Source organism: Rhinatrema bivittatum, chromosome 7, assembly GCF_901001135.1.
Source record: "Rhinatrema bivittatum chromosome 7, aRhiBiv1.1, whole genome shotgun sequence".
In the NCBI taxonomy this organism is placed as follows: Eukaryota; Metazoa; Chordata; class Amphibia; order Gymnophiona; family Rhinatrematidae; genus Rhinatrema; species Rhinatrema bivittatum.
Window position 1 is genome coordinate 254,382,024 of NC_042621.1, and position 919,494 is coordinate 255,301,517.

Consider the following 919,494-nt stretch of genomic DNA (forward strand, 5'->3'; position numbering starts at 1 on the left):
TATGACTTCCTTACCAAACTGATGTTCTGAACTTCTTTGGTAAACAGACAATAGGTATGCCTTTCACTTTGACCAAGAAGTATGTGCTACATGGGATGGAACCAACTATTGAACTCTTGTTGCAAATGTAAATATAGATATCAATAAGGTTGAGCAAGCAGATTGGATTTTCAGAAGGTATTTTGACAAACGCACAAGACTCCTCAGGAAGTTAAAGTCCTTGTATAGGAGGAATGACCTATTGTGGATTAGTAAATGGTTAAAAGCTAGGAAACAAGGAAGACTATCTGGTCAGTTTTCTCAGTGGAGAGGCAAATAATGGAGTGCCCCAGGAAGCTGTAATAAGACCAGTGCTGTTTAACATCCATAAATAAAATAGAAAAAGGAGCAATGTGTGAAGTGATTGAAATTCGCAGATGACAAAAAAGTAAGCAGAGTTCTTAAACCATGAGAAGATTGTGAAGAATTGCAGGAGGACTTTGCAAGACTAGAGGACTGATCATCTAAATAGCAAATGAAATTTAATGTGGACAAATTAAAAATGAAGCACAGGGAAAACAATTCTACGGTAAGATACACAATGCTGAATTTCTACAGTACCTGAATGTAACATGCTTTGGAATATAACAAATTCCATATTTGGAGATAGCAAAATACCAGAGTCTTTCTGGCACTCACTGGAATCAGATCAATGTGGCAGGAAAAAAAAAAGTAGATAGTTACAAATCATTGGAAAGAAATAGAAAATGAAACTGGGAATAGAATAAGTCTATTGATGTGTGACTCGACTGCATCCTGAATATTGTATGCAGTTCTGGTCACCACATCTAAAAAAAGTATTAGAAAGTGCAAAGAGAAACAAAAGTGATCCAAGAGAATTGAATAGACTTGGCTCATAAAAGAACCAAACAGGTTAAGTATTTTCAGCTTGGAAAAGACAAATAGAGAAGAACTACAAAAGAGGTTTATAAAACAATTAATGTAGAACAAGTCAGTAGGTAACAGTTATTTACTCAAATACTAAGACTAGAGGACAAGTCATGAAAATAACTAGCTGGAGATTTAAACAAACATTTAGAAAAATATTTTTTTTCAGTCAAAGATTAAGATGTGGAATTTGTCAGAGAATGTTGTCAAGGCTGGTAATATAGCAGAGTTTAAAAAAAATTAAGATCAATAAAAAAAAAGTTGATACATTTCTGGACGACAGGTCCATAAACAATTAGCTAGACTGAAGAGGAGTCAAGTCTTATTGCTGGGAGTGAGACTGGAAAGACTGTTAGGATCTGCAGGGTTCTTCCAAGTAACAAACTGGTGTTGAAGCACCTGTTAGGTTCTTAAAAGCAGAGCTTTGGAGTCCTTTACTGTATTCTACGAAGGCGGCCAACAGCAGGACTGGTAGGTCTGAGAGCCCAGAGCACACTTCTGCCGAGCAGTGTAATAGAAACTGACACAAAAATGTTCATATGGCTGATCCTCCTCAAGAGGCCTAGCCTGGACATTACACATACCCCACTCAATCAGCAGAATTATCCCCCAAACCCACTGCTAGTGGTGCAAGGGCGCATACATAGAGGTACAACAGAACCTCTCCAGACAAGCCTTCAAGAAATTCACTTTCCAAAGAAGAAAGGCCAACTTCCATAGTACACACATTATCAGACTAAAAAATATTTCACAAGGAGTTTATTTTGAAAAAAACAGTTAAGTAAAATATTGTATTTCTTCTCAAATTCAGGAAAAAAGTATCACATGAATAATTAGAAGCATGGCCTATGAAATCCAGATCATAGACACCATGGTGAAGGCATAATTTATCTACAGCAATCATACTTTAACACAGGAATTTCTCACTTGATCAATATTAAAGTAGGTCAGCTAGGCCAAAATGCTCTGTAGATGCAAAAAACACTAAAATAGAGCATTATAAATCTGGTGAAGGAGAAAAATTGCTTACTCTAACATTCTCTTTCCAGATTTGGGAAGTCCCATGTGGCCAGGATTCTAACCCCATGCTAGCTTAGGGCACAGGATACACAACCCTTGGCACACATTAACCTCAAGCATTTGTTTGGGGGGGGGGAAGAGAAAACAGTACTTAAAGTATTGCTTTCCGTAGGTGGTATGTTACAGCAATTTTTGGTACTGAATACGTGAATGGGTTTTCCTCAGCAGAAGTGCCATTTTTGTGTTTATTTATAATACACATGTTTATTAATCATAGAAGTGCCATTTTAACCTTGTTGGAATCTTGTTACAAGAATTATTGTACACCTAAAATACAAAATAGTATTACAATATTTTACAGCAGTCCTTTTCATGGGCTTAACAGTCCAGTCAAGAGTATTCATCTACACAAGGGATGCCATTGTTCTAGAGTTTTTCTGAATTGAAAAATTAAAAGGGAGCAATGGCTGCATTGATGTTAATGACCAAGAAAACAGAACTTCATGTGAAGCATGGAATTAGTCATTGAAGATAATGGCTAAATGCAAATTTCAAGGTGTCCGAAGAACTTAAATACAGCACTTGTTAGACATCACTCGATGTAGAGCTCCCATTACCTTGCTTCAGAGATTGATTACATTCTGCAAAATCACATGAAAGTGAAATGGCAGAAGAGAAAGCGTTCAGTTTAATCACACACACTGCTTGGCCTGCTTAAGCTGTTCATTGTATAGTTATACCTGCAGGAGGAATTATTCTTACGAAGAACACCATTCTTGCAGGCAAATTGTAAAAAAAAAAACCCCAAAAAAAAACAGAAACAAAAACCAATTGTGTTTATAATACCTTCTCCACATTGAAGAAAGGGCCAGTCTTTTGCATTTAAGTGGCCAATCAAGTCTCTGGGGGCCAGATGTGGATCTAGGTTCTGTCAAATGTTTGATTTGATTTTACGGTAAAACCAAGGAAAAAAATATCAAAAACAGCAGCAGCTCATTTAACTGTGGCAAGAAGGAAGTGCGAGACACGTTCAGTTTTAAGAGAGGGGTCCCTGTCCATTAGTGAAGTGTGTACTGAACCGCATATTCTAAAGCAAGGGGAAAAAACCCAAATCACAAAACAGTAAACATGTAATGCTGCTTGGTGCTCCCAGGTTTCTTTAGCTGACGTTTCTCTGGGGGATAGGCAGGCTCTCATGAAGGTACTTCATGGTCCCTTGCTCTGAGAAGTCAGCAACCACATGATCCTTGCCTCGCAATAACCACTTTGTAGTTAAGAGCCCCTGTATTCCCACTGGTCCCCGGGCATGGATGCGAGCAGTACTTATTCCAACCTCCGCACCTATGAACAAAATAGAGGCAATACGATTAGCACATCCTTTCATACTTTTATAGAGTCTAACCTTATAGGTCCCATCTCATACAGTTTGCCCAGTTTTACACCCATGACTGAAATCCTTCCAAAAAACCACAACTTCAGAAAATAGTTACTCTGCAATTTTTAGGTTCTCTACTAAATGCCAGACACCCTCACCCCAACTTAACAGGGAGCTCAGCCAGCAATTGGTACAAGTGGTTTTTGCCATCAGCAGGAAGAAACAATCTTCCAGGCACATGCCAAGAACTAAGTTTTCCTCTTCCCCACATAGTGAAGGGTGAGCAGAGAGTTGCTTATTTATTTTTATTTAACATTTTTCTATACCAACCTTCATGGTTAAAAGACCATATCAGATCGGTTTACATCAAATTGGGGAACTGTCTCACAATCCATACTTTGAAGAAGGAAGAACAAAGTTACATTTAGCAAGGAAAGCAAACTTGGAAGCAAGGACTGCTGGAAAGACAGAAAGGCCTAAGAACACAGTAAACAAAGAGTAGAAAACAATTGAAGAGTCAGGAGAGGCTCTTATCAAGAACTTGAATGTAGTATGGGGATCCATAGTTCATGAAGGGAATTTCGGTCATCTAGTGGGTATTGGGTGGATCTGAGAAGGCTTGGCGGAAAAGCCAGGTCTTCAGTTTTTTCCTGAATGTTAAGAGGCAGGGTTCCAGTCTAAGGTTGTAGGGGATGTTGTTCCAGATAGCTGGGCCTGCTGTCAAGAAGGATCGAACTTTGGTCGAGATGAGGCGAGTGGCTTTTGTAGGTGGGGGCCTGTAGGGTTCCTTTATATACTTCTCTGGTTGGTCTGTTGGATATGTGGAGTTTGAGGGGGAATTCAAGGTCCAAATGCAGGTGATTGTAGATGGATTTGTGAATTAAGGTGAGTGATTTGTGAAGGATTCTATAGTTCACTGGGAGCCAGTGTAGGTTTCGGAGGATGGGTGATGTGTTCTCCGCGGTTGCTGTTGGTCAGGATTCTTGCCGCGGCGATCTGTATTAACTGTAGAGGCTTGGTGGTAGAGCTGGGGAGACCCAAGAGGAGAGCGCTGCAGTAGTCTATTTTAGCAAATAGCAAGGCTTGCAAAACTGTCCTGAAGTCGTGGAAGAATAGAAGCGGTTTGAGTTTTAGGACCTGAAGTCTATAGAAAATCTTTGGTAGTGGTGTTGATCATTTTCTTTAGGTTTAGGCGATTGTCAAGTAGTACCCCGAGATCTCTTACATGTGTGTGCGTGAGCTGTGTATGAGGGATGGTCTGTGAGATTGGGTTGTCTTGGTGGGGGGAGATGAGGAGTTCGGTCTTAGATGCATTAAGGACCAAAATTAAGACTGTTGAGGCTGGTGATCGATTTAAGGCAGTTGTTCCAGTGCGTGAGTGATTTTGTGATGGATTCTGTTATCGGAATCAGAATCTGCACATCATCTGCATATAGGTAGTGTGTTAGGTTAAGGTTTGTTAGAAGCTGGCAGAGGGGGAGGAGGTAGATGTTAAAGAGAGTGGGTGATAAGGAGGATCCTTGAGGTACCCCAAGTGAAGACCTTGTTGAGGGAGATTCTTTATTATTAATTTTAACTCTGAAGGTTCTTTTACTGAGGAAAGACGTGAACCAACTGAGGGCTGATCCGGATATACCTATGTCCGCTAGGCGATTCAGGAGGATGGAGTGGTTGATGGTGTCAAATGCCGCCGAGATGTCTAGGAGTACTAGAAGAAAGGAGTAACCCTTGTCTAATCCCATAATGATATGGTCTGTTAATGATATGAGAAGTGTTTCGGTGCTGCGAGATTTGCGAAATCCGTATTGGGAAGGGTATAGGATATTGTGTTTTTCTAGGTATTCTGAAAGCTGGGTATTAACCAATTTCTCTGTTAATTTGGCTAAGAAAGGGAGATGCGAGATGAGGCGGAAGTTAGCTGGTTCTTTAGGGTTTAAGTTGTGCTTCTTGAGGAGGGGTTTAAGAGAAGCGGTTTTTAAGCTGTCTGGGTACCTCCCTTGGGTTAACGAGCAGTTTATAATGTTAGCTAGAGGTTCAGAAATCCTGTTTGGAATCAGTAGCAGTAGTTTAGATGGGATGTTGTCCGCTGGGTGGCTAGATGGTTTCTGTCTCTTGAGGAGGGATTCGATCTCACCGGGGGATGTTAATTCGAAGTTGAGCTTGACTCCCGTGTGGATATGAGAGTTGGTGAGTGTAGAGCAGGGGGTGGAGTTGGCTTGTAGGAGTGCCAGAGTGTTCTTGATCTTCTGCTGAAAGAATGATGCAAGTTCATTGGCTTTGGATTGAGCCTGTTCATCAGGAATTGTCGGTGGGGAGGACTTTGTGATTAGTGACACATACGAGAAAAGCGCTTTAGCATCATATTGGAGATCGTGGATTTTGTTTGCATAGTATTCTTTTTTAGACTTTAGAATTGAGGTCCTGTAATGATGTAGGGTTCCTTTGTATGACGATAGCGTGGAAGGGTTGGGCGCTTTGCGCCATCTGTTTTCTTTGTGACGTAGGATTGGTTTCATCCGTTTGAGCTCAGTAGAGAACCAGGGTTGATTTCCTTTTTTTTCTGGGTTTATTCTTTTGGAGACTGCAGGGCATAAGTTGTTTGCAACTGTTTCTGTAATGTTGTGCCATGAGAGAACGGCAGAATCTGGATTGGATAGATCTAGATTTGAGAGTTCTTTTGCAAGATGGTTGTTGAGTCTCGGATGCACATGATTTCCTGTAGTGAATGGTAGAAGGGTATTGTGGGTCTGTTTTGCAGAGACCTTGGTAGTTATCAGAAAGTGATCTGACCCTGGGACTGGAGTACAAGAGGGTGTCTCAGAGCAGGAGAACTTCGAATTAATAAAGATAAGGTCCAGTGTGCGTCCTGCTTTATGTGTCGGGTTGTTGACGATTTGCATGAAGCCCATTGCACTGAGGGAGTTGAGGAAAGTTTCACAATTGGAGGAGCGGGGTGAGGCGTCTGTGTGTAAGTTAAAATCTCCCATGATCATGGTAGGGAGGTCAGAATCGATGTGCTTCACTATGGTTTCAATGAGGGGCGAGGTGTCAGCTTCAAGTATACCTGGAGGGGCATAGACTAGTAGTAATTGAAGTTGTTGCGATTTGACTAAGCCCAGTTCGGACTCTGACCTGATTGTATGCGGTGTAAGTCTAAGGTCTTTCTTGGTCGCAAGTGGTAAACCGCCCCCTCGTTTTTTGTGTCTGTGAATTGATAATATGCCATACTTGTGTATAGGTAATTGGTTAATTAGTGCAATGTCAGAGTTTTTTAACCAGGTTTCTGTGATGGCACAGATGTCAGGATCGGAGTCCTGTAGGTAGTCATTGAGTATGTGCGTCTTACCAGTAACAGGTGTTCTCCTAGGACAGCAGGATGTAGTCCTCACATGTGGGTGATGTCACTGGACAGAGCCCTATCATGGAAAACTTGTGTCAAAGTTTCTAGAACTTTTGACTGGCACACTGAGCATGCCATAATCCCTGTAGCCACAGGGGTCTCCCTTCAGTCTCATTTGTAGCAAAAGGTGCAAGCGAAAAAATAAAATGTTTTGGACCCAACTCTGCGGGGTGACGGGTGGGTTTTGTGAGAACTACATCCTGCTGTCCTGGGAGAACACCTGTTACAGGTAAGCAACTCTGCTTTCTCCCAGGACAAGCAGGATGGTAGTCCTCACATGAGTCAGCCTGTAGCTTGCTAATCACCCACATATTTGGGCCAACAGCTTACAACTTGTGCAACAGGCACAACTGGTGTACTGTTGGGAAAATGAGGCAGCCTGAATATCACAGCAGATTGGATGTGGAAGGAGTTGGGATTATACTGGAAATAAGTTCTTCAAACAGATTGGCCAAAGGCTGAATCTTGTCATCCTTCCTTGTCCAGGCAGTAATGTGCTGCAAATGTGTGAAGAGAGCTCCATGTTGCAGCTTTACAGATCTCAGCAATCTGTACTGAACAATAGTGTGCTATTAAGGTTGCCATGGCTCTGAGTGTGCCTTCACTCGTCCTGGGAGAGGAAGGCCTGCTTTTTCATAGAATTCGATACAGTCTGCTAGCCAGTTGGAGAGAGTTTGTTTGCCCACTGCAGATCCTAGTCTGTTTTTGTCAAAAGAAACAGAGTTGGGTGGATTTTCTATGGACTGCAGTGCTGTCTAGGTAAAATGCAAGTGCACGTTTACAATCCAAAGTGTGTAAATCTCTCTCCCCCTGGTGAGAGAGGCCTTGGAAAAAAGGTGGGCAAGACTATAGACTGATTCAAGTGGAAGTCAGTAACCACCTTGGGAAGGAATTTAGGGTGAGTACGTAGGACCACTCTGTCATGTAAGAACCTGGTATAGGGTGAGTATGTTATGAATTCTTGTAACTCACTAACCCTTCGAGCAGATGTAATGGCTACTAGGAAGAGAACTTTCCATGTAAGAAGTTTAACATCACAGGAGTACAAAGGCTCAAACGGGGAGTGCATGAGTCTTGTAAGTACTATGTTTAGGTCCCATTCAGTGACTGGTGGCTGTAGAGGGGGCTTAAGTTGTGAGTAGGTTATAAGGGGCCTACTACAAGGGGTTGCGCTGTTACTGGGGCATCCAACTCTTTTGTGGTACGCTGAGATGGCACTCAGGTGTACCCTCACCAAAGAAGTCTGGAGACCAGAGTCTGAAAGGTGCCAGAGATAATCTAAGAGATGGCATGGGGCAGGAAAAGGGATCGATACCTTTTTGCATGCACCATATGGTAAATCTATTCCACTTAAAAATGATAGGATTTTCATGTGGAAGGCTTTTGTGAGGCTACAAGCACTTGAGAGACATCAGTTGAAAGGTTGAGCAGTTGGAGGATCAAGCTTTCAACATCCAGGCTGTGAGGGATAGGGTCTGAAGGTTTGGATGGCGTAACATGCCTTGGATCTGAGTTATGAGAGTGGGTGCTGTGCCCAGGTGAATAGGTTCTCTGATCGAGAGGTTGAGAAGCATGGGAAAATCACACTTGAGGCCAGTATGGGGCTATGAGAATCATTGACCCTTTGTCCTGTTGTAGCTTCATGAGAGTTTTGGCTATCAGCGGTATCGGGGGATACGCATATAGGAGGCCTGTGCTCCAAGGGCGAGCAAAGGCATCCATGGCTAACTTGTTTTGTTGCTTATGCAGGAAGCAGAATCTGTCCACTTTGTGATTCAGTTTGGATGCAAAGAGGTCTAGGGTTGGTTGACACCAGCGTTTGAAGATTCTGGTCATTACCACAGGATCAAGAGACCACTCATGGGGATGGAACTCTCTGCTGAGGCGATCTACTACTACGTTCTGTATGCCTGCCAGATAAGGGCCTAGAGATACATGGCATGTGCAAGGGCCCAGGCCCAGATCTGCACGGCTTCTTGGCAGAGGAGATAAGAGCCTGTGCTGCCCTGCTTGTTCAAGTACCACATTTCAACTGTGTTGTCTGTTTGTATGAGAACAGTCTTGTGTGAAAGGCAGTCCTTGAATTCATATAGAACATAACGTATAGCTTGAAGCTCTAGGAAGTTGATCTGAAACGTTGCTTCGAGCTATGTCCAAGTACCTCGGGTTTGGAGGTTATTCACATGAGCTCCCCAACCCAAGTTGGATGCATCTGTGGTTAATGTCACTTGCGGAATTGGTTGCTGGAAGGGTAGACCTGTCAGCAAGTTGGCTTTGTTTGTCCACCAGAGGAGCGATAAACGTAGTTGGTGGGTTACTTGAATCTGGGATGAAAGAGGATGAGTGGCTTGGAGCCACAGATTTCAAAGTCCATTGAGTGATTCTCATGGCCAGCCTAGCCATAGGAGCGATGTGGACAGTGGAAGCCATGTGGCCCAGCAACGTTAAGAATTGATGGGCTGAGGCTGTTTTCTTTGTGCGCAGAGATGTAACTAGTCTGAAGAGTGTCTGCGCAGTTGATGGGCAGGAATGCCTTTGCGACTTTGGTGTCCAAATCTGCTCAGATGAAAGTAAGGAGGTGAGATGTGTTCAGGTGGGATTTTTGGTAATTGATGAGAAATCACAAGTGTAGCAGATTGATAGTGAGCTTAAGAGCGTCAAGAGCTTCTTGTTTGGAATGGCTTTTGACCAGCTAGTCGTCCAGGTAAGGAAAGATGTGTATGCTTTTCTTGTGAAGATGGATCGCAGCCACTGCTAGGCACTTTGTAAATACATGGGGTGCCAAGGCAAGTTCGAAAGGCACAACCCAGTACTGATAATGTTGATGTCCCACTAGGAAACAGGTATTTGCGGTGATGTTGGAATACTGGAATGTGAGTGTAAGCGTCCTGAAGATCCAGAGAACAGAGCCAAATCTCCTTTTTGCATGGTGCAGAGAGACACAATCTTGAATTTTTTTTTTCATAGAAATTTGTTGAGATTGCGGAGGTCTAGAATGGGACTGAGGTCACCCGATTTCTTTGGCATGAGAAAGCAGCGGGAGTAGAATCCTCTGCCCTGTGCTCGGGGAATGGGTTCTACAGCCCTGGCACCCAGAAGGGTGGAGAGTTCTGACTCTAGAAGGATTGTGTGATCTTTCTGCATCCAAAGTGGATTGGATGGTGAATCCAGGGGTACCATGAGGAAGTTTAGATGGTATCCCTGGGTTATGATGAATATAACCCATTGGTCTGTAGTAATGCTGAGCCAGTTGGTTATGAAATGGTAAATTCAGCCTCCTACTGGCAAATCTGGTTTTGGATTTGTGGAGTGGCTGCTGTTCTCTAGATAGATTTCAAAATCCAGAGGCTTGGCCTGTTTGCGGTGGTGGCTTATGCCTGGCTGGCTTAGGCTGTTGAGGATGTCCTCAGACTGCTTGGTTGGCCTCACGCGAGATGTAGGTGGGTAATATCTGCGTGGGCGATAAAATGGCTTTCTAGGGTCCCCTTTCGTGGGTCTTCTTGCAGAGGAAGGGCCCTTGGTAGTAATTGTGGACAATTGATGCAGGGTCTTATGGTCTTTTAGTTGAGCCACTGCATTCTGTATCTTGTCGCCGAATAGGCTGTCACCAGTACATGGCAAATCAGCAAGTTTGTCTTGGACCTCAGGTCTCAAATCAGATGCTTTCAGCCAAGCCCATCTCCTGGCACTGATTCCCATTGCAGACAAGCGAGAAGCAGTCCAAACCTCATGTTTCTCAGCCTCAAAGCCTTTCTGTAGTACGGCGTTGAGACTATCTTGTTGTTGGGGGAAGAGAGTCAGCTATTCCCTGAACCTACTTCCAGAGATTCCTTTGACATTGTGTCATGTAAAGTTGGTATGCAGCTATGCGTGACACTAAGAGCCCTGAAACATCTTGCAACCCAAAATATCCAAGACTTTTTGGTCTTTGCCAGGAGGTGTTGAAGAGTGAGGGCGCAGACGCCTGGCCATTTTCTGTGCGGATTCAACTACCACTGACTGATGGGGTAGTTGTGGCTTTTGGAATTCAGGGATGTTGGATCAGATAAGTTGAATCTGTCCTCCTATTCACTGGTTGGACAGTACAAGGATGCTCCCAGAGACAATGTTTGAGATCCATGAGCACCTCGTGGATAAGGATAGCCATAACTTCCTTTGGAGCATCAAATTGGAAGACTTCCAATGTTTTATGGCATGTGTCCTCCTCTGTAATCAGGTCAAAGGGTATTGTCTGACATTTCCTTTACAAAATTTGCAAAGGAGAGGACTTCTAGAGGAGATGGTTCTGATAAGATGTCCTCTGTGGATGTGTCTGTGTTAACATCTTCCCATGTGTCAGAAAAGGTCTCTAGCCGAGATCCTGGAGGGACGAAGGTTGGTACTGTAGGACGTGTTGGCACCGATGGATCCTTCAATGGTCTGGATGGAAGATGCGGTGGCACCAATGGGAAATGTGGGCATCTTGGTCCCGAGAGCCCTGATGGACCAGGCATCTGTGGAATCTGTGTTGAGAGGACTGGAGTCTGTGCCTTCGTCTGAGGACCCCAGAATGGGTATTGGGGCTTTCAGAAACTTTGCGGGTTGCTTTGGCATTGGTGGCCTAGGTTGTGTTGGAAGGGCACTGATGAGTGTATAGAGTCAGTTTAGCAGCAGTATAAACAGATTGCTCAGATGTCTGTCAGTATGGGGGCCGGCATAGATGGCTATAAGTGAGAGCATCAAGAACTGCCTGGCGGATGAGACTGTACAGTTCCTCCCTGAAAGCTGGTATAGATATCACAGCTACAGGGGGAGGCAGACTAGGCGCTACTGGCACCTCCACAGGAATTTGTGGGGGCTCAGTACCCAAAGATATCTGTGGGGATTGCCTTGATTTCTCAGGTGGAGAGGGGGTTGAAGGCTCCTCTACCAGTGTCCTCTTCACAATCTGCTTGACAGCCATCGAGGCTGATGCGGTGTCAGCACCGAGAGTAGACTCGCATCTGTGCCAGTAACGGTGCTTCCCTCGGTACTGAGGAAGATGATGCGGATGCCTTTGATGGAGTCTGTGACGGATGGTGTCAGAGCAGCTTGCTGGGTAGAACCCTGATCAACCAGTCGTTGAGGTAGGGGTAGACCTGGACACCTTGAGTCCTGAGGAATGCTGCTACGAGGCACTTGAAGACTTGTGGTGCAGATGCCAGGCCGAATGGTAGCACTCTGTATTGATAGTGCTTTGGGCCTACACCAGGAATCGCAGAAATTTGCGATGAGATGGAGTTATTGCGGTGTGGGTGAGCGTCCTGGAGGTCTAGAGAGCAGAGCCAGTCTTCCCTTTGCAGAAGGGGAAGGAGGGAACCCAAGGTTAGCATCTTGAACTTCTTTGTAGGTACTTGTTTAAGGTACGAAGGTCTAGTATTGGGCAAACACCACCTAACCTTTTTGGAATTAGAAAGTACCGGGAATAGAAGCAGAGGCCCTGTTGAGAGTAGGGCGACTTCCTGATCCAGGAGAGGCTGAGTGATCGGATATTCCCCATGTCAGCTGAGGTGGGGAGTCCGGCGGAATGGCAAGAAAGTTGAGTTGATAACCTTGAGTGATTATGGCAAGAACCCACTGGTCCGAGGTGATTGTGTGCCAGATGTTGCTGAAGTGGCACAATCGACCTTCCACTGGTATATGCAGTAGTGGAGGCTGAATGCTGCTCTCTAGGAAAGTCAAAAACCAGATGCTGGGCCTGGCTGAGGAGTTGTCTGTGTTTTTTGCCTGCGAGGTTGTATGGACTGGCCTTTCTGGTAAGGCTTAGTAGAGCAACCTTTGGACGGTGGAAGATAAGATGTCCTTTGGCGGTAGAAAGACCTTTTGGGATCCTTTCTGAATGTTTGCTTAGTAGGATATTCAGAAGGCAACAAGGAGAGTTGGCGAAGAGTCTCATGGTGATCTTTGAGCTATGACACTGCTTGTTGTAGCTGTTCACCAAAAAGATTGTCACCAGTGCAAGGCAAGTCAGTCTGTCCTGGACCTCAGGTTGTAGGTCTGAAGACTTTAGCCAGGCCCACCTCCTCGCAGAAATAGCTGTTGCTGATATCCTGAAAGCAGTGTCAAAAATATCATGTGCTGATCTTATTTCATGTTTGCCAGCTTCTAATCCTTTTTGAGCCAGGGCATGTAATTGCTCTTGAGACTGCTGAGGCAGGGACTCAAAGTCCTGTATTTGTTTAAAGAGGATACTGTTGTACTGGGTCTTATAGAGTTGGTAAGAGGCAATGCGGGATATAAGCATTGACCCCTGAAAGACACGCTGACCCATGGCATCCAGGAACCTTTGCTCCTTCCCTGGAGGGAAAGAGTGAGGCTTGGAGCGTCTGGCTTTCTTTTGGGCTGACTCAACCACTAAATGGTGATCCAATTGGGTTTTTTGGAAACCTGGAGTTGACTGGACTAGGTATGTGGTGTCTGTTTTTCGGTTAACTGGTGCCACCGAACCAGGATGCTCCCAATTCCTCTTCAGAAGATCCAAGAGGACATCATGGATAGGGATAGAGGTGATTTCTTTAGGAGCATCCAGAAATTGCAGAAGTTCCATCATCTGGTGTCTATCATCCTGTTCTGTCTGAAGTTGGAATGGAACCAATTCAGACATTTCCTTCACAAAATTAAAGGACAAGTCTCCTGGAGGAGAACGTTTCCTGCTTTCAGTAGGAGAGGGTGGTGATGGTTAAGTCATCGGTATCCTGGGACGCATCATCGGTCCATGTATCATAGGGTTCATCACCAGCACCCCTAGGATCCTTAGAGGGACGGAATGTTGGTAATTCCTGAAGGTCCTGGTTGAGGCACTGAAGGCATTGAGGGAGGCACTGATGGACAAATCGGCAGCACCGATGGTAGCAAAGACACTATTGGTGACATCGATGGTTGAGGCATTGGTAGGACTCCGGATGGAGGAAGTAACTGTTTCTCCTTCTGTTGATGAAAGAGGAATTGGGGAGGAGGGCACCGGGCCCATCGGTGCCCCCTGATCCATTGGAGGAAAAGTGGCGAACAGCGCTTCCGTCCTAGTTAGTAGTGATGCCAGCGCTACAGGAATGGGATCGGTAGCTGGTTCAGGAATCGGCACCTGAGGAATCTTGAAGCCTTGCATCACTCTGTCAATGACCTCTTGAATCATCTGATACAATTCCTCTCGGAAACCTGGAGCATGGAGCCCCGATGCAGGAGAAGGAGGCGTAGCTGGAGGAACCACCGTTGGAGGTGGAATTGTGGCTCCTATCACCGGTCCCGGTGAAGGTTCCCCCAGTGACCCGGAGCCAGATAGGAACAGTGCCTTTTCTGGATGGGCTTTCTTTGGCGGCGGCTCAGACTGTGGTGACGTGGAGGGTTTGCCTGCGTCGATGGTCTGAGACCTACGGTGTCTATGTCTATGCTTTTCTTGAAGATCTCCTCTGTCCTTATGCTGAGGAGGAACAGAGGGCATTGATGGACTTAGCGTTGATGCCGGTCAGACACCGGTCGGTGCACGATACTGGTGTGACGTAAACTGGCACTCCGACATTGAGGCTATGGACGGCGTCTGAGTTTGTGACTGAAAAGAAGTTCCATTTTCTCCATTCTAGCCTTGCGACCTTTTGGTGTCATAAGGGCACATTTGGTGCAAGTAAGGACATCATGCTCACTCCCCTAAACACATTACATAGACCTTGTGAGGGTCAGTAATGGACATTGCCCCGACTGCACTCGCACATCGACGGAACCCCAGTGCCATGATCTCTCAAAACATTTAGCCACAGTGCGGGCGACGGCCAGTAGGCTGAACGCAACGGGAATATTTTATTTATTTATTTATTTTTTAGTTTTTATATACCGACATTCTTACATTAAATGTAAATCATACCGGTTTACATACAACAGATAAAGCAGGAAATAATTCCATAGTCTAATACAATGAACATTTATAACTGCAATTGTTAACAAGCCAAAAGGGAAAAAACTTGGAAGAAAGGGTTAGTTACCAGAAAAATAAAATCAAAGAATTTTAAAAGAGGCACCAAGGATTGCACGAAGGGGTGCACAAAGGGGAGAACCCCTTTGTCGTACGTCGTGCGGCACCTGGTGGCGATGCGCTTTTCAACCGCCGAAGATCTCCGTGACGTCGTGGGAGGGGGCGTGGAATCGGGTAAAAACTTACCAGACCACCTCGGAAGCAAAAATTGAATAGGGGGACCCCTGTGGGGTATTAAATTATGAAGTAATTCCGTGAGGAAAATTCTTGTCAGGAATCTCTGTAGAGCTCCTTAACCCGCATGGCTACTGCTGGGTGGAAAAAAAAGACGACTGAAGGGGGACCCCTACTGGTTGCAGGGTTAGTGCCATCCTGGGCATGCCCAGTAGGTGCCAGTCAAAGTTCTAGAAATGGACAAAAGTGTTCCGTGATTGGGCTCCATCCTGTGATGTCACCCATATGTGAGGACTACCATCCTCCTTGTCCTGTGAGAATCACACTTAACCTTTTATTCCTCTCCTCATGAGACTTACTCCCATATAGATTATTTTTTGGTTGACAAAATGATGCAGAATCTGATCATGGCAATATAACCTGGCCTGATCATGCACCTGTTTGGCCGGATTTTCTTTCAGGATTCAGATGGTGGTCAACATTTTTGGCGACTAAATGAAATCCTTTTAAAGCATGAGCAATTTGCTAAAACAATTGAAGAAAAGCTGAAAGTGTACTTCTTACAGCATGACTCGTCCTCTATTCCCTGGGCGGTGATTTGGGACGGCTCAAAGGCAGTTACACAAGGCATTTTGATATCATATGCCTCATAAGAGGGAAAGGGAGCTCAAGAGGTCCCAATTGATGACCATAATCAATCAATTGTCCTAATCCCACATGCACACGCAGTCCAAGTCCATCTTTCGACAACTTTCTATAGCTAGATTGGAATTGCTATTGTTGGATGAGGAACATCTGATACATCAACTTGAGATTACTAAACAAGTATTTGGAGGGAGGGAATAAAGCTGGTCATTATCTGGCTAGAAGTCTGAAGGCATTCCAAGCTCAGAGTGAGGACATGGTGATAGACTGCAGAGGTTAGGAATTGCTTTCCCAAATGTTATCACTATCCACAATATTGTTCACAGAACCATAAAAAAAATGAATATATCTCACTCAATATCTTAACTATTTCCTTGCCCTCCCCTTTCTCTTGAACAGCCACAGAATTTGGATAGGCTGATAACTTGTAAAACCTCAAGTACTAAACACATTAAAGATGGGCAAGGCACCAGGTTTGGATGGATTTTCTAGAGTCTTGGCTGTGCACTTAGCTACTTTTCTGCCTAACTTGGTGCATAATGACCAAGTAGGCTTTATTCCGCAGCGATTAGCAGCGGACAATGTGCGCAAGATCGTAAACATTCTCTGGTGGGTGTGAAAGGAGAGTATTCCTACTGTGTTGCTTTCTGTCGATGCTGAGAAAGCATTTGACATGGTGCACTGGCCGTTTTTATTTCATGGGCTTTGGTTCTTTTCTCCAATGATCTGGAAATTATATGGATTCCCCTAAGGCTAGAGTTAAAGTTAATGGAGGATATGGTGATTGTTTTGAAATTGGCTGGGGTACGAGACAAGGATGCCCTTTGTCACCTTTATTTGCTTTGTTTTTGGAACTCTTCACTTCCAGGATGTGCTTATTGGCACAGGATTACAGGGGTTAGTTTAGGAAAGCTACACTCAAAACTTTTGCTTTTCACGGATGATATTCTATTTACTCTGTCTGACCCCTATCATTAACAGGTGTTAAGGCTGAATTGGGGCAATGTAGTGCTGTCTCCGGATGTAAGGTTAATTTAGATAGATCTGAAATTTTAAAGTAACTGAGCTATCCATGTATCCATGCTTTTTAGATGGGCAAAGCGATCTCTTAAATATCTGGGGGCTCATTTGGGTTCTGATAATTTAAATGGAATAAACCTGAACTATGTCACACTGGTGCAAGCTATTGAAAAAGATAAGTGGAGTACAGAAAGTTTATCTTGGATGGTGTGTATAGTGGTTAAAATAAATATTTTACCTCATTTCCTCTATTTATTCTTAACCCTTCTGTTTTATATATCTGCGGCTAATCTGCGATTTTGGCAGAAGAAAATTGTCTGTTTGGAGGAAACAACCATCCTAGCAACCAAACGTGAGAGGTGGTTTGGGGGTACTTAATTATGATATTATGTATCCTCCCAACTGTGAGCTTTGCTGGATCTTCATAGTACAGATTCTTTAAAACAATGGGTGTCACTGGAACAAGCTATGATTGGTGTGATGCTGTTATACCCTTGCCAATGCAAGTCTGATAATACATGGTGGTTGTTAAACTGTTTTCTCCATGCCTTGCAAACTTCTCTACAGGTGTGGTTTCACTGGAAATCCAAATTGGTTGGCAATTATTCCTATTTTTCCTCATACATATGTTTCATAACTTTTCCAGCCTATTTAGCTGCTTCAGCATTCGAGACTTGGAAGGATCATGGTATTCATAGATCAGGGCATTTATTAATAATAATCTAATGCTCCCAGAAGTTATCTCCCAAACTTGTAAAATGGAGAAGGTGAATTTCTTGGAATATGCCCAGTTTAAACATTTTATAGGAATGCAGCAGGGAAAGGTTCATACAACTGGGTAAATCTATGTTTAAAGTTAATGTGACCAAGTTGACAAACTGAAAGGTTTAATGCCTTCTCAATGGGCATTTAACAGATACATTTTAACATGTCAGAAATTGGGAAAGGAATTTAGGCGGTAGCTTGAGCCTGGAGGACGGACTCTGGGTTCTAGCAAGTGTTCCATATCTATAAGTTTGCAAGAGAACTGTTATAAAATGTTTTCACTAGTATTTGATCCCTAGTTGATGTCACCATATGTTTTCTAATATTAGTCCTAATTTTTGGAGAAATTGTGGGAATGTAGGCACTTTTATGCACATTTGGTGGGATTGTGAGACAGTAGGGATTTATTGTGTCAGATTACTGACTAGCTATCCTCCCTGATAGGAACAATGGACATCCGACGCCATCTTAAAAAAATGGCGTGGACCATCCATTGCTCCTACCATGTGACAGGGGCCAACCAATGGCATTGGTAGCCCCTGTCACATAGTAAGGGCAAAGGGCCACCGGCACCATTTTGATTACTGGCAGCCAAATGCCTGAGAGGGGGAGATTGCTCCCAGGACCACCAGGGATTTTTGGCACATCTTTGGGTGGGGGGGGTTGTAGTTAAAATGTTTTTTTTAATATTTGCTCCATAAGACGCACAAACATTTGCCCCCCACTTTTGGGGGGAAAAAGTGAGTCTTATGGAGCGAAAAATATGGTAATTGCTTGGCCTCTTGAGAAGACATGGGGTCCTTTTATTTATTTATTTATATGTACAGACATCTGATTCAAATATCACATCGGTTTACACTGAACTGTTAGGTTAAATAAGATGGGATTCTTATTTTTACAGAATAACACAAGAGCTTTCATATAAAGTGAATTAAGAATAGTGATTATGTGATGGTTTATACGATAGTGAGATTCCCAGGGCTTGGAGGTTTAACTTTTATTGTTACCTTTCCTTAGTGCTTATTTTACCGTCTTTTGGTCTTATAAAGTCCTACAGTGGGGAAAAAAGTACTTTATTACAGTAATTCATGGTGGTTATGATCTGCTTTATCCGACCTTTGTTTATATAGTCTTGCATTTTGGGCTGCAAGCACTAACAATTATGCAAGAATTGATGTACTCAATATTAATATGTTTCCTACCTCCTAGATCATATTGTGTTATCATAGAACATAGAAACATAGAAATGACGGCAGAAGAAGACCAAACGGCCCATCCAGTCTGCCCAGCAAGCTTCACACTTCTTTTTTCTCATACTTATCTGTTTCTCTTGGCTCTTAGTAACCTTTGGTTCTATTTCCCTTCCACCCCCCACAATTAATGTAGAGAGCAGTGATGGAGCTGCATCCAAGTGAAATATCAAGCTTGATTAGTTAGGGGTAGTAACCACCGCAATAAGCAAGCTACACCCATACTTATTTGTTTACCCAGACTATGTTATTCAGCCCTTATTGGTTGTTTTTCTTCTCCCCTGCCGTTGAAGCAGAGAGCCATGCTGGATATGCGTGAAGTATCAGTTTTTCTTCTCCTCTGCCGTTGAAGCAGAGAGCTATGCTGGATATGCGTGAAGTATCAGTGGATATGCGTGAAGTTATCAATGAACTTAAGATTAGAGGGGTGGGTGGGTTGGTGATTTCATATTTAAAAGTAGCATGGATGTATGTTGATTTAGAATGACTTTGTATAGGTTTTTATGCATCCAATAAAACTTTAAAATTTCAAAATAAATGAGAGGATTGCCTAGATAAGTTGGGAGGTGTTCTGGGATAATTCCTGGGTGGAGTTTGGTTAGCCAAATAACTTATCCATGCAAAGCTGGCCATGCCAGAGAACAGTCCTAAAGTTAGCCGGATATGTTTATCTGGCTAACTAGGACTTTACCTGACTATATTCAGTGGAGCACCTAACTGGCAATGCTCTGCTGAATATCTATGATCATTTTATCTGGCTTTACTTTAGCTTGATAAATTGTCTGTTTACCGAGCTGCTGATTGACCTCAGTTGATTGCTTTTAGTTACTTACCAAGTCCAAATCTGTACCCATCTGAGAATCTGGTGCTGGCATTCCAGAACACACAGGCACTGTCAATGTGCTGTAGGAAATATTCTGCTGTTTTCTCTGAAGGACAAAAAATCCATAACACTAATGAGTACACAAAACCCAAATCATTCAAGCTACTCAGGGATTTTTTTTTTTAACTCAATTTTAGATGAAACAAGTCCTTATTACAAATTCATAGTTTTGTTCTTTATTTTAAAAAGGGGCAAACTACTGTTCATTTGTATCATTCCAGACCTCTAACAGATACATCTTTACAAGAACCAACTGATTGCTTAATTCAATTGCAGAGGAACCTCTGTAGTCTACAGAGTCAAAGCCAAGTAATTCTGCCCTAGGTAGAAAGAAGCCCTTATAACAGGGAGGTGACAAAAACCTGGCTATTGTAGTCTTACTGCACTAAGGGCACATCTTATATTGCTTCTGGATTTGATTATGGTCTACTTCACGAGTGGATGCTTAGACAAATAAGTTTATCTACAAGGAGCTACAGGCCACACCACCCCAGTGACCTCTCAAAATTTGGAGAAAAACAGTAGTGTTATAGCACTACAATTCAAGCAGTACAAGAGCATACTAAAAGTCATACAGCTTAACACCAACCTGCTACATCTAATCACTGGGCTTCAAGGACAAACTGAAAACTCTGCCTCTAGCATTAGATATACAGCACACAGGCTTGAAGACCACTATTTTGTATAAAATAATCCCGATTCGAGCCTTAAAGGAAATGCTCAAACCATTACTCCAACCATCACGGCAATCATAAATAAATCTCTAGAAGAAGGTGAACTTCCAGACAAATTAAAAGTTGCCACAATTAAACTCATAATAAAAAAAAAAAAAAAAACGAACCTCAATCCAGATGAACTGAACAACTACCGCCCAATCTCAAACCTACCTCTCCTTGCCAAACTGACGGAAAAAGCAGCACTTAAAACAACTCAATGTTCACCTCGAAGCAAACATCTTGCACCCCACCCAACACGGAGTCAGAAAAAAATCATAGCACAGAAACCTTACTCCTCAACTATCAAACACAATAAGAGGTTTTGACAATGGACAAAGATACATCCTCATCCTACTTGACCTCTCTGCTGCCTTTGACACGGTCGAACATCAAAGCCTAATATCCAGGCTAACTGAAATTGGTCTGGTAAAACTCTTGACTGATTTACCTCTTTCCTTAAAAACAGATATTTCAAGGTAAACAACCACTCCTCAGATGCCATACCTCTAGAAACCGGAGTACCCCAAGGATCTGCACTTTCAGCCACTCTGTTTAATATATACCTCCTGCCTCTATGCCAGCTACTCACGAGTCTCGGCGTCACATTTTACATGTATGCCGAAGATATCCAGCTAATCATACCTGTAACAGACACCTTCGAAAGCACTATGAAACTCTCAGCCACTTACCTCAATACTATAAAAAACATGCTAAACTGCATGAAACTATGCCTTAACATGGACAAAACTGAATGTATAATCCTCGAAAGAAAAAGCTCCGGAGTCCACCAGAACCATGATATATAAATTGACAACACAATTATCAAATTAAAAGAAAATGTAAAAGATCTAGGAATATGGTCAGACCCAGAGCTCAACTACAAAAAAAAAAAACACATTGTGGAAGCCTTCTTTGATTTTCATTGCAAACTACTAATCCTCAAACACCTAAAACCACTACTGAATCACCCTGAATTCAGAACCGTTCTCCAATCACTAATCTTCACCAGCTTTGATTATTGCAACTCACTCCTGATAGGCCTATCCAAATCTACCATATGACCACTCCAAATACTACAGAACGCCACAGCCAGAATCCTCACCGGTTGCAAACGAACTGATCACATCACCCCGGTGCTAGAAAGTTTACACTGGCTACCTGTAGAAAAAAAAGAATCGAATACAAAACTCTAACCATTATCCACAATGCAATACACAACCGTGAAAGCACATGCCTCCATTATTCAATGACACCCCCCCAACGCAATACAAGGTCGACAAACAAATTACAGCTAGACATACCGTCACAACCGCCAAACTCACTACTGTAAGAAACAGAGCCATATCTATAGCAGGAACTCATCCCTGGAACTCCCTACCGGAACACCTAAGATTACAGAACACAAATATTTAAAGAATTGCTCAAAACCTGGTTCTTCAAACAAGCCTACAAAGATGGGATTGGCTAATCATCCACATGACCTCTGACACCATGAATTCAACCCCTTCAATGAACTTTAATAACCACAACCACCTCAATCACCACCCAGCAACCTACTCAGTTGAACCTTTTAAACCCAAATCGATTTCACAGTATTATATTCTATAAAATCATGAGAAATTACCCAGAGAATCCTCTAGCAATGGATGACAAATACCATGACAAACCTGACTGCATTAACATATACAACTAGTCATTCATCCCGTCTCTAGCTTTAGCACACACCACAATCTCCTACCTTTCCTTATTTCTACCCCTATAAACATATGTTCTCAATAATGTTTCTCCGGAAGGAAAACCCACATCACCTCCCACAGTTATGTTTGCGGTAGTTAATCTTTTTGTAACTGATGCTATACCTAATCTGTTACTATAAGCGGTTATATATAACCTAATCGTATCTGATGTTATACCAATTGTGTTATGCCTGCAATATGTTATACCTGTAGACCGGAGTGAGGGCCTTTCGCTAAACTTCAGTATATAAAAGCTTACAAATAAATAAAATGTAGTGTTTTAACCCTCTGTTGCAGACTAGTTGCAGAGACTAACCCTTTTCAGTTACTGTCAGATTCCTGCACATAAGAATTGCCATACTGAGTCAGACCAAGATCCATCAAGCTCAGTATCCTATTTCCAACAGTGGCTAATCCAGGTTACAAGTACCTGCCAAGATGCCAAACAGTAAATAGATCCCATGCTGCCAATACCCAGGGATAAGTAATGGCTTTCTCCCAAGTCTATCTGGTTAATACTCTGTTAAACATAGCAATATGAACTGCTTTTATCACACCCTCTGGAAATGTATTTCACTTTTATATACCGGTATTCAAGAAAATCATCATATCTGTGTACATTAAAAAAAAAATTACTACAAACATTAATAAATTAATTTTAGATCTTAATTGTGCATAGTGTATAAAAATTCTGGTTTTAAATGTGCTACTTACTAACTTCATGGTGTCCCCTAATCTTTGTATTTTTTGAAAGAGCAAATAACTGATTCACATTTACCTGTTCTATTCCACTCATGATTTTATAGATCTATCCTATCCCCTCAACCATCTCTTCTCCAAGATGAACAGCCCTAACCTCAGTCTTTCCTCACAGCATTCCATTCCCTTTATTGTTTTGGTCACCATTCTCTATATTTTTACAGTTGAACTATATCTTTTTTGAGATGCGGCAACCAGAATTGCACATAGTACTCCAAGTGTGGCCTCAGCAATGAGGGATTCAGAGGCATTATGTTATTCTCAGTTTTATTCTCCATTCCTTTCCTAATATTCCCGTTTGCTTTTTTAACTGCCACCTCACACTGAGTTTATTTCAAGATGTCCAGATCTTTTTCTGGTGATAACTACTAATATAGAACATAACATGTAAATACAGTGTGGGTTATTTTTCCCTATGTGCACCACTTTGCACTTGTCCATATTAAATTTCATCTGCCATTTGGATGCCAAGTCTCCCAGGCCCTCCGGCAATTTCTCACAACCTGCTTGTGATTTAGAGTAATTTTGTTGTCTGCAAATTTGATCACCCTCAATTCCTTAACCAGCTGCTCCATTAAGCAGTCATTTATTTCATCTAGAAACTACCTTCCTAACATGCCCTGATGTTAGGGGTAATTGAAGTCTGCCATATTTGTTATCTTCCCATCATCCAACTGTTTATGTTGGCCAAATGGACAGAAAGTATACCCCACTGCTATACTCTTCCCCATCATGTATGCAATTTCCACCCCCTAAGGAGTCTACTGCAGGATCTTTATCCTATTGGATTGTAGGCCATCCTTAAAGAACCAACCCCTTACCAAGTTGATCCACCTTTACTCCATAAATTTCTATCCTGATATAGCACAATCTCATTGGTTATCCTCCTTCCACCAGGACTCAGATGCCATTTATGTCTACCCCTTCATTCAGTGCTAAACATTCTAGGCATACAAGCTAGCTAACCACATGAAAGGCAGAAGGAAGTTGAAATGAACCGTACCATTCTCTGTGATGACGACATCTGTGTGCGAGCTGCCATACTTGTGAATGTGCTCAATGGCTTCCTGTACACTGTCCACCACTTCAATGCAGCACTCCAAGTCTCCATACTCCACGCGAAGAGACTTCACTTCTGAGGGGCTGAATGTGAGATATGAAGCAAACTTGGGTCCAGCATGAATCTTTACCTGGAGGGAAAAATGCCAATTTAGAAGTCAGCTTCCACTCAACACCTCAATGTTCTTCTGACATGCAGAACATACTATAGAAAGCTCTAATTCAGTCAGACAGGTCACCAGATAAATGTCAAGAATGGACAGAGGAGGAAGTGATATAATGCTGCCAAATGGCTGTGCTCCCAGCCCCAATTCTCTAAATCCCTCTCAGCGCTGGCATCAGGCTGTGCTTTTGGTCACAAGAACATAAAATGCCATGCTGGGTCAGACCAAGGGTCCATCAAGCCCAGCATCCTGTTTCCAACAGAGGCCAATCCAGGCCACAAGAACCTGGCAAGTACCCAAACACTGCCTCCTGCAGCTGCAAGGATGGCAGCCCAAAAGAGGATGGTCGACTTAAAGCAGTTCTTATAACACGTCGGCAGCAAAATAAATTGGAGGGCCCGGTGGAGGAGGAGTCTGAGGAAAATAGAGACAGTGACTGAGCCTGACACTGTTGTGCTGACTCCTGATACCCCCTGTTCAGGTCTGATTTTCAGGCTTGGTTTGGTGAGTTATGGGCAGATATGGGCTCCCTTAAGCAGGAACTGAAATCTATTTTAGGGGAGCTAAAGCGGGAATGTGCTGAGCTGGGGGGGGGGGGGGGGGGGGGGGGAGGATTAGGTGGACTGTGGAAACCAAGATTGAGGAGCAGAAAAGAGCCAGTGAGCATGCAGCAGGGTATAAAACAGCTGTAAAAAGAAAAATGCCTTAAAGACTGGATGGAAGACAGATTCGAGCCACCCCTGAACCACAGGTTCCCTCTCTGAAGAGCCTGCCTATAACTATACTCATGTGGTCTCTGATATCTGTGCCTTGATTTTGAATTCTGTCATGCCTATGGAAGAACTGGCTAAAATGACGCTGGATAGATCACATAGATCTTTGGCTTATTCTAGGGAACATGCCTAGGGATATTGTTGGTTGCTTTCATGACTATCTGGTAAAAGAAAAAGTGATGGTACAGGTGAGGAAGCTGAAAACAGTCAAGTGGCATGGTCTTGAGGTGGAGATTTTTCAGGATCTACCTCTGATCACGAATAAGAAGCGGCATGATATTAGAGAAGTGCTACAGGAGGGTAATTGTTACAAATGGCTGTTCCCATTTGTGCTACAATTTTATATCAATGGAGCAACATCCAGGGTTTAAAGCAGGGGAGAAGTCATTTAGGATATTCCAGGCAGCTGGTTTGGTGAAAAACATGGATCACCTTGCATGCCCAGTTCCTGACATGTCTAGCAGAGTACAATCTGGGGGGAAATGCCTGTGGAGATTCTCCAGGGGCTCCTTGTTCTCCAGGGCCACAGATACCCGAGAGATGAGAAACTGCTGCAGATTCTGCATGTCATGTTTGTTACTGTGGTGGTTCCGGGCAATGTACGTTTAGTAAGAACATAAGAAAATGCCATACTGGGTCAGACCAAGCCCAGCACCCTGTTTCCAACAGTGGCCAATCCAGGCCATAAGAACCTGGCAAGTACCCAAAAACTAAGTCTATTCTATGTTACCGTTCCTAATGGCAGTGGCTATTCTCTAAGTGAACTTAATAGCAGGTAATGGACTTCTCCTCCAAGAACTTATCCAATCCTTTTTTAAGCACAGTTATACTAACTGCACTAACCACATCCTCTGGCAACAAATTCCAGAGTTTAATTGTGCTTTGAGTGAAAAAACTTTCTCCGATTAGTTTTAAATGTGCCCCATGCTATCTTCATGGAGTGCCCCCTAGTCTTTCTACTATCCGAAAGAGTAAATAACTGATTCACATCTACCCATTCTAGACCTCTCATAATTTTAAACACCTCTATCATATCCCCCCTCAGTCTTCTCCAAGCTGAAAAGTCCTAACCTCTTTAGTCTTTCTTCATAGGGGAGCTGTTCCATTCCCCTTAGTAGGATAGTGATTTCAAAGTTCTTTATGAAGGTTTTTCTTAAGGAGAGGGACATTATGGTTATCTTTAGCAGAGGACCAATGGTAGGCTTGTGAGCAGTCAGGGTGTGTTAAGTGTGGTTATTCTTCATGCAGGAGGTGGGAAAGAAGGGACAGTGGGGGATTGGGAGAGGAGAGTGGGATATTTCTGTGTGATAATGTGGGTTATGAGAATTTTGTGGGCATTGTATTCCTGGGCGAATTGCTCGGAAAAAAAAAATTAAATTCTGCACACAAAAAAAACCCTTCAAATTCAGCAAAATTCTGCAAACTTTATATTGATCAAAATAAGTTATGACAATCTTTAAGTAATTACATTTTACATTAATACAGAAAAAGTTTTTACTTAAAGATTCAGAATTTTAAATATTTTGAGCAGAATTTCCCTAGAAATTCACTGTAAGTGTCCCTTCCATTCTCGCCCTACTCCCCTGGCCACTTTGTCCTCTCAGTTCCCAACTCCTCCAGCTGCCAGTATCTCTCCCCTCCACCTCTAGGCTCAATCCCTTCCACTCTATTGCCAGTCCCAGAGTTTGACCCTGTTCTCAGTACTCCCCCTCCCTAATACACACACACACACCCTCATACAGGGCCCTCTCTTGCCTACACACCCACACAAGCTCCCTCTTTCACACATACATCCTCACAGGCTACCTATATGTCTCTCTCGCACCCCTTCACACAGGCTCTGTCTCACACATACATAATCCATTCAGACTAGCACCCTCACATACACACTCCTTCACAATCGCCTCATAGGCTCCCTCTCTGAAACCCACACTCAAGCAACCCCCCCACCCCCGCTCTTACCTCCCATGCTCACACCCTCTTGCTCTCCCACCAGGGCCTTCCATCTTTGCTGCTAGCGGAGCACACTCCGTTCGCAGCCCACAGGGGCCTTCATCTTCGCCGCGAACGGCAGAGAAGTTGGAGTATCAAGTCCAGCTGGTGGTGGAATGGGCACTGCAGGACCATGGTCCAGTGGCACAGACTGAGCTGGTATTGCCCATTCTTGTACCACTTCTGGAGAAGCTCAATGTGCTCATCAGTGCCTTACCGACCCAGCTGGCATGGTGCCTAGTAGGGCATCAGAGCCTCCACCAACTGATACCTTAGTTGTCACCAGTTCCTCCAAGGAGGAAGCTACACCAAGGCCGGCAGAATTGCAGAGGCCTGTAGCCCCCTCTGTTCAGTTCCATCAGTGCCTTCACCTCTGGACATTGGCCAAGCACCTCGGACCCCATCCCCTGTGACATACAGTGAGGATGAGTGTCCCTATGATCCCCTGGGGGACGACCAGATGGAGTTTTCTTACAAGGACTCAGATGGTTTCCATTTCCACTTTCCCTGTTATAATGTAACTTTTTGCTTTCATTGTTTAACTGGTTCCCCCTAGTTTATTGTAAACCGGTACGATAAGACCTGGTTCTTGAGCATCGGTATATTAAAAGAATTTAAATAAATAAATTAGACCCTTTTCCTCCAGAGAAGCAAAAGGTAGTCCCCACCTGAGAACTTAACCTTTGCAGGTTTTGAGAGGTTGATGGCAGAAGCCATCCCATTTCAGCTGTTGACAAATGACGATGCCAGGCATAAGATGCTTCAGATCCTTCAATTTGTGGAGGCTCTTAAGGAGGTCCTGGTTTATGAGATCCTTTTGGATTTTCTTTGGAGGATTTGGGAACACCCCCTCAATGTCTTTTAAGGCAGACCGGGTTTACCTCATCTAGAAGGCTGTTGGATTTGATAAGTGTCAGCTGCCCCACCAGACAAGTGATGGCCCTCTTGAGGGCCAAATCGACCAAGTGCTTTTGGACCCACTCATCTGTTTCCCTTCCCCCCCCCCCCCCCACGCCACCCCAGGAAGGACCACAGTGATAAACACTCTTGGGAAGAAGGTGTACCAATGTGCCATGCTTACTGCCCAATCACTGCCTATCAGCTCTACATGAGCCAAACTTCATGGGCATCCGACAGGTGCAGGTGGCTGAGCAGCTGCCTCAACAACAGCAACACACATGTCACTGGTGCGCAAGGATTTGGAGTGCAGAAAACACAAGACCTGTGTGGCCTGTGATGTTTTCAATATGGCTTCAACAGTCTCTGCATTGGAAATTGGTGCCCACAGAATGCTATGGCTGCAGACCTCAGATCTCCAACCAGAGCTACAGGAATCACTGATGTGCTGTGTACAGGAGAAAGTCTTTGGAGATAAAAGTTGAGGGATGCTGTGGCCCAAATTTGGGACATTCATGAGACCTTCCAACAACTCTCTGCCAGTGCTCTGGACCCGTCCTCTTCCAGGAGGCAGGGGCCAAGGAGGTCCTTTTGCCAAAGAAAATACTAGTCTCCACCTCAAGCCCATCCTCAGGAGCTCTGTGCTGCTTGGGACAGTCACGAGAGCTCTAAGCCCCAGCCGGCTCCTTAATCAAACCCTGGAACAGGGTTTTGACTGGGCTGAAGGGAGTAACAGCCAGTTGCCTGTACCCAGGGTGATGGAGCCTCCAGTTGGGGGCATGCTGCAGTTCGTAAACAAGTGGCCCAGTGTAACCTCAGACCAGTGGGTTCTGGCCATTGTTTAATTGGGGGTACCAATTGCTGTCCGTGCCCAATTTGGGAGCTGGTAGTGCATTAGGAGGTACTGCTAGCAGTGTACTCCTCCCTCTTAACGGCCAGAGTGGTTGAGCCCATTCCACCATGGCAGAGAGAATGAGGATTTTACTCTAGGTACTTCTTGATTCCAAAAAAACAGGATGACTTAGTCCTATCCTAGACTTGAGGGCCTTGCATGGGTTTCTTTAAAAAAAAAAAAAAAAAAAAAAAAAAAAAGACACCTTGATCCCCCTTTTGCAAAAAGGTCTCCTCAACCTAAAGGACGTATACACTCATATCTATCTTCCCAGAACACAGGAAGTATCTCAGATTCATGGTGAGAAAATAGCATTTCCAGTATCTGGTGTTGCCATGTGGACTTGTCTGCCCCATGGGTCTTCACAAAATGACTGGCCATGATGGTGGTGCACCTCTGCTGACAGAGTACATGTTTTTCCCTATCTGGATGATTGGCTAGTTAAGAACATGTCTCTGGTAGGGGCAGCCAGGTCCATGTGCTTGACCATTCGGGTGTTGAAATCACTAGGGTTCGTTCTCAGCTATCTGAAGTCCCATCTCAGTCTATCAGCTCAGTTGGACTTCATCGGGGCCCTGCTAGGCAGAGCTCATGCCAAGGCCTTTCTGCTACACCAGAAGGCTGTCTTTGTAGCGGCCATGGTGGCAGAAATTCAACAGAGCATGCAGGCATCGGCTTGACACATGTTGGGCCACACTGCCGTAACAGACTGTTACTCCCTTGGCAGGATTACCCATGCGCAGACCCTGAAGTCTCACTGGTGGCAATCACACAGAGCCTCTAAGATTGCATCCTAGTCACCCTGTCCTGCCTTGTCCTGGTGATGGGTACTTTCCAATCTGGAACAGGGAATCTCCTCCTTTTGTAGTCTTTCCACTCAAATTGTGTTAACCAAGGATGCATCCAACCTGAGGTGGGGAGTTCATTTGGATGGGCTCAGCACCCAGGGCTTATGGTCCACTCAGGAATATTCATATCAAACTTCCTGGAGCTCTGGGTGATCAGGTACACACTATGGACTTTCAGAGATTGGCTGTCCAAGTTGTCCTGATCCAGACTGACAGAGGAGTAATGTGATAGGTCAATAAGCAGGGGAGGCACAGGATCATACCTCCTGTTTCAGGAAGCAGTCCAGATCTAGTCATGGGCCCTGTCCCATGGGATGGTGCTCAGAGCCATGTACCTGGCTAGGACAGAGAATGTGGTAGCAGACAGGCTGAGTCAAGCCTTCAGGCCCCACGAGAAGTCCCTGGACTAGGAGGTAGTGAATAAGATATTCCACCTCTGACATCTGTTCATGACCCCCTGCAACAAGGCCACCTCAGTTCCGCTCCTTGTACAGAACAGATTGCAAACCAGCCTCAGATGTCCTCACCTGTCATTGGGACACAGTTCTTCTATATGCATATCTTCTAATTCCCTTTGTGGCGATACTGACTGGGAGGAAGGAGGGGTGGCCAGATCTTCTTTGGACCCTCGAGGGGATCAGCAACTGGCACCAGGACCAGTGGAGACTGTAGTTTCCCCTGGGCATCAATAGGAGGACTGGCACTCCTTGCCATGGGGTCGCTTTGGGGGTATTGGGGCAAAGGCTGGTGCATCCCCATGCATAGACAGACCAATGCCATTGCTTCTTGGTCTTCCCTTGATGCAGAGGTCGAAGACTATGAACCTGGCGTCTGACAGAGGAGAAATTGACAGTGGTCTGTCAACAGCACTCCTATCCACCAGTGGCTTCAATGGAACCAACGGTCCCACCGATGTTGATGGCGAGTTGTCCGTTGCTGTGGCTCAGAGGTCCATAGAGGCAGATGCCACCATCAATGATTTGGACTTTGACCCAAAGAGGTGCTCCATCTTATCAAGCCGAAGGAGATGTCCCTTTAGGGTCATCTGGACGCACAAGTGGCAACCCTAGATGTCATGTGATGCCTCCAGGCAGAGGATGCGGATCGGTGATAGACATGGTCCATGGGCATGGGGGGCATCGGCAAAAACCAGATGTGACCATGACTAAGTGAGACAAAAAGAGGGCTGAAGGGCAGAAAGCTGGTGGCGGATGTAGACAACGAGCAGGCACAGAGTCACCGCCACCATGGGGGAATCAATCACGAAAGTAAACTTACCCGAAGACATAGAAAACCCTGACTGGGGACACTATGGGAAGGCATCAAGGGACCTGGTGACAAAACAGAAAATAAAATTCGCAAAAAATGCGAAAAAAAAAAAAAAAGTTTTACACTAGTCCAAAAGGCCAAAGTTTTGAAGAGCTCAATCAACTGCAAGGCTCACAACTCTGCGGAAGAGAGATTAAAGAGGGACCCTGTGTGGACATGTGGTATAGGGCATGCTGAGTATGCCAAGTTCTCTGCATCAGGCTCCATCTGATGATGTCGCCCATGTGTAAGGACTACAATCCTGCTTGGCGAATTGTACTATTTCAGTTTTTCTGTTTTCCCAGTGCTGGTTTTCAAGAGTCAAGTGATTTTGCAACACTCATTTCATGGGCTCTGCAGCCAGTTCCAGGGGGCAAGACCCTGAGTGGCTGCCCCTTACCATCCCACCCCAAGAAGGGCTCTACATGTGGAGTACCAGCACTTTGACTCCAGCTCAAGTCTTCCCAGTGCTTTTTTTTTTCTGGGAAACAAACTCAGAACCCTTTGAGAGGCAGTGCACAGTACTGCCACTGAGCTACCCCAGTTTGCAGCTTTGCATGGTTAACCTGTCCCAAGAGCAGAAATCAATAGCAATAAAACATGGTACAAAGTCTGTCTCCAAGAAATTAAGTCAATTCTGTAGATCAAGTAAATTGTTTTATTCCCCTATAGTCCAATTAATATGGGAACACTTCATGAAGGTTAAGTAAACACATTTATCCACCCAAGTAGCAATCTGTGGATAGATAAGCAGTGACTCATGCATCCCTTTGACAGCAGTCACATTATAGTCACACTGCAATAGCTCCTGAATGTGAAAATCCACAAAACTAAAATGAGATCCAGAGGGTGGCTACTAAAATGGTCAGGGGTCCTCAGTCTAAGGCATATGGGAGAGACTCAAAGATCTAAACATGATACTGTAGAGAAATCAAGGGAGATATGACAGACATTTAAATACCTCCAAGGTTTCCATGCACAGGAGGCAAGCCTCTAAGAAGGGAGGCTCTAGAATGAGGGTGAAAGGGGGTAGCCTCAGGAGTAATCTAAAGGAAATATTTCTTTACAGAGAGGGTAGCAGAAGCATGGAACAGCCTCCCTGTAGAGGTTGTGAAGAAAGACAGTATGTGAATTCAAGGCGGCATGGGATAAACAGGATCTCTGAAGGCATGGTCGGTGGTATAAAGCTGAATAGTTTGTGTGGATGGGTAGACTGATAGGCTGTAATGGTCTCTCTGCTTTCATGTTTCTAAGAGGATTAGTAATGGCTCCCGACTCACCTGTTCCACTCTCAGCATGTCTATGATTTGATCGAATAGAGCAGTCCTCAGCAAGTCCCGATGGATTAATAACGTTTCCAAAGCATTACAGGCAGCAGGATAGTCACACTTGGAATCTCTTACTGTCAGATTTAAGAAAAACATAACATGCATCCCATAATAGAAAAGCACACAACTAAGGCACATTTCCCCTACAGATTTGATAAGTGACTTTTGGCTATATTTTTTTAAAGTATGGCAAGGAGGAAAAAAACCCAAATCACATTCCATGTAAAACCAAAAAAAAGTGTCAAGAAAAAAAGGTAGCCAAAAAAAGCTATAAAGAATTCGGGCTGGCATAGGAAAATTAGTTTCTTACCTGATAATTTTTGTTCCTGTAGTAGCACGGATCAGTCCAGACTGCTGGGTTTTGCCCCCCCCCCCCAGCAGATAGAGACAGATGTTTTAAAAACAAAGCTCCGCCTATATAGGAGAGTGCTACCTACAGTCCGCCAGTATTTCGTAATGACAAAGCAAGATGGCTCCCATAAGACACCATAACTATATACACTAACACCTGAACAAGAAAAGGAAAAAACATGACCACAGAGTCACTTAACCCCAATATGATCAGAAAACCTATAGAACCACGAAGGTCAAAAAAGAAAATTAAAAAATCTGCAGAAAAAGAATGGGAAAGCGAGTGGACTCTCCCCCCCATTTGAACCACTCTGACAGGGTGGGTCTCTGGACTGATCCGTGGTACTACAGGAACGAAAATTATCAGGTAAGAAACTGATTTTCCTTTCCCTGTATGTACCCGGATCAGTCCAGACTGCTGGGATGTACCAGAACTATACCTATCCGGGGTGGGATCTGGAGAGACCTGCTCGAAGCACACCTTCTTCAAATCCATCCAAATTAGTAGCCTGCACATCCAACCGGTAATGTTGCATGAAAGTATGCAGTGATTTCCACGTCACCGCCCTACAGATCTCCTGTGGAGACACGAAGTGAGACTCCGCCCAAGATGCTGCTTGCGACTGAGTAGAATGAGCCTGGAGGCCTACTGGAAGAACTCGGCCCTTTAGCAAGTAAGCGGAGATGATAGCTTCTTTCATCCACTGAGCAACAGTAGTTTTTGAAGCCATATGACCCCGCTGGGGACCATTCCAGAGGACAGAGATGGTCCGACATGCGAAAATCATTGGTGACTTCCAAGTAGCGTAGAAGAGCTCTCCGAACATCCAGCTTCCTCAACTCACGGGACAGAGGGTCCGAACGGTCCAGATCCCCAAAGGCTGGAAGCTCCACTGACTGACATGAAAGGAAGGAACCGTGCGGATGGAAACACCAGAGTCTGAGAACCGCAAGAAAGGTTCCCCCTGCAAGAAAGAGCTTGAAGCTCTGACACCTGACGAGCTGAAGTGATAGCAACTAGAAAAATCACCTTCAATGTAAGATCCTTCAGAGTTGCCCTTCTTAGAGGCTCAAAAGGCACCTCACACAGAGCCATAAGTACCAAATTCAGACTCCAAGATGGACAAGGCTGTCAAAGTGGCGGACGTAAATGCTTAGCTGCTTGAAGAAACCGCGCCACGTGAGGATGGGCCGCCAAGGTCCCACCCTGCACCTTGCTGCGCAAACAACCAAGGGCTGCTACCTGAACCCTTAAGGAGCTACACGATAACCCCATGGACAGCCCTTTTTGCAGGAAAGGCAAAATATCGGAAACAGAAGCCCGGACTGGTGAAACGTCATGATCGAGACACCATGCCTCAAAAACCTTCCAAGCCCGAACATAAGCTAGATTAGTAGAAGTTTTGCGTGAAAGGAGAAGAGTAGCCACTACAGCAGGAGTATAACCCTTGTCACTTGAGCGGCGCTGCTCAAAAGCCATGCCGCGAGACAGAAGTGATCGGCTTCTTCCAAACAGACTGGTCCTTGGTGAAGCAAATCCGGAATTCCTGGGAACCGAATGGGACCCGCCGAGGGGAAGTTGAGGAGGTCTGGAAACCAAGGATGTCTCTGCCATTCCGGTGCCACCAAAATCACCGGCGCTGGGTGCCACTCTATCCGACTGAGCACACTGCCGATTAATGGCCAGGGTGGAAACATGTACAGAAGAACGTCTATGGGCCAGGGTAGAGCCAGAGCATCTACCCCTTCCACTCCCGGCTCTAGATGGCGTGAGAAGAACCGTGGAGCTTTGGCATTCCGAAACGTCACCATGAGATCCATGCTGGGCGTTCCCCACATGAGGCATATGCAGTGAAACGTGTCCTCTTGACAATTCCCATTTGCCGGGATCGAGGTAGTGTCGACTGAGGAAATCTGCTTGTATGTTGTCCACTCCGGCAATATGAGAGGCCGCGATGCAGAGCAGATGATGTTCTGCCCAGTTGAACAACTGAGCCGCTTCCTCTGCCACAGGATGACTCCGAGTTCCCCCTTGCCGGTTGATGTACGCCACCGTGGTCGCATTGTCCGATAACACCCGCACTGCTCTCCCCTGAAGGAGAGGGGCAAAGGCTTGTAACGCTAACCGTACAGCCTGGGTCTCCAACCGATTGATCTCCAACCCTAGTGACTCCTTGGGGGACCAGAGGCCCTGTACAGACTTCCATTGGCACACTGCTCCCCAGCCAGAGAGACTGGCATCCGTGGTGACCACTGTCCATTCGGGAATCTCCAGGGGAACTTCCCTGGAAAGATTGTCCGTCTCTAGCCACCACGATAGGCTGTGTCTTGCCACAGGTGTAAGTGGCAATGGAAGAAAAAACTGTTCGGATACTGGGTTCCAACGGGGCAGTAACGCATACTGCAAGGGCTGCATATGAGCAAAAGCCCATGGCACCAGCTCTAAGGTCGATGCCATGGACCCAAGAACCTGCAGATATTATCGAACCCTGGGAGAAGGCTGGAGTAGCAGACTCTGCACTTGTGCTTGTAATTTGAGGATGCGATCCATGGTGAGAAACACCCAACCCCTCTGGGTATCGAAGAGAGCTCCCAAATACTCCAAGGACTGAGATGGGATGAGTTTGCTCTTGGATAGATTGACCACCCAGCCCAGTGATTGAAGAAACTGCAGAACTCTGAACGGCATCCGTGGCTAAAGCTTCTGACTTTGCGCGAATCAGCAGTCGTCCAAGTAGGGATGCACTAGAGGACCTTTCCTCCGGAGGTGAGATGCTACCACCACCAATACTTTGGTGAAAGTCCGTGGAGCAGTCGCCAGGCCGAAGGGGAAGAGCTCGAAACTGAAAATGCTGTCCCAGGATGCAGAACCTCTGGTGATCTTGACGAATCCCTATGTGGAAGTAAGCCTCCGTGAGATCTAGTGAAGCTAGGAACTCTCCCTGCCTTACCGAGGTAATGACTGACCTGAGAGTTTCCATGTGGAAGTGAGGAATCCTTAAGACACTTGTTGACCTCCTTGAGGTCTAGGATGGGATGGAAAGAACCTTCCTTCTTCAGTTCTACGAAGTATATTGAGTACCAACCTGTTCCTTGCTCTTCTGGGGGAACGGGAACTATGGCCCTTAACTGCAGTAGCTGCTGCAATGTGTCCCGAACTGCCGCTCTTTTGGCGGCATACCCGCAGGGAGAGATGAGAAATTGATCTCGGGGCCGTTGTGCAAAATCTAAAGCGTAGCCTTGTTTCATCATGGACAGGACCCACTAAACCGTGGTTATCCTGGTCCACTCCTTGAAGAATAGGGTCAGTCTGCCCCCTACTACTGGAGTTGAGGAGTGGACCAGCAGACTCATTGGGAGGATTTTGCTCCTGAGGAAGGGAAAGCCGCCCCAGGACTGCCAAATCTTTGGCCCCAAAAGAACTGGATATAGGATTGTTGCTTCGCCGGAGCCGAACGAAAAGACGAAGCGGGCGGTTTAGGAGGGCAATACCTCCGATTACCTCTAAATCTAATACGAGAAGAGAAAGAACCGCGTGAGCGAGGTCTGTCTTCTGGCAGGCGATGCATCTCATTCTCTCCCAGTGACTGAATCAAGTCATCCAAGATTTTACCAAAAAAGTAACTTGTTTATTTTTAACTTTTATATACCGACATTCTTGATTCAAATGCAAATCATACTGGTTTACAATGGAACAGAATAAGCAGGAAATATGATTCCTTAGTCTAATACAATGAACATCTATAACGAAACAATTGTTAACAAGGCAAAAAGCTAAACAACTTTAATAAAGGTTAATTAACAAAGGAAACAAATTTTTTAAAAGAAACACAAAGGTTTGCACGAAGAGGTGCACAAAGGGGAGAGCCCCTTTGTCGCGCCCCTTCGGCGCGAGACGCCTGGTGGACCGGTGTCGTTTACCGGCTTGAACGCTGAGCGTGGTGACGTCGGGGGGGGGGGGGGATCTCATTCTCACTGGGCTCTCTCAAATCTTGTTTCCTGGCGATTTTTCAATTTTTTTGGATTTTTTCTCTCAGGGATTGTCCCTCAAGGTACCCTTAAAAGGCAAGGACCCCAGCTGGGCCTTAGAAGACACATCCGCCGACCAGTTGTGCAACCACAAAAGCTGACAAGCCGCAACCACCGACACCATGGACCTGGCGGACGCCCTGAGGAGATCATGAAAGGCATCGGCACAATAAGCCACCAAGGATTCCAAACGGTTCGCCTGAGCCGCTTCCTCGGCCGAGAAATCTACATTGGCTTGTAACTGCTGCACCCAGCGAAGCCTGGCTTGCATAGCAAAATTACTACAAATAGCCGCACGGACTCCCATGGCTGAGATCTCGAAAATCTGTTTGAGCTGCACCTCTAACTTCCTATCCTGCAGATCCTTGAGCACTGTTGTTCCTGTGACAGGAATCGTGGTTTTCTTAGTGACAGCTGACACTGCAGAGTCCACTTTTGGCACTCGCAGTAACTCCAAGGCATCCTCTGGCAGAGGATAGAGCTTATCCATGGGTTTACTAACCTTTAAACAGAGCTCTGGGGTATCCCATTCCCTAAACAAGTCCGTCGCTGAAAAATGAAAGGGAAAGGCAGTAGCAGGACCTCTCAGGCCCAACAAGACAGGGTCCATCTTCCCAAGCTTGGATTCCTCGGGAGGGCTGTCAATGCCTAGCTCAGAGAGGATAGCAGGAATAAGAGGTGCCAACTTGTCTCTACGAAAAAGGCGAACTACCTTAGGATCATCGCCCTCAGCTGCCTGAGAGCCCCTGTCCGCCAGTGGAGGATCCGGTTCTGGGTCATCTGCACCCTGCGGGATCTGGGGTTGACAATTCGGATCCTCAGGATCTGAATCCAGATCCGAGGAGTCTGTATTACCCTGCGGAGCCCCAGTGTGGCGAGAACGCTTAGGCTGAGTAGGCTCCGTCCCCTTATTTACTGTGGTGCATTTTGCCGCCCGGGGGTTATGGGAATCTGATTTTCCCCCTGCCATAAGCTTGCCTGCCTTCCTAGCCTTGAAGGCTTTACGTAAAAACACAATAAAAGAAGACTGAGGTGTCAAGTCCCCTCAGGACTGTCCTCCGGAGCTGGAGAAGCAGGCTGCTGCAAATTCCTATTTTCTGGGGGCTGCGGCTGAGGAGACAACTGAGGAGGAAGAGACCCCTCCCCCATAGCAGACAGAAGCAGCAGCACGGAACGAGTGTAAAATGGCTTCTGTGCCAGCACTCAAAGGGAAGGGATCCTGAGGTAACAGACTCCCCTACTGCAGGTGAAGGAACCCGCAGGGGTCTGCTTCTGGCAGTATTTTTAGTTGTTCCCGCACCTGAGGAACCCTCTCCCCCCGGTAAACACTGAGAACAAATTCTGGTGGGAGAGCCGCGCCGCAAGCGTGACATGCGGCTGACCGCGGCATCGGGGAAAAAAAGCTGAAAACGAGCCCCCCCCCCCACAACACAAAAAACACGGCGAAAATTCCCCCCGCGATAAGAGGAAGGAAGGGAGAGCCCGCTCGAGGAAAATGAAAGCAAGGAAAAAAAAAAATTACCTCAACTTTTTTTTTTTTTTTAAATAAATAAAGACAGCCTACCATGGTCCAGGGTGCTGATCCTTGGGGTGGAGTGAGCCGGGCTCCCCAGTATGGCACCCCTGCTGCCTGAATTTAAAGTTAGGGTCCTCAACCCCCATCGGCAGCTGCCTCAGACCAGCAGGGGACGGCCCTCTCAGAGCCTAACAACCCTCTGGGAGGTGGACCAAGAAACAATTTTGTGTTTTTTTTTTAAAGAAATTTAAAGCAACAGGCACTAAATCAAAAAGTACATAGAAAACTCTTAACTAAAGTTAAGCAAACCAAAATAAAGACTCTGACCAGACTGTAGGTTTTGCACCTCCATCATCTGCTAGAGACAGAGAAATACTGGCGGACTGTAGGTGGCACTCTCCTATATAGGCGGAGCTTCGTTTTTAAAACATCTGTCTATCTGCTAGAGGGGGGGGGGGGGGGCAAAACCCAGCAGTCTGGGAACATACAGGGAATTAAGTTTTCTGGGGGTCAAAGCCCAACCCAGTACAGGAGATGTTTCTATGTATGAACAGTTCAACGATGAGACAAGGAAAAGGAAAAAGGTACATTAGATTAAGAAAGAGCATGCAAGTTAGTGAGATGCTAGCAGTTAAGGTATGCCAAAGTAACTTTTCAAAATGGCAAGTGCTAGCAACCCCTATGGAAAAAGGGCACAGGCTCTTTTTAAAGGGCTTTTTTTTTTTTTTTTTTTTTTTTACATGTGATCTTGGAAATAGGGTGAAGGTTGCTAAAACAGAGGAATGACAATAGTTTGTTGCAGATCATTGTTTTCTCCCAAAAGGATAACGTTTAGTGTCAAGATTACCCCCATAGAATGTGACGGAAGTGGAGTGACTTCAGTAGCACTTCTGCTTGGACTTATACCAGCCACCTGGAGGAGGAATAAGTATATTTGGCCATTGGTGGCTCAGCATTTGAGGGCATAGTGGAGAGGGCTAATGAAACAGATTAAGGCTCTGCCTCCTGAATGCTCCACATTATTTTTCAAGCCATAGGAAAAACAAATAGGGTGTGCTAACTATCATGAATGACTTCAATTCTGCACTCTGAATGCTAAATAGGGAGTGAATCGAGCCTGTAGAATTGTATTACTCCAGTTCTGTAACATGTGCGTTACAAAGGAACCTTCATGGCCTCATTTAGTTATTACATTTTATTTTTTGCCTAGCAATTTCCACCTGCTCATTTAGACTGCCAGCTCAAAATCTATTGATTTACAGTTTGCCAGGAGCTTCCACTTGCAGCACTGGTTTTTCCTCCCTATAAGACCCCCCCCCCCACCTAGCTCTGCCGCTGCAGTAATAGTCCTTGGCCAAGAATCACAGATCATAACACCCTCCAGAATGTACTACTCCCCCTCCCACAGTCTGGCCAGGAGATGGCACTTATTGAATGGCTGGGAAGAACTCTGCAGGACCCCTACCTCCTCACCTCATGAGCCAAAGCTAGGCCCAGGAATTGTACCCCCTTGGGTGGCCCCAGCCCCAATGACATCTTATTTCTACATTTAGGCATCCATCCTAAACTCAAGTGTCAGAAGTGCTGCTGCAAAATGTAATGCGAGTGTACATTACAATGACCAACACTTTGATATGGCAGCCCCTTCTAGTAATTATTTTTGACCTTACCAATCCTTGTGACCTTTTCAACTGTAGCTTCTGAATCCACATAAACATGACAGACCCCCTCACTGTGACCCATCACAGGAATTCCCTTAGCAGCTTTTTGGATATCCCTGACAAGTTGTGAGGAGCCACGGGGAATGATCAAATCTATCAGTTTATCCAAGCGGCAAAGGTCCTCCACTTCTTCTCGTGTGCTCACCTGCAAGAGTCAGACCAAGAGCATCTCAGCTTGAATGGCTGACAAAGCATTGAGAATCTAAGAGGATGAAGCCAAGCATGGAAGTTGCACAGAGAACAGAGTAGTCATTAGGAAAAGACGACCTAATAAATCAAGCTCTCACCAGCTGCACAGCATCCCTGACACCATGCAGAGAGAGTGCCTCTTGAGTCAGGCGGTGAAGGATTTGATTGCTGTATGTTGCCTCTCTCCCTCCTTTCAGCAACAGGCCATTTCCGCTAGCAATTGCCAAGGCCGCCACCTGTTAACAAGACCAGATGTCAGGAGAATACAAGGACGCCCAAAAGAGAGTTAGGAAAGGATGGGACTGAAAGATCCAAGTAATTCAAAATGTTTATAGGATCAAACATTTAAGACACCACTGAAAAGCATTTGAAAAAAAACTTGAATTAGGTCAGAGTTTGCAAAATACATCCAATAGTAAACCCTCTCTGAAACCTTCCCTCACACATGTTTTAGGAGTTTACCTGGGGCAGGCAATCTGGTCGGGACTCAAAGATCACCAGCAGGACTCCAATTGGAACAGTCACTTGCTCAAGCTCCAAGTCTTTAGCGATGCGTGTTCTACGAATAACGCGCCCTACGCTGTCCTGAGAGGAGCCTGCTATTTGTCGAAGACCGATGGACAGACTGTTCAGCTTTGCTGCTGACAGACTCAGCCGTTTTAACAAAGGAGGAGGCAATCTTCCTGGGAGGGGGGGAAAAAAAAGAAAAAAAAAGTGTTCAGTAAGCTATAAGAAAAGGAAAAAGCTAGGCCTCTTGGTTAGATCCAGCATTTAATCAGTTGACTGGGGATTTGAAGCTTCTTATGCTTATCTTCTTTGTAATCCCATTTACCTCTGTATTAAAGGAGCATGCTTTAATTATGACTCAGATCACCCCATGGAAAGGGATGGTGGATTCTGTTAAGCAGTGTTCCCATTACCTTTATTCTCTGCCTCTTCCATGTCTTTTCTGTTGGCAGAGAGAATCTCCTCTCTGTTATCAGTCAGCAGGTCAGCCAGATAGAAGATGATCTCTGCTCGCTGAAGGGAGACAGACAATCCGTCAGAGGAAGGCAGGCTGGTACCTCAGTGCACAAGCAGCACCCCTCTCATTCCTGGCCCTCCACCAAGTCTAGTTCTATCTGCTAAGTCAGTTTTTAAAACCAGTCCTCAGGGCCCACCTACCCCATCTGGTTTTCAGGATGTTCCTAATGAAAATGACCACCACTTGCACAGTATGGATCTGGGAAGCACAGTATGCAAATATACCTCATGCATATTTGTTACGGGTGTCCTGAGAACTGGTCTGAAAACCACTGCACTAGGAAGCTAAGATATACATCTGGATTCCAACTGTGGCAGAACAGGTCCTCAGGAATAGGAATGGTCCAAGCAGCTGCAGCACTCCAGTCTCTCCCCCCCCCCCCCCACTCTTCTCCCCAGCACTGAGTAACACAGCAGGTTCTGCAGCTGAAACACTGCTTCTAATCACAAACTGGCAGAGCCCCAAATCCCCTTTTCCAGCAAGGTCATTTAGGAAAGTGCTGTGCCTCAGACAGATTATAGTCTTAAGAGGAAAAGGCCACTGTATTGAAAAATAGCATGGGCCTTCTATGTCCCAAGTACTCTTCCCCATAGACACAAGAAAAAGCCCTTCACTACATCAGGCCCATGCCATGGACTGCATGGAAGATTTTATCAGACGCTCTTGCATCCTTGTAACAGACCTGTTTACTTCTGAAAACAAGTACACATGCTTAGAAAAGAGCTGCACGTTTAAGTTTTCTTGCATGAGCAGTTACAATAGAATTTGGCATTAAAAAAAAATAAAGTAGAGGATCTGCTGTACAGCTTACCAATTGAAAGGATACTATGGGCACACTCTTAGAAATGAGAAGTTCAAACTTTACATGCAAATAAGTTGCTTTCAATATTAAAATTATAAAAATTTAACAAAGTTAGTCAGATTAGAGATTTTTTTTAAAATTCAGTTTGGTAGAATTAAACAAAAAAAAAAAAAAAAAAAAAAAAAAAAGAAGAGCAAAGCCTTGTTGGCATTTCATTTCTGAAACATGGGAGCAGCTAAAGTTTCTCCTCTGGGGACCACTTGCCGCATGTGAAAAAAAAAACAAAAAAAAAAAAACTGTGCCAAAAGGTTCAGGCACGTAAAATCTTAGATAAGCAGCCAAAAAGTGTAAAATAACCTCCTTTACCCTTGGCCAGGTAAGGCAGTGGTGACTTAAGCCACAAAAACTAATCATTCAAAACTTCCATCTCAATGATCTGTCCTGGGGTGATTGTGCTAGCACAACACACTACTCCCTGCCCAGTTACCTGCTCCGGCTGCAGAGCTGCTAAGGTCCTGCCTCCAGTTCGAGCCATTTCAGCCTGCTGTTCCACCGTGGGACCTGTGAACAATTCCAATGAGCAGACAACTTTGAGCTAAACAAAAAGGCACTTCAGAGAATGGAGCGGCTATTTTGCTTTCCTGCATTAGGGATAATTGCATTCTCTGAAAATAAGTAGCTCACTATAGTCAAACATATGGGTGAGGTTGTTAGACGGAAAGCCAGCAGCTTCAGAATTTGCCCAGATTTTAAGTAGATATAGAAACGCATCTCAAGACCTACAAAATGTCATCTGAGTGAGGATTAAGTGTCACCAGAACATCTGCTGAAGTATATCACCAAGGTCTATTAAGACCTATAAAATAAACTTGCTCATCTTGGACTTGGACCACCAAACCAGTTGTCCAAGTCCAAACTAGTGCCAGAGGCAGTTCCAAAACACAGGGACTGTGAAGCTGCAGGAGAACAAGGACAGGCTCAAAGACAGACCTTCATCTCCCAGCTTGCACTGTGTCTAAGAACTGGAGAAAGTACTAGAGACTCAACACCAGGCTCCTTTGGTAAATGGCTCAGGGGGGCAATGGGATAATGACATGTGTTCTCCAACCCCCTAAAAAGGCTGTGTCTGGAGGAAATTTGTTTCTTGATGCTTCAAGCCCTCTTCACTAATTTTCATCCAGCCTGCTCTCTTTCAAGTTACATGGTCTGGCACCCAGGAAATAATTTTGCCAATGAAGCATTTTTGGTGTCCAGCTTGCCCACACAAACAGGGTTTCAGACCTTGCTACAGTGAAGGCAGAAGCTGTTAGTCAAAAATCAGGGACAGGTTCTTGACTAATCGAGATTGTAGCCAATACTCCAAGTTCATTATGGAAAAACATCCTGCAGTCAGGTGGTTGAGGTTTTAGGAAAACCATGAATGCAAGCTTCCAACAGCTGGGACCTCTTGGATAAGATCAGAGGGCTACATATACCTATTGGAAATACCTCTGAATCATCAACCCATAAGAGCACTGTTAACCTGAGTATGTCCTTTGAGAATAAGTTGCTCCCTCATGAAAGCCAAAGTGGTCAAATTTATCCACTGCAGAAAGGGGGATTGGAGTTTACTTTAGGTATGTGTCCTCGGTCCTAAGAAAACTTAAGGAAACTATCCTATCCTAGATTTTATGACAATAGTTCAAGATATTTATTGTAGGTACCTTAATTCCCTTTCTAAACTAAGACTGGCGAGGTTTTCTGGATTTAAAGGAAGCCCAATTCAGATACATCCATGTCACAGGCAATTTTAGATTAGTTGTAGGGACACACCACCAGTACCTATCAGCTCCATGGATTTTTACAAATTCTCATACTCATTGTAGAATCTCTATACAAAACCAAGGGTTCAAGTATTTCCCCAACTTGAATAACTGGCTGGTCATCAACACTATTCTGACAGAGGTGGCCAAATCCATGCACACCACCATCCAGGTGCCAACTTACTAGTATTAGTCATCAATTCTCAAATCCGGTCTGAGTTTAGCCCCACAATTAAAGTTTCATAGGAATTCCCCTATACACAATGAGCCATGGATGCTCCTTGTTAACTCTGACTTAGTGTCTGCAGTGGAAAATAGTGTTACATCAGCATAGACCATGTTGAGAATAGTGGGCCTTATGCTATATGAATATGGACTGAGGCCATATCTCCATGAGACAGAACCAGTGTACATGAAAATACCAGTGAAAATCAAATCAGGATTGCAGAACACTGTAGTATACCAGAGAAGCTCAGACTCCATCCTTTGTAGCTCTCATTCCAATCTGACCAAAGGGCCCTTCTATATTTATCAACATGAAATTATTCTTTTTTTCTCCCCATTTAAGTTTATTGCATAGGAATAAAAAAAAGCCAGACATCAAGATCACAACAAATGCTCACAACTATCTTTCCATTCTGATATAATGAAATATAACCCCCCCCCCCCCTCTTACTTCCCACCCCCAATCACAAACTAACATGATAGAATAATTGAATGTTTGCCTCAGCCTGATTTGTCCAAATAGGGCTGGGGAATTCACCTAAATGGGCTCCATATCCAGGAACCCAAGATTCTGCTGTTAAAAAAAAAAAAAAAAAAAAGTACATATCTTACTGGAACTAAGGGCAATTTGCTATGCTCTAAAAGTTTTGTACAAATAGGTGGCCAAATTGTTTTCATGGATCAGAACAATCTGCTAGATATCTTCTACCTGAATATGCATATTTATCAATACTTCAAGGGGAAAACCTTGAACAAAAAACAAACCAACAAATGTGAGAAGGGACATAGGAACTACAGTTCCCATGGCTCCTTCCTGGCAGAAACTAAACTTTGTTTCCAATTTCTACATCAAGAAGCCAATCAAATTGGATATTCTTCCAATAAATATCCCACAACCAAGGATCACCACTTCACCCCCGTCTCCAATCCCTTACAGCTTGGATGTTCCTATGGTCTCAGGACTGTGGCTTCCAGAAGAAATCCACTAGAAAGGCAAAGAATTACAAATGGAGACTTTCTGGTGTGAGAGCAAGGCCCACAATCCTCTTCTCACATTAAAAAAAAAAAAATGCCTGAATATCTATTTCTTTCAAAAGAGGCTAAGACTGTTAGGTCTCAAGTGGAATTGTGAACCACCATTATGCATAAGGAAGACTCTTTACAACCTTTTGTTGTAATATTCATGCAGGGCTTGCTTCACTTATTGTTTCCTGCCAAGCCTCCTGCTGTGATACGAGATCTCAATGTGATTTTACACAGCTGATGAAAGCCCCTTTAGCCCACAAGAGTTCAGCAGTGCTAGAGTACCTAATCTGGAAGGTGGCTTTTTTGGTTGCGTGCTCTTAATTTTTTTTTTTATTTTTTTTTAAATACACCACGCATCCCAGATTCCTGCATAAGTTGGTATAGGATTTTTTCCAACATTTTTCCCCCCATGGCTACGGTGCCAACAAGGATGAACATGCCCTCCACACTTTGTATTTCAGGAGAGCCATAGCCTCTATCCAGAGTGGACTAAAGATCTTAGAAAGTCCAAACATTGTTTTTGCCCTAAACAGTATGGGGTTGCTGTATATATCAAAAAGCTTTAATATATACTATTGGACAGCAGATCGCATATCCTTTACTTAATCACAAGCAGGATTGACCTTAGAAGGGCATAGAAAGGCCATGGCTACATCGCTTCCCCATCTAAGGCCAACCTCTATAGAAGAGATATCCATCTCTCTTCTGTATATATCTCTTCTGTGATATGTGAACTCCATATCTCATTACTATCCGGATACGGACATGATATGGTAACAGGTTTTGAAAATCCATTCCTCAGGGTCTATTGGAGGATTAGAAGTCTAACTGTAGCCCCCCTCCACCACAGGGCCCATTTTATAGTTTTGTCTCATCTACCTTAAAAAAAAAAAAAAAAAAGTCAAACCTGCTAGGTTTGTATTATCTTGTTGGTGGGATTGTTTTTCCTCCTTAAAACAAAAAGCGCCCTCGTCCTAGTTGCCCTCAGATGGCAGTTCTACTTGCCCCACCAAGCACGGGCATTACTTCATCAGGCTGCAATATAGAATCTCCACCAGCACGTCCAACTCACCTGCAGGCTTTACTTCAGAAAAGAAAGTGCCCACTTTTTTCCCCTCCACAATGTCCGTGATGACATGACCAGAGATCTTGGGGTGGGTTCCATTTGCAATTACCACAGACGTACCACCCTGAAGGGCCCAAAGAGCAGCCTTCACCTATGAAAAAAGATATGTCAGTCAGAGAGCGCCAGGCCTTCCCTCTCCCAGTTTTGGGTATATTTCTGACCTCTCACTTTTCTAGCTCTCCTCCAGTTTTCTGCATTTCCTATGCTCTCATGCAGCTCTTTATGCATAGCACAATTTTCATATTCTGAGTCCAGCCTTCACTTCAATTTATTAGAAAACCGAACCCCCCCCCCCCCCAAAAAAAAACAAAAACTCAACCCTTTTCTTTCCCAGCAGGACTATTCTGATGTGCTTATTCCATTATTTTGTGTAACAAGGATATGGCAGAAGAGAGTCTAAAGATTTAAAGTTAACATATTCTTTATTATGAAGCTTTAATAAAGAGCGCAATGACCTATAATCAAACAATCGCTAACAACCATCCTCCACCCCCAATTTAAAAAAAATCCCGGGCCCCTAAACAAATTCTCTTATAATCACATAAAAGGCAAAAAACATGAGTCAGCAATTTCATATACGGAAGAAAAAAAAAAAGTCAAGAAATGACAGCAAATCAGGTCTGGCACTCCAAACATCAAAACAAATCAAAACAGCTGCCCAAGGATAAACCCCCAATAAAACTGAATCTTTGTTGATCTACCAAGGGTAGCTTTTTAAGAAAAGGATCCCAGATGCCAAGGAAAGACTGGTTTCTGTTTAAGGGCATTAATGACAGCTGTACAAAATGCCATACATAAGATCTTGTATAATTTAGTCCTTCACAAGGATACATCATTTAGCAATAAGGATTGCTTATCAGAAAGTTTGTGAAATTTACTCAAAGTATTAACTGGCAAATGATCCAATATAAAAGGAAAAAAAAAAAAAAAAAAAAAAGCAGTCATGGGCACTTCCTTTCAAGTTACAGTTATTAATTCCACTAAAACCGAACGCTAGAATTATGCAATGTCTGGATAATCCCACAAACGTATCAGGGTGGCACCGGCTTGAAGACGTTTCAAACAAGCATACGAGTTAAGACTCACCTGCATAAGATCTTAGGGGAGATATAACAGTTCTATGAATTACACAAAGCTCCTTGAATAGCACATTTTCAGTACTATGATGGATGAAATCAATACAAAAGCAAAGATCTTCATCATTCAATGAGACTCACAGATCTGCATGCAAGGCCAGTTCTAGCTGTTTTGTTGTCCGAACAATTGTGCTGCCCTCCCCCCTTCAGTGACCTAAAAAAAAAACAAACAAAAAAAAACAAAAAACTGTCCCCCCTCAACCCTCCAGGTCTTCATCCCCACTAGGCAAATTTTATACCCTTGCACCCCCGCCTCCTGCTCTCTCCATGTACACAGTTAAAAATTATGCATTCATTATTCAGGTTTTACATGAAAAATATTCAAAAGTAGTCTTCTGAAAAAAAAATCACAAGAAGGTACATGCATTTTTTTGGTGCCAACCAGAACCCCTCCTGGGGGGGGGGGGGGGGGGGGGGGAAGACACTTGGAACCCATATGGCATTAGGGCTACTCTAATACATGTTAGGTGTGGGCTTTACCCTCAAAAAGCCATGAGTAAATTACAATTAAAATATAATAAACCTCCCACACCAAAATGGCACTAACTGCCAGCACTTAAAAAAACAAAACCCTATCTATGAAAAGTCAACACTGCAAACATTACACAAGGCCCTAACACACCAATACACTTATTAGGAAAACAGACGCCAAGCTGTTATAGATTCCTACACACTAGCAGAATACCTCTCCTCGGTCACACAGGCAGACCCTCAAATACAGGAAAGATCATAAAATATAAACAGAAACATGCAGGCAAAAACTGAACAGGAAAAAAAAATCACAACAAGTCACTATACAGTCAACAATGGAAAACCAGAAACCACCAATCCTCAGACATTAAACAAAAATCAAGAAATATAACATAACATAATAAAGAATATTTCAAAATAGTTTTGGCATCAGAACCATATTTATCAGTGCCACACTCCTCTGTAATGATGTGGGGAAAGGCAGACAAACCAACTAACTTGGTTTGAAAGTCTAACAGGAGGGATTATTTGAAGCCTACCCCATTGTTGGATCTCTGAATAAATGGGCCCAAATATTTAATAGTATCATCCTTCCAATGCAAGGGAAGGTTAGGCCAAACCTGCTGCAGTATACCCAGAATGTCCATTTCTTCTAAGTTTTTATCTTCAAATAAGAAAAGGTGCATTAATCCCTAATATTCCACGTACTGCTGGTAATAAAACAGAACTTTAGCCAAGAGCATTAGGATGTCATCAACAGAAAACAAAGCCATCTGACTTCTATTTCCCAAATTCAAGTCCATAACATTCACATCCCCTTCCAACATTAAAGGTAAGCGTAAATAAAGAGTGCTGAAGAGTGGGCATCCTTGCCAGATGCCAAGCTGCAGTGCAAAGATTTGAGCCTTAGGGTTAGAATATAATGTGCAATACCAGGAATGAAGGTTCATGGTGCCATAGCCCAATGGAGGAAGCCCAAAGAAGCAGGAGGAAACTGTTAGACCAAATACAAGGATTTGCACAATTTTTAAAATCACAATGAATATTTTCTAGTGAGAAAAAGGAATCACTATCTGGTAAGTAAAAAAAAAAAAAGTAAAGTTCTCAAAAATAAAATCCATGGGAATCAGAACAAGAGGGCTTCCAACACCAATAACACTAGTCTTCAAATGTTTTACTAGTAAATCTTGTCGTCAAGAGATGTCAACCTTATCTTTCCTTAAAATTAAGATGCATTGGCTAAGGATTCCCTAGAATCCTTCTTGAATTTGCATGTGCTGGAGTGCAATCCTCCTGTTTGCTGGAACTTGACTTTACCCACTGACCTCACTTTTAGTGTCCTCCTCACAGAAAGGAGGTTTCCTTCCTAACTACTACGTATAACTTGGATGCTCTTACCTTCGCCTCCATGCCTCCCATTCCAACCCTTGACTTGGTTCCAAATGTCACAGATTGCTGATCTCCAGGGTAAAACGTGTCTATGAGCTTGGCATCATCTGACCCTGGTGGGCTATCAAAAAGTCCTGAAACGGGACCAATAAGTCAGTTCCTAGTCCCTTCTCATACAGCAAGAGCCAAGCACTGGATTAGACACAAAGGTTTTACATTATCAAACTATTACTGTTTTTCCAAAATGTGCAATGAAACTTCAAGCCTTGTAGGATGACTTATGGAAACTGTTTAAATCGAAGCACATACAACTTATCAAATTTATTCTTCTACAAAAATATAAGATTGTGAACACAAACCAAGCGGATCATCAAATCCAATGATCTTATCTGCTGCGTCTGCTTCAGTGGTTCCCATTCCAATCTGAATTATGACCAGTGGTCATAATTCTCAGGTGGGAACACAATTAATGGACAGGCCATTTCACCTCACAGGCATTTGCTATGACCTATGAATGGCAGTATCAGTCTGTGCAGGGCCTGCGACCCAGTACACTTTCACAGGCCATAGCCTTCTCTTCCAGCATGGGCTTCCCATTAGACCAAACGTCTGCATGCAGGGCTGCCACTGTCACCATTTCAGGTGAATAAGGAGTTAGTCTGTGGCGAGGGAGGGAGGAGAGTGGGAATGGGGTGGGGTGGATTTAGCTACTACTCAATGTACACAGTGCTGTAACAAACCTTACTGGATAAAAACTTGGGAAGTGCTGGGTCTAACTGTTTTGGCAGAGAAACTGAAACCAATACCACCACTAGAAGGGTCACTGAGGGAGAAGGCAGAGAGGCAAAAGAAAGCAGGAGGAAGGCAAAGTTCTCCCATCTGCTTGGTCCTTAAACTTGCCAGTCTGACCTGCACTGTACCAGAATGCCAAGGCTCGATGGGTAACACCACCATTGAAAAGCTGTCTAGACATGTTCCAAAAGGAGCTTGATCAAGGAGGTGGACACCTTGAAAGCCCCTTCAGAAGCAACAAGGAACAGAAGCCTATCAGACCTGCACTCGGCCCATTTAAGATTACCATCAGGTACCTTTAGAACATTTGCAAACAGGTTATAGTTCTTTACAAATTCTGACGTCCTGTAAAGTCGTTACGTAAAGCACAAGCCCACCACCCTTAGTCCCAGGTCTATCCCATTAATTACAGTCATGGGAAACAACTCCCAACTCCCTTACCCAACAATGCAGGCTCTCAACTGAACTGCCTAGTATTCTCTTCAGTAGACACTTTCTCTTCAGTTATCACAGTTTTTTTTTTTGGAGAGCTGGTATAAGAATGCTTCTTTGCCATTAGAAAGGCATGATAGCCATAATATCTAGCAGCCCAACCACTAACATCCAAAAAACAAGGTACTGAATTGATTGTGTGCAAATAAAATCAATTCAGAAGCAATTAATGTGTGAAAACATGTAGATTAATAGGGATCTATAGCAGCCTAATTTGTTCTGTTTTCCTAATAGGTGTATTGGTATAATATTCACAGTGTTGCCTTTCCATAGATAGAAATCTTACTGTTTGAGGCTGGCAGTTAGTGTGTTATGGTATGGCAGGTTTTCTATTGGCTCTAAGTACATTTTTTTTGCAGGATTTTGTATTATACAAAGTTCCTGGTAATGGAGGGCATGTGTTGCTGTTACTGAGATATCAGAATTTGAATATTATGTTTTTATGGTGAGTGGTAAGGGGAACGTCCTTGTTTTGCTCTGCATTCTTTGTTGGGGGAATTTCTGTGAATGCAGGATATTGTAGAATGCAAAGTGTAGGTTTTATATTTGGATGTGTCCCACTCCCATCTAGAAGAACTTTTGATTTATGCTCTTGAATTTTAGTGGTAGTTTTACTAGATTGCTGAAACGAGCCAGGATTTTTTTTTCCTGTTGCTTAGGTTCATCTGTCTAGAGAAGCCACTGACCTGCTTGCTCAGCACTTTGCTATAATGCTGCAAAGTATTCATAGCAGTGGTGTCTTGTCTCTGCATATGTGGAATTTGGGAACAGGCCGCTGTGGAGAGAGCTTTTGGACCCCCACCAAGCTCAAACAGGCTGGTTGGGAGGGAAATATATGCACCAGACCTCTCTCCACATCTCCCTGTGGACTGGTCTCAAACATCCTTCCTTGCCCCACCAGTCTCACTGTCTTTACTCCAGTCCATCCCAACCAGTCCCCCTCTCCCTCCACAAGTTTGCTGCCTGTCTCTCCTTCCACCAGTGCATCTTCACCAGTTGCTATCTCTCTAACTAGTCCATCTCCACCAATTTGTCTCTCTCCCTCCAGTCCATCCCATCCATGCTCCTGAGTTGATCTCCTGACAGATCCTCCCATGTGGCTGCCTGTAGTTACACCACACGTTATTGAACATGAGTAAGTTCTTGCACATATATGTATTCCATTTCTATCAGTAAATATTTAATAAGTTTTATATATTGTGAATGAGTCTAGAATGCATATAAATTTAGTACATTAACTTTTCAATAGACAGCATATTACTGCAGGTAAAGATGTAAGCAGCATGTGGGGTTTGCAAAAATTATGGAGGTTGAAAAAGGGATCCATGCTCCCAAAAAGGTTGGGAACCCCTGATCAAGAACACTTCACATAGTAACCAAGCATGGGCATAGAGCATACACCTTCAGCATAACAATGCCTCTGGATCTCACATACAAACTATAGCTCTAAATCTACTGTTAGAGATGCTTTATCTGGGGTTAAAAAGAAAAAAAAAAACTAAACAGTGCTGTACCAACACCACCACCTTTCCTCTTCTCCATTAGAGCATAAGGAAAAAATAGACACTAGATATGACCAACTCAACCTCAGCAAGTTCATAAACAATACTACTAAAGAATGCTTCTTTAAATTGCAAGTATTAAAAAAATTAAAACCACTTCTGCACTTCAGAGACTTCCGCCTGGTACTAGAATCTATCATCCTCCCGAAACTGGATTACTGCAACTCACTCCTGCTGGGCCTTCCAGCTAGCACCAAACCACTTCAGATGGTCCAGAATGCGATGGCCAGAATCCTTACAAACACCAACAAAAGGGAACACATCACCCCCATCCTCCAGAACCTTCACTGGCTGCCTATCAAATTCAGGATTCACTTTAAAGCCCTCATGATGATACACAAGGCCCTACACAACATCTCCCCCCCTTAACCTAACCTTTCAACTGCAGCAGCACATCACTAAGAGACCGATCAGAAGTGCATACAAGAACATGCAACACACCCAGCCGGCAAAAACCTCACCGAGGAAACGCGCCCTTTCCACTGCGGGTCCCCCACTTTGGAATTCGCTCCCTCCAGACCTCCGCCAAGAACCTTGCCTTATGACATTCAAAAAGAAGCTAAAGACTTGGTTATTCGCCCAAGCGTTCCTGGAGAGCCAAGACCCGATGAATTCGATGACCTTATAGGCCCCGATCCATCTATCCCACTGTACATATGTTTTTGAGTTGTACTTTACTTCAGCTAATCGTCTATTTGAAGGTAGTCCATTTATTTCCCTTTAAGTTCTTTATTCAACTTGTTCCAATGTATTCCGCCCCAAAGGCGACAGTTATAGTTCCTTGTAAACCAGTGCGATATGTATATTTTACAGGAACATCGGTATATAAAAATTAAAAATAAAGCGTTGGGTACACATTTACAATTCACTGTGGGTTTATGTTTAGTAACAGCAGGAAGTAGTCATCTTTGCTATTTTTGAAGCAGGGGCCAATTTGGATGTGCATGAGCCGGAGCGTCCCCCTCCAGCGCTGTGGCAGAGGAGGGCCATTTCAAAGTTCTGGCTGACCTCATCGGCAGCTGTGACAGGAACTCTTTATGCTCTTATTGCCTTCTCTATTCTCCCACTGTGCCAACCAGAAGCAGATTTCCTCAGTGGGAGGCAATACAAAGACCTCCTGCTGCGACCTGTGGTCTCAGTCCTGGTTACTGATGCTGAATGTTCCTAACCTCGGCCACGTCAGCAGGGAAAAAACAAAACAAAACAAAACAAAAAAAACCAAAACGACAAACACCACACGTCAGTTCTAACAGTCAAGGCAGCTTTCAGCTGTAGCCCTGATCCTCTCAGGCTCCTCACCCCACTTGAGCTCTCAACCTTATCACGCCAGCCTCCAGTATGGGCATCACTGCAGAAGCAAGTGAAGCAGAGGTACTTTTCTAACAACTCGAAAGGATGATCAGAGGCTTCTGACTGGAGTATACCTGCACTCTTAACAGCTCCTCCCTCACAACATGAACCTTCCCCTAAGGTGTTCCCCACTTACCCTGGTTCCTCAAAATCTAGCAGTAGTCGTGGCTCTGTGGAACTGTGGCCCAGTCAAGACTTCCAGGTTTGCACCACCCTGAGTGATATCACCATCCCAGACTGGTCCATACTTGCAGTAGCAGCAGGAGCACTATCAGCTGGCTTCTGCTGCTCTTCTCAGGCCCCACTGACAACTGCAGAAGCATTCTCACTGCTGTACTGATTCTGTCTCTTTGTGGAAGAAGACAAACACACCAGATCTCCTACTGCTGCCTCTGACATTTCACTCACCTTTTGCTGCTACCTCCAGCCTCCCCACTCTCTCAAGGCTCTGGATTTAGCTCATGATTTTTCCTCCCTCTATGAGGCTGTGAACCAATCAGGGGGCTGTGCCAGAGCTCTGCTGAGTTGTCAGTGGCCCCTGGCCATTGCCTTAAACACTGGCATAAGGAAACCACAGGCTTTAAGAATGTTTGGGGGAATGAAGAATGACTTTCACTGTATCCCATGTTTGTAAAGGAAAAAAAAAAAGTGATTTTACAAACCTTCTACATCCGATAAGACAATAATTAGATCTGCTTTCATTTCAACAGCTAAGCGAGCTGCCAGACTGTCATTATCTTTAACACTGATCACCTGTAAGATAAAATGCACTGTATTAGCAATACACAAGTATTATAGTAATAGTAAGATGAAAAGTCCAAATTACCCCTCCCTAACTGTGCTAGACTGCAGTGTTGTAGTGGTTACCCATTTATTGGTGAGTACAATGAAGACTGCATAAAATGGGGGTACACAAGTACATAAGATTTGCCATACTGGGTCAGACCAAAAAGTCCATCAAGCCCAGTATTTCCAACAGTGGTCATTCCAGGTCACAAATACCTGGCAGGATCCCAAGGGGTAGAGAGATTCCAAGCTGCTTATCCCAGGGATAAGTCCACCTTAATAACTGTTTATGGATTTTTCCTCCAAGAACTCGTCCAAACCCAATAACTTTCACCACATTCTCTGGCAATGAATTCCAGAGCTTAATTATGAGTGGAGTGAAAAAATAAACAAAAAAAGATTGATATTAGTTTTAATAATGTATCACCTAGTAACTTCATTGTGTATCCCAAGTCTTTGTACTCTTTGAAAGAAAACTAAATTAACTGTTACTTGTTCTACTCCACTTAATTTTATAGACTATCATATCTTCTCCAGGGTGAAGAATCCTAACCTCTTTAGTCTCTTTACCTTGGAGATATGGTAGCCAGAGCTGCACACAATACTCAAGATGAGATCACACCATGGAGCGATACAGATGCATGACTGTTTTATTCGTCATTCCTTTTCTAATAATTCCTAGCATTCTATTTGCTTTCTTGGCTGCTACTGCACACTGAGCAGAAGATTTCAAACGTATCAATGGTGACACCTAGACCCTTTTCCTGAATATGGACCCTTGCATTGTGTAGCTGTAATTTGGATTACTCTTCAAGTGCATCACACTGCACTTCTCCACATTACATTTCATTTGCCATTTGTTTGCCCAGTCTTGCAAGGTTCTCTTGCAATTTCATAATTCTCTTTTGACTTAACTTTGAATGGTTTTGTGTCATTGGTAAATATGATCACCTCACTCACTCATTTTCAAGTTGTTTATAACTACATTAAAAAGTGTTCCCAGAATGGATCCCTGGGGCACTCCACTATTCACCTGTCTCAATTAGGAAAGTTTACCATTTAGCCCTACCCTGTTTTCTATCTTTTAACCAGTTGAAAATCCAATAGGACATTGCCCTCTATTCCATGACTTTTTAATTTCCTAAGAATTCATTCATGAGAGACTGTCAAATGCTTTCTGGAAATCCAGATAACACTATACAACTGGCTCACTTTTATTCACAGCAAAAACAAAGTGTACTTGCATGGGCCAAGGGTGCCTTCTGGTACCCTGCTCCAGGTGGTAATCACCTCGATTTCTAAAAAAAAATGACAGACCCTACTGACCTATATCGCTAATACAGATATTTTTGTGCATTAGAAATAATGATTTAAATTTATTACACTCTAACAACTATCTGGAAGCAGAGCAAGAATAAGTTGTGACTCTTAAGGCAAAATGTCAGGTAGGGCTGCTCTTCTCAATTTAAGAACATAATCTAGCATCCATGTGTTACATACAGAACTGGATAAGTTCGATCCAAACAACTGGAAGAGCTAGCAAAACCATTTCACCTAGTGAACATTTTACTAGAGCTACACTATCAAAGGAGGCATGGGGATTTTGATTCCCAGTGCTGAGGAAGGCCTGGAGATGGTGGTGAGGCTGTCAGCTTGATAGTACTCTCTCCATTTATATTTTTGGTGGGCCATCCTGCTTTCTCTGGAGGCATGGATTATGTCACCTTTTGGATCCAGAAAACAAATTGGAAGCCGATCCAGTTGGCTGTATAGCAGAGAAGAAATGGAGATCCGTGTATGTAAAATACCCTTTATTTGAAATTTGCCCGACTCTGGCCAAGTTTTGTTCTATGGGCTAGAGCTGCCTCAGGGGCAACTAGAAACAAATATATTACAATTAAAAACACATACAAGGATTCATAAAAATGATATAAATCAACAAAAAACAAACATGTACAATCATAAAAATGTGGGCCCTATCATGTGTGACAAAAAATGGTGTACAAAAAACAGAATGGTATATAGGAAGACAGAAGAGGACCGAACATAGGGTGTAACATATGATTAAAAATGTTTAGGGGAGATTGGAAGTGTGATCCAACAAATTAAAAAAGCAAATTTTAAGTAACAGGTTCAAAAAGAAAACAAGAGAAAATAAGTTAAAGTTTACTGCACATTAGCAGGGCTTATCACATGCCCACAGGTAGATGTATTCTATCCTATATGATGAGGAGTAATATATAATATTTTTTTTTTTTGACTCATTCAGAATAAGACTTTAATTGTAATATTTGTTTTTATTTCACCTTTTAACACTTGGAAAAATCAGGGAGTATTGTTTAGGGCAGTTTATAGATTCTGATCTCAAACAAGTCTATACCTTTCAGTAGGAGAATTGGTCTATCCCCAGACATTTTTGCCTATTTTCAAGCTAGGCACTACTAAGCTGTGGTACTGATCTTAGAGTTCCAGCATTTACTAATAAAACATTTATGGAACCTACACCTAAATTCAATAAAATCAGGATATGGATAGGGCATATTCGATAACACCAAACAAGCAGTTGCTTAAGTTGGCTAAACAGTGGGGAGAGGATCTTAGCTTCTTGTTAGATGTTTATGTTATTCAGGCAGCTTTTACTGCAGTTCATAGATAACTCCAATTTGCTAACCTGCAGAAGATGCAAATTAAGTTGTTGCATACCAGAGAAAAGGGAGCCAAGTTGAAGTTGTGGGAATCGAGTAATTGTTTAAAATGTAATTCCCAGTGTGTAATGTTATATGATTACTGATTGCCCAAGATTGGAGTGCTACTGGGGTGCTCTGATGTTTTATTGGAAAGAAAGATTCCTTAAAGATACATCTGCATTGGTTCGAGAAGTCCTTGAGACTTCCAGCAGGGAGGTCGAAATTGCTAAGCATCTCGTTTACTATTGCCATAAAAGTCATTTTATTCTGCTGGAATGTCGATACTTTGCCTGCATGCCTTGACTGGAAAACAAATGCAGGCTTATGCTATAAATGGAGAAATTTAAATTTAGAGATCTGCAGGGGCATTAAGTGTTATATCAGTAGAAATATTAGTCACTATGGGAAAATAGAGAAACTAGGAAAAGTTTGAGACTTAGTTTGTTCTAAGGTGATTGTACATTTGAGTGGATGTTGTGTGAGCAGAGTCCAGATACAGCTCTCAGATGAAATTTCTCCTTAAGAGGTGAGAAAGTGAAATTCCCATCAAATCTGATGTCTCATGATCCACATCTCCTTGATTTCTAGGGACAGCTTCCCTGCAGCATTTGCCCACCATGACTGACAAGTGAGAGGCCTGAGCACATGGTCCCTACATAGGTTTCGGTGCCTTTGCTGGGCACCCCTGCAGAAAGGTCTGCAGACCCTGGAAATATTCCACCTAGGATGGATCTATACTGGAGCCCACAGGCCCAAGCTTGCTCTCTCCAACCTCTCTCAGGGAAGCTTTGCCAGCAGGAACAAGAACGAACTGATGGTTGCCTTGCCTCCACTCCCCTCCAGAGATACGATAGGCCGAGGAGATGTCCCAACATGGGACAAAGCTGTGGTAGTCAAATCACTTTTAGCATCTAAACACAGACGCAAATGGAGAGAGTGAGGACTTAATTGCTCTCAGATAGCAAGATGCTTGGACCTGTTTGTCCCTAGCACCTAGCTCTCCTGAACTTTGGCTCTAGGCAGCCTCCTGCATGCACACCAATGAGCGCTCAAGTCTAGGTTGCAGACATGTGCGCTCAAATCTACACTACAGCCTTTCATGCACAGGTCCCTGTGCATGCAACTGCCTATGTGCATGGGAAAAGAACCACTGCTGCCTCCTACCACACAGCTAAGCAAAGCCTGCTTGTACCTTCAGCACGTTTAGGCTGGATATGTTCTGCATCTGGCACCGAAAATCGATGAAAAGCAAGAATCGCTGGAGACTGGGGCCAAAAGCCAGTATCCCCCACTGCCTTTTTGGCTAAACAAGCTTTGCGCATAAGTTAAAACCGGCAGAAGACCTCTACCAGAACCAAAAGACTCCTCCTTGGTGCAAGTGCCTCTCTGAACTGCCAGCAATAGTTGTGGGGACTCCCCTGCTTCTCCCACTGATAATGCAGACACTGCAAGGGAATTGAAAATGGCCACCATTCCCGTGCTGACTAGGAAAGCCTCCACACTAGACTCAGTCATCTGCAAGGCTTGTTTAGCTGTTGGGCTAGTACTAGGCTCCCCCAAGGTGCCTTCCCCAGCAGGGATGCACACCGAATAGCACTCTGAATTTAGGTGTGACCATGAGCCTGCACACAAACTGCACTGTTTGCCTCGTACTATTGCCATACAACCCAAGCAATGTGCCACAACAACAGATAAGAAGTTGCCACGCTGGGTCAGACCAAGGGTCCATCAAGCCCAAGAGGCCAAACCAGGCCACAAGAACCTGGCAATTATCCAAACACCAAGAAGATCCCATGCTACTGATGCAACTAATAGCAGTGGCTATTCCCCAAGCAAATCCGAACAGCCGTCAATGGACCTCCCCAAGAACCCATCCAAACCCCTCCCCGAACCCAGCTACACCAACCGCTCCAACCACATCCTCTGGCAATAAACTCCAGAGCCCCATTGTGCTTAGAGTGAAAAAGAACCCTCCCCGACCAGTCTCAAACGCGCCACCCGCATGGAATGCCCCCCATTCCCTCCACCATTCGAAAGTGCAAACAACCGATTCACATCTACTCGCTCAAGACCTCTATCATATCTCCCCTCAACCGTCTCCCCTCCAAGCCGAACAGCCCCAACCTCCTCAGCCCCTCACCACAGGGGATCTGCTCCATCCCCTCCACCATCCCGGCCGCTCCTCCCTGCACCCCCTCCACCACAACCACATCCCCCTGAGGTACTCCTGGGGAATTCCTCCTTCCCGCAGACTTCCTCCCTCGCCGAAGACTATTCAAAACCGGAAGGACAGCTGCCATCGCAGGACAGGCAGAAAATAGCATAGGAGACCCCGGCATGCCACGACCGGAGCGTGTCCCGCGGCACACGTTTCCTAAACTTCAGGAAACCCCTAATGACCAGCTCTACAGCAGCAATCAAGGCCCTGAGTGACCAGCACAACAATTCCATTGTCTCCCAGTCACTTTTTTTTTTTTTTTTTAATTAAACAGCATCCTCTGCTGTAACTAGCCCTGGAACAGAAATTCAATACTTCTCTGCTCAGACAGGACTCCAAATTCAGGGCAGCCAGCAGAACCAATCCTGCCTTGTGGGGAATGAGGGATTTGGACCACCAGATATACAATCTCAAGGAATCTCAGAGAAAGCTAACATCAAGGGTCACCAACGCACTGCTTGCCCACCTCAAACCAAGGGGAATGGCCCAACCAGGACCTAACAACCCCCTGGGAAGATCTGGAGATCTTTATTGATAAAACCTGCAGTCTGGAGTAACACCATATACCATTTGCTGGAGAAAAATACTGGAGGGGCTGCAGGTAGCACATTGAGTTATGTACAATGTCAGTGAAGCTGTCTCCATCTGCTGGCAGGATGGCAAAACCCAGGAGTTAACTAATATGAGCATGTACAGGGAATAAGGGATTGCTACTTCTCCTAATTTTTTGGATCTTTACCGAGCTAACTACCCTTGAGTGCTGGCTGGTATTAAAGCAGACCTAGCTAAATGGACCTTTCTGCCAATCTCCCTACTGGGAAGGGTTAATCTGATTAAAAATGTGAACTTTTTGCCTTTTGCAGCAGCTTCCCTGTACCATCCCAAGACAGGTGTTTGCCCGTCTTAGGGGCCTGATCTCATTTTGAAATGACAGCATGCCACACATTAAATCTACCACTTTACTGCTCCACCAAGGACAGCAGTGGGCTTGAATTGCTGAACCTCTATTATATTGCATCCCATCTTGTGTCCGAGGGGCTGGATACAGTGGCAGGATGGTATGACCTAGAATCCATGTAAGCTGGAGGATCTGGTTTGCATGCCTTGCTGCAATACCCTTCCAGCAGTCCCACATTGGCAAAGTTGGATAGAACAGCTCCCATTCTAGCACATACTCTAAAGATGTGGCATTACTGCGAGATATTTGGGGTTTTTCAGGATATCGCTATTCCCCTATTCTGTTCCCTTTCAGGTCTCATATTTGATCACCATGACAGTGGCATAAGGCAAGTTTGATTTCTGGGACAGATCCGGGAGGGTGAAACTCAAAAAAAAACTTTTCAGTCCTTGCAAGATGAATTTGGTGTTCCTAGTCACAAGATACATGCACTTTCAGCTGAGGAAAAAGTGGTTAGAGACCCCATGGGGCAAATTTGAGACAAGATTGGGGGGGGGGGGGGGGGGGGGTGTGCAAGGGGAGAATCTGATCACAGTCTGTGACAATTCCTAAGCTAATTACAAGATATGATTCACTTAGCTTCGGCAATGGCATTATACTAGTACCTCTGATTTGATTAACAAATGGAATAAGGATCTCCGTATTAATTTTGATACTGTCTAGCAATTGGTTTGGAGCCTATGTACAGGCTTTTGCACCATGCATACAGATGTCACCTTTTTCAGATTTAGTGACTCGAGTCCCCTATGATGGCAGCACTGTATATTTTATATATTTAGTGGGGTTGTGAGAAGTGGAGAAATTTGGGGTTGAACCTCCAGAGATTATGGTGGTTGTTTTGTATCCAGCGTCATTCTTTCCTCAGCTATGTTTGAGGAGCAGCTGGGATGAGCAGGATCTGGCCATCAAGGATTGATTTCACATCTATAGCAAGGTGGGTGATCTGACAAGACCTCATCACAAGTTTCTTTCTGATGAACAAAGTTGATATAGCAACATTAGAACACACCACATTTGCTCTGAAAAGCAAAGGTGAAAGATACAATTGTATATGGGAAAACTGAAGTTGGCATACTCGATCTGTAGAGTTTTTGCTATGGGCATCCACTGGGTTGCCAACTCTGGAGGTCTACCCTCGCTGGACAGATTACTTGCTGTAATATACTAACTGTTAATTGCATGTTTGTACCTCTTTTCTGGTATTGAAAGCCTGTGTGTCCTGAATTGAAAAATAAAAAAAAAGTTATAATAGATGCTCCTATTTACTTATTCTACCCCAGTCATAATTTTATAACATTTCTAGTATTTAGATTTATATTCCACTTTTTTCAATGCTTCAAATTGGATTACATTCAGGGACTGTAGGTATTTCCCTATCCCCAGAGTGTTTACAATTTAAGTTTGTACCTTCCAGTATACTTCCATTATGTTCAGTTTTATTCTCCACTTTTCCAATTAATTCTTCACATTCTGTTTTTGATGGCTGGCATACACTGAACTAAGGATTTCAACATTGCCCAGAAGGACTCTGAGGTCCTTTTCCTGGCTGGTGATTTCTGACATGGAATCCAGTATTGCTGTTTGCACGAGACTGGGATTATTTTTCCCTATGTGCATTACTTGGAACTTGTCCACATTAAATTTCTTCTTCTAGTCTTGCATGGTCTTTCTGAAATTCTTCAGAATGCACTGTGGTTTTAACTTTGAATAATTGTTACCTGCAAATTTAATATCACTTGTTTCTCAATTTTCCAGATTTATGAAAGTGTTAAACAGCACAGGTCCCAGTACAGACCCCCGAGGTAAGCCACTAGTGACCTTTCTCCATTGAGAAAGTTAACCATTTAGGCTTCCTAGATAAGACTATATGAAGAAATATTGGTGTCTTATCAGCAACGTCACAATTATTTAACTATTGGGCTCATGGCTACTAACTACTCCCGGGCCAGATATTGAAAGCATGTTTAGAAGAAAATTATTCCTTACCTGCTAATTTTTGTTCCTGTAGTACCACGGATCAGTCCAGACGGTGGGTTATGTGCCCCGTCCAGCAGATGGAGTCAGACAAGAAACTTCTGAGGGTGCTACCATATAAGCCAGCAATAGTTTGTTTACTATCAAAGCCATAAAGAGAAAGAATGAGGGATCAAGAAAAACACGTGCATAACACCTTAAACTGTAACCTGAACCAATTGCAAACTTGCAAAAAGAAATGTAAAAACAGCACCAGAGGCAAAAAAAAGAGCTACATATACACAGAGGCAAAAACAAGGAAATAGAGCAGTAAATCCCCAAGTGTCAGAGTCTGGACTGATCTGTGGTACTACAGGAATGAAAGTTAGCAGGCAAGGAATAATTTTCTTTTCCCTGTATGTACCCGGATCAGTCCAGACAGTGGGATGTACCAAAGCTTCCCTGAGGGTGGGCCCTAGATAGCCCTGCTCGAATGACCCTGTTGCAAAAGAACCAAAAAAGTCGGCGACTGAACATCCAGGCGATAGCGCCGAGCAAAAGTATGCAAGGACTTCCAGGTGGCCGCTCTACATATCTCCTGAGAGGCGACTGAATGACTCTCCGCCCAGGATGTTGCTTGGAAGCGAAGAGTGGGCTCTGACGCCCATCGGGGGTTGCTGCCCTGCGCCCATATATGCAGCCGCAATAGCCGCCTTCAGCCAGCAAGCAATCTTCGTCTTAGAAGCCTTGGACCCCTTCTTGGGGCATGACCAAAGGACAAACAGGCGGTCTGAGAATCTGAACTCATTGGTGACCTCCAGGTAACGTATCAGGCAGCGCTTGGCATCGAGCTTGCAGAGATAGAGAGTCAGATGAAAAGGAAGGAAGCTCCACCGTCTGATTCAGGTGAAAAGGTAGAGACCACCTTGGGCAGAAACGAGGGCACCGTGCGCAAGGTAACCCCCTAGTCTGTGAGTCGTAGATACGGGTCCCTGCAGGACAACGCCTGCAGCTTGGAGACACGGCGGGCCGAACAAATGGCCACAAGGAAAATAGTCTTAAGAGTGAGGTCCTTGAGAGTAGTGGCACGTAGAGGCTCGGGGGGGGGGGGGGGGTCCGCCCAGAATCTGGAGTACCAAGTGAGGCTCCAAGGGGGACAAGGAGCTTGGATTGGTGGCTTCAAATGCTTTATCCCCCTTGAGGAACTGGACGACGACATCTGGGTGAGACGAAAGTGGAATTTCCTCCCCTCGGCGTAGCAAGGCCCCTAGGGCAACCCATCTGTACCCTCAGAGAATTGTAGGCTAGACCCTTCTCCAACCCCGCTTGCAGGAACAAGAGAATCAGACACGGAGGTGTGCCTCAGCTGTGCTGAGTGGGCCATGTACCATGACTTGAAAACCTTCCACACCCGGACATAGGCGACGGAGGTGGACGTCTTCTGTGCTTTGAGGAGTGTTGAGATCACGGCCTCCGGATAACCAGGGCGTCTCAGCCTGCGCCTCTCAAAAGCCAAGCCGCAAGACAGAAGTGATCTGCCCTGTCGAAAAATATTGGTCCTTGGCGTAGGAGGTGCGGTAGATGACAGAGGCTTAGGGGTCCGTCCACTGCCAGGTTGAGTAGGTCCGCGAACCATGGCCGGCAAGGCCACTCTGGAGCCACCAGAATTACGGTGCCCTGGTGGCCCTCGATCCTTCTTAGGACCTTGCCCCCGAGGGGCCACGGTGGAAACACGTAGAGAAGATGACGGGGCCTCGGCAGTACTAGCGCATCGATGCCCTCCGCGCAGTGTTCTCTTCTGTGGCTGAAGAAGCGAGGAACCTTCATGTTGTGGGCTGTCGCCATGAGATCCAAGTGGGGAAACCCCCAACGTACTAGTAGGTGCATCGCCTTCTCGGAGAGCTCCCACTCTCCAGGATCAAGATGTTGTCAGCTTAAGAAGTCCGCCTGAATGTTGTCCACTCCCACGATGTGTGAGGCTGCCAACCGAGCCAAGTGGAGTTCCGCCCATTTCATGAGCTTGTCCGTTTCCAGCAAGACGTGACAACTTCTCGTGCCTCCCTGGCGATTTATGTACGCTGTGGTCGCGTTATCTGAGAGTAAACTGACTGCCCGATGGCGAAAGAGGGGAAGACAATTCTTCAGTGCTAGTCGGACTGCTCTGGTCTCCAAGTGGTAGATCGGCCACCATGCTTGAGATTTTGTCCACTGTCCCTGCAGGGACCTCGTCTGGCAGACCGCTCCCCAACCAGAGAGGCTGGCATCTGTGGTGACTATTATCCATTCTGGAATGTCCAAGGGCATTCCTTGAGCCAAGTGGAGAGGGTCCAGCCACCAGAGAAAGCTGTCCCCAATGGCCCGTGGGAGCGGGAGGATGGCCTGGAAGCCTTGCGACACTGGCTTCCAGCGGGAGAGCAACGCCCTCTGCAGCGGATGCATATGCGCGAAGGCCCAGGGCACCAGATCGATAGTGGATGCCATGGATCCCAGAACCTGCAGATAATCCCAAGCTGTGGGCAAAGAGACCACAGAAACGTTGGATCTGGGCCCGATCCGGCCATAGAAAAACCTTGCCTCCGCCGTGTCAAATCGCACACCCAGGAAGTCCAACGACTGGGACAGAGTAAGACTGCTCTTGGCATAGTTGATGATCCACCCGAGGGATTGGAGGAGTTGTACCACTGAGTGCCCGATGACCCTGGCTCAAGGTTTTCGCTCGAATGAGCCAGTTGTCCAGGTAGGGGTGAACAAAAGATTCCCTCACGAAGGGCGGCCGCCACCACCACCTGACCTTCGTAAAGATTTGTGGGGCCATCAGACCAAAAGGGAGGACCTGGAATTGAAAATGTCCTAAGATCATGATCGGAGGAATCGTTGATGTGCCTTGAGAATTGGGATGTGCAGGTACGCCTCCGTAAGGTCCAGAGAGGCCAGGAACTCCATCCTGAAGTGAGGGACCTTGAGGGACTTGATTACAGATTTGAGATCCAGTATTGGGTGGAAAGTGCCCTTCTTGGGGACCACGAAGTAGATGGAATAGTGGCCCTGGCCCACTTCTGAGGGGGACACTGGGGCAATTGCCCCCAGTGCGAGGAGTCTGTCTAGTGTACTATGATCTGTTTTTGGAGTGACCCACAGGGAGAGAAGAGGAACCGGTCTCTTGGGGGCCGAGAAAAATCCAATGCCTAGCCTTGTTTTAGATATCTAGGACCCACTGATCAGATGTGATCCGGACCCACTCCTCAGAAGAGAGAAATCCGGCCCCCTATCCTGGGGATCTCTGAGTGGGTCGGCCTGGCATCATTGAGGAGGTTTGGAGGACGTCCCGTGGGCCAACCCGTCCTTGGCAGGCCTGCACCCTTGAAAGGGACAGAACCAGGAATGCGAGCGGGAAGAGAGCGTCCGGGGAGTCTATTGTCTCGGGGTGCGGAAACGACGTTTATTGTGAAATAGACTTCTGGAGGAACTGAAAGATCTCAGATTGCGGCCGATCCTCTGGAAGCCTATGCACCGCATTTTCTCCAAGAGACTTAATGATCTGATCCAGATCTTCTCCAGAGGAACTTGCCCTTAAAGGGGAGAGATCCCAGGTGAGTCTTGGAGGAGTCTGCCGACCAGTTCCGGAGCCAAAGCAGGTGTTGGGCCGAAACTGCCGCAACCATCGACCTGGCCAGGACTCGCAGAAGATCATACAAGGCATCCGCCCCGTAGGCAATCACTGTCTCCAACCTGTCTCCACTGGTGGCAGATCCTGAGAAGCTGTTGCACCCAGCGGAGACCCGCTCTTTGTGCAAGCAAGCTGCAGATGGCCGCCCGAACACCCAGCGCAGAGACCTCAAACACTCTTGAGGTACACCTCTAGCTTCCTGTCCTGAAGGTCCCTCAGCGCTGTGCCCCTTGTGACTGGGATGGTAGTGCGTTTGGTGACCACCGAGACTGTGGAATCAACCGTCGGGACCTTGAGTAGTTCAAGAAAATCCTCAGGCAGAGGGTATAGCTTCTCCATGGCTCTACTAACCTTGAGGGTGGCTTTGGGCGAATCCCATTCCCTAGACAACTGGAGGAACGTGGGATGGGTAGGAAAGGCCCTCGCTGGCGGACAGAACCCAGCCAGCACAGGATCCCCTTCTTCACCAGGGGTTTGGGACCTGGTGGGTCCAGAGTAGAGATGTGAATCTGAACCGGTTTGGATTCCGGTTCAGATTCATATTGTGGTTTTTTTTTTCGTCCGGCCCGATCGTGGTTTTGTTTAAATCGGCTGCGCCCGAGCCGATAAACAAAAAACCCACCCCTTTAAAACTAACCTCTTAGCTTCCCCCACCCTCCCGACCCCCCCCCCCCAAAAAACATTTTACAGGTATCCGTGCCATGGCACGGATACCCTGTCACATGGTAAGGGCAAAGGGCAAAGGGCCATCGGCGCCATCTTGATTAGTGGCAGCCGACAGCGGGAGATCGCTCCCGGGACCCCCACTGGACCACCAGGTACCTGTAAAATGTTTTTTGGGGGGGGTTTTAGGGGTTATTTTTGTGTGCCGTTTTTCCCACCCTCCCCCAAAACGATAAGAGAACCCCCACGAATATCGTGGGGGTTTTCCTATCGTTTTGGTGGAGCCCCCAATTTGACGATATTTTCAGTCTGAAGCCCGATTCACATCCCTAGTCCAGAGGGGCATCAATGTCCAGCTCCTGCAGGATATGTGGAATCAGGGTTTCCAGCTTGTCCCTTTGGAAAATGTGTAGGACCCGAGGGTCATCTCCTTCCATCTGAGCCACAAGGAGAGGATTTATCCATGGCCGGGTCTGGGACCGGGTCCCCCTCTTCCACAGGGGGGGGGGGGTACCCCCTCGGCAGCCCAGGTGGATCCTGGGATGCGCCTGCAGCTCCCCCCTCCCTGCTGGTTTGCTCCCTGAGGTGCTCCCCTAGGGAGAGGATCCGCTCGTGCCAGCTTGGGGGGGGGGGGGGGGTGGTCCAGGGTGAGATCCAGTGGCTGGGACATCCTGGCTAAATATGCATCAATAGCACAAAATACGGTGGGCCCGGTGGAGTTCTGGTTGAGGAATCCCGACTGAAGAGACTGATCCAGAGGTGGTACTGGTGCCAGAGCAGAAATGGGGCCTCCGCTTCTTCCTCTGAGGAGCCGGAGTCCATCGGGTCCTGATTCAAAATGGCCACCGTTCCTGTGCTCAGCGGGATCGGGGCCTGCCGCTGTCCGCCGCGGCGGTCCTGAGACGTCCGGTGGCTGCGAGCTGCCCTCCCCGCTGGGGAGGCAGCTCGTGCAAACTCCCTCCTGGGAGAACCAGGACCTGGGCCTGCCACATGAGGTGCATGCAGACGCTCTCGGCATGTCGCGGGAGGAGGAGGAGGAAAGTGCAGGAAAATCAAACACTGGCAGTTCGGCAAATTTCTGCTCCGGACCCAGAAAGCTGCTCCAAGCACCCCACCGACCCAATTCCTCACAATACCCGCTGAGGAATGTGACCTCACGGCAGGCGGCGGCAGAGGGAGGAGGGGGAGAGGTTGAAACCTCCAACTTACACCCCAGTGGCTCGGCGCAATGGATAAATAAGTCTGAAAATAAGAAATTATAAGCATTTACCCTGGCTAACTACCCGATAGAGGTAGAAAAGCAGAAACATAACCGGAGTGAAAGAAAGGAAAAACGTCTGTCAGCAAGTGCTCAGTGGAGAGCCAGGATTCTTTGGCTCTTTTTTTTTTTTTGTATTAGGAAACTTGATCCCTCTGAAAACTCAAAGATTAAAGTAAAAGATGAGAAAAGATACACTAAGACAGTGTACTGGGGAACAGATGTTCCCCTGCTCCTATCTGCTGGAGTCAGAAAGATACTAAGAGGGATAGTGGGTATGCTGGTTTATATGGTAGCACCCTCAGAAGTTTGTCTGACTCCATCTGCTGGACGGGGGACATAACCCACCGTCTGGGCTGATCCGGGTACATACAGAGAACACTGGATAGCCAGATAAGTAGGACTTATCCAGCTATCTAGTCTGCTGAAAATCAGTAGCCGCCAGCTATCTGGGTAAGTCACTTATCTTGCCATGTTTTAGCCAACCAGTTTGTGGGCAGAAATGGCCCACAAACGGTTGGCTAAAACGGTGGCCACAAACGGTGGCCAGCTAAGTTAGATCAGCCATAGAGCTGATCTAACTTAGCTGGCCAAGTAGCCTCTTGATTGCATATATTCAGTGACAGTCATGCTGCTGAATTCCCTTGTAACTTAGCTGGATATATACCATCAGGCTAATTTACTTACCTGGCCAATGCTGAATATCAGGCTCTCTAAATTTAGAGGGTGAGTTAAAAAAAATAAATACATTTTAGGTCTTTAAAATGTTACAGTGGGACCTGTGTTTCCAATGCTATGGAACAGAGATCTCAGCCACTGTATGACATTCTAATGCTCTTCATCCACTTGCTTATCTCTTTCAAGTGTTTTGTACAGGCAGACTGACAGAGGAAGGACCACTGAAATAAGAGGCTATTTAAGGTAGCATTCATTGGCTGCAACAGCGTTCAGAGCCGAAGACCTGCAAACTATTGATACCACTGCAGAAGGGTGATTTCTGGTGGGGTCCAGTGCCACTCAGAGCAGAGCTATACTGATTTATGATGGATTCCACCCCACACACTTTCAAATACATTTTGCCAAAAAAAAAAATTAAATCTGTCATGGTCAATAAAAATCCTCAGTTTAGCAACCATTACTTAGCTGCACACACAGTAAATTCCAACTGTGTCAAAGTTCTCTCTTTTCCCCCAGTCCCCTCTTTATTCAACTATTCTGTCTAGCTAGTCAGAGAACCATCACCATTTACCTCAAGGCTCTCTCAGAAGAGACTTCGACTTCCACACAACTTGCTTCATTAGCTCACAAGCACTCCCTACTCTTGCCATCACCCTTACATTACCTACTGTTAATTATGCATTAGCCATGGTTTTCTCAAACAGGTCTCTTCAGGGATTGCAGCCAGGTTACTCACAGCAATAGCCATGCATTACTGCCAAGCAGCTCTAGAACAGCCTCCACCCACTGGAATACTATACCCACATTTACCCCCTGCAGATCACTATTGGGCTCAGGAGGTGGAACCACGGCATCGTTTGTGTTGATAATTGGCACAATGTTCATCCGCAGCAGCTCATGCAGTGTGCCATTCAAATTCCGCCTCTTCTGCTCATCATGAAAATCCAAGTTCGTAACTAAAATCTGGAAAAGAAGTTTGAGAAGGAGGCATTTTGGTTACTTGTGGCCTCATCTTTTGCATTCTACAATTCATTCTGAATGCATGTTTAGATTATGCTGGTGTCACTGCCAGGCACAAGAGCCAGTGCAGATGTTACAACCAGAAGAAAAGGTAAGAAGGGGAACCGCAGGTTCGTCTGCCTGCATCTGCTGGAGACATCCGAATACTGAAGGGATGCAGGGTAGGCTCTGTCCTGATACAGGATACCCTTTCAGTTTTGGTCTGGCTCCATCTGCTGGACAGGAGGCTCAACCCACAGTCTGGACTGATCCGGGTACGTACAGGGAATCTAGAATTGCTGTTACTTGTATAGTTCTCCCAAGGGGAGAGGGCTCCAAATGTGACGTCTGATATACAGGATTGGTAAAAGAACCAAGCAGGAAGTCAGCTAACTTGCAAGCCCTGTATCATAGCCAGAATGTTAGTGCACACAAGTTTATGCAGACAAAGCAGTGCTTCCAATTATTTTGCATAGCATCCAATTCTTCATTGGGTGAATGCATTAGTATGGCAGCTGCAATTCCCCCAGCAAACATGCAGAATGAGCAATTAATAAGATTGCTAACCACAGATGTCATGCTTTGTAACATTAAAAAGTGACAACTAGGCTAGGCACGAAGGGGAAAATTGAGGAGCAGCATCCTAAAAATAGATGTGAAGGACTGAAGGCAGGAGCAGACTGAAGACAAATGTCCATGGAATTGTGGGTAGGATGGGGAAAGAAGCAGAGGAACAATTTGTGCAAGCTGCGGATGTGACATACCAGAGGTATATGGGTTGATGGTAGAAGCATGGGGGTTAGAACAGCAATGCCTTACAGGCAGCTGGGGGGGGGGGGGGGGGGGGGGAAATGAAGGAGCATCAGAACGTTTGCAGGAGGAAATATATGTAACATAGTAACAGTAGACGGCAGAAAGATCAAAATGGGCTACCCAGTGAGTTTCTTATGGAAGTAACTTCCCCTTTTGTGCAGGTTACCTCCAAGCCCATTTGTATCATATTTACACATGGCAGATCATGCACATTAAAAAAGGCTCAAAGCTTTGCCTTTGAAACACTGAAAAGTCAAATAATTTGTACACCTTAGAACCATGTATCTCTCACACACACACTCATATATACACTATACACTCATATACATACACTGACTCCAGAGGCCATCAGGACCATCCTATCTGAATCCAATATTGAATTGTAAGCTATCCTGTTATGATCAGACTTAATTATTCCATGTATGGTTAAGATTGTGGGATCCCCAGGACAGGTTTGGGAAACAGTCAGTCACATTTTCAAGATATGCAAATTTATCTCATGCATGTTCACTGAATATCATGGAGATTCAGTATCTCATGTATATTCATTGTGGATATCCTGAAAAAAAATTTACTGTCTGTGGTATCTCCAGGACAAGTTTGGGAAACCCTGAATTTCAGTCAACTCAAAGCATTCTTAGAATTATAAGAATAGAGAAGAAGGACTTAGTTTTCAGTTTTGCCTGGAATTTCAATGAGATGACAAAAAAAACAAAAAACAACTTATAAGGGGGGGGGGGGGGGGGGAGGGAAAAAAAGACTGCAAGTGTCATTTTTCCACTAATTTTTCTCTCACACTGAAATCACATTGAAAACAGATTTAATCCAATAGAAACCAGAGGTGCACAGTGCCAGCCAAATACTATACAAACTGGCACAGTCTGGTCTAATGAAGACAAAGGGGTAGATTTTCAAAGGGATACGCGTGTACCCCCCGAAAACCTACCCCAAACCCCCCCTGCACGCGCTGAGCCTATTTTGCATAGGCTCGGCGGCGCGCTCAAGCCCCAGGACGCGCGCAAGTCCTGGGGCTTGCATGGAGGGGCGTGCCGGGGGCGGCGCCACGGGCATTGCCGCACCCTCCGGAACAGCCCCCAGGTCGGGTGATGGCGCGCCAGCAGCCCGCTGGCACGCGCAGATTTACATCTGCCTCCGGCAGGTGTAAATCCGGCGATAAAGGTAGGGGAAGGGAGGGGGAAGGCGAAAAAGTTCCCTCCGAGGCCGCTCCGATTTCAGAGCGGCCTCGGAGGGAACGGAGGCAGGCTGCGCGGCTCTGCACGCACAGGCTGCCCAAAAATAGGCAGCCTTGCGCGCGCCGATCCCGGATTTTAATGGATACGCGCGTATCTATTGAAATCCTGCGTACTCTTGTTCGCGCCTGGTGAGCGAACAAAAGTACGCGCTCGCACAAAATTATAAAATCTACCCCAGCATGAAAAGCAGGAAGATGGGCAAAAGTGTGAAGAACCTGAATATTTATTTTTTTTTTACCTGGGCTGCACAAATACTGTACTGGGTAAACATGGCCTCATAGAGAGCCATTAGTCCGCTCTGCCCAGCCGCTGCACAGGCCCGTGCTTCTAGGACTGGAATAGCCTAAAAAAAATAAGATAAGGGGTGGGGAAGAAAGGAATGAGACCAGAGTACATCTTTCATCAAGCCTTCAATAGCAACCAAAACCTATATTCTACCCAATCATCCAAACGCTAAAAGACAAGTAAACACAGACCGATGTGACTTGAAAGATACTCACCATGTCCTTCAGCTGGTTTTGGCCTGAATGCAGAGCTTGCCTCACACTTTGGGAAAGCAGAATCTCATGACGCAGTCGCTGTTTACCAAAAGCCACAGCACCGCTAGTGACTATCATCATCTCCCTTCCCTGATTCTGCAGCATGGAAACCTGAGGGAGGAGGCATAACGAGCAATAAATGCCCACCATCCTGAATTTTCAGACACTGTGCCGAACCAAAATAAAAGTTTGGGTTTTTTGTTAAAACAAGCTTAAGACTTCATTTCTAAAATGGATATGAATAATGCACACAGCCTTTCAAACGTCCTTAAGTACTTGATGCAGCAAAACTATTGCCCCCAATATGGGTAGATCTCTTCCCCCCCCTTCACACTGTTCTGACTTAGGGTCAGAGTCAAAGTGTTTGCTACCAATTTCTATGGAAAGACTCTTGGCACCCAAATTCCATAAAATATTTAATCAAGAGTGCTGTCGGGAGCCTTAAGTTTCAGCACCTTTTAATTAGTAAAAGGTCAAAGAGGTCATATGCTTGTAACTGGGCTTTAAAAAAAACCACAAACAAAAAAACAGACAGGGAGGAATGCTGACTGCAGAACCTTCATCTGCTAGTTGTAAGCTGGACTTGCTGGGGAAAAAATTCTTAAAACCTTTTTAAAAAATTCTTAAAAGGGTTAAACTATTAGTGGCTGTTTGTCTAGTATTTTTTTTTTTAAGAGTTAAGAACTGCGTGTGCTTAGAAATAGGACTTTGGGTTAATTTCATGAGCTATTATAAGTTGCTATTTGTTTGCCAGTATTAAGGATTAGGCACGTTTAGAGACAATAGTCTGAGCTAAATTGTGAGCTTGCATAAATTAGCATTTATTAGCAGGCATTAGAATTGCTAAGGTGACTTACTTACTCTGAAAAGGCGAGAGTGCAGGTTCCTGGGCAACTAGTCACTAGTTTGATGCCTTATGCTCTCATGCAGAGCCATGTGTCTCCAGGACTGTGTGCCCAGGAGGGAAGAGTTAAGACTGCTTTATAGTGGGAGATTCGACCATTAGAAATATAGCTGCTTGCCTGGTGGATGCGAGGATCGCTTGGTAACTTGCCTCCCTGGTTTGAAGGTAGCAGACCTCAAAGCACCACTTAGATAAGATTTTAGAGTGCTGTGGTACATGTGGGTACCAATGACCTAGGATGGTGCAGGAGAGATTTTGGAGGCTAAAAACTTAGGCAGGAAACAAATTCACAATCTTAGGGTTGCTTTCTCAGAAATGAAACCCGTACCACACACGCAGGATCCCAAAGCCAGGCTGTGCTCCAGAGTCTCAATACGTAGAAAAGGCAATGGTGCAGGGAAGGAGGTTTTAGATTAGGAACCATTCTGGGGAAGAGGGAGCCTATGACATCAAGATGGGCTCCACCTTAACCAGGGTGGAAGCAAGCTGCTGGGGCTAACCTTTAAAAGAGCAAAGAGAACAGCTTTTAAACTAGATGGGGGAGCACGAGAGCAAAGTTATGCATCCTGAGATTTCAATAAATACTAAGGTAGCGCAGGTGCCATTAAGGCAAGAGCAGACATTCCAAATTAGCCATCAACTGATAAGCAGATAGGGTATAAGGTGCAATAGACAACAGGATCAACTCTTTCCAAGTGTGATCAATATATTCTTATCCAGACAAAATGTTTCAGGCCAGTAAGAGTGACCAATCAGTTGAAATTATGTTAGATTGAGTCCACAAAAAAAAAAAAATAAAAAAATAAGTGCACAAGATAAGCAGTGTTTCTCTCAAAAAAAACACAAAACATGGCCACCAAGAATTGAAGTATGGCAAGACCAAGTACCATGGCTGAATGAATGGCTCACTTTACATACTCTCTCAGGATATGAAATACTACATGTATATGCAAGATAGTGATTCTTTAAGTATGCTGCATGGCTTAGATTTAATGAAACTTAAGAGCTAGATGAACAATGTTATAGAATCATGGTCAGTGATTTAAAAAAATAAAAAAAAAAACACCTCAAGTTCAAAGAATGTTTTTGAAATTAAATGAATGCTGAAATGAAATGAGCTTCTGTTTTGTTTTTTTTACTTAAAGCATAAATGGACTCTGGAATTCATTGTCAGAGGATATGCTAAATGTTACTGCAGCTGGGTTTAAAAAAAATTTTTTTTAACAAGTTCCTGGAAGAAAAAAAACACAAAAAAAAAGTCTAGAAGCCATTAAGAGGTATACTTTATTGGGGAAATCCACTTATCTGAGGGATAAGCAGGGCATAATCTATCCATCTTTTAGGATCCTGCCAGGTACTTGTGACCTAAATTGGCCACTGTTGGAAACAGGATACTGGGTTGAATGACCTTTGGTCTGACCCAGTATACCAAGTCTTGCATTCTTATGATCATTCATATCTTTTCACTCTCTCAAATGTTATCCTAAGTAGTTTAGATTCCCTGGAAGCACAGCAACTGAAAAAGACTATTGCTGCAAAAAATCATGCTCCCATTCATCCAGTCATGACTGGGCACACTACATCTCCAAATCCCACCAGCCATCAATAGGGGCCTCATACTTCAGAGTTAGGGGAAGAAAAAAAAAAAAAAAAAGAAGAGGCGAGACTTTAGGTTTTACAGACCAGCTTAAACCTATATATAAAAAAAACATGGAAGGAGCTGAAGGACACTAATGTGATTTAATCTACAAGACCAACCCATGAGCAATAAAAAAAAAAACCAAACAAACTTTATATCAACCTGGTATTGCTGCAATAATCTTACTTCTATATTTTATTGGTTTAAAATCTCTAGCCTGCCACACCTGTCGATTGCTGTGAACTCTTAGGAAAAGTCAAGCACTAAGCATATATCATGGAGCCTTCCATTTCCATAATCAGTCTATAGGAAGAAAGATAAGTTGTGCTCTAACATTAAAATATTCCCAATAAGTTTCCTGTAATAGTAAGGTTCCAAAGTTGATGTTTTCCCCCCGTTTGCTATCAGCCTGCAAGCTCAAGAAAAAACTAACACTATTTTTACTCAAGCCCTTACTTGCAAAAAGCCATTAGTTTCCTTATACTAAATATTTTAGTTACAGATTGTTAGATTTTTTTTTGTTGCAGGGCAATGGTGCCTCTTCCAGAGTCAAAACCTCATTCTGTATAGGGGTACCAACTGACTCTAGATTTTCAGGCTGATCCAGTCCTGGATTTACCTCATTGCATGCAGGGAATTGTAGTTCTGATTTCCCTATTGCAGTTATTAGAAAAGTTATTAGAAAAGGCTATCAATCCCTACATGCAGTGAGGTATAGCCAGGATTTGATCAACCTGTCCTGAAGGTCTGGAGCCAGTTGGCAACCCTATTCTGTATCACCTGATCTAATTCTACACAACTAGCTCCATAGCAGCACTACAATGCCAAAGATCTGCTTTTAGTGCTTCTGGACACTAGGGTCTGGCTGCCTAACAGAGGAGATCCATTTAGCTCTTAAAGAAAGCATGGTGACACACAAAGCTTGGGTGAGCACACAGGGCTCCCAATACAGTATTTCATGTTAGTCTGGCCAAAAGAGGTAGGAAGCTTTTTCTCAATATGGGTTTGGTATGGGCTGGTGGAAACAATATAAACAAAAAATAAATAAATAAATAAAAAGTTACCTGCTCCACAATAGATGCCAGGCGTCCAAGGGCCAGGCCACATTCATCCCCTCGAGTTACAACAGCACTACCCAGTTTAACCACAATTCGCTTGGCATGCTTCAGCTCACTGCGGAGGGCAAAGGACTTGCCATGAGAACGAATGAGGGGCATTGTGATAAATGGAATGTTGCTCCAGTGCCGGACTGATGCACGCGTGTACGCTGGACTTTCAACAGGAACATCTAGGGTGAAAAAGAGCAATGTAGAAGCTGAAAGTTACATGGAAGACAAGGAAAAGCATCAGAAAGACTGATAAGAGGTAAGGAAGTGAGACAAAAGGACTGACTGACAAAAGAAACACCTGGGGTGCACGCATGGTCTTAAAGCAGCATCCAAGGTGCTGCTTTGTATTAGGTTGAGGCATAGTGCTGCAACAGTGTTATGGAACGTGCAGATCCAGTTTTGATTCCTGTTTCTACTACTCACTGACCCTGAGCAGCTCGCTTAACCACCATGATCTTGTTACTAAAATTTCAAGTCCTGTGTACTAGCCAAATTAAATGACAACTTAGAATTTGTAACTGTTTCATCTTACATAAAAGGAGTTTATTATATTCTAGTATTTCCAAATCAAAAAAAGTTTTCAAACTTTTAAAAAATATATACATGACAAACTAAACTACTACTAGTTAGGAGCTCAGCTTTGACCATACCTCCAGTTCTAGCAAGAACAGCAAGCTACTTTAATGCACCTGAACAGGTAAAGAAGCATTAGAGCCACAAAGAGCCAAAAATCACAAATACCTACACTGTACAAAGGCAGTGGATCGCACCCGTGAGAGGAGGCACCGACCAGGAAAAAGGAAGCAGGATCTCCAGGCCACTTTATGTAACATGTTGAGGTATTAGAGGATCAAGGATAGCTGCAATATAAAACACAAAAAGCTATCATTACCATCATTTTCCAGCAGCAGTTGTCGAGATGTTATGACATCTTTACATCAGCCATTAGGTCCATGAAATGAGAGATTACTACTTACCTGAATTTTATATAGACAAATGGATTATGCACCTCTACCAGCAAATGGAGATGAAGCAAAGCTGCCATCACAGTATATATACCCCTGCAGTGACATTAGCCCACCAGCATTCTCTGCAAAAGCCAACTGTGGACAGACTAACAAAACTTGATAACAGATAACCATGCCAGCACCCAGTCAACAGGAAACACTGAGCTCAGACAAAGACTATATTAACACTAGGCTAGGGACTATCACTTATCAGAAACCCCTGGAAACACACAGCCAAGCATGACAAAGTGCAACCCGCTGGCAGTCAATGGTGGGAAGGTGGATCCAGAACAAGTGGGATGTACCAAAGCTACTCCTGAACAGGGCAGGAGGTTGCCTCTGGTCCAGTCAAAACCACATGTGCAAAGGCTGCAACCTCCAAGTAATACCTGAAAAAGGAGGGAGGACCACGTCACAGCTTGGCAAATGTCAACGGGAGACAGAACATTGTGCCAATTATCAACACAAACGATGCCGTGGTTCCACCTCCTAAGCCCAATAGTGATCTGCAGGGGGTAAATGTGGGGATAAATCGCAGCCTGCATCTGTCAAAGGTGGCTGCTGGCTCCATCACTGCCCTGGAATTCACACCAGATTCATAGACCTCCTGAGAGAGAAGTAAACAGGAGCAAGTCACCAGGGAACAAGAAGCTAGCTGCAAAGTTATTGCTATTGCTTCAAATACTTGCTTAAAGATGACCTCAATCCTCCTATTGTGTGCATCCTTCAAGGCCCCTGCTCCCTCTAAGGGAATAGTTGTCTGCTTGGTGGTGGCAGACAAGCACATCCACTTTCAGAATGGAGAAATTACTTACCTGATAATTTCGTTTTCCTTAGTGTAGACAGATGGACTCAGGACCAACGGTTTATGTGTTCCCCTGCTAGCAGATGGGGACAGAGTCAGGTTTCAAAGCAGACATCACCCTAGATAAACCCCTGCAGTGACCTCACCATTCAATATTCTCTTCAAAAGATTGTGGACATAAAATTGAAAAAGTTGAATACAATGTAATAACTTGATTAAAACTGGTGACTAACTGTACTCAACCAAACAAGTGCTGAATCCCAACAATACCAGAGATGCCCAGATCTAGGGATAGGGTGATGGCTTGCCCGTAACCTCTTTCAGATCGAGATTCATGTGTGATTTCTTGGCACTGTTCATGAGTAGCCGTGGGCGGGATGCTGAGTCCATCTGTCTACACTAAGGAAAATGAAATTATCAGGTAAGTAATTTCTCCATTTCTTAGCGTGTAGCTAGAGGGACTCAGGACCAATGGGATATACAAAAGCTACTCCCAAATGCGGTGGGAGGCTGAACATGGTCCAGTTAGTACCACCCTATCAAAGGCTATGTCTTCTCGGGCTTGGACATCCAGGCAATAGAACCTGGAGAAGGTGAGCACAGACGACCAGGTCACTGCTCAGCAGATGTCCATGGAAGACAGTAGCTTAGCTTCCGCCCAAGATATTGCCTGGGCCCTAGTGGAATGAGCTTTAACCTGAAGGGGTAAAGGCTTCCCTGCCTCTACATACACTCCAATGATTACTTTCTTGATCCAGCAAGCTATGGTAGCTCGAAGCTGCTTCACCTAGTTTCCTTCCACTGTGAAGGAGTAATCCATCCTGCGCACCGGTTCTGTACATTCTAGATACCGTACTAACAGCCTACTGACATTTAAGTGGCACAGGAGGTGGTAGTCTTCAGAGTCCTTGCATCTATCTATGGACGGTAATGACATGGACTGGTTCAGGAGAAACTCCTTCTTGCCAAAGGTAGTCTGGGAAGGGATGGTGTGAAGCTATAAAACATTCTTGGAGTCAGAGGAACAGCTCCTGACACAACAGTGCCTGTAGTTCAGAGATGCAATGAGCCAAGTATAGCACCACCAAGAATACAGTCTTCAGTGTCAACAGGTGTAGAGAGAGTGCGCAGCAGCCGAAAGAAAGGCCCTAAGAAGTCAATACTAGACCACCCATAGTTAGCCCCATAGGGGGCAGGCCACTTTAAGGGTGGTCAGAGGTGTTTAACTCCTTTTAGGAAATAGGCCAAGTCTAGATGTGTTGACAAGCGGGCTCCATTCACCTCTCCGCTGAAACAGGAGAGAGCCACCACCTGTCCAAACCAGTTCCTCTTTCTGGTTGTCTGCTCTGAAAGGACTGAGACCATCCCGAGGGCAGAGATATGTCTGAAATGACAAGTTTCTGTAAGGCCGGAAGTGTTGGGAGCCCCTAGCCCAACCTGTCATGGGCAAGGGGTACCGTGATTTCTTTCTTATCTTCTGGTAGCAGAGGCACTGGAGCTTCACCCCACTTACTGGCTAGCTTTTCCAATTCACTTCCAAATAGAAGGGATCTCTTAAAGGGCATCTTTGTGAGGTTTGCCTTAGAAGTCGCATCTGCTGACCAATTTCACAGCCATAGCTGTCTTCTGGCCACCACAGAGGCTACTCCTCTGGCCGAGGTATGCACTAGGTCAGAGATTGCATCCGCTAGAAGGCCAGCAAGGGCTCCATCGCCTCTCTGAGATGCACCCCTGAGCTATCTGGCTCTCTCAAGAGAAGCAGACACAAATGAGCCACCAGGGCACAACAGAAAGTGATCTGCAGTGTCATTGCTGTTGTGTCAAAGGCTTAAGGATGGACTCCAACCACCTATCGTATGCATCCTTCAAGGTTGCTCCTCCCTCTACTGGGATAGTTTGCTTCGAGACAGTGCAGACCAGGGCATCCACTTTGGGGAAACTTGGGCACTCTTTGGCCACCGGGTTCAGAGGGTACAAGGCCTCCAAGGCCAAACCTCCTTTAAAACTGGCTTCTGGGGCACCCCACTCCAGGGTCAATCAACTCCTGGATGGCTTCCAGCATCAAGAAATAGCAAGAGGTTTTCCATAGAGACACCAGAATGGGATTCCTCTTTGGTTCTGACATTGGGAGTTCCCAGTACAGATCCTGAGTCTTCAGGGTATGGGAGACCAGGGTCAGCAATTCATCTGTGGAAAAACCATAGCATGGTCCGGTATGGCTCCAGGCCGGGGGGGGGGGGGGGGGGGACGGACGGACGGACAGGATTTCCCCATCCTCTAATGAGTCTGCATCCCGATCATCGTCTGTGGTGTCTGGGTCCCTGTCAGGGATACCCTTGAGGTGAGGCTTGTCCTGAGGCATGCTGATAGGGCTGGGAGGACGAGGCCTTCCCAGCCAGGGCTCAGACCAGTCAGGGGCAGCAGCTGACTACACCTGAACACAGACTTGAAGGCCCTGAAAGAATTCCTCCCAAGAAAAAGGTCACCAAGTCCATACCTAGCCCAGAAGGAACTGGGGTAGGGGCTGCTAACTGCCCTCTCCCGGGGAGGACGCAGCCCCAGGAATGTACAGATCTGCAATGCTACCAGATAAGGTTGTGGCCAGCTCTGGCCTTCTTCATAGTGCTGACACAGGAAGGATTCTAGGTCAGACTGTGCAGCCCTAATATGGCAAGCAGCACAAAGGGAGTGTCGCTTGTGCTTCTTTGTTGTCAGAGCCATAGTTAACTAGCTTGGGTGTTCAGCCACTTAGCACCTGAGCTGAAGCGTGCACAAAGCCACCCTGATGTGCTTAAGTGTAAGCATCCAGTTGTGCGCAAATGTATGCACGCAGTAATGTGCACAACAGGGCTGGCCCGCACTGTGTGTACCAAACGGTCAATGGAGAAAATGGTGCTGCACCAAAGCGCATGCAAGATGGTGCTGCCACGGCCTGCCTTGTGGAGTGGCCACAGAGTCTGAAGCAGGGTCATCTCATCAAGGGGTTGCTCAACCCGCTCGTAAAGCCCCCTTCCCTTGTCCTAATGGGATCGGGAATGTTGCCTGTACAGCACACTGAGCAAGGAGACCAGAGGAAAGACTTGCAGAAGCCCTTTCACATCTCTGAATTGGAGGAGTTCTTTACTTATGTGGGCTCAATGCTTACCGGCTGAGTACAGAGACTGTCTCTGGCTGCAGGGGGGGGGGGGGGGGGGGGGGGGGGGGGAGGGGAGGGCTTAAGCAGTCACCACCACACAGCTTCCTGAACACAGTTGATTGACCAGGTAATCCTGAAAAGGACAGTCTAACGTGCAAACACACCACCACAGTCTACCACTTGGCACACAGTGATAAGCCTAAGAGCAGGGCCTAGCCCAAAAAGGCTGCTCAACCAGACTGCCCACATCCCCTAAACTCCCTCAGAGGCAGGAACGAACGTCAGATCAGTGCACCAAGCAAGGGTACCAGAGGAAAGAAGAATCCCTACAAAAAGCCTTCCTTTTTGTTTTATCTGATCGCAGCCCATCCTAGCAGAGTACAGAATGACTTTGGTTGCAGGTGAAAAGGCATATACCATCACTGCTGGGCTCGCAGCTGCTTGCTTTTCAGCTGTCTTTTACAGTTAAGTTCATCATGGCTGAAAACCAGCTACTGGACCAAGGCACTCACCTGAGGGAAAAATCCAATATACATCACCTCAGGAATTCTCAGCTGAGGGAGGTACTATATGGTATCACCACAGAAGAGTGGGGCAAGTTCTCTTTTCTCCTTCTGAAAGCTTTAAGCCATCTCCAGTAGGGAGATGCACGTCTACAATCTGCTGGAGACAGAATACTGGGGAGCTGATGTCACTGCAGGGGTATATAAACTGTGATGTCAGCTTTGCTCTGTCTCCATTTGCTGGTAGAGGTGCATAACCCATTTGTTCTGGATCCACCTGTCTAAACCCTATGAAATGGCTCATTTACTTTTGTCAATTTGTTAGATATGATTTTAATTGTGTGTGTTTATGTACTTCATAGCGATCTTTTTGGCTATGAGCATGGAAAACAAATCAAAAAAATGTAAGAATTATAGCATCCACACCACTAAAGTAATCTTAAAGTATACTTTGTGACAACACTTTATACTCTTGCAGCTGCTAAAATACATTCATGATATTGATCAAGATAATAGTGCCACAGGTTGCAAGCACATGCTCAGTCATTTTCATGACACCCAGAGAAACACTGGAAGCTAATGAACATGCTTGTACCCTTAGACTACTGCTTGTGAGTATCAGCCTGGTTACACAGACAGCACACAGGAGCATCTGTACAGAATATAAGCAGTCAACATGAGAGTACAAGGATCATGATCGCTTGCAGGTAACCAGACTGTACACATGAAGTGCCATTACCTCACCAGCACTAACCACCAAGCACACAAAAATCTATATATCTTCTCAAGAATCATCTCACCCTTATTTAAAATTCAGTACACTGCTTTATCATTTTACAACAGGAGCTGATAAACACATGTAACTGGTGAATTACACCACATTCTGTCCACACTACAGCTGAACTACAGAACAAATGGCCTCAAGACGCAAGAAAAGTAGTGATGTCATTACTATGCAACAGTGGGTTCTAAACTGCAGGACTATTAGTGGTGACCTTTCACTAGCTTTGCACATTTTAAAACTCAATATGATGTTAACACAAAGGGTTGAGCATGGGCCATTTCAGCCCTTTTGTGTGTCATTTACTATGTTATTATGACAAGTCCTCTAATCTTCCTACTGAAGTTCTGCACCCAGTCATTTGCTTATGGTTTTGGAGGTGGGCAGCGAAATGCTTTGCTTCAAACTCAATTACAGCAACTCCTGAAAGCTCCCAGACAGTTCATTTGCAACAGCCAGCCAAACAGTAGAGACTAAATGGCAAAGATTGCCCCCTGTCAAAGCACCAATCACAGTCTGCCTTAGTAGCTGATGAAACTTTCACCCAAACTTACAGCACAAGCTCCAGATGACAAAAAGGCAACAAACACCAAAAGCGTAAATACTAACGCTGCCCACCACAGGTGTTGTGAAGATTTTCCTAGCTACCAACCTCTGTGTGGAAGACTTTACATAATGATGATCAGTCACCTAAGCAAAGGTACTGGCATACTCCAAATATACAAGAGCAGCACTGCTAGTCACAGGCTCCAAAGCACAGAATTGTTTAGTCATACCCTAAAATAGATAAAGTTTTTAAACAAATGAAACATTTAACACTGGCAGACATCCAGAAACAAGGGACCCAAGCACTCAAGTGAACAGTGAGAATCAGGCTCCACTCTTAAACTGCCCAAGCATTCCAACAGACAGAAACTATGAGTGAGAATCTACCAGCACCAAGAGGAAAGAAGCAACAGAACATACAAAAAAAAAAAAAAAAGAGAAAAAACAGGAGACCTAGAAAACAAGAAAAAATTGGGATAAGAACAAATACAGTACAGTTACTCCAGCATCTTCAGGTAGATCAAACTTGATACAGGAATAGTTAAGGAGACGTGAACTTAAACCTAAAGGAGACACTGATAATTGCAGCAGTGGAGTATGGACAAGAAGGTTCACATCCGGCACATATTGGTAAAATAGATAAATGCAGCTTCTGTAAAAACTGGAAACAGTTACACATCTCACTGCTGGGTATGATGTGCTGTCAAACGCTTTGTATACAGAAAGGCATAACTTATTGGAAACTAAATACTGTAACACCACTGTACCAGGAAAACCCAGGTATCACAATCTTAACAGAACTGTAGAGCAAGACGTTGGGATCACCTGACATACTCCTATGTCAACCAATAAAACATTTGAAGATGGAGAAACAAGAACTATTATTAACAGAAGTGCCAGAACTAGATGACTATTCTGTGGACTATAAGGAGAGAGAGATCCTCAAATACTCAGGGATGCAATCAGAGACCAAGAAAAAGTGTCAGAAAGATACTGAAAGCATCCCAACCGGATTAGGCACCAATCTGAGTAAAAAGCTTCCACTTGTACCTCGATGTGTTGTACACACACATTACATCTTATGATTTCCTAAAGGAGGCTCTTAGGCAAAATGCAAGTCTTAAGTTTTCCTAGTGTTCACTACAGATAAGTCTGTGAAAAAAAATGAGATTGTATAGTTCTCCACAGCGTTTGAATAAACTGCCTCCTCACATCAGATTAGAGCTCAATTAAACACCATGGCTGCTTCTCTCAGACAACTAATAGGTCAGGGAAAGAAGTGAACAAAGCTCAAGGTGCCACTGGCAGGTCAGGGAAAGAAGTGAACAAAGCTCAAGGTCCACTGGCAAAGTATTTGTTAGTCATCTGTTTAGGATATTTGTATTCGTGGACTTGAGTGGAGGTATTGCCTAGTGGTTACAGTAGCAGACAGAGCTGGGGAAGCCAGGGATTAAAATCCCAAGGATGCTCCTTGTGAGTCACTTCAACCGCCATCTGCTTCACCTACCAAAAATAGATAAATTGGCTCATTGTCCTGTTCACAATTCTAAACTCTCTAGGGACAGGCAAATATGTATTATACCTAAAGGAGCAACCAATAAAGAGGCATTACCTAAACACAAAATCAATAACATTGTTATTGTTCACTGCTTTAGGAAACCTATGCTTGCTTGTAAAGACAAATAAGCTGTTTTAAATAAATATTAACAGCATAAACAATAAATCAGAGAAACTGAGATCATTCCCAACATACCTTGGTTTGGAAATTAACTCATTCCCACCAAGGTATGCACAAAGCAAATCACCTTTGGAGACACTGCCCTGAAGAAAAAGATGTAGAGACAGATCACATTTATTTCAATATACAGGGCCTTATATGATTTTAGTGCTTTTTTATACCAACATTCATGATACAAATCATATCTCAGTTTACAAGCAACAAAGGGTAATAACATTAACCAAAACATAGAAGGCAAAAGTTACAATAAAACAGGGGTACTGGAACTGGGGGGCGGGGGGGGGGGAAGAGGAGCCAATAGCAGAAGATAACTTGATAATTATAGCAAAAACAAATCTTTTACAAAATCTGTAAATGTTACAGCCATACTCTGATCCTTCACAATGCATTTGTGTTTTATTGTAATTTTTGTTCCTTGAATTAGGGATTTTTTTTAATGTCACATTGGTATGTTAGGGGGCTGGAGGGTTGGTTTTTTTTGTTTGCTTTTTTTTTTTTTTTTTTAAGACCTATGATTGTAACAGCCTCACATACACCATTGGCTTCTGGTTAAGAAACTGGTCCTGAGGTTTTTATTACTTGAAATTTCTACAATTGTGAAGGTTCTTTATTTTTGGAATTTGACATTGGTATGTTAACCATGTTGTGTCTATATTTATTCTTTGGGGTTTATTTATGGATGTTTCATTGCTCGCTACCCTGAACACTTGATTTCATACAAAATATAGATTCTTTCAAATACGCATGAAAACACAACACATCCCCAAACCCTTCAAGATACCTACTGGGATAGCCAGATTAGTTGGCACCTTTCGTTATACTCATGTCAAGTCAAATGTGGGCATTTTTGTTCCATATCATCTCACTAGAGACAGGATTAAGAGATACATTACCTCAGGCTTCACATTTAGCAGAGAATTTTAAAGCTTTTACAGCAGTTTTAGAGACATTTTAACAGAACTATTTTTAATCTGGGCAAGTCATTTTAAATTGTTTTGATGCTTATATTTTAGTTGTGTATTTTTTCATCTTTACTGAATTTGTGTGTATTTTTATCTTTAATAGTCATGATTTTGATAAGATTAATGTCTTAATTTTAAAATGTTATTTTGCTGATGTGTTATATTGTAAGTCACTTAGTACATTATGGTGTAAATGATTAATAAATACTAATAAGATAAAGTTATAGGGCAGTGCACATAAATTTCACAAAAGACAGACAAGAAGCTACCTCATTTTTCCCCCAATCACAGATACTATGAATCAAGTTTCTTTCACTATTGTCATCCATTACCCCTTTCACCCAGTCACTCTTCGGCATTCTATCACCACTACCCCCACCCTTGAATTTACTCCAAATCTGATTTATTCTCATTCATCCACCTAGACTACCAACAGATTGTAAATACGTCTTGAAATAAAACCCATCCCAGGCAACTATTCTTTGAAAAGCTCTCCTCCATTAAGCCAACATACACTGCCCTGCCAACTCTACCTTTCACGGAGATGTGCATAGTTGTCATTTATATCCCAGCATAACCCTCAAAATTAATCTCCGTACAAGAATAAGCAAGGTAAACAGCAGTGGAAAGTCACATTTATAATTGTCTGGCCAGCATAGGCAGCAGCAAGACCCCCTCAGCCCAGTATTCACACTATTCCCCAGCGACACTGCAGCCACTAGCCCAGCCGCTGACTCAGGCAAAATGTAACCAGCAATCCCACAGTGGCATGCACTAGCAACTATTTCCCAGCTTCAAGAACAAATCACACCCATCATTTCACCTGCTTTCTCTCCCACGGGTGCCACGCTCCAAATCCTCCCGGCTTCGGCGGCCCTTACGTGGCGCCGCTTCCTGGCCTTTTAATAGGCGTTCTCTCTCACGTCACCGGTCAGTTACAGACGCGTATTCCAGGCCGGCACTGCGCGCCTTGCGTTGCGGAGTTCACCTTCCTAGCCTAGCTGTTAAGTGAATAGAGGCTAGTGTCCCTAAGCACGCCGGGAGAGAACCCAAGAGCTACGCTTCTTACGCACTCGCCGGGTAAACCTCACCTCCTTGAGGCTTTGAGTTTGCGCAGATGTTCCTAGAATTCTCTTTGGTCTCCACGTGGCGAAATTCCGCTTTCAAGTACAGCTGGAGGCAGTGTTGACGGTTTAGCGACTTTCTGAACTCGATGGAGATTTTAGAAGTGTGAACGCGACAGAGACAGTTTAGCTGCAAATTTAGTGACTTTTTCACAGCTTGGGTTCCTTACTTATGGAGCATGTGTGGAAGCAGGAAAATGCAAGACGTGAGATCTCTTCTCGTTAGCGTGAGGTGCTCGCTAGTTCACCCGCCACAGCTCGTGACTCCTCAAACTAGGCTTCTTCAGTCTGTCTCTCTCTCAGTCGCCTGTGGAATCTGATGACATCAGGATCGAGCTTCCTTTGATGAAAGGAGAAAAAACAATCACAGCAAGGGAAAGCAAAAAAAAAAGTGAAACTGCAACTTTATTATCACTCTATCGGGCGGATACAGTAAAAACGTGTGGCCTGTGCGCACGCTCTCCCAGCGGGCGCACAGGCCACTCTCCTGTGCGTGCGATACAGTATCTTAATTTATTTAAATTAGGCCCGGTGGTAAAAAGAGGCGCTAGGGACACAGCACGTCCCTAGCGCCTCTTTTTTTGACGGAAGCGGCGGCTGTCAGCGAGTTTGATAGCCGACGCTCAATTTTGCCGGCGTCGGTTCTCGAGCCCGTTGACAGCCACGGGCTCGGAAACCGGACGCTGGCAAAATTGAGTGTCCGGTTTTCGACCCGACAGCCGCGGGCCCATTTAAAAAATTTTTTAAAATGTTTTACTTTTTTAAACTTTCGGAACCTCCAACTTAACATCGCCATGATATCAAGTCGGAGGGTGCACAGAAAAGCAGTTTTTACTGCTTTTCTGTGCACTTTCCCGGTGCCCGGAGAAATTAGCACCTACCTTTGGGTAGGCGCTAATTTCTGAAAGCAAAATGTGTGGCTTGGCTGCACATTTTGCTTTCTGAATCGCATGGGAATACCTAATAGGGCCATCAACATGCATTTGCATGTTGATGGCCCTATTAGGTTCGGGGGGGGATGCGTGTTTTGGACGCGCTATTACCCCTTACTGACAGGTCGATACTGTAACGTGCGGTTGAAGATTTCCCGTCTGTAACGTGCTGGGAGCGCACAATTCGGACGCGTAAGGCGATCCAGCGATACAGTCTCCAGTTTCTTAGTGCTTCTTAAAACAGACGCATAACCCTTTCCACACGCAGCATGTATATGATATGTAAATGAACGAATTAGCTGTATAATGAAGGAATTAGCTATTCCCCCTACGATACTGTGACGCGCGCTCAGATTATCTCGTTTGTAACCCGCTATTTTGCCACGGCCTTAACGTGTTAGTTTACCGCTACCCTCTACTTGGTGTTAGTGTGGTGTTCAAAAATTAAAACGGGAATAAAGTGTAAAAAATGGTGTAAAAAAAGTGTAAAAACATTGCTTACCTGCCCTGGCCCCGTCCGGTCTCCGGTGCAGCCCCAGTCCTGTCCCCTCCTCCCGAAGCAAAAAAACTCCCCAAAAACCGAAAAAGTAGCAAGGCTCGGGCCTGCTACGGTAGTCCCTTCTCCCTTCTCCTCTCCTCCCGATTTCGGCGCTCAAGGCCCCGTCCGGTCTCCGGTGCAGCCCCAGTCCTGTCCCCTCCTCCCGAAGCAAAAAAAAAAAAAAACCCGAAAAAGTAGCAAGGCTCGGGCCTGCTACTGTAGTCCCTTCTCCCTTCCTCCCGATTTCGGCGCTCAAGGCGGCCGGGTGGGCGTGCATTCATCCAGGCAGAGGGAGCCGGCGGCGAAAACGGCCTCCGGCTCCCTCTGCCTGGATGAATGCACGGCCCCCGCCGGCAGTGAATGAATGCCCTTGCGATTTCGGCGTGCGATTTCGGCGCTCAAGGCAGTCACATGCCGTGACGTCATGACGTCACGGCATGTGACTGCCTTGAGCGCCGAAATCGCACGGGCATTCATTCACTGCCGGTGGGGGCCGTGCATTCATCCAGGCCCCCGCCGGCAGGAAATGAATGCCCGTGAATGAATGCCTGGTGCTCAAGGCAGTCACATGTGACTGCCTTGAGCGCCGAAATCGCATGGGCATTCATTCACTGCCGGCGCGGGCCGTGCATTCATCCAGGCAGAGGGAGCTCCCTCTGCCTGGATGAATGCACGCCCACCCGGCCGCCTTGAGTGCCGAAATCGGGAGGAGAGGAGAAGGGACTACCGTAGCAGGCCCGAGCCTTGCTACTTTTTCGTTTTTTTTTGCTTCGGGGGGAGGGGACAGGACTGGGGCTGCACCGGAGACCGGACGGGGCCAGGGCAGGTAAGCGGGGGCTGGGGGAAAGTTTGCTGAGCATCGGGGGGAACATCTGGTACCTGTCATTTCAAATGTCATTTGAAATGACATTTGAAATAACAGATACCAGCGCGACCGTGAAGCGTTAGGCCTGCGAACCCAGGATACTGTATAGGCGCTCTATACAGTAAAATGGGTTGCGCGGGCCTAACGCTTGCCTAAGGCTTCGCAGCCGCGGCATGCATTTGCATGCAATTAGAAGAGAGTATCAAGCGCTAAGTGAAGAGAACTGTGCGTGCGGGGAGGAAGGGTGCGCCTGACACTGCCGCACTCTTTCTACCGCGGTCTTAGAGTATCGATCTGTGAATAAGGGGTAAAGCTAGCGCGTCCAAAATGCGTGTCCAAATGCTGTCGCACACTGTACTGTATCGGCCCATATGACAGACTGACAGCAACAGAAGAAAGCACACAAGATAAGGAGAAAGCAAAGTTGCTTATCTGTAACTGATGCTCTCCATGGACACCAGGAGAGCATCAGTTACAGGTAAGCAACTTTGCTTTCTCCATGGACAAGTTGGACAATACAGCCATACAAATGAGACTGTATATATAATGATATATAATTTTTTTTTAATATATATATAATTTTTTGACAGAATTAAAAAAAAAATGGGATTGTTTGATTAAAGGTATTATCTGTTCTTGATTGTGTATAAAAACAGTAACACCTGGTAGATGTGTAAAAAGCACTATTGTCATTTTACACATATTTTGTTGTTAGGATTAGTTATTAAATCCTGTGAAGCAGTCGTTTTCCTGACTTGGTTGAGCATTTTAGCTTGTGGTTGAGTCTGATTTACATGAATATGACAATAAGCTGTACACTGAGTGATTTACTGGATTATTCATCAAATCACGATAATTTCTGCATCGCAAATTGAATATTTCAATTTAAAATTTAAATTAAAAAAGGAGGATTTTGGGCAGGGTTTAGAATAATAAGGTGCCAGTATGTTGTGCGCCCGACCTGCGGAGGTCTACGGGCCAGTCCCCCACCTACCCCGGGACGTCTCATGGCAGCTGCGGCGTTTCTGAGGCCTAGTCAGGCCGGCAAACATCTTTGCGGCGTTCCCTCGGAGAGGGAGATGCCGCCGACGTCTGGGCTGGCCCCGCCCCTAAGCGCGTGCGCGCAGGGGCTCTGCTATTTGAAGGGACCAGCATGGGAAATCCCTGCTCTGCCTCGGGATGTGACGTCAGACGCTGCCAGTACTTAAACTGGCTTGACAAGCCTATCCTTGCCTTGCAACGAGGTTCACTCTTCTTAAGAGTTGCTAGTTGCTGTTCCTGACTCCAGCTTTCGTCCACTGGCTTCTGACTCCGGCTTTCGTCCACTGGTTCCTGACTCCGGATTTCGTCCAGGAGGTCTCGCCTAAGTCCAAGTGGCTCGGGTCCTCATGAGCTCCTCTCGGGGGGACCACGGGCTTCAGTGGTGAAATTCCAATTGGCCTCCTGGCGCCAGCTCTACTTTGCTCTATCCTCTGGTACCTGACCCACAGGAGACCGCTCGTAAGTCCAAGCAGCCCGGGTCCTCACGGGCTCCTCCTGGGGGGACCTCGGGTCTCCAGTGGTGAAGATCCTCCTGGTCTCCTGCCTGTGCTGCCTCCCGGCTTCGACACCCACTGTGTACCTTCCACAGTGCGTCATCATCTGTCCTAGTTGGCTCAAGGGTCCACGAATCCAACAGTTTGCAAGGCCATGGACCCGGTGGACATTGTGGGCTTAAAGGCCATCCCCGGAATTGCCCAGCGTCTGCAGCAATAGCAAGTCTGCCTTGATGCCCTGATGGTAACTGTAGAGAGACTGGCTAATCGTATGGATGGAGCGCCGGCACTCGTACCTCCTGCGCTAGTTGCTGCGGCTGATCCCAGACCGGCAACGCCCACACAACTGCCGGCACCTTCACAATACTCGGGAAGCAAAGAAGTGCCACGGATTCCTCAATCAGTGCTACATCCAATTCAACCTGCTGCCTTCCCAGTTTTCTACGGATCTGATAAAGACCAGTTATATTATCTCTTTGCTAGACGGGAAGCTCCTGGCCTGGGCCTCCGCTATGGGAGCGTAAAGACCCCATTCTTGGGAAACTGGAACAGTTTGTCTCAGCCTTTCGACATATCTTTGACGAGCCTTCTCGTAGACCCACTGCCACCACTGAGTTACTCCAACTATGCCAAGGCACTCGGTCTCTTGCCGAGTATGCGGTGGAATTCCGTACCTTGGCAGCCGAGCTAGACTGGAGGGACGACAGCCTCCATGGCATATTCTTGGAAGGTATCTCTTCACGACTCCAAGATGAGCTAGCTGCGAGGGACCTTCCAGATGACCTGAATAGCCTGATTGATCTGGCTGGGCGGGTTGACCGCCGAATCCAACGCCGCTTTCGTGAAGGGAAGTCCAGTTGTAAACCCAGTAACTCGGAGTCCACATTTCCCTGACCGGTACCCTCCTCCTCTACCTCTCCCGGAGACCAAGGCTTTGAGCCTATGCAATTGGGTCGAGGTCCGATCTCGCAGGAAGAGAGAAGACAGAGCTGCACTCAAGGCCTGTGCCTATATTGCGGCAGCAAGGGGCACGTCCTAGCTCAATGTTGTGAGCGGCCGGGAAACGCCAGAACCTAGGGATCATTGAGGAGCTGACCCTAGGTAATACAAGTTCCGCCTCCTCATGCACTGTACCTGTTACCCTCGTCTATCCCGGGGGTACTTTTGATATGCTGGCTTTGGTTGACTCTGGAGCGGGAGGGAATTTCATCCTCGCAGACCTCGTCCGGCAGTTGCAGATTGGGGTCCAACCCCGAATTCCTCCTATCCGAGTATCTTCTATTCACGGTATTCTCCTCTTGGGGAGTATTTCTACCTGCACCAAGCCCTTGATTCTTCGCACTGGTCTCCTACACGTGGAAGAAATCTCTTTCCTTATACTGGAGAGGTCAGTTCACCCTATCATCTTGTGTTATGAACCAGAGAGTGGACCCTTGTTCTGAGGTAGAGCTGCGCTGCCGAGAAGGAAGTAAACCCTCGTCGGTCTCTACCGTCAGATGGCGAGGCCTGTTGAAGATGTTGAGAGGACGACTTCATCCTGGAAGCTCGTGATCCCCCCAGGAGGAGCCCGTAGGGACACGGCCGCTGGGACTTAGGCGACTCCCTGAAGAATGAAGATGGTCTGGATGCAGGCGCCTCCTGCAGGTCATTGGTTCCAGACGGCTGGCGCCTCCTGCAGGTCTTGAGAAGTCCAGGAGTATAGCAGAAGAATAGTCCCAATCCAGTCCAAGGGTCGAAGTCCAGAGGAGGGTCGAAAGCCGGTCCAGGAGCAGACAGGAGAATGGTCCAAAGCCAATCCAGGAGCAGAGAAGGAGAAGGGTCCAGAGCCAGTCCAAGTCGATACCAGAATACACCACCACCAGTCCGAGGGTCAGGAGCCACAGAATCAGTCCAGTGAGGAGAAGAGCAGAAGCGGGGCAAGAAGCAGATCTGGAACACTAAACAGGAAACCAAGTACTGAGCCTCAATACCAAAGCAAGGTTTGGGAGTCAGACCTTGCCTTAAATACAGGAGCCAGGAGGCGGAGTCTCAGGAGGAGCCATGACAATATCCGGTCATGGCTCCTTTAAATCTTAACTGCAGCCGTGCGCGCGTCCCCTAGGAGCTGAGGGGGAGGAGCCGGACCGCCGAGAACCAAGCAGCCGGGCGAGACAGCAGCAGCCGCCGCGAAGAAACTAAAGTAGTTCCGCCTTCCACCGCGGGAGCCTCCAGTGCTCCCGGTGAATAGACTACTTTTGAGAACGCCGACCTGATTCTGGCCGTGGCCCGCCACGACTGGCGGCCATGACACCCGGTTGCGGGGCGCCACGGCCAGCATTCCTAACAGTACCCCCTCCTTTAGGCCTCCCCCGAGAAGGCTTGGGTTTACCAGGGTGGTCAACATGAAAGTTCATGAGAAGAGACTTATCCAACATATTCTTTGCAGGTTCCCAGAAATTCTCCTCAGGTCCGAATCCCTCCCATGAGAGAAGATACTCCCATGTCTTGCCCCTTTTCCGGACGTCCAGAACCTCATGTACCTGGTAAATGGTCTCATCCTCAGCCCTATGCTGTGATACTTCAGGAGGTTTCCGAGAAGGCCAAGTGAGGACCAAAGGTTTCAGAAGGGACACATGGAAGGAGTTATGAATCTTCAAGGTGGTCGGTAAACAAAGTTGGTACGTTACAGGATCAAGCTGACGTATTACAGGAAAAGGTCCAATATAACGTGGGGCCAACCGCATGGAAGGAACTCGTAATTGAATATGGCGTGTGCTAAGCCATACTTTCTCTCCTGGACGGAACTGTGGAGCTGCTCGTCGATGCTTGTCCGCGAATGTCTTGGCAGAATGAGCAGCTTTTCGTAGCATGCGCTGGGTGTGAATCCAGAGCCGCCGTAACTGTACTGCGGTAAGTTGAGCTGCTGGTGACGGTACTGGTAAGGGCAATGGTAGAGGCGGCCTTGGGTGTCGTCCAAATATAATCTGGAACGGAGACATCCCTGTTGCAGCGCAAACATGCGAGTTATGAGAAAACTCAGTCCAAGAGAGAAGTGTCGCCCAATCATCCTGGCAGGCGTTGACGTACATCCGTAGAAATTGCTTTAGCGCACGATTAGTGCGTTCCGCCTGTCCATTAGCCTGCGGATGGAATGCAGTAGTGTAATCCAGGGTAATGTTAAAATTTTTGCAAAGATAGAGCCAGTAACGGGCCGTGAATTGAGGGCCACGATCAGGTTCGATATGCTGTGATAGGCCATGGAGACGAAAAATATGAAGCATAAACAGTTGAGCCAGGCGAGGAGCTGATGAGAGGGAGGGAAGTGGGACAAAGTGGGCCATTTTAGAGAATCGATCCACAACCACCCAGATTACTGTATTGCCTTCAGATGGCGGAAGTTCCACAATAAAATCTGTGGAAATATGCATCCAGGGTTTCTGGGGAATAGGCAGTGGCTGTAAAAGTCCCCAAGTCTTTCCAGTAGGACACTTGTGTTGTACACAAGTTGGGCAAGAATCCACATAGGCACGAATATCCTTGTGCATGTTGGGCCACCAGTATTGTTGCAGAAGCGTTTGAGTTCTAGCTCTGCCTGGATGTCCGGCGAACTGAGAATCGTGTCCCCATTGTAATACTTTAGTACGAAGTCTTTTAGGTACCACAGTCTTGCCCGGTGGGACTGTGAACATAGTGGAGAGGATAATGCGAGCAGGATCAATAATATTTTGGATTGGCTCCTCGATGTCCACATCGGAGAAAGATCGAGACAGAGCATCAGCCTTGATGTTTTTTGTAGCTGGTCGATCTCGAAGTCGAAGCGTGAGAAGAAAAGCGCCCAGTGAGCTTGATGAGGATTCAGGCGTTGAGCTTGTTGTAGATACACCAAGTTTTTGTGGTCGGTGAAGACGGTGAAACGGTGCTGTGCCCCCTCCAACCACTGTCACCATTCTTCAAGCGCGAGCTTGATAGCAAGGAGTTCTTTGTCGCCAATAGAATAATTGCGCTCAGCTGGGGAAAGTTTTCTAGAGAAATAGGAGCACGGATGAAATTTTCCCGAGGCGTTGCTTTGGCTCAGGACAGCTCCTACTCCTTCAGCAGAGGCATCGACTTCCACTGTAAATGGACGTCTGGGATCCGGGTGTCGAAGGCAGGGTTGTTGAAGGAAGGATTCCTTGAGAGCCTGAAAGGCTTCTACAGCCTCAATGGGCCAGACCTTGATGTTTGCCCCCTTACGAGTGAGTGCCGTAAGAGGTGCAGCCAGCTTGGAAAAGTTCTGTATAAAACTACGGTAGTAGTTTGCAAATCCGAGGAATCGCTGGAGGGCCCGTAGACCATTAGGCTGAGGCCATTCTTGGATGCATTTTAATTTAGCGGGGTCCATTTGAAATCCTTGTTTAGAAATGATATACCCCAAAAAAGGTAAAGCTTCTTTTTCAAAAATACATTTTTCCAATTTAGCATAGAGTCGATTTTCTCTCAAACGTTGTAGCACTTGAACATGTTGACGATGCGTCTGTAAATCGCAGGAAAAAATCAAAATATCGTCTAGGTAGACTACCACGCAGACATAGAGCAGGTCTCTGAATATTTCATTAACAAAGTGCTGGAAGATGGCAGGAGCATTGGTCAATCCAAAAGGCATAGCAAGATACTCGTAATGTCCATCTCTGGTGTTAAAAGCCGTCTTCCACTCATCCCCTTCACGAATCCTAACTAGATTATATGCTCCTCGAAGGTCCAACTTTGAAAACACCTTGGCCCCCTGAAGACGGTCGAAGAGTTCCGCTATAAGCGGCAATGGGTATCGGTCCTTGATGGTAATTGCATTTAGCCCACGATAATCTATACATGGTTGCAAAGTCCCATCCTTTTTTCCAACAAAGAAAAAACCGGCCCCAGCTGGGGATTTTGAGCGTCTGATGGATCCTTTCTGTAAGTTGTCTTGAATATATTCTGACATAGCACTGGTCTCTGCGGCAGACAACGGATAGACCCTACCCCGTGGTGGGTTGGCGCCAGGAATCAAATTGATGCTACAATCTAATTCTCGATGTGGAGGCAAAATGTCCGCAGCTTTTTTGGAAAAAATGTCCGAGAACTGCTTGTACTGTGACGGCAGACCCTCCAGCCGAGAGGCACAGATGAAGCTGCATGAGGGACTTGACCCGTGAATTCAGGTCTCTTGGCATTTAGATCCCCAATGGATTAGTTTTAAAGAGGTCCAGTCGAATTGTGGGTTGTATTGCTGTAACCATGGGATGCCGAGAACTATAGGATGAATTGCTCTTTGGATGATATAGAAGGAGATGCTTTTGGTGTGGTTTGGCGGAATGTGACATTCCATTGGTACAGTATGATGAGTTATCCTCCCCAGCAGGGGATCTCCATGAATGGAGGATATAATTAGCGGTTTTGAACACAAGCAAGCGGGAATGCGTAGCTGCTCTACCACATCTTGTAGAATAAAATTCCCCCCAGCTCCAGAATCTACTAAAGCCAGAGTGGAGAACCGATGGTCTTCGAAATCCAAGGTAACCTGCAGGGTTAGTGGGGGAGCTGGAGAGGTGATGCCTAGGGTTACTCCCCCAATGGAGCCTAGGCATTGGAGTTTCCCAGACGGGTAGGACAACGGGCAATGAGATGACCCGCTCCTCCGCAATAGAGACAGAGGCCTGCCTTGCGGCGTCTTTGACGTTCTACTGGAGAGAGGGGGCCTCGTCCCAATTGCATAGGTTCCTCAAAAGTTCCTTCGGGTTTAGGTGTCGTTTGGGAGGCGGGAACCGAACGGGAAGAAGTGGTACCCGCTATGTGCTTCTTCGTGCTTGATCCCTCTCGCGCTCTTTCCTGTAGTCGCCAATCAATTTGAGTTACCAAGTCCACAATGGAATCCAGAGATTGCGGTAACTCACTGGCTGCCATTTCATCTTTTATTCTAGGTGACAGACCCTCTAAGAAAATGGACCGGAGACAGTTCTCCTCCCAATGGAGTTCAGAGGCCAAAGTTCTGAATTCGATGGTATAATCTGCCAGTGGTTGCCCTCCTTGCTGAAGTTGTAAAATCTTTGAACCCGCAACCACTTGTTTCCCGGGATCGTTGAACACCGCTTGAAATAGCTCCAAGAATTTAGGCAGATTTTGTAGGACCGGGTCTGACCTTCGCCAGAAAGGGGAAGCCCAGGCCAGGGCCTTACCCTCCAACAACAATAGGATATATGTAGTTTTAGTAAGATCATCTGGAAAGAGGGAGGCTTGAAGATGAAAGTGCATGCTGCACTGGTCGAGAAAACCCTTTACACAGGCGAGGGTCTATGGCGTATTGTGGAGGAGTCGGTAATGGAATCATGGACCGGTTATTATTCTGCATCACTGAAGACAGTGGTGGCAAGACGGCTTAAGCTGCAGCCATAGAATCCAGACGAGTGTTAAGTTGTTCCAAGGAAGCCCCCATGGATTCTAGTATACGTTGCTGCTCCATGACCTTCTGGGCTAATCCAGGAATGGCCAGGCGAGCTGAGGCCTCTGCCGGGTCCATGGCCTTGGTATTCTGTTATGAACCGGAGAGTGGACCCTTGTTCTGAGGTAAGAGTCTGCGCTGCCGAGAAGGAAGTAAACCCTCGTCGGTCTCTACTGTCAGATGGCGAGGCCTGTTGAAGATGTTGAGAGGGCAACTTCACCCTGGAAACTCGTGATCCCCCAGGAGGAGCCCGTAGGGACACGGCCGGTGGGACTTAGGTGACTCCCTGAAGAATGAAGATGGTCTGGATGCAGGCACCTCCTGCAGGTCGTGGGTTTCAGACGGCTGGCGCCTCCAGCAGGTCATGAGAAGTCCGGGAGTATAGCAGAAGAATAGTCCCAGTCCAGCCCAGGAGCAGATGGGAGAATGGTCCGAAGCCGATCCAGGAGCAGAGAAGGAGAAGGCTCCAGAGCCACTCCAAGTCAATACCATAATGCACCACCACCAGTCCGAGGGTCAGGAGCCACAGAATCAGTCCAGCGAGGAGAAGAGCAGAAGCGGGGCAAGAAGCGGATCCGGAACACCAAACAGGAAACCAAGTACTGAGCCTCAATACCAAGGAAAGGTCTGGGTGTCAGACCTTGCCTTAAATACAGGAGTCAGGAGGTGGAGTCTCAGGAGGAGCCATGACAATATCCGGTCATGGCTCCTTTAAATCAACTGCAGCCACGCACGCAGCCCCTAGGGGCTGAGGGGGAGGAGCCGGACCGCTGAGAACCAAGCAGCCGGGTGAGACAGCGGCAGCCGCCGCGAAGAAACTAAAGTAGGTCCGCCTTCCACCGCGGGAGCCTCCAGTGCTCCCAGTGAGTAGACTACTTTTGAGAACGTCGACCCGATTTTGGCCGCGGCCCGCCACGACCGGCGGCCATGACAACCAGTCGCAGGGCGCCGTGGCCGGCTTTCCTAACATCTTGGGCTTGCCCTGGCTGCAGAAACATTCCCCAGTTATACACTCGGATACTCTTCAGATCGTATCCTGGGGTCCGTCTTGTTTTGACTCCTGCCTGACAGGTATTCCTCGTCCTAGTGTGCCTCTCCTGACCACACCCATGGCACTCTCGCCACATTATCAAGATTATGAAGATGTCTTCTCTAAGGAGAAAGCTGAACTCCTCCCGGAGCACCGGCCCTTTAACTGTGCAATAAACCTGATCCCTGGCACTACGCCTCCCAGGGGACAGTTGTACTCCTTGTCGCTCCCGGAAACTCGAGCCATGTCATCATACATTCAAGAGAATTTGGAGAGAGGCTTCATTTGGCCCTCTAATTCCCCCACCGGGGCCGGGTTCTTCTTTGTGGCCAAGAAGGATGGGTCACTCCGACCCTGCATTGACTACCGCGGTCTCAGCGCCATCACACGGTGGGACAGGTACCCTTTGCCTCTGATTCCTGAGTTACTAGACCGGCTTCAAGGAGCTAAGGTCTTTACCAAGCTGGACCTCCGGGGTGCGTATAATTTGGTACAGATACGACCCGGCGACAAATGGAAGACCGCATTCAATACTAGAGATGGGCACTACGAACATTTGGTCATTCCCTTTGGCTTATGCAACGCCCCTGCTGTCTTTCAAAACCTTATGAATGAGGTCTTGAGGGATATGTTACATACCTCTGTCATAATGTACCTCGATGATGTATTGGTGTATTTGAAAGACTTGTTCACGCACCGCGTACAAGTACGGCAAGTGCTACAGAAACTTTGGGACAATCATCTCTTTGCCAAGTTAGAGAAGTGCCAGTTCGAGCAGGAATCCTTGCCTTTCCTTGGATACATAGTTTCGTCCATGGGCTTTCGCATGGACCTTGATAAAGTGGTGGCCATTCGGGATTGGCCACAGCCGGTAGGGGTCAAGGCCCTACAACGCTTCCTGGGCTTCACTAATTTCTATCGCCAGTTTATACCCCATTACTCCCGGATGGTGGCACCGCTAACGGCCCTTACTAGGAAGGGTGCCAATGCTAAGAACTGGTCCCCGAAGGCAATAAGTGCCTTCCAGAGGCTGAAGGAAGCCTTTCTTCTTGATGTCTGTCTCCAACATCCAGATCTGCAGGCACATCTGATCTTGCGGTAGGTGATGTCCTGAGCCAGTTATCCACTAAGGGCAAACCCCTACCATGTTCCTATTTTTCTCGAAAATTCTCTCCGGCTGAGAGAAATTACAGTATCAGTGATAAGGAGCTCATGGCCATCAAGCTCGTGCTGGAGGAGTGGCGTCAGTGGCTGGAGGGGCCCCAATACCCCGTGATCGTCTATACGGACCACAAGAACCTGGAATCCTTGTGCCGAGCCCAATGCCTCAATTCTCGACAAGCCCGATGGTCGCTTTTCTTTAGCTGGTTCAATTTCCTCCTCCGGTAAAGGCCAGCCTCCAAAAATATTAGAGCTGACGCCCTCTTTCGCATGACAGAAACAGAGGATAACCCTAATCCGCCTGGGTATATCCTCGATCCAGCCAAGGTCCTTCTTGCAGCTTCAGAGGTGGTCCCTATGGGTAAGATGGTCGTACCGGCTTGCCTGCGCAAGAAGGTGTTTCATGGGCTCATGACTCATTGACCGCAAGGCATTCGGGGGTGGCTCGGACCTTGGATCTGCTGACCGAATATTACTGGTTGCCTCAGGTCAGGAGAGATGTTCGTCTCTATGTCAGCTCCTGCCCGACCTGCGCTCGACAAAAGACGCTGACTGGTCGCCCGTGGGGGGCTCCTTCAACCATTACCTATCCCCACTGAACCCATTTGTCGACTGACTTCATCGTGGACTTACCACCTTTGGAAGAGAAACAGTGATATGGGTCACGATCGATAGGTTTTCGAAGATGGCCCACTTCGTCCCCCTCACTAAATTACCAACAGCACCCAAGCTCGCTAGTCTTTTCACCCAGCACATCTTTCGCCTACACGGACTTCCTCTCCATATTGCCTCTGACCAGGGCTCACAGTTCACGGCTAAATATTGGAGAGCACTCTGCAAGAAATTTGGGGTCCAATTGGACTTCACGACCGCCTTTCACCCCCAAGGCAATGGTCAAGCGGAGCGCACAAACCGGACCTTGAAAACCTTCCTCCGAGCTTTCATGGGAGACCTACAGGATGATTGGGTAGCTTTACTCCCATGGGCAGAATTCTCCTACAACCACCATAGGCATTCGGCCACCGGTAGGCCTCCCTTCCAGGTAGTCTATGGGAGACGTCTCTGACCTCCTTTGCCTTTGCCATTGGCAGTTCCATCACCAGCTGTGCAATTCACAGCCCAACAGTTACACAATCTCTGGGGCTCTACTCGGGAGAAACTTCAACGCATGGCAGTCACGGCGAAGAGGTACGCGGATCGTCTGCGACGTCCAGTTCCAGCATTCCTTCTCAGGGACAAGGTATGGTTAAGTACCAAACACCTTTGCCTGCAGGTTCCTTCTATATGCCTGGCTCCGAGGTACATTGGGCCGTTCCTAGTCATGGAATGAGTGGGTGCTGCCTCCTACCGGCTCCGCCTTCCCCCTATGCTCAGGGTTCATAATGTTTTTCATGTCTCGTTGCTCAAGCCGTTGGTCTTGTCCTTCTTCCACAACAAGATCCCTGAACCTGCCGCTCCCGCGGCCCAGGAGGATACTGTCTACTAAGTAAAAAAGGTATTAGATGTACGATTCCACTTCAGATGATGGGAATATCTCCTCTCCTGGGAGGGCTATGCCCCTCCAGGAAGGGGCATAGAAGGGGGGGGGGTACTGTTGTGCGCCCGACCCGCAGAGGTCTGCGGGTCGGTCCCCCACCTATCCCGGGGCGTCTCGTGGCAGCTGCGGCGTTTCTGAGGCCTAGTCAGGCTGGCAAACTTCTTCGCAGCGTTCCCTCGGAGAGGGAGACACCGCCGACGTCTGGCCTGGCCCCGCCCCTAGGTGCGCGCGCATGCACAGGGGCTCTGCTATTTAAAGGGACCAGCGTGGGAAAACCCTGCTCTGCCTAGGGATGTGAGGTCAGACACTGCCAGTACTTAAACTGGCTTGACAAACCTATCCTTGCCTTGCAACGAGGTTCACTCTTCCTAAGAGTTGCTAGTTGCTGTTCCTGATTCCGGCTTTCGTCCACTGGCTTCCGACTTCAGCTCTCCACTGCTTCCTGACTCCAGCTTTCGTCCAGGAGGTCTCGCCTAAGTCCAAGCGGCTCGGGTCCTCACGAGCTCCTCTTGGGGGGGAATGCAGGTTTCCAGTGGTGAAGTTCCAATTGGCCTCCTGGCTCCAGCTCTACTCTTCTCTATCCTCTGGTACCCGACCCACAGGAGACCGCTCGTAAGTCCAAGCGGCCCGGATCCTCACGGGCTCCTCCTGGGGGGACCTCGGGTCTCCAGTGGTGAAGATCCTCCTGGTCTCCTGCCTGTGCCACCTCCCGGCTTTGACACCCACTGTATACCTTCCACAGTGCGTCATCATATGTCCTAGTCGGTCAAGGGTCCACAAATCCAACACAGTAGTGCTGCGGACGATAATGTTTTGCACATATGAAACATTTGGGTTTCATACTTGGCAATATAGCAAACTGTAAGCCAAAAGTTGGCGTTAAAAATCTGGTCCAAAGTTGGTGTTAAAAATCTGGTCCTTTAGCAGCACGTTGTGGAAAAAGGTTTTTAAAAAATGGACAAAAAATTAAAAAGATTCAGAAGAAAGTTGTTGTACTAAAAAGTAAGGTGACCCTATACCAAATTAGAGTCTGTAGTTAATCACAGACCCTTAGAGTAAGGGGCCTACATATGAAACTTTGAGTTGGCTAGGGTATTGTAAGAAATTGATATTAACCAGTTGAACCACTGTTTTTGAGTTACAGAGCCATGGACCATCAGCTCTCCTCACTCATGGCTTGTTTTTCAGATTTAATTGTGGACATTTTTCCCCTCCCCATTCTGGGGGGAGGGGCAGAATAGTAATCGTTTGCACAAGGCAGCAAAAAAAGGGTGCACCAATCTTGCTCAAGCTGAGTGGTGCTTGAAAGGGTGGATGCCCCATGGTGGGGGAGGTGCTCCTTTCCCTGTAGCCCTTCCCCTTGGTGGTAGGGAAAGCCCTGTGCCTAGGGAGTGCCAAAGAGGTAAACTTGGCCCTGGTAAGGGCAAGTTGGCCTCCTGACAGAGAAAAGAAATTTCAGTGATTAATTACCAGTTAATGAATAAGATTAGATTATGTGGCGTCATGTGAGGTTTTTCAACTGGAAAACTGAGTTTTGCTCCATTTGGAGGCACCATAAGGAGTATTTAATATCTGTAATTGACGTAGATTAACATAGATATATGAAAGGGTATTTACAAATATTTACCATTAGTTGCCTTAGTGCTAGATATCAGTAATGTCTGCATTCAGATTACCTTTGGCATGCACATACATGGAAGTCATGTTCTGAACAACTCAGCAAATTACTGTTCAAATAGAAAAGAATGGTATTAGTTAGAGATTAAGTAAGAATTAGGTCCTCCTGTGCCAATTATTATTTCAGGGCAGATCATTTAATTTGGCCAAGGTTTAATTTATGAAGGAAGTGCCCTGACTGCAGTTCTGGAACTTCTTTTCAGGCTCAAGAGGCAGAACAGAAGGGGTGTTCTTCTCTAGCTCCTCACTTCCAGGCAGCCTTCAGGGAAGAGTAGAGGAGAGGGTGAGCCTCAAGCACACAGCGAAGACAACAGCCACTCTGCTCCCTAATCCAGTCCCTCCCCAAACCCGCACACCTCTCCTCCTGTATTGCAGGCAGCAGAAGGGGGAAGGGTGATACTGAAGCAGACAATTGCAGAGCAAAGTTCAGCTATAAAAAGGGGTCGGATTAGTGCAAGCTTGAAACCTGGGAGCAGTAGTGCCAATTGTCATAGCTTCAAACTTGGCCTTGATGAATGGCGTTATGGGTCACAAGTTTCAAACTTATGCTTAATTCAACCTCTCTTTGTGTCCATTACCAAGGGCTTAATTTCTGGCAGAACAACCCAGAATGGCATTCCACCACCTTTTTCTGGGACCCAAAAAAGTGGAGCAGAACAGTAGTGTAAATCAATTCTGGCTCTCCTGAGAAAACAGAACAGAACCATAGTTGCATGGATCATTTATGTGTCCCCCCCAGTCATTAGAGGAAACAGAGCAGAACAGAGAGGTTTAGAGCTGCTTACCTTGAGATGAGGGCAACCACATGGCTTTGATTTTTGTGCAATTGCCCAGCACAATTGAGGAGGCTGGGAGGGAGAACAGGGAAGGTCAAAGAAACATGGGATGAATGACTGTCAGGTGCACTGCTTCTGCCACTCCTGGGTGTGTTGGCTTCCTGCTTATCACACTGTCATCCCATGCCCTGCAGCCTCTGCTGCTGGTGACTACCCTGGTGAGGGTGAAAGGGCTAAGAGAGTGAATGAAAGGATGTGGGGGTTAGGGGGAATGAGCTGAAGGGAATGGAGAGAGGAAAAGGAGAGCGAGTGAGGAGATAGAGGGAGAGGAGGGCAAGTGAGAGAGTAAAATAGTGAGTGAAGGGATCGGAAGGATTGTGGGAGGAAAGTGTGAATCAGGAGATCAGAGGTGCTTCAAGTGTGAATGAGGAGATCGGAGGGACTTTGTGATGTGAGTGAGGTGATGAGAGTGGGGGGTAGTCAGTGAGTGAAGTGATCAGAAGGGCTGGAGAGCGTGAAGGAAGAGAAGGGATAGGATTGGATGTGGAGGGAGGGAGAGAGAAGAGAGCACGTCAGGAGAGCATTAGGCATCTCTCCCTTTCATGCACCCCGATGAAGGCAAATTAAAAATCCTGGGCCCCACGCCCCTATCCAAGGAAACTGAGGACAATGATCAGTGCACAGTTGCACACCGGTCTGTTTCCACCCCGAAGGCAGAGGTGAGCCAGCTGATTCTGGCTTGAAGAGGCAGCCTGTACCTTACTGGCTGAGGAGGGAAAGGAGGAGAGTTTCTAGAAAGGGTAATTTTCCGGGTAGAGGAGGGATTCGAAGACCACCAGGGATGAGTGTTAGCCTTATGGGCTTTAGGACCACTTGGTGGGGGACAAGGATTACTAGGGAATTCATGGGGGGGGGGGGGGGTGCTGGGGATGGAAGATCAGGATCACCAGGGCAGAGAAGGGGAGGGGGTTAGAGAGAAAAAGAGTTCTATTTGCTCTACCCGCCTTCTTCTTACCCCAGTAATCCTGCATATCCAACCTCCAGTTGTCACTTCCCAGCTGTGCTCATTGATTTTGTGAAAAGTGTGTGTGTGTGTGTGTGTGTGTAAAACCCTGGACCCACCCCTTTGCACAGGCCACACCTGGCCCTGGCTCTGCCCACCTCGCCCCCCCTCCACAGTTCCACTTCTTTTTGTCTACAAATTTAAGCTCTACCAGGGGCTGAAGACCAAGCAAGGAAGTTTTAGTGGGGGGGCACATCTCATTAATTATGTACTTTATAGAGGAAACAGCATAGCATAAACGCATAGCAAGTGCTATCCTCCTTCCATATGGATTTAGATGGTTTCGGAAGTGCAAATAGGATTTAGAAGTACATTTCAAATTTTGGTTTCACAAACTGACAGTCCACATCTTCAGCTAGTGCCGAGAGCACTCCAAACATGTCATCAAGGGCCTCTTTCAGTCCAGGAGCCCAGCAACAGGAAGCTTAATGCAGAAATGTAATTCATTATCCGCATCTCTCAGTGTACAATACAACTCTGTCTTCTATTTGTATATCTACACGATGGAAGAAATGATAGCAGGCTCGCCTGACACATCAATAGGGACTTTCATTTTAATTTTAATTGGGGTTTTTGTTTTTTTTTACCAGGAATTTATCCGTGTTTATTACAAAATCAATAGAAAACCTGGCATCATTTTCTGGGTAAATATTAGAGTTTATTTCGGCAGACAGAAGCCAGGACAGTAAAATAAAAAAATAAAACCAAACTATATTAAGCAGATTAAGATCCTAGAGCAAGGATTCCCAAACCTTTTTAATGAAGAGGATCTCATAACTTTCAAAATCATTGACAGGGCTCAGTCTTCTCCCAGTATCATCTTTTTCTCTCCACATTTCTCCCAGCATCTCCTCTCTCCCAAGCATGTCACCTCTCCCTTCTCCATTCCCCCTCACACAGTGTCTTACCTGTCCTTCCTCTCCCTTCCAGCCTCTCCCTCTTTTCATCATGCCTTCCAATGTCCCCTTCTGTCTTCTCCCTTCCTGCCAGATGGACACAGTTTTCTGCGTTTCCCCTTTCAGCAGTGACTTCAGTGGCAGCTGCGGCCTTTCTTCCCAACAGCAACTGTGGGACTCCCTCTAATGCCGCTCCAGAAATCCAGTTTCCCTCAGCAGAAGCTGCAACAGCAGCAGCTCTGGCTTTTCTCCGCTGATGCATTTCCAGACTGTGGTGACTCTGAATTTGACGGTGGATCCAATCTCCTTTCTCCACCAGCAATTTCCTTCTCCCTGAGGTATGGACATGTGGTCATGGCTGCAGCATGCGTGTGCAAGCTGCTCTTGCATTTTATGCTGCATGTATGGTTTGGGCCCAGTTCCTGCTGGTCTTCTAAGGGAGGAGATGCTGAAAAGCCCTGCAGGCCTACGGCTAGGTTTTTGAAATTAGAGGGAAAAATCAGTTTAAACCAATTTTCACTTTTGCAAAACCCCCAAAATTTATTGGTGAAAATTGGTTTAAATTGAAAATAAAGGGCCCAACACATCAACTATATACAAATTAGAAAGTTTAAGCGACATAAAAACTTGCTATACTGGTTCAGATTGAGGCTCCAAGGCCAGTATCTTGTTTCCAACAGTGGCCAGTCCAGGACACAAGTACCTAGCAAGATCCTAAGCAGTAAACAGATCCCAAGCTGCTATCGTGCAGTGATAAGTAGTGGCTATTTTTTTAAGTCTACTTGGTTAATAACAGTTTACCTCCTCCAGGAATTTGTCCACACCTTTTTTTAAACCCAGCTATGCTAACTGCCTTAACCACATCTTCTGGTAATGAATTCCAGAGTTTAATTATACATTGAATGAAAAATAATTTTCTTTGATTTGTTTTGAATGTGCTACATATACATGTGCCTTTATATTTTAGCTTTTGTACAAATTATATCCAAAAACACTTTAATAACAGAAATACAGAAAGTGCAGTAGCCACTTGGATGGAAATAAAATAGCAATTCTTTGATAAAACATTACCTGCTCCATGTCCAGAACCCTCTATTTAACTCCACTTAGCCCATGCTTCAGTGCTTCGGCATTGAGTTCCTTTGGGCTCCCTGCTTTAGCCTTCTGTTCCTTGCCTTGCCTGCCTTCTCGTCCCGGCATCCCTTTCTGTAGCTGCCCTATTACTCTTCTGCTTCCCCTTGCTTCCTTGGACTTCCTTGCTTTGCTGCCTTCAGGCATTTTGTGTTTTCATGTTCAGTGTAGTCCTTATCCTGGTTTGTCTAGTCCTGTCATTGTCTGTCTTCCTTGCCCTGGTTCCCCTCCTCCAGCTCACACTTACCTGCATGCTATTCTGATTTCACCCATACCTGCACTCAGTTCCAGTATAAAAGAATGCTTACCTGCATTCACATCCATGTGTACCCACATGCTGTTCCAGTGTTTCCTGAAGTTCACCCTGTTGATTATACCACCTGGGTTCAATCCCCGGCCCTTTCCACCATTGCCGAACATACTGCTGGTATGGAAAAATACCAGCAGGCCCCAGAACACAAACCTGGGACCTTGAAGGCCAGATGCCAAAGAAGAAAGCTATAAAACTGTTTTTGCAGGAATTCACAGACACCAGAGACTCAACAGGATGGGGCAGGAGATATCGCAGAGGGTACGCAAATAGTCTGTGGGAAAGAATGCAGGGGGGAGAAAGATAAGGGGAGACAAATAACAGCTGCCTGTAGGCAGACAGCGTAACAATTTAGTGGTGTGAAGCATGCAAGCAGAAATCAGATAATTAGCTGACTTTGTATTTTTAACCTATATAAGCAAAGCTGGTATGTAGTAGGGCTGGCGAGGATTTTGTATCTGTTGCAGAGCCCAGCGCTGAGCTCTTTATTATGTAAGTATATATTTGCTATATTTGCTTCCTGTGTACTTTTTGCTTCCTGAGTATTGATCTGTTTTGTGTATGAATAGCATATGATTTCCAATAAAGAATATTAATTAAAAGTAGAATCAGAGTTGTTCTTATAAACTATTTTACCTCTGAGCTGGACTTTTAAACAACCCTTACCACCACGTTCTCAGCCCCAGAAACCCTTCTCAGCCAGCACCCAGCTTCAGGAATTCTCACCATCCTGCACTCGGCTCCACAGACTCTAGCCAGTCTCACCAGATCATCTGCCATTGCTCCCATCCTCCTGTCCTGTGTCACTCCTGCAGGTGGTGTTCACCACACCAGGCTACAGCCCAAAACTGTAACGGGGACTGTGATCAATGGTGCTGACCCGTCACCTCCCCCCCCCGGCCTGCCTCTTCGAAGAGGCCCGGCACTTATGCATGTGCCGAGCTTTACGTGCGTGGCCGGGCCCCTTTGAAAAGTCACCGGGCGCCCACAAGGCCAGGCCAAGCGTGTAAAGCCCAGGATTTACATGCGCAAGTCTTTTAAAATCTACTCTTCAGAGCTTAGATATTCATTAATATTCTCTGTCCCTTTATGTGTACCCTTGTAAAGTTGCTGATAGTATTGCTGAAATATCTTTTATTTTACCCCAAATTAACCACTGTATTTGAACTACATTTCATGGTTGGGATATATTTAGGCCTTGCCCAAGTTTTTGCTACATTTGCCAATGTTTTGCCCATTTTATTGCCATGTTGAAAGAATTTACATTTGTAATATAATTGGCCTTTCTGGGCCCTCTGATGAAGTAGTGTGTTAAGCGCATTTTGTGTGGCCAGAAAGCTTGTTTTATTGGCACCTGTGGGAGACTTTTCATACTGCTGCTTATCTTGATGTAACTGTCTCTCTAAAGCCAACACTGTCGCATTCATTTTTTTCCTATTTGCAGCCACATAAGAGATAATATCTCCCTGGAGAACAGTTTTAGCCATCTCCCAAAATAAAATTGAGGCGTCTAGATGCACCTCATTATGCAGCATTTTAAGAGGTATTCTCTAGAAGTCAAATCTGTGTATAAGTACTTAGGGAATTTCCAAACTCTTGTCAAATCCAGAGGTTGAAACCCTCCTAGGTCAAGCCAGACTGGTGCATGGTCAGAAACTGCTAATGGGCCAATCTGAGTATCAATAATCCTAGAAAAGTCCTCATGTCTAGTAAGTAATCAAGACAGGACTGGGTATTGTGAGCTCCTGATATATGAGTAAATTCCTTCTCGCAAGGATGAAGGGTCCTCCATATATCAATCACATCTAGACACTGACATAAATAAGCGATTCCTTTGCACTTTGTCACCCGACACTTAGTGGACGGTGGTAACTTGTCCAACTGGTCAACATGAGGGAGGTTAAAGTTGCTTCCAACAATTAACGTCTGAGTATATAGTAGTAGCAAGCAAGCTAATTTCATAAAAAACGCATGATTATAAATGTTGGGGCCATAAACCATGCAGAACACTATAGGTTTCCCATATAGCGTGCCTTCTGATATTAAATATCGTCCTATCCGCAATCTGATTAGTTATTTGTAAGGGTGTCCCTTTTCCAACCAATATTGCCACCCCCAACTTTCTGTGCGCCAGACTGAGCTCAGAAAACCTGCCCCACCCATTGTCTATACAGTTTCATATGCTCTGCCACAGTGAGATGTGCCTCCTATAACATAGCAATCTGAGCTTTTTGCTTATGCACTGCATGCAGCACCTTGCAATGCTTGGTGACAGACCAAATGCTCCCCACATTCCATGTGAAGCATCGCATTGAAGCAGCTGTCATTTCCACTTCATATAGCTGGTATGCAGTGCTTTAGTCTGCAATGCCCACCAGCCTAAGCCCCGGCTGAACTAAACTTCCAAATTGTTTGTTTGTGTTTCTGTCAGTCTATAGTGATCTCTAACTGCCATCTCTATGCGTTTTTCTAAAACTGAATTTCCCCTTCCTCTCTTCCTCCCCCCCCCCCCAAAAAAAAAAACTGAAATTCTTCCAAATTTCTTTGCCCCACCATGTAACAAGGGTAGGGCTCCACTCCCACACTCCGCATACATCACTCATAACAAGTTATTAAAGCAGATTATAACTATAAACACTAAAACAACTCCAGGTACATTTTAAGACAAACTCTGTTCAATTTATAAATGTTTCCATCGATCTTCGCTCTACTGAGAGATCAGAGAATCATTTACTAAAAGTGATGGAACATTCATTGCTAGCAACAGCAGCTCTCCTGAGAACGATCAGCCGATTTCAATTCTCATCCAGAAAGTTTTGGACAAACTCCTTTGCTGTTTCATATACATATGTTTTGTTCTGATGCATTATTTTTAATTTTGCAGGGAACTGCAACACAAATCAGACTTGCCACTTCACTAACTTAGCACAGACAGAGGAGAACACTTTCTGTTTAGCTGAAACAATTGCCAAGTAATCCGGGAACAAAAATACTGGGCCCCATTCATATTCCAGTTTCCTTGACTCTCTGAACCATCGCATCACCTCTTCCTTATGTCGGTAGTTGAGAAACTTGGTGATTACCAGTCAAGGCTTTGATTGAGTTGCTATTTTTACACCCAAGAGGTAGGCCTGTTTGATATGCAATGTGCCATAGTGTTCAGTCACGTAAAGAGCCGAGCCATGACTCTAAGAAATCCAGTAGCGTCTTGCCCTTGATCGTTTCTGGTAGGCCAATTATTCTTATATTACCCGACGGGATCTATTTTCAAGATCGTCAATTTTAATTTTGGCCTTCAGTATTGCAGCTTTGGCTTCTGCTAATTCTGTTTCCAGGGCCTTCACTGTCATCTATGCTCATGAGGTGATCTTCAACCTCCTGGAATCACTTAGATTTCAGCAAATTTCTCATAGATTTTTTCAAATCTGCCGCCCAGAGCTGCAACGACGTGTCCCACGATTTCACTTACCCCCTCAGTCTGGGTGCTGGGAGAGGAAGGATTACTGGCGGTGTCCGCCATCATGCCCACCACTGGCCTCCCTTTATCTCACCAATTCATATCAGCAGTGGCGAGAAATTCGTGGCTATGATGCGATAATACCCCCAAAAATGGAGTCCTTGTCACTTAAAAGTCTCCAACAATGTCTATGGCTGTATTTTCTGTGAGATTTAGAAGTCAGATGTGCATGGAATGGGGAGTGGTGTCTGAGAGCTGTGAAGAATCGCGTCTTCACTCCCGTATCACATCACATAATCTTTTCACTAAGCATCTTTATTACAGGTAACACTTTAATTTTACTTTAGCTCAAGCCTTTTCATTGGTAGCTCAAGTAGAGTTACATTCAGGTACAGTAGGTATTCCCAGTCCACAGAGGACTTACAGTCAAAGGGGTATATCTTCTAAGCGGAGTTAAGACATCTACCATGCAGTAAATGCCTCAACGCAGCAATAACGCATTGGTGTTTAAAAATACCGTGTATTATTTTACCCCCAACTAACTTCAAAATGAGAATGAGCTGCTTTGCATAAAAATGCTTTGCAAATGCATGCAAAGCAATCCATTACAAGGCAATTTTATGGTAATCAAATAACACGGGTTGCCAGGAAAATTGCAAGCCGCTTTGTTTTCCTGAAAGTTGGCTACAACACTGGATTTGTAGTTAGCGTTCCCTGTGAGCATTGGGATGCTAAGGTGGGTCCCTATGCTCTCAGGCTGCTAGTTAAAGGGACCAAGCACCCCTCCCCCTACAGAAGTGGCTGTAAGTGTTAGGATCGAGGACCCTTGGGCCGGCTGAGACTGCAGGTGTTGCATTGTGGGGACTCACAATGAGCGTCGCAGCCAGGAGGCAGCACTGAGGAGAGACTCTGAAGAAGGCTTCACCACTGGAAGTCCGAGGTCCCCCCAGGAGGAGCCCGTAGGGACCCGGACCTCTTGGACTTAGGTGGGACCCTATGCGACCAAGGGTCCAGGAAGCGGCCGAAGAGATGTTGGATGAGGACGGCAGTGCCCAGGAGGCTAGAAGAGTCTTCACCCTCGGAAGCCCGTGGCTCCCCCGGGAGGAGCCCATGAGAGCCCGAGCCACTGGGACTTAGGAGAATCCTCTGGGCCAGCAAGAACCAGATACCTGTGGAGGCGGAGGAAGCTGGAATCAGAGTCGATGGATGAAGCCGGGTCAGAAGCCAGAAGTCCGAAGTCAGGAACCAGAAGACGGGAACAGCAACTGGATGCTCTCAGCAGAGAGGGAACCTCATTGCAAGGCGAGGCATAGCTATGACTGCCGGGTTTAAATAACCCGGCAGCATCTGACGTCACCAGGAAGGCTGTCTCTTGTTTCCCGCGCTGGCCCCTTTAAATCTGAAGCCCCGGTGCCCGCACGCGCCTAGGGGCGGGGTCAGCCGAGGATCGGCGGCGGCGTCTCCCTCCCAGGGAGAAGGCCACGGTAGGCCGCGTTTCGGGCCTGGGTGGCCGAAGAGGAGTTCTCGCGGCTGGACTGGGCCGCGTGGTGAGTGGAGGTCCTGGGACACGGCCTGGGACCGTAACAGTGAGGAGGAATATAAAGCAAATAAACATTTGCAAACCTCTCTGGGGGGGGGGGGGGGAGGGGGGCAGAAGGTGAAGCTTAGGACCCGAGTTCAGGTAAAAATGATCTTAATTTTAAGATGCCTAAGTCAGGTTCTCAGCTTTCTTTGAAAACTGACCTAATTACTTGCGAATATGCAAATTCAGTAACACAAGGTCTAGTACAAAAGCTAGGGATAGATTATTACTTTATTGCACACCTAAAATAAATTGCACACCTAAAATAAATGTTTGCTGTCCTCAAACGTGTAAAAACCATTTATAAAATAGAACGTGGCAAAATCAATAATAAAAAAGCAATGAACTGCAATTCCAATTACCTATAATTCCAGGAGAAGCAAATATAAGGGCATTTCCTTTCAATCATACTTAGCGTAAATTGAAGAGGCTGCTCCCTGCACTTACCTATTGAGTGAAAAAGCAAAAAGATTCAAGTGCTTTGGCTACAGAATTCTAGCGGCTGTATTGCACATGCTAAAAAATGGATTCTTTGTAGGCCAAGATATCTTACAATGGACCAAGGTAAAAATAAACCAGATGTTGTAGTACATATGCTTTTGAGACCACATCTCTTCTTGTCAGATCTGAAGAAGGGTCTAATGGTCTAATCTTTAAAGTTCCCGTGCTACATTTTGAACTTTTGTTATGTTGCTCCAATAGAAGGTATCACAGCCTAGAAAACAAAATTGGGTGGCGCGGTAAAAAGGAGGTGCTAGGGGAAATGGTGTGTCCCTAGCGCCGCCTCGGCAGCGGGCGCCCAGGAGAGGTCGGCTGTCAGCCAGTTAGGAAAAGGGACGCTTGTTAACTGAGCGTCCCTTTTCCTAACCTGACCGCCGGCTTACTTTTTTTTTTTTAAATTCTATTTCGGTTCCGCTGTATTTTCTGCTTTTCTGTTATTTATTTGGGCTTCTCAAGAATTAACGCCTGCTCCAGGCAGGCGTTAATTTTTGCAGTTTAAAATGTGCACATTGGGCCACTTTTTTTTTTTTTTTAAATCGGGGAGAATAGCTAAAAGCCTTATCAACATATATTTGCATGTGATGAGCGCTATTAGCTTCACAAGGGGCGGGGGGTGGGTTGGACGCGCATTTTGGATGTGCTAATCCCCTTATGCATCCAACCACGGGTTAAACAGTGAGCTCGGCCTTCTCCTTATTTGTTTGCAGCCTCTTCCATAGGCTACGAGGGCAGAGATCTCAGATTTATCCCATAAGGAATCTGCACAGTTATGCCATGCAAGTCTAAACAGAAAGAGATCCTACAGCTCCTGGCATGAAAAATTATGTTCTTTTATTCCAGAATGTTCTAAATAAACTGAAATAGAAAAGTACATCCGCCTACAAACTGGATGCAATCCAAATAAAATTCAGACATGCGACTATGGTCATCACGCCCATAAGACAACAAAACACAACCCATTCACAAAAATATTCAGGCATCAAATGCACAATATAGATGCAAGAATAAATCCAAATGGTAAAATATGTGCCTTATAAATGATCATTTATAAATTATGCACTCAAAGCTCGCACTCCCACTGTGATGTAGTAGCAGTGTTTCAACCCTATTTGGGATCCTGTATCAAGAGGTACAAATATCAAATCTGTGATTGTGACAATATTAGAAATGAAAAACAAATGACTCATGTTTGATACTGAATAATTTGGGATTCGGTTTTCAGTATGGCGTCTAACTGCAAAAGGCATGTGGGTATTTGAAAGCCTGCCCAGATCAAAGCAGTTTTCAACCACAAGCTACTTGTGCCCATGAAGTCTGAAAATAGGATCACGTGGATAACTGTATGCATATACATTTGGGCAAAGTAAAACAAGGGTGTGAAGTTGTATGAAGGCACGTTGTCTGAGCGTGCACCTTTAAAAAAATATATATATAAGGTATGGGTATACATTGAATCTGTGCACCTAGAATGCCTAGTTGTGCACCTAGAATGCCTAGTTGTCTATGCTGACAATTTTATACATGTTGCGAAAATATGGGGTCAATATTCAAAATTGGCCAGTTAAGTAACTTAGCTGGTTAGAACCTATCCAACTAAGTTACAATGTATATTCAGCGGCACGGCTATGCCACTGAATATACGTGTATAACTGAGCACTTAGCCATAGAAGTCTAATGGCTAAGTTTAGATCTGCTCTATGGCATGTCTAGCTTAGCTGTATAACTCATGCGGCTGAGTCCAAATATTGGCAGTTAGCCGCTTAAGTTGTACAGCTAACTTGCTCCACCCGATCCACCCACTACATGCCTACTTTTTATGCGGCTAACTTTTTAGCCGTGTAAGGGATTTATATGGCTAAGCGGCAGCCGCTGGAACATGCATGCATATTCAGTGACCGGCTGCTATTTCCCCGCATAAGTCCCGCTTATTTGGCTAAATAGCGCTGAATGTGCTTTGAATATTGACTTCATAGTCGTATAGTTTTAGGCTGCTGAAAATCCACTTGCCTGCAAACAGCTGACTTATAGGGGTTAACTCTATTTGTCCTCGCCTAACAAGGAACAGTCTTTGATCTCAGGAATTAATTATCTGCATGCATTGTGGACATAAAACATCCCATTACTTTAGGATTTAAGAGCTTTTGATACTGTGTACTTTGGAGCAGCTGTACAAATAAAGCTCATAAACACAAACAGTTTGAGTCACCTCTAATATGCCCAGTTTCTTTTGTCTTGCAATACCGTTGACCTCATTTGACCTCTTGCTTTCCCTTCTCTTCTTCACGGCTGCTAAGGATCCTCTGTACTAATCCCATGTTTTCCTTAATTCTCTTAGTGTTGTCACCTTCAGGCTGTTCCATGCATCCACTACTCCTTCCATGAAGAAATATTTTCTTCTGTTATTCCTGAGTTCAGAGCCAGTTTTTGGGGTGTGTGACTGCATAGGGAAGTCGTGCAAAAGGAGTGCCCTTCCTTATTCTGCTGGTGGGCCCATGGTAGACCTGCCAGCAGTCTCTTCCGTCTTGTTCCTTCCTCTAACTTTGCCACAGCAATGCTCACTGCAGCACTTTTTCCTCCATCTCAGCAGTAGGAGCCCTGGCCCTTTTGCGTTTCCGGCCACTGCGCGACCTCTCCTCCACCAGAGGACTCGGGTGAGCCCGGCTGCTAGCTGTACTCTTCTACATGTCCCTGGTTTCTTGCCTCAGCCAGTCCTATGGCCTCCACACCACCGGGGACTTCCATGAGCTCACTCTCTTGGCTGGCCAAGCCCCCATGCCTGCCTGCACCTCATCCAGATCCAAGTCCTATTTAATCCTGCTTAGCCTCTGCCTCAGTGCTTTGGTATCAAGTGCTATTCCATTCCTTACTCTAGCTTCTAGTGCCTTGCAGCCTTTCTTTGTTCTGTCTTGTGGCCCCTGAGCCTTCAGATTTCTAGTTTGCCTTGTTTTGTCTTGAAGCCTCTGGCCCTCTGTTTTTGGTCTGCTTTGTGGCCATCCAGCCTTCTAATCTTTTATCTTTTATTCTTGTCTTGTGGCCTCCTGGCCTTCTGCTCTGTCTGGCCTAGCCCTGTGGCCTCCCTAAGTCTCTGTCTGCCTTGCTCCTTGGGGCCCTCTTGCCCACGTGGCCTTCGGACTTTATATTTCTTGGTCTGTGTTGTCCTGTGTTCCAGTCTGTCCCTGAGTTCACCCTTACTCCCACACCCCTCCAGTCTGTTCCAGTTCACTCTTACGTCCACGCAGCTCCGTTTCTGAGCTTTACTCCTTCACGCAGCTCCGTTTCTGAGCTTCACTCCAGCCTGCACTCCGTTTCTGTACTTCTGTTCAGTTTGCATTCTGTTCCTGTGCTCCAGCCTCGCTGGACTGCTCAGCCTAACTCTAGTCCATCCTGGGCCACCCTGGAGGTGGTGTCCACCACCCTTCCCCAGCTCCAAACTGGCAACAGCCTCATCTCACAGCCCCATGCAGGGAGACTCTCAGAAATTGCTTCCAACTTCAGACTGTCCAAGTCAAACAGGGCTCTTTATTTTTTCCCCACTGCTGATACGCACAACTTTTCCCCCTCAGCACAGGAGGGCCGGTGGGGCTGTTATATTTATTCATATTCTGCTGTTCAACACTTCAAAGCAGATTACATTCAGGTGCTGAAGGTATTTCCCTGACCCCAAAGGTAGGCGCTAGTTTCTGCCGGCACCGGGAAAGTGCACAGAAAAACAGTAAAAACTGCTTTTCTGTGCACCCTCTGGAGGTCCCGAAGGGTAAAAAAAAGTAAAAAAAAAAAAAATTTTAAATGGGCCTGTGGCTGTTGGGCCGAAAACCGGATGCTCAATTTTGCCGGCATCCGGTTTCCGAGCCCGTGGCTGTCAGTGGGCTCGAGAACTGACGCCGGTAAAATTGAGCGTCGGCTGTCAAACCTGCTGACAGCCGCCACTCCGGGTTTACCTCACCACCTAATTTAAATACAGAATCCCGCACACAGGCGAGTGGCCTGTGCGTGCGCCGGGAGAGTGGGTGTTCGTCCGCTCTCCCGCGGACTTTACTGGATCGGCCCGTTTGGTAGGTACTGTGACACTCGATCATGGTTTGGCTTTTTCTCCAGCTCCCTGCAACTCCCCTAATCAGAGATCAGGACTCTCCGGCAGGTTTTGGCTCTCTTCGGGTCCCTGAAGTTTCATTTGGCAGGATTGGCTGGCTGTATGGCTCTCTGCAGTTCCCCTCATCAGGATCCGGGATTTGCTGGCAGGATTTGGCTCTTGCTAGATTATTTTCCACTTCTTGCACTTTCCCTTACCCCCACTCCATTCCCCAGGTGCGACCCTCTCCTGTTAGCAGGCAGAGAGCAATGCTTCTTACCTGTGACTGCCTCCGCTTTTGGCTTCACTATGAAATCTGAACCACTCAGGGCCTTTGTTGTTTCTCAGGACCCATTGGCTATATATGGTTCAAACTTCATAGTGAAGCCAGCAGAGGAAGAGGCAGATGCAGGCTGGGAAGAAAGGAGAAGGGAAGACAGGAGACACATGTTTGAATCCACGAGGCATGGTTGGGGGATTTAGGAGGGTTCCATCCTACATTAATCTCAGAACCGAAGGAGGAAGGGAGAACTATTTTTTATGCTCGCAGTTTACTCACCTATGTTCTAGGGTACATATACTTAAGTCTAATTTCATAAGGGTCTTTGGTGCAGATTTTGCCCCAGGTCTATAGCCCTTCTCTGGACTGCCTCAGTTCTTTCTGTATCATTTCTGAAATAATGTGTCTCTTACTGCATGCGGCATGAACTGAAGGGTGTGTATTGTCTCACTCTGGAAATGCTATGATTTAAGATGTGAAGTAGGTACTTTTCTTGCCTTAAAACAGATACAGCTGCAGTACTTCAGAATAGTAGTTTTCAACTCAGACCTTGGGATCCTCCTAGTTTGGTGTTCAGGATATTCATAATGAATATGCATGAGAGAGATTTTCATACAGTGGAGGCAATGCATGCAAATTATGGGTGCCTGGAGGGGGAGGGGAGACACACAAAGTAATTTGTCTCCTCTGGATTTTAATGGCTAATTGTTTTTTGTAACTATTTTTGGTTTTGGACATCCTTAATTTTTTGAACGTCCTCCTTTAATGAAAAACCCAGTGCCTTTATATCTGATCTTTTTATTTATCCAGAAAATAAACGTTTTTATCAGCACCACCAGAGGGCACTAGAAGCTACCAGAATGAGCTGCGGAATTAGAACGTTTAGGTACAGACAATCTAAGATGTATTTCTCAAATAGAATTGTGAATTTGTTCATGCTAGTCCTTAGGTGACTAGAAAATATGAACCAAATAATGTAACTCAATAGATGCTAAATCTTCTTTTGGTTGGGGTTCCATATTTATCAGTAGCTAAACATGTTACGTTATAAACAAGCGCTTCTCAAAGCAGTCCTGGTGACTTCACAGCCTGTCAGGGTTTCAGGATTGCTACAATTAACATATATGAGAGAAAGTTTACACATACTGAATGCCTAATGTGATGTCTGAATTTCTCTCATGTATTTTATTGTGGATCTCCTGAAAACATGGCTGCCTGTGGAGTCACCAAGGAGATGTTTGAGAAGCCCTGGGTTATAAAATGCATTATATCTCTTGCAGTAATTCACCCCACTGCTTCAGGTAATACTCCTTGAAGAAAGATGTTAAAAGATGGCCTTCTTTCCTATGCTTATTGTTCACTGATGTTAGTAGTGCTGCATAAATCAGGGAGAACTCCCAGTTTCTGCAAACTACAGAAACACTGAACTTCTACAGAATATATTATCACTGTTGATGGTGGGAGGGATCCAAGATGGCATCTCAATGAGTCTGGTGGAAGTGATACTCTAGCATTGGTAGCTTACTTAGGGTGATTAATTATTTTTCCTAGTTTCTTATGATTAAAAAGCATAAAGGACAGGTTTGGGGAATCCCCCCTGTGGCCCCGAGCCTACCTTCTATGCGCTAGAGTGCGATTACTGCTTTCATGCAGCTGACTTCAACTGTGAGAACTGAAGGAAGAGTTGGAGACAGAGGGTTTGCCCTCCAGCTCAAGCTTTGATATCTCGCTTAGCCTGGATTCTCGAGCATCAACTCGTCAGCCAGTTCTCATTGGAGGAGAAGGATTCCTGTTACCGCTGTTGGAAGCCTTGGTTCCTGGAAGTACCATGATGGATGGGGGATGTTATGCTCAGGCTTGTGAACCCTTGGGCCGACGGGAGGAGGGTATACCTTGGAGGAAGATCCATAGGTTCTCCCGTCGGGTGGCGAGGCAGGAACTGAAGATGTGACCAGTGGACCCTCGGTACTGTAGACAGGCACGACTATGGAAGCGGACGAAGAGTCGTGACGTCGAGGAGCAGGGGTGGTCTTCGCCATTGGAGGTCCACGGTCCCCCCAGGAGGAGCCCTTAGGGACCCGGACCGCTGGGACTTAGGTGGACCTTTGAGAGGTCAAGGAGCAACCGTACGGTGCAAGGGCTGACTGGAGCTTCACCCCTGGAAGTCCGTGGTGCCCCTGGGAGGAGCCCGTAGGGACCAGGGCTGCTGAGACTTAGGTGGACCCTTGGAGATGATGGTCAGGAGGAAGTCCAAGGTTGAGTGCCAGAGGGTCGCCGCTTACCAGTCCGAGGTCACACACCGAGGAATCACCACTTGCCAGTCCGAAGTCAATACCAGGAATCACCGCTAGCCGATCCGAAGTCAATACCAGGGAAACCAAGACAAACTGGAACAAGGAATCAAGGCGCTGGAACTCACTGAAGCAAGCAGACTCAAACAACTCTCACAGGAGACGTTGCCAAGTCAAGGAATGGTCAGAGGAAGTCTCCTTTTATACTTCCTCTGGCCTTGTGGATAGGAATCAGCTGAAGGCAATTAAAGGGACGAGGTCCCTTTAAATCTAGTGAAGAGGCGCGGCCTCGTGCCTAAGGATGGCGGTGGCCATCTTAGATCCAGGCCGCGGAGGAGAGCAGCAGCGGCTGTGAGGGAGGAGCAGGGACGGCTCAGATCCCGGCGGCCAGCCCGAAGGCCTGTGCCACCGTGCTGAGCTCGGCACAGGGCAGTCGGCCCCAACGCTGCCGCTGGCTTGGTCAGAAGAAGAGGTAGGGGGCGCGCCCGCGGACAGCCGCGGGCGCGGAACATAACAGGGGAACTGGAATCCTGGCTCGTGCGAGAGCTGAATAGCATGGTGTCTCGGAGAAAGATACTCCGCAGGGAGAGGAATATCCATCTTCACAAAGCCAGAGGGCATGACTGAGAGGAACAAGGACCTGTTACTTGAGGGCAAGTGAATGTTTGCCTTCTTTTTTTTTTATTCTTCTCTTTCTCCTTTTGTGGTTCCTCCTTTGGAAAAGCCTGACACCATAACATTGGAGTCTATCTGCACAACTATTGCTTCTCTGATTATTATTTTGGTTTCTTTCACTGTAAATTCTGATTCATGAGTGAAATTACTGGAGTCAAGTACTGATAAATGTATTAACGAAGTTGAATGAGTATCTGAGAAAGTGGACAGATCTCTGCTGCACAGATGACCTTTGTCCAAGATAAGTTGGTTGAGTCCTGGAAAATTCGGAAAACTTTACCAGACATTTAAGATTAATTAATTTTCCTAAGATATTCACTGCTTTTCTGTTGGAATTATTTAAGAGGTATCTGCTAAAAATACTGAAGGTATTAGAAAATGTTATTCTACCTCTTAATAAGATATTTTTTTGGAGGAAGAAAGAAGGAAGGAGAGGAAAAGGTGTGAGCACCTTGGAGAGAATCTGTCTGGGGACAGTTTGGATCTGATAGCTGCGCTATAGAAATCTGTGGATGTAGAAGTTAACAGAGCAACCCTGTAGGTGTCTTTTGATTCTGTACAGGAAAAGGACTCCATAATGCTTCTTTTTCTTTGTAACTGTAACATGTTTTTAGGTGCTAGATTTTCCAGATGTAGCTAAGAAGACTCAGGATTGTAGGAAAATGTTTCTTGAAATGCACCAGGAGGTTTGTATCTCTTGGCGCTTTCTTTGCTATACATTATCCTTGTAAATGTTTAGTTGATTGCGAGAGACAAGGAACAAGAAGGTGCTCTGACCACACTAAACACAAACAGAATGTGCACCGACAAGACAGGGATGGACACCTAAGCGCAGGGCAACATAGGACAGAGAAACCAAGACTAGATAATGCTGGAACAACAACCAATAGCAAAAGGGAAACACATGAACAAAGGGGCCACTGGCAGGCCAAGACAGGAGTACAGCTAGGAAAACGCTGGCAAGAAAGGCCACTGGGAGGCCTAACACAGGTCAAGATCAAGGCTGGTTACACACAGATAAGAAAAGCAACTGGGAGGCCTAACACAGGACAAGAACACCACAAGAAACACACAGGAAAGGAAGGCTACCGGGAAGCGTAGATAGAGCAAGGCAAGGAAGGACACTGGGAGGCCTAAACAAAGCAAGAGCAAGGCAAGGAATACATGGACAAGGGGCCAAAGGCAGAGAAGAGACTCCATGTTGAGGTGGAGAGTAACCAGTGAGGGAGGGTTTTATAAAGCGGGCTGTGCTGCGTCATGCAGCCTTCAAGGTAGAGGCTAAAGCTGGTCAGAGCGGCCCATTGAGGCCCCTTGCTGGCAGGGACAGCCTAGCAGTCATCTTCATTAAATATTGGTTGGGGTTGGATTCCCTTCTCTTTGTGGGCTAATATTGAAGATACTGTTTTGTTTCTTATGATGGAATCAACTTTTTATTACTGGATGTTAGTGGCTTATCTTATTTTCAAGTTATTTTGATATAATCATTGAAAATGTAAAAAAAAAAAAAAAAAAAGAACATATCTGTCATCTGGAACAGACTTCAGATCCAAACTAGAGACGGAGATGTGACTTTTTCTGCTTCTTCTCCTCCTCTCCCTTCAATAGGTGCTCCTCTGACTCGATGAGGCGAGGTCTTCTGCTGGGTGATGCTTCTTTCACTGAGTGGCGCTGCTGCAGAACACAGGGCTGATATCCTCCTCCTAGGCTCAGTTCTGTGCCTGCTGCTGCTGAGTCACCTGTGGTTCTCCTGCTGTCTGAGCAATAAATGCAGCAAGACAATTGCTAGACATCTAGAGCTCGATATTCAGCGCTACTTAGCCGGAGAAGTGGTGACCACTTAATATCTGCTACGTTCAGCAATCAGCACTTAGCCAGATAAGCCACTAACCGAATATCTAGTGGGTGGATCAGGGCAGCGTTACTTATCGAGTTTAATTAGGGCCTAATTCACTAAGGCATTTCTCCCATTCTGTGTCTATGGGAAAATGCCTTGCTGAACCAGGTTCTTAGCCAGATAAGTGCCATTATTTGGACTTATCTGGTTAAGTTAATTGGATAAGTTAGACTTGCCATAGTGCAGGTATAACTTAGCTGGATATAATGTATCCAGTTAAGTAGTGTCAAATATCGGGATATTCAGCAGTATAACCTTGCTGATAAATATCCCATGTAAGTTAGCCGGATAAGTCTTATCTGGCTAATTTACATAGACATTCTATTTTTAATATCTACCTCTTAGCATTGAATCAACGAACCTCCAAACTCAGGGTCAAAGCCACCAAGACCTCAGCTCTGCTGTGCAATGTTTATGACTGATCTAATTAAAAAATGCTGCATTTCCAAACCTGGAAGGGGCAATGCCTGTGTGACCACTTTAATGGAAGTGCTGCTGCAGCCACCGTCTGCCTGCCTCTGCTGCAGTGAAAACTGAGGCAGAAACAGCTTTCTACACTGGAATGGTGCACTCTAACTTCATGAATGATGATAAATATTCTCTTCCAAGGAAGGAGATGTGAATGGGAAAACAGAGAGCCTTTTCACTGAAACTATTGAAACTGTCCTGACATGCCTGCTACATACTCATCCAGGAAAGTTTCCCCTGACCTTTTTTTTTTTGTCTAGAGAATAACAAAGGGACGTCTGATTCAACAGAAAATAGAGACAGCTTCTTCAGTTCTTGCATTCCATGGCTTAGATCTCAGACTATGTCAAAAGGTTTTAAGAAATCTGAAAGCTTGGAACTATTAAGAGTTACATTACTGAGTGCATGGCTTGCTTATAACTGGGTCATTAAGGCATACAAGGCATGGTTGTGCAGTTAGGAATATTAATAGCCGCATCTGGACAGACCTTTCTGCCAATGTTAATGAATCTTCAGAAGAACGCACTAAGCAATCTGTGATCACACAGCACTGGTAGGAGACATGAAAAATTACCCACACTTATGTGCAATGTCTGGCATTCCAAGAGACATGTTCACATAAAACAGATCTATTTGACTATGGTATTTAAAATTCATCTCACTATTGTTCTTAAGAACCCAGCCAGTTTCAGGAGAATGTATTTGAATGTTTTCTGGTTTAGTTAAATTTTATGGAATGTGGCAGAGATGTGAGTGTGGGCAGGTACGTGTGACTGTATGTTAAACTCTGAATATTGATGAATGCATGCAGTACAGTGGGGTGCACCTGTAAATGAAGAAGCGTGAATGCAATTGGGAATAATAACTCCACCAATATACATCCTGGTGTTTGTTAGCCCACTGTGCACAGTGCAATGGGTGAAAGTACAATATAAAAAGTAGCAGGAAGGCGCCACCAAACTGCTGAGCAGTTTAGTTCCATGTTCTCTATTAATAGCCACAGGCAGCTGATGTAATAGGAAATACCCAAATGTACAGAAGCTGATATATATGGTTGAGGACTTAAGAAGTGCCAAGCAGGAGCAAATCAATGGTCCAAGCCCAGCATCCTGTTTCTGACAGTGGCCAGTCCGGATCACTTGGAAGTGCCCATCAGTTCCCAACTAGGAAAGCCCATTTCATGCTGCTCCCTTCCAGAAGTGGGGGTGGAGACTCCTAAGGCTGTCGGGCTAAATTATGGTTAATGGACCTGTTTAGAAACGTATCCAAACCTTTTTGAAACTCAGCTAAACTAGCCTTGACCACATTCTCTGGCAGAAAATTCCAGAATTTAATGTATATGATGAGTGGAAAAAATACATTCTAGAATTTGTTTTAAACTGCTACCAGTTATTGTCATGGAATATTCCTGGTATTACTGGAACTTTTAAGGTCCTTTCATCCTATTTTATCACCTTAGATGTTCTTTCCTCTGCCATTCTCACTACCAACCTTTCCCTGTCATCCCCTTTCTTAGAGCCTTTACCTGTTGAATGCTAATATTTTTGCCTTTACCTTTTGAAAACCATACTGTTCTGTTTTTCCTCCCACTTTTATTTACTTTCCTAACAAACTGCCTCATTCACTAAGGCTTTTCATCCATTCTGTCTATGGGAAAATACCTTGATGAATCAGGCCCAAAGATTTATTTTCCTTACCATAGCTTTTTTTTTAGTTTAGCCCACTATTCTATGTCACAAAGATCTTCACTCATTGACAGTGCCTCCTTAAGGTATTTCCCCTTCTTTATGAAGTTGGTAGTCTTGAAGTCCAACTCTGAGGTTTGGTTGACCCCGTTTTGCCTTTGCTTTTATATTGAATCCCTGGGGTTCAGATGACCATCTATCCAGGCAATAGAAACACTATCCCTATTTGTAAGTATCATCCCCTCCCTACCATTTGCCTGAGGAGAAACCCTTGAAGGGCGTGCAAGATCTTTCTGTTTCAGATAGTACAGATAGGATAGCAAAGTTGATACGTGATATCCTTATTAGGACTAGCAGAATTCCTTCCTCAGGAATTAAAATGAAATGGCAGTTCATAGCAGAAAGGAGTGCAGTCTGTGAATACAGGGTGTAGGGAGGTAACATGGAGATGTTAAATTGCCAAATTGTAAAGGAGTCAAATCCCTATATAACTCGGAGTTGTAAGTAAGAGGCGTGAAAGAAGCTGTAAAAGTGTTTGCTGAAAAAAACAAAACACTCAAGCTCTGTTTTGAATAGATGACAGCAGGAAGATATTGTCATGTTGCATAATGGCAAACAAACCACAGCACAAGCCCATCCACTGTTCACAGTATAAATAATAAGAAACAACAAAAAAAAAGAAAAGCGAATAAAGTTTTACAAATCTATCCCTCATCCACTAGAAAAGTCAATAAGCCCTGGTATCATAATAGTGAGTAAACGAGATAAGAATTTGCAAAAATCTTCCAAAGGGTTATTGCTTAGCTCAAAATACACAATCAGATTACTTAGGCTGCGTCTCACCCTGGTTTTAATCACATCTCAGATAATATAATTTTAGAAGAGTTGTTTTTTTTTTGCAGTTAAAATCGCATTCCAAAATCACTAAAGATGTCTTTACTTATTTATTTATAGAGTTTTATATACCGTCATTCGGTATTGGCATCACAACGGTTTACAAAGGTTTTAACATTGGGTTAACATGATTAAAGATTTTACGTAGGTGAGTTGTGGAGGTCGGAAAGGTTATATGATACAAGAGGTTATATGATACAAGATTATATGATGCCCAATTTGCGCCATTTTGCACCGTGAAGGGTTCGGTGAAGTCCGAGCTTATCAGGACCGGTTCAGATCATATCTCCTTCATCAGGGCTTTGAAAGCCTTCTCTGCTTCCTCCGATTACTGGACCTTATCTGGTGCTTTCTCTACCAGTATCCTTATGAGAGGCTCCACCTTCTCTAAATAGTTAGGGATAAACCTCCTATAATATCCTGTAAGGCCTAAAAATTATCTCATTTCACCTTCATTTGCAGGACTGGCACACGGGTAATCACCTCAATTTTTCTGGTCTGTAGATGGACCTTGCTCTTCCCCAGGGTATAGCCAAGATACCGGACCTCTTGCCCACCTAGCAAGCACTTCTTAGGCTTAACCGTCAGCCCTGCTTTCTTCAGATTGGGTAATACGGCCTGGAATTGGCTAAGATGGGTTTCCCAGTCGTAGCTGTAGATGACGATGTCATCTAAGTGTAGGGCGGCTGCATACCCTTGATGTGGGTAGAGCAGGCAGTCGACCAATCATTTGAAATGTAGTGGGGGCATCATGAAAGCCAAACGGGAGTACTGTGAAATGGAATAGCCCAGCAGGCTTTCAGAACGCTGTCTTCTCTTTCACCGAAGATGTAAGAAGCACCTGCCAGTACCACTTGGTAAGATCGAGGGTAGAAAGGAACTGGGACAACCTCAGATGCTCAATAAGGTCATCCATTTGTGGAATTGGATAGGCGTCTAGTTTCAAGACCTCATTGACCTTTCTCAAGTCGATACAGAATCTGATGCTGCCATCAGGCTTTGGCACCAATATGAAGGGTGAGGACCAGGCCCGTATTTTTCCAAGCCCTGAAGAGTAGGAATTCCCCTAGCTGGCATTTGACGTTCCTGCACAGATTGAGGAGGAAATTATGACAAGAAAACATCCTTGTTCTGCTGTGGATTGAGATTTGTGCCATTTGCCTCGTTTTCATCGGTAAAGATTTATTTGGACCTTAACACAGTGACTCCAGTTGTTTCTTTGGCACACCCAGCATACATTGGGACAGAAATACCTGGGTGCCCCCAGGTACAGCAGAACAGACACAAGGAGCCACCTTAGGACTTGGGGCCTTGGGAATCACCTCCCCCCCCCCCAACTTGACCAAGGAGCCAGACTCTGGAAGGAAGAGTCAGTGTTCTGGATAGCTTGAGAAGGTTCCTATCCCCCTCAATATAACAAATACTTTTATGGCCTCATCGGATAGCAACCCACACCCGGGGATGGGGTTATATAAAATGGTGCCTGAGAACGTGGGGCTCGAATGAGTGCGGGGTGTGCATCGTGTCAAAGTGGACTTACTAATTGCCACATTGCAACTACTAATTGTAGTCGAGTGTTTGAAGGAAAAATAGCCGCCTTCACCAAGATAGCCACCATTTGCACTAAAACCACTCTGCTGAAATTTCCCGCGCTGACAGAAAGTGCTCCAAAAGCTTTGGGGAAGAAGTGTGCCAGCATTAGTCTATCATCGCTCATGTCGGCGCTGAAACGCACAACCCACGTCATTCCATCAATCACAAAGCATGAGGCACAGTCTGGCCCAAGCTAAGTTGCGATGTCATTGCAAGAGAAATTGCTGCACCTATAAAATCTAGTGACGCACTTCTTGGAACTTGAACGCTGATGGAGAGCTCGTCCGAAGTCTGGAACTGAACGAAGTTGCCTGTCTGCTCTAAGCTCAGAAGAGGGTTCTAGTGATCATCATGGAATGGGGAGTGTTACTAGATCGCCAGACAGAAATACTGCTTCTGTAGCAACAACCTCAGTAGAGGGTTCCATGCTGGGAAGTGAGTCTCCCATCTTCTTTATCCCTTGCAGGAGGGTGAAAATTACCATGAAAGGCAACAGATCTATGGGCATAGTGGAGTGCACTGATTGCTGTACCCTTCTGCCAGCACAGCCATTACAGCTCCAATGCCGGTAGGATCTAGTCCTCTTGTACACAAAGGCCCAGTTTTCCAGTTCATGCTCAGTGATGATCATCCCCGGACTGCCCTTGTGTTGCGCACCCCAGCCATGCTAGGGTTCCGACCGGCCCTGCTCACCTTCCAGACCCAGCCTCCACTGCTCCCCTAGTCTCTCCCACGGTCGTAGTTAGCCATCTGTACCCTTGGGCTCCTAGCGCCTCGGCCTCCTCATCTCCGGACCCGGTTCCCTCCTGCTCCGGTGCTCCATGTCCCTTGCGGTGTGGAAAGGCCCGCACCATGCCTTCCTGCAGTCGGCCCCTAGGCACGCACAGGGCCGACCTTTAAAGGTGCCGTAGTGGGAAACAGCTCTGTGGCACCCAGCGATGATGTTCATAAAAGGCAGGGCTCAACCCTCCATTCCTTGCCTTGGGAAACGGGTCGTCACATTGTGTGAGCTAGTTGCCATCCTTGTTCCTGCGTTCCTGTGCTTGTTCCAGTGTTCCTGTGTTGTGGTGTTCCTGTGTTCCCATGGTCCTTCCTGTGTTTCAGTGCCTGTTCCTGTGTTCCTTCGTACCTGAGTTTGTTCCACGTTCTGCAACTCAGGTTGTACCTCTCGGACTGATACTTGGTACTGACCTAGGCTTGCCTCTGACCACTGATGAGTGTGCCTGAACGGAAAACAAACATGGAGAACAGTAACCAACCCAGCATCCTCTGCTCTCTTAGCCGATGTGACCTCAAAGTGACTTATTGAGCATGACTTTCAGAATTCCCAGGATATCTGCACAGGCAGTCAAGCTGGCTCCACCAGGTAACGCCTACTCATAGGGTCAAACAAAGCAGAAACAAACAGCGGGAACTTCAGGCTATCCTTCACAATAAGAGGCACTCTTTCTCAGGGGTTTCTATAAACACAACCTCATATGTGTTAATTACCTTGACCAGCAAGATTTTAACAGAACAAAAGACTATCCAAAGAGTGATGGTAAATGAGCCCCACCTTGGAGAAATACTCAGGGGAAGCTAGGGATGATCTTATCATACTGTTGACATGACAACCAATGTAAATTATTCTCTAAGACAGTCACGCACATTAGAATCTTCAACAATATTGTATGTTATCTATAAAAGAAGGATCACTTCTGTTACGCTGCAGATGGGAGAGAGCACCAGGGGGCGCTCTCCAGAGTGGAATGAGATGTGTGCCCTTGCAGTGAAATGCCCTTACCCTGAGCCTCGACCGGACTTGCATGCTTCCTTGAGACCACCAATGCAATGGTGGTCTCTGAATGGTCCTCCGACCGTTCCAAGCCCTTTCGGACTGCCGCTAGGGAACGGCGGGAAGCAGCAGGCCAGACAGAGGACAAGGCCGGACAGAAACATGGAACAAGACGTGATAAGGCAGACGAAGACATAGGGCATGGTAAGGCAGATGAAGACATCGGACGTTGCAGGGCAGACGAAGACTCAAGACGTTGCAGGGCAGACGAAGACTCAAGGCATGGCAAAGTACAGACAGGCAAGGCAAGGCAGGACAGGGCAAGTTATGGCAAGACAGGCATGGCAAAACAAGGTATGACAAGGCAAGACTAAAACCAATGGTTAAAAGTCCGGAACCTCCAGGCAGACAATGACCATTCTGGCGCCCTACTGTTGCGACCGTCGCTGCTCGATGTCCTCACTCTGCCCTCTTTACCTCTGTGGCGACTCCCTCCGGGTCTGATAGATGGCTGGCTGCCACGGCGTCTCCATGCTGTCTCCCTCCGACGTCCCCGGACCGGCTCGACGTTGCAGATCCGCCATGTTGCCTGAAGACCTAGGGCGCGCGCGCGCGCTCTGATTGAAGTACCAGCAAGAGCTCGAACCTCAGGGGCGTCCCCCTGAGATGATGTCATCCACTTCCAATATTTAAAGGTCTCTTTTTCGCTAACAAACTGAGTTAGCAAGGACTCGCTTCGGCTATCCAAGCTACTCTGCCTCATCGGACTTACCAGAGGTACCCGCTCCTCGGGGCCCTCGCTCTTTTTCTTTACTTTCAGATTACAGATAGGAACCGGTACTCGCTCCTCAAGGGCCCATGTTCCTGGACCGCCTGAAGATTCTCTACTGCCTGGAAGCTATCGCTGCTACAAACATTTGTGAGTTACCATCGCTCTCTCAGAGCTTTCCCTGGAACCAGGTACTCGCTCCTCAAGGGCCTAAACCTTTCCAGCTCCTGAGCTTCCTTGAGACCTTATGTGAGTTTTGTCATCTAGTTCTGTTCATGAACTCTGCCTACTCTGCTTACTTACTTTCTACAGTTTCTCAACAGCTCAGACATCCTGGGATCGCTGTTCCAGTACCTGAGGTACTACAGCCCTGCCGGGCATATCAGCTCACTACTGCCACCTCTGGTGGTTTCAAAAACCTGTTTAATAAAAGAACTAATGTGTGTCTGTCTCCATACTCAAGCCTAGCCGGTGGTCCCTCTCGGGATATCCTCCCGGGGGCAAGGTCATCTGCCACCAGCCCAGGGATCCACCCACAACTATATAGGATTCATTACAGATTGCTACTCCATAGCAAGATGATATCTGAGACACTACAAGATTGCTGACTCCTCCTTCTTTAGGAGCCAATAATATCAGATTGCTACTCCGCAGTCTAACTAACAGCAGACTTATTACAGATTGCTAACTCCCAGCTCTAACACAGAGCTTTCCTAACAGATTGCTAGCTCCTCCCTCCTTCAGGAGCCTGCAACACAGATTCTAACACCTACTCAGCCCAGCCAGGCAGAGTTGCAGACAACAAGAGAAGGCATCAGAGCCACGGAAATCCAAGGACAGAAACGGGCAGGCAACCCGGTCCCTCAGGCACCCTACACAGTCCAGCCGGACTGTCGCGGACCACACTGCAGGACAGGACCTGTCCAGGAAGGACACATCAGGCGAGTACATCAAGGCAAGGCAGACATCAAGGTTACGGACATCAAGGCAGACTGACGAGGGAAGAGATGACTCCTCAGCACCATCAGATGGAAGGGCCCACTAGCACCCTACACACCCCAGCCGGGGTGGTCGTGGACCACTGGGCCACTACACGCCCTACCAGCCCAGCCAGGCTGGGCACAGATTACGAGGGACGGGTCAGGCGGAGCTGAAGACATCTGGAACAAGCGGACATCTGGACATCATGGAACAGGGAGACAACTGGACATCATGGAACATCAAGGAACATTGAAGACATTAAGGCAGAGACCAGAACAAGGAACGACGATGAAGACACAGGATCCCACACAAAACAGAATGCCTAGGAGGAGAAGCAGACATGGAGTCCTAAGGAGGACTTACTCCTTGCGAAGGTGAGGAAGGAATGACGGTGGAAGCCTTTTGTAGGCTGAAGCAGGAAACACCCAGGGAGGAACTTGCAGGTGGGACCAGAGAGGGATCACTCCCTCCTGGCCCTTTAACTCCGGAGGAGAGATGCAGGCCCGCCCCCTAGGAAGAAGCAAGAAGCAGTACAGGACCCGGCTGCAGTACAGCGGCCCTGCTACAGAGGAAGACGCCGAGCTGAAGCAGGTGGCATCCTGCCACTGAAGAAGGACCAGAGGCAGCTCCAGGATGCAGGCAAGACCGGGGATGCAGGCCCTCTCCGCAGAGAGACCGCAGGTAAGGTTGGCAACCTCCAGGTTACATGAGAGTGCTGTCGGCGGCCTCCTGGCCGCAGGGGAAATGGAAACACAGCCTCCTGGCCACATAGCCACGCTCAAGCGGCTCCTGCTGTGAAAGGAAGGTGTCGGCGGCCTCCGGCTGCTTGGGAAGTGGAAGTGCAGCTCTGGACGCGCAGGTGAGCTGACGGCGGCCTCTGGACCATGCCAGGAGTTATAGCGCAGCTCCTGCCGCGAGGGAAACATGTTGGCGGCCTCCAGCCGCTTGGAGAGCACAGTGCGGCTCAGCCGCCGAGGAGAGAACCAGGAGAGAGGTGAAGAGGCGGTTTGTGGCTCCTGCCACAGGCCAAATTGTAACAACTTCCTGTATATGATGAGATGCAGGTGGTCTGTTTGTCAGAGACATAGCATCAGCATCTCCCAAGAATACTTATATTGTTCAATAAAAAACTATGCTTTCAATAAAAATCCAAGTGTTCTTGTATCCCTGGACATAAGCGTCAATAAAAAATGAAATGGCACTTAACCCCACGCTTGGACTGATACCTGGAACTGACCTCTGCTTGCCTCTGACCACACTTGGACCGATACTTGGAACTGACCTCTGCTTGCCTTTGACCATGCTTGGACCGATACCTGGAACTGACCTCTGCTTGCCTCTGACCACGCTTGGACTGATATTTGGAACTGACCTCTGCTTCCCCCTGACCATGCTCAGACTGATACCTGGAACTGACCCTTGCTTTGGCTTACCTTCCTCGGATGGATACCCTGGCTTTGACCCTTGCGCTCCATTTGGACACTCTCTTTGCTTCTCCTGAGACCACCTGCCTTGACGCTGTATGCAGCCTTCCTCGAGCTAGATCACTAGGTGCTGCCAACCCTGCCTGGAGGACCTTCAGTTCCTGCCTTGTACCCGTGGTCTCTGGTACTCTCTGTTCCAGTCTAGCTCGTCTGTTCACCGTCAGCCGTGCACCTCTATTCCTTGTGGGCACACCTTTCCACCATCTCTCCGGGAGACCCCCAGAAGCCCACCTAAGCCCAGACAGCCCGGGAATCCAAGGGCTCAACCTGCGGAGCCCCCGGGCCATTATTGGTGAAGCTCCAGCTTCCTCTGTCTCCTTGTGTGCTCTGCCTCCTGGTGGCAGGTGCTCTCTGGGATCCCTCAGAGGGTCGTACCAATCCTGCGCCAGGCCAAGGGTCCACCTCCAGCGCAACACCTTGGCCTCTGAATTTGACCAAGATGCTCTCTAGGGATGCTGCACCTCCCCTTCTGTGACATCTGAGGGAAGCAGTGACACCACCATCTGCCAGAGAACTCTGCCCGAAGGACAACGGGGATCCCTCATTCCAACAGAGAGAGGCGACGCCAAGACCCCGGGAGAGGTCAGGGTTGCTGAGGAGATGGCTGCCCTTTCCATCTCATCTGAGACAGCGGCAGAAATTTCAGTTCCACCAGAGAAGGATTGACCCAGTTTGTGGGGACATCATAGAGGAGGCCTTCTGTGCCCATCAGCAGGAGGCAGAGGAAGGGGAAGAGATACAAGAGAGACAAATAGAATGAGATAGGCCAGCCTTCAGGAGGACCTTAACTGAAGTACGATAGCATGAGGCTGGCCAGAGCCTTCTGATGCTGCGACCCTCAGATTCAGGTTGTGGCAGAGGCTGGTCCTCAGACACCTGGTCCTCCAGCTCCAGGTCTTCAGGAGGAATCCAACATCAATCCAGGGCGAAAGGCAAAGGATCAATGGAGTGGAATATAGCTATTAGTACCTAGATGGCATGAAAGAGATTTGTGATCGCCACCCTGGAAGTCAACGTATTCACCAAAGAACCGCAAAGTTACCGAGAGTACTGTACCACTGCCATGAAGGAGTGTGTGGTGTCTACCAGTTCTGACATCTCATCTAGGATCATCTCCCAAATAGGCAGCAGCTCCCTGGGGTTGGGCTGCAAGATTAGTCTTTGTCCGAGTCTCCAGTTCCCAGTGAGGCCTACTACCCAGCGGCTGCTACTAGAGTCATCATGCCCAGCAAATTGTTTGATCAAGCAATGCACCCTGATGTATGCAATCAAACATGGTGTGTACACAGCACCTGCATTAATCAGAGGGATTTATTGAGAGATTCCCAGGTGGAGAGGCTTGTATGCAGACGAGTGCTTGCTGAATTTGGACTCCACTATCCCTATGTGCCCATGCACATAATGAAATTTGTGGAGAACAGCTGTGAGGAGTGGCTGAGGGAGGAGACTGATCACAGACTCATGAGGAACTCTTCTGATCCTGGGTTCAGGAGAACCCATGCAGATTACCCCTGAGAGTTAGCCAGGTGGATGCATGAGATGTACTTGGGCCACAATGTATGCAAACATGCAGTGATTTTCAGCATGTTGTTGGCCCCCCTACAGAGTATTCAATTGAGTGCTACCTGCCCTGTGGGGTGGTTATTAATAAGCCTCATCTGGCTTATTATGAGCCTTACAGTGAGCAACCTCCCAATTCTAATTAATGTCATTCTGAATAATAATGAAACTGTTCACTATGTGATGTTTGGAAGAGAAGGTTTTCTTACCCCCCCCCCTCCCCCCCAGGCCTTGGTGCATATTAATGAAATATATGTTTGAATTTGTTTGGAGGTTGTGAGAAGAATGGTGGTTGTTCAGAAGGACTAAAGGTTTTCCTCTAAGGAGGGAAACAATTTTCATTTGGACTTTTCCATTTGATTTGCACTCTTCAGTCAACCAGATGACCTGGCCGGTCAAGAGGCCTAGAAGATAAGACCTGCCTTTGCTGGTTGTGAATTGGCTTTTAGTTAAGCAGTATCATTTGCTATTCCTTACCCCTCATGGGAAGGATTTTCAATTGATTTCTCAGTTGATATTTTGAGTGCCTTATTGTACTTCTGTTAGAAGTGTTCCTTATTTGCGTTAAATGTCAATTATGTAGTGGTTTTGCACAAAGAAAAATTGAAAAAATTCTTACTATAAAAATGGAAAAATCCATTTGAACTCGGTGTCCCTGGATTTATTTCAGTATAGCTATTAAAGCAATCATTTCCTTTGTATATTGGGTGCCAACTGCCCTTCCGGTATGTTACCTTATTGGTTCTAGCAAGAAGACCCAAAGCAGTTACCATTCAGCAGCACCTACAGCAATTTAATCTTCTTTTCTCTCCTCAGGATTCCGAGAAAACTCATCTGGGTTTCTCCCATGGAGTTGAGTCTTATGGAGTGAGCCATCTGTTCTCCAACCAGGAGGACCCAGAGTGTCACCTTCTCCCACGAAAATGGGGATATCAGCACTGTATGCACAGTGCTATGGGGTTTCCATGGGGATGGTGAGAGAGCATCCATCAGCATGTGCATGGTGGTGGCAGCACCTACAGTAGCCAGCAGTGGCAGGACTGGCATGTTTCATTATTTCATAATTATTCACTCTAATGTGGTGAATATAATGCATCTGTCTAACTTTTCAAATTACAGGATAGAGTCTGCAGGCCTTGTATATTAGTGCCTATACCAGGTATAGAGCCTGCCTGGGTTTGGGCCTAGTGTAAAGGGGGTACCCTTTACATAAATGTTAAAATAAAGTCTTGCCTGATTCTGAAAGTCAGTATAAAGTGATTACAACTGTTATGAGAGAGCCAGGGGCAGTGACAGCAACAGGACAGGGGCTGTCACTGCCACTGTTATACATGAATGATATCACTATTGTAATAGTAATGTTTTTATTTCTACAGAAATTATTTCTATATGATTCAGGTTATATAGAATTTCATTTATAACATCTGATTTGCTATAGAAATAATTTCTGTAGAAATAAAAATATTACTATTACAATAGTGATATTATTCATTTATAATGTAATGGTAAACTACATTCCTGTGTATTAAACACCAAACTTGTTGCCACGGCTTTATTGCACCACTCGGCCGCTAGAAGTCTTCCCACAGGGATTGGTTTGCCAAGGGGGCTACGTTCTTTGGTGTAGAAGCCGAGGGTGTAGAAGTGAGTTTTTTTTAAAACCCCCTCACGTTACACTAGCCCAGGTAGATTGGCTGCTTTGCTCTCCTGAACAGTTTTATATGTCGAACGATGGTGATTGTACTAAAGTGATTGCAATGCAATATTTATTTATTTATTTAAAATCTTTTCTATACCATCGTTAAGTTAATTCACCATCACAATGGTTTACAAAAAGGCACAAATAAGTTTAAAAGTTGGTTGGTATAGATAACATATTATAGGTGTGCCATTAGGGAACGGTAACATGTTTTAAATATAAAAGCTATGTGTTGAGTTTATTTATATTGTGGTTGAAAAAAAATCTTCTTTACGGTATCTAAATAATTTAATATTCTAATATGTAATAGGAGAAAGGAGAGAGAAAATTTTCATAAACAATAATATGAGAAGTTTGGTTATATAAGCACACTTGTGAAATCTGTGCAAGAGTCTCCACTCTTGTCCAGATTTGAATAAGTGTGTCTGTGTGTTGGGTGGGTAACTCGGACACTTCTCGGGTTACCAGAAAGCCCTGGGCATTGTCGGCTAGTCAGAGTAGGATGAATTTTGGGAGGTCCATGCAGATGCAGTCCCTCCTTCTGCGGGGTAGGCCATGGCCTGCCCACTGGGAATACTATATAATAACTCCCCATCTACAGCGGAGGAGGCAGTCCTATGAGCTAGTACTAAGTACGGGAAGCAGAGAAGAGTTAGATTTTACAGGCCCAGCCAGTTTTAGCCAAGCAAGACCTGCTTGGTGGTCCTGGCCAGACTCAGGAGGGGTTTCCCTAATCAGTACACAACCTGTCTGGTTGGGATTATCCCTCTGGGTACATGTTTTTGGACTTTTACCTTTTAAGGATAGGGGCCTTGCTGAAGCCTGTTCAGCTCCTGGGCTCAGGGCATGGGGAAACCCTGGGTCTGGGCCTGGGAAGGTTAGGGAAGACCTGCCCTCTGTTAGCCTCAGTGAGGAAGGGGGTGTCGGTGACCTGCTGTGAGCCACCCCAGTGTTATTCAGAGTTTTTGTAAGCCTAATTTCAAGATCCAGGAGGAAGATCTGACCGCCCTTCTTTCCTGTCAGAGCATCTAGAATCCTGCTCCATAGGATCCCTCCCATCAGTGATCGGAAGGAAATAAAAAAGGCTGAATCAACAAACTGTGAGTAAAGGCAAAGCCTAATATCCATGAAGTTACCCACCCGGTGCTTCCAAATCCCTGGGAGAGAGAGAGAGAGTTTTTAAATCTCTGTGCAGAGACTGCAAGAGTGAGGCCTTGCCAGTTGGAAGGGGTGGTTCTGCCCAGCTAAAGGACACCCTGCCCACTTGGGGCCCCTATTTTTCCAAGCCCTGGAGAGTAGGAATTCCCTTGGCTGGCATTTGACCTTCCTGCACAGACTGAGGAGGAAATTGTGACAAGCAAACATCCTTGTGCTGCTGTAGATTGAGATTTGTGCCATTTGCCTTATTTTCATCAGTAAAGGTTTGTTTGAACACTAACACAGTGGCTCCATTAGTTTCTTTGGCACACCCAGCACACATTGTGACAGAAATACCCTGGGTGTCCCCAGGGAGAGCAGCACAAATAAGGGTGGAGAAGCGATGTGGTACACACAATGGGCAAACTAGAATATATTGAAGTGCAGTGCCAAGATGCATGCAGATCCTTAAACTTCAAAAGATGAACCAATCAATATAACAGGTGCCAAGTGACATCAATCTTTAATAAGCAGAGGTATATAGATGAAATACAAGTAGGTTCCCCAACACAATATGACATTGTACCCAAACATACTTATCACACCATCATAAAAAGACTTTTGTTTAGGAGGAATAAACTTCAGAGGCTAAGCCCGTGAGCATTCACAGACTTGGTGACTGGACAAAATCACGAGTCAGCAAATCCTTTTTAAAATTTGTATGAGATGAAAACCCACTAAAATGTGACTCTTAAAAGTAATTTTATCAAAATTTTATCAAAATTATCTCTATATAAAGCATTTTTTAGATCCAGAAGCATATATATATATATATCAGTCTGGAGCTTGCATCATACATTGGTTTTAAAAATACTTAGCTTATGTTTGATGAAACGACTTGAAAATGGTTGATACGATGTCCTTCTCAAGCTCTAAACCGCTTTTAAGAACTCCAAACATTCTGACCTGGCCAGTGTTTCACCTGAAATGGTTGCATCAGGGAGTTAACTTTCAAACGTTTTAATGTGAATTCACCGATATAAAATCACCATAATGCTTCCTTGATTTCCTAGTGTTTATATAAAAAGAATTTGCAAAAAATTCAAAACATTTAAACTTAATCTCTTGAATAAATATAAACTCACCAATCTTGATGATGTGTTGCTAATACAACAAACAATCGGCCGAATTTTAAATGCCTGGCGCATAAAAATCGGTACTTACGCGTGTGGCCGGGCCCTGCGCGTGCTGCACGAATTTTCAAAAGGGCCCGGTCACGCGCATAAGTACTGATACGTGCACAAGTGCTGGGCCCTGAAAAAGGGGAGGGCCGGAGACTGGCTGGGACAGGGAAGTACTTGCTGGCAGCCGGCCGATGCACGTAAATTACTTCTGCTGCCGAGGAGCAGTAAGTAATAAAATTAAAAAAAAATATAGGTACGGTAGGTTAGGTTTAGGGGGTGGGGTGGGGAGGAGAGGGGAAAGGGAAGGAAGGTTAGGCAGGGGGTTAGGGAACTGGGGAAGGCCCGATTGCGTCACCGTGTAGACTTTGCAAAAGTACACCCCCCCTTGTGTGCGCCACATGCGCATGCGGATTATAAAATCCAGCATACGTGTGCGCGCCTGTTATATAATCTACCCCAATACTTTTCCGTGGCAAATGCCTACCGTAGACAAACATAGGCTAGCAGCATAGATTTTAAAACACCAAGATCCTATCACTTTCTTCCTTGAAATCATTTCTTACTGGTCACTTGTTATATCCCTCAGAAATGCCAACCAAATTATTTATTTGTAATCCCATGCATATACTCAATAAATATGAATTCTCACATGCATTACTGCTTGCTTTTGATACCCAGCGATATTCTCTAATATGTCTTCAAAAGTGTTAATTGTTAATATATCAATGAAAACCCCCCTTTCCTTTTTATCACATGGTACACTCAAGCGTTTTAAATCTTAATAATGAATTCACAAAAAATGTCCCCATTCTATATTGATACTCTTTCCAGATGGTTTCACACAGTCAATTTAAAAAATCCATCTTTGTTCTTGCTGTATCAAAATTTTGCCTCCACGTGGATGAATCAGGATTTGATCGATGACAAAAAAAACTGTAGTTTCTCAAAGCTATGAGCCTCACTTAAACAGAGCGCCATAAGCAGACCCTCTAGTCTTTTAAGACAGCTACGATGTTCAGATATCTTGGTTCTGAAATTGTTTAGTTTTACCCATGTAGATCTTCAGGCACAGACAAAGTACCACATACACCACATATTCTAATGCATATGTGGTAACATTTTTTAACATATAGCCCTTTTGTGTAACAGGACGTGTAAAGTGAGACACAGATAGAGTAACAGCACACTCATGACAATGTCCACATTTGCAATGACCTCTTAGAATGTTAAACATTTCCCTTACACAAGATTTATAAAATGCTGGACAAAGTAATTCCTTCAAATTCTTCCCCCCTAGTATAGGCAAATTGAATACCTTTTTGATCAAATTGTTAATGCAAATATAAAAATACTAAGATGTTTCTTAAATATGTTTCTGATTTCTCCTGATCCTCTTGCAATGCAACATGCAACTTAACTTATTTATCATTATTACTTCTTGATATACCTGACAGAAGACATTCCCTTGGATAATAAAAGGCACATTAAAGGCCCTTCGGACATCTTTTGCTGGATATCCACGTTGTAGAAAATCTTTAGTCATTTTTTCAGAATGTTCTTTAAATCCTCAAAAACTGTGAGAAAAGTGCATTGTCCCTCAATGGCTATGGATGAAAACTGTCATAATGTAAATATGTGTTTCGATCAGTGGATTTTCTGTACAAAGATCTTACAAATTCCCCATTGTTTTCTATGTGTTTCTTAATGTCCAAAAATGTTATTTCTGAATAGCTGTGCTCCATGGTGAACAAGATGTTATCATTACAAGAATTTAACCATCTGTGAAAATAATTGAATTCTTCTGTAGTCACCATCCATAACACGAACACAGCATCTAAATATCTGACCCAGAGCCCTGTCTTGTCCAGACCTTCTGGTGCCCTATCTAGCCTTGTCTGTACCCTGGCTTGTAGCCCCGTCTCTGTTTCACCCTTGTCTTATCTTGTTGCTTGTTTTACCCTGTTCCTGCCTGTGTGTCTTACCTTGTTTTCCCTTGTTCCTGCCTGTGTCTTCCCAGCCTTGCCCATACCGATACTGTCTGCCCTGCTTTGTCTAACCTTCAGTTAGCCTTTCCTCAGACTGATCCGTTGCTGACCCGGAGTGACGTCTGCCCTTCTTGCAGTGTTTCTCCTACTGCTTGATCTCTTCCTGGACTCTGATTCTGCTTGTATGCTGCCTGCTCTGGCCATGGAGAAGTCCTGCCGGCCACCAGAACCTGCCGGCCTCCATCCAAGAGAGAGATGGCCGATCAGGGAGAACACTCTGCCCTGCTCTGCTGTATTGCTCCTGCTACCTAACCATGGCATTCTCCCTGCAGAAAAAGCCTCGCTTTATTATGTGGAAGCCAAAGGAGAAAAGATAACCCAAGAAATCAACTTTATATGAACCGTCTTCCATATCTGAAATGTTCATCACATATAGGGGTTCTCAAATGTGCAAAAACATCCAACCCAAATAGGATCCCAAGGTAGGTGACTAAGAGGAATTTGTTCCAAATAGTGGTGCTCAATACATACCCAATGCTTGACCTGATCAGTTTTCCCCCAGTCCCATAATGTTCTCAGTTGGGCAGCTATGATAGTAATTATCTGTCTTAAGAACTTCTAGTCCCCCCTCCCTTTACTGCAACATAAGACTTTCTTTGCAACTCTGAGTCTCTTCATCCATATAAAATTCAGTATTTCCTCTAAATACCATTTAGCATTTTTTTCAGAACCCCAACCTATATGCATTTTAAATTTTACTTTCTGTTCCAAAAATATTAGTGTACTATATTCTGTCTGACAAAGGTAGAAACTGTTTGTACTGTTATGTTGTAAGCATCTATAGCCCATGTCCCGGTCAGCTCTTGGGTACAGGGGCACACAAAGATCAAGGACACATGCAAGGCACCATGACCTCCTGGGGTTCCCATACAGGGGAGAAAAGTCTTGCTTTTGCTTTTCAAGGCCCTTAGGTTTTTACCTCTCTGGAGCCCTTCTGCACACCACAGACTACATTTCACTCCAGTTGGTGGTGGTCAAAACTAAAGTCTAAAGAAACTAGTGTCAGGAAAATTAAAATCCAAAACTCTGGCACACAAGTCAATGCACCAGTCCTGTAACACAAATCCACAATACAAAAATAAATCTCAGTCTTTTCTCACATTCCCTCCCAAACAGGTAGGCTCTTAGGGGAAGGCACCCTTCCATCCTGGGCCCTCCCAGTACCTGACAGGTATTGCAGATCTTTTCTCTTCTCTGTTCCTCTTTCTCTCTCTAGAGAGAAAGAGGAACAGAGAATTAAACAGAGATTAACAGAGATAACAGAGATTAAACAGAGATTAACAGAGATTGGGTTTAATCAGCCTTTGATTCTGTGGTCTTTCTGAGGTAGGATAGCTCTTCTCAGGCACCTCCCAATACATTTGTCCCTCAGCTCCCAAAGGGTTTGATTTCTCCTGTGGACTACTCATCTGATGCTCTTCAGGAAAACTTAATCTTTCCACATTCTAGACTCCCAGGAATTCCCTCTTTCTGTAGTCCATCCTCTTAGATGAGGCCTGACCAACTTCTCCCTAGGATGGTTTCCCAAACAGTGTGTCATAGCACACTGGCATGCCCGAAGGAAAAGTCACCACTGCCTGATGCTCAGATCCAAGCCAGCACCTGGGCTCTGCTCTTAGCATTTCACATCAATGAGAGACACATCAATGAGAGACACCAGTCGTGGTTTGTAAACCTGTAGGAGCTACTTTCTGAGAGCATATGTAATTACGCATGTCTTTTCCTAGCTATAGCATGAGTCCCAGAGTGTGATAATTAATGGGCAGCATGGAGGACACAAATAGCTGGGCTCCGCTTTGTGCTGCATGCACATTGCACACAACACCTCTTCCTCTTACCTCTCTTGAGCATCCTCCTTTGAAGAAAGGAAACTCTTTCCTTTCTTCAGGCTTAATGAGATCGAGAGAGTATGCACTGAGCACTGCATATGACTTCCTCTGAGTGTTGGGAACAGCAGTAATGAGACATCTAGCAGCCACATGTAGCAGCCGAGGACGGTAAATAACTAAACCAGCTGCACGACCAATACTGACTTCTCCCTTATTCTACACTTGTACATAGAGAAAGTTTGTTAATTCTAATGGGTTCATATGTGTCTCTGTCCTCTCGTTTCCTTTGTTTTAAACTTTGGAAGAGAGGCTGGTAGAGCATTCAGCTTTTCCCTAGCAGTTCTCTTGGCCATATAAGCCCTTTCTATGTCCTCACTGCCTGCTCCATGGAGGTTAGTCTGCCATACAACACTTTTGTTAAAGCAGGTGTGTCTTGAGTGTCAAGGTTGGGAAACACTGCACTTGGTCCCAGCAACCTCCTTTGAGCAGGATCACTTCTCCCCTTTTGAACCTTCTCTGTGAAGAGATAGGCTCACCCATCAGTGGTGCTAAAGTCTCTTGAGGAGATAATACGGCTCCTTCAGTCCCTGGGTTTCATGGTTAATTTTGCCAAGTTAAACCTGTTTCCAGTTCAACAAGTTCAGTTTATAGGGGCCTAGATAAACTATTCAGGAGAAGATGTTTCTGCTGGCTGAAAGGGCTGCATTTCTGAATGAGCTCATAAGGTCTCTTCTTCAGCAGGACTGTCTGAAAGGTCGGTCTTGGTCCTCTTTGGACACATGGGCCATGTGAAGTATGCTATTCCTTTGACTTATTTGTACATGCAAAGCCTTCAGAGGAACCTTCAAAGCCAATGGGATCAACTCTATCAGCGTTTATCCCACTAAATCTTGGTAATCTCCATAATAAGAACATTCTTCCACTAGTTGATGAATCTGGAAGTTTTAAAGATGGGTCTCTCACTACAAGTCTCACCATATCAAGTAACTCTGTCTACCTTACCTCCACCAAAAGATGGGGCATGCATGCAAAGATTGTGGTCCTCAGTGGCGAGTCATCTATAGATCAACCACCTGAATTGAGAGCCATTCATTATGCTCTGAAAGCTTTCTCTCACCTTCTCTTGACAAAGAGAATCTTTATCCAGATGGACAACCAGGTGGCCATGTTCTGCATAAACAAACAGAGGTGCGGACTCTTACATTCTTTGTAGGAGTGTAAGTTTAGGGGTGCAGGGACCTGTCTGCTACAGGACGCTTTCAGTTACCCTCCCACTTTACTTCATGATCCTAAGTTCAGGAAAAAGACAACGTGTTCTCCTCAGAAATAGACTTTTATTTATCAGATATGGCAGGATTTAGCATTTAGAAGATAACAATTTCTGTCTCTAACATCCTGGCCACTAAGCACCAGTTTACCCTAAAGAAAGTTCTGTACCATGGGTGGTTTCAAACATGCCATAAACCTTAGCCTGCTTTATATATTAATACTTATGGCTAACTTACTTACCCCTGGTCCAAACTTCAGGCGATATCCCTCTGTTCACCTCTGAAGCAGCTCTGGTTGGAGGTCTTTAGAAGATGGGCAGGGGAGAAGGCTGGCTTCTAGGTCTGGTACTGGCAGAGCGGGCAGGTGGTCTGGGAAGGAGGCTTGCATCTGGTGCTGGCAGAGCTACCGGGCTGCTCTCAGCTTGCTTCTGGTTCTAGTACTAACAGAGCTGCTGGACTGCTCTCCGCTCCTTACCGCTTCAGACTCTGTGTCACTCTCCAACCCTAAGCAAGGAATCTCCTCTCTCCGGTCTCCTGGCCACACCTAGTCTTCTCCCTCCTCAATAGCAGGGAGTGCTGGGCTGCTTTGGGTTTGCTCCCTTCCTTTTGGATCACTCCCTTCTCTTTATTTTCTCCCCATCTTATACTTTTCAGCTGATAAATATGTATAAACCCATGCATAATCATATGGTGGGTGGAGGGTCTTTGCCGCATTGCAGGTTTTCTCCCCTCCCTATTTCTTCTGGGGGGGTCCTGCCACGTATACCAAGCTGTATGCCAGAGTCAGCGTTGTCTCCTTTTCGGAGTGCCCCCCCACTTCATCCAAAGGTGGGGTCCTTCTGACCTTTGGAGTTCTCTTGGCCGGTCCATGACCCCTGCTTATGAGTTTAAGTGACTGCATTGCCCCTCTGCCTTGATTTTATTTACACAGGCCCTTACAAACAGGCAGATCTTGATAAACATCTCAGTGCTGGTTTACAGTTCTCATCTGGCCAAAGTTCTTTTCTTAGCTGTGACAGTGTTTTCCCTGTCAGCACACTGGTTTGCATATTTCTTGGCTATTATGATTCATATTTGGTACTTTTAATGGTAAAACATGGGATATCTCCATCTGAATCTGGTCACGAGCAGGTCATCAGAGTAGCCATCATCAGGCAATTACTTTCTGGTCTACTGTATGCATACCTACCAATTCCTCTAATTGCCAGGACTGTCTAGTATGTCCTTTGGGACAAGGCAAGGATGTTCCTCATTGTACCAGCCTAGCCATGGCAAGTGTGTTCTCCGTTCAGCTATCAGTGCATTTCTGATACTGATGAGGATATCTCCAATCCTCACTCAGGAGGAAGGCAGGCTCAGCCATCCGAAACTGGCATCCCTGGTCCTCACAGCAATACTCTTATTTTTTATCCTTTTGAAGGAAATGGAGGATATGCTGATTTTGGCTAGAAAGCCTTCAGTAAGGAAGTCCTACTGTTTCAAATAAAAGAGGCTCACGAGCAGTCATCTGGATCCCTTCTCCTGTAGCCCAAGGAATCTTTTTCAGTCTCTGTTCTTCCTCTCATCCTCAGGCCTTAGCACCTCTTCAGTAAAAGTGCAGCTTGTCAGCAAGTGGAAGAAGCTCTGATCTGTCTCCATCCTTTGGTATCTAAATGTATTAAAGGATTGTGGCACTCCAGGCCTCCAATCAGTAAACTTCTCATGCTTTAGGAACTCAATGTAGAACTACATAAGAACATAATTACCATACTGGGTCAGACCAAGGGTCCATAAAGCCCAGATCCTGTTTCTAACAGTGGCCAATCCAAGTCACAAGTACCTGGCAAGTGCCCAAACATTAAATAGATCTCAAGCTACTATTGCTTATTCATTATTAGCAATTTATGGATTTTTTCCTCTAGGAACTTATCCAAACCTTTTTTAAAGCCAGTTACACTAACTGCCATAACCACATCCTCTGGCAGTGAATTCCAGAGCTTAAGCATGCGCTGAGTGAAAAAGAATTTTCTTTGATTTGTTTTAATTCATGAAGCCACCTTTCAGATCTCTCAAGTCAGTGGACTTGAAGTTTCTCATTTGTGTAAAGACCCCTAAGTCTTCACTATCCAGCTGGTCCCTAGCTTAAGCTCTAGGTTAGGATATTAGAAAGGGAGAATAGTTTGCATACCATTCTGCAGGCACCTCCGCATAGGTTTATCTGGATTGGTCAGCAATTTTCCATAAAAGCAGGCAGTGCATGTGGAGACGTGTGGTATTATTTTAAACTCTTTATTTAATGACAGATGTGGATAAACTGACATCTCAAAATAGCACATAAATAGCACATAAACATAAAGAGGCCAATATTATTTATTTATTTATTTAAGATTTTTATATACCGACATTAGTGGGGAACATCATGCCGGTTTACATAATAACTGAGAGCAGGAAGAAGTTACAAAGAACCAGAAGGGGGTAGGGGAGAGAATAGACAAAGCGAAATGTGCAAACAATGCATATAGAATATATAATACTTAAATAAATTAAGTAACAAATGGGAAAAGGTAAACAAGATAGAAAAGATAAAAAACAGTAAACTTTTTTATACAGTAAATAGTGCAAATTTATACAGATATACAAATTTATATATTAAATTTATACAGATATACAAATTTATATATTAAAATGCTACTTTCTGATTAAGTAGGACTTATTGTTGCAATTCCTCCCATGGCCGGAGCCACAGGAGGCCTCTTATCTGCCAGCTTGCTTCCCGACTCCGGCCGCCAACTTGCCTGTGCGGCAGGAGCCATGCCGGGACTCCCCAATGCAGCAGGAGGCCGCCGACATTCCCTGCTCCCTCCGGGGGGAGAGGCCCTCATCCCCGTTCTCTTCCGCGGCAGGAGCCACCCTGGACCTCCTCCCTCGCAGTTCAGACGCCGCCACTCCCTCATTGGGCCTAGTTGAGGCCTGCTTCGGCTCCTCCTCACACTGCTTTTGCAGGGCTACTGCCCAGGGTCCTGCAGACTTCCTCTTCCTGCTCCTCTTAGGTGCGGGCCCGCGTCTTCCTTCTGAACTTAAAGGGACAGCGCAGGTGTGGCCCTCTTTGGACTCCTCCCTGGGCGTTCCTGGTTCTGCCCTACAAAAGCCAAACCCAGTCCATCTTCGCTTTCGCAAGGAGCTAGTCCTCCTGGGAGCTTCTCCTCCCTTGGACTTCGCTGCGTCCTGTTCCTGCCTGGCTTCCACTGTTCCAGTCTTGACATCTCCGCTGTTCCGAGTCCTGATGTCTTCGTCTTGTCCCAGGTCCTGAGTATATAGGGTTGCATATAGGGAAAAATAACCCTTGCTGTAGTTACACGCTGTTAGGTTCCATATTAGGAGCTACCACCCAGGAAAAAGATCTAGGCATCATAGTGGATAATACTTTAAAATCGTCGGCTCAGTGTGCTGCAGCAGTCAAAAAAGCAAACAGAATGTTAGGAATTATTAGGTAGGGAATGGTTAATAAAACGGAAAATGTCAAAATGCCTCTATATCGCTACATGGTGAGACCGCACCTGGAATACTGTGTACAATTGTGGTCGCTGCATCTCAAAAAAGATATAGTTGCAATGGAGAAAGTACAGAGAAGGGCAACCAAAATGATAAAGGGGTGGAACAGCTCCCCTATGAGGAAAGGCTGAAGAGGTTAGGGCTGTTCAGCTTGGAGAAGAGACGGCTGAGGGGGGATATGATAGAGGTCTTTAAGATCATGTGAGGTCTTGAACGGGTAGATGTGAATCGGTTATTTACACTTTCGAATAATAGAATGACTAGGGGGCATTCCATGAAGTTAGCAAGTAGCCCATTTAAGACTAATCAGAGAAAATTCTTTTTCACTCAATGCACAATAAAGCTCTGGAATTTGTTGCCAGAGGATGTGGTTAGTGCAGTTAGTGTAGCTGGGTTCAAAAAAGGTTTGGATAAGTTCTTGGAGGAGAAGATAATTAACTGCTATTAATCAAGTTTACTTAGGGAATAGTCACTGCTATTAATTGCATCAGTAGCATGGGTAATTGCCAGGTTCTTGTGGCCTGGTTTGGCCTCTGTTGGAAACAGGATGCTGGGCTTGATGAACCCTTGGTCTGACCCAGCATGGCAATTTCTTATGTTCTTATGTTCTTACCCATGCCTCCGGAGGTTCCTTGCTTTTACCTGATCCGAAATTCCAGTTCCAAGTTCCGTGGTTTTAAAGACTGTTCCTGTTCTGACCCCGGAGGATCCAAGGGGTAACTTGTCCTGACCTGTGTCCACGTCCAGAGCTTGCCCGTTCCTCTCGTGGCCCATGACCAGCCATCCGGCTGAGTAGGGCGCGCAGAGGACAGAGTGGTCCGTGACCAGCCTACAGGCTGTGTAGGGCGCCTGAGGGACATTGCTCGCCATGTCTCATTCCCAGAGTTCCAAGCTCCATGTCTTGTCTTCGGACTTCCAAGCTCCATATCTTGTCTCTGGACTTCCAAGCTCTAGTTCCAGACTAGGCTTAGTCTTGCCGCAAGGGCACACATTCCTCATCCCGCTCTGAGGAGCGCCTCCTAGCGCTCCCTTCCACTGCAGTGCAACACTTATCTGGCTAAGTGGTGGCTGCTGAATATCCGGCTATGTTCCATGGCTGCCACTTATCCGGATAAGTCACTTAATACAGCTAAGTAGATAGCCAGATAGTCAATGAGCAGGGAATGGGCCGATCGCAGTGGTGCTACTTATCTGGTTAACTTTATTGGATAAGTGCCAATATTCAGACTTCTCCAGTTAAGTTAATTAGATAAGTTAGACCTGCTATAGATCAGGTCTAACTGAGCTGGATATAACTTACTGGCTAAGTCGAGACTTATACACAAATATCCAGCAGCATAGCCGTGCTGCTGAATATCCCATTTAAGTTAACCTGATAAGTCTTAAATAAACATTTACTTTTGAATAGTGGGCCCAAAAACTTTAGGTTGATCATAACACTTCACCATACAGAAAAAAGAACAAATTACTTCAGCAGGGCAAAAAATACAAAAAAATGTTTCCAAATTCACTCATACTTAAGTTTCTCTCCCTTGACCAAATAGAATAGCTTTCCCACTGTAGTGCAATAGTGAAGTGCACAGCTAGCAAAAGCTATGCTACAAGAGATCTGTACTTAGAAATCCAAGCAAACCCAGAGTGGATGAAATGTCTATAGGAAAATTAATGGTTCTGGAGATTTCCCCCTCTACTATTATTGTTATTGTTGTCTATTTAATATTTAATATTTATGTTCTCATGTTCAGAAACTCTGTTTAATGTAACGCCTTAACCGCGACAGTTTTGTTCTATGGAAACCGACCTGATTTGATATTTGTATTGAGAATGTCGGTATATAAAAATCCTAAATAAATAAATACCTTATTTAAGAAAGTTGAAATTGCTCTCCAAAACAACCACATATACAAATAAGATCCAGTCTTGCCACATCCTTTCCAATATAGATTAGATCCCCCCAAATTCAGAGAGAGCCTGCAGTATCTTACTAGTTCTGATAAAAGCCTAACCATTAATTCTACTCTACAAATAGATGCTCTGGGGTAGATTTTACAAAATTACGCACACGCGTACTTTTGTTCGCGCACCAGGCGCAAACAAGAGTACACAGTATTTTAATAGATACGCGCGTAGCCGCACGTATCTGTTAAAATCCGGGATTGGCGCACGCAAGGCTGAGCAAAATTGGCAGCCTGCGCGCGCCGAGCTGCGCAGCCGGCCTCCGTTCCCTCTGAGGTTGCTCCGAAATCGGAGTGGCCTCGGAGGGAACTTTCCTTCCGTCTCCCCCCACCTTCCCCTCCCTTCCCCTCCCTAACCCACGCCCCCAGCCCTATCTAAACCCCCCCTACCTTTATTCCAGAAGTTACGCCTGCTCGAGGCAGACATAACTCGTACACACGGGCCGGCTGCCGGCGCGCCATGTTCTGGTCCGAGGGCTGGTCCAGAGGCCGCGGCCATGGCCCCCGGAACGCCCCCGGATGACGCGCCGCCGTGACACGCCCCCCCGACTCGCCCCCAACACGCCCCCCCCCCCCCAGGAAAGCCCCGGGACTTACGCACGTCCCGGGGCTTGCGCATGCCGCTGAGCCGATGCCAGATAGGCTCGGTGCGTGCAGGGGGGTTTTGGGGTAGGTTTTCGGGGGTTACTCTCGTAACCCTTTGAAAATCTACCCCTCTATGCACTGAAATCCACAACTTCTTTCAATCTCTAGTATCTAAATCTAAACCAATATCCGCATTCCATTTTACACATACGGGCCGATGCAATACAGACGAGCTAAAACTGTGCATCCAAACTGCATTTCCTACCGTGCGCCCATCCACCTCTCCCGGGCGTGCAATGCAGTAGGCAAATGAGCTGCTGCGTTAAAATGGAGGCGCTGGGGAAATTGTGCATCCCTAGCGCCTCCCTGGCATCGGGAGCCCAGAAGTGATGTGCGTGGGTTAGGAAAACGGACGCTTAATTTTACAAGTGACAATTTTCCTAGCCTGTGCACAGCCATGGGTTAGGAAAATAGATGCTCATAAATTGAGCATCCATTTTTCTAACCTGACTGCTGGCAAGACTTTTTTTTTTAATTTTTTTTTTCCTTTCTGCTTTTTTCGGTTCCTCCAACTTAATATCGCCACCATATTAAGTTGGAGGAACTACAGAAAAGCAGTATTTTCTGCTTTTCTGTTAATTTTAGGGGCTCCTCAAGACTTATCACCTGCTCCAGGGCAGGTGTTAATTTCTGAGAGCAAAAAAGTGCGCGTTGGGCGCACATTTACTTTTTACATAAGTGGGTAATTGCTCAGTCTCATCAACATGAATTTACATGTGATGAGCGCTATTAGCTATGCGCTGGTTTGGACGTGTGTTTTGGACGCGCTAATCCTTTTATTGCATAAGGGGATATGGATGCGCATCCAAAACGCGCATCCAAGCGTTCATTAACCTGTGCTCTAGGCTCAGCGCATGATATTGCATTGGCCTGATAGAGAGTGTGTGGCAATAGAGTCAAATCTGATGCTAAGAATGCCCTTGTAAAGTAATGAATCATTTTTTCTGTGGTTGTTACAAACACACCTGTGCCTCTACCCAACTAAACACCCAGAAATTACACCCAGGGGCAGAGCAGCCCTCCAGCGCTTGCTGCAACTGAAGAAAATTAAAAATACCAAAGTCCTTAACCAGCTCCATAAAAGGTTTCAGAGAAGCATACTATCTTTGCCAAAGAAATCTAAGCTCTTTAGCATGCCAATCTCTTAGAGCAGGGAGCCAAACTGGGATTATTTCTAAGAAGAGACAGAAGAGAGAATTTCTCAGATGCTAAACCAACATATTAAAAAAAGCCCTTGATACTTTCAGTGTACATATGTCCTAAAATTGGGTTAGCCCTACAAATATGTCTAACCAAATGAAACAAAGAATAAGCAAATAATAAAGAATGTAAAGTATCCCATTTATAGCACTTCCAGCGACATCCAGGAGGTTGGGTCATCTGTGCCAAGCCACTCCATAATGCCTGCCAATAATAAACCTGTAGTTTCGGAAGTGCCACTCTGCCCTGTCGCTTCTCCAACCTCAAAGTACTATGCTTAATCGTAGAAGGCTTATTCTGCCAGATAAAACTTGAAATTGCACTACTAAGAGAAGAGAAAACTGGTGCAGGTATTTCAAATAGCACTTGCTGAAATAAACAGAGTAACTTGGGAAGAACATGAATTTTTAGAATACTTATTATACCAGCATATCTAACCAGTCCTTTAAATCTCTTTTAATTTTTTGAACAACTAACATAGGCCTGGATTCACCACTCTATCGCAGAATGGTGAATCCAGCGAAAACGGGGGCAGGGGGCGAGGGGTGGGGGGGGGGCAGGCCTGCAAAAGCCAGCAGCCTTCGCACCACCGCAGTGTTTTTGCTGCTGGCTTTCATACCCAATAGCGCCACTGTGAAAGGTGGTGCTATTGGGCGCGCTACTGGCGACGATAGTGTTACTTACCTTATCGCTGCCAGCGAAGACACCTCCAAGTCCACCTCCTTGCCGCCCCTACTCCTCCTCTCGCCACCCCGACTCCACCCCCAGCATGCTATCTCACACGATAAGCATTTGAAAATGACCTCTATAGTTTGCCGTGTACAAGGCCCTGAGATTCCTAGCCACCTTTACTCTTACGTATATAAAGCCATTATGAGCAAGCCTAAAACGTCTCAATAGGGATGTGTATTCATTTCAAATGAATTAAAAAAATGCAACAAATAAGGGCAATTTGTTTAATGCGGGGGGCCCACCAAATGAAACAAACCTTATTCATTGCATTCATTTGAAAAGAATGCATCAGGCCTAAGCCCAAACCCAGGGCCTTGCCTAAAGCATAGGCTGAGGCCCAAATCAGGAGCCACAGCCTACAACCTAGCGTGACACTGGGACTTCGGCCTAAACCAAGGCCTGAAGCCAGGGCCTTGCCTAGGGCATAGGACCAAGGCCCAAACTGGGGGGCCGCGGTGTAGGCCTGATCACAATGCCGTGGTCTTGGCCTAGGCTCAGCCTGATGCCTGAACCTTGGCCAAGACACAAAAAAGGTCTTACCTCTGGGCCAGGTCACGGCAGCAAGCCCAGGCCTTGGGACCCAGGCTCCAGGTCTGATCGCGGTATATAGACCCGGCTTCCAGACCAGGTCACAGCGACGGGCCTGGGTATGTTCTCCGTTCTAGGCCAAGGCCCAGGCATCGGCATTGAGTAGACCGAGGTCGTGGTGACATATAGCTCCCTCAGCCTATGCAAAACCAAGGCTTCGGCCTGGGCCTAGACCTCGCCAGCAAATCCACACTGGACCAGGTAAGTGGGGCCTGGAGGGATCCTGGCCCTAGCATTTTCCAGGGAGATGGGCGGGAGGCCCCAGGAGGCTTCATTTTCATTTTTGGCCGTTTTAGGGCTTTGTTTTTTTTAATTGTTTGATACATTTTTTTCTCAAAAATGAAACCAATCAAACAATCCATGAACCAAAATTCTTTTGGAAAAAAACCTCCCAAAAATAAACCAAAAACAAAAATGAATCTTTTTCTCCTGCACATTCCTACCTCTCAACTCCATGGGGATTGACCTAACAGGATCAACAGAAAAAAATCACAGACAAACTGATCTTATAACCAGAGACTTTACCATAGGTATCTAAAATACTCAGCAAATGCCCAACTGAATGCTCAGAATTAGACAATAAGGAGGTAATTTTAAAAGGAGTTACATGTGTAAATGTAACTACTATAGTAGCAATTTTCAAAAACCATTTACCTGCGTAAAATGCACTTATGCGGATAAATCCTATGGACAATTAAATGGCATATATTGCAGCAATTTTCAAAAGCTCACTTACTCAGATAAAGTACATTTACAAGTGTAAACCCCATGTAAATGCTTTTGAAAATTACTCCTAAGACTAGAATGTCATCAGCAAACAGTGAGTATTGTGTTTTACTCCCGAGAAATTAAACCCTAAAATCACAGCTGATCTGTGTCTCATTTCTGCTAAGGGCTCAAGAATCAAATCGAACAAAAGTGGAGATAAGGGGCAGCCTTGCCTAATCCAGCAGTCAATATTAAAGAAAGAAGAGACAAAGTTATTTGTTACAACTTGTGCTCTGGGAGAAGCATATACAGAATGCATCCACTGCAGAAAAATATCCAGGAAACCAAACTTACACTGCACCGCCAAGAGAAAAGGCCATCTGACCCTGTCAAAGGCCTTTTCTGCATCCAGGAATAAGACCAGATCCTAAACAGAACTGCTATTCATTAGATGAATAAGATTAAGTAACCTCCTAGTGTTCTGGGTAGAACTGCGGTCTTTGATGAAGCCAGCCTGATCCCAGTGAAGCAACATAGGCAAAAATGCCTCCAATCTAAATCTAAATCACTCCAACTCTGTCTCATTTATACCCCCCCAGGGCTGCTAGAGAAAGATTCATCCCCACTTATTGAATTCTTCGCAAACTCTTTATCCCATGACATACCCACGATTCTGTTAGGAGATTTTAATTTACACATTGACTCCTCCCCACAATCCCCCGCCTGTGAAGCTTTCCTCTCATCCCTCGAAGCTATGGGTTTTCAACAAATTGTCAACTCTCCCACACACAGAGCCGGACACACGCTTGATCTGATTTTTATTAATTCCTCTATCACCATTAGCAATCCCCCCGCTTGCTGTGCTGTACCTTGGTCAGATCACGCTATGATTCAGACTAAACTCATTCTGCCTCAAAGTGCTCCCTCCTTGCAGCAACAGCCCATATCCTTTAAATTTCGCAAATCCTGCTCTATTGATACCATCACACAAGCATGCGCTGACATAGAAAATCATATTGACCTCTCCTCACCAGATAGCGCCTTCTCCACCTGGGTCAACTTCACTCTTAGCATTGCAAACAAATATTGCCCACAAATAAAGAAAACTATCAACCCGAACCACAGAAATAGAAAACCTTGGTACACTCGTTTCCTCAGAAATCTTAAAACTCAACTCAGGGCAGCGGAAAGGTCCTGGCGCAAACAACAATCTGCATCTAATAAAACAATATACTACCAACGCATGCATGAATATAGAACGTCCATACTTCACACCAAACGTGAATACTACTCCAAAAAAATACATGGTTTGCAATACAACCCCAAGGCCCTATTCTCTATGGTAGCTGACCTAACTTCGCCCTCCCACATGCAGCAACCCGCAAATGCATCAAAAAATCGATGCAATGAATTAGCACAATTCTTTAAAAATAAGGTCGCTGCCATCACAACACAATTCTCCCACAACAACCTTGATATTAGCCTCCCTAATCTCAGTTCCACAGTTCCCCTCTCCTCGTTTGACTCTTCCTCCTCCCTAGAAGTAGAGAACATCCTAAAAAAAAAATGAAACCCTCCTCTCATCCCTCTGAAACCATTCCTTCCAAACTCCTGCTTTCTATACCCAAGGTGATTGCAAAACCTCTATCGAATATTCTCAACTGCTCTCTAGAACATGGCACAGTCCCAAATTTCCTAAAACAAGCAGTAGTAAAACCACTACTCAAAAAACCCAATCTTGACCCCTCCACCTTGTCCAATTACAGACCTGTATCCAACCTCCCCTTCCTAGCTAAAATCCTTGAAAAACTAGTCAACTCTCGCCTCTCTGAACACCTGGAACAAAACAACATCCTCCCATCCACTCAACATGGTTTCAGGAAGCACCTTAGTACTGAAACCTTACTGCTCTCCCTTCACGATACACTCATAAGAGGTACTGACTCAGGTTCCTCTTACTTGATTGCCATGCTTGACATATCTGCTGCGTTCGACACAGTCAATCACGGTGTCCTCCTCAACATCCTCATGAGCATTGGGATCTCTGGCAACGCCCTCGCCTGGATACAATCATACCTCCAAAACCGCTTTTTTACTGTCCGAGTTGATAATAATGAATCTGACCCTATCAGTCTGCCCCAGGGTGTACCCCAAGGTTCCTCCCTCTCCTCTACCCTTTTCAATATATACATGCTTCCTCTTACCACCTTGCTTTCGAACCTGCACATCAAGCATTTCATTTATGCTGACGATGTGCAACTCATTTTCCCCTTCTCTGACTCCCTCCAAACTGCTCTAGGAAACTGGGAATCCTGCCTTGCCTCCATCAACCAACTCCTTAATGACATGCACCTAGCTGTAAATCCAAACAAAACTGAACTGTTAATAATCTCCAACAAACAATCCCTTCCAGACATACCACTCACACATGCTTCCTCCATTTTCCCCGCCCACGTTCGCAATTTAGGTGTGCTTATTGATAACCATCTTACTTTTAAATCGTATATTAACTCCATCATAAAGGAATGTTATTTTAAGCTGCAAACAATAAAAAAACTTAAACCTCTGCTGCATTTCTCGGATTTCCGCACAGTACTCCAGGCTATTATTCTATCCAAAATAGACTACTGCAATGCACTCCTCCTTGGCATCCCCGCTTCTCAAACCAAGCCGTTACAGTTATTACAAAATGCCGCCGCTCATATACTGTCAAACTCCAAAAAAAGGGACCATATCACTCCCATACTGATCGAATTACACTGGCTCCCAATACAATCACGAATTCTCTATAAAGCACTTTCCATCATCCACAAAAGTTTGCTAAACTCCAACCTCAATTGGATCAACCCTCCACTCCTTCCTCGCACATCCAACCGACCTACACGCCCAGCTCTGCAAGGAACACTAAGTGCCCAATCCATCAAATCATTCAAACTTTCCTCCACCATAAGCAGAGCCTTCTCTCTAGCAGGCCCCACCATTTGGAACTCCTTACCTCATGATATTCGCCTGGAGACACACACACCCATATTCAAGAAAAAACTGAAAACCTGGCTCTTTCAGCAGGCCTACACCATGACACCCCCCATTACATAAATACCCTTTTATTGTTATTTTGGTGATGTACGTCTATGAAAGCGGTCTGAATACGGAATACGGAAAACGCTGTATCCCCATTTTGTACATTGTACTTTATTGAAAATATTTATTGTTAGTTTTTGTATATAATTTATAGTTTCTCCAGTTCACTGTTTATGCATTATACCCAAGACCCCCTAACCCCTTACCCTTCCCCCCACCTCCCCCACCCATTACCCTTCCCATGGTTCTTGTTCTTCGCTGGTTATATGTAAGGGCTCCTCCCTATAGTTACCTGTATATTTTTCAGTTTTATGTAAGGGCTCTGCCCAAAAGTTTTTGTTTAATGTGAACCGATGCGATGTGCGAACGGACATCGGTATATAAGAGACTTTAAATAATAATAATAATAATAATAATATAATACTTTGGCAAGGGCCTTGATGTCAGCATTAATTAAAGAGATGGGTCTGTATGACCCGAGGTCTTAAGCATCTTTGCCCTTCTTGTGGATAAGTGATATAATCACAACAGAAAAGTTTCCACTAGAGGCCATCAGACCTTACATAGCACACAGAAAGGGCCCAAAATGTTTCAACTACTTCTAATTCAAGTCCACTGGAACATCCATCGGGCCCTGGACTTTTATCAATGGGCAGTTTATATTTCCATCAGAGACAGGAGCCGAGAGCCTTGTTGCCTGATCTCTGTAATTTGGAGTAAAACTGCCTCACGTAAAAAATCCTCAGGCAACTCAGCAGAGTGCTCTTGGGCATCTGAATATAAAGATGCATAATAGCCACTAAAGACCCGATTGATCTTGTCAAATTCAGAAACCACAGATCCAGAAGAATCGCTTAAGGTCGTGATAGCCGTGCCTTGTCAACAAAGACCTGGCTTTATTACCTTGCTCATAAAATCACAATTTAGAGAATCGAAAAGCTTGCTCAACTTTTGCAACCTGCAGACTGTTAAGCTGTTCCCTAGCTAGCAGTAAAACTCTATAAAAGTGATGAATAGCATCGAAGTGAGCCCTTTGTACTAAGGCATAATTGACGCTGACTCATAGGAGAACCTACAAGGCCTATGCCAACAGCTGGCAAAAGCGCCCTAAGATGGAACAGGCTGGAGCTTCACCTATACCAGCCAATTCCCCCGCTTATTGAGCCCTTGGGTTCTGGTGGCCGGCAGGGCTGAGGTGGGTCCCTAGGGCGGTAGAGGCAGCAAGAGTTTGAGGCACACAGGCATCTGGACAGGCAGCAGGCTGGAAAAGCCTAAGTCAGGAAAAGGTTGGGACAGGCAGCAGGCAAGCATGGTCAGGTCCAATGCAAGAGATCAGGTCCAGGCTGCAGGAAAGCATCGTCAGGTCCCATGCCAGAAGTCAGGTACAGGCGGCAAGTAAGTATGGTCAGATCCAATGCATGAACTCTATACAAGGAGGTCAGGCCAAGGCTGTACAAAGACACATGAGAGACAATGGAAGAGACTGGGACAAGGGGACAACACTGGGCAAGGCAAGGCTGGACGAGGCAGGCTGGGCAAGGCAAGGCTGGACAAGGAAAACCGGCATACTGAGCGCAGGAGCAACATGCACTGCAGTAGGGATGTGAATCGTTTTTCAACGATTAAAATTATCGTCCGATAATGTTTATATCGTCTTAAATCGTTATAGAACACGATACAATAGAAATTCTAACGATTTATCGTTAAAAATCGTTAAATCGTGTTAGTGCGCACTAACTCGAGTTAGTGCGCACTAACTCCCCGTTAGTGCGCACTAACTCGATTTAGTGCGCACTAACTGAAAATGATACAAATAAACACTTTCCAGGTCACTGAAGGTCAGTTAGGAATGAATATGAGTTCCTATTGGCTGGCTGCCCTCTTATCTATTGATATTACCAAGGTTACCACTGAGGTGATGGTTGGGGGGATGGGAAATGGAACTGGAAACTAACGAACACCAACAGAAAATGAAACAAAGTGTTCACACTTCCCAGGTCAGTAAAGGTCACTTAGGAATGAATATGTATGTATGTATTCCTATTGGCTGGCTGTGCTCTTATCTATTGATGTTACCAATATGGTTGGGGGGATGTGAAATGGAAACAGTTGGAAGCTTGACAAAAAAAGTAATGTAATGATCAGCACTCACGTGACTAGAACTTGTTTGTTTATTATTTTTGTTAGCAGGCACCTGAAATGCTAGTGCATGTTGAATTTGCCAATCACTGTGCATTTTAGAAAGGTGGTCCTGGCTGGAACTGTACACAGTTCAAATATATGTAATTGATTGTTGGTAAGTGTATTTTTTAAGTAGCCACACTGGCACCAGTATGTTTACTTTTCCTCCTACTTAACTCACTAGCTCAGCTTTGTAAGAAGGGCTTCTCTGCTTGTGTGTTGTTTTTGTTTGGTGTGAGGAGAGCAGAAACATCAGATCTTTATTCAATCTACTACAGTCATCTCTTACAGTGCCCTATCCCTATTAATACCAGGAGTGTTGTGATCTTCCTGCACACAGTGCCCTAACCCTGATACCAGTCTGAGACAGCTCCCTCCCTGCATTACTAGTGAGAGGCTGGCTTCACAGACAGGGGGGAGCTGCCTGACCCTCACTCCTGACTTCCCCCATGTCCCAGCTAGTGAATGGTGTGTGGGTGAGGGGGGGGGGGGGAGGATGGTGAAGTCTGAGACAGCTCCCTCCCTGCATTACTAGTGAGAGGCTGGCTTCACAGACAGGGGGGAGCTGCCTGACCCTCACTCCTGACTTCCCCCATGTCCCAGCTAGTGAATGGTGTGTGGGTGAGGGGGGGGGGGGGGGGGATGGTGAAGTCTGGGACAGCCCCCTCCCTGCATTACTAGTGAGAGGCTGGCTTCACAGACAGGGGGGAGCTGCCTGACCCTCACTCCTGACTTCCCCCATGTCCCAGCTAGTGAATGGTGTGTGGGTGAGGGGGGGGGAGGATGGTGAAGTCTGAGACAGCTCCCTCCCTGCATTACTAGTGAGAGGCTGGCTTCGCAGACAGGGGGGAGCTGCCTGACCCTCACCCCTGACTTCCCCCATGTCCCAGCTAGTGAATGGTGTGTGGGTGAGGGGGGGGGGGGAGGATGGTGAAGTCTGAGACAGCTCCCTCCCTGCATTACTAGTGAGAGGCTGGCTTCACAGACAGGGGGGAGCTGCCTGACCCTCACTCCTGACTTCCCCCATGTCCCAGCTAGTGAATGGTGTGTGGGGGAGGGGGGGGGGGAGGATGGTGAAGTCTGAGACAGCTCCCTCCCTGCATTACTAGTGAGAGGCTGGCTTCACAGACAGGGGGGAGCTGCCTGTCCCTCACTCCTGACTTCCCCCATGTCCCAGCTAGTGAATAGTGTGTGGGTGAGGGGGGGGGGGGGTGGGTGGTGAAGTCTGAGACAGCTCCCTCCCTGCATTACTAGTGAGAGGCTGGCTTCACAGACAGGGGGGAGCTGCCTGACCCTCACTCCTGACTTCCCCCATGTCCCAGCTAGTGAATGGTGTGTGGGGTGAGGGGGGGGGGGAGGATGGTGAAGTCTGAGACAGCTCCCTCCCTGCATTACTAGTGAGAGGCTGGCTTCGCAGACAGGGGGGAGCTGCCTGACCCTCACTCCTGACTTCCCCCATGTCCCAGCTAGTGAATGGTGTGTGGGTGAGGGGGGGGGGGAGGATGGTGAAGTCTGAGACAGCTCCCTCCCTGCATTACTAGTGAGAGGCTGGCTTCACAGACAGGGGGGAGCTGCCTGACCCTCACTCCTGACTTCCCCCATGTCCCAGCTAGTGAATGGTGTGTGGGTGAGGGGGGGGGGGAGGATGGTGAAGTCTGAGACAGCTCCCTCCCTGCATTACTAGTGAGAGGCTGGCTTCACAGACAGGGGGGAGCTGCCTGTCCCTCACTCCTGACTTCCCCCATGTCCCAGCTAGTGAATGGTGTGTGGGTGAGGGGGGGGGGGTGGATGGTGAAGTCTGAGACAGCTCCCTCCCTGCATTACTAGTGAGAGGCTGGCTTCACAGACAGGGGGGAGCTGCCTGACCCTCACTCCTGACTTCCCCCATGTCCCAGCTAGTGAATGGTGTGTGGGTAAGGGGGGGGGGAGGATGGTGAAGTCTGAGACAGCTCCCTCCCTGCATTACTAGTGAGAGGCTGGCTTCACAGACAGGGGGGAGCTGCCTGACCCTCACTCCTCCGGGGTATTGTGATCTTCCTGCACACAGTGCCCTATCCCTGATACCAGGGGTGTTGTGATCTTCCTGCATGCAGTGCCCTATCCCTATTAATACCAGGAGTGTTGTGATCTTCCTGCATGCAGTGCCCTATCCCTATTAATACCAGGAGTGTTGTGATCTTCCTGCATGCAGTGCCCTATCCCTGATATCGGGATGTGTGCAAGAAGATCACAACACCACCGGTATCAGGAATAGGGCACTGTGTGCAGGAAGATCACAACACCCCCAGTATCAGGAATAGGGCACTGTGTGCAGGAAGATCACAACACCCCTGGTATTAGGGATAGGGCACTGTGTGCAGGAAGATCACAACACTCCTGGTATTAATAGGGATAGGTCACTGTGTGCAGGAAGATCACAATACCCCTGGTATCAGGGTTAGGGCACAAGTTCTAGTCACATTGACTGATCACATTACTTGTTTTGTCAAGCTACCAACTGTTTCCATTTCCCATCCCCCATATACTGTCAGTAGGAAACTTGGTAACATGAATAAATAAGAGGGCAGCCAATAGGAATACATATTCATTCCTAAACTGACCTTAACTGACCTGAAAAGTGTCAAATTGTATCATTTTCAGTTAGTGCGCACTAACTCCCAGTTAGTGCGCACTAACTCGAGTTAGTGCGCACTAATCGGAAAAAACGATTTTTAACGATTTTTTAACTAAAAAATCGTGCCTAAGACGATTTTCTTGCCCTGCCACACGATTTCTATCGTTAAGACGATATGGAAAACGATTCACATCCCTACACTGCAGAATGCAGGAGACCTGTTACTGAAGTGCCGATGCAAGGTCCTGGGTCTCCTGAAATAGTGTAAGCTGCTAACCTCATCAAAGGGCACTGTGGGGTCTTTTTTCCTGCTGTGATTCATTTAAGTCTTGGAGCGCGCCGTGCGCTCCTCCTCCCAGGGAGGAGCAGGAAGAGGTTGGCGTCAAAGCAGTATGCGATACTCCCAACCGCGCACATTTACTGGCGATGTCTCTACCACGGAAGGAAGTCCTGCACTGCTAAGGATGAGTACAGGGGCTCATCATAACAATACCCCTCTCCAAAGCCCACTACCCCCTTTTTTGGGCTTGGGTTTATGGGGAATTTCTTGTGAAAGTCTCTTAATAGTTGTGGGGCTTGGAGATTAGCAGCCGGCTCCTAAGAATTCTCCTCAAGCCTGAAGTTTATCCAGGTGATTAAATACTGAATTTGATTCCTAACCTTCCAGGAATTCAAGATCTCCTGGACTTCATACTGGGTATCTGTAATAAATCTGCTGATAGTTAGACTGCGGAGTTAGCAGTCTGTTATTATTGGCTCCTAAAGAAGGAGGAGTCAGCATCTTGTAGTGTCTCAGATATCGTCTTGCTAAGGAGTAGCAATCTGTAATGAATCTGATATAGTTGTGGGTGGATCCCTGGGCCGGTGGCAGATGACCACGCCCCCGGGAGGATATTCCAAGAGGGACCACCGGCTAGTCTTGAGTATGGAGACAGACACACATTAGTTCTTTTATTAAACAGGTTTTTGAAACCACCAGAGGTGGCAGTAGTGAGCTGATATGCCCGGCAGGGCTGTAGTCCCTCAGGTACTGGAACAGTGATCCAGGATGGCTGAGCTGTTGAGAAACTGTAGAAAGTGAGTAGGCAGAGTAGGCAGAGTTCAGGAACAGAACTAGATGACAAAACTCACGTAAGGTCTCAAGGAAGCTCAGGAGCTGGAAAGGTTTAGGCCCTTGAGGAGCGAGTACCTGGTTCCAGGGAAAGCTCTGAGAGAGCGATGGTAACTCACAAATGTTTGTAGCAGCGATAGCTTCCAGGCAGTAGAGAATCTTCAGAGTGTCCAGGAACATGGGCCCTTGAGGAGCGAGTATAGGTTCCTATCTGTAATCTGAAAGAAAAGAAAAAGAGCGAGGCCCCCAAGGAGCAGGTACCTCTGGTAAGTCCAAGGAGGCAGAATAGCTTGGCTAGCCAAAGCGAGTTCTTGCTAACTCAGTTTGTTAGCGAAATAGAGACCTTTAAATATTGGAAGCGGATGACGTCATCTCAGGGGGATGCCCCTGAGATTTGCGCTCTTACATAGAAACATAGAAAAATAGAAATGACGGCAGAAGAAGACCAAATGGCCCATCCAGTCTGCCCAGCAAGTTTCGCACTTTTTTTTTTTTCTCATACTTATCTGTTACTCTTGGCTCTTAGTAACCTTTTGGATCTATTTCCCTTCCACCCCAACCATTAATGTAGAGAGCAGTGTTGGAACTGCATCTAAGTGAGATATCTAATTAGTTAGGGGTAGTAACCGTTGCAATAAACAAGCTACACCCATGCTTATTTGTTTACCAAGACTATGTAATTCAGTCCTTGTTGGTTGTTGTCTGTATATAGATCCACTTTTCTTCATTTCCCCTGCCGTTGAAGCAGAGTTATGCTGGATATGCATTGAAAGTGAAGTATCAGACTTTCTCCCCTGCCGTTGAAGTTGAGAGCTATGCTGGAAATGCGTGAAGTATCAGAATTTCTCCCCTGCCGTTGAAGCAGAGAGCTATGCTAGATATGCATTGAAAGTGAAGTATCAGGCTTATTTGGTTTGGGGTAGTAACTGCCGTAACAAGCAAGCTACTCCACGCTTTTTTGTGAATTCAAATCCTTTTTTCCACATTTCCTCTTGCCGTTGAAGCTTAGAGCAATGTTGGAGTCGCATTAACCGTGAGTATGTTTATTGAATAAGGGAATTATCTCCAGGCAGTAGCCATCATTCCCGCGAGCCACCCACTCTTCATTCACGACCTCTAGACTTTATGGATCCACAGTGTTTATCCCACGCCCCTTTGAAGTCCTTCACAGTTCTGGTCTTCACCACTTCCTCCGGAAGGGCATTCCAGGTATCCACCACCCTCTCCATAAAGAAATACTTCCTGACATTGGTTCTGAGACTTCCTCCCTGGAGCTTCAACATGGTGCTTCAACTCTTGCTGGTACTTCAATCAGAGTGCGCGCGCATACGCCTTAGGTCTTCAGGCAACTTGGCGGATCTGCAACGTCGAGCCAGTCCAGGGACGCCGGAGCAAGATGGCATGGAGACGCCGCGGCAGCCAGCCATCCATCAGACCTGGAGGGAATCTCCACAGAGGTAAAGAGGGCGGAGTGAGGACGTTGAGCAGCGACGATCGCAACAGTATCTTCTTCAGCTGAGACTTCTGTGGGCTGGAGGGGCAATCTGGACAGCCACAAGAGGATTGCTTGTTTCAGTAAGGATACATGGAAGACATCATGGATCCATAGAGATGGGGTAGCTTTAGTTTGTAAGCTATTGGCCCTAGCTGTTGCATGACAGGGAAAGGGCTCACGAATCTTGGTGAAAATTTCAGTGAAGGCATTTTTAAGTGTAAATTCTTCATACTGAGCCATACCAAGTCCCTGGCAATGTTTCTTGTCTCCCTGCTTCTTGAAATGCTCCACTGCTTGTTCCAGGAGGTGGTGCGTGTTTTACCAGAGATCCTGGAGTTCATGTCCCATTAAGCTGGCTATGGGGCAGATGACGGAAAGTGGAACAGTCCTAGATGTACAAGGATAATGGCTGAACACTACATAGAAGGGCAATGACCCCGTGAAGCTGCTCACATGATTATTGGGCATTCTCCACAGCTGGCCCCATCATCTGGAACAACCTGCCGACTGATCTAAGACTGGAACCCTGCCTGATTACCTTCCGAAAAAAACTCAAGACTTGGCTTTTCATCCAAGCCTTCCCATAAGCCAAACACTACAACAGTTCGTTCATTTTGCCCAATAGACTAAATGACCGACCCAGCCACTATATATTCATAAGTTCTCATGCTCCAGTTTTTCGGTCCTTTATTTCCTGGCTACTCTAGCCCTCAAGTTCTTGCTCCCTGTTATTTGTATCTGCGCCTCGGCCTTCCTGTTATATGGTTTTGTTCAGTTAACCCCTAAGTTCTATGTAAACCGGCCTGATATGAAGCTTGTCATGAAGTTCGGTATAGAAAAAAAAATGTTAAATAAATAAATAAATAAATAAATTATTGTGAAAGAACTCAGCCCAGGGGAATAGGGATGCCCAGTTGTCGTGATGCTGGTTCATATAGGCTTGTAGGAAGAAACCAGGTGAGATTCTAATTTATCGCTCTGATTGTCCAATGCTTCTGGGATGGTAAGCCGAAGTGAAATCTAAGGTAATTCCAAACTTCTTGCACAAGCTTTTCCAGATGTGGGTCGTAAACTGTACTCCCTGGTCTGAGAGGATGTGAGGACAGAAAATGCTGAACAAAGAGTTTAACCAGTTTGGGAGGAAAAGGGAGGCCCGGGAGAGGCATGAAATGAGCCATCTTCGAAAATTGATCCACCACCACCCATATGGCGTTGTTGCCACTTGAGAGGTGAAGGTCAGTGACAAAGTCAGTAGCCAAATGTGTCCAGGGTTTCTTGGGGCTGGCAGGATCTGTAACATCCCCGAAAATCTAGCTCGAGAACTCTTATTCATGGCACATGTGGGACAAGACTCTACATATTGCCTCATGGTGGTCTTCATCTGAGACCACCAATAGTGCTGGAAGATTAACTCCAGGGTTTGGTGATGCCCGGGTGGAGCGATACAGAAGCATTATGTCATTTTCCATTTTATTCACTATTCCCTTTCTAATAATTCCCAACATTCTGTTTGCTTTTTTGACTGCCACAGCACACTGAACTGACGTTTTCAATGTATTATTCACTATGACGCTTAGATCTCTTTCTTGGGTTGTAGCACCTAATATGGAACCTAACATTGTGTAACTATAGCATGGGTTATTTTTCCCTATATGCATCACCTTGCACTTATCCACATTAAATTTCATCTGAAATTTCGGTGTACTCTGAACAATTTTGTGTCATCTGCAAATTTGATTACCTCACTCATTGTATTTCTTTCCAGATCATTTATAAATATATTGAAAAGTAAGGGTCCCAATACAGATCCCTGAGGCACTCCACTGCCCACTCCCTTCCACTGAGAAAATTGTCCATTTAATCCTACTATCTGTTTCCTGTCTTTTAGTCAGTTTGTAATCCACGAAAGGACATTGCCACTTATCCCATGACTTTTTACTTTTCCTAGAAACCTCTCATGAGGAACTTTGTCAAATGCCTTCTGAAAATCCAAGTACACTACATCTACCGGTTCACCTTTATCCACATGTTTATTAACTCCTTCAAAAAAGTGAAGCAGATTTGTGAGGCAAGATTTGCCTTGGGTAAAACCATGCTGACTTTGTTCCATTAAACCATGTGTTTCTATATGTTCTGTGATTTTGATATTTAGAACACTTTCCACTATTTTTCCTGGCACTGAAGTCAGGCTAACCAGTCTGTAGTTTCCCAGATTGCCCCTGGAGCCTTTTTTAAATATTGGGGTTACATTAGCCACCCTCCAGTCTTCAGGTACAATGGATGATTTTAATGATAGGTTACAAATTTTTACTAATAGGTCTGAAATTTCATTTTTTTAGTTCCTTCAGAACTCTGGGGTGTATACCATTCGGTCCAGGTGATTCACTACTCTTCAATTTGTCAATCAGGCCTACCACATCTTCTAGGTTCACCGTGATTTGGTTCAGTCCATCTGGATCATTACCCATGAAAATCTTCTCCGGTATGGGTACCTCCCCAACATCCTCTTCAGTAAACACCAAAGCAAAGAAATCATTTAATCTTTCCACGATGGCCTTATCTTCTCTTAGTGCTCCTTTAACCACTTGATCATCTAACAGTCCAACTGACTCCCACACATGCTTTCTGCTTCGGATATATTTAAAAAGGTTTTTACTGTGAGCTTTTGCCTCTATGGCCAACTTCTTTTCAAATTCTCTCTTCGCCTGTCTTATCAATGTCTTACATTTAACTTGCCAATGCTTATGCATTATCCTATTTTCTTCTGTTGTATCCTTCTTCCAATTTTTGATTGAAGATCTTTTGGCTAAAATAGCTTCTTTCACCTCCCCTTTTAACCATGCCGGTAATTGTTTTGCCTTCTTTCCATCTTTCTTAATGTGTGGAATATTGTTATTATTCGTGATGGTTGTGGGTGGATCCTAGGGCTGGTGGCAGATGACCATGCCCACGGGGGAAGATCCCGAGAGGGACCACCGGTCAGGCTCAGAGTTGGGAGACAAACACACACAAGTTCTTTTATTAAACAGTTCTTGAGAACCACCAGAGGTGGCAGTAGTGAGCTGGAAGAGCCCGGCTGGGCTGTAGTCCCTCAGGCACTGGAACAGCGATCCCAGGAAGGCTGAGCTGTAGAGAAACTGAGATAGTGAGTAGGCAGAGTATGCAGAGTTCAGGAACAGAACCTTGATGGTAACACTCACACTGTAGGCTCTTAGAACAGCCCAGGAGCTGGAATGAAGTAGGCCCTCGAGGAGCAAGTACCTGGTTCCAGGGAAAGCTCTGAGAGAGAGAGAGATGGTAACTCACTGGTGTTGTAGGCAGTGGTGACTTCCTGGCAGAAGTTATATTCAATAGCAGGTTCGGGAACGTGGGCCCTTGAGGAGCGAGTACCAGTTCCAGACTGCGACCTGAAAAGTAAAAGAGAAAGCAAGGCCCCCGAGGAGCGGGTACCCCTGGTAAAGTCCGAGGAGGCAAAGTAGCAAGGTATGCGGAGAGCGAATCCCATCCGCAGCGATACCTGGAGGCAGCTAGGTATGAATCCCTTTGCTAACTCGATTAGTTAGCGAAATGAAAGACCTTTAAATATCCGAAGATGATGGCGTCATCTCAGGGGGACGCCCCTGAGGTTCGCGCCACTGCTGGTACTTGAGTCGGAGCCGCGCTGCACACGCACCCTTAGGCCTCAGGAGAACATGGCAGAAGGCAGCATCTAGCCGGTCTGGGAACGCCGGAGGAGGTCGGCAACATGACGTCGCAGCCGACAAATGTCCATCAACCCAGGAGGGAGTCTCCAAAGAGGTAAGGAAGGTGGAGTGGAGACATCGGGCAGCAACGGTCGCAACAAATACATTTGGACTGTGCTTCTAGGATAGTATTTTTTAACAATGACCACACTTCTTGCACACTTTTTACCTTTGTAGCTGCTCCTTTCAGTTTTTTCTAACTATTTTTCTCATTTTATCAGATACTCTTTTGAAAGTTTAGCACGAGGGCCGTGGATTTGCTTATTTCCCCCTTCCAGTCATTAATTCAAATTTGATCATATTATGATCACTATTGCCAAGCGGCCCCACCACCGTTACCTCTCTCACCAAATCTTGTGCTCCACTGAGAATTAGATCTAAAATTGCTCCCTCTCTTGTCGGTTCCTGAACCAATTGCTCCATAAAACTGTCATTTATTCCATCCAGGAACTTTATCTCTCTAGCATGTACCAATGATACATTTACCCAGTCAATATTGGAGTAATTGGAATCTCCCATTATTACCGCACTACCAATTTGATTAGCTTCCCTAATTTCTCTTAGCATTTCACTGTCCGACTCACCATCTTGACCAGGTGGACAGTAGTATACTGCTATCACTATAGTCTTCCCCAACACACAAGGGATTTCTACCCATAAAGATTCAATTGTGCATTTAGTCTCATGCAGGTTGTTTATACTGTTGATCTCTATGCCATCCCGGACATAAAGTGCCACACCGCCTCCCGGGTGCTCCTCTCTGTCATTGCGATATAATTTGTACCCCGGTATAGCACTGTCCCATTGGTTATCCTCCTTCCACCATGTCTCTGAGATGCCAATTAAGTCTATGTCATCATTCACTGCTATACATTCTAATTCTCCCATCTTACTTCTTAGACTTCTGGCATTAGCATACAAACATTGCAAAGTTTGGTTTTTGTTTGTATTTTCATTCTGCTTTTTAATTGATATTGATAAGTTAGAATTTTTTAGCTCAGGTGAGATTTTAGTTACAGGCACTTGGACTACTTTTCTTATTATTGGAACCTCACTGTTGGGATGCCCTAATTCTAATGCATCATTAGTATCCTTTGAAGATACCTCTCTCCGAACCATGCGCTGCTGAGCGACTGTCAGCTTTCCCCTTTGTTCTAGTTTGAAAGCTGCTCTATCTCCTTTTTAAAGGTTTGCGCCAGCAGTTTGGTTCCACCCTGGTTAAGGTGGAGCTCATCCCTTCGGAAGAGACTCCCCCTTCCCCAAAAGGTTCCCCAGTTCCTTACAAAATTGAATCCCTCTTCCTTGCACCATCGTCTCATCCACGCATTAAGACTCCGGAGCTCTGCCTGTCTCTGGGGACCTGCGCGTGGAACAGGGAGAATGCTAACTTGGAGGTTCTGGATTTAAGCTTTCTACCTAAGCGCTTAAATTTGGCTTCCAGAACCTCCCTCCCACATTTTCCTCTGTCGTTGGTGCCCACATGTACCATGACAGCCGGCTCCTCCTCAGCACTGTCTAAAATCCTATCTAGGTGATGTGTGAAATCCGCCACCTTAGCACCAGGTAGGCATGATACCAGGCGATCCTCATGCCTACCAGCCACCCAGCTGTCTACATTCCTGATAATCGAATCACCAACTATGACAGCCGACCTAACCCTTCCCTCTTGGGCAGTAGGCCTTGGGGAGATATCCTCGGTGCGAAAGGACAATGCAGCATCTGAAGAGCAGGTCCTTGCTACAGGATCCTTTCCTGCTGCACCCGGTTGATGCTTTCCCATCATGAGACCTTCTTCCTCCAAGGTAGCACCAGGGCTGCCAGTCTGAAGTTGGGACTTGGCTACTATGTCCCTGAAGGTCTCATCTATATACCTCTCTGTCTGCCTCAGCTCCTCCAGGTCTGCCACTCTAGCCTCCAGAGATCGGACTCGTTCTCTGAGAGCCAGGAGCTCTTTGCATCGCATGCACATGTACAACTTCTCACCGGTAGGTAAAAAATCATACATGTGACACTCGATGCACTTCTATTGAAGACATTTGCAAAGGTGTACTTTGATGACTGTGCACACCTTCATGTCCCACCACAGTCTGAATGGCACGTCCTGAGGAGACAGTAAATTTGGACAAGCAATTCTATGCAGTCTGTTTACCCTGTAGTCCTGTCTCCACCTGGGTGGATCAGGTTGAGTTAAGTAAATGTTTCTGCAGTACAACCCTCAGCTTGGGACCCCAGATGCATAATGCCTGCTTGTAAACAGGGTTTCCGTAGACAGCAGGATGAATTAACCATTCTTAATACCTGCCTGCCGCTCTGAAGAGTCGACTACCTTGCTTAAGCTTAAGGATGAATTAGCCATTCTTAATACCTGCCTGCCTCCCTGAAGAGTCGACTACCTTGCTTAAGCTTAAGCTCTGGAAGAGACTGAGGTGCTCATGAAGCAACGTGTGCATGTGGTAATTCACACATGCTCAGTAAAGGGAATAGAACAATTTCCCTATGAAGAAAGGCTAAAGAGGTTAGGGCTCTTCAGCTTGAAGAAGAGAAGGCTGAGGGGAGATGTAATAGAGGTCTATAAAATAATGACTGGGATGGAAAAGGTAAATGTGAATCAGTTGTCTAGTCTTTTAAAAAGTACAAAAACTAGGGGAAATGCAATGAAGTAACTAGGCAATACATTTAAGACAAACAGGAGAAAACACATTTTTACTCAATGCATAATTAAACTCTGGAATTCATTTCTGGAGGACGTAATAAAAGCTATTAGTGTAGCTGGGTTTAAAAAAGGTTTGGGCAAGTTCCTTGAAGAAAACTCCATAAACCGTTATTAAGGTGGACTTGGGAAAATCCACAGCATATTCCTGGTATAAGCAGCATGGAATCTATCAAGCTTTTGGGATCCTGCCAGGTACTTGTTACCTGCATTGGCCACTGTTGAAACAGGATACTGGACTTGATGGACCTTTGGTTTGACCCAGTATGGCAAATCTTATGTTCTTAAGTGCTGAGCTTTGAGAGATGGGTCCATGTTGGTGCCATCAGTGACATCACCCACACAGAGGGGCGGATTTTAAAAGCCCTGCTCGCGTAAATCCGCCTGGATTTATGAGAGCAGGGCCTTGCGCACTGGCAGGCCTATTTTCCATAGGCCTGCCGGTGCGCGCAGAGCCCCGGGACTCACGTAAGTCCCGGGGTTTTTTGTGGGGGCGTGTCGGGGGGCGGGGCCGATCGACGCGGCGTTTCGGGGGCGGGCCCGGGGGCATGGCCGTGCCCTCCGGAACCGCCCCTGGGTCGCGTCTCGGTGCGCTAGCAGCCCGCTGGCTCGCGTAAATCCCCGGACAAAGGTAGGGGGGGGTTTTAGATAGGGCCGGAGGGGTGGGTTAGATAGAGGAAGGGAGGGGGAGGTGAGGGGAGGGCGAAAGCGAGTTCCCTCCGAGGCCGCTTCGATTTCGGAGCGGCCTTGGAGGGAACGGAGGCAGGCTGCGTGGCTCGGCACGCGCCTTGCACGCGCCGATCCTGGATTTTAGCAGATACGCGTGGCTACGCGCGTATCTGCTAAAATCCAGCGTACTTTTGTTTGCAACTGGTGCGCCAACAAAAGTACGCGAACGCGCATTTTTTGAAAATCTACCCCAGAATGTTTAATTCATCCTTCTGTCTATGGAGAGCCCTATTTACAGGTAAGCACGTTTTCTTTCTTCACTAACCACTAACTGAATGGTTAAAAGTTAAAATGAATACATTTGTTTAAGACCATTTTAGTGGTACTTCTGCCTTTATTTCCTGGAAAAGAGCAGCCTTTGACTGCTTCCCTCCTGTGCATACCCTTTGGGACTGAGTTCTTAAAAACAGATTTGCTGCTAAATTAAGCCATGCTCGCTGTGGAGAGCAAAACGGATGTAGCAAGGCCAGATGACTAGATTTTTATATGGTGCTATTTATATACAATCCAACTAATATGGATAAAAGTTTGGCTCATCAATGTCACTTGCAGCATTTGTTCTAGCTTTATTTGGTATAATCCTATTACAGTGGTAGTATTGTACTTTTTACACTTCTGTGAGGGTCTGCTGCATATTTATGGTTTAAAGGAAGTGGCCAGAGCAAGAATTATAAGTTAAAACATTACTATAGCAAGGACTTTTACTGAAGTGCAACAATGTATATTGTCACTGGCAAGAAAAGAAGCTTTTTCCACACAAACAATTAGATATAAAAATCAGCTATATAAAATATAAATAGATATATATATTTTTAGTTCAATGGATGCTAAAGACGTAGCTTTGGCACGTCTGAAAACAGGCAAAGCCAAGTATAATCTTGTGATCTCTAGTGGAAGCTGTTTGATCGCTAATGGAGGTCATTGCCCCTTATTTCCTGCAGAAGATTTTCAAGATTCTGTAACAAGAGTTAGCAAATTCTGTGGCAGATTTTTCAAAATTCAGTGGCAAATTTACATATTAAATGTAATTTTTTTAAACTTTATAAAAATAAATGGGGGAGGAAAGAGAGGATTGGGTAGGTAGAAGGGGTACACAGCTTGGATATAAGGAGTCAGTAGTTCACCGCAGACATTCAGTGTAAATGTACATCTTTTTTGGACTTGAAAATTACAGTGACTGATGGCAAATTTGTTGCTTCCCTATTCCAGAAGGCAGTAAGTTCCAACACTTATCTGCTTTTTTCTAGTGCACACCCCAGGAATTTTAAGCTCAATTTACCTGTGAGTCAGTTCATAAGACTAAGACGTCTGTGCACTATGACTGCCGACTTTGAGATTCAGTCTAAATCTCTATGTGATCGTTTTTTGGCCCGTGGATATCCACGTTCCTGTATTCGAAAAGCCTACCTGCAGGCTAAATTCTCTCAATGAGAGTGGCTTTTTCTTCCCCGTTCTATTGATGATTCTTCTCGGCATACCTGTGTTTTACCTTATTCTGCTGTTGCTCAGTTGATTTGTCGTTCCATTTTGAAATATTGGCACGTTTTGCAGACACGTGATATTTTCAAGACTTTGCCACGGATTACTTTTTCACGCGCTAATAATCTATGGAATATGTTAGTGAGATCCGATATTGCTGTCGATTCTGGTTTGGGTGATACTATGATTGGATCACATTATCCATGTAACAACTGTTCAGTGTGCATCTCTTCAATGTCCATTCAAGATTTCCTAGTTGTGCAATCTGGTTGCAAAATCTTTTTGAAGTATCAAATGTCTTGCATTTTTACTATGGTTGTCTATTTGATCCAATGCCCCTGCAAACTTCTATATATTGGCAAAACAAAACAGACTTTAAAAACACGAATGATAGAACATCGATCCAACATCAAACACACTAGGATTGATGAACCTCTGGTCACTCATTGTGTTGAACAGGGACATTCTTTCAATAAACTGCTTTTTTGTGCCATTGATCATATTCCACCTCATTGGCACGGTGGAGATCATGAACGGCTATTGCTGCAATCAGAACAGCGCTGGATCTACAGAGTAAATACTAACATACCAGCTAGTTTAAACACAGAACTTGATTTACATGTTTTTCTGGGATAACTAATCACTTCCTGCCGGTGGACGGTTGTCCTGTGCTCCTGAGCCGTCATGCCCCGGATGTGTATTCCTGTGCTGATCCGCTCCCGTCGTGGTCCGTGACTAGTCTTCAAGGGCTGTGTAGGGCACGTACTGGGACAGGGTGGTCTGCGACTCAGTCCTGCGGGTGGCCTGAGTAGGGTGCCCTGAGAGACAGTGCCAATGTCCATGCCTTGTGTTGCCTTTGTGAATGTCAAGAGTCTCGTCTTGGATGCCTCGATCCCATGTGTCTTCGTCCCTGGATGCCGTTGCATCAGCCATGTGTCCTCGTCCCTGGATGCCGTTGCATCAGCCATGTGTCTTCGTCTAGATGCCGTCGCATCACTCCATAGTAGGGATGTGAATCGTTTTTCAACGATTAAAATTATCGTCCGATAATGTTTATATCGTCTTAAATCGTTATAGAACACGATACAATAGAAATTCTAACGATTTATCGTTAAAAATCGTTAAATCGTGTTAGTGCGCACTAACTCGTGTTAGTGCGCACTAACTCCCCGTTAGTGCGCACTAACTCGATTTAGTGCGCACTAACTGAAAATGATACAAATAAACACTTTCCAGGTCACTGAAGGTCAGTTAGGAATGAATATGAGTTCCTATTGGCTGGCTGCCCTCTTATCTATTGATATTACCAAGGTTACCACTGAGGTGATGGTTGGGGGAATGGGAAATGGAACTGGAAACTAACGAACACCAACAGAAAATGAAACAAAGTGTTCACACTTCCCAGGTCAGTAAAGGTCACTTAGGAATGAATATGTATGTATGTATTCCTATTGGCTGGCTGTGCTCTTATCTATTGATGTTACCAATATGGTTGGGGGGATGTGAAATGGAAACAGTTGGAAGCTTGACAAAAAAAGTAATGTAATGATCAGCACTCACGTGACTAGAACTTGTTTGTTTATTATTTTTGTTAGCAGGCACCTGAAATGCTAGTGCATGTTGAATTTGCCAATCACTGTGCATTTTAGAAAGGTGGTCCTGGCTGGAACTGTACACAGTTCAAATATATGTAATTGATTGTTGGTAAGTGTATTTTTTAAGTAGCCACACTGGCACCAGTATGTTTACTTTTCCTCCTACTTAACTCACTAGCTCAGCTTTGTAAGAAGGGCTTCTCTGCTTGTGTGTTGTTTTTGTTTGGTGTGAGGAGAGCAGAAACATCAGATCTTTATTCAATCTACTACAGTCATCTCTTACAGTGCCCTATCCCTATTAATACCAGGAGTGTTGTGATCTTCCTGCACACAGTGCCCTAACCCTGATACCAGTCTGAGACAGCTCCCTCCCTGCATTACTAGTGAGAGGCTGGCTTCACAGACAGGGGGGAGCTGCCTGACCCTCACTCCTGACTTCCCCCATGTCCCAGCTAGTGAATGGTGTGTGGGTGAGGGGGGGGGGGGGGGAGGATGGTGAAGTCTGAGACAGCTCCCTCCCTGCATTACTAGTGAGAGGCTGGCTTCACAGACAGGGGGGAGCTGCCTGACCCTCACTCCTGACTTCCCCCATGTCCCAGCTAGTGAATGGTGTGTGGGTGAGGGGGGGGGGGGGGAGGATGGTGAAGTCTGAGACAGCTCCCTCCCTGCATTACTAGTGAGAGGCTGGCTTCACAGACAGGGGGGAGCTGCCTGACCCTCACTCCTGACTTCCCCCATGTCCCAGCTAGTGAATGGTGTGTGGGTGAGGGGGGGGGAGGATGGTGAAGTCTGAGACAGCTCCCTCCCTGCATTACTAGTGAGAGGCTGGCTTCGCAGACAGGGGGGAGCTGCCTGACCCTCACTCCTGACTTCCCCCATGTCCCAGCTAGTGAATGGTGTGTGGGTGAGGGGGGGGGGGGAGGATGGTGAAGTCTGAGACAGCTCCCTCCCTGCATTACTAGTGAGAGGCTGGCTTCACAGACAGGGGGGAGCTGCCTGACCCTCACTCCTGACTTCCCCCATGTCCCAGCTAGTGAATGGTGTGTGGGTGAGGGGGGGGGGGGAGGATGGTGAAGTCTGAGACAGCTCCCTCCCTGCATTACTAGTGAGAGGCTGGCTTCACAGACAGGGGGGAGCTGCCTGTCCCTCACTCCTGACTTCCCCCATGTCCCAGCTAGTGAATGGTGTGTGGGTGAGGGGGGGGGGGTGGATGGTGAAGTCTGAGACAGCTCCCTCCCTGCATTACTAGTGAGAGGCTGGCTTCACAGACAGGGGGGAGCTGCCTGACCCTCACTCCTGACTTCCCCCATGTCCCAGCTAGTGAATGGTGTGTGGGTGAGGGGGGGGGGGGGAGGATGGTGAAGTCTGAGACAGCTCCCTCCCTGCATTACTAGTGAGAGGCTGGCTTCGCAGACAGGGGGGAGCTGCCTGACCCTCACTCCTGACTTCCCCCATGTCCCAGCTAGTGAATGGTGTGTGGGTGAGGGGGGGGGGGGGAGGATGGTGAAGTCTGAGACAGCTCCCTCCCTGCATTACTAGTGAGAGGCTGGCTTCACAGACAGGGGGGAGCTGCCTGTCCCTCACTCCTGACTTCCCCCATGTCCCAGCTAGTGAATGGTGTGTGGGTGAGGGGGGGGGGGGTGGATGGTGAAGTCTGAGACAGCTCCCTCCCTGCATTACTAGTGAGAGGCTGGCTTCACAGACAGGGGGGAGCTGCCTGACCCTCACTCCTGACTTCCCCCATGTCCCAGCTAGTGAATGGTGTGTGGGTAAGGGGGGGGGGGGGGAGGATGGTGAAGTCTGAGACAGCTCCCTCCCTGCATTACTAGTGAGAGGCTGGCTTCACAGACAGGGGGGAGCTGCCTGACCCTCACTCCTCCGGGGTATTGTGATCTTCCTGCACACAGTGCCCTATCCCTGATACCAGGGGTGTTGTGATCTTCCTGCATGCAGTGCCCTATCCCTATTAATACCAGGAGTGTTGTGATCTTCCTGCATGCAGTGCCCTATCCCTATTAATACCAGGAGTGTTGTGATCTTCCTGCATGCAGTGCCCTATCCCTGATATCGGGATGTGTGCAAGAAGATCACAACACCCCCGGTATCAGGAATAGGGCACTGTGTGCAGGAAGATCACAACACCCCCAGTATCAGGAATAGGGCACTGTGTGCAGGAAGATCACAACACCCCTGGTATTAGGGATAGGGCACTGTGTGCAGGAAGATCACAACACTCCTGGTATTAATAGGGATAGGTCACTGTGTGCAGGAAGATCACAATACCCCTGGTATCAGGGTTAGGGCACAAGTTCTAGTCACATTGACTGATCACATTACTTGTTTTGTCAAGCTACCAACTGTTTCCATTTCCCATCCCCCATATACTGTCAGTAGGAAACTTGGTAACATGAATAAATAAGAGGGCAGCCAATAGGAATACATATTCATTCCTAAACTGACCTTAACTGACCTGAAAAGTGTCAAATTGTATCATTTTCAGTTAGTGCGCACTAACTCCCAGTTAGTGCGCACTAACTCCCGTTAGTGCGCACTAACTCGAGTTAGTGCGCACTAATCGGAAAAAAACGATTTTTTAACGATTTTTTAACTAAAAAATCGTGCCTAAGACGATTTTCTTGCCCTGCCACACGATTTCTATCGTTAAGACGATATGGAAAACGATTCACATCCCTACTCCATAGTCATGTCTTCATGTCAAGGCCCGTCCGCCCTCAACCTCAGGCCAGGCCTGCTGCTCCATGCTGCTTGCAGCAGGTCCGAAAGGGCCCGGAATGGTCGGAGGACCATTCACCTTCCATCATCCTCAGATGTTGGCCATGGGAGCTTGCCGGCCTGGCCGAGGGCGCTATTGTTCAGCCATGCGGAGCCACTGTCAACCCTTGGCTCTGCCCTGGATGGCCTGGTCGGGCTGAGGCCCATGGGCACACTAAAACACCGTTCTCAACAGAATGCAAGGCCTTTCAAGGCCCGTACACAACAGAATGCAAGGCCTTTCGAGGCCCGTACACAACACTAGCCTCGGCTTCAGTTCCTCCTCCATTTTTCGTGATGAGATGATCGAGACTCAGTGTCCATTTTTCAAAGGGTAGCCACTACAACTTTAAGATAAGTATTGCTTCATCTTCTTTCTGAGCAAATTGATTTTAATACCTATATTGCCATTTTTAGGTTAAAGGACTCTATTTGTGACTAATTTTCATATGCCCCTGAGGAAGCTGCAATAGTGAAACACTAGCTGTGTTGGGTTATATTTTGTTTTGCATTTAAGAGTCTGCCTTTTTGGATACTCCTCGTGGTTGGAGGACATAAATTTTACATAAAAATTGAAAAAATGAAAAAATATTTTTGGAAATTATTAATAAAATAATGAAGGTGAATGATTAGAAGATCGGTTAGTGTCATTTTTAAAGTCACACAACGTCAGGCTTGCTGACACCTTCATAGGCTAAATCTATAAGTGACATTTGTGTTCCATATTTTGTAGGTAGAAGGGGGAAATGTCTGTTTTCTGTGTGTGGATTGGTATGCATAACGAAAAATGTATGCCATCTGATTTTTTTGTAATATATTAATTTGTGGTGAGTTTCAGTAAAAATGTTTAAGCATGAACTTTATGAATATAAATTCATTTTTTTACATTTCTATGACAAGTTAATTTATATAGTTCTTTTTGGGGGAAAGGTATCTTAGTGATGGTACTCGGAAGGGAGGAGGGTAATAGAGAAAAGGGGAGGGAATCTAGTGGAAGGGGATAGAGAGGGGACCTCAGGAGAAAGAAGGAAACTCAGGAAGGAGGAGTAGAAGATTAGAGGATGGAGGGGGATAGAGGCACAGAGGAGAGAATAGGGGAATCAGGGAGTACAAGGATAGGGAATGAGTGGGGAGGAGGTAAGAGAGATCCAGACTCAAGAGATGGAGGGATGATCACTTACATGCCTTCTCTCATCACCAACACCTTATTTTACACTCCCCTGTTACCATCATTCACAGCCCCTACAGTCCCTTCACTCATACCCCAAAGCCCCTCCAATCTCATTCAATCTCCCCACATACAACCCTCTTAATCACCTGTCTCTCCTATCCCCTCTGATCCTCTCATTCACTCTCTTGATCCTCTCATTCACTCTCTTGCCTCATCTCCTCATTCATTCTCCCTCCCCCTACTCTCCCTCTGATCCCCTCATTCACTTTTGCCCCATCACACATCCCATCAATCTCTTGTGCTCCTCTATCCCTTCACTTGTTCTCCCTTCCTTTTTGCAGCACAGTGGCAGTGCATTGCTTCAAGCTGCATTCTCCTTCTCTTCATCCCAGGGCAGCTGTCATGTTTCAAACAATATAAGTGTAGAGATCCTACAGATCTGTACCAGAAACATGAAGAAATATTCCATTTTTATGGGGAGAGAATAAAGATGTAGTTGGTGTGGGTTAGCAGATCCCCCATGTGGAGTCTAGAATGGTGTGCTGTTAGAATATATAAACCCTTACTACCATCTTAGGGTGTGGAATTTTCAGCTTACCCTTCTATGGCCAGCATGCTCATGGCTGTTCCTTGGTTTTGCTTATTTTTAAGGAGGAAATTCTCTAGGGTCTCTAGGAGTGAGAGTTGGGGACAGAGAGGAGTCAGGGAGCCTATGCTCAATTAGAACCCCTTTTGTTCCTTGAGATGCAAATTTTTTCTACCCTCCTCATCTCATATTTTGATTTCTCTTTTTTGAATCTTTTGCTTTTAACATTGATGAGTACTCAATGGAGGCTCAGTGAGATCCATATTCAAAACTTATTTAGACAGATATCTCAAAGTTTATCCATCTAATTAGCAAATGTAGCATATTCAGACTTTAACCAGCTGAATTACAGCTAAATTATAAGTAGTTATCAGGATATAATTTAGCCAGATAAAAAAAAGAGGCATTTCAGGGACATTCCGGGGAGGGGCTGAGATATTTGGCTAACCTAGTTAAACTTTAGAGCAGGTCTAACCGGTTAAACTTTAGAGCAGGTCTAAAGTTATCAGACTGAGGAGACGGGGTTCCAAAGAAAGGGGAGGGGAAGGTCGTGATATACATTTTTACAGTGGAAAACAGGTAGGGGTGTGCATTCGTTTTGAACTTAAATGTAAAACGCTACTTTTTTTTTTTTTTAACTTAAAAAAGTGATGAGGCGAAAACGATCGGATTTCCAACTTATTCAACATAGCTATGTTGAATACGTTGGAAATCGCGATTGTTGATCCAAAATAAAAATTTAAACCCCTCACCTTCCTTAATCCCCCCCCAAAGACTTACCACAACTCCCTGGTGGTCCAGCGAGGAGTCAGGACGCCATTTCTGCCATTTCTGAACTCCTTTGCGAGGAGCACGTGACGTCGGCGCCACGTCGGAGTGACGCGGCGTCACGTGATTCCCCGCGGGTTCGCTCCGGGACCCTCGTTCGACCCAAAAGGAACTTTTGGCCAGCTTGGGGGGGCCCCCCAAGCTGGCCAAAGCTCAGGAGGCCCCCCCAAGCTGGCCAAAAGTTCCTTTTGGGTCGAACGAGGGTCCCGGAGCAAACCCGCGGGGAATCACGTGACGCCGCGTCACTCGGACGTGACGCCGACGTCACGTGCTCCTTGCAAAGGAGGTCAGAAATGGCGTCCTGACCCCGCTGGACCACCAGGGAGTTTTGGTAAGTCGGGGGGGGGGGGGGGATTAAGGAGGGTGAGGGGTTTAAATTTTTATTTGCGCATATGGACATAGACTCAACTTATGGAATTCTCCATGTGTCCATATTGACCGCAAATGGGACCCCCTTTCGACTTATGGACTTATGAACATAAACTTTTGCTCTGCACATCCCTAAAAACAGGGAAAGGGTGTGTGTGGGGCGGGGAAGAAATGGCCCAGTAATGTATTTGAAGAGCGTTGGGCGAGACAGGGCAATTTACAATAAGGTTGGGAGCTGTGGGCCCTTTGATTTCTTTCTTCTAGTGGAGGGGGTGAAGACAAAAATGGTGTAAGATTTCAAAGGGGCATGGTGTTGGGGACTGGACAGTGGACCCTTGGGCCGACCTAGCGGAACAGAGGCTCCTCTGGAGAAGGATAGGCCGGGAGGTGGAACTATGGCTGGAGGCCAAGTGAAGTCTTCGCCCTGGAGATCCGAGATCCCCCCAGGAGGAGCCCATGAGGATCGGACCACTGGGACTTAAGTGGCGGCAGCGAAGTAGTGGAGAGAAGGAAACTTCACCCTGGAAGTCCAAGATCCCCCCAGGAGGAGCCTGTGAGGACCAGGACCACTGGGACTTAGGCGACAGCAGCGAAGAAGTGGAGAGATGATAAGATGATCCAGAAGTCGAGGCGGGTGGCAGACACGGGAAGTCAGGAGCAGGCCGGAGTCAGGAACCAGAGAATCAAACCTAGGACTGGAGCAGAAACAGCAGGAGCAGATCCAGGAACAGCAGGAGCGGATTCAGGAACAGCAGGACGCAACTAGACACTCACATGGAGAGACCTCGTTGCAAGGTAGTTCTGTGGAGGCAGACGCCGGCTTAAATACTCTGCCAGCGTCTGACGTCATTCTGGGGGCTGTCCAGAACTTCCGGGTGCTGGACCTTTAAAGGGTTCCCCTTCACGCGCGCGTGCATTCTGTGGTGGGGGCGGAGTCACAATCGGGCCTCGGCGGTGTCTCCCTCATGGAGACACCGCCAAGCCCGGACCACGGAGGTTCCCGACGTGGCTCAGAGCAGGGAAGGCGAGGTAAGGACCTGGTCACTAGCCTAGTGACCAGGACCGCATAAGTACCCCCTCCCTTACGCTCCCTCTTCAAAGGACTTGGTTTATCGGGGTGATCCAAGTGGAACTGCTGTAGGAGATACTTGTCTAGGATGTTGTGAGCAGGCTCCCAGGTGTTGTCCTCAGCACCATATCCCTCCCAAGCCAGCAAGTATTCCCAGCGTCGGTTGAAGAAACGAATGTCCAGAACCTCTCGAACTTGGTATGTGGGATCAATGGCTGTAGGGGTTGCTACCGCATCTGGCGGTCTTCGATGAAACCGGGAGAGAAGTACTGGTTTCAGAAGGTATACATGAAATACATTGTGGATGCATAGCGTGGTAGGCAAGCGTAGGCGATAGGATACCATCCCAACTCGTTCAGCTACTCGGAAGGTTCCACAATACTTGGGTGCTAGTTTCCTAGAAGGCAGCCTCAAGTGGATATTTTTCGTGCTGCGCCAGACACGGTCTCCTGGAAGGAACGTGGGTGCTGGTTGACGATGACGGTCAACATGTTTCTTAGCAGTTAGGGCCGCAGAAGCGAGTTTATGTTGAATGGAATTCTAGAGTCCATGCAACTGCTGAGCTGATAGCTGGGCTGCGGGGTGATGATACTGACACTGGCACAGGTAGTGGCGGTTTAAGCTGTTTTCCGTAAACTGTTTGAAAAGGAGATTTCCCAGTAGCAGAATGGATCTGGTTGTTATAGGAAAACTCGGCCCAAGGCAACAACTCCACCCAGTTGTCTTGTTTGTCATTGGTAAAAGTTCAAAGGAATGTCTTCAGGGAGTGAGTCATACGCTCTGTTTGCCCGTTGCTTTGGGGGTGAAATGCCGTGGAAAAGCTGAGTTGTACTTCGAACTTTTTACATAGAGCCCTCCAGTACCGGGCCGTAAACTGTGGACCTCGGTCCGAGACAATGTCTTGCGGAAGTCCATGGATGCGGAAGATATGTTGCGCAAACAGTAGTGCTAGTTCTGGTGCTGACGGTAATTTGGCTAAGGGCACAAAATGAGCCATTTTAGAAAAGCGGTCTACAGTGACCCAGATGACCGTCTTCCCCTTGGAAGGCAGCAAATCAACCACAAAGTCTGTGGCTATATGAGTCTATGGTTCAGTAGGAACCGGCAGCGGTTGCAATAAACCCCAAGGGGGGCCAATCCGTGGTTTCTGTCTGGCACACGTGGGACAGGAACTTACACAAGTGAGAACATCTCATCGTATGTTTGGCCACCAGTAAAAGTGGGTTATCAAGTCTAGCGTTCTGTCCTGACCGGCGTGTCCGCCGGACAAAGAATTGTGAGCCCAGCTCAGAACTCTCCTCCGGAGTCGCTTAAGAACTATAGTCTTCCCTGGTGAGCCTACCGTCACCGCTGCCAAGCTGATCCTTGCGGGGTCTAGTATGTATTGAGGACCCTCTTCTTCCTCCTCTCCCTGAAAGGTGCGTGACAGAGCGTCTGCCCGGACATTCTTTGCTGCTGGACGATAGCGAAGAGTGAAGTCAAATCGATTAAAGAAGAGGGACCATCTGGCTTGTCTGGGGTTCAACCGCTGTGCGTGACATAGAAATTCTAGGTTCTTATGGTCGGTGTAGACAGTGACTGAGTGAATCGTGCCCTCAAGCCATTGCCTCCACTCCTCAAAGGCTAACTTGTTTGCCAAGAGTTCCTTGTCCCCAATGCTGTAATTGCACTCGGCTGGAGAGAACTTCTTAGAGAAATAAGAACATGGAAGCAACTTGCCCGAATCCGAGTGCTGGCTGAGTATTGCTCCTACTGCGATGCTGGACGCATCTACCTCTACTATAAAGGGGCGTTGTGGATCCGGGTGGTACAAGCAAGTGTCCATCAAAAAGGCCTGTTTTAACTCCTCAAAGGCCCGGCAGGCTGCTTCAGGCCAATCCTTAGCATCCACCCCTTTACGTGTCAAAGTGGTAAGAGGAGCTACCTTCTGTGAATAGTGTAGAATGAAATGTCTATAGAAGTTTGTGAATCCGAGAAATCACTGCAGAGCTTTCACCCCTGTGGGACGAGGTCAGTTGGTGATCGCGGATACCTTCTCAGGGTCCATTTGAAATCCAGTCGATGATTCGATGTACCCCAGGAAGGGGAGCGACTCGCACTGAAACATGCACTTCTCGAGTTTAGCGTACAGATGATTGTCCTTCAAAACTTGCAATACCTGTTTGACATGCCACCGATGGGACTGCAGATCCCGGGAGTAGATCAGGACATCATCTATATACACTATGACATATGAGTGCAACATCTCTCTTAATACCTCATTCATGAGGTTTTGGAAGACTGCTGGAGCATTACACAACCCAAATGGCATTACCAGGTATTCGTAATGCCCATCTCTTATGTTAAAGGCAGTCTTCCATTCGTCTTCAGGACGGATACGAACTAAATTGTAAGCCCCTCGCATATCGAGTTTAGTAAAGACTTTAGCTCCCTGTAATCTGTCCAAAAGCTCCTGAATCAACGGAAGCGGGAAGCGGTCTCGTTTTATAATGGCATTCAAGCCTCTGTAGTCGATGCATGGTCTGAGGGTACCATCCTTCTTCCCCACAAAGAAAAATCCCTCTCTGGCTGGGGATCAAGAAGGTCGGATAAATCCTTTAGTGAGGTTTTCAGAAATGTATTCAGACATTGCGCGTGTCTCTGGTAGGGATAGCGTATATATCCTGCCATGCGGCGGCGAGGTGCCAGGCAGTAAGTCTATAGCGCAATCGAAGGGTCGGTGATGTGGCAGAATCTCCACTTTCCTTTTTGAAAAGACCTCTGCGAACTCCTGGTAAGGTGTGGGAGGTAATACAGCAGTGTTTAGCAGCGGCACCATGGGTGATCTTGGTACCTTGAGGCGGTTGGCGAAGCAAAAGGGACTCCACTGGGTGATTTGAAGAGAGTCCCAATGAATTATGGGGGAGTGTTGCTGTAACCACGGCAACCCCAATACTACAGGATGCACTGCTTTTTTCAGGATTAAGAAGGATATCTCTTCTGAGTGCAGTGTTCCTGTCTGGAGAGTCAAGGGCACCGTGACGTCGGAGATACTCCCGGGAAGGATAGTCCCACGGATAGACGTAATGCATAGTGGAGGGCTTCGTGGGACTGTAGGAAGCTGTAGTTGTTGCACCAGATCGGATAAAATGAAATTTCCGCCCACTCCAGAGTCAATAAAGGCCAAAGTGTGGAAAGACCCTCCTGGGTACTCCAACGTCACCGGGACAGCACATTGAGGAGCAGAATTAACACAGCCTAGGAGTAGCTCCTCCGTACCGCCTAGGCTTTGGTGTTTTCCGGCCGCTCCTTGCATTGGGCTAAGAAGTGGCCTTTGCTGCCACAGTACAAGCATAGCCCTAAGGTGCGCCGCCTGTGCCTTTCCTCATCTGTCAGCGGCGTGCGGCCAATCTGCATCGGTTCTTCAGCTGATGGTTCTGCATGTGCCGCCCCCTGACTTGCAGGTGTCATAGGTCTGGAAAAGGCTGGAGCTAACGATATGGGACGACGTAGTGAACGTCCCTCCTTAGCTCTTTGTTGAAGACGTCGGTCTATCTGACTGGCCAGGTCAATCACATCGTTGAGGTTATCTGGGATATCATGGGCGGCCAACTCGTCCTTGATGCGCCCCGACAGACCTTCCAAGAAAACTCCACGCAAGCTGTCATCGCGCCAGCCCACTTCCATGGCGAGAGCGCGGAATTCAATAGCATAGTCTGCCAGGGACCGAGATCCCTGTCTTAGCTGTAACAGCTCTGAAGTTGCTGTGGGCAGACATGTGGGCTCATCGAAGGCCTGTTTGAAATGAAGAACAAACTGCTGTAAGTCGTGCAACAATGGGTCCTGTCGCTCCCACATTGGTGAGGCCCAATTCAACGCCTTCCCCTCGAGCAGGGACAAGATGTAGGCCACTTTCACGGAATCGGACGAGAATTGGCCTGGGAGTAGTGAAAACCTGATGTAGCATTGGTTCAGGAATCCTCTGCAACCCTTGGCATCCCCCGCATAACGGGGTGGAGCAGGAAGCTGAGTGGGTGTAGTTATGTTTACAGCAGGAACTTGAGGTGGCGCCTGCGGAACCTCAGGCGGGGCGGCATCCAGCCAATTCGCCAATCGCTCAACGGTGGCGGCAAGGACATCGAGGCAATGTTGCTGTTGCTGCAGTCGCTGGGCCATTCCGGGAATGGCTTGCAATCTGGGCATGTCCGCTGGGTCCATGGCCTTGCAAACTGTTGGGGACTGGATGGTGGACCCTTGGGCCGGCCTGGCAGAACAGAGGCTCCGCTGGAGAAGGATAGGCCGGGAGGCGGAACTATGGCTGGAGGCCAAGTGAAGTCTTTGCCCTGGAGATCCGAGATCCCCCCAGGAGGAGCCCATGAGGATCCGGACCATTGGGACTTAAGTGGCAGCAGCGAAGTAGTGGAGAGAAGGAAACTTCACCCTGGAAGTCCAAGATCCCCCCAGGAGGAGCCCGTGAGGACCAGGACCGCTGGGACTTAGGCGACGGCAGTGAAGAAGTGGAGAGATGATAAGACTATCCAGAAGTCGAGGTGGGTGGCAGACACGGGAAGTCAGGAGCAGGCCGGAGTCAGGAACCAGAGAATCAAACCTAGGACTGGAGCAGGAACAGCAGGAGCAGATCCAGGAACAGCAGGAGCGGATTCAGGAACAACAGGACACAACTAGACACTCACATGGAGAGACCTTGTTGCAAGGCAGTTCTGTGGAGGCAGACGCTGGCTTAAATACTCTGCCGGCGTCTGACGTCATTCTGGGGGCTGTCCAGCACTTCCGGGTGCTGGACCTTTAAAGGGTTCCCCTTCGAGTCGCACTTTCTGTGGTGGGGGTGGAGTCACGATTGGGCCTCGGCGGCGTCTCCCTCATGGAGATGCCACTACAACGCGGCCTAGCAGGCCCGGACCACGGCGGTTCCCGACGCGGCTCAGAGCGGGGGAGGCAAGGTAAGGACCCGGTTGCTAGCCTAGCGACCAGGACCGCAACACATGGGATAAACACTGTGGATCCCTAAAGGCTAGAGGATGGAAATGAGGAAGAGAGTGCATGGGGGTAACTTGCTGGTTCTGGACTTAACCAAAAAGCCTTCATACTATTGATGCAACTCCATTATTGCTTTCTGCTTAATCAGCAGGGGGAAAAGAGGAAAAGGGGAATTAGTTTCAGACAGCATCCAACAAGAACATTGAATTTTACAGTCTGGGCAAATAAATAAGAGCGGGTGTATCTTGCTGATGCAGTTGTTACTAACCTTAAACAATAAGCCTGATATTTTGGATGCAATGCTAATATTGCTCTCTGCTTCAACTTTGGGAAATATAAGCTTTGCCAGCAAGCCATTTCATCAGGGTTTAAACATTAACTTCCCTTCTCCCTGAACTTTGCCTGAATAAAAGCATCACTTGTGCTTAAGTCTCTGCCTGGGAAAGGATACCTGACTATCATGTATTTCTCTGGCTTGTGCTTGGCCCTGAATTCCTGGGGGAGGGGCTGGGTGTTCCCTAGTCAGAGGCAGGACAAAGTCAGGAGGTATAGAATTCAGCAGCCAATGAAATGATCCATGCACACCCCCTGAGCCAAGCCAATAGTGTAGAGACTCGTCTGTTGCTATGGGGAAAGTAGCCAATCATGTAATGACACATCATCTGCCTTTGTATGAATGTACAATAAAAAGAAGAGCCTCGTGAGGGCTCAGCCCTTCTCTTCCTGCCTGCCATGAAAGCTGCCTGAAGTGTGTTCTATGCCTCCATATTCAACATCTGGTGACCCCGCCTGTGATACTCTCTGCTCATTCGGCTGGACATAGCCTAAGTGCGCACTGTTCAACAGATTTGCAAATCATAAGTATATTTAAAGTACTTTTTAGTATATTTAAGTATTTTTTAGCAAGTTTGTTCCCCACATTCGTGAGCATGGGAAGTGATTTGACTGTACAGCAAAGGCTACATGCTAGAGAGCTGCAGCAAATCATCAAGAATTATTATTTCATCACCAGAAGAAAAGAAATAGCGCAAGTCAGCCTGGGGGACTTAGAAAAATTAATAAGTGAAATAGCTTGCCGTTGCCCTTGGTATTCACAGGCTGGAACTCTGAATATTCAGGACTGGATTTTAATAGGTAATAATCTTCATATGGCTCCCAGAGCTCCCATAAAGCAGTTATTAATCTGGCAAAAATGTACAGAGGCCATAGAACACATAGGAAAAAAAGGTTTCAAGGCAGCAGTTTCAAACCATGTGCTTTTAGAAGCAGGCAAACTCAATCAGAATACCCTTCCCCCATCTTGTGCTCAGTCTTCCTCAGAGACAGCAAATTCTTTGTATCAGCTCTCCATACCCACACCCAAGCCCATTCACACCTTCCCCACTTCTTTAGAAAAGCAGTCCTTGAGCACAATTGAACCACAACCTGGCCTGGGTGGGGCGATTAGCATTGAATTTCAGCAGAAACAGCAAAAAGAAAGCCTTACAGAAAAAGAATTGTTGGAAGGACTTCAAGCCTTCCCCATCACAGAAAAGAACCATGAACAAAGGGGGACAGAAAATGAAATAGAACATCTGGGGACACACACTCACATGGCTCCTGTGGCTTCCTCTGCGTCCATCTCAGAGAAAAGGCCCCAGGAAACTGAAAACACTGAGGTCAGAAAAACTAGCCTTCCTCCATCTTGCCTGCAACCCCCTTCCCCCACCAACCACTCCCTGTACCCCCATTTGCCATTGCCTGAGACAGTCATTGATTCTGCATCATCAATTTGTCCAGGTAAATTACCATCTCAAACCACTGCTCCCGGTAACAATTTATGTGCCGCGGTCAGCATGGGATTTCACCTAGAACATGGAAATCTCACAAGGGAGGAATTATTGAAAGGGATTCAAGCCTTTCCCATTACAGAAAGAAACAAAGAACTAGGTGTGGCAGCAATAGAGTTGAGTGCCATGAGCAGTGGCTATGCCCCCAGGTCTTCAAAGAAATCAGCGTGTAAGACCTTGGGCCAAGCAGCTGCACTCCTGCGTTACAAGCAAAAAAATATCAATATGAAAAAAAGGATTTAATTAGACTCCTGCATTACAAGCAAAGAAAATATCACTATGAAAAAATTGATTTAATTATACACTTCAATGACCTATTGCAGACCAGATTAAACAAAGGAATTGAACAAACAGTACAGATTTGGAAAAAATGGTTTCTCTTAACAAACAGTACAGATTTGGAAAAAAATGGTTTCTCTTAGTCTTTGAAAGGAGTAGTTTCTCTTTGAATTCAGTTACAAAAAATCTGCATACTTTGAGAGTATTTTCCCCCACAAAGTGAATGCAGAACCTTATGTTAAAACTGTACTGAAATTTGAACAATTGCTGTGTGAATTTCCTGTGAAATGTTCACTTTTTGCAAAATTAATTTGGCTCACATTTAAAATGACTCCATTTCTCTGAGATTTAAGTTTATAGCTTGTATTGCTAGCACACAGAACCTGTAATTCTCCCTTTCAGGACAAAAGTAAATTAAAATAGTATCTGTCTGCAAGGAATCAGCAAGTCCACAAGAAATTAGCAAGTCCACGCCAGCCATTGTGTCTGGTTGATGTTATCTAAATTGTTAAACAATGCTATCTTTAAGTTCCTATTGACTGAAGGATTAATTCCTTGGGTGCAGTTCTTTTCTTTTGAGAAACACTGCTCCTCCCCCCCCTTTACTGTCTTTTGTTAACTCTTGCTTGCCACTCATGGGGGAGGGAGGGAGAACTTTTGAAAAGAAAAAAAAAAAACTGGACTTAGTACTGCAGTTTCTCTCTCTAGTTTCTATATGCTATAACTCAGTACTGCAGTTTCTCTAGTTTCTATATGTTATTTAATCTTTTAATACTTTCAAACTTCCTTAATACTGAACTGAGATTACTGTACAGCGTGTTTAATTTCCTATTCTAATAATTATATGAAGAAATTCTATTCTGATATTCCACATTGAAAGTAAGCTCAGAGTATTATTGATTGCAACCTGGAACAATAGTTGCATTCTATAAAGTAATTATGGTGTCTCCACTAGGAGGCACTATGTTATTCTACAAGTTATATTATGTTATTGTTTTAATAATTCTGTTGTATAATAGTTTTTATTTTTCAGATCTGCGGTCCTCATGTCTTAAGGACACTTCAGTTTTATTTTCTTTTTCACAAAATTTATACAGAATTCTGAACCTTAAAATTTTTACTGATAGAGGTTGCTACATATAAAGCAATCCCTCCCAAGCCTTTTCTTGCAAATCCAAATTGATTTTATTAAATTGAATGATAGAATTGATTCTCCAAGGTTAAGAAAGTAAGAATTTCACTTTAATCCTTACCTTAATAAATTTTTGCTGTATACCAGTTTTTAATATTTTCCAGATTTACAGCCTTCCTGCCATGAGGAGATGTGAAGGTGAACACTTTGCAGTTTATTTTAACATTTTTCTAACGCCTTTTGACTTTTGATCCTTGATCTAATTTTGTTTTTGATAACTTTTTGATAAGATTTTTAGCTTAAATTATGTGTTATCTGTTGCCTGTCTTGATGTCAAGAAGACTATGAATGAATATTTGCAGGATGGATGAATATGTGTCAGTTTTGTGTAAATGAATATTTGCAGGATGAATGAATATGAATATATGTCAGTCTTGTGTAACATATGTTTAATGTAATGTCTAATATACTTGTCATTTGATTCTGCTTACTGCAAATGACTTTTCCTTTAAATGATTAATTTACATTTATTGCTATTTTACTGAATGAAAATTGATCACTGCATAAAAACTTTCTTGATAATGGGGTTACCCTCTGTTCTGAAAACTAATAATGGCTCTGCTTATTGCAGCCATTCCTTTGCATGAATTTTGTCAATAATTGAATATTAAATACTTATTTGGCATCCCCTACAACAGCACAGGGCAAGCCATTGTGGAGAGAGCCAATCATACCCTTAAGAGGTCTGGACCAAACAAAAAGAAAAAGGAGGGATTGCCCCTGGATTTTCCCCCTGAACAAAGTATTGTTTACTTTAAATCATCTAAACATATCAGGTTCACATAAGAACACAGCCATGAGTAATCATTATGGGACTAGGGTTAGTCACCCACAGCCATCAGTTTTGTATAGAATATTTAATGTCTGGTACGGTCCCGTTCCCTTAAAATGGGGAACGAGGATATGTTTCTCTGCTTGCTTCCACAGTTATATCAAGCCGTGGAAAGATGGAAAGGTGTCCAGGTCTACAGGACCCGATCCCCAACTTCTCCATGAGCCTCCACAGCCCTCAGAAGGACAGAGACCGGACTCCTCGCAAAAAAGCAGCACCACATGACCTGGAGACAGATCAAGGCCCTATCCAACCAATCTTCACAACTCTTAGAACAGCAAGGCCTTGAGAAAACTCCAGAGAACTTATTAGCCGCCTTTTCTTGCCTGAATGCCAACTCATTAACAATTGTGTTCTGCACCCTCCTCCTTTGCCTTATTTCTCCAGCTATGGCGATTTCAGAACAAGGACTCTGACAGAACAACATGTACATCCTCGATGCACAGAACTTTTCACACCTGTTGAATCGAACAGACTGTTGGATCTGCACACACATGCCAACCCAAGCCTGCGGAGAACGACTGATGCATGCTGTACCATTTAACCTTACAGTATGGACTAATTATCCTTTACAGAGAGGTGTTTTCATTAACTCTCCAGTTAATAATACCATACTACACATTGGTAGCCGTATTCAAGAGACTGCCGCTCTTTGTTGGGACTATGATACAGGGGATGGGAAAGGGAATTCAGGTGGGAAATATCCATATTGTAACTGAACCTTTGTATTAATCACTGAACACTTACATAATTATACCACATAGGTATGCAATTGGCAGATTTCAGGATGTGCAGTGGGAGACCCAAGCAAGTACAGAAAGTATAGAGGGGATGAAGGATTTACCCTTTGTAGTTATATAACCCAAATGATAACCAATGACATGTCCACTAATCTGTTAGGAAACATATGGATGTTATGTGGGCGTAGAGCATATATGCACATTCCCCCCAGATGGAGAGGCAGATGCACTCTAGGCTACATCCTCCCCTCTTACTATGCAGTCAAAAATTTACCCAAAGCAAGGCTCCGTAACAAAAGGGAGGCGATAAATAATCCCATAGAAAAGTATACAGAAACTCAGATAGCTAGAAGCCTGTTTCCCCCAATGGGGACAGATATGAATTACAGAGACTTACACATCCTAGCTAACTGGACGACTGCCCTATTTAATCAGACAGTCCATGCATTAAAACTACTTACAACAAAAGTCTCTCAGATTAGAGAAGTAGCATTACAGAACCGCTATGCCTTAGAAACCATTTTAGCTTTAAAGGGTGGTGTTTGTGCATTAATTGGATCTCATTGCTGTGTATACATATCAGACTATAAAGCAAACCTCACACATACCATAGAGCAGATAGAAACCATGGTTGCTGATGCACCATTTTCAGGCAGAATACCTACTTCTCCATGGGACTGGCTATGGTCCTGGCTCCCTGATATTTCTGGTCTCAAAAGGGTGATTTCTATTATAATTACTGTAATTATCTTAATTATTTGCCTGTGCTGCTGTATTCAGTGCATACCCAACCTCATATCCATACTGAAACCTTGCTCTCAGCCCAGATATAAAGATGTCTTGTATGCTGCTTAATAGGGAATCTTGAGCCCTGCAGCGTTGGCACACCACCTGCACCAGCTCTGGGTGATATGGAGATTCAGGAGCTCATCGGCAGCTGGCACACCACGCCGAATCAGCTTTCTTCTAATCCCCCTTCCCCTATTTCCAGCCCATACCAAGACATAACAGATTTCAGTAAGGGTCTAAAGCTTTATTGAGCTGCCTAAACAGAAAGGGTGAGATGTGGGAAATATAAGTTTTGCCAGCAAGCCATTTCATCAGGGTTTAAACATTAACTTCCCTTCTCCCTGAACTTTGCCTGAATAAAAGCATCACTTGTGCTTAAGTCTCTGCCTGGGAAAGAATACCTGACTATCATGTATTTCTCTGGCTTGTGCTTGGCCCTGAATTCCTGGGGGAGGGGCTGGGTGTTCCCTAGTCAGAGGCAGGACAAAGTCAGGAGGTATAGAATTCAGCAGCCAATGAAATGATCCATGCACACCCCCTGAGCCAAGCCAATAGTGTAGAGACTCGTCTGTTGCTATGGGGAAAGTAGCCAATCATGTAATGACACATCATCTGCCTTTGTATGAATGTACAATAAAAAGAAGAGCCTCGTGAGGGCTCAGCCCTTCTCTTCCTGCCTGCCATGAAAGCTGCCTGAAGTGTGTTCTATGCCTCCATATTCAACATCAACGGCAAGAGGTAATGGGGAATTGGACTCAGCAACCAACAAGGGCCCTGACTTTGATGGTTTGGGAAACTAAGTATGGGAGTGACCTGTATGGCATGGCAATGCTACCATAAGCTTGCTGGGCAGACTGGATGGACTGTTTGGTCCTTTTCTGCCATCGTTTCTATGTTTTTTTCTTTTCTTTTTTTTTAATACTGATACAGCTTTTAAAGATATCCTGATTAGTAGCAAGGCCGGATAACTTTAAAACCTAACCGGCTATTCAAACATAGCCGTTTATGTTTTTAAGTTATCCGACACTCCATCCTCATTTTCCCGCACAGATGGGTGAATTTTGCAGAAAGGGACAGATTTTGCATCCCTTCCCACAGCCATAGAATTGCGGGAGCGCAGGGGGCTCTGCTTATGGCTATCTCATTTGTTAAATGGATAAATCTCTTTGCTAGCTGTGTGGGAATCTTTTTTTTAGATAGCATTTTTCTTGTAGTCATGCAGACAAAATTACCAAGAACCCTGAACTCCTTTTCTTGTAAAGTGGTAGAAATGTTGTTAAAATGAAAACAATCTTGAATATATTGGCAATGTCCCCCCAAATCTCTCAGAATCCTGATAAAAAAATTATAAACCAGACCCATGCTAAAGGAAATAGAAATCAAGGGCAGGCTGTTTTATGTCATTTTTCACTCACTTTGATGTGATAAATTGTGAATTATGCTCTTTTTGCATTTAGAGTCTATAAACCAGAGAAAAAGCACTTAAATGTGCTTATTGTAATAATTTGCTCTGCTCAGCAATTTTTCCCCATAATAGGAGATCCATGCTAGGCAAACTGGTTCTCTGAGGTTTTCGTTTTTGTTTTTTGGTTTTTGTTTGTTTTTTTTAAAGATTTATGGGAATTCCAGGTCACTAGGAGGTTAAAATTATGTCTGCCAGTTCAGTTTCCCATGTTCTGTTTTCAAACCATTGTAGAGGATTTCTTTGACATTTAAATTTCCTAAAGGGAGCCTAGAACTAGTAAATCCGGCTCTTCTTGAATGGAGTGAATGAAAGATTTACTTTTGAGAGCTTATATTTATTTTTTGTATTTTTAAGATGTAAATATTTATGAGAGATAAGCAGATGTGTCAGCTGCAGCAGGGCCCTGTGCAAACAATAATAGTGCCACTCCCTTTGGCAGCAGTGATGGCCAGCAGTGGAAGTCATGGAGTGTGGGGGAGAAGGGGGGGTTTGTGAGCAAGTGCGCTCCCATAGGTTCTGCAGTGGTCCTGCCTCCCACCTGGGTTTCCTTACAGAACAGGAAGTCTGTGCATGAGGAGGGTAGGGTGGCTAACTGTCCAGATTTGGGGGGGGGGGGGCAGGCCTGTACTGATTTTTGGGGTACTGTTTGGAAAAAAAAAGGGAGGGTTAAAATATTGGGAAATGTCCTAATTTTATCTCTCTGCTACAACTTAGCATTCCAATCATTCACTGCGATTATGTGCTACAGTGTTCACGTCGGTAGCTATTTTATATTTGATACGTCAGATATATTTATTTTATGCCACTGACATAGACTTGGCTACAATTTAAAACTTTTACAAAACAGTAGTGTAATGGTAACTCCACCCTGGTATGCCTGTCTCTCACAGGTGGGGTCATAAAATAATGTATAAGTTCTTTGGAGCAAGGACCCTAGCTAGCTTTTCTGTGTGCCCCTTTCCCCAGAGTTTGGATTCTTTTTGATTGGGGGGAAAGATTTATTTTCAGGCACCAATGTGGGATGCCTAACTTCCTTCTAGTTGTCTCTGGGAGAGGGGCAATTTCTCTTCTGTGAGTGCTGTGTGCCCAACTAAATGCACTGGACTAGTGTCCAAAATTAAATTCTTTACTAACAAAATAGTTGCAGATGGCACAATAAATATGGTTTCCAGCACCACGGCCTTCGTCTCTTTGGTTACTCTGTTCACCTCTGTCTGTGCAAGAATCTTTCAAACAGGCAAGGGATCAGTCCACCCTCCTGGATTAAGTGAAACAGAGGTCCTGGTGGGCAGGATAACCCTTAAGCTGGTCAGGAAGACCCCTTCCAGGATGGCCAAGAATTCTATCCTTGCACAGAGAGTAAACTTCCTCTCTCCCCAGGGGCTGAAGACTCGGGATGATTGTCCTCTAGGATTTTTACAGTTCTTTTACTCATGGTTAGCGGTTTTTCCAATTCCTTAGGTTTATCACAGTCTCAGTCTCTTTTCTGGACCCCCTCAAGAAAGGAATCCCTGGATGCAGGTGTCTTAACTTGCTTCAAGGCAGAAAGGAAGGGGCAGCTAAAACAATCTTCCTCCTGTGTGTCTCAACTTAATGTCTTTTATCCTTAAGCAAAAATAAGATTGGATTTACCCCTTGCAGTGGGTCACCACCTCAGAGGGGCAGGTCTTCCCTATTCCTGGAAATGTCAAAACGTGAATAACCCCCTAAACATTTTTTTTCAATCTAAAAAGGATGTAATGTCTGTTCTATGTCCCTATTCCTGGGCATCCCAAATGCAGGGTTCCCCATTCCCTGAATTCAGGAAAGGCCCAATGTACAGCAAGACTCCTACCAAAAAAATCTCAAAAGTCCCCAAAACAACCAGACGAGTATCCAGACCAGCTAGTGAGTAGACTGGAAGGAAAACCCTCCCAACCCTGATCAGGATCCCTAGGCTAGGTTAGCCTGCTTCCTCTGACTGGGCCTGGAAAACAACAGAAAAGGTAACACTCCTCACTGCCTCTTAACTCTCTAAAAACCATAAAGAACTGCCCAGGGAGAGAGCTGTTATAAAGCCTCTCAGGGGGACGACCATTCCAGGCCCCACAAAGGAAGGGGCTGAATTTGAATTGATCCTCCCCCAATTCACTAACCTGTACTATATGGCATTTCCTAGGGCTTACTGGTAACAGACAGGGTGGTTGGGTTAAATAAGGAACCTTTGGTTTCCATACCAGAAGGATTGAACCACAGTTCAGAGGCAGTACAGAGATTTAGTGTAAGCATAGGTTTAGGTTTTACTTTCCCTGTCACCATCTTAGGGTGTGGATTCGTAGTTGAATTTTCAGTTTAAATCTTGAGTTAACCTTCTGCAGGATAGCATACCCTATGCCTTACCTATTTGGTTATTTTCTGGGACAGGCCACTGGGGTCTGTTTGCATAGAGATTGGGTAAAGAAAGGAGACAGAATGCCTCATTTATGTAGTGTTTTGCCATGTTTTGGTAATTATTTTAGTTGCCTGAGGAGGAGGTTTTTCCACCCTTACTGTCTTTGGATTTGGCTACCCTTTTCAAGAAGATTTTACCTTTTTGTATTAAAGAGCACCCAGGAGTTCAGTTGAAGTAGATTGGAGGAGAGGTGCTTTTTCTTCCAAAAGGGCAGAGGAAGAAGGAGTTATCAGGACAAATGGACTCACATCAATTTCCAGAGAGAAGTTGAGGTATAGATATTCTGTGTAAACTCGGGGAGAAGCAACAGGGAAGAGTTGTGTGTTAAAGGTGCCCATCAGGTGCTGCATGGTGGAGAGTTAAGATTAGTGAGGAAATATGGAACTGGGACTTTTGGTGTTGATATTGCCTTGGGATAAATTCCTTCATTCCCATGGGAAGATCTGGAGACTGAAGTACAGAGTATATGACAAAGTAAGAAGAGTCAAATCACTCAAGGAATTGGCTGAAATAATTGGAGTACTGGTTGTTGGACAAAATATGATCACAAACTTATTAAGGTTCAGTTTGTGATGATCAATTGGATTATATTTCAGTTTAAGTTGTAAAGAATCTTCAGTTCACTTTTACAAACTATTAGTAAAATTGAGTTGTAACCCATTGTTGCATTTCCGGCTGCTGTGCACTCACTCCTCCACCAGAGGACTGTGGTGAGCCCAGCTCCGAACTACCAGCACGTCTTTGGTCCTTGGCCTCTGCCTGTCCTACAGCTTCTGCGCCACCAGAGGACCTTCATGAGCTCTTGACCCAGACTTCTGCCCTACTTAACCTTGTCTGTCCTTCCCCTCAATGCTTTGGCATCAAGTCCTCCTTGGCTCCCTGCTTTAGCCACTCTTGGTTTGTGGCCTTCCAAGGCCTTTCCTTGTGTTCCTGTGTGGCCTCTCAGCCTTCTGATCTCTGTTCTGCCTTGCCTGCTCCTGTGGCCCTTGGGCCCTGTTTGCTCTGTGGCCTGCGGGCCTTCTAATCCTGTTCCTGTCCTGTGGCCTTCCAGCCTTCTGCCCTGTTTCCTAACTTCCTGCCTAGCCCTGAGACTTCTAGATCTCTCCCTGTTTCTAGGCCTCTCTTGGCTGTACCCCTCAGGGCCTTCCTTGCCTACTCTGCCTTTGGGCATTCTGTGTTCCATGTTCTGTATAGTCCTTGTGCTGTTTTGTCCTAGTTTGTCTTGCCCTAGTCTCTGTTCCAGTATTCCAGCTCCACACTTACCTGCACCCTGTTTCTGTGCTCCAGATCCACTCTTGCCTGCACCCAGCTCCAGTCTGTTCCAGTCTACTCCTACCTGCATTCAGTTCCACTCTTACCCACTTGCTGTTCTGTTGTTCCAATCCATTCCTACTTGCATCCAGTTCCACTCTTACCTGCTCACTGTTCCAGTGTTGCAGTCCACTCTTACCTGCACCCAGCTCCAGTCTGTTACAGTTGTTCCAGTTCCACGCCAACCTGCACTCAATTCCTGAGTTCTAGCCCAGCCTGCACCTTGTTCCTTGCTTCAGTCTCACTGGACTACCCACATTCTGTTCCAGTCCTGCGCCATTCCAGGAGATAGTGTCTACAACACTCCCCCCCCCCCCCCCCCAGCTGCCTTTCACAACACCCATATAGCCTCCAGGGAGATAATTGCTAATAACTATATGAGTGATAGTCAGTGCTGTGTATAAGGTGTGAATTAATGCACTTAACGTGAGGTGTGGGATTGAACAACGCAAAGGGCTCGAAGCTGCACTTCCCCACACAGAGCATCCTAGGCTCTCAGATTGGTGAAGTAGTGAGAACTGAGACATTAGGATCTAAATGTTAATTAAAAAATGTTAATATTGTAAAGCTTGTTGCTAAGTTATGTTACATTGTGAACCGAGGTGATGTTTTGCAAACGTGCCTCGGTATATAAAAACCCTTAAATAAATAAATAAATAAATAAATCTAAACTTGAGATGTGAGCCTTTTGGTGTGTTATTCAGAATTCTCTGTCTAGGGTTACAGCAGTTTCACCTCTAGGCTGCTACAAGCAAACCTGTTTTGAAGTAAAGAGATTCTAGAACAAGGGGTCATAATATGGGCAAACGACAAGGGTCCTTATCTGCTATTATATTCTTTGGTCCTCTAATGGTGAAGAATGGCAATAAGTCATATATGCGAGTAACCCCAGCAATGAAAATATTAAACAACTTCTCCAATTGTTCAGAAATGTGACAGGATTGGAGCCTATGTTGCCAGATTAATAATCAGTTTAACTGTATGATAATGTACCATCAATAACTGAAAACATAGGAACATGAATAAATTATAATTTTGGGGTTTTTTCCTGTTTTCCTTCTGTCACTTTTCCAATCTAGTCTGCATGAACTCTGTCCATGTGTTCACCCTGGCTATGCACACTATGGTGGAACTCAGGAGAATTTGTAAGTAAATAAATAAATAATGTGGAGACACCCTTTCCATGGTCTGCCTGGCAACAGCTGACCATGTCCTAAACAGTAAAGCAATTGGTAGAAGACTGGAACCCCAGCCAATCAGTGCCTGTGAACTTGTTGCCACCAGCAGCATGAGAGAAAGGCCTAAGGACATAAAGAAAGAAGCAGGAAATTCCATGCTGACGGAGGCCCACAGAGTCAGCAGTGAATGAGAGACATGAGAAGGTGAAGACACAAGTGGGTCATCTCCCAACAGCCTCAGAGGCTGTGAAGAACTGGAAAATACTCTCTCACGTAGTCTCCTGCTTCCTCAAATGGGTCTCTGGTGCAAAGAGCCCTGAGGAATGTGGCTCTAGAGCCAAACTTCATCCATACTACTGCAGAGTAGTTTAAGGCCACTTATTTATTATTTGAATTTATTACCCACCTTTTTGATTAAGAAATTCACTCAAGGCAGGGTATAACAGAATGGCAGCATACAATCAGAGATTAGAAGCAGTTTAACAATTCTAGTCTACACAGTAAGGATTAAACTTGTTAAAAATTTATAATAATGACTAAATTGAAAATAAAAAAACCATCTCAGCATGTTCAAGGCACTCAACATGGTGCCAGGCTATTTATTTCAGTAAATGTAATTCTAATACATATATAAGGACAAGTTTCAGCTGCTTTCTAGAGAGGAGACAGATACCCAGCCCCGGCTCTATTTAGCGTTGCCTTGCTAGAACCTCCTTGCTGATCATTGAGTCATTCTTGGCTCTCTGTCCTGGCCTCTGTTTCTTGTTCCTGCTTTGTGGCCTTTGGGCCCTCTCACTCCTTGCCTTGTGGCCTCTGGGCCTTCTCACTCCTTGCCCTGCCTTGTGGCCTCTAGGCCTTTTTGCTCCTTGCCTTGCTTTACCTTGTGGTCTAAGGGCCTTCTGGCCTCTTGCCTTGTCCTTCAGCCTAGCCAGGCCTACCTTTTCTCTGTGGCTTATCTAGGACTTGCCTTACCCTGTGGCCTATTTAGGCCTTTCCTGACCTTTCCCTCTAGGCCTCTTGCTTAGTGGCTTTCGGGTCTCCAAGCCTCGCTGTGTTCGGGCTTATGTGTTCTTTGTGATCCTTGTTGGTTCTTGCCTTGTCTACTTTGTCTAAGTCTGCCCTATTCTGCCTCATTTGCATCCTATCCTCATCTGCTCTTGTCGTGTCCTGCCCAGTCTAGTCCCTAGGATCCTTTCCATAGCCCCTGTTTGTTTTAGTACCTGGTCCACTGCTCCCTGCCTGTCCCATTACCCAGTCCACAACTCCTTGCCTGTTTCTATACTCAGTCATCAACTCCTTGCCTGTTCCAGTCTGTCTCTGCTCATTACCTCCAGCCTGTGTGTGCCCTGACCAGCTTATCCAGCTAAGTCCTACTGGCCCCCGGAATCCAAGGGCTCAACCTGTGAGGGAGGGGGCTGGGTAGGCAGAAGATCAGCTCAGCTTTAAAAATGTTGTTCAGCTGGCATACCCAAGTCCTATTGGCCCCCAGAACCCGATGACTCAACCTATGGGAGAGGGGGCTGGCTAGGCAGAAGACAGAACCAGCTCCTGCCTTGTGGTCCTGCCCTGCTCCTGTGAGGGTATTCCTAAACCCCAACAATGGTACACAAAATATAAATAGATAATAAAATAAATTTTTAAAAATGTGTGATAAAATATTACAAATTCAATATTAATAAAAGCAAATTTACAATAAAATCAAACATAAAATTAGCACAATGATGGATCCAATATACCAGACATGGCAATATTTCGACAAGATGTCTGCTTCAGGGGTGCTTATATATTTGATTGCCTTATTCCCTCCTAGCTAAGAGGAAAAGAGGCTGACCATTGGACCATAAACAAGGTTAAAAAATCACAAACTTAAAAACAGCTGTAAAAATTCCAAGGCACTCAAAGAGGCACCAGAAATGGTAAATCGAATATTCTCCCTTACTTATTTGCAAACAGAAATCACTGCTGAGAGTGGACAGTCTGCAGCACTGCACAATAGAATACTGCAGACTGTCCATTATGCTAATTTTATTGTAAATATACTTTAATGATATTAAATTTGTATTATTTTATCACACATTTTTGAATATTTACTATTTTATTATCTATTTATCTTTTTGTGTACCAATCTTATTGTTTTCATATTTATTTGTGTGGTTCATGTTATGAACGCTGCCTGCGGGTCTCCCCACGAGCAGGCTCCACTCACCTTTCCCCCAACGTTGCTGCTTGCTTCACCCGATGTGGCACGGATGCCGCCGTCGGGTCTTCCCATGAGGCCGGTGCCGCGGACTGAAGTCTCTCCCGCGGCCCGGAGGCCATCTCTGGTAGCAGTCTTCACCGTGGCCGGTGTTGCGGACTTTTCAGCGTCCCATGCCGCCACCGACGTCACCCCCTCTTCGTGGCGCGAAGGCCGCATCCCTGGGCTTGAGTGGCGGCTGGAGCCGCCCCCGGGGCTGCCTGCAGCAGCTGGAGCCACTGCTGTCATCGGGCCTGCTCCTCAGGCCCAGCCCTGCATCCCTGGCGTCTGACGTCAGTGCAGGCCGCTGTCCGCAGTCCTGCACAGCTCTTCCTGCTCCCTCTAGACGCACGGCTGCGCCTCTCTTCTGTATTTAAAGGGCCAGACACAGGAAGTGTGCTGGCCCCACCTCTGATTGGACTTCCTGTACCAGCCCTATAAAAGGGTTGCTCCGTCATTCAGTCTTCGCCTTGCATTGGAGTTACTTCCCTCTGGAGGTTCCTGCCTGCCAGAGCTTTGTTAGGTCTTCTGTCGTCTTGTGGAACTCCTCATCTCGTTTCGTCTTCTCTCATGCCATGTCTTCGTTGCCTGAGGTCCTCGTCCAGGTATCCTGATGTCGCGTCACAGATTTTCTGCTTCCTGATATTCCAGGTTCCTTGGTGTCGTGCTCCTGTGTTCCTGTGCTCTTGAGCCTTCCGTACTGCCGGTCATAGATCTCCAGGTGATGCTGCTTCATCTTTGGAGATGCCGGCAGTGGACTCCGGTCCCTGCGCTCCTGAGCTTCATGTCCTGCCAGCCGTTGGTGGAGCTTCGGATGACATCGGCTCCATCGTTGGAGTTCTGCTTCGACTGGATCCTTCCTGCACTTGTCCCGTTCTCAGCATGGTCCGTGACCAGCCTCCATAGGCTGTGTAGGGCGTGCAGTGGGACAGGGTGGTCCGCGACCAGCCCATTGGGTCCGCCTGTGAAGGTGGGCTGAGTAGGGCGCCCTGAGAGACAGTACCAAAGTCTATCCTCCCAGCTTTTGCCTAGTTCCTCGTCTAGTCTGTGATGCTGTTGCATCAACCCAAGTCTAAGTCTCGTCTGTGATGCCGTTGCATCCTCCCAAGTCTTCGTCTATGATGCCGTTGCATCAACCCAAGTCTAAGTCTCGTCTGTGTTGCCGTTGCATCAACCCAAGTCTAAGTCTCATCTGCGATGCTGTTGCATCAATTGTAGTCTGTCATGTCTTCGTGTCAAGGTCCATCTGCCCTCAACCTCAGGCCAGGCCTGCTGCTCCATGCCGATATAAGCGGCAGGTCCGAAAGGGCTCGGAATGGTCGGAGGACCATTCATATTCCAACATCATTCTGTTGTTGGCCTTGTGAGCTTGCTGGCCTGGCGGAGGGTAAGACCATTTGCCATAGCGGATCACGCCGTCAACCCTTGGTTCGGTCCTGGATCCATCTGGGGTCGGGCTGAGGCCCAAGGGCACACTTAAACACCCCTTCACGTAACAGTTCATCTACCTCTCTATTTGTTTTTCTTGATTTTTGTCCCTAAACCCTACCAGTTATGACAGTTGTTTTGTATGTTATTTCATTTATTTTTTATTATATATGTATGTATTCTGTAATCTGCTTTGAACATACCTTTGCATGAATGCGGAATATAAATCTTATTAAATAAACAAAAAGAACCTGTTTCCCTCAGCAGTGCTTACCAAACATACAGCAATAGTCAGTCATTTATAGAGGAGCTGTTTTCTCCTCATTCCCAGGACCTCCCTGTTCCTTGCTGAGCCTATGCTTTATTTCCCTGCTTAAGGAGGTGCCCCGTATCCAGGATTCCTTTCCTTAAAGTGGACTGGGGTAGGATACCTCCAGTCAGTACTTTAAAGTGTCACATGCCATGCCAAGAAAGACTGTGGGCAATGGAAACCTAGCTACTCATCAAAATTTACTATCCCAGGAAACTCCTGAATAAGTATTACAGTGCTTAAAAAAATGGCATCTCCTTGTAACAAATTAGAGAAAGAGATTAAAACATGAACGTCAAGAGATGGAAAACTCTGCAGCCCCTGCTTAAAAGTTTAAGAAGGAATCAGCCCTTGAAAGAAAACCTTTGTAAATGTCATGGAAACAATTTTATCAAAGATGTCTTTTCTGTAACTTCAAACACATTCATTCAAGATCCCAGCTAAACAGCATACAGCACAGTAAAATTCCCAGCTTTTTTCTGCAGCTGGAAGGTCAAGGGTAGGTTTTTTTGCCAAGCACTTTCCTCCTGCTCCTTTGGGTTCCTATCTCATCAGAACTGGCCTCTAAGTACCCTTTCCAATTCATCCCAGCAACTACAACAACAAGGGCCACAAACTGCAGTTAATGTCGACCCTAAGTCTGGTTATTAGGTGTCATCGTTGAGCAATAACTGAGACTCTCATCTCCCAGGAACTGCAAAGCTGCAAATGCAGTATCCCTGGCCAGATCTTCCACATTTATTTATACATATTCTGCCTTTCAGGCGCTTCAAAGCAGATTACATTTAGGTACAATACATGTCACTGTGCCAACAGGCCAGCACATGAAGGTCATTATTAAATTTTAACATAGTTTCCATGCAAGACATTTCAGAACAAAATTAGATGACAATGCCAGTCACGTATACTGTATGGCCTCTGGGCGTTTCAAATTCAAAGTGCCAGAGAAGTAGGAAATTAGTGAAATCTGTGTATCAGATTGTCTTCATATCTTTACGAAAATACTTTTTTTTTATATGCCATACTGGGTCAGAGCAAGGGTCCATCAAGCCCAGTATCCTGTTTCTAACAGTGGCCAATCCAAGTCACAAGTACCTAGCAAGTACCCAAACATAAGATAGATCACAAGCTACTATTGATTATTAAATACCATAATTGCAGTTTATGGATTTATCCTCTAGGAACTTATACAAACCTTTTTTGAACCCAATTACACTAACTGCTATAACCACATCCTCTGGCAATGAATTCCAGAGGTTAACTATGCGCTGAGTGAAAAAGAATTTTCTTTGATTTGTTTTAAATTAGCTACTTGCTAACTTCATGGCGTGCCCCCTGGTCCTTTTATTATCTGGCAATAGTGATCATAATATGATCAAATTTGAATTAATGACTGGAAGGGGGGCAGTATGTAAGTCCATAGCTCTAGCACTAAACTTTCAAAAGGGAAACTTTGATAAAATGAAAAAAATAGTTAAAAAAACCTGAAAGGTGCAGCTACAAAGATAAAAAGTGTGCAACAGGTGTGGACATTGTTAGAAAATACCATCCTAGTGTTGTGTTCTGCGCCCGTGGACGGCCATGGGTGCGGCCCCCTACCATGCCCGCGGCGGCGACCCGCTGCGGGAGTTCCAGGAGAAGCCCTGGATCCAACGTCCCTCGCTCCTACATGGACTCCGGTGCTGGTCACCAGGTGGGGAGCCGTCCCTGCTCCTCCCTCGCGGCGTCCAGCGGTGTTTCCTCGCGGAGGAAATCCAAGATGGCCACTGCCATCCTTAGGCACGAGGCTGCTCCCCTTCTCAGATTTAAAGGGACCTGATCCCTTTAACTAGACTCACCTGTTTCCTCTATGAGCCAGAACAGAGGAAGTATAAAAGGAGACTTCTTCTGCTCATTCCTTGACTTGGCAACTTCCGTGGTTAGTCAGGTCTGCTTGCTTCGGTGAGCTCTTGTGCTTTGGATCCTTGTTCCTGTTTTGTCTTGGTGTTCCTGGTTCCTGACTTTGGATCGGCTAGCGGTGATTCCTGGTGTGTGACTTCGGACTGGCAAGTGGTGATCCCTCGGTGTGTGACCTCGGACTGGTAAGCGACGACCCTCTGGCACTTGACCTCGGACGTCACCTTGACCGTTGTCTCCAAGGGCCCGCCTATGTCCCAGCACCATGGGTCCCTACGGGCTCCTCCCAGGGGGACTGCGGGCTTCCAGGGGTGAAGCTCCAGTCAGCCCTTGCACTGAACTTCTTGACCTCTCAAAGGTCCGCCTAAGTCCCAGCGGTCCGGGTCCCTACGGGCTCCTCCTGGGGGGACCGCGGACTTCCAGTGGTGAAGACACACCTCCTCCTTTGATGTCACGACTCTTCGTCTGCCTCCACAGTCGCCTCAGTCTCCAGTGCCGAGGGTCAGCTGATCATGTCTTCTGTTTCTGCCTCGCCACCCGATGGGAGAACCTACGGATCTTCCTCCTAAGGTATTCCATCCTCTCGTCGGCCCAAGGGTTCACAGCCTGAGCATAACACCTAGAAGCACAGACCAGATGTATTCCATGCATTAAGAAAGGTGGAAGGAAGGCAAAACAATTACTGGCATGGTTAAAAGGTGAGGTGAAAGAGGCTATTTTAGCCAAAAAATCTCCCTTCAAAAATTGGAAGAAGGATCCTTCGGAAGAAAATAGGATAAAGCATAAGCATTGGCAAGTTAAATGCAAGACATTGATAAGACAGGCTAAGAGAAAATTTGAAAAGAAATTGGATATAGAGGCAAAAACTTTAAAAAATACATCCGAAGCAGAAAGCCTGCAAGGGAGTCGGTTGGAGAGGAGGCAATATCCTTTTGTGGATTTCAAGTTTATTAAAAGACAGAAAATAGAGAGTAGGAATCACAGTGGAAAAAAGTAAACAGTAGAGTGCCTCAGGGATCTGTACTTGGACTGGTGGTTTTTAATATATAAATGATCTGGAAAGGGGTATGATGAGTGAGGTGATCAAATTTGCGATGACACAAAATTATGCAGAGTAGTTAAATCTCAAACAGATTGTGATGAATTGCAGGAGGACCTGTTAAGCACCATGCCATTATGCATGATGCTTATGGCCAGGGACACAAGAACACTTAGATTTTTATAGAAAGCACAAGTTTTTATAGAACAATATACAGTAAGTATTCTTGGGAGATGCTGATGCCATGTCTCTGACAAACAGACCACCAGCATCTCATCGTATATAGGAAGTGATCCTTCTTTTATAGATAACATACAATATTGTGGAAGATTCTAGTGTACTCATCAGACCTTGCGAGACAGGAAGATTTGGGCTTCCAAATGGCAGATAAAATTTAACGTGGACAAGTGCAAAGTGATGTGTACAGGGATAAATATTAAATAACCCTTGCTGTAGTTACACAATGTTAGGTTCTGTCTTAGAAGTTACCACCCAGGAAAGAGATCTAGGCATCATAGTGGATTAATACATTGAAATCGTCGACTCAGTGTGCTGTGGTGATCAAAAAAGCAAACAGAATATTAGGAATTATTAGGAAGGGAATGGAAAATAAAACTGAGGATGTCATAATGCCTCTGTATCGCTCCATGGTGAGACTGCATCTTGAATACTGTGCAATTCTGGTCACTGCAATTCAAAAAGGATATAGCTGCACTGGAGAAAGTTCAGAGAAGGGCAACCAAAATGATAAGGGACATGGAATGGCTGCCCTGTGAGGAAAGGCTAAAGAAGTTAGGGCTGTTCAGTTTGGAGAGGAGACACATGATGGGGGATATGGTAGAACTCAACAAAATCAAGAAAGGACTTGAACAAGTTAATGTAAATTGGTTATTTACTCTCTCAGATAATAGAAGGATCAAGGGGCACTCCATGAAGTTAGCAAGTAGCTCATTTAAAACAAATCAAAGAAAATGTTTTTTTTTCACTTAGCACATAGTTAAGCTCTGGAATTCATTGCCAGAGGATGTGGTTAAAGCAGTTAGTGTAAATGGGTTTAAAAAAGGTTTGGATAAGTTCCTCAAGGATATATCCAAAAACTGCTATTACTGTTGCGGTTCTGGCCGCGAGCACCGCAGCCAGGCCCTTACCTCCGGGTTCCCGGACCTGCTCCCGCTTCCAGAGGCCTGGTTTGCGGCCTGGTTGGCGGTGTCCCCGCTGGGGCTGTGCCGCTGCAAGCCCTCCCATGGATGCCTGGATCCTAGGCGCGCGTGCGCGCCACTTGGACACTTTTCTAGGCCGTTTCCCGCCAGTGGTGACTCTGCCCAACTTCTGATGTCAGACGCCGCGGCCTTGGTAAGCCGGCTGTGGCCATCCAGTCTTTGCCTTGCAACGGGTTAGCTTCCCGGTCTCCTGTTGCGCTGTGCCCCAGAGTGACTTGCTTCGCTTCATCGCTCCGTTCTTGCTATAGTTACTGCCTGGTTCCTGCCTGCTTGCTACAGTACCTGCCTGGTTCCTGCTTGCTTGCTACAGTCCCAGCCTGCCTGCTACAGTTCCTGCCTGGTTCCAGTACCCGAATCCTGCTACAGTTCCCACCTTCCCTGAGCAAACCACCTCCATTGTATGCTCAGGAATAACTAGCCACAAACTACACACAGCACCCGAGTCTGAGCCACAGGGCTGATCCAAGCTTAAATTTTTTTTGGTCTGGCAGTTCCATCGTGCACCTTGAGCTTTCAGCTCAATTGGATCCAGCCTCCATTGGACTATAAGAGCAAGTTTGCTTACCGTAAATGGTGTTTTCCGTAGATAGCAGATGAATTAGCCATGCTGTCTGGGTACGTCTTCTGTGCCACTAGGTGGCGGAGCTCTCTCTAAGTCTAGTAAAATCTTTCAGCTAGGAGCTCCCTCCTGCATGTTGCCAGTATTGCCTCAGGCTCCTCAGTCAGTGTCAAAGCAAATAAGTTAGGCTATAACTGTCTGGGGAGGCAGGCGGGCCAGCATGGCTAATTCATCTGCTATCTATGGAAAACACTGTTTACGGTAAGCAAACTTGCTCTTTTCAATGTAGATAAGCATCTGAATTAGCCATGCTGTCTGGGAGTCCCCAGCTGAAGTATTGAACATTTGTGTTATGTCCATAGTGCTTAATTTGCTCAATACGAGAGGTAATGGCGGACAGTTCCTATGAAGGCTTCGGTTTAGTGGAACTTGTGCTCTTCTGAAGGATAGTCCATCCCATTAATGCGTCATCCGCTGCTTGTTTATCCAAACAATAGTGGGATGTGAAAGTGTGTAACGAGGACCATGTTGCCGCTTTACAGATATCTACGATTGGTACTTCATGGAGGTTGGCTATTGAAGTTGCTATTGCTTGTGCCTTATATGCTTTAAGTGTTGCAGGTAAAGTCTGTGATAGTATAGCAAAACTGGATGCATTTGGATATCCATGTGGATAAAGTTCTCTTTGTTACTGGCCATCCTTGTGAATTTGGATTGAATGAAATGAATAGTTGGGATGGCCTAGTGGGAGAATCTGTGCACTGTTTGTAGTAAGCCAGTGCACGTTTACAGTCTAGAATATGTATTTTCGTATCATTGTCATTGTGATGAGGTTTTGGATTTTTTTTTATTTATTTAAAAACTTTTCTTTACCGTTGCTAAGTTAAATACCATCGCAACGGTTTACATGTAGGCACATATTTAATGTAGGTAAAAGTGTACAATAGTACATTCTAACAAGTGCCATCAAAGGTTCGGTTACAACATATCATTAGACATAGTCATTTAGCGAAGTAGTTCATGACCAATTGTACCAAGGTACTTACACCGGTAGTTTTATTACACATAGTATAGGATGAAACGTAGGTAAGGTGATAGTCTGGTTAAATTGGAAACTGGAGATCACCTTTGGAAGAAATTTCGGGTGTGTCCATAAGGTCACTTTGTCATGGTGAAATTGAAGATAAGGAGGGTAGTGAACCAGGGCTTGTAGTTCACTTATCCATCTTGCTGAAGTTAATGCCACCAAAAAGAGTACCTTCCACGAAAGTTAATGAAGGTGACAAGTTTCTAAAGGTTCGAATGGTGGAAGCATGAGCCGTTCGAGAACTGTGTTAATATCCCACGGCACCGGTGGTTTCTGTAAAGGTGGATGTAGGCGCAGTACTTTTTCATGAATCTCAAAACTAATGACATGAAATAGGTTCTCCATTAAGAGGAATGTGGTAAGCTGCGATAGCGCTTAAATGTATCCTCAAAGAGGAAGTGGCAAGTCCATCACTGTATAGCAGATGAAGGTATGAAAGAAGTTGTTCTGGTGAGCAAGTGAATGGGTCTGTTCCTGTGGATAAACACCCGGAGTTATAGCGAGTCCATTTTCTCTGGTAATTGAGCCTTGTGGAAAGTTTCCTTGAGGATAGTAATATGTCCTGGAGAGCAGGAGATATGTTCAAATGTTGGTATGTGAGCCTATCAATCTCCATGCCGTGAGGTGTAGGGAAGAGTGGAGGGGATGTAGCAGTGATCTGTTGTCCTGTGTAAGAAGGTGATCTCTGTCTCCCAGAGGCATTGGATTGCAAATTGATAGGCATAAGAGGTAGCTGTACCATGGCTGCCTTGGCCATGCCGGTGCTATGAGTATTAGATCTGCTTGGTCTTTGATACACCTCTGAATCGTTCGAGTGATGAGAAGTATCGGAGGAAATGCGTACAATAGATTGTGTCCCCAACTGATTAAAAAGGCATCCGGAGCGAGTCTGTGTGGGCTCAGGTAAACTGAGCAAAAGGTCTTTAGTTTTGTGTTGACTTCTGTTGCAAAGAGGTCTATGGATGGGAGACCCCAGATCGAGAATATGTGGCTGGTCACTTCTGGGTTTATTTCCCATTCGTGGGGGTGAAAAATCCTGCTGAGACTGTCTGCTCTTGAATTGTGAATGCCTGATAGATAAGTTGCCTGTAGGGAGATGAGCCTGCAATGGGCCCATTCCAGAATCTGAACCATTTACTTGCAAAGGTTCCATGAACCAGACCCTCCTTCTTTGTTGATGTAAACCATTGTAACTTGATTGTCCATGTGAATCATTACAATTCTTTCCTGAAGGAAGGTTTCGAAGGTTCGAAGGGCGTATCGTACCTCTCACAGTTCAAAAAGGTTTATGTGCAGTGTCCGTTCATATGAAGTCCACTGACCTTGTGTTTGTAAGTGGTTCAAGTGTGCTCCCTATCCTGAGGGGGATGCATCTGTGGTTAGTATGATCTGATGTCGTAATGGGCGTAAGGGGGAGCCCGCTTGCAGGGTTTCTGGAAGTATCCACCATTCCAGATCCTGTTTCATGCTGTTTGTTAATGAGATGGGGGTCGACAATGGTTGGAGAAATTGGTCCCATTGATGTTTCAATCCCCATTGGAGGCGGCGCATATGGAGGCATGTATTTGGAACTACATAAATGGATGCAGCCATATGTCCAAGAACAGTGAGGACCTGGCGCGCTGGTACAGTCGTAGTGCGAAGAAGAGTTGTAGCTAGGGTTGAGAGAGCTAACACTCTCGGATGCGGCAGGAATGCCCTGTCTTGGACTGTGTCTATGAGGGCTCCTATGAACTGCAAAGTCTGTGTGGGTTCCAGATTTGATTTTTTGTAGTTGATGAGAAGACCTAGATTGTCTAGGCACGAAATTGTTTGAAGAAGATTGTCTCATAATAGTGCTTGATTATCTGCTACTATCAGCCAATCATCTAGATAAGGGAATATCTGCACCCCCTGTGGTTGAAGGTGTGCCACCACCACTGCTAGGCATTTGGTAAATACTCTTGGGGCAGAGGAAAGGCCAAATGGAAGGACTTTGTATTGGAAGTGTTGATTTTCTATCTGGAAATATAGGTAACATCTGGAATTGGGATGCATTGGTGTGTGTGCATATGCATCCTTCAGGTCCAGTGAACACATCCAATCCCGGGGTTGAAGAAAGGGGAGAATGGATTTGAGAGAAGTCATCTTGAATTTCTCCATTTGAAGATATTTGTTGAGTGAACGGAGGTCTAAGATTGGGTGTAGTCCTCCTGATTTCTTGGGAATTAGGAAATATTGGGAGTAAAACCCTAGATGCTTCTCTGGGTAAGGTATATTCTGAATGCAATTGTTTTGCAAGAGAAGTTGTATTTCTTGCAGAAGATGAGATTTGTGAGTTGCGAAAGCTTTTTGATGGATTCGGTGTGGAAGGGTGGGAAGGGAGGAGAAATGGAGAGAATATCCGTGTTGTATTATGGATAGTACCCATTGATCCGATGTTATTTTGGTCCATGCTGGAAGAAAATTGGATAATCTCTCCCCCACTGGTGGTGGTGGTGGCAGAACAACCTTTAAAAACCTGATGTGGGTTTTGTTGGCTGACGATCAGGTTGTTGTCTAGGTTGACGGGGGTTTCTTGCACGCTGACGAGGTGCTGTTTGTTGATATGGTTGTTGCCTTGGTGGGTAATATATTTGAGGTTTATAATGGTTTATAAGATTTGAAAGATGGTTTCCTGTAAGGAGCAGGAACAGTGTATTGACGTTGAGTTGTGGTGGAATGCTGAGGTGCTGTTATAGCACCCTAGGGTGGTCGCACCCAGAAAGCAGGCAGCAGACAAGGGTAATCCAGAAGCCAGTCCAGGTAGTAGACAGGCAGCAAACAAGGGTAATCTAAAACACAATCCCAAACAGTGGCAAGACATGAACTCTGAAGACAGCACCAGCACAAGCGAGCCTGTAGCTAAGGCAAGGAGCCTGTGCTGGACTATAAGAACCTAAGATGCCATACTGGGTCAGACCAAGGGTCCATCATGCCCAGCATCCTGTTTCCAACAGTGGCCAATCCAGGTCATAAGAACCTGGCAAGTACCCAAACACTAAGTCTATTCCATGCTACTGTTGCTAGTAATAGCAGTGGCTATTTTCTAAGTCAACTTAATTAATAGCAGGTAATGGACTTCTCCTCCAAGAACTTACCCAATCCTTTTTTAAACACAGCTACACTAACTGCACTAACCACATCCTCTGGCAACTAATGCCAGAGTTTAATTGTGCGTTGAGTGAAAAATAACTTTCTCCGATTTGTTTTAAATGTGCCACATGCTAACTTCATGCAGTGCCCCCTAGTCTTTCTATTATCTGAAAGAGTAAATAACTGTTTCACATTAACCCGTTCTGGACCTCTCATGATTTTAAACACCTCTATCATATCCCCCCTCAGCCGTCTCTTCTCCAAGCTGAAAAGTCCTAACCCTTTTAGTCTTTCCTCATAGGGGAGCTGTTCCATTCCCTTTATCATTTTGGTTGCCCTTCTCTGTACTTTCTCCATCGCAACTATATCTTTTTTGAGAAGCAGCAACCAGAATTGTACACAGTATTCAAGTTGCGGTCTCACCATGGAGCGATACAGGGGCATTATGACATTTTCCGTTTTATTCACCGTTCCCTTTCTAATAATTCCCACCATTCTGTTTGCTTTCTTGACTGCCAAAGCACACTGAACCAATGATTTCAATGTGTTATCCACTATGACGCCCAGACCTTTTTCTTGGGTGGTAGCTCCTAATATGGAACCCAACATTGTGTAACTATAGCATGGATTATTTTTCCCTATATGCATCACCTTGCACTTATCCACATTAAATTTCATCTGCCATTTGGATGCCCAATTTTCCAGTCTCACAAGGTCTTCCTGCAATTTATCACAATCTGCTTGTGATTTAACTACTCTGAACAATTTTGTATCATCTGCAAATTTGATTACCTCACTCGTCGTATTCCTTTCCAGATCATTTATAAATATATTGAAAAGTAAGGGTCCCAATACAGACTCCTGAAGCACTCCACTGCCCACTCCCTTCCACTGAGAAAATTGTCCATTTAAACCTACTCTTTGTTTCCTGTCTTTTAGCCAGTTTGTAATCCATGAAAGGACATCACCACCTATCCCATGACTCTTTACTTTTCCTAGAAGCCTCTCATGAGGAACTTTGTCAAACGCCTTCTGAAAATCCAAGTACACTACATCTACCGGTTCACCTTTATTTGTTTATTTATTTATAAACTTTTCTTTTCCGACATTCGTACAACACATCATGCCGGTTTACAATGAACTGAAAGGAGGAAAAATACAATAAAACATGGCAGAAGGGTTGGCAGGCTGAAGGGGGAGAAAAACGGGATGGGGAGGGATAAGGAGGGAGCGAGAAAAGAGGAAGAAAATGATAGTGAACTGGGTACAAGGGGGCGTACCTGATGGTAGTGAAAGCCACATGTTTATTAACTCCTTCAAAAAAGTGAAGCAGATTTGTGAGACAAGATTTGCCTTGGGTAAAGCCATGCTGACTTTGTTCCATTAAACCATGTCTTTCTATATGTTCTGTGATTTTTTAAACCATGTCTTTCTATATGTTCTGTGATTTTGATATTTAGAACACTTTCCACTATATTTCCTGGCACTGAAGTCAGGCTAACTGGTCTGTAGTTTCCCAGATCGCCCCTGGAGCCCTTTTTAAATATTGGGGGTTACATTAGCCACCCTCCAGTCTTCAGGTACAATGGATGATTTTAATGATAGGTTACAAATTTTTACTAATAGGTCTGAAATTTCATTTTTTACTTCCTTCAGCAACCCTGGGGTGTATACCATCTGGTCCAGGTGATTTACTACTCTTCAGTTTGTCAATCAGGCCTACCACATCTTCTAGGTTCACCGTGATTTGGCTCAATCCATCTGAATCATTACCCATGAAAACCTTCTCCGATACGGGTATCTCCCCAACATCCTCTTCAGTAAACACCGAAGCAAAAAAATCATTTAATCTTTCCACGAAGGCCTTATCTTCTCTAATTGCCCCTTTAATCCCTCGATCATCTAACAGTCCATCTGATTCCCTCACAGGCTTTCTGCTTTGGATATATTTTAAAAAGTTTTTACTGTGAGTTTTTGCCTCTACGGCCAACTTCTTTTCAAATTCTCTCTTAGCCTGTCTTATCAATGTCTTACATTTAACTTGCCAACGCTTATGCATTATCCTATTTTCTTCTGTTGGATCCTTCTTCCAATTTTTGAATGAAGATCTTTTGGCTAAACTAACTTCTTTCACCACCCATTTTAACCATGCCAGTGATCGTTTTGCTTTCTTTCCACCTTTCTTAATGTGTGGAATACATCTGGATTGTGCTTCTAGGATTAAATACCGTAATTTTTCACACAAGGCACGGGGGCTTCCAGGAGGGACCCCAGTGAAAGGGGGAGGAGCAAGGCTGCATCGGCTTGAATGCTGCACCGTGGTGCAGAACCACGCCGGGGATGGCCCCGATCGCAGAGATTGGCCGGCATTAGCGCGGGAGTACAGGTTCATTTCCTAACAGGATACTGATACACAGACACTGATACTGTTTGTGTATCAGTACCCCAGACTATAAAAGTCAGGACCCAACACTGTCATCTGAATCCAATTCCCCTTCTCCCACCCCTGCCGAAGCAGAGAGTGATTTTACAGTTGCGTCAAAATCATGTAAGTAATTGATTAAGGGTAGTAATCCCCATGCCTTTTGTTAGGGGTGGTAGCTGCCACTCCTTGCAAGTTGTTATGCCCCTTGGTCACAGAAAGCTGCGACTGCACTTACTTACATCCTGCACCGTTCTCCAGCCCTCCCCAGGTTTGCTTGTGGCACAGGCCAATCTCTACCACCGCGTTACCCATGGCTCCTCATGGCGACCAAGATGCCGCCGCCATCTATGCCGTCTCCGGGTCTTCCTAGGCACATGCGCGCATGCGTGACTGGGCCCTCCTTTGAAGCCTCTTCGGCGAGAATCTCGGGGGCATCCCTGTTTGATGATGTCATCGGATCAAGATACTTAAGCTCCACCTTCGCCCTCAGCTAGACGACTTGGCAACAAGTTCCTTACGTCTCTACTAGCTCCTGCTCCGTGTTCCTGTGACTATGCTATTGGACTCCATTGGACTTTGGATTCTGTCTGGTACCCGCTCCTCGGGGGCCAGTGGACGCTCTCTACGGGGACCTTGTCTCCTGGCCTCCCCCACTCCTCTGGCTGGCCCTGCACTTCCTGAAGTCCTACTCTGTGTTGCGTCCGTCGGTCTCAGACGGCTTCGACCTCTGTGCCTCACCTTTCTTCCTTCTCTCCTCAAGCCTTGGGAAGATGGCTGCTGCCGCTTCTTCCTGCCGCTCTCTTCAGTGTCCCCGGATCAGCAATGGCGACGGTGTTCACCATGATTTTCCTGAGGGCCTCCTAGGGTGTGCGCGCTCGCATGCGAGCCACGTCTATATCCACGTCATGGCGGGAACCTCGGGGACGTCCCCTCCGAGTGATGTCATCACATCCTGGTATTTAGCCTGCCCTTTGTTTGCTAACAAACTAAATTAGCAAGGATTGGATTGCCTGCGGTCAAAGCTGCTCTGCCGCTTCCCAGCTGCCACAGGAAGCTCTCTCTACCCTTCGGGGTATTTCTTCACTAACCTGGGTACCCGCTCCTCGGGGGCCCTTTTGCGCTATTTCAGGTACCTATCTGGGATACCGGGTACTCGCTCCTCGGGGGCCTGCTCTCCCTAATCTGGTGCCTGCCACTGAACTACTTCTGCCTGCCAGGACCTTCAACTATACAGCTTCTGCTTCAGTGAGTACTAACCCTTTCAGTCTGTGTCACTTTCAGCTTCAGCGCTTTGTGACTACATCCAGGACCTGTCCCAACTACGCCGCACTGCCTATCACCTACTCGAGTGTGAGACTGGTCTCCTCTGCTGAGGACTCCTGGACTACTTCACTGGGATACCTCCACTGCTGCCCGCTCCCCGGGCAGTACCATCGAGCTGTACAATAAATACAACTTCTCTGTGTCTGCGTGCATAGAGTCTAGCCTAGTACTGCGGTTCCTCACGGGGCTCCTCTCTGTGGGCACGGCCATCTCCGCAGTACCCAAGAATCCACTCCAGCACCTCATAACCATAACACTCTGCAAGGTTTCCTGCTCCTTATGGCTGCCCCCTGGAACACCGTTACCACTCAGGAGTTTACTCTAGTGCTTCCCCGCTTCTTGGGGTTGTGCCTACGTGCTTCCCCATTCCTCAGGGCTGTGTCCTCATACTTTACAAGAGACTCTCAGCACCGTCCCGCTCCTTGGGGCAGTGTCCTTGTGCTTCACTGACTGTCCGCGCCTCCCCGCTCCTCAGGGTTGCGATTACGTGCTACTAGACTGCCAGCACTTCCCCGCTCCTCGGGGCTGTGGTTCTCTATCACACAGAGACTGTCTGTGCTCCCTGCTCCTCGAGTTTCTACTTAATTTATCATCGGAGACCGGACTCGGGCTTCCCTGCTCTGCGGGTTGGCCTACGTCACTACAGCTGCACCTCCCTCGCTCCGCCCCTCAGGGGTGTCTCTCCGTTGTACCTCCTGCATGCCAGTCTCAAGCTTTCCCACTCTATAGCCTGCCTGGCACCTTCCCCCTCGGGGGTCTCAGTCCAGGTATTATCTTTAGCCTGCTTGTCTACTGGGGAATTTCTCCTGACTCCTCGGGACCTCTCCACAGTCTCACCCAGAGCTCCCTGCCGTGCCTGACCTCGCCTCCCAATAGTGTGGGCCTGTGGGGCTCCTCCCCACAGGTGGTAACAACTCATACCTCGGGCCAAGGGTCCAGATACCCACAAACCATAACACAAGTTACCCAAATGCCCTCTTATCTTCATTACTTCTCCAGCCTTTAGGGATCCACAGTGTTTATTCCATGCCTTTTTTCATTCATTTGCTGTTTTCATCTTTACCACCTCTTCCAGCAGGGAATTCCAGGCATCCACAACCCTCTCCGTGAAGAAATATTTCCTGATGTTGGTTCTGATTTGTCCCCATTGCAATTTCATATTGTGACCTCTAGTTCTACTATTTGCTTTCCAATGGAAAAGGTTTGAGGATCATGCATCATTAAAATCTTTCAGGTATCTGAAGGTCTGTATCATGTCTCCCCTACTCCTCCTCTCTTCTAGGGTATACATATTCAGATCCTTCCATCTCTCCTCATAAATCTTCAGTTACAGATTCCACACCATTTTGGTCTCCCTTCTCTGGACCGCCTCGGTCCTGTCTCTATCCTTTTTGAGATATGGTCTCCAGAACTGAACACAGTACCCAAGATGAGGTTTCACCAAACACCTGGACAAGGACATTATCACCTCCCTTTTATTACTGGTTATTCCTCTGTCTATGCAGTCCTGCATTCTTCTGGCTTTAGCTATCGCCTTGTCACATTGCTTTGCCACCTTCAAATCACCAGACACTATCACCTTAAGGTCTGTCTCCCATTCCTTGTACATTAATCTTTCACCCCTCCATCACATACAGCTCTTTTGGATTACCACACCCCAGATGCTTGTTTGCACTTCTTGCTATTGAATCTCAACTGCTAAGTCTTCAACCACTCTTCAAGCTTTAAGTCACTTTCTATTCTCTCTTCTCCTTCAGGCGTGTCCACTCCATTGCAGATCTGCAAATAGACAAACTTTACCTTCTATCCCTTCTGCAGTGTCACTCAGAAATATATTGAACAGAACCAGTCCCAAAACTGATCCTTCCAGCACTCCACTTAGCACTGTTCTCTCTTCAGAGTAGGTTCCATTTAACATTACACACTGTCTCCTGCCAGTCAACCAGTTGTTTGTCCACTCCACCGCCTTTGGCACCAAATCCCAAGCTTCTCATTTTATTCACAAGCCTCCTGTGTAGGATCATATCAAAAGCTTTGCTGAAATCCAAGTAAATCACATTGAGTGCTCTTCCTTGATTCAAATCTCTAGTCATCCAATCAAAAAAGTCAATTACATTTTGTTGTAGTGATGGACGAGGATGTGGACCCTTTGCCCGAGGAGGAGTTGGCACTACCTGAGAGGGCGAACCCCTGCAGGTCCCTTCCATCAGTAGGCGACGCCGAGCTGACGCAGTGGCTGGCTGGAGCTTCACCAATACTAGCCCCGTTCCTTGCTGGTTGAGCTTTTGGGTGCGTAGGGCCAGCTAGTCTTAGGTGGGCCCCTGCGAAGACAGTGGATTCACAGCCGGAAGAGTCATCCGAAGTCAGTCCAGGATCAGAAGCCAGAGAGTCGCTGATAACCAGTTCGCGGTCAGAAGCCAGAGAGTCATTGATAGCCAGTCCGAGGTCGAAGCCAGAAGAATCACCGTAAGCCAGTCTGAGGTCAGAAGCCAGAGAGTCGCTGATAGCCAGTCCGAGGTCGAAGTCAGAAGATCCATCCATCAGGACCAAGGATGGGAACTGGAGTAGGAACAGGACTCGGAAGGCAGGAACAGGACTCAAGACACTTATGCAGCTCAAAAGACTCCACAAGTGAAGCAGACTTGTTGCCAAGTCGTCTGTCCTGGGTTGCTGCAGGGAATTTAAAGGAAGGAGGCCCAACGTGAACAGGAAGGGCTAGCAATGTCTCCCTGCCATGGGCCATTTAAATTTGCGTGTAGGGATGCGCATGCGCACCCAAGGGGCGGAGCCAAGATGGCCAACGTCTCGGCTCAGGAGGATGCTATGGCCCCGGCGGTGTGGGAGGAGCGCGGGCCCTGCTGAGGCTCAGGACCGGTGAGGGAGCAATGGATAGTGGAACCGGTAGGCATAACAGTTACCCCCTTCTAGGCCCCCTCCTAGGAGGTTTAGGCCTATTGGGATGGAAGGCATGGAATTCCTGCAGGAGGGTTCTGTCCAAGATGTTGGTGGCAGGTTCGCAGGAGTTTTCCTCTGGGCCAAACCCTTCCCAGGCGAGTAGATACTCCCACCTTCGGCCTCTCTTCCTAATATCCAAGACTTGGTAAATGGTATCATCTTCTGAGGCAAGTGGCTGAGGCTCTGGAGGTCTCCTGCTGGGCCAGGAGAGTACCACAGACTTTAAGAGGAAGACGTGGAAGGCGTTGTGAATTTTCAATGAAATGGGTAACCGTAGTTGATAGGTCACTGGCCCTATGCAACGGAGCACTGGGAAAGGCCCAATGTAACGAGGAGCCAGCCTCATGGATGGGAGTCTTAGTTGGATGAAGCGAGTGCCTAGCCACACTTTGTCCCCCAGCCGGAGTTGTGGTGCCGGCCTACGGTGTGTATCCGCACTTCGTTTGGCACGATCGCTGGCCTCTTTAAGTAGGCACTGGGTGTTCTTCCACAGTTTGAGTAGTTCCTGCCAGTGAGGGAATCATCAGAGGAATTGGCAGAGGAGGGAGTGGCTGCCTACCGAACACGATTTGGAAGGGCGATGATTTGGTGCTGGCAGAGATGTAGGAATTAACGGCAAATTCGGCCCAGGGCAAGAGAGTGGCCCAATTATTTTGCTGGGAGTTGACATAGGCTGAAGGGAGTCCTGGGAGTGCAGGCCCTGCCGAGGCTCGGGACTGGCGAGGGAGCGACTGAGAGTGACAGGATCTTCTCCTGGTGAATCCATGCTGCCTCAGATCCAGCAACCCATCAGTTTGTAGATTGTTCATTATCCTTTTCTGCAGCAGCAGCTCCATTAATTTTACCACCACCAAGGTGAAGCTAACTGGCCTGCAGTTTCCAGCCTCCTCTCTGCTACTGCTCTTGTGAAGCAGAATCACCACAATTCTTCAGTCACATGGCACCACTCCCATATTGAACAGGTCTTTAAGCTGACCCACCAGCACTTCTCTGAGCTCTCTCAGTAGCCTGGGATGTACCTCATCTAGCCCCATGGCCTTGTTCACTTTCAGTTTTCCTAGCTCTTCCCATACATTCTTTTCTGTAAATGGAGTTTCATCTAACCCACCTCTATCTACGGTCTTCTCAACCAACTGGTCCTTCTCCAGGGTCTTCTTTAGTGAATACCAAACACACCACAATTAGTTAGAGATACACACTCAGACAGATCACATTCAGACAAACAGAAGAGAGACACACAAGCAGACAGGCCCAAAGAGACAGAGGAATACATCACCTCTTTACACAGAGAAATATATGTCACAACAGACAGGAAAACCACAAGTCACACCACACATCACACCCAAAGAGACACAGACACCTCACATCCAGACAGAAAGAGACACACACCAAAAACAACCCTCACACACACACATACACTCAGAAAAGCCCTGCAAAAGTGCTAATTAGGGGAAGGGGAGGAGTGTGGGAGGGGTTTGTGCAGTGTTAAGACACGGTACCACTGCGGGCGATAATGTTTTACACATTATCGCCAGCAGCACCATGGGAAATAACACCACCTTTTCCTGTGGCACTATGGGGGCACTATGGCAGCCGAACTGCTGTGGGCGAAACTTCACTCTGAGATGCGGCCAGCTGCACACTATCGTCCCCCTGCCCCTTTTCTGGCTGCGGCTCATCATTCTGCTATATTTATAGCAGAATGATGAATTGAGGCCTGCGTTTGCACCTGAGGCAGCGGAGGGTAAAGTGACTTGCCCAACGTCACAAGGTGTGACAGTGGGACTTGAATCCTTGTCTCCTCAGATCATAGCCCGCTGTTCTAAGTGCTAGGCTGCTCTGCCACTCCTTGCTGAGAACCTGAATGAAACAGAGAGAGAACCAAAAAAATAATAATAAATTAAAGGATTTAGCAAGTCTGCAGGCATGTTGGTTTCCTCTTCTCCACCTCCTGCCTCTCTAAAGACAATCTAACCCCTTCCCCCACCGTCACACAGATCTCTCGGGCTTGCTTCTGTCAGTGTTCTCTCTCAGCTGAGTCTCTCAGGGCCCTCTGGGCTGGGGACTGATTCCTTCTTAAGCCTTCCACTGTGGGCTGAGGCTTAGAGGAGCCCTTCAGACACAGCCAGCTTCAATCCCCCCCCTCCCCCCCCCATCTGCACATCCCACTTGAGACACTCTGCACCCCACTTCCCCATTACAGTGGCGTGCTTCTCTCAGAAGGGAGTCTGGAATGAAACTCTCAGTCAGGGCATCTGAAGCCACCAGAGTTGCCTAACACAGTTTCACAGCCCCCAGGAATTTCTCCATAGTGTGCTAAAAAGCACTGACTAACATTTCTGGCTCCTTCCTCCCTCTTCCACTAAGAGGAAGCTGGAAGGGAAACTTTCATAGCCCTAGGTGTATTCACAATGATCTGACAGTCCTTCCTTTGAATGGGTATCAGCAGCTGATGCCTCCATGTAGGTTTATGCTTCCACCTGTTTGAGCACCCCTGACTTAACCCAATGATTATAATAACAATCCTTGGAACCCTGCAGTTTTGTTCCCTAAGTCTAGCCACTACGTGTCACCATTGCATGATGACTATGACTCCCTCCACCCCAAAGGCCGTGAATGCTGCCTACACAACAACTTCAGCCCCAGATGTACTAGGAAGAAGACTGGCCCAGAAATCAAATCCAGGTAAAATAGTAAATGATGGCAGAAATAGCCAAATTGACCCAGTTGAGATCCTTCCACTTTGGGTAGATGGGCATATAAGTTAACATTGATGTGAGGTTTCTCATAAAGAAACCTCACACTTATTTCATTTTAATGCCTAAAAATGTTTTTATGTACATGCAGAATGTATGTATGTGTTACTATATTATTTATAAAGCACTATCAATGTACAAGAAGCTATACATATTTGGCAACCTCCTAGGATTGACCCTTTTTTCTTTTGGGTTGAAATGTACAAAACCATCTGGGTGGGGGAGACTCTGCCCTCATGTTCTGACTTGTTAGAATATGGTTGGAGTATCAGGTGGCATTTTAAAGGAATGAGTCATGATGTAAATTTGTTTAATGTGATTTTGAGAAAAATGTATATATTCCCTTAAAGGGTTAGGGTTCTTTGATTGGTGGATTCTAGAGAGTGGGCACAATAAAGGGAACATTTTTGGTTGACTTTTGCCCTTTCCTCCCCTGACCTCTCCCATATAGGGTAGGAATTAGGGTCCTCCAGCTATGTAATCAATTGGAGTACCCAGCTCATGGGCTGGGAGACCTGGGGACCTGCTAAGGGGAGAAGGTCCCTGCAGGGGATCTTCCTCTCAAGAGGCCTAAGGCCGAGAAGAAGTAGAATTCATCCCCCTTCATGGTTGGACCAGAGCAGAGAAGTAGTTGGAGTGAGAAAAAATGTGTTCTTTTCCCCCAGGAAACTACCATACAGCCAAAAGGAAAAGTGCAGGAGTGGGGTGAGTTAAACAATTGCCAAATTGCCTTAGAGTGTTCTTGATGTGTGGGGTCTGGGGAACCTAGCTCAGATGGAAAGGAGGGATTTTCTCTTCTCTTAGTAGATCTTACTGTAGTGGTTAAGCGGAGAAGTCAGTAGCCAGAGTGTGGATTGGTATTCTCCTTTGTAGGACCTACCCAAAAGGGGCCCAGCAGGATGCTCAGAGAGCCAGTGACCATTAGGTGGGAGTAGGCAGTGGCAGTGGGCAGTCACAGAGCACTCGCTAGGTTTACACAACACATACAAAAGAGAGAACTATAAGAGGGTGACCATAACTCTATATATGTACCACTGTCCGAGGCCACATTCAACTCAGTGGGAGGAGGCAGTGTTACATTGATCTACCTAGGGCGCTACACACCCTTGCATCGGCCCTGCTCAAAGAGGGGAAGAAACTGTGTTCACAATCTGGGTGACTTGTACTGAGGTATTGACTAATTTATCTTTTCTAGTGCTATGTTTGGGGAAACCAGCACCGATGTTGCGCCCGTTGGTCGCAGATGGCTGCGACCTTTGCTGCTCACCTCTTTTCCCTGCTACAGCGATTTTCAAGGCCATGGCGGCCTCAGCATGCAAATGCCGCCTTCCTCAGCGTCCCCGGGATGGCGAGGGTGATCCCATCTGCCATTTTGAGTCGGGGTTTACTTAGGGCACGCACGCATGCGCCAGGCCCTTTTATCCATGTCATGGCAGGAACCTTGGGGACGCCCCCTCCGCATGACGTCACCCGCCAGAAGTATTTAACCCAGCCAGCCTATGCTTCCTACGAGTTAGCAAGGACTTCCTTCCTGCTTATTCCACTCCAATCGGAGACACTTTGCTTCACTACTTGAACTGATTCCTGAACTTAGAACGCCTTAGGTACCCGCTCCTCAGGGGCCTTGTTACGTTCTGGCTATCCGCTCTTCGGAGGGCCTTCCTGCTTGGAGATTCTCTCATCCTTATTCAGGACATCGCTAGTTCAGCCTTGTGAGTACTGTCTTCACTTCCACCATCATGCTGACGGAACCACTGGTGTACCCCTTGCCTCGGGCCACTACCGTGCTCATCCTATCTACCCTTCTACACTCTGGAGTAAGTACCATCATCTACTTCGCTCTGCTGACCCTCTGCACCTCTCTGAACTACTACTCGCTGATCCTTGGCATACCCCGCACTGCGGGCCACTACCAGATCCATCCTAAGGGATATCATCCTGAGAGGAGTTCCCTGGCGTATCCCGCTCTGCGGACCACCACCAGGGATATCAACATTGAGCAGTCTTACTACTTTGGACTGTGTCTTCCCTCCATGCTGTGGGTATCACCCATGATTCCAGTACAATAAAGTCTCTCAGCTTTGTGTCCGTCTCTGCTGAGGCAACGCCTATCATAGTGAGTCCCCACAGGGCTCCTCCCTGTGGGTGGTGTCAGCTCTCACTATGATCCAGGGTCCACAACCACACCAGATTATAACAACCGAAGGATGGTAATGTGGAGATTTGGTTAAAGAGAATCAAGACCCTTGAGAAGTGTGGTCAGTGTTCTGACAATGTGCTGAGAATGGTAGCTAAGTGGTTTACAATTGTTATAAATAAATAAAAGTGATGAAGTAGTTTACTATTGTGGGATTATGGGTTTGGTATCCATTGGCTAGGAGTGTTGATATGAGTATGTTTGAACTAACCCACCCTTGCTTAGGGCTGAAGTAAAGAAAACGCAGTGGATCGTCGATCTAGTCAATTCTTATAGTCAACTGCAATTTTGACCTGTGCTGTTATGGGAGCCCATGATTGTCTGTGTTCAGAAATGCAAACTGCTAAAATATCTCATCCATATAAATAGTTCCTGGCTGGCTAGAAGCTCTAGTCTAGAAAATAAAGTTGCCATTTGGTTTTTGGACTTGATACAATGTGTCAATATCTCTTATTCAACCAGCCTGATTAAATGGATGGAGTCAGAGATCATAGAGGGGAGTGAGGGAATGTCCTCCCTATCCATACAGTAAAAAACAAAAAACAAAGGAGAGTTGTGGTAAAGGCATGCTGACCCCATCAGGTCGACTTCACCATCTGGGTGACCAACTTTGCAGAATCCACACAAAAGATATAAGGGATGACTCTTAAACAATAGGGAATTTCCCCATCATTTTATATACTGTGTCACAAGGTTACACAATATGTAGATAACATAAAAAATAAACACAATTTACCCTTACTTTAGCATAGAAGTTTGTGGGACCCTATCCCAAAGGGCTTATAGTCTACGAAGACAAGATATAAGGGACAGTTACAAATCTCTATTAAAGATTTAATGAATTGTTTATGCAGAAGCTCAAAATGATGTACAGACATAATAAAACAGATTACAACTTTAAGACAGAAACATAGTAACATAAAATGTAGCAATGAGGAAGTAAACACAAGCATGGTTTGTGGTTAACAAAATGCTTTGTTAAGGAAGTAGATTTTGAAGCAGAAGTAAGTTCAGGAAGACTCAGCAAGAAAAAGGGAGCGAGAGAGCTGTGAATAAATCTTTTGCATAAACCATGAACTGTGCAGTAACTGGAAACAGCCTTATCCTGAAAATACAGCAATACATGTCTGCTGAAATGTAGTGGAAGATAGTTTATTTTGTTGCATTTAGTTTTGCTCTGTTTCTATATCTGATTGGATGAGTGATTTATTTTTTATCTGAAATATGCATGAGTGGCCTAGTGGATACAGTAATAGACTAAGAACCAGGGAAACCAGCGTTCAAATCCCACATCCCCCTCCATCTCTCTCCAAAGAAACCCTGGGTAACTCATTTTATTTCTCATTGCCTCAGGTACCTACTTAGATTATAAACTCTTTGGTGCAAGGACTTATTGTACCTGAAATATTAATAATGCTTTAAGCCACCTTGAGCATTATTTGGAAAGATGAGCGAAAAATCAAAATCTTCAAGAAATAAAGGCAACTGTTTCCTTCAGCTACTTGGTCCAGTCAAATCTTCAAGGAGAACACTGCTGCACCAGGAAACTCAGAAGGAGTAGAGAAATGAACTAGTGGTTAGACTAGCATGGTGAGAACCAGAGATGCCAGGGTTCAAATCCCACTTCTCCCATTACCACTTCTTGTGACTTTGGGAAAGTTATTTGCCCTCCATTACCCCAGGTACTAACTCAGACTGTAAACCCTCCAAGGGGCAAGAACATACCTCCTGTACATGAACTATAACTTGCTTTCAGCATGGCTATGGAAAGGAAAATAACTACATCCAAATGAGAAATCCACCACCAAGACCTGAAAGGCAAACTGGCATGATAAGAAAGGTATACATGCATAAGAGATATCTCAAAGTAGGCAGAAAGTATTCACACCATGCATCCAATCTGGTCATCTTCTTTTTTATCCCTCATGTGTAATTTTTTTCTATATGATATTTTAGCCTAATTATAGTATATACAGTCTTTTACTTTGCCTCCATGTCTTTTACTAAATCTTTTCTTATTAACTTATGGTAAATCAGATTCATTGAAGGAAATATTGAGGGTGAAATTTTATAATTGAATTAGTACAAAGTCTTAGGGTACTTTTTACCCACAGACTTTATGCTAAGTTTCAAAGAAAAAGAACTTGCATCCTTTCCCTTTGAAAATTATTCAAGAAAAAAATCTACCCACACACATTCACACTTGATTCAAATCCTCAGAGCAATAACCATATTAGTCTGGTGTGGCAAAAATGACAAGAGGTGGGTGGCATCTTATAGACTAACCAATTTATTGAGGAATGAGTTCTGAGGATAGAGTCCACTTCATCAGATGCAAGGAAGAATATATCTAGCTGTATCTGAGCAAGATTCTTAATAAGGTTGAGGGATTTCCACTTTATATGACTGAATCTGGTGCCTTCTATGTGGTTCAGCTCTTTAGAGGGATAGCCATGTTAGTCTGGTGTGGCAAAAATGACAAAAGGAAGGTGGTACCTTATAGACTAATCAATTTATTTATTTAATGAAATTTATAAACTGCTTTCCTTATTTAAAACAAATCACTCAAAGCAGTGTAAAATCATAAATACATTGATATACAACACTTTTATTGAGGCATGAGCTTTCGAGGATAGAGTCTACTTTGTCAGTTGCATCTGATGAAGTGGACTCTGTCCTTGAAAGCTCATGCCTCAATAAATTGGTTAGTTTATAAGGTGCCAAATCCCTCTTGTCACATTTACACCTGCTAATTCATGTGTTAGTTCTTTTTTTTTTTTTAAATATATTTATTAGAACAGTAAAGACAAGTCAGAAAGAACAATAATAGAAACTTCTCCCCTTTCCCCCAAGAACATTACCAGTCCGTTTCATACATGAAACATGAATGTAATGTTAGTGTTTGAGGTAGTTGTGGGTGGATCCTTGGGCTGGTAGCAGATGACCATGCCCCCGGGGGAGATCCCGAGAGGGACCACTGGTCAGGCTCAGAGTAAGGAGACAGACACAGTTCTTTTATTAAACAGTATATTGAACCATCAGAGGTGGCAGTAGTGAGCTGAATTGCCCGGCTGGATTGTAGTCCCTCAGATACTGGAACAGCGATCCTGGATAACTGAGCTGTAGAGAAACTGAATATAGTGAGTAGGCAGGGTATGCAGAGTTCAGGAACAGAACCTGGATGGTAACACTCACACAATAGTTCTTGGAAGCAGCCCAGGAGCTGGAATGATGTAGGCCCTCGAGGAGCGAGTACCTGGTTCCAGGGAACACTCTGAGAGAGAGAGAGAGTAACTCACTGATGTTGAAGGCAGTGACTTCCTGGCAGAAGTGGTATTCAGTAGCAAGTCCGGGAACGAGGGCCCTTGAGCAAGTACCAGTTCCAGACTGCGATCTGAAAAGCAAAGAGAAACGAGGCCCCCGAGGAGCGGGTACCACTGGTAAGTCCGAGGAGGCAGAGTAGCTTAGGTAGCGTAACCCTTGTCCGGTAAACCTATCCTTTGTTAACACGACTCATTAGCAATTTCAGAGACCTTAAATATCCAGTGCGGATGACGTCATCTCAGGGGGACGACCCTGAGGTTCACGCCACTGCTGGTACTTCAGTCGGGGCCGTGCCATGCGCGCGCCCTTAGGCTCCAGAGGAACGTGGCAGTGTGCAGCATCTAGCTGGTCTGGGGAAGCTGGAGGAGGATGGCATGAGGATGCCACAGCAGCCAAACTTCTCACAGGCAAAGAGGGAGTCGCCAAGTGGTAAGGTGGGCATAGTGGAGACGTCGGGCAGCGACGGTCGCAACAGTACCTCCCTTCAAAAGGCGATTTCCTCTGCGGGTACCAGGCTTGGGTCTTGAAGGATGCACGACGTGGAACTGACGAAGCATCTCTCTGTCCAGAATATTGGTCTACAGCTCCCAAGAGTTTTCTTCGGGTCCGAAACCTTTCCATTTCAGAAGGTATTCAAAAGTATTGCCTCTTTTATGAACATCCAGGACCTCTTCGACTTTGAATTCTAAGTCGTCTTCTGCATAGATGACAGGTGGATCTTGAGGTTTGGAAGAAAATTCGCTGAGTATGAGTGGTTTCAGAAGTGAAACGCGGAAAGCGTTATGAATATCAGCAGCAGTGGAATGAGCTGCTGGATGCCACTGATCTTTAGTGGAAGTGGCGGTGTTGAGGAACGTCCATAGCCCACTTCAAATGATGACACAATAGTGGATATTTCAGCTTGATGAGGGGACTCCTTAAGTCTTCCATTAGACTTCTGAGAATGAAGTTTCCTTCTGCCCCTGAGTCCACTGGGGCAGGAATCTGAACCGTGACTGGTCCATAAGTCAAAGAGACTGGAAGAGACAGTGGAGGAGAGGACGCGGTATGGCCTGCAAGGCATTGAGTTGTGCCGGTTCCATGGAGTTAGCAATCTGTTAGTGTTTGAGGTAGTTGTGGTGAATCCTTGGGCTGGTAGCAGATGACCACGTCCCCAGGGGAGATCCCGAGAGGGACCACCGGTCAGGCTCAGAGTATGGAGACAGCCATACACTAGTTCTTTTATTAAACAGTATATTGAACCACCAGAGGTGGCAGTAGTGAGCTGAATTGCCCGGCTGGGCTGTAGTCCCTCAGATACTGGAACAGTGATCCTGGATAACTGAGCTGTAGAGAAACTGAATATAGTGAGTAGGCAGGGTATGCAGAGTTCAGGAACAGAACCTGGATGGTAACACTCACACAATAGTTCTTGGAAGCAGCCCAGGAGCTGGAATGAAGTAGGCCCTCGAGGAGCACCCATAGGATCCCTCCTTCGGGTAGCGTCAATCCCACCTCGGCCCAAGGGTCCACCTCCGGCACAACAGATGAGAAATGCCTTGGGGAGGTTAAATGGAGCCTGGGAGGGAGAGGCAGCCTCCTGCTGCTGACAGTGCTGGCGCTGTGTCTGAAAATGTAAGTGGCAGTGAGCTGTGATGTGGGAGGGGCTGGCTACTCTGGGGATTCCCCCTCCAATGCGGCAGTTAGCCATGAAAGCAAGCAGAGTTGGGGCCACAGGAGACTGGGGTGCTCCTGGCAGCCTGAAGAGAGGCAGAGCAGGGGCTGTGGGAGTCTGGAGAGCCCCTGGTAGCCTGAAGATGTGGCGCAAGCATTTTTTTAAAATAAAATACTGCGGCAATGAGGTAGGTGCCAAAGTGCAGCGGCAGCGCTGGGAATGCTACCTGCGAAATAAAGGGGGAAGACAGCGTTGGGGCTATAATCAAAGCCCTGGTGCATTAAAGGTAAAGGCCCAGGGGTCCTTGCTGACGTCAGGGATGAAGTCAGTGAGAGGCTGCCCAAAGGAAGTGCCTGAGGCAAAATTCAAGTTTTAAAAGTAAAGAAAATGTAAACCAGCCAATTTAAAGTTTGAAATAGGTTTTGATTTTGGTGGGGAGCATTAAGAGAGACTCTCATCTTAAATACAGACCCTGGGAACACCCTGGTGGACCTGACACCACTAAATTTATTAAACTTCTCCAATTTAATAAAAATGAATATTTTGCAAGTGTTGGTTTGGTTTAGGGGTTACAGTGAACTCACCACATCCAGAGTTTGGGGGACAGAAGTGAATATTAATAAAGTTATCCCACCCATTTTCCCCAGGGAGTTCCTGTGATTAAAAATGTATTAATCACACAAAAATACCCACGCACACACAGTGTACTCCAATACACCACAAATGTGAACAAAAACAAAAGAATAAATGTACTGGTCGCTTTTTTACAGAAAGCACTCTTTCGCCAAATTACTAATGTAAGACCCTCTATTCACGAGTAAAGCATATTAAATATCTTCTCGTTTACCATAGGGGTCTAATTTACTTTTAATAAATCCTGCAAAATCTTTGCTTAATTTTTCTTGAATTTTCTTAAAAAGTCGATACGAAAATTATAGGGAAACTCCCCATTAATACTGCATGACTAATAAAGAAGGAATACTCATCCACAATAATGAAGTCCCACAAGTCTCCTCTTCGGTACCAGGCTTAGGTTTAGAAGGATGCACGAGGTGGAACTGATGAAGCATCTCTTTGTCCAAGATATTGGTCTGAGGCTCCCAAGTGATTAAATCGGGGCCGAAGCCTTCCCAAATCAGAAGGTATTCAAAAGTCTTGCCTCTATTACAAACATCCAGAATCTCTTTGATCTTGATTTCTAATTCATCTTCTGCAACGATGATAGATGGATCTTGAGATATGGAAGAATCTTGCAGAGTGTTATTGATGATATCAGCAGTAATGGATGGGGCTGCTGTGGACATCACTGAAGGTTTCAGCAGAAGTGGTGATGTTAGAGTACATTCAAAATCCACTTCTATAGATGGTGGCATTATCAGCGGAAACAGACTAGCTGGCTGCCAGAGATATCTTCTTCGGATCTATTATGTGCTGTGGCTCATCAGACACATCTTTCCACATTGCTTCCTCGGTGAGAACTGAGGAAGGATACGCTCGTCCTTCTGGTGGCACCGAATTGCTTCTCAGACCCAGGGCACCATACAAGCCCCATGTGGAAGAAGTACACTGACCACCTCTTTGGAGAAAACATCTCTGAAGGATGCATCTTTGGGCAGCAGTCCTGGCCTTGCTGGAGTTTTAGGCATACGTATGATTGACGAGATCTCCTTAAGGCACCTCCCCAAACACTCTGGGCCCCATCGTGAGAGATCCAGGGATGCCCAGTCAATTGGGGTTGGGGCATCAGCAGCCAGGGTAACCCCAAGACGATAGGGTGCATAGCCTTTTCCAGTACAAAGAAGGAGATTGTTTCCGTATGGAACATGACAGATATCTCTAGGTTTATAATCCGTGAACGCGGATAGATGTATCTTCTTCGGATCTATAATGTGCTGTGGTACATCAGGCACATCTGAGTGAACGAGCGTGACAGCGCATTTGCTCTGGTGTTTCGATCTCCAGATCGGTATGCGAGACGGAGATACAAAAAATTCTTGAGATCCGTGAAGACGGTTAATGTTGAACGCCTTTGAGCCAAGGTGAGCGTAGAAGGCGCTATGAATAACAGCAGCAATAAATTGAACTGCTGTGGACGTCACTAAGATCTTCAGGAGAAGTGGCAAAGTAAAGGAACGTCCAAAGCCCACTTCAAATTGTGATGCAATCACTGAGATCTTCAGGAGAAGTGGCGATGTAAAGGAACGTCCAAAGCCCACTTCAAATTGTGATGCAGTAAAGGATCTTCTTGTTTGATGAAGGGACTCCTCAGGTCTTCCACCAGATGTCTGAGAATAAGGTTGCCTCCTGCCCCTGAGTCCATCAGGGCAGGAGTCTGAACCATAGCTGGTTCGCAGATCAAAGGGACTGGGAGAGAGGGTGGAGGAGAAAACGTAGTATGGCCCAAGAACAGTCATCCTACAGGACTTAGGCCCGCCCATTTCCTGGACGAATAGGGCATTTATTTATTTATTTATTTATTTAGGGTTTTTATATACCGACATTCATCTGGGATATCATATCGGTTTACAGTAAACGTTTAAACTGCACATGATATGCGCTTGACAAATAACAAGAGAACAGGTACATATGAGACAATTAACAGGGTACATGCCAAAATGTCCAAGTGAAATAAATGGGAGACAGTGTAGTTGAATATAAATGTAACTTATGTACAGGGTAGAAGGGTTATTTACAATCAAATTACAAAGTGGGAGACAGTGTAGTTGAATATAAAGGTAACTTAGGTACAGGGTAGAGGCATGCAGAGACATCATGGATGGGCTGACCACAACTCGTCCTTTAAGCGGGTATCCAGGCCTCTGCAGAAGAGAGTCTTGAGACAATTGGGGTCCCAGTGTAGTTCCGCTACAAGAGTCTTGAATTCTATGGCGAATTCAGCCAGTGATCACAATACATGCACAGGTCGCGTTTCTTCCGAAATCTTCTCTCCTTGGAGGTCAAGTGCCCATGACCAAGTTGCATTGGTTCATCTTTATCGGCAGCAGCAGTTACTGGAACCATCCGAGGTGCAGTGGTAGTACTAGCCTGTTTCAACCCAGGTAACACCTTAGGCTGGAGTTCCTTCACCTTGTCTCGGAGCCGGTGATCAATCCGAGCAGCTAAGACTATTAATTCGTCCAGCGAGTCAGGTGTCTGGTGGGCAGCCAGCTTGTCCTTTAAGCGGGTATCCAGGCTTCTGCAGAAGAGAGTCTTGAGACAATTGGGGTCCCAGTGTAGTTCCGCTGCAAGAGTCTTGAATTCTATGGCGAATTCAGCCAGTGATCTGTTGCCTTGCTTCAAGTCCACTAAAGCAAAACCGGCAACAGAATTACGAGCAGGGTCATCAAAGACGGATTTAAACAAGTCCACAAATCCTTCTATGTCCTGCAAGATAGAGTCCTTGCATTCCCACAAGATTGATGCCCACTACAGGGCTCTTTCATCCAAGTATGACAGGATGTAGGTGGTCTTTGAAAGCCGTGGGAAATAAAGTTGGCTGTAAGGTGAAGTGCATGCAGCACTGGTGCAGAAAGCCCCGGGTCTTCTGGATTTCTCCGGAAAAGCAGATAGGAGCCGCCAGTGGTACAGCAGTCTTTAAAGTTATCTCCTGTAACTGACCTTCTTGAATAAAAGCTGTGCCTTGTATCTTCTGTGTGTGTAGCTGATGAAATGCTGCAGTAAGTTTCTCCAAAGTTTCTTGCTGCTCTGAGATGCATTGGGCCAGGCCCGGTATAGCCTGCAAAGCAGAGAGATGTGCCGGATCCATGAAGTTAATAACATCCCAAAGTTGAAGCCGAATCCACTGGAATTAACAACATCCCAATATTAGCCGGATCCACTGGAGTTAACAGCATTCCATTTTTTTAAGCCGGATCCACTGGAGTTAACAGCATTCCATTTTTAAGCCGGATTCACTGGAGTTAGCAATCTGTTATAAATCTGCTAGGGAGTTAGCAATCTGTTGTGGATCTGCTGCTCGGGTTAGCATCTGTTATATCTCTGATTTTAGTTAGACTGCGGAGTTAGCAATCTGATGCTTGATGGGAGGAGCAGTCAGATAGGAGGAGAAATCTGTAGAGAAGGCTCTGTGTAGCGGGTTCCTGGAAAGGGAGGAGTCAGCAATCTTGTAGTGTCTCAGATATCGTTTTGCTAAGGAGTAGCAATCTGTAATGAATCTGATATAGTAGTGGGTGGATCCCTGGGCCAATGGCAGATGACTACGCTCCCGGGAGGATACCCCGAGAGGGACCACCGGCTAGGCTTGAGTATGGAGACAGACACACATTAGTTCTTTTATTAAACAGGTTATTAGAAACCACCAGAGGTGGCAGTAGTGAGCTGATATGCCCAGCAGGGCTGTAGTCCCTCAGGTACTGGAACAATAATTCCAGGATGGCTGAGCTGTTGAGAAACTGTAGAAAGTGAGTAGGCAGAGTAGGTAGAGTTCGTGAACAGAACTAGATGACAAAACTCACATAAGGTCTCAAGTAAGCTCAGGAGCTGGAAAGGATTAAGCCTTCGAGGAGCGAGTATCTGGTTCCAGGGAAAGCTCTGAGAGAGCGATGGTAACTCACATTTGTTTGTAGCAGTGATAGCTTCCAGGCAGTAAAGAATCTTCAGAGTGTTCAGGAACATGGGCCCTCGAGGAGCGAGTACCGGTTCCTATCTGTAATCTGAAAATAAAGAAAAGAGCAAGACCCCCGAGGAGTAGGTACCTCTGGTAAGTCCGAGGAGGCAGAGTAGCTTGGATAGGGAAACCTTGTCCGTAACCTTATCCCTTCCTTGCTAACTCAGTTTCAGGTCGATACAGTTATGCCGCGTTAGAAAGAGTGCGGCAGTGCCAGGCGCACGCACAGTTCTCTTCACCTACCGCTCGATACTCTCTTCAAATTGCATGCAAATACATGCCGCGTCTGCGAAGCGTTAGGCGAAGGTTAGGCCCGCGCAACCCATTTTACTGTATAGAGCGCCTATACAGTATCCTGGGTGCGCGGGCCTAACGCTTCACGGCCACGCTGGTATCTGTCATTTCAAATGACATTTGAAATGACAGGTACCAGGAAGTGGACAGTTATGTTCTCCGATGCTCGGCAAACTTTCCCCCAGCCCCCGCTCACCTGCCCTGGCCGCGTCCGGTCTCCGGTGCAGCCCCAGTCTTGTCCCCTCCTCCCGAAGCAAAAAAAACAAAACCGAAAAAGTAGCAAGAGAGCGAGGGGAGAGACGGGCAATCCTAGGCTCGGGCCTGCTACGGTAGTCTCTTCTCCTCTCCTCCCGAAGCAGGGCGCGAAAAGCAGCCTTGCTCCGGGAGGAGGGGGGGGGGGGCAGTTTAAAGTGACGAAGCGACTTACTTTTGCAGCCCCCCCTCCGGACATCGGCGACGACCGCGGCTCCAGCCTCCAGCTGTCAGACAGACGCATCGCACGTGGGAAAGCGGCCCCTATGCGTGCAATTGGCTGCTCAAGACGTGACGTCACGAAGTTTGGCGTCACGGCATGTGACGTCACGTCTTGAGCAGCCAATTGCACACATAGGGGCCGCTTTCCCATGTGCGATGCGTCTGTCTGACAGCTGGAGGCTGAGGCAGGAGCCACGGTCGTCGCTGATGTCCGGAGGGGGGGGGGGGGGGGGGGGGGGCTGCGGCGCAAGGAGAGGAGGAGAGAAGACGCAACTTACTCCAGCCATTCCCCACTTCGGCAGCTCCCCTTCGGCAGCCCCCCTACGGCGGAGACGGCAGTGTAAAGCGAGACGGACCTTCGGCGGAGACGGCACTGTAAAGCGAGACAGACCGCGGCGCAAGGAGAGGAGGAGAGAGAAGACGCAACTTACTCCAGCCAGCCCTCCTCCGGACAGCGGCTCCTCTGCCTCCCCGAACAGGTAGGCCCCTCATGCAATTTGACCTCAAGGCGTGACGTCGCATGCCGTGACGCCAAACGTCGTGACGTCACGCCTTGAGGTCAAATTGCACGAGGGGCCTACCCATTCGGGTGTCTATCTTCGGCAGCAGAGGAGCCGCTGTCCGGAGGAGGGCTGGCTGGAGTAAGTTGCGTCTTCTCTCTCCTCCTCTCCTTGCGCCGTGGTCTGTTTCGCTTTATAGTGCCGTCTCCGCCGAAGGTCCGCCGTGGTCCGTCTCGCTTTACACTGCCGTCTCCGCTGAAGGGGGGCTGCCGAAGTGGGGCCGCATTGGATTTTTTTTTTTTTCGCTTTTTTTTTGCTTCGGGAGGAGGGAGAGGACTGGGGCTACCCCGGAGACCGGCACCCATGGACGCAGCCAGGGCAGGTGAGCGGGGGCTGGGGGAAAGTTTGCCGCTTACCCTTACTCCTGCCTCTATCGCAGGGGTAGGGGTAGGCGGTAAACTAACAGGTTAAACGTGCGGCAAATCGGCAGGGAAAAAAAGCGATAGTCGGAGCGTGCGTCACAGTATCGGAGGGAATAGCTAATTCGTTCATTAAATAGCTAATTCGTTCATTTACATATCATTTACATGCTGCATGTGGGAAAGGTTACGGGTCAGTTTCAAGAAGCGCTAAGGACGCGTGAAACTGGAGACTGTATCGCAGGATCGCCTTACGCGTCCCAATTGTGCGCCCACAGCGAGTTAATCTCCAACCGCACCTTACAGTATCGAGCTGCTTGTTAGCGTTTTCAAAGACCTTTAAATATTGGAAGCAGATGACGTCATCTCAGGGGGACGCCCCTGAGGTTCGTGCCCTTGCTGGTACAAGAGTCGGGATGTGCGCGCTCACCCTAGGCATCAGGACAAGATGGTGGAGTTGCAGCGTTGAACCGGTCCGGGGATACCGGAGGGAGACGGCTTGGATACGCCACAGCAGCCAGCCATCCATCAGACCCAGAGGGAGTCGCCACAGAGGTAAAGAGGGCGGAGTGAAGACATCGAGCAGTGATGGTCGCAACACTGGATTGGGACTTAAGGAGGACTGGGCCAGATAGCTGTGACTGGTCCCTTAAAGTGGTCTGAGGGAGTTTCCTATAGATTCTCTCACATATGGCTTTCTCATCCCTAAGGGCCTCTTTTACCCCTTGATCATCTAATGGACCAACTGACTCCGTCGCAAGCTTTTTACCTCAAATATACCTGAAAGATTTTTGATTATGAGTTTTTGCTTCCATGGCAAGCTTTTTTTCAAATTCTGTCTTTGCCTCAATGCTTTGCATCTAACTTGCCAGTGCTTATGCTGTTTCCTATTTTCTTCCTTTGGATCCCTTTTCCATTTCTTGAAAGATGTTCTTTTAGCAATTATAGCCTCTCTCACCTCATCTTTTAATCATGCCGGTAGTCGTTTAAACTTCCTTCCACCTTTTCTAATGCATGGAATACATCTGGTCTGTGCTTCCAAGATGATATTTTTAAACAATGTCTATACCTGATCTAAACTCTTAACCTTTGCAGTTGCTCTTTTTAGGTTTTTACTAACCATTTTCCTCATTTTAGCATAATCACCTTTTTTGAAAGTTAAATGCTGACATAGTAGATTTCTTTAATGCCCTCCCTCCAGTTATTAAGTCAAATTTGATCATATTCTGATCACTATTGCCAAGTGGCTCCAACACTGTTACCTCTCACACCAAATCCTGTGTTCCATTAAGGACTGGGTCTAAAATAGTTTCCCCTCTTGTTTTTGATTGTACCAGTTGCTCCATGAAGCAATCATTTATTTATCTAAGAACTTCACCTCTCTAGAATGCCCTGATGTGATATTCACCCAATTAATATTGGGGTAATTGAAATCACCCATTATTACTGTGCTCTGATTTTATTGGCTTCCCTAATTTCTTTTAGCATTTCATTGTCTGTGTGTTCATTCTGTCCAGGTGGATGGTAATACTGCTATTTATTCTCCTTTCACCTGGAATTTCAACACTGCATTTTGTTTTCTACAGAATTTTTATCCTGTTTGACTCAATGCCCTCTTTGACATATAGTGCCACCCCTCCATCAATGATCCTTTTGTGTTCCACGCCCGTGGCCATCCGCAGGCGCGGCTCCCTACCTTCTCCAACGACCAGGGCAGCGTCGGGGTCGACTGCCCTGCCCCGAGTTCCGCACCCCCGCGCGGCGGTGCGGTCCTTCGGGCCGGCCGCCGGGATCGGAGCCGTCCCTGCTCCTCCCGCACGGCCGCTGCTGCTCTACTCCGTGGCCCGGATCCAAGATGGCCGCCGCCATCCTTGGACGCGAGGCCACGCCCCTTCACCAGAGTTAAAGGGGCCTCGCCCCTTTAATTGCCTGCAGCCGATTCTTACCTCCAGGGCCAGAGGAAGTATATAAGGAGATTTCCTCTGACCATTCCTCAACTTGGCAACGTCCTCCAACGCTGTCTAGTCTGCTTGCTTTGGTGAGTTCCTTGTGCTCGGACTCTGGTTCCTCTTTTGTCCTGGTGTTCCTGGTTCTTGACTTCGGATTGGCTTATGGTGATTCTCTGGTTCCTGACCTGATTGGCAAGCGGTGATTCTCTGGTACACGACTTCGGACTGGTGATCGGCAACCCTCTGGCACTTGACCTAGGACTCCTTCAAGACCACCATCTCCACGGACCCACCTAAGTCCCAGCGGCCCGGATCCCTACGGGCTCCTCCTGGGGGGACCGCGGGCTTCCAGGGCGAAGCTCCAGTTGGCCTTTGCACCGATACCCTGACCTCTCTAGGTCCACCTAAGTCCCAGCGGTCGGGTCCCTACGGGCTCCTCCCGGGGGGACCGCAGACCACCAGTGGTGAAGACCGCTCATCTGCTCATCTCCTTGTCCGTCTCCACAGTAGCTTCTGTCTTCAGTGCCAAGGGTCAGCTGCTCTCCTCCTCTGTTCTGCCTCTCCACCCGACGAGAGAACCTACGGATCCTCCGCAAGGTGTACATCCCCTCGTCGGCCCAAGGGTCCACAAGCCTGAGCATAACAGATCCATCCTAGCATGTTGATATAATTTGTATCCTGGTATCACAGTGTCCCATTGGTTATCCTCCTTCCACAAGGTCTCTGAGATGCCAATTATATCTACCTCTTTATCCAGTGCTATACACTCTAACTCGCCCATCTTATTTTTTAGACTTCTAGCACTTGTATACAGACATTTCAAAGTGTGTTTTTTGTTTTTTATTTATTTATTTATTTATTTATTTAAGGTTTTTATATACCGGCAATCATGAAAACATATCTTGCTGGTTTACATAAAACGGGAGTGCAGTATATACATCAAACTAGAACTGTGGTGACCGAAGGTGCAGTTACATTTAACAAGGGTAGCAAAACTTGGAGAAAAGAGGAAGATAGAGGAAAGAATAGAAATGGTTAAACAATATACAAATTAAACGCTATATACAAAAGGCATGGTTAAGGGCTGAATGTTTTGAGGAGTCCATAGAATGTGTCATTAGATTGTGTCCGGGAAAGCTTGCTTGAATAACCAAGTCTTAAGTCTTTTCCTAAAAGTTAGGAGGCAGGGCTCCAGTCTGAGATCTGTAGGAATGGAGTTCCACAGGAGGGGGCCAGCTGTGGAGGTGGCACGATCTCTTAGGGTAATATGTCTGGTCGTTTTCGCGGGGGGTACTTGGAGGGAGCCTCTGTAAGCATCTCTGGTAGGTCTTGTCGAGTTGTATACTTGGAGAGGGATTTGTAGATCGAGGGTGGTGAGTTGATGTATAGTTTTGTAAATGACAGATATGGCTTTGTACATGATACGGAAGTGTACAGGTAACCAATGAAGCTCTTTCAGGATGGGAGATATGTGGACTCTTTTCCTTGCGCCTGTCAGTAGTCGGGCTGCTGAATTTTGAACCATCTGTAGTGGTTTGGAGTAGGATGAAGGCAGACCTAGCAATAGAGAATTGCAATAGTCTAATTTCGAAAAAATGACTGCTTGTATGATCGTTCTGAAGTCTTGAGCATGGAAAAGAGGTCTTATCCTTTTCAGGACCTGGAGTTTATAGAAGCAGTCTTTGGTTGTTTTGTTGATGTGTGCCTTGAAGTTTAGCCGGTTGTCTATTAACACTCCTAAGTCTCTAACTTGTGTAGTAGTCAAGAGTTTTAGAGTATGTGTCTTTGATGGGGATGATGATTTGAATATCATCTGCGTATAGGAAATACTTTAGATTGAGGTTGGTGAGAAGTTGGCAGAGAGGAAGAAGGTAAATATTGAATAGAGTCGGAGATAATGAAGAACCTTGTGGGACTCCTATGGCAGAGTCAAATCTTGAAGATTCCTTGTTTTGGAGTTTAACTTTGTAACCTCTGTTGTTGAGAAAGGTTTTGAACCAGGATAGGATGGTGCCGCTGATTCCTATGGACGACAGCTGGTTTAGGAGGATGGCGTGGTTGACCGAGTCGAACGCTGCGGATAGGTCTAACAAGATCAATAGGAATGAGTTTCCTTTGTCGAGGCCCAATAAGATATAGTCTGTCAAAGAGGTAAGGAGTGATTCTGTGCCTCGATTTTTTCGGAAGCTGTGTTGAGGGGCGAAGAGAAGATTGTTGTCTTCGATGAAGTCTGAAAGTTGAGAGTTCACTAGTTTTTCCATGATCTTGGCGATGAAAGGGAGGTTAGCTATGGGGCGGAAGTTGTTGGGGTCCTTCGGGTCAAGGTTAGGTTTCTTTAGGAGCGGTAAGATTGAGGCCATTTTGAGATCGTCTGGGAAGGTTCCTTGGGCTAGAGAGCAGTTGATGATGTTTGTCAATGATGTGGCTATTGTGTCTGGAATAGATAGAAGTAGTTTGGTGGGGATGTGGTCTGCCGGATGAGACGAAGGTTTCATTCTTCTCAGGATGGCTTGTATCTCAGTGGAAGAGACGGGATCAAAGGTGTTTAGGCTGAAGTTTTTGTAGGCAGGGTGTTGATATGTCGGGAGGGCGGCGGTATTGGAGGGTAGTTGGGTTAAAAGATTGGTGATTTTATTTTGGAAAAACTGAGCGAGTTCTTCAGCTTTGGATTGTGCCATGTTGCCGGGGATTTCTCGCGGTATGATTTGAGTGAGGCTGGAGACATAAGCGAAGAGGGCTTTGGCGTCAAAGACCAGGTTGTGAATCTTAGATGCATAATAATCTTTTTTTGATTTTGAGGTGAGGGATTTGTACTGGTATAGTGTGGCTTTGTATGAAGAGATGGTGATGTCACAAGGGGTTTTACGCCAAGTCGCTTCTTTCTTTCTTAGACTTTGTTTTAGTTTTCTGAGTTCGTTGGTGAACCAAGGTTGTCTGTTGGAGGCATTGGTGTGAGATTTTTTTATAGTTGAGGGGCAAAGCTTGTTAGCTATATTTTCTGTTATGTTGTTCCAGGAATGAATGGCAGTGTTCGGGTCGGTGAGGTCTAATAGAGGGAGCTGTGAAACTAACTGGTTGTTAAGGTCTTCCGGGGAGCATCGCCTCCTGTATTGGAATGAGGGTGAGGGGATGTTAGGAGTGTTGGATTCTTTCAATGCGAAAGAGGTAGAGATGAGGGTGTGGTCTGACCATGGAACCTTTTTGTTCTTCAAATTGGATGTAGTCGTAATGCCTTTATTGACGAAAATCAAGTCCAGAGTGTGACCCACTTTGTGTGTGGGTTCGTTGACTAGTTGTTGGAATCCCATTGCTGACAGGGCTGTAAGGAGGGTTTCGCAGCTGTTAAATGGTGAAGGATTGTCTATGTGCAAATTGAAATCTCCTAAGATGATTGCTGGAGAGTCCAGGTTGATGAGCATCGTGGTGGTTTCAAGGATGGGGGAGACGTCGGATTCTAGGAGCCCCGGGGGGGCGTAGACAAGAAGGTTTTGAAGATGTTGTGAAGTAAAGAAGCCGACTTCTAGTTTTGAGTTAGAGCTGAATGGGTGTTGGGTGAAGTTGAGGCTTTTTTTAGTAGCCAGGAGTATTCCACCTCCTCTTTTTTTCAGTCTCGGGAGTGAGAAGAAGTCATAGATCGGCGTAGGTAGTTGGTTTATTAAAGCTGTATCTGAGGGCTTAAGCCATGTTTCGGTTACTGCACAAATATCTGGCTTGGCGTCTGTGAGATAGCCATTAAAAATTAGGGTTTTTTTTGTTAGGGATTGTGCATTGAATAGTGAGAGTGAGAAGAGGGTGAGGCCTAAAAGCTGGGTGATTGGTGCAATCAAAATAGGGGTGAGGGTTTTTAAGTTGTTGTGAAGGGCTTGTCTGGAAGATGTTCTTTTAGGTAGGGGGCGGTGTTGCAAAGTTGGTATTGGAAGAGCTGGAGACATTGTGGATGGTTAACTGGCTGGCGCAGTGGAGTAGGCGGAGGGCAGATGGGAGGGTAGGCTGGGATTAGGAGATAATTAATTGGATGGTTAGGGTTGTTTGTATTAACAACCTGCTCATCAGTTGATAAAGGCAATTTGAAATCATTCTGCTTTTTATTAGTAATCTGGAACGCCATATTCAACAATTCCATCATTTGAGATTTCCACATATTTATAGTAGAAGTTCAGGTTGCAACCATTTAAGCATAATCAGGACTGGTGCTAGCACTGTCTGTCCTGGACTCGCCTAAAAAACACCCAACTCACTTCAGTGAAACTAACTTTAAAAGCTGACACCATTTCTCCCCCCCCCCCCCCCCCCCGAATATGGTATTAGGCTTATTGTGATGTAAGTTGGGTGTGGGCTTCATCCTCTGAAAGCCTGATTACACTAATACATTGCTATTAGGGAAATGCCTCACCTCAGTCACACATGCAGAACATAAACATTACATTGAAAACGATTAAAATGACTTAGCCTTTCTCATGCTTCACCAGTGTACCCAAGCCTAAGACATTCCATGCCACTATTTTAACTTTCATATAACAGAAGAGCAAACATAAAGAAATCTCGCAGAATTAACACCTTAACCTGAGAAAACTGCAGTCCTCTCCAATCTCCATTGAGATCTTTGCAACTGAGATAATAAAGCAGTAATACAAAGCCCATTCATGCTCATCTCCTCCCCCTTATTCTCCCATCCCCTACTTCCCAGCAAAGTGCCTACCCACTCGTTCCCCACCTCCCATACTGTAATCCTCTCCCTCGTCACTCAGCAACCCCAAAATAATTATCCATATAAGGAGTCATAAAATACTGTAGCATGCGTGCGGGTGCCTTCCCCCAGCAACCACCCACTGTCTCTCACTATTCAAGACAAATAACATGCAGAGAATTCACAGCCGTAACCAGGCATGTTAATAAAGCAAAATTATTATCCACAGAGTAGTAACGCATAATATCTCTAACTTAGCAACACTTCACAGTAAAAGTATGAATAGGCATTGCAGTTTCAAAAGATATATTTGTTCTTTAGAAAATAGCTGGGGGGAAAAAAAAAAAACTGGACACAGACACAGAATGCATCTCAGAGCAATTGCAGCCAGATTTATATCAGTTGCAAAACTCCAACCAAAGCCCTGAAGGCATAGGAAATGATAAAGAGAGCACATATTAGCACATCAAATTAAAAAAATAAAGAAAACACCCAAAGTTTCAAAGCAGCTGCAGCAACAAGTTTTACTTGAACCGATAATCCAGTCATAGCAGTCAGATTGTCGACCGCAGTGAAGTCAATTGCATCATGCAGACGCACGTCTAATTAACAAACTATCTGCAATGTAATTACCCAACAGGCTTTGCTGATACTGTATTTGCTACCACACAACAGAGTCACACTCTCTGAAGTTATAAAGCTTCTCATGAAAAAACAAAAATTGTTATCTCACTCTAGAGAAATATCCAAGACCTTCAAAAATGGCTGCTTTAACAAATGCCCTTCAAGCTTCAAAAAAAAGGAAATTGAAAAACTAAACCTGGTCACCAAAAAGAGCATATTTCAAAGTAAAGCAACCAGATTTTATACAAGTTGCAAAACTCCAGCTAAAGTCCTGAAGACTGAAAGATTTAAAAAGAATGTTGTTGTAGTTATGTGTGTTTTAGTAACTCCTTGGGTGCTGTGGAGATGACCACACCCACAGGGAGGAGCCCCGTGAGGAGCCACAGCACTGGGCTAGACTGTACTACACAAAACACAATTTAGTTCTTTATTAGTCAGCTTGAAGAGAGACACCAGGTGACAGTAGTGAGGCAGTGAGTAGTTGCAGTCTCAGGGACCTCGGCAGAGGGAGCCCTTCTCTCCTAGATGAATTCAGGAGGATCCGCAGCAGGTCTCCCAGCGAGGAGATACTGTGGATGAGATAGACTGAGAGTTAGAGTACTCACTAGGTGTTTGCTGTAGAAATGCGATTCCACCAGGTATGATGTAGAAGGTACAGGCACCGAGGCAGGGAGAGCAGGCCCTTGAGGAGCGAGTACCTGTTCCCTGTAAGGCACCTAAAACAAAGCAGAGGGTAGGGATGTGCACCAGGGACGGATTCGTCCCATTCGGTATTCGCATTCTTCAGGACCCAAATCCGTTGCATCCGTTCTCAGGGGACCCCGATCCGTTCATTAGTTACATATGTATTCGTTTTCCCCCCAAAAACCCATCCCAACCCTTTAAATTTCATTAACTACAACCCCCCCACCCTCCTGACCCCCCCAAGACTTGCCAAATGTCCATGGTGGTCCAGTGGGGGTCCTGGAGCGATCTCCTGCACTCGGGCTGTCGGCTGCCAGTATTCAAAATGGCGCCAATAGCCTTTGCCCTTACTATGTCACAGGGGCTACCGGTGCCATTGGTCGACCCGTGTCACATGGTAGGAGCAATGGATGACCGGCACCATCTTGTGCTCCTACCATGTGACAGGGGCCGACCAATGGCACCAGTAGCCCCTGTGACATGGTAAGGGCAAAGGCTATCAGCGCCATTTTGAATACTGGCAGCCAATGACCCCCCCCCCCCCCAAGACTTGCGAAAAGTCCCTGGTGGTCCAGCGGGGATCCTGGAGCGATCTCCTGCACACGGGCCGTCAGCTGCCAGTATTCAAAATGGCGCCGATAGCCTTTGCCCTTACTATGTCACAGGGGCCCGTGTGCAGGAGATCGCTCCAGGATCCCCGCTGGACCACCAGGGACTTTTGGCAAGTCTTGGGGGGGGATTCCCGAGTGCAGGATATGGCTTCAGGACCCCTGCTGGACCACCAGGGACTTTTGGCAAGGGACTTGGGGGGTCAGGAGTCCCCCCAAGACTTGCCTAAAGTCCCTGGCCCCTTACTATGTCACAGGGGCTACCAGTGCCATTGGTTGGCCCCTGTCACATGGTAGGAGCACAAGATGGCGCCGGCCGTCCATTGCTCCTACTTTGTGACAGGGGCCGACCAATGGCACCGGTAGCCCCTGTGACATAGTAAGGGCAAAGGCTATCGGTGTCATTTTGAATACCGGCAGCCGACAGCCCGAGTGCAGGAGTTCGCTCCAGGACCCCCGCTGGACCCTCAGGGACTTTTGGCAAGTCTTGGGGGGGTCAGGAGGATGGGGGGTTGTAGTTAATTAAATTGAAAGGGTTGGGATGGGGTTTTATTTGTGAAACGAATACATATGTAACTAATGAATGGATCAGGGTCCCCCGAGAACGGATGCAACAGATTTGGGTCCCAACGAATACGAATACCGAATGGAACGAATCCGTCCCTGCTGCACATCCCTACCCTCTGCTTTATTTCAGGGGTTATGTTGTGACGAGAGTTAATAGTGGACCCTTGGGCCGGCTGAGATGGACAGCGTCCACAGGTGTTAATAAGCCGGGAGGCGGAGCTCAGCTGGAGCAGACTGATGACGTCTTCACCCTGGAAACCCGAGACCCCCCCAGGAGGAGCCCGTAGGGGTCCGAGTCGCTGGGACTTAGGAGAATCGTGAAGAAGTCCGAGGTTCGTGGCTGGCTGAGGACAAGAAGAATCGTGAAGAAGACCAAGGTTCGTGGCTGGCTGAAGGCAAGGAGAATCGTGAAGAAGACCAAGGTTCGTGGCTGGCTGAAGGCAAGGAGAATCGTGAAGAAGACCAAGGTTCATGGCTGGCTGAAGGCAGGGAGAATCGGGAACCGGAGCCGGAGTCAGGATACGTATAAAGCAAGCAGGAACCAGAGCTGGAACCAAGGTACGGCAGGACCAAGCAGAACCTGAACTGGAAGCAAGGCACGGCTGGAACAAGCAGGAACCAGAGCTGGAAGCAAGGCACGGCTGGAACAAGCAGGAACCGGAGCTGGAAGCAAGGCACGGCTGGAACAAGCAGGAACCGGAGCGGAAAGCAAGGCACGGCTGAACCAAGCAGGAACCTGAACTGGAAGCAAGGCACGGCTGGAACAAGCAGGAACCGGAGCTGGAAGCAAGGCATGGCTGGAACAAGCAGGAACCAGAGCTGGAAGCAAGGCAACTAACCACTCAAAGGAGCGACCACGTTGCAAAGGCAAAGCAGGGAAGTCAGACGCTGATTTAAATAGCCTGCCGGCGACTGACGTCAGGAACGGGGCGGTTCAGCACTTCCGGGTGCTGGACCTTTAAGAGGCCCCCCCTCGCGCGCGCGCGTTGCCTGGCAGTGGGAGGAGTCAGAGTCGGCCTTCGGCAGCGTCTCCACGTGGAGAGAGACGCTGCCATGCGGTCCTACAGGCCCCAGGAACGGCGGATCGCGGCGAGCCCGGGGGAGGCGGCAGAAAGGTAAGGACCCGGTCGCTAGCCTAGCGACCGGGACCGCAACATCAGGTGCCTTACAAGGAACAGGTACTTGCTCCTCGAGGGCCTGCTCTCCCTGTCTCGGTGCCTGCACCTTCTACATCATACCTGGTGGAATTGCATTTCTATAGCAAACACCTAGTGAGTACTCTAACTCTCAGTCTATCTCATCCACAGTATCTCCTCGCTGGGAGACCTGCTGCGGATCCTCCTGAAGTCATCTAGGAGAGAAGGGCTCCCTCTGCCGAGGTCCCTGAGACTGCAATTACGGACTGCCTCACTACTGCCACCTGGTGTCTCTCTTCAAGCTGTCTAATAAAGAACTAAAATGTGTTTTGTGTAGTACGAGTCTAGCCCAGTGCTGTGGCTCCTCATGGGTCTCCTCACCATGGGCGTGGCCATCTCCACAGCACCCAAGGATCCACCAAGACTTGCCAAAAGACTTGCCAAAAGTCCCTGATGGTCCAGCAAGGTCCTGGAGCGATCTCCTGCACTCGGGCTGTCAGCTGCCAGTATTCAAAATGGCGCCGATAGCCTTTGCCCTTACTATGTCACAGGGGCTAGCGGTGCCATTGGTCGACCCCTGTCACTGGTAGGAGCAATGGATGACTGGCGCCATCTTGTGCTCCTACCATGTGACAGGGGCCGACCAATGGCACTGGTAGCCCCTGTGACATAGTAAGGGCAAAGTCTATCAGCGCCATTTTGAATACTGGTAGCCAATGACACCCCCCCCCTAAGACTTGCCAAATGTCCCTGGTGGTCCAGTGGGGGTCCTGGAGCGATCTCCTGCACTTGGACCGTCAGCTGCCAGTATTCAAAATGGCGCCGATAGCCTTTGTCCTTACTATGTCACAGGAGCCGACCAATGGCACCGGTAGCCCCTGTGACATAGTATGGGGCCAGGGACTTTTGGCAAGTCTTGGGGGGGGGGGACGACTCCTGACCCCCCCAAGACTTGCCAAAAGTCCCTGGTGGTCCAGCGGGGGTCCTGGAGCCATCTCCTGCACTCGGGCCATTGGCTGCCAGTATTCAAAATGGCACCGATAGCCTTTGCCCTTACTATGTCACAGGGGCCGACCAATGGCACAGTAGCCCCTGTGACATAGTAAGGGCAAAGGCTATCGGGCCATTTTGAATACTGGGAGCTAACGGCCCGAGTGCAGGAGATCGCTCCAGGATCCCCGCTGGACTACCAGGGACTTTTGGCAAGTCTTGGGGGGGATTCCCAAGTGCAGGATATGGCTTCAGGACCCCTGCTGGACCACCAGGGACTTTTGGCAAGGGACTTGGGGGGTCAGGAGTCCCCCCAAGACTTGCCAAAAGTCCCTGGCCCCTTACTATGTTACAGGGGCTACCGGTGTCATTGGTCACAGGGGCTACCAGTGCCATTGGTCGGCCCCTGTCACATGGTAGGAGCACAAGATGGCGCCGGCCGTCCATTGCTCCTACTATGTGACAGGGGCCGACCAATGGCACCGGTAGCCCCTGTGACATAGTAAGGGCAAAGGCTATCGGCGCCATTTTAATTTCCGGCAGCCGACAGCCCGAGTGCAGGAGATCGCTCCAGGACCCCCGCTGGACCATCAGGGACTTTTGGCAAGTCTTGGTGGGGTCAGGAGGGTCGGGGGTTGTAGTTAATTAAATTTAAAGGGTTGAGATGGGGTTTTATTTGGGAAACGAATACATATGTAACTAATGAATGGATCGGGGTCCCCTGAGAATGGATGCAATGGATTTGGGTCCCGACGAATATAAATACCGAATGGGACGAATCCGTCCCTGCTGCACATCCCTACACTCTGCTTTATTTCAGGTGCCTTACAGGAAACAGGTACTCGCTCCTCAAGGGCCTGCTCTCCCTGCCTCGGTGCCTGCACCTTCTACATCATACCTGGTGGAATTACAGATCTACAGCAAACACCTAGTGAGTACTCTAACTCTCAGTCTATCTCATCCACAGTATCTCCTCGCTAGGAGACCTGCTGCGGAACCTCCTGACGTCATCTAGGAGAGAAGGGCTCCCTCTGCCGAGGTCTCTGAGACTGCAACTATGGACTGCCTCACTACTGCCACCTGGTGTCTTTCTTCAAGCTAATAAAGAACTAAATTGTGTTTTGTGTAGTATGAGTCTAGCCCAGTGCTGTGGCTCCTCATGGGGCTCCTCACCATGGGCGTGGTCATCTCCACAGCACCAAAGGATCCACCAAGACTTGCCAAAAGTCCCTGGTGGTCCAGCGGGGGTCCTGGAGCGATCTCCTGCACTCGGTGCCATTGGTCGGCCCCTGTCACATGGTAGGAGCACAAGATGGCGCCGGCCATCCATTGCTCCTACCATGTGACAGGAGCCGACCAATGGCACCGGTAGCCCCTGTGATGTAGTAAGGGCAAAGGCTATCGGCGCCATTTTGAATACCGGCAGCTGACATTCCGAGTGCAGGAGATCCCTCCAGGACCCCCGCTGGACCACCAGGGACTTTTGGCAAGTCTTGGGGGGGTCAGGAGCGTGGGGGTTTATTCATTAGTGATACGTTGTATTCGTGGGGGTTCGCTATATGTTTTGTGACCCCCACGAATACAATGAATATGGCATATACGTTGCGGATTGCCAATACGTTGCAAACAAATGCACACCCCTAGCAGAAGGCCCCCGAGGAGCGGGTACCGAGGTTAGCAGTTACCCCGAAAGGCAGAGAGAGAGCTTCCTGCAGCAGCATGGAAGCGGCAGAGTAGCGTAGACAAGAACGGATTCGAGTCCTTGCTAACTCAAAGAGCTAGCAAATTAGTGAAGGTAATATACCCGGATGGCGTGACATCAGCATGAGGGAACACCTTTGAGGTTTGCAGAAAAGGTGGTACATAGATGTGGGTTGCGCGCGCTTGCACGCACACCCTAGTAGGTATCTGGGAGGAGCAATGGAGGGAGGCTGCACCATAGCCGTTCCGGGGACGCCAGAGAGGTCGGCTTGCAGACGCGGCAGTAGCCATCTTTCCCAGGTAAGCGGGAAGAGCCGTAAATAAGGTGAGGCAAACGGGGCAAAGCCATCTAGGACCGACGGACGCAACAAAGAAAACGCTCATTATCTCTCGCATCTGAGAACAGACCAGGTCTCCAAATTAACACGCCTTATTCAAACTCAATATACAATCAATCAGATAATATTCCACAGTAAGGCTAGTCTTGTCATATATATCTGAGTCCAGGTAACATGATTCACAGGTTAATGTTCAGTTATTTGTTGTATATATTCTTTCACCTCATTGACCAACTCAAAAAGGCTCATTTTCCCTCTGTGCCACATACGCTACTTAGTGGGGTATTGCAAAATAAATTGCAAGTTTCTGTTGACCATTTCTGTACATACTGTTGCGGTCCCAGTCACGACGGTCGCGACCCGGCCCTTACCTCCTTGGTCCCGTTCCGCCTCTGAGAGCTTGCGGCCTGTTTCGCGGCGTCCCCACGGGAGAGACGCCGCCGAGAAACCCTTCCTGGACGCCATTTCCTTAGGCGCGCATGCGCGCAGCAGCCACGCTTATGAAGGCCTTTTCCCGCCACTGAAGGTTCTGCCTTACCTCTGACGTCAGACGCTGCGGCCTATGTAAGGCCGCCGCGGAGCCCAGAACTTTGCCTTGCAACAGGGTTCCTTGCAGTTCCCAGTTGCTCCGAGCCCCGGAGAGTGCTATTGCGTTAGCAACTCTGTTCCTGCCTAAGACTTGCTACGCTTCTGTGTCCAAGTCCTGCCTTTCTTTCTGCTTGGTTCCAGTAACCTATCCTGCTTCAGTTCCAGTTTGGATCCTGTACCTGTCCTGTTTCAGTGCTTGCCTAGTTCCAGTAACCTGTCCTGCTTCAGTTCCAGCTTGGATCCAGTACCTGTCCTGCTTCAGTTCCTGCCTGATTCCGGACCCTTGCCTGCCTGCTTCAGTTCCAACTTCCAAGATCTCCTAAGTCCCAGCGGCCGGGCTCCTACGGGCTCCTCCTGGGGGAGCTTCGGCTTCCAGGGTGAATCCCCTAAGTCCCAAGTGGCTGGGCTCCTATGGGCTCCTCCCGGGAGAGTACCAGCTTCCTGGGTGAAGCTCACCGTCCATTGCCTGCCTGGTATCGGCCTCCCGGCCTGCCCTCAAACAGAGACTAGAATCCATCTCTCCCCAGTCTCCCGCAGGCCGACCCAAGGGTCCACTAAAACAGCTAATTCACAACACATACTGGTGCAAACTCATGGTGTTTTGATGAAATCTGTGCTGAAAAATCATGAAAGATCAAAACTCTGTTGCCTTTTAAAATCAGCTTCTTCTCTTTCTGATAGGCATGTAGAGTTTGAGTTTTATGAACATAATTCAAGAAGCGGGTCAAGATCACTCACAGCATTGTCTCTAGTCGAGAATTTTGGGCAGCCCCGATACTGTTTCTTCATTTGAATCAGCCAACTTAGGATCTGCTGCCTTAGCTCTTTCTTTGCCTTTTTTCAGCATTTTGGATGTAATATGAGAACAGATTTAATAATAAATTTGTCCATACACTGACAGACTCACTATCTTTTGTTTTGGCAGCGATAATTGTACAAATTTTGGGTTAAAACTTAACAATTGCAGGGGGTGGCACTTGAAGCTCTCAACAGCACTGCCTGCTGGCTCACCACATCACATGATCTCTGTGGTATTTTTTTTCAAGAAAAATTATGCACATACTTTTGAAAATTCAAAAGCATGCATATAAGTGCAAATCTTGTTACAAATCCACCCCTATGAATGCCTCCCCCTACTGTGGACAAAAGTATGTGCATAGATCTTTACAAGTGTACATTTATAGGGCAGGCATTTTTGTAAAGTCCATTTCCACAGGTAAAATATTGTTTTAGCCGAAGAATATGGCTTTGAAAATTATCTTCCCTATGTTCCATACAGTTAATAGTTGAAAAGAATCACTTTAAAGAGCTTCACTCATCCAGTAAAGCAGGGGTCGGGAACCCATGGCTCGCGAGCCAGATATGGCTCTTTTGATGGCTGCATCTGGCTCGCAGACAAATCTATATCAGTGTGTCGCCACACTTTCCAGTCCCCCGCTGACCCAGCTGCTCCCTGGTCCTCCTCCGCCCGGGCTTAAAATGCTGTCAGCCAGGGCGGAACGCAGCAGAATAGCTGGAGTCGGCGGCACCGGCATGCTCTCTTCTTCCCGCCCTCCCCCCCCCCCCCCCCGCGGCCCGGAAGAGGAAGCGGCAGAATAGCTGGAGTCAGCGGCACCGGCATGCTCTCTTCTTCCCGCCCCCCCCCCCCCCCCCCGCGGCCCAGAAGAGGAAGTGGTGAGCATCGGGTGCGTGCGCGGGAAGAAGAGACCACGCTAGTATGGTCAGCGTCAGTCCGACGAAAAGAAGACTGTGCAGCGTAAAATAAAATGGAGGAATATAAAATGGAGGAAAATAAAGAAGAGCTTCAACCGTGGCCGATGGGACTCCTCCTCAGCGAGGGCTGAAAATGAAGGAGGTTAGCGTTGGGAGGAGGCTGCTGCTGCCGCGAGTTCCCGGGGTGGGGGAGAAAGAGAGTGAATGAGCAAGCAAGCATGTGTGTTTGAGATCCTGTGTGTGTGAGTGAAAGACTGCATGTATGTGAATGATTGAGAGCCTGTATATGTGAAAGAGAGTATGTCTGTGATTGAGAACCTGCCTGAGAGAGAGAGAGCATGAATGTAAGTTTACGATTGGGAACCTGTATGTGTAAGTTTGTGATTGAAAACCTGTTTGTGTGAAAGAGTATGTGTGTATGATTGAGATCCTTTGTGTGTGAGAGAAATCATGTGTATGTATGATTAAGAGCCTGTGTGTATAAGTAAGAGAGAGCATGTGTGTCTGTGTGTGATTGAGAGCTGGTTTAGGTGAGGGAGCATGTGAGTATGTGATTGAGAGTCTGTGTGTAAATGAGAGAAAGAGAGGACATGTTTATAAGCATGTGAATGAGAGTCTGTGTGTGAGAGAAAAAGACAGCATGTATTTATGTGATTGAAAGCCTGTGTGTGTGTGTAAGCGTGAAAAGATAGACAGCATGTGTGTAAAAGTGTAATTAAGAACCTATATAAGTGAAAGAGAAAAAGCATGTGTATATGTGAGTGACTGAGAGCATGTGTGTATAGGTGTGTAATTGAGAGCCAGTGTGAGAGAGCGCGCTGGTATGTGACTGAGAGAGGAGAAAGTTCCAAGCAAACCACCCCTCCTCCTGCTAATTCAGAACAATCTCAGGGCACCTGGATATCAAATGTTCCCAGGTATGCAGAGCAAAAAATTTTTTGTATCCTTATTATTTTTCATTACTTGGTCTTTGTGTCTGCTATTTTGAAATATTTTGTTGGTATCTGGAAATTTTTTCTATGAGTTTTTAATTATTGGATATTCCACTCATCAGCTGTTTCGAAATATGTTCTTTTTGTTAGTACAGTTTTACTGCTGATGATTTTATATTTCTTGATTTGTTTTATAAGGATGGGTGATGTTTCTTTTTTCCTTTGTTACACTGCATACAGAGACTCTGGCTTGTTGCAGTTTCCAATTCAGTTTTTTCCTTTGTTGCACTGCATACAGAGACTCTGGCTTGTTGCAGTTTCCAATTCAGTTTTTTCTGCATGCTTCTAGTTATGCGTTTTGGTCTCTTTATTCTATGTTAGGTGAGGGTCAGCACGTGATTCAGGTGAGGTTTTCTGCTGGCGTGTAGTTTCTGTGTAGGACTCTATAGCAGCCTGACTTGGTCCATTTTCCTAATAGGAGATGTATTGGTGTCTTAAGGCCTGGTGTAATATTTTCAGAGACTTATTGTACTTTAAAAGTGTGATCTTACATAAAATGCACACATTTACTTGTATTTAGTTTTAAACATATTGTATGGCTCTCATGGAATTACATTTTAAAATATGTGGCGTTTATGGCTCTCTCAGCCAAAAAGGTTCCTGACCCCTGCAGTAAAGGAAACATATCTTATCAACACAAGCATTTCTATTCCAAAACTCCAATGATAATGTTAAAACTAAATCTATTTCAGCATAAACTAAAGTAGACTGAGAATGGCTCTTTATTCAACATCAAAAATAAGCTATGTGTTGGATACAAATTTACCTAAAACTTTCATTATCTTTGCTGTTTAATCTAAACCATTTAACATTCCAGATTACATATGAAATTATAAAAAAGAACATTAAACTAATTATTAGCAAAACAATCTCACAATGAACTGGAATTCTAATTGCCTATAATTCCTTTACATGCATATCCTGTCAGGGCCAGTGCTTCCATTAGGCAAAGTAGGCAGTCGCCTAGAGTGCCAAACCTTGAGGGGCATCAAAATCATGGGAAAAGGTCTGGGGCCACCAGTGGAGCCCATCCTGCTTGCAGTTGAAGAGCACAGGAGCTGTTGCCAATAGGTAAGTCTTGGGTGGGGAGAGTGGTGGCAATGCAAGGCTGATGGTTGCCTAGTGCGCCCAAAACCCTTGAACTGGCCCTGTGTCCTATACATGCATGTCTATTCTTGGCATCCTAACACAATAAAAAAAAAACATTTTTAGCAAAGAGATGTATTCTAGTTCAAATACTATAGTCTAACTGTATATTGTATGCAAATATTCTAATATCTTGCTAGTTTCCATAATACCTTATTTTTTCTATACAGCTCTGTTATTAGATATACTCTGTTTTGCTAACAGTAAGTGTACTTAATTGAATAACTTTGACAAATCTCTTGATTATTTTATAAAATAAACCGCTAAAAATCAATGTGCGAGTGGTGCTTGTAAAATCGGCATATATATGCGTGTTGCTCTGTATGTGGTAAGCAAATTTTCAGATGGACGAGAATACTGTAGATAATAAGCATGAGCTCCAGCCTGTGTGCTGGCATACTTCTTCCTCTACTCTGGACAGAGAATTCTATAGAAACTTATTACCTTATGCATGACCTGAGAGGTTCAAGGATTTTCAGCATACCATTTGTCTCAGATAAGAAATGTTATTTTAAGGAATATTAGATTTATCACCAGGAATAATCATAACAACTTAGCAATTGCAGACAAGGAACATCTACTAAAATCCTTACTTCAGAATATATGTTTGGTAATTAGAACTTAGCAGATATTAGAAAATTAGCATGACAATAACACATTATCCCTGCATCTGGCTGCTGTGAATAGGCCAAGTGTTCATTTGCTGATGTCAGAGAATCCATTTTGGCTGCATGTACAGTTGCAAAAATTCAGGGTTCACTCCTACAATACACGTGGAAAAATAAGCATGGAGAAAGAAGGTGTTTTGAAGGCATTTTGAGGTGTGGTCTGGAAGTATGCACACATTTATGCATTTTATAAATGGAATACATGCATATGTCAAACATGCACGCATGGTTTTTGCACCTGCTAGTCAAGTCATAGATGTTAATTCTGACTTCTCTTTTTGTCTGCACTTTTTGGGTGGGGGGTCTGGAGTAAATGATGGAAGGTGTGGGTGAAATGGTGAAGGTCTGGATCAATTCGAGGAGGTCTCAGTGAACTGGTGCTAGGGAAATATTATACAAGTATTTTCATAAGCAAGATGTGTGTGTACATCAACCAACTTTATAAAATACCTGCCTGTACACATCAACTGAGGGTTATAGTGTGCATGTTACAGTTCTTTAATGTATGAAATGTATGCGTATATTTTTGGGACAGTGATAAGCGTCATTTTATAAGCTGCACAGTTTATAAAATGCAGGTGTAACTTTAGGAACACCTACTTATGAGCGAGTGTATGTGCTGATCCTTGCACACTATTGAAAATTACCCTCCCTACAAGTAAAATAAGTCTTTGTACCTCTAGACATGATTCATACAACAGACTGCAAGGCACCAGCCTTAAAAGATCCTGTCATTGCTTTGCATAAACTTGTGCTGGCTAAGGTAGACTGTTTATTCAGCAGCAAATAGAATAATCTGAGGGTTTGCCTTTTCAAAATCCAAATCACAGAATTTCAGTTTGAAAATCCTTCGAAGTGCACAATTAGATATATCTATAATTACAAAATTGAACTGAATTAGCAGAGCAATAAATACTTTTATGCAAACAGAGGCAAATTTCCCTGACAGACCTGATCCCTGCATCTCCCTGGGTCAATGAATAAAAGAACTACAAGTGTTTTGACCAAGTGATTTCTTGTAGGATAATTACTTTCCTATTTAGTATTTTTTTTCTGTAGACTTTTATTATAAAGATCTCAGAATGATCACTGCAGCTATGGGATGCAAATCTTCAAAAGGGATTTAAAATGATCAGAGTTAATGTTCTAAGGGTAACCCCATCTCCAGAAGCTCGCCAGAATGACGGCTACTGCCTGGAGATAATACCCTTATTCAATAAACATACACATGGTTACTGTGACTCCAACATCACTCTAAGCTACAACAGCAAGAGGAAATGTGGAAAAAAGGATTCACACTCACAAAGTGGGGAGTAGCTGGCTTGTTACGGCGGTTACTACCCCAAACCAAATAAGCCTGATACTTCACTTTCAATGCATATCCAGCATAGCTCTCTGCTTCAACGGTAGGGGAGAAGAAAAACTGATACTTCACGCATAGCTCTCTGCTTCAACGGCAGGGGAGAAGAAAAACTGATACTTCACGCATATCCAGCATAGCTCTCTGCTTCAACGGCAGGGGAGAAGAAAAACTGATACTTCACGCATATCCAGCATAGCTCTCTGCTTCAACGGCAGGGGAGAAGAAAAAAGGATTCGCACTCACAAAGCGGGGAGTAGCTGGCTTGTTACGGCGGTTACTACCCCAAACCAAATAAGCCTGATACTTCACTTTCAATGCATATCCTGCTTCAACCGCAGGGGAGAAGAAAAACTGATACTTCACGCATATCCAGCATAGCTCTCTGCTTCAACGGCAGGGGAGAAGAAAAACTGATACTACACGCATATCCAGCATAGCTCCCTGCTTCAACGGCAGGGGAGAAGAAAAACAACCAATAAGGGCTGAATAACACAGTCTGGGTAAAACAAATAAACATGGGTGTAGCTTGCTTATTGCGGCGGTTACTACCCCTACTACCCCTAACTAATCAAGCTTGATATTTCACTTGGTTGCAGCTCCATCACTGCTCTCTACATTAATGGTGGGGGTGGAAGAGAAATAGAACCAAAGAGCTAAGAGAAACAGATAAGTATGAGAAAAAAATGTGAAGCTTGCTGGGCAGACTGGATGGGCCGTTTGGTCTTCTTCTGCCGTCATTTCTATGTTTCTATGTTTCTATGTTTGACTGCACTCTGCTGGGGTCATAAATGTTTTTACTGTCTCTTTGGGGCTGGAACCTCAGGCTAGCTTGAACACAGTCTATTAAACCCCAGGACCTGGATCCTTTGATGGTGGGGGGAAAGATTTATTCTTTCAAGTCCAGGAGTGCTAAAGGTGGCTTTAAATATCTTTTCCCTGGGAGAGGGGTACTTTGTCTTCAATGTGTGTGCCACGAGTGCCAGAAAAGCAAGTTTGCTTACCGTAAACGGTGTTTCTGTAGATAGCAAGATGAATTAGCCATGCTATCTGGGAAGTGTCGCGACCCGAAGTAGGCGGAGTTTCCTCAGTGAGTCACAGAGCTTTGACTTTGTGCGGCTGCGCGGTGATCTTCCCGTGCATTCCCCTCTTCTCCTCAGTTTCTTTGTAGCCAAGCGAGAGGTAATAAAAAAAATGTGTCCTTTGTGGGACTGTTTAGGGAGGAGGGAGGGATCGCAATGCTAAGTCATCCTGCTATCTACGGAAACACCGTTTATGGTAAGCACACTTGCTTTTTCCTGTCGAAAGCAGGGCTGAATTAGCCATGCTGTCTGGGAGTCCCAAGCTCCTGGGTTGTGTCCCTTTGATGTGTTTTTGGAAGGGCAGGACAACAACCCAAATGGTGGTAGACAGTCTCATCAGTTTTGAAGAGTCGACAAGACTGCTGTGCCTAGCACTGCATCTGAAGCCGCCTGCTGTTGTAGACAATAGTGTGACGTAAAGATATGGAGGGACGACCAAGTTGCCGCTTTGCAGATATCCAGTAATGGAACCTTGTTCAAGTGGGCAACTGATGCTGCAGTGGTGCGTATTTGATGTGCCTGAGGCTTCTTGTGAAGTTTGATTGATCGTTTGTTGTAACAAAATAGAATGCAATGAGACAACCAGCTGGCGATGGTCCTCTTAGAGACTGGTTGTCCAGGATCATTTGGATTAAAGGAAATGAAGAGCTGAGAAGGTCTCAGAGATGATTGAGTCCTTTGTTTATGGTAAGCCAGAACCCGTTTGCAGTCCAGTGAGTGTAGAAGTTTCTCAAAATCATTGGCATGAGGCTTTGGCTTGAAAATGGGTAGAGTGATGGTTTGATTGAGGTGGAAAGCGGAGATCACCTTAGGTAGGAAGGTGGGGTGAGAACGAAGGGTAACCTTGTCGTGGTAGAATTCCAAATAAGGAGAGTAGTCAACTAAGGCTTGTAATTCACTTACTCTTCTTGCTGATGTGATGGCTACCAGGAATACTGTTTTCATGTTAGGTATTTTATGTGGCTGGTGTCTAATGGTTCAAAGGAGGGTAGCATTAGCTGCTCCAAGACAATGTTCAGGTCCCATGGCACAGGTGGTTTTGTCACCAGTGGTCGGAGGTGGAGTATGCCCTTCATGAATCTGGAGATCAACGGATGGTTAGAGATTGGTAGGTCATTATGAGGGTGATGAAAAGCTGCAATAGCGCTGATATGCACTCGAACAAATGTGGTAGCCAAACCCACTATGTAAAGTGTATGAAGATACTCTAATAGCTGTGTGGCGGTGCATGAGAAGGGATCTAGGTTTCGTGGCTTACATCACATCTCATAGCGATGCCATTTGCTCGCATAGTTACGCCTGGTTGAAGGTTTCCTGGATGCGATGATGATATCCTCTACTTGCGAAGGTAGGCATAGGTGGTTTAATAATTGCCTTTTAATCTCCATGCCGTAAGATGGAGGGAGTGATTCATTGAATGGAGGAGGGAGCCTCCTTCCTGTGTTAAAAACTGCGGATGGTTCTCCAGCGGTATTGGGGGACATATGGAAAGTTGCATGAGATATACATACCATGGTTGTCTTGGCCATGCTAGAGCTATGAGGATCATGTCCGCTATGTCTTGAATACATTTCTGAATTGTCCTTGATATCAGTGGAATGGGACGGTAGGCATACAGTAAGCCCATCGTCCATGGGATGAGGAAGGCGTCCGGGGCGAGTCGAAGTTTCCTGGGGTAGATGGGGCAAAGACCTGCATCTGACGGTTGAGTTCCATGGCAAAGAGGTCAATTTTTGGGAAGCCCCACTGATGGAAAATGGTGAGGGCCACCTCTCAATTTAAAGTCCATTTGTGTGGGTGAAAAACCCTGCTTAGGCGATCTGCTGTTATGTTGTCCAGACCCGGAAGGTAAGTGGCCTGGAGGGATACCTAGGCTGTTTTCACCCATTGGAGTATTCGAATCACTTCTCGACACAGTGTCCATGAACTGGACCCTCCGTACTTGTTTATGTAAAACATGGCAACTTGGTTGTTGGGGTATACCATTAAACATTTTCCTTGGACTTGAGAAGAGAAGGTTTGAAATGCTCTCCAGATTGCCCTTAGCTCTAGGAGATTGATTTGGTAAGTGGATTCTTGAGGAGTCCAAAGTCCTTGAGTTTTTATGTCGTCGAGATGGGCACCCCAATCTTTCTTGGAGGCTTCCGTTGTGAGCGTTAGCTGATGAGGTGGCAACCTGAAGGGTGCTCCTGAGGATAGGTTGTTGGGAGAGAGCCACCACTGAATGTCTGCTTTCATTGGTTTGGTGAGCTGAACCCTGGAGTTTAGGGACTGCAGGAACTGCGACCATTGAGTTTTTAGGCCCCATTGTAAACGACGCATGTGGAGTCTCGTGTGGGGAACCACATGGATGGCAGCTGCCATATGGCCTAGAAGTTGAAGAATCTGACTTGCAGATGCTTGATTTTGGTTGAATAAGTTCTGCGCCAAGCCCGAAAGCATCTGCATTCTGTCTTGGGGGAGGTAGGCTCTCTCTTGTACAATGTTGATGAGAGCTCCTATGAATTGCAGAATTTGCGTAGGTTGTAGGTATGATTTCTTGTAGTTGACTAGAAACCCCAGTGTCTGGAGACAGTTGATCGTGCATAGCATGTGTACTTGTAGCGTATTTGGATCCGATGCTACTAGTAACCAATTGTCTAGATAAGGGAATATTTGGATCAATAATTGTCTGAGATGAGCCACCACCACTGCTAAGCATTTTGTGGATACTCTTGGGGCTGAGGACAGGCCAAATGGCAGAACTTTGTATTGGTAGTGCACATTCTGAACTTGAAAACAGAGGTAGCGCCACGAAGATGGGTACATGGGTATATGGGAGTACGCATTCTTCAGATCGATGGAACATAGCCAATTGTTGGGTTGTAACAGTAGTAAGATGTTCTTGAGCGAAGTCATCTTAAACTTCTCTTTCTGGATGTGTTTGTTGAGGTTTCACAAATCCAGAATGGGACGGAGACCCCCTGACTTCTTCGGGATGAGAAAGTATTGGGAATAGAATCCCTAATTTTGTTGCTGAAGAGGGATTGACTGAATATATTTCTGAATTTGCAGATTCGTAATCTCTGCGTTGAGGGATGAGAAGTGGGAAGATGTATTTTGAGGAGGGGGTATTTGGGGAAGAGATGGAAGAGTCAGGAAGTTCAGTCGATACCCTTCCTTGATTATATTGAGTACCCATTGATCTGTGGTGATGGACTCCCATCTGCTGAGAAAGAAGCGTAGAAGTCCTCCTAGAAATACTGGTGGTGGTGGTGGCTCTCTGGCTCTCAAAAAGCAGGTGGTTGCTTTTGTGGTGGTGCAGTGGATGGTTTGGATTGTCATTGTTGACGAGACCTGCCCCTTGATTGATTAGGCTGCGAGAAATGCCTTGGTGGACCATATTGCTGTGATCTGTAAGGGATAAATGGTCTGGAGGATGGTCGTTGGTAGGACCTCCTACAATAGGAAGGATAGAATTTTTGATGGGTTTTGTGCATGTCAGAGGGGGTGGTAAGAGAAAGTACCACCATGCTCTGTTCCTTTAGGTGGGACACTGTTTCCCCGAACTTTTCACCAAATAAGTTATCCCCCATGCATGGGATGTCTGCCAACTTGTCGTGAACATCGTCATGGATTGCACTTGCTTTTAGCCAAGCAAGTCGCCTGGCTGCTATGGCTGTTGCTGAAGCTCTTGCTGAAGATTCAAACCCTTCATAGATTGATCTAAATAAGTGCCGTAGACCTTCTTCAATGTCTAGGAAGGGCTGCGGGAGGGTATTATCCTCAGCTAGGCAGATGGGGCGAAGTTTCTGAAGACACTCATATAAGTATTGTGTCATATAGAATTGGTGATGTTGAATCTTTGTAGACAACATTGTGGAGTGGTAAACTCGTCGGCCAAAATCGTCTAAACATTTGTTGTCTCGGCCGGGGGGAGCATTTGCATGCAGCTTGGAATGCTTTGCTTTTGTTAACGCCGACTCAACTACTATGGAGTTATGGGGAAGTTGAGAGGATTCATAGATTGTAGAGTTCCGTATTCTGTACTTCAGATCAGTCTTTCTAGATGTGGTGGTTGTGGAAAAGGGGGTTTCCCCACATCTTATGAAGAATGCTATCCAGGACCGAATGAGGGGGTAAGGCTGTCGGTTCTGGAGGCATCTCGAAAATCTTAAGAATTCCCATCATCTCAGCTCTGGGATCCAGGATTTTCCCAGTCTCCACTTGGAGAATATTTCCTACTTTCTCTATGAATTTAGCATATGGTAGGTCTTCTGGGGGTGAATAAGGCTCTGGTAAACCTTCAGGTGGGTCAGAAGGCATTTCCGTGGAGGAATTTAGTGAGATGAAGATAATTGTGAGTCTGGACTGCGTGGGGGAGCATGTCAGTTGTCATCAGATGGTCCAGGTGCAGGCGATGAAGGTGGAGAATGATTAGGAGACTCTATCGGTGGAACAGTTTTCGCATGTTCAAGATCTTCGAAAAATGAAGTTAAAACCTGGGAAATTTTAATCATGGCTGTAGATGCCAAGGTTCCAGGTTGTGGTGGTTAGTGCACCGGCCTTGGAGATGGTCTTGTAGGTATTGCAGCTAATAATATGTCTTGATGAGTCGTTCCCTTGAGTTGAGGTGAAGGTGGAATGACTGGGGATGGTCTGTACCTCTTTGCGAGGGGTACCTGTAGTGGAGGAGATAGCCTTTTGGTGAGAGACACTGAAGACAGGTCTGAATAGGAATCTTCACTGATTGATATCTGCTTCAAAGATTGAGAATCTATAGAACATAGAAATGAAATATAGAAACATAGAAATGACAGCAGAAGAAGACAAAACAGCCCATCCAGTCTGACCAGCAAGCTTTCACAGTTGTTTTTTTTTCTCATACTTATCTGTTACTCTTGGCCCTTAGTAACCTTTTGGTTCCAATTCCCTTCCACCCCCGCTATTAATGTAGAGAGCAGTGCTGGAACTGCATCTAAGTGAAGTATCTAGCTTAATTGGTTAGGGGTAGTAACTGCCTCAATAAGCAAGCTACTCCCACGCTTATTTGTTTACCCAGCCTGTGCAATTCAGTCCTTGTTGGTTGTTGTCTGAATATAAATCCACTTTTCTTCATTCCCCCTGTCATTGAAGCAGAGAGCAATGCTGGATATGCATGGAAAGTAAAGTATCAGGCTTAATTGATTCGGGGTAGTAACCACCGTACAAACAAGCTACACCCATGCTTATTTGTTTACCCAGACTATGTAATTCAGTCCTTGTTGGCTGTTGTCTGAATATAAATCATCTTTTCTTCATTCCCCAGTGCCGTTGAAGCAGAGAGCTACGCTGGATATGCATTGAAAGTGAAGTATCAGGCTTATTTGGTTTGGGGTAGTAACTGCCGTAACAAGCAAGCTACTCCCCGCTTTTTTCTGAATGCAAATCCTTTTTTCCACATTTCCTCTTTCCATTGAAACATAGAGCAATGTTGGAGTTGCATTACCTTGTGTATGTTTATTGAATAAGGGTATTATCTCCAGGTAGTAGCTGTCATTCCCGCAAGCAACCCTCTCTTCATTCATATCCTCTAGACTTTATGGATCCACAGTATTTATCTGATGCCCCTTTTGGTCTTCACATTTTTGGTCTTCACCACTTCCTCCAGAAGGGCGTTCCAGGCATCCACCACCCTCTCCGTGAAGAAATACTTCCTGACATTGGTTCTGAGTCTTCCTCCCTCGAGCTTCAAATCGTAACCCCTGGTTCTGCTGATTTTTTTCCAACGGAAAAGGTTTGTTGTTGTCTTTGGATCAACAGAAGGATCTCAATATCAATATCCGGACTGTCACGTGGACGTTTTGGTGTTCCTTGGGTGTCTTTACTAATGAGGATGTTGGGGAGATACCAGTTCCGGAGATGGTTTTCAAGGGTGATGAGTCAGACGAACTGAACCAAATCACTGTGAACCTGGAAGATGTAGCAGGCCAGATTGACAAACTAAGGAGTAGCAAATCACCTGGACCAGATGGTATGCATCCTAGGGTACTAAAGGAACTAAAAAATGAAATTTCTGATCTATTAGTTAAAATTTGTAATGTATCATTAAAATCATCCATTGTACCTGAAGACTGGTGAGTTGCCAATGTAACCCCAATATTTAAAAGGGGCTCCAGGGACAATCCGGGAAACTATAGACCAGTGAGACTGAATTCAGTGCCAGGAAAAATAGTGGAAACTATTCTAAAGATCAAAATTGTAGAGCATATAGAAAGACATGATTTAATGGAACACAGTCAACATGGATTTACCCAAGGGAAGTCTTGCCTAACAATTCTGCTTCATTTTTTGAAGGAGTTAAACATGTGGATAAAGGTGAACCAGTAGATGTAGTGTATTTGGATTTTCAGAAGGCATTTGACAAATTCCCTCATGAGAGGCTTCTAAGAAAACTGAAAAGTCATGGGATAGGAGGCGATGTCTTTTTGTGGATTACAAACTGGTTAAAGGCAGGAAACAGAGAGTAGGATTTCTCAGTGGAAAAGTGTAAGCAGTGGAGTGCCTCAGGGATCTGTACTTTGACCGGTACTTTTCAATATATTTATAAATGATCTGGAAAGGATTATGATGAGTGAGGTTATCAAATTTGCGGATGATACAAAACTATTCAAAGTAGTTAAATCACAAGCGGATTGTGATACATTACAGGAGGACCTTACAAGACTGGAAAATTGGGCATCCAAATGGCAGATGAAATTTAATGTGGACAAGTGCAAGCTGTTACATATAGGGAAAAATAACCTTTGCTGTGGTTCTATATTAGGAGCTACCACCCAGGAAAAAGATCTAGGCATCATAGTGGATAATACTTTAAAATCGTCGGCCCAGTGTGCTGCAGCAGTCAAAAAAGCAAACAGAATGTTAGGAATTATTAGGAAGGGAATGGTTAATAAAACGGAAAATGTCATAATTCCTCCATATCGCTCCATGGTGAGGCCGCACCTTGAATTCTGTGTACAATTCTGGTCGCGCATCTCAAAAAAGATATAGTTGCGATGGAGAAGGTACAGAGAAGGGCGACCAAAATGATAAAGGGGATGGAACAGCTCCCCTATGAGGAAAGGCTGAAGATGTTAGGGCTGTTCAGCTTGGAGAAGAGATGGCTGAGGGGGGATATGATAGAGGTCTTTAAGAGCATGAGAGGTCTTGAACGAGTAGATGTGAATCGGTTATTTACACTTTCGGATAATAAAAAGACTACGGGGCATTCCATGAAGTTAGCAAATAGCACATTTAAGACTAATCGGAGAAAATTCTTTTTCATTCAGTGCACAATTAAGCTCTGGAATTTGTTGCCAGGGGATATGGTTAATGCAGTTAGTGTAGCTGGGTTCAAAAAAGGTTTGGATAAGTTCTTGGAGGAGAAGTCCATTAACTGCTATTAATCAAGTTTACTTAGGGAATAGCCACTGCTATTAATTGCATCAGTAGCATGGGATCTTCTTAGTGTTTGGGTAATTGCCAGGTTCTTGTGGCCTGGTTTCGCCTCTGTTGGAAACAGGATGCTGGGCTTGATGGACCCTTGGTCTGACCCAGCATGGCAATTTCTTATGTTCTTATAAAGACCCTGAGGAGAACAAGCAGAGCCCTTTTATAGGGCTGGTGGCAGAACTGGTTGATGACATCATCTGTTGGGGCTATGGGACATTTCCCGCCCTTTAAATGCTGAGAAGAGGCGAGCACACCTATGCAGGACCCAGGACAGACAGGAGAAGAACGGCACCGTTGGCAGTGTTCCTGCCGCGAAGAAGTGGAATCTGGGGCGGCCCTCCCCACCAGGGGAGGGCCGCCCCAGATTCCACTGGGGCCCAGATTCCACTGGGGCCCAGATTCCCAGATTCCGCGGCCCTCCCCACCAGGGAGAAGGATGTGTCAGATGCGGGAGAGTTCCCCTGCCGCACATGAAGTCGACGGCGGCCCTCCCCACCGAGGAGCATGGCGTCGGCTGCAGCCGGGCCACACAGGCACAGCCAAGAGCAGTGGCAGTAGTGGCGGCAATATCCAAGCCGTATTGGAAGCAGGAGACTGGCGGAGTCAGTGGTGGCTCCTCAGCCGTGGAGAAGCCTGTGTCGGCATCAGGCCAGGGTGAGTGAGGCTGCTCACGGTTGGGGCCCACGAGCAACAGAGCGCAACATATAGTCCACTGCTGGATTCCATAATCTCCAAACCTCTCTGTCCTGTCCTCCAGGATAAAAACTCCACGTGGAGCCGCAGGTCTCTCCTCCCTTCTCCAGATAATATCCTTTACTCTCCCCAGATGCTACTCAGATGTTAATGGGATCTTTCAAATTGAAAGAATCAAAATCACTGCATATGGGAAAAAATCTTTATTCTTTTCCCCACTCTTCTCTCAGGCAGGAAGCATGGAAAAAGAAAACTTCCTTCTAAACATAAAAATAGCAAACCACCAAAATACTCAAAAATCAATAAGAGCACAACCACCAACCACTGGATATGGGGCAACAAATTGATCCAATTGTTTCCTAAACTTCTCTGCAAAGATTTTAGCCAAAACTGAAAAGAATAGGGGAACTACAGAAATCAGATTCTTCTCCTCCAAAATCCAATACCCAACTCAGAAGTCTCCTGCTCTTGAACAGGCAGTAGCCGACCACTGCAGGAGCTTCTAGTGAGAATTCTGTGGCAAAATAAATGATATGCTTTTCTCATACCTACACTGATGTGTCCTAATACTAAACCACCAATTAGTGCAGATCCTGATGGAGCCTCCACCCTCCACAATAAGACATCATAAAACTAATATATAGCTAGAGATATCATAGTCTTGATTAAAAAGTAATTTTCAGTAAATTTGTAATTAGACCTTGCTTCTATTAGGTACAGCACTCATAGGCAAATGGGTGTTTACCTGTAGAGAAGATCCCTTTAAAAATTGCCTTTGGCCCTCTGTGGGGGGAAAAGAATGCAAGTGGGGCTGGGATGGGCCTGAAAAAGCAAGTTTGAAGAATGAATTTTACATCGCCTGCGGCAATGTTTTCACCATAACATTAGTGGAGAGGGAGAGGGAGAGAGAGAGAGAGAGAGAGAGAGAGAGAGAGAGAGAGAGAGAGAGAGAGAGAGAGAGAGAGAGAGAGAGAGAGACTTACTATAGTGCCTATGCCCTACATAGGTATTTGAATCCCTATGGGAGGGCTACCTACTAACTCGGGGTGGGGATTAGGTATGAGCGTCGGGGGTTGGGGGCCACTTTCGCATTCCACATGAGACCTACGGACAGAACAGTGGTCTCTAGTGCAGATTTGCTGGCCGTCGGAGTGAGGACGCTCACTCCAAGAAGAGATTTGGGCAACATTCTCTCCACCTAGCATGTTGTTGCCCAGGTAGAGTGACCATCAAGCTAGGTAGAGAGAACGTTGCCCAAACCACTTCTTGGAGTGAGCGTCCTCACTCCGACGGCCAGCAAATCTGCACTAGAGACCACTGTTCTGTCCGTAGGTCTCATGTGGAATGCGAAAGTGGCCCCCAACCCCCGACGCTCATACCTAATCCCCACCCCGAGTTAGTAGGTAGCCCTCCCATAGGGATTCAAATACCTATATCTCTCTCTCTCTCTCTCTCTCTCTCTCTCTCACACCACAGGGAGTTTTTCTCTTTGGGTACAAAGCATCTGTAGCACTGCAGGGAGGCTGAAAGTTAGCCTCCCCATCTGTAAATGGAATTACATATTCAAATGTATGCAGCAGTATGAACTATACTAACCTACTCTCTCTCGTGTCACCAGTCAGTGATAAGGTGTGCAGCACAATTTATAGATCTGAAGGTATCTGACAGGAACCACGATGTGAACACTTCTGCTACTGCCTATGGAACTGGAGTGAGACCACCAACTCATTTCAGATAAGCCTTCTTTTTAAGTTCCTTCTGACCTTACCTAGATTTGAACTGGTGACCTAGAAGCGAAAGGCTCTATGACAATGTGACAATTGTGATTATTTAAAAACTTGATCTAAAAATATTAGCAGCAGAGTTTTAATGTTTTTTTCATTAAACAAAAAATCTTAAAAGCACTTTCTAAAGCTGAACTAATTTTACTCAAATTCTGTGGAAGGCGTAGGCTTGAGACACACTGTCACTGGCATGGGCACACATGGCATCAGTTCTGAACTCTGCAGCAGGTTGTCTGACTCAGTCTGGGAGTGTTATGCATGTGTACCAGTTTAGAATGAGAAACGAGGCTGATGGCAGAATGACAGCGTTGTGGAACACTCATTCCAGATATAAGATTTATTTTTAATTATCTCCTTAACACGGAAAATGAGCTAGCCATTAATGCAGCACCCCCATCCCCCTCTATTACAGTAAGATGCAGCCAGATAAATCAGAGCAGCATCCTTATTATTATGCTAACAAAGACAGGTTTACTGAGTCATGCATTCTTACAGCAACACATAACCCAAAAAAGCTTTCCTTTGCAAACATTCATGCTGATTTACATACCTATGAATACTCCATCCAAAACTAAGTCGCTCATTATCCAAGCAAATACAGAGAGCAAAACTAAATACAACAACATAAACTAGTATCTTCTACTGCAATTGGGCAGACTTATGTTGCAATATTTTTATTATAATGCAAAGATCAGTAACTTCAGCTGTTTTCCATGTAAGTACAATAGGCCTATATTATTTGTCTGTTTCCAGAAAGCATGCTTCAGGCGAAATAATTCTTCTTCCAAGATCTGTTTTTAGTAAAGTATGTTGTAAGCAGGGAAAGGTTGACTTTCACTTCAGCTTGAAATCTTGGACACTTATTGGTGTAATGTAAACAGGGGGCTAGCAAATCCAAGATGTAAGGGGAAGGCTGAGCCAGTTCTGGTTCTGCCCCAAAGCATGAATGGGATTGTTCCCATTCTAAGGAAAGCAGCACTATAGGTTCATAGATGCAGCAGTGCAAAACCAGGACTGGTTCAGCCTATCTTACTCTGATTACCAGAAACTAATAACCATATGCAAGGAACATTTCTCTGCAAAGCCCTTTACATCATGTGCAATTTGCTTTTATTCAAGACAGGATGAGGATGCAAATCTTTACAGTAAGGGGAAGGATAATATCCGAAAAAAGGATTTAGGTGTTCTTAACGTCTCATGAACTACATTTTTTTTTCTGGTTCAATAAAAGGTATTACTCTCTACAAAAACTGGAGAGTAATCATACTAATAGGTTAAATTTATGTAGGGTCTTTCATTCAGACAAGATCCAGCCGCAAATTATATTCCAAACAGGAAGGAAACAGAAAACACCTGACTGAAGCGACCTGCTCCAGGTAACACTATCCTTGGTGAAGGGGATTTGACCTTAACTTGGAAGTTTTTATCATTCATAGTTTAAGTGCTAGTCCATGATCTTCTCCAGCATAAAGCACTGTTTTACAAGTGGAATGATTAGTATTTGCTTAATTGAGACAATTCCTCCTCCCCTTTCGTTCAACAGAAATAAATGAATGTAAATGATGAGAAGCAGACTGGTAAACAAGTACCAGCTACAGAGATTGCATAGGGTGAAACTTTTGGGAGACTGACAGGCTGACTTTTGGCTAAATGGTTCCTGATGCAGTGTAGGAAGAAATCCATACTTATTCCCCATTGGATTGCACATTGTGCTGGAGACATGAACAATGCTGATGTGCTATATTGGTTGTATCACTGTTATAGGTTGTTTGCAGAAAATTCCTTTCTGCTTCTGTGCTAATCATTCCACATATTTACTGAAATATACTAAGAAGGCAGATATTAATGTTGTATGTCAATGGCAGCTATGAGTCTAGCAAGCTGATATCCCCCCCCCCCCCAATCTATCCTGCCAATGACAACTAGCTGTGTAAAAAGAACTGTGAATAGCAGTGAAATATGCCTGATCAATGACATCAAAGTGTGCAAGGTCAATGTCAGATTTATAAGACACCAGTAGAATGAGATTTTTCCTAGCAATGCTCTTAAAGTGCTAGCTGTGATTTCCAGTATCAAATATCATTCTTCACTCCATGGGGAAAATAAAGGAACATCTTTAAATTGGCGAAGGATTAAAACATTTTCTATATCTTTTCATCACATTTCTCATCTGGTGTTGGGGCAGAAGCTGAGATCGTCTGACTCTCCATGTACACTATAATAGTAACCCTCTGCAATTAGCAAAAGGCGATATCAGCATTTTAGAAAATGGCATAGAAAAGACACAGATTCAGAAATGGTGTAATTTCCAATTTTCTAGTCAAGGCATCAGCTTGACATAATCTGCAAATGTATAAGCCTATAATACCAGTGTATGTATGTATTTATTTATTTATTTATTTAACATTTTTTATATACCGACGTTCTGGTAACAATGTTACCAATCACTTCGGTTTACATGGAACTTAGAAATGACTTAATACGAATGTCTTACAGAGAACAGGGAAACTATGGAACTTGGACAACATTGAATTGAATAAATAATAACTTATACAATATACAATATATACAATTTTAACTAGCAGAATTCCTATAAATTAGGTTAATCATGTAACAAGTGGTTGAAGATTGGCAGAAGGGAAATTCAGATTAATTCAAGGATTATTAAGCAATGTGGGATAAAGAGATCATTAACCAGGAGGGAAAAGTGATATAAAAGATCATTTCAGGTGTAGGCTTGTGTGAAAAGCCTAGTAGTTCAGCAGGTCAATATAGTTAATAAAAACATAAGAACTAGGGATGTGCATTATTTTTTTGATGAATTAAAATATCATATGATATTTCCTAATTCGTCATGTATCGGGGGTCCCCGAAAATGATAGGAAAACCCCACGAAATTTTGTGTGGTTTTCTTATTGTTTGGGGGGGGGGGGGGGGGGAGAAAGGGCACACAGAAAAATAAACCCCAAACCCACCCAACTCTTCAGATCTAATTATATACAATCCCCCACCCTCCTGACCCCTCCCAAATCTTGCCTAAAGTCCCTGGTGGTCCAGCAGGGGTCCCAGGAGCGATGTCCCCCTCTTGGGCCATTGGCTGCCATTAATCAAAATGGCGCCGATGGCCCTTTGCCTTTACCATGTGACAGGGGCTATTGGCGCCATTGGCTGGCCCCTGTCACATGGTAGGAGCAATAGATGGCCCGCGCCATTTTTTAAGATGACGCCGGCTGTCCATTGCTCTTACCATGTGACAGGGACCAGCCAATGGCGCCGATAGCCCCTGTCACATGGTAAGGGCAAAGAGCCACGGCACCATTTTGTTTACTGGCAACTGACGGCCCAAGAATGGGAGATCGCTCCTGGGACCCTGCTGGACCACCAGGGACTTTAGACAAGTTTGGGGGGGAGTCGGGAGGGTGGGGGATTGTAAATAATTAGATCTGAAGAGTTGGGTGGGTTTGGGGTTTATTTTTCTGTGTGCCCTTTCTCCCCCCCCCCCCCCCGCCCCCAAACGATAAGGACTAGACATGCAATAGTCTAGTAAACCAGAAAGCTCAACAGAGCACAAGACATGGCGAGGTTACCCTAATAAGCCTGAAAGCTGAAAGGCAGGACAGGTAGGGCCAGACGGCCACTGAGCAATGCAGGAGGCCAAAATAGCCACAGAAAAAGGCAGGAAGCCAAAGTAGACCACAGAGCAAAGCAGGAAGCCAAGGCAGGCCACACAGCAAAGCTGGAAGCCAAGGCAGGAAGCCAAGGCAGGAGGTCAAAATAGGTCACAAAGCAAGGTAGAAGGCCCAGGTAGGTCACAAGGCAAGACAGAAGGCCAGGGTAGGCCATAAGGCAAAGTAGAATAGCAAGTCAAGGCTAGCCAGGTCAATGAGCTGAAGTGACTCCATGAAGAGGCAAGGAGGGACTAGACAGGCTGGGTTAAGTAGGACTGGAACTGCTGCATCAGGTGATCAGTGAGGAAGTTGCTAGGGTAGCTGTGAGGCTTGATGAAGACCTCTGTTGGTGGAGAAGCTGCATAGCAGCCAAAGCAGTGGCACGAGGAGGCTGCCTAGCAGATGGAACCATGTGTTATAATTAGTGAGGTTTGGGTGGACCCTTGGATACTGGGTCAGCTGACCACGCCCATGGGGGGAAGTCCTGTGAGGGAAAACAAGTCAGGCTCAGCTCTGGACACACAAACATGGATATTTCTTTATTTAGACAGTTTGGGAAGCCACCAGAGGTGGCAGTAGTGAGTAGAAGATGTAGCCCGGCTGGGCTAGTATTCCCCAGGGCACTAGAATAGCGGTTCCTCTGGTAGCAGTGCTGTAGTGGAGAGAACTGAGAGAATGAGTACAATAGAACATTCACAGAGTCCCAAATATGGAGAAGCCCCGAGATAGGGAGAGCTGGCCCTCTAGGAGCGAGCACCAGATCCCTGGTAGCAGAGAGACTCGTTGGCAAAGTACTCACACAGCGGTTCTGTTTCCTATCTTTTAATCAGTTCACAATTCACAACAGGACATGGCTTCCTGTTCTTTGACTTTTTAATTTCCTAAGTAGTCTGTCATGAAGGACTTTATCAAATGCTTTCTGAAAATCCAAATACACTATGGGGCAGATTTTCAAAGGGTTACGAGCGTAACCCCCGAAAAGCTGCCCCTGCGTGCGCCGAGCCTATCTTGCATAGGCTTGGCGGCACGCGCAAGCCCCGGGACGCGCGTATGTCCTGGGGCTTCGAAAAAGGGGCGGGAAGGGGGTGGGTCCAGGGGCGTGGTGGCAGTCCGGGGGTGGGTCCCGGGGGCAGTACATGGGCGTGGCTGAGGTTCGGGGGCGGTCCCGGGGGGGGGGGGGGCGGTCCCAAGTCCTCTGGCACAGCGGCTTGTGCCAGGGGATGGCGAGCTGGCGTGTGCAAGTTAAGCCTGCCTTGGGCCGGCGTAACTTCGGAAATAAAAGGTAGGGGGGGATTTAGTTAGGGCTGGGGGGTGGGCTAGATAGGGGAAGGGAGGGGAAGGTGGGGGGGGATAGCAAAAAAAAGTTCTCTCCAAGGCCGCTCCGATTTCGGAGCGGCCTTGGAGGGAACGGGAAAAGCCATTGGGGCTCCCCTTGGGCTCGGCGCGTGCAAGGTGCACAAGTGTGCACCCCCTTGCGCGCGCCGACCCCGGATTTTATAACATGTGCACATGTTATACAATCGGGCGTAGATTTGTTCACGCCGGGTTGCACTAACAAATCTACGTCCACGCATAAGTTTAAAAATCTGGCCCTATATACACCAGCTCACCATTTTTTCTCGTGTTTATTAACCCCTTCAAAAAAAAATTTCCAGGTTCACCATGATTTATTTCAATTATTTCTTTCTTTCTTTCTTTCTTTCTTTATTTAGAATCATTTGTATTTTGCCTATTACTAGAACCTGTTCTAGGCAGATCACAAGAACATAAAACACAAATATCATAACACACCATACAAAACATAAAAAGTTAAAACAAATTAACATAAAAAAAACATAAAAAGTTAAAACAAATTAAAATAAGGACACCAGTACAACATCATTCAAACATAACTGGTATATAATGGGAAAACAATACAGGACTACACATCGTAAAATCATTCACAGTTAGCAAAAGCCTCCTGAAATAAATGAGTTTTTAAAAGCTTCCCGAAACTTTTATAATCATCTACCTTGCGGATAAACAGGGAAAGATTGTTCCATAGGCTAAGCATAGCGGGGAGAAAGAATAGCCTAGTGGTTAGAGCAGCAGACTATGAACCAGGAGACCAGGGTTCAAGTCCTGCTGTTGCTCCTTGTGACCTTGGGCAAGTCACTTTACCCCCCCATTGCCTCAGGTACAAAACTTAGATTGTAAGCCCTCTGGGGATAGAGAAATACCTCTAGTACCTGAATGTAAACCAGTGTGATATCTCAATTGAGATCAAATGTTGGTATATAAAAATAAATAAATCCTTTAATCAGACATTCCTTATAGTGGGCTCAGCAAGTAAAAATAATACCACTTTAACAACTACTTAAGATATACTGGGCAGCATTTGTGAAGAACTCTAAAGTTTAAAAAAAAGAGTCTTGAACTTTTGGCATAATATTATATCGCATATAGAGCAGCCAGAAAACAATTGTGTCATGGCATTCAGTAGTAATTATAGGGCAGTCAAATGACACTTAGGGAGGCACAAATTTATATATATTTCAGTTTCTCCAAATCATCACCATTAAATACAGTTTCTGGCACGTCCTCCTCAGTAAACAGTAAAGAAAATAATTAATTTAGTCATTCTGCTATGGCTCTGACTTACCTAAGTGCTCCTTTAATGCCTCGATCATCTAATAGTCCAACAAATTCCCTCATAGTCTTCCTGCTTCAGATGTATTTGAAAACATTTTTATTATGAGCTTTTGCCTCTACAGCACCTTCTTTTCAAATTCTTTTTGCCTGCCTTATCAATGTTTTGCATCTAACTTGGCAGTGCTCTTGCTTGTTCCTATTTTCTTCATTTGGATCTTCTTTCCAGTTTTTGATAAAAGTTCTTGTGGCTATAGTAGCCTCTTTCACCTCACCTTTTAACCATGCTTGCAGTCATTTGGACTTCTTTCTGTCTTTGTTAATGCATGAAATACATCTGGTTTGGGCTTCCAAGATGGCATTTTTAAACAATGTCCATGCCTGATGTAAACCCTTAAGCTTTGCAACTGTACTTTTTAGTTTTTTAATATTTTCCTCATTTTATCATAATCTCCCTTTTGAAAGTTAAATACTAGAGTAGTTTTCCATAATGTCTTCCCTTGAGTTAAGTTAAATTTGATTGTGTTATGATCACTGTTGCCAAGGGGCCCCACTACTGTAACCTCTCGTGCCAAATCCTGCATTCCATTATGAATTAGGTTTAAAATAGCTCTCCCTCTTGTCATTTTCTGGACCAGCTGCTCCATGAAACAGTTATTTATTTCATCATGCATTATTACTGTGTTGCTATTTTTGTTAGCTTCCCTAAATTCTGTTAGCATTTCATTGTCTGTCTGTTCATTCTGGCCAGGTGGATGATAGAATACTTCCACCACCATACTCTTCCAAATCACACATAGAATTAGTATCCATAAAGATTCCACAGTGCATTTAGTCTCCTGTTTAATTCTATGCCATCCCTAACATATAGCATCACCCTTCCACCAATTTGATCCACCCTATCATTGTAATATAATTTGTCAACTGATATTGCACTGTCCCATTAGTTATCCTCCTTCCATTAAGTCTCTGAGATGCCAAGTATGTGTACTTCTTCATTCAGTGTTATATATTTTAATTCTCCCATCTTATTTTTGACTTCTGGCATTTGCATATAGACATTTTAAGATATGTTTTTTTGTTTGTGTATACAGCCTTCCTAGCAGCTGACAGAGATAATCTGGATTCTTTTAACTCTGTCTAAAATTGACTTAAAGAACCTGGGCTACTTTTGCCTTTATTGGAATCTCTATATTGGGATGCTTTTAACTCTCCTGTTTTGTTAGTATTCTTTGAAGATATAGCCTTCTGAACTATGTGCTACTGGGCAACTGACTTCCTCCATGTTCTAATTTAGAAGCAGCCATGTCTCCTTTTTAAATGTCTGTGCCAGTAGTCTGGTTCCACCCTGGTTAAGGTAGAGCCCATCTTTTCAGAATAATGTCCCCCCTTCCCCAGAATGTTACCCAGCCTATTTAATTTATTGAGTTTTATATACCGTCGTTCGGTATTGCCATCACAACGGTTTACAATGTGTCATTTGGTTAACACAGCGGTTTACAATTTTGTCATTTGGTTAACATGGTTAGTGCTTTTTTATAGGCAGAGTGTTCAATTAGTGGGGTGGGTTAGCTCAAGTGATATATTTGGGGTGGTGTTAGATAGGGTGAAGGAGAAGATTAAATAACAAAATTAGTAGGAAAAAAGAAATATAACGTTAATATTTGATTTACATTCCACCTTTCAGCCACTTCAAAGTGGATTACATTCAGGTACTGTACAGTACCATTCTTCTCTGCACCATTTCATTTTCATTTAAAAAATTTATTAATCGCTTAACACAAAAGGCCTAAGCGATATACAAAATGAACATACATAATAAAACACAAAAATTTGACAAAAACCAAAACAAACAAACATTATAAATTATATAAAATAATAAAAATGCAATAGTATCACATCTACCTTATAAATGGCCTGTGACCGACGGCCCGCAAATGCGCAGTAGAGACCAGCTCTACCGCGCATGTGCGGGCGAGCACGTCGCTCTGAGGCAGCTTCAGAAAGAAAAAAAAATGGCGGCGTCGGCGGTACCGGCAGCGGGCGGCGACGGCGGTAGCGAGCGGCGGCGGTACCGGCAGTGGGCGGTGACGGCGGTAGCGACGGCGGTAGCGGCGACGGCGGTAGCGGGCGGTAGCGAGGGAGGGAGAAGAGAGAGAGAGGGAGGGATGGACTGAGTGGGAGGGAGGGACGGAGAGAGAGAGTGGGAGGGAGTGACTGAGTGAGAGGGAGGGACTGAGTGAGAGGGAGGGAGTGGGACTGAGTGAGAGGGAGAGGGGGGACTGAGGGAGGGAGTGGGACTGGGAGAGAGAGGGAGGGAGTGGGACTGAGGGAGAGTGAGTGGGACTGAGTGAGTGAGAGGGAGGGGGGAGGGAGTGACTGAGTGGGAGGGAGGGAGTGACTGAGTGGGAGGGAGGGAGTGACTGAGTGGGAAGGAGGGAGTGACTGAGGGGGAGGGAGGGAGGGCTTGAGTGAGGGGGAGGGACTGAGGGAGGGAGTGGGACTGAGGGAGAGAGAGGGAGGGAGGGAGTGGGACTGAGGGAGAGGACGGAGGGAGTGGGGACTGAGTGAGAGTGAGTGGGACTGAGTGAGTGAGAGGGAGGGAGAGAGGGGGGAGGGAGTGAGTGAGACTGAGTGGGAGGGAGGGACTGAGTGATAGGAGAGGGAGGGTGGGGAGGAGTGGGTGAGGGAGGGGGTGGTGAAGAGTGAGGGGAGAGAGAAAGAGGGGGAGGTGAGAGACAGAGGGATGTAGCCCGTTTTAACGGGCTTAACGGCTTGTCTAAATATAAAATAACATTTTCATTTCAAAAACAATAATCATGAATACAGAAACAAAATGAGAATCAATTCAATATATTACAACCTGAACGCACGGGCTAGGAGAAATTCTTTATAGGATGGTTTAAATTTCTTAACGTCCTCAATAGATCTCAATTCTGAAGGGATTGAATTCCATTGAGAGGGTGCCGCAATTGAAAAGGAGGTCTCACGAATACTAAACAGACGAGCTTGACGAATAGAAGGGACCTCTAAATTGTTTAATTGTGAAGATCTCAGGCATCTCGTTGGTTTATAGATTCTCAGTAAAGCGTTAAACCAATGTGACGAGTTGGAGTTACATAATTTAAAGACAATTAAACCGATTTTAAAGGAAATCCGGTCCGAAACAGGTAACCAATTAAGATGGCAGAGCACTGGCGAAATTCTCTCGAAACGTTTTAGATTGGATACCAACCGAGCAGCTGAATTTAATAACAACTGAATAGAGTGAATTTGACATTTTGGTAACCCAATGTACAGTCCATTACAGTAATCGATATGCGGAAATATGAGCGCACGACCATCATCTCACCACACATTGAGACTCCAGAGCTGTGCCTGCCTCTAGGTCCTACGTGTGGCATGGGGAGCATGTCTAAGAATGCAACCCTGGATGTTCTGGATTTCAGCTTTCTACTTAAAATTCTATGGGGCAGATTTTAAAAGGTATGCGCGCGGCCTACATTTGTGCGCGCTACCCGGCGCGCACAAATGTAGGCCCGATTTTATAACATGCGCGTGCATGTTATAAAATCAGGGGTCAGCGCGCGCAAGGGGCTGCACACTAGTGCACCTTGCGTGTGCCGAAACCTCGGGGAGACCAACTGGCTTTCCCCGTTCCCCCCCCTTCCTCTACCTGTCCCGCCCCCCAGCCCGAACCCCCCCCCCCCGTACCTTTATTTCACGTTACACCTGCCAGAGGCAGGCATAACTTGCACACAATCCCCAGCCCAGCAGCCGTGGAGAGGCCTCTGGCCACACCATGCCCCAGATCGTCCCGTCCCCGGCCTGCCCATTTTTTCAAGCCCAGGGACTTACACGCGTCCCGGGGCGTTATGCGCGTTGCCGGGCCTTTTGAAAATAGGCCTGGCGCGCATAGGGCTTTGAAAATCTGCCCCTATATGAGAAACTACTGCACTCTTTGCACCCACTGTTACTCATGACAAGCGAAGTTTTGCAAAACTGGTAATAGTAGTGAAGTTCTATTCAAATTTATATGATAATTACCTGGCTGCTGCATGAGCTATGTCCTTAACACTAACTTGAAAAAGCTTTGGATTCTTACAGTATGTTAATTCCAAGGCACTGGTACATATAAAATAATTGGATGTAGAGACTGGAATTGCTGTTGCGGTCTCCACCGCTTCCCCTTCTCTTACTCTGAACAGGGCTCACCTCCACTACTGGAAACGCCGCGTTCCGTACGCCCGGGACCCCTGCAGCTCTGCCGGTTCCTCATGGCGTCCGCCATTGCTTGCCCGTCTCCCCGCTGCCTCGCGCGCGCGTGAGGACGCACACTATGTGCGCACTGCCCCCGGAAGTCTGGCCCCGCCTGTGCTAATGACACCACGCCCTAAGTCTGATTTAACCGGCGTCCGGACGCCTTCTCCTTGCCTTGCAACGAGGTTCACTACTGCCTAGTAGTTCTGAGTTGCGCTTTCATCTGTTCCTCTCTCCTGACTTGACCTTTGGATTGCCTTGACTTCGCTTCAGCTTGCCACCTGCCTCGGACCTTGGTCCGTTCCTGACCTTGCTTCAGCTTGCCGCCTGCCTCCGACCTTGGTCCGTTCCTGACGTTGCTTCAGCTTGCCGCCTGCCTCAGACCCTGGTCCGTTCCTGGCTCCGCTTCAGCCTGCTCCGGTTCACAGCCAGCTGCAGGCCCCGTTCCAGCCTTCAGCCTGCTCCGGCTCACAGCCAGCTGCAGGCCCCGTTCCAGTCTTCAGCCTGCTCCGGTTCACAGCCAGCTGCAGGCCCCGTTCCAGTCTTCAGCCTGCTCCGGTTCACAGCCAGCTACAGACTCCGTTCCAGTTTACAGCCGCTCCGGTTCACAGCAGCTCCAGACTCCGTTCCAGTCTACAGCCTGCTCCAGTTCACAGCCTGTCTTCAACTCCTGCCTCCCGGTCCAGCTTGCCACAGGTGTTGTTGCTGCCCGCTGTCCTACCTTCAGCTGGTCCTCAACCTGCATTGCTGGACTACAGACTTTTGTGTTCTCTTGGACTTTCATTGCTACACCCTCTGCCCAGGCTTCCTCTGTTTATAGACTCTGAGCGTTCTCCTAAGTCCCAAGGTTCCAGGACCCTACGGGCTCCTCCTGGGGGGTTTCTGGTTCCCGGGTGAACACCGCTAGCCTGTGGCTCCGCCTCCCGGCCTACCCTGCCTCCCTGGGTAGACCGGCCCAAGGGTCTACTATCCTGACTGCAGCACCCAACTGCAACAATTGCCCCACTAGTCTCTCTTAGAGCTCCAGTTTGAGGTACACTGAAAGAACATCTGAAAGAATTGCTAGGACTAAGAGTCTAGGGTAAATGAAACAGCTTTTAAGAAGCTTCTGAGGGATCCTTCATGCTAATGAGCAGAATACTCAGAGGTAGGAGGGCCCAGGCCTGATAGATTGCGATGCATTTGACAGTACAACTGGAAGGGCCTCTAGAGAAGATAGTGATTTCAGAGAGTGATGGCCAGTTCTGACCCTTGCTGAAGTTGGCAGTTATGTAGATTTCCATTTTGAATTGTTACCAGACACTGGGCATTAATAATGTGACACCATACAGCCTAGTTTCCTTTTTTTAATTTGTATTCTCTCAAACATCTTCCTCTGACTGTCTAGAACTTTATCCAAGCAACAAAAACAAGAGTCTGCCTTCACTCCACTCCTGTGCCAAAGTGGCATGGCAAACACTGTCATGTGCTTCATGTAAGCTCATAAATTTAGGGTCTCTGCATCTTTGGGTATCATAAAAAGAAAACCTGCAGAGCAGATATCATTGAGCCTTCAAGACTATCTCATATATATTCAGTCTAACAGTTTGCATTTCATATGTAATCATGCACATTACTGTAGTGTACAATACTTTGAACTGTGGGCACATGAAAAGTGATGCACATATGGAAAAAGCAATATAAACAACTAGCTGTACCCGGCCACGCGTTGCAGTGGCAGAGCCAGGTTAAGTGGAAAAGAAAGAAAAGAGAATGGGAATAACCGTCCCCTGCCCCCCCCCCCCAAACATGGACGCAAGAACATCCCCATGCCCCCCCCCCCCCCGCAGGCCCGCCGATACCTGTCAAAAGTGGTAGTCGGTGGAGCGTGCGTTCATTCCGGCATGGAAGTATTAGTGCCGGGCCCTTGGCAGCCAGCACTGAAACTGTCTCCGACGGCTGTTAGAACTTACTCTGTCAGTGGGGTGGAGCAATGGGAGCGGTTGTCTTGCTCAGATAGTAAGGGCGAAGGTGCGCCGGTTGCCAGTCCAGAAAATGGCGTCGACGGGCCCTCGCCCTTACTATGTCACATGGGCTACTGCCGCCATTGGCGTTCCCGAGTGTCCTAGTAAGGGACAGAGCCGTCGGCGCCATTTTGATTGCTGGCAGCCAACGGCTGTAGTGTATGCGATGTGTCACGGAGTGTGTTGCCCCCCCCCCCCCCACCCCGCTGGAGCAGCCCGAACTATTCTGCCGTTCTGTGTGCGTTCTGAGGGTGTGGGCAGTAAGTAGAAAAGTCATGGGTGTGGGGGGTGTGAGGAGGGTGTTTTTGTGTGAGTTTGTAGGGTGTGGGAATAGCAAACATGTGGCATGTGAGTGGCCTCCTGGTGTAGCATGCTTGAACTTTATGGGTTTTTGTGTGTTTTGGGAGGGTGTGTGAAGTAAGTACAATTGGCATATGTGCGGGGTGTGTGTGTGGGTGTGTGTGTGTGTGTGAGGAGGGTGGATTTGTGTCTGCTCGGAGGGTGTGTGAATCCCAAACATTGGACACGTGTGTGCACCCCGCGTTTGTGCAAGGTGTAAGACCTTGTGCTTACGTCCAGCAGATGTCGCTGTTTTGTGGAACCAAATTTTAAAACTTTTTTACCAGCCCCCAGTGTGACATATATGTAACGTAAGTGTAGAAGAACCTTGCCGAATGTGAGGTGAAGCTTGTGTCCAAATTTGAAAGCAATCGGTTCTTCTGTGGCTGAGCCTGGTAAAGTTGAAAAACAGAACAGAGCAGTAAAGGTTACAGTTTGTGTGGGTTTTTTTGGTTTTTTTACCCCAAATGAACAGCACCAGCAAAGAATAGTTTAAATATGCAAGCACACCTTCCTGGCCCCCCCCCCCCAACCCGGCGAAATAGAGCAACCCATGCTACAGCCCCCCTCTCAGGAGATGTGGAGAATGAGTGCCCCCCCCCCTGTGAAAAACGTGTGGCGGAAAATAAGAACGGTCCCCCACCGTACTCCTCCCCGGCTACCTGTGTAAACTGCCAGCTGGTTGCGAGGGTGTGTGCTAGGGTTTGTTCCGCCGGCTGCCATGTCACAAAACTTCACCGGTGAAAGTGGTGCGTCAGGATTCCTGACCTAGTAAGGGCAAATGTCCGCTGAGGATATGGCGCCGACGGGCTCTTGCCCTTACTATGTCACATGGTGTACCGACGTCATTGTTGTCTCCGATTAGCATAGTAAGGGCAAGGTCCGCCGGCGCCATTTTTGTTGCTGGCATCCGACGGCCCTACTGAATGCGATGTGTCCCGGACCGTTCCTGTGGTGCCGGCGGAGAAGCACGGACTTGTTTCAGGTGTAGTGGGTGATCGGAGTGTAGTGAGTGGGTGGGTGGAAGAGGGTACTTTAATTTAAAATCGGAGGGTGTGTGAAATGCGTGGCTTCCCAATGTAGCAGCCAGGAATCCGTGTTTTGGTGTGTTTTGGGAGGGTGGGTGAAGTAAGTGACATTGGCAGGCGTGTGGGTGGGGGTGTGTGGTGTGATGAGGGTGGATTTCTGTGTGTTATGAGGGAGTGTGAATGAAAGACAATAGCCCTGTGTGGGGGTGTGGTGTGGTGTGTGAGTGTGTGTGTGTGAAAGGTGTAAGAGGTTGCGCTTGCGCTGACGGCCACCAGATGTCGCTGTTTTGTGTAAGCAATTTTTAAACTTGTATTACCTGTCACAGGTGTGACCTATATATAATGTAAGTGTATAAGATCCTTCCGGTATGGGAAGTGAATGTTGTGTGCAAATTTGACCGCATTCGGTTAAGCGGTTGGCAAGATTAGCGACGACATACAAACTATTTAACATTTTATTTATATAGATGTACACAATGCTGGCTTTCATATGAAGAGTTATTACCCAGACAAAGGACCTTGGAATTATTGTAAATGATACTGTACATTGAAATTATCAGTTCAGAATACAGCAGCAGCAGTCAGAAAAGCAAGTACTCAGAAAGGAATAGAGGATAAAACTGAAAATATTTTAATGCCTCTGTATAGATTTATGGTGTAAACTTTCCAGTTGAAACTCAATAGATCCACTTGATACAAAAATCTACCTTATAAATGGGCTCTGACCGACAGCCTGCAAATGTGCAGTAGAGAGCAACTCTACAGCGCATGCGCGGGCGAGAGAGCACGTCGGTCAGAGCGGAGAGGTGCCCGGAGGAAATGGAGCTGTGTGAGGGCTGTGAGCTCCTCGTCTCGTCCATTGTGCCATGTCAAGTCTCCGTGCCTGAGGTCCTTGTCCAGGTGTCTTCGTTATCTTCTATGTCCTGGTGTTCCTGCCTTCCTTGATGTTCCTTCCTACGCCATGCCTCGTCTCCGCTCTCGAGCCTTCTGGTCCGGTAGGCCGAGGGCAGATTGTTCAGCCACGCGGGGCCACCGTCAACCCTTGGCTCTGCTCAGAAGGTCTGGGTCAGGCTGAGGCCCATGGGCACACTAAACCACCGTTCTCAACAGAATGCAAGGCCATGTGCCCGACGGTGGTGCCCCGCTGATGGATTCGCCTTGTTCCTTGTCTTGTCTCCATGTCCTGGACTGTCATGGGACCAGAAAATTTTTTCAGGATTTTGTGTACGACCTACTGGAGGCGCCAGTTGCCATAGTTATGACCTGCTGGAGGCGCCAGCTGTCTGGATTTTGTTTTTTAATGACCTGCAGGAGGCGCCTGCTCCAGACTTTTTTTCATCTTGCTGCCAGGTTGGGGTTTTACGACCTGCAGGAGGCGCCTGCACCCCCACTGGTTTTGCTGGTTTTTCTTTTGCCCGCCCTGGGTTCCCTCCCCCAGGTCGTCTTGGTAATTCTGGGTGCTTCTTGTTGGTCCTTGCTTGTTGCTCGTTTGTCTGTTTTGTATTGTCTGTGCTGAGTGTTGCTTGTTTGTTTGTTTCCCCTTTGTTTCTTTCCTGCTTGTTGGGTTCCGTTTGTGTGTTCCCCGTCCTCGTTCTCACGTTCCCGTTCCCTCGGTTCCCTTCCTCGCTTTTCGCTCTTTCGCTTCTGCTCTCTCGCTCCTTCGCTCTCCGCTCCCTTGCTCTCTGCTCCTTCGCTCTCTGTTCCCTTGCTCCCTCACTCTCTGTTCCCTTGTTCTCCGCTCCCTCGCTCTCCGTTCCCTTGCTCCCTCTTTTGTGTTTTTGTGTTGTCGGTCACACGGTCACCGTTCGCTCAGTCACCGTTCGCGCAGTCGCCGCTCGCGCAGTCGATGCTCGCGCGGTCACCGCTTGCTCAGTCGCTGCTCCCTCGGTCTCGTGTTTGCTTGGTCCCGTGTTCCCTCGGTCTCGTGCTCTTGGTCTCTCGTTGTGTCTCTTGTGTTTGTGTGGTGGGTTCTGTTTTGTCTTATTCTTGTCTGGTTTTCTGTGGTTTGTTTTCTATGTTTCTGCTGCTTTGCCTTGTTTTGTTCATGCTGTCCCCGGAGTTACCAGCTTCCATTTTTTTTGGGACCCTCAAATTCCTCCATCCGGTATGGACTGATACCCTTATCCTTGAGCTGTTGACAGGAGGCTTGAGGAAGGGGGGCTTTGAGGAGGGGGTACTGTCATGATTCGCGCTGCCCACGGGTCCCCCTGCGAGCAGGCTCTGTTCACTCACCACGTTGTTGTCTTCACCGACGCGGCAGGACGCCGCCGTCGGCCTGCCCTCGTGGCCCAGAGGCCGCCCTGGATCCTCTTCTGCTCCGCGGTCGGAGCCGCGGCCTTCCGGTGCCTCCCACGGGGCTGGGACCGCCCCCGACGCCGATTCTATCTTCGCGGCTGGAGGCCGCAAAAACCCCAGGCTGGGGTAGCGGCAGGAGCTGCCCCCGGGGCCTCCGGGTGTTCCTTCCTATGCCATGCCTCGTCTCTGCTCTCGAGCCTTCTGGTCTGGTAGGCCGGGGGTCCCTCAGATGCAGTACTCCTGAGTGGACTAGCCTGCTGGTGGACGGTTGTCCTGTGCTCCTGAGCCGTCACGTCCCGGATGTGTGTTCCTGTGCTGTCCCGCTCCCGTCGTGGTCCGTGACCAGCCTTTGGGGCTGTGTAGAGCGCGTAACAGACAGGGTGGTGCGCGACTCAGTCCCGCGGGTGGCCTGAGTAGGGCGCCCTGAGAGACAGTGCCAATGTCCATGCCTCATGTTCCCTTTGTGGTTGTCAAGAGTCTCGTCCCTGGATGCCACTGCATCAGCCATGTGTCATCGTCCCTGGATGCCGTTGCATCAGCCATGTGTCTTCGTCCCTGGATGCCATTGCATCAGCCATGTGTCTTCGTCCTTGGATGCCGTTGCATCCGCCATGTGTCTTCGTTTAGATGCCGTCACATCACTCCATAGTCATGTCTTCATGTCAAGGCCCGTCTGCCCTCAACCTCAGGCCAGGCCTGCTGCTCCATGCTGCTCACAGCAGGTCCGAAAGGGCCCGGAATGGTCGGAGGACCATTCAACTTCCATCATCCTTGGATGTTGGCCATGGGAGCTTGCCGGCCTGGCGGAGGGTAGACCGTCAGCCATGCGGGGCCACCGTCAACCCTTGGCTCGGTCCGGAAGGTCTGGGTTGGGCTGAGGCCCATGGGCACACTAAAACACCGTTCTCAACACATTTATAAATATATTGAAAAGCACCGGTCCAAGTACAGATCCCTGAGGCACTCCACTGTTTACACTTTTCCATTGAGAAAATTGACCGCTTAGTCCTACTCTCTGTTTCCTGTCTTTTAACTAGTTTGTAATCCACGAAAGGACATCGCCTCCCATCCCATGATTTTTTAGTTTTCCTAGAAGCCTCTCATAAGGGACTTTGTCAAACGCCTTCTGAAAATCCAAATACACCTCTACCAGTTCACCTTTATCCACATGTTTATTAACCCTTCAAAAAAATGAAGCAGATTTGTTGTGGCAAAACTTCCCTTGGGTAAATCCATGTTGACTGTGTTCCATTAAACCATGTCTTTCTATCTGCTCTATGATTTTGAGATTTAGAAAAGTTTCCACTATTTTTACCAGCACTGAAGTCAGGCTCACTGGTCTATAGTTTCCCGGACTGCCCCTGGAGCCCTTTTAAATATTGGGGTTACAATGGCCACCCTCATGTCTTCAGGTACAATGAATGATTTTAATGATAGGTTACAAATTTTAACTAACAGATCTTAAATTTCATTTTTTAGGTCCTTCAGAACCCTGGGATGCATACCATCTGGTCCAGGTGATTTGCTACTCTTTAATTTGTCAATCTGGCCTACTACATCTTCCAGTTTCACAGTGATTTGATTCAGTTCATCTGACTCATCACGACTGAAAATCATCTCCGGAACTGGTATCTCCCCAACATCCTCATTAATAAACACAGAAGAAAAGAATTAATTTAGTCTTTCTGCAATGGCCTTATCTCCCTTTTAAGCCCTCGGTCATCTAACGGTCCAAATGACTCCCTCACAGATTTCTTGCTTCAGTCATATTTACAAAAGATTTTATTATGAGTTTTTGCCTCTATGGCCAACTTCTTTTCAAATTCTTTCTTAGCCTGTCTTATCAAATGTTTACCCTTAACCTGACATTGCTTATGCTTTTTCCTATTTTCTTCAGATGGATCCTGTTGCAGTTCTACCCATGGTGAGCCGCGGGCAGTCCCTCCACCTACTTGCTTTAGCTTCACGGCAGTCCGCCGCTGCCACCGTCCCCCGCGGCCCCGTGGCCATGGCAGTTTCCTGCCCTGCACGGCAGGGCAGAACTCTACCAGGACCCGATGCCAGGATCCCCTGCCTTGCGGCAGGGAGGCCGTGCACCTCACTCCCTCTTCACGGCCTAATGCCGCCGTTGGCTTGTCTCCGTGTCATGGAGCCGTGACGCCATTGTTGGTTCCTCACCGGATGGCAGGAAGCCATCCCAGCTGTTGCATGCTCCTTTCTCTGTCTCTGCACGGCAGGGTGCCGCTGTCCATGGTTCTGTCTTCCTCCAGGGCTCTTCTTGCTTCCTGCTCTAGGCACCGGCGAGCGCCTTTTCTCTACATTTAAAGGGCTCGCAACTGGATATGCCCCGGGCCCCAGACTCCATTTCTGCTCACAGCTTGCCTCAGTGCCCAGCTCACTAAAGACTCTGTATCTGCCCCTTCTGCTCCAGCACCTCTGGACTCCACTAGCCCCAGTCTACTGGACTACCGTACTTTACTCTCTGCCCAGGCCATCTGCTACTATAGAGACTTACACTGTGCTCCTAAGTCCCAAGGATCTAGGACCCTACGGGCTCCTCCTGGGGGGTTCCTGGTTCCCGGGTGAAGACCTCTGCCTGTAGCTCCACCTCCCGACCTGCCCTATCTTGGGGTAGTTCGGCCCAAGGGTTCACTCCCGGTCTGCAGCTTCCTGGACTGCAACAGATAGCCCGCGTAGTATATTCTTGGAGGGGCTCTCTTCATGGGTCAAGGATGAGGTGGACGCCTGCGAGCTCCCAGAATCCCTGGATGGTCTTATTGATTTAGCCAGGAGAATCGACTGTCTCCTCCAGCAATGGGCTTGGGAGCTCCACCTGCCACACAGACCTATCACGCTGGCTCCTCGATTTAAGCACCCCCTCTCTCCCATTCCTATGGCAGTCCCTGCCCAAGCATGCCTGGAGGAAACAATACAGCTTGGCCAGGGGCAAAGATCCCTAAGCTTTGCCAACTATTACCAGCATTTCATTCCTAACTACAATTGTGGCCCCACTCATAGTACTCACTTGGAAAGGAACCAAAGCCTGGTCTATGGAGGCGGCCACTGCCTACCAGGAATTGAAGAATGCATTCCTTCAAAAGCCATGCCTCCATCACCGTGACCCCATGCACCCCTTTATCCTCGAAGTCAATACTTCCTTGCTGGGGGTAGGCGTACTACTGAATCAGCACTCCAATACGGGAGTCCTTCGCCCCTGCTCCTTCTTCTCCCAAAAATTCTCTCCCGCAGAATGCAAGTATGTTGCAACCGTCGCTGCCCGACATCTCCACCCCGCCCACCTTACCTCGTTGGCGACTCCCTCTTTGCTTGTTGGATGTTTGGCTGCCATAGCGTCATCTTGCTGACCTCCTCCGGCGTCTCCGGACCGGCTTACAACCTCATTTGCATTCAAAGCGGCGATGAATGGAAAACAGCCTTCAATACGCGAGACAGCCACTTCGAGTATCTTGTAATGCCGTTCGGGTTGTGCAGTGCACCCGCCATTTTCGAAAATATGATGAACGACATCTTGCGGGATCTTCTGTACAAGAATGTTGTGGTCTTCCTGGACGATATACTCATCTTCTCCCAGGATTTGGACACCCACATTGCAGACATCAAGCAAGTACTTTACCGTCTCCGTGAACACCGGCTGTACGCCAAACTCTCTAATTGTGAATTTCACAAAGACTCTGTGCCTTTTCTAGGCTACATAGTGTCAAAGGAAGGCTTCCAAATGGACCCTCACAAACTTGAAAGTATCAAGAATTGGTCTCAACCTACCAGCCTGAAGGCTTTAAGGAGATTCCTGGGGTTCACCAATTACTATCGAAGCTTTATAAAGAATTATTCTTCTTTAACTGTACCCTTGACTGTGATGACTCGCAAGGGTGCCAACGCTTCAAAATGGTCAGCAGAGGCCATTTCCGCGTTCGAGAAACTGAAGACTGCCTTCTCCACAGAACCATGCTTGCGGCATCCAGACCCCCAGCAAGCCCTTCATAGTAGAAGTTGATGCGTCAGATGTGGGGGTAGGGGCTGTGTTTCAGGAAAAGACAGAAAGGCACCAACATACAGTCCTTAGGACTATACAGTAGATTAGTCTATGAACTCTACACCACAATAAAACATAACTATAATACTATGTGTAATAAAACTACCGGTGTAAGTACCTTGGTACAATTGGTCATGAACTACTTTGCTAAATGACTATGTCTAATGATATATTGTAAATGAACCTTTGACGGCACCTGTTAGAATGTACTATAGTACATTTTTACTTACATTAAATATGTGCCTACATGTAAACCGTTGCCTACATGTAAACCTTTGACACCATTGCAGGGTGTCACCAACACCTTGCCACTTAATTTTCATACCGTACTTGCTTATTCGCAATTCTAACAGTCATTATTCACCTTTATATAACCGTCTACTGCAGACCATATTCGCTACTAAAGTTCTTTGTAAAAAAGGTTAAATCTGTTAAATGCTATTGTTACATTCTATGTTACTTGTAATAATGTTCAATGGTTTATTGTTATTGTTCCATGTTCTATGTAAAAAAACCCAGGTCTAACTTCCCAGACCAGGGCAACCTCTTTCGTTACTTGTAAACCGGACTGATTTGTATTGCATACAGGAATTCCGGTATATAAAAATTTAAAATAAATAAATAAATAAATATTTAACTTAGCAACGGTATAGAAAAGTTTTAAAATAAAAATAAATAAATAAATAAATAAACCTGGAGACCTGAAAGCCTTACGTCCCTGTTCGTTCTTCTCACGAAGATTTTCTCCAGCCAAGAAAAACTATGGGATCGGCGATAAAGAGCTCTTGGCAATAAAGCTTGCATACGAGGAATGGCGGCCTTGGCTCGAAGGCGCTGAACATCAAATAACCATATTCACGGATCATAAAAACATAGAGTATCTCCGCCACACACAACGTCTGAATTACAAACAGGCCAGATGGTCATTATTCCTTAATCATTTCGACTTTGTGCTTAAGTTTCGCCCTGGAGATCGAAACACCAGAGCAGATGCTCTGTCACGCTCTTTCCATTCAGAGGATGTGCCTGATGAGCCACAGCACATAATTGACCCGAAGAAAATCCTCTTGGCATCCACACAGACTGTGCCTGCTGGAAAAACTATCGTTCCAAAGAAACTCAGGAAGAAAGTGCTCTTTTGGGCGCATGATTCCAAGCTGGCTGGCCATCCTGGTCAACGTCGTACCCTGCTCAAGATATAGGAGCTGTATTGGTGGCCTACTATCAAAAAGGATACCTATTCCTACGTGGCATCCTGCACCAATTGGGCTAAGAACAAACCTGCTTCTGGACAACTGTGGGGTCAGATGCAACCATTGCCAGTTCCGGATCGGCCCTGGTCGTACATCGCTACTGACTTTGTAGTCGATTTACCTACTTCCGGAGGAATGAACACATCTGGGTGACTGTGGATTGATTTAGCAAAATGGCACACTTCGTGGCACTCCTTGGCATACCTTCAGCCTTGGAGTTTGCAAAGATCTTCATAACGCACATATTCCGCCTCCACGGCCTACCTTCACACATCGTATCCGACCGTGGGTCCCAATTCACGGCACGATTTTGGAAGGCCTTGTGCAAGTTGTTCGACATCACTCTGGACTACACTTCAGCCTACCATCCGCAGTCGAATGGCCAGACGGAACGGATGAATCATACGATGAAGCAGTTTGTTCGAGCCTATGTCACGGCCGACAGAATAACTCGACCAAATTGCTCCCATGGGCTGAATTCGCCATCAACTCTCATCCAGCAACTTCTACTGGATTGTCAGCATTTGAAGTGGTTTATGGACCTTCTCCAACACCGCCACTTACACTGAAGCTCTCAGTGATGTCCCCAGCAGCTCAATCCACTGCTGATGATATCCATAAACTGTGGGTTCAGATAAAGAACATGCTAATTAAAGCGAGTGACTGTGCTAAGAAGTACTATGATGCGCACCATTCACAAGCTCCAGTCTTCAGGCCAGGAGACAAGGTCTGGTTGTCAACCAAGCACCTCAGACTTAATCTACCCTCCTCTCAGTTTGCTCCTCGCTACGTGGGACCATTCCCAGGACTTCAATGTATTAGCAAAGTCACCTACGGTCGATGGGACTCCTTGCTCCACGAGGGCGGAAAATTAAGTAGATTGCTGCTGCCTTTAGGGATAGAAGTGGAGGAGGCTACTGCTGCCACTAGTTTGGGGGTGGGGGGAGAGTGAGTGAATGAGCAAGCATGTGTGTTTGAGATCCTGTCTGTGTGTGTGAGTGAGATGGCATGTATGTGAATGATTGAGATCCTGTATATGTGAAAGAGAGTATGTGTGTGATTGAGAGCTGGTTTAGGTGAGGGAGTATGTAAGTATGTGATTGAGAGCATGTATGAAAGTGAGAGAAAGACAGCATGTGTGTCTGTGTGTGATTGAGAGTTGGTTTAGGTGAGAGAGCATGTGAGTATGTGATTGACAGCATGTGTGAAAGTGAGAGAAAGACAGCATGTGTGTCTCTGTGTGATTGAGAGCTGGTTTAGGTGAGGAAGCATGTATGTGATTGAGAGCCTGTGTGCAAATGAGAGAGAGAGCATGTTTGTAAGTATGTGAATGAGAGTCTGTGTGTGAGAGAAAAGGACACCATGTATGTGTGTGATTGAAAGCCTGTGTGTGTAAGCCTGAAAAGATAGACAGCATGTATGTAAATGTGTAATTAAGAGCCTATATAAGGGAGAGAGAAAAAGCATGTGTATATGTGAGCAATTGTGAGCCAGTGAGAGTGAGAGAGAGAGAGAGAGAGAGAGAGAGAGAGAGAGAGAGAGAGAGGAGAAAGTTGCAAGCAAACCACCCCTCCTCCTGCTAATTCAAAACAATCTCAGGGCACCTGGATATCAAATGTTCCCAGGTATGCAGAGCAAAACATTTTTTGTATCCTTATTATTTTTCATTACTGGGTCTTTGTGTCTGCTATTTTAAAATATTTTATTGGTATCTAGAAATTTTTGATATGAGTTTTCATTATTGGATATTCCATTCATCTGCTGTTTTGAAATAATCTGTTCTTTTTGTTAGTATGCTTTTACTGCTACTGATGTTATATTTCTTGATTTGTTTTATAAGGATGGGTGATGTTTCTTTTTTTCCTTTGTTGCACTGCATACAGAGACTCTGGCTTGTTGCGGTTTCCAATTCAGTTTTTGTCTGCATGCTTCTAGTTATGCATTTTGGTCTCTTTTTTCTTTGTTAGGTGAGGGTCAGCACATGTGATTCATGTGAAGTTTTCTGCTGGCGTGTAGTTTCTGTGTAGGGCTCTATAGCAGCCTTAGTCCGTTTTCCTAATAGAAGATGTATTGGTGTCTTAAGGCCTGGAATAATATTTTCAGTGTTGCCTTTTCTTAGGTAAGGTGGTTACTGTTATGTGCTGGAAATTGGTGCTGTTTTGGTGTGGGGTGTTTACCATTTATGCAATTTCTGTTCAGATACAATATGTATCTTTTCCTTGTGTCATTCTTAACAATAAAAATAATACTGGACCTTTATTTTTTATTTCCGCCATAAATTGTAATGAACAGTGTGTCACACATGTGAACGTGGTCTGTCAGGTAGGTCACGATGGGAAAAAGGTTGAGAACCACTGCTCTAGTAAAATACCTAACCTCAGTCACACATGTGAAATAGACAGATCTTCAAAAACAGACATGTGCAGGCAAAAATTGTATGGGAAAATGTAACAAGCCAAATTCTGTAAGCAATGCAATAATGGAAAAAAATATACATTTCCATTCCTCATAAAACAATAAAATTGGGAAATATAAATTTCATCAATAGTAGTAAAACCACACCAATAAAAAATATAATTCAAAACAGCTAACAATTTGAAAAAATGTTTGTGCGTTTTTAATTATTGGATGTTATTCTAACACCAATAAAATAATTCAAAATAGACATATCAAATAACACCCAATAGTTAAAACTAATAAGGATTTTTTAGACATCTGTTTTCCATATCTGAGAACTCTTGATTTTCAGAGGCCCTAAGATTGTCATGGATTAGTGGACAGACTGGAAAGAAGCTGTTGCATACAAACTTTCTTCACACAGATACACACTCTCGGGCTCTCTCAAACACACATGCACATGCTCTCTGTCACTCTCTTTGTCTCACACACACATATGCTCTCTTTTCCATACACGTATGCTTTCCATCACACGCACACACATGCTTTCTCTCAGTCTCTCACACACACATACTCTTTCATAGTTGTCAGAAGATCAGCTGTTTCAGAATGGGGTGGGAGCAAGATACTACTTAGCTTCTGTACCATGCTGCCGTCCAGAGGCAGCAGAGCATTCAAGGGAGACTGCCGAGTTACCACGTGGGGAATTACTACAACATAAAAATAGGGAACTGTGAGGCAAACAGCTCGTGTTGCGCCAAAATGGGGCCGGGGGGAACAAAAGAGGAGCTCGCGAGAAGGCATAGTAGACCGAAAGATGAGGCTGGAGGTAGTGAGCGCGAGACTGAAGCCCTAGTTAGAACGGTTGAACTGAGGAGAATAGCAACGGTCGAAGGTAGGAGGCTGCAGCTGTGAAGAGCCGACGTGTGACTCTGTGAGTGAACAGCTGTTTGGGGGGTTGCAGAGCCGGGAGGACGAGCAGTGCGAAAAAAAAAAAGAAAAAAAAGAGGCTTGTAATAGGTGTCAGGGCAATGCTGAACGTTGAGCTAGTAGGAGAAGGTAAGAGGGAGTTCTCTGAAGGGCTGGGCTGATGAATTCTTGGGGTAGAATAGAACTGGAGCGAGCAATATTTATTTATTTTTAGATAAGGAAGGGGATTTGTTCTTTCAGCGTTCTTTAAACTTCTGGCAGGAGGGGAGTTAAGGTACTAAGGGACACTGGTTGCTGAGGGAAAGGAGGGGGAGGATTAGGTTTAAGGGCATGTTTGAAAAAATGTATTTATTCAAATATAATTAAATTTGATTCCTTGCCCATTCCACTTAAACATAAACTGGGTAACAAAACAAAATACAATCAGCATACATATTTATAAACATTCAAAATAAAAATTATAGTATAAAGTAACCCAAGTATACATTCAAGGGTACTGTGTTAATAAATCTGGAGAGAAAGATAACTAGTTTGTGGGATTATACCTGGCTAGGACTGATTTTTAGCACTAACCAGCTGAGGATGCTACTTACTAATCATTTTTGTTATAGCTACAGAAAGCCTCAGAAAATCAGGCTCTGTAGTTTGGAGGGCAACCCAGCTGCATAAATAGGTGTGTTTTAAATCTAGCAAGTCAAATTTGACTTGCTAGATCTAGCTGAATTTTCTGCTGAAAACCTAGCTGATTAGGTTCAGCTGAAAATCTGGCTAAAAATATTAGCATATGTTTGACAATGTATTCCTACGTAAATACATATACATCATTTATGCATAGCCAGCAGACCTCAAGACCTTTGCTGTAGGATGAAGCTATTTTGACTAAAAATTTCTATTTTTATGATTGGGGGAAAACATATCTTCTAGAACTAGCAGGATGGCAGTCCTCACATATGGGTAACATCATCGGATGGAGCCAGGCACGCAACTTTGATCTCAAAGATTCTAGAGCTTTCAGCATGCTCTACTGAGCATGTGCAGCTGTAGTCCTCATCCTGCCCCCTAGTCAGAGTCCCTCCGTCTCTTTTTTTTCTGCTGAGCTCTTTTTTTTCTGCTGAGCTGTAGTGTCCTGGTTGTGGAGCTCCTGCTCTTTTTTTTTTTTTTTTTTTTTTTTTTTTTTTAAATCAGAAAATGTTGTTTTACACAATATTCAGTGTTGCTCTCACAATTTGTAAGTGAATTTTTTCTAGAGCTGCAGTTTTTCTTCCTGTTTTATTCTTTTTTTCCAACTGTCTGCCAGCCACATGATGGGTTCTCCCCTGTGCAGCCTGGCAAAGTCTGTTTAATAATAAAAAAAAAACAAAACCTGCTCCTACGGGTTTTATATTTGTGTCCTCTCTCTGCTCTGTCTGTCTTTTTTTCTACAGTGCTGACAGGTCTGAACTATGCAGTCTGTCGGTGATCCATGTAGGCTGCTGAGCCTGGGGACTCGTCTGAGTTCTACCTTTGCTGGAGTTCCATGGCAGTTCATCGATCGGTATGCATTGATAGATTCAGATGGTGGAAGGATCGAGAACCATGCTGTTCCTGTGGGAGGAGAGCTCATCCTCCCCACCTCTCAAGGAACTAGTATTCATGGGCGGGAGCCCTGGATGATGTTGCCTCCCCTTCTGCTTGCCAGCCTTGGCAATGCAATCTCCCTGGGAGAAAGGGTGAGTGGAGCGTTTGCTAGCAGCTTCCTGCTGCACCTCAGTGCCATGCACATGAAAGGTTGCCCATGCACAGCTGTGACCAGTGCACTGTTCGATGCATTGATGTCGGGAGCATGTCAGGGCTCGATGCATTGATGTCGGGAGCATGTCAGGGACAGGGCCCATCCTCTGTACCATGGTCCCCTTGATGCCATCAAGGTCCAGGGGCACCCTTGTTGCCATTGAGGCGCATGACCATCCACGATGCCTTGTTGGCCTTATGTGCTGTCGGCGTTGATGGAACTGGAGTCTCACACCAGTTTGGGAATTGAGGCCTCTGTGCCATGGTGGCCTCAGTGTCACGGTGCAGTGATGTGGCACTCTCGATGACATAGTGCCCTAGATGCACTCTGGCATGGTGCCCTTGGTGCACTTGTCTGAGCACTCTGCCACTGTGACCTAGATGCACTTGATGCCTCTGTGCCGTTACGGCTCTCGATGCCTCTGTGCTGTTACGGCTCTCGATGCCTCGTTACCTTCACTGCACTCAATGCTGTGGTGACCATGGTACCATTGATGCTGCTGTGCTCTTGATGCCATTGATCCATCAAGGTGCACGTATGGCCACACTCTGGGCTTTCGCGGGTGAAGCGGGGGCAGGCCCTCGATGCTGTCGATGTACATAGCATTGATGCTGCGGCAGCCCTCTATGCCATAGGTTGTTGAGGTGCGCGGCCTTGGTGCCAGCATGACCTCAATGCCATCGAGATGCGATGCTGCCCCAATACCATTGATGCTCTCTTGGCTAGGGGGGCTACCAGAGAGGCCTTCGGACCACCAATGCCTCTCATTACTGCTTTGACTATGTCGAGCCCCCACTGACCAGGCACCGGACTTGCCATTGAGCTCCCTTGTTGCCCCTGTGGCCCTCGCTGCTGGGTCTTTCTGAAGCCCCTGGGTGACCCTGCAGCCCTTGAAGAGCAAGGGTTCTTGGCCTCTTTTATGGATCAAGACCAGAGGTATCCATCACCTTGAGGCACCCTGGTGCATCTGTACACGGTGGTCCAGTGCCATCTTAGGTTGCCAACTGCCCGGTTTTGAACCGGACAGTCCAATTTTCTGTTGACCTATACAGTGTCCGCTCAGAAGTACTGACTGGCACTAAAAACCTGGCTCCTGCGGCAGGCAGCTCTTTTTCTCTATGGCCCTGTTTACAGACGGGGGAGGGAACTAAGGCAGAACGAGCAGCCCGAGAGAAGAGCTGCAGCCCTACCCTATCTCCTGTCCCATGCTGTGATTGGCAGCTGTGGGGAGGGGGGTGGGATCTCATCTGAGAGCACTCTCTTCAGCAGCTGCTCTGCAGCTCTTTCCCCAGCTACTCTCTGTACTGTCAGTAAGTTGTGGCAAGAGGAGATGGGGACCTAGCTCAGTCTTTTCCTCCTCCCGGCTGCTCTAGTAGTGCTTCCTGCATATCTCACCTATACCTCAGAGGAGAGAAGAAGCACAGAGGAGGCAGAAAGGAAGAGACAGGAGAGAAAAACAAGAGTTACACATAATGGAGAAAGGGGTGAAGCACAGGCTGGAGGGGGGGAGATAGGGAGGGAGGCACACAGGCTGGATGAGAGAGCCAGAGGGGAGACATGGAGGGGGAAAGAGGGGGCACAGGGAATGAAGGAGGGAAAGAGACAGAGGAGGGCATGGGGTGGAGGAGGAAGAGAGTCAATAGGGCACAGGTAATGTTGGAGGAAGAGAGAGAGTGGGGCACAGTGGCTAAGGATGGAAAGATACAGAAAGGCACTGAAGATGGGGGGGAGAGAGAGAGGGGCATAGGGCCAGGAGGAGGCAGGAAAGGAGACAGGAGGGGGAGAGATGAGGGGCAAAGGAAGTGAAAAGAGACAGTTGAGGCACAAGGAACAGAGGAAAAAGAGGCCACATGAGCAGGAGACAAATATATGCAAATTTATGCTAATGTCATAAAGGAATGGGGCACCCCCTCTGCCTAGTCCTCAAGAGTCCAGTCATGGTCTGTGGAAAAGTTGGTAACCCTATGCTCTCAGGGCTCCTAGGTGGTGTTCCCTAAAGAGCAGTGGGAAGCTCATGGCTGTCCCTTCAGCTGACAATCCCAGTGCTGGGATTCATGGGTACTAGCGAGGCTCTCGTCAGCTGTAATGCTTGCGAGGTCATCTAGCTTGCAGCATCAACGCCACCGGATAACTCGGGAAGCCGAGGGGAATTGCCATTGGCACTGGCGGTTGTTGGTGCCTTTTTGATATTGATGGCCTGTCGAAGGGCTGTGGGTTCCCTCCTTACAGACGCCCATGGCTCCTTTGGACCATACCTTTGGGTGTTGGGGTCCTCTGGCGGTCGATGGCTGGGCACCTGTGGTGCCAGGAATGGCGCTGCCGCTAATTACCGGCAAACTGCTTATCGATCATAGGACTTGTCCGCAGTCCTCCATAAGCACCCTCGCTCACCAGGGTCTTCACTGCAGTCGCTCCCTGTGAGACTTGCAGGTGAGCTGGTTCTGACGCAGTTTTGATGGCCCACTTCTTGGAGCATTCTTAGGTACTATGGAGGGTGACACCATAGACCACCACCCTCCATCATGCCTTACCCAGAGCACCTGTGATGCTGGGGACACCGTTGTTATGCTGTCCTCTCCACTCTCTGCTGCAGTTACTGTTGCATTGACCCACAGTTTGTGCGGTTGGGGCAGATAAGGCATCTGTAACAAGGACCTCGGATGCTGAGCAAGTGGCATTCTCACTGGCTGTGCAGTCCTCAGCCACTCTAGAGTTCTACCATCTTTTGGCATAGTCTCAGTCTCCATGTCAGTCCGCACCACACAGTGCTGAGGAGCATTGGCAGAGGAGCTGTCATTACACACTCTGTAATTGGTTGTAGGGTGGAGTATAGCCACCGACTCTAGCATGTGATTCTAAGTCTTTGCTGGGGTGTGGGATTTCTCCCAAAAACACGGTGCTCAGGATCAGGGGTGTGCCACCATACGTGGATGGATTACCACCGCATGAGACAACCCAGCATGCTCTTGCAGCGGAGGGCTTCCAGTTGCTATCTATCTTACACACCTAGTTTATTTTAAATTGTTACCGTACTATGATGGCACACGAGTAATTTGTAATCTATACCACCCATATTTCTCTTTATCGTGCCCTTCTGTAAAATGTTGTGATGGTATTTAACTTAACGACTGTATAGAAAAATGTTTAAATAAATGAATAAAATAAATATCGTGTATGTGTGTGTGTGTGCGCGCGCCCGCATTGTTCCCTCTGCATGGTCACAACAGGTTGTGTTCTGCAGCCACAGGACTGACCTAGGACAGCACTCCTGGTCAGATCCTGAAGTCAGTAGACATCACAAGAGTGGCTCGAGTGTCCTCTCTCAACAGAAGAATGTCTTTCGCCCTCTACCATGTTCTTGTGGAACAGTCCCTGGGGCTCTGTCCCTGAGCAATTGTTTTCTCTGATCCGTAGCCCCGAATCGGCGTGTCTCCATGGAGGCCAGGGCTAGGCAGCAGCAGCAGCAGCTGGGGCCCCTCTGGGGATTGCATGGCGACATCCCCTATCCGAGGCTGGCTGCCTGTGGTAAGTTGGTCGCGTTAGTGCCTCAGTGAGCGGTGATTGTGCCTCAACTCTCTTTCCGGGAGTTGCTAGGTCTTTCGAGATTGGGAGGCCCTGATCCTGCTGCTTCCCTCTCCCCTCTGGAGGGGAGATTCGACTTGGTTCCGGGGCAACCATTTCAGGTTCCCCTGTGGACGCCCTGCTATGCTACCCCTTCGAGGGGTGTCCCTTGTTTCCGTTCCCGGACAAGGGATGCCACTACTCTGATTGGCGCCAGTCCCAAGATTAGACGAGAGTAGCACTCTCCCTTGGATGCTTTGAGATGCGGCATGTCTAATCTCGAAGGAGCCTGTCCAGTGTTGCTTCCCGGTGGCTCTCCAGGTTTCTCCCAACTTCAGAAGTTACCTTGGTATCTGCTTTTGCTCTGTGGGTGTCTTAGCATCACTCTCATTAGTCATCCTTGCCGGCGGGACCCTCCTCTATGAGGAGTGTTTTGGTCCATCAGCTAGGCGATCGTGCCTTTCACCTTTTTGCCATATCTATGGCAAGGGAGTTGAGGGCCCAAGTACCCTGCATGAGGAGTACTACCCTCTCTTCGTGGTAGCGTGCAAGCTATTCTTCCTCCGTTTTCAGGATCACCCTGTCTATGGGCAGAGCAATCCTGGGTCATGCAGCATTGTCCATTGCTGGGCCACGTGCTCCCTTAGGAGGGGAAGTATATGCACTCATGGCTGGGGTAATACCACAGCCGGGTGGCTTGGTACTCTGACCTGAGATCACCCAGGGCCTGCCCTGATGCCCTTTGGGTTTCTGGGCTGGAAATTCAATCAGGTTCTACAGGGATTTTCACTTGCGACTCCCCGGGTTCCGTCTCCTGTTGCAGCCAGCGGAGCGCACTGTTAACCCGCGTTTGGACGCACGTTTTCGACGCGCTAGCTTTACCCCTTATTCAGTAAGGGGTAGTAGCGCGTCGCAAGCACATGGCCGTCCCCCCCCCCCGAAACTAATAGCGCCCGCAACATGCAAATGCATGTTGATGGCCCTATTAGTTATTCCTGCGCGATTCAGTAAGTAAAATGTGCAGCCAAGCTGCACATTTTACTTTCAGAAATTAGCGCCTACCCAAAAGTAGGCATTAATTTCTGCCGGCACCGGGAAAGTGTATAGAAAAGAAGTAAAACCTGCTTTTCTGTACACCCTCTGACTTAATATCATGGTGATATTAAGTCGGAGATCCCAAAAGTAAAAAAAAATTTAAAATAATAAAAAAAAAAAATTTAACATCAGCTCGCGGGTTGAAAACCGGACGCTCAATTTTGCCGGAGTCCGGTTTCCGAACCTGTGGCTGTCAGCGGGTTTGAGAACAGACACCGGCAAAATTGAGCGTCTGCTGTCAAACTCGCTGTCAGCCGCCGCTCCTGTCAAAAAAGAGGCACTAGGGACGTGCTAGTGTCCCTAGCGCCTCTTTTCACCGCGGGCCCTCATTTGAATACTAAATCGCGCACACAGGAGAGCGGGCACTCGCCTGCTCCCCCGCGACTTTTACTGTATTGGCTTGTATGTGATTTAGTGCTTTGTCTTTCTCGGATAGCCTGTAGCTTGGTATTCAACTACCATCCTGCTTGTTCTAGAAGAAAGCAAGTTGCTTACCTGTAACAGGTGTTCTCCTAGAACAGCAGGATGTTAGTCCCTCCGAAACCCTCCCGTCTCCCCTGGGAGGAGGGGAGGGGGCAGGGTGAGCTGCACATGTTCAGTGGGACATGCCGAAAGCTCTATAATTTTTGAGATCAAAGTTCTGTGCCGAGCCCCATCCGATGATGTCACCCATATGTGAGGACTAACATCTTGCTGTCCTAGGAGAACACCTCTTACAGGTAAGCAACTCTATCGGCCACAAACCTTCTTTTATGCTATAACATAATACCACAAGCAAAAATGTAATATCTCCCTTTTTAAAAAGCTGACTCAAATTTCCATGCAAAGCCTTCTTTTAAATGTCCAGTGCCATTGTTCCTGGCAGGGATTGTAGTACCCATCTTTTAAAAACATTTTTGTTTTTGGGTGCAGGAGTGTAAAATATTTTAGAAAATTTAGGTATCAGCCAACATTCTTGGATTCCAGGGAGACAAATTCTTTATAGCCTCTTTTCCTGTTATCTTATTTTATTTATTTAACGTTTTTTATATACCGATAACCGTTTGCACATCGTATCGGTGTACATTTAACTCAAAACATGGTAGGCAGAGCCTTTACGTAGAACAGTAACTATAACAATTGAAGTTGCGAGGCATTACAAGAGCTAAGGTATTGCGAAAGAGAAAGTAAAAAATGATTATAATAGTTGTGAACTAATATACAGTATATTTACAAGAAAGCATATTTACAAGAGAGTCAAACAGTCATCTGGAAAAATGGATTTCATACATTATATGGAGGGAGTAGAGGGAGGGTAGGCTTGTTGAAAGAGCAGAGTTTATAGTTTCTTTTTGAATTTTGGTGTGGATGTTTCTGTGCAGAGATCTGGCTTATTTTCATTTTGACATTATTTTGCTGTTCTCTTCTACTGCCAACTCTTTTTTTTTCCTTTCCCTCCAGCCTTTCTTCCTCATTTTCTCCTTTCTTTTTGTTGCGGACACGCCTTGTGGCTACATATTCTGTGGTGAATGCGTGCGGGAAAGCCCTGGGAAGGGGCATAGAGGCGTGATCGTTTGCACCTGTGTGAGTGTGAGCCCCTGGTCCACGAGATAACTCAGGGAGAAGCCCCGAGATACCCCGAGGATAGGAAAGCAAGTGTGAGCTTGGACACAGTTCGAACTCATGAAGAATGGAACCGGAACAGGGGACTCCTGGTCCGAAGAGTGAAGTCAGAGTTCATAGAAGGAGGAGGATTTCTGGAACTTGGACTAGATGAGGACTCCTGGACATGGATGAAGAAGAGGTGTACTCTTGAAGACGAGACTCTTGGAAAGGATAAAGAACACTCTTGGGTACGAAGAAGAGACGAGGCTCTTGGAGTAGAGAAGAGACGAGGCTCTTGAAGTTAGGGAGTGCTATCCCTCAAGGCGCCCTACACAGTCCAAGGACTGGTCACGGACCACCTTGTCCACTGCGTGCCCTACACAACCCGGAGGCTGGTCGCGGATTACGCTAGGAGCGGGAGGAGCACCAGACGGAGAGGAGTCGGGCAGCACTCGACGAAGTCCAGCAGAGGGATTCCAATCTATCAAGCGTAGACTGATTGGAGAGTCCGGGGAACACCAAGATCTGCTGACGTGTTCTCCAGGATAAAGAGGTGTAGTGAAGAGAGAGGTATGCAGAGGGCAATACCTCCGAGAAGCTATCTTGACATCAGAGAACCTAGACATCTGAAGAGATGGACGACAGCAGGAATGGGCCTCTGCTTAGGGTAGGATCTGGAAGTCTTTTTTATAGAAGAAGACTGACAAACATCTGGATGAAGGACGTCGGGACGCCAGGACATCTGGGATTCAGAACTGGCGGATTTCGGGACGTCAGGGCATCAAGACATCGGAGTGTCAGGGATTTCTAAGAAGAGACGAGGGATCCCAAGGCTTGTGGAAGGAAAGCCTGAGACTGGAACATACCACAAATAAGGTTGATGACAGGGAAGACCTGGATGTTGGACGAAGACATCACGAAGAGAGAAGACTTGGAGACAAAGTCTTCTGGACAGGAGCTTGAAGATAACCATGTTGGAACAGTGGAACTCTCTGGAGGATGTTGATCCTGGAGGGTGTTACTCCATCCGAAGGCACTGAAGGAATGAAACGGCACCTTTTTATATGGCAGGAGCAGGAAGAGCCCTGAAGACGTCATCTGGGAGGGCTGAAGATGAACTTCCTGCTTTGTCCCTTTAAATAGGAAGAAGAGCTGCGCGGCCAGCCCCTAGAGGGAGCCCTGGAGCACGGGGTGGAGCCAAGGCCTGCAGCGACGCTAGAACGAAAAGGAAGGCCGGAGGCAGCTCCTGCCGCTGAAGAGAAGAAGCGCTGGGGCTGGACCAGCCCCGAGGAAGAGGAGACGGTGTTGGCGGCTCTCTGTCATGAAGAGGAGTTGTTGGCAGCACTCGGGATGCGGTGAAGGGGAATCCCCTGAAGCGGAGGAACTCCGGTGGTGGCACAGGACGAGAAGAAAGGAGATTCTTGGCGGGGGGATTCCCCCCGAAGTCGGTCGGAGGCACGGCTCCAGCTGCACAGGAGGGCCTGCAGCACAGCAGCAGGCCGTGAAGTGAGGAGGCAGCGCGGCTCGGTGGCAAACCAGGCCGCAGAAGAAAAGGTAAGGCCCTGTCCGTAGAGCAGCTGCAGGCAGGGGCGCAACACTTTTGCAGGCTGGCTGCTACTTCTGTACATTCCCCAGCAGCTGCTGCTGTTCTTCCCAACACATGCCATAGGTGCTCTTTCCTGTCCCAAGTCTGGCCATTGCTACTTCTCACTGCCCTGGCACCTCTGCTGGGCAGCAGGCACTAGGAATCAAATTTTAGGCATCTGAATTTTTTCCAAACCTGTTTGAGGTTCTAGCTCCAATGGCAAACCTAACTATATGTGCACAGTCTTGGTGATCCTAATCTAAACTTGTTTTCCTTGCATTAGTATGCTTATTTCCTCTATCTTTCTCACATTGGCACATTACACCTTTTCTAAATGCATTCAGACTCTTAATATTACAGCAGTATTTCACATACTGATAAATACTGGGGAGTCTCGGCAACATATACTTCCTCAGTTTGTTAGATAATAGCAACATGATTAGGTGTTTGATCCAAGATGCTCCACCCTGCTCCTGGAGTGTGTCTTTTTTTTTTTCTATTTTATTCTTTTTAATACCTTGTAGTGGGGAAGAGAAAAAGCAAAGCTGCTGCGGTATTTCTCTTCCAATCTGCAGCAGAAGTGCCAGAATGCTTGAGAATACTGGCTCATCAGCCCAGATCTTGCCCAGTCTTCGAAGATTCTGAGATCATTGGTGGTCATGGATTCTTCCTCTGTTTCTGCCAGTTCATCAACAACTTTATACGGTTTGTCAGCAAATAAAGTGCTGCGGGAATCTGAGCAGCATGGGATCATCCCATAATATACAGCACTGGGCCTTGATCCCACTGTTGATATGGGATTTTCCCACAGATAAACAGACTGAATTAGCCATACTGTCTGGGACGTCACTCCGGAGTGGCTAGATGGAGCTTGTCAAAGATGACAGAGCCTTGCTCTGTATGTGGCTGCGTGTCCTTTCCCGTGCAGCTCAATTTTCTCCTCAGTCTGTGCTTTCCATGCTTCAGGCTGCATGCAGAGCGTCTCTCTCTCCTCAGAGAGCACCATTGGCTAGAGAAAACTAACGAAAAAGAACAAGCTCCACCTAGCCACCCCAGAGGGACGTCTCAGACAGCATGGCTAATTCATCCTGCTATCTTCCGAAAACACCATTTATGCTAAACAAACTTTTCTGGTTCATTGGAGACTTTTAGGTCTCGTTGTTACAAGGCAGATGACAGATATGGATAGAGTGGCAGCTGATATGGGAGTTCTGAAGATGAACTCCCCAGCCTGCTTCAACCTGAGGTTTAAATTAGGAGCAGCAACGATGGACTAAGATCTTTTGGCTCTAAATAAAATATAAAATAACTCAAGACTCCTGAGGCAGTTATAAATTTGAAGGAATTTAAACCACTGGCTGAAATCACATTGGAGACATTGTGGAGAATAATGGTTTGCAATAACAGTGAAACTCACTACTGTCTAATTGAATGTTTATGTAAAAAATTTTTTAACTCAGGAGGTGACCTTGCAGAAAGTAGAAACTAAAATGAAAGTAAAACCTGAGCATAATATTAATACACTTTTTAATTAAGGATAATATGTTTTGAAATGAAAAAAACAAATTAGAGAATCTTGTTAAGGTTAGCAATTTTAAGTTATTAATTTTTCCAAGATTGATTCTTTTTTTCTTCCTGGAGAATACATTATCTAAGAATATAAGAAATTGCCATACTGGGTCAGACCGAGGGTCCATCATGCCCAGCATCCTGTTTTCAGTAGTGGTCAATCCAGGTTACAAGTACCTGGCAAGTAACAAAACACTAAGTAGATCCTATGCTACTGATGCCAGTAATAGCAGTGGCTATACTGTAAGACAACTTGATTAATAGCAGTTAATGGACTTCTCCTCCAAGAACTTATCCAAACCTTTTTTAAAACCAGCTACACTAACTGCACTAACCACATCCTCTGGCAACAAATTCCAGAGTTTAAGGGTATCATTTAAACTTTTTGAGTGCACCTAGGGATGCTCCCCCGTACCCCTCTTGGGGTAAATCTCCTCATCAGGAAATACTGTTGTCCGAGCTCTCCACCCTCATTCAGGCCAGGGCGGTTGAGCCAGTTCCTCTGCGGCCACAGGGAATGGGGTTTTACTCCTGTTATTTCCTGATCCCCAAGAGGACCAGGGGACTTGTCCCATCCTAGACCTCCGAGCTCTGAATCATTTTCTCAAAACGGGAGACTTTCAAGTTGGTCTCCCTGGGCACTCTGATCCCTCTCTTGCAGAGGGGGGACTGGCTTTGCTCCCTCGATCTCAAGGACGCATATGTGCACATCGAGGTCTCCGCAGTCACCACAGATATCTCTGCTTCCTGGTGGCACCAGACATTTTCAGTACAGGGTGCTGCCGTTTGGCTTTGCCTCAGCACCTCGTGTCTTAACCGAATGCCTAACTCTGGTGGCAGCGCATTTGCGCTGTCTAGGGGTACAGGTGTTCCCCTACTTGGACGACTGGTTAATGAAGAGCAGTCCCCAAGAGGCGCTACGGTCCCGCCACTTAACCATTCAGGTGTTGGAGTCCCTTGGGTTTGTCATCAACTACCCAAAGTCCCACCTGACTCCATCACTGTGCCTGAGTTTTATATTGGCGCTCGCCTGGATGCGGCAGAGGGAAAGGCCTATCTTCCTCACGATTGAGCGCTCACCCTGGCAGGCTTGGTGCACTGGAGCTAGTGGGTCACTTCCTGTCTCATGCTCTGCCTTCTGGGTCATTTGGCCATGCTCTGTCACACTCTTTGCCCACCTGCATATGCACCGGGCGCAGTGGTCCCAGTGGTGGCAAGCCTCCCAGGACCTCAATGTACGGATATATGTCACTCTGCCACTCCAGATTTCCTTGTCCTCGTGGGGTGGACTTAGCCAATCTGGAACAAGGGGTTAGTTTTTCATTTCCCCTCCTTCCAGGTTGTCCTCACCAACGATGCATCCACACTGGGGTGGGGTGCCCATGTGGAAGGGCTCCACACCCAGGGCCTATGGTCGGCTCAGGAAGCTCAGTGCCAAATCAACTTCCTGGAGCTCCAAGTGATCTGGAGTGACCAACAATCAGGTAGCGATGTGGTACATCAACAAACAGGGAGGCACAGGATTGTTCTCCTGTGCCAGGAGGAGGTTCATATTTGGTCCTGGGCCCGCTTTCAGAATTTATTACTTCAAGCCATGTACTTGGGGATATAGAACGTGATGGCAGACCGCCTCAGTCGGGCTTTTCAACCCCCATGAGTAGTCCCTGGATCCAGTGGTAGCAAACATGATCTTCCATCTGAGGGGAATCCCAGACGTGGATCTCTTTGCCTCCTCTTGCAACAATGAGGTGACATCCTTTTTGCTCCCTCTAAGGGGAGGATGGCAAACCAGCCTCTTTGCCTGCCATTGGGGCAAGGGGCTTCTGTATGTGTATCCTCCACTTCCACTGCTGATGAGGACGCTCCTGAAGCTCCGGCAGGATGGGGGAACCATGATCCTCATAGCCCCCTGTTGACCGGGGCAGGCTTGGTTCCCACTCCTGCAGGACCTCTCAGTTCAGAACCTGATCAGTCTGGGGACCTCCCCAACCTTAGTTACACAGGATCAGGGCAGGCTGCACCATCCAAACCTCAGGACATCGTCTCTGATGGCCTGGATGTTGAAAGGTTAGTATTGCAGCCCCTGGCATTGTCTGACGATGTCTCTCAAGTTCTTGTTGCCTCCAAGTTCAGACTCTGGGCCGCTGGTCAAGCTGGGAAAGAGCTCAATAGATCAATCTTCTGGAGCTTCGGGTGATTGGAAATGCCCTTTGCATGTTCAAGGGCTTCCTCCGGGAAAAGACTGTCGTGGTCCATATGGACAACTAGGTAGCAATGTTCTATATAAACAAAGGAGGGTCCAGTTCCTGGAAGTTGTGCAGGGAAGTGGTACAGATCTTGGAATGGGCAGTATGCCAGTCCATCACGCTCCAGGTGACTTATCTACCAGGGGTAGAAATCTCCAAGGCAGACAGGCTCAGCAGGATCTTCCATCCCCATGAATGGGAATTCTGACAAGATGTGGTGGAAAGACTCTTTCAAACTTGGGGTCTTCCTTGCGTTAATCTCTTTGCTACCGAATACAACAGAAAGGTTCCAATTTTCTGCTCTGGCTACCCCAGCAGCAAGTACCTAGCCACTGCTTCCGTCAGAGTCCATGTGAGTGCTATTGCAGCATACCATCACCTCCACAATGGCTCCTCTGTGTCCTGTCACCCATTGATCTCCAGATTTATGAAGGGCTTTCTACATCTGCGTCTACCCATCCTGAAACCTCCAGTTTCATGGGACCTCAATGTAGTTCTGGAACAGCTTATGCTTCCCCACTTTGAATCTTTGACAGACAGTCACCTGTGGTATCTCTCTTGGAAGGTCCTCTTCCTTGTAGCTCTCACCTCTGCCAGATGGGTTAGTGAGTTGCAAGCCCTCATTCATTATTCACCATACCTAGAATTTTATCATGACAAAGTGACTTTGCATACACACCCCACGTTCCTACCCAAAGTTGTTGGCTTTCCACCTTAACCAGACTATCACCCTGCCGACTTTTTTCCCAAAGCCGCACAAGACAGACAGTGAGTGGCGGCTTCACATGTTGGAATGCAAGCGTGCCATTGCTTACTACAAGCGCAGAACGCACTTGGAGCACGGGGCTTCCCAGCTTTTAGTCTCCTTTAATCCCAATGCCCGGGACTTCCAGTATCCAAGAGAACTCTTTCGTTTTGGATTTCCCACTGCATTTAATTCTGTTACAATAAGAAATCTGAGACCCTGGCTGATTCCCCAAAGGCCCACCAAGTCTGGGCCATGGCGGCATCCATAGCTCACCTGCACGAGGTACCTATCCTGGATATTTGCAAAGCTGCAATGTGGTCCTCCTGCATACCTTCACTTCCTACTACTGCCTTGACCAACAAGCTGCTGCAGATGCGGCAATGGGTAGGTCTATTCTTCAATCAGAGATGACTTAAAGTGACTGTCTGCAACGATGGACTGGATTGAGCACGCTTCCTTTTCTCACCTGGGAAATGTACCCACTCCCCATGGATCTGCCACAGCGCTCAACCCTTTCAGATTCCCAGACACCAGGGCTAATTCATCCCTGCTTATCTACGGGAAAAGCGCACGTTTCCTTACTGTAAACTGTGTTTCCGTAGATAGGATAAATTAGCCATGCTGACCCTCCTGCCTCCCAGGACAGTTTTGACCTTTGGCTCCATGCAAGCTTTGAGACAGACCGAGGCAAGATGGGAGTCTTGTGGGAAACTACATGCAGGCGCACACAATCAAGAACTTTATTTGCTTAAGAAGCTCTGCCACCTGGCGACCGGAGATTGTCCCAGACAGCATGGCTAATTCATCCTGCTATCTACAGAAAACACCATTTACGGTAAGCAAATTTTGCTCTTTTCCGTCGATATGCAGGCTTATTTAGCCTTCCTGTCCTGGGTGGAGCTCTCTCTAAGCTTGCAGAGCTTTGGATAGTACACCTGTGCGACTTTTCCCATGCATTGCTCTGTGGTTTCTTCAGTTTCCTTTACTCTCTCCTCACAGCAGTGCGGTTTAATGTCTCTCTTTTTTCTTCAGAAACTTCTTTTTAAGAAATTCTTGAATCAAAAGCAATTTTAAGTGCTACAATCCCCTAAAGCACCCTGTTTCAAGATCTGTCAGCGCGATAAAAACATGTTGGTGACTGGGCACAATTATTATCTGTGCCTCTGTCCTGAACTTGATCCGTCGGCCTGCAGGGACTGCGGACGCATGTCCCCCCCCCCGTACTCAACAACAAAGGACTGCGAAAACTTTGAGGCTCCGGCAAGAATCTTCGAGCTCCATCTCCATCAGCTGAAGGTTGGTCTATCCACTTGTTCCCGGGGCTGAAGACCCAACAGAGACCAAGCCTGGTAAGATGGTCCATGGTATTGATGGAAGTCAAAAGTAGCCAGGTGGGGAAAGCTCCCAGTGTGCTATCACTGTCCAAAAAAATCAAAGAAGGCCCCGATACAAGTACCAGAGATGTCCAAGGAGCAAGCGATGCACGAGAAAGCATTGGAGCCCTTGAGGCAAGAGAAGATGACTGAGTGTTTGACGCAAGTTAAGGTGTCGAACCAATTGATGCAGGTGCAGACCAAGGCATCTGAGATAGCGACAAAAGGAAAAGCATCAGGCCACTAAATGCAAGTAAAAGCATCTGAGAGACTAAAGCATTGTAGAACGTCTGACTGGTCAACACAGACCAAAGCGAGGAAAAATCGTATCTAAAAGCATTTCATACCACTACGCAAGGCAAGACATCAAGGAAAACAATGCAGCATGATGCAGAGACTCACATGGACATCCTGGGCAATATCCACACGGTACGTTGATGCATCATTTGGCCACGAAACCCCTCGATGCTTCGAGGCATACCAAACAGCCATTCAGTACATCAGAAGAGTTCCTTACTCTTTTAGATCTGGAGGAAGGACAGGAGTCTCCAATTCTAGGATCCTCATCTGTCTCCCCTCTGTCATCCTACTGGGACAAAGAATCCATTTTGGCCTTAACTCCAGGGGCCTTAGATGCCACCATTCTCCTATTTCTTTAGGAACCTTTACTGAAGAGACCCAGACTTTCATTGAAAGGACCTCCGCTGCCCAGATCCAGGGTTCTGAATGCAGACATCTTAATGGTGGCAATACCCACACCAGAGGGCAGGGTTGCAAAATTGCTCATCTCATAGCCTATCTGGAGAGGAGGCATCATAGAATGGTAGAACATCTCCAAGGGCTTCAGCTTCATCAGCTTCCCAGGCAATGTCTCAGATCACATCCATTCTGAAATCCTTTTTCGTGAGCCTCCCTACAAATTATCATCCCCGACCGCTTCATTCTCCAATTCCATCTGAGGGGGAATCCTTCTCCACTATCGGAATATCCCCCATCCCCTATATAGAGGAAAAGATCAGTCTGGAGCCTCACATGAGCTCACATTTTTCTCCTCAGCCAGATGACCAGCCTCATGAGCCACCTCCAGACTTGCCAGGGAGCTCTATGGGCATCCCCTCAGACCCGCCGGAGGAGCTCCAGAATCTTCTTCACCACCTGAGGCCCTCACAAATTCCAAATTCGTGGAGAAAATTGGTACACTCCTAAATGTGGAGACCCGCAAGTTTCCTGATCCTAGCCGAGATGAGTATTCGAAAGATCTTTCGGGTACCATCACATAAGCTGTTGGATTCGGTTATGGATAGAGTGTGGGAATCCCATCATACCATGGTCATGGCATTAAAGAAATTGAATCTCAAATTCAGGATTCAGAAGTCATCTCATATGCCACCCCCCCCCCCGAGCAAAGATAACAAGGTGTTGGATGATCTTGGATGAAAAGCGTTTCAAGGATCCATGCTAAATGCGTGTATACAACACCAATTTTATATAACACAGTATCTTTATGAAAGTGTCCAAAATTTGAGACCTTTTGTCAGAGTGAGGGAGATCAAGGAACATTTCAGCCTTTAATAGACTTGGAAGAAGGTTTAAGACAGCTCCTCAGAACGGTTTGAGGTCTTTGACACTTCGGCTCAGACCTCGGCAGCTCCATCACTGTGAGACACATCGTTTGGTTGCGCTCCAGTGCAATTCACAAAGATATCCATGACATGATGGCAGACCGGCCTTGTAAGGGAGCCAACTCTTTTGGTGAGAAACTGAGGGAAACAATCTCTCAGATTAAAGAACAGAATGTGACAGTACAATTACTAATTTCACCTGGAAATCATCTTTCTATCACCAGAAAGTATTTTTAGCCATAGAAAAGATCCTAATAGCAATGAAAGCCCTACAGGCAGTACCAGCCTTACAGTGTACCATCAAGGCAAACAAGGCCTCAAAGCTGTAGCAAAGGGGCCAACAAAGAGGTCAAAGGCCCCCAGAAGCCGCAACAACCATAAAAAACTCATCAGGGTTTTTGAGACATGCTCACACACAACACCCATTGCATGTTGGGGGCAGAACAACTTTTTTTTTTCCCCTCATGCCTGGTCCACAGTCACCACAAATCACAACAGTTTCCACTGGAAAGGTGTAAAATATCAATATAAACTGTCATCTCCAACACCTTCCAAATCTGAATTACTATATATTTTATAACTTTTTTGAAAAAAAATTTAATTGCAAAAATATTGCCCAACCATTAGAAAAAATTCAAGAAAATTTCAAAACCAAAAAATGTATATGGACGAGGTGGCAGGTTTCATATCTTCAAACATCACCACCCGGTAATGATTTTACTTTTTTTTTTAAATCATCAGCTGCCCAGCTTCCATCCAAGAGCATTAGTGCGCTTAGCATGTATAACATCTATAGCTTTAAATATTTTTTCCGTTTTATTTTTTTTTTATAAGCACTTCACAAATTTTAAAACTATGTGCACATTTTTTAATTACATTTTTGCAAACAGTTTATCACGAGAGAGTTATAACTAATAACATTGTAAAAATTCAACAGTTCAGAGAGTGATGATAGACTCCAAAAAAAAAGCGCACTGCCCTCCCAATGAGGCCACGTTTCAGACGCACAAAATCTTTCCTCAGAGGATGTCAATCTTAATTTATTCGATATGCATGAACTCTCCCAAACTACACCATCGGCTTTCTTTTATTTTTCCTTGGATGCCATATTGCCTTCAAATGTCAGTTATATATGTACTATTCAGGTGACTACAACCCAACCAATCACAGACATGATAAACCAAACAAGCAATCACCAAGGAGGAAACCAAATTTCGATAGTTAAACACGTCCCATTCACAACAGCATTGTAAAATCAAGTTCTTCATTCATACCTCCTGGAGATTGTCTCTTTAAAGTAAAAATCCAAAATGCTTCCCGATAATTTAATTTTGCAAGCATATCACCACCTTGGATCGAGCACGATATGTGGTCAATAATTCTCCATTTCAATCGGAAAAACTATGGTCACAATCTAAGCAATGTTGCACAATCTGTGCTGATGTATTTTTTGACTTTATGGGCCTCATTTTCTAAGCGGCTCGCACGCAATAAGGGAAAGCCCCTTATCGCGTGCGATACCAGGATGGGGGAGGAGTCGGGGCGGAGTCGGCCCCGGAAGAGGAGGAGTCGGGGAGTCACCGGGGCCGACTCTGAGACGACAGCACGCACAGCGAAAAGGTAAGTGCCTTTTTGCTGCCTATTTAGCTCCCAATAGCTACACCTCCTATGGTGGCACTATTGGGTGCGAAACCAGCAGCGATCGCACAGCGACAGTGCGATCGCTGCCGGCTAGCGCAGGCCCGCCCCCCATTTCGGCCCCCCGCCCCTCATCTTCTAAAGCAGGGGTCAGGAACCTTTTTGGCTGAGAGAGCCATAAACGCCACATATTTTAAAATGTAATTCCATGAGAGCCATACAATATGTTTAAAACTAAATACAAGTAAATGTGTGCATTTTATGTAAGATCACACTTTTAAAGTACAATAAGTCTCTGAAAATATTACACCAGGCCTTAAGACACCAATACATCTCCTATTAGGAAAACGGACCAAGTCAGGCTGCTATAGAGTCCTACACAGAAACTACACGCCAGCAGAAAACCTCACCTGAATCACGTACTGTCCCTCACCTAACATAGAATAAAGAGACCAAAACGCATAACAAGAAGCATGCAGACAAAAACTGAATTGGAAACTGCAACAAGCCAGAGTCTCTGTATGCAGTGTAACAAAGGAAAAAAGAAACATCACACATCCTTATAAAACAAATCAAGAAATATAAAATCATCAGCAGTAAAACTGTACTAACAAAAAGAACATATTTCGAAACAGCTGATGAGTGGAATATCCAATAATTAAAAACTCATATAAAACATTTCCAGATACCAACAAAATATTTCAAAATAGCAGACACAAAGATCCAGTAATGAAAAATAATAAGGATACAAAAATTTTTTTGCTCTGCATACCTGGGAACGTTTGATATCCAGGTGTCCTGAGATTGTTCTGAATTAGCAGGAGGTGGGGTGGTTTGCTTGGAACTTTCTCCTCTCTGTCACATACCAGCGCTCTCTCTCACACTGGCTCTCAATGACACACCTATACACACATGCTCTCAGTCACTCACATATACAAATGTTTTTTCTCTCTCACTTATATAGGCTCTTAATTACACATTTACACACATGCTGTCTATCTTTTCACGCTTACACACACACAGGCTTTCAATCACATAAATACATGCTGTCTTTTTCTCTCACACACAGACTCTCATTCACATGCTTACAAACATGTCCTCTCTTTCTCTCATTTACACACAGGCTCTCAATCACATACTCACATGCTCCCTCACCTAAATCAGCTCTCAATCACACACAGACACACATGGTCTCTCTCTCTCATTTAAACACAGGCTCTCAATCACATACTCACATGCTCCATCACCTAAACCAGCTGTCAATCAGACACAGACACACATGATCTCTCTCTTACTTATACACACAGGCTCTTAATCATACATACACATGATCTCTCTCACACACAAAGGATCTCAATCATACACACATACTCTTTCAAACAAACAGGTTTTCAATTACAAACTTACACATACAGGTTCCCAATGGTAAACTTACATTCATGCTCTCTCTCTCACAGGCAGGATCTCAATCACAGACATACTCTCTTTCACATATACAGGCTCTCAATCATTCACATACATGCAATCTCTCACTCACACACACAGGATCTCAAACACACATGCTTGCTCGCTCATTCACTCTCTCTCTCCCCCCCCCCCGGGAACTCGCGGCAGCAGCAGCCACCTCCCAACGCTAACCTCCTTCATTTTCAGCCCTCGCGGAGGCGAAGGCGGAGTCCCATCGGCCGCGGTTGAAGATTTTCATTTTCCTCCGAGCCGCGCTGCAGTCTTCTTCCCGCGCAGGCACCCGATGACTCCAGCGCTGGCACCCGGCTGACACCCGATGACTCCCGCGCAGGCACCCGGATGACTCCAGTCGGCGTGCTCTCTTCTCCTCCCCCCCGCAGCCCGGAAGAGGAAGTGGTGAGCATCAGGTGCCTGCGCGGAAGAAGAGACCACGCTAGTGTGGTCTCTTCTTCCCGCGCAGGCACCCGATGCTCTCCACTTCCTCTTCCGGGCCGCGGGGGGGGGGGAGGAGAAGAGAGCACGCCGGTGCCGCTGACTCCAGCTGTCCTGCCGCGTTCCGCCCGGGCTGACAGCATTTTAAGCCCGGGCGGCGGAGGACCGGGGAGCAGCTGGGTCAGCGGGGAACCGCGAAGTATGGCGACACGTGTCTGCGAGCCAGATGCAGCCCTCAAAAGAGCCATATCTGGCTCGCGAGCCATGGGTTCCCGACCCCTGTTCTAAAGTATCGCAGGCCTGCGATACTTTAGAAAATGAGGCCCTAAATGAGACTTATGTTTGTTCAAATGTATTCGTATCGAATGGGTGGTTCGTCCTACATAATCTTTCAGACACGGACATAATAAAACATACACCATATATGTAGATGAGCAGTCAGTGTGGAATTTCCTTTTTACTCTGTATCTTGTAACGGGATCCACACAAAATGTGCCCTCAATTGTGCTTTCGCAATACTGACATTGTCCACATTTAAAGTGACCTAGCTCTGATGTGTCAATTGATCATTTCTGTAAATATGCACGTACAACTCGATCGCTGATATTACCACCGTGGGTAGGTGGTAATATCAGCGACCTCAAGGGAGGTTCACGAAATGCTTCATGCAAAGTTAATATATGCCAATGTCTTTTTATGGATGACGCTATTACTGATACTGCTGTCGTCTGTTTGAGGACACAAACCAAACGTGAATCCTCCTTTTTAGGTTTGTATTGTAATAGAGATTGTCTTTCAGAAAACTTAGCCTGTTTTATACGCTCTATTGATGGCCTTATTAGGATATCCTCTATATTTAAAATGGTAGTAGCTGCCGAAACAGTGCCGATGTCGGGAGGTACACAGCGTGTACAAAGTGGCAGGCAGCACTAAGAGAGAGAGAAGAAATCAATGGTCTCTTGGGCATTGAACAGCGAGTGAAGTGCAGCAGAAAGAAAATACACACTATAGAAAGAAACAGTGTGTGTAATGCGGCGGACAGCATTGACAAAAAGAAAAGATTGGAGCACTACGGTGTTGGGCAATAATTAAGATAAATGGTTATGATTGATTGAAAATAAGCACTATCGATAAGGGTTTTAATATTGGTGACACAATATGCATGATTGAAGTCTTTTAAAAAAACAAAAAATATTGGGAAAGAGTAAATGAGGTGATCGCGAGTGCCACATACACGATACTGGTTGCAGTCCTTTCTGGCCAAGAGCCAGATGACTATAAGAGCACATTATATTCTGATACGATTTCCCATAGACATTTAGATAATATTTAAATGAAGTTGAGTGTGAGAGATTGGTTCCTCGGAAGTTGTGGTTGATTTTGGTATATCTATATAGCGATATCATCCTGCTATATATTGCCACCAAACCGAGCTAACATGTGATGCTCCTCAAAAACAACATAAAAGTTAGCTACCACAGGTGCCAATGGAGAGCCCATTGGAATCCCATGGATCTGTTGATAGAAATGAATTCCAAATAAAAAATAATTATTAAATAGAACCATTTCTGTCAAATCCAGTAACAGTTGTGAGGATTTTGTGGGTCCTGCTCTAACCTGTAGCACTTTCTCCACCACCCACAGCACTTGTAATTGGGGTATATTAGTATATAGTGCATTTATGTCCATAGTTACTAACCAGCATTCACTGTTATAATTCAGTTGTAATGTCTGCAATATGTCTTAAAAAATGTGCAGTATCTTTCACATATGATTTTGCTCATTGACATATGATAGTAAATGATAATCTGCAAGGTGATGCATATAGGGAAAAATAACCCATGCTATAATTACACAATGTTGGGTTCCATATTAGGTGCTACAACCTAAGAAAGAGATCTAGGCATCATAGTGGATAACACATTGAAATCGTCAGTTCAGTGTGCTGCGGCAGTCAAAAAAGCAAACAGAATGTTGGGAATTATTAGAAAGGGAATGGTGAATAAAACAGAAAATGTCATAATGCCTCTGTATCTCTCCATGGTGAGACCGCACCTTGAATACTGTGTACAGTTCTGGTCGCCGCATCTCAAAAAAAATATAATTGCGATGGAGAAGGTACAGAGAAGAGCTACCAAAATAAGGGGAATGGAACAGCTCCCCTATGAGGAAAGATTAGAGGTTAGGACTTTTCAGCTTGGAGAAGAGACAGCTGAGGGGGGATATGATAGAGGTGTTTAAAATCATGAGAGGTCTAGAACGGGTAGATGTGAATCGGTTATTTACGCTTTCGGATAATAGAAAGACTAGGGGGCACTCCATGAAGTTAGCATGTGGCACATTTAAAACTAATCGGAGAAAGTTCTTTTTTACTCAACGCACAATTTGAAAGGCAGCTTAGTCAGATTGGACTTTGAAATAGTATCTGCAGACCAGTTGCGCAACCACAGCTGTCACCTGGCTGCATTAACTGAAGCAGCTCCTCTGGTGCCTGTGCGTACCAAGTCACAGCCCTCATCAGCCATGAATACGGCCCCCGGTTCTGCTATAGGCCCTAAATCGGACCCAACACCACCAGACTCTTGACAAAGCCGCAAGGTAGCCTGAGCTACCAAGGCGCAACAAGAAGCAATTTGCAAGTTGATTGCCACTGCCTCAAAGGCTTGCTTCTAGATAGCTTCAATCCTTCTATCCTGAACACCTCAGTCTACCAGGATGGTGGTACGTTTCATGACAAAGCACATCAAGGCATCCACCTTAGGGAAACAACTGCTCTCTGACCTGTGGATCCAAGGGGTATAAACCTGTTAAGATACATCCTTTAAAGGATGCTTCTGGCACATTCCATTCCAGATCAATCAACTCCTGGATCGTGTCCAGGAGGGGAAAGAAACCAGAAGCCTTGAACAGGGTGGCCAAAATAGGATCCTTCTTCTGCGGCCAAGGAAGCAGGCCCAGTCACTCAGAGGGTCTTCTGGGTCTGAGCTCATCTCTCTGAAAGAAACGTGGGAGAGTCTATATAACTCCAACCTTAGTGGGAACTGCAGCTTCAGCAGACTGGCTCTGTAAAAATATCTGTATTCCCTGGAAGAATTCCATCCAGAAAAAGGAGACCAGGTCCATTCCAGGCCCCATAGTACTTCCTGCAATCCAGTGTCTGCTGAATACTCGACCCACGAACGAATCAGAGAATGAGACACCCCTGCACTGTCTCCCTCGGTCCCACTCTCCTCAGACCGAGGAGATAGACCAACATCAGCAAAATCAGGAGGCAAATCTCCCCCAGCATCCTGGCGGCGCTGACACAGACTTAAAGAAAGCTCCGGCTGAATGGCTCTGATGTAGCAGGCAGCACAGATAGGTGCTTAGGTTTCTTCGCCGTGGGCACCATGCTATTATTACTTGTATTTTATAATCTTATTTCTATTTTACCAATTGTACACCGTTGTGATGGTTTTATTACTGATGTGACTGTTTATAAAAATCAAATAAACCATAAACCATGCTATAAGCGCACAGCCCAATGAAGGCTCGCGCTTAGCTTTTCCGGCATACAAGTGCACCTAAGATGGTTGTGCATCCAAGTCCTCACGCTTAGGCCGCTCATCCCACCGGACGCCCAAACAGGACACCCAGGACTGATGCCTAAACTGGGTGTACAAGGTGTGCATCCAGAAGGAAGAACACCCAAATGCGCACACAAACAAGAATGGGTGCACACCCAGGCACGCAAGTGTGCGCCAACGATCTGCAGCAAAACAGAGCGCAAAAGTACCCAGCAGCCTACCGCACGCCAAAATGGAATAAGCCTGGAATCAGGGCCTAGCCAAAAGGCTGCTCAACCCCCCATGCCTGCACTCTCTCCTCATTTCACAGAACTCCCCAGAGACGTGAGCGGGGCAGCTGAATGCCAAGAAAACAGACCCTTCACTTACTGTCTTCCTGTCGCTGAATCAACAAAAAAAAAAAAAAAAGGTTAAAAACTTTTACCTGAGCTCAGCCCTCTCTGCTGAGAACAGGAATGGGTCCCGGCTGTGGGGTGGGGGTGGGAAAAAACTAAAGCCTTCATCGCCAAGCCTCTCTGACTGAAACCGCTAATTGTAATTTAGGTCCACACCAGAAAAGGCTACTGGACTGAGGCACTCTTACTGAGACCGCACGGTATCACCTCAGGAGGCAAGCGGTGCTACATAGACATCTCCTTTCCATCTTCTCTCTTTTTTTTTTTTTTTTTACTTACAGCAATGCCCTGAAAGAAAATGCATGTGATGGCTCGTCAGGTCTCTGAGCAGCAGACTTTTCTGCCTTTTCTCCATGAGACTCTGGGTGTGATTTAGCTTTGGAATGTGCCTTCCTTTTTGTCCAAAGTGATTTCAGACTTTCATTTGAATCAATCCATTTCTCTGCCTGCCTTGGACAGGGAGAGAGATGAAGCAGAGTACCGCTTTTTGCATTCCTTGGATGTCAAGCATCATTTACTGTGCTATTTGGAGGTGAATAAGACTGTTTAGAAGTCTGATCACCTGTTTGTGCTCCATGTTGGAGGTAAGCAGGGAGCACTAGCAACGCGGTTATTGATTGCCTGCTGGGTTAAGGAGGTCATTACTGCAGCCTATGTGGCTGCTGAGGTTACCTTACTGAAGAAGATTAGATCGCATTCCACAAGAGCCCAAGTGGTATTGTGCACAGAGCATCATTTGTCACCTGCTGAAATTTGCTGAGCAGCGAAATGGTCATCTTCACATGCCTTCTCCAAGCATTACCGCTTGGATGTTAGGGCTAGGGAGGATGCCGCTTTTGCACAGATGGTTCTGACTGGGCCACTGGCAGCCTCCTGCCCTTTTCGGGATTAGCTTTTGTACATCCCACTCATTGGGATTAATCTACCCTTCCTTCTAAGGAAGGAGAAATTATTACTTACCTGATTTCCTTTCGTTTAGTGAGAGTAGGTCAATCCCAGACCCGCCCTCGGCTGCCGGTTTTTGGTTTTGTGGTTAGCCTTTTCTAGGGCGAGTGATGCAGAGTATGATTCCTGCTCTTTGTTTATAACTGTTAAGTGGCTTCTCTAGCCCTAAGTTTGCTAGATATATTTTCCTTCTTTTGGCTGAGCTCAGTGTTCCTGTGGTTGAAAAACATGAATGGTTGCCTGTTGTAATAATGTTCAAGTTTAATCAGGTTTGTCCACAGTTTGGCTTTTCCAGAGAATACTGGCTTGCTGATATCTGGGCAGGACTATATAGCTGTGCTGTCGGATTTTTGCTCCATCTTCATCTGCTGGCAGATGTGCATAACCCACTCATTGGGATTGCTCTACCCTCATTCAGGCCGATTTCAGTAAGAAGCTCGGGAGAATGGGCGCTTCGTGTCGAGTGCCTGCTCTCCTGTGTGCCCAGCCACCTCTCCTGGGCATGTGATCCTATATTTAAATGAGGTGTCGCACTAAAACAGAGGCGCTAGGGACAATAGTGTATCTCTAGTGTCTACTTATTAGCAGAAACCGAGGAGAGATGGCTGTCAGCGGGTTCAAGAAACTGACGTTCAATTTTACGAGCGTCAGTTTTCTGAACCCGCTGACAGCTATAGGTTAGGAAAACGGACACCAGTAAAATTGAGCATCTGTTCTCCTAATCTGACTGGCTGGCACATTTTTTAAATTATTTTTTTAAACATTTTTGGTTACATAAGAACATAACATACATAACATTGCTAGGATATTAAGTTGGAGGGTATACAGAAAAGCCGCACATTTTAATGTCAGTATCCCAGGTGAATAACTAATAGTCTCATCAACATGCATTTGTATGTGATGAGTGCTGTTAGTCTGGGGGGGGGGGGGGGGGGGGTGTTGACCGTGCGTTTGACGTGTGTAAAACAGTGCTCTTGGCCAAGCTCACCTTACAGTTTCGGCCTGATTAAAGGAAAGGAAATTATCAGGTAAGTAGTAATTTATCCATATCTAACATTTACTTACATCATGCTTGGATCTGAAATGGCTAAACAGTACCTAGACTGTAACTCTTTAGGAGATGCCTTGGGAAATTTAAATATCACTAGGTGGATGTGATTACTCAAGGGATAGAAGAAGGCAGGGGGAGAAGTGTATGTTGAATTTTTTTTTTTAAGTAGTTAAGGTGCAGCCTTAGAAAATAGAGCTAAAATCCCCAAAAAATATTGCCACTGATTCTGCCACACTCCTCATCCTCTTACTATATTAATTTCAAAACTTGTTTAATTCTTTTAAGGCTTTTAGACTGTCCAATTTAATTAAAAGTACTCTTGGTAAACTTGCAGCCAAGTGACATCTCAGCCACACAGATAATTAATGTCCTTGGATCTGTAAAGAGAGTATCCTTGGTACATATGCAAATTCTCCCTGCTTGTAACTACAGAAAAAAATGTGTACATATATTGGACATATGGTACAGCCACAAAAAGGGATTGAATTAGTACAAGTTTGAAATTCATGAACAGTAGCATTATTGTAAAGGCTTCAACCCTGGTTACTGGCCATTCATGCACCTTTGAATATGTGTATGCAATCAAAAATTTTGCATTATAAAGCTTTTAGAAAACCATGTACTAACTACAGTTAGCTTAGAAAGAGAGTCCCCAGTTCTCATCTTACACAGATGCTGCTCTCTTTCTGGAACAGAGGTATTCAGGAGAGCCTTTTTTAAAAAATCTTTGTGCCCATACGAATCAGCTGATTTGTTTGATTTTTGTGTGTTTTTTGTTGTTTACTAAATAACTTGTCTCTAACAAAATGGAGCAAACTGTCAGCAAATTGTGCCCTTGTCATCCTCGCCTCTGTCCTCCCCACCCATGAATAGCATACCGCCACAGGGAGCAGATAGATTAAGGTTATCTAGAGTACCAAGAGCACCGTTCCCCCAGTCCTCCCACATCCTGCTTGAATGTTGACCCCCTGGGCGCCAAATCCGCTCTCACAATCGCGCGAGCAGCTGAGAAATTAGAGTCTTCTGTCATTTTATCTGGCAAGTACTGGTTTTCCCTCAGGTGCCTATTTATCTCGTAGCAGCTCTACCGCGTGGTACTCGCTAGAGGTGAAAGATCTTAACCGTTTACAGTTTGTACATCAAGAATGAAGTGATGAAATTAATATCTCTTTGTCTGGGACTGCAGTAAAAAAAAAAAAAAGGGGGGGGGGGGAAGACAGTGTGTGAATAGGGGGCTGGTTCATTGTGATCGTTTTGTGCGGAGCCACTGATGGGGCGCTGTGGTGGAGGGAGGGGTTGGAGTGGCCACCTTCCCCCTAGCCTGGCTTGTTCTTTTGCTAGCCGCCTGCTTGTCAACCTCCTCAGGGACGAGCTTCACACGCTAACCGGGCAGATACTCTGACGGCATGCCGTGAAGCGAGCAGTGAATGGCAGTAGAGGATTGGCTCCTTTTATAAGAGGCAATCTCTCATATTTTTTATGTTTTGTACTCTTCTCATTAGCATTCTTGCTGTTAGAGCGGCCGTAGAGGCAGGTTGCTTTAAAGGATGAACAATGAGCGCCTCTCGCGGGTGCTGCCTGGAGATCTTTCTTTCTGCGGGAGCTACTAACAGACGCAGGGTGATCGAACGAGAGAGAGAACGCAGCCCGGGTACGGGGCTGCAACAGGCCCTGCTGCCGGGCCACCATATGAGCAAGCAAGAGCTAACCTCCAGTCTCTCCGGGTCTTAGGCAAGGAGGGAGCGAACCCCCAGCAACAACAGCTCTAGCTTAACCCCTCCCACAGACATGGACAGTTAAATAGCCAAGTTTCATTTGCATCTGTCAGTGAGATTGCAGCAGGCAAACAACTTGTGCCGGGACTAATGGAAGAAGCAAAGGGTAAGAATAAGTAAAAGGGGGATCAGCTACGAGTTAATAACGTTTTACCAGGGTTGACTAGAAGGAGACTTTATGGAAACTTTTGCGGGCAATATATAGACAGCTCTGACGTCTGCCTCGTTCTCAGAAGTAATTTGAAACTCATGCATATTCATTAATATCTGTATGCATTTAGATGTTCATTCAGTATTGAACGGTTGTGTTTAATAATTTATTAGGGTCAGAATAGATTGATTTGTGTAAAAGGCATGCTTGATCGTCTGCGATCTTATTTGAGATACTAATGTATAGGGAGAGGAGAGGTAGATAGACTGAACATTTTTTCCCAGGGGGTGGTAGTATAGTGAGGGTGGTTTTATTTGTGTTACAGGTGCTGTGTACATTAAAGCTAAGGATCCTTGACTGTTAAACCATGCTGCAACACACAAGGACTGTGGGTACCGTTTCCCATGAAAGTTTACCTGCGTCTTGCACTCTATAGAGTGTGCGATTCGGACTCTTCCACGTGGAACTTTTGGTTGTGTTACTTCAAGGAATAGATTCAGGGGTTTGCTGGTATTCAGAAATGTTTTTCATTGTGTTGCTGCAGTATATAGATATGTGTTCACAGCTGTAATGGTGAAGGAAAACGGATCTACTGACAGAGAAGAGGAAGTTACTTAGCGGACATTATTTCCTTTTTATTTTAAGGGATCCAGTAAGTGTATCTCTTCCTCTTATTATTATTTTTCATTAACTTCCGTGGTCTGTCTTTCCTACTACAGTGGGTCCATGAACAAGGTCACCATAGCTTATAGCTGTACCAGGAAAATTGCCTTTATATGAAGGGTCTGCACTATTACTATTAACATCATTAATGCTGAAGCTAAGGGTGGGCACCTTATTTTTATCCTGGGCGACATGTAGCCAGTATAAATTTTGTTTTTTCTTTTCTTTCATACTTCAGGAGTAGTGATTATCTTGCTGAGATTTGGTACAGATGTTATACAAGGCATGCAACTAGACTTGGCAAGAGAAATTTAATTTATTTTTCCCCCTCAAATGCACAACAATTGTTAATTAAAGACATCCCTTTAGACCCCATTACTACTTACAGTGTGAAGAGACTGCTGTAGCTGACTGTCTCTAACAGTCAACCCACAATTATGTGAAGAACTGTTAGCTTACTGCTGGTAATGAACTTAACTTGTAAGGTTCAACAGACTACAGTCTTGAACCTTCTTAGATAAAGCTGTATAAGATTATGTACCAGACGTGGCATAAACATGCAATTCTTTTTATGGAAATAAGAGCTGTATGTACTAGGCTCTAGTTTACTAGGTGCCATGACAGGGTATTTGGGATTTTACAGTCAAAACTTTAAAATTATCCAGTAGCAGGTTTACAGTATAAAATAAATCCATATGACTACATATGTTGAAACCCTTTGTTTATGAAAAGAAAAATTTTTATGAATTAAGTATTGAAAGCAATGTTACAGCTATTTAATTGTTTTTATATAACAATGTATTCTCATTGCTTTGTTAATCCACTTTAATGTGTAAAAAAAAAAGGGTCAACAAGTTATAGGTGAGACCTTTTTACTGGCTAATTTTAATACCTCTATACCTAGCCTTTGAGCAGAATTATTGTGGGATAACTCACTGATGCATTAGATAGGTCTAATTCAAAGGGCTCACCTACAACTGTTTTATATAGCAAAAGATAAAAAATAAAAGTTAAATGTCATTGATTTGCTTTATACAACATCTCTGATAATAGGGTGAGGTAGAATGTACTTTTTGTACAGTTCCCCAGTATGATTACATTATCTTATCCTGTACACATTTATTCACAGTTAACATGTACTTGACATAATATATTTAAATGCTTAATTTTAAATCTCATTTCTCTTCATATATTTCCATTTGGATACTTAAACTACATAAATGTTCCCAGATTCTATAATTCTTTCACAGAAGACAAAAAGATTTTGCATCTCATTAAGGTGTTTATTGTGTTTATATCAATGTTTAATCTGCCTGAGCCAGGTTTCCTTTAAACTGCACAGGTTACTCCATATGTGTTCTTAACTTCATGATACAGCTCCAGCATCTTGTGGTTTGAAACAAGTAGTCTTACAGCACCTGCCAACCATCTATGGCTCAAATAATGAGAGAGCTGGAGCAGGACCATGTAAAGGCCCCTTGCTGTTTAGAGGAACACTGTGCTTGAGAGAGTCTATAAAACTGTTTTTCTTTGATGCAAAAAAAGCTTAGATTTTTTTTCTTTCTTTTTGCTTAATTGTTGATAGGGAAATACCTACAGTACCTGAATGTAATCCACTTTGAAGTGCTGAAAAAAGTGGAATATAAAAATCTAAATAATAGGAAAAATAGCAGGGTAGAGGGTTAGGTTGTTTCTCTGAGGCCAAGAGAATTCACAGTCCTCACAGAGTAGCTGATACAATAAGATGCATGCTGAAAAACGGGTGCATGTATTGAGCGCCCGCATTTCTAATGCGCGCATTGCCACAATATTTAAATGAGGTAAGATGAGGCAGCTGCCTAAGCTGGCGCAACTTTGGGAGCATCGTCAATTGTCTCCTCTAAAACCCCCTGTAGTAGCCACCTCATTGTGCCTGTTAAATTTTTTTTTTTTATTTACACTTTATTATGTTTTATAGTATAGCTTAACATGAAATGATACAAAACAAGAAAAACATCTTCATCAGCATAACAACATTATAAGAAATATTGAAGCAATATTCATGTATAAATCTGCATTATCTAGGGAGACAAAAAAGAAATAAAGAAATACAAAAGGTAATTTATTCTGCTGGGATATCCCATACCCCTTCCTTCAACTAGAATTAGTCTTGTCAACTAAAACCTCTCAAGATCTATGAGATCCAAAAATATAAACTTATTACATTGAAGGCAAATGACACACAAGGAAATTTAAATAAAAGATGCTCCTAGGGCTAAAACCCGAGTTTTCAATTGCAACAATTGCTTCCTTCTTGACTGAGTTTCCCTAGAAACATCTGGGAAAAGCTGAATCTTTTGGCCACAAAAAGAACTCTCCTTAAACTTAAAATACTAACGGAAAAATATATCTTTATCTGAATCTAATTCAAAGGTAACTACAAAGGTAGCTCTTGTATTTATATCATCTGATTCAAGAAATGTTAGGGCTAACTGTTGATGTTAAAACATCAAAGGACCCTTCTACCATAATTGCCCCCCTCTTTTTAACAGGCAAATAACAGGAATTAGATTAAAAAAAAATCCTATCACTGGAAAATGAAGAACCTCATTTACATATTTCTTAAATAACTCTACCCCAGAAAGGAGACGAGTTATAGGAAAATTTTTTTTAACATAATCTGTTCTCCAAAATCACACACTTCTGATGAATAATTGTTGTCCTTAATGCCTGTAACTGAGGTTGATTGTAAATTAGATATAATTCCAGACTGTGATTTAACTTGCGATTCCAATTTAGAAGATCTCCTTTCCAAATCTGAAAACTTCAAAGATGCTTTTTCTCCCAGGACAAGCAGGATGGTAGTCCTCACATGTGGGTGATGTCAGCAGTCAGAGCCCTATCATGGAAAACTTTTATGTCAAAGTTTCTAGAAGTTTTGACTGGCACATTGAGCATGCCCAGCATGCCATAATCCCTGTAGCCACAGGGGTCTCCCTTCAGTCTCTTTTTTTTTTTTTTCTGCGCTGCAGTTTGCCTCGCGGTTAGGAGCTCTGTGAGAATTCTCTCGCTATATTTCCTCACAGAAAAACTTGAAGTTTATTTCACAAAAAAGTTCCCTCATTGGGGTCTCCCATCGTGACATCGTTTATCGTCGCTGGGTGAGTAAATTCCACCGTCTTCTGTTGGTGCCTGCTCCCCTTTCCTCGGTGTTCACAGGCCTTCGACCGTTTTTGCGGCCCCTTTTGTCCTTCATGGCAACGGGTTTTAGAAAATGCCCAGAGTGTCCCCGTACCATGTCGATTACCGACCCACATGATGACTGTGTGCTGTGCCTCGGCTCATCACATGACGTTCGTCGATGCCCAAGCTGTGCTCAAATGACCCCCTAAAGGGGGGTCATTTGAGGGGGGTCATTTGAGGCAGGCCCACCTAGACAAGATGGAGTCCCTTTTCAAAATGAAGATAACTCCATCGATGCCCACCCAGTTGTCACCGGCAGGAACATCGAAAAAATCCATTGACAAACCTCGCCGGGAACACCAAGTCAGTGGTGACCATCCATCACCGACAACATCTGAGGCATCGGCATAGACTTCCTCAGTGCCGGAGAAAGACTGGACCGAGCTCAGAGGGAAACATCGGCTCCGGCACCGCGATTCCACTCCCGCTGCTGGCACTGACACTGCATCGGCCTCGATGGCTATCGAGCCGACTGCGAAGAGGACACAGGTAGAGGAGCCTCCAACCTCCTCTTTACCCGAGATACCGAGGCGATCCCCCCGGTATCGGTGCTGGCTACTGAGACCCCCACAAACTCCTGTGGATGGTGCCAGTAGCGCCTAGCCTGCCTCCCCCTGTAGCTGTGTTACCGATACCAGCTTCCAGGGAGGAGCTGGACATACTTGTCAGACAGGTGGTCCTCCATGCCCTCCGGAACCTACAGCCGCCATCGATGCTGGCCCCCATACCGTCACTGACACCAGAGCCATCGATATTTACACCGCTGCTTGACCGCCTGGACACACTCATTGGTGCCCTTCCAACCTAGCCTGGGCTGCCGATGCCAAAACAACCTATTGAGTCTCTGATACCCATTCCGGGGTCCTCGGAAGACGAAGGCATGGACTCCAGTCCTCTTCCAGCACCGCTTCCACCGATGCCGAACCGGTTCCTGGTCCGTCGGTCCCCTCAATGCCATTGATGCCGCCGCATTCTCCATCGAGGCCATCGAGTGATCCATCGATGCCAACACGTCCTGCAGTACCAGCTTTTTTCCCTCTCTCGGGATCTCAGCCAGAGACCCTGTATTACTCATGGGAAGATGTTGACACAGACACTTCTACAGAAGACATACTATCAGAGCAATCTCCTCTGGAAGAAAGGAGACTGTCTTCCCCAGAAGTCCTCTCCTTTTGCTAATTTTGTAAAGGAAATGTCAGAGACAATCCCTTTTGACCTGGTCACAAAGGAAGACACACGTCATAAAACATTGGAAGTCCTCCAATTTGTTGATGCTCCCAAAGAAATTATGGCTATTCCTGTCCACGAGGTACTCTTGGATCTCCAACACCATCTATGGGAGCACCCTTGCACTGTCCCACCAGTAAATAGGAAGACAGATGCAACGTACCTGGTCCAGCATACTCCAGGATTCCAAAAGCCACAACTACCCCACCAATCAGTGGCAGTTGAATCCACACAGAAAAAGGCCAGGAGACTGTGACCTCACTCTTTATCTCCCCCTGGAAAAGACCAAAAATTCCTGGATATTTTGGGTCAAAAAATCTTTCAGGGCTCTATGCTAGTGTCACGCATAGCTGCATATCAACTATACGTGACACAATATCAGAGGAATCTCTGGAAGCAAGTTCAGGGAATAGCTGACTCTCTTCCCCAACAACAATAATAAGATAACCTCAACGCCATACTGCACAAAGGCCTTGAGACTGGAAAGCATGAAGTAAGGGCTGCTTACGATTTCTTTGAGACTGCTTCTCGCTTATCAGCGATGGGAATCAGCACCAGAAGGTGGGCCTGGCTTAATGCATCTGACTTGTGAACTGAAGTCCAAGACAAGCTTGCTGATCTGCCGTGTACTGGAGAAAATTTATTCGGCGACAAGATACAGGACTCAGTGGCTCAACTGAAAGACCATCACAAGACCCTGCGTCAACTGTCCATGGTTACTGTGGAGGCCCCCTCCTCTGCAAGAAGGACCACGAGAAGGGACCCCAGAAGACCGTTTTATCGCTCACGCAGGTACTACCCACCTACATCTCGCGTGAGACCAACCAAAGCACCTCAGAGAGGATATCCACAACAGCCCAAGCCATCCAGGCCTCAGCCAGCCCCGCAAACAGGCCAAGCCTCTGGATTTTGAAATCTATCCAGAGAACAGTAGCAACTCCACAAATCCAAAACCAGACTTGCCAGTAGGAGGTCGGATTCACCACTTCATAACCAAGTGGCTCAGCATTACCACAGACCAATGGGTTATATCCATCATAACCCAGGGATACCATCTAAACTTCCTCATGGTACCTCTGGATTCACCACCCAATTCACTGTGGATACAAAAAGATCACAAAACCCTTCTAGAGTCAGAACTGTCCACCCTTCTGAGCGCTAGGGCTGTGGAAGCCGTTCATCGGGCACAGCAGGGCAGAGGGTTCTACTCCTGCTATTTTCTCATTCCAAAGAAATCAGGCAGCTGTTGCCCTATCCTAGACCTCCGCAATCTCAACAAATTTCTACAGAAAGAAAAATTCAGGATGATGTCCCTGGGCACCATGCTTCCCCTTCTGCAAAAAGAAGATTGGCTCTGTTCTCTGGATCTTCAAGACGCCTTATGCTCACATTCCAATATCCCCACAGCACCGCAAATACCTGTGTTTTATAGTGGGGACATCAATATTTTCAGTTCTGGGTTCTGCCTTTCGGACTTGACTTGACACCCCGTGTATTTACAAAGTGCCTAGCAGTGGCTGCGGCTCATCTACGCAAGAACAGCATACATGTGTTTCCTTACCTGGATGACTGGCTAATCAAGAGCCAATCCAAGCAAGGAGCTCTCAAGCTCACTATCAATCTACTACATTAGTTGGGATTTCTCATCAACTACCAAAAATCCCACCTGACTCCATCTCACCTCCTTACTTTCATCGGAGCAAGTTTGGACACCACAGTTGCAAAGGCCTTCCTGCCCAACGACCGCGCAGACACACTCTCCAAGCTAGCTTCGTCTCTGTGCATGAAACAAACAGCCTCAGCCCATCAATTTCTAATGTTGCTAGGGCACATGGCTTCCATGGTCCACGTCACTCCTATGGCCAGACTGGCCATGAGAATAACTCAATGGACTGAAATCTCAATGGCTCCAAGCCACTCAACCTCTTTCATCCCAGATTCATGTAACCCACCAGCTACATCTATCGCTTCTCTGGTGGACAAACAAAGCCAACTTACTGACAGGTCTACCCTTCCAGCAACCAATTCCACAAATGACTGTTGTGTTCGTTTGTTTCAGACAGCTTCAACCTTTGTGCCTCACCTTTCTCTCTGCTCTCCCCGCTAGCCTTGGGAAGATGGCTACTGCCGCGTCTGCATGCTGCTCTCTCCGGCATCCCCGGAACAGCAATGGCAAAGCCTCACGCCATGTTTCTCCTAAGGGCCTCCTAGGGTGCGTGCACGCACGCCACCCATGTCTTTATCCATGTCATGGAGGGAACCTCGGGGGCGTCCCCCTCTAGTGACTTCACGCCATCGGGGTATTTAGCTTGCCCTTGTTTGCTAGCTAATCGAGTTAGCAAGGATCGTGAATGGATGGAAAGCCTCTGGTCTGAGCTACTCTGCCGCTTCCTTGCTGCCACTGGAAGCTATCTCTGCCCTTCAGGATATTTCTCTAACCTGGGTACCTGCTCCTCGGGGGCCCTTTGCTTTCTTTCAGGTGCCTATCTAGGATCAGGTACTCGCTCTTCGAGGGCCTGCTCTCCCTGGCTCGGTGCCTGTGTTCAACTACTTCTGCCTGCTGGGATCTCCACCTAAACAGCTACCAACTTAGTGAGTAATCTAACATTCTCAGTCTGTCTCATCTACAGCTTTGCTGCACTGGGAACCTGCATCTGGATCTCCCTATATTATCTCTGTGAGATGGGTCCCCTCTGCCGAGGGTCCCTGGACTGCTACCTCTGGATCACCTCATTACTGCCACCTCTGGTGGTATACCTCAGCTGTATAATAAAAGATGAATCTGTGTTTGAGCGTCTCAAGTCTAGCCTTGTACTGTGGTTCCTCACGGGGCTCCTCCCCATGGACGTGGTCATCTCCACAGTACCCAAGAATCCACTCAAACACCTCAAAACAATAACAGTGACCTTAACCACAGACACATCCAACTTGGGTTGGGGAGCTCATGTGAACAATCTTCAAACTCAAGGTACTTGGACACAGCTCGAAGCAACATTTCAGATCAACTTCCTAGATCTTCGAACTATACGTTATGCTCTATATGCATTCAAGGACTGCCTTTCACACAAGACTGCAACTGTGTTGTCTGTATGAGAACAATGTGGTACTTAAACAAGCAGGGCGGCACAGGCTCTTATCTTCTCTGCCAAGAAGCTGCGCACATCTGGGCCCGGGCCCTTGCACATTCCATGCATTTACGGGCCACTTAGCTAGCAGGCATACAGAATGTAGTAGCAGATCGCCTCAGTCGACAGTTCCATCGTCATGAGTGGTCTCTGGATCCTGTGGTAATGAGAATCTTCCAGCGTTGGGGTCAACCAATAATCGTCCTCTTTACATCTGAACTGAATCACAAAGTGGACAAATTCTGCTCCCTGCACAGGCAACAAAAAACGTTAGTCATGGACGCCTTCGCTCGCCCCTGGAACACGGGCCTCCTATACGCCTATCCCCTGATACCGCTGATAGCCAAAACTCTCGTGAAACTACAACAGGACAAAGGGTCAATGATACTCATAGCCCCGTATTGGCCTTGACAAGTATGGTTTCCCATGCTTCTCAACCTCTTGATCAGAGAACCCATTCGCCTGGCACAGTGCCCACTCTCATAACTCAGAACCAAGGCATGTTACGCCATCCGAACCTTTAGACCCTATCACTCACAGCCTGGATGTTGAAAGCTTGATTCTGCAACTGCTCAACCTTTCAATAGATGTCTCTCAAGTGCTTGTAGCTTCATGAAAGCCTTCCACATGAAAATCTTATTGTTCTAAGTGGAATAGATTTACCATATGGTGCACGCAAAAAGATATCTACCCTTTTCCCTGCCCCACTCCATCTCTTTTAGACTATCTCTGGCACCTTTCAGACTCTTATCTCCAGACTTCCTTGGTGAGGGTACACCTGAATGCCACCTCCCCATACCACACGTGAGTGGGGGATACCCCGGTAACAGCGCAACCCCTTGTGAGTCAGTTTATGAGGGGCCTAGTACAACTTAAGTCCCCTCTATGGCCACCAGTCACTGAATGGGACCTAAATGTAGTACTTACAAGGCTCATGCGCTCCCCGTTTGAGCCTTTGCACTCCTGCGATGTTAAATTTCTTACATGGAAAGTTCTCTTCCTAGTAGCCATTACATCTGCTCGAAGGGTTAGTGAGTTACAAGCACTTGTCACGTACTCACCCTATACAAGGTTCCTACATCACCAAGTTGTCCTCCATACTCACCCAAAATTCCTTCTGAAGGTGGTTACTGACTTTCACTTGAATCACTCTATAGTCTTGCCCACATTTTTCCCAAGGCCTCGCTCTCACCAGGGCAAGAGAGTTTTACACACCCAACACTTTGTTTCTTTCGATTAAAAACAAACCGGGAGTTGCAGTGGGCAAACAAATTCTCTCCAATTGGCTAGCAGACTATTGAATTCTGCTATGACAAAGCAGGCCTTCCTCTCCAGGGACGAGTGAAGGTGCACTCAGTGAGAGCCATGGCAACCTCAGTAGCACACTATCGTGCAGTACCGATTGCTGAGATCTGTAAAGCTGCAACATGGAGCTCTCTTCACACATTTGCAGCACATTACTGCCTGGACAAGGAAGGACATCAAGACTCTGCCTTTGGCCAATCTGTCTTGAACTTATTTCCAGTATAATCCCAACTCTTCCACATCCATCTGCTGTGATTTTCAGGCTGCCTCATTTTTCCCAACAGTAAACCAGTTGTTGTGCCTGTTGCACAAGTTGTACGCTGTTGGTCCAAACAAATATGAGTCAGCCTGTAGCGTGCTAATCACCCACATGTGAGGACTACCATCCTGCTTGTCCTGGGAGAAAACGGAGTTGCTTACCTGTAACAGGTGTTCTCCCAGGACAGAAGGATGTAGTCCGCACGAAACCCACCTGCCACCCTGTGGAGCTGGGTCCGAATTGTTTTGTTTTATTTTTTCGCTCGCACCTTTTTCTACAAATGAGACTGAAGGGAGACCCCTGTGGCTACAGGGATTATGGCATGCTGGGCATGCTCAGTGTGCCAGTCAAAAGTTCTAGAAACTTTGACAGAAAAGTTTTCCGTGATAGGGCTCCATCTGCTGACATCACTCACATGTGAGGACTACATCCTGCTATCCTGGGAGAACACCTGTTATAGGTAAGCAACTCCACTTTCCTTATAAAGACACAGTTGGTTTACAGAATTTGTTAAAGAATTATCAATCCTGGAAATCACTCACCATATATCTCTAAGAGATATTTCTTCTGGTTCCTAATGAGAACTTATAGCTAACCCATCCTTTAACAAATTTAATTGAACTGGCACAGGAATAGGCAAATTGACTGTAGACATTCAGTAGATGGATTGACCAAATTTTCAGCATTCTAAATCAATCACTTACTGGAATTAGCCCTGAACCCCAAGTCCCCTTGAGTCTCCAAAGTGGCCAAATCTTGAGAACCGTGAGAGAAATTCAAAGAAATATTGGAATCATCCAGCAACATACCTGATGAAGCTTGGGGTTTGGGAGGGGGTAAATGTGCTTCAGGGAATAAAGATATTCCTGCTAATTCCATACTTGAGTCTCACAGTGGTGAATTAGCCTTATATATATGTAAATTCATTGGCCTGTGGATTGAAGTAGGAGTAGATACTACAGTTGTCATTTTCCCTTTCATTTTTTTACCCATAATTTAAACCAGAAAAAAAAAATGGCATAAAAGGTACGCCCCTTTGGTGTGCGATTTAGGTGCGCTGGTGTCAGTGCGTGGCTGCACGCTACAATTTAAGGTCCTCAGGTCCTTCGAGTCGGGCAAAGGCGTCCAGCCAGGTGCTCGCAGCACAGATTTTTGGAAGCCTCCAGGTCCCGGTAGGGCAAAGAAGGAAATGTCCCCTGTGCCTATTAAATTCTAAGGCCAGTGGGGTTCTGATACCCCAATGGCAGGAAGATCTGTAGCAGCATGGAAGAATGATGCTGGTGGGGGTTCCCACTGTGTCAGCAAGAAGATTCCATGGTGGCAGTGCAAAAGAATGCTGCTGACGGGGTTCCTACTCCCTGCCAGAAAAAGATCCTGTGCCAGTGCCACTGAAGAATGATGGTGGTGGGGGTTCCCACTCCATACCAGCAAGAAGACCCTTGTAACTGCTCCTGCTGGTGACCTGCTGGTAGGAGGAAAAAAAGGTGGGAGATGAATTTAAAAAAAAAAAAAAAAAAAAGGGAAAGTTAGAGGGTGTGAATGAAAAGGGAAGGAGGAAGGAAAGGGGATGGGTGAGTCAAAAAAGAGGAAAAAGGAGAGTGCTTGTAAAATTTAAAGAGAGGTAGTAAGTGACTCAGTGGGTAACAGAAGGAAAGGGAACAAGTGAGTAAAAAATGAAGTAAGGGGGGAGGGAGAGAGCATGTGTGAGTGTGTGTGAGAGAAGAGAGATTATTTCCCCCTCCTTCCACTCACTAATCCACTACAAACGCAAGTGGTGAAAAAAATCTTCAGATGGACAGCAGTGTTAGTCAGATGTGCATCTGACGAAGTGGATTCTGTCCTGGATAGCTCATGCTTTAATACATTGGTTAGTCTATAAGGTGCCACTCGATTCCTGTCATTTTCCAATCTAAAGGTGACTGGAAATCAACAGTTCCCAGGTATGGAGCGTGGGAAATCTTTCTTGTGAGTTTAAATACTGGATAAGATTCTATTTGTCAGCTGTTTTGAAATACTACTTTTTTTTTTTTATTAGTTGGTTTACTGTTATTGATGTTTTGTATTTCTTGATTTTGTTTTGAGGAATGTTTTTTTTTTTTTCCCCTTATTCCATTGTTGCACTGCATATAGAGTCGGGTTTATGGTTTCCAGTTCAGTTTTTATCTGCCTGTTTCTATTTATACTTTACTATGACTTAACTGCCTTTTTGAAAGTAAATATATGGTTTCTTTATTCTGTATTTGTGCTCTGCATGTGTGACTTAGTTAAGGTATTTTGCTGTTATGTAGTTTGCGTAGGGATCTATAGCAGCCCAGCTTGTTCTGTTTTTCCTAATATGAGGTGTATCATTATTTTAGGTTCTGGTACAATATTTGCAGTGTTGCCTTTTCTTAGGTAGGGCTGTTACTATTTGAGTGCTGGCATTTAGTGCTGTTTTGGCTTGGGAGGTTTACTATATTATACTTCAGTTTACTCGGGGCTTTCTGAAGGCCAAGACCACACCCAGCATGCTTTACATTAGGCCTAATGTGTCTTTTTTTTTTTTTCTTCAGGGATTTCAGGTTGGCACCACATCAGTAAATATAAAAATAATATGCTTGTTGTAAGTGATGGGTTTTATCTCAGACTATATTTTGAATGCCCTTTTTCTTGTAAAATCTCCCTATCTGCATCAGGAAAGTGGTTTAATATGAAATTGTAAAATACATGCATCATTTTTTATTTTGTTTGGGGAGGGGGGAAGTTGGCTGTAAATTGTAAAGTTTGCCTTGGGCACCTAATACCCTTGCACTGGTCTGAGAATGTACACCACTCACAGCGCCGCCCCCCGCCCATCTCCCACATCCCCGAGGCATATGCTGGGGAAGGGTGGGAGGCAGAGTGGTCAGCTTCCTAGGAATTTTATCACTGATGTTTCCCAATGATAAACAGGCTGAATTAGCCATGCTTCATGGGGTGATGTCATCGAGCAGCACTAGGCGGAGCTGTGTCTCAATTTTAGAGCTTTTGCGCTACTGGGCATGTGCGGTAGTTCCCGTGTGAACAATTGTTCCAGAAGGCGCCTCAGTTCTCTTTCATCTGCGCAGAGCATGGACAGTGAAATCTGTCTTTCACGATTCCTCTCCTCAGGAAAAAAAACAAACAAAAAACCTTGCTTATACGAACCTCAAACAGCACTTTTCAGTGCTATTCATGGCTCAAAGAAAACCTTTCGTGTTCATGTATTGTAGTTGTGGCCATATCATTTCCATCACAGATGGCCACAACTGCTGTTACATCTTCCTGGGCCTGGACCATGATCAGGGTCACCAAGAGCTCAGCAGCAAAGAGCTGCAAAAATACCAAGGTTAAGATTAGATGATGCCTCAGCATCTGCACGTTTGTCAGCATCTACAACCTCTTAAGATGACTGGAAAGACCAAAGTAGATCAAATCTTCCCCAGGTCCGTTAAGGCACTTCTATTCTCAGGAGCACAGGCCAGCCTCTGCTGGCAAAGTCAGAACAAAGCCAGGGCAGTCAAAAAGGCCAAAGAAATCAGTGGCTCACATGGAGAAAACACTCACAGGACACTGGGCTACTGCTACAATGTATGTATCCCTAGCACGTCCTCCATCGGAAGCAACGCAGTACTCATCGAAAACTTGACATGAGCCTAAAGTGGCACACTTTGCGCATCATGGCACACTTTGCGCCATGATGCGCAAAGTGTGCCATGATGCGCAAAGTGATGCGCATCATGGCACACTGTGCCATGATGTGCAAAGTGTGTGACATGAGCCTAAAGTGGCACACTTTGCGCATCATGATGCTTTGCGCATCATCTTTGATGCTTTGCGCATCAAAGATGATGCGCAAAGCATCAGCAACAGTGCACAAGCGCCCAAAATGGCACACCAGCGGTCAAAGTTGGTGCAAGAGCTCCCCAAGACGGGGAGTTGATCATCAAAATTGAAACCAACATTTCAAATGTGATCAGTACTGGAAATAGCACTACCCAAATTGCAGACAACACAAATGCCAAAAAAAGAAAGCACGTAAGCTAGACGAACCACCTATTCCACCAAAAAGGAAGAAGCAACATCACAAGGAAGAGATATTATATACATCTTCCAAGTCCTTCATATCTACAAAACAGAATGATCAACTTCTACTATCTCTTGGAGAACCAACATTTTGAGGATTTTTCTCCACACACCTCTGGAGTCTTCAAATGAGGGAGGCCATCCAGAGTTCCTAGACCTTACATCCCCCTAGGAGCTATCTAGGACACCAAACGCCACGTGATACACTGACCGCCGCAATTCCTCTTTTCAAGACTGCCAAGGAATATCTATTTCTCATATGAGATGGCATTGCATTACCATCAGGCGGACCCACCTCTTTTCTATCATCTAGCCTATGGCCACAGGGTCTCCAGATGTCTCAACCAATATTCTCCATCTTGCCCATACCACCTATTGCGATGGTGCAGCAAGAAACTTATTACATTCAGTGGAGAATCCCCCTCATTCTCCCCTCCGAGGCTCCCAACAAGCGGTGGAACAAATCACTGATATTGTGCAGAATTTATTCTCATCACTATTCCCACAGGTTCAACCCCCAAAACTTCAACCAGTATATCCCATCTGACCAATAATTACAGAACCGGTTGTGCCAGGGACATCTTCACTAACTGCTTCAGAATTGTCAGAGAGCAATGAGGAAGAACCTCTCATTCCTTCAAGAAAACCTTCTCTAACACATTCTCCAAGGTCAGAAAGCCCAGTAGGTCCATCTCCAGGGGAGTCCCCAGGCAGCTCCATGGGCCTACCCTCAGACCCTCCAGGTGAGTCTGCAGAACACTTCTGTCCTCTGGAGCAGTGGTCCCCAACCGTGTCCTGGGGGCCCACCAGCCAGTCGGGTTTTCAAGATATCCACAATGAATATGCATGAGAGAAAATTTGCATGCACTGCCTCCATAATATGCAAGTTTTCTCTCATGCATATTCATTGTGGATATCTTGAAAACCCGACTGGCTGGTGGGCCCCCAGGACAGGGTTGGGGACCACTGCTCTAGAGGATCTAACCTACTCTGGTTATGTTCAAAAAGTAGGAACTACCTTTAAAGGTAGACATAAAAAGAACCTTATCCTCTATCAGAAGTAATGGGGATTCTAAAGATTCTGGAGCTCCCTTCAGACTCCACCGCTCTCCCATCCCACCCAGTACTTCAAAAAGCACTAATGAAAGCATGGGAATCTCCCTCTTTCAGCGTTAACGTTGCCCGTAAACTTTTAAATTCAGATTACAAAAACTGCCAGGCTACGGGATTATACAACTTCTCTATAATTTGGTAGTTGTAGAATCTGCCATGAAAAAGGCAAAGAAATCGTGTCTCCACTCAAACTCGCTCCTGGGAAAGACCACAAATTGTTGGATGACTTCAAAGTTTCATGCTTACCACGTGCATACATCAACATCAATTTTATATCATTCAATATTTGTACAAAACCTTGCAGAAGACAGCCAACTGACTTCACCACAATCTCGGCACAACATGGAGGAAGGTCTTCAACACCTTCTAAGAGCAGTGTATGAAGGTTTTGACTTGGCACCAAGAACCTCAGCATCCTCCATTGCTGCATGGCATATGATGTGCCTTCGAACTAGCAGCATCAGTGAAGATGTCTATGGCAAGTTATCAGATCTCCCCATCTAGGTGACAGTGTCTTTGGAGAAAAGCTGAAAGAATAAAAAATCATTGTGCAATTTCTCTCCTCAGCAGTGACTATTCAATCGGGACATGATGCTTTTACTCACAGTGCAAGAAATCCTTCTTCTCCAAAGGATCATACTGGCCATACCAGGGTTATTGACCAACCCCATACCAAACACCATGCTCTCAACAATCAAAAGTGCAATCCCATGGATGGTAAAGAGTTGCCAGCAAAAACAGTTGCTGCAACCAGGTTCAAAGTCGCAAAAGAGGTGTTAAAACAATCACTGTCACAGCAATGCACACCTGTCGGGGGAAGAATCCACCACTTCAAAAACCACTGGTCCGAAATAAGTCAAACTGGTTCTGTCCATATACAAAAAGGTTACCGCTTGAACTTCATCAGCCAGCGACAAATGCCTCATCTGGCATCACTTCCACCAGACTATTCTCAAATCCCCTTGTTACAGATGGAAGTGGAATCACTTCTATGACAGAACACCATCAGAAATTTAGCCCACTTGGAATAAGTCAGGGGTATTACACCAAGTACTTGAAAGCAGGGGGTCTACGTCCCATTCTGGATATCGGATATCTCAACAAATACCTACACAGAGAGAAATTCAGAATGATGTGTCTGGGGACCATCTTGCCATTCATCCAACTACAGGACTGGATGTGTTCTCTGGACCTCAAGGAAGCATACACACATCTCCCTATTCACCTGTCCTCTTGGCATTACCTCTACTTCACAATGGGAGATAAACACTACCAGTACAAGAAACTCCCTTTTGGCATGTCATCAGCCCCGAGAGTCTTCACAAAGTACCTAGCTGTGGTGGTAGCCCATTTACGCCATTCTGGGATATGAATCTTTCCTTACCTTAATGACTGGCTCATAACGGCCCCTTTGAAGGCAACTCTGCAGTCTCACATGGAATCCATCTTACTTTGCTTAGAAGCTCTAGGCTTTGTTATAAATTATGAAAAGTCAAACTTGCTTCCAACCCAATCAATCCAATTCATAAGGGACCAAATAGACTCCCTGCAGTCCAGAGCTTTCCTTCCAGAGCAATCAAGCTTCTAATTTTAGCAAACAGCATATCTGTTGGCACATCACATATTGATGCTGCTAGGACACATAGCAGTGGCTATACATGTGGTTCCTTTTAACCAGATTACACATGGGGCTTACGAACATTGTGTTCGTAAGCCCTATGTGTAATCTGGTTAAATCAATTACGGCAACTCTTATCATCCAAAGTAGTGATTACGAACTTCATGAAACTGGATATCAAGTGCTGGCTTGCTCAAGGGGTGCTCGAAGTGGGAGCTGCGCTCCAACCACAATCTCATCAGATCATACTCGCCACAGATGCCTCCACTCAAGGCTGGGGAATGCACCTTTTTCACTTAGACGCAAGTACTCTGTGGTCTCCCCAAGAATCATTATACTAAATAAATCTACTAGAGCTCAGAATAATTTGGCTTTCACTAGACGTCTTCCAGCACTGGCTCCAAAAGAAGATTATAATGATTCACACAGACAACCAAGTGGCAATGCTTTACATAAACAAGCAGGGAGGAACAAGTTACTGGTCCCTCCGCCATGAAAATCTAAAGGTCTGGGATTGGGCCTTGGCGGGTGGGGGTGAAGAATACACTCATTTCAGGCAGCAGATTGCATTGAGCCACCCTTGTCTGGGACTATGCTGGTACAGCACCATAGACTAACTCTCGTACTAGAAATATGAGATAATTTGACTCTACTCTGCCCCAGGAGTTAAATTTCCAACATTAAAAATATTGCATTAAGCCTTCTGAGCTTTCACACTTCCCTATATTGGGGAGTAATAGCTAATGCTTTCACTAACATTTTTTGCATGCAGATACTTTAATACAGTGGTTCTCAACCTTTATTTGGCCAGGACACACCTGACAGATGGTTCTCAGATGCGTGACACACTGAACATGTGACCGTCGTGGGGCTATATGTAAACATACACTCTGCATCCACAGGAACCCCCTTGACCTCCAACAATGGAGGCAGAGCAGAACTAGGACATTACCCATAGAACTCTCCATGCAAAAAAAAGATATTCTGGTTCTGATGACATCTCAGTAAAAGCAAAACAAACTCCCTTTATTACCAGGCACAATAGCCCTCCTTATGGAGGAGGAAGATAGAGGAGGAGATGAACAGTGCTGTAGCCATCGGGGGGTGAGGTGATTACCCGGCCCCGACAGGGCTACAGCTGATACGTTTTTGAAATCTCGACGTCATCTGGGTGCCATGCAAGAGGGCCATAAAATCGCCCCATCTGCGGTGTGCAGCTGGCGCGCACGGCTTTGGCACACGCCGGCGGCAAAGGGGCATGCAGCTTTGTTCCAATTGCTTTCATTTTTTCAACTCTTTAACTCCCCTTCAATTTCATAAAAAGAGGAACATTTTATTTGAATTTAGATTATGCAAAGTTATTTCTTATTATTTTGAAGATCTCTAACTCTCTCAACTGAGATCTCCTCAGGTTGGACCCTAGATGCAGTTTTTTTTTTATATAAGGGAGGTTGGGAAAAACCTTCTTTTTCTCTGAATTATACTTGTGGCAAAAATGCCTCATACAAAGAGGAAGGGGAAAATTTGAGTAGAAACCTCATCTACTCCTATAAGTACCCCCTCTCAAGCAACAATTGAAGGGTCTTTCTCCCCGATCAACATAAATACCCTGTAGAACAGTCTGCTACAGTTACTGGGGAGGAGCATACACCAGTGCTGTTGGACTTATTGACATTTTTAAGCCCTTGGGCACCTATGACTCCTTCTCCCCCATGCTATGAGCAACCCTTGGAATTGGATCAGAGCACACAACGTTAAGCGCCGGGAGTTTCTATATCCATTGAGGTGAAACCTGGGACTGTAGCTACAAGCGTACAGGATATCTGGGGAAATGGACTGTTACTACCAACTCTTCTACAATTAGGGGGAGTAATGGAAGGGGAAAATCTAAGCCCAACCCCGATTTTTCTTAACATCAGAAGGGCAAGGAGGCCTGACTACAGACCCAGAATTGGGAAGTGATCATAGTCAGGAGGGTGCGGTAAGCATTATTGTTCCTGTTATGATGATGGGAAAGCCGCAGATTATTACCTTAGAGACTGTTTGGAAAGCACTCATTTCTTTGGAGTCATCTTGTCTAATATTATGACAGAAACGCAACAATGTGTTAAGCAAATAGATCCTTTAATAACAACTCACACAGATAGAATAAATAATTTGGAAACTCAAGTAGCACAATTACAGAAAGTGCAATCTGGATTAGTTCAAGGAGAGTTAGCCAGTTCAAGAAAGATTGAGATTATAGAGAATGAGTTGAGATATAGAAATCTCCGAATATTGAACTTTCCATATATAAATTTAATATCACCATATGAACAATTTAAGAAATATATGTTGGACATTCGATCTATTCCACAAGAGGCAATACCACCTATTGCCAAAATATATATTTCTTGAATAAAAAAAAGGATAGGAGAAGAAAAAGAGCAATGGAAGACTGTAGAGATTGGGAATATAACAGATTTAATAGAACAATCTTCAGAAGAACAAGTAGAATCATGTGGAACTTTGCTGGTTACATTTGTGTTTCCCTCAGAGACACAGTATTAAGATTATTTCTTAGAAATAGAGAAAAGTTATATTTGACTCAAAAGATCTGGGTCTATCCGGACATAACTAGAATTACACAATAGCGCAGGAAGGAATTCCCTAGGAGGCTAGGGCTCTTGGAGCCACAATTATGATTAGATATCCTAGTAAATGTGTATTAACATTAAATAGTATAAGATGTGTTCTTTGAACCAATGCAATTGCGTTTCTTTTTAAACTCACATATACATTTGAATAATTAAGATGCTACTATACCCATCACCCACACAGCTACCACCATTCACTACAGGAAACCCTGCTCCATTGACAGTCTTAGTAAAATGCTCAACAAAGAACTCGACAGACTGGACCTCACAGACGCTTCAACAGCCATCAACTCCTGGATTATGATAACAAATGAGGTCGCAGATATATCCTGCCCCTCCATCACCAAATCTCTGAAACCACCACAAGCCAATAGACATCCGTGGTACACTCCAACATTAAAATCTCTTAAACAAGAACTTAGGAAAAAAGAAAACAACTGGCGCAAATCTCCATCCACCACCTCAACTCTAAACTACAAATCCCACCTTAACACTTACAGACTAGCCATCCTCAAAGCCAAAAAAGATTTTTTTGCAAAAAAAATCCACAACTTCGCTTTCGACTCCAAAGCCCTATTCTCATTTGTATCATCCCTAACTAAACCCTCTCCACCTATCATCCCAGAAGAACAAGCAGCAGACAAAGCATTGGAACTAGCGATCTTTTTCGATAACAAGATCACCAACCTCCTCAAGCCTATCTCCACCCAACATCTGACAGCAACACCCCCTAGCACCTCAATCACAATCCCCACCCAACATATGACTTCAACACCACCGAACACCTCAACTCACAACAAAAAATACAGCCTATCATCATTCGAGACCCCATCATCCTTGGAAATTGAAATCATCCTCAATAAACTTAAACCATCCTCTCACCCATTGGACTCCATTCCCTCCAATCTCTTATTATCTACTCCCAACACCATTTCCAAAGCATTAGCAAACATCATACACTGCTCCTTAACTCAAGGAAAGGTCCCAGAACAACTCAAAATAGCCATTCTGAAACCTTTACTAAAAAAACCTAATTTGTCAACAACAGACCCTGCGAATTTCCGCCCCATCGCTAACCTACCACTAATCTCAAGAGTGATGGAAAGATTCGTCAATAAGCAACTGTCAGATTACCTGGAGGAGAACAACATACTCTCCCCCTTTCAGTTCGGTTTCAGGAAATCACAAAACACAGAAGCCTTACTAACATCACTATCTGACACCATCCTCTACAACCTTGAAAGAAAACAATCATACCTCCTCGCTCTGCTCGACCTATCCGCCGCATTCGACACAGTTAACCATACCATCCTCCTCGAGCGGCTATCAGAGATAGGAATCCAAGGGGAAGCTCACAGTTGGTTTCAATCATTCCTGGAAAATAGATTCTACAAAGTCAAAATCAACAATGCAAAATCACCTCCTATCAAATCAACCAGAGGAGTACCTCAAGGTTCATCGCTCTCCCCTACCCTTTTTAACATTTACTTGCTTCCACTCTGCCACCTACTTTCCAGCCTCAAGCTAAAGCACTATATTTTCGCTGATGACATTCAGATACTTCTTCCCATTACAGAATCACTGCAAAAAACTTGGGCTCATTGGAACAACTGCTTACTATCCATCAATTCCCTGTTATCCAGCCTGAACCTTATACTCAACACAAATAAAACAGAAATCCTCATCATCTCGCCTGACGAAAACCACACTCTCTTCAAGGCCCAAAGCACAATACCACCCATCAACCACTCACCTTCCGTCAGGGACTTAGGGGTGCGCCTCGACAATCAATTCAACTTTAAATCTTTCATTCACAATACAACAAAAGAATGTTACTTCAAACTTCAAGTGCTCAAAAATCTGAAACCACTTCTCCACTTCAGCGACTTCCGTTTAGTAGTTCAGTCCATAATTCTGTCCAAGTTAGACTACTGTAATTCTCTTCTGCTAGGTCTGCCAATCTCATCCATAAAACCCTTACAGATGGTACAAAACACGGCGGCAAGGTTACTCACCAACACAAACAAAAGAGCACACATCACACCTATTCTGATCTACCTCCACTGGCTGCCTATAAAAGCTAGAATCACCTTCAAGACTTTATCAATGATCCACAAGGATATCATGGGCAACGCACACCTAAATCTTATCTCACAACTCCGCCTTCACACATCAAATAGACCAATTAGATATAATTACAAAGGTTCTTTACATGCTCCCCCGATTAAGACTTCACTAGCTAAACGAGCACTCTCCACAGCCGGGCCCACCCTTTGGAACTCTTTACCGCCTGATCTTCGACTAGAAACCTGCCATTTAACTTTCAAGAAAAACCTAAAAACGTGGCTCTTCCGGCAAGCCTTTCCGGAATCACAGGAACACTTTGACACCGGTCAAAGAACAAAATAGTTCAACATAAAGTCCATGACCATCCATACACCCTCAGGACCAAAACACGCACTACCTGGACAGTTCTCTTATTATGAAAGACCCTTTCTTGTTGCTTCAGCTTCAGCTCGTGCTCGTCTCATAGTTATGCCATTTTAAATGCCCACTGTCACCTGTTTACCTTTACCAGCTCATTTCATCCACCAATAATTTGCAGTTAATACCTCTTACTCATGATATTTGACAAATGTATAAGCATTTTTATTTTATATTTTATATATTTATTTATATATATATATTTATGTATATATATCTATATATAAGATTTATATTTATTGATTTACGTTTTATTGTTCTATTCGCAGTTTATTGTTTATGTTATGCTGTACGCCTTAGTTCAATACTCTGTTTTATTGTTTAATGTAACGCCTTACTTGCGAAAGTTTTGTTTTATGGAAACCGACCTGATTCGATTATGTATATCGAGAAGGTCGGTATATAAAAACTCTAAATAAATAAATAAATAAATAAATATTTTGTTGATACCCTTAAACCTATGTTAATATTGATTTCCTGGATTAAGGAGCTCCTGAATATAATCATGGGTCTTTCCTGATTTACTTTTAAAGGTCATATTTATATTACCAGAATAGTTTACTACTATTGTATATATATGATGTGAGTCATGATATTTCTTTGACCTTTCATTGATATGCTTTTTCTGCTGTCTAAAATTGTTAAAGTGCATAAATATAAAATAAAACAAAAAAACAATAGCCCTCCTTATGAAAAGGCAATAATTTACCACTAATACATATCCTATTGAGAAAACACAACAAATAAGATTGATACAATTGCCTACATGCTAGTAAAATACCTCACCTTGGTCACACACACAGAACCGACCTTCACCAAGTACAGAAAGACCACACATTATAAATATGAAGACAAACTGGAATGGAAAACCAAAAAAGCCACTCTGCATGCAGTGCAAACCTGGAGAAATGGAAAGAGAAATATAGCACCTAACACAGTCCCAGGATCTGCAAAAATGCACAGAAATTAATCTGCACAAAGTTACACCTGCATTATGGAACACATAACAGCCCTGTCTATGAAAAGGCAACACTACAAATATTAAATCAGGTCCTAAACACTAATACACCTCCTATTAGAAAAACAGAACAAGCCAAGCTATAGATTCCCACACAGAAATAATTGTAAAACTATATTAATAAATGTTTCAAAACAGCTGATGAACAGAATAAGGTCAAACAATTAAAACTCATAAAAATTATTAAAAATTGGCCAAATATCAATGAAATATTTCAAAACAGCAGACACATCACACAATACTCAATTAAAATGACAGTCAATCAAGAAAAATAAACTTAAAATGTTACCTTTACTTACTCTCTCCAGCAACTCTCTTACTCCTTTCCCTTGAAAGCACATACCAGGAGCAGCAGCGGCTGCTGAAGCTCTGTCCTTACGGTCCTCTTCTTTAGGGCCCACAAGTCACTCACACACCCCAATTAAACCCTACGACCAGTCTCTGTCTCACACACAGACACCAGTCACCTCCCTGCCCAGTCTCTCTGTCTCTCACACACAGACACCAGTCACCTCCCTGCCCAGTCTCTCTGTCTCTCACACACACCCCGCTTAGAGCCCCAATGCTGTGTTCCCCTTTAATTTCGCAGTGGCAGATTTCCCAGGGCTGCTGCTGCTTTCTCAGCCGCACTGAAGCAGCAAACATATTTTAGAAAAATATGCCACAGCCTCAATTCTTTCTTTTGGCTGTCGGGATATCCCTAGGCTCCCGTGCCCCCCCCCCCCCCCCCCCCCCCCATTTGCCTGCATTTACGGCTGCTGGGAAGACTCCAATTGCCCATCTGTAATCAGCATGGCTGGGTGCCACTTTTACTTTAATCGCAGCTTTGCCACGCTCACTGTTGCATCAGGGGGGGAATCCCCGGAGCAATTAACATAGAAGTGACGGCAGAAGAAGACCAACGGCCCATCCAGTCTGCCCAGCAAGCTACGCAGTTTATCCATTTTTTCCCCCCCCCCTTTTTTCTCCCTCCCACCCCCAATTGGCCTCTTCGTGCTTGCAACTCACTGCTGCTTTGGGGAATCCCTACTCTATCGTGGTTCCCTGCTGCTTTGGAAGTGGGAAATCCTGGCGCGGCTGGCCTCTTTTTTTCTTTGTGGTTTGCCTCTGTGTGTTTAATTTCAGCACTTCCATGGGGCAGTCACAGGGTCAGACTTCTTCGCTGCCACAGGCCTGGACACTGCCACTCCTCCCAGCCCCCATCAAACCACCCCACCCCCGGGCTGTGAGATGCCCTTCTTCCTGCCCCATCGGCCAATCAGCGGCTTCCTCCTCCCACTGGCAGGAAGAAGGGAGGAGGCTTCCGATTGGCCTGCGGGGGCAGGATGAAGGGAGGAGGTTTCCCATTGGCCAGCAGGAGCAGGAAAAAGGTAAAGGGAAGTATAACTGAGGCTTTAAGACACCGGGAGCCGCAACACACCAGCTGGTGCTAGGCGACACACCGGTTGAGAACTGCTGCTTTAGTATGTGTGCACATTTTTTATACATAAAACTCCTTGTTAAATTGGGAATTAAATATGCACACAAAAAAATGTTGACATAACCCCACGCTAACATGTTCGTAGAGTATAGCGCACCTTATTACATCGGCCTTTTTAATTCTCAGATTCATGTGGGTCTTGCTACAGAGACTGGATGGGAGGCATCAACTGATGAAAGCTCCTTTTGAGCCTCTGGACACCTGTGAGCTAAAGTACCTGACCTGTAGGCTCATATTTTTGTTTGCTGACGCTTTGAGCATGCAGAATCAGCATACCTGTGAACTCTCTGAATTTGGCCTGGAGATTCTGGAATTCTAAAGGACTTGCTGGATCTCTGTGCCAACAAAGGAAAATTCTGAGTGCTGAGGCAAAAGCATGCCTCCTGCACGGGCAGGAAGAAAGAGAAAGGCATCAGTCATGTTGGAAGAAGGAGCAGCATTGAGCCATGTGGGCTAGGAGGAAGAGGAGCAGCATCAGGTCCACATAGCTGTAGTAGAAGTATTGGCCCTCCAGAAAAAGAAATGGGCAGTGTCTGCTCTTGTAGCAAAGAAGGAGGAGAAAAACAGTCAGCTGCATTAGCCTGAAGGAAGAGGATGCTGCTGTTCTGGGGGCACAAGGAGGAGGATGCTGTGGGTTCCAGAGGAGGGGGAAGAGCAAGAGTGAGCATGTTTGTGATATGTAGGAGGAAGAGCAGTGAGTGTATGAGTGAGCATGGCTGTGAGAGTGTGTGTGTGTGTAGAAGAGAGAGAAGTGAGCATGTATTTGAGAGAGTGTGTATGTGGGAGAATGAGAGGAATAAAGGTGTAAATGAAAATGTGTGCAAGAATGAGCATGTATGTGTGTGAGAGTGTGCACATTTAATCCCTCCCAGCTCTTTCCATCCCTGATTAATCCATGGTAATCTCAGGGTGATTAGAAATTTAAAAGTTCTCAGGTATGAGGATCAGTGAGTTCCAGGCCTAGTGACTTATCTGCCTTATACAAACTTGTTATCCAATATTAGTGTTTCTACACACTTATTCCAAGTTTCTGTCTGTTAGTGTTGGACTTTCCATCTTAACTAGTCAATCGACCTCCAAATATTCTTCCCAGGCCATGTGGCCACAAAGTTAAACTATCCTTGCACAGTCTGGATTGCAAAAGAGCCTTAGCCTTCTATCTGGATTGGATTGAAACCATTAGAAAGTTCACAAGGCTTGTTGTTTCATTTGATCCCAACAGACCTTGATTGCTGTTGCTAAGTGCACACTGTCTAATTGGGTAGCAGATTGCATTTTTTTTTATGCTCAGGCAAGCTTAACTCTGGAAGGATGTGTTAAAACTCATGTCGTGGTAGTGTCAGTAGTCCATCTAAGGTCAGGCTCTATGAAACAAAATTTGCAAGGTTGCACATTTACTTCATAATATTGTTTGTATAGGGACTCATAATGCAACTGTAGGTTTGGTCAGTCTCTCTTGCAAGACCTTTTGAATTCTAAAGCTCAAACTCCATGTCCCCTTGGGCCAGTTTTTATTATTCATAGGTTGTTGTCTTAAAAAAAAATTACAAAATAGAATATGGCTTGTCAACAAGAACATGTTTGCCCAATATCAATAATTATTCTTGTTTATCCCATTTTTTTATAGGCAGCTTGTAGCTAGGCATTCCTATCTGTGAGGACTGCTTGCCCTCGGAGAAAACAAAGTTGTTTACCTGTAACAGGTATTCCCCAAGGACAACAGGATATCTGTCTTTACAAAACCCTTCCACTTCCCAAAGAGTGGTTTTTCTCCAGTTTATAACTATATACAGAACTGAGGGGAGCCCCATACAACCATGCTGGTGTAGAACATCCCACACATGCTCAACAGAGCAAGTCAGAAAGCTCTGGAAATGTTTATCCAAACCAAAAAAAGAAACAAAATGAAATCATTTTTGTATTGCACGTATCTCCAGACAACAAGTCAAATCTTCCACACTCCTCACTGTCTATAGTATGCTTAGCTGCTAGATGGAGTTGGTCTGTTGGGTCCTAGGGATGTGAATCATTTTTCTAATGAATTGAAATATCGTACGATATTTCTAAATTCGTTAATATATCTGGTAAAAAAAGAAACTATCACTTCCCCACCCCTCCCGAATTTTCATAAAAATCATTTTTCGGGTTAGTGCACGTTAACGCATGTTAGCGCTCACTAACAGAAAACCGTTTATTTTTGTTATTTTTTGTTACTTTTTGCTATTTTTGTTAGTGCGCACTAACCCGAAAAACAATTTTTCACTAAAAAAACAAAACAGGGATCCACGGGAAAACGAGATTTTCCCACGGCCAGACGAACCCGAAAGCGGAAATGATTGGGCACCCGATTCACATCCCTATTGGGTTCTGCACTGTGTTGCTGGCAGCCATGAGGGGGTGCTCCCTGCCTTCTAATGCATGCATTAGGCAAAGCCAGCTGGCTCCAGAACACACAGCTGCACACCAAGTGACACTTGGGCTATGAGTAAGCCCAGCAGCATTAAAAGACCATGAAGGGGGTGTAGGTCCATGTGGCTTGAAGGCTGTTGGTGTCCAGTTGTATGAAACATAGAAATGACGGCAGAAAAGGACCAAATGGTCCATCCAGTCTGCCCAGCAAGCTTATGGTAGTAACTACTGGCCATACAAGCCACCTTTATAAGAACATAAGAAATTGCCATGCTGGGTCAGACCAAGGGCCCAGCATCCTGTTTCCAACAGAGGCCAAAACCAGGCCACAAGAACCTGGCAATTACCCAAATGCTAAGAAGATCCCATGCTACTGATGCAATTAATAGCAGTGGCTATTCCCTAAGTATAATTGATTAATAGCCATTAATGGACTTCTCCTCCAAGAACTTATCCAAACCTTTTTTGAACCCAGCTACACTAACTGCACTAACCACATCCTCTGGCAACAAATTCCAGAGCTTTATTGTGCGTTGAGTGAAAAAGAATTTTCTCCGATTAGTCTTAAATGTGTTACTTGCTAACTTCATGGAATGCCCCTTGTCCTTCTATTATTCGAAAGTGTAAATAACAGATTCACATCTACTCGTTCAAGACCTCTCATGATCTTAAAGACCTCTATCATATCCCCCCTCAGCCGTCTCTTCTCCAAGCTGAACAGCCCTAACCTCTTTAGCCTTTCCTCATAGGGGAGCTGTTCCATTCCCTTTATCATTTTGGTTGCCCTTCTCTGTACCTTCTCCATCGCAACTATATCTTTTTTTGAAATGCGGCGACCAGAATTGTACACAGTATTCAAGGTGCGGTCTCACCATGGAATGATACCGAGGCATTATGACATTTTCCGTTCTATTAACCATTCTCTTCCTAATAATTCTTAACATTCTATTTGCTTTTTTGAATTTATAATTATCCAAAGTGGACATGGAAAAGGTACAGAGAAGGGTGACAAATTGATAATGGTTATGGAAAAGCTAAACAGATTAGGGCTCTTTAGCTTGGAAAAGGGATGACAGAGGGGCTATAACTGAAATTTATAAACTCATGAGTGGAGTGGAATGGGTAAATAGGGAACGGTTATTTATTCTTTCAAACAAGGGATAATCCATCAACCAAAACATTTACAACAAATCATAGGAAGTATATTTTCACTCAGAGCACAAACTAGGGAATCTGTTGCCAGAGAATGTGGTTAAGGCAGCTAACATACAGGCCGATTTCAGTAAAGTCCGTGGGAGAGCGGGCGAACGCCCAAGCCACTCTCCTGTGCATGCAATTCAGTATTTAAATGAGGCCCGGCGGTAGAAACGGGCAAAAGGAGGTGCTAGGGACACTAGCGCGTCTCTAGCACCTCCATTTGGCCCGGAGCGGCGGCTGTCAGCGGGTTTGACAGCCGACGCTCAATTTTGCCGGCGTCTGTTCTCGAGCCCGCTGACAGCCACGGACTCGGAAACTGGATGTCGGCAAAATTGAGCGTCTGGTTTTTGACCTGACAGCTGCGGGCCGACTTCAAATTTTTTTTTTTTTTTACCCTTCGGGACCTCCAACTTAATATCACCATGATATTAAGTCAGAGGGTGCACAGAAAAGCAGTTTTTACTGCTTTTCTGTGCACTTTCCCGGTGCCGGAAGAAATTAGCGCCTACCTTTGGGTAGGCGCTAATTTCTGAAAGCAAAATGTGTGGCTTGGCTGCACATTTTGTTTTCTGAATCGCGTGGGAATACCTAATAGGACCTTCAACATGCATTTGCATGTTGAGGGCGCTATTAGGTTCGGCGGGTTGGACGCGTGTTTTCGGCCCCTTACTGAATAAGGGGTAAGGGAAAACGCGCGTCCAATGGCGGGTCAACAGTGTTCTCCAACGGAGCGCACTGTACTGTATCGGCCCGATAGCGGGGTTCAAAAGAGGATTGGACAAGTTCCTGAAGGAAAAGTCCATAATCAGTGTGGGGGTTTAGCAGGGCTGACTGTCAGCTTGATTGGGCTTTTTCCAATACTCCTCTGACTGTGGTTAGAGCAGGGAGCTACAAACCAGGGAAACCAGAGTTCAAAGCCCACTGCCACTCCTTGTGACCTTAGGCAAGTCGCTTTACCTTCCCTTGTCTCAGGTACAAACATATATTTCCTAGCATGTAGCAGATGGACTCAGAACAAGTGGGTATTGTGTGCTCGTGCTAGCAGTTGGAGATGGATCTGATGTCAGCACGGGTACATATACCCCCACAGGAAGTGAAGCAACTCAGTAATTTCCGTCTCCAAAGCAGTTTGGAGCGCCTGCACGCTCGCTGAGCATGTTTTCCAATGCTACTTTCTAAAATTTCTCAGACTATACGAGCCCCGCACTCCTGCGGTGATACCCTCGGGTCCCTCCCCCAGTTGAGTTTCCCGAGGTGATTTCCGCGATCCCTCGGAGGCCTATGCCTCGGTCCGGTGGCCGAACTGCGGCAGGGATCTAGCCCCCGAGCGAGAAGGGCTCGGGTGTGGCTGAGAGGCGCCTCGGTCCCGGTGAGGACTTAGCCCCGAGTGAGATGAGTTCGGCGGCTTAGAGGCAGCGGGTGCACTTCCTCGAGCGCGGCGGTGAAGGTATTTCCCCTCTCCCCCCACAGCCGGAGACCGCCTGGGTTACAGCCGGGAAGCGCCAAAGATCAGGTAAGGCGTACATCTCTTACTTTTTGGTCTCCGAGGTACGAGGATTGGCGGCATTGCCTGCATGCGGCACGCCGTGGAGGTCGCCATTTTGTCTACCTTGTTCAGGTATTGAGCGCCCACGGATAGGCGCCTGTTGATAGGCGCACAACGCAGCATTTAGATTGCTAAGCGTATGTTATTGAGCGCATATTGCTGAACGCATATTATTGAGCGCATATTGTATATTATTGAGCGCATATTGCTGACGGCATATTATTGAGCGCATATTATTGGCAGCATATCGTATAAGCGCCGGCGCCCTGCATTCGCAAGACGCGATGGAACACTTGAACGCCCCAGCGTCTCCAGAGGCGGCACCTCCTGATTCCAGCGTGAAAGCTCTTGGCCTGTACTCAGCGTGCCAGCTTAGAGCCACGCAGAGCGAGGAGCCAGACTCCCTTTGTGCCCAATGTGAGGAGGCCGTGGGAGCCTTGGGCCAGGACCAGTCTCAACCGAGGTTTACCGACAGTTTCCCAGGGGCCACCCCGGATCTAGCGGGCCGTCGCGAACAGCCAGGAATCCCAGGGGACCTGGTACCCCGACGGCTAGAGACCGCTTCCATTTCCTGGGTGGACTTATTTAAGGGGATCCACGCCTTTGTACAGATGCAGTCTGCTTCCCGTCCAGGCCCTGCTGCCCCTGCCCCCGGACCATCTCGTCCTTACCGCGGGCACCCGCCTCCGGGCAGTCCGGCTCATGCGGATCCTGATGTCTTGGAGGACGAGTCCAGACTCCTCGAGGAAGGGGAACTCCCCTCTGGGATAGAGCCATATCGAACTATGAGGCGGTTCTTCCCCAAGGAAGATCTCTCTGACCTGGTTTCTCAGTGCCTGACTGAGTTGGCTATTCCAGGCCCCAGTACCATGGAGGCATCCAATCAGAACCCCCTGCTGGAGGGTCTTCGTCCGATGGCCCGCCATTTTCCCTTCTTGCAAGCGGCACAACAGTTGATCGATTTGGAGTGGAATGCGCCGGAGGCCTCATTCAAAGGGGGTCGGGCCCTGTCTGGCATGTACCCCCTGGACCCGGCAATCAAGGATATGCTGGCGTGTCCCAAGGTGGACGCCATGGTTAGCGCTGTGGTCAAGCGCACTACCATTCCAGTGGAGGGGGGGGGGCGGCCCTCAAGGAGGCTCATGACCGACGCCTGGACGCCATCCTGAAACAAACCTTTGAGGTGGCAGCTCTGTCTCTGCGGATCGCAACCTGCTGCACAGTGGTGACGCGTTCCTGTTTGTCACAGGTCAGGAACAATGCCCCGGCAGCGGACATGGAGTCAGCTCTCTCGTTCCTCACGGATGCTGCCTCCGACCTAGTCCGTACGACAGCCAAGGGGGTATCATCCTCAGTAGCAGCCAGGAGGCAGCTCTGGATACGGAACTAGTCAGCCGATGCTCCTTCTAAGACACGTCTCACTAGAATGCCGTTCAAGGGTTCTCTTCTGTTCAGCAGCGACCTAGATAAACTGGCCAGCACATGGGGTGCCTCTCCAGTACCTCAACTGCCGGAAGATAGGTCCAAGAGGAACCAGCGCACCTTTCCAAGGCCCTCCAGAGGTAGAAGCTCCCAACGCTTCACTCCCTATAGGAGTCGCTACCAGGCACCTCATCCTCAGGCCAGGAACCAGTCCTTTCGGACCAAGCAGCACAAGAGGGGAGCCGGCTCGGGTTCAGGTCCCGGCCGCACCTCACAATGAGAATCAGCCGATCCATCTGGGGTACGAAGCCATAGGGGGCAGGTTAACCCTCTTCTACCCCAGATGGGTCGAGATTACGTCGGACCAGTGGGTCCTCGCCATCATCTGAGAGGGGTATTATCTGGACCTCCATCACATCCCTCCGGACAGGTGTGTGGAATCCCCGTGTCCAATCCACAAGAAGGCGGCAGTGGAAGCTACCCTGGCGAGGCTCCTGTCCTTGAAAGCCATAATCCCAGTACCTGCCTGGGAAATGGATTCTGGGCACTATTCCATTTATTTCATGGTACCCAAGAAAGAGGGCACTTTCCGACCAGTCTTGGATCTCAAGTCAGTCAACCGATACTTAAAGGTCCAGAGGTTTCGCATGGAAACTCTGCGCTCAGTCAAGACCGCAGTACAGCCAAGGGAATTCCTCACGGCCTTAGACTTGTCAGAAGCCTACCTGCATATCCCGATCCATCAGGATCATCAGTGCTACCTACGCTTCAAGGTTCTGGGACGGCACTTCCAATTCCGGGCTTTGCCCTTCAGGTTAGCCACGGCGCCGCGGACCTTCACCAAGATGATCGTAGTGGGTAGCAGCGGCACTCAGACGGGAAGGAATCCTTGTCCATCCCTACCTAGACGATTGGCTGATCAGGGCGAAATCGCGAGAGGAGAGCCATCGGGCAACCAACAGAGTGATCTCCCTTCTGGAAAGCCTGAGATGGGTGGTCAACCTCAACAAGAGTTGGCTACAGCCTTCCCAATCACTGGAATACCTGGGAGTCCGGTTCGACACCCAGGCAGACAAAGTCAGCCTAACCACCTAGAGAAGGTTAAAGCTCCAGACTCGTCTACTGTCCTTGATGGGAGCCAGCCGTCCCATAGCTTGGGATTACCTGCAGGTTCTCGGTCTCATGGCATCCACCCTGGAAGTGGTACCATGGGCGCGGGCCCATATGAGACCACTGCAACGCTCCCTCCTCTCTCGATGGAGCCCAAGCTTCCGGAATTACTTCGTGCATCTACCTCTACCCGCCAGGGTGCGGACACAGCTACGGTGGTGGTTGCAGTCCGACCACATGAGCAGGGGGTCGAAGATGCCCTCCCCCACGTGGACCCTGCTCACCACAGATGCCAGCCTGAGCGGCTGGGGAGCACACTGCGAAGAGCTCACCGCACAAGGGCGGTGGAACACAGAAGAGTCAGGGTGGAACATCAACCGCCTAGAGGCACGGGCAGTCCGGTTAGCCTGCCTGCGATTTGCTCACAGACTGTGGAACAGAGCAGTCAGAGTGATGTCAGACAACGCCACCACGGTTGCCTACATCAACCGACAGGGCGGAACCAGAAGCCAACAGGTGTCCCTAGAGATAGCCCCACTGATGGCTTGGGCAGGGGCGAATCTCCAGGACATCTCCGCCGTCCACATTGCCGGAAGGGACAATACCGCGGCAGACTTCCTCAGCAGGGAAAGCCTAAATCTGGGAGAATGGCAGCTGTCCCCCACAGCCTTCCAGATGATTGTGGATCAGTGGGGGACTCCGGACATGGACCTATTAGCGGACAGGTCCAATGCTCAAGTACCCAGATACTTCAGCCGCAAGCGAGATCCGTTCTCTCACGGGATCGACGCCCTGGTTCAGCCATGGCCTCCAGGGACCCTGCTATACGTCTTTCCTCCGTGGCCCCTGCTGGGCGCCCTTATACACAAGATTCAGAGACACAGAGGCCTAGTTCTTCTAGTGGCACCAGACTGGCCAGGAAGACCCTGGTACGCGGACATGAGAAGACTACTGACAGGAGAGCCCCTTCCCCTGCCTCCTCTCAGGGACCTGCTACGTCAAGGTCCCATCCTCCACGAGGATCCGGCTCAATTCTCTCTTACGGTCTGGCCATTGAGAGGGCTAGACTGAAGAAAAGAGGTTACTCTGAGCCGGTGATAGATACACTCCTCCGAGCCCGCAAGTTTTCCACATCCCTCACCTACATAAGGATCTGGAGAGTATTTGAAGCCTGGTGCGACACTCATGGCACCAATCTACATGCGACCACAATCCCTATTGTTCTGGATTTCCTGCAGGATGGGCTTCAGAAGGGTCTCTCCCTAAGCTCCATCAAGGTTCAGGTGGCTGCGCTGTCTTGCTACGGTCCCAGGAGGGATGCAAAGACTATTGCCACGCACCCAGACGTTTCACGTTTCCTGAAAGGAGTCAAGCACATTTGTCTGCCACTGAAGTGGCCAGTGCCCCTGTGGAATCTCAGCATAGTTTTGGATTTCCTCGCGGGATCCATCTTCAGACCCCTCCGGGGCCTGTCTCTCCGTTCACTAACTTTGAAGATGGTGTTCTTGCTGGCAGTATGTTCAGCACGCCGCATCTCAGAGCTACAAGCGCTGTCCTGCCGTGATCCCTTTCTCAGGCTCACTCCAGAGGCTATCCATCTTTGCACGATTCCCTCCTTCTTACCTAAAGTAGTCTCACAATTTCACTTCAACCAAGCCATATCCTTGCCAACCACGGCGGGTTTGAAGAAGTCGGAAGAAGGGCGTTTGCTACGCCATCTCGACATCGGCAGATTGCTGCCCAGATACCTGGAAATGACAGAAACAATACGTAAGACGGACCATCTGTTCGTCCTTCACAGCGGGAAGAAACAAGGAGAAGCGGCCTCACGGCCCACAATCGCCCGCTGGATCAAAGAAGTTATTAGAGCGGCCTACGTAGAGTCCGGGAAGTCACCGCCTCTGCAGGTCAAGGCTCATTCCACCAGAGCGCAGGCGGCCTCTTGGGCAGAATCTAGGATGCTGTCGCCCGCGGAGATATGTAAGGCGGCGACGTGGTCCTCCCTCCATACCTTCTCCAAATTTTACCGTCTGGACGTCCAGGCCAGGGAGGACACAGCATTTGCGAGGGCAGTCCTACACGGTCCTCAGGCAGCCTCCAACCCAGTCTGGGAGTAGCTTTTGTACATCCCACTTGTTCTGAGCCCATCTGCTACACGCTAGGAAATGTAGAGATTACTTACCTGATAATCTCCTTTTCCTTAGTGTATGCAGATGGACTCACCATCCCGCCCGGCTGCCAGTATACACAGGCTTCACCAATTCAAGGTGAGGCATGTCATTTCTTACACGAGAGCGTCCCCTCTACCAGGTGTCGACGCCTTCCGGTTGGGAATGCTGGCGGTCTCCAGCTACTATCAATCGGTCAGGGGAATCCTATTTCATTAATTACTTGATCAGTCAGTACACATATATCCATAACAGCTTTTGCAAGGAAGATTACTGAGTTGCTTCACTTCCTGTGGGGGTATATGTACCCATGCTGACGTCAGATCCGTCTCCAACTGCTAGCACGAGCACACTATACCCACTTGTTCTGAGTCTATCTGCATACACTAAGGAAAAGGAGATTATCAGGTAAGTAATCTCTACATTGTAAGTCCTCTGGGGATATGAAATATCCATAGTACCTGAATGTAATCCACTTTGGAAGTTCCATAAAGCAGAATATAAATAATAAATTACACCCAGTTAAGATTTGTAGCAGAGTAAGAAGTCATAGTCATAGAGGTTTGCACAAAGGACAAGTCTCAGGTTTTTGTCTGTAAGTAAAATTGTGAGCTGGAAGGAAGCCAGTCCCTTGGCTTCCTGTCTGTGCAGCAGGACGTCATGGTGGTTAGACAGCAGCCCGTGGATGGAGCAAGGGTCTGCTAGAGCTCCAGCAGCCTGGGTGGATCAGAGGAGAGATGGGATACATGGGGACAATGGTGAGGGTGGTCTGGGAAAAGGGGAGGAAGAAGTGGTGGGGTCAGTCGGGGGGGGGGAGGAGAGGAGAGCTGTGGTCAGATTGAGTGAGGGGGACTAAGAGTGCTGGGGTCAGGCAGGGATTGGAAGCATTGGCATCATTGCTCTGAAAATGTTTTGTGAGTGTCAGCTAGTAGTTATATAAATGCATCTATAAACACTTTCCAAAGGTGTCAGCAAATTACCACAATGAAGAATGGAATAAGTTTCTTACAACAGATCCCTGGTAAATTTACACAGCCTCAGAATTGTCAAAGAAGGGTCTTGTAGAGCCACCTATTTCCTAGTTAGTATTAAACATGGTATATACCCTAAAGGAGAGATAGGGAATATGAGAAGGACCTTTAAATAAATACCTCAGTTGTATAAATAATGCACAAGAAGCAAATCTTTTTCAGCCATGTCTACAACTAGAGGTTGTGATTTGAGGCTTCAAGAAGGTAGACTACAAAATAACTTTAGAAAATGTATTCACAGATTGATGGAGGCATGAAACAGCCTTCCAGAAGGCAGTAATGGAATTCAATAAAGCCTAGGATTAGCACGGTTGTGAAGACCTGAGGGGAAAGCCAAATATATCTGGGTTCTATAACATATACCAGGGATAATGTTGCCTTATGGTTCTTACCTGCCATCATGTTCTGTGATCTTTGCGTTAGTGTTTGGGCATATTAAAAGCATTGTTTGCACTAATCTACCTTATAAATGGCCTGTGACCGACGGCCCGCAAATGCGCATGTGCGGGCAAGGATGTCGATCAGAAAAAAAAAATGGTGGTGGGGCCGCAGGAGCGGGAGGAGAAGCAGCGGCGCCGCGCGCGCGGTGCCGCTGCTTCTCCTCCCCAGATCTGCCGGCAGATCTCGGGGGGGGGGTGTCACTCCCGCGCCCCCCCCCCCACCGAGATCTGCCGGCAGATCTCGGGGGGGGGGGTGTCACTCCCGCGCCCCCCCCCACCGAGATCTGCCGGCAGATCTCGGGGGGGGGGGGTGTCACTCCCGCGCCCCCCCCCCCCACCGAGATCTGCCGGCAGATCTCGGGGGGGGGGTGTCACTCCCGCGCCCCCCCCCACCGAGATCTGCCGGCAGATCTCGGGGGGGGTGTCACTCCCGCGCCCCCCCCCCCACCGAGATCTGCCGGCAGATCTCGGGGGGGGGGGGTGTCACTCCCGCGCCCCCCCCACCGAGATCTGCCGGCAGGAGTGGGAGGAGTTAATGGAGCCGGGTGAGGGTTGCGGGAAGTCGCGCTTACGGCGCCGGGAGGAAATGGAGGTGGGTGAAGGGAGGGAGAGGGGGACTGAGTGAGTGGGAGGGAGGGAGGGAGAGGGGGACTGAGTGAGTGGGAGGGAGGGAGAGGGGGGACTGAGTGGGAGGGAGAGGGGGGGACTGAGTGAGAGGAGAGGGAGGGTGGAGAGGAGTGGGTGGGGGAGGGGGGTGGTGAAGAGTGAGGGGAGAGAGAATGAGGGGGAGGTGAGAGACAGAGGGATGTAGCCCGTTTTAACGGGCTTTACGGCTTGTATACTGATATTGAGAAAGTGGTTCTTGAACTATTACTGAGCCTATTAGATGAGCACTTTTAATTAGAGATGTGAATCGGTTCGGTTCCGATTCAAATCGTGCATTTTTTATCGGCTGCGCCCGATCCGATAAACAAAAAACCCACCCCGACCCTTTAAAACCACTCCCTTAGCCTCCACCACCCTCCCGACCCCCCCCCCCCCCAAAAAAATATTTTAAAATTACCTGGTGGTCCAGTGGGGGTCCTGGGAGCGTTCTCCCGCTCTCGGGCCGTCGGCTGCCACTAATAAAAATGGCGCCAATGGCCCTTTGCCCTTACCATGTGACAGGGTAACCGTGCCATTGGCCGGCCTCTGTCACATGGTAGGAGCACTGGACGGCCGGCGCCATTTTTAAAGATCGCTCCCGGGGCCCACTGGACCACCAGGTAATTTTAAAATTTTTTTTGGGGGGGGGGGGGGGTCGGGAGGGTGGTGGAGGCTAAGGGAGCAGTTTTAAAGGGTCGGGGTGGGTTTTTAGGTTGTGTCCTAACTCCCGTTAGTGTGCACTAACCCGATTAACGATTTTTTTCACGATAAATCGGTGGAATTTCTATTGTATCGCATTCTTTAACGATTAATGACAATTTAAAAAATATCGGATGATATTTTAAATCAAAAAATTATTCACATCCCTACTTTTAATAGTATGGCAGTGATCCTTCTGTTAATGCTGTGGATGGTATGATATTCTTGCAGTGGGGCTTGAGATAGTGTGATAATGAGCTACTGCTATTACTGGCAATAGTAACATGGGATCTATTAAATCTTTGGATACTTGCCAGGTACTTGTAACCTGGATTGGCCACTGTTTGGAAACAGGATGCTGGGTTTGATGGACCCTTGGTCTGATCTGGTATAGCAACTTTTTATGTTCTTATGATTTAGTGCACTAAGGGCAGTGTTGTAAATAATGTAGCCAGTGATCTTTGTGCTAGCATTGAGGAACAGACCAAAGTTTTCTCTACAGCATGGTTTCTCAAACCTGTCAGAGGGACCTCACAGCCAATTGTATTTTCAGGATATCCACAATGAATATGCATGAGATAGATTTGCATTTACTGAGTTCCCATGATGTCATATTTTTCTGATGTATATTCATTGTTAATATCCTGAAAACACAATTGGCTGTGAGGTCCCTTGCTCATCTTGTGCTCCTACCATGTGACAGGGGCTGACCAATGGCACCGATAGCCCCTGTGACATAGTAAGGGCAAAGGACTATCGGCGCCATTTTGAATACTGGCAGCCGACTGTCCGAGTGCAGGAGGTCACTCCCGGACCCCCGCTGGACGTTTGGCAAGTCTTGTGGGGGTCAGGAGGGTCCCCCAAGAGTTGCCAAAAGCCCTGGTGGTCCAGCGGGGGTCCAGGAGCGATCTCCTGCACTCGGGCCATCGGCTGCCAGTAATCAAAATGGCGCCGATAGCCTTTGCCCTTACTATGTCACAGGGGCTACTGGTGCCATTGGTCAGCCCCTGTCACATGGTAGGAGCACAAGATGGCGCCGGCCATCCAGTGCTCCTACCATGTGACAGGATCCGGCCAGTGGCACGGATACCCTGTCACATGGTAAGGGCAAAGGGCCATCGGCGCCATTTTGATTAGTGGCAGCCGATGGCCCGGGAGCGGGAGGACGGCCCGGAACGGAAGATCACTCCCGGGACCCCCACTGGACCACCAGGTACCTGTAAAAGGTTTTTGGGGGGGTCGGGAGGGTGGGGGAAGCTAAGGGGTTAGTTTTAAAGGGTCGGGTGGGTTTAGGGGTTAGTTTTGTGTGCCGTTTTTCCCGCCCTCCCCCAAAACGATAAGGGAACCCCCACGATCAATATCGTGGGGTTTTCCTATCGTTTTGGGGGAGCCCCTGATTTCTGACTATTTTGAAAATATCGATGATATTTTCAATCGTCCGAAGCCCGATTCACATCCCTACTAGGAAACCCCTTCCTTTTGCATTGCTAGACATTATAGTTCTAGACATGGTTCCTTGGGCTATGGGCTTGGCATGTGCCAGATTTTCATTGTGCAAGCTATTTAATAAATGTTTTATGATGGTCTGCCATGTATGCTTCTGTTTTTTTAACTTTTGAATTTGTTTAGAGAGCGCCACTGCTTGATTGCTTTGGCAGTTGATTAGTGTTTTTCTTGTACTAGTGAACCCTATTCTTATTATTTTTGATAGACATACTCAGATATGAAATCAATATTGTATTGGTGGCGTGTGAGGATTGGAACAGTTTGTGTTGTGGTTTGCTAGACACAATTGTGATTGCTAAAACAGACCACAGAGCTGAAATCTGCAGAGCTTCCTGAGATCTGATATATGCACTTCCTCCTTACCAACAGAAATCTTTAGATTTAGCATTACCATCAGGCAAGGAGGGTTGATATGGGTAGGGTTTTTTACTCTGAAGAATAGCTGTTCCTTTATATTGAGATCAGGAGGAAGGTTTTGTTTCAGCAATTTCCAACGATGACAACATACTCGAGGCTATTGAAGGCAGAAATCCAGCTTGTCAAACATCTTGGTGCTATTAGGAAAAATAACACAAACCCAAGACAGCCAGAATAGCAGGTATTAACCGTGGTAAGCTAAACTGATAAATATCAGATCAGGTGTCAGCAAGCTGGGAGTAGTGCTAGACCTCTTGCACAAATGCAGAGATAACCCAGACCTCTCAATCATCCACCCATAATGTTACATTTGCAAAGACAAGTTCTTTTTTTTTTTTTTTTTTTTAAGAAGAGTTTGATAATGCAAATTAAATTAGTCTTCAAGTAAATATAAAGAGTTCAGTGTGAATCAAAATATATGGCACAATAAAAAAAAAAAAAAATGTCATAACCAAAGAACCCCGACAACAGCTGCTGTTTCGGGAAGATCCCTGCCTCAAGGGTTACTTGTCTTAATAGAAAAACGCTGTACATCGGGTCGGCAAACTTCACCACCGTTCGCGCAAGAGATCTAGCACTACTTCTGGCTTGCTGACACCCAATCTAATATTTATTAATTTAGATTACCATAGTTAATACCTGCCATTCTGGCTGTCTTGTGTTTGTGATATTTTTGAGTGTGACTGCCATTGCAGGTTTTTTTGTTTTGTGGTGGTAGGAAGAAGACATCTGGCTTTTTGTGTGAGACTTTCTACACAAAGACATCCTTGTTGCAAAAATTGCCATGAATCTATAAATCGCGTTAACGAACATTAGTTTAGAAAAAATATATACATTTTCTTTTTCAGAAAAGTGAACATTAATTTTCCCATAGATAAGCAGCTGAATTAGCCATGCTGTCTGGGTACGTCCTCCGTGCCAATAGGTGGCGGAGCTCTCTAAGATCACCCAAAGTCTTTAGATGAGGTGTTCCCTCCTGCCTGTCCCTGCTCGAGGCTCCTCAGTCTGTTTTTTCCGCGCGACTAACCGCACGCGGAGTTCTACGGTTCTTGTGAGGAAAAGTTGCTCTGAAGAGAAAACCTTTGATTACCGTATTTTTCGCTCCATAAGATGCACTTTTTTCCCCCCAAAAGTGGGGGGGGAAAATGTATGTGCGTCTTATGGAGCGAATATAAAAAAAAAAACCTAAAAATCTAACACAACCCCCCCACCCTCCTGACTCCCCCAATACCTGCCAAAAGTCCCTGGTGGTCCAGCGGGGGTCCAGGAACAGTCCGGGAGCGATCTCCTGGGCTTGGGCCGTCTGCTGCCAGTAATCAAAATGGCGCCGACGGCCCTTTGCCCTTACTATGTCACTGGGGCCGACTGCTGCCATTGGCCGGTCTCAGTGACATAGTGAGGGCAAAGGGCCGTCGGTGCCATTTTGTTTACTGGCAGCCGACGGCCCAAGCCCAGGAGATCGTTCCCGGACCGTTCCTGGACCACCAGGGACTTTTGGCAGGTCTTGGGGGGGGGGTCAGGAGGGTGGGGGGGGGTGTTAATTAATTTAAAGGGTTGGGATGGGGGTTTTTTGGTGGGGGGGAGGGGTTCCCAGAGAAAGAAAAGTTTTCTGATCTGGGGAGTAGACCGAAATGGCCCTCCCCCAGACCCGAAAACAAAATGGGGGGGGGGGAAAGCTATGCACTCCCCTAATTTCCTCCATCAGACGCCCAGGAACAGAGCCGGTTTAGCACAAAATTTTTTTTTTTAATTTTCCCCCTCTGAATCCTAGGTGCGTCGTATGGAGCGAAAAATACGGTATTTCTTCAAAACTTAAAAATTTCACACAGAATACTTACATCATGCCTCGTCCAGGATTTAAATTCTGTGACTGTGGTAAAATAATGTCTGTAACAGACAGACATCAATATTTTTACATTTGCTTTGGTCCAAAACATGATCAGGCAAACTGTACGGATTGTGGACGGATGTCCCCAAAGGCATAGCGCCAGAGAGCAACGCTGATTGCCCAGCTCAGAGAGGACAAAATGGGCTCATATATCCCCTCTGATGTCTCAAAAAACAAAGCAGAAGCCGATCCAAGATAGCTATGCAGCGATTAAAAATGAAGAAGAGGATCGGTATAAAAAGGACTTTTATTAAATCTTGCCCGACTCTGGCCGAGTTTCGCTCTTCTAGGAGCTGCCTCAGGGACTACTGTGTGAAAGAACTTTAAGTAGAATGATTCCAGTCAATAAGAAAACAGGTAATGCATATGGTATATTCTTGTCAAGCACATCTGCTGACACCTCCACGAGCACTCTACTTTTGAAAATTATAAGGTATTGAATGTTTGGTGCTGAAGCATTCGCAATACTAGCGTGGCTCCAAGCAATAAGTACACGTCATACTAAGTTTACAATGTGTGAAAAGATCCAAATGTGTGATCTTTTCACACATTTACAAAGTGTGAAAAGATCATCTTAAAGTTCTTTCACACAGTAGTCCCTGAGGCAGCTCCTAGAAGAGCGAAACTCTGCCAGAGTCGGGCAAGATTTAATAAAAGTCCTTTTTATACTGACCCTCTTCCTCAGCCAGGTTGGCTCCGGGCCCGCAGTCGACCCCCAAAACCCATGGCCATCGAAGGTCCACCTCTGCTGACCCTCCAGGTCACAAACAGAAAAAGAAAATTAAAAATACTTCGATGCAAATGGCTGGGGATGCACAGTTGAGGCAGCCTGCATTGGATGCGTCGACACCGAAGGATAAGCCATCTCAGCGGCGCCCCGAGGCCTCGGGGAAAGATGAGCAACGTTGGCGCATCAATGCCACTGGAGCAGCGTCGACACCCAGGAACTGATGAAGATCGACGCAGCAGCGTATCTACACCTGTAAAACAATACAAGAAACACACATCAGGTCATAAAAGGCCTAGAAGTCCATCCCCACTTTTAGTGATGGACTCGGAAGATTCTTTATCTCCTCTACATTTATCGGCAGGTTCTTCCCATTCATCTGAGATTTTTTCAGGACTCTCTACTTCATCTCAGCATCGTAGGAGATCCGTCTATCAAGAACCTCTACATTCTAAACTCCCTTATCCACCTGAGGAAATTGGACGCCCTCAAGGACCGAGCCAGGATATCCTCAAGGCAGCCATCCTCTATCAGGTCAACAATCGAATATCGAGCCCCCTACATCACTATCTGTATCTGATATATTGACACAGATTACCTCTATTTTATCACAATTTCTAACATCGGTTCAACAACAAAATCTTACCAAACCCTGATCCACCAGTAGAAGTGCCTTCAGCACCTATACCAGAGCCAGCACCGAGGACGCTGCCTGCCAGACCATGTCCTCGACCAGTAGATCATCCTACTTCACCTTCATTGCCAGGGTCACTAACCGGCTACCCATCTGACCCACAGGACTTGCCTCCAGAATCGGTATCACCACCAGACGATCTCACATACTTCCAATTTTTGGAGAAAGTGGGTGTGTTAAAAATATTTGATACACTTGCTGAACCTACAGCACTTCCTTCTCATCCAGAGCTGGAATCTCTTTTGGAAAAGACTTGGGATTCCCCAAATTCAACGACTCCAACTTCAAGGAAAACAGGCTTCAAATATAGGATGCGAGATTCCCCTTTTTACGCCAACGTGCAGTTACCGCACGCATCTGTCGTGGTTGAATCAGCCATGCAAAAGGCACGCAAATCTCCCTTACATTCAAATAATCCCCCTGGCAAAGACAACAAAAATTTAGATGACTTGACTTGGAAAGCATATCAATCGGGAATCCTTAACGCTAAGATACAGAACCATCAATTCTATGTAGCTCAGTATCTTTTTGAATGCCTTCAATCCTGAAAACCTTTGCTACAACAAAATTTAGCAGATAATGCACTTCCATCTGAATTCCATGATATGGAAGAGTGTCTGCAGCATCTGATACGTTCAATTTACGAGGGATTTGAAACCTCTGCGAAAATAGCAGCCAGAAGACTGGCATGGTTACAGGCAAGTGCCATACATGAAGACATTCATGATAAGCTCACTAACCTGCCCTGCCGACCCAATAACTTGTTCGGAGACAAACTTACCGAAACTGTGGCAAAGTTAAAGGAGCAGAAAGTAGCTGTACTTTCTTTAACTCAACATGATTCTTCAACATCTAAAGTCAATTTGGTTCATACAAAAGACCTTTCCAGAGACGTCAGTATCGGCCTTATAGTACTTATAGGCTTCACCCATACCAACCAAACCGCCAACAGCCTTTCCAACAACCAGCTTCTTGTCAATGCCCACACGTACCTCGTCAACCACGCCAGACTACAGACCCTCAACCCCCTAAAATCAACAGAGTTTTTAGAAGTAATACCACCACCACTACACACCCAGACAGTAGGAGGTTGACTTTCCCACTTCTTCACTCGATGGAGCAATATCACAACGGATTCCTGGGTCCTGACCATAATAAAGGATGGATATTCCATCAATTTTACATCCCCGCATCCTCTTCCGCATTTGAGTACCAAAAGATTTCAGAGTATTCATCGGGAGACTCTCCTTCAAGAGGTCAGTCACTTACTTCAACAACACTGAATACAGGCAGTACACCCCTCCCAACATCTGAAGGGTTTTTATTCAAAATACTTCCTCATTCCCAAGAAATCAGGAGGTCTACGTCCAATTCTGGACCTGCGCTTCCTCAACAAATACATTCGGAAGGAAAAATTCAAAACGGCCACTCTCAAATCAATCCTTCCATTCTTGCAACCCATGGATTGGATGTGCTCCATAGATTTAAAGGATGCATATGCTCATATCCCAATGCATCCCAAATCCTGGAATTACCTTTGTTTTCAAGTGGGGAAAAAGACATTTTCAATACAAAGTCCTTCCCTTTGGCCTCTCATCTGCTCCCAGGGTATTTACCAAATGCCTAACGATAGTGGTTGCACACCTCCGTCGGGGGATTCAACTATTTCCTTATCTGGATGATTGGCTACTAGTAGCCCCAACTCTAGTCTTCTCCAAAACAATTTAATGCAAACAATCAATTGTCTAGACAATCTGGGTCTTCTCATAAATTACGAAAAATCTCATCTCCAACCTACCCAGACCTTGGTCTTTATCAGAGCATCCATAAACACCATTCGGGACAAAGCTTTCTTACCTCAACCCAGGTCAATAGCACTTACTTCTATAGCCTAACATCTACTAAACCTTACCACTGCCTCAGCCCGCCAAATCCTGACTGTGCTGAGTCATATGGCAGCATGTACATATGTGGTCCAGAACACAAGACTTCACATCTGTTGTCTTCAATGGGGATTAAAACACCAATGGTCCCAGTTTCAAAGTCCTTTGTCCACTCAAGTGAGACTCACCAATAGCATGAAGAGGGACCATCACTGGTGGATCATCCTGCCAACGCTGACAGAAGGCTCACCACTAAGGCCTCTTCGCCATCAATTGATTCTTCCACAGATGCCTCTCCCACAGGATGGGGAGCCCATCTTGCCAACCTACAAACTCAAGGGTTATGGTCGTTCCAGGAACGAACTTATCACATCAATCTCCTGGAGTTACGAGCCATCAAATACACGCTTCGAGCTTTTGAACACAAACTGCAGAATCATGTCATCATGATCCACACAGACAACCAAGTGGCGATGTTTTACATAAACAAACAAGGAGGGTCTGGTTCATGGAACCTCTGCAAGGAAACGGTAGAGATTCTGGACTGGTCTCACAACAGGGAAATCTCACTACAAGCCACACATATTCCAGGAATCAACAATACCAAAGCGGACAAGTTGAGCAGGATTTTTCACCCACACGAGTAGGAATTGGACCAGAGAGTGGCCGACAGAATATTTTCAATTTGAGATCTTCCTCAAATAGATCTCTTTGCAACAGAACACAACAGAAAGGTTCCCCTCTTTTGCTCAGTTTACCCCAGTGTTCACTGTCTGATACAAGACGCATTCCTACTGGATTGGTCTCCACATCTCCTGTACGCATTTTCACCGATTCCCTTGATCTCACGCACAATACAGAGATGCATAAAGGACAAAGCAAACCTAATTCTGATTGCACCAGCATGGCCGCGTCAGCCATGGCACTCTTACCTACTCCAACTATCAATCTGCAAACCAATTCCTCTGGGGAATGCTCCCACTCTTCTCACCCAACCAAAGGGTTCACGTCTCCATCCACTCCATGCATCCTTGAATCTCACTGCATGGAGATTGAATGGCTCACGTTCCAAAAACTAAACATATCTCTACAACTTCAAGATATTTTATGACATCAAGAAAACTATCCACCCGTCTCAATTATCAGCGTAAGTGGAAGCGTTATGCCACATGGTGTTCCTCTATGAACATTGATCCACTCACATGCCCTCCTGAATGGCTATTGTCTTATCTCCACATCCTTTATACCAAGGTTTGGCTACCGCTTCCTTACGCATTCACCTGAGCGCGATATCAGCATATCACACTCCTCTCAATGGAGAATCTATAGCTTGTCATGCTCTAGTTTCCAAATCTATGAAGGGAGTTTTGCATTTACGACCTCCAATCAAAAAACTCCCAGTGCCTTGAGATGTTAATCCAATTCTGGAACAACTTATGTTACCACCTTTTGAACACAGCTGTCATCCTGGATACCTTTCCTGGAAAGTACTGTTCTTAATCGCCCTAACTTCCGCACAAAGAATCAGCAAACTTCAAGCACTGGATCACTATTCTCCTTACTTGGAATTTTACCATGACAAAGTTACACTATGTACGCATCCTAACTTTCTACCTAAGGTAGTTTCTGCATTTCATTTAAATCAAACCATTACACTACCGATCTTTCATCCTAAACCACACACAAATGACAGCGAGCGGTGTCTTCATTCCGTAGACTGTAAATGTGCTCTTGCATATTATAAACAACGCACTCAATCTCAGACGAGACCTTCGCAATTCTTCCTCTCATTTAATCCGAACGCGCCAGGCCTTCCTGTATCAAAAAGAACATTATCTTCCTGGCTTACCAACTGCATACAATTTTGTTATTACAAATGTTCAGAATCATTGTCTACGACACCCAAAGCACACCAAATCAGTGCCATGGCTGCATCTGTTGCTCACTTTCATGATGTGTCTCTGTTAGATATCTGCAAGGCAGCCACTTGGTCTTCACTTCACACTTTTGCATCCCACTACTGTTTAGACAAACAGGCGGAGGATGATGCAAGGATGGGGCGGATAATTCTCCAAAAGAACACTAAATAGTGCAACAATTTCAGAACTGTCTGCCTCCTGTTATGTATTGAGCGCTCACTGACTGACATACAAATGACTACACGCTACTGTGTTCAATACTTCAGCTGGAGACTCCCAGACAGCATGGCTAATTCAGCTGCTTATCTATGGGAAAAAAGCAAGTTTGCTTACCGTAAATGGTGTTCTCCGTAGATAGCAGATGAATTAGCCATGCTGACCCTCTCGCCTCCCGGACAGTTCCAACATTGCATATCTTCTTGCTTTAACACAGACTGAGGAGCCTCGAGCAGGCACAGGGACAGGTAGGAGGGAACACCTCATCTAAAGACTTTGGGTAATCTTCGAGAGCTCTGCCACCTAGTGGCATGGAGGAGGAACCCTGACAGCATGGCTAATTCATCTGCTATCTACGGAAACACCATTTACGGTAAGCAAACTTGCTTATCCTTGGTGGTGCAACGTTCAATACTGCATTTGGGTCCAACAATGGGAAATGTAGCCAGGGAAGGAGAAATTTTCTTGTCCAACTGCTCAAGACATAGCAAGGGTCTCCAGCACCTAGGGACTTTTGCGATGGCTCCCCCCCCCCCCCCCCCCCAATCCTCCTTGTAGAAATACGTAAGGGTAAGAAAGTCACACTAATAGAAACTCCAGAAAACAAATGAACTAACAGACTGTTGTGAACAGCCTATGGGGCAAAAGCTTCTCTGCCTATAGACAGGCCGCCAACATTGCCCATTCCCTTCATAGTATTGTAAGTAAACAAAAACATTCTCTGATAAAGAATAAAAGAATCAAGGACAATGATGTAAAATCTATAAATTCTTCCAGAATTTCCCATTTTTTCACTTCTTTTTTTTTTTAAATTTTTTATTTATGCGTTTCAAATAATACATAGAAAATTTAAGTTAGATACAGTAATCACATTCATCTAACATAATAGAGAAAATTTCCTTTACAACGTTTACAAAATGTATCCACCATAAAGTAATATTAGTAATCCACTAGAAGTGATAAAATAACCGAGCGGTATTAGGAAATAAGAGTCAACTCATTATACAACTGAAAAAATAAGGTAGCGCTTTCTATCAATCATGTCTCCTAACCAAAACTAAGGCTTTTTTTATAGGTCAATGAATCCAAATAAACTTTGTTGTGAAATATCATAGAAGATATATTTTTGATTTAGACGCGTTATTTCACATTTACAGGGGAATCTTACTAACATTTTCCCTCCTTTAATTTCAACTGTATTTTTCATTGCAAGAAATTGCTTTCTCCTAACCTGTGTTTGACGAGACAGGTCAGGATAAATTCAAACAGGGGCACCATAAAACTTTTCTAACCTCTTCCTCATATAAATGTGAAACACTGCATCTCTATCTGCAGAAATAACGAAAGATACATGCAAAGTAGCTCTGGTTTCAATTTTAGTGTCTACTGTCGCTTCAAGAATTTCAGATATATTTAATTGTGGCTTCTCAGTTTTACTTTCTATCTCCTCTTCACTCCTCTTAATTCCCACATAATAGATTTTTGTGGCATTTGGAGTATATTAACAAGATATTCCTTAAACATCTCTAGTGGTACAATCAAGTCATGTTGGGGAAAATGTAATATCCTCAAATTCAAATACTTCAATGAATTTTCAATGGCTTCAAGCCTTTTATCATTTGACCCCTCCGTCAAATGTTTAAGAATGCTGTAAAAATCCTGTACATTGTAGTTAGGTTATTATAGTTGTTCTATTATATTTGTTCTATTTATTTATTTTTAAGTAGCTGTTTCTGCCAATCAGTTTTATCAATAGTTACTGTTACTGTAATTGCATATGATACTCCTTATTTATTTATATTGTAATTAGTTAATTTTCCTCGACTGTTACCTGTAAGGGCCCTGCCCAAAAGTTATTTGTTTTGATGTAAACCGATGCGATGTGTGAACGGCTATCGGTATAGAAGAGACTTTAAATAAATAAATAAAATAAATATCTCCATTTTAGTAATTTTTTGAGTACTACTTTGAATACCAATTATTCTCCTATCCAGTTCTTGTTGTTGTACTTCCAATTTTTGCACCTCAGTTTCTATTTTATTGAAGCGTTGATTTGAAGTTTCTGTAATCTTTGTTAAATTCACAATTGCAGCTTCTAAAGATTTAATTGCTGACCATATGGAGCTCATTGTTATATCTTCAGTTTTATTAGACTGTAGTTGTTCATTTGGTCCAACTTGACCTCCTTTAGCTTGGTCTCCATCTCTATCCAGTCCTATTGAAAGTTCATTTGTCGAATGATCAGAGGAAACTAATTGTGGTGGAGGAGGAGTAATAGGAGCTTCCGGTGATAAAGATGCCTCGGCCAGAGGATTTTGCACCCGCTCTATAGCTATTCCCTCAGCGGCCATATCTACCGATTTATTTAAAGCAGCTGGTGAGAAGAAGGCAGATATCTGTGACTGAACAGGCACAGGATTGGGAGATGAGGTTAGTACCTCCCTAATCCTTGCCTTTCTTTTAGTATGAGGCATTGATTAATATGAAAAATTTCACAGATTTGATCCCTCCAAATCCTCACTTCCTTATTTATATATAGAAATTCACCTCTAGTGGCTGAAGGAGGTTTATCGATGGAGGAAGAAATATTGTACTCAGTTGTTTCTTCTCGTTGCAAATATAACTTGAAAACTTTCCTGACTAAAATCTCCAACAAAGCCGCGTGCGGCTTCAGCGACGCGCCGGCGTTGTCGATGCGCTGCAGGGGGCTGGCCTTTATACTCAGCCAGTCACCCCTTGATGACTTCAGCGCACGACGGAGAAATTGCGGATAGTTAGGAGGGCCGGGAAGGCCAAGCAGTCCTCACCCTCCTCGTCTCTCAACGGAAAAAGAACAGCAAATGTTCCAAAAAGGGCCGGGTAATCCTCCTCACCCTTCTCCAGGTAATAATCTCCTTCGTTCCTCCTCCCCATTATTTCACTTCTGACTATTAGGAGAAGAAAAAGGAAAAACCATTCCAAATTTGTCCTTTTTTTCCCAGACCTGCACACATCACTGCACTCTCTTCCCATTGATAGCAGGGCTGAATTAGCCATGCTGTCATGGGATCTGTCAATCAGGTCCGGGAGGCGGAACTTTACCAAGCAGAGATTAGATTTTAGCTCTCTGCGGCTGTGTGAGTGTTACCGAGCAGGAAAGTAACAGATTCTCCTCAGTCTGTTCTTTCCGCGTGCGGATTTGCACGCGGAGCTGATTTTCTCCTCAGTGTTTTATTGTTTTTCTTAAAATGTCTAAAAAAATCGGGGTTTAAAGCCTGTACCTGTGGCAAGGTAATGTCAGTTACGGATGGCCATGACCGATGTTACCGATGCCTGGGGCCAGATCACAATCTACAAGACTGTGAATTTTGTGCCTGAGTGCCCCAAAACAGCGGGCTTATCAGATGCGGGAAATTTTCAGTCTATCGGAGCCATTGGAGGCTCATTCTTCGCCTGGCCCCTCGACAGCAATGGCTTCATCGAAAAAACGAGCGTCGTCATGGGATCCTCACCCCTCCAGTCTTGGAGGTAAGGACTTTCTGTGACGGCATAGGCCATCGGATCCGAGAGGATCGAGAGAGCTTAAACTATTGGCGCCGGAAATGGCGGCACCTAAAACTTCTGTGCCCAAGGTACCTTCTGCGCCCAAAACACCATCGGCGCACAAAACCTCTGCACACACGGCGCCGAGGACATCGGCGCACAGTGGACAACACCACCATAGAGCATCGAGGAGCCCAACGCCTAGACAACACATTGGACCCCTGATGGCGCACAAACATACAGCACCGCAAGATGTACCACAAAAAGCATTTCCTGGCGTGTAGCCAGATGGACTCAGAACGGATGGGTATAGTATGCTCATGCTAGCAGTTGGAGACTGATCTGACGTCAGCACGGGTGTATATATACCCCCACAGGAAGCGTAGCAACTAGGTAATTTCCGTCTCCAAAGCAGTTTGGAGAGCCTGCACGCTCGCTGAGCGTGTTTTCCAAATCTACTTTCTATCTTTCTACTAAAACTTCTACAGCATCGAGCCCCGCACTCCTGCGGTGATACCCTAAGGTCCCTCCCCCAGTAGAGTTTCCCGGGGTGATTTCCGTGATCCCCCGGAGGTTTAAGTCCTCGGTCCGGTGGCCGAATCGCGGCAGGGACACAGCCCCCGGGCGAGGTTCGGGTGAGGCTTACGAGGCGCCTCGGTCCCGGCGTGGATGAGGCAGTGGGTGCATATCCTCAAATGCGGCGGTGAAGGTATCTGCTCTCTTCCCCCGCAGCCGGAGACCGCCCGGGTTCCAGCCGGGAAGCGCCGAGGATCAGGTAAGGTGTACGGCTTTTCCTTCTGGTCTCCGAGGAACAGAGGATCGGCGGCGTGGCACGCCGTGGAGGGCGCCATTTTGTGGCCTTGTTCAGGTATTGAGCGCCCGTAATAGGCGCAGGTCTATGACTAAGCGCATATTCTATTGCATACAATTGAGCGTGTATTGCTAACCGCTTACTGCTGAGAGCATATTGAATACCATTGAGCGTGTATTGCTAACCGCTTATTGCTGAAAGCATATTGAATACCATTGAGCGTGTATTGCTAACAGCTTATTGCTGAGAGCATATTGAATACCATTGACCGTGTATTGCTAACTGCTTGTTGCTGAGAGCATCTTGCATACAATTGAGCGTGTATTCCTGACCGCATATTACTGAGAGCATATAGCATTGCATTGAGCATATATTGTTAGCTGCATACGGGCTGAGCGCCTGTTGTATTAAGCGTATATAGCTGCCGCTTATTGTTATTGAGCGCCTGTTGTATTAAGCGCATATTGCTGCCGCATATTATTATTGTGCGCCTGTTGTATTAAGCGCATATTGCTGCCGCATATTATTTGTGCGCCTGTTGTATTACGCGCATATTGCTGCCGCATATTATTATTGTGCGCCTGTTGTATTAAGCGCATATTGCTGCCGCATATTATTATTGTGCGCCTGTTCTATTAAGCGTATATTATTGCCACTTCTCATTCAGCGCATACTTGTCAATGGAACAGAACGCCTCAGCGTCTTCAGCAGGGGCGCCTCCTGCCTCCGGCATTAAAGCCCTCGGCCTCTGCTCTGCATGCCAGCTTCGAGCCACGCACAGTGAAGAGCCAGACTCCCTATGTGCCCAATGTGAGGAGGCCTTGGGACCCTCGGGCCAGGACCAGTCTCAGCCACGATTTGCTGACAGTTCCCCAGGGGCTACCCCGGATTTAGCGGTCAGTCTCGACCAATCAGGAATCCCGGGGGATCTTGTACCCCGGCGGTTGGAGGCTGCTTCAATTTCCTGGGTGGATCTCTTTAAGGGGATTCATGCCTTTGTACAGATGCAAACGGCTTCTCGTCCAGGCCCTGCGGTTCCAGTTGTTCCTGTTGTTCCTGCGGTGCCTGCGACTGCGGCGGCCGCTGCGGCTACCGCTGCGGTGGCGGCTCCAGTGGATCCTGTTCCTGGACCCTCATGCCCTTATCGTGAGCGGGACCTCCCGCCACTGGACAGTCCAGAATCAGTCAGACCAGGAGGTTTCACCGGATGAGTCTGAACTCCCGGACGAGGGGGACCTTCCCCCAGGGATTGAGCCATATAGAACCATGAGGCGGTTCTTCCCTAAGGAGGATCTCTCTGACCTGGTGTCTCAGTGTCTGGCGGAGTTGGATATTACAGGTCCCAGCGCTATGGTGCCCTCTGCGCATAACCCTCTGCTGGAAGGTCTTCGTCCTACAGCCTGCCATTTTCCATTCTTGCAAGCAGCACAACAACTGATAGATTTAGAATGGGCGGCACCAGCGGCCGCATTCAAAGGGGGTCGGGCCCTGACGGGCATGTACCCACTGGCGCCGGCTATCCAGGAGCTGCTGGCGTGCCCTCAGGTGGACGCCTTGATTAGCGCTGTGGTCAAGCGCACTACCATTCCAGTTGAAGGGGGGCGGCCCTCAAGGAGCCTCATGACCGGCGATTGGACACCATTCTGAAACAGACTTTTGAGGTGGCAGCTTTATCTTTGCGGATTGCAACCGGCTGCACAGTGGTGACGCGTGCCTGTTTGTCACAGGTCAGGAACAACACTCCAGCAGCAGACATGGAGTCCGCTCTCTCGTTCCTCACGGATGCTGCATCAGACCTAGTCCGAACTACAGCCAAGGGGATCTCATCCTCCGTAGCTGCCAGGAGGCAGCTCTGGATTCGGAAATGGTCAGCCGATGCGCCTTCCAAAACACGCCTCACCAGATTGCCCTTTAAGGGCTCTTTCCTGTTTGGCAGTGACCTTGATAAACTGGCCAGCACATGGGGCGCTTCTCCAGTACCTCGACTGCCGGAAGATCGGTTCAGGAGGACGCAGCGCGCCTTTCCAAGGCCCTCCAGGGGTAGAAGCTCCCAGCGCTTCATTCCCTACAGGAGTCGCTACCAGGCACCTCGTCCTCAGGCCAGGAACCAGTCCTTTCGGACCAAGCAGCGCAAGAGGGGAGCAGGCCCGGGCTCCGGTCCCGGCCGCGCCTCACAATGAGAATCCGCCGATCCATCTGGGGGACGGAGCCATAGGGGGCAGGTTAACCCTCTTCTACCCCAGATGGGTCGAGATTACGTCGGACCAGTGGGTCCTCGCCATCATCCGAGAGGGGTATTATCTGGACTTTCATCATCTCCCTCCGGACAAGTTTGTGGAATCTTCCTGTCCCACACACAAGAAGGCGGCATTGGAAGCTACCCTGGCGAGGCTCCTGTCCTTGAAAGCCATCATTCCAGTACCTGCCTGGGAAGTGAATTCTGGACACTATTCCATTTATTTCATGGTACCCAAGAAAGAGGGCACCTTTCGGCCCGTGCTGGACCTCACGTCGGTCAATCGATACTTAAGGGTCCTGAGGTTTCGCATGGAAACTCTGCGTTCCGTCAAGACCACAGTACAGCCGGGAGAATTCCTTACAGCATTGGACCTGTCAGAAGCCTACCTGCATATCCCGATCCATCCGGATCATCAGCGATACCTCCGCTTCAAGGTTCTAGGACGCCACTTCAAGTTCCGGGCTCTGCCCTTCGGGTTGGCCACGTCACCACGGACATTCACCAAGGTGGTCGTAGTGGTGGCAGCGGCACTCAGGCGGGAAGGAATTCTGGTCCATCCCTACCTAGACGACTGGCTGATCAGGGTGAAATCGCGAGAGGAGAGCCATCGGACAACCGACAGAGTGATCGCCCTTCTGGAAAGCTTGGGCTGGGTAATCAACCTCAGCAAGAGTTGCCTACAGCCTTCCCAGTCACTGGAAAACCTGGGAGTACAGTTCGACACCCAGGCAGACATAGTCAGTCTCACTGCCAAGAGAAAGTTGAAGCTTCAGCAGCGTGTCCAGTACTTGATGGGAGCCAGTCGGCCCATAGCTTGGGATTATCTGCAGGTTCTCGGTCTCATGGCATCCACCCTGGAAGTGGTACCTTGGGCAAGGGCCCATATGAGACTGCTACAACACTCCCTACTCTCTCGCTGGAGCCCCCGCTTGCGGAACTATTCCACGCACCTTCCTCTGCCAGCCAGAGTACGGACCCAGTTACGGTGGTGGTTGCAGTCCAACCACATGAGCAGGGGGTTGAAGATGTCCTCCCCCACGTGGACCCTGCTCACCACAGATGCCAGCCTGAGCGGCTGGGGAGCACATTGCGAAGAACTTGCTGCACAAGGGCGGTGGAACAGAGAAGAGTCAGCGTGGAACATCAACCGTCTAGAGGCTCGGGCAGTCTGATTGGCATGCCTTCGATTTACTCACAGACTGAAGAACAGAGCAGTCAGAGTGATGTCAGACAACGCCACCATGGTGGCATATATCAACCTTCAGGGCGGAACCAGAAGCCGACAAGTGTCTCTGGAGATCGCCCCACTGATGGCTTGGGCAGAGGCGAATCTGCAGGACATCTCCGCCATCCACATTGCCGGGAAGGACAACACCACGGCAGACTTCCTCAGCAGAGAAAGCCTAAATCCGGGAGAGTGGCAGCTGTCACCCACAGCCTTCCAGATGATTGTGGATCACTGGGGGATTCCGGACATGGATCTACTGGCGGACAAGTCCAACGCTCAAGTACCCAGATACTTCAGCCGCAAGCGCGACCCGTTTTCACATGGAATCGATGCCCTGGTTCAGCCATGGCCTCCAGGGACTCTGCTATACGCCTTTCCTCCGTGGCCTGTGCTAGGTGCCATCATCCACAAGATTCAGAAACACCGGGGCCTAGTTCTTCTAGTGGCACCAGATTGGCCAGGAAGACCCTGGTACGCGGACATGAGAAGACTACTGGCAGGGGAACCTCTGCCCCTGCCTCCCCTCCGGGACCTTCTACGTCAAGGTCCCATCCTTCACGAGGATCCAGCTCAGTTCTCTCTTACGGTCTGGCCATTGAGAGGGCTAGATTGAAGAAAAGAGGTTACTTGGAGTCCGTGATAGATACACTCCTCCGAGCTCGCAGGTTTTCCACATCCCTCACCTACGTAAGGATCTGGAGAGTATTTGAAGCATGGTGCGACACTCGTGGCACCAATCCACATGCGACCACAATCCCTATTGTGTTGGATTTCCTGCAAGATGGACTTCAGAAGGGTCTCTCCCTCAGCTCCATCAGGGTTCAGGTGGCTGCTCTGTCTTGCTACGGTCCCAGGAGGGATGGCAAGACCATTGCCAAGCACCCAGATGTTTCTCGCTTCCTAAAAGGAGTCAAGCATATTCGTCCGCCACTGAAGTGGCCTGTGCCATTATGGAACCTCAACCTTGTTTTGGATTTCCTCGCGGGATCCACCTACTGACCCCTTCGGGGTCTGTCTCTCCGTTCTCTAACCTTGAAGATGGTGTTCTTGCTGGCGGTGTTCTCCGCACGCCGCATCTCAGAGCTACAAGCACTGTCCTGCCGTGATCCCTTTCTCAGAATCACTCCTGAGGCTATCCATCTTCGGACGGTTCCCTCCTTTCTACCTAAAGTGGTTTCACAGTTTCATCTTAACCAAACCATATCCTTGTATACCACGGCGGGTTTGAAGAAATCCGAAGAAGGGCGTTTATTACGCCGTCTCGACATTGGCAGATTGCTGCCCAGATTTCTCACAGGACAAGCAGGATGGTTGTCCTCACAAATGGGTGACATCGAGGATGGAGCCCAACCACGGAAAACTTCTGTCAAAGTTTCAGGAACTTTGACTGGCCCCTACTGGGCATGCCCAGCACGGCACTAACCCTGCAGCCAGCAGGGGTCTCCCTTCAGTCTTCTTTTTTCCGCGATGCAGTTGCCACGCGGTTAAGGAGCTCTTACCACATTCCTGACAGGAATCTCTTCAACTTTGTTCTTGAAGAAAAAATTGCCCCTCAGGGGTCTCCCTTCTTCAATTTTTACTCCGCGGTACTTCGGTAAGTTTTTGCCATTGTTTTTGTCGACTACCGTCGAATTTGGCCCTCGAGGCCTGTTGGCAGTTGACCGTCCCGCGGCTAAATTTTTGGCCTATGGCCATGGAGTCGGGGTTCCGTCGGTGCTCGGACTGTACACGTACTATGTCCATCACAGACCCACATAGAGTCTGTGTTTTGTGTTTAGGGAGTGAGCATGATGTCCTGACTTGCACCAAATGTGCCTTAATGACACCCAAAGGTCGCAAAGCTAGAATGGAGAAGATGGGACTCCTTTTCCATGCTCACACTCAGACGCCATCGATTGCATCGACGTCATCGGAACCAGCACCGTCGAAGTCCCATCGTCATCGACAGCCTCCCGGTGACCGTCCACCATCGACGTCTTCACGGCCATCGACGCCTGTCCCTTCCCCCGAAGATCGAGGGGATCGGAAAGACAAACATCGCCATCGACGTCATAAGCCTAGCACAGGAATCGAAGTCATCGACCTCCGTGCTGTCCGAGCCTCCATCGAAGAAGTCTCGACCAGAAGTGGCACCGTCCACTCCTGTCTCGCAGACACCGAGGCAACCCTCACCCCTCCGGGGTTTGGGAGCCGCGATTCCACCGGTGACGGTGGTCCCTCCGGCTCAGCCTCAGCCTCCCTCTCCCGTAGAGCCGGGTCTTGTTACCCCAGGTCTCCGGGTAGAACTGGACCGGCTGGTCCAGGAGGCCATCAACAAGGCGATGCTACGGTTCCAGACTCCTTCGGCACCGACCCCGGCACCGAGAGTGGAACCGGTCACCGACCCGATTCCAGCAGCACTGGCACCGCTGCTTGCTCGGATGGAAGCGCTTATGAATGCCCTTCCGGCAATACCCGGGTCTCCGACAGCCTTCTCATCAGGTGGAGAAACACCGTACCGAATTCCCCCTTTGGGGGTAGTTCCATCTGTGCCTTGTCGTCCCTCGCCACCGGTACATTCCTCGGGGGCGATACGCACATCAGCTCCACCGAGATTTTCGATGACGGCACAGATTCCTTCGATGCCGGCACCGGCACCGATGCCGGCACCGATTCCATCGAGGACATTCTCGATGCCCCTGGTAATTCCTTCGAATCTCTCGGAGCCTCAACCGGGGCCTTCAGGTATACAGCCCCCTCTTGGTCCTACAGGTCAGCAGCCTGATCCTTATGACACCTGGGGTGATGATACCTCAACTGACACCGATGATTTGCCTTCACCACCCTCTCCTGCGGAGAGTAGAAAGCATTCTCCCCCTGAGGACCTCTCTTTCACAAATTTCGTGAAGGAAATGTCGGAGTTGGTCCCTTTTCAGCTTCAATCAGAACAAGATGACAGGCACCAGATGATGGAGTTGCTCCAATTCTTGGATGCCCCTAAAGTCATCACCTCTATTCCACTTCATCAGGTTTTTCTGGACCTTCTCAAAAAGAATTGGGAATCTCCTGGATCTGTTGCTCCAGTGAACAAAAAAGCTGACTCTACCTATCTTGTACAGTCAGCACCTGGCTTTCAGAAACCACAATTAGATCATCACTCTGTTGTGGTAGAATCAGCTCAAAAGAAAGCTAAAAAATTAAAGCCACATTCTGCCATACCTCCTACTAAGGAAAATAAATTCCTAGATAGTATAGGTAGGAAAGTATACCAAGGAGCTATGCTAATTTCCAGAATAGCTTCTTATCAATTGTATATGACCCAATACAATAGGGTCATCCTGAAACAGATACAAGAGTACTCAGATGCCTTACCAGAGCAGTTCCAGCCACAGCTTCAGTCCCTACTAAACAAAGGGTTTGAAGCTGGGAAGCATGAAATAAGAACAGCTTATGACATCTTTGATGCTTCCACTAGACTTTCTGCTACAGCCATCTCTGCCAGACGCTGGGCTTGGCTTAAGTCGTCTGATCTTCGCCCGGAAGTTCAGGACAGGCTCTCTGATTTGCCCTGTCTAGGGGATAATTTATTTGGTGAGCAAATTCAGCAAATTGTTGCTGAACTGAAGGATCATCATGAGACACTTAAACAGCTCTCATCTATTCCTTCTGACTTGCCTTCTAAACAACCATTTAAGAAGGACTCAAAAAAGTCATTCTTCCGTCCATGGAAGTATTATCCCCCACTAGCCAAGTCTAGGCCTGCGAGGCATTACCATAAAACTCAGCCTCGTCAATCTCGAAAACAAAAACCCGCAACAGCTCCACAACCTGGCCCTGCATCGGGTTTTTGACTTTCAATTAGAGAGCAGATGCCAAATCCCTCTTCCAACTCTACCAGTAGGAGGTCGGTTAAGCCACTTTCTAGAAAAATGGCAGCATATCACCACAGATCAATGGGTGATAGCAATAATTGCACAGGGTTACCACCTCAACTTCCTGACTCTCCCTTCGGACTCCCCACCCCTGCAGGCGTGGAGACTCACCGATCACTCTGTTATTCTAGAGCAGGAGGTTTCCCTTCTCCTCCAGTCAAACGCTATAGAACCCGTTCCTCCCTCACAACAAGGACTAGGGTTCTACTCCAGGTACTTTCTGATCCCAATAAAGTCAGGAGGACTTCGACCAATCCTGGACCTACGAGCCCTCAACAAGTACCTTCACAAAGAGAAGTTCAAGATGGTAACCCTGGGCTCGCTTCTCCCTCTGCTGCAAAGAGGGGACTGGCTATGCTCTCTAGACCTAAAAGATGCCTATACTCACGTTGCGATAACTCAGTCTCATCGCAAATTCCTCCGTTTTTTAGTAGGCCGAAATCACTACCAAAACAGAGTGCTACCTTTCGGCCTGGCATCCGCACCACGGGTCTTTACCAAATGCCTCGTGGTGGTTGCAGCGTTCCTCAGGAAGGAAGATATCCACGTCTACCCCTACTGGGACGATTGGTTAATCAGGACCCCAACCCAGCAAATCGCTCGGTCCTCCCTGACCTTGACAATTCAAACTCTACTTTCTCTAGGGTTTCTTGTCAATTACGAGAAATCCTTTTTAGTCCCATCTCAAACCTTATCCTTCATTGGGGCAGACTTGGACACCTTACAAGCCAAAGCCTGCCTTCCTCATCAACGGGTTCAAATCCTGGTGTCCCTAGCTTGCTAGTTGCAGTCTCAACGCACAGCAACAGCTCGCCAATTCCTCATTCTGCTGGGACACATGGCCTCCTCAGTTTATGTGACTCCCATGGCCCGTCTGGCCATGAGAGTCATGCAATGGACTCTGAGATTGCAATGGACCCAAGCTGTTCAGCCTCTGTCCTCCATTGTTCGCATCACCGATGCCCTCCGTCTGTCTCTTGCCTGGTGGACAAATCAATTCAACCTCCTACAGGGCTTGCCCTTTCTTCCACCAGACCCTCAAGTAATCCTCACCACCGACGCTTCCAACATCGGTTGGGGAGCCCATGTAAACAACTTACAAACTCAAGGGTTCTGGTCACCAGAGGAAGCCAAACACCAGATAAATTTCCTGGAACTGCGAGCAATCCGCTATGCTCTCAGGACTTTTCAAGATTGCCCATCGAAATGCACAATCTTAATTCAGACGGACAACCAGGTGGCCATGTGGTACATAAACAAGCAGGGAGGCACAGGCTCCTTCCTTCTGTGTCAGGAAGCTGTGCAGATTTGGGCAGAAGCCCTCTCCTGCTCCATGTACCTCAGGGCCACCTACATGCCGGGAGCAGACAGTGTATTGGCAGACCAGCTGAGCCGTGTCTTCCAACCACACGAGTGGTCGCTCGATCCCTTGGTAGCGACCTCTCTGTTTCACAAATGGGGTTATCCCCACATAGACCTATTTGCGTCCCCTCAGAACCACAAAGTAGACAATTACTGCTCTCTCATTCGGAGCCAGCACTCTCGGCCGAGGGATGCATTCTCCCTCCCGTGGACAACCGGTCTGCTCTATGCATTCCCTCCACTTCCTCTTCTGTCGAAGACTCTCGTGAAGCTGCATCAGGACAGGGGAACTATGATCCTGATAGTACCGCACTGGCCACGCCAAGTGTGGTTTCCCATACTTCAGGATCTCTCCATCCACAGGCACATTCCTCTGGGAAAGGACCCCCATCTGATCACTCAAAACGACGGATGCCTCCTCCATCCCAACCTCCAAGCCTTGTCCCTGACAGCATGGATGTTGAAAGGTTAGTCCTTCAGCCATTTAACCTTTCGGATTCAGTTTCTCGTGTCCTGATCACTTCACGAAAGCCTTCCACAAGAAAATATTATTCCTACAAATGGAAAAGGTATACATCATGGTGCACTTCTCAGTCCCTTGATCCCCTTTCCTGTCCAACCTCTAAATTCTTGGACTACCTCTGGCATCTATCAGAATCAGGTCTAAAGTCCTCTTCCATTAGCATGCATGTCAGTGCGATAGCCGCCTTCCATAAAGGTATCGGGGGTGTCCCTATTTCAGTACAACCCCTTGTAACACGCTTTCTTAAAGGATTGCTCCATTTGAAGCCACCTTTACGTCCTCCGGCCCCATCTTGGGACCTTAATCTGGTTCTTGGTCACCTTATGAAACCACCTTTCGAACCTCTTCACTCCTGTGACCTAAAATATCTCACATGGAAAGTGTTATTCCTTTTGGCTATCACTTCAGCTCGCAGGGTTAGTGAACTACAGGCCCTAGTTACATATCCGCCTTACACTAAACTCCTGCAGGACTGGGCGGTACTCCACACTCACCCTAAATTCTTACCTAAGGTAGTTTCGGAGTTTCATATTAATCAATCCATCATACTACCTATCTTCTTTCCCAGGCCCCACTCCAACTCCGGGGAACAGACTCTGCATACCCTAGACTGTAAACGGGCTCTAGCTTTTTATCTAGACCGTACAGTTGCCCACAGGAAGAGCACTCAATTATTCGTCTCTTTCCATCCTAACAAGTTAGGACAACCTGTGGGTAAGCAGGCTCTTTCCTCCTGGTTGGCGGACTGCATCTCCTTCTGCTATCAGCAAGCTGGCATTCCTTTTCAAGACCGTGTTAAAGCACACTCTGTGAGGGCCATGGCGACTTCAGTAGCACACCTTCGATCGGTGCCGCTTCCTGACATCTGCAAGGCTGCAACCTGGAGTTCCCTCCATACATTTGCAGCCCACTATTGTTTGGACAAAGCTGGAAGACAAGATTCCATCTTCGGCCAATCTGTCTTGCGTAACCTTTTTCCAACATGATGTACCAACACCCTTCCACCTTCCCGGTAGGGTGCGGATGCCCTCTCCCAAATTCCACCCCAGTTGTTGTGCCTGTTGCACGCCGTTGGGTACATTTGGTGCACGTTAGGACATCCTCAGCTCGGTACTCACCCATTTGTGAGGACAACCATCCTGCTTGTCCTGTGAGAAAGCAAATGTTGCTTACCTGATGAAACAGGTGTTCTCACAGGACAGCAGGATGTTAGTCCTCACGAAACCCGCCCGCCACCCCGCGGTGTTGGGTTCGTTTTTATTTTATTTTTCGGCACTGCCTGTAGCTTTGAAACAAGACTGAAGGGAGACCCCTGCTGGCTGCAGGGTTAGTGCCGTGCTGGGCATGCCCAGTAGGGGCCAGTCAAAGTTCCTGAAACTTTGACAGAAGTTTTCTGTGGTTGGGCTCCATCTTCGATGTCACCCATTTGTGAGAACATAAGAACATAAGAAAATGCCATTCTGGGTGAGACCAAGGGTCCATCAAGCCCAGCATCCTGTTTCCAACAGTGGCCAATCCAGGCCATAAGAACCTGGCAAGTACCCAAAAACTAAGTCTATTCCATGTAACCATTGCTAATGGCAGTGGCTATTCTCTAAGTGAACTTAATAGCAGGTAATGGACTTCTCCTCCAAGAACTTATCCAATCCTTTTTTAAACACAGCTATACTAACTGCACGAACCACATTCTCTGGCAACAAATTCCAGAGTTTAATTGTGCGTTGAGTAAAAAAGAACTTTCTCCGATTAGTTTTAAATGTGCCCCATGCTAACTTCATGGAGTGTCCCCTAGTCTTTCTACTGTCTGAAAGAGTAAATAACCGATTCACATCTACCCGTTCTAGACCTCTCATGTTTTTAAACACCTCTATCATATCCCCCCTCAGTCGTCTCTTCTCCAAGCTGAAAAGTCCTAACCTCTTTAGTCTTTCCTCATAGGGGAGTTGTTCCATTCCCCTTATCATTTTGGTAGCCCTTCTCTGTACCTTCTCCATCGCAATTATATCTTTTTTGAGATGCGGCGACCAGAATTGTACACAGTATTCAAGGTGCGGTCTCACCATGGAGCGATACAGAGGCATTATGACATTTTCCGTTTTATTCGTCATTCCTTTTCTAATAGTTCCCAACATTCTGTTTGCTTTTTTGACTGCCGCAGCACACTGAACCGACGATTTCAATGTGTTATCCACTATGACACCTAGATCTCTTTCTTGGGTTGTAGCACCTAATATGGAACCCAACATCGTGTAATTATAGCATGGGTTATTTTTCCCTATATGCATCACCTTGCACTTATCCACATTAAATTTCATCTGCCATTTGGATGCCCAATTTTCCAGTCTCACAAGGTCTTCCTGCAATTTATCACAATCTGCTTGTGATTTAACTACTCTGAACAATTTTGTGTCATCTGCAAATTTGATTATCTCACTCGTCGTATTTCTTTCCAGATCATTTATAAATATATTGAACAGTAAGGGTCCCAATACAGATCCCTGAGGCACTCCACTGTCCACTCCCTTCCACTGAGAAAATTGCCCATTTAATCCTACTCTCTGTTTCCTGTCTTTTAGCCAGTTTGCAATCCACGAAAGCACATCGCCACCTATCCCATGACTTTTTACTTTTCCTAGAAGCCTCTCATGAGGAACTTTGTCAAACGCCTTCTGAAAATCCAAGTATACTATATCTACCGGTTCACCTTTATCCACATGTTTATTAACTCCTTCAAAAAAGTGAAGCAGATTTGTGAGGCAAGACTTGCCCTGGGTAAAGCCATGCTGACTTTGTTCCATTAAACCATGTCTTTCTATATGTTCTGTGATTTTGATGTTTAGAACACTTTCCACTATTTTTCCTGGCACTGAAGTCAGGCTAACCGGTCTGTAGTTTCCCGGATCGCCCCTGGAGCCCTTTTTAAATATTGGGGTTACATTTGCTATCCTCCAGTCTTCAGGTACAATGGATGATTTTAATGATAAGTTACACATTTTTACTAATAGGTCTGAAATTTCATTTTTTAGTTCCTTCAGAACTCTGGGGTGTATACCATCCGGTCCAGGTGATTTACTACTCTTCAGTTTGTCAATCAGGCCTACCACATCTTCTAGGTTCACCGTGATTTGATTCAGTCCATCTGAATCATTACCTTGAAAACCTTCTCCATTACGGGTACCTCCCCAACATCCTCTTCAGTAAACACCGAGGCAAAGAAATCATTTAATCTTTCCGCGATGGCCTTATCTTCTCTAAGTGCCCCTTTAACCCCTCGATCATCTAACGGTCCAACTGACTCCCTCACAGGCTTTCTGCTTCGGATATATTTAAAAAAGTTTTTACTGTGAGTTTTTGCCTCTACAGCCAACTTCTTTTCAAATTCTCTCTTAGCCTGTCTTATCAATGTCTTACATTTAACTTGCCAATGTTTATGCTTTATCCTATTTTCTTCTGTTGGATCCTTCTTCCAATTTTTGAATGAAGATCTTTTGGCTAAATAGCTTCTTTCACCTCCCCTTTTAACCATGCCGATAATCGTTTTGCCTTCTTTCCACCTTTCTTAATGTGTGGAATACATCTGGACTGTGCTTCTAGAATGGTATTTTTTAACAATGACCACGCCTCTTGGACATTTTTTACTTTTGTAGCTGCTCCTTTCAGTTTTTTTCTAACAATTTTTCTCATTTTATCAAAGTTTCCCTTTTGAAAGTTTAGCACGAGAGCCTTGGATTTGCACACTGTTCCTTTTCCAGTCATTAAATCAAATTTGATCATATTATGATCACTATTGCCAAGCAGCCCCACCACCGTTACCTCTCTCACCAAGTCCTGTGCTCCACTGAGAATTAGATCTAAAATTGCTCCCTCTCTCGTCTGTTCCTGAACCAATTGCTCCATAAAGCTATCATTTATTCCATCCAGGAACGTTATCTCTCTAGCGTGACCCGATGATACATTTACCCAGTCTATATTGGGGTAATTGAAGTCTCCCATTATTACTGCACTACCAATTTGGTTAGCTTCCCTAATTTCTCTTAGCATTTCACTGTCCATCTCACCATCTTGACCAGGTGGACGGTAGTATACCCCTATCACTGTAGTCTTCCCTGATACACAAGGGATTTCTACCCATAAAGATTCAATTTTGTATTTAGTCTCATGCAGGATGTTTATCCTGTTGGACTCTATGCCATCCCGGACATAAAGCGCCACACCTCCTCCCGACTGCTCCTCTCTGTCATTGCGATATAATTTGTACCCCGGTATAGCACTGTCCCATTGGTTATCCTTTTTCCACCATGTCTCTGAGATGCCAATTAAGTCTATGTCATCATTTACTGCTATACATTCTAATTCTCCCATCTTACTTCTTAGACTTCTGGCATTAGCATACAAACATTTCAAAGTTTGTTTTTTGTTTGTATTTTTATTCTGCTTTTTAATTGATAGGGATAAGTTAGAATTTTTTAGCTCAGGTGAGTTTTTAGTTACAGGCACTTGGACTTCTTTTCTAATTATTGGAACCTCACTGTCGGGATGCCCTAATTCTAATGCATCTAATGCAACCTCACTGTCGGGATGCCCTAATTCTAATGCATCATTTGTATCCTTTAAAGATACATCTCTCCGAACCATGCGCTGCTGAGCGACTGTCACAGGACAGCGACTAACATCCTGCTGTCCTGTGAGAACACCTGTTACATCAGGTAAGCAACATTTGCTATCTGGAAGTGACACAAGAAATACGAAAGACGGACCATCTGTTCGTCCTGCACAGCGGGAAGAAGCAAGGTGAAGCGGCCTCACGGCCCACCATCGCCCGCTGGATTAAAGAAGTTATCAGAGCTGCTTACGTGGAGGCTGGGAATTCTCCGCCTCTACAAGTCAAGGCTCATTCTACCAGAGCACAAGCGGCATCCTGGGCAGAATCCAAGATGCTGTCGGCTGCAGAAATCTGTAAAGCGGCAACGTGGTCCTTCCTCCATACCTTTTCCAGGTTCTACCGTATGGATGTCCAGGCCAGGGAGGACTCAGCATTTGCGAGGGCGGTACTACATGGTCCTCAGGCAGCCTCCCGCCCAGGCTGGGAGTAAAGCTTTTGTACATCCCATTCGTTCTGAGTCCATCTGGCTACACGCCAGGAAATGTTGAGATTACTTACCTGATAATCTCCTTTTCCTTAGTGTAGACAGATGGACTCAGCATCCCGCCCAGCTGCCTGTGCACATGGGTTTCACCAATTTAAGGTAAGCCATGTCATCTGTTGCCATAAGAGCGTACACTCTACCAGGTGTTAACACCTTCCGGTTGGGAATGCTGGCGGTCTCCAGCTACTATCAATCGGTCAGGGGAATCCTGTTTCACTTTTCACTGAGCGTCAGTACACACATCCATAACAGCTTTTGCAAGGAAGATTACTAAGTTGCTACGCTTCCTGTGGTGGTATATATACACCCGTGCTGACATCAGATCCGTCTCCAACTGCTAGCACAAGCATACTATACCCATTCGTTCTGAGTCCATTTGTCTACACTAAGGAAAAGGAGATTATCAGGTAGTAATCTCAACATTTGTGCCAAACACATTTGCACTACACCCCCAAACACACACTTAAAATATATATATGTATATGTGACTCAATTACTGATGTGGTTTCTTGTTTTTTATTTTTAACAAGGGCACTGATATGTAAAAAAGAATTTAAACTGCCTTTGAATGGTTTTCCTTGACTCCCCAATGGCAGCGTTAGCAGAGTGTTATGTAAGGGGTGTTTAGTGTGCCCATGGACCTCAGCCCGACCCCAGATGGATCCAGGACCGAACCGAGGGTTGACGCATGTTCCAGCATGGCTGACTGTCTTACCCTCTGCCAGGCCCGCAAGCTCCCAAGGCCAATAACAGGATGATGTTGGAATGTGAATGGTCCTCTGACCATTCCGAGCCCTTTCGGACCTGCCACTTGAATCGGCATGGAGCAGCAGGCCTGGTCTGAGGTCGAGGGCAGATAGAGGCCTTGACACGAAGACATGACACCAGGGCTGATGCAACGGCATCAGAGACGAGGAACTTGACGAAGTCCAGACGAGACGAGAAGCTGGGAAGGAAGACATTGGCACAGTCTCTTAGGGCGCCCTACACAGCCCACCTTCACGGGCGGACCCAGTGGGCTGGTCACGGACCACCCTGTCCCACTGCGCACCCTACACAGTCCGAGGAGGCTGGTCACGGACCACGCTGAGAACGGGACGAGCGCAGGGAAGAATCAAGTCTAAGTGGGACTCCGAAGCCAGATGTCGCCTGAAGCACCACAAAGGCTGGCAGGACATGACGGCTCAGGAGCACAGGACACCAGTCCACTGCCGGCATTTCCCATGACGAAGCTGCGTCACCAGGAGATCCACAGCCTGCAGAACAGAAGGCTCAGGAGCGCTGACGACACAGGAGCAAGCCACCAAGGAAGCAGGTACATCAGGAAACAGAGGATCAAGACAAGACACCTGGACGAGGACCTCAGGCACGAAGACATGGCATGGCATGAAATGACCTGACGAGAAGACAAACGAAGAGGAGCTCCACGAAGAAGAAAAGGGCCTGTCTGAGCGCTGGACAGCAGGGGCTTCCAGAGACAAAGTAACTCCGATGCAAGGCTGACTGGAAGTTGAAGTCCTTTTATAGGGCTGCAGACCGGCGACTCCCTGGGAGGAGTTTGGGAGGCCCCACACCTAGCTGGCCCTATAACAACGGAGGAGTGCTGCGGGCCGGCCCCTAGGGAGAAGGGCGTGGCTCAAACCAGGAAGTCCATGCAAACACAAGCAGCCTCAGGCAGGCCCCAAGAATATTGAGGCCTCCCAGGCCCTGGAGCAAATCCTGGATAGTTCGTAGGTGAGACCACGGCTTTGGAGCAGCCTCCTTTTTTAATAGGTCTACACAGAGGTAGACCTATTAAAAAAGGAATTCTACCAACACATTTACACTTCACTTAGAAACACTAAATACTTTTAAATAAACAATGTATGTTTATTTTTTAAAAATAAACATACATTGTTTATTTTTCTGCAAAACCAGAAGTGTCCATTTAAATTAAGCACCAGTTTGAACTTGTCTCTTTTATACGTTTAAGAGTCTCAACTGATAAAATAGATTATACATGGAATATTTCAAGCTAAACATATTACTGCTGTTACGTAGCGGGTGTTTTCGTGTGCCCTTGGGCCTCAGCCCGACCCCAGACGGATCCAGGGCCGAACCGAGGGTTGATGGCATGTTCCAGCATGGCAGACGGTCTTGCCCTCTGCCAGGCCTGCAAGCTCCCAAGGCCAACAACATGATGTTGGAGGTTGAATGGTCCTCTGACCATTCCGAGCCCTTTCGGACCTGCCGCTTAGATCTGCATGGAGCAGCAGGCCTGGCCTGAGGATGAGGGCAGATAGGCCTTGACGTGAAGACACGGCACCAAGGTTGATGCAACGGCATCACAGACGAGGGTTGTTGAAGACATGACACCAGGGCTGATGCGGAGACATGACACCAGGGCTGATGCGAAGACATGACACCAGGGCTGATGCGAAGACATGACACCAGGGCTGATGAGAAGACATCATGGACCAGGGTGGATATGACGGTATCCCGGACCAGGGTCGATGCGACGACATGAGAGACATGACGAGGAACTTGACAAAGTCCAGACGAGACGAGAAGCTGGGCAGGAGGACATTAGCACTGTCTCTCAAGGCGCCTTACTCCGCCCACCTTCACAGGCGGACCCAATGGGCTGGTCGTGGACCACCATGTCCCACTGTGCGCCCTACACAGCCCGAGGAGGTGGTCATGGACCACGCGGAGAGTGGGACAAGTGCAGGGAAGAATCCAGTCGAGGTGGACTGGATTCTTCCAGTCTACCTCGACTGGATTCATCCAAAGCACCACAAAGGCTGGCAGGACATAACGGCTCAGGAGCACAGGAACGAATTCCACCTGTAGGCCACTCCACGCTCGGAAAAGTCATCGTCCGAGGGAGCAACGCCTGACAGGACCAGAAGGCTCAGGAGCGCTGAAGCAAACACCAAGAAGGGCAGGACACCAGGAGGCGAAACACCAGGAGATGAAACACCAGGACACCTGGACGAGGACCTCAGGCACGAAGACATGGCATGATGAGAAACAGATGAGACGAGGAACTTCATGGAGAAGATAGAAGACCTGACGGAGCTCTGGCAGGCAGGAGCCTCCAGAGTGAAGTAACTCCGATGCAAGGCCAAGATGTAATACAAAGACAGCCCTTTTATAGGGCTAGCACAGGAAATGAGTCCATAGGTGGGGCCAGCACACTTCCTGTGTCTGGCCCTTTAAATTCAGTAGAGAGGCATAGCCGCGCACCTAGAGACAGGAAGCAGGACTGTGCAGGACCGTGGACAGCAGTCCTGCACCGACGTCTGTAGCATAGCAGCAGGGCTGGGCCTGAACGCAGGCCCCGATGATGACAGCTGCAGGAGGCCCCGGGGGGCGGCTCCAGCTGCCAATCGAGCCTGGGGAAACGGCCTCCTGCCGCGAAGATGGAAACGGCATTGGCGGCGGCTCCTGCCGCGAAGAAGGGCAAAAGTCCGCGGCTCCACCGCGACAAGAGAGGAACACGATGGGCAGCCTCTGGGCCGTAGGGAGCAGGAAAGCCCCCGGCTCCGGCCGCATCGGAAGGCCCGACCTCGGCGCCGTCTGTGCCGCGTCTGGTGAAGAAGAAATGAGGTGAGCAGGGCCTGCTCGCGGGGAGACCCGTGGGCAGGGTCCATGACAACTGCCATAGATGCCAATTATAACAGGAGAAAAATTATTTTTAACAAAGGAATGAGAGGGATTTATATACCATATGCTAATCATAATAATATATATGATTACCCATACTAGCATGATAGAGATTAAAAAAATATTTTATGCTCATGAGGATTTAATAATATATATTAATAAAATATATATATATATATATAATATATAACATATTTTAAATAAAATTAATATAACACAAATATATTGAGCTTAAGACTTAATATTATTGGGGAACCCTATAAAAATGCTGAAAACTCTATTTCTTGATTAAGACCATGAGGTACCAGGGTGTTGAAATCACATTTATATTTGTTCCAATCTCAATAATATTTTATTTATGTCACCACCTCTCCAATTAATTAATGGTTTGTGCATAACACAAAATCTATATTCATCAAATTTGTGTTGATCTAAAATGGAATGTTCAATGAGTGGTTTATCCTTAATTTTCCTGTTCACAGCACTTCCTTGTTCAATGACTCTCTTATTAGGTGTTCTAATGGTTTTCACAATGTACATTTTGGGGAAGGGCAGATAGCAGCATAAACAACACCTTCAGTTTGACAATTGGTAAAACTTTTTTTTTTTTAAATAAATTCTTTGTTGAACTGATGGTTACACACTTGGACATTACATACACTGCTTTGTCCACATGGTCTGTGTCCCATCGGTCTAATATCCTTAACAAGAGTCACTGATAATGAGGAGGAGATATTAAATCTTTAAGATTTTTCTCTCACTTATTAGCGTTTATAATGTCCTTTTCTTTGAATGCTGGTAGAATTTATAAAATGTGCCAGTGTTTTCTCAGAATATTCCTTTTCAACTGTGCAAAGTTGTCTAAGCCTTAAGAATTGAGAATAAGGTAAATTGTTCATGAGAGATCTGCTGTGACAGCTCTCATATTTTAAAAATGTATTTATATCTGTCGGTTTCCTATATATATCTGTGCTAAATTTGCCATCTCTATGGGTTATCAAGTTATCCAAAAACGGAATTGTTGTTCTATTGAAAATCATATTAAATTTCAAATTTTGGTCTAAACTATTGAGCCATATATGAAAATCTGATAGGCTTTCTTCATTACCTTTCCATATAACAAAAATATCATCTATGTATCTCTTCTATATGATGTCAATATATGCATGGCTATTCAAATAGCATTTTTCAAACTTAGGGCTTCATTTTCTAAAGTATTGCAGGCCTGCGATACTTTAGAAGATGAGGGGCGGGGAGCCGAAACGGGGGCGGGCCTGCGCTAGCAGACTGTGATACATTGCAGGAGGACCTTGCAAGACTTGAAGATTGGGCATCCAAATGGCAGATGAAATTTAATGTGGACAAGTGCAAGGTGTTGCATATAGGGAAAAATAACCGTTGCTGTAGTTACATGATGTTAGGTTCCATATTAGGAGCTACCACCCAGGAAAAAGATCTAGGCATCATAGTGGATAATACTTTAAAATCGTCAGCTCAGTGTACTGCAGCAGTCAAAAAAGCAAATAGAATGTTAGGAATTAATAGGAAGGGAATGGTTAATAGAACGGAAAATGTCATAATGCCTCTATATCGCTCCATGGTGAGACCGCACCTTGAATACTGTGTACAATTCTGGTCGCCGCATCTCAAAAAAGATATAGTTGCGATGGAGAAGGTACAGAGAAGGGCAACCAAAATGATAAATGGGATGGAACAGCTTCCGTATGAGGAAAGGCTGAAGAGATTAGGGCTGTTCAGCTTGGAGAAGAGATGGCTGAGGGGGGCTATGATAGAGGTCTTTAAGATCATGAGAGGTCTTGAACGAGTAGATGTGACTTGGTTATTTTCACTTTCGAATAATAGAAGGACTAGGGGGCATTCCATGAAGTTAGCAAGTAGCACATTTAAGACTAATTGGAGAAAATTCTTTTTCACTCAGCACACAATAAAGCTCTGGAATTTGTTGCCAGAGGATGTGGTTAGTGCAGTTAGTGTAGCTGGGTTCAAAAAAGGTTTGGATAAGTTCTTGGAGGAGAAGTCCATAAATGGCTGTTAATCAATTTTACTTAGGGAATAGCCACTGCTATTAATTGCATCAGTAGCATGGGATCTTCTTAGTGTTTGGGTAATTGCCAGGTTTTTGTGGCCTGGTTTTGGCCTCTGTTGGAAACAGGATGCTGGGCTTGATGGACCCTTGGTCTGACCCAGCATGGCAATTTCTTATGTTCTTATGTTCTTAGCCAGTAGAGATCGCACTGTTGCGGTGCGATCGCTGCCGGTTTCGCATCCAATAGCGCCACCATAGGAGGTGTAGCTATTGGGAGCGAAATAGGCAGCGAAAAGGCACTTACCTTTTCGCTGTCCGCAGTGTCGGCGCAGAGTTGGCCCCGGTGATGCCCCGACGACTCCTCTTCCGGGGCCGACTCCGCCCCCATCCTGGTATCGCACACGATAAGGGACTTTTTGCGTGCGAGCGGCTTGGAAAATGAGGCCCTAAGCGACATATAAATTTGCAATTGAGGGGGCCATGGCGGACCCCACGCAACACCTTTTGATTTGAATAAATACTTGTTTATTGAATGTGAAAAAGTATTTATTTTTTTGTTAGGACGATTGTCACCAGATCCGCTTGTGTGTATTTCTATTACTGATATATTCCTCAATTATTTCCAGAGCTTCTTTCTGTGGAATATTTGGATATAAAGATTCAATATCAAATGTGGCCAATATAATATCATCATGGATTGGTGGAAGGTTTTCTAAAATCTTAATAATATGAGAAGAATCCCTTACATACGATGGGATCTTTGTAACACTGGGTTTTAAAAAAACATTATAAAAACAGACAGTGATTCTAAAAGAGATCATTTAGTTGATGATATTGGCCTCTTGGGGGGTTCTGTTAGGGATTTGTATACTTTTGGCAAAATATAGATTATGGGCATGGCAGGATGGTCTACTCTAAGAAATGCTATTTCTTTTTTAGTAAGAAAACCAGTGGAACTTGCCATTAATTGTTTAATTGTATTGGTAGGATTTTTATCAATTTTAGAATAAAATGTTATATCTGATAACTGCCTTTCAATTTCAGTCACATTTTTTCCAGTCCAAAATTACAATCTCCCCTCCTTTTTCTGCTGGTTTTATAACTATTTCATTGTCATTTTTTAATCTGGTAATAGCTAATTATTCAGACTTAGTTAAATTATTTATATAGTATGGTTTCTTTTTTTTTTTTTTTAGTCAAATGTTGTAGAACTAATGTTTCAAAAGTATGCATGATTGGATTAACTGGTCCTGTTGGATTCCATTTACTATTCGGTTTTACAATGGATAGATCTTGACTTGTATGCCCCACGTTTGAAAAAATATCCATGATTTTCAGTTTCCTAGTGAATTTGAATAATTCAACTCTAGTGCAGAAGGCATTGTAGGAGGGAGTAGGGACAAAGGATTATCCTTTATTGAGGACAGACTTTTCATCTCCATTAAGGTTCCATCCCCCCAAGTGGTACTGACCACTGATGCCTCCATTTTGGGCTGGGGGGCGGGCACAAGTCTAGAGCCTCTGCATGCAAGACATGTAGTCGAAACAAGTTGTCAAACTTCCTGGAACTGAGAACGATCTGGTTCGCCCTCTCGGCGTTTCAGGATCACCTGGCCCACAAAATGGTTTTGCTCCAGACCAACAACCAAGTCGTGATGTGGTGCATAAACAAGCAGGGAGGCACAGGCTCCTTCATGCTCTGCCAGGAAGCGATACAGATTAGGGTTTGGGCCCTATCCAGGGACATGCTTCTGAGAGCAGTTTACCTGGCAGGGACAGAGAATGTGGTGGTGGACCCGCTTGAGTCAGGCCACTTGAATGGCCGATCAACCTGACAGTTGCAGACAAACTGTTCCACCTGTGGGGTGTTCCGGATGTGGATCTCTTTGCCTCCCCGTGGAATTTCAAAGTGGTCCGTTTCTGCTCCCTATACAGGGAAGATGGGGAACCAGCCTCAGATGCCTTTATCCTGTTTTGGGGCAAGGGCCTTTTGTACACATATCCTCCACTCCCACTGGTGGGGAAGACTCTTGAGAAGCTCCAGCAGGACAGGGGCATCGTGATTCTGGTTGCCCCATATTGACCACAACAAGTCTGGTTCCTGATCCTTGCGACTTGTCAATACGTGAGTTCATACATCTGGGCACCTCCCCTGACCTGAATCCGCAGATTGCACCACCTGAACCTCCGGTCACTGGCCCTCACTGCCTGGATGTTGAAAGGGTAGCCTCCAGTCCCTCGATCTCTCTGATAATGTGTCACAGGTCCTGGTGGCTTCTCGAAAGCTTTCCACCAGGAAGTCTTACCAGTTAAAGTGGAGGAGGTTCTCCGTCTGGTGTGAGGCAAAAAGCTTAGACCCTTTCTCATGCCCCACTCTACGACTCTTGGACTATTTGTGGTCCCTCTCGGAGTCTGGCTTACAGACCTCCTTGATCCGAGTCCACCTGAGTATTGTCGGTGCCTATCACCAGGGTATAGGTGGTATACCTATTTCTCTGCAGCCCTTGGTAGGCTGCTTCATGGGGGGCCTATTGCATCTGAAGCCCTCTCTGTGTCCTGTTGTGTCCTGGGACCTCGATGTGGTACACACAGTCTCCTTTTGAGCGTATGCGCTCCTGCGAGCTTAAACATCTTACTTGGAAAGTCATTTTCCTGGTTGCGGTCACCTCCACTCGCAGGTTCAGTGAGCTTCAGGCGTTAGTGACATATTCGCCCTATACGAAATTCTTTCACAGCAGGGTAGTTTTACGCACTCTAAGTTCCTGCCTGATTTCCATCTCATTCAGTACATTGTTCTCCCACCTTCTTCCCGAGGCTCCATTTCCACCAGGGTGAACAGGCTCTGCACAGCCTGGACTGCAAGCGTGCTCTTGCCTTTATCTTGCGCGCCACACCGGCCCAAAAGCAGTCCCACACATCTGTCTCCTTCAATAAAAACAGTCTTGGCATTGCGGTGGGCAAGCAGACTCTGTCCAACTGGTTGGCGAACTGTATATCCTTCTGCTATGAGCAGGCAGGCCTTCAGCTTGGAGGCCTCATCAAGGTGCTCTCAGTTAGGACCATGGCAGTGTTGGTGGCATACTTTTGTATGGTCCCCGTCGCTGCAATCTGCAAGGTTGTGACGTTCGCTGCCCACTACTGTTTTGGACAAGGATGGTCGATATGACAGTACCTTTGGTCTGTCTGTTCTTCGTAATCTGTTCCAGGTGTAAGAACCCAACTCTCCCTACTTAGGGCCCAGTCTTTGGTTCATTCTGCCTCTTGTTTTCACCTTCAGCGCTTTTGTTGTTGTGCCTGTTGGCATGTGGTTAAGTGCTGTGGGTTCTGTTTTCATTGGGGGCTGCATGTAGCTTGGTATTCACCCATCTGTGAGGACTACCATTTTGCTTGTCCTAGGAGAAAGCAGAGTTGCTTACCTGTAACAGGTGTTCTCCTAGAACAGCAGGATGTTAGTCCTCAGGAAACCCGCCCGCCACCCATCTGTGAGGACTAACATCCTGCTGTCCTAGGAGAACACCTACAGGTAAGCAACTCTGCTTTATTCCATGAAGTTGCTCTCAGCTGTATACACATACCTATGACGTCTTCTCACTCCCGAGACTGAAAAAAAGAGGAGGTGGAATCCTTTTGGCTACCAAAAAAAGTCTGAACTTCTCCCAACATCCATTCAGCTCTAACTCAAAACTGGAAGTCGGCTTCTTCACCTCACAACATCTTCAAATCCTTCTTGTCTACGCCCCCCCAGGGTTCCTAGAATCCAATGTCTCCCCTATCCTTGAAATCTCCACCATGCTCATCAACCTGGATTCTCCAGCAATCATCTTAGGAGACTTCAATCTACATATTGACAACCCCTCACCATCCAACAGCTGTTTAACCCTCCTCACAGCCCTATCTGCCATGGGATTCCAACAAATAGTCAATGAACCCACACACAAAGCGGGTCACACCCTGGACTTGATTTTCTTCAACAAAGGGATTACGAACACGTACAACTTGAAGAACAAAAAGGTCCCTTGGTCAGACCACACTCTTATTTCCACCTCTTTTGCACTGGAAGAAACCAACACCCCTAACATCCCCTCACCTTCATTCCATTACAAAAAGCGATGTTCTCCAGAAGACCTCAACACCCAATTAGTCTCCCAGCTCCCCCTATTAGACTTATCCGACCCTAACGCTGCCATTCGTTCATGGAACAACATAACAGAAAACATAGCCAACAAGCTCTGTCCTTCAATTACAAAAAAATCTCACACCAATGCAGCCAACAGACAACCTTGGTTCACCAACGAACTCAGAAAACTTAAACAAACTTTAAGAAAAAAAGAAGCGACCTGGCGTAAAACCCCTTGCGACACCACCATCTCATCATACAAATCCACACTTTACCAGTACAAATCCCTCACCTCAAAATCAAAAAAAGATTTTTACGCATCCAAGATTCACAACCTGGTCTTTGACGCTAAAGCCCTCTTCACCTATGTCTCCAGCCTCACTCTAACCATACCGCGAGAAATCCCCGGCAATATGGCTCAGTCCAAAGCCGAAGAACTCGCTCAGTTTTTCCAAAATAAAATTTCCAATCTCCTAACACAACTGCCTCCCGACACAGCAGCCCTCCAGACATATCAACAACCTGCACACAAAAATGCCAGCTTAAACACCTTTGAACCTGTAGCCTCCACTGAGATACAAGCCATCCTGAGAAAAATGAAACCTTCATCTCATCCTGCAGACCACATCCCCTCCAAATTACTTCTATCTATTCCAGACACAATAGCCTCATCTTTGACAAATATCATCAACTGCTCTCTAGCCCAAGGAATCTGCCCTGATGACCTCAAAATGGCCTCAATCTCACCGCTCTTAAAGAAACCTAACCTTGACCCGAAGGAACCCAACAACTTCCGCCCCATAGCTAACCTCCCATTCATCGCCAAGATCATGGAAAAACTAGTGAACTCTCAACTCTCAGATTTCATCGAAGACAACAATCTTCTCTTCACCCCACAACACGGCTTCAGAAAAAATCGAGGCACAGAATCCCTCCTCTCCTCGTTGACAGATTATATCTTAATGGGCCTTGACAAAGGAAACTCATTCCTATTGATCCTGTTAGACCTCTCAGCAGCGTTCGACACGGTCAACCACGCCATCCTCCTAAACCAACTCTCGTCTATAGGAATCAGCGGCACCGTCCTATCCTGGTTCAAAACGTTTCTCAATAACAGAGGTTACAAAGTTAAAATCCAAAACAAGGAATCCTCTAGATTTGACTCTGTCATAGGAGTCCCTCAAGGTTCTTCATTATCTCCGACCCTATTTAATATCTATCTTCTTCCTCTCTGCCAACTCCTCACCAACCTCAATCTAAAGTACTTCCTTTATGCAGACGATATCCAAATCATCATCCCCATCAAAGATACATACTCTGAAACTCTTGACTACTGGGAATCATGCCACCTGAAAATCAAACAACTACTAAACAACCTACACCTCATCTTAAACTCTTCTAAGACAGAAATCCTTCTCATTTCTCCGGAAACCAACATCTCCAACACTACTCTTCCCACCAACCTACCTACCACACAAGTTCGAGACTTAGGAGTGATAATAGACAACCGGCTAAACTTCAAGGCCCATATCAACAAAACAACCAAAGACTGCTTCTATAAACTCCAGGTTCTGAAGAGGATAAGACCTCTTTTCCATGCCCAAGACTTCAGAACGATCATCCAAGCAGTCATTTTTGCAAAATTAGACTACTGCAATTCCCTATTGCTAGGTCTGCCCTCTTCCTACTCCAAACCACTACAGATGGTTCAAAATTCAGCAGCTCGATTACTAACAGGCGCAAGAAAGAGAGACCACATATCCCCCATTCTGAAAGAGTTACATTGGCTACCCGTACACTTCCGTATCATGTACAAAGCCATTTGTGTCATCTTCAAAACTATTCATCAACGCATCTCCCTCGATCTACAAATCCCCCTCCAAGCATACAACTCGACAAGACCTACCAGAAATGTCTACCGAGGCGCCCTCAAAGTTCCCCCTGCGAAAATGACCAAACACATCACTCTAAGAGATCGTGCCACCTCCACTGCTGGCCCTTCTCTGTGGAATTCCATTCCCACAGATCTCAGACTGGAACCCTGCCTCTTAACTTTTAGGAAAGGACTTAAGACTTGGTTATTCAAGCAAGCTTTCCCAGACACAATCTAATATCACGTTATAGATACAAACCAAGGACTTCAAATATTCAGCCATTAATCATGCCATTTTTACATAGCATTTAATTTATTTGTATACCGTTCAACCGTTTATTCTTTCCTATCTCTTCCTTCTTATCCAAGTTCTGCTACCCTTGTTATTTGTAACTGCTCCTTCGATCACCACAGTTCTAGTTGTTGTATTTAATGCACTCCCGTTCCATGTAAACCAGCAAGATATGTGCTCATGATTGCCGGTATATAAAAACCTTAAATAAATAAATAAATACAGTTTCCAGAGAGCTGTAGAATGAAAATGTCTTCCAAACAGACTGGTAAAGAACAGTGTTTAAGAACAGTCTTACCTGGAAGTCATGTCAGGGAGGAGGAATAGCCTAGTGGTTAGAGCAGTGGACTATGAACCAGGAGACCAAGATTCAAGTCCCGCTGTCACTCCTTGTGACCTTGGGCAAGTCACTTTACCCTACATTGCCTCAGGTACAAAAACTTAGATTGTAAGCCCTCTGGGGATAGAGAAATATCTACAGTACCTGAATGTAAACCGGTGTGATATCTCCAATAACAAGCTGTCAAGAAATAAAAACTTTAATTGAATGATACAAAGGAACCCAGACAGTGAAGATATATACATAATTATAAGTCAAAGAAAATCCGACAAATCAAATCAGTGTTTAGGCTGATGTCATTAAGTGATATATCCATTGTTCAATCTGAAGAAGCCAGCAGGAAAAATCATCACCCTAGTGATTCCTCTGGGTCACCTCTAATACACAGAATAATAGATCTTTGAACTTGTGTACCATTTCTTGACAATGGGACACCTATAGGAGCTGTTAGATGTCCTTTCTTCAAGCAGCTGTGATGTTCAGTCATCTGGGTGCACATGGACCAAGTAGTCTTACCAACATAGAACTTAGTGCATGGGTGTTGTATCAGATCGCCCCAATAGTTTGACAGGTGATGGAATGATAGAGGTAAACTCTATAGTCAGTTGAGACAATATAGACCATGTCAGTATGCACAGACAAAGAACAGATTGAACAGTGACCACAGGAGGCATGCCCAGAGATGTCAGATGTCAATATGGTCAAGCCATACGTGACGACAGAATGCACTAGTTTATCCTGCAGATTAGTGCTGTGTGTAAAAGCAAATCTTGGCAAAATACCAGATGCAGCTATAATAAATACCAATGAGTGCAGATGGATTTGGACGCAGCTTCAACTCCAGGGGAATATGGTAGAACACCGGTAAATTGTTCTGATACGGGCATATTTATGGGTGAAAGTAACCATTCCTATTGTAAAAACTAGCTGTTAAGTAAGCTTTACAGACCCAAGACAAAGGATATCCGCGTGCTAATTAGAAAGGGAAACATGGAGACAAAAGCTGAACTGCAAACCCCAAAAAATCACTCCTGCTTGCAGTATAACATCAGAGAAATTATATAGAAATATTCAAATGCACACTTCCAAAAATTACACAGAGAAAATCAAATTCTCCCAGTTCCTATCTCAGAGAAACAGAAGTAATAGCAATCTTGCTTCCCAGCCTCTCTCCCCTCCTAGACCTCTCAGCCAGACTCATTTGCAGTCAATAATGCAAAAAACAGAAAAATGACCATTGCTCATAAAACAAAATCAAGAAATAGAAATCTATCATAATAGTAAATCATATTAATAAAAAAACATTTCAAAACAGAAGATGAAAAAAAATCTAAAAATAAGGATAAAAAAACTTTAAGCATTTCCCAAAAATCAATGAAATATTTCAAACAGCAGACATATCAAATAACACTCAATAATTAAAACTAAAAAGGATGAAAAATGTTCCCCTCTCAATACCTGGGAACTTATGATTTCTAGTCATCCTGAGATTGTCGTGGATCATTTGGGGTTGGGGGGAAGGAACACACAAACTTTCTCATCTCTCACTCTCATATACCCACATTCATTCACACACATGCACCCTTCTACCCTCTCTCACTCCCACTTCTTTTTCACTCACCTCTGCCACTCACTTCTCTCCCTGTCATGCAAGCCTTTTTTCCTCTCACATCCCTTCCCTCTCAATCACTCACTCCTTCCCTCTGTCACTCAATACCCTCATACCCTTCCCTTTCTCATACACCTCCCTTCCTTCTGTCACAACCTGCCATATGAATCAGACCCCACCTCCCACCCGGTAGTCATCTTTTTGTTGGCCAGGTGCGGGAAGCCCACTGGCAGGTTGTCATTTGGCCCACCACTAGTCATCTAGTGCTTAGCTTCCTCTCTCTCATATGCACAGGCTTTCACACACATCCAGGCTCCCATTCTCTCATTTACATAGGCGGTCATGTGCCTTCCCTCCCTTTGTCTCATATGCACATGCTGTCATGCACATAAATGCAGGTTCCCTTTCTCTCAGGTATACGTTTACACAAATGCTCCTTCTCTCATGCACACAGGATCTCTCACAAATACTCATGCTGACACAAATCCTCCCTCTCAATCACACATGCTCTCATACACGTACACACAAGGTTCCTCTCTGTCATAAACACACACTCACATTCCCTCTCACCTGGGCCTCTTCATCACTTTTTCATGGAGTCTGAGGGGGAAGGGGCGATCCTGTGGCCTCCTCACGCAGGCTGCTTGCAGGTTAGGGTATGCCAGCGGCCCTGTGGATTTTTCTTACTTTTGGCAGCTGGTAGATTGAGGTGCGTGGCTACAGCCTCTTCTTTATTTTGGCCGCTGTCAGGTTGGGGTGTGCCAGTAGCCTAACGGACCACTTCTTCAGCCGCCTCTTCTTCTTTGCAGCAAAATAGCTACTGGAGGCTTTAAGTGGGCTAAAGATGCCCTTGTGTTACGGTTAAGTGCTGTTTGGGTGGATTCTTGGGTACGTTGGCAGATGACCACGCCCACGGGGAGGAGCCCGGTGAGGTGCCACAGTACTGGGCTTAAACACAGGACGTACAAACACAGTTAGTTCTTTATTTATTCAGCTTCAAGTATACCACTAGAGGTGGCAGTAGTGAGGTAGTTTGGATGTAGCAGTCTCAGGACCCTCGGCAGAGGGGACCCTTCTCACCCCGTTGGTATAGGGGGATTCCGGTGTAGGTTTCCCAGCAAGGCAGTACTGTGGATGAGAGAGACTGTGAGTTAGATTACTCACTAGATGGTTGCTGTAGGTATGCGATTCCACCAGGTTGAAGAAGATGGTACAGGCACCGAGGCAGGGAGAGCAGGCCCTCGAGGTGTGAGTACCCAGGTTAGCAATACCCCGAAGGGCAGAGAGATAGCTTCCAGTGGCAGAGTAGCTTAGACCGACCAAGACCAATCCTTTGCTAACTCAATGAGCTAGCAACTTAGTACAGGCTATATACCCGGATGGCGTGACGTCAGTAGAGGGGAACGCCCCCGATGTTCGCGCCAATGCTGGAATAAAGACGTGGGTGGCGTGCGCGCGCACACCCTAGTAGGCCCTTGGGAGGAGCATGGTGGGAGGCAGCACCATAGCCTTTCCAGGGACGCTGGAGAGGTCGGCTTATTTATTTATTTACTTTTATATACCGACATTCGATTGAGATATCACATCTGTTTACATAAAACTGAGTGAATAGGGCAAGGTCTGCCCTATTTTACATTGTAACGAGGTAACTTATCTATGATCTAAAGAACTGGGTGTAAATTGTAACAAATATGATATATTAAGGAGATAACATTTAAAATAACATTAAAGATATTAATATATATAAGATATTACTTTGTAATGAGGTAATTTGTATCTTATAACATTTTACATTGTAACGAGGTCACTTACCGTATTTTTCGCTCCATAAGACGCACCTGACCATAAGACGCACCTAGGATTCAGAGGGGGAAAATTAAAAAAAAAAAAAAAAATTGTGCTAAACCGGCTCTGCGTCTGGGCGTCTTATGGAGCAAATTAGGGGAGTGCATAGCTTTTTTTTTTTTCTCCCCATTTTGTTTACGGGTCTGGGGAGGGCCATTTCGGTCCACTCCCCAGATCAGAAAACGTTTCTTTCTCTGGGAACCCATCCCAACCCTTTTAAATTAACAACCCCCACCCTCCTGACCCCCCCAAGACCTGCTGACTTAATTTACTGCAACCCCCCACCCTCCTGACCCCCCCAAAGACCTGCCAAACGTCCCTGGTGGTCCAGCGGGGGTCCAGGAGCAGTCCGAGAACGATCTCCTGGGCGTGGGCCGTCGGCTGCCAGTAATCAAAATGGCGCCGACGGCCCTTTGCCCTCACTATGTCACTGGGACCGACCGCTGCTATTGGTCGGTCTCAGTGACATAGTGAGGGCAAAGGAGGGGGGGGGGTTGGTTTTTGTTTTTTTTTTTATATTCGCTCCATAAGACGCACATACATTTTCCCCCCACTTTTGGGGGAAAAAAAGTGCGTCTTATGGAGCGAAAAATACGGTAAATAACATATAACAGATATATACATTGTAACGGGGTCACTTATATAACATAACATTTTACATTGTAATGAGGTAACTTATATTAGGGCTGGAAAGAAACATTTCTAAATTGATATGATGACATTGCTTGGGAGGGTAGGATTGGCTGGGGGATGTGGAAGAGGCTTCGGGAGGTTAGCTGGGGAAGGCTTCTGAAGATTGAAAGCTTCTGAGGCAGTAGATGCAGTGGCAGCCATTTTCCCAAGGGAAGTGGGAGGAGCTGTGAAGAAGGTGAGGCAAACGGGGTGAAGCCGTCTAGCATCGACAGACGCAACACCTTGTCCTGCCTCCTTAGGTACATGGCTGAGGACACATGCTTCCCATCTTCCTTCTAGGGACCAGATGGCGTTTTTGATCTGGGTCTGCTTTTGCAGTAGGGCCAGGAGTTTTCAGGTATGCGGTTGATAAACAAAAATGCAAAAAATAAGAACATAAGTTGCTATACTGGGTCAGACCAGGGGTCCATCAAGCCCAGCATCCTGTTTCCAACAATGGCCAATCCAGGATAGAAGTACCTGGCAAGTACCCAAACATTAAATATATCGCATGCTACTAATGCTGGTAATAAGCAGCGGCTGTTTCCTAAATCAACTTGACTAATAGCAATTTATGGACTTCCCCTTCAGGAATTTGTCCAAATCTTTTTCAACCCTGATAAAGCTATCTGCCTTAACCATAAACTCTAGCAACAAATTCCAGAGTTTAATTGTACACTAAGTGAAAAAGGATTTTCTTGGATTTGTGTTAAATGTGCTACTTGCTAACTTCATGGTATGCCCCCTAGTTCTTGTGTTAACTGAAAAGAGTAAACAACCAATTTACATTAATCCATTCTATTCCTCTAATGATTTTATAGACCTCCTCATATCCCCCCCTAAGCCATCTCTTCTCCTAAACTCTTTAGCCTTTCCTTATTGAGGAGCTGTTCCATCCCCTTTATCATAAGAACATAAGAAATTGCCATACTGGGTCAGACAGAGGGTCCATCAAGCCCAGCATCCTGTTTCCAACAGTGGCCAATCCAGCCTATTAGGATTCATGGGTTTAGTGGACGCTTGGCCCGAGGTGATTGTTGTTACAGCCTGAGGGGATGAGCCCCACAGGTCCTCACTGTCGGGAGGCGTGGTCAGCAGTAGTGGGAGACACAACTGTAATGTAGCATAGTAACAGAGTCTCTGGTATGATGATGTAAGGGCTGCCCTGAGGAGCGGGGAAGTGCAGAGTCAGTCCTAGCAACAGTGACGTAGGCTGCCCCGAGGAGCGGGGAAGTGCAGAGTCAGATTAGCAGTAGTATTGGAGACTGCCCCGAGAAGCGGGGAAGCAGGAGCAAGGTCACTCAGGAGAGATGTAGATGCTGCCCCGAGGAGCGGAGAGGCATGAAGCAGGTTGCTGATGTAGCGACGTAGGCCCTACCTCGAGGAGCTGGGAAGAATGGAGAAAGTCGCTCACATGGAGACATAGGCACTGCCCCGAGGAGTGGGGAAGTGCGGAGTAAATAACTGGTGTAGAGACGTAGGCACAGGCATAGACACGACTCCGAGGAGCGGGGAAGTGTGGAGCAAGAGTCTCTGTAAGGTAATTCCAGGGTGACCCCGAGGAGCAGGGAGGCCAACCGGCAGGACCTCTGGAGGAGGCGCAGGGTCCAGCCCGAGGAGCGGGGATATCAGGAGACAAGTCTCCCATGATGTGCACACAGGCCCCCGAGGAGCAGGTACCCGAGCCAGAGTCCAGGAACCGAGGTAGAGATCCAAGCAGGAACAGACATCCGGGCAGACAGGCACAAGCACCAGCATCGAAGGAATTCGTTGCCAAGTCTATTAGTGTAGGCCCAGGGCGGTACTTATGAATCCCGGCTGGTGATGTCATCAATAGGAGATGCCCCTGAGGTTCCTTCCATAGCGTCCTTAAATGTAGACTCAGTGGCGCGCGCATGCACCTAGGAATGCCCAGAGGAGGCATGGAGGTTGGCGGCATCCCAGTCGCCATGAGAAGCCCTAGGAGATAGATGGCATGCATCGGGAGCGGCTAGCCACAGCCGCGAGTTCGCCTGGAGAGGAGAGCAGGGCAGCACATGATTTGAGTTGGGTTGACCGCGGGCAGCCATGGTTGATGGTCATAACACCTACAAGTACCTGGTAAGTACCCAAAAACTAAGTACATCCCACGCTACTGATGCTAGTAATAGCAGTAGCTATTATCTAAGTCAACTTGATTAATAGCAGGTAATGGACTTCTCCTCCAAGAACTTCTCCAAACCTTTTTTAAACCCAGCTACACTAATTGCACTAACAACATCACATGGCAACAAATTCCAGAGTTCAATTGTGCGCTGAGTGAAAAAGAATTTTCTCCGATTAGTTTTAAATGTGCCACATGCTAACTTCATGGAATGCCCCCAGTACTTCTATTATCCAAAAAAGTAAATAACTGATTCACATTTACCCGTTCTAGACCTCTCATGATTTTAAAGACCTCTATCATATCTCCCTCAGTTGTCTCTTCTCCAAGCTGAACAGCCCTAACCTCTTTAGTCTTTCCTCACAGAGGAGCAGTTCCAGCCCCTTTATCATTTTTGTCACCCTTCTCTGTACCTTCTCCATCGCAACTATATCTTTGAGATGCAGCGACCAGAATTGTACACTGTACTCAAAGTGTGGTGTCACCATGGAATGATACAGAGGCATTATGACATCCTTCGTTTTATTCACCATTCCCTTCCTATTAATTCCTAACATTCTGTTTGGTTTTTTGACTGCCATAGCACACTGGGCCGACCATTTCAAAGTATTATCCACTGACGCCTAGATCTCTTTCCTGGGCAGTAGCTCCTAATATGGAACCTAACATCATGTAACTACAGCATGGGTTATTTTTCCCTATATGCATCGTCTTTCTCTGTATCTTCTCCAGTGCATCAATATCTTTTTTAAGATGCAGCAACAAGAATTCAATGTGCGGTTTCATCCTGGAGCGATACAGAGGTATTATAACATTCTCAGTTTTATTCACCATTCCCTTCCTAATAATTCCCTAACATTCTGTTTGCTTTTTTAACCTCTGTGGCACACTGAGCTGATGGTTTTAATGTATTGTCTACTATGATGCCTAGATCTTTTTCCTGGGTGGTAATTCCCAACAAGAAACCTAACATTGTGTAACTACAACATGGGTTATTTTTCCCTATATACATCATTTTGCACTTATTCACATTAAATTTCATCTGCTACTTGGACACCCAATCTTCCAATTTCACAAGGTCCTCCTGCAGTTTATCACTATCTGCCTGTGATTTAACTACTCTGAATAATTTTGCATCATCTGCAAATTTGATCACCTCACTTGTTCCCTTTCCAGATCATTTATAAATATATTAAAGCACCGTTCCTAGTATAGATCCCTGAAGCACGCCATTGTTTACCTCTCTTCATGGAGAAAACTATTTAATCCTACTGTCTGATCCTGTCTTAATAGGAGGCAATATACTCTTGTGGATTGCAACTATCTCATGACTTTTTGGTTTTCTTAGAAGCCTCTCATGGGGGACTTTGTCAAATACCTTCTGAAAATCCAAATGCACCACATCTACCAGCTCAATTTTATCCACATGTTTATTCACCCTTTCAAAAAAAAAAAAAAAAAAGTAGCAGATTTGTGTGGCATGACTTCCCTTGGGTAAATCCAAGCTGGCTGTGTCCCATTAAACCATGTCTATCTGTGATTTTGTTTATTAGAATAGTTTCCATGAATTTTCCCAGCATTGAAGTCAGACTCACTGTTGTATAGTTTCCCAGATCTCCACTGGAACCTTTTTTTTAAATATCGGGGTTATATTGGCCACATTCCAGTCTTCAGGTACAATGGGCAATTGCAATGATAGGTTACAAATTCCTAGTAATAGATCAGAAATTTCATTTTTTTAGTTCTTTCAGAACCCTGGGGTGTATATCATCTGATCCAGGTGACTTTTCCCCTTAGAGCCCAGAGCCGTGTGTGTGTATGTGCGCGCACCTTGATTCCTTCTCAAGGATTCAGTTGGAAAATGCAATTTGTGAGAATGTTTTAGGGGACAGGAAGGAATGCCTTGGAGGCTGAACAAGGGTTTCAAGGGGAACAGTAGTGTCCCTCAGATTTGACTGGGAATGGTGACATGAATTTATTATTACAAATAGAGCCAAGAGATGACATAATAAAGAAAGGAGACTAGATGTAAGAGTTACAGTACAGTGTGACTGCTATACAAGCAAGTTTGCTTACCGTAAACGGTGTTTCCGTAGATAGCAGGCTGAATTAGCCATACTGTCATGGGAACTGTAATTCAGGGCCCGGGAGGCGGAGCTTTTCAAAGCAGAGGTTAGAGTTGTTGATCTCTGTGGCTGCGTGTATGTTCACACTCAGGAAAGTAACAGATTCTCCTAAGACTGTAAATAAGCTTAGGCATAGCAGAATAAATGGGTCTACTAACCAGGGAGGCGGGAGGGTCAGCATGGCTAATTCAGCCTGCTATCTACGGAAACACCGTTTATGATAAGCAAATTTGCTTTTTCCCATTGATAGCAGGGCTGAATTAGCCATGTTGTCATGGGAGTCCCAATGCACTGTGAGAAAGTTCAGTGGTCTTGCGTGATCTAGTCAAAGTGGTAGTCAACTTGATTATGTTTACAGAGATTGAAGGATTGCTTGTCCTGCATCATCAGCTGCCTATTGGTCTAGGCAGTAGGTTGATGTGAAGGTGTGAAGCGAGGACCATGTAGCTGCTTTGCAAATGTCCATGGGTTGTACATTTGCAAAGCAGCTACTGCCCTGACCTGGTGTGCATTTGGAACGGATGTCAGCGGCAATTTCTGTTTCTCATAGCAGAATTGTATACATTGCGCTATCCAGCTTGATATGGTTTGTTTAGCTACCAGCAGTCCTGGTGCATTTGGTTTGAATGAGACAAATAATTGAGAAGTATGGGAGTCAGAGTGAGTCCGCTCCATATAGTACGCTAATGCACGCTTACAGTCTAGCGTATGCAGCAAGCGCTGTCTTTCATTAGAGTGCGGCTTAGGAAAGAATGTTGGTAGTTCTATAGATTGGTTCAAATGCAACTGTGACACTACTTTTGGTAAAAAGGATTGATGAGTTCTGAGAATTGCCTTGTGGTGATGAAATTGCAGGTATGGAGTATAGTGAACCAAGGCCTATAATTCACTAACCCTTCCAGCGGATGTTACTGCCACAAGGAAGACAACTTTCCACGTGAGGTGTTTTATGTGGGCTGAGTCCATTGGTTCGAAAGGGGATAGCATAAGTTGCTCTAAAACAATGTTCAGATTCCATGGAACAGGAGGTTTCGAGGTTGGTGGCCGAAGGTGCGATAAACCTTTGAGAAAATGAGATAGCAAAGGGTGACTTGAAATCGAGTAACGCTTCCACCTGGTGGGCACTTAGAGAAGATAAGGCCATTGTGGAAAGATTAAATGATTTCCTTTCTTCGGTGTTTACTGAAGAGGATGTTGGGGAGGTACCCGTACTGGAGAAGGTTTTCATGGGTTTTGATTCAGATGGACTGAACCAAATCACGGTGAACCTAGAAGATGTGGTAGACCTGATTGACAAACTGAAGAATAGTAAATCACCTGGACCTGATGGTATACACCCCAGAGTTCTGAAGGAACTAAAAAATTAAATTTCAGACCTATTAGTAAAAATGTGTAACCTGTCATTAAAATCATCCATTGTACCTGAAGACTGGAGGATAGCTAATGTAACCCATATATTTAAAAAGGGCTCCAGGGGCGATCCAGGAAACTACAGACTGGTTAGCCTGACTTCAGTGCCAGGAAAAATAGTGGAAAGTATTCTAAACATCAAAATCACAGATCATATAGAAAGACATGGTTTAATGGAACAAAGTCAGCATGGCTTTACCGAAGGTAAGACTTGCCTCACAAATCTGCTTCACTTTTTTGAAGGAGTTAATAAACATGTGGATAAAGGTGTACCTGTAGATGTAGTGTACTTGGATTTTCAGAAGGCATTTGACAAAGTTCCTCATGAGAGGCTTCTAGGAAAAATAAAAAGTCATGGGATAGGTGGCGATGTCCTTTCGTGGATTACAAACTGGCTAAAAGACAGGAAACAGAGAGTAGAATTAAATGGACAATTTTCTCAGTGGAAGGGTGTGGGCAGTGGAGTGCCTCAGGGATCTGTATTGGGACCCTTATTTTTCAATATATTTATAAATGATCTGGAAAGAAATACGACAAGTGAGGTAATAAAATTTGCAGATGATACAAAATTGTTCAGAGTAGTTAAATAACAAGCAGATTATGATAAATTGCAGGAAGACCTTGTGAGGCTGGAAAATTGGGCATCAAAATGGCAGATGAAATTTAATGTGGACAAGTGCAAGGTGATGCATATAGGGAAAAATAACCCATGCTATAATTACACAATGTTAGGTTCCATATTAGGTTCTACTACCCAAGAAAGAGATCTAGGCGTCAAAAAAGCAAACAGAATGTTGGGAATTATTAGAAAGGGAATGGTGAATAAAACAGAAAATGTCATAATGCCTCTGCATCGCTCCATGGTGAGACCGCACCTTGAATACTGTGTACAATTCTGGTCGCCGCATCTCAAAAAAGATATAATTGCGATGGAGAAGGTACAGAGAAGGGCAACCAAAATGATAAAGGGAATGGAACAGCTCCCCTATGAGGAAAGACTAAAGAGGTTAGGACTTTTCAGCTTGGAGAAGAGACGGCTGAGGAGGGATATGATAGAGGTATTTAAAATCATGAGAAGTCTAGAACAGGTAGATGTGAATCGGTTTTTTACTCTTTTGGATAATAGAAAGACTAGGGGGCACTCCATGAAGTTAGCGTGTAGCACATTTAAAACTAATCTGAGAAAGTTCTTTTTCACTCAACGCACAATTAAACTCTGGAATTTGTTGCCAGAAGATGTGGTTAGTGCAGTTAGTATAGCTGTGTTTAAAAAAGGATTGGATAAGTTCTTGGAGGAGAAGTCCATTACCTGCTATTAATTAAGTTGACTTAGATAATAACCACCGCTATTACTAGCAACTGTAACATGGATTAGACTTAGTTTTTGGGTACTTGCCAGGTTCTTATGGCCTGGATTGGCCACTGTTGGAAACAGGATGCTGGGCTTGATGGACCCTTGGTCTGACCCAGTATGGCATGTTCTTATGTAATTTCGTCTAGTCGATTTGTTTTCTAGATTCCAAAAGGAGGAACCGCTCAATCTCCACGCCGTCAAATAAAGGGACGAGTGGAGTGAGTGGAGAAGGGTACCTTCGTCCAGTACTAGAAGATCCGGCTGATCTGGTAACCGAATTGGGTCCTCTATGGAGAGGTGTACGAGGTAGCTGTACCACGCTTGTCTGGGCCAAGCGGGGGCTATTAGTATTAGTTGAGCCACGTTTGTTATGCATTTCTATATTGTTCTGGTAATGAGAGGTATGGATGGAAAGGCGTACATCAGGCTTTCCGTCCAAGGAATGAGAGAGGCATCCTGCACAGTTCTCTTTTGACTGGGCCATACTGAGCAGAAACGAGGAACTTGTGCATTCATCTCTGCAGAGAAGGGGTCAATCATTGGAACTCCCCACTGAGTGAATAGGCTTTGAGCCACTTGATGGTTGAGTGACCACTCGTGAGGATGGAATACTCGGCTCAGTCTGTCCGCCCTGGTGTTGGCAACTCCCAGAATGTATGTTGCTTGCAAGTGGATGGAATGACTATGCGCTTGTTCGAAGATTAGAAGCGCTTCCTTGCATAGGGACTATGAACCGGACCCTCCTTGCTTGTTTATGTAAAACATTGCTACCTGATTGTCCATGTAGACCATGACTCTGCGGCCCTGCAGGTGACTTTGAAATGCTTGCAAGATGTTTTGAATCACTCTGAGTTCTAACAAGTTTATCTGTAGGTTTTGCTCCTGTGTCGACCAGAGGCCTTGTGTCTCCAAGAGATCCAGATGTGCTCCCTAACCCTTGTGAGAAGCATCGGTGGTAAGGACTGCATTGTGTGGGAGAATGCTGAACAACGCTCCTTTGTTGAGCCACCTTTGTTGAGCCTTTGTTGAGCCACCAGTTTATATCCTTCGTCATTTTTGCAGTGAGCACAAGATGTCTCGTCAACGGTTGCGAGTGTTGTTTCAACTGATGTTTCAGTCCCCATTGTAGACGATGCATATGTAGTCTGGTGTTGGGAACCGTGAAGATGGCTGCCGCCATGTGACCTAGTACTGTCAGGATTTGTCTTGCTGAAGGTTTGCGTGTTATTTTGAGAGAACGTAGAAGTCGTCGTATCTCCTGTTTCCTGTCCTCCAGCAGGAATGCTCTGCTGCGTGTGGTATCCAATCGAACTCCAATGAATTGTAGAATTTGAGTCGGGAACAAGGTTGATTTTTGATAATTGACTACAAGTCCCAACTCATCTAAGGAAGGGATCACTTGTTGAAGATGATCGATGAGTATATTCGGAATCGAGGCTACTAGAAGCCAGTCGTCCAGGTATGGGATGAGTCTCATACCCTGTTGTCAGAAGTGTGCCACTACCATCACCATACATTTTGTGAACACTCTGGGAGCTGCTGAGAGGCCAAAGGGAAGGACTCTGTATTGGTAGTGTTGGTCCTTGTATCGGAAGCACAGCTACGAGGAAGGATGGATAGGAATGTGGGTATAGGCATCCTTCATGTCTATTGAGCACATCCAGTCGTTGGGTTGGAGAAGTGGTAGAATTGATTTGAGGGATACCATTTTGAATTTCTCTTTGGTAAGAGATTTGTTCAAATCTCAGAGATCCAGAATTGGACGAAGGCCACTCGATTTCTTGGGAATGAGGAAATATGGTGAATAGAAGCCCGTGTCCCGGGCATTCGGTAAAACAGATCGTATTACCCGTTGTTGAAGGGATAATATTTCCTCTCCGAGTTGAGGATGTGAAATCCATGTTGATTGCACAGGGAGGTGAGGGAGGACGGGTTTGGTTGTGAATTGTAGCTGATAGCTGTGTTGTACGATGCTGAGAACCCAGCGATAGGATGTTATTTATTTATTTATTTATTTAACATTTTTATATACCGCAATTCATGTAGCAAAGTTACATATCATTTTGGTTTACATTAAAACAATAACAAGCATATAAGAATGCAATTACATTATAACTGGGGAATGAATTAGGATAAGAGGGGAAAAAAGTCTGATGGATGTTAAAAAAATGAGGAAGACGAGTAGTTGTTTGGCTTTAATCAAATGCTTGTTCAAATAGCCAGGTTTTTAGTCTCTTTTTGAAAGTGTTCAGGCATTGTTCTTGTCTTAGTTCTGGTGGTAAGGAGTTCCATTCTGCAGGGCCTGCTGTGGAAAAAGCTCTTTTGTTTAGAGAGGTTTTGATTGGAGGAGCGAAGAGAGAGTTTCTATATGCTGTTCTTACTGGTCTGGACGATATGTGCAATTGGAAAGGTATATTGAGGTCAAGAGGAATGAGGTTGTGTATGGATTTGTATATGATAGTTAATACTTTGTAGGTGATTCTATATTTAATTGGGAGCCAGTGTAGATTTTTTAATACAGGTGTAATATGTTCTCTTCTTTTGTTCTTGGATAGAATTCTTGCTGATGCGTTTTTAAGCATTTGTAAGGGTTTGATGGTATTAGTCGGGAGTCCGAGTAGAAGAGAATTACAGTAGTCAATTTTTGAGAAGATAATTGCTTGAAGAACTGTACGATAGTCTTGGAAACGGAGGAGCAGTCTAATCCGTTTTAGGATTTGTAGTTTAAAGAAGCCTTCTTTTGTGGTATTATTAATGAATTTTTTTAGATTTAATTGTTTGTCTAGGATGACTCCAAGGTTTCGGACTTGAGCTGAAAAGGATGGTTGATTGTTGTTATAGTTTGATGTAGATTTATCGTCTTGTGTTATCAAAAGTATTTCTGTCTTGTTGGTATTGAGAATTAGGTTAAGGCTCAATAGAAGGTTATTGATGGATTGGAGGCATTTGTTCCAGAATTCTAGGGTATTTTGTAGAGAAATTGTGATTGGAAGGAAAATTTGCACATCATCTGCATATATGTGGTGTGTTAGTTTTAGCTTAGAGAGGAGCTGGCAGAGTGGAAGAAGGTAAATGTTGAAAAGGGTGGGGGATAGGGAAGAGCCTTGGGGAACTCCTAGAGATGCACAGACTGGGTGTGATTCATAATTGTTGATTTTGACCTTGTAGAATCTGTTGTGCAAGAATGACTTGAACCAGTTAAGGACTGTGCCTTTAATTCCGATGTCGGTTAGTCTGTCCATGAGAATTGTGTGGTTTACCGTGTCGAACGCAGCTGATAGATCAAGGAGGATAAGTAAGCCTGGTTGGTTTTTATTAAAGTTCCAGAGGATGTTGTCTGATAAAGATATTAATAGTGCTTCGGTGTTTCGTGATTTTCGAAAGCCAAATTGTGAATGTGCTAGAATATTGTTGTCTTCAAAGTATTCTGAGAGTCGTTTATTAACTATTTTTTTTAGAATTTTAGAGATGAAGGGGAGTTTAGCAATTGGGCGATAGTTGGCTGGGTCGTCTGGGGACAAGTTTGGTTATTTCAGCAGTGGTTTTAGAATAGCAAGTTTTAGAGAGTCTGGAACTACTCCTTGTATTAGTGAGCAATTAATCAAATCAGAGATTGGTTTGGCGATGGTATCCGATATGGAGATGAGTAAGTTAGGGGGAATCGAATCTGAAGGATGGGAGGCAGGTTTTATTTTTTTTAGTATTGATTCAATCTCTAATGATGTCAAATCAAAGGATTCCAGGCTTGAGTTAAGTGGAGTATAAGAGGTAAGGTTTGGTGTAGGAATAGGAATATTCTTAGCTTTTAGAGGATTGATCAGATCGGATATTTTTTTCTTGAAGTAGTTTGCTAGTTCTGATGCTTTGGTAGCTGCTTGATCGTCTGAAATGGTAGAAGGGGGGGGGGGGGGTTTGGTGAGCGATGAGACAATGGTGAATAATGCTCTAGGGTCAAATATAAAATTGTGGATTTTCTGAGAGAAAAAATTTCTTTTTGTTTGTAGGATGGAAATCCGGTATCGGTGCATGAAAGCTTTGTGGGTTTCCAGGTTAGATGTAGATGGATTTTTATGCCATGCATGTTCTTTTTTCTAAGTTCTTGTTTTAGTGTTCTTAGCTGAGGGGTGTACCATGAAGATTTATGAGAGGTGTGACTTAGAGGAGGATGAGGACGAGGGTATATGTATGCATCCTGCGTCCGAGGAAGAGGTAGCTCTGGATGTTCGTTCATGGTGTGATGAAGTAGAATCTGAGAGCTGTGGTATGGTATCCTTCTTTGATTTGCTGACCTCTCCATGTCTATGCTTTTTATGATGGAGGTGTCTGTTTATGTCCACTAGAACTCTTAGTATGTTTTTTGGGGTGGCTGGTCCCAGCCCCTGGTGATATTCTCCAATGCTTATGTGACTCATCAGTGGTTCTTGATGCTAGAGATGGTGACCGGTGAGCATGTGCCGTGTGGAGTCGTCCAAAGTAGAGTGCATCGAGCGAAATGTATTGTGTGCAGAATGTTTCCTCTTCTGTGCCGGCTGTGCTTGCTTTGGCACCGGATACGTTGGCGCTGGATGCGCCGGTTTTGGCGCATGATGCTTCGGCGCACAATGCGTCAGTTTCGGTGTCAGATGCACCGGCTTTGATGGCCAGTGTGTTGTCTCCTGCGCCGGTTGTGCAGGTTTCGGCACTGGATGTGTCGACTTCGGCGGTCGGTGAGCCGTCTTTAGCACCGGTTGCACAGGTTTCGGCGCTGAGTGTGCTAGGTGTGCCAGTTTCGGTGCTAGATGCGTCGATTTCGGCGTCTGGTTCATTTCGGGCAATTTCCTACTTATCCCCAATCCTTTTTCATGGGTCTGTGGAGACCTCGAATGATTTTTGGACTTTGCTGTACCTTCTTCTCCTGTGGCTCCAGTCCTGGAGAATTTGGGATCCAGCAATTAGGCCTGCTTGACTGCTGGGGTCTTGTGCTTGGATGGCCCTGGAGAAGAGTGTGCTTCAGATGGGGGGGCATAGGATTCGCGGATGCCCATTTGTAAATCTTTAATTTTATGGGTGCGCTGCCTCTGGGCCCTCTGCGACATGCTCACATTCGCTCTGGTTGTGGTTGGGCCCAAGGCAGCGGTAGTAGCGATCATGTCCATTAGTGATGGACATGATCTTGCCACATGGACAGGGTTTAAACCCTGACTGCCTGCTCTGTTTTTTGGACATTTCTTCTCTTCTATGAAAAAAGTCACTGAGGAGAAAAAAGCTCCGCGTGCGATCCTGCGCGCGGAAAAAAACAGACTGAGGAAAATCTGTTACTTTCCTGCGAGGGAACACATGCGCAGCCGCAGAGATCTACAACTCTAACCTCTGCTTTGAAAAGCTCCGCCTCCTGGACCCTGAATGACAGTTCCCATGACAGCATGGCTAATTCAGCTCTGCTATCAACGGGAAACTTTCTTCAAGGTTTATCTTTTGACAGGAGAACATGACCTGTGTATTATAAAATGGGATCATTTTTCAAGTTTGGCAGTTTATCATAAATTATTTTGGGGAAGTTTGTCTTTTACTTAAAAGGGGAATATTTGACAATGTAAGAGAATCTGGTCTGCATGCTAGCTCCTGTAGATTAAGGACTTTTTTTTTTAGAAGGCATTCTTCATATTTAGCACTTTTTTATTCTGTTCTCGAAATAAATATGGTCTATTATGCTACTGGTTGCTCGCTCATTAGCTGCAAGGTTATCTCATGATTACTGTAATGTGTTGCTAAGGCATTGCTAGATAACCATTTGTATAGAGGTAAATAGCTGGATGGTGATGTGCTTGGTAAGTTGTGGATGGAGGCTTTTGGATGGAAGCAGGTGGTTTTGGAATATAGTTGGATGATTAGAGGTTTTTGGAAAGATGGCCAAAGGGTTTTTGGATTTTTAAATGAATGGAGTTTTTTGGACAGCAATGGATAAACTGAGATTCTTCTTAGAATTTTTGTTTTCGGAATTCATGAGTTCAGCTTTCCAAACTGTTTTTATATATTGGAAAACAGACCTTCCAAGCCAAATGAAAAAGAAAGTGTTTGATAATATTTGGCAATAGCAGTTGCTGAGTAACTATTTGACTCAAAATAGCTATATTCTTAGCAATAAAATGTGAGAAAAAGAACTGGATCATAGAACAGTTAATAAGACTATAGACCTGGGCAATGTTTACTATAATATTACAGGAAGTGGGTAAGTGACTACATATACATAACATTTCAAGAGTCAATTAGTGGGTAGGCTCCTCATGTCTGATGAAGGGCACATGTAGTCCATCTAATCATGTATCTTCCAATTAGATTAAGGTAATCATGATATATGCTTGGATGACTAATGATTTTGGGGGTTATACATTAAAGATTTTCTCCTAGGACAAGCAGGATGGTAGTCCTAACACATGGGTGACATCATCAGATGGAGCCCGGCATGGAAAACTTACGTCAAACTTTCTGGAACTTTGACTAGACAAACTGACCATGGCCAGCATACTTTGTACCAGGTGTTCACGCGGCATCCCTTTTCAGTCTTTTTTTCGAGACGTTTTCGCCTCGTGGTTAAGTGAGTTCTTGGCTTGGCTTAGAGGTCATGATTTGAAACTCCAGGGAGGAAGACTTAGAACCAATGTCAGGAAGTATTTCTTCACGGAGAGGGTGGTGGATACCTGGAATGCCCTTCCGGAGGAAGTGGTGAAGACAAACTGTGAAGGAATTCAAAGGGGCATGGGATATACACTGTGGATCCATAAAGACTAGAGGATGGGAATGAAGAAAAGAGCCAAGGGGGTGGTTTGCTGAAATGGTGATGGCTACTACCTGATGATTACTACCCTTACTCAATAAGCCTTCACACAGTTAATGCAACTCCAACATTGCTCTCTGCTTCAATGGCAAGGGGAAATGTGGAAAAGAGGATTTGCATTCAGACAACAACCAACAAGGACTGAACTACACAGTCTGGGTAAACAAATAAGTGTGGGGGTAGCTTGCTTATTGCGGCAGTTACTACCCTAAACCAGTTAAGCCTGATACTTCACTTTGAATGCATATACAGCGTTGCTGTCTGCTTCAACGGCAGGGGGAAATGTGGAAAAGAGGGTTTACATTCAGACAACATCCAACAAGGCATTGATCTGTACAGTCTGGCTAATCAAGCATCGGGGTAACTTGCTTGATGTTGTAGTTACTACCCTTAACCATTAAGCCTTATGATTTACCTTTGATGCAACTCCAACATTACTCTCTGCATCAACGGCAGGGGTTGGCAGGAAATTCAAATCAAACAGCTACCAACAAGGGCCCTGAACTTGGTGGTCGGTGAAACAGATAAGAATGGGAATATGTTTGGGAGCTTGCTGGGCAGACTGGATGGGCCATTTGGTATTTTTCTGCCATCATTTCTGTTTCTATGTTTCCTTAGAAAATTGCCTTGGAAAATTTTCACCAGTGTAATTTGGGTTTTTCCGCATTTCCACTGACACTGGGACCCTCTCTGTTCATTCCCATAGGCTCCTTAGTCAGGTTTTTCACCGTCTTCGGTAAGTTTATTTTCATTTCCGTTCCTCCCTGTGGTGGTGGTGCCTCGGTGCCCACCAGCTTCAACTGCCCACCATCATCACTCTTGTTTTATTCCCCTTCTTTTTGTTCGTTGTGGCCTCATTTGGTTTTCGTCGATGCCCCCAGTATTTGAGGGCCATGTCTATCACAGATCCTCACGAGCTACGTGTTCTCTGACTGGGGGCATCACATGTTGCATGTGCGTCCAGATGACCCCTAAGGGACATCGTGCTTGACTCAATAAGATGGAGAAACTCTTCAGGTAGAGAAAATCTGAGGCGTCGGTGGCATCTGCACCGATGGACCTTGGAACTGCACATATGGACACCACATCATCAATGTCGGCGGGGTCTTTGGTTCCATCGATGCCATTGGCGGATAGGGAGCACTGGAGATCGGCCTCTATCGGTTTCTTCGAGGTTGAGGACGTCTGGTTCGTAGTCATCGACCTAGGCACCAGGGAAAGTCCTGGCTGAGCACCGAGGAAAGAAGAGGAAGCATCAGCATCGGTCACCTTCGATACACAGTGCTGGGCTCAGGGAGGCACTGGCTCATGCCGTGATGCCCCCAAAGCGACCCTGTGACAAGGAGTGCCAATCCTCCATTGATGCTGGGGGTCCGTGATGGTCTCCTCTCGTCCTGGTGCCATGTGCCAATCCACCTCGGGGATCCAAGGATGATCTGGCCACCCGTCCTGCCTCCTAATTGGTGTTGGCATGGCAACTTTCGAGGAGGAGCTGGAGCGGAGAACGAGCATTGCATTACTCTGGAATCACTGATGGAATGGTTCAATGTGCTCAGCTGTGAATTACTGACCAGCTGGTGTCCGTTCCTGGGAGGTCATTGATGCTCAGCGGGGCATTGATGCTTTCCCCAACTGATATGGTGTTCATTGCTGGTTCCTCCTCTGAGGAAGCTCCAATGAGGCTGGCAGGGACGGCGAGGCCTGAAGTACCTGACCTGGAAGGTCATATTTTTGGTGGCTGTCACCTCAGTGTGCAGGGTCAACGAGCTCCAGGCCTTAGTGACTTATTCGCCTTACGCTAAGATTTTTTATGACAGGGTGGACTTGCATACACATCCTAAGTTCCTGCCTAAGGTGGTGACAGATTTCCATCTTAACCAGTCAATCATCCTGCCAACATTATTTCCCAGGCCCCATTCACACCAAGGTGTATGAGCATTGCACAGTTTGGACTGCAAAAGAGCCTTAGCCTTCTGTCTGGAATGGACAGAAGCCCATAGACAGTCCACCCAACTTTTTATTTCCTTTGATAGGAATAGGTTGGAGGTTGCCATTGCAAATCAAACACTATCCATTTGGCTAGCAGATTGCATCATCTTCTGTTATGCCCAGGTGAAACTGCATCTTGGGGGTCATGTCAAGGCTCATTCTATCAGAGCTATGGGAACATTGGTGGCCCACTTGCGAGCAGTTCCCGTGGAGATCTGCAAGGCTGCGACATGGAGTTCTCTCCACACACTCACATCCCATTACTGTCCGGATAAGGATGCCTGACGTGACAGTAGGTTCTGCCAGTCTGTCCTCAATAATCTCTTTGAGGTGTAGAACCCAATTCTTCCTGCCTAAGGCTCATTGTTTGGGTTCAGGCTGTCTCTCCCTCTGGCACCTGGTTGGTGTCTGTTGGTCCCCTTTTGTGTTGGGAAGCAGCCTGTAACTAGGGATTCAACCATGTGTGAGGACAACCATCCTGCTGTCCTAGGAGAAAGCAGAGTTGCTTACCTGTAACAGGTTTTCTCCTAGGACAGCAGGATGTTAGTCCTCATAAAACCCACCTGCCACCTCACGGAGTTGGGTTTCTCCTTATATTTTTTTCATATTATGTGGATGCATGGTACAGGGCATTCTGGGCATGCTCAGTATGCCTAGTCAAACTTCCAGAAACTTTGACATAAGTTTTCCATGCCGGGCTCCATCCAGTGTCACCCATGTGTGAGGACTAACATCCTGCTGTCTTAGAACACCTGTTGCAGTAAGCAACTCTGCTTTCTCCGATTTTATGTCTACTTGGTGCATGGGAGGGTCTTTTATCTACAATATGGAGAATCAAATATCGGTTGATATTTAGCAAGTGACACTTTTGTTACTTTTTAAATATACTTTTGGATTTAGTGGTTTTACGGAGGGACAGGATACCCTGTCCAGGCAAATGGGCAGAGAAATGGCAGATGAAGTTTAATGTGGACAAACGTAGGGTACAAAAAGGAGCATGCACACTGAATAGGATAGTACTTGTAGACACTAACAGGAAAGAAGAGCTGGTTTGGGTGGGAGGTGCCCCCTCTGCCCCCAGTATAAGGGGCTGTACTTCTGCTGGCCAGAAGGCAAAGAGATGATCACATGTTCATGGGCCCATATGGGCTAGGAGGAAGAAGCTGCATTTTGCCTTGTGTTGACCAGGTGGGGGAAGGTTAGAGGCTGGGGAGGGGGGTGGTGAAGGAGAGTACTAGGGTCAGGGAGGGGGGAAGGGAAGAGTTGGGAGTACTGGGGAGAAAAGGAGACCACTGGGTTTGGGATGAGAGAAGAGTACTAGAGTTAGGTCTGGGGGGGGGGGGGGAGAGAGTGTGTATGCATGTATGTGAGTGAGTGAGGTGGAAATAGAAAATGTACCTCTTTACCTCCACTAATCTTTACTAATCTAAGTGTGGGAAGGAAGGGGGAGAGAATGAACTCCACTATCTCTGACATTCAGACCTTCCTACCAGTTGTCCCTCCTAATTAAGCTAAAAAACTCTGCCAATGAAATCTGAAAATTAATGTGCAAAGAAAAATTGGAATTGCTGAATGATTCCAACTCTGCTTATTTGCTTATACCTAATAGATATTGTACTTTTGTTGAAGCAGCAGATGTTGTCCTGCACATGGACATTAAGTTGGTCTGTTTCTGTTCTAGTGATGTGTTAAGCAGCTGCTCCAGCAGACTCAGCTTGGCAATACCAGCGGGTACTCCTCTGTAGCAGCACTGCTAGGTATCATGTGAATTCCAGCATTAGGAACACTTGTTGTGTTTCTAATTTTAGGATAGAGAATATTTTGCAGCATCTTCTAGATTCTTAATGACGTGCTAACAAGTAGCAGCTGGTGAGAGATGCTTATTTCAACAGGAAATTGCTATTGTGTGTGAATCTCTCTATTCATTAATGAAAAAACAGCTTCTTTAGTTTTGTTCTGTGCATTATTTAGAGAACCACACAGACAGTGAAAAAAAATCAGTGAATCCCTGTAGACTCATCAAAAGAGAAAAAAACTGCTTTTCTTCCCACATGACTTCCTCCTGCTGCACTCTTCTGACCCTCCACTATTCTCATTTCATGCAGCATTTATACCCTGTCTGTCCTGCATGGTCATTTCACTTAGTTCTCTGTTCTTTCGGCCACTGTTACATTGCTTAGCGGTACTAATGACTCCCTCTAGCTTTGAGGGATGGGAACTGCAGCAGAACAAACATGTACTGCTTGGTTAGCAGATAAAATTCAATTGGGTTGATATGTAGATTATGGACTCTAGGATTGGTGGTTTTTCAAACTCCGGTTCACCTACACCGGTTTTGCTGATTTGGGAAGGGAGGAAGAAGAGCAGCATGTGGCATCTTTTAACTGCAGACTCTAGTTCTGTATGGCTTTCAAGAAGGTTGAGCTGTGTAATACCCATTGTAATAAAATATTTTTACCTTTTGGTGCTGCTGGTTGCTCAGTGGAAATAAGGCAGATATACACTAATATCTATATATAGATATCTATATACCGTATATCTATATATCTATAAATATATATCTATCTATTGTGGTAAGAGCAAATGGTTATAAAAAAAAAAGCACTGATTATAATAAATGCAATATAAGCAAAAGCAATATTCTGATAAACACATTGATTATTCAGGGCTGCTTATGAGAATGACCCATAAAGAGAGAATAAAAGGTATTTTTAAGGATATGTCTTTAGTCTGGGCCTGCATGTCCATTAGGGGAACTTAGACTGTCGCTTATGGCACTGACCAGTAGGGGGTGCCAAAGAGCAGCCATGTGGTGCTGTGAGCGGAGCCTATTCTGCTCACAGCAGAGAGCAATAGAGATTCGTCAGGCCGCGAGCAGCATCCAACCTGCTCGCGGACCTGAGAAGCACACTGTTGGCGGTGCAAATGAGGTAGGGGGCGGGGGCGGGGCTGGCACAAGGCAGAAGGATTAGGGTGCCTAATACCCTTGCACTGGCTTTGTCTTCAGTGGTTGCTTCCGCAAGCAATGACTTTAGATCCCTTACTTGACCCCCTTCAAACAAGTACGGTGTCTTTGGTCAGTTGTGTGGTCCCTCTGCGAGTCGGACATTGTCTCTCCCGGGAAGGTGAGGGCTTCAGCGCTCGGTTCAGATGTGTTTGTGGTCTCTTCCATCTGTACCATGGTGCATCTGGGCTGGCTGTCTTTTTATAAGGTGAAAGAGGGATCTTTAGTGACAATGAAGAACTGCCACAGTTCTTCATTGTCCTTTACAACTGAGCCAGCTCCAGAAGGAGAAAGGGCCTCAGGGGCTGAATGTCTTTACATTTTTCTAAAGTAAAATGTAGTTACTCAGTTTCTCTGGTAAAGACAGTCTTTCTGTTAGAAGCAGTTAAGGAAATGCTTTCAACTCTCATAGTTATCTCTGATCTGGAGGAAACTATGCAGAGGGTCCCAGTAAGAAAGCAAATACATCAGGTAAGTATTTCACCTTAATATGTTAAAAGCAGCTTTCTATCACATTCACATCTTTATTACTTGCTAGTGAGATTTCCCTTGTGAACAGACAACCTCATATAACTTCCTCTTTGAGCACAGCAACATTCAGCAAGCAAAACATCCTAAGATAACTTTTTCTCTGAATACAGTATTTGGCACTTAAGCACATTGTTTAAACGTAAATGACTAAACTGTTTGTAATGTATATCTGAGCAAAAGTGGTCTCTCTTTATATGCAACAATTATTTCTTTCCTATATATAAAGCTATGTTCTCATGTATGCAATTATACTGTTCTCTTTTAAGCAAAGCAGATTCATATATATCACTTGACAGCATCCATTTTATGTAGGGCGCTAGATCTTATCCCTGTGTGACACAACTAATGTCTTATGATCCACTGTCCCTCAGTTTTCTAATACACCATACTCCCACTTTTCTCACCAGTCATCGTGAGAACCACACAGAAGTAGAAGCACTGCACATTACAAACCTATCTGTGGAGAGAGTAGATTAAAATGCTCCTGTCCTTGGATCATTAGTTTGCTCAACCTGATAATTTTCTAGAGGTCAGAACAAAATGATTAGCTCCTGGTCATAAAGAACAGGTGAGTTGGTCCTAGATTGTTGTCTTTTGTTTCCAAATTTTTCATACAAGAATATTAAGTTTCAGAAGCATTTCTCTGGGCAAAACTATTTTACCCACAGAAATTGGCTTTTTTTAAAATTACCCACCCAATATATGACTAGTCTTATGTTTTTCCGTCGATAAGCAGAGCATTTAGCCATGCAGCGTGGGTGACATCATCCGTGATGTCACGAGGTGGAGCTTACTGTCTCTTAGCTCGAAGAACTTTGAAGTGCACATGCACCAGCGTTCCCGCACGCCTTGAGCCTTCTTCTCAGTTTTTAGTTTTCCACGGTACTTCACAAACAGGTTTTGTACTCTCTCCAACTCCTCAGAAAACTACAAAAAAAAAAAAAAGAAGACAAGAAAAAAAGAAGATCGACATGCCGAGGAGTCCATGATTCAAATATTGCTCCTGTGGAAAGATTGTCTGAGACCGATGGACATAATTACTGTTAGTTATGTCTCGGTCCTGACCACAACCAGGTCACGTGTAAGGATTGCAGCAGGATGTTCCTGTGGGTTCGACGTCAATGAGCGGAAACGATGGAGAGGCTGAGGCACTCCTCATCGTATGCCTCCTCTCCTGCTGACAAACAGTCAACTAAGTCCTCTCCGGGTAAGAAAAAACCCTGGTCCAAAGCTCCACGACGCGTGCATTTGGCTTCGGAAAATCGTGCGCCAAAGACTGTGTCGGCATCCACAACTCGTGCGTCAAGCGCCGTGCCGAGCATAATGCATATAACGCATGCGTCATCAGATCCTGCATCACTCCTTTCCATCTTGCCTCAGACGACGCAAACGATGCATGTGTCGGTACCTTTAAAAGCGTCAATCTCAATGACGCACTCCGACGCACCTAAGGACAAAACGATGCACCTGACATATAAAATTAAAAAATCTTCTCAACACTATCCAGAGAAGCAACTTTCAAATAAAAAACCGGACAATACACCATGTAAGTCTTCTTCGAAGACAAGACACACAGTACCACCATTGAGAGCACCCTTTTCTTCAAGATCCACCACTCAGCATCCCACATCTTTACAAGGGAGCCATCACTCTCCCTCTTCAGTGTTTTCCGATATAATCATAGATGAACCAGAGGGTAATTGGGACTCATCATCAGAAATTGAACCTCTTCCTCACCACTCTCGGAAGAGATCAAGATCTCCAGATTCTCTACTTCCCAAAACTCCCAGTCAAGCGGTCACACACAGCTGCCATGGGACCTACTCCACCTCCTTGGCCATTGGTCCAGGAAACGAAGTCTCAAATCTCTATTCTTTTACAGAATTTTTTCCAGGAATTACCATCAAATCCCACTCCACCACTTCCAGACCCACAAAAAGCTACATCACCACGTTTCTCCTCCTTCACTGCAAGGAATAACATCCCCATGGGATTCTAATTCTCCTCCATCTTCCACTCATGTTATTTCCCCAGATCTTTCCCCACTGTCATCTCCAGGCAGTTCTACGCGAATTCTGTCGGACCCTCCACAAGAACACCCCCAACCTTCTTCACCACCGGAAGATCTCATGTATGCTAAATTCCTTGAAAAATTGGGATTATTGATATAGAAACTCAGAAACTACCAGATCCCAGCTCTGAGGTAATAGGAATCCTTCAAATATTGGAAGTTCCAGCTAAGCCAACTGCTCTTCCTTTTCACCAAGTTTTGGAAGCCCTTATGGACAAAACTTGGGATACTCTGTATCTTGTTGCTCCTACATCTAGGAAACTAAACTTGAAGTATAGGATGCAGAAAACTTCTTACTATTCTAATGTCCAGATTCCCCACAATTCAGTGGTAGTAGAATCAGGAATGAGAAGAGCTAAAAAGAACAGGCTATATTCCAATACGCCACCGGGCAAAGACAACAAACTTCTGGATGACTTTGCTCGAAAGATTTACCAAAACTCAATGTTGGGTTCTCGTATACATCAACACCAGTTCTATATCATTTAGTACTTGTTCAACTGTACTCAACAGCTTCAACCTTTACTTGCCACTTTGCACGGGGATGACCCCTTTCCGCAACCTCTTCAGGACTTGCAAGAAAGCCTACGCCACTTATTAACAACAGCATACGAGGCATTCGACATCTGCGAGATCTTCCGCAACTTCAATATCAGCTAGACGTCTAGCATGGCTGAGTGAAAGTAGCATAAGGGAAGATGTTCATGGCAAGTTGGTGAATTTCCCATGTAGACCAGACAACCTTTTTGGTGAGAAACTCAGAGAAACCATTTCCCAAATAAAAGAGCAAAACATTACAGTACAGTCGTTAACATCACTCTCAGACACACCTTCCACATCCAGGCATTACTATGGCCAATACAAAAGGGGATATTACTATAGGAGACCATACCGGTATTACCAACCGTACCTCCCAAATTTCAGACAACTGTTCCAACAGCAAAGACCTCAATCTCAGGTACAAGGTCAAAGGCCCCGGCAAAGATCCCAGAGACAGCAAAAGCCTCAATCTTCTCAACCACCATCTAAACAATCTTTTTAGATGCACTCACCACAACAACAATAGAACAGGTAGGGGGGAGACTATCCCTATTTCATTCCCAATGGTCCGACATTACCACAGACCAGTGGGTGCTGAGTATAATCTCGCAAGGCTACAAGCTACACTTCCCCATCACATGCGACCCAGAGCACCACAGGTATAAATTCCCTCATGCATGAAGGAAGTTACACTGCTCCATCAACAAAAGGCAATCTGACCAATTCCTTTCTCACAGAGGAAGAAATGTTTCTTTTCCCAGTACTTCCTCATTCCCAAAATATCAGGAGGTCTTCATCCCATCCTGGACCTCCGAGCTCTCAACAAGCATCTAAAAAAAGAAAAGTTCAAGATGATCTCCCTCAAGACAGTCCTCCCTTTTCTACAAGCCAATGATTGGATGTGTTCACTAGATCTAAAGGATGCATACACTCACATTCCAATTCACAAAAAGTTCTGGCGTTACCTCTGTTTTCAAGTTGCAAGTCATCACTACCAATACAAGGTACTCCCTTTTGGTCTCTCCTCTGCCCCAAGAGTTTTCACAAAATGTTTTGCTGTTGTGGCACATTTACGCAAGCAGGGCATAAACATTTTTCCTTACTTGGACAATTGGTTAATCGTATTTTCCAACGCACAGCTCCTACAGAACCACATGGAACACACACTACTCCGTCTAGAGAGATTGTGTTGGTTCATAAACTATGAAAAATCCCAGCTCCATCCCTCCCAAGACATTCAGTTCATTGGAGCAATAATTCAAACCCCTATTTCCAGGGCCTTTCTACCTCTGGACAGAATTCAGACTCTGAAGGTCCTCTGTCAATCTCTCCTTCGTCAAAAAGTCGCTGCTGTTAGTCAGATACTAGTATTGTTGGGACACATGGCTGCAGCAGTTCATGTGGTTCAGAACACACGTCTACACATAAGGCGTCTCCAATGGGGTCTAAAATCTCAATGGAGCCAAGTTTCTCAGCAGATGACTCAAAAAAATAGAAATTTCAAAGTCCATGCACAGGGACATCCTTTGGTGGCTAAGTCCACCCATCTTAACTGAAGGGAGTCCACTGCGACAGCCTCCTCATCAACTCATCATTACAACAGATGCATCGATAAAAGGGTGGGGAGCCCATCTCCTACATCTAGAGACCCAAAGAAAATGGTCCAAAAGCGAACAAGGCCTTCAAATCAATTTGCAGGAACTCAGAGCTATAAAAAACTCTCTACTAGCATTCCAATTATGGATACAAGGGAAATCAGTAATGATTCACACAGACAACCAAGTAGCAATGTTCTACCTAAACAAACAAGGAGGATCTGGTTCCTTGATACTTTGCAAGGAAGCAATTCAGATATGGGAATGGGCAGAACACAACAGAGTTCTCCTTCAAGCGTCATACCTACCGGGTCTTGCAAATACAAAAGCGGACAAACTCAGCAGGGTTTTCCACCCACACGAATAGTCACTAAAACAAACAGAAGCGGACAGGATCTTCGCACACTGGGGTACTCCAGAGATGGACCAGTTCACGTCAGAAGACAACAGGAAAGTAAAGAAATTCTGTTCTCTTCTCCCCAGCATACACAGGACATCGCAGGACATCGCGCCTGCCTGGCTGAGACAACCATGGTATGCTTATCTTCTTCATCTTTTGATCATTCCACCGATGCCTCTAATCAATGACCCCTTTCTCAGAATAGAGGGAATCTGATTCACCCAATGCAGTCGTTTCTTCACTTGCCAGCATGGAGGCTGAACGGCAAGTATTGAACGCACTAGATCTCCCTCTTACTATCACCAATGTCCTGATTGCAGCCAGGAATCATTTCACCAGAAAGAATTACGCTTCCAAATAGAAAAGATATTCTAGTTGGTGCAACTAGTTGACCCCTTTTTTTTGTCCTCCAAAAGCACTACTATCCTATTTGCATGGCATATCCCTCTCAGGTCTAGCAGTAACATCCATCCGGGTTCATCTCAGTGCTATAGCAGCTTACCACTCCACAGATAATGGCTGCTCCATTTGTTCTCATCCTCTCATTTCAAAATTCATGAAAGGCTTACATCACTTGCACCCGCCTATTCAAAAACCTTTAATTCTATGGGATGTCAGTCTAGTCCTTGAAGCACTGATGAAACCTCCATTTGAGCCCATGTCCTCCTCATTGTTTAAGTACCTAACCTGGAAGGTTCTTTTCTTGGTAGCCATCACTTCAATGAGAAGAATCAGTAAACTACAAGCACTGGTAGTTGACTTCCCTTATCTACAATTTCACCACAATAAAGTCTTACTACGAACTCACCCTACCTTTTTACCAAAGGTGGTCTCAGCTTTTCACTTGAACAAAACAAACTCCTTACCAGTCTTTTACCCTAAACCACATTCTGATGACCATCAAAAAGCTCTTCATACACTGGACTGTAAGAGAGCTTTAGCCTGTTACAAAAACAGGTCTCAACCAATAAGGTGTTCCTCTCAATTATTTGTATCTTTTAACCCAAACAACCCAGGACAACCAGTCTCTAAAAAAACTTATTCTGAACTTTTGTGCCTATTTGTAAACCGTTGTGATGGTATAATCACTAAACGACGGTATATAAAAGTTTTTAAATAATTAAATAAATCAAACTGGCGCACTGCTTGCATCCAGTTCTGTTACTACAGAAGTTGGTACCCCTAACAACTCCGGTTAGGGCTCATCAAATCTGAGCCACTGCTGCTTCAAGAACACATATCCAGGGCATGCCTATCCAAGACATCTGCAAGGCAGCAACCTGGTCTTCCATTCACACTTTCACTTTTCACTATTGCCTTGATTAGCAATCCGCAGCAGATTCATCGTTAGGATCAGCAATTCTTCATACTGTTACAAATTTGTAATGGCTGTCCACTATCCTTAGGTTGTTTAAAAAAAAAATTTTTTTTTTTTTTTCAAGAACCTTCTTCTACAACCTATGAGCTTTGGACTCCCACGCTGCTAACTGCCCTGCTTATCGATGGAAAAAAACATAAGAACATATAAAATTGCTATGCTGGGTCAGACCAAGGGTCCATCAAGCCCAGCATCCTGTTTCCAACAGAGGCCAAACCAGGCCACAAGAACCTAGCAATTACCCAAACACTAAGAAGATCCCATGCTACTGATGCAATTAATAGCAGTGGCTATTCCCTAAGTAAACATGATTAAAAGCCGTTAATGGACTTCACCTTCAAGAACTTATCCAAACCTTTCTTGAACCCAGCTACACTAACTGCACTAACCACATTCTCTGGCAACACATTCCAGAGCTTTATTGTGCATTGAATGAAAAAGAATTTTCTCTAATTAGTCTTAAATGTGTTACTTGCTAACTTCATGGAATGCCCTCTAGTTCTTCTATTATTCGAAAGTGTAAATAACCAATTCACATCTACTCATTCAAGACCTCTCATGATCTTAAAGACCTCTATCTAGGATAAAGCATAAATGTTGGCAAGTTAAATGTAAGACATTGATAAGACAGGATAAGAGAGAATTTGAAAATAAGTTGGCTGTAGAGGCAAAAACTCATAGTAAAAACTTTTTAAAATATATCCGAAGCAGAAAGCCTGTGAGGGAGTCAGTTGGACCGTTAGATGATCGAGGGGTTAAAGGGGCACTTAGAGAAGATAAGGCCATCGCAGAAAGATTAAATGAATTCTTTGCTTCGGTGTTTACTGAAGAGGATGTTGGGGAGGTACCCGTAATGGAGAAGGTTTTCATGGGTAATGATTCAGATGGACTGAATCAAATCACGGTGAACCTAGAAGATGTGATAGGCCTGATTGACAAACTGAAGAGTAGTAAATCACCTGGACCGGATGGTATACACCCCAGAGTTCTGAAGGAACTAAAAAATGAAATTTCAGACCTATTAGTAAAAATTTGTAAACTATCATTAAAATCATCCATTGTACCTGAAGTCTGGAGGATAGCAAATGTAACCCCAATATTTAAAAAGGGCTCCAGGGGCGATCCGGGAAACTACAGACCGGTTAGCCTGACTTCAGTGCCAGGAAAAATAGTGGAAAGTGTTCTAAACATCAAAATCACAGAACATATAGAAAGACATGGTTTAATGGAACAAAGTCAGCATGGCTTTACCCAAGGTAAGACTTCCCTCACAAATCTGCTTCACTTTTTTGAAGGAGTTAATAAACTTGGATAAAGATGAACCGGTAGATGTAGTATACTTGGATTTTCAGAAGGCGTTTGACAAAGTTCCGCATGAGAGGCTTCTAGGAAAAGTAAAAAGTCATGGGATAGGTGGCGATGTCCTTTCGTGGATTGCAAACTGGCTAAAAGACAGGAAACAGAGAGTAGGATTAAATGGACAATTTTCTCAGTGGAAGGGAGTGGACAGTGGAATGCCTCAGGGATCTGTATTGGGACCCTTACTTTTCAATATATTTATAAATGATCTGGAAAGAAATACGACGAGTGAGATAATCAAATTTGCAGATGACACAAAATTGTTCAGAGTAGTTAAATCACAAGTAGATTGTGATAAATTGCAGGAAGACTTTGTGAGACTGGAAAATTGGGCATCCAAATGGCAGATGAAATTTAATGTGGATAAGTGCAAGGTGATGCATATAGGGAAAAATAACCCATGCTATAATTACACATTGTTGGGTTCCATATTAGGTGCTACAACCCAAGAAAGAGATCTAGGCGTCATAGTGGATAACTCATTGAAATCATCGGTTCAGTATGCTGTGGCAGTCAAAAAAGCAAACAGAATGTTGGGAATTATTAGAAAGGGAATGGTGAATAAAACGGAAAATGTCATAATGCCTCTGTATCGCTCCATAGTGACACTGCACCTTGAATACTGTGTACAATTCTGGTCGCCGCATCTCAAAAAAGATATAATTGCGATGGAGAAGGTACAGAGAAGGGCTTCCAAAATGATAAGGGGAATGGTACAGCTCCCCTATGAGGAAAGACTAAAGAGGTTAGGACTTTTCAGCTTGGAGAAGATATGGCTGAGGGGGGATATGATAGAGATGTTTAAAATTATGAGAGGTCTAGAATGGGTAGATGTGAATCAGTTATTTACTCTTTCGGATAGTAGAAAGACTAGGGGGCACTCCATGAAGTTAGCATGGGGCACATTTAAAACTAATCGGAGAAAGTTCTTTTTTACTCAATGCACAATTAAACTCTGGAATTTGTTGCCAGAGGATGTGGTTAGTGCAGTTAGTATAGCTGTGTTTAAAAAAGGATTGGATAAGTTCTTGGAGGAGAAGTACATTACCTGCTATTAAGTTCACTTAGAGAATAGCCATTGCCATTAAAAATGGTAACATGGAATAGACTTTAGTTTTTGGGTACTTGCCAGGTTCTTATGGCCTGGATTGGCCACTGTTGGAAACAGGATGCTGGGCTTGATGGACCCTTGGTCTGACCCAGTATGGCATTTTCTTATGTTCTTATGTTCTTATCATATCCCCCCTCAGCCGTCTCTTCTCCAAGCTGAACAGCCCTAACCTCTTCAGCCTTTCCTCATAGGGGAGCTGTTCCATCCCCTTTATCATTTTGGTTGCCCGTCTCTTTACCTTCTCCATCTCAACTATATCTTTTTTGAGATGCGGCGATCAGAATTGTGCACAGTATTCAAGGTGCGGTCTCACCATGGAGCGATATAGAGGCATTATGACATTTTCCGTTTTACTAACCATTCCCTTCCTAATAATTCCTAACATTCTGTTTGCTTTTTTGACTGCTGCAGCACACTGAGCCGACGATTTTAAAGTATTATCCACTATGATGCCTAGATCTTTTTCCTGGGTGGTAGTTCCTAATATGGAGCCTAACATTGTGTAACTACAGCAAGGGTTATTTTTCCCTATATGCAAAACCTTGCACTTGTCCACATTAAATTTCATCTGCCATTTGGATGCCCAATCTTGCAAGGTCCTCCTGTAATGTATCACAATCCGCTTGTGATTTAACTACTCTGAATAATTTTGTATCATCTGCAAATTTGATAACCTCACTTATTTTCCTTTCCAGATCATTTATATATATATATATATATATATATATATATATATATATTGAAAAGCACCATCCCTGAGGCACTCCACTGTTTACCCTTTTCCACTGAGAAAATTGACCATTTAATCCTACTCTCTGTTTCCTGTCTTTTAACCAGTTTGTAATCCACGAAAGGACATTGCCTCCTATCTCATGACTTTTTCGTTTTCTTAGAAGCCTCTCATGAGGGACTTTGTCAAATGCCTTCTGAAAATCCAAATACACTACAGCTACCGGTTCCCTTTATCCACATGTTTATTAACCCTTTCAAAAAAATGAAGCAGATTTGTTAGGCAAGACTTCCCTTGGGTAAATTCATGTTGACTGTGTTCCATTAAACCATGTCTTTCTATATGCTCTACGATTTTGATCTTGAGAATAGTTTCCACTATTTTTCCCAGCACTGAAGTCAGGCTCACTGGTCTATAGTTACCCGGATCGCCCCTGGAGCCTTTTTTAAATATTGGGGTTACATTGGCCACCTTCCAGTCTTCAGGTACAATGGATGATTTTAATAATAGGTTACAAATTTTAACTAATAGATCAGAAATTTCATTTTTGAGTTCCTTCAGTACCCTAGGATGCATATCATGTGGTCCAGGTGATTTGCCACTCTTTAGTTTGTCAATCTGGCCTATTACATCTTCTAGATTCACAGTGATTTCATTCAGTTCGTCTGACTCATCACCCCTGAAAACCATCTCAGGAACTGGTATCTCCCCAACATCCTCATTAGTAAACACGGAAGCAAAGAATTACTTTAGTCTTTCTGAAATGGCCTTATTTTCCCTAAGAGCCCCTTTAACCCCTCGGTCATCTAATGGTCCAACAGACTCCCTCACAGGTTTCTTGCTTCGGATATATTTAAAAAAGTTTTAGTTAAGAGTTTTTGCCTGTATGGCCAACTTCATTTCAAATTCTCTCTTCACCTGTCTTATCAATGTTTTACACTTAACTTGGCAATGCTTATGTTCTATCCTATTTTCTTCAGATGGATCTTTCTTCCAATTTTTGAAGGTTGTTTTTTGGCTAAAATAGCCTCTTTCACCTCACCTTTTAACCATGACAGTAATCTTTTTGCCTTCCTTCCACCTTTCTTAATGTGTGGAATACATATGGACTGTGCCTCTAGGATTGTATTTTTAAACAATGTCCATGCCTGTTGAACACTTTTAACCTTTGCAGCTGCACCTTTCAGTTTTTTTCTAATATTTTCCTCATTTTATCAAAGTTTCCCTTTTGAAAGTTTAGTGTTAGAGCTGCAGATTTACTTATTCTCCCCTTCCAGTTATTAGTTTAAATTTGATCATGTTATGATCACTGTTGCCAAGTGGCCCCACCACCGTTACCTCCCTCACCAAATCCTGCATTCCACTAAGAATTAAATCTAAAATAGCTCCCTCTCTTGTTGGTTCTTGAACCAATTGCTCCAAGAAGCAGTCATTTATTACATCCAGGAACTTTGTCTCTTTGCAGAATACAAATTAGGCAATTAAAATTTTCTTATCCTAGTTTATGCTGACATATCTGAAACGAGGAAAAGCATCCTTGGATTGGTAAACTAAAAAAACATAGCACCAAAGATAGAGTGAGAGCATATACCATTGAGAATGTTCATCAACTGAATGTAGATGTAGTGCAGAGAGCAAAATCCTTCTTTTAGTTTTAAAGGATATAGGGCAGGGATAACCCTTTCAGGTTAGGAAATCATTCCTAGTTAAAGATGTGAGAATGTGAAAGACCTTCAGTTTTGCCTTGAGAATTTCATTGTTCAGGGTGATCCTTTCCTGACTGCTAACATAACATATTCTAATGGTGATTTCTCCTTAAATGTGCAGTCTACGAAAATATTTTAGGATAAAAATAAAAACATTGTAGGGTACTGTTGCTATGTAACAAGATAACATGACCCAAAAGTAGATTTGTTTTCAACTCTCTTTCCAGCATAAAATATCCTGTCCACCTTATATGAAACAGCATAATCATCTGTTTCCTGCCTTTATATTCAAGATAAAAGGATTGTAGGAGCTTCTGTTACTCCACTAATAGTGTTATATAAGTTCCTACAGTCACTGAGAGGAGAGCATCATCTTGCTGGTGACTGAAGGGAATTGGTACATATTGCTTTGGGAAATTTTAGAACTTAAAGTTTTGGGGAGAGGTAATATATTGAGTATATTCTTTAGTGTGTGTGTGACTTTCCTTCCCTCCCACCCCTCATCCACCCACTACTAGCTCATCCTTTGATTTATAGATAGGAGATACTTTCACATTAAAAATGAATCAGCCTTTTATCTAAAACACAGGATTGTCCCAACCCTTATCAAGAGTTTAATTATCCCATTGCAGGTCACTATCTGATTAATAGTAAATATACCAATAAATTTAAAGGACTCTTATTTACACATTCCTATCCCTTAGCAACTTAAACTTAAGTAAGAACTTAACAAAATTAAGATGAAGGCAGCAATCACAGAAAGAGGGGGGGGGGGGGGGCCTTCCAGTCTTCTGCATCGAATGTCACATGTATGATTTTTTTCCTGCCGGTGGAGGTTGTATGTGTGTGCCCAGTGCAAAGAGCTCCTCCTGGCTCTCAGAGAACGAGTCTGATCTCTAGAGGCTAGAGTGGCAGACCTGGAGGACCTGAGGCAGACAGAGTTTTCTAAATGAGACCTTCAGAGACATAGTACCGAAGTCCCAACTCCAGTCTGGCAGCCCTGGTGCTGCCTTGGAGGAGGATGATCTCTTGTTTGGAGAGCATCAACCTGGTGCAGCAGGAAATGATCCTGTAGAAAGTGATGCATTGTCCTCTTGCACTGAGGATGTGTCTCCCAGGGTTACTGCCCAGGAGGGTAGGTTAGGTCAACCGTCATAGTGGGTGATTCATTTATTAGGAATATAGATAGCTGGGCGCTTGCTAACATGCCTGTCTGGTGCTAAGGTGGTGGACTTAATGCGTTAACTAGATTAAGATTTTAGATAATGCTGGGGAGAAGCCAGTTGTCCTGGTACATGTTGTCCCGCTACAGATGATACAAAACGCTGCGGCTAGAATTTTGACCAACACCAGCCGGGGAGAACACATCTCTCTATTTACAGAAACTTACACTGGTTACCAGTTAACTACAGAATTCTACACAAATCACTCTCCTTAATACACAAATCTATCTACAACCACCTTCAGCTCAACCTCGAAATCCCCTTCAAACTCCACACCTCCAACAGACCGATTAGAGAAGTCTACAAAGGAACTCTGCAAGCCCCTCCAACTAAAGCCACTCGCCTCACCTCGACCAAAGACCGAGCTTTCTCGACAGCAGGCCCAGCTATTTGGAACAACATCCTCACAGACCTCAGACTGGAATCCTGCCATCTAACATTCAGTAAAAAACTCAAGACTTGGCTCTTCTGCCAAGCCTTCTCACTTTCCCCCGATACATACTAACTGGTCTAACACTCTTCACGAACTATGGCACTTCGTACCTCCTCTGAGTTCCTATTAAGCACAAGCCCTTAATCCTCAATTGTATTATGTTCATAGTTAACTGCCCTCTTTGGCCTTATCCTTCCAGCTGCCTAAGCCTCTAAGTTTACCTTCCTTGTTGAATGTAACTTTTTCGCTTCTTCTGTTAAATGATTGTTCTTTGTTACAGTTTACCCAGTTCTGTGTAAACTGATCTGATATGGTTATTCACCATGAAGGTCGGTATAGAAAAAGAGTTAAATGTGGGCATTGATATAGGAAAATGTGGGAGGGAGTTCTGGAAGCCAAAGTTAGGATCTTAGGTAGAAAGCTGAAATCCAGAACCTCCAGGGTTGCATTCTCTGACATGCTCCCTGTTCTATGCTCAGGTACCCAGAGGCAGGCAGAGCTCCGTAGTCTCAATGCGTGGATGAGATAATGGTGCAAGGAAGAGGGATTCAGTTTTGTAAGAAACTGGGAACCTTTTGGGGAAGGGGGAGTCTTTTCCGAAGGGACAGGCTCCACCTTAACCAGAGTGGAAGCAGGCTGCTGGCGCTAACCCTTAAAAAGGAGATAAAGCAGTTTTTAAAGTAGAACAAAGGGGAAAGCTGACAATCGCTCAGCAGCACATAGTTCGGAGGAAGGTATCTTTGAAAGATACTAATGAAGCAGGAGAGTTAGGGCATCCAAACAGAGAGGTTCCAATAGAAGCAAAAGTAGTCCATGTGCCTATAATTAAAAACCTCACCTGAGCTAGAAGATTCCAAATTATCCCTGTCAGCTGAAAAGCTATCTGTTAGTACAAATAAAAAACACTTTGAAATGTCTGCCTGACAATACCAGAAATCTAAGTAAGATGAGAGAGTTAGTGTATAGCAGCGCTTGATGAGAGAGATTTAATTGACATCTCAGAGACATGGTGGAAGGAGGTTCATCAATGGGATAGTGCCAAACCAGGGTACAAACTACATCGCAAGGAAAGTGAGGATCAACTTTGTGGAGGGGGTGGCACTTTATGTCTGGGGTGACATAGAGTACAACAGGATAAGGATCCTGCAAGAGACTAAATGCACAATAGAATATGGGTAGAAATCACAGGTGTATCGGGGAAGAGTATAGCTATAGGAGTATACTACTGTCCACCTGACCAAAATGGTGAGACGGATGATGAAACGCTAAGAGAAATTAGGGAAGCTAACCAAACTGGTAGTACAGTAATAATGGGAGATTACAATTACCGTGAACACCACTACAGTATAAACAGTTAATTATCGAAGTGCAACGAACCACACTATCTCAAAACCAATACGTTGCAAATTACAATCTTTTTCTTTTCTTGTGCAATTATTTATTTATATCTGTGGGACCATCATAACACCCACGGTTTGTAGGCAGTAAGCCTGAATCTAAACCGCAACGGGTCACATTTAATCATCGGTCCATTCAAGTCCTATTTTTATTATTAACCAATGAGTTTTCCTTTGTATTTTTCTTATTTTTTTATATTATAAAATAGATGTGAGACGGTACTTCCCTTACTTGCCGGTAGCGCTGCCGCGCTTTAAAGATCAAGCTGTTCAGGAGGATGTTTTTATCCGTGATTCTTTAAAGCGCGGCAGCGCTACCGGCAAGTAAGGGAAGTACCGTCTCACATCTATTTTATAATATTAAAAATAAGAAAAATACAAAGGAAAACTCATTGGTTAATAATAAAAATAGGACTTGAATGGACCGATGATTAAATGTGACCCGTTGCGGTTTAGATTCAGGCTTACTGCCTACAAACCGTGGGTGTTATGATGGTCCCACAGATATAAATAAATAATTGCACAAGAAAAGAAAAAGATTGTAATTTGCAACGTATTGGTTTTGAGATTACAATTACCCCAATATTGACTGGGTAAATGTATCAGCAGGACATGCTAGAGAGAGCAATTTCCTAGATGGAATAAATATCTTTATGAAGAAATTGGTTCAGGAACTGTTGAGAGAGGGAGCTATTCTTAGTGGTGTGCAGGATTTGGTGAGAGGTAATGGTGGTGTATTGCTTGGCAATAGTGATCATAACATGATAAAATTTGAATTAATGACTGGAAGAGGGAGATTAAGTAAATCCACAGCTCTAGCACTAAACTTTCAAAAGGGAAACTTTGATAAAATGAGAAAAATTGTTAGAAAAAAACGGAAAGGTGCAGCTACAAAGGTTAAGAGTGTACAACAGGTGTGGACATTGTATTAAAAAAAAAAAAAAAAAAAAAAAATCTTAAGATGCGCATTCCAAACATATGGCACACATTAAGAAAGGTGGAAGGAAGGCCAAAAGATTTCCAATATGGTTAAAAGCTAAGGTGAAAGGGGCTATTTTAGCCAAAATATCTTCCTTCAAAAACTGGAAGAAGGATCCATCTGATGAAAATAGTAAAAAGCATAAGCATTGGCAAGTTAAATATAAAACATTGATAAGAAACGCTAAAAGAGTATTTAAAAAGAAGTTGGCCATAAAGGCGAAAACTCCATAATAAACTCTTCAAAATATTTCTGAAGCAGGAAGCCTGCAAGGGAATCAGTTGGACTGTTAGATGATCAAGGGATTAAAGGGGCACTTAGGGAAGATAAGGCCATAGCACGAAAGAGTAAACAAATGTTTTGCTTAGGTGTTTATTGAGGATGTTGAGGGAAATACCCATTCCGGAGACGGTTTTCAAGGGTGACTATTCAGAATAACTGACCCAAATCACAGTGAACCTGGAAGATGTAGTAGGCCAGACTGACAAACTGAAGAGTAGCAAATTAGTTGGACTGGATGGTATAAATCCCAGGGTTCTGAAAGAACTCAAAAAATAATTTTCAGATCTATTACAAGTGATTTGTAACCTATCATTAAAATCATCCATTGTACCTGGAGGTTGGAAGGTGGCCAATGTAACCCCAATATATAAAAAGGGCTCTAGAAGTGATCTGGGAAACTATAGACTGGTGAGCCCGACTTCAGTGTCAGGAAAAATGATGGAAACTGTTATAAAGAATAAAATTACAGAACATATAGATAGACATGATCTAATGGGACACAGCTAGCATAGATTTATCCAAGGGAAGTCTTGCCTCATCAATCTGCTACATTTTTTTTTTTGAAGGGATGAATAAACGTGGGTAAAGGTGAACCAGTAGATGTGTATTTGGATTTTCAGAAGGTATTTGATAAAGTTCCTCATGAGAGGTTTCTAAGAAAACTGAAACGTCATGGGATAGGAGATGTCCTTTTGTGGGTTGCAAACTGGTTAAACGACAAGAAATTAGAGTAGGAATAAATGGTCTGTTTTCACATTGTAAGAAGATAAACAGTGGATAGCCTCAGGGATCTATACTTGGACCGGTGCTTTTTAATATATTTATAAATGATCTGGAAAGGGGTACCATGAGTAAGGTGATCAAATTTGCAGATGACATAAAATTATTCAGAGTAGTTAAATCACAAGTGGATTGTGATAAATTGCAGGAGATTCTTCTGAGACTGGAAGATTTGGTTTCCAAATGGCAGGTGAAATCTAATGTGGTAAGTGCAAGGTGATGCATATAGGAAAAAATAACCCTCTCTGAAGTTACATATAGGCCAATTCAGTAAAGTCCGCGGGAGAGCCAGTGCTCCGAGGGGAGCACTTGCTCACCCGACGCGTGCCTGGGCACTTCTCTTGGGCGTTTGATTCTTTATTTAAATTAGGGCCCGCGCTGATAAGGAGGCAGTAGGTACACTAGCGCGTCCCTAGCGCCTCCTTATTGGCGGAAGCGATGGCTGTCAGCGGGTCTGACAGCTGATGCTTAATTTTACCAGCGTCTGTTGTCGAACCCGCAGACAGTCACGGGTTTGGAAAACGGATGCCGGCAAACTTGAGTGTCCGTTTTCCAACCCGAGGGCAGATTTATTTTTTTTTAATTTTTGGGGCCTCCGACGTAATATCGCTATAATATTAAGTTGGAAGGTGTACAGAAAAGCAGTTTTTTCTGCTTTTCTATAATCTTGCCTGGTGCCGTCTGAAATTAACGCCTGCCTTTGGCGGGCGTTAATTTCTGAGAGTAAAATGTGCAGATGCCTCAGCCATCGATGCTGATACATCCCTCGATGCCACCGATCCACCCATCTGTGCCGATACATCCATCGGCGCCACTGAGCCATCCATCAATGCCATCGATGCCTGCGCCGGTGCCTTCGATGCCTTCATCGGTGTCTCCACTCAATCCTTCAGAGCCTAGACCAGGACCTTCAGGGATCCCACAGCCCCATCCTCCTCTAGCTCCTAGAGGAACAGGTGCTGATCCCTACGATACCTGGACTGATGATTCTTCACCAGACACCGAGGATTTGCCTTCACCACCTTCACCTACTGAAAGCAGAAAGTGTTCTCCTCCAGAGGACTTTTCCTTTATACATTTTGTGAAGGAGATGTCTGAATTGGTTGCCTTCCAATTGCAGACTGAACAAAATGACAGGCATCAAATGATGGAGCTGTTACAATTCCTGGATGCTCCCAAGGAAATAACCTCCATCCCTATCCACCAAGTTCTTCTGGATCTCCTCAAAAAGAACTGGGAACATCCTGGCTCTGTGGCCCTAGTCCACAGAAAAGCTGACACCACCTATCTCATCCAGTCAGCTCCAGGTTTTCACAAACCTCAATTGGATCACCAATCTGTGGTTGTAGAATCTGCCCAGAAAAGAGCAAGGAGATCAAAACCTCACACTTCCTTTCCCCCAGGCAAGGAACAGAAATTTCTAGATGCCATTGGTCGCCGTGTCTTCCAGGGAGCAATGCTCATCTCTAGAATTGCCTCTTCTCAGCTCTATATGACCCAATATAATAGGGTCTTATTTAAGCAGATACAAGACTTAACAGACTCCTTGCCGCAGCAATTTCAAGATCAGCTCCAAACCCTAGTAAACAAGGTTTTTGAGGCAGGCAAGCATGAGATCAGATCACCTTACGACATCTTTGACACTGCTACCAGGGTATCTGCAGCTGCTATCTCGGCAAGATGATGGGCCTGGCTCAAGTCTTCCGACCTTCGCCCAGAAGTACAAGACAGGCTCTCCGACCTGCCTTGTATTGGTGACAATTTATTCGGTGAACAGATTCAGCAAATAGTGGCTGAGTTAAAGGATCATCATTATACCCTCAAACAGCTCTCATTGATACCTTCTGACTTCCCGTCTAGACAGCCCTCCAAGAAGGACCCTAAGAAGTCTTTCTTCCGGCCAAGGAAGTACTATCCTCCACCGACAAGGACCAGAGTGACAAGGACCTATCATAGGTCCCAGCCTCGCCAGCCTCGCAAACAAAAGTCTCAAGCAGCTCCCCAACTGGGGCCTGCTTCAGGCTTTTGACTTTCACTTCGAGAGCAGCAGCCTGATCCCTCTGCCAACCATACCAGTGGGAGGTCGACTATGCCACTTTCATGGAATGTGGCAAACCATCACAACCGACCAATGGGTGCTGGCAATCATTGCTCAGGGTTACCATCTGAATTTTCTTGCTGTCCCATCAGACTCCCCGTCTCTACAAGTGAGGGGCGTATCCGACCACTCTGTCCTTCTGGAGCAGGAGGTCTCCCTTCTCCAGTTAAGAGCAATAGAACCCGTTCCTCTTTCGCAGCAAGGCCTAGGGTTCTATTCCCGGTACTTTTTGATCCCCAAAAAATCCGGGGGCCTTTGTCCAATTCTGGACCTACGTGCCCTCAATAAGTACCTCCAGCGGGAAAAGTTCAAAATGGTAACCTTGGGCTCCCTTCTACCTTTTCTACAAAGAGGAGACTGGCTCTGCTCTCTAGACCTCCAGGAGGCATACACCCACATTGCGATAACTCCAGCTCATCGCAAGTACCTCTGGTTTTTAGTAGGCCCAAAGCACTACCAATACCGGGTACTTCATTCGGCCTAGCGTCAGCTCCACGAGTCTTTACCAAATGTCTCGTAGTTGTCGCAGCCTTCCTCCGGAAAGAAGGTGTTCATGTCTACCCCTATTTAGACGACTGGTTAATCAGGGCCCCAACCCAACAAGCAGCTCGATCGTCCCTGAATTTGACCCTACACACTCTAATTTCTCTAGGATTTCTCGTCAATTACGAGAAATCCTGTTTAGTCCCATCTCAAACCTTGTCTTTCATTGGGGCAGACTTGGACACTTTACAAGCAAAAGCCTTCCTACCTCAACAACGAGTTCAAACCCTCGTGTCTCTCGCTCACCAGTTGCAGTCTCAGTACACAGCGACTGCTCAGCAATTCCTTGTCCTTCTCGGACACATGGCGTCCTCAGTCCATCTCACTCTAATGGCCCGTCTGGCCATGAGAGTCATGCATTGGACGTTATGGTCACAATGGACTCAAGCGACTCAGTCTCTCTCAACCATTGTACTCAGTCTCTCTCAACCATCTCTCTCAACCATTGCCCTTTGTACATATGTATATAACCCTTTCCTTCCTTACCCTTTCTCTTCCCTTCCTGTTCCATTTTGCTCCCCTTTTTTGCTCCTGTTCCATTTTGCTCCCCACCCCTCCCATACCCCTAGTTTTTTAGCCTTAATACTAGATTCATTTATGCAATCACATTTATTTTACTCTATATTACTATCTAATATTCCGTTAAATAAGTTGTTCTTTCTTTATATTGTATTTTACTGTTTTAATTTATTGTTGAATTCAGCTATTATCATTCTGTTATATGTACACGCAACTGCATATTTTTGTTCTATGTACACCGACGTGATATCTCTGATGAGCGGCGGTATATAAAAACCAATAAATAAATAAATAAATAAATTGTCCACATCACCGACGCACTCCGTCTGTCTCTCGCCTGGTGGAAAGATCAGAACAGTCTCCTCCAGGGACTACCTTTTCATCTACCAGACCCTCAACTCATTCTCACCACCGACGCTTCCAACCTCAGCTGGGGAGCTCATGTAAACGATCTACAGACACAAGGATCTTGGTCTCAAGAGGAATCCAAACACCAGATAAATTTCCTGGAGCTTCGAGAAATGCGATATGCTCTCAGAGCTTTTCAGGATTACCTATCAAATTACGTCATCCTGATTCAGACGGACAACCAGGTGGCCATGTGGTACATCAACAAACAGGGAGGCACAGGCTCCTTCCTGCTGTGTCAGGAGGCCGCTCAGATTTGGGCGGAAGCGCTCTCCCACTCGATGTACCTCAGGGCAACCTACTTTCCGGGAGTGGACAATGTTTTGGCGGACAAACTGAGTCATGTCTTCCAACCGCACGAGTGGTCACTCAATGCCTCGGTAGCGACCTCTCTCTTCCAACACTGGGGTTATCCCCAAGTAGACCTCTTTGCGTCCCCTCAGAACCACAAAGTAGACAATTACTGCTCCCTCATTCGGAGCGAACGCTCGCAGCCCAGAGATGCATTCTCCCTCTCGTGGGCAGCCAGGCTGCTTTATGCATTCCCTCCGCTTCCTCTTCTCTCAAACTCTCGTGAAGCTCCGTCAGGACAAAGGAACCATGATCCTGAAAGCACCTCACTGGCCACACCAAGTGTGGTTTCCAATACTCCAGGATCTCTCCATCCGCTTCTGATCACTCAGAATGACTGATGTCTACGCCATCCCAATCTTCAGGCCTTGTCCCTGACGGCATGGATGTTGAAAGGTTGATCCTTCAACCACTTAACCTTTCAGATTCGGTTTCTCGTGTCCTCATTGCTTCACGGAAGCCTTCCACAAGAAAGTCTTATTCCTATAAATGGAAAAGGTACACATCATGGTGTTCTTCACAGTCCCTTGATCCCTTTTCCTGTCCAATCCCGAGATTTTTGGACTATCTCTGGCATTTATCGGAATCCGGTCTAAAGACTTCCTCAATCAAAATGCATGTCAGTGCGGTAGCCGCTTTCCATAAAGGTGTCAGGGATGCCCCTATATCTGTACAACCCCACGTAACACGTTTTCTTAAAGGCTTGCTCCATATCAAGCCACCCTTACGTCCTCCGGCCCCTTCTTGGGACCTTAATTTGGTTCTTGGTCGGCTCATGAAACCTCCATTTGAGCCTCTTCACTCCTGTGATCTAAAATATCTCACATGGAAGGTGATTTTCCTTTTGGCTATCACTTCAGCTCGCAGGGTTAGTGAGTTACAGGCCCTAGTTACCTATCCACCTTAACACTAAACTCCTGCAGGACCGGGCAGTACTCCGCACTCACCCTAAGTTCTTGCCTAAGGTAGTTTCGGAGTTTCACATTAATCAATCCATCATACTACCTATTTTCTTTCCCAGGCCCCACTCCAATCCAGGGGAACAGGCTCTGCATACCCTCGACTGTAAACGGGCTCTAGCGTTCTACCTAGACCGGACAGTTGCCCACAGGAAGAGCACTCAGTTATTCGTCTCTTTCCATTCCAACAAATTAGGGCAGCCTGTGGGTAAACAGACTCTTTCGTCCTGGTTGGCGGACTGCATATCCTTTTGCTATCAGCAAGCAGGCATTCCTTTCCAAGACCGTGTTAAAGCACACTCTGTGAGGGCCATGGCGACTTCAGTAGCACACCTACGATCGGTGCCACTTCCTGACATTTGCAGGGCTGACACCTGGAGCTCACTCCACACTTTCGCAGCCCACTATTGCTTGGACAAAGCCGGAAGACAAGATTCCATCTTCGGCCAATCTGTCCTGCGTAACCTGTTTCCAACGTGACGTACCAACACCCTTCCCCCTGCCCGGTGGGGTGTGGATGGCCTCTACCAAATTCCACCCCAGTTGTTGTGCCTGTTGCACGCCGTTGGGTACATTTGGTGCATGTTCGGACATCCTCAGCTCGGTACTCACCCATATGTGAGGACTACCATCCTGCGTGTCCTGTGAGAAAGCAAATGTTGCTTACCTGTAACAGGTGTTCTCACAGGACAGCAGGATGTTAGTCCTCACGAAACCCGCCCGCCACCCCGCGGTGTTGGGTTCGTAACGTTTTCTTGTTTTATTTTTTCGGCACTGCCCGTAGCTATAAAATAAGACTGAAGGGGGACCCCTGCTGGCTGCAGGGTTAGTGCCATGCTGGGCATGCCCAGTAGAGGCCAGTCAAAGTTCTGGAAACTTTGACAGAAGTTTTCCATGATTGGGCTCCATCCTGATGATGTCACCCATATGTGAGGACTAACATCCTGCTGTCCTGTGAGAACACCTGTTACAGGTAAGCAACATTTGCTTTCTGTCAGGGTATTTCAGGATCGCCTCTCCAATCAAGTCATCGTGATCCAGACGGACAGCCAGGTGGCCATGTGGTACATCAACAAACAGGGAGGCACAGGATCCTACTTTCCGCCCATATCTGTGCAGGAAGCTGCACAGATATGGGCGGAGGCCATCTCCCACTCAATGTACCTCAGGGCCACCTACTTGCCGGGAGTGGACAATGTGTTGGCAGACAAGCTGAGTTGCACCTTTCAACTGCATGAGTGGTCTCTCAATCCCTCAGTAATGAACTCCATCTTCCAACAATGGGGTTATCCTCAAATAGACCTCTTTGCGTCACCTCAAAATCGCAAAGTAGACAACTTCTGCTCTCTCACTCGCAGCCAACACTATCAGCCAAGAGACACGTTCTCCCTATCATGGGCAACCGGTCTCCTATATGCATTCCCTCCACTTCCACTTCTCTCGAAGACTCTCGTAAAGTTACGTCAGGACAAGGGAACCATGATCCTGATAGCACCTCACTTGCTGCGCCAAGTGTGGTTTCCAATACTTCAGGATCTCTCCATTCGCAGGCACATTCCCTTGAGAAAAGACCCGCTTCTAATTACTCAAAACGACGGGTGCCTACGCCACCCCAATTTTCAAGTCTTGTCCCTGACGGCATGGATGTTAAAGGTTAATCCTTCAGCTTCTTAACGTTTCTGAACCAGTTTCCCGTGTCCTGATTACTTCACGGAAGCTTTCCACGAGAAAATCTTATTCGTACAAATGGACCAGGTTTAAGTCATGGTGCTCTTCTCAATCCCTTGACCCCTTTACCTGTCCAATCACGAAGTTTCTGGACTTTCTCTGGCATTTGTCAGTCAGGTCTAAAAACTTCCTCCATCAGGATGCATGTCAGTGTGGTAGCCGCCTTCCGTAAAGGTATTGGGGATGTTCCTATATCAGTACAACCCCTTGTCACATGTTTTTTGAAGGGCTTGCTTCACCTCAAGCCTCCTATGCGTCCTCCGGCCCCTTCTTGGGACCTCAACCTAGTTTTGGGTTGGCTCATGAAACCACCATTCGAGTCTCTTCAATCCTGTGACCTTCAATATTTTACATGTAAAGTAATTTTCCTTTTGGCAATCACTTCCGCTCTCAGTGTTAGTGAATTACAGGCTCTAGTTACCTATCCGCCTTACACTAAACGTCTGCAGGCCCGGGCGGTACTCCGCACTCACCCTAAATTCTTGTCTAAGGTAGTTTCGGAGTTTCATCCCAATCAATCCATTAAACTACCTATCTTTTTTCCCAGGACCCATTCCAATCCAGGAGAGCAGGGTCTGCATACCCTTGACTGTAAACGGACTCTAGCGTTCTACCTAGACCGTACAGCTGCCCACAGGAAGAGCACTCAATTATTTGTCTCATTCCATCCTAACAAATTGGGGCAGCCTGTGGGTAAACAGACTCTCTCCTCCTGGTTGGCGGACTGCATATCCTTTTGCTATCAGCAAGCAGGCATTCCACTTCAAGACCGTGTTAAAGCACACTCTGTGAGGGCCATAGCGACTTCAGTAGCACACCTATGCTTGGTGCCGCTTCCTGATATTTGCAGGGATGCAACCTGGAGTTCTCTCCATACCTTTACAGCCCATTATTGCTTAGATAAAGCCGGAAGACAAGATTCTATCTTCGGCCAGTCTGTCCTTCGTAATCTATTTACAATGTGACGTACCAACACCCTTCCGCCTGCCCGGTGGGGTTCAGGATGCCCTCGGCCAAATTTCATCCCAGGCCTAGTGCTTTAAACGCCTGCGTACATTTGGTGCATACTCGGACATCCTCAGCTCGGTACTCACCCATATGTGAGGACTACCATCCTGCTTGTCCTGTGAGAAAGCAAATATTGCTTACCTGTAACAGGTGTTCTCACAGGATAGCAGGATGTTAGTCCTCATGAAACCCGCCCGCTGCCCCACGGTGTTGGGTTCATAACGTTTTCTTATTTTATTTTCGGCACTACCTGTAGCTTTTTAACAAGACTGAAGGGGGACCCCTGCTGGCTGCAGGGTTAGTGCCATGCTGGGCATTCCCAGTAGGGGCCAGTCAAAGTTCTAGAAACTTTGACAAAAGTGTTCCGTGATTGGGCTCCATCCTGTGATGTCACCCATATGTGAGGACTAACATCCTACTGTCCTGTGAGAATACCTGTTACAGGTAAGCAACATTTGCTTTCTTATGGGACGTTTCCCCATATTCTAATTTAAGATTAATTTTAGACTAATTTAAGACTATTTAAGAGTAATTCCCCATAAGGAATTAGTTTTAAATTCTTTAAAGGTAGAGGTATCAGCAATTTAATATTTTTCTGGGAAGATGAAGGGTAATCTTATAGCTTCTCATAGGGTTATTTCACGTCTTTTAAGTAGAGTGAAACCCATAAGGCCTCTTTTCCAAACTATAGTGCCTCAATGGAATTTGAGTGAGGTTTTGAGGTCTTTAACAAAGTTTCCTTTCAATCCTTTATTGACAGTGATATTACAACCATTGACAGTGTGTGTATATCATTTTTAGATTTTTTGTTAATCAATTTTGATGGATGTTATATGAACTGTTTAGATGGGATATAAGTCTAAACTATAAAATAACTTTTGACATTTTGTGAAAGAAATATTTATTATTGTTTTGGAGCCTCCATCAATATAATTATTAGTGAGTGGTGCCTTTTGCTGTTTTATTTAGTTTAAGGAAGAGCCATGTTTCAGCATAAGAGTTTTTCAAATTTTTCCTCAAGAGTGCATAGTTATAGTTTTTGTTTATTTTAACAAAGTTATATTTAAAATTGGTTTTTGGATTATATTGCTTATTAGCTTTGACAGTAGTATATTGGCTTTGGGTGTTCTAGATATGACATACATACTAGTGATGACATTAAAAATAAATTAGAACTCTGCCTCCACTGCTGGATGAATGGTTCTAGACTGGTGTATCAGAATGAAAGGAAATTAACTGGTAAGACAAATTTCCCGTCGATAGCAGGGCTGAATTAGCCATGCTGTCATGGAATCTGTCAATCAGGTCTAGGAGGCGGAGCTTGTCAAAGCAGAGATCAGAGCTTTGCTCTCTGCGGCTGCGCGTGTGCTCCCGCGCAGGGAAGTAACGGAATCTCCTCAGTCTGTTCTTTCCGCGCGCGGGATCGCTCGCGGAGCTGTTCTTCTCCTCAGTGTTAATATAATAAACATGTCAAAATCGGGGTTTAAACCCTGTAATTGCGGCAAGGTAATGTCGGTCACGGATGGCCATGACCAATGTTACCGATGCCTGGGACCAGATCACAATCGGGAAGATTGTGAATTTTGCTCAAGGATGTCACCCAGAGCACTGAAGCAAAGGGCCTACAGGCTTCAAGAACTTTTTGCCTCACCGGACCCATCGGAGGCTCATTTGTCTCCTGGCCCTGCGATTTTATCGGCTCCCTCAAAAAAGAGGGCATCATCGTGGGATCCTCAGTCCTCCAAATTTGGAGGTAAGGAGGTGGCAAGCCGACAAAGGCCATTGGATTTTCAAAAATCCAAAGAGCCAGAATCGCAGGCGCAGGACACAATGGCGCCAAAAATCTCGGCGCCTACAACTTCTGCGCCCAATCCGCCTTATGTGCATACAAAAGTGTCGGCGCATAACACTTCGGCTCCTGAAGAAGTATCGGCGCACAACATTTCTATGCTTTATTGACCACCACTGCATACTGAGCTGAGAATTTCAAAGTATTGACCACTATGACACCCATTGTGTAACTACAGTGTGGGTTACTTTTTCCTATGTGCATCAATTTGCACTTATCTACTTTAAATTACATCTGCCATTTGAATGCTCGGTCTTCCAGTCTCACAGGATCCTCCTGCAATGTTTCACAATTTGCTTCTGATTTAACTACTTGGAAAAATGTTGTCATCTGCAAATTTGATCACCTTACTTACTGTTCTGCTTTCCAGTTTGGTTAGAAATATGTTAAAAAGCACTGGGTACTAGTACAGATCCCTGAGGCTCTACACTGTTTACCCTTCTCCACTGAGAAAACTGACCATTTAGTTCTATTCTCTGTTTCCTATCTTTTAACCAATTTGCAGTCCACGGTAGGATATTGCCTCCTATTCTGTGACTTTTTAACTTTCTCAGAAGGGCCATAAGGTTCGATGGCGTCTCGGGGACGCATGGCACTCCGCCACCTCCCAACTCCCCCAGGGCCTCGGGATCGGTTCCATTGGTGCCTTCAGTGCCCCATATCCCCCGACACCATTGGACCTGTCGGTGCTGCTTTGGCCTTGAGGCCCGCCAATGCCTTCAGTTCCTTCTTCGGTGACTTTGAGGTCTGCACCTCGAACGCTGTTGGGTGTTCGCCACCCCCCTCCCTGCATCCCGGGAAGGATGCAGTGAATGGGAAGCCCCTTATGAACCCTGGGAAGGGGAGACATCCATGTCCTCCACTGAGGAATCAGAGGTTCTGTTCTCAGAACCCACTCCACCGGAGGAGCAGTGAAAATCTCCCCCTTAGGATTTCTCCTTCATGTTGTTTGTAAAATCCGTGACAGAATCATTGCCTTTCCAGTTTTTAACAGAGCAAGACACCAGACACAGGATGCTTGAAATTCTGCAATTTATGGATGCACCGAAAGAGGTAGTGGTGGTGCCAGTCCATGACATCTTCAAGGAACTGGTAGCCCACCTTTGAGAGCACCCCATCTCGGTACCACCATTGAACCGTAAGACGGATGCAGCTTATCTAGTCCAGCCTACCACTGGGTTTGAGCGCTGACAGCTTCCAGGGTGGTGGTAGAGTCAACCTTGAAGAAGGAAAAGAGGATACGCACCGATGCCTCAGCCTCCCCCAGGGTGGGAGCATAGGACACTCGATGCCCTTGGATGCCAGGTGTTTCAGGGTGCAGTGTTAACTGCAGGGATTGCTTGTTACCAATTATATATGGGTCAGTACTCCAGGAGCCTGTGGAAACAGGTCCTTGAATTTAGTGAACGCTTACCACAGCAATTCTAGGAGGATTTCCAAAAGACTGTGCAACAGGGCCTTGAGTGCGATAAGCCCGTAGCTTATGATGTCTTCGAGATGGCCATGAGAACTGCTGCGGCGGGCATCGGGGCTCAGCAGACGGCGTGGCTACGTGCCTCCAGGACAGTCTAGCTGACTTGCCATGTATGGGGGAAAATCTGTTTGGAGACAGAATCAAGGAGGCAATGGCCCAACTGAAGAACTGTCAGGAGACCCTTCAGCAATTGTTAGCTAGTAACTCTTGACACCCAGCCACTCAAGAAGCCTCCTTGGCAATACCCGAAAAAGCTCTTCTACTGGCCATGAAAATGCTACCTGCCAGCACCGAGGGCCAGACCTCAATGACCTCCTCCCAGAGTGAGGCCAAGGCAGCCTTGGCCACCTGGGCAGCCAGGAAGCATGAGCCAGTCCTCACCGCAGGGCACCGACCCTCCGGTCGGGGGTCAACTCCAACTGTTTGCAGATCGATGGACCTCGATTACATTGAGCTCTGGATTCTGTCCATCATGCATCAGGGCTACAGGTTGCATTTCCAGCTAGTTCCACCCCCGCTCACCTCCTTTGTACCCGGTGGAGAGCATCAGGGGATTTACAAATATTTCAGGTAGAGCTTTTCGCCCTCATACTGGCTTGAGCGATCGAACCCATTCCGTCCAGTCAGCAGGGGGCGTGGTCAACTGCCACCGGCCCAAGGATCCACTTACTACTATCTCCGGCAGTCTATAACAGATTGCTAAGTCCGCCTACGTAATACATCAGATTGACACCCCTATCTGATTGCTCCTCCAACCAGTATAGCGGATCATGACAGATTGCTAACTCCATGGATCCGGCATACTCCAGGACCCATCATACCTCCATGGATCTGGCACAACTCTCTGCCTTATAGGCCATACCGGGCCTGGTCTTGCGCAGCTCGGAGCAGCAAGATGCCTTGGAGAAACTTACTGCAGCATTTCATCAGCTACACACACAGGTTCAAGGCACAGCTTCCAACCATGAAAGTCAGTTACAGGAGGTAACTTTGAAGACTGCTGTACCACTGGCAGCTCCAATCCGTTTTTCCGGAGAAATCCAGAAGACCTGGGGCTTTTTGACCCAGTGCTGCATGCACTTTACTTTACAACCATCTTTATTTCCTACGGCACTCTCTAAGACCACCTACATCCTTTCGTACTTGGATGGTAGAGCACTGTCGTGGGCATCCACCTTGTGGGAATGCAAGGACCCCATTTTGCAGAACATAGAAGGATTTATGGACTTGTTTAAATCCGTTTTTGATGACCCTGCGCGAACTTCTGTTGCCAGTTCTGCTTTAGTGGACTTGAAGCAGGGCAGCAGATCATTGGCTGAATTCGCCATAGAATTCAAGACTCTTGTGGCAGAACTCCGCTGGGACCCCAAATGTCTCAAGACACTCTTCTGCAGAGGCCTGGATACCCGTTTGAAGGACGAGCTGGCCGCTCGCCAGACACCTAACTCGCTGGACGAATTAGTAGCCTTGGCTACTCGGATTGGTCATTGACTCCGGAACAAGGTGAAGAAACTCCGGCCTAAGGTGTTACCAGGGTTGAAACAGGCTAGTGCTACAAATGCACCTCGGATGGTTCCAGTAACTTCTGCTGCTGATACAGATGAACCGATGCAACTTGGTCATGGACACTTGACCTCCAAGGAGAGAAGATTTTGGAAGAAGCGCGGCCTATGCATGTACTGCGGTCAGCCCGACAATGATGTCTCTACATGCCCCATTCGTCCGAGAAACGGACGGGCCTAAGTCCTGTGGGAGGACTGTTCTTAGGCCATACCGCGTTCTCTCCTCCATCCTCTCTCCCAGTCTCCATGATCTATGAACCAGCTATGGTTCAGACTCCTGCCTTGGTGGACTCAAGGACAGGAGGCAACTTCATTCTCAGACGTCTAACGGAAGACCTGAGGAGTCCTTTTGTCAAATGTGAAGATCCATTATTGCATTTTAACTTGAAGTGGGTTTTGGCGTTTCTCAACATTGCCACTTCCACTGAAGATCTCTGTGACGTCTCCAGCAGCTTTATCCATTGCTGCTGATATTCATAACGCTTTCAACGTTCACCATTGGCTCGAAGGCATTCAACATCAAAATCCGTATTCACGGATCATAATTTAGAGTATCTCTGTCACGCTCTTTCCATTCGGAAGATGTGCCTGATGAGCCAGCCAGTCTGTATCCGCTAGCGTTGCCATCAACTCTCATCCAGCAACATCTACTGGAGAATCACCAATTGAAGTGGTTTCTGGACGTTCCTTATCAACGCCACTTCCACTGAATCCTTCAGTGATGTCCACAGCAGCTCATTCCATTGCTGCTGATATCTACAAACAAACTTCTTCCAGAACTCAAGATCCACCTGTCATCGATGCAGAAGTTGACTTAGAGATTAAGATCAAAGAGATTCTGGATGTTCGTAAAAGAGGCAAGACTTTTGAATACCTTCTGATATGGGAGGGTTTCGGCCCCGACTTAATCTCTTGGGAACCTCAGATCAATATCTTGGATAAAGAGATGCTTCGTCAGTTCTACCTCGCATCCTTCAAAACCTAAGCCTGGTACTGAAGAGGAGATCGCCCTTTGAAGGGGGTACTGTTGCGACCGTCGCTGCCTGACTTCTTCACTCCGCCCTCTTTACCTCTGTGGCGACTCCCTCTGGGTCTGAAGGACAACTGGCTGCCGCGGTGTCTCCCTGCCATCTCTTTCCAGCGTCCCCGGACCGGCTCGATGCTGCAGATCCGCCATGCTCCCTGAAACCTAGGGCACGCGCTCCGAGTGAAGTATCGCTACTAGTTTAGTTAGCAAGGACTAAGGTTCAGATTGGATTCCCTGCCTAAGCTACTCTGCCTCCTCGGACTTACCAGAGGTACCCGCTCCTCGGGGGCCTCTCTCTCTCTCTTTGCCTTTCAGGTTACAGACAGGAATCGGTACTCACTTCTCGAGGGCCCTCGTTCCTGAATATCTGTGGATTCTCTTCTGCCTGGAAGTCATCATTATCTACATCATTGGAGTTACCATCACTCTCTCAGAGCTTTCCCTGGAACCAGGTACTCGCTCCTAGAGGGCCTATCCTTTCCAGCTCCTGAGCTCCCTGAGACCAATTTGTGAGTGTTGTCATCTAGTTCTGTTCATGAACCCTGCCTACTCACTGTCTACAGTTTCTCAACAACTCAGCCATCCAGGGATCGCTGTTACAGTATCTGAGGGACTTCAGCCCTCCTGGGCACTTCATAAGAACATAAGAAATAGCCTTGCTGGGTCAGACCAAGGGTCCATCAAGCCCAGCATCCTGTTTCCAACAGAGGCCAAACCAGGCCACAAGAATCTGGCAATTATCCAAACACTAAGAAGATCCCATGCTACTGATGCAATTAATAGCAGTGGCTATTCCTTAAGTAAACTTGATTAATAGCCGTTAATGGACTTCTCCTCCAAGAACTTATCCAAACCTTTTTTGAACCCAGCTACACTAACTGCACTAACCACATCCTCTGGCAACAAATTCGGGAGCTCACTACTGCCACCTCTGGTGGTTTCAAGACCTGTTTAATAAAAGAACTAGTGTGCGTCTGTCTCCATACTCTAAGCCTAGCCGGTGGTCCCTCTTGGGATCTTCCCCCGGGGGCATGGTCATCTGCCACCGACCCAAGGATCCACTTACTCCTATCTTCAGCAGTCTATAACAGATTGCTAAATCCGCCTACGGAATACATCAGATTGACACCCCTATCTGATTGCTCCTTCCACCAGCATAGCGGATCATGACACCATCATGAGACCATAATTCAGCTCTCTCTGATGCCTTCTGACTATTTTTCTAAACAGCCCTTCAGAAAGGACTCTCAAAAGTCATTCTTCCGCCCGAAGAAGTCCTACCCGCCACCAACCAGATCCCGTGCCACGAGACCTTTTCAAAAAGCACAGTCTCGTCAAACACGTGAAAAAAACCCACAAGCAGCTCCTCAACCAGGGCCTGCTTCAGGTTTTTGACTTCCGTCTAGAGAGCAGCAGCCAGATTCCACTGCCTCACATATCAGTGAGAGGTCGATTGTGCCACTTGCACAACATATGGCACGCAATCACCTCAGACCAATTGGTACTGACGGTAATTGCTCAGGGTTACCATCTGAACTTCCTCTCCATTCCACTGGACTCCCCACCTCTACCGACGTGGAGAACATCCGATCACTCCATCCTTCTGGAACAGGGGGTCTCCCTCCTCTTCCAGTCCAAGGCAATAGAACCAGTACCCTACTCTCAGCATGACCTAGGGTTCTATTCCTGTTACTTTCTAATCCCCAAAAAATCGGGAGGCGTTCGTCCTATTCTGGAACTATGGGCCCTTAACAAGTACCTCCAGCGAGTGAAGTTCAAGATGGTAACCTTAGGCTTGCTTCTTCCTCTTCTACAAAGAGGAGACTGGCTCTGCTCTCTGGACCTCCAGGACGCATACACTCTTGTTGCGATAACTCCATCTCATCACAAATACCTGAGGTTTCTAGTAGGCCCCAAACACTATCAATACAGAGTGCTTCCATTCAGCCTAGCATCTGAGTCACAAGTCTTCACAAAATGCCTCGTAGTAGTTGCAGCCTTCCTCAGGATCCAAGGTGTTCACGTCTACCCCTATCTAGACGACTGTTTAATCAGTGCTCCCACTCAGCAACTGCTCTGTTGTCCCTACATCTTACCTTACACACTCTAATTCCGCTTGGACTTCTCATCAACTACGACAAATCCTACTTAGTCCCATCTCAAACCTTGTCATTCATTGGGGCAGACTTGGACACCTTGCAGGCAAAGGCTTTTCTACCTCGACAGCGAGCTCTCACTCTCGTGTCTCTTGCACCCCAGCTGCATTCTCGGCATTCCGCGACTGCACACCACTTTCTCATCCTCCTGGGACACATGGTATCCTCAGTTCAAGTCACACCAATGGCCCTTTTGGCCATGAGAGTCATGCAGTGGAATCTAAGGGCTCAATGGACTCAAAGCATTCAGCCCCTGTCGACCATTGTCCATGTAACTGACTCACTCCGTCAGTCTCTGGCCTGGTGGAAGAATCAGACCAATCTCCTCCACGGCTTGCCTTTTCAGGCTCCAAACCCTCAATTAATTCTCACCACCGATGCTTCCAACCTCGGATGGGGAGCCCATGTGGCCAATCTGCAAAAACAAGGCTCTTGGTCTCCAGAGGAAGCCAAACACCAAATCAATTTCCTTGAGCTTCGAACAATCAGATATGCTCTCAGGGCATTTCAGGATTGCCTCTCAAATCAAGTTATTCTGATCCAGACGTACAACCAGGTGGCCATGTGGTACATCAACAAACAGGGAGGCATGGGCTCCTTCCTTCTGTGTCAGGAAGCTGCACAGATTTGGGTGGAAGCTCTCTCCCATTTGATGTACCTCAGGGCCACCTATTTGCCGGGAGTGGACAATGTGTTGGCAGACAAGCTTTGTCGCATCTTTCAACCGCGCGAGTGGTCTCTCTACCCCTCGGTGGCAAACTCCATCTTCCAACAATGGGGATATCCTCAGATAGACCTCTTTGCGTCTCCTCAAAACCCAAAAGTAGAGAAATTCTGCTCTCTCATTCGCAGCAAACACTCTCAGCCCAGAGACGCATTCTCCCTCTCGTGGTCAACCGGTCTACTCTACACAATCCCTCCACTTCCTCTTCTCTCGAAGACTCTCGTGAAGTTACGTCAGGAGAAGGGAACCATGATCCTGATAGCACCTCACTGGCCACGCCAAGTGGGGTTTCCAATACTGCAGGATCTCTCCATTCGCAGGCACATTCCCTTGGGAAAGGACCCGCTTCTGATCACTCAAAACGATGGGTGCCTCCGCCATCCCAATCTTCACACCTTGTCCCTGACGGCATGGATGTTGAAAGGTTAATCTTTCAGCCACTTAAATTTTCTGAGCCAGTTTCCCGTGTCCTGATTGCTTCATGAAAGCCTTCCACGAGAAAAGCTTACTCTTACAAATGGAAAAGGTTCACGTCATGGTGCTCTTCTCAATCCCTTGACCACTTTTCCTGTCCAATCATGAAGTTGCTGGACTATCTCTGGCATTTTTCAGTCAGATCTAAAGGCTTCTTCCATCAGAATGCATGTCAGTGCGGTAGCCGCCTTCCATAAATGTATCGGGGATGTTCCTATATCAGTACAACCCCTTGTAACACATTTTCTGAAAGGCTTGCTTCATCTCAAGCCTCCACTGCATCCTCCAGCCCCTTCTTGGGACCTCAACCTGGTTTTGGGTCGGCTCATGAAATCACCATTCGAGCTTCTTCACTCCTGTGATCTTCGCTATCTCACACGGAAAGTGATTTTCCTTCTGGCAATCACTTCAGCTCGCAGAGTTAGTGAATTACAGGCCCTAGTTACCTATCCGCCTTACACTAAACTTCTGCAGGACCGGGCGGTACTCCGCACTCACCCTAAGTTCTTGCCTAAGGTAGTATCAGAGTTTCACATTAATCAATCCATTATATTACCTACCTTCTTTCCCAGGCCCTATTCCAATCCAGGAGAACAGGCTCTGCATACCCTTGACTGCAAACGGGCTCTAGCTTTCTACCTAGACCGTACAGCTGCCCACAGGGAAAGCACTCAATTGTTTGTCTCTTTCCACCCTAACATGTTAGGGAAGCCTGTGGGAAAGCAGACTCTCTCCTCATGGTTGGCGGACTGCATATCCTTTTGCTATCAGCAAGCGGGCATTCCATTTCAAGACTGTGTTAAAGCACACTCTGTGAGGGCCATGGCGACTTCAGTAGCACACCTACGATCAGTGCCACTTCCTGACATTTGCAGGGCTGCCACCTGGAGTTCTCTCCACACCTTTGCAGCCCACTATTGCTTGGACAAAGCTGGAAGACAAGATTCCATCTTCAGCCAGTCTGTCCTTCATAACCTATTTACAACGTGACGTACCAACACCCTTCCGCCTGCCCTTTAGGGTTCAGGATGCCCTCGGCCAAATTTCATCCCAGTCCTAGTGGCTTGCACGCCTGGGTACATTTGGTGCATTTCTCGGACATCCTCAGCTCGGTACTCACCTATACTTGAGGACTACCATCCTGCTTGTCCTGTGAGAAAGCAAATGTTGCTTACCTGTAACATGCGTTCTCACAGGACAGCAGGATGTTAGTCCTCATGAAACCCGCCCGCTGCCCTGCGGTGTTGGGTTTGTTCCATTTTCTTATTTTATTTTTCGGCACTGCCTGTAGCTTTTAAACAAGACTGAAGGGGGACCCCTGCTGGCTGCAGGGTTAGTGCCATGCTGGGCATGCCCAGTAGGGGCCAGTCAAAGTTCTGGAAACTTTGACAGACGTTTTCCGTGATTGGGCTCCATCCTACGATGTCACTCATATGTGAGGACTAACATCCTGCTGTCCTGAGAGAACACCTGTAACAGGTTAGCAACATTTGCTTTTTCCGTAGATAGTATGAATTAGCCATGCTGGCCCACCCACCTCACTGGACAGCCGAGAGAAAAAAAAAAAAAGACACAAACTTTTTTACCTATCTGCTTTGTTATGGACTGAGGGAAAATGGTGCTGCACAGGAAAGATAGTGCAGCCGCACAGAGCAAAACTCTGTGATTTTTAGGAAGCTCTGTTGAGGCAGAAACCTAGTGGACATCCCAGAAAGCATGGCTAATTTGTTCTACTATCTACGGAAAACACCATTTACAGTGAGCAAACTTGCTTTTTTCATTTTCTGCATGGTCTATCCAGTACACCTTGTGGTAATGACTGAATGCTAACTTGATTTTTAAAAACATTTTGCTAGTGCATATCTAAACCTGCAACCTTGATTAGCTGTTTTGCACTTTACAGCATTTTTATTGTTACAGTTTAGGGCAACTTTTAGCCCTCTGTTCTACAAAATTGCTGAGCTGTGTAACTATCCAACTGTCTAGAGAGATGTAACCAAACGCATTTTTAAAAAATCTTTTTATTTAAACCACTTTTACACACACCAAGAGTACTTCAAAAGCAAGAGAAACATACATTTTATGGGTAAGTATTTTTTGCACCCTTTACATAATTGACAACGTGGGATTAAGACTAGGCTGAAAACGGGTACAGTTTTTAAAATGTTTTCTCTCTAATTATGATTCCACAATGTTGATTCTATTCTTAATGGAAATTCTTTTATTAAATTATGAACACTGTCATAATTTCCTGTAAAAGTGCCTGTGAGGGGGCTAGTTCTTCAAATTCCTAGCTCTGATCTGTTTCATAGTAACATAGTAAATGATAGATCAAGGCCAAAATGGTCCTTCCCGTCTGCCCAGCAATGTGTTCAGTAACTGCTGTTCCATGCAGAAAAATTACTGCAGGTTACTCCAGCATGTCATTTCCATCCTCATGCTACTAGGATCATCTGTGTTTTATCCCACGTCTTTTTTTAATTCTGTCACTGTTTTTGTCTTCACTATCACTTCTAGGAGGGTATTCGAGGCATCCACCGTCTTTTCCATGAAAAACAATATTTCCTAATATTGCTAAGTCTAACCCCCTGGAATTTCATATGTGACCCCTGTTCTACAGTTTCCTTTTCATCAGAAAAGTTTTCTTTTGTGTATTTTTAATATCTTTCAGGTATTTAAATATCTGTGCCCCCTCCTGTTTTTCTCTTTCCTGGATATACATATTTTGGTCCTGAAGTCTCATATGTCTTTTATTGTAGACCTTGCACCATTTTGGTTGCCTTTCACTGGACTTCTTCTATCTTCTCCCTAATCAGGGTTGGATTTCCCATAAGGCCAACCTAGGCCATGGTCTAGGGCTCAGCAGTCAGGGGGGGCGTATATACAGCAGAAATAACAATCAAACATTTACACATTTTTAGTATTATTTGGAAAAAGCCATATAAAATGCTGTTTTTTAAATTTACATCCATATACTTTAAATAAATTGAGCGCTACATTTATGTTGCCCATCTCTACGGTTTGCGCTGTCTTGATCAGTCACAGGCAAAAAGCATTTGCTATTTCTCTCTCACACACTCAGGGGTAGATTTTCAGACGAGCGCGAACAGCCTACTTTTGTTTGCGCTCCAGGCGCAAACAAAGTACGCTGGATTTTAGTAGATACGCGCGTAGTCGCGCGTATCGGCTAAAATCCTGGATCGGCGCGCGCAAGGCTATCTATTTCGTATAGCCTGCGCGCGCCGAGCCGCGCAGCCTACCCCCGTTCCCTCCTAGGCCGCTCCGAAATCGGAGCGGCCTAGAAGGGAACTTTCCTTTGCCCTCCCCTCACCTTCCCCTCCCTTCCCCTACCTAACCCACCCGCCCGGCCCTGTCTAAACCCCCATCCTACCTTTGTCGGGGGATTTACGCCTCCCGGAGGGACCGCGACCTGGGGGCGGGTACGAAGGGCGCGGTCACGCCCCCGGGCCGTAGCCACGCCCCCGTACCCCGCCCCCAAAACGCTGCCGACACGCCCCCGCAACGCCGCGCGCTCCGGCCCCGCCCCCGACACGCCTCCCGACACGCCCACTCCGAAAACCCCGGGACTTACGCGAGTCCCGGGGTTCTGCGCGCGCCGGTGAGCCTATGTAAAATAGGCTCACCGGCGCGCAGGGCCCTGCTCGCGTAAATCCGCCCGGTTTTGGGCGGATTTAAGCGAGCAGGGCTCTGAAAATCCGCCCCTCAGCGTAAACCACGTGTTAAAGGAAAATTCCAGATTTGGCGTTAAAATAGTGATTCCATGTGATTCATTACGCTTATATCGCTTGTCTTCTACATATCTACTGTTAATAAGTATGTAAAATATATCATTTCCTAGCGTGTAGCAGATGGACTCAGAACAAGTGGGTATAGTGTGCTCGTGCTAGCAGTTGGAGACGGATCTGACGTCAGCACGGGTACATATACCCCCACAGGAAGTGAAGCAACTCAGTAATTTCCGTCTCCAAAGCAGTTTGGAGAGCCTGCACGCTCGCTGAGCGTGTTTTCCAATACTACTTTCTACTTTCTACATTCTAACTTACTAAATTTCTACAGACGACGAGCCCCGCCCTCCTGCGGTGATACCCTCCCCCAGTTGAGTTTCCCTCGGAGGTCTAGGCCTCGGTCCCGGCGTGGACTTAGCCCCGAGCGAGACAAGTTCGGCGGCTTAGAGGCAGCGGGTGCATTTCCTCAAGCGCGGCGGTGAAGGTATTTCCCCTCTCCCCCCCGCAGCCGGAGACCGCCCGGGTTCCAGCCAGGAAGCGCCGTGGATCAGGTAAGGCGTACATCTCTTACTTTTTGGTCTCCGAGGTACGAGGATCGGCGGCGTTGCCCGCATGCGGCATGCCGTGGAGGTCGCCATTTTGTCTGCCTTGTTCAGGTATTGAGCGCCCATGATAGGTGCCTGTTGATGAGCGTATATTGCTGACCGCATATTATTGAGCGCATATTGTATATTATTGAGCGTATATTGCTGACCGCATATTATTGAGCGCATATTGTATATTATTGAGTGTATATTGCTGACCGCATATTATTGAGCGCATATTGTATATTATTGAGCGTATATTGCTGACCGCATATTATTGAGCGCATATTGTATATTATTGAGCGTATATTATTGAGCGCATATTGTATATTATTGAGCGTATATTGCTGACCGCATATTATTGAGCGCATATTATTGAGCGCATATTGTTATTGAGCGAAATTCATGGCAGCATAAGCGCCGGCGCCCTGCATTCGCAAGACGCGATGGAACATTTAAATGCCCCGGCGTCTCCTGTGGCAGTGCCTCCTGATTCCGGCGTGAAAGCTCTCGGCCTCTGCTCAGCATGCCAGCTTAGAGCCACGCAGAGCGAGGAGCCAGACTCCCTTTGTGCCCAATGTGAGGAGGCCGTGGGAGCCTCGGACCAGGACCAGTTTCAACCGAGGTTTGTCTACAGTTCCCCAGGAGCCACCCCGGACTTAGCGGGCAGTCTCGAACAAACAGGAGTCCCGGGGGACCTGGTACCCAGACGGCTAGAGACCGCTTCCATTTCCTGGGTGGATTTATTTAAAGGGATCCATGCCTTTGTACAGATGTAGTCAGCTTCCCGGCCAGGCCCTGCTGCTGCTCCGGCTGACCCTGCCCCTGGGCCTTCTCACCTCCGGGCAGCCCGGCTCATGCAGACCCTGATGTTTCAGAGGACGAGTCCGAACCCCCCGAGGAGGGGGAACTTCCCTCGGGGATTGAGCCATATTGAACTATGCGGTGGTTCTTTCCCAAGGAAGATCTCTCCGACCTGGTTTCTCAGTGCCTGACGGAGTTGGCTATTCGTGGCCCCAGCACTATGGAGGCAGCTACGCAGAACCCCGTGCTGGAAGGTCTTCGTCCTACAGCCCGCCATTTTCCCTTCCTGCAAGCAGCACAACAACTGATAGATTTGGAGTGGACTGCGCCAGAGGCCTCATTCAAAGGGGGTCGGGCCCTGACAGGCATGTACCCCCTGGACCTGGCAATCAAGGAGATGCTGGCGTGCCCTCAGGTGGACGCCTTGGTTAGCGCTGTGGTCAAGCGCATTACCATTCCAGTTGAGGGGGGGCGGCCCTCAAGGAGCCTCATGACCGGCGACTGGACGCCATCCTGAAACAGACCTTTGAGGTGGCAGCTCTATCTTTGCGGATCGCAACCTGCTGCACAGTGGTGACGCGTTCCTGTTCCATGGAGTCAGCTCTCTCGTTCCTCACGGATGCCGCATCCGATCCAGTCCGTACAACAGCCAAGGGGGTCTCATCCTCAGTAGCAGCCAGGAGGCAGCTCTGGATACGGAACTGGTCAGCCGATGCTCCTTCTAAGACACGCCTCACCAGAATGCCCTTTAAGGGCTCTCTCTCCTGTTCGGCAGCGACCTTGATAAACTGGCCAGCACATGGGGTGCCTCTCCAGTACCGCGACTGGAGAGGCACCCCATGCCGGAAGACAGGTTCAAAAGGAACCAGCGTGCCTTTCCGAGGCCCTCCAGAGGGAGAAGCTCCCAATGCTTCACTCCCTATAGGAGTCGCTACCAGGCACCTCGTCCTCAGGCCAGGAACCAGTCCTTTCGGACCAAGCAGCATAAGAGGGGAGCCGGCTCGGGTTCAGGTCCCGGCCGCGCCTCCCAATGAGAATCAGCCGATCCATCCGGGGGACGGAGCCATAGGGGGTAGGTTAACCCTCTTCTACCCCAGATGGGTCGAGATTACGTCGGACCAGTGGGTCCTCGCCATCATCCGAGAGGGGTATTATCTGGACCTCCATCACATCCCTCCGGACAGGTTTGTGGAATCCCCGTGTCCAATCCATAAGAAGGCAGCATTGGAAGCTACCCTGGCGAGGCTCCTGTCCTTGAAAGCCATAATCCCAGTACCTGCATGGGAAGTGGATTCTGGGCACTATTCCATTTATTTCATGGTACCCAAGAAAGAGGGCACTTTCCGGCCCGTATTGGACCTCAAGTCAGTCAACCGATACTTAAGGGTCCCGAGGTTTCGCATGGAAACTCTGCGCTCAGTCAAGACCGCAGTACAGCCTGGGGAATTCCTCACGGCCTTAGACTTGTCAGAAGCCTACCTGCATATCCCGATCCATCGGGACCATCAGCGGTACCTACGCTTCAAGGTTCTGGGACAACACTTCCAATTCCGGGCTTTGCCCTTCGGGTTAGCCACGGCGCCGCGGACCTTCACCAAGGTGATAGTAGTGGTAGCAGCGGCGCTCAGACGGGAGGGAATCCTTGTCCATCCCTACCTAGACGATTGGCTGATCAGGGCGAAATCACGAGAGGAGAGCCATCGGGCAACCAACAGAGTGATCTCCCTCCTGCAAAGCCTGGGATGGGTAGTCAACCTAAACAAGAGTTGCCTACAGCCTACCCAATCCCTGGAATACCTGGGAGTCCAGTTCGACACCCAGGCAGACAAAGTCAGCCTCACCACCGAGAGAAGGTTAAAACTCCAGACGCGTCTACGGTCCTTGATGGGAGCCAGCCAGCCCATAGCTTGGGATTATCTGCAGGTTCTCTGTCTCATGGCATCCACCCTGGAAGTGGTACCCTGGGCAAGAGCCCATATGAGACCTCTACAACGCTCCCTCCTCTCTCGATGGAGCGCCCGCTTCCGGAATTACTCCGTGCATCTACCTCTACCAGCCAGAGTGCGGACCCAGCTACGGTGGTGGTTGCAGTCCAACCACACGAGCAGGGGGTCGAAGATGTCCTCCCCCACGTGGATTCTGCTCACCACAGATGCCAGCCTGAGCGGATGGGGAGCACACTGCGAAGAGCTCACCACCCAAGGGTGGTGGAACAGAGAAGAGTCTGGGGTGGAACATCAACCGTCTAGAAGCACGGGCAGTCCGGTTAGCCTGCCTGCGATTCGCTCCCAGACTGCGGAACAGAGCAGTCAGAGTGATGTCCGACAACGCCACCACGGTGGCATACATCAACCGACAGGGCGGAACCAGAAGCCAACAGGTGTCCCTGGAGATAGCCCCGCTGATGGCTTGGGCAGAGGCGAATCTCCAGGACATCTCCGCCGTCCACATTGCTGGAAGGGACAACACCGCGGCAGACTTCCTCAGTAGGGAAAGCCTAAATCCGGGAGAATGGCAGCTGTCCCCCACAGCCTTCCAGATGATTGTGGATCAGTGGGGGATTCCGGACATGGACCTACTAGCGGACAGGTCCAATGCTCAAGTACCCAGATACTTCAGCCGCAAGCGAGATTCGTTCTCTCACGGGATCGATGCCCTGGTTCAGCCATGGCCTCCAGGGACCCTGCTATACGCTTTTCCTCCGTGGCCCCTGCTGGGCACGCTTATACACAAGATTCAGAAGCACAAGGGCCTAGTTCTTCTAGTGGCACCAGACTGGCCAAGAAAGACCCTGGTACGCGGACATGAGAAGACTACTGGCAGGGGAGCCCGTTCCCCTGCCTCCTCTCAGGGACCTGCTATGACAGGGTCCCATCCTCCACGAGGATCCAGCTCAATTCTCTCTTTCCGTCTGGCCATTGAGAGGGCGAGACTGAAGAAAAGAGGTTACTTGGAGCCGGTGATAGATACACTCCTCCGAGCTCGCAAGTTTTCCACATCCCTCACCTACGTAAGGATCTGGAGAGTATTTGAAGCCTGGTGCGACACTCATGGCACCAATCCACATGCAACCACAATCCCTATTGTTTTGGATTTCCTGCAGGATGGGTTTCAGAAGGGTCTCTCCCTCAGCTCCATCAAGGTTCAGGTGGCTGCGCTGTCTTGCTACGGTCCCCGGAGGGATGGCAAGACTATTGCCACGCACCCAGATATTTCCCGCTTCCTGAAAGGAGTCAAGCACATTCGTCCGCCACTGAAGTGGCCAGTGCCCCTGTGGAACCTCAACATAGTTTTGGATTTCCTTGCGGGATCCACCTTCAGACCCCTTCGGGGCCTGTCTCTCCGTTCTCTAACTTTGAAGATGGTGTTCTTGCTGGCTGTGTGTTCAGCACGCCGCATTTCGGAACTAAAAGTGCTGTCCTGCCGTGATCCCTTTCTTATAATCACTCCAGAGGCTATCCATCTTCGCACGGTTCCATCCTTCTTGCCTAAAGTAGTCTCACAATTTCACCTCAACCAAACCATATCCTTGCCAACCACGGCGGGTTTGAAGAAATCAGAAGAAGGGCGTTTACTACGCCATCGGCAGATTGCTGCCCAGATATCTGGAAATGACAGAAGCAGTACGAAAGACGGACCATCTGTTCGTCCTTCACAGAGGGAAGAAACAAGGAGAAGCGGCCTCTCGGCTCACCATCGCCCGCTGGATCAAAGAAGTTATCAGAGCGGCCTACGTAGAGGCCGGGAAGTCACCACCTCTACAGGTCAATGCTCATTCTACCAGAGCGCAAGCAGCATCTTGGGCAGAATCTAGGATGCTGTCGCCCGCAGAAATATGTAAGGCGGCGACATGGTCCTCCCTCCATACCTTCTCCAGGTTTTATCGTCTGGATGTCCAGGCCAGGGAGGACACAGCATTTGCGAGGGCAGTCCTACGCGGTCCTCAGGCAGCCTCCTGCCCATTTCGGGAGTAGCTTTTGTACATCCCACTTGTTCTGAGTCCATCTGCTACACGCTAGGAAATGTTGAGATTACTTACCTGATAATCTCCTTTTCCTTAGTGTATGCAGATGGACTCACCATCCCGCCCGGCTGCCAGTATACATGGGTTACACCTATTCAAGGTAAGGCATGTCATTTCTTACACGAGAGCGTCCACTCTACCAGGTGTTGACGCCTTCCGGTTGGGAACGCTGGCGGTCTCCAGCTACTATCAATCAGTCAGGGGAATCCTGTTTCACTAATTCATTGATCGTCAGTACACATATATCCATAACAGCTTTTGCAAGGAAGATTACGGAGTTGCTTCACTTCCTGTGGGGGTATATGTACCCGTGCTGACGTCAGATCCGTCTCCAACTGCTAGCACGAGCACACTATACCCACTTGTTCTGAGTCCATCTGCATACACTAAGGAAAAGGAGATTATCAGGTAAGTAATCTCAACATTACTACTTTTATATACTATTTTGTTAACTCAGGGCAGAAAGCCGTAAGCAGAAAAAGTTGACGGGGGTGTTTGCCAAATTATAAGGGGGCTGCGATTTTTATTACAAAACATGAAACATACACAACTTATGGCTTGTTTATGCAGCATCATTTAATATGGTGTAATGTAAGTTTGACACAAAATGCAAAACATTTCAATAAAATTCTATAATGTCAGATGAGAATCAATGTAAATCTTCTGCATTTTATGTCCATTTTATTCGCTGTTTTTTGTATCAAATACGCCATCTAGGTGAATAATTTGAACTAACCAAAGAAATAATCTTCGTGCCTCATATGGGTTATATAGGCGGACGTTTGCATTTTGCGGGCTGGCCTGACCCGAACCTGCGAGCTGGGTCGGGTTAAAAATAGTTTAGCACGGGTCGGGTTGGACAGAAGAACTTCCACGGGGTGATGCGGGTCCCACGGGCTGAAAACATTTTTATTGGTTTTGGTCTGTTTTATTTTGCTTCTGGGTTCACTCATCGCAAGTTTAAATATGTTTCGAATAACTGGCAGGGAATAGTTGCAGGATATTTCATATTTACAGCCTGCATCATGTTCTGAATCTGAAGAAAAATTGCCTTCGTGATATACGAAAAGACGGTTTCTGTATGTAGACGGCGACTATTGATTGCTATTAATAACATCATGCTGACTATTCAATTTGAATAGTCGACTTCAGTGAAACAATTGAAGCCTTTTCATGGACAAAAGCGCCAAGGAAGAAATTCTAGTAGATATTTAAAACGACTTGAGGAAATTTGATGGAAAGTTTTTTTTTTTTTGTATGTGTTAATGTTATGCAATTTCATAAGTAGTGTACTTTTGAATTAAAAATATATGGTTCAAAGATTATAAAGATTGTATTAAGTGCTTACATGTTTCAAAAATAAACTATTAAATATTAAATAGAAAATTATAAATCAACTTTTGAGGGGGAGGGGGCGCAGAATTGTGCTTTGGCCTAGGGTATAGAAATGTGTAAATCCAGCCCTGTCCCTATCCTGTCCCTATTCTTTTTGCAATATGGCCTCCAGAACTGAACATTGTAGTCCAGGTGAGGCCTCACAAATGACCTGTATAGGGATAATATCTTCTCCTTTTTTTCTGCTAGTTATGCCACTCTCTGCTGCTTAACATCCCTCTTACCATAGTCACTGCCTTGTCAAATTGCTTTACTGTCTTCAGATCATCAGATACGGTCACCCTAGATCTATCTCTTGGTCAATGCACATCAATCTTTCTTAACCACTTCTCTTCTGCTAAATATGTTTGTTGCTGTGAGCAGAGAGAAGTTTAGCTAAATGTATCCTCTTTATCTATATCTATCTATCTATCTATCTATCTATATATATATATATATATATATAGAGAGAGAGAGAGAGAGAGAGAGAGATGCTTACAGCAGTAGCTAGATAACATCTTTCTGTCAGGTTCCTCATTGGTGCTGCTGTTGTGGCTACAGCCAAGAGGAATTATTGTATGCTGTCTAGTGTTGTACTTTGCAAAAAGAGTGTTCTCTTTGCAACCTGCTCAGCACTGAAACCCCAGACAGTGGGAACTAGTGGGACTAGCGGTCTGAAGCAAGCAAAGGCAGGGGGCCCCAAGTGGGTGGATCTGACATTCAGCGTTGCTTGGAGGTGTGACAGTAAGTGGTTGTAAGAATGGAATGGGCCTGTATAGGATGAAGGTGGTGATTAGCAGAGGCAAGGGGAAAAAAAACTTCCAGTGTGTCAGCTAGTTTTATTGGGGTTATGATTTGAGATATCATTAGTTTTTTAAATGCCTGAAATAAAGGCCAAGAATTTTACTGCACAGTAGATTTGGCCATAATTGACACTAAATTCAACACTGATTCACTCTGGGTAAATGCAAAAGGAAGTATACTGTTCCATTTCTTCTATAAAGTATAGCTGGGGGATGTAGGGAAACAGCAGAGTTGCATTTTTTTGCCATGTGAGGCACTCCGTTCTTATTCTGGTGTTTTAAAACTGAGCTTCATTTAGTGAATCAAGCCAGTATCCAGATGGAAAGAATGTGTTTTGTGCTGAGGCACTGAATGGTCTGGATTGTTAAACTATGCTTGGCTGGGTCACAGGGAATTCCTGTCTTTAATCTCCATATCATTCATTGAAGAGAAACATATCCGTTTACTGCCAACATAAACAGAAAACATGGGATTCCACTTTCAGCAGAGTGCCAGTTTGGCCACTTCAGGGTTCTGATTGAATATGTTAGCACAGGTAATAACAGAAAATAGGAAAAGGAACTCCTTGACTTTGACTTCAAGGATTGCCAGTGTCTGAGGTGTCACATTAAGAGGTCTATGCAATAAAACTTGAGCTAAAAATGTCTTGTATACGAGTCAGTAAACATTTAACATATATACAGCGAGAGAAATTTTCAAATATTCTAAGTACGAGACCTTAGCCTGACTTTTTAAAGCAGACTTATAGGCAGAAATCCATTTTGAAAATTCATGGGTTTAGCCGTTCCTCACAGACTTCCATGCAGTAAGTTACACCCTGATTTGAGCAGGTGTAACTTTCCGCATGAAGATTAAGGCACATACTTTCAAAAATCCTTCTGTGTTCTATGTTTCTATGTAAATTCTTTCCCCACCCCAACTTCACCCCCTGGGAACACCTACTTGTAGTGCTGGTAAAAGTATATGTGAAACTGGGTTTCACCCATACTTTTACATTTACAACCCTGAGTTGATTTTCTTATTGTGTATATTAACCCAAAATTGCAGTTGCTAAATAGTGTAAGAACTTTACATAGCATTGGGCGAGCTAAATATCATGTTCATGCTAAATTGAACATTCTTGGTTCTCTTTACGTTTACCTTCTCTTTACCTTCTGGCTATGGCTTCAGTTTTGAAGCCATAGCCAGAAGGTAGATTAAGATAGGATTGCTTATCAGTACAGAGAAAGACCTGAACCCCAGGAGAGAAGGTTAAAGGAGAAAAGATTTTCAGGAGAGGGAAAACCAGAAATGAGTGTGTTTTTTGCCCTTCTGTCTTAAGTATCAGTAAGGGGTCTTGAAAGAGCTACATGAGAGGATGTGATTGGTAAGAGAAGGGAACATAGAAGAGGGTGAGCAAGGATGGAGTCCTGCTGCCCTGAGTTAGGCCATCATTAATATTCTGACCATTCTCCTCTCTACAAGCTATACTACTCCTATACTCCTCTCTGTAGTAGAGGTCCCCGTAGTGGGTGAACGACTGTCTGCCAGGGCCTCAAAACTGAAAGAAAATAGCTCTGTGTGCAAAACAATTGAGCTCAAAGAAGCTTTTGAGGCCCAGGTCATTATTCAGCCTTAAGCATAGGAATGTCTATTGTGGTCTTTGTTTTCTTTTAACTTACTGCTCAAGCGAATGTTTGGGTGTCTCCTCTGTCATTTCCCCCTCTTCTGTTGCCTATCCTATAATCCACATCGCTCATAACCTCTCCTGTTGAAGTAGCCACATCTCCTTTGTCTTTCATCCCAAAAGCATTCCAACCCCACCACATCCATTCCTTTGTTGCCAGGGAGGGAAATCTGTCAACCTTGACTCCAGAGAGCACCCACATCTGGCCAGTCACTCTCTGCAAGCACCTTGTAGTAAGGGGACTGCAACTGACTTTGGCACTGGGGATGCTCTGTGAGGATGTCAGTGGCTGGCCAGAGAACAGGCTCAGGCTGTCTGTTTTCTCATTAGATCTTTATTAAATACAGAAAACATGAAACAAAAGCAGCTCTGCTTACCTTAGCAGTTCTCAAAATAGATAGCAGTATTGTTCACAGTTCAGAAATATTGGCCTTCCATCGGCTTCCCTCTCTTTCCTGGGGCCCCTGTGTTCTCCCTGGACCTAGTTTCTTATTCCCTTCTAAGGAGGATGTCCTCAGAGCATAACTCTTTCCTACCTGTGGCTTAAGGTGGACCAGGCTAATTGCTGGTCCCTGGCTTTCAAGGAAGGTCTAAAATACACTTCTTCATGGGGTGATATGAAGACATAAGGGACTCATGGGTGGGACCCCCATGAGAACAGAGAATCAGGTGGGAGATCCCCCTAAGTGGTACTAGCCCTGACTGTGGACAATACAGTAGGATAACCGTCTGGGAGAGCCTCAAAACTCTCCAAAATTAAATTAATTCTTAACCGTAAAGAAGCCCTCAACACTAAGACCACTGTTCTGGGTCAAGACTCATTATTTCTTTATTTAACTTTGTTTCTTGCCTAACAAAAAGCTCCAGACAGTATACAATCCATCATAATCACAAAATCCTAATATAATGATACTACAAAACAAACAATTTCAATATTGAGAACAAAATAAAAGCAAACCAATTACAATATACAGATAATATCAGTTCAGTTACAATAAAAATTATACCCCATAGACTAGGATTAAACCTGAATTCATCAAAGCCTAAAAAAACCCCCTATAAACCTAGTTTATAATGTAACTACTAAAGACTTGAATAAATAAGACTTACTGCCCCATCTAAATTTCAAATAGTTCCCCTGTATGCAGAGCTGTGTAGGATGAAAGTTGCAAAGGAGAGGTGCAGAACATGTGCCTAGTATGGGTCTGAGCTCTTGTATAGGTCAGACTGTAATCTTTGAGGGTCCGATGAAAGAAAACAGTGCAGTAAAATGGGCGCTCATACTGAGCAAAGCACATCTCCTGGGTGCCCATTGCAAATAAGCTGCTGCACTAAAAAATGACTTGCTGGGGAACTTGTGTCCCTAGTGGTCCAAAGCATCGGGCACCCAGGAGATGTGGCTATGCAAGTGTTAGGAATACGAGCGTCTGTTTTATTCCGCTGCTTCAGAACTTCATAAGCTGGCTGATCCAACATCACATCCAATGAGTAGATGTGAATCGGTTATTTACACTTTTGAATAATAAAAGGACTAGGGGGCATTCCATGAAGTTAGCAAGTAGCACATTTAAGACTAATCAGAGAAAATTATTTTTCACTCAACCCACAATAAAGCTCTGGAATTTGTTGCCAGAGGATGTGGTTAGTGCAGTTAGTGTAGCTGGGTTCAAAAAAGGTTTGGATAAGTTATTGGAGAAGAAGTCCATTAACGGCTATTAATCAAGTTGACTTAAGGAATAGCCACTGCTATTAATTGCATCAGTAGCATGGGATCTTCTTAGTGTTTGGGTAATTGCCAGGTTCTTGTGGCCTGGTTTGGCCTCTGTTGGAAACAGGATGCTGGGCTTGATGGACCCTTGGTCTGACTACGTTTTCTGGTAATTGAGCCAGGTGGATAGCCTTCCTGAGGAGAAGACATCTTGAAGGGAAAGAGGAATGTTAAAGTGGTAGCAAGCGAGCCTGTTTAATCTCTATGCTGTGAGGTGTAAGGAGGAGTGAAGAAGATGCAGCAGTGTATCCCTTGCCCTGGGTAAGATGCTGCAAGCTAGCGACCAGGGGAATTTGGTTGCGGATTGAAAAAACTAGTAGGGAACTGTAGTATGGTTGTTTTGGCCATGCTGGCGGGGTAAGGAACAGATCCGCTCGGTCCTCTATGAATCTCTGGATTGTGCGAGAGAGGAGTGGTATTGAAGGGAATGCAGAGAGTGAGCTTGTAAATAATTGATGAGACCAGCATCTGGAGTGAGTCGGAGTGACTCGGGTAAACCGAAGAAAATTCTGCAGTTTCCTGCTGCTCTCTGTCGGAAAGAGATCGACTGCAGGGAGACTCTGAACTGAGAATCCTTTATGGGCTACTTTTGGATTCAGTTCCCATTAGCGGGGCTGAAAATTCCACTGAGTTTGATGTCCTGGAATTGTAAATCTCGGGTAGATAAATTGTTTGCAGTGAGATGGATACCTGATGATCCCAGTTCAGTATTGGAACTGCTGGTTTGCAGAGGTTCCCTGAATTTGACGCCCCGTCTTTGTTTATATAGGACATTGTAACCTGTTTGTCCGTGTGAATAATTAATATCTTCCCTTGTAGGGAATCTTCGAAGTGTCGAAGGGCGTTGATTACCACTTTGGGTACCCGAAGGTGTATGTGCAGTGTACGTTCGTACGAAGTCCCTAGACCTTGTGTCTGCAATTCTTTCAGATGAATTTCCTTTGGGGGATGCATCCCCTGGTGAGTATTATTTGATGTCGAAGGGGGTGCAGGGGTGAGCCCGTCGATAGTGTCAACGGGAGTAGTCACCAATTGGAGGTGTCTCTCCCTGCTGATGGTATAGGAAATTTGAGTGGACAGCGAATGGAGAAAGGAGGCCATTGGTGCTTGAGACTCCATTGAAGGCGGCGTATGTATGGACACGTATGTAGATGGGCGGCACCATGTGTCCCTAAATAGATGCGCTGGCAGCCGTGCATTGATGTGCACGTGACCGTGCGTTGATGCGCCGGCGCGTCACAGTTTCTGCGTTGTCTAACGGTGCGCGGGAGCTGAACTCTGTGCTTGGCCAGCTGAACCTGGAGATTACCGAGGAGGTAAGCACTACAGCTTTTAAACTAGAACAGCTTTTAAACTAGAACAAAGGGGAAAGCCGACAGTCGCTCAGCAGCGCATGGTTCGGAGAGAGGTATCTTTAAAGGATACTAATGATGCATTAGAATTAGGGCATCCCGACAGTGAGGTTCCAATAATTAGAAAAGTAGTCCAAGTGCCTGTAACTAAAAACTCACCTGAGCTAAAAAATTCTAACTTATCCCTATCAATTAAAAAGCAGAATGAAAATACAAACAAAAAACAAACTTTGAAATGTTTGTATGCTAATGCCAGAAGTCTAAGAAGTAAGATGGGAGAATTAGAATGTATAGCAGTAAATGATGACATAGACTTAATTGGCATCTCAGAGACATGGTGGAAAGAGGATAACCAATGGGACAGTGCTATACCGGGGTACAAATTATATCGCAATGACAGAGAGGAGCACTCGGGAGGAGGTGAGGCGCTTTATGTCCGGGATGGCATAGAGTCCAAGAGGATAAACATCCTGCATGAGACTAAATACAAAATTGAATCTTTATGGGTAGAAATCCCTTGTGTGTCAGGGAAGACTACAGTGATAGGGGTATACTACCGTCCACCTGGTCAAGATGGTGAGATGGACAGTGAAATGCTAAGAGAAATTAGGGAAGCTAACCAAATTGGTAGTGCAGTAATAATGGGAGACTTCAATTACCACAAGGTCAATGGTGCAAGTAAAGAGATCAAAATCCCATTCACTGAGTATTGAAGAGTTTATTAAACATTAATCAAGTTCATCAATTATTTAGTATGGCAACTCCATATCGGTAACAGCAAACATCTATGTTATACGTCCCCCGACACGGTCCCGTGTTTCGCGGAGGCTGCATCGGGAGGGACCCAAAAGAGTTTATTCATATCTGAAATGTAACACAAAGTAAACTAGTGAACAGAAAAGGAAAAACTGCCCAAACTATAATACAATTACAAAAGACTACTAAAATTGCACATACCCATTCCAGTCTTCTCAGGAGCGCACTTACCCTCCGGTCAGAACAAACATTTAAAGAGACAGAAAAAGGCGCGAAAGGGAACCCTCGCGAGAAATGTTTACAATCAGCAGACATGCACCTGTTTGATGGGGTCATGTACCTGGGAACAACACAGTATGGTTAATAGAACAGATGCCATTCAATATCTTTATTAAGACCAAACGGAGACACTGTGTTTAAAGTGTAAATCCATCGCTGCTCCTTCCTACCGAGAATACCAGAGAAGTCACCTCCCCGCGCTGGGGGCGGGACAACCTCTAATACCGAGAAGGAGAGAGAGTCAATGGAGTGGTCAACCTGGAGCCAGTGGGACACTAGAGGTTCGTCAATTCTGGAGGATCTTATATTAGAGCAGTGTTCTATAATCCGTGTTTTTATCATTCGAGATGTTTTTCCCACATACAGCAGTGGACACGGACACCATATAGCATAAATAACACCTTTTGTACAACAATTGGATTGAGAATGGAGTTTGAACACACGTCCAGTCACAGGGTGTATGAATGTAGTGGCCGATTGTGTATGTTTGCACATAGTGCAGTGCCCACATGGTGTGTGCTGACCGCTTGATCTTATCACAAATTGTGCCACAGGAGCTGTGTGCTCCAGGCGATCTCTAAGATTGGTGGCTCGTTTAAAGGTAAATCGTGGGGGGCCGTGCATGAGATTATTCAGCGAAAGGGATGACCAATGTCTCTTCACCATCTTCGCCACGGCCCTCCCCACAATGGAGAAAGGAAGAATACAATTGTAAGTCACATCCTCAGATGATGTGGAGGGTGTAAACAGCCAATCCCGTTGTGTATATAGAGCCCGCTTAAAGGCTCTTTTAATGACTCGCACCGGGTAACCCCTTTCCATGAAGCGGTCAGTTAGCCTGTTGGATTGGACCAGGAATTCCTGTCGTGTGGAACATAGCCGACGGAGTCGCAAAAATTGACCCGTAGGGATATTGTCCCTCAATGCCCTCGGATGACAGCTCTTATAAGATAGCAAAGTATTGCGATCAGTGTGTTTACGAAAAAGGGATGTTTCAAAATGATCACCTACCCATAAGACATTGATGTCTAAAAAGGATATAGAGGACGGGTGAATGCAGTAATTGAATTGGATATGAGTGTTGATCATATTAATCCAATCCAGAAACATGAAGAATTGAATGTCCGTGCCTGTCCATATGACGAAAATGTCATCAATATAGCGTAGCCATACATGGATGAATTGATACCAGGTAGATGAATATATGTTTGTCATTTCATATTCAGCCATGTATAGGCACGCCAAACTTGGGGCCATTGTAGCCCCCATTGCGGTGCCCTTAACTTGCTGATAGAATACGTCCTGAAACTGAAAAATTTTTTTTGTTAATGCTAGTTCGGCAAGTTGCATTAGGAAAGAGGTGGTAATTCTCTGTGGTGGCGGACGTGTGTTCAAATATTTCTCAATCACTATCAGGGCCTCATTTTGGGGGATGTTTGAATATAGAGATACTACATCGAGTGTGATGAGGAAAACCATAGGTTGAGAAACCTGAAGAGCTGATAAAATGGTCAAAAAATGAGAGGAGTCTCTTACATAGGATTTTATCTGTGGAACCATGGGTTTCAAGAAGATGTCAACGAACTGTGATAAAGGTTCCAATACAGATCCAATCCCGGAAACAATCGGGCGTCCCGGTGGTTTATCAAGGGACTTATGGATTTTCGGGAGAATATAAAATAATGGCGTAACCGGGTGTGATGGGGTCAAGAATTTGGCCTCCTTCGGGGTAATAATGTGTGCCTCCAAAGCTGACTGAACAATTGCCTGAATGTGTTGGCATAGTATAGTAGTAGGGTCTGAAGATAGAGGAGTATAAAAAACCGTGTCCCGCAATTGTCTGAGAACTTCTACCACGTAATCTGTTTTATTAAGCACCACTATCCCTCCTCCCTTGTCTGCTGGTTTTATAACTATCAAGGGATCTCGAGCTAGGGACGTTAAGGCCGTAGCTTCCTCTTTCGTCAAATTGTGTCTAATGTATTGATGTTGTGAACATATCATTGATGCATCATGACATACAAGCCTTTCAAAAGCCCCTAGCAAAACATCCCCCACCCCCGGGGGAGTCCATTTCGATTTCACTTGCACCACAGAAGTATCAAGGGACGGAGGGGAGTTCTTGAAAAAGAGTTTCAATTTCAAAAATCGGAAAAACCGGTGTAGGTGAACCAGAATGTCAAAAGCATCCCCCTTCCGTGTGGGTACAAATGAAAGTCCATACTGTAATACAGTTAATTCAACTGCGGTTAAATGTCGCAATGAGAGATTAAAGACTGTATCCTTCATTGCCACAATTCGGCCTGGGTTCGAGGCAGGCGGGCCGGTCGTTGTTGTTGACCGGCCTGAGAACTCGGAGGTGCTCGCTGACGGAGCTGTCGAGAGTCCTGCTTCGGTCGCGGTTGACCCGAGTCTAAAAAAGAGGCCGCTATGGAGGAATACCTGGAGGAAGATGATGGTAATGTGGAAACATCCGATCCCATGGCGGCGGGTTGTACAGAATGTGAGGCTCGAACCAAGGCTGTTGCAGTCGTCGTCTCGCGAGCTCGGCGATTCTGTCCCCGGGTACGTGGACCTCTGCCTTCCTCTCCCGAGGAATCCCCCGATGAGGAACTGTCGGCAAAGGTGACTTTTTTGGACGGCTTCTGCGCCATCCATTTATAAACGTAGCCGGTCTGATAATCACCCGCGTCTCTCTGAAACTTGCTGTACTTGACAGCCTTCAAATCGGATCGGAATTTCTGTAAATTTTCCTGGAATTCCTCCAACTGTAAATCAAATTGTTCAGTAGAGCATGATTGTTTAATCAATTCCAACTTTTGTGTCACCTCGTCTTGGAGCAGATCATGAACTTCCCTATTGGTTTCAATGATCAGGACCATAAGGTCCAGGGAACATTTGTTGAGAATCTGATTCCAACGATTGATGAATGCTGAATTTTCAGTATGAAGTCTGGGCTCCTTCTGAACCCGAAGCCCTCTTGGGATCCGGCGAACCCGGCAATATTCTATTAATGTTGCTGAGTGCAGTTCTGCCCTCGTAAGACGTTTTTGAATGTTAATTAGTTCTGACCATGATACAGGGGGAACTGGATCCACAGAATCTTCTGAGAAGAACAGGGTATCAGTGAGTACTGCGTTTACAGCGTCCTCAGTGTAACTGAAAGTGTAGTCATCTGAGGCAGCCATTTAAAGCTTCAGTCGTACGGAGAAATCCAGAAATGTCACAGAAGCGCCTTGCACATAAGTAAGTCCACAAGGTCAATGGTGCAAGTAAAGAGATCAAAATCCCATTCACTGAGTATTGAAGAGTTTATTAAACATTAATCAAGTTCATCAATTATTTAGTATGGCAACTCCATATCGGTAATAGCAAACATCTATGTTTGCTATTACCGATATGGAGTTGCCATACTAAATAATTGATGAACTTGATTAATGTTTAATAAACTCTTCAATACTCAGTGAATGGGATTTTGATCTCTTTACTTGCACCATTGACCTTGTGGACTTACTTATGTGCAAGGCGCTTCTGTGACATTTCTAGACTTCAATTACCCCAATATAGACTGGGTAAATGTATCATCGGGTCACGCTAGAGAGATAACGTTCCTGGATGGAATAAATGATAGCTTTATGGAGCAATTGGTTCAGGAACCGACGAGAGAGGGAGCAATTTTAGATCTAATTCTCAGTGGAGCACAGGACTTGGTGAGAGAGGTAACGGTGGTGGGGCCGCTTGGCAATAGTGATCATAATATGATCAAATTTGATTTAATGACTGGAAAAGGAACAGTGTGCAAATCCAAGGCTCTCGTGCTAAACTTTCAAAAGGGAAACTTTGATAAAATGAGAAAAATTGTTAGAAAAAAACTGAAAGGAGCAGCTACAAAAGTAAAAAATGTCCAAGAGGCATGGTCATTGTTAAAAAAAAATACCATTCTAGAAGCACAGTCCAGATGTATCCCACATATTAAGAAAGGTGGAAAGAAGGCAAAACGATTATCGGCATGGTTAAAAGGGGAGGTGAAAGAAGCTATTTTAGCCAAAAGATCTTCATTCAAAAATTGGAAGAAGGATCCAACAGAAGAAAATAGGATAAAGCATAAACATTGGCAAGTTAAATGTAAGACATTGATAAGACAGGCTAAGAGAGAATTTGAAAAGAAGTTGGCTGTAGAGGCAAAAACTCACAGTAAAAACTTTTTTAAATATATCCGAAGCAGAAAGCCTGTGAGGGAGTCAGTTGGACCGTTAGATGATCGAGGGGTTAAATGGGCACTTAGAGAAGATAAGGCCATCGCGGAAAGATTAAATGATTTCTTTGCTTCGGTGTTTACTGAAGAGGATGTTGGGGAGGTACCAGTAATGGAGAAGGTTTTCATGGGTAATGATTCAGATGGACTGAATCAAATCACGGTGAACCTAGAAGATGTGGTAGGCCTGATTGACAAACTGAAGAGTAGTAAATCACCTGGACCGGATGGTTTACACCCCAGAGTTCTGAAGGAACTAAAACATGAAATTTCAGACCTATTAGTAAAAATTTGTAACTTATCATTAAAATCATCCATTGTACCTGAAGACTGGAGGATAGCAAATGTAACCCCAATATTTAAAAAGGGCTCCAGGGGCGATCCGGGAAACTACAGACCGGTTAGCCTGACTTCAGTGCCAGGAAAAATAGTGGAAAGTGTTCTAAACATCAAAATCACAGAACATATAGAAAGACATGGTTTAATGGAACAAAGTCAGCAGGGCTTTACCCAGGGCAAGTCTTGCCTCACAAATCTGCTTCACTTTTTTGAAGGAGTTAATAAACATGTGGATAAAGGTGAACCGGTAGATATAGTATACTTGGATTTTCAGAAGGCGTTTGACAAAGTTCCTCATGAGAGGCTTCTAGGAAAAGTAAAAAGTCATGGGATAGGTGGCGATGTCCTTTCGTGGATTGCAAACTGGCTAAAAGACAGAAAACGGAGAGTAGGATTAAATGGGCAATTTTCTCAGTGGAAGGGAGTGGACAGTGGAGTGCCTCAGGGATCTGTATTGGGACCCTTACTGTTCAATATATTTATAAATGATCTGGAAAGAAATACGACGAGTGAGATAATCAAATTTGCAGATGACACAAAATTGTTCAGAGTAGTTAAATCACAAGCAGATTGTGATAAATTGCAGGAAGACCTTGTGAGACTTGAAAATTGGGCATCCAAATGGCAGATGAAATTTAATGTGGATAAGTGCAAGGTGATGCATATAGGGAAAAATAACTCATGCTATAATTACACAATGTTGGGTTCCATATTAGGTGCTACAACCCAAGAAAGAGATCTAGGTGTCATAGTGGATAACACATTGAAATCGTCAGTGCAGTGTGCTGCGGCAGTCAAAAAAGCAAACAGAATGTTGGGAATTATTAGAAAAGGAATGGTGAATAAAACGGAAAATGTCATAATGCCTCTGTATCACTCCATGGTGAGACTGCACCTTGAATATTGTGTACAATTCTGGTCGCCGCATCTCAAAAAAGATATAATTGCGATGGAGAAGGCACAGAGAAGGGCAACCAAAATGATAAAGGGGATGGAACAGCTCCCCTATGAGGAAAGGCTGAAGAGGTTAGGGCTGTTCAGCTTGGAGAAGAGACGGTTAAGGGGGGATATGATAGAGATCTTTAAGATCATGAGAGGTCTTGAACGAGTAGATGTGAATCAGTTATTTACACTTTCGGATAATAGGACTAGGGGGCATTTCATGAAGTTAGCAAGTAGCACATTGAAGACTAATCGGAGAAAATTATTTTTCACTCAATGCACAATTAAGAATTTTTTGCCAGGGGATGTGGTTAGTCCAGTTAGTGTAGATGGGTTTAAAAAAGGTTTGGATAAGTTCTTGGAGGAGAAGTCTATTACCTGCTATTAATCAAGTGGACTTAGGGAACAGCCACTGCTATTACAGGCATCAGTAGCATGGGATATACTTAGCTTTTGGGTACATGCCAGGTAATTGTAAGCCTGGATTGGCCACTGTTGAAAACAGGATGCTTGGCTTCATGGACCCTTGGTCTGATCCAGTATGGCATGTTCTTATGCGGGCATTAAGTCAACCCATGAGTGCAGGGCTCAACTAAAAACCAAAACAATACTGCTTTCGGTGGTTCCCATTTTGTAACAAAGGAAGGATAATTGTTTTCTTTTCTGTTTGGTAAAGCTTTTTGAATGATTGGAGTATTAATGAATTTCCTTCCTTGATTTGTGCTTCAATGGAAATTGAAACATGTAATGATTGAAATTTGAAAAATAAAATGAAAGAGAAGGATTAAAAAAAAAGAAAAAGAACCTCGACCCCCTTAACCTTAGCAACTATAGACCAGTCTCCAACTTACTCCTAATAGCCAAGCTAATCGAAAAAATAGTACAAAAACTGTCTAACCATCTTGAAAGTAACAACATATTTTACCCAGCACAACATGGATTCCGCAAACACTACAGTACAGAAACTTTGCTATTAACTCTTTCAGATATCTTAAGAGGCTTCGATACAGGAACACACTACATCCTGGTGCTATTAGATCTCTCCGCAGCATTCGACACTGTAAATCACAGAACACTAATCAGCAGACTGAAAGAAATTGGTCTCACTAATAAAACAATAAAATGGTTTGAGTCATACCTAAACACTAGATGTTTCCAAGTACAAATCAAAAATACACTTTCAGATAAATTCACACTGCTAACCGGTGTCCCACAGGGATCAGCCCTGTCTGCAACACTCGTTAACATTTATCTGCTCCCAGTACTAGCAGGACTCAGAATCATACACCACTTATACGCAGATGATATACAACTACTGTTACCCATTGTAAACACCATTGAGGAAACAATGAAACTAGCTAATATGTATCTTGAAATAATTAAATAGCTCCTAAACCAGATGGAACTGGTAATAAACATAGACAAAACTGAATTCTTACACCTTGAACGTAAAAATGCACACCATATACAACCTACATTCACAATCAAAAATATTAAAGCCGTTGAGTTAGCATTAAAAGTACGAAATCTAGGAGTAATAATAGACCTTGAGCTAAACATGAAACACATCTCATAAAAAATAAAAGAAGGATACGCAAAACTAATGATCCTGAGAAGACTAAAACCTCTGCTAACACTAAGCAATTTTCGCACAGTCCTTCAGGCAATGATTTTCGCAAGCACAGATTACTGTAACTTCCTGCTTTTAGGGCTACCACAATCTACGATTCAGCCACTGCAAATACTACAGAATTCCGCCGCTAGAATCTTGACTGGAAAAAAAAGAGTGACCACATAACAGGAACACTTGCTGAGCTACACTGGCTTCCAATTGAACAAAGAATATAATATAAGGCTCTATGTATAATCCATAAACTTATCCACAATGAAAAAGCAGACTGACTTAACACTGCACTACACGTACATGTCCTACAAAGAAACCTGAGATCTGCTAATAAGGCTCTACTAACTGTCCCCTCTGTCAAATCAGCATGCCTCACGCAAGTGAGGGAAAGAGCACTGTCACTGGCGGGTCCCATACTATGGAGCACCATGCCACTAGAAATAAGGCTGCAGAGAAATTTGAAATATTCAAAACCAATCTGAAAACCTGGCTCTTTAAACAAGCTTTTTATAAAGAGAAGGAGAAAAACAGTTGATCTATAAGGACGCACCAAGCTAGAAGTTATCTTAACCTACAAACGCATACTAATATTAAATTCAAGCCGCCTAATATATTCCTGACAAACAGGCTTAACTTACTCACATAGTTTATTATATTATATTGTTACCGTACTATGATGGCACATGATTAATTTGTAAGCTATACATTCATATTTTATTATTGTGCCTTTCTGTAAAATGTTGTGATGGTTATCTAACTTAACGACGGTATAGAAGAGTTTTTAAATAAATAAATAATTCCTAACATTCTGTTTGCTTTTTTGACTGCTGCAGCACACTGAGCCGACAATTTCAAAGTATTATCCACTATGATGCCTAGATCTTTTTCCTGGGTGGTAGCTCCTAATATGGAACCTAACATCGTGTAACTTCAACAAGGGTTATTTTTCCCTATATTACTCCTGGTGGAATTCTGTGCAAAAAAAATTTTAAATTCTGCGCATAAAAACTGAAAATTCTGCAAACTTTATATTGGTCAAGATAACACAATTTACATGACAGTCTTTAAGTAATTACATTTTAAATTATTACACAAAAAGGTTGTTACTTAAAGTTGCAGAATTTCCCTAGAAATTCACTGTAAGAGTTTCCCTTTCACACGCTTTCCCTACTCCCCTGGCCACTTTGCCTTCTCAGGCCCCCAACTCCTCCACCTGCCAATATTTCTCCCCTTCACCTCTAGGCTTAGCCCCTTCCACTCTATTGCCAGTCCCAGACTTTGACCCTGATCTCAGTACTGCCCCTTACAAAGGCTCCCTCTGTCCCTCCCTCTCTCACACACATGCTCCCTCTCTCTAATACACATACACAATCTCTCACACACATACACGCTCCTTCACAATCTCCAGGTTCCCTCTCTCTGAAACCCACACTCAAGCATCCCCCCAGCCCCCCTCTCTTACCTGCCAGGCTTTCTCTCACCTTCCCCTCATATAGGCTCCCTCTCTGAAACCCACAAGCATCCCCCCCACTCCCCCTCTTACCAACCAAGCTGTTTCTCACCCTCCCCCACACCCCCTCTCCTCTCTCTCACACACACATTCTCTCTCACCGGCATCCCCTTCTCCTCATATAGGCTCCCTCTCTCTGAAACCCCCACCCCCCTGTTACCAACCATGCTCTCTGTCACCCTCCCTTCTCTCACACACACATTCTCACTGGCATACCGCGGGACACGCTCCGTTCGCGGCAAAGATGAAGGCCCGAGCGTGCCGTTCGTGGCACACGGGGGCCTTCCATTTTCGCTTTGAGAGAGTTACAATACGTTCACGGCACACGGGAGCCTTCCTGTTTCGCCTCGAACGGTGGACTGGGCCTTCATCTTCACCGCGAACGTTCGCAGCATGCCAGGGTCTCCTCTGTTATTTTCTGCCTGTCCCGTAATGGCCGCTGTCCTTCCGGTTTTGAATCCTCTTCCGGCGAGGGAGGAAATCTATGGGAAGGGTGACGAGGGAGGAAATCTGTGGGAAGGGGGAATTCTGCGCAAATTCTGCATTCCGCAGTAGCGCAGAATTCCCCCAGGAGTACTATATGCAACACCTTGCACTTGTCCACGTTAAATTTCATCTTCCATTTGGATGCCCAATCTTCCAGTCTTGCAAGGTCCTCCTGTAATGTATCACAATCCGTTTGTGATTTTCCTACTCTGAATAATTTTGTATCATCCTTTAATTTGATAACCTCACTCGTCATATTCCTTTCCAGATCATTTAAAGCACCGGTCCAAGTACAGATCCCTGAGACACTCCACTGTTTATCCTTATCCACTGAGAAAATTGACCATTTAATCCTACTGTGTGATGTGAATCGGATTTTTACTCTTTCGGATAATAGAAAGAGTAGGGGGCACTCCATGAAGTTAGCATGTGGCACATTGAAAAAGAACTTTCTCCGATTAGTTTTAACTCAACGCACAATTAAACTCTGGAATTTGTTACCAGAAGATGTGGTTTGTGCAGTTAGTATAGCTGTGTTTAAAAAGGATTGGATAAGTTCTTGGAGGAGAAGTCCATTACCTGCTATTAATTAAGTTCTCTTAGATAATAACCACTGCTATTACTAGCAATGGTAACATGGAATAGACTTAGTTTTTGGGTACTTGCCAGGTTCGTATGGCCTGGATTGGCCACTGTTGGAAACAGGATGCTGGGCTTGATGCTGGGCTTGATGGACCCTTGGTCTGACCCAGTATGGCATGTTCTTATGTTCTTACTCTCTATGGTTCCAGCTCCGAAGAGTGGTAAATACTTTTATGGCCCCATCAGAGTGCAGTTTGCCTCCCAGAATAGGGTTATACTCAATTTTACCTGGGACAGAATTCAGCAGCATTCCCAACAAATGGAGGAAACTTCCCCAATTCAGAAGCATTTTTTTTCTGTTGTTTGTGTGAAGAGTAGTGGAGGTGTGATCCCTTTGTGCTGCAGTGTAGTTGACCAGTCTCGTGGGCGAACCCATGAGGCCTACACCGGCAGCTGGTGAACGCGCCCTGTAGTGGGCCACTGAGATGGGCCTGGCTCAAGTCTTCTGACCTTTGCCCTGAGGTACAAGACAGGTTATCTGACCTACCCTGTGTGGGTGATAACCTATTTGGAGAGCAGATTCAACGGACAGTGGCGGAACTTAAGGACCATCATGAGACTCTCAGACAGCTCTCTTTGATTCCTCCTGACTACTCTTCAAAACAGCCCTTCCGAAAGGACTCTTAAGAAGTCCTTCTTCCGGCCAAAGAAGTCCTACCTACCACCAACCAGATCCCGTGCCACGAGACCTTTTCAAAAAGCCCAGTCTCGCCAGACATGGAAACAAAAGCCACAAGCAGCTCTTCAGCCAGACCCTCCTGCAGGTTTTTGACTTCCAACTAGAGAGCAGCAGCCAGATTCCACTGCCTCACATACCAGTAGGAGGTCGATTGTGCCACTTCCACAACATATGGCACTCAATCACCTCAGACCAATGGGTACTGGCGATAATTGTTCAGGGTTACCATCTAAACTTTCTCTCCCTGCCACTAGACTCCCCACCTCTACCGATGTGGAGAACAGCCGATCATTCCATCCTTCTGGATCAAGAGGTCTCCCTCCTTCTCCAGTCCAAGGCAATAGAACCTGTACCCTACTCTCAGCACGGCTGAGGGTTCTATTCCCGGTACTTTCTAATCCTCAAAAAATCGGGAGGCGTTCATCCTATCTTGGACCTACGGGCCCTGAACAAGTACCTCCAGCGAGAGAAGTTCAAGATGGTAACCTTAGGCTCGCTTCTTCCTCTTCTACAAAGAGGAGACTGGCTCTACTCTCTGGACCTCCAGGACACATACACTCATATTGCAATAACCCCATCTCATCGCAAATACCTGAGGTTTTTAGTAGGCCCCAAGCACTATCAATACCGAGTGCTTCCATTCGGCCTAGCATCTGTGCCACGAGTCTTCACAAAATGCCTCGTAGTAGTTGCAGCCTTCCTCAAGACCCAAGGTGTACACGTCTACCCCTATCTAGATGACTGGTTAATCAGGGCTCCCACTCAGCAAGCTGCTCTGTCATCCCTCAATCTAACCGTACACACTCTAATTTCATTAGGATTTCTTGTCAACTACGACAAATCCTACTTAGTCCCATCTCAAACCTTGTGGTTCATTGGGGCATACTTGGACACCTTGCAGGCAAAAGCTTTTCTGCCTCGACAGCGAGCTCTCACTCTCATGTCTCTTGCTCACCAGCTGCAGTCTCAGCACTCCGCAACTGCACGCCACTTTCTCATCCTCCTGGGACACATGGTGTCCTTAGTTCAGCTCACACCAATGGCCCGTTTGGCCATGAGAGTCATGCAGTGGACTCTAAGGTCTCAATGGACTCAAAGCATTCAGCCCCTGTCGACCATTGTCCACGTAACAGGCTCACTCCGTCAGTCTCTTGCCTGGTGGAAAAATCAGAACAATCTCCTCCAAGGCTTGTCCTTTCAGGCTCCAGACCCTCAAATAACTCTCACCACCGATGCTTCCAACCTTGGCTGGGGAGCCCATGTGGCCAATCTGCAGACACAAGGATCTTGGTCTCCAGAGGAAGCCAAACACCAAATTAATTTCCTGGAGCTTCGAGCAATAAGATACGCTCTCAGGGCATTTCAGGATCGCCTCTCAAATCAAGTTATCCTGATCCAGACGGACAACCAGGTGGCCATGTGGTACATCAACAAACAAGGGGGGAACGGGCTCCTTCCTTCCGTGTCAGGAAGCTGCGCAGATATGGGCGGAAGGTCTCTCCCATTCGATGTATCTCAGAGCCTCCTGGTTGCCGGGAGTGGACAATGTGTTGGCAGACAAGCTGAGTCGCATCTTTCAACCGCACGAGTGGTCTCTCAACCCCTCGGTGGTGAACTCCATCTTCCAACAATGGGGATATCCTCAGATAGACCTCTTTGCGTCCCTTCAAAACTGCAAAGTAGAGAACTTCTGCTCTCTCATTCGCAGCAAACACTCTCGGCCCAGAGACGCATTCTCCCTCTCGTGGTCAACCGGTCTGCTTTATGCATTCCCTCCACTTCCTCTTCTCTCGAAGACACTCGTGAAGTTACGTCAGGACAAGGGAACTATGATCCTGATAGCACCTCACTGGCGACGCCAAGTGTGGTTTCCAATACTACAGGATCTCTCCATTCGCAGGCGCATTACCTTAGGAACGGACCCGCTCCTGATCACTCAAAACAACGGGTGCCTCCGCCATCCCAATCTTCAAGCCTTGTCCCTGACGGCATGGATGTTGAAAGGTTAATTCTTCAGCCACTTAATCTTTCTGAACCAGTTTCCCGTGTCCTGATTGCTTCACGGAAGCCTTCCACGAGAAAAGCTTACTCTTATAAATGGAACAGGTTCACGTCATGGTGCTCTTCTCAGTCCCTTGACCCCTTTACCTGTCCAATCATGAACTTTTTGGACTATCTCTGGCATTTATCAGAGTCAGGTCTAAAAACGTCTTCCGTTAGGATGCATGTCAGTGCGGTAGCCGCCTTCTATAAAGGTATCGGGGATGTTCTTATCTCAGTACAACCCCTTGTAACATGTTTTCTAAAAGGCTTGCTTCACCTCAAGCCTCCACTGCATCCTCCAGCCCCTTCTTGGGACCTTAATCTGGTTTTAGGTCAGCTTATGAAACCACCATTCGAGCCTCTTCACTTCTGTAAACTTCGATATCTCACATGGAAAGTGATTTTCCTTTTGGCAATCACTTCAGCTCGCAGAGTTAATGAATTACAGGCCATAGTTACCTATCCGCCTTACACTAAACTTCTGCAGGACTGGGCAGTACTCCGCACTCACCCTAAATTCTTACCTAAGGTAATCTCGGATTTTCACCTCAATCAATTCATCATATTACTTACCTTCTTTCCCAGGCCCCATTCCAACTCAGGAGAGCAGGCTCTGCATACCCTAGACTGCAAACGGGCTCTAGCATTCTATCTAGACCATACAGCTGTCCACAGGGAGAGCACTCAATTGTTCATCTCTTTCCATCCTAACAAATTAGGACAGCCTGTGGGTAAGCAGACTCTTTCCTCCTGGTTGGCCGACTGCATATCCTTTTGCTATCAGCAAGCGGGCATTCCATTTCAAGACTTTGTTAAAGCACACTCTGTGAGGGCCATGGCGACTTCAGTAGCACACCTACGATCGGTGCCGCTTCCTGACATTTGCTGGGCTGCCACTTGGAGTTCTCTCCATACCTTTGTAGCCCACTATTGCTTAGACAAAGCCGGAAGACAAGACTCCATCTTCGGCCAGTCTGTCCTGCGTAACCTGTTTACAGCGTGACATACCAAAACCCTTCCGCCTGCCTGGTGGGGTTCAGGATGTCCTCTACCAAATTCCACCCCAATTGTTGTGCCTGTTGCATTGCTTTGGGTACATTTGGTGCATGTTCGGACATTCTCAGCTTAGTACTCACCCATATGTGAGGACTACTATCCTGCTTGTCCTGTGAGAAAGCAAATGTTGCTTACCTGTAACAGGTGTTCTCACAGGACAGCAGGATGTTAGTCCTCACGAAACCTGCCTGCCGCCCCACAGTGTTGGGTTCGTAATGTTTTATTATTTTATTTTTCGGCACTGCCTGTAGCTTTTTTTTTTTTTTTTGTTTATTTTATTCGGGTACTTGCCCGTACAAGTATACAGTAACAGCAGGTCATAGCAGTAACAGCAAAAACATTCAGATATCAAGACATACACACATATGCAAATACACATATGCAAGCCAAATCTCAAGAGTCAGGGTCTTGCCCGTGCTTGAACCCATACGCTTCTATGTCATCAGTGCAGGGAAAAACAAACATCTATCAGAAGTCCATACATCACAACCCCCCTGTCATCAAGGAGGAACACTCCAATAAACAGTAATATATGGAACGTAAAACCTTTGAAATCTTGGTAATCTTAGAAACGTAGAAGCTTAGAAGCCTGATGTACACACATACAATAAGAAAAATTTCTATAAGTTATACATCCTTCTATATGTGAACATTATGGTTCGTCAAATAGAAGAAACCAACATATACAACCTTCAAGCATATTGTGTAACTCAAAAAAATGTAATGTAGCCCTAGATTTATGGCCTGTACAGTGGGGTCAGATCTAACCGGGAAGCCCCATTTTCGCAGGTATGTGGTTAGACCTCATATAGTCTATGAGGCGTCTCTTCCCCCCCCCCCCCCACCCCCCACTCGGAACCAGTGTCATCACTAGGATTATAATTCTGAGTAATGCTATAGTTTCTTATTAAGCTATAGGAACGCATTATGGGGTCATGTACTGGTAGTAGCACCTGTGTATGAGCCTGCATAGGTAGTCCCAAGTCCCATAGTCTGGCCCAGGTGCGATGGAGTACCCTGTGTTTGACACCGCTAGACATTACGGGCTATTATTGGCCATAGTCATGCTAGGAGACTGTTGATTCCAGAAACCTAGCAAGAAAGGGTTCCCACATTTCCTTAATATGTTGTTGCGTACGTTCAGATTTTTGTTGTCCCGTGATTTTATCAAAACTAGCCAATTTGAGCATCTTATTTATCCAAACTCGTAGGATTGGGGGTTCTTTTTGGAGCCAGACTGACAAAATCACTTGCTTAGCTTGCACTGCCGCCAAAGAAATAAAACGCTGCCTGCTCTTTAGAATTTCCTTCATAACCTCTGTTGTCTTCCCAAACAACCAAAAACTGGGGTCTTCTGGTAAAGAGAGATCGTAACATCTTTGACATATGGTCTGCACCTGCTTCCAAAAACCCAATACCTTAGGATAAAACCAAAAACAATGAAAATAATCCCCTTCTGATAAGTCACACTTCAAACAAGTAGGAGAGGGAGTAATCTTCATTTGAAAGGCTTTCTGCTTAGAATAATAAAATTGCCATATAAATTTGAATTGAACTTCACGTAAACTGACATTTTCAGAAACTGTCGGGATAGCTTTCAGATAGTCCTGAACGTCAGTTATGGAAATGTCCAGTTCTGCTTGACTTGTCCACCTCTGCGCTATGACCTTAGGCAAAGAAGATGGTGTATGCTTTCTGAGAACCTGGTCAAAAAACGAACATTTGGGTTTCCCTATCATTGGACCGAAAAATAGAGATTCTAAGAAGGTATAACCCTGAGGAGAAAAGTTTTGTACTCCTAAGGAGGTTATGTAATGGCGGACTTGCATATATGCATATACGTCATTATCGCCTAAATCGTATCTTGCTTGCAAATCCGAAAATGTGTGGATTCTGTGTTGTGAGACATTCACAAATTGACTCAAAAATTTTAAACCCTTGGTACCCCATTGTCTGAATCCTGTGTCTCCAAGGCCCGGTGGAAATTGAGGGTTGCCACAAATTGGCATTAAAGGGGTCACCAGGCTTCGAATACTCTCCTGAGTACATAAACTCTCCCAAGCTTTCCGACCAGAGTCTAGTATAAGGAGCTGCATAGTATCGGTCGGGATTAGGTGTTTGGGCACCTGTAACAAAGCTGCCATGGACAGCCCATGTGACCAGGCCTGCAGATGTGGTTTAGAAGAGTGATAAGACGTGTCAGCAAACCAGTCTTTAATGTGGCGTAGCATACAGATTAGGTTATAGCGTTTAATAGCTGGACACGCAAGGCCCCCACTGCATTTAGGTTCACAGAGGTGTCTCCATGTTATTCTTGCCTTGCGGCCCTGCCATATAAAACTCCGGAGTGCCTTCTGAATCTCTTGGACATCTTGTTTCCGTAACCAAAGTGGTAACATTTGAAGAACATATAGCCACCTCGGCAGTTCGTTCATTTTAAATAATTGGATTCTACCGGAAAGGGACAGAGGTAAGTGAGACCAACGTTGTAACCTGTCCTTAAAATTCTTCAGCAAGGGTTGAATATTTGTTTGATAAATAACATTGATATTAGAGGGAATTAAAACCCCTAAATATTTAAGGTGTGGACCTGCCCACTTTAAAGGAAAACCCCCTCTCCAACCCTGGTGAAAATTTCCAAATACTGGTATAGCTTCGGACTTGTCGGCATTAATTTTTAGGCCTGAAAAGGATCCAAAATTTTTCTGGTGTTCTAGGACTGCTGGCAAAGAGCGGAAGGGGTTGGTGAGGAATATAAGCAAATCATCAGCAAATGCCGCAACCTTAAATGTGGTGTTGGCCACCTCCATCCCTGTGACCATATCATCCCCTGAAATCATGCGAAGCAGTGGGTCCAATGATAAAATATATAAAAGTGGCGATAAGGGGCAGCCTTGTCTAACTCCCCTTTGAGGAATGAAAGGCTTAGTAATAGAGCCATTAACTAATAGGTGAGAAGTGGGATGATGGTATAGTAATCTAATATATTGAATAATATTACCTGTGAAACCAAACCTGCCTAAGACTGAAAATAAATAAGGCCATGCCACCCTATCGAACGCCTTTTCCGAGTCAAAACTAATTGCCATAGAGTCTATATGATGTATGGAACTATAGGCCATAGCCGTAGTTAAATTAACGATATGGAAACTTGCCGAGCGCCCTTTAACAAAACCCACTTGATTGGGAGAAATAATATGAGGGAGCACACTACTCAACCGAGTGGCCAGTACATTTGCCAGCAATTTAAGATCACAATTCAGCAACGATATCGGCCGGTAGGAAGACGCCAAGGAAGGGTCTTTACCGGGCTTTGGCAACACCGTGATATAGGCCTTGTTAAAGGTCGGCGGAAAGGCATTGTGAACCAACCCGTCCTGAAAGAAAGAAGACAATGGGATAGAGATCTGGGAACTCAGAATTTTAAAATAATCGTACGAGAACCCGTCGGGTCCTGGTGCCTTACCCACCTTACTAGTTTTAATAACGTGGGTTATTTCCAAAGGAGAAATAGGTTTGTTAAGCATCTCTAACTGTAGAGGTGTCAACTGGGGTAGATTTAGATGTTGGAAAAACTGGTCCTCCTCTACCCGTCCTCCCATCCTGTCCTCTGCATAAAGGTGCTCATAGAAAGAACGCAGTGTTTCCCCTAATTCTGTCTCTGTAATGGCCCAGTGGCCCTGAGACGTTTTCAATTTGGCAATGTGAGTTCGACTACGTCTGGCACGTACTAGGTTCGCTAACAGTTTTCCAGTTTTATTTCCATATTTAAAAAAATTGTATTCTGCGAAAAGGCAACTTTTCTTAGCCCGTTGCTGTAAATACCCCTGCAATTCGCCGAGAGTGGAGTAATAATTGTTTCTGTGTGACGAGGACGGATTACTAATTAACTGCTTTTTAGCTTGTTGTAATGTAGTTTCCAATTGGGAGATTTTTAGATGTAGTCTCTTGTTTCTGGACCTTAAATAGGAAATTATCTCCCCCCTCATGACTGCTTTGCTCGCCTCCCAAAATAAACTTGAATCTGCATTATGTTGGGCATTTGTTTCACAATAACGCAACCACTTGTCGTGTAAAAATTTCTGAAAATCCTTGTCATCTTTCATATAGGTAGGGAAACGCCACCATTTGGATTGCGAGGAAGGTGCCCCTATCCTTATATCCAGCCATATCAAGGCATGGTCCGATACACTGGGATGTCCAATATATGTATCCGTGACCAAGGGAAACATGTTTGCTGAGCCAAAAATATAATCAATACGAGATAGCGTTTTATGCGCCTTAGATACATGTGTATAGTCTTTCTCCTCTGGATGTAACTTCCTGCAGTAGTCTAAAAGTTGGAGTTGCTGACAAAACTTAACCAAGCAATTGGAAGCTCTATCAGTCCTCTGTACTTTTGTGGGAGAGGATCTATCTAGTTGGGGATCTAGCACTAAATTAAAGTCACCGGCTACTAGCAGCCGTCCCTGCGAGTTGACTAGTAACTGGCCTGCTAGCTGATGATAGAAACTTGGAGAAATGGTATTGGGGCCATAAATTGTACAAAGGGTAATGGCCGTATTATTGAGAGTGCCAGTGATAATATGATACCTGCCATCAACATCAGCTACCTCCGAAGTCATTTGGAAATTTAAAGATTTATGAAAAAGAATAGCCACTCCCGCCTTCTTTCCTTTGGCAGGAGAAAAAAACACCTGACCCACCCAATCTCGGCGTAACTTAATACTTTCAGATGCTGATAGATGCGTCTCCTGAAGGCATGCTATTTCAATTTTGTGTCTGCGCAAGTGTTGGAGCACTTTCGTTCTTTTTACAGGGTTACCTAAACCATTGACGTTAAGACTAGCAAAACGAAGTGCTGAAAAGGACATTATTGAACACTAAGATAATTACCGTCTGTGGATAGAGTAGTCGTATAAGAAGCCAAAGAGCCCCCCAGCCTAGGCTCCCCAGCCACCTGTGGCGGCCCCCATTGTGCGCTACAAAACATAAGAGAGTAGACCTATTAGCATACAACAGAATGAGAACATACACTGTACAGTAGAATGACACTGGTATTCCCCTTTTTCCCCCGTCCACCCATTCCCTCCCCGTCCCCCGCCCCCTCCCTATTTCCCCAACAATCAAAACCATAGACCTTTCTTTGATCTCAAGAAAGGAATAAGGAGCACTGAGGATGTGTCGAGACACCCCCCCCCCCCCCCCCCCCCCCCCCCCCATATAGTGCTCAAGTTCAAACAGCAAACAGCAGATACCACTCCCATTAACTTCTGAGGGATACCTGTAAACCATAAGGGTTAATAAGAACAAAAAGCAAGAAGGGGAGAGAGAAAAACTACATTCTTCATCTCTAATGTAACCGTCCGTCTGAAGTCTCTGGCTGGTCTTCAACCATATAAAGAGACGAAGCGGGGCTGGTCAAACCCTGTTAGCTGCCAGGAAATTGTTCCATAAATGGGCATAAGCCAGTACGGTCTCATATAAAAAACACAGACCACTGCCCGCACGCTGGCCGTAACTGGCAATGTTTCCAGCAAAACTCAAACGCCAGAGTTTCAAAAGTAAGCTCATCCTTCCTGCATCGAATTTTCCACAGTGGAGGAAAAAGAACAAATAAAGGAATAAAAAGAATAATAGATAACCTGCCATTCAACCTCATGGCACGGGGATCTTGGCCATACACAGTCACCTTGAAGCACACGGTCCGTCCTCCAGTTGAAGGTCTCTCCTCCTGTGGATGTGAGCCCCAAAGCAGTTCCAAAAAATGAAAACAAGTCATGATGCCGGTCCGTAAGTCGGTCAAAAAGGTCCAAATGTCCAATGAAAATCCATATGATGGCTGTAACTAGCTTTTTCTGCAACTATACACGACCATCTGAGGTTCAGGAACCGTCCTCATTTGTCACTAAGCTGATGCTTCACATGAGAGGAATAAAGAAAAAAACCCCAAAAAAAAAAAATAACAGGCAAGAGGAACTCCAGCCCTGCAGTCGCACTGCACTTTGAATCATGCCACACACTGTCAGCCTGAGTCACGCGGTCCATCCTCCATTTTGAAGTCTTTCCGCGAGGAAACGTGCGCCCCCGGACAGATCCAATAAACAAGACATGTGTAACGCGAACAAAAATAAATAGGTGGAAAAACAAAAAATATATGTAGAAATGAAAGAGACTGTTAATCCCTCATAACGCTGTTAATGCGTCTCACATGCGGCAATACAAAGGCTTACTGCCCTGCAGTCACCAGTGAGTCCCTTCCCAAAAAGTTGCTGCTCTGTAGGTATATAAAGAACGAGTCTTAAATAAACATTGCAACACACGAGAGGAAAAGAAGAAAAAGACAGTTCCACCTGCTTATCGTCCCAAGGCTATTCCACACCCTGGACTCTGCGAACTAGTTTTGCTTCCGAAAGTGTTTTAAATAGGTGCGCTGTACCGGCGTGCCATACTTTCAGATTCGCTGGATATTGGAGCTGGAATTTAATATTTTGCCGAAATAGGTCAGAGCAGAGCGGGCTAAATAGCTTCCTCTTCTGCGACAGTTGGGCTGAAAAATCCTGGAAAATACGCACGGGGACACCTTGATAGGCCAGATCTTTTTTGGATCGCGACGCCTGTAAAATTTGTTGTTTGATAGACCAGTTTAGGATACAAGCAATCACAAGGCGAGGTCTCTTTTCTCCCTCCTGACGTCTGCCAAGCCTGTGTGCCCGTTCAATGCACAACTTCCCGGATAGATCTGGCAGAGATAGGGCCTCTGGCAGCCATTTTTCCAAAAACGGGCCCAGATTTTGATCCTCTATGGATTCTGGCAAAGCGGTAAGCCTAATGTTATTCCTCCGTGCCCTATTTTCGATGTCATCAATTTTATCGGTAGTCTCTCGCGCCACCCGCTCTAAGTCTTTGACCTTTTGCTGGAGTGTCGCATTCTCTTCCTCAAGCCCCGCTATTCGTGACTCGGCCTGCTCCAACCGCGGAGGGATGTCTTTGACCGCCCTTTGCAAATCTTGAAATTTGGTGGCTAGTTCCACGAATCGAGAATCAAGTGCACTCACCACCGCCGCGGTAACTTGTGCCGTAAAGTCACTCGCTGCTTCTGTTGCCTGTGAGCCCGGTGATGTGCTCGTGGCAGGGGACGGAGGGTCGCGGTGAAGCCCGGTCGCCATTTTGTCCGGCCTGTCTTTGCTTTTTTCTTTCTCCTTTCTTCCGCCCCTCAGGGACATCACTGGGTGAGATTTCAGGATGTAACGATCTATCGACATGTACCACTCCGAATCTGCAGGTAAAGTATTTCTTGCCTCAAAAAAAAAGCTGTTTTTGGTGATTGTGGGGGGAGGGTGCCCGGAGCTGAGCTGAACTACGTCTGTTCAACTGCACCACATCACGTGACCCCCATCGCCTGTAGCTTTTAAATAAGATTGAAGGGGGACACCTGCTGGCTGCAGGGTTAGTGCCATGCTGGGCATGCCCAGTAGGGGCCAGTCAAAGTTTTGGAAACTTTGACAAGTTTTCCATGATTGGGCTCCATCCTGTGATGTCACCCAAATGTGAGGACTAACATCCTGCTGTCCTGTGAGAACACCTGTTACAAGTAAGCAACATTTGCTTTCCACCAACCCTGAGTGTCTGGGTCTGTGAGACCTCCTCTCTGGTACCCCCCGCTCCATGGGTAGTGCCACTCCATCTCTTTAATAAAGACTCTAGACTGATACTGTGTCTGACATCAGCTGAGGCCTCACCCTCCTGACTGTGAGGCTCATGGGGCTCCTCCCCGTGGGCAGAACCATCTCTAACCTTGGCCCAGGGCCTAACTAACCCTAACATTGTTTTAACTGTCTGAGTGAAATTAACACTGCTGTACCTTAGAAGGACTGCAATTCACAGACTCCTTAAAGTCTCAAATGAGAGCTATGACTGCATTCATTGTCATCTTTGAGAAGAACCAATTGAAGATATCTACAAAGCTACAATTAGATTTCCAATTTGTACCTATACGACCTGCTACTGTCTTGATAACCTTTCAAAGACTGACAGTAGATTTGGATGAGCAGGTTTGCAAAATATGATCTCTCTGTAGTCTACTCTCCATGATGAGGGCTGAGTTGCTTATTAAACACTCCACTGCAACACTCATCTTGGGATTCCCCACATGTACTGGCTAATTCATCATGTGCGGTTTTTAATGTGTTTTTTGTAAGAAATAGTATTTTGTTCTAAGGTTATAAGAAATAGTAATTTGCTCTAAGGTTACATTGTAATGGTTTTCTACTTTTATTTTCTATGTACATTGTTTTTATTGTTTTATTGTATCACCCACCTGAGTTTTTTGTAAACCGGCATGATGTGCTGCACGAATGTCGGTAAATAAAAGTTAATAAATAAATAAATAAATAAATGTTTATCAATGGGAAAAGCAAGTTTGCTTACTGTAAACTGTGTTTTCCATTGATAGGATGAATTAGCCATGTAATGCTTGTCCACTTCCCTGGAGAGTTGACTACATAGCTAGATTAGCTCTCATATTGAGGAAACTCATGAGACAGCGCACACATGGGAACTCCCACACCTGCTTAGTAGAGTCAACGCTCTGCTCTGTTTAGTGCTGCTGAATGACATTGCCCACATGTAATGGATAATTCATCCTATCTATGGAAAATACCATTTTTGCTAAGCAAAATTGCTTTACACTCACCAAAAATATAAAAAAAAATCCTTCTCCATTCCATATAATTTAAATTTGATTATTCCCTGTAACTCAGTTGGCCTAATAATAAAAAAAAAGTTTGCAGCTATCCTAGTACTCTTCATCTAACTGAAAATAAAATAAAAAATTATCAAAAATTACTTTACTCAACTATTTCTATTCAAGATTAGCCAGTGCTTAGATTGTATTCAGGTTACCTGCACTTAGAAACTATTTTTCTTTTTCTAAGTGATAGCTTTCTAACTTAACCTCACTGGAAAAAAACATTTTCTTTGAGTTTACTTACCAGCCAAATTATAGGCTAGCATCTCTATTATCCCTGTTTATAGGCTTTATTTCTCCTTCTCTCTCTGCCTTTCTTTGAAACAATAAAAGCCTTTTTTTTTTTTTTTTTTTTTTTACTCTAGACTTCAAAGAATTAGCTATATTTGGTTAATAAAGTTCATTAGTACACAATCCCTTGCTCTTTACCAGAAACAGGGATGAACAGGTAATGTATTTGTTATTTGACTAAATGATGTAAGCCATACCTCACTAGTCCTTGGTTCTGAGGCAGAAAGTTTTCCATTTGTCTGTTTGAATTTCAGTATTATCCGATAGGCTACAAGTGATGAGTGGATAAAGGTGAACCGGTGATATAGTATACTTGGATTTTCAGAAGGCGTTTGACAAAGTTCCTCATGAGAGGCTTCTAGGAAAAGTAAAAAGTCATGGGATAGGTGGCGATGTCCTTTCGTGGATTGCAAACTGGCTAAAAGACAGGAAACAGAGAGTAGGATTAAATGGGCAATTTTCTCAGTGGAAGGGAGTAGACAGTGGAGTGCCTCAGGGATCTGTATTGGGACCCTTACTTTTCAATATATTTATAAACGATCTGGAAAGAAATACGGCGAGTGAGATAATCAAATTTGCAGATGACACAAAATTGTTCAGAGTAGTTAAATCACAAGCAGATTGTGATAAATTGCAGGAAGACCTTGTGAGACTGGAAAATTGGGCATCCAAATGGCAGATGAAATTTAATGTGGATAAGTGCAAGGTGATGCATATAGGGAAAAATAACCCATGCTATAATTGCACAATGTTGAGTTCCATATTAGGTGCTACTACCCAAGAAAGAGATCTAGGTGTCATAGTGGATAACACATTGAAATCGTCAGTACAGTGTGCTGCGGCAGTCAAAAAAGCAAACAGAATGTTGGGAATTATTAGAAAGGGAATGGTGAATAAAACGGAAAATGTCATAATGCCTCTGTATCGCTCCATGGTGAGACCGCACCTTGAATATTGTGTACAATTCTGGTCGCCGCATCTCAAAAAAGATATAATTGCGATGGAGAAGGTACAGAGAAGGGCTACCAAATTGATAAGGGGAATGGAATAACTTCCCTCTGAGGAAAGACTAAAGAGGTTAGGACTTTTCAGCTTGGAGAAGAGACGACTGAGGGGGGATATGATAGAGGTGTTTAAAATCATGAGAGGTCTAGAACGGGTAGATGTGAATCGGTTATTTACTCTTTTGGATAGTAGAAAGACTAGGGGGCACTCCATGAAGTTAGCATGGGGCACATTTAAAACTAATCGGAGAAAGTTCTTTTTTACTCCACGCACAATTAAACTCTGGAATTTGTTGCCAGAGGATGTGGTTAGTGCAGTTAGTATAGCTGTGTTTAAAAAAGGATTGGATAAGTTCTTGGAGGAGAAGTCCATTACCTGCTATTAAGTTCACTTAGAGAATAGCCACTGCCATTAGCAATGGTTACATGGAATAGGCTTAGTTTTTGGGTACTTGCCAGGTTCTTATGGCCTGGATTGGCCACTGTTGGAAACAGGATGCTGGGCTTGATGGACCCTTGGTCTGACCCAGTATGGCATTTTCTTATGTTCTTATGTTATAATATCCCATCTTCTGATCATGTAGTTTTATCAGAGTGGAACTGATTGCCAGACAATAGGTTCACTTAACTTCTCCACAAAGTAAATAAACTACAAAACACCAAGAATATCTCTTCCCTTTCATCTGGAATTTCACATTGTCAGATTAGGAGCCATGGCCACCCAGATGTAAACACAGGGTGGCTACCTCTCTTTTATGTCTTTCAAAAGGACATTTGGTGATTCCCTCCCTACTGTGATGCATTTCCTCTTTCAAACTTAAGAAAAAATGATGCAGGGACCCATTTCATGCTTCAACTATAACTAGAAATTAAACTTATAAGTATATATTCACCTTCACTGGCAGAGAGAGAACAATTAAATTAATAAATGCTTCTGTCACTGACTTACAATAAGGTTCCATAATATTGGGTCTAACATGCTGCTGTTTTTGCTAAGTTAGTTTCATGATGGATAACATGATGATGTTACTTTCTGCACCTCAAGTGGATGCTTGCAATGAGGCACAACTATGTAATTAGAGGAATCAAAATGTTACCAATGAAGTAAGCATTCAGTTTGCAACTATTAATATGCAACCACTATCCATAAATAAGAGCATCCATCAGCAGAATTAATACGTATTTCCCCTGGTATTCATAAACTACTCCAAGATACAAATAGCCACAGCCATGTTTGAAATTCCCACTTTGATTTTACATGCTATCACAAAGAATGACTAGATTTCCTAGAATAATTGAGGCTTTATATAAGAACAAAACAGGGGGAAGATGCTCAGGTAGAAACCCTGTTACTGTAAAGCAGCATGGCCTCCTGTTTCCTGCAAAATTTGAATTAAGTAGAATAGTAAATGAAGCATACACTATAAACCGTCTTGCTTGGCCCACTTTTATGAATTACATTGAGAAAGCTTTAAAAAAAAAAAAATTTACATTTGTAAAATTTAAAAAAAGCTATAAGATCAAAGCAAATAGCAAGAGGCTATAGCGTCTTGCACTTCCTTTTATTCTTCTATAATCTGTCAAGATTCCAGTTGGAGGCTTCTAAAACAACCCCCACTTTGGGGGCTGGAAGCAGAGTGATTCACACAGGAGTAATAAAAGAGAGTGGGAGATGCTACAGTTGGCACGCATTTTCTCAGATCCTATCAATACAGGGGGCTTTCAGCTTTCTCAATAGCATATACAGAAATGGTTCAGACTAAAACATGTTTTTGGTGTAATGCTTCACCACCTCTCAGTTTATTCCTAAAGCAGCAATGGTACTTAGCACAGCATAAGTCAGCAAGCTTCACTGACTGCAAGCAGTTTCTCAGTTCAGCATTACTCAAATGTCCTGGCTGCTCTATAGCTGCCAGTGTTGCTGTAAATAGTTATAGTAAGTGGCCACCTCGGAGAATTCCAAAAGGAGGACACACTCCTCCAAAAAGGACAAAATGCAGGACAAAAATTTGCATTGAATTTGTATATATAATTATCAGGAATTTTAATATGCAAATATATTTACACAGATATGGCATTACACATTATTGCTATAATCAGAGCCCTGATTTCCTGCAGCAGAGTTTTCAAGATTCTGTGGAATGAGTTAAATTCTATGGCATAAAGATTTTACATAAAGATTTACACTTCTGACTATGCAAAAAAAAATAATTTTAAATTGAAAACCATTTGCATTCAGGTGAATTTTCAAAAGTTACGCCTATGTTGCATAGGCCGCCGGCGCACGCAAGTCCCGGGGCTTTGCTTGGGGGCGTGTCAGGGGTGTGTCGGGGGCATTCGGGGGCGGCGCGGCATTCGGGGGCGGTGCAGTGGGTGTGGTGACAGCCCGGGGGCATTCCGGGGGTATGACCGAGGCCTCCGAACCAGCCCCCGGGCTGGGGAATGGTGCGCCGGCAGCCCGCTGGCATGCACAAGTTACACCTGCCTTGGGCAGGCGTAACTTTCTGCACAAAGGTAGAGGGGGATTTAGTTAGTGCTGGGGGGTGGGTTAGGTAGGGGAAGGGAGGGGAAGGTGGGGGGAGCTGGAAAAAAAGTTCCCTCCAAGGATGGAGGCAGGCTGCTTGGCTCGGCGCGCACAGGTTGCACAATTGTGCGCCTCCCCACGCGCGCCGACCCTGGATTTTATAACATGCGCGCGGCAGCGCGCACATGTTATAAAATCGGGCGTAGATTTGTTCGTGCCGGGTTGTGCGAACAAATCTACGCCTGCGCATAACTTTAAAAATCTATCCCAGAGTGCACTTACATGGGTAAATCCTATGGACAATTCAATGGCATATATTGTAGCAATTTTCAAAAGCCCACTTACTTGAGTAAAACCCAGTTTTACACATGTAAATGCTTTTTATGTTTGTTCATTTTTTGAAATGTTAATAAACAAACAGGGAATAACACGATACATGTTTTACCCTGATATATATCACATGTTATTGTAATTTGTAACATTATCGAGAACTTATCCACTCCTAATAAGCCCCCCAACCCCCCTCCCCCTGCTGAGAAGGCAAATAGCATGTAAGAGTAATAGGCATAATCTTAAAAGTCTAAGTTGTTCAATATTTGGCTGTGCGCTCTGTGCGGCAACAACATTATACATGGCATCCCAACAGTCAAAGTTCTTTTCTTGGACATGAGAGATGAATGCTGAAAAGAACTTCTGTGTTCAATAAGCTGTATATGCTGTTGTGCCACTGGGTAAAAGAAGGCTCATCTGGTTGTCTCCAAACATGCAGAATAGCTGTAGCTGCCAAAATAAAAACTTTATTGTTCCAAAGTTTTTATTTCAAAATGCCCGGAAAAGACATGGAAACTATACCAAACAATGCAATTTGCGATGAAAACAGAATTGGGAGGTCAGCACAGTATTAACATAATGAAAAGCCTTTTTCCAAAAAGACTGGACAAAGCTACAGTTCCAGAAAGAATGACCCAAGTAAGCGACCTCCTTATTGCATTTTAGACACACATCTGAGTCAATGAATTTAACTAAACATGCTTGATGTTGAGGTGTGTGGAGCCGATAGAATAATTTATAACTGGTTTCTCTCATTAGGACATTACATGTTTTGAATGTCTGAGAAGCTAGCGGTGAAAGTCGAGAGTAGAAATTGAACCTTCAGTTTGTGTTGCCGCTTAATCCAGGTAGCTTCCAAGGTCAGAGTCTTATATTTGGTTTCCAAAGCTTTATAGATAAAATATATGGAATGATGTTCAGGATGTTCCAAATCAAACCAATCCAAAATAAATTGCCAGTTCGGGTTCTGAAAATTAGCAACCATGAGAGCTTGGAGGTAATGTACTTGGAAATAAAAAAAAAAAATAGATCTTTCAAGGACAGGTTAAACTGCTTGCACACATCAGGAAAAGACATTATGGACCCATCAGCATTAAACAATTGAGAAATAAATGTCAACCCTCTCAGTTCCCACTCTGGAAAAGTGGGAACCTATTCCCCGAATAGGTAAAAAAGGGGACATCTGTGAGGACAAAAAAGATCTAGATATTAACCATTTCCAGGATTTATGAAGAAGGAACACAAATAATACAGACTGTACATATTGAGAAACAGAAAAATAATTAGCCTGAAGCATATACCTCAAAGATATTGGGGAGACCAGTTTTGCTTCCAAGTCTGTATCGGAGTAAAAATTAGTATTCATAAGCCAGTCCCCTATATGCCTGAGATTAATCGCATGATTGTATAACTGCAGGTTAGGCAACCCAAAGCCTCCTTTATGAAGCAGTTTCATCAGGACCTTCAGAGCCAATCTATGTTTCCTGCCCCTCCAGAGAAAATGACTAAGTGTCCCATGAAATCTCTAAGAGTGGAACCATGGAGAAATAAGGGAAGGACACCCATTTTCTAGAGCCATTGAGGAAGAATGGTCATGTTAATTAAATGAATGCTTCCTGTGATTGACAGAGATAAATGCATCCAAGAGATCAACAAATTTTCAGTCCTATCTTGTAGCTTCAAAATATTTATGGAATACAGGGCAGAGATATCTCTAGGGAGCCAAACCCCAAATATTTAATCTGGTTCCCAGCCCATTTAAGAGGGAAATCATAACTACGTATTCCAACATTCCAGTTTCCAATTGCCATGGCCTCCAACTTGTCCAAATTCAGTTTAAAGCCTGCCAGAGGACTATATTCTTCAAAGATCTAATTGGGTCAGTAATATGTATGAGTAGGTGGTCATCAGCAAATGCTACCAATTTAAAAATGGTGTTCCCAAAATTAATCCCACATATGTCTGCAGAAGAATTTAAAATCTATAAAAGAGGATCCAAGGAAAGTACAAAAAGTAAAGGAGAAAGGGGAAACCCCTGGCGAGTCCCTTTGGATAAAACAAAGTCCCTAGAGAATTCCCCATTAACCAGAATTGCAGCCTGCGGGTTAGTGTAAAGTGTGGTGAGGAAAGAAAGAAACTGTCCTTGGAATCCATACCCCTTGAAAGCCTCAAATAAGAATGAAAAATTTACCCTATCGAATGCTTTTTAGCATCGAAACTAATAATGAATCTAAATGGTTTTTGAGAGAGAAGTCCATAAAGGCCAAGCCCCTTCGCACATTCACTACATCTTGTCTATCCTTGACAAAAACCCACTTGCACAAGCGATATTAACTTAGGTAGGAAGGAGCACAAATGATTCGTCATGATCTTAGCCAGAAGTTTTATATCGCAGTTCAAAAGCGAAATTTGCTGATATGAACTAAGCAGAGCAGGATCTCATTCCAGTTTGGGAAGAACTACTATAGTAGCTTTATTGATGGCCCATTCTGTAAACTTAGGATTTCATAAAGTTTCAAAGAACTGAGCAAACAGACCTGTTCAGACAAAATCTTATAAAATTCATTGGGCAAGCCATCTGGTCCAGGAGACTTACATAGAGCAGAGGATTTAATTGCCATGACCAGTTCTTGAAGTGTAATTGGGGCATTTAAACATTGCAGATCGCCATCCATCACTTGAAGTAAAGCTGTTTTAGCTAAATAAGCTTGTATGGATGGAAGTTTGCAAGAGTCAGCTCTATATATGTCTTGATAATATTGTTAGAATATTTCCCCATGCTATCTTGTAAAGCTATGATATGCCTCTTGCCCTCCCAAGATTTTATAATGTTAGACAATTTCCCAGCCTCATTTCCGTATTGAAAGAGCTTGTATTTATAATAAAGTAAGCTCTTCTTAATTTTCTGGTGAATGAGCTTGTTAAGACCACTTTTAGCCACATGGATCATGGCTGAGGGATTCTGGCAATACCTTCATTTAGCTATTCCCAATTGTTTTTCTAAACGTAATATCCCAGTTGCAAGGTCTCTCTTCCATTTAGCAATATAAGTTATCACCTCCCCACATAACACAGCCTTAGCGGCCTCCCAATATAGAACAGGATCATTTTGATGATCTTGATTAAAATAAGAGTATTCCATCCATTTATCCCTTGTATAAACCTGGAAGTTAGTGTCAAAGTAAAGGTAGGTGGGAAATTTCCATCTCTGGTTAGTGGACAAGAGAGAGATCCCACTAAGGTCAAACCATACCAGAGCGTGCTCAGAAATTGTAAGAGGACCAATTTCGGATCCCATCAGCTTGGAGAAATAATCCCGGCTAATCAAAAAATAAGCCAGGCATGATTTGGACCCATGAGCACTCAAAACATGGGTAAAATCCTCCTCCAGAGGATGAAAGACTCTCTAAATGTCTATCAGGTCCAGATAATGGCACAGGTAGGGGAGACCTCGAGTGCAGTGCAATCTGCATGTGAGGCAGGTCTGGGTGGCTGCCTATCAATGGTTGTATCAAAAACATTAAAATCTCCACCAATAATAATCGATAGATGTGATGTGATAGAAGAATATTGAAGATCGTGCTAAAAAAGGACTCAGAATAGATGTTTGGAGCATAAATATTTCCTAAAAGAAGCCTTTTACCAAAAAGCTCAATCACCAAAAAGAGGTACCTTCCCTTTAGATCTACAAAGGATTGCTATACAATAAATGAAAAGGATTTATGGAACAGTATAGCCACTCCCACTTTCTGTGTATTAAGAGGAAGCAGAGAAAAACTTTACCCACCCACTGTTTCTGCAATTTGATGTTCTGCTTCTGAGAGTTTAATCTCTTGTAACATGGCTATAGCTACATTGAGTCTATGCATTGTCTGTAACACTTAGTGACCGAGCCAATCCCGCAAACATTCCAAGAGAAATATCGGAGGCCTGCCATGGAATTCTAGTAGAAATAGAGCAAAATTGTATGATATAACATGTTTTTCAGGTGGGCGAAAGATCCCGCAGCCTAGACCTACCACCCTTGGTGAGCCACAAATACACACATTACATCTGTGAGGGCCCTCCCCACCAGCTGCACAGTTAAGAAAATAAGCATTAAGATAATACAGTTATGTAATGATATCAGTGGAACAGATGGGAGAAGAAAATTTGAAAATGAGAACCAGAGAAATAACCTTTAATTAATATCAGCCAGAGTTTAGTCTTTGCAAAAAATTATTGGCTTCTTCAACTGAGGTAAAAAAAAATATTTTTCCCATTATGAAAGACTTTGTTTATCAGGAAGAGTAATGTCAATCGAATAAGTAGTTTTGCCAGTTGGGTACAAGTAGGAGCAAACATTTTCCTCTGTGATGCAGCCGAATATCTTGGAAAATAATCTTTTCTCCCTCAAATGGCAGTTCTCTTTGGCAGCGATATACTCTCAAAATTTAGACTTTATGTGCAAAATCGAGGACCCTAAAGATGACTGTTCAGGGCTTAGAGTGAGCACTAACCCCAGTAGGCAGAGGCCCCAAATGATGGGCCCTCTCGATCCGCAGGGTGCTATATTTGTCATCTTAAGTTCAGGGCTTGCGTAAGCCAGATTTCCAGACGTGTGCCCAAAGTTTGCTAGGAGACTGATGCTGGTACCCCTATGGCTCACAGGTTATTCCTCCTCTACCTATTTTCAAGTTCTTCAACTTTTTGCTAAAGCGTTTCAAGTGTAATTTTTTAACTGCATCATGTCAGTCAACATGGAGGCTGAAATATTCTCCATGATTTCAGTTGCTGCTGTAAAGCATTAAGCTGCGTGCTTACCCCGGTGAGTTGTGTAGAAAATTGAGTACATTTGCCTTCCAGAGCTGCAAACACAGCCACGGCAACGTCAGAGCTTATCAGGTCCAGGCCATCCAACGCATGTTGGCCATCTTAGGGTCAGCCCTCTTCACTTTCTCCTTCTCCTTTTTGGTCATTTTTGTTGCCATTGTGAGAGAAAAATCGCTCAAAGAAGAAATGAACTGCTCTGCTTGGCAAAGGGAAAGTGGCCACCTGAAAGGCGTTCAAATTGGGAGATTGCGATTGCTACAAATTTGAATAAAGGGGAGAGGGCCCTCGGAGAGATCAGGTAAAATGTCTGTTCTCTCTCACTGCATCACGTGATCTCCTACAGGCTCATTGTTTTTAAACAATATTTAAACTATATACAAATAAAAATGTACAAATTACAAAAAACAGTAATATAAGACATCAGTAATAAACTTTTAACTGTGAAATGTCACTTTTGTTTTGAATTGAAATAGTGCAACTATCCTTTTTATATTTTTGTGAGAAAGTCCTTGACTTTCCAAGCTAAAAATGCCTTCAACATCAGCAGTTTGTCATGCTGTTAATTACGAAGAAAGATGGTAGCCAACAGAAAAATGGGTTAAATTAACACAAGTTTGAACCTTGTAGTGTAGTGTCAATTATCAAGGTTTCTGTGAATTCAAATTAATGCCCTTTCTGCCAGCTGTGAGACACCAGCAGTTGCAAACTTCCAGAAATGCATCCCAAGTCTTTGTAAATGGTTCATGATTGACCACATATGTACATAAAAACATAACATAAGAATTGTCATTCCAGGTCAGGCTAAGCTCCATAAAGCCCAGCATTGTGTCACCTACAGTGACCAATCCAGGTCGCAAGTACCTGGCAGATCCCATAAAGTAGATCTAATTCCTCTTACTCATTCCCAGGGATAGCAATAGATATCTTTATTCTACTTGACTAATAATGTATTATGGACTTTTCATCCAGGAACTTGTCCAAATCTATTTTAACCTTGCTATGCCAGTTGCCTTGATCACATCCTTTGGCAACAGATTCTATAACTTAAGTGAAAAAGGGCTTTCTACAATCTGTTTTGAATCTGTTGGTTTTAGTTCCATGGCGTATCCCCTTGTTTTAGTATTATTTGAAAGGATAAATAACCATCCTTCATTTACGCATTCCACCCCACTCATGATTTTATAAACTTCTATAATTTCCCCCCTCACCCTTTTCCAAGCTGAAGAGGCCTAGCCTGCATAGACTCTCATTAAGCGAGAGATGTTCTATCTGTTGTGGGCCTGCCAGCGACAGCTGCGGGCAGCCCCCACCTACCTGCTGCTTTGAACACAGCAGAAAGCTGCCGATGCTGTCCTCCATGGCCCGGAGGCCGCAGCAGTCTCCTGCCCTGCGCCTCTCCCCGGTATTTAAAGGGCCAGTGGTGGGAAAAGCCCCGCGGCCCTTTGGAATGACATCAGCAGCGTGTTCCTGCTTCAGCCCTATAAAAGGGCCCTGCTTCAGTTCTTCAGGGCCTTCGGATCGGGTTTGCACAGTGTCTGTGATCTTCCTTCTGTTCCAGGTCTTCCATGGCCTCCTGTGCCTTGATGGATTTTCGTTCCATATTCTTCATGTTTCTGAACTTTGTCTCCTTGATGTCCCTGGTCTCGTCCCTCATCTGAGCTCCCTCGTCGCCTGTCTTCTGTTCCTGATGTTCCAGTTGTTCCATGCCCTGATGTCCCAAGTCCTGAGGTGCCATGTTCCTGATGTCCAATGTTCATGTCTTGACTTCATCTGTCTCATCTTCAGCTCTACGTCCAGTTCCCAGGTCCCTCATCTGTTCACCTCTCTTGGCGTGCCATGTCGAGGTCCGTGACCAGCCCACGGGATGGCTGTGTAGGGCACCTTGTGGTACAAGGCCGCCTTCTTGTCTGCAGCGCAAGCCTCCGGGAGACTTTTGTTTTTAAAGCCTTGTTCCTGAGTATCTTGTTCCCGGTCTACGGAGTTCCCTTGTGCCTGCATTTGTCCATGCCTAAGACCCTGCCAGAACCTGATCCGCTCCAGCGTGGCCCGCAACCAGCCACAGGCGGCTGTGTAGAGCACGCTGCGATGCAGTTCTCACCCAGTACTTTCGCCTGACTTGTGAATCCTTGCCTGAAACTTCCGAGCAACTTGAATCCTTGTCTGAGTCTCCTGGGTCTCCTGAGTATCCTGAATCCTTGTCTGAGTCCTCCAAGTCTTCTAAGTATCAGTATCCAGGTTTTCGTCTGAGTCTCTTGAGTATCCAAGTCTTCGTCTGAGTATCCAAGTCTTCGTCTGAGTCTCCCGAGTATCCTAGTCTGTCTGAATCCTCTGAGTATCCTGAGTTTTCATCCAAGTCTTCATGTTCCTGGCCTCAGCCTCCGTCTGGCTTCACGCACTCATCGTTCCCTAGCGACGGGTCCGGAAGGGCTATCAAGTGGCCAGAGGGCTACTCTCGAGATCAGCATTGTGTTGCTGGATCTCATTGGTGCGTGTAGGTCCAGTGGAGGGCTGAGCCTGCCTGGTTCCTGTTCCGGAATCCTCGCCTTGTCTTCACTCTAGCCTCGCTCCTGCTCCACAGTGCTCATATCAGCTCACCTCCCGCGGTGTGTCTCGGGGCTCATTCCTGAGCTGTGCCGCTGCCTCAAGGGCTCACATCTTCCTCCGAGCTTCTAACTGGGCCTGAGGGCATGCTCCGCAACACTTGCCCCTTTATCATATTTGTTGCTTTCCTCTGCACCTTTTCTAGTTCTGCAATCTGCACAGAATACTCGGGGTGTGATTGCATTATGGCTCGATACAGAGGCAATATATTTTCCATTTTGTACTTAATTCCTTTTCATATCATTCCTATCATTCTATTTGCTTTTTTGATGCTGCTACACATTGAGCCGAGGATTGTCCACAAGGACTCCAAGGTCTTTTTCCTGGGTAGTGACTCCCAATATAGAATCAGGATTGTATACCTGTAGTTGGGATTATTTTTCCCTATGTGCATCATTTTGCACTTTTACACATTAAATTTAATCTGCCATTCAGTTGTCCAGTCTCCTAGTCTCACAAGGTTCTTCTGCAGTTCCTCACAATCCGCAGCCATTTTAACAACTTTGAATAATTTTGTGTTATCTGCAAATCTGATCACCACACTTGTTCCATTTTCCAGATCATTTATGAAGATGTTAAATAGCACAGGTCCTAGTATAAATCTCTGTGATAACTCCACTAACAATTTTTCTTCATTTAGAAAATTGACCATTTAGTTTTACCCTCTGTTTCCAGCCTTTTCACCAGTTACCAATCCACAATAGAACACTGCTTTCAATCCCATGACTTCAATTTCCTGAGAAGCCTGCCATGGAAATCCTTCTGAAAACCCAAATACACTATATCAACCAGCTCACTTTCATTTACATGTTTATTTACACCTTAAAAAAATCTAAAACATTGGTAAGAGAAGACTTTCTCTTGCTAAAACCATATTGACTCTTTTTATTAAGCCATGTCTATCTATATGGGCAGTGATTTTGTTTTTCTCACAGGACAAGCAGGATGGTTGTCCTCACAAATGGGTGACATCGAGGATGGAGCCCACCACGGAAAACTTCTGTCAAAGTTTAACAGAACTTTGACTGGCCCCTACTGGGCATGCCCAGTAAGGCACTGACCCTGCAGCCAGCAGGGGTCTCCCTTCAGTCTTCTTTTTTCCGCGCAGCAGTTGCCACGCGGTGAAAGGAGCTCTCTAACCACGTTCCTGACAGGAATTTGGAAATTAATTTCCTAAGAAAATTTGCCCCTCAGGGGTCTCCCTTCGACAAATTTTTTAGTCATCTTTCGGAACCCGGTAAGTTTTTTGCCTTCTTCCATCGACTGCCGTCGATTTTGGCCCTTGAGGCCTGTTGGCACTTACCGATCCCCAGCCTAAATTTTGGCTTCCAGCCATGGCAACGGGGTTCCGCCGTTGTCCGGATTGTACCCGGACTATGTCCATCACAGACCCCCATAGGGTTTGTGTAATGTGTTTGGGTAGTGAGCATGATGTCCTGACTTGCACCAAATGTGCCTTAATGACACCCAAGGGTCGCAAAGCCAGGATGGAGAAGATGGGGCTCCTCTTCCATGCACCCACCCCAACGCCATCGATAGCATCGACGTCATCGGAACCGGCACCGTCGAAGTTGTACCATCATCGCCAACCCTCCGGTGACCGTCCGCCATCGATCGCTTCTCGGCCATCGACTCCCGTTCCTTCCCCGGATGGGCGAGGGGACCGGACAGAAAAGCATCGCCATCGACGGCACAAGTCTCGGCCTGTCGAGGATCCACAGCCATCGACCTCTGTTCAAGCCGAGCCACCGACAAAGAAGCCGCGAACAGACCGGACATCCTCCACGTCTTGTTCGTTGGCATCGAGGAAACCCTCACCCTCCCGGGGTGCGGGGGCCGTGATCCCACCGGTTACGGTGGTACTTCCGGCCCTGCCTCAGCCTCCCTCTCCCGTCGAGCCGGGTATGGTTACCCCTGGTCTCCGGGCAGAACTGGACCGGCTGGTCCAGGAGGCCATCCAGAAAGCAATGAAGAAATTACAACCTCCATCGGCACCGTCTCCGGCACCGGTTCCAGTGCCGCCCTCAGCACCGACACCGGCACCGGCTTCGCCACCGAGGAGGAAACCGACCACCGAGCCGTTGATACAAGCGTTAGCACCGCTACTCAGCCGTATGGAGGCGCTCATGATGGCCCTTCCATCGGTGATTCCAGTGCCATCGACAACACCACCGTCTCCGACTGGATTCTCATCGGCAGGAGAAACACCGTTTCGGATTCCCCCTTCCGGGGTGGTTCCATCGGTACCTCCTGGCATATCTCCACCGATATATCCTTCGGCTCCATCGATTCCGCGCCAGACACCGATTCCATCGGCAGCACCGAAGCCATCGATGCCATTTCTGATTCCACCTACGGCACCGATTCCACCTCGGTTTCCATCGATGCCCTCAGAACCTCAGCCAGGTCCATCAGGGCTACAAGCCCCACACGATCCCTACGATACCTGGGGTGATGATGATGATACATCTTCTGACACAGATTTGCCTTCGCCGCCATCTCCTACAGAGAGTAGAAAAAGATCTCCTCCTGAGGATCTCTCTTTTATTAATTTTGTAAAAGAGATGTCAGAAGTTGTACCTTTTCAGTTACAATCTGAAGCCGATGATAGACACCAAATGATGGAACTCCTTCAATTTCTGGATGCGCCAAAAATCATCGCTTCCATCCCTATACACCAGGTGTTTTTGGATCTGCTCAAGAAAAACTGGGAATCTCCTTCATCGGTGTCTCCAGTTAATAAGAAAGCTGACTCCACATACCTTGTCCAGTCAGCACCAGGTTTCCAAAAGCCTCAACTGGATCATCGCTCTGTTGTAGTTGAGTCTGCACAGAAGAAGGCCAAGCGTCTTAAGCCGCACTCTTCTACCCCACCTACCAGGGACAACAAATTCCTGGATAGTGTGGGACGAAAAGTGTACCATGGAGCTATGTTGATTTCACGCATAGCTTCATATCAACTCTATATGACTCAATACAACAGAGCTATCCTTAAGCAGATGCAAGACTACGCTGACACGTTGCCGGACCAGTACCAACCGCAACTTCAAGCCCTTCTTCACAAGGGATTTGAAGCAGGGAAGCACGAGATTAGGACTGCCTACGATATATTCGATGCTTCCACGAAGGTTTCAGCCACAGCCATCTCAGCTAGACGTTGGGCTTGGTTAAAGTCATCCAACCTTCGCCCAGAGGTCCAAGATCATCTTGCTGATTTACCCTGCTTAGGCGACAATTTGTTTGGAGAACAAATTCAACAGATTGTGGCAGAGTTAAAAGACCACCATGAGACGTTGAAACAACTCTCGTCTATCCCACCTGAGGTGATCTCCAAGCAACCGCAAAAGAAGGACTCTAAAAAGTCGTTCTTTCGACCACGCCGCTACTACCCTCCGTCAACTAGGGCTCGTCCTGCACGGTCCTCTAACAGGCCTCAGACTCGTCAGCCGAGAAAGCAAAGGCCTACTGTAGCCCCACCTCCTGGGCCTGCGGCGGGCCTTTGACTTCCCTGTATTGAGCACAAGCCAACTCCCTCTTCCACACATCCCTGTGGGAGGTCGTCTGTACCACTTCTTACACCGTTGGAAACAGATCACCTCAGATCAGTGGGTGCTAGCAATTATCGCACAGGGTTACCACCTCAACTTTATAACACTTCCGCCAGACTCCCCGCCCCTTCAGGCATGGAGTCTAACCAGCCATTTGACTCAATTACAACAAGAAGTATTCCTTCTTCTACAATCAAATGCTATAGAACCCGTCCCTCCTTGTCAACAAGGGAAAGGATTCTATTCCAGGTACTTCCTAATACCAAAGAAATCAGGGGGGCTTCGTCCAATTCTGGACCTTCGGGCCCTCAACAAGTATCTGCAAAAAGAAAAGTTCAAGATGGTAACCCTGGGCGCCTTGCTCCCTCTGTTGCAAAAGGGGGATTGGCTGTGCTCTCTCGACCTCAAGGACGCTTATACCCACATTGCGATAACACAATCTCATCGCAAGTATCTGCGTTTTCTGATAGGCCACGACCATTATCAATACCGGGTACTACCTTTCGGTCTGGCATCTGCTCCACGAGTCTTTACCAAGTGTCTCATAGTAGTAGCAGCATTTCTCAGGAAGGAAGGTGTCCACGTCTACCCCTATCTGGACGATTGGCTCATCAGGGCCTCTACCCCTCAGTTTGCTCAATCCTCCCTAAAATTAACAATTCACACACTCCTTTCCTTAGGGTTTCTTGTCAATTACGAGAAATCCTGCTTGGTCCCATCTCAGACCTTATCCTTCATTGGGGCAGACTTGGACACCTTACAGGCAAAAGCCTACCTTCCAATTCAACGAGTCCACACTCTCATGTCCTTAGCTCGCCAGCTCCAGTCGCAACACACTGCCACGGCTCGCCAGTTCCTCATTCTCCTAGGACACATGGCATCCTCGGTTCAAGTCACTCCCATGACCCGACTAGCCATGAGAGTAACACAATGGACTCTACGACACCAATGGATTCAAGCTTTTCAGCCTCTGTCCTCCATTATCACAGTCACACAGGCGCTACGCCTATCCTTAACCTGGTGGACGACTCAGGTCAACCTCCTTCAGGGCTTACCCTTTCTTCCACCGGATCCGCAAGTAATCCTAACCACCGACGCTTCTCACATCGGTTGGGGAGCCCATGTGGACGACTTCCAAACCCAAGGATTATGGTCCAAAGAGGAAGCCGAACACCAGATAAATTTCCTGGAACTTCGAGCAATCCGCTATGCGCTCCGAACTTTCAAAGATCATCTATTCCATCAGATAATCTTAATCCAGACGGACAACCAAGTGGCCATGTGGTACATAAACAAGCAGGGAGGCACAGGCTCCTTCCTTCTGTGTCAGGAAGCTGCGCAGATCTGGGCGGAAGCCCTCTCCCACTCCATGTACCTCAGGGCCACTTACCTGCCGGGAGTAGACAATGTATTGGCAGACCAGCTGAGCCGTGTCTTCCAACCACACGAGTGGTCACTCGATCCTCTTGTAGCGACCACTCTGTTTCACAAGTGGGGTTTTCCCCGCATAGACCTCTTTGCGTCCCCTCAGAACCACAAAGTGGACGATTACTGCTCTCTCATTCGGAGCCAGCACTCTCGGCCGAGGGATGCATTCTCCCTCAAGTGGACAACCGGTCTGCTCTATGCATTCCCTCCACTTCCTCTTGTGTCAAAGACTCTCGTGAAGCTACGCCAGGACGGAGGAACCATGATCCTGATAGCACCTTACTGGCCACGCCAAGTATGGTTTCCAATACTCCAGGATCTCTCCATCCGCAGGCACATTCCTCTGGGAATGGACCCGCATCTTCTCACTCAAAACGACGGATGCCTCCTCCATCCCAACCTCCAAGCCTTGTCCCTGACGGCATGGATGTTGAAAGGTTAGTCCTTCAACCATTTAACCTTTCAGATTCAGTTTCTCGGGTCCTGATAGCTTCACGAAAGCCTTCCACAAGAAAGTCTTACTCATACAAATGGAAAAGGTACACATCATGGTGCACTTCTCAGTGCCTTGATCCCCTTTCCTGTCCAATCTCTAAGTTCTTGGACTATTTATGGCACCTATCAGAATCCGGTCTAAAGACCTCTTCCATTAGGATGCATGTCAGTGCGGTAGCCGCCTTCCATAAAGGTATAGAGGGTGTCCCTATTTCAGTACAACCCCTGGTGACACGCTTTCTTAAAGGCTTGCTCCATCTGAAGCCACCCTTACGTCCTCCGGCCCCATCTTGGGACCTTAATCTGGTTCTTGGTCGTCTTATGAAACCTCCTTTCGAACCTCTGCACTCCTGTGAATTGAAGTATCTCACATGGAAAGTATTATTCCTGTTGGCTATTACTTCAGCTCGCAGGGTTAGTGAGTTACAGGCCTTAGTCACCTATCCGCCTTACACTAAACTCCTGCAGGACAGGGCGGTACTCCGCACTCACCCTAAATTTTTACCCAAGGTAGTTTCTGAATTTCATATCAATCAATCCATCATACTACCTATCTTTTTTCCCAGGCCCCATTCCAACTCTGGGGAACAGACTCTGCATACCCTAGACTGTAAACGAGCTCTAGCGTTTTATCTAGACCGTACAGTTGCTCACAGAAAGAGTACTCAATTGTTTGTCTCCTTCCATCCTAACAAGTTAGGACAACTTGTGGGTAAGCAGGCTCTTTCCTCCTGGTTGGCGGACTGCATTTCCTTCTGTTATCAGCAAGCTGGCATTCCTTTCCAAGACCGTGTCAAAGCACACTCTGTGAGGGCCATGGCGACTTCAGTGGCACACCTTCGATCGGTGCCGCTTCCTGACATCTGTAAGGCTGCAACCTGGAGTTCTCTCCATACCTTTGCAGCCCACTATTGTTTGGACAAAGCTGGAAGACAAGACTCCATCTTCGGCCAATCTGTCTTGCGTAACCTTTTTCCAACATGATGTACCAACACCCTTCCACCTTCCAAGTAGGGTGCGGATGCCCTTTCCCAAATTCCACCCCAGTTGTTGTGCCTGTTGCACATCGTTGGGTACAATTGGTGCAGGTCAGGACATCCTCAGCTCGGTACTCACCCATTTGTGAGGACAACCATCCTGCTTGTCCTGTGAGAAAGCAAATGTTGCTTACCTGATGTAACAGGTGTTCTCACAGGACAGCAGGATGTTAGTCCTCACGAAACCCGCCCGCCACCCCGCGGTGTTGGGTTCGTTTTATTTTTACTTTCTAGGCACTGCCTGTAGCTTTGAAAATCAGACTGAAGGGAGACCCCTGCTGGCTGCAGGGTCAGTGCCTTACTGGGCATGCCCAGTAGGGGCCAGTCAAAGTTCTGTTAAACTTTGACAGAAGTTTTCCGTGGTGGGCTCCATCCTCGATGTCACCCATTTGTGAGGACTAACATCCTGCTGTCCTGTGAGAACACCTGTTACATCAGGTAAGCAACATTTGCTTTCTCACAGGACAAGCAGGATGGTAGTCCTCACTTGGGGGTGACATCATCTGATGGAGCCAATCACGGAATACTTTTGTCAAACTTTCTAGAACTTTGACTGGCACCTACTGGGCATGCCCAGCATGGCAATAACCCTGCATCCAGCAGGGGTCTCCCTTCAGTCTCTTTTTTTCCGCTCAGCTAATAGCCACGCAGATTTTTGGAGCTCTTCACGGTTCCTGACTGGAAATTTTCCTCAGGAAATTATTTTCAAAACTTGCAAAAGTTTATACCCGCTAGGGGTCTCCCTTCTTCGCCGTCGAATACCGGGTCGTGCGGTAAGTTTACCACCGTTTTTCGGTCGGTTCCCGGCGGGGACCTCTGTAGGCCTTGTCGGCGCCGACTGTGGCGACATAAATTTTTCAACATCCACGATGGCGACAGGTTTTCGTCGGTGCCCTGACTGTCCGAGGACTATGTCAATCACGGACCCTCATTTAGTCTGTGTTTTATGCCTCTGACCATTGCACAACATGGAGAAGTGTACCGATTGTGCCCAAATGACCCCGAAGGGCCGTAAGGCACGGTTGGAAAAGATGGCACTTTTATTCCATCGCCAGTCTCCGCAGGTACCATCGACTCGATCCTCGCCAAAGCATCGACATCGCTCCGAGGCTGAAGACACCCGATCGTTGTCCCAGTCCTCGGTGTCTACATCATCGATGCCGGAATCGGGGAGAGTGGACCGTCGAGAGAAGCACCGACATAAACATCGGAGGCCGATGCCTTCTGCTTCCGCTACGTCGGTGGAGACATTGACGGAACCGCCGATGAAAAAGACCTGAGCCGAGGAGCGTCCAGTGCCCTCGAAGCCGGATGCACCGAGGTGTCCCTTGCCTTCGGTGGAAGGGGCTACCAAGACTCCACTGGGATCGGTGGACCCTCCGGTACTGCCCGTAGTGCCTCCCACTCTGGACCTGGGGCTCACCACCCCAGCTCTCCGAGAGGAATTGCACCGGATGGTGCAAGAGGCTGTGGTCCAGGCGATCCAAAGCCTTCCGTGACCACCGACGCTAGCACCGGTGCCTCTGCCGGAACCGACACCGATGCCTCCAGTGCTGCTGCCTCTCCTGGATAAGCTGGATCTGCTCATCGGTGCCCTACCAGGGGCACCGAGAAAATCAGCGATACCAATGATTCCATCGACGCCCATCCCGCTTTCTTCGGGGGAGGAGGATACCTCACTGGAGCCGGTTCCATCAGGAGTACCATCATCGAGGCCACTGATGAAATCCCTGGTGCCATCGATGCCCAGGCGGCCGGTGCTGATGCCAGATCTCAGGTTTCCAATGCCAACACCAGGTCCCTCTATGCCAGCACCGATACCTGTCCAACCTCTAACTCCGGCTGGAGAAGTTCCAGGTTTTCCACTTGGACCACCGAGGGATGCAGGCAATCAGCCTTATGATCCCTGGACAGATGATTCCACGGATACCCAGGACTCCACAGAAGTTCCTTCAGAGTCATCTCCTCCAGACGAAAGGTGTAAGTCTCCACCGGAGGACCTCTCCTTTATAAATTTTATAAAGGAGATGGCGGAGACCATCCCCTTCCAACTGCAGACGGAGGAAGATTCTAGGCACAAAATGCTAGAAGTCCTGCAATTCCTGGATCCCCCTAAAGAAATCATGTCCTTCCCAGTTCATGAAGTCCTGCAAGACCTGATGCAACGCAACTGGGAACATACTGGATCGATTCCTCCCGTAAACCGTAAAACAGACGCTATCTACCTGGTCCAGCCTTCCCCAGGATTTCAGAAGACGCAGCTGGCTCATCAGTCGGTGGTGGTGGAGTCTGCCCAAAAGAAGGCCAGGCGTCCAAAATCCCATTCTTCAGTGCCACCTGGAAAGGAGCAAAAATTCCTTGACGCTTTAGGATGCAAGAAACACACACAACCTAGACCCCAATGAACTTTCTAACTTCCGCCCCATCTCAAATCTCCCTTTCTTAGCCAAACTAACAGAGAAATTGGTTAATACTCAGCTTTCAGAATATCTAGAAGAACACAATATCCTATACCCATCCCAATACGGATTTCGAAAATCTCGCAGTACAGAAATGCTTCTCAGATCACTAACAAACCATATCATAATGGGATTAGACAAGGGCTACGCCTTTCTTCTAGTACTCCTAGACATCTCGGCGGCATTCGACACCATCAACCACTCCATCCTCCTGACTCGCCTAGCAGACATAGGTATATCCGGATCAGCCCTCAGTTGGTTCACATCTTTCCTTAGCAATAGAAGTTTCAAAGTTAAAATTAATAATAAAGAATCACCTTCGACAAGATCATCACTTGGCGTACCTCAAGGATCCTCTTTATCACCCACTCTCTTCAACGTTTACCTCCTCCCCCTCTGCCAGCTTCTAACAGACCTTAACCTAACACATCACCTATTTGCAGATGATGTGCAGATTCTGATTCCGATAACAGAATCCATCGCAAAATCACTCACGCATTGGAACAACTGCCTAAAATCGATCACCAGCCTTCTCAACAGTCTTAATCTGGTTCTTAATGCATCTAAGACCGAACTCCTCCTCATCTCCTCAAACCAAGATAACCCTCTTCCACAGACCATCCTCAACACCCAGCTCACGCATACCCATGTAAGAGATCTCGGGGTTCTACTTGACAACCGGCTAAACCTAAAGAAAATGATTAACACCACAACCAAAGATTGTTTTTATAGACTCCAGGTCCTAAAAAGACTCAAACCTCTACTATTCTTCCACGACTTCAGGACAGTTCTGCAAGCCTTGCTATTTGCTAAAATAGACTACTGCAGTGCTCTCTTCCTGGGTCTCCCCAGCTCAACCACCAAACCCCTACAATTGATACAGAACGCCGCGGCAAGAATTCTGACCAACACCAACCGTGCGGAACATATATCACCCATCCTCCATAACTTACACTGGCTCCCAGTGAAATACAGAATCCTCCACAAATCACTCACTTTAATTCACAAATCCATCTACAATCACCTGCATCTGGACCTCAAATTCCCTCACAATCTCCATATCACCAACAGACCGACTAGAGAAATATATAAAGGAACCCTACAGGCCCCACCTACAAAAGCCACACGCCTCACCTCGACCAAAGATCGATCCTTCTCAACAGCTGGCCCAGCTATCTGGAACAACATCCCATCAGAACTTAGACTAGAACCCTGCCTCTTAACATTTAGGAAAAAACTGAAGACCTGGCTTTTCCGCCAGGCCTTCTCAGATCCCCTTGATACACACTAAACGAGCGAATATCCTTCATGAACAATGGATCTCCATATTAGCTTCAAGTCTGAATAAGAGCCTCCCCTGATTCTCCAACTATTTATACTATTTAATCACTACGTTCCTTAAACCTTTCTTTTCTAGCAGTCTATGCTTCCAAGTTTACTATCCTTGTTAAATGTAACTTTGTTCTTCCGGTTATACCTATGGTTTTAGTTACAGTTCCCCTATTCGATGTGAACCGATCTGATATGGTCTTCAACCTTGAAGGTCGGTATAGAAAAGTGTTAAATAAATAAGATATTTCACGGGGCCATGCTTATCTCGCCCATTGCGTCATATCAATTATATATGACCCAGTACACTGTTTAAGCAGCTACAAGAATTTGGAGAATCCCTTCCTGACCAGCTTCAAGACCAGCTGAATACCATCATAAAGAAGGGGTTCGATGGGGGAAAGCATGAGGTCCGCTCGACATACGATGTCTTCGACACGGCCTCCCATCTTTCTGCGGCCGGTATCAGTGCCCGCCACTGGGCTTCGTTAAAATCTTCTGATTTCCGTCCTAAAGTGCAGGATCATTTGGCCGACCTCCCTTGCACAGGGGATAACCTGTTTGGCGATAAAATTCAGGAGATGGTGGCCCAGCTGAAGGACCATAGTGAAACGCTTTGTCAGCTCTTGGCAGCCCAGGCGGATCTTTCCACTCCATTCAAATGCTCCTTCAGTTGCAACGCTAAACGGATGTCTTACAAGCCCCGTAAACATTATCTACCAGCGTCTCGAGGTCGCCCATCACGGCCTTTCCAGAAGTCCACAGTGCATCAGCCTCGAGCTCAGAAACTTCAAACTCCTTCTCAACCCGCTCTTACAGCGGGATTTTCACTTCAGAGCAAAGACCATCCTCCATTGCCCAATCTACCTGTGGGCGGCCGCTTATGCCACTTCTCCACCAAGTGGCTACCCATCATCACTGACCATTGGGTGCAAGCTCACGGCTACCATCTAAATTTCCTTTCCATTCCATTGGATACTCCACCTCGGCCAGGGTGGCCCTCTTCCGACCACTGTCTTCAACTGCAGCAAGAGGTATCCTCCCTGCTGCAAGCAAATGCCATAGAATTGGTTCCTTTTGCCCAAAGAGGACAAGGATTCTACTCCCGATACTTTTTAATCCCAAAAAAGACGGGAGGGATTCGCCCGATATTAGACCTAAGGGCTTTAAACAAACATCTTCAGAAAGAGAAATTTCTGATGGTAACCCTGGGCTCTTTGCTTCCACTTCTTCAATGAGGGAATTGGCTTTGCTCTCTAGACCTAAAAGATGCATGCTTGCACATTGCAATTACCCCGTCTCACAGAAAATACCTCTGCTTCCTTGTTGGGAACCAACATTTCAATACAAGGTCCTCCCGTTCGGCCTAGCGTCAGCAGTAGTAGCTAGCTAGGGCCTAGTAGTAGTAGCTGCATACTTAAGACTGGGCATTCATGTCTATCCTTACCTGGACGACTGGCTACTGAAAGCTCAGTCATCTGAAGGGGTTCTCCACTCCCTCCAACTTACAATGCAGCTATCAATTATCAGAAATCTCACCTGACTCCATCTCAGTTCCTCTCCTTTATAGGAGTAGATCTTGACATGGTCCAAGCAAGAGCTTTTCTTCCCAGGGACTGAGCTCACACACTGGCGTCGTTGGCACAGAACATACGCTCTTGTCAAACCGCGACAGCTCGTCATCCTCTAGTCTTACTAGGGCATATGGCATCCTCGGTCCAAGTAACTCCAATGGCTCATCTAGCCATGTGAGTAACTCAATGGACATTAAAGTCCCAGTGGTCACAGGCACATCATCCAATGTCCAACATTGTCCACATCACCCGGCGACTTCGTCTCTCACTGGCATGGTGGACCCTGGAGTCCCATCTACTTCAAGGTCTGCCCTTTCAAACTCCAGAACCTCAAATAATTTTGACTGATGCTTCCAAACTAGGTTGGGAAGCACATGTCAACAACCTGCAAACTCAGGGAACCTGGTCAGCAGAAGAGTCACAACATCAAATAAATCTTCTGGAGCTCCAACCAATCCGATATGCTCTCTCTGCCTTTCGGGACTGTTTCTCCAGCAAAACAATCCTCATCCAGACGGACAACCAGGTAGCAATGTGGTACATCAACAAACAAGGAGGAACCGGATCCTACCTCCTTTGTCAGGAAGCAGCACAGATTTGGGCTTTTGCTTTATCCCAGGCTATGCTTCTCAGAGTGACCTACCTGGCGGGTGTGGACAATGTTTTAGCGGACAATCTCAGTCGGGAATTCCAGCCCCACGAGCGATCCCTCAACCCTATAGTTGCGGACAGTCTATTCCAGAAGTGGGGGCATCCAACCATCGACCTATTCGCGTCTCTGCAGAATCGCAAGGTGGACAACGTCTGCTCTCTCCATCGCAGTCACAACGTTCCACCTCAGGACGCATTCGCCCTCTCCTGGAGGGAAGGTCTCCTTTAAGCCTACCCACCACTTCCTTTAATCAGCAAGACTCTTGTGAAGCTACGCACGGACAAGGGTCTAATAAGTCTCATAGCCACTGGCCACTTCATAGCCACTTCATAGCCACTGGCCACTTCAGTCTTGGTTTCCCATCCTTCGGGATCTCTCCCTGTGTCCACAGATTCCTCTAGTCTCGGACCCATCCCTAATATCTCAGAGGAACGGCCAATTGTGCCACCCCAACCTTCAGGCCCTGTCTCTGACTGCTTGGATGTTGAAAGGTTGATCCTTCAGCCTCTAAATCTTTCGGAATCTGTATCTCAGGTCCTGGTAGCTTCACGAAAGCCTTCTACGAGAAAGTCTTATCATTCAAAATGGAAAAGGTTCTCATTGTGGTGCAATTCAAAGGGGTTAGATCCTTTTACCTGCCCCATGAACCTGCCCTCTGGCATCTCTCGGAGTCTGGTTTACAAACCTCCTCTATCAGAGTGCATGTCAGTGCGGTGGCCACCTTTCATAAGGGTACAGGGGATGTCTCTATCTCAATACAGCCCTGGTAGTGTGCTTTATGAAGGGGTTGCTTCACCTGAAGCCTCCTCTCCGTCCACCGACCCCGTCTTGGGACCTTAATGTGGTTTTAGCGCAGCTCATGAAACCTCCATTTGAACCTCTGTACTCCTGCAAACTGCGGCATATCACTTGGAAGGTCCTTTTCCTTCTGGCATTGACATCTGCTCGCAGGATCAGTGAGCTGCAAGTGCTAGTTACCTATCCTCCTTACATGAAATTTCTTCATGATCCGGGTGGTCCTTCGCACTCACCCTAAATTTCTACCAAAAGTAGTATCTGAGTTTCATTTAAATCAATCCATAGTCCTGCCTACTTTCTTTCCAAAGCCCCACTCACTTTCTGCTGAGCAGGCTCTGCATTCCTTTGACTGTAAACGTGCACTTGCCTTTTATTTGGAACGCACTGCAGGCCATAGGAAATCCACCCAGCTCTTTGTTTCCTTTGATAAACTTAAGCTGGGAACCCCAGTTGGAAAACAGACCCTGTCCTCCTGATTGGCGGACAGCATTATCAACAGGCAGGCCTTCCACTTCAGGAACTCCATTAGGGCTATGGCAACGTCGGTTGATACCTTCATTCTGTACCTCTAATTGATATCTGCAAAGCTGCAACCTGGAGTTCTCTTCATACCTTTGCAGCACACTATTGCATAGACAAGGCTGGTTCACAGTATTCTATCTTTGGCCAGTCTGTTCTACGCAATCTATTCTCAGCGTAATATCCAACTTCCTTCTACACCCGCTGGGATATTTAGGCTGCCCGTATACTGCACAATCACTCCTGTTGTTGTGCCTGTTGCACCTCTTTGGGTGTTTTCGGTACATGCGCGGGCATCCTCAGCTTGTTATTCACCCACATGTGAGGACTACCATCCTGCTTGTCCTGTGAGAAAGCAGAGTTGCTTACCTGTAACCGGTGTTCTCACAGGACAGTAGGATGTTAATCCTCATGAAACCCACCTGCCACCCCGCGGAGTTGGGTACGCTTGCGATTTATTATGTTATTTTTCGCACGCTTTTTTTTTTGCTATACATAAGACTGAAGGGAGGCCCCTGCTGGATGCAAGGTTATTGCCATGCTGGGCATGCCCAGTAGGTGCCAGTCAAAGTTCTAGAAACTTTGAAAAAAGTATTCCGTGATTGGCTCCATCAGATGATGTCACTCACATGTGAGGACTAACATCCTGCTGTCCTGTGAGAACACCTGTTACAGGTAAGCAACTCTGCTTTAAGAATGGCTTCTACCATTTTGCTGAACACCAGTGTCAGGTTCACCAGTCTGTAGTTTCCTGGATCACCCCTAGAGCCCATTTAATTATTCAGCGTCATAATGGCCACCTTCCAGTCATTAGGAATCGTGACTGCAAGAGCCTTTGTATAAAGATGAAGTTCTTCTAAAAGGTCATGACTCCATCCAGGAATTATATCAAAATCATTTTTGGTTTGATAAGGATTTAAGAGATCTTTGAGGGATTAAACATTCTTACCACTTTCTCTGTACACACCAACTTCACCTCCTACCCTCCTGTTCACTTCAGGACAGAAGGAAGGGGAATGAGGGAAACTGAAGAAGCGGGTTCCCTGCAGGCTATTTATGAGGGAAGAGGCTGGAACAGGACCAGAGAGAGAGAGTTGAGACTGAATTCAGGCAGGCAACCCTGAAGCTTTCGTCAAAAGATTAAGAGATGTGAATGCTTTCAGGAATGTTGATTCTGTAGCAGGTTTCAATTATGCAGCAGTAAGCTAATTATGCAGTTTCTCTCACTGCCATACAGTCCCAGGAGGCTAGAGGCACTGAGTATAATTTAAATAGAAGTACAACTCACTCTCTTTCGCTCCTCCTATCCCATTTCCCCTTCTTTTCTCCTTTTCCCCTGCCTAGCACCGGGTCGCTTTCCCTTTTCCTCTCCTTTAACTCCTCCACTCCTCTTTTGAGTTCTGATTGCCGTAACATTGATGTAGATTGGCAGGTGGTGTCTCAAACACATGCACACATATTCACTCACTCTCTCTAACACAGACTTTCACATGTATATACAGTCTCTGTGCACACATATACATAGTCTCTCACAAAAATATTCATATTCAAGAAACATTTACATAGATACACATGCTCCAACTCTGTTACATACACACATAAACATGCTCTGATTCAGAAAAACTCACGTACACGTGTGCTTTGACATAGAGACTCGCACACATGCTCTAATTCAATGCATTATACATGTATGTTCTAATTGAGTGACACATACACATATGCTCCGACTGAGTTATACACGTACATACACACACACACGCTCTGACTCAGTGACACACTCTCTAACACATACATACATACACTTGTGCTACTGCCCTTGTGCTCGCTTAGCAAGAAATCCTATCTTTTCTAATGGACTGGCTGATAATTTTGTGCATGCTGCCAAACTTCCCCAGCCTGCAGTAGCTGCATCCTCGCTCACTGGAAACCCTCACTGGCTAAGCTCAACTTCTTCTGTCCTTGCTCTGTCTACGGCTTCTTACTAGAAATATAACCAGGAACCATGCTATTCTCCTTGGGCAGCCCAAGTCATGAAAAAATCTCCATGAGGGTGGATGCCACCATTGGGGTCTTCATAATCTATAGCAGTACTGCCTCTGGATATCTTGTGGCCTAGTCCAGAATGATGAGGACATACTTATTTCCTCGAGTAGATCTCTCTAGTAGCCCCACAAGATCCATGCCCACCCTTTCAAAAGGGGTCTCAATTATGGACATTGGAATGATCTGCCATCCAAATGTCGGCAGGCTTTGTAAATTGGCAGGTAGGGCAGGACCAGCAATACAGCTAGACCTGTTTGTTTATTTATTTTAAAGCATTTATTACCTGCCATTCCTATGTTCAGGGTGGGGTACAATAAAACACACACAGTGAATGACAGTTAAGTGTTTTAAGTAGGCCTGGCCAATAGAACTGTGCCATTATTTTCTCCTGGATCTTTTCTTTCCCTAGGTGACCCTCTAGCAGGTGGCTATGGGCTAACTGCATGATCTTCTGATGATTATGATTTGGGAACTAGGAGTTTTTCTATCACTTCCCCCTGCACACTTCCTTTTGTGACTCTGTACTGTAGGTCCCTTTTCATCACAAAATAAGGAGGAATAGGGTCTGTAACCTGTGCTCCAGGGACTAACTTTCCATCCACCATCTGAATATGCTCCTGGACCCACTTAAAGGACACATCCTCCCTTTGAGTCCATCTGAAGCTCACCAAATCACTCCCTTTTCCCACTCAAAGAGGCCAGGTAAGACATTCTGGATGGGTTGCTGTTCTTCCCCTTCCTTTGACCTTGTCTCCTGGCTGCCTCTAAATTAGCAGAATAACTGCATTTGTCCTATCTGCGTTGCCTTCAAGTCTGGAAGATCCAGATCTGTTTCATAAAGACTCAAAGGAAAGAGCTCTGGAAACTCCAATTTTTCATTGTTGTGGTTGGACAAGCTCATTATGAGCTGGTTCCGTGCTTCTTCCAGCACCTTTTCAACCGTAAGATTTGGGTGTCAGCCAACTCACTACTGCATAGGCCATTCTAGGCTATCTAAGAATTGTTCCAGCAAAACCGCGTTGGCTATCTCCACCCCAGACTTCCCTTCTGGGTGCAGCCACTTCCAAGCAATGTCTTTAAGTTTGTGGAACAGGTTCCTTGGATTGTCGCCAGCCTGCAGCACTCTTCGGTCAGTGGACTTCTGGGGTGAGGCCCGCTCTCTCTAGAATGGCAGCTTTGACTTCCTGAATTGTGGCCTTCCCTTCCGGACTGGCATTTTAGAAGGCATCGCGACTAGTCCTAAATAGGTAGCCTGTCAGGCGAGCTGTGCATTCAAAGTTTTTCAGGACAGCATCGGAGTCTTCTCTTGGGGTATTCTTTTTTTTTTTTTATATTTAAATCTTTTATTAGCAATAACATGCATCCTAAACACAAACCGCTAGTATGAAGTAGTAAAAACCAGTACATAACTTGATAGTAGCCAGCTGAAAAATCAACACCAGTATATAAATGATGTCCCTAAGTCCCCCCCTCCCCCCATAGAGGTGTACAGCCAAATGCAGATAATAGAGGACCATGCACAGAAAGTCATAATAAAATATTATGCGGGTATGGTACAGGTGAGAAGTCGAGTTCAACACTGTCAGCCTGAAAAAGGCCTCCACCACATCCGAGATCCCACATGACGCTAAGGGCTGCGACTAGGATAGCAGGCATCGCTCTCCGGCAGGTACAAGAATCCAGCCCGAACCAGCAAATGTCAACCAGAAAAGACCTGTTGCCAGCGTTCATATAATCCCCAGGTCTTATGAAAGGAATGAAAGGATTTATTCTTGTAAGCTGTGATACGCCCCAGACCATGCATTTTTTGAACAGAGACTTGGATCATCTGTAACGTTGGGACTCTCGGATCTTTCCATAATTGGGCAATGGAACATCTCGCCGCTGTAACCACATATTTAATAAAGTAATCATGATATTTGTATCCATCTGTCCTGTCTTTATTTAGCAAGGCTTGCGATGGTGTCAACTGGAACTGAATTTTCAATATGGTAGAAATCCAGTCGGAAACCAAAGTCCACAGTTTCTGTATCTCTGGACATGTCCACCAAAGGTGAAAGAAAGTCCCCTTTTCACCACAACGTTTCCAACATAAACCGTCAGAGCCCGGAACAATGTGTTGTAGACGGGTGGGGGTGATATACCACCTAAAAAACAATTTGTAACCATTCTCAATATGCAAAGCTGATATTAAACCTTTCCGCAAACCCTGAAACACCCGCAGCCAATCCTCCGCCTCCCAATCACATGTTAAATCCGACTGCCAAGCTCGGATATGGGGTGCCAGTATATTAAATCTACCACTCAATAAACTATAAATGTTAGAAATATGTTTATCAACTCTATCCGCCTGGCGGCACATATTTTCAAAGGTAGGTATGCCCTGGGTCAGTACAGCGTCCACCTGGTGACTTTGAAAATAATGTCTAACTTGCAGGTATTTGAACTGATCCCCCATTGGCAATTGGAACCGCTCCCTAAGTAAAGTAAATGGGATCAGCCCCCCCGGCTCCCAGATTTGGGCAAATTGAATTATACCCTGCTGAATCCAATGGGAAAAGACCCGAGGGTGACCCGCCGGCCGAAAATCTTTATGGTGGAACAGATATGTACTATGAAAAACAGTTTGCATGCCCACCAAAGCTTTCCTCCACTGGTTCCAGATATGGAGGGTTGCCTCCACCGAACCTGGCAGCTGCACCACAGGGAGCCAAGAAGACCGTGGCTGCCACAACAGGGCCCCCAGAGGCAAAGACCCCAGTATCGCCTGTTCTAGTAGCGCCCATGGCTTACAACGCTTAACACAATGCCAATCCACCGCCGCCTTTAGCTGAGCAGCCCCTAGGTACTTGGCAAGGTTAGGCAACCCTATACCTCCCTGCCATCGCGGGAGATACAAAGTCTCCCTAGCTATCCTGGGCTTCTTACCCTTCCATAGATATTTATTCAACCGTTTTTGCCACTTAGCCAGAAGATTGGCAGGGATTACTAGTGGCAAAGTTTGAAATAAATACAAGAGACGTGGCAAAATATTCATTTTCAGGACCGCCAATCTCCCCAGCCAGGAGATATGGTAGCGGTCCCATTCCTCTAGATCCTTATATATTTTAGCCAGTAAAGGGGGGTAGTTTAATTGGAACAAGTCGGATCCCAGTCCCAGATTAACCCCCAAGTATTTTAACTGGCGCTTAGCCCATCGATAGGGAAAATGTTGTGTGATCTGCGTTACCATCTCTGGGGCTAAGGAGACATTGAAAAGTTCAGACTTTTCCCAATTGATAGTGAAGCCAGAAACCGCTCTAAAGGCCTGGAGTTCCCTTGTAAGCGTCTGTAAAGACAGCAAGGGGTCCGTAATGGTAAACAGTAAATCGTCTGCAAAAAGAGACAATTTTGAGGAGAACCCGCCAGCCTGTACCCCCGCCACACTATTGTTATGCTGTATGCAATATGCAAAAGGTTCCAAAAAAAGGGCGAAGAGTAGGGGGGATAAAGGACAGCCTTGCCGGGTTCCCCGTTGAACTGCAAATGAGGAGGAGTAAGCACCATTAATTTTTAAACAAGCGGTCGGCCCCTCATATAATTGACGAATCCACCGTAAAAATTTGTCCCCTAAATTATACTTTTGCAAAGTTTGGAATAAAAAGGGCCAGTGCACATAATCAAAGGCCTTTTCGGTGTCGATAGCCAACAAAGCCATGGGAATATGCTGAGTCCTAGCCCACCACATTGCATCAATAGCCTTCCGAACATTATCGGACGCCATCCGGCCCGGAATGAAACCAGCTTGTTCAAAATGAACCAACGCAGGCAAAAAGGTGTTAAGCCGTTGGGCGAGGATTTTCGCTAGCAATTTCAAGTCCAAATTGATTAAGGAGATGGGACGATAAGAACCACAGACCGTAGGGTCACGCCCAGGCTTACCAATTAGGGTCACCCCTGCCAAATTAGCCTCCCTGGACAGGGTACTTTGGTTTTGGAGCGAGTTAAATAATTTTACAAGAGGGGCTACCAATATATTAGCAAATTTTTTTATAAAAAACGGCCGTATACCCGTCCAAGCCCGGTGATTTTCCCACTTTCAGGGATCGTATGGCCCACAGTACCTCCGCTGCCGTAATATCACGGGTTAAGAACTTTTGGTCCTCCAGAGTTACCTGTGGTAACGGAATGGACTGTAAGTATTCCGCTATAGCGTCAGGGCTAATGCGAGAATTGGGAGCGTATAATTCAGAGTAGAACCGGGTAAAGCGCTGTCTAATATCCAGATTAGAGGTAAGCATATCCCCGCGTTCATCCTTTATCTTTACTATGTTGCACTGGACTTGCCTAGCCTTCAACTTACGGGCCAAATGTCTCCCTGCCTTATTTCCCCCTTCATAAAAGAGCTGTCTGACTCGCTCCATTTGATAAGCTATCTGCGCCGCTTCTATGGACACCAGATGCATACGCAATCGGTCCATTTGCAGCAAGAGGCGCGTTGCCCCAGTTTTGGCGTGCAGAAGCTCCAGCCTCTGCAGCTGCTGTATGGTCTCGAGCTTATCCTTCTGCTTTTGTTTCTTGACTGAGGCTCCTTTAGCTATAAGTTTACCCCTTATTACAGCCTTAAGGCAATCCCATAGCGTGGTCGGTGTGATTTCTGGGGTGTCATTAATTAACAAATATTTCTGTATGTCAGAATATAAAAGAGCGCGGAAGCCCTCATACTCCAATAAGCTGTCATTGAGCTTCCAGTAGCGTTGTCCGGAATCGGATGCCACAACAGCTAGTTGTAAAGACACCGGACCGTGATCGGACCAGGTGATAGCCCCAATGGCAGGTTGAGTAACCTGGTTGGAGCATCCCTTGTTGACTAAGAGGTAATCAATTCTAGAGTATGTTTTATGGGCCCTAGAATAAAAGGTATAATTTCTCTGCTGGGGGTGCCAAACCCGCCATGTGTCAATCAAACTATAACGCCGTAAAAAACTATGGAAGCCCTGGCGCTCCCTCCGTTTATTGGAGGTACAGCCATTGGAATTATCTAGCCTGGGGTTCGTGGTTAAATTGAAATCCCCTCCGATGAGGAGGTGGCCCTCTGCGCTCTGATCGAGAAACTGCGACAAACGAGCCAGGAAAACATCCTGAGCCACGTTAGGTGCATAAACACTGAGTAAAGAATATTTGACATTTGCAATGGCCACATTCACTAAAACATACCGCCCCTCCGGGTCTGGATAGCAGCCTAGAAGCTCATAGTGTAAGTTCTTGTGGATAAGGATGCCCACCCCCAAATATTTATGGGCTAGCGGCCGTGCCGCCCAGTATTGTCCCGGATAATCGCTATTACGGAGTAAGCGCTCATATCGCTTTTTCAAATGTGTTTCTTGTAGGAACGCTATCATAGTGCGATGCTGGGCCAAATCCGAAAAAAGGGACTGACGTTTTAAGGGGGTGTTGAGGCCCTTAACATTTAGGGTTTGGATATGTATAGACGTCATATCGAAAACATAATAGAAATCCTAGTTTTATCGGATGATGGCTATACCAGAGCGAGCTCCCCACCTGTCCCCACAACCAGCTTCTGTCAGTCCCCCTAATAAGAAAAGACCATAAGTCAGTCCCACCTCTATGCCCCTTCCCCGCGCCCCCACCCCCCGATCAGTATGGTCCGCCGTAGAGGCCCATACCCTGTAAATATGGGAGGACACAATCATTCCAGCAAGAGCCCTCCCCCTTCGACAACTAAAAACCTTATAAACTTTCAGAAGTAAACATACAAACACTCCTGGAAATAAGAGATCGGATCACCAACTGATAATGAACAACAATTCAAAGATAGAGAACATGGCAGCACAGAGTGTAACTAAGGATAAACAGCCACAGGACCTGCACCAAGCAGACCCAGTGTGTCCCAGCATACTCAACGCCTACCCAGCGCAGCGCTAGGCAATATGATCTGCACTGTCCAGGCTCCAAACCACAAGAAACCAGGGCCCAGGGAGAACTCATCCCTGCGGGTCTTTGTCCGGGTGCCTCCGCAGCCGCTTGTCACCGCGATTAACTCTTTGCCACCTGGGTGGGTCCTCCCTGCGCAAGGGTGGCTTAGGTGCTGCAGGCAGCTCCGCAATCTCGCCGTAACCAGCCATCTGTAATATTTGCGAAGCCTCCGCTGGGGTTTTTACCCGGTGCGCTTCTCCTTTCACAGAAAAGGACAACCCAAAGGGAAACAGCCATCTGTAACGGATTTCTTCCCGTCTCAAAAGCTCTGTGACTGGTTTGAAATCCCGCCTTTTCTTAATGGTCACTGGGGAGAGGTCTATAAATATCATAACCTCATGGCCTTGCCATTGCCACTTGTTTTGTCGCCGAGCTATGCCTGCCAGTTGGTCCTTTAAGACATAGTCCTGAAAGCAGGCAATAATGTCTTTGGGGAGATTGTTGACCCTGGGGCCAAGAACCCGGTGCACTCGGACTAGCTGGATCTCTGCATCGGCCGATATGGGCTGGGCCGTCTCCCCAGCCAGCAGCAGCATGCCACAGATTTGTTTCACCACAGCAGCACAATCTGCATATTCGGGGAGCTCAGGTATGCCACGAAAGCGGAGGTTATTCCGCCGAGACCGATTCTCTAGGTCCTCGACCTTACCTTGCAGGTGTTCTTCCTCAGATTGTATAAGGGAGATATTGGTACGGTTCACCTTCACCTCCTCACTGTTTGCCTCAGCTCGGGTCTCAACTTCAAAAAGTCGCCGCCCATTCTCGGCCAGGTCCCCTTTAATATCTTCAATCGAGGCACGGAGGTCGGCAGTATTGGCGGCCAATTCTTGTTTTAAATCCGCAAACCAACGTTTCATGTCCGCCTTGGTAGGCAAATCCGAAGTATCCATCTGTTCCTCCTCCATCTCCCCCGGCGATTCCGCCGCGTCCACGCTGCCGGCCGCCATGTTGCTTTCCAGCGAGTCCTCGGCTAATACCGATTTGTGGTAAGAATACTTCTTAAAATCGAGCGGTTTCTTCTGGCTCGACATGGGATGGGTGCTGAGGTGCCCCGGGAGCGGTTTTTCCCCCAAAGTAGTGCTGTTGGAGTGCTCGATGTAATGCGATGCTGTCGCTAAACGGAGGAGCCGCAGGTTCAGGCTGCCATCTGCATGGATGACGTCACTTCCTCCCTCTTGGGGTATTCTTATATAGTGTCAGTGAAACGGAAAGTAGACTGGTTATAGCGCTTTGCACCACTTATGCTGTCTGGGTTAGCACAGTATCCTGTTGCCTCACCTGCTCTCACAATGCCTGCTGCTGATCAGTTTGCATTTGCAGGGCATTCTGTAATTGTTGTTGCCCTGCAGCAAGGACTTGGATCACTTGCTCCATCTTCTTTGCTTAGCAAGCTCCCTCCAAACTATGTAGATCTCTGGGCAAAGGAGAGGGGGAAAAAGCCTGCTGGCCTGTCCGGCCCTTACTCACTGCTTGACCCCTGACTACTACATAAACAGGGTTAGCCCCTTTGGCCTGTTGTGAGAAGGCTGGCTGGGTGGAACTCAGAGACCCCAGGAAAAAGAAAAAAAAACAACCCTGTTTATTTTCTACTGCTGTGGCTGCGGGCTCTTTGTGTGCTTCCCACTTAGGCAAGAGACCCCACTACTAACACCATGTGTGGTAACTTGGGCGATAGCAACTCGGAAACAGCCAGAAAAATGAGGAGGCAGATTCTGGCTGTTCCTTAGGTACACTTTATTTACAGAGAAAGAGTAAACTTGAAAACAAATAATGCAGCTCCCCTTTTCCTTCAGGTAATAAATACACAGTCTTTAAACATAACAGGTCTTAGCATACCGTGGGTCTCTGCCTGCTCCCTGGGATATGTTTAACCCTTCTAGACCCTGAGTTCTTATGCTCTGGTGAAGGGCTCTTCCTTTCACCCAGGATTCCCAGTGGGTCTAGATCTTAAGGAGGACCGGGCGAGACAGCTGTGCCCGGTCCCTTAAGGTGTTCTGAGGGAGTTTCTTGTAGTCTCCTTCACAGCTATTTAATCAGATATATTCTTTTGAATGTTTTCAATCAAGTGTTAAGCTATCTGGCCACACAAAGCCGCATAACTTGAGACCTGCTTCCAAGCAGGTCTAAAGTTAACGGTTAACAAACAGGCCGATACATGCATGTTGATAGCCCTATTAGTCATTCCCGCGCGATACAGTAAGTAAAATGTGCAGCCAAGCTGCACATTTTACTTTAAGAAATTAGAGCCTACCCAAAGGTAGGCGTTAATTTCTGCCAGTGCCAGGGAAGTGCACAGAAAAGCAGTAAAAACTGCGATATTAAGTCGGAGGTCCCAAAAGTTAAAAAAATAAAAAAATTTAAAATCAGCCCACAGCTCGCGGGTTGAAAACGAGACACTCAATTTTGCCGGCGTCCGGTTTCCGAACCTTTGGCTGTCAGCGGGCTCAAGAACCGACACCGACACCGGCAAAATTGAGCGTCTGATGTCTAACCCGCTAACAGCCGCCGCTCCTGTCCAAAAAGAGGCGCTAGGGACGCGCTAGTGTCCCTAGCGCCTCTTTTTACTGCCAGCCCTAATTTAAATATTTTGGTTTACTGACTCACACGCACAGGACACTGGCCTGTGCGCGCACCGGGAGAGCAGGCACTCGCCCGCTCTCCCGCGAACTTTACTGTAGCGGCCTGTTAGCTGGTTTTAGTTGACAATCAGCTGAGTTAGCCAGATAACTGGCTACCTATCAACGCACGTATTGCCTACAAATCAATGACTATATTCCACAAAATCCTAAACAATGATAATCAAGGTCTTAACTCACTAAACATAATCCCTCAAAAGCCTTCAAGAAACCTACGCTCCAATAACTCTGGTTACCTAAACATTCCCCCTGTCAAAGATGCGCATCTGGCAACCACAAGGGAAAGAGCCTTCTCAATTGCCTCACCCAAAATGTGGAACACCCTACCTAAATTCATACGAATTCAACATGACCTAAAAACTTTAAAAAAGGACTTAAAAACACTAATGTTCCGCAAATTCCTCACTGACTTTAAAGCATCTTATCATCCCGACTCTCAACTGAACTCTCAATTATTTACTGCATAATTCTCCCCCATCTCCCTGTACCTCCATGCCCCCCCTTCTAACCTAATAATAGTTCACTCTGGACTTATTATCCATTTCTCTGATATTGTTTAAATGGTTTACATGGTTTTATACTGCTACCCAACTGTTAGAATCTGTTCTTATTACTGCTCAGTTACAAGATAAATGTATACTTTTGTAAACCGTTATGATGGCTCAACCGAATAACGGTATATAAAACTCATTAAATAAATAAATAAATAACTTTGTCATGCCCTGAAACGCCCCCACAATGCTCTTTTTTTATACGGCTAAATTATAGCTTGATAATGATTTATTCAGCTATATTTTAGCCGAATAGCAAGCTGACTATCCCACAACTTGCCATTTAGACAGATAATTTCAAGTTATTCGTCTAAAGGGCTTTTGAATATTGACAGTAAATTAACATGTCCAAAAGTGTGCAAAGGAAAAATGACAACCAATTCAACAGAAACCATAAGCATGTAACAATAAGTTATGCTGGAAAAGCTCTCATAATCGGTACTACAGCTTAGAGAAAACAGTCTTCAATTGAGTTATCTTAAATCATAGTCTCTAGGTGACGTTAAATCTGTTTTTTGAAAAATTATTTTTCTGATGCAAATAAGTCATTTATCTAACAACGTCTGTAAGCATTCATGGTATGCGTAAAGACATAATACAGTGTATTCTCAAAGGACAAGCAGGATGGTAGTCCTCACATATACGGGTGACATCACAGGATGGAGCCCAATCACGGAACACTTTTGTCAAAGTTTCTAGAACTTTGACTGGCACTTACTGGGCATGCCCAGCATGGCACTAACCCTGCAGCCAGCAGGGGTCCCCCTTCAGTCTTTTTTTTTCCGCACAGCAGTAACCACGTGGTTAAGGAGTTCCACAGAGATTCCTGACAGGAATTTTCCTCACAGAATTACTACAACTTTTCTTACCCCACAGGGGTCCCTCCTTCAATTTTTTCAAGTCGCGGTACTCCGGTAAGTTTTCTACCTATTTTCGGTCGACTCCCGTCGAGTTTGGCCCTCGCGGCCTACTGGCCGTCGACCGTACCACAGCTCAAATTTTTCATGGCCATGGCGTCAGGGTTCCATCGGTGCCCGGACCGCAATCGCACCATGTCCATAACACACCCTCATAAGGTCTGTGTAATGTGTCTTGGATGTGAGCACGATGTCCTGACCTGCACCAAATGTGCCTTAATGACACCAAAAGGTCTCAAGGCCAGAATGGAGAAGATGGAACTTTTCTTCCATGCTCAAACCCTGACGCTGTCGATTGCATCGACGTTGTCAGAACCAGCACCGTCAACTTCGCGCCAGTATCAACCACCGACTGGTGACCGTCTGGCATCGACGATTTCTCGGCCTTCCACCACCTCTACTCCCCCTCAGGACCGAGGGGATTGTAGAGAGAAACATCGCCACTGACATCTGAAGTCTCAGACCATCGAGAGAGCGAAATCATTGACCTCGCCATTGTCAAAGCCGCCTTCGAAGAAACCCAGTCCAGAAAAGGCACCGACCTTTTCGGCTACCAGGTCACCGATGCAACCCTCACCCGAAAGGAGATTGGGAGCCGCGACTCCGCCTTTAACGGTGGTCCCTCCGGCTATGCCTCTACCTCCTTCTTCTGTTCCAGAGCCAGGGCTGCTTGCTTCAGGACTCTGAGAAGAACTGGACCAGCTGGTTCAGGAGGCCATCGACAAGGCGATGCATTGACTCCAAGTTCCTCCGGCACCGACACCGGTACCGATCGTGGAACCAACCACTGACCAGATTCCGGCAGCGTTGGCACCACTGCTCTCGAGGATGGAAGCGCTCATTGCCACTTTTCCACCGATGGATCCCGGGTCACCGATGGCTCCGGTGCCCTCTCCACTTTCCTTGTCATTGGGAGGAGAAACGCCATTCCGCATCCCTCCATCGGGAGTCCTACCGATGCCTCAGCCATCGATGCCAATACGTCCATCAATGCTGATGCGTCCTTCGGCGCCACCGATCCATTCATCGATGCCCTCGATGCCTTCATCAGTGCCTCCAATTTTTCCATCGATTCCTTCGGAGCCTAGACCAGGACCTTCAGGGATTCCACCGTCCCGTCCCCCTTGGGCTCCTAGAAGGTCAGGTGCTGATCCCTACGATACCTGGACTGATGATTCTTCACCAGACACCGATGACCTGCCTTCACCACCTTCTCCTACTGAAAGCAGAAAGTGTTCTCCTCCAGAGGACCTTTCCTTCATAAATTTTGTGAAGGAGATGTCTGAATTGGTTCCCTTCCAATTACAGACTGAACAAGATGACAGGCATCAAATGATGGCGCTGTGGCAATTCCTGGATGCTCCCAAGGAAATAACCTCCATCCCTATTCACCAAGTTCTTCTAGATCTCCTCAGAAAGAACTGGGAACACCCTGGCTCTGTTGCTCCAGTCAACAGGAAGGCTGTCACCACTTATTTGGTACAGTCAGCCCCAGGTTTTCAAAAACCTCAAATGGATCACCAATCTGTGGTGGTAGAATCTGCCCAAAAGAGGGCAAAGAGATCAAAACCCCACACTTCTTTTCCCCCAGGCAAGGAGCAAATATTTCTAGATGCCATTGGTCGCCGGGTCTTCCAGGGCTCAATGCTCATCTCCCGAATCGCCTCTTATCAGCTCTATATGACCCAATACAACAGGGTCTTATTTAAGCAGATACAAGACTTGACAGACTCCCTGCCTCAGCAATTTCAAGATCAGCTCCAAACCCTGGTAAACAAGGGTTTTGAGGTGGGCAAGCATGAGAAGATCATTTTACGATATCATAGACACTGCTACCAAGGTATCTGCAGCTGCTATCTCTACAAGAAGATGGGCCTGGCTCAAGTCTTCGGACCTTCAACCTGAAGTGCAGGACAGATTATCCGACCTGCCCTGTGTAGGAGACAATCTGTTTGGCGAGTAGATTCAACGAACAGTGGCGGAACTCAAGGACCATCATGAGACCCTGAGACAGCTCTCTCTGATGCCTTCTGAGTACTCCTCAAAACAGCCTTTCCGAAAAGACACTAAGAAGTACTTCTTCCATCCAAAGAAGTCCTACCCACCACCGGCTAGAACTCACTCTACGAGACCATTTCAAAAACCTCAGTCTCGTCAGATACGAAAACAAAAGCCGCAAGCAGCTCCTCAGCCGGTCCCTGCTTCCGGTTTTTGACTCCTGCATAGAGAGGAGCAGCCAGCTTCCACTGCCTCACATACCAGTGGGAGGTCGATTGTGCCATTTCAACAACAGGAGGCACTCAATCACCTCAGACCAGTGGGTCCTAGCGATAATTGCTCAAGGTTATCATCTCAACTTTCTCTCCATCCCACCGGACTCCCCACTTTTACCGACATGGAGAACATACGATCACTCCACCCTTCTGGAACAGGAGGTCTCCCTCCTTCTCCTGTTCCAGGCAATAGAACCAGTACCCTACTCTCAGCACGGCCTAAGGTTCTATTCCCAGTACTTCCTAATCCCCAAAAAATCGGGAGGTGTTCATCCAATTCTGGATCTACATGCCCTCAACAAGTACCTTCATTGAGAAAAGTTCAAAATGGTAACCTTGGGTTCTCTTCTTCCTCTTCTACAAAGAGGAGACTGGTTCTGCTCTCTCGACCTCCTGGACGCATACACTCATATCGCGATAATTCCATCTCATCGCAAATACCTGAGATTTCTGGTAGGCCCCAAGCACTATCAGTACCAAGTGATTCCATTCGGCCTCGCGTCTGCACCACGAGTCTTCACAAAATGTCTCGTAGTAGTTGCAGCCTTCCTCAGGACTCAAGGTGTTCACGTCTACCCCTATCTAGACGATTGGTTGATCAGGGCTCCCACTCAGCAAACTGCTCTATTGTCCCTACATCTTACCTTACACACCCTGATTTCCCTAGATTTCTCGTCAACTACGACAAATCCTACTTAGTCCCATCTCAAACCTTATCATTCATAGGGGTAGACTTGGACACCTTGCAGGCAAAAGCTTTTCTACCTCAACAACGAGCTCTCACTCTCGTCTCTCTTGCACACCAGCTGCAGTCTCAGCACTACACGACTGCACGCTGCTTTCTCATCCTACTGGGACACATGGCGTCCTCAGTTCAGGTCACCCCAATGGCCCGCCTAGCCATAAGAGTCAAGCAGTGGACTCTTAGGTCACAATGGATTCAATGCATTCAGCCCCTGTCGACCATTGTCCACGTCACCGACTCACTCAGTCAGTCTCTCGCCTGGTGGAAAAATCAGAACAATCTCGTCCAAGGCTTGCCCTTCTAGGCTCCAGACCCTCAAATAACTCTCACCACCAATGCTTGCAACCTCGGCTGGGGAGCCCACGTGGCCAATCTGCAGACACAAGGAACTTGGTCTCCAGAGGAAGCCAAACACCAAATCAATTTCCTGGAGCTTCGAGCAATCAGATATGCTCTCAGAGTATTTCAGGATCGCCTCTCCAACCAGGTCATCCTGATTCAGACGGACAACCAGGTGGCCATGTGGTACATCAACAAACAGGGAGGCACGGGCTTCTACCTCCTGTGTCAGGAAGCAGAGCAGATATGGGAGGAGGCTCTCTCCCACTCGATGTACCTCAGGGCCACCTACTTGCTGGGAGTGGACAATGTGTTGGCAGACAAGCTGAATCGCAACTTTCAACTGCACGAGTCCTCAATAGCGGACTCGATCTTCCAACAATTGGGTTACCCTCAAATAGACCTCTTTGCGTCACCTCGAAACCGCAAAGTAGAGAAGTTCTGCTCTCTCACTCGCAGCCAACACTATCAGCCAAGAGATGCGTTCTCCCTCTCATGGGCAACCGGTCTCTTACATGCATTCCCTCCACTTCCACTTCTCTCAAAGACTCTCGTGAAGTTACGTCAGGACAAGGGAACTATGATCCTGATAGCACCTCACTGGCCACGCCAAGTGTGGTTTCCAATACTGCATGATCTCTCCATTCGCAGGCACATTCCCTTAGGAAAGGACCCGCTTCTGATCACTCAAAACGACGGGTGCCTACACCACTCCAATCTTTAAGCCGTGTCCCTGATGGCCTGGATGTTGAAAGGTTAATCCTTCAGCCACTTTACCTTTCTGAATCAGTATCCCGTGTCCTGATTGCTTCACGGAAGCCTTCCACGAGAAAATCCTACCTTTACAAATGGAACAGGTTTCAGTCATGGTGCTCTTCTCAATTCCTTGACCCCTTTACCTGTCCAATCACGAAGTTTCTGGACTATCTCTGGCACTTGTCGGAGTCAGGTCTAAAAACGTCCTCCATCAGAATGCATGTTAGTGCGGTGGCCGCCTTCCATAAAGGTGTCGGAGATGTTCCCATATCAGTACAACCCCTTGAAACACGTTTTCTGAAGGGTTTGCTTCACCTCAAGCCTCCACTGCGTCCTCTGGCCCCTTCTTGGGACCTCAACCTGGTTTTGGGTCGGCTCTTGAAACCACCATTTGAGCCTCTCCAATCCTGTGAACTTCGCTATCTCACATGGAAAGTGATCTTCCTTTTGGCAATCACTTCGGCTCGCAGAGTTAGTGAGTTACAGCCCTAGTTACCTATCCGCCTGACACTAAACCTCTACAGGACCGGGCAGTACTCCGCAGTCACCCTAAGTTTTTGCCTAAGGTAGTATCAGAGTTTCATCTCAATCAATCCATTTTTTCCCAGGCCCCCATTCCAATCCAGGAGAACAGGCTCTGCATACCCTTGACTGTAAACGGGCTCTAGCGTTCTACTTAGACCGTACGGCTGCCCACAGGAAAAGCACTCAATTGTTTGTCTCTTTCCATTCCATTAAATTGGGGCAGCCTGTGGGTAAGCAGACTTTCTCCTCCTAGTTAGTGGACTGCATATCCTTTTGCTATCAGCAAGCAGGCATTCCACTTCAAGACTGTGTTAAAGCATACTCTGTGAAGGCCATGGCGACTTCAGTAGCACACCTACGCTCGGTGCCACTTCCTGACATTTGCAGGGCTGCCACCTGGAGTTCTCTCCATACCTTTACAGCTCACTATTGCTTGGACAAAGCCGGAAGACAAGATTCCATCTTTCCCCAATCTGTCCTGCGTAACCTATTCACAACTTGACGTACCAACACCATTCCGCCTGCCCGGTAGGGTTCAGGATGCCCTCAGCCAAACATCCCCCCAAGTCCTAGTGCCTTGCACACCTGGGTACATTTGGTGCATACTCGGACATCCTCAGCTCAGTACTCACCCATATGTGAGGACTACCATCATAAGAACATAAGAAATTGCCATGTTGGGTCAGACCAAGGGTCCATCAAGCCCAGCATCCTGTTTCCAACAGAGGCCAAAACCAGGCCACCAAGAACCTGGCAATTACCCAAACACTAAGAAGATCCCATGCTACTGATGCAATTAATAGCAGTGGCTATTCCCTAAGTAAAATTGATTAATAGCAGTTAATGGACTTCTCCTCCAAAAACTTATCCAAACCTTTTTTGAACCCAGCTACACTTACTGCACTAACCACATCCTCTGGCAACAAATTCCAGAGCTTTATTGTGCGTTGAGTGAAAAAGAATTTTCTCCGATTAGTCTTAAATGTGCTACTTGCTAACTTCATGGAATGCCCCCTAGTCCTTTTATTATTCGAAAGTGAAAATAACCGAGTCACATCTACTCATTCAAGACCTCTCATGATCTTAAAGACCTCTATCATATCCCCCCTCAGCCGTCTCTTCTCCAAGCTGAACAGCCCTAACCTCTTCAGCCTTTCCTCATAGGGAAGCTGTTCCATCCCCTTTATCATTTTGGTTGCCCTTCTCTGTACCTTCTCTATCACAACTATATCTTTTTTGAGAAGCGGCGACCAGAATTGTACACAGTATTCAAGGTGTGGTCTCACCATGGAGCGATATAGAGGCATTATGACATTTTCCGTTCTATTAACCATTCCCTTCCTAATAATTCCTAACATTCTATTTGCTTTTTTGACTGCTGCAGCACACTGAGCTGACGATTTTAAAGTATTATCCACTATGATGCCTAGATCTTTTTCCTGGGAGGTAGCTCCTAATATGGAACCTAACATCGTGTAACTACAGCAACGGTTATTTTTCCCTATATGCAACACCTTGCACTTGTCCACATTAAATTTCATCTGCCATTTGGATGCCCAATCTTCAAGTCTTGCAAGGTCCTCCTGCAATGTATCACAGTCTGCTTGTTCTGTGAGAAAGCAAATGCTGCTTACCTGTAACAGGTGTTCTCATAGGACAGCAGAATATTAGTCCTCACGAAACCCGCCCGCCACCCCGCGGTTTTGGGTTCGTTACGTTTCTTATTTTATTTTTCGGCACTTCCTGTAGCTTTTAAACAAGACTGAAGGGGGACACCTTCTGGCTGCAGGGTTAGTGCCATGCTGGGCATGCCCAGTAGGTGCCAGTCAAAGTTCTAGAAACTTTGACAAAAGTGTTCCGTGATTGGGCTCCATCCTGTGATGTCACCCGTATATGTGAGGACTAACATCCTGCTGTCCTGTGAGAACACCTGTTACAGGTAAGCAACATTTGCTATACGTTGCCATCTCTATCCTGAATGCTTAAAGACATCGTTAGATAAGTGACTTTTATTTTCATCATAAAAATAATTTTTCAAAAACTAGAGAATTATCGTCACCTATAGACTGGCCCTGTGATTTAAGATAGGCAATTGAAGGCTGTTCTCACTAAGCTGGTAGTGCCTATTGTGAGGGCTTTTGCAGCGTAACTTAGGTGCATGTGGTTTTTGAATATTGACTCTATTAGTTACTTAGTATTGCCACTTCTATGTAATGCTGTTTTTGTTATTTCCTCCTTTACCACTCTATCTGTTTTGTTTTGTTTTGGGGTTTTTTTTACCAGCAAGCCTTTTATTGGTTGATCTGGGAATGAATAATTATACTCTCTGATTTATGCAAAGAATGTATGTAAGAATTTATTTTTTATCTGATTTTTATATTCCGCTTTTTGACACTTCAGAACCAATTACATTCACGTACTGTCGTTTTTCCCTACCCCTATGCATTAATTGTAAATGTAAACTAAGACATTAGTAGTGGGAGCTTGCCCCTCTTCCCCCAACCAAAAAAGTTCCACTGCCCCTGAAATACACATACATACTTCACTTCTTCCATTCCTTTTTCACCACTTACACCTTGACTGGTAGTCTCCCTGGCACATTCCTTTGAAAAGTGGCCTCCATGTCCTTTTGCTACAATGCTATACCACTGCTATCATGGTAATTTTGTTAAATTAGCTTTCAATCCAATGATACTGCCAAGTTTAGTAAAATCTTTTTCAGAGTTCATTGTTCCCTGTATGTTATATTGTTGGTGCATGAAATAAGTTACCTCGAAGAGGTGAGTGGGCGTTTCATTTTATAGCAGTTCATGGGTTTGGGGCACTAGTATCAGCAATCCTGTGCTATGAACTAGTTTTAGGGATCTTGAAAGAGAACAATATGGATCATTTTATTAGGATAAGTGTTCTATGTAGAGTAGGGATGAAGAGATTTTTTTGAAAAGCTAGCCAAAAGTTTTAGGAGCCCTTGAAAAAATGTTTCTTTTTGTCTGTTTTTGTTTCATTTGTTTTTATGCTTTGACATTCTTTGCTCCTTCCTCTTCCTTTTCTTGTCTATCCCAGTCTATTTTCTAATGTGATCCTGCAGTGGCAGCCCCATCAGTGGCTCTTGATTTGTAGTGGGGCTCCCTGGCTCTAGCTTCTGCTACAGCAGCAGCTCTTTAGAGTGACATCTCAGCCCCAGATCCTTCCACTGCAGAGGCTTCTCGACTCTGGTGTAGCTCTCCAACCCCACATAAAGCAACAGTTCCTCCGCCGCAGAAGTGGCTCCTCAGCTACAGCAGCTATTCCCTAACTCTAGGTGACAAATATTAGGTACCTGGGTGACCTGGAAACCTGTATTTTTCTAGCCATGATGTGGAACCTATCTGAAAGATGTACCTAATTTATGTCTTTAAAACTTTGTCCCTAGTGATGTAATCTGTTTTCTTTTTTATGATTATAGGTGCCAAACAGAAGAAAACATGGTCCAGAAAGGTTATGATCGTCCTGGGATTTCTATTCATCTTGGGAATAATTGCTTTAGTTACTGTGGCAGTAATTCAGAATAAGCCCCTTCCGAAGAATATGAAGGTAATTCAGAGCACATCAGTTGTGAATAGTTTCTTTCTTGTAGTTAAGATAAAAGACATTCTCGGAGTGTGGTTACTAATGAATGATCCTTCATGGGTAAGATGACGGGAGTTGTCTAGGGCAGTGGTTTTCAACCTGGAGCTCGAGGGCCACCTATTCAATCAGGTTTTAAGTATATCCACAATGAATATACATGAGAGATGTTTTCATATAATGCAGATATATCTCATGCATGTCCATTGTAAATATATTGAAACAAAATTGGCTAGGTAGTCTAGGGTATGCTCTTATCAATAAATAGGAATGGAATAGTGGGATCAGTTTAAGTATATGTTCAGCAATTACCTAGAGCCATAAAATAGGCAGTAATACAGTGCTTTTTCAGGAGTGAATGGATTTATCAAAATTGATAGGTTGTTAGAGCACATAGCAGTGAATGAGTATGAGTCAGCAGGGCCCAGCAAAAATGCATGATCAACAGTAAATGAATATGAGCAGTAACAGGCTGTATCCATGACCAGTCATGACTATGAGAATATCAAAATTGTCTGCTTATATGGTCAGTAGTAAAGGGGCATCTGATTAAAAGAACTGAAGTGAAGAGAGCTATTTGGTCTTGGTATATTTTTAGTAGCAGAGGTATTAGTGGATTAAGATGGTGAAGAAGACAGTTTTAGGATTCCAAACAATATCTTGGGAACCTGTAATAGGGTAGGATAGGGATACTTGCCAAGACAATCTGTCTGAATCTAGGCCAGGATTTCTACCTCTCCTGCTGTAGGCTAGCTGAGACCAGAGTAGGAGCAAGGCCAGCACTTTCCAGATGAAGACACTACCCTAAGAAGCCTGGCCTGTTGCATTGGAGTTAGGATGACTGTAGATATCCTGACCTGTGACAGATGCTCTGTGTTTAACACAAGAGACCTTCACTATGCTGCCATTTGGCCTTTTTTTATTACCGTATTTTCCAGAATATAGGTCACAGGTTTTTTTCAGCGATTTCAGTGGCTGCGACTTATGCACCGATGCGACTTATATACTGTCACAATCTCTCTCTCTCTTTCTCTGTCTCTCTCTCAGCCTGTGCTGTTAATCTCGCTGTACAAACAGGTGCAACTTATACAAAAGTGCGACATATCTACCAACTTTTTCATCAGAATGGCAATTTATAGGGGGTTGCAACTTATACACTGGTGTGACTTATATACTGGAAAATACGGTATTTACTTTGAAGAAACTTAAGGTATGATCTTGTGGTTTGTATTTTTGCTGCTTTGTCTTTTGAGGTCTATACTTGCCAAATAAACCCAATTTGGATTGTTGGCTGGTGTGGCTGATTTGTGCTGTTCTTGCCCATTCTCTCCTATACAGCCCACAGAAAAAGAAATTATACAAACTGATAGAAAAAAATGGTAATAAGCGAGTAATACAGAAAAATATCCACTGTAAATGGCAAACAAACTTTATTGCGATGGAGTAGATACAGAGAAGGGCGACCAAAATGGTAAAGGGAATGGAACAGCTCCCCTATGAGGAAAGACTAAAGATGTTAGGACTTTTCAGCTTGGAGAAGAGACAGCTGAGGGGGGATATGATAGAGGTGTTTAAAATCATGAGAGATCTAGAACGGGTTAATGTGAGTCAGTTATTTATTCTTTCGAATAATAGAAAGACTAGGGGGCACTCCATGAAGTTAGCATGTGGCACATTTAAAACTAATCGGAGAAAGTTCTTTTTCACTCAACGCACAATTAAACTCTGGAATTTGTTGCCAAAGGATGTGGTTAGTGCAGTTCTCACAGGACAAGCAGGATGGTAGTCCTCACATACGGGTGACGTCACAGGATGGAGCCCAATCATGGAACACTTTTGTCAAAGTTTCTAGAACTTTGACTGGCCCCTACTGGGCATGCCCATCATGGCACCAACCCTGCAGCCAGCAGGGGTTCCTCTTCAGTCTTCTTTTTTCCGCGAAGCAGTACCCACGCGGTTAAGGAGCTCTGCAAGGATTCCTGACAGGGATTTTCCTCACGGAATTATTTAAAGTTAAATTGCCCCACAGGGGTCCCTCCATTAACTTTTTTCAGTCCCCGGTATTCTGGTAAGTTTTTACCCGTTTTCCGTCAATTACCGTCGAGTTTGGCCCTCACGGCTTACTGGCCATTGACCGTACCGCAGCTCGATTTTTCTATGGCCATGGCATCGGGGTTCCATCGGTGTCTGGACTGAACTCATACCATGTCCATTACAGACCCGCATAAAGTCTGTGTAATGTGTCTTGGACGAGAGCACAATGTCTTGACCTGCACCAAATGTGCCCTAATGGCTCCAAAAGGTCGCAAGGCCAGAATGGAGAAGATGGGACTTCTCTTCCGTGCTCAAACCCCAACTCCGTCCATTGCATCGACATCATCTGAACCGGCACCATCAACGTCGCGTCAGCATCGTCCACCGACCAATGACCGCCCGGCGTCCATCACTTCCCGACCTTTGACACCCTCTTCACCCCCTCAGGACCAAGGGGATCAAAAGGAGAAACATCGCCATCGCACAGAAAGTCTCGGACCATCGAGGCATCGAAACCATCGACCTCGCCATCGTCCGAGCCACCGCTGAAGAAACCCCGTCCAGAAAAGGCACTGACCTTCACGGCGACCGGGTCACCGAGGCAATCCTCACCCGATAGGGCGTCAGGAGCCGCAACTCCGCCTTTAACGGTGGTCCCTCCGGCTATGCCTCTGCCTCCTTCTTCAGTTCCGGAGCCGGGGCTGCTTGCTCCAGGTCTCCGAGAAGAACTGGACTGGATGGTTCAGGAGGCCATCGACAAGGCAATGCATCAACCCCAGGTTCCCCCGGCACCGATATCTGTGCCGATAGTGGGACCAAGCACCGACCCGATTCCAGCAGCATTGGCACCGCTGCTATCGAGGATGGAAGCGCTTATTGCTGCTTTTCCACCGGTGGACCCTGAGTCACCGATCTGGTGCCCTCCCCGCTGACGTTATCATCAGGAGGAGAAACACTGTTCCGCATTCCTCCATCGGGAGTTCTGCCTCAGCCATTGAGATCAATACCGATACCTCCATCGGCGCCATCAAGCCATCCACAGATGCCATCGATGCCTGCGCCAGGGCCTTCATTGCTTTCATCGGTGCCTCCAGTTATTCCTCCGATGTCTTCGGAGCCTAAACCGGGACCTTCAGGTATCCAACTACCCCGTCCCTCTACAGTTCCTAGAGCGACAGGTGCTGATCCTTATGATACTTGGACTGATGATTCTTCACCAGACACCGATGACTTGCCTTCACCACCTTCACCCACTGAAAGTAGAAGGCATTCTCCTCCAGAGAACCTTTCTTTCATAAATTTTGTGAAGGACATGTCTGAATTGGTCCGCTTCCAGTTACTGATGGAACAGGACGACAGACATCAAATGATGGAGTAGCTTCAATTCCTGGACGCGCCCAAGGAAATCACCTCCATCCCCATACATCAAGTTCTTCTTGACCTTCTGAAAAAGAACTGGGAGCATCCTGGCTCCATTGCACCAATCCACAGGAAAACTGACTCTACCTACTTGGTGCAGTCAGCTCCAGGTTTTCAAAAGCCTCAGATGGATCAAAAGTCTGTGGTAGTTGAATCTGTGCAAAAGAAAGCAAAAAGGTCGAAAACTCATACTTCCACCCCCTGGCAAGGATCTTTCAAGGATCAATGCTGATCCTCCGAATTGCTGCTTACCAACTATATATGACCCAATATAATAGTCATTTTTAAGCAACTACAAGACTTGACAACCTCCATGCCTCAGTCACTTTCAGAAAAGTTCCACACCCTACTTAATAAGGGTTTGGAGGCAGGCAAACATGAGATTAGATCATGTTACGATATCTTTGACACTGCAACCAGAATATCTGCAGCCGCTATTTCAGCAAGACAAGAGCGGTTGTCCGACTTCCCCTGCATAGGAGACAATCTCTTTGGCGAGCAGATTCAAAAGACAGTGGCTGAACTAAAGGACCATCATGAGACTCTCAGACAGCTCTCTCTGATTCCTTCGGATTATCCTTCTAAACAGCCTTTCCAGAAGGACTCTAAAAAGTCTTTTTATAGACCAAAGAAGTCCTACCCACCAGCAGCCAGATGCCGTTCTGTGAGACTATTCCTCAAATCACAGTCTCGTCAAACCCGAAAGCAAAAGCCACAGACAGCCCCCCAACCGGGCCCTACTTCTAGTTTTTGACTCCCGCATAGAGAGCAGCAGCCAGATTCCATACCAAATGTCCCAGTGGGAGGCTGCTTGTGCCATTTCAACAACATATGGCAATCAATCACCTCTGACCACTGGGTCCTAGCAATAATTGCTTAAGGCTATCATCTCAACTTTCTCTCCATCCCGCCGGATTCCCCATCTCTAATGACGTGGAAAACATCTGACCATTCATTGCTCCTGGAGCAAGAGGCCTCCCTCCTACTCCAGTCAAGAGCAATAGAACCAGTACCATCGCCTCAGCAAGGCCTCGGGTTCTATTCCCGGTACTTTCTAATCCCCAAAAGATCGGGAGGCGTTCGTCCAATTTTGGATCTACGAGCCCTCCAGAGAGAAAAGTTCAAGATGGTAACCTTGGGCTCCCTGCTTCCTCTTCTTCAAAGAGGAGACTGGCTCTGCTCTCTCGACCTCCAGGACGCATACACCCATATTGTGATAACTCCATCTCATTGCAAATTCCTGAGGTTTCTCGTAGACCCCAAGCACTATCAATACTGAGTGCTTCCATTCGGCCTAGCATCTGCACCACGAGTCTTTACAAAATGCCTCGTCGTGGTTGCCGCCTTCCTCAGGACTCAAGGTGTTCACGTCTACCCCTATCTGGACGACTGGTTAATCAGGGGTCCGACTCTGCAATCTGCTTTGTCATCCCTACATCTCACCTTAAACACTCTACTTTCATTCGGATTTCTCGTCAGTTACTGTTATGGTGGTGAGACAGTGGACCCTTGGGCCGGCCTGGTGAAGGAGGATTCCTTAGGGCAGACCGGGAGGCGGAGTCTAGTGCGGCCTGGGGACGGCTTCACCCTGGAGATCCTGGATCCCCCCAGGAGGAGCCTGTAGGGATCCGGACCGCGGGGACTGAGAAGGGCCACGCGGCAGCGGGTCTAGGAAGGCTTCACCCGGGACCCGGGATCCCCCCAGGAGGAGCCCGTAGGGTTCCGGGCCCTTGGGACTTACGAGCTGGAGACAGCCAGTGGAAGAGGCAAGTCCGAGTATGAAGCAGGCAGCAGAAGGAAGCTTCAGTAGCAGGCCAAGGTCCGGAGCCGGGAAGTCCACAAGAGAAGGTACAATGGAACAGACGAAGAAGAGGCAGGTCTGGGGTTGAGGCTGGCAGCAAGCAGGAAACGTCAGAGGCAGGCCGAGATCAGGAACCAGGGAGACAACAGAAGAAGGTCAGCTGAAGCAGAAACTGCAACAGGCACAGGAGAACCAGGAACCAGCAGCAAGCAGGAACAGGATGGCAACTAGAACACAGGGAACCTCGTTGCAAGGCACTCTCCCCAGGTTTGGACGCCGGTTATATGCAGAGCTGGCGTCTGACGTCAGCCAGGGGGCTGTCCAGCACTTCCAGGTGCTGGATCTTCAAAAGGACTGCCCTCGCGCGCATGCGAGGCAGAGATGAGGGGCGGAGCTTCTGCTAGCCTGGACGGCGTTCTCCACGTGGAGACGCCGCGGCCATGCGGCCCACCGAGCTGGGACCTCAGCGCTTCTCTCCGCGGTCCGGAGCGGAGGTAAGTGGCCCCGACCCCGATCATGGGGGAGGCGGTCGGGGCTGCAACAATTACGACAAACCCTCCTTAGTCCCATCTCAAACCTTATCGTTCACTGGGGCAGACTTGGACACCTTACAGGCAAAGGCTTTCCTGCCTCGACAACGAGCCCTCAATCTCATGGCTCTGGCACAACAGCTGCAGTCTCAATGCTCAACAGCTCATCATTTTCTCATCCTTCTAGGACACATGTTGTCCTCAGTTCAGGTTACACCAATGGCCCGCCTGGCCATCAGAGTCATGCAGTGGACTCAAAGGTCGCAATGGACACAGTCCCTTCAGCCCCTGTCGACCATTGTCCACGTCACAGACTCACTCCGTCTGTCTCTCGCCTGGTGGATGAATCACATCAATCTTCTACAGAGTTTGCCCTTTCAGGCGCCAAGCCCTCAAATAACTCTAACCACCGATGCTTCCAACTTCAGAGCCTATGTGGCCAATCTCCAGACACAAGGTTCATGGTCTCCAGAGGAAGCCAAACACCAAATAAATTTCCTGGAGCTTCGAGCAATAAAATACGCTCTCAGAGTATTTCAGGATCGCCTGTCCAGTCAAGTCATCCTGATCCAGATGGACAACCAGGTGGCCATGTGGTACATCAGCAAGCAGGGAGGGACAGGATCCTACCTTCTGTGTCAGGAAGCTGCACAGATATGGGCGGAGGCCCTCTCCCACTCAATGTATCTCAGGGCCACCTACTTGCCAGGAGTGGACAACGTGTTGGCAGACAAGTTGAGTCGCACCTTCTAACCGCACGAGTGGTCTCTAAACCCCTCAGTAGCGAACTCCATCTTCCAAGAATGGGGTTATCCTCAAATAGACCTCTTTGCATCACCCCAGAATCGCAAAGTAGGCAATTTCTGCTCTCTCACTCGCAGCCAACATTATCCACCAAGAGACATGTTCTCCCTATCATGGTCAACCGCTCTCCTATACGCATTCCCTCCACTTCCACTTCTCTCGAAGACTTCCGTGAAGTTACGTCAGGACAAGGGAACCATAATCCTGATAGCACCCCACTGGCCCCGCCAAGTGTGGTTTCCAATCCTTCAGGATCTTTCCATTCGCAGGCACATTCCTCTGGGAACAGACCCGCTTCTAATCACTCAAAACGATGGGTGCCTTCGCCACCCCAATATTCAGGCCCTGTCCATGACAGCATGGATGTTGAAAGGTTAATCCTTCAGCCGCTTAACCTTTCTGATCCAGTCTTCCGTGTCTTGATTGCTTCACGGAAGCCTTCCACGAGAAAATCGTATTCCTACAAATGGAACAGGTTCACATCATGGTGCTCTTCTCAGGCCCTTGATGCTTTTACCTGTCCAATCCTGAAGTTTCTAGACTACCTCTGGCACGTGTCAGAGTCAGGTCTTAAAACTTCCTCCATTAGAATGCATGTCAGTGTGGTAACCGCCTTCCATAAAGTTATCGGGGATGTCCCTATCTCAGTACAACCCCTTGTCACATGATTTCTGAAAGGCTTGCTTCACCTCAAGCCTCCACTGCGTCCTCCGGCCCCTTCTTGGGACCTCAACCTGGTTTTGGGTCGGCTCCTGAAACCACCATTTGAGCCTCTCCAATCCTGTGAACTTCACTTTCTCACATGGAAAGTGATTTTCCTTTTGGCAATCACTTCGGCTCGCAGAGTTAGCGAGTTACAAGCCCTAGTTAACTATCGCCTTACACTAAACTTCTGCAGAACCGGGCGGTACTTCGCACTCACCCTAAATTCTTACCTAAGGAAGTATCAGAGTTTCATCTCAATCAATCCATTATACTACCTACCTTCTTTCCCAGGCCCCATTCCAATCCAGGAGAGCAGGCTCTGCATACCTTTGACTGCAAACGGGCTCTAGTGTTCTACCTAGACCGCACAGCTGCCCACAGGAAGAGCACTCAATTATTTGTGTCTTTCCATTCTAACAAATTGGGGCAGCCTGTGGGTAAGCAGACTCTCTCCTCCTGGCTAGCGGACTGCATATCCTTTTGCTATCAGCAAGCGGGCATTCCACTCCAAGACCGTGTGAGGGCCATGGCAACTTCAGTAGCACACCTACGATCGGTACGGCTTCCTGACATTTGCAGGGCTGCCACTTGGAGTTCTCTCCATACTTTTACAGCCCACTATTGCTTAGACAAAGCCGGAAGACAAGACTCCATCTTCGGCCAGTCTGTCTTGCGTAACCTATTTATGACGTGACGTACCAACACCCTTCTGCCTGCCCGGTGGGGTTCAGGATGCCCTCTACCAAATTCCGCCCCAGTTGTTGTGCCTGTTGCACGGCTTTGGCTACATTTGTTGCATGTTCGGACATCCTCAGCTCGGTACTCACCCATATGTGAGGACTACCATCCTGCTTGTCCTGTGAGAAAGCAAATGTTGCTTACCTGTAACAGGTGTTCTCACAGGACAGCAGGATATTAGTCCTCACGAAACCTGCCCGCCACCCTGCGGTGTTGGGTTTGTTTTATTATTTTATTTTTCGGCATTACCTGTAGCTTTTAAATAAGACTGAAAAGGGACTCCTGCTGGCTGCAGGGTTGGTGCTATGCTGGGCATGTCCAGTAGGGGCCGGTCAAAGTTCTAGAAACTTTGACAAAAGTGTTCTGTGATTAGGCTCCATCCTGTGATGTCACCCGTATGTAAGGACTAACATCATGCTGTCCTGTGAGAACACCTGTTACAGGTAAGCAACATTTGCTTTAGTGTAGCTGTGTTTAAAAAAGGATTGATAAATTCTTGGAGGAGAAGTCCATTACCTGCTAATTAATTATGTTGACTTAGAAAATAGCCACTGCTATTATTAGCAACAGTAGCATGGAATAGACTTAGTTTTTGGGTACTTGCCAGGTTCTTATGGCTTGGATTGGCCACTGTTGGAAAGAGGATGCTGGGCTTGATGGACCCTTGGTCTGACCCAGTATGGCATGTTCTTATGTTCTTATTGACCTTCAGTTGCTTCCTCAATCTTTAGAGTTTGCAGAACTTTATTTTATTCAAAATACACTCTCCCAGTTGTAATGAAAGCAAGACAGCACTATACCATACTTATATTTCATCACAAATTTCACTATGTTAGAACATACTGCAAATCAGTATACTACACCACAATATAGTGAACTACACTGCCTGCTCAGATTAGAACATCTTTGCTTGAGTCTTTCTGGCATGATTTTCTGCAACCTAAATTTCAATTATTTCACTAAAATAAAAGGGGGCCATTGATTATGGGGCTTAGACAATATTGCCAAGGTGCCTCACTCATATTCAAGAATGATATTTGTCAGGATTGGCAGAGGCTGTGGAACTATGAAGGCAAAGTGCTCTGGCCAAGGAGGGAGTGAAGATGATTGCCACTACTGCAATGATATGATAGAGGTTTATAAAATCACAAGGGGAATGGTTATTTACCCTTTTAGATAACATTAGGACTAGAGGATACTCATTGAAACTAATAGGTAGCAGATTTAAAACAAATTAGAGAAAGCATACGATCAAACTGTAGAATTTGTTGACAGAGGATGTGGTCACGGCATTTAGCAAAGCTGAGTTTAAAAAGTTTGGTCAAGTTCCTGAAAGAAAAGTCTATAAACAGTTATTAACCAGGTGACTCTGGGAAATCCAACACTTGTCACTGGGAATGGGCAACAAATTGGATCTACTTTTTGGGATTGGCCACTGTAGAAGATAGGATAGTGGGCTCACTGGACCTTTGGTCTGACCAAGTACGCATTTCTTTTGCTATTATGTTCTCTATTGGCCATCAAGCAGAACTGATGGATAAGCTCAAAGAAGACTTCCTTCCAGCCATCAGAGTTGATAAATGTTGTTCCTGAACATACCCAGATCAGTCCAGAAAAGTGGTTTGTGTATTGCTACCAGCAGGTGGAGTCAGAGAACAATTAGAACTTTGGGCACTGCTACATAACGAGAGTGCCACCTGCAGTCACTCAGTATTTCTCTGACTCCAGCGGGTGGTAGAGATGCACTCCTGCAGTCTGACTAGTTTTATTTGATTTTTAGTTACTTAGTATTTTTTTAAGGATTTCTTTTTCCTCTATCTCAGCTGTGCTTCCTGAGGTGTTAGGCACCTTCGTGGGCCATCCCTCACTGGAAGCCTGGTGTCTGAGGGGTTGGACACACCTTTCTGTGTTTTGCCCGCAAGTTCTTGGGAGTGGAAGGCCAGGGGCTCCTGGTTACTTCACACCAATGCTGCAATAGCTGCTCCTTTTCCTTCTGCCTTTGTTGCTGTTTCATAAAGTTAAAAGAAAAAAGGGAGCTGAGCTGGCGGACATCTTTTCTGAGGTAAGGTGTCAGTGCAGAGAGAGGCTGTAGATAGCAGCCGTTTCAAAAAAGGAGCAACGTGTTCCCTCTTAGCCCGGGGCTCCGGGTGATTTCTAGAGGAAGAGGGTGAGTTGGGCTTTCAGCCCGTGTATTATTCAGCGCATTTCGCCGTTTTTTTCACCGCGTTTCAGCACTACTGTGCTGGGGACTGTTTTGTTTTTCTTTTGGCCTCCCAGGCCGCCGACGGAGCGCCGTTTTTTGACGACAGCTGTTTTTTCTCCCCTTAGGCAGATCGCGTGGCTACGCGGCCGAATTAATGGGCCCTCGTACAAATCACTGGCCTGCCGTGCTTGTGGTGTGCGCAAACAGGCACTGGACTCGGCTGCCCTTTGTGTGGCTTGCCCTTCGGCATGGAGGGCTCATCGGGGCCAACCGAACCCCCCCGCGGGGGGGTGGGGGGTGGGCATTGCTCTGTGGCTCACTTGAGGAGGATTCCCCACCCGTTGTGGCCCCTGTGGGGGATGATATTGCGGACAGTGCCACCCCACGCGATTCTCCTGAGGAAACAGGAGACTTGGAGGAGTTTTCCTTGGAATTTATTTTACTTATGCACCATCTTTCCTGGCTAGGAGGCAGGTGGTGCCGAAGAGACTCTGACATATGGGAACCCTGTCAGTGCCTCTGGTGAAGAAGACTCGCTGCTCGGATCTGCAGCAGCGTCCTGGGGATCCCTCTCCTCAGACAGGGGATTCCTCCCGAATGCCACAGTACCCAGGAGCGGGTGCAGACGCTGCGGCAGATTCTGGGACCGGTCCGGGAGTAGTCCCAGATCCGACTCCGGATCCAGGGGACGAGGATCCTGATGATCTTGATGGTGATGACCTCCCTTCAGCGGAGGGTGATGTTCCCAGCATGGTCCGCCTTTTCAAGCGTGAAGAGCTCCGTCCTCTCATTCCACAGATCTTGGACGTCCTGGGGCTTAAAGTTTCTCAGGAGGAGTCCGACCATGAGGGAGTTAATCCTGTCCTCGATGGTATCCGAAGTTCGACAACTTCCTTTCCGCTACCTAAAAAGGTCCGCAAACTAGTTTCCCGGGAATGGGATACTCCTGATGCGGGACTGAAGGTGGGCAGGGCTATGGCAAAGCTTTAACCCATGTCCTCGGATGTTTTGGATCTTCTGAAGATTCCAAAGGTAGAAGCAGCAGTTTCGGTGGTCACTAAAAAGAAGACTATCCCAGTAGCTGGGGCCGCAGCACTGAAAGACATGCAAGACCGCAAGCGTGAGATCCAGCTAAAGCGAGTTTTTTAAGTAGCTGCCTTAAGTCTTCGGGTGGCAGTTTGTGCTAACCTTATGCAGAGGGCGTGTCTGTGTTGGTTTCAAAATTCCACCTCCTCCTCTGCTTCCGGCGGCAGTGGAGCGCTTCAGGCCGCTCGTTTAGAGGTGGGCATCGCTTATGTGGCGGATGCGCTGTATGACCTCGTGCGGATGTCAGCTGCAGAATTGGGCAGCGGATTTGTCCTCAAAGTCTCAGCTTTGTAACCTCCCCTTTAAAGGCAAGCTCCTGTTCTGGGATGACCTTGGTAAGCTGGTAAAGTTACTCGGAGAGTCCATGGGCAATACGTTGCCGGAAGATAGGTCTTCCAAGAAGGTTTTTCCGCCTCGGGCTCGTTTTCGGGACTCTCGCCGGTATCGAACTGCCAGGTATTCCGTGCCTTCTACTTCCAAACAGACTCCGGGACGCCAGCAGTCCTTTCGCGGTGGTTGCAGCTCTGGCAGAGACTCTGGAAACCTCAATGCCGGAAACAGTAAATTCTCCCAATAAAGCCACGGGCACCCATTCCGTCGTAGAAGCTGTTGGAGGCAGATTATCCAACTTTTACACGGAATGGGCAAGAATCACTTCGAATCACTGGGTCCTGGAAGTGATCAGAGACAACTATGCTCTAGAGTCTCGCGACCGGTTCGGGAGGTATTTGTGGAGTTTTGCGTGGCATCCCGCAGCAAGCGAGAGGCAGTGCGGGCCACTCTGCAGAGCCTTCTCGAGCTCAAGGCTATTGTCCTCATTCCAGAGGCTCATCAGGGCCGTGGCCGGTACTCAGTTTACTTTGTGGTTCCCAAAAAGGAGGGCACCTTTCGTCCCATTCTTGATCTGCAGAAGGTAAACTGTTGTCTTCGTATCCCTCGTTTTCAAATGGAGACCCTGAGGATGGTAATGGCTGCAGTCCTAAAAGGAGACTTTCTGGCATCCCTGGACCTCACGGAGGTGTATCCACACATTCCAATCCAGTTGAGCCATCAGAGGTTTCTATGCTTCAAGGTCTTGGGACAGCACTACCAGTTTTGGGCCCTTCCATTTGGCCTAGCCACTGCTCTTCGAACTTTCACCAAGGTGATGGTGGTGGTAGCTGACTTCCTTCGCAAGGAAGGGATTTTAGTCCATCCTTACCTGGACGATTGGTTGATTCGCGTGAAGTCTCGGGAGGACTGTTAAAGGTCTGTTCGTATTGTGATGTTCACCTTGCAGGCACTTGGGTGGGTCGTCAATGTTCAGAGGAGTCATTTGCAACCCACCCAAGATCTGGTTTACTTGGGAGCGCAGTTCAATACCTTGCGCGGCAAGGTGTTTCTGGCAGCGGACTGAGTAACAAAGTTGCAAAGCCAGGTCCAAGCCCTGCTTCGGAGGAAGAATCCCACCGTCTGGCAGCACCTACAAGTTCTGGGATCCATGGCTTCCACCTTGGACTTAGTGCCATGGGCGTTCGCTCACTTACAACTGTTACAGCGTGCACTTTTGTCATGATGAAGTCCGCTGTCGGAACAGTTCCACATGCCAATGCCTCTTCTGCCAGAATCCAGAGCCAGTCTGTTGTTGTGGCTATCGCGTGACAATCTGGAGCGGGGGATGGACTTGGACTCTCCGCATTGGCTAATAATATCCACAGATGCCAGTCTTTCCGGTTGGGGTGCGGTGTATGCAGACAGATCAGCCCAAGGGCTATGGTCGCCGACGGAGGGATCTTGGTCCATCAATCATCTCGAGACAAGAGCTGTTCAACTTGCCCTAAAAGCATTCCGACCCTGGATTCAGGGCAAAATGGTTCAAGTGTTCTCCAACAATGCGACGATGGTGGCTTACATCAGCCATCAAGGAGGGACAAGAAGTACTGCGGTGGCTCTCGAGGCTCGACTCCTGTTTGCCTGGGCAGAGCATCATCTCAAGGGAATTGTCGCTTCTCATGTCACAGGAGTGGAGAACGTGCAGGCGGACTTCCTCAGCAGACAGCAACTCGATCCAGGAGAGTGGGAACTGTCCTCCGAAGCGTGGAACCTAATTTGTGCTAGATGGGGCGTGCCACAACTAGATCTGATGGCAACTCAGGCGAATGCGAAGACAATCCGATTCTTCAGCCGCCGGCTGGAGCGGGGCTTGGTGGGTCTCAACGCTCTGGTGTGTCCATGGCCCACAGGGATTCTGCTTTATGCCTTCCCGCTGTGGCCCCTCATCGGGCGTCTTCTCCGTCTAGTAGAAATCCATCCAGGCAGGGTGGTACTGGTAGCACCGGAGTGGCCACGACGCCCATGGTTCGCTGATTTGGTTCGCATGGCTCCAGAAGGTCCATTGCAGCTCGCTCATCTGCTGCATTTTCTTTGGCAGGGACCCATATTTTCGGATCGGGAGGATCACTTCTCTCTCGTGGCTTGGCTTTTGAGAGGCGACATTTACGCTTGAAGTGTTATTCTGAGCAGGTCATTTCCACCCTTCTTCAGGCTTGACGCCCGGCCACTTCTATGGCTTATGTTAGATTCTGGAAGCTTTTTGAATCATGGTGTCATGAGCGGGCATGCTATCCCGTGTCTGTGGATGTCTCTTGGGTACTGGACTTTTTGCAACAGGGGCTCACTAAGGGATTAGCATTCAATTCCCTTGGGGTACAGCTAGCGGCTTTGGCTTCTTTACGGGGCAGAGTTAATGGCTGTTCACTTGCACTTCACCTAGATATCTCCCAATTTCTCAAAGGGGTTAAACATTTGCGTCCTCCCATCCGTTCTGTTTGTCCAGATTGGAGTTTGAACCTGGTACTTCGTGTGCTATGTGGACCCCCTTTTGAGCCTATCTGCAGAGCTTCTCTGAAGGATTTGACCCTAAAAACTGTGTGTTTGGTGGCCATTTGTTCGGCTCGTCGCATTTCAGACTTACAGGCGCTGTCGTGTCGGGATCCTTTTCTTTGAATTTTCGATGATAGGGTATCGTTTCGTATGGTCCTGTCCTTTGCCAAGAAGGTCGTTTCGATTTTTCACGTCAACTAGACGGTTGAACTTCCAGGTTTTCCGCAGTCGTCTCGGGAGTCTTCTCAGGGTAGAGACCTCCATCTTTTGGACGTGCGCCACGTTCTTTTACGTTACCTGGAGGTTACTAATGCCTTCTGACATTCCAATCATTTATTCATCCTCTTCGGGGGCCCTAAGCAGGGTGACAAAGCATCTAAGCCAACCATATCGCGTTGGATTAAGGAAGCCATTGCTTCGGCATACATTGCCTGAGGTTGTCAAGTTCCTTTGGGTCTCAGAGCTCCTTCCACCAGAGCCCAGGCTATGTCCTGGGCAGAGTGTCAATTACTGTCGCTTCAGGAGATCTGTAAGATGGCTGTGTGGTCCTCTTTACACACTTTCATTAAGCATTACCGACTGGACGTTAAGGCTTCTGATAAATCGTCCTTTGGCGAGAGTGTTCTGCATGTGGGTCTTTCGGGTTCCCGCCCAGTGTAGGGTGGCTTGGGTGCATCCCACTTTTCTGGACTGTTCTGGGTATATTCAGGAAATGAAAATTTGTTCTTTCCTGCTAATTTTCATTCCTGCAATACCACAGATCAGTCCAGAGGCCCACCCCTTTCTTCAGATACCGAAAGACTGTCTTGGTCAGAACCTGCTTAAGTTTTTTATTGTTGAAGCTACTTTTTTGCAGACATGATTCATGGAGAAGTTTTTAGCAGTTGTTCGGTCTGGTTTTTGCCAGTGGCGAAGCAGTAGTCCAAAAATTTGGTTGGGTGCTACCCTTCGTTATTTAGTTCTGTTAGCATGGGTTTGGGTACAGGTGACACTCTCGTTATGTAGCAGTGCCCAAAGTTCTAATTGTTCTCTGACTCCACCTGCTGGTAGGGATATACAACCCACTTTTCTGGACTGATCTGTGGTATTACAGGAACGAAAATTAGCCGGTAAGAACCAATTTTCATTTCAAATTCTCCCAGTGTACCATCTGATGTGAAAGGTATACAAAATAATGAAGAAAAACTCTCTCATTCAAAAATCAATAGGAAAATAAAAAAACTAACAGCCCCTTTGAAAATTTGCATTGGCTTAGTGACTAAATTTAGCCACCAAGTTTCTCTGAGTGGATACATTTAGCAGTTCAAAATATGGGTGACGCCAGGGGCAAACTTTGGTTGAGGAGGGATGTTAGGAACTAAAAGGCAATCCTAAATTTGGGCACCTTTTTCTGTGTCCTGGAACCCAGCAATCAGCTTCCCTCCTTCCCCAGATTAGCAATACAAGTCCTACCCCCAGTCTCCAAATAAAGAAGCTCTTTATCCTTCCTCTTTCCCATCCCAGTAGCCTAATTTGCTGATTCTAAAGCTCTGGATCCATCAACTGATTGGCAAACCTTCCCAAATCTCAAATTTTGAATCATACCTCTCCTCTGACCTCTCTTCCTACTACCCCACTGGAGTCTAGACTTATGATTATGGAGAATACCATTTTTCATCAGCAGGAGGAACATGAGACCCCTCCTGTTGGTACCACTGCCTAATGTTATCATCCATTGTCACTTCAGAACTATGTTGAAGCACTGGTAAGTGGTGCCATCCAGTAATGAACCATGGTGCTGGTTGGAAGGTTTTTGGGTCCCTCTTGCTGATTAAAATGGGACTCTTTGGAATTGTAAGTGCAGATTCTTTTTCAGAAGTACTCCCTGTTCATGGAAAGGGAAAGATAATTTCAATGTCTGGCTCAAAACCTGTTGTAAGGAAAATGATTTTGGATACATTGGAGACTGGAGCTGTATATGGAGCAATAAAAGATTATATGGTAAGGATAACCTATATCTGTCTGTGGCAGGAAAGATGATGCTAACTGAAAAATTCAGATCACACATTATTAGGCATTTAAACTAGGAAGAAGGGATGGCAGGAGGTGTCACTCCCAAGTAAAACAGAGGGAAAGTTTGAAAAAAAAAATCAGTTCGAAAAATCAGAAAAGTTGAATACAAAGAGCAGCTGGAAAGCTATGACTATAAATGCTTGTAGTCTAGGCAACAAAATTCCAGACCTGCAGGCCCTAATGGTGGAGGCGGACTTGGACATTGTTGCTGTTATGGAAACCTAGTTCACTGATTCCCATGATTGGGATACAGCCATCCCAGGCTATAACTTGCTAAGAAAGGACAAAAAAGGGGGAGGAGTAGCTCTTTATGTCAAAAACAATATCCAAATGTAACCGTCAGGAATGAGGCAGGAAAGAGGTCCAGACAACTGATCCGTAAAGATAGACTTTTATTGCCAGCAAGATGCAGCTAAGACAAAGGCTTAGAACAACTGCATGTTATTATCACAAGCAACTGAATTGCAAGGGACATGGGGTAGAAAAAGAAACATTGTGGACCATCCTAATAAAATGATGGTGCTTCCATTTTTACTGATGTGATCTACAGGCCACAAAATCAAATGGAAGAACTAGATAGGGAACTCATTGAAGACATCCAAAAGGTGGGAAAGAAGGGCGAAATGTTGCTTGTTGAATGCTTGTTGAAGATTTTAATCTGTGGATTGGAGTATTCCCTTATGTGGAATCTACAAGATGTAGAGAGATAGTGGATGCTCTTCAAGGGGCTTTGCTCAAACAAATGTTAATGAAACCCATGAGGGAGGGTGAGATACTCGATCTAGTGCCTCACTAATGGTGATAATGTCTCTAATTTTCGGGTAGGGGCTCATCTGAGCACCAGTGATTATCAGATGGTGTGGTTCGATTTTGCAAATAGAATACAGAGAAGTGACACTAAAACCCGAGTTATGAATTTCAAAAATACGGACGATATCAAAATGGGGATGTACCTGGAAAAAGAACTGGAAGACTGGGAGAAAATGGGTGAGGAGGAACAGTGGGTGAAGTAAAGGCTATTACAAAAGCAACAAATCTATATGTTAGAAAAGTAAACAGGTTTCTTTTTCCTCTTACTCTTATCTGGCTTTCTAAGGAGGTGGGTGAAAAAATAAAGCCAAAAAGAATAGCGTTCAGGAAGTATAAAGGATCCCAAAAAAAGGAACAATGAGAAGAATATCTGTTAAAACTGAGGGAGATGAAGAAAGAAATAAGGAAAGCAAAATGTCAGCCAGTTGAAAGAATGGCCAAAGAAGTAAAGTGAGGAGACAAAACATTTTTCAGATATATTGGTGAAAGAAGGAAGGTCAGAAGTGGTATAGTGAAACTGAAAGGTGAGAAGAAGCAATGTGTAGAGTGACAAAGTAATGGCGGAAATATGAAACAAATAGTTCAGTTCAGTATTAACTAAATAAGATCCTGGAGAAGGACATTTGCTGGTTAATAAGACCGTAGATGGGGATGGAGTAGATGAAACTCCGTTTATAGAAGGAATGTATGGAAGGAGCTAGGCAAACTGAAAGTGGACAAGGCAATGGGGCCGGATGAGATACACCCCAAGATACTGAGAGGGTTCAGAGATGTGCTGGCAGGTCTGCTAAAGGACATCTTCAATAGATCCATGGAAATGGAAGTGGTGCCGCAGGATTGGAGAAGAGCAGTGGTGGTTCCACTTTACAAGAGTGGTAGCAGAGAGGAGGCCGGAAACTACAAGCCAGTTAGCCTCACCTCTGCAGTTGGAAAATTAATGGAGACTTTGCTGAAGGAAAGGATAGTGAACTATCTACAATTCGGTGGGTTGCTGGACCTGAGGCAGCATGGATTCACCAGGGGAAGAGCCTGTCAGACAAATCTGATTGATTTTTTTTGATTGGGTGACTAAAGAATTGGATTGAGGAAGAGCGTTCAATGTGATCTACTTGGATTTCAGCAAAACTTCTGATACTGTCCCAGATAAGAGGGTTGTGAATAAAATGAGAAGCTTAGGAGTGAGTGCCAGGGTAGTGGCATGGATTACAAACTAGTTTACTGAAAGCAGACAGAGTAATGGTAAATGCAGCCTACTCCGAAGAGAAAACCGTGTTAACTATAGTGCCACAGGGTTCAGTATTGGGACTTGTTCTGTTCAATATCTTTGTGAGCGACATTGCGGAAGGGTTAGAAGGTAAAATTTGTCTATTTACTGATGATACTAAAATATGCAATAGAGTGGACACGCCTGAAAGAGTAAAGAGAATGAAAAGTGATTTAAGAAAGCTTGAAGAGTGGTCAAAGATTTGGCAGTTGGGATTCAATGCCAAGAAGTGCAGAGTCATGCATCTGGGGTGCATTAATCCAAAAGAGCAGTGATGGGGGATGAAAGACTGATGCGCACGGACCAAGAGGGATCTTGGGGTAATAGTGTCTGGAAATCTGAAGATGGCGAAGCAATGAGACAAGGTGATAGCTAAAGCCAGAAGAATGCTGGGCTGCATAGAGAGAAGAATAACAAATAAGAAAAAGGAGGTGATAATGCCCTTGTACAGGTCTTGGTGAGGCCTTATTTGGAGTACTGTGTTCAGTTCTGGAGTCCATATCTCAAAAGGAACAAAAATAATTGAATATTGAATAAACAGATTTTTTAAGGACTTTCGGCATTCCTTGTTTTAATTCCTCACGGCTTTTTTAGACCATCTTCCTCTTTGTTTTTTGGGTCCGTCAAAAGGAACAAAGACAGGATAGAGGCATACCAGAGAAGAGTGACCAAAATGGTGTGGGGTCTAGAAACTTTGACTGGCACACTGAGCATGCCACTATCCATGCATCCACGTGGGGTCTCTCTTCAGTCCTTTCTTTTCTGCGAAGCTGCCGTCTCACAGAGGTGGAGCTCATGCTCTGTTTTTTCTGGAAAAGTTTCAAAAGTGAGTGTGTTTGCTTTTTCTTCCTGTGCTGGGTCTCTCTTCGGTTCCCCTTCTCGGTCGGTGTGTATTTTTTTTGTCCTTCTCCCGTGTCACCAGTCATCATGCCTTATGCGGTCCCTGTAGAGCCTCATGGTGGCCTTGGGCTTCCATTGGTGCCCCTTGTGCCCTCGGCCTATATCCCTGATAGAACCACATGAGGTGTGCATTCTCCACCTGGGGGCATCACATGATGTTTGGGGCTGCGAATTGTGCGCTTAAATGACTCCAAGAGCCATCTGGCCAGGTTGAATAAGATGGAGAAAGTTTTTGGTTTGAGTAAATCCGAACCCTCCACTTTGGCATCATGGTCATCAACGCCTAAGGACCAAGGCGAAACGTTTGTCCTCAATCCCTCAGTGACCACTCCTTCCCCGAGGCTTGCGGGCGAAAAAGGCTCCAGGGATCACCCAGTCTCGGTCTCCTCCAAGTCATGGACTTCAGGATAGTCTTCCTCGGTGCTGGGGAAAGACCGGGCCGAGCACCATGGGAGCTCTCAGAAGCACAGTCGCCGGTCTCATCTGCATGCGTGACTGGGCTTGGGCTCGCTCTGGCACTTGTCACTTTGTCCCTGAAGCAGCCATGGCAAAAGGAGTCTCCTTCCCCCCTTGCTGCCGGTGCCGGAGGCCATCCACACTGGTTCCTGTGCCGGACATTGACCTTCCTCGGGGCTCCAAGGAGGAGTTAGCCTCTGCCCTCCCCTCTCAGCCTGCCCTTTCCTCTGAGGCTTTTGAGGCGGAGTTGGAATGTCGGGTGTGCCTGGCAGTAGAGTATGCTTTGCGCGATAGGGAGCCAGTGCTGCTGCCACCTGGGCCGGTGCCTTCCCTGATGTCAGTGCCAGCACCATTGACCTCGAGGCCAGTACTCGCTCCAATGCCTGTGCCAAGATTGGCTCCGGCACCGATGCCTCCCACTTTACCAGGACTGGAGCCGTTGTTGGACCGTCTGGATGTCCTCCTCTGTGTCCTCCGCATTCAGTTATTTCCAATGCCCCATGACTTTTCAGTGGGCCATCGGACACAAAAATGCAAGGTGTTTGAGCTTGTCCTCATGGGGGATTCATCCAGGGATGAGGGCCTTTTGAAGCTCCCCACTCCACAGGTCCTTCGTGCCCCTCGTCCAGCGTTGCCCACACCTGGACCCCGGCCTTCAGGTCCATCGATGCCCTTGGGTCCCTCGAGTCCCCCGCCTACTGATGTGCCCAGTGCTCCCCAGCCCCCATCTCCAGGTGGCCCAGATGAGCCTGAAGGACCGTACAACCCCTGGGTGGAGGATGCCCTCGATGCTTCATTGGTGACTCCCGATGATATTCTGTCAGATCTTTCCCCCTTGGAGGAGTGCTGCTGTTCTCCACCGGAAGACCTGATCTTCACGGCAATGGCTGAAACCATTCCCTTCTAACTTATGATGAAGGATACCCACCATAGGATGCTGGAGATCTTTCAGTTCATGGATGTTCTGAAGGAGGTCATTGTGTTGTCTGTTCACGAGATTTTCAGAGAGCTGCTTCTCTGACTCTGGGAGCACCCCCTCTCTGTGGTCCTGGTGAATCAGAAGGCTGATGGGGTGTACCTTGTACAATAGTCCATGGGGTTTGAGAAGGGCCAGCTCCCCCACCAATTAGTGGTGGTTGAATCAGTGCTGAAGAAAGCAAAATCCATGCCTTTTCCCTTCCTGGCAAGATGACAGGGCTTGGATGTTTTGTAGAGGAGAGTGTTTCAAGGCTCCATGTTGGTGGCCCACATCGCCTCCTATCTGTTGTACATGACTCAATATACCCGTTATCTCTGGAATCAAGTCCAGGAATTTGCAGATGGTCTAGTGCAGCAACCTCAGGAGGCCCTTATGGCACTGGTCCAGTAGGGCCTGGAGTATGGGAAGCAGCCAGTATTTCTGTGCAGCATCTCACCTGGCTTCATGCTTCAGACCTCCGTCCAGAGGTATAGGACTGGCTGGCTGATTTGCCTTGCACTGGGGATAACCTATTTTGTGACAAGTTCAAGGAGGCAGTCTCATAGCTGAAGGACCACCATGAGACCCTCCAGCAGATGTTGGCTGGTGCCTCAACTTCACCGGTGTCTTCTAAGAGGTCCTCCCGGCCAGGGCCGTGGAGACTGTTCTACAGGCCATGGAAGTACTACTCTCATGCCCCTCGTTCTCGGCCACAACAGGCCAGTGTCCGGGGCAGATCTCGGCAACAGCAGGGCCCTAGGCCTCAGCCAGCGCCCCAGGCTAGCCCCTCGATGGGGTTTTGACTGGAGGCAAGGGAGTATAAGCCAGTTGCCGCTTCAAGTGCCAGAGGACCCACCAGTCGGGGGCAGAGTCTGTTCCTTTCTGGACAGGTGGCCAGCCGTGGCTTTGGATCAGTGGGTCTTGTCCATCATCTGTCATGGCTACAGGTTGAATCTTGTGGCTGTTCCGCCGGATTCTCTTCCATGCCCACAATGGGGTCCCATCTTGCACCCAGAAGTGCTCCAAGGGGAGCTCTCAGCCTTTCTAACGGCCAGAGCTGTAAAACCTGTCCCTGGGGAGAAGTAGCAGGGATGGGGGTTTTACTCCTGTATTTTCTAATTCCAAAGAAAACAGGAGGCCTCCATCCCATTCTTGATTTGCGAGCCTTGAAAAGATTTCTCAAGAAGGAAAAGTTCAAGCTGGTATCCTTGGGCATCTTGATTCCCCTCTTACAGAGAGGAGACTGGCTTTGCTCTCTCTATCTCAGTCTTGGATACCCACATTGAGATCCTCCCCAGTATAGGAACTATCTTCGCTTTGTGGTAGGTCATCAGCATTTTCAGTACCGCGTGCTCCCATTCAGCCTGGCCTCCACACCCCAGGTCTTCACGTCGTGGGTGCCTACCTGTTTCAGTTGGAGTCCAGGTCTTTCCATACCTGGATGACTGGCTGATCAAAAGTGTCATGAAAACAGAGACAGTGTGGTCTCTGGGCTGCACCATTCAGCTGTTGGAATACCTGGGGTTTCTAATCAACTACCCAAAATCCAACCTCTTTCCATAGTCATGACTGGATTTCATAGGAGCCGTGCTAGACGCGGCACAGGCAAAAGCCTTTCTATCCTGTGTCCGGGTGCACGCACTGCTGACCCTGGTGGAGGAGATCCAGCATCGCTGACAGGTCTCTGCACAGTGTATGCTGCAGCTCCTGGGGCACATGGCCGCCACAGTCCATGTCACCCCATTTGCTTGCTTGCATATGCATCAAGCCCAGTGGACTCTATGCTCCCAATGGCAGAAAGCTACCCAAGGCCTTCAGGTCTGCATCCAGTTTTCCCCTCTCTCAGGGCCTCCCTGGCTTGGTGGAGGTCCCCATCCAATCTGGAGCAGGGAGTGCCTTTTCAGGCGCTCCCACACCAGATTGTGCTTTCCACGGTTACGTCCCATCTGGGCTGGGGTGCCCATATGGTTGGCCTCCACACCCAAAGCCTGTGGACCACTCAAGAAGCTCTCTGTCAGATAAACGTCTCGGAGCTGAGAGTGATCTGGTATGCCTAGTGGGCCTTCCGAGATTGGCTGTCCAGCAAAGTGATCCTGATTCAGACAGACAATCAGATGGCAATGTGGTACAAAAAACAAGCAGGGGGGCACCAGGTCCTTCTCCTTTGTCAGGAAGCAGTACAGATCTGGAGTTGGGCCCTGTCTTGGAGGATGTTAATCTGGGCAGTACTTGGCCGGTGCGAAGAACACCCTAGCAGACAGGCTATGTCACTCCTTCCAGCCTAATGAGTGGTCCCTGAAGCAGGAGGTGGTGGACCAGATCTTTCATCTCTGGGGCATCCCAGACATGGATCTATTTGCCTCCCCCCTGCAACAAGAAAGTTCCTCGCAACTGTTCCTTGTTCGTTTCAGATGGCCAGTCAGCGATGGACGCCTTTGCTCTCCATTGGAGAAAGGGCCTCCTGAATGCGTACCCTCCACTTCCGTTGGTGATGAAAACCCTCTTGAAGCTTCGCCAAGACTGGGGGACCATAATCCTCATAGCCCCCCATTGGCCAAGGCACGTCTGGTTCCCGCTTCTCTGAGCGCTCTCCTGGGGCAACCCATCCACCAGATGGTGGATGGGTTGCCCATCTTGGTGCAACCCCTTGTAGGGCAGTTCATGTGTGTTTTGCTACAGCTGAGGCCTCCCTTAAAGGATGCTTCAGTGTCCTGGGACCTACATGTGGTGTTGGCCCAGTTGATGAAGCCACCAATTGAGCCACTGCATTCCTCTGTTCTCAAGCATTTGACATGGAAGGTCTTATTCCTCATAGCGATCACGTTAGCAAGCAGAGTCTGTGAACTGCATGCCTTGGTGGCTTATCCGCACCACACAAGGTTCTTTCATGATCTGGTGGTCCTACGCACTCACCCTAAGTTCCTGCCAAAAGTAGTTACTGAATTCCACCTTAACCAGTCCATTGTCCTGCCCACTTTTTCCTTAGGCCTCATTCCAACCCAGGGGAAAGGGCGCTGCACACACTGGATTTCAAAAGAGCCTTGGCCTTCTACCTGTTCAGGACAGCAGGCCAAGGGCAATCCGCCCAGCTGTTTGTCTCCTATGACTCCAACAGGCTGGGTAGGGCTGTTGCTAAACAGACTGTTTCTACCTGGCTAGCTGAATGCATCGCCTTCTGCTATGACCAGGTGGGATTGCAACTCAGGGGCCATGTCACAGCTCGTTTTGATAGAACAATGGCCACTACTGTGGCCCACCTTCGTGCTTTCCCTATGGAGGATATATGCAAGGCCGCGACATGGAGTTCTCTCCACACCTTCATGGCTCATTATTGCTGGACAGGGACTGCCGTCATGGTAGCAGGTTCGGCCAGTCTGTCCTCAGAAATCTTTTTCAGCTATGAATCCAACTCTTCCTACCTCTGGCCCTATTTTGGGTTCAGGCTGTTCCTGATGTTACCAACAGCACCTGTGTTGTTGTGCCTGTTGGCACCTAGTTAGTCTGTTGGTTCCATTAGTCTCAGGTCCAGCCTCTAGCTTGGTATTCACCCACATGTGAGGACTACCATCCTGCTTGTCCTAGGAAAAAGCGCAGCTGCTTATCTAGAACAGGTGTTCTCCTAGGACAGCAGGATGTTAGTCCTCAGGAAACCTACCCGCTACCCTGCAGAGTTGGATTCTCCTGGTTTGTTGTTTTATTTTTCATAATCCACTTAAGAGACTGAATAGAGACCTCGTGTGGACGTGAGGATAGTGGCATGCTGGCATGCTCAGTGTGCCAGTCAAAGTTTCTAGAAACTTTGACATAAGTTATCTGTGCTGGGCTCCATCGGATGATGTCACCCACATGTGAGGACTAATATCCTGCTGTCCTAGGAGAACACCTGTTACAGGTAAGCAACTTCGTTATCAGCCTGGTATACCCTCTAACTTGTCCTAGCGCTGCTTAGAGGCTCAGGGAGAATTATCTTCCTCTGATTTTACTAAACCTGGTTCTTCCCAGCCTGATGATGGCCTGGTTAAGGACATGTCAGGAGGGACACCTGACCTTGGAACTCCCTTAACTGGTTCCTTAGCAGGGGATGGCAGCTCAGTGAGCACCACACAAGTGCCTTCTGGTTTTGGCATGGATCCTTCTGCCTTTTCTTGGGTAGAATTTTTTCAAGGATTGCAAACCTTTCTTCAAGCGGAGTCCGCAGCCCTATCCAATCCTGTCAGATCCTCAGGCAGTGGCCTCTCCCTCTTGTACTACGTTTAAGCGCCAAAGTACATCTCGATTAGCTGCAGGTATTCCTGACAGGAATCTGGATGGCACTGATGATGAGGCAGATCTTGACTCTTTAGAGGATGGGGAAATTCCTTCGGGACTGGAACCATATAGGACGATGTTGCGGTTCTTTCATAGAGAGTAACTGCCATCCCTGATTTCCCAGATGTTGAAGATGGTGAGAGTACCTGGGGCAGATTCCTTGTCTGAGCCAAAACAAAATCCCAATTTGGTTTCCTTGCATAAAGCCCCTTATTTTTTCCCTGTTAATGAGGTCATTCAAGAATTGATTGATCTTGAGTGGGATTCCCCAGAGGCAAATTTCAAAGGGGGTTGGACCTTGGTGAGAGAGCATCTGCATTTTCCGAAAGTGGATGCGCTTGTCTGTGCCATCTATAAACTGCCGACTATACCCTTGGAGGGAAGAGAGGCCTTGAAGGATGTGCATGATAGGAGGATTGAGGCCATCGTTAAGCAAGCATTTGATGCAGTGGCAATGACATTGCAGATAGTTTCCTGTTGCTCCTGGTGGCTCGCTCTTGTTTGCTTATTTTTCAGGAGATTGATGACTCTGGAGTGAATTCCAGGGCAGTTACAGAACCCGCTGCCGCCTTTTTAGCAAATGCAAGCAACAATTTGGTCCATACCTCAGCCAAAGGAATGGCTTCAGTAATAGTGCCAGGCTTCAGTTATGGCTGTGTAATTGGTCAGCCGACGCAACCTCCAAAGCTGATCTTACGAAATTGCCTTTTCAAGACTCGCTCTTGTTTGGGAGCGAGTTGGAGAAACTGGCCAGTAAGTGGGGCGAATCCCCAGTTCCTTGGTTGCTGGAGGATAAGAAGCAGTTGCCATAGCCCGGGGAGTCCAAGATGGCCGCTGCACAGGAAACACGCTAGCGACTCAGTCCTCGGATATTTTCTGATACTAGCCTGATTTTGGAGCTGTTTCCTAATTTCCTTGAATTAAACATGCCTCACACCAAAAGAAAGGTGAGAATCAGAGAAGCTGTTACCTCTACGCCTGTTTCTGGATCCCGACAACCAACGATTGAGTCTCTGCTAGCGGGACCCATGTTCTTACAGCCAGAGGGAGGAGCCACGAGAGAAGTCAGCGACGGGCAGACGCTGATGCCTCAGGCAGAGGAAACATCCCTCAGCCCTGGCACACCAATAGTTCCCAGACCCCCTTATGGATCCTCTGAGAAATCGGATGACCCGAAGAGCGAGCAGAAGGAAAGATCTTCCTCAGAGGAACTCGCAACCCCGAGAAGCTTAGATGGAGGGCCATCAGCTTCGGTGAGCTCTGTGCTTCAGAGCTCCAAGGGTGCGATGGCAGAGGAACAGCTCGGTACCAACGGAGGGAAGGGCCCTGCAGAGCCAGGAAAAAGAGAGCTGGATATCAAGGTAATTTGTGAACAACCTTTCATAAAATCTGCTAAAATCACTTTGGAGCAAATTTGGGGTGTATTGTTATCTATGGACAATTCGATAAAAGACTTAACTTTATTGGTTAAAGAAAATATGAATAAAATGCAGAACTTGGAGAACAAGGTGAATTTTCTTGAAACATCTGTGAAAGAAGTAGAAATTAAAGTTGAAAATATGCAACAGGTATAAGATAATCTGGTCAAATCTGAATGTATATACAACAGGAAATTGGAAAATCTAGAGAATGATCTCAGAAGATCTAATTTGAGAATATTCAGTTTCCTGAAATCAAAGACTGCATCAGCTAGGGATTTGTTTAAAAGCTACTTAATGAATGTCCTAAAATACCCAGAGCAAGCCATTCCTGCGATATCTAGGATATTTTATATTCCTATGAATAAAGAAGTGAGAAATGATATACAACAGGATGGAATATCAATGAACCTTTCTGCAATTCTTGAAATGTCCCAAGAAATAATAATAGTCTCTCGTGCTACATTACTTGTAACATTTACTTTTTCCTCAGAAAGAGACTCAGTACTAAGGATAGCATTTAGAAATCAAGCCCAAGAGTTTTATGGCCAACAAATACGGATATTTCCCGATATAACTAAAGTTACTCAATTAAGGAGGAAGAAATTCTTAACATTGAGGAATGAGGCTGTTTCAAGAGGGGCAAGGTTTCATTTGAGATTTCCAGCTAAATGTATAATTATATTTCAAAACTCAAGATATGTCTTCACAGAACCAGAACAATTACGTACATATCTGGACTCTCATTCCTGATGTGACTCTGTAAGGGATTGGTAATATATATATAATATGGGCTTAACTGTGCAGAAATTTTGAAGATTTCATTGGTGTCTGCTCTTGTTAAAATTTTTTGGACTCCCGATATTCTTTGTATTTAATCAGGTTATGTGCTAATGTAAGAATAATTACAATATATTTTTTTTACTTCAAGATACTGTAATAAGCCTGATATATTTCTGAACAATGTTCTTTGTTTGTTTAAAATTCAATAAAAAATAAATTAAAAAAAAAGAAGAAGAAGAAGCAGTTGCCACATCCTTTTAGAAAGAGGGGTTGTCTCGGGTTCCAAGTGGTTTCGTCCCTACAGAGGGACGACCTTTCAGAGTACTTGGCCTTTCAGCAGGTCTCAGTCATTTCATCCCAGACAGCCCAAGCAAAGCCCGGCCTCTAGTAGTGGAACTTCCCGAGCCTCCCAATGAAGGTTTGCCAACCCACCCCCAAGAACAGAAGAAAGGGGAGTGCCTCTCTGAGGTGGAACAAGATCACATCTCATCAGTGGGTCCTGGAGGTGATACGAGAAGGACATGCGCTGGAGTTTTGCAGTGTTCCTCTGGATGTGTTCATGGTGTCTCCCTGCTACTCCCTGCAGAAGAAGCAGGCAATGGAGTATACACTGTCAAGGCTCCTCAGTCTGAGGGCTGTGGTTCCATTACCCACATCTCAAGAAAATATGGGTCAACATTCCATTTATTTCATTGTGCTCCGTTCATCCAAACCTGGATCTCAAAGGGGTTAATCGTCATTTGCAAGTGACTCATTTTCACATGGAATCATTGCACTCCGTGATAATGGCCAGGCAGTCAGGGGAATTTCTGACTACCTTGGATCTGTCCGAGGCATACCGCCATATTCCCATCCAAGTGGAGCACCAATATTTTCTGCGTTTTGCGGTGTTGGGGGTGCCTTTATCAATTTCAGGCACTGCCTTTTGGTCTGGCCACCACTCCCAGAACTTTTTCCAAGGTTATGATGGTGGTGGCGGCAGAGTTGAGAGAGGATGGGATCCTAATACACACGTATTTGGATGACTGGCTGATTTTGGCCAAGTCTCTCTAGAAGAGAGCCACCTGGTGACCCGCAAGGGGATTTCCATGTTGCAGGAGCTTGGTTGGGTGATGAACCTAGCCAAGAGCAGTCTTCAGCCATCTCAGTCATTGGAGTACAGTTTGACACAAGGCAGGGCAAAGGTTTCCTGCCAGAAGCTCGTATTCAGAAATTGATGACACGGGTGCGTCTTTTGGTGAACACTATATGCTCGACAGTGTGGTACTATCTACAGGTACTTGGTTTGATGGCAGCAACCCTGGAAGTGTTGCTGTGGGCGAGGGCTCATATGCGTCCTCTTCAGCACTCCCTGCTATCTCGTTGGAACCCGTAGTCTCAGGACTATTCGATTTCGCTCCACCTGCCGATGGAAGTCTACTCACACCCTCCAATTGGTGATTGGCAGGAGGATTTCCTGAAAAAAGGAGTTTCCCTGACATCACCAAATTGGTTGGTACTCATGACAGATGCGAACCTCCAGAGTTAGGGAGCTCACTGGCTGGAACTAACGGCACAAGAGTGCTGGAATACCGAAGAGTTTCTCTGGAACATTAATCAGCCAGAAGCCTAGGTGGTCCAGTTGGCATGCTTGCAGTTCAGCAGCAGGCTGCAGAGTCGAGCAGTCTGAATAATGTTGGACAACGCAATAACTGTGGCTTATATGAATCAACAGAGAGGAATCAAGACCCAGCAAGTGTCACAGGAGGTAGATCAAATTATGGAATGGGCGGAAGTGCATCTTCAGGAGATCTCAGCCTCGCATATTGCAGAAAAAGACAGTGTAAGAGCAGATTTTCTCAGCAGGGAGAGTCTGAACTCAGGAGAGTGGGTATTGTCGGATGAGGCTTTTCAGTCGCAGGAGAGACCTGAAGTCCTTGGGTATCAATGCTCTCATGCAGATCTGGCCAAAGAAGAAGCTGCTGTATACCTTTTCCCCATGGCCCATGTTGGGCAGAATAGTTCAGAGGGTCGAAGGCCACAGGGGGATGGTGCTTTTGGTGGCACCGGATTGGCCCAGGAGACCATGGTATGCAAATCTACGAAGACTCCTGGTAGATTCCCCCCTCCATCTTCCAGATATAGAAATCTGTTGCAGCAGGGACCTGACCTTCACAAAAATCTGACTCTGTTTTGTCTTACAGTATGGCCTTTGAGAGGGTTTGCTTATAGAAGCGTGGATATTCTACTGTGGTGATTGCCAACTTACTACGAGCAAGAAAGTTCTTCACTTCCTTAGCCTATGTGCAGATCTAGCGAGTGTTTGAGACTTGGTATGAAGATTGAGGAGTGCTTCCTCGTTCAGTTAGGATCCTGCTCATTTTGGAATTTTTGTAGGATGGGTTGAGTAAAGGGTTGGCCCTTAATTCCTTGAAGATACAGGTAGCGGCTCTTGCCTGTTTCAGGGGCCAAGTGAATGGTGAATCCTTATTGTCTCATCCTGATATGGCCCGTTTCTTGAAGGGAGTGAAACATCCTCATTCTTCCTTGTGGTTACCAGAACCCTTGTGGAGTCTTAATCTGGTGTTGGATTTCTTGGCAGGCTCTACGTTTCAACCGTTGCATTTATTTATTTTATTTGAAGCTTTTTTTTATACCGGTATTAGTAGTTACATCATACCGGTTTACATCAGAACTGCAAGTAGAAAATACATCAAACAGGTACTGGGGATGGGACTACTGATTGACAAACTGAAGAGTAGTAAATCACCTGGACCGGATGGTATACACCCCAGAGTTCTGAAGGAACTAAAAAATGAAATTTCAGACCTATTAGTAAAAATTTGTAACTTATCATTTATTTATTTATTTATTTTTAATTTTTATAGACTGAAGTTCTTGTAGGAACTACAAATCACTCCGGTTTACATACAACTTTGAATGCCCAAAAAGAGTAGGGGCTTTACATAGAACAATAGAACAGAATAACCAATTAAACATAGTAATATTATAATATATTATATAAACAATAAAAAATATAAAGGAGACAGAATAAATATAGTGTAAATACAAGAAATGTATGAGCTCAAAATCATAATGCAGTTGGAAAAAAAAAATCATAATAGTAAAAAACAGTGAGGTATCCCATAAATTTGGGTTTATAATCTTGACTAGGTAGCATTAAATGTCTGGGAATGCTTGGCGGAAAAGCCAGGTTTTTAGTTTGTTTTTTTTTTGAACTCCTGATCATTAAAATCATCCATTGTACCTGAAGACTGGAGGATAGCAAATGTAACCCCAATATTTAAAAAGGGCTCCAGGGGCAATCCGGGAAACTACAGACCGGTTAGCCTGACTTCAGTGCCAGGAAAAATAGTGGAAAGTGTTCTAAACATCAAAATCACAGAACATATAGAAAGACATAGTTTAATGGAACAAAGTCAGCATGGCTTTACCCAGGGCAAGTCTTGCCTCACAAATCTGCTTCACTTTTTTGAAGGAGTTAATAAACATGTGGATAAAGGTGAACCGGTAGATATAGTATACTTGGATTTCAGAAGGCGTTTGACAAAGTTCCTCATGAGAGGCTTCTAGGAAAAGTAAAAAGTCATGGGATAGGTGGCGATGTCCTTTCGTGGATTGCAAACTGGCTAAAAGACAGGAAACAGAGAGTAGGATTAAATGGGCAATTTTCTCAGTGGAAGGGAGTGGACAGTGGAGTGCCTCAGGGATCTGTATTGGGACCCTTACTGTTCAATATATTTATAAATGATCTGGAAAGAAATACGACGCGTGAGATAATCAGATTTGCAGATGACACAAAATTGTTCAGAGTAGTTAAATCACAAGCAGATTGTGATAAATTGCAGGAAGACCTTGTGAGACTGGAAAATTGGGCATCCAAATGGCAGATTAAATTTAATGTGGATAAGTGCAAGGTGATGCATATAGGGAAAAATAACCCATGCTATAATTACACAATGTTGGGTTCCATATTAGGTGCTACAACCCAAGAAAGAGATCTAGGTGTCATAGTGGATAACACATTGAAATCGTTTGTGCAGTGTGCTGCAGCAGTCAAAAAAGCAAACAGAATGTTGGGAATTATTAGAAAAGGAATGATGAATAAAACAGAAAATGTCATAATGCCTCTGTATCGCTCCATGGTGAGACCGCACCTTGAATACTGTGTACAATTCTGGTCGCCGCATCTCAAAAAAGATATAATTGCGATGGAGAAGGTACAGAGAAGGGCTACCAAAATGATAAGGGGAATGGAACAACTCCCCTATGAGGAAAGACTAAAGAGGTTAGGACTTTTCAGCTTGGAGAAGAGACGACTGAGGGGGGATATGATAGAGGTGTTTAAAATCATGAGAGGTCTAGAACGGGTAGATGTGAATCGGTTATTTACTCTTTCGGATAGTAGAAAGACTAGGGGGCACTCCATGAAGTTAGCATGGGGCACATTTAAAACTAATCGGAGAAAGTTCTTTTTTACTCAACGTACAATTAAACTCTGGAATTTGTTCCCAGAGGATGTGGTTAGTGCAGTTAGTATAGCTGGGTTTAAAAAAGGATTGGATAAATTCTTGGAGGAGAAGTCCATTACCTGCTATTAAGTTCACTTAGAGAATAGCCACTGCCATTAGCAATGGTTACATGGAATAGACTTAGTTTTTGGGTACTTGCCAGGTTCTTATGGCCTGGATTGGCCACTGTTGGAAACAGGATGCTGGGCTTGATGGACCCTTGGTCTGACCCAGTATGGCATTTTCTTATGTTCTTATGTACAGAGAAAAAGGGAGAGAAGTGGCCGAAAACTGGCAACAAGAGCAGCAAACTGTAAAAGATAACAGGTGAACAGTGTAAAATAACTTTGTACATATTCTGGTCAGGTACTGTTGCAGCAAAGGGTCAAAGGTGCAGGGGGATCTAATCTGGGTAAGCCTGCTTGAAGAGCCAGGTATTTAATTTATTTTTGAATTTGATGGTGCAAGGCTCAAGTCGGAGGTATGTGGGAAGTGAGTTCCAGTGGGTAGGACCAGCAATGGAAAGGGCTCGATCCCTTGTGGAGGTGAGGTGTGCCTTCTTGAGGGATGGCACATGGATGGTTCCTTTATAGGTTGTTCTGGTGGGACGGTTAGAGAGTATGAGGCGGAATGGTTCATCAACCTGCACGATATTTAAGATCACTCACTCAAAACCTCCTAGATATTCCCTCACCCAAACAAGCTAGGCTAGATGTTACCAGAAAGAGAGCTTTCTCGGTAGCCGGTCCCATTCTTTGGAATTTACTCCCAAATCCACTCCGGTCAATTTCAAACTCTTCTCATTTCAAAAAATCACTCAAAACTCATTTGTTTCAACTCGCATTTAAAACACTTAACCAAGATCAAACATAACCTTCATCATACTCTATTAATTCATCTACAGCCCCTACTCATTCCATTCTCCTCATTTCACTCCCACCCTTCTTTCCTTCCCTCCCCTCCGTTAGTTATGTCATCAATTTTCATCCTATGTCCCCCCCTACCCCCCTCCTTTCCTTCCCACAGCAACAGTAAGTCCCATGGCAACAACTTTTTGTTTCATTTATTTTGAGTAAATATTTATTTATTTTAAGCCAGAACTTGTTCTAGCTATTAGTTAATTTTATGTATATTTTAAATTTATTTTGACCTTGATTGTTACTTTATAATTTTACTTTATCCAATGTAAACCGTTTTGACAATTTATTTTTATAAAGCGGTATATAAACATTTTTAAATAAATAAATCAAGCCAGTTGGAATTGTGTCTGTAGATGGATTTATGAATAGTAAGGGTTTTGTAGAGGATGCGTGAGGGGATCGGGAGCCAATGGAGGTCTTTAAGGATGGGGGGTGATATGGTCAGATTTATGGGCATTTGTGATGATCCTCGCTACCGCATTCTGGAGCATTTGAAGCGGTTTTATGGTGGAATAGGGGAGACCTAGAAGAAGGGAGTTGCAGTAGTCCATTTTAGAAGAGAGGGTGGCCTGAATGACGGTACGGAAATCATGGGCTTTCATTGCAATTACTGCATAGGCTTTCATTGCAATTACTGACCTTGAAAATGATGTTTCTGGTGGCGATATGTTCTGTGCGTTAAATTTCCAATCTGCAGGCCTTGTCTTGTCGGGAGCAGTTCCTTAGGGTGACTCCAGGAGTAGGTCTCAAATTTTCATTTGAGTCAGTCCATTTCCTTGCCTTCTCTGGATAAGGAAAGAGATGCAGAGGAATGTCGCCTTTTGCGTCCCTTGGATGTCAAGACATGTCAGGAGGTATCTGGAGGTTTTGAAACCTTTCCGAAAGATGGATCGCCTGTTTGTCCTTTATGGTGGAGGAAAACAGGGCAAGCCAGCTTCGCAGGCTACAATAGCTTGCTGGATTAAGGACATAGACACGGCTGCGTATGTGGCAGCTGAAAAGCTGTTGCCTACTTAGGTTAGGGCTCATTCCAATGGGGCTTAGGCAATGTCATGGGTGGAGGTTAGATTGTTGTCTCCTGTCAACATTTGACAAGCTGCAATTTGATTAGTTCTTACAAACCTTTCCAGGTATTATCATTTGCATGTGCAGGCTCATGAGGATGCAGCCTTTGCATGTGCAGTTTTGACTGGACCTCAGGCAGCCTCTCACCCTATTTGGGAGCCTCTCACCTTATTTGGGAGTAGCTTGCGTACATCCCACTAGTCCTGAATCCATGTGGCTAATTGCTAGGAAATGAGAAAAACCTACCTATCTGATCATTTCCTTTTCATTAATTTAGTCAGATGGATTCAGCTTAACTGCCAGATGATTGTGTTATGGTCCTCCTGTGTGGCTACATGTTTACTGGTAGCTGTTCATCCAGTCCCTAGATTGATGTTTATACTTTATTTCCCTGAGTTCAGTGTTTCCTGTTGGTTGAGTTTAGAAATGGTTATCTGTTATTAATCAAGTTTTTGCTAGTCTGTCCACAGTTGGCTTTTGAAGAGAATACTGGCAGGCTGATGTCACTGCAGGAATATATATACTTTGACGTCAGTTTGCTCCATCTCCATCTGCTGGTAGAGGTGCATAACCCACTGGTCCTGAATCCATTTGTCTAGATTAAGGAAAAGGAAATTATCAGGTAAGTAGTAATTACTCATTCTGCCACCCTTAAAAGAATTTAGTTCTACTCCCAAAATATCCATTGGGGTCTGGATAAGGTACATCTATATGGAAAAGCCTAGCTGGTCACAAGAAAGGCAAATGCTTTTCCATCAAAAACTCATGTTTAAGACTAAATAATTATGTACCAGCCACCATAGAGTAATCATAAAGTCCAATTTCTGTAGAAAGAAGATGAGGCCAATCCTAGGTTTTCCCCATTGCATGCATGGACTTACTGTTCTACTTTCTTCACTGCAAGTCCATGCATTTAGTGCAGTATTATGCCGAAAGGGGCCCTTGATGGCCTCTTATTAGATTATTTAGGGAAACAGAGTCTCCCCCGAGTGCAATAATTTACTCATCAGCCCCTTGAGAAAAAAAAATTAGCATCATTAATGCAGTAGGAGTAAAACTTGTACTAATTCAACTGTCTCTTCTGATCTGAAGTTATATGGTCACTAATCAGCTACTGGGTACTGATCTGCAGTGCATGTGGCATTCTCGTTGGTCTCAGATGGCTGCATTTGGTGCAGTCATTTCTGAGGGATTTCACAGGAGTGAATAGGGATCTCGGAGGAATGTACAGTGCATAAGTGCATCACTTATTTCTTCTGTCTTCTTCAGTACGGCATTGTGCTGGATGCTGGTTCCTCCCACACTAGCCTGTATATGTACAAGTGGCCAGCAGAGAAGGAGAATGACACAGGAATCGTACAGCAGATGGACATGTGTAAAGTTGATGGTAAGAAAAAGAGAACCTGTGATTATGATAATAGTGGGAACAAAAGAGGTTTTCTGTTTCCCTAACCTCCACTACTGTCCAAAAACATGTGTAACTTGTAAGGAATTGGTGGTGACCAGAAGAGGTTACATTCTGTGACCTGCAACTTTAAATGTCAGGGAGTTGACTCCCATCCATTAGCTCAAGCACAATGTTTTACTGTTTAATGATTTAGCAGTGCCTTGCTAATTTGACTTTAAATGGATTAAATCAAAACATGGAGGAAGAGGTGTCTGGAGAGAAGCTGTCTCTTCTCTGTGCATATTACTTTTTTAAGGGAGAATGCACAAGCCATGGGCCAGGCTCTGGATGTCTCATTTCAACAGGTAATTGTTGAGTGCTATAAACATAGAAGTCCATATTGAGCGGTATAGTGAGTGTATCTTTAGCTGGGATATTCATCCAGACTTACCTGGCTAAGTCTGCCACTGAATACACCTGCCTAAAGTTATCTGGGTAAATTTAAGAATGTGATTTACCTGGCCAGTCTTACCTGCCTACATTTATCCAGATAAGCCCCCATCCTTCCTCTTCTTATTCAGCTAAATTTTATACCCAGTTAAAAGTTACATGGGTAAACTTTCAGCAGCAGGAAAAAAAATCAAGTGATGCACTTATAAGATATCAGCAAGCCTGTCTGTGTGTCCCAACAATCCAGGCATGGCCCACCTGGTCAGTTTGTTCATTCACCTGAACTGTAGTTTTAAAGGGGTTTTTTTTAAACACATATAAAACATTCACAACAGTTTTAGTGCAAAATATCAAGTAAGCCCAACATTTCCAGTGTTTCGCAGTAAACACTTCTTCAGGGATCAAATCACAGGTTATTAAATCACCATCAGACTGCTTTCTATGTATTAATGCAAATACAGTGGGTCCTTGAGTTACGACTGGCTCAAGTTACAAACAAATCAGGTTACGACCAACTTTTCCGGTCTTGAGTTACGACCAAATTTCGAATTAGACCAAAATTTCCAGTTTTGAGTTACAAACAGATTTCAAGTTTCAACCAAAATATTTCCATGTTTTGAGAGAGACAGAGAGAGCGAGCCTAGCCATAATGCCCTCATACTAGGTAGGTATTTATACCCCTATATGAGGCCGACCTAGTTATTCGAGGTGAGGTGTAGCTATTAGTATAGGGGTTAGGGGCCATTTTGACATGCAGAGTGTGACGTACGAACAGAACAGTGCACTCTTGTGAAGATTTGATGACCTTTTGAGTGAGGAAAATCAACCAAAGTTGAGATTTGTGCAATGTTCTCTCAACCTAGCTTGATGTTACCCAGGTAGAGAGTCCATATGCAGATATCGTAAAGGAACTGGTGGAGGAGGTGAAATTGTTGTTTCTGGTAGGCTAGGCACATTTTATAACTTTTTGGTGAGTACACTAGGAAATTATTGGTGTTTCTGGTAATTACAGACATAATACAACCATTTTTTATTATAGAAATGGTTAGGTAAGGGTGCTTTTGGGAGGTTTGGAACACATTATGGGTATTTCCATTATTTCCTATGGAAAAAATAGTCTTGACTTACAACCAACTTGAGCTGCAACCAGCCCTCTGGAACCAACTGAGTTCGTAAGTCAAGGGACCACTGAAACTATTAATAATCCAATCCAACAAATGTGTAAAGAAGAACGTATCTGCGACCAAAATCTCCAGCGGGAAAAGTTCAAAATGGTAACCTTGGGCTCGCTTCTACCTCTTCTACAAAGAGCAGACTGGCTCTGCTCTCTAGACCTCCAGGACGCATACACCCAGATTGCGATAGCTCCTGCTCATCGCAAGTACCTCCGGTTTTTAGTAGGCCCAAAGCACTATCAATACCGGGTGCTTCCATTTGGCCTAGCATCAGCTCCACGAGTCTTTACCAAATGTCTCGTAGTTGTCGCAGACTTTCTCAGGAAAGAAGGTTCAAACCCTCGTGTCTCTCGCTCACCAGTTGCAGTCTCAGTACACAGCGACTGCTCGGCAATTCCTTGTCCTTCTCGGACACATGGCGTCCTCATTCCATCTCACTCCAATGGCCCGCCTGGCCATGAGAGTCATGCATTGGACTCTACGGTCACAATGGACTCAAGCGACTCAGCCTCTCTCAACCATTGTCCACATCACCGACGCACTCCGTCTGTCTCTCGCCTGGTGGAAAGATCAGAACAATCTCCTCCAGGGACTGCCTTTTCATCTACCAGATCCTCATCTCATTCTCACCACCGATGCTTCCAACCTTGGCTGGGGAGCTCATGTAAACGATCTACAGATACAAGGATCTTGGACTCAAGAGGAATCCAAACACCAGATAAATTTCCTGGAGCTTCGAGCAATGCGATATGCTCTCAGAGCTTTTCAGGATTACCTATCAAATCACGTCATCCTGATTCAGACGGACAACAGCGTGGCCATGTGGTACATAAACAAGCAGGGAGGCATAGGCTCCTTCCTTCTGTGCCAGGAGGCCGCTCAGATTTGGGCGGAAGCGCTCTCCCACTCGATGTACCTCAAGGCCACCTACTTGCCGGGAGTGGACAATGTCTTGGCGGACAAACTGAGTTGTGTCTTCCAACCGCACGAGTGGTTGCTCAATCCTTCGGTAGCGACCTCTCTCTTCCAGCAATGGGGATATCCCCAAATAGGCCTCTTTGCGTCCCCTGAGAACCACAAAGTAGACAATTACTGCTTCCTCATTTGGAGCGTGCGCTCTCAGCCCAGAGATGCATTTTCCCTCTTGTGGGCAGCCAGGCTGCTTTATGCATTCCCTCCACTTCCTCTTCTCTCGAAGACTCTCGTGAAGCTCCAACAGGACAAGGGAACCATGATCCCGATAGCACCCCACTGGCCACGCCAAGTGTGGTTTCCCATACTCTAGGATCTCTCCAGCCACAGACACATTCCCTTGGGAAAGGACCCGCTTCTGATCACTCAGAACGACGGATGACTACGCCATCCCAATCTTCAGGCCTTGTCCCTGACGGCATGGATGTTGACAGGTTACTCCTTCAGCCACTTAACCTTTCAGATTCGGTTTCTCGTGTCCTCATTGCTTCACGGAAGCCTTCCACAAGAAAGTCTTATTCCTATAAATGGAAAAGGTATACATCATGGTGTTCTTCACAGTCCCTTGATCCCTTTTCCTGTGCAATCCCGAGATTTTTAGACTATCTCTGGCATTTATTGGAATCCGGTCTAAAGACTTCCTCAATCAGAATGCATGTCAGTGTGGTAGCCGCCTTCCATAAAGATGTCGGGGATGTCCCTATATCGGTACAACCCCTCGTAACACGTTTTCTTAAAGGCTTGCTTCATATCAAGCCACCCTTACGGCCTCCAGCCCCTTTTTGGGACCTTAATCTGGTTCTTGGTCGGCTCATGAAACCTCCATTTGAGCCTCTTCAATCCTGTGACCTAAAATATCTCACATGGAAAGTGATTTTCCTTTTGGCTATCACTTCAGCTCGCAGGGTTAGTGAATTATAGGCCCTAGTTACCTATCCGCCTTACACTAAACTCCTGCAGGACCGGGCGGTACTCCGCACTCACCCTAAATTCTTACCTAAGGTAGTTTCAGAGTTTCACATTAATCAATCCATCATACTACCTACCTTGTTTCCCAGGCCCCATTCCAATCCAGGGGAACAGGCTCTGCATTCCCTCGACTGTAAACAGGCTCTAGCGTTCTACCTAGACCGTACAGTTGCCCACAGGAAGAGCACTCAGCTATTCGTCTCCTTCCATTCCAACAAATTAGGGAAACCTGTGGGTAAGCAGACTCTCTCCTCCTGGTTGGCGGACTGCATATCTTTTTGCTATGAGCAAACAAGCATTCCTTTTCACGACCGTGTTAAAGCACACTCTGTGAGGGCCATGGCGACTTCAGTAGCACACCTACGATCAGTGCTGCTTCCTGACATTTGCAGGGCTGCCACCTGGAGCTCACTCCACACTTTCGCAGCCCACTATTGCTTGGACAAAGCCGGAAGACATGATTCCATCTTCGGCCAATCTGTCCTGCGTAACCCGTTTCCAACGTGACGTACGAACACCCTTCCGCCTGCCCGGTGGGGTTCTGGATGCCCTCTACCAAATTCCACCCCAGTTGTTGTGCCTGTTGCACGCCGTTGGGTACATTTGGTGCATGTTCGGACATCCTCAGCTCGGTACTCACCCATATGTGAGGACTACCATCCTGCTTGTCCTGTGAGAAAGCAAATGTTGCTTACCTGTAACAGGTGTTCTCACAGGACAGCAGGATGTTAGTCCTCATGAAACCCGCCCACCACCCCGCGGTGTTGAGTTCGTACGCTTTGTTGTTTAATTTTTTCGGCACTGCCTGTAGCTATAAAATAAGACTGAAGGGGGACCCCTGCTGGCTGCAAGGTTAGTGCCATGCTGGGCATGCCCAGTAGGGGCCAGTCAAAGTTATGGAAACTTTGACAGAAGTTTTCCGTGATTGGGCTCCATCCTGATGATGTCACCCATATGTGAGGACTAACATCCTGCTGTCCTGTGAGAACACCTGTTACAGGTAAGCAACATTTGCTATCTCTCGCACAATGCCTCCAGAATCGACATTACTTGGCAGCTCATCATTTCCTCATTTTGCTGAGTCACATGGCATCCTTTGTACATGTCACTTCAATGACACGCCTCGCCATGAGAGTCATGCAGTGGACTCTGAAGTCACAGTGGACTCAGGCTTACCAGCCAAAGTCCAGCATTGTCCACGTTACCAAGCAGCTCCACCTGTCACTGGCCTGGTGGATGCAGCTATCCAACCTCCTTCAAGGGCTTCCCTTTCAGGTTCCAGAACCTCAAATTATCCTAACAGACACCTCCAATCTAGGTTAGGGTGCTCATGTCGACGACCCACAGACTCAGGGTCCCTGGTCTCCAGAGGAAGCCAAACATCAGATACATTTCCTGGAACTTCGAGCGATCAGATATGCCCTCAGAGTCTTTCAGGATTGCCTCTCAAACAAGACCATCCTGATTCAAACTAACAACCAGGTAGCAATGTGGTACATCAACAAGCAAGGGGGAACGGGCTCCTACCTTCTGTGTCAGGAAGCTGCACAGATATAAGCGTGGGCTCTTTCCCACTCCATGTACCTCAAAGCAATCTACTTGGCAGGCATGGACAATGTTCTGGCGGACAGGTTGAGCCGGACCTTTCATCCGCATGAATGGTCTCTCAACCCCACGGTAGCGGACACAATCTTCCAACGTTGGGGTTATCCACAAACAGATCTCTTTGCGTCCATTCACAACCGCAAAATAGAGAGCTCCTGCTCGCTCACTCACAGTCGCCACTCGAGGCCAAGGGACACCTTTGCCCTATCATGGTCCAGCGGTCTCCTCTACGCGTACCTCCACTTCGACTCATATCGAAGACTCTCGTGAAGTTACGAAGGGAGAAAGGTTTAATGATTCTGATAACCTCTCACTGGCCACGCCAAGTCTGGTTGCCAATCCTCTGGTTCGCCGGCGCATCCCTTTCGGGAAGGACCTGCTTCTGATAACTCAGAACAACGGGTGCCTACGCCACCCCAACCTCAAGGCCCTGTCTCTGACAGCCTGGATTTTGAAAGGTTAATACTTCAACCCCTTAATCTTTCAGAGTCTGTATCCCAAGTCCTGGTAGCTTCACGAAAGCCTTCCACGAGACGGTCTTATCGTTCTAAATGGAAAAGGTTTATGGACTGGTGCATGTCCATGTCCATAGACCCCTTCACTTGTTCCACCGTGAAGTTTCTGGACTATCTCTGGCACCTGTCCTAGTCAGGCCTGAAAACTTCCTCTAAAGCGGTAGCCGCTTTCCACAACGGCGAGGGAGATGTCTCTATTTCGACACAACCCTTAGTCACACGCTTCATGAGAGGTTTGCTCCACCTGTAACCTCCATTCTGCCCTCCAGCCCCTGCTTGGGGCCTTAACGTGGTCTTAGGACGGCTCATGAAACCTCCATTTGAGCCTCTCCACTCCTGTGATCTCAGTTATCTCACGTGGAAAGTAGTTTTCCTTCTCACTATCATGTCCGCTCGCACGTCCGTCTGAGCCGGTGCACCTCTATGTCCTTAGACCCCTTCACTTGTTCCACAGTGAAGTTTCTGGACTATCTCTGGCATCTGTCGGAAGCAGGCCTAAAAACGTCCTCCATCAGGGTGCATATCAGTGCGTAGCCGTGTTTCATAAAGGCGTAGGGGATGTTCCTATTTCCACATTACCTTTAGTAACGCGCTTTATGAGAGGCTTGCTCCACTTAAAACCTTCACTGCGCCCTCCGGCCCCTGCTTGAAACCTTAACATAATTTTAGGATGGCTCATGAAACCTCTGTTTGAGCCTCTCCACTCCTGTGATCTCTGTTATCTCACATGGAAAGTAGTTTTCCTTCTCACTATCATGTCCGCTCGCAGAGTTAGTGAATTGCAGGCATTAGTTCCCTACCCGCCTTACATTAAATTTCTGCATGACAGGGTAGTGCTCCGCACTCACCCTAAATTTTTACCGAAGGTAGTGTTGGAATTTCATTTTAACCAATCTATTGTTCTACCTACCTTTTTTCCCAGGCCCCATGCAAACCCAGGAGAACAGGCTCTGCATTCTTTGGACTGCAAACATGCTCTAGCCTTCTATCTAGACCGCACGTTGGCCCACAGGAAATCCACTCAATTGTTTGTCTTTCGATTCCATCAAATTAGGAAATCCTGTGGGAAAGCAGACCCTCTCCTCCTGGTTAGTGGACTGCATTTCTTTTTCACACCAGCAAGCAGGCATTCCGCTGCAAGACTGTGTAAAAGCACACTCTATCAGGACCATGTCAACATCAGTAGCGTACCTATGGTCGGTGCCACTTGCTGATATTTGTAAGGCTGCTACCTGGAGTTCTCTCCATACATTCGCAGCCCATTATTGCTTAGATGAGGCTGGCAGACAAGATTCCATCTTTGGCCAGTCTGTTCTACGCAACTTGTTTTCAGTTTAACTTCCCAACATCCTTCCACCGACCCATTCAGGGTTCAGGATGCCCTCCTAACCAAATTTCCACCCCTGTTGTTGTGCCTGTTGCACGCCTTTGGGTACATTTGGTGCTTTGCTCGGACATCCTCAGCTCAGTACTCACCCATATGTGAGGACTACCATCCTGCTTGTCCTGTGAGAAAGCAGAGTTGCTTACCTGTAACAGGTGTTCTCACAGGTCAGCAGGATGTTAGTCCTCACGAAACCCGCCCGCCACCCCACGGAGTTAGGTTCGTTTACGTTTTCTTATTTTATTTTTCGCATGTACTTTTACTACAAGATGAGACTGAAGGGGGAGCCCTGCTGGATGCAGGGTCAGTGCATTGCTGGGCATGCCCAGTAGGTGCCAGTCAAAGTTCTAGAAACTTTGACAAAAGTGTTCCCTGATTGGGCTCCATCCTGATGATGTCACCCATTGTTATGGTTTTGAGGTGTTTGAGTGGATTCTTGGGTACTGTGGAGATGACCACGCCCATGGGGAGGAGCCCCGAGAGGAACCACAGTACTAGGCTAGACTCAAGACGCACAAACACAGAGATTCGTCTTTTATTATACAGCTGAGGTATACCACCAGAGGTGGCAGTAGTGAGGTGATCCAGAGGTAGCAGTCCAGGGACCCTCGGAAGAGGGGACCCATTTCACAGAGATAGCATAGGGAGATCCGGATGCAGGTTCCCAGTGCAGCAGAGCTGTAGATGAGACAGACTGAGAATGTTAGATTACTCACTAAGTTGGTAGCTGTATTGATGGAGATCCCAGCAGTCAGAAGTAGTTGATTACAGGCACCGAGCCAGAAGGAGCAGGCCCTCGAGGAGCGAGTACCCAGGTTAGAGAAATACCCCGAAGGGCAGAGAGAGCTTCCAGCAGCAGCAAGGAAGTGGCAGAGTAGCTCAGACCGGAGGCTTTCCATCCATTCACGATCCTTGCTAACTCGATTAGCTAGCAAACAAGGGCAGGCTAAATACCCGGATGGCATGATGTCACTCAAGAGGGACGCCCCCGAGGTTCCTGCCATGACGTGGATAAAGATGTAGGTGGCGTGCGCAACCTAGGAGGCCCTTAGGAGAAACATGGCATGAGACTTTGCCATAGTCATTCCAGGGACACTGGAGTGTGCAGCATGCAGACGCGGCCATCTTGCAGAGAGAAAGGTGAGGCACAAAGGTCTAAGCCGTCTGAGACCTACAGACGCAACACCCATATGTGAGGACTAACATCCTGCTGTCCTGTGAGAACACCTGTTACAGGTAAGCAACTCCGCTTTATTTTTATTCCGCTTTTCGCACTTTTTTCAGCATATTCCCTGTCCCCAAATGGCTTACAATCTAAGTTTGTACCTGAGGCAATGGAGGGAAAAGTGATTTGCCCAAGGTCACAAGGAGTGACAGCAGGACTCGAACCCTGGCCTCCTGGTTCATAGCCTACTGCTCTAACCACTAGGCTACTCCTCCACATTCCAGAAGGAGCACGGTGGGAGGAAATGGAGTCTCTCAATGAAGGTTTGCCGACCCACCCCCAGGAACAGGAGATGGAGGGACGCCTCTCTCTTCTATCAGAGATGGGTCAAGATCACATCAGATCAATGGGTCCTGAGTTCTTAGTCCACCTGTAACTGGACGATTGGCTGATTCAAGCCAAGTCACTGGAAGAGAGCTGCCTGATGACCCGCAAGATGATCTCCCTGTTGCAGGAGCTCGGCTGGGTGGTCAACCTGGCCAAGAGCAGTCTTCAGCCTGCTCAGTCGTTGGAAAACCTTGGGGTTCAGTTCAATATGAAGCAGGGCAAGATTTTCCTCCCAGAAGCTTCCGGAAACTCGTATTCAGAAGTTGATGGCACAGCTACGTCTATTGTTGAACATGCTGCGCCTGACCGTTTGGTCCTATCTGCAGGTACATGGCTTAATGGCGGCAACCCTGGAAGTGGTACCATGGGTGAGAGTGCATATGCGTCCTCTTCAGCACTCCCTGTTTTCTTGGTGGAATCTGCAGTCTCTGGCTTATTTGGTTCGGCTCCACCTGCCAATGGAGGTCTTGTCCCAACTGCAGTGGTGGCTACAGCCGAATCATCTAAGGAAGGGAATTTCTCTAGCATCACCGTACTGGCTAGTACTGACGACAGATGTGAGCCTCCATGGTTGGGGAACTCACTGTCAGGAGCTGACAGCGCAAGGATGCTGGGATGCAAAAGAGTCTCTGGAACATCAGTTGTTTGGAAGCCAGGGCATTCTGGCTTGCATGTTTGCATTTTAGCGACAGGCTGCGGGTTCGAGCGGTCCATATAATGTTGGATAACACAATGACTGTGGCTTACATAAATAGGCAGGGTGGAACCAAGAACCAACAAGTGTCACAGGAGATAAATCAACTTATGGAATGTGCCGAACTACATCTCCAGATGATCTCATCCTCGCATTTAGCAGGAAAAGACAATGTAAGAGCATATTCTCTCAGCCGGGAAAGTCTGTACTCAGGAGAATGGTTGCTATCAAACAAGGTGTTTCAGTTGATTGTGGATTGCTGGGCTCTCCTGTTTCTAGACCTGCTGGCAACTTCTTGCAAATCTTCATTTCCATGATTCTTCAGTCACAGGAGAGATCTGAAGTCATTGGGGATCGATGTCTTGGTGCAGGAGTGGCTGGAAGACAAGTTGCTGTATGCCTTTCCTCCATGCCCATTTTGGGCAGATTAGTCCAAAGGATCGAGCGCCACAGAGGGATGGTGCTCTTGGTTGCTTCAGACTGGCCCAGGACACTGTGGTATGCAGATCTGTGGCAGCTCTTGGCAGAATCACCTCTTCAGCTTCTGGCGCACAGAGATCTGTTGCAGCAAGGTCCTATTTTTCATGAAGATCTGAATTTTGTTTTACAGTATGGCCCTTGAAAGAGCTCGCTTGCTGAAATGTGCATACTCTGCAGCAGTGATTGTCACCTTGCTAGGAGCTAGAAAGTTCTCCACCTTCTTGGCTTATGTGCGGGTTTGGTGAGTGTTTGAGGCCTGGTGTGTGAGGATGAAGATACTCTTCTTTGTTCAGTCAAGATCCTGCTCATTTTGGAATTTTTGCAAGGTGGCTTGAATAAAGGCTTGACACTTAATTCCTTAAAGATACAAGGAGCGGCTTTTGCTTGTTTCAGAAGTCAGGTGAATGGTGGATCCTTGTTGGCTCATCATGATATGGCTCGTTTCCTGAAAGGAGTGAAACATCTTCGTTGTCCTTTGCAGTTTTCAGTGCCCTTATGGAGTCTTAATTTGATTTTTGGATTTCTTAGTGGGTCCTAGGTTTAGACCAATGGTGTTTCTTATGACAATTTGTTTTGCATGTAGAGTTTCCGAGCTGCAGGCCTTGTCTTGCTGTGAGCCATTCCTCTGGGTGACTCCAGGGGCAGTACAGCTGCATTGTCACTTCCTTTCTATCGAAGGTGATTGCTGACTTCCACGTGAATCAGTCCATCTCTCTGCCATCTCTGGACAGAGAAAGAAATGTAGAGGAATATCGTCTGCTATGACTCTTGGATGTCAAGAGACATATTGTCCGGTATCCGGAGGTGACTAAGCCTTTTCGGAAGACAGATCACCTGTTTGTCCTTTATGGCGGTACTAGTCAGGGAGAGCCTGCCTCGGGCTACTATAGCTCACTAGATTAAGGAGGTAGTCACAGCTGCATACACTGATACTGGGAAGCCGTTACCTACTCAGGTCAGGGCTCATTCCACTAGGGCTCAGGCAGTGTCATGGGTAGAGGTTAGATTGTTGTCTCCCATTGACATTTTCCAACTGCGATGTGGTCCTTGTTACACACTTTTTCCAGGTATTATTGTCTGGATATGCATGCCAGGAAGGACATAGCCTTTGCACATGAAGTTTTGATTGGACCGTGAGCAGCCTCCCACGATATTCAGAAGTAGCTTGGGTACATTCCACTTGTTCTGAATTCATCTGACTGAATGCTAATAAATGAGAAATTACTTAACTGATAATTTCCTTTTCTTTAGGACAGTCAGATGAATCCAGCTTCCCTCCCTTGGCTGCCGAATGGTCCTCCTCCATGGCTACGTGTTACAGGGATTACTGGTAAGTGTTAATCCAGTCCCTAGACTAGTGTTATTACAGCTCCCCTATGAGGAAAGACTAAAGAGGTTAGGACTGTTCAGCTTGGAGAAGAGATGGCGGAGGGGGGATATGATAGAGGTGTTTAAAATCATGAGAGGTCTAGAATGGGTAAATGTGAATCGGTTATTTACTCTTTTGGATAATAGAAGGACTAGGGGGAACTCCTTGAAGTTAGCATGTGGCATATTTAAAACTAATCGGAGCCGCTGAAGCTTTTCTTCTTTGGAGGGTACAGCTGGAGGAGAGGCCCGTGATTTTCTTCTGCTTTCTCATTCCTTCGAGAGGCCCACGATAGTGTTCCTGCTTCCTGGTTACAGTAGCGGTGACGTCGGTGGGAGGAGCTGGGTAGGCAACAAAATCCAGCCAATGCCCGTGCGACGCCGCCGCTGAAGCTTTTCTTCTTTGGAGGGTCCAGCTGGAGGAGAGGCCCGTGATTTTCTTCTGCTTCCTCATTCCTTCGAGGGTCCTGCTGGCGGAGAGGCCCACGATAGTGTTCCTGGTTACAGGTTACAGCAGTGGTGACGTCGGTGGGAGGAGCTGGGTAGGCAACAAAATCCGGCCTACACCGGTGCGACGACAAAGCCAGGTGCGGCTATGGGGCGTGTGGTTTTGCCCGGCTTAGCCTGGATTGGAGCGGTTGGAACGGGAATTTCTGGTCTTGTGGCCTCAGATCATTGATAAGCTAAGTATTGGATTTTATTGTCTAATTTGATAGCAGTACAGCACAGTTTAACTTAGTTTGCAAGAAATCTTGGTTGTTATTTATACTACTATCTCTCAGTTGCTATGCCTCATACCAAAAGGAAAGCAAAACTGAGAGATTTTTTCCCGTCAATAGCAGGGCTGAATTAGCCATGCTGTAATAGGATCTGTCAATCAGGTCCGGGAGGCAGAGCTTGTCAAAGCAGAGATCAGAGCTTTGCTCTCTGCGGCTGCGCGTGTGTTCCCACGCAGGAAAGTAATGGAATCTCCTCAGTCTGTTCTTTCCATGTGCGGGATCGCACTTGGAGCTGTTCTTCTCCTCAGTGTTTAAAAAAATGTCAAAATCGGGGTTTAAACCCTGTAATTGCGGCAAGGTAATGTCGGTCACGGATGGCCTCGACCTATGTTACCGATGCCTAGGACCAGATCACAATCGGGAAGATTGTGAATTTTGTTCGAGGATGTCACCCAGAGCACTGAAGCAACGGGCCTACAGGCTTCAGGAACATTTTGCTTCACCGGAGCCATCGGAGGCTTTCGTCGCCTGGCCCTGCAATTTTACCGGCTCCCTCAAAAATGAGGGCATCATCGTGGGATCCACAATCCTCCAATTTTGAAGGTAAGGATATCGCAAGCCGGCAAAGGCTATCGGATTTTCAAAAATCCATAGAGCCAGAATCGCCGGCGCAGCACACATTGGCGCCAAAAATCTCAGCGCCCAAAACTTTTGCGCCTAACCCGCCTTCTGCGCATAAAACAGTGTCGGCGCATAACACTTCTGCGCCTGAGCAAGCATTGGCGCACAACACTTCTACGCGTATGGCGCCAAAGACACTTGTGCGCAAGGCGCTGAAGGACCTGCGCGCATGGCGCAGAAGATTTCTGCGCACAGGGCGCTGAAGATGTCTGTGCACCCGACCAAGGAAAACTCTGCGCGTGCGGCGCCGAAGTCACTTGCGCGCATGGCGCCATCCACATCTGCACACATGGCGCCAATACTACCTCTGTGTACGGAGCTGATCATATCTGCACGCACGGCGCCAGAGACATCACCGCCGATAACTCTTGCACGCATGGAAACAAAAAGATATGTGCGCAAGTCTAGATCCGCGCAGAAGTCTAAATCGGCGCACAAGACACATGAGCACCCATCTCATGTACTACATCATGAGTTGAAACGACGAAGTGAACCCTCACAAATGTCTTCTTCCTCCTCTCCATCAATGACTCCATCTCGTTCGGGTACTTAAAAATAAATAAATAAATAACTTCACCAAATTAAAAACAGGATACATCTTTTGATTCTTCTTCACCACCAACATCCCCATCATCATCTATGGGATTCCCATCGAATCCGCAGGAACAACCTCAGGAGCCGTATTCTCCTCCAGAAGACCTTACATACCCAAAATTTCTAGAAAAATTGGGTACAATACTGCATCTAGAGGTCCAAAAAGAAACAGACCCTAGGTCAGAAACACTTGGTCTCCTAAAGATTTTCGATACTCCAGGAGAACCAACATCTCTTCCACCACAAGAACTCCTCCATTCAGTCTTACAGAAATCTTGGGAAACACCTTACACAATCTCAGCGGTATCCAGGAAGATGGACATAAAATTCCATATGAGGAAGACATCACTGTACTCTATACCACAATTACCTCATGTTTCAATTGTAGTAGAGTCGGCGATGCAAAGATTTAAGAAAACGAAGTCGCATTCCTCATACCCACCAGGCAAAGACAACAAATATTTAGATGAGTTTGGCAGGAAAATATACCATAACTTAATGTTGAATGCCCGAATTATGCACCATCAATTCTGCATGGTACAATACCTATAGGAGTGCATACAAGCTATAAAAGGTATGCTTGCCTCGACTGCGGATCAAATGCCTCCACCTCTTCATGACATGGAGGAGTGCTCTTGACACCTTTTGAGTTCTATCTATGAAGCATATGAAACATCTTCCAGGGCATCTGCATCAACCATAGCAGCCCGCAGACTGGCATGGTTACGCTCAAGTTCGATACATGAAGATTTACATGAGAAACCTTCCATGTACAGTGGATAACCTGTTCGGAAAATGATTCCAGGACACAGTGGGCAAACTGAAGGAGGAGGTGCTAGCAGTACAATCATTAACATCACACCCTCACTATTCAACAACACGTCGTTATAGTGGCTCTACTTGCCAGCAATCATATGCCAGGAGACCCTACAGATCTTACCAATCCTTTCGTACACAGCCTTACTCGGCTTACCAACATTCTCCTCCACAACAGAATACCTCAAACCAACATAGAGGTAAACCATGTATTCAGAGACAGCAGGCACAGCAGCCGGCTACTGTAGTGAAATCGACTCCATCTTTTTAGTTACCCAGCCACCACCACAACATCAAGCACCACCCGGCAGGATTCATTCTTGTCTGGCAGCCTGGGAGAGAATAACATCCGATCAATGGGTTTTGGAGATAGTACGTCACGGTTACCAACTCCAATTTGTCACAAAACCCATATTACCTCATCTTTCCACTCTCAAGATTCAAAGCTGTCAACCACAATTGGGGGAGGAAATTGCTTTGCTTCGCAAACAACAAGCGATTCGACAAATATCCCCGGGGACCCAATCAGAAGGATTTTATTCCCCATACTTCCTCATACCCAAGAAATTGGGTGGACTTCATCCCATCCTAGACCTAAGGGAATTGAACAAATTTCTCACCAAAGAGAAATTCAAGATGGTATCGTAATCGATCCTACCTCTGATTCAACCCAACGACTGGATGTGTTCCATCGATCTGAAGGATGCTTACACACATATTTATTTATTTAATTTCTTTTCCTATACCGATGCTCAAGACTAGGTCTTATCGTACCGGTTTACAATGTAACTGAGGGGAAACCAATTAACATCAAGGTAGAAAGTAAAGTTACATTAAACAGGGAGCATAAAACCTGGGCAATGGAGGACAGTACAGAGTTTAAACTAAGAAACAATTAGAGAGAGATAAATATTCCAATCCATCCATCCTCGTGGCGTTACCTATGCTTTTGCTACAGACATCAACACTACCAGTACAAAGTTCTCCCCTTTGGACTATCGGCTGCACCCATGGTTTTCACCAAATGCATGGTAGTGGTGGTGTCTCATCTCAGACAACGGGGTATAACCATCTTTCCATATCTGGACGATTGGCTCATAATTGCCCCAACTCCAAATATCTTAACTAGATCACCTCCATCGGGTGATACAATGCTTACAGGGATTAGGATTAGTGATCAATTTTCAGAAATCACACCTACAACCAACACAACAGTTACAGTTCATAGGAGCATGCCTGGACACTACTTGCAACAGGGCATACCTACCAAACGACAGAATAGCACAATTCCGTCACCTTCTACATACCTTGAACCATACTCAGTGACCTTCAGCGAGACAGGTTTTAGTAGTCCTAGGCCACATGGTGGCGGCTGTTTTCATGGTTCCAAACACCAGGCTACACATGAGATGCCTGCAATGGGGACTAAAACCATTGACAGAAGTTATCATCGACCGCCGAAATGAAAAAAGATATAACATGGTGGCTCCTAAACTCCACCCTGTCCAAGGGAGCATTGTTCAGTTCCCCTCCTCACAACGCATTCTTAACCACAGATGCGTCTCACAGGGGATGGGGTACACACCTTGAGATTTATGAAACACAAGGGTTATGGACAATCTCGGAACAAAACCTACAAATAAATTTATTGGAACTCAGAGCAATTCGGAATGCATTACAAGTGTTCCAAGACCACCTGAAAGGACGCAGGGTCATGATCTACATGGACAATCAAGTGGCAATGTTTTACATCAACAAACAAGGAGGGTCCGGTTCATGGTCCCTCTGCACGAAGACCCTGATAATCTTCTAACACGCTCACAGGAATTGCATACATCTGCAAGCAACTTACCTACCAGGAGTGGCAAATACAAGAGCGGACAGGCTAAGCTGCATCTTTCATCCTCACGAATGGACACTCAATGCAGAAATAGCTCAAAACATATTCATGCAGTGGGGGACGCCTTCGATAGATTTCTTTGCAACAAAGATCAATGCTCAGGTTCCCAAATTCTGCTCGATAAGACCAAGTCAGTTCAGGATCGCTCAAGATGCCTTCCTCATCCCGTGGACAACAGGCCTCCTGTACGCTTTTTCTCCCACACCACTCATAACAAGGACAATTCAAAAGTGCATAGCAGACAAAGCTCAACTGATACTCATCGCCCTAGCCTGGCCGAGGCAACCATGGTACAGTTTCCTTCTCCGACTATCTATCATGGATCCAATTCGTTTACCGAATCGCCAAGATCTTCTCTTCCAAGATCAAGGAACGCTTCTACACCTGCTACACTCATCTCTCCACTTGACAGCGTGGAGATTTAAAGGCTCCTTTTAACAGAACAAGGAGTTTCCACTTCGGCACAATTCATTTTGTTAGAATCCAGGAAACTCTCAACGAGGAAAAATTATAGCTATAAATGGAAACGATACTTGACCTGGTGCACTTCCAAAGGTGTGCCACCACTGGACTGCTCACCTGAGTTGCTCATTGATTATCTAAACCGCTAAATGAAGCGATAGTTACGGCTCATTGATTATCTAAACCGCTAAATGAAGCGATAGTTATGGTTCCTTAGCGATAGTTTTGGTTCCTTGTAAACCGGGGTGATATGTATACTATACAGGAACCCCGGTATATAAATTCTTTAAATAAATAAATAAATCTTCATACACTATATGCAGCTGGTCTAGCAACATCATCCATCAGAGTTCATCTCAGTGCCATAGGGGCATATCATAGGCCAGTAAACAATATTCCTATATCCAATCACCCCTTACTCTCTTGTTTCATTAAGGGGTTAACTCACCTTTGGCCTCCCATCTCTAAGCCTCCAGTTCCATGGAACCTCAACATAGTTCTGGAACAGCTCATGCTTTTCCCGTTTGAACCCATGGACTCGGCACATATTAAATACCTCACATGGAAATTTGTATTCCTGGTTGCAGTAACATCGGCATGAAGAGTCAGTGAATTACAGGCCTTGGTCCATTATTCTCCATATTTGCAGTTTCATCACCAAAAGGTAGTTCTCCGAACTCACCCATCCTTCCTACCAAAAGTGGTTTCTCAATTCCATCTCATTCAGACAATGGAATTACCCACCTTTTCCCCTAAACCTCATACAAATGATAGGGAAAAAGTACTGCACACACTAGATTGTAAAAGAGCTTTAGCATACTACAAAGAAAGGACAAACTCGGACTCCCGTGTTTCTCAACTCTTTGTCTCCTTTGACCCAAAGGCACCTGGATTACCAGTGGCTAAACGCACAATCTCCAGCTGGATAGCGCAGTGCATCAAATACTGTTACGATAAACAGAAACTACAACTACATTCAGAGCTTAAAGCTCACCAAGTCAGAGCAGTGGCAGCCTCATTGGCACACCTAAAGAATGTGCAACCCATAGACATTTGCAAGGCAGCTTCATGGTCATCGCTTCATACCTTCACATCTCATTACTGCCTTGATCAACAAGCAGCCACTGATGCGAAGATAGGGCAAGCAATCCTGCAATCTCTATCCTCCTGTCCACAGTGACCGCCACACTGTCAAAGATCACGTACAAATATATGCATCATAAACAATGTGATTGGGAGCTTGGGACTCCCATGACAGCATGGCTAATTCAGCCCTGCTATCGACGGGGGAAAAAGCAAGTTTGCTTACCGTAAACGGTGTTTCCGTAGATAGCAGGATGAATTAGCCATGCTGACCCACCCTCCTCCCTGATAGTCACCAAGCCTTCGACTACACTACAGCTTAATCACAGACTGAGGAGATTCCGTTACTTTCCTGCGCGGGAACACACGCGCAGCCACAGAGAGCAAAGCTCTGATCTCTGCTTTGACAAGCTCCGCCTCCCGGACCTGATTGACAGATCCCATGACAGCATGGCTAATTCATCCTGCTATCTACGGAAAAACTGTTTACGGTAAGCAAACTTGCTTTTCCTCAACTTCCACACCAACTATAAAAAGTGTTCAACCACGTATAGCGGACTTCTTTCAATTTGTTTCTGCATCTGCACCGGAAGGGGCCAATTGTAGTATGACTCAGGAGCGGGAGCCTAACTACTTGGCAAGTGAAGCATCTCTCACCCCTGGTGCCCCAGAAAAGCCAGTCCCTCCATCTGCAAAATCGGATTTAGACTTCACTATTTCTTTAAAAGAATCATTTAGTTCCCAGAGAGAGGTTGAAAATTCGGCAAGAATCTCTGAGGACATGGAAGATCAAAGTCCCAGGGAACTCAATGTTATATCTTACTCTTGTGCAAATGGAGTTGGTGGGACATTAAAACAATTAAGAGTGGAAGAACAAGCCAGTTTAAATAATATAAAAGATGTCTCTGTCATTTTAACAAAAATTTTTCAATTGAGGATTTGGGTTCTATGATGGTTATAATGCAAAAGTCGATAAATAATCTTACTATAACTGTTCAGGAAGCCTTAAAGAAAAATACTTATGTAAAGGGGAAAATAGATAGTATGGAGAAGAATATTAATAAATTTGAATTGGAGATGGGGGAAATTAAAAAAAATACAGGCAAATTTAATAAAATCAGAGGAAGAACATGAAGAAAGATTCAAAATATTGGAAAATCAAATAAGGAAGTTTAACCTTATATTTTTTGAATTTCCCTAAAATACATCTTGCATCCCCAATAGATCTATTTAAGAGTTATTTGAAAAACATCTTAAAGTATTCAGATTCTACTATTCCCACTCTGTCAAAGATTTGTTATTTACAACAACAATCGGATAGAGAAGGTGATGTAAATCAGGAGAACCTGAATTTAACAGATTTTCTTGAAAAATCTTATGAATCAAAAATTGATACAAGGGCAACCTTATTAGTTCAGTTTTCCTCACTTTCAGAGAGAGATACTGTGTTAAAGTTACCGTACATTTTAAACATCAAAAACAGGAAATTTATGGTCATGCTATAAGAATCTTTCCTGATGTTGTACATGCAACCCAGCTGAGATGTAAGAAATTTATAGCAATGCGTAAAGAGGTTTTAGAAAGAGGGGCACAATTTTCTTTAAGATACCCTTGTAAGTGTCTAATAAAGCATTTAGATGTAAGATACATCTTTAGTCATCCTGATCAGCTTCGTCAATATCTTGATACACACTCTTAAAAATTGTTTTAATATGGGAACATAGGTTTAGCTGCAGATATAGACAATTATATAGTAATTGACTTTTCTTTTGTTCAGCCCCATTGATTACTTGACTATCAGTGTTCTCTGATTACTTCTGGTTTGTTTCTTATTGTTGGAAAATATGATAACGATGATCAGATACGTATGTATATTCTCATAGATATGCTTTGTTATTATATATTCAAAAATAAGTTGTTTTTGTAACAATTAAAATGCAATAAAGCTAATCGGAGAAAGTTCATTTTCACTCAACGCACAATTAAACTCTGGAATTTGTTGCCAGGGGATATGGTTAGTGCAGTTAGTGTAGCTGGGTTTAAAAAAGGATTGGACAAATTCTTGGAGGAGAAGTCTATTACCTGCTATTAATTAAGTTGACTTAGAAAATGTTGTCCAGCTCAGTGTTGCCTGTTGGCTGAGTATTGAAATGGTTGTCTGATTAATCAAGTTTTGTTAGTCTGTCCACAGTTACTTTTGAAGAGAATACTGGAAGGCTGATGACACTGCAGGGGTATATATACTGTGACGTCAGTTTGCTCCTTCTCCATCTGCTTTTAGAGGTGCATAACCCACTTGTTCTGAATTCATCTGACCTAAAGAAAAGGAAATTATCAGGTAAGTAGTAATTTCTCATTATCCTAATAATCAAGAGTTTAACATTCAGAAAAGTAGTAAATAGATAACCGGCTAACTTTAGCTAGATAAGTTATCCAGGATATTCAGCAAGAGAAACATCTTGCAGAATATACATGAATAGTGTTATCCAGATAATATTTCCTGGACAACTTTCAAACCTTTGGGGGTCATACCGCAGGAGTCAGAAGCCACGGTAAATGACTCTGCTGTTTTGTGACTTCCCTGGTACTTTTCTCCACAGGACTCCACTGTAACATACCATGGCTTGTGGTATTTTTCTGCGGGAAAAAATACAGTGGTAGCCTATGCACAATGGCATCCCCAGGATTGTGGGGCTGCCATTGCTTAAAGGGTCTGCTCAGCACCTGTCCTCCCGAGTAGTAAAATCTTAAAAAACAAACAAACAAAAAAAAAAACCCCCAGGGTATGCATAGACCCCCTGTTCCACCCATCCCCAGCCGCCCTTGTAGGTGGCCCATTGTAAAAATAAAATTAAAAAAGATCTTTTTAAGAATATAAGTCCCACCCCCAACCCTGCTCCTTCACTCAAACGTTCCAGAGGCTAGGACCCCCACCTTGCACCCCCTCATTTTGAAAAAACTTTTTCTGCAGGTCTAGTGGACTGCCCCACTCCCATCCCCCGGATCCCTCTTACACATAAAAAGATTCTTATTGGTCTAGTAGACCACGACTCCTAGCCCCAGTCCTTAAAAAAGTCACTCTGGTAGTTCAATGAGGGCCCAGTGCACCCCTAGGCTCCAGGCCCAGGTGCCAGTCATTTTCCAAAATGATACTGGCCAACCTTTGCCCCTGTAAAATGTCTGCCATTGGGCCCAGAGTCTAGAGAGCTCTCCATGCCCCCACTAGACAACCAGGGTGACTTCTCTAGATAAGAGGGAACCCAGGTGTGGGGGTCAGAGGTCCACTAGATCACTAGGAATCTTTTTATGTGTAAGAAGGGGGGTCCAAGGGGTGGGGATGCGCCTTCAGGCGCAGTCCCCGGTCCCGGTCAATCTTAACAATTTAGGATCACAAGCAGTGAAAATCCTGCACGCCAGGTGCTGCGGGTAAGCATTGGGGTACGCCTGAAGCTGGCTTCTCATTAGGGACTCAGATGGCACGGATGATGAGACTGATCCTTATTTCCTTGGATGGGGAGATTCCTCTGGGATTGGAACCGTATAGAACTATGAAGATTCTTTCATAGAGAAGAGTTACCGGCTCTGATTTCCTACACGTTGAAGATGCTGGGAGTATCTGGGGCTGAATCCATGTCTGAGACAAAGCCTCATGCTTCTTCCCTATTATGGAGGCCATTCAAGAATTAATTGATCTTGAATGGGGTGCCCTAGAAGCTAATTTTAAAGGGGGATGAGTCTTGGAAGGACTGTACCCCTTGGATCCAGCTGAGAGAGAGCTATTACGTTTTCTGAAGGTGAATGCTCTATAAAAAGACTGCCGTTACCAAGTGCACGACTATGCCCGTAGAAGGGTGAAGCATCCCAACCTTGATCTCAAAGGATTCAATAATCATTTGCATGTGACTCTTTTTCACATGGAAACCTTGCACTCAGTGATAATGGCAGTACAGTCAGGAGAGTTCCTGATGTCTCTAGATCTTTCCGAGGCATTCCTACATATTCCCATCTGACTAGAGCATCATCCTGATGTGGCCTTTTTCTTGAAAGGAGTGAAGTATCTTCGTCCGCTCTTGTGGTTAATCTAGTTTTGGATTTTTTAGTGGGCCCTACCTTTTGACCGATGCGTTACCTGTCCTTGAGGTTACTAACCTTAAAAACTGTATTTCTTGTGGCAATTTGTTCTGCGCATAGAGTATCTGAACTACAGGCCTTGTCTTGCCAAGAGCCATTTCTACGAGTGACTCCAGGGGCGATACAGCTATGGTACTGTTCCTTCCTTTTTGTCAAAAGTAGTCTCATATTTTCACTTGAATCAGTCTATTTTTCTTGAGTTCTGGCTAACGTCAGTTGAAATAACACGGCTTGTTAATTTTTCGGCAAGCCGCATTATTTGATGCATAGTTTAAGGTACTAATGAGCTAATTAGCATATTTTTGCTAATGAATTAATTTTAATACGTGTTGTGCCAGGGCTCATTTAACATGAGATATTGAAAATATCTTGTGTTGTCCACATCTTAGGACATTTACCATGTGAAAAACAGCGTTTTTCATGCGATAAATGGCCTAATGTGGCTTAAGGAATGAGCCCCTAAATTTAAATATAACCAGAAAAGGTTAAAGTTATCCAGGAATGTGTACCCAGATAACTTTACTTTAACCAACTATATTCAAATTTATATAGCCAGTTCAGTGCTGAAAAAAAATGTATTTAAAAATGTTTGTGAGCCAGCAGGCTCAATTTCCCCATCCCATTAAATGCGTTGACCTAATGTTAGGCATTTCGACCAATCCTCCCACCTCTCCTCCACGATTTCTTAAAATATATTGGCCTCTGGGCCACGTCCCTAATACCATTCACCCCCCTGCAAACCCCTACCCAAAACTTCCCCATGTGGCACCCTTGGAAACCTCCAGGGCCGCTGGGATCACAGTACAATGGTACCATTCATAGTGGCTTCTAGTGTTGCTTTGACAGAGTATGCTGACAACAACACTGGTAGCTTACGCTTACAGCATTGCTGTCCAAGTGCTGGAGGCTTCCAGTAATGGCATGATTTAGGGCTTTCAGCTCAGTTGGCATCAGGCTTTACTAGGGCAATGGCACCATAAGCCTTCATTTGTAGCTACAAGAGGAAGGGAAAGCTTTACCCATTGTAACCCCTTCTTATGTAATTATAGTAACATTCCCTCAGTCAGAGGCCACAAATCGCAGCTATCTCTGGAACAAAGTATGCATGTACTCTGAGTGTGGCTGTAATAGTCACTGTTGATTGGAACTCTGTGCCTTTGGAGGCTATGAAGGCTTCCTCTCCAGTAATCCCAATTCCAGCTGACCTCAAAACTATTTCTAGTAGGGATGTGAATCGTTTTTTGACGATTTAAAATATCGTCCGATATATTTTAAATCGTCAAAAATCGTTAGGGCCACGATACAATACCAATTCCCCCGATTTATCGTTAAAAAATCGTAAATCGGGGGAAGGGGAGGGCAGGAAAACCGGCACACTAAAACCCCCTAAAACCCACCCCCGACCCTTTAAATTAAATCCCCCACCCTCCCGAACCCCCCCCCCAAATGCTTTAAATTACCTGGGGATCCAGCGGTGGTCCAGAACGGCGGCGGTCCGGAACGGCCCCCTCAATTGAATCCTTTTGTCTTCAGCCGGCGCCATTTTGCAAAATGGCCGCCGCAAAATGGCGGCGGCCATAGACAAAAACGATTCGACGCAGGAGGTCGTTCCGGACCCCCGCTGGACTTTTGGCAAGTCTTGTGGGGGTCAGGAGGCCCCCCCAAGCTGGCCAAAAGTTTCTGGGAGTCCAGCGGGGTTCAGGAAGCGATTTCTTGCCGCGAATCGTTTTCCGTACGGAAAATGGCGCCGGCAGGAGATCGACTGCAGGAGGTCGTTCAGCGGGGGTTCCGGACCGCCGCTGAACGACCTCCTGCAGTCGATCTCCTGCCGGCGCCATTTTCCGTACGGAAAACGATTCGCGGCAAGAAATCGCTTCCTGAACCCCGCTGGACTCCCAGAAACTTTTGGCCAGCTTGGGGGGGGCCTCCTGACCCCCACAAGACTTGCCAAAAGTCCAGCGGGGATCCGGAACGACCTCCTGCGTCGAATCGTTTTTGTCTATGGCCGCCGCCATTTTGCGGCGGCCATTTTGCAAAATGGCGCCGGCTGAAGACAAAAGGATTCAATTGAGGGGGCCGTTCCGGACCGCCGCCGTTCTGGACCACCGCTGGATCCCCAGGTAATTTAAAGCATTGGGGGGGGGGTTCGGGAGGGTGGGGGATTTAATTTAAAGGGTCGGGGGTGGGTTTTAGGGGGTTGGCTCACGATTTTAACGATTTTTCACGATATTTTTAAAACCCGAACGGCAACAATACGATTCCCTCCCCCTCCCAGCCGAAATCGATAGTTAAGACGATCGAGGACACGATTCACATCTCTAATTTCTAGGAATATTGGAGTTTTGCTTGATTAGTGGATTAGCTTGGGGATGGGCGGAGGGATGCGATAAAGAAATTCACTTGGCATTTTCTGGTATATAAATTAGTGTCAGACATGGTAGTGATTACTTGGGCTCTGGTGCAAGTTTTCACTTTAGGCAGGGGCAGCTCAAGGCAATCTGCTGCCTGAGGCAAAGGATGAAATGGTACCCCCCCCCCCCCCCTTTCCATGGCCCAGTGCTGGTGAAATCATGGAGGGCCAGGGCAAGGGGAAGGCAATGGAGGGTGAAGTAACTTGCCCAAGGTCAAAAGGAATGGCAATAGGATTTGAACCCTGGCTTCCCTTGTTTACAGCCCACTGCTCTAACCACTCAGTTTTTGGGCCTGTTATTTTTTTGTTCTCAGTCTTCGGCATCCGAACTAGTGGGAGCTGGAGAAATGTTTAATGGGGTGGAGCAGCCTTTGGCCAACCCACCCTCTGGGTCTAGATAAAGGACTCCTTCATTCCCTATTACCTGCCTCCCACTCTTCTCCAGGATCTGCTCCCTGTGGGTGTGAGAGGTTGGTGAATGATGGGTCTGTGTGTGACACATTCTCTCTTATGGCTGATACAAGGGTATTAGAAGCCCTTGACAAACCTTACAGCCTTTCATTCCCCCTTACCTTCCCTCCCCACACAATTAAAACTTATGCATTCTTTTCCATTTTAAAATTTATTAACTTCCCCAACCTAAAAAGGCAGCTTGCATATGGAAAATAGATATTCAAAATATAATCTTCTGAAGCAAAAATATCACTTAAAACAACTGCACACTTTCAATAATAATAGTTTAATAGATTTAATAAACTACCTTTCTCATAGTAATCAAGGCAGTTTACTGGATCCCATATGGTATTAGGCCTATTGTAAAGTGCACTAGGTGTGAACTTGGCCCACAGAAAGCCAGGAATAAACTGAACCACAATTTCCAATAAGCCTTCCATATCATAATTGCCAGCACTCAACCTATGAAAAAGCTGTACTGCAAATATTACATCAGGCCCTAAATATCAATACACCTTTTGTTAGGAAAACAGATTAAAGCCAGGCTGTTGTAAATCCCTACACAGAAACTGCATGCTATCAGAATACCTAAAGCTTTAGTCACACAAGCAGAACACAGCTATACTCTCACCAAATACAGAATAAAGAGGTCATAAAATATAAATTGAAATGTACAGAAAAAAACTGAACTGGGAATCACAAGAAGCCAAACTCTGTAAGCAATGCAAACACAATCAAGAAATATAAAACATTAAACATACCAATAACAAGAATGTCAAATCTGCTGATAAATTCAGCCAATTAAAAACACATATAAAAATGTTTAAAATATTACCAAACACTAATAAAATATTTCAAAACAGCAGATACATCATATCCAATAATTAACTAGGATAAAAAAAAAAAATCTCCCAATCTCCATACCTGGGAACTTTAGATTTCCAGTCCTCTTGAGATTGTCGTAGATTGGAGGAGGGTGCACAAACCTTAACCTCTCTCGCACCCATATATACAGGTACTCTCACACATGCACAGGCACTCTTTCTCATAGACACATCCATACACACAAAAACCCTCTATAAAATACACATGCACACTGCGGCCAGGGGTTAGGGATGGTTGTTGCCACTGAACAGATTGGGCAGGGATAAACCAAACCCCTGCGCTATCTGATCAGTGTTAACACACGGCCTAGCCCTGGGCAGCAGGAGTCGCGTTTATCCTGACGTCATTTCCTACTGCCATGGGGCCAGTCTTGTACTTCATGTTCAAAGCAGCAATTGTCCCCAAAACATGCAGAAAAGGAGAATGTGGCCGGGCTTGTTCTCCTCCTCCTGCTGTCAATCGGTGTTGGGGGGAGGGAATCGATGAAAGAAGAGGAAGTGAATGCACTGCCTGATAGCCTCCGGCTTTCTTCTTCACACTGACCTGGCTTGGCTCCCTGTCTTCTGCACTGATACCATGGGAAGCAGCCAATTCCACAAGAAGAGTTGAATTTTGTGGCCCTATCTGTGGCTGTAGAATTATGGAAGACCAGAGCCTTGCTTAAGCCAAAACACTTGACAGTAGAGCCTGTAGATTAATGAAAGATTCAATTTTATATAAAGAAGATACAATTATCGATATGGGTTGCCTATTATATGGAAAATATGCCTTTTTTTGTCTTAGGGTTTGTTTGTTTTTACATAGTTTTTATTGAGTTTAATATATAACAAACAAAAAGTAACATAGCAAGCCTTTATAGAAAAACATCATCAGACAAGGCACTGTCAAATTAATCACCTTGTCCCCTGTTAATGTGCTCCCCTTAAATGTTCCCTCTTCCCATATCCTCCCACTATCCCCACAACCATCCGCAATAAGTTCCCATCTCCCCATCCCCAACTATTGGAGGTTTGTGTTTACATCAATATTTCCACAGAAGCAACAAAAATTTGGCTACTTGAAATGAATGTATCATTGTAGTGCACCACACCCATAAAATGCACTTAAAAAAAAAGTTATTAGCTCTCCACATTTTTGCTGTGATCAGTATGCTGAGTGCTGTTCTCTGGCCTCTAACCACAAGCTCTGGCCAATCAAGAAACCTGCTGAGGGAGTGTTGGGAAAAGGCTTGGTGCAAGGGGAAATCAGTGAGTGCCTGGCCCGCTTTCAGAAATACTCAAGTTAAAAAAAAAAAAAAAACCCAAACAAAAACATGAATCCCCAAAGGCGTACAGTTTTAGAGAATAGTACAACATGCCCACATCGGCACTCTTTGTTGAACTACATTGAAATGGTGCTATACATTTAGTGCTTCTGCAAGGTACCAGATTGAGAGCTTTCGAAACTGAATCCTTCTGCTTATTCACAAAGCAGGCGGACCATGGAATTGCTGCAGTGCAAGCTTCACTTTATTACCTTGCCAGATATGCCTCAATCCAATCCCAAGGGGGTAAGTGTATAGTTCATAATCCTTTAGAGATTTAGAAGCGTAGTTCTTGGCCACCGCTCTCATACTATGAGATTGGCCCCTGGCAGCAGGAGATGACATTGGGATAACTGTGACTCCTACTGCTCGGGGTTAGGGATGTGTGTTGCCATTGAGTGGCTCGGGCAGGGGTTTGGTTTATCCCTGCCCCATCTGATGTTTGACTCTGGAAGCAGGGTGAAGTGGCGACTGCGGTAGGGGTGTTTTGGAGGGGCACATTTTGCCACTTCAAAATTTTGCCGCTTGAGGTTGCCGCCTCACCCTGCCTCATGATAGAACTGCCCCTGACTTTAAGACCCCAACACAAACACACACACACATCCCTATCTGCCCTCCCCCCCCCCCCCCCCCCCCCAGTGCTCTCACCTGGTTTCCCCCCAAGCCATTATTCTATGCTTTCAATCCTCTTTCCTAAGAACATAAGAAATGCCATACTGGGTCAGACCAAGGGTCCATCAAGCCCAGTATCCTGTTTCCAACAGAGGCCAATCCAAGTCACATGTACCTGGCAAGTAACCAGACATAAGCAATAGTAGCTTGTGATCTATCTAATTAATTACCGTAATAGCAGTTTATGGATTTAACCTCTAAGAACTTATCAAACCTTTTTTAAACCCAGTAACACTAACTGCTGAAACCACATCCCCTGGCAGTGAATTCCAGAGCTTAACTATGCGCTGAGTGAAAAAGAATTTTCTTCGATTTGTTTTAAATGAGCTACTTGCTAACTTCATGGAGTGCCCCCTGGTCCTTCTATTGTCTGAGAGAGTAAATAACCAATTTACATTAACTTGTTCATGTCCTTTCATGATTTTGTAGAAGTCTATCATATCCCCCCTCAGTCGCCTCTTCTCCAAACTGAACTCCTTATAGGGCAGCCATTCCTCTCCCCCTTTGCTTTTACTTTCCTGCAGACCTGTGGGAAGAAATCCTGCTGAACATGCCAGGCTCCTTATCCTACCTTCCACAGCTGATTGTCTAATTCTGCTCACGAGAACCAAACAGCAATGGGAGGCAGAGCAACAGCAGTTCAAAAGGCCTTCCTCTTCACCTCCCATCACTGGCCTGAGCCAGAGAATACAAGTAAGGCAGGCATGGAAGGTGACCCAGTCATGCTGCTCTTCCTGCTTGCTGACCAGTGGTGTTTCTAGAAATAAATATTTGGGAGGGCAAGGAATGGGGCAACGAAGTGGAGAAGACAAGGTATATATGGAGGGCATAAGCCAAAGTTACATTTTCCACATATCATACCCATCCTCACAGTGTGGCCTCCTGAGTTTAAAATGGCTATAAAAGAAACTACAAGAAAAAGCCCCAAGGCTTTTCTGTGCAATAAAGAAACCTCTGGCCACTTTCAACCACCTAGTAAAACTACCATAAAATGTAATTGATAGCCTCATTAAACCATTTCTTATTTATAGGAGGGGGTCTGGATTCTAAGCAGAAAGGGACAGAATTTCAAAATAAATCCTGCACCTCCAGTTCTGCAACACAAGCTCCATTTCAATAGAATTTCCTCCAACAGGTGCAGAGCAGACTTAGGACATTCTCCTTATAATGTATCATACAAAAAAAAATAATTTGCATTCTCCCAGGTCAAGCAGGATGGTAGTCCTCACATACGGATGACGTCATCAGACTGAGCCCTGTCATGGAATACTTTTGTCAAAGTTTCTAGAACTTTGACTGGCACACTGAGCATGCCCAGCATGCCATAATCCCTGTGGCCACAGGGGTCTCCCTTCAGTCTCTTTTTTTCCGCACTGCAGTTTGCCTCGCAGGTTAGGAGCTCTGTGAGATTTCTCTCACCTTTTTTCCTCACGGAAAAACTCGAAGTTTACTTCTTTAAAAGTTCCCTTATAGGGGTCTCCCATCACGCTCCGTTCCTTCCAACACTCGGAGAGTACTTTTTCCTGTGTCTCTGGTCGGTTCATGCCGCCTTACCATTCGGTTCCCGCAGGTCACCGACCGTTTTGGCCCTTTTTTTCTGATTGGCGACCGGGTTCAGAAAGTGCCCAGAGTGTCCGCGAACAATGTCAATGACGGACCTTCACACTGTGTGTGTTCTGTGCCTGGGCCCATCACACTTTGTCCGCCGGTGTCCCAATTGCGCCCAAATGACTCCAAAAGGCAGATGTGCTCGTCTTGATAAGATGGAGACTCTCTTTAAATTAAAGTTAACTCCACTGACTTCTGCCCAGTCATCACCGGCGAGTAAGGGTCCTTCCTTCGACAAACCTCACCGGGAGCAGCAGGGAGGCGGTGACCGTCTATCACAGACGCCATCCAAGACATCGGTAGCGTCATCCTCAGTGCCAGGAAAAGGACCGGACCGAGCACCAAGGGAAGCATCGCCACCAGCAGAGACGCGAGTCCACGCCCGGTGCCAGCACCGACATCGCAGCGGCATTGATGGCCATTGAGCCGCCTGCGAAGAGGGCCCGGTGAGAGGAGCCCCCATCCTCCTCTGCATCCGAGACCCTGAGGCGTTCCCCACCGACATCGGTGCCGGGTACTGAGCCTCTACAAATTCCTGTGGAAGGGCCAGTAACACCTAGCCTGCCTCCCCCTGTAGCTGCGCTATCCACACCAGTTTTCAGGGAGGAACTGGACATCCTTGTCTGCCAGGCACTCCTCGATGCCTTCCAAAACCTGCAACCACCATCGATGCCGGCCCCCATACCGGCATCAACCCCGGAACCATCGATGTTTGCACCGTTGCTGGACCAACTCGATGTTGGTATTTAGGAGAGTTGTGGGTGAATCCTTGGACTGGTGGCAGATGACCATGCCCCTGGGGGAAGATCCCGAGAGGGACCACTGGTCAGGATCATAGTTAGGAGACAGACACATACTAGTTCTTTTATTAGACAGTATACTGAACCACCAGAGGTGGCAGTAGTGAGTTGGAATGGCCGGCTGGGCTGTAAGTCCCTCAGATACTGGAACAGCGATCCCTGGAGGCTGAGCTGTAGAGAAACTGAAATATAGTGAGTAGGCAGGGTATGCAGAGTTCATGGACAGAACCTGATGGTAACACTCACACAATGTCTCATAGAAGCGCAGGAGCTGGAAAGAAGTAGGCCCTCGAGGAGCGAGTACCTGGTTCCAGGGAAAGCTCTGAGAGAGCGATGGTAACTCACAGATGTAGTAGGCAGCGATGACTTCCAGGCAGAAGTGAATTCGAAGAAGTCCGGGAACAAGGGCCCTCGAGGAGCGAGTACCGGTTCCAGACTGCAATCTACAAAGTAAGAGAGAATGAGGCCCCCGAGGAGCGGGTACCCCTGGTTAGCCCAAGGAGGCAGAGTAGTGTAGATAGAACGATTCCTTATCCATATCCTTATCCTTGCTAACTCGCGTTGTTAGCAATTCAGAGACCTTTAAATATTGGAAGCAGATGACGTCATCTCAGGGGGACGCCCCTGAGGTTTGCGCCACTTCTGGTATTTGCGGTGGGGCCGCGCTGCGCGCCCACCTAGGCATCAGGTCAACATGGCAGATTGCAGTGTCGGGCCAGTCCGGGGACACCGGACGGGGTCGAGAGAGAGACACTGCGGCAGCCAGTCTTCCATCAACCCCGGAGGGAGTTGCCAATGCGGTAAGGTGGGTGGAGTGGAGACATCGGGCAGCGACGGTCGCAACAGTACCCCCCTTCAAAGGGCGATCTCCTCTTCGGGTACCAGGTTTAGGTTTTGAAGGATGCGCGAGATGGAACTGATGAAACATCTCTTTGTCCAGGATATTGGTCTGAAGCTCCCAAGAGATCACTTTGGGGCTGAAACCTTCCCACTTTAGAAGGTATTCAAAAGTCTTGCCTCTTTTACGAACATCCAGAATCTCTGAGACTTTGAGTTCTAATTCGTCTTCTGTATTGATGATAAGTGAGTCTTGAGATATAGAGGATAGTTCACTAAGAGTTGTATCATCTTCATCTTGAGATACTGAAGAACATTCACTGGTTAGTGTATTGTAGTGTATTAAACAGTTCAACCTAAAAAAATGTATCAATACAACCACAAAAGACTGTTTCTTCAAACTTCAAGTACTGAAAAAGTTGAAACCCCTCCTCCATTTCCATGACTACTGCACGGTGCTTCAATCCATCATCTTTTCAAAAATCGACTACTGTAATTCGCTCCTTTTAGGTCTTCCAGCAAATACTATCAGACCCCTGCAGATGGTACAGAAATCCGCCGCTAGGATCCTGTCCAATACCAACAGAAGAGAGCACATCACGCCCATACTTCGCAACCTACATTGGCTTCCCATCAAATTTAGAATTCTCTACAAAGTCCTTATGATAATCTACAAAGCCATGCACAATCTAACACCTCTTGATCTTAACTTATCTCTACGTCTCCATGAATTCTCCAGACTGATTAGATCTGCTTACAAAGGCACTCTCTATGCCCCCACAGTAAAGAAAGCCTTAAGGAAATGTGACCTATCCACCGCTGGGCCCTCTCAATGGGCCCAGCGGTGGATAGGTCACATTTCCACATTCTCTTCCACCAGATCTCCGGCAAGAACCATGCCCACTAACGTTCAAAAAAAACCCCTCAAAACCTGGCTATTCAAACAAGCTTATCCATGACCAGACGAACATAACCATTAACATACCACTACGAACATTTCCATGACCATCCTTCACAGGCTTATTATTGTACATATATTTATTTATATTTATTTTAAATTTCTTTGGTGTTGATTTACAGTTTTTTGCTTAATTGACTCTTCGTTCGCTAAGTGTCTCTCTTGTTAACAGCTGCTAACACTACCCCCAGTATTATCCACTGTTTTCCCAGTTCTGTGTAACCCTGGTTCTATGTAATGCTTGTTGCAATATTGTGTTCCACTGTAAACCGATATGATATGTATCTTGCCACATGAATGTCGGTATAGAAAAGATCAAAATAAAAATAAATATTGTCTTCGTCTTGAGATATTTAAGAACATTCACTGGTTAGTGTATTGTCTTCGTCTTGAGATATTGAAGAACATTCACTGGGTATCGTATCATCTACCTTTCCCCCAAAGCAAATGTCCACACCAGCTGGCGAATCTGATGATTAAGTAAAGCCCTTCTGGAGAATTTCTTCCATATTTTCCGACGTTTCTTTATTCTCAAAAGCTGAGAGAAAGTACTCCTGTCCTTTCGGAGGCTCAGCTTTAGACTTCGGTCATATGGCACAGTCATAGGGCTCCTGTAGAGGAAGAATATAAACTACTTCTTTGGAGAAGATATCCCCGAAGGGGGTGTACTGGAGCAGCAGTCCTGGTATTGCTGGAGTCGCAGGCATGCCAATAATAGGTGATATCTCCTTAAGGCATCTCCCATGACATTCTGGGCCCCAGTGGGAGAGATCCAGAGATGCCCAGTCAAATTTGGGTTGGTGTGCTTGCAACCAGGGTAACCCCAGGACGATAGGGTGCACAGCCTTTTCCAGTATGAAGAAGGAGAGCGATTCCATATGAAGAGCTCCGGTGCGGAGAGGAACTGATTCGGTTTGGCAAGTCATATCTCCCGTTAAGGGCTCTCCATGAATAGAGGATAATCGTACTGAATTTTTCAACTTGATGAGGGGGATCCTCAAATATTCCACTAGACGTCTGAGAATGAAGTTGTCTCCTGCCCCCGAGTCCACCAGGGCAGGAGTCTGAACCGTGACTGGACTGTAGGTCAAGGAGACTGGGAGAGAAAGCGTAAGAGAGGGTGCAGTAAGGCCTAAGAATAGTCCTCCTGTAGGACTTTGGCCCGTCCATGCTTTCAGACGAGAGGAGCATGTAGAGACATTGTGGCTGTGCATTGGGATAGGAGTCAATGTCCTTTCGTGGATTACAAACTGGTTAAAAGACAGGAAACAGAGAGTAGGATTAAATGGTCAATTTTCTCAGTGGAAAAGGGTAAACAGTGGAGTGCCTCAGGGATCTGTACTTGGACCGGTGCTTTTTAATATATAAATAAATGATCTGGAAAGGAATACGACGAGTGAGGTTATCAAATTTGCGGACGATACAAAATTATTCAGAGTAGTTAAATCACAAACGGATTGTGATACATTACAGGAGGACCTTGCAAGACTGGAAGATTGGGCATCCAAATGGCAGATTAAATTTAATGTGGACAAGTGCAAGGTGTTGCACATAGGGAAAAATAACCCTTGCTGTAGTTACACGATGTTAGGTTCCATATTAGGAACTACCACCCAGGAAAAATATCTAGGCATCACAGTGGATAATACTTTAAAATCATTGGCTCAGTGTGCTGCAGCAGTCAAAAAAGCAAACAGAATGTTAGGAATTATTAGGAAGGGAATGATTAATAAAACGGAAAATGTCATAATGCCTCTGTGTATCGCTCCATGGTGAGACCGCACCTTGAATACTGTGTTCAATTCTGGTCGCCGCATCTCAAAAAAGATATAGTTGCGATGGAGAAGGTATAGAGAAGGGCAACCAAAATGATAAAGAGGATGGAACAGCTCCCCTATGAGGAAAGGCTGAAGAGATTAGGGCTGTTCAGCTTGGAGACGAGATGGCTGAGGGGGGGATATGATAGAGGTCTTTAAGATCATGAGAGGTCTTGAACGAGTAGACGTGAATCGGTTATTTACACTTTCGGATAATAAAAGGACTAGGGGGCATTCCATGAAGTTAGCAAGTAGCACATTTAAGACTAATCGGAGAAAATTCTTTTTCACTCAATGTACAATTAAGCTCTGGTTAGTGCAGTTAGGACGTGGTTAGTGCAGTTAGTGTAGCTGGGTTCAAAAAAGGTTTGGATATGTTCTTGGAAGAGAAGTCCATTAACTGCTAATAATCAAGTTTACTTAGGGAATAGCCACTGCTATTAATTTCATCAGTAGCATGGGATCTTCTTGGTGTTTGGGCAATTGCCAGGTTCATGTGGCCTGGTTTGGCCTCTGTTGGAAACAGGATGCTGGGCTTGTTGGACCCTTGGTCTGACCCTGCATGGGAATTTCTTATGTTCTTAACCTAGTGACTGAAGAGGACACCCGTCACAAGACCTTGGAGGTTCTTCAGTTTGTTGATGCTCCCAAGGAAATTATGGCCATTCCAGTGCATGAAGTCCTGTTGGACCTCCTACACTTCCTATGGGAGCATCCTGGCACTGTTCCACCAGTCAACAGGAAAACAGATGCAACATACTAGTACAACATGCCCCAGGCTTTCAGAAACCACAACTGCCTCATCAATCTATTGTGGTGGAATCCGCACAGAAGAAAGCTAAAAGATTACGTCCGCATTCCTCAGCTCCCCCTGGTAAAGACCAGAAGTTCCTAATGGGACTGGGTTGGAAAATCTTCCAAGGCTCCATGTTGGTATCCCATATAGCCGCCTACCAACTGTATATGACCCAGTACCAAAGAAACCTTTGGAAGCAAGTCCAAGATTTCGCACACTCCTTGCCTCAACAGCAGCAAGAAAGCCTGACAGCCATCATCCAGAAGGGGTTCGAAGCAGGGAGGCATGAAGTAAGAGTGGGCTATGACTCCTTCGAGATTGCTTCCCAGTTGTCAGCTTCAGGAATCAGTGCTAGAAGATGGGCCTGGCTGAAAGCTTCTGATTTAAGACCTGAGGTCCAAGATAAGCTTGCTGGTCTCCCGTGCACTGGAGACAATCTCTTTGGAGATAAAATACAGGACACAGTGGCTCAGTTGAAGGACCACCACGAGACCCTACGTCAATTGTCTACAGTCACTACGGACGCTCCCTCCTCATCTCGCAAAAGCATGAGAAGGGACCCCAGAAGACCATTCTACCGCTCACACAAATACTCTCCTCCTGTATTTCGAGCGAGACCAGCCAGAATCCCTCAGAGGGGGGCATACATGCCAGCCCAGAGCACAACCAGCCCCACAAGCTGGTCCAGCCTCCGGATTTTGATGCGTTTCCAGAGAGCAGCAGCCACTTGTCAATGAACCCAAACCCAGAAATACCCATAGGAAGCTGATTGCACCACTTCAAACATAACTGGCATCTCATAACAACAGATCAATGGGTAATATCCATCATAGCCCAGGGATTCCATTTAAACTTCCTCACAGTACCCCTGGACTCTCCACCCAATCTACTGTGGTCCCAAAAAAGACCACTCATTGCTTCTAGAGTCAGAACTTTCCACCCTTCTTTGAACCAGGGCTGTAGAAGCCGTCCCCTGGACACAGAGGGGCAGAGGATTCTACTCACACTATTTTATGATTCCAAAACAATCGGGCGGTCTCTGCCCCATCCTAGACCTCTGCAATCCCAACAAATTTCTTCAAGAAGAAAAATTCAGGATGGTGTCTCTTGGCACCATGCTTTCCCTACTACAACAAGGAGATTGGCTCTGTTCTCTGGACCTTCAGGACGCCTATGCACATATCGCCATATTCCTATATCACTGCAAATACCTGCACTTCATAGTAGGTCACAAACATTTTCAATACCGAGTTCTGCCATTTGATCTGGCCTCAGCATCTCGAGTGTTTATAAAATGCCTAGCAGTGGCTGCTGCACATCTACGCAGAAGCACCATACACATGTTTCCTTACCTGGACTACTGGCTAATAAAGAGTCAATCCAAGCAAGAAGCTCTCAACTCTCTAAAGCTCACTACGAATCTTCTACATTCACTAGGATTTCTGATCAATTACCAGAAATCCCACTTGAATCCATCTCACCTCCTTACCTTCATTGCAGCAGATTTGGACACCACAGTTGCAAAGGCCTTCCTGCCCAACAACAGCGCAGACATACTCTCCAAACTGGCTACATCTCTGCGCACATACAAAACAGCCTCAGCCCATCAATTCTTCACGTTGCTGGGCCACATGGCTTCCATGGTCCACGTCACTCCTATGGCCAGGCTAACCATGAGAATAACTCAGTGGACTTTGAAATCTCAGTGGCTCCAAGCCACTTAACCTCTTTCATCCCTGATCCATGTAACCGACCAGCTGCGTCTGTCACTTCTCTGGTGGACTAACAGAGCCAACTTGCAGACAGGTCTACACTTCCAGCAACCAGTTCCTCAAGTGACCTTAACCACGGACGCATCCAACTTGGGTTGGGGAGCTCATGTGAACAACCTTCAAACTCAAGGTACTTGGACACAACTCGAAGCAAGGTCTCAAATCAACTTCCTAGAGCTTCGAGCCACACGTTATGCTCTATATGCGTTCAAGAACTGCCTTTCACACGACACTGTTCTCATACAGACAGACAACACAGTTGCAATGTGGTACTTGAATAAACAGGGAGGCACAGGCTCTTATCTGCTCTGCCAAGAAGCTGCGCAGATCTGGGCCTGGGCCCTTGCACACTCCATGCATCTCCAGGCCACTTCTCTGGCAGGCATACAGAACGTAGTAGCAGATCGCCTCAGTCAATGTTTCCATCCCCACGAGTGGTCTCTGGATCCCTGTGTAGCAAGCAAAATCTTCCAACACTGGGGTCAACCAACCATCGACCTCTTTGCATTCGAACTGAATCACAAAGTGGACAGATTCTGCTCCCTGCACAGGCAACAAAATATGTTAGCCATGGACGCCTTCGCTTGCCCCTGGAACACAGGCCTCTTGTACGCGTATCCTCCGAGACCACTAATAAACAAAACTCTCATGAAGCTACAACAGGACAGGGGATCAATGATACTCATAGCCCCATACTGGCCTCGACAAGTATGGTTTCCCATGCATCTCGACCTCTCTATCCGAGAACCCATTCGCCTGGGCACAGCAATCTCATAGCTCAAAACTATGGCATGTTGTACCACCCGAACCTTCAGATCCTATCCCTCACAGCCTGGATGTTGAAAGTCTGATCCTCATCAACCGCACAATCTGTCGACTAAGGTTTCTCAAGTGCTTGTAGCTTCAAGAAAGTCTTCCACACGGAATTGTATCTTTCTAAGTGGAATAGATTTACCATGTGGTGCACACAAAAATGTATCGACCCCTTTTCCTGCCCGACTCCATGTCTATTAGACTGTCTCTAGCACCTTTCAGACTCTGGTCTCCAGATTTCCTCGGTACTGGTACACCTCAGTGCCATCTCAGTTTACCATAAGAGAGTAGGGGATGCCCCAATAACAGCACAACCCCTTGTGAGTTGGTTTATGAGGGGCCTACTACAACTTAAGCCCCCTCTACGGCCACCAGATACCAAATGGGACCTAAACGTAGTACTTACAAGACTCATGCGTTCCCTGTTTGAGCCTTTGCACTCCTGTGATGATAAATTTCTTACATGGAAAGTTCTTTTCCTAGTAGCCATTACATCTGCTCGAAGGGTCAGTGAGTTACAAGCCTTTGTCAATATTCACCCTATACAAGGTTCTTCCATGACCGAGTGGTCCTCCGTACTCACCCTAAATTCCTTCCCAAGGTAGTAACCAACTTTCACCTGAATCAGTCTATAGTCTTGCCCACCTTTTTCCCAAGGCCTCACTCTCACCAGGGCGAGAGAGTTTTACACCTTGGACTGTAAACGTGCACTTGCATTTTACCTAGACCACACTGCAGTTCATAGGAAATCCACCCAACTCTTTGTTTCTTTCGATAAAAACAAACCATTACTGCCTGGATAAGGAAGGATGTCAAGACTCTATCTTTGGCACTTGGTCTTGAAAAACTTATTTCCAGTATAATCCCAACTCCTTCCATATCCATCTGCTGTGATTTTCAGGCTGCTTTATTTTACCAACAGTACACCAGATGTTGTGTGTTGTTGGTCCAAATAAATATGAGTCAGCCTGTAGCTTGCTATTGGGCAACAATGAAAGTGTTACTGACCTAAAAAGGTCCTACCTTGTAGTATCTTGATGTGCTGAACACGAATATGACCATGAAAAGTTTTTATTGGCTCTCGTTTTGAAGATATTTAATATAGTTCACTTTCTATGTTTAGTCATGTAAATGTATCCAGTAGGACTGTAAATAAGCCTAGAACGATGTAATATTGCATCATATTGCATAATACCATCATGCACACATCATCCAGAGTTTATTACATCATTTTCTGATGCAATGCAGTTCTACTGCCATGCTGCTGCCGAGTAAGCTGACGTCAGCAGTGTACTATATGAAGCCCAGTCAGAAAGGGTGACCATTTGAAATATTCATGCTGGCTGACTACTGCTGGACACTCCTCAGAGATGCTCTCGAACAGGTGTACAAGAGACAAGCAAAGAAATCTAAGATGTAGTCTATTACTTCATTTTTCAAACGGTATTAACCATAGGTCTCGTACTATTGGCATACAGTTCAAGATGTAATTATATTATTGCATATTACAAAAAAACTAGAACCAATTTTGCATTTTCACAGTCACATTCGTGTTTAGCACATGGAAATTTATAAGAATTGACTAATTTCATTTCCGTAACATGACTTTTGTGAAAATGTTGCCCAGTGAGGTCTACCATCCTGCTTGTTCTGGGAGAAAGCGGAGTTACTTACCTGTAACAGGTGTTCTCCCAGGACAGCAGGATTTAGTCCTCACGAAACCTACCCGCCACCCCGCGGAGTTGGGTCCAAAACCGTTTTATTATTTTACAAGCCATTAGGCCCTTCAAACGGGCGAGATTCTGTCGGTCAGACCAGCACGTCGGTCAGAGCCACTCTCTTCTCCACAGCTTCTTACCCTTTCCACTTACTCATATTTATTTATTTATTTATTTGTTTAACAGTTTTTATATACCAACGTTCATCAGTGATATCACGTCAGTGTACATTGAACAAGAAAATTACGCCAAAGTGGCATTTGACAAGGAATGTGTAGGAAAAATATGTGAACTTAAACTAAAATAATCAGCATTATATATGATATTTACAGGGTAATATCAGTGTTATATAAGATATTTACAGGATAACAGTGCAATATATAATATTTACAGGAAAAACAACGGTATACATTAAACAGAAAATAAATTGGGGTACCGAGCAGTTGGGACTAGGGGAGGATTATAGAGTAGGAGAAATATGTTCAAGGTATAAGATTGAAGGTTGCAAACAAAGAAGTTAGCTCGGAAAAGTTTATGAGGGAAAGTAAGCTATGGAGGGGTGGGACAATGTAAGCTAGGTGGCAGAGATGTAAGATTTAGGTATAAGCCTGTGTGAAAAGCCACGTTTTAAGTTTTTGCTTGAAGTTTTTTTGGCACAGTTCCTGGTGTAGATCTGCAGGCATTGAATTCCATAAGACGGGACCAGCTAAGGAGAGCGCTCGTGCTTTTGAAGTTGCGAGGTTGGTGAATTTGGGAGAGGGAGTACATATGGTGGCAAGGTATTGGTTTCTAGTCGTCTGGAGGAGGAGTGGAATTGCATTGAGTCCTTAAACCAGTTCATGTCGGGGTTGTGTAGTGCTTTATGTATGATAGAAAGTGTCTTGTATTGTATGCGGGAAGCAATCGGTAGCCAGTGTAACTTTTAAGACAGGTGTAATGTGTTCATTGCTGCGAGTATTGGTGAGGATTCGAGCGGCTGTGTTTTGCAGAATTTGAAGTGAGTGGATGGAGTTTTTGGGTAAACCTATGAGGAGAGAGTTACAGTAGTCTATTTTGGAAAAAAGCATAGTATGTAGGATTGTGCGAAAGTCAGAGAAATGTAGCAGGGGGTTTAAGTTTCTTTAGGGTATGTATCTTGAAGAAGCACTCTTTAAGTGTTGAGTTGATGAATTTCTTTAGGTTGATTTGATTGTCTAGAGTGACCCCTAAATCTCGTACCTGTTGGGAAAAAGAGATATGGGGCAGAAGCGAGTGATGTAGGGGGGAGGGCGTGGGTGTAGGTTGGTGGGGAAATAAGCATAAGCTCAGTTTTTGCGGTGTTAAGGGCAAGATGAATGCTATTTAAGAGCTTGTTGATTGACATTAGCGTGGATTCCCAGATGTTGAAGGCTTTAGGTAGAGAGTCAGTGATAGGGATGAGAATTTGCACATCGTCTGCATAGAGATAGTGAGGAAGATTGAGATTGGATAGGAGTTGACAGAGCGGTAGGAGGTATATATTAAAGAGGGTAGATGACAGGGAAGAGCCTTGAGGGACACCTTATTAAGGGGGATTTCTTTAGACTCATGGTTTCCAATTTTGACTTTGAAGTTTCTGTTGCTGAGGTAGGAGCTGAACCAACTGTGGGCAATTTCAGTTATTCCAATCTCATTAAGCCGCTGGAGGAGGATATTATGGCTGATGGTATCAAAGGCCGATGAGATGTCTAAGATGGCTAGGATATAAGAATGTCCTTTATCTAGACCTTTGATAAGGTGGTCAGTCAAGGATAAGAGGAGGGTTTCCGTACTATGGTATTTACGAAAACCGTATTGGGAAGGAGAGAGGATTTGATGGTCATCTAGGTAATCGGTGAGTTGCCGATTGATGGTTTTCTCGAGGATTTTTGAGATGAACGGTAGATTAGAAATGGGGCGGTAGTTGGACAGGTCGGTGGGGTCAAGCTTAGGTTTTTTTAGAATAGGCTTGATTATTGCTTGTTTGAGTGGGCTGGGTACCTCTCCTAATTTGATGGACGCATTTATTATGTTGGCAATGGGTTGGCAATCATATCCTCTTCCCTTTTCCTTCCATCCCCTCTCATCTTCCCTTTCCTTCCCCTCTCACCTCATTCACAACCCCTTCCCTCTCCCTCAGCCCTCCTCCGCTCCCTCTTTTTTCTCTTCTACAGGGCCGGCTGTTGTCCCTTTGAGTGACGGTTAAAATGGGCGAGATTTAGATCTGCTCCGGCCATCCCAACTCCCTCCCCCCTTCCCCGTTGGCGGACGGACGGGCTCAGCTACTCTTCTACCCTTTCCTCCTCCTGTCCCTGTGCGTGCCGGTCCAGTCGTCCCTACGGCTCCTCTGACATGTTAACAGCCTGAGCCCATCCCCGGTGGCGGAGGGACGGGTGCAGGCTGTTAACATGTCAGAGGAGCTGTTTCTTGGAGCGGAGGCTCGTCTGCCCTTTCCTCCTCCCTTCTGTGACACCCTGGTCCGATCTCTTCCTTGGGGCGGCATGTCAGCACGTCGCTCAGAGCAATCTGTTTCGTGCATGCGCAATAGAGCTGCTCTCTACTGCGCATTTGCGGCATGTCTGTCAAGCCTCATTTATCTAGCTCGCACCTTTTGCTACAAATGTGACTGAAGGGAGACCCCTGTAGCCACAGGGATTATGGCATGCTGGGCATGCCTAGTGTGCCAGTCAAAGTTCTAGAAACTTTGATAAAAGTATTCCGTGACAGGGCTCCATCTGATGACATCACCCATATGTGAGGACTACATCCTGCTGTCCTGGGAGAACACCTGTTACAGGTAAGCAACTCTGCTTTCTGGTGTCACCTCAGTAATAGCAACACAAACTCCCTACTCTACCGGAGACTTTGAGATCCATATTGAAAAGATCAATGTGAGTAAAATCGGCTTTTAATCCCATAAATTTGTTCCATTCAGAATATTCCTTTGTTTGGAGTGTGTATGTTAGCCCACCTTCATCACAAAAAAAGTGCATGGTGAAGGTGGGTTAACATTTAGCTGAATAGTGCTATATTGACTGCTATCCATTTTTGTCTGGACAAATCAGTCTGAACAAATAGCAGGTGCAAAGTTATCAAGGTAACTTTACTTGGATATTCATTGGAAAACTTATCTGGGTAAGTTATGCTGAATATCCAGATAAATTACTCACTGGCTTATTGAATGTGGACCTTATTGTGAAATAACAGAAAATCCTGAAAAATAGGTACTCAGAACATATGCCATACCAAAACAGCACTAATTCCCAGGATTTGAATACTGTGGTGGCACCCATGCCTATGAAAATGCAACATTGCAAATATTACACTAGGTCTTAGAATACCAATACACCTCCTATGGAGAAAATAGAACATGCCAGACTCCTATAGATCCCCACTTAGAAACTAAACAAAAGTCAAATACATCACCTCTGTCACACATGCAGAACAGAGACCGACCCTCATCTAAAAATTAGAAATAGAAACATGCAGACAAAAATTGAAATGGAGCCAGAGAAGCCAGAATACTTTCAGTGCAACACTGGAGAAAAAGAAAAAGTAATTCATCTCCGCTTATACTAGGCAAAATACAAAGATGTGAGAAATGCATGTTCCCAAAGCTGACATATTCTGGATATATAGATGTTGGAACTGGCTCTAAGCTCTGGAGTTGAAGTCCCAACCATTCCTATTGCTGATCTCATGTATTTATTGTGAGATCAGTAGCGAGGAAAGAAAGTGCCACCTACAAATTTCAAATGTCAATGTTAGAGCAGGCTGGCCACAGTGAAACACGCTCCTGCCTTAGTCTCTCCCAAGGCTGTTCCTGTCTTCTGCCAATTTGGGGGCCCTACCTGTGAACTGGCTTTAAGGGTGGGGCCCCCTTCACTTCAGGGCCTGAATGCAGCTGCCCTCTGTGCTCTCCCTATTACCTCTGCCCCTGCTACCAGTGCATCTCTTTTGCTGATAGATGCCCTCAGCAAGGTAAGTAGAGGGAAATAGGAAAAAACTTAATTTGTTGGCACTGTACTACAGAAAAGTTGCCTTGGAATATATTGGATGGTTTCTGGTGCTATTATGTACCAGAAAATGCTGACTAGTGTTCCAGTTGCTGTGTTTCCTAGATTTTTCTCCCTTCCTCCTATTGCCTTTTCTCTCTGAGCTCCCTTTTTCCTCCACAGTTTTGTTTTTACCTACATCAGATCTACTTGTGCTCCTTGGCTTTTCCTCATCAAGGCAATGTAGGTCATCAAGCTCCTTCTCCTTGCAATCTTTTGCCACTCCCCAGCTCTCTTCCTTTGTGTTCTCTCTCCCTTTTTCCTGTCTCCTTTCAAGACCCTTCCTCCTTTGCTCTCTTGCTTTAGTTCCTTCTCATTTTGCTTGGTCACCTCCTCCTTTCTTATTCTGTCACCTGATACCCCTTGTTTGCTCACTCTTTCTCCTTCCCACCCTGGACTGATTTAAAACCATGCAAACAGCTACAGAAGGCAGGGGTTGAGGGACTGGCAGGGAAGTATTTACTTCTTCTGCCTCCTTCCATTTCCTGACAGGCAGTAAGTGGGGCAGAGGAGGGGGTTGTGGGTGCAGCAGTGCATGGGAGAAAAGCACTTCCTGTTCTCTCCCATGGTCTTCCAGCATTGAGCTAGAACAAACCCAACAGGATTTTAACACCAGCAGTGGTAGCCGAAGAACCTGGGAACTCTTCTAGAGAACTTGAGTTGGGTCTCTAAACTTGGACACTCGGGGTGAAACCAGAAAATTCCTGGGTACACTGGGAATGGAATTCACACATGGCAACATGTAGGACTGCCAGTGAGCAAGCAAAAAATCAAATATGTTTGTTTTCCCATTTATAGGCCCTGGTATATCTAGTTACAGCATGGAAGTGGAAAAAGCTGGACTGTCTCTACACAAGTGCATGAACAGAGCCAAGGAAGTAATTCCGAAGAATCAGCACAAAGATACTCCTGTTTACCTAGGAGCCACGGCTGGCATGCGGTTGCTCAGGTACTGCACAAGAAGCAAGAACTCTTATTCCATTCAGGCTATATTGTTGCCGTATAATAAAATTAGAATGATTCAGCCTGTTGGAAAACGCACATGAAACTTTTCAGCTACCAGCTTGAACTTTTGGTCTTCCTGGTTATGAGCCTCAATTGTTATGGGTTTATTACAATAAATGGAGACTGGGTATTTATCTCACCTTCTATGTAGCTGTACCCTCTTTGAACCTCACCCCCACAAAACTAGGTCTTCTGTGTCTAGTTACTCCCAGTCACTTGCTAAAAGAATGAAAAGGAGCAGTGCTACAGATGGAGGTGCTTGGATATTAAGATGAGATGGTCTGTCATGGTTTGGAAAAATGAAAGCCAATTTCCAGGCTCTAAACACATAATAGCATCAGTAAGTAAAAATTCTGAATAACAAAATTAAAAGTGTAGATGCCATAGCTGTACTAGAGCCACCTTTTTTGTGCCTGGGGTAGATATTTAGAATTACGCTCTCCCCTCCCCCCCCCTGCCTTGACTTTCTAGTGGCAGCTCCAGCACAGTGCTGTGTCCTTTTGTTGGTGAAAGCACAGCTGTCCCTCTGGTGGCAATCGCTCCAGCAAACTCCTCCCACTTTCTCTCCTACCCAGCATCCAACTTGCCCGCTTCCCCACCCCTTGCCCAGCAGCCTCTTTTCTCTTCCTTTCTACTTCTTCCTCTGCATCTCTCTTTCTCCATGGACAAGCATCACATTACAGCCACACAAGATGTGATGTCATCCGATGGCACTGATTCAGTAGTTTTGCTCCTCTAGCCCAGAAACATTTGGATTCTGTTTTGGGCATTCATGAAGCTTCCCATACTAGTGTCACCACACTGCCTCCCTTAGGGGTAGATTTTCAAAGGGGTACGCGCGTAGGATACGCGCGTACCCCCCGAAAACCTACCCCAAACCCCCCTGCGCGCGCCGAGCACAAGCCCCGGGGCTTGCATGGAGAGGCGTGCCGGTCGTGATGCGGCGTTTCAGGGGCGTGGCGCGGGTGACGTGACGTTTCGGGGGCGGCGCCGTGGGCGTGGTTTCGGCCCGGGGGTATTCCGGGGGCGTGGCCGCGCCCTCCAGAATAGCCCCCGGGTTGGGTGATGGCGCGCCAGCAGCCTGCTGGCGCGCGCAGATTTACGCCTGCCTCTGGCAGGCGTAAATCCAGCAATTAAAGGTAGGGGGGGGGGGTTTTAGATAGGGCCGGGGGGGGGGTGGGTTAGGGAGGGGGAAGGTGAGGGGAGGGCGAAAGAAAGTTCCCTCCGAGGCTGCTTTGATTTCGGAGCGGCCTCGGAGGGAATGGAGGCAGGCTGCGCGGCTCAGCGCACAGGCTGCCCAAAATTGGCAGCCTTGCGCGTGCTGATCCCGGATTTTAATGGATACGCACGAACAAAAGTACGCGTTCGCGCTAAATTATAAAATCTACCCCTTAGTCTATTTCCGTCCACTTCTCAAACAGTCACAAATTTCCTTGTGTCAATGTGAACAAAACAGTTTAGCTTTATCAACCTTTTTTCTCTTTAGAAGAAACAACTATGGCAAAGCAAGCTGTAAATTAAAAAAAAAAAAAAAAAAAAAGGCAACAGCCCCTTCAAAGCTTGCAAAAGATGTTGTCATAAAATGGCAGCTATGGATCAGCATGCTTGCTGTATCTGCTGCCTTGAACTGGACCACAACAGCGCAAACTGCAGCCCCTATGGCAGAATGTCCAGAGGGTGCTCATTTATAGAGACCTCAAGCTCCAGTGTGAGCTTAAAAGTTCCTCAGAGTATAAGGAATCAAAATATAAGAAACGCCAAAGATCAACTTCTTTGAAAACTTCAAAGAAGTCAAGAGGTAGGTCTTTGTCACAAAAACACTGAGACTCTTAAGTCGGTGCTGCAACCAGATGGTGCAGAAGATTCAGTGCAAAAACTTTCAATAGAACCATCTTTTTTTTTTTTTTTTTAATCTTTATTCAGCAAAGAGCCATAAGACTAGTGAATGGTGCCAGAAATAGTGCCGAAAGTTCAAGGCACAGATGAATCAGTGCTGAGATGAAATAAGGTGCTGAAGCCTCTCTGCGCCAATTCATTGGGATGGGTATCATCTTTCTCTACACATACACTCCCTGGCACTGTATCATGTAGAATAGTGAATTGCATATATCCTGCACATGTATCTATAGCACTATGAAGCACTAAGATCACTGAGCTTACCAGAGAATCAGCCAGCACAGATGGCATCATTCCTGGGAGGACGGAACTAACTTGGTCTATTCTACTGATAACAAGAGGCCCCTGGCCTACAGTAAGAGCACGCAAACGTACACATGCTAAAATATATATCGATTGGCTATTAAAGGTAATGGGTGTGGATTATGCAGATGTCTGGTATCAGCAAACCCAGAACCCTTATAAGGCTAAGCACACACGTTAGAGCTCTGAGCAGATTCTGAATTGTACACCTTTGCTTTGTATCACCTTCTGCTCCATAGAGGAACATTCCGCCTTCCTCTATTATTAATAAACCTCTTTCTCTATAACTGTTTGAAGCTGGTATTCATTACGTTATCAGACTGAGGTGAGCCCCCTTTTAACATCTGGATCATCAGTGCAGAAGACATCTGGTGTAGAAGATCAACTGAGGAAAAGAATGCATAAAATAAATAACCTATAAACAGTAACTCTTTTTCTTCACTACCTATCTTGGACCCACATGCTTTGCCTTCCATCCATAAGAACATAAGAAATTTCCATGCTGGGTCAGACCAAGGGTCCATCAAGCCCAGCATCCTGTTTCCAACAGAGGCCAAAACCAGGCCACAAGAACCTGGCAATTACCCAAACACTAAGAAGACCCCATGCTACTGATGCAGTTTATAGCAGTGGCTATTTCCTAAGTAAACTTGATTAATAGCCATTAATGGACTTCTCCAAGAACTTATCCAAATCTTTTTTGAACCCAGCTACACTAACTGCACTAACCACATACTCTGGCAACAAATTCCAGAGCTTTATTGTGCGGTGAGTGAAAAAGAATTTTCTCCGATTAGTCTTAAATGTGCTACTTGCTAACTTCATGGAATGCCCCCTAGTCCTTCTATTATTCGAAAGTGTAAATAACCGATTCACATCTACTCGTTCAAGACCTCTCATGATCTTAAAGACCTCTATCATATCCCCCCTCAGCCGTCTCTTCTCCAGGCTGAACAGCCCTAACCTCTTCAGCCTTTCCTCATAGGGGAACTGTTCTATCCCCTTTATCATTTTGGTTGCTCTTCTCTGTACCTTCTCCATCGCAACTATATCTTTTTTGAGATGCGGTCGACCAGAACTGTACACAGTATTCAAGGTGCGGTCTCACCATGGAGCTACCGCACCTTGAATACTGTGTACAATTCCATGTGCAGGAATCAAACTACCACTTCCAGCCTTTCAGGACTGCCATGCATTCCTACAAAAATTGTAGATAGATTTTTTTCAAAACATATGCTAGTGAACTACCTACCCAGGAAAGAAATATAAAGCACTGATTTTGGAAACATTTTTAAAAAGAACTAGAATCCAAGTTTGCTCCAAAGCTGTTAGACTAAGACCAAACTTATACAGAACCTCAGCCAATATCAATATCTGACGAGGCTGCACCTTCTCCTGATCATTCTTACATTGATTCTCATTCAAATCAATCATATAGATCTGATGACTGATGAAGCCCTCCTTAGGGGCGGTTCACCTGACTTGCCTTCAGATCCCTCTCTAGAGCTTAATAGGGCAGCCACTCCACCTGAACATATCACATACAATTCATTTATACAAAAAATGGTGGACAGCTTACAAATAGCTTCCATGAAGAGGAAGAGCATACAGCAGAACTACACTACAGGGTATCTTACAATGCTTGCAAATACCTAAACAATACATAGCTATTCCCATGCATCAAGCATTGCTTCAGGTCCTAATAAAAATAGGAAAGATATCTTATTCCATAGCTCCAGTAGCAAAAATTATAGATATAAAATATCACATACAAAATTGTTCAGGATATGATCAGATACAATTCTCTCATGAATCACTTATCATGGAGTCAGCCATGAAAAAGGCCAAGAAAGCAAAGACCTTCTTGAACACTCTGCCTGGCTGTTGCGCCGACAGGCCGCCATGCTCCATGGCCAGCCCTACTCACCCCTGACAAGGCCGTGTACCTTGCCCCGTGGATGCGGCCCGAGGAGGCCGCCACCGCCGCCCCCCTCCGTGGCAATCCGAAGCGCCTTCCCCCACAGGATCCCTTAGGTGCGCGCAGCTCGCCCCAACCTTTAAAGGGGCCGTGGTGGGAAATTCACCCACGGCCCCATCTGATGACATCAGCAGAAGGCCCTATATAAGAGCAGCTCAGCCCTCCCAGCACCGGCTCAGCTCTGCGAGGGTAGTATGTTGCTCCTGCTTCGGTTTCTGTTCCAGCTCTCGCTTCAGTTCCTGATTCCTCTCCTGCTTCAGTTCTTGATTCAACTCCTGTTCCAGCTCCCCTTCTGCTCCTCGTACTGCTCCTCTGGATTGACTTCGGCTTGTCTCCTGGATTATCTTGTTTGCTACCTGACCCTACTTCGGCTTGTCTACTGGATTCTCCTGTTTGCTACCTGACCTGACTTTGGCTTGCCTCCTGGATTCTCCTGTCTGCTGCCTATCTGGCTTTGGCTTGTCTCCTGGATTCTCCTGATTGCTGCCTGACATGACTTTGGCTTGTCTCCTGGATTCCCCTGCTTGCTGCCAGTCCCGACCTTGGCTAGTCTCCTAGATTTCTCTGCTCGCTGCCTGCGCTGACTCTGGCCTGTCCGACTCTGCTTTCATCCAACGTTCGACTGAAACCTTTGCACGGAGACCCACGTCTAAGTCCAGCTGGCCCCAGCACCTAAAGTCTCAACCCAAGGGGAACAAGGGCTGGTAGTGATGAAGGTCCAATAAGGTCTCCGCACCTCCCCGGGCTGCTTGCCAACGGTGGGGACCTATAGTGGGCTCTGCCTCCTGTAGGTAGTGTCAACCCTGCCTTGGCCCAAGGGTCCACATCGCAACACTGGCAAGGACTCTCATATATTGGACACGATAGGATAAAGCTCATCAAGGAACCATTTTACAGTCCAGAAGAGGCCCACCAGTTCAAATCATACAATACCTGTACAAAAATCTACAATTGAAGGATATTGCACAGATTCTTCCAGAAAAAGTTAAAACAATTCACTGAGGTCATGAAGAATGTTGAGGATTTGGCATGCCACCTAACCCAATCTATCTATGACTCCTTTGACTTTTCCTCAAGGATTTGCAGCAGGTGGTGTTGTTGCCAGAAGACTAGCCTGGCTCAGAGCATCAGGTCTCAGATAAGAAATCCATGAAAAGTTGGCAGATAACCCCCTATGATGGGAACAATCTTTGGTACCAAGGTTAATGAAACAGTTGAGGCCATTAAGAATCTAAGCATGGTCTTACAATTTTTGTCAGCTTTGCAAATGAATACATCTTCTCAAAGAAGATATCATCAATAATCCTGTCATAAACCGTACTACTACTCCCAGCACAAATGCTACAACTTGTATGATTACAGCAGCCCCAACGGTAGACTTAACAACCACAAACACAACCAAGAATTCAAGCACAGCAACAACAAAGGCAAAATCAGCAGCCTTCCTAGCAGCTTGCCAACTGGCTTTGACACTTCACATCTTTGCCAACAGAACTTATGTCCACACCTTCAGTTGGGGGGAAGACTAAGGTTCTTCAGTCATCAATGGAACCACATAACTGCATACAAATAGGTTCTAAAAATAATTCATCAGGTAACTATTTGAATTTTCAAACATTACCACCTCAAAATTCCCCACTTTACCACCATCATTCAAACATTCAGTTACAGGTACTGAAATGGGAAGTAACTTCTCTCCTCTGCTCCAGAGGCATCCAGCTAGTGCCTATCAGTCAACAGGAGAGTTGATTCTACTCCATAACTTCCCGATTCCAATGAAAACAGGTGACCTCCACTCCATCTTAGATCTTAGAGAGCTCAACATATTTAAAAAGAGAAAAATTCAAGATGTCCACACTAGTTATTATCGTACTGCTACCTCAGCATAACGACTGGTTAATGTTGCTTAACCTGAAAGACGTGTATGCTCACATCCTTGTCAGCAAAAAGCATGGGAAATATCTTTGATTCACCTTATAAGAGAAGTGTTACCAGTACAGAGTCCTGCCCTTTCGACTAGTGGCAGCCCTGAGAGTATTCACAAAATGCCTAGCAGTAGTAGAGGCTCAATTAAAGAGAGACAATTTGCTAGTAAGCCCATTCCTTAACGATTGGCTAATATCGAGTACCTCCTATGAGACCTCAACAAATTGATTAGGAAGCCCCCTAAAAAAAAAAAAAAAAAATCCTCTTTACAGGCAAAGCAATGCATGGCGTTCATAGGTGCAGAGCTCAATATGATGTAAGGCAAGGCACACTTAACACAAAGAGGACAAAGCTCAAATTACTCATCAGTATCCTGAAAAGCCTTCCCTACATTACAACTTGAAGATACATGAAAATTCTGGGGCATATGGCCTTCATGTTGCAAATTACACCGTTAGCAAAACTCAAAATAAGTTATACCCAATGGCATCTCAAAGCACATTGGGATCAGCAAACCCAGATGCTACATCAAAAAGTACCAATAACACAAACACTCCTAACCACTTTCAGATGGTGGCAAAGCTCATAAAAAACCTGCAAAGTGAAACACCTATTCACCCACCCAAAATACAGTCATTTAGATATTTTATTTATTTAGATATTTTATATACCATTGTTCTATGTAAAGATCACAATGGTTTACAAAAGTAACATTCATAGCTATGTATCAGCATAAAGACAGGTTACAGAGGTAGTATTCATCAATAGGCATCAACTGAAATGTTCCATTACATATTAACTAAAGATCTAGGACATAAGGCAAGAAGTACAGAAATAATAATACAGCAGATTTCACATAATAGCCAGTGCGTTGCACTGGGGTTCTTACATTCACTCATTAAATTTATACTTTATGCTTCAATTGAATTCTTTTGTCTTTCTTATTGTTGTTCTCTGCAATCTAATTATTTTAAGTTATGGCTATTCAAAAATGCATATAACTTGTTTTTAGCTCACTTGTAAATCTCTATCTGTTATCAAACATAGCATTTCAGGTAGAGAATTCCAAAGTTTTGGGCCTGTGATGGAGAACTCATGATCTCTTACTTGTGACTGATGTGTGCTCCGTATTGTGGAAACAGTCAGAAGCCTTTATTTTGAGATCTTAGTGTTCGCTGAGGTGTGAGTGGTTGTAATATCACACCGATCATACTGGTGTCACTGGAGTGAATTATTTTGAATATTAACATTGATACTTTAAAATAGATTCGTGATTGTACTGTCAGTGTAGAGAAATCAGCGAGGCTATAATGTGAAAATATTTCTTGGATCCTAGAAGAAGTTTTGCAGCTGCATTTTGCGGGAAGACTGAGTAATAAAGAATTACAGTAGTCCAGGTTTGAGAAGATTAGAATTTGCAATACCGTGTGGAAGTCCCCAAAGTTTAACAGAGGTTTTTTTTTTTTACCAATATACGCAATTTGGCATAGCCTGTATTTATTAATTTATTGATGTGCTTTTTCATAGTAAGGTTCTCATCTAGCTGGATACCTAAATCATGTACTTGATTTGAGGGAATAATTTGGAAATTACCCAGGTCTAGGACCAGTCATGACAATAGATGCTTCCAACCATGGGTGGGCAGCACATATTGGTTCATAATGTATTCAGGATCTCTAGACAATGCAATAATCTTCCCTGCATATCAACATTTTGGAGTTGAGCCATTTACAATGGCCTTCAATTTTTCCAATAATATCTGGGAAACAGAAAAGTTCAAATCCACACAGACAACCAAGTTGTAATGTTCTACCTCAACAAACAAGGAGGCACAGCTTTGCGACAAAGTTATACAAATTTGGAATCTGGTCATAAAAAGAAGAAAGCAAATTTCAGCAATCTATCTTCTAGGTAAACCCAATCTTCTAGCAGATAAATTAAGCTGTCAACTCCAACCGCACTAACAGGTAATCAATGATCAGGTTCTACAACACTTTTTCTTCCCCAATCAACAAGTTGCAGATATTTTGCTCAAAGATACCAGAAAAAAATATTTTGCTCAAAGATAACAGAAAAAAAGTAATTGAAGATTCTGAGCGTCAACTCAGTGGAAGCAGATCTCTAAGATTAAAAAGCTGGAACTTTGATAGGATTTTAAAAATAAAAATAGAAGTGCTGCACTAGGGTTTAAGTAGCCCTGTGGTCCCAAGAAGATATTCTAATCTCAGGGCCTTAAAATATTCAGGAGTAAGCAGAGAAAATGCCCAAGATAAAATGCACAACATACTATAAATGCTGTAACTAAGTTAACTTATAACCTGTATTAACCACTGTAAATAAGTTATCTCTATAACCTGTATTAACTACTATAAATAAGTTATCTTATATGACCTTTCTTCATATGCTGCAAACTAGCAACTAGACCTAACCTACGTTAATTAAGTCACGTTATTTATCCCTCTGCATTTACGGTTACTCTACTTTACTTTCTCAGCTGCTACTCTTTCCTCCTGGGTCCCTCCTCCCTCTCTCCCTCTCCTGTTTCGCACCTGCTCCATTACCCGCTCCCTGTTTTATGTAATTTTCCTCCTTTCTCGAGTTGTATTGTAAACCGGCGTGATGTGCTTGCACGAACACCGGTATATTAAAAGCTGTTAAATAAATAAAATAAATAAATAAGTGATCAAGCACCAGCGACTGACGCATTCTCCACTCCATGGAGCAAAGGTCTTCTTTATGCATTTCCTCCAGTTCCATTAATAGCAAAATCTATCCTAAAATTAAGAAGATATAAAGCAAAAATAATCTTCATAACTCCATTTTGACCACATCTGGGTTGATTTTCTTGGTTGCACAGACTAGCAGTAGCACAATCAATCTAGTTACCATTAATTCCAAATCTCTTAACATAATACAGAGGTTTCCTTCTCCATTCCAACTTCCATACTTTAGCAGTGACTGCCTGGATGTTGAAAGTAATCTGATCAACAAACTTCAACTTTCGCAAGACATAGAGGACATCCTTCTGACTGCAAGACATGCTTCTACCCAGAGAGCCTGTAATAGCAAATGGACCAGATTTGCAATATGGAGTAAAAGCCATCATTCAGATCTATTTACAAGTATAATCTCATTCATATTAGAATACTTACTGTACTTTGTAAAATTGGGACTGAAATCTTACTGCGAGTGCATTTAAGTGCCTTTGCTACTTACTATCACCAACAGGACGCTCAGCCAGTGTCCCACAATCCAATCATTGCCAAATTCATGAAAGGTATCTCTAATTTTATAACCACCACTCAGACCACCTCCACCTCAGTGAGACCTCAGCATTGTTCTTCAACAACTGATGCCTCCTTATGAGCCTATGGCAACTACAGAACTAAAATAAATAACACAGGAGACTCTCTTCCTAATTGTCATCACATCGGCAAGAAGAGTTAACAAAACTAACCAAACTGAATGGCGAACCAACTGTATAGCTCATGCTTATACTACAAAGTTTAGGCAACAACACATAAAAGCACATCATTTGTGAGCAGTCACATCAACTTTAGGATACCTGAACTCATCATCCATTCAAGACGTGCAAAGCAGCCACATGGTCATCGATAAACACTTTTGTAAAACACTATTGTTTGGAACAGGAGTCAAATACAGACTGTAAATTTGAACAATCTGTCCTCAGCAACATTTTACATTGACTCTGCTACTTCCTGCATATGCTCAATGGGTTGTAAAAAAAAAATATATATATGATATACATATATATGTATACTGTATATATATTTTTGCAACCCTAGCAGGGGAGTCCCATCTTGTGTGGCTGTAATGTGAGGCTTGTCCATGAAGAAAGCAAAGTTGCATACCTGTTCTTCGTGGACAGCAGAACATACAGCAACACAAACCTTCACTCCTCCCCGGGAAGTTGTTCTATAACCTTGGACATAGGCTGAGGGAGGTCACACAGTGATGTTAACATGGGAAGCCCCGCACATACCCAAAAGAAAATCCAGAAGTTTCTGGGCCAAAGGAGAAAAATGATCAAATCAGCACAATTGGATGATGTTACTCATCTTGTGTGGCTATATGTTCTGCTGTCCCAGCAGCAGCCTCCTCTCCCCCCTCAATTGCTTGCCCAGCAGCAGCAGCCCTCTCTGTCTCTGCCTTCCAACATCCTCCCCAGTAGCAGTCCTTTCTCTGGCTTCCCCTTTGCACTCTGCCTAGCAGAAATCCCTCCCCTTGCCCGCATTCTCTCTCTTCTCCCTCCCACACTCCTCAGGCCACAATGCTGTAGATCTTTGTTCAGCAGCAATAGCTGCAGAAATTTGAAATAAAATCAGCATGGAGCTTGTGAGCCATCAGGCGACCATAGGCCCTTTGGCAGCTCCAATCCTTTTCCCACACAAGGATGGATATCCTGAAAACCTGTCCGGCTGGAGGAATCCCCAAGGACAGGTTTGGGAAACCACTACCTGAAGTGAATCTTCAGCCTTAATCACCCTGCCCCCCCCCCCTTATAATTCAGGTCTATAGCTTCCCTGTGAGATTTTGATAATTAAACTTCAACAAACATTATGTCGCAGAACATTTCTGTAAAATCACTTAATTGTACGTCATACTTTTAAATATTAAACATTGTTTTGTGTATGTATAGATAGATAGATAGATAGAAGAGAATATCCTGGGAAACTGTTATAAACTGCTGGTCAGGTGCCATCTCACTTCTCATAGATTGCAGTGCAGATATCCTTCCATTAATTTCTCTTGTTGGAGAGAGTGTGGTCAGACAGGCACCTTAATTTGTTTTTTTTTATTTGGTGAGACCGAGGAAGATCACCCTGTTCTGGAGAGCAGTAACAGCGTGGCTAGAGGGGATCTTAGGGCTTAGCAACCTAAGGGATGTGGGATTTATATTGCTTAATGTGCCTCCCCAATCATTGAAGAAATCTCAATTACAATTATGTCAGCAAGTGTTTATTGCAGTTCGAACTGAAGTGGCACTTCATTGGAAGTCGTGTGATTTTCCTTCTCTACTAAGAGTTCAGCAACGTGTACATACTTATTGCCGAATGGCATCTATTACAGCTGCTTTACTCAAACGTAAAGCAATGTTTCGAGAGGTGTGGGGGCCTTTCTTATTATAGGAGGAATCTAACCATAGTTAAAATTATGGTATTTCTGACTGAACATGTATGTATTTTATTTCATTCCTGTGTCACTTCTGTATTTGTTACTTCTTCCACTGTAAACACATCAAGCTCATGAGTTCTAGAGTTAATTTACTTTTGTAAAAATGAGTCAACAACTGATTATTCCCTGTACGTACCAGGATCAGTCCAGACTACTGGGTTATGCCTCCCTTCCAGCAGATGGAGTCAGAGAAAAGCTGAAAAGGCACATCCCATATAACCTGGTGTGCCACCTGCGATCCCTCAGTATTTCTCTGACTCCAGCAGATTGAGAGAGCATAACCTGCGGTCCTGATCATCTCTAAATTGGGAGGGTTCCTCTTCCAGGTTTGGTTTAAACTTAAGGGAGAATCCTCTGACTAGATCAATTCTTTAAAAAAAAAAAAGAGGACACAGACAGGCAAGGCAGGGCATTGCCCTACAGCCTTTTCCTGGAGAAACTTCTTGTCCCCTACCCAGTGAGCTATCAGGGGAAGGATTTACCAGTGGGCCGGTCACTCTCCCCCTCCTACGGAGAAGCAGCATACCTCTGTGGCACAGCTATTCCAGAGAAGTATCTAATTCCTCTGATGGTCCAGTGTCCTGGTGTTTCAGGGAGGTTGTTCCCCTGAGCTTAGAAGGCTTATTAAAGTTAATTAAAAAAAAAAAAAAAAAGAAAGACAATTTTTTTTGTTAGAGAGAGAGGGGTTTTTATTTCTATTATTTCAACAAACCTTTTGCGGCCCTGGCCTGTCTTGATCTCCCAGGCCTCCGGAAGGGTTGGCCTGTCACCTGACTGAGTTTGCACGCTTGTATCATGCCGCGGGGAGACGTTTGCACGGCATGTGGGGAGCCGGGGTACCGGCTCTCCTGCGAAGGCCTCTGCTCCTGGTGTATCCCCAGGGAGGGAAGGGGCATTCGCAGCGGCTGATTTCAGGCAGGGGAACAGCCCTGCTGCGTCAGAGGGGACACAGAAGCGAGCCACCTCCTTGGAGACAGAGGCCCGGCATGCTTCCGATTGGCACGGGGGCGGTGGCCATCTTACCCCATTCAGATCGCGATGCAGATTCAATAGGGGAGGGAGAGGAGCTTCCTCCTCTGTCCCTGCCGGCACTCAGCCCTCAAAGGCTGTGCGATTTTCAGCGGGACTTGGGTCCACCCCCGTTTCTATCGACGGGGGGCCCTTAAAGAGACCTCACCCATTTTCTTCCCAGTTTGTATTCCTTCTACATAAGGCTTATGTAGAAGCAGAAACTGACTGGGAAAATTGGTCTTCTGCCCAAGCTAAGTGTTTTAAGGTTACAGCAGACCAGGAGAGCCCTGGGTCGAGGGTACTTAGCATGGTCCAGGGTGATGGACCTTCCATCCCTGTCCCATCTGCGGATCCCATGACTCAGGACCTCTCCACTCATGATGTGGGCAGTACCGATCCAGTGGAGGGAGATGATCCGCAGATACTCTGCTTGTTCCGCAAGGAGGAGCTGGACCCGTTGATTTCACATGTGCTTCAGGAACTTGAGATCCCAGTTCCACTGGCGATTCCAGATGCTTTGCCGGGAGATTCGGTGTTATCGGGGCTTCGTGCTCTGCTGCAAACGTTTCCTTTCCATCCAAAACTTTTCCAGCTCGTGTCACAGGAATGGGATACCCCTGAAGCCACCCTGCATGTCAGCAGAGCCATGGAAAAGCTTTATTCACTCCCTAATGAGTCTTTGGATCTTCTTAAGGTAGATTCTTAAGGTAGATTCGGCAGTCACAGCCATTGCCAAGCATATTCCTGTGACAGGAGGCACAGCACTCAAGGACCTCCAGGATAGGAAGCTGGAAGTCTTGCTTAAGCGGATTTTTGAAGTTTCAGTGTTAGGAGTGAGGGCCGCGATTTGCAGTAGCATGATGCAGAGGGCCACCCTCCGCTGGGTCCAACATATGCTTACGGCACAGGACCTTCCTCCGGAGGAAGCTGAGCAGGCGAACCGCATGGAATGTGCGGTAGCATATACGGCGGATGCCTTGTATGACCTCCTCCGCACCTCGGCCCGCACTATGGCTTCAGCGGTTTCCGCAAGGCGACTACTATGGCTTCGTAACTGGTCGGCGGATGCCTCCTCTAAGTCACAGTTGGGTTCCTTTCCTTTTCAGGGCAAGCTTTTATTCGGAGACGAGCTAGAGCAGCTGGTTCGCTCCTTGGGGGAGAACAAAGTTTACAAGCTACCGGAGGACAAGCCCAGATCATTTCGTTCACCCGGCACATTTCGGGGCCGTTTTCGAGGACAACGCCATTTCCGCTCAGGTAGGGGCTCTTCTTCCTACGTCCCTCGGCAGCCGCCCACATGGTCTCAAGCATGGGCACATTCCTTTCGTGGCAGGCGGCCTCAGCGCACTGGAACCTCTCATGCCTTTGCCAACAACAGCAAAGCATCCCAATGAAGGGATGCTGGCCCATCCCTCAGTTCCAGAGATTGGGAGAGCGACTCTTCCACTTTCGAGAGGAATGGGCCAAGATAGCCTCAGACCAGTGGGTTCTCGACTTTATAAATCAAGGCTACGCTTTGGATTTTGCACGACCCCTTCATGATCTGTTTCTAGTATCGCCCAGCGGGTCTCAGACGAAGCAGCAAGTGGTTTGGCAAACACTGTCTCGATTGCAGGCTCTGGGAGCCATTGTTCCGGTTCCCACAGCCAAGCATTGGACTGATCGCTGCTCCATTTACTTCATCGTTCCCAAGAAGGAGGGCTCATTCCACCCGATATTGGATTTGAAGCAGGTCAACAGGGTGTTGCGAATCCCTCGATTTCGAATGGAGACATTGAGATCCGTCATTGCGACTGTCCACAAAGGCGAGTTTTTGGCTTCTTTGGCTCTAGCAGAGGCTTATCTCCACATAGGGATCCAGGAATATCATCAGAGATTTCTACGGTTCATGATCATGGAGCAGCATTTCCAGTTTTCTGCCCTACCCTTCGGGCTGGCGACTGCTCCGAGGGTCTTCACCAAGGTGATGGTGGTGGTAGCATGGAGCCTTTGGAGAGAGGGCATATTGGTACATCCCTACTTGGACGACTGGCTCCTCCGAGCAAAGTCGAAAGTGCTCTGTGAGAACGCGGTATAATCAGTTTTGAGTCGTCTGAGTTCCCTAGGCTGGGTTGTCAGGTATATCAAGAGCCAACTGGTTCCATCCCAGGTGTTGGAATTTCTGGGAGCACGGTTCGACACCGGTATGGGCAAGGTTTCCCTACCACTGGTGAGGATGGAGTGGCTAATGTCTCAGGTTCGGCGCCTGTTAGCTCTTCCCTTACCCGTGGTGTGGGACTATTTGCAGGTTCTTGGTTTTATGGAATCTACCCTGGAGTTGGTCCCTTGGGCCTTTGCTCATATGCTGCCTTTGCAGAGGGCACTATTTTCTCGTTGGGACCCCAAGTCGGCAGAGTTCCAGCTGCCGTTACCGCTCCTCGAACCAACCAGGTCCAGTCTGGATTGGTGGTTGATTCCAGATCACTTGTTTCGAGGTGTGGACCTGGAGCCCCCTCAATGGATAATAGTGATGACGGATGCTAGCCTGACAGGTTGAGGGGCAGTCTGTCAATCGTGGTCAGCGCAGGGTTTTTGCACGCTGCCACAGACCAAGTGTTCCATCAATTGCTTAGAAACCAGGGCGGTTCGCTTGGTGCTGCGCCAATTTCTTCCACTGATTCACCACCGGGCGGTACAGGTCCTATCCAACAATGCGACCACCGTGGCTTACATAAACCGACAGGGGGGCACAAAAAGTCAGCTAGTAGCCTCCGAAGCGGACATGTTGATGGACTGGGTGGAACGCCATCTGTCTCGCATAGTGGCATCCCACATAGCTGGGGTTGACAACGTACAGGCGGACTTTCTCAGCCGACAGAAGCTAGATCCCAGAGAATGGGAACTATCAAACGAGGCACTGTGGCTCATCACCAGCTGGTCGGGGACTCCCCGGTTAGACTTGATGGCAACTCGTTTGAACGCGAAAGCATCTCGTTTCTTCAGTCGCAGAAGGGAGCACAGCTCAGAAGGAGTGGATGCTCTGGTTCTTCCTTGGTCTCCACATATTCTCCTTTACGTGTTTCCTTCATGGCCGCTGGTGGGGAAGGTTTTGTGCCGGATCGAATCCCACTGGGGACAGGTTGTTCTGATGACTCCGGAGTGGCCAAGAAGGTCATGGTTCGCAGATCTGATCAACCTGGCAGTAGACGGCCCCCTACGCCTCGGCCATCTACCACACCTCCTCTGGCAGGGCCCAGTATTTTTCGATTAGGCCGATCGCTTTTGTCTAGTGGCTTGGCTTATGACAGGAGGCAATTGAGAAAGAAGGGTTACTCGGAGGTGGTTATTACTACCCATCTCCACGCTCGTAAAACCTCTACTGTTACCTATGTTCGGGTATGGAAGGTGTTGGATTCATGGGTTGAGTGTGTCCCTGCGGCAGGCCGCCATTAGTCATATTATTGCCTTCTTGCAGGACGGCCTAAAGAAAGGTTTGGCATACAGCTCGCTGCGAGTACAGGTAGCAGCCCTGGGCTGTTTTCAACGTAAGGTTGATGGTACTTCCATCGCTCTTCACCCAGACGTGGCCAGATTCTTGAAGGGTGTTAAACACCTAAAGCCACCGGTGCGCTCGATCTGTCCATCTTGGAGTTTAAATTTGGTTCTTCGTGGCCTGTGTCGTCCTCCTTTTGAACCTTTGAAGCAAGCTATGCTAAAGGATTTGACACTTGAGACTGTGTTTCTCATGGCTATCTGTTCAGCTAGAAGGATCTCAGAACTTCAAGCGTTGTCCTGTAGGGAGCCTTTCCTGTGCATCGCTGACTCGGGGATTTCCCTTCGGACCGTACTTCCTTCTTGCCTAAGGTGGTATCGGCCTTCCATGTCAACCAGTCGATTGAATTGCCGGCATTCTCAGATGAGGATAGGAATGCTCATCAGACACAGGATCTCAAGAGGTTGGATGTTCGCAGAGTCCTCTTGCGGTACTTGGAAGTAACTAATCCTTTCCGATTGTCCGACCATCTTTTTGTTTTCTGGAGTGGTCCTAAGAAAGGGACTAAGGCTACTATTGCCCGCTGGTTAAAAGACACTATTGCATCAACTTACATATGTCACGGGCATCCAGTACTGGATGGACTTACGTCCTGGGCGGAGAGCGAATGTGTCTCGCTCCAATAGATTTGCCGGGCTGCTACTTGGAAATCTTTGCACACGTTTGCCAGCATTACTGCTTGGACGTGCAGGATCCGAAGATGGATTTGTTTGGCAGCAGTGTGCTTCGAGCGGGGATCTCCAGGTCCCACCCCCTTTAGGGCAGCTCGGGTACATCCCAGCAGTCTGGACTGATCCTGGTATGTACAGGGAAAGGAAAATTAGTTCATACCTGTTAATTTTTGTTCCTGTAGTACCAAGGATCAGTCCAGACGCCCGCCCAGAGGAAGGAGAGTCCCGCTCGTCTACTTGTATTGTTTCTCTTTGCAGATTTTTTCAGAACATACCTTTCCCGTATCCCTGTTTTAGCCTCATTGCTCTCAGTTACATGTAAGGGCCCTGCCCAAAAGTTAACTTGTATTTCTATGTTATATGTAAGGGCTCTGCCCAACTGTTCCTGTTTAATTGTAAACCGATGCGATGTGTGAACGGACGTCGGTATAAAAGAGACTTTAAATAAATAAATAAATAAGACGTGACAGTTCTTTTTGTCAAATGTTTATAGTTATTTCAGAGGTTACTGTTTGACCTGATCTAGTCATTGGTTGTTTATCATATGTTACATTCATTCTGCTTTGATATTGATTATACTGAGGGATCACAGGTGGCACACCAGGTTATATGGGAGGTGCCTTTTCAGCTTTTCTCTGACTCCATCTGCTGGAAGGGAGGCATAACCCAGCAGTCTGGACTGATCCTTGGTACTACAGGAATGAAAATTAACAGGTAAGAACTAATTTTCCTTTATTGTAGAGTGAACTTTATTGTTTCTTGCCTGTTTGACACTCAATAAAAAATCTTTAATTAAAAAAAAGAAGAGAATATCCCAAAGGATGAGAAAAAGAACACTAATGTTCAATATGTAAAAAATAAAATCAAAACTTTAACACATTTTTCAAAAAATAAAATAAATGAAGCACATAAGAAACTAAATCTTTAAACACAAATTTTTTTCTCATATGAACATATATGAAATGTACAAAAAAATGTGATGCTTACACACATAAGACACAATAAATTGTGTTCAATTAACTGTGTAGAAAGATCATTTAATACCTATACATATAGCATGGCACATTAAACTGAATTCTATCAGCAATATAAGCTATGTAGCATCAATATTAGCCACTAAGCAAAATGTAAGGAGTGAATATCCACAAACATCCTATGCAACAATATCAATATATGACATATTCAATAAAAAGCTCATTAAATACACTTACAAACATGTTTATAATCATTTGTCTTAATGAGGTGGTGGCGTCCAATATTAGCTGTGGATGCCTCCTGAAACAGTATTAAATTGCAAAATTTGCAGGTCATAATATTCAACAGGAATCCTTAAGTGGAGATGTGGCACTCTCACCGCCTTACTTATACTCTCTCCTACTCGGTAATATAGTACATATTTTTGGTTATAGTGTAAATTCCTTTTCTCACAGGACAAGCAGGATGGTAGTCCTCACATATGGGTGACATCATCAGGATGGAGCCCAATCACGGAAAACTTCTGTCAATGTTTCCAGAACTTTGCTGGCCCCTATTGGGCATGCCCAGCATGGCACTAACCCTGCAGCCAGCAGGGGTCCCCCTTCAGTCTTCTTTTTTCCGCGCAGCAGTAGCCTCGCGGTTTAGCAGCTTTGAAGAGATTCCTGACAGGAATTTTCCTCACGGAGTTAATTAAAATTAGATTGCCCCACAGGGGTCCCTCCTCTAACCTTTCTCAGGCCGCGGTACTCTGGTACGTTTTTCACCATTTTTCGTTGATTGCCGTCGACTTTGGCCCTTGCGACCTACTGGCCGTCGACCGTACCGCGGCTCGATTTTTCTATGGCCATGGCTTCGGGGTTTCGTCGGTGCCCGGACTGCACTCGCACCATGTCTATCACAGACCCTCATGGAGTCCGTGTAATGTGTTTAGACCGTGAGCAAGATGTCCTGACTTGCACCAAATGTGCTTCATGACACCAAAAGGTCGCAAAGCCAGAATGGAGAAGATGGGACTCCTTTTCCGTGCTCACACCCCGACGCCATCCATCGCATCAACGTCATCTGAACCGGCACCGTCGAAGTCGCACCAGCATCGACAACCGTCCGGTGACCGCCCGCCATCGATGTCTTCACGGCCATCGACTCCCGTTTCTCCCCCTCAGGATCGAGGGGATCGTAGGGAGAAACATCACCATCGGCATCATAAGTCTCGGACTGTCGAGGGAGCGAAATCATCGACCTCGCCACCGTCCGAGCCACCATCAAAGAAGCCCCATCCAGGAACGGCACCGACCACTCCTGCGACCGGGACATCGAGGCCACCCTCACCCGATCGGGGTTTGGGAGTCACGATTCCGCCTGTAAAGGTGGTCCCTCTGACTGTGCCTCAGCCTCCCTCTTCCGTCTCGGAGCCGGGGCTGATTGCCCCAGGTCTCCGGGAAGAACTGGACCGGCTGGTCCAGGAGGCCATCGCCAAGGCGATGCAATGACTTCAGGTTCCTCTGGCACCGACACCAGCACCGAGAGTGGAACCGGTCACTGACCCGATTCCAGCAGCGCTGGCACCGCTGCTATCCCGGATGGATGCGCTCATGACTGCCCTTCCACCAGTGATTCCTGGGTCTCCGATGGCTCCGGTGCGCTCCCTGATGACAGCTTCATCGGGAGGAGAAACACCGTTCCGCATTCCACCTTTGGGGGTACTGCCTCAGCCATCGATGCCATGTCGTCCTTCGCTACCGATTCATTCATCGGGGGTGATACGCACATTGGCGCCATTGATGCCTTCGATGCCGGCACCGATGCCCCCCAAGGCGTCCATGGTGCCCCCGGTGATTCCTTCGATTTTCTCGGAGCCTCAGCTGGGCCCTTCAGGTATCCAACCCCCTTCTCCTCCTACAGGTCAGCCTACTGATCCTTATGACACCTGGGGCGATGATACTTCCACAGACACCGATGACTTACCTTCACCTCCCTCTCCTACTGAAAGTAGAAAGCGTTCTCCTCCAGAGGACCTTTCTTTCATTAATTTTGTGAAGGAAATGTTGGAATTGGTCCCTTTTCAGCTTCAGATGGAGCAAGATGATAGGCACCAGATGATGGAGCTTCTCCGGTTCCTGGATGCCCCTAAAGTGATCACTTCTATTCCCATTCATCAAGTTCTTCTTGACCTCTTCAAAAAGAACTGGGAAAATTCTGGCTCCATTGCTCCAGTACACAGAAAGGCTTACATTACCTATCTAGTACAGTCAGCCCCTGGCTTTCAAAAGTCTCAGCTTGACCACAACTCAGTTGTGGTAGAATCAGCTCAAAAGAAAGCAAAAAGGATGAAGCCTCACTCCTCTACCCCTCCTATCAAGGAACACAAGTTCCTAGACAATATTGGTTGACGAGTGTTCCAAGGGGCCATGTTCATCTCCAGGATTGCTTCTTACCAGCTGTACATGACCCAATACAACAGGGTCATTTTCAAGCAAATACAGGACTTCTCTGAAACCCTGCCTGACCAATTCCAAGGCCAGCTTCAAATCCTTGTCAACAAGGGGTTTGAGGCAGGAAAGCATGAGATAAGCACAGCTTACGATATCTTCGACACCTCCACTAGAGTGTCTGCAACTGCCATTTCGGCAAGACACTGGGCATGGCTCAAGTCTTCTGACCTTCGCCCAGAAGTACAAAACAGGCTCTCTGACCTGCCCTGTATAGGAGATAATCTGTTCAGTGAACAGATTCAGCAAATAGTGGCTGAATTAAAGGACCATCATGAGACCCTCAAACAGCTCTCATTGATACCTTCTGACTTCCCTTCTAGATAGCCCTTCAAGAAGGACTCTAAGAAGTCATTCTTCCGCCCAAGGAAGTACTATCCTCCACCAACAAGGTCCCGAGTTATGAGGCCTTATCAAAAGTCTCAGCCTCGCCAGCCCCGGAAGCAAAAGCCACAAGCATCTCCCCAGCCGGGGCCTGCTTCAGGTTTTTTACTTTCCTTTGGAGAGCAGCAGCCTGATTCCTCTGCCAGGCATACCAGTGGGAGGTCGATTGTGCCACTTTCATGGCATGTGGCAATCAATCACAACCAACCAATGGGTGCTAGCAATCATTGCTCAGGGTTACCACCTGAACTTTCTTGCTCTTCCACCGGAATCACCGCCTCTACAAGTGTGGAGAGTAACCGACCACTCTGTCCTTCTGGAGCAGGAGGTTTCCCTTCTTCTCCAGTTAAGGGCAATAGAACCCGTTCCTCTTTCGCAAAAAGGCCTAGGGTTCTATTCCCGGTACTTTTTGATCCCCCAAAAATCCGGGGGCCTTCGTCCAATTCTGGACCTACGTGCCCTCAAGAAGTACCTCCAGCAGGAAAAGTTCAAGATGATAACCTTGGGCTCGCTTCTACCTCTTCTACAAAGAGGAGACTGGCTCTGCTTTCTGGACTTCCAGGACGCGTACACCCACATTGTGATAGCTCCAGCTCATCGCAAGTACCTCAGGTTTTTAGTAGGCCCAAGGCACTATCAATACTGGGTGCTTCCATTCGGCCTAGCATCAGCACCACGAGTCTTTACCAAATGTCTCATGGTTGTCGCAGCCTTTCTCAGGAAAGAAGGTGTTCATGTCTACCCCTATCTAGATGACTGGTTAATCAGGGCCCCAACCCAGCAAGCTGCTCGATCATCCCTGGATTTGACCCTACACACTCTAATTTCTCTAGGATTTCTCGTCAATTACGAGAAATCCTATTTAGTCCATCTCAAACCTTGTCGTTCATTGGGGCAGACTTGGCCACCTTACAGGCAAAAGCCTTTCTGCCTCAACAACGAGTGCAAACCCTCATGTCCCTCGCTCATCAGTTGCAGTCTCAGTATACAGCAGCAGCTCGGCAATTCCTTGTCCTTCTCGGACACATGGCGTCCTCAGTCTATCTCACACCAATGGCCCGCCTGGCCATGAGAGTCATGCATTGGACTCTGAGGTCACAATGGATTCAAGCGACTCAGCCTCTGTCAACCATTGTCCACATCATCGACGCACTCTGTCTGTCTCTCGCCTGGTGGAAAGATCAGAACAATCTCCTCCAGGGACTGCCTTTTCACCTACCAGATCCTCAACTCATTCTCACCACCGATGCTTCCAACCTCGGGTGGGGAGCTTATGTGAACGATCTACAGTCACAAGGATTTTGGTCTCCAGAGGAAGCCAAACACCAGATAAATTTCCTGGAGCTTCGAGCAATGCGATATGCTCTCAGAGATTTTCAGGATTGCCTATCAAATCACATCATCCTGATTCAGACTGACAACCAGGTGGCCATGTGGTACATCAACAAGCAAGGAGGCAAAGGCACCTTCCTTCTGTGTCAGGAAGCTGCGCAGATTTGGGCGGAAGTGCTCTCCCACTCGATGTACCTCAGGGTCACCTATTTGCTGGGAGTGCACAATGTCTTGGCAGACAAACTGAGTCGTGTCTTCCAACCGCACGAGTGGTCTCTCAATCCCTCGGTAGCGACCTCTCTTCCAGCAATGGGGTCATCCCCAAATAGACCTCTTTGCGTCCCCTCAGAACCACAAAGTGGACAATTACTGCTCCCTCATTCGGAGCGAGCGCTCTCAGCCCAGAGATGCATTCTCCCTCTCGTGGGCAGCCGGTCTGCTTTATGCATTCCCTCCACTTCCTCTTCTCTCGAAGACTCTCGTGAAGCTCCATCAGGACAAGGGAACCATGATCCTGATAGCACCTCACTGGCCACGCCAAGTGTGGTTTCCCATACTCCAGGATCTCTCCATTCGCAGGCACATTCCCTTGGGAATGCACCCACGTCTGATCACTCAGAATGACGGATGTCTACGCCATCCCAATCTTCACGCCTTGTCCCTGACGGCATGGATGTTGAAAGGTTAATTCTTCAACCACTTAACCTTTCAGATTCGGTTTCTCGTGTCCTGATTGCTTCACAAAAGCCTTCCACAAGAAAGTCTTATTCCTATAAATGGAAAAGGTATACATCATGGTGCACCTCGCAGTCCCTTGATCCCTTTTCCTGTCCAATCCCAAGGTTTTTGGACTATCTCTGGCATTTATCGGAATCAGGTCTAAAGACCTCTTCCATCAGAATGCATCTCAGTTTGGTAGCCGCCTTCCATAAAGGTGTCGGGGATGTCCCTATATCGGTAGAATCCCTCGTAACACGTTTTCTTAAAGGCTTGCTCCATATCAAGCCACCTTTACGTCCTCCGGCCCCTTCTTGGGACCTTAATCTGGTTCTCGGGTGGCTCATGAAACCACCATTCGAACCTCTTCACTCCTGTGACCTAAAATATCTCACATGGAAAGTGATTTTCCTTTTGGCTATCACTTCAGCTCGCAGGGTTAGTGAGTTACAGGTCCTAGTTACCTATCCGCCTTAACTAAACTCCTGCAGGACCGGGCGATACTCCGCACTCACCCTAAGTTTTTGCCTAAGGTAGTTTCAGAGTTTCACATTAATCAATCCATCATACTACTTATGTTCTTTCCCAGGCCCCACTCCAACCCAGGGGAACAGGCTCTGCATACCCTCGACTGTAAACAGGCTCTAGCGTTCTACCTAGACCGTACAGTTGCCCACAGGAAGAACACTCAGTTATTCGACTCTTTCCATCCCAACAAATTAGGGCAACCTGTGGGTAAGCAGACTCTCTCCTCCTGGTTGGCGGACTGCATATCTCTTTGCTATCAGCAAGCAGGCATTCCTTTCCAAGACCGTGTTAAAGCACACTCTGTGAGGGCCATGGCGACTTCAGTAGCACACCTACGATCGGTGCCGCTTCCTGACATTTGCAGGGCTGCCACCTGGAGTTCTCTCCACACTTTCGCAGCCCACTATTGCTTGGACAAAGCCGGAAGACAAGATTCCATCTTTGGCCAATCTGTCCTGCGTAACCTATTTCCAACGTGACGTACCAACACCCTTTTGCCTACCTGGTGGGGTTCAGGGTCCCCTCTACCAAATTCCACCCCAGTTGTTGTGCCTGTTGCACGCCGTTGGGTACATTTGGTGCATGTTCGGACATCCTCAACTCGGTACTTACCCATATGTGAGGACTACCATCCTGCTTGTCCTGTGAGAAAGCAAATGTTGCTTACCTGTAACAGGTGTTCTCACAGGACAGCAGGATGTTAGTCCTCACGAAACCTGCCCGCCACCTCGCCCTGTTGGGTTCGTAAAGTTTTGTTGTTTTATTTTTTCGGCACTGCCTGTAACTATCAAATAAGACTGAAGGGGGACCCCTGCTGGCTGCAGTGTTAGTGCCACGCTGGGCATACCCAGAAGGGGCCAGTCAAAGTTCTGGAAACTGACAGAAGTTTTCCGTGATTTGGCTCCATCCTGATGATGTCACCCATATGTGAGGACTAACATTCTGCTGTCCTTTGAGAACACCTGTTACAGGTAAGCAACATTTGCTATATTTGATTATGAGCTGATGTATTGCATATCCTGGGTATGATGTCAAATCCCCAACAAGGCCCTTGTTTTGCAGCTACTGGCTTCCTCAGGGGGGAACCCCTGACACAAAAACACCGTGAAGTCTATAAACCAAAAGATCAAAGAATATATTTAAAAAATGAGATAATATGAAAATGTATATGGAGTAATAGTGCCTGAAATGATGTATCCTAAGAAACAAACTGAATCTTCCACTTTGGAGCATGTTTAGAAAAAAATTTACAAAGTACTTCTTATGGTCTCTTCGCAATGGACTAAAGGAGCCATCTCACCGATAAGTTCATGAGCATGTTAAAATACAATGAGTTAAGAACTAAAAAATAAACAGAATACTTAATGAAATGAAAATCCGTTAAAAATCTACTTACAAGTGTAATATCTAAAGAATGTCAAAACAGACAGCTGTCAAAGAACCGAGATTCATGTTGTTTCATGAGTAAATAGTATCGAGCCCTGCACCGGACTTGTTTCTCTCTGAATAATACTCCCAGGAAATGCTAAAACCACCCATGAGCCCAAGGGAAAACATATATACCGTGTGTGTCTATATATATATATATATAAAACCTAATACATGTTGTATCCAAAAACGAATAGTGAAACCACCCAGTGCGAGTGAAGTATGTTCACAATCTGGATATCACCTCTGTGATGTTGGACCGCCCAGGCTGCATAAATGAGGAAAAAATGGAAAAGATTAAAAAAAAAAAAAGGTAAAATACAACCCACACACCGTATTTGCTGCAGAAGGTTGAAAAAATGAAAAAAATAAAATGAAATGAGAAATTCCAGAAAGTAACTTAAACAATTATAATCAGCAGGTGAAAATACCTGATCCCCTGCTGTTTTGGTAACGAAATGACTTTCAATGAAACTCAAGATAGCTGTGCTGCATAAAGGATTATTAGCCAGCGCTAACATCAGCACGCATCTAGATGGGGAAAACGCTGCAGTTTGAAAAAGGTCTAGTTTCCCATTGGTCAATGTTAGAGCTAAATGACAAGAGACCAATGGAAAAATGGGTCCCAACCCAGTAAGAATCCTGAAAACAAAACTCCTTACCGAAATAGGAAGCCTTCCTCCTGCTCAAAATGCTTCTGCAGGAAATGAAAATGAGGCTTACCTTGTGCGTTCATTGTTAGGGTTTTATCAACACGAGGGAGGTGTGTACATAATTTAAAACCGTCAATCAGGGAGGGCAGGCTTGTGGAGTGTACAATGAAGTCACAGTGTGCTAGTGGGCTGCACTTACTGTATGTGAGAAACATCGGACAGCACTCAATTGACTGGGCAATGACTGTGTAAGAAAAGAAGTTTTTGAGCTAATGCAAATTGCCATGTGCCGTCAGGAAACCACACACACTACAGAAATGCCTCCCATTCAGACATTGAGTTCAGTCCTTGTGGAGCTAAAGTATCCCTTAAGTAAATGTATCTCTGCTCACAGTATTGGAGCTGAAGGGAGATGTTGCCCCCTCTAAGGCAACTAAGGCGCTGGATAACAAAGAATTTGTCCAGGGAATGATCCTGATCTGTCCAATGTTTGACCAAGGGAGCCTCTAATTTATGAGGATGAATACTGCTCTTATGTTGGATAATTCTGGTCTGTTTAGATAATTTGGTATGGTCAATATATAGCTTCATGCACAGACAAATAGCATAGACCACCTGAGATGGACTGCAATCAAAATGACCCCTAATTTCATGTATGATGGGCTGGGAAGAGTGATGACATGTTTAAATTGCATGTATATTGAATCAGACTGAGCAGTGATTACAAGAAAATTGTCTCAGGGATTCTTTAGTAGGACCAAAATGGGGAAAGGGGGAAACCAACATGTCACGTAGGTTGCGACCTCTGGTGCAGGCAAAGATGGGTTTCTTCTGAAAAAACTTTTTTTGAACTTTTTAGTTTAAACAGAGGAAGGACAGGAACATAAACAAATGAAGGTATAACTATAACCATCAGGCTTCAGCATGTGCATATGGACAACCCAAGCATCAATAAATACAGTACACCATAACCCCCAGCCTGCTTCTTACTCAGCCCAGTACCCCCAGACCCTATGAGCCTGAATTCCTGGCATTGATGTACTTCCAGTAAGGCGCCCAGATTCTGTCATACAAATAAGATTTGTTTTGAAGAGAAAAGGTCATTTTCTCCACCACTGCAATATCATAGATTTGCTTGTGCCATTGCGAAATAAGCGACTCCATTTTCCAGTGGGAAGAAATAGTGAACCTGGTAGTATGAATTAGGTGATCATACAGTTTGCGCTGCACACCTGCTAAGGACAAATTGGCCTAAAGCCCAAGAAGGGTAGGCGACTGGCTTAAGATCTACATGATGTACCAGAATGTCCACTTCCCTCTTCCCCACTTGCCTCCAGAAAGTTTGGGCAGGAGGTCATCCCCACCAGACATGCAAGTAGGAGCCCGCCTTCCCATAACCCCACCAGCACCACAGAGAAGTGGGAGAAAACCTAACAAAAAATAAGCTGTATCTATAAATTCTCCTAATCAATTATACATGAGTTCTGTTCTGCGACTGCAAATGGAGCTCTTGTGTACCTTTTTCCAGATTCTGTCCCAAACCCTCTCCCCCCAGACCCCCAGATCATTGTTCCAACTATCAGTCAGGCTATCCATTAAGTCCATCTCCTCCATCATCAGTCATGGCTCTGTAAAGTAACAAAATAGTCTTCCTCCTGGACCCCAGCAGCATAAGCACCTTTTCCATCTTAGAGGGCAATCTCCTTGTCCATGACACCTCTTCAATTCTATTGATGTGTGCTTTGATGCTTTTGTAAGTATCTCTTGACCCCTCCTGCAGATCATACTCCTCCTATAAATCCTCAAAGGAGACCCATCCCTCTTCATCCCATATCTGACCCAGGAAGCATAGGCAAGCCCTCCACCAGTCTGTTGTGGAATTATAGAAGGGTAGCAGCTGAAATATGTGGTTTATCTTTCAGCACCGCCAGCGGTGTCAGAACACCTCCTGAAATCTTCAAGCGTTTGCACATTCCTTTTCAGACCTAGATAGTGTGTGCTATAATTGAACAGAATCTGGTGACCAACCTAGCCTGTGGGGATGCAGGAAGTAAGAACAGCAATAATGCCAGATCCACTCCCTTCACAGCCCTAGCCTTCAGGGAGAGCCAGGGCTGCAAGCAGTCCCTGCTCAAGCAGAGTCTAATACCAGCCAGGTGAGCAGCCCTGTAATATCCCAGGTTAGGTAATGCCATTCCCCCTCCCCCATTTTTCATTCTCCAGAGAGTGCCCAGTTTTATTCGGGGGAGGGGGGCTTTCTCACTATATAAACCAAGAGAGATGGCCATTTAGAGTAGAGAAGAATTTAAGGGACAGGCCTCTTCTCTGGGTATACTCTGGAACAAATACATAAGCCTAGGCAAAATGTTCATTTTGAGAACCCCCAGTCCTACCTGCCCATGTTAAGAATCCCCAGTCCTGCTGCCCATGTTATCAACAGCCCAGACCAGTTTCATAAATCAAGATTCTTATTATATAGTGGTGTGTAATTCGTCCTGTAAATGTCAGATCAAGTGTGAGGCAAAAAGATGCCTAAATATTTAAAAACCTCTGCAGCCACCCTAAATCAATTCATGCATTGCAGCAAGGAGCACTCCATTGGCCCTCCCAAGGGAAAAAAAACTCCAATTTTTGATAGTTGACTATATAACCTGATATCCTGCCATATCCTTTCAGAACTGCCAGATCTCCGGGTGCCAATTTTTTAATCTCGGTAAGGTGCAACAACACGTCACCACAAAGAGATCTTATGATTCCTACCATTAACCCCGAACCCAACGATCTCAACATCCAACCTGATGACTTGTACCAGCTCTTTGATAGACAAATCAGACAACAAGAGAGAGAGGGGACACCCTGCCTTGTCTCCTGCTGGATAAGAAATGCATCCGACAAAAAAACGTTAGAACCCTGGCCATTGAGTGTGAATATAGTGCCCTAATTCAGCCTAACAATGAAGTATCTCCCCCATTTAGCCATTTTTGGATACAGACTAATCTAGATACCTAGTGGATCTTACATATTATAAACTACTGTCCTGATCTCTAATTATTTTGTATCTGATGTTATGTTGACCTAGAACATGTATTTGTTGCTGTAGAGACCTAGATTATGAATATTGACCTAGACTATGAATATTGTTTTTTGTAAACCATTATGATCTTCTTTTAGAACGATGGTATATAAAATGCCTAAATAAATAAATAATGCTTGGGTATGTTGGGGAGCCCATACTGCCCTGTATTTGGGGAGCTATAACTTACTTAATTTCAATCTTGCTCTCTATTGCTTACAAATAAACTTAGCCATAGATATATGCAAGACTACAAATACCTAGGCAGGCACATTACATGGAATGTGTTCAAACAGATATAGTAACTTAGGCAAAATAGACATTTTAAGTAAATTAATTCTACCTGCCATGAAACAGACAAATGTTCCTATGTGACCAGGTCTTGTTTCATGCAATTCAACGTAAGACCATAATTTTTGGAGTATAGGTTCTTAAAGTTTTTAATGATCTGGATTCCAAGATACGTAAACCCATAATCAGCCTTATGGAAGATGGCGAACATTCTGGTAAAGGTATTCTATTAGCAAAAGAGAACTCAGACTTATCAAAATTTGTCTTATATCCTGAAATACTCCCAAATTTCTGCAGAAGATCCAACAATGCAGGGTCAGACACCTGTGGTGCTGTTAAATATATTAACCCATCATCTGGGTAAAGAGATATTTTATGTGCCCAGCCCCCAAGGCAAACATTGTGAACTGCCCTAGCAAACACTGTTGAACTGCCCTATCCAGGTGTTCAATGGCCAAATTAAACAATTGTGGAGACAATAGGCACCCTTGCCTAGTTCCCTGCCCGATCTCAAAGAAAGGGGAGAGACACTCATTGATAGACAATCTTGCCCTGAGATTCTTGAATGGCCAATATCCATGCTATAACCCAGTCTGGCATGCACACACAAATCATTACCTCGAAGAGAAAAGGCCATGACAGTCTATTAAAGGCCTTTTCTGCATCCAGTGACATCTCTAGGCCGGAGATACCTTTTTGTTTGGCCAAATGAAGAATGTTAAATAATCTCTTCCCGTTTGAAGTAGACACCCTCCCTTTAACAAAACCAGTCTGATCGCTATGACTTAGATTAGGCAATATGTTTTCAAGCCTCATTTGCAGGACCTTAGTTAGTATTTTTATGTCGGAGTTTAGGGGAGAGAGAGGACGATAATATCCACATTCAGTGACATCATTCCCAGGCTTATGTATGAGAATAATGTTAGCATCAGCCATTTCTCTCAAAGATCCACCCACTCCAGCAAAACTGTAGGTAAAATGCAGAAACTGTGCAATATCAGGGAAGAATTAAAAAAAAAAATCTATTGGGTATCCATCTGGTTTTATCCATTTCTTGGTAGGCAATACAGCTATAGCTAATTGGATTTCCTGCAGAGTGATAGGAGCCAACAAACCCTCAGCTAGAGCTGAGTCAGTATATAATTCTACAAAAAATTAAACAAAGACATGCTCAGTTTCTTTGGGACACACGTAAGAAAGCCATCAGTTTTTGTTTTGTTTTTTTTTAACTTTGGAGGTAAAGGCCTTGCTAGCCGCCTTTACAGCTCTGGCCAGAAATGTCCCTGGCTTCTCTCCATGTTCATAAAATTTGAGCTGCGTATATTTCAGGGCCTGTTCTATTTTTCCCGTTTCGAAAGATTGAAGATCCCTCTGGGTCGTCTCTAGCTTTATCAATGTACTGGCACCAGCCGCATCCTTTTCTGTTGAGTGTGCTCACTTCCACGCATTCATGACAAAGTCCATGCCATGAAAAAAGAAGCTTATCCAGTGAGCACACGTGGTCCCGGCCTTCAGAGTCCAGCTTAACTTTATGAAACCATAAAAAGCAAACAAGTAAAAGGACAATGATTGTGCCAGGGCGCTTCCCCCCACCACCTCCCCACCCCCTTCTTAGCAATAAACCTTCCAATTACCCTGCAAGCCTACTACAGTAAAGTAAACAAATATGAAAACATGAAATAACCCCCCCCCAGAGGTCACCCCAGTAACAGTCAGTCATAACGTTTTCTTTAGTGCCTGCTTGGCGTTCCCTCCCTGGCAACTTCTGGTGATCAGATCTCATCAGCACTGCCACCATGGCCTTCCTTCTGTCCCAGTAGTGCCTCCCGACCTGCTCCAAGTGATGCTGAACCTCCACCGGCAACTCAAAGATCTTGGGCTTGTTGTTAAAGAAGACCTTTAAAAGTGCGGGGTAAAGTAGGGCATAAGTGAGTCCACGATGCTGCAGAGTTTTCTTTACAAAGGCAAAACCAGCCCTCTTTTTTTGTACCACCGGGGAAAAATCCTGAAAAAACTTCACTTTATTATTTTTGTAGAAAGTCTCGCCCTTTGATTATACAGCATTCATTATTCTGGTCTTGTCTGGGAAAGCATGCAGCCAAATAATGATAGTGTGGGACTGCCTGCCTGGGATCAAATTTGGTACCAAACCTCTATGAACACGTACTAAACAGATGTGGTTCTCACTCACCGGCAAGTCCAGTGCTTCTGGCAGCCATCACGCAAAGAATGTCAGCGGTGATGTGCCTCGTGCTCCCTCCGGAAGCCCTACCACTCTGTCGTTGCAATGGCGACCCTGGTTTTCTATGTCCTCAAATTTGTCTGTTGCCTTCGTGAGCCGCCACTCCAGAAAATCCACCTTGTGCCACGCTTCTGTTAGTGAGAGCTCAAGATCATCCACATGAGTCTCCACTGACTCCAGTCGTGATGAATTGTCTTGAACAAATGCCACTAGCTCCATGACCTTCTCCACAATACTGCTAACTTTATATTGATAGTTGAGGTTAATTCTGTGGAAAAAGATTCAAATAAATTCTGAAGCTGTTTCGGCATGTCTGTTAGTGTCATGATCCACTATGCTGGTGGGAGGAGCAATCAGATAGGGGTGTCAATCTGATGTATTCCGTAGGCAGACTTAGCAATCTGTTGTTATAGACGGCCGGAGATAGTAGTAAGTGGATCCTTGGGCCGGTGGCAGATGATCACACCCCCGGGGGAAGGTCCCGAGAGGGACCACTGGCTAGGCTTAGAGTATGGAGACAGACACACACTAGTTCTTTTATTAAACAGGTCTTGAAACCACCAGAGGTGGCAGTAGTGAGTTGAAGTGCTCGGTAGGGCTGAAGTCCCTCAGATACTGTAACAGCGATCCCTGGATGGCTGAGCTGTTGAAAAACTGTAGACAGTGAGTAGGCAGGATATGCAGAGTTAATGAACAGAACTAGATGACAACACTCACAAATTGGTCTCAGGGAGCTCAGGAGCTAGAAAGGATAGCCCTCGAGGAAACGAGTACCTGGTTCCAGGGAAAGCTCTGAGAGAGCGATGGTAATTCACAATGATGTAGATAATGATGACTTCCAGGCAGAAGAGAATCCGCAGATAGTCAGGAACGAGGGCCCTCGAGGAGCGAGAACCGATTCCTGTCTGTAACCTAAACATAGAAACATAGAAATGACGGCAGAAGAAGACCAAACGGCCCATCCAGTCTGCCCAGCAAGCTTCACACATTTTTTCTCTCATACTTATCTGTTTCTTTTAGCTCTTGGTTCTATTTCCCTTCCTCCCCCACCATTAATGTAGAGAGCAGTGATGGAGCTGCATCCAAGTGAAATATCTAGCTTGATTAGTTAGGGGGTAGTAGGGGTAGTAACCGCCGCAATAAGCAAGCTACACCCATGCTTATTTGTTTTAACCCAGACTATGTTATACAGCCCTTATTGGTTGTTTTTCTTCTCCCCTGCCGTTGAAGCAGAGAGCTATGCTGGATATGCGTGAAGTATCAGTTTTTTCTTCTCCCCTGCCGTTGAAGCAGAGAGCTATGCTGGATATGCATCGAAAGTGAAGTATCAGGCACATTTGGTTTGGGGTAGTAACCGCCGTAACAAGCCAGCTACTCCCCGCTTTGTGAGTGTGAATCCTTTTTTCTTCTCCCCTGCCGTTGAAGCTATGCTGGCTATGCGTGAAGTATCGGTTTTTCTTTTCCCCTGCCGTTGAAGCAGAGAGCTATGCTGGATATGCGTGAAGTATCAGTTTTTCTTCTCCCCTGCCGTTGAAGCAGAGAGCTATGCTGGATATGCATCGAAAGTGAAGTATCAGGCACATTTGGTTTGGGGTAGTAACCGCCGTAACAAGCCAGCTACTCCCGGCTTTGTGAGTGCAAATCCTTTTTTCCACATTTCCTCTTGCTGTTGAAGCTGAAAGGCAAAGAGAGAGAGCGAGGCCCCCGAGGAGCGGGTACCTCTGGTAAGTCCGAGGAGGCAAAGTAGCTTAGGCAGGGAACCCAATCTGAACCTTAGCTCTTGCTAAATAAACTAGTAGTGATATCAGAGAGCTTTAAATATCGGAAGCGGATGACGTCATCTCAGGGGGACGCCCCTGAGGTTTGCGCCCTTGCTGATACTTCACTCGGAGTGCGCGCCCTAGGCTTCAGGCAACATGGCGGATCTGCAGCGTTGAGCCGGCCCTGGGATGCTGGAGAGAGACGGCAGGGAGACGCCGCGGCAGCCAGCCGTCCTTCAGACCTGGAGGGAGTCGCCACAGAGGTAAAGAGGGCGGGGTGAAGACGTCTGGCAGCGACGGTCGCAACAGTTAGAGAAGCGAGCACAGGCCATTCATCATCAGAGGCCTGCTCCTCTGCCTGCACCCTGCCATGCTGTGAGCTTTTATGTCCAGATTTCTGATTCTTGCCCCCCTTGACCACCCACATAGCAGGCAGTGACTGGAAGACTCTTCTTTTCACATCTTGAGAGCTCCAAAAAGGTAGTGTGCTGAGGATGGTGACGGATTTTAGGTCTGGGGGTTGGGAGTGTAAGCCACAAGCATCCTCACCCTTCAGCACATCTTGTGATCTCCCTTCTGAAAAAATTTGTGTAATGTCAATTTCTCACAGGACAAGCAGGATGGTTGTCCTCACAAATGGGTGACATCGAGGATGGAGCCCAACCACGGAAAACTTCTGTCAAAGTTTCAGGAACTTTGACTGGCCCCTACTGGGCATGCCCAGCACGGCACTAACCCTGCAGCCAGCAGGGGTCTCCCTTCAGTCTTCTTTTTTCCGTGTAGCAGTTGCCACGCGGTTAAGGAGCTCTTACCACATTCCTGACAGGAATCTCTTCAACTTTATTCTTGAAGAAAAACTTTTCCCCTCAGGGGTCTCCCTTCTTCAATTTTTACTCCGCGGTACTTCGGTAAGTTTTTTGCAGTTGTTTTTGTCGACTACCATCGAATTTGGCCCTCGAGGCCTGTTGGCAGTCGACTGTCCCGCGGCTAAATTTTTGGCCTATGGCCATGGCATCGGGGATCCGTCGGTGCCCGGACTGTACACGTACTATGTCCATCACAGACCCACATAGAGTCTGTGTTTTGTGTTTAGGGAGAGTGAGCATGATGTCCTGACTTGCACCAAATGTGCCTTAATGACACCAAAAGGTCGCAAAGCTAGAATGGAGAAGATGGGACTCCTTTTCCATGCTCACACTCCGACGCCATCGATTGCATCAACATCATCGGAACCGGCACCGTCGAAGTCCCATCGTCATCGACAGCCTCCCGGTGACCGTCTGCCATCGACGTCTTCACGGCCATCGACGCCTGTCCCTTCCCCCGAAGATCGAGGGGATCGGAAAGACAAACATCGCCATCGACATCATAAGTCTCGGACCGTCGAGGAATCGAAGTCATCGACCTCCGTGCTGTCCGAGCCTCCGTCGAAGAAGTCTCGACCAGAAGTGGCACCATCCACTCCTGTCTCGCAGACACCGAGGCAACCCTCACCCCTCCGGGGTTTGTGAGCCGCGATTCCACCGGTGACGGTGGTCCCTCCGGCTCAGCCTCAGCCTCCCTCTCCCGTAGAGCCAGGTCTTGTTACCCCAGGTCTCCGGGTAGAACTGGACCGGCTGGTCCAGGAGGCCATCGACAAGGCGATGCTACGGTTCCAGACTCCGGCACCGACCCCGGCACCGAGAGTGGAACCGGTCACCGACCCAATTCCAGCAGCACTGGCACCGCTGCTTGCTCGGATTGAAGCGCTTATGAATGCCCTTCCACCGGCAATACCCGGGTCACCGACAGCCTTCTCATCAGGTGGAGAAACACCATACCGAATTCCCCCTTCGGGGGTAGTTCCATCGGTGCCTTGTCGTCCCTCGCCACCGGTACATTCCTCGGGGGCGATACGCACATCAGCTCCACCGAGATTTTCGATGACTGCACCGATTCCTTCGATGACGGCACCGATACCTTCGATGCAGACACCGGCACCGATGCCGACACCGATTCCATCGAGGACATTCTCGATGCCCCCGGTAATTCCTTCGAATCTCTCGGAGCCTCAACCGGGGCCTTCAGGTATACAGCCCCCTCATGGTCCTACAGGTCAGCAGCCTGATCGTTATGACACCTGAGGTGATGATACCTCAACTGACACCGATGATTTGCCTTCACCACCCTCTCCTGCGGAGAGTAGAAAGCGTTCTCCCCCTGAGGACCTCTCTTTCACAAATTTCGTGAAGGAAATGTCGGAGTTGGTCCCTTTTCAGCTTCAATCAGAACAAGATGACAGGCACCAGATGATGGAGTTGCTCCAATTCTTGGATGCCCCTAAAGTCATCACCTCTATTCCAATTCATCAGGTTTTTCTGGACCTTCTCAAAAAGAATTGGGAATCTCCTGGATCTGTTGCTCCAGTGAACAAAAAAGCTGACTCTACCTATCTTGTACAGTCAGCACCTGGCTTTCAGAAACCACAATTAGATCATCACTCTGTTGTGGTAGAATCAGCTCAAAAGAAAGCTAAAAGATTAAAGCCACATTCTGCCATACCTCCTACTAAGGAAAATAAATTCCTAGATAGTATAGGTAGGAAAGTATACCAAGGAGCTATGCTAATTTCCAGAATAGCTTCTTATCAATTGTATATGACCCAATACAATAGGGTCATCCTGAAACAGATACAGGAGTACTCAGATGCCTTACCAGAGCAGTTCCAGCCACAGCTTCAGTCCCTACTAAACAAAGGGTTTGAAGCTGGGAAGCATGAAATAAGAACAGCTTATGACATCTTTGATGCTTTCACTAGACTTTCTGCTACAGCCATCTCTGCCAGACGCTGGGCTTGGCTTAAGTCGTCTGACCTTCGCCCGGAAGTTCAGGACAGGCTCTCTGATTTGCCCTGTCTAGGGGATAATTTATTTGGTGAGCAAATTCAGCAAATTGTTGCTGAACTGAAGGATCATCATGAGACACTTAAACAGCTCTCATCTATTCCTTCTGACTTGCCTTCTAAACAACCATTTAAGAAGGACTCAAAAAAGTCATTCTTCCGTCCTCGGAAGTATTATCCCCCACTAGCCAAGTCTAGGCCTGCGAGGCCTTACCATAAAACTCAGCCTCGTCAATCTCGAAAACAAAAGCCCGCAGCAGCTCCACAACCTGGCCCTGCATCGGGTTTTTGACTTTCAATTAGAGAGCAGATGCCAAATCCCTCTTCCAACTCTACCAGTAGGAGGTCGGTTAAGCCACTTTCTAGAAAAATGGCAGCATATCACCACAGATCAGTGGGTGATAGCAATAATTGCACAGGGTTACCACCTCAACTTCCTGACTCTCCCTTCGGACTCCCCAACCCTGCAGGCGTGGAGACTCACCGATCACTCTGTTATTCTAGAGCAGGAGGTTTCCCTTCTCCTCCAGTCAAACGCTATAGAACCTGTTCCTCCCTCACAACAAGGACTAGGGTTCTACTCCAGGTACTTTCTGATCCCAAAAAAGTCAGGAGGACTTCGACCAATCCTGGACCTACGAGCCCTCAACAAGTACCTTCACAAAGAGAAGTTCAAGATGGTAACCCTGGGCTCGCTTCTCCCTCTGCTGCAAAGAGGGGACTGGCTATGCTCTCTAGACCTAAAAGATGCCTATACTCACATTGCGATAACTCAGTCTCATCGCAAATACCTCCGTTTTTTAGTAGGCCGAAATCACTACCAATACCGAGTGCTACCTTTCGGCCTGGCATCCGCACCACGGGTCTTTACCAAATGCCTCTTGGTGGTTGCAGCGTTCCTCAGGAAGGAAGATATCCACGTCTACCCCTACCTGGACGATTGGTTAATCAGGGCCCCAACCCAGCAAATCGCTCGGTCCTCCCTGACCCTGACAATTCAAACTCTACTTTCTCTAGGGTTTCTTGTCAATTACGAGAAATCCTTTTTAGTCCCATCTCAAACCTTATCCTTCATTGGGGCAGACTTGGACACCTTACAGGCCAAAGCCTTCCTTCCTCATCAACGGGTTCAAATCCTGGTGTCCCTAGCTTGCCAGTTGCAGTCTCAACGCACAGCAACAGCTCGCCAATTCCTCATTCTGCTGGGACACATGGCCTCCTCAATTTATGTGACTCCCATGGCCCGTCTGGCCATGAGAGTCATGCAATGAACTCTGAGATTGCAATGGACCCAAGCTGTTCAGCCTCTGTCCTCCATTGTTCGCATCACCGATGCACTCCGTCTGTCTTTTGCCTGGTGGACAAATCAATTCAACCTCCTACAGGGCTTGCCTTTTCTTCCACCAGACCCTCAAGTAATCCTCACCACCGACGCTTCTAACATCGGTTGAGGAGCCCATGTAAACAACTTACAAATTCAAGGGTTCTGGTCACCAGAGGAAGCCAAACACCAGATAAATTTCCTGGAACTGCGAGCAATCCGCTATGCTCTCAGGTCTTTTCAAGATTGCCTATCGAAACGCACAATCTTAATTCAGACGGACAACCAGATGGCCATGTGGTACATAAACAAGCAGGGAGGCACAGGCTCCTTCCTTCTGTGTCAGGAAGCTGCGCAGATTTGGGCAGAAGCCCTCTCCCGCTCCATGTACCTCAGGGCCACCTACTTGCCGGGAACAGACAATGTATTGGCAGACCAGCTGAGCAGTGTCTTCCAACCACACGAGTGGTCGCTCGATCCCTTGGTAGCGACCTCTCTTTCACAAATGGGGTTATCCCCACATAGACCTCTTTGCGTCCCCTCAGAACCAGAAAGTAGACAATTACTGCTCTCTCATTCGGAGCCAGCACTCTCGGCCGAGCGATGCATTCTCCCTCACGTGGACAACCGGTCTGCTCTATGCATTCCCTCCACTTCCTCTTCTGTCGAAGACTCTCGTGAAGCTGCGTCAGGACAGGGGAACTATGATCCTGATAGCACCGCACTGGCCACGCCAAGTGTGGTTTCCCATACTCCAGGATCTCTCCATCCGCAGGCACATTCCTCTGGGAAAGGACCCGCATCTGATCACTCAAAACGACTGATGCCTCCTCCATCCCAACCTCCAAGCCTTGTCCCTGACGGCATGGATGTTGAAAGGTTAGTCCTTCAGCCATTTAACCTTTCGGATTCAGTTTCACGTGTCCTGATCGCTTCACGAAAGCCTTCCACAAGAAAATCTTATTCCTACAAATGGAAAAGGTATACATCATGGTGCACTTCTCAGTCCCTTGATCCCCTTTCCTGTCCAATCTCTAAATTCTTGGACTACCTCTGGCATCTATCAGAATCAGGTCTAAAGACCTCTTCCATTAGAATGCATGTCAGTGCGGTAGCCGCCTTCCATAAAGGTATCGGGGGTGTCCCTATTTCAGTACAACCCCTTGTAACATGCTTTCTTAAAGGATTGCTCCATTTGAAGCCACCTTTACGTCCTCCGGCCCTATCTTGGGACCTTAATCTGGTTCTTGGTCACCTTATGAAACCACCTTTCGAACCTCTTCACTCCTGTGACCTAAAATATCTCACATGGAAAGTGTTATTCCTTTTGGCTATCACTTCAGCTCGCAGGGTTAGTGAACTACAGGCCCTAGTTACCTATCCGCCTTACACTAAACTCCTGCAGGACCGGGCGGTACTCCGCACTCACCCTAAATTCTTACCTAAGGTAGTTTCGGAGTTTCATATTAATCAATCCATCATACTACCTATCTTCTTTCCCAGGCCCCACTCCAACTCCGGGGAGCAGACTCTGCATACCCTAGACTGTAAACGGGCTCTAGCTTTTTATCTAGACCGTACAGTTGCCCACAGGAAGAGCACTCAATTATTCGTCTCTTTCCATCCTAACAAGTTAGGACAACCTGTGGGTAAGCAGGCTCTTTCCTCCTGGTTGGCGGACTGCATCTCCTTCTGCTATCAGCAAGCTGGCATTCCTTTTCAAGACCGTGTTAAAGCACACTCTGTGAGGGCCATGGCGACTTCAGTAGCACACCTTCGATCGGTGCTGCAACCTGGAGTTCCCTCCATACATTTGCAGCCCACTATTGTTTGGACAAAGCTGGAAGACAAGATTCCATCTTCGGCCAATCTGTCTTGCGTAACCTTTTTCCAACATGATGTACCAACACCCTTCCACCTTCCCGGTAGGGTGCGGATGCCCTCTCCCAAATTCCACCCCAGTTGTTGTGCCTGTTGCACGCCGTTGGGTACATTTGGTGCACGTTAGGACATCCTCAGCTCGGTACTCACCCATTTGTGAGGACAACCATCCTGCTTGTCCTGTGAGAAAGCAAATGTTGCTTACCTGATGTAACAGGTGTTCTCACAGGACAGCAGGATGTTAGTCCTCACGAAACTCGCCCGCCGCCCCGCGGTGTTGGGTTCGTTTTTATTTTATTTTTCGGCACTGCCTGTAGCTTTGAAACAAGACTGAAGGGAGACCCCTGCTGGCTGCAGGGTTAGTGCCGTGCTGGGCATGCCCAGTAGGGGCCAGTCAAAGTTCCTGAAACTTTGACAGAAGTTTTCCGTGGTTGGGCTCCATTCTCGATGTCACCCATTTGTGAGGACTAACATCCTGCTGTCCTGTGAGAACACCTGTTACATCAGGTAAGCAACATTTGCTATATGCCAATGTTTGAGGATAATGTTTGCACCATGTGCGAGCCAGAAAAGAAAGAGACCACACACATTAGCGGATCCACTTGTGGACGGTGATGGGTATGCAACAAGAGATCACAGTTTGCATTGTCAGGTTTGAATTGATCAGGATCATTCTCGGGACCAACTCAAATTCTTTGTTATCCACCTTAGTTGCCTTAGAGGGGGCAACATCTCCCTTCAGCTCCAATGCTGTGAGCAGAGATACATTTACTTATGGGAGACTTTGTCCCCACAAGGACTGAACTCAATGATTGAATGGGAGACATTTCTGTAGTGTATGGTTTGCTGACGGCATGTGACAATTTGCATTAGCTCAAAACTGTTTCTTCTTACACAGTCATTGCCCAGTCAATTGAGTGCCGTCCAATGTTTCTCACATGCAATTACTGCAGCCTGCTTGCAGGCTGTGACTTCACTGTACATGCCGCAAGCCTCCCTCCCTGATTGGCGGGTTTAAATTATGTACATGCCTCCCTCATGTAGATAAAATTCTATCAATGAACCCACAAGGCAAGCCTTATTTTCATTTCCTGCAGCTAAGCCTATCGAGCAGAAGGAAGGCTTCCTGTTTCGGTAAGTAGTTTTGTTTTTGGGATTCGAACCAGTTTGGGACCCATTTTTTGCAGAGATCTCTTGTCATTTAGCTTTAACTGACCCCCTTTTTTCCAGATCTATGTTTGGGAAACCAGACTTTTTTCAAACAGCAGTGTTTGTCCTATTTGGAGGCGTGCTGATGATAGCGCTGGCTAATAATTCTTTATGCAGCACCACTATCTCAAGTTTCATTGAAAGTCATTTTGTTACCAAAATGGCAGGGGATCAAGTATTTTCACTGCAAAGTTAATTTGTTTGTGATTTCCTAGCGTGTAGCAGATGGACTCAAAACAAGTGGGTATAGTGTGCTCGTGCTAGCAGTTGGAGACGGATCTGACGTCAGCACGGGTACATATACCCCCACAGGAAGTGCAGCAATGCAGTAATTTCTGTCTCCAAAGCAGTTTGGAGCTACCTTACGCTCGCTGAGCGTGTTTCCAAATTCTAACGACTAAATTCATAGAAGAAACCTACTTGAAGACGAGCCCCACACTCCTGCGGTGATACCATTCGGTCCCTCCCCCAGTTGAGTTTCCCGAGCTGACTTCCATGGTCCCTCGGAGGTAAGAGCCTCGGTTCGGTGGCCGATTCGCTGCAGGGACCTAGCCCCCGAGTGAGAAGGGCTTGGGCGCGGCACAGAGGCAGCCTCGGGCCTGGCGAGGACTTGGCCCCCGAGCGAGACGAGTTCGGGGCGCGGCCTAGAGGCAGTGGGTGCACTTCCTCGAGCGCGGCGGTGAAGGTACTCACCCTCTCCCCCCGCAGCCGGAGACCGCCCGGGTCGCAGCCGGGAAGTGCCGAAGACAAGGTAAGGCGTACATCTTTATTGTGGTCTCCGAGGAAGTGTGGATTAGCGGGGTCTGCCTACGTGGCAGCCCGCCAAGGAGGTCGCCATCTTGTCTGTCTACTCGCATTCGCCACCTGGGCGCACGTTGCTGACGATAGGCGCACGTTGCTGAGCGCACGCGGATAGGCGCACGTTGCTGAGCGCACGCGCATAAGCGCCCGTTACTAGCCGCCTGTGGGTAGGCGCACGTTCATAGGCGCCCATTACTAGCCGCCTGTGGGTAGGCTCACGTTCATAGGCGCCCGTTACTAGCCGCCTGTGGGTAGGCGCACGTTCATAGGCGCCCGTTTATTAGACGCCTGTTGATAGGCGCACGTTCATAGGCGCCCGTTCATAAGACATCCGTTCTTAGGCGCATGCTGCTAAGCGCAGGTCGATAAGCGCGCATTCATAGGCGCACGTTGATAAGCAACGCATATTACAAAGCGCATACTCCGGCTGGGAGGAAATAACAGGCGTCTTATGAACGGGCGCCTATGCGCCCGTTCATAAGATATATGATATGTTCCAATTACTTCTTATTGTCTGTAAAGCCTGTTGCTATTTACTGTTTATAATGATATATGATATGTGTCACTGTATTTCATTTTGTCTGTAAAGCCTGTTGCTAATTTTACTGTTTATTGTGAACCGAGGTGATGTTATTAACGTGCCGCGGTATATAAAAAACCACTAAATAAATAAATAAATAAACAGGCGAAATGGAGCATAAGAAAGCCCATGCGTCCGCAGAGCCGGCGCCTCCAGAATCAGGCATAAGAGCCCTAAGCCTCTGCTCAGCATGCAACCTCAGAGCCACACAGAGCGAGGAAGCAGACTCCCTATGTGCCCAATGTGAGGAGGCCATGGGACTTCCAGGCCAGGGCCGGTCCCAGCCTAGCGCACTTGACAGTTCCTCAGGGAACACTCCGGACTTAGTGGGCCGAGAAGAGCAGCCAGGGAACCCGAGAGACCTGGTGCCCTTAAGGCCAGACCTTGCTTCGCTTTCCTGGGTGGAATTATTCAAAGGGATTCATGCCTTTGTCCAGAAGCAGTCTGCTCCTCGAAGGGGCCTTTCCGTTTCGGATGAGCCGGCCCCTGGACCCTCGAGACCTAGGCACGGCCACTCGCCACCCGAAAGCCCCACTTATGGGGAGTCGGATTGCTCCGAGGAAGACGAGGAACCCCCCGAGGACGGAGAACTTCCCGCAGAGATAGAGCCATATCGGACCATGAGACGCTTCTTTCGGAAAGAGGATCTTCCAGGCCTGGTCTCACAATGCCTATCAGAACTGGCTATTCCGGGCCAGGACACCCCAGGGGAACCTAGAATGAACCCCCTGCTAGAGGGCCTGCACCAAACGGCTCACCATTTTCCCCTCCTACAAGCAGCACAGCAATTAATCGATCTGGAATGGAATGCGCCGGAGGCCTCATTCAAAGGGGGTCGGGCCTTGTCAGGCATGTTCCCTCTGGACCCGACATCCAAGGAGCTGCTGGCGTGCCCCAAGGTAGACGCCATAGTTAACACAATTGTGAAGCGCACCACCATTCCGGTGGAGGGGGGAGCGGCCCTCAAGGATACACATGACCGGCGCATGGACACCATTCTGAAACAAGCCTTCGAGGTGGCAGCCATGTCCCTACGATTCGCGACCTGCTGCACCGTGGTGACGCGTTCCTGTTTATCACAAGCGAGAAACAACACCCCGGGAGAAGACATGGAATCAGCTCTCGCGTTCCTCACTGACGCAGCCTCCGACCTCGTCCGTACAGCTGCCAAGGGAGTATCATCCTCAGTGGCAGCCAGGAGACAGCTCTGGCTACGTAGTTGGGCAGCCGATTCTTCCTCCAAGACACGCCTCACAAGAATGCCCTTTAAGGCATCCCTACTGTTCGGCAGCAATCTCGAGAAACTGGCTAATAAATGGGGTGCCTCTCCATTACCCCGTCTACCAGAAGACAGGTCGAGGAGGAGCCAGCGTTCTTTTTCTAGACCATCCAGAGGTAGTAACTCTCAGCGCTTCAACCCTTACAAGACTCGCTACCAAGCGCCTCGTTCTCAGGCCAGGAACCAGTCCTTTCGGACTAAGCACCACAAGAGGAGAACCGGCTCGGGTTCTGGCCCCGGCCATACACCACAATGACAATCAGCCGACCCATCCGGGAGTAGCAGCCATAGGGGGCAGGCTAACCCTCTTCTACCGCAGGTGGGTCGAGATCACCTCGGACCAGTGGGTCCTCGCCATCATCCGAGAAGGGTATTACCTGGATTTTCTTCGGCTCCCGCCGGCCAAGTTTGTGGAATCTCCTTGTTCACCTCGCAAGAAGGCGGCACTAGAAGTTACCTTACAGAGGCTCCTGGCCCGAAAAGCCATAATCCCAGTGCCTGCAAGGGAGATAAATTCTGGGCATTATTCCATTTATTTCATAGTAGCCAAGAAGGAGGGCACTTTCAGGCCCCTCCTGGACCTCAAGTCAGTCAACCGACACCTACGGGTCCCCAGCTTTCGCATGGAAACTCTGCAGTCTGTCAAGAATGCAGTACAGCCAGGGGAGTTTCTCACCTCCCTAGATCTGTCGGAAGCCTATTTGCATATCCCAATCCATCGGGATCACCAGCGCTATTTACGCTTCAAAGTCCTGAATCAGCACTTCCAGTTCCGAGCTTTACCCTTCGGGTTAGCCACCGCGCCGCGGATCTTTACCAAGGTCATAGTAGTAGTGGCGGCGGCACTCAGGAAGGAAGGAATTCTCGTCCATCCGTACCTGGACAATTGGCTGATCAGGGCAAAGTCACCGGAGGAGAGCCACCGGGCAACCAACAGAGTTATAGCTCTTCTGAAAAGCCTAGGATGGGTAGTCAACATAAACAAGAGTTCCCTACAGCCGTCCCAGTTGCTGGAATACCTAGGAGTCCAATTCGACACCCAGGAAGACAAGGTCAGCTTCACCTCCAAGAGGAAATCAAAACTCCGGAATCATCTGCAGGTCCCGATGAGCACCAGCTGGCCCACAGCTCGGGATTACCTACAGGTCCTCGGCCTCATGGCATCCACTCTGGAGGTGGTACCATGGGCGCGGGCTCATATGAGACCATTGCAACGCGCCCTCCTATCTCGGTGGAACCCACGATTACAGAACTACACCGTACACCTACCTCTACCAGCCAGAGTGTGGAATCAGCTACGGTGATGGTTGCAGCCCGGCCACATGAGCCGGGGGTCAAGAATGTCCTCCCCAACCTGGACCCTGCTCACTACAGATGCCAGCCTGAACGGATGGGGAGCAAACTGCGAAGAACTCACCGCCCAAGGGCGGTGGAACAGAGAAGAGTCGAGGTGGAACATCAACCGACTAGAAGCAAGGGCAGTCAGGCTCGCATGCCTGCGATTTACCCACAGACTTCGAAACAGAGCGGTCAGAGTGATGTCGGACAACACCACCACAGTGGCATACATCAACCGACAGGGCGGAACCAGAAGCCAACAGGTGTCCCTAGCAATAACTCCCCTGATGATTTGGGTGGAAGCAAATCTCCAGGATATCTCCGCCGTCCACATCGCCGGGAAGGACAACACCACGCAGACTTCCTCAGCAGAGAAAGCCTAAATCCAGGGGAGTGGCAGCTGTCGCCCACAGCTTTCCAGATAATTGTGGATCAGTGGGGGACGCCGGGCATGGACCTACTAGCGGACAGGTCCAACGCTCAAGTACCCAGATATTTCAGCTGCAGGCGGGATCCTCTATCCCAGGGGATCGATGCCCTGGTACAGCCATGGCCTCAGGGGATCCTGCTATATGCCTTTCCTCCGTGGCCCCTGCTGGGCGCCATTATACACAAGATTCAGTGACACAGAGGCCTAGTTCTTTTAGTGGCCCCGGACTGGCCAAGAAGACCCTGGTACGCAGACATGAGAAGACTACTGGCGGGAATCCTCTACCTCTGCCTCCATACAGGGACCTGCTGCGGCAAGGTCCCATCCTCCACGAGGATCCAGCTCAATTCTCTCTTACGGTCTGGCCATTGAGAGGGCTAGACTGAAGAAAAGAGGATACTCGGAGCCGGTAATAGATACACTCCTCCGAGCACGCAAGTTCTCCACATCTCTCACACCACATCTCTCACATATATAAGGATCTGGAGAGTTTTGAAGCCTGGTGCGATACTCACGGCACCAATCCACATGCCGCTAAGATCCCTATCATTTTGGATTTCCTACAAGATGGACTTCAGAAGGGTCTATCCCTCAAATCCATCAAGGTACAGGTGGCAGCGCTGTCTTGCTACGGTCCCAGGAGGGACGGCAACACCATTGCCACACACACAGACGTTTCACGTTTCCTGAAAGGAGTCAAACACATTCGCCTGCCACTGAAGTGGCCAGTGCCCCTGTGGAACCTCAACCTAGTGTTGGAATTTCTAGCGGGATCCACCTTCAGGCCCCTTCGAGGCCTGTCTCTCCGTTTGTTAACCTTGAAGATGGTGTTCTTGCTGGCTGTATGTTCAGCATGCCGCTTCTCAGAGCTAAAAGCACTGACCTGCCGTGATCCATTTCTCAGAATCACTCCAGAGGCTATCCTTCTTCGCACGGTTCCTTCCTTCTTACCCAAAGTAGTCTCACACTTTCACCTCAACCAAACCATATCCTTGCCAACCACGGACGGTTTGAAGAAGTCGGAAGAAGGTCGAATACTGCGCCATCTCGACATCGGCAGGCTGTTGTCCAGATACCTGGAAATGTCAGAAGCGATACGAAAGACGGACCATCTGTTCGTCCTTCACAGCGGGAAGAAGCAAGGGGAAGTGGCCTCACGGCCAACCATCGCCCGCTGGATCAAAGAAATTATCAAGGCAGCCTACGTAGAAGTGGGAAAACCACCACCTCTACAGGTCAAGGCTCACTCTACCAGAGCGCAAGCGGCCTCCAGGGCAGAAACTAGGATGCTGTCGCCTGCAGAGATATGTAAAGCGTCGACGTGGTCCTCCCTCCATACCTTCTCCAGATTCTACCGTCTGGACGTCCAGGCCAGGGAGGACACAGCATTTGCGAGGGCAATCCTACACGGCCCTCGGGCAGCCTCCCGCCCAGTCCGGGAGTAGCTTTTGTACATCCCACTTGTTTTGAGTCCATCTGCTACACCCTAGGAAATGTGGAGATTACTTACCTGATAATCTCCTTTTCCTTAGTGTATGCAGATGGACTCAGCATCCCTCCCGGCTGCCGGTATACATGGGGATTCGCCGACTCACAGTAAGCCATGTTTGCTTATATAGGGCATCCACCCTGCCGGGTGTCGACGCCTTCCGGTTGAGAACACTGGCGGTCTCCAGCTACCATCAATTGGTCAGGGTAATCCTGTTCATTTAATCAATCGGTCAGTCACACATATATATCCATAAAAGCTTTTGCAAGGAAGATTACTGAATTGCTGCACTTCCTGTGGGGGTATATGTACCCGTGCTGACGTCAGATCAGTCTCCAACTGCTAGCACGAGCAAACTAGACCCACTTGTTTTGAGTCCATCTGCATACACTAAGGAAAAGGAGATTATCAGGTAAGTAATCTCCACATTGTCCATCAAGCCCAGCATCCTGTTTCCAACAGAGCCAAACCAGACCACAAGAACCTGGCAATTACCCAAACACTAAGAAGATCCCATGCTACTGATGCAATTAATAGCAGTGGCTATTCCCTAGCTAAACTTGATTAACAGCCGTTAATGGACTTCTCCAAGAACTTATCCAAACCTTTTTTGCACCCAGCTACACTAACTGCACTAACTACATCCTCTGGCAACAAATTCCAGAGCTTTATTGTGCGTTGAGTGAAAAAGAATTTTCTCCGATTAGTCTTAAATGTGCCACTTGCTAACTTCTAGTCCTTCTATTATTCGAAAGTGTAAATAACCGATTCACATCTACACGTTCAAGACCTCTCATGATTTTAAAGACCTCTATCATATCCCCCCTCAGCCGTCTCGTCTTCAAGCTGAACAGCCCTAACCTCTTCAGCCTTTCCTCATAGCGGAGCTGTTCCAGCCCCTTTATCATTTTGATTGCCCTTCTCTGCACCTTCTCTATCGCAACTATATCTTTTTTTAGATGCGGCAACCAGAATTGTACACAATATTCAAGGCGTGGTCTCACCATGGAGCGATATAGAGGCATTATGACTTTTTCCATTTTATTAACCATTCCCTTCCTAATAGTTCCTAACATTCTGTTTGCTTTTTTGACTGCTGCACACAGTGAGCCGACGATTTTAAAGTATTATCCACTATGATGCCTAGATTTTTTTCCTAATATGGAACCTAACATCGTGTAACTACAGCAAGGTTTATTTTTCCCTATATGCAACACCTTGCACTTGTCCACATTAAATTTCATCTGCCATTTGGATGCCCAATCTTCCAGTCTGGCAAGGTGCTCCTGTAATGTATCTCAATCCGCTTGTGATGTAACTACTCTGAATAATTTTGTATCATCCGCAAATTTGATAACCTCACTCATCGTATTCCTTTCCAGATCATTTATATATATATTGAAAAGCACCGGTCCAAGTACAGATCCCTGAGGCACTCCACTGTTTACCCTTTTCCACTGAGAAAATTGACCATTTAATCCTACTCTCAGTTTCCTGCCTTTTAACCAGTTTGTAATCCACGAAAGGACATCGCCTCCTATTCCATGACTTTTTAGTTTTCTTAGAAGTCTCTCCTGAGGGACTTTGTCAAAAGACTTCTGAAAATCCAAATACACTACATCTACCGGTTCACCTTAATCCACATGTTTATTAACCCCTTCAAAAAAATGAAACAGTTTTGTTATGCAAGACTTCCCTTGGGTAAATCCATGTTGACTGTGTTCCATTAAACCATGTCTTTCTATATGCTCTACAATTTTGATCTTGAGAATAGTTTCCACTATTTTTCCCAGCACTGAAGTCAGGTTCACTGGTCTATAGTTACCCGGATCGCCCCTGGAGCCTTTTTTAAATATTGGGGTTACATTGGCCACCCTCCAGTCTTCAGGTACAATGAATGATTTTAATGATAGTTTACAAATTTTAACTAATAGATCAGAAATTTCATTTTTTAGTTCCTTCAGTACCCTGGGATGCATACCATCTGGTCCAGGTGATTTGCTACTCTTTAGTTTGTCACTCTGGCCTACTACATCTTCCAGGTTCACAGTGATTTCGTTCAGTGCGTCTGACTCATCACCCCTGAAAACCATCTCCAGAACTGGTATCTCCCCAACATCCTCATTAGTTAACATAGAAGCAAAGAATTCATTTAGTCTTTCTGCAATAGCCTTATCTTCCCTAAGAGCCCCTTTAACCCTTCGGTCATCTAATGGTCCAATCGACTGCCTCACAAGTTTCTTGCTTCATATATATTTTAAAAAGTTTTTATTATGAGTTTTTGCCTCTGTGGCCAACTTCATTTCAAATTCTCTCTTTGCCTGTCTTATTAATGTTTTACACTTAACTTGACAATGCTAGTGTTTTATCCTATTTTCTTCAGATGGATCCTTCCAATTTTTTAAGGATTTTTTTTGGCTAAAATAGCCTCTTTCAGCTTACCTTTCAACCATGATGGTAATCGTTTTGCCTTCCTTCCACCTTTCTTAATGTGTGAAATACATATGGACTGAGCCTCTTGGATTGTATTTTTAAACAATGTCCATGCCTGTTGAACACTTTTAACCTTTGCAGCTGCACCTTTCAGTTTTTTTCTATTTTCCTCATTTTATCAAAGTTTCCCTTTTGAAAGTTTAGTGTTAGAGCTGCACATTTACTTATTGTCCCCCTTCCAGTTATTAGTTTAAATTTGATCATGTTATGATCACTGTTGCCACGTGGCCCCACCACCGTTACTTCTCTCACCAAATCCTGCGTTCCACTAAGAATTAAATCTAAAATAGCTCCCTCTCTTGTTGGTTCCTGAACCAATTGCTCCATGAAACAGTCATTTATTACATCCATGAACTTTGTCTCTAGCAAGTCCTGATGTTACACTTACCCAATCATTATTGGGGTAATTGAAATCTACAAGAAAATTAGTGGAAACCAGAATAATGTTTTTACTATAGCTTAAAAGGTGTCAGCAAGCCTGTCGTTGTGACACTTAAAAAGTGACCAACCGGTCTACACATCACCCACCTTTCAAAAATCTTTTTAATGAATACAAAAAATATATTTTTTAAAGGATTTTCGATTTTTGTAAAATTTTCTTCTAATGCATTAGAAGAAAATTTTACAAAAAATCGAAAATGTTTTTACTATAGCCTAAAAGGTGTCAGCAAGCCTGTCGTTGTGACACTTAAAAAGTGACCAACCGGTCTACACATCACCCACCTTTCAAAAATCTTTTTAATGAATACAAAAAATATATTTTTTAAAGGATTTTCGATTTTTTGTAAAATTCTAATCGAAAATCCTTTAAAAAATATATTTTTTGTATTCATTAAAAAGATTTTTGAAAGGTGGGTGATGTGTAGACCGGTTGGTCACTTTTTAAGTGTCACAACGACAGGCTTGCTGACACCTTTTAGGCTATAGTAAAAACATTATTCTGGTTTCCACTAATTTTCTTGTTGGTTATATTTATGTGGTATACCATTGACTCTCCTATTGGATTTAGTAATTGAAATCTCCCATTATTATTGCACTGCCAAATTGGTTAGCTTCCCTGATTTCTCTTAGCATTTCGTAATCTTCCTGACCATTTTGTCCGGGTGGACGGTAGTATACTCCTATCACTATAGTCTTACCCAACATATATGGAATTTCTACCCATATAGATTCTACTGAGCATTTAGTCCCTTGTATGATCTTTATCCTGTTGGACTCTATACCCTCCCGGACATAAAGTGCCACACCCCTACCAAGTTGATCCTCCCTATCATTGCGATATAATTTGTACCCTGATATAGCACTGTCCCATTGGTTATCCTCCTTCCACCAAGTCTCTGTGATGCCAATTATGTCAATCTCATCATTTGCTGCTATACACTCTAACTCTCCCATCTTACTTCTTAGACTTCTGGCATTGGCATACAGATATTTCAAAGTGTGTTTTTGTTTGTATTAACAACCTGCTTTTCAGTTGTTAGGGATAATTCGGAAATCATTAGCTTCAGTGATTTTTTCCATATAGGCATGTGGACTATGTTTGCTTTTAATGGAATCTCTCTGTTGGGCTGCCCTAACTCTCCTGTTTCATTAGTATCCTTCAAGGATACATTTCTCCGAACCATGCACTGCTGAGTGACTGTCGGCTTTCCCCCTTGTTCTAGTTTAAAAGCTGCTCTATCTCCTTTTTGAAAGTTAGTGCCAGCAGCTTCGTTACACTCTGGTTAAGGTGGAGCCCATCCTTTCAGAAAAGTCTCCCCTTTTCCCAAAAGTTTCCCTAGTTCCTTTCAAAGCTGAATCCCTCTTCCCTGCACCATCGTCTCATCCACACATTGAAACTCTGGAGCTCTGCCTGCCTCTGGGGACCTGCATGTGGAACAGGAAGCATTTCAGAGAATGCCATCCTGGAGGTTCTGGATTTCAGCTTCCTACCTAAAATCCTAAATTTGGCTTCCAGAACTTCTCTCCCACATTTTCCTATGTCGTTGATGCCCACGTGTACCACGACAGTCAGCTGCTCCCCAGCACTGTCTATAATCCTATTTAGGTGATGCGTGAGGTTTGCCACCTTCGCACCAGGCAGACAAGTTGCCAGGTGGTCCTCACATCCATCAGCCACCCTGCTATTTACATTTCTAATAATTGAATCACCAACTATGATGGCCGGCCTAACCCTTCCCTCCTGGGCAGTAGCCCTGGGAGACTTGTCCTCGGTGCGAGAGGACAATACATCACCTGAAGAGCAGGTCCTTGCTACAGGATCACTTCCTGCTACACCAGGGTGATGTTCTCCAACTGGGAGACCTTTCCGATCCAAGGCAGCACTGGGGATGCCAGACTGGAATTGGGACTTGGCTACTATGTCCCTGAAGGTCTCATCAATGTACCTCTCTGTCTGCTTCAGTTCCTCCAAGTCTGCTACTCTAGCCTCCAGAGATTGGACTTGTTCCCTGAGAGCCAGGAGCTCTTTCCACTGAGTGCACACATACAATCTCTCACCAGTGGGTAAAAAATCATACATGTGACACTCAATGCAAAAGACTGGAAAGCCCCCCTCTTGCTGCTGGACTGCTGCCTTCATCTTAGTTTTATTGAGTTCCTAGTTAAGTTTAGGATACTAAGGGAGTTGGAATGAGAGTACTTTGAATTTACAGGTGAATTTACTAATTAATCAGCTACTGTCCTACAAGGGGATGATTAAACTTTCAATAAGGGATGGTACAATAGTATGATTTAGATAAGACCCTGATTGATTTTTAATGAGAAAGTGTCTCGTACCTAAAAATCAAGGGTTGAGTAAATGGGAAAGACAGACACTAGAATTAACTATCTCTGGCTTGCTTATTAGCTTAGACACACACAAACTCTAAAGAATAAATCCCTTAATTTCACCTTTCACCAATCTTTTATAAGGCCAAAAATTTTTGAAAGCTCTTCTTACCAATCCTCTGTAACCACCGTTAAATTAATCTTCACTCAGTTAATGGAAGGGTTTGAGATTCACGCGCCATTAGGCGCGCCCTTCTGGTCCTCCTCTACTGCAAAGGGTGCGGGGCCTCTGGAAGCTGGGGCTGTGGAAGTCAATCCCTGGATCGCTGGTGGTGACTTCTGGACTCCTCTCCTGGGGGATGCTGGGAGCATATGCTGATGAGCCTTCCGGCCTTCCTCTTTATTTTCTCATTTCATTTTATTCTTTTCATTTTTTAGTACTCTGCAGCAAATAGGGTATGTGGGTCATATTTTACCATTTTTTATCTTTTCTATTTTTTTCTCATTTATCCAGCCTTGGCAGTCCAACCTCACAAAGGTGATATCCAGATTGTGAACATACTTCGCTCGCACTGGATGGTTTCACTGGTCATTTCTGGATACAACTTGTAAGTAGGTTTTATATATATATATATATATATATATTTTTTTTTTTTTTGTTCCTATGGGCTCGAGGGTGGTTTAGCATTTCCCGGGAGGAGTATTCAGAGAGAAACAAGTCCAGTGCAGGGCTTGATAGTGTTCACTTGTGGCACAACATGAATCTTAGTTCTTTGACAGCTGTCTGTGTTTTGACATCCTTTGATATTACACTTGTAAGTAGGTTTTTAACAGCTTTTCATTTCATTAAGTATTCTGTTTTTCTTTTAGTTCTTAACTCTTGGTATTTTAACTTATGTTCATGAACTTATCAGTAAGATAGCTCCTTTATACCATCAAGAAGAGCCCATAAGAAGTACTTTGTAAGTTGTTTTTTTTCTAAACATGTTCCAAAGTGGAGAGTTCAGTTTGTTTCTTAGGTTCTCACAGGACCAGCAGGATGGTAGTCCTCACATATGGGTGACATCACAGGATGGAGCCCAATCATGGAACACTTTTGTCAAAGTTTCTAGAACTTTGACTTGCCCCTACTGGGCATGCCCAGCATGGCACTAACTCTGCAGCCAGCAGGGGTCCCTCTTCAGTCTTCTTTTTTCCACGCAGCAGTTGCCACGCGGTTGAGGAGCTCTGCAAGTATTCCTGACAGGAATTTCCTCACGGAATTATTTAAGGTTAAATTGCCCCACAGGGCTCCCTCCATTAACTTTTTTCAGGCCGCGGTACTCCGGTAAGTTTTTACCCGTTTTCCGTCTATTACCGTCGAGTTTGGCCCTCGTGGCCTACTGGCCATCGACCATACCGCAGCTCGATTTTTTTCAATGCCATGGCGTCGGGGTTCCGTCGGTGTCCGGACTGAACTCGTACCATGTCCATTACAGACCCACATAAAAAGTCTGTGACATGTCTTGGACGAGAGCACGATGTCTTGACCTGCACCAAATGTGCCCTAATGACACCAAAAGGTCGCAAGGCCAGAATGGAGAAGATGGGACTTCTCTTCCATGCTCAAACCCCGACTCCGTCCATTGCATCGACATCATTGGAATCGGCACCGTCAACGTCGTGCCAGCATCATCCACCGACCGGTGACCACCCGGCGTCTATCACTTTCCGGCCTTAGACACCCTCTTCTCCCCCTCAGGACCGAGGGGATCGTAAAGAGAAACATCGCCATCAGCACCGAAAGTCTCGCCATCGTCCAAGTTGCCGCTGAAGAAACCCCGTCCAGAAAAGGCACTGACCTTTTCGGCGACTGGATCACTGAGGCAATCTTCACCTGACAGGGTGTCGGGAGCCGTGACTCCGTCTTTAACGGTGGTCCCTCCGGCTATGCCTCTGCCTCCTTCTTCTGTTCCGGAGCCGGGGCTGCTTACTCCAGGTCTCCGAGAAGAACTGGACTGGATGGTTCAGGAGGCCATCGACAAGGCAATGCATCGACTCCAGGTTTCCTCGGCAACAATATCGGTACCGATAGTGGAACTGAGCACCGACCCGATTCCAGCAGCATTGGCACCGCTGCTATCGAGAATGGAAGCGCTTATTGCAGCTTTTCCAAAGGTAGATCCCAGGTCATTGATGGCTCCGGTACCCTCCCCGTTGACTTTATCATTGGGAGGAGAAACACCGTTCCGCATCCCTCCTTCGGGAGTACTGCCTCAGCCATCGAGATCAATATCGATGCCCCTGTGGGCGCCATCGAGCCATCCACCGATGCCTCAATGCCTGCGCCAGGACCTTCATTGCCTTCATCGGTGCCTCCGGTTATTCCTTCGATGCCTTTGGAGCCTAAACCGGGGCCTTCAGGTATCCAACTACCCCGTCCCTCTACAGTCCGTAGAGACACAGGTGCGGATCCTTATGATACCTGGACCGATGATTCTTCACCAGACAACGATGATTTACCCTCACCACCTTCACCTACTGAAAGTAGAAAGCGTTCTCCTCCAGAGGACCTTTCTTTCATAAACTTTGTGAAGGACATGTCTGAATTGGTCTCCTTTCAGTTTCTAACGGAACAGGACGACAATTCCTGGATGCGCCCAAGGAAATCACCTCCATCCACATCCATCAAGTTCTTCTTGACCTTCTCAAAAAGAACTGGGAACATCCTGACTCCGTTACACCAGTCCACAGAAAAACTGACTCTACCTACTTGGTACAGTTAGCTCCAGGTTTTCAAAAGCCTCAATTGGATCACCAATCTGTGGTGCTTGAATCTGCGCAAAAGAAAGCAAAAAGGTCCAAAATTCATACTCCTTTCCCCCTGGCAAGGAACAGAAGTTTTTGGATACCATAGGTTGCCGAGTCTTTCAAGGATCAATGCTGATCCTCCGAATTGCTGCTTACCAACTATATATGACCCAATATAATAGAGTCATTTTTAAGCAACTTCAAGAACTGACAACCTCCATGCCTCAATCACTTCCAGATAAGTTCCACACCCTACTTAATAAGGGTTTGGAGGCAGGCAGTCATGAGATTAGATCATGTTATGATATCTTTGACACTGCAACCAGAGTGTCTGCAGCAGCTATTTCAGCAAGACAATGGGCTTGGCTTAAGTCTTCCGACCTTCATCCAGAAGTGCAAGAGCGGTTGTCCGACCTCCCCTGCATTGGAGACAATCTTTTTGGCGAGCAGATTCAAAAGACAGGGGCTGAACTAAAGGACCATCATGAGACTCTCAGACAGCTCTCTCTGTTCCCTTCAGATTATCCTTCTAAACAGCCTTTCCGGAAGGACTCTAAAACGTATTTTTATAGACCAAAGAATTCCTACCCGCCAGCAGCTAGATGCCGCTCTGCAAGACCATTCCTCAAATCACAGACTTGTCAAACTTGAAAGCAAAAGCCACAAATAGCCCCCCAACCGGGCCCTGCTTCTGTTTTTTGACTTTCACATAGAGAGCAGCAGCCAGGTTCCATTACCAGATGTCCCAGTGGGAGGCTGCTTGTGCCATTTCAACAACATATGGCAATCAATCACCTCGGACCACTGGGTCCTAACAATCATTGTCCAAGCCTATCATCTCAACTTTGTCTCCATCCCGCCGGATTCCCCACCTCTAATAACGTGGAGAACATCTGACCATTCATTGCTCCTGGAACAGGAGGCGTTCCTCCTACTCCAGTCCAAAGCAACAGAACCAGTACCATCGCATCAGCAAGGCCTCTGATTCTATTCCCGGTACTTTCTAATCCCCAAAAGATCGGTAGGCGTCCATCCAATTCTGGATTTACGAGCCCTCAGCAAGTACCTCCAGAGAGAAAAGTTCAAGATGGTAACCTTGGGCTCCCTGCTTCCTATTCTTCAAAGAGAAGACTGGCTCTGCTCTCTCGACCTTCAGGACGCATACACGCATATTGCGATAACTCCATCTCATCGCAAATTCCTGAGATTCCTCGTAGGCCACAAGCACTATCGATACTGAGTGCTTCCATTCGGCCTAGCATCTGCATCGTGAATATTTACAAAATGCCTCGTCGTAGTTGCTGCCTTCCTCAGGACTCAAGGTGTCCACGTCTACCCCTATCTGGATGATTGGTTAATCAGGGCTCTGACTCAGCAAGCCGCTTTGTCCTCCCTACATCTCACCTTACACACTCTCACTTCACTCGGATTTCTCTTCAATTACCACAAATCCTCCTTAGTCCCATCTCAAACCTTATTGTTCATTGGGGCAGACTTGGACACCTTACAGGCAAAGGCTTTCCTGCCTCGACAACGAGCCCTCACTCTCGTGTCTCTGGCACAACAGCTGCAGTCTCAACACTTGACAACTGTGCATCAATTTTCTCATCCTTCTAGGACACATGGCGTCCTCAGTTCAGGTCACACCAATGGCCCGTCTGGCCATGAGAGTCATGCAGTGGACTCTAAGGTCACAATGGACACAGTCCCTTCAGCCCCTGTCGACCATAGTCCATGTCACCGACTCACTCCATCTGTCTCTTGCCTGGTGGATGAACCACATCAATCTTCTATAGGGCTTGCCTTTTCAGGCGCCAAACCCTCAAATAACTCTGACCACCAATGCTTCAAACTTCAGGTGGGGAGCCCATGTGGCCAATTCCCAGACACAAGGTTCCTGGTTTCCAGAGGAAGCCAAACACCAAATAAATTTCCTGGAGCTTCGAGGAATAAGATACGCTCTCAGAATATTTCAGGATCGCCTGTCCAATCAAGTCATCCTGATCCAGACGGACAACCAAGATGGCCATGTGGTACATCAACAGGATCCTACCTTCTGTGTCAGGAAGCTGCACAGATATGGGCGGAGGCCCTCTCCCACTCGATGTACCTTAGGGCCACCTACTTGCCGGGAGTGGACAACATGTTGGCGGACAAGTTGAGTTGCAACTTTCAACCGCATGAGTGGTCTCTAAACCCCTTAGTGGCGAACTCCATCTTCCTACAATGGGGTTATCCTCAAAGAGACCTCTTTGCGTCACCCCAGAATCTCCAAGTAGGCAATTTCTGCTCTCTCACTCGCAGCCAACATTATCCACCAAGAGACATGTTCTCCCTATCATGGTCAACCGCTCTCCTATACGCATTCCCTCCACTTCCATTTCTCTCGAAGACTTCCGTGAAGTTACGTCAGGACAAGGGAACCATGATCCTGATAGCACCCCACTGGCCCCGCCAAGTGTGGTTTCCAATTCTTCAGGATCTTTCCATTCGCAGGCATATTCCTCTGGGAACAGACCCGCTTCTAATAGCTCAAAACGACGGGTGCCTTCACCACCCCAATCTTCATGCCCTGTCCTTGACAGCATGGGTGTTGAAAGGTTAATTCTTCAGCCACTTAACCTTTCTGATCCAGTCTCCCGTGTCTTGATTGCTTCACGGAAGCCTTCCACAAGAAAATCGTATTCCTACAAATGGAACAGATACACATCATAGTGCTCTTCTCAGGCCCTTGATCCTTTTACCTGTCCCATCCCGAAGTTTCTAGACTATCTCTGGCACTTGTCAGAGTCAGGTCTCAAAACTTCCTCCATTAGAATGCATGTCAGTGTGGTAGCCACCTTCCATAAAGGTATCAGGGATGTCCCTATCTCAGTGCAACCCCTTGTAACATGCTTCTTGAAGGGCTTGCTTCACCTCAAGCCTCCCCTGCGTCCTTCGGCCCCTTCTTGGGACCTCAACCTGGTTTTGGGTCGGCTCATGAAACCACCGTTTGAGCCTCTCCAATCCTGTGAACTTCGCTGTCTCACATGGAAAGTGATTTTCCTTCTGGCAATCACTTCGGCTCGCAGAGTTAGTGAATTGCAGGCCCTAATTACCTATCCGCCTTACACTAAACTTCTGCAAGACCGGGCGGTACTTCGCACCTACTACCTTAGGTAAGAATTTAGGGTATCAGAGTTTCATCTCAATCAATCCATTATACTACCTACCTTCTTTCCCAAGCCCCATTCCAATCCAGGTGAGCAGGCTCTGCATACTCTTGACTTTAAACGGGCTCTAGTGTTCTACCTAGACCGTACAGCTGCCCACAGGAAGAGCACTCAATTATTTGTGTCTTTCCATTCTAACAAATTGGGGCAGCCTGTGGGTAAGCAGACTCTCTCCTCCTAGCTAGCAGACTGCATATCCTTTTGCTATCAGCAAGCAGGCATTCCACTCCAAGACCGTGTTAAAGCACACTCTGTGAGGGCCATGGCGACTTCAGTAGCACACCTACGATCGGTGCCGCTTCCTGATATTTGCAGGGCTGCCACTTGGAGTTCATCTTCGGCCAGTCTGTCTTGCGTAACCTATTTACGACGTGATGTACCAACACCCTTCCGCCTGCCCGGTGGGGTTCAGGATGCCCTCTACCAAATTCTGCCTCAGTTGTTGGGCCTGTTGCACGCCTTTGGCTACATTTGGTGCATGTTCGGACATATCCTCAGCTCGGTACTCACCCATATGTGAGGACTACCATCCTGCTTGTCCTGTGTGAAAGCAAATGTTGCTTACCTGTAACAGGTGTTCACAGGACAGCAGGATGGTAGTCCTCACGAAACCTGCCCGCCACCCCGCGGTCTTGGGTTTGTTTTATTATTTTCTTTTTCGGCACTGCCTGTAGCTTTTAAATAAGACTGAAGAGGGACCCCTGCTGGCTGCAGAATTAGTGCCATGCTGGGCATGCCCAGTAGGGGCCAGTCAAAGTTCTAGAAACTTCGACAAAAGTGTTTCATGATTGGGTTCCATCCTGTGATGTCACCCGTATGTGAGGACTAATATCCTGCTGTCCTGTGAGAACACCTGTTACAGGTAAGCAACATTTGCTATACATCATTTCAGGCATAATTTCTCCATATACTTATTCATATAATATCATTTTTTATATATTTTCTGATCTTTTGGTTTATAGATTTCAAGTATTTTTTGTGTTAGGGGTTCCCCCTGAAGAAGCCAGTAGTAGTGAAACAAGGGCCTTGTTGGGGATTTGACATCATACCTAGGATATGCAATACACCAGCACATAATCAAATATAAGGAATTTACACCAATACCAAAGATATGAACTATATTACCGAGTAGGAGAGAGTATAAGTAAGGCGGTGAGAGTTCCACATCTCCACTTAAGGATTCTTGTTGAATGTTATGACCTGCAAGTTTTGCAATTTAGTAGTGTTTTATGAGGCATCCACAGCTGATATTAGATGCAACCACCTCATAAAGACAAATGATTATGAACATGTTTCTAAGTATATTTAATTAGCTTTTTATTGAGTGTCATATAATGATACTGTTGCATAGGATATATGTGGATATTCACTGCTTACATTTTACTTAATTGCTAATATTGATGCTACATAGCTTATATTGCTGATAGAAGTGAATTTAATGTGACATGCTATATGTGTAGATATTAAATTATCTTTGTACACAGTTGATATAACACAATTTATTGTGCCTTGTTGTGTGTAAGTATCAAATGTTTTTTGCACATTTCATGTGTGAACACATGAGAAACATATTTGTGTTTAGTTAGATTTAATTTCCTAGGTGCTCATTTATTTTATTTTTGAAAAATTTGTTAAAGTTTTAATTTTATTTTTTACATATTGAACATTAGTGCTCTTTTTCTTATCCTTTGGGATATTCTCTTCTGTAATTAGTTGAGGATTTTATTCTATTTATTTATTTATTTAAAAGTTTTTATATACCGCATCATGGGGTAGTAGTCTATCCGTCTTGGCGGTTTATTATAAATATTGCCTGATTTCTTTAGTATCTATCTATCTATACACACAAACACGCACCAAAGAGTTCCATAATCAGCCACTGTGCGGCTCTGCTAGTTAGCTGGATAAACTTATCTGGCTAACTAATGCTGTATAATTCAGCAGCACAGCTGCTCCGCTGAACATACCCAGATATCCTAAAGTTAACCAGGTTAGTTTATCTGGCTAACTTTAGGATAAGTGGCCAAATTTTCATTTAGTTTGATAACTTCTTAGTTATCCGGCTAAATGCATTTTAATATGGACCTCATCAAGAACACCCAAATAATGTGAATACGTGAAAACCAATCTTTTTATATAGAAAAATTATTATTTTCTTGTAATAATAAATTATTTGACTAATCAAAAACTTTAAATCTTTATCTGGATGTAAAAAATAGTTCATACCACAACCTTTGCAGTTATCTTGCAGCCATCATTTTATATCGCTGCTATATATGCAGGCTGAAATGTAATCATTACTGGCAACAAAATATCCATGTAAAACTCTATAACATGAAGTCAAAAAACTAATCGACATGGCCTGTGACACCTTCCATATAAAGCGAGCTTGCTCAAAAAATGTTTTTTTAAACAGCTTCTGTTAACTATAGAAGCTTACCTTATCTACTAGCAAATGATTGCTAGTCAGTCTGAAATGAAATCAGAAATTCTGTTAAATAAAATCAATAAGTTGGAAAAATGAGGCATATGTTTAAATAAGGTGTACAACCCCAACAAAGGCCTGTGTTTCACCCCAGATAGGGCTTGTTCAGGGGGATGAAATAATAAAAACGCCAAAATGATTCTGCTGCTGTAAAAAGCTTTCAATTATATTATTTTAATCTTAAAACACCAACCATTTTTTGCTGCTGGTGCTATACAGGCATGTTACTATTTATATTACCATTAATAGAGCTAACACAAACCGCAAAATTTATCTGTTGGCTGTCAGTGCAAAGCTCAAAGAAGTTATAATGTCAAAAGAGTGATTAACTCATTAGATTAATAAAACAATGTTGTCAGTGTCCTGCTTATGATAGTGTAGACAAAGTTTCTGTAATATAGGAACAAAGAGCACTGTTAGCGTCTTGATGCTATGGAGCTATTAATGGCTTACTGCTGGCATTGTAGCCAACCTTTTTAGTAACTTCTTAACATCACAAAACTCCTCCTTCTAATCTTACTGCCAGCCACGGAGATTATGGGATGAACTTTCTTTTTTCATCCATATTCAGAGTTAAGATTTTGATTAGTTCAATAATTTATTGTTACAAGAAAAAAAGAAAAATTTCTCTATCTAAAAAGATTGATTTTCATCTTTGGGTGCTTGGGTGCTCTCTGTATTTTGGTATTTCTTCTTAATAAGGGAATACAATTTTTATTGACAATTTTTTATATATAATGAAACATGTTTCAGTTTATGATGAATGTGTCATCTGTGCAGTAAAAAAACCCCAAAACCCCAGAAATACCTAAATTTATCAGTTAAAAGAAATTTATAGTACATTACTTGAAGGTAATTTCTGAAATGGCTGGCTGGGCAAATAGAAAGTTAGGAATTATTTGGAAAGGAAAAAAAAACATAACTGAGAATATCATAATGCCTTTGAACAGATTTATTTATTTTATTTTATTTATTTATTTTAAGTTTTTCTATACCGGCATTCGCGATAAATATCGCATCATGTCGGTTTTACAATTAGCAAGTGGAGAGAGAACAAAAAAGGTAATAAATAACATTGATCCTAATAATAATAATAATAGTAATAATAGTAAACATTAAACAAGTGAAGGCTAAGGGTTGCAGTTACAATAAAACAAGGGAGTAATACAACTTGGAACAGAGAGAAGAAGCTGGGGTTTTAATAGAGAGAACATATATGCCAATCAATGCATTTGTAGCATTAATGAATTGCCCTGATGAGGTGGAGTTATTAATTACCATGTTAAGGCAAAGTCTAAGCGACTAGTTAATGACGGATTAGGGTTCAGTTTAGGTCTGGAAAGGCTTTCATGAATAGCCACGTTTTGAGTCTTTTCCTAAATGTGGGAAGGCAGGGTTCCTGTCGCAAATCTGGTGGGATGGAGTTCCACAGTGTTGGTCCTGCAGTGGAGAAAGCCCTGTCTCTGGCGGTTATGTGCCGCATGGTTTTGGTGTGTGGTACTTGAAGGGATTCTCTGTAGGACTCTCTGATTGGTCTGTTGGAAGTAAATCTTTTGAGAGGAATTTGAAGGTTGAGCTGAGAGTGTTGATGTATGGCTTTGTAAATAGTGGTTATGGACTATATATGATTCTGTAGTGAATTGGCAGCCAGTGCAGGTCTTTGAGGATTGGTGATATGTGGTCTCTTCTCCGTGTGTTTGTTAATATTCTCGCAGCCGTGTTTTGAACCATCTGAAGGGGTTTAGTGTGAGATGAAGTAAGACCTAATAGTAAAGAATTGCAGTAATCTAGTTTAGCAAAGATTATTGATTGCAAAATAGTTCTGTAGTCATGAAAGTGGAAAAGTGGTCTTATTCTTTTTAAGACTTGGAGTTTATAGAAGCAGTCCTTAGTAGTTTGATTTATGAATGATTTTAGGTTTAACCTGTTATCAATGATAGCTCCCAGGTTTCTTACTTGTGGAGTTTGTAAATTGGGTGGTGGATTTGTGTCGATGTTACTGTTTTCAGAGGAAATTAAGAGGAGTTCGCTTTTTGAGGAGTTTAGTATTAGATTTAGGTTGGAGAGGAGTCCGTCAATTTTTTGAAGACAAGTTTCCCAGAATTCTAGAGTTTTAGTGTAGGATTCTTTGATGGGGATGACTATCTGGACATTATTTGCATATAGAAAGTGTTTAAGGTTTAAATTGGTTAGCAGTTGGCAAAGAGGGAGCAGGTAGATATTAAAGAGCGTTGGTGAAAGGGAGGAGCCCTGTGGAACTCCCGAAGAGGAAGAGTAGTGCTGAGATTCTTTGTTGTGTATTTTGACTTTGTATTTTCTGTTCCCTAAGAACGATTTGAACCACGACAGTGCTGTTCCTGTTATTCCAATGTTCACTAATTGAATTAGTAGGGTGGAATGGTTAACCGTATCAAAGGCAGCTGAGAGGTCCAGGAGGATCAGTAAGTAAGCGTGACCTTTATCCAGGCCCATGATAAGGTAGTCGGTCAGGGATATTAGTAGTGATTCGGTACTTAAAGATTTTCTGATGCATGCATTCGGTACTTAAAGATTTTCAGATGCATGGTACGACTGCACCTTGAGTAGTATTAACAGTTCTGGTTGCTCCATCTCAAAAAATACATAGCAGACATAGAAAAGATACAGAGTAGGGTGAAAATAACAGGGATGTGAATCGTATTTCTGACGATTGAAAATATCATACGATATTTTCAAAGTCCTCAGAAATCGGGGGCTCCCCGAAACCGATAGGAAAACCCCACGAAATTGTTTGTGGGGTTCTCTTATCGTTTTGGGGGAGGGCGGGAAAAACAGCACACAAAAACAATCCCTAAACCCACCCCGACCCTTTCTCCACCCCCCTGTCACATGATAGGAGTAATGGACGGCCGGTGCCATCTTTAAAAATGGCGTGGGCCATCCAGCGCTCCTACCATGTGACAGGGTATCTGTGCCAATGGCACAGATACCCTGTCACATGGTAAGGGCAAAGGGCCATTGGTGCCATTTTTATTAGTGTCAGCCGATGGCCCAAGAGCAGGAGATCGCTCCCGGGACCACCAGGTAATTTAAAACGTTTTTTGGGGGGGGGGGTTGGGAGGGTGGGGGAAGGTAAGGGAGCTGTTTTGAAGTGTCAAGGTGGGTTTTTTGTTTATCGGCTCGGGTGCAGTCGATTAAAAAAAAAAACCCAAAAAAACCCGATCGGGTTGCACGAAAAAAAATTCATGATGTGAATCGGAACCGGAATCAGAACCGGAATCAGAACCGATTCCGGTTCTAATTCACATCTCTAGAAAATAATGATAAAGGGGGCGTAAAAACTCCCTTATGGAAAAAGGCTAAGATTTAGGCTCTTTAGCTTGCAGAAAATGACTGAAAAGGGATATGACTGAGATTTATAAAATCATGAGTGGGGTATTTACTCCTTCAAATAACACTCGGATTAGGGGGACACTCTATGAAATTAGCAACCGGCAGATTTAAAACAAATCTTAGAAAGTATTTTTTAACTCAGCGCACAATCAAGCTGTGGAATCTGTTGCCAGAAGAGGGGTAGAAAAGAGGGTTGGGCAATAGGGGTGTGCATTCATTTGCAATGTATTGGCAATCCACAACGTATAGGGCCATATTCGTTGTATTCGTGGGGAAGTGAAACTTATCGAGATTCCCACGAATACAACGAATCTTCACCGAATTATTCGGCCGTCTAAAGGAGTGAATTTAAACAAAACCCCCACAAGACTTGCCAAAAATCTCTGGTGGTCCAGCGGGGGTCCGGGAGCGATCTCCTGCACTCGGGCCATCAGCTGCCGGTATTCAAAATGGCACCGATACCTTTGCCCTTACTATGTCACAGTGGCCGACCAATGGCACCGGTAGCCAGTGGGCGCCAGGAGCACAAGATGGCTCCAGCTGTCCATTGCTCCTACCATGTGACAGGGGCCGACCAATGGCACTGGTAGCCCCTGTGTCATAGTAAGGTCAAAGGCTATCTGTGCCATTTTGAATACCGGCAGCCGACGGCGTGAGTGCTGTAGATGGCTCCCGGACCCCCGCTGGACCACCAGGGAGTTTTGGTAAGTCTTGGGGGGGTCAGGAGGGTGGGGGATTGTAGTTAATTAAATTTTAGCCAGGAAACGAATAAGAATGGAACGCATGAATGGATCGGGCCCCCCCCCCTTGCCGAATGCAACGTATCTGCCCCCCACGAATACAAATACCGAATGTAACGTATGCGGTCCCTCTGCACATCCCTATTGGGCAAGTTCCTAAAAGAAAAGTCCATAAACCGTTATTAGCCAGGTAGACTTGGGAAAGCAATTGCTTATCCCTGAGAGTAAAATAGATCAATTATTGAGGATCACTCAGATATTTGTGACCTGGACTCTCCACTGTCAGCGACAGGATGCAGGGCTTGATGGACCTTTAGCTGACCCAGCATGACATTTCTTATGTTCTCACAGGACAAGCAGGATGGTAGTCCTCACATATGGGTGACATCACAGGATGGAGCCCAATCACGGTACACTTTTGTCAAAGTTTCTAGAACTTTGACTGGCACCTACTGGGCATGCCCAGCATGGCAATAACCCTGCAGCCAGCAGGGGTCCCCCCTTCAGTCTTCTTTTTTCCATGTAGCAGTAGTCACGTGGTTAAGGAGCTCTGCAGAGATTCCTGACAGGAATTTTCCTCACGGAATTACTAAAATTTAATTTACCCCACAGGGGTCCCTCCTTCAACTTTTTCAAGCCGCGGTACTCCAGTAAGTTTTTTACCTGTTTTCATCGATTACCGTCGAGTTTGGCCCTCGCGGCCTACTGGCCGTCGACCGTACTGCAGCTCGATTTTTTCATGGCCATGGCGTCGGGGTTCCGCCGGTGCCCGGACTGTAATCGCATCATGTCCATCACAAACCCTCACAAAGTCTGTGTAATGTGTCTCGGATGTGAGCACGATGTTCTAAGCTGCACCAAATGTACCTTCATGACACCAAAAGGTCGCAAGGCTAGAATGGAGAAGATGGAACTTCTTTTCCGTGCTCAAACCCCGACGCCGTCCATTGCATCGACGTCGTCAGAACCAGCACCGTCAACTTCGTGCCAGCAATGACCTCCAGCCGGTGACCATCTGGCATCGACAACTTCTCGGCCTTTGACATCCTCTACTCCCCCTCAGGATCGAGGGGATCGTAGAGAGAAACATCGCCACCGGCATCGAAAGTCTCGGACCATTGAGGGAGCGAAATCATCGACCTCGCCATCGTCTGAGCCGCCAACGAAGAAAACCCCTTCCATAAAGGCACCGACCTTTTTGGCGAAGAGGTCACCGAGGCAACCCTCACCCGACAGAGTATCGGGAGCTGCAACTCCGCCTTTAACGGTGGTCCCTCCAGCTATGCCTCTGTCTCCTTCTTCTGTTCCAGAGCCGGGGCTGCTTTCTCCAGGGCTCCAAGAAGAACTGGACCAGATGGTTCAGGAGGCCATCGACAAGGCGATGCATCGATTCCGGGTTCCACCGACACCGGGTACCGACTGCGGAACAGACAATCGACCCGATTCCAGCAGCGTTGGCACTGCTGCTCTCGGGGATGGAAGCGCTCATGGCCGATTTTTCCACCGATGAATCCTGGGTCACCGATGGCTTCGGTGCCCTCCCCGCTTGTTTTGTCATCGGGAGGAGAAACACCGTTCCACATCCCTCCATCAGGAGTTCTGCTGATGCCTCAGCCATCAATGCCAATACATCCATCGGCACCACCGAGCCACTCATCAGTGCCGACGTGTCCATTGGCACCACCGAGCCATCCATCAATGCCTGCGCCAGTACCTTCGATGCCGTCATCGGTGCCTCCAGTTATTTCTTCGAGTCCTTCGTAGCCTCAACCAGGACCTTCAGGGATCCCACCACCCCATCCTCCTCTAGTCCCTAGAGGAGCAGGTGCTGATCCCTGTGACACCTGGACTGATGATTCTTCACCAGACACCGATGATTTGCCTTCACCACCTTCACCAACTGAAAGCAGAAAGCGTTCTCCTCCAGAGGACCTTTCCTTTATAAATTTTGTGAAGGAGATGTCTGAATTAGTTCCCTTCCAATTGCAGACTGAACAAGATGATAGGCATCAAATGATGGAGCTGCTCCCAAGGAAATAACCTCCATCCCTATCCACCAGGTTTTCTGGATCAACTCAGAAAGAACTGGGAACATCCTGGCTCTGTTGCTCCAGTCCACAGGAAGGCTGACCCCACCTATCTCGTTCAGTCAGCTTCAGGCTTTCGCAAACCTCAGTTGGATCACCAATCTGTGGTTGTCGAATCTGCCCAGAAAAGAGCAAGGAGATCAAATCCTCACACTTCCTGTCCCCCAGGCAAGGAACAGAAATTTCTAGATGCCATTGATCGCCGTGTCTTCCAGGGATCAATGCTCATCTCCAGAATTGCCTCTTATCAGCTCTATATGACCCAATATAATAGGGTCTTATTTAAGCAGATACATAGCTTAACAGACTCCCTGACTCAGCAATTTCAAGAGCAACTCCAGACCCTAGTAAACAAGGGTTTTGAGGCAGGGAAGCATGAGATCAGATCATCTTACGATATCTTTGACACTGCTACCAGGGTATCTGCAGCTGCTATCTCGGCAAGACGATGGGCCTGGCTCAAGTCTTCCGACCTTCGCCCTGAAGTACAAGACAGATTATCCGACCTGCCTTGTGTAGGAGATCATCTGTTTGGCGAGCAGATTGAACAAACAGTGGCGGAACTCAAGGACCATCATGAGACCCTAAGACAGCTCTCTCTGATGCCTTCTGAGTACTCTTCAAACAGCCCTTCCGGAAGGACTCTAAGAAGTCATTCTTCCGCCTGAAGAAGTCTCATCAGACAAGCAGCTCCTCAGCCGGGCCCTGCTTCCGGTTTTTGACTCCTGCATAGAGAGCAGCAGCCAGCTTCCATTTCCCCACATACCGGTGGGAGGTCGATTGTGCTGTTTCAACAAGTGGCACTCAACCACCTCAGACCAGTGGGTCCTAGCAATAATTGCTCAAGGATATCATCTGAACTTTCTCTCCATTCCACGGACTCCCCACCTCTACCAGCGTGGAGAACATCCAATCACTCCACCCTTCTGGAGCAGGAGGTCTCACTCCTCTTCCAGTCCAAGGCAATAGAACCAGTTCCCTACTCTCAGCACGGCCTAGGGTTCTATTCCCGGTACTTTCTAATCCCCATAAAAATCGGGAGGCGTTCGTCCAATTCTGGATCTACGTGTCCTCAACAAGTACCTCCAGCGAGAGAAGTTCAAAATGGTAACCTTGGGCTCTCTTCTTCCTCTTCTACAAAGAGGAGACTGGCTCTGCTCTCTAGACCTCCAGGACGCATACACTCATATCGCGATAATTCCATCTCATTGCAAATACCTGAGGTTTCTAGTAGGCCCCAAGACTATCAGTACCGAGTGCTTCCATTCAGCCTCGCGTCTGCACCATGAGTCTTCACAAAATGCCTCGTCATAGTTGCAGCTTTCCTCAGGACTCAAGGTGTTCACATCTACCCCTATCTAGACGATTGGTTATTTATTTATTTATTTAAAAACTTTTTTTATACCGGCATTCGTAGGACACATCATGTCAGTTTACAAATAACTGAGAAGGAAAGGAAATTACAATGAACAGGGGAGGGGGTTAACTGGATGATATACTAAAGTACAGGAGAGGAGAGTCAACAGGCAGCGTTACAACTATTTGCATTCGGTTAGGATTGGATATGCAAAATGATCTAATTTACAGGCAAAATGAACTAATTTACAGGCAATCAGGTTAATCAGGGTTCCCACTCAGCAAGCTGCTCTGTCGTCCCTGCATCTTACTTTACACACTCTAATTTCACTCGGATTTCTCGTCAATTATGACAAATCCTACTTAGTCCCATCTCAAACCTTATCGTTCATTGGGGTAGACTTGGACACCTTGCAGGCAAAGGCTTTTCTGCCTCGACAGCGAGTTCTCACTCTCGTGTCTCTTGCACACCAGCTGCAATCTCAGCACTCCATGACTGCATACCACTTTCATCCTTCTGGGACACATGGCGTCCTCAGTTCAGGTCACCCCAATGGCCCGCTTGACCATGAGTCATGCAGTGGACTCCAAGGTCACAATGGACTCAATCCATTCAGCCCCTGTCGACCATTGTCCACGTAACCGACTCACTCCGTCAGTCTCTGGCCTGGTGGAGAAATCATGTCAATGTCCTCCAAGGCTTGCCCTTCCAGGCTCCAGACCCTCAAATAAATCTCACCACCGATGCTCGGCTGGGGAGCCCACGTGGCCGATTTGCAGAAACAAGAAACGTGGTCTCCAGAGGAAGCCAAACACCAAATCAATTTCCTGGAGCTTCGATCAATCAGATATGCTCTCAGGGTATTTCAGGATCGCCTCTCCAATCAAGTCATCCTGTTCCAGATGGACAACTAGGTGGCCATGTGGTACATCAACAAGCAGGGAGGGATGGGCTCCTACCTTCTGTGTCAGGAAGCTGCGCAGATATGGGCAGAGGCCCTCTCCCACTCGATGTACCTCAGGGCCACCTACTTGCCGGGAGTGGACAATGTGTTGGCAGACAAGCTGAGTCGCACCTTTCAACTGCACGAGTGGTCTCTCAACCCCTCATTAGCGAACTTGATCTTCCAACAATGGGGTTATCCTCAAATAGACCTCTTTGCGTCACTTCAAAATCACAAAGTAGACACTTCTGCTCTCTCTCACAGCCAACACTATCAGCCAAGAGACGCGTTCTCCCTATCATGGGCAACCAGCCTCCTATATGCATTCCCTCCACTTCCACTTTTCTCGAAGACTCTCGTGAAGTTACATCAGGACAAGGTAACCATGATCCTGATAGCACCCCACTAGCCGCACCAAGTGTGGTTTCCAATACTTAAGGATCTCTCCATTCGCAGGCACATTCCCTTGGGAATGGACCTGCTTCTAATCACTCAAAAGGATGGGTGCCTACGCCACCCCAGTCTTCAAGCCTTGTCCCTGACGGCATGGATGTTGAAAGGATAATCCTTCAGCCACTTAACCTTTCTGAACCAGTTTCCCGTGTCTTCATTGCTTCATGGAAGCCTTCCACGAGAAAATCTTATTCTTACAAATGGACCAGGTTCACGTCATGGTGCTCTTCTGAATCCCTTGACCCCTTTACCTGTGCAATCACGAAGTTTCTTGACTATATCTGGCACTTGTCAGAGTCAGGTCTAAAAACTTCCTCCATCAGGATGCATGTCAGTGCGATGGCCGCCTTCCATAAAGGTGTCGGGGATGTTCCCATATCAGTACAACCCCTTGTAACACGTTTTCTGAAAGGCTTGCTTCATCTCAAGCCTCCACTGCGTCCTCCAGCCCCTTCTTGGGACCTCAACCTGGTTTTGGGTCAGCTCATGAAATCACCATTCGAGCCTCTTCACTCCTGTGATCTTCGCTATCTCACATGGAAAGTGATTTTCCTTCTTGCAATCACTTCAGCTTGCAGAGTTAGTGAATTACAGGCCTTAGTTACCTATCCGCCTTACACTAAACTTCTGCAGGACCGGACAGCACTCCACACTCACCCTAAGTTCTTACCTATGGTAGTATCGGAGTTTCACATTAATCAATCCATTATACTACCCTCCTTCTTTCCCAGGCCCCATTCCAATCCAGGAGAACAGGCTCTGCAAACAGGCTCTAGCATTCTACCCAGACTGTACAGCTGCCCACAGGGAAAGCACTCAATTGTTTGTCTCTTTCCATCCTAACAAATTAGGGAAGCCTGTGGGTAAGCAGACTCTCTCCTCCTGGTTGGCGGACTGCATATTCTTTTTGCTATCAGCAAGCAGGCATTCCATTTCAAGACTGTGTTAAAGTACACTCTGTGAGGGCCATGGCAAATTCAGTAGCACACCTACGATCGGTGCCTCTTCCTGACATTTGCAGGGCTGCCACCTGGAGTTCTCTCCACACCTTTGCAGCCCGCTATTGCTTGGACAAAGCCGGAAGACAAGATTCGGCCAATCTGTCCTTCATAACCTATTTACAATGTGACGTACCAACACCATTCTGCCTGCCCGGTGGGGTTCAGGATGCCCTCTACCAAATTCCACCCCAGTTGTTGTGCCTGTTGCACGCCTTTGGATACATTTGGTGCATGTTCAGACATCCTCAGCTCTGTACTCAACCATACATGAGGACTACCATCCTGTTTATCCTGTGAGAAAGCAAATGTTGCTTACTTGTAATAGGTGTTCTCACAGGACAGCAGGATGTTAGTCCTTATGAAACCCGCCCGCCGCCCCACAGTGTTGGGTTCGTAACGTTTTATTATTTTATTTTTCGGCACTGCCTGTAGCTTTTAAATAAGACTGAAGAGGGACCCCTGCTGGCTGCAGGGTTAGTGCCATGCTGGGCATGCCCAGTAGGGGCCAGTCAAAGTTCTGGAAACTAGACAGAAGTTTTCCATGATTGGGCTCCATCCTGTGATGTCACCCATATGTGAGGTCTAACATCCTGCTGTCCTGTGAGAACACCTGTTACAGGTAAGCAACATTTGCTTTCTCACAGGACAGGAGGATGTTAGTCCTCACAAAACCCGCCCACAATCCCACGGTGTTCGGTTCGTAACGTTTTCTTATTTTATTTTTGGCATTACCTGTAGCTTTTTAACAAGACTGAAGGGGGACCCCTGCTGGCTGCAGGTTTAGTGCCATGCTGGGCTTGCCAGTAGGGGCCAGTCAAAGTTCTAGAAACTTTGACAGAGGTTTTCCGTGATTGGGCTCCATCCTGTGATGTCCCCCATATGTGAGTACTAACATCCTGCTGTCCGGTGAGAATGTAGGTATTTCCCTATCCCCAGAGGGCTTACAATCTAACAGGCCAATACAGTACAGTGCGCTCCGGCAGAGTGCACTGTTAACCAGTGATTGGACACGCGTTTTCGACGTGCTAGCTTTACCCCTGATTCAGTAAGGGGTAATAGTGCGTCGAAAACGCGCGTCCAACCCCCCCCCCCGGACCTAATAGCTCCTGCAACATGCAAATGCATGTTGATGGCCCTATTAGGTATTCCCGCGTGATACAGTAAGTAAAATGTGCAGCCAAACCGCACATTTTACTTTAAGAAATTAGCACCTACCCAATGGTAGGCGTTAATTTCTGCCGGCGCCGGGGAAGTGCACTGAAAAGCAGTAAAAACTGCTTTCCTTGCGTGTAGCAGATGGACTCAAAACAAGTGGGTATAGCGTGCTCGTGCTAGCAGTTGGAGACGGATCTGACGTCAGCACGGGTACATATACCCCCACAGGAAGTTCAGCAACTCAGTAATTTCCATCTCCAAAGCAGTTTGGAGCTTCCTAACGCTCGCTGAGCGTTCATCCAAATTCTACTTGACTAAATTCTTGAAGACTTCTACTTGAAGATCGAGCCCTGCACTCCTGCGGTGATACCCTACGGTCCCTCCCCCAGTTGAGTTTCCCGAGGCGATTTACATGGTACCTCGGAGGTGAGAGCCTCGGTCCGGTGGCCAAATCGCGGCAGGGACCTAGCCCCCGAGTGAGAAGGGCTCGGGTGCGGCGTAGAGGCGGCCTCGATCCCGACCCGTGCGCGGTGAGGACTTAGCCCCCGAGTGAGAAGGGCTCGGGCGTGGCTTAGAGGCAGCGGGTGCACTTCCTCGAGCGCAGCGGTGAAGGTACTTACCCTCTCCCCCCTGCGGCCGGAGACCGCCCGGGTCACAACCGGGAAGCGCCGAAGATCAGGTAAGGCGTACATCTTTCTTTGGTCTCCGGAGGATGAGGATCAGCGGGGTCGGCCTCCGTGGCGGCCCGCCATTTTGCCTGCCGATTCACTTCCGTGTTATGCGCACATAGTTACGCGCACGTTGTTACGCGCAACATTTGGTTAGGCGCAGGCCGTAGAGCGCACATAGTTACGCGCATGCTGTTACGCGCACGTTCTTGCATGCACGTTGCTACACGCACAAAGTTGGGCGCACGATACTAGCGTTGCTACGCGCACGCCGCTAGGATAGGCGCTCGCTGACAGGCGCACATTCATAGGCGCACAGCTTTCGCGCATAGAGATACGTAATGGAGTGTATGAGAGCCCAGGCGCCCACGGAGTTGGCACCTCCAGAATCAGGCATTAGAGCTCTAGGCCTCTGCTCAGCATGCCATCTCAGAGCCACACAGAGCGAAGAAGCAGACTTCCTATGTGCCCAATGTGAGGAGGCCCTGGGGGTTCCAGGGCAGAGACGATCCCAGCCCCTATTAAGTGCCAGCTCCTCAGGGAACACCCCGGACCTAGCACTCGCCACTCGCCACCCGCCACCCGGGAGTCCCATTTATAGGGATTCAGATTGCTCTGAGGAAGAAGGTTAGCTTCCCGAGCACGGTGAACCTCCCTCAGAAACCAAGCCGTATCGGACCATGAGACGCTTCTTCATTAAGGAGGATCTCCCGGACCTGGTCTCTCAATGCTTGTCGGAGTTGGCTATCCCGGGCCAAGGCACCCCAGGGAACCTACAATGAACCCCCTGCTAGAGGGTCTTCGTCAGACGACCCACCATTTTCCCCTCCTCCAGGCAGCACAGCAGTTAATCGATCTGGAGTGGAATGCGCCAGAGGCCTCATTCAAAGGGGGTCAGGCCTTATCCGGCATGTACCCCCTGGACCTGGCCACTAAGGAGCTGCTGGCGTGCCCTAAGGTAGACGCCATAGTCTGCGCGATGGTGAAGCGCACGGCCATTCCAGTTGAGGGTGGGGTGGCCCTCAAGGATGCGCACGACTGGCGCCTGGACGCCATCCTGAGGCAAGCTTTTGAGGTGGCAGCGTAGTGACGCGTTCCTGTTTGTCACAAGCCAGGAACAACACCCCGGGGGAAGAAATGGAATCAGCTCTCTCGTTCCTCACTGATGCGGCCTCCGACTTAGTTCATACGGCAGCCAAGGGAGTGACCTCATCAGTGGCAGCCAGGAGGCAACTCTGGCTACGGAATTGGGCGGCCGACTCCTCTTCTAAGGCACGCCTTACCAGAATGCCTTTTAAGGGATCTCTTCTGTTTGGCAGCGACCTCGAGAACTGGGCTACCAAGTGGGGCGCCTCTCCATTACCCTGTCTGCCAGAAGACAGGTCAAGAAGGACCCAGCGCCCTCTGCCTAGGCCATCCAGAGGTGGAGGCTCTCAACGTTTCAACCCCTACAGGACTCGCTATCAAGCACCTCGTTCTCAGACCAGGAACCAGTCCTTTCGGACCAGGCACAACAAGAAGAGAACCGGCCCCGGCCGCACCCCACAATGACAATCAGCCGACCCATCCGGGGGTAGCAGCCATAGGGGGCAGGCTAACCCTCTTTTACCGCAGGTGGGTCGAGATTACCTCGGACCAGTGGGTCCTTGCCATCATCCGAGAAGGGTATTACCTGGACTTTCTTCGGCTCCCACCGGACAAGTTTGTGGAAACTCCCTGTTCACCCCTCAAGAGGACGGCACTAGAATTTACCTTGCGGAGGCTCCTTTCCCTAAAGGCCATAATCCCAGTGCCTGCAGGGGAGATCGATTCTGGGCATTATTCCATTTATTTCATAGTACCCAAGAAGGAGGGCACTTTCAGGCCCGTCCAGGACCTCAAGTCAGTCAACCGACACCTACGGGTCCCCAGCTTTCGCATGGAAACTCTGCGGTTTGTCAAAATGCAGTACAGCCAGGGGAGTTTCTCACATCCCTAGATCTGTCAGAAGCCTGCTTGCATATCCCAATCCATTGGGATCACCAGCGTTATTTACGCTTCAAAGTCCTGAACCAACACTTCCAGTTCAGAGCGTTACCCTTCGGGTTAGCCACTGCGCCGCGGACCTTTACCAAGGTCATAGTAGTAGTGGCGGCGTCCCTCAGGAAGGAGGGAATCCTAGTCCATCCCTACCTGGACGATTGGCTGATCAGGGCAAAGTCACCGGAGGAGAGCCACGAGGCAACCAACAAAGTTATAGCTCTTCTGGAAAGCCTAGGATGAGTACTAAACTTAAACACGAGTTCTCTACAGCCTTCTCAGTCGCTGGAATACCTAGGAGTCCGATTCGACACCCAGGAAGACAGGGTCAGTCTGACCGCCAAGAGGAGAGCAAAGCTCCGGAATCGTCTGCAGGCTCTGCTGAGCGCCACCCGGCCCACAGCGTGGGATTACCTACAGGTTCTCGGCCTCATGGCATCCACTCTGGAGGTGGTACCATGGGCGCGGGCTCATATGAGACCATTACAACACACCCTCCTATCTCGGTGGAGCCCACGATCACAGAACTACACCGTATACCTACCTCTATCAGCCAGACTGCGGACTCAGATACGGTGGTGGTTGCAGCCCGGCCACATGAGCTGGGGGTCAAGAATGTCCTCCCCAACCTGGACACTGCTCACTACAGATGCCAGCCTGAACGGATGGGGAGCACACTGCGAAGAATTCACCGCCCAAGGGCGGTGGAACAGAGAAGAGTCGGGGTGGAACATTAACCGACCAGAGGCATGGGCAGTCAGGTTAGCATGCCTGCGATTTGCCCACAGACTCTGAAACAGAGCGGTCAGAGTGATGTCGGACAACGCCACTACAGTGGCATACATCAACCAACAAGGCGGAACCAGAAGCCGACAGGTATCCCTAGAAATAGCCCCCCTGATGTCTTGGGCGGAAGTAAATCTACAGGACATCTCCGCCGTCCACATTGCCGGGAAGGACAACACCACGGCAGACTTCCTCAGCAGAGAAAGCCTAAATCCGGGGGAATGGCAGCTGTCGCCCACAGCTTTCCAGATGATTGTGGATTGGTGGGGGACGCCGGGCATGGACCTACTAGCGGACAGGTCCAATGCTCAAGTACCCAGATATTTCAGCCGCAGGCAGGATCCCCTATCCCAGGGGATCGATGCCCTGGTACAGCCATGGCCTCAGGGGATCCTGCTATATGCTTTTCCTCCATGGCCCCTGCTGGGTGCCATTATACACAAGATTTGGCAACACAGAGGCCTAGTTCTTCTAGTGGCCCCGGACTGGCCAAGAAGACCCTGATACGCAGACATGAGAAGACTACTGGCAGGGAATCCTTTTCCCCTGCCTCCACACAGGGACCTGCTGAAACAAGGTCCCATCCTCCACGAGGATCCAGCTCAATTCTCTCTTACGGTCTGGCCATTGAGAGGGCTAGACTGAAGAAAAGAGGATACTCAGGGCCGGTAATAGATACACTCCTCCGAGCACGCAAGTTCTCCACATCACTAACATATATAAGGGTCTGGAGAGTATTTGAAGCCTGGTGCGACACTCACAGCACCAATCCACATGCCACTAAAATCCCTATCATTTTGGATTTCTTGCAAGATGGACTCCAGAAGGGTCTGTCCCTCAGTTCCATCAAAGTTCAAGTGGCAGCACTATCCTGCTACGGTCCCAGGAGTGAAGGCCGCAGCATTGCCACACACCCAGACGTTTCACGTTTCTTGAAAGGAGTCAAACACATTCGCCCGCCATTGAAGTGGCCAGTGCCCTTGTGGAACCTCAACCTCGTTCTGGAATATCTAGCGGGACCCGTCTTCAGACCCCTTCGAGGCCTGACCCTCCGTTTGTTAACCTTGAAGATGGTGTTCCTGCTGGCCGTATGATCAGCACGCCGCATCTCAGAGCTACAAGCACTGTCCTGCCGGGATCCGTTTCTCAGAATCACTCCAGAGGCTATCCATCTTCGCACGGTTCCTTCCTTCTTACCCAAGGTGGTCTCACACTTTCACCTCAATCAAACTATTTCCTTGCCAACCACGGAAAGTTTGAAGAAATCGGAAGAATGTCGAATACTGCGTCATCTTGACATCGGCAGGCTGCTGTCCAGGTACCTGGAAATGTCAGAAGCACTACGAAAGACGGACCACCTGTTCGTCCTTCACAGCGGGAAGAAGCAAGGGGAAGCGGCCTCGCGAGCAACCATCGCCCGCTGGAATCAAGTTATCAAGGCGGCCTACGTAGAAGCGGGAAAACCACCACCTCTACAGGTCAAGGCTCACTCTATCAGAGCTCAGGCGGCCTCCTGGGCAGAAACTAGGATGTTGTCGCCGGCAGAGATATGTAAAGCAGCGACATGGTCCTCCCTCCATACCTTCTCCAGATTCTACCGTCTGGACATCCAGGCCCGGGAGGACACGGCTTTCGCAAGGGCAGTCCTGAACGGACCTCGGGCAGCCTCCCGCCCAGTCCGGGAGTAGCTTTTGTACATCCCACTTGTTTTGAGTCCATCTGCTACACGCAAGGAAATGTGGAGATTACTTACCTGATAATCTCGTTTTCCTTAGTGTATGCAGATGGACTCAGCATCCCGCCCAGCTGCCAGTATACATGGGGATTCACCGATTCATGGTAAGCCATGCTTTCTTATATAGGGCATCCACCCTGCCGGGTGTCGACGCCTTCCGGTTGAGAACACTGGCGGTCTCCAGCTACTATCAAATCGGTCAGGGTAATCCTGTTCATTTCATTGATCGGTCAGTCACACATATATCCATAAAGCTTTTGCAAGGAAGATTACTGAGTTGCTGCACTTCCTGTGGGGGTATATGTACCCGTGCTGACGTCAGATCCGTCTCCAACTGCTAGCACGAGCACGCTATACCCACTCGTTTTGAGTCCATCTGCATACACTAAGGAAAACAAGATTATCAGGTAAGTAATCTCCACATTTTCTGTGCACCTTCCGACTTAATATCATGGCGATATTAAGTCGGAGGCCCCAAAAGTTAAAAAAAAAAGTAAAAAATTAAAAAAAAAAAAAATTTTAAATGGGCCCGCGGCTCACGGGTTGAAAACCGGGCGCTCAATTTTACCGGCGTCCGGTTTCCAAACCCGTGACTGTCAGCAGGCTCGAGAACCGATGCCGGCAAAATTTAGCGTCAGCTGTCAAACCCGCTGACAGCCGCCGCTCCTGTCCAAAAAGATGCGCTAGGGACGCGCTAGTGTCCCTAGCTCCTCTTTTGCCGCGGACCCTAATTTAAATAAATTATTTTACTGTATCGTGCGCACAGGAAAGCAGGCACTCACCCGCTCTCCTGCGATTTGGCCCGTAAGTTTGTACATGAGGCAATGGAGGGTAAAGTGACTTGACTAAGGCAACAAGGAGCAACAGCAGGACTCAAACCTTGGTTTCTTGGTTCATAGCCCACTGCTCTAAGTCAACTTGGCAAGAGCAGTTAACGGACTTCTCCTCCAAGAACTTATCCAATAGGGATGTGAATCGTGTGATCAATCGTCTTAACGATCGATTTTGGCTGGGGGGGGGGGGGGATCTGATCGTCATGGTTTTTTTGGTTAAAAAATCATTTTATCGGGGGAGGGGGAGGGCGGGAAAACCGGCACACCAAAACAACCCTAAAACCCACCCCGACCCTTTACCAACCTCAACACCCAGCTCATGCATACCCATGTACGAGATCTCGGGGTGCTACTTGACAACCGCCTAAACCTCAAGAAAATGATCAACACCACAACCAAAGATTGTTTCTACAGGCTTCAAGTCCTAAAAAGACTCAAGCCCCTACTCTTTTTCCACGACTTCAGAACAGTTCTGCAAGCCTTGATATTTGCTAAAATCGACTACTGCAGCGCACTCCTCCTGGGACTCCCCAGCTCTACCACCAAACCGCCACAGTTGATACAAAACGCCGCGGCAAGAATCTTGACTAACACCAACCGGGGAGAACACATATCTCCCATCCTCCGTAACTTACACTAGCTCCCAGTGAAGTACCGAATCCTCCACAAATCACTCACTTTAATCCACAAAGCCATTTACAATCACTTGCATCTGGACCTCGAATTCCCCCTCAACCTCCACTTCACCAACAGACCGACTAGAGAAATATATAAAGGAACCCTACAGACCCCACCTACAAAAGCCACACGTCTCATCGCAACTAAAGACCGATCCTTTTCAACAGCAGGCCCAACTATCTGGAACAACATCCCAGCTGACCTCAGAATGGAACCCTGCCTACTAACATTTAAGAAAAAACTTAAGACCTGGCTTTTCCGCCAAGCCTTCTCAGATATCCATGACACACAATAGTCGACAGAACTTCCTTCAGGAGCAAAGGATCTCCATACTATCCCTAAGTCCAGAATAAGAGCCCCCTGACTCAGCTTTTGTTTATACTAATAATTTTCTTCTGTTTCAAGCCTTTCCTTCCTTCCAGCAGTCTTTGCTTCCAAGTTTAATTTCCCTGTTAAATGTAACTTTGTTCTTCGTGTTCAACATATTGTTTTTGGTTACTGTTCATGGTTCAGTTCCCCATTTCGATGTAAACCGATCTGATATGGTCTCTACCATGAAGGTCGGTATAGAAAAGTGTTAAATAAATAAATAAATAAAACAAATCCCCTACCCTCCCGAACCCCCCCAAAATGTTTTAAATTACCTGGGGTCCAGTGGCTCTCGGGCCACGGCTGTGTTAATAGAAATGCCGCCGGTGGCCCTTTGCCCTTACCATGTGACAGGGCAAAGGTAGCGCCGGCACCATTTTGGTTCCTGGCACCCGACATCACGAGTGCAGGAGATCGCTCCCGGACCCCCGCTGGACCCCCAGGGACTTTTGGCCAGCTTGGGGGGGGCCTCCTGACCCCACAATACTTGCCAAAAGTCCAGCGGGGGTCCGGGAGCAACCTCCTGCACGCGGGCCGTATTGCCAATATTCAAAATGGCGCCGGCGCTACCTTTGCCCTCACTATGACCGTATAACGCAGCCGTGGCCCGAGAGCGGGAGATCGCACCTGGACCCCCCCACTGGACCCCAGGTAATTTAAAACATTTTGGGGGGGTTCGGGAGGGTGGGGGATTTGTTTTAAAGGGTCGGGGTGGGTTTTAGGGTTGTTTTGGTGTGTCGGTTTTCCCGCCCTCCCCTGATTTACGATTTTTTGACGATAAATCGGGGGAATTGCTATTGTATCGTGGCTCTAACAATTTTTGACGATTTAAAATATATCTGACGATTCACATCCCTATTATCCAAACCTTTTTTAAATCTAGTTACACTAACTTCCCTAATCACATCCTCTGGAAACAAATTCCAGAGCTTAGTTGTGCATTGAGTGAAAAATAATTTTCTCTGATTAGTTTTAAATGAGCTACTTCTTAACTTCATGGAGTGCCCCACTAGTCCTTCTATTTTTTGAAAGACTAAATATCCAATTCACATTTACCATTCTAGACCTCTCATGATTTTATAGTCCTCTATCATATCCCCCCTCAGCCGTCTCTTCTCCAAGCTGAACAGCCCTAACCTCTTTAGCCTTTCTTCATAGGGGAGCCATTCCATCCCCTTTATCATTTTGGTCATCCTTCTCCTTTCTTGTTCCTTGCAGAACTGAGGGAAGGAAGGGGGGAACAAGTGGAGAGGGGAGGATATCTTAGGGAGCAAAGGGCTCTTCTTTGCTTTCCATAACGCTCTGTGTGCTCGAGGCTCATCCCATCCCTGTCCTGTTTCTTGCATGCTGTCTAGGAGAAGAGCAGCTGGAGCACAGGCTGCATAGAGCTGTTCTCTGCTGTCTGAGATTCAGGACAGTGGCAAATAGAATAATCAAGGCAAATGCTTGGATGCTCATGCAATGGACCCCTTGCTATGCACATAGGTACAAGAAGACCTGCTGATGACAACCCTTTAGGCCTGACACTCAGGGTAGCCGCCCTTATTCCTAGCCTTATGTCACAGTAAATATTCTCAACAGAACATAAATAGACTAACTCTGTTGAATTCCACTAAGGCACAATAAACCTACATAATCTTCAGAGAAAATTAAATGTGCCCTAAGAGATTTTCAGTTGTTATCTCTGTCAGGAAGCTTTCTTTCAGGGAAAAACATCATCATGTTGGCTTTTTGTGTCATAGACTGTTGTAAAGTTGAAAGGACATTCTTTATTCTGTTGAAATCTTACAAGAGAGAATATTATCTCTAACATTTGAAACTTTTAGAAATGTTTGTGAATGCTAAGGATTGAATTTTAAAAGCATTGCTCATGCTGAAAAGCCCATATACACAAGTATGTGGCCTGCAAGTGACACGCATTTTAAAAGCTGGAAGTTAGAGTATATAAGCATGCACGAATAACAAAAAAAAGGGCAGACTTGGGGGCGGGGCATAGGTGTTCTAGGGCGATGCCAACTGTTACGTGCGTAACTCTGTATTTTAAAATCTGAGGCCACAGCAGCTGGTTAGCTGCATAACGTTTCTGCTGCTCCTGATGAGGAGCAAGTCTGCAGATCTCATGTTTTTGTGCTTTCACAACAAGGTGAGGGGACCAGGCATGCAGGATGAAGAACCAGAAGGTTCTGGATGACCTCGAGATTGACTGGGCAAAAACTGGTGGACTAATTTGAAAAACTGGGAGTGTCCCTCACATGAGCATGTTTTAAAATCCGCTTACATATGTGCGTTAAAACCAGCAAAGTCCTATGGAAGATACTCTAAATAGGTTTGCGCAAGTAATCTCTTAAAATTAGGAGCATACTTACACGTGGCAGGCATATTTTAAATCATATGCATGCAAGTGACTGCATGATTTAAAATTCAAGCAATATCTCTGTTTGTGTGCCGATATGCGCATGTATGGGCACACATATGCTCATTTAAAAATCTGCCAGTTTGGTTTTAGTCACTTATTTCAGTTTTTAGTTTACTTGCCTCTTAAATATATATTTTTTAAATTATTATTTAGATGATGATGTTTACCTTGGTTTCCAAAAAGTGATTATAATGCTTCCCTTGTTTTTTGGTAATCTAGAGTAGGATTAGCCAGTTCTCACCTGGATTAATCAAGCCACAATGTTTTTTCACAGGAGGGGTCCTAATTCTCACAGGACAAGCAAGATGGTAGTCCTCACATATGGGTGACATCACAGGATGGAGCCCAATCACGGAACACTTTTGTCAAATTTTTTGGACTTTGACTGGCACCTACTGGGCATGCCCAGCATGGCACTAAACCTGCAGCCAGCAGGGGTCCCCCTTCAGTTTTCTTTTTTCCGCGCAGCAGTAGCCACGCAGGTTAAGGAGCTGTTATTGAATTACCCCGCCAGGGGGGCGGAGTTAGCAATCTGTTATGGATCACCCCGCCGGGGGGGGGGGGGTGGAGTTAGCAATCTGTTATGGATCTACTCCTCCAGAGGGGAGGAGTGAGCAATCTGATCAATGCTGCTCCCCCAAGAGGGGAGGAGCTAGCAATTTGTAATACTCCGTAGGCGGAGTTAATGATCTGTTGTGGGTTGGCTCCCACAGAGTGTCAGTCTGTATGATACCGCTCTAGTAGTGTAAGGAATAAACATTTAGTGGAAATTGGTGAATCCTTGGGCCGATGGCAGATGACAGCGCCCCCATAAGAACATAAGAAAATGCCGTACTGGGTCAGACCAAGGGTCCATCAAGCCCAGCATCCTGTTTCCAACAGTGGCCAATCCAGGCCATAAGAACCTGGCAAGTACCCAAAAACTAATTCTATTCCATGTAACCATTGCTAATGGCAGTGGCTATTCTCTAAGTGAACTTAATAGCAGGTAATGGACTTCTCCTCCAAAAACTTATCCAATCCTTTTTTAAACACAGCTATATTAACTGCACTAACCACATCCTCTGGCAACAAATTCCAGAGTTTAATTGTGCGTTGAGTAAAAAAGAACTTTCTCCGATTCGTTTTAAATGTGCCCCATGCTAACTTCATGGAGTGCCCCCTAGTCTTTCTACTATCCGAAAGAGTAAATAACCGATTCACATCTACCCGTTCTAGACCTCTCATGATTTTAAACACCTCTATCATATCCCCCCTCAGTCGTCTCTTCTCCAAGCTGAAAAGTCCTAACCTCTTTAGTCTTTCCTCATAGGGGAGTTGTTCCATTCCCCTTATCATTTTGGTAGCCCTTCTCTGTACCTTCTCCATCGCAATTATATCTTTTTTGAGATGCGGCGACCAGAATTGTACACAGTATTCAAGGTGCGGTCTCACCATGGAGCGATACAGAGGCATTATGACATTTTCCGTTTTATTCACCATTCCCTTTCTAATAATTCCCAACATTCTGTTTGCTTTTTGACTGCCGCAGCACACTATACCGACGATTTCAATGTGTTATCCACTATGACACCTAGATCTCTTTCTTGGGTTGTAGCACCTAATATGGAACCCAACATTGTGTAATTATAGCATGGGTTATTTTTCCCTATATGCATCACCTTGCACTTATCCACATTAAATTTCATCTGCCATTTGGATGCCCAATTTTCCAGTCTCACAAGGTCTTCCTGCAATTTATCACAATCTGCTTGTGATTTAACTACTCTGAACAATTTTGTGTCATCTGCAAATTTGATTATCTCACTCGTCGTATTTCTTTCCAGATCATTTATAAATATATTGAACAGTAAGGGTCCCAATACAGATCCCTGAGGCACTCCACTGTCCACTCCCTTCCACTGAGAAAATTGCCCATTTAATCCTACTCTCTGTTTCCTGTCTTTTAGCCAGTTTGCAATCCACGAAAGGACATCACCACCTATCCCATGACTTTTTACTTTTCCTAGAAGCCTCTCATGAGGAACTTTGTCAAACGCCTTCTGAAAATCCAAGTATACTATATCTACTGGTTCACCTTTATCCACATGTTTATTAACTCCTTCAAAAAAGTGAAGCAGATTTGTGAGGCAAGACTTGCCCTGGGTAAAGCCGTGCTGACTTTGTTCCATTATACCATGTCTTTCTATATGTTCTGTGATTTTGATGTTTAGAACACTTTCCACTATTTTTCCTGGCACTGAAGTCAGGCTAACCGGTCTGTAGTTTCCCGGATCGCCCCGGAGCCCTTTTTAAATATTGGGGTTACATTTGCTATCCTCCAGTCTTCAGGTACAATGGATGATTTTTTTTTTTTTTTTATAATTAATATTTTTATTGAATTTCAACATTACATGCTGTTAAGATCCATCATATAAATGTAAATTATCCATATGAAATACACATTTATCTTCATCTAAGATAACCAAAATTGAATTATCTTCAACAATCATTATGCAAGGAAATTAGAAATACACATCTATATTAGTGGAGCAGCTAATCAGGAAATAAACTTCAGAATAATATTTTGTCTAGCCCTCAATTATACTAACTAACTTCCCTACCTATAGGGCATTTTTTAGGGGTGTGAGTTCAGGTACTCCCTTAACTGCTCTGGATAATTAAAAATATAACGAGAATCTTGGTGAATAATTATACAACGTCAGGGATATCTTAAAATAAACTTAGCCCCCTTCTGTAAAGCCTCTGCTCTCATCCCTAAGAATCTTTTTCTACGAAGTTGTGTTACTCGGGCTATGTCCGGAAATATTTTTATACATTGCCCATAAAACTTTTTGTCCTGGTTCCTAAAAAGGATCTCAGAATTGCATCTCTCTCTGTCAAAAATACAAATTGAACTATTAGTGTCGCTCTCAGTGAGATATTTACCTCAAAGGATTTTTCTAATATATCTGTTAGACTAATCTCTGATTCCATTTCTCCTTTTGGAATATTTAATCCTTCGTCATTATAAACAGGAAGATAGTATATCCTCGATACAGCAGGAATAGAGGAATCTGTATATTTTAATACATTTTTTAGATAGCTACGAAATAGATCTAATGGGGAAATAAGATTTATCTTCGGGAAATTAAGGAATCTTAAATTCGTACTTCTCATTTGATTTTCAATACTCTCTATTCTGTCAAGGCATATTTTCTCAGATTTTATTAAATTAGTTTGAACCTCACTATTTTTATCTACCTTCTCTTTAACAACTTTCAATTCTTCTTCTATTTTTCCCACCTTCTGTTCCACTTTATGGTTCATTTGTAATGCTTGTTGAATTTTATATGACATGTTATTTATTGATTTATGCATTTCTACAATCATTTCACCAATTTCTTTTAAAGAAAATTCTCTCGCAGTTAAAACATGAATTTCACCTTCCCCTTCCCCCATAGTGTCCTCCAAATCAGGTATGCTACCCTTCATCTCTTCCGTTACCCTGGGGCCTATTTCCACCAGGCCCACCGGAGGCTCAGCTGTTTCCTCTGAGCTCCTCTGGATAACGGGATCTGAAGATGTTGTAGATGTTAAAACCATAATCCTGCTTTGCGGAGATACAGTCTTACGGGAGCCCCGGGGCTTAACGATGTTTCGATGAGCTTGGGGGTCAATTCTAGCTCCATATTAAAACCCCCTGCAGCCATCCCCGAGGTTGAGGACCTTTTGAAACTCTCCTCTATGCTTGTCTGATGAACACCAGGAAGTGGAGTTGAGGTTAATTCTTTGACCCTTGCTTTTCTTTTGGTGTGTGGCATCATACAAGTACCACAAAGGAAGCACCAAAATCGACAATATCCTTAAGTATCTAAGATGTATATTTCTATGGCCGCCGGATTAATTATTTGAAGAAAACTGGAAGGTAAATACCTCTACGATGTTCTAAACTTCCAATCAGAAAGAATCCTGACCTTCTCCCGCCTTCTCCAGCCTAAGCCGGCCAAAGCCGCGCACCCCTTCGGAGCGCGTGGCTTAGGTGACGCGCCGCTACAGCAGATCTTTTTATGCAGGGATGAGCCCTCCTCCTGCAGTCCGGGAGCCAATCAACAGGTAATACGTAGAGGCTTACCAGCCAAGGGAAAAAGAAACGGAAATGTTCCGGCGGCAGCTCAACGCCGCTACAGCAGATCTTTTTATGCAGGGATGAGCCCTCCTCCTGCAGTCCGGGAGCCAATCAACAGGTAATATGTAGAGGCTTACCAGCCAAGGGAAAAAGAAACGGAAATGTTCCGGCGGCCACAATAGATGATTTTAATGATAAGTTACAAATTTTTACTAATAGGTCTGAAATTTCATTTTTTAGTTCCTTCAGAACTCTGGGGTGTATACCATCCGGTCCAGGTGATTTACTACTCTTCAGTTTGTCAATCAGGCCTACCACATCTTCTAGGTTCACCGTGATTTGATTCAGTCCATCTGAATCATTACCCATGAAAACCGTCTCCATTACGGGTACCTGCCCAACATCCTCTTCAGTAAACACCGAAGCAAAGAAATCATTTAATCTTTCCGCAATGGCCTTATCTTCTCTAAGTGCCCCTTTAACCCCTCGATCATCTAACGGTCCAACTGACTCCCTCATAGGCTTTCTGCTTCGGATATATTTAAAAAAGATTTTACTGTGAGTTTTTGCCTCTACAGCCAACTTCTTTTCAAATTCTCTCTTAGCCTGTCTTATCAATGTCTTACATTTAACTTGCCAATGTTTATGCTTTATCCTATTTTCTTCTGTTGGATCCTTCTTCCAATTTTTGAATGAAGATCATTTGGCTAAAATAGCTTCTTTCACCTCCCCTTTTAACCATGCCGGTAATTGTTTTGCCTTTTTTCCACCTTTCTTAATGTGTTGAATACATCTGGACTGTGCTTCTAGAATGGTATTTTTTAACAATGACCACGCCTCTTGGACATTTTTTACTTTTGTAGCTGCTCCTTTCAGTTTTTTTCTAACAATTTTTCTCATTTTATCAAAGTTTCCCTTTTGAAAGTTTAGCACGAGAGCCTTGGATTTGCACACTGTTCCTTTTCCAGTCATTAAATCAAATTTGATCATATTAAGATCACTATTGCCAAGCGGCCCCACCACCGTTACCTCTCTCACCAAGTCCTGTGCTCCACTGAGAATTAGATCTAAAATTGCTCCCTCTCTCGTCAGGAGGATATCCTGAGAGGGACCATCGGCTAGGCTGGAGTATGGAGACAAGCACAGATAGTTCTTTATTAGACAGGAAGTAGAACCACCAAAGGTGGCAGTAGTGAGCTGATGTGCCCGGCAGGGCTGAAGTCCCTCAGATACTGGAATTGCGATCTCTGGGTTGCTGAGCTGTAGAGAGAGACTATAGGTAGTGAGTAGACAGGGTATGCTGGATACATAACCAGTAGTAGATGATATTCTCACAATTGTAGATATCTATAATGGCTTCTACGCAACAGAGAGTCTTCAGTATATTCAGGAACAGGAGCCTTAGGCGAGTACTGGTTCCTATATGCAGTCTGGAATAAGAACTCACAATATCTGTGTATGAGATGGCTTCTGGAATAGAAGAGTCTTTGGAGGGTTTTAGGAACATAGGCCCTCGTGGAATGAGTACCGGTTCCTATCTGGAATCTGCAATAATAACTCACGATCTCCATACCTGCGATAACGTCTTAGACAGAAGGGAGTCTTCAGAGATTAGGAACATAGGCCCTCGTGGAGTGAGTACCGGTTCCTATCTGTAATAGAACTCACAGTGTTCACGTCTGCAGTCGCCTCCAGGCAGTAAGGAGTCTTCTGAGCATTCAGGGACTTAGGCCCTCGAGGAGCGAGTACTGGATCCCGTCTTAGCAATCTGAAATCAAGAAGAGAGAGCAGGGCCCCCGAGGAGCGGGTACCCCTTGGTAAGTTTCTGGAGACAGAGCAGCAGAGAGATAATTCCCCTTGCTAACTCGATTCGACGAAGCAAACAAAGACCTTTTAAGTTGGAAGCGGATGACATCACTATGGGGGGACGCCCCCGAGGTTCGCGCCCTTGCTGGTACAAACTCTGGAGTGCATGCGCGCACTTACGTCATCAGGAAAATGGCGGATTCGCAGCGTCAGGCCAGCCCAGGGATTCTGTGGAGAAGCGGCGAGGAGAAGCCACGGCAGCATCTGTCAGTCAGACCCGAAGGGAGTTGCCACAAAGGTAGAGAGGGTGGAGCGATGGTGAGAACAGGCACGAACTCAACAGGAACTCCACAGAGATTCCTGACAGGAATTTTCCTCACGGAATTACTAAAAACTTTCATACCCCACAGGGGTCCTTCCTTTGAATTTTTGACTCCGCGGTACTCCGGTAAATTTTTACCTGTTTTTGGTCGATTCCTGTCAAGTTTGGCCCTCGCGGTCTACTGGCCGTCAACCGTACTGCGGCTAAATTTTTCAAAGGCTATGGCGTGGGAGTTCCGTCGGTGTCCGAACTGTACTCGCACCATGTCCATACAGACCAGCATAAAGTCTGTGTAATGTGTCTTGGGTGCGAGCATGATGTCCTGACTTGCACCAAATGTGCCTTAATGACACCAAAAGTCGCAAAGCCAGAACGGAGAAAATGGAACTTCTCTTCCATTCTCAAACTCCGACGCCGTCCATTGCATCGACGTTGTCTGAACCGGCACCGTCCACTTTGCGCCAGTATCGGCCACCAGCCGGTGACCATCCAGCGTTGACGACTTCTCGGCCTTTGACTACCTCTACTCCCCCTCAGGACCGAAGAGACCGTAGAGAAAAACATCGGCATCGACACCGGAAGTCTCGAACCATCGATGAAGGAAAATCATCGACCTCGCCATTGTCTGAGCCACCATTGAAGAAACCCTGTCCAGAAAAGGCACCGACCTTTCCTGCGACCGGGTCACCGAGGCAACCCTCACCCAGACGGGTATCGGGAGCCGCGACTCCGCCTTTAACGGTGGTCCCTCCGGCTGTGCCTCTGCCTCCTTCTTCCCTTCCGGAGCCGGGGCTGCCTGCTCCAGGTCTCCATGAAGAACTGGACCAGATGGTTCAGGAGGCCATCGATAAGGCGATGCACAGACTCCACGGTCCCCCGGCGCCGAAATCGGTGCTGGTCGCAGAACCAACCATCGATCCCATTGCGGCAGCATTGGCACCACTGGTCTCGAAGATGGAAGCGCTTATAGCTGCTTTTCCACAGATGGATCCTGGGTCACCAATGGCTCCGGTGCCTTCCCCGCTTACCCTGTCATCAGGAGGGGAAACACCATTCCACATTCCTCCATCGGGAGTCCTTCCAATGCCTCAACCATCAATGCCGATGCACCCATCGGCACCACCGATCCATCCATCGATGCCCTCGATGCCTTCATCGGTGCCTCCAGTACTTCCCTCGATGCCTTCAGATCCTAGACCAGGACCTTCAGGAATACCATCGTCCCGTCCTTCTCAAGTTCCTACAGGGACAAGTGCTGATCCCTATGACACCTGGACTGATGATTCATCTCACGACACCGATGATTTACCATCGCCACCTTCTCCTACTGAAAGTAGGAAGCGTTCTCTTCCAGAGGACTTGTTCTTCATAAATTTTGTGAGGGAAATGTCTGAATTGCTTCCCTTCCAATTACAGACTCAGCAAGATGATAGGCACCAAATGATGGAGCTGTTACAATTCCTAGATGCTCCCAAGGAAATGACCTCTATCCATATTCACCAAGTTCTTTTGGATCTGCTCAAAAAGAACTGGGAACACCCTGGTTGTGTTGCTCCGGTCAACAAAAAACCTGATACCACCTGTTTGGTCTAGTCAGCCCCAGGATTCCAGAAACCTCAGCTGGATCACCAATCTGTGGTTGTAGAATCTGCCCAAATGAGGGCAAAAAGTTCAAAACCCCACTCTTCCTTTCCCCCAGGTAAGGAACAGAAATTCCTGGATGCCATTGGCCGGCATGTCTTCCAGGGATCAATGCTTATCTCTCGGATCGCCTCCTACCAGCTGTATATGACCCAGTACAACAGGGTCTTATTCAAGCAGATATAGGACTTTGCAGAGCCCCTACCTCAGCAATTCCAGGAACAGCTTCAAACCCTGCTACACAAGGGTTTCGAGGCACGGAAGCATGAAATAAGATCCTCTTATGATATCTTCGACACCGCTTCCAGGGTATCTGCAACTGCTATTTCAGCAAAAAGATGGGCCTGGCTTAAGTCTTCGGACTTGCGCCCTGAAGTACAAGATAGATTATCTGATCTGCCCTGCATAGGAGACAATCTGTTTGGCAAACAGATTCAGCGGACGGTGGCTGAACTCAAGGACCATCATGAGACCCTTCGCCAGCTCTCTCTGATGCCCTCTGAGTATTCCTCCAAACAGCCTTTCAGGAAGGATACTAAAAAGTCATTCTTTCATCCAAAGAAATCCTATCCACCAGCGTCTAGAACTCGTTCCATGAGACCTTTCCAAAAGACCCAGTCTCATCAATCGTGGAAACAAAAGCCGCAGGCACCTCCTCAGCCATGCCCTGCTTCCGGCTTTTGACTCCTGCATAGAGAGCAGCAGCCAGTTTCCACTGCCTCAGATACCAGTGGGAGGTCGATTGTGCCATTTCAACAACAGGTGGCACAAGATCACCTCAGACCAGGGGGTCCTTGCCATAATCTTGCAAGGTTATCACCTGAACTTTCTCTCCATCCCACCGGACTCCCCACCTCTACTGACATGGAGAACGACCGACCACTCACTTCTCCTGGAGTAGGAGGTCTCCCTCCTCCTCCAATCCAGAGCAATAGAGCCAGTGCCCTACTCCCAACAAGGCCTAGGATTCTTTTCCCGGTACTTTCTAACCCCCAAAAAATCAGGCGGCGTTCATCCAATTCTGGACCTACGTGCCCTCAACAAGTACCTCCACCGAGAAAAGTTCAAGATGGTAACCTTGGGATCCCTCCTTCCTCTTCTGCAAAAAGGAGACTGGCTCTGCTCTCTCGATCTCCAAGACGCGTACACACACATTGCGATAACTCCATCTCATCGCAGGTTCCTGAGATTTCTGGTAGGCCCCAAGCACTATCTGTACCGAGTGCTTCCATTCGGCCTGGCATCTGCACCACGAGTCTTCACCAAGTGCCTCATAGTAGTAGCAGCCTTTCTCAGGACTGAAGGTGTTCAAGTCTACCCCTATCTAGACGATTGGTTGATCAGGGCTCCCACTCAGCAAGCTGCTCTGTCGTCCCTACAGTCTTACTTTACACACTCTGATTTCGCTGGGATTTCTCGTCAACTATGTGAAATCCTGCTTAGTCCCATCTCAAACTTTATCATTCATAGGGGCAGACTTGGACACCTAGCAGGCAAAGGCATTTCTTCCTCGACAGCGAGCTCTCACTCTCATCTCTCTCGCACACCAGCTACAGTCTCAGCACTGCATGACTGCACACCACTTTCTCATCCTGCTAGAACAGCGCTTCTCAACCGGTGTGTCGCGACACACTAGTGTGTCGCCAAACACCTCCAGGTGTGTCGCGTCTCCCGGTGTCCCACTACCCCGTTCTACTTTCCTTTTGCCTTTTTCCAGCTCACGTGGGCCAATTGGAAGCCTTCGTTCTTCCTACCCCCATTACACAATGGGAAGCCTCCTTCATTCTGCCTGCCCCCGCGCAGGCCAATCGGAAGCCTCCTCCCTACCAGTGGGCGTAGGAAGAAGGGAGGAAGCCTTTGATTGGCTGGTGAGGCAGGCAGGGAGGAATTTTGAACTCTGACGAAGCAAGATCGCGCAGTGAAGAGGAAACCCGACCCCCGACGAAGCAAAGCCGCCATGGGAGCCCATTCCCATGGCGGCGAAGAGGAGACCTGACCCCGACAAAGCAAGGCCGCCACAGCCTGTGGCGGCGAAGAGGAAACCCGACCGAGGCCACCACGGGAGCCCATTCCCGCGGTGGCGAAAAAAGAAGGCCCGCCGGAGTAAAGCCGCGGCGGAACTGGAGCCCATCCCTGCAGCGAAGGAAGAAGAAGCTTTTGGTGAGAGCGGGTGCGTCTGTGCGCGTGGATGAGTGCCTGGGTGAGAGCGGGTGCGTCTGTGCGCGTGGATGAGTGCCTGGGTGAGAGCGGGTGCGTCTGTGCGCGTGGATGAGTGCCTGGGTGAGAGCGGGTGCGTCTGTGCGCGTGAATGAGTGCCTGGGTGAGAGCGGGTGCGTCTGTGCGCGTGGATGAGTGCCTGGGTGAGAGCGGGTGCGTCTGTGCGCGTGGATGAGTGCCTGGGTGAGAGCGGGTGCGTCTGTGCGCGTGGATGAGTGCCTGGGTGCGAGCGGGTGCGTCTGTGCGCGTGGATGAGTGCCTGGGTGCGAGCGGGTGCGTCTGTGCGCGTGGATGAGTGCCTGGGTGAGAGCGGGTGCGTCTGTGCGCGTGGATGAGTGCCTGGGTGAGAGCGGGTGCGTCTGTGTGCGTGAATGAGTGCCTGGGTGAGAGCGGGTGCGTCTGTGTGTGGATGAGTGCCTGGGTGAGAGCGGGTGCGTCTGTGTGCGTGGATGAGTGCCTGGGTGAGAGCGGGTGCGTCTGTGTGCGTGGATGAGTGCCTGGGTGAGAGCGGGTGCGTCTGTGTGCGTGAATGAGTGCCTGGGTGAGAGCCGGTGCGTCGGTGTGCGTGAATGAGTGCCTGGCTGAAAGCTGGTGTGAATGGGTGCCTGGGTGAGAGGTGGTGTGTGTGTGTGTGAATGGGTGCCTGGGTGAGAGGTGGTGTGTGTGTGTGTGAATGGGTGCCTGGGTGAGAGCTGGTGTGTCTGTGTGTGAATGGGTGCCTGGGTGAGAGCTGGTGTGTCTGTGTGTGAATGGGTGCCTGGTTGAGAACTGATGTGTCTGTGTGTGAATGGGTGCCTGGGTGAGAGCTGGTGTGTCTGTGTATGAATGAGTGCCTGGGTGAGAACTGGTGTGAATGGGAGCCTGGGTGAGAACTGGTGTGAATGGGTGCCTGGGTGAGAACTGGTGTGTCTGTGTGTGAATGGGTGCCTGGGTGAGAGCTGGTGTCTCTGTGTGTGAATGGGTGCCTGAGTGAGAGCTGGTGTGTCTGTGTGTGAATGGGTGCCTGGGTGAGAGCTGGTGTGTCTGTGTGTGAATGGGTGCCTGGTTGAGAGCTGGTGTGAATGGAAGCCTGGGTGAGAACTGGTGTGAATGGGTGCCTGGGTGAGAGCTGGTGTGTCTGTGTGTGAATGAGTGCCTGGGTGAGAGCTGGGGTGTCTGTGTGTGAATGAGTGCCTGGGTGAGAGCTGGGGTGTCTGTGTGTGAATGAGAGCCTGGGTGAGAGCTGGTGTGTGTGGGTGTGAATGGGTGCTTGGGTGAGAGGTGGTGTGTGTGGGTGTGAATGGGTGCTTGGGTGAGAGCTGGTGTGTGTGGGTGTGAATGGAAGCCTGGGTGAGAGCTGGTGTGGGTGTGAGAGCATTTGTGTGTGATTGAGAGCTTGTATATAAGAGACCATGAGTGTGATTGAGAGAGAGACTGGTCAGGGAGGTGAGAGAGACCGAGACTGTTCGTGGGGTCTAATTGGAGTTATGTGTGTGAGTGACTGGTTGTGGGCGCTAAGGAAGAGGACTGTGAGGACAAAGCTTCAGCAGCCCTTGCTGCTTCCTGTGAGTGCTATTGGCCTGGAAGGGAAAGGAGTAGGAGAGTTGCTGGAGAGGGTAAGAAAAGGTGGCTTTTTAAATTTATTTTTCTTGATTGCCATTTTAATTATTGGGTATTATGCGATGTCTGCTGTTTTGAAATATTTTATTGATATTTGGACATGTTTTAATAATTTTTATGAGTTTTTAATTGTTGGATATTCTGTTCAGCAGCTGTTTTGTAACATTTTTAGTAAAGCTTTACAATTATTTCTGTGTGGGGCGCTATAGCAGCTTGGCTTATTCTGTTTTCCCAATAGGAAATGTATTAGTGTTTAGGGCCTGGTTTAATAGTTGTATTCCTTAGATAGGGTTGTTACTGGTTGAGTGTGTTCCATAATACAGGTGTATCTTTGTGCGGGTTAGTTTGTGTGCATTATTGCAGATCCTGGGACTATGTTAGGTGCTATATTTCTCTTTCCATTTCTCTAGGTTTGCACTGCATGCAGAGTGGCTTTTTTGGTTTTCCATTCCAGTTTCTGTCTCCATATTTATAATGTGTGGTCTTTCTGTACTTGGTGAAGGTCAGTTCTGGGTGTGTGACAGAGGTGAGATATTTTACTAGCATGTAGGCTTTTGTATCAATCTTATTTGTTGTGTTTTCTCAATAGGATATGCATTAGTGGTAAATTACTGTCTTTTCATAAGAAGGGCTATTGTGCCTGGTAGTAAAGGGAGTTTGTTTTGCTTTTACTGAGATGTCATCAGAACCAGAATATCTTATTTTGTATGGCGAGTTGTACAGGGTAATGCCCTAGATCTGCTCTGCACTCATTGCGGGGGGTTGAGGGGATTCCTGTGGATGCAGAGTGCATGTTTACATTTAGCCCCGTGACGGTCACATGCTCAGTGTGTCACGCATGTGAGAACCATCTGTCAGGTGTGTCCCGGCCAAAAAAAGGTTGAGAACCACTGTGCTAGAACACATGGCGTCCTCAGTACAGGTTACCCCAATGGCCCGCTTGGCCATGAGAGTCATGCAATGAACTCTAAGGTCACAATGGACTCAGTCCGTCCAACCTCTATCGACCACTGTCCTCATCACAGACTCACTTCATCAGTCTCTAGCCTAGTGGCAAAATCAGATCAATCTCCTCCAAGGCCTGCCCTTCCAGGCTCCAGACCCTCAAATAATTCTCATCACCGATGCTTCCAACCTCGGCTGGGGAGCCCATGTTACTGATTTGCAGACACAAGGAACTTGGTCTCCAGAGGAAGCCAAACACCAAATCAATTTCCTGGAGCTGCGAGCAATCAGATATACTCTCAGAGTGTTTCAGGATCACCTTTCCAATCACATCATCCTGATTCAGATGGACAACCAGGTGGCCATATGATACATCAACTGGCTCCTACCTACTGTGTCAAGAAGCTGCACAGATATGGGCGGAGGCCCTCTCCCATTCGATGTACCTTAGGGCCACCTACTTGCTGGGAGTGGACAATGTGTTGGCAGACAAGCTAAGACGCACTTTCCATCCGCACGAGTGGTCCCTCAACCCCACAGTGGCGGACTCAATATTCCAAAGTTGGGGTTATCCTCACATAGACCTCTTTGCGTCACCTCAAAACCGCAAAGTACAGAACGTTTGCTCTCTCACTCGCAGCCAACACTCTCAGCCAAGAGATGCATTCTCCTTCTCATGGGCAACCGGTCTCCTATATGCATTTCCTCCACATCCACTTCTATCGAAGACTCTCGTGAAGTTACGTCAGGACAAGAATGCATGATCCTGGCCTCGCCAAGTGTGTTTTCCAATACTTCAGGATCTCGCCATTCGCAGGCACATTCCCTTGGGAAAGGACCCGCTTCTGATCACTCAGAACGATAGGTGCCTACGCCACCCCAATCTTCAAGTGTTGTCCCTGACGGCCTGGATGTTGAAAGGTTAATTCTTCATCCACTTAACCTTTCGGAGCCAGTTTCCCGTGTCCTGATTGCTTCACGGAAGCCTTCCATGAGAAAGTTGTACCTCTACAAATGGAACAGGTATCAGTAATGGTGTTCTTCTCAATCCCTTGACCCATTTACCTAGACTATCTATGGCACTTGTCAGAATCAGGTCTAAAAACTTCCTCCATCAGAATGCGGTGGCCGCCTTCCATAGAGGTGTCAGGGACATTCCTACTTCGGTACAACCCCTTGTAACATGTTTTCTGAAAGGCTTGCTTCACCTAAAGCCTCCACTGCGTCCTCCGGCCCCTTCTTGGGACCTCAATCTGGTTTTAGGTTGGCTCATGAAACCACTATTCGAGCCTCTCCAATCCTGTGATCTTCACTTTCTCACATGGAAAGTGATTTTTCTTTTGGCAATAACATCTGTTCGCAGAGTTATTGAGTTACAGGCCCTAGTTAAGTTCACTATCTGCCTTACACTAAACGTCTGCAGGACCGGGCAGTACTCCGCACTCACCCTAGGTTCTTACCTAAGTTAGTATCGGAGTTTCACATCAATCAATCCATTATACTATCTACCTTCTTTCCCAGGCCCCACTCCAATCCAGGAGAACAGGCTCTGCATACCCTTGACTGTAAACGGGCTCTAGCGTTCTGTCTAGACCGTACAGCTGCCCACAGGAAAAGCACTCAATTGTTTGTCTCTTTCCATTCCATCAAATTGGGGCAGCCTGTGGGTAAGCAGACTCTCTCCTCCTGGTTAGCGGACTGCATATCTTTTTGCTATCAGCAAGCAGGCATTCCACTTCAAGACCGTATTAAAGCACACTCTGTGAGGGCCATGGCAACTTCAGTAGCACACCTACACTCGGTGCCGCTTCCTGACATTTGCAGGGCTGCTACCTGGAGTTCTCTCCATACCTTTACAGCCCTTGTGCCTATTGCACATTTTGGGTACATTTGGTGCATTTCTCAGACATCCTCAGCTCGGTACTCACCCATATGTGAGGACTACCATCCTGCTTGTCCTGTGAGAAAGCAAATGTTGCTTACCTGTAACAAGTGTTCTCACAGGACAGCAGGATATTAGTCCTCACGAAACCTGCCCGCCATCCCAGGTGTTGGGTTCGTTACGTTTTCTTATTTTATTTTTTGGCACTTCCTGTAGCTTTAAACAAGTCTGAAGGGGGACCCCTGCTGGCTGCAGGTTTAGTGCCATGCTGGGCATGCCCAGTAGGTGCCAGTCAAAGTTCTAGAAACTTTGACAAAAGTGTTCCATGATTGGGCTCCATCCTGTGATGTCACCCATAGGTGAGGACTAACATCCTGCTGTCCTATGAGAACACATGTTACAGGTAAGCAACATTTGCACCAGGACAGGTTTGGGAAGTCCTGAACCATACATTGTTGATGCTCTTACTGTTGAACAAACAGGTTGAAAGATTCTGTTAAAAATCATAGAATTACTAAGGGGTCAATTTTCAAAGGAAAGAATTAGGCACCCAAATCATCCCTTTTGAAAATTATCTATAACTAGTGAATTTTCAGCTGAAAATCTATCTAAATTTAGGTACCTGAAACTTAGGAACATAAGTGAGGCCCTGATTTTTGTAAAATTTTATTTCTCTGTGTTTAGGTTAGGTAACAGCGATGTTGCTGACGCAGTCCTGTCATCAGTGGAGAAGAGTCTGCGTTTGTTTCCCTTTGATTTTCAGGGCAGTAGAATCATCACAGGGCAGGAAGAAGGAGCCTATGGCTGGATCACCATTAATTATCTTCTAGGCAACTTCAAGCAGGTATAGTACCTAGTGACAGCTATGAGCAAAGCAGGTATATGAATGAGATTAGGGTTAGTTTCCGCACTGAGGACTACATATCTTTTGTTTTTTCATTACAGCATGTTTCTTTTTAAACACTTTGAAGCAGGCTTTTCCCATGTAGAAGATAAATCCTTCATGTTTTCTCTCCATAGTGAAAATGCTCGATACATTTTTAATTAAATTAGATGACAAAGTCAGAGATGTTGGCATTTGGATTGACCCTGAGTTAAACTTTAAAAAACATATATCAATTAAGATTAAAGAAGGTTTCAGTAAATTAGTTGTGCTAAAAGCCTTAAACCACTGTTACATCTTAATGACTTCAGAACAATTCTTCAAGCACTAATTTTCACTGGCACAGACTACTGAAACTCCCTCTTGTTTGGTTTACCCAAATCCACGATTGGACCTCTAAAAATTCTTCAAAATGCTGCCGCTAGAATACTAACTGGTTGCAATAAAACAGAACACATTACCCCCATTCTAAAATTACACTGGTTACCAATCGAAAAACGCATTGAGTATAAGGTACTCTGTATTTTGCATAAAGCAATTTATGGCAATCAAATAAAATGGTTGAACGCTGTGGTACGACTCCATACACCGCAACGCAACCTTAGATTGGCTAACAAAGGGCTTTTATCAATACCCTCGATATCTACAGCAAGATTCACTTCGGGTAGAGAAAGAGCAATCTCGCTAGCAGGATCTGGACTGTGGAACACTCTCCCGGTGAACCTAAGGTTACAAAGTGACTTAAAATTGTTCAGAAAATATCTTAAAACTTGGCTCTTCGAGCAAGTGTACAAGGGAGGGCATTGGCTAATATTTTAATTTTATTCCATTGGCACTGCACCATTTTATAATGATATTTATTTGGATTATTTTTGACCACCTTTAATTGAGTTCTTACTGTTTATGATTACTTTATTTTTAATATGTTCTTAGTATTGTTATTTTTATCTTTGTAATAATTTTTATTTTTATTCAGTTTTTATGATTTAGATGGCTTTTTCTTACTTACATATCTAATCATTTAATTATTTAAGTATTTGACCCCAATGTTTAATTTATTATTTTTATTGAATTGTAATTGTATTTTTATTATTTTACAGTTTGTTTTTTTTTACCATTTTTCTATTTTTATTTTTCTTGCTTGTAAACTGTTGTGATGGCATGTTCAAACAATGGTATATAAAAGTTTATAAATAAATAAATGTTAAAGTCGAAAACTGCAGGTCTAATATTTATTTCTGTAGCACACTGTAGGTCTCATTCACTGCAGCTTTTCTCCCATTCTGGGTTTATGGGAATAAAACTTAGTGAATGAGTTTTCCCGTAGATAAGCAGCATGAATTAGTCATGCTGTCTGGAACGTCCTCTGTGCCTCTAGGTGGCGGAACTCTCAAAGATCACTGATCTTTGTCAGTGAGGTGCACCTGCTTGTATCTTCCCGCACTTCCCCAAGTCTCCTCTGTCCATTTTTTTCCACGTGACTGAGTGCATGTGGAGCTCACTCTCTCTCAGAGAAGTTTCTGACAAAAGAAAACCACCGTCAATTCGACATGCCGAGTTCACCAGGCTTCAAGTTTTGCCAGTGTGGCAAAATGTCAGTCATGGACGGACATGACAGATGCTACATCTGCCTGGGCCTGGATCATGACCAGCCGAACTGCTGGGACTGCGGCCGCATGTCTCCCTGGGCCCAGCAGCAAAGGGCTGCCTGCAATGCCCAGTTGAAAGAAGCGGCGTCAGGCTCCGATGCCCCTTCGGAGGAGTTGGCCAGATCCTCTCCGATGCCCCCTGGACATCTAAGGGACCCTCCCAGCGTCGAGCCTCCTTGGTCGAACCTCCTGGCTCGTCCGGGTCAGCACCGAAGCGAGCTTACTTGACACCGAAGCACGGTGCTGGAGACGTGTCAATGATCATTGGAGCACCGATGCATCTCTGACGCACCTGCGTCGAAGAGGCGACCCCACGACGCACCACCGGTGCCCGCACACACACCATCGAAGTGCCAGCACTCGACGCTGCCGCCGCAGCATCCAACGCATGGCGCCCCAATCTACCTAATGTTATGAATCGGCTCCTGTGGAAGGAGGAGTGAGCAATCTGTTATGGAACTGGCTCCTGTGGAAGGAGGAGTTAGCAATCTGTTATGCTCTACTCCTCAAGAAGGGAGGAGTTAGCAATCTGTAATGAATCTGCTCCTGTGGAAGGAGGAGTTAGCAATCTGATATGCTCAGCTCCTGTAGAGGGAGTAGTTAACAATCCATTAAGGTATAGACTGCGGAGTTGCAATCTGTTATGAATCTGTTGCTGAAGGCTCCTGATGGGTAAGGAGTAGCAATCTGTTACCAGTGGAGTGCTTGGAGAGGGCACTTAGCTGTAGAGGAATCTAGATAGGTGGATCCTTGGGCCGATGGCAGATGACTGCGCCCCCAGGAGGATATCATGAGAGGGACCACCGGCTAGGCTTGGGTATGGAGACAGACACAGATAATTCTTTTATTAGACAGGTTAGTAGAACCACCAGAGGTGGCAGTAGGGAGCTGATATGCCTGGCAGGGCTGAAGTCCCTCAGGTACTGGAACAGCGATCCCAGGGTTGCTGAGCTGTAGAGAAACTATAGATAGTGAGTAGACAGGGTATGCTGTGTTCATAGCCAGAACTGGATGCTAAAACTCACATAAGGTCTTAAAGAAGCTCAGTTGCTGGAAAGGGTTAGGCCCTCGAGGAGCGAGTACCTGGTTCCAGGAAAAGCTCTGAGAGAGCGATGGTAACTCACAAATGTCTGTATCTGCAATAGCTTCCAGGCAGTAGAGAATCTTCAGAGTGTTCAGGAACATGGGCCCTCGAGGAGCAAGTACCGGTTCCTATCTGCAATCTGAAATAAAGAAAAGAGAGCGAGGCCCCCGAGGAGCGGGTACCCCTGGTAAGTCCGAGAGGCAGAGTAGCTTGGGAGAAAAGCCGAAGCAATCCCCTTGCTAGCTCGATTCATTAACGAATACCGAGACCTTTTATATTTGAAGCGGATGACGTCATCCCAGGGGGACACCCCCGAGGTTCGCGCCCTTGCTGGTACATTATTCGGAGCGAGCGCGCACCCTACATCATCAGGCAACATGGCGGATCCGCAGGTCGTGCCGGTCCGGGGATGCCGGAGGGAGACGGCAAGAAGACACAGCGGCAGCTAACCGTCCATCAGACCCAGAGTGAGTCTCCACAGAGGTAAGAGGATGGAATGAGGGCGTCGAGCAGCAACGGACACAACACCTAAAAAGCATTCTTCGAGGCATATGTGTCCCAGGGAGCCTTCTCCCCTTTTGGTGATCAACTTAGATGGAGGACCTTCTTCACCAGCTGTCTCCCAAAGTTCCTCAGCCTCGTCCATCTTCTGTGTCCTTTCCATGGCGTCCCAACACCTGAAGCAATCAGACCTTCAGGAACCCTTACGGGAAAAGGAAAGACGGCTTCCTGTGGACACCACTCGACCCAGGGGTCCAGACACCAACATTTTGTTGGCGGTAATATCCCCGAAAGGCACTCTAACACAACCAAGGCCACTTTCTCTGACAAACATGGCCTCTCAGGCTATATCACAAATTTCAATGATACTAACACAGTTTCTCACAACTGTGGAGCAACAGGGTCAACACCCACCCGACAGGCCCATGGACACCCTGAGGTCACCGCAGAGCAGCCCCAGCCCAGGGCTTTCACCGGCCGGACAGCCTCCGCCGCCGTCTCCTCCTGCAGAGGATTCCCCCAAACCATCCACTTAGCCGGGCTCCTCCACAAGGTACCCCTCAGACCCTGCCGAGATACCATCCGAGCCTGTCTCTCAGCCAGAGGATCTTTCCTATTCTAAATTCCTGGAAAAGGTGGGGCAATGCCTGGAGGTGGAAACCCGGAAAGTCCCTGACCCCAGACAGGAGATGATAGGGATCCTAAGGATTTTCGACACTCCTGTGGAGCCTACAGCCATGCCTTCCCACACTGTCCTGGATACTATGATGACCAAGGCCTGCAAATCCCCCTTTTCGGGACAGCCAACTTCCCATAAAATAGATCTCAAATTCCATATACGTCAATCACCATTTCATTCCATGGTCCAGCTCCCTCATGCCTGTATCGTGGTTGAATCCGCGGTGCAGAGAGCAAAGAAGTCTAGACTACATTCAAATTCACCCGCCCCCCCCCCGGCAAGGACTGCAAGTACCTGAATGACTTCGGTAAAAAGGCATTCCAATCTGGCATGCTGAACGCCAAGATAGAGCAGCACCAATTTTATATGACACAGTATCTTTATGATTGTCTCCAGTCTCTAAAACCCCTGTTGTAGGTCGCGTCCCCAGACAGTCGACCCCCACAGGAGTTTCACGACATGGAGGAAGGATTACAATACCTTCTTCACTCTGTATATGAGGGATTTGACACCTCAGCGAAATCCAATGCTATTGTAGCTCGATGCTTGTCATGTTTGCGAACAAGCGCCATTCATGACGATGTTCACAAAAAGCTGGTGGACTTTCCTTGTCTCCCGGACAGTCTCTTTGGGGACAAGTTGACAGAACTGGTCACACAACTTAAAGAACAGAAGGTGGTTGTCAAGTCTCTGACCACGTCCTCGGACGCAGCTTCATCAAAACACTCCTTTTCCTCCTACAGAAAACCACTTTACCCACATTGTTCATACTGTCCATACCCATCTTACTTGCCCCCGTCATACCAGCCAAATCACCAGCAGCCTTCACAGCAGCAGGGACAGCGACAGCATTCCTGCCCCCCTTGGCAGCTTTGACTGTCAGCAGATTCCCATCCCCCTAAAGCCCCTCAAGGTTTTTAAGGAATTTGTCCCCACCGTTACCACCAACTTCAGTAGGAGGCAGGCTCTCCCAAATTCTTCCAGCCTGGGAAAACATCACATCCGACCTTTGGGTCTTACAAATCATGCGGGAAGGAAACTCCCTCAACTTCCTTTCTCTTCCATCCTTACCTCACCTGGTCCACCAAAAACACCTCGATGCGCAATGCGGACTTCTGCTACAGGAGATCAACCATCTACTCCAGCAGCTATGCATTCGAGAGCTGCCCTCCTCGCAGCACCATCAGGGATTTTAGTCCCAATACTTCCTTATTCCCAAGAAATCAGGTGGCTTCCATCCTATCCTGGACCTACGTTCTCTCAACAAGTACCTGACGAGGGAAAAATTCAAGATGACATCCCTCAAGTTCATCCTATCCTTCCTTCGGCCCAGAGATTGGATGTGCTCACTGGATCTGAAAGATGCGAATGCTTATATATCGATGTATCCTTCATCTTGGCAATACCTATGTTTCATTGTCAACAGTTTCTACTTCCAGTACAAGGTTCTCCCATTCGGCCTCTCCTCCACCCCCAGAGTTTTCACCAAATGCCTAGCAATAGCGTGGCTCACCTTCGGTAACAGGGGATGTTGTGATTCCTGGCCGAGGTAGCCCTCGGCCAGGACCCCCTACCTCCCTCGGAGCTCTGGAGCGAGGCCTTCCCCCGGCGCGACGGGCAGCTCACGGACCATGGCATGCTTTCCCCGGCGTCTCTACTACTGCGCCTGGGAGAGTGCGGCAGGTCCCGCCTCTTAAAGGGGCCGTGGCGCGCAGTCCAGGCCGGCCCCGGAAGATGACGTCAAGACCCAAGGAGATTTAAACCTCTCCCTGGGTTCCAGCAGACGCCTTTGCAATAAGGTTCCTGTGTGCTTACTGGTTCTTCTCTGCTTTGCCTGCCGCCTACCTTGACCCTGCCTGGACCAGGACTTTGCTTTGCCTGCCTTGACCCTGCCTGGACCTGGACTCTGTTTTGCCAGCCACCTGCCCTGACCCTGCCTGGACCCGGACCTTGTTTGCTGGCCTCCTGCCTTGATCCTGCTTGGACTCAGTTCCTGCTTGCTACCACTTGTCTATTCACAACCCTAGACATTGCTGCTCCACCTTCCGGAGAGGAGTTCGTCAGGACTATTCCTCGGTGAGTATCTTCCAGACTAAGGGTCCACATTAGAACTGAGAACAGATTGCAAAGGCCATGGACCCGGTGGACTTGACAGGTCTCCAGGCTATTCCAGGCCTGGCTCAACAACTTATGCAACAAAGGCAACAGCAACAACAGTGCCTAGAGAATTTGACTGCGACGGTTGAACGTTTGGCAAACCGACTTGATGCGGTCCGAGGAGCAGAGGCTGCTGTTCCTACTCCTGCAATTCCGAACAGTACTAGTGCTGTAACCCACTTGCCTGCTCCACCTCGATATGCCAGGGATGCCAAACAATGTCGAGGATTTCTGAACCATTGCTTCATCCGGTTCTCGCTACAGAAACAACAATTCCCTACAGATCGGGTTAAGACGTCCTTCATCATTTCCTTGCTAGATGGGAAAGCCCTAGCCTGGGCATCCCCAATCTGGGAACGTGGGGACTCCATTTTGGGTGACCTGCCACGATTCGTTTGGATCTTTCGCCAAATATTCGATGAACCAGGATGACTGTCTACTGCCTCCTCGGAACTCCTTAATCTCCGTCAAGGCACCCGTACTTTGGCTGATTTCGCAGTAGAGTTCCGCACCTTGGCATCCGAGCTGGGATGGCAGACTGATTGCTTAAGAGGGATCTTTGTGGAAGGACTTTCTCCTCGTATTAAAGATGAGTTGGTGGCACGAGAGATTCCAGATGACCTTGAGGCATTAATTGATCTCGCGGGTCGTATCGATCGACAGCTTCAGCAACGAGCCAAACAGTCTAAATCAGTGGTTCTCAACCCTGTCCTGGGGGACCCCCCCAGCCAGTCGGGTTTTCATGATATCCACAATGAATATGCATGAGAGAAAATTTGCATACACTGCCTCCATAACATGCATATTCATTGTGGATATCATGAAAACCCGACTGGCTGGGGGGGTCCCCAGGACAGGGTTGAGAACCACTGGTCTAGATCCTACCGTCGTACGGTTCCATTGGCCCCTACCTTCTTCCGCCCCATGGTTCATCCTACCACTTCCGAAACCTCTTCCAAGGGCAGGGAAGAGCCCATGCAGTTGGGTAGGAGCCATCTGACTACCAAAGAGAAGCAACGTCGAAGACGGATGGGACTTTGTCTTTATTGCGGTAATAAGGGACATCTATTAGCTCAATGTCCCGAACGTCCGGGAAACTATCGGACCTAGGTGTCTTAGAGGGGCTGACCCTAGGGAGCAATCTTGCCCCCCACTGTATTGTTCCGGTCACACTACATTACCTCCATGGGTACCTTACAACTCTAGCCCTCATTGATTCAGGTTCAGGAGGAAACTTTTTATTTTAGAAGACTTGGTTCACCAACTACAACTTCCAATACTTCCTTGCGAGACACCCCTATATATCTCATCGATCCAGGGGGAGAATCTTCCGGGTCAAGTCACTTCCTGTACCGCCCCGATAACACTCCATACGGGGGTCCTCCATAGGGAGGAGATATCCTTCTTCATTTTACAAAAAACAGTTCATCCGGTGGTATTGGGCCTCCCCTGGCTACAGAAACACGCACCCATCATTGACTGGAGAACTCTTCAGAGTACAGCTTGGGGACCAGAATGTTTCTCTACCTGTCTGAATCAGAGACCTCAACCCAAGATCCAAATAGCGGCTACTAGACTCCGACCCCTTCCGCAATACGCAGATTTCATGGATGTTTTTTCCAAGGAAACACGGAGACCCTTCCGGCACACCGTACCTTTGATTGTGCCATAAATCTGCTGCATGTCCACCTAGAGGGCGAGTGTACCCATTATCGGGGCCAGAATCCCTGGCTATGTCTCAATACATTAAAGTCCATAAACATCAAAAGGAGCGAAAGCTGCTCTCCACAATCAATATGTAAATCACCACGGAGAGACAGAAGAATTAAATCAGTCCCAAAGCATCCAAATTTTTAAATATGCAAGTGTTTTTATTTATCAAGTCGGCAACTCCATTGCTCAAAGATGCAGAATTAACTTAAAACCGGGTCCCCCGACACGGACCCGTGTTTCGCCAAACGCGGCTGCGTCGGGGGGGAACAGTGAATTCTCAATGGCATTCAAACTAGAATTAAAAGAAAAACTATTAAAGTATTTTACACTGAGACTGATAACAAAGGTGGATCCTATATTGTCAAGACGATAAATGCAGTATCACATTGATAAAGACTTTTAAAATCTTTTATATATAATTTATTACCCATAGGAAAAGCAAACAGTGCTTCTTTAAATCAAAAGATTTTAACTTAAAATATGGTTCATCAAATCAAATTCAATTAACGGCACCAAACGGACACGAAGGTCAAAACTTAAAAACTATGAGTGACTATCCTAGAAATGATAACAGGTTATGAAACGCATGATATACATTTATAAATTTATGAAAAATCAAACTTCATGCAATAAGTCAAATTTTATCTATTTTTGTATGGTCCAGATATATATATAAAGAAATCTAATCGCATGTCAAGAGCAAAAGCGGGTTACCTTTAAATTTAGAGTTTTAGACGGCGTTTTCGGCAAGGAGAGCCCAGAATGCCGACATTGCTCGATATTTAAAGGGTCAGGATTGGCGCCAGAATTTATTACCCATAGGAAAAGCAAACAGTGCTTCTTTAAATCAATCTTAAGGATGTTTTGGTACATTCTCAATTGTTGGAGCCTACTGCAACCGAAACAACTCAAAATTTAGGTCATGGTCCATGCGGACACTGCTCAGTGTGTCCTTTGACGTCCAATTTAACTGTTTTTGAACATCCTGGATCACACGCTAGACATAATTTAAATTTCACTTCAACATGTCAAACCAAAGGTGTGATCTACATAATTATATGTCCGTGTGCAAAATTATATATGGGCAAGACATCTCGTCCAATTCGAACTCGCATCATTGAACATCGTTCGAATATAAAAAACAGTAGAGAAACAGCTCCTTTAGTCACACATTGGACGTCTATGGGACACACTGAATCTGATATTAAATTTTATGTTCTCGATGTAGTTTTGCCACCATCACGAGGAGGTTGTTTCTCTGATATACTAGCACGCAGGGAACAAAAATGGATTTTTAAATTAAATAGTCTCACCCCTGCGGGTCTCAACAATGAAATCGAGTGGCAATACTTTCTTTGACAGATTGCTGCTGTTCCCCTGGGCGTGCTGGATTCTGAATGGCTGGGCGTTACCTTGGTAACCTATTTTTGATTGGTTAGTGTTTTGGCGCCAATCCTGACACTTTAAATATCGAGCAATGTCGGCGTTCTGGGCTCTCCTTGCCGAAAACGCCGTCTAAAACTCTAAATTTAAAGGTAACCCGCTTTTGCTCTTGACATGCGATTAGATTTCTTTATATATATCCGGACCATACAAAAATAGATAAAATTTGACTTATTGCATGAAGTTTGATTTTTTATAAATTTATAAATGTATATCATGCGTTTCATAACCTGCTATCATTTCTAGGATAGTCACTCATGGTTTTTAAGTTTTGACCTTCGTGTCCGTTTGGTGCCGTTAATTGAATTTGATTTGATGAACTATAATTTAAGTTAAAAATCTTTTGATTTAAAGAAGCACTGTTTGCTTTTCCTATGGGTAATAAATTCTGGCGCCAATCCTGACCCTTTAAATATCGAGCAATGTCGGCGTTCTGGGCTCTCCTTGCCGAAAACGCCGTCTAAAACTCTAAATTTAAAGGTAACCCGCTTTTGCTCTTGACATGCGATTAGATTTCTTTATATATATATCTGGACCATACAAAAATAGATAAAATTTGACTTATTGCATGAAGTTTGATTTTTCATAAATTTATAAATGTATATCATGCGTTTCATAACCTGTTATCATTTCTAGGATAGACACTCATAGTTTTTAAGTTTTGACCTTCGTGTCCGTTTGGTGCCGTTAATTGAATTTGATTTGATGAACCATATTTTAAGTTAAAAATCTTTTGATTTAAAGAAGCACTGTTTGCTTTTCCTATGGGTAATAAATTATATATAAAAGATTTTAAAAGTCTTTATCAATGTGATACTGCATTTATCGTCTTATTTATTTATTTATTATTTATTTTAAGTTTTTCTATACCGGCATTCGCGATAAATATCGCATCATGCCGGTTTACATTTAACAAGTGGATAGGGAACAAAAAGGTAAAAAATAACATTGATCCTAATAATAGTAATAAATAATGATAATAGTAATGATAAAACATTAACACATTAAACAAGAGAAGGCTAAGGAATGCAGTTACAATAAAACAAGGGAGTAATACAACTTGGAGCATAGAAAAAGAAGCAGGGGATTAAATAGAGAGAGTATATATGTCTTGAATAAAATAGAGAATTAAATTGAATTAAATTGAATTAAATAAATTGAATTAAATTGAATAAATTAAAATTGAATAAATTTTATTATAAATAAATAAATTTTATTATAAATAAATAAATTGAATTAAATTGAATAAATTAAAATTGAATAAATTAAAATAAATTAAATTGAATAAATTAAATTGAATAAATTAAATTGAAATAAATTAAATAAATTGAATTAAATTGAATTAAATAGAGAGAGTATATATGTCTTGACAATATAGGATCCACCTTTGTTATCAGTCTCAGTGTAAAATACTTTAATAGTTTTTCTTTTAATTCTAGTTTGAATGCCATTGAGAATTCACTGTTCCCCCCCGACGCAGCCGCGTTTGGCGAAACACGGGTCCGTGTCGGGGGACCCGGTGTTAAGTTAATTCTGCATCTTTGAGCAATGGAGTTGCCGACTTGATAAATAAAAACACTTGCATATTTAAAAATTTGGATGCTTTGGGACTGATTTAATTCTTCTGTCTCTCCGTGGTGATTCAATACATTAAAGACAATCTTGAACGAGGATTTATACGACCATCGTCATCTCCAGCGGGAGCAGGGTTCTTCTTTGTCCCCAAGAAAGATGGATCGTTGAGACCATGCATTGATTACCAAGGACTTAATGCGATAACTCGCAAGGATCGATATCCTCTTCCACTGATTCCGGAGTTACTAGATTGCCTTCATGGAGCTAAAGTATTTACCAAACTAGACCTACGCGGGGCATACAATCTGGTTCGGATAAAACCGGGAGATGAATGGAAGACGGCGTTTAATACACGTGACGGCCATTATGAATATCTGGTGATGCCGTTTGGACTTTGTAATGCCCCGGTGGTATTCCAAAATTTAATGAATGAGATATTTCGGGACATGTTGAATCAAGGAGTAATCATCTATCTTGATGATATCTTAATCTATTCCCAAAGCCTGGCTGCTCATCGCACAGATGTCAGAAAAGTTCTTCAATGCCTGAGAGAGAACCGGCTATTTGTAAAACTGGAGAAATGTCTCTTTGAAAGACAATCACTACCTTTTCTGGGATTCATCATTTCTACCACTGGGTTTCAAATGGACCCTGACAAGTTGGCTAGCATTCAGGAATGGCCACAACCGGTAGGACTTCGTGCACTACAACGTTTTCTTGGGTTCACTAATTTTTACAGGACCTTTATCCCTCGATTTTCTCACATGGTGTCACCTCTCACGGCCTTGACCAAGAAGGGGGCGGATCCCAAGAAATGGCCTGACGAGGCTATTCAAGCCTTTAAGGATCTCAAGACTGCATTTCTACAAGAACCCTGTCTCCGTCACCCAGATCCCACACGTCCTTTTATTGTAGAGGTGGATGCTTCGGACATGGCGGTAGGAGCTGTACTTAGCCAACATTCCAATCAGGGGAAGTTACTCCCTTGCTCTTACTTCTCACGCAAATTTTCCCAAGCCGGGAGCACAACATACAATTACGGTCTACACAGACCATAAAAACTTGGAATACCTTAGTAAAGCACAACGACTGAACCCACGCCAAGCTCGATGGTCGCTATTCTTCAGTCGCTTTGATTTTGTATTACGCTATCGCCCCGCAACCAAGAATGTTCGTGCAGATGCCCTTTCCCGACTACATGAGACCGATGACACACCTAACCTCCCCAGCTACATTATTGATCCAGCCAAGGTGATCTTGGCCACCACAGAGACTGCACCACCAGGGAAAACAGTGGTTCCTCTCCGCCTTCACCCCAAGGTACTCTCATGGGCACACGATTCCCTTACGGCCGGCCATCCTGGGAGAACGGGTATCTTGGAAAGATTATCACATTACTATTGGTGGCCCTATTTACGCCGGGATGTGCATGCCTACATTGATTCCTGTCCGAAGTGTGCTCAACAAAAACAGTTACCTGGCCAGCCATGGGGCCTCCTCTGACCCGTTCCACCACCTCAGGAACCATGGACCCATATATCCACTGATTTTGTTGTGGACCTCCCTCCTCCTTCCGGTCATCAAATAATATGGGTGGTGGTAGATCGTTTTTCTAAGATGGCCCACTTTGTGCCCTTGCCCAAATTACCCTCTGCCCCTGAGTTGGCTGGGCTCTTCGCTCTTCATGTGTTTCGCCTACATGATCTTCCACTTCACATAACATCGGACAGGGGGCCACAATTTACCGCCAAATACTGGGGTGCGCTGTGCAAGAAATTTGGTGTACAACTGGAGTTTACCATTGCCTTTCATCCCCAAGGGAATGGGCAGGCTGAAAGGGTCAACAGAGGATTAAAGCTGTTTCTTCGCCTATTCATGAACGACCGCCAGGATGATTGGTCCACGCTATTACCCTGGGCCGAGTTCTCACATAATTCCCATATTCACTCCGCTACTGGGAATTCCCCGTTCCAGATTGTCTATGGCAAGCAGCCTCGGCCTCCTCTTCCTCTACCTCTTTCAGTTGCCTCTCCAGCAGCTCACCTTTCCGCATTGCAGTTGCATGAACTTTGGAAGGCCACCAATACCAGACTTCTACGGGCGGCTGTCGCTGCCAAGCGGATGGCGGACAAGAATCGTCGACCTTCCCCTCTGTTTAATGCAGGAGACCGAGTTTGGCTCAGTACCCGCCACATTCGCCTTCGGGTCCCATCCATGAGACTCGCTCCCAAGTACATTGGGCCATTCCTTATCAGTAAGCGTTTGGGACCCGTGACCTATCGCCTTCGACTTCCAACCAGTCTTCGGATCCATAATTCGTTTCACATCTCATTGCTGAAACCAGTGGTTGTTTCTTCCTTCCATGCTATTCCTCCTCGATCACCAGCTGTTGCATCCGAGGAAGATCCGATCTATCAAGTACGTGAAATTCTGGATGTCCGTCGTAATCACAGGCGTTGGGAATATCTGATTGCTTGGGAGGGGTTTGGTCCAGAGGAGAATTCATGGGAACCATCAGCGAATATTTTGGATAAAGCCTTACTTCAGCACTTTCATCTGATGCATCCTGAGAAACCCGGTTCTTCCAGGAGGGGGCGTAAGAGGGGGGGTACTGTTGCGATTCCTGGCCGAGGTAGCCCTCGGCCAGGACCCCCTACCTCCCTCGGAGCTCCGGAGCAAGGCCTTCCCCCGGCGCGACGGGCGGCACACGGACCGTGGCATGCTTTCCCCGGTGTCTCTACTACTGTGTCGGGGAGAGTGCGGCAGGTCCCGCCTCTTAAAGGGGCCACGGCGCGCAGTCCAGACCGGCCCCGGAAGATGATGTCAAGACCCAGGGAGATTTAAACCTCTCCCTGGGTTCCAGCAGACGCCTTTGCAATAAGGTTTCTGTGTGCTTACTGGTTCTTTTCTGCTTTGCCTGCCACCTGCCTTGACTCTGCCTGGACCCGGACTTTGCCTTGCCTGCCGCCTGCCTTGACCCTGCCTGGACCTGGACTTTGCCTTGCCTGCCACCTGCCTGGACCCGGACTCTGCTTTGCCTGCCGCCTGCCTTGACCCTGCCTGGACCCGGACTTTGCTTTGCCTGCCGCCTGCCTTTACCCTGCCTGGACCCGAACTCTGCTTTGCCTGCCGCCTGCCTTGACCCTGCCTGGACCCGAACTCTGCTTTGCCTGCCGCCTGCCTTGACCCTGCCTGGACACGGACCTTGTTTGCTGGCCGCCTGCCTTGATCCTGCTTGGACTCAGTTCCTGCTTGCTACCACTTGTCTAGACACAACCCTAGACATTGCTGCTCCACCTTCCGGAGAGGAGTTCGTCAGGACTATTCCTCGGTGAGTACCTTCTGGACTAAGGGTCCACATTAGAACTGAGAACAGGGGATACAGTATTTTCCCTACCTGGACGACTGGCTGTTGGTGGCCCCCAACCAGTCCACCCTCTGAAACAATCTCCTCTGAACCATATCTTGCCTGGACAATCTAGGCCTCCTCGTCAACTACGAGAAATCAAATCTGCAACCCACTCATATCTTGCAGTTCATCGGGGTCATATCGGCACCATTCAGGACAGAGCCTTCCTTCCAGAATCCTGGGCGCTTGCTCTGACAACACTTGCAGGTCACCTACAAGCGGCCACCACTGTCCCGGCCCGCCAGATCCTCACCATTCTTGAGCTTTAGGCCCTATTGCAAATGTTGCATATGTAGACCTGTGTGAGGTACGACATAGACTGAAGTCCCAGTGGAGCCAGTTCTTCCATCCTCTCTCCACTCCTCACTTACGTCCAGCATGAAAAGGGATTTGGAGTGGTGGCTGACACCATCGGTGCTAACATCGGGTTTGCTTCTCCGCCCCCCTGTACATCACACAGTACTCACCACAGATGCTTCCACTAAGGGGCGTGGTGCCCATCTCACCCACTTACAGACTCAGGGCCTGTGGTCCACCTGGGAGCAAGCACAACAAATAAACCTCCTGGAACTTCAGGCCATCCAAAACGCTCTTCGGGCCTTTGAGCAGACGCTCCGCAGAAAGACTGTCATGGTCCTCATGGACAACCAAGTCTCCATGTTCTACATCAACAAAAAAGGAGGGTCAGGTTCTTGAAACCTCTGCAGAGAAGCTGTCAGGATCCTGGAATGGGCAGTGAGCAGATTATCTCCCTCCAGGCTACTTACCTATCTGGAATCAACAACTCCAGGGCCAACAAACTGAGCAGGATATTTCACCCCCACGAGTGGGAACTCCATCAGGAAGTGGCCAATCAAATATTTCGCACTTGGGGTCATCCCTGAATCGACCTCGTTGCAACAGAACAGGAAAGTAGAGCTGTTCTGCTTGGTGTATATCAATGCCCACCGACTAGTGCAGGACGCATTCCTTGTAGATTGGGTGGAGTGCCTACTCTCGCTTTTCTTCCAATACCTCTCATCTCTCGCACAGTCCAGAGGTGCATCGCAAACAACGCGGACCTAATTCTCATCGCCCCAGTGTGGGCACGGCAACCACTGAGGCGATGAGAACCACCCGATGCCCCTAGGCAACAGCCCATGCCTCCTCACCCAAGAGGGAGGTTCTCTGCTCCACCCACTTCACTCATCTCTGAATCTCACTGCATGGAGGTTGAAAGGCTTGTATTCCAACACCTGAACTTTTCTCCTCAGCTTCAGCATGTTCTAGTCTCATCCAGAAAACCCTCTACTAGACTCAACTACCAGAGGAAATGGGCACACTATGCCTCCTGGTGCTCGGATAATGACACAGATCTGTTCCACCTGCCCACTGGAACATCTCCTGGACTATCTCCATCTGCTTTACCGGAAAGGACTGGCCATAGCTTCGGTTCGAGTTCACTTCAGCGCCATAGCTGCCTACCACTCTCCCTTCAATGAGGAGCCAATCTCTTGCCAACCGCCCTTCTCCAGATTCATGAAGGGGGTCCTATGTCTCCAGCCCCTGGCCCAAAAACCTCCAGTCCCATGGGATATAAACATAGTACTGGAGCAATTAATGCTACCACCCTTCGAACCACTGGACACTTGTCATCCCAGGTTCCTCTCCTGGAAGGTGCTCTTTTTAGTTGTCCAGGTAGGGTGCACTACCCACCCTACCTGGAGTTTTACCATGACAAGGTTATGTTGCATACACATCCCGCCTTCCTCCCAAAAGTGGTTTCAGCTTTCCACATCAACCAATCCATCGCCTTCCTGACTTTTTACCCAAAGCCTCATGCCAACGAGGTTGAGCTTAGACTCCACACGCTGGATTGTAAATGAGCCCTCATTTATTATAAACGTCACACTCATTCTGACCACAGAGCCTCCTAGCTCTCTGTCTCCTTTAACCCAAATGCCCCAGGACTCCCTGTATCCGAGAGAACACTCTCATCCTGGATCTCAAACTACATTCAATTCTGCTATCAAAAGCGATCAGAGACCCTGTCCGCCACCCCTAAGACGCACCAGGTCCGTGCTATGGCTGCTTCAATAGCTCATCTTCATAAGGTACCTCTTCTGGACATTTGCAAAGCAGCCACATGGTCCTCGCTACATACATTCACATCCCACTACTGTTTAGACAGGCAGACTGCTGATGATGCACACATGGGAAGGACAATTCACAAGTCAAGCATGTCTTCAACACAGCGACAACAGCACATAAGAACTGTCTGCCTATTGTCTACTGTCTTGAGCACACTACCTCGCTTCATCATGAGCACATGATATGGGAAATTTGCACTCAATACTTCAGCTGGGGACTCCCAGAGAGCATGGCTAATTCATGATGCTTATCTATGGGAAAAGAGCAAGTTTCCTTATCGTAAACGGTGTTTTCCGTAGATAGCAGATGAATTAGCCATGCTGACCCTCCCGCCTCCCCGGACAGTTCCAGCATTGCATCTCATCTTGCTTGGTTACAGACTGAGGAGACTAGGGGAAGCGCAGGAAGATACAAGCAGGCGCACCTCACTGACAAAGCTCAGTGATCTTTGAGAGCTCTGCCACCTAGAGGCATGGGGTTGTCCCAGACAGCATGGCTAATTCATCTGCTATCTACAGAAAATACCGTTTACTGTAAGCAAACTTGCTCATCTTTATATAAAATATCCCAAATTCCCCATGATAAGTTAAACTGCAATTATAACTCTATAGAGCCAATATTCTTGTTGGGAGAGGGGACTTTTTCACACTTTTAACATTTGGTCCTTGCAAACAAGGAAATTCCATGGAATCCTTAGCACAGTCAGTTTTCTCTGTTCCCACCACTAATGAACTTCTTCAGGAATCTTCAGCATAAACTGCAGGGAGTATGGTTAAAAAGCATGTTGGAGATAAACAGATCAAATCCTATACTTTCTTCACCCCGGGTACCATTCTCAACTGGACAGAATGGCAGAAGCACGTTTATGCCTTGAGTCTAGATCTTTTGGTTAGTTGTGTGCTGTCACCATAATCAAGACTAACTCTAATCTGGAGATTGAATATTGATCTTCTAATGAAGATCAACATATGGAATACATCCATCTACTAAAGGTGTATTAATCTTCTTCTCTCTAGAGGACCAGCTGAATTCTTATTAAAAGCTTTTGATGTTTGTTTGGTGTTTCAGACTTCCAGCTGGTTGCCTTTTTTGCCAGAATCAAAAACAGAAACATCAGGGGCATTAGACCTTGGAGGGGCTTCAACACAGATAACCTTTGTGCCAGAAAACAACATGAATGAATCACAAGATAATTTCCTGCACTTCCGTCTTTATGGTAAAAGCTACAGTGTCTATACACATAGCTTCCTCTGTTACGGGAAGGATCAAGCCCTTCGGCTACAACTGGCCAACAGCATAAAGGTAACTAGAACAGGTCTGTGACCTGCAGGTACATTCTAATATTCAAGCTGTAGTAACATAGCTGAGGGTGATAATTTTTCTGATTCCCAATTACCAGAAGAGTATCTGAATTCAGTTTTTTATATGTATGCATGCCTCTGTTTACATCATAAATAACTTTTTGATACATGGATTACAATTTGCTTTCATTTTAGACAAACTGAAACAGTTGTTAATGAGGAAACTTTCCCTGTGTCAAACAGTTATTCATAATGGAAAGAAGCACATGTGAGTAGAGTGTCCTAAGATTTATTTTTCAATGTTAGGCTTGATTTTTTTTTTCAGATCTTGATATCCATAGATCATTGTGGTATTGTTTCTGTATGACATATGTTGTGGAGCTGGTTGTTTTGGGAAGCAGTTTTATTTATGTCTGTATTCATTTGTGACTGCTCTTACTGAAGATAATACACTGTCACATCTTCTGTATATGCATGCTTTGGAAACTTAACTCACAAATGTAATCTTGATGAAAGCAAAAGCATGTTTTTCAAAAATGTGTTCAATTGTTGGTTCATATTTTTTAAATCAGATAAATGAGCTGTCTCATTCTAATTCTTACAGAATTCTGCTGCCCGCATTCTGACAGGACATGCTAAATATGATCACATACGCTGGCTGCCCATATAGTTCAGAGTCAGATATAAAGTTCTAATGTTGTTACAAAAGATCATCTGTAACACTGACATCATATGGTTAGGCTTTGCCTTACTTATTAACAAACCTCGTGGAATATTAAAATCATCTATTAAGGGGTTCTTAGAAGTCCCATCTATTCATCATGCTCATTTAGCTGAAGTAAGAGACCAAACTATCTCGGTAGCAGATCCTGTTTTGTGGAACACAATGCTGGAATACTTGAGATTAATAGAAAAGGCTCAAAGACTTGGTTGTTCGAGCAAGCGTTCAGAAGAAAATAATGGAATTGCAGCCTATTAAAGAACAGTCTTCTGAGAGTTTAACACAATTTTAAGTTATGTATTCTGTTTGTATTTTATGTAGCTTTTATTATTATGAATGTATGAAACTTGTAACCACTACAATTGTAAGAGTGAGCGGTAAATAATTTAAAATAAAATAAATAAGAGCTGTAAGCAACATACACAGTAAAATCTAGCACACTACACAGTCACATAGAAAAAAATAAACATTGCAGCAAAATATAATTAAAATTTATAAATCCATATATAAAAATGGATTTCAACCCAGGGCAGCCTAAAAAAGATAAATCACAGGCTTCTGATCAAATGCTATGATTGTGCAATTGTATGCTCATAAAGGAAATGCTACTGAAAAGAACACAGTCTTGCAGTTTTTCCTGATGGTCAAATAGTCACGGTTTCTTAGCATCTAGACAGATGAATCCAGAACCAGTGGGTTATGCACCTCTACTAGCAGATGGAGGCAGAGCAAAGCTTTAATCACAATTTATATGCCCCTGCAGTGACATCAGCCCGCCAGTATTCTCCGTCTCCAGCAGATGGTGGACGTGCATCTTTCTACTGGGGATTAGGGATGTGCAGAGGAGCCGTATACGTTTCATACGGCATTCGTATTCGTTGGGGCCAGATACATTGTATCTGTTCAAAGGGGCCCCCCGATCCGTTGATACATGCCATTCTTATTTGTTTCCCTTTTAATTTAATTAACTACAACCCCCCCACCCTCCTGACCCCCCCCCCCAAGACTTGCCTAAATTCCCTGGTGGTCCAGCGGGGGTCCCGGAGCGTCTCCTGCCCTCCCTCCATCGGCTGCCGGCGCCATCTTGTGCTCCTACCACGTGACAGGGGCCGACCAATGGCAGCAGTAACCCCTGTGACATAGTAAGGGCAAAGGCTATCGGCGCCATTTTGATTACTGGCAGCTGACGGCTCGAGTGCAGGAGATTACTCCCGGACCCCAGCTGGACCACCATGGACTTTTGGCAAGTCTTGGGGGACCCTCCTGACCCCCACAAGACTTGCCAAAAGTCCCTGGTGGTCCAGCGGGGGTCCAGGAGCGATCTCCTGCACTCGGGTAGTCGGCTTCCAGTATTCAAAATGGCGCCGATAGCCTTTGTCCTCACTATGTCACAGGGGCCAATACTGGCAGCCGACGGTCCAAGTGCAGGAGGTCACTCCCAGACCCCCGCTGGACTTTTGGCAAGTCTTGTGGGGGGTCAGGAGGGTCCCCCAAGACTTGCCAAAAGTCCATGGTGGTCCAGCAGGGGTCCGGGAACAATCTCCTGCACTCGGGCCATCAGCTGCCAGTAATCAAAATGGCACCAATAGCCTTTGCCCTTACTATGTCACAGGGGCTACCGCTGCCATTGCTCAGCCCCTGTCACATGGTAGGAGCACAAGATGGTGCAGGCAGCCGACGGAGGGGGAGGGCAGGAGACACTCCGGGACCCCCCGCTGGACCACCAGGGAATTTAGGCAAGTCTTGGAGGGGGTCAGGAGGGTGGTGGGGGGGGTGTTTAAAATTGCCATTTCGATGGCCAAATGATTCAGCCGTGATTCGTTGTATTCGTGGGAAATCGCGATACATTTCACGACACAACGAATCCGGCCATATACGTTGCGGATTCGCGATACGTTGCAAACGAATGCACACCCCTACTGGAGATTGCTTTAAAGTTTAGGAAAAAAGGAGATTAATTCACCCAGCTCTCCTGAGGTGATACCTTAAAGTCCCCTCCCTCAGTTGAGAATTCCTGAGGTGATTTACGTGGTCCCTCAGATGAGTGCCTTGGTCTGGTAGCTGGCTTTTGAGCTGGCGTGGATTTAGCTGTAAAAAAAAAAAAAACCCTGAAAGGCAAGTGGGTGCAGGAAGCTGAGCACAGCAGTGAAGGTATATACCCTCTCCGCCCGCAGCCGGAGACTAGGCTTGTTCTCAGCTCCGTGCTTGGTGAGCGATCCGATGGCCGTTCCGCAGCCTGGTGGGTTGAGCAGCCCTTGAGGGTAGGCCTCTTTCTGAGGCTCGACTTGTTTGCTGTGTGGTAGACTGTGGCAGCACCTTCGCACACTTTTTGTGTGCCTTATACTGCTCTCTTCAGTTATGTCTGATTGTGGCATGTGTGCGCAACTCTGCAGCCTGTTGTGTGTTTTGGCTGGGCGCCTAGCTGGGCGCCTAATTAGGAGCATAGGAGCACCTACCAGAGTGCCCATTTGTGTGTGCACGCGCGCCCCCTTTTGACGCACATACGCACAGATGCGCTTGTTTTTATGCGCATTTCCTGAGCGTCCTATCTGAGCTCATATTTCAGCACAGTGTTGTGCATCTTATCTGATGGTGCCTATAGCGAAGAAACCTAATCTCCTTCCCTGTGTGTAGCATGTCATATTTGGGCATCTCAGCCTGGCATTCCTTCTAACTTCTGTCAGCGCTATTTGAAGGCTCAGGGGGAATTACCCTCCTCTGATTTTGCTAAGCCCAGTTCTTCCCAGCCTGGTGCGGGAACAGAGAAAGAGTGGCTAGAAGGGTCGCCTGATCTTGAAGCTCCCCTAATTGGTTCGTCAGCAGGGGAAGGTAGTTTAGTGGGCTCAGGACACCTGCTCTCAGGCCTTGGCATGGATCCGAGAAGCCGAAGTCCTCAAAAGTATTTATTACAAAAGCAATATTCCAGTAAATGCCCGACTCAAGGCCTGAGTTTTGCCCAATCGAGGGCTGCTTCAGGGGCTGTTCATGACAGCTTTTGTCAAATGACAGGAGATGATATAGTTATCTCATACCTCATAAATTCAAGTACAAAAACATTTGATAGCAGGCCTGTTCCAATTTTGTTTATGAAGATACTTTAAAACTTGCAACAGTGTGCGTAATACAGGTACATTCAAGAATGATTTGCTCCAGATCACACAGTGTTAAAGGTTTGGAACTGGAGAATAGTAAACAAACTGAGAAATTGATGTCCCGATTGTAGAGATACCATTGCACAACAAATGTTTGACGCTATTGTAAAAGCGCTTGCTTTTGGTTTGGCCAGCATGCCCAGAACTTTTTCCAAGGTCATGGTAATGTGGCAGAGTGGATGGGTTCCTGGTACATCTGTACTTGGACGACTGGCTGATTCGGGCCAAGAGTCTGGAAGAGAGCCCCCGGGTCTCGTGCAAGATGATCTTCTTGTTGCAGGAGTTAGGTTAGGACGTGAACCTGGCCAAGAGCAATCTCCAGCTGTCTCCGTCATTAGAGTATCTCATTGTTCAGTGCAACAAGAACAGGGCAGAATGTTCCTGCCTGAGAGCCGTATTCTGAAACTCATGGCACAGTTGTGTCTATTAGCAAACACAATGTGGTCCTATCTGCAGATGCTTGGATTGATGGTGGTGACCCTGGAGGTAGTGCCATGGGCGAGGGCACATATGCATCCTCTTCAACGCACTCTGCTGTCTCATTGGAACCCACAGACTCAAGACTATTTGATTCAGTTCTACCTGCCAATGGAAATTTGCACTCAACTGCAGTGGTGGTTAAAAGTGGATCATCTAAGGAAAGGGGTTTCCTAAGTTCACCGGATTGGCTAGTATTCACAATAGTTGTGAGCCTCCAAGGCTGGGAAGGTCACTGTCAGGCGCCAACAGTACAGGGCCACTGGAGTGTAGAAGAGTCTCTCTGGAACATCAATCGGCTGGAAGCCTGGGTAGTCCATTTGATATGCTTGCAGTTCGGCGACAGGTTGAAGAGTTGAGCAGTCCAGATAATTTCGGACAATGCAACAACAGTAACCTACTTCAATCAGCAGGGAGGAACCAAGAGCCAGCAAATGTTGCAGGAAATAGACCAACTTATGGAATGGGTGGAAGTGTATCTTCAGGAGAGCTCAGCTTTGCACATTGCAGTAAAAGACAATGTAAGAGCATACTTTATTTTATATTAGCCCAATAAATGCTTGTTTTATTTTATGGACCTTTTATTGATGTACCCCACTCTGAACTTTGGAGGGAGAAGTATATAAATAATTTTAAATAAAATAACAAATAGGTCTCTAATGCTTCTATAAGTTGGACCTAATTTACAGATAAGTTTGTAAGCATGATTATATAGAAGAGCTTTATGTTCCACCACTGATCAGTATGTTACACTGCAGAGTTGTTCTGTAAGTATGGAACTTCAAGCCCATTTAGTGGCATTATTCTAATCTTTTCTTTATACACTAGGTATAGGATGGTTTATTGAAGTGGTACAGAATTTTCATGCTACTCATTTTAATCTCTATACAATGAACATGAGCCTCTTTTAATTTTTGCTAACTAAGGAATGTTGGATATTAATTCTATATTAAACTCTTGATACACCTATGGTAGTGCCAAAGGACCTGTGCTGTTTCACAAGGTTCTCTTATTCACGACTGGGGAAAATATTCAAACTGTTCATCTAGGTATATGCATCTTTTCCCTTTGAGAACGACTGGGGGTGCATCGTACTCATCCACTATGCCACTGCTTTTTATATGTACAAAATTTACTCGAAAAATACCACATGTAGATTTTAAAATACAATCTACATATGCTGTTTTCCAGTCCTGCTCAAAATCTCCCCCACCCTTCCAGAAATAGCTCCCCTAAATATGGCTAATATGTTTGTGGAACAGTACACATTTTAGATGTTTAGAGGGAGGCAGGACAATTTTAAAAATTGGCATTCTTCCTGAGTAACTAGGAGGCCCTTATTCAAAAGATCTGTCCATCTTAGCCAGACAGTGGGATATGAATTTACTGCTGTGCCAACTGCTGCTGAATTATACTGTATGGGTAAGTTTTTACATGGCTAAAACTTACCCAGAAAAATCATGGCAGTCTCTGGTAGAGATAACTTAGCTGGATAATGCCAATATTTATTGTTATCCAGGTAAGTCTAATCATGCTGGAGAGCAGTAAATTCATATCCCACTGTCTGGAATATGAATTTACTGCTTATTATCTGGCCAGAATTTAGCCAGATAAGTGCCCAAATCTTCATTTAGCCAGCTAATAAGTTATCCCGCTAAATTCTAGCTGGCTCAGTTAAGGGAATTCCAGGGGCTTAACGGGTAGGAGTTGTTAGCCTGGATAAGTTATCCAGCCAACTCCAATATTCAGTTAGCCGGATAACTTACCTGGCTAAGGGGGGCATTTATCAAAGTGCTATATGGCGTTTTCGCATGCGAAAAAGCCATAACGCATAGTGCGATGCAAATTAGAAAAAGGGGAGGAGTTTGGGGTGGGATTTGTGGCCAAGTAGGCTGTCTTCATAATTTGCGAAGCCATATCGCACTGCTTTAACATGGATTTTAACTACACCTTTTTCATTTGCATTAAGCCGTGCGATATGGCTTTATTGCACTTTGCGATGTTTTCGCAAATGCCGTTTTTAGTGGTTTTAAGCTGCTGGAGAGCCAGCCTAGCTATCAGGGCCCTCCTACAACCACTGGGGGGGGAGAGAGAGAGAGCATCTAGCCATGGTGACTAACTTGATGGACTCTCTACCTGGGTAACATCAAGTTAGGTTGAGAGAACATTGCACAAATCTCATCTTTGGGTGAGTTTCCTCACTCTGAAGGTCATCAGATCTTCACAAGAGTACACTGTTCTGTTCGCATGTCGCACTCTGAATGTCAAAGCGGCCCCTAACCCCTACACTAATACCTACACCTCACCTCGAGTAACTAGATGGGCCTCATATAGAGGTATAAATACCTACCTAGTATTGAGGGCATTATGGCTAGGTTCTCTCTCTCTCTCTCTCCCCCCCCCCCCCCCCCCCCAGTGGTTGTAGGTAGGAAATACAACAATTCTGGCACTTATCGTGAAAAAGTTATCACAGTTTGCGCTAATATGTATGCAAAGCGCTAAGATAGTGCGATAACAGCCTATTACCATAAAATACACCCCTTTTCCTATCGCATGCGATATTTAGTGCATTTTGATAAATTTAGGCCTAAGTTTGGTCGGGCCAAAGAACTGTCCTATCTTTACAATAGCTTACTAAATTCAATAGTGCAGCTGCACCATTGAATATGCCTCTAAAGTTAGCAGGATAAGTTTATCCTGCTAACTTTACTATCTGGACAGTGACTGAATGTGAACCTCACCTAAAGTTATCTGGATAACTTTATTTGGGTACATTCAGTGGAACGCATAATCGGTTGCATTATGCTAAATATCTAAGTAACTATACCCAGATAACTTAGCCATTTGGCAGCCATCTGATCTCTAAGTTTTTACCTATATAAAATATATATATTACCTATATAATATATATATTTTACCTATATAAAATACATTGTTCATTAGAAGGAGAGCTAATTTGAACTTATGAAAGTTGAATATCACATTTTAAGTATAAATATTTCTAAACAATATTGTATTTTTGTTTCAAAGAAGATAATCAGAAATATTGACTGACCAGCCATGTAAGATGGAATAGAAATCTTAAAGTAAAATGAAAGTGCTTTAGACACACTGCAAACTTAAGGGGCTTGGTTTGTTAGAATCCAGCTAATAAAGTAATTACTTTCATCTTTATTTGTATTCTACTATGTAATTTTAATTGACTGAGTTATACTTGCAGATTGCAGGGAGCACCACGCTCCAGGATCCATGCTTTAATCCAGGATACATCAGGAATATGAGCGCAATTGACCTTTATGGTAGCCCTTGCACAGCTCAACATAAAGTTCTACCTAGCGAACCCATTCTAATCACAGGGACTGGTGACTACGAAACATGCCAGCAGAACATCCAGGGAATATTCAACAGGACACATTGTACCTACTCCCGATGCTCCTTCAATGGGGTCTTTCAGCCACAACTGCAGGGAGACTTTGGGGTAAGTCTATACTTTTCTTCCCCAGCATGCAGAAGAAATCATTAGGACCTACAAGTCAGGGCTGGTGCAAGGGTATTAGGCACTCTAGGCGAACTGTCAGTCTTGCTTTCCCCTTCCCCTCACCAAGATTTTGATAAATAAACTCATCAGTTATGATGACTCCTACTATAACCTGTCTGTTGTAGCTTGGGTATTAGCAGCTTGGAAACTGTCAGAAGGAGTAAAGAGGCAGACTCCTTTTGTGCAATTTTTATACAGTGAAAAATGAATGCAAATTAAAGCAAATAATGCAGCTCACCTTATTCAGGTAGCACAGAGACAACAGATATAGCAGGTTTTCTCATACAGTGGCTTCCTGTCTGCTCCCCAGTGCCTCTCTAACCTTTCTGGACCCTGTCTTCTGATGCTAACATGAAGAGATTCTCTCTGGGCCCAGAATCCCTTGCTAGGTTGGGACTTAAATAGGACAGGGCCAGATAGCTGTGGCCGGTCCCTTAAAATGGTCTGATGGAGTTTCCTGTAGTCTCCCTCACACCATCCTAAACAATTCTGTAAAAATGCATAATTGAATATAATAATTTAAATATTTAACTTTATTTCTCATTCATACACACATATATATATATTACAAATATGTTTCAGAAATCATATCACAGAGTCTGAATGTGTCATTTGTGATTTTTGGGGGTAAACTACAAAAAAAATCAAGAATTGCATCAATTTATAAACTAGAAGAAATCCATTAGCTGAAAGTAATCTCTGAAATGGCTGGCTCAGCTGACCTTGGATGTTTCCTCTTACTACTCACCATAAAAAAGAATTCTAATTTATGTTGTCTTTTTAGTAACAGTAACACAATCTCCTTCTATTACCAGGAATTTAATGAAGTAACACAAAACCCTGCAAAAAAAAAATAAAAAAGTCACTCAAACTATGTAGCAAACCTACCATATAGCACTCAAACAGCAACAATCCTATCTATGAAACAGCAACACTGTAAATATTACACCAAGCCCTAGAACACCAATATTGCTGCCGTTAGTACTACTGTTAAACATTTGTATAGCACTACGAGGTGTGTGCAGCACTGACAGATGCACATAACAGACACAAAATTAATCTGGACAAAAAGAGGCATCAGTAAAATCATTCTGGGGCAAGGCTTAACTATGCCTGGTGTGCATGTATATTCAGCACTGTCCAGGTTAATTAACAAGCATATGTCCGGTCAGAAAAATACTATTCCTATTTTTATCCGGATAAAGTTATCATAATATATTTTATCCCAGGACAAGCAGGATGCTAGTCCTCACATATGGGTGACGTCACTCACGGAGCCCTAATGCGGGAAACCTTCTGGCAAAGTTTCTAGAAGCTTTTAACTGGCAGCCTGGGGCTACTGAGCATGCCCGGCATGCCATGATATTCCCTGCCACAGGGGTCTCACTTCAGTCTTCTTTTTTCCGCGCTTCCATCGACATCGTGGTCACAGGAGCCCTGTGAGGATTTCCTCACAACTTGACAGAAAAAGTCAACACTTTGTTTAAATATTTTGCCCCATTTCGGGTCTCATACTGTTTGTCACCGGACGGTGACAAACAAATTAGCTTTCGCTAATAAATTCAGCGGTTTTCCATCGACGGACGTCAAGTCAACAAGTCATCAGGCTTCAAAAAGTGCCCAGCCTGCAACCGAACAATGTCCATAACGGACCCGCATATTGAATGCGTTCGGTGCCTTAGATGACAGCACGACATCACTGCCTGTCCAGAATGCCAGGAGATGACTGCAAAAGGCAGAAAACTCCGCCAAGAAAAAATGGCACAGATTTTTCAAATCCAATCGGGGCCTTCACCGACAACTTCTACAAAATCATCACCGGTAGGCCTTACTAAAAAGATTCTCATCAAGAAAAGGCTTCCGGAGGGTTCGGGCGATGCCTCTTCTCCAACACCCTCCACTTCATCGACAAGGTCAGTATCAGAACCAAGATCGAAGCACAAGCACCGACGGCATCGATCTATCCCGCCGCTTCCGCCACCGGACGAACCGATAGCTAAGAAGCAAAAGTCTTCTTCAACCTCGATGACTACGGTTCCATCGGTTCCAGTATCGATACCGTCGACATCACAGCAAGTATCAACTTCGATTCCTGACTTGACTGTGTTAATCAGACAAATAGTCACCGATGCCTTACAGCATCAAATTCCGGTGTCATCACCGATGCCGACAACCATGTCGATGCCGGCTGGATCGCCGATGTCAGCAGTTCCTTCGATACCAGCTTCACAGCTGATGCCGGCGACTCCGCCGACGATACCGACAGCTCAGTCGATGCCGGCGTATACGCCGATGCCAGCGGTGTCTTCGTCGATTCCGCTGAGGGCTACATCGATGACGGACCCAGTTCAGGCGTTCATACCATCGATACCATCGGTGCCTTTACCATTCTCGATGCCTTCGATGCCAGCCCGACCTATACCATCGATGATTCCTATCTTGATGTTTTCCTTCACCACATCATCGATGCCATCGGTTACACAATCGATTTCTCTCTACACCATGGCACCATCCAAACCCCCTTTGCAAAGAAAAACATTTTCTAAGCAAAAGTCATTGGGGAAATTCAAGCATTCTTTGCCAAAGCCTTCTCTCACAGTTCCAGACACTTCCAGTTCTGAAGCACAATTACACAGCCTTCTCACTAAGAGATATCAGGATCTTCTAGCTTCATTGCCCATTATGCCTGGGCAAGAAGAGGAGCAGCAAGAAACTTCACCTGATCCACAGGATCCCTTGCAGGGCCCTTCTGGGATACCTCCACCTCAAAGGCCTGAGCCTCCTCAATATACAACACCAACTTCTGATACCTGGTCAGATACAGAATCTGAGCCCTCTTCAGAGGATTTCATGTCTGATCCCTCTCCACCTCAATCCAAGAAGCAGTCGCCTCCAGAGGACCTCTCATTTTCATCTTTTATCCAGGAAATGTCCGAGTCCATACCCTTCCAACTACAGGCTGAAAAAGATGAGAGGCAACAGCACTAGAGATTTTACAGTTTGTGGATCCTCCTAAGCACAATCTGGCCATCCCTGTCCACGAAGTGCTACTGCAGCTTCAGCAGAGGATTTGGGAACACTCCTGCTGTTAATAAAAGGGTAGATTCTACCTATCTAGTTCAAGCTGCCCCAGGATTTGAGAAACCTCAACTTCCTCACAATTCCCTTGTGGTGGAATCTGCTCAGAAAAAATCTCGCAGAACCAGAACTCATGCTTCAATCCCTCCAGGAAAGGACAATACATTTTTAGATCAGATGGGAAGAAAAATCTACCAGGGAGCCATGCTCATCTCCAAAATTGCAGCATACCAACTTTACATGACTCAACACCAGAGAAATCTCTGGAAACAGATTGAAGAATTTCTACCCTCTCTGCCTCAACAACACCAGGAGGCAGTACAAATCATAATCCAAAAAGGCTTGGATGCAGGGAAGCACGAGGTCAGAGCAGCCTATGATGCTTTTGAAACATCCTCGAGAACAGCAGCATTGGGCATTAGTGCCAGAAGATGGGCCTGGCTAAAGGCTTCTGATTTACGCCCAGAAGTCCAGGACAAACTAGTAGACCTTCCCTGTCAGGGAGATAATTTGTTTGGCACTAAAGTGCAAGATGCGGTCGCTCAACTTCGAGAGCACTCAGAGACACTAAAACAACTCTCCATGCTGTCTCATGACCCTGCAACCCATACAAGTCGCAGACCACTGCGTAGGGAAACAAAACGTCCCTTCTACCGTCCAAAGAGGTACTATTCTCCTGCTTCTAGGCCAAGACCTCCAAGGTCTCAACAAAGACCTCAACAAAGACAGCAGCGGTCTGCGAGGCCCCAACCAGCTCCTCAAACTGGACCTGTCTCGGGCTTTTGAAACAAACTTCAGAGAACAAGGCCTATATTCTAATCCCCAAACCACCTTGCCAGTTGGAGGAAGAATATCCCATTTCTACAAGGAGTGGACAGCAATAACATCCGATCATTGGGTCCTTTCGATAATCCATCAAGGCTACCGCCTCGACTTCACATCGCTCCCTCAGGAGTTTCCACCACAAAATTCCCATCTCGATCACACTCACATCTTTCAATTACAAACAGAATTATCCGCTCTTCTGCAATTAAGAGCTGTGGAACAAGTACCACACAGTCAGAAGGGCAGAGGATTCTATTCCCGGTATGTCCTCATTCCAAAGAAAACCAGAGGCCTACGTCCCATTCTAGATCTCAGAAATCTCAACAAATTCTTAAAAAAAGAAAAGTTCAGGATGGTTTCTCTAGGCACCATGCTTCCACTTCTACACAAAGGAGATAGGCTTTGTTCTCTGGATCTTCAAGATGCTTATACACACATTCCTATATTCCTGCCTCATCGCAAGTATATACGATTCACAGTAGGACATCAGCATTTCCAATACCGAGTGTTGCCATTCGGCCTGGCTTCAGCTCCCAGAGTATTCACCAAATGCCTGGCAGTGATAGCAGCACACTTACACAAACAAGGTGTTCATGTCTTTCCTTATCTCGATGATTGGCTCATCAAAAGTCAATCTCAGCAAGGAGCAATAACTTCACTGAATCGCACAATAGCTATACTTCACAGACTGGGATTCCTCATCAATTATCAGAAATCTCACATGAATCCTTCTCATCTTCTCCAATTCATAGGAGCAGAATTAAACACAGACATTGCACAGGCTTTTCTACCAGAAGATTGTGCAGACACACTGTCCCTGTTGGCACACTCAATTTCCTTACAACAACAAGCGACAGCCCATCAGTTCCTCACCTTACTAGGCCACATGGCCTCCACAGTTCAAGTTACTCCTATGGCACGACTCGCCATGAGAGTAACCCAATGGACTCTACGATCACAATGGATGCAAGCCATTCAGCCATTACACTATCCAATCCAAGTAACCCACCAACTACGCTCATCACTATGTTGGTGGACAACCAAGGACAATTTACGCAAGGGCCTACCCTTCCAAAAACCAGTCCCTCAGATAACATTAACTACAGATGCATCCACCTTGGGGTGGGGAGCTCACATAAATTCTCTTCAAACTCAAGGAACTTGGACAAAACTTGAAGCCACATATCAAATCAATTTTCTGGAACTTCGAGCTATACGTTATGCGCTTTATGCATTCAAGGACTGCCTGTCACACAAGATTGTTCTGATCCAAACAGACAACACAGTGGCTATGTGGTACATCAACAAACAGGGGAGTAAGGGCTCGTATCTCCTTTGTCAAGAAGCTGCACAAATTTGGGGCTGGGCCTTGAACCACTCAATGTTCTTACAGGCCACTTATCTAGCAGGGATTCAGAATGTCCTAGCAGATCGACTCAGTCGTCAGTTCCAACCACAGGAGTGGTCCCTGAATCTCTCAGTAGCGACCAAGATATTCCAACGTTGGGGACAACCAACAACAGACCTCTTTGCGTCGCATCTGAATCACAAAGTAGACAACTTCTGTTCTCTACACAAACAGAAGAAACAGCCAGCCAAGGACGCTTTTGCTCGCCCTTGGAACTCCGGCCTACTATATGCATATCCTCCAATACCGCGTATCACCAAAACGCTGGTGAAGCTACAGCAGGACAAGGGGTCCATGATACTCATAGCCCCATATTGGCCTCGACAAGTATGGTTTCCCACACTGCTCGACCTCTCAGTCAGGGATCCAATACGCCTGGGAGTAGCTCCCAATCTCATCACTCAGGATCAGGGCAGGTTGCGACATCCCAACCTTCAATCCCTCTTGCTGACGGCATGGATGTGGAAAGCTTAATCTTACAACCACTCAATCTTTCAATTAATGTCTCTCAGGTGCTTATAGCCTCACGTAAACCTTCCACCAGAAAAAATTATTCTTTCAAATGGAAAAGGTTCACTCTGTGGTGCACCCAGAACAATATTGATCTGTTCACGTGCCCCACTACTTCTCTTTTAGACTATTTGTACCATCTTTCAAACTCTGGTCTTCAGACTTCATCTATCAGAGTACATTTAAGTGCTATCTCAGCTTATCATAACAAACTGGGAGATGCACCTATATCCACACAACCTCTTGTCAGTAGGTTTATGAGAGGTTTAACTCACCTTAAACCACCAATTTGGCCTCCAGTCACCGAATGGGATCTGAATCTGGTTTTACAAGCTCTCATGCATTCTCCTTTCGAACCCATACATTCTTGTGATCTCAAATTTCTCACCTGGAAGACTATCTTCCTCATAGCCATTACATCAGCTAGAAGAGTTAGTGAGTTACAAGCACTTGTCACATATGAACCTTATACAAAGTTTCTACATGACAGAGTAGTTCTCCGTACACACCCAAAATTCCTTCCTAAGGTAGTTACGAAATTCCACTTAAATCAAACCATAGTTCTACCCACATTCTTTCCAAGGCCTCACTCTCACCAAGGGGAAAGAGCTTTACACACTTTGGACTATAAACGTGCATTGTCTTTTTATTTAAATCGCACTACATCCCTGAGAAAATCCAATCAGCTTTTTGTCTCTTATGATCCAAATAAGCCGGGTAAAGCAGTGGGCAAACATACTCTATCAAACTGGTTAGCAGATTGCATACAGTTTTGCTATGAAAAAGCAGGCCTTCCTCTTCCAGGGCGAGTAAAAGAACATTCAGTACGAGCAATGTCAACCTCAGTAGCACACTTTCGTTCAGTGCCACTCATTGACATATGTAAAGCAGCAACATGGAGTTCTCTTCACACCTTTGCAGCCCCTTACTGTCTGGATAAACAAGGACGACAAGATTCAGCCTATGGACAATCTGTCTTAAAGAACTTGTTTCCAGTTTGATCCCAACTCCTTCCACAACCAGCCTGCTGGGATCTTCGGCTGCCTCATTTCCTCAACAGCACATCACTGCTAACTACATGGACAATGACTCAGCCTCTAGCTTGCTAATCACCCATATGTGAGGACTAGCATCCTGCTTGTCCTGGGATAAAGCAAAATTGCTTACCTTGTAATAGGTATTATCCCAGGACAGCAGGATGCAGTCCTCACAGAACCCACCCGCCACCCCACGGAGTTGGGCCTTTAGATTTTTATTATTTTATTTTTGCTAACGCTTATTGCTACATACGAGACTGAAGTGAGACCCCTGTGGCAGGGAATATCATGGCATGCCGGGCATGCTCAGTAGCCCCAGGCTGCCAGTTAAAAGCTTCTAGAAACTTTGCCAGATGTTTTCCCGCATTAGGGCTCCGTGAGTGATGTCACCCATATGTGAGGACTACATCCTGCTGTCCTGGGATAACACCTATTACAAGGTAAGCAATTTTGCTTTATCCAGATAAAGTTTATATAATATGCCTCTAACGCATGCAATTTACTTGGATAAAGTATATTCAGTGGGTGACTTGTGCACACATAAGTCTCACTGATAATCCAGGACAAGTTACACACAAAACTGTCCCTGGATAAATTTGCCACTCGAAAATATCCCAATAGTCACATTTTGAATGCACCAATATTAGAATGAAACAAAAAGAATATTCAAATTACTTTAAACATTTCTTATCAAATTAAATTTTGCAGTCGAAAACGACCTTGAGAAGACCTGTGTTATTTATAATCATCGGTTTACTATGGCATGTTGGCTATTTATTTTTTTTTTTATTGTTTTTGTCTTTTGCAAATAAAATTAATGATAGAGTGAAGCATATATTCACAAAAGGGATTACTTCCCTTATAGATTTGTCTGCTTCAGGAGCTAGGCTGCATTCTCAATTTCATATTCACTTTTCTCTTTTACTTTCATATATAAAATCGGACTTACACAAAAGGATTATGTAATGTACATAGAAGTTTGAAGAGTATGATGTGTAATTATGTCTCTCTGTTCATACTATTAAAAGATAAAAGTTATTTTATAGTTTATACACTGCAGTTTTATTTTAGATGCTTGTCATGAAAGGTACATTTTTAAGTACTTCCAGTTCCTTGACATGATCGTGTTTCGCCAAGGGGCTGAGTCGGGAGGAACCAATGACAAAGTATTTACATCTATTTTGGAAAAAGCCAGGAAAGATTCACATATCATTTTAACATTCCAAAAGTCTGCAAATCTTCGAAACAAGTGTTATATAAAGGTTATGCACTCTAAATTGGCAAAGGTTCAAAACAGCTGGAAAGAAGTGTATGAGAGAACCAGTATTGGTGTACAAGGGGTACAAAAGAATGGGGAAAGGTAGTGGGAGGATGTATGAGCAAGAAACTCAGTGTTGTTCATTAGGGGAGGGTTAAAAATAGAAATGGTATCAGGATGAGTCAGAAGAGGTGATGAGAGTGTGTGTTTGAAAGAGCTGGGAGTGGGGGTGAAAGGGAAGGAGGAAGATGGGTGACAGTCATAGGTTGTGAAAGTGGAAGGAAGGGTAAGAGAGCTAGAGGGGTTGAAGTGGGAAAGGGAAAGTGACAGGGGCAAGAGGGAGAAACGAAGTTAAAGGGGTGATGGGAGTGGAGGGGTAAGAGCCAGAGATGGTGATTGAATGGGGAAGGAGTGGAGAGGGACAGTGCAAGAGGGGTGGATGCTTCTGGGGTGAGTGTTGGAGAGGGAGTTGGTGTGTGAGAGCCAGAAGTGATAATGGTGGAATGTGTATGTTAGATTGCCAGAGAAGACTCTGGAGGGGAGGGTCAAAGGGGAGGGAAGAGAGAGAGCAAGATGGAGTAGGAACAGAGTAGAGACTAATGGTAGGCAGAGGTTTAGAAGAGGGGGAGCAGAGTAGCACATATGGCGGGAAAGGAGGATTAATCTTGGAGCCCCTGTCGGTGTTCTTGTGAGGTTTGGAGAATATTATGCTGGGTTGCTGAGAGAGAGACTGATGGGGAGAGAGTGGGGGATTGAGAGAGACTGATGGGAGAAGAGATGGACAGACATTGGGTAGAGCATGGGCAAGAGAAAGAGGGAGATGCTCATCATAGGCAGGCAGAGCTAGGAAGGGAGGACAGAGACTGGTGGGGATGGTGGAAGAATTTAGAGGGAGACTGGTAGGAGAACAGAGATTGGAGGAAAGGATGAGATTGAGAGAGACTGGTGGGGACAGAGTGGGGAGATTGAGAAAGTCAGGATGAGATTGAGAGAGATGGGTGGGGGGAATTGAGAGAGAGAAACTGATAGGAGAATTGAGAGGCACTGGTGGGGAAAGGGTGGGAGGCTTGAAAGACTTGAAAAGATAGGATGGAGAGACAGATTTATTGGGGGTTCAAGAGAGACTAGTGGGAACAGGATGAGACTGAGAGAGACTGGTGTGGACAGGGTTGGGGGACTGAGAAAGACTGGTGGCAGGATTTGAGAGAGCTTGCTGGGAACAAGATGGGATTGAGAGAGAAAGTGGCAAGAATAGGGTGGGCAGATTGAGAAAAGGAGAAATGCTGTTGCCTAGGATTGCGTCTCCCATCAAGCTTAGGCATTGAAGTTTCCCTGACTTCTCTGGACAAGTGGAGGCATAATGACCTTGCTTGGGTGGAATAGGCAAAGGTTGTATAACCTTCTCTGGGTCTTGTCCTCTGATAACTTGAATCACCCTAATTGCATAGGTTTCTCCTTGGATACAGGCTGTGTAGGGATCTGGACTGGAGGCAGCATTGTTCTTTGAAAGGTGGGGACATCATATCGGTTTACATAAGAACTACAGTATGGAAATTACAATGAACAGGTATCGTGGGATGGATCACATAGGAACAAGTAAATAGCGAAGAGATAAGAGTACAAATGCGTGGGGCTGCTTGGAGTACAATTGAGAGCCAATAAACAGCAACATATTAGTGTAACATTTGTGAATAAAACTTTGTACAACTAGCATGGCGGTGGGGGGAGAGAAGGGGGGGGGGAAGGGGTTATTGAGGGTAAGCTTGTTTGAAGAGCCAAGTTTTTTTAAGTTAGCTCTGAATTTAGAAGTGCAAGTCTCAAGCCAGAGGTTGGTAGGTAAAGAGTTCCAGTGTGTAGGCCCAGCAATGGAAAGGGCTCGATCCCTCATGGAGGTAAGGTGTGTCATTTTTAGGGAAGGCACGTGAAGGGTAGCAGTGACCATCCATCACCAACTCCGTCTAAGTCATCGACAGCATCCACTTCTGCGCTGGGGAAAGACTGGGCCAAGCACTGAGGGAAGCGCCAACACTGGCACTGACGTGAGTCCACTCCCAGTGCCAGCACTGATACCGCATCGGCCTCAATGGCTATCGAGCCGCCTGCGAAATGGAATGGGTAGAGGAGCTGCTTACACCCTCTACACTGGAACAACCAAGGCGATCCCCACCTATATTTGTGCTGGGTACAGAGCCCCCCAGATCCCTGTGGAGCAGCCAGTAATGCCTAGCCTGCCACCCCTGTAGCTGTGCCATCAACACCAGCTTTCAGGGAGGAACTGGACAATTTTTTCCACTAGGTAGTGCTCGATGCCCTCCGAGACTTACAGCCACCGGTGCTGGCCCCCATACCGGCACCGACACCGGAGCCATCTATGTTTGCACCGTTGCTAACCAGGTTGGATACACTAATCGGTGCCCTTCCAACACAACCCAGGCCACCGATGCCAAAGCAACCTGTGCAGACTCTGAAAGACCCGATTCCCATTCCCGGGTCTTCAGACGTTGAGGGCACTGATTCCAGCCCGATTTCACCGATGCCTCAACCGATGCCTGGTCCATCAGGGCTCTCAGGACCGAGATGCCCATGGTTCCTGTTGATGCCCCCGGTGCCACCGCAACATCCATCGAGGCCATCGAAGGATCCATCGGTGCCAGTACGTCCTACACCACCAGCTTTCTTCCCTCATTTAGGATCTCGACCAGAAACCTTCTCTGATACATGGGAAGATGTGGTCACTGACACATCCATGGAGGATGTTTTGTCAGAACCATCTCCACTGGAGGAAAGGAGAAAATCTCCCCCAGAAGATCTCTCCTTTGCCAATTTTGTTAGGAAGATGTCAGAGACAAGTCCCTTTGATCTCTTTACAGAGGAAGATACAAGGCACAAAACATTGGAAGTGCTCCAATTTGTTGATGCTCCAAAGGAGGTCATAGCTATCCCAGTGCACGAAGTACTAGTAGATCTACAGCATTGTCTCTGGGGGCATCTCTGTTATGTTCCTCTAGTAAATAAAAGAACAATGGGAGGAGGAATAGCCTTGTGGATAGAGCAGTGGGCTATGAACCAGGAGACCAGGGTTCAAGTCCCTCTGTTGCTCCTTGTTACCTTGGGCAAGTCACTTTACCCTCTATTGCCTCAGGTACAAACTTAGATTGTAAGCCCTCTGGGGATAGAGAAATTCCTACAGTACCTGAATGTAAACTGATGTGATATCTCAGATTGAATGTTGGTATATAAATAATAATAATCTGGTCCAACACATACCTGGATTCCAAAAACCACAATTGCCACATCAGTCAGTGGTTGTTGAATCAGCACAAAAGAAATCCTGAGGACTTCGTCCACATTCCTCAACACCTCCTGGCAAGGATCAAAGATTCCTGGACATTTTAGGTCATAAAATGTATCCAGATTCTATGCTAGTGTCACGAATAGCTGCATACCAACTCTACATGACACAGTACCAGAGGAACCTTTGGAAACAGGTTCAGGAAGTAGCTGACACTCTCTCAACAGCAGCAAGACAGTCTCAATGCCATATTACATAAAGGCATTGAAGCTGATGAACACGAAGTACATGCTGCTTATGATTCCTTTGAGACAGCTTCTCGTATGTCAGCAACAGACAGGATTCAGTTCCAGGAGATGGGCCTGGTTAAAAGCCTCAGATCTAAGACCTGAAGTCCAGGATAGACTTGCTGATTTACCTTGCACCAGTGAAAACTTATTCGGTGATAAAATACAAGACGCAGTGGCTCAATTGAAGGACCACAATGAGACCCTGCGCCAGTTGTCAACGGTCAATGCTGAGGCCCTCTTTTCTGCCAGAAGATCAACCAGAAGAGACCCTCAAAAGCCATTTTATCGCCCACGCAGATATTACCCACCTCCATCTCGTGGGTGGACAAGAGAGATCATCCTCGACAGCCTAAAGCATCCAGACCTCAGCCCCCTCCACAAACAGGCCAAGTATCTGGATTTTGAAGCATTCCCAGAGAACAGCAGCCCCTCCACAAATCCAGCACCAGATTTACCAGTTGGGGGTCGACTCCATAATTTCATAACCAATTAGCTCAACATTACCACAGACCAATGGGTTATTTCCATCTTAACCCGGGGATACCGTCTAAACTTCAGGATGGTGTCCTTGGGCACCATACTTCCCATTCTACAAAAAGGAGATTGGCTTTGTTCTCTGGATCTTCAAGACGCTTACGCTCACATTCCAATCTTCCCACCTCATCGCAAATATCTGCGCTTCATACTGGGACATCAACACTTCCAGTACCGGTCCTACCTTTCGGCCTCGCCTCGGCAGCCCATGTATTTACAAAGTGCCTAGCAGTGGCTGCGGCCCATCTACGCAAGAATCACATACATGTCTTCCCTTACCTGGACGATTGTCTCTTCAAGAGCCAATCCAAACAAGGTGCTCTCGACGCTCTCAAGCTCACTATAAATCTGTTACACTTGTTGGGATTTCTCATTAACTACCAAAAATCCTACCTGACTCCATCTCACCTCCTGACTTTCATCAGAGTAGATTTGGACACTTTAGTAGCCAGAGCCTTCCTGCCCAACGACTACGCAGACACACTCTCCAAACTAGCTGTAGCTCTGCGCACAAAGAACACAGCCTCAGCCCATCAATTCCTAACATTGCTAGGGCACATGGCTTCCACGGTCCACGTCACTCCTATGGCCAGGCTGGCCATGAGAATAGCTCACTGGACTTTGAAATCTCAATGGCTCCAAGCCAATAAACCGCTTTCATCTCAGATTCAAATAACCTACCAGTTACGTTTATCTCTTCAATGGTGGATGAACAAGAACAACTTGCTAACAAGTTGTTCTTGTTCATCCTTCCAGCAACCAGTTCTGCAAGTAACTTTGACCACAGATGCATCCACCTTGGGTTGGGGAGCACATGTGAACAATCTTCAAACTCAAGATACTTGTACAAAGCTCGAAGCAACATTTCAGATCAACTGCTTCGAGCTATATGTTATGCTCTCTATGCGTTAAGTCTGCCTTTTACACAAGACTGTTCTCATACAAACAGACAACACAGTTGCCATGTGGTATCTGAACAAACAGGGACGCACGGGCTCTTATCTCCTTTGCCAAGAAGCCGCGCAGATCTAGGACTGGGCCCTAACGCATTCTATGTTTCTTCGGGCCACTTACCTTGCAGGTATACAGAACGTGAAAGCAGATCACCTCAGCCGACAGTTCTATCCCCACAAGTAGTCCTTGGATCCTGTGGTAATGACCAGAATCTTCCAACGCTGGGGTCAACCAACAATAGACCTCTTTATGTCTGAACTGAATCACAAAGTGAACAGATTGTGCTCCCTGCACAAGCAGCGAAACCAATTAGCCATGGACGCCTTTACTCGCCCCTGGAACTCAGGCCTCCTCTACGCGTATCCCCCGATACCACTGATAACCAAAACTCTCATGAAGCTGCAACAGGACAAAGGGTCAATGATACTCATAGCCCCATATTGGCCTCAACAAGTGTGGTTTCCCATACTTCTCAACCCCTTGATCAGAGAACCAATTCGCCTGGACACAGCGCCCACTCTCATAACTCAGAACCCACTCTCATAACTTCAGACCCTATCCCTCACAGCTTGGATGTTGAAAGCTTGATCCTCCAACCACTCAACCTTTCAACTGATGTGTCTCATGTGCTATTAGCTTCATGAAAGCTTTCCACATGAAAATCCTATCCTTCTAAGTGGAATAGGTTTACCATATGGTGCACGCAAAAAGGAATAGACCCTTTTACCTGCCCCACTCCATCTTTATTAGACTATCTCTGGCATGTTTCAGACTCTGGACTCCAGACCTCTTTGGTGAGGGCACACCTGAGTGCCATCTCAGCGTACCACAAGGGAGTAGGGGATACCCCAGTAACAGCACAACCCCTAGTGAGTAGATTTATGAGGGGTCTATTACAACTTAAGCCCCCTTTATGGCCGCCGGTCACTGAATGGAACCTAAAAGTAGTACTTACACAGCTCATGCGCTCCTCGTTTGAGCCTATAGATTCCTGTGATGTTAAATTTCTTACAGGGAAGGTTCTCTTCCTAGTAGCTATTACATCTGCTCGAAGGGTTAGTGAGTTACAAGCACTTGTTACATACTGACCCTATACCAGGTTCCTACATGACTGAGTGACCCTCCGTACTCACCCAAAATTCCTTCCCAAGGTAGTTACTGACTTCCACTTAAATCAGTCTATAGTCTTGTCCACATTTTCCCCAAGGCCTCACTGTCACCAAGGTGAGAAGGTTTCACACACTTTGGACTGTAAACATGCACTTGCATTTTACCTAGAACGCACGGAAGTCCATAGAAAATCTACCCAACTCTGTTTCTTTTGATAAAAACAAACCAGGAGTTGCAGTGGGCAATCAAACTCTCTCCAATTGGCTAGCAGACTGTATTAAATTCTGCTATGACAAAGCAGGCCTTCCTCTCCAGGGATGAGTGAAGGTGCACTCAGTGAGAACAATGGCAACCTCTGCAGCACACAATCATTCATTACCAATTGCCAACATATGTAAAGCTGCAACATGGACTTCTCTTCACACATTTGCAGCGCATTACTGCTTGGACAAGAAAGGACATCAAGATTCAGCCTTTGGCCAATCTGTCTTAAAGAACTTATTTCCAGTATAATCCCAACTCTTTCCACATCCAAACTGCTGTGATTTTCAGGCTGCCTCATTTTTCCCAACAGCACACCACTTGTTGTGCTTGTTGCACAACTTGTGCTGTTGGTCCAATAAATATGAGTCAGCCTGAAGCTTGCTAATCACCCATATGTGAAGACTACCATCCTGCTTGTCCTGGGAGAAAGCAGAGTTGCTTACCTGTAACAGGTGTACTCCCAGGATAGCAGGATGTAGTCCTCACGAAACCCACCCGCCATCCTGTGTAATTGGGTCCGAAACATTTTATTATTTTATTTTTTGCTCACACTTTTTGCTACAAACGAGACTTAAGGGAGAACCCTGTGGCTTGAGGGATCATGGCATGCTGGGCATGCTCAGTGTGCCAGTCAAAAGTTCTAGAAACTTTGACAGAAAAGTTTTTTGTGATAAAGCTCCGTCCAGCGACGTCACCCACATGTGAGGACTACATCCTGCTGTCCTGGGAGAATACCTGTTACAGGTAAGCAACTCCCTTTCTTAAGCATGGGAATTTAGATAAAGACTCTCCCTCCAGTTATCACCCCATTTCTAACCTGTGTATGTTGGGAAAAATCCTAGAAAAAGCAGGTTTTTTTTTTAAAGGAAAATAACATTCTTCACCCACATCAATACGGGTTTAGACAGAAAAATAGTACTGAAACCTTACTGGGTTCAGTTACTAATTTTTTTATTTCAAGAGTTCGATCAAGGAAGAGCTGTAATAGGAGTATTTCTTGATGTGGCATCAGCTTTTGACACTGCCCCTATTCACATCTTGCTTGAGCAATTGAAGAAACTTGGAGGGGCAGGGACTGTTTATGAAGTAGTTTCAATCATATCTGAGCTCCTGAGAATACAAAGTTGAGTTTAATGACCTCCCCGCAACAAAATTAATTGTTTCAGTGGGCGTGCCCCAAGGATCTATTTTGTCGGAAGCATGTATAATGCATACATTGTTTCATTATGTTTTTTATTAGATCGGCATTCAATTGTGTCAAGCAGAGTACCACAAGGATTGGTGTTGGGACTGGTTTGTTCAATATCTTTGTGAGTGACATTGCGGAGGGGTTAGAAGGTAACGTTTGTCAATTTATGGGTGATACTAAGATCTGCAATAGAGTAGACACGCTGGAAGGAGTAGAGAGAATGAGATGTGATTTATGGAAGCTTGAACAATGGTAGAAGATCTGGAAACTGGGATTGAATGCCAAGAAGTGCAGAGTCATGCATCTGAGATGTGGTAATCCAAAAGAGCTGTATGTGATGGGGGATGCAGGGCTGTTGTGCATGGAGCAAGAGAGGGACTTGGAGTGATAGTGTCTAGCAATCTGAAGATGGTGAAGCAGAGTGACAAGGCAATAGCTGGGCTGCATAGATGAAGACCAGTAAGAAAAAGGAGGTGATATTCCCCTTGTACAGGTCCTTGGTGAGGCCTCACCTAGAGTACTGTGTTCAGTTGTGGAGATCATAGCTCAAAAGGGACAGAGACAGGATGGAGGCAGTCCAAAGAAGGGCGACCAAAATGGTGGGTGGTCTCCATCAAATGACTTATGAGGAGAGGTTGAAGGACCTAAATTTGTATACCCTGGAGGAGAAGAGGTGCAGGGAAGATATGATACAGACCTTCAGATATCTGAAAGGTTGTTATTTTTAACTTTTTATTTATAATTTTTAAAGATTTTATGAAGCAAATAAACTATACAGCAACATTAGAGAAAATACAATGTGAAAAATATATAGAAAATAAAAAATCTAATTAAAATCATGTTCTCATTAATGGAGACAAACAGGAGAGGAGAGGGGAAGGACAAGAAACAAAAGAGGAGAATTCAGTACTACAAGTTATTCAAATAAAGGTGGCAAAAAAATAAACCCCAACTATTATTAAGGATCAAACCTAAGATATATCTGAGGTGACAGGCCGGGCAGTCTTCTTGGCCTCCAGAAAGTCCTGCAACTGGTTTGGACTAAAGAAAATAAAAGTATTGGCATTCAACTTAAGAATACATTCACATGGATAACTAAGAAGGAAACTAGCACCAAGAGCCAAAACCTGTTGGTGCATATTCAAGAAAGCTTTACACCCCTCTTGAGTATGTCTAGCCAAGTCCGGAAAAATCCAAACTAGGCCCCCATGAAAGGAAACATTGAAATTCTGAAAATAGTGTTTCATAACTAAACTCAAATCTTGTTGTCCATGAAAAGAAATCAAAAGGGTAGCCTTATCAATCACTTCACCAAATAAATTTTCCAAAAAGGAAGTTAAATTAGAAAATCAGCAACATTAGGAGAAGTACAGGATTGATCCGGGTTCTGCTTATAAGGAAGAAACATGTATTTAGTAAGAGCAGGAATTTTATCAGATGGTATTTGTATTATGTCCAGAAAATACTTCCTCAGTGTGGTAATTAAAAGTTCACCAAATTAGGGGAAAAACCATACAAACAATATTATGTGCTCAAATATCCCATCTCAGACAGAAACATTTTTTTGTATAAATGACCGTATCGGCAAGCCTGACAACGTGCTCCTAATTATTTAAAAGGAGCCGTCCGGACTTTTCATCATTTACGGTCACAATCTCTGTTCTCAGAGTTTCTCATTCAACTTATTTATATATTCAATTTTTCTATTTTTCTATTTTTAATTATTTTCAGACATTTTAATTATCCACTGGACAAGAAGTTAGCTCTTAGCTCGACACCCGGCTGATGTTTCGCTTCTGCTTCTTCAGGAGCGTAAATGCAATCAAAAAACTCCCGCCAAATTTTTAAGCGCTGCTTCTTTGGGAGCGTATCTTATTCTTGCCCACCAAACATTTTCTTTAGATAGCGGTCTCTTCTTGTGGTGACAGACTACCCAATATCCTTCATCTTGGACAATCCTGACACCCGGCCGATGTTTCGCTTCTGCTTCTTCAGGAGCGTAAATGCAATCAAAAAACTCCCGCCAAATTTTTAAGCGCTGCTTCTTTGGGAGCGTATCATATTCTTGCCCGCCAAATATTTTCTTTAGATAGCGGTCTCTTCTTTTGGTGACAGACTACCCAATATCCTTCATCTTGGACAATCCTCGTCTCGACTCACTTCTAGACTGACAGAAGCACTTCTAGACTGACGGAATCACTTCTAGACTGCTTCCATCAGTCTAGAAGTGAGTCGAGACGACTGTTCTGCTGCACTGTAAACCGGTGTGATCTGTACACTATACAGGAATGTCGGTATATGAGAATGGGGAGCACACTGCGAAGAACTCACCGCACAAGGGCAGTGGAACAGAGAAGAGTCTGCCTAGAGGCACGGGCAGTCCGGTTAGCCTGCCTGCGATTTGCTCACAGACTGAGGAACAGAGCAGTCAGAGTGATGTCTGACAATGCCACCACGGTGGCATACATCAACCGACAGGGCGGAACCAGAAGCCATCAGGTGTCCCTAGAAATAGCCCTGCTGATGGCTTGGGCAGAGGAGAATATCCAGGACATCTCCGCCGTCCACATTGCCGGAAGGGACAACACCGCGGCAGACTTCCTCAGCAGAGAAAGCCTAAATCCGGGGGAATGGCAGCTGTTGCCCACAGCTTTCCAGATGATTGTGGATCAGTGGGGGATTCCGGACATGGACCTACTAGCGAACAGGTCCAATGCTCAAGTACCCAGATACTTCAGCCGAAAGCGAGATCCGTTCTCTCATGGGATCGACGCCCTGGTTCAGCCATGGCCTCCAGGGACCCTGCTATACGCTTTTCCTCCGTGGCCCCTGCTGGGCACCCTTATCCACAAGATTCAGAAGCACCGGGGCCTAGTTCTTCTAGTGGCACCAGACTGGCCAAGAAGACCCTGGTACGCAGACATGAGAAGACTGCTGGCAGGGGAGCCTCTTCCCCTGCCTCCTCTCCGGGACCTTCTACGTCAATGTCCCATCCTCCACGAGGATCCGGCTCAATTCTCTCTTACGGTCTGGCCATTGAGAGGGCTAGGCTGAAGAAAAGAGGTTACTCGGAGCCGGTGATAGATACGCTCCTCCGAGCTTGCAAGTTTTCCACGTCCCTCACCTACGTAAGGATCTGGAGAGTATTTGAAGCCTGGTGCGACATTCATGGCACCAATCCACATGCGGCCACAATCCCTATTGTTTTGGATTTCCTGCAGGATGGACTTCAGAAGGGTCTCTCCCTCAGCTCCATCAAGGTTCAGGTGGCTGCGCTGTCTTGCTACGGTCCCCGGAGGGACGGCAAGACCATTGCCACGCACCCAGATGTTTCTCGCTTCCTGAAAGGAGTCAAGCATATTCGTCCACCACTGAAGTGGCCAATGCCTCTGTGGAACCTCAACATAGTTTTGGATTTCCTCGCGGGATCCACCTTCAGACCCCTTCGGGGCCTATCTCTCTGTTCTCTAACTTTGAAGATGGTGTTCTTGCTGGCTGTATGTTCAGCACGCCGTATCTCGGAGCTACAGGTGCTGTCCTGCTGTGACCCCTTTCTCAGGATCACTCCAGAGGCTATCCATCTTCGCATGGTTCCATCCTTCTTGCCTAAGGTAGTCTGACAATTTCACCTCAACCAAACCATATCCTTGCCAACCACGGCGGGTTTGAAGAAGTCGGAAGAAGGGCGTTTACTATGCCATCTCGACATCGACAGATTGCTGCCCAGATATCTGGAAATGACAGAAGCCGTACGAAAGACAGACCATCTGTTCGTCCTTCACAGCGGGAAAAGACAGGGAGAAGCGGCCTCTCGGCCCACCATCGCCCGCTGGATTAAAGAAATTATCAGAGCGGCCTACGTAGAGGCCGGGAAGTCACCACCTCTACAAGTCAAGGCTCATTCTACCAGAGCGCAAGCAGCATCTTGGGCAGAGTCTAGGATGCTGTCGCCCGCAGAAATATGTAAAGCCGTGACATGGTCCTCCCTCCATACCTTCTCCAGGTTTTACCGTCTGGATGTCCAGGCCAGGGAGGACACAGCATTTGCGAGGGCAGTCCTACGCGGTCCTCAGGCAGCCTCCCGCCCAGTCCGGGAGTAAAGCTTTTGTACATCCCACTTGTTCTGAGTCCTTCTGGCTACACGCTAGGAAATGTAGAGATTACTTACCTGATAATCTCGTTTTCCTTAGTGTAGACAGATGGACTCAGCATCCCGCCCGGCTGCCGGTATACTTGGGTTTCACCGATTCAAGGTAAGCCGTGTCATTTTCTTACATAAGAGCGTCCCCTTTGCCAGGTGTCGACGCCTTCCGGTTGGGAACGCTGGCGGTCTCCAGCTACTATCAATCGGTCAGGGGAATCCTGTTTCACTATTTCATTGATCGTCAGTACACATATATCCATAACAGCTTTTGCAAGGAAGATTACTGAAGTGCTTCACTTCCTGTGGGGGTATATGTACCCGTGCTGACGTCAGATCCGTCTCCAACTGCTAGCACGAGCACACTATACCCACTTGTTCTGAGTCCATCTGTCTACACTAAGGAAACCGAGATTATCAGGTAAGTAATCTCTACATTGTGCCCCCTCCCCCTCCTCCCACACACACACACACACACACTTCATTCACTCTGTCTCAGATCTGCCAAAAAAGCCCATTTCCTTCCAGCAACCTAAACTTTAAACACGGTCACCCCTCTACCTTCTGGGTCTTTACCCCTTCCCCTGGAACCCATTGCTAGTGCAAGAGTATTAGGTGCCCTAGGCAAATCCTTTACCCTTGCACCCCCACCTCCTGCTCTCGCCATGTACAAAATTAAAAATTATGCATTTATAATAAATTTTACATGAAAAAGAATATTCAAAGTACAGTTGTCTGAGGTAAAAAAAAAAAATCACAATTATTTGCATGCACTTCTTTGGTGCCAACCAGAAAGCCCTACAAAAAAAAGACACTTGGAACCCATATGGCATTAGGGCTACTGTATTGCATGTTAGGAGTGGGCTTCACCCACAGAAACCCATGAGTAAATTACAATTAAAATATAATAAACCTCCCACACCAAAATAGCTCTAACTGTTAGCACTTAAAAAATGTAACAACCCTACCTATGAAAAGGCAACATTGCAAATATTACACCAGGTCCTAAAACACCAATACAACTCATATTAGGAAACAGAACAAACCAAGCTATTATAAATTTCTACATGCTAGCAGAATCTCTCATCTCAATAACACATGCAGAACCAAATACAGGAAAAAGAAACCATAAAGTATAAATAGAAATATTCAGGCAAAAACTGATTAGGAAAATCGCAACAAGTCAGTCTCTATGCAGTGTAACTGTTGTAATAGCCCCTTCCCGACGGCTTCACTCCGCCTACCTTTCTTTCTTTGCACCTCCTTTCACTATGGATGGACGCCTGGCTGCTGCGGCGTCTGCCTGCCGTCCTCTCCAGCGTCCCCGGACCGGCTTGGGCGCTGCCTCCCGCCATGTTCCACTGGTACCTTAGGGCGCATGCGCTGCGCGGCCCTCACTCTTATTTCCTACTTGGCGCAAACCTCAGGGGCATCCCCCTGTGATGACGTCACGCTGCTCGGATATTTAAAGCCTACGATGTTTGCTAGCCTTTGAGTTAGCAAGGGGGAATCTTACGGATGGGATTCGCACTCCGTACCCAGCTACTCTGCCTCTCCAATCTTCCATTGGACTCTTAACGCTAACAGGGTACCTGCTCCTTGGGGGCCTCACTTGCTTTTCAGGTCGCTATCAGGAAACTGGTACTCGCTCCTCGAGGGCCCATGTTCCCTAACTCGCTGCCTGCTCCTACCTGCCTGGAAGGATTTGCTATCTTCAACACCAGTGAGTACTACCATCTTCACCTCAGAGCTGTTCCCTGGAACCAGGTACTCGCTCCTCGAGGGCTTGCCTCCGTTCCAGCCCTAGTGCCATCTCCTATGTGGAACCGCTGTGTGAGTACATTACCCTCAAGCCTCTCAGGGATCAGGTACTCGCTCCTCGAGGGCCTGCTCTCCCTATCCTGGGGTTCTCCATACTGGGGCTTTGTGCATATTCCACTGTACTCATTTTTCTCAGTTCTTTCCACTATAGCACTGCTACCGGAGGAGTCGCTGTTCCACGCCTGAGGGATACTAGCTCAGCCGGGCTACTTCTGCTGCCTACTACTGCCACCTCTGGAGGCTTCACCACATTGTCTAATAAAAGATCAATCTCTGTATTTGTGTGTCCTAAGCTGAGCCTGACCTGTGGCCCCTCACGGGACTCCCCCCCCCCGTGGGCGTGGTCAGCTGCCACAGTGTCCAAGAGTCCACCCAACCTCACTAATTATAACAAATTGCTAACTCCATGGATCCGGCACAACTCAATGCCTTGCAGGCCATTCCAGGCCTGGCCCTACACACTGCTGAACTACAAGACGCATTGGAGAAACTCACTTCAGCGTTTCATCAGTTACAAGTACAGAAGGCACAAGGCGCTACTTCCAGTAATGAAGCTCAGTTACCTGAAGTAACTATAAAGACTATGGTACCTCTGGCTGCTCCAGTTCGTTTCTCTGGAGAGATTCAAAGAGCTAGAGGTTTCCTAAACCAATGCTGCATGCATTTTGCATTGCAGCCTGCACACTTCCCCACAGCCTATGCCAAGACTACTTATATTCTATCTTATCTTGATGGAAGGGCCTTGTCTTGGGCTTCAACGCTGTGGGAACGTAAGAATCCAATCCTGCAGGATATTGATGGATTTCTAGAATTATTTAAATCCGTTTTTGATGATCCTACTCGAGTGACTGTTGCTGGTTCTGACCTGGTGGATCTGAAGCTAGGCAACCGATCACTGGCTGATTTTGCAATAGAGTTCAAGACTCTTGCTACAGAATTATGCTGGGAACCTAGATGCCTTAAAACTCTCTTCTTCAGAGGTCTGAATACTCGCTTGAAGGACGAGCTTGCCGCTCGTGAGACACCTGACTCGCTGGATGAACTAGTGCTTTGGCTACTAGAATTGACCACCGGCTTCATGATAAGGTAAAAGAACTCAAGCCTACTAAAGGACCGGTTCAGAAGGAGACTAGTGCTAAACTTGCACTTCGGATGGTTCCAGCAGTACCTGTTGCCAGTGGAGAAGAACCGATGCAACTTGGTCACATTCATTTGACTTCAAAAGAGAGAAGACTTCGGAAGAGGCATGGCCTATGTATGTACTGTGGACAAGCTGGTCACGATGTCCCAACATGCCCTATTCATCCGGAAAACGGACGGGCCTAAGTCCTGCAGGAGGACTGTTCTTAGGCCTTACCACGCCTTCTCCTCCGCTTTCTCTACCAGTCTTCCTGACTTGTGGACCGTCTACAATCCAAACTTTCGCCCTTGTGGATTCGGGGGCAGGAGGCAACTTTATATTTTGACGCCTAGTGGAACATTTGAGGATTCCCCTCGACACTACTCTTGTCATCTATCCATGGAGAGCCTTTGGCTGATGATATGACTTGTCGCACTGAACCAGTGACTCTTCGCACCGGAGCCCTCCATATGGAGACAATGCCCTTTTTTGTGTTAGAGATGGCCATGCACCTTATCATTTTGGGGTTACCCTGGTTGCAGTTGCATCAGCCTCAATTCGACTGGTCCTCCTTGGAGCTCTCCCGCTGGGGCCCAGGTTGTCATGGCAGTTACCTCAAGGAAGTTTCTCCTGTTCTCTGCATGCCCACAACTCCAGTGATGGCAGGACTGCCGCCTCAATACACATCATTCAGTGATGTGTTTTCCAAAGAAGCTGCTGACATCCTCCCACAGATCTTATGATTGTGCCATTCGGCTGAAACCAAACACCGAACCTCCTAAAGGTCATGTCTATCCACTCTCTGCAATAGAGAATAAGGCTAAGTCCGAGTACATCGAGGAGAATTTACAGAAAGGTTTCATTAGACCTTCAAAGTCGCCAGCTGGTGCAGGATTCTTCTTTGTGGGGAAGAAGGACGGAACCTTACGTCCTTGAATCGACTATTGAGGTCTGAACGAGATTATGATTAAACACAGTTACCCCCTACCTTTAATCTCAGAGCTGTTTGACCGGCTTCAGGGAGCCAAAATATTTTCAAAACTTGACCTGAAGGGGGCCTACAACTTAGTCCGGATTCACAGTGGTGACGAGTGGAAAACGGCTTTCAACATTCGAGACGGTCATTTTGAGTACTTAGTAATGCCCTTCAGCCTGTGCAACGCACCCTCTGTGTTCCAGAACATGAAGAATGACATTCTGCGGGATTTGTTGTACAAGAGTGTCGTAGTGTACCTAGATGACATTCTGATATTTTCTTAGAATCTGTCTACTCATCTCGAAGACGTCAAGCAAGTTCTACTAAGACTCCGAGAACACTCGCCAAGCTATCCAAGTGTGAATTTCATAAAGACTCCGTGCCTTTTCTTGGCTACATTTTGTCTAAAGATGGCTTCCAGATGGATCCCCAAAAATTAGAACCTATCAAGAATTGGTCCCAACCTACCAGCCTGAAGGCCCTGAGATGATTGTTAATTATGGAATTATTATAAACATAGAGAAAACAGAATTCTTACATCTAGAAAGAAAACACTTAGAAATCATTCAGAACCCAATCACACTCAAAAACAACCAAAAGATAGAACTAGCTGAGAAAGTACGAAACCTAGGAGTGATAATCGATACTGACAAAATATGAAGCAACATATATCTTTTAAAATAAGGGAAGGTTACAACAAACTTATGATTCTTAGGAGACTAAAACCTATGCTAACACCAAACAATTTCCGATCAGTGCTACAAGCATTAATTTTTGCGAGCACTGACTATTGTAATGCCCTACTACTGGGCTTACCATACACAACAATTAGACCACTCCAGATACTGCAAAACACAGCAGCAAGAATTCTGATGGGAAAAAGTAAAAGAGACCATATCACTAACACCCTAATTGAACTACACTGGTTACTCATTGAGCAGAGAATATAATACAAGTCACTATATACCATACATAAATTAATCCATGATGAAAAAAAAACAGATTGGCTAAACACTGCACTTCGAGTACACGTCCCCAATAGGAACCTGAGATCTGCAAACAAAGCACTACTAACTATTCCCTCAATCAAAACAGCAAGGCTAGCGCAAGTATGAGATAGAGCCCTATCATTAGCAGGGCCTACATTATGGAACACCATGCCTTCAGAAATCAGATTGCAAAAAGACATCAAACTATTCATAAAAAGCCTAAAAACATGACTATTTAAACAAGCATACCACAAAGAGAATGGAAAATAGAATCCAGGGAATTGTAATGAGGAATGAGTTTGTGCATTAACAAAACACACCTACTCAATATGAGTATGTTTTACATTTAAGCAGCAACAGATAACATATAGATAATATATATTTTTAAAAACTGTTCTAATAAATCTAAGCATATCTATCTCACTTATCATCCTATAGTTATTTTGAAACTATGTACCATATCTTACAGGCACCTGTCTAGTTGTTATAATAAACGCATTTAGCAAAATTACTTTATGTGCCTCATTGTTAACCGTTGAGACGGCTCCTAGCTTAACGACGGTATAGAAAAGAGTTTAAATAAATAAATAAATGATTTTTGGGGTTCACCAATTACTATAGAAGCTTTTTAAAGAACTATTCTTCTTTAACTGTGCCCTTGACTGCAATGGCCTGGAAAGGGGCCAATGCTTCTAAATGGCCTGCGGAGGCCATTTCCGCGTTCGAAGATTTAAAGACTGTCTTTTCCACGGAACCATGCCTACGTCATCCAGACCCCAACAAGCCATTCATCATAAAGGTGTGGGGGCTGTTCTGAGCCAGACTGGAGATTCCAAGTCCTTTTGTCCCTGTTCTTTCTTCTCACAACGTTTCTCTCCGGCAGAGAAGAATTATGGGATCGGTGACAAAGAGCTCCTGGCTATTAAGTTGGTGTACGAGGAATGGCGGCCTTGGCTCGAAGGCGCTCAACATCAAATTACCGTGTTTACAGACCATAAGAATCTAGAGAATCTCCGCCATGCGCGACGTCTTAACCATAGACAAGCTAGATGGTCCTTATTTTTCAACTGCTTTGACTTCATGCTCAAATATCGCCCCGGTGGTGGTAAGCGTCCATATACCACTTCAAAAGGTGTTGATCCAGTGGATGTTGCTGGATGAGAATTAATGGCCCAGTTATTCTGACGGCAACTCACATAGGCCCAAATGAACTGTTTCAGGGTCGTATTCATCCGTTCAGTTTGGCCATTTGATTGAGGATGATAGGCTGGTCTATAGTCTAGAGAGATGTCGAAGAGTTTGCACAAGGCCTTCCAGAATTTTGCCGTGAATTGTGATCCTCGGTCCGATACTAGTCTGCTTCGGTAGACCATGAAGGCGAAAGATGTGGGTTATGAAGAGCTTCGCAAGCTCCAAGGCTGAAGGTAAGCCAGGCAGCGCTATGAAATGGGCCATCTTGTTGAAACGGTCGACTGTGACCCAGATGGTATTCATACCTCCAGAGGGGGGAAGATCAACTACAAATAACTCATTGTATCAGCATATATTACTGTACTACATATTTAATGTTTGTAACGCTTGTAATGTTTTTAAATTTATGTATGTTTTTTAACTATGTAAACCGCCTAGACGGATTGATCTCTATCCCATTGTGCAGTATATAAAACTTTTAAATAAATAAATAAATAAAATAAAGTCAGTAGCGCTATGCGTCCAGGGCTCCTCCGGAGCTGGAAGCAGTTGCAGCAATCCCCACGGTTGGCTAGAAGTAGGTTTGTGCTTAGCACAAGATGCTACGTAGGAGAATGTATCTTCCTTAATAGTTGGCCACTAATAATACTTCTGGAGCTTCAGCAGGATGGCCAGCCAGCTTGGAATCGTGAGCTCAATAGAGCACTTTCTTCCTGAGATGTTTAGGCATAATGGTTTTACCAGTGGGTACAGAATGGTTATGTTGCGTTCGTGCCTGTTCTTGCCTTCGCTCCACCCTCTCTACCTTTGTGGCGACTCCCTTCGGGTCTGACAGACAGATGCTGCCGCGGCTTCTCCCCGGAATCCCCAGGCTGGCCTGATGCTGCGGATCTGCCATGTTCCTGATGCTGTAAGGGCGCGCGCGCGCTCCAAAGTTTGTACCAGCAAGGGCGCGAACCTCAGGGGCGTCCCCTCGTAGTGACATCATCCGCTTCCAACTTAAAAGGTCTTTGCTTGCAACTACGAATCGAGTTAGCAAGGGGAATTCTTTCTCCGCTGCTCTGCCTCCACAAACTTACCAAGCGGTTCCCACTCCTCGGGGGCCCCACTCTCTCTTCTTGATTTCAGATTGCTATGACGGGATCCGGTACTCGCTCCTTGAAGGCCTACGTCTCTGAATGCTCAGAAGACTCCTTACTGCCTGGAAGTGATTGCAGATATGAACACTGTGAGTTCTATTACAGATAGGAACCGGTACTCACTCCACAAGGGCCTATGTTCCTAATCTCTCAAGACTCTCTTCAAGACGTTATCGCAGGTACGGAGATCGTGAGTTATTATTGCAGATTGCAGATAGGAACCAGTATTCGCTCCATGAGGGCCCATGTTCCTAAAACCCTTCAAATCTCTCTTCTATCTCAGAAGCTATCACATACCTATATCTTGTGAATTACTATTACAGATAGGAACCGGTACTCGCTCCACGAGGGCCTATGTTCCTAAAACCCTCCAAAGACTCTCTTCTATTTCAGAAGCCATCTTATACACAGATATTGTGAGTTCTTATTCCAGACTGCATATAGGAACCAGTACTCGCCTACGGCTCCTGTTCCTGAATATACTGAAGACTCTGTTGCATAGAAGCCATTATAGATATATACAATTGTGAGTGTATCATCTATTACTGGTTATGTATCCAGCATACCCTGTCTACTCACTAACTATAGTCTCTCTCTACAGCTCAGCAACCCAGAGATCGCAGTTCCAGGATCGGAGGGACTTCAGCCCTGCCGGGCTCATCAGCTCACTACTGCCACCTCTGGTGGTTCTACTTCCTGTCTAATAAAGAACTATCTGTGTTTTGTCTCCATACTCTAGTCTAGCCGGTGGTCCCTCTCAGGATATCCTCCTGGGGGCGCTGTCATCTGCCATCGGCCCAAGGATTCACCAATTTCCACTAAGTGTTTATTCCTTACACTACTAGAGCGGTATCATAACAGACTGCCACTCTGTGGGAGCCAACCCACAACAGATAATTAACTCCGCCTACAGAGTATTACAAATTGCTAGCTCCTCCCCTTGGGGAAGCAGATCCATAACAGATTGCAGCTCCTCCCCTCTGGAGGAGCAGATCGATAACATTGCTAACTCGCATCTGCTTGCGCCACCCATCAGCATAGCAGATTATAACAGATTGCTAAACTCCTCCTTCAACGGGAGTATCCAGCAGCCAGATTATAACAGATTGCTAACTCCTCCCCTCTGGAGGAACAGATCCATAACAGGGTAGCACCCAAGATGACTTTCTTCGGGTCGATTATATGCTGAGGTTCTTCGGGAACATCCTCTGAGAGAAAGGAGCGTGACAGGGCATCAGCTCTGGTATTCTTGTCTCTGGGGCGATATTTGAGCACAAAGTCAAAACGGTTAAAAAATAAGGACCATCTGGCTTGTCTATGGTTAAGACGTTGCGCATGGTGGAGATATTCTAGATTCTTATGATCCGTAAACACGGTAATTTGATGTTGAGCGCCTTCGAGCCAAGGCCGCCATTCCTCGAATGCCACTTTAATAGCCAGAAGCTCTTTATCTCTGATCCCATAGTTGTTCTCTGCTGGAGAGAAACATCGCGAGAAGAAAGAGCAGGGACGTAATGCTTTGGAGTTTCCGGTTTGGCTCAATACAGCCCCGGCACCGACGTCAGAGGCATCAACCTCTATGATGAATGGCTTGTTGGGGTCTGGATGACGCAGGCAGGGTTCGGTGGAAAAGGCAATCTTTAAGTTCTCAAATGCGGAAATGGCCTCCGCAGACCATTTAGAAGTGTTGGCCCCCTTCCGGGTCATGGCAGTTAAGGGAACAGTTAAAGAAGAGTAATTCTTTTTAAAGCTTCTATAATAATTGGTGAACCCCAAAAATCGTCTCAGGGCCTTCAGGCTGGGACCAATTTTTAATACTCTCGAGTTTTTGGGGATCCATCTGGAAGCCATCTTTAGAAACAACGTAGCCAAGAAAAGGCACAGAGTCTTTATGGAATTCACACTTGGATAGCTTGGCGTAGAGCCAATGTTCTCGTAGTCTTCATAGTACTTTTTTGACGTCCTCTAGATGGGTAGACAAGTCTTGCGAAAATATCAGGATATCATCTAGGTATACCACGACAATCTTGTACAACAGGTCCCGCAAGATGTTGTTCATCATGTTCTGAAACACGGCGGGTGCATTGCACAGGCTGAAAAGCATTACTAAGTACTCGAAATGACCATCTCGAGTGTTGAAGGCTGTTTTCCATTCATCGCCACTGCGAATGCGAACTAAGTTATAGGCCCCCTTCAGGTCAAGTTTCAAAAATATTTTGGCACCCTGAAGCCGGTCAAACAGCTCTGAGATTAAAGGCAGGGGATGTCAGTCTTTGATCGTGATCTCATTCAGACCTCGATAGTCGATACAAGGATGCAAGGTACCATCCTTCTTCCCTACGAAGAAGAAACCTGCGCCGGCTGGAGACTTTGGTCTAATGAATCCCTTCTGTAAATTCTCCTCGATGTACTCGGACATAGCCTTGTTCTCTATGGCAGAGAAAGGATAGACACGTCCTTTAGGAGGTTCAGTGTTAGGTTTCAGCCTTATGGCACAGTCATATGATCTGTGTGGAGGAAGTATGTCAGCAGCTTCTTTGGAGAACACATCACTGAATGATGCATATTGAGGCGGCAGTCCTAGCATCACTGGAGTTGTAGGCATGCAAAGAACAGGAGACACCTCATTAAGGCACTTGCCGTGACAACCTGGGCCCCAGTGGGAGAGTTCCAAAGTGGCCCAGTCGAATTGAGGCTGGTGCGACTGCAACCAGGGTAACCCCAGAACAATAGGGTGCATAGCCTTCTCCAGCACAAAGAAGGAAATTGATTCTCTATGGAGGGCTCCGTTGCGAAGGGTTATCGGTTCGGTACGCCAGGTTACGACACCCGGCAAAGGCTCTCCATGGATGGAGGATAAGAGCAGTGGAACTTCCAAAGTGATGAGGGGAATCCTCAAGTGTCCTCCTGAGGGACTTAGGCATGTCCGTTTTCCGGACGAATAGGGCATGTTGGGAATCGTGACCAGCCTGTCCACAGTACATACACAGGCTATGCCTCTTCCGAAGTCTTCTCTCTTTTGAAATCAGGTGACTCTGACCAAGTTACATCGGTTCTTCTCCACTGGCGATAGGTATTTCTGGGACTGTGTGAAGTGCAGGTTTAGCACGAACCTCCTTCTGAACCAGTCTGGGTATATAACATCTTCTATTTTGCTAGCTCATTGAGTTAGCAAGGACTTGTTTCCAAATACACTCCGTTCCTGTCTATGCTAATCTGCTGCTTCTGTGCTGCTGCTGGAAGCTCTCTCTCTGCCCTTCGAGGTAACTGCTAACCTGGGTACCCGCTCCTCGGGGGCCCTCTTCTTTATTTCAGGTGCCTTACAGGGAACAGGTACTCGCTCCTCGAGGGCCTGCTCTCCCTGCCTCAGTGCCTGTACTTTCTTCTACAACCTGGTGGAATTGCCTATCTACAGCAAACACCTAGTGAGTACTCTAACTCTCAGTCTATCTCATCCACAGTACTTCCTTGCTGGGAAACCTGCTTCGGAACCTCCAAAGACCAATGGGGTGAGAAGGGCTCCCTCTGCCAAGGTTCCTGAGACTGCAGTTACCAGACTGCCTCACTACTGCCACCTCTGGTGACACTCTTCAAGCTGTTTAATAAAGACTATCTGTGTTTGTGCATTCTGAGTCTAGCCTAGTACTGTGGCTCCTCAGGGGGCTCCTCCCAATGGGCATGGTCACCTGCCACAGTACCCAAGGATCCACCCAAACACCACTCATTCATAACATTATGAACATGTATAGTGACTTTTGAGTTTAAAGATACAATGCTACCTTGAGTCTGCTCTGCCAAGTCTCTATGAAGGTCTCTTACCCTACTTTATCATCGTTGGTGGTTGGTTGATTGACAGTAATTTAATTACCAACAGTACAGCAAAGCTATTCTTTTCTATCTCCATTTTCTGGTAGGGGAGAAAAACCCATTTGTCTGGACTGGTCTGATAGGATTTAAGGAAAGAAAAGTAGCAGGTAAGAACCAATTTTTCCTTTTCAGAGTGAACTCCATTTATCACTAGCTTTGTCCATTTTTTAGCCTTATCGGTCCGTTTAGGGCCCATACCAAGGCTGTTCAGTTTATTTATAAGTCGCCTATGCATAACCATGTGAAAGGCCTTTCTGAAATACAAGTACACTACATCTACTGCTCTTCCCTGATCCAACTCACTGGTTGCCCGATCAAAGAAATTGATCAGATTTATCTGACAAGACCTACTTCTGGTAAAATCATGCTGCCTTGAACCTTATTATCCATTGGATTCCAGAAATTGCATTATCCTCTGCTTTAGCAACAATTTCATTAATTTACTCACCACAGAGGTCTGACTAATTGACCTGTAGTTCCCAGCCTCCTCCTCACTTCAACTTTTATGAAGAGGAACCTCATCAGCTGGTCTTCAATCCCCTGGAACTACTGCAGTCTCTAAAGAAGCATTGAAAAGGTCAGCCAGTGGCGCTACCAGAACTTCTCTAAGTCACCTTAATACCTTCAGATGTAGCTTATTCAACCTTATCACCTTATTTACTTTTAGTTTAGCAAGCTCCTCACAAATACAGTCTTCTGAAAATTGTTTCAGGTTTATCTCGCTTCCTAGCCTATTTGTGTCTGTTTTCTATGGTCTTACTCCTGGCCCCTCCCTCTTCAGTGAATATCGAACAGAAATATTTGTTCAGCAATTCTTCTTCCTATTTATTCATCAGCCTCTACCTATTCCTCCCCTTCACCTCAGAATCTCACAGTGATGCTTTTGCACTTCCTCCTATCACTAACATATCTGAAAAATGTCGTCTTCCCTTTTTACTGTATTTGCTAGCTTTTTCTTCCATTTGCTTCTTTCCCAGCTTCTCTTAGCTTTTCCAGATATTGTCAACTGTCTTCCATTTTATATGATCTCTTGTAGTTTATGAATGCTAACCTTTTTTTTCCCTTACCTCATCTGATACTACTTTACAAAACCATGATGGCTTTGTTTCTCTTACCTTTATTTACTTTCCTAACAAAAAGGTTAGATGCTCTTACAATATCTTCTTTTAGTATTGCCCACTGTGCATCTACTTCCCCTAGATTTTCCCTTCCAACTAATGACTGCTTTATGTACTCCCCCATTTTAACAAAGTTAGTTTTCAGAAAGTCTAGGATAGTATTCCCAACCTTTACAAGCCCAAGACTCACCTACATTAACAAAAATGTTGCGTGGTACACCAGCTTCCATGGGGCAATTTAGAGAGAAGATGGCGCAAAAATCCTCTCCCAGTACGTAAACAAGAATACTACACATATTTGCAAAAATATAAGAAAGAAATAATTAACACCAAAAAAGCTTTCTATACAATGAAAATTAAAAGTGCAAATGGCAATCCCAAGATACTATTTTCAATTGTAAAGGATTTAACTACGATACAAGATACATCCTCTTCTCACAGGACAAGCAGGATGGTTGTCCTCACAAATGGGTGACATCGAGGATGGAGCCCAACCACGGAAAACTTCTGTCAAAGTTTCAGGAACTTTGACTGGCCCCTACTGGGCATGCCCAGCACGGCACTAACCCTGCAGCCAGCAGGGGTCTCCATCAGTCTTCTTTTTTCCGCGTAGCAGTTGCCACGCGGTACAGGAGCTCTTACCACATTCCTGACAGGAATCTCTTCAACTTTATTCTTGAAGAAAAAATTGCCCCTCAAAGGTCTCCCTTCTTCAATTTTTACTCCGCAGTACTTCGGTAAGTTTTTTGCCGTTGTTTTTGTCGACTACCGTCGAATTTGGCCCTCGAGGCCTGTTGGCAGTCGACCATCCCGCGGCTAAATTTTTGGCCTATGGCCATGGCGTCGGGGTTCCGTCGGTGCCCGGACTGTACATGTACTATGTCCATCACAGACCCACATAGAGTCTGTGTTTTGTGTTTAGGAAGTGAGCATGATGTCCTGACTTGCACCAAATGTGCCTTAATGACACCAAAAGGTCGCAAAGCTAGAATGGAGAAGATGGGACTCCTTTTCCATGCTCACACTCCGCCATCGATTGCATCGACGTCATCGGAACCGGCACCGTCGAAGTCCCATCGTCATCGACAGCCTCCCGGTGACCGTCCGCCATTGACGTCTTCACGGCCATCGACGCCTGTCCCTTCCCCCGAGGATCGAGGGGATCGGAAAGACAAACATCGCCATCGACGTCATAAGTCTCGGACCATCGAGGAATCGAAGTCATCGACCTCCGTGCTGTCCGAACCTCCGTCGAAGAAGTCTCGACCAGAAGTGGCACCGTCCACTCCTGTCTCGCAGACACTGAGGCAACCCTCACCCCTCCGGGGTTTGGGAGCCGCGATTCCACCGGTGACGGTGGTCCCTCCGGCTCAGCCTCAGCTTCCCTCTCCCATAGAGCCGGGTCTTGTTACTCCAGGTCTCCGGGTAGAACTGGACCGGCTGGTCCAGGAGGCCATCGACAAGGCGATGCTACGGTTCCAGACTCCTTCAGCACCGATCCCGGCACCGAGAGTGGAACCGGTTGCCGACCCGATTCCAGCAGCACTGGCACCGCTGCTTGCTCGGATGGAAGTGCTTATGAATGCCCTTCCACCGGCAATACCCGGGTCACCGACAGCCTTCTCATCAGGTGGAGAAACACCATACCGAATTCCCCCTTCGGGGGTAGTTCCATCGGTGCCTTGCCGTCCCTCGCCACCAGTACATTCCTCGGGGGCGATACGCACATCAGCTCCACCGAGATTTTCGATGACGGCACCGATTCCTTCGATGCCGACACCGATTCCGTCGATGCCGGCACCGATGCCGGCACCGATTCCATCGAGGACATTCTCGATGCCCCCGGTAATTCCTTTGAATCTCTCGGAGCCTCAACCGGGGCCTTCAGGTATACAGCCCCCTCATGGTCCTACAGGTCAGCAGCCTGATCCTTATGACACCTGGGGTGATGATACCTCAACTGACACCAATGATTTGTTTTCACCACCCTCTCCTGCGGAGAGTAGAAAGCGTTCTCCCCCTGAGGACCTCTCTTTCACAAATTTCGTGAAGGAAATGTCGGAGTTGGTCCCTTTTCAGCTTCAATTAGAACAAGATGACAGGCACCAGATGATGGAGTTGCTCCAATTCTTGGATGCCCCTAAAGTCATCACCTCTATTCCAATTCATCAGGTTTTTCTGGACCTTCTCAAAAAGAATTAGGAATCTCCTGGATCTGTTGCTCCAGTGAACAAAAAAGCTAACTCTACCTATCTTGTACAGTCAGCACCTGGCTTTCAGAAACCACAATTAGATCATCACTCTGTTGTGGTAGAATCAGCTCAAAAGAAAGCTAAAAGATTAAAGCCACATTCTGCCATACCTCCTACTAAGGAAAATAAATTCCTAGATAGTATAGGTAGGAAAGTATACCAAGGAGCTATGCTAATTTCCAGAATAGCTTCTTATCAATTGTATATGACCCAATACAATAGGGTCATCCTGAAACAGATACAGGAGTACTCAGATGCCTTACCAGAGCAGTTCCAGCCACAGCTTCAGTCCCTACTAAACAAAGGGTTTGAAGCTGGGAAGCATGCAATAAGAACAGCTTATGACATCTTTGATGCTTCCACTAGACTTTCTGCTACAGCCATCTCTGCCAGACGCTGGGCTTGGCTTAAGTCGTCTGACCTTCGCCCGGAAGTTCAGGACAGGCTCTCTGATTTGCCCTGTCTAGGGGATAATTTATTTGGTGAGCAAATTCAGCAAATTGTTGCTGAACTGAAGGATCATCATGAGACACTTAAACAGCTCTCATCTATTCCTTCTGACTTGCCTTCTAAACAACCATTTAAGAAGGACTCAAAAAAGTCATTCTTCCGTCCACGGAAGTATTATCCCCCACTAGCCAAGTCTAGGCCTGCGAGGCCTTACCATAAAACTCAGCCTCGTCAGTCTCGAAAACAAAAGCCCGCAGCAGCTCCACAACCTGGCCCTGCATCGGGTTTTTGACTTTCAATTAGAGAGCAGATGCCAAATCCCTCTTCCAACTATACCAGTAGGAGGTCGGTTAAGCCACTTTCTAGAAAAATGGCAGCATATCACCACAGATCAATGGGTGATAGCAATAATTGCACAGGGTTACCACCTCAACTTCCTGACTCTCCCTTCGGACTCCCCACCCCTGCAGGCGTGGAGACTCACCGATCACTCTGTTATTCTAGAGCAGGAGGTTTCCCTTCTCCTCCAGTCAAAATCTATAGAACCCGTTCCTCCCTCACAACAAGGACTAGGGTTCTACTCCAGGTACTTTCTGATCCCAAAAAAGTCAGGAGGACTTCGACCAATCCTGGACCTACGAGCCCTCAACAAGTACCTTCACAAAGAGAAGTTCAAGATGGTATCCCTGGGCTCGCTTCTCCCTCTGCTGCAAAGAGGGGACTGGCTATGCTCTCTAGACCTAAAAGATGCCTATACTCACATTGCGATAACTCAGTCTCATCGCAAATACCTCCGTTTTTTAGTAGGCCGAAATCACTGCCAATACAGAGTGCTACCTTTCGGCCTGGCATCTGCACCACGGGTCTTTACCAAATGCCTCGTGGTGGTTGCAGTATTCCTCAGGAAGGAAGGTATCCACGTCTACCCCAACCTGGACGATTGGTTAATCAGGGCCCCAACCCAGCAAATCGCTCGGTCCTCCCTGACCCTGACAATTCAAACTCTACTTTCTCTAGGGTTTCTTGTCAATTACGAGAAATCCTTTTTAGTCCCATCTCAAACCTTATCCTTCATTGGGGCAGACTTGGACACCTTACAGGCCAAAGCCTTCCTTCCTCATCAACGGGTTCAAATCCTGGTGTCCCTAGCTTGCCAGTTGCAGTCTCAACGCACAGCAACAGCTCGCCAATTCCTCATTCTGCTGGGACACATGGCCTCCTCAGTTTATGTGACTCCCATGGCCCGTCTGGCCATGAGAGTCATGCAATGGACTCTGAGATTGCAATGGACCCAAGCTGTTCAGCCTCTGTCCTCCATTGTTCGCATCACCGATGCACTCCGTCTGTCTCTTGCCTGGTGGACAAATCAATTCAACCTCCTACAGGGCTTGCCCTTTCTTCCACCAGACCCTCAAGTAATCCTCACCACCGACGCTTCCAACATCGGTTGGGGAGCCCATGTAAACAACTTACAAACTCAAGGGTTCTGGTCACCAGAGGAAGCCAAACACCAGATAAATTTCCTGGAACTGCGAGCAATCCGCTATGCTCTCAGGACTTTTCAAGATTGCCTATCAAAACGCACAATCTTAATTCAGACGGACAACCAGGTGGCCATGTGGTACATAAACAAGCAGGGAGGCACAGGCTCCTTCCTTCTGTGTCAGGAAGCTGCGCAGATTTGGGCAGAAGCCCTCTCCCGCTCCATGTACCTCAGGGCCACCTACTTGCCGGGAACAGACAATGTATTGGCAGACCAGCTGAGCCGTGTCTACCAACCACACGAGTGGTCGCTCGATCCCTTGGTAGCGACCTCTCTTTCACAAATGGGGTTATCCCCACATAGACCTCTTTGCGTCCCCTCAGAACCACAAAGTAGACAATTACTGCTCTCTCATTCGGACCCAGCACTCTCGGCCAAGGGATGCATTCTCCCTCACGTGGACAACCGGTCTGCTCTATGCATTCCCTCCACTTCCTCTTCTGTCGAAGACTCTTGTGAAGCTGCGTCAGGACAGGGGAACTATGATCCTGATAGCACCGCACTGGCCACGCCAAGTGTGGTTTCCCATACTCCGGGATCTCTCCATCCACAGGCACATTCCTCTGGGAAAGGACCCGCATCTGATCACTCAAAACGACGGATGCCTCCTCCATCCCAACCTCCAAGCCTTGTCCCTGATGGCATGGATGTTGAAAGGTTAGTCCTTCAGCCATTTAACCTTTCGGATTCAGTTTCTCGTGTCCTGATCTCTTCACGAAAGCCTTCCACAAGAAAATCTTATTCCTACAAATGGAAAAGGTATACATCATGGTGCACTTCTCAGTCCCTTGATCCCTTTTCCTGTCCAATCTCTAAATTCTTGGACTACCTCTGGCATCTATCAGAATCAGGTCTAAAGACCTCTTCCATTAGAATGCATGTCAGTGTGGTAGCCGCCTTCCATAAAGGTATCGGGGGTGTCCCTATTTCAGTACAACCCCTTGTAACACGCTTTCTTAAAGGATTGCTCCATTTGAAGCCACCTTTACGTCCTCCGGCCCCATCTTGGGACCTTAATCTGGTTCTTGGTCGTCTTATGAAACCACCTTTCGAACCTCTTCACTCCTGTGACCTAAAATATCTCACATGGAAAGTGTTATTCCTTTTGGCTATCACTTCAGCTCGCAAGCTTAGTGAACTACAGGCCCTAGTTACCTATCCGCCTTACACTAAACTCCTGCAGGACCGGGCGGTACTCCGCACTCACCCTAAATTCTTACCTAAGGTAGTTTCGGAGTTTCATATTAATCAATCCATCATACTACCTATCTTCTTTCCCAGGCCCCACTCCAACTCCGGGGAACAGACTCTGCATACCCTAGACTGTAAATGGGCTCTAGCTTTTTATCTAGACCGTACAGTTGCCCACAGGAAGAGCACTCAATTATTCGTCTCTTTCCATCCTAACAAGTTAGGACAACCTGTGGGTAAGCAGGCTCTTTCCTCCTGGTTGGCGGACTGCATCTCCTTCTGCTATCAGCAAGCTGGCATTCCTTTTCAAGACCGTGTTAAAGCACACTCTGTGAGGGCCATGGCGACTTCAGTAGCACACCTTTGATCGGTGCCGCTTCCTGACATCTGCAAGGCTGCATCCTGGAGTTCCCTCCATACATTTGCAGCCCACTATTGTTTGGACAAAGCTGGAAGACAAGATTCCATCTTCGGCCAATCTGTCTTGCGTAACCTTTTTCCAACATGATGTACCAACACCATTCCACCTTCCCGGTAGGGTGCGGATGCCCTCTCCCAAATTCCACCCCAGTTGTTGTGCCTGTTGCACGTCGTTGGGTACATTTGGTGCACAATAGGACATCCTCAGCTCGGTACTCACCCATTTGTGAGGACAACCATCCTGCTTGTCCTGTGAGAAAGCAAATGTTGCTTACCTGATGTAACAGGTGTTCTCACAGGACAGCAGGATGTTAGTCCTCACGAAACCCGCCCGCCACCCCGCGGTGTTGGGTTCGTTTTTATTTTATTTTTCGGCACTGCCTGTAGCTTTGAAACAAGACTGAAGGGAGACCCCTGCTGGCTGCAGGGTTAGTGCCGTGCTGGGCATGCCCAGTAGGGGCCAGTCAAAATTCCTGAAACTTTGACAGAAGTTTTCCGTGGTTGGGCTCCATCCTCGATGTCACCCATTTGTGAGGACTAACATCCTGCTGTCCTGTGAGAACACCTGTTACATCAGGTAAGCAACATAGAAACATAGAAACATAGAAATGACGGCAGAAGAAGACCAAACGGCCCATCCAGTCTGCCCAGCTAGCTTCACATTTTTTTCTCATACTTATCTGTTTCTCTTAGCTCTTTGGTTCTATTTCCCTTCCACCCCCACCATTAATGTAGAGAGCAGTGATGGAGCTGCAACCAAGTGAAATATCAAGCTTGATTAGTTATGGGTAGTAGGGGAAGTAACCGCCGCAATAAGCAAGCTACACCCATGCTTATTTGTTTTACCCAGACTGTTTATTCAGCCCTTTTTGGTTGTTTTTCTTCTCCCCTGCCGTTGAAGCAGGGAGCTATGCTGGATATGCGTGAAGTATCAGTTTTTCTTCTCCCCTGCCATTGAAGCAGAGAGCTATGCTGGATATGCGTGAAGTATCAGTTTTTCTTCTCCCCTGCCGTTGAAGCAGGATATGCATTGAAAGTGAAATATCAGGCTTATTTGGTTTGGGGTAGTAACCGCCGTAACAAGCCAGCTACTCCCCGCTTTGTGAGTGCGAATCCTTTTTTCTTCTCCCCTGCTGTTGAAGCAGAGAGCTATGCTGGATATGCGTGAAGTATCAGTTTTTCTTCTCCCCTGCCGTTGAAGCAGAGAGCTATGCTGGATATGCGTGAAGTATCAGTTTTTCTTCTCCCCTGCCGTTGAAGCAGAGAGCTATGCTGGATATGCGTGAAGTATCAGTTTTTCTTCTCCCCTGCCGTTGAAGCAGGGAGCTATGCTGGATATGCGTGAAGTATCAGTTTTTCTTCTCCCCTGCCGTTGAAGCAGGGAGCTATGCTGGATATGAGTGAAGTATCAGTTTTTCTTCTCCCCTGCCGTTGAAGCAGAGAGCTATGCTGGATATGCGTGAAGTATCAGTTTTTCTTCTCCAACATTTGCTTTTTACAACTTCCAATGACTTTTGCAATAAAATCACAACATTTTTCAGGAAAAAAACAGAAGACATCTCAATAGAATTTGATTCATTATCTATTCCGAAAATTACCCTTCTACAAATGGCTTGTTCATTCTCAGAATTTTCTTCAATCACTGACAAAAACATCATCAATATTCTATCCAAATCAAAACCCTCAAATAGCCCTTTCAACTCTTGTTCTGGGTTTCTACTCAGAGATATAAAAGAACACATTGCCCCATCAATATCAAATCTGGTAAATGCCTCTTTATCCTAAGGCATTTTTCCTGACTTTTTAAAACAAACATCTATCTTACCTATCCCTAAAAAGAAAAACCATGATTCCTCAGACTTAACTAACTATCGACCAATTGCCTCACTACCATCTATTGCAAAAATTATAGAATCTGTTGTACTACATCAAATTACCAATTACATTGAAGAGAACAATATTTTACACAATCAACATGGCTTTAGAAAGGGCCATAGTACAGAATCTCTGCTTATTTCATCATTTGATACTACCATTAGAGGCTTTGACTCTAACACCAATTACATACTAGTTTTGCTCGACATTTCTGCAGCATTTGATACCCTGAATCATAACATATTACTCTCCAACTTATCTCAGATCGGTATTACAGGCTTGGCTTTACAATGGTTTTCTTCATTTATAACAAATAGCAAAGAATCATGATGGATAATTAACATTCACACTGGTATTCCACTACGACAGGTGTTCCTCAAGGCTCGGCTCTCTCCGCTCTTCTTTTCAATCTATATCTGCTCCCTCTTTGCCGTCTTCTTGCTGGTTTAGATTTAAATTTCAAAATATATGCAGATGATATTCAGTTTACAGTTCCGTTCACTGACTCTTGGACTAAGACCTTTTCTCTACTTCAACTATACTTGTCTACAATAAAAATATGACTCTCTCATAACAGGTTGAAACTGAACACGAGTAAAACAGAGATATTTTATCTCTCAACCATTCCAGATTCAATTCACCAACTACCTTCAACTTTTATATTCGAGTATCAACCCATTATAATAAAACAATATGCAAAAAACTTGGAAGTAATCATCGACTCCAGACTTGCAATGAATAACAACATATCTGAAATAGTGAAAAAATCTTTTTTCAAAATCCACATGTTAAAAAAACTCAAACCATTACTACTTCCAAATGATTTTTGTTTAATTACTCAAGCATTAATCCTATCTGCATTGGACTATTGTAATTCTCTGTATCTTGGCCTACCACAATCAATGATTTACCTACTACAACTGGTACAAAACGCAACTGCTCGAATGCTCTGTAATATATCACGTAGAGATCATATCACTTCTACTTTACAATATCTACACTGGCTTCCCATTTCATTCCGTATAACTTACAAAATACTGTCTATAATACATAATCTACTATACAATGTTAACTCTACCTGGTTATGTTCATTACTAAGTATCTAAAAGCCTACCAAACAGCTCCGCTCTCTCGATAATTGCATTCTAGAAATTCCATCCATAAAATCAGTTAGTTTATCCTTAACACGTAAATGTGCTTTCTCAGTAGCCGGACCTACTTTATGGAACTCCTTCCAGACAATATCCGTTTGACATCAAATCGTAGAGAATTAAAAAAATTGCTAAAAACTTACCTATTCACGCGTGCATATAACTTACAATAATGTTTCTACATAATGTACTATATTCCCATCAACAAACATTGCAATGTATTTAATTCTTGTATGTTTTTGTGTATGGTGTATTGTTTTTAATTATGTATGTTTTATTTTTGTAAACCGCCTAGATGGATAGACTTCTACCCCACTGTGCGGTATATAAAACTTTTAAATAAATAAATGGACATGGAGAGGACTCACATGGCCAAAAGAGCTAGGGAAGCACTGAAAGTCCAACCAAATTTTAAAAGAAAAGGAGAGAGGGCAGACACACAAACTTATTGCAATGGGCCAGTTCCCTTTATATACAAATGCAGGAGAAGAGAGAAGTTGGTATGATGCAGGCAACTGACTCAGATACCTCCCTAGGCTGCCGCATATGGCTGCTACTGTTGCTTCTATCAACACTCAGTGAGTCACATCCAGCGCTTAGTGTGCACACTCTCCCTGTCTTACTCAGTCTGGGAATAAGACTGAGGCTGGAATGACTCAAACAGGGAAGGGGAAATGGAGGCGGTGTGCAATGTGTGTATTGTGTAGGGCCCAGCTCTCTGTACCCTGCTTGCTGCCCATTAACTATCATACTCGGGCTCATATTGTAACTAGGAAGTGGCAGCATGCATGATTACACATGTTCTCAGAAAGGAGTGTATATATGGTTGAGCTACTGCTGGTTTCAATCTGAGCATCAGACAGTGATGACTTTTCCAAGGCACACCAGTGTACCATGGCACACTGGTTGGGAAACTGTCTAGGACCCTCGCCTTTGAAAGAACCTTTGCCGCCTGTGTTCTAATACTGAACCACATCATCTGGTTATCACTGGATCCCAGCTGATGATCCATTATGACATCAAAAACACTTTACCCATTGGTAAGCAGCAGGTCCAGTATCATGTTGGTAAGCAACATGTCCAGTAACATGTTGGTTCCATTACCAGTTGATGGAACATTTCTTCATGCAGAGAATCCTGGATCTCCCTGCTTCTAGATGAACCCACAGCCAGGATGTTCTAATCAATATCTGGCAGATAGAAATCATCTAGTAATAGCACCTGCGCTTTCATAGCGATTTTGTGAATATTGCAATGGAGATGTGATAATCACAAAATTGCTATGAAAGGGGAGCTCTGGAATTTGTTGCCAGAGGATGTGGTTAAGGCAGCTAGTGTAGCTGGGTTTAAAAAAGGTTTGGCTAAGTTCCTGGAGGAAAAGTCCATAAACTGCTCTTAATCAATAGAGAATAGCCACTGCTTGTTGCCGACATTAGGAGCATGGGATCTGTTTAATGTTTGGGTACTTGCCAAGTACCTGTAACTTGGATTGGCCACTGTTGGAAACAGGATACTGGGCTTGATGGATGCTTGGTCTGACCCAGTATGGCATATCTTATGTTTTTTAGGTCTGTATATCACATCAATATAAATAGATGTTTAGTTTTGTTTTGGTTTTTTTTTTAGAATAATCTACAATGCTGCCTCCTTACCTCAGAAGCCCTGCAGTTCTGTTTTAATTTTTTTATATATAGTGACACGCCTCCTTTTCTTCCTATCCGGTACCCCGCTGAATAGGTTGTAGCCCAGTATAACTATATTCCAGTCATGGTTCTCCATGTACCATGTCTTTGTGACAGCCACTACATCCAAGTCAGCCTCTTCTATGACTGCTTCTAGATTCAGGACTTTATTTCCCATACTATGAGCATTAGTGTATATAGTTTCCAGATGTTGCCCTTTTTTTTTCCATTTCTCTATAAGTGTTTAAAGGTTCACTTACCTGAGTACTTTTACTTGCCTTAGGGCTTTGTTCACCCATCCCTGATGATCCTAGTTTAAAAACTTCAGTAAGTCTGTCTTTTCTGGAAGACCCTACCCCATTCTTCAACAGATGGACTCATCTCTGCTCAGTAGTCCTTGAAACAACAAACCATGGTCCAGGAAGTCAAAATTCTCTTGTCAACACTATCTACACAGCCAATTCATTCATCTCCAGAATACAAGCTTTCCCGCATGGGCTTTCATCCTTTCCTGGGAGGACTGAGGAGAACCCCACCTGTGTATCTATCTGTTTTACTCTCTCTTCCAGATCCTTGAAGTCACTTTTGATACCCCTTTCAGACTACAATATTTATTTATATTTATCTATGAGGTGTGTAGTTTAATGTGGTTCCCTTTGTTTAATTGTGTTGCTTAGGGTATAAAGTAAACTAGACTAATGAGAAATAATTACCACAAGGATCTAATAAGATGCTACCAATCAAGCTCTCCCAGAGGTTTACTTAATTTTTTGTTCTGTTTGCAGATGACAAAAATTTGACCTAAATCGCTTACTTACCCTCCTCTTCCTGGTTCAAAACAGTATTTCCCCAACCAATGACTAGTAATTTTTCTAATCTATTTGCCTATGATCTCTAATAGACCTGCTATTGCTTTTAAATTTTAGTCTGGGCTAATTTTGCATTTGTTATTTTAAAAGTACTGATTGATTCTATTAGGCACAATTATTTTCCAAACCTCTAAATGGGCATTCTCACAGGACAAGCAGGATGGTTGTCCTCACAAATGGGTGACATCGAGGATGGAGCCCAACCACGGAAAAACTTCTGTCAAAGTTTCTGGAACTTTGACTGGCCCCTACTGGGCATGCCCAGCACGGCACCAACCCTGCAGCCAGCAGGGGTCCCCCTTCAGTCTTCTTTTTTCCGCGCAGCAGCTGCCACGCGGTGAAGGAGCTCTTACCACATTCCTGACAGGAAATTCTTCTCGAACTTCTTTGAAGTAAAATACGCCCCACAGGGGTCCCCCCTCTATCTACATTTAGTCCGCGGTGTTTCGGTAAGTTTTTTGCCGTTTTTCGCCGGCTACCATCGAGTTTAGCCTTCGCGGCCTGCTGGCCGTCGACCGTCCCGCGGCTAAATTTTTGGTCAATGGCCATGGCGTCGGGGTTCCGTCGGTGCCCGGATTGTATGCGCACCATGTCTATCACAGACCCTCACAGAGTCTGTGTATTATGTTTAGGAAGTGAGCATGATGTCCTGACTTGCACCAAATGTGCCCTTATGACACCAAAAGGTCGCAAAGCCAGAATGGAGAAGATCGGATTCCTTTTCCATGCTCATACTCAGACGCCTTCCATCGCATCGACGTCCTCTGAACCGGCACCGTCAAAGTCCTTCCATCGTCGGCAACCTCCCGGTGACCGTCTGCCATCGACGTCTCCACGGTCATCGACCCCTGTCCCTTCCCCCGAGGATCGTGGGGATCGGAGGGAGAAGCATCGTCATCGACATCGCAAGTCTCGAACCATCGAGGAATCGAAGTCTTCGACCTCGGTACCATCCGAGCCGCCACCGAAGAAGTCTCGATCAGAAGCGGCACCGTCCACTTCTGTTTCTGAGACATTGAGGCAACCCTCACCCCATCGGGGTTTGGGATCCGCGATTCCACCGGTGACGGTGGTCCCTCCAGCTCAGCCTCAGCCTCCCTCTTCCGCGGAGCCGGGTATTGTTACCCCAGGTCTCCGGAAAGAACTGGACCGGCTGGTCCAGGAGGCCATCGACAAGGCGATGCAACGGTTCCAGACTCCTTCGGCACCGACTCCGCCACCGAGAGTGGAACCAGTCATCGACCCAATTCCAGCAGTGCTGGCACCGCTGCTCGCACGGATGGAAGCGCTCATGACCGCTCTTCCACCGGTAATACCCGGGTCACCGACAGCACCAGTGCGCTCCCCGATGCCAACTTCATTGGGTACAGAAACACCGTATCGAATTCCTCCTTCGGGAGTATTTCCATCGGTGCCATGTCGTCCTCCGGGGCGATACGTACATCGGCTCCATCGATGCCTTCGATGCCGGCACCGATGCCTCCAAGGGTATTTTCGATGCCCCCGGTGATTTCTTCAGGTTTCTCGGAGCCTCAACCGGGTCCTTCAGGTATCCAACCCCCTCGGGGTCCTACAGGTCAACAACCTGATCCTTATGACACCTGGGGTGATAATTCTTCCACGGATACAGATGATTTACCTTCACTAACCTCTCCTGCTGGAAGCAGAAAGCGTTCTCCTCCCGAGGACCTCTCTTTCACAAATTTTGTGAAGGAAATGTCGGAATTGGTCCCTTTTCAGCTTCAATCGGAGCAAGATGACAGGCACCAAATGATGGAATTACTCCAATTTTTGGATGCCCCAAAAGTCATCACTTCCATTCCAATTCATCAGGTTTTTCTGGACCTTCTAAAAAAGAATTGGGAAACTCCTGGATCTGTTGCTCCAGTAAACAAAAAAGCGGACTCTACTTACCTCGTACAGTTAGCACCTGGCTTTCAAAAACCTCAGCTAGACCACCACTCTGTTGTGGTGGAGTCAGCACAAAAGAAAGCTAAAAGAATGAAGCCATACTCATCCATACCTCCTACTAAGGAGAGTAAGTTCCTAGATAGTATAGGCAGAAAAGTTTACCAAGGGGCCATGCTTATTTCTAAAATAGCTTCTTATCAGCTATACATGACCCAATATAACAGGGTCATTTTTAAGCAGATACAAGAATTTTCAGATACCTTACCAGAACAATTCCAACAACAGCTTCAAACCCTCATGCTTAAAGGGTTTGAAGCCGGAAAGCATGAGATACGAACATCTTATGACATCTTCGATGCTTCCACTAGACTGTCTGCTACAGCCATCTCGGCAAGGCGCTGGGCTTGGCTTAAGTCTTCTGACCTTCGCCCGGAGGTGCAGGACAGGCTCTCTGACCTGCCCTGTTCAGGGGATAATTTGTTTGGTGAGCAAATTCAACAAATAGTTGCTGAATTAAAGGATCATCATGAGACCCTTAAACAGCTCTTATCGATTCCTTCTGACTTCCCTTCTAAACAACCATTTAAGAAGGAACCTAAAAAGTCATTCTTCTGTCCACGGAAGTATTATCCCACACACACCAAGTCCAGGTCAACGAGGCCGTATCAAAAGCCTCAGCCTCGCCAACCTCGAAAGCAAAAACCCACACCAGCTCCACAACCAGGTCCTGCGTCGGGGTTTTGACTTTCAATTAGAGAGCAGGTGCCTAATCCCTCTTCCAAACATACCAGTAGGAGGTCGACTAAGCCACTTTATAGAAAAATGGCATCACATCACCACAGATTATTGGGTGCTAGCGATAATTGCACAAGGTTACCATCTAAACTTTCTAATTCTTCCTGCGGACTCTCCACCTCTACAAGCATGGAGACTTACCGACCACTCTGTTCTTCTAGAGCAGGAAGTATCTCTTCTCCTCCAGTCCAACGCTATAGAACCCGTTCCTCTTTCCCAACAAGGACTGGGGTTCTATTCCAGGTACTTTCTGATCCCAAAAAAGTCAGGAGGACTTCGACCAATCCTGGACTTGCGGGCCCTCAACAAGTACCTTCACAGAGAAAAGTTCAAGATGGTAACCCTGGGCTCGCTTCTCCCTCTGCTGCAAAGAGAGGACTGGCTCTGCTCTCTAGACCTCAAAGACGCTTATACCCACATTGCGATAACTCAGTCTCATCGCAAATACCTCCGATTTCTAGTAGGCCAAAACCACTATCAATACTGAGTGCTCCCATTTGGTCTAGCATCCGCACCGCGAGTTTTCACCAAATGTCTTGTAGTGGTTGCAGCGTTCCTCAGGAAGGAAGGCGTCCATGTCTACCCCTACTTGGATGACTGGTTGATCAGGGCCCCAACCCAGCAAATCGCTCGGTCTTCCCTGACAATTCGAACTTTAATTTCTTTAGGATTTCTTGTCAACTACGAGAAATCCTACTTTCTCCCATATCAAACCTTATCCTTCATTGGAGCAGACTTGGACACCTTACAGGCAAAAGTCTTCCTTCCTCATCAACGTGTCCAAACCCTTGTGTCCCTAGCTTGCCAGTTGCAGTCTCAACCCACAGCAACAGCTCGCCAATTCCTCATTCTGTTGGGACACATGGCCTCTTCAGTTTATGTGACACCAATGGCCCGTCTAGCCATGAGAGTCATTCAGTGGACTCTGAAATCACAATGGATACAAGCCACACAGCCTCTGTCGACCGTTGTTCGCATCACCCATGCACTCCGTCTGTCTCTTGCCTGGTGGACAAATCAATCCAACCTCCTCCAAGGCTTGCCCTTTCATCCACCAGATCCTCAAATAATTCTCACCACCGATGCTTCCAACGTCGGCTGGGGAGCCCATGTAAACAATTTAAAAACTCAAGGATTCTGGTCTCTAGAGGAAGCCAAACATCAGATAAATTTCCTGGAGCTTCAGGCAATCCGATACGCTTTCCAGGCCTTTCAAGATTGCCTATCAAATCACATAATCTTGATTCAGACGGACAATCAGGTGGCCATGTGGTACATCAACAAGCAGGGAGGCATAGGCTCCTTCCTTCTCTGTCAGGAAACTGCGCAGATTTGGGCAGAAGCCCTCTCCCATTCGATGTACCTCAGGGCCACCTACTTGCCGGGGGTAGAAAATGTCTTGGCAGACCGGCTGAGCCGTGTCTTCCAACCACACGAGTGGTCACTCAATCCCTTGGTAGCGACCTCTTTTTCCAGCAATGGGGTTATCCCCACATAGACCTCTTTGCGTCCCCTCAGAACCACAAAGTGGCCAATTACTGCTCTCTCATTCGCACTCAGCACTCTCGGCCCAGTGATGCCTTCTCCCTCCCGTGGTCAACCGGTCTGCTTTATGCATTCCCTCCACTTCCTCTTCTGTCGAAGACTCTTGTGAAGATACGTCAGGACAAGGGAACCATGAATCTGATCGCACCTCACTGGCCACGCCAAGTGTGGTTTCCCATACTCCAGGATCTCTCCATCCACAGGCACATTCCCTTGGGAAAGGACCCGCATCTGATCACTCAAAACGACGGATGCCTCCTCCATCCCAATCTCCAAGCCTTGTCCCTGACGGCATGGATGTTGAAAGGTTAGTCCTTCAAACACTTAACCTATCGGATTCAGTTTCTCGTGTCTTCATCGCTTCACGAAAGCCTTCCATAAGAAAATCTGACTCCTATAAATGGAAAAGGTACACATCATGGTGCACTTCTCAGTCCCTTGATCCTCTTTCCTGTCGAATTCCTAAATTTTTGGACTATCTTTGGCATTTGTCAGAATCAGGTCTAAAGACCTCTTCCATTAGAATGCATGTCAGTGCGGTAGCCGCCTTCCATAAAGGTATCGGGGGTGTCCCTATTTCAGTACAACCCCTTGTAACATGCTTTCTTAAAGGCTTGCTCCATTTGAAGCCACCTTTATGTCCTCCGGCCCCATCTTGGGACCTTAATCTGGTTCTTGGTCGCCTTATGAAACCACCCTTCGAACCTCTTCACTCCTGTGACCTTAAATATCTTACATGGAAAGTGATTTTCCTTTTGGCTATCACTTCAGCTCGCGGGGTTAGTGAGTTACAGGTCCTAGTTACCTACCTGCCTTACACTAAACTCCTGCAGTACGGGCGGTATTCCGCACTCACCCTAAATTCTTACCTAAGGTAGTTTCGGAGTTTCATATTAATCAATCCATCATACTACCTATTTTCTTTCCCAGGCCCCACTCCAACTCGGGGAACAGACTCTGCATACCCTCGACTGTAAACGTGCTCCAGCTTTCTATCTAGACCGTACAGTTGCCCACAGGAAGAGCACTCAATTATTCGTCTCTTTCCATCCTAACAAGTTAGGGCAACCTGTGGGTAAGCAGGCTCTTTCCTCCTGGTTGGCGGACTGCATATCTTTCTGCTATCAGCAAGCTGGCATTCCCTTTCAAGACCGTGTTAAGGCACACTCTGTGAGGGCCATGGCGACTTCAGTGGCTCACCTTTGATCGGTGCCGCTTCCTGACATCTGCAGGGCTGCTACCTGGAGTTCTCTCCATACATTTGCAGCCCACTACTGTTTGGACAAAGCTGGAAGACAGGATTCCATCTTCGGCCAATCTGTCTTGCGTAACCTTTTTCCAACATGACGTACCAACACCCTTCCGCCTACCCAGTGGGGTGCGGATGTCCTCTACCAAATTTCACCCCAGTTGTTGTGCCTGTTGCACGCCGTTGGGTACTTTTGGTGCACGTTCGGACATCCTCAGCTCGGTACTCACCCATTTGTGAGGACAACCATCCTGCTTGTCCTGTGAGAAAGCAAATGTTGCTTACCTGATGTAACAGGTGTTCTCACAGGACAGCAGGATGTTAGTCCTCACGAAACCCGCCCGCTGCCCCGCGGGGTTGGGTTCGTTTTCTTATTTTATTTTTCGGCACTACCTGTAGCTTTGAAACAAGACTGAAGGGGGACCCCTGCTGGCTGCAGGGTTGGTGCCATGCTGGGTATGCCCAATAGGGGCCAGTCAAAGTTCCAGAAACTTTGACAGAAGTTTTCCGTGGTTGGGCTCCATCCTCGATGTCACCCATTTGTGAGGACTAACATCCTGCTGTCCTGTGAGAACACCTGTTACATCAGGTAAGCAACATTTGCTGTACCCTATATACAAAGTGTGAGTGAGGATTTATTTTGCACTTATTTGTTCTAAGTACTAGTTGGTTCATATTATGTAAATTCTCTTCCAGACCCCTAAATGGGCTAGTCTCTATGTGTAGATTTGAGACAGGGTGGGTAGATGAGAAAAACAAACAAGGAAACAGCTCTAGCACACTCTCAAACTGAAAGAAATAAACCACAAAGGCACAATTATGCAAACTAACTTCCCAAGCAGAAAGAAACTACAAAGGAATAATTAAAATAATTTCCCTAGCAGAAATAGTTTTAGTTAAGCAAGTTATGTTAGCCAGTACCGAGTCTATTCTGAGCAGCTCCTGTTTCTACAGCAGCTTCTTGAAGACTTTGTGGGAACCCATTTTGACACAATTCAGGGAAAAATATTTCTACCCTTTCAGAGAACAGGCTTATCAGACCTAAATCAGTCTCTGCCTGCCTCTTCATGAATATGTGGGATCACTTGGCAGCTACAGTCCATGTCCCCTTTACATGTCTTCTTATGAGACACGCCCAGTGGCAACTGAAGTGGCAACCAACAACTTCAGCCATTATCACACAGAGTACAAATATCTAATGCTCTCATAGAATCTCTGACATAGTGTTTGGATAGTTTAAATCTTTTAAAATCATTTCTTTCACCAACCCTAGTTTCAAGAAACTTTGACAGATGTTTCTATCAAAGGGGCCAATGCAATAAAAAGCGCAGAAAGCGGGCGTTAATATCTGAGAGCAAAATGTGCATCTGAGACGCACACTTTTTTTTTTGCATGTAAGTGAAGTGGCAACCAACATCTTCAGCCATTATCACACAGAGTACAAATATCCAATGCTCTCATAGAATCTCTGACATACGGGCCGATACAGTACAGTGCGCCCTGGAACGCACTGTTAACCTGCCATTGGACGCGCGTTTTCCCTTACCCCTTATTCAGTAAGGGGCGGAAAATGCACGTCCAATCCGCCGAACCTAATAGCGCCCTCAACATGCAAATGCATGTTGATGGCCCTATTAGGTATTCGCGTGTGATTCAGTAAATAAAATGTGCAGCCAAGCCGCACATTTTACTTTCAGAAATTAGCGCCTACCCAAAGGTAGGTGCTGATTTCTTCGGGCACCGGGAAAGTGCACAGAAAAGCAGTAAAAACTGCTTTTCTGTGCACCCTCCGACTTATATTCATGGCGATATTAAGTCGGAGGTCCCGAAGGGTAAAAAAAGTTAAAAAAAAAAAAAAATTTTTGAAGTCGGCTGACGGCTGTTGGGTCGAAAACCGGACACTCAATTTTGCCAGCGTCCGGTTTCCGAGCCCATGGCTGTCAGCGGGCTCGAGAACCGACATTGGCAAAATTGAGCGTCGGCTGTCAAACCCACTGACAGCCGCCGGACCTAATTTAAATACTGAATCAAGCGCACAGGCTCTCCCGTGGACTTTACTGAATCAGCCCGATAGTGTTTAGACAGTTTAAATCTTTTAAGAGGTCATTTATTTCACCAACCCTTGTTTCAAGAAACTTTGACAGATGTTTCTATCAAAGGGGCCAATGCAATAAAAAGCGTGGAAAGGCAGGCATTAATATCTGAGAGCAAGTTGTGCATCTGAGATGCACGCTTTTTTTTTTGCATGCGGAGTGAATGAGTAATAGCCTCATTCACATGCATTTTCATGTGATGAGCACTATTGCATTCACTCTGCGTCTGACGCGGGTTAAATAGGCGCTAATCCCCTTATTTCATTAGGGGTGGATTAGCGCCTATGTAACCTGCGTCGGAGTGCAGGTTATACAGTGCGCTCGGCTGAGCGCACTATATTGCATCGGCCCCTAAGGTTGGGGAGCTCATCTGAGAAACCTCTCCTCTCAGGGAACCTGGTTACAAGAAGAGAGAGCAATCTTCAATGCTTTCAAAGTATTCATTCCATGGTTAAAATACAAGGTTGTATGATCCAATTAGGCGGTCAAGTAGCACTATTTTATATCAACAAACAAGGTGGGGGAAAGGTTCTTTCAATCTTTGCTTAGAAGCCTCCAAAATTTAGAAATAGGCAGTTTTTCCAGGGGATTTTTCTTCAAGCTGTCCATCTTCCTAGAAATCAAAATAAGATAGCAGACAGCCCAAGTCACAAACTGCAAATGCACATTCACTAAACAATCAGACAGTGCAGGAACTTTTACAGCTCTGAGGCACTCCCCAAATAGATCTCTTAGCAATGTCCCTGAACAACAAGTTTCCCACATGCTGTTTGAAGAGACCAGTAAAGAATAGAATAGCTGCAAATACATTCTCAATTCCATGGAGTTGGGAACTTCTCTACCTGTTTCTTTCAAGTCTGCTTATATCCAAAACAATTCAAAGGCTAAGAAGAGATGGGAGGAGAAATGATTGATGGCCCCTTTTTGGCCTTGTCAAATTTGGTTTCTATGACTTCAACTCTTATCAGTTCAACAGTCAATAGCATTGCAGAGATTTCCATCTCATATTTTTTTTTTATTTATAGTCTACCTTTCATGACACTTCAAAGTGGATTATATTCAGCTACTGTAGGTATTTCCCTATCTAAATACCAACCTTCAGTTGTTGGCTCTGATAGGATGGATATTGAAAGATAATTAGTATAATCAATCCAGTTGACTTAATTTCTACCGTGGATTGTAATTAGTGTGTTCCACATGTGAGCGTTGTCCTTCAGATGTGTCACGATGGGAAAAAGGTTGAGAATCACTACTCTAGAGCATTACATAGCGTTCTTAGATCATGCAGAAAAGGAAAGATCACGGATTAAAGAAATATGATGATTCCTTCACCTCCTAATGTGAATACTCCAGGTCAGAAATGTAGTAACTTCAAAAGGAAGAGAAAATCAATGACAGAATAAACTTGAAGGCCAATATTCAAAAAAGCAGTGCTCCTAAATTAGGTGCCTAAGTTGGATGCCTATTTTCAGTCAAATTTAGGATCCTAAGTTTTCAGCTGAAAATTCATATAAATTTAGGGTCCTAAAAGGCCCCGTATTACTTTTATTGTTAAGAATGACAAAGGGAAAGATAAGTACTTTCTCTGAACAGAAATTACATAAATAGTATTCTTCCCATACCAGAACAGCAGCAGCTTCCAGCACGCAAATAGTTAACCACCTTTTTTTTTTTTTTTTAGATTTTTTTTATATTCTGAAAATAATACACTAGGCCTTAAAATACTAATACTCCTTCTATTAGGAAAACGGAACAAGCCAGGCTGCTATATTTATTTATTTTATTTATTTATTTAATTTCTTTTACTATACCGATGCTCAAGACCAGGTCTTATCGTACCGGTTTACAATGTAACTGAGGGGAAACCAATTAACATCTAGGTAGAGAGTAAAGTTACATTAAACAGGGAGCGTAAAACATGGGAGATGGAAGACAGGACAGGTTTTAAACTAAAACAACTGGAGAGTGATAAATATAATCAACAAAAACTATATGTTAAAGATACATAAATATATAAAGATACAGGCGATTATTAACATGGTGATGGTGCCCTATACTGGTGATAGAGCCCTATACTGAACTACATGCCAGAAGAAAAACCTCACCTCAGTCACTGGTGTGCAGACCCTCACCTAGCAAAGAATAAAGAGACCATAAAGCATAAATAGAAATATGCAGTAAAAACTGAACTGGAAACCGCAACAAGCCAGAGAATCTTTATGCAGTGCAACAAATGAAAAAGAGAAACATCAACAGTTTTCATAAAACAAATCAAGAAATATAAAATCAATAGCAATAAAACCATAAAAGAACAGATTATTTCAAAACAGCTGATGAATGGAATATCCAATAATTAAAAACTCATATAAAAAATTTCCAGAAATCAGTAAAATATTTCAAAACAGGATAATAAGGATAAAAAATGTTCTGCTCTCTATATCTGGGAATGTTTGATTTCCAGGTGCCCTGAGATTGTTGTGAATTAGCAGGGGGAGGGGAAGAGAAAGCTAGCGGGGTGGGAGTTTGCTTGCAGCTTTCTCCTCTGTCACACACACATACAATGCGCTCTCTCTCACTTTCATAGGCTCTCAATCACACATTTACATATATGCTCTCTCTTTCTCACACTTACTAACTTCCCAAACAGAAAGAAAATACAGGCTTTCAAGTCACACACATACATGCTATATCTTTTTCTCTCAAACACATAGAATGTCAATCATAGACACACATACTCGCTCTCTCACACTTATACACAGAGGCTCTTAATCATACATACACATGCTCATTTTTACACAAACTGGCTCTCAATCACGCATACACATTCAGGGTCTCAAACACACATGCTCGCTCACTCACACGCTGTCTTTCCCTCCACTGAAGAGCAACTAGCGGCAGCAGCAGCCTCCTCTTTCAATCGATGTGGCCTCAAGAAAGGAGTCCCATTGGCTGCGGGGGCTGATGTTGCTCCGGGCCGCGCTGCTCTTCTGCTTCAGGCCCATGCTGCAGCACTTGTCCTTAGCATGGTCTCTTCTTCCCATGTGCGTGGCCGCTGCACACCACTTCCTCTTCTGGGCTGCGGGGGGGGGGGGAGAAGAGACCATGCGAGTGCTGCTGACTCCTGCTCTCCTGCCGCGTTGTACCTGGGCTACCAGCATTTCAATCCCAGGCAGAGAAAGAGTTCTAATCTCGCTGGGGCAGGAGGAGTAGCTGGACCAGCGGGGGAGTGAGAAGTGTGGCAACATACCTGCATGTGCTTGGCTATACACTGGTTGAGAACTGCTGCTCTAGAGTCTGCTTGCCAGGGCCTGAACCTTTATCAATCATATCTATACATAAGGTCTGAATTTTATGTCCTCTTTAAAATTTTTTAGGCATTTTCTGCTTTCTACTTTGTGATGAACTTCTTAAACATGACCAGTGTAGAGAAACCTCGCACCCTCTCCACAGTGAAAGAGACTGTGAGAGAATTCTGCTCCAGACCCTGGCAGATGGTAGGTAACTTTCCTTATATTTTCATCCTCTTTCTTTTCACATATGAAACTTTCATTATTAGTCTAGTTCTGATTTGGCCAGCTGTGATGCATGTACCAAGGGGTGGGCAAGAAGAGTTACTGTTCTAGACACCAAGCAAAGGGGTAGCCATGCCTCTCTTTTCACTTAGTCTGCAAGTTTGTGCAAAAGTGAAGGGGAGGGGGATGCCAAAAGCAACTTTTGCCCAGTGTACTGTTTTGTCCAGTGACTATCCTACATGTATCATGCAATGCTAATAACTGTCTGTGAAGAAATTAAAACTCTGCTTTTGGGATGTCATAATGTCTCTGTATCGCTTTTGGGATGTCATAATGCCTCTATCGCTCCATGGTGAGACCGCACCTTGAATACTGTGTACAATTCTGGTCACCGCATCTCAAAAAAGATATAATTGCGATGGAGAAGGTACAGAGAAGGGCTACCAAAATGATAAGGGGAATGGAACAACTCCCCTATGAGGAAAGACTAAAGAGGTTAGGACTTTTCAGCTTGGAGAAGAGCTGACTGAGGGGGGGATATGATAGAGGTGTTTAAAATCATGAGAGGTCTAGAACGGGTAGATGTGAATCGGTTATTTACTCTTTCGGATAGTAGAAAGACTAGGGGGCACTCCATGAAGTTAGCATGGGGCACATTTAAAACTAATTGGAGAAAGTTCTTTTTTACTCAACGCACAATTAAACTCTGGAATTTGTTGCCAGAGGATGTGGTTAGTGCAGTTAGTATAGCTGTGTTTAAAAAAGGATTGGAGAAGTTCTTGGAGAAGTCCATTACCTGCTATTAAGTTCACTTAGAGAATAGCCACTGCCATTAGCAATGGTAACATGGAATAGACTTAGTTTTTGGGTACTTGCCAGGTTCTTTTGGCCTGGATTGGCCACTGTTGGAAACAGGATGCTGGGCTTGATGGATCCTTGGTCTAACCCAGTATGGCATTTTCTTATGTTTCTTAACTAATCTCTATGCATGAGCCCTGGACAACATAGCCTCCCTTCCTGCTTTTCAGTGATTGCAGTGCAGTTTCCTTGTGAGAGAGGGTGAGCAGGAGCCTGGGCAAGCAGCATTGCTGCTGCATCTTTGGGGCCATGACCAGTGTCTGTTGCCATTTCACTTCCGGGCCAGTGCACTGATGGTCTGATATATCAAAGTCAGGACCATGTTGAGGACCAGGATTGCCATTGAGCGTTATAGTCACCCTTGACACCATCGAGGTGCATAACCACCCTTATTGCTGTAAGGGCCATTGACTGTAGGCACCTTCAAGTGCCGTGCACACTGTTGAACCCCTGGCTGCGAGCACTTTCCATGCCATAGACATTGTCAGGCACCATCTTACATCATAGATGTCATCAAACACCATGGGCTTTTGATGCACTGGAAGAAAGGCATTGACCCAAGCATCAATGAGTGCCATAGGCTTCGATGCAGTGGAGTAGCAGCGTCATTGAAATTGGGTTGACTAGGTTGGAACTACGTCACTTGCCAAGACCGCTATCAAGGTGCATGATCGCCTTCGATGACATTGAGGTGTGTGGCCACCATCGAGGGCCATAGAAGCCATCGGATATGTTTGCCAGTGATGCTAATCATGGCCACTCTCAGTGATGTTGAGCACCATTGACAAAGCGAGCGCCCTGGTCTCCTTTGAGACCATCGATCACTGAAGCTCCTGAGAGCCTTTGAGCACTACTGAAGCCCTCAGGTGACAGGGGGTTCAGGTCTTGGACAGCCTTGGCATTGTCGAGTGCTGGAGTTGTCATCAACCTGAGGCATCCTGGAGTGCTGAAGCATCCAGGGTGCACCTCAAAGCTATTGAGCATTAGGGGTTCCAATGAGCCCCTTTGGAGTGTCCAGATGGGGAACCTAGGTGCATTGTGGTGTCCCCTCAAAGGCCACAGCTGTTGGGTGCTATGGACAGAGACTGTCTTGGGGGCCCTGAGCCACTGGGGCATCAGAGGCCCCTCCAGGCTTCAAGCACCAATGGTGCTGATGAGCACCAGGGTTATTGTCAAGGCTATCGTCAGCCATGGGTGCTGGTGAGAGATGCCATTGAGCTCACAGCATAGACATCCTCGGGCGCATAGGTGAGCTGAGAGAAACTGTTGATTACACTGACAGTCATCAGTTCCTTTGTGCACCAATGCAGAGTGTTAGTGCCGCAGGGCACCAGATGATGTGGTAGAGCCATAGAGCCTCTGCCTTCACACACTGCTGGTGACATTGGTACCACCAATCCATCAACATCTTCGAGCACTGAGGTCTTCATTGATGCCGCCAACCCCCAAAAATGTTTCAGACCTTCGGTGTTAGTGATTCATCAGCACCTTCAAATACTGAGCACCATGGGTGCCACAGACTGTCGATGTCTGTAGGCATCCGGGGTGCCATTGATGACTCTGTATTCTGTTAAACTTGTCAAGCCTGCATCCATCTCTGGTGAGCGCAAGAGAGCTATGGGTACTGTGGGTGCCATTGCCATGGTGGGCACCACTGCAGATCACCATTGGCACAGTCTGTCATCATGGGCTTCCCTGCTGCTGTTACATGACGGAAAGGGTGGTGAGCCATTCAAACGCCATTTCAAGGACTGTGTTCAGCCTCTTGGAGCATTGTCAGGTACCTTGGGTACCACGGGGTGACATCACAGAATGCCATCCACCACAACACCATAATAGAGCACCATTGGTACTGGGGATGCCATCGTCACACTGTTCTTATTGACTCCATTAGGAGTTAAGGTGTCAGTGGAGCGCAGCATGCACAGTTAGATATGGTGGAAGTCATGTACTCCTCCAAGCTCATCAGGAGCTGGTAAGCAGCATTCTCTCTGTCGGCATGGGGCACAGCAATGCCAGAGATCCACCATCGTTGCATCAAGATATCAGCCTCCTCGTCTATTCCACACCATAGACTACTAGAGGACACTGGTGAGGAGGATGCATTCACACACTCCATGATTGCTTTTTGGTATGCGCAACCACTGACTAGCTGGTGGTGCTCGGTCCTTGCTGTGCTGTAGGATTCTACACACAAGCATGGCAATTGGGTGCATATGTACACCATCTGCAGGACAGGGAACCACTGAACAAGTACTGGTAATTGTGCTTTTAAAGTGGAGGGCACAATTCTTCGTTGCCTTCTAGTGTATAGGTAAGGGGGTTTCCCTTGTGGCAAGCACACCAGGTTGTGTGCCACAGTCAAAGGACTGACCTAAGACTACATTCCGGGTGGAACTCCTATGGGTGTGATTATCAGGAGGGTAGTGTTGGGAGTCTTTCCCCTCCCTCAGAAGAGGAGTATATCTTTCGACTTCTCCCATGTTAGCTCATGTTTGAATTCCCTTCAGGCAGAAGCCTCTGCGGCTCCGTCCCTTTCAGGTCCATTGCCAAATTGGAACCTTGATTCTTTTGAATCAATGCATCTCCTTACAGGCCAGGACCAGCAGACACTGGGGGACAGCAGTGGCAGTGATTTGGAACATTTTTGCTGGGGGTCCCTCCATTGATTATCGTGGTAGTCTGTCCCATCTGAGGGTAGCTGTCAGTAACCGATTTAGTTACTTATGAACCTCAGCATTCAACAACTGTAACCCAACTCTCATCTGGAGAGTAAGAAAGTTTTTCGGGATTGGGAGGCCCTGATTCCTGTTGCTTTCATGTCCCTTCATGAAAGGGAGATACAACTTAACATAGAAATGATGGCAGAAAAAGACCAATTGGACCATCTAGTCTGCCCAGCAAGCTCCCACACTTATTTCCCATACTTATCTGTTTCATCAGCCACCAAGTTCAGGGCCCTTGTTGGTAACTGTTTGATTCAAATTTCCTGACATCCCCTGTCATTGATGCAGAGAGTAATACTAGAGTTGCATCAAAGGTGAGCATAAAGCTTAATGGTTAAAGGTAGTAACCGCCACATCAAGCAAGTTACCCCGATGCTTGTTTACCCAGACTGCACAGATCAATACCTTGTTGGTTGTTGTCTGAATGCAAATCCTCTTTTCCACATTTTCCCCTGCCATTGTAGCAAAGAGCAACTCTGTATATGCATTCAAAGTGATGTATCAGGCTTAATTGGTTTAGGGTAGTAACCCCCGTAATAAGCAAGCTACCCCCACTCTTAATTGTTTACCCAGATTGTGAAGTTTAGTCCTTGTTGGTTGTTATCTGAATGCAAATCCTCTTTTCCACATTTCCCCTTGCCATTGAAGCAGAGTACAATGTTGGAGTTGTATTAGCCGTGCGAAGGCTTATTGAGTAAGGGTAGTAATCACCAGGTAGTAGCCTCCACTCCAGTAATCCACCCCCATGGCTCTTCTCTTCATTCCCATCCTCTAGCCTTTATGGATCCACAGTGTTTATCCCTTGCCCCTTTGAAATCCTTCACAGTTTTAGTCTTCACCACTTCCTCCAGAAGGGCATTCCAGGCATCCACTACCCTCTCCGTGAAGAAATACTTCCTGACATTGGTTCTGAGTCTTCCTCCCTGGAGCTTCAAATCGTGACCCCTAGTTCTACTGATTTTTTTTCCCAACATAAAAGGTTTGTTCTTAACCATGGATGATTAAAACCTTTCAAGTATCTGAAAGTCTGTATCATATCACCCCTGCTCCTCCTCTCCTCCAGGGGGGGTACATATTTAGGTTTTTCAATCTCTCTTCATGTCATTTTATGAAGACCATCCATCTTTTTGGTTGCCCTTCTCTGGACCACCTCCATCCTGTCTCTGTCCCTTTGGAGGTACGGTCTCCAGAACTGAACACAGTACTCCAGGTGAGGCCTCACCAAGGCCCTGTTCAAGGGGATCATCACTTCCTTTCTCTTACTAGATATTCCTCTCTCTATGCAGCCCAGCATTCTTCTGGCTTTAGCTATTGCCTTGTCACATTGTTTCGCCAACTTTAGATCATTAGACACTATCACCCCAGGGCTCTCTCCTGTTCTGTGCACATCAGCCCTTCACCCCACATCAAATACAGTTCTTTCGGATTTCCACATCCCATGTGCATGACTCTACACTTCGTGGCAACTGGGTTGCCTTGTCCAACCTTACAAGGGGTGACCTTGTTCACTGTATCCTGGAGAAGGGATTTCACCGTTTCTGACTAGCTCTGTTTCCCATGAAATCCAAGAGCAGGTCGTGCGATAGCACTCTTCTTAGGTCATCCTAAGGTGCAGCAAGTCTATTTCAGAATGGAGCTATTCCGGATTTGATCTCGCCATTGTACGTGGGTTCTCCTCTTTGGATTATCTCTGTTGCGCCCGTCGGTTGCAGACGGCTGCGACCTTTGCTGCTCACCTCTTTTTGCCCTGCAGCTCCGATCCTGGCACAGATGGCCACCACTGCCTCTGCACGCCGACCTCCCTGGCGTTCCCGGGACGGTGTGGGTGATCCCGGTCGCCATCTTGAATCTGGTGTGACTTGGGGCATGTGCGCGCACTCCTGCCTCCTTCTTATCCACGTCATGGCAGGAACCTCGGGGGCGTCCCCTCTGCATGACGTCACCTGTCTATGTGTATTTAAACCTACCGGACATTCCTACCTACGAGTTAGTAAGGATTCAGTCTTGCTTAATTTCGCTACTCAGAGACACCCTTCACAGTAGTCTCCAGACGCCATCGCTGCTTTTCAAGTCCTTAAGGAAGCTTTCCTCAAGAAACCTTATTTATGCCATACTGACCCTCATCGGCCATTCATCGTCAAGGTCAACACCTCTGATGTCGGCGTAGGGGCCGTGCTCAGTCAGCACAGTGATACACATACTCTTCACCCCTGCTCATTTGTCTCCAGCCGAGAGAAATTACGGTATTGGGGACAAAGAGTTGCTCGCTATCAAGCTTGCATTCGAGGAATGGCATCCCTGGCTAGAAGGTGCACAACACCAAATAACAGTGTTCACTGATCACAAGAACCTGGAATATCTACGTCATGCGCAAAGACTCAATCATTGCCAAGCCCGATGGTCATTATTCTCCAACTGATTTGATTTCTTGCTCAAATATCGTCCTGCTGATAAAAAATGTCCGGGCAGATGCCCTCTCATGCTCTTTTACACCTGAGGATGTTCCTGACGCATCTCATCACATCATCACCTCACATTTCTCCCTTGTTCAATGTAATCGCATTCTTACATGCTTGTTAATGTTACAATGTAAACCGAAGTGATTTGTAACTTTGCTACATGAATTTCGGTATATAAAAATGCTAAATAAATAAATAAATCATCAATCCAGAGAAGATAGTTCTGGCTGCTACTCATTCTGTTCCAGCAGGTAAAACTGTGGTCCCTCAGATGTTACAGAAGAAGCTTTTGAACTGGGCTCATGACTCCCGGTTAGCTGGTCATCCTGGACAGGCTCGTACACTAGCCACCCTACAACGATTCTACTGGTGGCCGTCTATGAAAAAAGACGTTCAAGCGTACGTTGAATCCTGCGCTACCTGCGCCAGACAAAAGCCTCCTGCCTCTCGCCCTTTGGGTCTTCTACAGCCGTTACCTGTTCCAGACGAATCATGGACGCACATTGCGACTGATTTCATTGTTGATTTACCACCATCAAGCAGGAACAATACTATATGGGTCACTGTGGACCACTTCTCAAAAATGGCACACTTTGTGGCTTTACCCGGACTACCATCTGCCCCAGAACTTGCCAAGCTGTTTATACGGCATATATTCCACCTGCACGGCATGCCTAAACAGATAATTTCTGACAGAGGCGTACAATTCACCGCCAAGTTCTGGAGGATGCTGTGTCGTAAATTCAACATCTCCTTAGACCTGACTTCAGCGTATCACCCCCAATCAAATGGGCAAATGGAGAGAATGAAACGGACTCTCAAACAGTTCATTCATGCCTATGTCAACTCTAGGCAGAATGATTGGGCAGAATTGTTACCCTGGGCCGAGTTTGCCCTGAACTCTCATCCTGCTTCTGCCACTGGATCTACTCCATTTCAGATTGTATATGGCCGTCAGCCATTACCACCACTTCCAATACCTTTGTCAGGTACATCACCAGCAGCTCAGGCTACTGCTGAAGATGTCCACCAACTCTGGACTCAAACCAAGGACCTTTTGCACAAAGCGGGACAATGGGCCAAGAAGTGTTACGATGTTCATCACAGAGCAGCACCCCAGTTTTAGCCAGAAGACAAGGTATGGCTCAGTACCAAGTACATCCATCTCAAGCTGCCTTCTGTCAGATTCGCTCCATGCTACATTGGACTTTTCTCTGTCCTTTGCCGCCTAGGTCCTTTGACCTACAGCCTGAAGTTACCTTCATCCATGAAAATACACAACCCTTTCCACGTTTCACTTTTGAAGCCACTCATCCTCTCTGAGTTCTCTCGCAAGACTCCAGATCCACTCCGATCCTGGCAAAGATGGCCACCACTGCCTCTGCACACCGACCTTCCTGGCGTTCCCAGGATGGCGTGGGAGATCCTGGTCGGCATCTTGAATCTGGTGTGACTTAGGGCACGCGCGTGCCTGTCTCCTTATCCACGTCATGGCGGGAACCTCGGAGGCGTCCCCTCCGCATGACATCACCTGCCTACGTGTATTTAAACCTACCAGACCTTCCTACCTACGAGTTAGCAAAGATTCAGTCTTGCTTAATTCCGCTACTCAGAGATGCTTCGCCTTGCTGTTCCTGCGTTCCAGACCGAGTGATTCAGGTACTCGCTCCTTGGGGGCCTTGCTGCACTCAGGGCTATCCGCTCCTCGGAGAGCCTTCTCTGTGAGTCTCATATTCTCCAGTCTAGTGAGCACCTCTCGCTACTACTACGTACGGACCCTCCAGTGTTCCTGTGCCACGGGTCTCCACTGCGACTACGACTGTAGTTCTTCTGCAACACTTCAGAGTGAGTACAAGATCTGCTCCTCCTCTCTTCACGCTGTGTGGATCCTCAGGTTATCTCACTCTGCGGACCACTACCAGATCCACACTGCCTTGTGCCAACTTCCATACCAACCTCCGGCCTACCCCGCGCTGCGGGCCACTACCGGAGAATCCATCTAGAGGTCTTTCTTCTCTGGACTGTGTTTACAAATCTGCTCCTCTGGTTACTTTCTGCTGTATAATAAAACCTCTTGTCTCTTGTGTCCATCACTGCTGAGACCCCGCCTGTCGTGGTGAGTCCCCACAGGGCTCCTCCCTGTGGGTGGAGTCAGCTGTCACCATGACCCAATGGCCCATGACCAAGCTCAAGTATAACAATCTCTCTGGAGAAGATTAGGGGTTTCTTTCGCATAGTAGTCACCTTTGATTCCTGCTGATCTCAATGTGCATTTTTCATGGATGACCACACTTGCCAGTCATTCTTGCCTGTGGGACTCTACCTCAGGGAAGAGGATTCTAATCCTTTAATTGGCAGGTATGCCTTTCAACCTCTTGTTATATCCATGGCTGAGGAAGTTGGGTGATGAGGTACTCCGCAAAAGAGGTGTTAATCTTTTGTTGTGATGATTTGCTAGCTATATGTTACATTTGCTGGCTTGCAGGATGCTCCCATGACAGGCGTATTCACCCGAACCTGCCAACTGCTTTCATGCCTTCATGGCGGGGGCGCTGTGGCCATCTTGACGCTGAGCTTTCCTTAGGTGTACGCACCTAGCTTTAAATACCTGCACGGGAACCTCTTCAGCTGGCACCAAAAGATGATGTCACATGGCCATGCAACAGACTGATGCCTCAGCATCATTTCCTGCAGAGTGAGTTGCTGCTTCCAGCGATCCTGATCCTGCATTCCTGATCCATAAGAACATAAGAAATTGCCATGCTGGGTCAGACCAAGGATCCATCAAGCCTAGCATCCTGTTTCCAACGGAGGCCAAACCAGACTACAAGAACTGGCAATTACCCAAACACTAAGAAGATCCCATGCTACTGATGCAATTAATAGCAGTGGCTATTCCCTAAGTAAACTTGATTAATAGCAGTTAATGGACTTCTCCAAAAACCTTTCCAAACCTTTTTTGAACCCAGCTACCCTAACTGCACTAACCACATCCTCTGGCAACAAATTCCAGAGCTTAACTGTGTGTTGAGTGAAAAATAATTTTTTCCTATTAGTCTTAAATGTACTGCTTGTCTCTTTTGCCCAACCTGCCTCGTTCTTTCAGCCCTGCTGTCTGTCTTTTCATTACCTTCCATGCCTGACCTCAGACTAACTACAGGACTTGATCCTAGCCTGAACTTGACCAACCTTGCCGGCCGCCTGCCTTTGACCTTAGCCTGGACCTTGACCACCTTTGACTGCTGCCTGCCTCTGACTCTAGCCACAACTGGGACCTTCACCATTATCAGCTTCCAAGAGACTCACGTCTAAATCCTGCAGCTCCCAGAACCCGAGGGCTCAACCCAGAAGCTCCAGATCGATCTCCAACCAGCCTAGTCCCACCAGCTGTCAAGGAGGACCTACAGGGCTCTTTCTTTAGGTTGAGCTAACCTCCCCACAGCAATCAGGGTCTACAAACCTTACACTATACTTACCTCTTTTAGAGACAACCCCATCTGCAGGCAGGGGAGGCCTGGTTCATGCAACGGTGGTTCCATTTACAGGACCGCATGCTTCCTCAGGGGAAACATGTAGTCTTCGCTGAGGTATTGATACCGAGGCCAGGTTGGTGGGCAGTCTGTTCCACAATCAAACTGACCCTGCCCTGGTATCCTTAGCGTTTCCAGGCCAGTGAAGAAATCCTGTTCTGTAGGGGTTTACACTTGCAGCATCCCTGCTTCCTGTCTCTTGGTGGAGTGTTTCTGGATTTCTTCCCCAAGGGGTTCGCTTTTAGTTTTAGCTGTTCCTATCGGGATGAAAGATCTACCTCAGGGAAGCAACTCCCTACTGGAATCAGCAGTGAATTATTTGGTTGGGGTTGAGATATACAGCTCAGCGGCTTTTTCTTACCTATGCAGCTCCGGGTTTTGCCTCCTTATGTTCTTTGCTTCTTCTAACTTCCAGTTGGAATGTCGGAAGAAGAAAAGGTGGGGCATTTGTGGTATATCTTAGTGTATACTTGCAGGGAACAGTACACTACCTTTTCCCTGTTTTTTTCAAAGGTTTGGCCAGAACTGCATTATGGGGTAAATTTTAAGACCTGCGCACGGGCGAACATGTGCGCGCGCTATCTGGCATAAACACATAAACGCCCGATTTTATAACTTGCGCGCACAAGTTATAAAATCGGGAGTTGGCGCATGCAAGGGGGTGCACAATTGTGCACCTTGCGCGTGCCAAGCCGCGCTGCCTTCCCCGTTCCCTCCCAGGCCGCTCTGAAATCAGAGCGGCCTCGGAGGGAACTTCCCTACCCCCCTCCTTCCCTTCCCCTACCTCCCCTGCCCTTTCCCCCTACCATTTTTTCCTTTTGTTATTAAACTTACTTCAGCCCTGAAGCTGAAGTAAGTTGCGTGCACCGGCCGAGCGGCAAATGACCGCTATGCAGGGAGCCTCTGGCCCCGCCCCCGCCCCACCCCCGGACTGCCCCCTTTAGTAAAGCCCCGGGACTTAGATGCGCGTAAAGCCCTGGGACGCGTCATCGGGCCTTTTGAAAATAGGCTCGGCGCGTGTAAGCCGATTTATGCGCATAGAGCTTTTAAAATCCATCCCTTAGCTTTTCATACTTCACTGAGCTGTCCAAAGTGCCTCCCTACTCACCTGAGCTATCTTGTAGACAGGATGGATTGGCCTAGGCTTCACAGGGTACAGTGTGGATGAGCTTCAGGCCTAGCTTAACTCCCTGCTTGGGGGTTTGGGCTAGCAATCCCATTTCAGGGATTTCCTTTCATCCCCTGACAGTCTTGACACTGACCTGGTGGTCAGCTCTGTCTGGTACTTTGGCAGGTAGAGTCTGCCACAGACTCTGCCATTGTTGCTGCTTCTTCTTCCAAGCATTGCTTAGGTTTTTTGCCGATTGTACCTATCAGCCAATCATGGGGCGCACTTCTGCAAATGCATTCTGTCTCGGGAGGGTTCGCTAGCCCAAGTTGGTTTTTCATTTGTCTTGAGATACCAAAAGAAACTGTGCAGTCTTTGTCCAATAGTTCTTCTCTTGGTTGTTTCTCTAGGCCTTTTCCTATATTCAGGAGGTTCTAGACCTACTGTTGTTAGGGTTTGCTAATCTGAAACCCTGATTGTAATATTTTACGTGATGCACAGTATGCTTCTTGCTGGCATTCATATCACTCCCCTGCCTTAGGCGTGTCTGCTACGCATTGGGGTTTTGTGTTTGTCTGTTCTATGGTTTTCTTTTGGTAGAACTCCCACCTACACCCGTTTTTGGGTCGGCTGCCTCACAGGCAAAAGGGAGAAAAGTGGTGCTTTCAGCACTGTGGGGTTCCCTGCTTTATCATAAGAACATAAGAACATAAGAAATTGCCATGCTGGGACAGACCAAGGGTCCATCAAGCCCAGCATCCTGTTTCCAACAGAGGCCAAAAACCAGGCCACAAGAACCTGGCAATTACCCAAACACTAAGAAGAACCCATGCTACTGATGCAATTAATAGCAGTGGCTATTCCCTAAGTATAATTGATTAATAGCCATTAATGGACTTCTCCAAGAACTTATCCAAACCTTTTTTGAACCCAGCTACACTAACTGCACTAACTACCTTCTCTGGCCACAAATTCCAGAGCTTTATTGTGCGTTGAGTGAAAAAGAATTTTCTCCGATTAGTCTTAAATGTGTTACTTGCTAACTTCATGGAATGCCCCCTAGTCCTTCTATTATTCGAATCCTGCTTGAGCAGCTTATAGCTTGGGAATCACCCATTTGTGAGGACTGCCATCCTCCTTATCCTCTGAGAAAGCAGAGTTGCTTACTTGTAACAGGTATTCCCAGTGGTCAGCAGGATGTCAGACCTCATAAATCATCCATTTCCCCTTGAAGTTGGTTACACCATGTATTAGCTACATCATGGACTAAGGGACTGTGCCTAGGGGGCAGGGCAATAACCTCATCTGCACATGCTCAGTACGGCCTGTTTGAAAGTTCTAGAATCTTTGAGATCAAAGTTCCGGGTTGGGTTCCATCTGACAATGATGTCACCCATGTGGGAGGACTGACATACTGCTATCCTCAGAGAACACCTGTTACAGGTAGGCAACTGCTTTATACAATTTGCAGTTTGGCACAAATGTTATTTAGCTTCTCACAGGACAAGCAGGATGGTAGTCCTCACATATGGGTGACATCATCAGTATGGAACCCAATCACAGAACACTTTTGTCAAAGTTTCTAGAACTTTGACTGACACCTACTGGGCATGCCCAGCAATGTACTGACCCTGCATCCAGCAGGGTCCCCCTTCAGTCTCTTTTTTTCCACGCAGCAGTAGCCACGCGGGTTAAGGAGCTCTCTTGAGATTCCTGACAGGAATTTTCCTCATGAAACTTCTTTAAAAATTTTCAAAATTTTCTACCCCATAGGGGTCCCCCTATCGATAATACTACCCATAGGGGTCCCCCTATCGATAATAGTACTCCGCGGTCGAAAGGTAAGGTTTTACCCTTGTTGCAGTCGATTCCCATCGAGTTTCCCCTTCGGGGCCTACTGGCCATCGACTGCACCGCGTCGACACCGGCATTGGAAGGCTTAGTCCACCGAACCAGCGTCGACAGGGCCACTGACAAAAACATCCCGTCCAGAGATGGCCCCATCCTCCTCTGTGACCATGTCACTGAGGCGTTCCCCACCTTCATCAGTGCACCTTCATCAGTGCTACTCCACTTTCACCGGTGGACCCTCCAGCTACGTCAGTGCTGCCTCCTCCTCCGGTGCCGGGGTTCCCCGCCCCAGGCTTCCGCGAGGAATTGGATTGGATGATCCAAGAGGCCATCGGTAAAGCACTACAGGGCTTCCAGCCTCCATCGATGCCGATAACGGAGCTCGAGCCGGTCACTGATCCGATTCCCATGGCGCTCGCACCACTACTGGGTAGATTGGATGCTTTGCTCGGTGCCCTTCCATCGATGGAACCGAAGACACCGGTATGTCCTCTTCCTTCGATGCCGATACCTGTGTCATCAGAAGATGAAGAAACACCATTACCGATACCGCCGTCTGGAATTCTGCTGACTCATCCATAGATGTCGCCGGTTCCATCCATGCCTCCATCGATGCCCTCGGTGCCTCCATTAATGCCATTGGTGCCACCTCCGATACCATCGATGCCGAGGCCTGGTCCTTTGGGATTAATGCCTTTTCTCCCTTCTGAAGATCCTCAGGGAGCTGGTGATCAACCTTATGATCCTTGGACTGATGATTCTTCCCAGGATACAGATGATCTGCCTTCTGAGCCCTCTCCCCCTGAAGAGAGAAGGCGTTCTCCTCCAGATGATCTGTCCTTTATCAATTTCATTAAAGAAATGTCTGAAACAATTCCATTTCAGCTTCAGACAGAAGAAGATTCGAGGCACAAGATGCTGGAAGTACTCCAGTTTCTTGATGCTCCTAAGGAAATCATGTCAATTCCGATTCATGAAATCCTAATTGACCTGCTAAAGAGGAACTGGGAGCATCCAGGTTCAATTCCACCTGTCAACTGTAGGACAGATGCCACCTATCTTGTACAATCAGCTCCTGGGTTTCAAAGATCACAACTGAATCATCACTCTGAGGTTGTGAAATCAGCCTAGAAAAAGGCACAATGTTCCAAACCTCATTCCTCCATACCTCCAGGAAAGGAACAGAAATCCCTAGATGCTTTTGGCAGACGGGTTTTTCACGGCTCAATGCTTACATCTCGCATTGCTTCCTACCAGTTGTACATGACCCAGTATAACAGAAACCTTTGTAAGAAGATACATGATTTCTCTGAATCTTTACCTGACCAATTCCAGGATGAGCTTAATCCTCTAGCTCAGAAAGGCTTGGATGCTGGTAAGCATGAGGTCCGTGCTGCATATGACATATTTGACACTGCCTCTAGGGTGACCGCAGCGGGAATTAGTGCAAGAAGGTGGGCCTGGTTGAAATCCTCCAACCTCAGACCAGGGGTACAGGACAGGTTGGCTGACCTGCCATGTGCTGGGGATAATCTCTTCGAAGACAAAATTCAGGAGACTGTGGCACAGCTCAAGGACCACCATGAAACGCTGTATCAGCTTTCTTCAGTGCCTGCTGAGTTCTCATCCACCTCCAAGAGGACATTCAGGCAAGACGTTAAGCAACCGGCCTACAAACCAAGAAGGTATTATCCTCCGACTTCCAGAGATCATCCTTCCAAGCCTTATCAAAAAGGTCAGTCTAGGCAGTCCCGACCTCAGAAGACCCAACCTGCTCCTCAGCCAGGACCAGCGTCAGGGTTTTGACTCCTTCCTGGTGAGCATAGGCCAACCTCCTCTTCCATCAGTACCAGTCAGCAGTCGGTTGTGCCACTTCACCAACACTTGGCACACACTCACCACTGATCAGTGGGTACTTGCAGTAGTCACTCAGGGAGGTATCAACCCTCCTCCAGTCCCGGGCAATAGAACCAGTGCTCCTCTCCCAACGGGGGCAGGGATTCTATTCCCGGTGTTTCCTCATCCCAAAAAAGTCAGGTGGCATTCATCCAATTCTGGACCTTCACACCCTAAACAAGTATCTGCAAAGAGAGAAGTTCAGGATGGTAACCTTGGGGTCTCTACTTCCTCTTCTTCAAAAAGGAGATTGGCTATGCTCTCTAGATCTCCAGGATGCATACACACACATCTCAATTATTCTATCTCATCGCAAATTCCTGCGATTCCTGGCCGGCCCTCGTCATTTCCAGTACCGTGTACTGCCATTCGGCCTGGCATCTGCTCCACGAGTATTCACTAAGTGCCTCGTGGTAGTCGCAGCCTTCCTCAGGAGTCAGGGTGTCCATGTCTACCCTTATCTCAACGATTGGTTAATAAGGGCCCCAACTCAGCAAGCCGCATTGGCGTTCTTGCGTCTCACTCTTCATACCCTGATATTCCTAGGGTTTCTAATCAACTATCCCAAATCCAAGATAGTTCCATCCCAAACCCTATCTTTTGTAGGGGTCGACCTAGACACTATACAGGCGAAAGCCTTCCTTCCTCAGGATCGGGCTTTCACCCTGGCCTCTCTGGCGCATCTTTTACAGACTCGAGTATCCTCAACTGCTAGTCACTTCCTCATACTGCTAGGCCACATGGCATCCTTGGCACATGTCACGCAGATGGCCCGCCTAGCCATGAGAGTCATGCAGTGGACTCTAAAATCCCAGTGGGTTCAAGCTTGTCAGCCAATGTCCAGCATTGTTCACGTTACCACACAGCTCCGACTATTGCTGGCCTGGTGGATGCAACATTCCGATCTCAAGGCCTTCCATTTCAGGCTATAGAAACTCAAATTACCTTGAAGACAGACACCTCCAACCTAGGGTGGGGTGCTCACGTCGGCGACCTGCAGAGTCAGGGAACCTGGTCTCCAGAGGAAGCCAAACACCAGATAAATTTCCTGGAGCTTCGGGCAATCATATATGCCCTCAGGGTGTTTCAGGATTACCTCTCAAACAAGACCATCCTGATTCAAACCGACAACCAGGTGACGATGTTGTACATCAACAAGCAAGGGGGAATGGGCTCCTACCTCCTGTGTCAGGAAGCTGCACAGATATGGGCGTGGGCCCTTTCCCACTCAATGTACCTTATAGCCACCTACTTGCCGGGTGTGGACAATGTGTTGGTGGACAAGTTGAGTCGCAAGTTTCTTCTCACAGGACAAGCAGGATGGTAGTCCTCACATATGGGTGACATCATCAGGATGGAGCCCAATCACGGAACACTTTAGTCAAAGTTTCCAGAACTTTGACTGGCACCTACTGGGCATGCCCAGCATAGCATCAATCCTGCAGCCAGCAGGGGTCCCCCTTCAGTCTTCTTTTTTCCACACAGCAGTAGCCACGCAGGTTAAGGAGCTCTTCCTGACAGGAATTTTCCTCATGGAACTTTGTTAAAAAATTTCAAAAAATGTTACCCCATGGGGGGTCCCTTATCGATTTCTTTGGTCTGCGGTCGAATGATAAGTTTTTTGCCCATTTGCAGTTGATTCCTGTCAAGTTTTTCCCTCACAGCCTACCGGCCTTCGACCACACTGTGACTAAATTTTGTCGAAGCCATGGCGTCTGGTTTCCGTCCGTGCCCCGACTGCACTAGAACAATGCCCATCACTGACCCTCACACGGTCTGTGTGATGTGCTTGGGGTCCGGCCACGATGTCTTTACTTGCACCAAATGTGGTCAAATGACACCAAAAGGTTGCAAGGCTCAACTCGATAAGATGGGTCTTCTCTTTCGGCCAAAAACCCCGACTCCATCGATAGCTTCAACATCGTCTGAACCAGTGCCATCTACGTCGCGCCAGCACCAGGAAACCACTGCTATCCGACCGGCCTCGATGACTCCACGGGTGTTGACCTCCTCTGGAAAAACACCAGGGGGAGCAACGAGAAAAACATTGACACCGTCATCGTAAAGCTCAGGCCATCGATACTGGTAAACCCTCGACATCGTCATCTGAGCCTCCGATAAAGAAGCCCCATACAGAAAAGGCTTCGTCCTCTTCTGTCTCTGGATAACTGAAGCGTTCCCCACCTGGAAAGGTGCCGGGATCCGCAATTCCACCTTCACTGGTGGACCCTCCGGCTACGCCAGTGCTACCTCCCACTCCGGAACCGGGTATTCATGCCCCAGGTTTCCTTGAGGAATTGGATTGGATGATCCAAGAGGCCATCGGCAAAGCACTCCAGGGCTTCCAACTTCCATCGATACCGGTGCCGGTTCCTCCTCTGATCACCGATCCGATGCCCATGGCGCTGGCACCGCTATTGGCTAAAATAGACAAGATAATCTGTGCCCTTCCATCGGTGGAACTGAGGGACCTGACTCCTTTCTCGCCAATTCCCTTGTCATCGGAGGAAGATGAAGAAACACCGCTCTTCATTCCACCATCGGGAGTGCCACCACTGACACATCCATCGATGTCACTGATTTCATCTGTGCCTCCTCGATGCCAGTCATACCGCCATCGATGCCCTCGATGCCTCCATCGATGCCTTCGATTCCTCCTTCGGGTCCATCGATGCCCAGGCCAGGGCCTTCAGGAATAACCCCTTTACTTCCTTCTGAAGAACATTTGGGAGCTGGTGATGATCCTTATAATCCTTGGACTGTCGATTCGTCCCAGGATTCTGATGATCTACTTTCCCAGCCCTCCCATCCTGATGAAAGGAAGCGATCTCCTTTATTAATTTTGTAAAGGAGATGTCTGAAACAGTCCCATTCCAGCTTCAGACAGAAGAGGACTCTAGATACCAGATGCTAGAGCTTCTACAATTTCTCGATGCTCCAAAGGAAATCATGTCCATCCCTATTCATGACATCCTTTTGGACCTTTTGAAGAGAAACTGGGAGCACCCTGGCTGGGTGGCACCTGTTAACCGAAAAGCAGATGCCACCTACTTAGTTCAGTCAGCCCCTGTCTTCCAAAGAACTCAATCTGATCATCACTCGGTGGTTGTAGAGTCAGCCCAGAAGAGGGCCAGACGCTCCAAACCTCATTTATCCATTCCTCCAGGGAAAGATCAGAAGTTCCTGGATGAATTTGGAAGACAGGTATTCCACGGATCAATGCTCATCTCTCGCATTGCATCCTACCAATGCTATATGACCCAATATAATAGGGCCTTGTTCACAAATATTCAAGACTTTGCTGAGGCCTTACCTCTGCAGTTCCAGGACCAACTTCATGCCATAGCACAAAAGGGCTTAGATGCTGACAAGCATGAAGTACGATCAGTGTATGACATCTTTGACACCACTTCCAGGGTGTCGGCAGCCGGTATCAGTGCAAGGAGATGGGCCTGGCTGAAATCTTCAGACCTCAGACCAGAGGTACAAGACAGATTGGCTGATTTGCCCTGTGCAGGGGATAATCTTTTCGGTGAAAAGATTCAAGAAGCAGTAGCACGGCTCAAGGACCACCAAGAGACTCTGCGCCAGCTCTCCTTACTGCCTTCTGAGCCCTCTTCTTCATCCAAAAGATCTTTTAAGAGGGAATCTAAGAGACAATTCTACCGGCAGAGGAGATACTATCCCCCAGCGTCCAGGGGTCTGCCTTCTAAGCCTTACCAAAAAGGCCAACCTAGGCAGCCTAGAGGGCAGAAGTCACAGCCAGCCACTCAACCAGGTCCAGCAGCAGGTTTTTGACTCCTTTCTAGAGAGCAGTACCCAGCTTCCACTTCCGACCATTCTGGTCAGTGGCCGGTTGTGCCACTTCTCCAGCCTATGGCACACAGTCACCACAGATCAGTGGGTACTTGCAGTAGTGTCCAAAGAATGGACAAGATAATCTCAACTTTCTCTCTGTCCCACCGGATTCCTCGCCTCGGCTGACGTGGGGAACATCCATTATCCCAGGACAAGCAGGATGATAGTCCTCACATATGGGTGACATCATCGATGGAGCCATCTCACGGAAAACTTCTGTCAAAGTTTCTAGAAACTTTTGACTGACACACTGAGCCTACTGAGCAAGCCATGATCCCTTCAGCCACAGGTGTCTCCCTTCAGTCTCTTTTTTTCTGCGCTGCTTTTAGCCTCGCGTTGAAGGAGCTCTGTAAGATTTCTCACTGTTTTTTTCCTCACGGAATATTGCTGATAACAACAAGTTTTCTGTCAGAAAAATTCCCTCTCAGGTCTCCCTTCAGCACCCCATTCGGTGAGTACTCTTTGGAATCTTTTTTCCGTCGATTCCGGATACTCTCTTTTTCATTATCTGTGAACCATCGACCGTTACCCGGCCTAAAGTTTTCAATAATGGCCACCGGTTTTAAAAGATGTCCAAATTGTCCCCGGACAATGTCGATTACAGACCCGCATGAGATTTGTGTTCTCTGCCTGGGATCAGGCCATGATGTCCGCGCATGTTCCACCTGCGCCCAGATGACACCGAAGGGCAGGCATGCCCGACTGGATAAAATGGAGGAACTTTTCAAAAAGATCATTCCATCATCATCTTCAGCTTTGTCACTGAAGATAACGCCTTCCTCTGTTGAAAAACATCGAGGTAAAAAGAAGACCGATGACCGTCCGTCACTGACCCCCATCTGGATCTTCTATAGTGTCCTCTTCGATCTCCAGTAAAGATCATCGAGAGAAAAGACGCCATCGACACCGTTCCGATTCCGTTCCTTCGGAACCATCGGTGTCCACATCGACTTCGAGGGACCTTGAACCAATGAAAAAGCGGGTCCAGGTACAAGAGCTACCATGCCCCTCTGTACCTGAGGCACCGAGGCGTTCTCCACTGGAGACGGTGTCAGAAGCTGTGCCACCACACTCTGCTGTGGAAGTGCCAGCAACGCCAGTCTTACCTTCTCCTGTGACAGAGGACCCAGTCCCAGTTTCCAGGGAAGAAGTGACATCGATGATTCAACAAGCAGTCACCGAAGCTTGGCAAAAATTCAAATTTCCATAGACACCAATGCCTCCATAGGCACCAACACCAGAGTCGGCCATATTTGCTCCTCTCCTGACAAGGATCGATGCCTTACTTGGTGCTCTTCCAGCACTGGCACCGATACCATCGATGGGTTCCCTGATGCCTCCATTGGCACTGTCCATACCAAAGCAACTACCGATGGCTTCAGCAATACCCATACCAGGCTCATCTGAAGATGATGGCAATGACTCTGATCACACTCCAGGACCATCAGGCTTACAAAAAACCCATTTTCCGTTGATGCCCTCGATGCCATTCCCTGGTCCATCAATGCTTCCACTACCTGGTCCATCGGGGGCTTCCAATCGTCTGTTCCCATCGATACCCTTCAGTTCCCCGTCGATGCCTTTTCTGCCTCCATCGATGCCAAAACAGATTCCAACACAACCATCGAAATCTACTTCGATAAAACAACATCCTCTTCCATCTGGATCCCATTTCCAGCCTCAGCCCAATCCTTGGGAGGATGTTAATACTGATACTGACACTGATACTGATGACCTCACATCTGAACCTTCTCCACCAGAGGAAAGGAGGAAATCCCCACCAGAGGACCTGTCTTTTCAACATTTCATAAAGGAAATGGCTGATACCATTCCTTTTGAATTGCTGGCTGAGGAGGATACAGACATAAGACTCTTGAAGTACTACAGTTTGTAGATGCACCAAAAGAGGTCATGGTGATACCTATCCATGAAGTCCTTTTAGAGCTTCAGCATCGCCTATAGGAGCATCCCTGCTCTGTGCCTGCTGTCAATAGGAGAACGGACGCAACATACCTGGTTCAACATTCACCAGGTTTTCAAAAACCACAGTTGCCACATCATTCCTTTGTTGTTGAGTCCGCCCAGAAAAAAGCAAGAAAGCATAAACCACATTCATCTGCTCCTCAAGGAAAGGAACATAGATTTCTGGATACTTTAGGGATGAAAATATTCCAAGGATCCATGCTTGTGTCCCATATAGCTGCATATCAATTATATATGACACAGTATCAAAGGAACTTATGGAAGCAAGTACAGGATATAGCGGATACCCTTCCCCAACAACAACAAACAACATTCAACGCTCTCATTGACAAAGGGCTAGAGTCAGGGAAACATGAAGTAAGGGCCACATATGACTCTTTTGAAACATCGGCCCATCTATCAGCTACAGGTATTAGTGCACAGAGATGGGGTTGGCTGAAGGCCTCAGATCTTAGAATGGAAGTCCAAGAGAGACTCGTGGACCTCCCATGTACAGGAGACAACCTCTTCGGGGAGAAAATTCAAGCTACTGTCTCTTTACTTAAAGATCATCACGAGACTCTCCACCAACTGTCTAAGCTGCTATCGAACCAACCATCTTCAGTACGTAAGCCTGCAAGACGTGACACTAGAAGGCCCTTCTATAGGCCTCGCAGATACTATCTGCATACTTCCTCTACATGCCCTTTCCGTCAATCCCAGAGAGGACATTCACTTCAACCAAAGCAGGCTAAAACTCAGCCACCCCCACAAACAGGACCAGCATCTGGTTTTTGAAATCCATACCAGAGAACAGCAGCCTTTTCAACAATCCTCAACTCAGTCTGCCTGTTGGAGGTCAGCTCCACTACTTCCAACAGCAATGGAGCCTCATCACCACAGATCAATGGGTGTTAGCTATCCTGAACAGGGGATACCGTTTAAAATTTCAAAAGTTACCCCTGGAGTCTCCACCCATTCCTCTGTGGTCACACAGCATCATAACATCTCAACTGCAATCAGAACTCTCTACCCTGCTGACTACCAGGGCTATCGAAGCCATTCCCTGGTCTCAACACGGCAGGGGGTTCTATTCCCGTTATTTCCTAATTCCAAAGAAAACAGGCGATCTCCGACCCATCCTAGACCTCTGCAATCTCAACAAATTTCTTCAGAAAGAAAAATTTCGCATGGTTTCCCTGGGAATCATTCTTCCACTATTGCAATGAGGGGATTGGCTCTGTTCTCTGGATCTTCAAGAAGCTTACGTTCACATCCCCATTTACCCACAACATCGAAAGTACCTATGATTCGTAGCAAGAAAAAGACATTTCCAATACAGAGTCCTTCCATTTGGACTAGCCTCAGCACCTCAAGTGTTCACAAAATGCCTAGCAGTTGCGACTGCACATCTAAGAAAAGACAGCATTCATGTTTTTCCCTACCTAGACGACTGGCTCATCAGGAATCCATCCAAACAAGGAACTCTCGCTACCTTGCAGACCACCGTGGGGTTTCTAATCAATTATCAGAAATCACATTTGAGCCTGTCTCAACTTCTTACTTTCATCGGAGCAGACCTCGACACCACAATCGCAAAAGCTTTTCTTCCAAGCGACCGTTCAAACAATCTAGCAAATCTTGCAAACTTCGCCTCTGCTCATCAATTTCTGACCTTACTTGGCCACATGGCTTCCACAGTTCATGTAACACCTATGGCAAAGTTAGCCATGAGAAGAACTCAGTGGACCCTGAAATCTCAATGGCTACAAGCTCTTCAGCTTTTGTTGACCTTGATTCGAGTAGACAACCAATTACGACTCTCACTTCAATAGTGGACAGACCAATCGGCTTTGTGGATCGGGTTACCGTTCCAACAGCCAACTCCCCAAGTAACTCTAACCACAGATGCATCCAACTTGGGATGGGGAGCCCATGTCGTCAACTTACAGACTCAAGGTACATGGACTCCGCTCGAAAAAAATTGTCAAATAAATTTTTTAGAACTTCGAACAATCAGATATGCCCTTTATGCCTTCAAGGACTGCCTCTCACACAAGACTGTATTGATACAGACAGACAACAGTCACAATGTGGTACATAAACAAACAGGGAGGTTCAGGCTCCTATCTCCTGTGTCAAGAAGCAGTGCAGATTTGGGCCTGGGCCCTAGAGCGGACAATCTCAGTCGACGTTTCCATCCCCACGAATGATCTCTGGATCCCTGTGTAGCGAGCAAAGGTTTTCAACGCTGGGTTGCCCAACCATCGACCTCTTTGCGTCCAAGATGAATCACAAAGTGGAAAAGTTCTGCACCCTCCACAGCCGTTGACAATTGTTCCCCAGGGACGCCTTTGCTCACCCCTGGAACAAAGGGCTTCTATACGCATATCCTCCGATACCGCTCATAGCTTAAATTCTCGTGAAGCTACAGCAGGACAAAGGGTCAATGATCCTCATAGCCCCGTACTGGCCTCGACAAGTATGGTTTCCCATACTTCTCGATCTCTCCATCAGAGAACCAATTCGCCTGGGTACAGCACCCACTCTCATAACTCAAAATCAAGCACCCACTCTCATAACTCAAAATCAAGGCCATCCGAACCTCCAAACTCTTGTCTTAACAGCATGGATGTTGAACGCTTGATCCTACAACCACTCAATCTTTCAACGCAAGTCTCTTAGGTTCCCGTAGCTTCACAAAAGCCTTCCACACGTAAATCTTACCATTCCAAGTTGTCTAGATTTACCAAGTGGTGCACTCAAAAAGGTATTGACCCTTTCTCCTGTACACTTCATCTTTACTAGATTATCTATGGCACCTTTCAGAGTCTGGCCTCCAGACTTCTTCTGTACGTGTACACCTGAGTGCCATTGCAGCATACTACAAACACATAGGGGATGCCCCAATATCAGCGCAACCCCTAGTAAGTCTATTTTTGAGAGGCTTACTTCAGCTGAAGCCTCCCATTCGACCACCAGTTACTGAATGGGACCATAATGAAGTACTTGCACAACTCATGCGATCCCCGTTTGAGCCTTTGCATTCCTGTGACATACAATTTCTTACATGGAAAGTACTTTTCCTAGTAGCCATTACATCGGCTAGGAGGGTTAGTGAGTTACAAGCACTAGTTACATACTCACCCTACACAAGGTTCCTGCACAACCGAGTCGCACTCACCCTAAATTTCTGCCTAAAGTAGTAACGGATTTTCACCTTAATCAGTCCATAGTTTTACCCACTTTCTTTCCAAGGCCTCACTCTCACCAGGGCGAGACAGTTTTGCACACCTTGGACTGTAAATGTGCACTCGCTTTCTACCTCGACCGCACTGCAGCCCATAGGAAAGCCTCCCAACTCTTTGTTTCTTTTGACAAAAACAAGCCAGGAGTTGCAGTGGGAAAACATACTCTCTCCAACTGGTTAGCAGACTGTATCGAATTCTGCTATGAAAAAGCAGGCCTTCCTCTCCAGGGATGAGTAAAGGCGCACTCAGTTAGAGCTATATCAGCTTCCATAGCACACTATCGTTCAGTACCTATTGCAGACATTTGCAAAGCTGCAACTTGGACTTCTCTTCAGACCTTTGCAGCTCACTACTGTTTGGACAAGGAAGGACGACAAGATTCAGCATTTGGAAAATCTGTCTTAAAGAACTTATTTCCAGTATAATCCTAACTCCTTCTACATCCAACCTGCTGTAATTCAGGCTGCCTCATTTTTTCCAACAGTACGCCAGTTGTTGTGCCGTTGCACAAGTTGTATGCTGTTGATCCAATACAAGACTGACTCAGCCTGTAGCTTGCTAATCACCCATATGTGAGGACTAACATCCTGCTTGTCCTGGGATAAAGCAAAATTGCTTACCTTGAAATAGGTATTATCCCAGGACAGCAGGATATAGTCCTCACGAAACCCACCCACCACCCCGCGGAATTGGGTTCGATATGTTTTCTTATTTTATTTTTTCGCTCGTACTTTTATTGCTACAAATGAGACTGAAGGGAGACACCTGTGGCTGCAGGGATCATGGCATGCTCAGTAGGCTCAGTGTGCCAGTCAAAAGTTTCTAGAAACTTTGACAGAAGTTTTCCTTGAGAGGGCTCCATCGATGATTTCACCCATATGTGAGGACTACATCCTGCTGTCCTGGGATAACACCTATTACAAGGTAAGCAATTTTGCTATCATTCACCACTCTTGGAGCAGAAGGTCTCCCTCCTTCTCCAGTCCTGAGCAATAGAACCAGTGCCCCTGTCAGAACAGGGGCAAGGGTTCTATTCCAGGTATTTCCTGATACCAAAAAAGTCAGGTGGGATGCACCCAATATTGGATCTTTGCACTCTGAACAAATACCTACAAAGAGAAAAGTTCAAGATGGTGACCTTGGGTTCTCTACTTCCCCTTCTTCAAAGGGGAGAATGGCTCTGCTCTCTAGACCTTCAGGACGCCTGCATGCACATTTCAATCACTCCGTCACATCGCAGATTCCTGCGATTTCTAGTAGGCCCAAAACATTTCCATTATCGAGTGTTACCTTTCGGCCTAGTATCTGCCCCACGCATATTCACCAAGTGCCTCATGGTGGTAGTGGCCTACCTCAGGAGTCAGAGTGTCCACGTCTACCCCTATCTGGACGATTGGTTGATCAGGGCTCCCTCTCGGCAAGGTGCACTGACGTCCCTTCGCCTCACTTTGCATTCCCTGATGTCTCTGGGTTTTCTCATAAAATATAAAAAATCCAGACTAGTTCCTTTGTAAACTCTATCGTTCATAAGGGCCGACATGGACACTCTAAGAGTGAAAGCTTTCCTACCTCAGGATCGAGCTCTCACTCTCGCTTCTCTGGCCTTTCGACTGCAGTCTCGACAACATTCAACTGCATGTCAATTCCTGATAGTATTGAGTCATATGGCCTCCACAGTGCATGTCACTCCCATGGCTTGCCTTGCCATGAGAGTCATGCAGTGGACTCTAAGATCGCAGTGGACTCAGTCTTCTCAGCCAATGTCCTCCACAATCCGCATCACCAAACAGCTCCGTCTATCGCTAGCTTGATGGGCAAACCAATCCAATCTGGTACAAGGACTCTCATTTCAGATTCCAGAACCTCAAATAACCTTGACAACAGATGCCACCAACCTCGGCTGGGGAGCACATGTTGGAAACCTGCAAACTCAGGGCATCTGGTCTCCAGAGGAAGCCAAACACCAGATAAATTTCCTGGAGCTTCATGCAATCAGATATGCTCTCATGGCTTTTCAGGATCACCTCTCCAACCAGGTCATCCTGATTCAAACCGACAACCAGGTGGCCATGTTGGTACATCAACAAGCAAGGGGGAACGGGCTCCTACCTCCTGTGTCAGGAAGCTGCACAGATATGGGCGGAGGCCCTTTCCCATTCGATGTACCTCAGGGCCACCTACTTTATTTATTTATTTGTTTGTTTGTTTGTTTATTTATTTACTGTTTTTACTATACCGGCTTTCATGACATGGATCACATCAAACCGGTTTACATTTAACAAAGTGTGCAAGAAAGTGATAACTCAAACAACTGTAACAAGAGCATTGTAAGGAGAGTGACAGTTACATTAAAACAGGGAAATAAATAACTGGGAGTTAGAGGTGAGAAGAGGGGGATATAACTTACAGCAAATTATTTACAAGGTTACAAGATTGAGTCCGATTAAATGTGAATTGATTAGTAAATGATAGTGTTAACACTGTGAAGGTGATGGCAGTGAATAACAAAGTTTGTTGTTATACTTTGTCCTACTTGCTGGGAGCGGACAAGCTGAGTCGCACTTTTCAACCGCATGAGTGGCCCCTCAACCCCACTATTGTGGACTCAATATTCCAACGTTGGGGTTACCCTCACATAGACCTCTTTGCGTCAATTCACAACCGCAAAGAAGGGAACTTCTGCTCTCTCACTCGCAGCCAACACCGCCAGCCCAGGGATGCTTTCTCCCTCTCGTGGGCCAGCGATCTCCTTTATGCGTACCCTCCACTTCCACTCATTTCAAAGACTCTCGTGAAGTTGCAAAGGGACAGGGGTCTAATGATTCTCATAGCTCCTCATTGGCCACGCCAGGTCTGGTTTCTAATTCTCCATGACCTAGCGGTACACCAGCACATTCCTCTAGGGAAGGACCCACTTCTGATCACTCAGAACAACAGCTGCCTTCGTCACCCCAACCTCCAGGCCCTCTCCCTGACTGCCTGGATGTTGAAAGGTTAATACTGCAACCTCTTAACCTTTCAGAGCCGGTTTCCCGTGTCCTAGTAGCTTCACGAAAGCTGTCCACAAGGCAGTCATCAATATAAATGGAACAGGTTTACGGGATGATGTACTTCCATGTCCATCGATCCCTTCACTTGTCCCACACCGAAGTTTCTGGACTATCTCTGGCACCTGTCAGAGTCAGGCCTCAAAACTTCGTCTATCAGGGTACATGTCACTGCGGTAGCCGCCTTCCATAAAGGTGTGAGGGATGTACCCATTTCAGTACAACTCCTTGTCACACGCTTTTTGAAGGGCTTGCTTCACCTTAAACCTCCACTGCGCCCTCCGGCCCCTTCTTGGGACCTCAACATGGTTTTGGGAAGGCTCATGAAACCGCCGTTTGAGCCTCTCCAATGCTGTGATCTCCGCTATCTCACTTGGAAAGTGATTTTTCTGTTGGCGATCACATTGGCCCACAAAGTTAGTGCGTTACAGGCCCTAGTCACCTACCCACCTTACACTAAACTTCTGCATGTTAGGGTAGTACTCCGCACTCACCCTAAGTTTTTGCCTAAGGTAATATCGGACTTTCATATCAATCAATCCATTATACTACCCACCTTCTTTCCCAGGCCCCACTCAAACCCAGGAGAATGGGCTCTGCATACCCTTGACTGTAAATATGCTCTAGCATTTTATCTAGACCGTACAGCTGCCCACAGGAAAGGCAGCCAATTGTTTGTTTCCTTTGATCCCATCAAACGGGGCAAACCTTTGGGTAAGCAGACTCTCTCCTCCTGGTTAGCAGACTGTATTTCCTTTTGTTACCAACAGGCAGGCATTCTGCTTCAAGACTGTGTTAAAGCACACTCTGTCAGGGCCATGGCAACAAGAGTAGCACACCTACGCTCGGTGCCGCTTGCTGACATCTGTAAGGCTGCTACCTGGAGCTCTCGCCACACTTTCGCAGCCCTTTATTGTTTAGACAAGGCTGGCAGACAAGATTCCATCTTCGGCCAGTCTATGCTACGCAACTTATTCGCGAACTGAGGTACCAACATCCTTCCGCCAAACCGGTAGGGTTCAGGATGCCCTCTACCAAATTCCACCCCAGTTCTTGTGCCTGTTGCACGTCTTTGGGTACATTTGGTGCATTGCTCGGGCATCCTCAGCTTGGTACTCACCCATATGTGAGGACTACCATCCTGCTTGTCCTGTGAGAAAGCAGAGTTGTTTACCTGGACAGCAGGATGTTAGTCCTCACAAAACCCGCCCGCCACCCCATGGAGTTGGGTTCGCTTACGATTTATTATTTTATTTTTCGCATATACTTTTACTATAAGATGAGACTGAAGGGGGACCCTTGCTGGCTGCAGGGTTGATGCTATGCTGGGCATGCCCAGTAGGTGCCAGTCAAAGTTCTGGAAACTTTGACAAAAGTGTTCCGTGATTGGGCTCCATCTTGATGATGTCACCCATATGTGAGGACTAACATCCTGCTATCCTGTGAGAACACCTGTTACAGGTAAGCAACTCTGCTTTCCGCACAAGTGGTCTCTCAACCCCACGGTAGCAGACACAATATTCCAACGTTGGGGTTACCCTCACATAGACCTCTTTGCGTCAGTCCACAACCGCAAAGTAGAAAACTTCTGCTCCTTCACTCACAGCCACCACTTGCAACCAAGAGACGCTTTTGCCCTCTCGTGGTCCAGTGGTCTCCTCTATGCATACCCTCCACTTCCACTCATATTAAAGACTCTCATGAAGTTACGGAAGGACAAGGGCGTAATGATTCTGATAGCCCCTCACTGGCCATGCCAGGTGTGGTTTCCAATCCTCCAGGATTTATCATTATGCCACCACATTCCTCTGGGGAAGGATCCGCTTCTGATAACTCAGAACAGCGGATGCCTGTGCCACCCCCAACCTCCAGGCCCTGTCTCTGACTGCCTGGATGTTGAAAGGTTAATACTCCAACCTCTTAACCTTTCAGAGTCGGTGTTCCGAGTGCTGGTAGCTTCACGAAAGCCTTCCACGAGAAGGTCTTATCGTTCCAAATGGAAGAGGTTTACAGTATGGTGTACATCTATGTCCTCAGACCCCTTCACTTGTTCCACGGCGAAGTTTCTGGACTATCTCTGGCACTTGTCGGAGGCAGGCATGAAAACTTCCTCCATCAGGGTGCATGTCAGCACCATAGCCGTGTTTCATAAAGGCTTGGAGGATGTTCCTATTTCAACACAACCCTTAGTAACACGCTTTATGAAAGGCTTGCTCCATATAAGAACATAAGAAAATGCCTTACTGGGGTAGACCAAGGGTCCATCAAGCCCAGCATCCTGTTTTCAACAGTGGCCAATCCAGGCCATAAGAACCTGGCAAGTACCCAAAAACTAAGTCTATTCCATGTTACCATTGCTAATGGCAGTGGCTATTCTCTAAGTGAACTTAATAGCAGGTAATGGACTTCTCCTCCAAGAATTTATCCAATCCTTTTTTAAACCCAGCTATACTAACTGCACTAACCACATCCTCTGGCAACAAATTCCAGAGTTTAATTGTGCGTTGAGTAAAAAAGAACTTTCTCAGATTAGTTTTAAATGTGCCCCATGCTAACTTCATGGAGTGCCCCCTAGTCTTTCTACTATCCGAAAGAGTAAATAACCGATTCTACCCGTTCTAGACCTCTCATGATTTTAAACACCTCTATCATATCCCCCCTCAGTCGTCTCTTCTCCAAGCTGAAAAGTCCTAACCTCTTTAGTCTTTCCTCATAGGGGAGTTGTTCCATTCCCTTTATCATTTTGGTAGCCCTTCTCTGTACCTTCTCCATCGCAATTATATCTTTTTTGAGATGCGGCGACCAGAATTGTACACAGTATTCAAGGTGTGGTCTCACCATGGAGCGATACAGAGGCATTATGACATTTTCCGTTTTATTTACCATTCCCTTTCTAATAATTCCCAACATTCTGTTTGCTTTTTTGACTGCCGCAGCACACTGAACCGACGATTTCAATGTGTTATCTACTATGACACCTAGATCTCTTTCTTGGGTTGTAGCACCTAATATGGAACCCAACATTGTGTAATTGTAGCATGGGTTATTTTTCCCTATATGCATCACCTTGCACTTATCCACATTAAATTTCATCTGCCATTTCGATGTCCAATTTTCCAGTCTCACAAGGTCTTCCTGCAATTTATCACAATCTGCTTGTGATTTAACTACTCTGAACAATTTTGTATCATCTGCAAATTTGATTATCTCACTCGTTGTATTTCTTTCCAGATCATTTATAAATATATTGAAAAGTAAGAGTCCCAATATAGATCCCTGAGGCACTCCACTGCCTACTCCCTTCCACTGAGAAAATTGTCCATTTAATCCTACTCTCTGTTTCCTGTCTTTTAGCCAGTTTGTAATCCACGAAAGGACATCGCCACCTATCCCATGACTTTTCCTAGAAGCCTCTCATGAGGAATTTTATCAAACGCCTTCTGAAAATCCAAGTACACTACATCTACCAGTTCACCTTTATCCACATGTTTATTAACTCCTTCAAAAAAGTGAAGCAGATTTGTGAGGCAAGACTTGCCCTGGGTAAAGCCATGCTGACTTTGTTCCATTAAACCATGTCTTTCTATATGTTCTGTGATTTTGATGTTTAGAACACTTTCCACTATTTTTCCTGGCACTGAAGTCAGGCTAACCGGTCTGTAGTTTCCCGGAAAGCCCCTGGATCCCTTTTTAAATATTAGGGTTACATTTGCTATCCTCCAGTCTTCAGGTACAATGGATGATTTTAATGATAAGTTACAAATTTTTACTAATAGGTCTGAAATTTCATTTTTTAGTTCCTTCAGAACTCTGGGGTGTATACCATCCGGTCCAGGTGATTTACTACTCTTCAGTTTGTCAATCAGGCCTACCACATCTTCTAGGTTCACCGTGATTTGATTCAGTCCATCTGAATCATTACCCATGAAAACCTTCTCCATTACGGGTACCTCCCCAACATCCTCTTCAGTAAACACTGAAGCAAAGAAATCATTTAATCTTTCCGCGATGGCCTTATCTTCTCTAAGTGCCCCTTTAACCCCTTGATCATCTAACGGTCCAACTGACTCCCTCACAGGCTTTCTGCTTCGGATATATTTAAAAAAGTTTTTACTGTGAGTTTTTGCCTCTACAGCCAACTTCTTTTCAAATTCTCTCTTAGCCTGTCTTATCAATGTCTTACATTTAACTTGCCAATGTTTATGCTTTATCCTATTTTCTTCTGTTGGATCCTTCTTCCAATCTTTGAATGAAGATCTTTTGGCTAAAATAGCTTCTTTCACCTCCCCTTTTAACCATGCCGGTAATCTCCATGCGCCCTCCGGCCCCTGCTTGGGACCTTAACGTAGTTTTGGGACGGCTCATGAAACCTCAGTTTGAGCCTCTTCACTCTTGTGATCTCCTTTATCTCATGTGAAAAGTAGTTTTCCTTCTCGCTATCACGTCCGCTCGCAGGGTTCGTGAATTGCAGGCATTAGTTACCTACCCGCCTTACACTAAAATTCTGCATGACAGGGTAGTGCTCTGCACTCACTCTAAATTTTTACCGAAGGTAGTGTCGGAATTTCATATTAACCAATCTATTATCCTACCTACCTTTTTTCCCAGGCCCCATTCAAACCCAGGAGAATGGGCTCTGTATTCCTTGGACTGCAAACGTGCTCTAACCTTCTATCTGCACCGCACGTCGGCCCACAGGAAATACACTCAATTGTTTGTTTCTTTTGATACCATCAAATTGGGAAATCCTGTGGGAAAGTAGACCCTCTCCTCCTGGTTAGCGGATTGCATTTCTTTTTGCTTCCAGCAAGCAGGCATTCCACTGCAAGACTGTATAAAAGCACACTCTGTCAGGGCCATGGCGACATCAGTAGCGCACCTCCATTCGGTGCCGCTTGCTGATATTTGTAAGCTGCTACCTGGAGTTCTCTCCATACCTTTGCAGCCCATTATTGCTTAGATAAGGCTGGCAGACAGGATTCCAACTTTGGCCAGTCTATTCTATGCAACTTGTTTTCAGTTTAACTGCCCAACATCCTTCCACCAACCCGTTCAGGATGCCCTCCTAACCAAATTTCCACCCCTGTTGTTGTGCCTGTTGCACGTCTTTGGGTGCATTTGGTGCTTTGCTTGGGCATCCTCAGCTTGGTACTCACTAGGGATGTGAATTGTTTTAGGACGATTAAAATTATCGTCCGATAATTTTAATATCGTCTTAAACCGTTATGGAACACAATACAATAGAGATTCTAACGATTTATCGTTATAAATCGTTAGAATCGTGAGCCGGCACACTAAAACCCCCTAAAACCCACCCCCGACCCTTTAAATTAAATCCCCCACCCTCCCGAACCCCCCCCAAATGAGTTAAATAACCTGCGGGTCCAGCGGCGGTCCGGAACGGCAGCGGTCCGGAACGGGCTCCTGCTCCTGAATCTTGTTGTCTTCAGCCGGCGCCATTTTCCAAAATGGCGCCGAAAAATGGCGGCGGCCATAGACGAACACGATTGGACGGCAGGAGGTCCTTCCGGACCCCCGCTGGACTTTTGGCAAGTCTCGTGGGGGTCAGGAGGCCCCCCACAAGCTGGCCAAAAGTTCCTGGAGGTCCAGCAGGGGTCAGGGAGCGATTTCCCGCCGCGAATCGTTTTCGTACGGAAAATGGCGCCGGCAGGAGATCGACTGCAGGAGGTTCTTCAGCGAGGCGCCGGAACCCTCGCTGAGGCCCCCCAGCTTGTGGGGGGCCTCCTGACCCCCACGAGACTTGCCAAAAGTCCAGCGGGGGTCCGGAAGGACCTCCTGCCGTCCAATCGTGTTCGTCTATGGCCGCCGCCATTTTTCGGCGCCATTTTGGAAAATGGCGCCGGCTGAAGACAACAAGATTCAGGAGCAGGAGCCCGTTCCGGACCGCTGCCGTTCCGGACCGCCGCTGGACCCGCAGGTTATTTAACTCATTTGGGGGGGGTTCGGGAGGGTGGGGGATTTAATTTAAAGGGTCGGGGGTGGGTTTTAGGGGGTTTTAATGTGCCGGTTTTGCGATTTTTAGATTTTTCACGATTTTTCACGATATTTTACCCCCCCAAACGGCAACAATACGATTCCCTCCCCCTCCCAGCCGAAATCGATCGTTAAGACGATCGAGGACACGATTCACATCCCTAGTACTCACCCATATGTGAGGACTACCATCCTGCTTGTCCTGTGAGAAAGCAGAGTTGCTTACCGTAACAGGTATTCTCACAGGACAGCAGGATGTTAGCCCTCACAAAACTCGCCCGCCACCCCGTGGAGTTGGGTTCGTTTACGTTTTCTTATTTTATTTTTCGCACGTACTTTTTACTATAAGACGAGACTGAAGGGGGACCCCTGCTGGATGCAGGATCAGTGCATTGCTGGGCATGCCCAGTAGGTGTCAGTCAAAATTCTAGAAACTTTGACAAAAGTGTTCTGTGATTGGGCTCCATCCTGATGATGTCACCCATATGTGAGGACTAACATCCTGCTGTCCTGTGAGAACACCTGTTACAGGTAAGCAACTCTGCTTTCCCTTCTAGTGTCATAGCTAATTCAGTCTGCCCTGCCCTTTGCAGGGCCTCCTGTGGCATCCCTTTTTCTACTTACAGCCTCACAGTGATTCAGATACACTGTATGGCACAGGGAAATTATGCACTTCAAAGAAGTGAAACTATAACCATGCCTTTACCTCTTCCTTCAGTCTCTCTGAGGCAGCAGTAGATAAAGACTATGCCAGCTAATCTCCAGTCCCCCCAAATGGTGAAAGACACAAAAACTGCTTTTTTCACAGGACAAGCAGGATGGTAGTCCACACATATGGGTGACATCATCAGGATGGAGCCCAATCACAGAAAACTTCTGTCAAAGTTTCCAGAACTTTTACTGGCCCCTACTGGGCATGCCCAGCATGGCACCAACCCTGTAGCCAGCAGGGGTCCCCCTTCAGTCTTCTTTTTTCCGCGCCGCAGTAGCCTCGTGGTTTAGGAGCTCTGAAGAGATTCCTGACAGGAATTTTCCTCACGGAGTTAATTAAACTTAAATTGCCCGACAGGGGTCCCTCTTCTAACTTTTCTCAGGCTGTGGTACTCCGGTAAGTTTTTCACCGTTTTTTGTCGATTACAGTCTAGTTTGGCCCTCGCGGCCTACTGGCCATCGACCGTACCGCGGCTCGATTTTTCTATGGCCATGGTGTCGAGGTTTCCTCAGTGCCTGGACTGTACTCGCACCATGTTCATCGCAGACCCTCATGGAGTCTGTGTAATGTGTTTAGGCCGTGAGCATGATGTCCTGACTTATACCAAATGTGCCCTCATGACACCAAAAGGTCGCAAAGCCAGAATGGAGAAGATGGGACTCCTTTCCCGTGCTCACACCCCGATGCCGTCCATCGCATCGACATCATCGGAACCGGCACCGTCGAAGTCGCACCAGCATCGTCAACCGTCCGGTGACCGCCCGCCATCAACGTCGTCACGGCCATCGACTCCCGTTTCTCCCACTCAAGATCGAGGGGATCGTAGGGAGAAACATCGCCACCGGCACCGTAAGTCTCAGACCGTCGAGGGAGCGAAATCATCGACCGAGCCACCGTCCGAGCCACCATCAAAGAGGCCCCGTCCAGCAACAGCACCGACCACTCCTGCGACTGGGACATTGTGGCAACCCTCACCCGATCGGGTTTTGGGAGTCGTGATTCCACCTGTAAAGGTGGTCCCCTCCGAATGTGCCTCAGCCTCCCTCTTCTGTCACGGAGCCGGGGCTGATTGCCCCAGGTCTCCGGGAAGAACTGGACCGGCTGGTCCAGGAAGCCATCGACAAGGCGATGCAACGACTCCAGGTTCCTCCGGCACCGAGAGTGGAACCGTTCACCGACCTGATTCCAGCAGCGCTGGCACCGCTGCTATCCCGGATGGAGGTGCTCATGACTGCCTTTCCACCGGTGATTCCCGGGTCTCCAATGGCTCCGGTGCGCTCCCCGATGACAGCTTCATCGGGAGGAGAAACACCGTTCCGCATTTCTCCTTCAGAGTATTGCCTCAGCCATTGATGCCATGTCATCCCTCACCACCGATTCATTCATCGGGGGCGATACGCACATCGGCGCCATCGATGCCGGCACCGATACCCCCTAGGGTGTCCACGGTGCCCCCGGTGATTCCTTCAATTTTCTCGGAGCCTCAGCCGGGCCCTTCAGGTATCCAACCCCCTTCTCATCCCACAGGTCAGCCTGCTGATCCTTATGACACCTGGGGTGATGATACTTCCACAGACACCGATGACTTACCTTCACCTCCCTCTCCTACTGAAAGTAGAAAGCGTTCTCCTCCAGAGGACCTTTCTTTCATTAATTTTGTGAAGGAAATGTCAGAATTGGTCCCTTTTCAGCTTCAGATGGAGCAAGATGATAGGCACCAGATGATGGAGCTTCTCCAGTTCCTGGATGGCCCCTAAAGTGATCACTTCTATTCCCATTCATCAAGTTCTTCTTGACCTCCTCAAAAAGAACTGGGAAAACCCTGGATCTATTGCCCCAGTACACAGAAAGGCTGACACTACCTATCTAGTACAGTCAGCCCCTGGCTTTCAAAAATCTCAGCTTGACTACCACTCAGTAGTGGTAGATTCAGCTCAAAAGAAAGCAAAAAGGATGAAGCCTCACTCCTCTACCCCTTCTGTCAAGGAACACAAGTTCCTAGACAATATTGGTTGACGAGTGTTCCAAGGGGCCATGCTCATCTCCAGAATTGCTTCTTACCAGCTGTACATGACCCAATACAACAGGGTCATTTTCAAGCAAATACCGGACTTCTCTGACCAATTCCAAGGCCAGCTTCAAATCCTTGTCAACAAGGGGTTTGACGCAGGAAAGCATGAGATAAGAACAGCTTACGATATCTTCCACACCTCCACTAGAGTGTCTGCAACTGCCATTTCGGCAAGACGCTGGGCCTGGCTCAAGTCTTCTGACCTTCGCCCAGAAGTACAAGACAGGCTCTCTGACCTGCCCTGTATAGGAGATAATCTGTTTGGTGAACAGATTCAGCAAATAGTGGCTGAATTAAAGGACCATCATTAGACCCTCAAACAGCTCTCATCGATATCCTCTGACTTCCCTTCTAGATAGCCCTTCAAGAAGGACTCTAAGAAGTCATTCTTCCGCCCAAGGAAGTACTATCCTCCACCAACAAGGTCCCGTGTTACGAGGCCTTATAAAAAATCTCAGCCGCGCCAGCCCTGGAAGCAAAAGCCACGGGCTTCCAGTGGCAAATGAAAACTGAGCTCCTCAAATCGGAAAAGAAGTGGCGCAGAAACCAAAACCCAACAACACTATTAAAATTTAAGACATTACTCCACTACTACCGCACAGCCACTGACAAAGCAAAGAAAGACTTTTATGCAGCGAAAATCCATCAATTCCAATTCAACCCCCAAGCTATCTTCCAATAGGTCAACAGCCTCGTTACTACAACGGTCAACACAAACTCAAACAACAATGATGAAACAAAATGTGAGCAACTAGCCTCTTACTTCCACAACAAGATTGAAACAATTATGACATGCTTTAATGCCCACTTTTCTCCCAGCTCATATCTATCTCCAAATAGCGCCCACAACACCAAACTCTCTCCCGGTGCACTCACTACTTCCCTCAATCAATCGCCTCATCACACAACCCCTCACACCAACTTCGAAACTAAGCTCACAAACCTTGAGACTACTTCTTCTCTAGAAGTTGAGGCTATACTGAAAAAAATCAAACCAGCACTGCACCCCGCAGACATAATGCCCATTAAAACTCTACTCTTGATCCCCACTACTGTAGCAAAACCCATTGCAAATATCATCAACAAATCATTATCGTCTGGCATAGTTCCTTCTCAGCTCAAACATGCCATAATAAAACCCACCCTTAAAAAACCAAACCTTGATAATACAGATCCAGTGACCTATCGTCCAGTATCAAACCTCCCTTTCCTTTCCAAAATAATGGAGAGAATCATCAACAAACAACTCACTGAATACCTTGACGAGCATCAATTACTCTTCCCTTCTCAATATGGATTCAGAAAATACCACAGCACGGAAACGCTTCTCCTCTCTCTATCAGAATCGCTTCTAAAAGCTCTAGACACTGGCCACTCATACATTCTCGCGATTCTAGATATATCTGCCGCTTTTGACGCTGTCAATCACAACACCCTCATCACCCGCCTCACCGAAATCGGTATCACCGGCACAGCTCTACTCTGGTTCCAATCATACCTGAACAATAGGACCTATAGTGTAAAAAGTGGGCATTTCCTGGCGTGTAGCCAGATGGACTCAGAACCAATGGGATAGTATCCGTGTGCTAGCAGTTGGAGGCGGATCTGACGTCAGCACGGGGTATATAGCCCCACAGGAAGCGCAGCGATTCAGTAATTTCCGTCTCCAAAGCAGTTTGGAGTGTCTGCACGCTGGTTCAGCGTGCTTTCCAAGCCTACTTTAATTTTCTCTTTTTCTCATTCTAGATTCTATTTTTCTTCTCTACAAAACGACTATCGAGCCCCGCGCTCCTCAGGGGACGTTTCTGTCACTCCCCCCAGTTGAGCTTCCCGGGGCGCTTGCCGTGGCCCCCCGGTGGGAAAGTCCTCGGTCCGGCCGAACCGCGGCAGGGACGTAGCCTCCCGGGGGAGACTCGGGTGTGGCTCCGAGGCCCTCGGTCCCAGCGTGGACGAGGTAGCGGGTGCAGTTCCTCCAATCGCGGCGGTGAAAGGTACCGGCCCTTTCCCCCCACAGCCGGAGACCGCCTGTGTTCCAGCCTAGAAGCGCCGAAGATCGGGTACGGCGTACATCTCTTCGCCCAGGTCTCCGAGGTCTCGAGGATCGGCAGCGTGGCAAGCCGTGGAGGACGCCATTTTGTGGCCCGATTCAGGTATTCCGCGCCCGTCATGAGTGCGGCTTTCTTCCTCCTTGTGCGTATATTGTCTTGTTTTCGCATATTGGCTGCCACTGTTAGTATATGCCGCATATTATTGAAAGCCTATTGCATGCTATACAGCGTATATTGCTAAACGGCTTCCTGCTGATTGCCTATTGAATGCCATTAAGCGTATCTTGCTCTCTGCTTAGTGCTGTGTGCCTATTGATTGCTGCCGCATATTGTTACTATTGTGCGCCTGTTGTATTGAGCGCCTATTGCTGCCGCCTATTCTTACTATTGTGCGCCTCTTGTATTGAGCGCCTATTACTGCCGCATGTTATTACTATTGTGCGCCTGTTGTATTAAGCGCCTATTGCTGCCGCATATTGTCCCTATTGTGCGCTTGTTGTATTGAGCGCCTATTGCTGCCGCATATTATTATTATTGTGCGCCTGTTGTATTCAGCGCCTGTTGCTGCCACATATTCTTTCTATTGTGCGCCTGTTGTGTTAAGCGCCTATTGCTGCCGCATGTTATTAATATTGTGCGCCTGTTGTATTGAGCGCCTATTGCTGCCGCATATTCTTACTATTGTGCGCTTGTTGTATTGAGCGCCTATTGCTGCCGCATATTGTCACTATTGTGCGCTTGTTGTATTGAGCGCCTATTGCTGCCGCATATTCTTACTATTGTGCGCCTGCTGTATTAAGCGCCTATTGCTGCCGCATATTCTTCCTATTGTGCGCCTGCCGTATTAAGCGCCTATTGCTGCCGCATATTATTGCGCGCTTGTTCTGTTTGGTATGGATCAGCAAGCAGCCGCATCCTCAGCGAAGCAGCCGCTTGTCTCAGGCATTTCAGCCCTTGACCTCTGCTCTGCATGCCACCTTAGAGCCACACGCAGTACTGAGCCAGGCTCCCTATGTGCCCAATGTGAAGCGGCAGGGGGACCCTCCGGCCAGAACCAGTCTCAGCCGCAGTTTCTTGACAGTTCCTCTGGGGCTCCCCCGGATTTGGGGGGCAGTCTTGACCATTCGGAAATCCCGGGGAATCTTGTACCCCGGCGATTAGAGGCTGCTTCCATTTCCTGGGTGGATCTCTTTAAGGGGATTCATGCCTTCGTCCAGATGCAGACGGCTGCCCATCCCGGCCCTGCTGTCCCTGCTGCTCCTGTGGTTCCTGCTGTTGCTGTGGTTCCTGCACTAGCTGCATCTGCGGCGCCTGCTGCGGCCGCCGCTACGGTGACAGCACCTAGGGATCCTGTGCCTGGACCCTCACAGCCTTATCGAGAGCGGGACCTCCCGTCACTGGACAGTCCAGATCAATTGGACCAGGAGATTTCGCCGGACGAGTCCGACCTCCCGGATGAGGGGGACCTCCCTCCGGGGATTGAGCCATATAGAACCATGAGGCGGTTCTTCCCTAAGGAGGACCTCTCGGACCTCGTGATTCAGTGTCTGGCGGAGTTGGATATCACTGGTCCCAGTGCTTCGGTACCTTCTGCGCAGAACCCCCTGCTGGAAGGTCTTCGTCCTACAGCTCGCCATTTTCCTTTCTTGCAGGCGGCTCAGCAACTCATAGATTTGGAATGGGCGGCACCGGCGGCTTCCTTCAGAGGGGGCCGGGCCCTGAAAGGTATGTACCCGTTGGCACCGGCTCTCCAGGACCTGCTGGCATGTCCTCAGGTGGACGCCTTAATTAGCGCTGTGGTCAAGCGCACTACTATTCCAGTGGAAGGGGGGACGGCCCTCAGGGAACCCCATGACAGACGAATGGACACCATTCTGAAACAAACTTTTGAGGTGGCAGCTCTTTCTTTGCGGATTGCGGCCTGCTGCACTGTGGTGACACGTGCCTGCTTGTCTCAGGTCAGGAACAACGCTCCAGCGGCTGACATGGAGTCCGCTCTTTCCTTCCTCACCGATGCCGCATCGGATTTGGTTCGCACTACAGCTAAGGGGATTTCATCCTCCGTAGCCGCCAGGAGGCAGCTCTGGATCCGGCCGTGGTCGGCTGATGCGCCTTCGAAGTCTCGTCTCACCAAGTTACCCTTTCAGGGCTCGTTTCTGTTTGGCAGTGACCTTGATAAGCTAGCCACTACCTGGGGTGCCTCTCCTGTGCCTAGACTTCCGGAAGATCGATCCAGGAGGGGACAGCGCTCCTTTCCACGGCCCTATAGGGGCAGGAGTTCCCAGCGCTTTGTTCCGTACAGGGGGCGCTATCAGACGACTTGTCCTCCGGCCAGGAATCAGTCCTTTCGGACCAAGCAGCGCAAGCATGGGGCTGGCCCGAGCTCGGGCCCCGGTCGCACCCCACAATGAGAATTTGCCGATTCATCTGGGGAACGAAGCCATAGGGGGCAGGTTGACCCTCTTCTACCCCAGATGGGTCGAGATTACGTCGGACCAGTGGGTCCTCGCCGTTATCCGGGAAGGATATTATCTGGATTTTCATCTTCTTCCTCCGGACAAGTTTGTGGAATCTTCATGTCCCCGGCACAAGCAGGCAGCGTTAGAAGCTACCCTGGCGAGGCTCCTGTCCTTGAACGCCATCCTCCCAGTACCTGCCTGGGAAGTGAATACCTGCCTGGGAAGTGAATTCTGGACACTATTCCATTTATTTCATGGTACCCAAGAAAGGGGGCACTTTTCGGCCTGTGCTGGACCTTAAGTCAGTCAATCGCTACTTACGGGTACCGAGGTTTCGCATGGAAACCCTGCGCTCCGTCAAAGCCGCAGTCCAGCCCGGAGAATTCCTCATGGCATTGGACCTGTCAGAAGCATATCTTCATATTCCGATCCATCCGGATCATCAGCGCTACCTGCGCTTCAAGGTTCTGGGCCACCACTTCCAGTTTCGGGCTCTACCCTTTGGGTTGGCCACGTCCCCACGGACATTCACCAAAGTGGTAGTTGTGGTGGCAGCGGCACTCAGGCGGGAAGGGATTCTGGTCCATCCCTACCTAGACGATTGGCTGATCAGGGCGAAATCTCGAGAGGAGAGCCTGCGGACAACCGACAGAGTGATCGCCCTTCTGGAAAGCTTGGGCTGGGTAATCAACCTCAGCAAGAGCTGCCTACTGCCTTCCCAGTCAATAGAGTATCTGGGAGTGTGGTTCGACACTCGGGCGGACACGGTCAGTCTTACGACCAAGAGACAGTTGAAACTTCGACAACGTATCCAGTATCTGATGAGAGCCCGTCGGCCCATAGCCTGGGATTATCTGCAGGTTCTGGGTCTCATGGCATCCACCCTGGAAGTGGTGCCTTGGGCGCGGGCCCATATGAGACCTCTACAGCGTTCCCTGCTCTCTCGCTGGAGCCCCCATCGACGGGACTTCCACACACCTTCCGCTACCGGCCGGAGTTCGGACCCAGCTGCGGTGGTGGTTGCGGTCCAACCACCTGAGCGGGGGGTCAAAGATGTCCTCACCCACGTGGACCTTGCTCACCACGGATGCCAGCCTGAGCGGCTGGGGAGCACATTGCGAAGAACTCACCGCGCAAGGGCGATGGAACACGGAGGAGTCAACGTGGAACATCAATCGCCTGGAGGCCCGGGCAGTCCGCTTGGCATGCCTTGGATTCGCTCACAGACTACGGCACAGGGCTGTCAGAGTGATGTCCGACAACGCCACCACGGTGGCCTACATCAACCGGCAGGGCGGAACCAGAAGCCAACAAGTATCTCTGGAGATCGCCCCACTGATGGTTTGGGCAGAGGCGAATCTGCAAGACATCTCCGCCGTCCACATTGCCGGGAAGGACAATACCACAGCAGACTTCCTCAGCAGAGAAAGCCTGCATCCAGGAGAGTGGCAGCTGTCCCCCACAGCTTTCCAGATGATTGTCGATCATTGGGGGATTCCGGCCATGGATTTACTGGCGGACAAGTCCAATGCTCAAGTCCCCAGCTACTTCAGTCGCAGGCGCGACCCGTTCTCACACGGCATCGATGCCCTGGTCCAGCCATGGCCTCCAGGGACTCTACTATACGCCTTTCCTCCGTGGCCTCTGCTGGGCGCCATCATCCACAAGATTCAGACGCACCGGGGCCTAGTTCTTCTAGTGGCGCCAGACTGGCCAAGAAGACCCTGGTACGCGGACATGAGATGACTACTGGTGGGGGAGCCTCTTCCTCTGCCTCCTCTCCGGGACCTTCTACGTCAAGGCCCCATCCTCCACGGGGACCCAACTCAATTCTCTCTTACGGTCTGGCCCTTGAGAGGGCTAGACTGAAGAAAAGAGGTTACTCGGGGCCCGTGATTGATACACTCCTCCGAGCTCGCAAGTTTTCCACATCCCTCACCTACGTACGGATCTGGAGAGTGTTTGAAGCATGGTGCGACACTCACGGCACCAATCCACATGCCACCACCATACCTATTGTGTTGGATTTTCTGCAGGATGGGCTTCAGAAGGGTCTCTTCCTCAGCTCCATCAAAGTTCAGGTAGCAGCGCTGTCTTGCTATGGTCCCAGGAGGGATGGCAAGACCATCGCCAAGCACCCAGATGTCTCTCGTTTCCTGCTGGGTGTCAAGCATATTCGTCCGCCACTAAAGTGGCCTGTGCCCTTATGGAACCTTAATCTTGTTTTGGATTTCCTCGCGGGATCCACCTTCCGACCCCTTAGGGGCTTGTCTCTCCGGTCTCTCACCTTGAAGTTGGTGTTCTTGCTGGCGGTGTGTTCCGCACGCCGCATCTCGGAGCTACAAGCACTGTCCTGCCGTGATCCCTTTCTACGAATCACTCCTGAGGCTATCCAGCTTCGGACGGTTCCCTCCTTTCTCCCTAAAGTGGTTTCACAGTTTCATCTTAACCAAACTATATCCTTGCCTACCACGGTAGGTTTGAAGAAATCTGAAGAAGGCCGTTTATTACGCCATCTCGACATCGGCAGATTGCTGCCCCAGTATCTGGACGTGACACAAGACCTGCGAAAGACGGACCACCTGTTCGTCCTACACAGCGGGAAGAAGCAAGGTGAAGCGGCCTCTCGGCCCACCATTGCCCGCTGGATTAAAGAAGTAGTCAGAGCAGCCTACGTGGAGGCTGGGAAGGCTCCGCCTCTACAGGTTAAGGCTCATTCTACCAGAGCGCAAGCAGCATCTTGGGCTGAATCCAGGATGCTGTCGCCGACAGAAATCTGTAAAGCAGCGACGTGGTCCTCCCTTCATACCTTTTCCAGGTTCTACCGTCTGGATGTCCAGGCCAGGGAGGACTCGGCTTTTGCAAGGGCGGTACTACATGGTCCTCAGGCAGCCTCCCGCCCCGGCGGGGAGTAAAGCTTTTGTACATCCCATTGGTTCTGAGTCCATCTGGCTACACGCCAGGAAATGTTGAGATTACTTACCTGGTAATCTTCTTTTCCTTAGTGTAGACAGATGGACTCAGCATCCCGCCCAGCTGCCTGTGTACATGAGTTTCCACCGGTTCCAGGTAAGCCAGGGCATTTGTTTACATAAGAGCGTACACTCTGCCGGTGTCTGCGCTTTCCGGTTGTGAATGCTGGCGGTCTCCAGCCACTGTCAATCAGTCAGGGGAATCCTGTTTTCACTTTTCACTGAGCGTCAGTACACACATCCATAACAGCTTTTGCAAGGAAGATTACTGAATCGCTGCGCTTCCTGTGGGGCTATATACCCCGTGCTGACGTCAGATCCGTCTCCAACTGCTAGCACGCGGATACTATCCCATTGGTTCTGAGTCCATCTGTCTACACTAAGGAAAAGAAGATTACCAGGTAAGTAATCTCAACAATGTGAATCTAAGCCAAGAAGCCTCGCACAAGGAGTACCCCAAGGATCTTCTCTTTCTTCAACTCTGTTTAATATTTATCTTATATCTCTCTGTCGACTACTCTAAAAACTGGGTTTTCAACACTTCATTTACGCAGATGATGTGCAGATCCTCATACCTATAAACAGTTCTCTACCTAATGCCCTGAATACTTGGAACGAGGCCCTCACAGAAATTAAAAAACTACTTACTAACAACTTTTTAGCCATTAACACCAACAAAACTGAGCTACTCATAATCTCGCCTCCAAACAATGCCACAATGAATACAACATTCACATCCCAAGTAGGCCCACCAACTGCACAACAAGTCCGCAGTCTTGGTATCATCATTGACAATCACTTTACGTTAAAAAAATTCATCACTACCACTGTCAAAAATGGATTTTTCAAGCTCCATACGCTAAAGCACATCAAACCACTTCTACACCCGTATGACTTCCGCACAGTGCTACAAGCTACAATACTGTCAAAGCTTGACTACTGCAACTCATTACTGTTAGGCTTACCAAAAAATACGTTACAACCATTACAAATGCTACAAAACGCTGCTGCCCGCATTCTCACCAACACTCACCGCCACGATCACATCACTCCTGCACTTCAGTCTCTATACTGGCTACCCGTTGCTTCCAGGATCATATACAAATCCATTACGCTAATACATAAAGCCATTTATAACCAAAACATGCAATGGTTTTCTGAATACCTGCATTTCAAGAAAACGAACCGACCAACAAGATTACAGCACCAAGCCAAACTGTGGATACCCTCTCCTAAACTTTCTAAACATGTATCTACTAAGGAACGCTCACTCATCATTGCAGGAACCACTATATGGAATAGTATGCCCACCGAACTGCACCAGGAACCTTGCCACAGAAAATTTAAACAAAACCTAAAAACCTGGCTGTTCAAAAAAGCATACCTATGACTGACTAGGCCCTCTTTCGACTGACTAGGCCCACTTCTGGCCGCATACTTCACTGTTAACCTCCCTCCTGTTTCCCCCCCCCCCCCCTCCCCTTCCAGCTCCTGTTCCCTAGAAAACTTCTCTTTAGTATTCTTCCTACAGGTAAATCAAATATTTGGTAATCCCTGTTACATTTACGTCAATTATAATTATTTAAAAAAAAAAAAAAAAAAGGTTCTAGTTGCTAAGTTAACTGTTTAAGCATTTTACATGTACTGTTCCGTTTAATATTTTATTGTAAAGACTGTTGCTGCATTATTGTTTGCTGTAAACCGAGGTGATGTGCTGCACGTGCTGCGGTATAGAAAAATCTCTAAATAAAAGCCACAAGCAGCTCCCCAGCTGGGGCCTGCTTCAGGTTTTTGACTTTCCCTTGGAGAGCAGCAGCCTGATTCCTCTGCCAGGCATAACAGCGGGAGGTCGATTGTGCCACATTCACGGCATGTGGCAATCAATCACAGCCAACCAATGGGTGCTAGCAATCATTGCTCAGGGTTGCCACCTGAACTTTCTTGCTCTTCCACCAGAATCACCACCTCTACAAGTGTGGAGAGTAACCGACCACTCTGTCCGTCTGGAGCAGGAGGTTTCCCTTCTTCTCCAGTTAAGGGCAATAGAACCCATTCCTCTTTCGCAAAAAGGCCTAGGGTTCTATTCCCAGTACTTTTTGATCCCCAAAAAATCCGGGGGGCTTCGTCCAATTCTGGACCTACGTGCCCTCAACAAGTACCTTCACCGGGAAAAGTTCAAGATGGTAACCTTGGGCTCGCTTCTACCTCTTCTACAAAGAGGAGACTGGCTCTGCTTTCTGGACCTCCAGGACGCATACACCCACATTGCAATAGCTCCAGCTTATCACAAGTACCTCAAGTTTTTAGTAGGCCCAAGGCACTATCAATACCGGGTGCTTCCATTCGGCCTAGCATCGGCACCACGAGTCTTTACCAAATGTCTCGTAGTTGTCGCAGCCTTTCTCAGGAAAGAGGGTGTTCACGTCTACCCCTATCTAGACGATTGGTTAATCAGGGCCCCAACCCAGCAAGCCGCTCGATCGTCCCTGGATTTGACCCTACACACTCTAATTTCTCTAGGATTTCTCGTCAATTACGAGAAATCCTTTTTAGTCCCATCTCAAACCTTGTCGTTCATTGGGGCAGACTTGGACACTTTACAGGCAAAAGCCTTTCTACCTCAACAACGAGTGCAAACCCTCGTGTCCCTCACTCACCAGTTGCAGTCTCAGTATACAGCAACAGCTCAGCAATTCCTTGTCCTTCTCGGACACATGGCGTCCTCAGTCCATCTCACACCAATGGCCCGCCTGGCCATGAGAGTCATGCATTGGACTCTGAGGTCACAATGGATTCAAGCGGCTCAGCCTCTGTCAACCATTGTCCACATCACTGACACACTCCGTCTGTCTCTCGCCTTGTGGAAAGATCAGAACAATCTCCTCCAGGGACTGCCTTTTCACCTACCAGATCCTCAACTCATTCTCACCACCAACGCTTCCAACCTCAGATGGGGAGCTCATGTGAACGATCTACAGTCACAAGGATTTTGGTCTCCAGAGGAAGCCAAACACCAGATAAATTTCCTGGAGCTTCGAGCAATGCGATATGCTCTCAGAGCTTTTCAGGATTGCCTATCAAATCACGTCATCCTGATTCAGACAGACAACCAGGTGGCCATGTGGTACATCAACAAGCAGGGAGGCACAGACTCCTTCCTTCTGTGTCAGGAAACTGCACAGATTTGGGTGGAAGCACTCTCCCACTCGATGTACCTCAGGGTCACCTATTTGCCGGGAGTGCACAATGTCTTGGCAGACAAACTGAGTCGTGTCTTCCAACCGCACGAGTGGTCTCTCAATCTCTCGGTAGCGACTTCTCTCTTCTAGCAATGGGGTCATCCCCAAATAGACCCCTTTGCGACCCCTCAGAACCACAAAGTGGACAATTACTGCTCCCTCATTCGAAGCGAGCACTCTCAGCCCAGAGATGCATTCTCCCTCTCGTGGGCAGCCGGTCTGCTTTATGCATTCTCTCCACTTCCTCTTCTCTTGAAGACTCTCGTGAAGCTCCGTCAAGGCAAGGGAACCATGATCCTGATAGCACCTCACTGGCCACGCCAAGTGTGGTTTCCCATACTCCAGGATCTCTCCATCTGCAGGCACATTCCCTTGGGAACGCACTCGCTTCTGATCACTCAGAACGATGGATGTCTACGCCATCCCAATCTTCAGGCCTTGGCCCTGACAGCATGGATGTTGAAAGGTTAATCCTTCAACCACTTAACCTTTCAGATTCCGTTTCTCGTGTCCTGATTGCTTCACGGAAGCCTTCCACAAGAAAGTCTTATTCCTATAAATGGAAAAGGTATACATCATGGTGTCCTTCGCAATCCCGTGACCCCTTTTCCTGTCCAATCCCAAGGTTTTTGGACTATCTCTGGCACTTATCGGAATCAGGTCTAAAGACCTCTTCCATCAGAATGCATGTCAGTGCGGTCGCCGCCTTCCATAAAGGTGTCGGGGATGTCCCTATATCGGTACAACCCCTTGTAACATGTTTTCTTAAAGGCTTGCTCCATATCAAGCCACCTTTACGTCCTCCGCCTCCTTCTTGGGATGTTAATCTTGTTCTCGGGCGGCTCATGAAACCACCATTCGAACCTCTTCACTCTGTGAACTAAAATATCTCACATGGAAAGTGATTTTCCTTGTGGCTATCACTTCAGCTCGCAGGGTTAGTGAATTACAGGCCCTAGTTAACTATCCGCCTTACACTAAACTCCTGCAGGACCGGGCGGTACTCCTCACTCACCCTAGGTTTTTGCCTAAGGTAGTTTCGGAGTTTCACATTAATCAATCCATCATACTACCTATCTTCTTTCCCAAGCCCCACTCCAACCCAAGGGAACAGGCTCTGCATACCCTTGACTGTAAATGGGCTCTAGCATTTTACCTAGACCGTACAGTTGCCCACAGGAAGAGCACTCAGTTATTCGTCTCTTTCCATCCCAACAAATTAGGGCAACCTGTGGGTATGCAGACTCTCTCCCCCTGGTTGGCGGACTGCATATCTTTTTGCTATCAGCAAGCAGGCATTCCTTTCCAAGACTGTGTTAAAGCACACTCTGTGAGGGCCATGGCGACTTCAGTAGCACACCTACGATCGGTGCCGCTTCCTGACATTTGCAGGGCTGCCACCTGGAGTTTTCTCCACACTTTCGCAGCCCACTATTGCTTGGACAAAGCCAGAAGACAAGATTCCATCTTTGGCCAATCTGTCCTGCGTAACCTATTTCCAAAGTGACGTACCAACACCCTTCCGTCTGCCCGGTGGGGTTCAGGATGCCCTCTACCAAATTCCACCCCAGTTGTTGTGCCTGTTGCATGCCGTTGGGTACATTTGATGCATGTTCGGACATCCTCAGCTCAGTATTCACCCATATGTGAGGACTACCATCCTGCTTGTCCTGTGAGAAAACAATTGTTGCTTACCTGTAACAGGTGTTCTCACAGGACAGCAGGATGTTAGTCCTCACGAAACCCGCCCGCCGCCCCGCGGTGTTGGGTTCGTAACGTTTTCTTGTTTTATTTTTTTGGCACTGCCTGTAGCTATTAAATAAGACTGAAGGGGGACCCCTGCTGGCTGCAGGGTTAGTGCCATGCTGGGCATGCCCAGTAGGGGCCAGTCAAAGTTCTGGAAACTTTGACAGAAGTTTTCCGTGATTGGGCTCCATCCTGATGATGTCACCCATATGTGAGGACTAACATCCTGCTGTCCTGTGAGAACACCTGTTACAGGTAAGCCACACTTGCTTTCTCCTGTAGGCCCTTTTTCTTCAGATTATGTGACTAGGTAAGAGAGATGATATGAAAGATGATACGTTTCCCGATGGAAATGTTAAAAGTAAGCCCCTGTGAGGGTTATATTAATAACTTGTCTAGTTCACCATAATGGATTTTCATAATTAACATTTTATTGGTAGCTTATAGAATAGTAAGAGCATCATTATCCAAGCATATTCTGTCACAGTTATAACAAATATGTCAAATAGACAGCTAACCATGTTTTAAAATTATTTCCCTCTACCTCTGACCTACTTCACTATAATGTTGTAGAGATGAGTAGTCCCTTGCTTACTTGGTATAAATTGTAGTGCTTTATGGGTTATTTTAATGTAGGTATTAAAGTCTTCAGGATCTCTCATACAAAGTGCAGTGATGGTTTCTAGGTAGTTCTCCATGGGTGCCCTCTTTACCAATAAGGGACCAAGTCACTAAGACTTTTTTCCTATTCTATGTCTATGGGATAAGTTCTTGATGAATCAGGCCCTAAATGATCCAGTGCCATTTTTAATGACATGTTACAATGATATTGGCTACTTAAGAATGTATCATATCTTAGTCAAGACGCATTGAACTTTGTTTTCTTTGTTTTCAAGGTGAAAGAAAATTTCCCAAAGGTTAAAGAGAAGTACCTGATTGAATATTGCTTTTCTGGAACATACATCCTCACCCTTCTAGAAATGGGATATGGATTCACTTCAGAAAACTGGGAAAATATCTATTTTCTAGGAAAGGTAATAATTTCATATAGGTAGGATAGTTTGGAGAAGTCTGAAGTGTTTAAAAAAAAAATGTTTCTTATGAGACTCTTGCACTCAATATTTGCTAAGCTATAATTGCTCCCCCAACTTGTCCTGAGAACATTGTAAGTAGGGAGATCAACATTCTGATTATTTATAATAGTCATCTTGATATTCTACTAGCTGCCAACACATTATTGTGGTATTTTCAAATTTCTGGTCCTGGCTTTCAAGGCCCTTAAAGCCTGGGCACTATCCTATCTCAACAATAGACGTATCCTCCTGGCCACTGCGCTAACAAACCCAAACCTGGCTCTCAAAGAAATCTGAAACAAATTTTTTAGGATCCATCCCTACCCTCTGGAACACTCTGCCATTTGACATCAGACTTACCCTAGACCTCCTCACATTCAGGAAACTACTGAAAATCTGGCTATTTGTGATAGCCCTCAGCACTAGCCAGGCTCTGAATCCCTAAACAGTCCCTTATCCTCAGTCTTCCTGGCTCCCAAGGACTCCAAAGACTTATTCCTAACAATGTTTCACTGAGACTATACTAAGCTCAATTTGTATTTTGTATCTGAAATGATTCATACTATAATGTATACACTAGTGGAACTGAAATGCCCAAATTGTGTTGTAACTCAATTTGAACACCTCAGCTGGAAAAGTTTCAACAAACGATGATGATGATGAGGTTAGTTATTTGAAAGTTATTGGCAGATGAAGGAAGGGAGAAGACAACAGATCAAGTAGGCTCAGTGGTGGCAGATTAGATGAATCAACAGATTCTTGTCTGCTGATACCTTCTGTATTTCTATGGAACAAGGGGCTATTTGATTAGTTATTTGGTACCATAACTAGTCCCCTCAGAAAGTTGGAGTACAGCCCTTAGTTAATTTTCAGTTTGAGTTCCAGCCACATTTATTCCAGTGTGTTTGGAACTCAAAAAGAATGCATTTCAGACTCGTACAAGGGAAAATTAGAACTGTATTGTAGTCATTTCTGATTGAAATAAAAGATTTAATTTTCTTTGTTGACAAGCATAACTAAGCAACCACACAAAATGGGTGATGTCACCCAATGGCATCACGTCTGTCTTCACTCTCTCCTAGCTCAAAAAGTTATTTGAGTGTCTTCCAGGCATGCACCAGAGTTCCTGCATTACTGTCACTGCATATCTCTTCCTGAGTCTTATTTTGTCTGCTTCACAAAAGACAACAATTCTCTCTCCTCTTGTGTCAGTCGTGTCTTTTTTGGGGAAAAAAGAAGAAAAACTTTTCAAATCAATGAAAGATTATTGGCTGGCTTCCAAGAAATCATCATCAGATAAAGGAAAAAGCCATTTTAAATCTTGCGAAAAGTGCCCGCACAAGATGGTTTCAGCATATCAACATACCATATGGCTTAGGGCCTAATCACAACAGTAGCTCTTGCAGCCCCTTTGGCACCAAGAAAAACTTGCACAGTGACTTCAGTGCAACCAGCGAATGGTGCAACGTGATAGATGCAGACAAAGAATGACGCATAAAAGGCAGCAATGAAGGCAACCAAGGCTTTAGAATCATCTGCTACTGAAAGTAGTAAATCATCTTCACCAACTCTGCAGTCGGAAGCGCTTCCTTTGACCAGCAAGAAAGAACCAAATTTTACCTGTCCAGCATTACCTGAGTGTGATGCGTTTGTCCAGAAGCTTTGGACAGATTTTTATCAAGACCTATATAAACAATGTGCCTAACAAAGAACCAGCGTTCTAAAGGCCCTTTTAGAGTGCTTAAGGAAAGAACTAAAATCCAGATTTTTTGCATCCTATTTTGTGGAAAATAGAGAGGAGACAATAAGGAAGGACAAGAGAAGATTCAGCTCAAATAGTGCTGAAGTATGAAAGTGAGTAAGCATCACCAGTCTCAGTCATTAAGCTTGGACAATTGTTCTGGCGATTGAATGATTGATTGAATTACTGAAAATGTACCAGCACACAAAGGGAAAGAAGCTACATATCTAGCAAAACAAGAGAGAAAACACTTTAAAGAATTAGATTAGCAAACAAAAAAGGATAATTGGCAGAAGTACAAAGAGCTACTCCAGAAATGCCATGTGAATCAAAATTTGAGACAGCAGTGGTTAAGGAGAGATGATCTCAAAACTATAGATGAGAGCTTGCTAATTGCAGCACATGATAATGCACTACAAACACGATGATTCACATCTAGCATAAAAAAAGGCTGGTAAAATGGACAAATGCAGATTCTATAGAACAGACTGGGGACAGTTACATATCTCATTGCTGGATGTGATATACTGATGTCAGAAGGCCTGTATACAGAAAGCACAAAAAGATGGAAAAGATTATTCATTGGAAATTGTAAACATTATAACAGACATACCAAACCAACACTGGGAACACAACCTTAATAAAATATAAGAGAGTGAAGGAGTTGTGTTTATCTGAGATTACTATTCCTACTGGCAGGATGATTGATGCTAGAAACTCAGATATTGTGGAGAAGGAGAAAAACACAAGAACAGCATTGCCGGTAGAGGTGTCATTATCCAGCAACTATTCTGTGGCTCATATGGCGAATGCTAAGATCCTTAGGTACCAAGAGATGCAATCAGAGACCAAGAAAATGTGGCAGAATGATACAGAAATAGTCCCAATTATATTGGGTGCCACTGGCCTGATGAAGAAGAATTTCCAAGGTTGATAGGTTGCCTGTAAAACTTATACCCAATGAACTCCAGAATGAGGCTTTCTTTAGCACAATTCAAGTACTAAGAAGAGCATTAGTAGTAAATTTGAGAGATTGAGATCATTCCCAACATACCCTGGCTTACGAATGAGGTACATTCTTGTCTAGATATGCGCAAAACAAACCCATTTGGAGAAGATAGAATCACGATCTCCATTTTATGTTCATTCAAATTTAGATGATTCACATAATTCCTATGACTCCTTAGATCATCGGGTGGACATTCTCGAGATCCTCTGTCTGACCCATCTCCAAAACTAAACAGAGCTTCAACACCACTAGAGAATACGACCTATCCAACATTTATACAAAAAGTCACAAACTATTCTTTCAACCTACAAGAGGATGAAGAAAGCATCACTGAGTTAAAGGGTATTCTGAGATGCATTTATCCACCAAAACAGTAAGGCAGTTCCTATGCATCAAGAACTTTGATGTGCAGACCCAAATGTATGATTATGAACTAGAATAGGTATGCAATGTAGTGTTGAACTAGAAGGTGAATGTTGACACACAGTTTGTGATCGTTGACCATGAATATGAATGTGGATATTGTAAACTGTTGTGATCTTTTTTTGGAATGATGGTATATAAAACGTCTAAATAAATTATGAAAAACACCATATTCCATAATGCCTCTAGCAAAAAGTGGACATTAAATATAGACTATATGACTCAATGATAGTTGAGTCAGCAATGAAGAAAAACAAGAAGGCAAAAATGTATTCAAATACACCTCCTGGGAAAAATCCATGTATCTTTGATAATGTAGGCAAAAAGAGTATTCCAAGGTGCAACATTACAGTTGGGAATTGAAGTGCACCAATTGCAAATGATCCAGTATCTCTTCAATAATCTACAAAAGCTAAAAGAATATTCAGTTAAATTACCAGAACCAGAATTAAGACAAGTCACTGAAATCAAGATAGACACTGAAGACTATGCAAAACATATCACTCACTTAATCTGACTCATTTGATACCTCCTCTCGAGTTAGCAACTGGCATAGCAGCAAGAAGATTAGCATGGCTCTGTGCAAGTGGAATAAAAAAAAGAAATCCATGAGAAGTTAGCAGACACCCTGTGTGCAAGTGACAATTTGTTTGGAGGCAAGATTGAGATGGTAGAAACAGTCAAGAATCAGAATACTGCACTCTAGTCATCAGCATTACAAATGGATACTTCTTCTCAGAGGATGTATCAACAAGACACATCCAGAAGGTCTTATTACTCTCAAAAAAGAAGATATAATCCATATCCATATTACAGACAATGTCCAATAATTCTACAGCAGCTCTAACAATCACAGCAGCAAGTGCAGCAGCCTGCTGTTTATGCCTCTTTATGCAGTACAGCATTCTTCTGGCCTTAGCCACCATCTTGTCACATTGCTTTGCCAGCTTTAGATTTTCAGACACTATCATCCTGTCAGGGAGATTTGAACCCATGGCTCTGGGAGTTCAGAACTAGGGGATTTGACAACAAAAATCACAGGGACTCTGTAAGAGGAAAGATGTTGCATCCATCGGTCACAGACGGCTGCGACCGCTCTGCCTTACCTCTTTTCTTCCATTTTCCTCCTGCTTGGGCAGGATGGCTGCCTCCGGTGCTGAGTGTTGAGGGCCTCGGCATCTCCAGCGTAGCATGGGTGTTCCAGTCCGCCATGCTCACTCCTGTGGCCTCCTAGGATGCGCGCGCACATCTACGCTCAAATACACGTCATGGCGGGAACCTCTGGGGCATCCCCACCACATGGCGTCAATACCTCCGGGTATTTAAAGTCTCCGCTTCGCTACCACTTTTGAGTTAGCAAGGACTTCGGTTTAAGCTACTCTGACCGCTCTAAGCTGCACGATTAGTCGCCGCTCTATACTCCAAGGGCCTCGCTCCTTTAGAAGCTCAAGACACCCACTCCTCGGGGGTCTCTGGCTTCCATCACCCTTCGGGGCCTCTACTATCTGAGACAACCACTCCTCGGGGGTCTCTCTCTCTTATTCTTTTCAGGATCTCTGAACTATCAGGTACTCGCTCCTCAAGGGCCTACCAGTCTATGTATCCTGTACTACGGACCTTCAGTCCCACCATCTCACTACCAGGAAGACGCCTGCATTCCTGTGAGTACCTCTACGATCCGGTGCTCCAACTCCACCCACCAGGCTCGGCGTTGCCCGCACAGCGGGTCCCCACCTTTCTTGAACTTCTGGGTGAGATTCTACATCTGAGACTGTTAAACGTATTGGCACCTCACGGACCTCAGTGCCTTACCTTCCTGCTTCATACCATCTATCTACAGCAGTACAATAAAGCCTTCCATTAGAACATAAGAACATAAGAAAATGCCATACTGGGTCAGACCAAGGGTCCATCAAGCCCAGCATCCTGTTTCCAACAGTGGCCAATTCAGGCCATAAGAACCTGGCATGTACCCAAAAACTAAGTCTATTCCATGTTACCATTGCTAATGGCAGTGGCTATTCTCTAAGGGGTAGATTTTAAAAGAAGCGCGATCAGCCTACTTTTGCTTGCGCATCAGACTCAAGCAAAAGTACGCTGGATTTTAGTAGATACGCGCGGAGCCGCGCGTATCCACTAAAATCCTGGATCGGCGCGCGCAAGGCTATCAATTTTGTATAGCCGGCGCGCGCCGAGCCGCGCTGCCTACCCCCGTTCCCTCCAAGGCCGCTCCGAAATCGGAGCGGCCTCGGAGGGAATCCTCTAACGCCCCTCCCCTCACCTTCCCCTCCCTTCCCCTACCTAACCCACCCACCCGGCCCTGTCTACACCCCCCCCCTTACCTTTGTCGGGGGATTTACGCCTCCCGGAGGGAGGCGTAAATCCCCGCGCGCGAGCGGGACTCCTGCGCGCTGGGCCGCGACCTGGGGGCGGGTACGGAGGGCGCGGCCACGCCCCGGGCCGTAGCTACGCCCCCGTACCCGCCCCCAAAACGCTGCCGACACACCCCCGCAATGCCGTGCGCTCCGGCCCCGCCCCCCGACACGCCCCGACACGCCCCCCTCCGAGAACCCCGGGACGTACGCGAGTCCCGGGGCTCTGCGCGCGCCGGGAGGCCTATGTAAAATAGGCTTCCCGGCGCGCAGGGCCCTGCTCGCCTAAATCCGCCCGGTTTTGGGCGGATTTAGGCGAGCAGGGCTCTGAAAATCCGCCCCTAAGTGAACTTAATAGCAGGTAATGGACTTCTCCTCCAAGAACTTATCCAATCCTTTTTTAAACAAAGCTATACTAACTGCACTAACCACATCCTCTGGCAACAAATTCCAGAGTTTAATTGTGCGTTGAGTAAAAAAGAACTTTCTCCGATTAGTTTTAAATGTGCCCCATGCTAACTTCATGGAGTGCCCCCTAGTCTTTCTACTATCCGAAAGAGTAAATAACTGATTCACATCTACCTGTTCTAGACCTCTCATGATTTTAAACACCTCTATCATATCCCCCCTCAGTCGTCTCTTCTCCAAGCTGAAAAGTCCTAACCTCTTTAGTCTTTCCTCATAGGGGAGTTTTTCCATTCCCCTTATCATTTTGGTAGCCCTTCTCTGTACCTTCTCCATCGCAATTATATCTTTTTTGAGATGTGGCGACCAGAATTGTACACAGTATTCAAGGTGCGGTCTCACCCTGGAGCGATACAGAGGCATTATGACATTTTCCGTTTTATTCACCATTCCCTTTCTAATAATTCCCAACATTCTGTTTGCTTTTTTGACTGCCTCAGCACACTGTACCGACGATTTCAATGTGTTATCCACTATGACACCTAGATCTCTTTCTTGGGTTGTAGCACCTAATATGGAACCCAACATTGTGTAATTATAGCATGGGTTATTTTTCCCTATATGCATCACCTTGCACTTATCCACATTAAATTTCATCTGCCATTTGGATGCCCAATTTTCCAGTCTCACAAGGTCTTCCTGCAATTTATCACAATCTGCTTGTGATTTAACTACTCTGAACAATTTTGTGTCATCTGCAAATTTGATTATCTCACTCGTTGTATTTCTTTCCAGATCATTTATAAATATATTGAAAAGTAAGGGTCCCAATACAGATCCCTGAGGCACTCCACTGTCAACTCCCTTCCACTGAGAAAATTTCCCATTTAATCCTACTCTCTGTTTCCTGTCTTTTAGCCAGTTTGCAATCCACGAAAGGACATCGCTACCTATCCCATGACTTTTTACTTTTCCTAGAAGCCTCTCATGAGGAATTTTGTCAAACACCTTCTGAAAATCCAAGTATACTATATCTACCGGTTCACCTTTATCCACATGTTTATTAACTCATTCCGTGTCTGCTATCTGAGTTTAGCCTATCGCTGTGGTTCCCCACGGGGCCCCTCCCCATGGGCAGAGTCATCTCCACAGCGACCAAGGGTCCACAATGCCACAAACACAACAAAAAACCTCTTGGTAAAGTTCAGGAGAAGAAAAGACAGGGAGTCCTGCACACTGAGGCTGTCTAGTGGACCAGCAGTAGGTGTGGCCCCAATATACTGTAGTATATAAGGAAATCCTATCTGCCACACCTTTTTTGATCCAGCGGCTCAGCAAGTGTCTGCCCTGCAGAAGCACTATCAGTTTGGCTGTTGGTTACCGGCCTTTTTGTGTTTTTGACCAGTCTGTGCCTCAGTTCTCACACTCATGTGGTCGCTGGTCACGGATCCTGCTCATGCTTGTTTCCTGCTCCAGACCTGTGCTGCAGTCCAGCCTGGTTAACTTTTTCCACAGACGTCCTGGTGAACACCTGAACCTGCTTGCTCAACCTGTGGGGAATGATGGCTGTCACAAGATGAAGATATCCAGCCTGTCCAGGCCTCTTCAGAGCAGCACAGACCATGACACACTCCAAGGTCTCTTTCCCGGTCTGTGCACATCAATGTTTCACTCCCATCTCATCAAGCTCTTTCGGATGTCTGCACCCCAAATGCATGACTCTGCACTTCTTGGCACTGAATTTCAGCTGCCAAGCCTTCAATCACTTTTGTAGCTTTCTTAGATCACTTTTCATTTTTTCAGTTCCTTCAGGTGTGTCTACTCTGTTGCAGATCTTAGTGACATCTGCAAAAAGACAAACTTTTCCTTCTAACCCTTCTGCTATGTTGCTCACAAAGATATTGAACAGAACCAACCTTAAAGTACTCCATTTATCACTTCCATTCACCACCACTCGCTTTTGTCTGTCAGTAAACCAATTTGTAATCCATTCCACCACCTCAGAACTCACTCCCTGGCTTCTCATTTTGTTTATGATCCTCCTATGTGGGACAGTGTCAAACGTTTTGCTGAAATCCAGATAAATCACTGAGTGTTCGTTCTTGATCTAATTTTCTAACCACCCAATCAGATTAATTTGACATGACTTTCCTCTGGTAAGGAACACGGTACAATGTACTAGAAAGTGAAGTAAAGTCTCCCACCTAATTCAAAAATCAAATATAAGAAAGACCTATATATTTACAATCAAAAATTGTGTATATTTACGCTAAATAAATTTACAAAAATATAAATAAATGAAGCAGGATTATGAAACCCTCATTTGCACATTTTATTAGAAATACTTTAAAATTTTTACTTGAAATGTAAAAATAAAACAGTATAATAACATACAAACATGCAACATATATAAAGTATTCTAACAAAGAATACTAACACAGCATAAAAATACCTCAAGCAATTATATCAAAAGTATATTGGCACACTTATATCAATATCTTGTCCAAATTTATACCATCTTGTAATTCTCATAGATTATAGCTATATCGTGGATCTCTTACTCTGGTAAAACCATGTTGCCTCAGATTCTTGAATCCATTAGATTGTAGATAGTTGACTATCCTTTACTTCATCAGCGTCTCCATTAATTTTCCCACCCCGAAGTAAAGCTAACCAGTCTGTAGTTCACAGTCTCATCTCTGATCCCACTTTTATGGAACAGGACCATCCCTGCCCTTCTCCATTCTTTATTTTATTTATTTAGCATTCGTTTATATACCGAGGTATAGCAGACATTGCCTTCACTCCAGTTTACATTATAACAAACCAGTTACATTTAAATCCATAACAGTATAACAGTAAAAAAATTGAATCAGAACAATTAATATATTGGGATGTTTTTCATCAGGTCACATGGCCTTGTCCACTTCCAGTTTTGTTAATTCCACTCAAACACTCTCATCTGTAAATGCATTTGTATTTACCCCACTGCCATCTGCATGCTTGCCAACCAGCAACAGTTCTCCTCCAGAGTCTTCTTTATTGGACCCCAAACTGAAGTATCTGTTTAATATTTCTGCTTTTTCCTCATTTTTCTATACACAGTGATCCTTGTCTCCATTTAATCTTACAATACCACCTCCTTCTTTTGCTGATATATCTGAAAAATGTTTTGTTACCTCACTTTACTTCTGATAATCCTTTCTTCCATTCTAGCTTTTACTATCCTGATTTCTTTCCTTGTCTTTTAGCTTCCCCAGATGTTCTTCCCTGCTTTCCTGTTTTTGAGTTCCTTTGTATTTTTTCAATGCTGATCTTGTTACCTTAATTTTTTTTCAGACACTTCTTTGTAAAACATTATCAGTTTCCTTTTCCTCTTTTGTTTACTTTTCTTACATAAAAATTTGTTATCTTAATAACTCCCTTTAATTTGGCCCACTATTGTTGTACTGCATCCAGTTTTACCCAGTTTTCTAGTTCCTCCTCAAGGTTACCTCCCCATTCTATATATTATATATATATAGATTCTACAGCTGGGATACACCAAGCCTCATCGGAAGATTAAACTCTCTAATGAGTTCCCCTTCCCTCTCACCTTTTGGATTTCTTCAGCCACAACCCTGTCCAGTTCTTCGGACTAATTTACAGGCCAGTTGACCATGCCAATGTAAATGGAAGTACCATCCTTCCTCTTTTCCCCACATGCCCTGCATGTGGGGAAAATCAGTTACTAGGATATTGTTTTTGACATAAAGAGCTACTTATCCTCTCTATCCTTCTTTAAAAGATTATAGCCTGAAATAGCCATATCCCATTCACTCCTTGTCTGTGTGGCCCCCTAATTCAGGAGCAGCCCATTGGCACCTTTCTTCCAGCCCACCATGCTCTGCTCACAGCTGCTTTATCTTTGGAACACCAAGCTTCAACCTGCCTGCATGAGTGCCCGACATAGTGTCATGATCTGCTATGCTGGTGGGAGGAGCAATCAGATAGGGGTGTCAATCTGATGTATTCCGTAGGCGGAGTTAGCAATCTGTTGTTATAGACTGCCGGAGATAGTAGTAAGTGGATCCTTGGGCCGGTGGCAGATGACCCCGCCCCCGGGGGAAGATCCCAAGAGGGACCACTGGCTAGGCTTAGAGTATGGAGACAGACACACACTAGTTCTTTTATTAAACAGGTCTTGAAACCACCAGAGGTGGCAGTAGTGAGCTGAAGTGCCCAGCAGGGCTGAAGTCCCTCAGATACTGGAACAGCGATCCCTGGATGGCTGAGCTGTTGAGAAACTGTAGACAGTGAGTAGGCAGGGTACGCAGAGTTCATGAACAGAACTAGATGACAACCCTCACAATTGGTCTCAGGGAGCTCAGGAGCTGGAAAGGATAGGCCCTTGAGGAGCGAGTACCTGGTTCCAGGGAAAGCTCTGAGAGAGAGCGATGGTAACTCACAATGATGTAGATAATGATGACTTCCAGGCAGAAGACAATCAGTAGATAGTCAGGAACGAGGGCCCTCGAGGAGCAAGTACCGGTTCCCATCTGTAAGCTGAAAGGCAAAGAGAGAGAGAGCGAGGCCCCCGAGGAGCGGGTACCTCTGGTAAGTCCGAGGAGGCAGAGTAGCTTAGGCAGGGAACCCAATCTGAACCTTAGCCCAGCCTTTACTAACTCAACTAGTAGCAATATCAGAGACCTTTAAATATCTGAAGCAGATGACGTCATCTCAGGGGGACGCCCCTGAGGTTTGCGCCCTTGCTGGTACTTCACTCGGAGCACGCACCCTAGGCTTCAGGCAACATGGCGGATCTGCAGCGTCGAGCCGGCCCGGGGATGCCAGAGAGAGATGGCAGGGGACACCGCGGCAGCTAGCCGTCCTTCAACCCTGGAGGGAGTCGCCACAGAAGTAAAGAGGGCGGAGTGAAGACGTCAGGCAGCGACGGTCACAGCACATAGTCACCGAAGGCCTGACATTGCACACCAACATCATAGTCTGTGATATTTCAGGACTTTGTTGATGATGTTGGGCACTCAAGAAGGCAAGTCAAAGCAACATTGGGCTAGAGATTTATTCTCCGAGGACAAGCAGGATGGCAGTCCTCAGACATGGGCGACATCGTCCAATGGAGCCCAGCACGGAAAACTTATGTCAAAGTTTCTAGATGGTTTTCCTGGGCATTTTGATCCCCTTCTTGCAAAACGGGGACTGGCTATGCACCTTTGTTCTAAATGACCCATACACGCACATTGAGATCTTCCCCAGCCACTGGAAGTATCTTCGATTGGTGGTGAGAAAACAGCACTTCAGTACCCCATTCTGCTGTTTGGGCTAGTGTCAGCCCCATGTGTCTTCGCAAAATGCTTAGCCATGGTGGCGGCGCATCTTCGTTGGCTGAGAGTTCATATTTTCCCTTATCTGGATGATTGGTTGGTCAAGAGCATCTCTTGAGCAGGGGCCGAAGAGTCTATGTGCTCGACCAACCGGATGCTGGAGTCTCTAGGGTTCATCATAAACTACCCCAAGTCCAATCTCAGACTGTTGCTGAAAGTGGACTTCATTGGAGCCCTTCTAAACACAGCTCAGGCCAAGTCTTTCATGCCCAGGCAACAGGCCATCAACTTGATGACCATCACAGCAGAGATTCAAACGAGCCAGCAGGTTTCATTGTGGCACATGTTGTGGCTGTTAGGCCACATGGCTGTAACAGTACATGTCACCCTCTTAACACAATTGCACATGAGAAGAGCCCAATGGATCTTAAGGTCCCAGTGGCACCAAGCCACACAGGTTCTTTGGGACTGCATCCGAGTCACTCTGCCTCTTCTGTACTCTGTCCTGGTGACAGATAAATTCCAGTCTTTTGGTCCAAATTGTGCTAATGACAGATGCATCCACCCTGGATTAGAGGGCTCATGTTGTTGGGCTCCGAACACAGTCCGCCCAGGAACACTGTGTTAAACCAATTTCCTGGAGACCCAAGCAATCAGGTATGCTCTGTGGGCTTTCAGAGATCAGCTGTCCAACAAAATTGTGCTGATGCAGATCAATAACCAATAACCAATCATGAGAGGTCTAGAACGGGTAGATGTGAATCGGTTATTTACTCTTTCGGATAGTAGAAAGACTAGGGGACACTCCATGAAGTTAGCATGGGGCACATTTAAAACTAATCGGAGAAAGTTCTTTTTTACTCAACGCACAATTAAACTCTGGAATTTGTTGCCAGAGAATGTGGTTCGTGCAGTTAGTATAGCTGTGTTTAAAAAAGGATTGGATAAGTTCTTGGAGGAGAAGTCCATTACCTGCTATTAAGTTCACTTAGAGAATAGCCACTGCCATTAGCAATGGTTACATGGAATAGACTTAGTTTTTGGGTACTTGCCAGGTTCTTATGGCCTGGATTGGCCACTGTTGGAAACAGGATGCTGGGCTTGATGGACCCTTGGTCTGACCCAGTATGGCATTTTCTTATGTTCTTATGTTCTTATGGTAATGTGCTCTGTCAACAAGCAGGGAGGTTCGGGATCGTACCTCCTGTAGCAGTAAGCGGTCCAGATATGGTCACGGGCCCTCTCCCACAGGATGGTGTTAAGGGCCATGTATCTGGCCAAAATGGAGAATGCGATTGTGGACAGACTGAGTTGCTCCTTCCTACCCCACAAATGGTCTCTGAACCAAGGGGTGGCGAATCAGATCTTTCACCTGTGGAGAAGCCCAGAGCTGGATCTGTTCGCTGTGCCTTGGAACACGACAGTTCGTCAGTTCTGCTCCCTGTACAGGATGTATGGCAGACGAGCCTTAGATGCCTTCGCCCACCACTAGGGCATGGATCCTCCATCTCTACTGGTGGCGAAGACTTTGTTGAAGCTTCGCGGGGACAAAGGGACTATGATCCTGATATCCCCTATTGGCTGAGACAGGTCTGGTTTCCACTCTTTTGAGAGATGTCCATCAGGAAACCAATCAAGCTGGGGACTCCCCACAGATCTTATCACCTAGGATTGCGGCAGTTGCTGCATCCCAACCTCCAGGACCTGTCACTCACAGCCTGGATGCTGACAGGTTGATTCTACAGCCACTCAATGTGTCTTGGATCCTTGTAGCTGCCAGAAAACCTTCCATGAGAAAGTCCTATGCACTGAAGTATGATGTGAACAAAAGGCCCTAGATCCTTTCTCCTGCTCTCCACAAAAACATCTTGACTACCTTCTATACCTCTCGTCTGAAGACTAATTCCATTAGGGTTCACCTGAGTTTGATTGGTGTATATCACCACAGTGTAGAGGGTAAGCACATATCTGTACAGCCTCCCCTAAGGCCTCACGTTACGTTCTAGGAACTCAGCATGGTTTTAGTTTAGCTGATGGAGGGGCTCCTTTCGACCCACTGTTCTTCTGTGACCTGAAGTACTTGACCTGGACAGTCATATTTTTTTGTGGCATTCACTTCAGCATGCAGGGTCAGTGAGCTCCAGGCCTTAGTGACGTATCCATCTTACACTAAGTTTTTACACATTAGGGTGGTCTTGTGCACATATCCTAAGTACCTGCCTAAGGTGGTATCAGACTTCCATCTTGACCAGTCCATTGTCCTCCCAACTTTTTTCCCAGGCCCCATTCGCACCAAGGCAAATGAACCCTGAACAGTTTGGACTGTAAAAGAGCTTTAGCCTATCTAGAGTGAACAGAAGCCCATAGACATTCCACCCAACATTTGATTAGAACAAGTTAGAGATCACCATTGCCAAGCAGATGCTTTCCAATTGGCTAGCAGACTGCATCCCCTTCTGTTATATTCAAGCAGGGTTGCATCTTGGGGATCATGTCAAGGCTAACTCTGTTAGAGCCATGGTAGCATCAGTAGCCCACTTGTGAGCAGTCCTATTGAGATCTGCAGAGCTGCGACATAGAGTTCCATCCACTCATTCACATCTCATTATTGTTTGGATAGGGATGGCTGATGCAACAGCAGGTTTGGCTGTTCTGCCCTTTGGAACTTGTTTGAGGTTTAGAACCCAACTCTGTTCCCACCTAGGGCCCTTTTCTTCTGTTCAGGCTGCCCCCTTCCTGTTACCAACAAAATGTTGTTGCTGCTGCTGTGCCCATTTGACACCTGTTTTGTTGGTCTGCATTTTTGTTTGGAGGGCCGCCTGTAGCTATGGATTTACCCATGTAAGAACTGCCATTCTATTTGTCCTTGGAGAAAGCAGAGTTGATTACCTGTAACAGGTGTTCTCCAAGGACAGCAAGATGTCAGTCTTCATGAAACCCATTCACCACTCTGTGAAGTTGGGTTTCCACTTTTTTGGTTTTGATCTTATTTTATTATTTTAATCCTCAATTCTATGTTAAAAGACTGAGGGGACCCTGTATGGATGCATGGTATAATGCATGCTCAGAGATGTTCAGTCAAAGTTCTAAAAACTTTGACATAAGTTTTTCATTCCGGGCTCCATAAGATGATGTCACCCATCTGAGGACTGATCTCCTGCTGTCCTCAGAGAATACCTGTTATAGGTAAGCAACTCTGCTTTATTTATTCTAGGATTCAAGAGACACCTGAAAGAAACTCTAGGTGACATAATAAAATAAAATATCATATTACTCCCATATTACAAAACCTCCACTGGCTACCAATCACCTATCGCTCTCAATACAAAACACTTACTATCATACATAACACGCTATATAAAAATAACTCCCCCTGGATCGAAGATATGCCACACTTCCACCAGGCCAACCGTCCTACCAGAAACTCCCTTGCGGGCACCCTCCACACCCCTTCACTCAAAATTGCTCACCTCACAAACACCAGAGCGAGAGCCTTCTCCATCGCCGGCCCCACCCTTTGGAACTCCCTCCCCACCGAGCTCCGACTAGAACCTTCACTTAATCAATTCAAAAAAGGAATCAAGACCTGGTTATTTAAACAGGCCTATCCCAACGCCTCTCAACCCTAGCATTTGACTTCTCCTCAACACTCATTATTTCCCTCTCCCTAGTACAGTGTCCCCCCGCCCCCCTACACACCCTCCCTCCCTCACCACCCCATCCGTTTTATGGCTTCCTGATATTCAGTCACCACCTCTCCTTCCCATCGCCACCACCTGCCCCCTTGTACAGTTCCTACCCCACCCCGCCTCCCCTATGCGCTTCATCCCCCACCCCGCGCTACCCCCCACTCTGTCGCCTCTTGTATATAATTAATTTATGTCCAACCTGGTTAACCACATGTAATCTCATTTAATAACTGTGGCGCCCGTTGGCTCTACAGTAAAGTTGTCACCTTTTAACTTCCTATCCTTCCTCCATCTATCATTGTAATTTCCTTTCTCAGTTGTCTGTAAACCGACATGATGTTTTTTTTACGAATGCCGGTATATAAAAGTTATAAATAAATAAATAAAATAAAATAAATAAATATAAACAAACACTAATAACAGTATTCGACATGTTCCCAACGTTCGTCGGTATATATGAGCCATTAAATAAATAAATAATAAATAAAAACAGTAGCATGTAAAGGTTGGCATGAGCGTTTGGTGCTGTGGCGTAGTTGACACAGCCTTGTAGGTGAAAGTATGAGGCCTACACTGGCAGCTGGTGAACGCGCCTGTAATGGGACAGACTGGAGCTTCACCTATACCAGCCGTCTCTCCCCGAGATTGAGCCCTTGGGTTCTTGCGGCCAGCAGGTCTTAGGCAGGGCCCTAGGGCAAAGACAAGAGCAACAGTCCAATAGCACAGTGAGGTCAGGATAGGCAGTGGCAGACAGAGTAAGAGTCAGGCCAAGGTCAGAGCAGACTGTAAACAGACATGGTCAGGTTCAGGCAGCAGACAAAATGTGGTCAGGTTCAGGCAGAAGGTCAAGATTCAGAAAGTCAAGCCAAGGGAGGATCAAGACAACTAAAGTCACTGGACAAGCTGGATGAGGTAGGTTGGATGAAGGAAGCAGAAGATGACAAGGAGAGCAGAAAAAGGCACGGACATGGCTGGAAGAGATAAAGTAAGGCTGGAGAACACAGGCAAGGCAGGAGAAGGCAAGCTGAAGAGACACAAACACGGGAGCCCTGGCCACATGCTCTGCAAAGCAGAAGACCCAATGCTGAGGCAAGGTTCTGCTGCGGGGCCTTGGCTTAAATTGTTATGGTTTCAAGGTATTTGAGTGGATTCTTGGGTACTGCGGAGATGGCCACTCCCACGGGGAGGAGCCCCATGAGACTCTATACACTCAGACACAGAGAATTCGTGTTTATTATACAGCTTGGTGGTACTGCCCAGGGATGGCAGCAGTGAGATAACCCAGTAGAGTAGTCCAGGGGTCCTCGGCAGAGGAGACCGTCCCACACTCCAATGATGGTAGGCTGTGCTGGGTAAAAGAGAGAGTCCCGGATGTAGACTCGCAGCGCTGAAGCTGGAGGTGAGACAAGCTGACAAGGTTAGTTTACTCACTGAATAGATAGCTATATTTGTTGAAGATCCTGGCAGGCAGAAGTAGTTGGTTTGCAGGCACCAAGGCAGGGAGAGCAGGCCCTCGAGGAGCGAGTACCCGGTATCCCAGATAGGCACCTGAAAGAAAGCATAGGGCCCCCAAGGAGCGGGTACCCAAGTTAGAGATGAATGGCCCCGGAGGGCAGAGAGAACTTCCAGCGGCAGCAAGGAAGCAGCAAAGTAGCTTAGACCGGAGGCATTCCAATCCTTGCTAACTCAGTTTGATAGCAAACGAAGGGCAGGCTAAATACCTGGATGGCAAGACGTCACTCGGAGGGGCCACCCGCAAGGTTCCCGCCAAGACGTGGATAAAGACGTGGGTGGCGTGCGCGCGCACCCTAGGAGGAGGCCCTCAGGAGAAACGTAGCGAACACCGTCGCTGTAGCCATTCTGGGGACGCCGGAGAGAGTGGCATGATGACGTGGCTGCAGCCATCTTCCCAAGGCTTGTGGAGAGAGAAGGAAGAAAGGTGAGGCACAGAGGTCAAAGCCATTTGAGACCAATGGACGCAACACTACCCCCCCCTTCAAAGGGCCCCCTCTAGACCCCCTACTTGGGCTTGGTTTTTGAGGATGCGATCGATGAAATTGATGAAGCATCTCTTTGTCCATCATATTAGCCAAAGGTTCCCAAGAGTTTTCTTCTGGTCCGTATCCCTCCCATGACAGGAGGTATTCCCAAATTCTGCCTCTCTTTCTTACATCAAGGATGGCATCAACCTTGTACTCAATGTTTTCTTCTATATCAAGAGGAGTAAGTTCAGGTGTCTTGGTGGAAAACTCGCTAAGAACAAGCGGTTTCAGGAGCAAATTGAGCAGATGGAAGCTTGAGTCTTAGATGTTTGGTAGCCAGTCAGACTTTATCACCAGGCTGAAATTCAGGAGCTTTGCAATGGTGAGCATCATAGCCTTTCTTTGTTCTTTGTTCTGCTTTTTGGAGCATCTCTTTAGTCTCTCTCCAGAGCTGCTGTATATCTTTGGCAGTAGATTGAGCTGCCAGGGACGACACTGAAAGTGGAAGTGGTAAAGGTGGTAAGGGTTGTCGTCTGTAGACCACTTCAAATGGTGTAGATCCAGTAGATGAGATGATGCTGGATGCGAATTGATGGCGAATTCAGTCCAGGGCAACAGTTCAGCCCAGTCATTCTGTCGTATACCAACATAGGCGTGGAGGAACATAGAGAAACATAGAAATGATGGCAGAAGAAGACCAAACGGCCCATCCAGTCTGCCCAGCAAGCCATGTATTTTTTTTCCTTTCCTCTCTCTCTCATACTTGTTACGCTTGGCTTCTAGTACTCTCTAGTTCTATTTCCCCTCCACCCCACTATCAATGTAGAGAGCAGCGCTGGAACTGCATCAAGTGAATATCCGGCTCAATTAGGGGTAGTAACCGCCGCAATAAGCAGGCCACACCCCTGCCCCTGTCCACCCAGACTATGCAATCCACATACAGATCCTCCCTTCCTCATTCCCCCTGCCATTGAAGCAGAGAGCTATGCTGGACATGCATTGAAAGTAAAGTATCTGCCCAGCTACACCTCGCTTCCCTGTGAATACAAATTTTTTTTTCTTCCACATTACCTCTTGCCGTTGAAGCCCAGAGCAATGATGGAGTCACAACCGTGTGTATGTATACTGAACAAGGATGTTATCTCCAGGTAGTGGCCCCCATTTCCGAGAGCCACATTAACAAATAAATATTGAACAAGCCTAGTAATTGGCAATACCTATAGCCTATGACCTCACTGGTAATTTTACATACTCTTACCCACCCCTGTTTGGGTTTTTTTTGTTTGTTTGTTTTTTATTATTTGGGAGATGGCAGCCCTCCATCCTTCCTCTCCGTGAAGGTGGTATACCATTGGCATCCCACTCCTTGAATGCCACTCCATCCTTCCGCTCCGTGAAGGTGGAACACCGACCATTGACCACTGGCATCCCGCTCCATGAATGCCTCTGTGGCTACTGCCGCTCCGTGCATGGTTCTGCTGCCTCCTTCCCCCCTTGGGCTTGTGGGCCCCGGTTGTTGATCCCTGTGTCTGCTACTTTTTGTGGCTGTGACAAATTCCCCCCCCCCCCAACAAGACCTTTAATTAGGGCTTCAAGGGCTGCTGTTTCTCCCTTTTACTGCAACAGGTCTGAGGCGATCTCTAGCTCAGCCTTTCTGCGCACTCCGGCGGTGGCGGCGGCTGTGGCAGCAGTGGCTTCCTGTTCTTCTATTCTGAGCCCTTCTATCTTGAGGGCTGTTGCTTGTTCGGCATTCTGTATTCTCTTTATTCACGTCCTCTAGACTTGATGGATCCACAGTGTTTATCCCATGCCCCTTTGAAGTCCTTCACAGTTTTTGACTTCACCACTTCCTCCGGAAGGGCATTCCAGGGATCCTGTGTGAGAGTTCTATTCATTCTCTCAGTTTGGCCATTCGACTGTGGATGGTATGCAGTGATGAAGTCAAGTGTGATGTCGAATTTCTTACACAAGGCTTTCCAGAACTTGGCTGTAAATTGAGCTCCTCTGTCAGAAACAATGTGTTTTGGCATGCCATGTAGTTGAAAGATGTGACTGATGAATAGTTTAGCAAGTTCCATGGCTGAAGGCAAGCCTGGCAGAGCCACGAAGTGAGCCATCTTCGAGAATCGATCCACTGTCACCCAGATGGTATTGTTACCTCCAGAAAGTGGCAAGTCCACCACAAAGGCTGTTGCAATGTGAATCCAGGGCTCGTCTGGTACTGACAAGGGTTGAAGCAGGCCCCAAGGATGTCTGGGTGGAGGTTTCTGTCTGGCACAATTGGAACAGGAAGCTACGTATGCAAGAGTGTCTTCCTTCATGGTGGGCCACCAATAGTACTTCTGTAGCTTAGCCAGTGTTTGCCGTTGACCAGGGTGTCCGGCCAATTTCAAGTCGTGAGCCCATGCTAGCAATTTCTTACTTAAATTATGAGGTACAATTGTCTTGCCTGCAGGTACCGGATGTGTAGCTGTCAGAATAATTCTCTTTGGGTCAATGATATGCTGGGGTTCGTCAGGTACGTCTTCAGAGAGAAAAGAGCGAGATAGAGCATCCGCTCTGACATTCTTATCCCCAGGGCAATATTTCAGCACAAAGTCAAATCTGTTGAAGAACAGGGACCATCTTGCCTGTCTATGGTTTAGGCGTTGAGCGTGACGGAGGTACTCCAGATTTTTATGATCAGTAAAGATAGTGATCTGATGTTGTACACCTTCAAGCCAGGGGCGCCATTCTTTGAATGCCATCTTTATTGCCAGCAATTCTTTATCCCCAATGCCGTAGTTCTTCTCCACTGGCGAGAAGCATCAGGAAAAGAATGAAGAGGGGTGCAAGATCTTAGAGTCACTGGTCTGGCTTAGCACAGCTCCTACACCAACGTAAGAGGCTTCGACCTCTACAATGAAGGGTTGTGTAGGGTCTGGATGGCAGAGACATGGTTTGCTTGAGAAGGCATCTTTTAACTTCTGAAATGCTGTCACGGCTTCCATAGATTAAGTGGCAACGTTGGCTCCCTTCTTAGTCATCACTGTTAATGGAACAGTCAATGAAGAGTAATCTTTGATGAAGGTCCTGTAGTAGTTTGTAAATCCCAAAAATTGTCTTAGAGCTTTTAGGCCAGTGGGTTGTGTCCATTTTTTAATACTCTCAAGCTTCTGAGGGTCCTTCTGGAAACCATTGTTTGAGACAATGTACCCTAAGAAGGGCACGGATTCCTTGTGGAATTCGCATTTAGTCAACTTGGTGTATAAGCGGTTCTCACAGGACAAGCAGGATGGTAGTCCTCACATATGGGTGACATCATCAGGATGGAGCCCAATCACGGAAAACTTCTGTCAAAGTTTCCAGAACTTTTACTGGCCCCTACTGGGCATGCCCAGCATGGCACTAACCCTGCAGCCAGCAGGGGTCCCCCTTCAGTCTTCTTTTTTTTGCGCAGCAGTAGCCTCGCGGTTTAGGAGCTCTGAAGAGATTCCTGACAGGGATTTTCTTCACGGACTTAATTAAATTTAAACTGCCCCACAGGGGTCCCTCCTCTAACTTTTCTCAGGCCGCGGTACTCCAGTAAGCTTTTCACAGTTTTCTGTCGATTACTGTCGAGTTTGGCCCTCGTGGCCTACTGGCCATCGACCATACCGCGGCTTGATTTTTTTCTATAGCCATGGCGTCAGGGTTTCGTCTGTTCCCGGACTGTACTCGCACCATGTCTATCACAGATCCTCATGGAATCTGTGTAAAGTGTTTAGGCCGTGAGCATGATGTCCTGACTTGCACCAAATGTGCCTTATGACACCAAAATGTCGCAAAGCCAGAATGGAGAAGATGGGACTCCTTTTCCATGCTCATACCCCGACGCCGTCCATCGCATCGACGTCATCGGAACCGGCACCGTCGAAGTCGCACCAGCATCGACCACCGTCCAGTGACCGCTCGCCATCGACGTCTTCACGGCCATCGACTCCCGTCTCTCTCCCTCAAGATAGAGAGGATCGTAGGGAGAAACATCGCCATCGGCATCGTAAGTCTCGGACCGTCGACGGAGCAAAGTCATCAACCTTGCCACCGTCCGAGCCACCATCAAAGAAACCCCATCCAGGAATGGCACAGACCATTACTGCGACCGGGACATCGAGGCCACCCTCACCCGATCGGGGTTTGGGAGTCGCGATTCCGCCTGTAAAGGTGGTCCCTCCAACTATGCCTCAGCCTCCCTCTTCCGTCACGGAGCCGGGGCTGCTTGCCCCAGGTCTCCGGGAAGAACTGGACCAGCTGGACCAGGAGGCATTCGACAAGGCGATGCAACGACTCCAGGTTCCTCCAGCACCGACACTGGCACAGAGAGTGGAACCGGTCACCGACCCGATTCCAGCAGCGCTGGCACCACTGCTATCCCGGATGGAGGCGCTCATCACCGCCCTTCCACCGGTGATTCCCGGGTCTCTGATGCGCTCCCCGGGTCTCCAGTGCGCTCCCCATTGACAGCTTCATCGGGAGGAGAAACACCGTTCCACATTCCTCCTTCGGGGGTATTGCCTCAGCCATCGATGCCATGTTGTCCCTCGCCACCGATTCATTCATCTGGGGTGATACGCACATCGGCGCCATTGATGCCGGCACCGATACCCCCCAGGGCGTCCACAGTTCCCCCGGTGATTCCTTCGATTTTCTTGGAGCCTCAGCCGGGCCCTTCGGGTTTCCAACCCCCTTCTCGTCCTACAGGTCAGCCTGCTGATCCTTATGACACCTGGGGTGATGATACTTCCACAGACACCGATGACTTACCTTCACCTCCCTCTCCTACTGAAAGTAGAAAGCATTCTCCTCCAGAGGACCTTTCTTTCATTAATTTTGTGAAGGAAATGTTGGAATTGGTCCCTTTTCAGCTTCAGATGGAGCAGGATGATAGGCACCAGATGATGGAGCTTCTCCAGTTCCTGGATGCCCCTAAAGTGATCACTTCTATTCCCATTCATCAAGTTCTTCTTGACCTCCTCAAAAATGACAAAGGGGATGGAACAGCTCCCCTGTGAGGAAAGGCTGAAGAGGTTAGGTCTGTTCAGCTTGGAGAAGAGACGGCTGAGGGGGGGATATGATAGAGGTCTTTAAGATCATGAGAGGTCTTGAACGAGTAGATGTGACTCGGTTATTTACACTTTCGAATAATAGAAGGACTAGGGGGCATTCCATGAAGTTAGCAAGTAGCACATTTAAGACTAATCAGAGAAAATTCTTTTTCACTCAATGCACAATAAAGCTCTGGAATTGGTTGCCAGAGGATGTGGTTAGTGCAGTTAGTGTAGCTGGTTTCAAAATAGGTTTGGATAAGTTCTTGGAGGAGAAGTCCATTAACTGCTATTTATTTATTTATTTATTTATTTATTTAACGGCTTTTAATATACCGGTGTTCGTGCGGGCACATCACGCCGGTTTACAATAAACTTGCGAAAGGAGGAAATTACAATAAACAGGGAGAGGGGGATGGAGCAGGTTCGAGAAAAAGGGGGGGGGAGAGGGGAGAAAGTAAAGGAGGAGGAAGATAGCAGCTGGGAAATTGAAAGGAACGTAACATTATTTACATGAGAGGCAATAAAATGAGGGTTAATCAAGTTTACTTAGGGAATTGCCACTGCTATTAATCAAGTTTACTTAGGGAATTGCCACTGCTATTATTTGCATCAGTAGCAAGAGATCTTCTTAGTGTTTGGGTAATTTCCAGGTTCTTGTGGCCTGGTTTGGCCTCTGTTGGAAACAGGATACTGGGCTTGATGGACCCTTGGTCTGACCCAGCATGGCAATTTCTTATGTTCTTAGGTTCATGTGGAATTGCCAGTAATGCCTAGCCTGCCTCCCCCTGTAGCTGCATTACGTATACCAACTCCAGGGAGGAGCTGGACATCCTCATCCACCAGGCTATCCTCGATGCCTTCCAGAATCTACAACCTCAATCGATGGTGGCCCCCATACCATCACTACCACCGGAGCCATCGATATTCGCACCATTACAGCACCTCCTCGCTGCCCTCATCAGTACCCTACTAACGACAGCCTAAGTCATTGACGCCCACTCGTCCTTCTGAGCTATCCCAGGATTTTCGAAGGGCGGTGGGGATTCTAATCCCGCTTCAGCACCGATCCCATCGAGACCTAAACCAACCTCCTCTCAGAGGCTTCTCCACCAGAAGAGTGGAGACGATCCCTCCAAATGACATCCCTTTCAACCTGGTCACTTAAGAGGACCAGAAGTTTTCGGGAGGGTCTAGGTCATAAAATCTTCCGAGAATCCATGTTGGTGTCACATATTGCTGTTTACCAGCTATGTTTGACACAACACCAAGGGAACCTCACTGCCATCAACATGAAGTTCGAACAACATGTGATTGTTTCAAAACGTCCTCCCATTGCCAACAACAGGACTCAGTGCTGAATGGTGAAACTGGCTTATGGCCCTGATTTACGGCCCGAAGTCCAAGATAAACTAGCTGATCTGCCATGCACCGCAGATCATCTCTTCCTGCACAAGGTCCAGCAGACAGTGGCTCAATTGCAAGACCACCGTGAGACCCTGCGACAGCTCTCTACATTTCTTGCAAATCCTCCCTCCTTGGCTAGATAACCAGCAAAGAGGGATGCTAGAAGGACTTTTTACCGCTCACATGAGTATTATCCAGCTCCTGCGTGAGACCAATCAGTCCACTTCAAAAAGCACGTACACGTCAACAACTGATATCCAGCTCCACCAGTCGGGCAGGCTTCTGGATTTTGAAACCTTGCCAAAGAACAGAACAGTCCATCCTACTGAGGACCAGGGCTCAGGACACCGTTCCCCGGTATTGCTTACCTTTGTTACTTTCTCACAATTTAAGTATTAAATTATAAAGACAGTTAATAGTAAATGGTAACCACACCCTTTCCCATTTAGAGTATATTATCGAACTATGTAACCGTATAATAATGGCACCCTTTGGATAAATTAGAAACCACATATTTGTGCCTAACTGTAAACCGTTGTGATGGTGCTCTACTATACGACGGTATAGAAAAGTTTTTAAATAAATAAATAAAATAAATAAACACAACAAGGCAGAGGAATTTAATACCTCTATTTCCTACTTCCAAGGAAAGCAGGTGACCTCCGCCCATCCTGGACCTCAGAAATCTCAACAAATGGGCTCCCTGAATGGTTGCAGACTCAGACGCTCCCACATTTTCTCGGTTTTTTCCTGAAAGTTTTTGCTTTTGACACTTTAAATGCCTCACAAATGGAAAAGAAAAGTGAGGGTATACTCACCCGAGCCCTCACTTTCAGTCGGATAGCGTGTGATATCGCAGTTTGCGACACTCATATCACATTTGGAGGTCTCAAGCCCCGCTGGCGGGTCGGGAGCAGGAGTCCCTTCGCCGCCTGGGGAGATATCGTTGACCCCACCAGAGCCGCAAGAACAGCCGAGAGCAACTCCTCCAAGCCGTGTCGAGCAGGCTGAGTCGCCGGTTAGTGATGTCACAGAAGCGACTCAACTGGGTGGTCGACTCGACGATGCAGCGGACCGGGAGCGGCCTCCAGTTTCCCCCAAGACTCCGGAGAACTCGGCGTTGATCGGAGAGAGAGCCAAGAGAGTTCCGCAGAGGACAACAGTGGGAATAGGAGAAAGTGAGGTAATGGGAGATCCGAAGAGCTCTCTTGAGATAATAAGACCGGCTGTAATAACAATGGAATCCCTTTGCGACCTGATAGTGGGGATGACCAGGGTAGTTAATGAATATACCCAAAAAATGGAGGAAAACTCCCTGAAAATGGTTTCCCTGGAGAATCAATCCAAGTTAAGGGATGAAGAACAAACTAGAGCTTTGACACAGGTTAAAAATGATTTAAAACAACTTCTCACCTAAACACCATGTGTGTGAAAGAGCAAGCGGTTTCAATGCAGAGGCTAGAATCAGTGGAGAACTACCTAAGACAAATATAAGGGTATTGAATTTCCCTAAGGTAGTGTTATGGTTGAGCGGTGTTTGGGTGGATCTTTGGGTACTGTGGTAGATGACCACGCCCATGGGGAGGAGCCCCGTGAGGAGCCACAGTACTAGGCTAGAATCAGGGCACACAAACACAGTTAGTTCTTTATTATACAGCTTGAAGAGTACCACCAGAGGTGGCAGTAGTGAGGCAGTCTGGAGTTGCAGTCTCAGGGACCTCGGCAGAGGGTGCCCTTCTCACCCCGTTGGCCTTGGGAGGTTCCAAAGCAGGTTTCCCAGCGAGGAAGAACTGTGGATGAGATAAACTGAAAGTTTAGGTGTTTTCTGTAGATGTGTGATTCCACCAGGTTGTAGAAGGAAGTACAGGCACTGAGGCAGGGAGAGCAGGCCCTTGAGGAGCGAGTACCTGTTCCCTGTAAGGCACCTGAAATAAAGCAGAGGGCCCCCGAGGAGCGGGTACCCAGATTAGCAGTTACCTCGAAGGGCAGAGAGAGAGCTTCCAGCAGCAGCACAGAAGCGGCAGAGTAGCGTAGACAGGAACGGATGCTCTCCGCCTAACCTGGACTTCAGAAATATCAACAACTTTCTTCAGAAGGGACAAGTAAAATGGTGTCTCTCGTCACCATGCTTCCCTTACCGCAGTAAGTGGGTTGCCTGTCTCCTATAGTCTTTATATGTGCTTTATACTGAGTCAACAACATTCCAATACCAAGTTCTGCCGTTCGCACTAGCTTGCTAACTCAGTGAGCTAGCAAATTAGAATAGATTATATACCCGGATGGCGTGATGTCAGCAAGGGGGAACGCCCCTGAGGTTTGCGCCAAGGTTGCAATAAAGACATGGGTGGTGTGCTCGCACCCTAGTAGGTACCTGGGAGGAGCATGGCGGGAGGCTGCACCATAGCCATTCCGGGGACGCCGGAGAGGTCGGCTTGTAGACGCGGCGGTAGCCATCTTTCCTAGGTAAGCGGGAGGAGCCGTGAATAAGGTAAGGCAAAAGGGGCGAAGCCATCTAGCACCGACGGACGCAACAGGTAGTAGGCGAAATACCATTAATAACATTTAAAAGGTATTTAAAGGAGATATTAAAGATCTCGGAAGAGCAAATACTGGCGCTGAAGAAAATTTTGTACCTGAAACAAAGACAAAGACAGATTCAGATATCCCCATTAGGGGATATGGGAGACTTTGAGAATTTATCTGAGTATTTGGAAAGTTCTGGCCTTGAAGTTGTGGAAAGACCGGTCTTGTTTGTTTCATTATTTCTTACAGGACAAGCAGGATGGTAGTCATCACCCACATGTGAGATCACTGGATGGAGCCCTGTCACGGAAAACCTTTCTGTCAAAGTTTCTAGAAGCTTTGACTGACATTGGCACACTGAGTGCACTGAGCATGCCCAGCATGCTATGATCCCTGCATCCACAGGGGTCTCCCTTCAGTCTTCTTTTTTCCGCACTGCAGTTAGCATCGCGTCAGGAGCTCTGTGAGAAATTTCTCACAACTTTTCCTCACGGAAATACTTGAAGTTTCGCTTCACAAATAATTTTTCCCTACACTGGTCTCCCTTCACGTACATTTTATCATCGCTCGGTGAGTATTATGCCCTGTTTTTCAGTCGGTTCCTGTCACCTCACTGACGGTTTCCCCGGGTTACCAACCGAACTGCGGCCTTCTCTCTCCCTAAGTTTCACCCTCAGTCTGTCAGTCCCATGATACCTGCAAGTGCCCTTCCTGTGATCCTCCACTGGGTGGATTCCACGTTCGGTGCCGGCATTTATACCGCGCCGGCATCAATGTCCATTGACCTGGTTGTGAAGCGGGCCCGGCTACATGAGTCCTGTGCTCCTCTGTACAAAATAATGTGGAAGTGCCAGTAACGCCTAGCCTGTCTCCTCTGTAGCTGCGCAACCATACCAGCTTACAGAGTTGAGCTGGACGATTACGTCCCTCAGGCTGTCCTCGATGCCTCCCGATGCCTCCCGAAATCCACTAACACCAGAGCCATCAATATTCACAGACTCGTCCTTCTGCAATCCACAAAGGACGGTAAGTACTATCCAGCCTCAGCAACAATCCCATCGAGACCTGGTCCCTAAATCGGGCCACATGGTTTCGGAAGGTTCTAGGTCGTATTCTCCTCCAAGAACCGTATTGCTGTCACATATTGCTATTGCCAGCTATGATTGACACAACACCAAGAGAACCTCTTGACAAATAATATGGGATTGCATCGAGACGTCTTCCCATTGCTAACAACGGGACTCCGTACTTGATAATGCTCTGGCTTCTAGTTCTTAATTACGACCTAAGTCCCAGATACTTTAGCTGATATTCTAGGTACAAGATCCAGCAGTCATTGCCTCAATTGCAAGCCCACCTCGAGACCTGGCGACAGCTCTCAACGTTTTCTTGCACAGCAGACAGAGCTGCGAGTAATACTTTTACAGCTCACGCTCACGCGTGAGACCAGCTGATATCAGCTCTGCCAGTTGGACAGCCTCCTGGTCTCTCAACCTTGCCGGAGATCAGAGCGGCCATCCCACTTAGTACCAGTGCTTCGGGGTACAGTCCCTCGGACGCTACAAGGTGGGAGGGATGGGGGAAGTTTAATCCCACTATTCCTTCTTTCAACAGAAAGCAGATGCTCTCCGCCTATCCTGGACTTCAGAAATATCAACAACTTTCTTCAGAAGGGACAAGTAAAATGGTGTCTCTCGTCACCATGCTTCCCTTACCGCAGTAAGTGGGTTGCCTGTCTCCTATAGTCTTTATATGTGCTTTATACTGAGTCAACAACATTCCAATACCAAGTTCTGCCGTTCGCACTAGCTTTGCAACTTGTGTATTTCATCATATGCCTAGCAGTGACTGCTGTTTTCTCTATGGAGGAAAAACATCATTCAAGCTTTTCCTTGCATGGACAATTGCCTAATAATAATCACTCCAAGCAAGGAGCTCTAAATTCTCCAAGACTCACTATAAATCTACTACATTTGCCTGGGATTTCTGTTTAACCACCATAAATCCCATATGGAGCAGTTCTGGGCACTACAGTCGCAACGAACTTCCTGCCCAACCACTGCACACACATCCTGTCAAATTCCTACACATTTCTGCGTGCATGCAACATAGACTCAGCCCCTCACTCCTTTCACTGATGGGCCACGGGGTTTTTTCACTATCCACTTCACTCATATGTCCAGTCTAGCCATGAGTAGATTCAGTGGATTTTCAAAATTCAGGGGCTCTAAGCAGCTCAACTGCTTTCGTTCCTGATCCATATCACCGGTCCAGTACCAAATCCTCCGCTGATCTGAGCCACGGACGCATCCATCTTGGGTTGAGGAGCTCGTATCAACGCCCTCCAAACCCAAAATGTGTCTACTCCGCTCCATGAACATTTTACATAAACTTCCTGGAGCTACTAACCATGCGTTCTGCTTCTATGCCTTAGAATACTGCCTTTGACACAATCCTTTGTGCATACAGACAAACAGCATAGTGCCAATGTGGTATTCCAACACACAAACACGTGCAGCCTCTTATCTGCTCTGCCAGGAAGCTGTGCAGCTCTTGCCCTGGGCCCTTGCTCACTCCATGCAGCTAAGGCTCACTTATCTAATAGGCTTTAACACTCAAAAATCAAAAAACTGGTATTGTATGTGATAAAGATATCTAACAAATGATGAAAAAATCACATATATTGAACATGAATTATTGAAAGAGGTAAACCCTCATAAATGAGCTATTGTACACATACGCTATAACAGCACTTTAACTTTTGTGCACTCATTGCAATTGTGCATGCTCACTGAAATTAATCATGGGGTAACCCTTTTCATTTCACGTAAGACATGCCGCTGTTCTTGAACAGAGAAAATTTTTTTTTAATTTTTTGGAACAATTTTTTGAAACTTTAACATCAACTCCAACTGACTCAATAATAAAGAGACATCAATGAAAAGAGAACTTATCTTTTCAAAGGAAAAATGACTAGAGCTAAAGAGCTCATCAGCTCTGCTATGCCAAACGCCACTTATTTAATAGGCATGCCGAATGCTCTAACGGACCATCTCCATAGTTGTCTCCATCCTCATGAATGGTCTCTGAATCCATGTGTAGTGAGCAAAATCTTCTACCATTAAGGTAAACCAATTTTGACCTCAGCATCCGAATCCAACCACAGAGTGGATAGATTCTACTCCCTACACATGCATCGAAATGCATTACCAGGGACGCCTTTGCTCGCCCTGCAACAAAGACCTCCTATATGCATTTCTTCCGATATCGCACATATCCTAAACTCCGGTGATGTTACAACAGGACAGGTTCCCAATGATTCTCATAACCACGTCCTGGCCTTGACAAGTATCCTCCCCTTACTTCTCAACCTATCATTCCAGTAACCAATTCGCCTGCCCACAGGTCAGTCGTATAACACAGACTCAGTGTTCTCAGGTACTGATCCCTTCACGACAGCCTTCCACATGTAAATCTGTCCATTCCAAATGGACACTTTTTACCAGATGATGTGCATAAAAAGCTATTAGCCCCTTTTTTCTGCACCACTCCATCTCTTAGGCTATCTAGCATACCCTTCGGATTCTGGTTCCCAGACATCCTCTGCACGGGTACACCTCGGTTCCATTTTACCGTACCACCTGAGAGTAGGGGATACCCGATTGCGGCTCAACCCCTTTTGAGTTGGCTTATCATGGATTCCCTACAAATTAAGCCTCCTCTACGATCATGGGGTACAGAATGGGACCTACATATAGTGCTTACAAGGCTCATACGTTCTCCGTTTGGGCTTTTGCATTCCTATAACTTTAAAATTCTAACAAAGAAAATTCTTTCCCTCGTAGCCATCACTTCTTTTTTTTTTTTTTTTGTCATTTATATTTTTATTGATTTTTCAGAAAATAATACAATACATAACTATACATTCAACATAGATAATACCTTCAAAATCATTTTCATACAATTCTAAATCAAAGTAATAACTGTTTTCTATCAACCTTATTTCAGAGGCCAATTAAGTCAAAGGGGAGAAAACAAAGGAAACTATTTCAATACATTTCATAGTTATCTTCACCTCTATTTTATTCACCTGGTATTGGGGAGGATGTAGGTAATTTTTTCTGTTCCAAAAAAAAATTCAATTGGTCTGGTAAAAAGAACAGGAACGTATCCTGTTCTTTCTTTCTCAAACACTTGCAGGGGAATCTTAGGTTAAATGAATAACCCAAAGACAGTGTTTCTTGTCGGAGGGCCAAAAAACCTTTTCTCTTAAGCTGAGTTGAATAGGATAGATCAGGGAAAATCTTTACTGTATTATCATAAAAGGAAATTGGATATTTAGAAAAATATTTCTTCATTACTTTGTTCAAATCAAAAAGATTTACAAAAGATACAAGTAATATTCCCCTGTCTATAATCTGTTCACTAGAATTCTCTAGGAAATTTGTGAGATTTCCTTGAAAAGGTTGCTCTAATATACTTATATTGTCATTTTTCTTAGGCAAAAAATAACACACACTTATATAAGGTAATTCCTCCTCAGAAAACGACAATACTTCTCTCAAGAAACACTTTAACGTCTCCATAGGCACCTGACCAACTACTCGCGGGAAGTTGAGCATGCGCAAATTTAGACGTTTTATATTGTTTTCAAAGTTCTCTAATCTCCTAGATAAACATTCTCTATCTTTAACTACTGCCATTTGGAATTCCATATTCTTTTTCCCAACTTCCTCCAGGTTTTTAATCCTCTCTTCAGACGTCTTTACCTCATTTTGGATTACCATTATATCCTTTTGACTTTTCCCTGCTATGGAATCTATCTTTTTATCCAATCCTTTGATATTATTTGACATTGTTACCAACAAATCCCATACCAATTCCAGTGTTACCACCTTGGGGCGTGTTGTAATCATCAAGGTATCACCTTCAGGCAAAAGATTACCCAGTCCTGTAGGAGTCACTTGAGAGGCCTGGTCCTCCAAATCTCCTGACCGGCTCAACTCTGTCCCTCCTACTGGATTTCCCCACCCCCAGATGTACCCAAGTCAAGCTTGATAAATGGGGAACTTATCTGCTCCGTTGATGTCCCTGGAGATGCCATACTTGCCCTCTGCAAAGGTGGAAGGTCCAGATTTGGGCTCAGCGAAGCCTCTTCAATAGAGCCAGTCCTTTCTCCCAAACGGGCTGGATCAGCTGAGTCCTTGGCTGCTGGAATATTCTGTGAAGATGCTAGTATAAAACGAGTAATCTCCTGTTGTATAGGAGATGGAAAGGCTGTAGGGGGATAAACCCTCACCTTTCCTTTTCGTTTGGAAGGCATATTTCAACTCAATAAACTTCAACAGGAGGATCGTTTTAAGCCAGACAACTATGATTATCCAATGGCCGCTGAGGCAGCAGAACCGAAGGGAGTCCCCCCTTCACCATCCCAAGTCTGACTAAGCCGGACAAAGCTGCGCACCGGCGGCTGCGGTGCGCCAATATAGCGCCAATTTTATGGGCGCAGTGGTCTCCCTCAGATGACGTCAGGGCCGGCGAACACGCTGGTCAGAGGAAGGCAACGGGGCTCAACACGGTGAGCACTCCACTTCCGGGTTCTGCTACGGACCTGGCGAGTCTGTAGCGCCGATTTTATGGGCGCAGTGGTCTCCCTCAGATGACGTCAGGGCCGGCGAACACGCTGGTCAGAGGAAGGCAACGGGGCTCAACACGGTGAGCACTCCACTTCCGGGTTCTGCTACCTCGTAGCCATCACTTCTACTAAAAGGGTCAGTGACTTGCAAACCCTTGTTGCACATTCACCTGAAACTAGGTTCCTCCGTGACCGACTGGTCCTCCTTACTTACCCTAATATTCTTCTTAAGGTAGGCAAAGCCTCTCGCCTTACTCAGAATATACTCTGCCCATTTCTTTCCAAGGCCTCTATCTCTCACCAGAGCGAGAAGGGTTTCCACACCTTGGACTGTGACAGTGCACTTGCTTTCTATCTAGACCGCACTGCACTCCATAGAATACACACCCAGCTTTTCCTTCTCTGTCAAAGGCAAGCTGTGAGTTCCAGTGGTCACACAAATTCTCCCCAACTGACTAACAGTCTGTATCGAATTCTGCTCTGAAGAGCAGGCCTTCCTCTCCAGAGGCGAATGAAAGCACATTCTCTAACTGACATGACAACATTGGTACTACACTATCATTCAGTACCAGTTGCCAATGTTTCCTAGGCTGCGACTTGTAACTCTTTTCACACAATCGCAGCCCCCTACTGTTTAGATATGGAAGTCTGTCAAGACTCTGCCTTCGGTCACCTGTCTTGAAAAGCTTTCTTCCACCATAATCCCCAACTCCTGCTACAACCACTTGCTTGTCATGTCAGGCTGCCTCATCATTGCCAATAGCACCCCAATTATTGTGCCTCTGCACGAGTTGTCTGCTATTGGCCTGTTATAATATGAGTCAGCCTGTAGCTCGCTAATCACCCACATGTGAGGACTACCATCCTGCTTGTCCTGTGAGAAAGCAGAGTTGCTTACCTGTAACAGATGTTCTCACAGGACAGCAGGATGTTAGTCCTCGCGAAACCCACCCGCCACCCCTCTGAGTTGGGTTTGTTTACGTTTCTTATTTTATTTTATTTTATTTTTCGTTCGAACTTTTGCTACATACGAGACTGAAGGGAGACCCCTGTGGAGTGCCAGTGTCAGTCAAAGCTTCTAGAAACTTTTGACAGAAAAGTTTTCCGTGACAGGGCTCCATCCAGTGATGTCACCCATATGTGACATCCTGCTGTCCTGTGAGAACACCTGTTACAGGTAAGCAACTCTGCTTTTCCAAACATGATAAAGCGTTAATTATGAAATATTACTTTAAAGCAATAAATGTTACTTACTTGGGAAGTTTAATCTGTATTTTTCCTGATCTTTCTAGAGTAACACAGTTACGTAGAAAACATTTCTTAATAATGCGCCCAGAAGTTCATGCAATGGGTGCAGAATTTCTTTTGAGACATCCTGCAAGATGCGTAATAAAATATTCTGGAAATACTTGTGTTTTATAATCCAGAGCACTTAAGGGAGTTCTTAAATGCTAGGATGGTTGGCCCCGCAAATTAAAAGATCTGCTCGCATAGAAATTTAAGATATGGTATTGCAGGAGAGTCTTGTCTTTATTAATAATTTTCAAATAAAGTTCCTCTTGTTTTCCTTCCTCCCCCACCAATGTTACCTGGAAAAAGATTGAAAGTGTATGTATTTCCTGTTAATTAATTTAATAAGGATGAATATATTACTTTTTTGTAAACTTTCTGCTGATTTCAAAGCAAAGTTATCTTTGTATTATAAAATTGAATAAATAAAAAATTAAAAAAAAAAGAAATCTCAACAAATTTCTTCAGAAAGAAAAGTTCAAAATGGTGTCTCTCGGCACCATGCTTCCCTTACTACAACAAGGAATTTGACTCTATTCTCATGACCTTCAATACGTTTCATAGTGAGTCAACAGCATTTTCAATACCAAGTTCTGCCATTCGAACTAGCTTCAACACCTCGTGTATTACACTAAATGCCTAGCAGTGATTGCCGCTTATCTACAAAAAAACAGCATTCACGTGTTTCCTTACCTGGACGACTGCCTAATAAGGAGTCAATCCAAACAAGGAGCTCTATTTTCTCTAAGACTCACTATAAATCTACTAAATTTGCAGGGATTTCTGATCAACTACCATAAATCCCATATGGATCTGCCTCACCTCCTTGCCTCCATTGGAGCAGATCTGGGCACTACAGTCCAAAAGGCCTTCCTGCCCAACAATGGTGCAGACATCCTATCAAACTGTCCACATCTCTGCGCGCATGCAACATAGCCTCAGCCCATCAATTCTTCCCATTGCTGGGCGACATGGCTTCCACAGTCCACATCAGTCCTATGGCCAGACTAGCCATGGGAAAAACTCAGTGCACTTTAAAATTCAGTGGCTCTCAACCGTTTAACCAATTTCTTCCCTGATCCATGTCACCAATCCAGTAACCAATTCCTCAGGTGACCTTGGTCATAGTCGCATCCAACTTGGGTTGGGGAGCTCATATTAACAACCTCCAAACCCAAGATGTGTAGACTCCGCTCGATGAACAGTCTCACATCAACTTCCTAGAGCTTAGAGCCATACGTTATGCCCTTTATGCCTTCAAACACTGTCTCTCACACAAAACTGTGTGGATACAGACAGACAACATAGTGGCAATGTGGTACTCGAACAAGCAGGGACGCACAGGCTCTTATTGGCTCTGCCAGGAAGCCACGCAGATCTGGGCCTGGTCGTCTCCGGGCCACTTATCTAACAGGCATACCGAACGTACTAGCAGACCATCTCAATCAATGTCTCCATCCCCACGAGTGGTCTCTGAATCCATGTGTAGCAAGCAAAATCTTTTAGCACTAAGGTCAACCTACCATCGACCTCTTTGCGTCTGAATTGAACCACAAAGTGGACAGATTCTGCTCCCTACACAGGCAACAGAACGTGTTAGCCATGGAGGCCTTTGTTCCAGGGGCCTCCTCCGATACTGCTCATAGCCAAAAAACTCTCATGAAGCTACAGCAGGACAGGGGCTTAATAATTCTCATACCCCTGTACTGACCTCAACAAGTATGCGTCCCCATACTTCTCGACCTATTAATCCAGGAATCAATTTGCCTGTCCACAGCTCAGTCTCATAACACACAATCACAGCAATTTATACCATCCGAACCTTCGAATCTTTTCACTAATGTTTTTCAGGTACTTTTGCTTCACAAAAAACTTCTACACATAAATCTTACCATTCGAAATGGACAGGATTTACCAAATGGTGTACACAAAAAGGTATTGGCCCCTTTTCCTGCCCCACTCCATCTCTATTAGGCTATATAGGGTACCTTTCAGATTCTGGTCTCCAGACATCCTCTGCACAGGCACACCTCAGTGCCATTTCTGCGCACCACCAGGGAGTAGGGGATACCCTGATAATGGTTCAACCCCTTATGAGTTGGCTTATGATGGGCTTTCTACAACTTAAGCCTCCTCTACCATCAACGGTTATGGAATGGGACCTAAATGTAGTGCTCACAAGGCTCATGCGTTCCCTGTTTGAGCCTTTGTATTCTAAGACATTAAAAATTCTAACATGGAAAATTTTTTTCCTCTTGCCATTATATCTGCTCAAAGGATCAGTGAGTTACAAGCCCTTGTTGCATACTCACCCGACACTAAGTGCCTCCGTGACAGAATGGTCCTCCTAACTCACCCTAAATTTCTTCCTAAGGTGGACCCAATCTCTCCCCTTACTCAGTCTATAGTCTGCCCACTCTTTTCCCAAAGCCTCACTCTCACCAGGGCGAGAGGTTTTTGCACACCTTGGACTATACGCGTGCACTTGAATTCTATCTAGACCGAATGGCAGTCCATAGGAAATCCACCCAACTCTTTGTTTCTTTTGACAAAAGCAAGCTGGGAGTTTCAGTGGGCAAAAAATTCTCTCCAACTGGCTAGCAGACTGTATCGAATTCTGCTATGAAAAAGCAGGCCTTCCTCTCCAGGGGTGAGTGAAGGCACATTTTGTAATGGCCATGGCAACGTCAGTAGCACACTATCATTTAGTACCAATTGCCGACATCTGCTAGGCTGCGACATGGAGCTCTCTTCACACATTCGCAGCCCACTACTACTTAGATAAGGACAGCCGTCAAGACTCTGACTTTGGATAATCTGTCTTGAAAAACAATTTTTTTTCTGGTATAATGCCCAACTCCTTCCACAACCACCTGCTGTGATTTCAGGCTGCCTCATCATTGCCAATAGCACCCCAATTATTGTGCCTGTTGCATGAGTTGTCTGCTATTGGCCTGTTGTAATATGAGTCAGCCTGTAGCTTGCTAATCACCCACATGTGAGGACTACCATCCTGCTTGTCCTGGGAGAAAGCAGAGTTGCTTACCTGTAACAGGTGTTCTCCCAGGACAGCAGGATGTAGTCCTCACGAAACCCACCCGCCACCCCGCAGAGTTGGGTCCGCTTACGTTTTATTTTATTTTTCGCTAGCACTTTTTTTGCTACAAACGAGACTGAAGGGAGACCCCTGTGGACACAGGGATCATGGCATGCTGGGCATGCTCAGTGTGTCAGTCAAAGTTTCTAGAAACTTTGACAAAAGTGTTCCGTAATAGGGCTCCGCCTAATGACATCACCCATATGTGAGGACTACATCCTGCTTCCTGGGAGAATACCTGTTACAGGTAAGCAACTCTGCTTTACATGCTATCATCAGCTTGTGAGTCATGTCCATGGTGTTTTGTTCCACATTAGAGGTCACAACTCAGGAAAAGGATCTAGGCATCATTGTGGATTATATGTTGAAATCCTCAGTGTGGCAGCAGCAGCCAAGAAATTAAATAGAATGCTAGGAATTATTAGGAAAGAATTGGGAAATAAAACTGAATATAATGCCTCTGTATCGCTCCATGGTGTGACCACATCTTGAGTATTGACAATGTGCAATTCTGGTCATTGTATCTCAAAAAATATATAGCAAAATTAGAAAAGGTACAGAGAGGGGTAACCAAAATGATGAAAGTGATGGAACAATTCCTTTATGAGGAAAGGCTAAAGAGGTTAAGACTCTTCAGCTTGGATAAGAGATGATGAAAGTAGATGTAATAGAGGTTTATGAAATAATGAGAGGAATGGAATGGGTAAACACAAATCGGTTGTTTACACTTTCAAAATGTACAAAGAATAGGGGGCATGCAATGAAATTACTAAGTAGTACATTTAAAACAAATAGAAGAAAATATTTTTTTAGTCAGTGCATAAATAAGCTTTGGAATTTATTGCCAGAAGATATGGTGAAAGATGTTAATGTAGCTATGCTTAAAAAAGGTTTGGACAAGTCCCTGCAGGAAAAGTCCATAAACCAATATTAAGGAGGATTTGGAGAAATCCAAGCATGGAATCTGCTTTTAGGATTCTGCCAGGTACTAATGACCTGGATTGGCCACTGTTGGAAACAGGATACTGGGCTTGATGGACCTTTGGTCTGATCCAGTATGGCAAATCTTATTTTCTAGAGTCCAGAATTTCCAACAAGAAACCAACAATCTGTAAACTGTCCAGGAATTTCTTTTGTGAAAGAAATTCATAATGATGAAATGCACAGAAGTGGCTCCTGAAGCAGGCGGACATCGTTGAATCACTGTCAGTGTTGGGATTTTCCATCACTGATGTTTTGAATGCTTGAATGAATGTGCAGGGTGTTCCTTTGATTTCTAAGATACTGATGCGATATACAGGAATCACAAGAAAAAATAGTATTTTGATGCAACAATCAGGATAAATGTACACTTTGGCTAGAGAAGCTAAGGGGCGGATTTTAAAAGCCCTGCGTGCTGGCGCGCCTAAAGCCCCGGGACGCGTGTAAGTCCCGGGGCTTTCGAAAAGGAGCGGGAGGGGGCGTGTCCGGGGGTGTTCCCGAAACGACGCAGCGTTTCGGGGACGTGCCGTGGCGTTTCGGGGGCCAGCCCGGGGGCGTGGCGCCGGCCCGGGGGCGTGGTCGAGGCCTCCGGACCAGCCCCTGGGACCGGAGGATGGAGCGGGGCTGCCGGCCAACGCGCGCAAAGTTACGCCTGCTGAAAGCAGGCGTAACTTTGCCGACAAAGGTAGGGGGGGGGTTTTAGATAGGGCAGGGGGGGGTGGGTTAGGTAGGGGAAGGGAGGGGAAGGTGGGGGGAGGGCGGAGGAAAGTTCCCTCCGAGGCCGCTCCGAAATCGGAGCGGCCTCGAAGGGAACAGGCAGCGCGCGCTGGGCTCGGCGCGCGCAGGTTGCACAAATGTGCACCCCCTTGCGCGCGCCGACCCCGGATTTTATAAGATACGCGCGGTTACGCGCGTATCTTATAAAATCCAGCATACTTTTCTTCGCGCCTGGTGCGCGAACAAAAGTACGCGATCGCGCAAGTATTTAAAATCTACCCCTAAGTATTACATCTTTGCTTAAATTCAGCTGACTTAGAGCCGCTACTCCAATAAGGATTTACCGAGTTGTTCCAGTCATTGAAGGATTGTTTTTCCTGCTATGAACTTTTTAATTGCACTAAAAAGTTTTGCTTAAAATAATTATATGTGATTTTCAAAAACTAATTAAAGATTGTGGTTGCTGTACATGATTATTTCCTCTGCTCTCAGGCAGCCCAGCCCCCACAAATGGGTTATGCACCTCTAGCAGCAGATAGAGATGAAGTAAAAGCTGATGTCATGGATATATACCTCTGCCTTGACATCAGCCCGCCAGTATTCTCTCTCTCTTTCTCCAGGAGATGGTGAACATGCATTTCTCTATCAGGGAATCCTGTACTTAAAAAAAAAAAAAAAAAAGGAAGAAGAAAAGGAGATGATTATCACACCGCTTGACTCCTGAGGTGACACCAATGGGTCCCTCCCTCAGTTAAGCGCATTTAGTCTGATAGACCTTTAAAAAAATATAGATAGATACATAGTATATATATATATAGATATTATAGATATAATAGAAACAAAAAATCAGGCAATATGTGCTGCTGACAGGTGCTTATTATATGCAAAAAAACCACTCCAAATAGTGGGGAAAAAAACACCTATAAAATTATACAAAAGCTATTCACTAAATAAATCACTTAATCCTCAGATAAAAACATTATATCACTTATAGTGCATTAAATACACTGTATCACACGCATGAACCTCTTAAATATTCACTTTATTTAATCAACCTAACAACATGGGATGACTAATCTAAACTACTGCTAATCTATAGCTATCACAAACTGGAAAAACCAGTATACACAAATATTGGCTTGGCATTAAAACCTGTTAAATACAAAATATAACATCAATCATATTTGCAAGATTTCACTTGAGATCATTATATAACAAAAACAAGGGAAGAGCTTCCAAGATGGCGCTCTGAGCAGATGTGCTGGAGAGAGGCCCCTGACATTTCAGCATTTTTCATTCTTATCATGCCTCATACTAAAAGAAAAGCACGGGTTAGAGGTGTAGAGGTATTCTCAGGTGTAGAGATATTCTCAGCCCTGTATAGGCAGCTTCTTTCCAGCAATACCGCCACTAACACCGGGAGACCAGGTCGTTGGAGGGTCGGCTATGGAGCGTGAGCCATCTTCCCAGACCGAATTATCTTTGAGCCCCGGATCAGCAGCGAGGCCAGCACCGCCAAGCCATATGGAGTTATTGAGATAGTAGGAGGCCACCGACCCGCCCAAGGGAACTCAAGACGGAGAAGGAGTGGCGTGGCAGCATAAAACAACTATAGGACTTACAACCATGGAGCAGCAGATGAAGGTACAGTCCCGGGGAGGTATAGGTGGAGAGGGACTGGACTTTACTGCAAGGCTTGATGTTGCAGGCCCGGAGGATAGCGCTGGCGGAGTATTGGGTGGAGGAGGAGGTAATGGGGCTCAGGAAGCTCCCAAACTGGAATCGATACTACAACTTATGGAAGAAATATCCCTGGTCACAATATGGGGCATGTTCCAATCACTCGAAAAAGCAATATTGGGACTTACTAAGGAAGTTATAGATGTAAAACATCAAGTAAAACAAAATGCTTGTGAAATAGTTCAGCAGAAGCAAAATATGGAAAAAATGGAGGTTCGGCTAACTGAAGTAGAGAAGGTTCAGACTACGATTATCCAAAGTGAAAATGAAATCAATAGAACATTGGAAAGAATCAAAAACAGCATGAGAACACATAATTTATGGTTTTTAAATTTTCCAGTTCTGAAAAACATCATGCTGTTGGATTTGGTTAAGCTCTATATTGCACAGTTTTTGAAAGTACCAGTAGAAATAAAGCCTGTAATAACTAAGGTTTATTACCTTTACTCAAATCAACAAAATTCTGGAAATCAAGATGAACAATCATTGCCTGATTTATCAATGTTACTGGAATCTTCTCAAGAAATGGTAGTAGCACAAAGGAGACCTTTGTTAGTCTCCTTTGCATTTCTAATGGACAAAAATAATATTTTTTGGCCACAAAATATGGTGCTATCCAGACTTGGTAAAACAAACCCAGATTAGAACGAAATCTTTTCTGAATATGAGGGAGGAGGCGTTACACATGGGTGCAAAGTTTAAACTGTGTTTTCCCTGTAAGTGTCGTATTTTTTATAGGATCAGATGGTATGCATCCTAGGGGTTCTGAAGGAACTCAAAAATGAAATTTCTGATCTATTAGTTAAAATGTGTAACCTATCATTAAAATCATCCATTGTACCTGAAGACTGGAGGGTGGCCATTGTAACCCCAATATTTAAAAAAGGCTCCAGGGGCGATCCAGGTAATTATAGACCAGTGAGCCTGACTTCAGTGCCGGGAAAAATAGTGGAAACTATTCTCAAGATCAAAATTGTACAGCATATAGAAAGACATGATTTAATGGGACACAGTCAACATGGATTTACCCAAGGGAAGTCTTGCCTAACAAATCTGCTTCATTTTTTTGAAGGGGTTAATAAACATGTGGATAAAGGTGAACCGGTAGATGTAGTGTATTTGGATTTTCAGAAGGCGTTTGACAAAGTCCCTCATGAGAGGCTTCTACGAAAACTAAAAAGTCATGGGATAGGAGGCGATGTCCTTTCGTGGATTACAAACTGGTTAAAAGACAGGAAACAGAGAGTAGGATTAAATGGTCAATATTCTCAGTGGAAAAGGGTAAACAGTGGAGTACCTCAGGGATCTGTATTGGGACCGGTGCTTTTCAATATATATATATAAATGATCTGGAAAGGAATACGACGAGTGAGGTTATCAAATTTGCGGATGATACAAAATTATTCAGAGTAGTTAAATCACAGGCAGACTGTGATACATTACAGGAGGACCTTGCAAGACTTGAAGATTGGGCATCCAAATGGCAGATGAAATTTAATGTGCCCAAGTGCAAGGTGTTGCACATAGGGAAAAATAACCCTTGCTGTATTTACACGATGTTAGGTTCCATATTAGGAGCTACCACCCAGGAAAAAGATCTAGGCATCATAGTGGATAATACTTTAAAATCGTCGACTCAGTGTGCTGCAGCAGTCAAAAAAGCAAATAGAATGTTAGGAATTATTAGGAAGGGAATGGTTAATAGAACGGAAAATGTCATAATGCCTCTGTATCACTCCATGGTGAGACCGCACCTTGAATACTGTGTACAATTCTGGACGCCGCATCTCAAAAAAAGATATAGTTGCGATGGAGAAGGTACAGAGAAGGGCAACCAAAATGATAAAGGGGATGGAACAGCTCCCCTATGAGGAAAGGCTGAAGAGGTTAGGGCTGTTCAGCTTGGAGAAGAGACGGCTGAGGGGGGATATGATAGACGTCTTTAAGATCATGAGAGGTCTTGAACGAGTAGATGTGACTCGGTTATTTACACTTTCGAATAATAGAAGGACTAGGGGGCATTCCATGAAGTTAGCAAGTAACACATTTAAGACTAATCGGAGAAATTCTTTTTCACTCAACGTACAATAAAGCTCTGGAATTTGTTGCCAGAGAAGGTAGTTAGTGCAGTTAGTGTAGCTGGGTTCAAAAAAGGTTTGGATAAGTTCTTGGAGGAGAAGTCCATTAATGGCTATTAATCAATTATACTTAGGGAATAGCCACTGCTATTAATTGCATCAGTAGCATGGGTTCTTCTTAGTGTTTGGGTAATTGCCAGGTTCTTGTGGCCTGGTTTTTGGCCTCTGTTGGAAACAGGATGCTGGGCTTGATGGACCCTTGGTCTGTCCCAGCATGGCAATTTCTTATGTTCTTATGTCTTTATGGAACCTTTAGAGTTAAGGTCCTTTCTGAACTCTCATAACCCTCCTAGTTAGATCCAATGGTAGTGTGATAGAAAGAAAATAGGGATGGACCTGTTTAGAACACCATGTTAAAAATTAATATTTGAATTTCTTTATAAGAATGCTCCATAGTTTTCAAGCTCTCCCGTATTTCTTTTATTATATTAAGTGCAGTAAAATTTGACAAATGTTATTGTAACAATTGTTATTTATCTTATAAGTATTTGCCTTTCTGTACTTAAGTAATTACCTAAGCAAGTGGATACTTGTATTTATAATAAAAATTCAAACACCCCTTATGTTTCTAAACTGCTAGTTTTTAAACTGTTACTTTTAGCCCTTATTTTCTAGACAAGTTATTACCCCTTCCTGCTCCAAATTGCCACTGTTAAGTTATTCATAATACTGTTCACAGTTCCCTGTAAAGCTTGTTTACTGCTTATTGTTTTGTTTTGTGTAAACCAATGTGATGTTTCTAATGAACGTCGGTATATAAAAATGTTCAAATAAATAAATAATTTTTTAAAAAAACAAAACCCCAATTCTGAAGAACGGGGTTCCTGGTGAAACAAGGGCCTTGTTGGGACATTTCAACATCATACCCACAGGAGCCCCGTTCTTCAGATTTGTTTTTGTTATATAATGATCTCAAGTGAAATCTTGCAAATATGTTATCGCCATGATTGATGTTATATTTTGTATTTAACAGGTTTTAATGCCAAGTCAATATTTGTGTATACGGATTTTTCCAGTTTGTGATAGCTATAGATTAGCAGTAGTTTAGATTAGTCATCCCATGTTGTTAGGTTGAATAAATAAAGTGAATATTTAATAGGTTCATGCATGTGATACAGTGTATTTAATGCACTATAAGTGATATAATGTTTTTATGTGAGGATTAACTGATTTATGGTTATGTATGTTTGTATATGTAGTTACATTTTGAATAAACATTTATAAAAAATTTTTAGTGAATAGCTTTTGTATAATGTTATAGGTGTTTTTTTTCCCACTCTTTGGAGTGGCTTTTTTTTTGTATGTGTGTATATATATATCGTATGAAATAAAGAAAGAAAGAAAGAAAGAAATAAAAGAATAGGCATAGCTGTTGACAGATGAGGGAGGCTCGACATTGAAGGCTTTAGCCCTCTCCCCCTGTGGCCAGAGACCCAGACGTACTTGAACTCAGGTAAAAAAAAAAAAAAAGTAAAAATGACAGCGAGCAGAAAGAAGAGAGTAGGGAGGTTTTATTCTCATAGGACAAGCAGAATGGTAGTCCTCACATATGGGTGACATGATCAGGATGGAGCCCAATCAGGGAACACTTTTGTCAAAGTTTCTAGAACTTTGACTGGTACCTACTGGGCATGCCCAGCATAGCACCATCCCTGCATCCAGCAGGGGTCTCCCTTCAGTCTTCTTTTTTCCGTGCAGCAGTAACCACACGGCTTAAGGAGCTCTCTTCAGATTCCTGACAGGAATTTTCCTCACGGAACTTCTCTCAAAATTTTCAAAAACCTTTACCCCATAGGGGTCCCCCTATCGATATCTATACTCCGCGGTCGAAAGGTAAGGCTTTACCCTAGTTGCGGTCAATTCCCGTCGAGTTATTCCTTTGGGGTCTACCAGCCATCGACCGCACCGCAGCTAAATATTTGTCGAAGCCATGGTGTCGAGTTTTCGTCAGTGCCCCAACTGTTCTCGGACAATGTCCCTGACTGACCCGCATAGGGTCTGAGTTTTATTTTTGGGGTCCGACCTTGATGTCTAAACTTGCACCAAATGTGCCCAAATAACACCGAAGGGCCACAAGGCTTGTTTATAGAATATGGACTTTCTCTCTCAGTCAAAAATCCCGGCTCCATTGATAGCTTCGACCTACTCTGAGCCGGTTCCATCGACCTCTCGTCAGCACCGGGACACCTTTGCTGCTGGACCGGCGTCGATGATTCCAAGGGTGTCGATCACCTCCTTGCCTCCTCAAGAAAAGGACCGAGGAGATCATCGTGAAAAGCGTCAACACCGGCATCGGAAGACTCAGTCTGTCGATCCAGGCACATCATCGACATCGCCACCGACAAAGAAGCCCCATCCAGAAAAGGCAACATCCTCTTCTGTTACCGGGTCACCGAGGCGTTCCCCACCTTCAGTGGTGCAGGGATCCATGATTCCACCTTCACTGGTGTAGCTGGGCTCTCCAGCTACACCAGTGCTGCCTCCTACTCTGGAACCGGAGTTACTCGCCCCAGGTCTCCAAGAGGAATTGGATCGGATGATCCAAGATGCCATCAGAAAAGCACTTCAGGGCTTCCAACCTCCATCGACGCCGGTGCCGGTTCCCGAGCCAGTCACCGATCCGATTCCCGTAGCACTTGCACTGCTACTGGGTAGACTGGATGCGTTGATCGGAGCCCTTCCACCGCTGGAAATGAGAGCACCAATGGATCCAGTACCTTCTACTCCGATTCCATTATCATCGGATGAAGAGGAAACACAGATACCCATTCCATCGTCTGGGATCTTACCACCAACTCGTCCATCGATGTCACTGGTTCCTTCGGTGCCTCCATCGATGCCCTCTGTTCCACTTCCGATGCCATTGATGCCTAGGCCTGGTCCTTCGGGATTAACCCCATTCCTCCCTTCTGGAGATCCTATGGGAGCTGGTGACCAGCCTTATGATCCTTGGACTGATGGTACCTCCCAGGATATCGATGATCTGCCTTCAGAGCCCTCTCCTCCAGATGAAAGACTAAGTTCTCCACCAGAAGATCTCTCTTTCATTAATTTCATCAAGGAAATGTCTGAAACCACGCTTATTTGTTTACCCAGACTATGCAATTCAATCCTTTGTTGTTGTCTGAATATGAATCCTCTTTTCTTCATTCCCCTGCCGTTGAAGCAGTGAGCTGCGCTGGATATGCTTTCCAAGTGAAGTAACAGGCTTAAATTGGTTCAGGGTAGTAACCGCCGCAATAAGCAAGCAACTCCCACGCTTATTTGTTTACCCAGACTGTGCAGTTCAGTCCTTGTTGGTTGTTGTCTGAATGTAAATCCTCTTATCTTCATTCCCCCTGCCGTTGAAGCAGAGATAATGTTGAAGTAGAGATTTATGCTGGATATGCATTAAAGGGAAGTATCAGGCTTAATTAGTTTGGGGTAGCAGTAGTGGTTGCTAGCAGATCTCACAAAGGGAGTTTCCTTGGAGATAACAGAATGATAGTATGGATCACCAGGATGCTGAGGAGCTTCAATTGATTGGAAACATATTCAGTTGGCTGGCATGGTTGTGATTTGTCGAGCTTCTAGAGGCTTCGATGGTCGGGATGATGTCTGACAATGCGCCCAGGGTGGCGTGCTTTTTTCTACAATAGCCACCATGCCACAATAGCATGCTGGTTTAAGGAAGTTAACACGGCTGTGTATATGGATGCTGAGCCGTTACCTAAGCAGGATAGGGCTCATTCCACTAGGGCTCAGGAAGTGTCATGGGCGGAACTTTGATTGTTGTCTCCCATTGAAATTTGCCGAGTGGTGAAGTGGTCCTCCTTACACACTTTTTCCAGGTATTACCAACTGGATATGCAGGCCTAGGAGGATGCAGGCTTTGTGTGGGCAGTGTTGGTTGGACTGTGGGCAGCCTCCCGCTCTTCTCGGGAGCAGCTTGGGTACATCCTACTGGTCGAGGATTAATCTGTCTGAATGCTGAGAAATGAGAAATTACTACTTACCTGATAATTTCCTTTGGCTGCCGGTTTGTGGTTCTGTTGTTGTCCTGAATGGCTGCATTCTGAGGATAACTGATAAGTATCAGTTTCAGTCCTTAGATTAGTGATTTTACACTCTTTGGCTGAGCTCAGTGTTTCCTGTTGCTGAGTGGTTGATTGGCTGTCTGTTAATGGTTATAATCAAGTATTGTTTGTCTACAGTTGGCTTTTGCAGAGAATATTTGGTGGGCTGATGTTAGCTTTGCTCTGTCTTCATCAGCTGGTAGAGGTGCATAACCTATTTATCATGGATTAACTTGTCTTCATTAGAGAAAAGGAAATTATCAGGTAAGTAGGCTTTCTCAAAAGCCTCCTCCACGTCACGAGGAAGTAAGAGTTTTATTCTTTCCTAACACCTCTCCCACTGGTGCTCCTCCTTAGCAGACTGATGCTACTTTGACTTCACAAGCTGCCAAGGTCTGGTGAGACTTTTGTCATACTGAGAGCACTCAGACCAGCTGAAGCCACATATGGACATTTTCCTACATATGTGTTCCAAAAATAGGCTCTCTTAGTTTTCCATGGAACGTCTTGTTTGTATACTGTGTTTCTTGGTATTTGGTATTTCACACTTTTGAGGACTTATATTGCACTTAAGAAAAGTGACTTGAATAGTGAACTTTATATGTTGTACTGAAGCGCAAACTTTTCTTGAGTGAAACATTAGCATAGTTGTTTAACATATTTTACCATATACAAGTCCCAGAAGTTAGCAAAGCTGCTGTTGCAGAATCTTCAGTTTTAAATGGTTGAATTAATGAATCCTTTCTTTTTTACAGATCAGAGGCAGTGATGCAGGATGGACTCTAGGCTACATGCTGAACTTGACAAACATGATCCCAGCAGAACTGCCACCTGCTCCACCTCTCTCCCATGCAATTTACATGACACTCATGATTTTCTCTTCTTTTATGTTAGTATCTGTTCTCATTGGATGGCTGTGCGTCCGGAAACCAAAGTGTCCACAAAAAGGAATCATTTAAGAAGTTTTAAAAAACCACAAAGGAAACTGTAATGGGATATTATTCTATACCACAGATTGTAATATTGTACAGTATTAAGGTGAGCTCATTAGAGTTTCCCTCAGCACAAAGAAACTCCAGTCTGCCTTGTAGCTTTCATGGCTCAGTTTTAATGAGGACATTAATCCTTGACTATTACACATACATTTACAGAAGATGAAACAGAAGGTGGCTCTATTTTTTGAAGAATGAACTAATCTTTTGTTCCTGAACGGGTCACATTCGTAGATTTTTTTTTCAGTTCCCTGAACTTCACTTATGTTATCACCTTCAGAGGATTTAAAAAAAAAAAAAAAAAAAGCTTTGAAATGGTAGCAGTCATCAGTCAAAAAGTCAAATATGGCTTGTTGGAAACAAGGAAAAGCTGATCTCAGGTCATGCCATCTTTATGAATATTCTTATGCCTCTGTACTTTTTATTTCTGCTTACAAAAGCCATATACCTAGCTTTTACTACTAAATCTCTCCATCAAGAACTTACTGCTTAAAAACTGCTGCATGATTGGTCTGATAGACACAGCTGTTATTACTGTGCCTAAATTTTCATTGACCAGATGCATGTATTTTGCACTGCACAGAGTAAATCCTTCACAATCAATTAATATATTTTGGCAGGGTCTTCTGTTCTCAATTCTTAGATAAAAGCTTACATTAAAAGTTGATGTTCCTTGTGGAATGGTCAGAATGGAAACAAGCAATCTCTACAAATGGCACACAATTCCAGGGAAGGGGATGTTTTAGGCCTGTTTTATGCACAAATTGCTTCATAATGTACCCTAAAATCTAGCAGTTGTGATTATGTGGAGAAGAGAGAAGTTTGCATTTACATGCAACAACAATCATACAAAACTGTTCTAAAAGAATAGAATATCTATTAAGCTGTTCTGAGAATATTAGTTATTAGAGATAGATGGAGCGCTATAAGAAATCATTTTAATTATTGTCAAAGTGCAGCTGGTAAGAAATTAAAGAAGCTTCAAATGGGGTTTGGAGTTCACCATTCAAACAACACGGTGTATTTAGAATCAAGTTATTGTATCAACAATTTTATAGGTGTGAGTATGAAACTGGTACAAAACTGCTAATATATGTAGATTTAGACTTACTAAATAGAATACTAGTAGAGAATAACAGAAACATGAAAATTGTGAGAATTTGCTTTCTTTATCCTAAGCTCTATCAAATTAACCATTGTACACTGGAAGATTACTAAAACTATGGCAAGTCTGTCTCATAATCTTGTCTTACTATCCCTCTAGCCCCATTTAAATATTGAGGACTTCAAAATTTGCTACACACTCTATTAAAATTCAGATGTAAACTTTATTATTAATGGTGCCATAGATGATAAATTAACTGATTGATTTGTAATTAAAGATGGACTGAAAAATTGTGATCTAGTAGTACCCTGATTTTTAGAAATCTTATTATCATAATCTGATAAACCCCACCCACAGGAAAATCTTTGGAGTACAGGCAAGTTTATGATTAAGATTCTAGATAACAATCTTTTGGTCTATTTCTCTTTATAAAATCTCTAGTCTAGACAATTAGTTTTACAGTTCAACAAAATGTTTGCTTCACACTATTAAAAGAGCAAAGCAGGCACATCATAATTTACAGACAGTCTGTTTCTTCCTAACCCCTGGTATTGATCTTTTCATCTATAGTTTTCACAGAGGAACAAATACAACCTCTGTGTTTGATGTCACTCATAAAAAAACACTACCTTTCAAGGAAAGCATTTCCTGACTTTATGCTGTCCACAATCCTGTGCCAGAGACCCTGTTAAGGGGGCTCTCACACTATACCTACTATCTGAGGAAAAACTTTTGAAAATAAGCCCCTCAGTTTCTGTCTGTATCTAACTTTCAGGAATCTGTCTTCCCTAATGAAAAGAGAATGCAAGAAGAGAAAATATATTTCTTTTCATATTTATTATTATTACCCAGTGTGACCTTTAAAGACATTTCCAGTTCAATAATTTGACTCCTGGAATAGAATCTTCTCACAGGAAGCTATCAATCTGAACATGAAGTGAACTCAAAAGAGACTGGTCAAGTACAAACATAGAAATAGAGAACATAATGATTAGGGATGTGAATCGTTTTTGAACGATTAAAATTATCGTCAGATAATTTTAAAATCGTCCAAAATCGTTAGAGTGCATGATACAATACAAATGCCCCCGATTTATTATCAGGGGCATTTGTATTGTATCGTTAAATAGGGCACGGGAATTATTTGGGGGAGGGCGGGAAAACCGGCACACCAGAACAACCCCTAAACCCACCCCGACCCTTTAAAACCAATTCCTTACCCTCCCCCACCCTCCCGAACCCCCCCAAAATGTTAAATTACCTGGTGGTCCAGTGGGGGGGGTCCCGGTGCGATCTCCCGCTCTCGGGCCATCGGCGCCATTTTGGCTGCCACTAATTAAAATGGCGCCAATGGCCCGATAAAAAAAAAAAAACCACCCGACCCTTTAAATCGACCCCCCCCCCCTTAGCCTCCCCCACCCTCCCGACCCTTTTTTTTTAGGGAGGCCCGCGCCACTAAAAAAAAAAAACCCACCCGACCCTTTAAATTGACCCCCCCAAAACCTTTTAAAATTTACCTGGTGGTCCAGGGGGGCCTCAGGAAGAGATTTCCCGTTCCCAGGCATCACCTGTTCTAAAAAAAAAAAATGGCACCGATGCCCCTTTGCCCTTACCATGTGACAGGGTATCCGTGCCATTGGCTGGCCCCTGTCACATGGTAGGAGCACTGGATGGCCGGCGCCATCTGTAAAGATAGCGCCGGCCATCTTTACTCATTAGGCCCCCCTGAATCCCCCTGGATCTCTCCTCTCCCCAAGGCCCCCCTGGATCTCTCCCCGAGGCCCCCCTGGACCACCAGGTAAATTTTAAAAGGTTTTGGCTGGGTCGGGAGGGTAGGATCGATTTAAAGGGTCAGGTGGGTTTGGGGTTTTTTTAGCGGCGCGGGCCTCCCTAAATTAGCGATGTGAATTGGAATCTGAAACGATTCCAATTCACATATCTTAACGATCAGATTCCCCCCCCCCCAGCCGAATCTGATCGTTAAGACGATCTGGCACACGATTCACATCTCTAATAATGATAGATAAAGACCATATGGCCTATCTAGTCTGCTCATCCACATCTCCTGCTCAGCTATTTAGTCCCTTCTTCTCCCTCAGAGATCCTCTGTACTTGTCCCAAGTTCCAAATAAAGCAGAAATATGATAGGTTAGCGTTCACAATTTTAAAAAATGGGCATGGTTAGGGAAATTACTGATACTGCATCCCGTAGGTAAGTTTTGTAACTCGTGATACTTTATCACATCACGTGATGCCTTGTTGCATCATGTGACACCTTATCACGTTGCACGTCATTTTATGTCTGGCGCGTTATTTTCTTTGTTTATATATACCGGCTTCCTGCAACTGCCTCTGAGTTTATGTCAGGCATGAGAGAGAGGAAAGGAGGTGAGTTCTTAGTTGGTTAGAGTTTAGTGGAGGTTCTTTGCAATTTCTGAGTGAGTTGTCCTTTTTTGTGTTTTCATCTGTTTACCTTTGTCTCTTGTCTTTATCTGTGTGTGGAAGTTTTTGTTAGTTTGTCTTGTTTGTCACTGTAACTTTGTGTTCTCAATTCTTAGATAATGGTAGTGTGAGTGGTGGTAGAGTGGTGGAGGAGTGATGAAGAATGAGGAGCTGTAGAAGATGGAGCATGGAAGGCATAGGGAGACAGAGCAGAGGTGAGAGGAGGAAGGCAGGAGTGATAGGAGGAGTAGGGAGAGGAGTAGAGATAGGAGGAGGGAAAGGTTGGGAGGAGATGGAAGGGAGATGGAGGAGATGGAAGGGAGAACTGGCAGGGCATGTGCAGAGAGGGGAGTAGGAAGGGAGGGGAGTGGGAGCGAGAGTGAGGAAAGTGACACTTCTTCAGAAGTGGAAGTGGCAGCTAGGCAGGAGGTTGGACTCATCTGAATACATACAAATTCAGTGTCAAGGACAATGAAATGCTTATCACTGGGGTCCTCAAGCATTACAACATGCTTTTTGGGAAACTTACAGTGAAAATGTCCAGGGCAGCCAAGGTCCAGATCTGCCTGGGCAATGGTGCACCATGTGGGGAATAGAGGACCGGAGAGCAGATATTCCACTGCTACTGTGATGTAAAAGCCCAGCTGAAAAACAAGGTGGCGAGCCACAACAGATACCAGTGCCAGATGGGAGGAGGAGCCCCTTGCCAATAGTCCTCACACCCATGGAGGAGCATCTCATTCATTGGCTGAGACCAGACGTGTTTGAGGGGATAGACAAGGCCCTGGACACTACGCGAACCAGGGCCGGTAAGTGCAAGTTACTTGTAAATGCCAAGTGTGCTTCAGATGTCCCCATATTTTGCCATAAGATGTGCACTTTACATCAATCAAATAATGTGAGCATCTTATGCCAAACAGTATATGTGCACTTCTTAGCATTCATACTTATGTCGTCGTCTTTGTTTCCACAGCTCTCACCCAGGAAAACCCCAGTCCCAGCCATGAAGCCCCAAGGACCAGCAGTGCCTCCAGCTCTCAGCTTGCAACTTGATGCTCAGACCCAGTAAAGCGAGGAAGAGGAGGAGGAGCAGCAGCTGCCACCAGAACCACACCAGTTACAACAACCCCTTGGCTCACCCCTACAGCTCAACACAAGCCTAAACCTCTCCAGCTTCCTGGAGGGGATATCCCTTCCGTGGAATGAAGGTGGCCAGTCCCCACCTGCCTTCAGCATGCCACGTCACCAGCGGGATACACTAGACATCCAGCCAGCTCAGCCTACCAGCCCTGACATGCCAGCATTGGAGCCACAGACAGAGCCTCAACCACCACCAACCACAATACCTGCAGCACCAGCAGTAACATCGTACTGCTAAGGACACATTTGACCGCATTGAGAGGGGGCCTGGGCTCCACCTGTACCATATATGGGCAGAGATGGTACAGTTGAGGAGGGCTCAGATCATAATACTGTATATAACATGTTGCCATTTGTAAAAATGTATGTATATGTCTCTACTAAATGTGCTGGTCATTTCAGTTACAGTGTCATGTGCCATTTGATTTCTTGTCCTTGCAGAATATGATTACCAAAGATATTGACTTGCTTTGAGTCTGGTGACTACAAATGCTTAATAAAGTGGTCACATACTTTGAAACTTCATTTTCTGATTGTGTGGTTCACTAGGTAAAAAGCTTGGGACCCACTTGACCTTGCATGCTAGAGTGCCATTGGCAATTCCAACTAGGTAAACTTCTCACATGCAAGATCATATGGCCTAGGCCATAAAACTGAAAGCTCATTGTATTCTCCCAAGGAAGACAGCAAGAGCAAAACAGAAAACTCCTTACTGTGGAGCTTCATAAGTGGCTTGTGTTGCCTTCTTCAGAGAGCATACTCTTAGCTATCTCTTGGGTACATATATGTCAGATGGGCACTATCTAGCTAGTGTTGACATCCATACTCTGGTGAAATGTAAATGTAGAAATGCTTGGCTAGAGGTGCTGTAGCAAATACTTCACTCTGTTGGTGACCAATAGGTTATATAGCTATGCAAATATCATAGTGCAGCTATAACAAACCATTGGCCTCTTCCATTGTGAAGATCTATCACCTAAGACCAAACAATGGGCTTTTTCCCTGGAGCTAGCACCGAATGCTGTCATCATATAAATCTTTAGTCAGAAGCCTACTTGAAAAGTACATAAAGCAATAGGTCTTATTCATCTCTTGGGAGCAGAAATGTGCAGGTGTCAGGCCCAGATAGTACATAGTGTGTATATAAATCTTGTGTGGTGTTAAGTGATGTGACACTAATCACCCCACAAGAGATTACTTGGGGCCCCTTATTTGTGTCCTCACTCCACTTAAAAGGCACTCAAAAAAGCTTTTATAGGTATGACAGTTTTTTTAAAAAGTCATCTACTTGCAGCCTGCTAGAACACATTCAGGCTGATACAGTAGAGTGCGCTCCGACGGAGTGCACTGTTAGCCGGCATTTGGACGTGCGTTTTGGACGCGCTAGCTTTACCCCTTATTCAGTAAGAGGTAATAGCCCGTCCAAAACGCGCGTCCAACCCCCCCGAACCTAATAGCGCCCGCAACATGCAAATGTATGTTGATGGCCCTATTAGGTATTCCCATGCAATTCAGAAAGCAAAATATGCAGCCAAGCCACACATTTTGCTTTCAGAAATTAGCGCCTACCCAAAGGTAGGCGCTAATTTCTCCGGGTACTGGGAAAGTGCAGAGAAAAGCAGTAAAAACTGCTTTTCTGTGCACCCTCCGACTTAATATCATGGCGATATTAAGTCGGAGGACCTGAAAGTTTAAAAAAGTAAAAAATAAAAATTTAAAATGGGCCCGCGGCTGGCGGGTCGAAAACTGGACGCTCAATTTTGCCAGCGTCCGGTTTCCGAACCCATGGCTGTCAGCGGGCTCGAAAACCAACGCCAGCAAAATTGAGCGTCGGCTGTCAAACCCGCTGTCAGCCGCCGCTTCCGTCAAAAAAGAGGTGCTAGGGATGCAGTAGTGTCCCTAGCGCCTCTTTTTACCACCGGGCCTAATTTTAATAAATTAAAATACTGAATCGCGCGCACAGGAGAGTGGCCTGGGCTCTCCCGCATTTTTACTGTATCGGCCCGATTGTCAGCTCCTGTGTGACAGCTGAGGATGAGTCATGGAAGTGTGGAGGGTAGATATTCCCCACTGCCTAAGAGCAGACAGTGATGAGGCCTGTTGTTGCTTGGGACCAGGCAGACTTCAACAGACTGGCTCCCATCCCTGCACTGCCTTGGGGTGTTGATCTGTACATACCTCTTAGCGAAGGATGTGCCTTTAAGCAACTGGGCTACTTGTGATTTCTATGTCTTATAGAGCACTTGGCTCCATGTCCTGGGCCCTGCTAGAGTTCCATCATACTTATACAACTGTCCTGCCAACATTAGGGCTAGGACAGGGTCAAAGGCATAGCTGAGGCAAGCAAGAAGGCCCAAGCTATGTACATTGTGATTGTAGTCCTACAGAAACACTATGACAAGATGTGACTCTTTTGGACTGACAATCAATCTGAATACATTAGGCCAGCCACATCTCTTGGGTATTAGGTTTGTTTTGTGTCTATTTTGTCTAGCACTATCTATTGTAGCTATAGTTTCATTATCACAATGTTGCCTAACTAGACCTAAGGAATTTTGTTTGCACACGGACCCAGAAAAAGGACCTGTAAGTAAACAAAAGAGATGAGACCAGCTAGAACCTCTCTGCTGGACTGTCTTCCATAGAAAGGGAAGGACTAGAAGATGGCTAACAGGCATTGTATGACGATTTGCCAAAGCTGACTGCCAGTTCATGTGGTCTCCCCAGCTTCTGCAGGGGGACATGGGGATCTTCAGATACATCTGGAACGACGTTTACTGGGATGCCATACCGTAGAACCAGATTATGGACTACACAGCAGAGCAGCACTGTTTGTGACTCTGGGTGGGGTATACATTAAAGTTCTCCCCATATTATCCAAATAGCAGAATCTACTTTTGAGAACTTGGAAGGTGCATTCTGTGACACAATGGGTAGAACATAAGGCCTTGTACCTCGTCTCTGCTGGTGTATTCAGAACAGCGACTGGTGTGAGAAGACTGATCTTGCAACTATAGCTGGAAACTCCTGCATCAAAGAGAGAATGGAAGCCTCACTTACACTCTTGTGACTTAGTTATCTCACAATCAACCCACAGCATGCTATAAGACACTAGAAGTGAAGCTCTAGCTTGATGTGAGGCATACAAAACTTTTTCCAAACTCTTGACCCATGCCACCTTTTACAGAAATACTATATTTATGCTATAGCAGTTTGTTATACTGTTTCATATTTTAATGAATGGAAGCATGCATCTGAGGTACGTACAAAATATGTACATGTCACTCGCAAGCAATCTTTACTCAGTTCTAGCACTCCTGTCCTGAAACTGAACATCACAGCTGCCATACATGTCATTGCAGAAAGACATTAACCTTGTGGTATGATTGTTCATGCCCCTGGCTGTTCTGCTCCAGAGATACACATTTGTCAGACATGACTCACTGAATAAGATTGTCTCAAAAGGCTATTCCCACAGCTTCCATTGAACCTGTCTACCCCTGTGATGGTGAAGACAAACCGTGGCTGAAATCCTGGCTTTTGAAGCTGAAGTGCTGCAGACAGGATAAAGATATGGGCACCGTTAGCAGAGGGTCGACGGCACTAACAGGACACGTCTGATCTGGGAGTTCCTGCACTGCACCCAAAAAGGTTTGGGTAGACAAGTGACTTTTCAGTAGCTCCAAGAGAGGATTTCAACTGCCACTTGTTTTAAGCTGACCAGTTGAAAGTTTGTAATGCTCAGTCACACACTGACCTTAGTGGAACATACTTTTTAGGAACACATAACATTAGTAAGCCTCTACAGCATGGAGAGAAAAAGCTGGGCCCTTGCATGATAGCTGGTTGACCTAACTGTGCTAGCCACTTTTCATGTAACTAATGCAGTCACATCTCTGACAGCCCCCCATGTCAGTGCCATTTGCTATAAACACATAGCCAGAGAGGGATAATAGAAACAAGCAACGCCCTTACCTATGAGCCAGCCGTCACTGTAGGGGCCGTCTTCAAAATTTTCAAACAGGCCAGATTGCCTAAGTATAAAGGAATCATGCAAAGTTCCCAGGTACCTGGTGACCACGTTGAGGATGCACAATTGAGCGTCACAGACCATTTACACATTGATGGAGTGTAAGAACATTCTGTTGCAGTAGATCTCCTCCCTGCCATGAGGGTAGGATGATGGCTACGTGAGTGCAGTCAATAGCTCCCAGAACATTTGGAAAGTTGGCAATGGCATAAAAACCTCTCAAATCCAACAAGCCCTGCCTTTCAAAAGGAATCTTATGTAACAATGTAGAGCTGTTATGACCTGGCGCAGACAGTGGGAAAAAGATGTTTGTGACATTCCCTCAACGACCCAGACTGTTGTTTGGAAGGAACCAGATGCCATAAAATGCAGGGCGCACAATTGTTTAGTGAAGCCTGGTATAGCACCAGACTTTTCTGTGACTGGATCCAGATCAACTCTGAGTTCTTGATATAATTTCATTCCATGATAGCCTGAGACTTCAGGCGATTCCTCATAACCACATATTCCTCTGGCATCCCCAGCAATGTGGTTTGTGGATGAAAGATGCGCTCCCTGTACTGCCTGCGTGCCCTCCTGCGTATCAAGCCCTGCTGTGGGCCAGGTTATTCCACTAGCGGGGCTTGCAGCTTTGGCTCCAGTGTGGGTATTTCCCTAGGAGGCATTTGAATCTTCCTTGCCTGTTGTTGCTGAGCAGCCTGAAGTAGCCAGTATCCCATTACTAGTACACTTCCACCTAACATTGTAGCTTTAGGAAGATAGAGCAGATAAGAAAAGCTGTTTTTATTGGGCCACCAGGGCTGTGTAGGTGTGTGTGAGAGAAGGCCTCATTTTATCATGTGCGATAATAGCCGTGATCTGCGATAACGACCACTATGGTGCAATAAAAACTTTTTTCACTGTACCGCAAATCAAAAAGGTGTTATTTCCTATGTTAAATCCCGTGTTATTTTACTGCAAAATGTGGTAGGAGTCTCTCATTTACATAATTTTCAAGCTTTTGCATACTCGTCATATTTACATGGTAACACGCAACTCAATAAAGATTGCCTGTCGTGCATTAGAGCCCATGTATTGCAGCACAAGACCCTAAAAATGAATGACCCTATAAATAATGTGGTTTCTTATTTTTCTTATTTATAGGTATATCACTTCATAATGTTATTTACAGATGTGCTTGTTTCCCACAGAGGTTAAGAATATCCCCATATCATGCAACTCTGATTTAAAAATAGTTTAGAGTAAAATCATGGTAGCTGCTTATTGACCTCCTCTAACTAGTTGATTAGAGAGAGGAATCAACCTGTATACAGCCAGATGGGTCATATATTTCAATAAGCCACCATGCTCTAATTTCTGCTTAAGAGAAAAGAGATAGTTTCATAAAATTTGAAATTGGAAGAAAAAGGGCAAAACTTTATTTCACAGTGAAGGAATCTATCATTTAATTCCTTTCTGTTTATTCCATAGGCCCATGTTTTTTTGTTACTGTAATTGCTTTAGACTAGAAAAATGCAAGATACATTTTGTTAGGAATCTCCGTGCGGAGTTAGCAATCTGTTAGGAAAGCTCTGTGTTAGAGCTGGGAGATAGCAATCTGTAATGAATCTGTTATGATTGGTTCCAAAGAAGGAGGAGTTAGTAATGTTCTGAATCTGTATGCTGATGGGAGGAGCAAGCAGAAGAAAATCTGTATTAGTAGACTGTGGAGTAGCAATCTGTAGTCTTTGATATAGTTGTGGGTTGATCCCTGGGCCGGTGGCAGATAACCACGCCCTCGGGAGAATATCCCGAGAGGGACCACCGGCTAGGCTTGAGTATGGAAACAGACACACATTAGTTCTTTTATTAAACAGGTGATGAAGCTACCAAAGGTGGCGGTACTGAACTGATATGCCCGGCAGGGCTATATAGTCCCTCAGGTATTGGAACAATGATCCAGGATGGCTGAGCTGTTGAGAAACTGTAGAACGTGAGTAGGCAGAGTAGACAGCGTTCATGAACAGAACTAGATGACAAAACTCACATAAGGTCTCAAGGAAGTTCAGGAGCTGGAACAGTATAGGCCCTCGAAGAACGAGTACCTGGTTCCAGGGTAAGCTCTGAGAGAGCGATGGTAACTCACAGTTGTTTGTAGTAGCGATATCTTCCAGGCAGTAGAGAATCTTCAGAGTCTCCAGGAACATGGGCCCTCGAGGAGCGAGTACCGGTTCCTATCTGTAATTTGAAAGGTAAAGAGAGAGCGAGGCCCCTGAGGAGCGGGTACCTCCGGTAAGTCCGAGGAGGCAGAGTAGCTTGGAGGAAACGTAACCGTATTCATCCTTACGACCTTGCTAACTTAATCTGATAGTGAAAATAGAGACCTTTAAATATTGGAAGCGGATGACGTCATCTCAGGGGGATGCCCCTGAGGTTCGCGCCCTTGCTGGTACTTCAGTCAGAGCACGCGTGCGCCCTAGGTCATCAGGCAATATGGCGGATCTGCAACATCGAGCCGGTCCGGAGACGCCGGAGGGAGACAGCATGGAGACGCCACGGGAGCCCGCCGTCCATCAGATCTGGAGGGAGTCGCCACAGAGGTAAAGAGGGCGGAGTGAGAGCATCGAGCAGCGATGGATGCAACAGTACCCCCCTTCAAAGGGCGATCTTTTCGGGTACCAGGCTTTGGTTTAGAAGGATGCGTGAGGTGGAACTGATGAAGCATCTCTTTGTCCAAGATATTGGTCTGAGGCTCCCAAGATTAAATCGGGGCCGAAGCCTTCCCAAATCAGAAGGTATTCAAAAGTCCTTACCTCTGTTACAAACATCCAAAATCTCTTTGATCTTAATTTCTAATTCGTCTTCTGCAATGATGACAGATGGATCTTGAGATATGGAAGAATCTTGCAGAGTGTTATTGATGATATCAGCAGCAATGGATGGGGCTGCTGTGGACGTCACTGAAGGTTTCAGTGGAAATGGTGATGTTAGGTTACATCCAATATCCACTTCTAAAGATGACTCTCCAGTAGAAGATGCTGGATGAGAGATGGTAGCATCACCAGCGGAAGCAGACTGGCTGGTGGCTAGAGATATCTTCTTCGGATCTATTATGTGCTGTGGTTCATTAGGCACATCCTCCGAAATTGTTTCCTCGGTGAGAACTGAGGAAGGATACACTCGTCCTTCTGGTGGCACCGAATTCTTAGACCCAGGGCACCATACAAGCCCCATGTGGAGGAGGTACACTGACCTGTTCGGAGAAAACTTCTCTGAAGGATGCATCTTCTTGTTTGACGAAGGGACTCCTCAGGTTTTCCACCAGACATCTGAGAATAAGGTTGCCTCCTGCCCCTGAGTCCAACAGGGCAGGAGTTTGAACCGTAGCCAGTTCGCAGATCACGGAGACTGGGAGAGAGGGAGTAGGAGAAAATGCAGTATGGCCCAAGAACAGTCCTCCTGCGGGACTTAGGCCCGTCCGTTTCCCGGACGAATAGGGCATGCAAAATATGGCCGGGCTGACCACAATACATGCACAGGCTGTGTTTCTTCCGAAATCTCTCCTTGGAGGTCAAGTGTCCATGACCAAATTGCATCGGTTCATCTCTATGAACAGCAGAAGTTACTGGAACCATCCGAGGTGCAGTGGTAGTACTAGCCTGTTTCAACCCAAGTAACACCTTAGGCCGGAGTTCCTTCACCTTGTCTCGGAGCCGGTAATCAATCCGAGTGGCCAAGGCTATTAATTTGTCCAGTGAGTCAGGTGTCTGGTGAGCGGCCAGCTCGTCCTTTAAGCAGGTATCCAGGCCTCTGCAGAAGAGAGTCTTGGGACAATTGGGTCCCTGCGAAGTTCCGCTGCAAGAGTCTTGAATTCTATGGCGAATTCCGTCAGTGATCTGTTGCCTTGCTTCAAGTCCACCAAAGCAAAACCGGCAACAGAAATACGAGCAGGGTCACCACAGACGGATTTAAACAAGTCCATAAATCCTTCTATGTCCTGCAAAATAGGATCCTTGTGTTCCCACAAGGTAGATGCCCACGACAAACCTCTCCCATCCAAATATGACAGGATGTAGTTGGTCTTCGATAGAGCCATGGGAAATAAAGTTGGCTGTAAAGTGAAGTGCATGCAGCACTGGTATAGAAAGCCCCGGGTCTTCTGGCTTTCTCCAGAAAAGCGGATAGGAGCCGCCAGCCATCCATCAGACCCAGAGAGAGTCGCCACAGAGGTAAAGAGGGTGGAGTGAGGGCATCAAGCAGCGATGGACGCAACACATTTCTTTAGTATCAAAACAAAAAAAGGCCACCAAAAATACCAGACATGAGCAATTGTCAAAACAGTGGCATCAATATTTGGTACTTTCATTAAGGTAAAGAGATAATTATATAACTGTACTAGGTACTGGTTGTTAAATAAATATTAGTTAGCAGATTACTCAGTTTTAATCATAAGTCCCAGGAAAAACAGACTTTTTGTACCTATAATTAAAACTTTGGGTAATATACTTAATGAAGTATACGTGGTAGAGTTATGCGTGTCCCATACCTTGGTGAAAGTACTAAATACTGTGAGCCAAACAAAAATCAATATTTGAATATTTCTCCCCACTCTACATTCTTTATCTCATTCTCCATGAACCTGTAGAACAATAATCAGCCACATAAGTGGGTGATATCATCTGATGGCACCTAGATGGAAAAGCTCTCTGAGCTCAGAAAAACCAAAGTGTTCCTGTGCAGCCGCCATGTATTAAGTCTTTTTTTCATCCGCTTATGAAAACAAATGCATTTGGCTCTCTTTCTTAGTTGTGTATCATATTTTTGCTCATTAGTTTATTATTTTTTCTTCCTTTACCAAAGTATTTCATTTTTTTTCTTTTTGCGAGTCTCAAAACAAAAATTAAAACTTTTGTAGTAGTGTTAACTTTTCTTCTCAGCTCCCTTCATAATGGTGGACAGCAGACTGGGCTTTAAAAGATGTTCCTGCTGACCAATATGACTACTGTGTTTGCTGGTTAGGCTAATCGCATGATGTACCTAACTGCATTGCCTGTGCCCAAATTCCTCCAGGACCAGAAGATTTAGAAGCCTACACAAAGAACAAATATCAAGCCTCCAGGTCAACTAAGAGAAAAGTATTACCAGCTGAGGGACAATCATTAAAATCAAAAAAGGCAGAGACTTCTTATGCTAAACATCATGACACAGAGAAATTTGGACACAGGTGCCACTCCCCCTCCAGTAAAGAGGGAGGAAAATTTGTACTCTTCAGCATCAAAACTTTAAGAGGCCAAAACTGGAAAGTGTTGTTCGTACCATCAGTCTTAGAAGCAGAAAATTTGCTGGTTCTGTACACAAGTAAGGTGCCGCATCTTGTTGGTGCCAACAATGTCTCAGTACCAACACTCAAATGTCAGCACCAAGCAGACAAAACATTCATTATCAATCTACTTTGAGCAAACAAAGCTGTAGAGGCAACGGGTTTTCTATCAGACCCCTCTGTACAGCCTCCCAGAAGAATTCCTCTCTCCTGGAGGATAGATCATATCCTGCTTTTGTCCAAAAACTAGCAGAAGCAATCTGATTTACTTTACAGGAGAAGTCAGAACCAAGAATATTTAGTGTACTAAAATATATCCAAGCTCTAAAACAAATAAGAACTGTTATGATTTACAGAGTATTATAGGAACGCCAAACATTCTTGTATACATTACCAATAGCAAGTAAGTTAGATCTCAAATACAAAATGTAACTTTGTCCTGGTCTTTAAAAGATACAACTCCCTCATAAGACAGTAGTAGAGAATGAGCTATGAAAAAAATAAAGCACTCCACTACCCCTCCAGGAAATCATGCCAAGTTGCTGGACATCATAGCAAAAAAGATTTTTCAATGAACTATGTTAACATCTAGAATATCTGCCTGCATAACTCCTTGCAAAAGCTGCATGACATGACCAAGCAGCTTCCTTCAGATTCTATGGATCATTTTACTCCTGTACTCCAAGAAGAATGTGAGAAACAATTAGGTTAGTTTATGATGCATCTTTCAAGATATCTGCAATAACCATTGGAGCCAGATTAGAATGGTTTCAGGTTTTGGGTCTTCATGAAGGTGATCATGAAAATCTTGCTGATGCTCTGTGCACAGGGAATAATCTCTTTGGAGAGAAACAGTAGATCTCATTAAAGATCACTGTTCTACTCTCCTTACCCTGTCATCAGCTATAACTGAGCAACCATCTACAAGTAGACAATGTCAACCTCATCACTAAAGGAGACAAATACTACTTTGCAAGAAGAAGATATAAACCTATTCCTTTCAGCAGCCTTGCCAGCAGCAATAGGCCATGTGCTAGGGACAGAGTATAGCCCAAATCTCACCAATAAAATCAATTAAAATCTAATCCTAAGCTCTTGACTACAATATAATGAAAGCTTCACAATTATATTCAAACTGCCTTCCATTGGGAGGAAGGCTTCAAAACGTCAGCCCATTATAATCTGTGTAAGATCATTGAGTTTTAATTTGAATTTCAAATCCTCTCCCCTAAATAATCCTCCAAAGAATCATTTTATAAATGCAGACAGGTCCAACTCCTCCAACAAGAGCTGTCGGCCCTCCTCGCTGTAGATGTAATGGAACCAGTCCCAATATCACAAAGGAGCACAAGATTCTATTCCAAATACTTCCGCATGCCAAAGAAAACAAATAGTTTATATCTCATCTTGGAGCTTAGATATCTCAACAAACACCTGAGGAAAGAAAAGATCCAGATGAACTCTCTAGAGACCATCAATTGGAAATTAACTGTCTAACCATTTTATATCTCAAAGATGCCGACACATATTCTGATTTCCAAAACTCACAGAAAATTTCTATGTTTCACCATACCAACGATCATTGCCAGTATCATGTTTTCCCTTTTAGATTCTCTGTAGCATCAAAGGTATTCACAAAATGTTTTTCAATGGCTGCTGCTCATCTGAGAAAGAGCAATATATTTATTTTTCCATATTTAGACACCTGGCTCATTTCCAACCATACCCTACAAGAAGCTCATTCCTTCACATTTTATATGATGAAGATCCTTCAATCCCATAATCCAATTTGGAGTCAACTCATTATAGACCTCATAGGAGCCTACCTGGATACCTTACAAGGAAAACCATTCCTTCCTCAACAGAGTATGCAAATTGACCAAAATAATTCTAACTTTCAGATCAGAGCATTTCTTTATGACATTGTTGGGCCACATGGCGGCAACAGTCTATTACCCCTTTTGTATGTTTTAATATGAGGCAGGCTCAGTGGTATTTGAAGTTACAGTGGAATCAGCACCTACAACCACTTTCCCACTATATTCAACACTCTCATCCATTCTCTGGTATGGTAGCTGGATCTTGCAAATCTGCTGAGGGGGTCAACTTTTTCACCAACTTCAATTTCAAATTACAAAAAACTCCAGCCAACTATGCGAAGCTCATTGAATAATCTGTGTTCCCAAGGAACTTGGGCTCCACAGGAAAGATGGCTCTATATAAATCATCTAGAGCCAAGGGCAATCTTAAGTACTCTAAAAGTATTCGATCCCTGGTTAATGAAAAAATCAATGTTGATCCAAACAATCAAGAAACAGTGTTCTATATCAATAAATAAGGAAAATAGGCTTATTCAGTGTCAAGAGACCTGATAACTTCAAATACCACTGAGCCTGTCTCATATTAAAACAAGAAGGCAGCTGAGATTCAATGCCAAGAAGTGCAAAGTCATGCATATGGGGAGTGGAAATCCGAATGAACTGTATTCGATGGGGGGGGGGAGAAAGGCTGATGTGCACGGAGCAGGAGAGGGACCTTGGGGTGATAGTGTCTAATGATATGAAGTCTGAGAAACAATGCGACAAGGCGATAGCAAAAGCCAGAAGAATGCTGGGCTGCATAGAGAGAGGAATATCGAGTAAGAAAAGGGAAGTGATTATCCCCTTGTACAGGTCCTTGGTGAGGCCTCACCTGGAGTACTGTGTTCAGTTCTGGAGACCGTATCTACAAAGAGACAAAGACAAGATGGAAGCGGTACAGGAAGGGCGACCAGGAAGGTGGAGGATCTTCATCGGATGACATACGAGGAGAGATTGAAGAATCTAAATATGTACACCCTGGAGGAAAGGAGGAGCAGGGGTGATATGATTCAGACTTTCAGATACTTGAAAAACTTTAATGATCCAAAGACAACGACAAACCTTTTCCGTCAGAAAAAAATCAGCAGAACCAGAGGTCACGAGCTGAGGCTCCAGGGAGGAAGACTAAGAACCAATGTCAGGAAGTATTTCTTCACGGAAAGGGTGGTGGATGCCTGGAATGCCCTTCCGGAGGAAGTGGTGAAGTCTAAAACCATGAAGTACTTCAAAGGGGCGTGGGATAAACACTGTGGATCCATCAAGTCTAGTGGGCATAAATAAAGAGGAGGCAGCAAAACACTGCACGGAGCGGCAGTAGCCACAGAGGCATTCACGGAGCGGGATGCCAGTGGTTGGTGTTCCGCCTTCACGGAGGGCTGCCATCTCCAAAAAAACCCCAAAAAACAATAAACAAAGCAGGGGTGGGTAAGAGTATGGGGCAGAGGTGTGGCCTGCTTGTTGCGGTGGTTGCTAGCCCTGATTGAGCTGGATGTTCACTGGGATGCGGATACGGCGCTGCTCTCTGCATTGGTGGAGGGGTGGAAGGGAGTTGGGGCTGGAGGGTTCTCTTTAGAGAAGCCTTTTTACCAGGAGAGCGAGAAAGAGAGAAACGCTGAAAGCTGTACACACAAAATCTTTATACAGCACTAGCACAGTATGGGGCGGATTTTAAAAGGCGCGCGAATAGCCTACTTTTGTTTGCGCTCCAGGCGCAAACAAAAGTACGCTGGATTTTAGTAGATACACGCGGAGCTGCTAAAAACCTGGATCGGCGCGCGCAAGGCTATGGATTTTGTATAGCCGGCGCGCGCCGAGCCGCGCAGCCTACCCCCGTTCCCTCCGAGGCCGCTCCGAAATCGGAGCGGCCTCGGAGGGAACTTTCCTTTGCCCTCCCCTCACCTTCCCCTCCCTTCCCCTACCTAACCCACCCGCCCGGCCCTGTCTAAACCCCCCCCTTACCTTTGTCGGGGGATTTACGCCTCCCTCCGGGAGGCGTAAATCCCCGCGCGCCAGCGGGCCTCCTGCGCGCCGGGCCGCGACCTGGGGGCGGGTACGGAGGGCGCGGCCACGCCCCCAGACCGCCCCGGGCCGTAGCCATGCCCCCGTACCCGCCCCCAAAACGCTGCCGACACGCCCCCGAAACGCCGCGACAACCGGGCACGCCCCCGACACGCCCCCCTCGGAGAACCCCGGGACTTACGCGAGTCCCGGGGCTCTGCGCGCGCCGGGAGGCCTATGTAAAATAGGCTTCCCGGCGCGCAGGGCCCTGCTCGCGTAAATCCGCCCGGTTTTGGGCGGATTTACGTGAGCAGGGCTCTTAAAATCCGCCCCTATATGTATGTATGTCATGGTTTGTTTACTACACCCTTAATTGAAATGTATAAATAAGTATTTTATTGTAATCACAGGACAGATTAAACAACACTGAACATATAGACTTTATTATGAAACTATGTTACCGAACTTATAAGGCACCACCCTAATATTAGGAACAGAAACATGTACAATTTACTATATGTGCCTCTATGTAAACCGTTGTGACGGTAATATACTGAATGACGGTATAGAAAAGATTTTAAATAATTAAATAAAAATAAATAAATAGTGACGGGTGGGAGGGAGAAAAAGGGGGGGGGGGGGGAATGGATAAACTGCGTGGCTTGCTGGGCAGACTGGATGGGCCGTTTGGTCTTCTTCTGCCGTCATTTCTATGTTTCTATATGTTTCTAAGATATGGAAATAGGCAGTTTCCCTGAAAATATATCTGACAGCTGTCTAGCTCCTTGTGAGCCAAAACCAGATAGACATGTTAAGTTACCAACTACAGCCACACAAATGGTCATTAACCATCAGGTAGCTCAGGAACTGTTTCAAATTTGGGGCATGCCGCAAATTTGAACAGCAAAGTTCCACCTACTGCTCCAGGAGGCCAGCAAGAAACAGTCAAATAATGGATACTTTGTCAATCCCATGGAATCAAGAGCTTCTCTGTTCACCAGATTCCACTTATAGCCAACACAATACAACAATTAATAGAAAAAGGTCTAATGATTTTGATAGTCCCTTTTTGGCCATGACAAATGTCTTCCATTGCTTCAACATCTAGCTGTTCATCAGCCAATAAAATTGAGAATATTTCCATCCCTGATTACACAGTGTGACATAAATTGCTTCATCTCAACCTTCAGTCTAACTGACAGCATGGGTGTTGAAAGTTGGTCAACTTGGCTTTTCTATGCAATTACCAACTGAAGTAAGTAATCTTATTCTAGAATCAAGAAAGTGCTCTACTAGAAGATCTTACAACTTTAAATGAAAAAAATTCTCTTTCAGGTGTTCATGGGCTAATCAGGACCCCTTTAAATGTACAATTCCCCTCGTGCTTCAATATCTCTTAAGCCCATGTGACTCAGAATTGAAAATGAATTCAGGCAGGGTTCTTCTACCACTATAGGAGCAACCTACATAAATTCAGGAAGAGTTCCTATCTCTCAGCAACCTACAGTTGCCAGATTCATGAAAGGCTTAATTCACCTTAAATACCTCATGTTAAAGATCCTCCTACTCCTTGGGTCTTATATATAGTTCTGGCTCAGCACATTAAATCACCATTTGTTACCTCTAGTGACTGCAGAACTAAAATTTCTTTCTTGGAAGGTTTTGATTTTGATGGCTTTAACTTCTACACAGAGGGTAAGCAAGCTGCAAGCCTTTGGCTTTATACCCAAATTTTTCACACTGGAGTAGTTTGCAAACACTTCTCAAAACCCAACGTGGTCTCAATTTTTCTTAAAACATTATGGGCCTGATTTTCAAAAGGTAACGCGCGTAAAGCCCCAGGACACGTGTAAGTCCAGGGGCTTGCAAAAAAGGGGCAGGGAGGGGGGAAGGGCAGGGTCAGAGGCTTCCGGCACAGCGGCCATTTGCTGCTGTGCCGGGGATTGCGGCATAACTTACATCAGCCCCAGAGCTGAAGTAAGTTTTGAAATAAGAGAAAACAAAAGAAAAAGGTAGGAAGGAAAGGGCAGGGGAGGTAGGGGAAGGGAAAGTGGGGTGGGGGGGTAGGGAAGTTCCCTCCGAGGGAACGGGGGAAAGCAGCGCAGCATGGCATGCGCAAGGTGCACAATTGTGCACCCCCTTGTGCGTGCCGACCCCCAATTTTATAACATGCACGCTCCAGCGCACACATGTTATAAAATCAGAAGTAGCTCTGAAAATCTATTTGCCAACATTTTTTCCATGAACACATGCCATAAAGAGCAGACATATTCTACATAGGTTGGATTGCAGAAGACCTTTATTGTTCTATTTGGAGAGAACAAAATTGTATAGAAAGTCTTCTCAACTGTTCATCTCCTTCAACCCAGTCAAACAGGATTTTTGAATTACAAAAAAAAATTTCCACCTGCATTTTTGATTGCATCTCTTATTGTTATACTTAACACTTATCTGGATAAGATCCGCCAAAAATCAGGTTAATGTTATCCCTTGAACTTTCCTGCTCACTGAGTGGTAGATTTTATAAAAGTATGCTCACCAGGCGCAAACAAAACTACGCCGGATTTTAATAGATACACGCGTAGCCGCGCATATCCTTTAAAATCCGGGGTCAGCGCGTGCAATGCTGCCCAAAATCGGCAGCCTGCACATGCCGAGCCGCGCAGCCTGCCTCCGTTCCCTCCGAGGCCGCTCCGAAATCAGAGTGGCCTCGGAGGGAGCTTTCCTTCCACCCCCCCACGCCCCCGCACCTTCCCCTCCTTTCCCCTACCTAACCCACCCCCCAGCCCTATCTAACCCCCCCTACCTTTGTTTTAAAAGTTACACCTGCACCGGCCAGGGAGCTTTTTCGGAGGCCTCAGCCACGCCCCCGAAACACCCCCGGGCCAGAACAACGCCCGCAGCCCCGTCTCCGAATGACGCACCGTCGCGACACGCCCCCGACATGCCCCCCAGGAAAGCCCCGGGAATTACGCGCGTCCCAGGGCTTGTGCGCACCGCCGAGCCTATTCAACATAGGCTCGGCGCACGCAGGGGGAACTTGGGACAGGTTTTCGGGGGGTACGCGCATATCCTTTTGAAAATTTGCCCCTGAATCTTTACCTCAATGATACCACTATTTTTGACCAAATATATTTTTGTCATTTAGGACTCAATTCAAAAAAATCTGGAACTTAAAATTTTGAAATGAATAAAAACGACATCCTGTGTTTCATTTGTTTTTTTTACTGATAGGTTATATATTGTTAATAGCATGATGTCCTACTCAGAAGGAAGCAAGCAAAGAGCCCTATATCATCAGGATGCCAGTGGGCAGGCAAATGTCAAATCCTCCTAACCTCCTCCTGAAGAGCCAAGGGAACAAGAAAACATTCTGTTATACATTCTTATGACAAGTGTTTTCTGTTTGGTTTGCTTGCATCCATAGAAATGTATGTGTAAATGAATTCATCAGTGTTCTAGTATGATGTTAGTGTTCATGAGAGCTGATAGAGAAATGTTTGAAAGAAAAACCTGTTGCTGAGCTTGATATACATGTTATAGTTCTACCTTTGACTAATACTATGAGTATAATAGGTGCCTGGGAAATCCTTTTGTAGGATTGTAGTATCGCATAGGGTTGCCAACTGGCTCCATATTTTGAGGATAGGTTGATCCAGTCCTGGTTTTACCCTTTTGCATGCTGGAATTTATTCTGATTCCCTATTGCATTCCCTAAGAAAAGCAAGACTATAAATACCTGTATGTAGGTGAGTAAAAGCAGGACTGAGTCACCTGTCCTGAAAATCTGGAGCCAATTGGCAACCCTAGTATCACAGTATGTATAGTGATATTTGTATTAGTGTATTGAGGATGCATATGTCCCTCAGATTCTCCAGTATTTATTAGTGCGTGTGATGTTTCTATGACATTAGGTGTGTTCTACACATTTTCTCATAAAAACTTTACAAGTGTGAGCAATATGAGATATAATTGAGTGTTTGAGAAGGAGTAATAGTAGGAAAGAAAGGAAAAGCTGGTGAAGGGTTATGACAAGAGACAGTGTGCATGTTATAGATGGGATTTTAGCTGTTATGATAGGCCAAAGCTTTTTCCAAAAGGCAAGCCTCATAATCCTTGGCACAGAATATTCCAGTACTGGCTCTTTAAAAACATTTGTATGGATAATTTTATCCAGTTTTAAAAAATGGCAAGGTTGCTGTTTTGTTTTAATGGTGTTAAATGATAGAATAAAAAATATATTGTGGCTACCTTTCATTTCCTTTTTTAGAAAGTGTAACTTTTTTTTTTTTTATAAATGTCCAATTCAGTGCCATAGAAAGTAATGAAAGTTGCACAGCTTGCGATAGTCCTCCAACTTTGGCCTATACTAGCCTGGGGCAGGAGTAAAGATAACATGTTCACAGCGGATTACAAAAGGGATGTACGTAAAAAATCTCTTCCCAAACAATAACTTAACAAAGGACAAAATGTAACAAGCATATAGACAAATTAAATAAACCACATGTTCTGGTAAAAATAACATTCGGTGCAGACAAAAAACATTGCCTGAGATGAAGCCAGTCAGACACTGAGGGGTAGATTTTCAAACCCCAAACCCCCCTGCACTGGCCGAGCCTATTTTGCATAGGCTCGGCAGCGCGCACAAGCCCCGGGATGCATGTAAGTCCCGGGCTTTCCTGGGGGCGTGTCAGGGCATGTCGGGGGCATGTCATGGTGGCGCGTCATCCAGAGCATTCCATGGGTATGGCTGTGGGCATGGTTCCAGTCCAGGAGCGTTCTGGGGGCGTGGCCGCAGCCTCCGGACTGGAACCTGGCATGCTGGCAGCCAGCCCGCCCGCGCGAGTTACACCTGCCTCAAGCAGGCATAAATTTGGGAATAAAAGTGTGGGGGGGTGTAGATAGGGCTAGGGGGGGTGGGTTAGGGAGGGGAGGTGGAAGGAAAGTTCCTTCCAAGGCTGCTCCGATTTCAATTTCGGAGCAGCCTCGGAGGGAACGGGCAGCGCGCGCAGGGCTTGGCGCATGCAAGGTGCACAAATGTGCATCCCCTTGCGCGCGCTGACCCCAGATTTTATAAGATACGCGTGGCTACGCGCGTATCTTATATTATCCCAGGACAAGCAGGATGCTAGTCCTCATATATGGGTGACATCATTGATGGAGCCCTGGTACGGAAAACTTTCTGTCAAAATTTCTAGAAACTTTTGACTGGCCCTGTGAGGCCACTGAGCATGCCCAGCATGCTATGATATTCTGTGCCACAGGGGTCTCTCTTCAGTCTTCGTTTTTCCGCGCTGCTGTAAGCATCACGGAGCAAGGAGCCTTGTGAGTTTTCCTCACAAAATATTTGACTGAAAAGTCAACAAATTCTCAAAAATTTTCTCCCATAGGGGATCTCTCTCAGTTTTCCACCGGCTGGTGAGTAAACACAGTCTCGTTTTTACTTTTAGTAAAAACTCTCTCTCATTTTCTTTTTCCCCTTTTCAACGGCTGTCGATAGAAAATGGCATCCGGATTTAAAAAATGTCCGGTTTGTAATAGGACAATGATCATAACAGATCCACAACTAGAGTGTGTTCTCTGTTTGGGAGATAAACACGATGTTTCATCCTGCCCTTAATGTGCAGAGATGACTCCCAAAGGAAGAGAGAAGATGGAACATCTTTTTCACCTTCAGCTCCTTCCTTCTCCTTCAACATCAACGAAGTCGTCCCTGGTGGGGGTCACAAAGCGAATTTTATTGAAAAAAATGTCATCTGGAGGGATCAGGAGATCATCCATCGCCATTGACGTTGATGGCATCGATAAGTTCAGTAGTCGAACATCGACCAAAACATTGCCACCAATATCAGCACACATCGACTTCAGCGACGCCCCTCTCCCTGGAGGAACCGACCGCTAAACGGCAAAAACCTCAGGAAACTCTGCTACCCTCGGCGCCGGGGCCTATACCTTCATCGATCGAACCTCCACAGGGATCTGCGGACGTGGTATCGATGCCTACACCGCCACCGCGTACAGCTGCTCTGACTACACCGGCTATATCGCAGGAATTGTCAGATTTTATCAGACAAGCGGTGCTCTAGGCCCTTAAGGAACACACACCTACTCCGGCGACTTCGCCGATGCCGTCATCGATGCCGGTTATCGAACCGATGCCGGTACCTTTACTGATGCCAGTGATTGCACTGAAGCCGGTAACGGCACAGATGCCGACGACCCCGTCGATGCCGGTACCTATACCGATGCCAACGATTCCGTCGATGCCGTTACCTATAATGATTCCAGTTAAGGTGACGCCGGCACGACCACCGAAGATACCGATGCCATCGTTGATTACGGTGCCGTCACCATCGATGCCAATCTCACCCGGGGACCCGACACATCCAGAACTGGCACTCTACCAACTACTAATGAAGAGATTCGATTTCAGCAAAGCTTTTGACACTGTCCCGCACAGGAGACTGGTGAATAAAATGAGAAGCTTAGGAGTGAGTGCCGAGGTGGTGGCCTGGATTGCAAACTGGTTGACGGACAGAAGACAATGTGTGATGGTAAATGGAACTCTCTCTGAAGAGAGAGCGGTTTTAAGCGGTGTACCGCAGGGATCGGTGTTGGGACCGGTCCTTTTCAATATCTTTGTGAGCGACATTGCGGAAGGGATAGAAGGTAAGGTATGTCTTTTTGCGGATGACACTAAGATCTGCAACAGAGTGGACACGCCGGAAGGAGTGGAGAGAATGAGACGGGATTTAAGGAAGATGGAAGAGTGGTCGAAGACATGGCAGCTGACATTCAATGCCAAGAAGTGCAAAGTCATGCATATGGGGAGTGGAAATCCGAATGAACTGTATTCGATGGGGGGAGAAAGGCTGATGTGCACGGAGCAGGAGAGAGACCTTGGGGTGATGGTGTCTAATGATCTGAAGTCGGCGAAACAATGTGACAAGGCGATAGCTAAAGCCAGAAGAATGCTGGGCTGCATAGAGAGAGGAATATCGAGTAAGAAAAGGGAAGTGATTATCCCCTTGTACAGGTCCTTGGTGAGACCTCACCTGGAGTATTGTGTTCAGTTCTGGAGACCGTATCTCCGAAGAGACAGAGACAAGATGGAGGCGGTCCAGAGAAGGGTGACCAAAAAGGTGGAAGGTCTTCATCAAATGACTTATGAGGAGAGATTGAAGAATCTAAATATGTACACCCTGGAGGAAAGGAGGAGCAGAGGTGATATGATACAGACTTTCAGATACTTGAAAGGTTTTAATGATCCAATGACAACGACAAACCTTTTCCATAGGAAAAAAATCAGCAGAACCAGGGGTCACGATTTGAAGCTCCAGGGAGGAAGATTCAGAACCAATGTCAGGAAGTATTTCTTCACGGAGAGGGTGGTGGATGCCTGGAATGCCCTTCCAAAGGAAGTGGTGAAGACCAGAACTGTGAAGGACTTCAAAGGGGCCTGGGATAAACACTGTGGATCCATAAAATCAAGAGGCCGTCAATAAAGAGTGGGTGGCTCGCCAGAATGACGGCTACTGCCTGGAGATAATACCCTTATTCAATAAACATACACATGGTTACTGTGACTCCAACATCACTCTAAGCTACAACAGCAAGAGGAAATGTGGAAAAAAGGATTCGCACTCACAAAGTGGGGAGTAGCTGGCTTGTTACGGCGGTTACTACCCCAAACCAAATAAGCCTGATACTTCACTTTCAATGCATATCCAGCATAGCTCTCTGCTTCAACGGTAGGGGAGAAGAAAAACTGATACTTCACGCATAGCTCTCTGCTTCAACGGCAGGGGAGAAGAAAAACTGATATTTCACGCATATCCAGCATAGCTCTCTGCTTCAACGCCAGGGGAGAAGAAAAACTGATACTTCACGCATATCCAGCATAGCTCTCTGCTTCAACGGCAGGGGAGAAGAAAAAAGGATTCGCACTCACAAAGCGGGGAGTAGCTGGCTTGTTACGGCGGTTACTACCCCAAACCAAATAAGCCTGATACTTCACTTTCAATGCATATCCTGCTTCAACCGCAGGGGAGAAGAAAAACTGATACTTCACGCATATCCAGCATAGCTCTCTGCTTCAACGGCAGGGGAGAAGAAAAACTGATACTACACGCATATCCAGCATAGCTCCCTGCTTCAACGGCAGGGGAGAAGAAAAACAACCAATAAGGGCTGAATAACACAGTCTGGGTAAAACAAATAAACATGGGTGTAGCTTGCTTATTGCGGCGGTTACTACCCCTACTACCCCTAACTAATCAAGCTTGATATTTCACTTGGTTGCAGCTCCATCACTGCTCTCTACATTAATGGTGGGGGTGGAAGAGAAATAGAACCAAAGAGCTAAGAGAAACAGATAAGTATGAGAAAAAAATGTGAAGCTTGCTGGGCAGACTGGATGGGCCGTTTGGTCTTCTTCTGCCGTCATTTCTATGTTTCTATGTTTCTATAGGTGGTCGGTGCTCTCCCTCCCAAACCTAGGGAAGAAAACCTGGAGGACTCACCCTTGGAAGATCCACAACCTGGTCCTTCAGGAATTCCCAGACCACCTAGAACGTCCACAATTTCTCCACCTGGACAGGATCCATATGACACTTGGAGTGATACACACTCAGATACCTCATCTGAAGCTTTCATGTCAGATCCTTCACCACTGGATCCAAGGAAAAAATCTCCACTGGAAGATTTCTCATTCACAACTTTCATCCAGGAAATGGCTGACACCATCCCCTTCACCTTGGTCACAGAGCAGGACGTAAGGCAGCAAACATTGGAGGTTCTTCAATTTGTAGACCCTCCAAAACAAGTGGTAGCTATACCAGTCCATGATGTCCTTCTGCAATTACAACATCGGATTTGGGAACATCCATGCTCAGTGCCAGCTGTTAACAAAAGATGGACACTACATATTTGGTGCAGTCTGCACCTGGCTACCAAAAATCACAGCTTCCTCACCAGTCAGTAGTGGTAGAGTCTGCGCAGAAGACGTCCAAGAGAATTAGACCACATTCTTCTAATCCCCCAGGAAAAGATCACAGATTTTTAGATTCCCTGGGATGGAAAGTCTATCAAGGGGCCATGTTGAATTCTAGGATATCTTCATATCAATTATACATGACCCAGTACCAAAGAAATCTGTGGAAGCAAATGCAGGACTTTATTCCATCACTTCCAGCACAACATCAGGAAGCAGCCCAAGTGATCATTCACAAAGGGCTAGAAGCAGGCAAACACGAGGTCCATGCGGCCTATGATGGTTTCGAGACAGCTTCCAGAGTGGCTGCATCAGGTATAAGCACCAGACGTTGGGCATGGCTTAAAGCCTCAGACCTCAGGCCTGAAGTCCAGGACAAGTTAGTAGATCTCCCATGTCTTGGTGATAATCTTTTCGGATCTAAAGTACAGGATGCAGTTGCTCAGTTAAAAGAGCATACAGAGACCCTGAGACAGCTTTCATCGATCCCGCAGGATCCACCTATGCAACCAATTCGTAGGTCTCAAAGGAAGGATTCTAGAAGACCCTTCTACAGACAGAGGCGGTATTACCCCCTACATCTAGGAGCAGGTCTTCTCGGCCACAACAAAGGGCTCAGCCCAGACAGCCTAGACCGACTAGGCCTCAACCTCCACCACAGACTGGTCCGGCTGCTGGTTTTTGAGGCCATTTCCAGGGAACACAGCCATCTCACCAAACCTCATCCAGAGCTTCCGGTAGGAGGTCAAGTATCCTCCTTTTACACCCATTGGGTTCAAATAACAACAGACCAATGGGTACTTGCAATAATATCTCGAGGATACCAACTCAATTTCCGCTCAATTCCAACAGATTCTCCTCCGAGACCTCTTTTTCCTCAGAGAAAAACACATAATCCAATTGCAAGTAGAATTACCCACCCTTCTGAGAGCCAGGGCTGTAGAGCCGGTGCCCCAGACTCAGCAGGGCAGAGGTTTCTATTCCCGTTATTTCCTCATTCCAAAGAAAACCAGAGACCTACGTCCCATCCTAGACCTCAGAAATCTCAACAAATTTCTAAAGAAAGAAAAATTCAGGATGGTGTCTCTAGGCACCATGCTTCCATTTCTTCAAACAGGAGATTGGCTTTGTTCTCTGGATCTCCAAGATGCTTACGCTCACATACCAATATTTCCTCCTCATCGCAAGTATCTGCGCTTCATGGTAGGTCATCAGCATTTCCAGAACAGAGTACTGTCATTCGGACTTGCCTCTGCTCCCAGAGTATTCACCAAATGCCTGGCAATAATAGCAGCACACTTGCACAAGGAAAGTGTCCATGTATTCCCATATCTGGATGACTGGCTTATCAGAAGTCAATTTCAACAAGGAGCTCTGGCTTCTCTCAGACAAACAATTACTCTACTTCACTCCATGGGCTTTCTCATCAATTATCAAAAGTGCCATCTCACTCCATCTCACCTGCTTCAATTCATAGGAGTAGAATTGAACACCATCCTCTCAAAGGCCTTTCTACCCTGAGATCGGGCACAGACACTTTCTCTCTTGGCAAACTCCTTACTCAACGAACCAAACAACAGCTCATCAGTTTCTAACCTTACTAGGCCACATGGCCTCCACGGTTCATGTCACTCCTATGGCAAGACTTGCCATGAGAGTAACCCAATGGACTTTAAGATCACAATGGATCCAAGCATTCAACCACTATACTCTCCAATTCAAGTAACCCACCAGCTACGTTCATCTCTACTTTGGTGGGCGAACATGGACAATTTGTGCAAGGGCCTACCCTTCCAACAACCAGTCCCACAGATCACTTTAACTACAGAAGTGTCCACCTTGGGTTGGGAAGCTCATATACAGAATCTCCAAACCCAGGGTACTTGGACAAAACTCGAAGCAACATTTCAAATCAATTTCCTGGAACTTCGAGCTATACGTTATGCACTGCATGCATTCAAGGACTGCCTTTCCCACAAGACTGTACTCATCCAAACGGACAACACAGTAGCCATGTGGTACATCAACAAACAGGGAGTTACGGGCTCGTATCTCCTTTGTCAAGAAGCTGCTCAGATTTGGGATTGGGCCCTGACACACTCAATGTTTCTCCGGGCCACTTATCTGGCAGGCATTCACAATGTAGTGGCAGATTGACTCAGTCATCAGTTCCAACCACACGAGTGGTCCCTGGATCCCTTCATAGCGACCAGGATATTTCAACATTGGGGACAACCAACAATAGATCTCTTTGCGTCACATCTGAATCACAAAGTGGACAAATTCTGTTTTTTACACAAACAGAAAAACCAGCCGGGCAAGGACGCCTTTGCTCGCCCTTGGAACTCAGGCCTTCTATACGCGTATCCTCCAATACCTCACATAACCAAAACTCTAGTGAAGCTACAACAGGACAAGGGGTCCATGATACTCATTAGCCCCATATTGGCCTCGACAAGTATGGTTTCCCACACTTCTAGATCTCTCAATCAGAGATCCCATTCGCCTGGGTGTAGCTCCCACTCTCATAACTCAGGATCAGGGTCAGTTGCGCCATCCCAACCTTCAATCCCTACCCCTGACAGCATGGATGTTGAAAGCTTGATCTTACAACCACTCAATCTTTCAACCAATGTATCTCAAGTGCTTATAGCTTCACGTAAACCTTCAACATGAAAAAACTATTCTTTGAAATGGAAAAGGTTTTCTTTATGGTGCAGCCAAAAGAGTATAAATCCTTTCACCTGCCCCACAACTTCTCTACTAGACTACTTATACCATCTTTCAGACTCTGGTCTCCAGACCTCATCTGTAAGAGTCCATTTAAGTGCAATCTCAGCTTACCATAACAAGATGGGAGATGCACCAATATCCATACAACCTCTTGTCAGCAGGTTTATGAGAGGTTTAACTCAACTGAAGCCACCAATTCGGCCACCTGTCACAGAATGGGACCTGAATCTGGTTTTAACGAGACTCTTGCGTTCTCCCTTTGAACCCATGAATTCCTGTGAGCTTAAATTTCTCACATGGAAGACTATCTTCCTCATAGCCATTACATCAGCTAGAAGGGTTAGTGAGATACAAGCACTTGTCACGTACTCACCCTACACAAAATTCCTACATGACAGAGTGGTTCTCCGTACACATCCAAAATTCCTCCCCAAGGTAGTTACGGAATTCCACTTGAACCAATCCATAGTTTTACCCACATTCTTTCCAAGACCTCATTCTCACCAAGGAGAACGGGCCTTACATACCTTGGACTGTAAGCGTGCGCTAGCATTTTACTTAGACCGCACGGCAGTCCACAGGAAATCCACTCAACTCTTTGTATCTTATGATCCAAACAAACCAGGTAAAGCAGTGGGTAAACATACTCTATCCAACTGGTTAGCAGATTGCATACAGTTTTGCTATGAAAATGCAGGCCTTCCTCTCCAAGGGCGAGTAAAGGAGCATTCAGTAAGAGCAATGACAACCTCAGTAGCACACTATCGTTCAGTGCCAATTCTTGACATATGTAAAGCAGCAACATGAAGTTCTCTTCACACCTTTGCAGCTCATTACTGTTTGGACAAACAAGGACGACAAGATTCAGCATATGGACAATCTGTCTTAAAGAACTTGTTTCCAGTTTAATCCCAACTCCTTCTACATCCAATCTGCTGTGATTTTCGGCTGCCTCATTTTCAACAACAATACTTCACTGTTGCTTCACTACAAAATGACTCAGCCTCTAGCTTGCTAATCACCCATATGTGAGGACTAGCATCCTGCTTGTCCTTTGATAAAGCAAAATTGCTTACCTTGTAATAGGTGTTATCCCAGAACAGAAGGATGTAGTCCTCTCGAAACCCACCCGCCTCCCCGCGGAGTTGGATCCGATACGTTTTATTATTTTATTTTTTGCTACAGCTTATTGCTACATACGAGACTGAAGAGAGACCCCTGTGGCAGAGAATATCATGGCATGCTGGGGATGCTCAGTGGCCTCACAGGGCCAGTCAAAAGTTTCTAGAAACTTTGATAGAAAGTTTTCTGTACCAGGGCTCCATCAATGATGTCACCCATATGTGAGGACTACATCCTGCTGTCCTGGGATAATACCTATTACAAGGTGAGCAATTTTGCTAAATCCGGCGTACTTTTGTTTGCGCCTGGTGCGCGAACAAAAGTACGCGCTCGCGCTTTTTTATAAAATGTACCCCTATGTGCTTAAGCTACTAAATGCTTGCCTGAACAGGTAGGATTTTAATGCCTTTTTAAACATCTTACTGCATTCAATTGTTCTTATCTGCTCAGGCAATGAGCTCCATAATCATGGGCCTGCAACAGAGAAATCTCTGTTTCTGGTGACTTGGTGTACAAAATGGAGCAAGTGAGAGATAGTATTGTAAACATCCCACCAGGGTGCGTAAAATTTAAAACATTTATTTGCATTCAAGAGAAAAATGTTTGTTTGTTGTAAACAGCAATATTAGTCAAAGAAACATATCAATTAAAGTTTCACAAACTTCACTCCAAAAATAAAGATGTGCAGGTCTAGGCATGCCAGTTTGATTGATGGAACCTCCAATAATAATTCTTTCTGACCACAATGAGTGAGATGGCTTATATATCCTCAGAACTGTATTTGTCCAGCAATCAGTCACTATGAATTATTTTATGAATTATGAAGGCAATCATATTGAATTCTTCAGGTGAGAGGCAACCAATGTAATGAAGCTAGAAATGAGCTAATATGGTCATGTCTTGTAGTGCCAGTTAGAATCTGAGCAGCAGCATTCTGCACCCAGTTGCAGTGGATGCAGTATGTACAGCTGGAAGTCCAGTGTAATGGGCATTACAATAGTCCAGGCCATTTAGTATTAGTGCCTGAAGGACAGCTTGAAAAACATCTAGCTCAAGCAAAGGCGAAGTCTTCTGACCATATAAAATTTAAAAAATGCAGACTTTGTCACGGCATTCACATGAGATGTTAATGATAAACTTGAATAGAGAGTTACGCAGAGATTGCATACTTGCTGGCTTATTAAGATTTCATGTTTATCAAATCTGAAGGATGATGGAATATTACATGGTGAGAATTTACTAAGAACCAAAACCTCTGTTTTGTTTTGGGTTTTTTTAGTTCAGCATTTGTTGTGAAATAACCAATGCTGTACTCATTCTAGACATAGTGGGCCTGATATTCAGATGCTGGATAGCCAAATAAGTACTAGTAGGATTTATCCGGCTATCTACTTCTAGCAGCCACTGAACATAACTGGATATTCAGTGGCTGCTAGATAGCCGGATAAGTGACTTATCTGGCTAGCCTGCTAACTTGGAAGCGGGCAGTGGGTGGATCGGGGCAGTGCTACTTAGCCGGATAACTTATCCAGCTAAGTAATGATATTGAAACTTAGATAAGGTAACCAGCTAAATCTAGACCTGCTATTGAGTATGTCTAGACTTAGCTGGATAACACTTTTGCAGCTAAGTAGCATTTTGTATATGGATAATCAGCAGCATGCTGCTGAATAGTGAATATCCATATAACTTAGCCAGATAAACTATATCTTATTAAGTTATTTAGCCAGTTGGCCTTTGTCTATCTACCCAGTGAGACTAGTTTAAAGGTGTCAGACGTTTGAGAGCTGCTGGTAGTGCATATGGATTTGGTTGAAACAATATTTATGGGCATGTCTATGAACATAGAGAAGACCATTAATGGAACATATGTGGTAACTGCTTCTCCTGAGCATACCAAATATCTTTATTTCGGGCCATGACAGATACCTTTGCTGAATATCTGGAGAATATCTCTTTTTATGGCAGCAGCTGTTCATCAAATATTTTCTGCTATTTGCCAAAGAGACCAAAATGATGTGGGTAAATAAAGCCAAGAGATCATCCCAGCTATATTGCATTGTACAGCTTCTAAATGAGAATGCAAATCTTTCACCAGTTTCTGGGGCTTGTAAAATTGTCTCTAAAATCAGTGGTGGCATGGACGGTCTCATACCTTCCCCAGTCACAGTTCCTTCACCTATGTGTGAACAAGTTGCATGGAAGTTGCAAGTTTGAAGCCCAGCCAAAATTCAAGGGGCTTTAATGTGCATTTTGTGCCCTAAACTCATTTTGATCATTCATGATAGTTCATGACAAAGTTTTTATTCTGCTTTTTGACCACATCCTTTGGAGGTGCGGCAGATGTAATGCTTTGTCATTGGCTATATTTCTCACTGTCTCAAAAACAATCACTGTTGTGACGCAAAGCACTATGTTGATTATATTTGGTAAAATCTTTTATCTGTTTTAACATGAAGAAGGATTTGATTCTGCAGGACAGCTAGGATCTCAGTGGAAGAGGATCCTGTTTCCACTATCCTAAACCCAAATACCTGTTTAGTCAAACCCTCATTGTATCAAAAGTTCACCTCTTTCCCTGCTCTAATACACATTTTCCCTATTTGGAAGTCATTACGTGATAAAAACCAAAACGGACACTCATGCAATTGCCAGTCTGATAGCTGGGATTAACATAGAGAATGTTAAATGGCACACATGCAAGGACCCATTGACCATCTGGTGCTCAGGTAGTGATATGACCCTTGCCTCATCACTATAAAACTTGAAAAAAAAATCAACTTTCTTTAATTATTTCTCAATTTCATCTTGTTTTTTTTTCTTATTGAATTCTGAATTTCATGTCAAGAATTGTTTTGAATTGCTAAGCAGTTATTTACCTAAAGTTATAGATATGTATTTTGGAGAATCAATGAACAACATTTTGTGTTCCATATTTTATTTCATATTTACTACAGAGGTTGGATGTAGCAGTTCTACATTTATTGTTTATTACTTTTGTTACTTGCAAACTTTGTGCAGTCCTTTTTAAAATAAAGGCGTTTTGGTTTATTTGTGGTTCATCTTTGGAAATTATTTCCTCAAGGGTGTAAATCTTGAGGCAAGAAAAGATAAGTGATGCCTCCTCTATTAGGATTAAAATCAGCTGAAAACCTATCCATTTGGCAAGGGTTAACAAATCAGTAAAGGACTTTGATCCATGCCAAGAGTGTATTGATAAGAACTGCAGCCCAATGGAATTTTTAATCATAATAATCATTAGATGTGATTGGCAATAAATGGTATTGTACTCCATGCAGAGAGGTCCAATATTGTTTTCTCTTAGTTGTATGACTCAGCAACTCTCCATGTTGCTGGACACCATTTGCTAGATTGTTTAGGATATACTGTGATAAATTGAAATTATGTTAACAGCCTTTTTCTCATAATAAGGTGCTTTAGAAGCCTGTGTTTTAGTGAAGAATTATATTAACCTCAGGAAGTCAATACTTAAGACAGCTCAATATTCCAATTACTGCAACTCACTTCAAAACATTGGTCAGGAGAAAAAAATTCTCTTGATAATAGAAAATGTTTCAATTTAAAACAATACTTCAGTTACCTACAGCTATCATGTCACAGTGCTTTACACTTATAGTGCTTGAGAACTACATATTACAAAATAACTTTCGGGGACAAACTGGTGCAGAGCTACTCTTTAACTTCCATGCTGGCTTTCCTGTGCCCACCAGAAGAGAAAGAATTTTATTTTATTTTCCAACACAGCAGCTTTAGTTCCTATAGATGTCATCTGCAGTTCTTTGGAAAACTTACCAATTGCAAGGTTCATATTCAGAGGCATTTAGCTGGATAACTCAGAAGATATATGGCTAAATTAACATTTGGGTACTTATCCAGCTAAATGTTAGCTGGCTAACTTAGGCACTCTGGGGGCATTTTGGGGAGGAGTTACATTAGCAAAATTAGTTATCTGGCTAATTCCAATGTTCAGAGTTAACCAGATAACTTTAAGATTGCTGGCTATATTCAATAGTGTGACTGAACTACTGAATATACATCCAAAGTTACCCAGATAAGTTTATCCAGTTAACTTTGCTATCCGGACAGTGACTGAAAACCCACCAAAACCATCCAGGCAGTTCTCCACTTGTGTGTGCCAGGCAGAGCTAAAAACACCAGCTATGATAAATCACATTTTGCACAGGACTGACTTGTCATCTCATTTTGCTGCTTCTAATTTGTGTGACAAACCCTCTGGTCACGTCACCATTAAGACCTGGTTGAAGACCTGTTTCATCTAGAAAGAGAAGGTTAGAGTAGAGGGAGGTACCATTCAAATACAGCTCCTCCTCTTGTGGAGTCTGGAATGGCCATCCCCTGGAAGTCCAGGAGCTCTCCACAATAAGCTCAAGAGACAGTCTCTTTCTCTTAGTACAAATTGTAGAGGAGTTAGGAGTTTATCATTAGGTTGTTTTTAGGCCCAGTCAGAAGAGGCAGGCTAACCCAGGCTGTTGGTCCTGAACAGAATTGGGTTTTCCTTCCAGTCTACTCACTAGCTGGTTTGGATATCCCTCTGGGTTGCTTTTGAGGGTTTTGAGATTTTTATTAGGAGCTTCACTGTCCTGGAAAGAGATGGTTGTCTTGTATGCAGGGATTAGGGAACCCTGCAAGTGGACCGCCCATGGATAGGGAAGATACACCCCTGACATGGTGGTGACATGCTATGAGGAAGGGGCTCCTCCATTAGTTTCTGTTCTTTTTTTGTGAAAGAACACTTGTTAGAAGATCCAGGAGGAAGGTTTTTGGCTGCCCCTTCCTTCCTCATAGAAGCAAGAGAACTGCTTGTTTCAAAGAGGGTGCTTTACATCAAATGCCCAGAGAAAGTACTAAAGAGACTGTATAAGATCAAAGAGATCCTGAAGATCTGCTAAAAGTGAGTAAGGAAAACATCACTGGTGACACCCATCCAGTGTTCACCACCCTGGGAAGAGAAAGTATTTATTCTCTGTGCCACAGACTTTGATATTTTTATCAGCTTGGGAAGGGGTTTTGACCATCCTAAAGACTCTGCCCATCTGGGAGCTCCACTTTACCTTAATCTAAGAGAGTGGATGTTTTCCCTGTCCTGAAATGTGAGTCCTGCATAGATAGAGGGAAGAGACAGTAAAGGAATTGAAAAGCAATTTATCCCAGGACAAGCAAGATGCTAGACCTCACATATGGGTGACATCATTGATGGAGCCCTATTACGGAAATCTTTCTGTGAAAGTTTCTAGAAACTTTTGACTGGCACTCTGAGCCCACTGAGCATGCCATGATATTCTCTGCCACAGGGGTCTCCCTTCAGTCTTCGTTTTTCCATGCTGCTGTTGGCATCGCGGAGCAGGAGCCTGTGTGAGTTTTTTCTCACAGTTTGTCTGACTAAAAATCATATTTTAAAAGCATTTATTCTCTCCCACATCAGGGTCTCTCATCTTACCACCGGCCAGTGAGTAAAATTAGTCTCTTTTTACTCCTTGGAGTAAACATAATTTTTTCTCAAATTTTCTCTCATTTTCATCGACGGTTGTCGGCGAAAATATGGCCATGGGATTTAAAAAATGTCCCAACTGTAATCGGACAATGTGTGTAGGGGACAATCTCTTTGACTCTAAGGTGCAAGATGCTGTAGCCCAGTTAAAAGAACATACCGAACCCCTATATCAACTGTCGTCAGTTCCACAGGACTCTGCTGCATCTTCATCTCACCGCCCTCCTAGGAAGGAATCTCAAAGACCTTTCTACAGGCAGCGGCGTTACTACCCTCCAGCATCAAGGGGCAGATCTTCTAGGCCACAGCAAAGATCTCAGCCCAGGCAACCTAGAGCTGCTAGGCCTCAACCTCCACTGTAGGTGGGACCGACTGCAGGCTTTTGAGGCTA

The 919,494-nt window shown here is 46.0% G+C and overlaps 2 protein-coding genes and 1 long non-coding RNA gene across 8 annotated transcripts; 2 read left to right on the forward strand and 1 right to left on the reverse strand.

The window, feature by feature from the left end:
* Positions 1–1,669: 1,669 nt before the first annotated feature.
* ALDH18A1 (aldehyde dehydrogenase 18 family member A1) lies at positions 1,670–85,574 on the reverse strand. Of its 3 annotated transcripts, none has more exons than XM_029610056.1 (19): positions 85,341–85,574; positions 83,571–83,638; positions 75,785–75,899; positions 74,995–75,218; positions 71,349–71,498; positions 71,087–71,191; positions 68,594–68,746; positions 53,578–53,668; positions 48,729–48,853; positions 45,670–45,814; positions 42,032–42,105; positions 40,639–40,738; positions 40,181–40,401; positions 39,817–39,954; positions 39,479–39,674; positions 31,865–31,986; positions 23,655–23,841; positions 19,391–19,486; positions 1,670–3,288 (listed from the first exon to the last, which is right to left on the reverse strand). In XM_029610056.1, exons 3-19 carry the CDS (start codon positions 75,870–75,872, stop codon positions 3,107–3,109), a joined length of 2,397 nt encoding a protein of 798 aa, XP_029465916.1. In that variant the 5' UTR covers positions 75,873–75,899; positions 83,571–83,638; positions 85,341–85,574; the 3' UTR covers positions 1,670–3,106. The 3 variants fall into 3 exon arrangements, with proteins under 3 accessions (XP_029465916.1, XP_029465914.1, XP_029465915.1); XM_029610054.1 differs by having other exon boundaries at positions 68,588–68,746; XM_029610055.1 differs by lacking the exon at positions 83,571–83,638 and having other exon boundaries at positions 68,588–68,746.
* Positions 85,575–216,649: 131,075 nt separating this feature from the next.
* Positions 216,650–219,523, forward strand: LOC115096278. The gene is made up of 3 exons (XR_003858016.1): positions 216,650–216,836; positions 217,573–217,612; positions 218,103–219,523. It is a non-coding gene; the product is annotated as an uncharacterized LOC115096278 (long non-coding RNA).
* A 66,326-nt stretch (positions 219,524–285,849) lies between these two features.
* On the forward strand, positions 285,850–883,842 carry ENTPD1 (ectonucleoside triphosphate diphosphohydrolase 1). Of its 4 annotated transcripts, none has more exons than XM_029610060.1 (10): positions 285,850–285,978; positions 533,248–533,375; positions 568,305–568,422; positions 611,665–611,815; positions 707,034–707,193; positions 724,641–724,874; positions 732,444–732,701; positions 787,273–787,392; positions 836,094–836,231; positions 882,617–883,842. In XM_029610060.1, the coding sequence occupies exons 2-10, from the start codon at positions 533,283–533,285 to the stop codon at positions 882,818–882,820; spliced, it is 1,476 nt and encodes a 491-aa protein (XP_029465920.1). In that variant the 5' UTR covers positions 285,850–285,978; positions 533,248–533,282; the 3' UTR covers positions 882,821–883,842. The 4 variants fall into 4 exon arrangements, with proteins under 4 accessions (XP_029465920.1, XP_029465918.1, XP_029465919.1 ...); XM_029610058.1 differs by having other exon boundaries at positions 285,896–286,017; XM_029610057.1 differs by lacking the exon at positions 285,850–285,978 and adding an exon at positions 314,088–314,542.
* Positions 883,843–919,494: the final 35,652 nt, after the last annotated feature.

Excerpts from the sequence above, each read along its gene's own strand:
- ALDH18A1 (XM_029610055.1), bottom strand. The coding sequence starts at position 75,872 with ATGTTACATAAAGTGGCCTGGAGATCCTGCTTCCTTTTTCCTGGTCGG. Across the intron at positions 75,219-75,784 it reads ATCCACTGCCTTTGTACAGT|ATGTTCCTGTTGAAAGTCCA; the intron begins GTAGGTATTTGT and ends TTTTCACCCTAG. Across the intron at positions 39,955-40,180 it reads GACCAGATTGCCTGCCCCAG|GTGGCGGCCTTGGCAATTGC; the intron begins GTAAACTCCTAA and ends TCTTGTTAACAG.
- ENTPD1 (XM_029610057.1), top strand. Across the intron at positions 707,194-724,640 it reads TTCTAGGCAACTTCAAGCAG|ACTTCCAGCTGGTTGCCTTT; the intron begins GTATAGTACCTA and ends TTGGTGTTTCAG. Across the intron at positions 724,875-732,443 it reads AACTGGCCAACAGCATAAAG|ATTGCAGGGAGCACCACGCT; the intron begins GTAACTAGAACA and ends TTATACTTGCAG.